General features: G+C 40.6%; 9 protein-coding genes across 20 annotated transcripts; 6 read left to right on the plus strand and 3 right to left on the minus strand.

The window, feature by feature from the left end:
- The first annotated feature begins 41,051 nt into the window (after positions 1 to 41,051).
- CELF2 (CUGBP Elav-like family member 2) lies at positions 41,052 to 591,707 on the plus strand. 8 transcript variants are annotated; one of them, XM_054287543.1, is made up of 15 exons: positions 41,052 to 41,357; positions 137,838 to 137,873; positions 282,654 to 282,689; positions 457,880 to 458,076; positions 488,895 to 488,977; positions 512,281 to 512,329; positions 520,929 to 521,063; positions 531,493 to 531,572; positions 536,412 to 536,570; positions 538,718 to 538,781; positions 548,567 to 548,701; positions 566,840 to 566,959; positions 573,849 to 574,046; positions 577,393 to 577,536; positions 582,341 to 591,707. In XM_054287543.1, exons 4-15 carry the CDS (start codon positions 457,899 to 457,901, stop codon positions 582,466 to 582,468), a joined length of 1,473 nt encoding a protein of 490 aa, XP_054143518.1. In that variant the 5' UTR covers positions 41,052 to 41,357; positions 137,838 to 137,873; positions 282,654 to 282,689; positions 457,880 to 457,898; the 3' UTR covers positions 582,469 to 591,707. The 8 variants fall into 8 exon arrangements, with proteins under 8 accessions (XP_054143518.1, XP_054143514.1, XP_054143512.1 ...); XM_054287539.1 differs by lacking the exons at positions 41,052 to 41,357; positions 137,838 to 137,873 and adding an exon at positions 213,627 to 214,235; XM_054287537.1 differs by lacking the exons at positions 41,052 to 41,357; positions 137,838 to 137,873; positions 282,654 to 282,689 and adding an exon at positions 332,365 to 332,586 and having other exon boundaries at positions 566,840 to 566,971; positions 573,867 to 574,046.
- Positions 591,708 to 646,432: 54,725 nt separating this feature from the next.
- USP6NL (USP6 N-terminal like) lies at positions 646,433 to 736,579 on the minus strand. Its single transcript, XM_054287549.1, has 14 exons — positions 735,992 to 736,579; positions 705,860 to 705,933; positions 703,339 to 703,421; positions 686,543 to 686,582; positions 681,693 to 681,773; positions 673,127 to 673,234; positions 671,120 to 671,229; positions 668,406 to 668,454; positions 666,661 to 666,781; positions 663,483 to 663,577; positions 661,815 to 661,880; positions 661,628 to 661,727; positions 659,344 to 659,496; positions 646,433 to 648,578 (listed from the first exon to the last, which is right to left on the minus strand). The coding sequence occupies exons 1-14, from the start codon at positions 736,062 to 736,064 to the stop codon at positions 647,110 to 647,112; spliced, it is 2,622 nt and encodes an 873-aa protein (XP_054143524.1). The 5' UTR covers positions 736,065 to 736,579; the 3' UTR covers positions 646,433 to 647,109.
- Positions 736,580 to 779,763: 43,184 nt separating this feature from the next.
- On the plus strand, positions 779,764 to 785,285 carry ECHDC3 (enoyl-CoA hydratase domain containing 3). The gene is made up of 5 exons (XM_054287553.1): positions 779,764 to 779,891; positions 779,972 to 780,093; positions 782,220 to 782,317; positions 783,155 to 783,355; positions 784,828 to 785,285. The coding sequence occupies exons 1-5, from the start codon at positions 779,764 to 779,766 to the stop codon at positions 785,155 to 785,157; spliced, it is 879 nt and encodes a 292-aa protein (XP_054143528.1). The 3' UTR covers positions 785,158 to 785,285.
- A 19,819-nt stretch (positions 785,286 to 805,104) lies between these two features.
- On the plus strand, positions 805,105 to 827,026 carry PROSER2 (proline and serine rich 2). Its single transcript, XM_054287551.1, has 4 exons — positions 805,105 to 805,156; positions 814,282 to 814,496; positions 824,306 to 824,558; positions 825,433 to 827,026. The coding sequence occupies exons 2-4, from the start codon at positions 814,362 to 814,364 to the stop codon at positions 826,428 to 826,430; spliced, it is 1,386 nt and encodes a 461-aa protein (XP_054143526.1). The 5' UTR covers positions 805,105 to 805,156; positions 814,282 to 814,361; the 3' UTR covers positions 826,431 to 827,026.
- A 12,687-nt stretch (positions 827,027 to 839,713) lies between these two features.
- On the minus strand, positions 839,714 to 892,749 carry UPF2 (UPF2 regulator of nonsense mediated mRNA decay). The gene is made up of 22 exons (XM_054287547.1): positions 892,675 to 892,749; positions 887,615 to 887,994; positions 885,231 to 886,010; positions 881,314 to 881,474; positions 880,125 to 880,322; positions 878,729 to 878,878; positions 878,227 to 878,330; positions 877,822 to 877,907; positions 871,225 to 871,333; positions 869,735 to 869,848; positions 868,415 to 868,531; positions 863,305 to 863,490; positions 862,587 to 862,790; positions 861,558 to 861,833; positions 859,981 to 860,164; positions 857,795 to 857,934; positions 856,668 to 856,772; positions 855,560 to 855,658; positions 854,670 to 854,837; positions 850,073 to 850,214; positions 846,421 to 846,541; positions 839,714 to 839,999 (listed from the first exon to the last, which is right to left on the minus strand). The coding sequence occupies exons 2-22, from the start codon at positions 887,974 to 887,976 to the stop codon at positions 839,990 to 839,992; spliced, it is 3,816 nt and encodes a 1,271-aa protein (XP_054143522.1). The 5' UTR covers positions 887,977 to 887,994; positions 892,675 to 892,749; the 3' UTR covers positions 839,714 to 839,989.
- Positions 892,750 to 899,441: 6,692 nt separating this feature from the next.
- On the plus strand, positions 899,442 to 919,285 carry DHTKD1 (dehydrogenase E1 and transketolase domain containing 1). 2 transcript variants are annotated; one of them, XM_054287548.1, is made up of 17 exons: positions 899,442 to 899,601; positions 901,289 to 901,444; positions 901,885 to 902,096; positions 903,740 to 903,934; positions 905,379 to 905,648; positions 908,831 to 909,002; positions 910,547 to 910,745; positions 911,629 to 911,941; positions 912,975 to 913,059; positions 913,660 to 913,799; positions 914,165 to 914,315; positions 915,210 to 915,316; positions 915,587 to 915,751; positions 916,135 to 916,217; positions 917,561 to 917,730; positions 918,244 to 918,329; positions 918,769 to 919,285. In XM_054287548.1, the coding sequence occupies exons 1-17, from the start codon at positions 899,442 to 899,444 to the stop codon at positions 918,868 to 918,870; spliced, it is 2,766 nt and encodes a 921-aa protein (XP_054143523.1). In that variant the 3' UTR covers positions 918,871 to 919,285. The 2 variants fall into 2 exon arrangements, 1 of the variants encoding a protein (XP_054143523.1); XR_008483808.1 differs by lacking the exons at positions 916,135 to 916,217; positions 918,769 to 919,285 and having other exon boundaries at positions 899,448 to 899,601.
- Positions 919,286 to 924,092: 4,807 nt separating this feature from the next.
- Positions 924,093 to 938,146, plus strand: SEC61A2 (SEC61 translocon subunit alpha 2). Its single transcript, XM_054287550.1, has 12 exons — positions 924,093 to 924,244; positions 925,735 to 925,802; positions 929,560 to 929,625; positions 931,061 to 931,139; positions 932,743 to 932,874; positions 933,014 to 933,123; positions 933,763 to 933,916; positions 934,851 to 935,011; positions 936,013 to 936,210; positions 936,414 to 936,605; positions 936,746 to 936,822; positions 937,118 to 938,146. The coding sequence occupies exons 1-12, from the start codon at positions 924,238 to 924,240 to the stop codon at positions 937,302 to 937,304; spliced, it is 1,431 nt and encodes a 476-aa protein (XP_054143525.1). The 5' UTR covers positions 924,093 to 924,237; the 3' UTR covers positions 937,305 to 938,146.
- Positions 938,147 to 940,109: 1,963 nt separating this feature from the next.
- On the minus strand, positions 940,110 to 952,530 carry NUDT5 (nudix hydrolase 5). Of its 4 annotated transcripts, none has more exons than XR_008483809.1 (9): positions 951,564 to 951,581; positions 947,195 to 947,284; positions 945,167 to 945,234; positions 944,316 to 944,368; positions 943,575 to 943,682; positions 942,923 to 943,018; positions 941,861 to 941,971; positions 940,686 to 940,739; positions 940,110 to 940,417 (listed from the first exon to the last, which is right to left on the minus strand). XR_008483809.1 is itself a non-coding variant. In XM_054287557.1 (9 exons), the coding sequence occupies exons 3-9, from the start codon at positions 947,255 to 947,257 to the stop codon at positions 941,454 to 941,456; spliced, it is 507 nt and encodes a 168-aa protein (XP_054143532.1). In that variant the 5' UTR covers positions 947,258 to 947,284; positions 950,486 to 950,604; positions 952,430 to 952,530; the 3' UTR covers positions 941,419 to 941,453. The 4 variants fall into 4 exon arrangements, 3 of the variants coding, with proteins under 3 accessions (XP_054143532.1, XP_054143531.1, XP_054143530.1); XM_054287557.1 differs by lacking the exons at positions 940,110 to 940,417; positions 940,686 to 940,739; positions 951,564 to 951,581 and adding exons at positions 941,419 to 941,470; positions 950,486 to 950,604; positions 952,430 to 952,530 and having other exon boundaries at positions 941,870 to 941,971; XM_054287556.1 differs by lacking the exons at positions 940,110 to 940,417; positions 940,686 to 940,739; positions 951,564 to 951,581 and adding exons at positions 941,419 to 941,470; positions 952,430 to 952,530 and having other exon boundaries at positions 941,870 to 941,971.
- A 17-nt stretch (positions 952,531 to 952,547) lies between these two features.
- On the plus strand, positions 952,548 to 986,835 carry CDC123 (cell division cycle 123). The gene is made up of 13 exons (XM_054287552.1): positions 952,548 to 952,730; positions 954,523 to 954,594; positions 956,410 to 956,464; positions 957,256 to 957,288; positions 959,703 to 959,798; positions 962,913 to 963,019; positions 969,200 to 969,248; positions 970,851 to 970,926; positions 974,591 to 974,713; positions 977,976 to 978,004; positions 983,019 to 983,147; positions 984,921 to 985,058; positions 985,912 to 986,835. The coding sequence occupies exons 1-13, from the start codon at positions 952,657 to 952,659 to the stop codon at positions 985,936 to 985,938; spliced, it is 1,008 nt and encodes a 335-aa protein (XP_054143527.1). The 5' UTR covers positions 952,548 to 952,656; the 3' UTR covers positions 985,939 to 986,835.
- The last annotated feature ends 31,232 nt before the right edge of the window (positions 986,836 to 1,018,067 follow it).

The following is a 1,018,067-nucleotide window of genomic DNA, read 5'->3' on the forward strand; positions in this document are numbered from 1 at the left end:
TTGGGATAGTTTTGGTAGCAGAGGGATTAAATGGGTGGATTTGCAGAAGCTGCTAAAGTTTACCTCGTGTCTGATAGAGCCAACATCAGTTGGACTCAACACTGGCCAAGGCTGAGCCCATCAGTGATGGTGGCAATGACTCTGAGATAAAACAGGGGAAAAACCTGCTCAGCACATCAGCAACCCATCAGCAGAGAGGAGTGACAATATGTGAGAGGAACAATTCTGCAGACACCCAGGGCACTGAGGAAGGAGAGGCAGGAGGTGCCCCTCTGCTTCTCTTTCCAGCAGAAATATTGTAGGACTGAAGTAATTTCTGCCAGGTGAATATTTAAGGAGAGTTAATAATCCACTTACACAGCTCAGCCATTGCAGCCTGACCCATCCCCATCACTTCCTGAGTGCTAATGGCCAATGAACCAATGAACCTCCAATCCAGAACTCAAAACCTGCCCAATTCTGAGAATTAATGGAATTCCTCTCTCAGATAATTCAGTGATGGGTTCTGAGATGAATTTAGAGACCTCCAAGGCTATGTTTTCCTTTGCTTTGATGGGATTTCTGCTAGCACCTCGGTGAAGAAAAGGAAAGCAAACACTGAAATCTCATTCCCTGCCATGAAACAGCATCCAGGATTTTTATTTCTCAGATTGACAGAGAGAAAATGAAGCTGCCTGGACTTCCTTACTAATCTGGGCCAAAATAAAGATTACCACCATATGCTGGCTGGTGAGCTAAAAGTTCTTAAAACAATCCAGAGATCTTGACAGCAGAAGTGCTGCAGATGTGGATATAAGCCAAGTAACCATATGTGGTCAAAAGGAGTATATGGACATAATTTTCTTTCAATAACATCTGCAAGATAAAGAATTAATTGGAGTTCATGGCTGGGAAATAGCCTAGGAAACATAATAGAATCAGAGAATAACCTCAGTTGGAAGGGACCCACAAGGATCATCAAAGTCTGGGCCTGCAAAGGTCAACCCCAAAAATCACACCATGTACCTGAGAGTGTTGGCATCACAATTCCTGAGCTTTGTCAGGCTTGGTGCTGTGACCAGTGCCCTGGGGAGGCTGTTCCAGTGCCCAAACACCCTCTGGGTGAAGAAATTTTCTAACATCCAACTTAAACCTCCCCTGACAGAGCTTCATGCTGCTCCCTCAAGTTGCATTGCTTTCACAGAGAGGAAAAAAACACTTCCAGGGTGTCAGATGGCCTGAGAGTCTGGGCCTTTGAGAACAAGCTTTGGAACAGAAATCTTCTTTATGGAGTCCCTGTATCCTCCTTGGTAGAAGACAGGTGTACAGAAAGCAATAGAAAACAGCAATCTGCCGAACACACCACCCACATTTGAAAACAAGACAAGACAGCTAGGGAAAAAAAAAATGGATAAAAATAAAAGTTAAGTCACTTTAAAAATCCCTTAAAAACTCTCCAGGGTACTGCAAATCCCTGTAGGCATGGAGACTACATGGCTGTGGATTTTTCTGTAGAATTCTGCAGACTTTGCAAACACTTTAGGATGCTGCAGGGAGCAGATGCTTTCTAGCTGTCATCATTAGAGTATTGCTACCCAATTATGGTTTTGTTTCACAGCACCTTTAGTATTTTCCATTCACTTTATAATTTTCCCTTAACTTTTATTAAGCTAATCATAGGCTTGCAGTTGCCAGCCTGATGGACTTGGAGAAGCAGTTGTTAAGCAAAGCTAGTTTGTCCCTCAAGAGATTCTCTCAGTCATACAACAATTCTAATAATAACAACGATATGGGGAGGGGAGGAAAACAATCATTCAGGCAGCAGAATACAGCGTTCATTATGTTAATTTACTCCAAAGTATTTACACAGTGTTACTTGGCACTAAGAAATGAAATTCAGTCAGTCCCGTTCATGCAAGGAGTGTGGTAACATTGTGTGAATGTTCAGTTTCATTTAGGGCAGGTGGGGAAACAGAGTCATGTTTTAATCCTTTGTAACATAAAAAATGCATTCTAAACCTTGCATGCCTGAAAATATGTGGCTTTTTTTTTCTTTTTTTTTTTCCATGAAGCAGACCCATTTGGCTGTTTGCTTGCTATGCACACAGCTGGCAAATATTGTGGCTGTACTCATTCAAGCGAGGCTCAGGGCTAGAAAATGGTACAAGGAGGAAGACAAGTCAAGTTAAAGCTGGGGTGATTTGATAAGGAGGGAGTGGAAATACTTTAGTGGTAGCATTTTGCCTTCTGACCATTAATTAACTTGTGTATCTCTTATCTGATCCTCATTGTGGGAGAATCTTTTCTGCCCAGTGACCACCAGCCTTGGAATTCCCTGGATGATTTCTGGATAACTCAGATTTTTTTTCTAAAACTACCACAGAAGGCATAGGAAGGGAGAGCCCACTGCTGTTTTAAACTCATTTGAAACACCCAGGTTTCTCCCCTGTGTAGTTGCTGACACGTCATGTAAAGGCTCAACAATATAAGGGTATAAGCATCCTTTGGATAAAGGGTCTCTCCTCAAAACTGGGGGTTTGCATAAGGATGTTTGTGCCATATGCTGCAGGTGGAATGTAGAAGTGACATAAGAGTCACCCAGAGTGAGTAAATCCCATTGAAAGTTGGTTCCACCCAGCTGGTAAATGGCAATAGGTTTACTCCAGCCCTGGCATCACTTCCTTCTTCTGCTGCTCCCAGCAGTGGGACCTTCAAGAATTTCAGGCTTCAAAGTGTAGTTCTGTTTGCAGAAGGAGCCAGAGCATGGTGGAGGTGATGAGCAGGTGGCTCTCACCCTGGCACGGTGCTGGATCCCATTCCACACTGCTGCACCAGTATTTTTGGCATCAGAGTAACCTTGGAAGAGCACCTGTGGCTGCTGCTCCACCTGCCCTAGAGTTTCTCAAAGAGATGCATGATACTGGAGGAACGAGGGTTAAATATTTCATCCAAAATCCAGGCAGGCTTTAAAAAAAAAAATATTTGGCAAAAAAGGCTTTTCTCCATCTCTCTTCTCCCCACTTTCTATCTCCAAGTACAAACTGACCAGAATCCTAATTCCATTGAAATCAGCAGGAACCAATTGTACTCTAATTGACTGAACTAGGAATAGGTTCTTGGTGCATAATACATTTTTTTCCTATTGTCCTTAGGATCTGGAGATGAGGAATAAAAATATTGAAATGTGACATAATGCAGGGAAAAAGAGGAATCTTTCCACTTAACCAAACAAAACAAATATTTGACTATCTAAAAAAAACTCTACCAAATAAGACTTTCTGAGCCTGTATCTGATTATTCTCTCTCTGGTTAGAAGAGATGGGAGAAGAGAAATGCATTTAACTACATGGGGCTGCTGAATTTCTTAGAAATGAGGCAACAGTCTCAGCCCAAAGTAGCTGCCAGCCTTTCAAATGTTTAGCCACCCCTGGACAGGAGAATGGCATTGCAGAAACTCAAGGCACAGAAACTACCTAATGTGTGATTTCTCTGCCAAAATATTGATGAAATCTTCAAAATGCTGAAGGAAATGAGATAAACATGATCAGCTCTGTTCATATATTCTTTAAAATTAGATTAATTTCTCATATATTTGATAGTGTGATAACGTGTATGCTTGTGTGTGGGTATTTGTATAATTAACATTCAAAGACTTCAGCAATGAATCCTCACATAATTTCAGTGATATTTCCCAGTGAAATTCCTCCATTTAATAAAACCTTTCATAGAACCGAAAGCAGAGAATGTTGGGATGTCTCATCTCTTTAATGCCATGTCAATTCTTTAACTTAGTATTTCTATGGTGGGTTTTCTGGTGTGTTGTTTGTTGGGGTTTTTTGGTTGGTTGGTTATTTTTATTTTTTTTAGTAGAACATTACCACTGAAGTTATTTTCAGAACATCATATGGATTTTTCATTGAAACATCTGTGTTAACTTTTATCATCCTAGCTCTGCTTTGTAATTTTGGAAACAGATATAAAGAATGAGCAACCCAGAGCACAGTAATATAGTGGGAAGCATCCTTCATAAGTCAATTGAGGAATTTAATAATCTCTTTAGAAATAAGCTCTGCAGCTATGAGAAAAATGTGTGGGTTAAAGGCCTTCCAATTAAGAAAGGTTTCTCTGTGGATTTATAGGCTGGTGGTTAGCTCTTCCTGTTCGTGTTTCCATGGCAACTGTCAGGTAGATTTTCTGCTACTTGCTAGGAAGTTGGAAATGTTGAGTCTGGTTGAGCTTTTCAATTCACTGAAGCTTAAATGAAATTCTTTGCAAGGAACTGGCATTTAGCCTGGGTCATTTATTCATATCTAGAAGAGAAATCAATTATAGTAATCAGATGTGCAAATTTTTTTTTTATTGGAATTATTTTGAGTAGGCACTTTTTTATTATTATTATTATTGTGCCACAATCTATTTTTAATGCTAGGGTAGGAAAGGTTTGAAATGCTGCAGCTGGCCTCTTTGCTGCTGATGGCTTATGGCTTTAATTACAGCCCAAGACACACACAGGCATGTCTCTCTCTCTCTGGTCTACTTTTACAAGCTATAATCACCCCTGGTGATATTCATGATACCAGCTCAAATCCTGTAGACTCATTAGAGTTGAGACACCTGTATTGTGAGAAACACAGCTCGCTGTCTCTCCCCTTTCAATTTTCTTGTCTTGTTGATTTGTTTGAATTAGGCTTGAGGAAAGTAAATAATTTGTGTGGCTTTTATTCAAACTTTCTTGCTACGCTGGGGCTTAATTCCACATCAGAATCCCTGTGTGTTTGCACACTTCTCTGCGCTCCTTCTGTTTTCCACCCTGCACTGACTGTCACTTGTCAGTTCAGTGTTTCTTTCCTGCAATTCTCCAAAGTCAGACACATCAGGGGCCGTGGGGTGTTCCTACAGCTTCAGCCTTTCTGTGGTGCACAGTGCTTGACACCTAACGAGCTCTGTCCCGCAGGCTTTATGTGAATAATTCCACATAGACTTCCTTGACTTTTCTTGCAAGAGTAAAGCCAGCAGGGCTTGGCCCAAAGATCACAGATTATCCAAACAGAGGCAGGATGGTCCTTCTGGGCAGAGAGGTAGTGAAGGGCTTGGAAAACCTCAGGGCTTGCTGCCTCTCCCTTCCCCTGGCTTCCAGGGAGAAAGAAGATTCATTTAGTGGCAGATCCAAAACTCCATGAAGTCCTCTCACACCAGAGTTAATGGAGCTGTGACAATTTATGCCAGCTAAGAATCTGCTCCATTACCCAAGCTCACTCCAGCTGTATAATAGGAATAATAGCAGTGCCCCGCCTCAGAGAGGTGTCGTGAGGATAAATAGTTAGATGGGAAAGTGTTATGATACTATGATAATGAAGACCAGAAAAATACCTGCAATAGACAGAAATCAGCATAACTGATCTGCCATTTACTTTTATTTTTCCAGTCCTTCTGCCACAGAGAGACAGTAATAGCTTGACAAAGAAAAAGTGATGCCTAGCCTCTCTTTCTCCTGCTGCTTTGCTTTCCTTGATTTGCTGTCCTGCCTTTGCTGTTTCTTTCTTAAGATTTCACCTAACTTTCCTTAATTAACAAATATTTAAATTAACAAATATTTCATTTCATTTTCTTCATCCCTCTATCTCAGCCCATTTAATCTTGCTCTTTTTTTTCTGCTATTCTTCTTATCTTCATTTCGATGGGTTGATCCCAAACTCCGTGCACACAGAAGTCCAAAGAGATTTTAGTTAACTTTAAATGAAGCATTTCACATTTATAAAGCAACCAAAACCAAGTATTGATATTGCAGATTTTAGCAGCTGCTTCCAGGCCACCTAACAGAAAGAGAACGGATTTGGGTCCCAAGAGGCAGAATATCCTATCCAAGATATTAAAGTTCTGTTCAAACTGTAGATTTTGGATATATAGCTCAATTGGATGCCAGAGGTTGTGTGAAAGTCATGAATTTTCCAGTTTTCATGACTGACCTTTTGTCTTAGGCAGACTTGGCACCCCAGGCGACTCTCACAGGACTTTGCTATATTTTGCAGTGTAAAATGCCTCGAAGAATAATTCTTCCTAAGTTTTAAATGTGGATATCTTCTTCCCTTTTGAGCCTGCAAAGAGCCACCCTGAACTTTTCTGTGTGTTTTCAGGGAAGATTCCATCCCTCTGAGCACCAGTGTGCGTTTTTGGGTTGGTATCATCACACACACACACCCCCAGGAGCTGGATGGACTCACTGATGTTCAGGTGGGAGGAGAAGCCTCTCTAAAGTCCACTGCAAGAGGAAACAACTCCATTGCTCAATGGTTGTCTGGTTCTTATGGCCAGGAAGATGTTTTGAGAAACCACTCTGACCCTCTGACCTAAGTTAGGGATGTGCACTTCACCAACACATGGAACTGAGCCTGGTTCATTAATCAGATTTTAAAGCATCGTGTTCTTCAAGAGACCAAACTCTTTTGTACCATAGACACAGAAAACCAGTACACTCTGTGACCGTGTTCACAGGGGTCTCAGGATGAGGGAAGAGACGAGGATCTGACTCCATGTTTCAGAAGGTTTGGTTTATTATTTTATTATATATATATTACATTAAAACTATACTAAAAGAATAGAAGAAAGGATTACCTCAGAAGGCTAGCTAAGAATAGAATAGGAAGGAATGATAACAAAGGTTTGTGGCTCGGGCTCTCTGTCCGAGCCAGCTGACTGTGATTGGCCATTAATTAGAAACAACCACATGAGACCAATCCCAGATGCACCTGTTGCATTCCACAGCAGCAGATAATCATTGTTTACATTTTATTCCTGAGGCCTTTCAGCTTCTCAGGAGGAAAAATCCTAAGGAAAGGATTTTCCATAAAAGATGCCTGTGACAATACTCCCAATGCCACCAGCACTGTACTACAACTCTTCTCTGAGCTCTGTTCTTGTTCTCTGATTTATTATGTCAGTTTTAACCAGAAAGGGAAGGGATATCTGTGCCTCTTCAGAGACTGCCTTCATGGCAATACAGCTCTACCAATCTCAGGCCTCCCAAGGCCCACACATTGCTCCTTTCCTCCACAAAGCACACCTGGAATGAGCAGGATTGATTTTTCATCAACGCTGTATAAAACTGTGGTGTCAGCATTATTTTGGAAAGATTTTTAGATGTCCTCTCGTTATGTTAAAGAAGCAGAAGACCAGGATTCTTTACTATGGTTGGGAAATTTCAATATGTGGTGGATTATAATTCCAAGAGGCTTCCTCATGTGAGGAAGAAGAGGGTCAAGCACTGATCTTTTCACTCTAGTGACCAGTGACAGGAACCGATGCAATGGCATGAAACTGTTTCAGGGCAGGTCTAGGTTGGATATTAGAAAAACATTCTTTTCCCTGAGGGTGTTTGGGCACTGGAACAGCCTTCCCAGGGCAGTGGCCACAGCACAAGCCTGACAGAACCCACGGAGTGTTTGGACGATGCTCTCAGGGACACAGTGTGACTCTTGGGATTGTCCTGTGCAGGGACAGGAGCTGGACTCAATGGTCCTTGGGGATCCCTTCCAGATCAGAATATTCTATGTTCTGTGATTCTGTGAAGTTTTGGATTATAACTTGGTTTTCCTCTGTAGGTCTCTGCTGTGGCTACTCAAAAACTGGGTTCAGGCACACGCAATGGAAGAAGCCAAGTGCCTACTTAACCTCAGCTCAGCACAGCACATGGACCAGAAAAGGCTGTGGAGTAATTCTTCTCCACCTCTCACTGCAGACCCAGTAGTGATGAACTGGCAAGCCAAGGGTGCCATTGGTGCTCAGTCTTGGGAAATACCTTGATCCAGTGCAAATAAGCAAGGAAACAGGAAGAACTGATGCTGCAAATGATAACGTGTTTAGTTAGAGTGTTTATGCACCAGCCTTTGCAGACAGCTGTGCATAAAGTAATTTTTTAAATCATTTCTGTGAATACACATTAAATATCCCACTCCAAAGCAGTCCTGTGGGTAAGCTCTACGTGTCAAAATGGCAAAGAGCTGGAAAGCACCAGTGCTTGTTACACAAAACCCAAAGCAGTGCATTCCTTCACAGCTGTATATGGGCACATCTGTTTTAGATGTAAAGGCTGCTGTTTCAGGTGACCTTAAATACTCTCAAGCATTATGAGTATGTTAGCAAGTGTGTTTTGGAAAGGTTAAAAAATATGTCGTCTCTTTTTTCAGGAACTATTAGTTGGATACAAGCTGAGTTTTCCAGCTGCACGGTGTTATTGTAGGAAATACGAGGTTCACTTCAAATTCAGTAATGGCTTGTTCTTCCTGGCACTAAAGAATTGTGGCATCTAATTAATGATTATACTTCTCCATCACAATCCCAACACAGATTCATATTTCCATTTGTGCAGGCACTCACAGGATTATCTGTATACAATTACTTGGTGGTTGTTGATGCAAGGTGAGAAAGAGTTTTACCAAGTCACACTTTCTTTCTAAGCAAAACAGCAGAATGAGGAATTGAAAACATGTTTTTCTTTAGGTGCAGTGCCTGGACTACTTCTTTGACAAATGAGGAGTGCTGGCAAAAGACAGGACCTATTTTCACATTTCCCACAATGTTTTGCCAAACTGCTGGGGAGGGTCTTAAACTTGGGATAGGAGGGATGGCTGTAAACTTTGATTTTGGCTGAAATTAATGAGGTAAACCCTGTCAAAATGGGACACCTTGAGTGCCTGTACACAGCATAAAGCAACCAGAGGAACAGGCAGAAGGAACCAGGCTGCAGATGTGGCTGCAAGCCCTGCTGGGGTAGCTGGGACATGGTAGGACTGGAGCTTTCCCTTACATCCAGAGTCAGAACCATTTAGGTTGGAAAGGACCTCTAAGATTGTCAAGTCCAAACATTGCTGGATCCAGCATTAAACCATGTCCCTAAGCACCACTCTGACTCATTTTTTGAACACTTGAGTTTATGATCTGTGACCTGAGTAGAGTTCCTCATTATTTGCACTCCTGTAGAAGTTTTTCATCCATGCCTGGTTTCTTGATTCAGCTTCAGCTTCTTCCTTTTTCAATTATTCCTTCTCAATTGATCACCATTGTTTCTTTCCAGAACAATAACTTTTACTACAACTACCTTTCAATTCTCCTGCTTGCAGTGGTATAGTAACTTCACAGAGACCAATGCAATGATCCAAATTTGCTTTTGCTGTCACTGGTATGTGGTTCAACCACTTTACAGCGTGAAGACTTCTAAAGATGGCTGTGGGGGAGAGATAAAGTTTGGGATGCATTTAAAGTTCCCTATATTGTTATACTCACCTTTCCAACCCAGAGAGTTTCTGACTCTCATCTAAATTCTCTGAGTAATTACACTGAAGGGCTAATTATTTTTTCTTATTTATGGATATAGGACTAGCTTGCTCCCTTTCCAGCTCTCCTACATCAACAGAAAAGGCCAATGTCATGTAAGCCCCAATCTGAGGGACAACAAAAAAGTACAGATCATCCAAATCACCCAATACTTTCCTTATCTTCTACCCTTTTAAATATTAGCAAGAGCATATCATCAAGAAGATCTTTACATTGCATAATTTAAATCTGAGACGCAAATTTATCTGAAAATGTTTCAGAAGATACTGATTGTTCTTACATTATCAAAAGAGAAGGAAAAAACTATTCTTAATTGTTGCTGTGGTAACTAACACATCTGCCGGGATACGTTGCAGTGGGAAAAGAGTGTGAATACTGTGAACAATTCCTGTTGTCTTTTCATGGGAAGACTTAGAGCAGGGCTCCTTAGTGGCAACTTTACAAACTCATCTAGAAGGCACTGTGAAATTGAAAGGCAAGCAGTGTGAAATGAACAGAAAGGAGCACTCTGGTTTAAATAAACAAGCAGAAAGAGCAGGATTGGCCAGCAGGACTCATTGTCTTGGTAAAAAACAAAGAAATTGTTTTGTCAGAATTTAAACTCTGTTGGGCATATAGATGGTAACATACTCACTTGGTAAGAATTCAAATACCTGTATTTTCAGCAGACTCAACAAAATTACCCTTTAGGGGTCCAAACTCATTACTATGGAAGGAAGAAGGGCAGCAAAGGAAGGAGGTCAGGTTCTGTAGAGTTCCCATCATCTGAACATGGCCTTATAGGGTGGTGAGGAATGCTTTTTTGGAGGTATGCTCACTCCACATTCTATAGCATAAAAAAATAAACAGATTCTTTCCCAGTCTTCATCTCTCAGTGTCAAAAAGCTGACCTGCACCTCCTTTCTCACCCTTCCCACTGCCCATATTTTTGTGTTTCATCCTGAAGGAATTTGATGCACTTCTCCTCTATTTATAACTCAAAAAATCCAGCCACAAGCCGGGTGGGTTCATTTAAAGACAAACAAACTTCTAACAAAACCCAACTGATGTGTAAATGACCAGCTCTGCTGACACTGCAGGCTGCAGGGGACTTCAGCCACCCTGGGAAGCTGGCCATTTCCTGAAGTACAGAGCAAGAGCCCCTGGGGTTTCCTCGGCCAGGAAACAGCTGGTGGGGTATTTTTCTTTCATTTTTTTTCTTTTTCTCTTTTATTTCTTTCCTTACAAAAAAAAAAAAAATCAATTTCTGTATTGTTTTATAAAAGGATCAAAATTTAAGATTTTGTTGCTGTTTTAATGTAATATATAAAACAGCATGGCTTCTATTCCATCCTTTGTCTGACACAATTATTGATTTCAAATTGTTTTGGGGCAGATTGTTAGCGTGTTTTCTCCTTTTAAAATGTACTTCTGAATGTAATGGTTTATTCCCTCATGTTCAGGACTTTCGACCTTTGCACTGGGATTTCTTATCTTGATCTTGTTCTTGTTGATGCCTCTCTCTCCCTTGAATTAAAGCAAGTTTCCAACCCATTGGCACTTTTATTCCATACAAAAGAGGCAGTAAGACATGCTATTTGGTGCTCAGCCTCCTTTCAAACTCAGTGGGCTTCTGGATGACAAATAAAATTGTTTCTCTAATATTTCAAAGCTAAAACACACCTTTGTCAAACACAGCAGCTGCATTTTGTTTAGAGTCTTCTTTTATGGAAATGACTTAATATTGATGAAATGTAGACTCTGCATCCCTTAGAGAAACCAAGGAGAAGAGATAACTGCATGTCTATGCAGCATTTCTAAGCATCAAGAGCACTCTGAAGGCAGATATGTGCATTATCTTGACACTTCCTCACTCCCTGAGTGGGTTCCCTTCCTTTTTTAGACCCACACAAATTAATCACAGTTGTTTGAACTGAAGATACAATTGATTCACCCAGCAAAAACTTCTTGCACCCGCTTCCTCCACTTGAATTTCCTTCATTTGGGGATGGCTCAGGTTGCTGTATTGTCAAAAGTGTCCTTTCTGCATTCTTTGACTGAAGGAAAATAAAACAGAATTAAGGATTATACAGGAAATTTGGTCAAGCGAAGATCAAGCATTTTTAGGGTGGAGAATTACACCTGCCAGTGAGTTCAGTTAGATCATAAACCTTCTGCTTTCTGTATGGACGTGGTTAATTAACCTTGTCCTGGGAGCAACTTCTGGCCCTCACCCCAGAGGTCCCACAGCCATGGGGACCACATGCCAAGCCTCCCCTTGCAAGCCATAATTCTCAGCAAAAGAACAGCTATATTTAAATTCAGCGACTTAACCAAGAATACCAACCTTCCACAACCTTCTTCATCTGGCCGTCGTTCTGGGGAAAGTGGCATATCTGTGCCCTTAAGATTTATTGTTAATTAATTTGTGAAAGGTTTGAGATGTTTGGGGTTTTTGAGTTCTGAACACCTGAAATAAGGAGGCAAACATGTGATAGAGCACCAGAGAGTGCTATGGTGTGAGCTGTAAGCTTTGAACATGCACAGAGCCATGAGGGAGGTAAAAAGTTGCTGGAGCACTATGGAAGGACTGTGCAGGGCAAGGACAAAACAAGGTGTGATTTCATCCATATCTCCCACATGGCATGACCTTTGGAAAGATTTATCACCTGAGTTGTGTCCTGGCGTCACCTAACAAGGAGGCCTCTGGTTCCTTTCCAAGTGGGGGACATGAATGGATCTGATCAGGCAAGAAGGGTGACCAGAGAAGTGGTGGAATCTCCATCCTTGGGGATATTTCATTGGAATCTGGATGTTGTCCCAGGCAACAGTCTTGTGACCTTTCTTGAACCACAGGAGGGAACTACACGTCCTCCGGAAGTCCTTTCCACCTGATCCAATGAATGGATGCAGGATGACTGGGAGAGAGAAATGTGGGCATAAAATCACTCTGCCATATAGAAATAAGAAGGGCACGAATACTTTGCATACTTTTTGTTTTGTCATCCTGTTCAATAGTTTTGCAGGAGAAAAAATATTACAAAACAAAGGCGAAGATGAGACCTAGTCTAAAAATAGTATTTTTAGTGGATGTTTGATGTGCAACTTGATATATACATCTCAGACAAAAAGTATAATTTTTGTACCTCCTTTGACTTTGTGGGAGAACTGCTGAAATCCATCTCTAGACCTAGACATATTACAATTGACTATTTACAGTCTCTATTTAGCAGAATTCCTTAAAAAGAGGAAGGGAACTGGTAAAAATACTTTTTTCAAACTTTTCATTTTCCTTTTTTTTAAAAAAATCTGATGTGCTTGTGTTTTGGTAAAAATTGGTACTGCAAATTAGAATTTTTAAATTAAAAATTTGGTATTTAATTCAAACCAAAACAATTTTAGCACATTTTCCTTCTTACAAAAATAAAATCAAGCAAGAAGAACAACAAAGCAAATTTTAAAAAATACATTAGATAAGAATGTTGTTTCACTTGCCTAATTTTTTGGCCAAGTTATCCATTCTCCTACTGCCCATTGTTTCCTTCCATCGACTCCAAAGTGTGTCAGCTGGTTTGTTTTATATTCCTTTTAAACTATACATTTGTTTTAAAAAGCAAAAATAAGAGGACAGACTGAAAGGGGGGAATTGTCTTTAAATTACTTAGTTTCATATTTAACATCCCACTGTGTGCATGACAGAACCACAGAAACCAGCAATGTCAAAGATATTAGATCATCCAGTCTTTCTTTTTTAAAATGCAGAATTCTATTGGCTTTGATATCAAATCAAAAGAAACCAAAATGGAAGTCTATGTAAAAAATTAAGGCAAATGTTCCTGGCCTAAGAACACAAGTTACTTTGCTACTTTATATTTCATGTCTCTAAGGGAGGATTTTCTTAAAATACAAATGGGAGTTGGGTGCCTGAGTCGATGGAAATCGGACACCTGACTCCCATTTGTGCCTTTGAAAATCTTCCTTTTATAAATCATTGTGGAATTCCTTCACTATGATAGAATGTAGAAAGGGAGAGCAGGCTTAGAAGTGATGCTTGAAGTCCTCCAAGGACTATAAGGATACTCTTTCTACTTTCTTGCCTTTGAAACTGATATTCTTGGTTAAGTCACTGAATTTAAATATAGCTGTTCTTTTGCAGAGAATTATGGCTTGCAAATTATGATAACCAGCTTTCCTGCTGCTGGTCATTCAAAATTATGCTGTATGATCTTTTTTTAAAAAAATAAAGCACTCTTGTTTGCGCCCATCTTTTACTAATAGTCCAAAGTAATGAAGCTCTGAAAGAAGCAGGGAGATGGGCCACTGTCTGCTGCAATTATTACAACACTTTTCAGTTATTTCTGTTGCTTTCTTTTTTTCTTTTTTTCTTTTTTTTTTTTTTTTCTGTTTTGAGTCTTTCTGACCACCTATTACAGTATCCTAACAAGAATGTACAGGAAATCAATGACCTGAAAAGTTCATCGTGCTGTTATATGACTTAATTTGGAAATATTGTGCAATACAGTAATACTCATGGTTTAATCCTACCTCAGTTTTTCCTTTGTTGTAAGAATTTTCTTAGTCCTTTATAGAACTAAGACAGCACAACTCTTCCTTAAAAGTACAACCATTTCTGTAAGATATACAGTAATAATCAGAGATATTCTGATTTCCCAGCACTATTCTTTTCATCCCATGGAAACCCAAGAGAAATGCCATTCCCTCTCAGCTGTGAGAATGTTTTGAAGGTTTTTTATGTTGTCTCCCAGGATAAAGTTTTCAAGGTCTTAAAAACAAGCTGGAATTCATTCAGAAGAATAGACCCTCATTTAGGGAAATTAGTTATATCATAATAGAATAGGAGATTCAGTTTGAGGAAGATGAAATATTTCTTTTTTCATTAATAACTGAAGAGTACATAACACAACACCTAATATATATTACTTTTTCAATCGACTGATAACTCCCACATTACATTCATTCAATGAAATCTTAATTGCATTGCATTTCAGTTAATAACATATTCTTAATGTATTTTAATATCAGAAAAAAACCTGAAGACTGAAAAAAATAGTAATGTGATAATATTCAGAAAGGACACAAGGAATCATCTGGTAAACTTCAGGGTTGCCAGAGTGACATGAAGTTATGAAAAATGTGTAAAAAATAAATAGGAATTAAGTGGATGTAAATCCAAACAATGAAATATCAGCCAGCATTATTTAATGCAAATAAACAACTTTTATAAATTTGAATATCATCTTTGATGAGACTGTGAGTTTGGTATGGATAATTAAGAGATTAAACATATTACTTTTGTCATGCAAGTTAGGTTTTACAATGCCTAAAATGACCTGACAAGGAGATTTACAACTCCTGCTTCATATAATTCTTCAGATGGATTTGGGTAGTGTATAAATCCTTGGGCCAAAAGAGTTGTGGAAGTTGCTGTCAAAGGCTGCAGGCAGACAGGTCCTCTAAGTCAACCCAACATATTTCTGTTGTTTAAAAAGGCATTATTGATCCTCCCTCCCTTACCTTCTCCCCTTTCCCAACTCCTTCCATTTCAAGCCATTTCTTTCTATCTGCAGAGCTCATCCGACCCTTTGGTGAGCTAATTTACCTTGCAAAAACGTAACTTGAATTTATTTACTCTTTGCTGGGTTCATTTTCTTCTGCTTTAATGGGTGAAATGACTCATCAAGAACTCAGACAAATGTCAGAGCTGGTGTGTGAAAAACAGCTGGAGCATGTGGCTGGGAGGTGGAAAAATGAGAAAAGTGAGAATTCCTTCTTTTGGAAAAGTGAGAGCTGCTGAATCAGCCCTGGCCATGCATTTGGAGTAGAAAGTTCATTTGATGCCTAAATTAAAACATCTCCAACAAAGCACCTTAGTTGAAGTAGATTTAAAAGAACATACTGAGTTTGAAGAGCTCTGGAATTTGGAACATCAACAGAAATGTCTCCAAAGAAAGATCTCCATTTGAGCAGTTTGGTTCGCTATTATGATCAAGAAGAAAAGAGGTATTTAAATTCTACATCCTATTTTAGAAAAGAAAAATTTTCCCAGAGCTGAAAAAAGGAAGGTGTTTGTTTGTGATGCCGCAATCCTGAATAAGAGTCTGAGCAGCTCTTTAGCACTCTGGTGCCCAAACTCTGACAAAGTCCATAATATATGGGAATATAAATACCCATAGGCTTTTTCTTTTGCAAAGTACCAAGTAATACTGTGATAAAAGAATAGCTTCACAGAAAATCCTTTAAACATTGAAGATTAAATGGACATCAGAAAAAATGCTTACAGAAATCATTTCACTCTGTGAAAGCATTTGTAGTAGGATTCTGCAGGAATCTATATTAGGGCTAAGAAAATTCAGTGTTTCCATAGTGATGGAGAAGTAAACATGATACAGCTGCCAAAAAATAGGTAATTATTGGCAGAAAGATAGATAACGATGGTGACAAGGATTTCCTGCAGAGCAATCTGACAAGCAGGGTCCATTCAAAGCAAACCAAACATTTTCATCTGTACACTTAGATGAACATGTTAATGTGAGGAACATTACAGAATTGGGGATTGCATCCTGGTAAACCACTAACCTTAAAATTTTATAGTACTGCAGTGTAACAGGAGTTTAGTATAAAGTCACAGTGAGCTATTAGGGAAGGACAATTGTAAATCTTTGAGAAGAAAAATATTGATACTAAATATTTATGCAGCATTTCTAGCCAAATTATCTTGCTTGATCTTGTTGGGCTTATAATTTTTTTAAGAAGGTAAATTTACAAAAATTATTTAAATGCTAGAAAGCAATGGCTTTCATTTCCTTAATTAAAGGGGCTACAGGATTTCTTTTGTTTAAGTCCACACATGTATGCATCCTGTACGGATTTGCTTGACCTGAGAAAAAGGCTGTGGCTGCAGGACACAATTCCTCAAACACAGGGAAATCTGCTTTCACCAGTACAATATTACTTGATTTCCCATTGAAGGTAATTTCTTCTAGAGGTGAGATGTTTTTTTTTTTCCTAGGACAGCTTCCTAGATTTGTTTCAGAATAACTTTCCTCTGTCAATTAACTCCATCCTCTTCCCTTGGAGCAGCTCCACATGCACAGCCCTGGATTGAAGGGAGGTTGAGAGGTGATGTGATAAATGCATCCAGGAGCAGGAAACCAGAGGTTTTAAATGTCTGTTTCATCTAGCAGAGAGAGCTGTAACAGAGCAATGCTGAACCAAGCCAAACTCCAAGTGCAAAGTGGGTACCTGCTGTAAACAGAGAAAGGGATTAAACAGTGGAACAAATTACCAGTGGAAGTGTTGGTTCCTCTGTCCCTGGTGTCTTCATGTCAAGCACAGAGGTCTTTGTGGTAGTCAAACAAATTGCAGTTGGGTTCAATTTAGGCACAATAAAATGTTTCCTGATGTGCAGAGGGCCAGTGTGCATGAGCTGAAGGTTTCACCTGCCTCCATGGCTGTCAGCAAAAGAACATTAAGGAATTATTATACAAGTAATTTTAACATTATTTACTGCATCAATTATTCTGGAGCTGATTAAGTACTAGTATATAAAATTCAGGGGTTTTTACTTGAAGGTCCATTTAACTTGTTTTCTCCAACGAAGCTAATGAAGACATGGGAATTTCAGCAGGACTAAATGAATTTTCCTTCTCTGTATGATTTATCTCTTAGTTCTTTACATTCCTCCTCAGCTTTTTAAAGATATTTAAGGTGGTTTTTTTTTTTTTCCTAGCTCCTCTATTCTATGAGTAAACCCCACTTGCTTAAGACTTAGCTCTTCTCTCCCACCTCACTCTGTGCTGGGGAGGCCCCACCTCAAGTCCTGTGTGCAGGTCTGGTCAATAAAGAATAATAACCACAATAAAAGAAAGCTATTAAACTATTAGAGAGCATCCAAAGGAGGGCACCAAAGATGCTGAATAGCCTTGAGGACAAGCCAAAGGAGGAGAGGCTGAGGGCAGTAGGTGTATTCAGCATGGACAAGAGGAGACTGAGAGGAGACCCTGTTACAAATTCTTTATGTGGGGAAGAGGAGGGACAGACACTGATCTCTGTCCTGTGGTGACCAGCGACAGGGAATGGCCTGAAGTTGTGTCAGGGGAGGTTTAGGTTGGATATTAGAAAAAGGTTTTTTACCCAGAGGGTGTTTGGCACTGGAAAAGGCTCCCCAGGTCACAGCACCAAACGTGGCAGAGTTCAAGAAGTGTTTGGACAATGCTCTCAGGTGCAGGGTGTCACTATTGGGGTGTCCTGTGCAGCCCTCAGTGATCTTTGTGGGTCCCTTCCAACCCAGCTTATTTTGTGATTCTGTGAGTTGCATAAGTAAATCACAACCTCAATCATCTTTTTAATAGCAACAAAATATTAGCATCTGTTCTCACAAAATCAGTAACAAAACTAATATTTGCACCCTCTGAGATTATAATGCAATTTAAGAAAGAGAAGCATTTAAAGAAAATCCAGGTGTGACTAGTCACCTAATTCATATGAGAGTTTCCCAAAATAGTTTTGAAAATTGAGTGAATTAAAAGTGTAGTACTAAATTAGAGAACAGCAAATATATATTTGTCCAAACATTTATGCTCAATACTTTGAGGATTCAAAAGTATTTTGAAAAACACCTGGCTTATTGAATACTCCAATAACATGACCCCTCCAGAAGCAGTAGTTTGATCTACATGTCTCTCAACTTGGTTCTCACAGATTTTTTCTCTAAAAATTACCCAAATCCTGACAAATTTTTTTAGGATTTGAGGGTCTTGACATTATCTGAAAAACTTTAGTGTAAATCATTTAAGAGTGCAGTAAAGCATGTGAGAATATTTGTGTGCTTAAGTATTAAAAGATGATTTTCAGAAAAGATTTAAATTTCATCAGTTAAATGTCCTTTTTTCAGATATCTAGTTTTTGTGAAAAAAAACCCAAACATTTTGCTGCTTCAATTAAACTGTAGATTTGATACTCAAAACTCCATGGAGGCATTGCCTATACAGACTTTTCCAAGGACTCATAGAGAGGTTTTGTGTTGGGTTTTTTGGTGCTTGCCTGAGCCATTTTTTAAAATATGCATAATTTGATCCTGAAACTTTTTAATTATAATGCCTAATTGAAACACTCACATTTCAATTAAAACAAAGCAGGCTAAAACCATAGGGTGTTAGAAGCTTATAAGGAGGGTATAATTTACTGCCATTTTGATGATCTCCAAGTCTTCAACTTATATCAATTATAAATAGCTCATTTGAAAAGGAATACAAGAGAAATTAACTAAATTGACACCAGTTTCTTTTTGTGATCTGAAAATATATGCATAAATGGCAAGAAAATGTTAATTGACCTTAACCTTTTCTGTGATAAGTCTCTTCAGTAAGGTAGTAATACTTGGCACTTACATAGTATAGTACCTCTTATCTGAAGATCTCAAAGATCCTTACAAAAATTAATTAAATCTCACAGCACTTCTTTGACGTAGGCATGTGAAGTATTAAGTAGGTGATTAAGCTGAACACTAGAGGCTAAAACCAACATTTTCAAAACAGGATTTTAGGCATAGGGCCCTAAATCTGGTTATTGTGATACCTTATTCTCTGTAAAACCACACTTGCCATTGATCCCCGGGCTCTAATGACTCATAAGCACAGAGCTTTTGACTCAAAAGGTCTTTGATGCAAGAATTTGATTATTTTGGCCTTTATAATGCCAAGCAAATCACAGGTTGGGTAGTGCAGAGACTCTTGCTTGGAGGAAGCAAAGACATTCTCCCATGTCTAACACCTCTAATTCTGCTCAGAGAACACAGAGAATTTATCTTTGAAATATGTCACCATCCAAGGCACCAGGACGAAGTGGAGAGGTTCCTGGAGGTGCCTCTCTCCACCAACAGTGGAGGTAACCAAGGAACTTCCCAAGAGTGATGATAATTTTGAGAGAGCCAATATCATGCAGGTAGAATTTCACCCTAATTAGGGTGAATCCTACATTAATGAACCTGATTACCACAGCAATGTGACAATTCCAGCATTAAGAAAGCACAGGGAATGGGTACAAGGAGTACTAACAGACATCCTTTAAACACAGCACTTTGAATCGCATATTTCTGTGTCGCTTTAAAACTAAAGACATAAAGGTAGAATAAGTTTTATAATTATTACCTCACATCCTTGTTAACATATGCTGCAGTCTGGACAACCATAAAAAAATCTTCATTCCTGAACAAGGCTTGCCATCATAAAGCTTGGAAATGTAAGTTGGTGTCAAGCAAGGTGTAACCACATATTTGTGCGGATGAATGCGATGGTGCATGCACATATTGCACCTTAATTCCAGGAATTCCTGCCTGAGGAAGCAGTTCAGTGTCAATTCAAATAGAGGTGTCTGTGCAGGATGGGAACTCTGTCTTGCATGTAATTCATCCATGGTGGATTTGAGGAGGAAGACTCAATCTCGCCAACAACCAAGCATTCTCCCTTGGAATTAATTAGGATTACAAGCAGAGGTGACAATTTGTGTTAGCGTGGAGCTCAAAAGTCCATCAGAAATGTCCTAGGAGGGACTGGGCAGTCTCTGGGACTCCCACCATTTAGGAGAGACAGGTTGTAATTTATTCTGAGCACCTCAGTCCCCAGCTCCCAGGTGTCTTCTCAGCTGATGTAAGAAAATTTTTGAATTCTGACTTTTAAGTGCCCTTGGTTGGGTATTTCCCAAACTGAGGATCTCAGGAGGGGAAAAAAAACATGGATAACTTTTTAAAGATTCATAGATTTTGACTAAGTCACTATCTATAGATTTGTGGTGTTATACTCTTTGGAAGATCTCAAGCTTATATACTTTTATGTCCTATTTCTCCACTACCCGTCTCACTTGTTGGTTTGGTTTTGTTCTTCTCTACTTTAACGTTGAACACAACTCACACAGGCAAAAGCAAAATCAGGCAATTCATAATTAAAAACCACCTACCAAAAATACAATCACTTGACATTCAGCCTCACAAGCACTTTGCAGGACTGGGCCACTTTTATCTATGCCACAGTGCACCGTCAAGAAATGGAAATTGATAAGAACATGACCCAACTTCACATGCAAACAATACAGATATGTTCAGTTTAGTTTAGTTTAGTTTAGTTTAGTTTTGTTTTGTTTTGTTTTGTTTTGTTTTGTTTTGTTTTGTGGGGCTCTAGAACAACTGATGATCTTTTTGTATCTAATAAAAAAAAAATTACACTATCTAATTTTGTAGATTTCATTTGTTTCTGGTTGAAGATCAATGAAGTGAAAACCTCTTAGAAGAATCAAACATGTTTCTGAGTATTTTAATAAAATAACAAAAGACAGGTTCCAAAAATACTTTTTATGTTGCTGTCACTGTGAAATCCTTGAATGGGAGTATTCAGGGCAGAATAAGACCAGCTGGAGCTACTGGATGTATTCTGGGGATAACTTACACTTTTATATCTCATGGGGCCAGTAATGTACATTGTGTATTCGGCACCACAAAAGTTTGCTGTCAATCCTTGAGAGTTTTCTTAGAAAATAATGTATTTCTGTTCTGTTCAGCATGTGGTTTTTCTAGGTGTCTCCATGAGCACAAGCATGATGAATTCCACATTAGTCAATAACAGTTTGCATTTTTTAAAATGATGTTTTGAGTATTTCCTTACAAACTTGGGGCACATCCCTGAATTAGCTTAAAAAAATACAGAGCAAAATCAGGTACAGTTTTATTTCCTTAGATTAATTTGCATTTTGTGGTTAATTTGCCTTTTGCAGATCTAGTAACAATAAGTTTTGGTTGGATCAGCAAATTTTGGAATTAACTCGTATTATATGTCAGTCCTCCCTTAAGAGTACTTTTAAAGTTAGCCAGCTCCTTAAATCGATTAAAGCAACCTTATACACCATGAAAGAACACCTTAAGTGCACCCAAAATATCATTTTCCATTGAATTTTGCATTGTCTTTGAAAAAAAAATCTTATGCAAGGCCATCAGCTGTATGGGTGCCAATTAATAACTGGGAAGACAGCTGCTGGTTCAGTTATTTTTGAAGGCTTATTTATCAGTATGACCACTGAGAAAGCAAAAACCCTTGGCCTAGTTTATGTTTTCAGCTGGATTTTGCGTTGTCTATCCTGTTACCTCATAAATAATTCTTATATCATTATTGGTGCTGAAACAGCACCAGACCTGCGTCGGCGGATTTAAAATTCAGAAAGTGCCGCCATCGAATTTGAACTTCGCCCTCGCACAAATGAATGCTGTGATTCCAGGAGAAGCCCTCTCCTCGTGCCTGTTGGCAAAGCACACAAAGTCTCCTTGTTCAGCACCTGTCTGACACAGCAGTCCCTGCTCAGCAGTGGCTCCTTTTTTGGTTGGCTCCAAAGACCCGTCCCACTCAGCTGCTCTAAGTGTGTGGGCCTGATCAGCACTGCAGCACAGCGCTCTGCAAAACACATCTGTCACCTGATCCTGCCTGCTGGCACATCCATGCATCTTCCAGGGAGCCTTTTCAGCCTCTCCTCACAGCTGCTCCCAGTTCCTTTCTGGTCCCGCTCAAGTTTTGCGCGGCTGTGCGAGTCCTGCTGTGGCTTGGATCCCAGTGTCCTTTCAGAGCCTCCCTGTGTGCATTGTGCCTGCTGGAGATTTGCTCAGCCTGATCCAGCTGCCTCTGGGGTTTGGTGGGAAGGGGTTAAATCTGGTGTATTTTTAGGGCAATGCAGACAGCGAACTCCTTTCTTCCTCCTGCCCCGCAAAGCAGTTTGCTACTCATAGGGGACCAGCACTCAGCTGACAAATAACCTCACTGACACCAGCCCAACTCGGCAGATTTACGTTGGCTAAGGAGCCAGCTTTCCAGGGAATGCTGAGGGCCTATCTGCTCACACGGGCTTTTGCTTCTCAGATTGTCAGGAAGACACTGGACTTAACCTTTGCTGTTGGCCTGACCTTTCGAAGCCTGGTCCCAAGCACTGCTCCTCCCAGCAGAAATGAGGGATCTGATCGAGCTTCTGCAGCCTGAGGACCTCCCTGGGTGCCTGAGCTCTGGCTCTCACCCCAGCCTGGGGATAACTGAGGGAGCTGCAAAGCTCATCTGTGTTCAAAGGCATCCAGGGTGGGCGACTTGGCTTGGAACACGCTTTTTAATATTTGTTTTTTCCTCTTCTTGTTGCCATTAATAGTTTGTCACACACATTTATATTTGCAGGACTGGATGTGTCCCTTTAGTAGTTGCAATTTTGCAGAAACAGATAGGACGAGGGGCAATGGTTTTAAAATAAAAGATATTTAGATTGGACATTAAGAGAAAACTTTTTACTCAAAGGGTTGTGAGGCCCTGGCACAGGTTGCCCAGAGAATTTGTGGATGCCCCAACCCTGGAAGTGTTCAAGGCCAGGCTGGATGGGACTCTGAACAACCTGGTCTAGTGTAAAGTGTCCTTGTCCATGGAAGGGGGTTGGAATTAGAGGATTTTTAAAGTCCCTTCCAACCCAAGCCCTTCTAAAATTCTATGGACACGTGGAGTTCCAGGTAAGACGACAAAAATGACCATTCAGCTTTGATTGCTTGTCCCTAATTTTCCAGCCCTGGAGAGATCTGTAATAACAAATATTTGCTCTTAGTAAATCAAGGTAGACACACAAAAGGAAGATACACCTCACAGTAACCTACATCATTAAACATTTTTAAATAGCTTGTCTTGTTCTCTTTTTTAAGTCTACTTTATATATCATAATTGATGACTTTATAACTTGCAACTTGCTTAATGTATCACTTCTGATTGTTCAAGTGCTCAGACATTGAGTGATGCTGAAAGCGAAATGAACAGGAGCTGTATCCTGTGCACTGTCCTTGCAGTAATAGAAAGAGAACAGAAAAGTTCATCATTGAAAACAGTCCCTTATGGATTTAGGTGACCCTGTAAAATGATGCCATTCATAAGTCTATTAAATTCCATTTTCAAACCTGTTGCTATAAACAGCAAAAATCAGGTCTTGCTCTGTGCCTTTAGAGCATGCAAGGAAATACCTCATTGCTTAGGCAGCAAGATGGATGAAGAAATTCTAAATTCAGAACAACTACAGAGATAAATTAGCTAAAGTATATGGCACTGAACACAATTATATAGTGCAAGGAGGTTTTGTGTAATTTCTGTTTCTAAACAATGTGGTCTGACTCTTTCCTTTATTGCCAGCTCAAATATCAGCAGAGTATGAACAGGTTTCTAAATTTCAGCAAAGACTTACAACTAAAGCCCCTGGTTGTGCCTTCTGAAGCATGTCTAAAACTGTAGTCAGGTAAAATTTCCTACTGATCCATGAAATGCTAAAGTTTAAACAGTATCACTTAGCTGCAACCACCTGTTTCAATTAATTCTCTTACATGTTTTATCCCTTTAAAGCTTTAATCTTTCTCTTTAAGTCACTCTGTCAAGGACCACAGATGCTTTGTTTTTGCTGAAGCCCCTCTATGCTTTCAGTAACAAGAGGTGAATTAAATAAAATTACAAAATGTAGCATTCATGGGCATCCATCATTTGCAATGTATATATATATATATATATATATATATATGGTTGTCATTCTGTTGCACACTCAGAGAAAAAAAATACTCATATAAGTGGGGGAACAGAGCTGCTGGTTATAATCCTTGCCCTGCTGCTGGCCTGGCAGGCAGTATTGTACCTTCCAAACCATCGTGTGAATTTATGCTGAGATCTCTCTTTGCTCAGTGTGGGGCATCACCTTTGGCAAAGGCCCTTCAGTGTAACACTGGGGTGGACAATAATCTGACACCAGAAGATCAGAGTTTTTCAGCTCCTTGATGAAACTGGAGGCACTGTGTTGAGTGCTGTGTGACCAGCAACACACAGCATGGAAATAAGATAATACCTGGCTGCAATGCAATGCAAATGCAATGAAGTTTTGTCTCAAATCCTCAGCTAGCCCTCATTTCCCACCTATGGCTCTTATAAAATGTGAAGGCATCCTGCTCTTGACAGTAAACCACCACCCTCCCTGCACTGTCGGGTCTGTCACACATAACCTCTGATTCTTTAAGGGGACCTGCAGCTCCTTGAATTTCCAAACAGAGAGAAGGGCAGTTTTATGTCTTTAGAAGTGGACTAACAGGACCATTTATCTCACTTTGCATTGTTTCTCATGAGAACCATAGTTGTGCACTGAAGAACTGGATCTGCCTCCTTACATTATCCACAGGATGCCTTTGGATTTTTCCTTTGAGTTGTTGTGTACCCCAACCTGATGGACAGCCAACCCAAAAGCCATTTATCCAGGAGAGCTTTTCCATAGCATCATCATTTACAAGGCTGTAAAGAATCATCCCTGCCACTGTCACCTTCTGCAATAACACCCACAACCATTTCACCTCTCCCAGAATTTCAGCCCATTTCAGTTGCACACCCTGCCTTCCCCTTTACACTAATATAACTTCAAAATGCCCATTCCTTTTGCTCCAGCAGGAAAAAAGTCTCCCAGGTCTCCTCTTATAAAAGCTGCATGAATAAAATCCTAATTCAACAAAAATCACCTAAAAGCAACACCCGTGTGAGAAGATCTTTATCTGATTTTGCCTGCTTGGTTTCAGTTTCAAGTAGAAGAGTGATTTTCTTTTGCCTAATCAAACACAATGTAGTTCCATTGGTTGTGAAATATTTTATAATATTGTGTTTAAACTGTTGTAAAAAGAAAAATTTTTCTGCATGACACTACAAGAGAGAAGCATCTTCACAACACCTTTTAAAATTGTTTAAACTGGAATAGATATTTCCCATCCACAATGAAAAGGCTTAGAGGGGAGATCTTAGCTAAGATTTCAGTGTTTGTTTGGATTTTCTTTATGCTGAGACTTTTCATGGGTCATTTGAAACAAATATTTTGCGACTGAATGTCTTATTTAATTCCAATAATAGTTTTAAAGGTTTTTTAATGCCTTCCTCAGAGTAACAAATGATAGCTTTGTTAAATTTTGGGAATGTATATGATAAGTATTGCAAATTAATTTGTCAGTAACTCCACTTTGAAATTTTCCTTTTTGATGTGGGAAAAAAAAAAAAACTCAAAAATTTCAAAACTTCTAAATCTGTTTCCACCATGTCAGCCACTATGTAAACACATGAGTTTTATGTCAGGTTTTGGAGAGAAAGAACTTTTAGGATGGTTCTTGCTCTGTTGGCAGAATTTGAGGCACAAATGTTGCAAAATAATGAGAATTATTTCAAAATATGGACAGGACAATATTTAAAACATGTAAAATAATATTTGAAAAAAATGGCAAGGATTAATCAAGTATGTTAAACCCTGAAACACTGATGCTTTCTTATCAAATTTTTAGACTTAAAACCTTTGAGTGCTGAAAAATTTTCCTGAAACTGCTCAGTAACACCAAGGTTTTCATTATTCTACTTGCCATCCTGTAAGGTGCTGCAACTATAATATATATATTCCTATAGTCTTAATTCAGCCTAAGGTTATTTTTTTAGAATTATTGGTCAAACTCAGGTTCAAACTTTAGGAGCTTCAATGTTGATTTTGCTACAAAAAGAAAGGCCAATGCCTCATAACATTTTGCTCCAAGTGAGCAATCAGAGGATGAATTGCTGAGTCCAAAAATCTCCTGGCTTTGGCATGATACTGGACTAAAGCTGAGCATTAGCTTTAGGTGAGCATTATTAACCTTTCCCTCCCTACTGAAATCTGAGGGCTCTGGGAGAAGGTTTCAGCCTTGTTTCAATCAGTAAAGGTCTAGGAAAGCACTTTTCAGATACTAAAAGGTACTTTGCTTAAAATATGTTCAGAGCCTGATGAAGTGATAATGTTTGTCTAGAAAATATTAATGGTGGACCCAAAAATTTATATCAATAATTAGCTCTTTGTATTGTAAATAGGCTGACGATGTTGCTTTAATGACTCCTAATATGACTGAAGAATTTAGCAAGAAGATCAAGAAAATAAACCTTTTTTTTCCTTTTCTTTTTCCCTGCTCTATTTCAAGGAAACAGATCCTGCAGCTCAAGAAGGAGCTATCACAGTGGTATAGGAGCCACCACTAATATCACAAGATCAATTAGAATCATCGAATTTTTTAGGTTGGATACAACTTTGAAGGTCATTAAGTCCAAGCATTGACCCAGCAGTGCCAAGTCCAGCACTAAGCCATGTAAATCACTCCAGAGGTTCATCCAGTCAATAGAGAGAAATGCACTTTGAGGATTCAGTTCATCTGATCTTAGCACTTCTCTCTTTCCACCAAAATTATACACACCTGTGGAGTTCAAGGAATGCTTAGAGGATTTTAGTTACTCACTTTAAGCACCAGTCTTTATTTATTGCTTTTACACTTATTTTTCCACACATTTCTCCCTGGCTTCAGCCAACCATAACAGCAGCTAGCCTTGAGGAAACAGATATGCGGAACTTAATGCAGGAAGAAACCAACAGGTATCCAAGCAAATAATTCTGCCTTTGGATGCAGGTGTTTCTCTCTCCATTGCAGTCTGGAGGTGGGTGACTGTGCTGTGTGGATGGATCCAAATTAACATCATCCCAGCTGTGCCTCCATAGCAGCCAGGACTTCCTGTGGGGTGACAGTCCTGCCCCACATGGGGTGTGAGAGCTGGGGGAGCTGTGCCTCCTGAGTTCCACATTAAATCTCACTTGGAGATGTCATCCTCATGAGAGTTTTGGGTGTATTTTCTCCTGTTGTTGAGCACTTTTGAAAGACATCACTTTTAAATGACAATTCAAATCTCTACAGGTTGGAGAGGGAATAAAATCTGAGGTGCTTATCCATGTAGACAAAAAAAAAAAACAGGACAGCTTTTATAAGTTCTGATTTTCAAGCAGGATCTCTGTGGAGACACAGACACACTACTGCAGGCCTGATTAAAGTATCTAATTTCTAAAGAGATCATTCTCTTGTTCAGTATTTTCCTGTGGATCAGGCTGATTGTTACATGGCTTATGTATCTAACTCCAGGTTTTGGGGTTTGCTTTGCAAGCAGGTTAAATCAAAATATAGATTCTGCAGCACTTTGAAATGCAGGCACCAGCATTTTATTCTTCCTACATCTCACACCCTCAAAAGTCCCCATGCTGCTCATCCTCAAAAGAGGATAGAGGTATTTCATTGTATTCCATGGAATGTCTCTTCTCTATTTTGAACTCAGACAGCATTAATTCATATCCTGGCCTCCAACAAGCTGCAACCTGACTAGAAAGAGCAAGATTAGCTTTCAGAAAACTTTCCAGGCTAAGGATAATATAGATATTTCATGTGTCACTCTCTTATCCTTATCACAGAGATCTGTATAAATGACTTTCTGGCATTCCTCTACTTATCTGTTACACAGCATTACAGATCTGTAAGATTACACTTTCTGTGGGCTCTGAGATTCTCTCCTGAATCCAGATATTCAGCATTGTTTTCACCATGCTTGGACTTTGTTCCACTTTTAGTAGCAGCATGAAGTCAGTCACATTTAAATCAGATGAAAACCTGAATTTTTCATATTAATTAAAGTTCAATAGATTCCTTATAAAGAATAGATGAAAGGAGCAGCAGTGACACAGGAGTCATGTAGGCCGGATTTTCTGCAGATTAGCTAAAGCTGTTATGAACTTCCTCCCCAGCTTTCTCAAATATTTCCTGATTTTTTAAAGAGATTGACAAATAAGGTTTTGCATAATAGCGCAGAAGCAATTTCCTCATCATTTCTGCAATGTAAAGAAGAGAGAGAATTTAAAAAAAAAAAAGAAAAGACTGACATGAAAAAAAAAAAATCAGGGCTGCCTCTCCAAACTGTAGCTTCCTGAAATGCTGTTAAATGCACAGAACCCTGATCACCCTCCAGTGTAATTCCCCAGTCACACTGGGTTACAGTGGTGATAAATTTAGCTTTGGTATGTTTAGAGATAGAATCCTGGGAAAAGAACTGGTAGAGTCTCTTAAAACTGTGGATTTTTGGAAACTGATCAAATTGATTATTTTCAAAAGAAAACCCACATTACTGTAAGAGCTCCATTTTAGAGGTAATGGGCTATATTGTCATAGAATCACAGGTTAATTGGGGTTGGAAGTGACCATTAAAGGGACACCTTCCACTGGCCCAGGCTGCTCAGAGCCCTGTCCAACCTGGCCTTGGACACTTCAGGGATGGGGCAGCCACAGCTTCTCTGGGTGACCTGTGCCTGTGTTACCCCCTCACTGTAAACAATTTCTTCCTCATGTCTAGCCTGAATCTAACTTCTTTTCATTTAATGCCGTTTTCCCTTCTCTTTTCACTACAGGCCTTGCTAAAAGATTTGTCACCCTCTCTCTTACAAACCCCCTTGAAGTGCTGAAAGGCTGCAACAAAGTCTTCTGGAACTTTCTCTTCTCCAGGCTGAGCAACCCCAGCTTTTTCAGCTTTTCCTCACAGGAGAGATGCTCCAGACAGATGATTGTTGTGTCCCTCCTGTGCTCCTGCACCAACCAAGCTGCTCTCACCACAAATGTTGCAGATTCTTTTTGCTCGTGAAGAACTTGTTGCTAAAACACATCACATTTGTTCTCAGTATCCTTGAGTCTTCAGAAGAGGCTTAGTTATGCATCCAGAAATAAGTCATAGTGAGAGTTTAAAGTGAGAAATTTAAAAGTGGAAATTTTGAAAGTGTTTTATTTTAATTTAGAAAATAGGTAATATAATAAATAGGTTAAATGGTATATTAATGACAGATTATTCAGCCCACCTTATTATAAGTTCTGTTTTAAACAAACCACTCACTGTCGTTATTTAAGGACATTTTACTTGTGGACTTCACCACCTTTTTCTAATTAATATTTGTAAAACTACTGCTAGTATAGGTAACAATTCTATATTTTGCTGAGAGAGATCCATCAATGCTATGATTAGTTAACATTGCAGAGGGATTTTTTTGCATTTGTGTTTTCCTCTTGGTACAAAGTCTCTCAGCTATTAGTGTGAGGCTTGATTTGACTTCATTTTGGATGGCAGTCTCTAAAGGGACAACCCAAGACAGGCACACCCTACAAGCCTTTGACTTGGAGTTCACTTGTAGCCAGGGAAACAAGAGTATGAAATTCATAGTATGAGTAGGGAAATTCCTTCTGACATTTTCCTTTGAAAAGGGAGAGGTGGGATTTAGGATGTGAGTTTGTTCTGAGCAGGAGAAAGCACGTGCCTCATTGTGTATCCCATACAGCATTCTGACGCACATAAGAAAATATTTCCATTTTCTAGGAGGAGCGCCTTTTCTCCCCTCACTCACAGGGGCTGTGAGCAGTGATCTTGCTCTTTCCTCAGCCAGCACTCAGAAGACAGCAGCTCCTCACTTACACTCTTGGGTCACCTAGAAGCCTCCCAAGGCTCCTCCTGCTGCAAAGACACTTTCCTCAGTTATGCAGGGTGGCTCTGAAACACAGACCCACATTTGGGATACCAGGGCACTGAACTTCACCACGTGGCTCAGTGGGCAGCTGCCTCACAGGTCCATCAAGCCAAGCCATGCATCAATGGTGTCCCTGCATGAGACAGGAGAAGAAGCCTCTCCTACTGCAGCATCTACAGCCATGCAGAGACTGCTCTATTTCTTTAGTCTGTACAGCCACCAGGTACACATCCCAAAATTAAAAAGTGACATTAAAAAGCAATCCTGACTATTAGCCCAGCAGCCTGTAACACAGGGAAGTTTCTAAGTAGATTATCTGCTTTCTCCATCTCTGCAAGAGCCACCTGCACTCTGACTTTTTGCACACAGCAAGGCTGAAGTTGATGCTACAGTGATTCTGAGCTTGTGTTCCAGCCCAGGGATCAGTGAGATAACATCCATTAGACAGAGGGTTTAGCATTTATTATCTCTCTTCCACTAAAGCTGCTCTTGAAGGATACAGCAGCATGGCCCAGCTGGTCTGGTGTTATGAGGAGCATGAGGAGGAGCTCTCAGCAGGAGGCTGATGCCATGGTCTATGAGCCCTCCCTGTACCCAACCAGAGCACCAAAACACCTTTCAGATCAAAGCTCTGTTTTGAGAGGGAAACATCTTGTTTCACACTGACTTAAACATCTGAAAACACAAAGCCAGACTAGGCTGTGGTAAAGACTGAGGCTAAGCTTTTGTTTTCTATGTGACAGAAACCCGAACATTCCAGCCCAAGATGGTACAGATGGCATTGTACCATTTCCAAAGTAGTTTTCTATGTGGGACACGTGGACTGAAAGCACCCCTGAGCCATTCCATCTTGCTGCAGTGTCCTGAAAGTGCAACATGAGGATGTGCTGAGAAGCAAGAGATTCCTGGAAAGATGGAAGGTCACCTTCAGCATCAGGAAGCTTCCAGAACATGCTGGTCTGATCCAGAGCTGTAGGTAATCCACCCTGCCTGGGATTTGTCCCTGATGTAAGGGAAATGTGTGCATACCCTTGGTGTGTGAGCATCTATGAACTCCCTAAAATGGGAGAGCTGGGCCTACCAATAATTTTGAAGAATGCACAGATCCACAGGAGCACAGGACCACTGAAAAGACTTGTGGAAATTTTGGGGATTCCTTTGTGGATTTCACATTACAATCTACCATAGCTCAGTTGCTCCCTCTATGCCTTACTCCTTCTCCTGTCAGAGCAATTGAGACTTTTCATGGGCGGCCAAAGGACAATAGAGCATGGACCACTGGCAGTTTCTTACCCTGATTCCTGGAAGAAGGCCCAGCTCCTCAAGAAGCATTCAGCAACCCCCTTCTAACTGAAGTTTTTTCAAAGATGGAACTCCAGGTACTCCCAAACCTCATTCTCCAACAAAAAAAGGCAAACGAGCCTTCAACTGTTGTTATCTACTAAAACAATATTTACAGATACTGTAAATAAGAAGGACTGTATGACATTTCAGAGGAATTTCATAAGAACTGTGTTGAGTTTGGCTGAGGTAGAATTAGTTTTTTCATAGTAGCTGGAATGGGGATGTGATTTGGATTTGTGCTGGAAATAGTGTTGATAATTCAAGGGTGTCTTTGTTATTGCTGGGCAGGCCTTACATGGAGTCAAGGCCTTCACTGTTTGTTTCTCCACCCACTCATCTTTTTCTTGTCACTTACATTGAAATCTGTCTACAGGGTTCTAAATGATTGGTAGTGAAAAACAAAGTTGAAAGTTGCTGGGAGGTATCTATCAGATACTGCAGGAGTCAGGTCAGGCCCTAATGTCTTCATTTTGGTCCAGGGGAAAAGAGCTAACAGAATACTAATGAAAGTTGCAGATGGTGCTAGAATCAGTAAAGGTTATCAAACCCAGTGAAATAATGCAAGGGGACCTGAATAGGTTAGGAATCTGGGCTTAAAGCAAAATTGTGTTTAGCCTAGAAAATTGCAAGCTAATCCTACCAGAGAAAAAATAATTAATGTTGAGTAGCAAAGGGAGGAAGGTAAAAAGAGCCTGAAATGCAGAGTTTTGAAAGAGATCTGAGGTGAGAGAAAACTTTTAAGTTAGAGATAAATTTGCAGTGTGAAGCAGAAAGAAAAAAAATATTGTTGAGTTAGAGACTTAGGCAAAATTCACGAGTGTCATAAAACAAGATGAAACGCCAGAGTTCTGTGCATGGCAATATCTGGCAGAGCATCTCTAAATGAAAGCAGCTCAGAACCAGAGGGCAAAGCACAAGGAGAGAAGACTTTTTTTTTTACCCTGCCCTTCAGGGATAATTGTTTTCTAAGGGCACAGTAAAGAAGTTGTTGAATAAGTCTTGTAAAAGAGGGCTTGAATAAATGATGTGAAAGTGGGCATGTCCCTCCAGAAACAAATATTTCCCTCTTTTACTAATACTTCCATTGTAGTTGGCCAAAGAGAATAAGATGAATTTATAGAGATCAGAACCAATATCTAGTAGTCAGTGCAGCAGCCACATGTAGAGAAAACATTATCTTTAGCATTTGAAGGAAGGAGCAGGCAATTTTAGAGCTGTGAAGTAATAAACTTTGGTAAAATTGCAAAGAAAACTACATAGTACAGCAAATCTTCCTCACTTGCCTCTTGTGCTATTTCCTACTGACTGGAGATTTCCTGTTAAATAAAACATAATTTCTAGAAAGTTTTGTTTCAAACTCATCCAGTCTCCTGAAGGGATTCCCTCCAATGTTTTCATTCATACAGGGATTTTTTGGGTCAAGTCACATTAGTCTAATTAATATTAGTGATCACTGCATATGACTGAAGATCAGCCCTCATTGGTGGCTTTATTTACAGCTCCACCTCTACAAATTTGGAAATAAAACAGTAGTAATGCATTCCAAGGAAATGTACTTTGTGTTCAGAGACCCATTCTTTTCCTGTCCTTGACTTTCTGTGCCTCTACAGAAAAGTTATTTAATATCTTTAAGGCTTTCCTTACACATTGATTATATGTATATAATACTATGCATTTACAAAAACCGCCGTCTATGTGTGACATCTTCTGTATCCAAAAGAGATTTTTTATACGGAAATATTGTATACATACTGATATTGCATTTTACTTTTATATATTATTTTGTTTAGTTAAACAAGTTATATTTGTTTCCAAATTATCTTAATTCTGAATTTATAGTTTTTTATTAAATATTTCATAGTCTAGAAGAATTTCCTAGTAAATAAAAATTTTCAGATTGATCAAAATTTATACCTAATTTACATACTGGTTTTTTTTCCCCTCTGACAAGTCCAGGTTCTAGCATTTCAGTGAGAGATTCCTATTTTATGTACAACACTTAGGCATGATTACTGACGTTTATTTGAAAGGCCAAATCTTAAAAAAAAATCTATCCTCAGTGCTGTAATAGCTAATTGAATTGTCTAAACTCAACAATTGAAACAAATACAGTGATAAAAAAAAAATCACTTGCTGCTTTTAAAACCAAAGCAGGTCTGGTTAAAACCAAAATCCATGTGTTTCATTACTTATGCTAACATAGGAATCCCTAATGTTGCACAGGCAACATAAAAAATGAACTATAGACCAGTGGTGCAGTTGCACCTGGAAATGTCTGAAGGTCTTTGTGCTTTCTGCTCCATGGCAAATGGTCATCAAATGTTGCATAAAAGGGGCAGGGATTTCTGATAGTACAGGCATGAGGCAAATTGATCACTGGTTCTCAGGAAAATCAGGAAAATCCCATTCTGCCTCTGCCTCACCAGACAGCGAAGGGATCCGGGATGGAAGTTAGGCTGGAACCTTGCGAGATTTAAAAACACAGCCTGCTCAGACAGGCGCTTGGGGTCTGGCACATATTTTGCCTCTCCCTGTGTCTCCCCAGCCATAAGCAGGACACTGCAGGAGCATCCCTGGAAGACAATTCCTGCAGGGAGCCGCTGGTGTGAGCTCAGGCCTGGGCAGGAGCCGGTGGCACGGCAGCGCAGCAGAGACACTGCAGCCTGTGCAGTGACAGCTAGGGTGCACTGATACACAAGTGCCTGGCAACTGCTCTCGTTTATTGCAGTGCCTGTGATGGCTCTCTGTGAAGCCTAAAATAATCTATGAGCGTTTCACATTTTAATGGTATTCATGTTGAGGGCCTCTGTGTGACTGCAGCTATACGATAACATATGCCCCAATCGGATCTGCCCTTTGTGTACGAGATGGCACAATTTGTGCACAGCTAGCCATGAGGGAGATGGAGATTATCCATTTCCAGTGCAGGCAATGCTGGGTCTTCCAGCCTCTCACATACACCAGAGAGACAAATATTTTCCTTTTCAGGAGCATTTACACGCTCAGAGCTCAACAGATGGAATGTTCTTGCCCTTCAAGGCAAAGCTCTGCTGTCAGAAGAGGCACAGAGGACCAAGTAAGTAGCGGGTGCAGAAACTAGTTAACAGTTTAATGGGATTTGGCTGATTATTATGTTTTCTTTTATTATAATTAACTCGTATTTTCAATAACACCAAGAACCTCAAACTAGAGAAAACATCAAGAATCTGTAAAGTTCCTAGCAAAGAAAAATGCTATCCAAGAACATAACTGTTTATAGAAACTGAGCGCTTCAAAAAGTTAGGAGGTACTAGAGTTAGGATCACTGTAGTGATTCATTTCTTCTTCTTTGGTGTCCAATGCTTCATAATCACGTGTCCTTCACTGCACAACTTCTCTTTATCCATCCAGCCTATTTCTGACAGTGCAGCTCCATGTCTGAACCAATCCCTCTGCTGAGACTGACTGCTCATGCCTTACTTCCAGGCAAGAAGTCCTACAAAACCAACCCATTCTCATCTGCAGAACCATCTCAGTTTTAGTTCTCTTTTTCCAGGCATTTTTCCCACCTATCTCCTTCTGCCCACCTGAATACACTTCCAGTTTTGCTCTCCTAATATATTGTCTCCATTCCATCCTTGCTTCTCTTGGTTTTAGTTTCAGAGCTTTTCTAAGAACAGTTTAAGTGCTCATGGCACTATCCATGGTGGAAAATGAGGTGGGTGTCAGTCTTGAGAACCAAGGGGCATTGCAAAGATATATAACAGAGAATCATAGAACAGTTTGTATTGGAAATGACCTTAAAAATCATCCAATTCCAACACTGCTGCTACAGGCAGGGACATCTTCCACTAGACTATGTTGCTCAAAGCCTCATCCAACTTAGCCTTGAACACATCCATTGTGGAAGTCTGGAATTAGTGTGGAATTCCAGTGTGGAATTAGGGGACATCCAGTAATTCCAATCATGCTGCACCATCACCTAAATCATGTGGGATATAGCTTGTCCGTCCTGTTACTACCTTCTTCAGAAGAGCCCTCATTTTTATAATTTTATGGATGTATTTTTTTGTTGTCACTGACATATTTGCCACCCCCTGGGCAAATTTCAACTCCCTGCTTAAATCTTGTCAGAAACACAGTCTTTACAGACTTCCTGAAAGAAAATGCAACTGTCATCTCAGGATGCTTTCGCTGGCTTGGTTGTTCACTAAAACTGGGCTGATTTGACTGAAGATTTCCAGCAATCAAAGGCAAAATAAAAGCAGAGAAAAATTTAATCCCAGAATGTAGTGTAATAAAAAGCCACAAGCAGTTGAAAACAGAACTAAATAAAAGGAAACATCATGAAACTTTGACAAGCACTGTTCCTAGCTCTGCAAATAATACCTCTTTGACTGGTCTGATATTCCTTGATCCTCTTGCAAAGATTGCAAAAGATAAGGAAGATTTTACAGTCAGGCTCAACAAATACCAAAATCTTGTCTTTGCCTGCATATTTGCATATTTCTCACCTCTTAGGTTCTAAACTCAAAATCTAAAAGGTGTTCATTCAGGAGCTGACAACCCCCACTTCCAAAATTCCTGTTGGATTGCTCCCAGAGCCTTTCAATAAGGTGCAGACGCAGAGTCAGATGTGAGGGTCAGCTGCACACGCGGCGCCTTTCGGCGGAGCAGCCGCTCCTATGGCACGTGTCAGGATCTGCTGAGCACATTTAGGGCAGCTGCCAAGGCCTTTGGAGTGCTTTGGCAGCGGAAAAAAACAGCTGGTGCCATCAAAGTGATCACATTCTTGGACGTTAATTTAGCGTCTGAGAGCATGGAGTGATGCTTGCCAGGGAATAAGCTTCATAATCCTAAAGGATGAAGAGGGATCCTAGAGACCCCAAGATTACAGCCTAGTAAAGGTGTGGTCAAAGCAGGTGCAACTGCTTTGTTACCAGGTTGCTTGAACCTTGGAGAAAAGTGTATTTAGGTAGCATGCAGTGCCTGAGCTGACAAGTTCTTTCAATTGGAGGAGTTATAGATAGATGGGCATCAGAAGAAATCAGACTCTGAACATTGGGAGCCATTCCATGCAGTCTCAGTAAATAACAGGTCAGTGCTGGTGCAAGAATGAATTATTAATCAGTGTGTATTGTGAAAATACACCTGAATGAGTCTCCCCAGAAACTGTTCTTCTGGGGAGAACTTGCTGGAGGTATATGGAGATACGTATCAGAAAAAAATTTAAAATATGCATTTGTGGTGACCTCCGATAAAATATTTAGGGCCCACTGTTGTCTGATTTATTGTGGCATTTCCTAAACACATGATAAGCAGCTCCTGTAAATTTGTGGTGTTGACCACCTCAGTATGGCCCCAGCATATGGCTTTTCCATTATTTTTTACCCAGTCTATCACAATGAGAAATATCCAAATAAACCCTTTAAAGAGTCCCTTTCTGCTCAGAGTCTGTAGAGAAGAAAATACAGGAGTCAGTTATGAACACCTGAACTTAATGTTGGTAATGAGAGTGTGGTTATCTCTTCTCCTTTTCCTATTTACACCACCGTGGAAAACATCCCCTTTCACCTTGGAGCCAAGGCTGTTATTGCAACATTACAAAATTGCTGAGCAATTTTCTTTCTCTGCTTAGCTATTATTTCCATTGAATCATCAGTTACCACCCATTGATTGAAACCAAACATCAAAGCAAACCCCAAAACACATTCTGAATAAGTTGGCACCCTTATTTTCCACATTATTTCTTCTGTGAAAACAGCAGGAATTTATGCACAGCATCTGTCTGTCTTTCTTGTCTTAGGGCTTTACTTTCACACCACAAACTATTCTAAAGAAATGAACATTTGGAAGGCTGGATTCACACAAGGATGGATTAATTTATCAAAGCATTAAACTCCACAGAGATTTCTTTTTTAAGTCAGCTGCCATTGATTGCAAGACAACAGGATGTACCGAGGGGACAGAAACACAGGTATGAAAAATGGATTCAACCCAAGGCAAGGCAACAGGGAAGGACTAAGATGTGTAACTGTCATTTATTAAATCACATAAACTGCAGAATCTTTTCTTCCTGGAGAAGAAATTTTAGTAAGCAAAACTAAGCGCTATAAAATCATGATCTCTTAATGGAAATTGTAGCAATGTGGTTTTTTCAGCTGGGAAAAAAATAAAATTGAGTGATTGTTATCCACAAGACAATCAGAAGTTTAAATCCATACTTTCCACGTTACCAAACCATTTTTATGGGCTGGATTTGTCTGGGGAAGGGAGAAGTTTCCTGTTTTTTCTTTCCCCAGCATCAGCGATTAACATATATAGGTCACCACATCAGATGTAGAAATCCTCCAGCAACACACTACTTCTGAAATAATGCACTGCATTCAAAGACCCCACAGAACTGTACACAAAGCACTCCATTAACAGCAGGTGCTGTACAGAAAAGCTCTCTTTAAAAGAGCTTTTAATTACAGTATGTCTTTGTTTAGAAGCCACCTTCAACTAGCTTTTCCTTGCAAGCTGCAGAGGAAAGCAATTAAGTGTATGAGAAAACCACTACCAATTTAAAGCTTCAGGAGAAATCAGTTATTGCAAAGGAGGGCTTAGCCTGTACACAAAGAAATACGGTATGTGAAGTCAGTGAAGGCTGGGCATTACTTTGGCATAATTAATACAAGTTGGAAATCTTAAGATGTGCAACTACCCCAAGCTGAAAGTCCTAGCTGGCTGTATGGGCCATGTTTATTCCCAAGTCTCCCTCTAACAAGAGAGTTTGCCCAAAATTACATTTATCTCTCTCGGCTGTACAATTCACACCTTCTCAAAATTCCCTTTACAGAGGTGAAGGGTTTCAGTAGAGCTGAGTGAGCAGGAAGCAACAAGGGTTTATTTATTTAAATGAGGCCACTTCCATAGATCTGTCTACAAAGAAAGACTTTACTAGAGGAGCAAAGGGATCTTTTTGGTCTCGTTTGGTATTTTTAATTTACAAGTCTTGTTTTTAATACTGGAACTAATCTCATACTAAAATTTCTTCCTCAACCCTTTTCCTATCACAGTATAGCAGAGTCCTTTTAGTCATAGTGCAAAAAGAGGTTCAAAGGTTTGGTGGATTTTTTGGCTTTGGATGTTGGTTTTTTTTTTAAATAATTGAAATTTACAAAATGGTTTCTGTGTTTTTAGGAGCTAATCTTTGATGATCAATGACATCAAAAACATGTGGGGAAAAAAATAATAAAACAAACAACAACAAAACAAAAACAAACCATCAAATAACTCCACTGAAGTTAAAGGCAAAATGTTCCTTACTAAAACAACACCAGAAAATGCTTCATTTGATGGCGTTTTGTAGAGGATACAAAGGTTAATTAGATACTTTCCATTGCATTATATAGCAGGAAACCTCTGTTAATTACTGCTTCTCTAACATGACTGATTCGTTAAAAATCGACTATGGAAACACAAATAAAAAACAAAAATTCTCTCCCATTCCAGCACAAACTATTTCAGGTTCTAAGAACTGTGCCCTCTGGGTGCCTATTTTTCTGCATAATACTTAATTTATTTCTGCAGTCCAAAGCCTGTGACCCTTTATCAAAATTAGATATTAACAGAGACAATGAATGGTAAATTTTAACATACAGCATTACTAAAACCCTAAAATGAATGAAACTTCCACCAGCTTCTAAACACGTGAGCATTTGTTCCTGTGTTTTCCCATGTCCCACATTACAGGAGAAAAGGTTGATATTAATGGCTTATTTTACCACTATTTTTATTTCAGCTTCATACTATAAGTGAGGTGTTTCTATAAATGTTTGAATTTATGAGCTTTTGTGAGTTTTCTCAACCAATTAGTCAAATTTCTGCCTTGAAGGCATCTCCTTGCTAAATCCAGCTTTTTTGGTTCTTTGTTATTTAGTGCACTACTGTATTTCTTTAAAGGCGAAGTTCAATTATTTCTCTTTTGAAGGTCTGAGGGCCTTGCTTAAAATGCCAAGTGTATTAAAAACAGTTCCCCCTTGCCTTTTGCAGGGAGATATAGAAGGATAATAAGTTAGTTGGATTTAATGGAATTTTGGAATTGATCATGTCTGTGTGTACACGTGCATGATGATACCAAAATAAGGATTAAATGCTGTCAAATCATCAAAAACACTTGGTTTTTTAACCTTTTGCCATTTTTATTTCTTAGCAAGGAACAAAAGAAGGAAAGATTTCTGGTTGAAACAAAAGACAGGGCTGCAGGAGAATGAAAACTTGAATGAAAACTTATACTAACATTCTTTACAAACACAGAAATGGGTCTTTAAAGCCCCACAACTGTAAAGGAGATCAAAGTATAGTGGAAAAAATCTGCATTTCTGCTCTTACTACTTGGTGAATCTACTGTTGACCCTCTTCTAAATTACATTCACTGTCCTTAAATATTTTTATTTAAATTTTGAAGATAACTCTCTCTGCTGTCTTTTTCCTCTGTGCTGGTACTGAATCCACAGTGGATGGCAAAAGTTTTCTGCAAACAACCCAAATCTGCTACAAGATCCTGGTGAACTTTGCAAATAGCTGGTTCTTGGCCATGGCAATTTATTCCTCATGTCTGGAATGGCAGGAGATTTCTGCCAACAGGAGAAATGGCTTCAGGTCATCCCCTGTGAAAAGGGTCTGGAGGCTTTAAAAGAGAAGAAAAATAACATTAAATTTGGCTGTGGGGGTACCTGTTTGTCATGGCTGGATGTTAATGAGCAGCAGCCTTAGGGCTGTAGGGCAGACCCTACACCCTGAGCCCTGTTGTGCGGCTCCTGGTAATAGGAATCACCTTATGGGATCCACTTTGACTGGTAAAGGCTGTCTCTACAGGGATTTTAAAAATCTACTTAAGAGCCCATTGTCTCTGGTAGGCATGTTCAGCAGGCATGTATCTCTTCCAGTGCAAACTTTGAGTAAAAACTGAGATTAATTCAATTAAGTTTAAACATTTCAGCTTTTTTATTTTATGGTTACGCACATAAGTAGAGCAATAACTGAATACAAATGTTGCATATTTACTGTGGCGTGATCCAAGCAATTGCTACTAAAGTATTAAGGAAAATCATTATTTCACTCTTTTAAATTTATTTTGTAATTAGCTGGGAACCATATTTTGGTCAATACATTTATATTTAGAAGTTATATATTATGCTTATCTTTATTTTGAGAGGACGATTTTAGCCCTGTTATTACAAGCCTGTTAATAACAATTAAAATACCTATTAAAAGCTATTTTAGCTTTTGTACATTTATAGCTTTTGTACTTGTTTTTCTTGTTAGTTTTCATCAAATAGTTCACACTCATATGATGTATGCAGTCTGCTAATAGTCAGGAGCACAGACTGTCAAAAATGGTTTCAAACATCTGGTAAAAGTCAGCTTTTTATGTACTGGGATTATTAGTTCATCCTTTTCACACAAGTGTTGTGCTGATTGCTCATTATGCCTCTGACTTCTCTTACTTTTTGTTCTCAAAAATGATTTGAAAAAGTTTAGAAGGAAAACTTAAAAGCAGAGCAAAAACAATGCTGGCAACTTTTTTGAGTGACAGAGTTTTTACTGCTTTCTGTTGAAATATTTTCCTGATTTTCAGTTCAGATAAGAATTTTTGTGCAAGGTGTTACGGGGAGGGCTGACTGCACCCCTGCAAAGTGCAGCACAGTAAAATTCTGTGTATATTCTCCATATACCACACTATTAAAATCAATCTGTTCAGGTTAGTTTCCATTCTGAGGAGAGCTGAGAAACACAACCACCAGTTTCTGTCACGTGCCGCGCCGCATCAATTAAAAATAAATTACATTTCATGCAAAGAACCTAACTTAAAAATCTCAGCAAACAACAACAGAACCTTTTCACTAATGATTTTCAGTCATCAGAAGTGGAGAGAGACTCAGACAGCAGACAGCATGGTCCCAGCATGCTTTTTGCCTTTTTTTTTGTTTGCACAGTAGCTGTCAGTTGCAGCCCTGCAGGTAGTAGAACCCAGTGGGAAGAGGGGCGGGACAGAGCGATGCTGCCTGAACTGACAGCAAATTTAAATTACTGAGCCTTCTTTTGCTTTTTTTTCTTTCTTTGAGTGCCCTTTCCTTTTTTTTTTTTCTCTCTTTTCTTTTTCTTTTTTTTTTTTTTGGTATTTTTCTACTCTGCGACAAACTGAAAAGATTCGAGCACACACTAATTTAACAGCCCTGCTTCGTCGTCTTCTTTTTTTTCCCCTTCTGCTTCCAGGATAATTAAAAGAGAAACCTGTAAAGGCAGCGTTCCTTCAAGCAAGTTGGTGCTGTAACGTGCTGGTAAGATGAATTTAATTTTTTTTTTTCATTTCCTAATCTTTTCTTTTCCTTTTTTGGAGCTGAAAAGCTTTTGTATATCTAACGCAGTCATAAGTGTGGTTCCCCTGCTGTGGAGGGTTAGGAGGTAATGAAAAGGTGCAACGGCTTGATATGTGACCTTCTCCTATTACTTAAAATGGGGAATAACAGCTTTCATGCCTGTCCTCATGATGCTTTTCTCTCTATGAATTGACTATTTGCTCAACAGAAGAGATGCTGTGATTGTCGCACTATGACAATGAGGACTTGATTGTTTTTTGGTTACTGTTCCATGCTCCTATCAGAGCAGATACTTGAGTTGGGGGGGTTGTGTTTGTGATTTTTTTTTTCCCTCTGAACGTTGCCTGAAGCACTGATACGACAGGGGGGTGGAGATGGGGGTGGAGGAGATGGTCTTGGGTAGCATCCTGCCTGTTCAGCTGTTTACTAGGTAGGGAAGTGCAACAATGAAACTTTTTTAAAAAATAAATAAATAATTTTTTCCGCTTTTATCAAGTGGGGTCTGTGTATCCAGGATTTATTGTTGTCCAGTGCTTGGTAAAGTTCTTGCTGTCCATTGCATTTTCCCTCTGGAGAAGGGGGGAAGGGGTGTTCCACTCCATACCTTGTCACACCATTGTAGTAGCTAATTGCAAGAAGCTGACAAACTTTGAGATGAAATACCAGGCGTTGCTTTTGTAAGGAATGAGTTTGATGCTGTGGATCAGCTCCTGTGAATACCAGCCTGCCAGATACAATCAGATCTGTATTATACACGTTACATTCCTGACTTGCAAGTACACTGATTTCCAAGGTCTCCTTTCTAGTCGTCTTCTGGTACTAGCACATTTTCATTTTATTTTTTTAGCAAATGAAATGTGTTTTACTTTGTGTTTAAGCTTACAAAACTTAAAAGGTGGTGTGTTTTTCTCAGGATTTCTGAATGTAGTTCTGCCAGGTATTGAATGCTACAACATCTACTGAAATCAACAGGAAGGCTGAGCTTGTCCTGTATTTAAGAGAAAATTGCTCAGTACTGGCAGGACTGGATCTTATGATTGCTGAACTATCTCTGTTTTCTTAACTGCAATTAATCTTTGGTGCACTTTAGGCTGGATCCTGTGTCTTTACTGTAGTATTCAGAATAAGCACTATTCTTACCCTTAGTTGCTGTTTTCTGGTTGTGCTGATGAAAAGTTTTTGAACATAGGATGGGGATTTTAGGAGAAATTGAATGGAGTTAGGAAACCAGTGTGATTTAGTCCTTTATCTCCTTGAAAACTCTTTTCCTTAATTTTATTTAAAGAAGTATCCTGAAACTAATTATCTGCACACTGATACATTACACTTTCCAGACTCAAAGGTCTGTTTTGCCAAATGCATAATGTGATATCATGAGAGAAGTTGTGCAAGGAGGGTGGGGAAGAGGAGCAGTGGGACTGAACACAGAGTCCTTTCCATGTCAGTGGAGAGGGGGAGAGGATGTGCCAGTGCCATATGGAAAATCACATCCTCTCACAGAAACTTTGTTAGGGCAGAGGGTTAAGGGTGCTGCACTTGCAGAAGTTCATCACCCCCTGTTTCAGTCTCAGTTTCAAGAACTGCGATGCTTTTCTGAAGGTTTATTTTGCTTGTGCAGAAAATGCTGTTGGCTTGTGAAATGAGGGCGTTGGCGCTCCCACATCTTGCCTTTGCCCTGAAAACTTGCCTTCCCCCACACCAACACCAAGGTCTGCAGGGCCCAGAAAATTAGGCTTTGTCCCTTGTAATCCTAAACTCCCATCCATTTATAACCAGAGAAGAAAAGGGTTGAATTCAGTGTTCTTGTTATGGAAATAAGTTTTTATTCACTCAGTATCAACTGACAGTTAGAAGCGTATCTGATGTAATATGAATAAACTGTAGGCTGTTGTCAGTAAATTATGCATTTATAGTCTCACATTCTCCTAGAAACAGTGCTTTTACAACGCTCAAGTGGCCTAATGGGGTGAAACCACTACCAATACTCTCATCTGAGCCTCCTAATCAGCCAAAGTCATGAGAAGTCCATGGTGGTTGGTTCCCACTGACCATGGTGGGCATCTCAGATGTGAGTGAGGCTGCAGGGAGGAGAGCCTGAGGTTAGCCAGGGGTTTTTGGTCACACAGGTGATGTCAAAATTACTGTTACGAGGCAATATGAAAACATAGTACAGCTGAGTTTAGATGCTGAGTTTTGTGGCAAGAATGGATTACTAAATTCTTAAAATTCCTTACTAAATTCTTAAGCTGATATCTGTACATTTAACTAAAAAAAAACAGCCATCCTAACCCAATCTACCAGTCTACATCCTCTTTGAATGTAGTCTTTAAATATATAATTTTTTTTTAATTAATCTGCACACTTTAAGTTGCTGTTGGCTTCTAGCAATGCTGTCCTCTATTCAGTGCCTGGAAATTTCTAGTTGAATGCAACTGCTTTCATTGTAACAAAAAAAGAAAAGCAAGCCAGAAAACTTGCTGTAATTTCCTGTCAGTAACAGAGAAATAAGAAAACACTAGGCTAATAAAAATGATAATCTGAGTTTACAACTGTTAACAAGATTCCTGAATAGAAATGGTGCTATTATGCACAAAGAATTTCTATCATCACTAGAGGAATGTAGTATAAAATTATGAGGTTTATTATAAGGGTCCTGTCAACCAATCAGAAATCAACCCATAATCTTACTTGTGAAATACCATAAGTTTTAGCATCTTCCCTCCCCTCCTACTAATAAAATATTAAAGAAATTTTGTAATTAGAAACTTTGATAACATAACTCTGAATTTCATTTACAGCAAAAAGCTAGCATAATTCTGTATTTTTTCTACATCTCTAATGTTCCATATAAAATCACTGCAAGTCTGAGTTGCACACAGCAGGTAAAATTAAGGTAAATCACAGACTTGCCATGGGCAATAATGATGGGATTTCATCAGTTGCTTTCTTCTGGGAGAAGCCAAATTCAATGGTTTTTTTTCTCAGGACTCCGAAGAATTACTGAAGAATTTCATAGCACCTCCTTCCCTGAACGAGATTGCATTTCTGCATTGCATTACTGAAGAATTTCATAGCACCTCCTTCCCTGAACGAGATTGCATTTCTGCATTGCATTTCTGGTCAGCTCAATTCAAGTGTGATAGAGTCTTGTCAAAATTCTTAGATTTTTAACCACTGCGGATTATTCCATTTCATTCTAGGAGTAAAAGACTCTTAGATTTCTCTTCTAACTGCAAATGATTTATGTCATTGTAAGGGGCTTGCTCTGTTTCCATTTGATTTAACACATTAGCCATGGTCTTCTTTCAACAAGAGCCACTCTTGCAAGAGCCCTGTACACAGGCTCAGAGTGACCCCAAGTCTGATTGATAACATATTGGGCTACAACTTGCCTAAACACACTTCTCCCACAAGTCTTGCAGCCAGCCACACGTCCTTCATCTCCTTGTGAAGTGCACAAGGCTCACTGCAGAGTCCTTGGGACTCCTAACCCTCTGTAGAGTACAGAGAACCCTAAAAATAATCTGAAACCTCCTAATGACTGTCATCACCCCAAAGGCAACAGAACTCACAGTATTTATCAGATCACTAGATAGGAATTAAGAATATAAATAAGCACTTTAGCTATTAAGGTAAACAGTAAAATCATAGCCAGGAAATGGAGTGAAAAGAGGACTAGAAACCCAGAGAGCTCATTTCTAGACCATGATTATCATCACCCAAAGCCTTCTTGGTGTTGCTTTGCATGTCCCATGACTTGAAACTCAGTTCCTGCCCTGATGTGCTCTGTGTTCTTGAAGCCACACCTTTGCTACTCACATTGTTAAAGACACATATAATCATTTTCCTTGGGGATGGCAACAAAGTGGGAGCAACTCAAAAGCTCTGCACATATATTTTTGGGTTTTTATTTTCCTTCTAAGTGTGGAACTTCCAACTGCCTCTGTGTTACCCCTAGAGGTGATTGCTCTCTGTACCTGGCATTTGGGCACCAGAGACAGGATTCATCTCATCCAAATTTAGGTGCCAACAATGTAGACACGTATATCTGATTGAGCCACATCTGGCTCTCCTTAGAGAAAACAAGCAGGTGCTTTTCTGACATCTGTTTTCTTACAATCCTATGGAAAGACATAATTTTCAAAACTCAAACCATTTAATTTGCTCTCTTCCTCCAATTTTCTCAACTGTTGCTTTACTTTAGACATCTCCTGTAACTACTTAATGAAGACAGAGGACTTAATACTCCATAAATTACATACATGGGAAAACTATTGGCTTATCAAGCCTCATATACCTGGCAGTGGGCTTCAAACAAGGCTGATCCTGGTGCAGTTAGGTCTGGATTGCATAGGCACATCCATACATCACTGACAAAATGTCACTCATATATATCATTAGTCCTCCAGGGCTGCTGGAGGGAAGCTGTCACAAGTGCATCCCAGGCAATGTGTTTAACATCTAATTAATCTTGTTCCTTGTGGTTAATTTTATTAGGCTGAACTGATCCAGTGAAAGGGGGTGCTGTGATTGGTTTATTTGTTCTACTTAGTAGGCCAGTGGCATTTAAAAGTCATGCTGCAATGCTATAAAAAATCCCAAACTCAGGAAACTCCATGAGTGTAATGAAGTCTACCTATTTTAAGCACCAGTATTATAATGAGTTGATGTTCCTGATGTAAATTTTCTTATCCAGAGGACACTTTGTGCATTTGAAAGCTTTCAGACTGATAACTTTGTCTTCCTACATTTTTGCAGCTAAAGCTCTGTTAAGAGTGCAAAAATTGTGTTCTGCAGAGCAACCCCCATTTCCCAAAGGTACCTCACACCTTCAGCCCACCTGGCCATCTGTGGAGGGGCTCTTTGTGTCCTCTTGGCCCTGTGCCTGCCCCATGCAATTGTTTCCATGTCCAAGTCCATGGTATGTTACATGAAGGGCTGTGGGAGATGCTTATGGGTCGCAGCCCACTTGAGCAGAGGGTTAAAAGGGTCTGAGGGAGGCAGCATCAAAACAGCCTTACTTGCAAGGTCTAGAGAAAATGATACCCAAGGATGTCCATAACGAGCATCAGTCAGGTTTATATTCAAGGAAAGTCTGGTTAATTCAAAAGGTTAATTTAAAATTTGTATATCAATATGTATATCAGAGCATGGTGTGGTAATGCCAAGGTTGTGGGTTCAGTCCCTGTATGAGCCATAAACTTATGAGTTTAACTTGATGATACTTGTGGGTCACTTCCAACTCAGAATATTCTGTGATTCTGTGATACAAACTCATAGTATGGCTGTTGGACACATAAAACCCCACCAGACAGGTGAGACATTCAGCAATAGGAACATATTCTGCCATCAGACAAATGAGATCTCCCTTTAGGATTCATTGCTCTCTTCACTTAGGTAACCTTCAGCATCTTAAAGATTAAGTGTAGGCTTGGTTTGAGTCAGAGAAACTGGATTTTGCCACTCATTTGAGCATAAAATATTTGATTATCCACTCAGTTGTTGATCCACTTCTCAATATGGTGGTATTCAGTCAAGGTAGGTTGGGTTTGATGATCACGGAGATATTTTCCAACCTTAATGATCCTATCATCATCACGCATGGTTGAGGTAGCTCTGTTCTGAACCTGAGCTCTGAAATGTTTTGCAGAAATACTCTTTATTCAGACAATAGGAGTGGTCAGGTTTTGAAGCAAGCAGAAAATGTGTTATGGTGCACTTGAACTGCTCACACAATAACAGAGCTCTGAGCACAGGACTGGGTCTCTGACACTTTTGCTGTTCCCAGTGATTAATGTATAAACTCTGTACCAGCTACTAACACAGTGAGCAGTCCAGAGGGCCCGTGGACTGCATTTTGGATAACAAGAGACAGAATTATCAATTAATAGTGGCTCTTAATCAATCTGATGCAGTTGATGTGTTCCATAGGTGCTCCATTAATGAGCAGCTCTACCAACACCTTTCTTTCCCTGCACTCTAAGTCCCTGAATTATGAAGGACATGTGCATACTAAATGAAGCTCTTGCACTCAAGAGCAAAGGCTGCTATCCAGTGTCACAAAGCAAGAGACCACATTCACAGGACATTAAAGGCTGGGTACTCTTGCTGAACAGGTTTACACATTTAAGCCTTGATCCTGCAAGGGCTTATACACATGCTTAACCTTACACACTGAGAATGAAATCCTGGGCCTCTCAAAATCAATGACAAAAGTCCACTGACTTCAAAGGGCCACTCTGTGAATAGCCTTTTTGGTTTCAGTGCAGCCGCACAGCGTGCAGAAGCGTGTGAGCTGATCTCCCCAACCCTGCGTGCTTGTGTGAAGTCTTAAGAGATTGAGTGAGCTGCTAAGTGTATCTTTCAGAGCACTTGTGTCTCACTACAAACTATAGGCATTCAAAGTTGTTTTCTTGTTTGATCTGTGCTCTTTACGAGTTTTGCCCAAACCCTGTGGTAAAATCTGCTGGAGGAGTCTGTGAGCAATCCATAATGCAATTCCCTCCCGGGCTAGTGTTCCATTCTGAGCAGTTTGTTTTCTTTACTTTCCAAGAGATCCAATCCCTGGAGTGAGGTGATTATGCTGGAATCACATCTTTCTTTTTTAAAGAAAAAAAAAAATCTATAGCTCACATGATTTTATAGGAAATCTGGGAAATATCTGCTGAAATTACTTACAGGTCCAAAAAAAAAAAAAAAAGTGTATGAATTTGTACAGGATTCAACTGCTGGGTTTCATCTGCTTTCTGCTGGTAATTGAGATACCTTCTTGCAATATCTAACATCTGTCTCAGGATCTGTTGGAGATCAGAAACTCAGTCCTGGGTCTGGGTGTATAAGACTCTCCTCAGGCACTGGTATCCCTCAGACACACTCTGGAGTCCTGAGGAGTTGGGTGAAATGTTCAGGAGAATGTAAAGTGGTATCAGCCCCATTTTTCAGCACAGATCCCTTTCCAAAGCGGGTTAAGTCAATGATGCTGCACAGACCTTCTGCTTCTGGGAGTGGTATATTAGGAGTGGTATATTATGCTCCCAGCCCTCACAGTACTGAGTTAGTGGACCTGGGGGGTCCTGGGCTGTCCTGAGTAGCACCAAGGTGTCTCAGCTCCAGTAACAGAGCTCATGCTGGAAAATGCAGATCCTGTGAGTGAAACAGCTGCACTGGTGTGCAGGAGCACCAATGCACCCTGCACGTGCTCAGGACTAGGGAGGTTTTGGCTATCATCTCCCTAAGCCTGCAGAAACATTTGTGAGGACAATATGTGTGCTGTAACAAGGAGCAAGGGTTTGGAAAAGATATTTATAAAGTTTTGCATCCCAGTTATGCTTTAGGATAAGCCTGTGTTAGCCTTTGTGTAAGCCAAATTACCTCTTCTCACCTAAATTGGTGACAGTCATTTGAGAAGGAGAGTAGGCTGGGTGAGCTCAGTGAAGCTACTTTTTTCTCTTTCAGCATTTTCCTCTGACACGTTTCATTGCTCTAGCAGAAAAAAAAAATCCCCTGATTTCACTTTTTTTTTTTTTTTGGCTTTTACTGTAAAGGTATTTTAATTTTATCTTCATCGTGCTCCTGTACTAATGGGCTTTACACATTCCCAGCAAAGTCCTGTGTGAAATTCTTAACCACAGAGATTACAGAAATTTACTGCTTCACTGGCATGGTCAAGTTGCCACAAAATTGCATTTGTTAATGTAGCTGTGAAAACACATGGCACCTGCCATCTCTGAGCATAAGGATTTTAAATATGGCTTGGAAGAATTGAAGGATGCCTATAAAATGGGGCTTGGCCGTGTCAGTTTAGCTTTAGGAAGGAGACTGTGCTATAAAATACTCACCCATAATTGGACACAAGTGACAGCTTTACTTAACTAGTGTTCACAAATGAACGAGCAATGAAAATGTTCTGCCTTTCTCACCCCAGAAGAATGACCACGGCAGATGTTAATACCAGGGAGAATGGCTTTATTGTAGCTACAGGTGAGACAAATGGAGGATTTATGAGTCTGGGGATTGAGGGAAGGGGAGGAAGGGTGAAAGCCCAATGTTGTTCCACAGAAATGCAATGTCCATTCCCAAACACATTGCATAGCACACACAGTGCACTAAAGCAGAGGCTATTCTGTGCCCATGAATTCATGAGCATGCCTGATTTTTTTGTTTGTTTTTAAGTACCCAATACCCACACTCACAAACTGAACATGATTCTGCTGTTTATTTCCTTATGTTCTACCCTCTGCCCATTTAAGCTGATGGCAAATCTCTAACTTAATTGATAATACGATGTAATCAATGGCTCAAAGTCTGGGAACTCAGTGACCCGTGGAAGTGTAAACAAGAGACAACGTTGTTTCTCTGATGAAAGTCCTGAGACCAGGCTTGGCCCAGCATCTGCTGGATCCTTTCTGTTCATTTTAATGAGCTTACAAATGGTCCCTAACATAATGTGCATTCAATAGAAATCAGCATTGGTTTTTCAGGCACTGATCCAGTAAAGCCCTTAATTATGTGCTTAAGATTATGGTATGGGAATAGTCCCACAGAAGCCACTGCAACCACAGAAATGTTTTAAGCTCAGCAAGTAAGAAAATGTTTTGTTGTTGGAGTATCATCACATTTTTTTCCAGTCAGTGGCCTCTGCCAAGAAAACTAACAAATCCAGTTTCTAGAAATCCAACAACATGAGAAGCCATATAAGCAGTGATATTCAGATTTTTACCTTTTTTTAGCTGCTTTAGATTCCATTATACCCAGACATAGCAAAGCACTTAACTGCAGTTGTGATATGAATAGGAGTACTTACATCTTGAAACTCAAAGCTCCCTCCCCTTTTAGATTCAGGGTATGCTCACACATGGTGCTGCTGTCTGTTGTCAGTACCAATTCTAGGTAGGATGATGTTTTTAAATTATAAAAGGTAAAGCAGCATATAAGTAGGAAAATACTCTCCCCTGTATTCAAAGTAAGTTCTGGAGGTTTACTCCAAAATCTTTAACCAGGTGCTTTTTTAGAAGAGTTGCTTAAATGTAGTTTGAGCTTTTATGCTATGTGGAGCACATATTGTTTAACTGCTTCACTTCAGCTCATCCCACCTCACTAAAGGGGACTGCTGTTCTGCATCCTCTTGTTTTCGTGAAACCTCTTGATATTCACCAAGATTTTTTCAGGTAATGGTGCTTACAGCAAACACTGCCTGTGGTGTTTCCAAAAGTTTCCTGCTGTCAGAAGCGTGAGGGCCAAATTGAAAATATTGGTTTGGGAGAATGTAATCTTTTCAGCACAGGCTCTGGTCAGCTTGGCTGTGAGCAGTGCCAGTGCCCAATAGTAATGATTTCCAGGCATGGGGCCAAATGCTAAAACTGCCCCCAGAGTGAATATACTCACACTCTGTGAGAGAAGCAGTAAAGTATTCTCGTTTCCTGGCCAGCCACACCACTTCCCAGGAGGATAACTTTTGCCAGGAGTATGAATAAGCTGCAGTGAGGCTGTGCCTTATGGCAACTGCTGCATCAGGCACTGCTAAGTAACTCATAAATAAGCAGTCCCTGCTGCCCCCCCAATTCCAGTATCCAGCTTCAGAAGGTACTTACGTAGGTCCAAGCATAAAGGCTTGCACGGTGGCCTCAGTGGGCTCTGAGAAGTGCCAAAGCAGAGGTGGCTACTTTCCATCTCCTGCTCCTTCCACGGGCCATAAATTTTCTGGCAAGCACAAATATGCAGAGCCTAGAAGGATTTGGCTTCTATTCTTCAGCTCGTATTCATCATGTGGGTTGCTCCAGTGAAGTTGTGAAGCCAGGAGCTGCTGTTATGGTAGGATAAAGACTCTACCACAGCTGAAATCTTTATTAGCAAATTAATTATGAATGAACACTGGAAAAATAGGCACACTTTAATAAAGCCAGCAGCTATCTTGTTTTGGATATACAAGCATATTTATACCCACAACAGAACTATGTTAACGTGTAGGGGTTTTTACATTAGTGCTCATTTTCAGTTTTCTTGAGAACAGCTTCAGTTCCACTCACATAGACATGCCAAAACTTCTGCTGATATAAATCAGGGTGATCCCTTGAAATCTGGTGAGCATCTGCCCCAGAATGGCAAATAATAGCCTCTAGAGCCCCACTAATCATGGAGGATGATAGAAGTTACTGATTCAACATGTACAACATTTTAACGCCGCACAGACAAAATCATTTCAGGCAGGAATTCCTACACTAGGGATAACCATATTCCATAAGGAAGTACTAAAGGCTAACTGCATTCTAAGGTGCAGCAAAGCACCCTGTTTTTGTTTAAAGGGTTTAAAACCTGCTCACAAGGAGGCAGCAGTTCAAAGTTTTGTGCAGAGAGTAGCAACAGATATAATAAAGAATATGAGCATTTAGACATCTCCAGTGTTCTATACTGTGCCCCTGTGTGAGACATTGCCCAGCTCCAGCTGCTGACACACAGACACATCTACTAATAATAATTCTTCTTTGCAGCAGAATTGAGAACTCTGACTCCAAATAAGCCAATGAAGTGATGCTCTGGAAGACAATACTTGTACTCCTTTTCTTCAGCTACATTTTTCTTGCCTTTCAGGAAATTTCCTAATTTTCTGCACAGATACCTTATTTTGGAAAAAGATAGAAATATCATTAGCTAGTGTGTTTATCTAAGAAAAATCTGTATATTTTAGACAAGGATAATCAACCCCTTCTGTGTACGAAGACAATCTGAGCACCATTAAACAGAAAAACATTGTCATAGTTTAAATTTCTTAATGTTTTTCTCTCCCATCAGTATAAGAATATACTTTTGTCATTTAGCTACTTATCTTTGGTTGAATACAAGAGTGAGCACACAGAAGCAGTTCTTTGTTCTGGTATTTCCAGCCAGCTTCATACCTCAAATTATTAAAAACCTCTGGGAAGTCTTTCTCATGAAGTGTGATTCACAAATTGTATGAGTTAGTCTTCAAAGATTTTATTAAAATAAAAAATGGAAGTCTATGACCCTTACTAGTGGTTTGTCTTATATAAATGTATTTCTCTGCTTGACTTTCACAAAATACATTAGGACAGAATAAATGACATTGGAGCAGGACAGGAAACACTTCAAAAAGCACTAATTTTCACATGCTGCAAAACTAGTTTGGGGACCATCTTGAAAGATCCTCCATGCCTCCACTTTTCTTTAAGAAGCTTTATTCTTTGTCTTAAAATTAATTTGCCAGAGCAAGAAAACTTGTTCTTAGGAAGGTGATAAAATTTATTTTGAAAGTCCTGGTGGTACTAGCATGATAATAAGTCCTGGTGGTACTAATGGTTCATGCTGCTGGTGGTGAATATGTTGTGGACAAATCTCTGGGGTTTTGTCAGTCCTAGGAAGAAAATAAGGACCATTCTGTAACCCCACGTGCTGTTGAGCTGGTGCAGCTCAAGTCCATCCCCACACACTCCCCCAGCCCCAGGGAGAACTGACAGCACCCATCCTGTCTGTGGTACCTGCTGACCCCAGCCCAAAACCTGGAATGTTTTAGAGAGTGACATTTGGCCCAACCAAAGCTCTCCAGGGGAGCAGGCAATGGTCAGGAAATGGTCCTTGGGCCACGTTCCTGGTCTGGATCTTCATATCAGTGTAGACATAACAAGCAGAAGCGCAGATCAAAGGGAAAGTCCTCCCCAGAATACTCACAGACTGATTTGAACTTCAGCCAGGTGCAGTTTCAGGTTTACCCACCCTGTTGGAGTGGACCTGAAAAGAAGAGGTGGGAATAATTGCTGGCAGGTGTCTGCACAGATTAAGTAGGATGCTTTCAGGTACAAAAGTGTATCCTGAGCCGTGTAATAAACCTCAGTGTGTTGCCATATCTACAGGGCATCCCTCAGCCAGGAAGTTTGGGAAGATGGGAAAGTACTGTGAGCTTGGCTTGCTCTTACAGCCTGCTCCAGGCATCCACTGAGTTTTACTGATGGACACAGGACTTGGACAAACACCTGATCCAGCCTGGTGCAGAATCCTCCTGCTACCTGAAAGAGTGCAGGCTGAGGAAAGTGTTGAGCCTTCCTTAGAGGAAAGAGGGCTGGCTGCTGGTGCAGAGCTGTTGAGAATGGATAAGGGCTGCTGGAGTGGAGCTGGCTTTCAGAGCAAGCACGTCCATCCAAATAAACACTCCAGGTACTCATCAATATGCCCTTGTCCAGGAGCAAATTGGATTCTGAACAAGCATCCAAAGATATAAAAGTGTAAATATACTGATGCTGTCCTTTTGGAAAAGCTGCATATATTTACCAGAGCAAGAGGGGGTGAAGGACTGGGCATTGTGTTATTCTACTCACTTTAAATGTTAGTTTTGATAATTTTTTCTAAATGAGTCTTTATATTTCACTGCTCCCTGTATTTCCCAAAATTATTATTAACAAATAAACAGATCTTTCTTAGTTCTCTCTGAAGCAATAATGGCAAAGGCTTTGTTGCATGTGCAAGAACTCCAAATTAGGTAAAATTTGCTTCTGGCAATGGAGTAGTGGCACCATGCAGACACATCTACTAATAATGATACTTCTTTTTGTGTGTGTTGTGCAGCTATGGCAGGATATGTTCCAAACCTCATTTTATTAAATGAACAATACAGACCACCAGTAATTGTTATGTCAGGGGAAAATAAAAGCATAAAATATGCATATGATAGGATGATGTGAACATGCACACAGAGGAGAACACCAATGTGCTTTCCTTCTGCAGGGTTTTGGCAGACTTTCCAAACTGCCCAGTTTAGAATTAACAGGGTCACAGGAGATGTCCCAAAATTTAGAATAATTTGAATTTATCAATACCAGACTCCTCTGGGGAGAGGTAAGTTCTCTTTTCACAGAATAGATAAGTCTTCTCAGAATATTTCCCCAGACAGATTCTCTTCTGCACATCTCCTTGCCAACTGGAACCTTTTGATCTCAACATCCTCAGTGCCAAATTCTTTAATGGTGTAAATGAGTGAAACTCCACCTAAGGCAGTGGAGCAGATCCCATTTGCACCTGCAAAGAACTTGGCTTTGATTCTGTAGCCAAGGAGAGATTAAAACCATTGGTTCTAGTAGATTTGTTAGCCTGTAAAAATGCTCCTCATCTCCGGTTGCAGATAGCTCTGTAATCCAGTCCAAATGTGAGAAGGAAAAGCAGCAGAAAATGCTTTTGAGGGCGTGAATCCTGGAAAGGGAGAGTGATACACTGGAGGCTATAACAGGATTTAGTGATCTCTGCCTTATGACCAAGGATGCATTACCATCATTTTGATTCTGGTCTCCTCACTTGCCCCTTGTGCAGCTTTTTTCCAGATCTCCTAATGTGAGCCACTTATGCCAGATTGCTCTTTGAAGAAGGCATCCATTGATACATCAGAGATTAAATGAGTCACTCATGATGGATTGTGGTTCATGGATTTATATACCACAGAAAATTATGCATTTTACACTACCTTGTAAAATAACCATTTATCTAAGTAAACATATTGACTTCTTTTGGTTTCATATGAAAACTATCCTGGCCTGTGAATCTTAATTTAGCAAGCTCTTGACAGGCAGGAGAAAAGACAGCTAACAATGATGGAGAAGAATCAGTTACTTAAATGTCAATAGAGGGAGGTTAAAAAATGAGCTCAGGGTAACAGATCAATTTGTTCTCCAGCATCCAGCCAGAGGTACAGAGTTGGCAACTTCTACCATAGGAAAATGAAAATGAAAATGAAAATGAAAATGAAAATGAAAATGAAAATGGAAAAGGGAAAGGGAAAGGGAAAGAAAAAGGAAAAAAAGGAGAGAGAAGAGAAGAGAAGAGAAGAGAAGAGAAGAGAAGAGAAGAGAAGAGAAGAGAAGAGAAGAGAAAGAAAAAGAAAAGAAAAGAAAAGAAAAGAAAAGAAAAGAAAAGAAAAGAAAAGAAAAGAAAAGAAAAGAAAAGAAAAGAAAAGAAAAGAAAAGAAAAGAAAAGAAAAGAAAAGAAAATCTTTAGAGTTTTGACAGTTGGTGCAGTTGTATCAGTTTTATGCTGCTATGATGTCAATTCCAACATGAAAACAGCACATGCTGGACAAAGAAATGAGTCCAAATGGTTACAACAAAGAGAAATGATTGAGAATAATTTTCCAGAAATTCTACCTCTTATCCTTCCACATATATTATAGGAACCAAAGCAAGGGATCTCTTTTCCAAGCACCACAGTTTTGCACATCTGCAATAAGGAAATTATTCTCCTGATCCAGATTCTCCCCAGGGCCTTCCCATGGGGGTCACAGTAACATTTGAACATCTGACACTGGTAAAATTGGATCAGCAAAAATGTGCGCTGATTCTTCTTCTGAGTTGAAAGCATCAGAAGGCAGAAGAACTGTGAAAGAATGCAGTTTAAGGATGGAGGCAAAATGGCCTCATCCCAGGTCCTTTGGGAAGCTCTGTGTTTGTCTGCCTAGTGGAACAGGAATACAGGTCGGCACTTGCTCAGCTTTCAAAACAACACAACAGGTTAAATTTTCAAACAACAGGTTAAATTTTCTATCGTCTGACCATTTCTGCTTGTTAGCTCAGATTGCATTTAATTGGTGCACCTGCCTGATTTTTGGCCTCTCCAGATCCTTTTCCTGGTAAGTGTTTACACCCCTCTCGCTCACAAAAGGGTCCAAGGTGCTGAGTGCATCATTGACTTCAGCCAGCTTTGGATCAGACCTGTAATCACTGCAAGCTTCTGACTTGCTGCCTCCAAGTATTTCAGATTAATCATCTCAGAGACAAAGCAGGATATCAGAGCCAAGTATTGCCTTATATATTTCTGCTTTCCCAAAGGTTTACTCTCCAAAAAATCCATTGTCCTATATGTAATATAAAATAATTCACCATGGAGCAAAACACTGTATCATGATACAGATCTGGGCAGTGATTGAAATAATAACAGACTGTTTAATTGCTAAATTACAGTAGTGATATTATGAAATAACATATTATATCCGCATTTATAATAAATTAATCCATCATGATTAAAGGTCTCTCAATGAATACCAAATGAATTAATACATGATTGGCCTTTATAAGTATAAGCCTTTAAAATTATGCAGTTTTCTGCAAGCAGCTAGCAGCCCACAGAATAAAGTGGCAATGAGAAAATCTGTCACGGGAAAACTTTTCTACATTTCACACAGAACACCTTTTCTTTCAGAACATTTTTGCATGGTTACCAATTATGACAGATAGCTTTTTAACAGGAGAAAATATGCCCATAATCACACAATGTTTAGGGGAGAGGGGAAAATTACCACAATATGACTAATTTTATGAAAGACATCTGTCATTTTCTACTGTTGTAATACAAGCTGTTTAGTAAGTAAATTTAATTAACCAGATTTCTCATTTTAAAAAAGGGGGGAAAAGGCTTTTACAGCATGCCAGGAGCATATCCCTTGAATATAGTTTGTTTAATGCACCCAATTAGACTGAATCATCAAATTCTCTGAACCTTAAATATCTCAAATTAATTTTTTCCACATTGTTTTTCTGTGTACCATTTTGCAGCCATTTGTGCTGTGTAGCGGATCTTGTTTATTGTTGATATTCCTTTTTTAGAATTCCTGCTTAAAGCCAGGGCTTCTTGATTCTTGGTCTTGCACATAAAGAAAGAAATCTCTACCTAAACAGGTCCCATTGAAAAAGAGTGACATACAAAGAGTGAGAAGTGAGAAAGGCAGGGAGAGCAGGTGTATCTGTCCCAGGTCATAAATAATTCAGTGAAACATCTGAGTCTTGGTCTGGTGTCATCTCAAATACTAGACCACACTCTAAAAGGATATAATTGTAAGTCAATGGCAAGCTCCTGCTCAGGGGTGTGAAATTTCCTCTGTTATTCAAATAATTGCAGACCAGAAAGGTTGGTCCTTTTTTTTTAAAGAGAGTTCATTTTTGCAAAGTATTGATTGCACATCCTTTAGACAATTTATACCATAAAGAAAGAAATTCTATAAAGGTGGGTTGTTTGGGGTTTTTTGTAATATGTGAAAGGGTTGTGTCATAACACTGTTCCCCAGGAAAAGCTCCCAACATTTATGCAGAGTTTTCCAGTGGCCAGAAAAAAATCAAGTAAACGTGAACCTTTATTTTATTGATGTCAGTGAGAATCTGGGGTGGTTTCACTGAGGGCATTTTAAGTCACCTAGGGTCAAAACCTGACTAGAAATCTCAAATCAACCCCAGTAAAAACAAATATTCAAATAATACTAAATGAGCTGATTGCAACTTAATTTAATGTGTTTTCCATTTGCTTAAACTATTCTTAGGAATACTTAGGTTAGTAGAAGATTGCATTCTAAACATAATTCTTGGTGAATTTCTGCTGTTAGTGCACCTTCTCAATTCTGTTCTTAAATACAGCACCATCCAAAAAATTAATATCTTCTCCTTTTGTACACAAGGGAAGACTTCATCCCTATTCAGAAAAAAAAGAAATCAATGAAAAAACTACCCACTGCCTGGAACTGTACAGAATTTCACTGAAGAATGAAAGCATCTTCTTTTTATCTTTTCTATTTTTTTTATTTGATATAATTTAGAAACATTTACATAGGTTGTGTGTGGGGATCACAGCATTAATTCTGGCAAGTTCTTGTTACCCTAACAGATTTAGGAAGTTAATTGTACATAATATATGTCAGGTATTTAGAGAGCATCATTCACTTAGTAGCATGAATAGAGTTACCAAATGTGGGGAATAAGTCAGTCCAGCAGATAACAGATTGCTTACTGGGCTGGAATAATCATGCAGAGAAGTGGATAGGGAAAACTGAAGGACTTCGGTTATCCTCATGTACGTGCACACATTATAAATCTGCCAGAATACCTGCAAGCTTAAACACTGCATTCAGTTCTTCAGACCAGGGTTTTCCTCCAACTTGAAGGATGAGTTGATAACTCCAGTTAATGCCCCCTCTCTCCTGCACAGGGCCTTTGGAAGAGTTCAGTTGGAGAAGGGTCATAAACTGGTAGAAAAGTACCAAGCTGAGAGGTGAACTGTGAATTTAAACATCTCTTTTTCCTTTCCTTTCCTTTCCTTTCCTTTCCTTTCCTTTCCTTTCCTTTCCTTTCCTTTCCTTTCCTTTCCTTTCCTTTCCTTTCCTTGTTTGGTTTTGGGGTTTTTTGTTATCTTTCACTGGCTGTTTTTGTTCATTTTTTTGTTTGTCACAGACTTACTCTGCCCCATTTACCAAGGCTGAATTCAGGCAACATGAAGTGCCCATGTCTGCTCAGGAGAGAAAGTTGGTTTTGGTGATACCCCATGTAGAGCCTGGTTATAACAAACAAGTAAAAATACAAATCCAAGCACTTGTTCATAACCCAGGTCACTTGAATATGGCTTTTAGATTCTCTTTGCTTTAATTGCCTCTCTAAAAGTCTAGGACAGATTAGAGAAACACAGATTAGTATTAGAGGACATATGGACATCTATGTTCATATCTGTGCCATACAGAGAGAAGAAATATATAGTTCAGCATGTGAAGAAGCATGCAGACGTGAAACAAACCCAGCCCTGAGGGGTCAGCAGCAGGAAAGGTGTTAGAAGCTCGAGGGAATTCTATCTGAGCACAGACAACACGATCAATCTCTGAGACAGAACAGCTTTTAAGTGAGCACAGGCAATCCTGCAATTAATGGAGACATATCTACTCAGTATTACAGTACAGCCAACCTGCATCCTTGGCTTATTAATTTCTCCCAGTAGTACAAGTAGGTTGACGTCTTCTAAATTAAAAACAGTTCCGCCTTAGGAGGAATTGCCAAAGAATTTGTACATTAGAAGTCTCAGGAGATGAAACTCTTGCATGCCGCCTTCGCTGGGGAAGAGTACAAGCTTATCCTTCAGGAAGTGTCATCTGCCACTTATGACAGCTACACATTTGTATTCATTTATGAATTCACCATTTACAACTGTGGCTATTTAATACAACAATTCCCTGGAAAATCTTTGGACTCTGTGTTTGCATAATAAGAAAAAACTTTCAAGAACAGCTCATCTCCTTCTGCCTTTTCTACTATTCCTGTTTTGTACCCAATGAATTTTACACAAGAATAATTTAGGACAGCATTTGGCAGGGTTGTTCTGGTCTCTGTGCACGTAGGAGGCTTGTGAATCTCTTGCAATCTTGCTACAGGGGACAACATTTCTAACAGGGTGTATTCAGGAGAGTTGATTTTGTTATTCTGTGGAGTGAAAGCGTAGTCTGTCACCTGGGCAGATACAACTGTTAACTGGAACAGAGCTCCAGGTACTGAAGCTCTGTTTCTGATTCAACTAGAGATGTTCTGAGTGACCCTTAATAAATCACTTCATCTAGCTGGTTCTTTATCTTTGTATAACATCAAAATGCAGCTATGATTTCTTCTTCTCCCAGGCACGCTGTGGGAACGCAGTGATGAGGTGTTTAGAGAGATGTGTCTGCTCTCCTCTGTATTTGGGCTATAATTGCAGTGCTGAAGTTCAAGCACATGACAGTCCACCTGGGCTGTCAGCTCTTCCTCTTGTGGGAGCTTTCCTTTTGACAGCTGGGGTGGTGGTAGCCATCTGTGACAATACCTCATGGACTCCTTTAGAGCAAGAGATCTAGAATGAACGAACAGTGAATCTATCCCTCTCAAGACGAAGAGGAGAAAATTAAGTACAAAATTTACCAGTGAGAGAGAAGCAAAAATTAAACTTATTAATTTTGTACAATTTTGATTGATGTCCACACTGTATTTAAATATCTGTACTCTCAGGAGTTGATCCCGATACTTTCATGAGTCTAATTTTTTTTCTTTTCTTGGTCTCTGTGTTCATTAGTAGTGGTGAGGTGTTGCCAGAGGAGAAGAGGATATCAGCTGGGAGAAGTGTAGGTGTTATTTAAGTAGGATATTGACTTCTGGGAAGTACACGGGAGCAAATGAAAGAGATCTGTTGGTGGACTCGTGTCTCAGAGAAGGTGAAGCAACATGCTGCTTAGTGCATAAGAAATAATGGGAGATTTATGAGGAAGGGAGCAGGTTATAAGAATAGACCACATTAATCTTCTGCTTGAAACTCTTCTCGTTAATCTCCCAATAACAAACGGAAATGGTCAAAAAACTAGACTATTCTTTTAGGCTGGTTTTGCCATGATTTACAAAGTTCTTAAAGAGATTCCCAGCAAAGAGATTCTCCTCTTCTGTTTCTCTCATCTTCCCGTAGTATCCTACAATGGATGCAGAAAATTCCTATCCAAGATGTAGGTTTGCAAGAACATGTCTCATCACCATGATTTCTTTTCACTTCAAGCTCTAAGTCCATTCCTCATGACTCCCACCTTCCTTTCTTCTTTCCCTTCTCCATTGCTAATGAGATAGAAGAGTATCTTGTGACTGCTATCTGCTGATTTGCCTGAGCCTGAGTTCTGTGAGTAGATAAATTTACATTCAGAACATTCAATTACAGCTAGATAACCTGAATAAGCATGAACAGCAAAAATGAAAACAAAACTACAAACAAGAAACAACAAAAACCTGACAAGATAAGATTTTCCTTTAAAAACAATATGAAGCAAAATTCAGCAAAATGCTGAATGTCATCTGAATCCACTGGCAATTGTCTGCTACATGTAAGGGTTGCAGAAGTGCTGCATGGCTGCTGAAACCATCCAGATGACTTGGCAGTATCTCAGTGAAATAGGTTGGGCTAATCACCCGCCATTGAATCCCATTGTGTGTCTGAATTTCTTGGCTTTGGTGCAGCGCAAATGTTCTTTATGATTTTCGGTTGTCTTTAAAAATATCTTCCAGAGGGTGGAGGCTCTGACCAGATAGGGATCACGGACTCCATGGAGTCATTTTTCTTCACAGAGTAGTAGAAGTAGCACTGTCACAACAGCAAAATTATATTCTATCCAGGGAGTAAATATATTGATTGCTTACTTAGCAGAACTGGCGAACAACGCACGTTACTCCAATTCACTGCAGCTTGCACAGACTTCCAATTTGCTTTTGGATGTAGAACTTGATGTATAAAGCCATGGACTTTGTGGCTGTGACTGCTTTTCTGCTTCTTGTCTCCTCCCTGTGTCCTACCACTAGAGATCAGTTGGGATCCATCTGCTCAGAGCCTCCATTAACTCAGAGAGACCAAAGTTTCTGTCATACAAAGAACTTCTGCTGCCCCAGCAATTTTAATCCATTTATTGCCCGGTAGTCTCTTTATTCAGGTGACTGCCTGGGGAGGGAATATAGGCTTAGCTGAGATCATCTTTAGGAGGTCAGTATCGGACATTTTCCAGTTTGTTTTGTTATCATTAATCTTCTTAGTCCTTTCCCTTAGACCAGAGGTTCGTACCCATGGTAGAATCACAGAATCAGAATATCCTGAGCTGGATGAGGATCATCAGTCCAACTCCTGGCTCTGCACAGGACAAGCCCAAGAATCACACCATGTGCCTGAGAGCATTGTCAAAATACTCTGCACTGTGGGAAGCTCTGTGCTGTGACCATTAGAAACTTTTTGGTTTCCCAAGATTAAATTAATATGGCAGGACTTTAAGTCTTCAGATCAACTAGAGGTCAGTTTAGCAGTGATCACATCCTGTCTAGACACATGGCTCCTCAGCTGGTGAGGAGAAAAGATTGAAATTCTCAACCTAAAAGCAGCATCAATGGAGGCTTCTCTATCTGATGCTTGAGCAAGGAGCTTCCAGATTTGAATTAAAGAGAAAACCCTAATTTAAACAGTCTTTACACCAAGGTATTGCCAGCTCCTTTGGTGAATACTTCTGCAATATTGCTTTTGGGGGAAATGTAGAACTTTGGATGCTCTGGATACTAACTACACAGCTCCCCAGCACACACTCATTTTTGAATGCAGCTGAGTGGATCAGCAAGTGAATGTCTGACAAAGCAACAACAAACACTTGATTTTTCATTTGTTTTGTTCTGCCTTTGGGAGTTTTGTTCACTCTAACCATTGTTTCCCACATAAACATAAATGCCTACAATGTAGGATTGTTAATATGTGTCCCTTGGGTTTAGCATATGTGGATAGAATCCTGGAACAGTTTGGTTTGGAAGGGATTTCAGATGTCATCATGTTCCAACCCCCCTGCCATGGGCGGGGACAACTGCCACTACACAAGACAGCTCAAAGACAGAGAAATCCCACTTGACTACAGGGTGTGATTCAGGATTTCTGGTAATCCATTGAGTAGGAGATGTTGGGCAGCACATGCACAGCATCCATCCAGCTCTACCCTTTCACCTGTGACTGACCAGTTCACATCCACACTACACCAAAGCATGTGCAGACTTCAGGCTGTTCACTTCAAAGTCATTTCAAGTGCTGTATTTGCCTAAAGTGTAGGTTGCTCCTGGATGCACCCAGCTTGTGCATCCATGTCTCCTGCTGAAGTCACAGTAACACAGTGTGCTTGTGCCTGCACAGGCTGTACCCATTCAGACCAAATGCTGTGTGAACTTACCATCAGCCCACGACGTTGCTGGAAGTTTCTCAGCAGTGTGAGTTTGCATTTCCAAAGAAGACTTTTTTTATTGATTTCAACAGAAATGATAACTGTAAATATCTCTTTTGGGTAAAAAGCAGATCATCCCAACATAAAAATGTGGCTGGTTGCTATGGTAGTCTACTAGATTGTGGGAAATATGTGGGATTCACTGCTGGAAATGAATTCGTGTTTCCTCAGGCAAGAAAACCTTGGACTGGTCATAGCTTCATCCTGGGGTCACTGATTTTAATCCCCCACATTTTCTGAAATGGGCAAGCTCTTTGCTATCCAGCTACTTGACTGATTGCAAATATTTGTGTCAACTCAGATATGAAAACTTTACTGCTGAGCCAAATCCCGCAAGAAGAAGTTTGTATTTTTGTCTTGTAGACAGAGATAACTTTTATCTTGGTCTTCTCAGAATACAAGGTTTATATTATTACAGTGCTTGTCCTCCAGGCCACCAATAACTCCTGAGTCCATGAGAGACTTGAGCCCAGTGTGACAGCCACTCTCTATTTTACACCAGCAATTGGTTTTGCACGCACAAAAGGCAGGACTAATCACAGTGTCTCTTCCCTGCCAAGATTTCACGGGGAGGACCAGCCCATACATTAGCTGGAACGAGCCCAGGGCGCACCGCGGACGGAAAACCTGCAGGAGGTTTGGCTTCCTAAATTCTGCAGGTCATTGTGAGGCAGGAGGGAGATGTGGAGGGGCGAGGAAGGATTAAACATTCTGCTTTCGGAGAACCCCTCGAAATGGCATGCAGAGCAAATCCTCTGCTCTGCAGAGCTTCCTGGGAAATGACTGTCCCGGCGTTTATCGCGGCTTATCTGCAGCGCAGTGTCCTTTCAGCGCGCGCACTCCGCTGCCCAATCAGCCCACCAAGCTGCGCCTTATCTCAGCCCTAATCCCTCTCCTCCTCACTCTGGAAGAGCAGATAAATGGGAGGCAGGTGTGTTGCATCCAGCATGTTAACCGAGCGAGTGCTCCCCAAATCTGCTTCTTCAGCTCTGCCTTTTATCTTGTCTTTAACGCCAAGCAGCCGCTGCTGATAACAAGCAGATTAAAAACACTATCAGATTAACATTTTTATGTAATAAATGGTCAAGAACCTCACATTAAAAGAGTATCTTTCCTGGCATTAAGCATCCTTCACTCACCCAGGAAGCCTTTATCAGCTTGAACCTGCTCTGCTAGTTGCATAATAAATCTCCGAACCCTGATTTCATCGTGAGGAAATTCTTCATGAGGACAGCAGGGAACTAAATGGATGACTGTGTTTGAAAGGGAAATCAAGCAAAAAGATTAAAGTGCTGGTCTTCTTTAGTTTAAAACTAACTTTGTGCTAAATCTTTTATCTGGGGGATTACTTAGTTTGGATGTCCCACGGTGTGGCACAGATTTTTGCTTTCTCCAGGGCAGGTCAAATTTAGCTCAGGTCGTATATACATCAGATAAAACATTTTTCTTAATGAAAAGTTTCTTAATTTTTCTTCAAAAACACATCTCTGATCCATCCTTCCTTTACAGAATGTTAATAATACTATCAGCACTTTTGCTGCATGTGTTTATCTCACACATTAATCTTTGATAGTTTCTGGTGTCTTTTGTTTATGAACAAAGTATTTCTCAGGCCAAACACTGGACTTTAAAAAAGTAGAAAATCTGAAAAAAACTACTTTGATAAACACGGCTACGGTAAATGTTCCACAGAAAATCCTGTGGAAAATGAGCAAAGGTCATTCCAAACCCTGTCAAATGGAAACACACTTGCAATTTCACTTGGCCAGCAGCAGCCTTACCAAGAAAATGTATTAAGAACACGAATCTATTTTTTTCAGGGTAAACCCTGAAAGATGGTAACAGTATTTGCCACTAACTCATATTATTCTGGCTGTAAGAGAAGCAAGATTGGGAAGGAAAGAGGCATAAGAGAAAAGAACTCCTTTTATCTTAGCACACTCCCAAATAATGAGGGCAAAGAAGGACTGACATTTGCACCACAAGTGATGAACCTCTGATAGATAAATAACCTTCTGAAGATCTGAGATCCCTAGATAAGCACTGAAGCCACTCAATGCATAAAAATAATATATTTTTAAAGATTTTTCAGTCTATAATAACCTGAGAAAACACAATATTTTCTTACAGGGAAACACTGCGGGTTTTCTCATTTAGTATATCCATATTAAAACATGTGATTTTCAGCAATAACTGTCCCAAAAAGAGTTCTGTATTCATTCAGTGCTCCACTGCTCTTCAAGATCTTCCTTGAAGATAATCTTCATCTTTACTCAACTGGCTAGCAAGTTGCTAGAGTAATGCTATCTTCAATCCTAAGATTTTGGGTTTTTTTTAAAACATAGTACCTGAAGGAATCTGAAATACACTTTCTCTTTAGAATAATGGACAGTATCTACCCTTTATTGTACAGCTGTAAAACCCTCAGATTCAATCATTAGCAATTTTCCTACACAGTGTTCTGAAAACTGTAAACTCTAGTAGATTGCCATTAAATATTTTTTTTTCTTAACTCAGATGTTCAGAGACACTTTTTGGAGAAGAATAAACATTCATTACTGAATCACAGAACAGAATCACAGAATGGTTTCGGTTTGGGTCTGGTAGAAAGTGTCCCTGCCCATGGCAGGGGGGTTGGAACTCCATGATTTCTAGGGTCCTTTCCAACTCAAATCATTTTATAAATCTATGAGAAATATACAAATAAGAATACTTTCCATATGCATGTCCATATAAAATATATAGGGAACCAAGCAAAAAGTTGGTTTGGTATTTTTAACAAAGTACACACTGCTTTCAGTTATTGGTGAGTAAATTCTACAACAATGCTCTAAGGGTTGGTTTTGCAGCCCGCATTCACACTGATTAAAACTTCTCAGAGAAACTGCAGTGAAACCTATTTCCGGCTGAATAACATCGTTTTGGGGAAGCAAGAAATTCCCAGGTAATAACTGGTAACACCTGCTAGAAGCTCATTTTTCAGTAAAGCGACGCTATCAGACCCACTTTAAGGTATTTTAACCCCTATCATTTCAGAATGAAATTGAAAGGAGACAGCCTTTTGTGTGCAGAGCACCTTTCATCCACCCAGATCCTGCGGGATCGCGCCAACGTCAGTGATTGCGCGAACAATGCAACGATTCAGAGCAGCCAACAGCAAAGTTCAGCAACAGCCAAGGCTGAACAAAGAGGCCGTGCACAGAAAATCCAAACAAAAGGGCGTGAGGCGCTAATGATTCCACAGAGGAGGCACTTTTATTTTTAGTGTGAAAGGATATTGGGGAAGGAATAGAAAGGTTAGGCATGAGATTCCAGCAAGTAGGAGCACAAGGAGCGGCATGGCCAGGCAGAAAGTTATGATTGGGCAGGAAGGCCAAACAATGGAAGTGCTCTCAGCAGCAGATGCCAATTTCCAATAAATTCAAGCATCACATAGGGTTTTAGCCACATGACTCCTATTGACTTTAATAGGAGTCATGCAGCTAAAAACCCCTTGTTGCTTGGAAAGTTGCTTATTAAAAAGAGAATACAAAAAATTAATTTGAGACAGGCGGGTTGTTCTGAAAGATCTGGCTTGGAAATACTATGAGTTATGCCAGCATAGAATTTGGCCTGGTAGTTGCAGCATTACCCTGGACACCTTTTTTCACTTGATATTGTACATGTGGCTTTTCCAGTATTAGTTACTGGATAAAGAGGAATGTGAGCTCAGTTGACACTTTGGTTGACTGCCAAATAGAACTTAATAGAGTTAATAGACACTAATCCTGATTTAGAATTTTTCAAGGTTTACTCCATAAATTACTCTGGCCACAGTGTGTTTAAATACTGCTTTTAAAGAGGAAAAGTGTGATACAGACAGCTGAGCACACCCAGGCTTACACTACTCCCTGCAAATAACATTTCTGAAATCTGTTTAAGACATTGCTATGTAAAGAGATGTTCTGTATTTTTGAGCTTCTGTAACAGCAGCTGTCATTCACCTACAAGGTCTGCCCCAAAGTAAAGATAGCCTAAAAACAAACTTGCAGGGTTTTCTATCTCTGTTTCCATTCCCACTTTCCTTACCTAGCCAGATAGAAGAAAATGGAAAGATTTGAGCAATCAGTCAAATGTTTTCAAATGGGATATTAGATGAAAATAAGCATAAACAACAATTAGAGGGACAACAACTCATTAGAGATCCAATAAAGAATCTATAATTTTTTATCTTGCTATTCTCAAAGTTCTTGGTTTGAAAGATCCTCAAGAGGAAAATGAGCTCAGTTCATTCTTTAGCATTTTATGTTATATATGCATCTCTCATGTGTAAAGTTTGTTGCTGAAAAGCTGAGAGGAAAAGAATAACCAGGCTCAGATATCTTTTATTTTATGGGCTGGACTCTCTCTGGATGAATGAAAATTCCCAATATTTGTACCTAGGCCCTTTTGACAACAAGCAGCTCTACACAGATACACCAGCCCAATGCAATTTCAACAGTTTAACATGCAGATCTCTCACCTGAACTATGATAAGGAGCCTAATAATTTTATTGGGGAGGATCTTACACATCAGGTGTAAAAAGCAGCTGGAATAATGAGTATCCTCACACTTATATGTCCATGTCATGGCAGCCACAGCAGTTTTTTACAGTATGGGACTTCTGCAAAATGTTGCCCCATAAAAACACAAATCAGGTTCAACATAAGAATACTCAATTCTAACATCTCTGGCTCGTCCATGCCTTGTTCAATTTGCATGCAACCTAAAACATAGCAAGTTTCTCTATTAAAAAAAAAAAAAAGTGCTAAAGTTTTCCTCTGTTTGAATGTTTTCAAACATTCTTACCTCCTCAGCAATAACAGCAATGGTCGAGGCAAATTTAGCACCATAGAAGCTTCAGCACTTAAATCAGCCTACAGTTAGGAGATAGAAAAGTTGTTTCAAAGGGGTAGCTCATAATTTCTTTAACAAGTGTCAGTTTCTTTAATATTTTAAGGAAGATCTAGGATTATAGTGGATAAAGAAATAGCCTGAGTGAAAACAGGAGGACAATTCTTATGATTCCCTTGCTTGATCATAACAATTAATTCAGCTGAATGGTAAAAGAATTAAAGGACATGTATACACCAGAGAGTGTGTAATGCAGTCCCATATTTATAGATGAAACTGATAATAAAAATCTGAGGCAGGCACCTTCAAAAGCAAGCCATGTGAAGAACACAGAAATGAGCCCTGCTGATATTATCATGTCCAAGAAATGGATGATGCATCCTTTTACTGTACTGACATTTATACTGGCATAAACAGCATGGGATGTAGAAAGTCTGTGAGATAACACTGAATCCTGAAAAAGTGTCTTCACTCACCCATGGCACCTATCCCTATCTCTCTGTTTCCATGTTTTTGGTTGGTACATTGGCTCCTGTAAATGTAAACCAGTTTTCCCCCTCTCCCCAGGATTTTGGATGACTAACTTCCCCCTCTGAGTAGGAGCACTAGCTTCTGAACATGCAAATGCTGAGCATGACAACTGCCTCCTTTCAAATACCAGCACAAGGGTTGCCAGTATGCAAAACCAGTTTCTCATCTGGATTTCTGGCTGGCTTGAAAATAGAAAGAATGACCTGTGGTAGCTCTGCCCAGACATCACCTTTTCTCACCACATGACCATAAGAAATTGGAGTCCTCCAAAGAAGATGGTTTTTAAGCTGTTTTCTTTGGTTCTTAACCTTGCAAATCAGGGAGGAAGCCCCACCAAATTAATATTGCTCATTCCTTTGTTGCAACACAGCCAAGGTGGCCAAGAGAGGAGAGGAGGCAACAGAAGGCAGGAGACAAGAGGGAGGAAGTGCAGACAGAGATTTTCTGAAACTTTGTCATACTGGATTCTCTCAGGATGGCTGCAGTAGTTCAGTCTCATGTAATGCAGCTCATTACTTACCATGCAAATGTAAAAACCTGCTGCATTTCATCATTAAATACAGTCTCCAGAAAGTGTCTCAGTTAGGGGAGTGAACATGGTGTGTGCTTATTTTTCAATTCACAGCTGTGATGAGAAGCCTGAATTGTTTTGATTCCTTATTTAAGATGGTCTTCCCATGGGATTTCAGGTCCTCAGCACTAAGACAACTGTGTGATAAAAAAAAAAAGAAAAAAAGGTAGGGAAGAAGCAAATATCCTAATATGCAATCCCATAGCAGGCAGATGCACAAGAATATTTTCTGCCCTCTGATATCTTTCTTTGTGTCAGTAAAAATGTAATACTGAAAAAGCAAGAATAAAAAGGAAGAAAGAAATCAAACCACACAAAGGGAACGATGGTACCCCAGGGACAACAGGCAAAACATGTCTGAAGTCCTGAAATATGTTAATTGCAAATCAAAGAAGAAAGCACAAACCAATGAAGCAGTGATCCTCTGCAGGTTTCAGCTGACACCTGAATTTAGCTTCTGTATTTTTTTCCACCTTAATGAACATATGGAGACTGCTCTATAAAGGGAGCAACATGTCATACACTCTGTAAGGAGTTTTGCACAGTTGCTGAAATGAAACAGAATAAGTGGTGCTATAAACACCTTTCATTAATCACCCAAACACTGCTATGACACTTAAGTTAGCAGTTTGATTATTAAAAGCCCATGTTCGTGGATTTCTTGTTCATGCAAATGTTATCCTATTCCAATAAAGCATTAGGCAAACAATGTGTCAAAAGAAAATTAATCAGTTACCAGTGCCTGGCTTGTTTTTCCATTCCCCTTTTCTTTTTTTTTCCTTTTGTTTTTTCCTCATTAATTGAAGGAGAAATATCCTTAAAAACTGAAGGTAGGCTCTGTATATATTTGCCTAAAATGAAACAATGAACTAGAAATAAGACAGTCCAGGCCTTCTTGCACAACCATATGGAAATTTGGGGGAGCCTGAGATAGCCTAGAGCTGTGGGCCTTGAGGCACATTTTGGTATTTTCAGAACTCCAGAAAAGATGAAAGGCACCACTCAGTGTTGTAACAGACAAAAGAATAGGGAAAATTCAGAGCTTTCCAGCTGAGAATGAGACAAATGTATGAATGCTCTCTTGTCTGTGTCAGATGAAACTGAAACCTCTTACCCTCCTCAATCCTTTACTACCTTCCTTCTCATCTTCTATCCCACAGTCCTTATGCTGTTTGGGGAGTGTTTCTAGGTTGTATCCCATTTCCTGGGAAGTGCATAACCCTGTAAAACCTGGAGTTACTCCTCATTCCCTGTTGCTGGAGCAGCCCACGTGCCCAAACTGCGCTGAAGCAGAGGATGCCAAGAGTCCAATGAGTTGAGGTTTCCCAGGGCCACAGATGATGTGAGCTTCTCTCAGATACTCTGGCAGGAGGCCAGGCTCGTTTCTGATGGAAACCTGCATTATTATAATTTCAAGGAAAAGAAAGAAGAGGAGATTTATTTTTTTTTTTTCAGAATGCCACATTTAAGAAGAATTGGCATTTTTCCTCCAGAACCTGCTTTTCGTGGAAATTCATAGCTGCAAAGAACTACTCAAAAAACTGGATGAAACCAAAATATCAGGACACAAATAGAAGTCTATCTGTCCAATAGAAATCTCCATTTAATGAGGTAGCAAAAAAAAAAAATAGACACAGAAACCATTAAAACCAGAAAAACCATTAAATTATGTATTAAATTGTTAATGTATAATAAATTTACTTTATTCAAAATGGGATATCTAATAAACAGATTACAGAATACACATAAAACATTCTTTTAAAACTTCTTATCACAGCTGTGTCTATTTGTGTTCCTCAGGAAAACCTAAATAAGCTCAGAGTTCTTAACATCACTGCAGTCATTTCTAAATTGTTCTTGGTTTTCCTGCATCTGTTATTTTTTTATTATTTTTAATGTATTTTAAACAACAAAGATATCCTAGTTTTCAGTGTTATCTAGGCAGCTAAGAGAGGTGATGGCAATAGTTCAAAACTAGATTGCTCCTCTTGAGGTTTTCCTAAAGAAAATGGAATCTTCAGTGTGGCAGTAATGGGAAAGAGAAATATCTGATTTCAGCAGATCTGTGTAGTTACCAAGGAATTGTACCTTTTCTTTCTTAACAATTGCCAAAAGGGAAAAGATTGCTCTGGATTAGCACCTTGAAGCATTTTTAATGGACACATCACTGTAAGAGCTGATTGTGCGCAGCAGGATGGGATTTGTCTTGGAAGCCAAGGTGGGTCATGTCCATGAGTCTGACACCAGCATGTAAGAAGATGGAGAATATTCTAGGAAATCTAGAATATCTGACCATCTTATTACACAACAGAAGATCTGCACTCTTATTCTTGGACAAGGTCTCAATGTTATTTGCTCATACAAAATATGAATGCACAGTTTCACAGGCAATCTATGTGCACTCCCTTGTTTTCAAAGCTCAGAACTTGTTTGGATTTGTTGGGTTTTGTTGGTTTTTTGGGGGTTGGTTTTTTGTTTTGTTTTGTTTTGGTTTGGTTTTTTTTGTTTGTATTTTTTTTAATTACATATGTATTTGGATATATATCATATTCAAGGAGACCACCATTACAGAATACATCCCCTGGGGTATCACACTGGGGACTTCCTCACCTCCCTGCACAGTTCAGTGGCAAACCAATCCTTCTGGGGCAGCCTGGAGAGGACATCCTGGAGCTGACTGCCTCATTTAAGTATCACTGCCCCAATAAATTGAGTCTGAGACAAAGATTTTGATGGCAAGGAACAGCAAGGTCTTCCTCAGTGTCAGTGAAAGCCGGGGAAAACAAAGAATTTTTCCTTGCCCCCAGTCTTTTGCCTTTCACATCACACTGTAATTGTATTTCTGTGTTTAGCTCTGCTGGTTTAAGCATCTTGGGGCAGCCAAGTGAGCACACATGAGGGACTTTTGCTACTTTTGTTTTGTGAACCCTACAGCAGTCAAGCAACTTTGACTTTCAGAAATGTTTCTCACTTTCATTCCAGGTCAAATAATGTATAGACTGAAGTGCTCAGTGTGTGTCAGCTTATCAGACCTAAATTATTAATGAATGGGTCTTGTGGACTTTTTTAAGGCTGTTCCCCTAAATGTTCATAAGATCACACACAGAATCTTAGGAAGAGAGAGACAGCACATTCAAATCTGTGACTGATGGTATAAGACCATCTTTCCTTACCTTAGGGGCTAAGAGTTCTTTTGGCTATAATCTATGTAATTTAGGCTGAAAGTTCAGGCTTCTAAAAGAAGGCAAATTATTTACTTTCATGAGAATTTTACCAATATTCCATATTCCCAATAGCAACACCAAAACATATACACTTGAGAAAACATATACCTATACATGCAGTGCTTTAAAAAGCTGCCTTCTATCCACCTATATAATTTGCCTTTAATTTATAGGGAAAAAAATAGAAATGCAAATAGAGCCAGGAATGATTTATGCCACCTAGCCTGCTTGGAACAAAATAGGAAAAAATGGTATGACATTCAGCAGATGCTGCTTGGGTGTCTATTTCTCTGTGTTAATATGATTAACTTGTATTTACAAATTACTTACCTTGTAGATGTGATGCTTAGGGACATGGTTTAGTGGTGACTTTGTAGTGTTGGGTTAATGGCAGGACATGATGATCTTAAAGGTCTTTTTCAACCTAAATGATTCCGTGATTTTCTGATTCCATAACTCCCACACAATTCCTGGTAACAATCTCATTAACCCCATCCAAACAAGGAGAATAATATAACTTTCTCCTGCCCATCCTCTGTCTTTAGGAAAACCCTGAGATATACTGGCACCCATTTAAAATCAACCCTAAAGCCATCCATTCCTAATGATTCAAAACTGACAGATTTATTCGTATAAATAAATATAACTCCACCAGACAGACTTAGCCCCCGAGGGCCTTGGAACATTTTCTTCATAGATCTTCAGGGAATTTATGCAAATGCTGAGTTCTCTACTTAAGAGAGTTTCAGGAGTGCAATAGCAAGGATGGTATAGCTCAGGAACCGTGATGCACAGGGAGATTTCATTACACCTGCCAATATTAAAACTGGATCTTGCCAGTATAATGAGCACCCATTTTGATGGCAGCAAATTTGCGCTGGAGAGATTTTGGGGTCAGGTTATGTCAGTGTTCTCTTCAGAATCACTTCTGAAAGCAGGAGAGCTTGGCCTGCTGTTGACACCAGAGCTGGACACATCATGCTTTGAAAACAGTATATTCAATATAGCATTTTACCCTGAATTTATTCTAAATAGTTCATGTTGATGTCTTGTGTGTTTCTTAATCCAAATTTATCTGATTAAAATCAGTAATTTGGGAACAATTAAAGGGACCCAAGATCAATCTACTGATGGCAGCAAATTTGTACTCCAGTTTACTCCTGTTTCCTTCTTTACTTATGAACTGAATGTTCATCTAACAGCAGTGCTTTGAGATTTCCGTAGAAAAACTTGGTTGAAAAATGAAACTGAACGAGGTCTATTTCTGTTGCTATAGGTACAGGTTGCCAATTAACAGAGGTCTTTTCAGAGAAGAATCTAAAAATTTTACTAAAAACTTGAGGTTACCATGACATCATAAAACTCACTCTTCCCAAATATTCACAAACAAGATTTTTTATAAATATTAATCAGAAAATTTCTGACTGATCCCTTCTATGTAAGTGTCATACAGAACTAAAGAGAAGGAGGTAATTTTTAAAAATACAATTTGAAAGAAGAAGGAGATGCACTACAAGTAAGCAGTTGAAGATTTGAGAAAGGCTGAGGAAAAGATGACCCAGACCATGTATTTTAGTATTTTATATGGATATGTTTTAATTAAGTGCTCTAGAAATGGCTCCTGAATAAAACTGACATTCACTGCTGTCTGAGCAGAGATGTGCTATGCTAGAGAGGTGGTAAAAAATGAGCTCCCCAAAAACTTTTTTATTCATAAAATTCTGGAATAGTTTGCCCATTAAATAGTCTTTGTTCATTTCTAATATTCCAGATAAAAGTTCAAACAAATATACTTGTCTTTTCCTTATTAAGAAGGGAGAGCAAAATTATTGGGGTAAGTGATCCATCCTCAAATATTCCAGCACTGGAGGCTCAGTTGATCACTTCCATGAAAATCCCAAACTTCTAGCAGATGAGGAAATTACAATAAACAAAATCAGGTCCCAGCAAAATCAGGTCCCAGCATCAAAAGGAAATCTGACACCTTTTTTCTCAGTTTCAATTGCCCTGAAATCAAAAATGTATGAAAAACCAATTCAAAATATGTAAAATTATTTTATTAAATGGGCTTTTTATGCAAAAGCACTTGTTTGATTTTGTTTCCAGACACCTCTGATTGAAAAGTTTGAAATGAAAAAGAAAAATACAAATCAAAAAGAGGGACCTTTCCCCAGATACATTCCTGTGTGAAAAACATTCCTGCCTAAAACCCTGTGGCTTTTTAAATAGAAGGTATCTGTGATTTTAAGCCCTAATTCCTCCCAAAATTGGAGCTGATGTTTAACTTCTAATTCAACAAGTTTTACTGCATGAAAACTAAAATGCTTTTCTTCACCACCATCCTGATTCTATGAAGACTTATACTTTTGCTGCCTCTTAACTACAAGAATGGTCCTACTGAATCAATTAAATTGGTCCTATGTTTAAAATAATGTGAATTTGGTGTCTTAAGGAAAAAGGATTATAGCAATATTGTCAGGCATTTATTATCATGTCTTTGTGACAATAAGTTGAAATGGAGATTAAATATTATTAGTTTTTTGGAGTTTTTTTAACAGTGCTATTGTCTTTTTCTTTAATAGTTATTTTCCTTAGGACTTGGCACCGCTTTTTTTTTTTTTTCCTGTTGCACTCACTCAGGGCAGCTATCATATCATAGCCAGGAAAGATAATTGAATGAAGAATTGATTTTTATTGCCTGTAATAAAAAGCGGTTCTTATTACTTTTACAAATTACTCATAATTACAATTGTCTAGAGGATGCCTTATCACCCTGAGTGGAGTCGAAATAAGCTGGATGCACAATAGTACTTCCATGTCTGTGATTTAAAACTTGTGTTCTCATTAATGGCAATGTAAATTAGTACTATGGCAAATTAAGTTCGTATCATTTTACTGGACAGATTCTAATACTGTTGGGGAAGAATCTTAAGCAGACATGCAATTTATTTCTGAGTGGCACCATTCCTGCTGGAGCACGTGCACAGAGTCTGAGACGTTCCTTTAATTATTAACTTGTGCAAGTTACACCTCATGAAACATTTTGATTATGCCTTTTAGAGCCCAAGTGTTGGGAGCTCTGGAGTGCTGTAAGCAGGTATCTGATTTGTCCCATTGCAGACATGCAAAGCTAGTTCCAGCATTCAGATTGCTCTGATTAGCTGCAGCAGATATTTATTGAATGGCCTTTGCTGAAGTCTCGTCTTTAAATTTCACAGAAAAGCAGCAGCAAGTTTGCACCTGGCACATCTGAGTTGTTTTTCTCTTGTTTATCAGGCAGCAAGGGAAATAGACAACATATCTGGCTTTTATCCTGTCCTTTTTTTTTAAATCTTTAAGTAGAACAGGTAATTCTGGGTCAATTTAATATGCTTGTTCTGTCACAGGACAGAGAGTGAAAAGCTGGAATTAAGCAGAACCTTTCTCACTTCACTAAAGAAAAATGAATTGTTAAAAATCCCCTGGACAGCCAGTCCTCATTATCTTCTATTGCAGAGGTTTTTGACTTGCTTAAATGTGTTATTCAGATAAATCAAGGCACTGATCTCTCTTGATTATTAAAAAAGTGTCCTCCAGGAGCAATGAGAACCAGTTTGGGAATAAGAGATGGATATTTCCTCTTAAAACCTTTTGTATGGCTGGGAAATATCTGGCCTTCCCTTGATGTTTTTGAATAGTGTGACCATAAATGTGGATTAATTATCTGAGGAGTGGTTTAATGATAATTTAGATTTGCTAGTTTTTTCATATTATACTTTATATTTTATGTGTTTTAACTTGCTCATGTAAAACTTGCCACCTTTAAGGTAAATCTTTGTTCTTGACAGCACCATGCAAACTTGGATTTATGATTTTTTTACCAATCAACAAGTCATATTAATTCAGTAGAACTTGCCTAAGGATACAATCAACAATTTAAAGAGCAGTTTATACATAAAACTCAGATACCATATATCCAGATATATCCTAACCACAGTGCTCAACACAAACATGTAGCATATATAGGCATGTGTTGGGCATCTGCAGTTATTCAATACTAAAATTAAATTATCAAAGTCCTTATGTATATGGTACTTCCAATGGTCTGTGCCTCAGGCACTGTTATCAATAAGAACATTTTTTGGTTTTGACAGTAAAAACCCTAGTTCAAAGCCTCAGAAATGAGGGGGAAAAAAGATCAACTCAGAATATTCTGTGAATTTGTGAATATGTGATTTGTAAATCTTTTCTCATGATATCTCACTGGAAATTTCAGGGAAGAAATGCATATGTGGACTTAGCCAATAAACTCTTGAAATGTCATTCTACAGTCAACAAGAGAAGTTTTTACTGTTAATATTAAATGGAAAAGGGGAGCTATAACCTTGGAGAGAAGTCCAGTAAGTCCTGGGAACCTCAAAAGAAAAAAAATTGCTCCCTTGGTGGATTCAGCAGAGCACTCTGGACTCTGCAGCTCCTTCCAAGGTTTCCCTCAGTATCCCCCTGCTCTGCATCCCTGATGCATGGAATATCTGAAAAGACAACTCTTTCTTATTCCATGGACACAACTCTCAGTTATTGCCCATGCTCACATGCCACCAAGTGGTTCTCAAGTGACACAGATCATGTCAAAGCCATCACACACACTTTGGTTTCAGTTTGCACTGCAGTCCAGATTCCCAAGTTGCTTATTTTCCATCTTGAGCCCACAGTGTCCCAGGTAGGCAAACTGGGAGGAGAAGTTCCTCATGGTGGGGTGGTTACACTCAGGTTCTGTCTTCACATATCCTGTAGATGGAATAGCATTGTAGAAACGTCTCTTGTTCTGTCAGTCCCAAGAATATTTTCTTTCAGCAGCCCCCTTGTGAAGAAACTCTGCACTCACTGTTGCAGCAGCAGCAGGTCATGGGGAAGGACTGAAGTTGGCCATACTATGGAACCATGGAGTGGATTTCTGTCTGAGACAACCAATGGAAAAACTCTATGGAAAACTAAACATGACTTCGAGAAGCCAGACTGAGGCTGAGGCTTCTATCAACAGAACAGTGCTTAATTAGAAAACAGAAGATGAAGAAAGATTTACCTTTAGAGACTGAGCCAGCTAGGGCTGTGAGATACACTTTTGCTTTTTAAGATGATTTTCACACGATGCTTGGATGGCTGATGACCTCGGAATGCCTCAGTGTTCACAGACTCCTGCCAGCAAGGCAGAGCTCAGTGTCCTACAGAAGTCCTGGGGCCACCTCATCAAGGGATTCTCAACACACCTCTGGCTCATCCCACTTCCAAACAAAGACCTGGTGGCATCACCATAGACATAATCCTCCCAGACCTCTCCAGGCACAGCCAGGCCTCTTCCAAAGCACAAGAGATGGCTTTGGTGAGTACATTCTGGTCAAGGGAACAAGAATGAGGAGCACGTGGAAATTGCCAAAGGACCAGATGGGTGTGGCACTCTGGGCAGGACAAGTGCAGCCACAGGATGTTCCCTTTTGCCCTAAAACTTCCCATGATCACTGCAGGAACTGATGCCCCCACCCAACTTGCTTGGGACCATTGACTACTTAAAATCTCAGTAGTCCCTGTTTGCATATTGATGTGGTGTATTATCTCTGCCCTCCTAATCATGCAAATGAATTGCATGGTGTTTTTTTTTTTTCTTTTTCCACAGATATATAGAAAGGAGAGATGTTGATACAGGACACTTTCATCATGCTAATTCCAAAGAACTGGACTTGCTCAAGTGGACGAAAAGCAGATGATTTAGCAGAGAAACTTCAAGACAACTAGAGGACTGAAATAAGAGACTGCATCCAAAAGGATTTTGGGAATCAACCTAAAAAAGACAGCTGACAACAGCCTGCATTTATCAGAAGTTCTTGGCCTACAGATGCAGGACCAAAAAAAGCCAGAAAATAAATTTATAAGTTCTGGACAGTCCCAGAGATATTCCCAGCAGCCATAGTGGCAGAGGACAAAGTACCATGAGCCTGCAGGAATTTTGTCCACTGAAATATTTTCCAATATTTTGGAACAGTATGTAAGAGGTGCCTCCAACAACTACAAAAGATGGGAATAATCATCTCCTCTTCCAATGGCTGTGATGTGTGGGGAAAACACGTATTTCCCTACAACAAGCCATGTGACTGCTGCTTTCTTCCCTCAATGATTTAATACCTCTACAATTATAATAATTCCTTGTTCTTAATATTCTCATATTAGACCATTCACTAACATTTATTGTTTACTAAAAAAAAAATAAATGCCTTTCGGTGTTAAAAGTGTGTGCAGTTCCTTCATGTTTTCCTGAGCCCTTCTGAATTTTCATACCATTTGAACCTCTTTACTAACTAGAAAACAGATTAGAAGCTGACCTACTCCAGTGAATAAGAGAAATTACTGCTGTTAATGTGTTCTAGAAATACACACATACATCTCTACATTTTTTTCCATCTTACATAATTTTTTTTTTAATTTTATGAGGGTAGCACTGAATCACTGCAAAACTTGAGTAATGAAAGCAGAAAGGAGGTTTTAGACTTTCAGGGGTTTGTCCTCTTTAAATGGTCCTCAGTCTTACACAAATGAGCTTCCATCCTTTTTTTTCTCTTTGCTTCTGCTCCACTCTTTCACTTTTTTTCCCCAAACATTACTGACATCCCCTTGGGCTTCCCCTGGCTCCCATAACTGCCTTCTCAAAGGACAATTCCCTCCACTGTGTCAGCTCTGATTGTGCTGGTTAATTCATCCATGCTCTGCATCACTCATAGTTAATCTGGAATATGGCAAATTTAGCTCTTTCAGACTTGAAGGCTACACTTTTTCAGATTTTATGTAATGTAGGGCATGTAGCACTATACCACTCCACAACTTTTAACTTGCACCAGTGATTGCACACACTGGGACTCCACAGAATACAAGGGAATGAGAAATTCCCACACTGCTTCCTAATTTCTTTATTGTAGTATATAGACTGATATCCTATTGCCTTCTGCCATGAAAATTCAGTCTTGCAAAACAAGTCATCTGCTTTCCCTATTTACAGAATTTCTTCTCCTCCACCCCCCTCTTCCAGCTGCCAAGCTAAGAGTAATATTGTATTTCTTTTTCAATGTAAATTATTTATTCTTGGACAATAGTCAAGCAGGATGCTGCAAGCAGATACCACTTTCTTAAAACAGGCTGAACCTTCCAACAGCAGAAATCAAAATTAAATCATAAGAATCACTGTCAAACTGTTCATATTGTGCATTCTTCCCTTTGTCTTCACTTATCCTTTAGAGGAAAACTTCTTCATAAAAAGGCTTATCTAATACACATCCAATTATTTCTTAAATAGCATTCTGGAGTGTATTTCACAATCGGTTGTGGTTAGTGTTTTAATTAAACTTTTGCAGGGTATCTGCATGAAAATATAGCCAGTGAGACAGACATCCTTGTTCTATGGGAGGTGATTGACAGCAGGGAACAGATTGACTTGGCATGTTAGTGAGAGTCATTAATCTTCTTCAAGTACATACTGGGAAAACACGGAGTTCTCTCAACAAGCTGTTACCAAAACAGAGTTTCTGGTGGAGCAGTAGGGAAAGGAATGGTACGAGGGGAAGTTGTAAGCAAAGAGTGAGGTGCTCTTGCATGATGAACTATTGCAGTCTGGGGGGTTTGTCACTGTGACTGCTTTAATATTGAGAACAGAGTAATTAACGGATGCTTGTTAGAAGTCAATCCATTATTGCTTAGGTTTGAAGTTTTTTGCTCTGAGTAAAAAGCTGGATCTAAGATGTTGAAATCTTGCTATGAGTCTTGAACAAGAGATTATTTTATTAATTTAATACTATATTATAAAGAATTATAATTTTATATTATATTAATTTTAACATGCTGCTACTTAAACAAAAATATATACAATATGCCTTCATATCTATATAACGTGACAAAAGTTGGGAAACATAAGTTACCTAGATGAAGTTCAATGGAATGGCTGCTTCCCTTCTGTTGTACAAGGACATCCTGTTGGAGAATCAAGTTAATTGAAGTGGAAGAAATTACAGTTTCACTTAGTACTGCTCAGCTTCTCAGTAGGGAAACTTTTAACATCACTCATATATGATGTGTATGAGAGAAGTTTTCATTTTTCTTATACTGAATACTTAGCAGGAAGGATAGATTTTTTTTAATATTAATAGCTAATATTTTAACCACAGACTGTATGTGGTAATTCTCTAAAATCTACCTTTATAATTTTTATTCATTTAACTATATGATCTGAAAAAAACTCTTTTTAGCACAGAATTCAGAAAGTGATTCCAGCTGAGGTGTGCTGAGGTGATACATATGATGAGGCATTTTAAGGGAGATATGTACAGGTACACCATTATACTTATGACATGACCCTGAAATCTATTTCTAATATAGATTAAACCAATGCAAAGAACCTAATTTTGCAAAGGGTTATGAATGTGCTTTTCATTCCCTCAGCGCATGACAGAATTCCCTCAAGACAGAAAAGGTGCTCAAACCCCAGACAGCAGTGGCCACAGGGAGGAAACGAGACCTAAGTTCTTTCCAAAAGTCTCCTTCCCACAAATAATAATAAATAAATTAATTAAATTAAATTAAATTTCATAATTAATTAAATTTATCTCACAAGACAAAAAGCTCACATAACCTGAAGAGGTGATGACAAGTAGTCTGTGAACACAACATTTGTTTTTTAAAACTTTTTTTCTCATTGCATCTCCATGAAAGTACCAAAGGGACTGAACGTACAGAATTCATCACTTTCTCAAACATATGAGTTTGTTCTCTGATATTTTTTTCGTTTGTAAATTGAGGAACATTTTTTATTGATGCTGTAGATAGTACAGGCAAATTAGATGCTATCAAAACCCCCATTAAACATTCAAAGCAGCATCAGGATCTGCTTTGCCTACAGTATATTGCAAAAAAGAAGACTGCTTCCTTACAGGAGAGATTTTCATGTACAATCACTGTTTATGCAGAGCTTCATTTTCCAATGTGGTGTCAATGGAATGGTTAAACATTATAAATCTTAGCAGGCCTACAGCCACACAGAGGGAAATAACACAGACTGCAACACACCAAAGCATGGGGGATGTACATTGGAGCAAAATTGGACATCCTTAATAGAGATTTCCTGGTAGCAGAACCACTGTAATATGAATTTTTCCTCAAATTTGGTTTAGTGGGCATGCTTGAGGTGTCATGCTCAGTTCTGAAATGCAAAGCTGACGGCAAGATACAATGCAGAGCAACACTGCACACTTCCAAGGGAGGTGTCTTCCCTGCTCCTCCTTTATTATAGCTGTCTGCAGATCTTTACATTTCCAAATTTAGGCTCATCAATACATGTCCCTTCGAGAGGAACAGCATGGGTATGAATTTTAGAAAGAAGGAGAAAAACAAAGGTCATTTCAGTAATGTTCATCAGTGCCTCTTTTTGGGATGTTCTGTGGGTTATTATATCCTGCACTTTCATAGACCAACAAAGTTCTTCCACCATCTGGAATCAGCAGGACTTGTGTACTCATTGCTTTTGAAAATTTGGTCCATGGTTTCAGCTTAGCATGCAAACAGCAGAACTCAGATATCTGCAAAGTGTTCTTCAGATAGAAGTGTTCTTCTACTGCTTTCTCGGCTGTGGGTAATGGCTGACAGCAAAGAAGCTCATAAATAAGTTTGCTTAGAATTTTTTGGACAGTGTTTGGCAAAATGCACAGTCTAATTGATTCTAAACCTTCATAGGGATGTACACATAAAGTTTTCATTAAGTAAGTTTTAGGAGTTAAAAATAAGCAGTCAGCAAGGACCAAAACTGTTCAGTTTACAGACAATGGAAGAGTAAAGTACAGTTTATGCTGCTCACAAGTGTCTATATGGACACTTTTAGTTTATGGCACCTTATAGAGAACTGATCCTTGTGCTGTTGTCATCACATCTGTGTTAAAAGGCTGGAAAGGTTGTTCAGTCTGGGAAAGAGACTTAACTATGACCTGAAGGCAACCTGCAAGAAAGGTGAAGACTATTTACAAGGGCATGGAGTGACAAGACAAGGGGGAATGGATTCAAACTGAAAGAGAGTAGGTTTAGTTTGGATAATATGAAAAAATCCTTCCCTCTGAGGGTGGTGAGGCCCTGGCACAGGTTGCCCAGAGAAGTTGTGGCTGCCCCATCCCTGGAGATGCTCAAGGTCTGGTTGGAGGGGGCTTGGAGCAACCCGGTCTAGTGGAAGGTGTCCATGGCAGGGGGAACTAGACAATGCTAAACATCCTTTCCAATCCAGGCCATTCTGTGATTCTTAAGTGAAAAGTCAAGTTTTAGTCTCCATTTGGACTGATCCAGAAGGGGTTTTTTCTTCATCTCATACCAATGCCTAATCCTCTATGCTGCGCTACATCAAAATCAGAGAAGCTGTTAAGAACCTGGCCTTCACCATCAGGGCTGCTTTACCACAGCTAGACAGTAAAACCCTGTTGTCTGTATCTTCTCTGTCCTATGCTCATGTCCAGCTATAAATCCAGTGTTCTGCTGGTTGGGGTTTGCCCTGCACCTCTCACTTCTTTATATGCTGCATGGTGCATCATCACCTTCCCGCCTTCCCCTTTCACCCACACACCCCCTTAAATCAGATTTCTCCCTTTGGCAGGTCAATGTTAGGGTCTAGACCACTACACCAAAAAGCAGAGAGCTTTAAATGCCTTGTTGGACATTGTTCTGACATCTCCAAACTACAGAGTACACCAGACAAGGTTCCTTTGAAGTAAAACATTCTGTTAGGCACTGATTTATGTCCACAGATCTGAGATTTAGAGTCCTGGAAACTTCCCCTGAGAACCCCACTATATGCACCCAAATAACAAAGGGTGGCAATGTGTTGAGACAAACAGGTTCAGTCAAGTTTGATAAAGCCTAAACTGGAAATGAAAAAAATCTGGAAATTTCTGTCTTTGTCATCCAGTGACATTTGAGGAACCAAAAATCATCTGTGCTTCTGAAATCAGAGGCTTTATTTGAAAATGCTTAAAGAAGATTTTGCCTTGTACCTTAGTTCAGCTTTTTGCTGTTTCTTGAGAAATTTCTGTCCAAGATTTCAGACCATTCCTTGCCCTTACTCTTCCCTCACCTCCCTGATCTTCTGTACACCCTGTGAATCACAGATGGGAGCACTCAAAACAAGCCAAATGTCTGTGTCAGCCCCTTTACCCACATATGCACTGAATGAAGGTGAATAAAAGAACAAACAATAGCTCTAATGGGGTGCCACAATAAAAGCCTTATAAACCTAAGGGTGATGGCCATCACAGAAAGAACCTTTTAAATGATGACTAAAAGCATTTCAGAACCTGAGATAAATGTGGATGTGCCAGCATAAGAGAAGCATTATTTAGGCATCACTCCAAGAAAGATAAATGTAAAGCTTTAGGCACAAGAATTGTAGCTCAAACCCTTCAGGACAGGGTTTGAACTCAAACCAATCAGTGAAAGAAGCATTAAAACCAATTAAAAATAATATTCTTTTATAGGGCACCAGGTGCTGTTAATCGAGGCAAAATAGCTTCAGCAGCACCAAAAGTGCTTGTGCAAAAGCAGTTATCTGAGAAACTGCTGCTGAGTCCTTATACCACTTTCACAGACAGGCAGCAGAGGCTGTTATGCTCATGCAGAAAGTGCACAGTAATGGTTTAGTTATTACCAAATAATTCCTGTATTGCTAATTACATGGAGCATTTTGAATAAATTATTCATATGCAGTTTAACCTTTTTAAAACAAATGTTTTTAATCTGTTTTTAATCTGCTGTAGGCAGTCCTTGTTTTGTTCAAGAGCATGCTCCCAGAGTAAATAGCACTGATGCTGGTAACTATCATGGGGCTATTTTGGGGGAGAGATACTTCAAATATCCATTTCTTCCCTATGTGTGGGTGCCTGGCTCTGCTAAATTGCAGCACAGACTATGCAGTAAGTAGATTCAGCAATAAAACTGACTGTAAATTAATCGAATGTTGTCTTTGTCACAATGATGGATCATGTACAGTCAAAGATCTGACACCTTACAAGATAGGAGGGACTATTTCTCCTCCTTACTTGCTTTATTTTTCAAAATTCATATGGCAATTCACCTAGAAAATCTCAGAATTGTTGGTTGGTAGACTTGGCAAGTCTGTTTTCACTTGACATTTGAATTGCAGTTGAGGTATTATGAAAAGCTGCCTAACTGCCTAGGTGCTGAGCACCTTTGCAATGCAGTGTAAATTATTTTAGTACCAATGATTTATATATGTTTTCCCCACTCTTCTGAGTTTTGCTAAGATTAGACTTTCAGTTATTATTTATTTTCACATCTCTGCAAATATAAAGGGTGAATTATTCATTTCTGTGTCACAGCCTCGTGTGGTTGGGAGGGATCTCAGAGGCTATCTCATCCATCCCCTGCCCTAAGAGGCACCAACAGCAGATGTATTAGCCCTGACAGATGCTTGTTTAAGGTCTTCTCATAGATTTGCAGAGATGGAGTCATGACAGTGTCCCAGACAGTCTGCTCAGCGTTTCCCTACCCACAGCTCAAAAGAGGGTTTGTTAAGGTTTTTTTATCCCCTAATGTCTTTGCTTTGATTTAAACTCATTTCTAATCCTTTCCAGCACTGGCCTGAGGAATAGAATCCTCAGGCCCTTCACACTGGAGCAGTAATTTTGGTATCTGAAGACCACTACTGCTTCTACAACAGGTTATTCATTTCTTTCATTCATTTGTCATCAGCCATATTTCCTCATTCTTCCAAAGGCTCCCTAGCTTGACTCAGCCCCATGCACAGAATGTGGTATTTCATCCTCAGTGTAATTTCATTCCAGTCTCTGTGAAGTGGCTGTCTACAGCAAAATCACCATGGGCTCCTTTTATACCCCCAGAGAGCTCATCACCTCCCTAAAATCAGCAGCACAAATGGTTTCAGAGCCCCATCCAACCTCACCTTGCACAATTCCAGGGATGGGGCATCCACAGCTATTCTGGAAATCCTGTGCCTCATCACCCACTGTAGCACTGGCCCATTTTGAGAGACAGTAAATCAGTTTATTTTCCATGGAAAAGCTACACAATCATTCATTCTTCATGCTAAACATACAGGTAAAGATGTCAATTATTCCTGAGGTGTTGCATATTCCACATTTTTATGTCAATCTAAATTAAGTCTAAATAAATGTACTTCTGGTCCACCTGCCTTTGAATGCATATAAATGTGACTTTTATCTTCCCCGGGCTCTGAATACATTTATTCTTCAGAACTCCAGGCCTCACTCCAGTGTCTGTGCTTCACAGTTTGGTGCCATAAAACACTTCTACAAAAAAGTGGTGGTTTGCAGAAAATCCATGGGGATCAGGACACCTAAGGACCCAGCCAAGACCATTCACTGATTTCAGTCTTAGACAAATCTCTTTCTTTGTTTCCCTTTTCATCACTATCCTTTCAGATCTCTGGGACAAAGAATATCTCTTTCTTTGTATTTCAGTCTCTGCTGGGATTTCTGAGTGCTATTGGAAACCAATTAATAATAATAATATATTAAGCTTATAATAAACGTGACATTTACAGAAAGAAAAGCTACTAATTTTTATTTCTGAGTATGTTAGATACAAGGCCAAATATATCCTATACCAGGAATACTTTTGTATCAGAGGGAGAATTTCTGGCCCATTGAAGAAAAAGTGAGTTTTGCAGGCACAGTTTTAACTGCAATCTATTATTAAACCCAAAAAGAGCAAGGTGTGACTGCAGGGTGCAATGTACCAGGTTTTTTATCAGATAACTGTAGAATTAGACACGGAGGGGACTCTTCTTAGGTTTAGAGGATTTTCTTATGGATTGTTCCTCTGGCTGGTTTTCCAATACAGTACCCATTTCTGACAAGTTTAGAGTTCACATTGTATCATTTCTTGCGTCTACCTTTGCTGGATCTAGCACCTGAGAAGCATTTTCTGATATTCTGTTTACAGTTTGCTTTATTCATAGAAATGTCCCTTTAGAGCTTCATTTTAAAGGCTTATCTATTTCATAGAGACTAATGCACTTTTCATTTTCTAGTATTTGGTATTAAACGCAGATAGCAATCTTTGACTTTTTTTTGTGGAAAAGGTTATTATTTTTCTTTTTATCACATGGATGTCTGTAAGTAAAATGTAAAATTATCTCTGCTCTTCTCTTGTAGAATTGCAGACACATAGCGCTTGACTGCAAAGCTCTGTAATTTTCATGTTGTTTTTTTTTTTTGTAATACCCTGCATTTAAAGTTTCACATCTGCAGATCTGAAGAGGAGGACGTAAAATAAAAAGCTCACAATGTTCTCAAGAAAACAAAAGAGGAGTGGGTGGCTTCAGATAAAATGATTGCCTTGTACCTCTGACATGGATTATTTTGTTTGGTGGTGCATGAGGCTCTGAAGGATTCAGGAGACACCTGCACTCCAAAATTGCCCAGTACCACGGGATACAGGTTGGACTCTGGCTGAAGGCAGAATTCAGGTAGATTCAGGCAGAAATGAACATTCAGTGCTGAGCAGAGGATGTTAAACCATGTGTCAGGCAGCTCTAAGGCAGACCCTCTAAAATGAAAATATAGCATTGCCTCCACATCCTGCTTGCTTATTTGCACTGAAGCACCAGTGACAAAATATGGATTGTTTCTCTGATTCTATCCAAAGTAAGGCTTTGATTATCCTCAGCTGCCAGGCAGACTAAGCCCCAGGTATTATCACAAGACAGACTTTAACTCAAGACATAGTTTACATAGAATTTGTGGTCAAAACATTTATGGCTGTCCTGGGCATATGCAGAATCATAAATAGAACTCAAGATATTTTTCAAGGAAGAGGGTTTTTTTTCTTATTTCTTGTATTTGTTTTTTCAACACAAACTTTGAAAGGCACCTTTTTATACACAAATTACAAGGATTTCTCAGGGAAGAGGAGGGTATTTGTGTGTAGAAATGAGGAATTATGAGATTTCACTATCGTAAGCCTAACGGGAATAAATTTTTTTCTAACAGGTCAGTGAAAACAAGGTTAGTTGAACTTCACATTGAATGATCAAAAACCAATATACTATACATCCATGTAAAACTTGTCTGATTCAATATTTGCTTTAATTAGGCAAATATTGAATCAGACAAGTTTTACATGTAAGTATAGTATTGCACTGCAATACTATATATAAGCACTTGCACTGCTTGCTGCAGCAGCAAGTGATCCCTTTAGAGAGCCAGCATTTCAGGTTAGGATTCCACTGAAAGACTTGCCATGCCAATTTAAAAAAAATCCCTCCCTAACCTTACTCACATTTTTTTGTTGAAAAAAAAATTTAAGCATTGAAATCATACTTTCATCATTAAATACTAATGAAAAATATTTCAAAGCATGGTATTCCGTACTCTTGCAGAAGGCTAATCTAAGGGACAGAGAGGTTATACAATTTAATCTGGGTAATGTGACATATTAAAGGGAGGGTCAGGACTGGAACATAAGAGGTTTGCTTTTTTTTATCCTGGGAATATACATAATTATCATCTTATACTTAATAATAGCATGAGAACAATCTGCTGCTCCTATTATTTTTTATATAATGATTCCATATGGGTGGTGTTAAGGACAATTTGGACAAAAGTCAATGCTTCCAATTTGTGGGGAAATCCTTGTTCTTTCGGAAATAAAAAAAAAAAAAAAATAGACTGAATCGGTCTGAAAACGTTTTATGCCAGAATTTTCTGCGGAGCAGAATCTCCCAAGAGGCATTGAAACTGGCAGCCTGGCTACATGCATTTCTGCAAGGATATGGGATTTACAGGACTGCAGCAGAGATTTCATAAAGTCCCTGGTTTTAGGGCAAATCCCCCAGGAGCGAGGGCCCCACATCCCCACAGTGCCTGGCTTTGAGTGCTATCCTGCCCACAGCCAAACCTGCGCCAGAGGAGCCTCACAGGGGGCTGCATCTGCACTGACACATCCCATTTCTCTTTTTTTAACTTTGTCCAAAATATTTCCAATCGCTGCTAGCGTGAAGCGCGGTAAAAATCCACTTCTTCCCCTTGGTTTTAAGAGGACAAATGAATAAGCATCAAAAACATCTATTAAACAACATTAAAATGGTTCTTGTTGCCTCAGAGCCTAATAAAATAGCCTTCAGGTGCTAGAGGTTTAAATGAGACACTAAACTCCACCACACTGGGGGTTTTTTAGGCTCTTTTTGGATCATTGATACTCTAAGACTTTTAACATTCCTAGTTTCAGCTCCAAGCAGCAAAGGGTAAAACCAATGCTGGTTCCTAATGCTGCCAAAGCATTCCCCAGAAGTTAAATGTACTGCTAGGTAATTCCTGTTTCTTTTTGGGTAGAGATTCTGCTTTGGAATTAAAATCCTAACTCGTCTAGATATGCAGATGTTTACAGGTCTGACATTGAAAAATATCTTTTGGGTACACTGTTCTTTGCATTCCACTTTCTGAGCCCTCCCTGTCAGAAATGGTGAAGGAATGGACTCTCTGTTGGTGCTCTCTGCCAAAGAAAATGCCGCATTGTTTGCTAATTATTTGCCACTATTGATGCACGTGAGAATCCAGGCAAGGCAATAGAACTAGAAAAAAAATAAATCTGAAAGATAGGAAAAAAGAGAAAGTAAAAGAAAACCTGAATCAAAGCCAAAGGTGTAGAAAACACTGAATTGAAAATACTAAAGAAAAAAGTGAAATAAGTCAATGGAAACAAAGAGAGAGAAGCTCTGAAAACAAGAAAAGAAATAATGATGCTGCTTCTTTCAGTGTATTTAAGAAATTGTAAACCTAAAGTGGAAAGTTCAGGAAAAGAAATTTTGAACACAGAAAAAGACTCCATAAAATGATGAAGAAAAATAAAACCAAGAAATGCTATAATAATTCCAAGTATCTTATTTACAGGGAAGTGCTTGTAAATATGCCTTCCATATGCTTATAAATATTAATGTTACATATTAAACATACAATAAAAAGGCAAGCAAAGGAAAGAATACAGCTTTAATGTGATTGTGATTTTCTAAGCTGTGACACTCTTTAGCATTGACATAATACACCAGGAATTTAACTGAGCATGGAACTTAAGTATATGCTGAAATTTAAGCATTTCAAGGATCCCATTCACTCCTGCAGCTGATTAAAGCAAGTAGATGCTTAAATGTGTTGCTGGATTAGGATTTCTGGGGACAGGTTAACTTGCAATGCCTACAAAAGAAGATAATATTTTAAATAACATTGATTTCTCTTATTCAAAGACTTTTTATGACAGCAGAGGTTTCTATGCAAATATTTGGGATCTCTTTTCAGTTGAATCTCAGCACCATACACTGAAAATTAATGAGGATGGGAGTTTGAATTGAAGGGATGGGGTTTGGAAAATGTAGAGCAAAATTACAGATGCACAGTATTATTATTTCAATACATCCACTAATTCATCATAAAAAACCAAGGTGATAGCAAATACCAGATTTCCTAGTCTGTGTTCTTGTTTGGTAGCAGATATCTTCTTAAATCCTGCTTTTATTACGACTTCTTTGACAGCACTCAGATAGGGGTAGATCAGCAGCATCAGTGCCAAATTGCATAATTAATCTAAGGTGACCTGAGTAATTCAGCTAAATGAGGCATGATCTGAATATGACAAGGTAGAAGGCATGCAGAGAAAGGGAGCAGAGCCTGAAAGGAGAGGGTCTCAGCTCAAAACAAGGCACAAAGGTTCAGGTTCACTATTTCCCTGCACCTTTTTATGTTTATTTGCATCTCTGTACAAAGTGGATGCTTCGTGCCACAAAGGAACGAGTAAATGAAAATGCATCTCCGTGGTGCTGCTCAATGGGAAAGTAGGACAGGGCTGTAATTTAACACATGGGACGAGGCTCTGCTGAAAAGCACCAAAAAAACCCTGCACTTTAGCAGTATTATCTCTGCTCTCTCAGACCTCTTCACTGTAACTTCAAGCCTGACTCTCACAATTTGTATAAAGATGACAGTCAATTGGATTTCCCTTTCAACAGCCCTAATAGCTCATTATTTTTTTTTTTTCTGTCTGATTCATTTGTGTCTTTCCATGGTACATTTTCTCCAGCTGAAAAACCTGTATAAGATTTTCTTATCCTATCATGGGCACCTCCAGCCCATGTCTCACCAGGATAATCCAATACTTCAGCTCTACCAGCGCTGCTTTTGCACCGTATCTCAGATTTCTGAAGCGAGCTGAGTTTTTTAAAAATATATTTTTTTAAATTACAGAAAACAGTTCTGCAGTTGTGTAAAGAGAACTGTGACACATAGGAATGAGCAAGGAGCTTGGAGCACAGCATTTCATGTAAACTGGTGAAAAAAAAGAAAAAGAAAAATATCTTCTAGATCTTGTGAAACCTCAGCTAAGGAGGGTGAAGTATCGACCAAATGGCAAAAGCAAAAGCAGTCTTGAGTGAAAACTGACTTTACCTAGTTATAGGCAGAGTTTAGTCAGCTGTCTAAAATCTGTAAAAAACCAGTGAAAAACTCTGAATGGTCTAATAAATCACAGTGCCCTATTCATCATTTATCCTTCCACTGATGCAATGTTCAGAACAATGAATAATTCCTCAGGTTTTTCTGTAAGAGGAGCAGGCATATGCTCAGGCAGCAACATTATATACCTTTGATGATGCTGGGACATCTTTCAGGCAATTGTCTGCCTTTATACCACTGCTATTAGGATCACAGTTTAGTTCAGAGCAATTTAAATGTATCCTTCTCTCTTTCTTACATCTCCCCAATAAATCTTATCTGCTGGCTTTGTAGAGGAGGGGGTGGCAGAGCAGATTGCTGTAAAAGGTGTTTGCTTTACGAGCCAAGGTAAAATTTACAGGACACATTTCCATCCAGCTGCTGGAAACGTGCCTTTTTTCATATGCAATTCAGTCAGCCCTCTTTACAATTTCTTTCTATTTTATTATTTTATGAAGAGAGCTCTTGCAGTCCATTATAGGCTGCTACCAGAATCAATTAAACATGGCACAGTAAAACTGCAGAACAAAGGAGAGAAGCTTTGCAGGATACAGTATGTTCAGTTAATTAGTCCATTACGAATTAGTGGCAATTAAGATTGAAATCTTTTTCATTGATTTGTGCTAGTTTATCTGCGATTGAGCCAGCAGATGAATGGCATAAAATGACAAAAAGAAGGAGGAGTGAAACAACAAGTTCACAATCCATACTGGGTATTTCTCAAGCCCAAGAATTGAAGCAGAGGCAGGGAATGGCAGGGGCAGAGAATATGATTAACTCTTAATTACAGATATTTGGTGTGTAGGACAGGAGCAGCCCGGGTCAGATACTGTGCGGTTCTGGTGGAACTTAGCTCTTGTGTTCATGATGGGTCATAAGCACCTCCTGCAAATACACAGAGGGAGCATCTGGATTTTAAAGTGCATTTCTCTATGTGGTATTTAAATGCCTCCAAGACAGCTGTGATGGAGCCAGCTCATCCAAAATTTGAATCTAGGAATTTTTGCTTTCAAAGTGAAAATCAGATGCCTCAATTACTGAGGTGGAAAGAAGGAGACAACAAAATCTAAGTTAGAAAAGTTTGTTAGAGTGTGGAAGTGCATTGTTTCCTACCAGAAATACACTGAGCCTAATTTTCTCTGACCATCTCACAGAACTCCCAGTTACACAGTTCCTGAAGAGAATTTTTCCACCATATATTTCCTTTTGGTGGACTACATTTTATTCAACTGTCCCAGTCCACCTCCTGAGCTGTTCAGAAAGCAAGGTCACAATGTTGGACACGACAAAAATAGGTGTACAAAGGCAGTCCTCAAGACAATTTTTGTACACATAATAAAATGTCATTATGGCATAGTAGGCTTTTTATGTACTGTGAAATACTTTGAGTGGAAAGGGAATTGCTGCATTTCCAAATCCTGGAATGTCCCCATGTCCCCATATTTGCTGTCTCTGAAAAGATACAGATGCCATTGGAAGGGGGCAAATATATATATATATTTAAGGTATTTTATAGTCACTTGTAATATACCATCTTTATGAATGCATGAGGAGCAGACCACTCAACAAATTGATACTTGGACCTCATGAGCTATGAATCAGTCAGAAGTTGTTACTGTCTATTGGCCATTTTGGAAAGCAAGTTAAATAGTCCACATCCCTGTGGGCAGCACAACATCCCAGGAACCAAGGTATACACCCTGCTGTTATTCCTGCTACCACTCTCAATGCTCAGTGATGGAAATGACCTTAATTTTCTTCCGCTGAGGCCTCGTCTTCCTATGCAGGCTGAGCTGCTGTGACAAGCCAGCATGGGTAACTTGGTGAGACACACGTGGCTTGAGGAGCACAGCAAGGATTTGACACACAGTGTGCCTGCTTCTACCATCAGCAGTGTCAGACAAAACAACAGAATCCCATTTTCTGGATGCACAGTGCATTTACGTACAGCCGGACGTTCATGAAAGAGATTCCATGAATTATGACAGATAGAATTATGAATTATGGACTCATAGAATCATAGAATGGTTTGAGCTGGACAAAACCTTAAAGACCATTGAATTCCAACCCCCTACCATGGGCAGGGCCACCTTCCACTATCCCAGCCTTCTCAAAGCCCAAACCAGCCTGGCCTTGAACACTTCCAGGGATGGGGCATCCACAACTTCTCTGGGCAATCTGTTCCAGGGCCTCACCACCCTCGCAGTAAAGTTTTTCTTCCTGATATCAAACCTAAACCTGCTCTCTTTCTGTTTAAACCCGTTCCCCCTTGTCCTATGCCCTCCCAAAAACTCTCCCCCAATCCTTCTTGCACAAGTAGGTTAATAAATCTTTTCAACAGGTTTTTTTGCTAACTTGATGTTTCCTCCTCTCTGTTTTCTGACACGTTGGCTCCACCTCTCAGAAAGTAGCGGGTGTGGGCATAACACAGGCAAGAGGGGTAGGAAAGCAGAGATAGATCTGCCAGAGCCTGAATGCACAGACCCTCCTGGAGCTGCTGAGTTATGTAACTGCCTCTCCATCACACGTTTTTGGAGCACAGATGTAGTAAAAGCCTCGCTCCCCCGTTAACATTTTAAGCGCAAAGAGCAGAGCTGCCACCCTGAAAAAGCAACACACAAGCACAGCAAGATGCACTGGGCTGATTTATTACTGCTCCATTATGCCTCTGCAGAGATGCTTCTTTGTAGGTTGGTTTTTCATAACTCATAATAATTCTTGTGTACAGTTAAACCTACTACATATGCACCTCTGTGTTTTTAGGTACATAGTCTCACCCTGTGTATTCATATATAGGTCAGCACAGACATACCTACAAGATCTAAGTGGTATGGCACCCTAGATGACAATAAATTCTTGTACATTCAATAAGGAACACTTGCTTTTATATACTTACTTTATATACTTATATATTTTTTTAGAACATAACTGCAATTGCAGAATATATTTTAGCATTAGTAAAGTGACATTTTGTAGCTACACTATAAAACTCAGAGCAACAGGTAGGATTTTGGACATTTTCAGCACAGACTTTTCCATGCACTGCATGTTGCTGCCTGCTCTCAGGCTTACAATTCTCACCAGGTACATTCCAGGCTCCTACCAGACCTGCCATAGCCAAATGGATGTGACTGAATTATTCCTTCTCCCAAAAAAACCCCAATATTTAAAAGATGCAGATAAGCATCTCATTTCATTTGGAATTACAGAGCTTCACAACCCTGGGGAGGCAAGCAGAATTCAGCACAGATCAAGACTTCTAAATGTTAAAATCTACAAGTAAGACTGTATCTGGGTGCCTCAGTTTCCAGCTTCTTGGAGATGTGGGATCCAACCTCAGTGGCCACAAATAGAGCACTTTTGTGGTGCTGTTTGGGAAGGACTCAGGCATCCAGCATATCCTCCAGATGCTTTTCCAGAAAGCTCCAGGGATCATATATTTTGTGTTATACATGCCAGTCTCCTGGTGCAACTCAGATCCTCAAGGATGCATCAGGTGGCACTAGAAACCTATTTTTAAGGAACTTAGTCTTTGTCTACTTTCAGGCGAGCTGAATTTCTCCCCAGATTCTTTCAGCTCTATTGACTAGGGGATCACAAAATTGTAGGGAAAAAAAAGTCATAAAATGAACTATGGCATTTCTTTTTTCTTTTTTTTTTAATGAGGAATTCCCTTATGTCAAAGTGAGTCAAATACACTCTTCTTGTACCTACCAACCTTGGCAACTCAAGCAGCTGAGAAATTGTCCCATTAATTTACTTGAAATTTAGGCAGCAGATAGCCCACAAATAACTGTGCATGGGATTTCTGGTCTGGTCAAAAAGGAGAAACACAAGGTGTTCAGAAATCACCTCAGCAAAATAATTTTGCACAAGGAATAACATTTGGACAGTCATTGAAGTACACCATCCCAGAATATAAATTTTACCTACAACCCAATTTACTCTTCTACAGTTTGCTTTAAAACTTGCCCTCCTTGCCCATATAATCCCCATGTTTATGGTGTTACAACTGAATACCAGAAGACTTGCATCACCTCCATAGATTTTCTATTTGCTGATTGCATAAGTTAAATCAAACACATACAGTGTGTGAAAGTGCAATACTTACCATTTTATGTCATTTTCATGAAAAATTACTAGGAGCCAATTATTTCCCCAATTATTTCTGCTAGAAATTTGTGACAAAACAGTTGCAGAAAAATAATGACTTTCTTTAGCCTGTCCCAGTGCAATGGCTGCAGATCTCTGGCTCCTCAATGAGAGCCCTGTGCCTGTCTTGTTTCATTTCTCTAGAGGCAGCTGATCATTCTGCAGCAGGAAAAGCAGCTGAACATTTTTAAGTGTTCTCACTATAAACCTCTGAAATCTTATTCTGAAGCATCTGAGGGTCATTTTAATTGCAGTCACTCACTCCCTAGCACAACAGCCCTAGGAGTGCATGCGGCTTATTGGATCATTCCTTCAAACCCTGACTGGAGCTCCCCAAAAGTGCTTGTTGTCTGAAAAGTGACAGTAAAATGACATTGTAGGTTCCTATATATCTTTTCCCAATGGATTCCAGATCCAATTTTCTCCGTTCATGAGTGAAAAGAGTCTTATTTTCTCTTCTCCCTCTCGCCAACACAGACTGCAATCTGAAAACCAAGCAGGGTTCTTCTTACTTCTTGCCTCATTACCAGCAATAAAGATCCTGCAAGCACAGTTTTACCTTTCTAATGATGAAAATACATTCTAATTTGGTCTTCACTTTTGACTTTATTCCTCTAATCATATCAAGATTTTTTCCTGTCAACAGGATAAACATAGCAAGGGCCAATATCTGAATAGGAAGAGGTCACTTTTATGAAGCCATGTGTCAAAGTATAACAGCATTTCACAGAGACTTGTTAATGTGTCAAGAGAAAATTGATATGTGGAGGATATTAAAGTTTGGGGTTGAATTTCTTGGCTGGAAATATCAATTTGAAATAGCATCAGAACTGGACTCTAATGCCAGCAGGGAGTCACACTGCTTTGTGAGAATACAAGGAGAGAAAAATCTAGAAGAAAAAAAAAATTATGAACACAAGAGAGTACAATGTTTGGCTTTAGACCCTTGACAGCCTCATTTTTATTGAACCAGTCATAATTTTTTCCCCTATTTTTCAATGAACTAGTGTGGAGAGAAAATGCTTCCTTTAGGGCAGTGTGAGGTAGTCAGCCAGGATCACTCTAATGGGATTGCAAGTGACATTTCACTGGCCCCCATTCCAGGTAGATGTTTCTGCATCAGCAGGTTCTTTTCAATGCCTCTCTCATATCTCAAAAAGCCAAGAAGCTGTTTCCAGCAATTACCTTGACCAAATCTGACCAGGCCAAACTGTAATCAGTTCATATGGCTCTGTCGTTTTGAAACCAGAGGTGGGAGAAAGTTGGATTTGAGAACAGTAGCAAGGAGAATGTAAAAAATTAATATATCATATTATTATTAGCAATAAAACATCAGCCAAATATAGTGATCATAAAATAGTCACAAACTGAAATCAAGGGGTGTGAAACACATCCTCTAATCTTCTTGCTTCACATCACACCGCTGTATTTTCTGGTAGATTGCACTTTGTGTTCCTGCAGTTGCAGGACTTTTTTCTTTTTTTTTATTTTTAATGCGTATACTGCTGTTAACCTCACCAGCACTACAAAATCTCATAGTTCATTGCAAAATGTAGTGTAATGCACTTCACCATTCAGATTAGATATGGGTGATTATAACAATAATCGAGTACATGTGCTATACATCTGTACAATCAAGCCATTCTTTTTTAAATATTAAATGGCCTCTTGGGGCAAAAAGTAGGTTAATCAAAATAATACTGTCAAGTAGAGAGTACAGACCTTTTTACAAAAGAAAATTAAGTAGAACTGGTAATTATAAGTAGTGTACAACCTTTCAATGTAGTCAATAAGAAAGTCAATTTGCTTAAAATAATGAGGTATTCTGGCATGAACAATCTGTTCATACTTTGTTCCCAAGAGCCTCCAGAGGGAATCAGAGCCCTAGCTGACATTTGATACTTTCTGTCAATTTATCAGCTCGGTGTCAGCCTGAGTTTGTAAGATGGTGGTAGAAGCATGCTTGGGGACTGATACGAAAACTGGGAAAACAGAGTAAGTTCCTAATGCCTGAGCTTATCCTTATTAAAAATAAATAAACCCCTCACATTTCCATCCACACTCCCTACAAAATCAGCTTGGGATGTTTAGACATGGTGTTAAACTAACAAGAATAACTAGGGTAGTAATAATAATAAATGTAAGCAATATTTGGGGGAGCTGAGGAGATCTCAAGCTTTGGGATTTTCTAATGGAGATCTGTTTGCAAATTAATGGGTATGGGAGAAAAGAAATTGCCTCCCACTTTCCATTTCTCTCTGAGGTTGTTCCTGTGCTGCCAGGAGCTGTCAAGGGCTGGTCTTGGTAAGACAAGATACTAGATGATGTCATTTTGGTGGCAGTTCAGAACATCTGTGAAATTATACAGATTTAAGCCCAAAGCATGAAGGCTTTTTGTTCCCTTCTGCTGCCTTGCCTTCAGACACGCTTGTCTTAGGAAGATTTTCTTGGATAATAGGAACAAACAGCCACATAACTGGTAAAGGCTTAGGGTAATATAAATATGTGGTTATGGCAAGTTATCTTTCTGGTTTTTACACACTGTTCATGGCCAACCTGGAGAGATTTGGGCACCCCACAAATAAGTGGTTCTCCATCAAAAAGTAGTGTCAGCAGGGCATAGTGTGATAGGACAAGGGGGAATGAGTTTAAACTAAAAGAGGAGAAAATTAGGTTAGATATCAGGGAGAAATTCTTTACTCAGAGAGGGGTGAGACACTGGAAGTTTAGAGAACAAGTTGTGCAGAGAAGCTGTGGCTGCCCCATCCCTGGAAGTGTTCAAGGCCAGGTTGGATGGGGCTCTGAGCAACCTGAGAGTGGAAGTGTCTCTGCCCATGTCAGGGGGGTTGGAATTGGAAGAATTTTAAGGTCCCTTCTAACCCAAACCATTCTGTGATCCCGTGATTCTGTGACTATTGGGAAAGGGATCTGGAAAAAGAGATATTTGTACATGTGCCACAGAGGTCACAGCTAATTAAGAGTTTGTGACTAATAAGAATTCATGATGATTCATGCCGATATTTACTGGTTCATTGAGATGTTGTGCTGCCTGTTCAACTGGTTTGTGGAATCCCTCGTGTCTGAATGGAGATGATCTTCAGATCACCAAAATCAGTCTTTCAGGTAAAACAGCCATCCAGGGGAACAGCTCAGTGAGCCAGACAACCAAGTCAGGGCAGTGGCTGGTCCAGAACCTCAAATCCTGCTCAGTTATGGCCAGGTGGGAAGGATCCATTATCCTGTGCTGAGTGGACTCATGGTGGAGATGAGACAAGGCATTGCCACCATCACCTCTCAAAATAACCCCTGAGGATGTGCCTGGGAGATTTAAAATGCAACACCACGTTTCTGCAGTAATGGAGATGTTCCTAGAAAAAAGGGGGTTTTGGATCCTTTTGACTGTGACACAGCTTAGGAAAAAGCAGATACATTTCACTGAGGGCAAAAGTGGGCTAAAGGAAGAGAGGAGCAGAAAAGCCTGAAAGCTGAGAGGACTGCAAGGTCATCTGCTCATTCCCAAGTCTGTCTGAGCCAACTGAGGAATTGAAGTGTCCTTCAAAGAAAAGCTTGTGTACATTTGCAAACAGTTCAGGCAAAAGCTACCGAAAGAGCAAAAAGTGGAGGTTTTTGAGCTCCTTTTGAGCAACACATCCCAAGCATTGCCAGCTTCCACAGAGCCCAGTGCAGGACCTGGGACTTGGGGAATTTTCTCACTTCATTACAGGAAATCCTTGCCCTCAGTAGTGCTCTGCCAAAATTGAAGCAAAAAGCTGCCCAATTTCCTTTGACCTCCAATGAGCTCCATGGTTTGTTTATCCTGGCAAAGGAAGAAGTAAAAGTATTTTTTTTCCCAGGCCTCCCCAGAGGCAAAGAGAGACAGGCCAGGCACTCCTGGGAATGTGCAGAGCCATGCAGAGCCCCCATGCTTTTGACCTTCTCTGCATGGATGCAGAAATCCTCTCTGAGACATCCCTTCATGAGATCACAGCCTTCCCCAGAGACATTTCTATGTTTCTCCTGGTCACAAATGTGGATGCAGTGTGTCCATTGAAATGGAAATGCTCTGCAAAGTCACAACACCCAAAAATCTTCCCTCGGGGAAGCTTTAGAAACACCTGATTCCTAGTACTGTCTAGCCTATCTGGAAGATAAATATTTGGTCCTCAGAAAGGTTTTTCATGTTTCCCAGAGTTGAATGTCATCCCTAGCAAGGCCAGTAGCACTGCTTTTGATTTGGCTGAAAAATAGATATATTACAAGTCCTTTCCAAGAACACCCAGCAGGGCATCAAACCAGCCTGGTGAGTCACAACAGGCAGGACAGCAGCAGCCTCCTTTAAAGGATGGAACCAAACAGTTAAAGAAGAGTTAAAGGGTAGAAAGCTTTATTAGTCTCTAATGTAAAACAGAGACAAGAACTTCCATACCATGAGGTTTTCCATAAAGAAACACTTGACTCCTTTTCCAAACTGAACACTTAGGCAGACTGTGCAAATTTCCAAACTAAAGTAAAAGACAAAAGTACTCACTTTATGTGTTACATTTCAGCCTGTCAGCATCCTCACATCTTTTTTTTCTGGAGTGACCAAGCAGAGAAGGCATCAATCAGCAAGTTCTTACATTTCTACAAATAAGAATATTTAGAGGAAAAAAAAACCTTTTTTCACTCTAATGTTCCTTTTAAATCTTTTCACTTAAAGAACTAGCTAACATTAAAGTGTGAAGTGAGTTGCAATGGCAAACACAAAGTCCTGGTGCTGAAAACAATGCTCAGTGCTTCCACTGCCCTACAGACACCCAGGAACCTGCCATGTCGCATTAACCATCATCAACACACACCTGAGCATCTCCTCTGGAAACATGCCATCAAGCAAGGGCTAATTACACAAAATTTCTTAAATAGTTCCAGGGAGAGGCTAAAGTTTGACAGGAACTAAGGCGATAGCAGGAAATATTTTCTACATTCTCTATCATGAGGTGGTTAAGAAAGAAAATGTCAAAACCTCCACTATCCACACATGTCAAACACAGACCTTGAGCCCTTAAAAATGCATTGCAAGGGATGGAATTATTTTCTATGAATGGCCATGGAGTTATTTTTAAGATTAAACCAATCTTTTGCTATGAAAGTTCAAATAGATAGAAGGCTTTTTTTTTTTTTTTTGATTTTGTGAAACAGAAATTACAGGAAAGATTTTCATACAGATAGCTGCACAAAGCTGGGAGTAGTTTCAAACTCCAGCACCTCATTCCAGGGTGTATTTATGCCCTTAACTGGGTTTACGTGCAAGACTACAATGCACTTATAGAATCTGGACTGTCTTCATCTAGCTGCCTAAAATGAACTTGTTTTTTGGCAGACCACCCACTGATGATTGGACCCCACTGAAGTATCTCAGACTGAATACAGTAAATATTAATTTAAAAGTACAAGCTGCTCCTGAAAGTGTTTTCAGGGTTATCTGTAAGAGAAAAGAAATGTAAAACATTGGGCTTTTTTTTTTTACTATATGTGGGTTGCACAAGCTGGAATTCATCCAACGACACAGGGGTTTCTGGATGTACACAGACAAATTGGTTTCAGCATTTCACCACGTAACTCCAAACTCCCTTAGTAGAGAAAGACAGTCAATACATCCAAGTGTCTCATCCTATTTTAGACAGCTACATTTCATTAGACAAGTCCTGCCCCTAATCTCCACTGACTCTCATGGAGCCCTGATTCTCAAAGCTCCAAAGCACAAGCTCAGACAAACACTCACCTTTTGTCAGATCAATCCCACTTTCAGTTTATGATGCTACAATTTAACATATTTCTAATCCTTAAAACTAAAAAAGCATTGGGATTTTTTCCCCCCCTAGAAATTAGAATTTATGCTGTTTCCCCACAATTAGGATTTTCTAGTCCTAAGGAAAAACAGTTCAACGTGCCAACCTTCACAGGGAATGCTTCATGCTGCCAATAGCAGCTGGTTGTGGAAACACCAGTCCTCATGTGCTTTAGGGTCTCATCTATTCAGTGCCTGGGTTTCAGTCGCACACTAAAATTGCCCCATCCCTCAGTATCACATTGGCTGATTTCAGCCTTCTCCTCTCCACTTTTCCTAGCCCAGATATGTAGATTCACATGTAATTCCCTGCATTAAATTATGACACTAATTTACCAAATTCCAATGGCTGTTCACACAGGTGCCTTGTTAATCCTGGGTTTAGTGATTTCACATGTTCACTTAGCGAGTCAGTGGCAGAAATCCCACATCCCTCCATTCTCCATCCTCTGCTTCTGACAGCCAGCGAACTCTGCCTCTTCATGGCATGATGAACACAGGCAGTGAGCACCAAGAATCATTAACTGCATCCACAATCCACTCCACAAATGTCTTTCACTTGGCTAGATCTCATTGCTCAATTATAACCTATATTTTGCAGCTCATCATCAGAGGCTTTTTATCACATGTGGCATTTGCTCATTAAGGCTGAGATGTTATTCCCAGGATTCAGGCAAGGGTTAACAGCAGTAAGAGTTGCATCCTCATTCTGTAAAAAATGTTCTTCAGAGGCATGACTAAACTGATCATCTCCTGTTAGAAATTTGCTTCTTGAAGAAATTAAAGGCTTTGTCAAATAAAAATGAAAACTTCCTAAGTTTTGCAGTTAAACTACATGCATTAAATCAATTAGCTGTAAAGCGAACTAAAGCAAACTGCCTTAAACTCTTTCTTTTATTCATTTTTTTTAAAATAGACCACAAGACTAACCTTTTCATTTCTGTGCTGCCTGAATATTTAGTGCATTCACAATGCTGAAATAACTGGAAACACATTTCTAAAAATGAGCCAAAGTACCAAATAAAAAATTCTGTATTATTTGTATGCTCTACTTAAATATCTATTATACATATTTGACTTCTCTAGTCATCATGGCTTCAAAATCACAGTCAGTTACCACATTTCTTGTGGAACTCAACACCATGTTATAAACTTTGACTTCTGTTGGACTTCTGTAAAAATCAATATCAAAGCCCTGAATAGACTGCAATAGGGAATGCTTATTAATGTACAGTTGAGGGGAGTAGTGAAAATGACCCATCTTAATGCTGTTGACAGCACATTTGTCTTGGTGTCTTATTGGTTTTAATTTGTCATCTTATAAATGTCCATTTATGTAATGGAAAGTTAAGTGCTCATTAGTTTACATTTAACTTTGTGTCTAGAGTCAGGTCAGGCTGCTGAAACTGATGTTATGTGAAAGCTATTAGTAGTCACAAAAGGTTATTTCAATAAAAAAACAAATGAAAGGAAATATTATATTTGTAAGTGTTCAGATAAATTCATCGCTTGGTTCCTTGATTGACTCTAATATCAACAAAATAGTTTTTCTGGGGTCTTTTCAGATGATGTGGAATTTCATACCTCTTAATATCCAAGAAATTCTGTATAAAATGTTTGCAAATCAATTCTTAGAAACATGAAAACAAACCTATAACTTTTATTACTGGTGAGTGAAAAGAGTTCTACAGATCACACGTAAAATCATTAATTTATTGGTGTTATATGGTCTGTAGTGCAAAACCACATATCTTTTTCTCCTCTCAGTTTTTATTTGTGTTTTCTCAGCCCTAAAGTGGAGTTAGCAATGCTACTTATAATAGAGATGTAACAATAGAAAGCATTACTTCCAAGGCTTTCATCTGGGACCTAACATAAAACTCAAGGAAGGCATATAAATTGCATAATCCAAAATCATTCTGCAGAACTGGTCAGGAATTTCACTCTGAAATGCATGTAATAGCAAGTATTTTATCATCTTTCTCAAAATATCGCGATGAAAAACACTCAGCTGATGTTTTGGGGCATGGGGTGAGAATGTGCATAAAGTCAAGGTCACTGTAGTCTAGGCTACAGAGTAGAAACAGAGTTCAAATCCAAGGGCTCCTGAACCAGACTAAACTGCTAAACCAAGTACGTCTGTTCTGCACTCACCTATTAAAGCCACTGAAACAGTAAAGATCCAGTAAAACCTCTTTGACACTATCTACCTGGAAATTCTGCCTCCTTCCAGCCTGCAACAAGTTATTGCTTTGCTGTACATGTGAACTCTGACTCGTGCACCTGGAGTTAAAAGATCTGTTCTGAAATCCCTTTAAACACAGGAAGACAGGGGAGAGCTTAGTGCACGATGCACAGCACTGCTGACACCTTAAAACAATACATGTTATTCTTTAAAAGCAATCTTAGGACAAGCTACCCTCTGACTTCAAATCCATTCTGTGGCTGTGTTAATCATGTTGAAAATGCCAAGATGCTTTTGTACAGCTTCAAAAGGTGAAAAATGAACAAAGAGGACAACAAAATGCGGGGAGAATTACTTTCTATGTGGTTGTTTGGCTTTTTTTTTTTTTAATCTAAGCAAAGTGTTTCATTTAAATGGCCACTTCAGTTAGTAACACATAGCTCAGTCCCAACCTCAGGTTTCCCATTGATTGAATCTGGTTGACCTCCTTAAACTACCTGGGTTTTCCTTGGTGAAAGCCACAGTGTAAGAGATGTCTGGTGGTGTTTCATACCCCACTTGTGCCCTGTGCCACTAAGCTGTGCCTAATGAGTACCTCTATTAGCTCTCAAACCTGGGCCTTTGGATTAATCTCTCTGCTCAGGTTTTTCAGTCCAGTTCCAAGCAAAGACATCGTGTGGACATCACACTTCCTGCATCTCTAGAGTCAAGTTTTCTGAGGTGCCACGAGTATCTTTTCTCAGGTGACTCCTCTGTTTTCCAAGAAAAACTGTACCCATGAAGGAGGAACTGAATGATGGAGAGCTAAGCTGGGACAGTCAGTGTAAGGGTGAGAGAGGATTTTTTCTTCAAAGAGTCCAATTCCTTCCAGGGACCACTGAAGCACAAGAGCACCTGAGTTCAGATATGGGATGGCTTTGAAACAGTTTTGTGCTGTCAACATCACTTCTCCCACACAAATCTGGCACCCACTTGTGCTGGGGTAGTCTGAGGTGCAGCTGATGCCTCAGGTTTTAGCTTTTATATTTTTCAGATTCTGGGCTGCTTTAGTGTGAAGTTCTGAGCTTCATATTATGGGATGGTGAGCTCTGTGCACAGAGCAGGGAGACAAAACAATTCCTGCTCCAGCTGGGCACCAAGGACAAATGACCCAAATCTCAGCCCAGGAGCACAAACACCGTGGGCTGCAGAGAGAAAAACAAGCAGGGTGGGACTGCCTGGGCTAAAGCTGGGATGGGACAATGAACTGCAAGGTGCAAATGGAGCAGAACTGATCCCAGGGACAGACCCCGGGAGCGCTCGTGCATTTTGGGGCCATTTTGGTTCATCTTGGGTGCAGCCTCTCGTCCTGCCCAAGGTGGATTCATTGAGGTCTTTTAATAAATCCCTACTTTACTCTTTAACTCCATCTAGCCTCTGTTCTAGGTCAGCCTTCACAAGGCATCACAGCCATGATGTATTTGGAAGGTAATAGAGTCCATTTTCATGGAAATGAGCCATGCAGTGCTATCTGTGTTCAGGCTGTCTTGAGTTACCAGTAGTGAATTCACCAGAGAGACACTGTGGACAGAAGGAATTATCAGCAATCAATAACCATTCCTAACATTCCTGCATTGTGCTGGAATTACTGTGATCTGGATTCCCAGCTTCAAAAATGGCATGATGGTTTTTCTTCTGCAAGGTATCTCTCATATTTTTCTTTCAGCTGTACATTGCTAAGCACCTGAATGGCCTTACTACATTCACAAGTTTTTGGTGTGCTTTTTTTTTATTGAGCCTGTTGGATCTCAAAATAATTCAATACATTTTTAATCACTACTCCTCTAACTGAAAGGGTGCAATACAAATCAGGTTTAATTTTTGTCACAGCTTTCACAATCAATGTCTAGCCAGTCCTAGCAGAATATCCAAATCTGCTCAAAACACAGGAAATATTCTGCTTTGGAGACAGAATTGGAGGAAATAAAAGTTCACAGACTTTCAGAAGTCCAGAGAGTTGAGATTTGAAGACAAAACTTGTGGCTGTTTTCTCGAGCAATCCTCATCTCACAGACACCCTGAGCTGAATCTCTAAGCACACAATATTCCTCAGACAAACACTCCATGCCCCCAGCCCCACACCTTATCAATTTTCAATCCTTCAATAATGCTCACAATTTCATGGGAAGTCAGGACTTCTTCAGAGAAAGTGGAGGGATAAGCTGAGGTTATTTGGTTTGCTGAAATCAAAATGTGAAGCCAAACCTTTCCATGAACTAAATCCCTTTGCACTTCTTCTTTATAGACAAAGTATTTAGGATCAATTCTTTCCTAGAAATTCCCTTTGATAGGTATATGAGAGCATAAATTCAGCACATAGAAGATGACATTTTTTAATTTTAAGCTTGTATGGTTCACAATACAATACTGATATATATTTTTCTGGCTGTCCTCTCATCGCTCTAAGAGATTAAACATTTTCATCTGGGAAATCTTGACTGACACATAATTAGACAGAAAATTAGTAAACAAAAAGTAAATTCTACTACTTGGAAATTTTAGGGGGAGGTGTTTGTGGGTAGGGGGTTTTTTGTTTTTGTTTTTGTTTGTTTGTTTTGGTGGTTTTTTGGGTTTTGTTGTTGTTGTTTTGGGGTTTTTTGTTTTGTTGGGGTTTTTTTTAAGTTTCAGAGATCTGGTTTTTAACAAACAGCACCCATTTTGTTAATTATATGTTGGGCAAACACATTTGCCTCTGCCATTCAAATTCCTCTGATAAACATCAAAAAACAGCCAAACTTTTACTACATAATCTGTAACATCAAATAATGATTCTCTATAGCAGTTTCTGTATTATATAATACAGGAGCTGGGAAATTAACTGTGGATAAGTTCTTATTATAATTTTCCATGAACTTACAAATGGGTTTGTATTTCTTAAAACAAAACATCAAGTATTTTTAAGGAGCAGTTTGTAACAAAGGAAGTGTCTCTAACAGGGAAATTTTTCTTAGAAAATAACTGCTCTCAGGCTAAGAAATCACTGTGTTAGGGCTAACAGCAATATCCAGATTACATATCAATTTCCCAGAATTGAATTAAGGTAACCAATCAAATCAAGCATTTGAGAGAAATTATTTTCAGTAGTTATGAAGTAGAAAGTGATAGTAAACTGTGAGGACTGTTAAAGTAACAACACATCAACCACTACAACATGGAAAATAGTCTTATGTAAAATGGAGAGCTTGGAGCACAAAGGAAAGATTAGACAAAGAAAGCAATTATGTTCTTATCTACTGACAACTGCAAAAGGAGAAGTCAAGTGTAATATCATGCATTAAGAGGCAAAGTACCAAACATGAGTCCATAGCCATAATTTTTATTTCAGATGTGTAATTACATGAAGCTGTAATACAACACAAAAAAAGAAACCTTTTGTTTTTTCAGCTCTGTGATTAGTTCTTGTTAAATCACCAAGATTTTCTTTGGGTTCAATTCTGAATGGAATAAAAATTTGCTCAACTGCTCCGTTGCTTAGTTTTGAACTGTGACATTTTGGTGGATTGATTCAGATTTCCCTTGTCCATGCAAGAAGTAAAAAAACACAGAAAGAAATTCAAGTAAGGAAGATTCAGTCCTTTCGAGTGGGATATAAGTTGCTAAATTGGAACATTTTTCCAGTGCTCTTTTGAGTATTTTGGCTAAACAGATACATTCCTGTTATTATTAATTAAGCGAAGGCTTTTTTTAGAAATTTTAATGTTCCTTATTCTCTTTGCATTGTTGAATAAGCTTCAATATATAAGTTTTCTGACACCTGTTGACTTTGTACTGGAGTAATACAATGTCAAATCTGTCCTTTATTTACTACTTGCAAAAAATTAATATTTTGGTAATTGCAATTGGCTTATATAACTCTTATTAAAAACATTAAGTTGTGGCTGGAAGTGTTCAAGCACAGGTTGGAGCAACCTGATCTAGTGGAAGGTGTCCTTGCCCATGGCAGGGGCTTGGAAACAGATGAACTTTAAGGTCCCTTCCAACTGTAACCATTCAGTCAGCCTATGAAGTTATTTACCTTTATTTTAGTAAAATAAAGGTAAAAAACTTCAAAAATTGGTGCCAATGTCTGGATAGATATTTAAACCAAAACAGGATAGAAAGAAAAAAGACAAGGTTTTGCAGGGAGCTGGCACAGGCTGGTGACTGCAAATATTTAACATCACAGAGAAATAACAGGACAAATGTACTCTTTCACAAAAAAATGGGATTCACGCTCCCACCTGTGGGTACGAGTAGCAGCAGTAATGACGGTGTTGTAACAGCACAGGATGATATTCTGAGTCACTGCTGAACAACCCAAGAACACACAATGTCACTGCACAGAAGATACCCACAACACCAAGGCCTCCAGTTCTACAAAACAGAAAATAAGTTGTTTTTAGTTGTTTTACTGTGTTACACAAGAGTCCAGTGACAAGGACAGGACCCCATGGTATTGGTCTCAGTACAAACACAGAACAAAGAGGTTGCCTGGGTCAGGAGTTTACAGTCCAAATATAGCTCTTGATTTGTGGAGGGCAGGGTAAAAATTCTCTGCTCAGTCTGGCCAGCACCAGCTTAGCATGTGCATCACATTCTTTTTTCCATTCTGCTTTCCAAGACCAATCAGGAGGGATCAGCTAAGAAGTGTAGTTCAGGCAGAATAGACTTACTATTTTCATTTCCTTCTACATAAATAATGCAATGTTATTATGGAAAGGAATAGAAATAGATTATCCTCTTTTTAGTTCCAGTCTCTGGATGAAGGTTGAAAAATATATTATTGTAGTTAGCAATGTTACACTTGCAGAGAGAATTTGAATATCAATAAGCAGAGAGATATTTAAATGGATATTTACATATAATATCACTGTATGTTTACATTTAATATCATATTGGATTTAATTTTATTATGTTCAAGAAAGCAATTGGGTGAAGAATAAACACTGTGGGATGTTATCTCATTGATATGCAGAATCAATATGATAATCAAGTTGCTGATATAAACTCATAAGAAAAAGCTTCTGACATTTCATCCAGGATCCCTAATTTCACATTTACAGTGTGGTGTGAGACTCTATACTGCAGTCTTAGTGCTTAATTAGGAAAACAGTCTTGTATCCATTTTTATTTTTTTTCTAGATACTTTTATCCAACTTTTAAATGATAAAAGACTAATACTGAATTCTTTCAGAGTCATTAAGACTTTTTTCTTTCAAAAGCAAAAAAGTTTAATTAACAAATACAAGGGGAATTTCTAAAACAAAACATCATCCTAAAAATTTGCAGGGCAGTCTCCCTCCCCAAAATCCTTGTGAGAAGTGTGTTTGTTTTTATGGGTTAGTACCATGTATTTCCAATAACCCAAACGAGTGTAAGATGTTGAAGTAAACTGAACTGAGTATACCTTTTATTTTTAGTAAAACAAAAATCCAGGCATGATGACTGTGAGCTGTATTTTAGGGGAGTCATTTCTTGCCCCTATTTTTACTGCCCCTTGAGTCACTTATTTAATGAGTGAAATTATTCTTTTCCTTGCATTTGGCCAAGTTAGTGTCCACTGCCATTAATGGGTGGCATGTTAATGTGTGCGCTATCAGGTTGGCTGTAATGTGTACTTCAGAAAAAGGAAAGGAAAGGAAAGGAAAGGAAAGGAAAGGAAAGGAAAGGAAAGGAAAGGAAAGGAAAGGAAAGGAAAGGAAAGGAAAGAGGAAAGGAAAAGGAAAAGGAAAAGGAAAAGGAAAAGGAAAAGGAAAAGGAAAAGGAAAAGGAAAAGGAAAAGGAAAGGAAAAAGGAAACAAACAAACAAAAAAAAGTTAAAAAAGGGTCCTGAATGATGTTCACAGCCAGCATCCACAGACTGGGCTTGCTGCATGACCAAAGGGTGTAAATACCATCTCTGACAACCAGAATCAGCTGCAGCAGAGCCCTGGAATGCTGCAAGACTGGAGAATGGTTTACTGAAGATGTTTTATATCCTTAAAGATCTGGGTGCTGGAGTAGATGAGAACCAAATGTTCTCATCTCCTTGGACCCACCTTTAACTGCTGTTAACAAGTGTTTCACTCCCTACCAGACCAGAATCTCACAGAGGGCAGATGTGCCACCCTAGCAATGGACTGAGCAAAGACAGCAGTGACGAGCAGCCTTTCACACATGTCTTCAGTGATGTGAGAACACCTCATGAAATATATTTCTCTGTCTGAATTAAATAAGCTTATCCTTTAGCAAACTGTTCTACAAAAAGTTATGAGAGCCAAGCGTCTCTAAAACTGAGATATCATTAAAGCTTCTACAACATTCCAGGCATTGCCACCAGTAATTTTATGAGTTAGGATTGATTGGGTCTCTATCCAAGAATAAAAAATGAGCAGTGTGCCAAGAATGTTGACAAGGAGTGATATGAATCCAGTCTTATCTCAGTGTTATTGCTCTTGCCAGTCACTATCTTACTATTAAGATAAAGCAAGTTAGCCCAGCCTGTGAGATACTGATTGAAGGCTGGATAATGATTTCTGAATTTCTCACCACTGCTGCAATATTGGAAGGAGTCTGGAGGAAGATGGATTGGCAAATTGCAAATTTACGTTTGAGGATGTGCACATAAAAAGCAATTTAATGAATTTATATACCTGTTCATATATGTACTTCTCCCTGTCTTTCATTGGCATAAATAAATAGCACCTACTTTTCATAAATAGTTGTACATAAACATGTCATCTCTGCTTGTTGGAATGGCAGTTAGGTGTGCAGAGATATTTAAATATAAAAAAACACATTATTTCTATTCTGAACTGTTCTGTTAGACTGATGTATATCTCAATATTCAGGAAAAATTGGTGTGGCTTTCATATTGTATATCTATAAGCGCTGTATGCATATATGTGAAATTTATCTGTGCACAATCCAACCCCATAAAATGTTTCATGCTTTTAAGTGGCTTTTGGATCAGCCCCAGTATATATTTCTTGTCTAGATGCAGCAGAATTTAATACTGTTTTGGGTTCTTTTTTCCTTGTTGGCTGCTTGATAAGTTATGGTTACAGCAAGCAGGAGTTGTGCTCAGGGAAAAAAAAGTTATGAGATTCCAGAAATGTATGTGTTCCAAACAAAAATTAAACTAAGACTGCAAAGATTTTCAAAGACATAAAGGCAGTCCTCATAGGACAGTAATGGGGTATTCCAGTAGGGTGTTAAAAGGAATTTTTCTCTGTACATAATTCAAATCAGGAATCTGAACTTTAATTTTCATAACTCAGATTCATTCCTTAGCCAGCCAGTTATTAACAGTTTTGGAGTGACATTTGCTTTTACTGGTTTTGTGAGAACATATTTCCTGTCAAATCTGTCATGTGTTTCAGGAATTCTTGTTTCCTTGGGAAACCTTTTTTCGGTCGATTCCTGACCAACTCTGCAGCTTTCAGTTTGGAAGTTGGATGTCTCCCAGGTTATTGTGCTCCATCCTCTGACCTCTGGTGAAGCCAAGATGTGCTCAGTGCCCTTTCTGTGCGTCTTTATCAAACACCTAACACAACAGAGAAGTTGGAGGAGGACTGTGAGGCTTTCAGGTGTGCACATAAATTTTAAAACTTACAGAGATGTTACTGTGGATCTCCCTTTGAATTCAATGGACAGCAACAGGCACCTCAACAAAATAACTCATTTAAACTCTTATATGGAGATGGGATTAACCTTCTAGAGATACCTTTTGAAGACAGTACTGCATCTTCCCAAACACTGTCCTAAAATATCTGCAGGATTCTTCACACATCACACACATTTCTTCTGGGTTTTTTTTTCACGTTTTCCTAACCATTCATATTTGGGGGTATTTTTCCATTCAATTATGATGTATTCATTTGGAGAAAAAGCTACACATTACCATCTTGAATGTGAATTTTATATTGACTTAAAGAGCTAACAACAAATGTACACTATTTATATATTCATTAGATATTTGCATCCCACCTTTCTCTCTGTAACTGACAAAATCCCCCAAACCAGATATGGTTTTCCTACCACTAATTCGGGTAGAAAATGCTGCTCTTATTTCATGATACAGGCAAGTTGTTATGACTCCTTTATTTGTTTTATTATTTTCATAAGCTTAAAACACTGAATTCCATAAAAAAATTAGTTTGTTTAATTTTTTTTTCTTTTTTTTTTTATTATTATTGGTTTTCTTGGCTTTGTTTGCTTTTTTTAATATTATCTTGTAACTATGAAATCAACACTGTTCTACTTCTTAGTCTTGTGTTAGGCAGTGGATTGGATTCTCCTTCAGACCCTGCCTGCAACAGGCTTTAATGCAGTGTCCACTTTTTAAACAGAGATAAAAAGCAAATACTGTATGAAAGTATTTCAGACACAGCTAAGGGATTGCTGAAAACCTTGATCACAATAACAGCTTTTGGATTTGTTTTAGTAACTGACTGCATTAGAGGGTTGTCCAGCCTAAGTATTTTCCACGTTTTAATTATTTTTAATGGATTTTGGGAAAACAGTAATTTAATCTGCACTGGTACCAATTGTAAAGTTTGGTGTGAAATTCAAAAAAGGAAATTAAGGCATTGTCTACCTATTGTAGTTTGTAGTTCCAAGTATTTAATGAAATCTAATGTACACTCTGTTTATGGTGCATATATCATTACATATATTATACTTATATAAGCTGCCATCCTCTTCAGGCCTCAATATTCTTTGTAGACTATAAGCAAGAGTATTATCTCACTTTTTTACGCTTGGAAATTTTAGCATAGAGGCTAATCCGAAGTTCTGTTTAGCATAAAAGCTTTTCATCCAAGGTTTTATATTAGCTTCTTCTCTCTAGTGTGTTGGTATTTCTAAAGAATAATACATATATTACACAGACAACACTTGCAAGAATGAAAATTTTCCTATGGTATATACAGAGAAGATGAGAAATAAGTGTCATTTCTAAAGCTGGCCAGATGATGTGTGGCAGAATACACATCCAGCATCCCATAAGTCTCCTTCTCATCTGCAGTAGAATCCTGGATTTTTTCTTACCCTTCTGTTTTAACCAAGACTTTTCTATTTAATTGTTAAATGCTGACAGATGTCTGAAGGTCACTCTTGTGAGGTGCTCACTGTCTAAGCAGACAGTGTGAACTGGAATGCCCAAATCCCAGTTCCACCTAAACTGGAACTAAGGCGTCAAAAACCCAAATCCCACCCAGTGATCCAGTCTTCCTTATTTCCAGGGAGTCTACCAGAAAAGAAGGCCACATTCATCAGCTATCTCCTTACTCAGTACCTGGCTTTCATTGCCCAGATATGCTCAGAAGTGTTTGCTGTGCAGTGTTGGAAGACATCCCTTGCAAAAATATCTGGTTTTGCACTGTGCTGATGTGCCCAAAGCTGGGAATGGATAACCTGGGTGCCTCACAGCTCTGCATGATGTCAGGGCTGAAGCATTTGGATGAGAATGCCTTTCCATTGCTCCATTTACATTACTGCAAGAACCAAAGGCAAGAACAAAAGCTCCCAAGGCAAGATGGAAATCCCTTGGCTAACCACTTTCCACTGGCTTTCCTCATAAACTCTGATTTCTGGCCCATGACTTGCAGTAATAGGCATAAGTTGCTTCATCTTCAAGATATTCTTATTCAGAACACTCCAAACTCTACGAATTTTGCATTTAAAGCTGAACTTGGCTCTGTATTTTAAGAGGCATCAATCTCTCCCCATCAATCATACTTATTGGGCACAAACTAAGGTGGATTTACTTTTCCCTCTTCTCCTGCTTCTTTTTGCCCAGGATTCACATTCCCAAATGTTCCATAAGGCAATGTTAATATTTGACATTGAATTCCTCAAATAAGTATCCCTCAAATCTCATGTCCTGTCATCTGTTGTTTTTTGGGGCTATCTGTTGACACCTCTTGATTTAATGATTTAGGATAGCTGCTTTTAAGGATGAGCCTTGGGTAGAAATTTTGAAGGGGACAATGTGGTTAAACATCCTCAGCCTGAGAGATTTCAAACCTACACCACAGAACTCCCTAATTATTCAGGTTTGGTGTATTTTAAGGAACAAAATATCAAACTGGGTGAGAAAGCAAGGTCTTAAAGTCAGAGCAAGGAAATACTAATAGGAAAGGACAACAGAGATGCAAAGAGCACTGAATTTGAAGCTCAGAGAGGCTCTGAAAGGATGAAGCTCACTGGTATCCAATCCACATCTCATTGATGTTCTCTTAATTTTTTGCTGTCGAAGTCAGAGGGATCATGATATACTGATATTTCAGAGTGCTGCTGATTTTCTGCTCAGGCTGCAGCCTTCCCTTTGCAAATGTGCTGCAACTTCACTTGTAAACTACTGGTTATGAAACTATGCTGTGCTATAACTAACGTGTTAATGCAAAATTTTATCTGTCTGTATTGATTTTTATTAATCCAGCATATATATGGGCCTAAGCCAAATTAGAAAAAAGTGTTTCTAGCTTCATTGATTTACAGTATGAATTACAGACTGTCACAAGTCAAATTACTTCAGGGTGTGCAACAGTGCTTGGACTCACAGTTTCATCATTCAGGATTAGTCATTAAGATACTGAGATAATTCTCAAATTTAAATCCCACATGTGTGCTGAGATACTTCTATAGGGTGATGTGTGGTGTAAATGAGGTAAAACCAGAGCAAAGGCTGTAAATCTCCAGGAATTTTGTATGCAGTTAGCAGCATGTAGATCCCTGAATGTGATTAACAGTCTCATGCAATGAAGCAGCTCCTCTAGCTGTCAAGGTTTTCACAAAGCAAAACCCAATTACACATAAACAGATCTTGAATTTTCCCTCTGGGCTTGTGTTTCTCTCAGCTATAGATTTTCATTCTTGCCTCTTTTTTCCCCCCAGAATGTATATTTAATACATCTAAAGGTTGCCATTTTATTGAGGAATTCAGGCAGCACAATCCCCTGGGTGGCTTTCTTTGGTCATATGTTGTACATGTTAAATTGAATATATTGACAGCCCATTATGGCATGCTTTGTTTTGTAAATTAATATCCAGTTAATTTTTAATGTATGTCAAATATAGATGGTAATCAGTTCTGCTGTTTGTCTTTTAATGTCACGACCACTTCTTTCATGGAAGGACAGAAACCTTGTGTAGATAGCTTAGGGCCAGTCCCAAGCATCATTTTATCTCAAAGAGCACAAGTGAGGGTCACAGAGGACAAAGTTCATGTTCCTTAAATCAGGTACCCAACAATTGCTTCTTTAAATCATGCAGGGTCCCTGCATATTCTACAGAAGGAAAGGACATTACTTAAGAGTCAGTAATTTTCTGCAAAACCATCAAGTTTTTTATGCCAAAAGGATTGTCTTGTGAAGAAGCCCATTTCTCCCTGGTGGCTCCAGAAAGAGCCCATATTGTCTGGCTCTGATCTCTACAATTCACCTCTCAGATAGAGCAGGCAGGATTCTGTTGCTCACAAAGACACTCAGGGTCCTTTGAAATGTCCTTTGGTGTCCTTGGGTTGGCAGAGATGGTGCAGAGCCTGCAGCAGATCCTTTAATTCAGATTAGGGAGAATTATCTGGGGTTTGGAGCAGCCTGGCCTAAGGACAGGTGTCCCTGCCTATGGCTGGAACCACCACCCATCATCAGTGTTAGAAGGGAGAGTAAGGCAATTTAGGGATTCCTCTTTTGGTTGGCTGTGACACTTCTGCTGAAAGCTGACTGACCTGACTGCTCTTAAAAAAAAACAATCAATAAATTAACAATATTGTATCCCATAAAACAGTATTTTCTCTGAAAAAAAAAACAAAAACAACAACAACAAAAAAAAACAACTAGAAACAAAAACAACCTCAGGGAAAAAATACCCACAGCACTAAAGAAACCAGTTAAATACTGGTAGCAAAGGAATTTTCTGTTTAGCTGCTCAAATGACCAGATTTGCAAGTAACTTAAATCACACTATCTATTTGTACAAGTACTTATGCTGAGTTTGAAGGGGCCTTTAATCTAGCAGGCAGAGGCAGGAAAAGGTCTAGTAATTGCACACTGAAATCAAAAAGTTCAAACTAGGAATAAAGGAGAACCCATTTATTCTTTAACTGTATAATGAGATATGTTACTGGGGCAAATTACTAAGTGTTATTGTAGTCCTTAAACCAAGATCAGATGTGCTTATAAAACATATATCTTGGTTTAACAACACAGAGCTGGGCTTCAGACAGAAATCCCTGGATGAAGTATGACCTGTGCTGTGCAGGAACTCAGACTAGGCAGAGCTTGAACTAGTCAATCATAATGGGCTCCTACGGTTTTAAAATCCAGAATCCTACTAATTTCAAGCAATACGTAAGATACGCTCATGTAAAAACTGAATTTCCTAACAGTCTTCAATGGGACAAAAAGAATAACAAAGACTCAACTAACCCAGAAGAATTACACATCAGATGAGGTGTCCTTTACAATGTAAGTGGCTAAGCATCTTCTTGGCAGTTGCTTTTCTGTCCAAGAGAGAGAATTAAACTTTTCATAGGAGCATGCTCGTGCCAGTTGTCTGATGGACAGCTGGAAAATCAGATTAAAAAGAGTTTTTAAAACAATGAGCTTTGCTAGCCCTAAAGTCCACCAGCAACGAACTTCAGCACTCCTGCATGATGGGAGAACTGTGGCTTGTGATATATATGGAGAAAAAATCACATGAAAAGAACAGCAAGCCTGGAGAGTAATCTGTATGTCTATTTTAATGTGACCTGTGCCTTGGAGAAGAGGGAATTATGCAGGAAATACAGAGACACTGCCATTACCAATGTGAAAAGCTCTTACCACTGTATCAGCTGGGATAAGTTGTGCTCAGAAAGACCAAAATCATCAAATGTTGCTGCTATCAGGCACCCTACAGTCTGGTCCATTTCTATATGTGTAGTATTTTCTGTCAGCATCAGTAGACTGCATTTTGGAGTGTGGATGCACTGTGAAATCACTATGCATTATATTCATGGTTTTGGATACAGTACTTTTGGATTTTGTGACTTTTGTGCTGCAGAATCCTCAAGAATGACACTTTTCTGCAATGGAAATGGGAAAGCAAAAAGAGGTCTTTTTCACTGCATGCCTTTGGTCTTAAAATCATGTATGTGCAGGAGGGGGAGGCTGGATTTGTCACTGCAGCCACATCTTTCATCCTGGTGAGAACGGGGATGCAAAGACAGCTCTTCGTTTCCTGTTAATATCAGTGGGTTTTCCAACCATGCAGGAACGTGACACTTTGCTTTTCATGGTAGCCAGGACTGCACTAGGAAAACAGCAATTATATTAACTTCATTTGTAATATTTGATTTCTTGCAAATCACACAAAAATGAGAAATGAAATCCAATGTCGGTACTTTTCTTCCGCAATTTCTGCCAGAGATGTTTATTTTTTTTGTGTCTCACCTGATTTGATCCACAGATTTCCTACTGAGTTCAGGACAATTAGGTACAAGCTTACACAAGGAGAAGCAGGCAGCATACAGGACTTTTGGGGACAGGAAATGCTGAACCTTCCTTTGCACACAATTTCCTTTTAATAAGCAAAAATTCAGTTCAGTTTAAACAGGTGAGAAGTTTTATCAGTTTTGTTCATTGTGAACCCCACACAAGAATCACAACTTTGCTAATTTTGCTAATTTCCAACATCTGGTTCTGGTCCTGCAGGTGTGAGCTGTAGGTCTAAACTGAGATAAGTCAGACATATTCGCTCCAAAATTCCCTAAGCACAGATGAAAATTTCAGTTCTAACCAACACATTTGTAACTTTAGATCCTGGAAGGCATCAAGCCAGGATCCATACATGTCTTTGGAATTATAAGTTCCATGGAAGCTCATGGGAACTAGCTGTCAAAATGCCTCATGTGTTTGGGCTGCATGAAAGTATAGTTTTCAAGTTATTGGGCTCTCATTGACTGTGAGAGATTTTATTTTTCTCTTTGAAGCTGGGCAAATGCTTGCATTCTTTGCTCTAGATGAATATGAATATTTTGTCTGTCCATGGCTTTTAATTGCTTTTGAATAACTCCCTTCCACTTGTCACTATGCTTAATTCAAATATGGGTTGAAAAATATTTATAAAGAACTCAATCCATCACCAGAAAGACAGTTTCTAAAGGTAAGTCCACATGGTTTGCTGTGATACAGACCTAATAACTGGCTTTTCAACCTGCAATAAATATTCTTTTCCCTGTCCTCTTCTCATTGCTCCATAATTAACATTAGAGGGACACCAGATTTAACTATCTGACAGATATTTATTTAAAATACCTTCTGCTGAATATATTAACATTTCTGTATCTACTTTTTTTAAGCAGCTTTGAGTTCTGCAATAAAATCAGATCCAGAGTTTGGTCATGTTAATAGCCTTGCATGGTGGTATAGATCAATTTGGAAAAAGCAATGAATCAGTCATCTGCAATATAATTGTATGTGTTTACACTGTAGAAATGTTTTTAGCATAAAAACACAATAGAAACATATGAGTCACATCAATATCACTTAAGCTGGAAAGGAGGATTTAATGCCCTCCACATTCGTGTATATTTATACATTAACTGAGTCCCTTTCCTGAGACTCTGCAAAAAAGGCAGGACTGAAAATAGCTGCTACCTATGGAACTCACTGGTTGGTGAATGCAGTTGTGCCACTTGAAATAAAATGAAGTCAGTTTTATTGCTGGCTCTTTTGCTAGAAAAGCCTTTGTGTCCATTCTTTGTGCAGGTACAATAGACTCAAAGAATCACAGAACATCCTGAGTTGCAAGAGATCCACATGGATTATATACATGGAGATGAATCTGGAATAGAAGAATCTATTATAGATATGTTCTAATATTATTATCACAATATCTGGGTAGTTTCATATCAAACCTGGTTAAGATCTGCTATTTAATGTCCAACTTTTCCTAGGGAAGAATCCAGGGTGACATGCAAGGCATTGCTTTGAGAGGATTTTATTTTGTTTGGGTTTTGTTTTCAGCATATATGCTGGGGTCTGACAAGATGAACACTGTTTTCAAAAATAGCCAAGTTGCAGATGGAGGAAATTATTTGTTTGTGGTATTCTCTATCAAAGAAGTGTCACAGATAGACGGGTTTTACTCAAATATTAGAGTTTTCACCCAATTCTCTGATTTAGCTGGGTAACAAGTGTATACTCAGGCAGCAAGACAGCTTGCTGTTGGCTATGTGTATCATGCTCAAAAGTACAGACGGATCCCAACAAAGCCACTTGTAATTTACATTCACTAAATTGGATACAGATCCACCTTTTTTTTTCCAACAGTAGCCTAGAATAACAAAGGTTTTGGGAAAAATGCCTGGTTTTGGTTGAAGGTTTCTTCTTGCTGGCTCTCTGCCATCACAAACACAGAGGGGATATAATAACAGTCATTTGGAGTTCTATAAACCTTGTCATCTGAGGACTTAGAACCCCTTCCAAGTGTTAATTAAATCCTCACAGCATCCCTGTGGCCATGCATGGCAGATTCCAGGTCACTGGGCTCTCCCTGTGACCACAGTGGCTCCTCTGCTGCTCTGGGAGGGTTCAGACCCTTCTGCACCACAGGCACAGCTCCATCCCAGGCCCTGTGCTTCCCACCCAGCCCCTCCAACACAAAATGAGAGGAATTTTTCAGACAAGCTGAACCCCGAGACTGTAATTGCAGCGGAGTTTTAAAGCGTGTTAACTTGTTTTCTGAGAGTAATGTTTTATTAGCAGCTTCAGACACAGCAGCTTCAAAAAAACACACTCAGGTCAGTACAGAGAGAAATCACTCCTTAGAAGTGAAAAAGCACACAATGCCTCCCCATGTTGCTGACTCTAAGCAATAAAAAATCATGAGTTCACTCCAGAAAGTTATTTTAATAGTCTTTTTGTCTGCAGGCTTTTTGCTGCCTTCCCAGTTCTTGAGATATTACAGTTTTAAAGTTTCTTGAGGTGAGAAAAGATTTTTCCTACAACCATAAAGAAATGAAAACAGATATTCTTTTCAAGACACCGGAGTCATTAAGCTAGGGGAAAAAAAAAAAAATCAAATCTTGCAAGACCTGATATAAAACCATGAGAGTTAACAGATTTGCTTGTTTACCTCTTTAACACAACATTATTTTCTCTTGTCAGCTCTGAAAAGACACTCAGGCTCAAGCCCTGTGCAGAAAGAGCTCTTTCTCTATTACTGCACTCTAATAAGCATCTTGCAACGTGTCTTTGGATTTACCTGTGATGATCTCAAACAACATTCCATCTGAATTCTGGTTCCATTTCTCCCCCCTTCCTGTGCACATTTCTTTAATTTACTGAGTGTGTGGAAATAATCCCTGCACTGTGCCCACAGCAGGGAAAATGGAAGCAGAGGAACTTTTGGGTCCCTTCCAGCCCCAGCCATGCTGAGATTCTGTGCCTGCAGCACACACAGAGCTGGGCCTTGTCACCTCCTCTGAGGGCAGTTTGTGTTCTCAGCTCTCATCATCCTGCGTTCATGTGAAAAATGCGTATTTTATGATTTGCTTTTTGCAAATATTAAAATGAATATTATATGTGTTGTGTTAGAAAGTTATGCTGTATTAATTCTCTCAATGGTGTGTTAAATATCGTTTTAGGTTATAACATAAGATTGAAATAGAAACTTTGCTATGTAAGATACTTTTTCTAAGAGAGGACTTTCAGTGAGATAGCAGCCACAGGGCACCCAAATCTTTCAGAGAAAGAGAATTTATTACTCCATTATCAGAAGAAATTAACTTCTTCCCACCTCACTCAGCCCTGAAGGCGCTGTTAGGACTAAGAGAAGAAGCTGACACTGACCAGACAGAATCCTGTGTTTGAATGGAATTTATGCATCATGTATGAGGTGTATGAATATGAAACAGGCTGTTGTTTTTAAGGGTTAATCCTCTGTTAACGTGGGTCCCTTTTCGGGCTTATTTTGCCCAGAAATGGGTACCCAGACTGTCCATAACTCTTTGTTTTTATTGTCTCATATTGTCCTAAATCCTAATTGTCCAAATTTTTATTACTCTAATTCTGTTACTATTTTTATAACCATTTTATTACTATTAAACTTTTAAAACTTTAAAAAGAAGTGATTGGCATTTTTCACAGTTCAGATCCTAGCAAGTCACCCATTGAGACAAGTATCACATGCAGATAACACTAAATATTTTCCAGTCAACCTTCTAGTTTCTTTGCCTTGAAATATCAATGTACAATGTTTTATAACACCAATAGTGCACTCTGAAACACCAATAACTCCTATCTACCTTGTGACCACAGAGGAAACTGTACAATGTTCTCCTACTGTAGAGCAGAGAGTTCAAGAAGTAGCTTTGAAATCGATCATTTGGATGCCATAACAGCCCCAAAGCAGTAGCATAGATATCATAGCCTGCAAAGCTTCTTCAGGCTGTATTGCACATGCAAATCATAATGATATTTCCTCTGTGTTCAGCAGAAATCAGTGCAAACTGAAGGGGCTCTGAAATTGTTCTCTATTCCACTTTATAACTCGAGACAAACAAAATAACATACTACATTTCCAGAAATTGCTTTCTCTGACATTGTTGTGATGAATAAGCTTCAGCAGTGTCACATACAGCACCTTTCCAGGTTTATAATTAGTCATAAACCACTAAAATATGTATTGTCTAGAAGCAAATATTATTTTCTTTGTATTGTCTCTTGGTGATTGGCATGAAAGTTATGAAAGTCTCACTGGGTAACAAAATATAACACCTAAACATCTTGATTTTCTTTTAAAGGCAAATATAATTTTCAATTCATGGTGTTGTATTTTTGACTATGGCAAGGTCTTCCAAACTGTCTTAGATAAAAGTTGCAGAAAATTTTAGTTGTGACTTTTTTCCCAGGGAAGCTTTTCGTGGAAAACTCCCATTCCATTCATCTGTTACACCACATCTAACACAGTATCTGAGAGCCTTCAAGCATGCAGTAATACAACTAATTTTTTTTGTTTTCTGAACAATTTGCAGTGTGCACGTACAGGAAAAATTATTTATATGATATATTTATTATTGGGGCAAGTTCAAGGAAACATACACTGCACATGGGATGGTTCTTGCTCCTGGGATTGTGATTCAGATATTAAACATTAATAAATGGCCATCTAACTGAGGCATCCCCCAGCTGTAGCTTTTCAGATTTACTGATGATGGAGCATCATTAGCAATCACAGTCTTTCTTGTAGCACCTTCTGTTGGTCACTACCTTTTAAATAATGATCCTCAAAAAAGCTAAACAGCTCCTAATTGCTTCTCCTAAGGCAGCCCCAGATGTGTTTTCCATCATCTTTTTTCCTTCCCCAGCTCATGACAGGCCAAGCGGCAAATCCTGCTTTTCCCTGTAACTCTGCAGTGCTCTGACCTCATCCTTCCCATTTATTTCTCCTTCTGGACAGTTTTAAGGAGCTCCAAGGCCCAGCTGCTGAAGACAACCCCTACAATATCTCCCACTTTGTTATTCTCTAGGAACTATTTAGTGGAAACACGCTCATCTAGGTACTTACAAATGTTGGCATGAATTCACCAAGCAGAAATTGTGTCAAAACAATCTAGATGCCACCTACCAGGGATGGGAAGGTTTGGGGACAAAGGAGGAGCAGTTGAAAGCAAATATTTTGACGTTTTGTACTGGTTTTGACATTGCTTTATGTGATGTTCCCACAGGGAAAATTAGGAGAGGGAAGGGGCAAAATTATTTGAGGTACTCATCAACAGTGACTTGTTATCAAATTAGAGTGAGATAACAAGCAGAGTTTTCGGGGAGTTCTGCTCTGCTTTAGATTGTATTGGGAGTGTCCACTTAAACCTCAGCAAAGGAGTAAAGGCTGTCCACTGAAACCACAGATGACACAGCTCTCAGAGGGACAGAAACCACCCAGAAGGACAATATAATACCTACAAAAATCTCAGTTGCAGTTCTGTGGATAGTTTCAGTTCTTCTGGGAAGATCCCAAAGAGTAATGATGGCAATGTATAAATTTTTCCAGGTTTATTTAGCCTAAACCCAAGAATTCTAAGGGGATATGGGAGGTTTTAAAGGTATGAAAGGCTATTAGAGACAGAAGATGATGCAGCGGACAGAAAAAGGCACCTCAGGCTTACAATATTATGGCCCAGATCCAAAAGGTAGTCAGGAATCTCACACCACTGACAGAGTGGTGACCCCCTGTAAGTGTAGGTCAGTATTAGGAACTTATTTAAGTCTCTGCTGTTCATTATAGCATCTGAACTGCATCACTGTCCTTTGTTCTATTTCATGTCCCAAGAGTAAAAACAGACAATTCCTCTTCTAACCTATCACTGGAATGTGCAGGCTAGAAACACCATGCATGAAACAATGGATCCAGTAAATACAGTCTAGAAACCAATACATAGGTCTCTTGACAACTTTACACCACTTTTCAGCTTTGATCATAATTTAAAAGGTGGCACTTATGTGTATCGTGACTGCTCCCCTTTCAAAGTCTTGTTTCTCATGAAAAAGGTGTCTTTGAAGCTAACAGCCATCAGGGTATTGCATTAATGCTATATTGACTCAGCCTTCATCCTTCCAAGGTGTATAAATTGAGTTGCATGCAGGCAGATATATGATGAGGCCTTTCAAAGGAGATATCTGTGCGCTCATTATCATCACTATTACTCCATGTGTCCCAGGAAGACATCATTGTGGGACATAGTAAAGCACAGAAATGAGGAACTTGGGAGATCAGACTGATGTTCCTGTCATGACCTCGGACAGGTAATTTTCCCTTCCTGTGCCTCAGTTTCTGCTTTTATAAATTAAGATAATGACGCTTTGCAGACTGCATTAATATCTGCAGATGAAAAGCATTGCCTGAGAGACAGCTATTGCTATTATCTTTATAGGTATTTTATTTGGGCAAAATATTTTCCACCCCTAACTGCCAAGAGCTTGCAGCTTCAAATAGGAAGCAGAAAGCTTTATACTCTTTTCTAGAGAAACAGAGACACACAAATCAAGCACAATTCCTTTGGTCACAATGGAAATTTGTAGCTAAATTGAAGATCCAATTTGCAAGTCAGTGTTTTTAAGCATAGGCTTTTTCAGGTGTTCTCCCTGGACATTAAAGATTTAGTGGGAGTTTTCATGAGAGTGGATTTGTGCCAATATCCATGACTAGAATTTTTCCCTTCCTCTCAACCTGTGCAGAAAACTGTTTGCTAATATTTTGTTGGCCTGCCTGGCACCCCAGAGGTGACCATAGAGGAGTAAAGCTGAACAGGTTGCAAATTATACAGACCCTTTCACGCTTTGAAACAGCAATCAAAATCTTACACAGCTTTTCCAACCATTTATTTGAACGGAAAGTGCACAAGAAAGAAATTCAGCACCTGCTGCAAGGTGCAGGGGTTTAGAAAAGCCCCAGGAACAAAGCATGGCCATTCAGATGTGAGGGAACATCAAATTTTGAAACTGGGTCAATAGACTGGGGTATAAACCATCCCTGTTTTGCACAGAAGCTTCTTTTCATTGTCACTCTGACCAAGGGGCAAATCTGGCACAGTGTAAATTGTTACATTTAGCTGCTGTTATAACCACATTACACACCTTTCCTCTTGGCTGCTCTTTCACCTCACCACCTCTTTCTCCCTAACATCCTTTGTTTCTGAACTTCTTTTCCTCCACATTTCATTCCCCAGTGCTGTTCTCCCTTTGAAATGTAGTGGGCCAAGCCCCATTCAGTTCACCAGAATAGTAATCAATGTCTGAATAATATCATTGATACTGAAGTATCAGTACACTCCTCCCACAGATTAAGCTAAAACTGGGGGGGCTCAGATTTCTGGCTCACTGTTTTAGGCTGTTGATGTTTGTGAATTCCAACAGTCTGAATATCACCATGTGCTTTATTTGCATTCAAGTGAACATTATCTTTGAAGGCTTAGGTCTTGGAGGTCAGATAGATATAGTAAACAAGTGGATCTCAACCAGGAACTCCAGGTGGGCACCAATACAGGCTGGGGGCTGACCTGGGGGTCCTGGTGGCAGCAAGCTGTTCAGGAGCCCTGGTGGCCAAGAAGGCCAAAGGTATCCTGAGGCGCATTAGGAAGAGCATTGCCAGCAGGCTGAGGGAGGTGACCCTGCCCCTCTGCTCAGCCCTGCCGAGGCACATCTGGAGTGCTCTGCCCAGTTCTGGGCTTCTCAGGAGACATGGAGCTCCTGGAACGGGTCCAGTGGACAGTGACAAAGGTGATGAAGGGACTGGAGCATCTCTCTGATAGGGAAAGGCTGATGGAGCCTGGACTGCTCAGGTTCCAGAAGAGGCAGCTGAGAGGGGACCTCATCCATGCACCTCAGCATCTGCAGTGTCAGAGGAGGGATCCAGGCTCTGCTCGGTGGTGTTGAGCAATTGGACAAGATGCAAAGGGCAGAAATCAATGCCCGGGGAGAAAGAGATGCCCAGGAAGATCCACCTGAACCTGAGGAAGGATTTCTGTCCTGTGCAGTGACCGAGCACTGGAGCAGATTGTGCAGAGAGGCTGTGGAGTCTCCCTCACTGTAGCTATTCCAGAAGTGTCTGGGCACATCCCTGTGCCATTTACTCTGGGATAAGCTTGCATGGGCAAGGAGGCTGGACCAGATAAGCCACTGTGACCCCTTCCAGCCTGACCCATTCTGTGGTTCTGTGATTCTGTAAAGAGATCTGGACAGCTGAGAGAGGAGGAAGTCTAGGTGAAATACCCTTCTTTTTGGGGCAGGTCGGAATAGTTTTCAGGCAAGCTGACTGAAACATGTATTCTCATTTTATTGCTAAAATCTGCGTGGACATGCAGTATAAATGTAGGTTATTTAAATAAATAAAACATAATGATAATAAAACAAAACCCACTTGTTTTGGCACAGTTACAATATGAAGGGGAAGGACTGAAGAGTATTTACAGGCTTTTAATAACACAATGTTGTAATTTAGGTTTCCTTTACAAAATAGTGCCCAGTATCTACTATCTCATGATAAATAGAAGCTGTATCCCATGACACTTGTGAACAATGGGTGAAATGGATATTAGAAAAATCTCATTTATCTTCTGCTTTATTCTGTGATAGAGGTCCTTGTCACTGTGGCTATTATGTGGCTAGACCCAGAAAGGCCACGTCATTAGTTTTCTTTATCAAGATAGCAAGGTCTCCTTTAAAGGGACAGCACTTGGACTTTAGATTCAAATAGAAAATAGATTTCATTATGTGAATGTTCCTATCTCTGTTTTTGCTGCTTAAATACATAGGTTATTTTCCACAGCTGCCAACCAGATGAAATTAACATCCTTGTGATGAGGAAGGTGCTCCTGGACTAGAAATTTTTAAAAAATGGAATTTTATGAGCAGTTTGCTTGTATTTGTCTCATACATTTATTTAGAGCATGTGGCATTTCTTAGTTAAAAAAACACACAAAGGGGAAAAAATAAATGAAAGCAACTCTCTGTATATTCTGTAAATCTATTTTCCCTTTTGTCTTTTCCACTCACAAATACATCTTCCTCTTGTCTGACAACCACTTTGAAAACTTTCCTCTATTGCCACCAAAGCAACCGTGTGAGTCAACAAATCTGTAATGATTTAGACTATGTCAAAGAGAATGCAACATTTTTGTCTCTTTTCAAAAATCTTAATGACAGGTAGATAAAGTTGGACAACACCATCTCTATTGGCTTTCTCTGAGCTTTGATGGGCATTTTTCATTGAACAAAACAGCTTTCTCTCCTTCTGCAGCAGGCAAGGCAGGGGAAGGGTAGCTGCAAAATCTGATAGTGCCACACAGTTGTATTAACCATGTCTAGTTCTCTGCCTAATTAAGAATATTTTGGATTTAATGATATAGAAGATCAATGATTACAAAATAATGTTGTTTTTCCTTTGTCCTGAATGATGATATAATAGCAATTAGCTCTCAGGATACTCTCCTAGCTTTAAATAGGTGATTAAAAGCACAGTCTCATTTGCTAACTCAGAAGAGAAGAGCCTTAGAGGTAAAAGGACACTGGATCTATCAACATTATTAGCTTAAATAAATAAATCCCAAAAACTTCTTTAACTGCATTTTAAATTAGGGTAACATTTTAAAATGAAAAAAAAAAAAAAAAGCATTAATACAACATTAAGGTTAGGAATTTTATTGCACAAGATCAGGAAATGAAAAAGATAATAAGGCTCCCTCAATAATAATCTATATCAGGTGTGTGTATTCAATGAGTAACCTGAGACATAAATGTATCTGAATATATTGAAAATACCCTCAAAATAATGTGCCAAATACATTTGCTAGGAATTAATTAGGTATGGGGAGGTTGAAAATCCTATCTATCTTGTATTTACCATTTTGAAAGTTAAAGAAGTGAAATGACGTTGTTTTTCCTTGAAGTTGTTGCATATCCTACTACAAACCTTCTGGGAGTAGTTTATCTATGTGTAACGTCCACTAAAGAACAGGAGCGGTCATGTTCCAGAGGTTTGCTACAGAACTACCAACAAGAAAGTAGAGGGTGGTTCTTCAAGGAATTTTCGAGTTTTAACAGGGGCAGAAGATACCATAAAAGTAAGATTAAATATGCAAAATTTAAATAAATAAAATTAAAATGCACCACAGTGCATGGACAGCCACGGACACTGAGCCCCTGCTGCCTGGAATCCCTTGGATAAGTGACCTGCAGACTCTTTGATCAAACCAACAGCGCAGAACTCCTTGTTAGGCTGTTTATGCCTAAAGTGAGCTTGTGCTCCTTCAATGCCAGTTTTGCTACTCCCCTGCTAGGGGTGATTTTCCTTTTGGAATTTGCTCAGTGCCTAGGAAATCAAGAAATCAGAGATAGGAATGGAAAATGAAGATTCCCTAGCACTTCCTTCCTCAGTCTGTTCCTATCTTTCTAGTCAAGCAGATGTTTTCTCAAGGTGGTTCTCTAATTGTAGGGACCTTAAAAGTCACATTCCTATTCCTTTGGAGCACAGTTCACTCTTGAATAGATTTTGTGCCAGAAAAAGTTCTGTCACATCAGTAACACATTTCACATTTGTTACTACATTGTGTTGGTCAGCATGTCATTAGTAATGGATGCACATGAGCTGAAGAAATCAAGGAATCACCTGAACTTACAATCATTTTTAATTCCTAATGGAAATTTCCATTCAAGGCTCTGAATACTAGTTTTGGCTCAGGCCAAAGCCTCAACGGCAGCAAAGGACAAGAGCCTGTAGGAGCTCTTGTCTAAGCATATAAAGCAAAGTGGGGAATAAAAGCTGTGGAGGCAGAATACAGATGTGGAAAGATGAGGGGAATAGCCTAACAAGCAAAGATGATGGCAAAGCTGGGAATAGAATCAACTCCACAAACTCTCAGGTCGGGGTAAAATCTAGCAGGTTTGGTGTGTAGCCCTACTGGGAACCTATTCAATTTGTTGATCTATTGCAAGAAGGTCAAGAATGGGGGAAAAAAAAAAATCTGTGTTTAGAACCACTTGTTTGAAATAATAATTGGATGGGGGGAGGATGTCTTTAAAAATATATTGCATATATTGATCACCCCCATGGTCCAGACGACCGCCACACAGACCAGATTATATAAACACCATAAGAACTCATTACACAACAAACCTTTATTTACCTTTCAGAATATTTCATTGATCTCCTCTGAACTTTGGACTCTTAACAATCAAAAATATTATTGCTTCCCATTCAAGGCAACTGCAGACATACCAGGGATTCTGCTGATGGAAAGACCATGACCTTATTTATTATACCACCTGTGTACTCCTGAGAACCCTATAATTGAAACATTACACATTGACTCACCTTTTTCTCATGATGTATTGTAACTTCTCAAGGCTAGAGTTTTCAATCATGGGTTTTCAGAGTTATATGAGTGAAACAGATTTTTAATCTATTCTGCTATGAGACAGGCTGGTTCTTCTCAAGAAACTCTCACTCTTTCCCAGTTGTTTTTTATTTCATGAAAATGAGTGTTCTAAAAAATTCCTTTTTATCCTATAGTCCTGTTTATTCTTCAATGAAATTTTGCTACAAGGTTTTCTATTATTTCTGTTGAACCAAGTAGCGTTCAATAGTGTAGAGGAGCCATTAAGGACTCCAGTGCTGCACACACTGTTTCCCCTCCCTCAAAGAACCCTAAACTGACACATAAAGTAATCTTAATGATAATCAGACAATTTTTTTGAGCTTCTGATCACCTTGGTTTGTTTTTTTTTTTCATATTTCATCACTTTATGCTTGTTAGTTGCTAGTTAAAAACCCTGCTGAAAATCAAGTCACCTCCTGTAGGGATACCTGGGGATGTTACAAGAAGTTATAGAGGAAGCTACTCACAGGTGACAAGGTTACTCTTAAGTGTCTCAAACACTTTGAAATCTACTAAGGTAGATCAAGATAAGGAATTATTATTGACAGCCATTTTGACTGGAAATATTTAATTCCCTTAATTCTCTGAAAAAATTTCTTTTTGAGAAGGGGCATGCCATTCCTCACCTAAATTTCCTGGCATCATTTCCAGCTTCTTTCCTCTTAATAAAAAGAAGTTCCAGAACACTGCCTCCATATTTTACATATTTAAATAATGAATGTCTACTGAAAGAATGTGCAAAAATTATTCTTGGCTTTGGTTACTAGAGAAGTTAACATAAGCTACTTAGATTACCATTATAAAAATGTTATTCAAATGTTTTTACTAATGTAAGTCCATATTGAGAGCTTGATCATGAATGGCTTTTGTTCTTCAAGTTCTTCTTGACCTGCATAATCCTTTAGTTTAAATTCTTGAGGGGAAATAAAAGCGCATTAAAGAAATCATGCTCTGTATACAAATAATTTTTCATTATTAGCATAATGAAGGAGCATTCCGTCCCATTATGCACTGATTTCTTCTTACACTGAAATTTCTTCACATCCAAAAAATATAGAAACTTGAGTCACCAAGGTCTGAAATTTGACAATGTGTTAAAGTATTTTTTCTGCAGTAATTTAAAGTAGGCTGTGCCAGTTGCTACTTTTTCTGTCAAACCAGAAGATTTTTCCAAAAGGGAAAAAATACATCCTGTCTCTTTTGCTGGCCTGTGAACAACTTCCCAACTGCTTTCTGCTTAAAAAAAAAAAAAAAGGATTTAAGAAAATAAAAACTGAAGGGAAGTCTAAGACAGTAACAGAGAAATCCACATTCTGCTCAAGAGATGACAAGTTATTTCAAATTTTGAAGAATACTCTACTGACAAAGTAGCAAAACTGGACAGAGGAAAGGCAGGACACCATTAGGATGTCCATAGTGCCATGGAAATCCTTCCTGCCACAGAGTGCCCCTTTTTGCCTTCCAGAGTTTATCCTGCTTAACACTGTTGGTGACTGTTCTGCTGCTAGTGGTGAAGCTAATGGTTCTGGTACCATCAGTTAATCAGGAGAGATTCCCATTTTCAGACATCCATATTCATTCTCATAGGCGATTATTCTCGGGAGATTTATCGTAGTTTGTAGTCATCAGCTGATGGTAATTACGGAAGAAAAATATTTCAGATGAAAGCGAGATGGAGATTGAAAGCGAGATGGAGATTGAGTGGATTGAGCAAGGTCAGTGAAGCGATTTGGGGATTACTTTCCCAGTCCAATTCCCATCTCCCATGTCCCAAAACATATTCATCTGCTGGATGTATTCTTCCCTTGAAGACAGGAGGCATAAATATTACTGCACAACTTTTCCTTTACTCTGGGAGTGTGGTAGTGTACTGCCACCCTCTGCTGGAATATACATGGACCAAGCAATTTCTCCACCTCCCCATATCTATTCAGAAAGAACAGTAGGGATTGTGTTGTACTCTCTTGCTCAATATAGAAATAAACCTAAAGAATGTGAAAGGCCAATTTATTATTAAGCTTAAAAAAATCAGAATTTGTTTGTAATCAGTTTTTTTCGAAGACTACTGTATACTAAGCACATTAAATTCAATTTCTACAACTCCTAAAGAAGAATTTGGTCAGGGAGTTTTGATGTTACTGGTTGCAGAGTTGTGATCCTCCAGGCATTCAACTTTATAATCATGGTGAATGTACTCAGACAAACCTCCAGTTATGACTTCCTGCAAAACTTTCCAACTCTTCTAGAGAAACCTTAAAATCAGAAAGAGACACAAGATCACCTACTGTCCTTTCTTTGTATGAACCAAGGTCTATCAGGTTATAAGCCAGAATTTCCTACTTTGTTACAGTGGAATCAATCTTTTGAGTTATTAAGGCAAACAAAGGGTGGGTTGAGATGGGCAAGAGTAAATTATTTAAACAAGATCAAGAGATCAACAACTTTGCTTATATATGTTTGCTCTAAAGAGGTACAACAAGGCCATTTTCAAGTGCAAAAGTTGGAACTTCCATTTCTGCTTGCCCACTTTGGTGATTTACATGCAGGTGAACAATGCTCAGTCCTGTCTGAGTACCTAACTTTTCCAAAATATTCAACACCAACAAGCTGAAAACAACAATATCATCCTGAAATCTTAGTTTTCCATTATCACTAATGCACAGGATGAGTTCAGCTTCAAAGAAAAAAAAAAAAAAAAAAAAAACAAAAACAAAAACCTGTGCTATTAAGATTAAATTCTGACCATATGGGAGTTACGAGAAGGTCTCAGCACAGGAATATTCCATCATGTTAATTGATTACTGCAATATGCTGCACATGAGGGGAAGGAAGGCAAAAGAATGTTATGAAGATGTTCCAGCAGGTCCCATCTTTGAGTAATGCAGATTACTGAGGATTTATTGCCAAAGAATTTACTGCTTTTATTCACATTTGGCTCTGATTTAAGGATCTGATCCAGACTCCTGAAACAAATGGTAAACAAAACCTTGACTGTACTTGAGCTAGGATCTTTACAAAATGAAGTTAATTGCTGAAAACAACACTTAGCTTATTTTGAACAATCAGATTTTTGCACCTGGCACTCCATAGCTCTTGGACAATGCTGACTAAAACAATTCTGTGGTAGGAGACTCCCATGACCACAGTCTGTGAATGACCATCTAGGGTTTTTATACTTTCTTATTTTACAACTTGGAATTATATTAAGTAAACAAAAATGGAAAACATTGGTTTGGCGTAATCACCTATCCATAAAGTGTTGTTCACATTCGCATCTAATTAATTTCAAATCTAGGTTGCATTCATTATTATTTCCATCCAAAAATGCTTTCCTTCTGTGTTTGAACCTTAGCCACAGCCAGGGGAAAAAAAAATCAAGGAAATTATTGTGTAAGCAAGGGAAAAACCATGACAGTTTGGGAGGGAAAGAGTAGCATAAGGAGAGAGTTGGATTAACATTAAAGCTCTGCATTTCAACGTCTTCACAATAATTCGGAATTTAAAATCAATTCAAATTACTATCATGAAAGAGCTTTCAATGAAATCATGGAGACTGGACTTATGAGGCATCTGTGCCATAAACTGAAGCTTAACTGCATTACTGTGGCCAAAGTGCTGAATTAAAGGGAGCCAGAAGGGGGACAAGGGAGGAGAGACAAGAGGTATCGCCTCTAAAACCTCTATAAATCTCACCTCCCTCCTTCCTGCTGACATCATTAGATTCCTACTTTGCCACTGAATAGTCTCAGGTACGGCTTTAGCATTTGACAAATGATGGCAATTTGAGGGTTTTATACTTGTGGATACATTGTAGGACCTACTGAGGGACTTAAAAGCATTTTTCTTGTAAATCAAATATTACCTTGGAAAATAACAATACTGGCAAATGAAAACAGTGAGGTGCCACTCAAAGCTACAGTCCTGCTTTAGTCATGTTGCTCTTTGAGAATCTAAAGCTTTTAATCATGCCAGGTTGCCACATTTTGGGTCAAAATTCATGGGTATTTACAGATATTATTTTGGCCACTGGAGAGTTCACTTGCTAATACAATAGAGATTCTATTGAAGTCATGGAAATTTTTGCAGTATTATTTTTTGAATGCACTACAATGACTGCAAAGTTCAAACATACCTGAGTTCACATGTGACAAAGTTAATGAAAAATGGACTTAATTTGCAATGATTTCCTGTCTTTGTTCTTCTATATTTGGTCTGTGTGGTGTTTATTAGGAACTTATTCAGTATAAAACCAGAATATTTTGATTGCTTAATATCTTCATAGCAATAGCTTGTGTTGATTTTTCTATTCACGCTCTAACCTTGAATTAATAATTAAATAAATGACTTCATACATCTATGCTATTTTCAGTACCCAACCAAGGCCAATGTGGTCTTATCAGAGGATACAGACCAACAATTACCTGCTTAGAGATTCATTCAATAAGGTAATTCTTCATTTTTCAGGTGAATTATCGAGTAAATATCCATGAGATACCAGTCTAAACTACAAAACCAAGGCTATTAGAACCTAGTCTTGGTTTTTTTCCTCCTAGGTTTCAGGAGAAGCCTAAGGGCTGGCAGCAAACATCAAGGGTAAGTTCTGTTTTCACCCTCTCCTCTGCATGTAGGCAGTTACCTGGCATTGAGAGGGTCTAGAAAGCAAGAGGGGCAGATAATATCTATAGCAGACAATTGTAACCAAACAAAATCTGAAAATGGCACCAACTACTTGCTGTTGGAAATAACCACTGCAAAGATATGCTTTACTTTCATGAGCAAGTGTGATTTTACAGAGTGCACCGCATGAAAGCCTAAGCCTTTTGAATATTCCTTCAGCAGTAATATTCCTCCTGTTGACAAATCTTTTAAATACCTTAGGCAAGCATTACTTCATGCAAATCAGATTTTCAGAGGTGCTGTGTGAGAACACATGCATCAGACCCAAATCCACCGGGATGCCAGGGATAAACCCATGTTACCAAACCATGGGAAGATCAGAACTGGTTTTAAGAAGCAGTCCTCCTGGAATGCAGATTCATTTCTCCATAAGGCCATTTCCCAGACAGATCTATTTCTGAGTATCAAGCTTTTAGTTCATCTTAGTTTGTATTTCTGAACCCATGACTGTCAGCCACATATTTGAAAAGCCATCTATTTCTCAGGCATTTAAACTAACCTGTTCATGGATATGCATGGCTTGTAAACCTCCTTCCATATACCAATCTTAATGAGATTTTGCTCTTCAGCCTTCCTGTTACGGGCAAAACAATCTGGTTTTGTGACTCTGGTGTGTCTGCTTCGAATGTGAAATAGGCTGGCAAGTTTCTGTCTCTCATTTTCGTATCTGGGTGAAAATTTATGTTATGCACAGAGAAGCACAGTTTAAAATCAGTAATAAAAATACTTTCATCTAACTTTTCAGGATTTCATTTATTTTCAGGTGTTTGTATGGATAAAAAATTTTACCAGAGTTTATTTATCAGAGTCTAGAAAATGGAGAAATTTATGAGTCTAGAAAATGGGGCTCAAAAAACCCCCAATATCTCTATCTAATTGTTAACAGCAATCGTGTCCAAAGTAAATCCCATTTAATATGGACTAGAGGACGTATAGGTAATTTCCAATTTAGGCAGAATGCCAAACAGCACAATAGATTTTATATTTCTCTCCAGGTGTGTAAATTGCTAATTAAACAAATTCAATTAGTTAAGCGAAGTATAAAGGACTGTATCCCAATAATGCTCAGCATTTAACCTTTACCTCTAGCTATGGATTATTAGCAGTATGAAATGTCTTTTGTGCAGCCTGAGAACTCATCCCTGGGCTCCCTGGGTGCTGGCTGTGGACATGCTGATGTGGATGACACACTTCTGGCCAGCTGACCCATGTAATCTGACCTTCTGCACGCTGCACTCTTGTAAAAGGAGACAAATACTCTTAAATCACCATCGGGATAGTTTAACACATTTCAATTTGCATTTACAAGAGGTGACAACTGTGCTTAGAGTCAAATTCTGTGGAAGTTTATCAAAGAACCTTCATTTACTGGCAGCAACAGTGAGCATTGGATGAGATTTCAAGAAGTTCCTTCCACCCTATTTTTTCCCTGCAATTCAAAGAATTATGTAATTGAGTGACTAAATTGAATCAAAGCTTCTCAATCAGTGAGCTTGATAGCCAAAATTAACCAGACTATCTCTCTCAGCTGGAGCTATCGTCACTATGCTGATGTTACAGTAGATCATAGAGTTATAGACTAAAGGTTGGGAGAGATCTCTGAGATCATCGAGCCCAACCTTTGAGCAAACACCACTGTGTCAACTAAACCATAGCACTTAGTGCCATGTTGAGTCATTTCTTGGACACTCCCTGGGAGATAGTGAATCCACCACTTTCCTGGGCAACCTTTTCCAGTGCTTGACCACCATTCCAGTGAAGAAATTCTTCCTGATGTCCAACCTGAACCTCCCCTGGTGCAGCTTGAGTCCTCTTGTGTCACTGGTGTTGCATGGGGTTCTTGGGAAAGAACTCTTGAAGGGAAAGGGCTTTCAGGCACCAATAAATAACTATGGTGCCAACTCAAAGAGGTTATCTTGAAATACCTGAACTCTTGAAAGGAAAGGGATTTTGGGCACCAATAAATAACCATGGTGCCAACTCAAAGGGGTTATCTTGAAATACCTGTAGTCCAGACTAGCTAACCTGTTATGTCCCTGAACTGCATGAAGCTTTTAGTGCTGCTGAAGACTTTCTTTGAAGAATTCCTCTTGTTGAGGAAGGAGATATGGGAATGGAGATATTACAGAGCTCACTAGGGAGGTGGTGGTTATAGCCCCAAGCTTCATAGGTTTAAATCTCTGGATTTGTTATAGGACTGTATCTGTTTTATAATAACATGATGATTTTTCTTCACAGACTGGTGGTCTCAGTTCAGAGCAAAAGTCTGACTCTGTTTGTCTGAGCTAAGAATTCCCGATTCAAACCCAGGAATTTTTAGATCAGACAGACTGAGAAGCCCAAAACAGACAAATGAGAAGTCAGATGACTCAGAGGACTTAGTCCTGGACCACTTCCTTATCTCATAATCTTTGAAAATTACAAGTACACATGCCCTACAAAGTTAAGCCAAATTAAAATGGTTTTATTATTGATTTAAAAGATTCTAAAACCTCAGAATCAGATGCAGAACACTCACAGAGTGTGTCACAAATTGAATTCATTCTTTTCAAAGAAACGTTTCCATTCAGGAAAAGAAAATCAATTTTTTGAATGCAGTAGGCAGACAGATCAATTTGTTGTAGAGCTGTTGTTCAAGGAATCCTCAAAGTCTCATATTATCAAGGTTTAAAAAAAATTGATCTAAATTTAGATGTTTTAAATATGTAAATTATACTCTCATCTGATTTCTGATGTGAGTCGGTCAAAGAGTGGGACTGCAGCACAGGAATCAGTTCACAGATGGTTTGTGGGGGGTTTTATTTATCTTGGTTTAGCCTTCATCATGGTGGTATTGAAGAGCCCTTTTGAGAGCCTGGTTCTGTGTGGGCAGGCAAGGAAGGGGATGGACCCTGCAGGAGTTGAAGGGGCGCAGCAGACAGACAGGAGGCAAATGGGAAAGACAAGAAATGGATACACATGAAGTGAACAACCACTGGGGGAGGAAAAAGGATTTTTGGTTCATGTCTCACTTAATTAATCAAGGCAACAACACACAGGCACCGCACCAGAGGATTTAATTTTGGGAGATCTTTGAGTTACAACAACGCATACCCAAACATAAAAATATAAAAAAAAATACCACCAGTCTAAAAAGCATATGTCAGTAATTCTGAGGTTTATATTACTTTTGCAGTAATAAAATCCTTGGTAGTTTCACCCTTGTTTTTGGCATGCTCGACTTGGATCGCTTTAACACAAACAGCAAAATTCCAAACATTTGTGATGCTTGTCACAGTTTGCCTGCATTTTGGGACTTCCTATCACCAATGTTTAGCTGAGGATTTTCATGGACTGCATATTCAAGTAGGATTATGCTTTCCCTGTCCTAAAACAGAAACCTAAAGCTGATGACTGGAGCAGCCTGAGTCTCTACATCACTGTCAAACTTGTTTTCCATATGATCTGAACCTGCAGAGCAGGCACAGGGCTACTTTGTATTTAGATTAATGAATGGAAATTCTCTGCTTTAAATATTTCATATTGACTGAACAACAGTGATTTTTCTGTGTTGCTCATATCCAAATGCTATTCAACCCCTACATCCTCCTAAGTAGCCATTGGCTCAGGTACCAAAACTTCTTTTCTCAAGTGGGATAATGCCATCCCTGGAAACATTCAAGGCCAGGTTGCTCTGGGCTCTGAGCAACCTGATCCAGTTGAAGGTGTCTCTGCATTGCAAAGGAGTTGGAGCAGGTGAATTTTACAAGTCCTTTCCACCCTAAACCATTCTATAATATCACTTTCTTCAATGAAGCTCCACATCAGTCACCAAAGGAATTGTAACAGCACCCACCTCTCAGTACATCAAAAATTTTCTTTCCTTGCATCCGTGATGGGCAAGGCCTGTGTAGGACCTGGGTTATGGCTATCATCCTATGTAGCTACATTTTTCTTTGAAAGAAATAAAATTCCATCCAGTCATTTCATGACACCTTTGGAGTTCCATGGCGTTGGTAGCATGATAAGGTTTTGCTTTCTTAACACAGAACAGACACCTCAAGTGAGTATTAATAACCTGCCTAGTGTTTTTACCTCATTCACATATAAGCCTAACTTTGAGCATGCAAATAACTTTTTGAAGTTGATGGGAATTTGCCTGTGACATCCTACATTAGCTTTAGCCCAATGTGCATTATTGGGACACTTAATGATTTTTGTCCTGACCATTTTAATGCCCATTCTAGCATCTGTCATGCATGAAATTCCTCTTACTGACACACTTATGTGGATAATCTGGCATTTAACTCCTATCTGTACTGAGTCAGGTGCATTTTGCTTTCATCTTTATTCTAAGCCAATATGGTATTTGCTGATTACCTTTATCAATCTCCCTGTGCCAAATTTGAGTATATTCACTGAACAAACTGCACTATAAACAACCTGTTTGGTATGTAGATAAGAACTGGATCCTTGTAATCCAAAATTGTTATTACTTCAGGCCCCAAAAGTGTAATTTAAGATCAAAGCTTGAATTGGTATCATAAATGCAATTCAAATAAAAGGAAAACCTGAATGATTTTCAGATAAATAAAATCAGGCTAAATAAATGTAAATCTACAACAATTTAGCTCACATAATTTAGTGCATTTATTTAATTTTGTATTTTTGTTAGGTCCACAAAAAGAAAGTACTCAAGGTGTTAATCAGTGGAAGAGCTGAGAGCACAAGTTTTTCCTAGTACTTCAGAATTTTATAACAATCACTCAATTTTTCTACAGCATGCAACAGTACAATATAATATAATATAATATAATATCATATCATATCATATCATATCATATCATATCCTACAATATAATATATTCTAACTTCTAAAATCTTATTTGCTACAATTTAACACATTCTTTTCTGTTTCATTTTCCTTTACACAATTTTCCTAGATCATGTCCATTACTTTTCATATCTTTAATACTCATTGTTTTACTTGTTTTAGGTAAAAACAATTTAAAACATACACACAAAGAAAGAGCACCATTAGCAACAAAATATTTTTAGGTAGTAAGGAAAAAAAAGGAAAAAAAAGTTCTACAGTTTGATATTAATTGCAATATTGATAAATAGTAAAATATACATGATCATAAATAATAAAATATACAGCTATTTAAACAGCCCCAGTATATTGGTCAGTGTTTTGAATATAATTTTGTTGTTTTCACTTAAATATAAACTGATGCAAGCAACAAAGTCATGCATGCAACTTTAGTTTAGTCTACCTATGATTATGCAAACTTATCAACAGAATTTAATAAATGACCAAAATGGAATTGTAACTCCCAAACGTCTACAAGAGCTAAAAAGCTAGAATAAAAGTGACAGCTTATATAAATATTTTCTTGATCATCATTTGATAAATACATTTTTTCTTCTTTCCTTAGATATTCAGCTCTTTTCAACAGAATAACAAGGAGTAGGTAAGTTACAATGATGAATTATTCTTTCCAGTTGCACGTTCTATTTATAGCCTTTTCATTCATTAGAGCTTTTAATTTGTCTTGGGTTTGCTAGTTTTCACACTCTCATGTATTTTTTACAAAATAATTTATTGCAATCTATATTTCTTTCTTTCCAAAATTATAATCCAATTACTTTCTCAGTAAACAAGAATTCCTCCTTTTTATGTGAAATGAACTACCAGCCAAAGCAATTTCTGATTAGACAAGCTAATTTTGAAAGAACAGATAGAGTGAAGCAATGAACTGGATAGAAATAATAATGGAACATACCTTGTTACATAACAAATGGAACAGACTTTGGAGACAATTAATGCATGAGATACTTAATGCTGAGGTATGTTAAACAAATTTTGCCTTATTTATTTTCTGCTATAAATCATAGCTAGTTTCCTTAAATAATGTGCTCTAACCACCTAGGTTACATCATATTTCTGTAAATAACTGCTGTGTTCTTTACTGGAAACCCCAGAAACCTTTTTAGGAGGGCATGTATATATTTATATATGCATAGATATAAATATAGACAGATCAATTGATTGATCCAGTAAGGGAAACTGGTCTAACAATGTTTGGAATTACTTTTGCTGGGAAATACTTGGTAATTTCATCCAATGGATAAATAACATTCCTTCTACTTTGGGTTTTTTAATAAGTTACAGATTGACAGGTTGTTACTTGCTGGGGCTGATTCTGTTTCAAGCCTTATGCTAAAGTAGCATTTTTTATTGGGTTTGTTGTGAAGAGAGGTGTGTCAGGCCTTGTTCCTCAATTTCTTGCACTTGAGTCAATCCTACCTCCTTGACTCTGAGTATCAGCTCTTTACAGTCCTGTTGGAATAGCATAAGGATGAGATCACTTATAAATAGGAGAAAACATCTTCCCATACTAGCATTACGTCCAACTCAATTTGAGCGCCATCAAAAAGACTTCATTTTAAAAGTGTGCTATTAAAGATATTAGCAGGAAGGTAGCAAAAACCACCAGTACCATGAACAGTTAATCCTTAGCCTTCAGGAAGTGAAGGCAATCATGAGTCTTTACCTCTTACTGCAATCCCTGAAGGTACCCACATTATGCAGATTACATTGTTTTCCTGTGCTCTTATAACTTCTATGAAACCAGTCCCTCTACTCCTGTTTGTGCTGCAAACTTCAGTTTTACCTAATGCTTTAATAACAAAGACTTCTGGCGTTGATGTTTCTGTAAAACCAATCCTCCTAAATGTGTGAATGGGTTTTATTACAAAAGTATTAACCCATTCCATCTGTGTTTCCTGCTTTCAGTTTTCAGCACTAATCACACGGATGGTAATATTTCTTGGTGAATGGTAACCTATCTCTAAGCACAGCATATAGTGATTTTTTTTGCTTCCAGATACTTCCCCTTATTAACTTTCTTTCAGAGATTTTGCTGCCAAATCCCTCTTGTCTCTCCTGTCTGTATATGAAATCATCTCAAGCTGCCTTCTCTTCCTTACACAAATTGAACCTTAGTACTGATCCAGTAAAATAATTTCATAGTTTCAACATCCTACTTTACTTATGAATCTCTGCCTAATTCTGTATCATTTCTCATCTCCTCTATTCAGTTTTCTAATAAGGACTTTTGATTTCCTCTTGAGAGTTCCTACCTTGCAAGAAAGTCCTTTCCAAGATCATTACCTTTCAGGCCTTGTGATTTATCTTAGAGTACCCACTCCTGTCCTGTGACTATCCAATTTACCTTGAGATTATTTTCATATAGATTAGAGCCCTTCTGCCTTTTAGAAGTCCTTAAAATGTCAGAGAACCACTCTGCCAGAGAACACACAAATGTAGTTACAACTGAATGACAAGTGGTAATAAACATGACCAAATCCAACTTGGCCTGCCTGCTCCCTCTCATTCTATATGTGTTCAGTTAAGAACAGAAGTTAAATCTTTAAGAGGCATCTAGGTTAGTGGAAAGGTGGGTCACAGACAAGACAGTCATTGCATGTGTTATTTGTACATCCTATTTTCATTTCGCATGGGATCTGTTGCCAGAAAAAGACTTTTGCCTTCCCATGTCTCAATCAGAACCTCCAGGTGCTTCATACTCCAGTCAGATGTGACATAATTTAATAATTGCTGTAATGTGGGCTTCTATTTGGATATTATTTTCTTCCTGGCCAGCTGTAGGTGCAGAGCAAAAGATTTAGCACCCAGGCAGGTTGTGCTTTAAGATTCAGCATGTGCAATGAAGGGATAGAGACAAGCCTTGGAGCTCAAATTGAAATCTCTCACATGGAAATATCAAGGCTGATGTGTTGCTATTTTAGCCTGAATAACTTGGAGAGACAAGGGTGGAAAGACACCAGAATGCAGGAACCAGGGTGATAGGAAGGCAAGAACCATTCTGAGGAGGAGAAGAAGTGATGGAGGCAGATTGTAACAGGAACCAGCAGTGATTTCAAACAATTATTGTATCAAAGCTCCTCCAGCACAGCCCTGTGTGGGGCCTGGGGACCAGGGAGCTCGCTGAGGAGTGATGGTGAATGATCTAGCCAAGAGACAAAATGAAGATCTCAAGGCTTGCCTGTATTTCATTAGAAAGTTGAGTAAAATCAGCTCATTTCTGGGAAATCGTTCGGCTTTGATGAACCAGCACTTTCTGTAGGAAGACAAATATTCTGTTGATTATTTTGACCATCCTAATTTTCAGATCTTGTGCTATTTCTCTCTGCTCCTTGACTTGCAGGAATTGTCATTTTTAGATACATTTGCACATTGTCCCAACACTGGCTGGAGGCCACAGATTACAGCACAAATAGCCATAGAAATTAAGAGATTTTGGATGGTTTTTGGTTCCTATCTAATTCATGAACCCCCTAATGCTGCCAGAAATTGAGACTGTCACATGACTGATCAGTCCTGAAAAATGGAACCATAATGCAACATTTCAATGTTGACATGTTCAACTTGTTTCAATATATTTTTTGGTATTGCTGACATAGACATATACCACAGCAAAACATTAAATTGCTAAGTGGGGATAGTTTATACCCAAGCAAAGTACAATCACAAGTGCTGACACTGTTCTCCTCTCTTTTGTGGCAAAGCTGATTTAAATTTAAGTTTAGTTCACACTTTTTAATTTATTTCTCCTTTTAATTTCCTCTTTTCATATAGGGAAAATTATGATCTTATGAAGCTGACATTAAACGATCAAACAATATTGAACAACCTAATGAAAATCTTAAGCAAAAGTCATTGTGAATTAGGTATTTGCTAAACTGACAACACAAGCCTTTGTAAACCTGATATTGTTCTTATGTAAACTCATGAATGGAGACTTTCTCAAATAAATTACTTAATAACATCAGAGTCATTGGCTGAGTAAATATATCCCAGGGGCGCATACTAAGATTCCTGAATTTAAATGTTGAATAGAACTTCATATTTGTCACCTTTACTAACGAGTTTTTCCTTATGAAATCATTATTAGCATGAAAAAGTTAAATTTTGTATCTAATTTCTTGAATTAATGCTGTTTGAAGACCCTAAGGGTTTGAAAGTTCTTTCACTGGAATTCATCATTTACATAATTTTCATAGCCCCAACACTTTGTTCTCTGCTATGAATGCACATTGAGGGGTTTTTATGCATTAAAGCAGCAACTTCTATTTTTCTCCACACAAAACAATTAAGAGAAGAATAACAGGTAATAAACATTTTTAATCTTTAATATTACATTAACAGTGAAGTGCCATATTTCATGCTTTCACAGCCACATTGCATGCTGAATGATGCATTTTTGGTCCCTCACTATGAAGATATTTGATTAGAAAAGAAAAACAATTGAGTTATTTGAGATCAGTGGAGCTTTCCATCATTTCCTGCTTGAGAAACTTGCGAGTGCACAGCAGCACGGCCAGATTTTTAAGCAGACTAGACCATATTTTCTCAACTCTACATTATCATAGTTCAGCCATGATCTATGAGTGTTTACTTGATTTTTTTTTTTTTGTTGCTAATATAGCTTATTATATGGGAGATTTATTCTCTTTTAAGCTGAAACCAGCACTGCACAGTTTCTGACCAAAATCTCCCTTGATGTTAACCTCTCCTCTGCCTACTGTTATTAGTAATAAATTTTATTACTGCAGGTCTTTTGGACTCGGGGTCATGGACATGTGGTAGAAGTAAGAGATACGGGTAGGATGGATCCAAAGTGGAAAACCAAATTAGCAGCAAAGAGAGATATAATATCTGCATCCTTTGGGCTCAGTATTGCTGCAAAGGAAACATGGCAGTCCAGACAGTGTTTTGCACAGAAAAACTGAACTTATCTCTGCGTCAGGGCTAAAATTGTTTGAAAACAGCCTACAAATAATCTTCATGTGGTAAACAAATCTGTTCCCCAATTTAACAATGTGCATAAGAATTTTTATTGTTATTTTTTATTTTTGCTACTACTCCTCCTCCTCCTCCTATTATTATTATTATTATTATTATTATTATTATTATTATTATTATTAATCCTGTCTGTGTACAGTGAAAGCACTAATGTAAATGATGCAGTCTGGTTTGTGGCAAAGTTTTGGTAAGAATTCAATGTGAGATGAAGATTCCACTCTTAGGTATACATTTCTCACCCCACTATAGGTATCTAAAAGGCCGTTGTACCCACATAAAATGAACTGACTTTACCAAATGCTTCTCCCTTGGATGGGATGGGAACACATTTAATGAAATTACTTCTATATTTTCAATATTTAAAGTCTAAATCTGAAGCCAAATGTGATCTTTGAGTTTGATTCATTTGCCCATATATTCACATCTAGTACTATTTAGGAAGCCTAGTGTCATGTACTCATATAATAAAAGAATTTATGCCTCCTTCTTACAGCAGCTCCTGGAATTAGTCTCTACTATCCCAGCTCAAAATGAAGAAGCAAACTCATGTAGTTTAAACTGAACATAACTTACCTTGCACTTCTAAATGCAATGCGATGAGGTGAATACTGACTCTTTTTAAAGCCAGTTTATTGTGTGTCAGATGTCCTCCAATCTTCCTCAAAGTTTATGTAAAAAGCATGCTCTTGTTTTTCTATAGAAGTAAAATCACACATCTGTGTGTTCTCACCAGTCACAAAACATAAAGAAATATCTTCTTGGTGCATTATCTAGATTATTCCTGTTGTTTTCCAACAGCAGTTTCTAGTGCCACGTTATATGTTAATCTTGCTGCTCTTCCCACCTAGGGACAATACCAAAGGGTCTCAGGGATGGAAAATAAAGAACAGTCTTGAATATCCAGTTAACTATTGAATCCAGATGTTACAATTTTTGCTGATCAGTGCTTGATGTAGGAAGGTCTTAAATCAAGTACTGGCAGAGAATGAGCCAATGAAACCCTGTAAGCCTGTCTTTTGAACACCAACAGCTTCCCTTCAAACCTTGTCCAACATCTTCTCTCTGGAAAAATCACTCTACCTGACAGAGTGGAGGAAGTCCAGTCTGTGTGATCAACTGTGCGCAGTTTTAAATTTCCTACAAATCATGTTAGTGCTTTGAAAACATGTGGTACTGCAGGAATGAGCCATATCAAAGTTATTCGTTTTGGACTCCAAACGAACAACCTCAGAACAGCTTGTTGGAAGCCCCTGGCGCTTAGTTACAGTCAGATTTGATGATGGCTTGTAATGTGCATGTCAAAAGGAGGCCAGCCATTTGAGGCTGCTCGCTCCCAACCTTCCTTTTCCGTGAGCCAAATCGCTGCCCAGATGCTCGTCGAGCCTCATTACCATAATGCCAATGTTATCCAGGTTCAAATGTGGGGCTTGCTCTAGCTCCAAACACACACTAAAGCCACTGAAAAACTCCATCAAGGACTGCTGGGCTGCTCATGGGCGCCAAAATTCAGCTGGCTCCGAATTTTGAGGGATTTTTAGCCATTTGCTCTGCCCTAGCTCGCTGTGTTGCAAATTCTGGTTCGTGAGGAATCAGACATTAAATGAATATAGATGTTTGGGCTTGTTTGGCAATTCCCAATAGCTAAACCCCAAACCAGAACTTTTCAAAATTTCTTCTAATTTCTGTGGACTCTGGATGCAGCTATTGGAAAACCAGCAACTGGCATCCATTGACCTACTAGGATTCACCAAAGTTGTCACCCTGTGATGATGTGCTCTTCAGGCATAATTGTTTGTCTCTGATTTGCAGTATCTCCTGGTAACCCAGGCACTCTCCTTCTTTATCCATTCCAGCAATAATGGGCACAAATTGAAAGAAAAGCACTCATGGAACTCAAATTAAAACACGTAACTCAAATATTTATCCCATAGCAAGATTTCACTGATTATAAATCAGAAGTATTTGGACTGATTTTAGGATTTCATGAAAATATATTGCTGCTTTGTAAACCAAAGCTATGAAAAAATATGACTAATGGTACCAAGAAAACAGCAGCTAAATAATCATATCTGTTTATCACTACAATTAGTGCACTGATTTTAGGTTTGTTGATCTAAGTTACATCTATCTATCTATCTATCTATCTATCTATCTATCATTTATCTACCCATCAGAAGATCTTGAAGGCATACCAAACTTGAGTTTCATTGAATCATCCCACTATTTGCAGCTTTTTAAAATGTATTTATTAGATAGAATGAAAAAAATATCTCATTTATTAAAATTTCTCTCAGGGTTGCATTTTTCCTTTTTGCACACTAGTACCTTGTAATGTTACTTTGACAAAACACACACTTCTCAGGAAATTTTACTTATTGGTGTAGAACTGTGTCATAAGTTGGAGGAGAATATTCATGAACAGCAAACACTATTATTTTTTCTATGTTGTTTTTCTGTCATTTTGACCTTCTCTTCCTTAGTTTTTCACTTTCTTTTCCTTAGGTTTAGATTATCCTTTCCTTAGTTTGGGTACACAGTAAACTTCCCCATGTCATTTATTGTCACCATTGTCATTTCTCTTGTGCAACACACATTTTGTCTTTCCTCTATTCAGAAATGAGAAGATGGATGGTCAGGAAAGATTTCTTTTATTCTGATTCTGTTTTATTTTTGTAGTGTGCAAGTTCATATTTTTCCAGTGGTTTTCATTGATTTGAATTGCTGTAACAGGTACTTAGTGCAAAGTCTGAGCTTGTACAGTAATTAAAGTGAGAGAATCTCAAGCTATTTAACTTAATAAGGGGAAGTTAACCGACTTGATCAGAGTCTAATACTTGCAGAGGGAAGAATTTCTGATATTCATTGACTCTTTAATTTAGCAGAAAAGTATATAACAAGATCCAGGCAATGGAGATGAAGCTTGACAAATTCAGAGGTAGAAATAAGATACTCAGAGTATAATTAACCGTCACATCTTCCCTACAGATGTGTTAGACTCTTTGCTGCCTGCAGTTTCGAAGTCTTAAAAGTATTCTGACAAAATCTCAATATTCAAATTCAATTTACTGCCTGGTTGTGATGATGATAGGCTGAGATTCCTGATGTATATTGTGCATAAGTGCAGGAAAGTAGCTTTGCAAGCCTTATTGGGTTTCACACATGTTTATTGCAGAATCCTCCACTGAAGTTCTGGTTTCTAGTGAAAATTATACAGGAGGAATAATAAATAACAGTTGCTATTATTATTTTTTTAAATAATCATTTGAAATTTATAATAACCCCTAATATAAAGGCTGTTGTATTATTATGCACTATGGAGACACAGGTGCCTTCTTCCTAACAGCCTGACTTAGACTAAGCATGGTCCATTCTCCAGGAGATTAAAATAAGACTTTGAATGTGGATTTCCTGGTGGAAAAGCCCTATTAAAATCAGCCTTTAGTCAAGAAAAAACACATGTTCACCCCACACACATTAGGAGTGAGATTCATTTCTACAGATTACACATCTAATTTGAGCCAATTGTCAAGTTATGCCAAAATATCCTTCACAGAGTCAACAGGAAAGGGCTTCCAGAGGCAGGTCCTGCCTATAAAAGTTTAGGTTTTATGCCAAAGTTCTGGACCAAAATCACTTTCTGAAACAGCCTGTTTCTCTTCTTTATCTGTGTAATGGTTCTAAGACATTAAACCTCTAGCTTCAGTAATCGCTTAGGATTTCAAGAAAACAAATAAGTAGACCTCTGACAACCTTCAAAAATTGCAACTTCCCATTTGCATTTTGCTCCCTAAATAATTGTGAGTGCTGTCTAGATGCAACACTTGACAGACCTTCACTTTTTGTCTTTGAACTCACAGTCCTCTTAGGTAAGCTCATTCTTTTAAAAAATTTTGGAGGGATTTGTCAGGCTAATTGTAGGCTTCTTGGGACAATTATCCTCAATTCACTTTACATTCAAAAAAAAAAAATTGTTTTCAGGGCATGATTCACATCCTGTAATGTACTGCTAGATATGAACTGCATTCTAATAATGTCTTTTTCCCCGTAACCACTAAGTCAGGTTATGGAAATTAGTTAAGGTTTAGATATTGACACGGGAGACATCTGAAGTTAGATCACATTATCTTCCAAAGGTTATCATGCCAAACTTCATCTGGTCAAATTAAAAAGGGTTGAACAGATCCACATGTAAATCAATGCATCTTGGAATAACAGTAAATGAGTTTTTTACAGCATTGCATGCATCATTCATTGACTATTTTAATACAGGAGAGAAATCCTGTGTTACACAATGGCAAAAAAAAATGGAAATAAATTTTAAATGCCATGCTGAGAATTTTCTTCTGAATAAATCTTTAATATGAAAATGGCACATCATATGTGAGGTTCCATCAGTATTTCTGGGACTCAGGGTTATTATGCTTTGGAGTGTACACATGCCATTTGGGTACTTATAAGTGATTGAATGTTAAGAAACTACATCACATCCCTCTTTTTAAAAATCTGGTCCCAGAGCTCATATCCTGGAAAAGTCCTGGGTCATGGGTATAAGGACAAAGAGATGAGGAGAAAGGGAAAAGACATTACCCATAAGGTCATAAGGCTTCTTTTCATTTTGAGAGAATAGGTTTTTAGAGTCAGGTGAAGATTTGGAAGAGAATATCAAAGCTTTGAAGGTGGAGATTTCTTTTCCATAGAGATTTGGAGTGGAGGAAAATGGAGGTATTGAAGAGTGCCAGGTGTAAAGGCGTAGACATTGGGACTATCCTGATATGACCAAGAAAAGAAGAGTGGTAGAAGATGAAAAGGAAATATAAACAAGTCCTGGGACAAGGTTGGTCCTTTACATTGAAAGACTTTAGAATGAAAATGAGCTCATCCCTTGGTAATCTCAGACATCAGAGATAAGGGAAGAAGTCTGAAGAAAGGAAGATTTCCCCTTGGTCATGAAGGGTTAGAGGACAGCTAGACAGATTTAACACCCATAAATCCATGGGCCCTGGTGGGCTGCACCCACAGGTGTGGAAGGAGCTGGCAGAGGTTGTTGCTGAGCCCCTTGCAAACATCGTTGAAAGTCATGGCAAACAGGAGAGGTGGCTGATGCCTGGAGGAAGGCCAATGCCACTCCCATCTTCAAAAAGTGCAAGGAGGACCCAGGAAACAACCAGCCAGTCAGCCTCACCTCCATCCCTGGAAAGGTGATAGAACAGGCCATTCTGGAGGTCATCACCAGGCATGCAGAAGAAAAGAAGGTCGTCAGGAGCAGTCAGCATGGATTCACCAAGGGGAAATCATTCTTGACCCATCAGACAGCCTTCTATGATGGCATGGCAGGGTGGGTCAATGGAGCGCAGTGCATGTTGTGTGCTTCAACTTTAGCAAGATTTTGACACTGCCTGCCATAACATCCTCATAGGTAAGCTCAGGAAATGAGGATGGGACGAATGGACAGTGAGGCTGAATGGCAGAGCTCAGAGGGCTGTGATCAGCAGAGCAGAATCCAGCTGGAGGCCTGTAGTCAGTGGCATTCCCCAGGGATCAACATTTATTTAACTTCTCTTTTCCAGTCTTATTTCACTTGTTTACCTATGGCCTGGATGATGGGGTAGAACACACCCTCAGCAAGTTCGCTGGTGACATGAAACTGAGGGGGAATGGCTTGATACACCTGAAGGCTGCCATCCAGCTGGACCTTGACTGAAGGCTGGAGAATTGTTTGTAGAGAAACCTAATGATGTTCTACAAGGGCAAGTGTTGTGTCATGCACCTGGAGAGGAATAACCCCAAGTACCAGGACAGGTTGGGGGCTGACCTGGCAGGGAGCAGCTCTGCAGACAAGGACCTGGGAGTGGGTGGGTGACAAGCTGACCATGATCTGGCAGGTGAGGGTGGAATCATATCTGTGATGACTATTGGGATGCACACCTCAGCAGCATCTGTAGAGAGCTCTTTCCCACTGAGAACCTGTTAATCCAGCAGATATAATTGCATCAAAGTATGACTGGCTCATCTTAATGCAACTTTAATGCCTTTCACTCCTTCTGCCTTGGAAGCAAGTGAATTTAGTTCAACTCTGCGCTTCTGAATGGTTTATCAGGAGTAAGTGGCTTTGAATTTTAGTCTTGATACAGTTTCAGAGCAAAAGCTTCCTAAGGGTTGGCTCTAGTAAGTAAACACAGCAGGCAATCCAGCTGTGAGTTGCTCTGTAGGCTTGGCTGTTTGTTGAGAATATCTTTTGAAGTTCTCAGATTCATACCCTATCACACTAAAAAGCAACACCAGGTAGCATCTCCTGGCAATGTTCATGTACTTGCTAATAAGGACTCCTCAAAACTATCAAGTTGCTACATAGAATTCTCAAGTGGTGGAACTGTCATAAAGTAACTATTTACATTTTCTTTCCACCAACCTGCGATAAAATTTCACACTGCTCTGGAAAAATTGCATTTTTAACCCATACAACAGCACTTTTACCCAAAGCAGAAACAGAAAAAAAACATTTCCTATTGTGAATCTTGTCACAACAATTTGCTGTTGGCCCATTTCTAGGTTTTATTTCCTTAGAATGCATCAGAGCTACCAGTCTGGGACATTTGAAAATGTAATTGAGCTTGATAGCAAGCGATACAGTTAATTCTGTTGGTAAATGTTGTGCAGTGTTAATTGCTAGTTCTAAATTTAACAATTAGTTTAGAAAATCTGAAGCGCAATTTATAATGGGATATAAGCTGCAGGCTTCAGCTTGTACCAGCTTTTTTATTATTATTACTTATACCCGTTTAGGAGGATGTAGCAGAAAAAATTTAACCAAGAATCAAGATGCATGCCTAATTTAACTTCAACCAAATTTGGCTATATATCTAGTAAATTTTCTATGGCTGCAAAACATGTTCTAACAAATTAAGCTTGTATCAAGTATTCTGCTTTCTACAGTTTGTAATTATACATTAACTGATATTGTCATCCTAAACTTCATTAAATTCTTTAAAGTTGTCATTGATGTTGTCTATCAGAGGAGTAGATTTGTACAGGTCTGCGTTTTCCCTTCTTTTAAAGGGAAATGTTGCCATATTTCAGCATTTGGGATTTTGAAACCTGAAATTACTTATGCAGATTCTGCTTTGGACATTCTTCATGCAAATGTCTTTGGGATAATAAAACATTAGGAAGAAAGAATTAAACCTGAGATGATAAAATTAAATCACATTTTCCTCACATTAAAGATTTTGTGTTGCAGGATCACTGGATAGTTAAAATTGAAAGAGATCTGGACACCTTTTAGTTGACTTGGAATTGTTCAAGTCCAGGTTGGATGGGGCTCTGAGCAGCCTGGTCTCGTGGAATTTGTCTCTGTCCATGGCAGAGGGGTTGGAACAAAAATAACCTTCAAGGTCCTTTCCGTCCAAAACCATGCTAGGATTCTATTCTATTAAATCCCCTGCTCAGAACAGAGTCGGTCATTGTAGATGATCCAAGATTATGCCCAGAAATGTTTTTGACTCCACAACCTTTCTGGGCAACCTCTTCCATTTTCATTACACTCACAGTAAAAGAGTTTAAATGGAATCTCCTGTACTTCAGTATGGGTCTGTGGCTTCTTGCTCAGTCACCTGATCCTTCTTTTCTCCAGGCTGGATAACCTCAGCTCTCTCAGCCTTTCTGTGTCTAGGAGATGTTCCAATTCCTTAAGCATCCCAACGGCCTTTTGCTGGACTTCCTTCTGTGTCAATGTCAATGTCTGTCTTGTTCTGGGGAGCACAGAGCTGGGCACAGCACTCCAGAGGTGTCCCCACTGCTGAGCAGAGGGGCAGGATCTCCTCCCTGGACACGTTCTGCCCCCTGCAGCTGGGGAAACCAACAGCCTGGTTTGCCACCAGAGCGCACCATTGGCTCATGGTCAGCGTGGTGGTCCACAGCACCCACAGGAGCTTCTTTAACAAGCTGCTTTCCAACTGTTTGGACCCCAGCATGTGTTGGTGTGTGGAATTGTTCCTCTCTGTGTGCAGGGCTCTCAGTGTCTTTATGAGGTTCAAGTTGTCCCATCTCTCCAGCCTGCTGAGGTTTTTCTGAATGGCACCACAACCCAACTGGTGAATCCATCATCCCTCCCAGTTCTATAACACCTGTAAATTTGTTAAGTGTGCGCTTTGTCTCATTAACCAGGCCATTGGTAAAGCGGCTGCACATCACTGGCCTCAACATTAACCCCTGGGACGCTTCACTTATCTTTTCTACTTATTCTACATTTATCCTGATTTCTGTCCCTTTCAAGTATGCAAATCTGCCCTTAGCCACCCTTTTCTTTTCAGATCTTTAGATAGAGTAGTGTAGAGATACTTTGGTTTTGCCATTGGCAATACACATAACTGGATTTACCAAGTTACATAACTCTAGAAAGATTCACTTTTGAGAAAGATAAGAGCTTTGGCTAGGATAAACCACCCTGTTTCATTAAGTGTGTCCTTCCAGACTTGCATTGGATGAATATTTGGCCCCAAAATCTCCTTTTGAAGTGAGTGAAGTCCTTATTGCCATCCCTGTGGAATGTGACAAATTGAACTCCTGATGTCATTTTTTAGGTAGAACAGAGACAAGAATTTTCCTTACCACAAGGGTATTACAGTTTTTTAAACTATACAGTTTAAACTACTGTCCTCCAGCATGAGGGAAAATAATGATGAAAGAATGATCACACAGTAAATAATTTTCAGCCCACAGAAAGAGCATTTTTGCTCTCCCACACAAGTCCAAGAGTCATAAAAAAACTCGAGACTGGTAATGATAGCTTGATTTTCTCCTGCACTGCCCCAGCCTAAATAGTGTAATTTTCCTGTCATATAAAAATATCTGAATGACAACAAGGCAATACTGTAGTTCTGCACCCTGCTTAGTATCGACCTTAGGTGTGAATTGCCAGTTCATTACTCTGAGGAGACAGTTACCTGTCTTCTCTTCCACTTAACCTTTCTTTACATAGAATAACTCAGTTTCTTTACATAGAATAACTCAGATACCTTGTGCCTCTACCAGCCCTCCATCACACTCCTCCTGCCATGCAGAGCACAACAAAAACTCGAGTGACCCAAATGGCTCTTGCCCCAGGTCCTCAGGGGATGGGCTGTCATGGAGTGAGGTGTGCATCACACAACCACAATGGACACAGTAAAAGGGGGAAAGAGGGAGGATATTTCACCTTTTCTTCAGCTCTAGGATGTGCTTAATGGGTTGAACACTTTTTAAACCAACACACGGTGCCCTGTCCAAGCCTGTGAATTCTTTTCCCTTTCAGTGGCAGGTTCACAATCTGACATTCATCTTTCTGAGTGAGGAGAAAATAGGTTAAATGGAGTAAAAATGTTGCTCTGCTGAAGATCACTTGCATCCACTACACCACCTGTTTTGTGGCAGTCTTGTGCAGGATTCCTGTGGCATTCACATCACCAGTCTGGAAATAAGACACATCTTTTGTGGTTTTGCTGTGACACCTTGCAAGACCTCTTTGCTGAAAGCCAGGTGAATTAAATGAGCTTAAAAGCAATAAACTATATACTTTACCCTATCATCATTGAAATGAACAAGGTTGTGCTTCCAGCCCCTTTCACAGATTAAGGTTAGTTCCAAGCATTATGTGTGACTTTTAGTGTTCTCTTTGTACTCTACCAAAGGAACAATAAATTGTTACTACCGTCCATAAAATCATTGTAAATATAATACATCTCAGTTCATACAAATCAACTTTGTTAGGATTTTATATAACAAAGATGAGCCTTTAAATGATGAGCAGTATTTCACCCTTTTATTGGTTGAACTAAAGGTTTTTATCTTGCATTTGTGAAGGGACAGTTAGGACATAACTTCCAGGGTTCTCGTCATACGGATTTAGAAGATTCCATATCAAAAAAGCAAGAGAGGCAAAGGGTCGCTAGACTTCATCAGATAATTGTAAAAATTACAGAGATAGTTTGGGTATTAGTAAAATTTCACCACTGGGCATTGCAAACATCATCATTTTATCTACTTTAAGTGCCCAGCAAGGATTTTAATAGTCGGCATTTAGATGAAAGAGCACAAAATATTTTGATGATATTAGATACAAACCAGGTAGGAGGCAAGGAGTTAAGGTGAATACAGGCAGCTTCTGAGCAGCTTTTCTGCAAAAGAAAATACAAAAAAATATTTTTCACATTTTACCCTTCAAAACTAATGCAATATTAAAAAGATAACTTCAATAAAACCAGAAAGAACTCACAACTAATAATGCAGAGTTTGTCCAAGGCCTGGTATGAGTTCTGTCACTGCTAGTTGCAAAGCTCTTATGCCTCCATGTATTCTTATTGCTTTTTAAAGCAATCTGGACTTGAAAGCAATCCAAAGCTACATTGTTATGTTGTAAATTGATGTACATCAGCGTTAAACCAGTCATTAGTGTGAAGGGAACCAGAAGAAGACAGGGAGGACATAAATTATTCAGCACACAGGGCAGCAGCATTCAGCATAATATTTTTCCATATGCTTCCCTTTTTAATATAAAAAATAAATGTGCACACATATGCACACACAACCACAGTTACAGACATTTTCTATCAACCCTTCAATTCTGAGCCTCTCTGAGATAATATCACTCAGATTTAATCCAAATGCTTGTCCAATTGTTTTCATAATGACATTATTGTATCTTTTGTATTTGGTGAGTAGAGGGACAAATATGCTAAGTCTGGTGTTGACTGAGAGGTTCCCATGGTAAGGTTTTCAAATCTCTCAGGTTTTGACCTGTTGTTTTTGTTAAGAACATGATTTGTTTAAAATTAAATGTTTTTCACAATTTTAGCCATCATATGTTGTACTAAGATCAATAGACCCCACTTGTGTTCTTACCTTTCATGTTTCTAATTAATTATCCTACGTGTTGAAAAAATACTCAGCAACTTTATAGAGAAATTACTCCTGCAACTAGTCATAAGAGAAAGATGTCTTAAAAGGGATGTTTTATAACCCAAGAGTGTACCAGAGGATAAAAAAAAAGGCTCTTCTCTAATAAAGAAATAGAAATCATCATTTTTTAAAATCCAATTTCTTTCACAATTTTCCCTGTATTTAATGTACAAGCTGCACTGAGTGAAAACTTAATTTGAACCAGGCAATGTCATTTTCAAATTTATAATCAATAATAAAAAAATGTTATCATGTATTTCTGGTGCCACAATGGAACATTTATGAAGCTGTATCTGTCCACTCCCATTTGCATGAAATATTTGTGGTCCTGCCATGAGTCACAAACCTCAGGACTTAAATTTGAAACACATGCTTCCTAATAGCCTATCTTTAATAATGTATCTGTGTTCCTAATCAATGTGAGTGAAATGTTTTCATAATTTAATAATAAAGTGGGTACATTCAGAATCTTGAACAGGTGAGGATAAATCATGTTTGCCTGTGAATAACAGCTTTTATCATTTACTCAGTGGGATCATAATGTATTCTTTCAATCTGCACCAAAGGTAGTAGCAGGAAGCTATTTTATAGATTTCTTGGTAATCTGAGCTGATGTTATACCTGTTACAGGACACTTCCAATAAAATAGAAACACAGCAGGATGAAAAAAGATACAAATGGTGTATTTATACCAGTCAATAAAAGCATGACTCTGTAGTAATAGGAAATTTGTTCATGAATTGTGAAGTACCAGTGGCTCAGTTGGCAAGGCATTAAAGTAATTCGTGTCCTGCCTTTGTAACTTTTTCTTACAATTGTGCCTTTAATTTGCTGCCTCATTTTCATTGACAATGAGAAAAAGTAAGCCAGGTATATTCACAGGCCTTAGAATCAAAGCAGTTTAGTGGAATGAGTTTTTATTTTGTAGATCATTCCCTGTAACAAGAAGGAAGTCTGGCACACATGGACACATGTACTCATTTCTAATGGCTCAAATTCATTTTAGAACTTGTCTTTTAATGATGCATTTTGTTTGAGATGCCAGGTCTACTTACCAACAACTTAGCACAGAATTGCTTCCAAAAATGTTAGTACTGTGAACTGTTCTCTGCATTTAATGCATGTCAGCAAATGTATTTCTCCTTTTTGCTGAAACTCTGCAGATTTTGGGGGTACTGCCATTAGGCACAGAATTTGCTATTTGGGCTCAGTTTGCAGGATAGAGTCAGTAATTTGGAAATTGCAGATATGGAATTTAATAGGGTGTGCCAGGCCCTGACCCTGGTCACACTGCTGAAATTCACTCATTCCAGAATGAGTAAAAATTATTCTGCTTTATGGTTACTCTCAGTAATTGTGATTCTCATCAGAGTGAATCTTGAATTACTTTTAAACCAGGAAACAAAAACTAAATACATTGAGGAGAAATAGGAGTAGCCATACTGCATCAGAAGTGTAATTTCTATGTGTGTCTGGAGGTGATTTTTATAGCTCATTTATTCTCTAAATTTTGGTAAATAGAGTTGGTTTAGCACATTTAAGTGTCTAGTCTCTATTCTTTTAACTGTGTATTTTCTAAAGTATTTTAATTTCTAAAGGGATATTTCTCTATTGCTTTTGTTTTACCATATGTACATTTGTTAATTTTTTCCTGGATAGGGAGGAAATTCTGATTTTTATAAACATGTACTTTTAAAGCCTACAACTCTAACCACATTCAGTCTGTAAGGGAATGCTCTTTCACCTTCTATGGCGAAAAAAGGAATCACAAGTGGTATAAATTTTGCATCTCATTTCCTCTTTAGTATATAAATCTTGTGCAAAGGAAATAGGGCCTCCATTATCTCTTAGAGATGAAACAGCTTCTAATATGGATAGTCTGCATTCCCTCTGTCATGTTCCTGGGGGATAGGTTAATAAATAATGAACTAAATGTCATATTTTGAAGTCTCTTAGTTCATGGTGATGCAGCTTTCTTGCATGTTTATTAAATTTCAATCTTCATTAGACAAGGTTAGTGGAGAAATTAGGTCCCTCTTGTATTGACTTGGTAATGCAGAGCTATAAAATAAATAAAAAGCAGATATATTTTTGCACTTTTTAATCATCTGTAGGTCTTCCCTTCATTCTGACTGGGCCAGATACACCTCCTAAGAGTGAATCAGATGAAATATTTGTCAAATTTTGACACTGTCCATTGTAAAGGTTAAAAAGGGAAAAGGTTTGAAATTACATGCTGGATTTGAATTGATGATTTTGAGCAACTGACAAATAAATCTGACAAAATCCTTATAAAAGCTCCTACTTAGCACAAAATGCCCAAAATCTTGGATCCCAGGCACAGAATACAGAAGCAAAGAAAGACTCCTTAATAAAAATTATGATCTTAAAATTAAAAGTTGCAGCTGGAAAAGATGAGAAACAAATCCCCAGCTGAGAGGACACTTTGTTATAATTACAAACACACAACTCTAATAGTAGCAACATGTACAATCACACATGAGGAACCTGTTAAGTACAATATATGTAGGAAATAGTTATAGTTAATTCCATAATTAAGAAATGGATTTTGGAAAACCATGAATTTGAAACGGCTTCATAGTTGAGGAACTATTTGGCAGAAAATAGCAGAAAAATTTATGAAGGAAAGGGAAAATTAAAAATACTACACAAATATAGTATTGTCAGTGGCAAGATATCTGTCTAGTTAAGAGGAATTTGAAATTTACTAAACTGTTTCCTCTGGTAATAGACGGAAAATCATTATTCTGATAGAAAAAGGTGGAACTGATATAGAAACTGTAAGGAAGGTCAGCTAAAAAGAGACTAAGTGGGTAAAATAGTGAAAGAACTACGAACTTTTTCATAGTTCTCATCTCATAGTAAGATGAGAACTATGAAAAAAGTTAAAGAGGGACCCTGGTGTTATTGGGGTGGTTAAATAAAAGTTTAGAAAAGGTTTTGAGGAGAATTATTTCTGCTGTTATTGCCATTTTCCATGCAGTTTAGGCCTCTCTAGAAAAAGAGAATGCAGCTCTGATCACCTCTGTGTGAGGAAGGTGCTCTCAGCCATGGGCAGGCAGCAGCAGCTGTCAGGATGAGCACAGGAGAGAACATTTCCTTGCAGATGGAAAATCATTATTCTGTTGGAAAAAGGTGGAATTAATATACAAACTGTAAGGAAGATGAGCTAGAAAGAGACAAAGCGGGTAAAATAGTGAAAGAACTATTTTTCACTAAAATAGTGAAAGAACTATTTGGGATTGGAAAAAAATTATAGAGGAATCCCGATGTAATTGGGATGGTTGGATAAAAGTGTAGAAAAGGTTTTGAGGAGAATTATTTCTGCTGTTATTGCCACTTTCCATGCAGTTTAGGCCTCTCTAGAAAAAGAGAATGCAGCTCTGATCACCTCTGTGTGAGGAAGGTGCTCTCAGCCATGGGCAGGCAGCAGCAGCTGTCAGGATGTGCACAAGAGAGAGCATTTCCTTGCAGAAGGACACAAAGAGAGTTTGGCTTGTTTAGCCTTGCAAAACACAGAAAAAGACAGGATGTGATTGCTCTCTATAAACTTATCAGGTGGGTAAACACCAGGGAGAAAAAACTGCTTAAACTAAAGAACAATGTTGGTCCAAGAACAAATAGTTATAAATTGCCCATGAATAAATTGAGGCTGGAAATTAGATAAGTTTTCTAATCCTCTGGTGGGTGAGATTCTGAAACAGTCTTCCAGAAAGAATAATAAAGGAAATGGGGAATCTAGTAGGTTTTAAGAAGGGGTATTAAATAGTTTTTGAAAGGGATTATATGGTGTGGGTGCCTGTGATGAACATATTGGATTCAGTGGCCCAGTGGACTGTTTCCTATTTTATAAACAGGTATTCCAGTTAGACTGATTCCAATGCATTATATCCAACTCTTTACTCACGGGTGTCCTGTTTGGGTGGATAGTGATACAAACAGATGAGTCCTCCCTGACAGCCCTATACCAGAACTAATAATTTTCTTTTCTGATGTATTTTATGTGAACCTGAAGGTAAAAGACACCAGAAAGTGGAAACAAATGGAACATTTAAAGCAGGTTGTTAGCTGGACAAAACAAATCACAAAGAGAACAAAAAGACACTCGGTGCCCCCAAGAAAATGTGCATTTTACAAACACAAATGCTCAGCAGGGAAATATGAAGAAATAATGAGGCTCTTTGGTCAACATGCTGACTAGCTGTGTTAGCATGTGGCAAGCTTTTTGTAAATATGTTAAAGGTGAATTTTAAAGAGGAAAATGGGGTGAATTTGCTTTAAAGTTTGTATGGCAGTGAAAGTGGGAGGGCAGAAGAAGGTGGATGCAGGGTAGCAGAGAAAATGAAGGTGTGAAGAGAGGTGATAGGCAAGGCTGCAGGAGGTATGAAATTGAAGGGAATTGCACTGAATGCATGGGAATGCAGCAAGCAAGAAAAACAAAATAGTACCAAAATGGCAACAAACAGAAAGCAAAGTTTGAGATGCCATTTCAATTGGACACAAGCAAGCTAAAATTTCATGTCTCAGGGGAAAAAAGTGGTGTGCAAAAGGAGCCTAGAAAACCTCAGACAAACTTGAGCCTGAAAATCTGACTCTATCATTACGATATTGCACATATTGGGAATTCAGTAATTCTAATAGGATCCTTAGACTGGACATTTCAAATGGTGTCAGATGCTCAATTACCTTCCACTCACATTGAGCCACCAGCTCTTCAAACACACATATGGGTGTTGTTAAAATGCTCTCTATACAACTCAGGTCTAAAAGTTGTCTTTAGCAGAAGATAGGACATTTCATGTGTTTTTTCATGTGCATTTTCTTCTTTCTGCATTTCTCATGGAGACCAATTCATGTCAGACCTACCATTTAAGTTTTCACTGTCTACAGTTATAACTTCAGAGAATTATTTCCTTTGATAGATATGTTCTGTTTCTTGAGCATGGCCTTTATGTACTCAATCTACCCCTTTCTTCTCCCAAGTGATATTTAGCAATTATTGTTACTTAATTCCTGAATGAAAAATTACAGGGCCCTGCTCTGTAATTATCAATGACCTTTCGGTGCAGAAAAATGCAGCCGATGGGATGCGATGGCACTGCCACAGGCAGGCTGAGCATTTGGACAGATATCAGCAAGAATGCTGCCCCTCCCCTTGAGCTGCCCTTTGTTGGAGCCCAGTGCAGATGTAGGGTAGAGCTTCGAACAAACTTTTCTGATTGCTGCTTGTCATGAGGCATAATGAGGAGGTGACAGTCAGCAAGTGGCAGCTATCTGTGAAAAGGCCTAGAAAAAATAAAAAAGTTTAGGCAAGACCAAAGCATTAAAACGCCCGATGGAAGCTTCCTTCTCTGCTGTTTCTACATGTGATTCCACATGGAGTCATCTCTGCTGATTTGTGTTTGGTGCAATAAATAGAAACGGCAAAGAAGAAATATCTTCTGTGATAGGCACTGAGTGTTGATATATGGGAACCACCCTTCCTGGGGCAAGGCGTGCCCTCTGTTCATAGAGGGAGCAGCACAGTAATTCTCTGAGTTTTGAAACAGAATCAGAGTTGGCCCATGTGTTTCCACAATTATTCCTCAATTAACCCATTCAAATTTGTAAATAGGGCACTTTCCACATACGCCCATTGCTGTTCCTGTATTCTTCTGCTAAGAAGGTCCTAACACTTCAGGTATTCCTTTTATTACTCTTGCTTCTTTTTCTAATCTGATAGGAACTAAACTTAAAAAGTAGTCTACTTTTCTAGTTTTTACAGGATTTTGGTCAGTCCATAGTTATACTAACCCACATATGAATGGAAGAACCCATCATTCCCATAGAAAGTGAAAGCCATTTCTTTAATGGTTTAAAATTGCCATGTGTTCTTTGGTCACTCCGATTTTAACAGCTTTTCTTTCTGAATCATTTGCCCTACTAAGTGCTACATTCATAGAAAAACCTGTCACCTCTATTGTGGATATTGTGCTGCAGAACCACAGCTCTGAGCACCACCTGTTACTATCTGCATGTTGTTTGTGTGTAGGTAGATCCAGGGGCATATGCAGGTGAGATTTTCATACCTATTTGACATTTCAACAAGCAAAAATGCCTTAAAATTGGACAGGATCAAGAAACTGTGAGGCATCTTCACAGAACCCATGCATCAGAAAGGGTTATATATTTAAGGAATTTTTTCCATCCACTGACTCAGAGTAAACTTTGGGAGCTGCTTAAACCACACCATTTAGGATGGGAAGTGAAGGCGACTTCTGTCTCAGTGGTAGGGATCTAATTATCCTTTTGGAAATCAGCCAAGATCCCCTATCTAATATAGATATACCATTCCATATCAAATGATGCAGATTTTTAAGAACAACATGTTGCCAGCTTTCTGCTGCACTTCCTTATTAAAGACACTTTTCAGCAGCCTCTTGTCTTGTGATAACACAGACATTACCTCAGGCTTGACACACAGGATCAGACTGCCTAGTGAAATTCATCCACTCTGGTGCTTTGTCTCACAGAGAGGGATGCTGAGCACACGCTCTCCAAGCTGTATATCCCACATATCCCACTAATCCTGCAAGATCTGAGGAGATAACTCCTGAGGTTGAGTGGCCGCGGGTAGTGGGATGATATTGAGTGTAAATGAGAGGAGAAATCTGAGTGTCAGGATCTTTGCTGAGAATCACCACCACATCCAGCTGGCATGATATATTAATTTATAATTAAATGTTGACTTTTTTCCCCCTAAGGATATTTTGGCTTCTAGACCAGCACAGTTCATTAGTTGGTTGCTGTGTTTGATTCACTTATTGTCATGCCTTTGATCACTTTCCATACAAATGAGCACGTCAGAGTGGATACCAAAAAACCTTTGTGCTTCTTTGTAATTGCAGGCAGAGCATTCCTAAGCAAGGAACAGCATTTTCTCAGCCTGAGTCTTTGCTTCTCATGGCAATTCCCTTATTTCACTGAAACTGATGAAACTTGCTCAAAATCTATGCTTTGTATCACGATGGTTCCTTTACCTGGCATCTACTATATCAGCAAGATAACCAGTCTTATTTTCATCAGACTGTCTAGAGATTAATAAAATGAGTAATTCTTGCTACTTGAGATGAAAAACTGGGATTTTAAAAAAAAATCTAGGTGAGATAACATCAATGCTATTTGTGCACTAAGTCTATATGAACTCTAAATAATTATATTTCTTTGCTTAAATATAGTGCTTGATAGAATTCCTGTTCTGTTTCAGCCCTCAAAGGACAATGGTGTTTCTATCTGTTAGAAAGCAAAGATATAGAAAACATGAAGTTTGTAAGAAGCCTGATTAGAATTTAAGTACCTGATTTCTAGTATAATTTCCTTTACCTTAGTTACCAATTTGTTGAACTTTCTTACTAAAAGCAGCAGGTGTCTAATTCTTTACAAGATATTTTCTAACTTTTTATAGCCGTTAAAAAAAAAATTGTTTAATAAAGAAAAGAAAAAAAAATACAGAGCTGAAAACACTTTTTAGGAACCTTGTCAACACTGATGATCTGCAGATGATATCAGCTTGTTAAAATGCACCATCAACTTTATAAAACATTTCTTACATTTCTCGCAGCTTTTGCTACGAATAACACCTAAGACTCCTGCTACTGAAGGATTAATGTATTTTTTAAACCTGCCTCTTTAATCTTTCAGTATTTCTCTGAGCATTTGTCAGAACTTTGTGCTTACACACCTTCATTAACTCGCCTGTACAGTCACTCAGCTTGGATTCGTTTACTGTAACTTCAACCATCTAGAAGTTACCATGGGGAGTAAATGAGCTTTCTGCAGGGACAGCTGATCCCTCACTAGGACACACGTCTGATACACATGGAATTATTTCCTTCTGAAGTTATCTCTGTCTGCTGACTACAGAGGAAGCTGAGGTAATAACCTCTGAAGAAACACCAAATATTTTAGCAGCTAAAATGATGAGACAAATTTCTTCGCCTTCTGTTTTGTTTATGCAGTTGCGTTACAGGAGAGGGAAGGACAAGTTTCATTTTTTTTTAACAGGGTGATCATGATTATGCATCAAACAGAAGAGACAAAATTGAAAACTATTTTGGCTCATATTTTTAAATCAACGGTAATGGAAATTATGTCCCCTCCTACATTCAAGCATATCTCTGGAAACTGCCTGTGACTGTATTTCTGTATCTTAGCTACAACTGCCCTGCTGCAGAGCTAAGGGGCAATTGAGGTATTTGTACCCTGATAACTTTGGGTGTAACTTGATATAATAATTAAGCTGAGTTTGTCACCAAAAGGCATTGTTCCCCTTTCCCCATGCATCCATAGAGTCACAGAATCGTTGATGAATTTAGGTTGGAAAAAAACCTCCAAGATGATCAAGTCCAACCTTTGGCTGAACACCACCATATCTACTAAACCATAACACTGAATTCCATATGGAGTTGCTTCTGGAATACTTCCAGGGATGGTGGCTCCACCATTTCTCAAGGCAACCCTTTCCAGTGTTTGGCAACCCTTTCAGTGAATACCCTTTTACTGATGTCCAACCTGAACTTCCCCTGGTGCAGCTTGAGAACATTTTCTCTTGTCCCAGCAATAGTAAATTCCATAACTCTTCATTGACTAAAGCTTGTATTGAGTGGGGATTCAATGCCAAATTCTGTTTTCAAGATCAGTTTTGTTTAAAATTCACCCACTGACCTTGCTCACCAGGTCAGTGATGGGAACACACTAGTTGGGTTGGCAATGGGAGGAAGAGATGGATTGTCCCCATTTGCAGCCCTCAGCATTTCTGCATAAATGGCAAAAATCACATCCTAAAAAACACTGCATGGTTTGGAAATCCTATGCAAGATGTAAATAGAAATGTAAGCATAAATAGGATATTCAGATAATAATTCTTTACTTTACATCTTAAGAGAAATGAAATATTTTGTATTTATTTATTCTTATCCTCTATTATTCAAAAGTGGGCACTGATGAGGTTTCAACCCCCTGAAAATAAATGCTTCACTCTGGGCTCACAGCTGAGGCTGCTGTTCCTCTTTGGGGTTTATAACTCCATTGAGTTTGGGATGAAAAGCCCAATCTTTCTTTATCCATGCTGGAGGGGCAGAAGGAGGGAACATAATCAAATTATGGTCAGGAAATTTATCAAAAGCACATCACTCCTGAAAATTGTAGTCAAACATACAAAACATTGCCTTTCAAAATATGTTTCTGCAGTGCTTTGAAGTTACCTTTTGCTACTTAGACAGGATTTTATATCATTAATGATCTATCTTGTTCATACATTACTTTTTATGGCCTCTGTTCATTTCACATTGATTTTTCCCTGAGTTATTAAGGTCTCAGTCTCAGACCTTAGGCACTCTGCAAATGTAAATTGCGGTACAGAAAATAAAAATGCCAAAATCAGGCTGTGCCTGCCAAGTCATAACTCAATAATATCTACCATCTATGAAAATAAAATCCATAAATACTCCTTAATATCTACATTAGCTTCATAGAGCATAATCTGTAAATGCTGTAAACCACTCCCTCCTCTGATGCATGAAGTTGCTTAATCCAGATGCTAGAAGTATTTTTTTTTAATGAGCATTAGTATTAAAGTGCTGATCAAAGTGAATCTTCAAAGCTTCCCCATGTCTGAGCATTTGCAGGATCCTGGGTGATCTGCATATAGGCTTGTCACTGTATTTCAGACTGTTTGGGTGCTAAACTTCATGTTGAATGTATAAACAAGGCTGGATTGCAGCAAGTGTGCTGTGCAAACACTGCAGTGTGGAGAAGTTCATTCTCTCCCTGGCTGTACAATACCAGGGAAATTCTGGGGAGATCTTCATAAAATCAGCAGGAATTATTAGAGGAAGAACTGAAGATGGACGATTGTAAAAATGTATCTGACTGGTTTTGATGAAAGAGTGTCTACAACTTATGAATAAATTGGTCTAAAAAATCACTTTTAAGTCTGTGTCCATTTTCAGCAGGCCTGTAACCAATTTTCATTATGGGTTGTACAGCACTCACAGATAAAATTCACACCATGGTGTCTTTCTATCTTATGGATATGCAGGTAAATATATCATTTATGATGTGTTTCTTCCTATTCATTTGGAAGATGGAGGAATATTTTGCAACACATTCCACAGGGATACGTAGAAAACATTGATATCCTGGTAGGCATGAGCCTCACAGTGGTTTGAGAGTTTAATTTGCACAGCAAATAAGAAGTATAATGTACATGAATTATAATGCAAAACGGCTGTTTAATTCAAGAGACATCCAAGGATTTAAATGGCTGCAGATATATACAATATGTATGAGGAATAGAAGTATATCCATATTTTGTGCAGGAGGACCTGACGTCTACAGGGATTTCAGTGTTACAAAAACGTAGCACTAGGTTTCTTAGCATCTCCTGCAAGTACAAATCCATCTTGATGTTCAAGACATCATTTCACTTTACTTTAAAATTCAAGAATTCAATTCATATAATAAATGGGTACTTTTGTCCAGAGAAAACAAATTCACTGAGTGTTTCAATGGACAGCAAACAGGAGGAAAACAGGATGAAAAAGCATTGGGTAGCATCTAACCAAAAGCTGATGAAAGCAGGACAATCTGTCCTACATCTTCTTCAGCTCTTCCACGTGGATTCAGCCTAGGAGACAGCTGGGAGGGCAAGGGAAAACATGCCTGGCTCAGGAGATGGGTAGGTAAGAGTTTCAAATGGAAATATGGTAGATTTTAATGAGATATTAAAAATAAATTCTTCCCTGTAAGGGTGGTGAGGCCCTGGCACAGGGTGCCCAGAGAAGCTGAGGCTGCCCCATCCCTGGAATTGTCCCAGGCCAGGTTGGACAGGGCTTGGAGCAAGCAAGGGATAGTGGAAGGTGTTCCTGTCCATGGCAGAGGAACATGATGATCTTTAAGGTCAGTTTTAACCCAAACTGTTTCATAATTCTGTGCCTCTATGAGATGCTCTCTGCACAGAAGCATCCTCTCCCAAATTTGACAACAATTTCCATGGAATTGAAGGCTCCATATTATTAACTTCCAGGGGGATATCTTTGCAGCCCTATTGAGGGAAAGCCATTTGCACTGGATGAATTTGGGGAATGCCTACACAACTCATATGCAGCTTCCCCCTTTTGCAGTGCTTGGGTGGGGACCTTCTGCTCACTCTTCCCTGAGGAGTAGAAAGATGGAAATACCAGGATGATTTTCCCTGCAGGTATAGGTGTGGCCTCTGTTCACACTTTCCTGCAGGCATCGTGCTCTGCTCTGCACATCAGCAAAATCCTGACAGTGGTGTGGTGAGTCCAGAGGCTGACACAGCCTACTTCCTTCCCATCTCAGCATTGATTTCTGCAGTTCCTTTCACTGTGGTTCATCTGCTGACAAAGTTTCCCTCCCATATGAGGCAGCAGATTTCTTCATTGCTATTTCTTCCCTAGCTGGGAAAATCAAGTTGCAGAGGTATGCTTCCAAAACTCCAGGATGAAAGAGCCTATCACTGCATGGGGAAGATGTAAAGGTGCTATTTCTGTCATGGCTGGGTAAGGAATTTGGACATCTCTAAGGACTGTTTTCCTAGAAACTGTATTTAAGTGCAGATAATGCACCAAATAATGCAAGACAAACAAACCAATTATGCTAAAGTGGGAGATGGGACAGTTCTTAGAATCACAGAATCACAAAATGGTTTTTGTTGAATGAGACCTTAAACTTTATCTATTTCCAATCCCTCTGCCATGGACAGGGACACTTTCCACTGTCCCAGGTTGCTCCAAGCCCCATCCAAGTTGGCCTTGAACACTTCCAATGGAATAGCTGGACATTAATCTGTTAAGGGCACCCTGCTGTGTCTGAATTTTAAGCCTTTTGTAGTTTCTCGGGGAGAAAAAGGGAAAATTTGATAAATAACCCACATCATCTCAAAACTGACATATTTCACTTGAAAATCATGTAAAATGAAACTTCCATTCAAAAGGACTGAGGCAGGCCTAGGCCAGACTCAAATGTAGACAATTATTAAAATATTAATTATGTTTTTCCTTGCAGCTGATATAATTTATCTGTGTTAATTGACAGCAAAAGAACTAGGAAGTTGAAACTACTCTATATAAAACCATGAAATAGTAACTGCTTAAAGACAAAAATATATGTGTGTAGATAGATGATATAGATATAGATATAGATATAGATATAGATATAGATATAGATATATAATAATGATATGGATAAATATATCTCAGAGCTGCTATTTCTCGGCTTTGACCAATCCTTTTGTGTCAAAGTTTTGAAACTAGACCCATACCTCATAAAGATTTTTTTCTTCTCCTCTTAAGCACACATATTAGATAATCTGCTTGTCATTCAGGGCTTCCCATTTTAGGAAGACAAAGGATTACATGGATTTGGATGTGTAGATAAATTAATGGAACCTTTATGTACCATGATGGTCCTATTGCCGCAAGAGACAAGTTAGAGCAGCTGAGAAACTGTTCCAAATGACACAAGAGGATGAAGAGACCAAAGGATTTGACAAGTGAAAAACCATTTTTAGATCCCTTTTTGCAGTTATGCACTGATGAAAAGCAAACATATGCTTTGCATCAAATTATCCTTATGGATTTTTTAAATAAAAGCTCATTTGTAAGAGCTTGCAACTTAATACATGCCCCTAATTGCAGGCAGGACCAGGCCCTACCTTTAGTTATGATACTGAAACATCAGCTGTGTGTTGAAATTCCATTTGTTACTTTAAGTATTTAAAATTCCACATGAGGATGGTGGACTCAGTCCTGCAGCAGAAGGATTCAGACATCCTCATCTTATATTGTGCTTCTTCCCACCAACCAGGGGTGGGTAAGGGGTGAAATTAATGACAGCAAATGCTCACACATCTACACATTTCTTCAATTACTTCATTTTTGCTTTGCATTCCCTTATCTAAATTGGATCTGTTCTCAAATGAACGCTGAAAAGACTTGGTAAATCAAATTTCAAGTTGATCTGACTTCTAATTTTCCATTAAAAGCATTCAGATTGGATGATTTGAGCTAACCACTGCACAAAAATTTGGCTAAAATCTAAAAGGAAAAGTTCTATTTGTTTAGCAACATTTTTAATAAAAACCTGCTTTGTCTGAAATATTTCAAGGATGTTGAGTCTCTTCAAAAAATCCTGACCAATACACGTTTTGCTGACAGTGTAACCTCCATGTCACAAGACCTTTGGATGTAAGTTATGTGTACAGATATCAGCCTTTAGTATTTTCATTATATAACATATGAAAAATTGGCAAAGTTCCTGGACGAATCTTTGGACTAGAACTACAGTTCTATCACAGAAAACTTTTGGACAGTGCAAGGTGGTGGAGATTTATCCCCAGTGCCCTACCCAGCCTTTTAAAGGTCTTCTACACACTTGAGCACACAGGGAAAGCCTCAGAACTGAGATAGACCCATGATTCAAATACACCTCTGGCCAAACTGATGAAATCCATGCACTTCAACTATTTTGCCTATCAGTTAAACATGTTGCTTAAATAACTTATGCTCTTTGAAACAAGGTAGGAAGCAAAATCCGTCTTTGTGGTGTGGCTATTCCAAAGGCAAAAACAATTTGCTTTTCAGAAGCATTTTTCAAAACCCCAAGGATAAGTCTTCTCTGGTAAAGAGTTTGCTGTAGACAAAGAGGGGGTGGACTCCATCAGAGACAGAAAAATTCACACCTACTCTTGAGGTGGAGGAGGATTTCTTAAGATGGGGCTCCCAAGAGCCCCCTCCAGCACTCCATCATTATGAGCACTTTGAAGATCTGTGATGGAGAGCTGGAGCCATATTCTTCAAAGGGTAATGATTAGATATTTTGTTGTTATTAGGCACCTTCAGCAAATAAAGGGTAAGGCAGTTAAATATTTTTCCTGTATTTCATGGAAGAGTTTTAAACAAGAGGTTCCACTGACTGACAATGGGGATTGTGAGTTTGAAATCTACCACTTGAAGAAGAGGAAGTGCTATTATGTCCTGAGGATTAGAGAAGCAGTGACCATAATATTCTGGAAAAAGCTGAGTATTCAGTAACACACCCCATCAAAAAAAGAAAAACATAAACTGTAAGACAGGAAGCGTTCAGTTGTTTTATTTGAATGTGAACATTTATGTATAAAGCTGCCCTTTTGCTTGATAAAACATAAACCTGAGAAGATTTAGTGTATTTACAATGGCAAGGTTACTCCAGGGAGTTGCTGAAGCAAATGTGAGCAGAAATACACCAATTGACCAAAACAAAGATTGCACTCTCCATATGCCTTGTCTCATTTATGTCTCCAGATCCTCATGGCTGCAAAAAGTTCCTGATAATTCACAAAGTGCCCACACACATTTAGAGCTGGGTGCTGAGCTGTTGTCTCAAACTGTTTTCTTCAACTCTGAACTACCAGATCACACCTCTGTATGGAAAACAACTCAGAATCGAGATCCATTTGCTTTTCTCTTTAGATTGCATTTTAGATTTAGACACTTTTGAAATGGGACAAACTGTCTGCTAAAACTCCTCTTGAGTGCATTCAACTTACTTCACACAGAACCCATTGACAGGTTTCAGGTGGAAATGTATCCTGTTCATTATCAAGCCAAGGTTTTAATCTGCTGGCTCAGGGTGAAAGGCTTTGTTACAGCCACTGTTAATCTGTCTCCCACTGCACTGTTTGGTCTGCTGTACAAACCTGGGATTTTCTAGGAGATTTTTGTGCACCCCAGATGGATTACAGCGCTTGACACAATGCCTTCAAAAAATGACATGCTCTTAAAATAACGTGCTTTCACAGTTTTTTTGATCTTCAAGCTGAAACCAGAGGAGAGGATTTTTCATTTGCCTTAAACAAGCAATATGAGCCAGCATGAGAGATTACGCGGGAGACTTGCAGAACTCTGGTTAGAGAGACTCCTGCAGGAGAATGCCCCCAAATCCCAAAGCATTCTTAAAAGGTACAGTATAGGATTCAAAATTTTAAAAAATCAACCAATTTTTCCACTCTGATTCGTTAAGTTTGGTTTTCTGCATCACTGTAGATTTCTCTCCATTAAACCAATATAAGCGGGATATAGGGATATCAAAAAGTGTCCAAAGGAAGAGCATGAAGGTGGTGAAGGGCCTTGAGGAGAAGTCATAGGAGGAGAGGCTGAGGCCCCTTGGTTTGTTCAGCCCGGAGGAGAGGGGATTGTGGATAGACCTCAGTGCAGGTACAAATTCTTCCTGAGGAGAAGAGGAAGGGCAGGCACTGATCTCTGCTCTGTAGGGACCCCAGAGAATGGCCTGAAGTTGTGTCAGGGGAGGTTTAGGATGGATATCAGGGAAAGGTTCTTCACCCAAAGGGTAGTTGGCCACTGGAACAGCTCCCCAGGGCAATGGTCACAGCACTGAGCCTGGCAGAGTTCAAGAAACATTTGGACAACACTCACAGGCACAGGGTGTGACTCTTGGGGTGTCCTGTGCAGGGACAGGAGCTGGACTGATGATCCTTGTGGGCCATTTCCAACTCAGGTTATTCCACGCTTGTATGAAATCAGTGTCATCACTCTGTAACATCCATCATCACATATGATAACAAATAAATATTTGTCTTGTGTTTAACTTTGACTCTTCAGATACATGTGGTTAATTAGATCATCAGCTTTTAACCAGGTATAAACTTAGCACTTAGTTAATGGGAGAATCTAAATGCTAACATAAGGAAGCCAATGTGACTCGTGTGATAGGGTGTGAGAAAAATGCCAAGAGTAGTGATAAAAAAGAACAATGCATCCCAAAAGTTACAAGCATTTCAGATGTAAACATGCTGCTAATCCTGTGCCTCAGGGCAAGACTTAACCCTGCTTCTTGGGGACTAATATTTAAAACACATTGGAATGCAGAGAGATGGAAACTGTTTTCTCTTTCAAATAAGTGTTTTCACTTTCTGTTTTCTCTTCCTGGATTAAGTAAACTGAGAGGAAGATGTTCTGCTCTCAAAGGCATCACTTTTATGCAGGAAAAAGAGAGATGCTTTACCCAAAGCTGCTAGCATGTGACGACTAATTTGAGATTAATTTATGAAGGGCAAGGCCGTTCATCCATCTCCATGCAAGTTAGCAACCTGACATATTCAGTGTGAAAATCGCTGGCTGCCTTATCTCCTCTGAGATTTTTGCATTGTTCTAAGTACCATAAAGCAAAAACAACTTTCCTCCCCTAATATTAAAATAATGAAACTTCTTTACATCGTGGAGAAAGGTTTTATTACCTTCATTCTGACAAAAATCTTCTGACAAAATCCTTCTTTTCAGAGAAATTGTGAAAAGAAATGTGTGAATTATTCCAGAATTTGTAGATTGTTCTTGATAGAAACAGGTATTGCATATATTTCAGTTGGTACTCCTTCCTCTAGAGGGAAAAAACCCCACATTTCTTTAGAAACCTTCTATTTAATGGGAGGGAGAGAGAGAGAGAGAGAAGCAAAAAGACAGAAAAAACAGAAAGACAGTGAATGAAAAAGGAAAACAAAAAGAAACATCAAGTTGCAATGATCTCATGTATTGGAAAATTCAGTAGCAAGAATAAAGTTTCAAAAACCACATCTAGGGAAATATTCCCCCCAGTACATGTGTTATTAATCCATTCAAATGTGATGTGAAAAGATTTGAAAATCTTAGAAGAGAACTTATAATGTTAGTCCAGATGGTGAATGAAGCATAGTCATGCCTTTTTCACTTAATAACAACCCACTTAGAGTGAAAAATACAGTCACACAGCAAAAGCTTTCATAAATAAGTAAAGAGATTTCCACCTCTAAAGTATATTCTGAAATTGATCCTTACAAAATCCCTTGAAGGGAATTTGTGTGTAGAAAATGAACAGAGACATTTTTTTGTTGTGACTTGTTTTTTGTACCTGAGACAGAGAGAGTGGGACAGCCGAGAGAGGGAAAGGGCTCTCATCATCTGTTCTTGACACTTGAGCCCCGGGTAAAAGTGATCTGCTGAAGTCAAGGGTGCTCACAACGTGGAGATAACATCTCTGTTGACAAATCTCCTGACTCAGACCTCTTCCTGGGCCACCACGCTGGAATAATTGTTTTCTCTGGCTATTTTTAATGTGGATTCCCTTTTCGAAATTGAAACAAGATGTGACTTCCTGTGTATTATTATTATTATTATTCCCTTTCTATTCCTTAGAAGAGATCTATGCCTTTTTTAGCTAATTGCATGATAGGCTTCAGTAGGTTTTGCAGTGATTTGTAAAGTATTTGTAAAATACTTTGCATAAACTAAACTGAGGTTCCAGCGTGAAATTTCAGACTAGTCCTGAAATCACTAAACTCTGTTTTAACAGAACAAAATGTAGTCAGGTTTTAAACACTTTGGGGAAAGACCCTACACCAGTACAGATGGCAAAGAATTCAACTAGCTCTAGTCTATAAAAATAATTCCTTTTTATTACTTAGCTGTTTCACAAGTAATATGAAAATAGGTCTGTTTCTTGATGATTATATTAAGGATAATTGGAAGAAAGTAATAGGGCATCTTCTCTTTATTGTCTAGGAATTGATGTTCCTCAATTATATCCTTTTTATGGGCATGTCCTGCTTGATTTTGGGGTTTCTTTGGTTTTGGTTTTGTTTTTTTCCAAGGGAGCAATTTTGCCTTCCAAGTGTCTTTTCCAGAGGAAATGAACACATATTGTGCTTTTAGACCAAGTACTGTAGCACAATTAATCTCTGCACTGTCCTTTCCTAGCAACCCAAAGTAGGAAATATTTGCAGCCAAAGAGTAAAGCTAAACAGCTAGCAGGTTTCTATATTTACAAGAATCAAAGCAGTTAAATGACTCAGCTGCCTCCTAATGTGGGTTATATTTGAATTTGGGGAGAGTGGGGGGAAGAATGGAACATTATTGCTTTAACAAGGTTTACTGCTAAACTGAACATATGTTGCTCATAATGTCACTTTCTAAATCAATGAAATTATCATTATAGAACATGTCGACAAATTAGACATGTAAAGTGCAAGCTGTATGTGGGTGAGATGTAATTTGGCTCTATAAAAAGAAATTAAACAATAAAATATCAATGACAGATGTAGTTAGCTAAAGGTTTTGAGGTTTAAATACCAATTTGTGAAAAAAAAAATTATGCAGACCCTATCAGGGTACGAGATAAAAATACCAGCCTTCATGCAACAAGATGATTAAGTATTTGGACCAGATGTTCAGAGACCTTAGATGTGCCCTTTATTTAACTGGCAAGCATACTGGCAAGTCCTTAAATTTGTAAAATCCAAGTAATGAAGGTTAGCTCAGATGGAAGTAATAAAACAATCAAATATCAAGAGTCATTTATGTCTGTGCTCTATACATCATGCAACAGTTCTGAACATGTATTAAAGGAATAGGCTTTTCCCATTATTTTTTTAAAGAAACTCACTGGATTATTTCTTTCCCATTTAGAGTTCTCAAAGCAAATGCAGGAATTGAATGCATTCAATATGTTTTAGATCCTTTTCCCACAGGTTTGCAGATTTTATAACTCGAGTCTCAGCTAAAACTCTGTGTCATAATTCCTGGGTTATAGCTTTGTCTCACAGCTGCTCTGTGGTTGTGGGCAAGGTGTTTAAGACTAAAGAATAAAATGTGTGCATGATCAAAGAAGAATGTCTTGCAGGTTAAAAGATGACTTCTGTTTAGACCCTTGTAACAACTTTGTGTGGTGATCAATCTCTCTGTGCCTCATCTCCTCCTATTCATAAGCACCAGGGTGACATAATGCAATCTTTTAGCTCATTTTCCCTCTTGGGCAGAGTCTCATTCCCAGCCACATTAGAGCTGCTGTGTTGTGGCAGACCAAGGTTGTTGTCTGGAATTTCATCCCTTGGGGTGCTGGCCAGGCCATGCTGTGCCACAAACTCTCCTTCCTGCAGAACCCAGGGCAGCAGCTCTGGGGAGGAGATTCCATTCAAATTTAGACCTTGCCAGAGTGTGAAATGGGTGCCTGCCTTTCATGCAGCCACTCTGCTTGGACAGTGACAAGCAGAGATGGCCCTGATCTTGTTTAAGCCTTCAAGACATTGCTATAATATAATCAACAGCAATTCTGAAGGCATAAATAAAAGATAACATTCATGAGGTTTTCAGAGGGATGACATAGTGTGCATAAAACATTTGAATACCACAGACAGAGCAGATGAAAAGGGATTGAGCTCTAAAGAAGAAATCATTCCTTGATGGGCTGATGTAGCTTGGCAGTAGAATATGGGTTTCATCTGATCAGTGTAGGCATCTACAGTGTATAGAAAGCATCTTAGCTGTTCATCCCACTCTTTGCCATCCTTATAGAATACAAAGTAAAATATGCTCCTCAGCCACAGTTTAACTCTTCTGAAAATAAATCTTTAAGATACATTCGTTTTAGCTGCAGCCTAAAAATACCTGTTCTTCACCATTAGGTTTGGAGAGAGACCATGATGATAGCTCAGACGTGGGCATCTGCTAGATAAATATGAAAAGGCCAATGAAATGTGTGCCAACCACAGTGGCCATCAATTGGTAGCTTTTCAGCCTGCCTGGATGCTGTAACACAACCTTAAGAAACATTACAGTCAGTTAAAAGGTTAACCAAAATAAATGCATGAAAAATACTAACATGAAAATTTCCCATTTCTTATGAGAAACTTGATTTTATGTTCCCCAAAATTTAGGAGAATGGATCCATCCATAATGAGTAGGAGAATATGCCCTGGTGTCCTCTGTTTTTCCTGCAAAAACATCCTCTGAAATATGGGATCCAGCACTTCTCTTACCATGGTGCAAAACACTTGTGTAAACCTGCAATAGGCATCAGAATTCAATTAATTAATTTCTACAAAACGCTTTGAGCGTCACTGGGTGGAAGATACCATTAGTTTGTTGGGCCTTCCCTCGTGAGGAGCAGCACCTCCCTGCACCTGCTTTGTATCAAAGTGTGGCCAGCAGGAGCAGGGCTGTGATTCTTCCCTCTGTAGTGGGCATTGGTGTGGCCACAACTTGAATGCTGTGCCCAGTTCTGGCCCCTCAGCTCAGGAAGGGCACTGAGGGGCTGGAGAGTGCCCAGAGAAGGGCAATGGGGCAGGGGCTGGAGCACAAGGCTGAGGAGGAGCAGCCGAGGGGGCTCAGACTGGAGGAAAGGAGGCTCAGGGGGACCTTTTCACTCTCTATAACTCAGTGATTGGGGGTGCAGCCAGGTGGGGACTGAGCTCTGCACTCAAGCAGCAAGCCATAGGACAAGAAGAAATGCCCTCAAGCTGTGCCAGGGAAGGTTTAAATTGAATATTAGGACAAATTTCTTCACCACAAGGGTTGCCAAGCCCTGGCACAGGCTGCCCAGTGAAGTGGTGGCATCATCATCCCATCATCCCTTTTATAAAACATGTAGATGGGGCACTTGGTCATGGTTTAGTGGTGGGCTAGGCAGGGCTTCATCAAGGGTTGGACTCGATCATCTTAGAGGTCTTTTCTAACCTTAACAATCCCAAGATTCCAAAGATGAGTAAACCTGAGTGGAAATCATTGTTTGCCTGGAGGCAGAAAAACCACTGTTAAAAAACCGAATTTTTTAAAATTCATTTTCATCCCTTTTTTTTCCCCATTGTCCCTTAAAGGGCAGATCTCAGCCCTATTCATGTACCAACTTCTCTAGGTGTAAACACTTATTCACCAAGCAGGAAACAGCTTTGAGTGTTCAGAAACATTTAAACAAAGTGAAATACCTTCTTTTAAGTGATTGCCTGAGCACAGAAGAGAGATGGGACTTGAAGGAAGAAGAAATGTCTTTTCTGAAACAAACTAATGGAAGTGAAAAGAAGCAGACAAGCTTTAAGGGGCTTTTGTTTTGGAAAGATTGTTTTTTCTGACACTATCAGTTATTCTAATAAAAGATATTACCTCCTCCCTATAAACCTTGCCTCTCACCTCTTAATGTTACTTACACTGATACTTCTTTTTATTTCTGTTTCCAAAGGTATATGGATTTAGAAAGAGTCCATAACCATCTTCTGCAGCTTCCAAGTGCTTAAAACACTCTGCCTGCAGAATTTCTACTGTATATGGAGTGCTGCCTAAGAGCTGCACTTACATAACAGCACTTGACTGAATGTCTTGTTTTTCTACATGCAAGCCCAACAGGCTGGAAACCAGGACTGCTGAAAAACACCTACTTTCTGAAAATCATTACTCTGCTTTCCCCTCCCTAATTAATTATTTGAACCACTAAAGAGTCGCAGTAGAGGTGACAATTTTTCTGAAACTGAATCACCTTGATTTAACCTTGGCTTTCCTAGGAGTCCCTGCTTACTCCTAGCAGGGCTATTTGTGAGTTTGACATAACTTCATGCCTGGAATTGTGCTGGAGTTATATTTAATTGCTTTTGCTCTTCTCTGGACATAACTAGAGACATTCGCTTTTTCTTTTAGATGTCTCAAAAGAAAAAAAGTGTTGGGCAGTCACCTTGAACTTTCCAATTGTTCCTTTTATCTGCACAAATAGAAAATCGCCTACAGTTCTTTGGACGATGGCAAAATTACCTTGTTTACTGAATTGACCAAAAATAGCATCCCTCCTGTGTTACCCAGATTAGACTAGTTCTTTTACCTGTTAATTGAGGTTGGCTTTGCTGTGCCCTTTCCCAAACTGCCAGCTTCTACAAAACTGAGACAAAAAAACTTCTGCAAGGGCCATGGTTCCCATTCTGACAGCTCTCCTACAGAGATATTCTGCTTAGCAGGGAAATTCCCTCAAAATTGACAGTCTGATAGTCCTAATTTAGAGAAAACGTAAATTGAGGAGTTATCTCCTGGAGGGACAACACAACAGGTATAAGCACTCCAGGAGGTTCCTGGATCACACTGATGATAAAATGCTCCAAGCAAGAAGCTGAGTTCTGATGGACCTCATAAGCACCAACAATGAATCTGAAGGCCAAAGGCAGCCTGGGCTGGAGTTCAGGAACCTGGGAGCAGAAAGGAGGGTGAAAAGCAAGCTCACAATGATGCATTTTGTGAGAACAGACTTTAGCTTCTTCAGAGATCTGCTCAAAAAAAGTCTCAGGAGATGAGGCCTTGGAGGGATAGGGAGAGCCCAAGAAATCTGTTTCATATTGAAGGATCTCCTCATCCAAGTTAAAGAGGGTTCTATGCCATCAAATGCAAGAGCAGACAAAAATGTCAGGAGCCCTTCATGGAGCTGTTCCTGGCCAAACTCAAAGATAAAAAGGAAGCAAACAGAGGGTGGAACCAAACATCTCCTGACATGCAGAGGTCCCTTCCAACTTCAACCATTCTTTGTTTCTATATCTGCTATAGTGGCATCTAATTAGAAGCAAAGTTTCTTTTTCAAGATGTGTAAAATACCAGACACCACATTTGGCTCAGTGAAACACTAAACATGGGAGTCTGGGTGCTGTTCTGGTATTGTCTCCATTTTTATTTCCATGCACTCGCCACTGGGCAATGGAGATCAGTTTGTCCTTTAGTTGGAATCAGAACATTTTTGACATCTGACCAAAGAAGTCCAGCAACTAGCACCAATTTTTAATTGAATTTTGATGGCATGTTTTCCAACATCAGAGAATCAGTTTTGTAGATGTTCATAGGAAAAAACTTTGTCTTATTTCACTGAGGGCATATGAGGGTGTTGAGAAGGACTACAGCACCCAAGAGTTCATTAATGTAATTTTCTACAGCTATAAGACATTTAGAATAACTCCTGGTGGAGTTTAATTAGAGCAGTTTTTTCTGACTCTGTTTTGATGGAAAGCTCCTTCCTCTGAAATGCAATGTCCCTATTAGGTAAAATTTACCCTATTAGGTAAAATTTGCAGGTTTAGGCTGAGGGGAAAATAAACAGACAATAGATTTTAAAGCTTTGCAATCATAACCTGGAAAATATAGAAACCTTTCAAAAATATTTATTAATACTTCATAAATAATAATTGCTATTATACTTTTTTTCCCTCAAGGCAGTATAAATTGTTTTCAGACGAGCTCTCTTTGTGCTGTGAATTTTGCACAACAGGTTATATCAGCCCTTTCTCCCATAAGCAACACAAGCAAATGTAAATTTTTGGCATGACTCCAGACAGCTGGCCTCCGTGGGACATCTTCCTTGGTCATGCCTGAGACTCCAAACACGGCAGACAAAAGGCAGCGGTGAATAAGTCACCCTTTTCACACTGGGCTCCAATTTCATCTGCAGCCTTTTGTGAGAGGGCGTTTGGATTTCACAGGCAGTCCTTGGGCAGCTGCTGGGTTCGCAGCCATGGCTGAGCTGGGATTCTCATGAGTAGGAAGTGCTTGAACTCCGTGGTGGTTCCCACATCCCACAGCCATGGGAAGCGTGAGAAAGCTCACACTGATTGACCAGAGCCTCTGAGTCACCTAACTTCTGTCAGGGACATGAATCTGGAAAGACAAAATAAGCTCCTTCCACAGCAGAGGCGTCTCTGTTTTAACAACCCGACAGTGCCCGAAGAAAACCAAGAAATTGTAACCTTGCTCTCATCTGATATTAATAAAATTAATTTGCCTTAGAGTAATGATGACATGTTTCTCAAAGGAACATATTTTATTTCTTCTTTTGAATAGTGTATCTTCTGCATATTCTGCTGATTGTAATTATAAATGCTACACTTTTTTGAAATCTGAAATTAAAAGGTTTTCAAGCATAAAATATGAAAAATCTGATAATAGCTTCTTGGTCCATTTTTCTCTCCTTCAGCCATAGTCCCATGAAACCAGAATGGCAGGAGCTATTAACTCCCTGTTATTTACTGGTTATCTAAAGGTTTCATCCTTCATGTGATATCTTAACATACATTAAGTGTTTCCTATGGAAACGATTAAGGTATTACAGGCTGGAGATTCTGATACTGCTTGAGCAGTTTCAAAGCATGTGATCTCCAAGGAAACAGAGATCCTATTCCCAGTCCCGTTCCTACAGGAGCTGCCAGTGGCACAGGATGCTGGGAGCTGTGTTGTTGGCTCCAGTAGGACTGTTCCTAACATGTGAAGCTCCATACTTCACACATTGTGGAATATGCCTAATTGGGTTATCTTAAAAGCAAATTAAACTGTACACAGATTTACCTCAATGACATCTTACCCAGGCTTTGGAGATTCTCTTGTTCTATTTTAGAGAAGACAATGTGTTATGTGTTTGGAAAAAAAAAAAAAAAAAACTTTGTGGCAAAAGTTCAGCTTTCAGTGAAAAAAACCCCCAAACCCTGTGGACTCTAAATGTGATTTGCCCAGATATTGCAGCTACTCAGTTTTGTTCACCTCCAAAATTTGGGTCCTTTCTCATCCCAAAGGAATATCAGAGCCTCTCTGGAGGTGTAAGACACAGAACACATTCCAGCACACTTTTACTGCAACAAGGAAGAAGGCATGAAAGAAATTATGATATTTACAACTCTTTGTATTACCCCATGACCAGCCTTTACAGTCAAATATGTGACCAATTCATATTTTTGCCAGAGTACATGGAAGCTTTGCTGCTGCTGTGCCAGGGCCCTTCACTGGTGAGGTCTGGGACAGTACAAAGACTTGCAGTGACATCCCCAAGGGCTAAAGTGCCTTTATATTTTAAATTTATTGGAGGGAAGAGGGGGCATGATTTTCCACTGCTGAAATGGGGCCTGTATAATCTTGTTTCCAGGCGTTTTTTTCTTAGTTTCTCTCACACACTATTTTATATTGGCTTTACAAAATCCTGATGCATTAGATGTATTGCAAATGATGCCTTAAATATCACCGATGGCTCCCTGAAGTATATTCCCTGTTAAAATGTTCTTTCTGATTTAAATGACCAAAGCCACAGAGCTCCCACCATGTCCCTGAGGAAGCTCTTGAGACTCTAACAGATCTCACCTTCCAGTCAGCAAGACTCTCATTTAATTCTGCTTGCCTGTTACTTGCACACACTTCTTGTACCCTAAGAGTGCCATTTGCACTCTCTGTGATGTGTTACAGCTCAGGGTACAAATTACTGAGCTGCCTGTTGGTTATGTCTAGCCTATTGTTCAGGAAGGAAGTGGATAGGAAAACATACAGCAGAGAAAATGTTAGACAATTTATAGCTAAGCCTAAGAGGTTATTCCCTGGATCTTCTACCTTACTCTATTTTCTCTTTTTCCTTTTTTAATTGTCTTAACATGGATTACTGGGGAGAAGTATTAATCCTATCAATTGCACTCTCCAAATCCCAGTATCTCTGTTCAGGTCAAACTGGAAGTCACTTTTAGAGATCGCCTTTAAAGGTCTTTGAGTGAACTGTCAAAGGGTGGAAGCTTTAATTTCTGAAAGTTAATTTGAAAGTGGAACAAAATATAAAAGCTGATTTTGCTGGCAGTGAGATTTTAGAGACAGGCTTGGAGATTTAACAACTCCGTTTTCCATGAGTTTATAAAGGTATTTAATGAAGGCAGCTTCAAATTAAAATATTTCTGTTGGTTCTGGAACAAAAATCGAAGCTATTTATCTGTATTGCAATATGTTAAGTGAAGCTGGTTTGATATGGTAGACTTTGAATAGAATGGCATTAAGATTGAAGAAAAAGTCAATGAAAAAAGAGACTGTGGATTTAAAGAAGCCTAAAACTGGTTGAACATTGGACAGGGAAAAATATGCTTGCAGAAAGAGTTCAATTGTCATTGCAAGAGCAACATATCCTCCTTCTGTGCAGTTTAGTTATCTAGGATAATGTTCAAGATTTTCTCAAGCCACATTAAGATAAGGGACAGAGGGTGGCCTCTCTGGATTGAAGAAGACAATTCCCATCCAAAAATCTACCATCAGCACAAGGTGGAATTCATCCAATATTAAATTTAGCTATTTTTCTCCTATGTCTGATCTGTCTTAGCCACACAAGTTGTAAATTTAAATGAAAGGGCTTTATTTTAGTGTTTGTGCCTGGCACAAAGGATTTTTCATCATGGGCAGCACTTTTGGATGTGAACATAAAGTAGTAATGACCTACCTGCAAATGCAAAATGTTCTGCTCAAGGAATCATAGGTGATTATGACTTGTACTACAGTGATCCAGGATGAGTCTTGGCTCTCACTAAATCTGGCTCTGATAAAGATGGAAAATCCCACTGGTAGAGGAGAAAACAGAGGAGTATTTCAGGGAGAAATTAATGGTATCTGCACCTCCTGTGCAGTGTCAGCAATGTGATAAAGCTAAAAGCATTTTTCCTTTGCTATTATCTCAGCCCTAAAAACTAATCCTGCAGGAAGATAATAACTTCTCTAATGTCACCATCATCATAGAATCATCCTAGAATGGTTTGGGTTGGAAGGGACCTTCAAATCATCCAGTCCCAACTCTCCTGTGATGGGAAGGGACACCTTCCACTAAACCAGGATTCTCAGAGCCCATCCAGCCTGACCCTGAACACTCCCAGGGATGGTGCATCCTCCACTTCTCTGAGCAACCTCTTCCAGTGCTTCACCACCCTCATGATGAATAATTCCTATCTAATCTAATCTAATCTAATCTAATCATTCCCTCTTTCAGTTTGAAGCCATTCTGCCTTGTTCTGTTACTACATACCCTGTAAAAATATCTCTCCAACACCTTCAGTCGCATTGATTTTAGTGGTGCTCAGTGCCTTAAAAGATGAAGCAAAGAATTTGGATAAAACGTAAACAGGGCAAAGGTAGTCATTGAAAGTGACAATCACTCATGATAATTTCAAACTGAAGTGATTTTTTTTCCTGCTATGTTCAGCTTTCATTCCTCCAGTGGACATTTCCACTTGAAGTCTTTGCGCCTTTAATTATTTCAGATCTGAAACAGCTGCTGTTTCTTCAGCAGAACACGAAATCAGAGTAACTTTGATGCAGTGAAACCCATCTGAGTGGTGTGGATCAGAAATGCAAATAGGTAATGGGAGCATTAGTCAGAGGGTTTGCCTGTGCATGACAGCCTCTCTGTAGCCCCTGTGACAGAGTGGAAGAGGACGGCACTGTCGCCTGCCTGTGTCTCCATCCATCACTAGCTGGGTTAGAATTGGTGAAGGTGTCATGTGTGCTGCCTGATATAGCAGCATGCTGTTCAGCAGTGGTTGCTATGGGTCCCAGAGCCACTAAATCCCTTTTTCATTCCTATTTAGACTCAGGGTCTATGAAAGGTGCCATATCCCTTTGTTAAAAACTGCAGGCTGGCACTGAAACCTCAAGAAATGACAGACATCCTTTCTCTGAATACCTGTAGCAATCTCAAGCATATTTTCTGCAGTAGCTAAAAAAAAAAGTCAGAAAAAACTAAATGTTTGTCCTTCATTTTATGGAGCAGAGAGGGATTAAGAATACAGTTTGCCTGTGTGATATAGCTCACAAGATTTCCTAGTGAGCTTTCAGAACATTTCTCATACCTTCCCACTACCCCATAAAAGCTCTTAAAACTCAAAAGGAATCTGACATTTCCAACTCTGGTTAGCCTAAAGGAATGGTTCCTATTTAAGTAAGGAAATGTGCAAGATAAACTATTCCAGGAGTCTCTGCTTCCAATATAATAACCTAATATGTATGTGATTAGTGTTTATAGGAAAATCAAGCTGCTGGGTTTTGAAACAGACACAACAGTGTTTGTTTTCTCCTGCGTGTTTCCACATAGAATCTAAATGTGTTCTGTCTTGTTATTTGATGCAAATTTTTGTTTGGAACTTTCTGTATTTTCTCTCTTTCTGAAATTGGGGGGGTGAAACGCTTATGTAGATTTTTGAGATGGCAAAGAGCAATAAGGTTTATTTATTTAGTTACTGCTGGGTCATTTGTACTGTTTCTGTTGCATGCTCTTGATTAAGATCAGAATTTTCTAGTATTATTGAAATCAATATGTACTTACACAGAACAGTGTGTGTGCATTAAAAAAATCAAAGCAACTATTGTTATGCTGACCTCTGTAAAGGCAATATCAACATGAGGAACAGCAAAGATTTCTCAGCAAGAGCTGCATGCTGTTGCAAGCACCTTATCACCTTATTTTCACACTATAATTTGTCCTGTGTAACAATAATTTTTTAATATTTTTCACAACCACCACACTCCAATTATTACAGATCATAGGGAGAGTGAGATGGGACCAAAGGGACATGTTTAAACCAGCAGATACAGGAAACCCTCTGGTATTCTTTCCATATTGAAACTAGTATTTTCCATATTGTTACTGTTCTTATTGTTTTCATTACTATTTCAATATGCTCTTCAGGGCATTACAACTAAGAATTTCATTATAGCTGTAACACCAGATTTGAAGTATTACAGGTAAGAGGTACACCACTTCAAAAAATTCTGACTCTTACAGGCATAATTTTAAATTTATAGTTCCATTACCTCCAACTGGGTTTGCAGATTGAACACTGGTTTATGAAGTATTAATTCCTGTTTTATTTTTTAAAATACTGACTCTTAGCTAAAAAAAAAATCAATATATACAAAAACATTTTCCAACTGGGCTACAAGCAATTAGAATCCACCAAGAGAAAAGTCATCTGTCAATTGCAAGCACTGTACTTAAAACAAATCCTCAGAGCTGTGTGACTAAGCAAATGTTTAAGCAAATAAATATATTCAAATATTCAAAGATATAGTTGATGTACTAACACTTTTTGCTGAGCTTAATTCAAAAATCAATGCCATGTAGTAAACAGAACAGCCCCTAAAACAGAGATTAAAGCAAGGGATGATAGAACTGCATATAAATGACAAAATAACCACAGGTATATGAATCTTTATTGCTGAGGAAGACCACATTTCACAGTAAACACGAGAGGTGGAGGTGAGGTGATAGAAAAAATAACTGTTTCAATAAAAATAATCAGATGTTATCAGTCTGTGGCAAGGTCTCAGTGTCTGACAAAGCTCAGATCATATACCAGACCAATAATGTCTCACTCTTATGGACGTCTATTATATTATATACAGACATAATATTATTCTTTTTGTTGCATCTTATTGAACTTAAGACTTAAAGAGAAAATATAAGATTCACTTTTTCATTGTTTTTTGAATTTATAGCGCACACTCAAATCACATTTTCCTTCTTTTCTTCAAGGTTTTATGGACTTAAAAATTCATAGTTTTAATAAAAGACAATTTTTTTCTGTTTTTACATGACTCACCTTAAATCACAGGACTTGGCAATAGCATCATGAATCTATAGGCATCAGAAAGATTGGAAGGCAACACTTATGTCTTCGACTTTCCAGGTACACACTCTTATTTGGGGACATTAAACATTAAGTTATAACCCTTTTCCTTGATTTTCTTTAAGATTTTCCCTATCAAATGGTAAAGCCCAGGGATCCTGGTCCCTGAAGTGGAGTTAAGTGCCCAGTTTGTGCTGAATGGTCAGCAGCAAACCTGCCTCACATAATTTGTATGCACTGCTGCAGCACCGGCAGAGAGAGGTTACAGTGCCCACTGCTCGGTTTAATTGGAGTTAAGTACATCTATTATGTCAGGGTGCCCCATCCACAAGCTGTTTATTTTGATTAATGCATGCATCCTGATGAGTGAAATGTCCATGTGAGACAGAAACTTTTAGCAGAAATAAAGGAGCAGTTTTGTAGACTAATTTTCCTGAAAAATCAGTGCATTTTTAATGTTTCCTTCCCCTGGCTGGGGTAGCCAGTTTGAGACTCTTTGATAGGTTTGCTGCTCAGGATAAGAGGTGCTGATCAATTGTAAGATGTCACAAGTTGGGACCTTAAGAACTGAGACACTCTAAGTTACCAGTCTTGCTTAAAAATAATTTACTTCCAATTCATGACAAAAATAATAATGAGTAAACTTAGCTAGGACGTAGACACTTGAAATGGCCAGTTTGAAAGAACAAGGTTTAAAATAAGAGGAAAAACAGCAGCTGGGATGTAAATTCTGAAATTTGCTTCCAAACAAAAGCATACACTGTAAGTATATACAGTAAGGGTATTGTGATGGGGGGGAAAACACAGGTTAAGTCATCAGTTAGAGGAAGGAGGAGAAATCCACGGTTTATATGCATCAGACTAGCAGGTAGTTTCAAGGCTGTTTTCCTCGTCTCTAACAAAAAAAACCCACAAATTTTTTTTAAAAGTGATTCTACTTAGGTAGGCTCACAGGAAAGGAAATGATTCATGGAGAACACCAGGGGCAGATGAACTTAACTGTAAAGAAAGTGTGGGAACAAGGACAAAACCTTTCCAGACAAACTCCATCAAGGTCAGGTAAATTCGAGTCCCTTCCAGCATCAGCTGACTCCTCCTGTGGCTGCAAAGGGAACATAAATGATGTGTTTATGCTGAATGCCTGAAACCAAGGCATCAACCCTGGGCCATCTGTGTGTGTCACCAGCCATGTGTGCTGCAGGAAATGGCTGCGCTGTGGCCTCAGACTGAAGGTTATTGAGAGAAAGTGCTTTTGTGATCTTATTTATTTCACTGAAAAAGCCAAGGAAATGTAGTGCCCTCAGCTGAGCAAACCTGTGCAGGATCTCACAGAGCCACACCAGCCACATCCTCTGGTGGGTAACAGGGACAGAGAAATTACCTGGGGGAGATTTTTAGGGGGTTAGGACCAAGAAAAACAAGCACTTACTAAAAAACAGGAGAAACAATCTGAGCTGGAATAACAGTCTTTAAGTTTTCAAAGTTTTTAGATGTTTATCCTAATGAAAATTGAACCTCTGAAACTTCTGAGGTTAACTTATCCCCACTTATAAAATCATTAGGAGATAATGTCAATGATATGGAACACTGTCACAGGACAGCAATTTCCCACTGCTAAATAAATGCTGAGCCAAAGCCAAGATATTTATTTTCAAAGTGGGAGATATTTATTCTGTAAACACGTTCTGTTCCAGTGACTTTATGTCTGTTATACCACACTGCTAATGAGGGAGATGCTGTCTGATGCGTGTGGTTAAACTAATAAGAGTTTCTTGGTGTCCTCTTATTGAAAATACATATTTTTATTGGATTGGAGGACAGATTAGCTCAGCATTTCAGCTAATTTGGAAAACAGTTGGTTCATACCAATGCTGTTTCTGGTATGCACACTACTTCAGGGGTTCCTCACCATAAACAGCTGGACAGCCCTGTTGTCATTCAGCAGCTCCAGAGCTGGAAATTCATTGTCTTGCCAGTTTCTTAATGAATTGACATATATGATGTGGCACTAGCACTGTAGATGTCACAGGAATCAAAATTACAGAATCCCAATGATTTCAATATGAATGGTGCCAAAAAGAATACGAGGAGTTTCTGGAGATGTGGAGTAGCAGGAGGATGTCTGGGCCAAAAAGATGCCCTTGCATGGATCCAGGAACTGTCAGGTGTCAGCCCAAGCAAATGCAGGAATTTGGACAAGGGTCCAGCTGCTAAATCACCCACAGGCAGCACACGTTCCAGAAGAAGGAGATGGGTATAGGGGCGGGAAGTGTAGACAATTTTAATAGCTACTTATAGTAAAAGAAACGTCTATCAGAGGTACAGATTGATTTCTCTCCTGCTTTGGCAATCACAATACTTGAATGTTGACTGCCTAGAAGTAACAGAAAAACTTTTTGCCTGAAAGACTTCTATTTTTAATTATTGCTTATATTAAAGTAAACCAAAGCTTAAATTAGAAGTTCTAAAATTCAATAAATTCTTTTTTTCTGGCCATACCTATTGAGGAAAAGCTTCAAAGTATTATTTGGGAAAAGATTTCTTAAGCTAAAAAAAAATTCCATTAAAGACATTTCTTTTCCCAAGGGCACTGAGTTCCTAAGTCACATTGATGTCAGTAGGACATTTATTATTTCAGGGGTTTAAGGCTCCCTTACATTTTATGTGGATCTGTAGCCTCACTTCTATTATTTATTAAATCACTGTTTCTTCAGTTGTGAGTTGGATATTGCATAGGCCTGTATTGGAAGTTGATAACAAGCAGTAAAAATTTAGCACTGACTCTTAAGGAAAAACTTATATGTTGCAATGAATTACTTCTTATTATTTATACCTATTGTCATTATTACTTTTACCATGTGGCCTTTTCTGTGACAGGAAATTTAGGTGAAATTACCCAATAAACCCATTAATTCATTGGCTAGGAGTTTGTAATAAGATATTCCCAGTGCCTCCACTTGGTGAGGAGTGTCTCTTGATGTCTCAGAAACAAACCAGCCTTGTGTTTGCCATAAGGGCACAGCTTCATGCTTTACTGTGTCCTGTTTTGTTCCTTGTCTCATGAAGTCTCTGAGTGCTTTATTCTGTTCTGGAAGTTATTTTCACAAAAGGAATTTATTTTCCAGAATTAATCCTAGGCAATCCTGCATGGCTTTGAGTTTGTTTTTTCAGAAACCATGTTTTTCAGCATATATCCATAGCTCCATGGCAATCCTTCCCTGGAGCACATGCATCAGCTGATGATAAGCTCTACACTTCCTGCATCTCCAAGTTGCTTCAGCATGCTTTTTCTTGTGTAGGTTTATGTCAATTCATTTTAATATATCTCAGAACAAATGTCATCATGATCCAATAATCACAGTTTATTGGGTGGACAGAAAGCAGGCAGTGAAGTCTCTATTGGGATTTTCAGCATCAATTTATGAGGTGCATTGCAAAACTAAAATCCATCTGATTTCCATCAGCTTAGCTATAAATGTAGGCATAATGATTCTATCCACTTATTTTCAAATCAATTTAACATAACTATCTCCCAGAATTAGAAGACATGGATCACTGCTCAGTTTAGGCACTAATACAGTGGTTTCTACTCACCAAAGTCCAATACCACTGATTAGTTTAGTGTCCCACTCCTGTATTCACTCCACATCATTAACAGCTATTGGAAAGAGTAGATTTGTGCTGTTTGGGCTCTCCTGCACAATCCACACAGTTTAGAGAGCAGAAAATGCAAAATGTTTTAATATTAACTCTAACAACTGACAAGGTCTAAGTGCACCAGAATGCTAAAAATTATTTAGTCCTTTGGGGATACAAATGTCAATAACTCAAAATTTGCAAATTTGGACTGACATATTCCTGGCAAACTTGGACTGAATGAAAATGTCTATTTTATAAGCTAAATTCAACTCTTGTTTTATGTTCTCTTCCAGTTCTCAGCTGTCTCATCAGCTTTGCTGGAGTGCAAATGGTTTACATCAGTGTAGTAATGCTGATGGCTGAAATGGGGGCACATTCCAAGTCAGGCAATGCATTAGCAGGATTTTTATGTAAATATGCATCATAACATTTCAGCACGTACATTATGTCGTAGAAAAATTCAGTTCACAACATGTAAAGAAAGAATTGAGACGTTTAGTTGGGTGCATTTTAACGAGGAAGTTTAATTTGTATTTTCTATGTTTATTTATAGGGTAGGCTTTATAATGAACAGGATGCTCATCTGATCAAATGCAATGATGCAATTAAATTGCTTCTTGTTGAAACAGGTTTTATGGTGCTTATTAAAAGTAAATATAAATAAATGTTTGAAGATCTGTGTGATCAGAAATGCCTTTTGATATCAGATGGAAATATATCAGCGCCTGAAATGCCTTAACTCTTTATTTAAATGTGGCAGATGAGTGTTTATAACATCGTCGCGCCAGATTACTAAAAACACAACTGACACAACCCATTCGGTTTTTTCAAAAGCTTTTGTCAGAGACCTCATGGGAGGCTATTAAAAAAACAACACAAAGTAATCATGGGCTAAATCAGAAATATCCAGGTCAAAGACAGAATCCAGCATGAGAGTAAACTGTTCGAAATATGGAGAACTCAAGAAGAGTAAAAATAGATTTTTTTTTTCTGCTGCCAATCTGAGTGGGAAATCTATGGACAGAAATACCCAAATAAGCCACAGTGTCTACTGCCACTTTGGCTTCTGCCTTCATTAAAGAGACTGATGTAATGAAATATGCAAGGCAATTAAAAGCATGAACAAATGAGAAAAACAGATACTAAGTAAGATGAGTGCTTATATTAGTTATGTATTTTCATGGCCACTAAGCCTCAGGAAATACACCCCAAGGTGAGCACTATCAGAGAAAAAGAGCTGTTGGGACAATCTCAGAGCTGTCACTGGTTATCTGAGAGAGCTGATGGGAGGGGGTGTCCACAACACTGGAAAAGTGCAATTATTGAGACTACTTTTTAAAAAGGAGGAAAGAGGATGGATTTGTCAGCTTAACTTCAATTCCTGGAAAAATCGAGGAGCAAATAATCAAGCAAACAATTTGTAAGCCCCTAGGAGATAACAAAAAGATGAGTGACAGCCAACATGGATTTGTCGGTGTGGTGTGTTGACCTTGGCTGGATGCAGGTGCCCACCAAACTTCCCTGTCACCCCCTCCTCAGCAGGATGCAAGGGGGGAGGGAGAATAAGGTGGAAAAAAAACCCCTCACAGGTCAAGATAAAGGTAGTTTAATAAAGCAAAATCAAAGGCTGTGCATGGAAGCAAAGGAAACCAAAAGATTTATTCTCCAAATCCCATGAGCCCAGCCATTTTCTGGGAAGCCCATCTGGGAGACAAATATTATAATACTGAATTCCCACCTCCTCCATTGTCGGGATCGTTAGCTTGTCAGAGTGACCCTGAGAAGAGTTAGAAAATCTCTTCCCAGCCTGGCACTTAAAGGAGGAGTCAGTGCTGTTCATTTCTCGGTCTCAAGGTTGTTTATTGTATCTTCTCTATAAAATTCTTTCTCCTGTCCAGCTGAGGTCCACTCAGCAAGACAGTCAGAAGCACTCTGCCTGCCCCCAGGGCAGTGTTATCTCTTTATACTAAAAACTACAATGTTTAGAATAACTTCCAAATACCTATCACCTATGTTAGACAGTGAGCTTCTACTCTAAACCATTCTGTAAGTGCCAACATCACAGCAGAAGACGGAGGCCAAGAAGAAGAAGGAGAAAGGCTGGACATGCCCAGATTCCTCTATTTTGTCCCCCTGAACCTCCATTCTAAAAACTCCAAAATCTTTTTCACCTTGTGATAAATTCATTATCATTCTACTTAATTTTTCATGGCTTGCAGATCTTCATCTAAGGTTGGTAACTTGCTCCATGGGTCACAATCAAAACCACAGGAGCATCTTAGGCTCTGTGCCAGGGTCTCTGAGACCTATGGCAGGGGTCTTGGCTGCTCAGGAGAGCCAGAGGGATGTCCTGAGTCCTCACATTCCCTCTGTCTGAGATTTTACTGCTGAGCAGACACCATATGGAATGTCCCTTTGGACAGTTTGGGTCAGGCTGTGTCCCCTCACAGCACCTTGTCCATCCCCAGGCTGCAGGTGAAGGTGAAGGGGAAATTTTGGAGCTCTGCCCAGCAGTTCCCAAACTCTGGAACATTATCAGCACCTTGCTGGGCACCAGAGCACTGTGAGGGCAGCTGGGGGGAGGTGAACTCCAGCCCCAACACAGTCAGAAAGAAATCCTGGCAAACCAACTCCCTCCTTTGAGAGGGTACCAGGTCTGTAGATAGGGCAGAAGCAGTAGATGCTCTGTGTCTCCACTTCAGTGAGGTGTCTGACAGTGTTTCACCTGACACCATCGTAATAAGAAACAAAACACTGGCTGGCTTAAACTACTCTAAAATGGAGAAGGAAATGGTTGGAAATTTGTACTCAAGACTTATGGAAGAAAATAAAGGATGTTTATTAGGAGAGAATATGCCAAGTCACTGAAAAGAGGCCCCACCACTTGGGAGGGTGAGAATTCCAAATGAGTTCAACAATAAGCACATTCAGTTCGAAGCACCTAAGATGACTTCAGGGAACAACTGGCTAATCAGCAGCTCTGCAGAAAAAGAGCAGTGATGGAGAATAATACAAGAGAGGATCTCTGAAATTAATACTATCAGCAAAGTGACACTTTTGCAGAAAAGCCAAATACTATTAGGGGATGTACAAGCAAAAATAATCTCTGTAAGATACATGACATAATCTTTCTGCTCTATTTGGCATGAATGAGGTCGTAGCTGAAGCGTGGTGTTCCCTCTGCAGTTTGCATTTCAAGAAATATTTGCATCAGGTAAAGGAAGAGCAGAGTGATTAGGGGTGTAGAAGTTGACCTATTATAAATCAAAGAGTTAAGATTGCTCCCTCAAGAGAAAAGACCAAGTAGAGACAAGATTAGTAGTCTTCAAATACATAAAAAGTGGCTGAAAAGGGGGCAAGATTGAATTGTTGCAGGTACCCATTTTCTATGTGACAAGAAATAATGTGCTCTAAATTGCAGAAAGGGAAACATTGGAAGAACTCTTTAGTGGTAAAAACAATTAGGGACTTAAACAGGTGGCCTGAGAAGATTCTGAATCTCCTCCACCAAAGATCTTAAGAGCAGTTTAGATAAACATGTGTTGAGTTCAGAGAAAGCTAATCCTGCCTGGGGTGAAAGAATGACCCCTAGATGTTCCTTCCATGCATTTTTTCCTTATTTCTCCAATACATTAACACAATAGAGCACAAAGGTTCACCATTCAGAGTCATAACTGAATGCATTTGCTAATGATGTGCACAATGGATAAGCAGGACATTGGCAGATGACAGAAATGTTTTCTCCAGTTAAAGATTATTCAGAGGAATTTCTGCCAGCACTATGTGAGAAAAATGATAGCAAGGATATCTTGAAATACTCACTCACAGTGCTGGCTAGGCTAGCTAGCAAACGAGGAGACCTTGACAAATTAGAGAGATGAGCAATCCCCAACCACATGAAGTTTACTAAGGGTGTGATTTTTGGGGCGCTCTGCACAGGGTCAGCAGTTGAAGTTGATCATCCTGATGAGTTCCTTCCAACTCAACATATTCTAAGATTTTCTGATTGTAAGTTTTAGGTCACTGTGCACAGGACACAGGAAGGGCTTCTTCAGCCTTGCCCAGTGGTGAAACTGAGCATGAAAGAAAGGAGTCCACATTAACACTTTAAAATGCTTTTAGGTAAAGTCAAAGCATTTTATTGGGTTTTAACTTGTGTTATTATATGAATTTGGGTCATGCTTTAGCAGAAGTATGGAAGCCTAAATTTGTATTGTTTCCTTATTACAGAGGAACTGAATGACCAGACTGGTTGGAGGTGAGGGGGGAATATTAAAAAGCTTTTAAAAATAATGATATTTCATTATTACATCTGAGTGTATTTCATCTTACAGTTCAAGATCACATAAGCACAGAACACCATTTGTGCCAGTCAAAGCAATAAGGGAAATTAAACCCCAGAATATCTTTAATTGGAATTTTTTTAGGTTATCTGCCATTTAGAGAAGTTTGGCTTGGAGAAGGACTGTGTACATCAGAAGGGCAATACAGCAGCACTCACAAATAGGCAGTAGGTTTTTAAGTCCATGAGACTGCTTCAGATCTCTGTAGAATAGAGATTTGTATTCTGTTAAAGGGTTTTCATCTCCTCAGTACCATTATTAGCCAGCAGAGCCTACACTGGGCCATTCCTCCCTTGCAGACACGTGATCTGCTCCACTTTGCTCTTTTTTAATTAGCAACTCTCTTTTGGAGAAAGAGGTTTTACCTAACAGCAGCACATTCCCCTGCTCAGGGAAATGCATAGATTCACAGAATCACAGAATGGTTTGGGTTGGAAGGAACCTTAAACTTCACCCAGTTCCAAAACCCCTGCAAATTCACGGGCAGGGACACCTTCCACTGGATCAATTTGCTCCAAGCCCTGGCCTTGAACACTCCCAGGGATGGGACAGACACAGCTTCTCTGGCCAACCTGTGCCTCCCCACCCTCACAAGAAAGAATTCCCTCCTAACACCAAAATTACACCTCCCCTCTTTCAGTCTAAACCCTCTTCCTCTCACTCTGTGCCCATGTACAAAAATGCTGCAGTGGGGTCTCCATGGAGACTTTTCTTCCTCCAGGGTGAACAGTCCCAACTCTCTCATCCTGTCTTCATGGGAGAGGTGCTCCATCCTTATCACCATCTGTGTGACCTTCTCTGGTCTCATTCCAGTGGGTCCATGCCCTTCCTATGCTGTAAACACTGCAGGTGGGGTCTCATGAGAGCAGAGCAGAGGGGGAGAATTCCCTTCCCTTCCCTGCTGGTCACGCTTCTTTTGATGCAGCCCAGGAGATGAGTCTACAAATGAGCCCATGCAGCATCAGATGTGAGTTTACTGTGTCTTCTGAAACAGCCAAGGTGGCACCCGCAGGACAAGCCAAAAAGACACTTTCATGCATCAAGACTCCAGATGTTGCCTTCCAAGTCATCAGAGAAGAAAGCCATTCTCCTACAGTCACAAAATATAACACAGCATGGCTGGGTGTTGTTGAATTTGTAAGATGAAGAAGCCTCTTCCCCCCTGCCAAGAGTGTGAAGGAGAGAAACCTCACTGTTTGTGTTTCCTATCTAAATGTATTTGTCTCATATCTCAATAAAATGATTATTGTATTTCTCCCACCTGCAGTCACCCTCACAAAGTGGATAATTGTTCCTCAGAGTCTCAAAACTGTGTTGATGTTCTTTGGGATATAAACTACTGCACAGAAAATTCAAAGATCATCTTCTTTCAAGGTTTAAGTTTTATCATAAAAGAAAGACAATTGCTTGCAGAACTTTTGGATGAGGAAAAGTTATTAGCAGAGTTTAAAGGTGTTACTTGTTGGAATATAGCAGTGCAGACTTGACAATTTGAAATTACTGTAAGTGTCACTAAATAAAGTAATGGGGTCAAATCTCATGTGTCTCTAAACTGGTACAGGTCCATGGAGTTTAACAACACTGTGCTAATTACATCAGCAGAGAATTTGCCCTCTAGTTTCTAAGGGCCTGTCACAGACAAAAATGCTTTGCAAAGGCATTTGTTCTCAATTTTATATCCTTGGATGTGCTGGATTGTGTTTATGCAGTTGCAGAAACTGATGCAGGGATGGATCTGTGCAGCTCCCTGGCTCTGGCATGGCTATCAGCAATCTGTACATTTTCATTTTGAACTCTGGCACCTTGGAATAAGCTGGAGAAGAACTAATAACTCTGCCTGGTGTCTCCAGGTCTAGAGAGATCTGAAATGCTTTTATTGATAGACAATGAACTCTGTTAGTGACTGAGGAGTGTGGAGAGAGTTGAGGGGGGTTCTGCTGCTGGAAAAAAACCCCATAACTATTGAACTACTTTTACTGAGAAGGGAAAAAAGAAAGCAAACAAAACAACTCAACGTACTGTGTATTAGGCTTGAATTCACCTTAGGCCCTTTATCTACTTTTTTCATCCTGTTTTCTCTCTGCTTTATTCCCTGCTCAAGCCTGTAAGGATTTGACAGCACTGCTGCCCTTTAGCAATACTAGCTCTGCATGGGAGGGCAGCAAAATATTAGCTGGTTTAATGACATTCCCTGGCTCCCTAGCAGAGCAGCATTCATCATCATCACTTAAGAAAACACCTCGTCTCAAGTAGACAAGCTCAAGCAGGTTATTGCATCCACATCCATTACAAGGTTGCAACACCTACACCGAGGTTACCAGGAGCCAACATATGTTTTACTACTACTTCAGAGGAAATTAATGTATTGAACCACAGAGCTAGCTAATTATCCATATCATTGACCCCGACACCTTAATGGAAAGTATTGTTCACCCGCTCCACAGCAGCTCACACGGAATTAGCGTCGGATTGAGCACGTTATAATTAAGGTCTGAAAGCACATAAATGGTTGGGAAGAAGAAAAGTGGCCACTTTTGGTCTGCCTTAGCCCCTCTCTCCCGTTCCCCCTTCAGGTGCAACTCTAAGCAGGCCTTTAGTTCACATTTGTGTGTCCCAACCCTGTGTCAAACGGCGATGTCCAAGGCAGTTTTCCCTTGGCATCCCAGGACCATGGATGGGTTCCTGTGTTAATTCAGGCTGGAAGGGACCTCATCCACCCAAGGTGCTGCTCACAGCAGCTTCAGCTCCTCAGGGTTTCCACAGTGTTGGGCAGCAGAAGCAGCACAGAGCTGTGAGCACAAAGCCTCCCAGCTGCCTTGGTCCTGCTGATCAAGATCTCTTCCCTAAGTAGGACTAGCTCTGCCATGTAGAGTCTGTGTCTCCTTCCATTTAACACTCCTTGCTAACACCCCAGCACTTTGTCAACACGCTCATAACACTGATATATTAAGTCCCAAAGTGCAGTTCTAAATGTATAATTATTTGTGGTTTCCCAAACACCATCTATTTTCTAATTTCTTTCCCATCATTAATTTTCTTCCTCTTTGCTGACTTATCAGTTGTCTTATATATTATCCTTTTAAGTCTCCATGGTGTCCAATGAAAAGGAATTAGGCTTCTGAGTGTGCTTTCAGACTTAATCTTGCAATTATCTACTTCATATTGTTCATCACTCTGGCCAGGCACTCTCTTTAGGAGAATTATTTGGCCTGAATAAATATCTTCAAAGTCTGAAGACTCAGATCCAATAAATTTTATGGAGGCTTTCATCTTTATTGATATTGTGAAAGCCTGCAGCGTGATTTTTTTTTTTTTTAACTTTGTGGCCTAGCATCTTCCTTGGTCTCGTAACAATACTTTTGAGCAAGAGTTAGGAGAACTGTAGAAACAACCATTTTCAGAATTTTGATTCATCTTTTCCTTACTGGACTCAGAAACTGGTTTCATTGGATATAAAGGTATGGAAAATATTAAGACCACCACACAGAACTGGAAAGTAGAAATACAAGGTTTATAACGCGAGCTCCAGATCACTCTAGACTTCTCACAAAATATTTTTTGCCTTGACCTGAAGTTTTTAGAGTATTAACTGTGGGAGCATCTTAGTGTTTATGCAGAGTAACTTCAGGCAACTGTCAAACTTTCAGAAGTGCTGACAATTTTGAAATCCTTAAAAATCGAGTTCCTCTGAAATGAGCAAAACAACGCTGTCTCATGACAAAACTTTCATGAAGCAGACAGAAACATAATAATGGCTTCAGAAGCTGAGATCCCTGAGGAAACACACCATCATTTCAAAGCATCAATGCACAGATTTGCTCAGGATACAGCTGACTGCTGAAAGCAAGAGCATCTTTCTAGTCCTCAACCTTTAATCAAGTATCAGTATGAAGGTTTAGGCACCAAAACCAAGCACTGTCCATGGAAAAGTAAACTTGACCTTGACTGAGTAGAAGGTTGAACTAGACAACATCCTCTAGTCCCTTTCCACTCTTTACACTATAAATCATGAAGAAGATAAACATTTTTAGGACATATTCTTACATATTTAATTTCCAGGTTTATTACTGTCAGCTTAAAACTATGAATTTTCTGAAGAAATTAACTAAAAAAGCCTCAATGACAGCAAAGAAGCTGTAAAATTAAATTAAACGTCACTCTTCAAAATCCACAGCAGAAAATACAAAGTTTGTAAGGCAAATACAGTAAATCTATGTACATATTTTAATGGATTAGAAGTATAATGCATGTGGATGACTGTCCTATGCTATGTTTTATTTGCTACACTAAATGCATCATATCTTACAAACCACAGAGAATTGTGCTCCTGTATTAATTACATTTTTAAGTGATTTTCTAATCTTTGAACCATTTTACTGTCTGACTGTTGCAGAGAGTGTATTAGAATTTCACACAGCACTGATATTTGAAAGCATTTAAATAGTAAGCAAAAGCTCTCCATTTTTTGTGTTCTTTCAGCCATTTATTTCTATTAGTATCAAAGTGGCTGTTTTACATTATGCAAACATTCATTGCAAAAGCAAGTTGGATTGTAGGTTAACTCTTAGGGAAGAAATATATGCTGTGATAACATTACCCAGTGTGGATGTGTTACACTTAAGGCATTTACTTCAGTATAAATCATTCTTTATATGAAATAAAAGTGCTTTATTGCTTTATAGCAAGATCCTAAACCACAGTAGATGGATGTCGTAGGATGTAATCTGGGTGCCAGTCAATTGGTGCACTTTGTAAAGTAAAGGATGAAATTGTAGACAATGATATCCAGAAGAACATAAAAATCTGATGTATACCCACAAAATCAATGACTATTTAGAATGAAGCTTGAAAACTTGGTATAAAACACTATCTTTGCCTCATCGAGCTGGGCCCACATCTTGTCCCATTGAGTGGATTTATGGAGGCAGCACTGCAGTATCTTTAAATGAATGAGAATTCCCCTGCTCCTTCAGGTCTAAGACACACAGTGGAACATTATGACCTGTTGAGATTTCTCTGAGCAGCAGCAAAGGTAATAACAGCTCCACTGCCAGGGATATGGTAAATCAACCCGTCTTTCCTTTCAAGAACATCTTTGCTTGTGAATTGTAGAGCCATTGTATAAATACATGTTTAGCAAAACAAGGAATTAATTTGTTTTCAGAACTTGCCAGGAATTTTCCATACATGTTCTTGCAGTTGAAAGAGAAAAAAAAAATAGTGAAGCAAAAATGATTTTTTTTTTTCCTGGAAATGTCATTTTTCTGAAAAAGGCACTTTTTTTTTCAGCCTTAAAAAAAAGCCATATACATTTGGACTGAAAGGCATATTTACTGTTCTTCTTTCCCCTCCCCCTCAAGAATTTCCTCTGTACATTTCTAACTAATCCTAAAGTAGCAGTTTTCATCAGTAGCTTTCAAATCAGCACAAAGGAGAAAAATGTCATTGTTCCTCCCGAACCCAGAGCACAGCAAGCAGGGAGGAAGGAGATGCTCAGTGGCTTGAATTAATCTCCCAGCAAGCCAGTGCAGCAAAACCCACCTCCCAAACCCTGGGACTGTTCCCTACCCACTTCTGCACAACCAGCCAGCACTCCTTGCATGCCTGCTCCTTTGGCAAGAATCCCACTGGAATCCTCAGCCCAAAGTACCTCTAAATATGGCAGAATGTGGATTAAACTTTTATATTTGAGCAGTTCATCTGCTGAAGGAGGAACTCGAGCCTCAGCTAGAAAAAGTTCTTCCCTTCCTTCTCAGTTCATCGGTTTCTGAGAACTGGGAGCCGAACAATGTGAATTTTTGTGCCTTGAATGTTTATTGTTTTACTTTGTAGCTCAGCAAAGAAGGAGAGAGCAGGTGTGGAAGGCAGGGAAGAACAGTGGGACTCCTTCAAGACAGGAAAAAGTACTCTCAGGCATGGGGAGAAAAAGAAAGAATAAGCTGCTCTGTGCTACCAGTGCCTACAGTGGAGGAGATGAGCTACATTACCAACAGCAGTTCTGCCTTTTGCTCCATGCACCTCATTTTTCGCATAATAAGAGAAAATTATACTTTGTCATGCTGCATTAAAGATAATTATCTCCTTCAATCCTTGTGGTTTTCTGTGGTTTTCTATGGTTTTGTAGTCAACCCAGTTACACTCCTTGATATTTGCACAGCAACTGGTTGTTACTGCCTCAGAAGAGAAATTCTTTGCTTCTTCCTGAAGAAATCTTCATCAATCCAGATGTTAATCTTAAGTATTAGTCAGTCAGTCAGTCAGCAGCAGCTTGGCTGCAAGGACAAAAGGAAGCAAATATCCATGGAAGTTGTACTGATTTCCACAATGCAGTGAGTGTGGAAAGAAGTTTAGCTCTAGTGGGGCTGGAATTCGCTATGATAGCTGCTCTTCTAACAGAGGAACCTTTATAGGAAAAGCAGTCCCTGAAGGACACATCCAGGGGATCAAATTTTGGAAGTCCTGTAGGTCTGTACATTCCCAAAGCCTGGAAATCTGATGATGTCCTTGAGAGTATCACACAGAGTTCATGTTCACTGATGCAGCTGAATGAATGGCTGGCAGAAAAATGTGAGTCACAACTGTGGAAATGGTCCAGAGAGAAGAAAACCAGACCAAGGAAAGAGATTCCATGAATGAGAGCAAGAGATAATTGCACATCACTGAATACAGTGGGCCTTCCAGGGAGTGTCTTGGGAAAGCCTACCCTAGGCTGCCAGTACTGGATACCTGAGACATCCCAGTGCTTTAAAGGACTTGCAGACTGTGAAATGTTGGGGATTTCTTATCCCTGGAGATGTTCAAGGCCATCTTGGATGGAGCAACCTGGCCTAGTGGAAGGTTGAAAGCAGCTGGTGTTTAAGATCCCTCTCAACCCTAATAATTCTATGATTTTATGAAATGTAAAACCTTGTGAGAAATAGCTACTCACTTTTCATAGTTTAGGAAGGTTTATTAAACCATATCAAAAATACAAGTGAAGACTGAATAGAGAAAAAAGGTTACGGCGCTGGGAGCAAAAGATTTTCCCCGCCATGTGCTCAGCCCCCTCACAATTGGGGTTTTCCCTTTTTAAACCTTTAACCCTTCCGAAAGTTCTGCACATCAGCCCCTTCTTCGCTGTCCAGTGGTGGAGATCTCTTCCTCAAACCCTGATTGGAGGTCAGGTGTCATCATAGTGACAAGCCTGGTGACCCCTGGTAACCACGTGAGGGGGTAAAACATAACTATAAATCCACAAAACTTTTCTTAACCTGTATACATGACATTTGTCCGTTAATTGTGAGAGTCAATCATTGCATTACTCATCTATCGCAACCTCATGGCCCAGAATTTTTAGCACACAAAGGTTTGGCTTTGCCAGCACTGGAGCCCTCCTTGTCTCAGGGCTTTTTCCTCAGACTTGCAGAGGTGCAGTCACACATGAGGGCAGGATGCTTGGGTCCCTCTTGAGCATTTTTACCTGATGGTAACACCTGAAAACGTTTGGAATAACTGCACCGTGTCAGAGCACTACAAAAGGCAGTAGGATTCTCAAGTCACATATCATTTTAATAGACAAAAGAATGAGAGAATGTAAATATTATCATTCCTGCTGAGCAAACAGAGAGCTGGTATCACTCAGAGAGGTCAGGCAGATTAAGGAAGGAAACCCAGATCTCGTGACTCCCAAGCCAGCGTCTGAACCACACAACCACACTCAACAGAGCTGCTCTCTCTGGGTTTTGATCAGCACATATTGCTTCCAGCAGTTACTCTGCCTGCTTTCCACATCCCTATTAAATTATTCTATAGATGATGTAAAAGGTCAGGGGAAAAAAAAAAAAACACATGCAAAAGTGTTGAGAAAAATGCCACCCCCTTTTCTGAAGGCTTATTGTAAAATAAATAAATAAAGTAGTATTAAAGGAGGAAAAATTACCAAGGGAGTAATAAAAAGTTAGCTTTAGGCCAGAGAAATGCTGCTTTTCATTTCTATATAGTACATGAGAATATTTTGTGGACTAACAGTGCATGAATAATGTTTTATTAAAATGTATATCTTTACAGCTTTATTTTATCAGGTCCTTCAAGGCCTGGCATAAAAAAGGTTTAACAAGTTTGACACATGCTGATTTAGCATTTACACCACAAACTGAATCTGCTTTGTGAGGGAAAATAGGCCAGCTTTCAAAATACAAACACTGTGAAATATTCAAAGTGAAACAAAACAAAAGTGAGAAGTGGGAAGAAGGAAAAAAAAAAGAAAAATGCAAACCATGATCATTCCAAACCTGCTGTGCAAAGGTTTTAGACTAACTTTGAAAATAGATCTCATTAAGTGCTGGAGCACTGGTGATTCCAGCATCCAAGTTTCCTAATGGAGTATGAAAATCTGGTTTGTAGGACTCAACTAAAAGTAGTCAGTGAGGGTTTGTTCTCTTTTATTCTTTCAAATGAGCCCAAGATCTGGCCCTTCCACAGCCACCTTAACCCTTTCAGCTACCAAACTCTAAAAGAAAACCTTTTTAAGAATGTAAAAGAGTTTAAAAATTTCAAATTAATGTCACATATTCAGCTGCAGAAGGAAGTATTTTAGAAATCTCCTTGTTCAGCCTCTGTTTCCAACCCAGAAGAAAGTGCTGCAAGTCCCATACTTAAGAGGAAATATGCTTTTTCTGTGCTAGGGTAAACTGTGACCCAGATTTCTGTGATATTGAAGTTAGTCGACCCTCAGCTAAACTCTTATCTAACCTGTCTTGACTTGTAAAATGTTTTTAAGCACAATTTTTCCTTCTTTTTGCACAAAGCCTGGATAGCTGGCATATTTTACAACTTTGCATTTCCATTATTAAAATTGCCAGATGGAGACCAGTTAAAATGATATTTATTTCTGTTCCTTTGATATTTTTTGCACTTCTGCTTCTCCAGTCACCAGATGGGGGTTAGCTAAATCCTCTGAGCTACTTGTTTATAAATGGACTGTAGAGACAAGAGTATAAATCTATATGCTGAACTTGCTGGAACTGCTACAGCACTGCAACAGGCAAAGGATGGATAACACATCCTTTTTGTTAACAGGACACCATCTTTATAGACCTAATCAATAAACTAATTAGGATTTGAGGTGTATCCTTGTCCAGCTTCACAGTGAGGCTTTTATGCTAAATCTGCATTTCCTATATTTCTGCCAAATTAGAGACAACAGAAATTTGCCTCTGTCATGGCACATACCTGAACTTTTATTTCTTGGCATATTGAACAGCAGAGACCCACTAGTGGTTACATCAGAACTTAACATGTCTGTTAAAAGGAAAGAAAATTTACATGAAGCCATTAATATTTTCTCTGAGAAATACATTCCTATGACATTCATTTAATCTAAAGATTATTTCTAATTTTTTTTGACCCCTTCATTCTCTTTGTTTCAAAACTCCAAAACTTTCTAGTACCTAAAAACCCTTTTAGTACTGATCATTACAGAGGTAACTAAATTTTTTTTATTATTTCTATAGCAATTTTCCCACCATTAATTTTTAACTTAAAAGATTCCATATCTACTTGGAAGGGTATAGGTGGACACAGCCACTTTCTGCAGCAATCCATAAGAGGGAAACAGTGATGGTTGCCACATTTCAGTGCAATTTACAAAATTATACAGATATAATTCATAAAGCCTGAATGTCAAAAGTTAAAATTAACAGACCTGGTTAAGTACACATCAAGTACACATCATGGTTTTGATGAAACCAACAGTCCTTTTCTTACATGTAAAGCTTGAAATAACAGAATACAGGAATTGTATATCAGAAATTCTACAATTTATTAAGCTGAGTGGAAAGGTCCTTTGTCATTTTAGAAAGAGTAATTTATCGTTTTAGCCAACAGTTTTTATCTTAGCTGCTGCCTAGTTTATTCAACTAGAATAAATCTTTCCTTAATAGTCTTCACAGGCAATAAATATTGGGATGTGGGAGAGAATATATTTCATGTGGGAACAGGTATAGCCAAATATTTGGTAACATTTACAGAAATTTTAAACCATTTTTCCTCTTTTTAGCCTGTATTTAGTATGAGAAAGGTTCACACATTCCTCAATAAATAGCATAGCTCTATACAACAATTGCCAGTTTCTTTCCATTTTATGTTTTACTGCAGGGTAATTCAGAACCAAAATCATTTTAGGAAAAAGAATAGTTAGATTGGGTAATGGGGCTAATGGAAGTGATAACTGAGGAAGCTATGAAAGTTGGAAATTTTGTATTCTAATAATAAAAGAACAAATGTTAATTTTGACTGCTTCACAGCAATCTGCACAGAGGAAGATTTGTGTAGCAATAGAAATCTGATCAACGAGGAAGTTGTCTTGAGATTTTCATACAAATTGTCAAGCTCTGCACATCTACTTTTTCTGGTGACATGTTAGCCTGCTTGTTTAGTTGCCTCTTCTATGAATTTCTATTTCAAATTTAACTTCTAAACCCTTTGTGCACATATATAGTGCTGTGACAACAGCATGGCACTAGGAATCCTTACAGCACTTTCCAACCTATGCTGTGTGCTCTGTGGCAAATTTCCCTTGATTTCAACGGCAATGGCTCTGAAACTCTATCACAGCTTTAATTTAACGTCATTCTTCTCATAGTATTTTGCTCTTCTTTGGTTTGGCCTCCTTCTCCATTTGGAGGGCGATAATAAGGGTTAATTGCTGCAAGTGCTGGTTGGTGTAAATCAGCTGATGGCTGTTGGTGAGTGAGCTGGTTGTCACAGACATTTTTCACAGAAATCCTTTCTTTCAGATTTCTGTAGCTTCTGGGAAGCAAGGGCCCCCAGAAAGAGAATGTAAACAATTGTTCTCAGCTGCTGTGAAATGCAATAGGATGCACCTGTGATTGGTTCATGTTCCCATGTTTATAATTAAGGGCCAATCACAGGAGCAAGCTGGGGACAGAGTCCCTGGACACAACTTTGTTATAGATCCTTTCTTTCTATTCTTAGCTTAGGCAGCCTCTGCAACTTCTCTCTTTATTCTATTTAGTATAGTTATAATGTATTATATATCATATATCAATAAATCCAGCCTTCTGATCAAGAAACAAGATTCTCGTCCTTCTGTCACCATCCCCAGCGACCCACTCAGGTCACTGTAATAAGCTGGGCAAGGGCTGCACAGCAAAGTTGCTTTGCTTTGTTTCCAGCTCGGCATCGCGGGCGGCCCCATCCTCTCTGCAGGCTCTGCTCCCACTGAGCTGGCCAGATGGTCTGGCTCCGGCTGCCTTTCCTTTCATGTAAGGTGGGGAAGTGCTGGGGAAAGTTTGTGTCTGCCTGAAGTGACTCATCCCCCAGATCCCCCCGGCCTCAGCTGCTGCACAATCCTCAAAAGATCCCAATGTGTGCCTTACACCGATGTTTTCCCTTTTTTTTTTTCTGCCTATTTTTTAATAATCTCATGGCCACATCTTGCTCCTTGAGGCCCGGAAGGATGCAGGGGAGCAGATGTTGCCCCCCCTGTTATCTCAGTAATGTGGCAAGCTGGAGAGTGACAGGCAGGACATGTCAGGATGGCTCTGGCAGGCTGCAGTCACAGCACAGCAGAGGTTTCAGGGATTGAGGAATGTTGGGAAAAGGCCGGATTTACAGGCCTGTGAAAGATGTAACCTGGCTGAGATGTGTTGGAGCTCAGTCTGCCCCCATTCCCCACTGACAGACTGATCCTCAGCTGGTAAACCATACACACAATGCTCATATTTCAGTCAAATCATAGCTGGAACAGCCAAGAGGATTTTAAAGGATAGGTAAAGGTCCAGGCGATCTAAACTCAAAATTTTACCTGCTCATCAACAAAATATATTATTTCTTACCTGAGGTAATTCCTTTCTGCACCATGAATTAAAATCAAGGAAACTGGAAATTTATATTTTAAAAATCTGAAACAGTTATCTTGTTGAAAGACTGCTGATTAGAATAAACAGATTTGGTATCAGTACTCATAAACAGTCAAAAATGGCTGGAGTGGGAAAAAAATAAAAGGAGTGGAGAGGATTTTTGGATCACTGGGGATAGGATTACTGGGGTTGGAAAGGACTTCAGAAGGTCTCTAGTCAAAGCTGGGATAGCCATGAGGTCACACCAGGTTGCTCAAAAAGAGAAATCTGAAAAATGGGTCTCTGCAAAACATAAAATACACTTGCCATAAAAAGGTACTCGAAATTGAGATAATTTGTGGAATTACTGAGTGAGTGGAATAGGAAGTGCCCAGAGGCTGGTGCTGTGAAGATCTGGGCAGGTCAATAAGGTCCATGGATGGCAGGAGAAGCACTATGCCCACAGCCTGCATCTGCACTGGCAGGACTGAGAGTGCACGGCCCTCAGGGATGTGAGGTGGTGGCACAAAGGTGTCTCCCCCGTGCTGATTTGGGCCAAAACCAGCACACTCCACTCAACTATTTCAAGCAGGAGACACAAATCCAACCCCAGGATGTGTTATTCCAGTCAGTAACGCATGGAGGAGAATCCAGGAGTGATGGGAGGTGACCCCATCCCTGGAAGAGTTCGAGGGAGGTGATATTGGAGACTGAGAAATCTGCTGAAAAATATCCCTGTCCAGGGTGGCAGGGTCGGTATGTGATGATCTTTAAGGTCCCTTCCAACCCAGCTCCTTCTGGGATTCAATTATTCTACTTTCTGGGTCAAGGCTACTGTATCCATGCACTTGGTAGCAAATAATAGATGATGATTTGTTTGGAGTTTTTAAGTTTCAAACATAAATGATATTGTGCTCGATGCAAACAAAGTCTCTCCTGGACTTCATTATGTTGGATAAAGATGGATTTGTCCCTGGACTGTGTTGCCTAAGGATGAATGATCATGACAAGATTACATTCAGTACTGCAAACTGATACATACCTGCTAGTCATTCACATACTGGTGCTTTCAAAGAGATAATTTTCCAAAGGAGAAGAATTCTGAATGAAACTGATTGGAAAATAGGCAGTTCTTCATTCATGGTTTATTAGATTATCATAATTCCACAATGAGGAAAGAGGGATACTCTTGGCTGGAAGCTTATGCTGTCCCAGTAGTGTGGACAGAAATTTTAGATAAATAGAGATAGAGCAAGAAAAAAATGAGGTGGGAAAAGGAGGAATAGGCAAAAATGAAAATTTATGAAATATATCAGGTTGTAGTGGAGAAGCCAGAGGCAGAGCAGGGGGTGGCTGTCAGTGGGAAAAGCTGAAGGTGTGCCAGGAGCAAACAGCAGTGCTACAGCTCAGGGGACTGTGAACATTATTGCCACATACTGGCATTGTTGCTGGTAAGGCAGGAACAGTCTTTGGCTCTGGGATAGCCTATTTACTTCAAAGTGGTTCTTCTATCACTATTTAATTTGGGAATTCCTGCCTTTAGAATCCCTTTTCTTGTATTATTGAAAATGACATGATTTCTAAAAGTCCAATGTATTTTTCATTCACTAGGCTATTTTCTTAATTATATTTGCTGGAGATAGACTCAATTGCAGTTTTGTTCACCTTCAATTTATGTTCCTATTTCTGAAGCCTTTGGCAGACTTTCAGAGAGTGTCCATACACACTGAATTTAGTCCCTCAGCTTTAGATGATAGCTCTCAGTAAATTCACATGCAGTGCTTGAAGAGGGGAGAGCACCTTCCCTTTTCTCTCCTGCGAGCAGACCTACAGAATAAACCCTGATCCAAAACACTTCACTGATCTTGGTAAAGCTCTCCTTTCTGCCAAACTCGGCGGCTGATGAAGTTGCAGCTACTTCTCCTCCAGTCTTGTGCCAGGTTTTACAGCAGAAAGTAAAGATTCTGTCCTACATTAATGTTCAAGTGCTGCTTTTCCATTCCAGGGGTCCAAAAGCTGCCCTGACACCGAGGTCAGGATGGCTTTCCATGAAAATTTTGCTGAGACAAAAGTTTGGAATACCAGTTTAGATGGTTTCACAAAAATTATTTTCACCCCTGATGGTGAGGGAGAGGGGCCAGATGGGAGATGGGGAGTAGGCTTTTGTTTCAGGAAGACCTGAAAAATATTCAGTATATTCAGATAAGGATAAAAAATGGCACTGCTTCTCCATGCTGGGCTGAACACTCTGTTAAAACAGTTTCTTTTAAAGTAGTTCCATGCTTCCTTTTGTACCTGAACTCTTGGTATAGGTCATCCCTATCCAGAGGGAAAGTTTACAACAGCACATCAGGAGAGATAGAGGTGGGCAATGGGTTTCTCTAGATCCTGGGTGACAGATATGTTAGATTTGTATTTGAAACATAGCAGAATATGAGAAAATATTTCCTCATATCACACAAGGATAATGAAAATTGTATCAAGTTCTTAGAAATTTAGATATCTAGAAACATTTATTGGGAATGGATTGTCTTAAATATGTAGATTGGGTTAATCTGCCCTGAGGAGGAATTTTTATTTGCCCTGCCATGGTCATGGTTAAGGTTATGCCAGTTCAAAAAAAGGCAGCTGGGCTGCCCCACATACACACAGGCTGGTCAATCTGTCAGCAAAAGGGGAAATATAGGAAAAGATACAAAATTCTGGCCAAAAAATATTTGACCAATAAGAATGTAAGAAATATAACCCTTTTATTTTTTTATAACCCATATTTTTTTCTTTAAAAATCCCATTCCTTTGTGGCATTTCAATGGGAAAATGGCACTCAAGTATTTGTATTTTACATCCCTTGACAGTCTAGGGGAGATTGTGGCTGTTCTTGACCAACAGAGCACAGGTTAACTGGGTTGAACACAGGCCAATTAATATCCCAAACAGGCCTCAGCTAGGTAATTGTGTTTTGGGAGAAGTGTTAGGCCCAGTCTTGTGCCAGGCTGTGATATCTATAAATGACAATGAGAAGCCTAAATTCATGAAATGAACATGAATTTTAGATTCAGCATCTATTATCTGAAAAGAAGGGTGCTTACTTCTTAAGGAGATGGTAACTAAAAGAAAAAAGAAAAAAAAAGAAGTCTTGGGGGTATTCAAAGCAGCCTGGTTAGTGACTAGGCACCTCTTTCTGCAAGAGGAAAAAGCTAAAAAGCTTTCTCAAACTACTGGGTAAGGAATAATCAGCACCAGCTGGAATTCCTCATTTGCAGACAAGCTACAAATTAAAAGAGAAATATAAATTACCTGAAGAATCTACCATGAAAAGCAGCACTATCTTCCCCTCCTGGTTTCCTCAGGCAGAGACTGAACTCCTTCCCAGCTGTTGAGCAACAGAGACAATTTGCAATTCAGTCCTCTCCATTTCTGTCAGATGGGGGAGCAGTGAAATTTAAGATGGGAAGTGAAAGAGGTAGAATTAGATTGGATATTAGGTATAAATTTTTTACTATAAAGGGTGGTGAGGCCCTGGCACAGGTTGCCCAGAGAAGCTGAGGCTGCCCCATCCCTGGTACAAGGCCAGGTTGGATGGGGCTCTGAGTGGGGTAACCTGTTCTGGTAGAAGGTTCCCTGCCCATGGCACAGGAGTGGGACAAGATGATCTTTAAGGTCTCTTCCAACCCAAGGCATTCTATGATTTTATGATCCACTGATCTCTGCTTGCCCGATATAACAGGAACCTTTGAAATGAAGGAAGCTTCCCAAGGACACCCCATGAATTATTAGCAATAAATCCAGGCCAGGCTTGAGGGACTCAGCCTGTAATAGGTCCTGCAGCTTCCAGAGAAGTGTGGATTTGCTTAGGTTGAACACCCAAATGAGGAAAGGGTATTTTCCTTGTTTTTCTACAAGCCAAACTTTACGATGTGCAATTTTCAAGACTTCCAGTGTCTAGAGGGTAGTGCAATGTTCTAGAAAGCTGCTTCTATTAATCTCACTCTTTTTGCAGTCTTTATTGGTTGTATTTTGTCAGATGAAGCAATGAATGTTTATGCCCCAGGTTTAGAAAGCAATAAAAATGTTTTATTTTCAACATGGGGACCTGTGCTTCTCTTTATTGGAATCACAGCCTAGGCCCTGTCTGGGAGAAAAATCACCAACGTGCTTGGGCTTGTGTAAATGAGGTCAGCAAGAGAGAGAAGCGTGGCATGAGACTTTGAGTATTTTTGAATGGAAAGAAAGTATTTCCTGTAAACAAATTATGTATGTGACTGTGACCTGTTGTATATAAATAATTTAACCTGGGCTACAATAGCTATTAGTGCTTTGAAAGGTACAAGACTTTTATGAACAGATGTAGGAAGCAATGGAATCATCAACATGGGAATGAATGAATGAATGAATGAATGAATGAATGAATGAATGAATATATGTATGTTTAGGTGATGCTCCTTTTTAAAATGAGTGGCCCTCAGAAAAAAAGAAAAAAAATGTGGTAATGCTTTTTCAGAAATTAAAGAAGTTCCTTTAGGTAATAAATGTAAACAGCTGTATTCAATACCTAAGGAAAAAAAGCTTTCTCTCCCTTTCCCTGAATTAGGACCTTTAGAGTGAACTTTTTCTATGGATAAACTGTCCTTTAGAACTGGATTTAATGCCAGCCTTCTATTGATGAAGTAATACTGTTATGAAACTCTCTCCAGTACTGTTTTCACAGGGATAACATGTTGGGTTTTTCCTCAGGAGAGCAACAGCTCATTTCAGTGCACTCTGTGGTGCTTTGTTTGGATACACACACACACCTGTACATGGATTTTTGGATGCTTGTGCCTATGCAAGCAGATAAGCACTTCTAAACAAAGGCTCCAGGGGAGTTACATGCCCAGAATCAGGACACTTAATTGGTTTTTGTGTTTATAAAAATCTCCTGCCAGCTGTTACAGCAAAAAGTTGCCTTCGTGTTTTGTCAGCTCTTCCCAGCCTTTGTAATGGGAAGGGAAAATGAAACAGTTTTATTTCTAGTGAGTACAGCAAATCCTGAATCCTGACCAGCATCAGGGTAAACTCAGGCTCAAAGGGTGCTCCTCCATGCCTTTACATGAAATATGTATGGGGTTGCTCTGGCTTCTCAAGCATTTTCTCCTTCCCTACTCACATGTCACCATCTTTAGGTCAATGGCAAAGCACACAAGGGACCTTGTACCTCTCTCTCTGTTTAACAGATATAAGCTCAGTGCATGAAATAGGTGTTTGTGGTTGACACTTCAAAATCATGTGCCTGAGTGTACTTTAATAAATATGAATATCAGAAATGGACCATTTATTTCACCACTTTCTTAATTGAATAATTATTCTCTTTTGCTGCTTTTTCCCCCCTTATATCCCTCTAGGACTTTGGAGCTTTTAAATCATTTTCTTGCTAAGTGGTATGGTAGAGATCACTTATTTAAAGCTTCAGGGGTTCCTTACTTTGCTACAGCAACTCTTTAATTTTTGAAGTGGTAGAAGCCATCTGTCTCAACAGATCATGTTCTTTTACACTGAATGATGAACCAGTATTTCAGTTGATTTATACTTAAAACAGTCTTGGAAAGGAGGGAATTTCATAAAGCTGCCAATTTCTGTGTCTTCTATTAAGTTCCTAGTGTTCTGCTCTGTAGATTGCTAGGGTGGTGTCTGTCCCTCCCAGATGGGAAAGTAGGGCACAGATTAAAAAAAACAGTTTTCTCAATGTCAAGAAGACAGAGAGAGGAATTAACTGAACATCTCCACCTAGTCCCTTGCCAATAATTATCCTATTCCTTGAATTTCTGTGATGGATAGAAAACCAGAGGTAAATATTCTGAGTCTATTAAAAGACAGATATGGATGTGGAGCCACTAATTTTCTTTTGTCTCTTTGGAAATGGTTTCCTAAACATTTTGCAGTATGCATTCAGCATAAATTAATTACCCTTAGATTTATTCTCCAACGCTGCATGAGATGGCATTGGGGCTGCACAAATGCAGCTGTGGTCCATGTGAAAACACGGCCTTCGCAACAAAGCACTTATTAAGGTCATCACCAAAGTTTTTATTTTCTGGGCTGTGTTATGAAGGCAGCCTGAAAACAATAACCTTTTCATAAGGCTTCATAAGGACCTCTTGGTGTTCACTGTATGACCTGCCACCAAAAGAATGGAAATGAAAGGGCAGACAGTGCCAGCTTAGGCTCCTCAGTGTGCTGTGGCGCCGGAACAGTTAACTGCTGCTTTTCTCCTCTCCACCAAATCTGACCCCTGACTCTGCCAAATGGAATGAAAGCAGCAGATTGGGGTGTGCAAGGAGCTCTTTTTGAACATGTCTGGCAAATACAAGGAGCTTTTCTTCTCTTTCATTCCTTCTGCTGGGTGAGGAAGGGCGAGCCCTGCCTCAGACTACAGAAGTGTTCTCGATCCGCCAGGGCTGCAGAGCGAAGAAACCTTCCCGCTGGCCAGGAAAGAGAAATTCAGCACAAGGACTTAAATATCTGGCTCATATGGTGTTTAAAGTGAACTACAAACACCTTAAAAACAATTAGGCTGATGGGAGTTTGGGCATCACTGTCTCTTCAGAGAGGCTGGAAAGCATTTCTCTCATAATGAAGTATGTCGTAATAGTGATTTTCTGCTAGGTGAATAGACACAAAACACATCTTTGTTCGTGAGGCTTTTTATTGCGGCAGTTGTCATGAGCAAAACCTGAAAGTACTTGAAAATCCATTAAAAACACAATCAGGAATTAAAAAAAAAAAATGCCATCTCTTGAAAGTTTGTCTCTGCAGACTGTAAAAGCGAGAAGTCGATAAGTATGAGACACATTTATGCAATTTAAGATTAATGATTAACTGTTAAAGTGCAGGCTTGGTACAATCAGCAAGGAAACAAAACCCCTCAATCTCTGCAGCTGCTGGATGAAGCCAACTTCTAAGTTACAGTGTGTGATAAGATGTGCTGAATCCCAGCCCAGTTGGCCATTGACCTGCAGTGAAACAGCGATTGCTGTCTCCGGGGTGTTTTGGTTGCAGTTCCCAATTCCCAGAGGGTAATTGTCAGCTGGACTGATGCCTGCTTGTGGTTGCTTTTCCTCTGGTTCTGTACAAGCATCAGTGCATGACTTTGGGAATTTCTTGGACTTGGGACTTAAAATTTCTTGTCTCCCAAATTGTGTATTTCACAAAGAAAGAATGGACTAGCTTTAAAAATTCTTAATAATACTTGGACTTACACACCAGTTCTAGGAGTAAGATCTTTAATTATTTTTTTCCATCAGAATTATTAAATTCAGCCAGATTTTTTTCACACATCCAGGCCGTGAACAAGTGCTCGTGTTCCCAAGTTAAAGCAGCATCTTGCCAACTTTAAAACATTTGGCTGGTCAGCAGGAAAGAAAAAGCTGCTTGTAAAGCACTGGAATGCATTTTCAATTAGTCACTCCATTGCTTAAAAGGCGAGGCATCAGGGACTGGGAGGAGAGGCAGGGGGGTGGCAAGGCTGATGGGGAGGGACAGCATGAGGCAGTCTGGAGAAGAGCCTTTATCAGCCCCCAACAGCAGCCCTGAAGTTGGAGGCCACTCTTTAATAGCTGAGCTTTTGTTTAACAGCAGGCTCCCCAGGGAGAGTGAGGCTTTCCTGGTAAAAGACCAAGATTTCTTTCAAATAGCTTAAAATTGCTTTGTACGAAACAGCAACAGAGAATATGTGTTGGGAAGATGCTAGAAGGTTATTTATTTCTCTATTATTGCCTGATAACCAGGCTGCTGGGCACCCTGACTCTGGCAGACCTTCCCTGGCTCCTAAAATATTTTGAGTGAGATAACAGCCTTGAAAGGAGATTAAATAACGAACCCAAACTGCTTACTATACTTGGTTTATTATCCTGCCCAACACTATGAAGTTCTCAGTCCAATAGGACTCTGGTAAAGAAAGAGCTGGGGGGGGGGGGGGAAAAATCTCATGACATAAAATTATCTTTCTATTGCTCAGTAGCCATAACTGCTTTTGCTTTTTTAAACGCTTTGTCCTGTACTTGACCTTCAAATGTTTGTAGCTAGCTGATCTGGAACTTTTTTGACTCCACAGCTGTCTAAACTAAGGATGATGACATTGCTTAGACATCCTTTTGTGTATGTGTGTATACAGGAATGCTGTTTTCAAAAGTATATATATATATTTATTTTAGCATGACTCAAAATCTTGGAGAGCTTCTACTTCTTTATCATATTAACTGAGAACCAGCAAGTTCTCAGTGGGGGAACGTGTCATGGCATGAAAGACACAAATTCCACAATAGGCTGCATTTCAGCAGGTAGAGAAAATTTTTAGGGTTGTTGCCTTCTGGCTAGCAGTAATAAATTTGCTTAAGTAATATTTCACAGATGTGCTGGTGGTTTCCTGGCAAACAAGCTGGAGATCATAGGAAATTTCTTTATTCAAAGCATAAAAATAAAAGTTTTAAATACAAAGTCCTCAGCCCTAACAGAAGAAACATTTGGCTAAAAGCTGGGCTGGAGTCTGCTATCTAAGCACAAGAGTGAAAATAATTTTACAGTGAGTTTCTGTTTCTGTTTTATTTGTTTTCTCCTACTATAGCTATATGCTGTATGAAACACGTGAGGCTGTTTTGGAAAATCCATTGCCTGTTGCAAGTTCCTCTGTGCTAAACTTGATCTCGTAGTTTTATTTTTAGAAGGCTCATAGTTGCTGTCCTCAGGGTTGTAGGAAAAGCTGGCAAAATGCCATCAAGGTCCTCTAAAATGGAGACATATCTTTCTTTCCAGACACAAGAATTTGAGATTAAAAAAATAGAAATAGCCACAAGAAGTGCAAAAGGGAAACGAATAGGTATATTTACTCCTGCAGTATAGTTTTCATGTGGATGTGTTGGCAGAAATAATGGAGCATTTTCTGTGGGAAGACAGTGAAAAATGTATCTATGGAAAGTATAAGATGTACTTGTTAGAGATAAAAATCCTTGAAATAGACATAGTTTGTGGAATTTTGGGATGAACAAAGTGAGACTGAGCAAATTGGTGCAGTGGGGTATAAAGACAGAACATCTGCCCCTTTCTCACCTTGACCTGCAGCAGGATGTGACAAACTTGGTTTGTAAACATCTCAGGAGAGGTCAGGGTATTTTGATTTTTGTTTTCTTTGTAGCCTTTCTTAATTCGAGCCTGGTCATCAAGATGTTTACACAGTATGAAATATTAAGTGAGAAGTTTGCATGGGAAAATGAGTGTAGCTCTAAAACCATCAAATGTGGCAATAGGGTAGAGAGGAAAGAGAAAAGAGAGTGTGCTGCAACCACTGATGTCCTCCCCAGCCTCAAACGAGGGATTAACACCTGTAACAGTGGTTTCAGTGGTTTACAAACTGTTGGGAGGAATAAAAGAGACGTTGGCCAATCTGTTTTTTATTTGCTTTCCATGGAAAGAAAGAAAGAAAGAAAGAAAGAAAGAAAGAAAGAAAGAAAGAAAGAAAGAAAGAAAGAAAGAAAGAAAGAAAGAAAGAAAGAAAGAAAGAAAAGAACGTTTCCTCCCTTCTACAAAGAAACAACTGAATTTAATTTTCCATTACAAGCATCTTGCCCACCTCCTGTAGTTAAACAAATATAGGGCCCAGAGTTTGCAGAGCTGGATGGAAACCTTATCTCCGCAGAACTGCTCAGAGATATGTGTGCATCAGGTGAGAAACACCCTGTGCCCCGCAGGTTTTCAGGGAGAGGTGGAACATTTGTAACCCCCAGCTGTCCTCCATCTGCACCTGCAACCCCACCATCGGCTGTCCCTGATGTGTTTTTCCTCACTGAGACAAAGCCAAACTGTTGGAAGCATTGCCTAGGGGAGGACGCAAAATTCCAGAGTCCGAACTTGATGAACTGATGAGCAGACAGGGCCCCACGGGCTGAGCTTCACCTGGCCAGGGCAGGAGGAGGCAGGAGATGACTCAGAGCTCCTCCCAAATGAGGGGTCAACGATGCTCTGGCCTTGGAGCAAAGGAGGCATTTTGTATCAGGGTCACTTAAAACTGGTAGTTTCTGTTTGACCGCTATCAGCTGGCTGCTGTCTGGCAGGAAAAATGGTCACATTCTCTTATTTTGGGCGGTGGGAAGCCTCGGTGTCACCTTCTGGCCAGGGCAAGAGTGAGCTGCCTTTGTGCAGCCGGCCAGGGGGGTTCAGGCTGCTCAGACCCAGCCTCAGCAGAACAGGGAGCCTGAAATGGTTTGGGCACAGCTCAAGTTTTTATCTCACCAAAGAAGGAGCTATTGGAAGGCTTAAAAGTTTATAAGTTATTATGTCTTATAATACTTCTTATTATGTTTCCACCAGCGCGTCTCATGCTACCAGATCTCCCAAATCTCTTCCCAAATCTCTTTGTGACCATCATATTACTGCTTCTTTTAACATACAAGGGCTGATCTTCACTTCTTTTTTTTTTCTTTTTTTTCTTTTTCTTTTTTTTTTTTTTTTTTTTGTGTGTGTGTGTATGTGTGAGAGAGAGAGCTGGTGGCAGAGAGAAACTAGCAGCATATGCCTGTGATATAAATATCAAAGTGGAAGTATCTACCAATTGGGGTAGTTTGGTTCTGACTGAACACTAGATGAGGTACTGTTTTGCTTTTTTCCCCCCAAAGAATTTTAATTCCTCACTGGAATTAAATTTCCAGGAATTTCCAGAAATCCTAATGAATTGGTGGAGCTCAAGGAGAGGTTACAGTCATTTGCAGGAGGAATGGAAAACATTTAGAAGGGGAAAAAATGCCAAAGAAATATTTAAATAGAGGGAAATCAATGTCAAAAAGTATTACAGAAACACAAAAGAAGCCAATAAACTCGATTTTCCTAAGTGAATACACACTCTCAGCAGTTACAGAACTTTTCAGATCACCACAGTAATCTGGAGGATGCTTTACCATTTATTTTTTATGTAGTAAAAAAAAAAAAAAAAAAAAAAAAAAAAAAAAAAAAAAAAATATTATTTAATGGAAATATATAAACACCTTCTCTCCTTTTAAACATCCAAAGGGTTACATCTGGCTTTGCATGATTAGACTTTTTATTATTCCTCCATAATAGCAGCCTTGCTTTAGATCAGTGCATTTCAAGCACAGCTTCTGTGTTCAAGTCTATCAATTCTAATAGATTTAAAGAACAGAGGTGGGGGGGGGGGGGGGGGGGGGGAGAAAGATTATTCTGAATTCTAAAGGTTGTGAACTGCTTTTAATGCGTGTGTCTGTCTCTCCATATGGGGGTGAGGGACAAGGGGAGGAGGGAAGGGTGGGAGAGGAGCTGCATTAGAAAGTCCCTCCTTTAAAAGTGTCAAACTCCAACCTGCACAGAACAGGGAAAGGGAGACCACCAACAACCCTCAGAAAATAATACAAAAACAAACCTCAAAGGTAGAAGAAAATACCCAAAAGGAGAAGACTGCAGCTTGCAGTAATCTGTAAATGATTGCTGGCAAAGACTGGAGGCTTCGAGCTTGAGCTGTGTTTGCTCCAAAGAAAGCCAAGAAGGACGGTGTTAATAAAGAGAGATTTAACTGAGGGCTGTGCTTGGAATAAAGTGGACTACAAAAAGGTCAAATTTGATCAGTTGGAGCAGATTACAAGGGCTTTAAAAGGTAGTGGTGAAGAAATGAAACTGGGACTGTGAAGCAATATAGCACAAGATTGATTTTGGGGGTGGAGAGAAGCTGGGACAAGTGCTTATCAGCTTGAGAAGGAGGAAGAGCTGTGCTGGGTTTGTTGTCATTCCCACACTGAGTAGAGTACTTGCTGCCTTTGTGGTTAGCCTTCCCTGCCGTGGTGGTTTTTCTTCTTTTCTATTTTCTTTTTTCGTTTTTAATATACATATTTTATTATTGTTATTCCTACAATGGTGTCTATAATCTCTGACTTGGATCCTCTGAAAAGCTGGAAAGTTTTAAGGTAGGCCTATGTTTTCTTCTGTTTGGTACAGGCATTTTGGGGTTAGCCCTAAATTAACTGGAGCTTGAGTTATAATCGAAATGCGAGCCCTGGGCTTAAGTAAGAAAGGAGTTTCTGGTAATTAGAGCCTTTTTAAGACACAGCAAAACCTTTGAACAGATGTTTAGAGAGACCCGAGAGAGAATTTTTAAATATACTTTTCAGTGTTACAGTACAGTGAGGAATTCTTTTTTTTTTTTTCCTTATTTCTTTTTAAGGAGAGATTGCTCTGTAAATTCAAGCTAATAGTAAAGGCTCACACCAGTTGCAACTGCAGCGTTAACTCTCTGCTTTCCTTGCTGTGCTCTGCATGGAAATGAATGGGAAGCTCCAGAGAAGCAAAAATAAACAGCATGAGAAAGTTGATCAAGAAGTGGAAAATAGTTTTGGGGGAGGAAGGGGGACTGAAGTGTTTGTTCCATGTTGTTGAAACTTCCACACTCTGCTGTCTCTCTTAAGGCATGTGTTTGGCATTTAAAAGTTGCTACTTTTTTACCTACAGCACCTGGGTTTTTTTTTTTTCAATTTGCATAGTGAAAAATTGGGATTTGAACTGCTGAAAACGGTAAGGGAGAAAAAAATTCCCCATTAATATTTGCTGCAGATATTAAAGACTCACAGTGTTAAATGCTTGTGTTTCAATGCTGTAAGTGCCTGGTTTTGCCTTATTGAGAATGCAGACATATAAAAGTTTGCAGATGGTTTGCAGAAACTTCTGTAAGACATTGGAAACATCTGGGAGTGTATATGGCAAAATTATAAAATCACTTAAATGTAAAGTTGCATAGATACCCCTCAGCTTTTTTCGCAAAACTTCAAGCTGCCTGCACTGAATATATCTTGAGTAAATTACAGGGGTTGGGGGCTATGAATTGTGATATTATTATGCTATATATGTAATGATAATATTTAGAAGTATACTTTCGATTCTTGACACAATTTTTTTAAAAGAACTTACTGTGTTCTGAACTGAAAGAGGAAAAACAACACTTCAGAGTCTAAGCATAAAGTCTACTTACATGACTAAGGTTTTTTCCCTCACTGAACTTTCTATTTTAGGAGTTTAAAATTCCCTGACCATTTTCTGAGCCTCTGTGTAGGACTGGGCACTGAGACTCTCTGTCCTTGGTGTGAGACTTGGTACAGGGGGCTTGCTGCAGGTTTATTTTATTTTATTTTATTTTCCAAGGGGTTTGGGACTGTCAGCACAGGATGATGAGTTTGTATTTGACTCCAAAATTTCCTTTAGGACTCAAACACGGGGATGAGGAGTGCGGGGCTGGGGACCAGCACTGGGGCAGGGACCAGAGCCAGGCTGGCTCCTGTGGCTCACCACCAGCCCCTGAATGCCACTGAAGGGCTTCTGCAGAGCCCCCTTTGTGCTGCCTGACAGCTGACAGGAGAGCTATTCTAGGAATTATTTTAACTTTTAATTATTTTAACTTTTATGGAGCTCTATGAGATTATTTCTGATTGCTCCGCGAGACGAGTCAGGTGATGCCAGGTTTGTGCAGAGTTAAAGGATGGCACTGAGGACATTAAGGCCAAGAAGATTTAAGGAATAGACAATATTGCCCTCTCAAAGAACCCCGTTTTCTTTTTTTTAAAAAAAAAAACCTTTTCCATACCTGTAAAAGGAATATCTCCCAGGCACTTTTCCCCTGGAGCAAGCCTGAAGTTTCCCAACTTTGTGTGTGAACGTGGAGGCTGCAGCTGAACGGGCACAGAGCAGGCCAAAGGTGTGACTGAGTCTGGGCATTTCTGGGTGGTTTCTGTGTGTGCGGAGAGCAGCAGCTCTGCACAGATGTGACATTGTGCAGCACCACTGCAGGATGCAGGAGGTTAAGAGGTGGCAAAAGGCAATGGGTAATATGAGTAGTTATGTGAGCAGAATGATCGCTGGAAGAAAGAAGAAAAAGAGCTAGAAGTCATCACATAGCTCACATGGCTTGTGACTTATTGAACTGCAGTACCACTTCTACTTTTCTTATATATTTTAGTTCCTCTTCTGTGGGCCAATTTCCAGCCTGTTTGAGGCCTCTGAAGTTCCTGGTTTTAGTGTGTCCCTAAAGAAGCCTGTAGCTAATGTTTATAAGAAATAGAGGAATGTTTGTGTGTTTATTTTAGGTGCACAAACCAATTCTTTCAGGCTCAAATGAATTGATGTAGCAAATGCCACCACCAGCTCTAAACTGGTGTCCTACGCTGATAAATTCTCAATTTTGTTTACTTTTTGCGCCCCCATAATATATTCTGGGGGTGTCTTATTTATGACTCCATCACAGTTTGGGGCCTGATTAGCTGGGAAAGGACTGGAGGATGCAGATCCTGTGGGGGCAGCAGGTGGGAATATTCACATTGGGACTTCATCATGCCCTGGGCTCAGAGCAGCCTTGGTGCTGGTTACCCCCATGTCAGATGAGCCCAGCTCCTGCTCCCCAAACCCTCTGGAAGCATTTCCCTGGGCCTCTGAATAAAGGTAATAATGAAGGGAAAGGTACAATATAACAAACAAGGCTGTGGCTGGTGGTGAAGCCTAAAAGAAAGAGAGGTCATGCTGGAGCATGACAGGGAATTTTGCTGGACTCCACCCTGCTAAGCTGGGACAGCTAGCAGAGGTATAAAATAAATAGCATTATGATGTGTGTATATACAATATTACATCAGGCCTCCCTCTTTGGTTGTGTCTGTCTGGAGTAGGACATTGAGAGCTGCAATAATTTCTGGTGAGTCTCAGCTTCCTCTGGCTGCAAGAGCCCTAAACACAGTTTAATGTGCATTTTCTTCCACTGGATTTATTCCGAGTGGTCTGAGTACCAAAGTGACTGAAAAGAGATGTGTGGATTTATTTTTTTCCTCCTGTTTTCTCCTTTGGGATAAGGTCCCAGCACTAGATCTATGCTGTGACATGAGCACACCACTGCTTGATCTCCCTGTTCATAGTGGGGCTGCAATAAACACCGTGTCCTGTTGTATTCCTTGGAGCCAGGAGAGACTGGCAAAACTTCAAGCCTTCAAAAAAAAGAGGAAAAAAATCCTTCAGAGCCTTCCCAGCAAACACAGTGTGCTGGCCCAGCCCTCTGCAGACACAGAAATCTCATCTACCATCTCCAAAATGAGATGGGAGCTGGGATGGAGACCCCCTAGTGCATAAGAGAGCCCAAAATCAGCTGTCTTGATTCCAGAAAAGTCTCTTATCCCTGTTTAGAACTTCTGGCATGTGGTTTTGTTCCTCATATATGACTGGACAATGGTTTCTGAAGCAACCTGTGCTCTGGGCCTCTACAGCAGCAAAAGCAAAGCTGTAGCCTGGGAAGGAAAGGCACAAAAAGGAGGAAAAAAAAAATAATTCCTCAAGGCCACATCTCCTCTGTTGCTTTTCTGCCTTAATTTGGCTCCCACAAGGCTAAATTCAGCACCATAAATCATATGAGTTACCTATGCAGGGAAGACCTTGCACCCCTTTGCATTCCTGTCTGAAGAAATATGTGACCTTTCCACGGCACATTGCTAAGGGAAAAAAAACAAATAATTAAAAGTCGGATTTAAGTTGGCTTTGCAACCTCAAGGTGAAATCCGAGGGAAAAGAGCAGGGTTTTTACTGAGAGGAGTGGTCAGCCCCAGCCTGGGCAGCAGGGATCCTGGTGCCTGCTCTGCATGCAGATGATGGGGACTCCAGAGTCCCATTGAACCGGCCGGCCCAGCTTGGCAGGTGGAGCTGGGAACATCTTGTTTCACACATCATGTGTCAGCCGGATGTGCCAGTGCAAATGTTCTCTCCAAAATGGCTTTTTTTTTTTTTTTTTTTTTCCCCACCACACACACCATCCAAACAGCCTGTTAATGGTTTGGCTTTTCAGGAAAAACAAAAAGTGTTTTTCATGCTTGGCAAATCAGCCCAGGAGGAGCAGTTTCAGCCGTGTTGGTGTGTGCATTATGACCTGTTTTGGGCAAATTGTCCTGTCCCTACATCCACCCCTGTCACTGCCTGGAGTTGAGGTGGTTTAAACAGCTTCAAAATGTCCAAACTGGAGAGGGGGGGAGGAAAGCAGACACAACAGCTAAAATTTGGCTGTGGCCACAGAACAATCAATTGAGCAAAGTTTAAGATAAGGCATTCTGTATTGTATTCAGTATCTGAACAAACCAGTTAATGCATGGGCTCCCAACACACAAATGCTTGGAAAAAGGACTGAAAAAAGAAAATATTTCACTTGTGCTTTACTCTGAGGACCTGGACAATGTTCTCTTCATCCAGTACTCAAGAAACAAAAGAAAACAAGCTCTGAAAGTTTGGCCCAGGGACACAATGCTGGACTCCATCGCCACCATGAAATACAGAAAATGGAATTTCAGATGTCAGTGGAGAATGCAAATTCCCTCATAATTGCCACAATATGCTTGGTGAAAAAAAAATAAATAAGTGTGGAAAGAGGGTGTGTGTATCTTGTAATAACTAAAAACACATTTTAGAAATGGCTTTCCAGTTTACCAATCCAAAAATGCAGATGGTGTCAGAGATGGCATGGAAAGGGGTGTTGGTGAGGGTTACACATGTCCCAAGTTGTGACACAGATGAGAATCACCAGGGGGGTGGTGGCTGTTGCCAAGCTCTGATAAGCTAAACATGAACAGCAAAACATGGTGTGGATTCTTCTGCTTTCAGTCTGAATGTCTAACTCTACAGTCACTCAAGTGAATAATACTGGGATGAAAAATTGGAGACAGCTGGATTGAAGTATGAATTTTAAATTTTTAAAAATTTTTTTGTTATTTGTGCTTCCTTTGCACTTTGTTGAGGACAATACGGGCAGCTTTCCTCAGTTTGGTTTTTTTTTTAGTTTTTTGGGGTTTCTTTTCCTCTCAAAAAGGCAGGATCTATGGGATGATGCAAGCAGTAAAGACAACAGAAAACAGCATATTAGGATGTAACACACTCCTGCATTCATTGCTGATGGGTGAGCAAGCCATCCAGTCCTCCTCTAAGCCTGTGCAGATTTATTCTTGCATCTTCATTTTCCCCTGATTAAAATTCACCATCACTCCTTTCAACAAGAGGTTATTCTCCACCGTTTTGCTAAAAACAATCCACTTTTCATATCTAGCCTGTGTACAAGCTCATTACATCTTGTTCATTTGGACATGAGTTGTTAAATCTTCCAGGTGCTTTATGGGGGATTTAAACATCCAATTCAAATGAATGATCTCTCACAAAGAGGTTTACTTACTGCTGCTGCCATGTTCCTTTGCCTAATTATTTGAATGGCCCTAACCCCTAAAACATGATATGAAATGACTGCAGCAGCAGCACCCCTGTCTAGCCAGAGCCTGTGACAGTGATCTGCAGTTCAGGGACTTGTGCCAGCAGCTCTGGCTTTTCCTTGATTGTTCCTTCCTCCATCAATTGATCTGACTGGTTTTGCAGCTTTAACTTTGAGTCCAGAACATCTGTCAGCAAAGAAATTCTGTGGTTTGGCACGCTGATGGCAGCTGCTAACAAAGCAGTGTGCTGGAAGGGCTCCTCTGCATGTAAATTTGTCTTGTATCCGTGTTTTGGGACGTGTGGAAAGTGTTTGGAGTGGATTCCCTGCTAAGGCCTTGAGCCATTGGCTTCAGGTTCCCTCCTCTTGAGGGGAGGTGGAGGTTGTGTTGTTTCTTCATCTATTATGCCCCAGAATTTCAGTCCTGACTGGTGATTTCTCACACAGGTAGGATGTGCAACATCCATGCTGCAGGAAGCAGGAAAAAGCAGGATCATCCTTTCCCTCACACATTACTAAGTGATGCTTTCCTCTACCATTTCCTCATCTTCATCTCTTAAATCAGTGGCAGTCCTAATGTACTCCTGCAGGTCTTTCCTAACCCGCCCACTCAAATTTTAGGCTTTGTCTGGTTCTGCACTCAGTGGAACTGAAAAAGGAGGAAGTTGCCTGAACACAGGAAAGGTACCTGGGCAGTGGCAGCCTGGCATTGTCCTTGAGAAATGAGGTTATAATTTCATGCTTTTCCCAGGCTTTCTGCGTCAGTTTGGAAGTGTTAGTTAAGCTCCGTGTGCCTCAGTTCCCAGAGGTAAAATGGAACTGTTAATATCTGTCTTATTTACTTTGGCTATAAGATTTTCATGGCCATACAGATGTACAGCTCTGTCCTATAAAGCCCCCAGCACTGGGGGCTCAGCCTTGGGCTGGGCTTTTCATCACCTGCCCTCATAACAATGATTTAACTGAAACCAGAATTTAATTCCTTTGAGGGTAAATAATTCTTTGCTTGTTTACTAAAACTCCTTGTTATTTTTCTGCCTTTGCAAGATAGCACCAAGGACCAGGCACACAAATCCCTTGGTCTCACCAGATTTTTTTCCAAGCAGTTGTTAGGCTTTGGGGGTTTTTTTGAAGAGAGCTTCATTAAAGATGTCTTGCATCTCTGCTAGTCCCAAGATGCTGTACCAGGGAGGGAGAAAAGGAAGGTGAAAACTGAGATTTGTATTCTTTGTTGCTGAGATTTTCCATTGCTTGACCTGTGCAAGAGATGAATTTTTATCTCTTAGGAAAATACTCTAACTATTCCCTTTGGATGTTGTCTGATGGGTATCATTGTCTCCCAACAAACCTGTTTAGACTTCAGGAGCTCTAACACTCCTGAATAATGCTCTGTGGTACTAAAAAACCCTTACAATAACCTAAGTTTTACTATCCAACCTTTTTTATATGAGCAGCTGAACGTGCTTCTACTGATCATACTCTAATTTTCCTTAATTAAAAAAAACCCCAAACCTAATCTCATATTAATTGCATTTTTATATAACTTTCTCAGATTTTTTTTTTGATTGCATGTTTCCTCATGTTTCATCACAAGTGATAGAAATTCTTTTTTTTTTTCCTCATCTGGGTAAGTCTATGCATTCCTTGAATATAGAGGGGTGTTGTCATCATAGGACACTTGTTCTTGAGTTGATCCCAAGCTGGTATTAGTGCACCACTTTGTTACTGAACACCTGTTGACCTGCAGACACTGACTTTTCTGTTGCAGTTCATTTGCTTTTTACAACTGAGTTTTAAAAGTGAGGATTTTTCTAAAGGTAGAAATATTGGGAGGCTCAGTGATTACCACAGTTGTACTCTCTCTTTCGTGGAATGGATGGATTTCAGATTATTGGAAAAACTTGTCATGTCAGTTGTGCTGGATTTTTTTTCTTTTTCAGATATCAAGTTAAATTGCCTGTAGCCAGTTATCTTCTAGAAACACAGTGTATAGATAATTTTTATCTGTTAAAGAATTAATGTACTTGTTAGGTAATTTGCAGTACTCTTCAGTAGTAGACTGATATTCAGTTTAACATACCTGAATGGCTGAGTACAGTTATGTTTTAAATTAGTAGATGAATGGAACCAGAGCTTTCTTGGGGTTGAAAACTTGGTATGACTTTTGAGTAATTTGATTAAGGATAGTCCACCCAAGGATTTGTAAGATACTATAAAAAGCTTTAAAAGGGGGAGAGGTTAGGGGTTTTTTTCCTTTAGTTTTAAGATTCCAAGTTTATATTGGATTCTTGGTTTCCAGGTCCCAAAGAAAACAGTAATCTTATAGAAAGGACTTAAATGAGCCTTTGAAGCAGTGGACATTTCAGTTCTGAAAAACATGTAGTCTTAATAACTGTTCTCCACAAAGAATAGGCTATAAATCCACAATTTAATTAATCTCCACGTGTCATCCGAGCACGACTCTGCCTCTTACACTAATCCTGAACCAGGAGGCACTGGCAGATCTCAAGCTGAGGCTACCTAATTCTGCAAATAGCGACTAAAATCACCTTCAAGCATTTTTGCCATGAATTAAATATCTCAATCTCTTAGGATGCAATTAATCTTTGTTCTAAGAAAGCAAGCAAGGGTTTACTGCATATTAATCAGAGGTGGTTTCTAGTTACTGTGAGGTTTGCATAGATTTCTATGCAACTTACTTGAAGTACTGGGTCCATGATCCCTGTTAGGTATTTGAACCTTCATTTCTACGTGCCCTTCCATTAGAGGTGGTGGGAATGTTGGCAAACTTGGCACATCATGACCGGGCATCCTTTGTGCCCTGGTGTGGTCTTGGGGAAGAACTTTGGTGTTTCTGGCACTGCAGAGACTCAAGGGGGTCTCTGTAGCCCTTGAACTTCCCCTTTGCTGGAAAAATTGACCTTGCCAAGAGTTGTGAAATGTTGTTGACTGGGGTCAGGTTTCGGCTGGAGACGCCAGAATAAAGGATTTATGCAGCCTGGGAGGAATTACGAGCTTGGAAGGGGGAGATAGGTATTAAAGGTCTCAAATGGGGTGATGGGGAGAAAAGTGTTTAAATACTGATGTAAACTTTTATTGACTCCAAGAGGAATTAATTGGCAGGGTCTTTTATGTGACTTTTGGGGTTAGATTTCCTGCTGACTCAAACTGACAAAGCTCCGTTGAGCAAGATCTAGACTTAGAGTAACTGGGAGTTGAAGCCCATGTGTTTTGCAGAAGACTTAACATCCTTCTTCTTATACATAAAGTTTCTGGATCTAATAGAAGCAAAAAATATTTCAGTCAAAGTACTTACTGTATTAATTAATTCCAGCCCGTGTTTTTGATGCCCAGTTTTACTCTATCTGAAGTCTGGACTCTAAAAACCTCTTGGGAATAAAGTTACATTAAGTTTTAATTTTCTAGCTATTTTTTCCTGTGTTTAAAAGAAACAGATGACCCAACTCTTTGCTCTTTAGTTAGCCTTCAAGTAGACTAATAAATTTACCATAATCTATGAACAAACTTAAACCAATGACATTGTAGGCTGCAGACAAGCTGAATAAACTAACTACATCAGTTGCATATGAACTTTAAATTATTGGAAAGCAATGATAGGAGAAACCAAAATTGCTTTATTGCAAAGTAATTTTTTTTGCTACCTATTTGAGATGAAACTTTCCTGATTTTTATGAATGTGGTGAGAGCAGAGGGCTGGGTTTGGGGTTACTTTGGGGGTGGGGGGAGTTTGGTTGATGTTTTTGGGGTTCTTTTCTCCTTCCTGCATAAGCTGTTTGTATTTTTAAACCAGAACAACATGATTTTGTACATCTAGCTCTGGGATTGCTCCTAACTGAGTTTAGATCTCCCTGCTGTTCACTGAGAGTCACAGCTACATCTGTGGGCAGCAAGTTGCTCTGTTTAGCATGAGATTAATTAAAATCTGTGGTTAGTGAGAGCTTACATCGTGCACACAGTTATTCTGAGTGAAACTGCAGAGTCCTGGTACATGATGCCCCAAAATTGGCTAGATCACTATTTTATGTGGACTTTGTAGTCTCCTCATCTTTGCTCTCAATTTTTTTTCATAAGAAGAATTTAAAAGCAGTTTCAGCTCTTCACACCCAAGAGAAAAAGCAAGTTGCTCACTAAGATGTCCCCTAGTTTAAAAGCACCCTCTGTAGCAATAGTTTCTATAGTAAACAACAATCTGAATTTTTCTGTCTCAGCCTGGGATGCAGTTATTGTGGTTTACATCCTTTCTTCTGCATCTTATCTGCAGATAATGTACAACCAGGCACAGTAGAGTGTCCAGCAACAGAAATAGGCAATTATTCTTGCCGTGACAAAGTAGCCCAAGAAAAAATCTGATCTTACTGCAAAGAAAATTTTGTTATTTGTGGTTGAATAAAGGTAAAAAGAAGAATGAGCATGGAAGAAGCTGCAGGTCCAATTCCAGGAGGCATGACTCTGTCCTATTCACATGCACATGAGAAATGACCTTGGCCAGAATTATTTTTGTTGCAATTACAGATGTGTGCTGGGCATGCATCACAGCACAAAATTCCTAGGAGAAGACCACAGTTAATTTCCAGAGGGGGGAAAACCCCCAACAAAACAAATCAATCAAACAAACAAAAAGCAAAAAAGTCCCCAAAACATCATAGCCACTCTTCAAGAAAAATAAAGCACCTTAAAACAAAATGCCCTTTAAGGTACAGAAACACAGCTTGAATGTATCGTGTACCTGTATTAATCTGACTGTACTAATTTTTGCCTTGTTTTCCCATTAAAAACTCTGCAAGTTATTACAAGGTTGATTGTTCATCCTGTATGGGCAATTCATGTCATAGATTAAATTTAAGCAGTTATTATGAAAATACAATAACAACAGGAGGAAAATAAGCCGTGTTGATGCAGGTGAGCCATGTACACAGTGAGTTTGGGATTTGGACATGAAACAACATTGGGCTCCGGGTTGCAACACCATAAAATGTGACAATCTGGAGGGAAGAACAAGTTCTGCATTTATTTTTTTCTTCCCCTCTCCCCCTCCATTTTTTCTTACAATACACACCAGCAGTCAGATCACAGAGGAAGTTTGCACAAATCTTGGTGGTGAAAGTGGGATGGGGAAGAAGAACGAGCTCCTCAGCAAAGGGTTGGGCGTGTTTTATTTCTTCAGCAGCTGGAAGCTTCGCGTGGCACTGGAATAAAATCAGCTTTGCAGGGAGGAAGCTGTATAATCAGCATGTATGACGGGCCCTCAAGATGTGATGATCTGTAACAGAGCAGTTACCTATATATGGTATCTTTGTATCGCCTCCGTAGGAGCTGCCAATTCTGAATTCCTTCAGGAAGATGGTAAAAAATGTGCTTGAGCCGAGGGGTTCCAGCAGGAGTTAGCTGAAAGTTTCAGACCCAGGAGGGGTCCCTTCTGAGGGGAGTTTAATTACAGAAGCAAAGAGTTGCACAGAATGGCCAGCGCTTCTCAGAAATGGGGACTTGAGGCTTCTGCTGTTTGAATTTTTTTTCATAGCACAAAGGAGAAAAAAAATGTTTTGAAAGATTTTAAACCAATAACCCACATGGCAATTAGCTCACAGGATACTGTGCCAGTACACACTCTGAAGGCCAAATCCTGAGAATTGAGAAAAAAATACATTTTTATGGATTATGAGAACATCTACAATCAGATAGGATTAAAATGGATGGGGAAAGATATAGTCCTCATGTTTTGACCAATTACTGTCTGAGGTCAAGGAGAATCTTTCCTTATTTGGCAACATATCACTATCCATGGAGGTTTTCTGTACCTCTTAGGGATGGAAGGTCACACAAAACAAACTCCTGTCTGATCCAATGAGACAATTGCTGTTATACAATAGCGTTAAAATCCTACTCATTGAATTTCCCTTCCTACTACTGAATTCTAACAACATTTACTTTATTGATGCAATGCATGAAAAAAAAGAAAGAGCAAACCTTTCAAGCCTTATGTACTAAAGAATACACTTATTTTTTTTTAACAGCATTGTATACAGGATCTTAACCACTTTTTGGACCAATGAGTTTCACTGGGTAACTTTGCATTGAATTAAAATTATCCATCACCGTTTGAACTTTGTGTACTCTCAGATGGGTAAATTGTACACTTTAGCAGGTCAGCATGTATTCTGACATTGTTATGGGAAAGATTTGCATGAGGAAAATGTAGATTTCCCTCCCTCCCCCTTCCCATGATAAAAATCTCCGTACACAATAGCTGCACTGCCACATGTCATGGGGACATTGTGTAAATTACAGAGTTACAAATTTGTCAGCCTAACCAAATGTCTGAAGGAATAATGTCATATTAGTTATATTTCAGCTTTAAGCCTGGTCTGTTTTAACCTTGATTTGTGTGGCAGCTCGCCATACCAACAGCTTGTGCATGGTTGATTATAAACAACTTTATTTTAATGTAACAAGATTCTCATTTAATTCCTGGGAGCTTGATGTGATGGTGATCAAAGCTAAATGCAGACCTCTCTCTGAGGATTAGATCAGGCTGACCAGAAAATACAGGGTCCTGAAGATTTCAAGATCACAATCTTTTGTAGGTTGTAATTCAAATTTTCTGAAGTTGGATAGTGCACTTAAAATATTTGAATTATGTTCACAGAAAGCCTTGATACAATTTGGATATCGTTTTTGTTTTAATTTAGTTCCATTTTTGTGTGGAAGGACCTATATGCTCAACCAAGGTTTATTCATTGCAAGTTATTTTTTTCTCCACATTATTTTTACACATTAAGAGTGAAAAATTTATTCTGCAAGAGCTGGAGCCCTTGAAATCTGCTTTCTTTTTCTGGGGGTAGTGTGTGTATCTCGGTTGGATTGTGTCATGCTGAATCAGATGCAGATTCATGCTTGGTGGGGCCAGGGGGATCCTGCTTTAGGATTTTTTGCTGTTTCTGGTGGTTTCAGTGTTAGGGTTGTTTAGGAGAGCTTTTTTTCTTTTTCTTTTCATTGTTATTATTATTTTCATTATATTTTTGATTATTTCATTTGTTTTGTCATGGGTTTTATTTTGGGATATTTCTGGGGGAGGAGGATCTCCTTTAGGGTTTTTTTTGGAGGACAGTGGGTGGAGGATAGGGTGTTGATGTAATAGAGGATTAAAAGTGTCCTTGTTGAAGCATTGTGCCTGAGAGGTTTTCTGTCTTTACCTGACTGCCCATTTTTGGGAAGCTTAAGACAATTTAGTACTTTTGAGATTACTACCTCCTTGCCAAGCATCTCAGGAGCTGAACAAGAAGTTCAAAAAAGGTGGGAGGGATTAAGCTGGCATTTGTATGTGACTATATTTACACATCTGATTCCTGAACAGGGTGGAAAGGGACTACACTGTTCATTTTATTTTGAAATCAGTAATAGTCAACCTAAGTCCATAAATGTCAAATTTGAGGGGTCAAATCAAAACCTGAGTTGAACCCTTGAGTGGCTCTTAAACTTGTGGTGAACTGAATCAAATTGCAGGAATGATTCTTAACTCAATTGTGCCTTTAAACTCCTGCTGATTTGCAGCTTTGCCTTCCTTCTTTGCAAATAGATGATTTTCAGCACTCTTCCTTTCCCTCCCATGGAAAAAGTACAACTTTTAACTTCAAACAGAATCAAAACATTTTACATAAACATGGTTGGAAAAAATAGGGGTTTACTTTTTTTTTCTTCCCCTCAAGTCTTCATTCATTATTATGATTCTTGTTTGTTTGAGAGAGCAACAATGCAAATTGTGAACTTTAATTTTCTGTGCAGTGTTGTCAGTGGTAGGAGGAGGTGGGAAACAGCAGTAATAGCCTAAGGTCCTACATTATGTGTTTGATATTTGTGTCACAAGGCAATATGGTGCTGCCCATTATCCCGGTGCTGGGAAATCTTTGGGAGTACAGATAATGAATCCAGTGCTGTCAGTTTTCATCGTTAAAAATTTCCTTGGCTCCAAGGAAAATGATTATGTGAATGGGGATTTCTGGTCTGTAAATACTCAGGGAAAAGGCACAGATGATCGTGTGCACACAGACACTTAAGGTCAATAAGCTTTTTTCCAGTCAAAAAGGTAAAACTGCAGAAATTTGCTAATATGCTCTTTTAAAATGTAAATAAAATCATATTGTGGAAGTTTCTTTACCTTAAGATTATTGCACAATCTTAGAACTTGCATTGAGGCCTTCATTTGTGGTTATCAGTCCCTGAGTTTTTGAAAGAGGAACCACACAAAGATTTCTGACTTCCCAGTGATATAGGGACTAATCTTCTAAAATCTGCATCAGCTTCTGACCAAACTTCCACTTCTGCTTCAGCTGTGATGTTTTCCCCTCACTCTGGGCTATGTGTATTATAAATGTTTCCTGGTTCCAAATGGGAAGCATCAGTCCCATTTCTGGGCCAAATTTTCATGATCCTTTCAAATGTGTGCTATAGAAACCAAATAAAACTCCTGCCCAACACCCACAGAAGAAATCATCTTGCAAAGGTTTCTGACAGTGTGCTCCATGGAAAGATTTTATATAATTTAAAATTGTTTAACTCCAGTCCTTATGTATTCTCCTGCTCACGGCTTGCTGTTTTAAAGACCTGTTATTTTTAAGACTCCATACCAGTGTTAATCAATTCTAGCTGCATGTCCCCAGATTATGTATGAGGACAATATATTTATGCTTTTATTTTTCGAAGAAAGCTCTATGCCAAACCAAGGTCTTAATAACCAGGCAGTGCTTGGGTGGGGATTTTTTTTTTGTTTGGCTGTGTTTGTCCTGGAGATTGTTAGGCTGAAGTATTTGTTTAAAAGAAACAAAATGAAAATGAGGGTCTGTAGCCAAGTTTTCAAATTATCCTCTTGCTCACTGGCAGTCGCTGAGACAGGAAAAGTGATGGCTAGTGATTTAAAAATCCTTCATGCTCTCATTTTTTGGCATTTGAGCTCCTAAGAGTGTCTGGCCTTTTTCCTGCATCCTGAGATTAGCTGGAGCACTGGTTTTGAGGAGATTTTTTTACAATCTACGCAGTCCAAAATTACAACATTGTTTGGGAAGTTTTTAAGACTTTTTTTTTCTAAGGCATCTCCCTGGAGATGTTGGCCACCTTTAACCGTTCTTGACTTCAAAGAGTGTTGATGATTGAGTTTCACAAAAGCATATCATACCAGAAACAGCCCTCAGCCTGGGGAGGTACACTTTCATTGGGTTGTGAACCTCTCCTGACATTTCTTCTCCATGAGGCTCAATTGTTCCTAATCCTGTGTTTAACTTTCCTGCGAACTTTGGTTTGGCAGGGGAATGTATTTGCTTGTTTGGGGCAGGCTGTGTTTTACTGCTGTGCTTGAGTTTCGTAGTGTTCTCCAAAATCACAGTGACTTACTTGGGAATCTTGCCAGTGTTTTAGACTTCAAATAGTGATAGTAAGATTTGTGTGCTCATTTGAGGCTTACATAAAGCTAAAGCTAATATTTGTGGGCATGATTAAATGTGTTTGGTATTTTGGAGGGGAGGGATGTATCCAGCTTGTGAGTTATGCTTGCTGCCTTGTGGGGATTCTTATGAAATGTAGCAGCAGCTCAACAGGTTATCTAGAAGAGGGAGAGTTAATGCATAGTGCTGATACTCATAAATCAGGAGATTAATGCCTGCCTTACACCTCTTAATAAAAACAGCAGAGAACAACAATCTTATCAACATACATGTAATCTGTAAACAAGGGTTGTAGTCAAATACAAACAGATTTTTATCATTATCCTGCTCCAAACCATGTGATTTTGCAGTGAAGTACTTGCAGGAGATGAGTTAATACATGTTTGACAACAGTTGCAGCCAAAAAAAAAAAAATAATCATTAATGCTAACATGAGCAAGATAATTGGGATTTGTGGGGGAGTGAAGGTCCAGATTTGAACTTTTGAACTGCCAAGCATTAAAGCCTGTTGCTTCCTCTCAGCAACTGCTACAGGCTGCTTGTAATTTTTTGTGAACACCCAGACTTAAGGAAAAAACGGAATGTGCTAAATCTTCCAATTAATAGAGACAGTACTGATGCATCAATTAGCAAGCTGACCACTTCTTGTCCCTCTGCACAGAAACTGTTTTCACAGTGTCACAGAATGCTTTGGGTTGGAAGGGACCTTAAAACTTACTCAGTTCCATCCCCCTTGCTGTGAGCAGGGACACCTTCCACTGGACCAGGTTACTCAAAGATCCACTGAAAAACCAGACATTTGTGAACTCCAAAGAGGAGGCTGAACAGATGTGTTTCTGGAAAGAAATTGTCTTGGAGAAAAGGAGGAGGAAAAGAAGACTTAAAAGGAAGAAGATGAAAAGATCTGGGAGTTGAAACAAGTTATGGAGGAATTCCTGAGGAAAATAAGCAGAGATAAATGTTGGGAAGTGCCTGGAGACCCCAGCTGGTGATGCCCAAGATGTGAGCAGTGGCACAGGATGGAGCAGCCAAACCTCTGACCCACACCAGAGGCCATGTGAATGTAGCCTGAGTGTAGTGTGTGAGGTGCAAAGGAAGGTAAAACTGAATTTCCTTCCTTTCTAGGTAACACCTTGCCTCTCTGCAAATGGTCTGCTGAAACATGAGCAGATATCCAAGCCCATTTATATTTATAATTATATTATTTAGTATAAGTTCACTCCTTAGGTGGGGGTCTGCAGCACTTGCCAAAGCACAAATGAATTCTGGTTCTTAGATTTAAACATGTCATGGATGGACAAGCATGCACATGATGCACAGGCACAGAAAAGGTGTGGGATGACAGTAGTTCCATAAATGCTGTGAGACTGTAAGCAGCAATGTAATCATGTGTATTTTCCAGTGGAGATTGCTGTCTTTTCTATACCAGTCCACTTCTAAAAAGCACAAACAAGCTGGAAACACTTGGAATTAAATGGTGCTCTGTGAAGAGTAGGTAGGATTCATTACACACGTTCCTAATTAGGTCTTAGAACAGAAATTATTCTATATGGCATTAAATAATATGATTTGAACTCTCAAACCTGACTCTAATCACCTTCCAGCTTTCTTGGGTACTCTTGTGTTCAAAGTAAACCCCCTTTTTTTCCCCTTCAAATAATCCATCAAGGGTTGTTAGCTGGGGGAAGAGAGTCCTCAGAGAAGCAAATCTGTGACATAATTGGTTTCCTCTCAAAAATGTGTATGAATGAAGATAGTTGCAGCTGTTAGTGAGCACAGAGATAAACTTTCCATGCTTTTAAGTCTTTTGATAAGTATTTGTGTATGTGCTTTGCAGCTAACCCATTTTGAGGGGAAAAAAACCCAATAAATTGGATATCTCTACTTCCTAAAAAGTAAACTCTCATAAAAAGTTAAGGAAATGATAAACTTTATTAAATTACTTGATATGAAGGACATGGAAAAGAGGTAAAACACTAGTCTGTATCCTGAAGCTGGAATAAAGGATGATGAGTGCAGGGAAGTCTCTACATAAAGGTAATAAATCATTTTCCATCTGATCTTCTCAGGGCTTTGAAACTCCTCCTGGCATAGGTCCTTGTCCTCCAGCAGGTTCTCCAATAGCCTTCATCACTGATCATTTGAGAAATTAGACTGGAAGTCTCTTTTCTCCTTCCCCATCTTCTCACTATCCTTAGCTCATTTTCTCAGATATTAATTGAAATTAATTTAAAATCACAAGTCTGAGCATAATGCACATGACAGACCCATAGGTATTGTCCTTTAGGGTAGCTTGGACATGTAGTAGCTGTATTAGCCCAGCAAGCAGGGGAAAACAGCCTTGTAAAGACATTTTAGGTTCTGAGCAGAACCATTTGGTCTCCAGTCATTCATGTGGAGCTCTCAAGCTAAAATACAAAAGTCACAAATTGTTACAGCTTCAGGTCATCAAATCTCAGTAGTGCCTGAGACACTGAACTTTCAAAGCAAAACTGCCATTAAAAGCAGACCAGCATCAGCTCTGAGCCCACTAAACTAGGGTAGGCTTTAAAGCACATAAATATGTCTGTCTAACAAAAAATACCTTTTAAATTAGGTCAAGTGAAACTACTCTGTAACCACAATCGTGGCTCCAGTGCAGTATTAGTTCAGGTTGTTTTTACTTTATGAGAGTCTCTGTATTAGAGGTTTGTATTCATGTAATTATTTGCCAAATGCCTGACTGCAATTTCTTTCTGTCAAATGAAGACATGAACACAAGAAGGGCTTAATTTACATGGGGTTTTTTGTGTTTGTGTGATTTACAGTGATTTTTAGAGAGGTGTCTGAGCAGACAGTGGCCCCATTAAGTTCAGTGTGATTTTCAAAATCTGCCATAAACTCTGGCAAATATTTAAGCAGCTGGTGAAGGCTCAGTTTTTCACTTCTTTAAAAAGAAAAGGGAAAAGGTAAATACATATACTGTGATTAATTTTCAGTTAGGTTAGATATCAACATTTAAGTGAGGTTAATTCAGCTCATGAAGGAATGAAGGACTGACTGCATTTTTAGTATTTTAGTGCCTGTGCTGCAGATATTTACTTGTAAAAGGAATTTGACAGGAATAATGTCCAGGAAAATGCATCATTAAACTGGGAGGGGGCACCACCATTCTCACCAAGGTGGTGTGAGAAAATAGGTGTGGCACACAAGGATCTCTCCCAGCAGTGCAAGAAATCGGTGCAGGTGTGAAGTGTTTGAATTTTCTCGCATGAATGTGGCCAGTGAACCACATCTCCTTTCCACTGATTGCTGGCTTTAAAACGTATTAAATATTTGCTGCCTCAACGCTGGGTTCAGAAAATGCTCCACACGGTGAGTCACAGCAAATGCATGGCATAGTTAGCATCTGTTGGGGTTAATTGACAGAGAACTCTTCAAAAACAGAAATAGACTCTTAACTCCTCTGCCTACTGTTTCTTCTTTTCACGGAGATGACACAAAGGGAAGAAAATCTTTATGCACAATCTCATTGAATTGATGAGTTTATGCAGAGCAGTAGCAGGCAGTGTGTGGCTTTATGTGCCTAAAGTGTTTTGTAAAACCCAACAATTTAGGCGAGCATATTTAGTATATCCAAGGTACATTCCGGAGAATGCTTGTAACAAAACCCCTGCCCCTGCACTCCCTAACACCTTTGTCCCCTGGGTTCCACCCTGCTGCAGAGCTGAAGCCTTTTTTCATCACATCTTGATTAATACGAGGTGCTAAAAGCAAATTGGTGATAACTGCTGGTCATGACAGCTCTTATGCAAGCTCTTGCCAATGGCAGCGCTGGCTCTCTCCTGCTCTTACCTGCAGCAGCCTTCGTATTTTAATCATGGGCCCCAAGCAGAAATTGTCAATTAGATTGAGCCTTGTGGTTGTCTTTGAATAAATGTTCTTTAGCAGCTAGATTTAGTGCCTTGCTACTCTATTCCCCTGGTTTCTATGTGCAATATACCTTCCATATACACTAAAATGAAGTATCTTCCTGGGGAAAAAAAAAATCTATCCAATCACACAGCAGATAAAGTGGCTACTCTGCTGAACTCAAGAAAGAAATGAGAGGGCTTGATGAATGCCTCCAGGCCAAAACAATGATTCTCTTGCTGCTTTCTCTTGGAAAAAAAAAAAAATCTTAGATGGAAAATGTGAGTTATTTCAATTTAAACAGTATGGAGGATTGTGGTAAAAGAGACAGTGTCACTTCTTTTATCACATCTACATTTGATCAATGCTTCTTGAACAGTTTTGTCCCAAGTGAGATAATGGAAAAAGGGATCTTCTGTGTATCTGGCTCCAAATTATTGATAAATGGAATCTGATCTGTGAGGATGCAGGGCGAGTTGTTCCACTGACTCATGAGAGCTGTGGGGGATGCGGGATGCAAACGCAGCTCAGTTTTGCTTCCAAGAATGATGGCATAGTCAGAAATTTAGAAATCACAGACGCTTTGCACATAATTATATCTGTTGGACTTGAGTGGGCTGTGAAAAGGAAAGATGATAGAGTCTGGAGTTTGCTTCTGTCTGAGAAAAGTGTAGTCCAAGGCAGGGAGGGACTGCACGTCATCTTACATCAAACCAGTGTCTGATCCGTTTTTTCAAAGTTGTAGTTCTCCTTTATAGTGGAATCAACTACATTCATATGAAGCTCATACTCTGGAGCAAGTGAATGAGGGAAAACATCTCTCACTGGGAGGAAAGCATTCTCCTTGGAAGGTGTGTGATGGGTATTGAGAAAAGCAAGATCCCACAGTGCTCTCTGGTGCTGGGTGAGTGTGTGTCCATATCACCCCCAGGAGACATTGGGGGGATTGCCATTTTCTACCCAATAAATGGGGTCCAGAACTGAGACTGGGGACTGGACATTGAGGCTGAATCACAGAATCATTCAGGCTGGAAAAGGCCTCCAAGCTTGCACAAAAATACCTTTAACAGGGTACCTCCATGTCCACCAAACCATATTGCTAAGTGCCAGGTCCAGTCATGATGTGGAACACTTCCAGGAATGATGGAAGCATTTTTCATTTCCCTGGAAATCCTGTCCCAGGGCTTCAGCACACTTTCAGTGATGAAATTTTTCCTAAAATCCAACCTGAACCTCCCCTGGTGCAGCTTGAGGCCATGTCCTCTGGTCCTGTCACCTCTGTCTGTCCCCCTGGTTGCCTGGGGGCAGAGCCTGACCCCCACCTGGCTGCACCCTCCTGTCAAGAGTTGTGGAGAGTGAGAAGGTCCCCCCTAAACCTCCTTTTCTCCAGGATAAACCACTCTTATACCCTCAGTTTCTCCTTATCAGAAATGTCTGCTCCACACCCTTCTCCTTTGCACTTCTCTGGACATGCTCCAGTGCCTCTCTTGTGGTAAGGGGCCTCTTTCCACCAGAATTTTCATATGAATGATTTGTTCTTTGTAATTTTACCTCTTTGGGGGTTTTTTTGTTTGGTTGGTTGTTTTGGGTTTTGGTGGTGGTGGTGGTGGTTTTGTTGGTTGGTTGGTTGGTTTTTTTTAATCGTTCCTCATTCCACCCAACTAATTTTTAAAAAAATGAAAATTAAAAAAAAAAGAAGACTAAAAATAAACCTGACAAAATCAACAGAAACACAGGAAGAAGTAAAAAGGTTTTTCTCTATCACATATTTCAGCAGTTGTCCTGATGGGCCCTGAGTGCACACACAAGTGAGCTGATGACTGAAGACGTGATGCATAGGGTTGGAAGTGGACAAAGGGATTTGTGGTGCTTGGCAGCAGATGTGCATTATCCAACACGTGCTCTTCTGTGTGAGAGTATGGCTGGGGGAGGCAAAAGAGAAAGGGAATAGTTGTTACCATGTTATGAATGGCTGTAATTAGGTACCTTGCCCAAGGTGACATGGAAATCCTCTGTCAAAAATGAAAATGGAAATCCAGGTCTTGTGGAGAAAAGCCCGCTGCAATGCACACAAAGTTATCCTTCCTCTTGTAGCTGCTGCTTTCCAGCTAAGCCCTTTCCTCCAGGGCTGTGGGCATTGGTCTTACCTCTAGGAACATAATGATTCAAAGAAAAGGTGCTCGGGCAAAAAGGATTAGTAACTCTAAGCTCCCGACCACGGGCACTGTGTAGAACAAATGCCTCTCACCGACAGGTCAAAGGTCCTTCTTAGGTTGTGAGGGGGCTTTTTGGGCTGGTTTCACCATTAATTTTGTAATTATTATTTGAATTTTGTCAGGATGGGGAAAGGCTCCCGCGCAACGCGCACTCCGGTAATTTTGCAGGGAATAAAATGGAGGCAGATTTGCCTGAGCTTCCCCTGCAATTACCGAGCGATTCTCGCGTCTTGTTTGAATTCCCTTTGTCGTTATGAAACACAACAGGCTGACGGCTTGATATTAAAAGCAATTGTGTTTCCATTCATGCAGATGCCAGCCTGTTTAGGTGAATTTACTAAGTCCCTAGACGTACATTTTTATATTATTGCTGTCTCTGGGCCGTGCTGAGCATTTTAATTCTCTGAAAATAACCTCTGTTTTCCTTTCATCTCTTCATTAGCTCTTTCATCATGAGCACATGAATTTAAAAATATATATATCTCTTAAAGTTGTGTGTAATAAAGATGTTTGTATCATTCCAATTTGTTGAGCTGTGCTTTTAACGTTGCATGGCTTTCACAACCATAAAATGGCACAATTATTTCTGTGTTGTATTGCTTTGTACCCTGAGGTTCCATTTAAAACAAAGCAGAGAGATGTGTTTATAGGCAGTATTGAAAGCAATGTATATGGATCTTGATGTCAGACATATTTTATTGAAGTAAGATTAAATGACAAGTTCTGCACTATTGAAGTGAAATCAGAATGAGATTTTGTGCTGAGCTACACATTGTTAAATCAAAATTAAAGTAATACTAAGCTGTGTTGTTATCTTTGTGGCTTTTTGGTGGCATCTTTTAAAAATGAACTTTATAGCCAATTACAAGTATTTTAATGTAAATATTCTGAGCTTTCTGGACACATTATTACATTATATGTTACATATGTCACAATGTTATATCATAGTACATGCATGTATCAGAAGACCGAATTTTCCTGCTACACCTTGTGAATATGTGTTTAGATTAAATCCTTGCAAGTCAAACTAATTTTCTTCCTATATGAAACCACACCGTCAAGTACATCTCAGGTAAAAAGCCCTCTTTATTTGATCTCTTCACCTATTTTGTTGTACTGAAAGTATGTTCAGAAGGTTTAATTTTTTTTCTAGAGGCAGAGGTTTAAATTGTATATGTGTAAAGTTAAATGCCTGGGGTAGTCTCTAATTGATACCTGCACCACAGCAAGGACAGCAGTATGAGAAAATTAGGAAAATTGTGAATTTTATTTCTGTCTGCAGTTTTTATTGAGCTGTGAGGGGATCCCATAGGAAACATAGTTTTCCTTTCAGATTTTCATTTTTGATTCATAGAAGGGATACATTTCTGATTAACAGAGGGGTGTCCCAAATTACAGGCTCAATTAGACTTTTTGTGCTTCAGGATGTGAAGGAATTGCCTCTTAAAGAATGGTCAAATCACATATCTTGCTTCAGATATTTTAAGATGAGCTGCCCTGCAGGAACACCTTGTAGTTTTCACGGGCACTAAAATTTCTGTTGTGGTACTGTGTTAGTGTCTGGAAAATACACTAAGTAAGTTGAGGTTTTGGGAGCTGTGGAGTAGATGGCTCAAACTTCTTAGTGTGCTGTTGCAGGAATTTGAGTATGTAAGGGAACATCAGCTTCCTATTTTAACTGCATGTTCAGCCTGGACTCTGAATGTCAAGTTGGATTTTTTTTTAATCATCACTGGCGTTATTATGTCTCTCACCTCTTTTTCCCATGAGACAGTAATCTTAGCAATATATGATCTAATAAATATAGATGATTTAAAATCCCAGCTGCCTTTATTCCATCTAGTCGTGGTTTAGCCTCTCCCTGGTATGTCACGTTGTGACTTTCTTCACCTTTTTCTTTTTCCTGGCTGTTTCCCTTCCAGGTTTTTTCTTCTTTTCCAATAAAATTGCAAAAGATGGAGTTTCTCCTGCAATGTGTTTTATGCAGCATTCAACACAATCCGACCTGGTTCTCATTTTAGGCCTCTAGACATTGGCATCTCAAATATATTCTTGCATACTACTACTATTAGTTTTTTAATATGTGGATTTTTATAGCTCGGTCCCAGACTCCACCCACAAGGGTGAATAAAATAGAACTACTGTGCAGAATACACTTCTTTGGTCAGGTGGGCATTCCAGTTCAATATTTCTGCTTTAATCATTGAGTGATTATTCTATTTAATGATATATTATATAACTAGAGAGAGAGCATCATATATAACAAAATTGTACATTATAACAAAATCTGTGGCATGGAAGTGTGATTTTTTTGCCTGTGCGCTGAAAGGCTGCGGCTTTGGGTTTTGTTTTGCTTGTGCTTTTTTCCCTAATGTTAACAAAATCTATCTACAGATTAAATCCTATCTGTAGGACTACTATTAGGTGAGGGCTAGCAATGTTTGAAAGCTCAGTTTATGAAAACATGTTTATCCAGGGGGAGAAAGGAAGAAAAGTTGCTTTAATTTAGTTTAATGTTTCCAGTCCTTTGGGTGGCACAGTAAGAAAGTCTTCTGCCAGGCTCAGAGGGAGAAGAGAGTAAATGACATATTGTTGGTTCAAATATTTGTCTGTTCCAGCTTGAGTATGCTAGGCCCACAGATTTTTAGATCATATTTGGAATTTTTTCCTTTTGTTTCCATTTTTTATGGAGAAATTCGATACTTGACGAAATTGAGGAATTTACCACACAGTGAAAAACCAAGATGAATGTATTTGTTAATACCAGCCCCACAGCTGTCTTGTCCGTTTTTAAAGGGGCACATACTTCTAGGGCTTGAAGAATTAATAAAAAAAAAAAAAGAAAAAAAGACCAATATGATGTATTTTGGGGAAAAACTTTGCAGGCAGTCATGTTTCTTCAAGTTTGCCCAAATGGGCAGAATTGCTGAATCCATAGTGATGACCTCTGTCTAAGTGGCACTGCTGCTGTGTTGTTCACTGTTAACAAAGAATAAGAATTGTGGGAAGTTACTGTACTACAAATAATAAATATTACTAAATACTGGGGAAGGTATGCAGGGCACTCTTAGAGATCCAATTGCCAGCAGTAGCAGAGTTGTCTGTCACCCACTGCAGGTATTACAAGGAGAAGGATGTCTGGAGGGAATTGTTATCCATTTTTGGGTGCTTTTCTTTAGACATTGGTATGAAAGCAAATAGGCTTCAAAAGGTCTGGCTGCTTTTGGCTCCTCACTTCTTTTTTGGTGCCAGATGACCTCTACCCTTGACAGCCAGTGAGTGCTGCCCGTGTCAGCAGTTGCACTGCATGTATGCATTTTCCATTTATCCTTGGGACACAGCGGAGGACTGATCAAGCCCCCGCTGCAATGCAGCATGTCAACTTGGCAGCCTTGTTCATACCAGCCCTTGGCCCCTTCCCTTTCCTCACCTGTTCAAATCCTCCGGCTCTGCACGTGTGCCAACAAGTGTGAGCAGGTGTGAAGAGGCATGTGGCACCGAAGTGACGTGGCTGTCACACAGGATGGGCTTCCCGCCATCGCGATGGCACCGTGCCCATGGAGAACCTGCTCTCTGACAGGGAGGGAACATTCCTGACTTTGGGTAAACGTTTGTGTTCTGACCCTGGTGTTGCAGAGACACTGCTCAGTGATTTCTTTGCTCTCCCTCTTCCCCCATGTGGGCACTGCCCCCCATCCTGCTCGTGTTTCGGAGCAGTTTGGAGCGAGCTCAACGGAGGGGACTCGATTCCAGTTGCCAGCTTCAAGACATTGCTGCTTTATTGGTCCCTGCCAGGAATTCATCCTGGTAGAGCAGATCCTGCAAATAATTTAATGAGACTGCTGCATTTCAGGATGCTGGGAAGTTCCACTGGAGGCAAGTGTTAGTTATAGATGAACTTCACAAAATGCTGGGCGACTTAACTGCAACAAGTACTGTAAGTTGTGCTGGCCTTGTCAGCAGGTGAAAAAGCAGTACCAGTGCTAAATTCTGGTGGAAGAAATAATCAGAGATATGAAAATATGGTTTAGTCAGTAGGAACTACGAAACATTCGGTTTCAAACCCCTAACAGTACAGCTAATTTTGAAAAATAGTTACAGTATTGTTATTTTGGTGTTGGAGGAGACCCAACAGAAGAAAGGACAGGATGTGGCACTCAGTGCCATGGTTTAGTTGAGGTTGGACTCGATGATCTTTAAGGTCTCTTCCAACCTAGTCATTCTGTGAATTCTGTGAACAGGAGAAGGTATTTTAAGTCAACCATCTTCCTTTGCACAAGCCAAACCAGCTGGAGAGGTTTAGCCATCAGAGCTTTCACAAGCTGATGGATCTGATGATTTCCCAGAGGCCAGGTGGTAAGAACTCAGGCTGAATGTAATGGCCTTGTGAAAAACATGATGTCTCACAGAATCATAGCTTGTTTGGGTTGGAAGTGACCCTAAAAATCATCTATTTCCAATCCCCCTGCTGGGAGGAATGCCACCCACTAGGCCAGGTTACCCTGTCCAACCTGTCCTTGAATATTTCCAGGGATGAGGCCTTTCTCAGTCCTGTCACATGGGTTGATATTTCACAAAAAATAGTTTCCCTGCCTCAGAAGAGAGACCAGGGATGGATACTCCAAAAGTCAGAGCTTTTATTGCATTTCTCTGCTGCCTGACTCAGTGGTGGACTCCATCAGTAATTTCCAGCTGTAAAGCTGTCAGCCTTCCACTAGTTCAAATTCAACTTTAAAATAAAGCCAGGGCTTCTCCGCGGCTATGCAGGCTATTTTTGATGGCTTTGAGAATGGCTGAGAAGTAGGCAGGTGTCTGTGCTGGTTTTCAGTGGTTGGGACAAAGCTTTGTGAGTTACATGGAAGTAGAAAACAAAGCAGGGTCACAACCAGATCGCATTTTAGTGGACTTGCCTGCCCCCGTTCAGAAATTACCCTCCCTCCACCAAACACAATTCTTTCTGACTTCCATGAAGTTATAAGTGATTAAGAGTAGGGATCCAGAAATCCCAGAGTGTGAGAGCTCAAAGCGTTCAGATCAAACGGGGCATGGTGACAAAAATGTAGGCAAAGGACATGGAGCAAAATTCCAGCTGTAATTGCAGTTCTGCTGTATCAAGCAGTTATTCAGACAATGAACAATTGAAAAGCTATTCACATCACTTCACATTTGCTTAGCCTTGTGGCTAACATGTCATTTTGGTTATTGTTAGATGGCAACCAAAAGCAGTGAATAGTCTGTGCTCCTTGGGAAAGAATTTGAAAAACAGAGTAAATCAATAACTCTTTCCTTGATGCCTCCTATTTGCCTGAGTTAGACATGGAAGTACCAGGTGAACTCAGCTTGTTCTCTGCAAGGGCCTTGGTCTGTTCTGTATCAGATGGGAAAAGCCAGAGAAAAATAATTAGAAAGGGTGTATCTAATTTCTGCACAGTGAAAGCCAACTTGTCTGATGCTTCTTCTTCTGTAGAAGCTATTAGCCTGAGGCTTCCAAAATCTGAGAGGTTTTCTCATTCTTTAGATTGCTGGCAGCAATGCCTCTTAAGTTTAATAAATAAATAAACAAAAAACCTCACAACAACTAAAACATTCCATCTAAAGTCCATCAATGGAGAAATTATATAGCTTTGTGAAACTATACAGAGGAAACCAAGTACACAGGTAAGACCTTCTTTAGCCACTGAGACTGCAAGGCAATCAGAATAAAAATAAAATTAATATTAATCACTGCCAATAGTGTTGTTTGGCTTTAGCATTTTGCTCGATGCAGAACAAGCACAGATAAATAAAAGAAACCTGTTCATGACAGAGAGCTCTCCCTAGTCAAGAAAAAATCAAGCCTGTTTTTCCAAATTTTTGTCATGCAGCATACTTTCTGCCTTTTTTTTTTTTTTTTTTTTTGCTTTGTTTTTTCTTCTTAGTGAAAATCTGGCAATGCCATACAACTGCTTATTGTAAAACTGCCCAGGAGTCCTGGATGTGTTAATGTGTGGCCTGACACAATGTCCAAAGTGAGAGGGAGTGGATGTCTCAAACCTTCCTTTTAGAGTTTCCAGCTTTCATTACTCCTCCAGAACAAATATCAGAAGCGATAATCAAATAGCTTTGGATTATTTGATTGCCTTTAAACAGGATTCAGCTCCTTTCATTGCAAGGACCAGAGTTTAATTGCTCATCTGACTGATAAAGAGACAAAGCTACATGGTTAATCAATAGATCAAACTAGGTCAAGGCAGAGTACTTGGGATCCATGTGAATCAGGGTTCCCATTCCAAGCTGGCAGTAGGCATCTTGTGTGACCCTGAAGAGATTATTTAGTGTCTTGGGGGCCCCTGTTCCTTAGTAGGAAATCAGGATGATAGTAATGAAGAATTATGAAGACATAACTCAATAGCACTTGGATGGGGTTATAAAAGGGCTTTCCTGATGTGCTCTTAACTTCATGAACAGGGTAGATTTAGTCACAATCCATTTTGTCCTCCAAAATGTGAATGAGTCCAGTTCTCCTTGTGCTTTAAGAATAGAACAGGTGTGGGATGTGTTGTGCTTTGGGCTGTTTCCATGGTTGGTTATCCCAGCTCCAAAGGCAAGGTAGGAGCAAAAGGCTTCTGGACATGAGGGATGCTGCGCTTGGATTGGATGGAACAGTGCCTCACACCAGCTCCATTACTCTGTGCAAACAACTAACACGATTATGGTTTTATATTAAAAACAGTAATTCACAGTCCCAAAAAAGAAAAATCACTCTCTGAAGACAGCTTAATACAAAGAGGCTGATTTGGTCGTTGCGTATTCTGCCAAACCCTTTTTTAAAATTAGATCTTTACTTTGTAATTTTCTTCTTTTTTTTGCTCAAGGGTACTTCAGAAAAATTGTGGAGAGATATATAAATGGGGTGTCTCCATCTATAAATTCTCATGTAAACTGCTGGGCTCAGAAAACCCAGACAGACTTGTCTGCCACTGTGCTGGGCTCTGTAAAAAAGCACCTAAATTCAGAGCATATTACAATTTAATTAAAACAAACTGCAATGAGTGTAAGGAAATCATTGAAAAGCAAAAGGCAAAAGTCCTTAGAGATTATTCATATTTGTCACTTAGAAGCAATTTCAGCACAAGTAGGGGGTTTCATGTCTTTAAAATAAGATAATATATGTAGGTGATGTAGCTGCTAACATCTTCCTATTAAGAACTGATAGGTTCTATATCAGAAGATGTTTTTTCAGACGGGATTTTTTGTAGCTGGAATGTGCTTCCTAGGAATATGAGCTGGGTATAGGAAGGAGTCCAGTTAGCCTGCTACAGGTGCTCTTTTCCTTTCCTCGAGGAGTCATTTGAGCCAAATACTCAGTTTTGAAGAAGCAAGACAGGATTCACCATTAATGAAGCACATGAATGAGTGATGAACACAACTTCTGACAGAGTGGAGGACTCTACATGGTGCTTTAATGTGTAGGTTTGGGCTTAAGTCATTAAGCAGCACAAGACTCTTAATATTAAATAATATTTGTTTTCATTTCCTGAGCTGAAGTGTTCACAGTTTAGTTGTAAAAATCCACTAATTCATAATATTGTGTTGTTTGTGTTTTCCAGGATTAGGGTGTTTTTAGTACAAAATCTTGCTCATGGCAGGAGGAGAGGATTTTAAAAAGGAGAGTACGTTCATGCAGTATTCATTAATGGTGAATCCTTTTTTATACTCTTTACCTACAGCTTGTTTTTGCTTTAGAGAGGGATTCAAAGCTATTTATGTCTAAAAGAGAAAATTAAATTCCCTTTAGGATTGGGATTGGGGGAGAGTGGGTTGTTGGGGGCTTTTCTGTTGCTTTGTTTGATTTTGGTTTTCTGGTTTTTGGTTTGTTTTTTATTTTTTTACTTTTTAGATCTGCTTTTATCAACACTAATACTTTGGAAAAGCAAAGTCAGAGCTATTTAAGTGTCTTGCAGAGACAGACACCAGCAGGCTTGCAGCCTGTGTTTATCAGGGCTGTCCTGTGTGGCTGCATTTATAACATCCAGCATCCACCAACAGGCCAAAGGGCAAATAGTTTAAAATGTGTTGCAATTTGAGAGGCTGCTTCTTTTTTGTCCTCTTTCTAAATGGAGTTGTAGCAGTCAGGCCCAAACAATCTGAAGACAAGTGCTGTTTTGTTCTTTTCCATGAATTTCTCTGTCTTGGACCCACTGTAAAGGTTTGGTTTCAGTCCTGTGATGAGTCTTTGAAACTCCAAGCAGCAAGTCTGCCCTAGGAAAGAACATTGCTGCAGTTATCTATGCAAAAGAGAAGCTGAAGTGGAATCTAAGTCATCCAGGCAATCTCAAGCCCTGAAACCTAATTTTAGTCTTTCAGAGAGTGGAGAGGGATGCACAGATCTACTTACTCCAGCATTAGACAAGCCAAAAAAGGCACATGTCATTTGAGACTTGAGCCTGTGGAAACAATTTGGAATGAAAATGTAGGAGCAAACTGCTTGCTTAATCATCATCTTTCCACATCTTCACTGAAGAAGAAAAGTGAAGTCAGATAAATCCAATTTGCCTGAGATTTTTCATGCATGCAGCTCCTGCTGTGAAGTAGAAAAATATTTCCTCTGTGTTTGGAGAAGCCACTAGAGCCTGCCAATGGCCAGTTTAACACCTGTAAGCCCACCCGGCTCTCAGCCTAGTCCTGTGAATCCAGGCAGATAAAACAATCTTATTGCAAAGAGAGTAAGCTCAATTCTCGTGGCTGTGCATAGTCTTTTATCTTCCATGCTCAATCCATTACTCTGTTTTCAGCACTTATTTTCAATATCATACCCAAATAGTTTAAACTGAGAATTGAGATGTGTCTCACTATAGAGGACCCTGCCTGAAAAGTAGAAATGTGTTATTAATTAAACATATTTTTAATCAGTGTAGAGTGTTTCTTAAATACATGTGCTTATATACCAATGAAAAGGTACTATGATACCTGATTTTAATTATTGATTTCACTAACTGTTGCATGATTTTTCTGATTTTTCCAAATAAAACCCTTCAAGCTCTTTAGATACTAAAAGTTTTAGGAAAGGCAAATGGGCAGAAGAGTGTGTTTTACACTGAAGCATTCACCACATCTTTAATTTTGCCTGTCTTTGTGATTAGGGTGCATAGCACATGAGTTAAAATTTCTTCCATTTTCCTTTTCTAGAACTGCAAAATTTGTATTTATAACGTTATGTCTTGCTCTGAAGAGAGCATGGAGTGTTAATTTAGGGAGTGTTGCTTAAAACTGGAACAGCTGCACTTGGGCAAAGTGACAATCCATTGGTCATGGTGGGAGCTTTTGTACTCATGGGAGGGGAAGGTTTATATGATCTAAGGGGATGGTGCATATTTTCTATAGGAAAGGGAAATGTCTGCTATTTATAGCCCTTCAAATCCTGAAAAAAAACCCCAAGCACCTTGTATGTCACCGATATATCTGACAAAACAAAGCACATAAGAATTTAGGTATGCAAACATGTGCTGCAAAAAAGGTGATGCTTCCTCTGTGGTCAGCCAGAGTAGAGAATCAACCCACCATGGAAACTCCTGAAAAACTTCCTCAAACTGTAAACTAATAGTTTCTGGCCAGTAAAAATTTTCTCTGAAAGCAAATAAACTTTCCAAGAAATATAAAATGGAAAAGCACAAGCCTTCTGCATCACTTCAGCTAGCAGTGGGAAAATGTTATTATCTGGAAGTGAAAAAATTGAACTTTGGGAACTTTGTTTAACAATCATTTCTCTTCCTGATTGAAATAAATGAGCCCAAGGATTTAGCCCTATGTTCACTCTTCAGAAAAAGGGCTTTTACATTGATTTCTCTCAATAAGCATAATTTTTTATTTTGATGTGCAATTAGGGCAAATTCAGCTTTTTTTCTCCCAGCTCCCACTTCCACACAATGCCCCTTAATTAAACGCACTGTGCAGAGATGGCAGGTGACTTGACATGCAGGCTTGGGATTCTGCTGTGATCAGAGGGAGAGCCCCAGTTCATGCCTGCCAGTGACACTTTCAGCAATATAAAGCTGCAAAATTGAAGGTAAGGAAGCCAAAGCTGATAATGGCTCACTATAGAAGGAGCTGGTGGGAGCCAAGCATGGGTGAGCTCTGAGCTGCGGTGTGGAGAGGTGTGGCCACACACAGCAAGGGATACATCTGATTAATGGAGTCCAAACGAGAAACCCTGATTTGTTTGTTCATCAGCAGCCCTCAGGCAGTAAAAGGAGCCCCTGCTTGTGAGCCAGGGCTGCGCTGTTTGTGTTTGATGTGATCCCACTCCCTGCCCTGAACCCTGGGCAGAAAGCCAGCGGGGACCTTCAGCTCCTGCTGTGGCTTTGGGCACTCACAGTTTCCATCACCCTGATAATTCCTGCATCCTGTACCAGCGTGTTAATTCTCCAAGAACTCTGTAAAGCCCTGTGTGGCCCGTTCCAGCTGGCTGCTGCGGAGCACATGGATTTGCACGCAGACATGTGGACACCCACCCACCTAAGCAGTGCTACAGCACAGCCTGGCTTGAAATTTCTCGTGCAAAAAGTGTCCCAAAGTATCTTCGGATGGTAAATACCTGTCTGGAGCAAAGCAGGTGTGGTAGAGTGTGGAAGACACAGGGAAATAACTCTGGAGTTTTTTTACTGTTCTCTAAGGAAGATGGCAGCTTCAGAAAGCAAAAGTGTCCAAGGAGATTTGTACAGGTGGCTGAAAGTCTATTTAAAGTGACATTGCTGCCAAATTCTTTTAGACTCTTAAATTCCTGATCTGGTCAGGATTTCAGTTTCTTGCTCCTCGTATTCCAATTCTTCTTGACACTTAAAACTGAGAATGTACTCAGAAGCTTGAGAAGGGGAAACAGAGGTAACCTGAGCCCCTGAAAATGGGCTTTAATGATGAAACAGGGCAACCTTCAAATTCTTAGATCAGATGGTATCCCAGCAATGTCCTGTTTTCAGTTGATACATGTTCTGCTGACTGTATGACAGGTATAGCTATGACACAGGGACTTGAGGAGCCTTGGAGAAAAGCACTGTGAGAAACCCTTCTGAGTTTGCAGGGTAATTTTTTTACTCTTTTCTAATGTATCCTGGCTGCCACAGTTCATATTTTCTTAGCTCAAAACTGTACAGTAGCTGTCTACAAACTGCTGCAAAGTGCAGTTACCTGTTATTGCCCTGTAAATAATTGAATAACCTCTTCCAGGCAACATGGTCAAGATGCAGATTTAATTTACTTACAGGCCAGTAGTAAAGATGGTTGAATCCACTCGGTTCACTGTCTGTGTCTGGAGGTGTTGTGTACAGGTACATAAATAGTTTACTGAACCTGTCAAATTCTCTGGCAGGAATGAGCATGCCCTCTGGTCTGCTACGTGTGCTTATATGAAACACTTCCCCTTCAGTTCTCAAGCAGTAAAGGATAATATATTTTCCAATATTTTTCTGGAAATAGGTAAAAGACATAATGAATCACATAGTAGCAGGAATGGGCACAGAGTCTGACTTTCTGGGGTTATTTAGTGATTTATTGCTTGGGGATTTTTCAGGGGGGTATGATTTCAGGCATTGTATGATTTTTTAAAAAATTTTTGTGCTCCTCAGAAATTAAATAAAGTAATTATAAAAGTTATGTGTAATTGTCTCTGCCTAAATTTGGATAGTGGTAGACAATAGGACTGAAATATTCCCTAATGGGGAATTCAGGTTGTGAAATGAAGCATAGGAAAATCAAAAAGCAAACTAGACACTACAAAAATCTCCCCATCACCAGGGTGTGGGTTTGTCCCATCTCTATTGAGGAGGTCACCTTAAAAATGTTTTCTGTAGAATTAGTGCCATGAACAGGAATGTGCCTCAAAAAATAGACCAATTGTATTTTGCTTAGAGCTGAAATCCAAAGTCAGTGACATCCCTTGACTGGTTACCGGAACCTTTCAAAATCTTTCATGTCTCAAAGTTTTTATATTGCTTAAAGAAAAAGAAAATGCTTTTGACTCTGATCTCTACTTGTTACAAAAAACTTTAGTTGATATAATTTTCACTTCAGGTTAGTGTGGTTTTAATTCTTTGGTCTTTTTTTTTGTTAAAAAAAAAAAAGAAAGATGAAGAGAAAAATAATTGAAGGGTGAGATGTATTGGAGAGCAGAGAGAAGAGAAACCTTCCATTTATGAAAACAGACTGAAATGAGCTATTGTCATCTGCAGATGTCCCATCATCTAAATTGCATTTCCAGACTAATTAATAAAACCTGGATGCCACTATTTCTCCATTAACACTATCCCTTTGGAAAAAGCATGTTAGCAGCACAATTTTTCCAATTGCTGAGATTAATAAAAAGCTAAGATAATAGAAAAAAAGAACTCCATTCAGCTATCATTCTCCAAGATCTGAATGCTTTAGAGCCTGGTCACACTTAATCAGTAGAATTCCTCTTTATTTTGGTAAGATGGTGGGTGTGTGACACGCTCACACGTGCTGGCCATGTCCTGGCAGTGCTCCAGAAAGGATAATGATTTCCCTAGCTCAGTTCCCTCACAGTTTGGATTAGATGCAGTATTTTTGTTGCTGTGGTAAACTGTTTCTGTATGGCATGGCTGTGTGCTGTTCCACTGCTGTCCTCTTCAGGGATGGTCGCTTTAAGCTGGGCTGGTTGCAGGAGTGCTTTCAGGGATTTTTAATGAAAAGCATAGGGGTGGTGAGCCACTGTGAAAAAATTGTATTTTCTTAGTGATTTTGGCTCTTTGAAGATCAGTGAAGATGTCCACAGTCTTTCAGCAGATTGTCTGTGCTGTTTGTGCTTGCCCTCCATCCAAGGACAGTGTGGTGCCTTGGTGCAAAGTGACGGCATGGCCACTGTCCCAGTGTGTCCCCAGTGTGTGCCCAGATCTGCAGCCATCACTTGTTGTGTTTTCCATAACCCTGATCAATAAAGGCATAACTGTTCCAGGGAAGACAAAGTGAAGCCAGGCCTGGTGTTACAGCAATGATGTGCCCAGTATCAGTCTCAGTGCCCAGTGACTTCACCCCTGCACAGCCTGGGACTTTCTAACTTTGCTATCAAGTTCTAAAGCTGCAATTTCAGGTTTGGAGTCTGTTGGTTTTGAAAATGACCTTCTTATCATAGAATCACGGAACAGTTTGGGTTGGAAATGACCTTAAAGGACAACTAATTCCAGCAACCTCTGCCATGAGGTCTTGTTTCCACTAGACCAGGTTGCTGAAAGCTCACCTTCCCTGGTTTCAGACATTTCCAGGGATGGGGCATCCACTCTTCTCTGGGCATCTTGTGCCTCACCACCCTCACAGTGCAAACAGATATAAGTAATATAAAAAGCATCATATCTGTTTATAATAATGGCAGATAATATTTATAGACGTGCCCAGCGCTACTTAATAATTTGTCACTTGCATTGCAAGTTTATGTAAAATCTATGGCTGCTGTAGGGCAAAGGTATAAAACTTTCATGAGTAATATAAAATATACAAAATGTTGTTGTTAATATTTAATACAATTTGCAGCAGTCAATGAGCACAATCAATGTTTATTAATTAAGTTGTTCTGTTGCAATAGCAATTTCTTTTTTTTTTTTTTTTTGTGTATGTGTATCTTCAGGGAGAATTTTGCAAGCTTTTTTGACCCTTTCCCAAAAAAAAAAAAAATTGGCATGTTTAACAATAATGTTGGCAATGTCTTACATTACTCATTTGCTTTTTCTTCAGCAAGTAAACACAACTCTTCTGGTGACACCTTCCATTTAAACCACACCACGTGATAAGAGAGCTGGGTTTTGGCCAGGCTGTTTAATAGGATGTGTTGCAATTTGGGCTGTTTGTAGCAGCCATATTGTCGCACTGCAGATAACCCAGCATTTGAGGGGTTGTTTTCTTTTTTTTAACCCTACAATGTTTATGGGGCTTGCAGACGGCACCATGCAGGGTAAAAGTGGAATTTATTCACCTGAAACCTGTTAGATCAGACCTCACTGCACCTGCTCAATCAGGCCATGCACTGAATAACCCAAAATGTGGCATTTTGGCCCCAGCCACAGATGTTCCTATATTGGTGATGTTCCCCTTGGAGCTTACACCACCTCAGAGTGTTTTCTTTGAAATCAGAGGAGAGAGGGAATACCCCAACCCAATGGGGACTAATTGGTCAGCAGCAGGATTTTAAGTAACCCTTCTCCATCTGGGATTGTTCTGGCTCATCAGGATTGTGTGCAGACCATTTGCCATTGTAGTGCTAAAGGGGGTGGTTATGATGGGGAGCCTACAAGGACAGAGCCTGTCTCAGCAGCAGGTACAGCAGTCACCTGAACCCAGGAGGTTATTTCTGTCACCTGAAGTACATGGTTAACATTCACTGTCGTTTTTACCTGTCTTCTCCGTTTTCCTCCATGTTATTTCTCTCTTAAATAAAACTAAGCAGTTTTAAGATGACTTCTTCACACTATAAAATAGCTTAATATATCTTTCAAAAAAATGCTTTTGTGGTAGTGCTTAATGCCACATCCAAAATTGTGTCTTGCCTGCAAAGTCTACCTGTGCATTTTCATCTGTGTGCTGCACTGACTGAGAAATGTCCAAGCACATTTTCTTTCTATTTTTTCCCCCTAAACAATATTGAACTCTCTAGCTGCATTAGAATTGGAGCACTTCATGGTTTGGGTCTTGGTATTGGGGTTTTTTCCTCTTCTTCAGAAATAAAAACATTTTATAAAATAGAGCAGAGCCATGCAAGAACTGGTTCTGCAGTGCCCACAAAGTGGTTAAGTCATTAATTTATTTGTCTAATGACTAAAATAAACATAAAAGCCATGACACTTTATTTAATATGTCCTCTGGGCTAAAATCATCTTGAGGTTACCAGTGATCTTAGTTGTAGTAAGTTTTCTATGTGTGTATCTCTGTAAAACTGTGCCACATTATTTTGAACTATACTGCTAGGGGTTTATTGAAATATGTTAACCTTATTGCCAATATTTCACAGACGGTTCTTCATTTCAGCAATATAGAATTCAATTTAGCAGAAATGTGATATTCCTCCTGAAATTTTAAATTCCCAGCAGATGTATAATTCAATTAAGTCCAGAAGATTAAAAAAATTGAAGTCATTCTCTATACATACACTCTTTCTGCTCAGTTCCAAAATAATGAAAAACTACAGCTGTTCAGTTTTGGTTCATCCATCGCTTTGTACAATTTTTATGGGTTTTATGTGTAATCACATTTGCAGAGAGAATTTTTATACAGCCTGCTCCATTTTGCACAGTTATTATCTTTCCACATTAAAAACAGATTGTAAAAACTGATACACAAGCCTTGGGCCCACTCCTTAAGGCAAGTAAAGCATGGTCATTAATCATGGGGGGTGCAGGGGAAAAGAGAGCTTGTAAAACTTAATTGTTCTGTTTCCTTGTGCTGCAAGATGGCCTTTGTCTCCTTCCTTCCATCCATGTTTCTTTTCTTTTCTTTTCTTTTCTTTTCTTTTCTTTTCTTTTCTTTTCTTTTCTTTTCTTTTCTTTTCTTTTCTCTTCTCTTCTCTTCTTTTCTCTTCTTTCTTTTTTCTGTTCTCTCCCTTCTCTGTGGAACTAAAGGGGTCATTTATTTGTGTGTAACTGACTTCAGCAGAAATTGGACCCAGGCACTACCTAAAACAGTAATTCTCCTGCAGAGGTGAAGAGGTCCCTGCGTGTGAGTGCCTGCATGCTGAGAGCCTCACCAAACCTTCCTTAAGTTCCTGGCTCCTGTTCCTAGGCTGGCACTGGGGGTCAGGTTTCCATGTCAAATGTCACAAACGGTGTCTGTGATCTGTGCAGAATAATTTAATTTCCTGTGCCTCAGTTTGTCTTTTTTTTTTTTTTTTTTTTTTTAATGCAGCTGCAACAGAGACCTGTTTCAGGGGCTGCTGCTTGCACTAAGCAATAGCTCAGCTTGATGAACTGGGATGCCCAAAATCTTATTGCTTTGTAGGGATGTCAGGGAGGTAAACCAATAATATATTCATAAAGCTTTTGCTTCAGAGTTTGCCCATTTCTTTTTCTAATCACATCAATCTATTATGACCTCTCTCTGAATTCCCGGTCCAGGAAGGAATTAAAATCTGTTTCATCTCGCTATTTCAAAGATAAAATACATAAAATATTTTTCAGTCAAAGCTCTAAGCGTAGGGTGTCAGAAGGAAATTTTATAGAAAATTCACCCTGTGATTCCCTCCAACAAGAGAGCATTAGCAACATCCCCTGAACAGTCACTCAAAGGTAAATAGCTTAAGCATTAGTGATCACCACTGCATCTAATCAACTACCTGATTGCCTATACAAATCCTACACTGCTCAGTATTGACCTCAGCAAGGAAAACATTGATTCTCTGACCTGACACTAGATTGTTTTCCAGAAAGTCTAAGGGACTCACCCATGCTTGTTGAAGGTGCTTCTTATCTGTAAGGTGTCTTGCCTTTAGCAGATAACAGCAAGATACTTTTTTTCTCTTCTCCTTCCCTGCAAAACTGGAATGTACAGCTGTTGAAATTGGAGAAGCAGATGATTTCACTTTGATTTTGTTTTAGCTAAAAGATCTGGCTTTGGGGTGAATAAATCAGCTGAAGGAAAAAAAAAAACCTGGCAAAAATTCAGTGTTGGCAGGAGAGCAGTATTGGACAGAACAGTGAACAATGATGCTAGGTGAAATATGATGTATGTACTTGCCATTGCATGAGCAATAACACAGCTGTCCTGTCCATGGTTACTGCTTCAGCAGCCATGAAAAGATTTTCAGATCAGAATCTATATTAATCTGTGTTAAAAATTGATATCCAAACCACCTTAATAATTGTGAAAGAATAAAATCTTATTTACTGTTGGCCTGTGATGTTTTTGTCTTTTCTGTGTGGCATCATGTAAAGATCTCTTTCATCATTTGGGTACTGTGCATTCCTCTTACTACTTCCCCAAATCTATATTTTATTCTATGAAATTTGCAGAGAGGTTTTTTTGCAGCTTTGTAGAAATTCAGTTCTCATGTATCATAGTTTTCCAATGTAAAAAAAAATGCCTCTGCCATCATGTAACTTTTCACCTCATTCTGAATCTTGTCCTATATATAACATGAAAATCTTGGAGCTGCAGTTGATTAATTACTTCTTCCCTTCCCCTTGCAGTCTGCCTGCATCGTAGATGCTTCCCTGTGTCTGCTAAGCTGCCAAACCCAAACACTTCTGACGCTGCCAGTCCTCTTTGATAGGACAGCAGCCTGTCCTTGGACATGTATGTGAAATAAAGGGGACACAGACCATAAGGATAGTCGGTGTTTTCTGGGATCTAACCTTTATGCTTAGCCATGATCCTGGTATCATGCAAGCTGGACATTTACCACTAAATATGTCTAGTTAGGGGAATTCTGCATTCCTGTCACCTGGACACAGAGAACTTATTTTTCTCCTCTTTTTAGCAGCCTTTCCTATATTTGAAAGATAGAAGAGTATACCTGTAGCTTTTGAAGATGCTGAAGCCTCCAGATCATCACAGCACCCCCAGCTCTTCCATTTTTTGCTACCTGTAGGAGACAGCATTTGAAATTTGGACCATTTCTCTGATTTCTTCTGGGCTCTCTCTAATTGTCTCACAACTTTGTGGTAACTTGGTGCCTGAAACTTCACCAGCTCTGGGTAGACAGTGTTGTGCTAAAAGTTACCTTTGTGGAATGAAAAATCCCATTTCCCACTGGGCTTGGTAAATATGGAGGTGTGACCATGTTCACAGGAGTCTTAGGATGAGGGAAGAGATGAGGATCCATGTTTCAGAAGGCTGATTTATTATTTTATGATATATATTATATTATATTATATTATATTATATTATATTATATTATATTATATTCGTTATGATATTATATTTATTATTTTATTATATATATTATATTAAAACTATACTAAAAGAATAGAAGAAAATATTTCATCAGAAGGCTAGCTAAGAATAGAATAGGAAGGAATGATAACAAAGGTTTGTTGCTCAGACTCTCTGTCCGAGCCAGCTCTTCGTGATTTGCCATTAATTAGAAACAACCAACATGAGACCAATCACAGATGCACCTGTTGCATTCCACAGCAGCAGATAATCAATGTTTACATGTTTTCCTGAGGACTCTCAGCTTCTCAGGAGAAAAAAATCCTGAGGAAAGGATTTTTCATAAAAGATGTCTGTGACATGGGGGATCTGTGTTTATGTTCCTGTGATTCAGGTGCTCTTCCCACCTTGCCCTTCACATCTCTGTATGTGTCTTTCAAGACAAAACAGCTTCTTCCCACCAGGCCCACACTGAAGTGCTGTATTAGGACTCACCTGCAGAGAGAACTCTTTTAGCCTGGCTACTCTGAGCTGCAATGAAAACAAATAAATTTGTCTACATGGATGATAACTTATCTTCCATGTTTTCTCATTGAATTTGTTGTATTGCAAAACTTGGAGTCACGTGCCTGGAGCCTATGTTTGGGAAACTGCCCCTGCTGATGCAGGAAAGGCTCAAGGAAAGCATCCAGAATGGAATATGTTGAGAGAACCCATCCATCTGGCTGACTGATGAGACATTAAAAGAAGAGTGGTTTGGTTTTTTGATGTTACCCAGTCTGTGCTCAGACATTATCTGCATATCCAGACTCACTGACTTCCTCTTAAGAAATTTCCATGTCAGGATTATTTTCAGTTCTCATTGCACGGAAAATGTGTTGTCCAGTAGATGGGATGGCAGTACTGAGATACTGCATCTGCAGACAATGAGATCCTTGACTGAGCAAATAACACTCATAGGTAAATACTTCTTTGTGCAAAATCTGTATTTTTTTCAATAATTTAGTTTCTTTCTCTTAGATTATGATGTGAAGTAGCCACTTGAATTTGCCATTTAGCTTGATTGTACCATAGGATACATGACTGGAGCCATGAGGAAAACAGAGCTGGGTTTCTTACCTTACCACCTATTCAGCCTTGCCCTTTTTATTGCTGTGAGCATGTTTCAGTGTCAGTTTCAGGGCTAATGTTCCACAGCAACTTCTGTATAATTTACAATTCTTCACGGTCCTCATGTAATTTACTTTGTAAAAACTAGTGAAAACTTTTGAAAAGCTTGAGAACTTAAATCAGGTGCAGGCAAAGGTCCCAGTAGCTGAAAGTCCCACGTTGCCTGAGCTGCAAGTGAGCAAGAGTCTGGGTTGAGTTTTGAGGGGTTTTTTTGACACCTACCTATGGTTGAACATGACTCTGTGGCTCTGAGAGCAATGGGCTTCTTCAGACAGCTTCAGGAACATAATGTCAGTTTGGTACACTGAGATCACCCCAATTTGTAAGAAAAAAATCTCCATTGTTTTGAATACTGAATTCTTTATCTGTAGCAACTGAGTAAGATAGGGCAAAGTGCTGCTACAGACCTGCTCCTCCCTAGTTTGTTTTACTGCTGGGTGCACATCAGGCTTTCAATTACTTTCTTGTTTACATCAAGAGACGAAAACAATGCTGATTGTACCCACAGGTGGTCAGCCTTTAGGTAATCAAAGGAAAGTAATTAATTCCTTCCATGCACAGCAATGCACTTCCTCCTAATGGAAAATAAACACTGTCACTTCCCATAATGCAGTGAAGAAGGATCCATGGATGCAGGACTTTTTCAGCTGCCTTGTTGCTTTTAGTTCTCCTTCAAGAGGGGAGAGGAAAGGAGTTGGAGTGAGGCAGGGAGGAGCCCTGAATGGATATTTTAACTTCCCTTTTGTTGGAAACATTTAAAAACACGAAAATCCCTGAGGTAGGAAACACTGGAGCAATCCAAACCCAGTAAACTCTGAGGAATGAGTGTCTTAAGGGACACTCATGGTTTACTGCAATCCCAGACCCTTAAACAAGGAGTAAAGAGATGCTGGAAGTTGTTGAGCTCCCATTCTGCAGAGAGTCAAAGTCCAGGTCCCTCATTACTGAGATCCAGGGTCACAGCCATGGTTGCACCCTGAGATATTCTCACTCTGAAAAACAGCTGCTGTCTGTCCTCCAGTGTCCAAGAAAAATACCTCCTTTCTCCCAAGTGATGGCAAAGCCAAAAATGTGCTGAGCAAAGCAGGCATTATCTGGATGAGGACTGCAATCCACCCATTCCAGTGCAGGTAACAAGGCTGGAGATTCTCATCAAAACATTATGGCATGGCTCCTCAAAAGAAACTAGGAAGATGTTCATAAAAATGCTTGGAGGTATATAAAAAGGTTAAGTTGCCAATTTGGTTTGGGGGTTGGTTTTTTTTCCTCTCAGTTAAAGGGAATCTTAGAAATTTATTTGTAAAGCAAACAAAAAAAAAAAAAAAGCATCCTGCTAAGTGCTACCATGGGACTTGCAATAAAAGTGAAGGAGCTGATAATCCTGTATCCTGTCTTTCCAAAACATACATTTAAAAATTTTATGACTTTGACCTGGGTAAGCATGAAGTCTTATTCAACCCCAGCCTGAAACTCTTGTGGTATCTCGCTTGCAGTGTGGGTGAGCTGACAGTTCAAATTTAGGTATACTTCACGTCTTGTTTTTATCATCTTTAAATTAAAATGCCTTGCATTATAGTGTTTACAAACTGTTTCATTATAAACTGAAAGGGAGAAAAAACCCTCTCTAGTTTATTCCCATTTAGTCTATTTATATGTGTAAGCAGCCAGAGTGAGACTCATAAGAGATTCCAGTCTAAGTATGTCCTAACCAAAAGCAAATTTAGAGAAAACTCAGCAATGTAGAGGGTGGGGTTTTGTTTAGTTTGGGGTGGATTTTTTTTTCTTATTATATTACATTATAAAATTTCCATAATATCTTAATTATAATGCAGGACCAGTGATGAAGACAGTTCATGGGACATGAATTTAATGTTATTCTCAGTTCAGCAGAAAATTACGTAATGCATTTTTTTCTTTTTACTTTATTTAGGAATCACCAGTTTTAAAATAAACCATGTCAAGAACTAATATAAAAAAAGAAAAAAGGCAACAAACACAGTTCCCTGTATTTATCAGATCCGCCTTTCCTATGCTGTGACAAGTTCAGCCTTAAAGGTCTTCTTATGCAAACAAATAAACTTGAATAAAATGAGCTTGAGAATTCACAGAATATTGGAAGCCTGTATAGCTGTCCCACTTATCTTTTTTTACATACATCAGAATGAAGTTTACCACTTTTTTTTTTTTTTGATCTCTCAACATTTTAATCTCTATTGGTGGACAACTCAAGCTCTTCTCCCACTACCACCTACAATGTTTTGTGATAAGCACCAGGCACTCAACAGCCTGCTCATCCTGTGGCTACTCAAAACAACCTGAAGAAAATAAGATTTTTTTCCCATGCAGCTGTTAGAGATGCCTTCAGACATCACCTTTTCTGCCTTTGGTTTTGTATAAACAGTGTAATCATTCTTGTGCTTCAAGTGCCCATAGAAGTGACCAAAACCTTGAGGTCGTATTTTTCCTTGTGGGTAAGGACTGCTGTGTTTTGTGCACATCAGCTTGGCTGCTGCTATCTAACATGTACCTTGTAAATGTGAAGTGTCATGCCTCCTTCAAGTGGCTCGAGTGCTGGGAAACTGCCTTGAAAGCTGTCAAACCAGCCAAAGTGTGGCTCCTCAGACATGATCTGTCACTAAAAAATCCTTTCAGCCACAAGTTGCCTCAAATAGCAAACTCACTACTGGGGCTATCTGACCAATTTCTATTCATGGAGTGAGGGAAAGAGGAATGTACAACACTGGGAAAATTACTTGCTGGTAATTTTTTGTTGTTATCCTGTTCTTTTTCCAGACAGCTTTCCTTCTCTCTCGCCTGTCCAGGATGTTGCTTGACAGATGTTTCCTCTTATCTCACTCTTTCTTTATTGCTCTGCCAGTAGTATCTGATTGATAGAAAGTGGGCAGGCTGGTACTTAAAATGGCTGATAACTCTTTTGCCAACTTTTTTACAAGAGGTGGAGTCATTGCTCTGTTTTGACTGAAATCAGCTAACAGAACAGGAATAAGAAAGGGTGAACTGCCCTGTGGTAATTATTATTCTTATTTTGCATGGAATTTTAATAAAGCCTGAATAAATTTGAGCAAGTCCTTGAGTTTTAAGGATCTTTGTGATCCATTTTACTTTAAACATTCAGCTGAGCTTGGACTTGGATTGAGCTCAATGATGTAAAATGATTTAGGGCAAAAGTTTAAGATCTTCCATCATCTCTGTATAAATAAGTCAGACTGACTTAATTTCAGGTGGTGTTGGGAGTCTTACCCTTTAGCCTGGCTCCTTGAGTCCATTCATGAGAGAGCCTCTCCTGCTGCTGAATATTTCTTGGTCCTGATCTTGGTTCAGTAAAACTTCATGCAAGCCAAGGACACGGTTTGTGAAGCAGGACCATTAGTGGGGATGTGGAGGGGATCTGGGCACAGGAGAAGAAAGTTAACTGCTTTCATTGGAATTTAGTAGACTTTTTTTTGTCTTGATGGTTCTTTAAACTCTCTGGAACCTATAAAACCACTAATGTGAGGAGATTTTGGTTAGTAGGAAATGGAGACCAGTCCAAATCATTACAGTGCCCAACACATGAAGAGTGATCTCTGTGAGAATTTTTGTCACTATATTTCTCTTTTATCACTTTATTTACTATATGCCATTGCCAATGCACCCCATTCATCTGTGATTAATAGGATAATTTCATTCTTGACTTAACTGGGACTCTGCATAGTCAGAAAAACGTGGTGGTTGTATTACTTTATGTGATAAGAGTTGTGTCATGTAAGCAATCGGGGAAACATTCTGTGTGTTTATTACAGTGCAGTACTTTGTAAAGTCCATTTGAATTGAACAAGGCTTTTGAACTATTGATTTAGCTGGCACTTGGTGCATTGAGAATAATAAACATTTGTAGTATGTAGTCAGCAGTCTATAAGAGGTAGGAGTCTGTCTGCTGGCATAGTTAATGCAATAACCCATGGCAGCTGCACTGATGGGAAGCAATAATGAATATGGCAAAGCATAAATTTAAAAAAAACAAAGAAACAAAAAGAGGGAAGAAAAAAGAAAAAAGAGAGTTTAACTTCAAACTGTCTAATCAAGATCATTTAGGGCATTTTGTCTGGCTTCAGGTGCACAGGAAATCCCATAATATGTTTTGCAATGATGTCTACTTCACCAAAATAATTTACACTGTTCAAATTGACTTAGAAATCGATCTAATAGGAGAACAGAATATGCATTTGTATCAGCACAACATATGTTTTTAGGGGCTAACCTTCTCTTTCTGAGAGATTTATTTGGAAATAATGAATTACAAAAAACATTGTCTGGAAATTTTCCAGACAGGTGAAGTATTTGTAGACTATTTATTAAGTTTGCAGTAGGATGATATAGCTGCACATCTTAAATCTCTGTCTCTACTAATGTACCTGAATGGACCTTTCTCCTCTCTCAGTGAATGGGGGAGAGCACAGTATCCACTAAGATGAAGCAGAAATAAGAGACAGTAATGCAAGGCTCATGTGGGGGTAGGTCAAAATTCCTGCAGATTAATCAGGATCATCTTTTATCCCTGGGAATGCTGATGACTAATGAATGCAGATCAAACCCTCAGCTACCAAATTCACTTACCTGTATTTTTAATTTTTTTTTTCCTTCTCTCTTTTACCCAAAATGCCTGCCTGAAATGACATCCATTAAGAGTGTAGGCGCTCTCTTTGTGGAGGACAATGGGCCACATCACGTTGTCACTTTTGGAGGCAGAACTCCCACGGCCTTTCAGCAAGTGCTGCTGGGAGGCAGATGGTGTCTCTTGGCCCAGCCAAGGCTCGAGCCTCCTGTTCAGCAAATCCTTCTGAAATTGGGGTGAATTCTGGCAGCTTTGTGTGATCAGGCCTGGATTTCAAACACTGGGATTTTTTTTTTCTCTTTTTTTTTCTTTTATTCTATAGCATCAGCAAAGATTTTTAGCCATCCTGCTGATCCACTGTGATCAAAAACTGGTGCTGGAGCCTTGCTGCTGGTGGGAGGTTTCACGCAGAAGCTCTGTGCACAGGCTGGATGCTCTGCTCACATCCACAGCAAGGGGAGGGAATAAAGAGGCCTGATCGCCTCGTGTACAATTTTATACACTTAAATGTAACAGTTTATGACAGAATTCAAAGCGACCAACTTTATATTCATAGAGAAGCTCAGAATTAAAATTGGTGGGCTTCTTTTCCTTTCAGATTTTTTTTCTCTCCACAAAGGCCCAGAGGCAGCAGCAAGATTAACAAATCACGAGCTCTTAAGTGCAAAAGCATTTTTATTTTTTTCCCCTTCACTTGCAGTTGCTGAGCACCTAAAGTTAACCGCATGCTTAAGAGCTTTGCTGGATCAGAGATGAAATCTTGCAGCACAAGCAAAGAGAAATCAAGCACATGCATGGAGTTTTGGTAGCCACTATTGTTCAGGGCTCCCCCGGTAAAATTGTTGGGCCATATTTGGTGTGCAGAGTTCACCCTTAACCTGTAGTAACTGCTTTAAATTTTTCTTATTTGATGATATATTCACCACAGTCCGCCCAAAGCATTGATAGCATGATGATTGGTTGTCAGCTTGATCCAAGGCTTGTCAGCTGTCAGTCAGAGAAGATTTTGGGGTTTTCCTGTGGTATTTGAGGCCTGGATTTGCTTTGTTTTGGCCCTTCTTCTCATATTTGGGGTGGTTTTATTGCCCTCATTTAGTGCAAGATACTCTGCATCATTTGATGTTGCAGTGAAAGGTTTGCACGTAAATGACTGACCATAGGAAAAATCTGATGTGTGGTTATTCCTGACAAGTTGTGGGAGCCAGGTTTTAGTTTACTGCTCCTCTTATCTTTTCTTTTTTTTTTTCCTTTACCTTCCTTTTCTTATTTTCTCCACCTTGTATCCCTGCAGATGCAGGGATTATATAGTTGAATTGTCTGTCAGCCCCTATTTTTCCATCTCTTGTCTCAGTGGGTTTTTACACTTGTTAATACAGTTTAACCAAATTTGACAGGCACAGAGGTCTCAGATATATTTAATTTCTGCCATTTCCTGAAGATAACAGGCACTGCAGAGGAGAAAAAGTGGCCTCTACAAGGTAAAGTCAGGATATCAACCTTTATTAGGTATTCAAAAATTTGCATGGGAGGGCAACTTTGACACATAAATCAAAGGGTAACAAGGTTCTGTCACTCTGTTTGGTTCTGTCACTCACCAAATTCCTTGTCTTTCTCCCACTTTTGTGTTTAGCTGGATCATAGGAGCAGATATGCCACAATTCTCTGTCTGAGCACCCTACAGGGTCCAAGCACAGGGGGGTGAACAATTCCCTATTCTGGCTGGGGTCTGGTACAAGCCAGGATGTGATTAAAATTCACTACTGATTTTTCATGTAGGCAACAAAAAATAAAAATGGAGAAGTTTGAGGGTGGTTGAAAGAGACTTCAGGGCCTTGGAATAAATGGGTAAGAAAGTAGAAGCACAAGAAGTGCTCTCCCATATCCTTGCACTCACAGGGAATGATGAGGGAAGAAAGAGGAAGAGCCAGCATATCAATACCTGGCTCTGAGCCTCGTGTTTCTGGCAGAATTTGGAGGTTTTGATCATGGACCTGTTTATGTTACACAAGCCTGATGGAAACAGTGTGGTTACACCTGTCTCCCAACAGGGAGAGGAACTTTGCACAGGAGTCAGCAAGGCTCACTAAATAAAGCTTAAACCAGATTTGACAAGGGAAGGGGATAAAACCAAGCCCACAAAAAGCTGGGGGTAACACAATAATGCTTGAGAGAAAGTGTGTTAGTGAGGTTCTCTGTTCTGCCTTCTAAGGGGATGGAAATCCAGGTGGTAGCAAAAACACCGCTGATGTATTAACCATGGAAGAAACCATGTAGAAACCATGGAAGTGCCTGAGAATGGTCACAGAGCAGCTGTGGTTTCTGTCCAAAAGGTGGTGGGATCAGATTTCCTTTGGGATCAGCCCAAAGCAACAGCATCTACACCAATGCCTGCAGCATGGGCAGCACACAGGAGGAGCTGGAAGCCAGGGAGTAGCAGGAATGACATAATTGCCATCACAGAAATGTGCTGGGATGACACAACTGGAGTGCTGCAATGCATGGCAATAAAGTGTCCAGAAAGAACAGGCAAGGAGAGGTGGTGGGGTAGGTTAGGGGGTGTTTTGATTGTCTGGATCTTGGTGATGACAGGGTTGAGTGTTTATGGGTAAGAATCAGGAGCAAGGTCCATTAGGCAGACATCCATGTGAGTTTCTGTTCTAAGCCACCCAACCAGGATGAAGAGAGAGACAAAGCATTTAATAAGAAGTTGGGAAAAGTCTCACAGTTGCTGGCCCATGTTCTCATGAGGGACTGCAGCTTACCCAGGTGTACACCAGAAATAAAGTATAGCAGAGAGGAAGCAATCCAGGAGGTCCCTGGAGTGTGTGGAAGAACTTCCTGGCGCAGCTGGAAGTGAGGAAAGGTGCCCCTCTCAAACACCTCTCTGTTGTTTGAGAACAGAGAATGACTGGTGGGTGATGTGATGGTCTGAGGCTGTCTTGGGCCCAGTGATCACAAAATGATAGTTTCGGATTCTTGGAGTAAGGAAAGGGGTCAGCAGAACTGCTCTGGAGGGCAGGCTTTGGCCTGTTTAGGCTAATGGCTGAGAGAGCCCCTTGGAAGGCAGCCCTGAAGAGCAAAGTTGACCAGGAAGGCTGGACATTCCTCAAGGAGAAAACCCTAAATGCACAGGAACAGGGTGCCCCTATATGTAGGGAGATAGAATATAAGTAAATGAAGGTGGTATAGAAAGTAATCTTTCCCCTAAAGAGTGGCAGCTGGGTTAATTATTAAAGATTAGCAGCAGGCCTGATGTTAGCATGCCACACCTGTAGCAAATAAGAAGAGTGTTATAAAAGAGTGGATTTTATAAAAGTGGTGGCAACTGCAGTCAGTTGGCTGCTGTGAGGACAAGGAAGAGTCAGTGACTAGAGGAGATGTCTATGAGAAACATCAAGGAGGTACAAAGCTCTAGCAATATGGAACCCTTGCAGTGTAAAGACAATAGAACTCTTGCGCTATAGTGGCAACACCATTAGATCAACAGACAAGCTTGGGGGAAGACCAGCCTGGCTGAACAGAGAGCTTTACTTGGAACTCAGAGATAAAAAAAGGAGAGTTTGTGACCTTTGGAAGAAGAGACAAGCAATGCAGGAGGAGAAAAAGGTTGTTGAGAGGTTACACAGGGAGAAAAATCAGAAGGGCCAAAACTCAGTTAGAAATTAATCTGGCCACTGCCATAATAGGCAATAAAAATGTTTCTATAAATACATCGGCAACAATAAAAGGGCTGAGGAGAATCTCCATCAGCAACCTCCATTGGATGCAGAGGAAAGTATAGTGATGAAGGATGAGGAAAAGACAGAGGTATTCAATGCCTTCTTTTCCTCAGTCTTTAATAGTAACGTTGTCCCCCTGTGTTAGTGAGGCCGCACCTCAAATCCTGGGTTCAGTTTTGGGCCCCTCTCTGCAAGAAAGACATTGAAGGGCTGGGGCATGTCCAGAGCAGTGAATGGAGTGAGGAAGGGTCTGGAACATGACTTCTATGGGGAGCAGCTGAGGGAGCTCAGCCTGGAGAGGACGAGGCTCAAGGGGTGACTGAATCCCTCTCTAGCAGTGCCTGACAGGAGGTGCAGGCAGGTGAGGGTTGGTCTGTTCTCCCAAGTGATAGAACAAGGGAAAATGGCCTTAACTTGCACCAGGGGAGGTTTAGCTTCAATTTCTTCACTGAAAGGGTTGTCAAGCACTGGCACAGGCTGCCCAGGGCAGTGGTGGAGTCACCATCCCTGGAGGGATTTAAAAGACATGTGGCACTTGGGGACATGGATTAGTGGTGGGCTTGGCAGTGCTGTGCTAATGGCTGGACTTAATAATCTTAATGTTCTTTTCCAACATCAGCAGTTCTACAATATAAAATGAGTGTGAGCTGGAGCAGTGCTACCTTGAACACAAAATGCAGCTGGAAAACGAAATTCAGAGTCACTTATTATTTCTGGATGGACCTGGAAGATGGGGAGGGCAAGGAAATGCCCCCACTTAAATGGTCTGTGTGCCTAAAGTGGTTGAGCACAGGAGCAGGTCAGGCAGGCTGGTGCTGCCTGTGTGTGTCTGTGTGTGTTTGCAGTGCCAATTAATTACATCTCTTTGTAGTGTGGTAGCGATTTCATCCAGGGGAAATGAAAGAACGTGCAGTTAAATAACCCTCTGTGTGTATATGTAATTTCTGGAGCTTCCTGTGAATGCTAATATTGTGATTGGACAAGTTATTTCTCAGCTCTTGCAAGTGCCTGGCAGAGTAGAAGTTTTGTGAAGTTCTCAGTGATTTTTCTCAGTGTTTTTTTTTTTCCTAGTGAAAACACAGGAGGCTGGTGAAGGCATGATCTGCTTTTGTTTATTTCTTCAGTTTCTAATCACTGGATAAAAATCTTTGTTTTGTTTTCAGGAAAATAACAGGAAAAAGAAAGATGCAACTTGTTAAAAAACTAAGAAGTGTAAAGGTATTAATTCTTCATGTATGTAAACTCAACTCGAAAAACAAACCTAAGCCAAAGAAATATTTTAGTCTGAAGTCTATGGCTTTGCTTTTTTTGTTGTTGTTCTCCACTTGTGGCTGCCATTGTGTGGGATGGTGCCTGTTTGGAGGTGTTAATCTATACATAATGAAATTTCAGAGAACACACGCACTGTATCTGCAGTGCTCCAACTGTTCTTTGAGATCCCTGTGAATGCATCTCACATAATAACCAAAGAAAACAGTGGAAAGCCTGTGATTAGAAACCTAACAAGTAGAGCTTATTTAGTGATAGCTAAAAAAGCTACAATTCACATGTGCTGGCTTGCTTTATACAGCTCAACAAGACAGATCTGGGCTTTTGTTGGTGTAAAAAACACTTTAAAACAGAGTATGGGAATTTATGATTTCCATGTCTCACTTTGAAAACTGATCTTTTTCCAATGCTTTTCTTTTTTCTGGTGCAAGTTATTTTTTGAAGGATCAAGCTCTGTTATATTTGCTAGTTTAATCTTTTTTCCTCCACCCAAGTCAGTGATTGGTGAACCCTTCTGATAAACAGCACTGGAAGATTAAAACCATTAACAGCATAGCTAATACCTGTGCTGAGTCCTTATAAAGGAGTCAAACATAAAATTATTGCCTGTTCCTTATATAACAACTTCATATTTGGCCTTATCTTTGGGATATTGTGTGTTTGTCACTTGCTGAATAGAAAGGAGGGTGCAGTCTATGTCAAAAGATCTGTCTCAGCAATCTGTGGCACACAGACATGAAGTAAAAAGTAATTGAAGCACCAATTTGTTACAGCTGAATATGGTGCATAATATATATTATATATGCATTGGATAATATTGTGCATATGTATTAAAATATACTTTGTGCACTAGCTTGTTATGTATATTCCAGGTTCACTGCAGACATGGTCTGGGGGAAAACTGGGATTTATGAAGCAGCCCTGATGTACTGAAAAAGTTTTGTGAAGTAGATGAAATACTTGTATTTGAATTTTATTGATTGATGGTAGGGGAGGTGAAATAGGAAACTGTATTTCTGGAGGCAAGTGTATGAAGACAGATCAGAATTGCCAGAATAAAGCAAGCTGAGGAAGAGGAATATGATGTAAAAGGCAAGAGAAAAAGAAAGAGGAGGTGACTCTGAACTGAGTACTGGGAGTAAACCAGGCTAACAAAGCTCCAAAAATAGAAGAAAATTTAAAAGGCGCATTATTGGGAGTAAAACAAGGAAGGGCCATTGAGACTTCTGTCAGGAAAAGATGTGGAAGTATGGAGGTAAACCTCAGCAGTGCAAGGGAAAAAGCAAGAACAATCCACTTGCTGGGCTCTGGGGAATTTGTAGGTTTGATTTTTTTTTTTTTCTTTTTTATTAAAAAAGATGAGCAAAATCTCGTGGATGTTGATAACATCAGATTATAAGGGGAGAACTTCAATAGCTGACAGATGGTAATGTAACTGTCACCGTTGTGCATATGGAGATAGGTCTCTGAAGTTTATAAAAGTGATTCAAATTTCTAGTCCTCCCTATTTAAAATACACGGTTTAGAAGCCTTGTGGCCTCCATGCCGCTGTGGGGCGTGGATTTGGTGTTAATTCAAGGCATGTTACGTGTGAGAGTCACCACCAAGAGCTTCCTGGGCTTCCCTCAGAGGTGTCTCCTGCAGTCCTGGAAGGACCTGGCCCTGTTTCACTGATGAGATGTGACGAGATCGTAGCCTGGGGTGGCAATGGCTTCTGCAAAGAGCTCCACAGAACCAGGGGAGAGGACAGATTGGGGTCGGGCTGACAAGATTTAAGCTGACACACATTTTGTGAAATGAAAAGGTCATGTTTCAATGGAAAAGGAGTGGGGGTTTTGTTTGTGGGATTTGTCTTCCGGCTCAAATTTCACTGATGGCAATCTGGCCCCACAAACAGAAGTGAAAGCAGCCAGCCCTTGGATACCAGGGCTTTATTAGGGATTTCAGGTGGCTGCAACTCATTCATCTGACATGTCCCCTTGCTCAAATAGGCCAGTGCACTCCACACCTCCCACACCCTTTTTATATGAGGAGCTTTGCCTATGGCTTCATAAACTAATAATATCTAAGAAAGCTTTGCACCTCTCAGCAGGATGGCAGAACTGCTCTGATTCCTCTCCTTCTTGAAAAATTGAGCTGCGGAAAAATGTCCCTGTCCTTTTATGCCTACTATAAAATTTTAAACCTAAACAAGTAAAGATTTCAAATTGGGTAATACTTCAATAAGGAAATTTTTGCTTCTATTGAAAATTCCTTGTTTGGTTCTGGGGTCGTTTTTTATCCCTATTGAAACACTTACAGCCTCACCTCAAAGCCGTAGCTGTGCTCTGTGCTGTCTGTAAATGCAACAAAAAGAGTTGCTTCTGGAACAAAGAGGCTATAATTTATATATAATACAAAGCAACTGTAGGGAGTTCTCACTAATACAGACTCCCCATCTGGAAATAAGCTGTTGTTCAGCTGTCTGCTGTGGACAGGAGGGTTGGGCTGGAGGTTTCTGTTCTCTGCATTCGAGATTGCTTTTAAAGGACTTCTGCTGATTGTTATTTTTCCTGCTTCTCACTACTTTTCTCTTTGGCATTGATTTGTTTAAAGCTCTGAGAGTTGCACCCAATTTCCATCCGCCACGGAGGTGCAATGACTTAAGTTGGATCTCACACATAAGGAGCCCCTAATTTCAGTTGTAAGTACAATATCCCTAAGGTGTTTCTATTAAGACCCTTAACTCACTTGTCCTATTTTTCCCTCGTGCAGCTGATGTGGCCATGCAACGACTTGGTACCAGAAAGAGAAATCTTTAATTTTCCCAGACACACATGCGTTGTGATGCTGGTTTTGGAACAGGTGGAAGCTGTTCCCTCAAATAGCATTAGTGACTAAGGTGACAATAAATTCTTCCACTTACACTGCAGTGCTCCTTCCTGCAGGGGCAAATAAGCACTTCAATTTTTGCCTTCTTTGATCAGAACAATCGGCATGTCCACAGCATCTAAAGATGAGCATTTCCCTACTCAAGTGAATATCATAGCAGCAAATCTCCACTCCACGGGCAAATGAGTTGTGCCAGGAATTTTAATGATGAAGTAGGTTAGCCAGGTTATAATTGTCTTTAATTTGCACTTGCAGAAGCTGTAACATTTACCTGAACATGATTGGCACTGGGAGAAGGGGGAAATAATGTCGCACTTTTGAAAAAGAATCAAAGAAACAACTTCAGATCTCATATTTGAAACAGAATATCCTGCTGATTGACCACGCACATTGGTAGCAGTAGGACTTTTTTGATCCATAGAGCTGAATGATCGCTGCAAGTAGTGAACACAAAAAATTAGTTCCATGGTGGAAAGCATACATTTTGCTTTTATTTTATCTTTTATATTTTTCTTTTTCAAAAGCATTTCATAAGGCTGAGCCCTTGTCCCTGCTGAATGCCACATTGAATCCCTGCTCTTTGCTTCATTGTCCTCGGAGACCTGGAAAATTTTTTAACTAAGGTTATCTGAGGTTTTGTCTAGTTTAGCTATTTTTAATAACAAAAAGAAGAGGCTGTCCTTCCCTTCCCGCCCACTATTGCACCACTTTACAGTACATAATTTTATATAAATTACAGGAATATAATTTCCTTCTTGAGTAAGAAATGGGTGATGAGTGCCATAACTAGTGCAGGTCTGCACACCAGTCCTGGCACATCTTGTGAACTTGCAAACCAAGACTGTGCTTTCTCTTCTGTTGTGTCTTGCAAACTTCCTCTCTTTCTTTGCAGAAGTTCTTGCAGAAAATACCTACAGGCTTCAATTTCATCCTCACTGCTGCATTTTTTTTTGTTATTTTTCAGCTTCTGCAGTGAATGGCTTTTGCTGTCAGTGTTTCTGTTCTGTAGGAGGGAACTGTGGGTGGTTACAGCTGTAATGTGTGCTCCATAATCTCCGAGCATTTGTCAGAAAATTTCCCGTTTGCTCTGTTTCAATTTTTAACCAGTTGAGCGGCGCATGCTGGTGCCCTGGGGTAGCCTTGCTGCTCTGGCATCACAGGCTGAGCTGCATCCCACCAACATTTGGAGCACTTGCCAACTGCAGCAGGACCCCACGAGGCCCAGAGCCTTCAAAGAGAGGATGGGATGAGGCATGGGGGCTGTGTTTTAGCCCAGCATTCACTGTGGGTTGGAATTGAGGAGAGAGGCTCCTGAAGATTTGATTTTGTGTTTGGTTTAATTTTTTTCTCCCTAATCTCCTGGCCAGCCAGTCCACAACCCACGTTTCTGCCGAAGCTCCTGAGGGCATATTAGAGCAGAGTGGGAGTTGTCTTTTTGGTAGCCAGCAGCAGAAGGGCCTAAGTATTGATTGGGAAATGTGTGAGGAAAGCAGAAGGCATGAACAGCAGGTGGTTTGGATGGGAAGAGGCATTTCAGATTAGGGGAGAGGAGGAAATAGACCTCTGCTTGCCTTGGTTTGCATCCATCCCGAACATTTGAGAGCATGTGGATGTTATGTCCTCATGTTAACACTCTCCACAAGCCCTTTTTTAAAATTTTCTTGTTGTGGTGTGATATTTGCCACACGTTTCCTTAACACTGTTGTTATGTTACAGACATTTCTCCTCTCCCCGTGCCAGCTATTAAGAGCCATCATGTGCAATGGCATTTGAGTTTATTCTTCTCCTGGCATTAGCAGAGAACTTTCTTCTCTTTGTAAATGTTGAAATGTTTTGCAGCTTAGATATAAATATAGCAAAATCATATTGCTTTAGTTCCAGCATCTGGTAGGATCACTTTAATATATAAATGAGTAAAAATTAGAAATTAAACAGCAATTTTGTCACTATTTTGTTACATTAAAACCAAAAGAATCCAACTTTTTTTTTTAGTCATGATATGGATAAACAAATATCTTCTTTCTTTCAAACTAAAAATAGTTATAAATTCAGTCTCTTTTTCTCAAATTGCTTGCAATTTATATTAGCAGTGGCTTCAAGATTTGAAGTGTGGCTCTGCCTATTGAACAGTCTGTGGATTAATGGATAGAGGATCATGGGTTTTGTCAGGGAGACAGGCATGAAACCATAGTTGCCTCTTGTTTACTATGATGGGAGTTCACTTTTGATAATCTGGTAAAGAAAGGAATGCCAGATTCATTTCTTCATTCTTTTCATTCAGCCCCTCTCTTGAGAAAGTACACGGCAGATTTGTGGTGGGTTTTAAAACTGAAACAGAGAATCTATTAATTTATTCTATCTTCTTTTACTTCCCCTACTTTTTCTTTCTCATTTCTTTCCACTCCCTTGATTTTTGGGGGAGCCTTTGCACCCCAAGACCTTTGAAAATCTGTCTCAGGTTTTGTCTTTCCAAGTCTGGTCGCATTTTCAGCACAGAAGTTTTGTTCAAGCCCAGTAATAGGCACTAATCTATGTTCAGGAGAGGAGGCTGCATGGAAGAAGTTTGGGAGTTTTGTGAACTAATTATAAATTTAGCTTCTTGGTCTAACCTTCTGAACAAAGACTGTCAGGCATCTATATTCCCTTTCGCACAGTAATTCAAGCCTTTAAATTCTCTGCTTATATTAAATAAGTTGATGAAGCTTCTGTGATTCTCTGCAAGGAAGCATTTGTTTATACATATACAAGGAACCTGCAGTGCTGGGGAAGGGAAATGACTCTCTTTTAGTCTCAGAGCTCCTCATTCAGTAAATTCCTCTTTGCAAGGGTGAAATATTTTCACTAGTCCTGGTTTGCATTTTGAATTTTTATGTGAAAGTAGTATGACAATTTTTGGGAAAATAACTGAGCCTTATCTAATTTGATTTTCTTTTCTTCTGGTGACTTCAGACTGAAGTCTTACACGGGAGATCTGTGGCTGTGTCTGGAAATTAATGCCATTAGCTCCTGCTTCTACTGCAGCTAGTTTGGTGGAGGATCTTGTTAAACAATATCTGTGCTGTAGTTGAAAACCTGTTACATCTGTTAAAAACATGTAAAAGGTGGGCCCTGCTGCAAGTTTCATCTAAAGTTAATCAAAGCAGATAATGTGGGCAAAGGATGGGTAAACCACTGCAGGCTTCCCAATTCCTGCAATTTAGGTTACATTGTTCTTAATCTACACAAATAATAATTAGCTGTTCCTCTCCCTTTGGAAGAGATGGCCAGTAGAAAAAGAAAGCTCAACATCACTTGGTGGTTGTAGTTTGCTATCTTTGCATCACAACACTTATTTTGCAGTGTTCGGAAAAGACGCGTTACAGAGTGAGAGAATTTTACATGCCATATCTTCATTTAAAAGCTGTGGCACGCATTAAATTTAATTACTCTCCTTCTATGGCTTAAATTGAGGGCAGCTTCAAAAATGAGGGTGGCTTCTATTAAACTTAATTACTTTTCCCTACAGTCTGCATGGTTAGTAATCACGGGAAGATTCTAAACAAAGATACAGTAGAGAGATTCTTTTATGAGAATAGGGCTGGAAAGTAGCCTATAAAATATAGAGAGGTGCCAAATACCTTTTATATCCAGCTTTAATTTATTATTATTATAGTTAGCTAGCACAATAATAATAATAATAATGCTTCTGCATGATTAAGAAGGTATTGCTGGGGAAGGGGAGTTAGTTGCATTTGGTCTTTCAATGTTTAAGCAATGAATTCCTCAATTTCTTCAAATTCTTTTGCAGATTTATGGGGTGAAAAAAGGTTAATAATAGAATTTTTTTACAATGTGTTCTATTGACTATAGATGGCAGATCTGACAGTTAGAATGAAAATTGTTCCAGAAGAAACTAATTATTTGAGATGTTATAGGGATGCATAATTATATTCACCTTTAAAAAAAAAGGGGGGGGAAGTTTTATTACAACTGTGCTTTTTAAAGAACAAGTGGAGAAATAAAAGTAGTAATTGTTCTTAATTATAGCTAACTGTAATTGCACACGACTGCAATATGCAGCACATCAGCAGCAGATTAAGAGATCCTGGCATATGTGTAGTGTGCAGAGCAACTTTGAGCAGAGGTGCAGTTTTATGAATATAGTTAAGTATAATTTAGGTCTTCTACTTCAAATTCCATCCATGTTGATTTTATTTTATTTTTTACAGCTATTGTGGCAAGATAATTGTCAGCTGGAAAGTGCTGCAGCAATGATTTGTCTGTTACAAAGGAATCAAAAACCTTCAAAAGGAAAACTTGTTTCCTTTTACACCAGTGATGTGTAGGACCAGGGGAGACTTTCCCAAATGCCTTTGTGTATCTCCTGATGCAGAGAGATGGTTAGAGGGATTTTTTTTTTTTCTTAAGCATTTCAATATAAGCAATACCGAGCTCCCAAGGATTCTGCAGCATGGTTGGAAATCTTTGTTAACAGTCTATCCACAAGTTTTTAGGTTCAAACCCCTTGAAAATGTAACCCATGAGCCTTTAGAAAATGTGAAAACGCTGCTTTGAACAAAACCCAGAAATGGGAATGCCTAAAGGTAGACTCTGATTTCTTCTCTTGCACCTGATTTACAGCCTCACCTCTCTCTTTCAGCTGAGTGTTCGCAGCTCCGGTCTTTGAGTGCAGCCTCCCAGTAAAACATCAAGCTGTCATTATACAGCCAACTAAAGAGGGAGTACAGATGCTTAAAGGAAGCTGCTGAGCTTCAAAACTACTGGCTGCATTTCCTGCTCCAAAACAGATCCTTGCTGAAGGAGCAGGGGTCAGTGTGCACCACGTTATCAATGAACGTGTGCATGATCCTGTGATGATCGTTTCTGCATCTCCTTAGTACGTCAGATGCTTTCAGCCTTTGTCTTGATGTGCCAGGATGCTCTCCCATGTTCCCAACCTGTGTTAAGCTGTTCCTTTTACCCAAAAATAAATAAAGCCCATCTGTCACTGAATGCCTTCTTTCCAAAATGGAGTTATGCAAAATATTTCAGTCTTGGGCCAGTAGCAGAGTTAATTTAGCCTAAAACTTGGTGGGCCAGAAAGGAGCTTTTGAACTGCTGAGATAGGGTTGGGTTTTTTGCCCTGCTTGCTGGCACAAACCACAGTCCCAGCTGTAAGAAGCTGCGCTTTTAAGTTTGTTTTTCTTTGTCATTTGGGAAAAGTGTGGATACCTATCCCAAATCAGCTTTCTGAAAGAACTGTATGGTTTTAATAAAAGGGGCTTCACCAAGATGGACAATAATGCACAAGAAGTGAGTGGCAGATATATTCAAGAATGAAAAGAAATTGGGTGGAATCACTTCACAGCAAAAAGAAAAGGTAAAATTGATGGCTGGGTACACAAAAAAACATGCTGAGGTGTTAGTGTAATAGAAATTAAACTCATTCCTGCAGGTAGCAATAAGAAATCAAAATTTGTTGTTTTACTGCGTGGAGAATCTCGTGATAACTGGCATGTTCTAAATAAATCATTCACTTCAAATGGCAGCACTGTAGCAAAAATGTATCTATTACGGGGCTGCTAATAAGCAAATGCAAGCAGCATTTCCTGACAGCAGGCTGTGATTGTTTTTTAATAAATCTGTGTTAAGTAGGAAAGGAATAAAAGCTGACACCCAAATAGAAATCCACTTTGGCTCCCGTTTCCTCACTCCAGAGATAGACGGATTCATTGACCCAGATCAGAAATTCTTGAAGGATAATTCTGGTTAGTAGAAGCCAACATGGAATCAAATGTGTATACATTTGTGTATGTGTTCCCAGAAAAGCTAATGATACCATTGCAAATGCTGAACATGTTCCCCACTCCTCTTTGTTAATACAGTGTTGCTTATGCTCTGCAATAAACTATTATTTCTGTGCTATTTCTGTAATTACATTTAATAATCATCTCTCACAGTCCAATAGTATCAAACGTAGGAGTCTTTTCAACAAACCATGATAAATAGCTCCTTGCCTAACTGTTGTACTTGAGGAATCTTTATGGCTCTCTTTGTAAGATTTGCCATTTTCTTAATGCAGCTTCAAAAAGCTTCTGAGCTTTGTTACGGACCGTCACTGTATTTTTCCCTTCCCCCTCTGCCTTGGAGTGTAGCTGGGTAAATGAAGCTTAATGTGCCATTTCCAAGCACTGTGACACTCCTCCAGGGCTGGTTACATTTACCATTGCTAAAGTCTAAATAAGTGAGTTTTAATGAGCAGGAATGGTTGCTAATAGCCGATTCAGGTACTTAGTAGTCCATGTTATTTAACTGTGGTAGAATTACAGAACATAAATGGTCTGATGATTAATAGATGAACCTGCTACATATTGCAGTCTAATAGTTTTTGCCATTAAAGAACTATCTTAACATCTTTGCGTTTGGATGTGGCTGGGGAGAAAAGGGCTTGCTTGTAGATTTATATCATGGGTAACTCACACTTTAAAACACTTTATATTGTAATTTCACAACACTATTGCTATATTGTTCAGTAATATTATTTAGAACTTGTTAGAGAACAATAGCACTTGTGTGCTTCCATTTTCTGAGGTGGACAACTTAGCAGATTTATTCTCTCTGGTTAGACTTGTCAAAAATAAACTCTACCCATCCTTTTACGGTCAGAAATTAAACAGGGAGTTAGATCTTAATCTCTTTTCTTTCCCTCTCCCGTTAATTTTGGGCAGTGGTAGATGCACCAATAAGAACAAAAGTTGACTGTGTTGTTTTTAACATTTCTGATTTGTGGGAGGACAGGTGGCAAGAGGGAAAAAAAAGTGGCAAAAAATAACAGATGAACAACAAATGAGCAGGAATGAAGAAATAATAGCATCCAACATCTGTTGCAGTTTGTGCTGAGATACTCCAGGAGATACCACAGTATTTATGGAAATAGTATGAGGACTGTTTTGAACTGCAGCTAATGGGACACAGACTCCTGGCTGGCAGGCCTGTTCAGAGTCCTTTCTGCATTTTTCCTATTGCATCCCATGTTTCAACCTGGCACCATTGTATTTTATATTACAAGGAGGAGTTCTCAGGACAAAAAGGAGCTAAGAAGTAAATTTACCCTTGATTAACAACTACAAAAAGGAACTAACCATTTCAGCAGGTGCATGAAAAGAGATTTGTGGGATTTTCAGTGGGGTTGTTGTTTTGGGGAGGTTTTTATTGATTGTGGTGTTTTTTTTAAATCTGTTTGGCTTTGTTTGTGTTTTTTGCCCCTGGTAGTTGCCAATGCCATTCCTATATCTTTGCATACTGAAATGGGCAAACAAGACCATCCCTTTCCTAACTTATGCTGGTTCTTCCAAGGTACCTATACTTAGCATCTCACTTTGTTCTAGAAGTCACAAAACTTCAGAGATCCCCAAATGCCCATCTCAGCCCAGCCTGCACTGGCCAAGAAAATGAGTAACTATCTGAATACATAATAGCTGAAGTATCCAAGTTGTTTAGCTCCAGTAAAGTATTTTGAGACCAGGATGAGATGTCATTTCCAAGCCTGGCATTTCTTGGCAGAGAATCAAGTTACTTCTCTGAAATAAGTTTAAATAAAGCCTCCAAACTTTTTGAGTGGCTTGAAGTTTGTGTATATTAGTGAAAACATCTGACATCAGGGAACACCAAAGTTTTGAACTGTTGACATTGTGACATTTGTGAGGGAAATACGGGCAGGAAGAGTGAGGTGTGGGCATTTAACAGAAAACAGTTGTTAGGGTGGCTTTTTCTTTTTGGCATTCATCACTGAAGACATCAACATTTGACCCAACCAATGTCTCATCATAAAGCGATTTGTGTGAATTGTACACATAACTGGGCCTCTCACCCTACAGAGGTATGACAAAGTCTTAAATATCTGAAGAAACTTACTGAAGCCCTGTACCACATGTCAGAAATGAAGAAATGAATCTAGGCTATAGAACTTGAACAATTTCTATGTCTTTTTGCATACATCTCATGCAACCTTGTGCGTGTATGACTTCTGGGGTTGCTCAGCCTGGAGAAGAGAAGGTTCCCTGCTGCCCCAAGCGCCTTCCAGCGCCAGAAAGGATCTACAAGAAAGAGATGGAGGGACTCTTCACTGGGGAGTGTTCTGACAGAAGGGTTAGCAGATTTAAACTGAAGAGGGTAGATTTATATCAGATATTAGGAAGAAATTCTTCCCCATGAGGGTGGTGAGGCCCTGGCACAGGCTGCCCAGAGAAACTGTGGCTGCCCCATCCCTGGAAAAGTCCAAAGCCAGGTTAAATGGGGCTTTGAGCAGCCTGGTCTAATAAAAGGTTCCCTGCCCAAGGGATGATCTTCCAGCCCAAACCATTTTATGGCTCCATAATTCTTCTGTACAATTAGCACATGGCCCAGAATTCTCCTGCAGTTCTATATTTGTACAACTAAGTTTGACCCAAAGTTCCTGCTGAGACTTTGGGTGTGATTCCTCTCCTTTCCTTGGCACAGTGAGAAGGGATGGTGGCAAAGTAACACTGCACCAGTGGCAGGGTAGCACGAGCTACAGGTCAGGCAAGTACCAAACGTGTAAGATTTCCTACCCTGGGAGATTACAGCAGGTTCAATGAGCATATGGGGAGGAACATCTGCTCTGTTTTGGATGATCTTTCTTCGCATTTTGGAGAGAGACAGAGGGTATGTTCCTCCTGCTGAGCTCCCTGAGGCAGTTGCCTGTGCATCACTTCTTTCCCTTCCTGTACTAACAGGGCGAGGGTGTTGGAGTTGGTACCATGGTGGATTCTCCCCATGTTCTTCCTGCTGCTTGCTGTGTCCTGGAGACACAAATCCTCTACCCACAGTGCTTTCTTTCTTCATTTCCAAGCTTTCTTAACTTTCAAAATTCTCCACTTGCCTGAGAAAACACATAGCAACAGCCACATCCGCAAAGGCAGGGTCTGACCTTGGAGCAAAGCGCCAGAAAGGGATCTCCATTTCCTCTCCATGCCCTGGCATTTCTCCCTCATGACCCTGGCTGAATTGCATCCAATCCGTGCCCCCATTACCAGTCTCTCAAATGGACACTGCTGTGTCTCTCCCACTTAATTAATTTCTATCTTGCTCATTAATAGCAGAGCAAAATTGTACGAGAGAGGTTTCATGTGATGTCCTTGGTGGGTAGTTAGACAAGGGGCCAAAATATTAGCTGAGAGTGGTAGTGAAATTGAAAGGAGTGAGAATTTGGCCTGAATTATGCTTTGACTTGTAAGTTATAATATTGCTGTCTTTAAAGATGTTGGGGTGAAGGGTAAATCAAAACTTAAGGTTTTGTTAAAATGTATAAAGTATGAAGGCAGATTTAATTTGGGGTATTATTTGTACACAGGATGTACACTGGACTTGGACTGTTTTCATGGCAGGTGTTTATCACTGACTACGTAGAGATTTCTTTCCTCATACCTAAGGAGGAATAAAAAAAAAATCAGAAGTAGCAAATTTAGAGTACTGAAAAATGCGGCTTTTAAAAATAATCATGGGAGAAAACAACAAGCATGTTTGTTCATGTCCTTTATCTCAGTAAGCTAATCTTGCAGAATGTCACATTGCATAGAAATAGAATTTTACATATGAACTTGTTACATCACTTCCTAAAAAAAGAGTATTTAGCTTGTACTTAAATAGCACATTCAGAGACTGTTTATGCAGAATTTCTGCTGCAAATGTGTGATCCTTGTTAGGTAGTTAAGCTCAGTGTGAAGATATAACATGGCATTGTATTTATTTGCTGATTACTGTGTGAAAGATAAAATACTTACAGAAGTATCTGTTTGAAATCTTGATAATTTTTAATAGTTTAAGGGTTTTAGAAGATTAAATTGCTTTTGACCATTTTGATGTATCATGGACATAGGGAACAATTCTACCAAAAAAGATATGTAAAGGGCATGTGACACAGAAAAAACAGGCTTCCCTGAAACCTATTAAATTAATCATAGCAAAACTGAATCGAGAATTTAAACACTATATTTTATCCAAATGTTGCCAGTTAATGTTACTGCACACTAACAAATCTGAGAAACTATCCAGTTTAAGACCAGTGAAATATCTTGTGTCTCACAATGGTATTTCAATACACACTATTAATTCTTCCAAGTCAAGGCAGATGCAGTCCCCAATGTGATTTTTAGGAAGAGCAGAGACAACAATGTGTCTTTGGAGGTGCCATTTTTCACCTGGAATGTAAAATCAATGTCCTGACCATTTGTGGTCATTAAAAATCCCACTGCACCATTCTGCAAGAGTAGAGGCATTGACTCCCAAGTCTTGGTGAAACTCCAAGAAAGTAATTATGTTCCTCCTGATACAACCTTCTTTTAAGTTAATTTAAAGTTCCTCTTCAGCTGTTCTCCCCTGCTTTGAGTGGAAAATCCTTCTTATCCCTTTGTAAACTTTTCTTTAGTTCTGCTTTATACTGGCAATTAGTGGCTGTCTTTTTTCCCATTGCTGATGCATGTCTAGGAGCAGAGAATGTGTCTGCAATTGTGGACCCTACAATTAAAAAAGCTTTATTGGTGGTCTGGTTGAGGGGTGTTGTTCGACAACAAACTTTGGAGCCTTCTCCACCTCAATTTTCTTGTGTTGCTCAGTGGATGGTGCAGTGTCAGTGAACAAGCAGAGCCAGGAAAAGGTGGTCAGAAGCATCAGGTGAGTTGTTTGTTCTGGCAAGTCCGATTTTCCCCTGGGCCAAAGCAAAGAGCAACTTATGGTTATGAAATATTTGGAAATATTTCAAGGTAGAACTTCCTAGTTATCTACAGTATTGCAATGTGTTATGTACATCAGCACTCCGGCATTATCCAGTTATGCCCAATGGATATTCCTGGGAAAAAAACCTCGAACTTTTCAAGGGATCATCCAAAATACATAATTTTTCTTCGATGTGTGCTTTTTTCTGTTTACAAATATATCCCATCCAGTAAGATCAATGCTTGTGTCAGTGGTAGGACTCTGTTTAGTGAAGGGTTGAATGTTTCACCCAAATCAGAAATACCAGTTTAACCTGAGGTTTTTTGTGCTTTAAGGAAAATGAGCACAAGCAATGGGAGTTACTGCTCCTGTACATCCCAGGGAATCCAAGGGGCCATGTTCACCTGTCCTGGAGAGGACAGGACCTTTTAGCCCTCCTTGAAATGCTGACTGCTGGTTCTGAAGCCTAAAACCAACACCTCAGGGCTAGGGCACCTCTCTTTCCAAACTATTCTGCATCCTGGGCCTTTTCTGCTTGCATCTGAGCTGCATTTGTGTTAGCACACCATGCAGATCCCTTCTCCAGCTTCGCCCTTGTCCTCATGTGCCTTGTGTGCCGTAGGCGGGCTTTATCCTCTCCCCAAAGTGTGAGATGGAAGAACGGTAACACCATTGCAGGAAAGTGTTGCTGCCTTTTTTTGCATCTTCCCCAGCACCCTGACAGATTGCTTAGCTAGAATCCATATGCTTTCCTTTGCAGAGCAAAAATTGTTCTCAGTGGAGACCTAAAGCTTCCGAATCACTAAGGGTCATGATCCTGCAGAACTAAAAGAAGATTTCAAAGTATAGTCTTGACTTGTATGGTTTGAACTCAGTACTCGCTCAGGTTACTGGAGTGCGTTTAGCCCAGATGACCTCAGCTGCCCTTTAAAACCTGCCCTGTCTCTTGTGCCTCAGTTTACATTGCTGCACAAACACAGCAAAAATCAACAAATGGGTTGGGTTGGAAGGGACCTAAAAGATCATCTCATTCCAAGCCTCCTGCCATGGGTAAGGACACCTTCCATTAGACCAGGTTGCTCCAAGGCCCATCCAGTCTGGCCTTGTCATCACTTCCAGGGATGGGGCAGCCACATCTTCTCTGGGCAAACTGCAAAATGTTGCAGTTTCAAACTTCAGAGCTGTTTTGTGCCAAATCCTGCATGTAGGTGGGTAACAACAGCTGCCAGTCAGCCTCAGAGAGCAGAGCACCATATGATTTCTCAGTGAACAAAACATTTAATATAAACACAACACTTTCCAGATATTATGAAGAGTTTTTCTGAACAACTCTTTTTAAACAGAACTATTAGGCAGTAAAGTCTGTTTGCTGATCTTTATGCAGATCTTCCCACTTCCACTTCACTGTAAGGTTTTGACTAAAATATTTATACTTTTCTGCTTTGGTATACATCCTACTCCAATCCTACGGGCAGGATTTCTCAGCCTGCAGAGAGAAATGACAAAATGCGTGTGCGGTGCTTGGTTCACCCACACTGGCTCTCTGGGCTTTGAGAAGAGCTGCATGGTCCTCCCGAGAGTGCAGAGCTCCTGCAGTGGGACAAAGCTCCTCAAGGGTCTCAGAAGCAATTTGTAACTTTGCTTCTTTGCAAGACCCCATGGGAGGGTGCAGAATTTTGGGGTGCAGACCTCCCATCCAACCGTCCTGGTTTCAACATCTTCCATGCGTACAGATCGTGTTGTCCCAAATCTCTCCTTTGCAGCTGAACACAAATTGCTTAGAAATTGTAAGTGACCTTCCAGGAAATGCTGCCCTGCTCTTCCATAATGCCACCTTCCTCATCACAGCTTTTCCAGACTCTTCAGCCAGGTCCTCTCCTTGCCTTATCACTGTTGAGCATCAGCTCATCCCATTTGCATTGGAGCCGAATTCAGTGGAATTCAGGGCAGCTCTGACAAACCCTTCAAATTTCCATCCTCACTCTTTTTCAAGGTCATCCTTTCATATCTCTAGCAGGCTGTAAAAATACATGATCTTATATTCATTCTCCCTTTGAGTATTATCTTCTTGTTTTCATCCAAGATTTTTTTGCTTCCTGTAGATACAGTAAATTGTGAGTTATATTTATTGTGTGTGTCATTGGGGAGTACTAGGGGTCTGAAAATTGGCTGTGCAAGTCTAGTTTCAGTTTCTTGAATGACTACAGAATGAGTATCTATTATCTTTAAACAAACTTTAAGGGTTTTCTTGATGAGTAATTTGCTCCAAAAGATTTTCTTTTTTAAACTCCCATGAAATATATTTATAGAGTGGTGTTTCAATTCCTGATATTTATAGGAGCACTTACCATGGACATTAACCATCTTCAGCAGTCCATGTATCATTTATTTTCAATGGCATGGTGGGGATAATTGTGTTTGTTTTCTGGGAAATAATATTTTTAGTTTCATAGTCTAACGTGGGGTTACTTTGTTTTTATGGTAGAAGTGTTTACTGAGTTGATGAGAAGCAGTGAAATCTTTGGATAGTTAGGACCTAATCAGACTTTTACTTGTGACTTTGAGTTTTATTTGAGTTGGATCTGTATTTCAAAAACCATCACCTTACATATTTTTGCCCAAAAACGGAATTTGATCTGACCAAATGTGAAATTCGCAACAAAATTAATTACATTAAAAATGCATGTTAAAGACCTGCAGTGTCTTTGTTTAACATTCTGATCGCATTCAGATTTTTTACCGCTGCATCGACTATTTAATAATTGTTTCCACAATGCTAACGTCCCTTGTAGAGAGAGTTATTTAACAAGAATGAAAATCTTTAGAAATTTAGATGCACCAATCACTCACTGCTCTGCTCAGAAACTGAGAGCGTGGTTGCAGTTTTAACATCCTCTTTTAAACCTACATGATTCTGCTTCTTGGTGCTTCCTGCAGCACCCACCTGTGATGTGCCTGGTTTTCTCTTTAAGCTGGATGAGCAACTGCTATTTTATAAAATGTGCTGCCATACCCTACAGCAATAAGGTTTGTGACATTCTGTTATTGGAACAGTAATGGATAACGTAACGGCTTCGGAGCCCCTTTAGAAGAAGAAACAAAGAGATATCCAGATCCAGGTTCTTTCCTTCAAAAAAAAAAAAAGTATTTCAGTGAAAAGAGAGGATGCCTGGGATTAACAGTGAAAGGGGGAAATGTCCTGACTGTTGGAACCAAATTTAGTGATTTGGTTCTTTGATAGGTTACAAAAAAATATCATACTAATTCTTTGAAGTGTATAAGTCATGAGTAGGGCTTGGAAAATAAGATGGCGTGATACCAGGAGTTTAATAAAAATAAAATATCTAAAATGTACAGCTGTATCAAATAACTCCATAGAAATGGAGTCTGTATTGCTCTACTCTAATTTTTCTTTCTTATCTCTTTGCATTCACTTGCTCTTTCTCCTGGCTCTCACCTTTGATGTCATTTATATTCATGGGCTTTGTTCATCATAGACACCTGCTAAATATGTACCTGTCTGCCTTAGGTGGGGTGGGAACTGTTTTTTTCTGAGGGGGATTAAATATCTGCTGGACTGTTGCTGAATGGTGCATGCAAGAAAAGGGTGTGAGCCATTTTTTATTTCTTCCTTAATCTTCTTTGCAACCACTGAGCACAGTTCTGATCTGTGCCTTTTGAAGCAAAGCACTGGGAGGTTTAAGGCAACCTTCTGTGCCCAGTAAACTGCACAGCTTGGAGACAGAGGCTCTGAAAATGCAAAGCTGTGCATGTTTAGAGGGACCATTTCACTTCCTCTGACATTGTAATGGAGGCTGCAACTGTCAGTGCAACCATGAAGGAAAAACCCTGGTGTCCCTGTGGGATGTCCAATAAATTTAAAAAAATTGTAATTAAAAAATTGTAATTAAAAAAAATTAGACCCTTATAGCTACTCACAGTTCATGTAGTGCCAAAAAGCACTAGAAAAATCTAGAAAGATCTCCTGAAGAGGAGCTCTGAATTATTATGGTTTTAATATACTAACTCTGTAGTTGCCCTATCAAGAAAAGTGACTTCAGAACATGGGGAAACTGTAGAAGAGCCTTCAAAATTTTATTTCTTTATTGTTTTTCCTTTGGATTAATAAATAAATTAGCCTTTGGGGTTCAATCTGTATATATAAGGTTCATACTCTTGTAACAAAAATACATAGGGCTGTTTCACTACAAAGAGATCATTAGGTCTGTAGTTTTGAAAATTGTTTAGGCAAGGAAGATTTTGGGACCTGTCTTAATTACTACCACCTCCCCTTACAAAAAAAGATTCCCCTCCAACTGTAAAAGTGGATGGAAGGATTTTCTCTGCTGTAAATAATAAAATATTGTGTTGAGAATTGTTCCGTACCCTAAGTTCCATCTACAGCTGTGAAATTTTGCAGTTTCTATCTCAGCTGAAGCAAGCAGGGTATGAACTAACCAGTTACCCTTCATGCAGAAAATTTGTATATTGGATATAAATTTTGTAACTGGACAAGAACACTGTGGAATGAGATGGGCATCTGGTCAAGTCTAAGACAATGAAGCCTCTTAAGCCTTCTTGCTGTTTTTTTAAGGTCCTATGTATGGGAGAGAAATGAGAAATGGAGCTTTCCAGCTGTTTTCCTGATTCTTGGATAAGGTCTAGGCAAATTTGCTGGGGGGGGAAACAAGGACATGCAGTGGTGACAAATCTGGGATGTATTTTAAGGCCTGTGTACATAGGTAATGGTAATGCATTTAATTGTACTTAATTGTGACACACCACTACATTAGCCCACTTTCACTCTCTCACACTCAGCTTCCCTCAAACAAATTGCACACCCACAAAAGGGTTTCAGACAAGTAAATTGGACAAAAAGTCACATATGTGGAAAATAGCTGTTGTTTAGGACCAGCATAAGAAGATTTAACATTAACGTGGTATTTTCTCAGTGCATAACCTGCTTGTAGAACTGTCTAATGCCTTGCTTTTGCTGCGGCACTGAAATAAAAGGGAACATTTTCCACTGGAAAATTGGCCCAGTGCTACGTTTTGTCTATGTACGATCATGCAGTGCTGGCATTTGAAATAGTGATAATTTTATGCCTAAAAAAAATGAGTAATTGTACCACGGAGAACTCGATTCTGATAGATCCTTAGCTCACACTCCATCGTCTGCTTTTTCACATTCTTTTGTGTGCGATCAGGGGGGCACCGCACCCGCCAGTGACGCGCTCGCGCACGGAGCTGTGGATGTGTGTCTGCACTCCTATAAAACACAAGCACTACAAAGGCATCTTAAAAATTTTATAGCTGTTTAAAACACAAACTAAGTTTTCCTCCCTTTTTGTCTTTCAGAGAGACCACCACAGAGTTGTCTGGAACGTTACCAAGGTAAGCGAGTTGCTCTGAACCGCATCTGTGTGTCAATGTCTGGAAGGTGCTGAAAGAAGCGCGACCTTTGGAGGCAGAACATGATCCTTTTCCCAGGGAAAACTGCTGGGATACTGAGAACTGGGTGTGCAGGGAGGAGAACGCTCCCTGCATGCCACAGACAGGCAAATGACACTGAAATACTGGCACAGCCAAGCCCACACAGCTTAAAGCGACGGGTTGAAGTTGCTTTGAGGCTCAGCACAGTTGTGCACCTGATGAGAAAAATCCCAGCTGTGGCTTCCTTCCAGCTGTGCAATTATACCCATGGCAGGTGGTTTGGCTTTTGCTTTACATCTCACCTGAGGGATGAGAGGAGGGGAACTTGGAGGTAGGAGGGGAAAAAAAAAAAACTGTTATCTTAAGGCATTTTCATTTGGAAAGCAGGAAAGCAGCTTAGACCAAATTCTTCTATGCTGAGAAACCTTTTCATAAAATAATAGAAGTAGACAAGACTCCCAGGCTGCTGTAGAGATTTTTGAAGAGAGGCCTGTCTACATATTGTTAGAGAATGCAATAAAATGCTGTAATCATGCAGATAGAGAAAAGGGTGGAGAGAAGGGAAACAAGAAAATCTGATATGGTAATCTGTCAGCGATGCCTGGTGAGTTAAAAAAAGATGCTCTCAGTCCTCTTGTACCTTCTGCCACTGGTTTTGCCCTCTGAGGTGCAAGGGGTTTTAGTGGGGTTATGCTTTTGGGGGGTTTTGCTATCCTCTGATTAAAGCAGTGTTGTAGTTCAAACAACATATAATGTAAAAGGAATATTTCAACAGGAAGGCAGTTTTCTTTAGGCATGATAATATGTGCAAGATGCTTCTGATTCTAAGGCAGAAAAAAAATATCTGCCTTTCTTTAGAGGGTGTGTGGTGTATATTTGTTGACTTTTTTATATTGAAAAGCTATAAAAAAGTATATTTTCACTACATATGGTGAGTTTTCCCTGTGTAATGTACCCCTTTGTTCTGTGTGTACCAATTTATGCAGTTTATATGATTTGTTCATTTAATAGATGCATATCTTTTTATGGCTTACTGTCACTTGGCCTCCGTGCTTGTGTAAGAAAATATTCTCATGAAATTTTGCCATGTGTTTGAAGAGCTGACCAGTGATCAGGCCTACCAGATATCAAAGATTTTGTTCATCTTCCTTGCAAAATAATAGCATTTCTTCATACACACACACATACCAAAACAAGAAAAAAAAATCCAGTTTCACTGCACTTGGTGAGGTATTATGGGACTAATATACTGGAAACATGGAGTCCTTACACTGCAGAAATGAATTCCACTTCAAATTAAGGTTAAAATGAGACACATAAGTGCTTGAATAAACATCCCGTTTCGTACTTGCCATTAATGATTGTCTAAATGTGCTTTTTGAATTATTACCACAAGGCTTTAATTTCAACTGCAGTAAGATGTCACAAGAAAAATCAGATTATGCCAGCAATGTGCACAAGGCATTGTAATTGTGTTATAAATATTAAACCAAATGATCTTGTCATGATTTAAAACGTTTCCAGCTAGGCACAGGTTGGCTTGTCCTCCAGTCTTCTCCAGGATTCACCTGTTCCTGAATTTCTCTAAGCTCCTTGGGGTTTTTAATCTTATGTTGTGATGTAGTAATCTAATATTTTTTGTTCTTTTTTCAAACATCAAGTGACTCATTTTGCTATTATTAATTCATAAGAGTGAAATAGTCTAATTTCCCCACATCTTCTTCCACCTTCACCCTGAAACCACTTTGCAACATATAAAATTTCAGGTGTTGCACCTTGAAATGACAAAATTAATTAATTAATAACCACTTTTCCATCATTGCTGGGATTCCCATCCCTGTATTTTGGCCAGCGGGGCACAGCAAGTCCCCTGTAGCACCAGAAACCCAACTCTCCTTTGTCCAGGCAAACACAATGCCTTTTCCCAGAGCAGTGATTGCTCTTGGATATATTTGTGGCCAGGATTGTTCAAATCATTTCCATGCACTCGCAAACCTGGTGAAAGGGTTTTCACTGCAAGTGGTGTAAGTGTGAACAGATGTTTCTGTACTTGGAATATTTTGTCTGGCTGTCAAGAAAGTTTAGGCACTGGTGGCATTAATTATTTATTGTTGTTGTTGTTGTCATTTAAAAAAAGCCTCAAAAGCCTCTTCTGATTTTTTCATAGTTCACTTAAAGGAATTAGGGATTCATTCCCATAATGCTCTGTAATTAGTCAGAAGTACAGAGGAGTATATTTTGAATATTTTCTTATCTCAGTAGTAACCAAGAGAGGTTGCATATGTGCATTTAAAAAAAAATATAACAGAGTGTCTTGGTAAATGTGGCTTTTTAATATATTCATTTTCCATTAAATACTGATGATGGTTCTCTAATGATTATATTTAAAGGAAGAAGAAATCACCCTTCCTCTTGCCACTGAAGTATGTGTATCACTGATAGGGAAAAATAGAAAAATGTGAGTTGCTGGACATCATTTAGTAGGAAAGATAATAGATTAACTTTGCCTGTAGAAAGATATAAAAATATTCAGTACAATTATATTGTGTCAGTCCCAATTTACCAGTTATTTCTGATTATTTCAGGAAGCTCAGGCTAGAGAATGAATTGAAAATTCAGACTTTAAATGTGATAAAGAAGCTTTACAATTTTTATATTAAATGACATTATTATAGCTATGAATGTATATTGTTTTTTCGAAGAAAGGCTTTCTGTGTGCAACAGCACATCAAAGAAGAGATCTTCACAAGGAAAACTTTACAATAATATTAAGTTGTTCATTGCATGACCTATTTAAAGTACTCAGATACTTCTTGTTGTAGACTACATAATTAAATTTTAAATGGAACATGATAAAGAAATTATACTGGTGATCTCTAGAGATTTGAATACCCTATTTGGATCTTTACAAGAGTGTAGCGAAGGCATACTTTTAAAATTTAATAAAGGTCTGGCCTATTTTTTTTTCCTTTTAGATGCTCTATAGCTGCTATGGCAGCTGTGTTTCAAATGTGTTTGCTCTCTACATTACGTAGTCAGTACCTGCAATAACAGAACAAACTAAAAGTATTAGGAAAAATACAGTTTAACTTGAGAAATTCACCATAAAAAATAATAAAAAAATTCAATTAATGAATGGAGATAAACTTCTGAAATCTTGGGGAATCTAAGCTTGCAACCAGCCTTTCCTGGGCTCAGCAGTGGAGGGGAGCAGGGAGTGAATGGAGTCCTGGAGCACAGTGTGAAGCCCTCTGGGCATGAGGGAGATGATGTTTGGAGCTTAAAGGAGAAAATACCCAGCTTCGGTTTCAAAGGAATGATTTCAGTCTCCAGCCACTTCTGTTTGTTTCTGTGAAAGTTACTTTATATTTAAAGAAGATCAAATATTTTAAATATAGGCTAACCGCATGGATTATTTATTTGCTTAATACTAGGTTAGTATTAACAGAAGGAAAATCTGGGCTACTTTTCTGCTTTTATGTAGTGGTTCAATTTTTCATTTCACTCAAGGGGGGAGTAAAGTTTAAACGGCCACTTCCTCCACTAAGCTGTTAAAATAAGGGGGAAAAGTCAAGCTAATAATTTGCATATATATTTTTAATGGAAAACTTTGTAGAAATATCACTGAATCACCTGCTTAAATCTTGAGCAAAACTCAGGGAATCTTGTATTTTGAGGTGAAGGCCATCTTAAAATTATCATTTAGAAATTTTTTTAGAACTGTGGGAGGAAATCTGCAGTGGAAACATTGGTGTTAAAACAAGCAAGGATGTTCAAAATGGAAATGTAAATCTTTGGCTTATCCTTGAATTTTAGTCATCAACAAACTTAATATATTTTAAACCTGTGGTCTGGAGTAGGGTACAAACTTTGGCCCTCTTGAGTTGGGGTTTTATTCCCCACCATTCCATAAATTTCTTTGATAATGTCTCAGTTCCATTTACTGCAGAGACTTCTGTTCTCAGGTATCTACAGCATTTTGCAAATAGAATTTAAGTACTGAAGTCACTTTGGTGCTTTTGAAAAATGTTAACCTGCAACTTCACCATTATTGAAATCTAATGCAACTAAGCTTTTATCTAAAGCAAAAAGAAGAATTGACAACCCACCATATGACAAGGAAAATGAAATCTCTTGATCACTATCTGTCAGCAGTCTTTCTAATACCATTGTGTTAGGGAATGATATGTCTTCCAAGAAGCTCAGTACACAAGGTTTTGAATCATTTCTGTCTTGACAGCCTAACACAAGTAACTACTTGTAAGTGCTTGGATGAATTATAAAATCTATGTGGCTCTGTAGAGTGAGTTAATAAAACATCTATGAGCATTTTAATTACTATGAAATGAAAAGGATTTTTTCCTGACAGTAACAGGGGCATGGTCTAAAGACCAGCCTGACATCTCAGCCGCTGTCTTCGCTGGCTTTGCAGGGACGGTGGGAGCTGGGTTTGCCTTCTGTGTTTGCACTCTTGGTTCCCTCCCAGCCGAGATATTCTGGCAAGCAGCTTCTCTCCCTCTGAGAACACCAGGTCGTACCCTTCACCCCTCATGTTTTCATGTCCTCTCATGTCACCACTGCTGCTTTGCCGGTAATGTCAGGCTTGAATGCCCGCCCGCCTACGCCAGGCACGTCTCTGCCAAACTACGACAGAATTTTCCATACCCTCACATAACATTTACTGAAGCTCTATTCTCCCTGAAATAATGCAGATATTTGGCATAGTCCATTTGTGATCCTCTCTTCTAATGGAGAAGTTCTGCTTTCCACCTTCAAATAAATCCTTTCTCAAAACTCACTCTTGTTTTAGAGGCATATAAATAATTGGTCAAGAAAACATTGCTCATCCCGGATGGCAGGCAGTGCTAGCTGATAACATTAAAATATCTTGAATGTCAAACTATATGCAGCAATCCAGAGCTGGTTTTTGGAAATGATATCATCTTCTATCTTTTCCTAAACCTTATCATTAAAAAGAAAAGAAGAAGATTCCAGCCCTTGATATTTAAATGTTCTCAAGTCAACTGTCTTAAAGAGCAGATTTTCCATAATTTGGATGCCTGCTATTTTCTAAAGACACTACTCATTTCAAAATGAGACTTGAATTTAACTAATCACTGCTTTATTAAAAAAAAAAAAAAAAAAAAAAAAGTAAAAGAATCTGATGTTTGACCTTTCTCTTTGCCTCAGATGCTCATTTTGAAGAGTTACTCCTTTCATCTAACCTCTGAGCTGCTTTTCTGTCCTGGCAGCAGGACTGCCTGTACCCCATTGTATCTGCTGTAGAGGAATGCCCTGATGGTGCTTGGTTTTGAGGCACTGGAGCATAAATTACTTTGAGATGGTAACAAGTTTGGTGCTATTATAAGCAAATCTGGAGGTTTTGAGGAAATAATACACGAGGTCTCTTCACTACTCTGATTTTTATTTTTCCTAAGTAAATCTTCAGGATCCTTAAAATGCAACATGGAGCTATTCCTTGTAGTAGCTGTTGGCATGTCTCTTTCTGTTGGTGTTTTACAGCCATTTTGAAATATGTTTTTCACAGCTAATGATAATCTTAAAACACACTTATGTGCAATCTGATCCCTTTCTAAAGAGATATTTTTAAAATCTTAAGAGGAGCCTAAGGAGCATAGAGGTGATTATCCATATGTGTTTACTGATGACTCTCATTCAAAAATTAGGAAGATACCAGTGGCAGGATTCAAATTGCCTAAATTTAGCAATCACAAAAGTCCTCTGTCAAAAGAACGAGGGTATAAATGGAGAAAAATAGGTGCCTCATCTCAGGCCAAGGTGAATAACCTTGGGAATTGTTTTTCTTTCTCCATTGCCTGAAAATGGAGCCTGGGGGAATAAGCACAGACTAAATGTTTCACCTGATGATAGCTTTAATTTAAGTTGAGCAGCCAGACTTTTATAAGTGTTAAAGTGCCAAGTGACGTAAGCTGATGCCTGCTGGAGTTTTGAGGACATTGGCATGCTTAACCTCAAAAAAACTTTCAATATTTCATACTTAAGTCCTAAATATAGATCCTGGGAAGGAGGGGGGAAAGTCAGACAGAAATCATTGTTGGACTTGATACAGCTCTGACCCAGAATGCAGGAACTCTTCTCACAGTGCAGAGCCCTCAGAAATCACAGCAGCCCTGAAAGGGTTCATAATTACACATAGCCTTTGAATCTTAAAACTGAGTGTAAGTGATTTTACTCAGAGTCCTGGTTTGGAACCCACATCCATTTTTCCCCAGCAACTGTAGGCATCTCTCAGAAACATTAATGAATTTGACAGGAGATTTTTATCTTAAAAGTCTGGTAGAGCTTTTGTTTTTATTCCCTATTGTGAAGATCTAAAACTAGAGACATATTCCCTTCTCTTTTTTTTTTTTCTTCTGCTATTCACCTTAACCAGACTTCCAAGAATCTTTTCAACTTGCTTTATAAAGCATTGCTAAACGTGCCCAATGAGGATAACGTTCAGTAGAAATGAAAGGCCTTAGATCTCTTAATTTCCATTCCTGAAGGTGAATTCCAAGATCGCTATTATTTTTATTTATACAGTGCCTAAAGAGTACTAAATACTTTATGGAACAAATAGAAGACCTCTTGTAAAAAGCACGCCTTCCTATAATCTAATTTTAGTCTCAAATCAGGCAGCATGAATGCTAAGCAGCAGGGCTTGAAGAAACACAGAAGGTGTATGAGGGCCACACTAACAGGACTGAGCAGTTATTTAGGTTCATTATCTGTCCCACTTAATAGAACTGCTGGCTTAAGTTACATTTACATCAGCCTGTGGAGAACATTTGACACAAGAATGGTATTTCTTGGGTTTGATCAAAAAATAAGCCTTTCAAAAGGATTTTGAATGAAGAGAGAGAAAGACACCATTGCAGGTGGATTTGAGATGCCAGTCCAGTGCAAGAAGCAGCAAATGAAACCAACTTAAAACACTAAACCTGATTTTCCCTCCTCACTTCATTTCCCAGCTCAATCAAAATACTTGTGTTCCAAGCTAGATCTTCATACATATCCTTTGCTTAAGTGTGTCTTTAGCCCTCAAAACCATCAAAATAATGTTATTTAGAAATTCAGTGCAAAGGATGAAACTTGTGGGAATAACTCCAGACATAAATATGCATTTCTGGGGAAAGGAGAAGTGTTCACACATCAGGTTCTGCAGAAGCAAACCAGCAACGGAAGTGGGGATTTGTTAAAGTGACAGAGGAGCTCTATCTTAGTACCTTTGCTGTAGCATGAACAAGGCATGTGTCATACATTATATAATATAGAGTATTACATCATGTGTTTTATAAATAGTTAGGAGTGAGCTCATATGCAGAATTCTTAGCACCATCCTTGCCATTGGTCCCAGAAGAGCAGCAGCAAGAGACATGGATGGAGCAACGTCAGGAAACCCACACTGCTCTCCCTGAGACAGCAGAGACTCTGGTTTAAAGCTCTCTTCAACATTCTCTGCCTTCTGAGCATTGCTTTTATTTATGAAATCACTGCTATTGTAGCATTTACAAAAATTGCGACTATTTGAATGTTTCCAAAAGATTTGCTATAAACTAAAAGCAAATCTTAGACAATTCTCAGTAAATTATTGAAAGAGTTTAAAAAAAAATCCTAACATATTCCCTGGTGTTCAAGGTTAACACTTTATACTTCATCTACATTATATTAAAAACATTTTTACTGGAGTCCATAAATGTTACACATTTTTAAAAGGCAACGAGCGCAGCGGGAATAGAAATGTTGCATAAAGCCAGACACAAGACCTGCAAGCAGTAAGTGCTGCCTGTTGGTTTTTTTTTTTTTTTATTTTTTGAGGGTGCTGACTTGAGATTGCTTCTGTGAGGTGATACCCATTTTTCTGGTTATATCTTGCCATTGGAAGCAGGCAGCCCCTAAAATTTTCCTGTGGTCAGCAGCAGACCCTGAGCCCCAAAATCCCGTGTTGGGAGCGGTAATTCTCTTACTGCCGTGGAGGTTTTGCCAGTTTGGAGCCTCAGAGGACCTACCCCACTTTCCTGTGTGCATCCTCCCAGAGCATTTTGCAAGTTGTGCCCTACACAGCACTTCTACAGCAGCAAAGTGCCGGTGTGGTGCTTCTCATCTCCAGGCTGTAATGGAAAATATTTTTCATCCAGACCCTTTGGAACCTTTAGAGCTCCTGCACCATTTTGTGTAGAGAATGTTTAAGGCTCTACAAAGAGTTCTACTTAGTCTGCCCAGTAAACTGGGTGCAAATCATGGCTTTTTGCTGTGACCTAACCTTAATGAATGCCCATGGAAATAGAAAGAGGGAAAACAAGACTAAGCTTTACCTGACACAAAAAAAAAACCCCAACCCTAAAAGCAGAGATCTTTCAGCCCTTTCTGTATATTTTGCTTCTGAACTTTTAGACACAAATGCCACAATGGCTCACATGCTTAATTTTGGAGAACAATCCTGCTGATATCAAAGTGATTGCACAAGTCAGTGCAATTTCAGCATGAGTGTTGCTGCTTACTCATTGCTGTGAGATGAATATCCTCTGATTTGATCCCAGCACTGCCACTAAGACTGCAGACAGCTCTACTTGATCAAGAAAGAAGAATAAACACATAGCAACTCAGTTTTGGTAGCATCCTCTTGAAACATGAACTGAGAATCATAATCTGGAAGCTTAAAAGAAGGCCCTGAATGGCTCCAATACTATTTAGACATATAGTTTTGACTAATTGAAAATACTGGACAATTGCAGGTGCCACTGACTTTGGTTCAAAGGATAAATGTACTTTTCTGAACGAGGCTATTAACTCAAGATCTTAAATGGTGTCTGTGACATTTAGAAAACTTTCTGTGCTTGAAGCTCAGGAGCTCATCTTTTAACTAGCTGCTCAAAATTTGGTTTATTTTTTAAGCTTTTGTGTCAGGGGATACAGATGCACCTGTGCTGATGTGCTCATGGAAGCCAAAGGAACTGTGGCTTGTTGCTGGCAGATTTCATTCCAGGATTGCATGGAGCAGTAAGCAGAAGTTCCTGCAACTATAAAGTTTCATTTAACAAAAATGAAATATTATTATTCATGTCATGAGTAATTGAATCCCCAGATGTTCTCATTTTCTATCAATGGCTGGAGACAATATGACTCTAGATAGGCTGTGACAACATGAATTGATTTCTTTCTCTTTTTTCTTTTATTTTTTCCTTTTTTTTTTTCAAACCTGCAAAGTGACTGTGGGTTTGTTTTTTTTTAGCTGATTGCTTGGATCTGACATTACAGGCTGTGCAGCTGTAAAAAAGACCTTCTCATTTTCATTGAGAATAAGTAAAATAAAATATAACAGAAATAGCATTGCTCTTCCCTGGTCCTGCCCCTATTTATTTCTGCAGAGATAACAGGGACAGAGCAATTGAATTTGGAAAGAAGTCTGCAAGAAGAGATGGTTGCTGCTAACACTGAATATTCAGAATGTAATAATAAAAGTAATCAGGTTACTAAAAAGCCACCTGTTACTTTTTTATTGTTTTTCTCTAGAGCATAGAGTTTACTTTTTTGTCTCTGAATTTATAGCAGAGATGGGAAGTCCAACTCCTTAGAAACCTTATTATATGCAAGGTAGTAATTCCCTGTTAAAGCAGGAAAAGAAGCCACACTCACTAACATTTCTAATGCTGCTAAAGATGAATGTTTGCACAAAGGAACAAAGGTAGAAAAACTTTAAGCGCTTGTTAAGGCATGCACACACAGTGCATGCAAGCAATAAGTCTGTTTTGCTGAAGTGTGAAATTGCCCTGAGTAATTTCTCTAATAACAGAACAGATATTGCCCCTGTGACCCCAGAGGAGCCCTGGGCTCAGTGCTGCAGCCAGTCCTGCTATCAGCAGAAACTTGTGCAACCAAAGCAAGGGCTGCAAGCTGAGCACTAGAAAATAAAAGAAACTTGGTGGATAACTTGTAAATGTTCTGGCTGATTTAAAAATTCAGAACATGATTAATGATGAAGGTACTTTATTTATTGATTTCCCCCCATGACCTATTCTTCAGAGGAGCTGAACTATTGTGTTCAGAGCTGTGTTTGACAGCTGCCTCCTATTTCCAAAGACAGTATTCATTCCACTATGAATGGAATGTACAGTAGCAGAAACTTTTAATTGGCATTTCTTGTTAGCTTTCTCCTATAGAAATGATGTAGTGCTGTTGCTTTCCCTCTGTGTTATGGAGAATGCCTCTGGAAATAACAGTTCTGTAGCTGGAGCAGGGAAAAAAAAACCCCACAGAATCCCTTGGGATAATGCAGCACATGCAGAAATAGGAAAAGAAATCATATGAGAAAAACATTCAGTTAAAGCAGCAACTTATGTCTTCTCTTTCAAAACTTGCAAGGTGAAAAAGAGCAATGTGGTTTAAAGGGGATATTGATTTGGTGGAGCTATGCATGAACTCGTGCCACAACCCCAGTACTTCTCCAGTCTCTGAACCTCTCAGAATTAATGCAGGGGTTTTAGAGTGATTGCTTGAAGTCTTTCTGTAAAAAAAACCCATGTCTGATGAATGGCAAGGACTTGAGGAGATTAAAAAAAAAAAAAAGAAATTAAAAGTTTCTTTAAAGAACTGAGAAAACCTTTGTCAGCTGTACTTCCTTGTAGTGCTGAATAGTTAGAGCAAGGCAGCCAGAGACTCAAGCTCATTTCTTCTGCCTTCCATTTTGTCTTGTGAGTGATTGACTTCCTTCAGCAGCTCCATCAGGTAATGTGACATAAATGGGAAAAAAATTCCCACCCTGAATTCATCTTTCTGTGCCAGGGACATAGCAGACATTTTTAGTTATTCACCCATTTGTAAAAGAATTCTAAGCTCAGGCAGATGTTGAAAGTCTGGCATGTGAATTTGGTTGCTGTTCTCTAGGAGGTTTTCAATTTTTTATCTGAAGTGGGTGATAATTTATTAGCTTGTGCTGTGAGGCTTTGTTAATGGCTCTGGATAACAGAAAACATGGGGCAGGAGCTGTTTATCTTTACAGCAGTGTAAGAGGTGTTATTCAGGAGAAAGGCAGTGGTTTGTCTCTTCATCTGGAATTATCTGGCATCTGCAGTGTAAAACAGGCTGGCAAAGTTGAGAAAAGCAGTCTTGGAAAGAAATATCTGAAGAAAATGTTCTCAACCCCATCCCAAACCTCTTTTCAGAGAATAAGGCAATGCTTTCCATCCTTGTTTTCTGTGCTTTTATGGTCTTTATAACTCCTCCTATTCTACCTTTTCAAGAGACAGGAATGTCCAGTTTTCTTCTGACTTTCAGCTGTGATGCTTTCTTTGGATTAACTGAAAAATCAAAAAAAAACATATTTCCTTTCATAAATTTAGTTTTGTATTCATTTAATTCTGTAAGACAAAGCACAGGTTTAGAATTGTGCCTAGAGTCCACAAAAGCAATAAATAAGGAAATAAGGACTACCAATAAATAAGGAAAGGCCACAAATTCTCCCCCCTGCCCCATATTCTGCATCCATCAAAGCTGGTCTCTTCTGACCTTCTAGAGGCTTATAGGATTTATGGCCTCTATAAATCTTGTGGTGAAGCATCAAGTCTAAGATGAGAAAAATCACTCTAATATGAGAAAAAGACACACAAGACAAAACAAAAAGCCCCAGACCTCCATCAAAGCCATCTTTGATAATATTCTGCTATGTGAGAACATCTCAGAGTAACTAGAGACAGTTGCACAGGATTTTCCTCTGTCCAGTACTGCCTATGCAACACTCACCAGTGGGCTGCTGCTCTCAGGTATCAATGCATCAGTCATCACTTGCTTCTCACACCAGGATTTCTAGACTTCATTGCGTGTAGAAATTCTCAAAATGTGCTTTCCTAAAAAAATCTGCTTCACCACCCGTCCCTTTTACCACTGTTTCCTGATTGGAAAAAAAAATTAACAGAAAAGAAAAGAAAAAAGGGCTTTTATCACACATCCCATATGTGCTTTATGGTGCTGAGACTTGATAACTAAGATATGATTTTATAATGAAAAATCCCCCAAGGAAGTATGCAGATGTACTGTGGAAAGATACTGACACTGTGTGCTTTGTTTGTAGGAAAGGTATGAACACTTTCTCCTCTCCTTTTTAATGGCAAAGCATATTAAAATAAAAAATAGGCTTGTGTCTCTTGTGAAACTCCTGAGGATATGTCCAAGTGGTAGAAGAACTACGTACATGTTAAAATGGTACTCTACAATCCATTCCCCTAATATTTGGAAAAGATTACTATCATTGATGATATCATTATCTCTTTTTTCCCCCCCCCCAGTTAAATCTGTAACCTTTTGAATTTGAAATGAAGGCTGCAGCTAGCGAAATTCAGCAAGATGCTAGCAAAGGGGGCTATTGATGGCGTGCTCCATACTGGAAAGCTGTCTTGTTATTGAATGCAAATGTGACTTAGATATGTAAATTGCATTCAAGATTTCATCAGTAAGCCTTTAATATATCTAGAAAGTATCTTAAAGCATTTAAATAAAATGTTAATTGAAAGTATGGAATAGTGTTAGCAAGCTCTTTCAAAGAAAGCTTCAATTCAAGGCACGTAACGAGGAAGCAAGTGCTCTGATCTAGTCAAACAGAACCTCCCATGGTAAAAACCTATAATTGTTTTAAAGTTCTCCAAAAACCTACATCCCTGTTCTCATCTCATCCCACACACTGTGATATTCCTTATGTTCCTCACTCTCCTCTCTCAAAGCTGACTTTCTTTGTAGCCTTCTCCCACTCCCAGCGTGCTGCCTTCTCTCACCTCCCACGCCTGGAGCTGCCTCCTGCTGCCCATACAACAAGCACTTTTCTACACATCCCAGCCCTTTTCCTTCCCTTGAGCTTGTCTGTGTCTCATTCCTTGCAGAACCATCAGGATGTCTTGCCCTGCATCAGAATCCGGAGGGTGAACTCAGGAGAGCTCGGTAGTAAGCCAAGCAGTGAATTTAGATCTTCTGAGAGGGATCATCAGATGGAGCAAATGACTGATCTTCATATTTAAAAATAAAACCACTTATTTTAAACGCTGAAGAGAGAGGGATTGAATTAGACTGCATCCCTCTGGTGCTCGTGGAAATGCTTGCACAAGCAGCAGGGCAGTTGAGCTGTGTTGGCTTTAACCAGCCCAGGTCAAATTCATCAACAAAAGCTTTAAATTAAAGCCCTAAGAGCTGAAAGTGTGGGAGCACAAAAGCACAAGCATCTCTTGCTGCAGCTCTGCTTTTGATTGTCATTTCTTACCTGCTCATTAAGCAGAAGGATTTTGGAAGTATTTGCTAAGTTACCTTCCTGTCTGCAGATGGTCTGCAACAGTGACAGCAGCTGTTCCAAAAACAAGCAGTGAAGGGAGGTATTATTGCTCTTTAGCTATGTTTACAAATTTGTAACTAGACTATTATTTAAAGTGTGGGTTTTTGTGTCTGCACACAATATGTTATTACTGAAATGTTGCTGGATTGGTGGAGGGCATCAAAGGGATGCGGCACAGAGAGATTTCCCTGCTTTGGCTTGGTTTCTTTCTTCCAGGGCTTGTGTGAATCCTCTAGGTTTGGGCAGAGGCTGCACAGATTAATGTTACAACCTGTGACTTGTGCTCCCATGACCAGGGAGATGGGGAGAAGGGCAGCCACATGACACTGCTCAGCTGATGGGAGTTTGCTGGGGAAGAGCTCAAGTTCAGGAAACACAGAATTCTACGCTGAAAGACAAAAAAGAAATAGAAGTAAAGCGCACCTAATCCTTGCATGTTGGATGCACTTCTGATGCTAGAGAAAAATTACCAGCTGGGAATGATTTTGCAGTCCATTTTTACAAATCCCCACATGCACAGACCGAAGGAACCCAGGCTGCTGTGTCCTAGGGAGGCTGCTGGAGGACACTGGAGCAGCAGCAGCCTGGACAGGGTGTGCTGCTTTTACCCCATGATGCCTCATGGCTATGGCCCAAATGCACAATCTATGCAGACAGGACCTTGTTCTTGAAGGTCAGGAACCAAACCATACATGAGGAGTTAAAACTAAGGTCCTCATCATGCCTTTCTGGTAGAAGCTTCTCATTTTCAGTATATCCTTTCTGTTGTGCTTTACATAAAATGGTTTCTTTGAAGATGTTTTTTGCTTTGCAGTTTAACTACAAATGGAGGTTTCTGACTGGGTTTTTCTATGGGAGGTATACACAGAAAAAGAAAACACCTAAAAAGGATGGGAAATGCATGTACTAAAAAATTTAAATATAAATTCTAAACTTTCTGGTATGGAAGTGAAAATGCAAACAGCCTCATTTCCGTTGGAAGCGTTGAGTTTTTGTGTGGTTCCCCACTTGCATGATTCATAACTGGTGTTTGTGTTATGCCTACTTGGCTTTGAAGCAAGCCAAGCTTGAGCTCTCCACCTTCTCAGGTGAAGGGATTCATCCCACAGTTCCATATTGGAGAGATATGAATCATTCCTGTCTGTCTTCACTGCTGACTCAAAGGGAACTTATGCATCAGGGTCCATGTTGGAGCCAAGTGGAGTTAAGGAGAAAAGTTTCACTTTTGTCTTTGCCATTGTTTCAGTGAGACTGAGATTACCGCTTTCATTTTCTTGAAACAATACAATACATCACTGAAGTGATGAACATCACCCATTGTGTGGTGGTAACACTTGGCAAACCATTTGGCAAAAGTAAGGCATATGAATTGAAGGCTGTGGTAAAGTGAGAGTGTGTTGTGTCGTTTTGAGCATTGGTTATTAATAAAATACATAATTACCTTTCTTGGAGAATTTATCATACTGCTTGTATGTTAGGAAGCAGAACTAGAAAAATGAGTTTAAGAATTGCACCTTGCTGAGCTGGTCTAATTAAAGGTCAGTAAAATGCAAATAGGAGAAAAAGATGATGCAGACAGTTTGAATTTGTTTGGATTGCATATGAATACAGAAAGTTCTGCAATGTAAGACTGAAGGTTGTACTGGGGTTAACTGGAAGAGGAAGGTGAATATACTGTAGCTATTTCCTTTTAGGGAAGATAGAAGAAAAGATCATCTTTCTCTTTAAAGCCAAAATTCTGGTATTTGCAAGTCTGTTCCCTCAAATAATGTAGCCAACAACTGCTCTGAGTAAGATTTCCTCTCTTCCACTCTGCTGTCATTCCTCTAACCTTTGAATACACCTGTGTAATCAAATCAGAAAGTAAAGGTCTATCATTTACTTCTCTTAATACCCTTGGACAGATTGCTGTCTCATTAGAAAGACTCGACAAAGTAATTCAAGAACTGTAAGGCGCTAATAAGACGCTGTCTTTAAAAATGGATTGGCTGAGTAGAAATTCTGGCAGGTCCCCAGGATGAATATCTGGCCACAGGCTGGAATAATTTCTCTGCTAATCTCCTTGGTGTGTTCAGAGGATCTATTTGCATCTTGTGAAGTGGGAGGTTTGGAGGCTGCTGACCCATGAAGAGCTCCCATCTGCGGACCCAGTCTGCAGTGACGCCAGGCTGAAGATTGAGTGTTTTCTGCAGCTCCAGCCCATGGGCCAGGGCAGCACCTCTGATCAGAGCCTTATTCAGAGTATGTCCAGCCCTGAACTGTATTTACTTTTCATTAGGGTGATGTATATGATTAATGTAGCCTTGTTTGCTGTGCTGAAGCGAGCTGTCAGAGCTTAGCACTGTAATTTTTATTTTTATTTTTTTCTATGCAGCCTTGGGAGAGGAGTCATTGGATTTTGGAAAGAGAATGGCAAAGAGAGAGCTGAGAAAATCAGAAACTCTGCACCTCACTGAGAAGTGACTGGGCACAGCTCTTTAAAACACAGGGTTTGCAGTTGTACAAAATTGATTTGGAAGAGATGCAAATTCCATATGGACTAAATTCAGATTTAGATTTAAAATGCTACTCACATGGGCACCAGCTAATACACCAGCCAAATTCACTCCATTATTAAGTTAAGAGGCTACGAGGTGACCCTCATGAAATGTATTAACATAATGTCAATAATGAGTCTTTTTATAGGAAGGTGTTGAGGAAACGCAAGCAGAGTTTGTAACATGGTACCACGCTTCCAGCCTGGCTCGATTCTCGGTTCACAAAGCTTTATGTCACAGATCCATCTGTTCCCGGGAGATGGGTGCGAGTTGATGCCATTTTCATGGGCTACTTTGTTTCTAGCTTGAAAATTTCTGAATTCTCTGGAAGTTGCCTGAGACTTGGTATTTGTTGCCTGGGGCTCACTGTTGCCAAGGCGTTCAGCGTGGAGCAGAGATTGCCTTCACAGGCTGGGTGGGACCTTTACTTAACTCTATCAAGGCTCATTAAAGCTTCAAATCTCTGAATGCACTTTAAAAATTGAGTGACAGGAACTTCTGGGAAAGTTTTGTTGAGAAGCCTGGCATAACCGAGTAATTATAATATAGCAGTACTTCATGTGCAACTTGATTGTCACAGCCTGTGTCAAGAGAACACATAATTTCTGAAGGATAAGACCATATGTTCCAAAAAGAGCTTTCAGAATGTGAGATACTTGTTTTGGAAGTTTTGTTTTTTTTTTTTTTGCTCTTCATAAAAAAAAACAAAACCAAGAAAACCCAAAAAACCCCAGTGTTATGAAATGTGATTTAAAAAAAGTTCCCCACACTTCATTAAACTGATCCTTTGAGAAGTCCCAAACCTGTAGGATAAGCACGATCTGAGGTTACTGATTTGCCTTTGAGTTCATCTGAAAAAAACTGTTGCAAAAATACTTGAATGACAGAGTTATCCTAAATATGAGGATGCTTTCCCACTTATCCAGCCTAATGCACCAGTTGAGGACCTCTTGGCACATAATGACAATCACCTTGCTGGGGATAATTGGCCCCTGAAACAAGGCATGGACAGGAGAGTCCACCAAATGTCCAGACAGATTTGTGTGTAGCAACTGGAAATGTTACATGCTGTGGTTTACATCAGCATCGAATATAAATGGAGATGACTTCAGTGTCTTCCATTTTAAGCTGTATCTAAATCACCTGTGCTGTCCTGAAAACTTTTCTCCTTCGTGAATGCAATGCAGAAAGGTGATTGGGCATCTCTGGTGTTTAAAAGCCAGAGCTGAACCTGAGCTGACATTTCTGAGGATGTAAGACTTACACAGAATTCTGCCCCAGCAGGAAGGAATAATATTGACTAACAAGATTTCAGCCTGCTTTTGGAGACCCTGAATGCACACTGTGCTTATATTTTTAGCATGAAGAATTTATTTTCATTGCAATATTCTAATAGTGGGATGGTGAAAACTTGCAAGAGTCAGGTTGGTGGATTGGGATATTTTTTCCCAGTAAGGGACAAGCACACAGGGAAATGTGATTTTTGTCCCAAGAGACTGTAATATGTAATTACAAGTACAACTTGATTGGCTAATTAAGGATCTCCATGTAAGGTTTCCAAATAGATTTTTTTCTGCATGTTATATTGAAGAAATGGCCAAACATTGCTTACCTTGCCTGGGAGAAGTTTTACTTTTACAGATGCTAAAAAATGGGATAAAACCATTCTTGTAGATATTTGCTTGTCCTAGCTGTGAGACAGTCAGGTCATTGTAGCTTGGCATACTCAACCTCTTCATTTTAAAGTTAACTTTCTTTAAATTAGGGCACCATATTGCAAAGACTACCTCTTAATTTACCCACTTTTAACACTTGGAATTTTCTAAATGATTAATGTATGTTAAATGTTACTTTTTCCCCTTAACATTGCATATTTCAAATACCATCTCATCTCCAGATTGCTAGTGAATATTTATTAAATAGACCTGCTGAAATAGGTCTGTGTAGGTTTGGCATTGTTTTGGAGTTGAAATATTTGCTGACCCATGGTTCCCATGGAGTATTGATTGAGATACTCCACAAATCTGAACATCATGGTGTATCTACATATTTGATACCAGTTTTGCAGATGTCCTCATCTGGAATAGCTGTTCAGTGCTTCTTTTATGGTTATTAGAGAAAAGAAGGCACTTTCCCAAAACTTTTTCCAAGGAATATGTTTAAAATAGGTTGTATGGATTGTTTCTTGTGCAATGGAGAAAAGTTCTAAAGTCATGTGAAGCCAACTTGCATCTTGACTCTTTATAAGAAGGTAAAAAACAAATAATTCCTTAAACCCTTTCCATTATGCTGTCTCACAGAATTATATCTAATAGACTGACACATGCTAAAGAAATCAGCCATTTTCCATGATTTGTCAAGTTAATTAGACAGATTCTGCCTATGTTCTTTATATGTTCCAAATCCCAGTGATTTGGTTGGCTGGGTTTTGGCAGGGCAACTTGCAGAGCCTGCAGGAAACCACCTGGTCTGTAAAGGCTGCACTGCCTGGCATTGAGAACAAACCAATTCTGCAGGGCAGAGCCTCCATCAGGCAGATCCCTGGTAAATTCTGATGGGTAAGCAGCAAGAGATATTCCAGAAGTGATGTGAGCTGCCTCTGCTTAACAAAATACCCACCCTTTCCCCAGTTTTAGCTTGTCCCAGTTCTCATTTCCTAATCTACTCAAACCACAAGAGAACTGTTTAGCTAATGAATGATTGAAAAGTATGAACACCGAATTCAATAAGTCAAAAAGAAAACAAACATAAAACCCCACAGAGATAACAAAATGCATGCTTAAATGCATCATTCAATTACTCTACTCACTCTTTGCTTCCCATTACACTCTCCTTTGTCAGTACACTGTGTATCTAAATGGCAATCTCTTTGTGACAAGGAATTTCTCTTCATGCCTTTACCTGCTGGTGCAGAACACTGTTGGTACTTTGCAAAATCAAACAATAAAAAGAATTGATTGCAAGCAACTCAGGACTTGCATGATGGCTAGTGGAGCTTCTCAGGATTTTCCCTAAGAAGTACTGATGCAGCCACCAAAGTTTGCAGATTTGATTTTCTCTGGTCTTCACAAATAAGGCAGTTTCAGGTAACTGCTGTTAAAAAACTTCAGTTCCTTAAGTCTCCAAGGGGGATACAAGCCACAGAAGGATTGTGATTGAGACAGCATTATTCTTTTGTTTTTCTTAGAGGATAAGTCAGCCAGGAATCGTGTTGCTATTATTGGCTGAAAATTGTTTGTCCCCCAGGATGTGTGTTGTATCAGATTTTTCATCCAAGATTTTCTTTCTCAAAAGTTCCTTGAAAGCTGGTTCATCAACATGGCACAAATGGAGCAAACCCTCCTCAAAAAGGAGGCTGGAACTAGATTATTTTAGGTTTTAGGTCCCTTCCAACCTAAGGCATTCTGTGTTTCTTTTCAGCTCAAAGGCCACCCTCATTGTTAAGTGTAGAAGTTCCCTTGCCTCAGAGAATGAAACCATTTCCTTTGTCTTGCACCATTCTTAGGAGGTCTTTCTTAACTGCCTCTAATGCAAATAATTCAAAGGCAGAGCTAACATTTGTATTATTAGACTGCATGGCATCAATGCTTCTTGGGATCTCAAAATCCTCATTTTCAGTGTACTAGCATCTGAAAATGATTGTATGAGCCTCTAGAGACTTTGCTTGGATATTGCAAGCAGATGTTAGGAAAAAAAATGAAAATGGGTAGTGGTATTGATGAGTCCCATCATAAAAAAATAAAATAAAAATGTCATTACCTTTGCATTGCTGTGTAGCTTAAGATGATGAAATGCTGCAGTTATTATGGAAGAAATGGTCTTTTTGCATCCTCCAGCTATAGTCTATTGCACAAGATTAACACCGAGAGTCTTTGCTAATTAGTTTTTATGGTCAAACAGTTTTCATGAAGTTGGTTTCAAAGAAATCAAAATTAAACTCTTCATAGCTCTGAAAGGTAGAATTATAGAATATGAATGCATAGATAATCTTTACAAGCTAGAGGAAAATGATCATTGAGAAACTAAAGCTATAAAAAAGACCCAGCAATATCTGTTTGGGTAAATGATGACACTAAGAATTTTGAAAATGCAGTTAAAGCATTTTCATGGGATACACAGGGTTATAATTTGTCAGTATGCCCTGATAGAAAGCTTCACTCTTTACTCAACTTTGTAAAATTAAAATGCATAAGAATAAGATGTGGTGGACGGAATTTATCCCATCAGAACTGCCACAAATCAAAATGCATAATCTCCCCCTCCACCATTTTTCCCTAGTTCCTTTTCACATTGTTTTGTTAGTTTGCTTTACCTTCAAAATAAGCCACGTACTGGCTTCATCCCACAGCATTAGTCCACCTTCTATTTGAAAGTGTAATGACAAAACCAAAATGTGGTGTTGCTTTTCTAAGTCAAACCACCTTGATTCACCTGTGTGTTTGTGCAGATAAGCTTTACTAAACTGTGGCCCAGTAAATATCCTCCCTCCAGTGAGCCTGTAGCAATTACATTTCACAGAAGGAAAGGGAAGCACTGGATTTAGTACAGTTTTCAAAACAACTTGTGTTTATAGCAGAAAAAACATTTAAGCATTTAGGGGCTCGTATCCTAGTCACTACCAATAAATTTCTGGCTCCCAGAAGATTTAGCAACTTAAGTACTCCTGAAAAATCTATCTTTTGTTCACAGGCACTCATAGCTGAATCAAAAGCATTTAATTCTTTTACAGAAGAGAGGGGAGCTCTTAACTTTATTGGGGGCTACATTTGGAATGAAGACCATCCTTTGTAGTGGATAATGAAGACAAAAGCATACAAATCCAAAAGAACTAGATGTCTTAACTGCTTCATGAATTAGCTTTGCCCCATTTCGGTATCACTGATCCCTTGGACAGATGAGAACTTTACCTCATATAAATAACTATGAAACATCAGAGACATGCACAAAGGAAGTTCTCCTAGGGTGGCTTTGTTCAGGATGTTTTCATGGGGACATGTTGTTTTTCTGATTGCAGGGTTCTGTGGAACCCTGCAAAAGAGATGTTTGCAGTTCTGATAAGGTTTGCATATCTGAGGTTCCTCATACACTGCTTTCTTTGGTCCCATTGTTAATGTTTGCATAATTAAATACTGGGATGAAGTTGAGAATTATTCTGTTTTAGTCCAGTTTATTCCAGCTCCAAGAACCTGCAAAAACTTATTGTTGTCGTAAAGTAGTACAGGGTAACCATGAGATCCTTCCAATGGAATCTTGTCCTCTTGTGCCAGGATTTGGGGTTTTTTTGTTGCTTTGAGGCTTTTACCTAGTCTTACAAATTCCCAGCATCATTGTTAAGAAATTACACATCTAATAGTAGAATCTTACCCCTTCAGAGACACATCTGACCAAAGGCATTTGAGGTAACCAGGTCTATAGGCTATTCATGGTTTCAAAGTCTTATCAGCTCCATTTCAAAACAGATGTATTCTCTCCCAGGAAATCTCAACAGCCTGCTGAGATCTTCACTTTTATTAATTAATTTATTTTTAAGATTGATAACGTAGGCCAAATAAATGCAAAACTTGATTTTGAGATACATCACTTCAACCACTGTGCTCAAAGCCAGGTTGGATGGGGTGTTGTACAGGAGTCCCTGCCCATGGGAGGGGATTGGAACAAGATGATCTTTAAGTTCCCTTCTAACCCAAAATTTTCTGTGATTCTATGATACCAAAAATGCTCCAATGATTGTCATTTTCTATTCAAGACAGCACTATCTAGTAATAAATTCATCTATTAGCACACCAGATTAAAGGATGTGAAACCTTGAAATGCAACGAGAGGTTAAATTATGGAGTGACCCAGACACACTCCATTAATTAAAGAAAAAAAACCCAAACATATTTCAAGTGTTTGGAAAAGTTTCTTTAGTTGTTGTAAAATTGTTCAACAGACTCAATACAAGAAAAGGAGTTGACACCATTAAATCATTAAGAGAATACACTTCTTATTTGCAAGTTACAATTAATTTTTTCTGAAGCTTAAATGCAATAAACCCCTGTTGTGTGGCAGAGACTGTGACATTCTGTTACAGGTTAATTTCTTTCCTTGCAAATTAGAAAATAGTGTGACTTGCAAAACAGGAGAGAGAAGGGGGAAATATGCCAGCAGCTGTGCTTAGACTTTTTTGCCTTTTGGCTTCTTCTTTCATTTTCTAGTCTGCTGCATTTCTTCTTTCAGTGATTTGGATGCTAGATGCCAATTTGAATTTCCAGTGCATTTAGCATCCTACACCACCAGGGAATTTAAAAGACAATTAAGAATATACAGGGCATTAAAAAAAAGAAGATCTATTTTTCAACAGTCCTTTCTATCTTTTTTGCCTCTCTGTGATCACAGTGATAGCAGAACCCAGTAAACCATTACCACAAAGAGCCAGTCACACATTTATTTTGCAAAGGTGTGTTTGTAGCGGGAACTAGATGGGGCTGGCTCATCGCTTGCAATCTGTGGAGGGCTCTTTCACAGATCAACAGACTATAAGATTGTTTTCCTGGATATGAGCCACTGATGGACCCATACAGGCTAGTAAGAGTCATGTAAGAGTCTTTTATCCTGTCTCAGCAGGGACATCTTCCCCATGGGCTTCACGAGAGAGTGTTTTCCTAGCAGCAGATTTAACGGGGGGGAGAGAGGGGATGGAAAGAAGATTAATGTTTCTGCCAGTTCCCCGCAAGTTCACAGAAAATATTGGCTAGAGCAGGAGTGGCCCAACTCCGTCATGCTCCAGCCTTTTCTGTGTACTTAGAGTGGCATGTTTTTAATCAAATGTGAAATACAGCTTTAGCAGGTCGAATGGATTAGCCTTCCTTGTAAGTAACTCTGCCTGCTTTAGTCAAGAGTGCAACTTTTTTTTTTTAATGTTTCACACTTAAGGTTGTTGTCTTTAACTTCATCAGTTTAATGGGTCTTTGGAGTTTTGATTGTTGAAGGTGAGAACTATTTAATAACCATATCCAATCCGACTGAGCTTCTTCCAAGTACATGCAGTGAAGACAAGCAAGGTAAGAAATTCCTCAGCTGGTCTGTCATAAAAGCTTGGAAAGGCTTGAGACAACCAGGGGGTTCTGCTCCTTTTTTAATACCATATTGGGATTACAGTGATCCTAAATATTTAAGTTTTCCTTGCTTTGGGATTTCAGATCTGCCTATGTTTAGGAAGTTAATATCCTTGGACTCAAAAACTGGGGAATCTGTTCATGACAATGTACATAACTGATTTCCCTCCTCTAATGCTGGTTGTTATTTATCAGAATCTCATCAGCCTCCTGTTCTTAGACAGCACTGAAGTTATCAAAGATAACAGGGAGGATTTTCAGCTTCCTTATTTCTGGGCCTCAGAATCAGCTGAGCTTCTAATAAAGTTAGGCTGCTCGTATCAAACCATCCCTTATCAGTAATGCACTTTGAAAGCTGTTCTATCTGGTTAAATCCAAGTGTAATAATAGACCTCGTACCTGTCACATCCTCAGGCTGCTCTAAAGTGTTGTTGCTCCACTAAAATAAATAGTTCAGGTGATTTCTCTGTGCCAAGAAATTCAAGTAAATGTTAGAAAGTATTTTAAAAATAATTTGATTTTCAGAGTTACTGAAAGTTTGGTTTGTTTTTTTTTTAATATTAATCACTACCATATTTCAGGGTTAGATATGGTATGAAATGGCTGTCAATTTTTCTTGCAACTCAGACTTTGAAAAATTTGTGTGCTATTTGTATTTATTTTTTACATTTCTGACCTATGGTTCAATGTGTCACTCAGATAAGTTTCTAGGAGCTTGTTCATTTTACTAAGTGTGTTTATAAAAAAATTAAATTAAAAAATTTCTCAAATCTTTTAAAGCTGTCTTTATAGGAATCCATGGCATTATAAGACTAAAGAAAGACAACAAAGTACAAATATAGACAAAGATTCATGGGCTGAAAGAGGTCTCCTGTTTTAAGATGAGGTTCTGTTTGCATAGAGGTAGAGAGGAAATTTTAACATTCTTTTTATTAGAAAGCAACAATGAGGTCTCTGAAGACCCTATCTGAGATGGCTCCCTGTAATGTCAAAATATGCTGCAACAGTCAGCAATGTGATAGCAGACTGTAAAGACACCAGCAGTCCTGACATTTTGCAAAATTTTCATGCCATGGAGAACAGGGTAACATGGTAGCTTGGCCTTTTACCATTGGATTGAAAATACAAGACATAGTTCTTTGATTTCCATGAGGATCATCTGCTAGTCATTGCAATGTGACAAAATTTATTTCTTGCCATAATAGATTTATAAATCATCTTAAAGGGGGGGGAAAGGAGCACCCCAGTAGTATTGCAAAAGATGTTGGAACCAGATTCTCTGTTTCGTATTCCCAGCTCCTTGCACATTCCAGTCACGTATCTTATCTATTCCTCTGCCTGTCTGTCCATTAAGTAGGAATAAAATTCAAAGGATGCCTGATGTCTTCTGCACTTTTTTAATTTGACTGTTGGTTCAAGGCCATGTTTCAGCAAAGCATGTCAGCATTTGTTTAAATCTCGCTGCCTTTAGAGATGAGCGCAGCGTTTTGAGAAACTGAGGCCTCTGAAGCTGTGTGAAAACAGTACATCCTCAGTATAAATAATATCTCTTGCTTTATCTGATTAGTGATGGGGCCATGCTTTCTTTTTTTCCCCTGCTTTTTAAAGCAACTGCCTTCATTTATCACCATCCAGGGACCTATTTGGGTAGTCAGTGGACAGAAAACACGGCATGAATCTGTTGGAAAAATAATTTGGCTCGTGTAGTTCTTCTAAATATAACTCACTGATCAAAGCACAGAGTGTCTTTTATAAGTCCTATCCAAAACAGATATTAGATGAAGAATATACTGAAGCCTTCAGACTTTTGACTGTGCCTTTTCAAAGGCATGCCATCCTGAATGTACCATCATGTGATGCTGTTTGAACTGAGCAAACATTTTTCCTTCAACTTCTTTCTCTTGCATTGTACAGCTCTTAAAAAAAAAAAAAAAAAAACAAAAAAACAAAAAAAAAGGCCTCTTCAATTAAAATGCTGGGGATTTTTGAAGGCTGTTGGAGAAGAGCAATTGTACTGCTACATCTTAGAAGCATTTTTTTTTTATTTGTAGCAACTTATGGACATAAATAAACATAAACTGTTTCAGGGTTTTGTGGTACGTTCATAAACATGAGAGTCCTTGCAGCTGAAATGGAATCCTTCTGAAATGACAGTTAATAAAAGCTATTTTTGATTTAGCTACTAACCAGTTTGTACTGTAACAAGTGTCTCTTTCAGGTGACTCTTACTGTCTTGGGCAGACATACAGGTGTAGGCATAAGAATGTGACTAAGCCCTGGTGAATCTTTACCAATTACTGAGCACTGAACCATCATTGAAATGCTTTTCCAATGCTGTGGTTTTTTAAAACAAAATTATTAGCTGCTCTTGGGGTGCAATCACAGGAGAGAAGGACGTGCAGAGGCACAAGGCTTTCCTACAAGCGCACCAGGGAGAGAAATCTGTTGTTCCTGTAAAACTGCCACAAACAGCACTAATTAATATACTGACTTTACAAGTGATGTAGGGAACTTATGTAGACAGAATTAATTATTAAGATCTCTTTCTTCAAAACACAGTTTCCAAGCTGCTTTGCATGATTATAATGTGAACCTGCCCTACAAAGAAGTTGCAGATCTAAGATCACATCCAGACAACAGTCATGTACTTTATCAATGGTTTGAAGATGAATGTATGCACACACCTGGTAAAATTAGGGAGCCTGGTTTGGAGAGATGCTGTCAGGATCAAAGCCTGGGGAGTGTGACACAGTGAGTGAAGTCAACACGCTCCAGGGGAAAGGAAGACTTTACCAAGTCAGTGACAATCCCTGTGACTGCTCCCTCGCTTTCTAGTTTTTAAAGTATAAAGTTTTTTGATACTTCTACGAACTTTATCATGTCATTTTTATCAGAATGAAGAGGGAGATGTAGTAAACAAATCCCACTGTGATTATGCTGGAATTGCACTCTCTTGGTGTTGGATTTACTCCTGAAGTACCTGCAATAATCTGCAGTAGCTATTCTATACTGACCTGCGCTTATTTGTGGTTTGGTTTGGGTTGTTGTTTAAGTTTTTTGGGGTTTTGTTTTTTGTTTGGTTGGTTTTGGGTCTGGGTTTTGGTTTTTTTTTTTTTTTAGCTATCTAATTGGGGTTCATGCTTCAGGGACCTATTTTTAGAATTACAGCAAAAATCAGATCTTGCAACAGAGAAGAGTTTGCAACAGACCAAAGGCCAGATTGTTACTTCCAATGCTGATTTTATTCTTAGTCTTACATAATGATGCTCCTCATGTCTGGAGCACATAAAAATGAGATATTGATGGCTTTCAGACTCCAAAATCCTCCTGCTTGTCTAGAATGCAATTATATAACTGGCAGTAAGTGATGCCTGAATGAGATTAATATAGGCTGCTTTGCCCCTCACTGCTACAGGTAGGAATGAGAAGATCTAGGGAATGACTATCGTAAGTATTAAGCAATTAAGGTGGGTAGTAAAAAGTGGAGACTGACTGGGGTTTTTTCTTTAACTTCATGATAATTTGAAGAAATTAGTAGCTGCATTATATAAACCATCAGATGTGATAATGCATTGCATATATAATTCTTATTTCGCTCAAGAGCAGCTTCAAAAGATCTAATGCTCCTTCTCAATCTGATTATAAGCAAATGGAGAATATTTAATGGTTCAAGTCTCACTTTACAGCCTAAATGTTTACATCCCTCTAACTTAACAAAATTAAAAATAGAGCTTTTGCAATTTAAAAGCAATTTAGTATACAAAATTACAATAGTGTACATGTAGAGGTTCAGCCTCCACTGATAGGTCATGTCTCTGTACTGGTTTGGTCTGGGGCAGAATCTGTTCGCAGCTTTACATCTCTATAAATTGACAGTGACTTCATTAGTGCCACTATACCTAATCTGTGTAATTCAGGTAAGAACTGAGACCCTGGAGGTTGAAAAGCACAATGTCAAATTGCAATAACTCTGAAGCCAATCACTGTATAATTTCCCTTAGGTTCCATAGGTAGTGAAGTATCTGGATACCTGGATAAACTCTGAATAGTTGGGGGAATATGAATTCTGAGGGTTGAGTTGAGGAGCTGAGTTTTCAAGAAAGGAGTGTTTGTTTGGGTTGTTTGTTTTGATTGTTTGTTTGTTTTGCCACAGAAAGTGAAAGGGTTGCATTTATTACATTGCTGTAATTCACAGGATCACAGAATAGTTTGGGCTGGAAGGAACCTTAAAGATCATCCAGTTCCCACCCCCCTGCCATGGCCAGGGACACCTTCCACTACCCCAGGTTGCTCCAAGCCCTGCCCAACCTGGCCTTCAACACCTCCAAGGATGGTGCATTTACAAATACCCTGGGAAACCTGTTCCAGTGTCTCAGCATCTTCCCAGTAAAGAATTTCTTCCTAATGTCTAATCTAAACTGGCCCTCTGTCAGATTGAAGCCATTGTCACTTGTGCTGTCACTTCATGCCCTTACAAAAAGCCCTTCTCCACCTCTCTTACAAACCCCTTTTCAGTACTGGAAGGTGCTGTAAGGTCTCCCCAGAGCTTTCTCCTCTCTAGACCCAAGAATTCTAACTCTCTCAGCCTTTCTTCATAGGAGAGGTGCTCCAGCATTGTGATCATCCTCATGGCCTCCTCTGGACTTGTCCTTTTTGAGAACATGAGATGTGTCCTCCTTCCAGGGCCCAGACCCTACCAGAGTAGAGGGGCAGGATCACCTCCCTTGACCTGCTGGCCAAGTTTCTCTTGATTCAGCCCAGGACAAATTTGGCTTTCTGGAATGTGAGCACATCTTGCTGGGTCATGTTGAGGTTCATGTCCCCCAGCACCTCCAAGTTCTTCTCCCCAGGGCTGCTCTCAATCCATTCTCTGCCCAGCCTGTCCTTGTGCTCGGGATTGCCCCAATCCAGGTGCACTTGGCCTTGTTGAACCTCATGAGGTTTGCACAGTTCCACCCCTCAAACCTGTCCACGTCCCTCTGGATGACATCCCTCCCCTCCAGGATGTCAACTGCAACATGCAACTCAGTGTTGGTGGCAAACTTGCTGAGGTTGCACTCAATCCACTGTCTGTGCTGCCAAAAATGTTAAAGTGTGCCCATTGATGTGTGATAGCCCATTCACTACAAAGTAAGCCATACCAGGGAAAAAGTCTTGCTCCTTTCTTGAAAGTATAATATTGGAACATATTGAACTTAAATAAGTCCATTGAATTTTATTGTGGAAGAATCACTTGAAAAGTTACCTGAACTGACACTAACAGTGCTCTGGGAAATGAAGCAACAGAACAAAATTCTGATCTTATTTGTACTGATATAATTAAGGAAGATTGTAGGCTCTTTGGTCTTTAAGGTGCATGAGGAGGGACAATGGGGGCTGCAATAATAAAACTAATATACCAAAGAAAATCACTGACACTGCTGTAAAGCTGCTTTATGGGTAACAGTAAAGCTGCTCGACACATAAAGCATCCATAACACATTTTTCTCAGGAGTTTGTTCACATAACACACACAAGAGTGTGGGAATGAGAAGGTTGATTATCTTCTACATTAAAGTGTTTTTTTCATGTTTCTCTGGAATATAAAGCAGCTGTAGGAAAGAATTTACACCTATATTCAGCTCTCTGCTGAATATAGGTGATATGTGTGTGAGTGAGTGGGAATAATGCTCATATATATATATATATATATATATTTCAATGCGAAATGGGTTTTTCTGCTTTGCAGTGCTCATAGGGAAGCTTGAGCACAGGACTTTGCTTGAGCACAGGATGTTGACAGGCTCCCAAATTGTGCTGGTGCCCTTTCTAGGAGCGGGTTTATTCAAGGCAACATGAAATAAAATCTTCTCACCTTGTTCTTACTGCAGACAAAGAGGGGATGTGGCCTCCCTTCCTCTGCAGAGAGGAATCTGGGGTGTTGAGCTGCCAGCTGCTCCTGCCATAGGTACATCTGAGCATGGTGTGGGGGAAGGATTCAGATTTTAGGCCAGACAATGTGGATGAGGCAAAATGTCTGCTGTGAGCACTGTGTAGGGCAGCTGGTGTCACTGCTCCTGGTTTGCTCTCGTGCCTCTGGGGGCTCTATGGAAAATCCCACCTATTATGTTGCAAGAAAATAGATCAGTCTGTCTGCAGTGCTGATAGCCATGTCATCCTTAGCTTCTCTAGCACTGGTAAAGCTGCTATTTCTTGTCTAGTAGAACATAAACAGTAAAAAAAAAAAATTAAAAAGAAATTAAAAAAAAAATCGTGTGGCAACTGTGCGCATAGCTCCTTTTGAAACTTTTGAAATGCCCAATATTTCAGAAGTATCCACTAATGAGGGCTGCCAATTGCAGCCCTAATGTTTCAGATTTTTCAGATCTTCTGAGGGATTGATGCTTTCATTGATCTTTAAGAGGAGTGGACAGTCTGAGCATCTGAAAATCTGTGAGACAGGCAGATGAATGTTGATGCACCCAAGGGAGAGCGTGGAAAGACCATGCTTTGTTTGATATTGCTAATTGTTTTATTTTGGCAATTAAGTATTTTTTGAAGCAAGTGCCTGGTTTGGCGAGAGATGAAAGGGGGGATTAAGTGTGACCCACTGAAACTTTTTTCTAGCCCTGGCTGCTTATTATAAAATTAGTTTTTGTTTCAGAGTAAAACGCATAGACAGACTTTGTGGTATCAATTATCTGTATATCCAGAGAAATCCCTTTCTGTAAGATGTCATCTTCTTATGTGACTGTCTTTTAAATATATTCTTTTGAATGTTATAATTATTTGGTGATGTTTTAAAAAATACCAGTGAAAAGGAAAATAAATAGATAGTGATGGAAAACAATTGGAAATATTGTTTGTACTTTTATTTCCCCAAAATACATTCAAAACCAATTATTTTGGCCATTTAAAAATACTGCTGCTGGTTTGGTCAAGAGAATTATAACCCTCTGTCAAGAAATGCTTGAAACCATTATGAAATATTGATTTTACTGCCTTTTTGTTAAAATAATAAGAATAATACTGTGTTGTTTGCTTCATTTATAATTTTCTCCCCCAGCTGAGGAGCAATTACTCTGAAGTTAGGTGGTAGACACAGACTCCAGCAGGAAAGTGTTTGTGTTACTGTGATTATCAGACACACAGACACCTTATGGAATGACCTGAAGAACACTCTGTAGAATTTTGGACACCTTTAATCCAAATCTTTTCTGCACCAAATGGCTACCTGAAATACAACCTGACACACCTCCAAAGAGTTGGGACTTAATTTTCCACGTAAAACAAAAAACAATGAAAAAATTTTACTTTAAAAACTGTTTACTTTAAAGGAAGGATGGGGCTTCCAAAACAATTCAATCCGTTTATAAAATGCACAAGAAGAAAAACAAAGACCTAGGATGCCAAAAAGTTTGGATGTGTTTTTAGGAACATGAATGGATTTTATAAAGGGTTCATCCAGGCTGCTGTAACTCCTTCCACAAGGCTGATCCTTGGCCACAGCCAGTCACCAGCTCCATCTCTGTGGCTTTGTAGATGATCTTTATTCTGTAGCTGCAGGTCTCAATGTAAAAAAGGAGCAGCAGAAAAGGACACACAAAAGGAAGCAAAAAAAGAAAAAAAAAAGAGAGGAAGAGAACAGGGCTCTTAACAGTACAGCTTGATTTGATGTTTTGCCTGAATCTTCACAAGTGTAAATATTTGACTGCATTTTTGGCGCTTTTTTTTATTCCCCTTCAGGTAGAGTATTTGTTTACACAGCATAACATTTCCGCCTTCCTCTCTTCTGTTCTTTCACTTCACGAGTGAAAATCTGCAGCTTTTTTGGCAAGGGTTTAAAGATAATAACAATAGTGAGTGTGAATGCTGCTTTGTCTTGAAATCTTATAAATCACTGTCCTTTTAGTAAAGTCTTCCATCGGAAGGAACATTTGAACTTTGACTCATTCTTTTGCAGCCTAATGCCAGCAAGACCCCAAATGGACCTGGAAATCTTGGTTCACAAAACCATCAGATTTTTTAATGTGAACATCCAAGTTTCAAATCCCTGCCCAGGTGAGACCTTCCTTACAAAGAGGAGGGCGATTTGGCAGCTACTGCTGGAAGTCTTGCTTGACTACTGTCTATTTCATTAATCTTAATGAATGCTGGAAGAATATACACCAAGAATATTGCCCTCTTTTACATGAGAAAAATAGCACAGAGTTCTATTCCCAAGGGGAAAAAAATTTTAAAATGTATGCCCCTATTTCTAGGAATCACATTCATCATTTAATCTTTCATCCAGCCACCATTGCTTCCAGCATGTGTTGCCTCCTACTACATGCACCTGGTAGGATTGTTCAGGTCCAGGGGAGTTTACCTTCTCTTTGGAGGTTTGTATCATCTGTTTAACAGGCAGCAACAAACAACTACACATGTGTTCTTTCAGATGTGTAGATGTAGAGATATTTGCTTATAAATCTTGTCTGGTTCTATATGATGGTTGATTTTAAATGCCATTAAAAAAAAACCAAAGAAAAACAAAACCCAACCTTAATTTAGCCTTAAAAATCCATTAACAAAAGCACGTGTTATCATTTGGGAGGTTCATACCCCATTTCTGGGATCTTGCACAAGAGAATAGTCACAAGGAAGATTTAACACTGCAACATCTCTGACATTAAAAATCTCCCTCTTTCGAGTGGTTTTACTGAAGTGAAGTATATAGCTGTAAGATTTAGGAGTAGCTTAATTTAAGAATATTGAAACCTGATGATTGAGTGAAACAGCTTTTCCTAACGAGTACCTTGCTCCCAAGGTACAGAAGATGACTTGCAATTTTTTTTCTTAATGAAAATGGAATAGGAGGAATTAGGTTTCACAGTCCTGTTTCAGAAGTGCTAATGCAAGAAGCAAATCAGTAATGAAAGTACAATTTTTTTTTTTTTTTGTCATGTAAAGGAAAGTTGCTGAACCTGTAATGACTGACAAGGGCCGATTTTCACATTGCTAACAATTTTCTCTGTGTGTTTTATTATGAAATTATTGGCCACTTAAATATCTTAATAAAATAACCAGGTTTGAATGACCAGCATGGGATAGTGTGGAAGATGTCATGCTGTCATCTGTGCCATTTCCCAATGAAAAGGTTCAATCTTATTTATTTAGACTTATGAGTTAGGAAAGAACATCTTTTCTAGAAAAACATGCAAGCACCTTGCAATCAGTTGTTCACACCCATGGCTTCTCCAGGACAGAAGGTCAGCTAGGTGGATGATTTTTCTGTCTTAAATTGGTCATATAGCTTGACTTATGGGACAAAAAATTATTCAAGACTGCAATATTCTTTTAAATCACACAAGACAGGAAAAACCCACTCGTTTGTCTGGAAGCAGGTAGAAGGCTGTAGCAGAGCAATTGAAATAATTGGAAATTATTTGGAAATGTAATTTGTGGCACCCAAAAATATTTCCTTGATGAATTCCTAGACTCTAGACATTCTGAATGCTATTAGGAACTTCTAAGCTATATTTAGCTTTGTGCCCATGAGGTCATCTATGAAATGCTGTTCTCTGTCTGTGGAGAAAGAAATCCTTAAAAACAAGATTCAATGTCTCCTTGGGTTTTCATACTGAACTAATCCTCTGGGAATTTCATTCTCTCTTCAGTTCAGCTGTTTTGGTCCTTGGGAATGATTTCATACCATTTGAAGAAATGAATCCAACTTCTGTGATACTGACATACTCAATACTGATTTTATGTAAGTGCTTCCTGGAAAGTAGTATGTAGCTAGACTGAAATATGGACAATGTGGATTCCCATTAGCTGAAATACCTAAAGAAATTGTTATATTTAGAATTTTGTTCACTTATGCTTAATAGAGCTCCACTTTGAGTTAGGGAAAATTGGTTTCATTTTCTCTTGCTACCATTAATAGCTATTAGAGTTGAAAATAAGGCTTTAAACATATCATTAAGGTACACTTAAGTAACTTGCAACTGACAATTAACTCAGCATGGTAATACATTATCATAACATTTTTCTTTGATAGGTTTGTCTCTTGAAAAGATAGGAGGAAAGACAAAGGATGGTTTTGTAAGAATCCTGATGAATTTTTTTTTCTATTTTAATATAATCTACATTTTGTTATTTTATCAGTGAAATGTGTTCCATCATACATGTTCAGAAAACATTTATTTGGTGCTTCACAGAAAGGAATCATAGAATGGTTTGTTGTTGTAGGGGATCAAAGATCACCTTAGAGATGATCTTAAAGACCATCTGGGTTAGTTCCCAATCCCCTGCCATGGGCAAGGACATCTTCCACCTAAGCAAACCAGGCTGCTGAAAGCTGGTTTGATGTTAAGCATTTGGAACAGACTCTGTTCAGGGGGTGTCTGGGTTTTGTTGCTTGGTTTCTGTGGGTACAGTATTCAAGTGGGATGGATGCAGAAGAGAATTTGCTACGCACTTCACAGATCTTAAAGTTTGGGAGATTACTCCAATAACCAAAGAATACAAATACAGGCAGAATTCAGGCCTACATTCAAGCATGGTTTCCTTTCAGGTTTTATTAAAATCCTCTTCAGCAGAAAGCATGATGAGTTCTAGGAAAAACAATCTGATTACCAACATCTCAGCATAACACGCCGTGTGTTTTCCCTTTCAAGACAATAGTAAAAATCCAGCACTGCACTTAAACTGTGGTGATTTGAAAGAATGGAGTTCATGGTGAGTGAGTGAGTGAGCGAGCATGGGGCTCCTCAGCACAGGCACCAAGGACGGCCACCTCCCAAAGCTGAGCTTTGTGAATGTTACGGTGACAGCAGCGACTTTGGTGACATCCTCCACTCCTTGCAGAGCCAATGGGCATTGACCTTATCCTGTCAAAGGATGTAAAGAGCAATGTGGGCAGCACTGGCTTTGTGAAAACTGGGCACATTTATCCAGGACGTTTCACTGCATTACCACAGAGTCACTTGTAGAAGTGCAGCTCAGATAGCTGCTACGTGGTAAGTTTTTTGCACTGAAGCTAGAAATGCAACAAAGGCAACAGTAAAGTGAGTGAATGTTTTTGCAAATGCACTAGAAGCAAACCCACCAATGCCAGGAACACAAAATCCCATCAGTTCTGTGTCCCAAATCTCCTCTCCTGCTTTCTTACAAAGCCACTCTTGAACACATTGGTTTGGAAATTGTGCATCTTAGGGCTATGGCAGTCTGAGCAATTTGTTTTGTTTTGAACACTTTTGCCACGCTTAATTCTGCAGAACTTAAAGAAATGAGACTAGTTGCATGCATTCTCCTGCAGCTGATAGTAGCACAGCATCCAAGCATTTCCTAGTATTTCCTAGCTCACTCTCCTCCCTTTGCTCCTCATTCATTTCTTGAAAATTCCTTCATAATAACCTTATCCAAACCATAAATATGAAAGTCAAATAAGCCCAAAGGAGATTTATCATCCTCTGACTCTGCACTCCTTTTATGATTAATAATGACATTGATTCCTTTGGAAATGAAACAAAAATTAATTTAAAGGTTCTGATTGGTTTTAGTATTAGGTAAACTTAACATATTGAATGAGCGTAAAACAATTATCAGTCTTATTAACAAAATTAGCTACAGCAAATTTACCAGAAGGAAACTGTTGCTATTTAGCTCCCTAATTATGTCACTATTCTTTGTGACCAAATGATATAATGAAAATAATTTGATCTACTGGTGCTGCATAGAGAATTTTCTAGGAGCTGCTGAATATCATAATCTGTTTTGAATGTATGTTTTCCTGCCCTTCTACTGTTTCAGAAACTAGAGGTCAAGGGCTTTAAAGAACTTTTCAATAAAGTCAAGTTGAACTGCACTAGGCCGAATATGGAATAGATTCTTTTCCTATTATGAAATGTTAGATAACCCTTTCCTTGAGGCCAGAACCCTTTGACTTCTTGAAGTGATCTATGGTGTATGAATTTCAGACTCTGGAAAAGCATAGGATGTCTTTTATCCTGCCTGGCACTAAGGCCAAGGATTGGATTTTCCATGCTGTGCTGTTGTCTGCCTATTTCCTTGCGCTGTGCCTCAATCCAAGCACACAAACTTGGCGAGTTTTTCTTTCCAGCCCTGAGAGCTGATAAAACAGAGAGAGTCGGATGCCTTCTAGCCACAGGCATTCAGCCCAGGGGGACAGTCACCTGGCCAACCTTGGAGGCCACCCAAGCATTGGTGACACACGGAACTTGGGGTGCCAGCTCTCATCTATTCTGTGTGAGTTTCCTGTGCTCATGGGTGGAAGTGCACTGGGGTAGAAGCAATGAGAGCTGACGAAGCTGATGAGAGAAGTCAGACGTGATCTCGTAAAACTTCTTGCAAAATGCCTCTGCTGGCACTCCTGTGCTTCCACCTCAGCAAGCATTTGGATGGTGGGGTCTCTGAGCATTTCTGTCCTACCAGATCTGTCTGCCCTCCCTGCCTTCATCCTGACTGGTCAGGATACCACCCTCACTGTGTGTGTGTTCTCCTTTCTTCCCCTTGCCATCTGCCTTTCCTGAATTGCCATCAGTGGGCAACTTGGGTCCAGGCTCATTTGCTACCCCATACCTATAACAGCTGCCCCCATTTCTAAGTAGAATCATTCCCTCTCTCCATCCCAGTGTAGCGTTATAAACTGGATAAAGGAGATTAAGACACTCTGGTACAGGAAGAAACCTGCAGCATGAGAGTGATCTGCATATTGTAAAACTGCCTTAGATTGTAACAATGAACTTCAATATGATCAACTCCAATATTAAACTTCACAGAAGTGAATTGGAAAGCTGCTGTGGAATAGAAACCCCTCAAGTACATCCCCTGGCTGCTTGTTTAATGCTTGTGAAGATGCTCTGAACTACACAGCTTGTTTTCTTGCCTACACTCCAACTTTACATCTTTATGGTTTGTGTCCTCTGGGAAACATTTTTATTTTTGTTTCATTATTTAAAGCAAGCCTAATATTGATGACAAGGCTGCTGTGCATTAAGGCACTGTGCTACCAATACACACCAGCTCATAACTTTTGGTGAGGCTTTCTGCATAATTTATATCCAAAAGAGAGTATGCTGACACAAAATCGAGGATTTAACCATGTTTACTGCTGCTTGTGATAATTAGATCATTTCATACTGGAACTACTAAGCAACTGAAGTAAGCTGGGCCTCTGATCAATTGTTAAATTTACAGTCTTCTCTTAAAGAATCAAACATGAAGAACTTGAAATATGTTTTGTAGCCTGTTCCTTATATAACATTATCAGAAAACCCAGATGCTGTACATAGGATACTTGGGTGCCGTCAGATGGACCAGTGCAAGAACTGGCAAGCAAAATTCATGCCCTCATAGGATTTGCCCAATCATCTCCTAATTGCTCAGCTTTATAAAGTTTCCTGTGGTATTTCTTGAAAGAATTGTGTTAGGGCCCCAGAAGAAGTTCCAAATATCACAATTTTTTGATAGTTTCAACACTTCTAAACATGACTGGAAGAGAAAGGGCTTTAAATGAGAAATCAAATCCATACGTGCTCCTATTAACCTCTGGTATGGCATATTTTAAATCACTGCACACATTTCTATATTTTTTTCTGATCAGCCATGTTCTGGCATTGTTAAACCATTGTTACATGGTTAAAAGCATGTAACAACTCATATGGCTCAACTTTTCTAAGAAATAAATGTACAGGGAGTGTGGTGTCAATGTGAGAAAGATCTAGAAGACTGAACAGGCGCCTAGTTCAAAGGCAGTAGGGAAAAATGATTTAAGGGGTAAAAAAAACAACAAATCATGTTCTATAAAATCTGTTGTTTTAGGTGGGAAGTGGAGGCATTTTTTTCCTTACTGATGGATTATGGTAAAATTACAGGAAACATAAAATCATACTTGTGCAGCCCTTAAAGAGGCTTTAGATCCAGGAGAGCTAAAATGCACACCTTCTTGCCCAGATCACCTTTCTTTGAAAGGCATTTTCCATAATTTCCATCATTTCCACTAGCTCCTGTCACTCCTCCTCACAATTATTAAGCATTATAGATCAGAGGTGAGAAAAAAGTTCCTGTGCAATCAAAGCATTAGTTTTGGTTGCTCATTGTGGCATTCCAAAGGGCTCTTTTGATTTCCTGATGTGATTTTTTTCTTTCCCAAACAGGATAATACCTACTCTTCTTTCTGCACCTTTTGTAGCAGCTCTCCTTGTTTCCCTTTAGGCATCCTGAAGTGACACGTGAGGGTGGTGGACTCTTGCTGAAGCTCCCCTGTTAGATGAGAATGTTTGTTGGGTTGTCCCTGAGATGACAAGAGGTGTAACCTTTCCCCTGACATCTTCCTGCTTAGTGTAGGGTGCTTTTTCTGGAAGATGGGTGTTCAGTGACAGGTACATACTGCGCAGTTCAGAAATGGCATCCAAAATCAAGCCACCTGTAGAATATATTAGTGAACATCCATCTCTGGCTCTCATCAGACCATGGAGGCTTTAAGAGAAGCCATGACTTGGGTTTTGTGGGGGCTCAATATGTTTTCCTATTTTCATCCTTTGCTAGAAAACAGAAACAGTTATTCCCCAAATCCAGATTCAGAAGGGATGGATCTTTTTTCAGTGGGTCAGAGCCTACCATGCTTCAATCTTAACACACAAATTCCTTTATACAAATCCAGTTTTCCAGTTTCCCTGATGTGACGTGATTAAGAATAACAGAGTTCCTGCATATGTTACTCCTGCACTTCATTTTCTCAGTTGTATCTATGAGTGAAATGCATTCAAATGCCAAAAATACGTAGCATTTCTGAAGCTGATTGTTATTAATATTGTTCTGTTTGGGTTTTTATGGCTGTAAACCTTTTTGAAGTGCCTAGCAAAAAAGTGAGAGGAGCAGCTTTGGAGGGGGGAGACAACTTTGAAATCCACAGAGCAGAAGCTTTAATCTCCAGTTGTGACTGACATCAAACAAAAGTGCAAAAACTCCCTTTGTTCTTGAGCACAAAGGGTGTGTTTGTTGTTTGTTCAGGGTAAGTGAAAGGCCCCCATGAAGTCCCACTGAAGATGTTTAATGAATCTGGCAGCCTCCACGCTGTCTCTTCTACAGAGTAATCCTAGAGACAGACCCATCACACATAATTTAACAGAGTGTGACACGACAGTCTCTGCTCTGGAGACACTTTGGAGAGGGAATACTTTTATTACTCAACAGCACAGCCCCCTCAGGGTTGGTGCTGTGGGGCAGAGCTCTTGGTGGTGGTGGCCACACTTTCATCTCTAAATTGAGGAGTATTGCTCAGGTATTGCTTATTAAGCTTCTTTGAACTCACAGTTAAAATCAAGTGAATTGGACTCTCCTTAGTGTAGGGGGCAGGGATTTTGGCAGCCTCAGCTTCTAACAGAAGTCAAAGTCAAGAATATCTAAGAAAGGAGGAGGCTTGCAACCAAAATCAGGTCAAACAGGGATGTGGATATTAGGGAAGGAAGAGACAAATTGTATTAAAATTGGAACAGTAATGGAAAAGACTACAAAAAAAAAAAAGTCAAGTGAATGAACATTCTTAGATGTCAGATCCATTAAGGTTTACCACATATATGTCATCTTTTATCAGTTTGTCCTACTTGATCATTCCTTGGGTGAGTAGAACAGGAATAACCATGGTGTGTATCTTTAACCTCCCCTGTCTTTGCTATGATCTACTAGCAAAGAGCCTGGGTATTGTGGAATCTGGGCTGTTTACTGCCAGGTCCCATGTCTGCTGCCTGGCTAGGGATGCTCTGTGTGGCTGGGAGCACCTGGAGTAGCTGCTGTGTGCTTTTATGGTCTGGGCATGTATTGCCCATGGATAGGACAGAGGGGGCTTAAATCCTGCTTAGATGGGAGTGCTGAGGTGGATGTTTTCATCTTCTCCCAGTTAAATCAGTTTTCAGCCCTGCCTCGTTCTAAACGGGGGCAATGCGTTTTACCATTTCCTCCATAAAATGGGCATAACCTTATATACCTACTTTGGGATAAACTATGGAGTGGAGCGTGACAACTCATGGCAGCACCGGTGGAGAAGACACCGTTCTCTTGGAGAACACCATGGTTAGGGTTCTTTTTTTCCCTAGCTTCCTCGTGGCATCAATGAAATTTTATTTTTTATCCCCTCTGCTGGATGTAAATGCAAAATGCATTTGTAATGCAGATGTCAGCCACTCCTGGGACTGCTGAGGGTCGAAGCACTATCTGCTGTTGCATTTGATCCCCCTGCCAAATGCCAACCAGAGCCCCAGAAAACCATCAAACATCAGGTCTGATGACTGGGATTTAGACTTGGTACCAAAACAACCTTGACACCCTGGAACACAAAACACAGCCCCTTTCTACGAGCTTCTCTGCCCAGCATTACTGTTTGAAATATTCTTTGTTCTCTCTTAAATTGCCAGAATATTGTAGGATCTCTCTAAAATAGCAGTCCCTGTTTCCCTCCCTTCTTCCCCCAACCGTTATCAAATCAGACGTCCAAAATCAAGTGCCTGTGTGCTCTGCTGACAAGCACAAGGGGATTAGGGAGTGACGGGTTTAACAAAACTGGCTCAAGGTTTTGTAAAATGCATCTTGGAGCCTGAGCTCTGAACGAGCCATAAAATTCCTCCCATGAGGTACAAGTGAGGTTTCTACAAGACTGGATCAGAACTTAATAATGTTTTTTCCTAGGTTGTTTTTTTTCCTTGCTTTCTAAAAGGTGCCAGAAAACCATCTGACTTTTTAAGATGCTGTAAGACTAACAATGGCTTAATGTAACCATTTTGTAAAAAATCGCAAATATCTTTTACCACCATCAAAAAGAACTGATTTGTGGGCTGCATGCAAACCATTTGGGGCAATTAGCATGTAATTTAATTTGCATTAATCAGCAGAAGGTCAGCAAGAAATTAACTTCGGGTGTAGATTTTACATATAACAGCATTTGAGAAAAAGGGAGGAACTGTTTTTACAGGGTGTTAATTTGGAGCTAAGTGCATTCAGCAAGTTTGGCGGGGCTTGGCCTTGCAGGAGAAAGATGAATGATGTGGATTTGAGAGCATTGAAGGCACAAAATGATGTGGCAATTTACCAAGCATTTAATGTTGCAATATATAAACACTTTAACAGACTTCCTGGCACTTGTAATGATCAGAGCACAGGTTTTGCTGAAGCACCGAGCACTCTGCTAGCACTGAAGGGCTGAATGTGGACAGGGTCCCACTGGGCTGCGTGCACCAACCATGGGTTCTGCCAAATGATTCAAGAACACAGCCAGATATCCCAAAAGAGGAGATCTCTCTGCAGCTCTGCAGCATTTCCTTACTGGAAGGAATTTAGGCAAATTATTTATTTTCTTGTGTGTCCCTTCAGGCCTCCAGCCATTCCCCCTGCAGCCATTTCATTTCACAAAGTCTCCTGGGGCTCCATGAGCCTGTCATGTGAGCAAAGTGAGACACCCACTGCTGATGACACAGAAATTGAGTTTTTTGACAAATTTTATCTGATTATGGAAAATGAGATGCTAAGAAGTCTGGTGGAGTTTGGCTATGGTGAGGTGGTACATAAAATGTATGTGGCTGATCTTGCACCTTTTTCTTTGAATGAAAAGCATTCATTGCTTTTGTGTGGTGTGGAAGGTGTCAGAGAGTGAGTCTCTTGTATTTCCTGTTTTTTCCCAGAGCGTAATCTCAAGGGTATTTGGAGCTGCCACTTGTCCCATCTGTACTTCACACATATCTTTGTTGCAGCAGGGTTGGAAAGATCCACAGGCTTATTTTAAGACAGGATGCCATGGCCATGCCTACAATCATTGCCTAGATATTACTCCAGAAACAGAGCTTTTAGAAAAAGTAGACCTTGAGGCCTCACATCCAGTCATTTAATGCTCAGCTGAGATGTTGAGGTTGACCCCAGTTCACCTATGCTTCTTTCCTCTTCAGAGGGAGATCCATGGTGGGTTGAACTGGAATTGGATTGGAAGTCCAAGGGGATTGATTATGGTTTTTAGGCTTCTTTGTTAAATTCCCCAACTTAAATAGCATTAATGAGAGCAAAACATGTCTGAAGGAACTGGCTACACAAAGACTTTTGGCATGCAAAGGACACCACTTTGGGACTCAGAATTAGGATCCAGTTTGATCAAAAACTAGATTCATATCTTTATGAGAGAGCTTAGTTTTTCATGAATTTTCTCACTTTCTGGGTCAAGATACATTTACATCATCCACTGAAAGATTCAAGCTACTGTGCACAGCCTACCTGCCATGGCAAAAAGCCATTTGTGAGTGGACTTACCCAACTTCTTGCGTTGCTTCCATTGCTTCAGCAAGGTTTTGGTACCTTGACATTCCATCTCAGCAAGATATCCTTAAACAACATTTCCCAGTTGGCTCACTATTAAAAAAAAAAAAAAGTATGTTAAATTTTTTAGTTGCATGATAGACTAATAAAAGCAAATTTGACTTTAGAATCACAGGTTATATAGGTTGGAAAAGATCATCAAATCAAAGCATTAACCCAGCACTGCCAAGCCCACCACTAAACTATGTCCCCAAATCCCACATCTCTATGCCTTTTAAATCCCTCCAGGGATGGTGACTACCACTTCCCCGGAGAGCCTCATCCAATGCTTGATAGCCCTTTCTGTGAAGAAGTTTTTCCTAATATCCAATCTAAACCTCCTCTGGTACAACCTGAGGCTGTTTTCTCTCCTGTTCCTTGGTACCTGGGAGAAGAGCCTGACCCCAGCTGCCTACACCCTCCTGTCACGGGGTTGTGGAGTGAGGGAGTCACCCCTGAACCTCTGGAGTTCCCTGCAGTAAACACCAGCAGCTCCCTCAGCTGCTCCTCACCAGATTTGTGCTCAGACCCTTCCCCAGCTCTGTTCCCTTCTCTGGCCATGCTCCAGCCCCTGCATGCCTTTATTGTGGTGAGGGGCCCAAAACTGATCACAGCATTCAGGGTGTGGCCTCACCAGTGCTGAGCACAAGGGGACAATCATTTCCCTGGTCCTGCTGGCCACACTATTGCTGACACAGGCCAGGATGCCCCTGGATTTTGTGACCTCCTGAGCACATTCCAGTTCATGTTCAGCTGATGTTGACCAGCAAACCCAAGTCCTTTTCCACTGGGCAGCTTTCCAGTCACTCTTCCCCAAGTCTATGGAGCTGTGTGGGGTCGTTGTGACACAAGGACAGGACCCTGCACTTTGCCTGGTCAAATTTCATAAAATTGGCCTTAAGTCACCAATCCAGCCTGTCCAGGCTCTGCCTTTCTACCCTCCAGCAGATCAACATTCCCATCCAACTCAGCATCATGTGTGAACTTACTGAGGGTGCATTCAATCCCCTCATAAAGATCTTTGATAAACACACTTTTTTTTTTTTCAATAAAGATATCTTCTTCTTCCAAAATTTGTGCTCTGACATTTTAAGGAATTCCTTAGAATCTCAGTTTGTGCAGAATTTTCATCAGAGGTTTTGAAATGCATCCATCTTCTGAGTGTTTTCACAGGGTCTGATTTATTTCTTCCTTCCCACAAACCAGGATCTCAACTCTGAATTACAGGCCCTACAAAACTCTCTGAGTTTGGGCACTTAGAATCACGAAAAATCGCTAGTCATTTTTTAACATCTTGCACAAAACTGTCAAGTGTCAGATGACATGAGAAAGGTCAAAGAAAAATGTGTTGTAAATCTAACTGAAGATTTATATCCTAGCTCTTTCATTTTAATCAATGTTAATAGATTTTTAAAGACAAAAAAGGAAGGAAGGAACAGTATCTTTTGAACAAAAAATGTTAGGTAGAGAGTTTAAGGTATTAAAAAAGTGTGGTGATTTTATTTTTCAATAATGAAATAAAACTGATTAGTGAGGATAAGAGCTGAGGAAACAGGTCTCTGTGCTAATTCATTTTTAAAATAGTAAAAATTATGTTGTAGCTATTAATTTTATTTTTATGGCAACTCTGTAGAAGTGATACATTTCCATCCCTTCACAGCATTTTTAAATAGAAAATCTGACTTTTACCAGGTAATGAATCAAGCATTCTCAAGTAGTATTTACCACCAAAGATCAATTCATGTGATTTGAATTATTCAACTTGCAGTTTGTTTCCCTTCCACATAGGACAATACCAAATTACCCGCCTTTTCAGGAAACTTGGTAGATTTCCCCATAAGTCCTTATTTCATGTTGGACATGTGTCATAGGACAGTGTAAGGTCCAATTCCCACTTCCCATTCATTGCCAAATATTCTCTTGGTAGATGCATCCACTTGTCTAGATGCCAGATCCCAGAAATTAGACTCCTTTCTCTTTTTTACTTGCATGTGAGTTTCTGTTCAGCATTACTCTCTCTGGTGAGAGCTTGTTTTTAAATATCCACTTTCATCCCTACTTGTTGGATGCCTTTCATGGATGTGTGAAATGAACCTTCTGTGTAGAGCACCATAAGATCATTTTAAAATAGGTTCAATAAAAATGCTAAATGTGGTTCTATTTCTAATTTTAGCTTAAGAGGACGAGTAACCATTAAATTCTCATCTGTAATTATTAACGTTTTTCATGTTCATTGATATGTGTTAATACAAACAACTCATACATTTGTATATATTGTGCAAGTTCACTTTCTTTAGATTGTGCTCCCAAGAACTCAAGGTCCTTGATATCCCACATCATCAGAGTCATGATCTTGGCATTACTAAAGTGCAAAATGAAGATATTCCTGTTTAGACAGAGCAGGTTCTGCTTATGCTTTAAATAGATTTTAAATTAAAGCAGAAAATGAATGGTTCTGTAACCAGCTGTGTTTGTTCTCTCTCTGCCTTTTCTCTCTGTTTCTCTCAGATCTGGTGCTCTGTTGCCTCTTCTGTTACTCCTCACTCTTTTGATCAGCTTTCTCCTCCTTCCCTTTAGTTGCAGGCCAGATGTTCTTACGACATGTAGATCTTTCCAAATACTTTATTTCCTTTGTAGAGTAGCCACGTCTGAAACCACAGCCTGGCCAGTTGTAAGTTGTTTCAAGTGATGTATTGTCTTTAAAAAAACACACTGAAGTGCATTTCTCTGTCAGAATTTGTGAACTGCACAAAATGAGAGTTTTTCCTCCTTCCCTGTCAAGGGTGGGGGAAGCAATGGAGCACTTTTTTTTAGGTAGACAGGAGAGGTTTGTTCCTTCTGTCTCCCAGATGCTGAGATGCAGAGTCAGCTGAATGCTCGAGGGAGGCAGCACACACCTCTTCTATTGTGGGTACCAGTCCTGCTACATGCTTTAAATGCAAAACTTTTTATTCCTCTGCTGCCCAAGTATTAATCTTCAGCCTTTGCACAACATTTTGTATTCCTGTGTTTTCTGTCTGTGCTATTTAATTTTCATGATGCTATTTGGATACTCCCAAGTGAAAAAAGTTAGAAAAGACATTTTGCAGCATGCAGACCAACAGTAATTCCCACCCCTATGACTCAGACAGAAAATCAAGGTATATACTCTAAAATATCTACCAAAGCAGACTAAAGGAGATGGGGCAAATTTTAGACCTGTTGCCAAAAAAAAAAAAAAAAAAAAAAAAAAAAAAAAAAAAGTGATTTCTTGTATCTGAGACTAATCTTCCTTTTCCTGAGCACAAAGATTCTGTGAGTATGTTTAAAACACACAAGGTGTACAGAGGTATTACCTGTCCTGAAGACCTGTCCACATCTGCATTAATGGCTCTAAAGCTGGTCAATATGGTTTCACCATGAAATTGTATTTAGATACTTAGAGGTAAAGATCTGAGTCTTTTCTGTGACTTGTGTTTTCCTAGCCTGGAAGAGCAAAGAAACATCTCCACCTGTATGTATGTGCATAATACAAATAGCAAAAGTCACAGTGTTTCTGCTCTCTTGGTAGAAATGGCAACTGGATGAAATAGAAACTGATAGAAATTGTAGCCTAGATGTCTGATGGCTGGAGCTGAGGACAACAACTGATCTCCCATCTGCAATTATGTTAAAGGCTGTATAATCAAAACCCAAAATCAACAGAGGAAGCAGAGACAAAAGTGTGATGATTTGTTCTAGGTAAAAATGAACAAAAATTTCAATTACAGCAGAGGTAAAGTGTGATGAGATACAGCCTTTTGAGTTACAGAAAATTCTTTGCTATTCACATTCACCAATTAAGTGATCCAGAGTAAAATGATTCTAACAATAATACCTGGGCTTGTGTTCCAGTATTTCCAATAACACAAAAGCCGCAGGCAATGAGTTGCTCATTATTCTAGATTTTAGGAGAAGATACCTAAATGAACTGTCTGCTTTCTGAAAGCATGCTGGAAAGATTCCACTTCTGAAGCTGAGGCCAATTTCCTTTCTACTTCAAACTTTGCATAGGTGCAACATATGAATAGAATCACAGAATGGTTTGGGTTGGAAAGGACCTTAAAGATCATCGTGTTCCACTGCTCTGCCATGTACAAGGACACCTTCCACTTGGCCAGGTTCTTCAGAGCCACATCCAACTGGCCTTGAACAATCCAAGGGATGGGGCAGCCACAACTTCTCTGGGGAAGCTGTTCCAGTGCCTCACCACCCTCACAGTAAAAAACATCATCCTAATAGCTAATCTAAACCTGCCCTCTTTCAGTGTAAAACCATTCCCTCTTGTCTCATCACAACATGCCCTGCTCAAAGTCCCTCTCTGGATTTCTTGTGGGCCCCCTCAGGCACTGGAAGGTGCTGTAAGATCTTCCTGGAGCCTTCTCCACGAGGAAATAACTCCAGATCTCTCAGCCTGACTTCACAGGAGAGGTGCTCCAGCCCTGTGAGCATCTCCATTCCCCTCCTGAGGACCAGTCTGTTTCAGACCTGGGGTGCTCAGGGCTGGGCAGTGCTGTGGAGCACAGGGATGGACACGTGCTGGTGATGCTAAAACAGGAACATGGGAATTCTCACCTTTGCTTTAGGTGCTTCGGTGGGATTCGTCTTGCGTGATATATGCACTTAAAATTTAGGGATCTAATCCCTTTGTAGTCAATGGAAAGATGTAGTAATGCTCTTTAGAATAACTAATCTCCCCTCGGTGACAATAGAGGAACCCTAGATGACTAGCTTAGACTAATTGCTCAGCTTCAAAGGTGGGATTTAACGACCTGAAACAGTAAAATGCTATCAGATTAAAGTGTAGCTTTCCACACCTATACAAAGCAAATGTGATTTGAGCCTAAATAACTGCGCAGAACAGCAGATAACTGACTTAGACTGCAAGTGCCTCTTGTGAGGAGAAGAGGTATTTTAAATGTTTGTGCAAGCCACAATAAAGCACTGATTTATACATCTTGCAGTGTTCTGTATTATGGTCACACTACTCTGGAGTTTATTGGCTTTTTTCATTTTAAAGATGGAGATGTGAGCAAGAGGTTAATTGGTTTGCATGAGATCTGACACGGGGACACTTGGTAAAATGGGGACATGAATCAAAGCTTTCTATTCCTCTCATGATTGCAGTCATGATTTTTGGTCCATTGTCCTGGACATTTGTCCACCATTTTTTTGTCATGAAATCTAGTCCATCTCTTGGCTGGTAGAAAGACTTTTATAGTGTATGAAAACATCACTATATCTTGGGCTTCTGAATACTTTTAAAATACTGTAAACAAATTGAATGGTCAGTAAATAATTTCAACCAGAATTAGAGAGCAGAAAGAACATTTTAATTGGCATAAATTAGTCATTGTTACTGGTTTGCCTCTGAAGTTTTTTGCTTGTGTCAATGATTTGTTATTCCTGTTGCCTTTCAAGGATTTGCAGCATCACATAATTAGTTTAGCAAACTCATGGCCATACGTGGAAGGCTTGGGTTTCCATTAAATACAGGGTGATGAAATTATTAAATTTCCACTGTATGTAATTTGTGTAGAGCATTCTGCAATATATGTACATCATTTATGAATCTACAATCAATTTTCATATTAAATGTTGAATTTAAACCCACAGCTGGACTTTCATCCTGAAAGAAGCCAGATAGCCCTGTGCATCTGGTTCAATCTTCCCTTCAGCCATATTATTCTAAAGGCATTCCTGCTTAGTACATCTTACGATTGAAAAATAATACTCATATTGCCTCTCATCCTCAGCAGCTGTGATCCCTCTGCAGATGTTGTTCTGTCAGACGTTTCATTACGTGTGATAGAAAGCGTAGGTTCTTTCCGTCTGTGTTACTGCTTTGTAGATTTTATTTTCTTTTTTTTTTATTTTCTTTTTTATTTATTCCTTTGGCTGTAGATGAGTCCTTCCATAATACTTCACTTTATCTCCTGTTGCTGCTGCTTCTCCTTCTTTCCAAGTGCAGAAATGATCAAGAACTTGCAACTGCGTGGAGCCGCCAAACAGAAGCCCATTGATTCCCCACCAAAGGGCTCTGTGTGAGCCATTCTGCTCCAGCCTGAAAAGAAAGCTTTGTTCCCTCAGCTGGTAGTGTCTTAAGATGCTGATCCTTGCCATATTTTCTGAAAACTGTAGCAGTTCATCAGGCTGTTTGACACTTCCCGTTCAGCTGTGTACTCTGTAGCACACCCTGGCATTTGCTGCTGCTCCTACATCAGCCCGGGACTGCTCTGGGCACCACGGTGAGCTGTGCTGGGCACAAGTCATGTGGAGGTGAACAGTAAAGGAGCTGAAATCTGGAGTGCTGGTGGCCATGCCTGAAATGGTAGCAATGGATTTAGTATTTGGGGCAGGAGGTATGGGATTTGTCATGTTGGTTGAGTATTTTCCTGGCCGCCTTCCATGACTGTTCAGATATTTTTAGCATGAAGTACAAGCTATGTTGTCTCAGTTGACCTTGGAGCATGACATTTTAACATGGAATTGGTTTGACTTGCTAATCATTAAAATGATTTATTATTTTTTATTGCAAGAGCAACTAGAATCCCAGTCATGTTTTGCAGATGAAAAGGGAAGCAAATTGAAACCTGTCTTCCCTTAACTTGCAGTCCTTCATGATACCCATGATTCCTAAGGTGCTGTCTTTCTCTCTACACCATTAAAAGTAGATTATGTCCAGGTTTGTTTTTTAATTTGTCTTTTAGTCATTTGACAAATATTACATCAGAGTGACTGAAACTAATCCCAAGGTTTCACAGTGCTCAATGAGAAGTGTAGAACAAAAGGATTGTTTCTGTTGCAAACAATTTATGACCTTAATAGAAGTTTACAGCTGCCATCAGAAAGGCAAGATCTTGCTACCACTGTATTTATCCTGGTGATTGCTCTCTCTCTGCCTTCATTCCCTGACTCAAGTTTAAAGATCAAGCCCCTTAATACCAACTTCTGTTAAGGAATTAGCAGCAGTAGCACTGCATCAGGATTTCGTAGCAGTATATTTTAAGGCCGTAGTATATAATGTAGGAAAAGAGCTTAGGACCAGCCACAGACCCAGCCAAAAGCTCATGAAAGTTGAATTCAGATTTTGAAGTGCAGATCAATTTTTAGCCTGACTGGACTTTTTGACAAGTTGTCAATTGTGGACAATTCGTGTTTATTGAGTTTTGCACCTCCTTAAGTTAACATGACCTGAGAGGGAAATTACAGTCATTTTTAAGATGCATTTTACTGCCACAGTGGTGTAGAAAAGCTTTTGACTGAAAAGAGCATCAAGGACTTGTTGACTTTTTCAGTCTACTAAATAAGCACCTGCTCAAGTATCTGATGTACATTAAAAAAAAAATAAAATAAAATAAAAAAAATTTTTAAAAAAGAAAATAAAAAAGCCAACCATCCTCCTGCATAGTTTAAAGATTCACCCAGCAGAAGCTGAAACCAAGACGTGAAAATAAACCTCTCTTTGACTACCTTGGCATCTGGGAAGACCACAACCTGCTCCTACAAATCACATGGCGGATCTCCCAAATAGGGCCAAAGAGGCTGTTTCCCTGAAATCTGTGTCACACTATAGTTCCTTTCATGCATAGGAAGTGAGTAAATCATTGAATAATGCAACATCCTTCCCCGTCTGCGAGAACTGTGCCAAAGCCATGCGTGAGGGTCTGGGTTAAAGCAAACTCAGTTACTTGGTAACCGAGTTGTGTTTCGGAGGGGTCAAAATTGGAGGGATTTTGGACTTGTGTTTTTCGGGGGTTAAAATTGCCAAGAAAAACTGAAAACTTGAGGAAGATCCCCAGGTGCCTGCATTAATACTCCCCAATCCCTCTGATGTGAGCTGGCAGGTCCCATAAAGCCACTCAGCCTTGAACAGGGAAGGGAAGGAGGGAGAGAGCAGAAGCTCCAGCTGCGACTCCAGAGCCCCAGAAAGAGCCTCTAACCCAATTCCCTTAAAGTGCACAAGCCTCACGAGCCGCAGCATCTCTTTGCCACTGTATTCACTGAGTTCGCAGGGCAAACAAAAGACCCATACCAAGCATGCATCCTTCCAGAGGGGGAAAGCTTTTCCTCATTTGCCCATAGATTTCCCCCCCTTTTCTTTCAGTTTTATACATAAAGATTTGTATGTGTACATATATATATACATACATTATTATTTTTGTTTTAACGGCGGAGGGGTGGAGGGGGGGGAATGTTGCTAATTTTTTTTTTTTTTTTTGGCTGGTAATTAGGAGAGCTAACACCAGCTAGGCTAGAGTGAACGCAAACAAGACCCCTATAGGCAGCACAGTGCATTAATGTAAAATATGCCCAGACAACATAACTTGTCAGAGAGGATTATTTCTGCTTAGTGAATCTGCAGGGGCCCCTTTGCTCCACCACTCAGCGTCTGACTAGAGAGAGAAAGAGAGAAAGAGTAGCCATTAGTGAGTAGCTACTGTGGCATTGATGTTTGAGCGCACTTCTGAACTGGCTTTTGTTGAGAATATCGGTGCAGAAAGCATGCGCTGTCCCAAATCCGCTGTTACTATGAGAAATGAGGAGCTGCTTTTAAGGTATGTTGTCTCCTTTGTTTTAACGCGTGCTTTCGAGTTGCCTGGGCCCGCTGCAACTATAACCGTGCTGTGTATTAAGTAGTTTCCCTATTTAAAGGAAAAGACAGGCATTGCTGGGTGCAAGTGGCATTTTCCACTAGTTCGGGTCGCACATTTCATGTATAATGACAAATGTACGGAGAGGGCAGGGAGGGGAAAAAATAAATACATTTATCTTTTCTTTTTTTTTTTTTTCCCCTTCCTAAAAGAGAGCCGGTATTTCTTTTATCACCTCCTTTGCAATATTTCTGCCTGCTTCATTATTATGCACTGGGCATGGAATAAGCATGGAAAAAGCTCAGGGAGACTCCATATTAGAGCTAGTGCCCTAAATACCACTTTAATTTTCACTTAGCCTATGTAAATAGTTTCTAATGCTTTACCTAGTCTCTACCGCTCGAAGATGTTTTAAAAATACCTAAATACTCCTGTAATGTGGGGTTTCACGTCTATTCTCTAATAATGCTCCCGGGTTTAGCGGGAGGCCAGCATCGACTACTCTTTTCAGAGACACACAACACGCAGACACGCACACACGCACACTCACACACAGAATTATGCTGGAATTGGCACCCCGCTTTGAAAAATGTAGTCTTTTGTTTATTTCCTAGCAGACATTGTAGCATTGAATACATCTTTTGGTCTGACAATGGGACAGCTGAACAATGGTGTTGTCAAACTAGCTTAATGTATGTCTGGTGATGGGGTGGTTTGGGTTGTTTTGGGGGTATTTTCCTTTCCTTTTCTCAGCCCCTTTTTCATTTCCCTTAATCTTTTTGTGTGTACAGTAGAATTTAAAGTGCGTTGCCTGTTTTGTGGTGGTTGTTTCAGTTGATATCTGCTGCTAATAGTGCAGGGAGGGGGAGGTTAGTATCTTACAATTATGGCTATTGCATTAAGTTGCAGATTTATTACTAACCTCTCCTTTAACTGTGGTGAGAAAACTTATTGATTCTGAAAGCTTACAATACTGCTGTCAATCTGGGAAATACATACCTGCCAAATCTGCCCTTGCTTGATTTTATGCCCGATCGTATCAACTTTAACTGCTGTTTTGAAGATACTGTTTCTAATTTTGTTTAGGTAATGAAAATGCAATAAAAATGATAAATCAGGTCTCAGAGTGGGAGCTCATGCAACTTTCCATTTTTATTACGTTTTATACATTAGAATTTTTAAGGTCAGACAGAATAATTTACCTGAATGATTCCTATCCCCAAATCAAACAAATTATTCATATGACATTTCCTAAATTATCCTTCTGTTTCAAGAACCATCATTTAGCATTAAAACAGTTAACAATTTTGGATTTGAATTTGGAAAAATGAACCTTATGAATTGTGAGAAAAAATTGTTACAAAGCTTTTGAAAAATTTTGAGTTACTACTTGGACAGCAGCTTATGTCTTAAATAAAATGAATTGCCATTATTCTGTGGAGTTTCTTAAACTGTTTAAAGTCTTTAAATACTTTACATGTTAAGTAAATGTATTGCTTTTAGCAATAAGTTTAATGATTTTGTGAGAGAAAAGATTTATTTATCAGTGGCTTCTGGTTTTTGCTTTGATCAATTAATAGTAGAGATTCTGTGCTTTTTTAAAAAACTGGACTCTAGTGCATGATTTATATGGGTTGAGGGGTCTCTTGGACCCCTTAATTAAAACAAAAAGACATTGAGGATTTATCGGTAGCAGTCAGAGCCCTCTAAAGCATGCATCTCAACACAAAAATATTTGGTGGGGAGACTGAATACTTGCTATGCTGTTTTGCATTTATTTTGTCATTGTATCTTCTTCCTTTGAGTCTTGAGATGGTGTAAACCAATAGCAAAGAGTTTATGTGAACAAAAAGGTAATATCACATAAAATACTTCTTGAGAAGCCAAGAGGTTATGGATTATCATGCTGTGTGTTGGGCATAAACACGAAGAAAGCAAGGATAGTGTTTATTATTATGGGACCATGACATAATTCACTTCCTTGGGAGAACTTCTTTCAAGGCAAACATTAACTCATTCCCAACCACTCTGCTCTGCCTGAACTGGAGGGTGGAAACAGCGGCATGCTTTTATAAAGTTATTTTTCTATCATGTCATGTTGCAGCAGTCTGAGCTTCCTAGCAGCTACTGCCCTTTGTGAGTGGCAATAAAGTGAGTCCCCCACTCTCAGTTATGTGGAAATGCCCCTTCAGGGATAGCCCAGAGCTGTGTGAATGCCACTTCTGTAGCAGCCACCGACAGACACCTGGGCAGCAAAACCCACTACCACTTTTAAGGACTATTCAGTACTATAACTGTTCCCTAAGCTCTCTGCTTACAGGTGAGTTCCTACCAAACTTACTGTAGTTTCTACATTTTTGGATAAAATGCTGCATAAAATACATATACAGTGATTGGGGTTTTTTTGTCTCAGATTGAAAATTACTTTGTGTTTTTCCGAGGGTATTTTCTCACATTGCATTCACATCAAAGACTGATTTTTGAATTAGTTTGTGTGAATCCTACTAAAAAAAAGTAAAAAAATCTTTCTATGCATATTTACTGAAATATTGCTTTCTGAGCCATAATGATTATTATTAACATCAAAGAAGGTGAAGCAAAGCTGTAGCACAAGTAATTTCTTAGCATGTTTAATGAAAGTAATGGCTTTGGAAAGACTGCATAGGTTTAGAGATCTTATGCCTGAGCATCGGAGGTGTCCTCAGTGCTGCCTATTTTGAACCTCACCCATTCACAAAGCAATGTGGTGCCTTGCAGTCGTCAAACTTGGCAACATCTGTTTCCACAAGAGAGCTAAGAGAGGTAATTCAGACTCTACATGAGTTGTTATTTGTTCTTGCAAATGACCAGGTGTAATATCAAAACATGAACACCCTCAGTCTTACCTGTTAGAGAAAGAGCAAGACAGGTCTTAGCCTGGGACGTGGCTTACCATGCTTCCATAGGGATATGGAATTGAATTATATTCATTTATTAGCCTGGAGTCTTTGTGTGTATTTATTTATTTAATTACTTTCACATTCATGAGCCACAATCATCAACATGCTAATATTTTCTTTGTTAAGAGCGGATGACACTGACACAGTTCTGTCAGCAAATTTAAGTATGAAGGGACTGAGATCTGCCCTGCAGATAAATACCTGGGGGTTAAAAGCTGGATGTGAGCTGGAAATGTGAACTCACAGCTCAGGAAGCCAATTGTGTTCTGGGCTGCAGCAGGAGAAGGGTGGCCAGCAGGTTGAGGGAGGTGATTGCCTCCATCTATCACGCCCTCATGAGATTCCACCTGCAGTACCTCTTCCAAGTCTGTAGTCCTCAACAAGTCCTCAACATGGAACTGTTGGATTGGATCCAGAGGAGGGCCACAAAAAGTCAGTCTGGAACACCTCCCTTAAGGAGACAGGCTGAAAGACTTGTGGTTGTCCAGCCTGGAGAAGGGAAGGATGTTAGACCATTCTTTCAGTACCTAAAGGGGGCTTATAGGAAAATTTTTTTAGCAGGGCCTGTTCCAATGGGACATGGGGATTGTGGCTTTTAATGAAAACAGTGTTGATTCAGGCTAGACATAAGGGGGAAATTTTTCACAGTGAGGGTGGTGAAGCACTGGAACAGGTTGCACAGAGAGGTGATGGCTGCCCCATCCCTGGAAACATTCACAGTCAAGCTGGACATGGAGCAACCTAATCTACTTGAAGCTGTCCCTTTTCATGGCAGGGGAGCTGGAAGTAGACGACCTTTAAAGGTCCCTTTCAACCCAAACCATGCTATGATTCTATTCTATATAAGATTGCAAACTATACCTGTGGGGCTGAAAAACAAAGCAAGTGTTCAATTAATATTCATATCTAGAAGTTTTACTGCAAGTGTAGATTGTGCTTGAATACTTAAGAAGTCATTCAGGAGTGAATCAATACTAATTATTGTAATCAGGAGGGTTAATTAGCTGAAGATGCTGCTGATGGAAAGTTCACTGCTTACAGCCCTGAAAACACCTAAGTTGATGAAATCTGAAAGCAAGATGTCTAGGAGGACTTTGTGTGGAGAGAAACGTTTGGCTTTCCTTTGGCATTTCAAGAGCCAGTCATTCCAAAGGGGAAACATAGCTTGTACCTTGTATTTTGCATGAAATTAATTCAGGGGGTATTAGAAGATGCAACTAAATCTGTCGTGAAGATATTTTGTGGTCGTCTCTCAATAAATGCAAGTACCATTTTAGATAACCTGTACTGTCTCTGCTGCATTCATTTGTAGATTATCATAAATTAATATGGATAATCTTATGCATTTGAAATCTGGTTCCAGCACTGTTATTTGGAACAGGTTTTTTTTTTCTCCATTTGTGTTCAGGCACAGGGACTTCACATGGTACATGTACATAAATTACACATGCTGTGTTACTAATACACATATATATGTGTGCAAGCATACATGTGTGCATTTGAGTTTAAACATTTTTCATTGAAGTTGTGTATTTCTGTAATCCTGTGCCCTTAAAACTCCCACTCAGTTTCCATCTGCAAAACAGTATTCAACTACATATGATTCAGAGGACAGTTATTGAAGAAGGAGTTCATGAAATTTAAGTTAGATGACAAGGAATAAAGACTGAAAAGAAATGACTGAAGAAAATCCTTTTCTTTTCCCTCAATTAGAGCAGTTGTATTTCTTAAAGTGAGCATTATTAAATTCAAACAAAATCTAGCTGTACAAAACCTTTTCCACAAGTGACTTGCAAGAAGATTTTTTATTTAATCCTGGGTGTTTGGGTTTTGCATTGGTTTTTGTTGTTGTCGGGTTTTGGGTTTTTTTTTTCCTTTTCCTCTAGTTGCATCTCTTAACCAAGACAAATGTCTGGATATTAATTCAAGAAAAAAAAACAACTTACAGAGACCCCCCCGTCTCATTCACACACACACATAAACCCCCCAAGTCAAGTGATGCTTTCAGAGGAGAGAAATCCTATTTCAAAACACATCCTTCTTTCCTTTCTAATGACATTAGAGATTATCACGTGCAGGTGCTATTTATCTTTGGAACTGTTTTCCTATGACTGTTTTACTGCTTCCAACACATTTACTTGTATGTCAGCCCTAGAAAAGGTAACTGAAAATGGCAGTTGTTGAGAAAGCATGTCGCCATGCCTGGAATGACATGCATTATCAGGGCAGCAGGAGTTGCTGGCTCTACAGCCCATTTCTACTTGACCTGCAGAATGATTGGCTGCCTGGGATGGTGATGAATCACTGGAGTTTATGAAACAAGACTGCTGGCATCCTCACAGAGGAAATAAAAACAGGATTCTTTTTTTTTGTTTTCCCGCTCTAACATTCTTGCTGTGACAAAAAGCTTTTTTTATTTTATTTTTTTTTACGTTTTGTATTGCTTCTGTGTTATTTCACCCTGCAGCAGAAGCAAATGTGTCAATTAAAGTCGCTTTAGTACTGTTCTCAGCAAGTTAATGATGCACTGAAGGTTAACTATCTTTATTGGATGGAAATGGTCAGGAATTCTCACAAATTTTGTGTAAATCTTGATCTGGACTCTAATTTTCTCATCTCTCACTTCAGTCTTGAGACTGAGATAGCATAACTAGTAATCAGCTCGAGCGGGATGTAAAAAGGATTTCAGCTGTTCTCACGCACAACTTTATTTTCTCTGATAGTATAAGGATCAGTGACCATTCCTTGGGCTAATATCAGTCAGATCCATCTTCAGCATTTCCAAACTAATGACTAAAATGACATTTCTGGAAAGCACCGACTCCCAGATTTGCAGTCACTTTCTAGGTGGTTCGTGAAATTATATTGTGCATTAAGCCCACGTTGCTGGATTAGGCTGCTATGAGCCTGTGCTTGCAGGAAAGCACCGTGGGGCTGTAAATCTGCCAGGGCACTGACAAGGCTGACACAGCATGGATCACAAGCTGCCCTGTAAAATGCAGCCAAGTAAAAATGATCCTTCCATTTCAATAAAAACACCCAAAAATTGTGTTTGGGGGTGGGGGAATGGAGACAACTACTTGCTTATCTCTCCATGGAGCATACTCAGTGTGCTGACGTTACCCTGCATCCTTATTCAGGTAAAACAAGCTATTTTTAAGTTAACTCTCTCTGATTGAAAGAAATAAGATTACCGATAAAATTGCTCAAGAAGTTTTAAATACAGCACTTATATGAACATAATACAGCACTTATATGAACATAATGCTTTTTGCCATTACATGAGGGAGGGTTTTTACCTCAACTCTAATGCTTTGCTGCCCAAGCTTTTTCTCCACTAGTTTAGAAAGCAGTTTGCATACTCACAACGGTTATTAGACTTTTCCACCTTCCTCCAAATAATTCAGCTGCTGCTGGACACTGCAGAGGCTGCAACACTCTGGTTACTTAAGGCACAGCTTTCCAATGCTCCTTGCGAAATAAAGGAGGGCAAACTTTAGGCAGTGAGAAAGGCAGCACAGGGAACTGTTGCTTGTGCCCTTCAGTGTGTGAGGGGTAAATGCTGTCCTTGCTCGGGAGTTCCCATGGCAGCAAATCAGCAGGTCATCCTCAAGAGCAGCCTTTGAGGATGCCAGACAAGAGTCTGTCACCAGGAGGAAGGGAGAGCAGAGAGTTTGAGGAAGGGAAAAAAAAATCTAGAAAATCAGAGAGAGGACAAGGGAAATTACAAATAGAGGAGGGAAAAGTAATGGTATTCAAACACAGATCATCTGGAAACTGAGCCTCGCACGTGCAGATACCTGTAGATGATAGGATGGCTGTACAACAGAGTGAAATTAAGATTCAAATCCAGCACCTGCCCTCCCTGGAAGCTGCAGATCAGCATCAGAGGGATTGAGGGCTTGTAGAAAAGAAACAGAGAATTATCAGAAAACTTAAAATTTTAGAGACTCTAAATTCAACGGTACAACCTCTTGATTTCATTTTCCTTCTCTTCTGCCTAAAAAAGATTTATCTTCTGCTAAACTGTGAGGAAGAAGCTCACTCTGAAGCTTGAGAATTTGCCTGCATCATTTCAGCCCACATTTAATTTTAATGAGAGAGTTATATAACCCCCTTTAAAAATAACAAAACACTAACAGAACTGCATTGGCAACACCAGGTGTTCTGCAGTGCTGCTCCAATGAATCATATGGAGATTTGTCTGTGCAGGGCTTATGAACATACATTAAACTCAGTTAACCTCCACCCCTTAATAAAGCAATCCAAAGTGACCAAAATTTTTCCTAAAGTGCCTTTCTCACAAAACAATGCCTAACTAGATGCCTGCTCCAGGAACCTCGTGGTTCCAGCACTTGTCCCTTCCAAAGTTCCTGCATCAAGGGGTTGAGTTTTTCTTTAAAAGTTTTCTTTAAAAGATGAATTATTGTGACCTTTCAAAGTGAAACATTGTATGTTAAACAGTAATTTTGGTTAAATTATTTGGTTCAGAAAAGAAAATCAACGTTCTTCTTTGTTGTGCTGAGCCCCAGATCCCTGAAATTGTTAAGAACAGCACAATTAACAGGTATCTCTGGGAAAAATAAGCATGTGACTTCATCAATGTTCCTTTCAGACAGAGAATTTGTGGGAAAACTCAATCAGTGACTTGAGCTTGTTAAACATCTTGGTTCAGATGCCATTCTTGACTCTAGGAAGTCCCTCAGCCACCAGCTGCTGGAAAGTATGAAGGATCACTTGCCATATTCATGCTTTTTCTCTTTCCATCCCTTATCAGAGGCAGGGTCATGGGCTAGGTGAACCTTTTGATCCGCCTTATGTGGCAATTTTTACACTGTTAATTTAAGGGGGAAAACACCCAAACTACTAAAACCAGGCATGGTGCAGTTTTCTGCCCATACAAATGCCTTATAGTCACTGCAGGAGCCTTTTCTTTCTGTCCTTCATGTCTGATATTTCATGGTTTCTGTCTGTAAAACAAGGATAGCTACTTTCCATATTTTCAGGGTGATTGTTTTTTTGAGGATTGACATGTATGCTAGGCACCTCATGAGCAAATGAAAAAAGCAGACCTGTGAAATTTCCTACCTTAAAGATGCCACAATTTGTGTTTAAGGTGAAATCCAATCATTTGCAGTGCAAAAGAAAGAGAAACGTGGTAGAAGTGAGGATGAAGGTTAAGCTCATAAGGATCTTGCTGCTAGAAGTGGAGTGCAGTAGGTTAATGCAGATATTGTAATAAACCCCTCAGACGTCTTTACATTTTGTTTATAAAAATAAGTCTCCTTTTGGCTTCTTGTCTCTTTTTATGTCCCTCATCCACATTCTTTCTTTGCTGATGCCACATTAGAACTTCACACTTATCTTTGCCTACGGTGTTTGGAGTTGGAGATGCCCTCCAGCATCACCTCCTGATCCAGGCCATCCTCATCATCTATTTTCCTCATCCTGCTTCTTTCCCAATAACCGGAATGGCAAAATCTCCAGAAAACTCAAATTTATATAAAATCAGAGAAATTTTTGTGTCTTCTGTGGGTGTAGATGGCAGGGAGGAAGGGTTTCTTTACAGTGAGATTTTTCCTCTGCTCCTTGAAGGAATAGGTGCATATTGAGAGGATGGAGCAACAGAGACAAGAAAATGAGATGTGTGGTTTCTCCTATCCTAAGTCATAGGTTTTCACATGAAGATAATATAACAGTCAAATCCAAGAATATTCAGTTTCCTCTTCCAGGGTTGTTTGGAAAGGCATCTTTTTTTACCATAAATAACATGTCTGCCCTCTAGCAGGAAATCAGGTCTGCCCAGTGCTTGCAGTATCCCAGTTTCTCTCCTTTTTGGGGAGTGGTTGTTGATAGTTAGCAGGTGAGAGGACAAGGTAGTCCATTAGAAAAATAAAGAAAGAAAAATGAAAAAAATAATGTCTGTTACCAAGTCAAGATCAGACTGGGTTGACAAAAGCTTGGGTCTTGTGTCTATATGCACAAGGCACTAAACACAAAGGTATCACCTGTGGATCAATAGTAATGCTCTTCAATAGGACTGCAAACAAACAACAGGACAGGAAGACTTGGTCTTGCAAAAATTTGCTTTTTTCTACTTTCCTTCAGTATTCTCCAAATGCAGTGTTGAGCTCAGGAGCAGCCCAGCTGGAGCAGAGGTTGGATTGGACCTGAGGGTGATCATTGACTGTCCCATGTAGCTGCTTCTGTTCACAAAGGAGGGTGTTTCTCTAAATTAAAGGCCTTTCCAAAAAACCCTCCATTCCTTGTATCATCTGCCCCGTGCCATGATTTGTTGCCTAATTGTTTTAGGAAAGATTGAGTTATTACCCACAAAAGGGAACAAAGGCCCTTTACCCACAGTGGGATGAAATCACCTCATCACTGGTATAAAATAGGAAGGGAAAAAAAAAAGAGAAGTGAGTGGGAAGTTTTACTATAGCAACCAAGTTTACATAATATCAATGCGCTTCAAGTGAAAGCTCTAGAAATGCTTAATTTGAGGGACCTTTTCACAGGACTAATTTTAAATGACGTTTATTTCTGAAGATTACTGATGAGCTACAGTAGCCTACGGAAGCGGAGGGAGACTCACAAGCACTATTTTAAATACTTAAAATTCATTGATCAGCTTTAACCAATATTTTCTTTTTAAAAGGATTGCAGTTTTATGTAAGTTATTTTATTCCTCAAAATGAGTGGAAGACTGTTGTGTGTTTGGTTTTGTAAATACAAAATCCCTACTGAAAGGTTAAGGTTCCATAATTCAAATTTTTGTTCCAATATTAGACATAACTGACAGAGACAGTTTTGTTCCAGGTTATCACAAATGGTAAAATGGTGTAGAATTGCACCCATTACCTTTTACCATTCAAGAAATGCACTACTTTTTGCTCTAGTTCTTAATGATTTTTACACCATTCTGTAGTCCTGCCCAAGTGCTCGTGTGCTTTGCTTTGCTGTTTCTTCAGGCCCCCTCCCCTTCTTGCGCCTCCAGAAGTCTGCTCCTAAGATTTAGACTGATGGGCTCCCTCCCTTATAGGCAGGTAGGCTCACATCCCATTACACAAACCAAAACGCTGCACTGCCAGCTCTTAGTCACACCACTACTTCCAGGCTTCCATGGCTTGCCTGGAAGGTTATTTCTTTGTGGAAGACAGCAACCACCTCGTTTGCATTCACCAGCTCCAGCTGGACCAGATTCCTGCTCCCCCTCGCATTAGTGGAAGATCCTGAGTGATTCCACTGGAGTCATTCGAGCCCGCTCCAAATTTACACCGCCCGCCGCTGAGCTCTGCTTCTGCTGCCTCTGTTAGAAACTTGCTTTGATGCCAGAGATAAGCTGAATCCCAAGCATGTTCATTGGCTTAGGGGGGAATAAAGCAGAGGATTTGAACTCTCTTCATACTGCCTTGCAGGCTTGGGAGAGAGTGAAGTCACTCAGAAACTTTCCCTTGAAGTGCTTCCAACGGTAGCATTTCCTTGGCCCAAAACTTGGGGGCAAGTTGATTAGAAGAATGGCAATTAATTATAGGGTGAGGAGGGGGTCTGGAGGGGGGATGTGATGTGAGTTCCACACTGGATTTAGCTCTGAGGTCTGGAAAGGAAGGGGTGTCTGCTCTCTTTGTCACTCACTGAAGAAGCCACAGGCAGTGATGTCAGAGTGAGCTCATACACACAAGTCACTCGCTCAATCCTGGCCTTCTGCAGCTGAACTTTTTGCTGTTTTGTTTTGTTTTGTTTTGTTTTTTCTCTGAAGAGATGTGCGATTTTCAAAGGCTGAGTTGTTTGGAGAAATTGTATGTAGCACTGTGTTTAAAAAAGCTTCTTGAATGGTGACTAATCTGCAAAGGTGAGGTGGAACTGCTTCATCTGCCCCGCTCAGACGGATAGAGAAACTGAGGGACGCAGAGTAAATGAGCCAAACAGGGTCTGGGCCTCTGAAATGAGGGGAGGAGGGATAGGAGGCAGCATTTGTAGCTGGAATAGGATTAAAGCCCCAGAACTGATCATTCCAAATTCTAGGTTCCTCCCTCAAAACTGCCACATGCTCGACCAGTTGAAAAAGCTTAATATTGGCAGGCAGCAATAATGCAGCTTCTCTAAGCCAGTGTTTAGAGCCATTGTGTGATTTATGCTGTGAAAATAAATGCAGTTTCACTTGCCACTCTCACTTCCCATTTCCCTCTGCACTGTAGCGACACATCAGAGCTTCCACTTCTCCCTAAATTTTTAATAAAAGTTGCTATTTTGCACACATGTGCTAGTCAAGAATCTGGCATTAATGTTACAAATAACAGAGCTGAGCCTGTAACAGTGTGTGAAACAATCAGGATTTTTTGTTTCTTGCCACTTACCCTCTGCCATCGAGAGTTAATTCATACACAGACACTACATAATTTATGTTTGAGAACCAAATTATTCGAATGCAGTTTTTCCCTCTAAGCTCTCCTTGAGTCGTATCTCGGTATCTTTTATGGAAAGGGTTCCTTTTTGCATTTGACCCTGTTCCTGCTTCTAACTTTTAAATGGCAAAAGCAAATGTGTTTTGAAAAGTGTGTTACACTGTAGTTGTTAAATAAAGCAATAACCTATGCACTTGTAATGCTTTCTCTATGACCTACTTACATACTACTTCACCCTCCTTATAGTATGATTAAAAGCTGCTTTGAATCCACTATTCCCTCAAGGGATTTGAGGCTAGAATTTAACAAACTGCTGAGAAGGCTTAAGTCAGTAAGAGGGCTTCCCTACAGCTTCTTCCAGCTAATTCACATGTAATTAAAAGGAAAATAAATATTTCAAAAGAACATACGTTTTAATGAAGCATTTTTAAGCACTTACACCTTGCATAATGGGGCAAATTTATAAGGATCTCTCTATTCCATATGCAGATTTTAAGCAAAATTATTTGTGATTCTCTCCTCCTCCCTCCTTGCATCCTGTGCGAAGCGTGGATTTACTTTTCAGTCAGCAGCAGTGGGACTGTGGTCCTTAGAAGTGACAGGCTGGTGAGACTGAAGTCCCTTAGATTTAGCAGGTACCAAAAAAACTCGTGATGAAGAGGTGCAGATCCAGCCGCACAGGGCGAAGTGGGGGTGGAGACTTCTTAGTTAAAAGAATATCCTCATCCTCACTGAGCTGCCCGCATCTCTTCTGAGCTAAAACCTGTCCCTTCTGCAGTGGCAAGATTTTGAAATTGAAAGTTAATCCAACTCTGCTCTGGGTCGGATTAACCACCATGGAGGCCTCAGATCAAAGACCAGGTGGCTGCATCCAGCTGGAGAAAGTTGTGCTGGTTTCTCCTTTCATTTGGACTTTGCACTTAATTTTTTTATCCACTGTGTAGTCAGTCCTGCGCTGTGATGGATGGGTGGTGTAAGGGAATCACCGTGAATTCAGTAAAGAGGAGCCATAGCTTTGCTTTGTGCCTTTCTAGGGGGATGTTTAGGTGCCATGGTGACGAGGACAGTATGTGAACATATAGAGCAGAGCAGATTAATAACACTATAGATATCTGTTCAGGATTGCAGCTGTCCTACGGGGATTATGCTGAGGGCCAAGTGAACCTTTTCTTTCTTTAGTCTTGCAAAGTAGGCAAAAATTTTAGCAGCCTGAGGGGGTTTTCTTCCTTTTTAACTGTTTAAAATTGGAAAGTTGTTTAGTGCAATAAACTGGACTCTAAAAACCTGCCCATTCTGTATTTTTTTTCCCTATCAAGTCAACAATGGTCAAAATTTAAATAAAACTTGGCCTGACAGATAACACATTTTTTATGGGTCATTTTAGTTTTTATATTAGAACGCTCTTTGAAAAGTTTAAGCATAGTAGGTTTTAATTTGCATTTGCTGCTTTTTGCAAGTGTTGATTATCCATAACAAATCAAATTATAAAACCTAGAGAGAGATTCAGATGGAGAAGCGCACACAATGGAGAGGAACGTTCTGTCTGTCTAGACTGCTCAGATCACCTAGTAATCTTCGTAAATATGTTAATATTCTTTCGCCTAGAGCGGCTTTGTATTGAAGCAAGTAGGTCTTGGAGATGGAAAGGAAAATTTATACAGATTTTCAGGGGGCGGTGGCGTGGAGGGGGGGGCCCTCCAGCTATTTGTATGTGCGGAATTTTGTGCGCGTCTTGGTGGTGACACTTCCGAGTGCGGCCAACTCTGAGAGCAGCGAGGTTGGGAGCGGGTTTTTGGGGAGGTTACAGCCACGAGAAAGGATTTGCCGTCATTAGTTATTCAAATCCCTCTTTCTGATCAGCGAGGACAGAGTTACTACCACTCTCTCGCCAGCCAGTAACATCACTCTGAGCATTTAAAACACTGCCAAGGTCTGAATGGCAGGAGTTTGAGTGGAGAGCGAGCCTGCACCCAGACCCTGACTAAACACCCCCAGTGTCCCCAGGCTGGCTCCGGCCGCGCTGAGGGGAGCCATGCCCGGTGTGTGACGGAGCCGTGCCCAGTGTGTGAGGGGGCCGTGCCCGGCGTGTGAGGGGGCAGTGCCCGCCCCGGGGCCGCTGCCCCGCCGGGCTCGGCTCACCCCGCTCGGCCGCGGGGCCGGGCAGCGCTGAGGAGGCGCCTGGCGGGTCGGGCCGCCCCCGGAGCCGGGCCGGGCGGAGCGACGGAGCCCCGGGCGGGCAGCCCCCGGGCCGGCGGCGGCGATAGGCCTCTCCCGGGGCGGCGGGGGCGCAGGGGTTAACGGGGAGCCGCAGCGGGGAGATGGCTCCGCCTCCCCGCTCAGCACCTGGCGCTCCACCGACAGTTGCCTCAGCAGTCGATTTCGGAGGGGATTGGCGGAAAAAACCGAGAGGGGGAGAGAAATGTGACAACTGCCGGGGCTGGCGGCTGCCGCGGGGAGGCCTCCGCACCTGTGCCTGCCGCTCCGCCGCCCGGCGCAGTTGTGGGATCCGCCGCGCCCCGCCGCATCCTCCCGCCGACCGCCGCGGCGCCCCCGGAGCCCAGCATGACTTCTTCGTTCAAGCTGGATTTCCTTCCGGAGATGATGGTCGACGGCCGCTTGCTGGTCTCTGACAGAATGTAAGTGGCGGCGGGGCTGCCGCCGGCTCCCCCCCACCCCGCCCCGGCTCCGGGTACCGCCCGGCACCGAGCCCCGGCTCCGGCCGGCTCCCACCCGCACCGCCCGCCCGCCCTTCCGCGGGAGGGGACGGGGGCTCGTACCCCCAGCCACCCCCTCTTTTCCCAAGTCACTTGGTGGTCTCCGTGCCGTGCCCCCTCCCGGGGTGCTCAGCGTCCCGCAGGTCGGTGCCGGCGGGCGCGGGGGGTTTTCGGCTGCCGCTGATGATGATGATGATGATGATGATGCAACGTGGAGAAACGCGCGTCGGTCGCGCCTAGCTGAGCGCTGTCCCCTCCGTGCCCAGCGGAGCCCTCCACAGGCACCTGTCCCCTGCAGCCAGCCCGGACCCACCCGTGTCTCATCACCCCTGCCCGGCAGAATAAAAATTCCCACCCCCATCCCCCCGGAGATTTTCATCAGTTTTCAAATTCAGATGAAATACTAAGCGTCCACTGGGAGTACCAGGCTGAACGCAGGGATTTGGCTGTTTGTTGGGTCCCCCCCCCCCCCCCCCCCCCCCCCCATACCGTCCCCGACAGCTGCCTGGTACAGAGAGTGTTAATTAGGGTGAGGATGGTTGTTTTACATGCAGTTGAAGTGGGGATGGGATGTATTGGAAGGAGCTGAATGCTGGAATTTCAGAAGGAGAAGTATTCCCCTAGCCCGGCTCTGCTCTGTTAATCTCGGTCTGAAAGTTTCTATTATCATCCTCTTGGGCATTGCCAATTGGCAGGTATTTTCAGGTAACCTAAGCCTCGTACGAAAAAGTAAAAGCTAGAAATGATGAAATAGACATCTGCTGAAAGATACGAAGTGGGAGGACTGTGCTGCATTGTTTTACAGTATCCAAAATATCTTTTATTTTGTTGTTTTTTCTTCTTTCATCGGGATGACAAACGTGGTTTGAGTTACATTAGAATGAAGCGAGAGGCTTTGGCGTTGACTCTGCACTGAAGCTGTTCTGGTTGAGGCAGCACTTAAGTTACAACTGTAAATAAACCCGTATGTGCAGCAGAGAGTGTCACCTGCAATTTGCACAAATCAGGTTGCATACTGTGCCCCCATCTAAGGCTATCCGGACTTTTATTGCCTTTTTTACTGGTAACCAAACTTTCTCTGAGGTGGAATGCTTTTCCCTTGCACCAGCAGTGTTCTGCACGGAGTCATTCAGGAGTGGCCAGTTGTTCAGACAGCTGAGGTTTAGTGAGTGTGTGGGAGAGGGGCAGGAGTCAGGGGGAAGCTACTTGGTGACTTACACTATTTTTACAGTCTTTGAAGGACAGCGAAGTGTGTAAATGCTGCCTCTTGTCTTAAATTTCTGATCTTAGATTCAAAAGTGTTCTGTGCTGTGTTTTGCTCTTCCCATTGTGAAATCCCAGATTTTATTGACATTAGTCAATTTTGGTACAAGCGCTGTCAATTTCTCCCGTTTTGCAGAGAAGTCGCAGAGGTTTGCCCATTAGGGTACAAAGTAGCAGCTGAACACTGGTATCTCTTGCTCTGCAGCCCTCTGTAGGGACCTGCCACAGCCAAACTTCCCCTTGTTTTCATCATCTCAGCTTTGATTAGACTTTCTACCTGCTGTCCTTCCAGGCAGTCAGAAAAGATCCTGCTAACAAACATCTCCAAGCTCAAAGGCACTATTAGCTGTGGCTGATCATGCCCTGTTGTCACTTAAGCTTATATAACTTTATCTCCAATTTGCCCCTCGAGGTGGGGGAGTACCACGTCAAACTCTTTCTTCTGCATTGCTCTCTTCGTACTCCTTTTCTCTGTGAAGCAGCCATAATATATCTTAACACAGCTTGAAACACAGTCAGTGTTCATTAGACGCAGAGCTTAATGTGTGTCCAAAGATACAAAAATTAGTCTAGAGAAATGTCAGCTCCTAAGTGGATCTTGAAATGCAGAAGTTTGATAATGGAGTTGTTAAATGCACATACTTGTAGGGTTGGCATTTTTGGGGGGGAGGGGTGGCTAAGTAATCTCTTGAAGGGAAAAAAAATCTTTACCTCCTGTATCATCAGTGGTCGTGATGTGATGTGCTTCCTTGTACGAACCAAACCTTGCTTTGCTGCTGATCTAATTGTGGAGATGGTGTGATTTCAAGGGATCCCGTGTCATGCATGCAAATTAATATTGAGGCTAAATTGCCGTGAACTCAGGGAGCTTCTATTCCTAACAAAAAATAGTCCTGAAACCAAATGCTGTGTGTGAGAGCTTTGCTGCACTGCCTTTCTAACACTCTGCCATTCCGCTGCTTAAAACCATCCTTATCTCGTCCTTCTTGGCCAAGTGGTGACATATATTTATGTGCAAGTCCCCAGCTCTCTGGGCTAATCAGCGCTGCCGAGGATGCAGTTTGATTACGCATCAGGGGTCAGGGGCACTCGAGCCCCTTCCCCTTGAGCTGCCCCCCAGGCGAGCGGGAGCCGCCAGCAGCGTTAGCGGAGCATCCGAGAGCGCGCTCCGAGTTACCACGCTGCACAAAACTTTTAACCTCGCCATCTGCTCCAGCCACTCCGTGCAGCTCAGTTCACTCCTTAGCAGAGAGGAATTGCTTATTTTAGAGCAAGGCAATTAGCAAAATATACATGTAACATTTTTCTTTCGCAGCACAAATTGGCAAAACCAGATTTTTTTTTTTAATACGCCGGTGGCTTTTCAGATGTTTTGGGGAATTGGTAGCATACAATATCACTTGCACTTCTTCTTTGCACGTTAAAAAAATATTTGTGAAGGGATTTATTTTCAGAATCATCCGTTATTTCAATGAGAGAGAAAAAGGGGATTTTTCAAGGAATAACTTTCAGTGCATACCTAGTGTGAAAGTCAACTGGCAGCCTGATAATTGCTAAGTTAAAATGCTTTTACCTCTGTGAGAATGTTAATGACTCCTAAATGCTGCTTGCTTTCAAATTTTGCTGCTGTTACTCTATAGCTAAACAGGAATAAAATAGAACATCAGATACATTGAGCATGACTGTGTATAATTAAACTGTATGCATGGCATCAGTGTACCTGGTTAGTGACTGAATGGCAATTTACTAGTAAAAATTAATTAATGACATGTCATTGGAAAATAGATACTCTAGGATATGAAGCATAAAAATGCATGAACTTCTGTTTTTGAGGACAGATGGCAAGCTGGATGCTCTAACCATGGTAAATGCCTGCAAAGAGCCCTGCTTGGTGAGTGCTCTGGGAAGGATCAGGAATTGTTTGACCGCTGTTGTGCACTGTGGGGAAGAGGCAGTTCTGAGGAAAATACTCAGAAACACGTAGGTGAAACATACAGATGAAATGTGTGTGTGTGTCTGGACAGGGTAGGAGAGGGTTAATGGTTACTAAGTGAGGTTATAAAATCTGAGTTCAATGTAATTTGCTGAATTCACTGGCTCACATGTACATGCCAACTGGATGATTGTGAAGTGGTTGCTTTGAGGATTAAATGCTCATCGTTGTAACCCCCCCATGTTGATTTCCGCATTACCACAGAAGATTTTTCCATTCCATGTTCCACATTTCAGTGCCTGGGATTACCTTTCATGTAAATGAGTATCAGTGTTTGTTACTACTGAAACAAACTCAAATTTTACTTTAATTTTTGGTAGCTGGATGTAATGCCAATAAAATACATTATGCTTCAACAGTGCGCATGCAACTGCAGGGGTTACTGGGCAATAATGTGAAAAAATATGAAGCTTTTGAATTTCTTTCTCTTCTAATAAAAAATGAGTCAAAATCTGATATACATGCAATATGCTGATTAAAAAGCCAGTGAAGATCAATTTTTGATACTTTTTGTTTGTACTTGCTCTTTAGTAAATAAGAAATGTCATCATTCACAGGACATGCTTGCATTTTAAAATCCAGAACTTCATTTTCTGCAGTAAACCTGCAATATAGGACTTTTTTTAAAGCAAAACGTGAGGAAAACAAATTTATGTTTTTAAACTTAACTGCAGGGAAACTCAACATCCTGTCAAAAAAAATTTTTTTCACTCTGATCTTTTTTATATCTAGAATATCAAATCATGATTTCCTAACTGAAAATAGACAGGCATTTTTAAGACCACAGTCTCATCCTTATACTGGCACTTTATTCTATCTTTGATTCTGTAATAGCTTTATTTTAAGTAATATGACTTTTACTTAAATTACTTGTGTGACAGATTCCTTGGGCCACTACTGAGGAAAAGCAAAGCAAAAAAAAGAAGAAAATTTTTGACTGGTGCCAAGGAGCTTCAGAAAGGAAAATAAATCTTTGGATGTCTATTAAGTAATTACAATTTCATGGTGTCCTTCTCCCCATCATCTTTTCTAGAATCTCATTCACAAGTTAACCTACGATAACTCTCAGCACATCAATATTTAAATATATCTTTCACTTCCTATGATACGATCTCACAAGTTTTAAGCCTCCCCCACACATATTCATCATCCAAATTAATCATCAGTTATGATTGCTCTAACAACTTTGATAACTCTAAATATTTCATTGGCATTTTAGGATGTTTGATATCTTATGAGCATTTGGACTGTTCAAATTTCATGATTAATTCATGGTTTAATATAAAAATGTTTGACCAAATTGATACAGGGGAAAGGTGTACAAAGTCTTTTCATTTTTAAAAGCACCTGGAATACAAAGAGTACACTTGGGCAAGACAATATTCTACAGAGAAATAATTGTTTTATAGTTTAAGCAAATAAAAACTTATTTCCTTCTAAAGTGGAGAGGCAACATTTTGGTTTTCTTCCTTTTTTCTTCATTTCCACACATTGTTTCCTATAGGGGGTTATTTTTTGTGTGTTCATATAGTTGCAAAGTATGTTGCATCTCCTGTCATGACTTCCTTTGATTAAAACAAACTGGTGGCAGGGCAAGGTTAACCAGAGGCTAAAGTCACAAAAAAGGGAATATATGTAGAAAGCAAGGCTGAGTTTTCCTTAGCAAAGAAGTGGGGGAACAAGAAAAACCTTCATAGGTACAAGAAAAATGCAGCAACAAGAATGCCTATTTGGAAAATAAAAACTAATTGGAGCAATAAATGTAATGTTCTCAAGTAATTGTGAAATAATTATTCCCCTTTAGAATCATCATACTTTAATTGCTTTCCAACGCATTCCTGCGTTCTCTGTGGCTGTGGAAAGGAGGAGCAGGGCTTGTGTTCCCTTCAGGATTTCATTTTTCATTTGCAGTAAGCTGCTGGCTTTCTCATAAAGGTTTTTAAAGGTTTTCAGAAATATGTTGCATTAAATGCTGTTGTGTTCTTCCATATGGTGTTAAATAGAAAAGGTGAATGGCAGATGCTGAAGGTATAAATTTCCTCCTAACGTCCAGATGAACCACCCTGAGATTTCGTGGTGCAGTTCTCCATCCTCTGTACCACAGATTTATAACCAATCTCTCATTTTCATTGAGACTGGGTTACGTAAATAGGACACACTTCAGCAGTGTATTCTCTTTGCTCACAGCTTGATTCTTGAAAATTCAGCTGACAATAGTTTAAAATTATAATATTAATAAAGAGGAGATCATCTGGCCTTCAAAATGACATCTGAAAGCAGCTTCTGTTTTGTGTTAAATCTTAATTACTGTGTTTAAATGAGTGCCTAAATGAGCCAATTCACAAAGGAGTTGCCTACTGTACCAATAGTGCCTGTTTGGTGATTTTTTTTTTCCTTTCCATTTACACAAATATAAAAAAATAGTTTCTATGGATGAGAACAGCTGCGTTCTCTTGCCTCTTACGACTCAGCTGAAGAAGGCTGAGTATCCTGAGTGTGTTCTCTGCCCTGGGATGGTTTCTCCCTTGCCTGCCAAATGGTGGCAATACTTAAAGTCAAGTTCAAAAGCGATGCTCTGAAACAAACATTGTGTAAGAGCTGTGAGGAAGATCCTGCACCAGCCTCCTGGGCCTTATTTGGTGACTTTACCCATCACTTACTGTCAGGGGCAGCACGTTGTCACAGCTGAGGGCAGCACTTAGGGCTTAGGACTGTGGAGAGACTTAGTCCATGCCTGTGGTTAGGCTGGAAGGGATGTGCTCCTGCCCACCTCTGCTCAGCTTATTCTGGAAGCAGAGAGCTGTGCCCAGGTTGCCCTGGAAGGAGACACCATGCCCAGCTGTGCCCAGCTGTGCCCTGCTCCCCTCTGCATCAGGGATGGACTCATCCCCTGCAGAGGAGCATGCAGGGAATTGATGTCCTTGATTTCCCCTCAGCCTATGCAAAGTGAGCCACTTCAGGTTTGCCAGGGAAATAGCAGCAACAGCAACCTGAGAATTTTGCTTTGTGATTTTTACATCCCTGTTCATTCCTTAAATTGTTGTGTGGATCTTACCCTGGGATTTTAATGTTTACAGCCGTGGTTATTCCAGAGATGTAGCTATTGCTCTTTCAGGAAAATGGAGTTAGTGATCTACTGAATTTTTTTCTCATCATTATTATTATTGTTTTTACCATGTGGGTTAATGTGACAAGAAAAATGTAGTCCTGTCAGAAATGCCTAACACTGTCCCAGCAGTCATAGGTAGCAATTCATTGCCATATTAATTTACAACTTTTTCAGTGTCTTTCTGTTTAGATTTACTCACTCCTAGACAGCAATGGAGATTTTTAGAGGAATATCCAGACACAGGCACCCTGTAGCTGGTGTGTGGAGCTGGGTTTCTCAGTTCTCCTGTCACAATGACCCTTTCAGTCCCAGGTTGTACTGTGCTTTCCCTTCCACTCCCTTCCTTCCTCCTGTGTGCTTTGAAGCAGCTCCAGTGTGATTGCAAGTCACACCTGACAAGAGACATCTTTTGTTTCATAACCCTGAGAAATAATGAAAATCCATCATCCTCTTATTCCAAAGGCATGACAATGTCTTCTTGCTTAATATGTAAGTGCTCTTCCCATTTCTTGCTCCTCAAAAGCTTTGCACCACTGAATTGCTCAGAAATGTAAAAAAAAAACCCCAAACATCCACAGCTTGCTTGACCCACCACTTGTGTTGTTGACTCCAGGGGCACTTGGTCCAGTGATGGTTTCTGGCCTAGTGTGGGCTAAGTGCACTTCATTTGCCTGAAACAGGCCCAGTAGTTGAAAATTATTAGCTTCTGGAACAGGATAACTGCATTTGAAAATCTACAAAATCAAGTGATCTATTCCCTTCTTCTCTTTTTTTTTTTTTTTTCTGGCTCATTCAATTGCTTGGCTCTGTCGGCCTGTGCCTGCAATTCATTGCTAGTGAGAGAGACATCTGGTTCTGCCCTTTATCAATAAATGCTTTTCTATTTTTTTTTATATTTCAACACAGATGGAATGTAGAGCAAGCATTAGGAGTTTGAAATGTTGTCAAACATACTCCATGCCCGGTGGCTATTGCTTAGAGAAAACCCTGTTCTGCACCTTGTTCTCATACAAGATGCTCTAGAAATTGCAATTTACATGGTTGGAGTTTGTCTTGATTTCACCATGAGTTTTAGTGAACTTGATCCCCTTGTTGTATCTTCCAGGGAAATAAAATACTCTTTCATTTTATCTGAAATGTCTCTCTATTAACATATAGAAAAGCTGATAATTTCATTAGTCAGTAAATGAACTTTCAATTTTTTTCTTAATTTAGTTTCATTTTTTCTTCCAAGATCTTATTGCTTAGAAACCAGTTTCTCATATTCTAATGGCCCTATCCAAATGACATTAAACCCCTGCTGTCCAAAACAAAAACCAAGCAAACAAACAAGAAAAAAACCCAACAGAGATACAAAAAAAGAATTCATGAAATCCCAGTGACTATTCCTTTAGGTATGCATTTAGTCTTTAAAATTGATTCCAGAAAATATCTTGATTGGGAAGATAGTCAAAGATTTGACCAGAAAGCCAGAAATGCTGAATTAAGGAATAACCACAGATAATCTAGATGCTGTCTCCAGGCAAAAAAAAATGCAGAATTGCCCTTGTCCTAATCTGACCCACGTCATTCAGCTTCTTCCTCGAAGCACTGAAGTTTTAGGATTGCCAGGTGAGCACGGGCTTTTTCTGGCAGGTTCAGTGTTGCCAGCTCCTCCTGGAGATCACTATTGAGTGGGAGGGGACCAGGGGGAAGAGGAAGGAATAAAATTAGCATTTAATTTTGCAGGATGTGGAAAAATCAATGGCAAGTGAAGCAATTCTTAGAAAAAAGAGCACCTCTCTGGACACGTAGAGCACTATTATCTGATGTTTTATTACCAGCTATAGCCTGTAGTCCCTGTTCAAGCCAAACTTCCGCTGGGCTTCCAGGAGCTTGGCTTGAATGAGGAATGCATAATGCTGGGCTTTGCATCCCGTGCCAGGCTGCTCAGCTCTGAGCCATGAATTGCAGTCATGTTCATGGGTTTTGCAGCTTTTTTCTCATTGCTCGCCTCAGAGCGAACTTCAGCATGGAAACATGAGGTAAATAACTTTTCAGGCACTGTTCTACCTTGCTAGCAGAGTGCCTGTCTTGATGATGAAGTGGAAGATAAGTCAGTTTGAGTTGGGCAGGTATTCTTTTGAGGCATGTTCACACATCTCAGGTAGGGGCAGGGGGGGTTCTACTCCTGTTGTCAAATCTTTTTCCCTTTGCCAGAGAGCAGGATTCATCTCAGTGCCTGAGGGCTCTCAGCTTTCACAGATATCTTTATTGTTTGGCTGCAGAAGATAGAGTACAACTTCCCCTTTTAAGTTGGTTTGTTGTCTGTGGAGAAGAGAGTAAATGCAGCAGCCTCATAACTGTGCTCAGATATAGCTGAAGAAGGCTCAGCACTATATTACAGATTTTTAAAACAATTGGGTTTGCCTGATTTCATTGTCCCCTAAGTGCAGCCTAGTATCTCACTTGGTGGACCAAATTTATTTATCTTAAAGACAAGGCTGTGTAGAATAGGAGAAGCTCTGGGTTCCAGTATCTTCTTACCATTCCCATGTCTTTGCTGTTCCTAGGGTGTTTCACTGGAATAGCATGAAGCTTTGTATATGCTTTAGTATGTATTGCACAACATAATGATTTAGGGTCTGATTCTGGGTATTTTTGAGCCTTTTTTCTTCCTGCAGTGACTGTTTCAGTGTGGCCACATAGATGTTGACAAAGAGTTCTTTCTCATTGTCATTGGAAAGTAAGGCAGCAGCAGCTCTTCAGTGCAAACCCTTCCTTTGAAAGCAGCATTCACAGAGGAATGAGACCTGTTTTCCATCAAGCTTACATGGCTTAATGTGCCCCAAAGAGTCTTCAAGAGCCCTGGCTGATTTCTGTGTTTTCCAAGTATTGTTACAGGCTCCTTCAGGTCACTGCTTCTTCCCCCACATGCACAGATTATCGGATTTGGGAAGAGGTCCTGCAGCAGCCTCAGTTTGTCTGTGCTGATGAACAGTAGGCCAATTGTAGCAAGAGATACACTCTGGAATTCAGAAAGGAGCAATTTTCAGCTTGCTCAGATGCCCATATTGCTGCCTGGAATCTCTGCAGGAGCTGGAGACTATTTGGCTGATTCTGTGCCTCTTTGCTCTCTCTGTCCTCACCCCTGCATCAGGGGATGCTTAGACTTTACTTTGCTGGCCTTCAGAGGATTTGAAGGTCTCTGAGCACCCCTTGGCTCTCCATTTCTTCTCAAGTGGGGAAAGGCAGCAGAGAGGACTGCTGCTGACTTCAGCCACTCAGGCCTCTGATTTTCCTGTTTGGTTTGGAGGCACATATCCAGAGTGAATTTGGAGTTTAGAGATGCCAGGCCTCTGGGTAAAATGAATATTGTGGAGCAGAAAAAGGTATGTATTTAGGCAAGGCTTTCATATAAGATGCAAATTCAGGATTACTTAGCAGAGAAAATAATCATTTAAAATTAATGTTATATTTAAAAAGTGGAGCATCATTTGTGTTAACAGGAATGAAGGTTTTATTTTTAAGCTCAGCAAAGCCCCAGATCCCAGAAAATGCAAAAATGCTGCTGATAATTTCTGGATGTGAACCTGAAAGGCTTTATGGAAACTTAAAAATAAATAAATCAACTTCCCTCTTCTTTCCCAAAACTCTTGGGGGGGGAAAAGGTGTAAATATTTAACAGCAAATAATCACATTGCCAAGAACAGCAAACAGCCTTTTTATTCAATTCTATAATGTGCTGTAAATAATGAAAACCCTTATAGATCTAGCTGGATTTTTTTTATCAGTGAAGAAGCATAGCATGTAGCACTTTAAAAATCCATCAACATTGCTAAAACTCTTTTTCCAGTCTCTTACCACTTCATGCCATATTTTTCTCTGTCCCTGAAATATGCAATTTGCCCAGCTTATGTTTGTTTAAAATGCTGGAAGCCTTCAGCCTGCTCTGATCCATCCATGTTTCAAGCACGAAGCCTTCCCTGCTCTTTTCTACTTTGTGAATTAAGAGCCATCCTGATTTTCTCTCCCTTTTCACCATCCTTTCAATATCCACAAAAACACCACTGTGATTCTTTCCCTGCTTCTCTGGTAGATGAGGTTCCTACAAATACCTGCAAAACATTTACTTTGTTTTCTTCCTTCTTTGATAAGTAAGAGAAATCTGTTGAACTTCAGAGAGAACCACCTAGAATTTAGATCTGAAATGCTTAATGACTTTATATTCTTACCATCCAGATAGTGATTCAAATTTCAGAAGTACCTGAAGGCATGACCAGCCTTTCTGGTCTCTGTTCCTTGACCCAGCAGACTGGAGTTATCAGCCCTCACTGTGATTTTCTAGGTCTTATGGGGATCTGTTGCTTGACATAGTATAGTAGTTTTTCTTGCATTTTTTTGGTAGTGGATGTTTTAGTAGGTTCTCTCAGCTCTGTTTTTGAAACAGTTTTGTCTACAAGTTGTGAAGCAAATACAATACTATCATATTGTTTTCTTTTTTCCCACAACCACAAGTTGCCCTACTTACCCAATGCAAATCACTGTGGATCTACACAACATGCCTTTCTCAAGGGCATCTGTTAATTCCATGTGACAGGCTGGGGAGTTTGAGCCAGGAATGTCAAGCACTGAAAGACCTGGTTAGACTCAGTAGGATTTACATTTTGAGCAATCCTCCCAAGTTATAGCTTTGACAGACCTTGTGTGTGAGCAGTTTCTTCTTTAGGTGAGGCTTTCATCATTCTCCTTTATAGTAAATATGTACAGCAGCAAGGTGGGTGATGCTGCAGGAAGACACAGGGACCTCAGTAGATTGCAACCTTTTCTCAAAGCACTTGACTTTTTATACGATGAAACTGGTGGCAAAACTCAATGAAAATGAGTGGTTTAGAATCAGCTCCAATATTCAGGTCCCAGAAAGACTGGCTGTTATAAATAAATTAAGGACTGAATCCAAAGCTCGTTGAGTCGATGGGCAGGCTCCCTTTGATTTCAGAGCACTCTGTATCTGTGATCCAAACGCACCGCGAACAAATAAAGACAAAGAATTTATGTTGATTGGACATATTCAGTGTGACAAGAGCTTAAGTCTGATTCTCCTCTTTGCTTATGAAACACAACTGTGAGCTTCTCCCCGGGGTTGCTGGAAGACAAGTATTTTGGTAGCTGCATGCTAGGACTCCCAATTAGTGCAAGTGCTGGCTCCCAGCTTCACAGTGCTCTGTGAAATGGAGAGAAAGTTATGGAAAGGGAGGGAAGGTTATGGCTGATAACAATGCCTTGTGGGGTTATCCTGATTTGCCTTCAGGGCCTTAAAGGTATTAATTAATCCTCCTATTTTTATTTTTGTTAATTCTTTTTAAAAAGTCATCTTGATCTGTTTAATGGCATCAAAGCACTTGCAGTTAAATTGTGGGCTTTAGGTAGAGGGGGTTCTCTGCTGGCTGAATGCCCTCTGCTCTCACCCCTTGTGCTGGTTGGAATATTCTGTGACATCAAGCTTTGGGGCTGCCTTGGGACTGCTCTGAGACTTGTGGACTTGTGTAGGTTCTTCTTTCTGTGTGTAAAACCTTGTTTAGAAAGTGGGTTTGTTTTCTTGGTCAAGGAGTTCAAGGCACTCCAAGGGATGGATGTGTTGAAAGTAGCACAACAGTAGAATCAAGATCACTCATGTCTCAGACTGATTCTGGTTTACTACTGAGGTAGATGCTGAATAGAGAAGCACAAATAATTTTTCTTTACAATATAATTAACTTACATGAAGCAGAACTCTGATACAGATTTTTTTTTTTTTAATATCACATAGATATATTTCATTTTACCCTAAAATAGTTTACTCTTCTGGGTCTTCTGAACAAATCAAATGCTTGATTTCTCTTTCTGAAATTCTTGATCATGTTAGCTTTGAAGCAGCCTTCAGTCCCATTTCCAAACTGAAGCTGGTTGGTTTGTCTCCAAGTGACTTCCCCTCATGCAACCTTGAGACCTTTTCACTTCCTGTCTTTTTGTTCTGATCCAGATTTACTTTTGCAACTGCAAAAGCCATGATCATTTGAACAAGGTGTACTGAGGTGCACACCTCTACACTTTTAGCTACTGTGTTTCAAAATTTTTTTAAAGATCTCAAATTTTCGAAGTAGCTCCAATTAATCTTTATTCTGGTTTATTTAGGTTCTCCGTGCAATGAGTAGAATAATGGGAAAAGTGAAAGCAGAATGTATGTAGGGGTTAGTATAAACCACAATTCTTTTCATACTGAACATGAGCTTGTTGAAATGCCTCCACTCTTGGCAAAAGACAAGCTTCGTAACCTAAGAGGATGTGATTTGAGTGGAGTTTTCATGCCCCATGTGCTCATTGTGTTCTTGCCACTGATGCAAACATTATCTATAATTACATTTTCAAGAGACTGAAAATTGCAGTCTTTGTGGAACAAAAATGCAGCTGAAGAATGGAATGTATATCCTCTCCACCCTCATTATAAGGCTTCTAAAAATCAAACTATAAGGCCCAGCACCGTAGCTTTCAGATACAGGAAACCAGCACTGTTAGCCTGCAGTAGAGCATTTTCACTGAAAATTAAGGCCTTTTGATAATCAAGCTAGTGCTGTTTTATCTACTAGCTTGCCATTGAAACTAGTCAAACTAAAATTTGTAATTCAGATCAGTATAAATAAAGTTGGAGTAATTACTCTGTTTGCTTATTTACAATATTTTAATGGGTTTGAGATTTAATTCACAACTAGCAACATTAGAAGATTTATTAGACAGATCATAACATGGGTGTAGAAACGTCCTACCACACCATGCTGTGGAGCAGCCATGTTTTTCAGGAGGAAAACAGCAATACTGAAAATGATGTTTTCATGATGTTCTCCTGGACACTGAGGAGTTTTAGTGCTGCTGCTCAAACTGCCCATCTCAATAACACATCTCTTCCCTACATCAGTGTTACCATCTTTATTCCAGTAGCTGAAGAACCAAAAGTAGAAAGGAGAATACATATCCTTGATTTTCTGCGTAAAACAAGCACTGGAAACTTAAATAAAAGTTTCCAGGTGGAGACAGCTAATCCTGATCTCCTGTAGTATGCTTTTTAGAGTACAAATTAATGAAATCACAGTGTATCAATCACCTGTGTTCACAACACTTCATTTTTCTCTTATGAGCTTCAGTTCTGAGTAGGATTTTCCCTCCAATAAGGGGGGCATTTAAATGTTCTCTGAAAGTTGAGTCTTCTCCAATATCAGAGAGATAAATGCTTTTGAATAGAAAAGCACATGCTGCTATTGGTTCTATTATTTACTGCACTGAGGATTGTACATAAAGGTGTTGAATGATCACATCAATGCTAATAAATAGATAAATAAAGGATGGTCCTGAATCCATGAGAATAAATGCAGGAATTTTTTGTAAGAAACACAAATAGTCTAGACTAAAATTATTGTGTATTCACTTCTTTCAAACTGGTTGTTTTTTATTATTCTAAAGGAAGTAATAATTTGGTTGCCCTTCATAGGTTCACAGTTATTGTTAAAAATCAATTTTAAAAATAATTTAGATGAAACAGTGTGAGTCTTATTAGGTATCTGTTTATGACCATCTAACATTATGTGGAAAGTGCTCTGGGAATCATCATATTGCAGTCAGGTGACAATAAGGACAGCTAGAGACACATACTTTACACAGTTGCTGCCCAAGTTGGTAATTCTGCCTCCAAGTTCTGCTCCCTGATTGCTGCAAGTTATGCCCAGGAACACTGTAGTGATTGAGTGCTGGAGTTCCCAGGACAGCATCTATTCTTAGTGGTCCAGCAAAACTTATTAAGAAAAGTAATTAGAACAAAGCTCAAGTACATTAGCCTCTTTAATGCTCCTGAATTCTCAGAGCTGTCTTCAACATTGGCAGAGGCTGCTTCCAGTAAAGAAGCAGAAGCAACTTTCTTTGCTGAAGTTAAATCCACTTTGGCACCGTGGTGGGAATTTCTTCTTACATAATAATATCAAGACCTGGACAGATCAAAGGGTGCTGTATTCCAATTAGTGAAAATAACCCACTTGGTTTCTTATTGATTTTTTATTGGTTTTATTTTTATTTCTTATGATTTCTTATTATTTTTATGGATTTATGTCAAGATGCAAATTTCTATGTTTCTGCCTGCTTCATATGTGTGGTGTTCTTCCACACCATGTCACCTCACACCTCACATCTCCTGAGGGCCAAGAACTATGATGTATTTCTATAATTTTCAATTTCCCTTTCAAGAATAATTTTTTCTCTCTTTCTTCTTTATCATAAGTCTGCCATCTTAACTCTGGCAGGATGGAAATGTATTTTCTTTTTCTGCTTGCAACACCACCCAGCATTACATTTGCTCAACAAATAATTTCCATCATCTCTGCCATCCTCCTGAATATTTGTTTCTCCATTGGAATCCAAAATGCAGTTGCAAGCCTGTTCAGTCTTGTCTGAGGAATCAAAACTATGTCTTCTTGGGCTTTCAAAAAGTCTTTGGAGGGATCTCTTTGATATTTAAACTATTTCAGAAATGTGAGTACTGGTATTCTTGAGATGGGAACATTCACTAAAGACCTTCAGTACAGGGAGACGCGTTCTATGAGAGGAGCTACAAGGAGAGGTGCTCTTCATTTTTTCTTATTATACACCTATATTCACTCATCTTTGAGTGAATATAGGTGTATAATCTCCTTCCCCAGGCATTGCCCTCCCTGCTAATTCTGGTAGAGTTGGACAAGAGTTAACAAAGTGCCCTTTGAGCTGTGGGATGTCCCATTAGGCAGGAAAGCAGGTTTCTAGGTTTTACAAGTCCAGACTACTCACATTCACTTACCGAACAAGCAGTCTATTTATAAAAGGGCCTACAAGCTATTTTTTTCTTCCCTTATGCCAATTAGTGACAATTTTTAGGTCTACTCTTCTGCTATACTCTGGATTCTTTTGTCTTTGTTCTTCAGTTGCCTCCAAGAGGTCTTTTGATGCTTTCTGTGCTGTTGCTTTGTAGGCCAGACAGTCGCGTCAAGTGTCACTCCTGACAACGTGCAGTCTGTATAGTAAATTTAATAGAATAATGCTCATTTGTTCTTTATCTCAAAAATAAAATCCTCTTCCAGTGGAAGCTGCTGAGTTGCAAGGATTGCACAGCAGCTTGTGCTTCTGGGAACACCTGGAGGACAGTTTGGAAGACCCATCACTGTGGCCACACCAAAACTCTGCTACTTGGTTTTCCTTCTTAGAAATTCTTAGACCTATGGGGGAGTGGAACATAATTTTTAGTAAATTGGCTTGTGCCTGCATTGAATCAAGCTTGTCCCATTTCAGATATTTGTATTGTACATTTCCAATGGCAATGAAAATATGCTTCCTAATTTTAAAAGATTCTCAGGACTTTCCCAAGGATGGAGAGGAATTATGTCCCATAACTCCTGAGGAAGGCTGACTTTTGCCTGGCACTGCAGGCAGGATTGATGTTAGTTTCACAACCAACTTTTTAATAAAATACACTGTTTGAATATAAATATTACAGCAGTCAGAAAGGAGTCTGCTTCTACCTGCCTTAAAGTTTCTGTTTCCCCACACTGAGGACCTGAATGCTGATCCTCAGGCCATTCCATTCTGTGATGCTAATAGCACTAATACAGTATCATTGTGTCTGAGGCTTCAAAGATACCATACAAGCATTTTCTTATGATTCCCTGATCTTTGCATTTATACCCAGCTGTTTGTTATTCAGTTCAGCCATCAGCATCTAAGTCTCAATGGACCATGTAATATGCAGCTGTAGCCAGATGTAATGCTTCCTATTCCTAAATGTTTCTGTTAGAAGCTAAGAGTAGCAGGCTAAAGACAACTGATAACAGTGTTGCTTGCATTAATTTAAACTCTAGAGCTACAGTGATTCTGTTTGGCAAATTTATTCCATGGCCAACAAGCAGAGCAGTGTTTCCAATCTCCATCATTGCTAGTAGTGTTGACATTAAATACATCGAGTATGTCTGCACTGATACACAATGTACTTATGGTGCTAATTCAAATAGGAGAGGGATGTCCAATTTGCATAAACAAATATATTTTCAGATACAGTTCTATTTAAGAGAGATAAAGACAGGAAAAAGCTTGTTCTAAACGATGGCTCGCAATAATTTGGAACAGTTCAGCAAATCTTTACCCTCTTTAGTTTTTTGTTCTCTGTGCATAGCCAGGGAACTTTTACAATACCTTGTTCATGCCATGGCAGATCTTGCTCTGCTCATCTTTCCTGGCATGGGTGGTGGCAGAGAAGGGAATTGCAGTGTTTTGAATTTTTTGCCACAGATCACACTGAAGCATTTGGCAAATCCCTTCAGCAAGAGTCTGGGTTTGCATACATACTCAGGGATTAAGCTCTTCACTAAAAGAAAAGTTGAGAAGGTTGTCCAGCCTAGAGAAAGGAAGGCTCTTGGGAGGCCTTCTAGCACCTTCCACTACCAGGGAAGGGGCTACAAAAGAGCTTGGAGCAGGACTTTGAACAAGGGGCTACAAAGGGTAATGGCTTTACTCTGAGAGAGTGCAGGTTTCTATTAGATGTTGGAAAGAAATTCTTTACTGGGAGCGTGTTGAGGCACTGGAACAAGCTACCCAGAGAAGCTGTGGATGTCCCATCCCTAGAAATTTTTAAGGCCAGAGTGGAGAGGGCTCTGAGAAGCTGGTCTAGTAGAAAGTGTCCCTGCCCCTGGCAGTGAGGTTGGACTTGATGCTCTTTAAGGTCCTTTCACACCAAAACCATCCTGTGATTGTTTCTAAATTGATGCCACTGGGAGGTTAGAGACCTCTAAGAAACTTTGGACAGAAGCATTCTTCACAACTGCAACATTCCTTGTCAGTGGGGACTCAGCATACTTCAAAATTTTTATAGAAATTAACTTTTCTCTAGGGATTTTCATTGGCAGTGTATCTTCATAGCACACGCTTTAGATTCTGCGTGGTCATTTCATGATGTTTAACTCAACGTAAGAATGAAATCAAAATTAGATGTGTAGTGTTTCTTCCCTGCCCCTAAACCCAGCTTCTTATATATAGGTGTATATATATATATATATGTATAAAATATATAGTAATTATATATATAATTATTATTAGTTTGCACACTAAGTAATCTTAAGCCAGCAGGGTTGCTGAGGTGATGGGCAGTGCTCTCACTGCTCCTGTGCTCTGTGCATCCCTGGGGTGGTTGGTGCTGCACAGTCAGATGCAGCCCCAGTGCTGGGTACTCCAGGCTCAGGTTGCATTCCAGCATTACACAGAGGATTTGATGTGATTGTAATGAATTGCAGAGGGGAAGTGCTTGTTTGAAATCAACTCCATAACTGAGAGCACAAACCATTGCAAAGTCAACAGTTTTTCTGAGTGGCCACCGCCAGCCATCTCTTTTGAAAACACTAATGGGCTGTTTAATTAGGTGATGAAAATTGTTTACAGTTGGTGATCCCAAGTTTTGTCATTTTAATAATGGTTAAATTCAATCTCTTCTTTGATTCTTGGCAACTCTCTCATTATTTCATAACCTGCTTATGTCTAGTTTAATTTATTTGCCTGTATTAAAACCGACCCTCTTGTGCAGTAGTGGTGTTTGCTTAACTGCACTGTGTCATTGCAATACGTGGGGAGCAGCTAATATTCAGCAGTGGATGTTAAACAAGTACAACCCTGGAAGAGAATGTTTACATTTGTGGGAGATGTATTCCTTTTGAGTTTACTGTATATGAGACCTGAAGGTAATCTATCCAATAGCATGTGCATTGCAACTGTTCCTGTGTATCTCTTACTGTGGGGTGTGCTAGCTTCTCTTCTCTTCTCTCCTCTTCTCTTCTCTTCTCTTCTCTTCTCTTCTCTTCTCTTCTCTTCTCTTCTCTTCTCTTCTCTTCTCTTCTCTCCAAGCTTAATAATACCTATCAGTTTGCAAATCTAAGAAGGAACAACTTAGAGCATGTGGTTTAACCCACTTGCTCATTCCCCCTCTGCCGCCAGTGGGATGGGGATAGAATGGGGGAGCTGGAAGTAAAATTAATTGGTTGAAATAGTTTAACAGGGCAAAAAGAATTACAATAATAAAAGAATATAGAAAACAAATGATGCACAATGCAATTTCTCACCACCACCTGACCAAAGTTCCCGAACAGCAGCCCCCAACCAGCTTTGCCCCCAGTTTATTCCACACAGTATGGAATATCCCTTTGGCCACTTGGGGTGGCTGTCCCTGCTGTGTCCCCTCCCAGCTCCCTGTGCCCCCCAGCCACACTGCAGGAGGGGAGGTGTGAGAAACTGAAAAGTCTTTGTGAGCTGGTGTAAACCCTGCTTAGGCACAACCAGAACAGCATTGAGTTATCAACATTATTCTCATCCTAAATCCAAAACACAGCACTGTACCAGCTACTGGGAGGAAAATTAACCCCGTCTGAGCAAAACCAGGACCTTATGTGCTTGTTTTGGTCTTCAGTGGTTGCTTTATAGCAGGCAAGAGCAGGAGTTTTCTTTTTCTCCTAATTTTCTGATGTTTCTCTTTACTTGCTGAAGGTAGACTGGATTATTGGAAACTATTAATATTTTGCATTTTGATGCCTTTGGGCTCCTTTTCCTCTTCACCATATTTAAGCATACTACAAAGACCCACAAGCCCCTGTCATAGCAAACATAGAGTTCTAAACAACAAGCAAAAAAAAATTGTTGGAATGTGAACAATTATATGTAAAGCACACCTGAATGACAGGAATGGCATCCAGACTCATTGGATGGCACTGGCAGAGGCCAGGGGATGCCTGGTTCCCAGCCTCTTGGTCCTTTGCCATCTCAATGGACTTGGGTTTCGGTTTGGTTTTTGACAGCATTATATGCTTTGTATTTTGCCAAGAAGCTCAAGCAGAGGCAGATAAACAAACTGGCAGATGCTGGGAGAGGAAACATCTTTTCAATTTGGATTTTCTTCCCTGTCTATTTCAAAATTAAATTATGTCCTGTACAGGTCTTTGGATGTAGAAGGAATAGGAGCCTTTCAGTTGGGTTTTGGATAGCACCAAGATGGAGCCCCACGGAGTGGGTTTTTTTGAGGAGCTGGAGACTGGTCTGTTCAGAGACCACATTGTGGCTGATGCTGTGATATGAAATCCTACAGCATTTCTAAACCTCTTTGTGCCTCCTATTTTTGCATTACAGATGTAAAGGCATCATTAATATAAGCATGCAATATGCTGCATGGGTAATTAAAGCAGACTTTATGGGTGTACAGACACTTACAACCATATGTGACTGCAGTTAGATAAAGGTTGTGCTTTCTGGAGCTCAGAAACCATGTGGGAGACCCAATCCCATCTTCAGAAGGCATTTCATGGCTTCTGAGTCCCAGGACATCTGCAAGGGCATCACTGAGATGTTTTCAATGTCCTTCTGCAGTTCAGCTGCTCAAGGGTTCTTTAGCCCTAAAAGTTCACAGAGGAAGAGAAAACCCTGGGTTTTGCTTTAGAGCAGCTGTACATGAGTGACCAGGCAAGTGTGTGAAAACCAGAGTGGTAAGGAGGATGTACACAACAGGGGAGGCAATTTCCAGCATGACAATATTCACTTCAGGTGTTTTCCACCACCATCATGTGTACTCAGCTTTCTGAAATCAAGGTAAATAGGCAAGCTGAGGATTGTTGTATTCCTGTGTTTCTGACATTACTGGACTTCTAGAAACTACTGTGATGCTGTTGCAGTATGACAGGTGGTCTATTATATAAAGAAGAACAGCTAAAGAAGAAATTGTTTACATTCAAGGCGTAGAACTACATGAATGATTCAAAGGAAATGCAATTTCTCCCATTTTCCGACTGTTGTATTCTTGGAAGGGTCTTTAAATATGCATAGAAAATGCAAGCAAAATAGGTTTTTTTAAATTTCTAATTGTGTGTGCCGTTTTCTCTCTAGGGAGCAAACAGATGAACCAAAATAAATAAGGTTTATTCTACAGCTTTAGTGATAAAGATACTTGACCTGAATAATAGTGGGAAATAATGAATGCAAATGTTTGCAAGAAGCTTTCACATATCTTTATTATGTAATCAATACCAAAGAGTTGGGATTATGGTCACATAGTAGTGGCACACCCTTAAAATATTGTGGTTCGCCATAAATGCAATTTAAGAGTAGCATTCAGACCCCCCAGACAAAAAAGGATGTTTTTAATAGTTTCTCCTCCTGACCTTTGTGTCTTAGTTACACACTCAGGAAAGTCTGTCCCTCCTTTCAAACTTCATCTAGCAAACTGCATGAGAGAACTGGTTCTAGGGTTTTAAGGGTCAAAATTCTACAAGCATGGCTATTTTCAAAGCCAGAAAGCAAATGGTTAAAAGGAATCTTTGTATTTCTCTATTCCCAAATGGCCATTTAAATTGAAACATAATTTTATGAACATTACATCTGAATGCCATTTCTTTTTACAGGATCCCTTACCTCTGGGACACTGGCTTGGATCAGGATTTTTTTTTTTTTCTTGCAACAGCTGTTCAGTGCATGAAATAAGCCAGTGGATGTGGTCCAGTTTATAGTGGGAAAGTGTCCATGTCCAAACCACCATCTCAATTGGCACTGAGTATCATCCTTGTCTCAGCAAAACGGCCAGAAATTGAATGAGCATGAATAATGAACCCTTTGCAATTGTCCAGGTCAGGTTGACAGCAATTTTGTCTCTGTCTATTGATAAACTTGGCAAAGGTGCTGCATTTCCAGGCACACAGAGGCCTTTCTTAATGGTTAATTCTCCAAAATAAAATGCACCAAGTTTGAAGCTGCTGTCGTTCCTAGTGCTGGTGAATACATGGATGGAGTTTTCAGAACATTTTAATACAGGGAAAAACTTCTTGCCCTGAACAGTTTTCATTTTAAAATCACAACCACAGGAACAGTAAAAGGTGGTTTCATGTTGCAGTAATCCAGAGGATGAGATTTAAATAGTATAGACTGTCACATGACCTAAATTTTCAAATTTGGGTGTCTAAAGTTAGACACTGAAAATCAGGACAATTATTTTAGTCTTCCTACCCATTTTTGCAAGCACAGAAATACATTGTTAAATCTCATATTAATTTTCTATGGAAGTAGTGATAGTTTAGTTTTAACTTAGTGCTTTTTCTCTGAGGAGCCCTGAGCAGTTTTATGAAGTGCGTCAATGTCTCGGTAAAGAAAATTTGATATTGAAGCCCAGAAAAGTTGAATCTGTGCTCTCATCTTAATATAAAACTGTCCTTTCAATGCAGCCTGGAGCCTTTGGAGGTATTTGCAAGGAGGATTTTATTTCTTGGCATCCTCCATAATCACTGGAGAATGAGACTCTCCAGTTCTGAAATGTCTTATTGGAGCCAAATATTGTTACTCTGCATTCTGGTTTTTGTCTGGTGTCTGTAGAGGGAACCCAGATCTGGATTGCTATCCCTAAAAGTGTCTTTGTGAGTACCTTCTTTTGTGGGATTAATGCAGTATAAAAAGATGACAATTCTTCCATGGTTGCCACATGGAGGGCATTTGTCCCTTCAGGTCCCACTTTTTCTTATCCTAGAGACATCCATTGATCAAAATGCTGGAGTGGGGCTGATAAATCTTGGATTTGTCAAATATTTACTCAGGCCTTTCTCTGTGAAGGGCCTGGTGGGACACCTGTGTGTTGCACAGAAATGAGACCAGATTTTTGTGTCAGGTTTGTCTTTATGTAATCCATCTTGATTGGAGTCAAGTTAGGTGAAGAATGTGGTGTTAATTGGCTGCTCCCATTTGACCCGTTTGTCTGGGCTGAGCCCTAGAGCCAACCTGAAAGCAGAAGGCTCAAAAAAGCAAAAGAAGCATACCGAATTCAGGCTTGTCTCAGAAGCTCTTTGTCAAATGCTGAAAGTGAGGATGGACACTTTGGGTTTATTTGGTTTGGGAACTTGTGGTGAAAATATTCTCATTGTAAAATGTCTGCGTTACCCAGCTGGTTTTTTAGAAGTCCAGCAGCTTTCTGTCAAGGAGCAGTGCTTTGCTCAGGGGTGGAAGCAGATGATAGATGGATCTAGGTGAGCCAGCAAGCCACCAAGTGGGTCACTGTCTGGACTGGCCTGATTTGAGAGAGAAACCTGAACCTTGGTGTCTCCATGTCAACCAAGACACCTGCTTGCCAAATTGTTTGGCGATTTCCTGTGCAGTGCTGGGAAGGGCAGAGCCTTTCCATCCCTCTGTCTCAAAGCCAGTGAGCTCAGGACTCACTAGGACAGCGCAAGACAAATCTTCAGAATTAAACCTTCCCTGGCCTGTAGAGATCATATGTCTTGTCTCATCTCATCACTGCCCCCCCAACCCAAAACTTTCTGTCTTAGAACATCAAATTCATCTTACCTTTTCTAAATATAAAGTAAAATTGTTCCTTTAAAGGAAGGCTATACATTCTGTTCTGCATTTCTTCCTTTTGTTCCGTAGATTTGTTTCTCATTTCAGACTCATTTGAGACCTGAGACTGTGCAAGATCTTTAGAGAAAAGACCATTTCTTTGTACTGTGTTTATTCAAAACCTTATTCTGGGGACCCTGACCCATGAAAGGTCTGAATAGCTCCTACAACTCAAACAATAATTTGGGAGACATAGGCTTAACCTCTGCAAAACCAAATGCATTTGCTGGTTGTTGTAGGGTGAAAAGGGGAAAAAAGGATTGTGCATAAAGAAAATGGCATCTGGTAGGCTGCAGGAAAATGGACCAGTCTATTAGGAATTAGTGCTAACAGGCCTCTAAGTTTCTTTCCTCAAAATTACTGCAGTCAAAAAAAAAATACCACTTCACATTTGTGCTTAATTTCACCTCTGTTTATTCTCCTCTCCTGTTCCCTGAAGAATGTAGATGAGGTTTAAGTTAGTCTTAATAGTAATAGGTTTGGAATCTAGCACACTTTCACAAAATTAACTTTGCTTCTGTTGATCTGGGAATTAAAATGCTTCATTAATTTAGCAAGTTCTGGTTTGACAGCCAAATAATGCGTTTTGTGAGTTGTACTTTTAAGTCTAAAATTCTTATCTGCAGCCCTCTCTGGATGTCTCTGACATTCAGGGCAGCTTGCAGATCTGCGTGGCCTGGAAAGGAGGAAAATGTGCCTGCATATTACATATATATATATATATATATAAAATATATATATATAATGTACAAGTGCTCTAATACAGTTTATATGAATATGTTGTGTCCAAGCCTGTATTTAAGCACTACTAGGTAACTATTAAGAAACCTGTTTCTTCCCTCCTTTACAATATACACTTGTGGGTTTTTTTTCTTTTTCCTTTATTGTTTTTTTCTTTCCTTATTTACCAATGCAGCTCCACACAAGCATCAATGTTTTTGGTAAAGGGGAAGGGGCTGGGAAGCATGATGGATTTCTGTGCTGTACACTGGGGCTAGGGGAAGGGAGCAAAAAACCCCAAATACGTCTGTATTGGAGGAAAAGATTTGTTATCTCCCTTCTTCACACCACACACCATGTGGTACTGACTCCTGGGAAACTGAGGAGATGCTGATATTACCAAGTTCTCAACTGTACAAGTCTATAATAGTGTTCTCATGTTTCCTGTTCCAGTCATTCTGCAAATGCTCTTTATCTTGTAGGTGTTTTCCTTGAAAACATCCATGAATTACATGAACCATGCCATGATCATGTATCAGGCTTGCAGACTGTGCTATTGCATAATACACACCTGCAGAGGACTTGTATGGTGTCTTCAGAGTTTTGCCCGACAGAGAAAATTAATCTCTTTTTCACATCTCTTATAAACATTCCCCCAAATCTGTTTTATTTGATTGTGGCTTGTCTCAGGGCTCACTCTGGTGTGGGCTGTGAGACTGTGCATGGGCATAACCCAAGCAAATGTCTACAGAACACAACCATGAAAAGACTTCAGGATTCTCAAGGCTCATAAAACTAACTGCAAACCACTACAATATAAAACAAATTGAAACAGTTTCATTTTATTGGTGTCTAAAAATGCTTACTCCCTTTTAGTGTCACCTCAGAGTGGTGCAGACCAACAGTTTCACAAGGACATAATATAAAAGCAGGTACAGGTTCCCCAGCACGAGGCATCATTGGATTCCAGGTTATAAAGGCAGAGAAGTTTAGCCAGACCAGTAATCCTGCTGGATGACCACCCATCACAGAGTTATCAGCATGGCAGACTCAGCTTAATTGGGACTTTGTTTCTTTGCAGCTCTGTGATTTACACCTCAGAATCACAGAATATGCTGAGTTGGAAGGGGCCCTTAAGGATCATTGACTCCAGCTCCTGTCCCTGCACAGGACACCCCAAGAGTCACACCCTGTGCCTGAGAGCATTGTCCAAACACTTATTGAATTCTGTTAGGCTCAGTGCTGTGACCACTGCCCTGGGGAGCTGTTCCAGCCCAAACACCCTCTGGGTGAAGAAACTTTTCCTCATATCCAGCCTAAACCTCCCCCAACACAACTTCAGGCCATTCCCTTGGGGAGTGTCACTGGTAACCTCAGAGAAGAGATCGCTGCTGGCATGCACAGAAATGTCATGCAAAGACAATCAACTGTAATTTTCTATTTGTGTGCCCTGCTGCAAAAGCAGGAATTTTCACCCATGCTAGATGAATAAAATTTTTGGAATTTCTTTTTTCTGCTCTAATTACCATAAGTAAGATGAGTCTGTAGATTCTGTAGCCCAGGTTAATTGTGTTTTGCTTGTGAAGGTCTGTGGAGTAAAAGGCAAGGTGATGTAGCAGTGTGGTACTCTCTTTTCCCTCCAAGCACTGCATTATAACCTCAGTTATTTCAGAGGTAATTCCTCTTTACTGTGGTTCATAGCAAAACTTAATATTTCTGTCTGTGTTTTGGGAGGGGTGAGGGAAGAGTTAATTTTGCTCTTCTGTTGTCTAGGAAACAGTGGTTGTACTTACTTCCCTTTTGAAAATAGATAGTGAATTCCACATTCAGGGAGCAATGAATAAGATAAAAAGGCACAAGATTAGAAGCTTGAATTAGACACCGTTTGAGAGAGCAAAGATAAGTTCGTGTGTGCTCTGGAAACTTTTTGGTTGCACTGGAGTGGAGTGGGGAGAAGATCTGCTTTTAAAGAAGGTGCTCAGGGCTTTTAGGCTCTGGGCTGTTGGCACTGATTCAGCAAAGCATTTAACTAAGTGCCTAATTTTAATGATGTAGGGCCCCACTGAGCCCAGGGCTGAGGATGTGGTCCGGTTTGTACATTAAGCACTTTGCCTCCCACCACTTGGAGAATTCAACCCTGTGCACATCGTGCTGAAAATTAAGAGAAAGAGAGACACCAGCAATTGCAATCTGGGCTCCTGTGCTGAAAACAAGCCATCCATCCAATTTAGGGCTGTAAATACTAAAATTGGAGATGGGGTTAATGATTCAGAACAACAGAACAGGGAACAGGATTTTAAAAAAAAAAAGCCTTGACGGTTGTCACAATGGGCAGCAAATGACAAGTGCATTTCAGTGCAAGTTTAAGACGATTATACTTGGAAGATGGAGCTAAAATATAAAGCGAGGGCTGTATGCAATGCTGCACGTTCAACTGGAAATGTAGGTTATGTACTTGGTATTAATTCATGTCCCAGTGAACAGGGGAAAAAAAAAAACCTTTCTTCGATTCAGATGGGACTTGAGCTGTAGATTTTTCTGACTAAGAAGCTCTGGATAATTCTTTTCTTATGTATTATTAATAGTTCTATTACATTAAATCTTAGGTGTTCAGAATGATCCACCAGAGGTGTTTCTCGCCCCACTCTTAATCCGTTGTTCCCAGTTGAAGTCTAGGGTGCACCTGGGTAGGTGAATCTGGGCTTGGAAAACTGGCACACAGGTGCATATAAAGAGAGACACAATTTTCAGGGCTAATTTCTTACAAGCAGTTCAGCAGATGTGTTTTCAGGAGGGATTTCAGTGTAGTCAAGGAGGTGCTGCCCTCCAAAAGGAGCTGTTTGAAGAATTGCAGAGTCCTGGGGAAGAGCTACTAAAACAAATGAGCAGGAAGGGGGAGGGAGTGATGAAAAAGGAACATGTTGGGAGAGGTGAAGCAGAAAGATCCTGGCGGGGAGTGAAGAACAGGTTTTCTGGATGTGTTTAAAGGTGTAAAAAAGGGCAGCCTCAGAGACAGTAATGCAGATAGTAAATCTCCTCCCAGGATTTGTGATTACTACATTGTGATTAAAAAAATCCCAACAAAATATAAAACCACTCCAAACCAATACAGGACCAAAAAAAAAAAAAAAAAAACCCAAAAAAAACCAACAAAAAAAAAAAAGAAGTCACATGGAAAATCCTCCTGTCCTCCTGTCTCATGTGTTAGTGATCACAAGCAGTCCCTTGTGAATGTGGTCAGCATTGCTACACAAATATGCATGCCATGCTTCTGAGCAGCAAATTCCAGCCCCCTTTGAGGGCAGCTTTGTGAGAGGTTATGGAAATAAATATAAATGCAAAACCTAAAAACCGAGAAGGGATAAGGAAAGTGGAAAACGCTCGGGAGGATTTGTGATGACTTTGCAGCCTGGAAGTAGGATGCAAACTCCCAGGTTGGAAGATGTTTCTGAAATGGCAGTCAATTAAAATAATATGTGATAGAGGGTTGACAGTTTGGGTGTTTTCAAATGATCCAGCTGTAGCTGGGAGTGCAGTGGGTAAGGTGCTTAGCTGGATGTTCTCCTATGGCAGTCGTTAGTCACCTTTTCCTTTCCCATAGAGCAGAGAGAGCCCTAATGACAGTGGATATAATGATGCCTTCAGGGACGCTTAAGGAGTAACAGGGCTCCCATGGCAAGGTGCAGCCTGGTTCCCTCAGTCTCAGTCTCAGTGGTGTGTGGAGGAGCCAGGACATGCCTCCAAGGGGTTGTCAGCCCCCCCTCATCACTCCAGGGCTGTTCGACAATTAGTGGCTGCTTCCTGCACACGGCCAGGAGAGGAGAGGGAGCTCCAGCTCCACCACCTCACACAGGGCTGGAAGCCATTGGGGCTTTGCTGTAAAGAGATGAGAAATGTGAGTTACTGCCCAGCGTGCCCTGTGCACTTCACCATAAAGGGTTACCTGGTGAAGGCAACCTGAGGCAACAGAGGCACCTGATGAGCTTTGCCAGGGCTGCTCTTGCCTCATCTCTCTGACATCAACTGTCCTGAGCTGCTGCAGCCTTATGTAACTGCCCCAGCTCCCCTAGCAGCCTTTTTTGGGGGGGAAAGGTGCTGATTCACCCTGCACACAGGTGCTGCAGCACAGTTTTGGTTGCAGCTCTCGAGTCAGGCAGCACCTCTGTGGAGCAGAGCGAGGGAGAGGTAAAGAGAGAGGAAAAAGTTGGAGCTGGAGGAAGGTCACACTGCAGCACTCGTGTTCCTACCTCTCCCCCAGAGATGCTTGCAAGGAAAAGACAAACCTGATGGATGGTTGTACTTTCAAGAGAATGCAATGCAAAGCAGGTGGTTCCTGGCACTTAATAGACCCAGGGTTGTGTCTGTGCTGCTTTCAGAGGTTCACCTTCAGCAGGCTTTCATCCTGGCTGCCACGGGTCGTGCTGACAAAGGGCACAATGGCAGAGGCTGTGGAGTGAACCACCCAAGTGCCTGGCCCCAGCAGAGCTGTGCCTACTGCAGAATGCCAGCACTGATGTCTCTTTGCTGCCCCAGGTGATATTGGGGTGATAATTAGCAGAACTCCATCTAGCCCAGCTGCAACACCACCTCCCCACAGTGCTGTAGGTATTCACCCCATGCTGTGTTTGGTTGTGCTACAGAGGTGGTTTCCTACATACATTCCTGTATCACAGTGGCTCATGGACACACGGGGCTTAAAACAGGAATTGCTGGCCCTGGCTCAAGCAGCCAGCTCAGAAATCTGTCTGTAATCTTGGGTTCTTCTGTGCCCCTTGGTGGAGGAAGAAAGGGCATCCCAGGGCTGGATGTTCATCCCTTCCTGAGCCACTGGTGTGCAGCAGATGGAAAAATGGCCTTGGAGGGCCAGTTTCTGTCCCTGATTAGAGAAGGAGCCAACTGGGTGACTTACATAGCCTCAGGCATCTGAGATGGGGCAAGATGACATGTGGAAAGACCTAGGGATGTGGGTAGAAACCAAAAAAGGGAGGCATTTTAAAAATGTGCTGTTTTAATGAATATTTTCAAAGCAAAACAAAATTGAAGTCCCAGAGTAAGGCAGTCTACAAAAATGCCAGACTTCAAAAACCAAAAGGGGGGAGATACATGGCTTTCAGTGTGCAGAATGCACAAAATAGAAAAATATATTTTTGAAGACTTTTAAAATTCAGAAATCAGAGTCAGGAAGAAAAGAAGAGGTGAGATGAGAAGGAATGAAGAAGGGTTTCAGGGTTTTCTTTGTTGTTGCAGTTTTGTTTTTTTCACTGCTCATCAAAGCCTCCTTCAGGACCTCTTCATCAGCCAGCTCTGAGGACCTGTCCCAAGAAGTGCCTCCTCTAGCAAGGATTAGCTGTTTGTTGTGAACATGCTAATTTCTGATCACAGTTCTGAGAGTGTATTTTCTTCCCTTGCTGATAGAAACTATATTAGCTTATAAAAATAATTAAATTTATAATCTCTAGATGTAATTGGTGATTATGCCCTCTAGGTGGAAAAAAATGCTTTCAGATGAGCAGAAGCCTAGATTCTCTATTCAGATGACTTAAATTTCTTAATTTCCACAGAAGTGGACTGCAGAGAGAGCAGTATCCCCCAAGCCTGCACAGAAAGGGCATTAGCAGCCATTTCCTAAAGTAATTTATAGTCCTGGTCACTGTATTATGCCAACTCTCACAAACTCTCCCCTCCTTTACTGCTAGCATGGCTGTAATTCCAGTTACTCTGTTGGGAATTTGGCTCTTGGAAAGCTAAGTGATTTATAAATTTTTAAGAGGTGATGCATACAGCTAATCTAAAGGAAAATGGGCTCTTGCAGCCTGTGCACCTGCTGTCTGGGAGGGGAGAGGATTTCTTGCAGAATTCCTCTGCTAAAACGAGAAAACTCTGATCATCTTTAGAGTAGCTTGTTTTAACAGACTGATGAAAGGGCATTGCTCTTGGAGCCTAAAGCCTTTATTTTACCCAGAAATGGTTAAAGCACCGATACCTATTTTTGAGGCAGTGAATCATCATACAAACTTTCCAACTGCTGGCTATTTTGTGAAACTGTGGCGGCCTTTATTTAGGTCACACTTGGGTCCCTTCTCCTTGTATCCCTCCCCAATATGCTTTCAGTGTCAGAAACAAACTCTTTCTAGGAAACAATTTGTTAACAGCCTCCTTCCTTCCAGCTGGGACTTCTGAGCCCTGGAGAAGTGTGGTTGCAAGGCAGGGAGCATGGGAAGAGCCCCTCCATGGTGAATTCATACCACAGTAACTTGGTATTTGATTTCTGGATGAATGCAGTTACTTGTGCTGGTCTGGAATTGCCTCTGAAGAATTTCCTGTGTGGATACCCATTGCAAGCATACACTACAAAACATGTCTTAAAAGAGTTTAATACTAATCCATTTACCCTTGGTCCTTGACAATGTCCAGGTCAAAAGTTACCTGGTGTTCCCACTCCTCTGACACAGATGGCACCTGAAGCTGTAGAGAGATGGGGGAGAAGCTGCTCTCTGCCCTGCTTCAGTTGTTAGTGTGTCATCGTTGCTAGAGAAACACAAAACCTTGGACTGGGATTCTGGCAGAATAAAAGCCTTTCAATTCATATATGATCACATTTAAAGGAGGGGGAAGGAGGGACCTTGTAAAAACCCTGTTCATCCACTAGAGAGCATATAGGCAGTGCTTCTCCTTGGAGAAAATAAAAATGTCAAGCTCTTATTATGCACAATAATGCAATGCAGTTTAAATGTTTACTGCTGTTCTACCCACTGCAGTTACATATGGAGAAAAGACTGTGTGAAAACTGGAAGAAGGCTTTGCAAATATATAACTTTTCATGTTCAAAAGCCTCTTATCTCCTTGTTAGCGTTTAATATCTTCTCGTCCTTAAAGAGCGTTCCTATTCTCCCCATGGAAATATTAAATTATTTACAAAGTTCCTGAGAAATACTGGGGTGGGCTTGAGAAGGTGCAGAGCCGATCTCTGCAAGGGCATTTTATGGCTTTTAGAGGATTCCAGTGTTTCTTTTCTGGCTGATGTGGTTTGGAAGAAGCTTCTGCAAACAAACTGATGTGAAGCTGCTCGTTCTGCAGATGATCAATGCAAGAAGCTGGCGCTGAGAAGGTGATATCCTTTGAAGTCTAATGATATTAATGTTGACTCTTAAATATTTCATAGCTGTTACTCTTTTGTAGTGATTTTAGTGCTTGAGTTATTGAGGAGCACAATTTTTTTTTTCCTCATCTAATTTCCATTTTTCCCCTCTAAACTGCCTCACTCTGTGTGTATACAATACACATATGTAACTTCAGATTTAAACCATAGGGATCTGCGTGCATTAAATGGATGGTGGTACACCCCACTAATTAATTAAACTTTTTTTTTCCCCCATGGGTGTCAAATTTACTTTTCCAAAGGCTGTTTGTTAATGCAGTGCATGTTAGAGGCAGTTTTTTCTGTGGAATACGTTGCTGACTTTCTCTGTTGCCCTAGTTAACCTTATTCCGTCCATCTGTAGATTACAGATGATTTCACTTGCACTTGTAACCTGCTGTGAGAGCTAGGCATGAAAAATAGTATAGAAACCTCAGGTTTCCTCAGATACTAATCTTTTCCTTTGGATATTTTTATGCTTGTTTTATTTTGTGGGAGGTAAAATCCTTTGTAATGAATTTGCTGCATTCATATAAAGCAATATGGGTTTACTATACATTCATTATGTGGCCTTTCCTGGTGTTTTTTTACTTTTTGCATGCCATGATTCTGACTTAGCCAGTGGCAAAATATTTGTGCAATACTTGGATACTGGATGGATTTCCAGTGACACTAATGGACAATCTGGTCAGGATTTTGCTTGCCATCAGCATCAAGCAAAACTTTCTTTTTGTTGCCTTTTGCAAGTGATCAATGGATCCACTTAGATTATAACCTGGAGTTAGGAATAGAATTACATGTTAATATCCCTAATTGCAATAAAACAACTGTTAGAATCATTTACTTTTCTGGGGAAAAGAATGGGATTTGTTTAATTTTAACTGCCTCAGTAGTGTACTGGTGCATATATAAATGCTGATGAATGAAATCAAGCAATTAGAATTAGAAATTAATAACACAAGGCATCTAGTCATTTCAGCGAGTTTGCATGTTGATTCTGATTGATTTTTCTAATATTTGCTAAGTGCATATGTATCCACAAAGGCTTTATATCCATATGCTGTATTTTTTAAAAGCTGGCATGTTGACTTGTGGGAGCTAGATCTGTTATTTGACAGCATATTATGATTTAATTTCTGTTATCTGAAAAACAGCACCATTAAAATAGCAGAATTTAAGTATGTGTGTTCATTGTTCTCTTTTCCAAGGTTTTTGGAAATTACACTTGCTGCCTAACAGTGTAAAGTTGGTTTACATTTCAGTCAGGGTTATTTTTCCTCTTTGAATGACAGCAAGTATTTGTGTGCATGTATGCAAGTGTGACATGAAAATATGAAGATAGCTGCTTTACAGTTCTGCTTTTGCTTTTTAATTGATATTTGGATGATATAAAGCAAGCAACTGCCATATGACAATAAAGTGGACCAACTTTCCCAGCTGGATGTCATATTTGACGAAGTATGTAACCAGAGAAACTGTGAATTATGTAAAGTGCTAAATAGGATTGTGGGTGTAACTTATTACCCTGAGGGCTGGAAGATACTGCTTGTTATTTACTTGCACTTTCTGAAGCAACATTATCCTGGGTGTTTCTCAGAAGTGCTAAACTTCGTTGTTGGGAAAAAAAAATTAGAGAAGTGAGTGTCATACTTCTGGTTTCCTATGGAGAAGGGGTGGGAGGTTTTGGAAGGCTGGCTGTGAGTAGTACAGAGTATGATTTCTTGAGTTCTTGTCTGCCATGCCTTGCATGTGTCTGCTCTGCTGCCACCAGGTAGGGACCAGGGTGAACCAGATTTCCTGATAGCTCCTGATGGAGACAGATGTTGCTGTCTGGGTCCGCTTAGATAAGAGTTCCTTGGGCCTCTTTGGGGTGGTGGCTTTGTTGTATATTCTGTGTTTACCTTACCAAGGAATATTTTATTTACTTGTTGACTGCGTCCCTTTGTGGTTCTGTGATTGGATTTTTGATTTTTTTTCCAGTTAAACTGAATCACATAATTTATTTTTACATATAGCTCTTGAAATGCCAGTGTACTAACATCAGGCACTTGCTTTGCTGCATAAACCTAATGCAGTCTCTCTGAAGTAGACATTTAGAATTTTAACTTCAATATAAAACTTGCTAATTTTTTTTTTTTTTTTTTTGCTTTCCACACTGCAATTGCTCAGAATCTCTGAATTTGTTGTTGGACCACGTGCAGCCCATTCTTATTTACCAATTACCACAAGTGTCATAGGTGATCTGTGGAGTCAGCCGAGCTTTCTGCAGTAGCATTCAAGTTGTAGCCACATGAGGGTGTAAAAGTTGGTTTGTTTGTAGGAGGAAATAGTCTTAAGAAAGACTGGATTTGGTGAAGAGCTTTGCTCTTGTGCTAAAATTGTTGCTTTGCGAGACATTAGACTGGACTTGTACAAAACCTCTCTGCTCAGAGCAGATAACTGGAGTCATGGTAGGCGTCTGGTTGGTTTGTGGGAGGGATGCATGTCAGAAAAAGTTCATGTCCATCAGTTGTTGGGTGTTTTTGTTAAGATGAGGCAATATTAGAGGATCAGGCCCTGAGCTCAGGGTTCTCTCTTCTGTCTCTGGCCCTGCAAGTGAAAGGACAGTCCAGGGTGCTGCCAGGTTTCCATCTTCTGGCAGAGGCATCTCACCCTACCTGTCCCTTCCTCAACTGGAGAGGAGAAAAGTTAATGATGCTTTAAATACTCAAGTTTTGAAATAAATACCTTCAGCTGCTTTCCATTTTTTATCTCTGCACTTTCAGGTTCTTTTTTTTTCCCTTCATATTTTTTGGGAAAGCAGATGATGCTGTGCAATGGGAGAGATGGAAATTTTCTACTCTTCTGTGTGTGAGCATTATGCAGGGTGGAGAGAGTCCAGGGAGAGGCAGCAGTGTGGCTGGAGAGGCAGCCTTGCCCTTGATGACTCTTTGGTGAATGGCAAACCTTCTCTTTCCTAAAGAATTGTCCAGGGACTTTCTTGCTCTTGCAGGTAGCAAAAGGCACTGTCTTTTTCAAAATCCTGCTGAAGGAACAGGAAAATACCAAGAACTAGAAAACACCTGCATTATCCCCTCTTACAAAATCTTCCTGACTTCTTGGCAGATGAAGGAAAGACCTGGTTCATGCTTCCAGGAAAATTTAGGTTTCAGCTCATGGGCATTTTCCTGCATAAAACCTTGTTCAAAGCATGTTTGATCAGCTTTCAGAGCAGGTCTGTGGGGTGCAATACACTGGGAACTGCTTTTTTTCCCATAATCCAAATGTTTTGGGGGCGAAGAAAGGAAAGTGCTGTTGTGGTGGTGACTCACCAGAGTCTCGTGCTGCTGTGTTCTTCACTTTCTCATGTGAAGCTCTGTTCCAGCATGAAGACAGAATGCACCACACCACAAGTGCTTGCAACCATGAGCATGTGCCTTCCTTGGTACCTGTGCTCATTTTGAGCTTTAAGGTCTGCAGAGCTGGGTGAAAAGGACAAGAGAATGTTTCTGTGCTGGTGTGGTGGGAAGGCCTCACAGAACCCCTGCAAAATGACAAAGGTTGTGTCAAAACCTCAGGAATCTAATAGCTTGTAAACAGCTTATCCTTCTCTGACTTTCCAGAAGTATTTTATTTTCACATAAATTCTGTGTGATATCTATGAATGCAGCTATCTCCAATTACAATTCTATGATTTTTTCACTCACACATGAGCCTAATTCTCAGTTCTCTATGTTAGCTTTGAGACAATGTAGTAATATATAAAGTATTTGAAAATTCAGAAATTTAAATACTGCTGTTAGAACTTCGTTCCATCTGTCAGAATTCAGGCAGTGGTGTAGCAGTTGCTGCCCAGAAATTCCTATTGTGCAATGCAAAACTATTAAGCCTAGCAAGAAGATGTTAAAAGCATGAGCAAACTGAATTTTCAGTTGGTTTCCTGTTTTTAACATTTCGATTCAAACTACAGTATGAACATAATGCTTCCCATCTGGGTCTCATCAGTTAAAACTTACCTTTTGGTAAATCTAATGATGAGTTTCTGCTTACTAATTTCACTGCAAGATCATAGGCTTAAAAAAAATAACCATTGAGGCACTCAAGGGAAAAGGAAGTTCGATATGTGCTGTGTGTTTATTTCAACTGCATAAGCACCTTAATGAAAAAAAAAATAGAAATGTGATATATTCCCTTTCTTTATTAACTTGTCAAAAGTCTTGGGCTAAAAACTGGAAAATTTTATAGCCTTCAGTGCACTGTGTTCAAATTCTGCTTTCAAAAGCTTCAAGTAGTTTTTAAAATCAATTTACCAATTTCCAAAAGGTTTCCAATCCCAAGTATCCAAGTAGTTCTGTAAAGTCGTGTGAATCTTTTCCTTTTATGTTAGTTAATCATTGGGTCCTCTATCTAAGTTGTTAGTTAAGGGGAAGAATTACCAATATAATTCTCTACAATCACCATTATTATCTCTACCCTTCCCAAAATAACTCAGAACTTAAAAATACCATCTTTAAAAGATACTGGGGTTTTTTTTCAGCTTTCATACAGTGAGTAACCAGTGCTCAGACTCAGGCCCTTTTAAAATACCTAGTTCTGCTAGCCATGATTGGACATTCAATAATCTCATTTTTCACTAGAAATTCTGGTTTTTTCCTAGAAGTTTTCATGTGACCTCCTGCTTTCAGTTTGAATTTTAAGTCCAAGTGATTTATTTTTTTTACGAACTTGTTCCCAGCATTTGCTCTGTACCAAAATTCAGCCTTTTCAGCTTTTCCAGATTTCTTTCGCTGACTGCATTCTGCAGCGAGCTCAGCCCCACTTTTCTGTATTAGTTAACCTTTTGCCCTCTAAATATTCTGTAATGGAAATTTTTCCTGGTTGGCTCAGGTTTGTGATAGTCAGAGAGCCTGGGCTGATAAGGAAACCCCGCTGCCAGCGTGCCGAGGAAAGCATTAAACCACATCTGTACTCCTTAGTGCTCCTGTCTTTACCTGCCCCAATCACATACCATTACACTTGATTTATCCAGTGTAACGTGATCCTTATACAAAGCCAAGCTTGGTTGTCATAAGACCTTCCATTTTCATGCCTTTCTTATCTCTTTTCCAGCTGCATTTTCCCCAGTGCAACAAATAGCTCTGGCATAAAACTTCCACAGTAAGAGGAGCCAGGAGAGAATTTGTGCAGGTTGGGTTTTGATGGAACTTAGATAAATGTGGCTGGGGTCTTTTTTTATTTATTTTATTCTATTCCCTTTTAGTCTCCTGCTTTCTGATTTCTTTCCATGATATTAATCACCTTGCTTACCTCACTGCTGGAGTGCTGGAGATATGAGTTGTGAGATGCACCATTCTGTTGTCTGCATGTTTTCCTGATCTGCCTGCAAGTGCCTTGGGAGCCCAGCTGCAGCCACTTCAGGCTGCCTTCTGGGGGGATGCAGAGGGCATTGAATTTTGCATTTGCATGAAGCTGTGTGTTGAAAAGCTAAATAAACTAAAATAGGCACAATTCTTCCATAGGCAGCCCCACCAGGACACCTTTCTTTGACATAAAGCAGCTCTTAGCACTGATCTTTGTGTTGGATGGAGCTTACAATGTGTTTAGCAAAGGAGGCTTCCATTCATGTATCCCTGCAAATTAAAACTATCAAAGAGCTTAGAGAAACCTAAAACAATTTGCAAAATGGGAAGATGCTGATAAGTTCAGGTGATTAGAAATAATATCATGCCTTTAGGAGTCTTTAAATTGATGGAGAAATACCAGATTTCTGTGGCAAAAAAGAACTTAAAAATCTAACCATATATATTTCTTTGTCTTAGGAACTTTCCTTCATGTTTTAATTTTTTTTCTCTGAAGCCACATAGACTGAAAACTTTCTTTGCCCATTTTTAGAAGGGAAACCCGAGGCTCCTGTGCAATATAATTGGTTGTGTCCTTCCAGTTTAGATTTTGATTTGTACTGAGTATTTTTGGATGCATCAAAAACATGACTTGCAGTCAGAATATGTGTCCTTGTCAACGTTTCAGTAAGCAGAGGTCAAACCAGAACATGAAAATACAACTTACATATTCATAATTGCATAAATTGTCCCAAAAGAAGGTCTTTTATTATATGCTGTCCATTTGCATGCTTAGTTAATAGTTTAGTGGGCACCATAAAGATGTCAGCTGCTTCTTTACTGATAATTTTACTTTATTTTGCATAAGCCTACATACATTTTCAGACAAGAGAATTAGTGTAATCTCTTTCAGAGTGATAGTGGCATGAGTTCAATGCCTACAAGAAGGGAAGATAGCACTGGATATCTGTTAAAAAGAAAGAAATCTTTGAAATATTCCTTCACCTATGCATTTAAAGTGACTAGAGATTCAAACAGTCCTCAAAACATTGATGCAACTTCACTGTGTCTGTAAGTCTATAAGCACCTGCCTCCAAAACAAACAAACAAAAAATAAAGTGGGAGCAAAGAGAAAGTATTTGAAAGGTAAAGCAACTATAAACAGTTACTGTACTGAAGGCATGGCAGTTTTTTTACAGTGTGGATAGAAGAAATGGGGCAGGAAAATCATGGGAAAGATAATGTAAACTAATGAAAACTTATGTGGTTTCCAATTAATAGCTTTTAGGGGGAGTCGGGGAAAAAGCCATTTTTCATAATAGAATAAAATAACAAAGACAGGCATCAGTGGTAGTCAGGGCCACAGATGCAGCCATCTGAAAATAATGAAGAAACTCAGATGTGATCCAACATTGCTTTGCTCCAATTATTGGTGGCATCTTTGTCACCAATGACTCAGGAACGTTTGAGGATTTCTGCTCTAATCAGCTCCATGCTGCCCTGAGCACAGTGGTCAAAATTCTCTGATATTCTTAATCTGACTACAGCAAAGCTAAACCTGCCTTCAGGTGGGATAGTTTGCAATGGTGAATCAGGCCAACCCCTGGGAAAAGGTGGCAGAGTTGCAGGAAAGACAAAATGTCAGGAAAAGAACAAAACCCACACCTGCTTACTAGTGGAAGCAAAGACTGTGACCTAGTTTCCCTTTTCCATTAGGATGTGGTTTAGCAGAATTGCCACCATGTGCCTGCAGAGGTGATGAGCCCCAACCACACCCCAACAGCTGAAATGTGCAGAGCCCACAGCAGATCATCTGCCAGAGCTCTGGGGCAAAAAAAAACAATCCAAGAGGCAGCAGATAACTCCTGAGAAACACAGGGCTCCTGCCAAAACCCCAAGTGGGGCAAAAGCACTTTTAGGAAGCAAGAGGCAAGTCAACAGCAGAGCAAGGGCCGTGGCAGAGCCTGCACAGGTTCCCCTGCCCTGCGTTTGTGCCTCCAGCCCTCCCACGCACAGCCGCTTGCCAAAGGAAACTGCAATTTTTATGAATGCCTTGAATTGCAGCCAGGTAATTACCTTCAGGAAATTTTCATGTTGCTAAATGATAATCTATAGAAAGTGAATGTGGAAGACAGGCTGGAGGAAGGTAGCTAAAAATTTTGTAGTATAATACAGAACCATCTTGATTTAGAAGCTACATATGGGAAGATCTGGGTGTGATCTCCGGGGAATAGTCTGTGCTGTAAGTGCTGATCCTGGGAAGATACTTTGCCTTTGGTGGAAATACACAGTGTCTGCATACTGGGCTCAACACATTGAATCTTGATCCTGAACTACCCAAAATTAGCATTGAGCAGTATCAGCCTATTGTAACAGTGCTGAGTGTCAGAACTTTGCATGTGGCTTTTCAAGAATCCAAAAAACATCTCTGCTGAAGAGGCTGTTTCCTCAAGCTGACTTTCACATTCACTTTTGGTTTTTTCACTGCTATTATTTCCTGCATGCCATTAAAAATGGCATTGACAGGTCAAGGAGCATTAGAATGATTTCATTTGCAAAAAACAAGACCAAAACAACAACAACCACAACTGAAAAACAGCAGCAAAACCCTCTCTGCCTTTGTTGATTGTGCAATTTACCAAAGATTTACATTTTTAGCATCTGTTGCCCTTCCATTATAGTTTTCATCTTGCATGTAAAATTGATACAGCAGCATAAACAATCTCTCAATGACTGGAGAAGGAAAGCTTAATAATAGCTGTGATTATTTTTTTGTCCAAAAGAATATAAAACATCCTGTATTTTTTATGATGTCACAACAAGTGGAGAGTTTGACATTATCACATTAACTGCTAATGTATAAATGCAGCACTAATGTACTAGAATTAAAACTTTGTGTAATGACCTTCCCTTGGTTCAGCTATTAAAAACACATTAATACTCTGTCTTGCAAATTGGACCTGATGCAATTTTATTCATCAATAACTAGTTTCTGGGGGTTTTTGTTTGCATGGATATCTGTGTTTATCTTCTGGAAAATTATTCTGACTTTGTCTTTTGCAAAGTAGAAGTCAACAACATCTCAGGTGCACTTATATGGCCTTTATTTTATTTTTATTTTATTTGCAAGAATAGTAGCCAGAACAAGGAAACTTGGTCTCCCTCCTTCTATCTCATACTCAAGTTGGCCAGCTTTATTCACTGCTGTGTGCTCCAACATATCCATTTGTAAAATTAGTGTATTACTCATCTCATGTGCAAATTGAGACTTAATTAACAGATGTTTGTACCTTCTTTCACATCCTCCTAGGAGTCACACCATGTGAGTGCAAAGCAGTTGTTGCTGGGACATAAGAACATTGGAGCAAAGGCTTTTTTGGAGATGGGGAGCGGGTTAAAAAAGGCTACATGGGGGGTTACTTTACTTATTTATTTTTTTTACATACTTTGGAGTCTTTTCAAAGATCCCTGTTATGAAGCAGGTGGAGACAAGACAGCAAAAGATACCTCCCTTATAAATAAGTGTTATTTCTTCCATCCCCCTTCTACAAACTGCATGCATCAAGGTTTTATAGCTCTTAAAAGCAAGCTCTGAGGTAAACAAAAAGACTGCTGGAACAGCAGTGGGCATGTCGAAGCACACTTGAAGATAACAGCTGTCAGGACACAGGAGATGAAAATGCAACCAAGTACACAGGCTGCAGGAAAACTTGGCCATGGGCATTTTGCTTTCAGTTCAGTAGTTTTAACCCTTTGTACTCCAGAAATTTATTTTTAAAGTTGGGGGAGCACAAAGGAGGAGAAAATCCTTTGTGAGCTGTTTCTGAAAAATGAAAATACACAAATAAATAGTAAATCTGCAGGGTCACTGCTATAAAGTACAGGCAGGGCTGCATTTAGGCAGCTTGGCTTTTATCTGATTGTGAGCTGTGTGTTTCCTCATACGGGAACTACCGCCAACCCAATTTTAATCAGTTGCAATTTTGTTTTTGCGTCTAAATTAGAATAGCTGGGATTGAAGGGGAAGTGAAAAGAAATGTCTGTCAAAGCATTTCTGTAAAGCAAGAAGTCTTTCACTTTAGTTTCATCATGCATCTCCAGTCTGATATTCTTCATTTTACCCAAATATTACCAGGATTACTACTCCAGTGTATTTTATATCAGCTTTCTGCTTGCAAAGCTAAACAAACAGTTCATGAGCCATGCTGGGAAGTCTCCCCAAAGACCTTGCTCTTTAAAACATTTAAGCACAAGCATGACTCAGATTGGTGATGGAGAATGGAAACTTTCAGTTCTGTTGTTGTCTAGAATCCACCTTGATTTGGGAACAACCAAAAATATTCCTTCCTGGTGACCGCTCGGCCTCTGCGAGGAGACTCGGCGGTATCAGTTACTGCAAGTAAGCAGACACAGATTTGGCACATGCCTCAGCAGAGACCAATGTGCCTCCCAGCCAAGCTGAGGGACCTTAGCAGGACAGAGCTTGATTTGTGACTAAATTCCAACCTGTGACCCAGCAAAGCTCCTGTTGCTCCTGCACTTTCCACCTGCATTATATCCAGTTAGAACGAAAGTGGCTAAATGCGAGTTTCTGCTAGCATCTGTTCCCATGCCTGTTGTCTGAAACAAAACCTAATTATCACAGCCCCTTCCTTCATGTTTTCTTTCGACTTACCCAGTTGTCTACAGCTTTGATATCTAGAGCATAAATGCCAAGGCTGAAACGTGCATCCAATTAGATGACTCTTGACTGACCTACATAACAGTTCATTCATGAGATAATGTGACCTGGAGTCATGGAGATAGAAGCCAGTTGATTGAGCTGGCTTGGCTGTGTACACTGCAAACTGTCCAGTGATTGAGGAATCGTCTAAAATTAGCCCTGCACTGTACGTTGTCAAGAGCCTTTCAGACCCGGCTCTGTTTCGGTAATATTTTTTTTATGAGATGGGCGTATAATTTGTCACATTGTAATTCTTTAATGCTTAACTTTATTAGCATGAGGTACTTGGGTATCAAATAAAATGAGCAATTAAGTGATTTATGCTTGAGGTCTGCTCTCAGTTCAGGGCATAGGTAGCCAGCCTCCCATGAAGGGGCGAGAGAGAGTGCACAGTATTTACCACTTCCTTCAGAGAGCTACAAAATGGTGCTTTTTGAAGATGAACCTCGTTGTGCATGTAAATCCCAACTGCCTATTACTGCGCCGCAAGTTAAAATGCATTTTTGTACTAAAGGTTATTGTGTGTTTGTAGAGAACCACAGGGTGTTTTCCTTAGCTTTTGCCTTCTACATTTGTGAACTTGCAGCTTTCAGCTGCGAGGGGAAAAAAAAGTTAACCAGGGAGCGAGTGGTTTCAGCGTAACGACTGAGCGACAGTTCTTGTATTGCTAAGCCACAAAGGAAGCTCAGATAAAGGTTGTAGGTCGGAAAGAAACCTTGAGGAGCATGCTCATGAAGTGAGGCACTTGAAGAAAGGCTGCAGCTGTCACTTCCACATCCGAGGGGGCTGTGAGGTATTTCAACCATTTTGTTATTCTATCTTGTCAAAGATTCGTTAACAGAATAACGTGAAATTATCTGGTTTCCTCTGGGGCGAAAGTCCTTCTATTTTTATTTTTTCCCTCAGTAAGTGTGGTGGGAGCAGTCTGTGCTCTGTCAAGTCCAGTTTCTCTCAGATGGGGCTGCTCTGGTGCTGGCTGATGCGTGTTGCGAGGAGGATGGGGGGACATTTTGTACAGGGAGGCTGTGGGCTCTTCAAAACACATTTGGGACACAGCACCAGGGTTCCTGAGGCTTTCTCTTTTAGCAGATGCATCTCGTGGGGGTTTTACGTGCTCTTAAAGAGCAGGTTGCTTGCTGCCTCCTTCCCTGTCTCTACCATGGTTCTGTGGTTAACTCTGTGCTGGCACAGTGGTGATCCTCTCTTGAGGAGGGTGAAGATTAATCAAAATGCCCAGGAGCTGGCTGTCAGATGTCCAGCAGGAGGTTTTCTGAGAGTCTTTTTTTCAATTCCTTAGGGGTTCAGGGGTTTTTTTTACTACTTGACGTTCTATAAGAAATAATAAGGAAGTGGCAACCTGCGCAGCCACAGCAGTAAAAAGGCGTTTAATTTATTCTTTCACGTTGTACATTTTGCAGTGCTTTTGTATGATCCATTTTATTATTATTTTTTTTATGATGCATACATATTGTTTGGCTTTGAGTGAATAAATTGTTGGGAATGCTGGAGAGAGGAGCAGCAGAGAAACTTTTCTAATATGCAGGAGTTTTTTGGTTCAGACAGACCACTTGGGCTCCAAGCTGAGGCTGAAATTGCACAGGGCCCAATTAGTGCCTGTTACCTTTGCTGTTTGCTCTTGATCGGTTGCAGAGACAGAGGTTTAATTAAGCAGAAATGGGGATGTGGAGTTAATGTTCATTATAACTAAAATCGAAACAGCTGTTTACCTTGCTGAAGCCTTGTGTGTTAACGTCCATAAATCTCACCTCGAGGAGAGCTCCGAGGAGCCAGCCCTATACATGCCTTTCCAGATACCATGTGATATCATTTTACATACTCATTTTCACAACATTTCCTAATCATATTAATTAACACATTAGGGTATAATTCTTATTGTCTGCAGAAATTACTTCAATTAAAACTATTAACATATTATCGTGATTGTTATGGTATTTGCAATTTGCTTTGTTACTACTCAACAACTACTGCAGAAAACCCAAATGTTTGAAATCAGCATAAAATTGTCATGGCTGCTCTTTTCCTCTTAAATGTCACATCAGGTCTCACTGTAAACTTCCTGAATAAGCTCTGTTTCTGTGCTGGGGTTTCCTCTGTGAAAAGGATGTGAGAGGCCATGACTCCTACAAGTTGAGGCTAGAAATATTTTGTCTTGATTAGGCTCTGCAGTGCCTAACAGGAGTGTGATCACTGTGCAAGTAATATGGAAAGAGTAAATATCTACAGTGGAGAACAAGACAGTAATGGATAGAAAATTGTGACATTCATGCTAAAAAAATTAGTAGGTTGCTTGCTTTTTTTCTTTTCTTGGTCAGAGCTATGAGTTTCTGGTCTGGCTGTTTTGGAAGAGGAATGAAGGCATCAGGCTAGCTTTAATAATGAACATTTTCAGATTCAAAATCTTCTTACAGGCAAGTGAAATGTGCTCCCTGTGTAAGAGGCAAAATTTTTTTGTTAGTGTAATTGAAATCTTAATGGTCTCATCAAAGATTATTATTACTATTATTATTCTTGTTATTATTATTATTATTATTATTATTATTAATAATAATCATCATCATCATCATCATCCAGATCTAGTTATTAAGAGAAAAGAAGGAACAGTGTTATAAGGGAGGAAAGCTTCAATAACACATTTGAGATGGATATAGACATTTCTGAGTGTCTACTTCTGTCCAAGGTGTTTTTCTCATCCTTACTGAAAGATTATTATCTTTGGAGCTGAGAAATGGTGAGGGCAAGTAGTCAGATACCAAGGGCATCATTGGGAGGGGTACCTTGATAATGGAGGTTTCTTCTTCCTTTTTGCCTTTATAAGCATGATGTTGATGGTTTCCTAATCCTCATTCTGGCCTCTTCTTCTGGCTGTTTTAATGGCTTGGTGGATGGGTTTTTTGGGGTTTTTTGGTTTTTTGGGTGTTTTTATTTTTGTTTGTTTTTTTAATGTTTTCTAACTTTCTTTTGCGCCTTGCTCATTCTCCCTTGGATTGCAACACCACCCCTATTCAATATGGATGTGATGTCTTATATATCTTGCTACTTTTTCTGTCTTACCCTAAAACCACAGATTTGCATTTTGTTAGGCAGCTGTAGGTGAATTTTTGTAGCCCTGGGGTCTTGAGTGTCAGGCTGTGCCCTGTCTAATGTCTGCCCGTGCCTCCACTCCTCTGCACTGTACCTTGTGTAGCCTCTTCAGAGCTCTCCATTATGATACCAGGTCTGTGTTCCTCTGCACTCTGTTCTTGCCTTGGGATCATAAATATTTCATCCTGTGCAGAGTAACTGCAAGTTACTGCTGTCTGTATAAAAAGTGCACATAAACCACATCATTATGCAAAGACAAGCAAAAGCAAAATATATTAGGCAATAGCCACCTGGCCATTAAGAAAATTGCTGCTGCAGCTAAAGCAGCTAAAATGAAGCTCCAGGTTGGGCAATACCAGTGTAGGCAAGACTGACATGCCTGGGGCTGAGGATGTGCAGGCTCAGCACAAAGTCTGTGCCCTATTATTGGTATCACTGGGCTGCAGGACATGAATGAGATCACTTTTGGGCGTACCCTTACTGGCTGGGTGACACAGGATGTCCTTTCTGGTCTTGGGCTTGTAGCAACACCTTAAACTGTTGAAACAGAAAGGGAGTGCTTTGTCTTTACAGACCGGGTGTATATTGGTGTAGTATTAGCAGGCAAGTTGAAGAGAAAACAAGAAATTTTATCTAACTGAGGTAGATAATTGCTATCATTATTCTAAGCCATATGTATTCTATTCATCTTCGTGATATTGCTGTGACAAAGCTGTTTTCCTCCTTTACAGATAGGGTATTTATCTTACAGTTGGCCTAGGATGCCTCTATAGTCAATGGAAAAACATTTCTACCTCCATTTTAGTCCACCTGAAGTCTGAATTGCCCTCTAAAATGATTATTTCTCTTCACGGACTAAACAGGAAATCCCACACACATAAATTTAATAAATCTGAGCCAAAGAGATTAGAGATTTGTCTGCAGCAGATGAGTTTCAGAGCCTGTGCTTTCACAGCTGTTACTAGTAACTAGCTTAGCTTAAATTTATTTCATATATGGAATATATAGGTGACTGCTATAGTTTAGACTGTACTGTTGTTATACATCAAATGAGACATGTCCAAATGGCCGAGTGTGGAATTCAATTTTCATATTTCGAATGAGAAGATAATGCCTTAATCAGGTCTTGTCTGTCTAATGTGCTCAGTGGCACTACTCAATTCTTTTCAGTTTGGCTACCACTCCAAACTGTTCAACCATCTGCTGATAGCAGCCGAAAAGATGACAATATAATAAATTACCAGAAAAAGTTAAGATGCCTAACATCTGCTCTCCACCAAGCTCAAGCATCTTCCCTGAATTGATGTTCTGTCATCTCCTGACACAGTCAGGGAAGATTCCTGCTCTGAAGCTGCTGCAAATTCCAATCATTTACAGCTGGACCTACATTCCAGGCATCCATCCTGGGCCTAAATAGGGAATAACAATAGAGAAGGGAAGAGACAAAGGCAGGAGAGCACATACATAGTTTCTCACAATACCTTAAAAAGTCCCTGGCCCAGGTAAAGGCCTTCATCTACTCATTATTCATTATGATTAATGAAGAAATACCTACTGATGGCAAGCAGAAATTTGCAAGACAGAAATAGAAACTGCTGCCTCTTCAGAACCACATGATTGTCTGTACTGGAACTACGCTGTGCATAATGTTTTAATCAAATAACAGTTTGCTCAGTAGCAATGGACCACATTGCTTAGTGCAAACAGAATGCAAACGTACTCCAGATAAGATTATGTAGCTCCAAAGGTGCTGGTAGGCAGACACTGTTGAGAAAATATACACATAATATTTATTTAAAACGTTCCTGCAGCCTCCTTTGGTGTTATTAGTCTGTCATGAAAATCTGCAAACACATACTTATCAGAAACTCACTGCAAAACATTAGGCAGTTAGTGAAGTCAAATATAGAGGGTGGATGCCACAGCAGAGCACAGTTAATGGTTGAGCTGTGACTTAGCTTACATCCAAGTGCAAACATAATTAAATTAGAAAAAGTCCTGAACCAAATGTAGGAGGTGTAGCCTGCCTGGAATGCAAAGATGAACTTGGATCCCATCCTACTGCTTCTGTAGAACTGGAGGAAACTGGAGTCCAGAGCTGAATCCAAGTTAAAAGGTGTAAAACAAACTAGTAGGTGCTACAATGTTCTGCTCATTTTTGTGGTGCTAACTTATACAAAAGTAGCTGATCTACGAGAAAACACTTACGGACTGGAAAGTTTGTATGCATTAATTTGGGAGATTTGCTTTATATTAACTAAACCCAAGTTGTTTTCTAGCTTCCTTTTCTAAGTTTTTTTAAGTCTAAAATCATCCTCTTAAGCTATTATTTCTCTAAACATAATAATTGATTTCTTCTCTGGTCCTAATTTCTCTGACATACACGGCCCTATCAGCTGCTTACAGAGTGAAGAGGTGAAGGAGGGGCACTCCTTCAGCATAGATACCTTCATAGTAATCTGTGGTTTTAAGCTCAGTGAAATTCAGTGAAATTTTAAGCTCACTGGATCTAAATTCACCTTAAGCAGTAGGATGATCCTTGTAAATAAATATGAAATCATATAATGTTGTTATAAATCATAAAAGAATACAAACATGATAACAAAGAGTGTAAATACCTAAATACTCCAGTAGCCTTTAGTATATAGCAAAGCAACTGGATTTGATCCTGGAGAGTGTATTCCACACTGCATTCCCATGAGTCCTGCTCTGCCACAGATCTGTCATCCATCCATCCATGAAAATCTATTCCTTCAGGTCTAGATTAGAAAATGCTCCCCCCTGTCTTTTCCTTGTAACTGTGGTGTTCATCATTCCCTCTGCTGCTTCTCCTTACCTCCTTCTGTCTCCTGGTTAGACCTTGGGGCTGCTGTTCCATAGAGCCAGCAAGATTTTCCTCAGCTAGGCCCAGCAGAATCAGTAATGAAGTTCTATTTTAGCTTGTGTGATTTGGCAAGCAGTGGCTGTGATGTGACAATACCTGAAATAAGGAGCCAGCAGGCTGGGCTGGCAGCAGGAGCAGGGAGCACCACGGTGCTGGTTAACGTGAGATTCTTGCCATCAGTGCACCTGGATGTGTCTAGGCACAGACACTCAGGTTTGTGTCACACTGCACCAGCCTGGAGGAGTCCTGAGGGGCTGCTCAGATGAGCTGGTCTGGTTTGTGTGCACCAGTCCTGCTTGGAGAAGGTGGGAGTGTATAAATCTGTGTGCATGTGTGTGTCCCTGAGTGACAGATTTAACCCAGTGCAGAATTAAACCTGTGGCTGTCACTGTCTCATCCCAGCGTGGTGACCAGCTGTGCCTGCCTGATACAACAGGCTGTTTTCCCTTTTAGAGGTATTATTTATAGTGTTACCTTTTGGAGTAAGGTGTGAGACTGGTGGCTTTGGCTGGGTAGCAATGCCAGTGTGTTCGTCTGCTGCAGGGTAGAGGTGATGTTTCTAATCAAGCTGAGGCTGAATGGACTTTCCAAGAGGAACAAGGTGAGATTTCGAAACAATTTAAAGGATTTGGTTCAGAACAGGCATTAATCAGTCATTAAAAAGCAATTGCAAACAACCATTACTTTCTGTCCATCTCTAGTGTTTCTCAAGCATGTCCCTGGAAGCTCGACACCATTCTGCAGCTTTAGCAGTAATTTGAATGCAACAAATCGTACCTGCAAAGCACAGATGTTGAAAGCTGAAAAATCTGAAGGTGCCGTATGTTTCCTGTAATTGAAAGCAGGTGCCCTGAAGGAAGCTGAGATTCTGTTTCACTTTATGAAGTATCTAGTTGGCAGAGCAGGCAGAAAAATACCTGCTAAAACTTCATTTACTAGGACTGGATAAAACAGATTAAAACTGTTGTTTTACGACAGCTCTTGGGCTCAAACAAGGGATCAAGGGTTGGGTTGGGCAGCACTGGCAAAAAGGAATCAAGTCACAGGGTTTGGAGTAGGAAATAAATGGAACTTACATGTATTTAAGGGATAGGATGAGGGGAAGGACCACGATACAGAGACCTCTTGGAGTGATTCCAGAGGAGAACGAAGATGATTGGAGGGATGGAACACCTCTATGAGGAAAGGCAGAGAGTTGGGGCGTTTTCATCCTGAGAACAGAAGGCTTTGGGTAGACCTAATTGCACCTTCCAGTACCTGAAGGGGGCCTGGAGAGAGCTGGGGAGGGACTTTGACAGGGACATGTAGTGATATGAAAAAGGGAAATGGCTTTAAGCTCAAAGAGGACAGGGTTAGATTAGATATTAGGAAGAAATCCTTTCCTGTGAGGGCAATGAGACCCAGGAACAGGTTGTCCAGTGAAGTTGTGGATTCCCCATCCTTGGAAGTGTTTGAGGCCAGGTTAGACCAGGCTTGGAGCAATCTGGTCTCATGGAAGGTGTCCCTGCCCATGGCAGGGGGTTTGGAACAAGATGATTTTTAAGGTTCCTTCCAGCCCAGCCTGTTCTGTGATTGTGTTGTGTGATAACCATTCCTTGTGCAGCGCTGAAACCAGGCCCAGCATCTCCATCAGTTTGGGCACTGGGAATGGGGATGCTGCATCCCAGGTGTGCATCTCCCAGTGTTCCCACACCCAGACACTCCTGTCATTGCTTCAGTGAATGCTCAGTATGGGGGGCTGACAACCTGTCTTTTGCCTCAGTTGTTGTTTATAAAGGAATCCAGGCCTAAAAATTATTAAAAGCTATGAAAATTTGTTCTTGGGAGGATTGGTTTTTGGGAAACAGCCCACAAGGTGAAGCCTGCAGGGTAAGGAAAGGAGAGAAGTCCCTGGTGAGTTGTAGCTGCAGCTCCACCTGCAGAGCTCACAAGCCTTTAGGGAGGACTTGTTTGTGTGTCTGTGCCTCAATTTACTGATGGGCAGTGGTAAAAGCCCCAAGGATCCTCTGAGAATTATTTAATTGTTGTTTGTGGGCGGATTTTGCATGGTTTGTGGTACTTTTAAGACATGTAAGATCCAAATGTTGTACACCCCATGAGATTTAGCAGAATTGTAACCAGCTGAATATAGTCTGTAGGTGTAGGTAGTATTTGATACTTAAAGGCAGAAAAACAAAATAACAGAAAAGCACCCCAAATCATCCAAATTTACTGATGCCTTCAGCCAGTTTTGTAGCGCTGCAAGCTGGGACTACATCCACTTCTGTTCTGTGTTTTGGTGGTTCTAGCAAGCATAGAAAGACTAAACAACTTTGATGAAAACATTTTTCATCTCTTTTTCTAATGAAACAGATAGTGCCTGGCACAGAATCATTGTACAGTTATTTCATCTCTCTCAAAATACTTTTTTTAAGTTCTGAAAGTGCTGACTGACCTGTGTGCACCAGGCTTAAAGCTCTTGCTCCCATTTAAAGACTCTCCAGCACTTTCACTATATTCTTTCTCTTTGGATTGCCACAAATTTTTTTCCTCCATCAGAGGAAGAGGCAGAGGCAGAGGCAGACATTTTCTAAGACTTTTTCTTCTTTAGTCCATCAAACCACTGAAAGAAAGAAAAAAAAATGTCCTTTGTTCACATTGTGACAGAGAACATAGATTTTGCTGAGAAAATAGTGAATTATGTTTACCACCTTTTTCTAATGGCCAAGAATAGATGGGAAAACTTGGGGAGAAAAAAGTGGAAGAAAAGGCCAGATATTTAATATATATTAGTCAGTTTTTCATTCTTTTTGACAATCTTATTTAACTGACTTAATATTGGATCTTAATTCCGGCCAAAATTTTAGAAACTAGGAATTTAATGACCACATCATTTCTCTCTGTGTAGCTTCCTATACATGAAAGGTCAATGTCAGTCTGACTGTACCATTTGGCATGAAGATGAATATAGAAGCTAAAGAGGATTTAAAAAATACATGATCTGGCATTTGAAAGTGGAGTCTGGGAGTTGAGTCCTGCTTTTACTCCTTCATCTTCTGGTGACCTAGCGCTTCTTCTCTAATGGGGTGTGTTTACAGATTTAAAACTTTTTTTTTTTCTGTCCTACTGCATGGCAGTGAGGAAAGTCCTGCAAGGGCTAAGTCAGATTTTTAGGTAGGTTGAAAAAGTGTCTGGTTGATGCTACCACTGTCCCTAGAGACATTTCTGTGCAGAAAGTATGTAAAACAGGGTTAATACTCTCCACACCTCACAGAACCTGAAAGAGAAGTCCATTTACCTAAAAATCTTTGGCAGGGATGTCTGGTCCCCTTGTTTCTTGTTATTGACTGTAGAAAGAAGGGGAAGTGTCTGGGTTACTAATGTGGTATTTACTGAGGCTTCTGCAGCTCAGTGAAACCCATCTGAGCATTAGTGCCTTAATTTTCCCATGTGAAACATGGGTTGTGTCTTGCAGTGGAATCGTGATCCTTGCTGCTCCTGTGCTCAGAATGCCTGGAGAAAGAAGGCAGAGTTAAAAGGCAAGGTGGTATATTCTGATCAGGGTGGTGCTTGCTCTAAGAACTGCAATACACAGTCTGGAAGTACAGCACAGGTGTGGATATACACAGAATGAAAAACACAGCACTGAAAAATAAATTTGCATTAGATGGCTTATAAGCCTTATTTCTTTGTGCAGTGGTGCTTTTAGGTGGTGTTGTTAGGTATCTCAGGAAAGGAGTTGAATATTTCCAGTCAGTCTTGGAAATATCCATTTTAATGTGCACAACAAAGGTGCAGGGACCTCGTGTTTATGATTTGAATACTTGCAAGCAGCCAGGGCTCTGTGCAGAGTCCCTCTGCATCTGCTGGGTTGCTATTCTTTATTTTTAGTTGCTCACTTTTGATAGTTGCATCAACTTCTCAATTGAGAAAAAACATATATATTAAATATGTCTCTATTATGCATTGTTAAAGAGTAAGAGAGAACAGGCAGCCTGCAGAAATGTTCTTACGAACATTATAACAAATGTTATAAAATTTCTGAATTTCCAGGATTTTTTATGAAATTAAACCTTGCTGAATAAGCCACATCTTCTTGTCATCCATTTGCCTTTCTCTGTAATCACGCAAAGCTCCCTTCTGCCATGTGTGAGCCTTTTGCACTTCAGTGCCACACGGTTCATGTTTTCCTTGGTCTGTCTTGCCAGCTGTGTGACCCCATCAGAGGGTTTGAATTGTAGTGAAAGCATTGATATAGCTAAAATGATTGAGAGCAGCACAGTGATAAGATTTTGGGAAAACCTCATTGAGGATGTAAAAAAATATTTCTTTTTTACTCTGATTTATGTAGCTTGGAGATTATAATAAGTTTGAGATATTCACTGATGCTCCCTGGACTTTGAAGCATATCAGAGTTAAGATACTCTGGTGGTGTCTGACCAGCTTATCTGGTTTTTAAGGGGTTTAAAATGTGGAGTTGAACCTGGCAATCAAACTGGCCAACAGCTACAAGTTAGAATCCCTTGTCTCAGGCTGTTTATAATTTAGTCTCTGTCTTGCAAGTCATTTAAACGGGAGGTGGTTCCACAGCACACATTTAGCATTCACTCATGGGGTTTTCCTTTCTCTGTCTGCAATAGCTTCTCCTCTGGAAGCAGAACTAAAGGGTCTGCAAAAATGTGACCTCATTGGTGTTAGCAGATGCTACACTGAATATGAAATTACTCTAACTGCACTTCCTTGGGGGCTGCTAAAAGATTTCTGTAGTTTCACCCACTGTGATGTGATGTTCAGGATGACTCCTACTTTTATAACTGCATATTTAATTGTATATCTTAAAGAGTGGAGGGTGCTACTGTAGAAGAACTTTTCCCTTCAAATGTATGTTACCTTGTTTTAGTTTTCTCTTTTATGGTTTTATCATGCATATGTAATATCAGCTCTTCCAGAATAACTTTATCATATTTAAAGTATGAGCTGAGTTTGCAATTTGATGTAACCTACCTTGAGGCTTCTCCTCTGTTTCTAAGTGCAGAGAAATCTTGTATCTTCTTAGGATGCCTAGGTTATCAGGCACTATAAAATATCCATCACTCATTCCTACATCTACCATGGCATTTTCAGATAGCAAAAAGTCACAATCCCTAATTGCTGCAAATATCCATTTGTAGCAAAGTGGGATAGATTTTTTGGATGAAATCTGAGATGGTCTGGTGATCTTTAGCCTCTGCAAGACAATTGTTCTTTGCTAGTAAATAGCGTGTCATTTATTAACACTAAAATACTTTGGTGCTTCCTATCCTGTCACATAAGACCGAACTGCTGCTGGGGTGCATGAGATATCGTTATGCTGCCCCTGGAATAAGATGCACTTGTTTCATACTTTCTGATATTTCAGTTTCATCCCTCCATCACCTGATGGCTTTCTCTTGTTGCTTCTCATTTTCAGAAGGTGTTGCTCCTGCTGTTGGTAGTAGTGGTAGGATCACGTGGTGGCTGAGATTTGAAGGTCCCTCAGGAGATCTCCAGCCCAACCTCCTGCTCAGAGCTGTGAAATCAGCTCGTGTTTCTCAGTGTGTGACGCACCTGTGTCTTAAACACCTCCCCAGATGGAGACTGCTCAGTGTCTCTGGGCAGCCTGTTCCAAAGGCTGACTGTCCTCATGGGGAAAATGTTTTTAGGTCTGTTCAGTGGGATACTCTCCTTTTAACTTAAATATGGTGGTTCTTGTCTTCCTGTCGTGCCATGCAAGGGACCTGGTCTTGTTCAGTCTGGAGAGGAGAAGGGTTCAGAGGAACCTCCAGGTATTTATGGGAGGATATGGAGAAGACAGGGACAAGATCTCAAATTGGTAGATATTCCCATAATAACTATCACTGAAGGTTGCTCTGGAGCTGTTCACACTTGAGAAGTCTTTGTAAGAAGATGCTTTAAAGAGAAGCAATCTCATTTCTGCTAGTTGGTAATGTGTGTGAATTTAAGGAATGATTCTGTCCCTTCTTCTCATCTTTGACTCAGGGAATGCAATCTGCACTGCATGACATCTTGCCTGGCGGATGACAGAATCTGCCTGCCACTGTCTTTGTCCTTTGGGCATCCCCAGTGCACTGGCAGCCTGCTAATACATGCACTGAGGCTTCTTCCGCTCCTGGTTTTCCAAACAGATAGAAGGATTCCCCCTGGATTTACTAACACTGTGTGCACCAAAGCAGGAGTGGCTGTCTCCATTTTTGCATATTTCCGAATTTTCCCTGCAAGAGCTGCCTCATGTTAACTTACTGCCTGAAGTTATACAAATTACTGCTGCAAATGGTTAACACTTAAGGAGATGGGGAAATTGCTGTTCAGACAGTACCTCTCAGTCTGGGGAGCAAGTACACAAAAACTTGTTTCACTAAGACAGAGTAGCATCCAAAGGCAAAGAACTACATTGGTGTTCTTGAGCTATTTAATAACATGAGGATTGTTTGTTGTTTGGTTCTTTTGTTTTTTGTTTTGTTTTTTTTTTTTTTAATCTGCACATTAATAAATGCACATCTATTTCAGCTAATTTTTGGGAAAAAAATGGGATTATGCTATTATTTCCTTATTGTATATCACTAGGCTTTTGCATCTTTTTTCATAATCTTAAAAGAGAAATGAAAGCAGATTACAAATCAGGGCTGACTCTCTGATTTCCTTTTCTAAATCTTACAGACCCTGTTCCCCCAGCCTGGCAAATTTCTTAGGTACCAAATTCAGACCTAAATTAAACAAACTTCTGCTGTATTTTGCTTCTGATCTGTATTAAAACTTGTGCTTTAATGAAAAGAATATCCTTTCCAGTCCTTTTAAAGGATTTTCTACATTTCTCATTTTTAGGTATATGTTTCTACTGCTAATGCATCCAAAGCACTCCTGCAGGTTTCACAAAAGCATAACAACCTCTTCACCAACAACATTTGCCCTCTGAATCTGGAGGGTCATGAAAGTAAGGGGTAGAAAGTACAGAAAGAGGAGGATTTGAGATTTTATGGCAAATTATTCTCCAAGGGATAGACAGAGGGCTTCTCTTCCTGGAGCAATGCTTAGCAGCTAGATTATGATGCATTTTAACTTCCGATATGACTAAAAAAGAGGACTAAATCTTTTTTTAACAGCTATTTAAATTACAGCACAAGGTGTGTAAAAGCATGTGAACAGCTTTACTACACCAAAATGAATGTTGACCTAGCCTAGTAGCTTGATTCCACAAAACCCAGAGAAAATATATGTGACAATAAGTAAAATAATAGTGAGTGTTCAAAGATCTTATTCTTTTCTTCCTGTAGCCTCTCCCAGATGTTTTCAAACTGAAACATGGTGACTTCAAAACCTGAAGTAGCACCTACATGTTTGTTTTAAATAGATTTTATTGCATTTCTTTTCCACTAGGGAAGAATTTGGCAGGTTTTTTTAGATCCTCATATACTGGGCTATTTTGAGATAGAACAAGATATATTTTCATGATATCACTGTTTGCTGCTACGTTATTTTACCCTCCTGTACATTAATAGTGCTGAGTTATTAGCATCATCCCACACATTCTGTGTTGATGCCAGCGGGGTGAGTAAGAAAAACATCTGCCTGGGAGGTAGAAATGTGGTTTTATATATGAATGCATAAACAAGAAAATTCTACACCTTCTGCTTTGAACTCACAGCAGAGAGCACAGGAGAGACCTGTGAATTTCTGCAGTTGGGAACTGGCCCTTGTGTAAATGCAGTGGGAGGAGGTGGAGGGGATAAGGTGTCTGTCCACATCCGTGTTAATGAAGAAGAAATGTGGCAGGGCCACTGCTTCCTCTGGGAGTACAGCTAGGGATGTTGTGACACTGGGATACACTTGCTGTCACTTCCTCAGCATTCATGAACTGCTTTGTCACTCATTTAAGTCTGTGTTGTGTTGCTTGAACTTAAATGCAGTGCTGGGAATATTTAAGGTAATGTTGATCCTTCCCTTTTACTGTTTTTTTTTACAGTGGCCTTTTATTATTTTTTTTTAAATGTTCTAATTTTGTCCATTCAGCATGGATAGGGTCTGTTAAGCGTGGAAACTCCTGATGGCTGTGCAGCTCCATGGCATTGATGAGGAGATACAGTACGGGAAAAAGATTGTCTAAAATAAACAAGGAGGAATTCTTGAGCATTTTTATATTCAGAGAAGTGCATCTACTTAAATTTCCCGGGACACATTGGACTTTTACTAAATATCTTAGTAGGCTCGGGATCACAGTGGTCCTCCTGTTGATACTAGGGAGTTTTCCATGGAAAAACAGGAATGTCAGGAGAAGAAAGCAGCATTAACATCTTGATACATGCCTGTTGTAACAGCATCTTTAGACAGAGCTCACATGCTTCTCAAGGAAGTTGTGTTCTGCCACAATAACTTGAGTTTGAAGAGTTTTTTATTGAAAGGTACCTACGATAAGATCAGGTCTTCCAGAGTTGTCTGCAGAGCTTTTCAAGAAAAGTCCAGACCTCTACCACTCAGTTCTGCCCAAAGTTTGCATTATTAAGGGCAAGATAGAAACAGAATTCCCTCTCCTCTTTAATCCCCTCCCCCTTTATCTTTTTAGGCATTTAAAAATGTTGCATTTTATACCATAATTTAAAGTTAATCAGAAACCTGGCAGATAAGGAATCCTACAGCCAGTGGAGATGCTGTACAAACAGCAGAGCTGTGAGTATTTAGCAGCATCACAGTAGCCTTGTTTCACATTTGCAATTAATACACGTCTGTGTTTGCATTTGTTATAGGACTCTTGACAGCACCAACATAACAAGAAAAACGAACAACCTGAGTAATAAATCTCTGGAGGCATTCAGCAAGTGCCATAGGGCTCATTAATCTTGATTATTCCCTATAATAGATAACTTCACAAATCATCTATTCTCCCCAATCGTGCACATAAGGATAATGTATATGTAATAGCCTCCCATACTGTAAAGCCCCAAATAGAATTTCATTTTTTAAATATAAGTCTTGACAAATGCAAGACAAATATTTATAGAAAAAGGGTGGGTATGAATAACAATGAACTGGACTGAAATAAGTAGAGCAGTGACTGTTGTGAAAAGATGGGGTTTGGGTTTGTAGGGGGGGAGGGGGTTCCCTTTACTTTATGATGTCTCTATTTGAATCAAAAAATTCATTTATTTATTTATAGCCTGAAGTAGATGGGATTTCCTTGCTGAGAATTTTGGCCTGGGAGATAGAGCAGTCTGCAGCTGCAACCTTTATGCATGCTCCTTAAGGAATGTAGACAGGGGGAAATAGAAGCAGCTAAGAAATACCCTGAATTCCAAACAATTTAATATTTATAATTTATACTGCTGATTCCTTCTGTTTCTTGTATCTTCCCGAAGCCTTCCTTTGAAACCAGAGTTATCAAAGAAAACCCTAGTTCTGATTTGACATGATCTTCACCTGTTTACCAACTTTTCTCAAATACAACTGAAATTTGCCAGCATAAGAGATCTGTGAAAAACATCACATTTAGAGTAAGACTGTATATGGTGCTCTCAGTAAGGATAGCAGAGGTGCTCTAATATGCAGAGTTGCAGGCTATGCTTCAGCTCACAAATGCCTTGATTACCTTAAAACTGATTGTTCAAACAACAGAAAATACAGGAGACATATTAAATTTTGAAAAAAAATGCAAAATATTATTATTTAAATGCAATCAGTTTTAAAGGATAAAGAATAAGCAAGTGAGGAGGAAATTTTTTTTCCCAGAAGAGGACCAGTATTTTTTATATCTTTGTAATTGTAGTGACCTTAACCTGATGCTTAAGAGTAGGTTCCGCTGATTGAAGTTTCAGAAGTGTAAAGCTCTATTCACAGCTGAGCCTTGCTCTGACACAGGACAAAGCATGAGATTTGATTGCCCTCATCTTTGCCCACATACCCATTTGGCCACCTTTCTTCTCCCTCCCTCCCTCCATGTGTCCAAATGCTCTCAAAACCCCAGGATTTTGTTCTGTGACCTGCAGCACCAAAATAGCAGTTTTGTGTGAGTGGAAAGGATTTTACAGAGTAACAGCTGAACAGCTTTAGGGCATATTTCTTATTCTTGCTCACTGTTCCTCCTCCACCCTTTGTATCAAATACTCAGGATTCATTTCCTTAAATTTTATTGGAAAAGAGAACATATGCATCATCTTTCAGAGCTGAAAGAAGAACAACCTGAAATTTGGATCTGTTTCTTTTTTCTGCTGTACACATTGTTTGAGCAATTCTATTTCTGTAATTGTTTTGCATGTGAATGCATAATACCCATCTACAAAGTATCACAGTCTTTTAATAGCCTACACTGCATGTTGTGTCTGTTCCTAAATACATACATGTTAATCATACCCACAGGCAAAATAACTTCTGGCAAAGAGGTGAAGAATGGGTCTTGCCTCTAAGAAGTTTTAAAAAGTGGAGGAAAAAAATGTGAAAAGGTTCACAATCATCTAAGTTTAAGTGGACAAAGGATCTTGTATATTTGACTTTTGAGTTTAGACATTTCTTTCTTCAGACTTCTGCAAAGAACTTTCCAAGACAGCGTCAAAGAGAAGTGCACTTTGGCTTGAGTTTTTCCTTTTATATCAGCACAGTCTCATTTGAAATACAGTTTTGAATCAGGCTAAATGGGTTATATTCTTAACTGTCTGAGAAAAATTCAAATAACTCCCTTAATGTCTCTTGGCCTCAGTTTCTTGCTGTATAAAACTATACTTTTAATGCTCCACCATCTTTGTAAAAGCTTCCACAGTCTTCTGATGAAAGGAATTATTTTAAGTTCAAAGTGTTGCTCTTGGTGAAAGAATGATCTTGTTTATTCTTGAAAAAATACTTTATATAAACATCAAAGAGTTGTTTGTACCAAGTGTTTAATGTGCCATAAGGTGCTCCTGTGTCTCAATTAGCAATATTTTCTCATCCATTCTTCCATGAAAAGGAATGTGTTTGGTGATGTGGATGCCATGTGATACAATTCCATCAATGTCAATATGCGCAGCAAACTAAATGCAGTGTTTTACATTGGCCATAATTTCCTGTTCTGTACACAAATTAGCATAGCAATGGATGCAAAGTGAAGCGATGGATGCAAAGTGATGTGGAGTCACTTATAATCATTCTCCTTCCACTGCCCTGCCTGGCTGATTTCCCCACAGAGCCAGGAGTCAGTGCAGGAGGGCAGCTGGAGCTTTGCAGTTCAGCTTGTGCCACTTGCAATCACCTCCAAAAGTGGGAGTGTCTTTGTCTTTTGTGGAGGGAGACCATCAAAATATAGGGGTTGTTTCTTTGGAAGTTAATGCAAGAGGCCACTTTTTCAGGTGAGAATTGACACTTGTTGCCCACTTGCTTCTTCTGGAAGTATGGAAGAGAGCACCAAGAGGCAAGAAGGTCAACACAGGAGAACAGAAGGTGGACTTGATGTAACCTGCCCCTTGTCTGGGTTGAAAAGGAATGAACACCACAAGTAGCCAGTAACCATGTTTAACATGATTCCTCATGGACAATGTTTGTGTTGTTTAAGCAGTCTTAGTCTGATAGTATTGTCTTCTTTTTTTTCTTTCTTATCTTGAAAAAGCGTTAGAAAACCTTTTCTTTACTTTCTTTGTTATGAAGATATAGTGGTACAAAAGGGGGTGCTGACCCTTCTGGTTTAAACTAGGATTAATGGGCTTAAACTGGCAAAGACTAGAGTTAAGCAAGGCCAGAATATGAATATTGGGACATCTTGGCATCTCTGATTGATGATGGGGAGGACAGCACTATATTAAAGCATTTTGAGTTGAAGTACCCAAAGGGTTACAAGGAGAAACTAGTCCCCCTCCAGAGCTTGCTGAAATGGAGTTATAAATACAAGTAAATAAGTGGCAATGATTCTGGAGGGATCATTTCCATGTTTCAAGATAACATCTACTATTGTAGGGAGGCAGCACTTAACAGTCCTTCCAGTGGTATTTCCTTTTACCTGAAAAATCATCTCCATAAGCACTTTTTCAGTGTTCCCCTGCTTTCTTTAGTGGGATTAAGTGACCAAAACCCTGTTCCCAATGTAAACCAAAAAATACATTAGCTGGTTATTTTTAAGTTGTTTGGAAACTTGACAAGTGAAAGCAGCTCTAAATGCATCCAGATTCAAAACATGTTACCCTGAGTAACTGAAATAGAAGTTGTAGTTGTGACAGACTCCCAGTGCTCACATCTCAGGACCTTAAAAGATGAGAAACACATGTTTAAACTCAGATGCCCAATTTAGAAATAAATTTATACAGGCTCTCAGTCTCTAGACTAGGACCTGTGTTATGGAAAAAAAGCTTTTATAATGCTGCTTCCATTATAAATGGAGGCTAATTTTCTCAAAAATACTCTTAATACTGAGTAAACAAGTAAGTTTAGCATCAAAAAATGTTCTCAGTGCTTCATTGCCTTGGTTTTACAATATCATTTGCACGTCAAATTATATTTCATCTTATGATTTAGTAATGTCAGAAGAATAGATCTAATTCTCTGTCTCATGATACCCTTAAAGATGGAAGATTGCTTTCCATGGAGTGTAAAACTCAATTTGTAGTCATGTGTATAAAACATGACTTTATGGCAGATTAGCTTGCTGTAGATTTAGTTCTCTCTGACAGTAAACTGAAAAATATTAGCATTTCACCAAACACAATATTAATGGCAAGAAGAGAGTATTGTTGTAATGTAGAAAGTAGAATGGGATTTTTGAAAGCAGAGCAGAGGAAAATGTATTTAGAGATTTGCAAGGAGTTTGGGTAGGGTTGGTTTAACTTTTTTTCTCTTCCTCAACCTTTCCCCCCACCCTCCCTGCCTCTCTGTGAGTCATTTTGAAAAACAAAAGTATATTTGCAGTTGTCAGATTGACCTTTCAATGATTTTAAATAAAACAGCAATTATTGTACTGGAAGATGTCTTTGTGTTTCAAGTGACTGTAGTAAAACTGAATTTTTAGATATTTTAAATGCTGGTTTTGGTTTGTAACTGTCTTGCTTAGCAGTCAGATGTGATGTTTGCTTCTTCCAGTGGAAGGAGAGAGTACGAGCAGAAGATTAGAGGGATCATTTCTGTGCAGTTCATTATTTATAGTGCTGTGAAGGTGGTGTGATGCTGTGGTGATGGTGCCAGTTTGTTGAAGCAGGTGAAAATCAACTCCTGGGTGTGACAAGGCTGTCCCTTGGAGTGCTGAGTACTTAGAAAAGGTCCCAGACAAGTAAATGCCACTAAAACCATCACAGCCGTGTGTGGCACTGAGGGTTTTAGTGGAAGAGATGCAAGAAGGAGAGAAATTGAGAAGGACACCAAGTAGACGCTATAATTAAATGGCAATTGAGAGGGGAATGTTTTATGGAGAGTGCTCTGTTGCTGTTCCTGCTCCTGAATTTTTGCAGCCTGTCTCAGATGTATCTGCCAGAGCAATCCTACATGTTTGTACAGAGCCTGCTTTTATAATGTGACTGATAATAATGAAATTCTTTATGTCTAACTCAAAGCTAATATATTCAAGATACAAATGATATAGGAGGGTGGAAAAAGCACTGCAACAATTTAGCTGCAGTTGTAGAGAGGTTCCCCATGCTTCTGTTTTAACTGAATATTTTGTATTTATTAATTGTGTTCATTTTAATTCCACAGTAAGTCAAATAACGATGTGTGAAAACAGCATAATTAAGCTTTGGTATTTCTGCAAAAGTAATAACTGAATTCAATCTGCTTTTAATCTTTCAGGCTATTCATTGTATCTATCCCTTATTTCTACAGTTATCTTTTCTCATTTAGTTCTCTTTGATTAAAAGGCAGTGGAGGTCTACTTACTTTCTTGGGTCAGACACAAGCTCTGCTGTCTTTTAAAATACCTTCCAGTGTGATTACAGGTCCTTTGTTTCTATTGAAGAAAGCATTTAAGATTGTAAATGATGTGCTAAATTGTCCCATTCTTAACAGAAAATTTTCTACATATTCCAAAGGTTGAAAATTAAGAGTCTGCTTTTTTTGAATTATACACGCTTATATAAATTCATATTTTTCACTAGTTTTTCTTTCATTTTTAACAGCTTGTAGACTGAGTCCTACAAATATGCATGTGATTAATTTTTCTCACCAGCATTTTTTTTGTTGCCATTGCTTTTTGCAATCCCCAGAAGACCTGCTTTGCAGAATGTACCACACACAGCATGGTGTGCAGTCAGGATAGGTGTGAGGGATGGCAGGAGAAACTCCTTGCAGCCCCCTGATGTTGACTGGTGTGTAACTGGTTTGTGCTGGCTGAGTTCCCCCATAGAAACCAGCTGTGGTGGTGGGGCCTCAGCTGAGTACAGTGGGTTGCACTAAGTTGGAGGGGAAGAAAAGAGGAGGACACGACTCCTGTTTCCACAGCTGTCCTGCTGTGATGCTGATTTTACAAGTTATCACAAAAGGTATTTCAAAACTCCAGGAGATGGGATGTGATGGTGTTTAATCTCATGGTGGTACTGCTGTGGATTTACTGACAGATTTACAGAGAACTTGGTCCTAAAGTTTTATCTTTAAAACAGCCTCTTCTTTCCCAAACAGTAACAGGTTTTGTTTACCTTTGCAAGGTAGCTGAAGGTAGAGAGGGCAGAGGGACCTGTCTACAGTGACTTTCCTCCCTCCGTGTATATCCCCTGTCCTGGGCAGAGGTCAGGACTGCACACAGTTTTTCCTCCAGAAAGCCTAAAAAACCAGAAGAAATTTGTTGTACAGCCTGGTATTTGACTTGTGCAGGGTTGAGCACATGCCCCACACGAGCCTCACACAGGTCTGCAACGCTCATGTGTGCATCAGCACCTGTGGCCATTGTCTGGCTCCAGGACCCAAAGGCATCACCACAGCCTTCAGAACCAGCCTGCTTGACACCATCTAGCCTGGATGGGGTTTGTCATCTCCTTCCTCTCCATTTGCAGCACTGTCTTTGTCACAATGGTAAAAATGCTTTTGGAAAAAAAAAAAAAAACCAAAAAAAAAACAGGGTCAAAAAGATACATTTGCTATAAAAATCCCAAGGATGCCTTAGCCTTGAGGGGACCATAGTGATGCTGGTTGTTAACCCTCTCAAGAAAAGCATTTACTGAAATGTCAACATTTATTTTAAGCTGAACAGGCCAGGACAAGCGCTGAGGGTTTCCTGTGGTTCAGCTGGCTTGCTGACAAGTGCTCAAACTGTAACAGCCAAGCCCACACCAGGGCTGTAAATAGGCAGGTAGTCTTCAAAAAACACATCTTACTCCACTGCAGCGGCAATATCTGCATGTCTCAGCTTTCAGAAAATCCTCTGTCACCAAATAAGCTGCTCCACATTTCACAATTTACACAAAGATCCACAGAAAAGGTGCCTTCACCCTGTGGGCTGTGCTCCAGGAAAGGAATACCAGAGATGGTTTGTCTGCCCACCCCGAGCAAGAAGCCACCCTCATCCACACACTTTTATTAATAACAGCTTAGATGTTGTTACTGTGGGGTGACTCTTAGATATTGTCACAGAAGTCTTATTTTACATGCTTGGATCAAATCTTCCTCATGTAAGTATTTAGAAATAAATGCATGGGTACATTTTTGAAGGGCTCTCAACATGCCTGACAGAAAGACCTTTTGTCTGAACAATTAATGAAATTTTGGCATTTATTTAAAGCCCTTACAGATCCCTTGAGGCTTTAAAGGTTATTTGTAGAAATTTCAAGAGGCATTCCAAATACTTTTTAAGAAAATAGACACAGGCTTTAAATAGTTAATGAATGCACATAATTTACCTAAACAGTGTTTTTATAGATCTTTGCAAATATGACATTAATTAGGGAAAGTAACTAAAGCTGAAGTGCCACAGAATGTTAATCCTCAGCATCAGTAATTAGCTGTGGAGGAGAATTTTTAAAAATGTTTCCAGTTTATATCATTTTGTTTTGGAAGAAACACAAATATGTGGGTTGAATTATTAAGAAAACAAACAAGCCTGAAAAAAACCAACAAAAAAACCAAACCTCTTAAGGAGTGGATGGGTGTATCTGTGCTGCTGCAATGAACCTTTGCAGGCCCATGGCTTTACTGGCTCTGGGATGGAAAATAAACTTGAGCTGTCCCCTTCCTGCTCCCTCTCCTCCCATGCCCACACAGGTGTGTGTGTGTCCTCTGCACCAGGTATCCTTTTATTGCCAAACTGCCCTGAGACCAGACAGTGCAGACAGCTGCTTGGCAATTAATTAGATTGTGTTTTTAACCAACCAGTATAAAGGCAGCTCTTTGACTCTCTCCCTCCTGCATGCCCTGGTAATCATTTTGTTTATCTGCACAATTTGACTCGCCGCAGTGGGCAGTGGAAGGGCCGCCTGCATTGTTTGTCTGCTTAAATTGTTAAATGAAATGACTCAGAAGATTCAGGAAATTAATTTTTGCAGTCTAGATATATGGGGAAAAAAGAAAGCTTTGAAGTGGAGATGTCAGTGTAGCCACTCTGAAATTCATGAATCAGATGTCGCAAGATTTTCAGAGGCTTAAAAAACTGAGAAATTTTTTAAATAGTTGCATCCTTTTTAGTTGCCTATTGATATCTGAACCTTAACAATTCATGTCACTGTGAGCTTTATTCAATGGCTGTTTTATATGAAAATGAAAGCCAAGATACCCATATAAATAAGACTCCAAGAATCAGGGCTTTAAAAATAAAATGTAGCATTGTTATTAAACTCATATAAAAATTGTACTAATAGCCAGTGTTACCTATTCTTTTCTTTCTCCTTTTAACTTTTTTTTAGGATGATTAATTTAACAGCTACTATCAAAATAACCATAAACAATTTAATAAACCTAGTAAAACTTCAGATGCTTCTTTATTATGCATTCAAATAGGATTCTCAGCCTCTTGAGTCCTACTCTATACCCTTGAATGCTGCTAAGTAGTGCCATTAAAATAGCAATACTATAAGACCATTCTCGTTTATGGTGATTGTAAAATAGGGGCAAGACACTGGTTTGGATTCAGTTTGAGAGGTATGTTTCCACAATAAATGCTAAAGAAAATGTAGAATTAAACTATACTCTCTGTGGATATCAAATGATTCACTCTGCCTTGTGGATGTGTGTTAATACTCTCTGACTTTCTTATGTTTAGCTTGAATGTTTGTTAGCAAATGGTAAAAATTGATCTTCCTATGTAGAAACCAGTCAGAACTGTAGCAGAAGAATAGGTATGTCTTACTGAAATACCATTAATTTTCTGTGGGTTGATTTCTTTAAAGATTTAGTGTGTTTCAATAGTTGAGGATGTTCAAGAGGGAAAAGTTAGTACAATATTTTTATTGCATGCTTATTAAGAAAGGCTTTGAAATTATTTGAAAATGGTTTTTTTTCAAGGTATTTGATAAAAAATTATACTTTGTCTAGGTTTTGGAAATTCAAGTCTTAAAGCCATTCCAGTAGTTGAAACATGGTATGCAGATTCTTACTTATTTTGCCCTCATTTTTGTGGTACATATTTGCAGGTAATAACTCAAGCTGGGTGACAGCCCAGTGAAATGTGAACCTGTGGTTTTCTCCTTAAAAAAAAAAAAAAAGTGAAGCTGTGAGGTTTGGTTTCTTGTCTGTTTGAATGTACAGGTGCATCATTCAGAGCTCCATCTTTGTGACTGTAGAGATATGTGAGATTTGCACAGTGTTTTCTGAGCTAAATTTGTAAGGAGTGTTTTTTGGGGGCACTATGGGCAGAGATGACTGGTGAAGGGCAAGTGGGCAGTGCAGCAAACTGCTCCTGCCTGCTAGAAGTCACTGTGGTTCCTTTCTGTCACCTGTAGTGCTGCCCTTGCATTTTTCAGGGGAGTTCTGCTTCAGAAGTGCAGCTGGAAAGCAGAGTTTGTGACCAGAGAGTACAGCACAGCCATTGACTTTGTGCTCCTGAATAAAAAGTCAGGAGTCTGTGAGTTCTTTGTCCATTTGATTGGGAAAGCAGATTTTCAGAGATGGCTGCAGAACAGCATTTCTGCCTCTGGTAGGCTCCTCCTTCTCATATGAAATGTGCTGTTCTGCACAGTGACAAGCTGATTAAGAGCAATTTTTTAGAGAGAAAATTGACCTACATTAGATGGAGAAGAGAAAAATATTAGGCTCTTGCATGAACACCCTTATTCCAGTGGTTGTGCTCCAGTAATTAAATTCTGACAAACAGATGAACAAACAATCTCCAGGGGTAATGAGGCTCAGTCAATGAACCACAAGTGTTCACAAGTACTAACAATAAGAGAAAATACAATTGAAACCCCTGCATATGTGTTACTCAAAAAGCAAGTAAAGAACTAATTAAAACGATTTCTGTTTTCCTCTCCATGCTTTGCATTTAGAAATAGATTTATAGAGTGTATTCTCCACATTCCAGCATTCCAGTATTCTTAGATATAAGCATGAGGGTAGCAAAAGTTATCACCAACATTATGTGCCTCTCTAAAACAGATTTGAAAATGTGTAACCAGAGAAGTGAAATCCTTCAAATTCAGTGTGCTCACCCTTTGCTTAGGGTGCATGAAATGCCAGCTCACGAAAATGTGGTTGTAGAAATTGAATACAGTTCCTTCCAACCTGCCTGGTGATAGCATATTTCACATGCTGAAAAATAAGTATCTCTTTCTGCTCTTGGGGAAAAACGATAACATATGCCATCACCTTAACTGTGCAATAAAGTAACTCAAATTGGACATGTCTGTAGAAAAGTACTTTGTGTCATGTGATATAAATATCTACATTTTTTTAATGTCCTTTTTCTTATCACCCGTGACAGAGGCCTGTCTCGCCACTGTCAGAATTGATTTTTTCCCTTTGAAGTATTGTTTCTTAGTTCTTGAAAATATTTTTTCCAGCAAAAAAAGATTGGCAAAAGGACCATTTGATGTGACAAGTACAGATGGGGAATTGACAAGAAATACAATATCAACTTTGCCTTTTGCTTCAGCTTCTGGTCTGAGAGAGTTAATCCCATCAATGACAGTCACATTAGTTTTATTGATATTTTGTAATCTGTCTTTCCTTTCTCTCCCTGGTTCACTGCAATCTGCTCTTGGTTAGTGACCTGTCACACCCTGCTGGTATCTAATTGCTGCATGTAATTCTTGTTTCATTAAAATTGTGCTTTTAGGGGTCACATGATGTCTTGATGGACAGTGCCAATTGGTTCGATATAAATTATTTTCTTCTCTTTCTCCCTCAGTAGATCCCATATTTAAACTGTACTCATCAGAGTGCTCTTTGGCTGCTGTAAATGGTGAAAAATCACCAATAGGTTGATGCTTTCAGCTGCTCCAGAGCAGTGGACATTTTGGAGAGATTTGGAAATGCATCCATAGACATATAGAAGTCATGGTGGATTGGAGTGGCCCAAATGAGAGGATGGTGCCATGTCCATGATGAACCCTTAATATCCAAAAGGGAATCTGCTCCTTGATTATGGGACCCATAGCTACAATCTGTATGTGCTTGTATATATGTATTTTTTTTAAACATGTTTTTCTTTACGGCAGTCAATGATAACAAGCTCCAAGACCTTGAGCACAGTAAGGGGAAAATCCTAATGACTCAAAAAAACAGGAGCTGATCTGAAATTGATTTGCAAAATGTTGAGTGTGGTTCTAACACCCTACTCTGGGGTTTGGTTTCAGACTTGTTCTCTCTCTGTAAACAGGAAGAGTAACTTGAAAGCAAAGGGAGGTTGGTTTGTGTGCACAGTGGCACGTAGGACTTGTGCTTAACTGGGGAAAAGAAAGGGTTTGGTCTTTTTGTTTCCTTTTTCTTTCTTTCTTTTTTTTAAAGTTTGGTTTTTTTTTTTTTTTTTTTAATTTGTATCTGTGCGCCAAAATGAAATGTCTGTAAGGTAGAAGGCAGAAAAGTTTATTTCAGTCCTCATGAAGGTTCAGCCACACTGTACTCAACACCTCAGGAGCTTTTGTGTCATTCTCAGAGTTGGGGTGGCACTGCCTCTGGCAGAGACAACAGGCTCAGGGACAGCATGACCAAGACATTGATGTTTCCTTTGCTGGCATCCAAAGATGGACAACAGGATAGAAAAGCAAATGTAAGAGTTTTCTTCTCAGATATGGCATGTTTTTATTTTTCTCCATATTAGATATTTTTTATCTAGAAAGATAAGAAAGACAAGCAGACTAATTTTTGTCACTACTCCATTTACATATTTAATTTTTACTATTTGTTTGAATATTTGCTGGTGAGATGGCCTGATATACTGATGTGGCCACTGGTGATGTATTTTATATCCAGAATACAGTGCTATCTATTCCTAATATGAGGTTTCAATCCTGTCTCCATCATGGGATATGAGTACAGCAAAAGGACAGAGAGGCAGAATTGGTAAGGCACAGAAATTTCAGAATTGCAGAAAGCATTTAGGAATCTAGTATTCATTGATCCAGTCACTTAAAATTTTATGTTACCCTGAGGCTTTCTGGAGCATGGAACCTTGACATAAAAGGAATTTTCATTTATAACTGGTAATAAAGGCCTAAAAATCTGGCAAGTTTAATTAGTGCGTTTTAGTAAAAGTATATTTTAAAGGAGTGAACCTGAGTGACTTGCAAGCTTGGCAGGAGGTATCTTTGGAATAAACTATAGTAAGTATAGTTGAATGAAGGTCATATTTCAATAATATAAAAATTGGTCTTTAATTAATATTAGTTGCTGTTGTGGTGGTGTTCACACAAGAACCTCAAACCTTTAATTAAATGTTAAGTAAGCCTCAAAAATTCCCTTGTGCAGTTCTGTAGTAATTTTTCATATTCTTCTGTTGTGGCACAGAGAAGTGATTTTCCTTCTTTAAAAGCCAGAAATAAAATGAAAATTCCCCCAACCAGCAACCGCTTTATTGCCTCTCTTTGTGTTCATCAGTTAAAACAGGATCATTTTCTTTGTATATTCATGTTTCCTTTGTATATTCACGGTTTTTTTGTATATTCATGTTTCTTCTGAACAGTTTGCAATCTAGGGATGGGTTATTTTATGTGGTGCATGAGTGGGTATAGTCTGTAGAGTTCCCCTTACCCTTTTATTTATTTACATTTCATTTTGACTTTGCTCCTTTTCTGTCACTCCTTTGCCTAAAAGATGTTTCTAACCATAAAAAAGGTTAATGTGTTTTGTCCTCCTGACCTATATACAAGGATGCCGTGCAATTAATGTTTTAATTTCACAGAATTGATTTTAAAAATAAGTATTTCCATGACTTCTCCTTCCATGCTCTGAAGGAGATCCTCACTTCATACCTTTTAATCTTCCATTAGATAAAGCTGCCCAAACATCTTGCTTTCTGAAGTCTGTGTGCTAATGCTAAATACACAACTTTGGACAGATAAAGGAGGATTTTGGCTGTAACTGGGAGGTATTTTATGTACAAACAGACGTCTCCATCCCACCCGTCTGTGCACGCTGCCCGTGGGCACACGCTCTTTCCCCTCCCATCCTCCCACCACATTCTTCCCTTGGAGAGCTCTCTGCAGCTGAGAAATTAAGCCTCTTTACATATCCAGCTCCAATCAGTCCCGTTGTTCATTAAACCTTTGCTGTGGGATCCCTAAATGAGCCAACTTGTGTACAGTGTGCAGTTTTCCCTGCTTCTTGCTAGAGCAGTCCCCATTTGTGGGGATTTTTTGTCATGGAGGCGTAGCCAAGAAAGAAAAACTTCCCTCCCACAGCACAAGAACAAAGCACTGTTTCCTCTCTGCCTGAAATTATTTTTCTTGAGATGGTTCTACAGGGACCAAAGCCATTTTGCCATTACCCCTTAGTGCTACTTTATGTGGGATTTATAATGAAATTGCTTTGACAATTTGGATAATGATGGAACAACGCAATAATTGATGCAACATTTTGGGGTAGAATGATTTCCTTTGGGAGACATCAACTTCTGCATTAAAATTGTAGTCCTAACATGATACACTGCAACTTTAAATAATAATAATTTAAAAAAAATAAAATAGTCTTTGCATTGCTTAGGGTGTCTCACTGATTTTAGTTTCTGGTAGTTCTTAAAGTAAGATTGAAAAGGTTTCTGGAGCAGTAAAACCCACATAGCTGGAGGATTCTCTCTCTGATAATCAAATAATCAAGGAATTACCCTGTCTGTATTAGTTCCAAGATAGACAGGAGTAATACTTTGCTGTAATTTTCACTAAGTTGAGTGAATGAGCTGGTGAGAAGTGTTATGTTACTGTAACAGAGAAGGAGAGAGTTTTATTGTGGTTTTTAATAATTTCACTCAAATTTTTCGTTTAAAACTTATTCCCTAAGACAGTAATATATTTTACACTGTCTGTATATTTTTTATCATCCATCTAATGCTTTTTTATTTAAAGATCTCAGAGCATTTAACTTCAATTACGTTATTAATGAGTAATCTCACAGAGCATTTAATGTAGATCAGACAATTACATTTACTAGTTCTGGAATATGGTTTCATTGATTTTTAAATCCAAAGTAATTAACCAAAGTACGCTGTACTTCATATTTGCAGTTTGTAAACAGGAAAAGTGAAATCCAGAGACCATAAAGCAAGCCAGAGACTTGATCCATGTACACTACACACATTAAACCCTCTCCTGGTATTGGGATTGTTTAGCAGAACACTCAATCTCCTTCAGGACTGTTTGCATGGCTGGATTTTTGTCATGCTAATTTCCAACACTTAAACGCTTTAAGGTAAAGCAGTCAGATCAATTGCTAAGAAAAACTCTTCAGAGAAAAAATTCTTACAGCTGAGCTGTGAATTCCTGGAAAGGGAAGCTGAATCCTTGAAAGCACACCTGCACAGGCACAGAGGGCTCCTCGGGCACTGCACAGGGGAGATTTATCTACTAATCAGAGTAGTTCTGCCACAACTGCTTAAAGAAACCTGAACTTCATCTGTATCTCTGGCAATTGGAAAAGAGATGTTGAGTTAAAACATGTGACACTACACCAAACAGATATGTTAAAAATTGTACTTAAAGGTTAATATAATAAAAGTGTAGCTCATGTGAGAGTGATAGAAATATTGATCATAAAAATAAGTAGTGGCCTAGAAATTCAGCTGAGAAGGGGGGATGGGAGGGAAACTAGTTGATATATGAAGAATTTGAGTTGTGACACTAAGATCAATGGCTGTATTTTCACCCAGTGAAGCATGAGAGCTTCAGATAAGGGCAGTTAGTCAGTGAAATACTGACTGACATACCCTTTTACTGTTGGCATTTGGTCTCCAATATTGATCTTGGCTGTCACTGCCAACAAAGTATACTGAGGCTGTATTTATGTTCAGATAATGTTGTGTTCAGTTTTATGAATGATTTCTAAAATCAAGGTGTATAAGTAAGTATAAGGTGTATAAGGAGTTAATTCAAGCAGCCTCCCTCTTTTATTTGGTTTGATGTTTCACAATGCTACAAGACATTATAAACTTTTGCCAATCAGTCAGAAGTCAGATAAAATGCAGTAATCCACGCATATTCTATAAATCCAGAGATTTCCCATTCCTCTGCTGAGAAACAGTATTCTGTAAACAACAATTACATTGTTCTTGGACTGTCAATGCTGGGAACTCCATTCCTGAGTGTGCAGAAAATAGCATCAAAGGTGATTAAAGAACAAATCTTTAGGAGGAAAACCATTATTTCTTGTGTTAGTTTAGGGGAGCTGGAAGAGTTAAATTCAGAGGTTTTGTAAATAATAGTGATATTACCACAAAACACATTTACTGTGGGACATGAATCAAAAGTTTTGACATTTTATTTTCCTTTACCTTTTTCTTCTGGCTCCAGCTGAAAATCATCTGTGAACAAGTTCTTTGCTTCTGCTCTTTTAAAATTAACAGTTTGAGCTTGAGTCAGAAAGGCTGAGAGGATTCTGTTCTTGCTTCCAAGGTGGCTCAAGCAAAGCTGAGCTCAAGCAAAGCTTAGCCACCTTGGCTGGACCAAGAGTTGAGCTCTTCCTCCACTGCCATCAGAAGCTTTTGCATGTGATGGGTTATTTGCTGGCTGCTTCAAAGAGACAGAAGGGTTCCTCTAGCAAAGAGAAGCACAAACCAAACCATTTTTCTGCTTTTCTCAGAGCACCATCCACAGATTTGTAGCTTCTGGTTCATTTTTCTTGTGTTTGGTCATACCTGCAGGATTCCCTACGCTTATCATAGGGAGCAGACCCAGGCTGGTTTTTATTGTAGTCTGGCAAACCTTGAACTTCAAGAGAAGGAAAGTTAAGGAAAGGAAGCAGAGCCCAAGCAAGGAATCCCCTGACTGCTGAGAGGGTCTGGTGTGCCTGTTCTGAGCTAGACTGGAGGGGAAGAGGTGGCTCTGTCTATGCTGTGATTGCATTTTTGTGGAGAAACAGTTGGCTAGGTAAAGTTATGTCATTTACCCAAGACAGCTTATGCCAGTCTTAGCCTTTGACCTCTTATTCAAGTTCATTTGCGTCCTTATACCCAAATAACTCTCTGGGATAATCCTAGCCAGCAGAAGAAACATCACAAGAATGAGTAATGAACTTTGAGGCTCAAGACATGGCAGCAGTGTCAGGAGCAAACAGGGAAATTTCATGAAGTTTTAAGAATGAGAGTTCATCACAACAGTAGTTTAAGAACATAACAGCTAAGACAGTGTATTTGCATGCAAAATTCTGTAGCAGAGCTAAGTAACACTGGAAATAGCTTAATCCAACAATTCTGTCTTCCAGTTCTAGTAATGAAGCTGTGGTTACACCACCGGGAACTGCCAGCCAGCCAATGTCAAATTATAAGGAGCATTTACTTTGAAAATAAAAATTCAATATTGTTTTACCTCTCTTTGCTTCAGACTTTGTTTTAGACACCCTGTGAAGTTGTGTGCTGAATACCAGATAGTGCCATCACTGGTGGTACATTTGATGCTGAAGTTGTCTCTCTGCACTGGATGCAAAGACTCCTTGTGGCTTGGGTTACGACTGGAGGTTTCTCTGATGGGGTATTTGAAGTTATGACAGTCCTTCATCTTCTCTAAAACCCCAGGTTATACTGTACAGAGCCATTCTAGAGATGCTGGAAGTTCTAAAAGCATAGGTAATGAGCATTTTAATTAAGCACTTAAGGAACCATTGAGATACAGATGTATGATATTACTGGACAGATCCTTCTCACATTGGATTCTAGTGGAGGTTTATCTTACTGTGGATTTTCCTAAGGTTCCTGAGGGTGCTGTGACACCCTTTTAGCTCAAATATGGTGAATTATTATTGTTGTGAATGTAATACAGCATTCTGTAGAGAAGCAGTAATTCTAGGCATTGGGTGAAGCCAGCTGATGTTATTTTTGCATTCTTACCTCAGGGAAGAGAATAAGAAGGTTAAAATTGGAAATTATGATGCTTTACTCATTAAGGCTTTTACAGTTACAAATGATTATGGGGTGAGAAGGGATGCCTTCTGGACCATCAGAAGCAATTCTTAGCACTATGAGATTTCACGTTTTTCCTGAAATGGGAAAATCATTTATGCATACCATTAGTAGCCTCCTAGAAGACAAGGTATTTTTCTGCAATAAGCTTGAAAAATGGGACTTTTTCAAACTTTTTGTTTCAGCTTTGATTTTCAAATCATGAAATTGCTTGGATGTGAGTAAGTAAAACTAAACACCTGTAAAATACATCTGCTGATGGCAGCCCATGACACATAGTAAGTTCAGTACTGAGCTAATTGTTGTGGGCCCAAGTCAATCAGGATCTGATGATTGTCTGTTTAAAGCAAGCTTTCCCTAAAATTTGAATTTTACATTCAAAAAACCTGTTTTCCATTTCTCATTTCCCATTTTCCATTATGAGTTTTGAGGGCTGAGTTCTTTCCGGCACCAGCTTTCTGGGTTCCTGGAACATTGACAAGAAACCCTTTGGGATCTGAGAGTGTCCTTCCATTCATGTCTGCAGCCTGCTCTTAGCAGTGCTCCTCTGCTGTCCCTCTGGTCCCTTGCTGTGGCTGTCAGGCTCTTGCCACCATGGCTAGAAGCATCTCTCTTGGGTGTGCCCTCACACCCAGGGCATGTCTCCCTGTTTACAGGAGCAGCCTCAGAGCACACATGTTGCCTATTTTAGCCATTTCCCCTCTCATTTTCCGGGAATTGGCCTCCTTGGTTCCCTGAACATATCAGGGCCTTCTGTTCCAGCCCCAGTGCAGCCCCCAGGTTCTCTGTAGCCAGTGATCACCTTTGGACTTGACTCCTTTCTGTTTCTTCCTTTCTGTTTCTTCTTGGGTGAGATTTGCAGTCTGCAAAGTTCATGAATTTTTTGGAACCCCACTACCACAGATTATAAAGTTTTTTTCAGGAAGCAAATTCTGTTTTCAGAGACAGAAAAGAGGAACAAGCGGGAATGGAATATATGGGGTATATATTGGTGTATTTGTTTGTTTTTGCAGTTAAGGGCCCTCTGCAAACATTCTCTTCAATACTTTTCAAGGATCTGATGCAGCAGGTGTGTCTTGGACTTTGTTTCATTTTCCCTCAATCCATCTCTGTCATGATTTAGAATAGAACAAAGGTGGTCAAGGGTGAATGAAACCAGACATTAAAAAAGAAAAAAGGTACAGCACACTTCAGAAGCATTTTACAATGATATGATCAAACAGTCTCATACACTACTACTGACCTTAGCATGATGAGAGTTTAAGAGCATTAATGATCTGTGTCAGCATCTTCATCTGCCTACAGAAAAAAGGCAGAAGCAAATATTAGCATAGCTTGTTATAGGCTGACTTATTTCACTTTATTTTGATATTCTGTGTATCCTGTCCATTGTTACTGTTGACTGTAGCACCATTATCTTACCAGCTCCATTTAAACTCCATTATATATTACACTAAAAAGAGCACTGCTATTTAGGGTTGGGAGTGCTTTGAGGGTTGTTTGCAGTATTTTAGATCATGCTTGTACTGTAACCATGTCTAATGACCTTTTATTTCATCATTTAGAACCCAGCTTCTTATGTAAATCTATATGGGCATACATACATATGTAACATACATGTGTTTGTGTGTATATATACACATATTTATGCACATCCCTAAGCACAGGAAAGCACAGAGTGCTCCATGTCTGCCCTTCCAAGTGCCATCTGAGGATATATCATGGGTTGAGTTCATAACCCATCATTTCTATTCTCCTAGGCACTGTAAAATTCATTAAGCTAAGTAAAATGGCAAATTACTGGAGTATATACAAGTGTGCTTGTTTGACTTTTGGGCTCTTGTCCATGTTGCTTACTGAGCAACTCTGCCTCCTGCTAGAAGGGTCTGATTTCTAAAGACTAATAAAGCGAGTCATATTATGTGTGTGTATTAGAGTGTAGCAAAAAGCCTTTGTTCATTCTGACTGCAGTGGAGCTGACTTAATGCCCCGTTCTGCAGCTGTTCCCTAACTACTACTCACTCCAGTATTTCTTCTGCAAGAATCAGGTTTGTCCATCCTACAGGTTTTTTCAGGAATGTTTACAGTGATGTCCTTTGAGGTTTTTCTAGCCTGTGACCAGCCTAATGAAACAACCGGAAAGTTCCTAGTGTAGAAAGCTGAGGAATATCTTCTGGCATCAGTTTTACATTGGAGTTTGATAGGCTGGAGTATCTGTACAAATCAGCCCTCAAGGTGTTCAGAGCAGAGAAGCATTCATGAGTTTACTCCTTGCATCTTGAGCTCCCTTGTTGCAACTAAAGAGATGTCAAATCATTTCTTTAAGGTTTGGGGAATGACGCTCAAAGGACTTGACTTCAAAAGAGCCTGTCATTTGTTGGTTTGCATTTCGACACCTAAATGATCAATCTAGTGTTGCAGGTCATTTGATATACAGCAGACACAATTGATTTTGTTGGGATTGTTTATGTTCAACACTTCTGATACTTGACTGCATCTTCAGGATGGCTGATAGGGAGCTGAGCACGTTGGATCTAGCTTGGGCTCTGTGTGCTTAACACCACTGAAAATCCATTCCAGGATCTCTTGTTTTCCAAGTGCACCTTGTTGGTACCCATGTCAGTGCTCCTGGCAGGCTCTGAGGCTTTGCATGTCATCCTGCTCACCATCAGTTCACTCAGCAGGTAGTCCTTGCTCAGTAGATGATAGCAGAGACTAAAGGTGAAAAAATCTGCTTAGACCTTCTCTTCATCACTCCCCATACACTTAGCAAGGGTAAGGATAAGGGGCTGCCAAGGAATCCATCATTTGTCCTGGTTTGAAACCTATAAATAGCCAGATCATTAAAGGTGTCACTTACAAAGCGCCTTTGTCACAGGAGCTATTTATGGTGTGGACTTTGGCTCTGCACACTTCTCTAGGACTGCCAGAAGCAATGTTAACCTACCTGGGCAGTGAGGCTGGCAGAGCTGGTAGCGATTTCCTCTTCTCCTTTGCATTATTATAAATTCATTTTGGTGTAAAGGAGAGCAAAATCCAGCCTCATATTCTATAACTAAATAAGAAACAAAACTATCCAATGGCTAGCAAAATTTTCATAAAAGTGTTTTTGATAGGGAAGTAAAAATACTCCCGTAATCTTTAGTGCTCTTTAAGGGAAAGGAGCAAAATGCACTTTTTATTTTTAAGATTTCACTAGGTTGCTGCTTACTGTCTGGGGAACCAAGAATGCCACAGCCCAATGTTGAAAACTTGTGCTTTAAATGAGTTGTAATGAAAAGATACAGGGACAGAGTGTTTGGTGGTTACAGGGCTATTAAGAGACTCGACAGACCCAGATTAATTTCACTTCTTTGCCTCAGACCTAGGTTATTACCTTGGTCAGGTTACTCTGTAAAAGGTGAATTATGCATGGCTGTCTGTAAGAGTGTCATAGAATGGTTTGGGTTAAAAAAATATGCTTATCTTAAATATGCTCTAATTTCAACCATAAAGGGACACCTTCCACTAGACCAGGCTGATTCAAGCCCCATCCAACCTGGCCTTGAACATCCCCAGGGACAAGGCACCCAGAGGTTGTCTGAGCAATATATTCCAGTGTCTCACCACCCTCACAGTAAAGAATTTCCTTCAGATGTCCAATCCATCCTTCTTCATTCAATTTAAAGCCATTATCCCTTGTTCTATCGCTAGAAGCCTTTATCAGAAGTCTCTCTCTAGCGTTACTGTGGGCTGCCTTTAAGTACTGGAAGGTGCTTGAAGGTCTCCCCAGAGCCTTCTCTTCTCCAGTCTGAAGACCCCAAACCCTCTCAGCCTTTCTCATAGCAGAAGTGCTCCAGCCTTCTGAGCATCTTTGTGGCCTCCTCTTGACTTGCTCCAGCAGGTCCTTGTCCTTACAGTGCAGCCCAGGACACATTTGGCTTTGAGTGCACATTGACAGGTCATGTTGAGCTTTTCATACACCAACACCCCCACGTCTTCTCCCCAGGGCATTCTCTTCCCAGCCTGTGCTTGGGATTGGGACTGACCTGACTCACGTGCAGGACCTTGCACTTGGCCTTGTTGAACTTCATGAGGTTTGCATGGGTCAATGTGTCCAGGTCCCTGTGGATGATCTGCCTTCCCTCCAGCATGTCCCACCACAGAGCTCTGTGTTGCTGAAGCTGCATCAATCCAGTGTCTGTGTCACCAAACAAGAATGTTTGTCACAATTCTGACACCTGAGAAACTCCACTCGTCACTGGTCCCTGTTCAGATGTCGAGGTATTGACTGCAGCTCTGAGTGCAACCATCCAGCCCATTCCTTATCCACTGAGTGGCCCATCCATCTAATCCAGTTTGGAGACAAGGATGTTGTGTGGGACAGTGTCAAATGCTTTGCACAGCTCCAGGTAGATTACATAGGTTGCTCTGCCCTTATTCAGAATGCAGTTTTTTAAGGATGGCATTTAAGTTCATGAAGCTTCCACATATGCTGGAATCCTTCATTTTGCACTAGAAAGATTATGGATTAGGTGCTATTATTATTTCCTTATCTTTTTCTGTAGTTCTAGTGTTGACAGCAGACAACATGATTTGATCTGAGATCAGTGAGGGTCTCTTCCATTAACCAAAGCCATTTAAATCATTACTATTTTCTCTTCATTATAAACGCAGAAACCCATGTTAATCAAATCAATTATTACCAAAAAATGCTTTGCTAATCAAGTTAGGAGAGACTCTGCCTATTCCATTGTTTCAGTGATGCATTGAATATGACAGGCCAGCCAGTGTGTACATATATACAAAAATATATATATGAGTGTGTGTAGCACAGCTGATGCTTGCTGAAAGCTTTTGTGTGGTGAACCATGACATTAATAGTGAAATCAAGGTTTGCTAGCTGACAGACACCAATTTGCCAGAGGCCATCCCTCCTCTCCATCCCTCTCCCTCCCTGGCACATTTGAGCGCTCACACACACACATACTCATGTGGACATATCTTGTCTGCTGATTTCTCGAAAATCCTATGGATACTTGCAATCTCTGCTCTCAAGACAGTTGCCAGCCAGCCTCTCATAATGTCTTGTGTGCATTCCTGCAGGCTGAAAAAAAAAATAAGTAAGAAGAATTACAGATGATTCAATTAAACTGATATTGTTCACAACAAAAATGAGAGCAAATGCAATTTGGGTCCTGTTCATGTGACTTAATTATCTCTTACCTCCCCACTCCACCCCCTTTTTTAGAATTTAAAAACAATTATGATATAATTGCCAATCTGGAGATCCCTAGATATGCAGTAAATATGCTTTGTCTCACTGAATGCTCTTTTTCCTGATTCAGAAATGGGACCTTATTAAAAATGCACACACACAAACACAAAAAAAAATCACATAAAGTCATCAAATGACCTTCAGGAAATAAAATTCTGTAATGCTGTATACCCAGGAAAGACATACCCCTGTATTAAGTGAGTGAATCTGCTCAAGTCATTGAAGATAATTAGCTGTGTGCATTTATAAGATGTGCTCACTTGCAACACTCGAGGCAAATCCCTAGAAGTCAATTGAGACCTTCTCTGATAGAGGCGTGGAGGTGCATTTGAAGACCAAACATGCCCTATTTTTTTTTTTTTGCCCAAATTAGTAACGTTTCAAAATTTACTAACAGCTTTTTAATGTGTAATCAGCTTGACTTAATGGGGAAGGAAAAAATCACGATCATTAGGAAGCCCATACCGCGTGTATGTATTCTCACAGTGAGAAAGTGCCTTGCAGTATGCAGTAGTCTGGAGTAAGTAGGATCCATTACCCATATCTGATGAAGGGCTGTCAGATATGAAGCAAATTTAGAGACCTGCTTGTCCCTTCAGCTATTCATCACCACTGAGTAGCTCTAGCGGCAGCCGGCGGTATTTTTAGAGAGGAGAATGATTTGGAATTTCTCCGTGTGCCGAACATTAGCTGATCCCATTACTCAGAGAAAGTCACAGCTGACACATCAGCTTGGTGGCAAAGAGGAGCGATTGGCTCACAAGGGAAAACACAGAGGAGACGTCTGAGGAGGGGACATTTGTGGGGACATTGCCTCGTTGAGGATTTCGTCAGCTGCAGTCCTCTGCTACTTGGAGTCAGCAGCAAAATGCAAAGATAATTTTTGAAATGTGCAGTTTCTCAGGGTTCTGTGCAATTTTATCCAGGTATGCTGTCACATAATAGATGTTTGAGTAATAAGAATAATAACTCATTGTTAGCTCCTTAAAGCATACAGCAACTGCAAAAAGGTTTGTCCTGAGCTTTGGGATATTTTCAAAATATGTGGGCAGCTGACTATGAACAAGCTATTTTGCAAACAACCAAAGTCATCTGTATTATTATTTATCATTATTTCATCAAAGAAAATCCATTTAGTTTAATGCTCATTTGAATTGCTTCTCTTTAAGACCTCCAAATCCTAATAATGTGTCGAACACACTCCAGAATGTCAAAATAGTAAATTGTATGTAATTTTCTTTGACAGTAAGTGGATGAGTCCTTGCCAGAATTGTTCCTCTTTACACCCAGTGTGAAGTCATTGCTTTTCTTCTGTCAAGTGATATTTGACTTTCTAAAACGTACTAACAAGAACACTGCTGACCTTCTCATATCAAATTCAGCTCAGTGGGACTGTGGGGAGCAGGGCGACGTGGTCAGCAGGCAGTGGCCTTCTGCCTGCTCTGCTGCCGCCCCAGCTCCACGCCACCAAGAAACGAGGGTGGGCACATGTGCCAAACATTTAAAAGCTGGACTGTTCTTTAAAGAATGTCCTTTTTTTTTTGAATAGCTCTAGTACTCAGCCCTGAGCGCTGCGATACTGAACTTCCAAAGCTTTGGGCTTACAATGAATTGCATTCATCTTCGCTTCTGGTTCTGATCTTGTAAAAGCTAACTCATGCATGCACAACATGATAGACCATGTTACGCCTCAGAGCCTTTTTCAGAGCTATCATCTAATACATTTTTTATAAGCCAGAGTGCATTCATAGAATTCTGCCTCAAAAGGCATTCGGATTTAATGGCTGCACTGAAATGTCCTGGCTGGCTTCTTGTGCTTTTGAAACAAAAGGGTAGTGAAAATGTTAACATTTTTTATAGTAGCCTTTAAATTTCAGGACTTTTTTTTTATTAAAGGTGTGTTGTTTACAAGTAGAAGAATGTCTAGAGAAAAGCTTCTTGCTCCTAGTCCTAAATGAAAAGAGTCAGAATTTTGTCAGCCAAGAAGGTGTATGCTCTTTGTGGAAGTGGTTGCTTGAGTGTATTTTATACCACATATAGGCACATGTGTACATGCATCTGCAGAGAGGCTGATCTTGGAACAGGTTAGATTAGGAAAATATTAGGAGGCAGATTTCAGTGTCAGTCCTGCAACTTAAGTCAAGTTAGCTGCTAAAAGATGGGAAAAGCAAAAATGGTTCGTGGGTATAATTTTGTAACACGCATCAAAGTACAAAAAAAAACCCTCAAAAACCACCAAAATTTTAATTGATCAAGGGATGTTTGAAAATATATATTTGCCATTATTGAATCTACCTCATTAGATGGACAAGTTTGCACCCTCACTGAGAAATTGGTTTTCTAAAGAAAATTGGTAATCTGAAGTAAACAACAGTGCTCTTGAATTTTTCTAGTCCTCTGCAGACAGGACTGCATTCATTTGGCTTTCTCTGATATATTTTGAAGATTATTTTCTTATATATCAGGAATTTGATTTAGCAGCTAGAGTTATTCTTGGGTTTGTATGTAACTGGAAATCCTATTTGTCTTTAAAATGGGGAGGACATTTGTAGTGGTAGAAAAATAGAGATTTTTACCTCCTAATGCTTTCTTGGAGCCCCAAGATAAAAATTCTGTTGAAGTATTTTATAAAATGCTTTTTCTTTTTTTTAAAGATACTTCTGAGAGGCTTCAAGATGAAAATTCTGTGAACTGCTGGTTCTGAGTGACTCATTTTAAAATCCAAGTTTGGCTCTGTGTGTGTACTTTGAAAATGTGCAGAGATGGAGAGTATGTCAGAATCTGAGCCTTTGATTCACTTCTGAATAAGGGATAGAGAGTGTCTTCTGCTTTGTCTTGAGAATAATAATTTGTCTTGATGTTATTGTCCTAAAGTGACTTTGCAGTAGTAGTCTGTGTGTTTCTGGGTCAAATTAGAGGCTAATTGAATTGTATCTTTTGTGTGTATTTGGTGGAAAAATGTATCCAAATTTTCTAATATTTAATTATCTAGAGCTGTGTACAAGTTGCCACACTTTATTTTGGTTTGGCATCTTGTTGCCCAAACAAATTGTTGATAACCCATTCTCTGGAAGTGTCCAGGGGCAGGTTGGATGGAGCTCTGAGCAGCCTGGTCTAGTGGAAGCTGTCCATGGCCGGGGTGTTGAAACAAGGTTGATTTTTAAAGGTCCCTTCCAACCTAAATGATTCTGTGATCTTCTGCCCTTGATCTCATTATACAGGCATTAGGTATTGTGCTTATGGGTTTATTTTGATTCTAACAATGACTGGATAAATGTCCTTCCATGGGACTTAAATATCATCTTCCTTGCAATAAAAGCCCTGGGGGAGGTCTGGCTGGACAGAAAGTGGCACAGGAGTTTTGCATTCTTGCAGCACAGAAGGACATTATTAAGGTGTCCTAAAAGGGTAGGCAATGTCTCAGGAAAAGAGATTGTTTCTCCATTTGATTCCTGAGTCCACATCTATACACTGTGCCCAGTTTTGAGCTCCCCAGGACAAGACAGGGCACAAGGTCCGCTGGTGGGGAGTTTGGTGGAGGGACACCAAGATAATTAGGGATCTGGAATACATGATGGAGCAGGAGTGGCTCAAAGAGCTGCCTTATCCTGGCAGAGAAGGGGAAAGGGAAGTCCTAAAGGTGTTCTGGACTACTTACTGACAGGTTACAAATACAAGAGAGCAAGACACTTTCTTTTCACAGAGGTGCACAGAGAACCTAGGTCAGGAGGCCACAAGCACAAGGTGTTAGCATGGAAAGGCAAATGTTGATAAAAGAAAAAAATTTCACCATGGTGTGGTCAAACACCTTAACAGGAACCCAGAGCGACTGTCCTTGTTGATTCTGAAATATCTGCTCAGCCCTGAGCAACCTGATCTAGTTGGCCTTGCTCTGAGGGTGGCTTGACCAGGTGACCTCAAGATGTCCTTTCCAACGAAAATTACCTGCTGACACAGGCTCTCTCTGTTTAACAGTGCAGTCAGGAAATTTGAATGCTGACAAAAGAGAAGAGGTCAATTCCTCCTGCTTTAAGAACCATTTGTGTGAAGTTAAACCAAAAAAACCCAAATGAAATGCCCTTGTTTTGAGATTTGCACAACTATGGACCCAAAGTGAGCAAGTTAGAATTTTTTTTGCCACATCCTGAAGAAGCAAAAACCACATAGCTGTATTTTGCAATGATTGCAGTAGTAATGTGTGGTTCTTGCAGCATATAAGTTATTTGTAGCCACCCCTATTGCACTTTATGTTTGGACATGCAACAGGAAGAACTTCTTGGTTTCTATGGGACGAGCCAGTGGTGATGTAAATCTTCAGAACCAACTAAATGCCCACCTTTCTTTTTGCTTTTCAGACTGTCAGGACACGTAGAAGCAGATTTTACATATCTAACCTTTTAAAGCTCTAATTAGTATTAATTTCTAGTGCAGTACTATTCAGTGAGCTCAATCAATTTCAGTCTCTTGATGAACAAACATATAAGAGATCCAGACTTTGTTTCACCCTCTCCAACAAAAACAATTAATTTGAATGTTAAGCTGCCTGTGCAACTCCTGACAAGACCAACCCCGGCTGGACTTTGTAGGCAATTGTAGCTGCCTTAAATGTTCATCCATGGAGGGTCTTTCACAGGTGATGGAAGAACTATGGGCACTACAGAAGGGTTCCTCAAGTGTTTTAGGTGCTACTAGGATAATACATCTGAGATTTTTTGCCAGGAAAAGGATTTGTCAAAGACCAAATTTCTCATTGTGTACAAGGGCCTGGAGTAACACCCAGGTACTGAGTCATGGTCCAGAACTTGTGCTGGTTTTATACTCTATATATTGTGATCCTGAAGATACCCTCTATCTGAAACATGATGGGCTGCTTAATAGAGTTTTATTTTGTTTGTTTCCTCCAGAAAAGTGTGGCTTTGTACACCTGTATCACTTCTGAAAGAGGCAGTCTGTCATTCTAGATGTTTTTAAAAGCAGCAGACAGCAGCCTCACTCAACATTTCTGCAATAATGATAACAACCACTGGAATAATATAAACCACTTACTAATCAGTTTGCAAAGGCAGGACATCTGCTTTACACAATATAGAAGCAAATTAAGGAGGCTTTCACAGTATTCTGAAATTGTGTGTTAGACTTTAAAGAGAGAAAGAGAGAAGGAAACTAATGGTAAATAAATTGAACCATAGTGCTAGTTTTCATCCAGCTGTATGCAGCTCTAAAACAGCTATCTCAGAAAGGTACCTATTATTTATTAATTCAAGATGACTCCAAAAAGCAAATCCTCCATAAATTTCTTTCCAACAACTTTGTAATCTCAGTAAGTTCTTGGCAGAAGTGATGCTGGGAGAATATGTCCTCAGTCTTCACTATTTTATGTCCAAGTGGCTCTTGCCTGCAGACACTTGCCTTTTTAAAGGTTTAAAGGGTTTTGTGTGCAGGTGTACCATGTGTTAGGTGCTGACTTTATACTACCCTGTCCTACCTTGAATTGCAGAAGGAAGAGAGGGAGACTGGGATTCATGGCATCCCACATTTAATGGGTTTGGGTTTGGTTTGTATGGTTTTGTCAAGGTTCCATCATCTTCCTGGCTGCAGCCCCAGAGCCAGTTCTCACTGCCTCTGAGAAGCTCCATACATCATCTCCTGAGCTAAAAAGTTTAACATTTGTCATGCATGGAAGACTGTCAGCTTGTGTTCTGAGCTGCAGTATTTGGGCAGGGAGGAGACCAACTCAGCTGCTTTCCAGGATTTAGTGTGAGAGTCAGGAGTAAGGCAGGTGGGCAAAATTGAGATAGAGGTGTGATTTAGGATAGGCATTGCACAGCAGCTTGGAAGCAGGTCACTCTATTTAATTTACTTTCTTGGATATGTATTTCAACAGACAGCTATGTCTGGCAGAGTTTAGAATGAGCAGAAATCCTGAGACTAATTTTTATCACTGTCAGGTCCATGGCAAGGATGCTAGTTTAACCTGTTTCTTACTTGGTCTAGTGGGATTGGGATCTGAGCTTATGTTTCCAGCAGTTAGACACATCAGTACTGTTTGGTTAAGCAAACTCATTTAAAACTGGGAGAATATAAGCCAGAACTGCACCTGATTGCCTGGAAAACCCACTTATGGAATATACACAGTGCTGTGCTCTGCATGTTTTAGATGGCACAACATAGAACCAAAATCTGGCAGTCCAGAGAAAATGAGTCCTTTTGGGAAATGCAGATATTAAAGATCTGAACATGTGCAAGCTTTAACTAGGAGGGAAAAGCGCTTTAAATTCATCAATATTTCCTTTTTTATTCCTTGGAGTAGGGAATGTACTGATTGGCTGAATTTCTGTAGAAGTTGCTGGCTTTTCTAATGTTGAGAGTAACACTTGCCCACTTAAAAGAAAAGGGAAGGACTGAATCCATTTGTGGAATGTGTGTAGATTATCCCTTTTACTTTTTCCTGGACATGCAATTCCCACCTTCATCTCAGAAAGTTTAAATCTCTTAAGGAATTGGTTTTCATTTAAGTCCAAAATTATGCTATGCAGGTCTTCTTTTGTCTCTTTTTTTAAAGGTGGTGAAATATTTAGTACACTGTGTTACTTGTAAATTAAGTGTGCTGTATACCCATCATCTTTAAACTAAAATGGAACATGAGAGTAATAATGGAGCAAGTCCACTATAAGCTTTTTCTAGACCAAAAATTTGTGTATGTTTGGTTTTTGAGGAGGAAACTTGGTTTCTCCCAGCTGATCATCAAGAATGACAGCAGACTGGCTGTCTTCTGTAAAACTGTGGTCTCCTCTGATGTCCATGAGTTTCACCTGTCTAGAATTAAAAGATATTAGAACTCTTAGCAGTGCTGCACTGCAGCAGAAATGGGGGTTTCCTCCCTCACTGGTGTAGCAGCTCACCAGAGCACTCTGTCTCCCCATTCCTTCTACATTTGCTGACAATGTGGAGTCATTGACTCTGTCCACACTTCTTACTAACATAAAACTCCACTGGGCTGCACAATAGGCTACAACAGGCTTAGAATTCGCTGCATAATTTAGCCTAATGATTAATCTTACTTTATTTTGTGCAGCCCTCTCTTTCTACCTGGAAACAGAGATATTGCAACACTCCAGAGCATCTCTAAGAATCACCACTGCTCCAGACACCTCTAGCACCTGTTTTTGTGATCTCTTAGGCGCACATTACATCAATACTTATTTTTGGACTAGAGGCCCACAGGGAGTCCCTGGCATAATATTTTTGCAGTAATTCAGGATTGCACTCCCTGTGGTTAGGATATACAAAGATATTCTAAGGATGGCAGCGATTTGTGCCTTCTGCACAGTTTCTCAATGCTCAAAATGTCTTTCCCTCAGCAATTTAAAGGTTGCTGTTGCCTGTGACTGCAGGGGAAAAGACATTGCTGTTTCTGTGAAGAAGTTAGTTGTGAACATGATAAAAGCTTCAGTAATTTCTCTAAGGGAAGGCACCAAACCTCATAAAAATATTGACAGAGCTTATGCATAGCTTTTCTGCACTTTGTTGGTTATAAATAAAATAAAGGTTCCCAGATTGCATTTCATAGTAGAAGACAGATGAGCTGAAAAATTTATAAAGGTGTGAGAGAATTAAGAATGATAATTTTCAGTTAACATTTGAATGATGTGGCTCTGTTATAAACCATTTAATGTACAATGCAAATGAATGCATCTGAAAAGGAAACTTCATGTTTGTGGGTCTGCTGTAAATGAGCACAGTATATATTTGAAGGAATTGTTAGGGAAATGAAGGTTTAAGGCTAAATATGACTATTCTGCTCAAAAGCTCAAAAATGTTCTAATCAAGTAGAGAAAACAGGTCCTTAAAAAAATAGGGACCTCAGAGTAGTCCTTGGGGATATGTGAGACCACAAGATCTTGAGTAATCAGGGGGTCCTAAGGCAATGACAAGAGACCCCCAAAATTGGGTTTGTGCTGTTGATGTTCATTGTAGAAAGTCCCATTTTGCTCCAAATCTGACGTGCTCAACACTCTCAGAGCAGCAAATTTTGTTATCAGGAAGTTTGGGTAAGAAGGTGTCTCAAAAGCCATGGGCACTCATGGGAGAGGGCAAGAGACAACACTGCCTTTCATGTGGCTGAGTAAAGGCCAGTGCCAGCCCCTCTGGTCAGCCTTTCCAGGGGAGGGTGTGCCCAATTCTTGTCTGCTGAAATAAATTAGCTCTGTTTGAGGGACAAAAATGGCAGAGATGCAGAGATGGAAAAGCCCAACCCCAAAGCCCCACAACTGCCAGAATCAGGAGGAGCAGCGGGGTCAGGGGCATCTGGCAGAGCAGAAGGCAGGGGCAATGGGTGAAAGGAAATTCATTAATTGCCATGACAAGTGGTGTCCAAAGGCAGAAACAGTAGAGTATCTCCTCCTGTTTAAGCTGGAAGATTAAATATTGCCTCATGATGAGTAAGTGAAGTCGTAGGAAGGCTCCTCTGCAAATCTAAGGACAGTGCTTCAAACATAAACATTTGTGGGGATACCTTTAAATGCTGATGCTTTCCTCCTCTCTGGGAAAACACTGAAAACAGCATTTTCTAGCCCAGAGCCACTAAGCAGGAGTAAGCAGTTGCAATCTGTTGACATTGAATGTTAAAAGCCACAATCTGTATCTGGCAAGCAAGCAGAGGTTTTAAAGTTGGAGTTGAACTAGCTGAGGTAAATAGGCAGGAATGGGTGCTTTGGTCTTTAATTTGTATTCAGCTTTAATAACATTTAATTGATTTTTGAAGTATTTTTGGAGCTTTCAAATAATTTGTAATGGTCTTTCAGAGCTTTAGATATAGAGCATCATATTTCCAGTTAAAGATTCATTATTTTATTAATGCAGCTCAGTCAAGTCCTGATAAATACGAGCACCATCAGAGCTATTTTTGTTTCCTGATTCATTTCTCCAACAGGACTGAGGAAACATGGCCTTGAACCATGTTTCTAATGGTGAACTAATTTCCTGCTGAATAGAAACAAGGAAGAGAATTATCTGCATATATTCTACTAAGGATTCTAGCACATAATATAGAGATTAATAATATCATTACATTTCTCCCCCTTCCAAACACCTTACTTGACTTTACTAAGCCACACATTCTGTAGCAGAAAGCCAAACACTGAACAGAAATAGGATCTAACATATAAAAAGAAGATTAAGGAAGAAAAATAACGCTCTTAGCTCTTTTTCAGGTGTACTGCTTTTATAACCAAAAATCAACCTCTGTTTCTAAACAATTTTTATGCTGTTTGGCTATTAGCATTGCTGCCATTTAAAGCTCTCTCCTTTTTCTTTCCTCTCCTCTCACCCCCAGTATTTCATTTTTATACCTGTCATGAAATGGTTGGGGTCGGAAGTCAGCACAGAGTGCATCATTTGTACATTGTGTCTCTTTTCTCATGTGCCTCTGCTGCCAGAGAAATTGAACTTTCATCCATTAAAAATCCATTTATTGTGTCTTGACTTCACTGAACTAAAGAACAGGACATTTCATCAAACAGTACAGTTTAAAATCAAATTAAATTGTACTAGTACCCAGAAAATGTGACATGATAAAGACCCCAGCCATTTAAAAAATCTTTTTAAAGACCTTCCTGATTTCACTTGCTGGTACTTCCACATGTCCTTTAAAGTTCAAACCAGTCAGGGATGCAAGGACTTGCTATGGGACACCTAGAAAGGACCCCTTTTGTCTTTTTCTTTCCCCTTCCTTCTTTCCATAAAGCAGGTGGTGAGCACTTCTTGCAGATTTGTGCTCCCTCAGGTTTGATGGCTGCTAGCTGAGTCTGGGTGTAAGTGGTCCCCTGTTGTGCTGTCCCTGTCCTTTGAGGTGATCCTGTGTGTTGGACATCACTGGCGCTACAGAGCAGCCATCTAAGGTGATGACTTGTGTTGGAGCTCCCTGAGTGTGAGTAGCAAACCCATGAAAATCAGAGGAGGCAATTTTTGTCCAGCAAACTTTCCCCAAGGGCCTTTCAGTTTGGTCAAACACATTCCCCCAAAAGTGGGGGATGCGTGATATGATCCTCTCTAACAACCCGGTCCCTTTATTGCCATATGTACCCACAGCTTGTAGGGGAGAGCCTCCCCAAACATGGTTCTCATCCCAGTTACAGCTTCCACAATGCTGATATGCCACTGGAGTCTGAGTTTCACAGATGGAGGACAGAATTAAATTGTGCAACTTGCAGGGCTACATATGCGCAGAGTTTCTGGGAGTCCAGGAGTGAAACCAGGGGCTGAGAAAACACCCGTCTTCCAGACCCCAGTGCACGGGCAACAGCTGGAATTTGCACGGCTCCTTATTCAATTAATATTCAGAAGCCACTATTGCATTTTCCCAAGGGCAATGAGACAGTAAAAGCAAGCTGCTACGTCTGGCTCCACTGTTTGCCCTCCCCCTTATGCAGTGTTGGGTAATTTGGTTGGTTGTCGGTAGTGTTTTGTTTCTATTTTAACCTCTTATAAATATGTGTTACATTTGGCAAAGAGGCAACTGGGGACCAGGAAGAGAGCAGCAAAGTGGTGTTTCAGAAGCCAAGAGAGAAGCATGTTTGAAGTGAATTGCACCAGATTTTTGTTCAGATGGGAGACACTTGATTTAGTTTTTGCTTGACTTGCTTCCATGCATAGTGAGCTGCTGAGGTGCTCGTTTGTAGTTAAGATCTTTCTAAGGTGTGGTTTGGGTTTACAATCTCACCAACAACAAGAAGAAGGGCTACTACAGTGATAAATATTTATTTGGATATAATGTTCCCAATGTTTTTTAAAATGTAAGCAACAGATTATATACAAATAAGTTATCTCTGCCTTTCATTTTTGAAAAATGAGGTATATCTTTTCACTTATGTATTCTGAGTGGAAATAGACTATAAAATTATATTTAGAAAACACGATTTATAGACCCTTCTTTTGTTTACACATACATAAGAGGTGTCCTTTCTATTTGTATGCAGAAGGAATACAGACAGTATGATGATTTTTCTGGCTCCCAAGCTGCTCAAATAGAAGATAAGGCCAGGGAATGAATTCCTTTACTGAGATTCCTGGACTGAGGCATGGTCTGGCCCTTGAATTGCATGTAGTACACAGGCTTCAGAAGAGCTGATTCTCTAGTAACATGCTTTTTTTTCCTGCTCAAGGCCAGCCCTGGAGAAAGAAAGGTGAAAGAGAGTTACTAAATTTCATAGCTTATTGCTTGCTGTCTTCAATGGATGATTTCAGCCTAGAAATCATTTACCATTTCTGGCAAAGTATTGACAAGTGGCTGAAAGCTAAAAGAAGGTTGTGAAAGTTGTTTTTAGTTTGCAATCAAAATAAGGAGCTTGGGGGAATCTTGCTTGCTTCTTTTTTGACGCACCAATATGAGGGCAGTGACAGTGGGAAGCACTACAGTATTTTTTCATATAATTTGTTTGTAATGAGTCACATCAAATAGAAGCTTTTAATCATTCACTCCAACATAGGCTGAGGAGGTGCAGATCAAGGGTCTTGGCTTTAGTGTTTGGCTTTTTGATTTCAGGGTATCCATGCACACCAGTTGCATAATTTTAATGGAAAACCAGTTCTTTTTTCTGGTACCTCATCATGGCTTAAATAATTTATTTTGGTTTCTATTTGTACCCTTTTATCTATTTTGACAAAATACGATTATAGTGTTCAGCTTTATCATTGTCTTATAAATGATATAACAACTGCTTGTGAATACCCATAAGTTTTTATTGTTGTGTGTGAATGTTAATAACAACATTGCAGAATGGCACAGAGAAGGTTTAGCAGAATGATGTTTGCATTTCCTCTAGTAAAATATCGTTCCACAGTACAATTCCTGGATAATAAAGCCATAGATTCTCTTATCTATCTGTGTCATGGTAATGAATCATGTACAGAGCTTCTAAATAGAAGGTGTATGTTACATCTGTGATATGGATAGATAGAATCATAACTCTTCTAGATATTGAAGGGTTATGATTCATCCAGTGCCTGAGAAAATTAGTGCTATCCCCAGAAATTCCAGCTCTTGCTTCCCATGATTGAATGAATGGGTATCACAGGCTTGCTGATCACATTTTGCAATATATGTGTGTACAGAGCGAGCAGCAGGCACAGAGCTGAAGTGCAAAGAGTTGGAAGATTGAAGCATTTTGGAGGTTGGAGGGATCAGTGTCTGCACCACCTTTTCTGTGTGGGAGAGTCAGGCTTCACTTATGCATAATGGCACTGCCAGGGAATAAATAATATTACAAACAAAAATTTGTGTCAAGTCTGATTTTTAAAAAAAATCTGTTTCCTCCAAGAAAGCGCAGTTTATTTCCTAAATTATCTCCTCCTTCTGCAGCAATTTTTCTGCAGGGTGCTGATGTCAAGACCATTGAGTAATGTAAGTTAGGAACTCTGGGGTCATCTGCTCCAAACCCTAAATCAAAGCAGATCCAGTGAGATCAGGATGCTCAGGGACTTGTCATGCTATCACGCACAAAAATTCCAGGAGCAAAACACCAGATTAACTCTTTTAATTCCCTCTTGTTAATAATATGTTGTTGTCATATTTTGCTTCTTTGTTTTAGTTTGAGAGGGTATTAATGTATGTCTGAATGGGATTAAACAAGTATAAATCTTGCAGTGACTGATGATTTAGGAAATAGTTGTTTTCTTCAGCCAGAAAGTTTTACACCTGAAAAATGCTCCTAGTATTTTTTGAAAGCTTAAAGTCAAAATCTTAGAGTTAGAATTAGGTAATGAAATATATTTTGCTAAAAAAATTTGTCAAGCATTAATTTCAATCACTCTTTAGAAGAACACAAAAACCTCAATGAGACACCTACCAGGAATAAAAGAATGAGTTCAGGCACTTTATGTGTTTAAAATTCCTGCTTATTTTGTTTTGGGGTGGCAGGAAAGTGGGACAAATGAAAATCCTTGAGTCTGAACCAAACCTGATGCAGGAGAGGGACGAGATGGCAAGGCAGGAATAAAATGAGGCATGGGAAAACGTGGCACAGTTCCTGCCCTTTTCCTTTTCCATTCCCTAGAAAGTCAGAACTGTGACAAAACAACCCAAAACAGCAAAGCCATGGGAGGTGGCACCCTGCCTTTCACCTTTTATCTTCCCTGGCCCACAGAGTTCAGTATTTGTGTGGTTCTTCTCTCCTAGGAAATCTCAGCAGTCAGGAAAACAATCTTAGCTCTTTTAACACTAATGAAAGTTGAAGGCAGTAAACAAAATCATGGAGTAAATCATCCAGTGCTGACATGTCTTTTGGAAGCAGAGAGTCTTTCATTGGAAGATGTGAAATAACATTTCCGTCGTGTTTTTGCTCGTCTGATAATTAGAAATGATTTAGGACAGCATTGATGGTGCCTCTAATGGGCACCTTGTGGGTGTTAATAAAAGGAAGAATACATTAAATGTAGTGATTTGTGATTGGGCTGATGGGGTTAATATTTTCTTAGAATATAGCCAGCCATTTTTCTTCCAAGTAGCAATGTAATGTAATTATAAGTACCTTAGTAGATGGACTCAATTGCTCCTATCATGAAAATTAATTTCAGGAACATGCTGAGGCTTTCTTTCATTTCTTCTTTATTTCCTACACTGTGCAGGGGGTAGCAGACACATACAAATGAAATTATGTTTGAGCAGACCTCACAGAGACCTGGCCAATTCTTGTGAACAACTGAAATTGAAATCTGTGGGAAAGGAGAGCATTTCTTTTTACATTCCTTGACATATTTTGCACCTGTAAAACTCCCAGTTTTCTCAGATGCTCTTTCAAAGCACTTGATAAAGCTAGACAGATATTATGAGGGGAATTATGAGGGGAGAATGAAATATGCTGAGTTTTCCTAAAATGTTTTCTCGGAAGTAACTGCGCTATGATTGCAGCTTTTCCAATAAGTTTAGCCAGGCTTTATAATCAAGCTTCTTCAGCACATGTAAATGTTCTTACTGTAGTATTTCTAAGCATGGAATGCATAAATAATATTAATTATAATCTCAATAATAATCTTTTCTGTTTTTCACTATATTGCATGGCAAAATACAAAATATATAACTGGAATTTATAGTCTTGGGACATAAATCTCTGAATTTTTATGCAAGTGGAAGTGCAATATATAGAACAGTTGCAAAGGTTTGTAAAGAATAAAAGGACAAAACTCTACACTTAGTTATATTTTGAGATTTCACAAGTAACTTTAGCCTTGAAGAATTTAATGAAATTAAATCAAATAGGACTTTCAGACATTGCTCTGAAAATATACACAAATATAGAGAGATATCAGCAACATGAAAGTGTTGGATTGCTGCTGTGTGGTTTGAAACCTTAATTACCAATACTCATTAGCAGATATACATCTGACCCATTCGGATTTAAAGCAGCTAAAAATAAGTCTTAAACCCATGGTGGGAGAGGAATGTACAGCAGAACAAAGTAGTGAGTCTTGGTGTGTTTGAAGGCAGTTTGTTACATGCTTTTAAACCCAGAGCAGACACCCAGGCTTGGGATGTTGAGATGTGAAAGTGGGTCTCAATAATTTGAGTTGCTGGTGTAAATCCATATTTGGGCAGAATTTCAATGGCAGGTTTTGTAACAGGTTTACAGACCTTGTATTCTTCAGAGAATTTCCTGTCTGTGCTTCCTAAATATTCATATTTCCTGTTACTCTTATTGTGGGCTATAAAGTGTTAATGAAATTAAAAGAAAGTCTGAAGATTCCTTTCCAGAGAGTCATTTGCATGGTGAGGGAGGGAGAAACACAAATATACTTGCAAGTCGAGGCAGAACTATGCTGGAGCTCATCATTCCCTTTCCTTTGGTTTTCTGGAGAGGTACTTAATGGTGTTTGAACATGACTGTATAGTGCCATTAATGTAACAATTTTCATTTGTACAGTGCAACACCAGAAAGATAATCTCTGTGTTAAGTACTTTTCCTTTATAATCCCCGGAGAGTCAGAACTCTAAAAGCAAATATTGTATTTACCATACAATAAAAGGGTAAGAAATGAGGCTAAAATGCAAAGCACCAGGGATAAAATAGAGTTCCTTTTGGATGTCTGCAGTGGTGCTATGAATATACATATACTCACTGTTATGCTTTTTATATTATCTCTAATTTGAAATAAACAACATGATTACAGATTAGATCACTCATGGCTTCAGTATTTCTGGCCAAAGCAAGAAAAGCCTGGATGTGCTAGCTAAGAGTGTAATCGAGGCAGAGATTGTTTCACTGTTGGTGATTTGTTTAAGGATTTTAATTTACACTAATGAGTGTCCTTCTCTGCACTGTAACCTGGCTCCCCATGTCTCCCTTTGGAAAGCAGTCACTGCTGGTATATACCAGTGGAATGATGATGCAAGGCACTAAACAACAAAACAGAGCAGCTCAATGCTGCTTCCTGGCATCTCTTCCAGAATAGATATGAGTGGCAAAAATTGATGCCTCACTGTCCTTACTTTGATTTGCACAGGAGCTCTGGTGGGAGCTCAGCCGCAGCTGGGGGACATGGAAGCTGAGTGTCTTTCAGAATTAATCAAGTAAACAGATAACCAGCTCACTCCAGAGGACAGTTCTGCCCTGGCTACTGGAAGGATTCAAGGATAAGATGACTTTTTCCTGCATATGACTTGTGTGTTTCTTCTTATGAATTTAAGTAAAGGAGCAACATGCAATGGCAGCTGGAGACTATCACAGGTGCTTAAAAGCAATTTGACAAAATAGTCAAGAGAAAAGAGATCAACAGTTTACAGCATATTTATTTTTGGGTAATAGTTATTCAGACTGGAAGGGAGCTCTTGGGAATTCAAGCCGTGTTCAAGCAGAAATGATAAAACATGGTGCTAGGAACCTGATGTTCAAATGCTTTGAAGTTGCTGTCACTTAATCTGATTTCGGAATCCTGCCCAGAAATGATGCAGTAATAAGGGCCAGCTGCCATGATTGCTTTACTTATTGGTGTATTTTTTGTGGAATCATCAGTTTAATGATGAACTAATGCATTAAATGCAAATAAAAGGTGTGTTAAGGACAATTCAGAAGAGAAGTGATATGAAAAACCCCTGTGAATACAAAGTAGAGGAATAGGGGGTAGCGTAAAGAAGAAAATCCGGTCAAACTTACAGAAAGTCCTTTGAATGTCCAGGAAAATAGGTTTGGTTGCTTGCTTCAGATGGAAAAATGATGGCTTTTCCCTTCAATTCCCTCCAGGGAATGGAAGCTTTCCATGCTTTCTGTGCACATCTAAGGAGCTTGATGGGCTTCCTCTTTGAGGTGCCTGGAAGCCTCGGCCATGTGTCAGGGTCATCTTTCTTGTGGGCAACTCACTTGGTATTGAGAGTAAAAGCCTGTTGCTCAATTATTCCTGCAATCCAAAACTGGAGATTTTTGTCTGAATTCAGGGACTCCTGCGATCAACAGGATTTTATTCTTCTTTTCAGGAGGCTGTTAGACTGCCACTGCTTGAAATCCATGCTTAGTTTGCTCATTGATAGTTCAACAGTAATTGTATTTACGGTTCATTTTGCTTGGATGCTCGTGACTCTAATCTTTCCACAGTGTCAGTGGCACAATTCAGCTCTGATGTACGTGTTCATCGTCCTGCTAAATGGAAAATCCCATTGCAGTTATGATTTCTGTCATCTCTATGAGAGTTAGGGGAAAGGATGCTGTGGATGTTCTGTGGGTGGTGTGAAGTAGAAATACAGGTTCTAACCAAATCCTCAATCTTCTCCACTGTGTAACTGTAATTTAGATGTGAATCTATATATGTGAAACATTTAAGCATATAGTGTATCTTTCTTTTAAAGGAATGAGGTATTGGTTATAGAAACACCAAGGTGTTGCACGGTCCTTCTGGGAAGTGTAATAAATGACATGGGAAGCTGAAACACACAAATTCAAATACCTGCAGTGTTATATACTTCTGTTTAATTTTTCAATGAGACCCTTAGAATGGCATCTTTTCTTTTGTAAATGCCAAGGAGAAGAATTTCCATGGAAAGCACTGTAGAACAACACAAGTCTTCCATTTCACAGGACTTTATACCAAGTAGGAATATTAGTTGGCTACTCAGAGGGAAGTAGAGGAGATGAATTAAATTTTCATTTTGTTTCTGTTGAGCTTCAGCAACAGAACTTTAATGCTTTTTAATTACATTCCTTACCTGGCTGGTGAGAGGGGCTATATTAAGCCACAAATACCTTAACATCTGGGGCTCATTTGTTGCAAAATGAACACCATCTCCTTTAATTCCCTATTTCTCTCTCTCTCTCTCCTCTTACAATATTTGCCTTGTAGTGATTCCCCTTGCTAATTGCAATCCATCCAGTGGTGTATTGGAAAGAAACATTTCAGTTGCATGATTTCATGCTTTTAAGTTTGTTTTGGCTTTGCTGACTCATTGGTCAACCTTGAAAAATCATAGCAGTGCAAGCATTGCAATGCCAGCAGAGGACTAGCAGGTTGCGCAGGGGACTCTGTTACTGATTAGTGTCATTTTTTCTCAGAGTTGAAAGCGCTATTGTGTTTAAGGCCATGAGATTTAGAATTAGGAGTAATTAAAAACCAAGGCTGCTGCCTTTATATTTTTTTAAATATGAAGGGCCCCAGGAGTCTCTGTAGTCATTAGAAAATCCTATTCTTGCACTAAGCCTGTCCTTATAAGCAGTTCTGTTGTTGGCTTTCCTGAATTTAAAGCGGGATCTTGTTGAGAGTGGATGATGAGAGGGGGGAAATATCATAAAGGCAGGGGAGAAAAAAAGAGTGTGTGTATGTGTGTGTGTGTGTGTGTATGTGTGTGTTTGGGGGGCAGATATTTAGTGGTTGCATGGCTGCTTTGTAATGTGTCCTTAGCAACTGGCTTTCTACTCTAATGGGAAAAATAGATGGTGGGAAAGCATTCAAGGAAAGTGGGTCACATTTGATCCATGACCTAAAAGGAAGAGTGAGGGAAGGGAATAATCAGCTCAGATCATTAATGAGGTGAAAATTTATCCTTATAAAGCTTGTTCATTGCACTGGGAAAAAATTGCTCTTCTTGTGTCTTGGCTATGTGATAAAAAACGCAGCTCCCACCCTCTGAAAACACAACAGTTGCTCCACGGCTTTGTATTAAAAGAGAGAGAAAAAAAGAAAAAAGTTGTTTGTTTTAAACACTCTCCAGCAACACAATGATTAGACATGACAGTTTGGCTGTGGGGCCTTTCTTTCAGTTCAGGAAAATGTAGAACAGAGCTGAGCTGTCCTTTCCTAGTAAAAATGAGGTCATTTGTAAAGCTTTGTGTACATTTCTGCTGCACTCGTGGAACAGAGCTCGCAAAAACAGCTCTCCTGAAGCCTCCCTCCTACCTCCACCAGTGCTGCCATTTTTAAGAAATGCAGCCCATTGACCACATAAGATGAGGAATCAGAAGCTGTGATTTAGAGGAAATGGCTCCTCAAGGATGTATAGTTTTGATTTAACTGTCAGTGCGCTGCCGTTGCTGACTCTGAGCTTTTACAGCTGCGTGTGGCTTTGGGGAAGCTCCTTGTAATCTGTTCCTTCTCTATGTGAGCTGTGCATGTGCTCTGAAACAAGCAAAAGTACTCTGTCAGCCTTGATTATTCTGTCTGTTACATATACAATGTATTGTATACATTATATTCGCTAATCCCTGTTGTTCATAAAAATGCCCCAGGCAATTAAAATTTATTGAATAATAATTTATTTTATGTAAAAGCTAATACTAATTTTCATACCCAACTATTTTTCTCCTACCAATCAAATGCTATGTAGCTGCTAATATTTCAAGGTAGTTTTAATTAATGTGTCAGCCTAATGCAACTCTGTGGAAGAATGCATCATTGAATTAAATAAGAAAGGATAGCAAGGCGTCTACTGGATAAATGCCTAGAAAATATAGAGTAATGAGACATGAGCTGGCACATTAGAGTTGCATTCCCTTCTACCTTGAAACTTCAGGGAATACATTCCCATTCTGCCCAGGAAACCCCCCAGATTCTCTGACCTTCTTAGTAGAGCAGCAACTGTTTCAGCCAACTGTATTGATATTCAGTCCAACCATGGAAAGATGGAAGCATAGACGATTAAAGAAACATTAAAGATCTTGGGCTTTACTTAATGAAGGTGCTTGGTAGAAAACAGTAAATTAAAAATTCTTGACTTTGTAGGCTAGTGAACTGAGACCTGCTGTGTCCCCTTCTCCCCTTTATTTCTTAACTGTCTATTAAAATAGTCTGTGTGTCATGTTTCCTAACCTATGAAAATAGTAGGAAAACATCTAGGCTTACTAATAAAATTTTGTCTACTTAGAAAGCAGGCAGCATTGTTTGGGGCCTCAAAGATGCTCTTGCAATCCAAATAATAATAGTGGCTTTGGAAAGTACTTCTGCTGTATTTCATAATATTCAATCACTGCCTTTAAAAGAAAAATTAGAATTGCATCAAGTTAAAAGAAAAAATATATCATGAAAGAGTAGTTGTTTTTTTTTTCTTTAATAACATAATGGTTCAGCATTTATGTAGTAGTTTCCTCTGAGTGTTTCAGAATTCTTTGTTGGGATGGGATCATAATTCAGAAGTGAGGGAGATAAGCACAGCAAGGTCAAAAGACTTATGAAAGAGTGTGGCTGAGAAACAGCTTTTTTTGTTGCATAGTTCTCTGCTCTTTACCATTAGACACACTTCCCAGCTTTGTTCTTCTCTTAGTCTTCTCTGAAGGATGGTTATAGCAAGAAAACTGATGTGCCTTAAAATAATCTGTGAGTAATACCCGTCTCAATGAATTTGAAATTGCTGGAGTGAAGCTCGGTGTTCAGAGCTGACCTGCTGCCCAGCTGGTGGCTGCCTATCCTGAGTGATTGTGTGGGCACAGGGCACAGATATACTTCCATGCCTTAGACCAGAATGAGCACAAATCCACAGCTCTCCAGTGGTGGCAGTCGGAATGAAAATTCAGGCTTCATCATTTCTTTCTCCATATCTCTTACTTACAGTGACAAGCCCAGCAGGTTCAGCCTTCTAATCATTAATATAAATGCTCATATTATTAAAATCCCATATTTGATGCTTGGATTCCCCTCGGTTTTTTGTATCAGGCAGCCGAGACGTGTGAGCTCCAAGTCTGTACCCTTCCACTGCCAGCATCCTGGTCCCTCCACCTGCCCTGGGGCAGGTTCTTCCCTTTTTCCATCTGTTGAGCGAAGGTGTCGATGACCATATAGAGAGGAGTTATATGGAAAAACAGTTGGAAAAGGGCTAGAGATCTTGGGGAACCACATGGTGTTACTAATCCTCCAGCCTTCCAAAGACTTGTCATCACAAATAAGAGTTTTCCACTTTCAGGGGCAGGAGGGAAAGAGAAAAAAGAAGGAAAGACATTAACCCTGTGTTGTGATGACAGAGATTTCTATAAATCACACTGCGTTTCACACCGCTGCTGACAGCCAGCCAAACCTGAGCTGGCCAAGTTTCCACAGGTTGAGTATGTCACAGGGAGCTTAAAAATACATCCACAACTGTTTAACTACCTTTTCTTGTGCACAAGGGTATTGGAGTTAAAAGTCTTTGTAAATAACGGAGCGGTCAAAATTATGTGGATGGTAATCATGGTTTTTTCCCCGTCTCCTCTTTTCCCATTTCTTCTGTAAAAATGTCAGCAAGTCCCTAAGACCTGAGTTCATTTTTGCTTGTGAATTAAATCTCCAGAGCAAATAAATATCCACTAGGATAAGATTATGTCCAAAAAGTACAGTTTAGAAGTTGTCTCATAAATTTAAATTTTTCCTACTGCAATTATTTATGATGACCTTAAAAACATGGGGTTTTGGCAACTTTTCAAGCTGTATTTTCCTTTCCATTTGGCAAAACAGTTCTGAATGGCACTCCTCTTTTGTTTTCCCAATGCTTCATTTGCTCAGTGTCCTTCAAGCTCACAATTAAAAGATCTTTGGAGTCAGAAGCATCCTCATAAATGACTGCCATATGACTTGGGAAGTGTGTGTGCATGTGTGTATGCTAGGGCGTATTTTTGTTAGGAATTTTCAGGGTATGTTTATTAGGAAAATTTAAACCAGTTTTTCGCATTTTGTTTGTTTGAATGATGCTTTAAAGGGCAAGTTGCTCCTTCCCTAATTATGTGTAGTTGTTTATTTTCTTGTGAGCTTCAAAAGAACAGCACAGCCGACAGAGCAAAATATCTTATTTGCAATAACAGAGAAAAAATAAAGGACTAAGTAAAATCTTAAGCTATAATGAGGGTTTACTTTAAAAACTCAGAGTTGCTGTTGACTACTTGTCTGCCAGTGCTACTTCTGACCTTTTGTATAGCAGGTCTCTCTTTGGACATAAAAGTAAAATTGTTGGTGATCCAAGATATAAAGGAAAATTAATCCTTTGTAGATGCTAGAAAACACATTGCAATGGAATTTAGAGATTTCAATAAGTGAGAAATTAAGACAACTTGGCCTGTTTTGCAGTGCAGACAATGCGTTCCACACGGCATGCGTGGGGGTTTTTTTCATTAAAAAAATTGCTCAGTATTCTGCCTTCACATCCAGTTTCTTTTCTTTAATCTACAAATCATGGTTGCATGCCTGGTGAGACCTGGTTCTCCCACCATTTGACCCTGGCAGAAACATGTATGTCTTGCCCATCTGAAGTTGAAGCAAGACTCAAATTTTACTCATTATTCTGTCTTCCACAAAGCTGGCAGGAGTACTTGTCCTGCTACATAGATTCAACTACCACTAATATTACTAATATTAGGTTTTAGAGGTTTTCCCAGTCCTCTAAAAAGCACTAGAGTGAGTTATAAGTGTGTGGAAAAGTCACTGGGGAAAATCACTTTCTAACTATTGACATTTTAGTAGAAATCTAATGAGCTACTTAGATTTTTCTCATTTGTTATATTGAGGAGCAGTTAGAAAATAATCAGAAAAAGAGAAACTTTTGGGATTTTTTTAAGCTTCCTTGTAATACAGCTTAAGGAAAAATACCTCTATTGATTTTTTTGTTGTTGTCCAGCAATCTGATCAGAGCTGAGTTCTGCAGAAAGACTTGGGCACTTCTTGACTCCCTTTTCTACTCCCTAAAACCTGTCTGGACAAAGATGATTTCTCCCTGGAGAACTGGGAAGTGTTTTCCAAACAACATTCATGTTTGCCTTTACTAAACAAACATAATTTAGACAAGGTAGGAGGAACAGAGGTGTTTTGAGGAGAGGAGGGGAAAAGAGCAAAAAAACTCTGCCCTCAACCCCACTCCCCAGTTATATTTTTCATTGAAATAGCAAAGTCCTCTTGTTTCCTGTCCTGCATGGAGACTTTTTGTTGAGCTACATAAGATTATACTTCCCAGTAACATTTGAGTTTTTCCCCACAATTCCTGAAATTTTCCCTTTCCCATGCTTTAATATCAAGCCTTTGGAGGGATAAAAATATTCTTCTTTGTTTGCTTGTATGTTTAAGAATTCACCTTCCTCTGCTGCTGAACCAAGCCTGATCCTGGTTTTCCATCTCATAATTTAATCTGTAGCCCCTCTAACACTCATCTAATACCAGAACCTTGTTTTCAAAGACAGAGGAGGAGATTCAAGGATTGACACTACCTGAAAGAGTTACACAGGCAGGCAAGGGACCAAAATTCCCACAGCCAAATAGTGGGATGAGAAGAGATAGAACCAACCTCTAGCACCTCTTGGTTGTCCAGACAGAGGCAATACTGCCTCATGAACAGGCAGTGAAAATCTTAGCTTATTTTACCCACCTACAAAAATTTCCATGTGGTTCTCTGGGGTAGGATTGCCCCACTCCTGCCCTACTCCTGGCTTCTGGAAAATTATAAGATAAATGTCAGGCAGTGATAACGGTGTTAATGAAGTTTCATTGACAAGCAGAACTGTGCTTCAAATAACAGGCATATTTCTGATGAACTGATTTCTGGTATTTCTGGTAAACTGCCAAAATGAACCCTCAAGTACAGGTGTAGGCAAACTCTTTCCCCTTCCTCTGGCAGGGTGGAAGTCCACCCTGGCCAGATGAAGAGTTTGACTCATTGAAACAAAGCAGGATGAGCTTCATTTCCCTCTGTTCTGCAGAAATCCTCTTTGTCACCTCTTTGACCTCCAGTTCACCAAAACCATTCCATCTGTGGGAAGGAAAAAGTTGGCTACAGCCCCTCACAGATGAGTGGCAGCTTCTCCAGCTTTCACAGGCTTGGTTAACACAGAAGCAGGTCAAGACCACGCCGTGCTGTCATCTGAAGCGCTCAGGGCTGTTGCCCCGGCAGTATCACGTTAAACTCATCATGTATCAAGATGTGGTGGAGCAGCCACCCCGATGTGAGCACGAACGACACCCGAGAGCTCGGGGGGCCGTGCTGGTGTGTGCGCTATTCGTGTTTCCACTGAGGTCGGCATCTTTCTAACAGCCCGCTGCAGCTGTATTTGCGCATTATGAAACCGCCGCCTCAAAGTGCCTGGTGAAGCAGATCCTTCCAGCCCCGTGCTGCAAGGAAACAAGAGTCACACCATGCAGGAATGTGGCTGCGTGTGTCAGCAAAGTGCCTTTTCAGCCTGGGAGCTGAGTGCAAAAATTTCGAGAGGAATCGGGAAATTAAATTTTGAATCCGCATCTCTTCTGTTTGTTAGGGATTCGTCCTTTCACATGGATGCAATGTTCCATTGTGTGTCTTGTATCATCTATATACAGAATTTCATTTTAATTTTTTTAATATTGTCTTTCCCTGTTGTTGGGATTTTTTTTCTCTCTTTTTCTGGACAGGTTATACATATGCTAATAGAAATATGCCTATTATTTGAAGCATAGTTCTGCTTGTCAATGAAGCTTCATTAACACCGTTATCACTGCCTGACATTTATCTTATAATTTTCCAGAGTTGACTGTTACATCTCCATGGAAACCCAAATTGCAATTGAAACAAGTGAGATAATAAAGGCATCCACAGAGGATTGACAGTATGCAAGCCCACAGTGTTTGCAGGCTACATTTGTTTATAGTTCCTTAGATAAATCCCTTGCAGTGGAGATTTTTATTACCTGTCTCCTATCTTTCCATGACTACTGCTTATTGCAAGGTTTAGAGCAACGCTTTTTTTTATTTTGCTTTTTAATTAGAGCAATAAATTTTATTGGACTCGGCAAGGGAGGCATTGAAGATGTAAATTCTAAAGTGGTTTTTCTGGAATGAAATATGAAGATTTTTATATATGAATTTGGCACTATGTAGGCTAAGGCATTCTCATGTTGATTTGGTGGAGGTTATTTTAGAAGCCTAAACTTAGGATCATGGTCTCTTTTGATATGCTGACTCTTTCAGCATGCAAGAAGGATCTCTTTTTTTCTGTACCTAAGGACTTGAGCTCTCTTAAGTTCGTGACTCTAAATCAATTTAGATGGTGCCTCAAAGCAAAGAGTCATGAAACTGGAGTGGGTCCAGAGTGAATTAATCTGAAATTAATTTGATTTTGAAAGGCTCCATCTGGCTGTGTTTGGAAAAGGCATTTAGACAGATATATAAACAAATGATCATCTGTATTCTATATGCCAGATGTGGTGTCAAAAAAATGAAGAAATGGTTTTAAAAAAGAAATCAGCTGAGGGGGATTTTGCTATAATGATGCTTAACTTGTTGAAATCACAATTGCATCACACTTTGAACAATGATCTTCCCATATATTCAGGTTTGTAGAAGGGGAGAGCCTGGCTGAGCTTGATAGGAGTTTTTGTTTTAAGTAAGAAAATTGAATGTCACAGCTTCCTCAAATGGTCTATTTGAGATCTAACCAAAACTGGCTGAACAAAATTGGCTGCACCCTTAAAACGAGCAGGGCTGTGATCTTCCATTCCCTTTTTAAGGATGCTATTTAGGTAAAGCAGCCATGTCGGGCAGGTGCTCCTTCTCTTTGGCCTTTTGGGCCCATGAAAATGATTCCCTGCACTTTGTGGAGCTCGGCTGGGACCAGGCCTGAGCATATGTGTGTGTACACTTGTGGGTGCCAGTCTTGAAAAACTCTGGACTGTAAATTACTTCTTCAATAATCAGTTGATTTTAGCACACAGAAATGGCTGCATTTCAAAACAAATGTTTGGAGAACACCTTTCCCATGCCCTCCATCTCAACTCCAGGACAGAGTTTGCCATGAAGTAGATAAGACCTTGCAAACCTCATAAGAACTTGCAGATATTTTCCAGCTTGGCTACAAAATTTGCTGAAATAGTCATGTCAGTAATTATGAAGTAAAAGAAAAAAAATTTGAAGCCTTCATTGCTGTCTTTGAAGTTTTTTGGAGGGCAAAGGAAGAAGGGAATTGGGTAACAACTTTGTAAATTTGGAGCCGTAAGTGTTTGAAATGGGGAGAGAGAGACTGAGGTTGTTGACAAGAAAACAGATGGTCCTTCGTGTCCTGAATTTTAAAAGCCTGGTACTATTCTAATTCAGTTGTTGACATGTCACAAATACATAAGCATTTGGGTGTAATCAAATACCGTAGTGCTTTTAAAAAAAATAATATCGATAAATGTTTCCTGCCACACAGAAAGAAGTGTGCTTCATTGCAAATGTGTGTAATCAGCAAGGCAAGGCATTAATAATCCACACCATTAATACTGAGCAGTCAGCTACTCCAGGTTCAACTTCATGTGAAAAAGTGCATCAATCCATGCTCCAAAACTATATTGTAATTGCTCAAGCTTGCTCTCATGTTACTGTCCAGCTTACAGTGATACAGAGAGAAAAAAGCCCTCTTCAACTAGAGTCCCTTCAAGACAGAGCACAGACCTTCATGCCCCATAAAAGTTGCTGAGGAGCACAAGAGTGTAGCAGTTAGTTGCAATAGTTGCCATAACAGAGGTTAGTTTAGACACAGAAAAATTATAAATTAGAAACCTTTGTTATTACTCAACATCCTAGGTCAAAATGAGATGTGCAGATGCTGGTCAGAAAACAGACATTTAAAAGTCATGATGTAATATCTGTTGAACTTTTCATGGAGCATATAGTGATAGAACAAGGGCAAATGGTCTTAAGCTGGAAGAGGGCAGGTTTAGTTAGGTGTAAGGAATTAATCCTTTATTGTGAGGGTGTTGAGGCACTGGCACAGGTTGCCCAGAGAGGCTGTGTCAGCCCCATCCCTGAAGGTGTTCAAGACAAGGATGGAGCTTGGAACAACCTGGTCCATTTAAAGGCTAGACCCTTGTCGAGGGAGCTGGAATGGATGGCCTTTAAGGTCCCTTCCAACCCAAACCATTCTGTGATTCTCTGTCTTAACTTTCATGGGACTTTTCTTAGAAATGCACCTACCTTACACCTGATTAAGACTTTCCCAATCTTGTTCAAGTGTTTAATGTAGAGAACAAATTCTGCCCAGAAAGCAAAAATGAACTATTGGGTGGTTGCCTAAGCTGAGCTTTATGTTGCAGAACATTATTGTTTAGCAGACCTCATCAAACCTTGAACTAATTATATCCCAAAGCCTAGAGCAGCCTGGAAGAACAAGGGTTTGGGCTTGCATAGGCTCTTAATTTATATCTTCAAGGACTTATTTTCATTCTTCACAAGTATCCCAGAACTTTGTGATTCTCATCTGTACTTGTATAAGAGGAGAAATTAATTCAAAGCACTCAGGGTGGAGTGGCTTTGACTTTCTTCAGCCATTGAAGGGCAGGTATCTCTCACTGGCTATTGAGCTTCTACTAGTTTCAGTTGAGTAAAATCTGTAGGCTACTGTAGGCAAATCCTTAAAAATACTGAAAATAGGCCACTGTAAATTTTATCAGCATAAACAAAAAGATGCTGCCCAGTTCAGACTTGTATAGAGGGGGTGTTTAATTGTTTGTTTCTGCTATTAGATGAACTAGCAGTGATATTTAGTTGGTTTCCAAAATAGAAGACTCTAAAAAAGACAAGCCTCTTCCCATCCCTACTTGCTTTCTCTTCTCCACTCATTCACTGTTGTTTACATGTATTTTCACTTGTATGAGTTGCTCCACTCACAGAACATGTACATCATTAAGCACTACTGCATGTTCTAAAAAATAATTTGCTTAATAAAAAAATTTAAAAATGGTCCATATAGCAGCAGTAAGAGTTGAGATTGTCTGAAACATGAAGAACTTTTCTTTTTTTTTTCAGATGTTTGCATGTAAGGTTTTTTTGAAGCAGATGCAGCAGATGTACATAGCTTTTGCAAATCTTGAGTCTATGGTTCCAGGAAGCATTACCCACAGCACAACACTAGAATGACATCTTTTGGTAGGTTTAAACACGTACACAAGGAGTATCCAGGGTTTAAGTTGAAACCCCTACCTTAAATCAAACTGGTTTGTAATAGAAGTGGTGCAGGAATGCAGAGGCTGAACACCTGAAGAGCCACCCCCCTCTGGAGGTGAATATTTAACTTTGGTGAGCAGAACTCTGAGGGCTAATTTTAGGAAGGTGAGAAAGCACAAAGAAGTGTATGTGCTCCAATGTGCACCTCCAGCTGCAAAGGGAACTGCATTTTAATGTAGCTCTCACTATGATTTCCTTTTGTATCCTTGATTTCCTTCTGTGATACTGGTGAGGAATCTGCATCTATACCTCTGAGAAATAACAAGTTTTATCTCAGGTGAGATCAGCTCTCTTCTGATGTTTCTCTAGTCTGTATTTTGTTCGGTACATTTTCCGATTCATATTGCCCTTAGTATCATGCAGTCTGACCTATCTGCTTGAAAGGCAACTTCCCTCAGCTGCTCCTTCTCCCATCCCAAATTTATTACCCATCAAAACATTTTCAAGGTAGGAATGTTTCCCCCCCCCATATTTTCAAGTATTTTTTCCTCTGGGATAAAATACCTTTATACCTTACCTAAAATTTGCAACTGAGGCATTAAACTGATTACATGTACTAAATTTGGAATTTATCAGAAAAAAAGTATTCCCTATACCAGACAGTGGTTTGCTATGGTTTGTATGATCTACTATGTGGAGAGAGCTAATAAAGCTGAGCTACAAGAAATCTCTGATTTCACCAGAAGAATTACTGTGGATTTTAAATTATCAGGGCAGTAAAAAGTAACTCGTTGTCTTAAGAAAAATTACACTTCTAGAGATAATTTCTGCCACTGTGGAGGCAACACAACTTAAAACATCTTTGCATTTACCACTGAGTGCTTACACAAGCACTTGAGTATTATTAGCTACCGAGAAGAATGAAATCTGAGCATTGTGTGTCAGATATTAAAAGCCATCAGGATTTTCATGTAATTCATGTGTGTGTGAGAGTGCAAGTGCGGTTGCTCTCTGCTGGGTGCATGAAGAATTGCTCATCTCTTTGTGAAAGTCTTTGTGGGGCTGTAAGATGGATTGCAAGTCTTACAGCTGCTCCGTTGTTAGCCCCGCTGATGGGTGCAGGGAAGCCTGGAGATAATTATTTTGTAGACTTTACTGCCTATGTAGGACTGCCTATGTAGAACAATCTGCCATAGAAGGTTTTTTTCCATTGGGCATGATGTCAGGGTCATTTAGCAATTGCTGTTTAGGATATGTGTTACTTAATAATAATTATAAGTGTTATTAGACTCTAATAGTTCTGCCAAAAACTACAACACACTACAGCAGTTAATGATTTTTGAAACATCATCTTTCCTTTGAGCTGCTTTTGAGCAAGAGTGCTGCAGAAATGCTGATGGGCTAGAAGGCATCTGGAGATGACTTCCCCCCCCCACCCCCAAAATGCAGAGACCTGGTCATTTACAACTTAAAAATGTTGCACAGCTTCTTTTTCCATTTGTCAGAGGTTCTGGCCCTTATTTTGCTGGCCGAAATCCAATGTAGGTAATTACCTTCTGTGTCTATAAATTGCAGCCCCCTGCAGTTTTCAATTGGGTACGGTATTGTTCTACCCTTCCTGGCTAGAACTGTTGTGTGATAATGCTCCATGTCATTAAACAGCTGCCGTCTGTCACCTTACGATGAAGTCATTCCTCTCTAAACAATGAGTTTATAAAGCCCTTTTGGGTCCTTCCAGACAAAATTTGCTCGTAAACCAGCAATTATGATCTTTGGAATACATTAAGGTGATGCTTGGCTGTCTCTCTTGACAGCAGTCAGAAGCCTTCAAACGGGTGTTGTCCCTTTTGTCAGTTTGTGTGATATCCTGGCAGTGATGCCACAGCTCAGATGTAAATGCTTTGTTACTGTAAAACCTTGGTGCCTGTAAATACCTCTGCACTGGGTTGGATTTAGTTGTCGTTACACCTGGAACTCGTTTGTTATCATGTTCTTGTTCTGTGGGCTCCTACAGGGAATTCAAATATCTTATACCATGGGACATGAAAAAGGCAAATCCCCAGCAAAATGGTGAAACCACAATAATAGGGTGAGGGTTGCAATATGAATTAACCAAAAAAGAACAGTAGGAAGGTACTGGGTAGGGTTAAAAACAGATTTGGCAAACAGGTGTCGTGTAAATCCGTTTGGTCCCCGTTAACAGCTGTTTTTCAGCACCTGACTTGACACTGGGATCATTAATGGAAATGAACGTGGATTAATGCCAAAGCTCTTAACAGTGATGAATTTAAGAGAGTCTGTTTTGATTCAGTCATTGCTTCTGAAGGCTACCTCTCTGTCCTGAGTGGGCAGTTCACTTTTAGCAGTCCTGCAGTAATTAAAGATATGACTGGGAGAGACCAAGAGGGCATCTACTGGGTTTTTCTGGTGCTCCTGCTGAAGCAGCAGGGATATTAAAACAATCTCCAGCTCCTCAAGAGTGGCCCTGTCAGCTTGCTGAAATGATGGAATGGTAGTTAGGTTATTAGAAGAAAAATTGGCACAAATTGAGAGAGAGGATGCTCTGGCAGCAACCACAAGCAGCCAGCAACTCAGTGTCTTAATCTCTGCCCTCAGGCTGCTCTCTATGATACAGATGACACCTTGTCAGGGGAGATGATGTGCTGGGTCACCCCTGAGTCCAATGGGCTAAATTGGCCATGGAGGGAAGGACTGCTACAGCATAGAGCCACATAATCTATTTTTTCTTTCTTTCCTTCTTTTTTTATTTTTTTAATGTATGTCATCGTTTGAGTACTGACAGTAAGTGCCAAGGGATCCCATTCTCATTAGAGTCCCCTAGACACAGCTATCTCTGTACACTTGTGCTTTCAAGAAATAGTCCTAAGCTTTCACAAGGCTTGCTTTACTTCCTTCTGGAAAGTTTTACATGCAGTTTCTCTTTTGTCTTATTATTTCTTGGGTACAGGAGAAGGGGAGATGGGGGAAGGAAGAAGCCACTTCCTCTGAGAGCCACTGTGTTGGCAAAGAGAAAGAAGTAAAAGCCCTGCAGCTGTTAGCAGCCAAGAGGTCTTAGTGCAGAGCTGTAATGTCCATTGGGTGAAGATGAAAGCTGGGAGAAGATAAGGGAATTCATCTTAGAAGGGATCATTTGCAAAGGATCAGGCATATTTGGCTGGATTTTGCATGGACTCAACAAGTTCTGTGACAAAATGAACCATCAGGCAGGTGTGGTCTATAATTTTCTTCCTCAGTGGAGCCGTCCAGTGCACTGCAGGGATCCAATCTATAGAATCTGTAAAATAGGTGTTTTTTTCCCCAATGTTATCTCTCTGCTGATTTATTCACTTGTTCATTTTGTCTGCATTGGCTCTAGTCCTACACCAGCTGCCAAAGCTGGGTGAGGATTCCACTGCAGTGTCATTGCTGCAACAGTGTTCATGAGCTCCTCAACATCCCAACAGTGAGACTTGGATTCCCACTCTGAGGTGTCTGAGAGCCTTGGTTTGCACTGACATCAAAGGCAGTGCAGTTTAGGAAGGAGCCCAGCTGTGTTTGTAAAAATGAGTGCCCTCTCTGTGGCCTGAACTTGTCTGTCAAACCGCCAAAATGTTGGCAGCTCAGTCAAGTCCCTACCTTGTGGAAGAAAAGTATTTTAAAGAAAAGCCTAAATTATGCTTGGTTTTTTCTCTAACTCTGCAGGAGTTAGTGGATTGACAGAGCTGTCAATGGATGGTGGAATTAAGTTTGGAGAAGTTTTAATGACTTACTCAAGTTAATGCAGGCAGTGAGTGACAAAACCTGTCCCCTGGAGCTTGGCATCATAGTGTATGGTACTGATGCCTTGAGTCAGAGCTTTTAACCACCTTCAGCCAATAAAGCATTTAAAGAACATGACCAATGTAATTCAACTTTGGTCCCAACAAAATAAAGAAAGGGCTTAAGCGTTTTTTGCAATTAGAAGAGAGCTTGGCCTGTGCCTAAACCTTTAGCTCAAAGCAAGAACTTGATGCTAATAGGGCCATTAACCTGAGAAAACAGGTGTTAGTGTTTGGCTTTGTGCTTTCCTAAAAAATTGGCTGATTAGCAATGGAAATTGTGGGGCTCTTGTTGGTAAAGGTGGTTTTGGTATAGGAAAAAGCAAAGGAATAAACTTGTTGTTCTTTATTAAACATGACCCTAGCTGTAATTCTGGGCTAAGTAGCAATTGTCTATGGATTTCTTAAAGAAGGGATCCAACAGAGAGAACAGATGAAGGGCATAATTTAAAACTGAACTCAATACAAACAACACAGAGAATAAATGAAGTGAAAAGTCAAGCCAATTTATGAAAGAAAATAGTTGACCAAGCCCAGGGCAGAGCTGGGAGCTTAACTAAACTTCTACCTTTTCTTTCAAAACAACATATAAGCGTTTTCCACAGTTATTTTAAGCTATGGGTCAGGGATTTTTCAACCTCCCTAGTAGGGAGGTTGTTTGACAGATTGGGTTTTACGTAGAGGAATAGGAATTGAAAATAAATAATTGAGTGATTTTTTTTTTAGAGGTTTAAGTGTCACATAGGAGCCTACTGCTCCATGAAAGTCTTGAAAGTTGTTCCCATGAAGTATCACTCAAGTGAGTCAGTCATGGTTTTTCTGTTTCTTGGCAATTTTAAGGGGGTGGTTGTTTGGATGGTTGGCTTGGCTTGGCTTAAGTTGTCTTTGTGTGGAAATGCAGTTCCTAGGGCCTGGAGAAGTCACAATTCCTGCAGGTGAACTTGTGACCTGCAGAACTTACTCAAAATGAAGAGCATTTGCAAGACAAGATATTTGTACATGCAATGTTATGCGAAAGTTTGGACCAAATCATGGAGTCTCTTACTCAGGCAAGATTGCTGCTAGAGAAGATAGGAATTTTAGCCATTTATGAGAGTGATAAATGCTGTTGTCTGCTGATCCGTGTTGAAAGCACTTCACAAGGGATGATCAAACTTCTTGTTGGTGGTGTAAAATGTGCCTTTAATATAACTTTCTCCTTCCTGCCTGTAAGCAGGGGAAGTGCTAAAGTTAATACGGGCATATTAATGCGAATTATGCTTTTAAGGAGATGAAACACATGAAACGAAATAATTTGTCTTCACACAGGTTATAGCTGTGAGACAAGGGAATTGTACAGGGCTGTTTTCTTCTTCCACTCTTAGATTTTTTTTTCACATGTAAAATATGATTTTCATCTGGTTGTGCAGATTCTGAGCTTTTCCAAGTCCTCCGGTGGGCATTCACTCCTGAACAATCATCAAACAGAGAAATTCTAATTAAAGCCAAGTTTTTTGAAAGTGGCAGGTGGCTCTGAAATGCCTGAATTCTGCCATGATCAGCTTCTGACATTGCTGCATACAGGCCGTTTGCCCCCTCTCCCTGGTGGAAAGATGGGGAGATGCTTGAAAATTCATGCATCATTAGTGTTCTTTCTTGAAACTGAAACATCCAAAAAATCATCAGCACTTTTGGAATTTCTAGCCAAGTAATTAGTTGAAACTACTGTCCTTAATTATCAATAATGCGAGGGGGGAGGGAGTCATGTATTTTTACTTTTGTTCAGTATTTAAAATTATTTCTTTTCTGTGTAAGAGTATGAATTCTCCTAAACCATGATCTATCATTTGTTTCCCAGATCAGATTATTTTTTGTTCCAAAGTTCTTTTTCCCTGCAAAAGTGTGGTTGCTTTGAACTTGGATTTAGGACGTACATCTGGAGATCAGATAGGCTGAGAATTTACAGGGGGTGAAAGTGTTCAAAAATTTGATCTCCTTTTGCAGGGCAAAAAAACTTTCTGAAGCAGCATTTTCATTTCCACAGCAATGTAGGCAGTTTTGCCACTGCCGTCTCTTTTTGATTTGTGGTTTTATTTTTTTTATGGCAGCAATAAACAGAATGCTTTAAACTGGGTCTCTCCAGGCTGCTTTTCCTTTTTAAAGAGCGTAAGCAACTAATCGGCAGCAACCAGGCACATAGCTGGAGTGTTTTCCATTCTAGGCAATATCAGACTAATTTGATGCACACATGGATGCTTCACACAATCTGCAGATTCATCGCTGGCATCTTGCATTAGTCATCTGACAGATTGCCAAGTGTTTCATACTCCTTTCATGTGACTTTATTACAAAACACACACACATAGACACACGCACTGCCTGCTTTCTGCCAGTAGCCAGTTTAGTGAGAATTCACTGCAGTTCTGTTTACAACAGCCATGGAGAGAAATCTGCACTTATTTGCCACTATCCTCTACTTTAAAATGCAGAAGTCCTGGGTTGTGTTGTGCTGCTCTCATCTTATATAATGACATTAAGCAGCAGCCTGCAGAGAGAACCAGACTCAAATGAAAAATGTAATAGCATTGTTTTTTGTTCGTAATACTTATGCTATTAATTAAACACTGATTTTTTTTTCCTGCTTTGTGCCGATTGACATCATCTTCTGCATCTAGTGCACATGAAAACTGTGTAGTCTCCTAACTTGTCTTCTCTTTTTAATCTCCTTTTCCACTTTCTAGTAACGGCACAGCTAACAAGATGAATGGAGCTTTGGATCATTCAGACCAACCAGACCCAGATGCCATTAAGATGTTTGTTGGACAGATTCCCCGTTCGTGGTCAGAAAAAGAATTAAAAGAACTTTTTGAGCCTTATGGAGCTGTCTACCAGATTAATGTTCTCCGAGACAGAAGTCAGAACCCTCCCCAAAGTAAAGGTACAGTAGTTATGCTCTTTTTGCTTTCAGTTTGCTTGTTTTCCCGATGATCTTGCTTGCCTTCAGCATTTCCAAGGAGGTTTGCAGCTGAGCTCTCAGTTTTGTAGTATGCTGTGTTGAGCTATGCAGCAGTCCTAAGAGGAGAGGACTCATGAATCCTATCGAATACTGCCTTCTCCTCTTCTTAAACTGAAGTTTAATTGTCTTTTATCTGGAAGCATGCGTTCTAACTGTGCAAAAAAAAAAAGAAAATATCCATCTCCTTGTTTAAATTATCATTGCCAAAAATGTGGAAACTGAGAGATTGCTTCCCAGGATTAGCTCATGAAAAATATAATTTTCTATTTCCTTTCATTTCCTTTCTTTGCACCCCAGGTGGGAAATATTTTAAGGATGCAGAAGGGAAAAATGATGGTTGTGGGCTCTTGCCACATCATTGCTCCAGCAGCAATAAAAATTACAAATAGTCACCCTTTTTCAATAATCTGGGTTTTTTTTTCTGCAGTCATGTTAAAGAATTGGTTTTTGGCACTGATATTATTCTAAATGAAAGGGTTAGTTTTTCCTTCCTGCATTTTTTCTATACGCATGTAAAGTTTTTGTCCCTAACTATATTCCTTCCTTTCATTACGTATATCTGTGCTTATTTAGGCACTTGAGAGTTTTGTGCATTATAGCTGTTTAAGTGTGACACGTGCTTAGATGTAAACTGAAAGTGAGAATTTTGGTTCACAGAATGCATTTTCCTCTACCTAGCTGTATATTTTCATTCAGCCTTGGTACGTGAGCATTTTTACCGTTAGAAATAATTAGCGTAGCTCAGAGGCAGAACTGGATGTGCATGTGTGTGCCTGGCTGTAAGGCTGCTAGACACTTATTCCTTCTTACTGCACTCCTGGCACTGACTCTAAAACCCTTCAGAGCACACATCCTATGGAGAATATCACAGAATGATTTTGTGGGCTCCCAGCAAAGTTAACAGTGCAAAACAGCCCTCGCTGGAGATGAGAGGTGCTGTTGTGGGAGGCACACAGCACAGCCTCGGGTGCTCCTGTGCTTTTGGGCAAAGCACTGCCAAGGCTCAGCATATCTCCATTTTTCCTGGTACTGGGCAGAGGATCCTCTCAGTGCCTTCTTTTTTGCTGCCCAGTTTAAGCAGTCAGGTGCTTTGAGTGACCATGGTTTATTTTGGGTTGCTTGCCTCTCTCATTTCTGGTTAAAAGACTTGGTGCATTGGTCTCACACCAGTGTCAAGGAGGGGGTCCAGCTCCCTGTACCTCCCTGCTAATCAAATGTCTCTACTAGATCACTCTTCCCCCTTCCCCAGCCCTGGAAGTGTTCAAGGCTACGTTGTGTGAACAACCTGCTCTAATGAAAAGTGAACTACCTGCCTTCTGTCCGTGATAAGAGGGCTGGAGTTAGGTGCTCTTTAAGGTCCATTCCAACCCAAAGCATTCTATCATTCTGTGGTTCAGAAGCAGAAGGTATTTCTGGTTGGAGTGTTTCAGTGTAGTTCTGCTTCCAGCCCACCCCCCCACCTCATTTCCCAGGATCGACGTATTGTAGCATGTACTCCCCTACTGTGTTAGCAAAGAGCCCTCACCAAATGTCTTTTTCTTGTAATGCTGGATAGGAGAGCATTAAGAGGTCAAACAACTGGATTTTCTGCAGTCCAGGCTGCTATGGATGAGCAAACTCCTCCTTAGTTTAAAGCACTAAAATGCTGAACTTTGAGACTCGTCCATCTGGAAGGAGCTGATTCCTGGGTCACAGCAATGCCTTCCCACTAAGCAGTAAATGAAGTGAGAATGATATTGTGGTTAGACAGAAGAAACCCATTGATACCCATTTCTGGGAATCACTGTACCTGTCCATCAGGCAGCTGGAAGGCATAAGGATGAAGCATAGGTCATGCAAATCATTGTAGACTAATTACCAATGTTTGTAGTCCCCGTATGCAATATTCTTTTTGAAAGGTGTCTGGGTTTTGGGGATGCTTTTTGCTTGGACTCTTTTCAGCCATGCAGAGATTATGCTTGTCACTTCAGGCATTATGTGTTAATTAATGAGTAAATGAAATTAATCCTGAAGATAGGCTGAATAACCTTCAGACTTACTTTTCTCTGGCACCAGCAGCAAGCTCCTCTGGTGGTCAGCTTTTCCCTTGGAAGCTTTGGAGGAGTGTATCTCCATGCTGGCTCTATCCTTCCTCCTGGCTGAATCTGCCAGCAAGGTTGCTAGAAACCTCTTGAGTTTCTTGTGGATGTCTCTTGACTAGGAATGATCTTTATTTTCTTAATCCAGTTGCACAAAGGATTCCGTGTGAGAGATTGTTAAGAATGTTAGAAACAAACAAACAGAAAAATTGCCCTGAGAAACATCTTACAGTCTTCTTTTCATCACAATGCATGACAATTCTTCACCTATACTATCTAGTAGGCATTTAAAAAATAAACTGAATTTTCATTTTTTGTTTGGAGGTTATAGAATCATAGAATATCCTGAGCTGGAAGGGACCCACAAGGATAGAGTCCAACTCCTGGCTCTGTACAGGACAACACTAAAAATCACATGTGTGATGTGGAGTGAAATTCCATGCTCCTCTTGTGTTTAAATACCCACACAAAACAACCATTTTTATTTAATTTGAGCTGGGTAGATTTGGGTTGTGCCAGGCCTTCTTCTGCTTGCTGACCCTTTGTATCACCTCCAATTTTATAGAACAGTCCATCAAAGGGACCTCGTGGTTGGGTGAGGTAGGAAAAAAGTCAATTTTTCATTTCATTGCATGGTTGTGACTGTGTGTAAGGCAGAACATTCACAGCCTGGTGTCACACAGAAATTTTTTTCTGAATATGCTGCAAGCCATGAGTAGTAATGACAGGAATGCAAGTTGGTGTTACTACACCACACGGGGGGAGCAGTTAGGTTTTGCTCTTTAAAGAAAAGCATTTTGATTTTTGAAAGATTTCTCTTTCTCAGACAAGGGTTGTGTATTTCTATGAGCTTGGCCAAAGGGGCTCCTCTAATTTGGACTGAGTTTTTCTCTGATGAGCTGTTTATGAAGCTGCAATCTCAGTCTCTCCCAATTCTGTCAAAAATAACCATAGGCTGCTTCTCTCTCTCCTGCTGTTATTCAGACTGTCTTTCATACCCTCCAACGACAGACGGCCTAGTTCATGTCTTTCCTCCTCTTTTGTGTTGCTTGCCAGCCCTGCAAAGCTGAGGCTGGAGGAAGACAGGTAGAAAGCCAAGTTTACCTCACTCTGGAAAACCAGAGGAAAGCCATCTTAATTCCACAGATATATTGATACTACCGCAGACGTTGAAGCTTGGCTTTATGAATTGTGAACTTCAGGAATGGCTGCATTCTAGGAAATTCCTTATCCTTTTCAGAGCTTGCATTTCTCTGCTTCTTTTGGATGTGTGAAAGAGCTCAGCAAAGTAATTTGACTAAGTTTTTATCTCCTGTTGTTTTGTAAGGCTTTTTCCTCTTTCTGCAACAAAAGAAATCCAGGAGATTAGGTAAACTAAATGCAAAAAAAAACCAAATAAAACAAAACAACAGGGCAGGAAATTCTGTGCCACTGAAATAAAATAGCACTTTGGATTCTGGGGGCTAAGGGGATTCAAAGTCTGGGCAGATCAGCCCTCTCTGTTCCAAATCAAGCTTGCTTCCTTTATATAATTTATTCTGGGTGAATAGATGACTTTTTTTCCAGGGTGGTTGTCAAAAAGAGCTTCTCTAATGCCTCAAATGCAGCAAGCTCTGTGTGAAGGCAGCACACACTGCCACCAAGATCTCTCTTCCTCCCCACTGTTTTTCTAAGCCGGAAAGATTTCCTTGGCTACTTTGGTTTTGAAGTCCAAGTGCTGAAGCAAGCAGATGGCACAGGGCTACTTTTGTCTTTTGAAATGCAGCAGGAGAGTCTTGGGCCAGATCCACTATGTCCTTTTGGCACCTTGCCTCTGCTTCAATACCTGATAATTCTTGGAGGGATCAAGGTCCTCTAGAGCAGCTTTGTGAGCCTGAATCTCTTTGTGCTGCCGTAGGAATCACACTGCAGAAAACAGGGAGAGGCACCTGGGTAACAACTGGCTTGGTGTTTGCTTGCAGCCTTTTACAGACCCTTTATCAGATTAGAGGGAGGCTGCTGAGTGAACAAGGATGTGCTGTAGTTAAAGGCCAGTGTTTATTATTATCCTATTTAACACAGTAATTTAAGTCTACTGGGAGGTGAGCAGAGGAATCTGATAATGAGGCATTCATCTGCTGCATACAGGAGAGACCAGGGGGGCCAAGAGGTGTACAGGTATATATAGTTACACACATATATATAGAGAGAGAGAGAGAGAGAAAGAGATGCATTTGATAATGAGGCATTCATCTGCTGCATACAGGAGACCAAGTGGGTATATAGGTATATATAGTTACATACATATATATAGAGAGAAAGAGTTGCATATAGGAGGCAGAAGTTACCTGGCTTGCTTGAGAATCATTTCAGCCTCAGTTTAGCCCTTCCAGAATAGTCTGGTGCAGGCAGGGGGATGATCCCTCTCCTCCAGCAGGTCCTGTCACAGTGCCTGGTACAGTAGGAGCAAAGGGAGCTCGGGCAGTCCTGCCCAGCAGCAGAGCTGTGGCACACTCACTTTGTCACAGATTCCCATCCTGAGTGTCCTAACCTGCAGCTAAGAGCAGCTGCTGCTTGTTCCTTGACTGCCCCTGTGACACCACACAGCCAATTGCACCCTCTGCTCCTTCAGTTTCAGTACATTGTGTTTGGCAAACCTGTTTTAGATGCTCTTTAAAGGCTCCCTTCAGCCAGCACTCCAGCAGACAGGGTTTCTCTACACTTCATGTCTTATTCTGTGTTTTGAATGCTCTCAGTGGCCCATGTGAACACTGTTTAGTTTTTGAGATCAGTTGAGTTGCACCATGAGCACATTTGCTGTTGAAATGGCAGGATATGTGCCCACAGCCATTGTGCATGTGTGTGTTATGCTAAATTTTGGCGATGGTGCCTGACAGATATTTTGTTACTGCAGATTTAAAATCTTTTCCTGCACTGTATTAAATATTGCCTTGCATGTTATTTTTTAGCAGGTGCCTTGTACACTATAAGAAGTTTCAGACAACAAAGACTGGCAAAAGCCAGATGTCATTAAATACAAGTACAATGGGGAAGAAGAGTGAATGATAAAGTTGAGTTTTTAACTTGAAGTTTCTGACTGTAGGGCATTTAAATTGAAACCTTAAGGAATCTTAAATCTATAATTTTAAATGGGTTGTAAATAGCATTTTCGAATATATTCCAGATGTGAGCAGATTTTTAGAAAAGGTAATTCTTACTCGACAAATCTGATGGATGGAGTTTTTCAAGAAGTTTCTGTGAAGGCAGACAGGTGTGAAATATAATCAAGCTGATTTCCCAGGGGCATTGCACACTGTGTCACACAGGAGACTAATCCATGCAGTTGCTGGTGAAGCAGAGAAGGACCCATTTCCAGGTGGGGAAAGGAGCTGGGTAGATGATCGAGGGCAGATTAGAATGGGGAAAGGTTACGGGCCAGGGGAGGAGAGGGGATGATGATTGGAGAGCAACAGGGACTGTTATTGGAGATCAATACTTTTTCACTCTCTATGTAAATGGCTTTGACAGAATGAACCACCAACTTGTTATCCAACTTTTTGGATCATGCAGAAGGGACTAGATGGGGGAGAAGCCACCTCATAACCTGGAGAAAACAATCAAACACAAAGAAATTCTGCTGGGTAAAATGAACCGTGAGCAAGAAGAGTAAATTTTATTTTGAGTGAACACATGTGTTGAATGAGTGCATTTTTCAAAGATTTGAGAGCAGGAGAGGATTTGAAGAGTGCACATATCATAAAATGACTGAGATGATGTTTTGTATCTGTGTGGTCAAAAAGGCACAGAAAATGTGAGCTGTATAAATGGAAGCATTGAATAGAGCCTTCAAGGAAATACTGCACCTCTTAAAGAAGGATTTTTTTTAATAATGTTTAAACTACAGTTACCAATATTTAGTACCATTCTATAGAAAAGGGCAGAGGTCCAGGGAAGAGCAGCATGATTTTGTATGAAGTCAGGAAGGGTTGAGCCATGGTGAAAGGTCTACAAAGGTTAACTTGTAAAGGGCTTCAAAGATTGACTTACAAGAAAGCTAAAAAGGGGAAAGCTGAGGAAGAATACAGGACTGTACCTTGGTTTGGAAAGAAAAAGTTGTAAGGGGATACAATTGAAGTTTCTGCAGTATGTTGAAGTGCATACCAAAGGCAGGAATAGATAAGCTCTTTCAATTAATATTAAACCCAGGGACTGCACAGCATAGACTTAAGACTGAGGAACAGGAGGCCAACAGAAAAAAATTCGACTTCTCAAGTCAAACTTTCGTCCTCCACTTGCAGAGTAGAGAATGGCTTCCAGAAGAAGCAGAGAGAAGAGTTCCAAAAGAAATTTTCCTTTTGCTTGCTTCCATTTAGTGTTTTGAAAGGATGCATCTGAAACAGGATGTGACACAACTGCTCCCCATGTCCAAGAACAGTTTCAGCCCATAAACATGGGCTTGGCCATGTCCAGCACCAAGAGAGGCTGAGATTGGTGTCCTCTGATATTTTTGCATTGCTTTGGAGACAGGGAGCAGATCAGGATTATGTCCCATTGCATACTAGACTGCAAACTTGTTGCCCACTTAAATCAGTCTCACTTTATACTCCCTTCATTGACAATTGCAAGAAAATCAAAGCAAAAATTATCACAGCAAACCCAACCCAGTCAGACAGAGCAGAAGTAATGGAAGATATTTGTGAAGCCCCTGTAACAACAGCAGGGGGCTGTGGTTGCAGAATGGGAAGACTAGAGGTTGGTGGGGGGAGTTGGGTAGAGGATTTTTCAGTTGTGTTATTTAAATATAGAGATAGCACAGAAACCTTTCTTTAGCCTTGTTTCTAAAGTTCCTCTATACAGTGTGTGAATGACTGGAGCAGAACGAAGCTATTTTTACTTTAAGGCATCTTTTCCCTCCCTATTTTTATGGTATTCATCACAGTGGGAGCTTGGTCCAGAAATGAGGACTCTAGGTATTGCTGTAAGAAGTTAATAAAAATAACACATCTCTGAGGGATTAAAGTAGATCACTTTGGGGCTCATTGGCTGCAGTTTTGTAGCAGCTTAACTATGATTTACAACTGCATATGAATTTTAAAAAGTAAGCTAAGACTGTATAAGCACATTATTAATTACATCTATGATGAAAAAAAAAAGCATAAAATTTAACTACATTAATCTTTTTAGTTAAATTGATACAAAACCATGAGAGGAGCAACACTTCATATTCCAATTGTGGTTCTTTCTAATGTTCATGTCTGATAAACACTTGGGGGGAAGGCAAGGTCAGTAAAGGTGTGTTTGAAAAGGAATTTTTGAACTTCAGTTCAGGAGTGCTATACTGTTGACAACTTCAGCACATCCTCCAGCATTTACTTATAGAATATTTTAGAACAACTTTAAAAAAGAGTCCCAAATGTTCATAAAATATTAATGTGTAATCTGTTGTTTGTAATGACATCACTTCATTGGGAAAAAAACCACGTAGGCAGACAGTTAAAACAGCCTGAACTTTCAGTAAAATTGAAAAAAATCACATTGCTTTGTTGAATGTGAATAGTATGCCAAACCTCAGTTTCTTAAATATATAATCTCAAAGGGAAAAAAACTGTAATGCATGGAAAAATCTAAGTCAAGTCATGCACACACTTGCACGCAGGAATTAATCAATAGATATAATACTCAGACATAAAACACAGGCATGTGTTAAGTATTTTCAAGATTGTTGCCTACATTTAAAATATATACATCTATAACAGTGCCAGATACTGTCAGTTTGATATTTATGGTATCCAGTGCTTTTAGTTGCATATTAAAGCTCACATCAATGAGATTCGACCATTTTATGTCAAATGTGCCATTTATGTTTCAGTGCCATTGTGGCACTGAAATTCTTTCCTCCTCCAGTTTTCTACTACGTGAATAAGCACACTATTTATCTACTCATCACATAAAAAATTATGTGACTTTTGTTAAAAGACAAAGGCTTCAAAACAAACCACGCAACCCTTCTCTTTTATGTAGTGTTTCTTATTTTGTTCAGTTCTAATATCAAGATCATTTGCTCCTAACACATAACGAGATTTTGCAAAGGATGTGGGGACTGGTCTGAAATCTTCACACACTTTGGCAAGGATCTCAAAGGAAGAAAACATTTGACAGCTGAGCGGTGTCAAAAATGAAGTGTAATTGGGAAGCAGCCTTATGAGCATGGATTTTGAGTGTACTGCAGCTTCCAAATCTCTCGTTTCCACTGCAAAACCAGTGGTTTATTGCTTTTATCTTCTGTTCCTTTCACCCCACTAAAATCAGTCACAGGTGCCTGTGCACATATATGCACAAATAAATAATAGCCTAAAATTAAAACCCACACTGCAGGAAGATTTCCTCATTAAAAGATAGAAGGAGAGACTCCAAGGCACTAAGAATTTCTGTCACTGCTGAAATGATGTGAGAGACATAAATATTACAATGAAGGGTCAAAATAAAAAGCTAAAGACCACATAAAACATTTTAGCATAAATATGTCATCAATTTTGCTAGTTCTTAACATGATATTTAAACCCCAGGAGGGCCTTGAAAGGATGTCTGCTATTCTTTATAATTTTGAAATGCATTAAAAGTAGATATGTATAGCATGTATAGCAGTGTAAATTAATTACAATTTCATTACTTCCATCTTCCCTGCACCAGACCTTGCCAGCCTGTATTTTTTTGTGGGATCAGGGTAGCAAGAGGGCAGATTTGGGCTTGTTTTGGGTCTGGCAGGACCCACAACATCCTCAGTGACAGATTTCAGTGATACAGATGCTATAAAACGATGTGCTCTGCCAGTTACAGTATTGCTCTTTTTTTAAGACATTGGTTTCATAGTGCACTGTAACCATCAGCATATTTCAAAAGAATAGCAAATAACTCCCCAAGGATAAAGTCTGGTAGTGGCTTCTAAGCCTGGTTTGAGCTTAACTCAAGCCAGTGAGCTGTGGGTGGAAGGCTGTGTATGCCATATAAATCTCCTGGTCCATCTGTCTTGGGAAAGAAAGCATTTTCAGGAATCTCTGTCTTTCTAATTGCTTATAAAAACACTCTGAGACAAGCCAGTGAATAAATTAAATTTGAATGTTTGCAGTGGATCTTTTCAGTTTCTCACTGAACCTAATTACTGTCTAATCTATGCCCATGAGTATGCAGTTTTAAGTGGGACGTTAGACTTTCACTCTGCAGATTAAACTCTGTGGTGCATAAATTCATTATTATTTGTGTAAGAGAAAACTTCAGTCTCTACTACCTTGTGGTTTTAATTTAAAATAACTACTGCATCCAATTCAGGCATTCTTTTAGAGGACTAAGAAGAGCCGTAAAGAGGTGGAAGATGTTTTCTAATAAACCGTGTCTCTTATTCACCCAGCTGAATTGGGAAAATTTATGTTTCAAACAGTAATTAAACTCTCCTTGTAGCTCAAGATGTCATGCCTTCAACTGCAATTTTAGGGAGCTGCACCACAATAGGGAGTAGATTAATATAATGTTCTGCAGGAAACTTTTTGCTGCAAGGATGAGTGTGGCACCGTAAGGAGCAGGGCTGCTGCTTCAGCCAGACATCTCCAAGTGTTTTGCAAAGGGAGAAAAATAGCATCACTCCATTTTTACCAGCTGGAGGAATTGAGATACAGAGACCTGGGGGGACTTTTCCCAAATTTTTTTAGTCACTTTGAGAAGGCAGAGAATGATGTCCTCTCTGTGCTGGTGTCGTTTTGCCTGAATCAAATCTGCTCCCTTCATTTTCAGTGCATGAATCCCTGAGCTGGTTAACACAAAAATTTTGTTATGTTAACACTGCCCAGGTGAGATCTGCATTAGTTTATTCACATATTAATCGGATCTGGTGAGAACTGCAGTTACAAAACAAGTGTGGAGCAGACCCAAAGGCACCAGCTCTCTCTCTTCCTATGCTCCCCCTAATTAATACAATGAGTCTTAAACAACAATCTTCCTTTTTTATTTGCAGATCATGGGATATAAAAATCATTGTAGATTTAAAATGGACTATATTAACCCAAGTAATTCCACCAGGACTTGAGTTTCTATAGTGAAAAGTGTTGTGTTGTCTCTGGCTCAATTAGATTTTTCTCAGTGTCAATTTTAATTCACTTCACCAGAGTGTGGGGGAACTCTCAGTGGAAGGGAAAGTGTTTCTTCTGAATGAGAGCCTCCTGTAGCCCACGTTTTATTTAAGAGTTTTAAAATGCTTCGCAATCCCACGTTCTCCCTTGAACGTCTGCTATTGTGTGTGCCATAAGAGCTGAACAAAATCACTTGGTGTTTCTTAATGTGACAGGCATCTGAGTCTGAGAAGGAGGAAGGAAATGGGGAAAACAGGGTCCTTGGTCCCTCTTTTTATTCAATACTAAAAAGAAAAAAATAAGTCTTGATGAGTCTTGGTGGCCAAATAAACTTTATTTCAATTCTTTCCCACCCTTGCAAACACCTGCCCATGCATAAAGAGAAGTCAAAAGTAGGCAGCAGGGTTTCCTTTTGCAGTGCTGAGCTCAGGACAGAGGTTGAGTGGCCTCAGAAGTTGGTTTTTTCCCCTTTAGATTTGGTATTTCCCTCCTCCCATGGCTGTCAACACCTCAGTGTACATTGCTTGCTTATTCTCTGCTTGGTGCAGAGTGACCCAAAATTACTATCTCTTCTCTATTTCAAAAGTAAAATTTGGTAGATCTTTAACTTGAGGGTCCTTCTCATTGTGAGAAAGAGAAGACAAGAACAAGAGATTATGATAGAACTGTCAAAGAAAGTTTACCCAAGACAAGGGCCTGAAATGTCCACTGTGGATAGGTAGGGTGTTTCAAAATGCTCTTTGCCATCATGTTCAGCAGTTTTCTCTTCCTATCTCTACACTTGTCCTTCCCATATTTCACTAAAATCTCAAGACTTTTGATTTATGAGTAGTTGTGCACACACACTGAAGTTTTGCTTTGTGTTTGGGTGGCTTTTGATTTGTTTGCTAGAATTTTTTGGCTGACACCTCTCCTTTTCCAGTTTTGCAAGTGATTTAGACTGTTTTCCAGTATATCACTGGGCTACCCTTAGGAAAACAGCTGGGACTGTCACCAAAACCAGTCTACTGGATCAATGGATGTGAACCTCTTTTCTGATTCAGGCAGAAAATTATGCCAAAGTGTGGTGCTCAAGTGCCCCATAGTTATTATTAATGCCAGCATGTGTATGAAACGTAAATATGAAATTGTCTCCATGGAGAACACCTTCATGTTTTTCAGAAGAACAGTGCAAAACACTCTATGAAAATTCAGGTTTTCATATGTGTCATCTCCCAGCATTTCCATTTCCAACAGTTTTAGCTTTCCTTCCCAGTTAGCATGTGATGCCTTTCTGTGCTGTGTTACTTGCTAGTTCTCACTTGGGCATACATTGAGTTAAAAGGTGCTGTGTGGAAGTGGGGAATTATTACTATTACTATGACTATTATTATTATTATTATTATCATCATTTAGATGCTGCAGTTTAAGTAGTTAAAAAAAATCTCAAAACTAAAGGTCAGTGTAGCTTGTAGATTTACACATGCACAGTACAAGTAACCTTCAGAAATTTCCTCATGACAAGATAAGTGCAGCAATTATATTTAAATGAGTGCCAGAGAAAATTTCACTGTAAACTGCATTAGCTGGAGAGTGTGTGCTGTAAGACGATTTAATTGAATTAATGTTACTTACTATCAAAAGCTCCATCTAGTGTATTGCCAGGCCTCCTTATTGCTAAGAATAATATTTGGCTCATAAAGACCCCTGCTCAACTAAGCACACAGTCCTGATGACTTCAGCAAGTGATTAAAATGAAAGCATTTCCTTCACTGCCTTGCTGAGCAGGAGCAGGCTGGAAGCTGGGAACAGGCACTGGGGTGTGCAAAGAGCATGGAGCCAGTGAGCCCTTTAACAAGGCTTTTTATGGAGATTCCTCTTAGCAGTGCCTTTCTGAGTGTCCGAAGGAGACGTGATTTTGGCATGAGTGCCCTTCCCAGCTTGGGTGTGCTTGGTTTGGTCACGGCTGCACCAGTGATGGAACCAAGCGTTGTCTGGGTGTTCAAGACATCACTGGGGGTGATCCACGCTGTGGGCTGGAAGCCCTGCACAAATAACAGCAGTGATGGCAGAGGGATTTCATTGAATAATCCTGGTGGTATTTTTAATGCTGTTATTAATGCCGGGCTCTCACTCTCGCATTATACGGATGTGGCACAATGAGATCCAGAGAGGTATTTTGTGTGACTTCCTACATAAAAGCAGAAATGCAAACGAGCTGCATTTACATATTCACATGATATAAACAGAAAACTCAGAGGCGTGGAGACGCAGGGACATAGCCAGAGACATGTTTCAAACCAGGGATAAAGAGAGCCGTAGTTTTCCAACACTTATGTTTTAACCATTAAGGAGAAAATGTGATATATTGGATGTTTTTGTAGAATATTTTTGAATGTCAAAATTCCCATTAAAGTCTGCATCTCCTTTATGTTTGATATCGTTTTATTTTCCTTTCACGTGCATTCTCTAAAAAGCAATAAAACCCCATGAAATCTAGAAAAGAAAAAAACCAACCTTTTATTCTCCATTCATTCAGCAACAAAAGCAACAAAGAAAGAAGGTTTGAACCAATCTTTTATGAAAATTGGGAAACAGCAGAATAGTTTCTACAACAACTTTCTTTATTGTTGGCTGAATCAAATGACAAAAGTTTTTATTCACCTACGCATCTTATATTTTAACAAGCCACATGTCACTCCTGAACTTCACCCACCAGTATTTCTGCATGAGGGTGGCATTCTGGTACAGTCAGTGAGGCACATGCCATTCAAAGGAGTTACAATCTCCTCTTTGTTTTTCTGGTGTTGTTTTGGGGGAGAAAAAGAAAGAGTAATTGCCCGTGTTAACTGATGTTCATTACACGGAATTGTTCAGCTCTCTTAAAAAATCATTGATCTGCTTTTCCCCCGTGAAAGTATTCAAGGTCTCAGTTCACAAAAGAGAAATCAGCATGTAAAGCAGCAGTCTGGCAATCTGTGCTGCAAGGAGCAGAGTGTCACGTTCTGTGCAGAAATGTCAGCAGAGTTGGCTGTCTTATAAATAAAAAGACAAATATTTAGTAAGGATAAGAATTATTACTGTTGCAATCAGATGTGATTTTGGGGAACAATCTGTTAAAGAGTAGGCATTTTTTTCTCATACATTTGTATGTTCATGATTGAACATTTGTTAGGTAACATCTGGCACGAGCTGTTCCTCTTTCTCCCCAAGTTTCATGGCTTTGTTTTGTATTTGAGAAGGATATTACAAAAGGTAATTTGGTGTCTCATTCCCATTGGTATGGTCATGGTTTTAACTTTTGAATTACTCCCTTGAAATAGGAGGAAGGGGGGGAAACCACCATTTGGGTATTTTTAATAGGGAATAGGCAGTATTTAGATTTCATGGCGAGTGCCCCTGGTACGTTGTGTGCATGCAGCAAGTCAAAAGTGCAGCTGCAGACCAGGGTCCATGAGCCACAGATAACAAAGGCACCCAAAACCTGGGGCTCCAGCCTTGTCCACATGCTTTTATTATCATTTACTGTTTGTATTGCAGATGCACGTAACAGATTGTACAATATGCTGTACAAACAGATTGGTAGAATGATCTTTGTCCCGAAACACTGCAGAGCTGAGCAAGAAGGATTGACAGTGTGCCTGCACTGAGAGTGCACAGCCCAGATGCCACAGTTTGGGACCCATGTCCTCAACAAAAGGGCTTTGTGCATCTTTGGTGAAGCAAAGGTCTGTTCTGGCCGATCTTACTGTAAAGGACTGAAATTTTAAATAAGAATTAAAAGAAGAAAGCACAAAGATCATTAGAGAGCGAGTAGGAGAAGGGAATGTGCCTACTTCTTGCTTTTTTCCTTCTTCTTCTCATCTTACAGCATTTCTTCTACACTTGCCAGATCGAGTGTGTCAAAGGAGCAGACTTTCAAACTTTGGGTGATTGCTCCCAGTATTGGAACAAAGCCCTGCAAAAAGAAACAAGGCTGGGGCATGCAGGGCTGGGGCTTTGGTGACCTGGCTGGGAGGGGCACTGCTCATGGAAACTCTGACGCTTTGGAAATTATAGGGAGAGCGAGCCTGCAAACTTGGCTGGCTTTTACAGGGCTACCCAAACAGGAAAAATCCTAATACTTAATATCTTTTTCATCATCCAGGGCATGCAAAGAGATCATCCACTTATGCCCTGCATGGTTAAGAAAACCAAGAATTGCTCACTTATTTATTGAAGTAGCTAATGTGCATTTCAAAGTGCCTCAGTGTTGGCTTGTGGGGGAAGGAGGAGTGAACATGAAGATTAATTTCAATGAAAATATTTTGTGGGAATAGTTTGTTCAGTGAATCTAGATCATCTGCAGCTGGTAGAATAACGATATAAGCCCGTTTATATCCTTTATTAAATCAATAAACCACAAGAAAAGGGAGGTGGTTTGTGTTGTGCACACAGCTTTCAGAGGATCTTTGCTTAGGGACGAGAAATAATTTTGGCATTTAGAAACACTCTTGTTTCTCTTTCATGAGAAAGTGTTCTCTCACTAAAATTATTAAAGAAAACATTTTTCAACTCTGAAGTATTGCTAATACTTTGGCAGTGGCTGTGGCCAGTAGTCCAAGGGATGGGAACTGCTGAGCGCTTGGTATTTAAACAACTGGTGTTGACTTTGTGGTTAAAGAAGTTTTACGACTGGATCAGACATAACACTTGACTCACATGATTTCTGTTCTGAGGTAAGACTGTTCAGGAACATGCCAAGATCCAGGGCTCAGCATCCTGGCTGCTCATGGTTGAGCCACTCTGGCCTTTGTCAAAAGGGATTGGTCTCTAGATCAGGTGAGAGACTTCGAGTTCCAGGATGCAAAGGTCTCGGGTTTGGACACCTAACGTGAACGAAGAAAAATCCTGCTGGTTCATCCAGCCTGTTTTCTGCCAAATCTATGCTTGTTCTGTTTAGTGCATTCCTAAATGTTTTGTCCAATTTTATTTGGAACTGGACCATGGGACACTCTTTCCAACTCCCCCCTACAACCCAAAGATTAAATGTTTTATTATTGTAATGTAAACACACCCAGTCCTAACATTTTTGTGCGTTTCTCTCCCCCCATTTTATTTATTTTTTGTTGTATAATCTCTCTTCTGTGCTAATATTGATGAATTGGAGGGATGCATTTTCTGTCATGTAAAATAGTACTGGGGATAAACTCTGCCTAGGATTTTGGCTGACCCCTTCATCAGGCTTAGCTCAAAAATTAATTTGTCATTACCCAGGTGCTATGCACTAAGCTGTATTGGCATAGAGGAGCACCACATCCTGTATGTTCTTTGGAAGGAAAAAAAGTGATCATATAATCACTGAGACAGTAAACAGTCATTTCCAATCTAGTAATATTTTATATGAACTGGCACTGTATGTTGTATATCATCCATCTTGCTAATCCTTGTTCCACATTGCCTCCCACTTGAGGCCAAGAACATTACAGCTGTGCCAGAGAGTGGGTGGAAAAATAGTCTTATTATTAACCTAAGTTGAAAACATAATGGCTTTTTGAATGTCTTCATTCACAGATGCAGTCATACTAAAATATTAATACCCTTAAGTGTAGAGAAACAGAACTTTCATTTCAAATCCATTGTCCATGTGTGTTACAAAAGGGAAAGCCTTGAAAGTGTTGTGGATTCCCTGTATCTTTTGTTTTTTTGTTTTACCCTTTAAATGTCAGTATTCTGTGAGAAAGGAGCCAAAATATTCTTCAGAGTCAGTTTGAGCAATGTTGCTGCCATTGCTAACATTGTCTTGTGGTAAAGGAAAGGGTTTCTCCAGTTTTCTCTTTGTCCTAAAAGACTGGTAATAACTGAGTGGATATTGAAACACACTTAATGACTTTTTAGTACCATAATCAAGCAGGGCTGCATTGCCAATGTCAATGTTTGCTTAAATCTCATCCCCAGAGGGATCAGAAATATTCAGGATGCATGTGTTTTCTGGGATGGACCATCACAAAGAGCAGAGGAGAAAACTGCAACCCTCATAGATTAATCTTCAGAGCACCCCAGGATCCCTGATTTACAAGCAGAAATGAGGGACCTAGCAGTGAAAACTGAGTAAATTTGCAGCACAGCATCGCTGAAAAGGCACAGAAAATGGAGATGATACTCTTCTCCAGTTATAGTTGTGTTTTGCCTTTCCTAACTCCGTAATTTACTTCTGTGTATCTCTTCCCAGGTAAAATATGAATCTTCCACAAACCTATTTAGGAGGTGTAAGAATTGCTCTTGAGGACTATTCAGGGAAAAAAAGAAATAAGTCTTGATTGTACTAATTTATGACTAGCATGAAAAAATATCCCTTCTTTTAAAAAGGAAAATAAAAGGATTAAAACTTCCAGTGTATCAGGCCATGTGTTGTAAATTAGCCTAATTGTTTTAGAATTCAGAAGTGTTTCATCATTTTAAATTGGGCTTGTCTGATATTTAGTTCCACATTTTATATAACTCTGCAGGACTAATATGTAGCCTGTTGTTGCACATGAAAAGCTTTTTTTATCCTAATTTTTAAGACTGATGGAATGAGAGGAGGTTGACAAGTGATCACTTAGTTATCTCTGTGTCAAAGCTTATGATACGCTTTATAGTGACAATGTGCAATATGCAGTTCCAGAAATAATTTTGCTCTGTATTATGGTTTATCTTGCTGGCATACAGAATGCAAGAGTGAGTAATGCTGAAGTCTGAGAGATGATTTCAAATTGCTTGGAATTATCTTTAAGTTTTGCCTAGTAAGTCTTAGCAAGAGACAAAGTATTGTACAAGATAGGGACCCCAATATTGTCAGGTCTGCCCTCCAAGCACATCCTTATTTCTCCACATCCCATTTCATGTGGGAAAAGAAACTCCACATTTTTAGGGCATTATTTTGCAGTTTCTCTGTTGATCCACTGTACTCTGTGAATAAATACAAGTCATCTATGGTAGGGCTTTTTGTGAAAAGTGATTCTTGTCCCTAGTAAGAACTGGTGGTTGCAAGGCTTGTTTGGCAATCTAACCTGTAACTCACCATTTCTCAGCTCCCATCCAGGAAAACTTTACATTGCTTGTGCTCAACAGAAATATTTCACACAATAACATGTTGAATAAATGACGAGGTTGCATTGTAAAGTTAACTAAAGGACCTCTGGTATCAAAATATGATTGCTCAGAGGTTTTATTTTACATATATATATATAATTTCTTTTAGCTTGCAGTTAAGACTGGGGACTTTGTTCTAAAGCTCTGAGAGTTTTTCAGTAGCGAAGCTGCGCTTCCGAGATATTTTGTTGGATGTGTTCCTGTGGCTGCCATGGTGACCTGCAGAGAGCACCATGCAGGATCCTGCTTCTCCAAATGTGATTAGATACATTCAACAGCCGCATGCTATTGATGCCAAGGAACACTGAATAGTTTCATCTACTTTGCAGACAAGCTTCAGCGTGAGCCCTCCTGCCACTGCCTGCTCAAGGCCACCTTTGACAGCTGCAGGAGCCAACACATCACTGTTTAGGCACTCGTTTTGTTCCTTTTCTCTATTTTCCTTCTCCCTCTGATTAAGTTGCCAATCATCCAGCTGCTTTCTCTTCTTGTCCTGATAAGTTGCCAATCATGTCATACAGCCTGTACCTCTAGAGCCAAGTATTTCTCTTGTCATAACTTGAAAACAGGCTGCTGGAGATTTATTTTAAACCTTGGTCTGATTAAATGCCACATCTTGATCTTTGGAGAGCCATAGAACCTATAGATCATGGTAGTCTTGTTTGAACTTCTTTGAACTGGTATTAACTAACAGACTTACATGTCCCATGGGTCGTCCAACACAGTCTCAATATTCCCTTCCCTTAATAGATATTAAATATTTGTGACTAGGTCTTTTTCATCAGTTTTTCATGGTGATAGTTGCAAGAAATAGTCAGTTGTATGAAGGCTTCTGGGGAGAATAACATATTTATTTTTATGGCAAGTGGGGTTTTATGTTTTGGTCTGTGTGTCAAATCATTTATACAAAGATAAGTAGTAGCACTATTTTGTAAGGTCTCCAGGACATAAATAGCAGTGGGATATTAAGAAAAGTTGAAAGTGTTTACAGTGAAAAGCTTATTTTAAATGCTTCTTGTGAAATTTTGAAATAGCTTTTTTGGGGGGGAAATTGTGGAAAGTCTGATTCTGGGAAATCTACAGACAGAACAAGATAAAACTTTGGAAGAATTATGTGTGGAAGTGTAATGCTGTCCTCTCTGGGAGAGGAGCTTAGCTGAATTTTCCTGCCTCTAACAGTTGTATAATTCTATTAAAACTGCTTTCCTAGATATACAAGATAACACTTTCCCCCAGTATTAATACTCTGTTAGCTCATTTTCCAGACAGAAGGAAAAGACTGTATGAATCATCTTGGCTTTTCTTTCTCATTTTGGAAGTACATGTGTTACACATCTCTTCCGTACCTCCCTTCAATGATTTTACATTAGTTAATCATCAGACAAAAATAAAGAGGAATAATAATTAACTAGGATAGCAATCTCTCCCCAGAAGTGTTTTCCTTGCCCTGGTAAGGCCACTCAGGTAAGGTGAAACATGAGCTGTGATTCTTTATCAAGACACTTTGCATTTTTACCCTTTAGTCTGTGCAAAATGAGATTCTGTGCAAGAAGCAAATGAGGGGCAGGTTGGGAAGTGGTTATGAGATACCTCTCAAATACCTTTGAGCTTGAGCTTCCTGAGCATAGATCCCCCACATATGAAGTGTGTTCTTCCTTCTCACTGCTTGTGCTCATTAAGTGCTGCCATTTATTTTTGTGTGCCTGCACAAATATATGGCTTTATTACTAAAGTGGTTTGTTTATCTTTGCTGCTGCTGCATTTATTTTAGCACTCATCTAAACAATTAATTAGGGAAACACTTGAGTGCTGAATACACTTCTTCAGATACCACTCAGTTGGGTTTTTTATTTATTTCCAGGAGCATCAAGCATTAAAAAGCCCCCATCTTTTGCATTTTTCTTTCTAACCATGCCATTTTCCCTCTTTTTTGAAGTTTCCACAGCAGAGTACATTGCTTTGAAAGATCATGGGCCCTGTTGAGAGTTCAAAGCCAAGTAAAGATGATGCTTAAAGTTCAAAGGCTCTGTGGAGCTGCATCTTCATCTGCATAAAATTGTTTCAATTGACTAGAAAGATAGAAAAGTTGCTAGGAATTGCTTCTATTTCGGTTTTATTATTCTTATAAAGAAAGCCTAATTGGGGAACAAATGTGTCACTGCTAACAAGTTCAGGCAAAGCGAAGCTCCTTAGATGAAACACTGCTTGAAGGTGCAATGCAGGAAAGATTTGACATGTGCTGTGACCCTGTGAGAGTGAAGCTGTGGATGCCTGGAAATCAATACGAGATGTGCAAGGGTTCATGATGTTGAAGTCGAGAAAGAGTTGAAAGTGTTTGACTGCGTCTTGGGCAGAGGGAGCGGGGAGCGTAACAGATTCAGACAATGGATTTAGACATGGCTTTTAAAGATGGGGAAATGTATTTTTCAGGGGGAAAAAAATTAAAATAGTTGAAAATTAGCTCCATTAAAATAGTGTGTGTATTGTAGCAAGCCATGATTCAAAGTGGAGGCTTTGCCAGTTCTTCCACCAGCAGAGAATGGAGCCCACAACTTGGTGACTTGGCCAAAAGCAGCAAATTATGGGGCAGGGGAGGTGTTGGAGGAAACAGTTATTTGTTGATTCAAGTTCAGGGCACTTAGAGGCAATATTTATCCTAGAATTTCTTCCCATGCTACTCAAGCATCCCTTAAGCCATCTCAAATGTCTTGTATTGATTTCTTCCCCTTCCTATAAGGTATCTTTCAGGGGAAGTGTGACAGACTGCAGTGACTCAGATGGGCACAGTGCTGGCACGTAGTGCTCTGCTGCTGCTCATTGTCACTACAATGGCTGTGTCTTTTTACCTCAATTTTTATTTTTTTCATGGTTTCTTCACAGTGCTCCTTTGAGTTCAGAACATTTTATTCTTTCTATTTAACAAGGAAAAGATAGAGCACAGGGAGATGAAAGGCCAGGTTGTTCAAAAGCATTTAGGTATCGAAAGATTCAGATGGGCATTGAATGTTATTTTCAGAAGAACTTAAACACCCTATTCCTAGAAATGAGTTATCCAAGGTCAGATTTTAGATTCTCTTGCAAAAATGGTATCCAACTCTCCCAAATCCAGCTAAATGTTGAAAACGCCCCATGCATAACATTCTTGCCAGGTTTCTGGGTAGGGTTGAGGTTTTGTTGTTGGTTTTGTTGATTTGTAAATGTGTGAAGTGTCAGCAATAGCAATCTTTCCACTGTGTACCTTCTTTTATACCTCCTACTGCCTGGGCCTTTTTCTTTTTTCCTCTTGGTACTGCTAGTTCTGGCTTTTCCTATGGTGTCCTTAGAAGACACAAGCTGGCTGGTTTAGAGCTGTCAGTGGGGTTTAAAAAAAACCTCATGTCAGATACAACAGGACTGGATAAACTGCAACTTTAAAAAAATGCATTGTGTTATCATTAATTCATAATTGTATTGATATATTTCTAAAAACAGACATTTTTATTGGCAATACAGCCATGTTGGAGTGTTGATAGAATCACCACAGAAAAGTAAAGTGGTTTGGGTTGGAAAGGGCCTTAAAAATCATCTCGTTCCAACCACCCTGTCATGGGGAGGGACACCTTTCACTAGACCAGGTTGCTCAAAACTCCATCCAGCCTGGCCTTGAACACTTCCAGGGTTCCACAATTTCTGTGAGCAAGCTGTTCCCCTGTCTCACTGCCCACACAGTAAAGAATTTCTTCCTTATACCCTAGTGAAACCTGCCCTCGTTCAGTTTGAAGCCATTCTCCCTTGTCCTATCACTACACGCCCTTGTCAAAGCCCCTCTCCAGCCATGTCTTGGTCCTCTTTGGGTACTAGAAGGTGCTGTAAGATCTCTGATTCTGTTTCTGTAAAAAAAAAAGAGGAGAAAACCTAATTCCTGTGTTCTTGCTATGAAAAACCTCATCTAGTGTGTGAAATTTGCCAGTGAGTGAGAGCTGGTTCCCAACTGATGGGTACAACAATAAAACAGTAATTTAACTGATGTTGTCTGCTAGAGTTAAATAAGCTTGCAACATATTTCTGGGGAAGTTAAGCTGTGTTAGGAGGCTTGTTGTCAGAAGGCTGCTAAATTCCTTCATTGCCATTTCACAGAATCACAAGCTGGCAGAGGTCAGAAAGAACCTCTGGGATTCATCTTATCCAAGCCCAGCTCAAAGCAGGGTCATCCACAAGTTTCTCAGAGGTTTCTCAGATCCAGGCAGGATTTTAATATCTCCAGGGATGGAGAGAGTCCACAACCTGTTTGGGCAAACCATGCCAGTGTTTGATCACCTTTAGAATAAAAGTGTCGTTCCTTATCTTTAAATGTAATTTCCTGTATTTTAATTGGTGGCCATGGCCTCCTGTCCTGTCATTGGACCACTTAGAAGGCTTCTATCTTCCTCCAATGTTTTCTTCTCCAGGCTGAGCAGTCCCAGCTCTCTCAGTTGCTTTTCATATGAGAAATGCTCCAGACCCTTCCTCATCTGCATGGTCCTTCACAAGACAGCCTCCAGTACGTCCACATCTTTTTACTGGGGAAAAAGAAGAAGATCCAGAACCCCGAATATGCCTCAGCAGGGCTGAACAGAGGGCAAGGATCACCTCCACTGACCTGCTCTGCCATGATGCCTTTGGCATTTAACCAGTAAAGATAATTTCCAGCACAGAACATAGTTTTTTTCATAGGGAAAGTTTATAAATTGCAAATAACTCTCAAAGATTTGATTCTTTTGAAGGGATAGTTTTATGGTAAAGCTCTTCTATTCTGAATATTTTTCCCTACAGAGTTGCCTCCTAGTTGAACTTGGACTCAAGTGGCTTCTCAGGAGTCACAGTGCAATTAGAGGTTTCATCAGAGCAGTGATCTTGAAGTCTTATCAGGAAAAGCCAGTTTTCAGTGATCTTTCTCAAGCATTCAAGTGAAAGAAAAAATAGAAGGAAATCCAGGACTATAAGACATGTGTGCTGGGAAGTTTGATTTGCTTCTACTGAGTGCCAGGGTGGGAGACAATGGAGCTTTTGAAATGACATCAGGGAAAGAAATGTCTCTGCCTATGTTAATTTATGTAAACATGATCTTTGTAGAGTCTTTTTGAACTGAGATACAGTGTCACAGCAGTTTGCTGCTGCAATAAGGGATTAAATCTTAATTTTGTGTTTCCATTTTTTTATGCATCTGTTCTCTGAGCCCTCTCCCTCTACTGCATCCAAAGATGTATTTAGCAGATGGTCAGACTTAGGGGTTCACTTGTACAAAGGACATGTTAGTTCATTTTAAAGCCAGTAAACTCAAGTCAGTAATTGTTACCTGGCCAAAGAAAAGGGAAACAATAACCATCTGCTATGAAGAAAAGAATAAGAATTTATTTGAGGGAAGAAGAAAGTGGATTAAGGAGCATTAGTGCAAGAATAAGAAGGAAAAGAAGAAAGAAAGGTGAAGGGGAAATTACAAGAAGGCAGAAAAAGAAATACATAATTATTTGTACTTTCATTTTTTTGTTTTTTCATTTTGATGCCTCCCCAATTTCAAGATTTCTTTCTTTCTACAATGTATGTACATAGTGGCTATTTAACTATTCAACTATTCAAGTGACTATTCAGCTATTTCATTCAAGTTTTTTTAAAAATTTTGTATTTTTTGTATATTCTTTCCTATATTTTACAAGTGGGAAGTGCATTAACTTCCCATGAGACACCCCTCACAGAGCTAGAGGCTGGAATGCCATTTCCCCACCCTCTCCCACTGCTTTCCTCCTTACTTGAGAATTTCTTGTCCAAAAGCAGTTTTTATTGTAACCCATATGGACTGATGTGTAAGATCCCAATTACTCTCCACCCCTGAGATCTAGAAAAGTGAACAGACCAACCATGGGCTCGACAGGAGGCACTGAGCCACAGCTTTGATTTTCCCACTGGTGTTGGTTGCCTGACTGCCATCCATCTCCATGGCTCTCCGTAGGGATTTGCACTGGGTGGGTGCTTGGATGGGCTGGCAAAGGAGGAACGTTCCAGGCCAGGCCACCTGCAGATCAGGATGTTGATGCAGTGCTGATGTGCAGGTTCAGGGCCACTGACTGCTCAGCTCTGTCTTCACAGCCCTTCCAGATTTTGTGTTGCAATGTCTCTCATCCACTGCTCAGCCCAGACCAGTGAAACTCAGCTTCCATCCCAGCACGCAGGGATGGTTTCTTTAGAGACAGATTAGTTTGTAATGACATAAAATTGCCTTGATGCTATAAACCTGACTTGCGTGTATTTATTTACCCTGCCACCTTGTACAGAATCTAATTCTGCATCTGCTTTTTTTTTTTACTCCTTTATCACCATCTAGTGAGATATCATATGAGTGTTGCCAAGCTGCAGGTGTGGAAGTTGGCCCCTTCCTTCAGAAGTAAAACAGAGAGTTCCAGCAGGCTGGCCATTTACTTCCCAGTCATTAGACTGGCAGCAGGAGAGTTCAGGAATTTGCAAAAGCTGTCATTGTCCTGTATGAAAAATTGTACCTTGAAATTCTTCAGATACTTGTACAGCTATTAGCCATTTAAGACTGTTTAATGTAAGTGGCTTATTTCAGAGAGCAAGAAAAGTAGATTCTGGCAATTTTGCCCTTGATATCTTTTCTATCTGTGTCACACTTTAGTCAAAATTTACATAATAATGGGTAGGGAAGTGTTGTGGGACATGAACCACTGCATATTAGTTCTTAGTTGCTTTCCCAAAAGGCTTGAAAATGCAGCAAATTTAATCTAGGTCGAAAAAAGGAAAAAAAAAAAGAAAAAGAAAGAAAAAAAAAGAAAAAAAGCCAAGAAAAAAGAAGCCAAAAAACAAAACACTTCCATTTTGTAGGCAGAGGACATCTATAGAGAGCATTTGTATTCACAAGGGTACGGGAATGACAGAGTGCGACTCCTCCAAAAGAGCTCCCCGGTGCAGCTGAAGGCTGACAGCAAACCAGGACTTGTGGCCAATTAACAGAAAGGCCGTCATAACTTGCAAGGCTTGGAGAGAAAAAATTGAGCTCCGTGGGATCATTTTTCAGTGGCCATTTACAGGGCTGTTCCCAGCCTGCAGCATTTGTGCTTTAATGCGAGCGGTGCGACGCGGGGCACTCCGGGGCTGGGGCACTGCCACCCTGGGTGCTGCAACCAGGAGGGAAAATAGAGCACAGGGTGGAATTTGGCACGTCCCAGCTGTGAATCCTTCTCACATGTGAGCCCTTGCCTAGATTCAGCTAATGTATTAATATTAGAAGTGGCATTGCTATAATATGTGCTGTCATTAGAGTGGCAGTGCGATTTCCTGGCTGGTGACAGGACTGGTAATACGGTTTCCATCAGGGTGCCAATTATATCAAACTATTAGCAAACCTGAGCTAATTGGGAGGCGGCATCATTAGAGGTTGGTTTCTGCTGTATTCGGCAATTCTAGCAGGGATGGCTTCGGGAGTGAATCCTTTCCATCTTGCTCTCCCATGACTCCATAGGCTATAGAGCTTGAGGCTGGTGCAGGTAGGAATCAAATCACATCCCTGCCTTAGCCACCTTCTTCTGATAAGCAGAGTTTCAAAAATAGTAGGATTTTTATCTCTGGTTGTCTTTGTCAGGAATGTCTGTATTTGCTATTCAGACAGTTCATGGTTTTCTATGGTTTTGCAGGGAACCACCCAATCAAAATCTCTAAGACTGAAACACCTCTCCTAATACTAGACCAGTGTCTTCAATGCAGGTTAGCTAATTGCACTAACATCTGTAGCATAGAAGAAATGCCAGGCAAGGCTCCCACTGCACTGCATAAAATGTAAGCAAACTGAGAAGTCTCGTTGCCCAACCACACACCTGAACGCTTTGTAGCAAAAGGTCTTCTCAGTGGCTTTAGTGGAAAAGAGATTTTAATGTCTTCATTGGCTTTTGGAAAATGAAATTACAGGTCACGGTGTGTTTGGTTGGAAATCGTGCTGTTCAGGCAGCTTTTTGTGATGTACAGAGCAGGTATTCCAGAGCTCAGGTGGATGGCTGGAATGCAGGAGACCTTGTTAAAGGCTGCCCTCTATTAGTGCAGTGTTTAAATTTTTGTGGTGGATGAGTGAATATGGAAATCAGGAGAGAAACATTTGGAGTGGGGAAAGAAACAAGAAAAAGAAATCCTCCTGAACTTAAAGTAGCTTGAACTGTGCTGGATTGACAAGAAGCTACTGTCCCCATTGAGATTCCAGGCTTGTATGAAGCCAGCACCTGTTCTGCTTGCAAATGCACACACAAAAGTGAGCTTCATTCACAGAAAGAAAGAAACATAGCAGGACTTCACTCATTTAGCCTTCCAGGGCCTTCAGTCCCTTGATCTGTCAGCCCCTTAGAATTCAAACGCAGCCTTTAAAGGAATTTTCAATTCACAACATGATGACTTTGTTGATGTCCTGAATGTGAATGTATTTTGAATTGAATTTGTCTGCCAGTATTCCATTACTCACTAAAAGAATACAGAGTTCAATCATCAGATAATCATTATAGCTGTTTTGAAGTGTTTATTTTATTAGTCTAGAAGGTAAAGCAAATTTCATACTTTTAAGTTGTTGCAAGCTTTGCAGGCACCCTGATAAGCTCTTGTATTTCTATACCCCATGGTTAGGGTTCAGGTACTGGCAGCAGGTGATAATATGCACAACACAGGAGAGATCCAAACTGACAAATTTTGACAGTTGAAAACTAAAGAAACTAATATATCAGACCAATAAATATGGGTTGTTTGGGTTTTTTTTTCCCTCCTGTATCTTTTCTCTTTTAATTCCCAAAAGTTAAATTTTCAGGCCTGAGAGATTGCAAAATATTTTTCTTCAAGCAAATCAAAACCTCAGAGCATCTTGTGAAGCACGTTTTAATTCCTGTCCACATCCAAATGGTTATTTTCTCATATAGATGCGCATGTGTAATTCCTGGTAACTTTAACACAGGAATTGTTTATTCAGTTTAGGGAGCTGTAAAAGACTTTTTCTCACCCGAAGCAAGATGGAGGTGTCCATATTCAGTCAGGCATGAAATCCTGGCTGAGAGATTAAGCCTCTTACACAGATCCCAGTGCTGTTAAATGCCAACAAGGACTGTGTAAGCCACATCTTCGAGTGGGGGAGAGCTTCCCTTTGTTAGTTATTCAAAATTAGGAATGTAAACAGCTCTCGCGGCATAATTAGTCTGTGTTTGAATTGGGAGAAAGTGACAAAAATAATGGCATGGCAGAGCTCCTGGAGATGCACAGAGCTGGATCTTGCAGCCTAACAAAGCCATGACTGCTCTGCTGGGAGGGAAATTTGGGTCATAGAGCAGAAGTCACACAGGAGGAGAAGCCCTATTGCATGGGGTCACTAACAGCTCTTTGAAAAAATTATCTTGCTTACAGGAGGAATGGCATGTCTTGAAATTTCATGGCGAAAACTGCAATTTGTCATAGCTCCACAAAGTCCTCCAGAAACCCAGGTTCATTGCCAGCAGAAAACCATGGCTACTGTGGGGTGAAAGTCCTCACCACTTGATCTTTTTCCCATTCCTCGCTTCTAAATGATGGCTTCAGTGAACCCATGGCTTGATTCCCCTGTAATCCATTGCTGCCATCTTTGACAGTGACTCACGTAGAGCTGTTTCTAGCCATATATGAGGCTGTTTGTCCCTGACACTGTCTTGCTAAACAGGTTTCTGTGGAAATTAAATAAATAAAATCTCTACCAGTGGTGCTAATTGGTGCCTTTGGCAGCCTGAGCAAGGGCTTGTGAATTGAATGTGTCATGGAGAATTGAATGTGTCAACTCTCTCCCAATGGCTGGGACCTTGAGGTCTTTCTCTGGCACTAAATTTCCTTTGAAAAAAGAAAAAAAGAGGAAGGGGGGGGAGGGGGAAAAAAAGAGAGAGAGAGTGAAAACAAGCTGAAGTAAGGGATCTTTTCCCTTTTTTTAATGAGGTGTTGAAGTTGAACATTGTCGCGTCCACACTGCAGCGTTTGCTCATCAGATGCCTTAAGAAGTAGGGCTGTTTTCTGCTGTTGTTTCTCAGGCATCCCATTTGCTGCCATTAAACTCTGAGCAGCATGGAGTGGCAGGTTTTATTCAGTCTGTTCAAGCATCTGGCAGGATAGCCATGAAGTTGTTGCCGATGTCCTTAAGGGACTGTAGGGATCTGCATGATTCATTCAGTATTTTTTTCAAGGTACAAAGAAGAAATGCCGTACGCTGTAGTAAATACTGTTCCAAGTAGAGCACAACCAGCTTAGCAGAGCGTGGGAGATTTGCTGCTCTGGAGGCACTGACTGGCAGGATGAGCTCCTCTGCTTGTGGGCAAGAATACACTAACCCATGTGGAGCTAAAATGGGCTCTATTTCAGGCTGTTGAGGACTGGCAGAACCATGTCCACAAACCAATTCACCTTTTAAGTTGTCCTGATTAGGACAGGGGAAGGTTATCACTGCCAGACCCTGAGTTATTTGGATGTCAGAAAAGTTGTCGTCAGCGGTTCAAGCTGCTGTCGAGTTTGTTGGTGATGAAACAAAGATTATATGTGCATGGGGCCTGAAGGGAAGGGTTGTATTTTTTCATTTTCTTTCAGTAGGAAACATACTTTTTCTGTTCCAGCTGGGCCACTTGTTTGTCTTTGGCAATATCACATTTTCTTTAGTAAAATGGAGGAAGGAGCATCGTTGTCTCTTTGCCTTTCAGCAGGGGACAGCTACCAGTCCTAAAGCACAGGTTAGCCTTGTCCTATTACACAGGCATCTTCCCCTCCAATATTCCTGCAGAAAAAAAAAACTGAATTAGGTACTTTTTCTCTGTTCTGACCCAAAAGGATTTTACACTGGAGGCATCTTCAGTGCAGTTTGTGCAACATGGCTGCAGCACCTCTGGAAAATCCATAGGCTCAGCTACAGTATTTCCTTGGAGAAACATGGACTATTGCCTTTTCTGGTTCTTCTCTGTTGTCTTGTTTTCTTTTTTGGGTCCAGCCCTGACCTCTGTAGCAGATACCCTCAAATTCAGGTATCCACAAGTGGGGGTCCATGCCCCCTCAAACCACAGCAAACCAGCTCTTGTTGTGGGGTTTGTTTTATTTAAGAAGATATGAGCCAAATGCGTCCTGAGGAAAATTTTATCCATTTGCATTTTCAGATGTGTCAGTCTGTCAGAGCTCAACAGCTGCCTGAAACATCTGCACATTTGCCATTAAGCTACTGTTTCTTCCAGCCCTCATTCACAGAAACATTTTTCTCTCCTGAGCTATTACTTCCCAAAACTGACCAGTTAAAGGGTATTTCACAGCATATTCATCTTTCAAGTGCAGTTCTTTCAAGTAGTGCTAAGAATGATAAACCAATAGATTTCAAATTTCTCCTTATCGGAATGAACCCCCTGAGCTGAAATCTAAAATGAAACTCTTTGGGCCCATGGAAAAGGACATGGCAATTGCAAAGTTGTGATTACAGCTTGATATTTTCCCCTCTGAATCCTCTCTACTGATTAAAAAGCCTTATATTAAAAAGCTAACAAACCAAACAAAGAAACAATAGGAGATAGACTTGGAGCTGGCTGACAGGATAGAAAAATATTGCAATATTGTCTCAAAATCACACTCTTAAATGTCACAAACTTGGATTTTTTTTCTCATTTTTATCTGGGGTAAAATAATTCAGATTTTCAGAATTTTCCAGTGAAACAGAAGGTTTATAAACACTTATAGGAAACATAAACCATAACAGGCTGTGCCTGTCTCTAGCACACATCCCTGGAACAATGTCCCACTTACTGAAATAATTATTAAAACATCTCCATCATAAAGTGTGAAATTTTAAAGAACCTGTTGGCAGTATGAAAAATGTTTCTCTCAGCTGTGTTAAGTCTAGGCATTACCTGCCTGCTCATGTTTAGCTGTGGCTGCAGGTGATTTTATGTATTAGGAATAAACTTGCTGTGCTCCAGCTGGCAATCCATGGTCACCTTTGCTTGTTACCCAGGTAATGGTTGTCACTGGCCTGGCTGCAGAGCCAGAGGGAGCATTCCCAATGCCATGCACAGCTTGAGCCAAGCAAGGGGCAGTGCAGGGCCATTCTGGATTCAGCCCTTCCTTCCAAAGTGGGCCACCTCCACATGGCTGATTCCAGTGTCTGCTGTGGGCTGCTGTGCACACCTTCTCCTTGTGTCCTATGCCACTACGGGGATGCTGCAGGGTTGAACACAAGCAGGAATGTCAGGTGGCCTGGGATGTTTCTCCTTGGCCAGTATTAGGGAGCTGATACAAGCTTTGCTCACTGCCTGAAGCACAGATTATTTTATCTGTGTCACGCTCCAAGGGAGCACCAAGACTCATGAGCCAGGGTTTCTTTTGTTTACTGATTGGTTTTGACATTTCTCTAGAGTTGTAACAAATCTCTGACTGTGATTAAGAGAACAGGATTGTTTTCTGATTCATCAGTAAGACCTGCATCATCCTTGGGTTCATGTGAAGTAGATTTTTACGTTTTACCCAACCAGCATTGCCCAGAATGTTTCCCCCTCTCCCTATAGCACCAAACACCCCATCTGCAGCAAACATCTCATCTGTCAAGGAGCAGACTTCATTGCTGTGGGGCATTACAGGCAAACCTTGGTCCTTGCTTTTTGTCCCCTGCCTGTGACATTATAGCTCTTCCCTGAGGCTGTGCCTGTGAGCCCTGGCCTCACCCTGGGGCTGGTTGAGCTGCCTGGGTTGTGTGCGCTGAGCAAAAGCTGCTTTACATGTTTGCAGTGGACAAAGGGACAGCAGCCCGTGTTTGGTCCCACACACCACCTGGCTGGACCATGCTGTCAAAGGGGAAACCACAGGATTAAGGCAACTAAAACCACCTGCTTTACTGAAAATTGAGCAGATGCAGGGAGGGCAGAGCCTCCCTTAATGCTGTCAGCCATCAGCAGCCTCCACTATCCCAGCAGTGGTGAGTTCACCTGTAGCTTGTTTTTCATTCTTGAAACTGAGATGAGTGTTCCACCTCCAGTCCTGCCTGGTTTCACAGAAATGGGGGAACCAACGTCAGCTCTTTTGTGTAAGGCCCTTTAAATAAGGTCCTGCTTTAGCCTGATTTTCTGCTTGGGATGTAACAATGAATTCCTGCTGCTTGAGCCTGCCATGTTGCTTATATTCAAAGTATAATGGGGAGCCTTCAGAAAAATATAACCTTATTTACAATGTACAAAGCCAATTGGATTTTGGTTAACAATTTCTAAGTGATTACAGCTCACTAACAATGCAGGTGTGCTATAGATGCAATGCACAGGGGGGGACTTTTTATTTTAAATCATACAAGCTTTCTTTTATTCATGTCATTCAGGTGCCTCAGGATAATTCACATTTCCAGCTTTCATAATGTGTTGTTCAACCACTGTTTTTTCTCCCTCCCTATTGTACTCTCACAAATCATACTCACTAATTTCTGAAAGCTTTTCATTTCTCTCTATAGGTTGTTGTTTCGTAACATTTTATACAAGAAAAGCTGCTCTTGAGGCACAGAATGCACTGCACAATATTAAAACTTTACCTGGGGTGAGTACATTTACTTTTTGATCCTAATTATTTTATTGCCAGAAGAATAGCCCTTTTGCTCTTGATGCTGCTTGGTGCCCCAAATGATCTTGATCTCTGCAAGGAGGGTGGCTAAGCTGATGCTCTGCCCTGTGTTGGTGCCAGTCCTGCAGCAATGGCATCATGTCCAAAGGCAGCTGCTGTTCTCTACCAAGTCCTTTGGCTGGAAGAGGTACTGATTCCTGCTGAGTAGAGACAGTGGCCAAAGTGCAATGTGGATCTTTTTTAAAATTTATTTAAGAGAGAGGGAGGGAGGGAGGAGAGAAAACATATGGCAGAAAAACAATGCACCACTGGGGCTTCGTGTTTGAAAAGGGAGAGAAGAGGAAAAGACAAAACACAGCCCGAGTTTGTTAAATGCAGCCTTTATCCACATGGTATCTAAACAACCTGAATGCCCTGGCTGCACATCTCAGGGTGTTGGGGAGTGTGGTACCCCATAGCTGCTTGTACAGGGCCATCCTGTCTCCTGACATCACCTCTCCTCACCACCTGCTCCCTCTGGCACCAGCATTCAGAACAGTTGTGGTTGTGTTGTACAAACTGTATCTTGTATTTTCCTATGGTATTTTATATTTAAATTACAGGGCTAGAGAGAAGTATATCCCTGGTAATTGCATGTCTAAACTCTGAAATCTTCTTGTACCACCATTTTCATTTTTTCTGCTGTATTCTTTGAGGATAGAAGTGAAAAAAATATAAAGGATGGAGTATATTCCCTCTTGATGTAGGAGAAGTGTTCAAGTATATGTTTGTAATGTCTGGTTACAGACATGAAAATAAATAAATACACTGTGTAAATAAATAGAGCATTGCCTGGACTGACAGTTATATGGCCAATATCTCCTTTAGTTCCTATGTGTTGTGTGTGAAATTGGACACTCTGTGTTTGAAAAATTATATCTGGCTGGTTCACTTTATGCAAGTGATTTCCTGGTAGGGAAGCCACCTCATGTGTCATGGAAATGGCCAGCACAGAGGTGCTGTCATGGGACAGTTACCTGTGAGCCCTGCTAAAGGTAAAATGGGAGTCCTCTGTCATTTGCAGTGAAAATGCTGGGAATGGTGGTAGGAAATCTGAAAAGGTAGGAAAACAGGAGTGTTGGGGAAGATGAAACAAGAAAGCCTTATAAATATGATTGTCTGGCAAAAGATTTTGAGAATATAGAAACTATAAGTGAGATTGAGATGAAAGCAAGCTTTGAGATACTTTTATTACTGAACAACTGGAAAACAATGGTGTGGCCAGCTGAAGGTAATCCCCTTTTGACCAAACAATATCCTCAGTTTGCAGACAGGTCCAAGAGTCAGAGCAGACCCCACTAGCTTGGCATAAGAGACCCAAAGAGGAGTTTTTAGGGTTTAAAATGTAACACAGTATGGTAATGTAATGATTCTTATAGGCTGTATGTAAATGCTATAGGATTTGTATATTGTACTAGATTGGTTAGTGAGCATTAGAATATTCAACACAGAAGAAGATTTATTGTATTGTAATGGAAACCTCACTCTCTTACGCTTTTGCTCTCTTACCCTTTTACTCTATTGCCCTTTTACTCTCTTACCTCTCTTCTCTCAGCCTGCTCTGAGCTGTGTTTGGCAGCTCCCAGCAGGGCCCTGCACCCAGGCCCTTTGCAATAAACCCCAAGTTCCACGACCTGGCTGCAGAGATCTCTCGTCTCCATCCGTCCCTACCATCTACCCCCCGATGCTCCTACACAGGAGAAAAGTTGTGGCACTTCAAGTGATGTTTTCCAGCAATTGGCCCTTGCAAGGGACAGTACCAAGGCCTTACAAGCCTCCCAGTGGGAGTCTCAGCACTTTAGGTTGTAGAGGATGGGTGTGCCATCCTCAAGAGAGAAAGGAAGGCTCTGAGGGACAGTTCCCTTTGAGACCCCTTTGGAGCTCAGCTGAACCTCAGCACCCTCTGTCTCTGCAGCCCCAGTTGTTGCTTCCCATCCCCACTGCCAGAAAATGCCGAGCCCTTGGATGAGAGCTCTCCGACCCCATTCAATGTTGCACCTAAACCAACACACTGAGTGATTGCTCTCCATCGTGCTTTGAGTCAAATGGCTGTGTGCACTGGCTGGGTGGGATGGAGGTGATCCCAAGCAGCTGGAGCAGCACCCTGCCCAGATATAGCATCCTTCAAGCTCTACCACAAGATCTACTCATCACCCCCCTAGGAAGTAGACAGGGTCTGTTTAGACTCATACAATCACAGAGTCATAAGGGGTGGAAAAGACTCCAAGATTTGGAAAAGGCCTACAACATATGACTAAAAACCACAATGTCAGTTAAATCACAGCACTAAGTGCCACACCCAGTTGTTTTGGTTTTTTTGAACACTTCTAAGCATGATGACTCCACCACTTCCCTGGGCAGCCAAGGCTTGACCACCTTTTTAGTGAAGAAGTTCATCCTGATGTCCAACCTGAACCTCCCCTGGTGCAGCTTGAGGACATGTCTTCTCATCCTGTTGCCTGGGGGCAGAGCCTTGCCCCCACCTGGCTACACCCTCCTGTCAGGGAGTTGTGGAGACTGAAAAGGTTCCCCCTGAGCCTCCTTTTCTTCAGGCTAAACAAACCAAGTTCCTTCAGATGCCTTTACTTTTCTTTGTTCTTCCTTGAGTCCCCCAAGCTGCTTGCTGTGTTTCGAGAGATATTATTTATCCCAGTGGGTGACTCAGAGGGGCAGTTTCATTCTCTGGCTTCCTCACATACAGGTGGCAAAGCTGGCTCTGCTCTGCATTGCATCTTACTTGAGCAGAGCATCATTTTCTCCCCAACTTTTGCACAGCTAATGAGCAGGCAGTAGTTAAAGATGCTAGTGTACCTTTTGATATTATTTTAAAATAAGGTTGAAATATTTTTTTTTCCCTAAAGCCCTCTCTAGCTCTTTGTCATTTAAAAATTATCTAAGCTGTTTTTTCCTGTCCTGACTGTGAGGTTACAAAGTTTTCTTTTAAGGAAATACAGATTCTGTATTCCCATGACTCTGGGGCCTTGCCTTTAAAAATACTCCTGATACAGCCAAAGATGTTTAGATTTTACTATGAGATAAGTTGTTATACCTAGTTTTTTAAAGGGAAGCCTCTAATAAAGAGAAGCAACTTGAATACATTTCTACTACTTGTCTTTCAGAATGATTCAGCATATATTATATAACAGATTCTATATTTTGCACGTGCAGTATGCTGCCATTCAGCATATATGGGGATACTGTTATGCTGCATCTGTGTATTCCCAAAATAACTTCATTTAAGCACTCTTTAAAGTTGTGGCACACATGCTGGAAACACTTCATGTTAGCAGGGTTCTCCTTATATGAATTGTAGCAATTTCTTGCCTGCTAAGCAGCTTTTACCAAACAAGCAGGAATCAGTAGTGGATAGTTCTGTGTGAGAAATGGTCTCAGAGCAAATGGAAGCAATCTCCTGTCAGGGCTACAACAAGGGATGAATTTGGATCAGGTTCATTTGGGCATCAAGTGTCAGCTTGCTTCCAGTAAGCAAGGTATGGTCAGTAGGAGGTTCAGTAATAAGGTGTCTCCTGGAAACAAAAGGATCCATGCCTTCCCCTTTTGCTGTAATATCACCATGCATCAGATAAGGCGTCCCTGAATAGCCCAGGAGGAAAATCCCAGGCAAAGGCTGGTGATTTATTGGTGCAAGGTAAGGAAAGCTGGCAGAGGCAGCTGTGGCTGTTGGAACCCATCTGTGTTTTACCTGCACTCAGGTGTAGCCTGCACTGCTGCAGAGCTGTGGAGGAGAATAGCTCTGGGTTCATTATTGTTGCAGCCTGGATTATTTCTGAGTTTGGTCTCTTAGTCTCTGCATTTCTTAAATGCAGCCTTGCTCCAGGTAACTTGGTAAGCAGGTTTTGGATCAACACCAGGGAAGCCAAAAAAGTGGGGGCTTAGTGTGAAATTTATCCCCCTTCCAAGGCTGCATGTTCAGTTTAATTTAAGTAGGTTTTTGAGCAAAGCCTGCAGTGCTATGTCTCTATCTCTGCTTTTTGCCTGGACCTCATCCTTAACAGAGACATGAAAACACCAGCGCTTGATCTGCTCCTTTGAGCTGCACCCTTTTAGTGGACATGAAGAAAATAAGACCAGACATAAATGATTAATGCAGAATCTTGGAAGAAAATATTGCAGGGTGCCTTGCTGTTTGATTACAAGCCTTGGAATTAGTCAACATTTCCATAATTCTAAACCAATATACACCTGTTTTCCCACTGTGATGTGAAGGCACAACTTAATTTAACAGAAACCCCGCTGTGCTAAATCTCTCATTAAATACCAAGCTAGTTCTGTAATTTAAAGTTGCAGCACTACTATTTTAACTGAATTGCCTTTGTATTATAAAATTAATAAGAAGTTAATGATGCACTTTGCTGTATTCGCTCAGATTTATTTTTTTTTTCACAGCAACAACAACAAAAAAGAAAGATAAAGAAGAAAAACATGTCACCAGCTGACATCTCAAGGCTTTTCTGGTTTTAATCATTTTCCTGAGGATAGAAATTCATTTAAAAGATTTTTTAAAAAAAATTTAAAACTTTCTGCACAAGTAGGATCAAACATCATCTTTCTATTCATGATTAATATAATCTCTCTGTTAGTCATAATATTTCTTGTCATATATTGGAGCTTTTATCTTTCCCAAAATATGTATTTAGATATCACTTGTTATGTAGGATTGCTACTAGGCAGAGAAGCAGATATGCAGTGTTTGAGAGATACAGGCACATTGTTATGATATATGATACAGATCAACAAAACAGGGACAGTTCTCTTCTGTTTACTTGGTGCTGGCATCACAAGTAGCTTTTATGTCTTGCAAATGAACAATGTGAATTTTCAGATGGGTCTTTTCAAACATAGCAAGAGAGCAGGTTGCTGATACCCTCGTAGCTCATAGGGATGTGGTTTATATTATTCAGCTTAGAGTCAGGTTTTCTTGGAGTGTTCATTTGGATTTTGTTTTAAAAGGCAGAAGGGAGAGAAGGGAAAATCTCAATTTGAATGTAATAATGATCCTGGAAATGGGCTTCTTTGGGATGAGATGTAGAACTGAGGCCTTAACTAGTCTCATCTTCATTAAGAATCTCATGGCTTCGTTAGAGGTGTTTAACTTCTATTCCCTAAACAGAGTAATCCAATAAATTCCACCCATCTAAATTTATTCTTCCTTCAGTTAGATGTAATAATCTTGCTTCCCCCATGCTCTAATTTGCTGCTTAGTGAAAATTGGCTTCTGTATAGAGGGCAAACCTCAAAGAGCTGCATTCAGGGACTGCTCTAACTGCCTTTATGGCACTGACATTCGTTCATTGTTTTAGTTTTAATATGCTTTATTTTAAAAACAGAATGTGCTCTGTTTTGCTGAAAAGTGAACCTGGTAGGATTTCCTGGCAAGGGTTAAGTGCAGAGAGGTAGCACAAGAGCACTATATGTTGGTTGGATTCTTGGAGCCAAATAGCTGAATAAATGCACTTTTAATGTCATGCAGAGGCTATTTGAAGTCAGAAATCAATGGGCATCCATTTGTAAAATCTACGCCTAAAACTCTTTGGAGTCTTTGTTCTTTATTTGAAGTTAGATTTATTGGACATGGTAAGGGTCATTTGTTGTCTTTATGTACATTTTTTTATATATCCTCCTACCTAAGGTTATCACAAAAATAGTTAACAGCCCACAATCTGCACTCCCATGCTTTTAACAGAATCATGGTTTATGTGGTTCTTATTTCAAGTGGGATATACATATATAAATATATATTCCAAGCAGCAGCAAACCTTTTTTGTTGAAGTTCTGGCATGAAATTAGGACATTAGCTGTATGAATTGATTTGATTAAGGGTTTAACAAGGAAAAATACCATTTTGAGAAAGCTCTTAATATTTTAACAGCAAGGTGGAGTTTGTAGGAACTGTATTTGTAAAATATTCATGGCTTTCTTTTTTGCCAGATGTTGTCAAGGAAAACATTTTTAATCTTTGCATTGTAAGAATCACATCTGGTTTTATTAAATATTTTTTGCATCATAGGGAAGCAGGACTGGCTTAGAGGGAACTTTGCCCACAGGTTGTGTACTGGCTGTAAGGAAACCTCAAAGTCCATTTAGGGGTGTAGAACATGAAAAATAATAATCAGAATAATCTGGTCCAAAATGCAGGCACCTATGACAACTTAGTATGAAACCTCATTCATTTTCTGATAAAATACCATTTGTCCAACAAAAAGCAAAAAACCACAAATATATTTCTGGTTCTTGTTTTACATCATGAGTTCCTTTCTAATGATTATCCTGCCACTCTCGTTTCTGGAGCAGTGTTTCAATATCCAGTTCCCTTCTCTGTTTTAAGCCTTATAGTTTCTCAGTACTATATGAACATTATGTTAAAATTACCTGTAATAAAGAGGTAATCATCCAATATGATTTGAATAATAGCCTGAATATGATATAGCAGTGACTCTGAGAGATTTTGACAAACAGAAAGGGAATTCAAAGAGCAATTAACTTAGTTAAAGCTTTGCAGTGATTGATTTATGATGACAAATGAAACTAATTCAGTACCCATATAGTATGGCCAAATGCTGTTTAATGAAGGATCCAAAGAGTATAGAACTGCTTAAATGATAAAAATACCAAATGGGAAAGAAGAGAATTCCCAGGGAGCAGCTGTTCCTAGGAGGTGAGCTGTAAGACACTCAATGATGTTGAGAAAGTGAATCTGGCCAATTCCTTCCTTTAAAATGCTATACAAAGGAACCTACTTAATGATACACTTTGCCCAGCTCAGAAAACAAGTGGGTATATTTTTTTATTCAAAAATGTCACTTCTACCCATGCCCCTCAAAAAGAAAAAATGTTGCGCTGACTCTACCACTTCAGTGAAAATGAATATTTGCGCTAATTTCAGATACCTTAGTAGAAAATATGGGTTTGCACCTACTATTGCGGTGAACCACAGAACGGATCACCAGCCTCAGATTTATAAAATAGAAGAAAGTGACTTAGGACCCAGTGAATCTCTGTAAGTAGCTGAACTTGCAGCTTAAAGGAAGAATAGTGAGTGTTGTGCAGACGTAGGGAGAGGGGAATATTTACCAAGTGAAAATAACTTCTCTAAATTGAGCAAAACATTTAGTTCATACTTATACTGTCCCTTTTTCTCACTGAGGGATGGAGGGTCAAATTTGCATTCACCAAATTCACAGCCTCATCATTAGGACAACTTTCTGGCATGCAAGGAGAATGTAGTTCAAATCCTCTCTTCCTTGTTAACTGAAAGGATTTAGCTTGGATTGGCCTAACAGAGCCTTCACCACTGGACTTAGCTAAGATTAGGGTCACTGTTTCTCCTCTTGAAGCTGCTCCAGCTGTATGAAGGTATCAAATTCTGGTGGTAGTGAGAGAAAGCAAGGATAGCACTTGGTTTCCTGGTACTGAGGGCAGTGACTCAAGTGCTGTGATATCTGGATATGAGTCCATGCTCTAGTAAGTATTTTGTTCTTCGGAAAAGCTTCCAACGTTTGGCAGAGACTCCAAGAGCAGGGAAGTGCAGGAAGATCCATTGCTGAGGAACTGAGAGAAGGTGGCTAAACCTTGACCTGCCTTACACTGGGGATGTGATGACCTGTGGTGTGTCAGGAGGGTGCAGAGCTGCACAGGGCATGGGCATTTAGGTTTAGATCCCAAACATCCATATCAGGCTGTTTAGGAAGCAAGAACACATTGGCCCAGCTGCAAAAGCAGTTAGATGCACACTAGCTTTTTTAGAGAAGTCTTGGAGTAGTTCAGGAATTTTTTTTTCCTTTTTCCTTTTTTTGCACAGCTTTGCAGTATAATAATGTTGGGATGGAAAGTAAGTGATGCATAATAATGGCTTGACCTCAGAAAAATTCACTAATGTGAAGCTCATCCCCATTCTGGCGCATGACACTGGGATTTACCTCTGGTTTCCATAACTCTGACCAGTTGAGGTCATCACTTTGCAAAATCCCTCCAGACCTTTTTGTCCAACTTTGAAATCTTACTCAGTGAGGGTGGAGGATCAGTTCACAGGATATCACTTTTAAGCTGGGTGCCCAAAAATCGCTGACTTGGAGAACGTTTTGCTGTGCACTTCAGAATGGAAATCTCTGAAGAAAATCAAGAAGCCATCACTGGAGTACTCCAGGGTATTGCAAAGCTCACCAAGATTTAGGTGGGGTGCTTAGCTAAGGACAATAGCCCAGGCACTCTCTTAAACAGCTATTTGTCCTCCTGCTGGTGTTAGCTGTTTTCTGTTATCTGGAACAGAAAGTACAGGTGCTTCAGTCAGCCTCATTAGCACCACGACACGAGCTATTAAAATTGTCATCTTAATGAAAAACTAGTTCAGGGAGCCTTCCTAGCTGTCTGACTACTCCTACAATAGTGAAATTAGAAAGGCAAATCATAAACAGAGTTGCAGGCATCAGGAAGCAACATCATTAGAGGTGCCCTTGGATGCCATTTGCCTGCCTTGATAGCAATGTTTGGCACCCGTGGATCTGAGTTATGTTATGACTGAGGAGCCTGGGCCTCATGGCTTGTTTTTATCAGAGAGAATGTTTGTTCAGCATCCTCCTGCCATTGTGTCCAGCCCTGTGAGCTGTGCTGCTTCCTTAAACACCTCTGCTCCGTGGTCCATTGCTGTTGAAGGGATGCAGTGTTGCCTCATGGTGTGTTTGCAGTCCTGTGGTGGTGCAGGAAGCTGAGGTAGCCCCAGCCAGATTTCCCCTGTGATCACACTGGGCAGGTGCACTGTGCTGCAATGGGACAGTGAGAAAACAGAAGTTCTGTCTTCTCTGTTGTACTCAAAAACCCCATAATACTACAAAAACCAGGTGAAACTGGGTGGCCTGATTGATTGAGTCTCCTGCTGTAACAACACTCTGTGGTCAATCATATTCTGTCTAATCAAAAAAAATCTTTGCAGACCCAGAGAGATAATTTCTTTTTTGTTTATTCTCTGGAAGAAATTATCATCTTCATCAGCTTAGTTGGAAGAGACACTTTTTTGTCTGCTCTTCCCCTGTGCTGTGCAGAGAAATCCTTCCTCCTCTGGCCAGTGGGGCCACTGGGGCTGCCAGAAGTACATGGAGATTCATTTGGGTGCAAGCACCAGTCTGGGGTACAGGCATGTTCATCTGATTGTCTTGGTAGACATCCAAACCTCTAGAGAAGCTCAAATGGGCTGTGAATTCCCACCCTGGAAAGACATGGAGGACATGCAGTTGCAGAGCTTATATTTTAGGCTGTCAGTGTGTGAAGCAAGTGGTCAGCACCCTCTAAAGCAGAGAGCAAGTATTATTGACAAGACACAGGGGAATGGGTTTAAACTGGAAGAGAGTAGGTTTAGATTAGACATCAGGAACAAATTCTTTCAAGGCCGGGTTGAACAAGTCTTGGACAGACCTGGTCTATTGGAAAGTGTCCCTGCCCTTCGCAGGAGGTTGAAATTAAATGGTCTTTAATGTCTCCTCCAACCCAAACCTTTCTATTATTCAATGATTCAATGATTTTATGATTCTATGATTCTACATTTAGAGTGTCAAGTACCTTTTAACAGGAAAAGCACTAACAGAGGGGGAAAGCTAATGGTTTTCTCACTTTTGGAATGGTCCACCTTTTCTCCATCAGCTTAGCTGAAATCAGTAATGGCTTTGCTGCCAGACAGTAGCCTGATTATCTGCAGGAGCAGAGAGAAACAGCATTGAAAAAGATGCCACCATAACTCCATTGTTAACAAAAGCCTGTACCTGTATCTATTGCCTTGTGCCAGGGAAGTTAAAAATGCAAAAACTGCAAAAGAAAAAAAATCACATTGAGCTAAACAGAGTCTTAAGCAGTGGTAAACAAAATGTAGCTTCCTTTGTGGAAGGATTTTTATCCAGCTGCAGCCAAATATCAAAGTGATATCAAAGGAAAGCTACCCATTAATTAATTCAGACTGACTTCACAAAGCAAGCTGGAGCTTTTGCTGATATCTGATTCTGACAACTTCCTAATCTTCACAAGATTGTCATTAAGAGTGGCATTAAAGCAGTCTGCAGTCAATCCCAGCTCTCGCCCCATTGTAACTCAGGGATGGTCTATCTGCCATCAGGGGTGGGGGATATGCAAGCAGGGCTTAAAGTAAGGAACTTTGCTGTGCAAATGGAATTTACAATGTATCGGGGAATCACATTAATACGCTGCCTCAGTCCTTCATCCTAGGAATGCTCACCCATTCCCACTTGCAACCGTTACAAGTTGCAGTGAGTGGAAATTTTCTCTTCTGAAGGAGAGACACAGGGAAAAAGCAGAGAAAGAAACTAAAAAAAGAAGCTTGTGTCTGAAAGGAATAATTAAAAGTCTGTAGTGATCTCTAAGAAAGTATGAATAGAGGCTTATCACTGATTTCAAGATAGAGAACACAGGATTGTGAGTTGAAGAAAGTAAGATTGTGGAAAATAAGACACTTATCAGAGGATAAGATTAGTTTTAAACTAAAAACTTTGAGCGACCTGGTGTAGTGGAAGGTGCCCCTGCCCGTGGCAGGGAATGACATGAACCTTAAGGTCCCTTCCAACCCAAACCATTCTATGATCCTGTGAACTGAAAACCTGGTACCTCCACAACTGAAGCTCCTGATTCCACCATGAGAACACAACACTCCCTGTTCCTTACTGCTGCCAGGATCACTCAGAGGGATTGCAGCCTCATGCAGAGATGTGAGGGATATGACACCTTTATCTTTCCATTCAGCTGTGAATGGCTCAAATGATTGAAGGGAGTTTTCTTCCTAGACCATCACTTGAGCAAGTATCCACCAGACAGTAACTAATACTATTTTGTGGGAAATTCTGACAGTACCTTAGAGGAAAATGTGCTGTGTTATTATACAGTATATTCATTTCAAATATTGCAGAGAATACAGAGGAGGATAAGTGCTGTGGTGGGAGCACCTCACCCAGCATCCACAGCAGCATCCATGAAGATGGTGCATTTATTTCCTCCACTGCCCAAATGCCAGTGACAAATAGGAATTATTTTGGTTGTACACAGAACCAGGGATTTACCATCTTAAGAGGTGAAATAAAGCTTAGATCGAGTATCACAAAAAAATACCCAGCTCAATTAGAATAATCTTCTAAAGGATACAAAGTTAAATCCCAGTCCTTACGGGTGTTTGGGGTAGGAAAGTATTAGAAAATATGGGATAGGCAGTAATCCTGTATTGGCATTAAGTCATTGGAGATGAGCTGCTGGATTTTTTCATCTCTCATTTCTCTGACCGCTAAGAAGTGAAAGAAATTGCTATGCTGGGTAAATATAGAATCCTCCTGTTTGTACAAAGATATATGATTAACCAAAAAGAAAGGTCTTGCTAAGTAAGAGCTACAGTCAGTCCAGGTGCTGTACTTATGCACTTGTGTCTGGAGGGCTCTGGGGGTTGCTCAGGCAGACGTGTCCCTTGCCTCTTGTGACCCTGGTCATTTTGCAAAGAATTACATGGATTTATCCCAGTTTAGAAGTGGCCTGATAGCTGACAGCCCTCATTGTCTGCCACTTGTCTTCCTCCCTGTTGACATGAGAGCCAAAAATAGGGGTTGTGACATGGAGAAAATTCTTTTCTGCACCCGTTCCTCCTTCCCTGTGTTTTCCTTGCCTTCTGCTATAGCTTCCCTGACACTGCAACAGCCCTCAGGCTGCATTGGCCTCTCTCAGAAAAGTAGCATATGCCAAGAAACCAGGAGTTCAAGACTTCCCAGTAGCTCTAAATGCTAGCTTTGGAGCGGGTAGGATGAAAGATGTGAGAGTTTTTAGCTCAGTTGGGTTTATCAGAGGACCTTCCTGGTAGCTCTCTGTGGCCTCCAGCTGTTCCACCTGAAGCCATCCCTGCAAAGAGATTTCCTTGACCTTTAGGTGAGTTGCACATAAAGATGTTACTCACGGGGCATAGACAGAGAAATTTTCTAATTGAGTACAGCAGCAGTAAAGAATTAAGTAAAAGAAGACAAGTTTTCTCATTCTGATGCTTACAGACACTAAATGAAGCATTGTTACTTTTTCTCAAAAGAATCAAGGGGCCCAGTCTCTGGACACAGGCATTGTGGTTCATGCTTGGGATCAGATGCTGGTTTGGAGCTCTGCAGATGGGTGGAGGCAGGTTGATTTTGGCTTTACTCTTCCTAGCACTGTCCCTTTTACTAATGAAATCCTTATCACAGCTTGGTCCAAACACCACAGCCAGCTGGAACTGGACTCATTCTTCAAAAATATGTGTTTCTGCTAATGTTGTCCATTCATTTTTTGTTTTGCTTTCCAAAACACCTATTGACAGAAATATTCAAATGCACTAGAATTCCAGAAGATTAGCATTATACATATATAGTGCTTGTTTAGTATGAACACAAACCACTTTCCTTACCCCAAAGAAAGCACTGGCAGAGTACATTATCTACAGAGATGCTAAAAAATTAAAGAGAATGAGTTCATACGAAGGGTGGTTAAAAATAACATGGTTGCTCAACGTGGCTCTTACTAGTGTTTGTAACTGTATGTATACACAGCCAGACTCATATTTTCATGTGGACAGTGTGTGTTTGTGTGTGCTTGTGGCTGGAGACTTGTGGCAGTATTGTTCTGTTTTCATAGATGGATGGAATATCGAGCTATCTTTTTCATTCTCTCTCCACAGCCAGATTATTTTGCCAGGGCAGACTATTGGCATAACACTGAGTGTCTGGATGCTGATACTGGATAGTCGTGGAAAATTCCTGTAACTTCAGCTCATGGAGAGCTTAAATAGAATTTATGAGCCATATCCTCATTTGGCGTAAAATATTATGGCTCCGCTGGTTCAACAATAAAACTGTACTACTTACCCCAGCTGATCTCAGTCAGGAGAGCAGGATTTTTGACATCTTAATTCAAAACCTCTTTTCTACCTGAATGCTTTGGCTATTCCCTGCAATATTTAGAGGCATGCATGTTGACAAGTAGTTTGGGGCTCACATCTGACCTTTGGAGAAATCTGGATTGGTCTCTGTTTGGTAACAGAGAGGAGTTTGACTGCCTGTCTGCCTTCTGGGGAGGAGGGAATTGTGAATCAAGACATGAATTCTGGACTCAGAACTTCTCTGTGCCTTTGCTAAGTGAAAAGTGAAAATGGCAGCGGCCCCACATCATCAGGGCCAACTTTTTCTATATATTGTACCCTTTGCTCTAATTTAAAAGGTAGAATTTCAATAGATTTTATAATTTTGATGCTTTTGGGGCTTATTTTAGACTTACCTCAATCACACTTTTTAGCTATAAGATGTTCGTGCTGGTACATTGTAATGCAAATAGGAGAGCTTTCCAACAGAACTTTAAAAAAGCTTTACATTAAAAAAAATCCCATAGCCTAGAATTTGAGTTTTGTACAAAATAATAGACTCTAGTTTCTGTCAGAAGAGGAGCCCAAGAGCGTTGTTGAATCAAGGTGACCTTCCATGCTGCAGAAAGAGCCAGGCAGAAGATCCACTTTGCAAATGAACAGAAAAATCTGTGATGTGAAACTGGGGGAGTGGCTGAGGCTGGTTTCACTCTTATTGAGTGAAAGAAAAAAATTAAGAAGATAAGTGTAGATGAGATAACACTGTGAAAGAAACAGAGGATCCCCTGACTATGCTTTCTTGTCTTTCTGAAATGTTGCTGTCGCTAGTCATTCCTTTTAAAGGGTTATCTCCTGAATTCCAGCTTGGCAAAGGTAGATATTGATGACCATAATCACATGGTGTTTTCCCAGGCCTTAGTTCACAGAGGACAACAAGCAAGCACAGAAGAGAGTAAGTCTTTAAATAAAACTCCTGCAAAACAAGCATTTTATATCCTGGTCACTTTGGCCTCTCTCAGAAGTGAGGTTGTGTTTTGCATTACAAAAGCCATTGCATGTTTTTAAAAACCTATGATTTAAACTAAATTTCTTTGCAGTCATTGGTAGCCTGAAAGAAAAGTTTTTTTGGGGCTGGGTTTTTAGTGAAGAAGGACAGAGTAGAGAATTGCTTTGTTTTCTTAACAAATTTCTAAAAATTATTCTAGAAGTTGATGTGGAATCAGAGGGATTTATGTAGAAAGGGAGGGGTTTCCTGTGGACCAGGCTTGAGCATTAGCACCCTAAAATGGTGACCGCAGACTGAGCTACTTGAATATTTTCATTTGGCAGCAGGAAAGGTCTTTTTTAAAATGGGGACTTCTTCTCTAGCTTTCACAGATTCTGAGAAGGGTAAAATTCCCTGAATATGCTCTCAGGAGTCCATGCTCCCTAAGTGGGGAATCTGGGAGAAAGGTGAAATCTGACTTTGCAGACCACTGAAGAAAGAACGTCTCTGCTTTGATTCTCCTTTTAAGATGGTTGAGGGACTTCTGTCATTCCCATGGGAAGACTTTACGCAGAAGATGACTTAATAGGTAGCATGTTTTGGCTTTGCTCTGGCTCTGTTTTCCAAATACTAATATGGGAGGAGGAGGTGTTCTTAGATTTGAAGGGAAAGTTCTCCCTTTAAAGTCTCAACCTCCTGTTGACTTCTGGAAACAAACGCCCAACTGGGGAGATGGAAGAAAGTACATCTTCAGAACACTTGAGTCATGTCCAGTGGGACACTGACTGGAAGGCTTGTGTCATGCTGGGAATTGAGTCCTGCCATCTTAGGTCATGCTGGCCAAATCCACCCAATGCACAGCGAGGCTGCATTAGTTATTAGCTGACATCCCAAAGCCACAACAGCTTGGATGGCATTTGGTTCCTCCAGCAGCCCTGGATCACTGCTTCAGGTTCTTATGTCACCTCTCAAATCAGGTAGCCAGGGAGTAATATTGTAAAAATAACCCTGCTTGTGTGGAGTACCTGCTAAATAATATCTTACCTACATTTGATGATAAAATGACAAAATTTTGGCTTGGCTTCAATCGTGGAGTAAATCCAGGTGCATCACATGGAGCCTCTCTGCCTTTTTCCCACCTTCTTCCTTTCTGCTGCAGGGAGCCAGCAGCAGTGAGTACCTGGCAGGGGTGTTGGGAGAGGAATCAATTGGAGCGTGAGGAGCTCGGGCTCTGGTGCAGTGCGGACAGCTCGGCTCCCTCCCCATGGATCCTCATTCCAGGCTGTGCCGAGCTTCCCTGTGTGGCGCTGGGCAAGGCGCCGCCGAGCCACGCTCCGTTTCCGCCCACAAACCTGGGCAGAGGTTTTTGCCCCCTGCAATCACCTTGGATTTCAGGGCAATACTTGGGAGGTAAAACCCAGCCAATTAATGTCACAGGGAGACTTCAGTTACCTCCCCACCCCGTTGACACGCAAACTTCAATTGGCAAAATGTCAACAGAAGTTATTGCTGCTGCCGATGAGATGGATAGCTCTTGCTGTTAAAATAATATCTGATGTTTTGCTCAGATGTCTAATGGGTTTGCTTTTTAAGCATGGATGATGCAAAATATCCCCAAGGCATTATTCCCAACAAGTTATAGAATCCCACTTAATGTCTATTTTTAGGATTGAATAGGTTCTGTAAAGGCTCATTTGTTTGAAGAAAAGATAGTTAATAACTTTGCTTTCCATGTGATTTTGAAGAGACAATTTTTGGCTGTACCTCCCCTTCTTTATCTCCACTTCATTTGGCTTGCCTGTGCCCTGGAGTTGTTGCCATTAGTGTGGGAGGTAAGAAATTAAGGAATTAAATAAATGGAGGAGAACTGCTAAAAGAGCAACAGTAGCTGTTTGTACACTAAGAAGTGGTCACTTCTAAGATAGCCAACTTTTTAATCTCTATCTGAGGGTACAACATTTAAAAGAGACTGAGTGCTACAGCCTAATTAGTAAATGTATGGGAGGAACAGCAGGATGTGGGGGGTGACTGTGGAAGGGATCAGTAGATGAAGAATTATTGATTATGATAATAATAATAATGATATTTTGTTATTATTTTAAAGCACAACATTGTTTTTAGTCTCCCTAACTAATGTTTAATTTAACTTGAATTTAAACCACAGAGTGTAGTGGATTGCAAATAACTGAGTTGGAAAGCTTCCAAAAGCCATTGAATTTCAGTGGTTTTATTGTTCTCCGGTAAAACATCTTGTTTTAAGCAAGCTATATGCTTGTTTCTGTGCTCTAAATAGAAAATAATGATGTTATGCATTACCGCATGAACTATATTTGGCACCCAGCAGCAATATTCATTTTCTCTTGCTTCTCCCTTTTCCTCCTCCCTTCCCCCCTCTCCCTCTCTCTCTCTCCAAAAAAAGCATGTATATATGTCTGACAGTAATCTAGGAGGCCAAGTAACAGCTCACATTCTTATACTACTAAAATTGTATGAATGCCTAACACAGCTTAAATCCCTTAAATTGGGATTTATGAAAGGATGACAGCAAACAATCTTCTAGCTATGCCATCTCTCAGGCAGTTACAGCAACTGCTTTACATTTATTTGTGAGAATCTAAGTGGTAAATGCACATTTTTCCTCCTTTCATCCGTGAATAAGCAAAGGTGAATTACTTCAACCAATACTGGGAATCCAAAGCTCTGCCTGTGCTGGCGAAGCCAGCAGGAGCATGGTGCTGGTTAGCACTTCCCTGCCTGGTGTTTGGGCATATTTTGGGGGAATAAAATGAGCTACACACTGTTCCCACTGGACTGTATGGACAAGGATATCCTGTTTGGAGTGGAAGGAGGAGTATAGCTGTGCAAATGCAAGCTGTGCCACACCACTTATTTTAAGATCCAGAGAGCAGTCCTTTGCCTCTTTTATTCACTAGTATTTATTTGGCCCTGGAGATTATCCCCAGTTCCCAGAGAAGTTCCCAAAGCACTAGCCAGATATTGACTGCGTAATTCAAGTTAGTTTGACCCTAGAGGAGTCATTCTAAACAGTTCCTTTCGATAGGAAAATACACCTCCTTCACTTCTGGGAAACTCATATTACTTGTGAGTCACAAGGGTTTAAAAAAGCAAAACCAGCTGGCAATGAAATGATGTGAGAAATGAGCGTTCAAGAGCTCCTCTGAAAGATCCTATGGAAAAACTGGGGAGCTAAAAGGTGAAATGAGGGGTGGGGTGGGGGGTATAAAGGTATCTGCACATAATAGTCCATTGCAGAAAAGCAATGGTCTCTAAAGACATTGAAAATCATTTAATTCTCTGGTGCTTATGGAGTATTTTCTCTTCTTCCCCCGATCTTCTGGTAGGTCAATACATTCCCTCCTGACTTCCAGACTCAGCAGAGGTTCTCAGAAACCTGGCTGGTCTTGTTTTTTCCTTGGACTACTGGTCTAATTAAACTGCACTCACTAATTGGATCAGAAGTTTGGAGAAAGATTTGAATTAATTTCCAGACCAGAGTTAGGCAAAGAATATAATTTTTTCCCACTGGTTTCCATGCTGGTACCCGTTTAGCTGCTTTTCTTCTGAGCCTTTAGCCTGTCTCTGCTGCTCCCTTTAATATTTCCTTCCCCTTCAATTTTCCTATTGATTCCCAAAGTCTCAGTATTTATAATCCTTCACCCAAAAAGAAAATTAGGGTTTAATTAAGGTCTAATGTCTCTTCTTCTCTATCCCACATTCTCTCTTGACATTTTACAGTTCTGAGATGTAGAAAATACTAAAGTCCCATTTGGCTTCAACGGTGATTAGTGCTAGCAAGAAGCAAGTCCCAAAGTGCTAGAAATGACAAGATACATGCAAGCTGCCATCATTTAATCCTATTGCTTTTTGTTTGGTTTGGTAGTTACCAAAGTAACCTGAGTTCTTCAAATTTACCCTTTGCCTGGGGGGAGGTTTAGCTCCATTTTGTGTGGTGTTTCTCTGTGATGTGGTCTATGAGGGTGACAGGTAAGGGACAAACTGAGTTGGGTCATGGCTAGAAACTTCTAGCCAGGGCAGATGACAGGGAAGGGAGGACGGGGACAGGTCTGAAAAGGGCTAAAAGCTCTAGAAGTCTGCTGGTGGCTTTAAAGCAGTGGTAAGGAGTGAGGAGTCATAGATAGTGTTCTCCTCACACAATCCCTCAGCTCTGATGGTGAAAAGTCACATTCTGCTTAACTTCAGAGGACTTCCAGGAGGTGGTCTTTGCCATGCTGATCAGGGTGAAGGTGCAGACATGTGTGGTGTGCATTCAGAGTTCTTTCTTGCTAAGAGGTTTTCCTTCCTAAGGGCATGAGAAGTAACAGGAGCAAGGCATGTGCATCCACAGTGGCAGGAATGGACAATAAAAGCTGCCAACAGATGTAGTAATCATGTATGAAGGTGCTTTCGCAATGGACCATAAAAATAAAAAAAAAAAAGATTTTTCAGTCTAGATGGCCAGAATTTCAGAGATGCTGAGGATATCCAAATTTCACAGACTCAAGACAGCTGCAGCAAAATGAGCCATCAGCTCCTTCATCTTCACTGAAAGGCATCTCCTGCTTTTAATCACCAAAGTCCTGTGTCAGACTGACATACTGATGTGTAACATCTTAAAGCAGCCAATACAGACCACTTCCAGTGCCAACTGCCTCCTCCTACAAACCTTGCTTCACGCACAGAAATTGCTGCTCGCAGGAAGTCTTTAGCCTACCCAGAATATCTGAATGCCCATTTCTCTTCAGAAAATTGATAGAAAGCAGGTGTCCAAAAGCCTTTCCAGCAATTATATTGACAGCTCTGAAATGTGATTTAAGCAGTTGCTGTTGATGCAGTGGTGACTTGGAATGTGCCAACCCCATGCTCATCCATGCCTGGAGATAGTTCTTACCCATTCACTCCTGACACCTCAGGCTTAAGATTACACCTGATTTGAAGCATCCCCTGACTAAACAAAACAAACCATGAGCTGATCGCCTTGTGCAATGTGCAACCACACAATAGTAATCACAGCTAATGACTCTGCTAAATGCTAGACTGCACACACCTCCTTGTTTGGTGTTTGTTTTGTATACAGAAGGTAACATCAACTGAATAACGAGGATGCCAAGTTACAGATGGGGTTGTGGAATCATATTTGACAGCCGATTAGAGTAATCTGACAGAAATGATGACTTAATCACCACGACAGACTCCAAATTCCCAGATAGAATTCCACCCAGGTTAATCTAATTTCCTTGCAATATTTTTGCCAGAAATAGACTCTTAGCCGGCTTGTTTTCTCCCATGCAGATGTCACATAGCTTTGACAAGAATGTAAATAGGTACTGCTATTTTTGTTGAAAAGATGACTTTGAGGCTCTAAAGCTGGAGAGGTGGCATGCCTTTGAGATGCATTGAGTTGCTTTGCTGTGTTTTTTTTCTCTAATGACGTTATGTTTACGTACAGCAAGATGTACTCAGGAAAAAGAGGGGGGTAAAAGATGTAACTATTCCATTGTAATTCTAGACCTTGGCTTGGTCCTGCTGCTGCCCTGGACACAGCCAGCAGTCAGATTCTCATTAATTTCAGGGAGATTTTTAGGGTTGCATGTTTGACAACTGTTTCTTTGCCTTTTTTATTCCCGTGGACTCCCTCAGCATCCCTGCTTGGGATGCGCCCAAGGAGAGGCAGTGACGTTCCTGGCCCCGGGCTTTGGGTGGCCTCTGTGACAGCAGAAGCAGCAGTGGAGCCCCCACTTTACTGCCAGCACTGCCGTGAGGCCCTGGCAACCTTGGGCAAGAGGCATTTGCCTGCTCTCAGCTGTCAAACAGTGGCATGGTGTGTTTTGGGATGGACACAGAGCACCTGTAGAAGGGCAGGTCATGCCCTGCTTGCTGCACAAGTGTGCTCAGTAGAACTCTCTGTAATACTGATAAGAAGAGGTTGTCCCTCACAGGCCATACTCCAGCCTGGGTTTGATAGTCCCATGCACAGTGCTTGCCAGGGGAAGCTGCCCATGCTCAGAAAGAACTTGCCTGAGTGCTGTGTTGTTCTCTTTTACTGTGTGTGCCAAGCAAGGGATGATGTTCAAGGTAATAAATTACTTGCTGAGGTTATTTTTCTTGTTCTTGCCTCTTTATTAATTGTAAATGTGCATTCATAAATACTGTATTTTCATAAGCAAAGCTTTCTCCAAGAAAAGAAGGAAATGTTTCCTGTTGTTCTGTGTGACAACATGACATACTGAGAAATCACTTACCTTGAGATCCATAAGTGATGTATAGTTACAATAACAGCTTCCTGATAAGATGGGAAATCCTTCATTTCAGTAGATGACATGATTCTAGTGAGTGGCATCTAATTTGAAACAGTTTTATATCATCTGTAATCTTTTGGAGGGCCTGGGAAAGCACAGCTATTTTATTATTTTATAGCCTGCAGTTATACAAGAGAGATAAAAACAAATGGATTATTTTGTCTTTTGCTCATTGTAGAGTGAAAGGATAGTACCTATTTAACTTTTGTCTCTGCCCCTTTAATTTTCTTATTCACTACACACTTCTTTGAGAGTCATTCTTTTCTTTTCTTTTTTACACCTACCTTTAAATATTTTATGGGTAGAGAGCTTATAATATGTATTGTCACGGCAGTTGTCTCTAGAGGTCAGCAATGAGTTTAATAATGAGATGCGAACCAGTGACTCTGTAAAACCCATTTCAGGTTATAAATGGCATGTTTTATTGAATCTAGTGTTAAAGGTTGTTAACGTATCAATTGGTGATGGTCAGGGTTAAACAAGCTTCAACATGAGCCCTCTCATGTTAGGAAACTGTCAGTAAGGTATTTTTCCACTTCCCTCTTTGCTGGAGCCAGGTTTGTGTATCACATCCATTTTTTCTGGGGGTATTCTGCAGTTTAAACTCTCCAGGCTTGAGCTGGATCTTTTATTGGTTTTGCACAGATATAATTTTGAGCACAATGGCATCACTCCCAAATTCAGCCTGATGGTGTGAAGAAGACCATGAGTTTTTAGCAGGAACTTCTGAAATCAAGTCAAAACCTATTTGAAGCATCATGTTAAGTCTTGCCTCTTGGTTTGTGAATGTACCAGATTACTGAGTTAATGAATTTGGGGTAATGATGTGTGACTGAAGAGGATGACTTTGGATATGCAGTAAATGTGCTTGTCAGGTAACACTGATCTTTATGTTGTGACCATGGGCTGCAAAAATAACTTCTTCACGTGAATTTGGTCTCAAGTTGGTTTCTCTGTTTTGGGCAGTTTGAAAAGTGGGTGGGTTTTTATGTTGTTAGAATAGCCTTTATTCAAAATATCTCCTCTTAGGGGCACATAAACACATCTGTAAAGAGCAATTGATTCCCTGTCTACAAAAGGCCTGAAATTGGGCTGGGTTTTTCTCTTATATCCTGCATATTCCTGAATTTTCAATACTTATCTTTCTTCCCTCTGTTTTCTCACCACTGCATTGCTCCTCAGAGACCTCAGTAACCTGTAACAACTTTGTGGAGCAAGTTAGACCCTTTTTCTTCTTTCTGTTTTTGCTTGCTGAGCGGACATGCTGCCTCACATTCCCTCAAATTTTAAGTCTCTTGCAGTGCCCAATGTATTGTTGATGTCAGGAAAAACCTTAAGCACTAAAGAAGACAGAGAACGATAGAACTTCCCTTTTTTCTATAAAACTGATTTAATAAGAGTGGTAGCAGGCAAGTGCTGGGCTATTAAAGTCCATTTAGGAAACAAATTATTTAAAGAGAGCAGAATTGTTAAAACTGAAGAAAATTTATGCATCCTGACAACTACATTTACATTGTGGCTTTGCCTTTCCCTAGGACACATTGGGGAGTTGTGCAAGCAGCACAGGGAATACATTGATTTGCAAGGCCAGGGAGCATTCTGGACTTTTAATAAATCTAACAGAAACATTCACAGCAATATTTTATATTTTCTGAAGAATCCAGCAACTTTTTCCCTGGTGGTTAAGCTACTTCACCAAAAGCAAGGCAGAAGTGGGTTTCTGTGCAGCTTTGAAAGCATATTTGATATGGGGGCATGGATGTTCTCTCCTGCTCAGCTGTTTTTGTTTCCCAGAGTTTGTCATAACAATCTTTTATTAGGAAAATGGAATTGCCTCTGACATTTTCAGGCAATACACAGCTGTGCTGCACTGAAAAATGATAGAAAAGTAGAAAAGGCATACATTTTTTCACCTGTTCACCTGAATTGGTAAGGAATTGCTGAGGAGAGAAAAGGCAGTGGCCCTGCTGCTGCTGGAAGGTTTGTGCAGTCAAATCCCAGTAACTGTGCAGAGTCCAAGAAAGAAAATAAAAATGGGGGGGTTTTTTGCAAGCCTTAACATCTCTCACATTGAATCTCAATGTGAAGTCAGTTCTGGAGGCCTTTGAGAAGCTGTAATAAAATTTCCCTGAACACACCACAGTGGCCACAAGGGCTGGCTATCACCAATGTCCTGCGGAAAACTCTGATCGTGAGGGAGCTGAACTGCCGTGGTGTTATTATCCCTGAAAGAACAAAAACAGCATTTGTGGAAATTTTATTGGAGCTATCAACAATTCAGTGTGGGAGCAGTGTCATTTAGTAGGGAAAGCTGAGGACACAGCAGCCCAAGTGTGCCAAAGTGGAATGTTCAGCACAGAATCCTGCATACAGGATTTGGTTTCCTTTGCAGTAAGAGGGACATGAATGGAGAAAGAGGTTGAAAAGAAAAAAGGATTTGGAATTTTTATGGAAGCCAGAATTGTTATGTGTTGTGGAAGCTTTATGAATGAATGTGTAATGGACTCTAAAACAAAAATATGAGATACCAAACAATTATAGGAAACTATTTTAGGAATCAAGATCTCTTCTTCTTCAGTCCTAAAAGAATGAGCACAGTTTTTTTAATTACAAGCAAAGTTCATTTGTCAAACTCAACTCCTCTGAGTACATTTGAAATGCTTGCTAGTTCCTAAATTACTTGAAAATTACATCTTGGTTTTGGCAGTGGTTGAGCTCAAGGAAAAAAAAAAGTTGGTAAAACAGAAACCAAGCATGCCATAAACTAATGAGGGCTGTAACTTTAGAGGTCTTCTGAAACTAGATACAGCAAATTAAAGATTTATATGAGTCCTATGGGCCCAATGATCTTTTTTTTTTTAAACTTCCTCATTATAAAGCATTCCTTTACCATTTTATTTTTTCTTATAAGTCTATAATACAGTGTTTTTCTGAATTGATATCATTTCAACATGTTTAATATTAAATTGTGTCTCTTTTTAACCCTTCATTAATTTTAAAAACATCACTCTTGGTTTTTTATGACTATCCAACCTGCCTTACTCTCTTTCATTTTTGTTTTTAGATGCATCATCCTATTCAGATGAAACCTGCAGATAGTGAAAAGTCAAATGGTATGTGTTCAATTTATTTTTACTTAATTGTGTCTTTCTCTAAACTAAAGCACAACATTGTACAGTTTTTGCTTTACTCCTTTTGTGGTGAAAATAATAGGCAGTTTCCCTACACCTGACATGCTGGGAAGGTGTTGAGCTGCTCTGAGCTCCCTTTTATCTTCTGCTTTAAAGAAGGAAGGAAATGTCCTCAGAAAAGGGTCTTCCTTGTACCTGCTGTATGTCATGACCTACCTCACTGCATACATCCTTCCCTTGGGTTCTCCTAACAGTGAGGTATTGTGGGAGCACCTGATATTGATAAGATGGAGATAAAATATTGATGCTGAAAATTTAAAATAAAAGAAACAAAAAGGCATACCTGTTTTAACAAATTATGTAAGTATATGATCAGCCTTAAACATTTGCCAAAAGTACCTTTTTACACAATGATGCCATTCTGAATCTGAGCCAAATTTAGGTTTTAATCATATGCTTCATTATGAGCTGGGAAGCCCACTTTGGAGCTCTCTGTATGCTTATTCCTCAAAACGATTGAAAAATGAATGCTATAAAGACAGTAATATCCATTTGGAATACTAGGGTACTGCCTAAGTGGATGTATATGACATGCAAAATAGATGGCAAGGTAAATCTATTAAACATGCCAGGTTTATATATTCAGGGAAATAAGATAATCGAATGGTAGTGCAACTTAGCAGCGTGTGATTCTTTAAAAATATATACGTGTATATTTTGCCCCTTGATTTGTTCCTGTAATTTTCTAAAATATATGTTAAAGATATCATCTGCCTTCTTAGATTGCAAGAGCTTCATTTTCCCTTAAGGCCCACATAATCAGAGCTGGTTCCTCCAACAGGCATCTTTGCACCTCATTAATTAGTAATCAGGGCAGAAGCCGTGCACTTAGAGATCTACATACCTGCAAATGTAAATTATGATTGGGCTCTAAATCTCTCCGCAAGGCTTTTTTAAGGCTTCTTTTTTTGCTAATTGTAGTGCATCCCTTTTTCAGGCTTCTCCAAGGATTATGAAGTTTGGAAGGAAATTAAAACTTCACATTATGCTAGGTTTCCCATTATGACAACTTTCCAAACAAAAGTGGCCGAGAGCACAGGAAATATGAACCATCACCCATTTGGATGGGAGGGGTGTTCTCTCTCTCAGGTTGGAATCATAGAATCATTGAATATTCTGAGTTGGAAAGGATAGATATCCATCCATGAGAATTCTCAAAGTAATTCCTGGCCCTCCATAGGACAATCCCAAAAATCCCACCAGGTGCTTAAGAGCATTGTTGAAATGCTCCTTGACCTCTGTCAGTCTGGTGCTGTGACCTCTGCTCTGGGGAGCCTGTTCCAGTGCCCAGCCACCCTCTGAGTGAAAAACATTTCCCCAAAGATTTTTAACAGTGATTTCTTGCTGTCTTTGAATGCTCAGAATAGAGGCCAAGACGTCTCGAAGGGCAGAAGGACTGAAGTTTTCAGGCCCCACTGTAGTCAAGGAGAACGTTGCTGTTGGAATCCAGACGCCAGTCCCTAGTATTTACTGCTAGCAGTGGGCACAATTATCCCTTAGGCACAGGAACGCTGGCCTGAACTAACTATGGCCTCCATGGGTTCTTCTTTCAAAGACAAATTTCACCTCAATTTCCTTGGCAAATTAGAAAAATAAGAGGCAATGGGCCAAAATTGACTCCCAGCAAGTTACTTGTTCGTTGCCTGAAGTGTTGCTTTCTAAAGGAGATTGAACATATTGGAAAAACACTGTGGGGAATTGTGCAAATTCTATCCTTCTCTGCAAGTAGTGCCTGCTTGGAAAGCAGGGTAGGTTGGCTCCTGGCTGCTGCTGTTAGTCTAGGGTTATCTGCATGAAACTCCTGTTTGCACTGTGGGAATACTCTCTTATTTTCTGGCATCTATTCCAAGCATAAAAAGTACTAGGGTTTGAGTTTTTCACCTTTTTTTTTCCCTTGCCTTTCTTTGTATTTCTGGGGAAAAAACAAATTGTCAGTTCAGGGGTTCCAACTGTCAAATTAAACACCTTTTTAAATTTAGATTCCTGAAGGGTGTGGGAACTTTTGATAGGCATGTTCAAGGGGTGGTGAACTACTTCTTTTTTTAATCAACTGGAGAAACAGAAGGCAAACTAATACCACAATGATGGTAATAATGGTACAGCTCCTCAGAAAGGCAGGGTGTAGGCATGGGATTCATGGAGTGGGTAACAGTTTGCCAGCAGCTTGGAGATCAAGAAAGAGGAAAAACAACAGCGTGGGGGATGTGGAGGTTTGTTTGGCACATGTTTCCCATATGCTCCAGGCTATCCATCTGAGGAGGTACATTATCCATGCCAACAGCAAACTGTAAACTGTACCTCTTCAACCACATGGGTAAGTTCAAAGGGGAAAAGAAAAAAGACAAGCCAAGGCATCTTGGTTTTCATGATCCGTGCTGGTTGAGCTTTTGAGGAATACTCAAGTCTCTGATTTCTGAGTCATGGGAGGATCCCAGTGGATTTTATGGGTAAAGTGGTGTTTCTCAGTTTAAGAAATTTTCTTGGTCAAAAATTTCTTGTGGAAAGGACAAGTTGAACACACTACAATTCTTCTGAGCTTGTACATGTTTGTGAAGCATTGATAGACCTGTTCAAGTTCCATAGGGAGGAAGGACAGGTCCTCTCATTCAATTTACAGAGGTATTCAAAGAACAGAATTTGCTGTGTGATTAAATGCCCCCTCCCCATATTGAGGCTCTTGTGAAAAAGCTTTGAATGAGCATCCAAGCCAGCGCCTCCCAGGATGAAATGCTCCTCCTTTTCCATCACTGTTCCTGCCCTTAGATGTCTGGGTCACCTGAGGAATCTGTCCCTTGACACCAGAGGCCAAGCTCACCTCATGGAAGCTGGGAGATGGGCATGGAAGGGACACCTCCAGCGCACCTGGACCAGGCTGCCCAGAGCCCCATCCAACATGGCCACGAACACTTCCAGGGCTGGGGCATCCACAGCTCCTCTGGGCAGCCCATTCCAGTGGCTCATTCCCTGCCTACAATGTGTCTGAGTCATTTCTCTGCTCATGCAGATGAAGTAAACCTTGATCTCTTCCACCAAGCTTTTAGCACCTAGAGTTGATGGGGCAAGACTTGCCCTCAGATTTAATTAATTTGTGTACCCAGAGGGATTCTGAAAAGCTTCTTACTGTTGGAAAACATAACATCTCTTGAAGATTTGCAGATGATGAAGCTTGTAGTGTGTCCCGGTCTGATCACCTTTGTGCAGGTTGTTTTAATCTGTCTAGAAAATTTTGGTTAAGGATTTTCTGCCAAAGAAGGATGTTTTCAACTTTGAAGGCTCCACCATTACTAGATTCATCACTCACAGTATTTATCCTTTTAAGGACATTTTCTCTTTTTCAAACAAAGGGGGTTCCTCCAGTCTAATGGTGAAAAATTTACAAACACCTGCTTGGCTCTAAGTTGTCTGTGGCCATTAACATCCTACAATTTGCAAATGCTTAAATGTCTTGGATCTGGATTTGAGCACAGTCAATACTTTCAGGCACATATCCTGCAGACAGTATGCTCTTAAATGGATCAAAGCATCACTGCTTCAGGGAAAATGACAAAATTCTCCATTTAAAAAAATAAAGTAGGGAGGAGGGTAGCTGACTAATCTTACAATTTATTTTTATTGATTTCATTAGTGGAAAATATAAAAAATAATTTTGAAATTCTAAGTGGCACAACTTTGCCGAATTGGAGGTAGTAATTAGATGCCATATGTTAGCACTAACACATAGAAAAGTTGATAATTAATGCAGGCAGCTCCGGATTCAGGTGTGACTTTGACAGATTGTATGCAAGGGGTTTTCACAGGCTTACAGCTAGGGATAAAAAGTCTGATTTCACCTTTTCCCTTCTATATGGGAGTAAAAAACCAAAACCAAACCAAAAAAACCCCAAAACCTCCACACCATTTATACATAATTAACTATTTATCTAGTTGCTCAAAAGAGAAGGCATCTTCTGGGGAGAAAATGCACTCTTTATCTGACTGGACTCCAGAGAAATGTACAATAAAGGGTTATCATTTTGATCTGTCAGAATTTTGGGGGTTTAGAGGAGTGAAAATAAAAGTTGTGTTGAATCTTCAGGGAGATTTCCCACAATTATTGCAGGGTTTAATTCTTTTGTAGCATTCAGAAAATAATCTCTACTCCTTTATCCTCCTGGGTTAGCACAAGCAATCTAATACAGCCTGCAAGAAATGCTCATTACTGAAGCAAATTGAGTAAAGCTAAAAAATTAGACCCTTCAGGATGTTATTCTGCAAGATGGATGTAGTGCTGTCAGAAGACAGGAAGCTCAGTTTGAAAAGTTCCCCTCCCAGCAGAGACAGATTCCATCTCAGATAACCTTTGATGGCTGAGGCAGAGTTGTGGGTTCAAACACAATGCCCAGGCACGTGTGCTAGTGATGGCAGTGCTAGCCTTGATGGGGTTAAAAGAGCAACTCTGCTCATTTGAAAACAGGTGTCTGTTCCTCTTCATGCGATGCTCCTGCATTCTGGCAAACCCCAGCCCAAATCCAGCAGGCTTAGCACTGGATGTGTCACTTGAACTGCCCTGGCAGCACAGCCAGCCTGCATTTGTAATGTGATGGGATGGATTAAAGGTGAACCCCATAATGTGTTAATCAAGAAACTGTGTGGTTTCACACGTTTCTTCCTATAAATAGAACTTCAGGCCTTGTTTACAGTGACCTTCTGGCTGCTTCTGTCCATCAAGGAGAGGCATTCAGCCACCCCATCCTATCTGCTGCTTCCAAACAGTTGCATCTCCTTCATTCTCCCAGAGTGGTGTAAAATAGTCAGAAAGTTCAACTAGGCCCATAAGCAAGGTTCAGAAATAATGATGTCAAACGTAGGCTAAAAAAGTTTTGATTGTTCTGGATTTTGAATTGTTGAAACCTACCCCAGGGGTGGGAGAGAGAGTTATCAAGCAGCAGTGAAATGCTTTTGAGATATGTGTACATGTGCTGGCCCTTGCACACTGTTATCCTTCCCCAGCCTTTTGCTTTGCCTGCTCTCATTGCCCAAAGCACTGGCAGCTCTCAAGCTTTGTCCAGCCCCTCAGAGCTCATTCATTCCTGATGTCCCTGCAGCTGGAGCTCAGGACATCTACATGTTGTCATGATGCCCAGGATCTGGGAGTTGGCTGGAAGGTAACAGCATCTGTCAGTCTACTGTCAGTGTGAAAAAACAATCTGTAATCTACTCTCAGTAGCAGGGGAGAGACTCCCATGACACAGGGAGAAATGCCTTGTCATGCACCTTGCCACCTTGCTGGGAGAGGTGAGACCTGTCACTCTTTGAAGGAGCTGATCTCTTGGCATTGCCAACAACCAGTTGAGCTGAGACCAAACCTGTAGGTTTCTGAAGTTAGGCTAGGTGGGTTTAGGCTGCCATCCTTTCCCTAAGCAGGAGCACCTGTCCCAGCCTCAGTGCTCTGCTGGGTGAGGTGTGTTAAATCCTCATTTTACAGTCTGTGGGAGAAATCCAGAACATACAGGAAAATCCACAGGCTGGGCAGATCCAGAGGGAAGTTTGCTCACCTCTAAAAGCATTTGACCCACACTGCTTGCACTCTGTTGTCTGATTCTCACACCTTGCCTGTGTGGCTGGTAAGAATTCATTTTAGAAAGAAAGAAGTGGCTGACCAAAAATGCAGAAATAACTCCTGAAAATCAGTCTTATTGAGGTGGAAAAGTATTCCTTTCTCTGCGTGGGAAAAACTCTTTCAGCCTAATAATATCAGATGTTCTATCAGATGGAGTGAAAACATGTCATTTTGTTCTTGACAATTGTCACTTTAAATGTTTTTTATGCTGGGCCTCTAGCCAGAAAAAGAATAGCAATTTTCTTAAGCTTCAACACTGATCAGCACTGGCTAATGGCACCGAATGCAGAGCACGTCATCATATCAATATGTTTTCTGTACTCTGAGCATTGTTCATGAAATCTGCATTTTTAAGATGTACAGTACACAGGAGCTGGATGTTTAATTTACTATAAAATCACCCTCAAGCTGCAAATCTGCAAATCATGTTAGTTAAATGGCATATTTATAGGTTTACTACCAAAACCGAAGGAGGCCGATGGGGAGTTTGTCGCCTGCTACTCTTTGGAAAATTAAAACAAAGCCTTCTGTTCACATCTCATTTTTTTTGAGTCTCCACGTGAATCTCTTTGGTTTGAGGCTTTGTCCTGGCACTGAAGCAGGACCCAAGGGACCTCCTTTGGGATGCTGTGGCAGGCATTTGTCCAACTTAGCCAGCAGCTATTTTTAAAACAGAGTTGGAGCCTAGCCGCCCTTAAGGTAGACCTGCACACTATTTCAAGCCTAAGATCAAATTTAAACTGGTTGCTACTAGCTGACACAGAGACACAAAGTAAGAGGTTCATAACACTGAGCAGAAGGGAATGCTTGGAAATGTGCTTGGCACCAAGGCTTCACCCAGCCTGACCTCAGTCTGTGGTGTGGAGAATCCAGGCCTGGCAGCCCAGCTGGGCCCCTTGTCTCAAAATCTTTCCTGCACTATGGCCATAATCTGTGGCTGTTGTCGAGGGGACAGGCTGCCAGGGAACTTCCTCAAAGAAATTGCTCAGGGTAATATAAGAATTGTCTGCAGCCAGGTTATAGGCATCTTTCCACCAGCAGAAGTGTCTGCCTGCACTCCTTTTGTAGCTGTGAGCAAGGCAATTCAGCTTTCCCACCCTTAAAATAATATTTAGCAGCATCAAGGTCAGCTATATATTATGAATCAGATGTAAAGCTTCATAATAAGACATATACATATATATATATATATATAAAAATTCCAACTTGCAGGTCTTATTTGCAATCACACATATTCAGCTCCTGATCTGTATATAACTGGCTCATGCCATGCATTCATCATTTCTTAACCCTTTCTGGAGGGTTCAGCTGCGTGTGGAACCTCAATATAAAGTGTGAATGAAAATGTTCAGTCTTGAGGAATCTCTGCTGAAGAAAACATCTTCCCCTGGGTGTTAAATTCACACCAATTTTCTTGCAAGCTTGTAGAGTGAGAAGCTGGGATTGCAGGGGCTGGTCTCTGTTTTGGGCTCTGAAAAATGCATGGGTTTGGTGCTTGCTTATATAAAAGCTACAAATACTTTTTTAAGTCAGCGATTTAAGGAGAAAATTACTTCAAACGCTTCTCGTGATCAATAAACATGAACCTCTTCCTGTTATTCTTGAAATTATTAAATGCACTGAAAATGTTGAAGTATAACAGACATAAAGTCCTAGAAAAAAATGGACGCAGTTCCTTCTTCCTCAGCTGCAATTTTTTCCATATGACAAACTCATACTAATACAGGAGACAGAGTTAGAGAGCAAGGGAGGATTCTTTTATTTTTTTCTTTATTGTAAGCCCAGAAATGAAAATACTTCATTACAAAAATAATTTGCACAATAATAGAAATAAGTAAGTGCACTGCAGACTCTCTGGAGTAAAGCTTTCCTTCCCTCTTTGCTTCCCCACAAACCCTGACAGTCTGCTCATTAACAGGGAATTGGATTTACATGCCATTTCCAGAGAAGAAGAAAGCACTGGTGTATGTACTGTATAATAAGCACTTAGATTTTTGGTTTAATATAGATGAGTGGGTGCCTGAACATTTTTAAGTTTTTCCAGAGTGAATTAAGTTTTGATGACCTCTTTCATTTTTGACAAGAGTCCCCAGCTTTAGACCTGTAAATTTGGGGTTGATTAATAGGGCTATGTGCAACCTGCTGCAGCAGTCCAGCTTGTGCTGGTGCTGGTGACAGTGCAGGCAGAAAATATTCTACCAATAATTCAGGTAAAGCACGTTTTTCATGGTGGTTTTTTGCAAACTCAGCATCATTACGCATCAGAGGGTGTTCAGGTGATGTCCTGAATTATGTCTTGTGTCCTCCTGAAGGGCAGAGGGCTGTGGCACTGAAAAAGGAAAAAAAAGCAGAAAAATTTAATGCATTCTTTTTTCAGAGCAGTCATTGCACATCTGCCTTTCCAGTGCCGTGCATTAAGTTGGCTGAAATTGAAAGCTCAGATAGGAGCTGCTCTCAAAACATTTCTCAGGAATATTTTTCATTAGCTTGTATCATTACATGCACAATCCCTTCTTCACCCTCACCCCACCATGATTTCTTTCACACATGAGGGGGATGAGGGAATTTATCTGAATTAGAATCTATGCAAAGATATCTTTAAAAGTGTCTCTAACGGAGGATACTTTCCTTTTAGAAGCCGTGAAGGGGAGGTGTATGCAGAGTGACTAAGACAGCCAATTAATGTTATATAAACAGCAGGCACCACTAAAAAGAAGGAGAGAGAGAGAGAAAAATGAGCTATTTGGTGTGGGGAAGGAAGGGAGAAGGGAGGTTGTAAGTATAAAGTGTTTGCCTTAGGACTTGTCTTCAGTTACAGAGCCAGACTCACATGACTGGAGCTTGGTTTGATGTGGTAATGAAGCATTGATCACAGCAAAAAGATGAAATGGCCTTTGCTCATTCATTATTTTTATCTTCTAGCTGTGGAAGACAGAAAATTGTTCATAGGAATGGTTTCGAAGAAGTGTAATGAGAATGATATCAGGGTGATGTTTTCTCCATTCGGCCAGATAGAAGAATGCCGAATCCTTCGGGGACCAGATGGGCTGAGCCGAGGTGAGTGTGCAGCCTGTAAAGTCTCTTTCCTTAAGTGCTAATTGGGAGCTTTATGTCACAGCCAAGGTAGGCAGAGCTGCTGTCTGCAGCGAGAGGTTACTCTGTAATACGTCCCACGTGATGAAGGTATCCACATGAACTTTTCACAGTGACTGAAATTATCACCTTTTATTTCCAGTGTCAGAAAGGTCTCGGTGCCAACATATTAACTTATGTTATCACCCTGTTTGTCAGCTGGAAAGGTTCCTTTGCACCCTGAGAAAACACCCTCAGTTTTCTGCTCTCACAAAATCAAAGTTGCTCCCCTGACCCCATTTCTGCTTTGTAGCACAAGGCCAAAACAAACCACCTAAAAGGACAGGACTGTAAATGACTGCTTGAGGGCATGAAGGGTGATGGGAACTGGCCCTCGTTGTAGCACTATCTCCTCCATTCCTGTGTTTTCTGTAACTCTATGCAAAACATAGGTCTGCTGTAAGTGAGAAACAAAGAGCTTACCCTGGACCTGAGAGCTTTGCCTGGACAAAAGTTTGTAAAGAGAGTTTTTAAATCTTGCGCCTCTACCACAACCCAAACACCAGGGCAGAGGTGTTAAGCATCACCATCAAGAGTGGTCAAGTGGCCAACCTGAACTTGGAAATTAAATGCTGCACAGATTTCAATAACCAGTGATCCCTTTTGAGTGCAAAAGTACCTTTTAGGGAAAGGCCTTCTGAAAACCTATTGAAAAGAAAGAAAAATGTATATTGATGATACAGACTGCATCTTAACTCCATGGTATGTGGACTTGAATTTATTCTCAGAGCATGAACCTTCTCAGAACATCAGTGCCAGGGGTTGCTGAGTAGAAAAGGAAATAAGGATAGTCCCATCCCTCAGTGCAGGATTATGCTGTTGTAACCTGCCACAGCCATTTAATGGCACAGAGAGTAAAGTAATTTTAATTGTGGAGCTGTGAAAAACATCACATCTATAGGAAAAACAAATACATAGAAAGTACACAGTTTATGCATTTTATTACATTTTCAAAAGGCACAGAAAAAGGTAATAGATATGCATATCTATTACCACTTTGCATATAGATATGAGTATCGATTTAGATTTTTTTTTCTTTAACTTTGGATCTATTTGTTTCTAATAGACAATAAGATACACAAAATTTTGTGCAACAATTTGTGCATGGGGGTTTCCAGTTTCTATAAAACATCTATAAATTTTAGCAAAGGAAGTGCAGGTATTCCTATATATCATGGCACTGCTTGGAAGCACGTACTGTACTACTTCTGAACAATAAGGAATTGTTGCAAAGCCACTCTTACAATAAATAGGGAGCCCCAAGAAAATTATGCACTTGCATTTATGCTTTGTGGTCCCCAAATTTTTGGGGCTGGGATACAGCAGTCCCTTCAGGCAAGTAGAGCCTCACAATCATGGTTTTTGCCTTGAGGAAGATTAGGGCACATGTCTAAAATTGGTTAAATCAATAGCTCAATAAGGAATGTTTACTGATGGAATAGAGTGTTGCCATTATCTTCCTAGACCCAACACTGAGGCAAAATAGGTATTTCTGATTTTCACTGATTTCATTGTGTGAGCAGCACAAGGAAGGGATGATGGAAGGCACAAGTGGGAAAGGAGCTAATTAACTGCTGAAATAACAAGATCTGTGCATCAGATGTTTTGAGCCCCAAAAAAAGATTTAATTGACTTGTCAGCGTCACCCAACAAAGAAATGGATCTTTCCTGGGATCCATAAAAATCCCACTGCATACTTGCTTTAATTCAACAGACTCAGTATAGTAGGAGCATAGAAAAGCTAATTATGAAATCCAGCAGAGTAAGAGAGGTTGGTGGAGTGGTTTTGTTCTGCTGTGAACAGCAATCTCACAACAATCAGGAGCTGAAATTCCTAAGCCACGTCTCCAATGTATCAGGCAGGGCAGTGCTGTGTGCTGGCCAGCACAGCTGTACAGTTACAGTGCTGCTCTCTCCTGCTGGAGGCTGAAGATCTCAGTCCAGGTAGGTCACATGCCAGCGAGCACAGCAGAGCTGCATCCTCTGCGCCGCTCGGGTTCATTTCGGTCACAATCACGACTGATATTCTATCATGCCCTCATGCCTCATGCCTTGTTAAACTCGAATTGCTTTCTACACACCCATGTTCACACTTCAAAATGGGTTCAGCTGCGCCAACCAAGTTTTTCAGGCAGATTTTTAGCAGCTTCACAAAACCACCACTCCATGAGAGAAGGCAAAGTGTTGTGAAAATGGTTGGTATTGCAGTTGAAATGAAAAGTGCTGAGGGACATCTGCAGAGGAGGGAGCTTGACTGAAAAAGCACAAGGTGAAAAACTGCTTCAGGAGGGAGAATTTACACTGTTGAATCTTTGTAAAGAGCTCCAATCAATGAGTTTTAATTCATGTTACCATTTCCAAGATGTTAATTCCCTTTTCCACAAACATTATTTATTTACTCATCACCCATCCAGATGTGCTTCCTTCCTAGACACAGAGGAGTGAATGAAAAATAGTCACTGTCTGAGGAAAACCCTGACCTACCATGCCAGAGCCTTCAGGAGCTCAGTTCAGTGCTCACAGCAGTGAGATGGAAATATGGTCCAGTAAACTCTGTTTAGTATCTCTTTTTAATTGCCTGGCAGGTACATCTCGTGGTATCTCAGATGAAAAAAGCTTGAACGGTATCTTCCTTGGTATTTATGCCAGTTTTCAAGCTTTCTTAAAGGGTTCAGGCAAATAATCTGCATTACTAGCAGATAGTTGCAAGAAATAGCTCCAGGTTACATGACTCAGTAAAACAGTTTTGGTTTGGACTGGGTTTGGGGTTTTTTTTTTTTCCTCAGTAAAGACTAAAAAGATTTTGGTAGACTTTTATTTTAGCCCATCTACACTACATCTGCAGCTTTACCACTGGGAGGGTAACAGTCTGCTTTTCACTCACAGGCAGGATTTGGGGTTGCATTGTACCACATGGGCTCCAGTAGAAAGGAGAAATCCCATCCTGTGGCATCAAGGGAAAATGTAACACTTTGTGATGAGTGTGATATAAGTGCTGAGATAAAGGGAGAAGGGGAGAGAGATGGAGCTCATTGTTTCTATTGTAGCTCCTAACCAAGGGTTGACAGAACTTTAATATTAAAGTCACACCCATTGCTGTCACTACTCATAATGGACTGTCACTTTTTCCACTCCAAATTCCTATTGTCAGCTGTTTGAAACTCAGCTCTAAAATGAGGCTAAAGTAATGACACGGAGCTCCAGTGGTGCAGCAGTGTACTTTAAAGAAACTGAGGTTTTACTTTTTTTGGCTGAGTCATGTTTTCCCCCATTGTTACTCACTCCTGCACCTAAGAAATAAATAACCATTGTTTATACCTGTAACTTGCTATATTTCAATCAGCCACAAGAATAGTCAGCAACCATAGGGCATTGCCTTGCAAAGGCTCTGGGATAGTCCCTGTGAAATTAGCTGGCTGGCAGTGAGTAATTCCTAGCTGTGAAAGGTATTAAAAACTAAAAATACCCTGTTGGCTGTAAAGATAAAGAACCCAGGGACCCAACAGCCACAGAGGCTGGCTGCCTCTTGAGCAGGGTTCATGGGATATCTAAAGAAGCTTGCCACTTCCTGCACAATATTCATTATTCAGAGAGAAGGATTCAGCCTGCAGTGTTTAATCCAGCACTTTTTCTGAAGAGCTAAATATGCTTCACAAAAATTCATGATTGTGATATCATGTGCTAAGCTTCATTATCATGAAAAAGTAGAAGTGAAACTGCCTCAGATGATTAAGATTTTAAATCACTCATTGTAAACGGCTTAAGGAAACTTTCAGACCTACTGACTCCCAGCACTGTGTAATGTCTACATGACCACAGATGCCAACACAGACAGCCAGGCAATGAGAGCTGGAGTGTGCAAAAATAGCCAGAAATCCCCAAGTTTGATTTGTAGCTGTGCCACTGATGTGCTGTATTGACCATAGGTGAGTTGGTCACTCATCATCTCTGTTATCCTGTTGTTTAAAATAAGGGTAGTGATGCTCCTCTGCCTTTGTAAAATCCTTTTTTTTAGATCAGTGGATCAATATCTCTGTATCACTCTAGGAATTATTACCATCCGTAATGATGATAAAAAAAATCCTCTTATCCTTATCACAGGAGCACCACATAACAAATTATTCTGCTGTATTGCTAAGTGCAGATTTATATATCAGATATCAGAAAGAAGTCAACTGGGTTAATAGCATGCACTGAAAAAACCTGCTAATAACATGTAGAGAGAGTTGGATATACCATGAAAATTGTGAGAAAGCTCCAAATGCATTTTTCTACATCTTCTAGGCTCTTAATTGCATGATTTTTTAACAAAACATCGCCAGGCACATGGGACAAGCGAACATTTCTGCAGACATTGATTACAAGGATTGTTTTTTTCATTCTTTCTTTGCTTTAAGAGCAGGTTAGAAATGGAATAGCAAGATACACCATGGTGAGGCAATTCAATTTCTTAAAAATCCATTCAGAACTTTCAGATTCAAGGGTTTTCTGGATGAATTAGTCAAAGAAAATTAGTATTTGCATCACAATTAATTGCAGGGAGGGATAGGTGAGGGACTTTTATGCTGGGGTTTTCTTTCCTCTGGATATTTACTGCTCCTTTCTGAGCTGAAGTAACATGAAGTGCCAGCTGTGGGAACACCCTAGATTAGGGGTTACTTTCTGAGTAGTGTATCAGTAAGTGATGGGAAGCAAGGACATGGAAGTGCTGTGTTTTCAATAGCTCTTCAGAAGCACCTCTGTGCCTTATGCCTTTTGCTGCAATGTGGTAACATTTTCATTTTTTCCAATCATTATGGCACATTTAATTTTGTTTTCCCTTGCTGAAACTCTTTTGCAGCTGGGAGGGAAGCAACACATCCAAGTGACCAATGTCTCTGCTGGCCTTTGGCCAGTGGCTACATCTCGGATTTCCATTACTGCAGTTTTGCAGCAATCCCTCCCAAGAGGCAATCCTGAAATGAAATAATTTACAAGAGGCTTTATTCCAACAAGAAGATCATCGAGGCACAGTTAGAGAGCATGGTCTTTGGTACCCGTTTAATTCTGGCTTTGTGTAAATTCCACTCCTGAAGTCTGTGCTTTGCAGGGTGGGTAATTGAATGTCCAATTAGAAATGCTTCGAGGGAACCATGAACTTCAGGAAATTTAAAATCTACAACCTGTCATCCAGTCAATAGTCAAATCAGTAGAGCTGAAGAGCTGAGACACAGTTACAGGATGTGCCTCTTGTTACCTTTATGTGCCTGATATGCATAAACTGAAGAGCTTCACTGTGGCTTTTTCAAGTTATTTTCTTTAGACCGAATTGTTGCACTTGGTCTCAGACCTGTCATTGTGTGTCTTAGGTAATACTTAGCAACCAGATATCACTACAGTAAACAATTTGATGTACAATTTAGTTTGTAGATTAAATGGGTTTTAGCCACCAAGACAGATTTTTGTGTGATGTCTTCATTAGAAGGCTGTTTTCCAGGATGCTCCTGCCTTCAGACTGGGCTGTCTTAGCACAGGAAAGGAAAAGGAAAAGTCTACTTTGCAATCTCAGCTAGAAACATTTTAACCCAACTAGAGCTTATTTTTATCACACTTCAATTTCCATAGCTTTTTATTCAAGCCTTATCTTTTCTTTAAATAGAAGCTTTCATCTCAGAGGATCCCAACTACTCCTTGCAGGAGTATTTGGCAGATTTTCACTTTTGTTTCTTTTCAGAAATTGAAGAAAAACTTGTTTACAGGGTACTGGGAAGCTGTGGTGCAACCATTACAGCACCAGCTGCGCAACCAGCACTCTCAGCACTGCGCTTGCTTGGGTGGCTTTGGAAATCTCTTGGGTCTTCTTCTGTGTCAAAACCCTGGTTTTAGACTTCCAAACAATGTCTCTGCATTTTGCATCTCCCTTTGGCTTCACTTTAAAACCTCTGGTAGACCATTTGGTTTCACAAGGGAGGTTTCTTTTGTAGGTGTGAACCTTACCTGAAGCTTCCATAGATAAAAATGTTCTCCTTCACTTCTCAGTCAGGAGTTGATGTTGTGTTAGGCTGTGCAAGAACTCCTGACTGAATGTTTCTCAAGACTTCTAGAAAAACCTGAGATGAGAAGAATCACATGCAGCAGGAGCTGAAATGAGGCAGAGCTGAGCTTTTTTAAATATTTCAAATATTCAGTCACTCCAGCAGCAAGCCCTAGGTTTGGGATGACCAGGATCAAGGAGGAGGCCTATCACATTAGACTGCTTTTTCAGAATTCTCTTTCAGCTTGTGGTGGCAGAGGGGTAAGGAGTAAGTTTAGATGTTCTCCCTGTGAGTTTAGATGTTCTCTCAGCCAACGTGGCAGATGTGATAAAATTTCTCCCATGCCAGGGCTGGGTGCCTTACTCCAATTCTGCCTGCAGAAGGAAATTACTTCCAGCAGCCTTTCCCCAGTCACTCATGTATCTGCTCTAGGGGGTGAGAAGGCAGCCTTGAAGAAGCAGCCAAAATTCTTAGACCTTCTCTCTCCCTCCCCTTTTCCTTCTGTCAGTGATTCCTGACATTTTGAAACCAGAGCTGATAAATAAGTGCGAGGTGTCTTGTAGGCTGGCTGTTTTTACAAAACTATCTATTTTTTGGTGTAGCTAGGTAGCTGGGTGTACAAACTGAAGTTATCTCAAGCCATTAGCTATAGAAACATCCCCCTCTCCACATTTTCCCTCCCAGAGATTCCACAGCTCCAGTAAGAAGGGAATGATTGAATATCAGGACTCGGTGGGGTAGAACAGAAATAGTTTGCTCGTAGCTGTGGGTTGGGAAGACCTCGTTCCTTGGCATGCCAATCAATGCCATGTTTCATAGGGTGAGGTAAGAGGCCATGGAAATCTTTCTTGTTTCCTTGCACCACAAGGCATGAAATCTGATTAGTCCTGTCCTCTTCTAATTGTGATTTACGGTCCTGAAGCTGGCAGTGTGCTCCCAAAAGACCACCTGCACCCGTGTGACACAGTGAGTGAGAGAGTGCTGGAAAGGCTTTTCCCAACCCTTCAGAAACATAAAGAAATTAAATCCAGTGTCCTTGAATTACTTCTGATTAAATTCTAGGTGCCCAACTAAACCCATCTTCCTCCAGTGCATATGTACCCCACAGAGGATAATAAAGGTCCTGCCATTGAGCATGGCAGCAAATACAAGCATTTCAGAACAGCTTTTTCTGAACACCTAAAATATAAATGCAAAGTGATTGAGTTAAATAGACCAAATCCTATGACATAGGCTAAGCTCCCATCCAGTGTGGCAGTCTGGTCATGAAGGAAAGGAGTCCATAGTTCACACATAATAAAATAGATATGATCTCATATTCCACGCACAATAAAATATACATGCACACACAATAAATATACAAATGTTGTGTGGGTGAGTGTCCAGACTTGGTAGCTGAAAAATAACCCTTCAATGTGAATACGGGTAGCAATGTCTGGATGGTTAAATTAACAAATGTTTAATTGGGGCACTTGATGGCAACCTCTTAAAGTTCGGGTTTTCAAAAAATTCAGAAATAACATTGTGTACTGAATTTTTGCCATGTTATTGAGGTAAATTGGAAATTTAGTGTGGAAATGGCCACTGTCTATTGGTGGGAAATGGCCTGCTGAATGGAGATAACAAGAGGACTTAACCTTGTAGCCTCTGGCTGGCAAACCCTAATTAAAATGCAGCCCCATCCTCTCTGTGGAATGCTGCTTCCAAATGCTCGTATTCAAGCTGCATAACCTCATTCATCAGGCATTCCCCTTGCCCAAAGAACAAGTTTCTTTCAAATTGGTACAGAGATCTGCTACAAAGGTCTTTTTGCTCCATGACAAAGGCAACGAGACCCATGCAAATGGTTTTGGGCTGAGGAGTGAGGAAGAAGGCTTTGCAGTGGTGTTGGGCACTGAAAGTACCCAACAGCTGAGGCCTGTGGTTAAAGAGAGAAAGCTCAGGGGAGGGAAGGGGCAGTCTGCTTTATCTTGAGAGTAATGCAGCTTTATTTCTCTGCTGATTCACATTTCTTTTGAGACCTGCTAATTGTAACAACTCTCAGTAAGTTACTTACAGCAGAACTGCTGGGGAGAAATTGTGATAAATGCATAAACTGTGTCTTACTGATTTTTGTTGACATTTTACATGCTTCTCATGCATTTGAAACCTCCATTCAGTAATTGTCACTATAGTACACACTCCTGGATAGTGAGAACCAAAGCGACTGAAGCAGTTTCTTGACCATTATCAACAATATTATTCAAGGCTCTGCATGGGGCTCCTTGCCTGCCCTCCAGTATATCTCTATTTGTGCTCATCCCCCACTGAATTTACAAGACAAGAAATGAATAATGCTAATAACAGAAATGGTATTAAGTGAGATTACTTTGAGACTGATGGTAAATTTGGGCCTCTTTAATTTTAGTGCACAGCAGCAATATGGAATCTAGGAGAAGTACTGTATATTATTTACCCTTCTACTGCACATTTTGTCTAGATTGCTGTACAGAAAGCTGGTTTGTTACATCATATTCTTTGACAGAAATATGTTGCTGAACAAGACTAGTATAGCATTATGTAGTGTGGCTAAAGAGTAGTGAGACATCATCAGCTGTTTTGTTACCTAAGAAATACAGAAGGTCACAATGCTGTGGTGAAGGTTGGGTAAAAGAATTTTGATCTCTGATTTTATGATGCTCATCTGTCAGTCAGAGCTACATAAGCCAGTTTAGGTTCTTTTGAAACAAGGGCCTTTACATTAAAGAGAAAACAAATACCGCATGATGCAAAAATGCATTGACTTTATTTTCATGACTAGATGTAGTGCTTTTGGGTAATGATCAGGCATTGCTTTCTCTTACTGTTGTTTGATTAAAATGTGAATACAGTCTTGACTTGATAATCTTACCAGGTACACACAGAGCTAAAAAGAAAAGGTATTCTATGCCTCAAATTGATTTGCATAACCTAAACAATCTGTTGCTTGCTGGATTGCAAAATAGTTTATTTTGCCCATTGGCCACAGGGGCAACAATATTGTATTTTTGATGCCAGAATGTAGCTTTCATGCATTAGCTCTAAAATGACAATATACTTTAGCCTCTCAGTGCTTAGATCTGCTTCATTTGGAAATCTTTTAAGTAGTAATAATAATAATGTTTTGAGGAAATTGAGTGGAACACTAAATTATTCTCTGAAACCTAAGTTCAAACTGTGCAAGGCTAAGGGAGCTGAAAATCAATGCACTTTTAAAGTCATTAGAGATCACAAGTGAAATAAGTCTGTGTTGCTTTAGCTAAGCTTTTAGTGTGCCATGGTATTATTACAAAATCAGCCTGAATCTGCATTAATTTCACAGTCTTTTTCTTTAAGATGCCCAAGGGTGCATGAAGAATAAAATTTAAATCTCAGGAGGCAATGTTTTTATTAGCCAAAAGGGCAGTGAGTCATGCACTGAAAACGTTGACCTGCACCATGCCCAGTGTAGGTATGGCTGACAATAGTAAAAGGATGGAAAAATAGCCCAGGCATTAGCCTACTGGCTTTTCATTGTGATTTTAAAGGCTGAAGAGGGAAAAAAAAGAGTGATTTTTTCCGTTATTCATCCACATAGCTTCAGAATTGTTCAAGCTGGCAGTAGCTTTCATGGATCAAAGAATTATACTTGTACCTAGAACCCAGAGAAACAAATACCATAAGGATTTTTATTTTTAAAATGTTATTTTCTTAAATGTTGAGATTCCACCTACATGACTGAATTTGTCTGAGTGTTTGCACAAATAGTCACAGGATGCACAGTGGTGTTTTTCTCATTCTTATTTGTATGATACTTCTGGGTGCATCACAGTAATTTGTGATGTTATAGACCCCTTTATTAAATTCTCAGTTCAGCTGTCAGTGATGCCGACATTTATTCACTATCCACAGTTTACCTACACAAAAGCCAGAGCAAGCAATTGTTAATGCATGGTCTGGATAGATTTGACTATGCAATCCAAAGGCTACATAAAAGCCTTATTTATTTCAAACCCTGTGGCTAAAGAACAAAAACAGTAACAAAACAGAACAAACAAACAAATTTTAAAAAAAAAGAAAAGACAAAACAAAGCAAACAAAAAATTAAATAAAAACCCTTCTTGTCACCCATCTCCACCTAATTTTTTTTCTTTCATCTATGGTCAGATTAGCAAGTCAGCACTGTCAATAAATAAACTAGAGAAGTTGTTTATTTTTATGTACTACTGAGAACAGTGTCGTCTTGTGGCCGTTCTCGTAGACTGTGTTGGTTTAACAAGCGTCCAACCCTTTTGTCTTGTTGTTTTTTGTCTTTCCTGCTCCCTGTCCCCTTGTTCCCACAGGCTGTGCGTTTGTCACATTTTCTACAAGGGCAATGGCACAGAATGCAATCAAAGCCATGCACCAGTCTCAGACCATGGAGGTACAGTACTGTATCATTTGCCCTTTCTTTGTTTTCTTTGTGCAAATGATTGCGAATGGTAAAGCCATGCTCTCCTGGATCAGATCAGACACATGACAATCACAGATTCAAATTTTTTACCAGCTCACTCTACCTGTTTTTGTGAAGCTTTATTTTTCTCAGTCACGTAAAAGAGCACAATAAGGCTGCTGTGTGGTATCCAAACACGGCTCTCAATCCTATTTTCAATGGCATTCAGCAGAAAATAAAAAAGCTGTGAATACCACTCCTCAGTTATACTCAGAGTATCTCTGATGAGTAAATTACCTCTATTTTTAACACACGTTCCCCCTAAGAAAAATCTTAGCTTCTTTTAAATAGATTTCTAAGTGTTGTGGTTTGCACTGCTCTGAGAAAAAGCTCAAGAGATTTAACATGGCCACATTGAGTTACTAGTGCATGTGTTTTTCTGCAAATAGAATCTCTTTTTAAGTTAATATTATTTCGCCTCCTTCATGTAGCAATAAAAATGCTAATGATGACAGAGCATATCGGAGTGTGGCACTTCCTGCAGAGCACCATCGTGGCTGGCCCCTCACAAGCAACACTCTTCATTCCCTCCAAACTGCCTCTATGGCCTCGTATTTTATCATGATGAGCAGCTCAAAACTTTAAACCAGTTCACTCAATGTGACTCCAGCTGCGGCTAACGATCTGGTCACTGGAGTGGTTATTGAATGCCACAGCTTGTCTGGCAATCTCAAAACTTTTTTCAGTCTGTGATTTTTGTCATGGTCTTTCAGAATTTTGCACAAAAAACCGCACAAGTATGAAATCTTTACTTACTCTGGATCTTCTAGCTTATCATTGGAGAGTGCATGTTATACTGTATTATGTATACTGTATCTTCGTGTAGTGATGATTTTTCTCAGAGGTGGCATTGATGTTATGTGCACTTGTTTCTTTTTTTTTTATTTTATTTCTTTTTCCACCAGGACCTTTCAATTTTTTTTTTTTTTTCTCTCTCAGTGATTTTCCTTTGCAATGCTCTAGTCTCCCAAAGCATGCTGGGTGCTAAACAATCATTATTGCGTCATGTCGTTGAGCTGCTTTGTGTAACGAGCCAAGGGGGGACACCAGGGGTGGGAGGGTGGACAGAGGACAAGGAGGAGGAGAAGATAAAACCCAAGCCAGTGCATGAAAATGTCACTAACTGTTTCCTGTATAGTACAAGTAATGATATCAGCATTGCAAAGCTGTTGTCTTTCCAAACATCACGTTTGAATTTGGTTGAGCTTCTTTTATAATCAATGTGTTTTCTTTTCAGTGCAATGCATTTTTAGACCCTGGGTATACAGTTTTAGTTGAGAATCTGCCAATGAGATGAGAACAAATGAAATTATCTTTACTAGAAAGCTGCTGTTACACAGTCTATGCAGTCTGATAGTATATTGTGAAAAAACTGCCACTTTGAGTCTCTGCAATAATACCTGTAGTAATTTGTCTGCCGTGCACTGCTCCATTAATTCAGATCTATATGTTTTGCTGGGTTTGATTCCAAGTAAAAAGGAAATGTTTACTGGTAATACTGTGTTTTACCTATATTTTCCATGTGTTTTAATGCATTTTTCCGTCTAGCAAAATGAATTTTACACAGCTCTACTTTCGAAGATGATAAAATAAAGACATAACACCTCCCAGACAAATTCTCCCAGTCCTCTGTAGTATGCAGCACTCCAAAAGGGGCTGCATTTTGGCAGGATACCCTTAATGAGATTAGTTCTGTAGAATAGTTACTCTTGGATCAAAATTCCTCTCAACACCTTTAGAGACATCATCAATGAGATCCCCAAATTGGCGAGGCAATTGCAGATAGTTTGCCCTTTGAACATCTGGGTCTTTGCATCAGTTGAGCTTAGGCTGAGTCCCTTCTTGGAAAGAAGCTGTGCATCCTCCCTCTCCATGGAGGAGGGACTCAACCTGACAACAGAAAAATGCGAAGGCAGCACCAGCTGTTGGGAAGAAAATGGCACTGAATGGCATGGAAATGTGAAGCCATTGAATGAGGAAGGGAGATGCACCTTGTGTTTGTGCTGGAAGCTTCCCCTCAAGCTAGGAAATAGAAGTGCATAAAACAAGAATCACCCCGTAGGCAAGAAAAAAAGAAATTCTCACTTTTGCCAACACTCTTCTAGTGAAAAGTTAAATTGGGTTGACTAGTGTTACATGTCAAACCTCAGCCTGAAACAGTCATCTTGGACACTTTGGTTTCATGTTATTTTGCAAATAAAAGTGGGCTTAGGGGAAGATATGTAGTACACAATTGCATTTCAACCCAATTACTACAGATTTTTCCCCTTTTTTTATTATTTTCAGTTCTTTAGCCTGCATCATTGACCAAAATGAATTTTCAAATAGGGCTAAGAAAGAACAATGGGGTTGTTAAGTCCAGATAAACACGTCTCATAGAATAATGCGTTCTCTTACTGCTCTTTCCACCTGACTTACTGACCTGGTTAAATCAACTGATTTTTTAAATATAATTGCTGCTTTAAAGTGCTCTTCTATTTCTTTTCTGTGGAATTTTTTTGTTTGTTTGTTTAAGTCATTCAAATGCAGCACCAGTAGAAGACACTAATTTGTTATCATGGAGTAAATTTGATACAACAATAACAATCCTTTTCTCATATAGAGCCACTTGCTAGATATAATCTCAGTCTTCAGAACGTTTGCTTTCTTGAAAATGATGAAGTGATGAAATATAGAGCAGACAGTGAAAAAATGAATTATAGATTCATAAATTGCAGAGATATTGTTTTTATACAATTTACTGACATTTAAGCATTCATAAATATGTCAGCTGTAGTGCTGAATGCTGAACTACCAAACAGAAAACTGAAATAACCATATAATATTTCTTCCTTTGATACTCATTTCTATTTCTTTGGAAATATACTTGATTCTCCTGTACATCCAGGCAGAAGGCAGTACATTCCAGTTGTTCTTAGCCCAGTGTTACCAATAATGTTATTTGTAGCTCGTATAAGATAGAAACAGCTTGCTTTTTTTTTTTTATTAGCAAAACCAGAAAAATCTCTCTCACATCCTCTACCCCCTGGCTCCTTTTTCTTTCTTCTTTTTTCCTAAATGATCTTATTTTTAATATTAGTATAAAAATCACTAGAGAGAGGTAATTGTGTAACAAGCCGACTCCTTCATAATCTTTATTTGATTGCTGGAGTGTTATGGATCTCCTTTCGTCCTCACTGAAACACTAAAAGACATTTTTACAATGAAACACACAGGAAAGGAATTGGAGGTGGAATAATAAACCACAAGCAATGATTTTCTAAGATAATTCTAAAGGAACAGTGTTGATAGAAGACTATTATTATTATTATTATTATTATTATTATTGCAGTTTATTTCATTATTTTATCTGATGATTGGGAATATTTTTATCACTTGTCCTGGTGTGAGGTTTTTCAGAGAAAAGGTACATGGCTGCTTTTTGTAATTAATTGAGCACAGGAACTTTTCTGAGGATGTTCACAGTGTTGTGAGAGCAGCCATGGGAAGAGTAGGTGAAGTAGAACCCTGCTCTGCATCCCTCACTATACACTTTGGCTCAAGCACTGCTGTGTTTCTTGGACTTGAGTCACTTATCACTCCTGCCATTGTGTTCGCATTGAAGTTAGACAAGAAATTAGTATAACAAAGCATGAAGGGAAGTTATTCATTGGATGCTGTGAAGTTGAAAAGCAGTATGAAATGGATTGACAGTTCAGATGAGTCATAAAATGCTTGAATTAATTTGAAGAACTGAATCATTGCAGTATATAGCTTGCTTTCTTGATCTGAGAAAAATTAAGACTTGAAAGGTTAAAATATGAAACATTTCTTAGCAGGGAAAAAAAACAGAGAGAAATCAACAGAGACATCTTTCATAATCACATCTCATTGTCTCAGTGTCTTTGCCCAGGAATGCCCAATTCGAAGTCACAGGGAAATTCCAGTTTACCCCAAAAGTCCATTTGGTCTGTGACCTCCAACTTCTTCCCAAGGGTCTCTCAGCCATGGGTGAGGAACAGGCTGCAGACCAGACCTCTAGCTCTTTCTTACAGCTTCCCTATTTCCTAAGGCATCTTACAGCCTTGCCATACCATGTAACAAGAGGCTGATAGAAGCAATAGAAGAAGTGGTGTCAATCAGGAATGGGCTGCTATCACCAGAACTAGTCCCTTTTGGTCTGCATCCTGCCCTTTGTTCACATCTCAAGGGTGCTTGGTACAAAGCGTGCCCGGGCGCGGACCGCAGGTGGGTGAATTGACCAGGGCTCCTTACTGTGAACAGTGCCTCGCTGATGTAAATGGGTGCTGAGGTAAATCTGCTGCTCCCAGTCTCTTTAGGGTGCACACACCAGCTGCACTGAGCCTGATGGCACAGCCAGACCGTGGTTGGCTGTGTGGTCCCTGGCAGCACGGAGGTTGGACACCTCTCCCTTTGGCGCTGCCTCGGAAACAGACTGCAGACAAAGCATCGCGTCCATCTCATCAGCTGTGAAGCTTAATTAAAGAGGACTGGTACACTTTGCTGTCTCTGGCAGCAATTTTGATAGCTGGAAGGAAAAGAGAGCCTGAGGAAAGGTGCTTTATAAAAAGAGCTGGGGAATCAATAATTTCTCCATAGCCTCTTTTCATAACAACCTGAAAAATCTTAGTCCTTGCCAGTCACAAAGAGAGGGTGAACAATCTGGCTGTGCCAGTGCCAGAGGCCCTACAGGACATGGCTGAGCTCACGAGGTGAGGGTGGCCTGGTGTGATTTAACCCTTCTGTCTTTCCCAATCTGTCCAACCACAGGGCTGCTCTTCGCCAATCGTGGTGAAGTTTGCTGACACCCAAAAGGACAAGGAGCAGCGGCGTTTGCAGCAGCAGTTGGCTCAGCAGATGCAACAGCTCAATACTGCCACTTGGGGAAACCTCACAGGTCTTGGAGGACTCACACCACAATATCTAGCTGTAAGTTCACTTCAGAGGTGGTGGCTGTATTATGCTCTATTTATTTTAGGACCATGGTAAATCAGTTCTACTAAACTCCCTGCAGTAAATTGCTAAATTGTCCAGGATACACAGTGTGTTTTCTTCTGGGTGTGTTTATCTGCAAAACAATTCACAGATTCATAGAAAGGTTTGAGTTGGAAAGGGCCTTAAAGATCACCTAGTTCCAACCCCTCCACTGTAAATAAAAATTTTTTCCATTAGTTTTATTGGGGGTTTTGAATGCCAGAGTCTGGTTTTTGTGGCTGGAATAAAATTAAAGTTCTTCCTTAGGGGAGGACAGATAGGCAGCTGAACTCTGTAGAGGCCATATCCATATGGTACAGTCTCTAAACTAGAATGTTGTGGTTCAATCATCAAATTTCCATATTTTCATTTGGAAATGGCTTTTGCTATAATGCACGGTCCTGCCAATGCTAAACATGCATGGTTCATATCCCCTCACACAGAAAGTGAATGTGGCCAGGAAAAGCCATAAATTTAAAATGGCCTTTTCCTTAGTTCATTTGTAAGATGAGAAACAGGTGGTAGCTGCTGTCCCTGCTGGAAATTCTGGAATCCACAGCCATGTATCTTTGGTGCTGGATGGCCAAGAGAGGCTCCCCTTCATCACAGCTGAGGGGGAGCCTCTGCCTTTTGTGCCTTTGGAGTTGGGAGGTCTGATTGAGGAGCTTTTGGATAACTTGGGGGTTCCTCATGGGTTCCAAGTAAGACAAATATTACCTCACCAAGTACAAGGCCAAGTACAAGGTCCTGTCCCTGGATCAGGGCAATCCCAAGCACAAAAGCATGGATCCAGAGCAGCCCTGAGGAGAACTTGGAAGTGTTGGTGGATGAGAATCTTAACACAACTTGTCAATGTGCATTTCCAGCCCAGAAAGCCAAACATGTCCTGGGCTGCATCCCCAGCACTGTGGGCAGCAGGTCAGGGAAGGGCAGCAGGTCGGTTCTGTCCCTCTGTTCCACTCTGGTGAGGCCCCACCTGCAGTGCTGCATCCAGCTCTGGAGCCCCCATGCAGGAAAGACACAGGCCTGCTGGAGCAGGTCCAGAGGAGGCCACAAAGGTGGTCAGAAGGTTGAAGCACTTCTGCTGTGGAGAGAGGGCTGGAAGAGTTGGGGCTGTTCAGCCTGGAGAAGAGAAGCCTCTGGGACCTTTGAGTTTTCCGTACCTGAAGGGGGCCTCCAACAGAGCTAGAGAGGGCCATTTCACAGGGGCATTTAGTGATGGGACAAGGGGTAATGATTTTAAACTGAGAGAGGGCAGGTTTAGAAAGAAGAAGTTGTTTCCTGTGAGGGTGGTGAGAGAGTGGCACAGGTTATCCTGAGAAGCTGAGGCTGCCCCAACCCTGGAAGTGTTCAAGGCCAAGCTGGATGGGGCTCTGAGTGACCTGATCTAGTGGAAGGTGTCCCTGCCTGTGACAGGGCAGTTGGAAGGGAGGAACTTTGAGGTGCCTTCCAAACCAAACCATTCTATGATTCTATGAAATTGATGTGCCCGTATATATGTATTGTGTATGTATAAATACATCATTTGTGTGCATACAATGTTTTGATACAGTGATACAAACAGCAATTTACCCGGCAATTAAAAATATATATTAGTACTGAGGTTGGCTAATTAATGCTGAGATAGGCTAAATTGCTATATATACAAATCCCAGTCTAATGAATATCTGTGTGCTTGATTCATACAGATAATAAAGAAAAAACTGAATTCACAGGGGTGGGGAAGAATGGACCATGATTGACAGAGATGAGTTATGGTAACTACTAGACTACAGAGGGTTGTAATTAGTCACACTATGTTGGTTTAAATAGATTTAACACCTGGTTGTTAAAAAGAATAAATTGATTAATTGTTTTAAAGCAGCCATGTTATTGAGTTTCCCTTGTGTCTCTGTGTTTCTTAATAGAGATTAGACATTAATATGGATTTACAGCATTGACTCTAGGGATGTTCATTCCAACAGCAGACAGAAGCAAGAGACTATATAAATGTAAAGGAAAGCAGAAATATTCCAAATGCGAAATGATAGCTCATTTTCGTTTTATCTTCATTTGTTACATTACTGTCAGATAGATTGCTGTGTTGTGTTGTTCATTTGCAGCTCCTGCAGCAAGCAACTTCCTCCAGTAACTTGGGTGCCTTCAGCGGCATTCAGCAAATGGCCGGTGAGTTAAAAACCCTTTCATTTTGCTCCTGCTATGTTTTGTGTTCTCAAGCTATTGAATTCTGTACCTCTAATAATCACATTGTCAGGGGGTGGGGGGCGTGTTGTGTATTAAATGTGGCAGATGTATTGGCAGGGGACAGCTCACGGTTCAGCGTCAATAGAAACACTTTCACCCCTCTTTCAGAACTGAAATTAAACCCAGTGCTCCCAGGTTGTGCAAACAGTTTGTCTTGCATTAGTCACCTGCCATTTGGCCAAAGTAACCAATTGTAAATTGCAGGAGAGCTCTTAGTCCCTGCAGCCGTATCTTGCCCTATGAAAAGTGTCAGGAAAGCAACAGCAGGATTACATTCTAATTTCCAGTGAGATTTCTGTGTCCTGAAAAATCAAATTAATGGCAGCCCTCAAACATTTTAATAATATGTGGTGAGGAAAAATGTTCTGACCTTTTTAATGAAACCCAAGATTACAGGCCTACCTTCAGTATGAATTTTCAGGCTCCTTTTATAATCACAGAAAATTAACTGGGTGCCTTTTTGACTTTGGAACCCTAGTTGGCAAAATTACACAACAGAGATTTTATGTAAAAGTCTAATCTTCAGTCTGGAGGAAAAAAAAGAAAGAAAGAAAGAAAAGGGGAAAAAAAGAATCAAAGTGTGAGCAGATTTGAAAGCCAGCTAGTTGGAGGGTTTCTTAGTAATGAGCTGTGTGCCAGTAGTAACTGATGTGTAGTGATTAGCAAAAGGTCATTCCCACTGTGTGACCTACCATGCTGATATCCTAACTTAACATGATGCTAGAGAAGGCAGCATGTGCAGTAAATCAGAGCACAGATGCACATTATGCCTGCCGTGAGGAACTGTTAAAAAGCTTTTTTTTTTCCTTGTTACAGGGAAAAAAAAAAGAAAGAATCACAAAACCCCTAAATTGCTACATTAGTTTATTTTAATCATGAGCCCGCTGAATCAATGAAATACAGCATTACGCTTGCTTCATCATCACAAAACAAGGGCTAAAATATTCAGAAGCCTTTATGAGCCCCATTTCTCATTCTTTTTTTAATCCTGATCTTTTGCTGCTTCTGGTTCTGCTTTGAAGGAAGCCTGAAATACTTTAACAAGTATAGATATACCACACTGTATAGCTATACCCCACAGGTATTCTTTGCTCAATCGTTATATTATGCCATTATTGCAGTGACATCAGAGAATAATGTGAACCTGCTGTCTGACAATATAAATTGGCCTACAGATGACAATATTTCTGAATTATTCTCTCTTCCTCAGACCTGCTGGCAATGCTTGCTGGTTCTATTATGTTACTCTTGCAATTTAGCGTTTTTTTCCATCAAAATAATGTGTCTTAATATGATAAACAGAACAGAGCAGTTCAGCAACAGTTTTATACTTGGGAATTTTGGAAGTGGTTTTGAGCTCAAAGATTATGTTGTATATTTGGTTAGGTCTACAAAAATGAAAGAATTGGGACACTGAGGAAAAATAATGTGATATCCATTGCTTTATGTGCACCTTAGAAGTTTTTGTTGCCTGTTTCTCACTGTTAGTGTAGATTCAGCTTTGTTTTCAAGAACTGTTGAAACTAAGGATTTTAGTCAAGTATTTCCAGGATGAGCTTTCAATCCAGGATGTGATTTATTCTCTGAAAATCATATGGTCTTGAGACTGAAAGAAAGTCATCTTAAGAAATCATAATGGCACATCATTGTTACTCGAGGGATATGCTTTTTTCAACTGCAAATTAGATTGCTAAGGCACTCATCTATGGGATAATTTGATGACTGACTGCCTCTCTTGGAAAAAAATGTATTTTATATATTATATTCATGTTATCAAAACAGCTTGAAGTTTACTCCTTTCCCCAAAACATGCGACTCGTAAATCTTTATGTTCAAGGTAAAATTAGTGATACAAAATTATTCTCCAAGCTGCATCTCTACATAAAAATGCCAAAGACTAAGCACTATTTCATTGTTAGAACTGAGAGTTCATGTCCTCTCCTTGGAAATCAGGCAGTACCATGTCATGCAGTGCATCTGGTATTAACAATTTGTATATTATGTTTCATGAAAGGAATAGAAAGTACTCCTGTGCCTGAAGCAAGAGCTTGCATTACCAGCTGAAGCTATCTTTGAACATTTGTGAAGGCCTAGAGATTTTTAACTTAAGCTGTACGGGTTCATTTCACAAAAAAAGAATCTAATATGTAATTCCATATTGCATGTAGTTTGCCTATTAATATAACATTTCAAAGTGAGGAATAAAATCCAGACACAATTGAGTGAGGTGCTAAAGAAGATCCATCACTGCAGCTTTCAAGTTCTTTGAACTTTGTGTTTGAGAGGTGCAACTTTTATCCTTGAAGTCGATGGGTGTGCTTACCGCGTAATTCAGACACTAAAACTTTGATCAAAAGCCACATGAGCCATTGAAATTCCACCCTTACTTCCATGTCAGGGCTCTAACATCTCTTTTGTGCTTAAATCTTGATGAAGTCACGGTTTGCTATATTAGGACTTCTGAAACAGCTACCCCCTTGTACAAAATTAGGGCCCTTTGGATCTGCAAGTGTTTATTTGTGCTGCTAAAGCTTATGCTGTCTCTGTACAGAACAGAAGTGGCACAGCACACACCCCACTGCACATGTGAAGAGTTATTTGCTATGCTCAGTATATTATTTCTTAAATCAAAGCAATTTTCTTTGCTAGCAGAGCAAAGACACTGCTCTTCAGTGTGCAGTTTTAAATTCCCTTCCCCTAATACCATGCCTCAGACTGGTTAAAGTGGTTCTTACATTTCAAAAGCAGTGGTTCTTTGATTTTGGTGAAGGGGGTGGGATTTTTAGGTGTTTGTGATTGAAGAGTATTGGAGTTTGCGTGGTTTTTTGCAAGCTGGGAATATAGTCCAAAGAAAAATGGGGATTTTTCTCAACAATTCTCTAACATACAAATATTAATCACTCAGCACCAAGTGTAAAAGTGAGCACTGTTCTTGCTGTAGCAGCCAACTGACCCTGCTGTACATACAGCATTGTGTGAAGTCCAAGCAAATCACAAAACTGGTTTAACAAAAATTTGAGACCCTGAAATTTGAGGGACAAAAAGCTGTAACTTGCAATTTAGCTTTCCAAGCTTTAAGGTGCCATGCCTAATTCTGCACTTTAGTTTTATCTCGTTTCTATAGAAAAACAAGATTTTCATGAAATCATTCTTGTTCATTAATCAAGCCAAAGAAAACAATGTAATACTTTGAGACTGGCAATAAAGTTGGGAGAGCTGGCGGTGGTGCCTTTGGTATTACAGTAATCCCCTGCTCTTGATTACAGGCACTAATTCTACCTTGCCAAAGTCTGCTCCATTGTCCTGTATAAAACAACCAAGGACATGGATCCTTATGAGCGTATTTCATAGTGAGCACTTCCTCATTTTTCCTCCCCTTCTCTGATAACTTCTAATCCTAATGCTAATTTAAAGGCAGTGTTTCCTCCCATGTTTTTCCTCTCGTGTGTTTCCTCTCCAGCCTCAGTGCCTAGCCTGCATTTTGTCTTTGGGGAGGGCTAATAATATAGATGAATTACATTATGTGGTTTGATTGTCTTACTTTAAAAGACAATATAAGCTACATTAAACACTAGCAACCTTTCAAACAAGCAAAAATTCCTCCTTCAAATACATACAAATTGCATGGGAAGCTTAGTTCAAAGGAGATTGATGTTGCTTGAATGTTTGAATTGAATTTGGCTGGCACTGGAGCAGGTCCTAAAAGCTGCAGTTATTTAAACCAACCTGCCTGTTTAAGAGCTTGGGAATTACAATATAGATAGTGTAAGGAGAAGTTTACTATTGCTAGGATGATTGTAGAAAATATTTCAATGTTTTCAATATTTAAACAATGTACAGACTAGGAAAATTTTCTACAATCCAATAATGTCAAATGTTTTGGCAGGAACAAATATTGGTTCATACAGCAATATTTTTGTATGTGTGACCATTCAAGACATAAAAAAATGTACAGTACTCATAAAAAAAACAAAGGGCTTCTCTTAATTTCATTGAATAGACAGTGTATTTTGCTTTCTGGAGTTATACAGGAGGAGAAACCATGGATTTTTCTTTTACTTTCAGGTCCCTAAGCCCTTTGCAGCTGGGACTTTCTGTATTTTTCCAATGTATATATTTTTTCCAGTGCTGTCCAAGTTCTCTCATAGTTTGGTTGCATTTTGGGTTGAACTTCTGGCCCTTTCTGAGCCCTGCTTTATCCATTCCACCCTTCTTCCACTACCCAAGCCAGATTTCCTCCTGTTGCAGAGTCTGTACGAGCAGATGGGTGAGAGAAAGTCTGCGAGGTTCTGCTTTCTGAATATTTTCCTCTAATTGTTGGATTGGCTCAGTGGATCTGGAGGGACCAGTTGGAAGCCAGGACCATCTGCACAGAAGCTCTACACTTTTGCATTGGCCAAAGGATCCTTTATATCCTCTGACTCTTCCATGGCTTCATTCCAGCAAAGCCATACAGAAGGAGGATTTCTCCTGCTATGACCTCTGTAGGGATATCATATTAAAAGTAAAGGTCACTGAGAAACTGTTTCCAGCTCAAGGGAGATAGCTGTTTCTTAAAGATAACTAGCAGTTTTCAAAATGTTGACCTCAGGGACCAAAAACATTCAGCTTTTGTAACTAATTCCACTGAAAGTCCTAGTTATTTTGACACATAAAATTAGCTTTTTTTCTTCTTCTTTTAACTAATAAATTAAACAACTCTGTTTAGCATTTTTGGATAGACAGAGTTTGCAGCAAGTGAGCCTGTTCACAATCCACACAGTGCTCCTTCTCAGAGGAGGAGGAGAGGCACCTTGAGAGGAAAAAGCAGTGCTCAGCAGTCAGGAGATGTGCTTATTCAGGTGGTAAAAGTGCACAGTGTGCAAGTTTGGCCAAGTCTGGGCACAATATCTGTAGCTCTGTGTGGGTTTTCCATAACCAGCAAATGGAGGGTGAGGGGGATTTTTATTGCCTTAGCCCCTCTGTGGATGGAATTCATCCAACTGAGCCTCAGTAGTTAGGAAAGTAGGCATCCCATCTCCCTGCAATGTCAGTGAAGAGGAAGTCACTCCCAGGCAATGATTCATCCTACCAAGGCTGGGGTTAATCTATTTTATGGATATTAGAAAAATACTCCATATATTAGGAAGGAATTCTTCACTGTGAGGGAGGTGAGGCACAGGTTGCCCAGAGAGCTGTGAATGTCCCATCCCTGGAAGCGTTCAAGGCCAGGTGGGACAGGGCTTGGAGCACCCAGGTCTAGTCAAAGATCTCCCTTGGAAGGTGGCTTTGGCTTGGAGCAACCTGGACTAATGGAAAGTGGCCCTGCCCATAGCAGGGAGGGTGGAACTAGATGGTCTTCCTGGTCCCTTCCAACCCAAATGTTCTATGATTCCTTTTTTAGGATCAGATTATTTCATTACCCCCCCTCTCTTCTTTGACTATAGCAAGAGCCTGAGTGAGTAACTTTTTTTTGGACAAAGTTAGATCAGATGAATCCTTTCCACTAGCACTGAAGAACTTTTAATCAACAAAACCACCCTTCTTGCCAGAATATGTTTGGAGCATGTATAACCTGAAAATGGGCTGCAATCCTACATAAGTCAACAAATGGCTCTAGGAGTGTTTGAATTAGATGATCTTTAAGGTCCCTTCCAATTCAAACCATTCTATGATTCTGTGAACCTGCAGTAAGATTTAAGCACGTACTGTTAAAATACAGGGCAGAATCAATTGTGGACTTAAAAGTTGTTTTAAGGGCTTTGCTCAATCAAACAGTAACTGGTCAGGCTACCTCAAGCACTTTTCAGATAAGCAGCTTTTCTAAAAGCAGCCACAGAATATATATGGTTTGATGGAGGTGGCACTTGGATCTCCTGTCTATTTTAATTCTTACAATATTGCTGGAATAGCCTCTCCCTCCACACCTTTATACACATTTTACCATCAGCATCCAAAATGGCTGATGTCAGTGTTAGCAAATACTTGCTTTTTAGCCTGAAGATGATAAATTTTCCCTAATCCACATCTTTTTAAGCTGCAGCCAGGATTTAATTCGGGTGGAATAAATCCTAATAATTGAGAAGGATAAAATTTCCAAAGCAAAGGAAGTCAAGTCAGTGGGAACTGCTTGTGAGCGATCAGATTTGGTTCTGATAATCACCACTGACTTTGAAACTCTCCATGCATACTGTGCCACTCAATGTAGCTGGTGCCTTCCTTTTTTTGGAATTTGTGCAGTAAGCAAATCTCAGCTATTTTCTAGTGTGATTTTATTATGGTTTTAGAAACCCAAGAGCTGATGAGGCCTAAGAAGTCTTGAGGAACGGCTTGTGACTCCGTTCCCTCCCCTACAAATACCCAATAATTCCAAATTTACAGTTATCACAGGAGAAAAGCTGCAGTGACTGAAACGAGGCAAATTACTTCATTGTATGAAAGTTTGTGTCAGAGGCAGCACAAGAAGTTGTAAAATGTAAATCTCATGCTCTCAAATTTCCCCGTGTTTTCACAGAACTGCATCTGTGACTGTGCAGCACTACAAAAATTTCCTGTGAATGTGCTAATAGGCCTTATGAGAATGTTCTATCACCATCCATCTGTCACTTTTTAACAGGCCTGATTGGCAAGCACTTGTAACAACTGACATCTGTTCTCGCTTATTGATATGTAGATTTATGGTAATTGCTGTGAACAATAAGACACAAAATTACCTAAGGTGAACATTAAATTAAATTTTCATGCCCCTATCCTTATAAATAATTTTTTTAAAAATCTTAAGTTTCAAGCAAGGCATACTGTGCATCTGTTTTGTACATAATTTAATTGTTTTTTTAATCTGCCAAATAACAAAATGAAAGTTGAATTTCTTTGCGATCTTGAATATTTGCCAAGCTGATAGCACATTGGTAAATACATGTTATTAAAAATGGAATCAAACTGTATTGTGAATCTGGGTTTTTTAATCATTTCCCTTTAATTCCCAACATTGTCTCCCTCATGAAGATCAAGAGTTATTCCTTACCCAGAAGGGGGTTTTTTTTCCTCTACAGGAAGATATTCATTTTTCATGTGCAGCTCTGCTTATGAGGCTGTTCCTCAGCGTTAAGCAATTTGCATTTCTTCAGAGAGAAGTGCATTTGCTGAGTGAGCAGCACTTTCAAATAAAATCCATCTACTCATTTGCTGTCCAGCTCTGTTGCGGGATTTGGGACTGTTTTGGAAAAAAAAACTGTAGGATGTGAAATGTGTGAGGAGTGTGTGTGAAAGGGGAGAGATTGAGAGAGCAGATTCATCCCAGAACTGCAGAACTGTACCTTAGCTGAAGTTCAATTGAACCAAAACTCCCCATTTAAAAGCAAAATACTTTTGGGATTCGGGACTTCAGAGCATTTGGTTTCCCTCCTCCAAATTTGTCCAAGCAAATGCGATGTTGACACTCCTGACAAGTTGATGGGAGAAACCAATAAAGAGGGAGCAGGGATGGTAAAATGCCTGGGGAATGTGAAACAGTGATGACAGGACTTATTTTTCAGATGTTTGAGCAGACAGAGGATCCTAAAGAAGATGCATATTAAGTGATAAAACTGTTGACAAAGTGGGCTCTAGAGCTCGCTGGATGACAGTGTGTGCCATGAGCCCTTGCTGACACTCACATTTGGGTGCTCAGCTCAATAGGAGTCTTTGCTGTCCTTCTCTCACTCAGGTGTGACAACAGCCAGCAGGTTTTTCTCCTGCAGACACCCAAGCTGACACCCTGTAACACCTGCAGGTTGTTTTGTGGCCAGTGTCTTACAGTCACTGCTACAGTAAAACAAATTGGGTGAGGAGACAACTTCATCACCACCAAGATCTTGTTCATTTATCTTCTTTGAGCTTTGAAACTCATTTTCCAAATTGATAGGTTCCTCCTGTGCTTGTTTAAAAAAAAGTTTTTGTGGAATGAGGCAGTGATGGTATTTGTTTGGCATCCACAGAGGTGCAAGGGTGATTCATGAGTGCAGAGACAGCAGCTGTTTGCTCTGTTGCCTGTTGACCTTGTCTGGCCTAGGCTGTCCACTGGAATCATTCTGTGTTCATCACAATTATTTAATCCTACCATGTATACCATTTAGAAGTCCAAAGGAACCTTCACGCAGAAGAAATATAAGCTGGTTATGACTGATCCTTTTGATGAATAACTAAACAGTGGGTGAAAGAAAGCCATTCCTCTGGAGGAGAGCAACCCACTGCTTTCCCAAATCCTTGTTGCAGGATGGCACAAAAACACAGCCTCAGTGATTAGAAATGTTTGCTGAATATTCTTTGCTGAATTACTTATTCTTCTTAGGAAATAGGAAGGTAAATTATAATTAAGGACCAATATCAATCCAGGATGAAAATGAATTCCATATCTCATTTTGATGGTTACTGACTGCTTTGTTTGCAAAGATTTGGGTCCCAGTCTTTTCCATCCCCAAAATCTTGTTTGAAATAGTCTGCAGTCTTATCTTATTATCAATGCAAGATAATTCTTTGGTTGGAAAAAATACTTAAACCCAAGGCAAGCCAGTAAGTCAGATGAATAATTTTAAAAAATAAAAAAACATATTGTTTGCATACATGTGAACTGTGTCTTGCAAAATAGTTTGAATTAGTAATGTTTGAGAAAAGCCTTATCTTTTAAGATGGTCTTTAGCCTCCAAAAGAAACCTTAAAGAGGTTTGGTCATGTAATTTCTCCGAGTGTCTTGTTCCAGTTCCAGACTATGAATTGGTGTATATTGGATCAACTAAAATCTTAATTCCCACCATTGCAACTGTGTCAGAAACACCAACATCTGAACTGAATTTGAGACACCCACATTAGAACCTCAGTCAAATTAGGTGCTCACCTGAGGCCTGACCTGCCTGTTGGAACATGCTGTATTTAAATTTGGGACTTTATTCAGAAATAGATGTTTATATCAAGGTTCATTTCACAATCCCTAATGCTGTGACAGTGAGAATCCATCTTTATGGAGATTATTGATTGTACTAACCTGAGTCTGCAATACTTGTGTTTGAAAGTAGTATCACTCTCCATTATTGCAGGAGTTCTGAATTCCTAGAAAGTACCTCTCCTTCATTGCATTTTTTTCCTTCTTAAACATACTTCCCAAGTATTGTATTTAAATTCTCCTTTTTTGTTTTCATTATTTCCAGGTTGTTGTTAAGCTCCTCCATTTGAAATACAAAGTGTGCAGGGAGAAATAATATCTCTTGTAGGCAAACTAACATTCAGAAAAAAATCAGACAAGTTTCTGGGCATTCAAACTGGGAAACATGGGAAACAAACTTTATTAATCCCAATTATATGACCCTGTCCTGAATGTGTTTTAAATGCTAGTTATCTTCTTTATATCCCCTGTTGTGTCAGGAAATAATATTGTGCCTGGGCTTCATGCAGAGTTTAAATGACTTTTAATTCTACACTTCCCTTAGAAGAGGCACAAACCAGGTTTAATTTTCCTCAAGTACAGGCTGGTGTCTTTGGTGCATTCTCTCAACTCCAAGGTAGAGAGATGAGAAATACTCCTCAGGAACTCTGAGATGTGGTTTGAGATTATAGATGTTTTGGGAATGAAAAGAATCGAGTTTATTGGCAAGGTACACCCCAAGCTCCATGACCATTGAAAACAGCACTTTTTGATGATTATGATGATGATGATGATTACCTGTTTTAATTAACCCTCTTGCTTCCCCACACAGGCATGAACGCTTTACAATTACAGAATTTGGCAACTTTAGCAGCCGCAGCAGCCGCCGCCCAGACCTCAGCTACCACCACCAATGCAAACCCTCTCTCCACAACGACTGGTGCTCTGGGAGCCCTCACAAGTCCTGGTAAGAGCAGAGTGCCTGCTTCCAACACACAAACTTGGCAGTTGAGGGCAAGGTGGGAGTAAAAACGCTGGTTCCATATTGTGCCATGAGTTCCGTGCTCATGTAAATCGTGAAGAGCCTTTAACAGCTGAATACGTCTTTGTTGCTGTTATTTCCAAGCAAGTAACTGCTTTTTCAAGTGGTCCAATGTGGGCATGTTTGCCTTTCCAGGTTCATTTCAGGGGCCATTAAAGCCTAACAGACCCATCTTAAAAATCTCTGCGTGAAAATTACAATTGCATGGGAAACCCAAGATAAAATTAACTTTTCACAAAGAATTCAGAACATGACCAAATCCTTTCCATCCAAAGGAAAATCAGCTGAGGTGGTTCTTTTTAATCCCCAAGATACTGATCTTTGTTTCCCATCACACACAAGTATTGCCTTTACCCCTCATGAATTTTTGTGAAGTCTTTTTTTTTTTCCTTTCTCTTGCTGGATCTCAGTTGAGCTTTCTTCTTTACTTTCTGAGTACACAGTTACAGAAGTGATATCAGATGCACAAGGAATACACAGCCAGATTCTGACTTCATTATGGGAGCAAACGGGAAAAAAGAGGTGGAAATGCCTCCATGACCACCATGTGGATTTCCAGACATGCATGTCTGATGTCTCCAAAACCCTAGAGAGAAACTGGGGCAAATTCAGGCTTAGGTAACACTCCAGAATATCCAGAATCCACAGAGAAAAATGTTGATTCAGTGTAGTTACTCTGGGTTTACAGTGATGTAGCTGAGTAGAGAATTCGGCCACTTATTGTTACATAAAGGCTGCAGGGTGTAATTATTTGCATCATGAAGTGTGTTTATTGCTGTTCTAAAAAACATTCATATTATTTTAGACACCACTAAAGAACATTTGTGTTTAATCTTGTTTAAGTGTGTATTTATCCCCCATGAAAATGTAATTCATGGCAGACTGAGCTCATCAGTAAGGAAAACAGTCTTCACTGCACAATAGAACTGGGACTGAGTGTGGTGTTGGGTCTTAGTGCTGGCCAGGGCTCCCATTATATTACAGTTTTATTGTTTGGGAGAGAGGTTAAATTTAAAGAAGCTTGGCTAAGTCTGTGTAGATTTTTCTGTTTCTGGCATGAGCCTCATCTTGACCTAAAAATAATATTCATTAGCAAGATCTCTGAGAAGCAGGTTGGGTGAAAATAATTTTGGCTTGCTGATGTGTTTTTTTTTAAACCTGAGCAATATCTCCCGTCTGTCCTGGAGCTGGGATTTAGCACTTCAGTGTTTCCATGTTACACCTGTCTAAATGCCACCCATTTATAGAAGCAGAAATGTTGCATTTCATGCACGCTCTGTGATATCTCTGCAGTTTAGCTGATAAATGTCTGAGCAGCCTTGTCCTCCCAAGACACACACACAACAGATCTTGACCCACACTGACAAGAGCTCCCAGGGCAACTCAAGGACTGCACTGTGGTGCAGAGGGGCTGGATATTAACTCCCTTTTTCTTTGCTGCTCTGCAGCACAGTGGCAGAATGTTCCCATTGTGCACTTTGTTGTGCCATGTACACAGAGAACTTGGATGCAGCCTTAAGGGACACATTTCTCTCCTTCCCTATCCAACACAGCCTTCTTATCCAGCCTGTCTGACTTGCTGTTCCCTTTTAACCTGATCCTGAGGCTCCCTGAGTGCCTGGGAGGTTGTTTTATCTGATGTCCAGGTCTGCACAGGCCCATGGTAGACAGGTGCTTCCACTGGGCTGGGCAGATCTATCTTTGGGGAAACTGGAGCTTCCCATTGCTCTGGGTGGTACTGGAGAGCAGATGCCAAAGGTTTTTCCAAAGAGGTTAATGATTTTGGCTAGCACATTGAACTTGTGTTATTTTCAAAAGATTTGGGGTATTTAGCCTTTCAAATCGTGTCTTCAGAATGCCATTTGCCTTTGAAAGTCTTATAGATGGCACTTGTTTCTAATATTAGCTTGAAAAATCTCTAATAGGTCCACTGACCTATTTATATTGCACAACCAGCCTAAAATCAAGCCTTGTTAAAGTGTTCTTCAGTTTAACCTTTCTTATCTGGTTCCACACTTTCCACCCTATTACATGTAACCTGAATAATATCTTCAATGATTCTTCTCTGCTCCATGGAAAATGAATTTAGTTTGATAAAGTTTTTCATAGTAGCTCAAAGTGTTTCCACTAAAACTCAAAATATGTTGACAGAAAACATTTAAATCTGCCTTTCAATGTGTGGATGTTTGGAGGCCTTAAGGGTATTTTTTTGGTCTAGTTTTCCTTTAATAGAACACTTCAGCTTGTTGTGTTTCATAAGTGTAAATTATTTTGTCTGATTTCAAAGTCTGCACTAAGCCCAGAAAGAAATGTTTGCATCTCTCCAGATAATGCATTAAATTAATATTTTTTAGTTGAGAAAAAAGCCCACATTTGTGGCAGTGCAATGGTAGATGCTTAAATTTAATCCTTTTCTGAATGTTGTTAAAGGCAAAATACTTCACAGAATGGAGATGGGCATAACAGTCTTCTTCCAGTATGTCTTGAACCATGGCAGCCACATAAATTATATCCATGTTTCTATCCAGATATATCTCCCCTGAAAATCCCCCCCGAATCAATCTTTGTTCTGTCCTTTCTAAACATGTGTTTTAAGAGCCCCAAAAGATGGTTGTTTCAGCTAAAATTCACCTTGAAGCTTAATTTTACATCGATAAGATTTAGCAACCATCAGTGCCCCACACTAGTACAGAGGAGACAGTGGTCAGGCCAACTTCAGTGCACTGGCAACACAGAAAAACAGGCCAGGAAGTGAGGAGCCAGTGGGACATCTGATATTTGAGGATTTCCAAACAAATTAAACTCCAATGATCTTTCTCCCATCCATTCTCACTAAACAGCTTTGACCGCAACAGAGTCTGAGGACACTCGTTCTCCTCCATGTGCTAAATACTTTCTCTTAAGCTTGAAAGAGTATTCATTCAGAAAGAACAGAGACAATACAATCCCCCAAACTATTAATTTTTTTATAATTGTAAATTTATAATTTCAATTTTGCATACCCATGGAAGTGTCTCCCTATAGCATTGCTAGAAATGATTTTTTAAAAGCCTTTGCTTAAAAAAACATGAAAGATTAAGCTTTCATTTTAGTGAAAATCCCCTCAGGCAATAAATAGGTTCTTTTGTCTCTTGGCCCTGGAAAAAAAAATTAAAATGGTTTAAATTGCCTATGGTTAAAGTAACTGTTTCTTGCAATTATCAGATGGTAGTGAATAAAAATTAAAATGAAATCATGAAAGACTAAAAACCAGGTAAAGGCATATTATGTCTTTCATGAGTTTCTCATGGGTCTTTTGAAGACTCATTTAATCATCTTTCTTGTCTTTTATTTTGATATGATAATTGTTTCCTTTATTTACTTTAATCACCTCTATTTAGTTAATTAATTCTTCACTTTATTTTCATTTCACTTGCTTGGGATACTTTTTCTGTTTTAAAGACAGGAACCAGTACTATTTCATAGTGTTTTAAAGGCAGGTACCTGTAGTATTTCATAACACAAGGATTTGGCCTGGGGTAGCTTTTACCTGACTCCAGGTTTGCCTCATCCAGTTTGTCTCAGTTCCCTTTGGGTGGGAACCTGGAAGTTTCCATTTCTTGTTAACTGGGAAGGGATTTTGGAGGCACTGCCTCAACTGTAGGTATCCACACTGTAAATATCCCAATTTGGACAGGATGAATCCCAGCTGAGTGTCAGGAACCTCATTCTCTCCTCCAGAGACTGTCCTTGACACATCCTGTAAATGGATCGTGGAGCAGAACTCCCAGGGAGGATGCAGGGATCATTCAGGGGGTGATGGGAATGCCTGGAGGTGCATGTGAAGCAGGGACATATGGACTCCGAATCAAAGTATCTGCCTCTAACACTGCCTGACATTTTATTTCCCTAATTTTCCCAAGGGTAATAATGTGTGTTCTGAGTGTCCTGGGTGGTACAGGGCTCATACAGCACTATGAAACCTGGACCACTCAGAGCAGGTTGGTGAAAGCCATGTCCAGTCAAGGTTTGAGTATATCCAAGGATAGAGATTCCACAGCCTCTGTGAGATCATTTCAGTTTTGTTTCTTCAAATTCACACATAAATGTTTGTTTCAGTAACCAGTAGAAAAGCTCTACTATGTGTAAATGAAGAGACAAAACATCTAATTATATATCCAAATTTATCTGCATGAACATACACAATATAATTTCTGAGCTGTGGGGGGACAGAATTGCTAAACCAGAAGCTAATTCAGTTTCAGACCTAGAAGCCTTCCTTTTCCATGACATTTTCATGATTATTTGATTCTCTAAACTATTATTTATTCACACAGCTGAACTAGCTATTCATGCTTCAGTAAAATACTCTTTAGGTTTATCTGCTGTGTAAACTTAAGAGGAAATATTTGGAGGTGAAAATACTGATAGGGTAGAAAGTGAGAAAGTGATACTTTTTTCCTTTAATGATCTCTTAAAATCCAGCACAGCTTTTGTCATATTATGTCAGTATTCAGCCATTAACTCTTACACTGAAAAAAAAAAATTCTCCTCAGCACAAAGGTCTAAAAATACTCATTTTCAGACAGATGCTGACATTGAAGAATAATAGTCCCCAAAAAAGGAAGACTCTGAAGTATAGAATAAACTGAGAAAGAAAAAAAATTATACTGCCTTTCCTGTAAGAATTAATTCATTCTCTCCCTCTGGTCAAAGCAGAGAATTATAACTTGTAGCTATCATCCATGGCTCATTATTTTCTCTACCCCCTAATCTAGTATGAAGATTGTCTTTGTTAGTTGAAGGTGTTCATGTTGTGAGCACAATTGTTGAAATGGTAGAGATTTTATAGAATATACAAGATGCTTCAGCTCAGAAGCAGTGAAGAATGTTCAAATAACCATTCTTAGAAGATTTGCTTTTTGTTCACTTCAGTACAAAACATTTTTCTCCGATCAGTGGTGCAAGGCTGCCACCATGACATTTTGTTAGAGGCCAGTGCACCCACTGAGATAGTTGTGATTTGCTTCCAGGATGATTCAAAAATAACCCTACCAGTAGGTGTGTAGGAAGGTCTGACAGTTTGCTAAAGACTGAATTGAAGTAGATGTTTCATGTTGGAAAAGATCGGTTTAAAATGCAGAATGGCACTCATCGTGCTGTAGTACAAATTGATTATTTTTCTGCCATTTCATGTGGAATTAATGCATGTTACATTATTGTAAAATCATTTAAAATAAGCTTTATTAGTTTTGAAGGACATAGAAAACATCCCTAGTATAATTTTCATCATTTTCAGGATAAAGATACCGTTGATAAATGTAAGACATAGCTTAAATAAAGGTTTTAAAATACAGTATATGTACAGTGCACACACTTCACCCAAGCATATGGTTTTAAATTTTGTATTTAAGTCTACCTTAGTGCTTGGAAGACAGAGCATTTCAATGCCTTAAAATATTTTAAAAGAATGTGTTTTCAAGGAAGCTATGGAATAAAACCTTGCCTTAGCATGCCCACCTCCCAGTGCCTGTTACTGGACTGCATAGCTCAAGGAGATTTGTGGCAGGACAAGTGTATTTCTGAGCTGTTGTGTGTCAGCTGGTCTTACACACTTGGTGTTAGATTTCTGAGTCTGTGGTTAGGCTCCTCAATCAGTGAATTGATTTTGACTGCTCTTAGTGCCCACAGATTATGCTGCTTCTTGGAGATATATTGGTACTAAGCCCATCTGATTATTAGGCCGCCCTTAAGGAGGCATGCAAGCACAAGCTGGAGCCAAAAATAGGAAACTGGGCGTGTATTTTTGACCTATATTTCTATTTTTAATAATGCTTCAATATGTCTTAAATGACTAAATAAGAAAAGAGTGGGAATTGTGGCTAAGAACCTCCCAGAGTCCCAGTACAGTAAAAGGGGAGGTGATGGATTCATTTAAAGCCTCCCTGGAGCAGCACTGTCTCTCCCTGGTGTCCTCATTGGGAAAATGAGCCAGTGATGACCTGAGGGATGCTGATGGCAGCAGACAGGACATCAGCTCACTGGGATGACCTGTTGCATATTTGTCCCTTAAAATGTAACCGGTCTCTGGACATTCTCCTCTCAGAAGGGTTTCTGAGCAGGTGCGTCAGTGCAGTCTGAAGGGTCCCAGGGATGTTCAGGCACTGAATGGGCTCAGGGTGGGCAGAGCTGCTTTGTGAGGCTGCCTGACAACTGTAGGGGTCATTTTGGCAAAGCTCCCTACCAGTTTTAGAATCAACATTATCAATTTATGAATTTTTGGCACAGAAATCTCCAGCCGTTTCCTCAGAATTCCATTAATACCAAAGGACAGAAACACGTGCATATTTTCAGTCAAGCAATGTGTTAGTTAAATTTTTTAGGTTTGTTTTTTTCTTTCAGGAAGCAGCATACAGTACTAAACCATGGATTAGTAGGATCTAATTCAACAGGAGACATGTTTGTTTTTTAAACATTATTACATTATCATCTTCCTAAGGTATTAAATCCATTGCCTTAGCACATTTCAGGATTTACTTTGCTTGCAGTATACAAATAACACGTATAATACATTCTATTTTGTAAGTGTCTCTCTACCCCACTCTTAATCTCTATTTCAAGCTACAAGAATCCCAGTTTGTAAAGAAAAGCTTTTTTTTCTTTCTGTTGGAAGCACTATTTGAAGTTCATTCAGGGTGGCTTTCTACTAAAGAAAGGTGATAATATCAGCTTGCCTACACAGGTAGATATGTGAGCTTATATGTAATATATCTTACAAGAAGTTGTAAGCCCAGAAAATGCTGCAGTTCATAATACCCAGGAAATAATGTAAATCTTAGAAAAACTCATGCATTTGAAGGAGCTTTCATCTACTGCCAACACTGATTCTTCAATCCTACTGGATTGTGCTTTTGTCCATGGGTACTTCTGGTCTGTTTACCCAAGACAGAAAAATTATAATTAATAGTAAAAAATAATACTTTTTAAATCTCAATTTTATTCCATTTTTTTATTATTACTAATGTTTTAATTGTTTTAACATTCTCTCAGAAGAACTAGTTGCTTGGATATGGGACTACTGAATTATTTTATGCAATGGCCAAACAAAAATATCTCCAACAGCTGCATGAGTTTAAAACCAAGTAAAGTAAACCCTCAACTGTCTTTGCTGTTTGCAGCACAAAAATGTGTAATATGGATGAAAAGAACCAGTGTCATAGGGAACTCAGTATGACTTTATAAATGGTCTGCAAAGGACCTGGCTGAGTAATTTTACATGAGGCAAGATAATCCTCAAGTTCTGCAGCTCCCAGGGGTGAGCAAGTGCATTTTGTGGATGTGCTATTGCAATAAAGCTGTGCTTGCACACCCCACTTAGAAACCCATCTGCCATGGAAATAATTGCAGGCACCTTCTGGATTCATAACTCCATTTAACAACAAAAATTTTCAATATATGGTTTAGCTCATCTCTATTCTAAAATGCCATGGATAGGACTCCTAAGTGTCTGAAGGAAAAAGTCTTCTAGAAACATCTTGTTGCAATGGAAAGACAAACACCTCCCAAGGGCTGTTTACATTATCTTAAGACATGTATGAGAGAGGTGAAAAAGAAGATGAATCAGGCCACCCTCTCCCATGTACTAGAATTTGAATTGGCATATATGTATGTGGTAAGCACTTGTAGAACAAAAACATTGCTTACCTTGAATGACAACCTTGGACTTTGCTGACACTCTTCTTTCTTTTTTCCTTTTTTTCTTTTTTTTTTTCATGGAGAGATGCCACTGCATGTTATTTGTCACTGCTTAGTGCTGAAAGTGTGTCAAAGATGTTGCAGGCACACCGGGGGCCGTGTGAAGGAACCTGTGCTCCAGGCAGGAGATCCTGGCCTCCAGTAGAGCCTTCTTGATTTTAGATCAGGAGTTCTTTGGAAAGTGATTTATAAGTGGCTGTATTCTGATGCAGCTCCACATGGAGGTCATTTCAGCATCAGGGCATGCATCTCAGAACAATAGCCTGCTCCAAATTGTGTGAGATAGCTGTAATAAACATGAGAGCACAGCTGGAAGTTCCCTGTAGAAATGGCTTTGATGTGAACTCAGTGGTGCTTCAACAAGCACAGCCACAGCCCTTGGACCCACTGAGTCCTAAGTGCTCAGCAATTCTTCTTTGTTTTCCTCATATTGTGGTGATTCAATTTGGTTTGATTTCATTTAGAGTTACAGCTGGAAATATATGATGGTCAGCTATGAAGCTGAACTCAAGCCAGTTCACTGTGCATTGTAATTCTGTTCCCAAGCCACTCTAAAGCACTTCCCACCCAAAACCAAAGGTAATTTACCATTGTGGTGTGCTGGGGAGAATGCACAACATGTTGCAGGCACAGGATTGAGGTACAGCTTGTAGTTTATGCTAGAGGTGGATTTTTTAGTTTATGCTAGAAGTCTTCACTGGGAAATGCATTTCAACAAAACAGAAGCATCAGCGTGGAATTGGCCAAGAATATTGACTTGCTTTTTAGTCTCTCTTTCTTTGTCTTCAAAATCTCATAGGAAAATGTGCCCTTAAACACCAAGATTCACAATACCAGCCTAGATTCACAAAGACATGCCCAATCAATAAACCCTTTCTTGTTAATATACCTTCTACTAGATGGATAGGTTTGGAGGAAAATTATGGAACAGCGGACACACTACAAAAATAACCAACTAATAAGTTTGTCTGCTGTGCCTGTGGTACCTCTGCATGCTCTTTTCTCCTCCTTCTTTGCTGTGGAAGGTGCATGGTGTAGATACTGTAATTTCATGACAATCATAAATGTCAAGTTAGGTGTTAACATCAACAAGTGATTAAAATGAGTGTCCCTGATTTTCACTTCTCTCAAGCTTTCTTAGCTCTCAAAAACCCCATGCAGTGCTGAATAGTATGGATTTGTGAGCCTAAAGTTATTCTCCCATTGTTGAAGGCCTTGGCTTCTGAATTTGCAAAGAATTTGAATTAATTGATTTACCTCTTATGTTTTCTGCTTTTTTTTTTTTTTATTCTTGTAAAAGTCAGTGTTTACAAATGACTTTAAAAAATATAAACCTGTTTTCAGAAAGCCAGAACCAGAAGGATCACCACGGGGAAAGGCTCCTTCCTCTCCTCTTCTTCTCTGTAATGCTTTCTCTTATTTGCACATGCATGCACACAGATACTAAAAAAGAGACCAGATGTTGAGTGCATGGTGTTCTCCCTTCTTCCTTTGCTCACTGCTGCTTCTCTTTCCCTGTTCCTGGGGAAGAAATGGACAATATTTCATGGGCACAGTTCACCTGTGAGTAATGAAGAAGCAGAGGGGCACTGACTTACTGAAGAAAGGATGTGATATTGGTATATGTCTTTCTATATTGTCATTCTTGTTTCCCCTGACTCTTTCTTGCTCTCTTGCTTTTCTGGTGCTCTTTCCCTGGAGTGCGTCTGTCACTTTAATTTTATCCTATCCAAGCACAAGCAGAGCACTTAAACTTCCTGGAATCTTCCTTTTTGACATGTCAGACGGCACTTCCAAGACACCAGAAAATGTGCAAGTTTTTACTTCTTCCTCCATACCAATGGCAATGTGTTTGTCAGAGGACCTTATGGAAAATACACCTCTCCAGACCAGGAAAATCTACCTCACCTTTGCCAAAATCTGCCCTGAGAAACAGAACCAGGTCCTGCTGGTACTGTTAGCAGCAGGGAGGCCACCAGTCTGTGCAGGGGTGGATACTCAGATTGGCTGGAGATCACAGTAAAGGGCAGACAATTTAATGCCACTCACACATGCTGGTTAGATCAGAATACTGATGAGCCCTAGTGAAAGGCCAACTGCATCTTCTTTTAGCAAAAATATTAAAATGCTCCCATTTCTCCCCCCTCCCCCTCCAGATTCTCCACAAGAATAAATTAGAACTTGGAGGTGTGGTTATTATCACAGAATAATTAGACCCCATGGGATTAGAGACACTCAGCGTTTGCTAATGCCCCTGGGTTGTGATTATCTAATAATGATGATGCCTCTGTCATTGCTTAATTATTCTTCCCCTTTAAAATGTACCTTCTGCAGTCAGAGCCCGTAGGATGAGCTCATTTCAGCCAGAAACTCCACTGCAAATTCCTGAGAGCAATGTCACACGGGCATCATGATTGACTTGCCCACTTCTCCCCCACTCTGTGTTTATAATCCTCATTTCATAAACTCCAGCATTACTATATTTGAATCCTTCCCCTTTTCCATAAGACATTTCATTTGGGTGTTCAGGAGAAAACTCTGTGGCCTCCATCTCTTCAAAACAAACAGTTGGGTTAGTGCTACATAAAGATAACACATCTTAATTGATTGACCTTAAATATATAAGATCAGATCTTTGCAGAATCCCTCCTAACTCCAGGTCAGTGGTTCAGACTCCCATCTACATAAGAGCCTCCTACAGCTGGGTGCTATTCTCTGTTTAAGAGAGTGCCACCACAACACTAAGATAATATAAACCAAAGTCAGAAGCTTTGCACAGACTTTGTCCAACACAACAAAACTTTGCCCAATATCTTCCATTTTTCAGTCAGGCCAGCAGGTGTTCCTAATGGTTAGATACAGTTTTCAAGACAGAGTTCCAAACATCATTGGTTATTGCAACTAAAGATTAGAAAGAAAACAGAGAACACAGCCTTAATCTGATTATCCTTAAATCCAGTGTTGTCTCTTACCTTTATTATCCCTCTTGGACTAAGCAAGGGACAAAGGCATATTTTGTTTACCCAAGAGATTTTGTGTAGTAAACAGAGATTTTAAATTCATCTGGCTAAAACTAGAGATTTCTACTTTGCGTTTAATATTTCTTTTTCTTTTGTCTTTATAATTCTCTTATAAACTCTAACATTTTTTTTATGTTACTGACTGAGGAGCTGTTAGAAATATTATTTTTTATTTTTTTTAATGGCCTTTACTCTCTTTGTTTGATTTCTTTATATCCTTTCTTTACATTTTTCTACTGTGATTTTATTTTCTGTTGCACATTGCTGAATCTAAGAGGAATCCAAAACCTCAAGGAAAGATCCAAGGTCAGAACTTCTTTTGTTGGATTGTTGTAGGTTGGGCCCTGGAAACCTCACCCACACAGTGTAGTTGTGGCAGCCTAGAACCAAAACCACAGATGAGAGTTAAGTGGCATTTTCAATGTCAACCTCTGCTTCTGTAAACAGACCCAAGAACAGAAACTGGTTCTACTGTTCAGTTTTCAACACATCTTCATTCTTCAGCCTTCTTTCATTCTGCCTTAGTGTGAGCTGACTTTCTCTGCTTTTCTCCTATGCTGCTCTAATTCCTACAGAATAATTGAGGTTGGAAGATCAGCTGGGTCTGTGACCCAACTCCCTGCTCCTCTGAGATCAGGTTGATCCAAATAAATCTTAAAAACCTCCAAGGACATGAATGGAGCAATCTGGGTAATCTGTTCCAGTGCTAGTACAAATGTTTATAATTGGAACCTCCCTTGTTTCAATGTACTTCTCATCTTCCCTGCATGTGCTGTTGCTCTATCTAGTGGATTACCTCCTTTTAGGCACTGGGAGGCTGCTTTAGGTTCACCTGGAGCTGTATCTTCTCCAGCCTGAGCAAGCCCAGCTCATTACAGGATGATCCTGGAGCCCCTGACCAACTTGCTGACCTTCCACTGAGCTCCCTCCACCTGATCAATGTTCTCCTGGCAATGAGGAGCCCAAATCTGCATGTAGTATTCAGATATGATCCAACAAGCACTGAGTAAAGAGGAAACCTGGATTTCCTGGCTCCTCTTCCACAGTCCAGGGTGCTGTTTGGTTTCTTTGCTGCCAGGGCATGCTGCTGGTTTGTGGTCACCTCCCACCAAGACCCCCACAGGTCCTTTTCAGCAAAGCTTCTCACCGGCCCCATCCATCCCCTGCTGTGTTATTGAAGGGGATTATTCCTCCCCAGGTGCAGGACTTTGCATCTATCCTTGTTAAATTTCATAAGGTTCATGCTGGCCAGTTCTGCCCATCTAAATTCCTCTACGTGTCAGCCATTTAGTCAGCACCAGTGTCAGATCCATTTTATCTGGCCCTTGGAGTCAGTGAGCTTAGGAAGGCGGCAGAAAATCAGAAATACACCCAAATTCAGTACAAGAAAGAGGATTCTGGACTTAGACAACTGCCAATACAGATCTGCCAGGAGTGTCTCACAAAAGAGAACATTTTCTCTGCAACGTCTCATGCTTAGCCACAGAGATGCTGAACCTAAAATTTGTGGGCAATATTGATCCCTGGCGCACTACTACATCATCTTAACTGGAGCCAAAGAAGTGCTTTGAACACTGAGCTATTTAAACTCTCCATTAAGTAAAACAGTAAGAACAAAGTTGTGGTTCATGAGTGAGTGGTGATAGGCAAGTGGCTGATATCAGACTAAACACTGAGCTTCCTGTTGTGCCATGCACTTGTAGTGACAGACAATTGTGCAGTGTAACCAAGGGCTGCCTAAAGGAAAGCTGTCAGCAGGGCTGACACAGTTACTTACCATGCTGGATCTCTGTGTGGAAAGTCCCAGCATAGTTAAGCCAGTCTTGGAGCTGCCCTGGAGCCCTGCAGCACCAGAATCTGGTTCTGCTCCAGAAGCGTTATAGCTGCTCTTCACATGGATGGGGTTGGCAGGGTGTAGAGCAGCTCTCCATGCCCAGAAAGAGCTGAAGCTGCTCCTGCTTTTCTTTGCCCATTCTCTCCACCAGTCCTGCCCTAAAACCAAAATAATGTTTCCAATAAGAATCTTCACTTAAATTGTTTATAATGCCTCATGTGCTTAGTATCTTACTCCAAGACTCCCAGTTTTTGTATCATTTCCAGACAGGATGCTCATGTTGGAAAAGGAGGAATGGAACAGGACAAGGTAGAGAGGAATGGAGAAGTGCACAGTTTACACTGTCCATAAATAGTGCCAATTTAGCACATATACCAGGGTGTTTCCACTGCAGGATTTTTTGTGGTATAGGACTTTGCTGAAAAGTCATTGGATTTTTTTTTCCACTTAGACATTTACCCAAAAAAAATTAAGGAAAGAATGAGCCTGACCACACACTGCAAACCATTTCTCTGCTAAAACATAGTGGCACATGTGTGGTTGGAATAGGTCCTTTCCTTCAGTGCCACAGTCAGAGGTGGGTTATTGAGTTCTTTGTCTTCAGCAGCCTTCCTGCATCCTGACCTCCACTGTGGGAAAAGGATTCCTGAAGATGCTCAGAGAGATGGAGCACCTCTCCTATGGGGAAAGCCTGAGGGAGTTGGGGTTGTTCAGCCTGGATAAAGCTCCAGAGAGACTTTATTGCAGCCTTTCAGTACTTAAAGTGAGCCTGCAAGAAAGATCAGGACAAATCTTTTAGCAGAGTCTGTAGAAATAGTACAAGGGGCAATGCTTTTAAACTAAAAAATGGTAGATTTAGACTAGAAACAAGGAAAATTTTTTATTATGACAGTGGTGAGACACTGGCACTGGTTGCCCACAGAGGTGGTGGATGCCCCATCCCTGGAAACATTCACAGTCACGTTGGATGGGGCTTTGAGCAACCTGTTCTAGTTGGAGATCACTCATTGCTGATCTTTAAAAATGCCTTCCAACTTAAACCATTCTCTGATTCACTTTATAAATTGGCCTGAGACATGAGAAGGGTGGGATTTGCCCAAGGCTGTACGGTAGAAACCCCACAGGTCTGGGGTTTCAGTATAGCAAGAAGCTCTGCCAAGGGCACTCCTTGGTCTGAGGTGTAGGAAGGAAACAGGCATGACAAAAAATGTGCCTGTGCCTCCAAGATATGGCATTCTGAGAGACAGGCAGCAACTGTGAAGGAGCAGAAGGTCTTGCAACAAAAATCATAGCAATTGCTTTCACCAGAAGTTTGAGGGAAAAATGGGAAAGGCATCAGTAGCATCTGGTATTTGAGCTCATCCACATGGTCTTTAGGGCAATTCAGCCCAACCTGAAACAGAAATCTAAAGGTAGGGTGTCTGAATTGAAGGTCATTAAATCTCAGAAACAGTCTAGTTTTGACTAGACTAGCTTAAACCAACAACGAGGCTGCCAAAGGTAGGGAAATTAATTCCATCCACTGTGTGTGTAGCAAAGCCAAAGAAATATTTACACATCATTGCCTTTCCTAGATGCTGTTATCCTGAATCTAGTTTTCCAGCTGAGGCAAATCCAGATGATGTAAATCATTATGACTCTATTGACATAAGCTAGCCAAAAGAATGGCCAAAAGTTTCTGTGCTAATTCCTGTTGTTTTTCTAGGTTGGCATAGTTTTTAGGAATTGTGTTGAAGTGTTATTTAAATTAAAATTTAAAAGAGAAATGGCTCATTGCAGTTAAAAAAAAATATTACTGACCTAAAAGGTGTTATAACCATTTATAGGCAGAAGTGAATGTTTTGAGAACATTTGAAAATGCCAGCTCCTTCCAGCCTTAAAGATCTCCATGAGTGCAGCATTACCAGTTAAACACAAATATCTGTATTTTGTAGAGTAACCACTCCAAATAAAAGCATGTTTTCTGTGTCAAAGAGAACTCTGTCAATGAATATATTAACCAAAGGCCAAGTTTCTTGGCTTGAAGCTTGAAGCAAAAATTTCCTCAGTTAAATGGAGGAAGCACAATAAGAGGAGGGGCAGGCACTGAACTCTTCTCTGTGGTGCACAGTGACAGGACCTGAGGGAATGGCCTCAAGTTGTGTCAGGGGAGGTTCAGGTTGGGTATCAGGAAAAGGTTCTGCACCCAGAGGGTGGCTGGGCACTGGAAGAGGCTCCCCAGGGCAGTGGTCACAGCACTGAGCCTGACAGAGTTCAAGTAATGTTTGGACAATGCTCTCAGGCACAGGGTGTGACTCTTGGGGTGTCCTGTGCAGGACCAGGAGCTGGACTTGATAATCTTTGTGGGTTCCTTCCAACTCAGCATATTCTGTGATTCTGTGAATGTTCTGGTGTGGAGGCTGAAGGGAGTTGTGATTTTTTTTTTTTTTTTTTTTCATTTATTTGGTTTCAGAGGAGCCTGGTAAAGCCCAATTTATAAATTATGTAGGTAGCCAATCTATTTTTGTTTTCTGGACAACTAAAAGACATAAATATAGAAAGTACTCTGACAGTGAATTATTCTTCCTTTGCCATTACTCTGAGCATTTGTGGAGCCTGAGAGTTTTGCTGACACAAGAGAGTTGTACAGGTTCCCCCAAAGTAGTGCAGTCATTTGCTGTTACCACAAGGCATGTGATTTTTCTTCTTTCCCTCCAGTTTAATATATGTTACAATTTTTTAGTTGAAAGGAACTAGAAAATGGCAAAGGACAGGAGAAGCATAGTCCTTGTCTCTAGATGGATTTCATCTGGGAGCACACAAAGTAAAAACTTTCAGCTGATATAGGCCTTCACACTTGTCTTGTAGGACCCTTTAACTTTTGTTTCATCTTCCTTTAGATTTCTGGGGGACAAGGCATGCCATTGCTTCATCTGTTGGTTTTTTACAGCATTTTGTTAGAAATTTTCACCTCTGTTAATATTTTGGACATTTTATAGCCCCTTTATGGTAATATTTTACTCACCACTGTCTTCACCTTTATTTCATACACGTAGGTCTCAATCAGTTAGTGTGGGGTCTCTCAGGAATTCTCATACAGAGGTTGCTTGATGTCTCCAAGCACCCTAAAAAAAGGAGTTCCCCTCATTTGTATTCACCTCCTGTTCAGTAAGATGGTGGGAACCACACAATGTGTTCAGTTGCTTTCTTCTCAAAGAAGTATTAAGCCAAAGAGGGTTCATATGCATTGTCCCATTATTGCACCTGTGAGGCAGACAGAAGAAACACCACAACATAACACTCACTCCTGAGGTGCTGAATGTGCCAAGTGTTTATTCAGGCAAACTAAATAATCTGCATTGCAGCTTCAACTGGGAGAAGCACTGAGGCACCTGCTCTTTATTTGCCTGATGGAATAAAGAAACTTGACACAAAAAAAAAGAAAAGAGATGTTGGCCCCAGATGCTGACCATCCCTGGAGCATGTATCTGAGCAGCCAGGAATAAAACCCCAATATTTCACTGTGGGCTGCACAAGAGGGAAGGTTTTAAGCAGATTTTTTTTTTGCCTTCTCCAACAGATGTGTTGACAATCCATAAGCATATGGCTCTTGCTCACAGGAGCTATTTGCCCCCAGCTTTAATGTAATTTACAGGCAGTTTCCCAGTCCCCATTTCTCTCATTTCTTAACTATATGTGTTTACTCAAGAGAAAATGGTAATAATCCTCTAAAGCAGAAAATGGATGGAATTTAGTCCAGTCAAAACTAATCAGATCCTTCAGATTTGAGTTTTATATACTTCATTTAAATCTTTTGCTAATGAGCATTGACAGAAACACAGACCAGTGTTGGTCACAGGGAATTTACTTTGGTTTTTTCCTCTATTCTCTGTTGGTGCCTACATTATCTGAAAAAAGTGGGATTTTTAACTTGTTTTTCTTTAATTACTTTTTAAAATCAAAGACATTATTGGATTCTTATTGCTTTGTGGGGACAGAATGAATAATCAAAGCTGCTTCTGTTTGCAACATACAAAATTATTCGAGTTAACATTGCAGATGCTAAGAGACAAGGGCTGCATAACAGAGTCTGGAAACCTCTCTTCCCCCACAGCAAGAATGTTCTTTGTACTTTGAGGCCCCAAGAGTGTGAAAACTTGTCTTTGGTGGGTCTTAATGTTGCAAGCACAGGTTATTTGTAGGTTAGGGCTTCAAGGTTTACCCACAGAGTGAAAAAGTTACTTCCTACTTTCCTTACTGTATCCTGTCAGCTCTAGAGACTTCACTTTCTTGAGGGTTCACTGAGTAATCTGATGTGTTTGACAGCCCAAAAAAGCATCACATAAAAGTGGTCTTAACTATTTCATAGCTAGGTAATGAATAGGAGCAAAAAAAGCCTGGCTGTAGACATGATGTGCCTCCAGTACATCATCAATAAAACTCTGACTTTTTAAACATTTGCTTTTCCTAAGATAATGCAATGTTATAACAGGGGAAAAAAAAGAAAAAAAAAAAAGGAATTCTTTATGACTGATACATGAAAGTAGGGCTCAGGAGATGCACTAAAAACTTAATTGCTTCTGCAGCTTTTATGAGTGTGATTCATCTGGTAAACTTTTACCTAGCTGTGAGTTAAGTGTTTAATCTGCACTGGTTTTTCAAGGCACTCCTGTGAGACAGACAGGTACTTCTAGTTCACCCAACCTATCCCAAATTATGACTTTTTACTACTTTCTATGACAAATGAGTCTATTTCTCTCCCTAAACACCCAATTTAGATGGATTCATCTCACCACCTTCATCATTCCCTGACATTGTAGCATCAAGGACATTTCCCACCTTTTCCCCTCTGGCAGAGCTTTTGGGGATACATACAGTATCATAGGGGTGCATATACATGAATATCTATGTACAAAGGCAGAATAAATGCCCACAATAAAATACATTTTGTACTTACCTGGTCATTCTTCTAATTCTAATCTTCAGGACTTTAAATGAAGTTTATACAGTGTCCTAGAGCATAGTGTTTTCACTTAGAATAATTTAACTTACTCTTAGAACATTTGGGGCCCAGAATAGTAATCTGTTGTATGACAAAATTACTGAGTAATTCTTGTTTGTGTAATGATGGACTTTGAGGCATGTGGCAAAATCTCAAAAGCCTGGTTAGCTAATCAACCTGGTTTGTTAGATTGATTGACAAACTTTTGAGGAAGTGTCTGATCCCAGCCATACTGGTTTGGCATTATATTTGCAAAAAATAGCACTGAATTTGTGATCTAGTATTTGCAGTTCTAGGCTCATCAACACTTCCCATGAACAATCACACTCTTAATGTCTTGAACAATATTGGTCTCGATGATCTCATTTTCTTTTTTCCTTCTCCTTGCAAGTAGCCCTGTTGTGCTCCTGTGTGAGATTGTAAGCTGCTCTGTGATCAAATAAAATAAACAAAGTTAATTGCCTTAATTTTACTTTGGTTTTTTTTCCTTTCAGTGGCTGCATCAACTGCTAATTCCACAGCTGGTGCGGCCATGAATTCTTTGACTTCTCTGGGTACTCTCCAAGGACTGGCTGGAGCCACTGTTGGACTGAATAATATTAATGCACTAGCAGGTACCGTAACCAGTGAGTATTTATTGCTGTGGTGGACAGCCTTCCCCAATAATCATGCCACAAAAACTATCAATTGCAAAGTGATAATATGATTTTTAATCTGTACACCAAATAAGGGGGTCAAGTTGATTCAGTTCCATACTACTACTACTACTACCTATGTAGTTCTCTGGAGTCTTTTAGTTTCACACAGTTTGTTCTGCAGAGTGAATTTCCTTGTGTCCCTGCATAAAGACTCCTATTCTTGCAGTACATGTGGAAGGTAAAAGAATTGTCACTGGTGATTTGGGTTGTCAGGTTTGTAGGTGAGGCTCCTTTTCCACTGAGGGAGTCTGACAACAGGTGTATAACCCCAATGTACAAAACCTCACTCAGAAATGTAGTGCCACAGAGGCAGTCCTTTAAAACATCTGTAAGAATTATCTAATTGACTTGAGAGCAACATGCTTGAAAAATGAGGGAAATGAGGGCTTCTTTGGCTTTTAATTGGCAAGTATGGGAGAACATGCAGTCAGTCACCTGAAATGCCAGAGCACACACACCTATCCCATGACATCTTAACAAACCCTGGCATCTCCAGCTAGGAAGATGCCAGTAGTTGTTAGAACATTCTTCTTTGTTCTTAGCCCTGGTCAAGATTTTCTCGAAGAAGGAGGATTTTTTTTTAATTATTGTTTCTGCTATGATGACTTCACCTTTGCCTGTAACAGAAGAGATTTGCCCAACTGCATTTTTCCCCCTCCCTCTTTTTTTTCTTTAGCTGCTGTTGCTCCTTGCATTTCCTTTTGCAATGCAAGGAATCTATTTGGTCATTGCCAGTCCATGACCCATCATAATGTCCCCTCAGGAATGGATGTCCTCCTCAGTATCTCTTGCTCACTCTGATGCTCTGCATGATGTCCTTTCTGTCACTGTTACTTGGCTGCTCACCCAATCTCTTTGTTGTGTGATCTCTGGTTGGCATTGTTGGGAGCTGGGAAGGAAGGGGGCTGATGGATGTCCATGTAGCAATGTTGAATGGTTGCATGGGGTCTCGTGTAAAACAGGACTTGCTTCTGGCAAGGACATGTGCATTTCACACAAAACAATCTCATTGTAAATATAACTCAAGGACAACTTAAGAAAAATTAGTATTGGGTCCCAAAATGGCAGATGCTAGTTTCCTTTCTTACTCCATTAGTGTCAAAGCAAGCCACTGGAAATGGCATGCACAGAAGGTTGACTTATGTCCTCTCCTCTTGTCAGCTCTTGTAGTGAAAGAGCTACCCTGTCATGAGTAAGACACCATTCAATGTCCTTTCTGATTACCAGTCATTGTGCTTTACTTGGTGTATAAAAACAAATCACAATATCAAGTGCAAAATATGACATCCCACTCCTTCCCCTCAGCAAGTCATGAGAACCCAGGCCCACTGGAGTGCTCCAACATAATGTACCCCTTCATCAAAGCCAAGCAGGAGTGAATCCTGTGGGCTCATTGTGTGGGAACCCTTCTGTTGCACTCCTTGTAGCACTCCTTGCTAGGCAGCAGGCAGAGTTTACGTTTTCTCAGCAAGTATTTTCAGGTGATGTGTGTGCAAACTTATCTGCATGTGTCATTTGAAGTATTAATGATGTATTCACAACCTGGTACCAAATTTCAGTTTGTTTTAAGCCACCATTACTTCCATGGACTTGTACTGACAGTGACTGCAGTCCCAAATCTTCTTCGTGGATCTTTTTATGGATATGTGTATGGTGCTTACCAAATGTATGTGGGTATGTCTGTCTGTGTATATACATTATTGAGAGAGAGCTAAAAAGGGGAAACTGCTTCCCCACGACACAGCTCACATTAGGGCACTGTTTCCTTCAAAAGGGAATTATTTGATTATCACTTTCTGATACTCATGATGATAGTGAAGCTTTGCTCAAATTACAGTAACATCCCCTGTCTATTTTAATGACAATTTGGGGCTTTTCCTGATGACCATGTTTGACTCAGTCATTTACACTCAAACTCACCTGGGAGATTGCCTTTAACCTCATGTTCAGTAAGTCTCATGCTCCACACTGACATGGCTCAAGCAAGCCCATAAGAAATATTCACTGGCCATGGACATTCCTGTGCAGCAAACTGGGAATTGAGTGACACAATTCTAGCTGGGGAATTGGAAAATGCAAAGCAGAAATCAAGCAGAGCTTAACCCAGAAATTAATCAGGAGATGGCACTGGGCTTGGGCATTGATTTATAGAGAGGTTTGAAGAGTTGCTCTGCCTAAGCCAAGTCCTGCCCTGCGCATGAGAATCACATGGAGAATGTTTTCCACACTGAGCTCACTAGAAGATTTTTATCTGTTTTCTTGGTCCTGTCTGGGTCTGTGAAAAGAAGCTGTGCTATGGAGGCTGATAGTGCTGTCATTGTAGAGAGAAGCATTTTTTAAAGATGTCTGGAGCCTTAAATAAAGTGGAGTATAGTAAGTTTAGGTGTCTCCAAGGTTTTGGCAGCAGTTGTACCTAAGTGCAGGGATTTAGTCTTTCCTCAGTTATTCTTGGAGCACCTAAAACTTTAAATGGCAAAACATTAGACTGCCTGCTTTGAGCATGTAAATTTAAGAATTCTTAGTACCAAAAAGAATTATGAATTATGAGGAAAAATTACTAAAGAGGGAGGAAGCGATTCTTTGCAATTAAGAAAGAAGACCATACCTTCAGAATACTGGACAGCTATGGCACAGTATTTGTGTGTGACCCCAGGGCAGTCACTTAGCCTTTTTGCCCCCTTATTTACATCTGTAAAACAGAGATAAAACTATTCAGGACAGACTTGAAGGTGCTTGAAAAGCACTTTGAGAGACCTTTAGACTTGCCAAGCTTTGTTGCTTTTGTATTATGTAGAGAAACTCAGAAAAGTAGAAGGCCATAGATGAGGGGCTCCAAAAGGTTATTTCACAGAAGGGAGGAAGGGACCAGAGTTCAGTGTGTGACTGAGGTGCACTGGTAGAGATAATAAAGAGATGACAGAGATGCGTAACAGCAGCTGGGCCTTGCAGATTTCATAAAAATGCAGGAACAGAAAGTGTTGGGTGCTTTCTGCAGCTGTGCTTTGCTGTGTGTGCCACACGTGGGCTGTGGCACAGTAGCTGTGCCCTTCCCAGGAGCTGTGGGCTGGGCTGTCTGGCTGATGGCTGATCTGGAGCCGCTGGGTGGGAAGTGCTATTGATTCCAGGGGAGAGGAGGGGGAGGATGCTGCCCACTGCAACACAGAGCATGTTTATCTAATAGGCCAATGACTCACGAAAGATAACATGGTATCCTAATGCTACCTCTGTTATCAAGTTATTTCAACGCTCTAATAAAAGGAGAGATACAAGCTGCTTTATCAGGAACCTTCAGTTTAACCAGTCCTGCATGTACAAGCAGAGGCACAAATCTAAGTACAGAACAGCAGAGCAGGCAATAGTCAGCCTCAGGATCAAATTATTAGCAGTAGTAATATTTAATATATAATATAGTGTATATTGTACATTTATTATAAAAATATTATTGGTATTGCTTTTGTTATTATTATTGTTATTATAATGTTTTCAATGCCACTCTATCACTCACCCTCCTGAACTGGGTAGAGGAGAGAAAATAGAACAAAAGGTTTGTGAATTGAGATAAGAGCAGGGAGAGATCACTTACCAGCTACCATCACAGGCAGAATACTCCTGGAAATTAGTTTAATTATTAATAAGTTTAATTTATTACCAATCAATTCAGAATAGAATAATGAGAAATGAAGCCAAATCTTAAAAACACCTTCTCCCCACTCCTATATTCCTCCCAGGATTAACTTTATTCCTGAATTCTCCACCCACTGTCCCCAGTGGTGCAGGAGGACAGGGAGTGGGGGTTGCAGTCAGTTCATCACACATCGTTCCTGCAGCTCCTTCCTCCTCAGGGTTGGACTCCTCAGTTGCTCATCTGCTCCAGCATGGGGTCCCTCCCACAGGAGGGAATTCTTCATCTGCTCCTTCAGTGTGGGTCCCTTTCTTGAGGCGGCAGCACTCCACAAATTTCCCCAGTGTGGGTCTGTTCCATGGCATTTCCCTTCAGGAACAGGCTGCTCCAGACTGGGTCCCCCACAGGGTCACAGGTGTTGACAGTAAACCCACTCCAGTGCAATCCTCTCTCCACAGGTGCTGCCAGGAGCTCTGCCTTCCTGTGGGGCCACAGCCTTCTTTGGGCATCCACCAGCTCTGGTGTGGGCTCCCCCATGGGCTGCAGGTGGATCTCTGCTCCCCCATGGAGCCCCATGTGCTGCAGGGCACAGCTGCCTCACCCTGGGCTGCACCAGGGGCTGCAGGGCAATCTCAGCTCCTGCCCCTCCTTCTCCATGGACCTTGAAGAGCTGTTTCTCTCACACATTCTCACTCCTCTCTGCTCTAGCTGCAGTTACCACTGCACAGGGCTTTTCTCCTCCTTTACCAAGTTACCTCAGAGGTGTCACTGATGGGCCTTGACCAGCAGCAGGTCCATCTTGGAGCCATGTGGCATTGGCTCTCTAGGACACAGAGGAAGCTTCCAGCAGCTTCTCAGAGAAACCAGCCCTTTATCCCCCCCACCACCACCCAAACCCAATGCAGTTTTATAACTGGAGCCATTATACAAGAAATACCCAGGTCTGTTGAGCTCTGACAGGGGTTTTTGTTCGAAGCAGTGGCAGCCAGTACCTCCCATCAGGGTACAGTGATGCTCTGAAGTGGGGTGGAGGGGAAAGAGGAGTCTTCAAAGTGAGACATTTTATTAAGGAAAGGCTAAGAATATCACATCTCTGTCAAGTGTTTAGTCACACAAATTATAGTAAGATCAAAAGGTATAATTTATGCAATACAATTCTCTTAATTGGCACAGAGTCTGGTGGAGCCAAAAAGGTGCCACTTGAGCAATTGTCCTGATTATTGGAAACTCATAGGAATATGCTTTTCAAATCTACATAAGAGGCAGAAGGATACTGGGGTCAGCATCTTTATCCTCCTCTGTCAATGCTGGATAATTCCCTGCAGTATTCTTCCTGTATCTAAATTACACATGTGATAAGGTTTCTGCCATCTTCCTTGAAGACTGCTTCCCAGTCTAATAGATTTAATTATTAATTTACTATAAAGTGTCCTCTGCTTAATTTCCCCACTTTTGCCCAATTTACATACCAACTCTTGTTATTGCTCTGAAATTAAGCCCTTTCCTTCTCTTTATTGTTCCTCTCTTTGGGGTCTTAATATGACACCACCACATCTTCACCCACCATTTTACCAGTCAAAACATTAGACAGTGTCTAAGAAATGATTGCTGGTGTTTCTAGGTGCCACCCCCATTTTTCTAGGGACTGATCCTCTGTACCTCTATGGCCTGTTAAGCCCTTTAAGTTGTTTGTGAGTTGTTCACCTAGAAACTGGGGAGCTGGGATGGCTGATTGTGCAGAAAACGTGCTCTGACACTCAGTCCTGATGTTCTGTCAGTGCTCAGGCTGACACAGGCTGGGTGTGTGGAAGATGAGCAGAGCTCTGAACCATGCTTTCAACTTCCAACAGCAAATTCACTTTTTCTGGGGATTTCTGAAAGACATGCTAGCACTGTTAACTTCAACATAACTCATTTTGGAGTCATGCTGAGCAATAGAAGCAGAGGAGGGAAGCTGTAGCTCAGGAGTTTGTCCACCATCAAATCAGAGTAGTACAACTCCTTATGCAGCCCACACTGTTTGCACGGATGAGGGATGTCATTTTCTGCACAGCTAGCAATCCCATCTGAAATTTCCTCTTTAGCAGCCATCCCAGGTAAATTACTCTGTTACCTATCAGGATGGAGAATTGCTGTAAGTTAAAAAAAAACGTGACTCGGCTTCCCTTGTGAAGAAAAACATTGCTAGAAATAAATGCTTTTGTTTCTTCATGAAAGGTGCCTAGTCTGGAGGAAGTATTTTTAGTCACTCTGGGTGTGCTGCTGTTCATCTCTTGTGGAGTGGCTGGAGTAACTGGAGGAGGAAGGTGGAAGCAAAGAGCATCACAGTCCATCTTTCTACCATAAGCCCAAGAGACAAAGCCTGTAATTGTGTAGAGGGTTATATAGAGGGTTATTTTAGTTTAAAAAGGCCTGTTTAAAATGCAGTTAATTAGGTGTCACTATAGGAGACAAAATAACACGATGCACACACACTGCTGTTCTCAAGGCAAAAAAGGGAAGTTTATTTTCTGACTCCAACATTTATAGATTTCCAAAAGTGACAGTGGATTGGAGGGTGAAAGTGCCCCTCTCCAATGACACTGGACAAACCAACAGTCCATCAAATTTCTCCTCCTCCATAAAAGAATGCAAAACAATAAGTTATTTACAGAAAGTGTGTGAGAAAGTTCTTTACAAGAATGTAAACATCAGAAGGCTTAGAAGATCTCAAAAAATCAGGTGACAATTAGGGTTCTCTGCTTGCTCTGTATAAGCACAGCACTTCTGATCTGGTGCTGTCATGTCTGTTGCTGACCCTGGTCAGAGAGAGGGGGTTTCCTCACAGACTGCTTTATCTACAAGGACAAGGACACAGGTCAAACAGGTCCCACACTGCCAGCCTCAGACACTCACAGCAGAAGCACAGGTGTCGAGGTGGATGAGCAGAGAGGCTCTCAGTAGCACGGAGCTGTAGTACTTGCCAGTAGCAGGCTGCATGCGAGTCCATTTGACTGTGCAACCCTTGTGCTGAAGTGACCCTGATGCCAAAGTCGTGTTTCTTTGTCCTCAGTCCCATTTTTGGTGACGTGCCGAGCTGCATGCACTGCTGTCGTCCTCAGTGTCGTATAATACCAACGACTTTCGGAAAGCACTAATGAACAAGTGCAATTTCTTTTCTCTATTGTTGGGTTTTTTGTAAAGTTGCTCAAATGCTCTCAGGTATGGCGGCCCTGAACGGAGGACTCGGCGCCACCGGCCTGACGAACGGCACGGCCGGCACCATGGACGCGCTCACCCAGGCCTACTCAGGAATCCAGCAGTACGCGGCCGCCGCGCTGCCCACCCTCTACAGCCAGAGCCTGCTGCAGCAGCAGAGCGCCGCGGGCAGCCAGAAGGAAGGTAAGTTCTCGGCAGGTTGCAGTTTGTTGCAGCCCCGAGACACGTGAAAAGTCTCTGTTTTGGCTGGCATGTTCAAAGAATGAGTCAGAGTTCTTCAGTTCTCGGTCTCAGAGTTGTTTATTGTATCTTATCTATAAAAATTTTTCAGCAGGACAGTCCAGGCACTCTGCCTGCCCCCGGGGCGGTGTTATCTCTTTATACTACAAACTACGTATAACATGTTTACAATTATTTTCCAATACCTATCACCCATGTTAGACAGTGAACTTCTACTCTAAACCAATCCCAAAGTGCCAACATCACAGCAGAAGATGGAGGTAGAGAAGAAGAAGAAAGGCTGGACACGCCCAAGTCCCTCCATCTTGTCCCCAAAACCCCTATTCTAAAAACCCCAAAATGTACTTTTTCACTTAGTGATAATTTTATTATTACACTACTTAAGCTTCTGTGGCTTTCAGGTCTTCATACAAAGCTGGTAATTTGCTTCATGGGTCATAATCAAACCCACAGGTGTTCTGGGCTGTGTGCCAGGGTCTCTGAGCCCCCTGGCAGGGGTCCAGCAACTCTGGACACCCAGAGGGATGTGCTGAGTTCTGACAGTAAGTGCCCGCGCCAGCAGACCCAGCCCCAGCCATGCCACGCGGCTGTTTCCTCATGGAGGCTTCGTGGAAGGCCTCAGGCAATCTAATCTGTGATTTCTTCTTCCTCCAGTTTCTTCCTGCTTGCCACTGTCACCTTCTTTGATGTCTAATGTGTTTCACTTTTCAGCCATCAAGTTATGCTTTGCCACCCATCCTTATATAAAAGCATTTACCACCTACCATATGAAAACCGCTAACAAAAATCATCCCTCTGTGGATGCAATTTTTCCTTCTGGTTTCCATTTTCTGTCATAGTGGAGTTAATCTGATTGAGGTTTTGAGCTAATGACAAGATCCGTTTTCACTTTGAGTGGTTCTTTGCTTAATTGTGGGTCTTGTGAGGAAGCAGCTAAGTGAATGATTGCGCCCCTCTCCCCACACCAACAGCAAATAAACCTCAGGAAGTTATTGCTAAGAATAAATGAATACTAATTACAAGGTGTTTAGGAAAATGAGGCTACCCTTTTCCCCTCTTCCGTTCCCCTTCATGCTTCCCAGGCATTTTCAGGGGGGTTGTTTCTGTTTTCATTGCTTTCTCCTGTCCTAATTTCCAGCTAATTCTACAAAGACAGGAAAATACTGCATGCTTTCTAAGACTGTATCTATGTTGTCACTACTGCTCTTGCCAAGGATAAGCTTTGGAAATAAACCTAGTATAATATCCTCAAGAGAAATCTTTTTTATCCTCTTTTGAAATAGTATTTTGTACTGTTATGGGATGTGTTTCCTAGGAAGACAAATTTGGCATTCCCCCAGCTAGTTATTGTATAGGGACACTGGAGTTAAAATGTATATTTTCTCTCAAGTCTTTTCTTTCATTTGCTGCTAAAAGCTTAAATTATTTAAAATGAAAGGGGATTCTTTTTAATTTTTTTTTCCATATTTTTTGTTTTCTGCATTTATCTTTCCCCTCAGGCCTTTGGTCAGTGACAATAGACTATTTGACACCAGAAAAAAATTGTTTATTTGGTGTCATTGCAAGATACGTAGTGAAGGACAGCTTGATTTTTTTTTCTAGCTATTTTTTCTCTGTTTAGAAACATTCAAATCAACTTAGGTTTATTTTTTATTTTTATGAATTGCCAGCATCCTCTTTAAAACACAGTGGTTTTGTTATATATCTTGTATCTGTTAGTAGGTGGTTAAGTAATTCAAGTGAGTGAATTCCAGTACTGAATACTGACAACAATGTTTTGTCTCTTACCGTGATTTCTGATGGAAGAGTCTGGAGTGGTTGAGGATTAAAAAGTACCAGAGAAAAATGCTATATAAATATTAAATGCTGAAGCACAGTGAACTGCCTCGTGCATATGCTCTTAAATATTATTTAGCAATTTTTCCCCTACTATTTTAAAGAACATTATTTGCTGGGAATGATCGTTTACTTGTGACAAGAAGAAAAAAGTTCCAAGTGACAAGTTTTTTCATCTTTTTTTTTCCCTGCCTCCCCAGAAATTTAATTTTTTTTCATCTAATTCATTTATCTCCTCCTTTTGGGCAAATTTGCTACCTTTTCCTTCAGGCTGAGAGCGAGCAGCCAGCCTGATTCTGTGTGGGAGAGGGGAGGCTCCGTGGCTCTGTTGCAGAAGGAACTCTGTAAATCTCATGAGCACTTTCCTCTTCCTCTCCAGAAAACCAAGAACATCACATCTGAGACACATTTAGGTTCCATTAAGCAAGGGAATATGTAATCAGGCTATTCTAGGTGTGGTTTTAGCAAAAATGTTTGTTCCCTTTGTGTACCACTTACACTGCTGGTGCCTGCATGGAGGCTCCATCATGTATCCCACTCTTGCTGCCATCCATTGCTCATTTCCAGTGTGCTGCCATTGAGCTAGGGGGAAAAAATAACCTATCAGTACTAGGATGAATGTTTTAACCTACACCTGAAATAATACATATCTCAGATATTGTCTGCAAGGAAAATATTCAAAGCAGCTTTGAGTTTACACCTTTGTTTGCAAACTAAACTAAGTCTAAAGCCACTTAACTGCAACACAACTACTTAATTTTGAACTTCTTTTAAAGACTTGCTTTACAAAGCTTTTTCCAGGAGACAGATCTTTGTATGTGGGATTTATATTAAAAAAAAAAAAAAGCCCATTTTGAAATGAGTCAGTACAAATTTAATTCTGAATGTCTTTTTGTCACTGACTTCACTGACTTTTAAGTCACAAGGTGTGCTTCTTCTTACTATTTTTATTCCTATCTGCAGCATTTTCTTGCCCTTTGAGCTTAAATCTGTGGTATCAAATCTGAGCTCACCTGCTTCCATTTCCATAAGTTCCTGCAACTGGAATTAAACTGACAACTCCATGCAGTTGTTGGAAGCAGCAGAGGAGTCCTTGTGCAGTTCTTGGGGCATTCTGAGAGCCAATACATTCTGTACCTGTTTTCCTAACCTTAATTACACTGAAAGACACTCATGTAAATTGAAGAAAGAGGATAGATTTAACTACTTCTGTAGTAGAGTTATGAAATAAACACTTTTCAAAGTAAACACTTTTCAAGATGGGATGCTCAAGAGCTGCATTTCAGCTGTGCTCTTTTGATGATCCACTTGCTTTTGTTCCTTCAGAGTTAGAAAGTGAAATGCTTTCTGACCACCAGCTTCAGTAAGTATTATGGAAAAACAGATTAAATGTAGCCCTTGTAATAGCTGTTTTCATACTTCTTTTTTTTTTATTTATTTTATTTTCCTAAAGGTCCAGAAGGGGCAAACCTCTTTATTTACCACCTCCCCCAGGAGTTTGGAGACCAGGACATTCTGCAGATGTTCATGCCTTTTGGAAATGTTATCTCTGCTAAAGTCTTCATTGACAAACAGACCAATTTGAGCAAGTGCTTTGGTATGTCAAATTTAATAAATCCAACCATAAAAGCTGCATGCACTATACTGAAAAGGGGCCAGGAAAGAAAATTAACAGCAGTGTGAAAAATGTCATACTGGAAAATCATTCCAAAAATAATAGACTGTTAATCCTCAAATGAGCAGGAAGATGCAAAGACAAACTACTTCTAACTAAAAATTGGATATGAAAAAAACCAATAATAATCTTCCAGTCTGACATCTCGCATGAATGTGTCAAGTACATGAAACTAATTACACCCTATGTGGGGGAATGTCATTTAGTATACTATTAAATTGCCTTATTATGGATACCTAATTATTCTCTATTGTATAGCTGAGCCACTTAAAAAAAACTCTATGTTTAACCCATTGCTTCTACATTAGAGGAATTTCTTTCTTCTCAATTAAGTACAAGATTTTGCAATTAGTGACTGAATGGTGTGTACATGTAGTTCAGAATATTCTGCAGACAGCTGATGTCTGGCTGTGCAGCTCTGGCTGTTGTGGGTGGGTTCCAGTGTGTTATGGAAGGTGGCATCTCCTTCACCTTAGGGCAGGGATCAAGAGAGCCTCACAAGATCAGTGTCAAGTTTCCCAGAGAATACTTTGAGCTGTCAGAAAATTAGATCACAGCAGAGGAAGAGATGATGTGTTGGTATAAAAATAGTTTTAGGGTTGATTAGGAGGGATGATGATGGATTTGGAATAGCAGAGATGCACCAGTTCAGTGCTTTGATGGAGTGGAGCAGAGAATGTCCGTGTGTGGTAAACTTTTGGAGCATTGATCTCATAATTATGGTCTTATACAAGACACAGTGAGGATTTAGGAGGAGGAAGGAATCTCTTAAACATGAGTTTTGTAAGGGTTGATGTAAAATACTGGAATTTTCTTTAAAGTGGCAATTCTTTCCCAGAGTAAAGGAATGCACCTGTATATGTGACAAAAGAGGAATGGACAGTACACTTGGAAAGTTGATTCAGTTCACAGAAAGAGCGTGACATTCTTTCTGCATTTTCCCACAGTCTTTCAATTAATTTTTGAAGCATTCATCTGTTCAGACTTTACAAAAAATTATTCATATCTAGACCAGCATAGTCCAACCTGTGTCTACAATGGGTTAAAGCAGTCCCTGAGGCTCTTGCAAATTTGAAAAGTGGAATTGAAATGGACTCCCCATTGATCCGGAGCCAGTTCTGTTAGAATGTTGGGGGTTACAAAATCGTTGTTGAGGTCTCCAGGAATCTTGATGAAAAGACAAATCAAGCTATGTTAATCAAAATGCAGCAATTGTGGTGACTGCTGAAAGAATGTAAATCAGTTTGGGCAGGTGGCTCAATTCATCAGATCGTTTCCCACACTTGCTTTTTGTGCATTTTCTTTTACTCTTTGATTACCTTCTTACACATTTGCCTGGGTTTGTAGGACACAATTGCCTATCTTAGTGATGCACCAAAATTATCTTCTTTAAGGGAAAATGGAGGTGTCAAATCCCAATGGATGGAGGAAACCTCCTTTTGGTATTAGGCAGCTCTCACTGATATTTATATTTCTCAGTCTTACTTCCCAGATACTCTGCTACCAGGAAGGGAGCTCTGCTTTAAAAACAAAAAGTAGAAGTGGCAGATGAAGCTGAGTTTTCTGATTAGTGGGTGACTATTTGGTGATGCTGCAAATCACAGGCAAAGCCAGAATTAGTCCTGCTGGTTTAATGCACTGGCAAGGTCTGCGTGCACCTCCTCAGCTTTATTAGCAAGAATTGTCTAATTTTTTTTTTGGTCCTATATTTGTGTTTCAAAAAGCTTTTTTTTTTTTCTTTTTCTGTCCTCCCACCCAAAAACTATGACAATAATGCTGCTGAAGAACCCATTTCTCTGCTGAATCATTTATGGTCATTGCACTTGGTACAGTTTGGGTTTGGGTTTTTTATGTGTTGGTTTGGTTTGGTCTTTTTCCCCCTAGTAATAGTAATTGTAATTGTAATAATTTGCACATGCTTAGGGCTTCCTACTCTGGAGTTTCCAATCTCCTGCCCAAAGGAGGAGAAAGTCAAATTACAGATGGGAACAGGTTGAACATCCAAAAGGTGTAAAGATTGTCCAAGTCTGTCTGGCAGAAATGGGAAGGTTTATTCTGAGTGAGTGATAGACAGTGATGAATCTTTATGTAAAACTGCTTCACAAAATGAAAAATTTCATTTCTGTGCAGAAAAATGACTTAGGCATATTTTCTTTTCTTGTCCAACCTAAAATGAATGCTCAAAGGATTAAATGGTGATGAGGATGACAGAACAGTGTGTTTACACCTGGAAGTGCTCTTCCATGAGTTCTCACATGCTCCACGGGCTTTAATTGATTCAGCAGACAAAGGGTGTCACTATTCCAGCTTATCTCTTGCCTTTCATAAATGTTACAATAAGAAAAATGAGATATGTAAGTAAGGCAGAGGAGGGGGAACTCAGTTACATCAATGCAGAAATACAGTCAGCCTTATAGCAAAATTGTTACTTGAATGATGAAAATTATTTATCCTGATTATAGAGCTACTCAAAGATCTAAAACAAAAATCAGAATTGTCATTACAGGATCTTTGAGAATTAATAAGAAACATCATTCTGACTGTATGTAACCTGTGGTTTAAAATTCAGACAAAAAATGATGAATGGGTGCAATCAGAAAAATACAAATAAAGGGAAGGAATTCTAGATTCCTCAGTAAGATTTATAAATGAAGGTTCTAAATAAGGAAGAAGAGGAGAGCGTAACAAGCTAATGCAGGTATTGCATTCTGTGTAGAGAGACAGATTGTGAATCCAAATAAGAACTGAATGACAGGGGCTGATGCCAGCAGTGTGCTTCCTTCTCTTCATTCACCATCCACAGATGTCAAGTGACAAGTTTAGATCACTTGCTTACTTTCCAGGTGGATAAAACTAGGTACAAAGGAAAGGAATTGATGATAAGTTCATAGCAGTAATGAGAATAAAGTGAAGGTCAGGAAAGCTGTAGAGGGAAATGCTGAATTGTGAAGGTGGGTAGCAGTAGCTACACCTCAGCTGTGGAGCATCTGCCTGGACAGTGCTACAGCTGCCCCCCAACTCCTGCCAGTTCCCTTTGCTGTCCCTGAGGCAATCCTAGAGCTCATGGAGGGAGACACGGGATGTAGAGCTAAGGTAATGATTGGAGTCATATGAACAGACATGGTCTCCTAGAACCAAATAGGGGAAAGGAAGAAAGGAAGAGAGTGATGAAGCTCTTCAGGATCTGGCAATAAATTTAAGAGGGAATAACCTCAGGGAGAAAGTGAGGAAGTGGTAAGAGTTACTAAAACCAAGAAAGGTATGGAGGAACATTTATTATCCCTTAAGGAGGTAACAAATACTCAACCACAGGACAATATGGATAGAGCATATTGGCTTTGGCCAGGAGAAGGTTGGCAGAGGTTTAAATGAGAGGTGGTTTTGAGTGGAAGGAACAGAAGACAGCCTGAGTTGTCAGACAAGAGTCTTAACTTAAATAGTTTGGTGAAGCTGATTTAAGGTGAAGCCATAGGGATGATCTATGAAGGAGAACAGCTGGACAAGGATACCTTGAGAAGGGAGGAAGATTTTATGCAGTGGGGAAAGCAAAATAACACTTTGACTCTGCAATTGGAAGAAGGCAGCAGTGCAAGAGCCATAAAAGGATAGGTTAAAGTAGAGGTAAAAAGAAGTAATGAATCCAAGAAGTACACAGACACTAAGCACAAATGAATTAAGCTGGTTGAGCAAAGAGGGGCACTGAGAAGCCCCTGTGTTAGGACTGAAGACAAAGTGTGTGGCATCCCTGCTTTAGGAGAATGAGGGGATATATGTTAAGGCAAATGCAAGTGGAAAGAAGAGGGAGTATTTCAAAGCAGATGCACTGCAGCAGGCTGAGTGCGGTAATAATTAGCCCAAGCTGAGGCAGAGCAGCAGTTAGGTGAGCTTTGCAATTACAAGTGGGAGGCCTAGATATGAAAATGAACTTTGAGCTTCCAGAATCAGGGAGATTTGAATATATTATGAACAGAACATTTTCAGTCTCCCAGGGAAAAGAAATCTGAGCCAGGCCAGCCATTCTGAATTACCCAAGCAAGCATTATCCTCCTAGTTAGTGCTCACATGCGAGGAGCAGATCTTGGAGTTCTCATCAAACCCTACCATTGTCTTTATGATGCTGCTTAATTTTGATGTTTGTGTACCCCTTTGGGGACCAAGAGACTGAATTAACTAACATTAAGGTACCCTGAGATCTTGAAATGGAAGGAGCTGTAAAATTACAAAATATTAATATTGCAACTGTCCTAGGCTGAGCCCAAGGAGATGAAGGTTCCATAGCACACATGAACTCACACCCAGGTGCGCCAGTGGGTTTAGGAATTTTGGGGGTTGATTCTGTAACCAGGCTTGCTGTTTCAGCTTCCCTTTTGCAGACTGGCCTAAATAGCACTTCCTAATAGACTGGGAGGTATGTAGATACTACACTGAAAAGTGTTACAGTAATAAATATCTTCAGTCTCTAAGGTAGGTGTATAAATAACAAAATGGAAACTGCATTGCACCAAAATTGGCCAACTGCATCCCAGCTAGTAAAGAAACGTTATGTAGGTAAAGAGGAAGGCAAAAGGAAACAGGAGAGGAAATGGGATATGAAATGTGATCAAAGAACTAATTGAAAGCCAGGTGAATGTGTCAAATAAATAGCAATCATAAAATTCTAACAAAGTGCCTCCTGACATTTGTTGTAACCCAGAGCTGACTTTCTCTCCCGTTCTGTGTCCCGCAGGTTTTGTTAGCTATGACAATCCGGTCTCTGCACAAGCTGCTATCCAGGCTATGAACGGCTTTCAGATTGGCATGAAACGCTTGAAGGTTCAGCTGAAACGCTCCAAAAATGACAGCAAACCTTACTGATCTTAACCCCAGATGCTTACTGCTCTTATTTTAGCTTTCTTAGGGTAAGTCCCATGAGCAAACCTGTCCTCTGCAGGGGGGTTAAGAAAGAACATAGAGCCAACCTTCACCAAGGGACAGTTATTTTTACAGTTACCACTTCCATCTCCCCACTTGTCCTTACTGCACTTGGCTCCCATTTCCTTGCCAAGTAATTACTGAGTTGTGTTACTGTATTTTGTTTTGCAGCATAATTTATCTCCTTTTCGAAATGAAAATAAACGTCTTGAAATTCCAAACAGCACACATACACAGACACAAAAAAAATGTGCAATTTAACTCTGTGAACCCTGGTGCCATTAGCACACAATAAAAGTTGTTTTCTATGGATGGATCGTATTTTACCAGGGTGGCACCAGCAGTTTATAGGTTAAACAAAATGGCCTCATGCCAGTTGAAGCACTTATTTTGCAACAAAAATTGATATAAGTCTTTCCACTACATCAACTTGTTTTTTGAGAAGATCTGATATTTTTTTTCGGTTCAAATCAACGTATTGTTATATATTAGTCTGATTTTACACTGGTCGTCTTTATATTTCATTTTTTTTAAGTTCTTGTTTTTTTGGAAAGGATTAATGTAAAAAAGATTTAGAGATCTGTTTCTAAAGCTACAGGGTTTAAAATAAAAAAAATAAAATAAAATGAGTGACAATACTTGATGTTTCTTGAGAGATAAATTTAATAATAATAAAAAAAAGAAAGCCACAGGCCTGTAAATTTTATTTGTAAAAAGCATTTCTATTTTTATACAAAATTTTTACTGCCTCAGAAATAATGGAATTTATTTATTGCCTATTGTTAACTTATTGGATACCTAAAGAGCAGCTCTCTATGCTAGCTAGATCCTTTGAAGTAGTCTCTAGAGTAATTGTGCCAAGAATGGGCGCTTTTTCACTGTTGAACCCTCCACCCTTTGCAGTTCATGCTTTTATCCTCTTGTTTGTATTTGTCTGGTTATTTTGTTCGTAGTTTCCATTACCTAGTTTAAAGTTCGGTTGTCTGACCCTTTCCCTCCCCCTGCCCCCCTGTACCTTTCTGTTACATTTGTAGAAACTGGTTCTTTCCTCTCTTTTTCTCCCCAAAGAGGAATCCATTCTCTCTGACTCCTTTCAGATGGATTCTTTTGGGGCTCCATTGTGTTCTTGTTGACAAGTATTGTAAGTTAATGCAAATTATGTGAACAGCTCGTAGGCTCTACTGATAAAAGATTTGCATTAGTTTTCTCCTGCACCCATAAAAGTGATTTTGTTTGTGCTGCATAGATTCTGTGTAACTTTTTTTCCTCTTCCTTGTTTTTTCCCTAGACATCTCCATGCCCGTTAGCCCATCGTTTGCCTAGCATGTCCCTGTGGCGTCTCAAAAAAAAAAAAGTTTCATCGTCCCGTCATTGTTTCTGATGTCTTTCTGACCTCACATCATATTTGGTTCTCCTACTGACCTAGTTTGACCTTTGAAATTTGCATGTGACCTCATCTAGCTATGAATTCTGGGAAGTCAATGTGAAAAAACATTGCTGCATTCATGCAAGACTGAAATTTATTATTAGATAAATTAATGATAGGATTTAAAAACAACCTGTGGCAAAATGTTTTTTCTTTCTTTCCTTTTTGTTTTTTCAGTTTTGGTTTCTGGTTTTCTTCTTTCCTTGTAGTTTTTGTTTCATTTTGTTTGGGTTTTTTTGTTTGGGTATTTTTCTTAGTTGATTTTTGGTTTTGGTTTTTTTTTCATTTCGTAAAAAAAAAAATAAAAAAAAAACAGACTTGAAAGTATTATACAGGGATTGGCATTCTGCCTGGTCACTGGTGACAATAGCAATATGTGTCCAGAGGCACAGAATGTTGGTTTCTAACAGACTACTTCCAAAACAGTTTGAGAAATAAAACTGTCTGATTTTAAGTCTCTAGAGGTCTGTAATAGTTTTTACATTTTTCAGGCAGTGTAAAGTTTTTTGATAAGGCCATTTTAGGTGGCTCACTTTCTCATTAAAGTATATATATAGAACCACTTTTTGTAGATTAGTATAAGAAAATATTTACCCTGTTTTAGGGCAAATGCTACCTACTTGTGTCACCTTTTGCTGAACTGACTCACAGTTAGACAATCCATGGTTTAATGCACATGAAATTACCTATATTTTATACTGTTTCAATGTACAGAAGAAAGGTTACTGTAAAATGTGTTACGTTGGTGCTTCTGTGAATTAAGTTGTGGTTTCATCATGAGTCTTATGGTCTTAAGTGTTCTATGTTTATAAAAAGACAAGTTTAAAATTGGTTTACTTGAACAACAAGAACAAAAAGAAGATTCAAAAAAAAAACACAAAAAAAAGTTGTTTGCTTAAAAAAAAAATAATTTCATGTGAAAATGAAAAAATATTCCAGAATAAGTTTGTGTTGGCTTGTGACGCATTGATGTCATTTTTTTATTGTGAACAATTTAGGTGTGTTTGTGTTCAGCAAAATGTGATCAGTTTTTCTTTTAAAGAAAAAAAAATCAGTGAAACTATAGTGCCAAATTCCAAAGGTACTTTCTTCCTAGAGCTTCAGTGTGTTTCTTGTGTGAAGTAATTTGATAACATGGGTATTTTATTATGTGTTTTGTATAAATCCCTAATATTTAAAGAAAAAAGAGGTTAAAAAGTTTGTTAACTTGCTATCCTGTGGTCTTGTTGCCTGAAATTGTTATTGTTTGTTATTTCTCTTTGATGTTTTTTGTAAAACATTGTATAAGTGCCCATGTTTCACTTTTTTAACCACTCTGCACACATCAATGCTGTGAAAGCAAACCTCACTATGTATTTTCTTCATATTGTATGGAAACCTCTAAGGTGAGAAAGTTTTGAACTTTTAACCCTTTCCACCCAGAGCTGTCTTGAGTGTTAATACCTTTTATACATTCACCATTTTGCTGTTTATTTTTATATATATATCTATATCTATAAATATATATATACTTAGTTTTTTGTGGTTTATTTAATACATGGTTGAAATCAGAACAATGCACAGGGCAGATCTGAAGGACAAAAATATTTTACTGCTGTCTAAATTTCTTCTGTATCTATAACTAAAATTATTTAAAACCGTAATTAACTTGTGGTTTTCCTTTTTAGATTTTGGGGATTTTGTCTTTTCTTAAAGAGCTTTTAATATGCTGCTGGAATATGCTATTCAGTATTAATAAAGTAAAAGAAAAAGAAAACAATTCTTTAATTATCTATTGTATGAGCCACTCCCAACCAGGAGCGGTCAATCCACCATTTGAAAACCTTGAGGAGAAAAAAAAAAAAAAGAATAATAATATTTTTGTAATTTAAATAAATGAATTTTTGCTTAAATCAGATGCACTAGATCTTCCTGGGTGAAAATTCAGTGTGCACTGCAGTTAAACTACTTTTTATGGATAAAGTTTACATACACTGTAATGTTTGGTGTTATTTGCCATTATTTGTCACGGCAATATCCTGGCTTACTCCCGCAGACACTCGTTCAGAGAGGAGTAACTTTACTCGTGCCCGTGGTCCATGGGAATGTCTGTGTGACTGATGGGGGTGTTTGCTGGAGGAAGCTCTTTGTCAGGAACCAGAAAAGAGATGCTGGTAGCCCTTTTCACTGCCTTGTAAGTCCGATTGGGTTGCGTTCCTACCGCACAAACAGTGACCAACAACCAAATTCGGTTCTTTGCCACCGGTTCAGCAAATTCATTGCCAATCCAATGTGTGTGAGCAGCAGTACCTGCTACAGGTCATAAAGTGCCATAACTTCTTCCACCTCCTAGTTCTATCTGGTTATATCTGAAGCCGCCTAAAATTAAAAACAAAGCCCTATATGAGCAACATCAGCTGGTGCACTCTTGTCTCTCATCCCCAACTTAAATGCTTCTTTATGTAGAGCCCTGGGATGGAAAGGACTAGCCTCTAGTGATGCAAAAAAAGTTTCCTTCTTATAGCACATGCACTTATAAATAAATGATCTATACTTTTCTCACGTTTTTACTACTGCTGGGGCCTTCCTACACCCTTTGAGGGCTATTTTGTACTACTTGCAGCAATTGTGCGTATTCAAAGTATCATCTCACGTATGTTATATTATATATATGTACATATATATATATATATATAATATGAGATCATCATTTGGATTGTTTAGAGACTGTTTCACTAATTTTTCTCATTGTACCCACCGTCTAAATTTCCAAAGCTTTTGTAGATGCCCTGGTGTGTCCTGTGGGTTTTCCAGTCCAGTTAGAGCGGTGATGCCTCTGGTCCTTGGGCAGTGTAACTCAACACCAGGCTGCCCTGAATTACTCCACAGGACATTGGCTTAGCAGTGGGAGACAAGGAATGTTTCTGTACTTCCAGGCAACTGAGATGAGTCATTGCTTAGAAAAGTGTCCATCTCTGGAAAAAAAAAAAAAATTAAAATTCAAAATAAAAAATACAAAACCAAAAACCCAAACGTACCCCTCCTGGGAGGCAAATTATCTACCAGTTCTCTTTCAAAATAATGAAAGGAAAAAGCTGCAAGGGTGCAAGGGCCTAATAAGAGAGGAAGTAAAACAAGGGAAATTGCTTTACAAAATTCTAATCAAAAGACTAGACTAGTTGTTTTATCAAACAAATTAGCTAATTGCAATGAAATGGCAGTCCTCAAAGGAGTAACAAGTTCATCTTTCTTTCACCATAGGGGTTACAGTTCCTTGGCTTGTGCTACTCTGGAATCATTTTACTGTTTCTGTTTTTATTATCTTAAGTGCTAATTAACAAAAGGAAAAAAATATCCTGTAGTTTCATTACCTTTTTGGATAATGTCATACAAAAAGAAAAAAAAAAAACAAACCTATGTATTTGTGTTTTTTTCGTGCTGTGGGAATTGTTGTTTGTAGATTAATAATACTATCATTTTGTTTAGAATTACAAACTAGTTTTTAAGTATTGTCTGAGAAAAGCCAAAGTTAATGCAATCTAGTGGAAACTGTAAGACCATTTGAGTATTGTTTCTGTTTTATTGATGCATTTGGATTTTGTTGTTTGATGGAATTTGAGCCAAAAAAAAAAAAAGAACAAAAAAAAGGCAAAAAAAAAGCAGGCTTTCCTATTTCTACAACTTGATTGTACTTATGCATTTTGTACCAGTGGAACTTTTTATACTGGAGATTAAAAAACAAATGGAAATTTTTGTGGCTTACTCTCGTGGGCCCCCTCGATCATGACTGATTTTCAAGTTTGATTTCTGGACGGTAGAAAGAGAGTTGGTTTTGTTTCGAGAATTCAAAACTTTGGCTTGATTTCTTTTTTTCCCTTTGCTTATATCTAGTGTTTAGAATTTTGTCTTAACAAAAGCGGTAAGTTTCACTTTTTATTCTGTATCGTGCAGTTACACAATAAGGTAATTAGAATTAGGAGTACTCGGTCACTTTGCGTGGATAAATGTATTAGTTAAAACGTTAGGGGTTTGCTTTTTTGCTGTTTAGATCAGAGTTTTTTCTGATTCTTCTGTCCTCATTGTGAACATAACCGTGTAGTTGAAACAGTCAGACTTATTTTTGTAACGTATGTTATTGTGTGATGCAGTTTTTTGCTTCTGTCTCCAATATTAAACCATTTTCCTAATACTTGTCTCTCTACTTTGTGTGTTGTATTGTTGGTGGTCATTCTGTGTTGGTAATACATCTGCACACCTCACTGTTTCACGTGCCTGTTTTTTTTTTTTTTTTCTCTATTTGTTGGTTGTGTACAAAAGATACAGTCGATTCCACCTAAGTGAATAGCTGATTGGGGGGCAAAAGAGGATTTGTACATTTTAGACATATTCTGGTTTCTTTGAATTTTTTTTATTTTTTTTTCTCTCTTCCTCCCCCTAGTCATGCCTTATCACTTGGATAATCTCTTGGTGCAGGAAGCATTTTAAATGAGTTTCCTGCAAAGTCCTATTGAAGGTAGCTTTTATTAGCCTTCAAACTGCAAAATCTTCTGCACACAAACACACAGAAGACACCTGAAAAGTTTTTGTTTTTTTTTTTTTGCTGTGGCATTTCAGTCAGTCTGGAAAATGTGGATTATGGAGACCATTTCTTCCTAGTTGTTAAAAAAAAAAATAATAATACTCTGCCACTACGTTGCAGAAGCATATGAAACATTCAAGAAAAGGAAGATATAGCCTTGGGATTTTTTCCAAACTGCACAGTAATCTGATGGCATATGGTGTTAGTCAAACTCTCCCTAGAAACTAATCATGGCTTAACTAGGGCTGGGAGAGCCTGCAAAATCTTACCAGGTGATCAAGCTTGTTATGTGCAGTTGTATACATACAATACTTTAAAATACATAGCAAAATCCAAGTGAGCACAGGAAGACTTTCTTGCTAAAGCCAATGGAAGTAAAAAAAAAAAAAAAAAAGAAAAAAAAAAAATTTAAAAAAGGAGAAATAAATTATGGAAAAAAGATCCCCTGTTGTTCCAATGGGTGATATTTTTGCTGTGGGCTTACAAAGCAGATCATTCTCAGCATTGGCTGATAGTATTACACAAATCTCAAAAGGGACTAAAGAAATACCATAGCACTTTTTTTCTCATTATTTTTTACACTTGGCTCTTAGCTTTTTTTATTCTTTCCTTTTCTATAATTTTTTCCTCCTCACAAGAATCTCTCTGCTCTCCCCCAACCGGTGTCTACCACGATGAAATAAAAGCTGCAAAAGAAAAATCTATGTTGTTCTGGTTTACAGAAAGTCTCTTCTCTCCTCTGATCGCAGATACAAACCTTACAATTTGGAGAGGGGGGGAAAAAACAAAACAAAACAAAACCAACCAAACCAAACCCAAGGAGGAGAGAGAAGCACTGCTGAGTGCTCTCTGGAATTCAAGCCATACACCCCCATCCCTTTCCTTTGTCCCACTTTCTGTGATGCTCAGGAATCGAAGACCACTTAAAAGTGCTCTTATGAGACCCAAATGACACTTGTCCCTCTTGTCTCCTCTCCCCTGGTCTCTCTGGCGCTCTGGCTTTGGCTCACACACACACACAGCCCCATCAATACCGTCCAACAAGGTCCTGGCGCACTGGGTGTATCCGTGTGGTGTCAGCAGCGACGTTGGTTCCTGCCTTTGGAAGACTTTTGAAATTTTCTGGTGGCTTGTGAGTTGGCCTGGTTGTTACTGCTCGATCTATTTTTCTGAATTCTTTTTTTTCCTTTTTTTCACTTTTCTGTTTCCATGAGAAGCAAGCAAGTGAAGAGCCTGGAGCCCCCAGTGAGCTCCAGTGCCATCCCGCAGGGTCTGTTATCAGAGGTCAGGGGTCCAAGCAGCTCTAGGTTTAACCTAAAACCACAGGAGCCTGTAGCAGACAGTTCAGGCAGGAAAGCAGAACCTGATGGTCAGAATATGTCCTGGGTCTTTGACACCTGTAGAGTTTATGATCTCGATTTGGATAATTTTGACACCAGTGGATTCAGTTAAGTAAGTCTTGGCTTGCATGATGGATAAATCAGAATTGCTCTCTGGGTTTTTTTAGCTTGCTGTGGATGTTTTCTTTTTTTGTTGTTTTTCTCTTTTTTTTTCCTCCAAACTTGGTCTTAGGAAAGAAACTAGAGCTTTGTGAAGGGTCTTTTCTTCCAAAAATACAACTGAAAAAAAAAAGACTTGTACTGCAGTTAAGTTTCTTTTAAATACTCAGGGCTGAAAGATACAGGGTTTTCTTTCTTTCTTTCTTTTTTTTTTTTTTTATTTCAACAATGGGGGAAAAATGAGTTCCTTAAAGCAATGCAGCTGAACAGTTTGTCCTGCTTAAACACATGCTTTTAATTTCAATTATGTAAGGCACCTTGCAGTGTTAGCAAAATGTCTCTTTGTTAGCTATATGTGTATCGCCATGGGAAATTACCAAACTGTCACAAGACTCGCTGATTAAAGAATAGCCTGCCAGAGTGTGTGTGCCTTTGCCCAGTGTGACTCTTAGGTATTAGGCTAAGGAAAACAGTTTAACAAAATGTAGTGTGAATCATTCCTGATAAGTGAATAAAGCATTGTGACCAAGCAATCAGATTATTCACTTATCAGGAATCGACTGTACTGATAGTTTGCCTGATCGTTTTTGTTCCTCATCTCTGTTGTAGTTTCACTACTTTGCTGTGTTCTGTTTTTTCTCTCATGCTCTTAGTAAAATCACTGGGAATATCCCTTCGTGTGATCATGAAACGTGCTACTGAGTAACAAATAAAAAAAAATTTAAATATAAAAATGATATCTTAACAAAATCTATGCACTTGCTATCAGGAACACAATACTGGATGTGTCTTATATATATTGAACTATAATAGTATTCGATTTCTTAAATAAAGCTTAAGAAAGGATTCTGTTGTCTGTAAAATTTTATGAGCATTAAATGGAACAAAAAAATGTTTCTAGGATTGGGCGCTTTTTGTTATATGAAATCTTTCTGGGTATAAGGTCTTTAACCATGCCCAGGCAAATGTTAACTAAAAAATTCGCTTGATATTTCATTAGTAATGGAGACTTTGAAAATTAGGCTTACTGAAATCTGTGGGGAGAAAAAGTCTTGTCATTCAGTGACTTGCAGCAAAAGATTCTAAGATGCAGAAATTTTGATTTGTTTCTGTATTCAAAACCAAAACATGTTTGATTTTGCACTAAAATCAAAAAATGGCTAAAATATGTGAATGAGAAAATGCTATAAAACAATACAATACTGGACTTTTTGGTATATGACTTTTTTTCCTCCTGATTCTAGATAGGTTTAGAGTTAAAAAATGAAAACCCATATGCTCAAAATTCCACAGATTCCACCCTGGAGGTCAAGGCATCTTTTTGGGGAAGATCCATGGCTTACTGTATGGTTCCTGTATTGAGCCTTCTCTTAAAAAACATTTTCAAATCAAAACCCATGAATTAAATGGCAATTGAATAGGTAAAACTGTTGAGTACACTGAAAAAAAATATTCTTTCAATGGCTGTATATTTGCCACAAAATTGTAGATTTTAAACAATTTGATTTTTATGGAAATGGCCATAATTCTTGTATTTATCAAGCTTTCAATAATGTCAGCCTTCGGCAGAAAGATCCAGGAGAATGAGGGGAGGGGAGGGAGAGGGGTTGCTTTCTTTTTTTCTTTTTAACTGCATTACTGCCTCACTTTTCATATGCCATTATATTATCTGAAAAAAAAATTAAATTGTGGAAATCTATCTGCTGCTTGTATCCTTCTATTCATGCATATTTAGTAAACGTTACTGAGCTCAACATCCAGTGGCCAGGTGCATCAGCCTTGTAAGGCAAAAACACTGCTCCACCAGAGAGGTCACAGGGAAGATTTGCCTTGGTGGGCAGCAGGATGGTCCCATCCATCCCACATCAGCACAGAGCTCAGGTGGGAACCCTGCCCTGCTCTTCAAGGGCTGCTGATGTAACACAAATATTAAATAATCTCAATGATTAGCTCATATTTGTATTCCCTCTGATTTTCCTCATTAGCAGACTTTCTTTTTTTTTTTTCCATTAAAGGGAACTGGAAAGTTGCAGTCATTTTCTGAATCATTTGCCCCTGTTGATAACCTAATTGTTTTACATGAATGCTAATATTTCCCTCTCACACATTTATATCTATCAGCTAAATCAGCAGTAAAGTAAACTCTTCTGGGATACATTCCTACATCAATTAGCAAGGATTTATGCTCCAAAGCACCATTAGCATTAATGGGAGTGTGCTCTTTAGCATAAACAATTGGCAATAGGTCTGGTGGACTTTATTTCATAAACAAAGGAGCATTTGAATCTTTGAGACTTGTTTCCTCAAGACGGCACTTGAGGGAGTGATGTCCCAGCCTCCCCGGCTGCTCTGGGGACATCTCACTCACAGGACATGCATAAATTCCTGAGTTGCCAGCAAAAGGAGACAGTTCAGTTTGGAAAGTTGGCTGACTTCTGGCACAAAGTTTTGCTGGCGTTTTCCCTTCTGAAAACCTGCCTGTGAACACACCAAGAAAAATTTTCATCATTATCTATCTCCTGTCCCTCCGACCAACAGGTTGAGAAATTTCACTCAGAGCGTTTTGTTGTGCCTCAGGATGGAGACCACAGAGGGGAGGGAGGGAATTTGGAAAGGGGCAGGAGGAAGAGCAGACATGAAGCCCTGTGGGAAAGAAACTGGTGGGTCCATCAGCTCCTTCAGCTGTCAGCCTCAGAGCACCATGGAAGCACCATTTCAGTAGAGAGTAGAGGGGACCAGTAAACCACCACGTCTCAGCTTCCACATGCAGATCAACAGCTTCTCCCTCACCCATGTCTGATCAACAAACACACAGCCAAAATATTTCAGTCTTAATCTGAAGGCACTGGGAGCTGGGGCAAAAGTCCATCACTCCCCAGAGGTGCATGATCTACTGAATCCCTGCCCATGCCTCTGCAGATGTTTTCTCTGTAGGTTTTGGCTTTGCTCAGTTCTGCTACATTAAAGAGCCCTTCTGCATCTGCCATTTCCCCCCAAAGGCACTCATAAGCAGGTCTCAAGTTGCTTTTCATCCCTTGTTCATAAAACAAATACATCATGCTCTGGAAGCATCCACACTCAGTAGTGGTTTTTGAGTCCCTGAATAATTTCTGTGCTTTATTTCTGCGACTTTTTCTTTTTTCCCCGACATTCTTTCTAAATTTGGGTTATCAGAGCCAGATATGTCATTTCAACATCAAGTATGGCAACAGGCAGAAATTAAAAATTTCATCCCTACACTACTCCTCTGAATGACACAGCCAGGGATAGCATCAGTCCCTCCAAAAATAACATGCAAAAGCCACAAAACACCAAATTAGCAGAATTATTTGGGGCTGCTCCTTCAGGATGCTGAAATCCCTCTGGGATGCATTGAGCTCCAGGTTCCTGTGTGTGTGGTCTGCTGGCCTGTTCTTCCACTTGAAGGCTTCCTTCCAACCACACTGAGAGCATTTCTGTGTAACTCCTAGTCCCCTCCAACATTTTCCAGTGTTATCAGCAGTTTTGATATTTACTTCCAAGTCATTATTGAAAATATTCAATAGCACTCAGACCCCCTCTAAAAAAAAAACCACTCTCCTACAGTGAGTCTCCTTTGACAGCTTCTTTGTTGACATGTCAGCCCATTCTTAATCCATTTTATGTGCCTTGTATTGATAGGGTAGAATGCTAATTTTTAAATCAGAATCTGTTGTGCTGTCAAACATACAAAAGTCAGAATATATTCCATCTTTGCAATTACTTTTATCGGCCAAAACCTACAATCACATCAAAGAATGCAATCCAGTTTGACAACCCTTCCTCCCTTAAAAAACATGTTGATTGGCATTAATTGTTTACCTCATCTTTAATGTGTTTATACCCATATCAATGTGTCCATTCTTTTGCCAAATTAATGTCAAACTAGCCAACCATGGGCTGGGCCATCCTTCCTGTCTTTTAGCAATACATGGGAATGTCACATTTCCCATCCCATCTGGGATTCTGCTGGTGTGCTCAAAAATGCCTAAGGGTCCATGTCAAAGGATCAGAGCTCTCTGTCCTACTCTCAGCCCCAGCCACCTGGGGCTACCACATCTTTAACAAAATGCACACTCTTACAGAGTTACACCAGAAACCCTTTTAATCTTCTCCTGGCATGTAGGTATGTGAAAGAGGAGAATTTTAGACATTACCTCTCTTTCTGCAGCATAGCTTGAAGTTTTCCCATCTCCAAAAGCCTAAGTTCAACAATAAAATAAACACTCCTAAAGAAATTTTGGTAGCTGAGTCCTGCCTCCTCACCCAGGTAGAGCTGTCCATTTAGTGTGAAAACACAGGGCAGTGAATGTTTGTTTATATGTGATATATTATTTAAAGATCAATAGGAAGCATGTGTGAAAGTAAAATACCCTTTCATTCACCACCCTCCTCTGAATGGACACAGCTGCTTTCAATGTGCACACGTGCGTTCCAGCCCTGTGGCTTTGAAGGAGGCAGCAGAAAGGAGTCAGTGCCACCTGAGGATACCTGGAGGCTATTAGAGAAGAGAGGGGATTTGGAAATCAGAAGAAACTTTAACCAAACAGACCTGATACTGCAGCAGCAGTAACAGAGGAAGGAGCTGTACTGTTCAGTGCAACAGCACAGGGGCTGTTCCAGGCCATGGGGATCCCACAGAGGTGTCTGACAGAGACCACAGAGCTGTTGAGATACCAGTTATTGAGATTACTGAGATACCAATGCATCTGCTCAGGAACCTCAACCTCAGCCCAGCAGACACAAGCTGTTGATTTACCCTGTGGCCATCTCCCCTAGTCAGGGTAACAAAATGCATCCTGCATTTTTCCCACGTGAAGCAGTGTGCTAAAGACCAGGCAGTGAGGGACCTGTCTGGAGGTGTTGCTGACTTCCCAGTGACTAAAAGAGATTACAGGAACAAAAGGGAGTTTTCTCAAGTAGTGCCCCCATGGCCAAGGACACCCTGCTGACTGTTTAACTGCACCCCCTGCAAAGAAGGGCAGTGGTGGGCTCATGGCTGTACTCAATGGTCTTAAAGGTCTTTTCCAACCAAAACAATTCTGTGATTCCTGCAGACACAATGCAGGATGAACAGGGCATTTATGACCTCCAGCTCTCCCAGGCCATTTCAAGGGCCCTAAACACTACAAGCATAGGATTCTGGTGCATCCTATACTCAGATAAGGATCCCCAAGCTTAGAAGAATGAATCTGTGAGCTGAATCCCTCTTTAAGGCCTATATTCGCTTTCCTAAACCTGGGCCATGTTGGATACTCCAGGGCAACTCAAATGGCATTGATTCCTGCATTTATTAAAGAAAAATTGAGCTCTAGGGGTCTAATTTGTAGACGGCTGAAGGTGAAATTCAGTGAATCCTATTGTTAACAAATGAGCCCCAGGTGATGTCCCATAGGCCCTAAGTGGGAATTGTACCATACCAATAAAAACAGCAGCTGCACTGGAACTGCTTTTTAGGGGATAGATGTATGCAGAATATCCCTCTGACAGGAAAGCCAGACCCCTGAGGACTTGTACTTATGTGATCTATAGAGCACCTCTGGCATTAGTTTCATCCTATTCAGCTTTAGGCCTTGAGGATCCCCAGGAAATGATTACTTACATTTCTTGTGGATGTGGCAAAAGTATCACATAATTAGTGAAACTTGAGTCTCTGATCCTGGTGTAATCATGCCACACACTTTAGCATCCCATATCCCCAGGCCATGTATCCTCCTGTTCAAAAGAATAACAAAATGAAAAGCAGAAAACTTCACAGACTCATTGGGCATTTGTTGCTCTGCTTGACCATCCTCATGGCAAAGATGCCTTTCCTGATACCTCTAGTTTTGCAACTCATGCCCTTTCCTCTCACACCTGCCAGATGCCATTGCAAAAAGCTCTGCTAAAACTTCCTGAGAAGTTCCCCAAAGTCTCCAGGGCAGTTTGCCACTCTTAGGTGCCCCAAGCTGTCCCTGCTCCAGGCTGAACCAGCCCAGCTCCCTCAGCCTCTGCTGGCAGGTGACAATTGGCAGCCCTCCCCTGAACTCCCTCCAGTTTGTCCATTACTTGTATGTACTGGAGGCACCAGAAAGTGGGTGCAGTACCTAGGTGTGGTATAGCACATATCTTAGTAGTTTTGAGTTAAAAAATGAAAACCCATATGCTCAAAATTCCACAGATTCCACCCTGGAGGTCAAGGCATCTTTTTGGGGAAGATCCATGGCTTACTGTACGTTTCCTTTTGGGGGATGGGAGGGTGATAATAACTTCCCGCACTGTCCTGGCTCTGCAGCATCGCTCAGGATGTTGGCTTGTTTTGCTGCCAGGGCTCACTTCTGGCTCGTGGTGAACTTCCATCAGGACACACACACCCATCCCACGTCCCTTCCAGCAGGGTTCCTCCCCAGCCTGCCCATTCACAGCCTCTGCAAGCCCCTCTTCCCTCCTGGGTGTGGGTCTCTGCATTTGTCCTTGAATTTCACACATTTCCTGCTGGCCCTCTCCTCCAGCCTGCTGAGCTTGCTCTGAATGACAGCCCTGTCCTTGGTCATCCCTCATAAATTTTGTGCCATCTGCAAATTGCACAGATGGGACATGTAGGGGTGTGAAATATGAAGGCTGAATTTGCCTTTGGTTGCATTTCTCCCACATGTGGGTGAATCCAAGGCAAGTTGAGGCTGAGGAGACAGGCAGCACATTATGATACCATTCCCCTCTCCCTTCACTTTAAAATGAAAATAAAATAAAAACAAGGAAATTTCAGGAGGTGCCAATAAAGGAAACAGGTAGTTCTCTAGCAGGCACATGTAACTAGTCACACAGCCCATTCTGAGCACTCCTGGGCATCAGAACTGGGATATCTGCTCACCACCCTGCTGTGAAGCACACTCAGGCAATATTCACTGGTCCAAACACCAACCAGTGCTTGTGGATGTCCTCAACAGTGACAGAGCTGTGGCTGCAGCACTGCCAGGATGGCCAAGATCCTTGTCAAGGATCCTGTCACTTGCAAGTGACAGGAATCCACCCACCCACCCCACTCCCTTGCCAGCCAGTGTCAGTCTGCTGCAGTCAGCTAAAAACATTTTTTCCTTCTGCAGGCATGAACACAACTCATGGCACAAGGTTTTGGGCCTCCTGCTCTCCTGTCCTGACCCCAGATTTTTTTGCAATTCACCACATAACCTCAGCAAACCTCAGGCTTCTAGCAAACATGTGGGTGGGGAAAGGGGAAATAGTAACAGCACCACTCAGCCAGGGACTGAGAACATGCTGGCTAGAAAGGTGCAAAGTCCTTGGCCAGCATTTGCACAGGGAGACAGAGAGGTCACGGAGGACTCTTTCTCCTCCCCTTCCCACATCCCAGGTTCCTGTCCCAAACAATGGTCATACAAGCCTAGAAAATTGGATGGTGTAAGCAGATGTACTGTCATCTAATTTTCTTTTTCTGCAAACACCATTTGCCAAGCCAGTGGATCCCACTGGGTCTTCATCATAGGCCTTACACAGTTAATACCACCACAAATTCCCATGTAAGATATCCCTTTTACCTGTCCCCTTCCAAGCACCTTCTGCATGACTGGGAATGCTTGCTTCCCAGCCCATGTCCCTCCCTTTTAGTGTTCCTGCTTCCTGCAAAAGCGTTACAGCTGCAGCCAACTTCTGAACACCAGCATGGGGCTGGGGGTGGGCTGAGCAGGGTAAGTGCTACCACAACTACTGAAATTGTATCCACGATTGTGCCACAGCCTGGCTGTTTATATCTTCAACATCTCAGCAAAATGGCTTGTCACTGGGTCAGAATGTAATTTCTTTGCCATAAATCACCTCCTGCGCCTCTTGCAGGAACATATGGCGGCCATAAATTCACTCCTGGTGGAACAGAGCTCCTGGATGAGAGGTCGTGTTCCCAGGTGTGAATAAATAAAAAGTTCACAACTCAGAGAAACAACACAGAAACAACACCAACCTGGCTTTGCATGGAGGGCAAACAGGATTAATAGGAGGGTTCAGAGTGCCCCCTTCTCCTCCAGACTCATTTTCTTCAGCTCCTTTAGCCTTACTGTGTTCTGTTAACAGTTGGCCACCTCCCTGCTTGCTCTTCACTTCTTTGTCAAAGAGCAGAAATATTCTCACCTAATATTTACCTACAGAAATATTCCTACAGTGTGGAGTTCAGCCCCAGGGGATTGGTGCCAAAATTCCTGCTGGGACATTAAAGCTTTAGTGGGGCCAGCTCTTGGGTTCAGTTTACTGAGGTTCTTGGTTGTTGGAGCATTCCTGTACACTGGGAATGGTGGAGAGGCATCACCACATGCAGGGCAGACCTCAGCCTGACCAATTACAGCATTCACCAAATTCACAGAATTTACAGAATGACTGGGTTGGAAGAGACCTTCAAGATCATCAAGTCCAACCCATGCCCCAACACCTCAACTAAACCATGGCACCAAGTGCCACATCCAATCTTTTTTTAAACACACCCAGGGATGGTGACTCCACCATCTCTCTGGGCACTGGAAGAAAATGCTCATTCTCTGCTGAAGGAGGGTGAGGAGGGGATCCTGGTGCAGAGACCCAGCTTTAGCATCCTGGCTGGGATGGACACAGTGCTCTGGGACATTTCTTCTGCAGATAAGGAGCCTGTGGGCCCTAGGAATGCACTGCAGGCCTTGCCTAGAAATTTGTGATCTTCAGCTTTCAAGGTATAAGGAAATGATAATAATAAAACAAACTACAAAAAACCAACAACAACAACAAATGAAACAACAACACAAAAAAAAGTACCACCAAAACACAACCCTTCAAACTGGATTTTGTACAGCAAAATCCACTCATATCCTTGGGAAAGCAAGTTTGTGAGGAACATTGCCATCAGTGTGCTGGAAGTTCTCCTGAGTTCATATGCAGGACTGCCTTCACCTGGGCAGCTCTCACCTGCTGAAGGCTTTTTGGCACCCAGGTGGCTGCAGGGTTTTTGTTCATGGTGCACTCAAGACTGCCCACATTTCAGGTTCTCTCACCCAGCCATGCCTGGGGAGCTGCCTGTGCACTGCTGCTCTTTCAGACTGACAGGCATCAGAAGCACCTTCTTCTGAGCAGAGCCCAGGAGGAATTGTGTTATTCCTTCCCAAATTAATATGCAAAAGTAAGCAGCATGAATCAGCCACGGGGCACTGCAGCTCTCCTGTATCCCTTTTACTCTTACCAGCAGCTTGGATTTTATGCTTGGAGCACTGTTCTTTCTCCATTCCTTGCCTCTCAACTAGTCCTCTCTCATCTAGCTCCCATTCCTTTTCTTTCTATGAGGAATACTTGGTCTCTGCTCTGTATTCAACAAGTGTTTGAAATGAGTGAAGGAGGTGATTAATTATTTAGAATTGTACAATGGAATCTAACTAGGTGCACTGGGAAGGAATTAAGCGAGTGAGACATAAAGGCTGAAGATCAGGAAAATATTTCCTTAAAGTGAAATGTAACAGAGGGCAAGCCTGCCTCTGAGGCAGCACGGGAAGTTTCTCCTCCCATGGGATTTAAGATTGCAAAGAGCAGAAAATGGTCTTTAAGAGGAATCCTTCTGGGACAAGGCTAGCCTGCCCAAAAGACTACACTTGTCTATCCCTTCTAGGCACAATGGTGGGACACAGTGTGTGAGAAAGCACTGAAACGAGAACACAAAGAGATTTATTCATGCTGCAAACTTAAAATGCAGTGGGCAACTTCCCTTCAGCACAAACAACGCCTTTTATAACCTGTTTGAAGAGTTTTGTTGTATCTCCTTATTACTCAAGTAATTAATTTTCAACAACGAATGTGAGAGGACACTACATTAACACAGCAGGTAAATTTGGGAAAGAAAAGAAAGAGCACTAGCCCTTAAAATGAGATTTATTTGTGAAGACTACATCTAAGTTTCTAATGGCCCTCTGAGAAAAATCAAGGTTTTCTGCTTTCATTTGCTGAGCTGTCTTCTTTCATTACAGAGTGTCCTAGCACAAACTGATCTGCCACACTCCTGAATCCTTTTATCTCTCATTAACTCTCCTTTTTTTTTCTCATTGATCACTTCCTTCTCATGCAAAGGCTTGATATGTTTAACCTTCATAATCTTCCTACTTTGCAGTTGTGGGTCTGTAATTACAGGCTGTTTGAGGGTTCAGCCAGCAATAAATCAAGTTGTGCTAATTGAACAAAAATTTGTACAAAAACCTTCTCACTGAAGTGGTCATTTTGCCCTTTTTTGAAAAATTTTACAGCTCAGGAATAGCATGCAAACTTATTATTTTGTGTGCCAAGATTATTTTAATACAATCATAGAATCATTAAAGTGGGAAAAGACCTCCAAGATCATCAAGTCCAACCTCCAACTGAATACCATCACATCCACCAAAACATATTGTGAAGGGACACAACTACTCAGTTTTTTAACACATCCAGGGATGGTGATTTCACCACTTCTCCAGAAAACCTGTTCCAGTGTTTAACCACTCTTTCAGTGAAGACATTTTCCCCAATATCCAACCCTGGCCCACTGTGGCTGCAGAAGTTGTCCCTACAGCAGGTTGGGCTCCATGCTGTGTGCAACCCAAGGGAACTGTGAGTGACCAAATGTTGGTTTGGGTGAAACCCATCCTTAGAGGACAATTGCCTCACATACAACATTTTACCACTACAAACATCCATTCCTGCCTGTCTGAGGGACTAACTAGAAAGGCAGAGCACAAGATTATCTCATGCGACAAAGCCAACATCACAATCCACCTGTGGAGCACACGTGGGCTGTGGATCTGGTTTCTACACACGTGGGTCTCATGAGGTCTCAGTGACTGAGGCTGTACCAACACTGCAGCAACCCTCAGACTTTTGGCCACGTGTAAGGCAATACCTGGTGACAGAGACTCACAGATTCTGAAGCTGTTTGGGTGCCTGATGCCTGTGTCAGTGTATGGGAGATACCTGCTGGCACTGAATCTCCACTCTGCACTGGCATGCAGAGCAGTGCTGGCTAATAATTAATGCTTTGCTACTTTCTGGTAACACCAAAATTACTTCTCTTGCTGTCCCTCTATCACATTGCATGTTCTTCTTTTTTCTCTAATTTACTGCTGTTGAGGTGAGGACTGGCTGGTATTCCCAGGCACAGAATGTGTCTTCAAAACTCCAATACTCCAAAGAGCTGACAGCAACTTCACATTCCCACAACCACAGGCTGAGGAAACAAGGAAAACAATTTTACTTCAATTTTACAGTACAGAATCCTGATGCTTCAGAGCTGGAAAAGCCCCAAAGAAAATGAGGGGATGCAGAAGTGACACAAGGAGAAGGTTTCTCACCACTTTGTCTCAGAGGGTAATGTCTGCATATTGATGCCAAATAAGATTGTGCACATTCTTTAGCTTGGCACAATAACTCCTGCCTTGCTCTTTGTCTGATCTCCTGGATATATCAGTTGACTCATCTTCCAGATCCTCAGCTGGAATTTCTCAGTGTACCAGAAGCCAAACAAACCTTCTGTGTGTCTCAGTGGTTTCAGAATCCTTTCCTCTCATTTAATTAGTTCTTGTAGTGGTTTCATAATCCTTCCCTCTCATTTAATTAATTATTGTAGTAGCTAATGGCCACCAAGTCCACTCTCTATTTTTCCCTGTGGGTAATGAAAGTCTGATTTGGAGATGATTTCAGAAGACATCCTGTAGAAGCAGAGGGCTTTGCCACACTGACCCTCAAAATTTTATTTATACTTTTGGTGATCCTTCACTTCCAGGCTAAATGTTGCAGCAAAGTGACAGGAACCAGTGGAGGATAACCAAGCCAAAGCTCCTCCTGCACTGCCATTTTTAGAGAAGCACTTTGAGACTGCCAGGACACATCACCCAGGTAAACTGCACGAGCTGCCATCACCAACAAGCTCCTCTTTGGCCACTGCACTGTGCAGCACAAGCTGTTCAGTACAGAGGGGCTTTGTGGCCAAGCTTGAACAAACAGCTGTAATCTTCAGCATCCCTCAGTGTCCCATGGATGTCTGAATGCCATTTTCCTGCACAGAATATCAAGAGATACTAGTGGGAGAAATTCTGTATCCCTGAAAAAATTTCTCATTGGTGGCTTGTGAGTAAATTTTTGGAGAAATTATTGTATGCCTAGAATTAAAGAGAAGTTTTGGCAGGATCTTGGAAAGCAGAGATTTTGTCCATGTAACATTTCAGTGAGCAAATTGTGCCAAGAGAGAGAAAATAGGGAAGGTTAATAGTAAAAATCAGCAGCTTTCAATTGAATTTTTAAAAAATAGAAAAAGAAGATTCTGTGAAAATATTTGATGTCTTCTTACAGTGAAAAACCTGAATTGAGTCTTTCTCAATTTTTTTTTTTTTTTTTGCATTTCTCAATAAGCATATTATATTTTTTAATGTTTTTCTCCATAGGGTGTTAGTGTTACTAAGTGATGCTGGCTCCTGAATCTCCATTTTCAAGATCCTGCCATGAATGCTTTGCAGCAAAGATGTGCCAAGGCTTGCATTTGACTCTGTAATGCTCAAAGACTTCAAGTTCTCATTATCACTATGGCAACTATTAATCATTCATTTGTTGTACCATAATAAATACATGCCCTCACTAGAAAGCATGTTACAAATCACTGGAATACCCTCTGAGCTGCTCTGTGTAGCTCTAGGTCACCCAAAGGAAGGCACAAATACAGCTCTGAGTATGCCAAAATGTTGCATCAAACCTTGTGGTTTGAGTCATCAGAAGAACAAAGTAATGAAGTAGTCAGTGTGGGTTTTGTGTGATTTCTCAAAAGAGTAAATGCTCATGATATAAAGCATTTGCTCTAAAATGTGGAAGCTCAAAGGTTTGGTAGTCACACACATCTTGCCTAGGAGATGGCAAGGTGACCCAGCACAGCACTTCCAAGGAGCAGCATCTTCATGCAAGAACAAAATTTGAGGTCTTGGGGACAATATAGGCATATCTGCAAGGATCTCCATTCTCCAAAGGAGGCCAATGAGATTTTCCTTGGGCACAGAGTGACACTGGCAGGGCTACACCATGTCACACTTGGATGTACCGTGGTGGTGCCTCTGTTGTGTGACACAGCATGAGCACTTTCTCTGCGTGGTCACAAACCAAGAGCCAGCACAGGGCACCTTCTGCTCTCCTCTCTCCTTCCCCAGCCCCAGCTGGCTCTTCCTGGTCACTGGTACCAAAATCAAGAAAGGCTTGAGGACAACATCTGTAAAGACATTTGAGCAGCAACTTTAATTGAAATTCAGAGTAGCTCTCTTGGCCACACTACTACACCAGTGCCCACAGCAAAGCCCACCCACTTCCCCTTGCCAAGAGCAGCTGAGGCAGACTGGTCTATCCTGCCTGAGCACAGCAGCCAGGGTGAACACTGAGCAGCAACTTGACTCAGGTTTCCTATGGGATGCCTCATGTCTCTCAAACATTAGTGGGGCAAGGACCCTCATTCCTATTTCAGACTGTCCCTGTTCTCTCTTTACAACATGATGCTGAGGGTGAGGGCAGAGCCCCAGGCCAAGGCATGAGAAGATGCCTGAGGGTGCAAAGCCTGGTTAGGAACGTGTGGGAGAACTGGTCCAATACTATTTCCAGAACCTACAGTGAGTCACCAGGGCAGCCAAGTGACTCTGCTGAGTTACTCTGGCAGCAACCCCTGCAGCCAATGAGTATGGTCATAGGGACCATCATAAAACAGACCAAGAAATGTTACTGGCAGCTAGAGACTCTCAATCACCTGGGGAAACCTTAGCCCTCATCCTGCCAGGCCACAGTGAAGAGTAAAAGCCCTCACACAGGATCACTTAGTCTTTGGATTCTTCTGAAACAATTAATGATTTTTTTTCCCAGATCAGTGTGAGCTTTATGCAGTGAGAACAGGCCTAAGGCCATCACTTATACAGGTCACTGGCACTGACAGCTGGCACCAGTTTCAAAAGGCTCTGCAGTATCAGAAGCCATGGTATCCCACAGCATCTCCTTTGCTGCAGAAGTGGGTCAGGGGAATTGGTTACTCACTTTTATTTGGTACTTGTGAGATCACATCTGGAGCCCTGGGGCCACATTTGGGCCACCAAGAAAGCGGTCAGCTGGCTGGAGTGAGTCCAGTTTGGTCGTTGTCCAAGATGCTGAGGGAGCTGGAGCACATGATGTGCATGGTGATACTGAGACAGAGAGTTTGTTCATCCTGGAGGAGGCACAGCTTCAGGGGAAGTGGGGGAGGATGGGATCTTACAGCTGTGTTCAACAACCCAAAGCGAGAGACAGATGAGACAGATGTTCCTCAGAAGCCTACAACAAAAGGACAAAAAGCCACGTGGACAGGGAAGGCATGAGAATTTGCAGGAAGGGCACTTCCAATTAGATGCAGGGAAGGAAAAGTTCACCATGAAAGGAGTTAAACTCTGGAATGGGAGTCATGAGAGGAGGTGAGATCCCTGACCTTGGAGACATTCAAAATTCAACTCGGCATGGCCCTGCAGCAGCCTGAGCTAACAGGGAAGTCGGCCCAGCCTTGAGCAGCACATTGAACTAGGACCTCACAAGGTCCTTTCCAGTCAGAATTGCTCTGTGGAGCTGTGATCTTTTATTTAGGTGATTCCTACCTCGCTAATCCCCAGCAGCACATCACTGCAAACAGCAGCACATCACTGCAGAATACATGTTACTTAATCCACCACTCTTTGATCTTTAGGGCTGGAGACAGTGAGGGGATCACTAGATGAATCCGGCTCTGGAGGGATCTTGTCTCCAGAGATTTATGACAGCTAACTACATTCATCTCTCAGCCTTCATGGCATTTTATTTTCTTTTATCTGCCCCCTTCCCCCCTCAAATCCCTGTGCCCAGCATAGGAATTCTCCTCAGTGCTGTACAGAATCTGAAATAAAGAATTCAAAGGTGTGTTAGTGCCACCAGGAAAGGCTTTAGAATTAGCTGGCTGCTGAACATCTTATATTCAGATTAATCAGGGAAATAATCACATACAATGCTCATAAATAGATGGATTCTGTGTTCCTAACTTGCAAAAAAAAAAAAAAAATCAAAGGGTGTTTTGCATCTGAGAACAGCAGGCTTAGACAGTGGAGAAGGAAAATCTTGTCGTGGTGTTTCTGTTCAAGTCCAGCCTCAGCACAAGGTGATCACGTTATGTATTTAAAAATTAAAAACTTCCATTTTTCTTAAGGGAGCTTTATCACAAGGATTATCTACAAAGGCTACACAGAAAGAAGTCACAGCAAGGAATGATGTGCCAGACTGGGTAGGAGCAGCAGTAAAGGGGCTCCGTGATGCCCAGCACAGCCGAGATCCTGCGATAACGGCCTCTTTATTCCATAAATGTTTTTCCATAACGCTCGTAGCTGAACTACCAGAGCACTTTAAAGTCATGCAGCAGGCAATATGACTAACATCTGTCATGTTTTTCCTTTCATCCTCTCCCCAGGGGCAGAAGCTTGAGCAGTTGTGAGGAGGGGAAGTTAATTCATACACACTGGTGTGCACGCATGTGAGCCACGCACACGCACATGCTGACAAAATCTTCCTTTAATTTGCTTTTGTCAGTGAGGCAAAGAGCTAGAAGACGTATTTTCCACTAGAAGATGAACTTTCCACAAGCATCAGGGTGGAGATTTGCCACACATTTAAAAGCAGAGATGCAATTCTTTGAAGTTCTGAAATCCCAAGGTAGCACACCCAGAATTGCATCCTACAAGTAAAAGACAAACATTATCTTAAAAAACATAATCATCCCTCCTCCAGAAGTTCCAGCCCAGAATAACCATCTCTGTTCTCAAAACAAAAAAAACAAACAAGTTTTGGCTGCAAAAAGCAATGTGAGATGTGGCAAGGCAAGAGATGTAACGGTGTTCTATTCCAAAGCAAACACTCCATGCTTTTATTACAGTGAAAAACAATAATGGGATACAGAGTGTACATGATGTAAACACCTTTAATGCAATTCTAATTTTATTGTTGCTTCAAGATCACAGATTGTTATGGCAACTAAAGAGGGAAGGGGGGGGAACCTGATCGCAGCATTAATTTGATATCAGATTCATTTGTTCCACATTTCTGCTTCAGTGCATGCATAATAAACAATGCTGGTTAAAGAAAAATAATATTGTAGTTATAATAATGGAATAATGTAGTATCCACTTAACCCCCAAGTCTGGTTAAAAAATAAAAAATAAAAAAAAAATTAAATCCATTATGAGTATATTACTGTTCCAGCTGCAATCCAACACACATTATAATCAATAACACTTGTAGAGCAGGAAGGCAAATTTTCAGAAATACAGTCTATTAAAGCCCTGAAAACTGCTAAACTGACAATTACAACAGCGGCCCAATGTCACAGCTGTAAAGTCCAGGAAGGAGACAGCAGCAGGAGAAGCTCCAACCCCACTCCCTCAAATGGGATGTGGGCACTGCTGCCCCAATCGCTGGGAGGGATCCTGCAATGCTGGCAGCTCCTGGGCACAGCCCTGCCTGGATGGGGAGGGGAATCCCTCATTCTTTGTGAACCTGAGCCATGGTGGTTGAGCTGGGATTTGGTTTCTAGGCTCAAACTGAGTGTGAGAGAACTCACTGCAGATAAGCAGCTCCCCAGTGCTGTTGGAGCATTTTCCAGGATGCCACAGACCAGCCCAAAACCCTGCATTGGCCATTAAAGCCAGGAACCTGAGCACACAGACCTCCATCAGGGCTTGAAGCAACTTGGTTTAATGAAATGTGTCCCTGACTGTGGCAGGAGGGTTAGAACTCAGTGATATTTAAAGTCCCTTCCAACCTAAACCATTCTGTGATTCTACAATTCTTCCTGAGAGTAAAAACTCTCTGCAAAACCCTAACATTTTCCACTAACCAGAGTGCCCATTCTGCCCAGAAGATCAATAAGTGTAAAGTGGAAAAAAGATTGAAGCTACTTAAATGAGGATTCTTAAGGGAACCATATCCATCTCTGATAAAGTGAAAAAAAAATAGGTTGCATCAGAGAAATGGATGATACAAGCTATTGCCCTCCAAGGAATGTGATGTCTGCAGTTTACCCAAACATAATTCTGGAGGCTTTGGGGCATGAAGTGTGGCTTCACTTTGAAAGGGACCCATTATTAATAGTGTCATGGGTTTCTGGGATTACTGTGTCTCAGAGGTTTATTGTATGTTCATTTGCTCTGTTTACTAGCAAAATGTTTCTCCTCCAGATTCTCATCTTCCAGGGCTGTAAATGCAGCTTAGGATCTGAAAGTCAAGATGAGCTCTTCCAGGGTCATCCATCAAGAGTAATAAAGTGTCTCCTGGAGGTTACACATGGGTAAGCAAGAGCACAGCCTGACAGCAGTGGGATTACACCGTGTGTACTACAATTAGAAATTAATGATCACTCCTTTCAGATAATGCAGAAGAGAGAAAAGGCTCCAGTTCCTGAGTTCTGTTAGTACACTGGGGCAGGAAAAGTGGCATGTTCTTCCCAGAAACACAACTCCCAACACACACAAAGCATCCAGGCTCACCAAGGTGGGAACTTCCCTTTTCTGTGTCCCTCATTCTCAGAGGAGGGGTAGATTTTCCTTGCAACACTTTCTTTGAAGAGGTGAAAGTAGTAAGGCACGATGTGGCCTGAGGGTTAGAAAGATGAACACCCTGCTAATGCAGAGTGAATTAAAACATGAAAAATGGTTTCACACAATTGGCTAATAAATGGCAAAATGAGAAATTAGTTTGTTCTGTTCCTAAAATAGAGTCTCATTCAAACGTGAGCCTGCAGTGCAGCTTTCAGTAGCATTGTCCTGTGCCTGGGAGCCAGGTAAAACTGTTTTAGTCCAGCTGTTCAAAATCTATCTGTATTATTCTTTTAGTGGCAAATAAAAGCAACAGTTCTCTTTACAAAGGACTACCAGAGTCAGCAATATTTGCATTTACAAATTATAAATGACCAAACCCAGTTCAACAGAAGCAGTATCACATAGCTACCAGCCTCTAGTTCAGTGTGATTTAATTATTTCTAGCATTTCTGCTTCCTCATTTTTTAAGCTATTTTCTGGGTATTCATATATGACAAAGAAAATGTCATATATGTCATAAACTAACCACATGTTGTGTTTGCCCTTGTTGAACTTAACGTATAAGATGCAGCAGTAACTTCTTAATCAGGCCAGAGCCCCAGACAGATCTTTTTATCTCCCCTACCAACCTGTCATCAGTCTCTCCAAAGCAAGGAGACAAAGACTTTCAAAGTTTTGGGTGATCAGGGCTGACTGACTGGCAGCCTTTGAAAAGCTTCAGTCTTTGCAGAACAGGCCACCTCCAAGCTGATGGCATAAAACCTGTGCTCAGGCTTACACCCTGCCACAAACATGAACCTCTAAGTTCTTCTGACCTGCCAGTGTAATCTTTAATAACTGACATGTCATGCAGAGTTGTAGGAATTCATTTGCATGGTTGAACCAGCCATGATGGGAAGTGGAAACCTGACAAAACTTCAAGCAGGAAACAGGGTGGAAACAATAGGCTTCCTACAGAGGAGAGCAAATTAGATAAGACAATGATCCTTTTGAGGATTGAAGGCCAGGAGTTGCCTTTATTTTTCATAAATAAACATGAAATTGGTGTGCTTATCCAGGTACTTGGATAATGTTTTTATTTTTTTGCTCACAGACCATCATCCAGGACTTGCAAGGACAGGTTATTGGTGCAGGAATTGAAATATTTGTCCTTCATAGTTCATTTCTCATTTGACATTCTTTATTCCTGATTGTTCTGCTTTAAAAGATAGAAGCATCCAGCCATGGAAAAGCAATAATCCCCAGCAAGAGAGGAAGCTGATGACACAGCACAAATGGTGCACTTTGTGCTTGGTGCCTGGCACTCAGCAGCACCACAGGAGCTGAATCCAAGGGAGGGTTTCTGCACAAGCCCATTTAGCAGATTCTTTTGAATAGCAAACATGTTTAAATGAGGCTCAGCCCATAAGCAAGAGGCAATAAAATTAAAAAAAAAAAAAAAGAAAAAAACAAAAAAACAAGCAACAGAAAAATATTTCCCATTTTCTCCCAGTGGGATTTTGCAAATATTGACAACTGGGTCATGAATATTGGCCACAAGGTCTTGAATGGAGAGCCTCCAAATATTATCCTTAGTTTTCTTCTGGAACAAGACCCCTCAGATCAGTAGTTCTGGTGTTGTCCACAATCTCCAGATTTCTAAGAAACAATCTGAAAATTACTCCTGTAGTAAAAAAGTCAATGTCCTGGTCAAGTAGATAAATAACAAGCATGACATGTCCCTCTGCCAAGGGCTTGCAGCATAAAGGGTCTCTTTATGGGTTTTATAAAAGGTAAAGTTTCTGTAGTGCTGTTTCCCATTCTCCTATTGCTGACCTTTTTTCCTTACCATGTTGCTGTTCTGGAGCTAGAAACCACATCTTGAAGGAGAGGAAAGACCAAGGGGTTTTTAGGCAATTTAGGCAAACTCAGATTTCTACTCCCATCTCTTCTTTTCAATATAGAAGTGAAACTTCTAGAAGGTCTTTTCCAGACAAGACCTGAGCATCACAAGGGATCTTTTAAGTCCTATCACCATGGTGTTTTGGAGTATTGCTGCCTAGAGCTGAAGTGTGAATTCAGGTGTGAATTTTGCATTTGGATTTGGTCACTTTTGACCAGAATGCTATTTTTGATGTCTTTTTGATGGTACATTTTGGATGACATTGGCTTCAGCTAAGAGAGCAATCAAGCAAATGCAGTGAGCCCTCAGAGGCTGAATCTGCTCTTCCATCCATAATGTCCCAGTTATCAATAGTTTAAAATAATTACAAGTTTCAATTCTGAAGTTGATTTTTACAGTGATTTTGAGTTTTTCTTGTTGGAGTTTGTAATGTTTAGATAATTTTGCTTTTTCATGCACTTTCCTGCTTATGATCCCTCAGCAACTTACTTGATTAATGGAAGCTCCAGCACACTCTCACATGACAGAGGAGACACAGGATTACAGCAGTTTCTTCTTCAAGAAATGAAAATTGCACTCTCTAAGCCACTAGAATAAAGTAACTGGTGATGAACATTGACTTTAATGGCTACTGGGAATGGCTCATTCCACTACTAAAATCCAGCCACTTGTCAGATGAGAACATCTGCCACCCAGCCATCTGCAGCCACAGAGAAAAGCAGCTTGGAGATGGCAGTGTCAGAGTCACAGTGCAACAGAAATGGAAACTGACCTGCAGCAGAAGCAGCTTCCCTAGCCTGAAAATTATTTTTACATGAAATTTTAAAATAAAATAAAAAAATAAACATTTTAAAAGGACTGACCTCTTTCAGTTAGGAATAGTTCAAAGCAAAATGCTTTCACCAAGTTCAGATTAAATTTTGGGAAATGTAATTTGGTTTTAGAGTCTATCCATTTCTGAAAACACTCTTGGACTTGCAGTATTTTCAGTGCAGTGGAAATACTACTTATAACAAAACAGCCCTGAGATGAGCCCCAAGACACTGCAGATGGATGGGAAGAGATATCCCATGTACCAAAAAAACCTGGAGCCCAAAGAGATGAGTCAGGCAAAGACTGGAAAGGGATGGCAAAGACCAACCAGCTAGTCCAGGTCTCACAAATCCCACTCAAGTGTGTCTTTTATGGAATCCCACCTTCTGATGTTTTTTCTTTGCTTTCAAGTTGCAAAGGACTCTCAGCTGGTATTTTAATTGGCCAGGCCTGAAGGTTGGGCTTTAATTCCTGATGTTTAATTCTTTTGTATGATTATAATTGGCTCAGGCTTAGAATGAAAATAAAATCACAGAATGGTTTGGGTTGGAAGGGACCTTACAGATCACCCAGTTCCAATCCCCTGCCATGGGCAGAGACACCTTCCACTAGACCAGGTTGCTTCAAGCCTCATCCAACCTGGCTTTGAGCACTTCCAGGGATGAGCAAATTATTTCTATTTAATGTGTTTGGCATTCATTCTTTCGCCTAGAGGGTAGCTCAGGTGAGTTTCCTGGCAAATGCAGCCTATTTTCTTTAGAGAAGTAAGAGCCATTATGCAAATCTGGGAGCCTCAGGACTTGTTTCTCCCTCAGCCTTGCAGATAGAGCCAGCTCCACTGAGTGCATGGCTCTGTGGGCTGCCCTGATAGCATCCCATTCATGCCCTGACAAAGCAAAGCCTCACAGCCATGGTTAATGTGGCACAGATTAAAGACATCCTTTGCTAGGCAGCTTTCAGCCAGCACAGCAGAGCTCCTGCTGCCTGAAAGCAGTTGGGAAGAAACACCTTTAGTGACCCAGGCAATACCCAGCCATCCCATGCACTCATTGCCCAGGAAAGAGACCTCTTATCTGTGAAACAGAGCATGGCAGGATCAGTTTAAATATGTTAACTTCCCTCTGAACACAACCAAACATCACAGCTTGAGCCCTTCAGCCAGGATTTCCTGGATCTTTGAACATCCTGCTCTGGGCTCACAAGGAGCTGAGCCAACCCTGAGCCTCTGTGTGTTGCACAAGGGAACCCTCTGGAGAAACAGCACATCACTCCTCAGTGATAAAAGCATCTCCTGCCCTTCCTCTAGCTGTTAATAGATATGCAAAAATTACCTGCTCTGCATAACCAACAAGCAGCAGTTGTCTGGAGGGCATGTCCTCCTCTGTGAACACAGGACCTCGAGCTGCTGGTGGTGGCTGTGGCTGCCCAGGGTGGCCCCCATCACTGGGAAGGGATGCTCTGCCCTTTTCAGGCTCTCTGCCATGTCATCCAGCAATGAAGCTCTCAGCTGTAGGGTACATGAGTGGGAGACATGCTGGGAGGCATCAATTTTTATCCTCTGATGAAGCCTCACGTACAAAATCTCCTGGAAAAGGGAACTAGTCAGAGGTGGAAGAGTCTCCTCGACACAAGGCAAAAATAGCATTCCCATCTCCCTCCCCAGCTGAGCCCAAGAAGTTGTGCAGGCACACTGGGGCACCCAGCCTGGCACAGGAATCAGCCCCACAGTGCTGCAAGGGCCATGGTGAGCAAGACAGAAGGCACAGGGTGTGGGGCTCCCTGTAAGCCCAAGGTGGTGGGCTCATGCCTGGAAAAAATTCAAATGATTGTTAGAAGATGTTTGTAGCATTCACATTCTCTGAAAAAAATCTCATCGCCCAGAATTTTTCTCCTAGGAAGCTGAGAAGCCTCAGAGAAAAAGAAAACAATTCTTATGCCATTTGCTTCTCCTGTGTTTGGCTCACATGTGGAATGTGTTTGGAGATTGTTTACCCACAGGTGATTGTTTCATTGGATTCTGCTGTGAGTTGTTTTCACTCTTTGGGCAATCAGGGCCAAGCTGTGTCAAGACTCTTTTCAGAGTCAAGAGTTTTCATTATTATCTTTTTAGCATTTAGTAAATATCTTTTCTGTATTCTTTAGTATAGTACAGTATTCTTTAATATAATATAGTATCATAAAGCAATAAATTAGCTTTCTGAGAAAATGGAGTCACATTCATCATTCCTGCCTTCATTGGGACATTTCTCAGCAAATACAACAAAGGTTTTTCATTATTTGCAGCAGACTTCCCCTCATTGTGACGTTGCCCATTTCCTTTGTCCTGGAAGAGAGGTGGGCACAGCTCCCATTTCAGCAAGGCTGGGAGAGCAGGGAAGAGTGCAGCTAAGTTAAAGTCTGACTATGGATTTAGTTGTCTAAAAGCTTTTCTATCAAGTCCACCTTGAGGTACAAAATCTGGCTGTTAAGGATCTCAGAGGGGACACCATCCCAACTGGTGGAGGCCAGGAGATGTTGGTTTGTCCTTGGAGCTGTATCAGAGTAAAAATGAAAGGCCAATATGAACAGCTGGGATGGGTTTCAGCAGAAACCAGCCTCCCACGCCTGTTGGGAACCAGGGTGACCTTCAGTGCCTGCCCACCCATCCTCAGCCATAGTGGATGTAAGGATGGGACATGATTAGCCCATAAAGACATAAAATGTGGCTGTCTGGTGAAAGCTGAGTCAGGATTTGGCAATTCAGGGCTAACCAGGGCCAGGGAAACATCTCAGGAGAAAAACAGCAGGGGCGGTGGTGGCTGAAAATAACAAATGTGATGACAGGCTGGAGGGTGGGAACTGATGGAGAAGGTGATCTGAAGAACAGACAGCCAAACAGACAATCTAAAGACAAGAATCCACTGGGTGAAATAAAGGCAGGAGCAATGGAGCAGTGGAGGCAGCAGGGCAGGCAGTGTGAGACAGCAGCTGACAGGTAGGGCAGGCGGTCAGGGTCCAACCAGTCAGAGGGAGGCAACACCAGAGCATCAATCTGTCATTCCTCTGGTATTTATTCCCCTCCACTTCCCCTTTGATTAAATAATTGCCTTTTCATCCAAAAACCCCTTTTGTCTCTGCTACTGGCAGCCTCACTGTTTATCACCTAACCCAGCCCTCCCTAAAGCCATCCTTCCCATCACTATCCACTCCAGCCTCTCCAGCTCACCCTGCATTCAAATGTTCATGCCCCATCTCATCCAAAGGCAGCCCAAAACTCAACATGCCCCATGTTTTTCACTGCTGTGACACCACTCATCACATCACCAACCAGCTGTGCAGGTGTGCCCCTGAATGAGGCACATTCCTGCAGCTCCCACATGTTCAGGGAGTCTCAGGCTCTGGGAAAAAGCAACATGCATGACCCTCACAGCTCATCTTGGGTCCAGGGCAATGTGGGTACAGCACCAGAACTTCCTTATCCCCACCTGTTACAACAGAAAACTGCTGGGGAAAAAAAAGAAACAACAAAACCTGAAAGCAATTACCTGTGGTATTTGGGATAACGTATGCCCTGACAGCTGAGAAATGTCACAAGCAGCTCTCAGTACATCTGTGACAGAGCAGCTGGCAACTGCTCCAGGTCACAGCCAACCTTTGCTGAACTCAGGCTGGCCCCACAGAAATTAGCCCCTCTGGCCCCACACTCCTGCCCACACATTCCCACACCTTTCCCACCACATGACCATGAGCTTGGAGAAGGGAACAGTCTGCACCCTGAAAAGGACAAAGAAATCACAATTTTGAGTGGAATCCAATAAAGAGCTTGGAATCAGAAGGACAGAATTAAAAAAGAAGAAGAAAAAGAGCTCCCCTAAATTTCCCAACCGTTTAATTTTTCCTTCTCCGAGATTTACTAATTTTCAGCTGTCATACAAAATTTGAAGACTCCAAATAGAAGAAATACCATCAGAATGGTAAAAAAGCTCCCACATAATCTCAAACTACTTTTGAGCAGGGACTAAACTAGTTAGGAAATGTTGTTTGTTCTTGGTCAGGACAGTCCTAGAAAGAACATCATTTAGGATTGTTGTTTGCTTTGGCCCCATCAGTGAAAACAGAATAGTTTTCAGAGTGATTCACAACCAGTTTGTAAGTTTCTTGGAAAACAAGAAGGAAAAGATATGCAAAACTTTTCCTTCTGCCACAACTGGCTCCTCAGCAGAGTAACCAAGGCAAAGGCAGAACATGGGAAGAAAAATTGAAACAAACTGAATTTTAAAAAAAAATTTCAACATCCCTGTTGGAGTTGTTCTTAATGAAACATGGCTCCTTTTCTAAAGTGTATTCTTGAAAATTCTCTAAACCCAGATTTTCAATCACTGGAAACTACTTATTTTCCATGTACTATTTTCAAAATTCAAAATCATGGAGAAGAAAACCACCCATTCAAGTTCAGCCATTTCAAGAGGATTTTTTTGGCAGAACAGAACTCCATGTTTGGGACAGTTGCCACAAGACTCTGTGTTTGGAACATTTAGCATGTAGCTCCTGGCAGCTCTGGGAGACACAAGGTGCTGCTCAGAACAAGACATTCCCATTTCTCAGCTGTGTGAAGATGCAACACCATGAGCCCCTTCTGTTACTTTGCTCCAGCATCTGGAGGAGAGGGAAAAACCTGATTTTGTATAATGATGCACAGGCTCAGCACAAAGAAGGAGCCAGGATATAAATCAGGACCAAGGAAGAAATATTCTTTCAACTGACACTTTTCATTGGATAAGGAATAATTTGAATCCTCAGCAACTGAAAAGTACAATTTTTTTAATCCAAAGAAGTAAAAAAACCTCAGCCTTTCTCATTTTTCTCAGTGAAATTTTGCTGGAAAGGAATATAGAAATTCCAGCAAATGTGTTGAAAATGTTCTATGTGACTTTTTGTTTTTTTAATTGTTGGGGGAGGTGTTGAAAGGGAAGTTTAAAAAAATAAACTTACCACCTGTCTTTTCAGCTTGTGGGTGTCAAGCTTACAAAAAAAAAAAACTAACAGCAATGTCAAAATCACAGCCAAATTTAGAGCAAACATCACTTTTCATATGAAAAAACCACATTATTATGCAACTTTTAAAAATGACAGATGATAGTTATTGAAAGTAAATGATAATGAGTGTTCAGATGGAAGTGTTAGAAAATGCATAGGCAAGCACACAACTTAAGCTTGCAATTTGTATGTGTTGAATGGAGGCTGTAAACTATATATTTTAAGTGAAATGAGAGTGAAATGTTCCCTAGAAGAGCTGAGCCCTACAAGATAAATTAGCCATTCACATGCTGAGTTCCTAAATAGATGTCAAATTTCATGTGCATGCACATATTATAGATAATTATTTTTTTAAATAACATTTAATTTTATTAAATATTTTATTTCATTAAATAATATAAATATATCAGTGTGTGTACATAAATATATGCATACACACATATCTATGGATTAATTTTTTTAAGGTATTTATGGGTGAATGTGCACACACACATCTCTGTGTGTGTTGGTGGAGGCCTGCATCCTGTGCACATATGACTGATCCTCTTTTGACATCATGGATTTGTAAAACAGAGTGGCAAAGACCTATAAAAATGAACTCTGCTGCAAGGACAAATTAGCATGTAGTGAGAGCCCTGCAGAGGATATCAAGCATCCAGATATTTCAGCCCACAATGTCCTGCAACAAAGAGATTGCTCCAATTGCCTGCAGTCATAATTTTTAAAGATGAGAAACTAATTAGCAGCATTATCAGCATAACTTTATCAAAAATTCTGTATTTTTCCCAAGCTGGAGAATGAAGTGCACAGGGAAAACGTTGACTTTAACAACATAATAAGAGGGCCTCAGTGGGTTCTCAGTATAATAATAATGTCAATAACAAAAGCAACAATAGTAGATAAGATAGGTTTTATCTTTTTCCACAGTGGTTGGTGGCACATCCCAGGTACCTGTATCAGTCTTTCTTCCTCTGGCCAGGAATAGAAAGAATTTAATTCAATCCCATCCCAGTTTAGTGAAAATATTTGAAATCTACCTCAGGGTCCATTATAGAGGGATGCAAGGACAGAGAGGACCAGTCTTGGTGGAGTCAAAAGAAGAAGTGAGAAGAGGTTCCTGGAGCAAGCTACTCTCAGAGCTGCATGTTGGGGAGAACAAGCTGGGGAATGAACCTACACAAATTAACCTGCACTGTGGGCACAGCACAGGGCCCAGGGCAACCTGAAAATCAAACCATTGGAGTCGATGCACTTTCAGGCTGAAAAAAAATCCTGAAAACAAACCAACAAAAAAAAAAAGGTGGCTTCTCCTGGTTTCAGCTGGGATAGAGTTAATTGGTACAGTGCTGTGTTTGGGATTCAAGATGAGAATAATGTTGGTAACACACTGACATTTCAGTGGTTGCTAAGCAGAGTTTATCTAAGTCAAAGACTTTTCAGTTTCCCAGGCTCTGCCAGGGAGGAGGTGCTTGGCCAGGACAGCTGACCCAGGCTGGCCAAAGGGATATTCCACACCTCAGGACATCATGCTCAGTACAAAAACTTGGGGAGAGCTGGCCAGGGGCTCTGATTGCTGTGTGGGAACAGGCTGGACATCAGCCAGGGAGTGGTGAGCAATTGTGTTCTGCATCACTTTTTACTATTTTATTCCTCTCTCTCTCTCTCTCCTTTCCATTACCATTATTATAATTATTATTATATTTTGCTTTGTTTCAATTATTAACCTCTTCTTATCACAATCAGTGATTTTTACTTTTGTTCCAATTTCATTGGGGCAGGGGATGGGAGTGAATGAGTAACTGTGAGGTACTTAGCTGCCAGCTGGGGTTAAACCATGACATTGTCTCCTTTCACTGTGATAAAGATGGAACAACTCCATGGTCTATCCATCAACAACCCTTCACTCTCAACCAGGGTCATCAGAGATGTCTGAAGTCCAGGGACAAATAAACTTTCACAGCCAACCACAGATTTTTTTAAATCAATATTAATTCATTAATCAAATCAATAAATTATTTAAAAATCAGTATTAATTAATTTATCTAATGTCAATATTCAGGCTAGAGAAGTGCAAGCAGTGATAACACACTCATAAAAACAGTTTGTTTTATGCAGTTTTTGTTTGCTGCCTGGTGTTGTCAACTGTCAGGATTTTACCAAGAAACTCACAGTAACTGGTACTTTTCCCACTGGCCAGCATTCCTGAAATTGTATTTGTACTTCATGTGCCACTGAAAGCTTGAAAATTTCAGTCTTGTATGTACCTCTACCTAAAAAGAAAGCAAAAGCAGTTTTAGTTTTCTTTTTAATCTTCATTTTCAAGCCATTGTTGGAATTCATGGGAGTGAAAAATTATTCTGGACCTTGTATCACTGAGCACCCAGTGACAGAGGTTTCCACTGTGGGTTTTGAGGTTTTACAGCAGAAACCCTCTCCCAAACTGTGCATACCATGAGCTGCAGAAGCCAACATAGGGCCAAATTACCCCTGCTGGCACCTTGAGCAGATGATTGAACCTGAGGCTCCAACAACTGGACTTGGGAAATGTCACAGGAGCCTGAAGAATAATAAAAACATGGAAATACCTCCCGAGGGAATGGATGTCACTCAATGCTTCCATCAAGGAAATTGCAGACAAATTTCAACTGACAAACACACACACACCCCAGGAGCAGCACCAGCCTGGGTGCCAAACCCATCACACTGGGGAGCAGTGATTGCTGCACCCCTCCAAACTGCAGCTTCATTGCTTGGGGGCAGAGCATCCACAGGAGACAAACAAGCCCCAGGCCATGCAAACTGCCACACTTCCTGCAAAAATACCCTTCCTCAAATCCCCAAATCAGAAACAGCCCTCACAGGAAAGGAAAACTCTGTTCTTGCCCTTCTCCTCCCACCCAGATGCCACCAGGAGAAAAGAACTGGAGAGAGGAACCAAAGCTTTGCAAGGAACTTTTCCATCCAGAGAGCAGAAGGCAACAACATTTCTTGAACAGTGCTCTGGACTTCAGGGTGTTGTGTCACCTCTGAATGGAGTGAAATCAGTCCAGGGGGAGTTTTGCCAAAAGTAATCCCTGAGGTGAGGTCACTGCTCACATAGAACCCCATTCTCACTTTGGGAATGGTCAGTTAGGCTGAGCCCTCAGCACTGCCCACATGGGTGGCCATGAATGGGGCAGGGACTTGAGCAAAGCACATGGATTTCTTCAGCAACTTCCACGGCTTTTGACTTGTTCTTCTGTCCAAAATCTGAGTCTGGAAACCCACCAGGCTACACATCAAGGTAGAGGGAGAACAGAGTTATAAGAATCACTGGAAATCTATGTAGCATCTAAAATATTTTCTCTGCAGATTTAATCAAGGCATCCTCCAAACCCCATCCATTTGGAGTGTTTTATTTGAAAAACAGATGAGGTGGTGTGTCAATGCCAGACCTCAGCTCTGAGGCACCAGATTTAAATAACACTGTGGGGTTTTGGTGCCTGGCTTCCCAACAGAGCCCACAAGGCAAGTCAGCTCCACTGGAAGTTAAGCTTAGGGCATGGGGCTGGCAGGCATGACATGAAACCTAAACAAGATTTCTCTTCTGGACTGACACCTGCACTGGGTCAAACAAATGAAGCCCTGACTGTCTGCTCTGCCCTGACTGTGCTGCTCCCTAGATCAGCTTCATCTCCACTGAAAATAATGGGAGCTAAAGGCTTCAGCATATACAGAGAAACCTAATGTAGGTGTCACTTCAGGCTGAAAGACTCCCTGAGTTATAGAACTAAAAGGACAACCCACCCTTTGCTACCCATCTGCTTAAATGGAGAATTTCCATTTTGTCTACCTCCAAAGATGGGAGAGCAGCCACAGGGTGAAGATGGACATCAGCTGGGATGGCCACTGGCCAACAAACTGACAGGCACCACAGACAGAGGGAAGCAGCTCATGGTGGTTACCAAACCAGCTCAGAGACTCCTGGAGCTGCCCAGGGACTGTGGCCAAAGCTGGGCCAAACCTGCAGACTTGCTGATCTGGATGTGATGTTTGGTGAGAGCAGAGGGTGCCTGTGCTGTGCAGAACAATATCTATCAAGTGTGCAAGTGGTTCACATGGCCAGCAGGGTTTTTGCTAGAGCAGTGTAGAGCCTGGGGAATTTACGCTTCACTCTTACCCCTCTATCACCACAGAGCTCTGGTCTTGTGAGCAGCAAAGGACTCACCAGCCACCAGCTCCAGAGTTCCAGCCAGCTGCAGACCCGTCCCACTGTTTATATGAAGCAGTTTTACAAAATCGGAGATCCTGCCATTCCTCCTGACAGGTCCAACTGCACACTCCATGTATCATGGTCATCTGTGGATGATGCTTGAGAAAACATCCCTGAAAGAGCAGAGGGGCTGAGAGGTGCAATATTGCTGAGCTCAAAGGGACAGCAGCAAGGATTCTGCTGAAACTTCACCCAAAATCTTCATCACTCATCACTGGGAAGGCTGGACCAGCTAGAAAGAGGTGAGATACCTTTTGTTTTTAAAGGATATACATATTTTCAGAGGCTGTGTTGGGAAAGCTGAATAGCCCAAAGAAGCAAGAATTGCCAAAAGGCAATGGCCTTTTGGTACGTGAAAAGTGTGCTGGAAAAGGCAAGGGGCAGTCTGTTCTCCAGGTCCAGGGCATATAGGACAATTCATAAGATTAAGTTAAGAAGAGGGAGATTCAGTTTTAACATGAGTGAGAAACTTTCCAGTGGCTGGGGTAATAGAGAACCAGAATAAGTCTTTCTGATGTTGAGAGGTTTATGGCCCCATGACTTTTGGAATTTAGAACAATATAGTCTATTTACACTACTTACAGTACCATTGCATTTACATGGTTTTATGTATTCTAATAGTGACTTGCCAGCAGCTGCCTGCTTCTTTTTGAAGCCGTGCAATACTAATATCTATTTATCAAAGTATAGCACATAAAAATGATGCCTAAGTTTGGGGAAAGCTTTTTGCAAGTCCCAAGTGGACAACATTCTGCAAAATTCAGCAAAAAAAATTTGCAACTGTTTCTGCATTCCCTGTTCCAGCCCAGAGCTGCCATGAGTTATGGTAGCTGGGGAATGTGGGATCTTTCAGCAACCTGCTCACCTACTCTGATGTGGTTCTTCACCTTGATAAAAGTCTTTTACACATAAATATAAGCACACACATATGCATAGAGATCTTTAAAGGTCTTTAAAATCGATCCCGGCAAGTGGAAACAAAGAATATTATTTGAGATGGGCCTAACAGATTGGATTAAAAAAAACTAAATTCAACCGGCAACAAACAGCCCTTCAGTGCCCATGTGCCAACTTTAATCCCCTCGTTAATTAAAAACGGCCCAATTATAACCCCTTTCAAAAATTAGGTTGATAGCAGAAATGCCAACTTGAACAGACCCTCCAGTGCTGCTGCCTCCAGAACACAACGGCGAAACGGCGAAACATATTGGCACCTCCTGGATGTGCCATTGGAATATTCGCTCGCTGCCGTCTCTCCCTGTTAATTGCTGTGTGCAAAGCGGTCCCGGCACAGCCTCTTTATCTGCGAGCCTCAGCAGCGCTGCCGGCGGCCGCTCCCTCCGGGCTCCGGCTTGGCCGGGGCTGCCGAGCTCCGCTGCCAAGCGCGGCCGGGCCGGGCCGGGCCGGGCTCTCACGGCAGCAGCAGCGCCGCCCTTGGCTCCCGGGCCGTCCTTGGCTCCCGGGCCGCTGCTTGGCTCCCGGGCCGCCCTTGGCTCGCTGCTCTCCCGGCTGGCCAGGGCTGGGCAGCAGCTTGCGGCCTCGCTGGGCGGGGTGCGATGCTCCCTAAGCCCGGCTGCAGCAGCTCCTCTCCCCGCTCGTCAGGTGAGGAGCGATCCCGAGCTCCTCACTTCGCATTCCCCTCAGGTAGCACAGCGCTGGAAGCCTCACCTGCCTGGAAAAGCAGGCTGCTTTCCCTCTGATGTCCGTTTGTTCTTTGGTTAAGTTAAGAGCTTTGTGCAGTGAGGTTCCTTTAATTATGAGTTTTACAGTACCTTTTTTTGGTGCAACAGCACCCTGATATCAGCTGTTAAAACCTGTCAGGCTGAAGGGAAATGCAGTCCGTGAAATGGCTCCTGCCTTTGCAGATGGATTCCCTGTATGAATCCTGGACCAGGGGCCAGATCTCCACTGGAGCCGTGCCAGTGCACACCAGCTGTCAGCACAGCCACAGAGGATCAGATAATTCTGTGCCACCCCGTCTCTTCATCACAACTGTCAGCCCAGGCCCCACCACAGAATATTTATTAGTGGTGACAACGGGAAAGAATAGAAATATCAACTCTAAGGCTGACTTTTGCAAAGTCAGTAAGTAAAAAAATATACTGTTTTGTCCTCATAAAGGGATCAAACTTGTTGGAAAAGGTATAGGGGGGAAAACCAAATCCTTAGGGCTTAGGGGTAGGTTTGCTTTTTGTTTAATGAAGGATTGGCAAAGGCCTTACACTGCACGAAACCAGACATTGCTCTCAAATTCAGATGCTGAGAAATGAAGCAGTCAGTGAAGGCACTGAAGCACTGGTGTATCCATGGGTCTGACCATGCAAAAGTTACAAACAACTAAGTGCTAAGGGTTGCTCCGTACTGAGAGACACTCCGAAGTCTTTGCATTTACATACCAACTGTCATCAATGCTTAACCAAAGTGTTTCCAATTTCTTTTTATTGTATTTTGTGTTGTGTTTATGTGTTGGAAATCAAGGCACAGAGCCTGCAAGCCAGGGTGAAAAAAAGGACAAAGGCAAATTAAGTGAGGTGCCAGTGGAATTCAGGTGCTTAAATGCACAGAAAGCAATACTTAAACACTTTGTTCTGCTGCTGTCTAAACTTAGAGATATCTAAATGCCCACCATGCAATTCTTCACTACTCAAAAATTCCTTTATTTTCTCCTCTATAGTAAGTTCAGTAATTTGCAATCCACACTGATGGCCCTCAGTCCAAGCCCCTCCATCCCACAACCAAGCCTTGCCATGATCCAGTATCAAAACAGGGAAGGATGAAGGAAGGAATGACGAGGAGGAGAGAAATGATGCATATGACTCCATCTTATCAAAAGGCTAATTAATTTCTTTATTATACTATATTATATTACACTATATTACATTACATCTAAACTGAATCTGCCAAGCACTCAACTGCACACACCTGCACAGAATCTCACGACTGTCACCCAACAATCCTCACACACACACCTGGCCCTGATACTGATAGGCCAGGGAAACAAAACACCATCACTTTGGGTCAACAATCTCTGTATTGCATCCTACTTTTGCACAAACACAGGCACAGCAAACAATAAGAATTGTTTTTCCTTTCTCTGAGGTTCAGAGAAGGTGAAACCCAGGAATATTCTTGGGAAGAATTGTGCCTTGCTTTTCTCTGTGAAGAGAAATGTGGTGACAATCCAGCACTCCCGTTCCCACCAAACTGGGGCCGATTCCAGGGCAAAGGAGCAAAACTCCCTGTGCCCCTGGCTGTGGACTGTGGCTGGTTGGAGGAGCTTCCCAGAGACCCCCTGTTGGGGACTAAACAGGAATTAAGATTAATCTGCACAGTCTCTTTTTGGCAACTGATTTATGGCATCACCGGAAAGGTGGCTGAGTCTGACGGCAACTTTCATTTGGAGCCCCTAAACCCCAACTAGAAATGGAGGAGTGAAGATCTTTGGGATTCCTGCTGGGGACACACATTTGCAGGTGCCCCAAGGGACTCCAGCCCTGCTCACTCTGCCTGCAGCTGCAGTGGCACTCGGTGTGGGGGGCTCCTGTCACTTGACTTCACATCCAGGCTGCTAATAAGAGCTCCCTGGACTAGGAAGACATCACTGCAGAGAACAAAACCATCTCCTGCTGAACTGATTATATTTACTGTAAAACACGGAAGCAAATGAAATCTCTGATTGAGAGAGAAGGAGAAAGCTTTTAATCCCTCTCTGTGGCACTTGCCAGATTGACAAGTCTGGAAATACAAATGGAAGAGTAATTATACAAGACTCACGTCGCTGCTCAGATTTATTTTTCCAAATGTAAGAAAGAGAAAGAGACAGAAAAGGCCTGGCTTGTTATACTGGTTTCCATAGCTGTAAGTGCAAATTGATTAGAAATCAAAGCTCAAGATGTTCCAAACTACTCAAAAAAACCCTTCTCCTCTGAGCTGTGGTACAATCAAAATGTTATGGATGACACAAGACAAAGGGAGGAAAAAAAATAGGAAAGCAGCCATTTGGGCAAAGTCATGTTTTCATTGTTACAAATCCTAGAGCTCTTTGTGGAAGAAAGGGGAAATGTCTATGCTACCTGGACCAAACATTTTTAATGTGAGTAAATAAACTCTAAAAATATCCATTAAATCTTTGAATTCAGTTGCTAAATGAAAGTGATAGAGAGGACTAAACAGTGAAGTGTCTGTCGAGTTATAGTCACTAAATTCTGGGAAAAGATGCATCAGGGCTTTGGGTCAGGGTTGAACTCAGAGCAAACACATTTCTTCGAGGGCCCTTGAGGACACTGTACTTTATAATTGAACTTGTACTTCCAATTTCAGACCTGAGCATTCATCACAAAAGGCATTTTTAAAAAATACAGCACAGACAGGATTCATCTTGCCTAATTCAAAACATCCACGCTGGAGACATCTGTGCCTCACTGAGCCTCCCATCCTTTGTAGCCATGAAGGGAAACAGGCACTTTTACAGCGTGCTCAGCTGACTTATTTTGGATATCAGCTTTAGGGCAAGATGAATCATGCCTTGAATGTGCCAATTTCCCCGTGGTGCCAAAGCAAGACTAGACAACCAGTTTGTTTGCTCAGATGGATCCCACGTGGCTGAGGCTGATAGATTTGTGCTATGGTCTGGCTGAATGTGGGCTGCCTGTGCTTCCAAGCCTTACATCATCCCATGGAGAGTCTTGTGCCTCAGTGGATCCTCAGAGGTGAGCTGGAAAACAGCAGCTGCCTCGAGATATCATCAGTTCTGACAATTGCCACGGTCTGCTAATGAGGCTGGATGGCTTCCCTGGAGAAACAAATCACCTTAAACATTTAAGCTGTCCCCAGAGATTTTATGAAGTTTGAATCAAGCAATGGTACATTCAGACTAATTTCATCAGTGTTGGTATGGACCTGTAATGGGAATAATTTGCATGCTCAGTTTTGGGGTTTTAGTGAATGTATATTAATGCTCCAGACAGCAGCATCAAGACAACAATTTACATTCTAGTCTTTCCTCCTTTGGTGAGGAGCTTTATAGGTAAAGATTCACACTGCACAAGGACATTGAATATTGAACAGGAGCTTTCCTTCCAAATTTTGTTTCCAGAAGGGCTTAAGAAAGATAACCAGAGTTTTATGCATCTGATTAAAAAGCCAACACTCCAAACTCTGGGCATGTAGGTTTCTGGCATTATTTCTGTTATGGTCATAATCAGCTGCTTGCCCATTCCAGCTGCTAAAGCACACTAGACAAGACTTGAATTCCAAATATTATTCTCATCACCATGGTATCCTGTGCACAGATCCCCAAAGGTAATTAAAGAAGTTTGAGACTCTGACTCCAAAGGCCAGGTCCATAAATAATTTCAGCTCTCGCAATTAGGTGACATAGTGTTTTGTTTTGAGACTTTTGTACTGCAGGGAGTGAATCCAGAAGCTGCCTTGCCTCCAGCTGACAAGGAGAGATCAGGGCACCCCACAAGGAAACACTCCCAGAGCAGAAAGCCAGGTCAGTGCAAGCTCACAGAGGGTGCTGCACACAGGGGCACATCTGCCTGCTCGCCTCTCCTGGGGGCTCCTCACCCAGCCTGCAGGGAAGCAGCTCCATCTCCTCAGGGTCTCTGGCAAAATCCTCCTTTCCTCCTGGCTATCAGTGTTAAAACCTATGTTAAACACAAACACAACTGGCACCCAAACAGCAGAGGAAGAGTTTTTGGTCACTCCCCCCTTCACCTGCCAAGTTCACAGCAAGATCTTCAACTGTGAGGTGACAAAGCAGAGACCTTTGCTCTGCTGACTGTTTGGCCCAGGATTCTCATGAACATCCCAAATCCCACATTATTTTCTAGACAGCACCACAAGCAAAACCACATTACTTTTCTGGGAGAGGACGGTTCTGAAACTTTATCTTTAATCCTCCCTCCCACAATAAACAAAAATAACCAGGATTTAGAGTGTATCTTTTCCTGCTTTTACCTAACATAGGAAGTAAAACTGTTCAGGCTGAGCAGCAGCAAACATGTAAATATGCACTTATAAAGTGTTAAGAGAGTCAGAATCAAAGTCAGACCCTCCAGAACTTGGGTGGTGGTTGGAGACAGGTATTATGTGTTGTTATATATGTGTTATTATATTTTACTTGCATCATGTGTATATTTTGCTTTAATTTCCAGGTCCCTTCTGGACACCACCCTTTCTAACCTGCATGCAAATATTTTCTTTTGGGAGTAGGGAGAGGAGAGAAATTCATAGAGGTATTAAAAGTGATTAAAAGAAGAAAGAGCGGAGGTTGTTTTAAGATAGAAATGGAAAGTCCTGGGAGGACCAGTCCCTAGGACAGGTTCCACCTCCTGCATAAGGGGTAAAGGACTGGCTTTGCCTGAAGAGCAGCAGTGTTTGTGCTGGATCTTCATCCTGCAAAAAATAGCAATTAATGGATTTTAATATGCAATTTTATACACTTCTAAAGAGTGTTCAGGAAGGACAGGATCAGTATTATTCAGCTGCATGTTTATTCCATTTTAGATCCTGCAGCTCCAGGTTTTTTCTTTGTCTGTTTTGTGCTTCTCTTCCTTTCCTTCTGCTTCAAGGATGAATTGCTGGTAATCCATCTCAGGTGTGTTGTCAGTCCTAAACACTGTCAATTAAGTGTCTTCTGAGGAAGATTTGGTCAGGCTGCCTTCTCAGTAATGAACATCTTTTTTGAAATTACAACTCTAAATTATACTATTTGCCATAATGTAAAAGCTATGAAGGAAAAGAGAATAAAACCCTTGGGAAGAGACATGTACTTTTCCCTCAAGTTCTCTTCCATCCTTGCCATCTTCCATCAGTCTGACAAAAAGCTGTTTGTGAGAGCCTCTTGAAATGAGGAATCTAATATTCAATCACAAAAAGATTAGCCTTTGACTGTACTTCACTCCATGCTACACTAATACAATCAGCACAGGAAATGTTCTCCAGGAAGAGGTTAGGGGAGAGGATGGAAGACCAGGTGGTGCTGGATACCTAAATTATAAAGATTTATTTTTCACGAGGCATGACTTTTATTTGCTTCTAACTTTAGGAAGTAGCAGTGCTGGAGATGAAACACACAGCAGGAGATGTTCAGTCTCGTGTGCAAGGGCAGGTGTGCTGCTGAGTCACTGCTGAGCTTGGGCTGACCTGTGGAAAGGAGACAGGAAAACCGGGATTGCTTTGGAGAAGTTAATTCAGAGCTAGAGCAGCCTGCACACACTGTCCAAAGTGACACTGATGGCAGGAGGAGCCACAGAGTGTGGGTTCTCAAAAGTGGGAGTGCAATCCACAGAACATTTATCACCTGAGGCTCCTGAAGGGCCATAAACACATAATTTTTGCCACTGCAATTACCCAGTTATCTGGAGCTTTGCTGCTGCAACTCAGAAATGGTGTCATCTCAGCAGGACTGTGCAGGTTTGCATCTATGTCATGTACATGCCTGTTGGGATCTGCAAATTAGGTCTTTCTGTGCTGAAGGTCCCTGAGCAGTCTCAGCTTTTCCTTGGGTATGAAGCACAGGGGAGGATGCTTTGCACAGATTTTTCTCTCTCATGACCAGGAGCTCAGACACCTCTTTCAGAGCAGGAGATGGGACACATCAGCTCCCTTCGCAAAACTGCTGCAGCACAGGAGGAAATCTGAAGCTGAAGAGAGAGATTGAATGATTGTGCAGCCCTGATAAAAGCTCTGACCCTGCACAAAGGCTTGGAATTTCCAATCTCTGTACAGGCACCACATCTGCATTTTGCATTGTTTTCAGGGAGTCATGTACCAATTCTGCACATTTGCTGCCTCAGCAGCAGAAGAGATGTCTGATCTCCCACAACACAAGCCACCCTCACAGGATAAGTACACTGCATTTCTGTGGCACACACTGTCAGATGCTCTCGCAGTGCTAGGATGAAGCAGAGTTCATGGAAAACAGAACTGATGACAAGTATCATTACATCTCCAAGCAACATTTCTTTCCCCCTGAAATGTCCTTCCTGAAGCCACAGAGAAGGACATTCGATAAATATACGTGTCACCATGACTTACATCAGTAATCTAGCAGACAAGACTGTGGGATTGACATGATGGCCACAGGGGCTGAATTTAGGTCACCTAGGAAATGAATTAAAAGATTCTCCTCATCTCAGTGCCTCATCTCCTCCTCACTCTCACCCTTGTAGGGCACAAAGATGATGAAAACTAACCCACTGATTGCCAAGTGACTTCTAAACACCACAGCTCCTTAATCAGGCTGCCAGACCACATTAAACTGGTGCAGCCACAACAGCAAAGCTCCAGGTTGTGTTTGTCCACGTGTAGTTCCAGCTACAGATCTCAGTGATCAAGATTTGTGTGCCAGCTTCTCTTAAAAAATCAAAACAAAACCAACCCAAACAAACAACAAAAAAATGCCCAAAACAAAACACCAAAATAAAACCTCACAAAAACACACCGAAAACAACAAACAAATAAACAAAAATCAACAAACATTAAAACCAAACAAAAACTCTAACAACAAAAAAAAGAAGAATCCACACATTTGGACATAAGTTTGCATCAGATCAAATGTCTGGTGATGCCTCTGCTCCTTATTTCACCTCCACTTTTACAGAGTGAGCTGTGCAGCAGAGCTGGCTTTGGGCTGAACCACAGACTGCAAGCACAGACTAACACCTAGAAGGGCCAGTCGAGCCCTCTGCTAGTAAAACAGCTCCTTTGTTCCCATTTTTGAGTGATTTATGGTTTTATAAAGCACACTGAATGCCCTCAGTGCCCAGATTTGCATGCACTCATCACTGATGTCCAAACAAACCTGCAGCCAACACAAAGGCACATCCTCACCTGAAATGAAGGCATGTTTGAGTCTTCTTGACTTGTGTTCTTTAACAGCAGATGAAGGTGTTTTCTGGGTGTCTGGGAAGTATTTTTGCTGGACAAGGTGGATAAAACCTGAGCCTGGCAGCTAAAGGAGCCCAAATCCTTCATCACTCAGCTCTCAGGTGTGGAAGGGACCCTAATGTGATGGGGTTGGGGTTGCAGTGCTGACAAGAGAGGTCTGGAGTTTTAATCAGGAACATTTCTCGTGTTTAGTTCTGCTTGGGTTCCTAGGAATTGACCCTGTACACTCAATATGTAAATTCATTCTGTGCCAACAATCTCCTGGGCTTTCTCTCCTCTGTCAGCTTTGAAAAATTCCCAAGTTTTGGCTAATGATTCTGATGAAAAGCAGGAGCAAAGTGTGATCCCTGTGTGAAACCTCCTGCTCTTCACAGGGCTTGTGGGGTCCCAGCAGCCCATCTCTGGGGACTGGCCAGCTCAAAGCAGGGAGGCTTGGCAGAGATTAAACAGGGGTTAAAATTACTGTATAATAGTTTGTATTCACTCTGATGTATTAGGGTGAGATTAAATGAGGAAAGGACACTTTCCTTTTTAGGATTATCTTTTGTATTTTGGGTGTTTTGTCCTTGAAGAGCTCTTTGAAAGGTTGCCAGAAGAGGCAGCAGCATGTAGGTGTGCAGCCAGAGTATAAAGCAACATCCTGTGGGGAGACAGGAGGGTGGCATGTCCTGCCCAAAGCCATCTGCCTGCAAAGGGAGAGGCTGCACCAGAGAAGCCAGTGGGCAGGGAAGAGTTTGTGTTTGTGTTTGTGTTTGTGTTTGTGTTTGTGTTTGTGTTTGTGTTTGTGTTTGGGGGGAGGCAGGAGCAGGTGCTGGGCAGCCACAGAGGCCAGGAAGGGCAGTGGGCTGAAGTCAAGCTGAGGAAGAAGAGGCTCCTGGGGATAGAGGCGAGGTCAGGGTGGTCAGGACATGCATGCAGATGACACCCAAACAGATGATCTCTCCCCATTCAGAGAGACATTTTAGAGTCTATTAGACCATGGATTAAGACAACCAATTTAGCCATGCCTCATGTTGTACTTCAGCCTGTTCCATAATCACTGCAAGACAGAATTTGGCTTTAGTAATTTCTCATCCCAGGGACAAAGCCTGTTTTCACCCAGTGTGCCAAGACATTCTATGAGATTAAAATTATGTCTCTTGCAAGATTGTCCAGATCCTGCCTTCAAGGGTCTCTTTCTAATTGTTTTCAGAGGCTGCCAGCCTTGCAGGGTGTAGCACTAACTTCAGAAGATGTGGGGTGGAAAAGCCTTTTTAAAATGATTTTTTAAATCAGAGGAAGAGAGGAGGCTCTTTAATTCCATGCAGAAGATTTCTCCTTCCTGCCAAGCAGCAGTGGGAGCACAGGCCCTGGAGTTCACGGTTGGAGAGTGCAATCATTTGACATGCAAGCACTGCCAGGAGGCAAAAGGAGGGGAGGCCAACCAGGCTGAGACTCTGTGACTGACCTTCCAGGAGAAAATCCCAATTTGCAGAGCTCTTCTTCGAGGACCTGGCTCCACAGACATTCATTACATCCACCTGGGCAGTCAGAAAACAATAACAGAGGTATCAAGGTTGAAAAGTTTGGACTTAAGATTATAAGGTTGGGAAAGAAAAAAGAGGCTATAGCCACACAACAATAACCCAAAAAGCCCTCATTGGGAATGGCACTTGGATTTTGGAAGAATGTGTAAAACTTTGATTTATTTTTTTTTCAGTCTCCCTGTTTAATTAGAACACTTAAAAATGCAGAGGAGGAAAATGACAACAACAGCAACAAGCCCAAACAAACACCCCCTGCCCTGGGACAAGTCTGTTGCCTGGCATTGGAAAAAGCCCCCAAGTGACAGAATGTACTGTGGTAATTCATGTCGGTGACAGTACACTGATTGGCTTTAATTCACTCACCATAAATACTGAGAGTCAAACAAAGCACTCTGAGGAGACAGACAGACAGAAAGGAATATTCAAGGTTCTTGATTATTTATCAGTTGGCTGAAACATTCAGAGACCAAGGAGACCATTACATATCCTACCCAATGAATCACCTCACAGCAAAGGATTTTATATTCGTATGAAATTTTCCTCTAACGGCTGGAGGGAAAGGATGTGCAAACAGCTTGACTTCTCCAAGGCAGCATTAAGATGGCAAAAATGGCCAAAAGTTGTTGAAGCCACGAATAAACTGCTGATTTCAGATAAGGTCTATGTGACAGAGAGGTTTCAGCAATGTGGACAGTGAACTTGGATCCCTGGAAGCCACACCAAGGATGCTTCATTAGAGAGAAGTTATCAGGCTAAATACATTTCCAATTTCACTGCTACCATATTTAATTGAAATTAAGGACAGTTAAACCACATAATTTATTCCTCCCTCCTTGCCCTGTGCTTTTTTCAGGATATTTCATGCAGCCACCTAAGCAGCTTAAAGTCTTTGCCTTCCATGAGTTCACATTTTGGCTCTCCCACGCCTCAGAAATTCTGCACCATGAAAATACCACACTGGAGAACAGCTGAACAGAACTTTGTCTCAGATGACATTTTAAACCATTCAGGAAACGCTGATCACAAGTAGATATTTTCCGGTAGTTTTTTATATAAATAACATTTAGGTTTCTGCCACAAGTCACTTGTGCTCCTCCATTAGTGGATAACAACTGCAAAGTGCAGAGATTAACTTGTGAGTGCAGTGTGATGGGAAGGACCAGGCTGGGAGCAACAGAGAGCAAATGGGAGACAAAATACTCACCTCATGTTTCTAAGAAACCAACATGAAAGGTTTGTAAACTGCTCTAATACTTCCTTTTCTCTATCATACTTACATTTCCTTTGCATTACAAATTCTTCACTGAAGAGCACTGTAGAGTTGGTGCTGGCTTTTTACAAAGACATTTTTAAAAACATTTCATCAAGGTGGAGAAAAACTTTTAAAACCCCCTAAGGCCCTGCATGTGATGGCACCCTTCTCACTGATGCAGCCTCTCCCACTGGATTCAGTCTGTTCTTGATAACAGCATATGCAATAATTTCTGCATGAGCCATGGGAGATAAGGACTCCCATGGTTCTCAATTGCCATTGTGCTGGACTGCTTGTAAGTGATAACTTAGCATTTTGGGATAGAAAACACTGAGTATTTTACTCTCTTGTAACCTTCTCTTCATCTTAAACTGTCTTTCATATGATAATAATTTGAAAGATTTTCCCCAGACCTTGTATCGTTAATAGAAGTTAGACAAAGCCTGAATCATCCTTTGTTTGGCAAATGTTTTGCTGTGGATGCATTTTTAAATAAACATCTGATGCAAAGACCTGGGCACACAGTGTAAGAGTGGGATGTGCTGCTGCAATTCCTCTACCCAAATATCTCAGTACATCTGTGATGCTGCTGCATCACCTAATGTTAACATGTGCAATTTATGGGGAAGAAATGGAGAGAGAAAATGTGCTGAAATAACTTGCCTGTAGCAATATGCTGAGAGATCCTGTGCCAGGGCTGGGAATTAGAGCTCAATTGATTTCTGGTATCCAGCCCCTTGCATAATTCACTAGGTCACAGTGACAAGATTTAAATATGGGACTAATTGAATGTTCATATAGGAATTGCTGCTCTTTGGTCTGGCTTGATGCAAAGGTGGACAGGGAGAAGGATACAGAGGAGAAACTGAAGTCTCTGGAGGAAAGTCTGGGGAGGGGGGAATAGCTGGAAGAGAAAGCTGCTCTATCCTCCTCCTGTTATCTCAGTGGCAGGTTAATTCTGCATGACAATTTAAATGTCAAACGTAGTTGATCCATTTCACCAGGGAAAAATCCCATCTCCTGAAATCCCTGCTGGCAGAGCAGGAGCAGAGAGCACCTGGGCCCCTGTGGGCTGCTCTGGAGGAGAGAGCTGAGCTCCCCAAGAACCATAAAACTGCCTCCAGGAGCAGGAACAGCTCCTGAGGGAAGTGACCACGGACCCAGGGGTCTTGCTGAAGTCACCCTTGAGCTGCTGTGAATAATCATAAGCAGAAACATGAGATGACAGAAAATATAAACATTTGGGTGAATGTCTTTGAAGGAAAATCCTCCCAAAGCTCTGAAAAAAACCCAAATGGGTCAGGGCAATCACAGCTTCTCCCTTCCCTGGGCTGTCCATCACATCTGCTGCAAGATTCCTCCTTCTGCTTGTTGGGCAGGTGGTTGGGATGCTGCATGTCCTCCAGCTTTCCTCTAGCTCCTGATGGAGCACTGAGTGGTTGTGCTTGCTGGGAAGATGTTTTCCCAAAGCAGCCTTGGGAACAGCTCGTGGCTCCCAGCACAGCTCCACTGAGCCATTCCAGGTTTGCCTCAGCACATGCACTGCAAACACTCCTGCTCCTCCCCATGGAAAGCCAGAAGAGTCTTTTTCCTCCTCCTCCATCATTCTGCTGGCTCTCATTGCTGCCCTGACTGTGTGGCTTGTCCCCAGGGATGGATCCTGAAGAAACTGCCCAGGTGGCTTCCCCTACCTTGGCAGTATTCAAGCATATTCTTCCCAGGAGTTTCTCCTGCAGGACAGCATATTCCTGTAGTAGGAACTGACCCTGTACACAAGCTCCTGTAGGAGCTTGGGGTAGTAGGATGAAGCTTTAAATTTTTTGTAACCTCCAAAGCAGCCAATTCTTCCTCACTCACACGGTATTCCTTCAACCTCCCATTAATTCATACAGGACATCCCTGGGACACTGGGAGTACTCCAGGTGTGTTTCCCACTGTTAGACCTACAGCAACACCTGCTTTTCTTCTTGTGCCACAAATGCCACAGATTTTCCATCTGCTCCAATCTTCAGGAGCTCTGGGAATGGTGCTGTCAGCTGCTCCCAGAGGAGTGCCACGGTGAGCAGGTGATGTGTGTGCAGAGGTCAATCAGCCCACACAGTCTGCTCCCCAGGGATGGGTGCTATCAGTTCCTAAAGGTTTTGTATCCCAGAAGCTAAATCATCACCCAGCCTTCCGTAAAGTGCACCCAAACAAGTTCTGTTCCCCCCAAAAACCCCTTTGTTTGGGCTGCCCCATGGAAATATTTACTTTTCAGAGTTCATTTAGGAGCAGGAGCAAACCACAGCTGTTCCCATGGGCAAAGGTGAAGCCTGCTCAGCTACAGGTCTAAAAACTCTATTTCAATTCTGCAATCCCCATTGAGAAGGTTTGATTTAGCTTGGTAATATTTAAGGTTAGTGTTAAAAATTAAAATCCTCCATTCATATGTCTGTGCCCATGTCCTCTGCCCCCTCCCTTGCCCAAAAAAAAGCAAATCCAGAGCCTTCAGTAACTCTGAACAAAAGAAATTTTTAAAGTTCATATAAAAAAAGAGAAAATTATCTGGTTTGCTTTTTCTGGTTGTTTTTTTGGCTTTTGTTTTAATTCATCCAGTGAAATATATTCAACAGAATTATTTCAGAAAAACTTCTGACCAAAATCGCCCAACCTCTTTAAAATGCATCACCCAGTGGCAGCAGGAGAGAGAGATGTTCTGAAAGAAAGGGAATGCTCTGTGTCCTTTTTATATGTCACCACCTGGGGTGTCTTCCCAGTCCACAGACAAGCTGTACTGATTCCTGTGCTGGAAACTCTGGACACTCTGGTGGAACAGCCAGTTCTTGCAGATCCCTCAAGCTCAGAGAGTTTCTGCGGGTGGGATCTGTTTATGGAAACCTAAATCCCTTGGCTGGGCTCTGAAATTACTTAGAGCAGCTAAGAAGCCACTGACCAAAATCATTACAAATGTTGCTCATCTTCACAGGATCATTTGGAGATGAGCAGATACAACTCACCTTTGGACTGTCACCAAAGCAATATTAATAATTATGAAAAATAGCTTGGGCTTTGCACAGCATCACAAATCTAGAGCACCACGTCTGGAATTGGCCTTTCCTCAGTGACAAATTCTAAACAACAAACATTCATAACATAAGTCCATGAAGTATTGGCTGTAAAGGATAATAAATCCTATGGCAATATGAGGAGGGTAACAAAATCTTCCTGGCACAAGCATTGTTAACACTGTCTGTGCATTCCAATGGCAAGTTCAGCTGGACTCCCAGCTCTGGAGGAGAGTGTAAATAAATATTATGCAAAGTTTTGTGCAAAACATTCCTTCCAGATAAATGCTAGCTGAGCCATACACATGACTACTGTCTTTAAAATATTTACACCTGGAATAGGTAAAGAAATAGATATTTTTTTCCTTATATTTCATCTGTAGTATCTCTATATATCTCTACCAGTCAGAAAAAAACACCAGGTGCACAGGAAATATATTTAATGCTGTTTCCCTCTCAAGTCATTACCAGGTTTTAATTCAGCTCGTCATGGGCAAGTGCCCACCCTATGGCTCAGTCCTCCAAGATATTCTGACCCAGACTCTGAGGTCTTTGAGTACTCAGGGTTATGATCAGTAAAACACTGACATCTGAGCACAGAACCACATGTGGTGAGACAACAGAGTGAACTATTCTACAAAAATCACTGTATAATGTAGGGAAAGGAAAGCTAATCTGTCAGGAACAAGCAGTGCTGGACATGGCCTGTGGCTACCTAACAAAATAGAGTTTCTGGGGAAAAAATAAAGCTCTTTCACCTGACAGCAAAAAAACCCCAAACCAAGCAGACACATAAAAAGTTGTGATCTGCAAAAAATACATATAGTTAAAGTACAACTACTTCAAAAAAAAAGAAAAAAAAAAAGATTGAAAAGCAGAGCAGGAAATGGCAAAGAGTCTCATTCAGGTTGAAAATACAGACAAGTAATAATGGAGAGTACAAAATTCAATGAAAACTTTATAAACTTCAAGAATTCAGCATAATAAAGAAGGCAACTTGAAACAAAGAAATCCCAAGTGTCAGGTACAGCTTTATTGTTGGACATTAATGTTAAAATTGTAAACACTGATATCAAAAGGCGACTTCATGTAATTGCATTAGTGGGAGACAGGAATTGGTGGGGCTTTTCCCAGCACATTTCCCCAGGGAATAACTCTTGGCTCAATATTATTTAATATTTTATCAATGTTCTAGATGCTCATGTAAAAATTTCTGTAGATGACAAACAGATAAGAAATTAGTTTTACAAAAGAAGCTGGGTTTGGGGGTGGGGGTTTTTTTGTTGTTGTTTTGACTTTGGGGTTTGGGTTTTTTTGAAGGATCACAATAAAGGCAAATTGATTCAAACATAACTAAACACAAAGAAATCCTTCTGGGAACCAGGAAGATTTCAACAAAGAATTGGAAACCAAAGCATTATGAATTCTTGTGTGCCACAGTGGTCTCAATTCAATTGATCTTTGCTTGGGAACAAAAGCTTCATTTCATGGGTGCTTCATATTAACATACTTACTGAGCCAAAGTATTTGCATATGGCATTAAAAAAATAATAAAAAAACTGTAAAGACCTGTGATATGTAACACAGTCACCAGTCGAATAGCAGCAGTTAAATTCTCAATAGTTTGCAGAGGCAAGACAGTAAATGCTCTTTGTAAGTCAGTGCCTTTGTAAATCCACTTTCTACTCTGGAAATTTATTTTTCTAGACAATATTTAGGCTCCTCAGCTCTAAGTTTTAAGATGAGTCAGCTAGAAGCAGAGAACAGGAAGATGTCTAAGTTCCCTTGATTAGTTCCCATTTTTACGGCCAAATAATAGATGTATTCTTGAAAGTTTCTGCAACTCATAAAACCCACATCAAATATTGCTAAAACAGCCCAAACTCACAGGCAAGGCAGGTCAATGATTTCTCTCTAAATACAATGGGCACTCACAGCCTGATCCTGCCTGTCTAGGGACAAGTGATGACCTGAGCCGACAACCAAAGTCACAAACACAGATTGTACCTCATATGACAACTGTCCTTGACTAGGCTTAATTACCTATTAAATAATCATTGCAGTCTCACAGGACAGACACTTGTTCAGCCTTTGTGCTCAGAGATGTTGCTGAGTGGCTTTTTATTATTGTTATTATTGTTATTTCTCTGAAAGAAGCCCAAGAGAAGTTGTCTCACTCTCATAAAGAGGTCTGGGTCCTCCATCTCTCACAAGCCTTTGTGGCATCTTTGTCCTTGATTTCAACATTCTTTGTATCTGACACCTCTGAACAAAAGATGTGAAGAACTTTCATAGATATTATAAGTTTCTTGAGGTTTGTTAGAATTAATACAATACATTTCCCTCCTGCTACATCTTTGCATTGTGCTGCCACTTCAAACACAGAGCCCACTTAGCTTCTCCTGGAAGACTTCAGATGTCAAGGCTGTGAGGGTCCTCTTGGAGCAGTTACAATAAAAATCTCATTTCAAACACAAGCTTTTAAACAACATCTTTACAGAAAAGACTTCCATTAAAATAACAAAAAAAAAGTTTTTCAACATGGATTAATAAATGTATTCCAGAGCAACAGGTTCATCTATACAGAAGAGAGGAAAATATTTGGTATCCTACAGAGAAACTCAGAGAGAACCAACTTCAGTACTTCTGAGAAGAGATAAAAGCACCACCCCACATCTGTGTATGCAAAAGAACCACAAACAAACAAACAAACAAATAGTGAAATTAAAGATTAAAGAAATGTAATTTAAAAGAAAAATGGAAATCAGACACAGGAAGAGCTGTTTGTACAGTGCCAACCCTGCACTGCACTGTATGAAATGTATCAATAACAGTTATGAAGACTTGCCCAAAGTTTTTAATCTCAGGCACCAAACATGCAAAGACTGATGGGGTTTTCACTTTGCTTATGGAAAATTCTCTCACACATAAATATCCCAGCTCTGCTGAGCTCAGTGGGCTCGTGCCTTTTTATTTATTTCCAGTCTTTGAGGACTGATCTGCCATGGAATTTTTCCCCTTGAGGACAGGAGGAACTCTCCAGCTGCAAACAAGAAGCAGGAAAGGCTGGGCAGGGCCAGGCAAGACCCATCCATATCTGCCGCAGCCTCTGCTGTGGTTCTGTGCCAGGTGGTTTCTCAGGAGAGGGGCAGGGAGTGAACATCCCATGGGGACAACTCTCTGTGGATGAGAGGGGCAGCTCAGAGCCTGCAATAATCCCCAAAACCATGTTTGGGTTGACTTAAGAATTGGAAGAAAAGATCTGCACAGGACAAAGGCAGAAAAGATCTGCACTTAATGGACAAGGGCAGAGAGCACTTAAATATTTAAGAATGTTCTTCATAGCTTTGAATTCTAATAAAGATAATTAAGTATTCTAGCTGACATTCTAAGAAAGTTTTTTGAATTCAAAGAGCCAATTTCATTTTCTTTTGTTAGCTCTCTGCAGTGAGAGGTTCAGGTATACCCACCTCAAAGCACCACCAGCATCCTCTAGGTCTGTTCAGCTCCTACCTGGGAGAGAAAGGAAGCAGGCAGGGACTGAAAAACAATGCCCTGAACCACAAAATTAGTCCAAAAGGTCAGACTAGGCTTATCACAAGTTGATGTGATAGGAAGTATTTGAGAAATTCTGTTCAGCAAAACAAAGTGCAGTTACAAAGACACCTCAGGAATTAAATGTTGCAGAGCAGGGGAGGCACTTTACATCTTGTTAGGCTGACAAGCATTTATTATTTTTTCACAGCAAAGGCAAAAAAGCAAAGAGGGAATTTCTCCCTAAGCATCCCCATCATTAACACAGGAGTTAAAAATAAAAGGGCTGCAGGTTTTTCGTATAAACAACACTATGAACGAAGTGTCAGACAGAAATGCAGGCTGGGGAGGTTTTATAAAGTAGCTCAGATATGCTAATGGTAAAACTGATCATCTGTTAGATGCCAAGGATATAAAGACTGTTCTTACTTGCCTTCCTAAGTGACATGGACATTGGCTCCTCAAATTTCATGTCACTTGAGAGGTTGGACACAAGACTTTGGCCTGCTTCAATAATTTATAATAATTAAAAGCAATTCCCTTATAGGAACAACATCATGGAAAGGGCTCCTTCAGCACTGTCTGAGCACTGTTTGCTCTTACAGCTGGAAACAATTCCAACCCCACAGCAATTCACTCCTACTGCATTGCTTAAAGAGAAAAGAATTGCAAGAGAGGAGTTCAGACAGCTCACCTTCCTTTTCTGAAGATAAACCCCTTAAAAATTACTTATAAACCCCCAATGGCCTCCACAGATCATGGTCAGGTTCACAGATGGAAACACAGTCCTTGGTTTAGCTCCCAGGGCATCTACTGAGGTGGCCAACGTGCCAGCTGAGATTGTGCTGAGCCCTTCCAGCAAACAAGGGTGTGCACACAAGGATGAATCCTCCTGCCTCCAGTGCTCAGGGGATACACCCAAGGTATCTTTGAAAAAGGCAAATCCAGCGCAACTACCTTGTTAGCAGCTGGCAGGTCTTTTCAAAGGTAAGCTAACTCTCCATCTTTGGATGGGTGGTTCAGTAATTTTCCTTTATTAATCCAAACCAAGGATAATTAGCAGTCATGGAAGTTTTCCTTCCCTCCTACAAGCCCCATTAGTCCAGCTGGAAAGGAAACTTGAGATCTCAGCTTAGGGTCATTTTAATATCAGAACATGATTCACTTCTAAAAGGGGTGGTAGACAGGGGAGTCTGGCCTTCCAGTTAATAAGAAAGTAATTATCAGGGTTGCACAGAACATTATTCTGGAGCTCAAAGGCCTCTGTAAGAAACCACTTAAATGAACAGGGAAAAACATCACCTGACCAACCCTATTGAGTGCAACATGAAGGTTATAATAAAAGTGATTTGCTTATGTGCCCAAAATCACACGTTCTGAAAGCATTTCAAAGCCTTTCAGACATAACATTTACAATGATAGATGTGTGCCCAGCGTGACACCCCACCCAGCCCCTGAAATCATGGGGTTTTATAATGGCATTTAAAGAGCAAAACTATTTTGTTCCTTTCTGAAGTTCGGCTACCAGAACTTTTCTCTGTGGGGAGCAGACAGAGCTGCACAATTTCCAGCAGGTCAAGTCCACAGATGCTTAATTCCAGAATTCATTATTTTCTCCCTCTCCTTCAGTATTTGGCAAAATTTGGACAGAGCAGGGAAGACCAGGAGATGTGGAAACTGAATATATGCTAAAGCTTTGTCTCAAAAGAAATAAACCCCACAACCAGCACCCAGGAGGAGCCAGGAATACTTAGAGCACACAAGGGGATAATTTCTTTCCCTGTCACACTTGGTGTGCCCAACAGAGTTTCACCAGGAAAGCAGTGGGAGCAGGCAGGATGGACACTGCCCACCTGGATGCACAACTGCATGGCGAAAGGCACACAGAGGTAAGTGCTGCACTTTTACACATTCCACAGCAAAATCACAATGTACAGCACCAAAAAAGTTGGGGTACAGCTCTGTATGACTTCAGCAGCTGCAAATTGCTTTCTGTAGCTGTGGGAATACTCATTCCATGGCAAGGAGAGACCATTCCTTCTTTATTCACTGTATGTGATGAAATATTTACAGAGAATTCTGTGCTCAGCCATCCAGCAAAGGCTGGCTTGCTCCTTTGAGCTGACCAGCATCAAATTGTCAAATCATGGACACAACCTCCCACACAAGCCAGATATCACTGGGGAAAAGAGCTCAGCAAAGCCACTGATCATCCCAGCCCTTCCAATTAACAGGGTAACAGATAAGCACCTCTATCACTTACGATGATACAGGTGCTGCTCACAGCACAACCACCAGACAGACCTTTCTAAAGTGGCTTTTACACTCAAAATTTCTGATTTATCATCTCCAAATAATGCACTTTGTCCTATTTTCAGTGTTTTCTCCAAGACAAAGTGACAGCACTGCAAATTGAAGACAGACTTTGAGAAGGATTGGAGAATGCAATGAATTGACACCAAGCATGAGGCTCATGACAGGCTGACACAAGAATTGAAGGAAAACTCATTCACTGGAGAAGCAAGCAGGTGGACATTTCTACTGGAATTGAATGGAAAAAACCTGACACAATAAAACCTGGGGAACAAAAAGGGAGAGCACTCTGAAGGGTTTCAGGAGCTCCAGACACAGTCTGAACAAATGACATCAAAGAAAGATCTAACAGAGTCACTTTCTTTGGAGACTGAAAGGGTGATTGGGTGAGCTGTCTCTAAGGAACACTGAGGCCAAGAGGACTGTTCTAAAACCACTTTATAAATATAAACATGATACCCAGTTTGTTCTAGGTTACCTTCATGGGGCTTGTGTCCAGGAATTTGATACTGCTGAGTCCCAGAATGGACCAACTCCTCCTCCTCCTCTGAGAGCACAGGTTCTCCATGATGTGTTTCAGCCAGGACACTGCTGACCTTGAGGGCTGTGTGCAGTTTTGGGCACCACAATGTGAGATATTAAACTATTACAGAGTGCCCAAAGGAGAGTAATAAGGATGGTGAAGGGTCTGGAGGCCACATGAGGAGCAGCTGAGGGCACTTGGTCTGTTCAGCCTGGAGGAAACTGAGCAGAGACCTCATTGCACTTACAGCTTCCTTGCGAGGGGAAGAGGAGGGGGAGGCACTGATCTCTGCCCTGTGGAGACAGTGAAAGGGAATGAATGTCCTGAAGTTGTGCCAGGGGAGGTTTAGGTTGGTTACCAGAACAGGTTTTTCACCCATAGGGTGGTTTGACACTGCACCAGGCTCCCCAGGGCAGTGGTCACAGCACCGAGCCTGGCAGAGTTCAAGTGCTTGGACAATGCTCTCAGGCACATGGTGTGACTCTTGGGGTGTCCTGTGCAGGGACAGGAGCTGAACTTGATAATCCTTGTGGTTTCCTTCCCTGTGAAATTTCAGAGGAACAAAACCCCAGTGTTTCTAGGAACAAGCTTTACAAGCTCTACCACCACAGCACTGACCTCCACTCCCAAAAGCTTAGGGCAGTTAAGCATCACCATGTTTGAGAACCAGCCCTTCTGCTTCAAAGCTGTTTTACTATAAACCACACATTGCTGCTGGGTTCAAGGGGAGCCTTGCACCAGCAAAGCTTTTCCACTTACCTGTGCTGCAAAACTCCAGTTTTCATGCTGAGTGCTAAGGTGCCTGAAAATACCATCCAACCCACCTGATGGGAGCACTGGAGATCTACCATCAACCACTAAGATCAATTTACTGCCTATGGAGTCATTCCCAGATCTGAGCTCTCTTTGGGCAAATATGGGAACAGGGAAGTTTAAAAAGAGGCACAGATTAGACAAAGTGATCTAACAGACCTTCTGTCATTGAAGAAACCCTGAACCCTGTTATTCAGAAACTCATGAACTTACAAATACAATTGTTGAAGTGGATGGTTTGAACCAAAAGCCAACTTCAGTTCTTCTAATTAAAGAGAGGAGCTCAGGCACCCCAGTTCCCAGCCCAGGCCTCAATTCTTTACCTCATTTCCAGCAGAAAAATCTGACAAAGGAAAAGTATTACCAGGAAACAGGTTATTTACTTAACCAAATCAAACATATTGGACTGGCAGGGCAGCTGTAGCTCCAAGCTGGCATGTGTCTGTGGCAGAACACAGCATTTTGCAAAAAGTTCTTCACTGGCCTGTGTGTAATTTGGTTTTTGGTGCTTGACCCCAAGCAGAAGCAACCTTAGACTTTGGATTCCACAGACTTGTACAAAAACCTCCACCCTACAGTGTCCTTCACCAACTGCCAAATTAAATTGCTTTCTGTCAGGAATTACCCTTCTTGGAGGATTTCTGACCAACTGCAATACTGAGAATATAATTTTTGTTCCCTTAATTTGCACATAATCTAGAAAGGAAAAGCTGAAGAGGCAAACAGTAATCTCTGATATACAGCAGAAATAGCAGCAAAAGGCATCATAAAGCCTCTGAAAAACATGCTGGCACATTACTAGAGAAAGAAGACAGAAGAATCACATCACACCCAGCTCACCTTGACAAGGCTGACAATAAAATCAGTAAAACAAACAAACAAAAAAAAAGGAAGGAAGAAAAGTCAGAACAAGATAGCTTTGTTTTCTCATCACTCATTCTAAAAGTTCCATTGATTTTCTACTAACATATTAACTCCATAAGGACAAAGAAAAGCAGTTGGTATGAGCAGAGGGAATCAAATAAATCAATAACAGAGGGACCTACGTGTTCCCTGCTGCAGGAAGGAGCTCTCTTGGCACAAAGCACCCAAAAAATGGTGTCTTTCCCAGGATTTGGCAACCATTTAAAGGCTATTCCAAAATGACTGCAATTATATTTCCAATTTCAGTTGTTGGCCTAGTCATCTCCTCATTGCAACTCTGCCACTAAAAGCATTTGGATTGTCTTAATACTGCCCAAAAGAAAAGAGAAACTGCAGCAAATTATGCAGCAGCTTCATGCCATCTAAAGCTCCTCTAAAGAGGATCTCTAAGCAAGCATCTGAATGATACTTGGTTAAGTAGCTGTTAAACTGTAACTATGCTACATTTACAGAACTTTACAAAAATGCAGTATTTAAAGGAATACAAAAAAAGATTATATTTTCCTCTCACTGAAGTATGGAAAGTGGAATGTTCTCTGCTGGAAGTGAAACGGTGGGCGTTTGATGGCATATTTTAAATAGTATTCTTCTTTGCGCATGCAGTGTAATGCCACCCAAGGGGGAGATTAAAAAAAAAGTCTGCAATTTGCAAGTCCATTTCAAAGTCATATTGAGGATGATGTGAAATTCAGGATAGGATTCTTGAGAAGAATCTCCCTGGAAAATGTCTGTGTACCTCAGGGAAGCTTCGGATTTGCTTCCCCACACTGGAAGGCTGTTCTGTCTTTTGACATTTCAATGTTGTTTACAGTTTGCATCTAATTTTGGAATTATTCTGTGGTTTATGACAATGCTGTATCTTTGACTAGCAATAAGGTACTTCTGTTCTGCATCCTTCATGATTTCTAAAACTCTCAGGCTTTTTGCCTTGGAAGTTTACCTTGATAAGGTAAAAGGAAGTTTACCTTTTTGCCTTGATAGTGGGGGTAGAACAGTTACTTTTACAACAAGGGATTCCTGCTGCTGACAGATACTACAGGGGAAACTGGCATTTACACACCTTGGCCATGAGAAAAACAGGATTGTCCACTCCAGTCTGGTAATTTTGAAACAACTGCAAACAATATCATGCTTTAAGGCTTTAGGCAGTGATCAGCAGGTGTAGGAGGGAATACTCTCCTTTAACAGACTTCTGGCTGAACAGGTTTACTCTTTCCTCTGTGTTGCATTCCCTAAAGCATTACAGACTGGGCACAGCTGGATCTGGAGAAAGGGAAAGAACTTTCCTGAGGTCAGATTCTCTTCCTTAGCTGCCCAAGCAAGTGGATGTTTAGATTCAGATTCATCACCACATCTGATGCCAGAATCCTCCCTGGAAGGAGGAGCACGGATGGCTTCTGTCTTCACTTGCAGTGCACAACATAACTTGGTTATCCAGGTAAGCAAGCACCTGGATCTTGCCATCACATCCCACCCACCAAAAGGGTTAAGAGTACCAGTGATACCATCCTTCCTTTCTTCCATGGCCACAACAATTTGTACTGCACAAGACCAAATGCTTCAGTACCACACTGAAGTCATTAGATCTAATCTAGCACAGCACTCAAATGAAAGGAAAAGCAACCACAGCATATACTCAAGGCTCTTTCTCTTCCCTTTAAATCCTAATTAGTTTAATTTCACTAAATGTTTGCCATACAGAAGTTAGACATGTCTCCTTACTTAGTCCTCTGTGCTCCTCTGTGTTAATTCTCCAAATCCCTACGCTCAATTTGTCTCACACAAGGAAAGCCATGACAACTAACTTGGACAAGAAACTTACAGTTTTTATCCAGCTCAAAGCAGAGATCTTGGAAAATTATTAAACCATACAAGAAAAAAAAGGTCTCAAGTATTTTATGCTGGTACTTACCTCTCCACTGTTTTCAGGTCAAAGAAAACAGTGACAAAGCTCTTGTGAGGTATCTAATCCAAGACACTGAGCTGAGCCCCTCCACCAGCAAGGCACTGGCACAGCTGTGTTCCCTTCCCTCTGCAGCATCAAGTGGGTTTTGTTACTGGTATGAATGACAGACTCAAATCTGCCTGTACCCTGAGTCTGGTTTGTCCAGTTAAATGAAAATAAAAATGTGTGTTGCACTACAATCAGATGACAAAAGGCTGGGTTGCTTTTCTTTTAAAAAACCAACTCAATAGCATCCTCCAAACATGTGAGAGACAGAAGCCACAGTCAGACTATTATTCTGCACTTTGATCAATGCAACTTTGCAAATTCCTTATGCCAACACTTCTCTTTTAAACTGCTATTGGGTGAGATTATTAGAACAAAACCAGAAAACAATGATCACAGTTTATGCTCCTAGTTTTTGCAAATGACAGGCTACGGTTTAGCCTGTGTAATAAACTATAATCAATAATCTTGCCACTTCTGCAATAATGCAAAAGCATTATATAGATTTTATCCACATTGCTTAGTCTAAAAATAAACATGTACAAATTAAATAGGATACATCATATATATAAACATGATTCATTTATGAAAAGCAATTATTTGTGCTGAGAATAGCTAAAGTCCAGTTTGGAGCTAACCAAATAATTAAGAAGAAAGACAAAACAACATAAGCTTAATTATTATTATTTTAACATGTTAAAAATACAGTCACATCAAAATAGGGTACACAGTTATAAAACTGTTGCAGATGAAATAAGAAAATAGTGTGTATATATTTTATATATAAAAATCTACAGTATTTACTAATGCTGATACATATTTTTGAGCCTCAAGTTGTTTGCACAAATAAATTGTACAGCTTTGTTATGAATTACAGAACCATCATTAAACACTGAGATTATTACACTTAGCCACAATATTATATACATACATTTCCAAGCTGCTGTAAGCAATCAAAACTAAAGTAAGCCCAAGTCATATTTATCTTCACAATTTTAGTTTAGGATTTCAGTGTAGTGCTTGGCTACAGTTACTTCGCTGCAGTTTGCAATTTTTAAAATATAAAATTGCCCAGTTATTAAAAATTACATCAGACACGTTATATACACAAAAAAAATGTTTTGAAACATACTAAGTAAATGTTACTTCCATTTGTAAAAATTGTTTTACTTCTGTACCTTAAAACTTACAGAGCCAACCTGCAGCAATAATAGGCACTAAAGCTCATTCTTTAAAGGAAAAAAAAAATATCCATTTCTATGTTTTCAGTTAACAAACCTTACAAAACAAGAGGGAACAGGACAACCTTCCCAACTGGTGTTGATACCAATGTTCAGTACTTCAGTATTAGAGAAATCTCTCTGTTCAGCACTCCAAGGAGCTCTCCTGGTGAGCCCCTCCTCTGCCTCAGCTCCTGGGCAGAGGTCAGAGCGTCCTGCAGCTCCATCCTCCATGTGCCACTCCATCCACCTGCTTCTAATCCCACCCCAATTCACAGTCAAAACAGAAAGGAAAACACAAAGGGGGAAAGGCTGCAAAGACTAATCAGGATTACTTACATCAGCAGGAGTTTAAGGTTCCTGTTAGCAACAGTCAGGGTCATTTTAGTGTAGAACACCGTGCAGTGTGAGCCTGACAGCACACGCCCCACCTCAGACAGGACACCACCAGCAATTTGGGGGGGAAAAGGGCAAAACACAACAAAATCCACTCAACAAGGGACACTGCATACTCACACAGCCCAGGGAATGTCAAGCTTGGAGCAAAGCTCAAACTCCTGCGTGCACTTCACAGAGGTGTCAACGAGCTGTGCAATCCTCTGATACCTGTGAGATTTGGCCCTGCAACCAGTTTGAGTCTGACAGCACAGCGTGGCAAAAAGTGAAGGGTGCAGCACCATTTCTGTATCTGGTGTTAGGCTCACTGTGCTCCAGTCTTTTGCATATAGAACAACATTCTGAAGGTAGGTTTGGGTGAGAAGGTACAAATTCTCCATTTTTGATGCACTTAAAAAACTCCTATACACTGCCCTGAATTTAAGCACCATTTCTTAGCCAGATTAGAGAGACATTTTTGGCTATCTGCTTTTTCCTGCCTGCTCCTTCCTGCTAAGGAAAATGACAAACAGTAGTCAAAGGAGACGAAATTAACTCTCACATATGATTAAATTAATAATCCCAAAGCATCTCTCCTGCCCAGAACAGATACTGGGATGCTGAGGCAGCTGTATAAAAATGACAGAAATTCCCATTCAAAATGAATGGCTTCTCAAATAAATTACAAAGAAAACTTAATATGAAATAAAAGTACTTCACAAGCTTTGCCCAAAGTTAAATGCATTTAAATTTAAACTCTTTAGCTCTTTTCCACATGAGTTTGTGTACTGTAAGTGCACACTCACACAGGCACACACGCACACATCTGTACAGTGCATTAACAATGTCAGTCAAAACTTTTCAGTGTGTTACAGGTTTTAGGCAGAAGGATTGTAACACGAGTTATTTAAAATGTAAGGAGCGATGACAGCATGAACCACGTGATGGATATGAGCTTATTGCTATGTCTATGTGCATTAGATCACTTCCAGTAGCTTCCATGCAAGTCCAAGAACTCCACCAGCTTTCAAGCAAAGTCTGAAACATCTCTGAAAAAGTGTCGTTATTTTTGAACTCACACGAACCATCCACATTTCAGAGAACTGAGGAGGACTACTACTAACACAGTACTGTTCAACTGGTTTTGGTTCTTGCCACTTTACTAAGCACAGCCAGATTCTCAGAGAAGCACAGACTCATGCACAGACTCATGCACAGTCAGATGCACGGACAATCCATCAGTTCTGCTCCGATAGTGCTGGCCTTGAGCTGACGCGCTGCCATACTGGTACTGTGGGGAGCCATTCTCTTCCAAGGCTGGGGAAGTCCTGTACCTCACTGGACTATCCACAGGAACAGCAGGAAGACTGTGCTCATGTAGAGGTGTTTGCTGGAAATGCTGGTATTTCTGGAAATGATCCAAGTGGCCTCTGTTCAGCTCTTGGCCCCAGGGCTGCCTGTAGGGCTCGTGTCTGTAGGCGTAGGCGGCGTCCGGCCACTTCCTCTCCTCTGGTAAATAATCTGCTGGGGGGATGATGAACCTGACACCTGGGGAGGACCTCGAGTTGCTGGTGTAGGCATCAACAGGAGCCACTTCTGTCTGGGCAGGGGCTGCTGGAAGAGCATTTTGGCGACTGGCAGGATAGGAATTCATCTGCAGTTTATTTGGGGAATAATCTACTGGCATAAAAGGAGGGTATGGCCGTCCAGAGGGGCTGGGCCGATTCCCGTGGTGATGCAGAGGGGCAGAGCTTGCATTGCCTATACTGGAAACATGCTTTGGAGAATTCCCATAGTAAGTAGGGGGATTACTATAACCTGGCAGTGGCTGCTTTACATTCAGTCCATGAGATGGACCATCACACTGAGATGCATATTTTGGAGATCTGGGTTGTGAAGTGAAGGTGTAATTGTTGGGTATTTTTAATGGAGCTGGTGCTTTTTCCATTTGCTTTCTTGGACTATTAGAAAATGCTACATGCCTAGGACTTTGTGGATGAGCTCTCTCAAGCATCTCTTCAACAACATTCTCATTCTCAGTTTCATCCTCTGAAACATTGTCATACTGAGATGCATTAGACCCTCGCTTACCTTCATCAGCATCCAAAACCCTCACCTTTTGCTTTACATTCAAAGGCTGCATTTCTCCAGGACTTGGTGGTGGGCCCAAACCAGAATGGTTTACTGGCCTCCCTTTCACCTCTGCAGTGAGTTTCATTGTCTTTTCCATTATTTTGACATCAGATGGTTTATTCCACTTAGGTACAAATTCCCTTCTTGTGTTGGAAGTAGCATTAGAATTCTGATTAGCAGCTGCATTATTGTATAGACTTGAGTTGTCTTGCTCTGCTGGCTGAGGCTTTTTTCTGGTATCCACCTCATTCTTAGGCAAACTGTTTTGTGTCTCTGCTGGTCGAATCTTTTGCAGTTTTAAGGAAGGTTTCTTTTCCACAGAATTAATTCTTTTTCGGTTATTTGGTGAACTTTCTGATTCTTCTTCTGTGGATGGTCTTCTCTCTGTCCTTTGTCTTGCTGCTTGTGTCCCAGTACTGTTCTGTCCATTAAGCATTGGAGTGGAGTTAAGCACAGAAGGCAGAGGTCCTGATGGAATCTGCCCCAGTGGCTTCTTTGGAAATTCATCTTCTTTACCTAAAACAAGAACAGGAATAACATAAATTCACATTTGTGCAGAAGCCTGCTTTGATCTGTTTGTCATGCAAGCACAAATAGCTGGAAATTAACTGGGCTTCTCTCTGGGTCACCATTCTGCTGAACACCTCAAAGGTTTTTCTGTACACTGACATCAAACACAGATTTTCTTCAGCCTCTAATCCCAACCAGTTATTCCTTCCTACAGCTGATGCAATCTCTCCAAGCTTTTGCTCTATCATGACACTGCTGAGAATGCCTAGATGGCATTTTCCATACTCTGTATGGAACCCTCACATTGTTACATTAAGCAAACTACTTTATCCACTTTAAAAATCCTTCCCAATATCACTCTCCAATTTGATTGTTTTCCATTCATTCATCCTCTAATGTTCACCTCTAGCAAACCACACCACCAGCTCTTCCCTCACATGCACAAGGCTCCCAGATGACATCTTTGAACTGTCTCTCATTTCAATTTTTGGGTGAAGCTCCTCATTAACACAATTAAGACTTTGTTCCCCTTAAACCCTTTCCTGCCTGGAAATTTCATCCTCAGTATGAAAAGCCTCCATAAAAGGCTCTATTCACAGAATCTTTTTTCCAGTTCAGCTTTTTATCAATACAGAACAACTGAAGCAGCTGACACCAATCCTGGCTACGTCATGGTGTCAATTGAGTGTTCCATGGGTGGATTTTGCAGGACACAAGGACATCATTTACAGAACAAGGACACGAATGGAAAGTTCTCCCAGACTGGAGCTCAACACATTGCCAGTGGTAAACATCAACAGTGTGGGGACCCAGAGCAACCCACAGTGACATACAGAAACAATGAAGAAGTGTTTAATGGCTCAATGCTGCTCACAGAACAATTCACATCAAATTTTCTACTGCAATCCTTCTCCTTAGCAGTCAATGCCCTCCATAATCACAGCTAAAGTATTTTATCATATCTACTTGCATATAACTTATTTAATTGTGTAATCCATTACTTTCCCATTATAAGAAGAAAAGGTCATGCACTTCTCATTAAATGTATTGATCTAGATTTAATTCATTTGATGTTCAGCATTAAAAAAAAAACACAATAGTTTTAAAGTCAGCATTACCAAACAAGTCCTATTCACTGTGTATCTATTTTTAAACAGAAGCTTTGTTGTAAGGAGGAAAACAGAAATGGCTATCCTTGCTTAAATGCTATGCAAAACAAATTATATAAAATGGCTGTTGGCAAAATAATTTTGTCCAATCCCTGCTTCTTCTTAAGGCAAGGACTGTAGAATCTCTTCCCATCAGAGATCAGAGTTAGCACCTCACTTTCTAGCTATTTGTAATTTCTTTTTGTTTGTCTATAAGGCTTCACAGGAGTGAATACACACAACTTCTCTCCCTGACAAGGGCTGTAGTCACAAGTGAGCTATGTTCATTTACACAGGCATGAGCAGGAGCTCAATCTTTGGTGAGTGGCTCCTGATACAGACACACTGAGGAAAGCCAGCAGCCAAGGTGACTGCTATTTGTTATAACAGTGAACAAACTACCAGCACGGATCAGTGGCTGTATAAACAAAAGGAAAACTGAGTTTGAGCCAGACAGGAGGACAGCAAAGAAGAACACAATGGTGCCATCACAACAAAATAACTAAATAAATCACTTAATAGAAACAGCTTAGCTTTGCCAAACAATTAAGTAGTGTTTTCTTGATTTTTCTTTGTGAGGGCCAAAGGTCATATGGAAACCTAAAACCTACCCTTTCCTTCAGAAATAACTTCAGAAACCTCACTTCACATACAGCAAACAGTGGGGGCAGGCCTCAGCACTAGGCTCCAGTGAGTGGCTCTTGGAATTCCAAGTCTGATGTTTGGTCTCTTTCCATATGGGCCCCCACTATTCCCAAATAAAATCTGGAACAGGGCTCTCAGACCCGCACCCCCCAGCAAGGGAGTGTTCCACCACTGGAAGAACAGATGAGGGACAAAGGAAGGAGTTGCATGGATGCTGTAAAAAAGGTGATTTAACAGCTCTGAAATACACTGGCTGCTGCAACAGCCTCTCCAAAATTGTCCTTCAGTCTTTATGAATAGGAGTCCACTTTCTGAACTTGCTTCTGGTTTGGCAAGAGGCATTTGTATCATTTAATTCCATCTGCATCTTCAAATACACCATTAGGCAAAGCTGAAGATCTTGTCTCCTAAATAAAAGTGAATTTTGCACATAATAAATATTCCTGCTACTTAAACCATAGATTGCAGTGCTTTCAGTCTTACTAATCTTGAATGTGAAAATAGCATGAAATCTTCATTAAGAAACAATACTTTGGTACATACAAAATACACACTAAAAATCTGCTATATAAATCATACAGAACTAATCTTTATGGGCTGCTAATCCATTTACAGCCACCAGGAGATCCAAAGTAGTTATGGAATAGCACAAGAAAATGGTTCTGCAGCATTGCTAAATTATTTAATTTCTGTCCTTGTACAGAAAACATGTTTTAGAAAAAGTGTTTACTTTCTTCCACACTTTAAGTTAAAATATTCTAGTCACATATATAAAAACCTGAAGACCAGTTCCTCTGGTAGCTGCAATGCTTCCTTCATTTGCCCACGGTCATCAAAAACATGAACTGATTTATTTTCTCACAGCTTTTGCTCTAAGAAATGTCTACAGAGCAATAGGAGATCCTTAAATATCCCAGGTTGCACTATAAAGGTGGGGTTTGTGTGAGGTTTTGGTTTTTAATTTCACACACTTAAGGTTTCCTAATTACCATTAAGCTCTAATAAACCCAAGTGAGAATACTGCAGACATTTTTATTGAATTCTATCAAGGCTGCTTTGTGTCACCTTTCATTTCAGGGTAAAGGAACACTCTACAGCTGCATGGTCTGGATGATGTGTCCTGTAACATGGATCACAGCTGTAACATGACTATCAGAGAAATCTTGCCATGTCTGTAGTGAAATTGTTGGAATTCAACATTAATTCACATCCTGAGTAACAAGGAAAATGTTGCAAGAGAATAATTCACCTAGAAGAAAACCTCTGCATTTTAACAGCACAATCCTGTGTTTATAGGCTGGTAACACCAGAGCTCAGTGCTGTCAGGGAAAACAAAATACAGAACAATGGAAAAAGGCTCAGTGGGGAAAAGAAGAAATACAGGTTAAACCTCAGCCACAGGACTTGCAAAAAACTTGGTTTGACTTGACCTTGGATGCCAACAAGGGGCACTGGTTGCTCAGTCACCCACATCTGCCTGTGGAAACGAGCAAGGCCACAATGCTGGAGGCACCAAACCAAGGCTACCAGGACAGCCTTGCTCTGGTTCAGAGGTGCTCCAGCACTGATCACCTCCAGCCATGAAAAGCACTGAGAGGAAAGGAATTGTGTAAGGATCTATGATGCTGCAGCAAAAAGGCATCTTGCAAGCCAATCACCTTCTAAAGGAAATTTTTTGAAACTGCAGAATGGCTGCTTAATCCTAATTGAAGTGTACAGATCATACATAAATACCTATATACACAGAGTTGCCACTTCCAGTGAAATAAGAAATTTTTTTTAAAAAAACAACAATCAAACAAATAAAAACTCCCAAAGTTCCAAAAAAAGTTCACAAAATGAACAAGTAGAGGATAACCAAATCACCACCATGCACATGACTGCAATGGGACACCTCAAATGCACAAAGAGCATGCCAACTGTGTCTGGGAATGCTTTAAGCAGTCCACTATCAGCAATAACAGCAAGAAACCCATGATGCTGCATGCTAGCAAGAAAGAAAGAAAAAAGGTAATAAAAGCAAAAAGCTGAGGATAAGAAAACATAATGCAAAAGCAAACAAAAGAAACCAAGGCACAACAAACATCTCTACCTGAAGAGGAACACAAACAGCTCACCAGACAAACATGCAGAAGCACCAATTCCTTCAAGCCCCATTTCTTTTATCTAACACTTTCCCACTCCAAATCTGCCTAAAGCCTCACACACAGCTCTCAACCATCTCCTGTAGTACTTCAGCTACACTCACTGTTCAAACTCCTCAGATTTGAGCAGGAAGAAATTTTAGTTGGATGTTTTAAAGGAAATTCAATTGAGTATCTGTTTGTGTTGCGGTTCCAAGATCTGAGTTAATTCACTGTCTGGACATATCTGTCTGACTGAGAAATGGAGAAACTGCCCAATTCTGTAAGAAGTACTTTTGGGACAAGTGCTTTTCTGTACAATCTGTGATGTTTACATACAAGAATTGAAAACATTTTAAAACCAGAAGTTAAGACAAAGCTGTCTAGGTTCAGCTGTGACTGTTTTGACCTGTACAATAATCAAAATGTCCCTTTGTCCTCTGAAGCAATCTGGGCAATGAGATTTTTCCCAAGCTGCCAGTATTCCTGTGAGATATGGATATCTCTACTTTCATCCTTCTTCCTTCCTTCAACAGAGTAGATTTCTAGACAGTTTAGTCACTGGCTTTTCCCAAAAACAAGCACTGTAATAGCTTGTATCAGTTTACAGACCAGCAACTGTAGATTTTCTATTTTTCCTTTAAATGAAAGGTAGTGATTTAGTTGGCTTCTGTGCAATATAGCATAAAATAAACAAACAACAAAGGAAACATGGTGAAAAATGGGTGAGGAAGGAGAGCAATGGAAGTAGAGGGAGACAACTTAAGCAAAACAAGAATAATCAGGTCCTTGCTTGCTGTTGGCAAACATATTCCCTGACATGAAAAGGAGCAAAGCAAATACAAGCAGATCTGACTGTTCCCCAAAAGATAAGAAAGATATTAAAGAAAGTTTGCCTCTCTTTACTTCCTCTGCTCAAACAAGCCTTGGCCACCACCCAGTGGAAGTGGATCTGCACTACAAGACTTTCAGAGATAATTGCTCCAGGAGGCACTAACAGCCTCGTGCAGCAGACATATAATTGGAGTAAAGTGCTTTAAGTGCTCTCTCTGGTGAATAACAGTCTAGGCCTTCATTTCAGCACCAGAATACATGCACTTTGACTGCTCTAACACAATTTTCAAGGATAGTAATGGTCATAAAAAAACACCTCTTAAAATGACAACTTGAAATTTTGTGTTTATTTTCGACCAGTGACATCCCATCGTCTTCAGTTTACAAGACCAAGAGAATTTTAAAGAAACTTGAGTGCCTGCACTAGAAGCTGTAGCTGCTGTCTGAAAGTCAACCTCTGCTCCTCCTTCCTTTATATGCCATCATTGGCAAAGGAACTGCTAAATGAAATAATGCTGGACAACTTGAAGGGAGAACTAAAAGCACTGTGTGCCTCTCTTGCAGCTGTGTCACTTTTATGGTACTGACAGGAAGGAAAAGTTATTTTATAAACAACTGCATTCAGATAAACAACAGAAATCTTAACAGGTTTGGTTATTAGCCACAAGATACAGGTGATCCGCTGCACATCTGTAAGGTGCCCTTGCAAAAAAGAAATTTCTAAAATTAACCACTGCTTCACATTCCTAATTCCACATTTCTTCCAGAAAATTTACTTCCTTGAAAAGTCAGTTTTAAACAGCAATGTGAGCAATGGCCAACACAACTATTTGGATCATGTATTTAAAGATCATGCAAGTTTTAAACAGTAAAGATTTTTAAATGATGCAAAGCCAAAGTCTAAAACTGCTAAGGATATATACTAACTGTATTAGTATAACTCCACATATTATTTTAGTTCATAGTATTGTAAAGCAGTTGCATCACACAAAAAACAAAGCAGAAAAAAATAGTTTAGTTTATTAAAGCATGAAATGCATAGTCTGAAATAGCTACTTGTGTATTCCTGAAGTACAAGAGAAAAATCCAAAATTCCTCTGAAACAAAACACAACCAGAAGAAAGACACCATCAGAAACAGGAAAGTCAAGCTGATTTACATATTTCTATTGCTTTGCCTGCCAGAAGGCTCATTAACAGGAGAGAACACACATTATTTAATAGATTACTGAGGTAGTATACATTTCTACACTATCACTGATGACTGTGTAAAATAGATCATTGAATAAAAGATGCTGATAATAAATTTAATAACTTCAAAGATAAATATCAGATAAACATTTTGAAATTTACGGCAAATGCAAGATTCAAACTTTGCTAGTTTTCCCTAAATACAGAAAAGATTGGGAAAACTAAAAGAACAGCAGTTTAAAGCTGGTGTTAATCACAAGGACACAGTAAGAATCCAACTTTGCCAATATTGCTTTAAAATTAAGCTACAAGACCTTTCTCTTTGATTTCATGCCTTCAGCTGCTGCAAAGTCTGGTAAACTTTCAGTGATAAAAAATCAACCCAGGAGCCCCCTGCCCACCCTTTTCAGGACCCTTATATTAAAACACAGGTGAGAAACTGTCTCAAGAAGAGACCCGAGGGGCTTCACACCTTGAAAATGGGCCTGGCTGTCTTGTTTACAAAACACTGGATTAATAAACTATTTTCAGCAACATATCTTTAATATGGAACTTTCACTGGTAAGCACTTCTGTTTATTAAAGTCAGACACTATAAAAATCTATCCATATATAAATATTGTTTATTGAGCATTGCATTATTCATGTAGTCCTACAGGAAAAAATTACAGCAAAGCTAGAAATTCTATCCATATCTTGTGAGCATTTATAGAATTTAGCTGCTGTTTTAAATAGCAGACAAGGAAAGAATTTGCATCAAGGAATTCTGGGAATCGGTGGTGTATACCAAGAAAACTTTTCACATTATGGTCTTAATATCACCCTTGAATTAAGGAAGAGATGGTTGAATTTACATTGGATCTGACTCCAGGAGAATATGTAAAGTCACACAGATTTAGGTGAGAGTGTTCTTCAGGAACCAGCCATTGTGTGGGCATCTTTCACCATGTTCCAGGCAATCCACAAAATACCAAATGCCTTTTCTTCTTTTTGAGGCTGTGTCAGAGACCCTCAAGGACAGTTTTTATGTACAGCTGTGACAGCCTCCCTTCTCCAAGGTTTCAAACCCACAGCTCCCCAGCCAGAGCTGTGCTTAGCACACAGCCCCCTGTCTCCAGAGCCATGGGAATAGAGGGATGCTCACCTTGGGGTGCAGGAACAGCATCAGAGTTCCAAACCACCCTCTGCAGGTTGGAGTTGTTATGGGCTACCCTGCACTGGTCAGCACAAAACTAGAAATCAGCACAGAAAGGAAGAAAAATCCTTGGCCTTCTTTATGCAAAACAGCCATGGTAAAAAAAGTGCAAATCACTGACACCCAAAATCAGCAAGATCTCCTGAACACCCATCTCTTCTGGCTGAGCATTTTAAGGGCTTTGTCAGAAAGAAAATATTAAACAAGTCCCTTCCTTCTGTGCTCTGAAGGGAACAAGGAGCTCCTTAATTCAGGGAGAGAAGCCATGGAGGAAGTGAGCCAGAGAAAGCTACATCAGACATAAATAGACATCCACTTTAAAGTAACACAAAAGTTATTACCTCTTTTAATATCCTACTGCAGCTTACCCTACTAGGGCAGGAAAATCTATACAGCCTAACAAAGGATGCCAGATGGAAAATTCCACTGAGCTTAATTAGCTCACTGCTATTCCTGGATGACTGATACTGATGCAACTGCAAGATGAAGATTTTTTTTTTCTTGATCCTAACATGCATTTTTACTTTAGCTCTTAAAGGTGTAATTTTTGCTCAGTGAAAAAAAAGAGTACAAGACAGGAAGGAGTACTTTGATTTCAGATGAGAAAACTAAAATAAACATTATTTTCTCAGGCTACAGTGAATACTTAAATGAGCAGGCGGTGTATTTTTTGTGGCTGTATCACCTCTAATAGTTTCATATGTTTTAGATGAAATCAGAAGAAAAACAATGAACTTCAAGGTAGTAAAGAGAGTACAGCAGACAGACACGTGAATGGGGGTTCCATGGGCAGGTTTTGGCAGCCTGTGGGAGGGACCCCACCCTGGAGAAAGGAAGAGTGTGAGGAGTCCTCACCTTGGGAGGAAGAAGCAGCAGAAGCAATTTATGATGAGCTGAGCACAGCCCTCATTCCCTGCCCCCTGTGCTGCTGGGAAGGAGAGGTGGGAAAAAAAATGGGATTGAAGTTGAACCCATGAAGAAGGGAAGAGTGAGAGAAGGTTTTTATTAAGGTTTTATTTCTCACTATCTACTCTGACTTAACTAAATTCATTATCAATTAATTTCCTGAAGTCAAGTCTGTTCTCCCCATGATGGCAATTGCTGAGTGATCTCTCCCTGTCCTTATATTGATCCAGAAATCTTGTTTTGTTTTCTCTCCTCTGCCCAGCTGAGGAGGGCACCTGATATCCTGTCACAAAGCTGAATGTCCAGAGAATGTTCAAAACCTGAAAAAGAATACTGCTTGCAGACAGTGATCAATATAACCAAAATTAGGAGAGTGCAGAAAACTTTAAAAAATAAAACCAGAGACTTATGAAATTCATACCAAAAACAAATGAGGCAGCCTCACTCAAGTAATAAGAGCAGACAAATCAGCTAGATTCCCAAGGGTTAGGCTGAAGGCATCTTATTTTTAGTTTGTGAAAGGCTAAATAATGTTCCCTTCTACCCCTAGCAAAAGCACACCACACAGAAAGGCTTGCCCAGGTGAACCTGAAATAAAAAAGGAAAAAGCTCAATTCCAGCACCAAAGTACATTTCACTTTGGCTTTGCTCTTCCTGTTTTAAAATTAAACCTTCTCTTTCATGTTCAGGGGGAAAAAACCAACACACAAAAGACATTTTGTTACTGATTTTTCTTTAGCTACCAAAATTAAGAACCAATGTGGCCCAAAACACTGAGCATGCTGTCAGCTCATGGTATCAGAGGTTACACCTAAGTGTGCATAGTGTGAAACCAAACAACTGCATCCCACTGCCAAAGTGTGTCAGCAAGAAGAGACAGTCACCATTCCTTGCTGTTGGTATCCACAAGAACACTCTTGTGAGTCTCACATTTTCTGTCACAAGGTGGGTGACTCTTATGTCACCTAAATCCTCCTTGAATTTTCTATGAAAATCCAGAGTATTCTCAAACTTTCATTTGAAGACACTTTATGTTCTACCAAAACAAAGGCCTTAAAACAAGCAAGTTAGGAACAGACTTTCTACCTTCTGCATCAAGAAAATTTCCAGTAAATTCTGTATTTTCCACAGAAAATGTCAATATAACTTATTTGCATGTAATTTTCTAGGCTGGAAGATATACAACCTTCATCAAGTAGCAAAATACAAAAATCTTTCCCAACTCTTCCCCCTACCACAGTTTCAAGTGGAACTTTTCACTGATGAAATTTACTTTACCACATCCATAAAAAACATCTGTGTGTCTACAGCCAAGTGAAGCTGTTGGGGTAACCCCCTCAATGGTCAAACATAACCATGGAGAATTCTGTATTTAGGGTTGAACAGACAGGACTCCTGTGAGCTATCTCCTTGTACCATGGTGGTGTGGCACTGATGCTGAGGGACACAGCTGCTCAGATCTGTCACCCACTGCACCAGACACCTGAGACAGCACCTGGCTGAGGTGTAGGGACAAAGAACAACTTGTGCTGAAGAGAAAGTCAAAACTGAAACTCAGCTTGGGGAAAAGGATGGAGAGACGGTGGAATAGGAATGCTGTGGTGAGAAAGGGGAAGCAACAGATGAAAACAGAGCTGTTGTGGGTGGAAGAAATTCTGCTGGAGAGATTGTACAGAAATTCAGGAACAGGGAAAAACAAAGGAATAGGGAGCAATAGAAATGGGAACTCTGAGAAGAAGCAAAATAAGAAACAAATACACAGAAAGTGTTTGTACCCCATAGGAACAGATCTGAAGAACCAGGTAAAACAGGTATTTACCTGTGATGAGGAGCTCTGACACAGCCCAACACTACGTGCAATGAATAATGTCAACAGAAACAGAAAAATTAAGTTCATTAATGAAAGAACAAATTATCACAATAATGCTACACAGGCAACCTTTATTCTGACACTTCTTAACTTCTGAAAGCTAACCACAGCAACTTAATAAAGTTACTTCAAGGTAAATTCTGCCATGTTTGGAATTTTTTAAAAAACGTTTTCTCACATACTTTTCTACAATTAGCAAAGATAAAGTAAAAGGACTCTGAGTAATCACAAGAAAAATTCTAATTAAAGACTATGGAGATAGGGATAGAAAAAAAGAATAGAATCTTGAAGAGATCCTGTACATTTCATAAGTAAGGGTACATGAAACAACCATCTCTCATCTGCAACCAAAAAGCACAAAGGCTAAAAAGAAATAATGAAAACTATTCCACTAAACACCCAGCAAGTCTATCACTTGCAAAAAACTAAAAATCTGGATTTGACAAACAGAAGAAGCTATTTGACTTGAAGTTTGGCCCACATCTATTCAATCTACAAAACAGTCTGGATTCCCAGACAATGTAGTGTTTCAGACACTTTAAAACCTTGATATTTGATCCTCTATCTGAAAGGTTTTATAAACTCAAGTTAATAAAATTAGCAGAACATGGTACTTTTCACAGTGCTTTGCCATTACCTTAAAAACAGCAAACAAAACACCAAAAGAAGAGGAATATTCATGAAAGGAAAAGTGGTGATTTTACACTGTAAAATATTTTGGGGTAAAAACTCCTCAAATCTATGCAGTGATGAAGAGGAAAATATTTGCACAGTTTTCAACAGCATTAATTAACATTTAAAAAATTACCAATGTGTGAATAACTCCAAATATCTAACTCTGCACATTTGCAAGTTTCTTACCAGCTACTGGTAAATCCAGTTTTGCTCGTTTCAATTCTGATATAGAATTTTGGAGCTGCTCTATTACAAAGTCATCTTCATAGAAGAAATCCTTGGCTAAAGAATCCTGCAGAAATTCTACAAGCTCTTCCATTTGTAATTTCATCAGATGCTCTATATAAGGAGAAAACATTACATTACAGATTAAGACATCTTGATAATGAACACTCAAAAATGTACTTTAGTCATGAGGTGCTTTTGTTTTCAAAGTAGAATGAAAAACACTTGTTAATTAGGCAGATAACAGATTTCTACAACTGGAGATCTAAAAATACATTAAAAATTCACTTGCAAGTCACCATGGAAATCCTTTCTACACATTATTCTTTACTTAGGGTGGTGTTTTTCAAAAAGGGGCACCTTCAGAAAACCAACTACAAGTCACCCTCCTTCAGCCCTCTCATGTCCAACAGCTTCAGGCCTTTATTTGTCAGCCTGTATCCTCTACTTAGAACCAGTGCTGTGGATCTGTACATCATCTCTCTTATCAGGAGCTCTGAAAAGCAGATAAACATTTTAAAAATCCCTATTTACAGCACCCTCAGTCACAACTGAATTAACTCCCAATGAAATGATGATGGCAGCTCACACTTCAGAACCATTGCTTCAGGCTCTCTAAAAATTCAGGTCATATTTTGAAAGTCATTTTATAATTATCAGATTAGTTTTGTTTCCCTTTTTACACAGCAGTAAGGTCATGTGGATTTCAAGGCTATATCTGCATATCTGTCTCTTTTTTCATCATTTGTACATCATCAAAAGTTTCAGATGTATCATTTCAATATGGAAACCATAAAAAAAACCTGTTTTGGTGCTGTAATAAAAATGCTCTTGGCATGTATTCCACAATGACACTGACTGAATAGCTATACCATCCATGTTTTTGAGGAGAGACAAGAAATTGGAAAACAAATCAGGATCTGTCTTCTGCCAGCTTCTCTGCCAGCCCTCTCATCTCCTCTGCTGCCGTGAGGTTCTCTCAGTGTTTGATCATGGAGGAAGTTGCTGGGTACTTGCTAAGTAAGCAAATCCACACTGAGACTTTTTCCTCAGGTCTTCCCATTAAAAGAGCGGTGAATAAAAAAAAAAAAATCAAGTAGATATCTATTTGCAAATAAAGAAGAGAAACCAAAATGTTGAGCCTAATGATTTGCCTCCAAACATTTAGCTTTCTCAAGTGCAAAAATGTAGAAGGTAACCTGTTCCATTTTTCAAAGTTGTTTATGAACAAACTGTTCATGAGTGAGACACTGAGGTAGCATCAGCACAGTTCAAGAAGGATAAACTAGCAAGGAAATTAAAACATTAATTCTATGGGCCCCACACAGACCTCTGCATTTACACAGAGTCAAATGACTACACTAAAAAAGCCCAAGTCCCACAGGATGAGGTGTCTCACAATTGAGCTACAAAGTACCAGCTTTAGAAAGGCTCAAATCTATTGAAAAGCCACCATCCACCCTCAAAAGCCTTTTGGGTCCCTGGAACTTAGGATGCCAAGTCACTTTGGGGAACCAGGCATAGATGCTTTAGACAGTTCTGTTCAAAATTTCCAATTTTACTTCACCCAAAGTCAAGAGATGAAGGAGAAGGTCACATAAGCCAGACTAGAGAATTTCTGGATTTTAATTACATTCTTGGACAAACAATGGTATAAAGTGGCACAGACTGGTGATTCCTCATTGCTGAGGTATTTGCTGGTAGATTTTCAGCCTTTAGTGGCACAGTCTCAATTCTTTGTGTGTTTTTTCATTAATTTAAATCCTGTGACTAAAGGAGCCATTTCCAGACCATGAAACTACCACACTTTTCCCCACTGTTTAGTCAGTAATGCAACTGACTTCAGGTCCAAATAACTTTCTTACTCTAATAAATCCTTCTGTTTGACAATCACACTGCACTGGGCCCAGCTGAGATGGAGTTAATTTTCCCCACAGCTGTCCTGGTGTTTAGAAAAGTCCATCTTGTTTTCTCCTTCCCCCAGTTCTGCTGGAGAGGAGAGGGATAGAGCAGCTTGGTGGGCACCAGGATCCAGCCAAGATCAACCCACAACACACACACAAAATTATAAAGCAGAGATTTTTAACTTTTTGTGCATAAGGAATGAAAAATATCTGTCAGAAGCAGCATAAGGCATGTGGGAAACTTAAGATTTTTACACATTAAGGTCAAGCTACACAAAATGAGAACAAAACTAGCTGAACCTCTGTTTAGGTATCAAAGGTTTGACAGATTTCTTTCTTACTTCTGTGCAGTTTCAGAATTGTGTAAGACATAGCAGTGAGAATCCTCTCTCCTTCAAGTATGTAGATATCCCATATCCTGAGGCTTAATGTAAAGGGAGTCTGCAATGACAGAATCAGGCAATGCTGTGAAAACAGTCTGCCCCAAGTCACAATTAAAAACAGCAACAGAAAGAAAAATATACTCACTCGATCAAGAAAACACTGGAAAAACCACTTGGTTGTATAAAAGCTGGTGGGCATATCCTGGGAGTCCTGCAAACAACACACAAGTTGAAAAATACTTTCAAAAATCCAAGTAATGCCTTGCACTCTGCATGAAAAAACATTTTCCCCTTAAGGCTAATGTACTCAATAGTCACCATAAATAATTAATTTTACTATATGAGACACTGTTACTTCAATCCAACAGAGGCAAATTCTGGTTTTTACAGCTTTTCTTCATTAATTTCACCACCTGAAGAACATGCACTTGGAGGTGCTGAAGTATTAATACATCCCAGACTTTTATCATGTTCTTGGGACAGAGGTAGCAGAGGATAAAATCCTCTCTCAAGAAAATAAATCAATATTCTGGAGCAATCCAAGTTCAGGCTTTGGGTCCATTAAGTCTTTCATGTCTCTGTAGCAAGGCTGAAAGAACTTCCTTATAATACATATCCACCAGAAATTATTGGAAAACAACCAAATTCTTTGACCAGTGGGTGTCAAACAGGATGCAGGCTATTAAAGAAATTTTATTTCTTGATTAAGGGCTCTGATTTCCCCTAGAGCACAGAAAATCCATCAGGTGTGACACCAATTCAAAGGCTGCTAAAGCTTCTCTGCAGCTTCCTGAAGCTCTTCAAAGTCCTTTGCACAGTAAGGAGAAAAGCCAAACTAAAAGGAGAAAAGCTAAGAAATCTTGAATTTTAACTGATGTGGGCTTTGCCAAAAATTCAGCACCAAATTTGAGAACTCAGTCATACAAACACTGAATAAACATTGGGCCAAATCCCTTTGGTTTGTGTGCAGGCTTTACTTTTGTCTTTCAGGAGGCAACATTGGCTCATTTTAGTGACACACTCACAGGAAGAGATGAGGAAAATGATAGAAGCTGCAAGTGAGCATCTCTTACACTACTTTTTAAGAACTGGAGATGGATTCTGGCAGTACCAATGTACTGTAAAATGAAATCCTTGATGCCTACTGGAAGGGCATTTTTCTCCCATTAGAAAAATAGTTTCCATCTTAAATTAAATATTAAATATTTAACCAATATTTAAGAAAAGGCATATTATTTTCAATTTAAAAGCATTAAAATAAATAAAACTCAACAGGTAGCTTCATGAAAATGGAAGTATTTTAAATGGACCATAAACATCTCTTACAAAGGTTTTTTAAAATATCTATTCGATATCTATTCTATATATCTATTTATAATATTATAAATATTCTATTTTAAATATTCTATTTTTTCAATAGAATTTTAAACTGGTTGGTCCTAAAGTCATCTCTGTCCATAGATGAACCAACCACAAGCTAAACACACAAAAAGCCTCTGATAAAATGTTCTGGCATCAGTTTGTTTACAGAAGCTCACACAAGGCCAAATAGAAGAACCACACATTGTCCTTAACTCAGAGGTCCAAAGCGAGACAGACACCCAAATTAATAATTCTTATGACCTAATTTTATCATAACTTTGTCAAGATGCACCATAACTTTGTCTATAATAAAAAAACAACATTTCTGCCTTTTAAAACTTCACATTTTTTCCTGAAGTTTGCTTATTCTTGATCTAGTGGGTTCACCTGAACGGAAATGAGGTAGAAAGCTGTAAATTTGCATGGCTTGCATAGTGAAATAAATACTTACCAAATGTTCCTTAAGTTTGGACAAAAATTTCTTCAGAATTTTGTCATGATGTTCCTGAAACCTCATCAGTTTTGGAAAACCAGGAATAAAAAAACCTAAGAGAAGAAGCTGACACTTAACAGGTGTTTGTACTATAAAATGATATAAAAAAGCCATTAAGGCTCCAAGAACATTATCATTCTATAAGACCACTGCATCTGAACAGATATTCATAGCAATATTTTGATGTCTCTATACAGATATGCACATACTCCTGCCTAAATAGCTACAGTCAATACATTCCCTTAGTGACAAATACTACATCAGAATGACAAATGACAGCAGATCCATCAGTCCTACATTAGTCAAACCAATATAAGATCATGTGGAAACCACATTTATAATTATTCTTTAAAAGAAAACCAAAACAAAGAATCACAACCCTCACCCACTAAAATTGAAATTATAGCCCAGAAAATTAATGATAGAAGAGCAAGCAACATAGGCATCTACTGAACTGTCTGCATTGAAGAAAAGACCATAAAAAAGACAAGAGGGATATTCTAGCAAGACAAATATCATGATTATATCCTATAAGCAAAGACCGTGAGCTCACACAACTGAAACAAAGGGGATTAAAAAACCCATCTAATTGTTTTAGTAATTACACATGGAAAACTCTAAGTCCTGAGGTATCAGCAGAGTTGAAGTTAAAAAAAACTCCAATATATTTTAAGCAGTATGAAAACTGGAAAAACAAGTACAGACCCACAGCAGCCATGCAACTTAAAAAAAAAGTGACTAAAGTCCTAAACCAAAAAGCAAAGTGTTTCTATTTCCAATTGTGCAATTCAGTGCACAGTCACTAAGACACAAGATTTAAAACCTCAGATTCACACAAGTTTAATATTGCATAGATACAAATGCAAATTCTACAATATTTAAATGTCAGGTTGCATATTAGGAAATTTCAATAACACAGGCAAGGCATTTGGTTTTTTCTTACTGTAAACAGTGACTACATCAAAGCTAATTAGCCATCAACAATAACAATAAAGGTTCTTTTTCCATGAAAGGTTGCTCTTTTACATTTACATACACCAACTCATTATCCTGAATTTTTAAGACTATAGAAAGATCAATGGAAAGAGCTTCCAAAAAAGCAGATAACTTTCAGGGTCAGATGTCTGCATTTTATCATCTAGAGACTTTACATCTTCCATACAATATGAAATACCAAAAAGGACCAATTCATCTCTTGATTTCAAGTAGTTTTATACTAGAAATTAGTCTGGCTAATGGGCTGCATCCAGAAAGTATTCCAGGTTGCTGTATCACAGGTAAAATTGAAAAAAAAAAAGAAAAACCTTGTCTGTGGGGAGGAGCTTTTAACCATCCTAATGCTGTCAATAGGATTCTAATTGAGTTTCTTAGCCCACCCCCATGATTTCCATAGGCAGCTGCCCATTTTAGAGAACTATCTGATGGTCAGTGGCATCAAGTGCAACTATACAAGTTTTTCTTCATGGATATTGGCAATTTGGAATTGAAATCCCTTAAGCTTTAAAGACAGTGCTTTAAGCTACTTTCCCCAAAGAAGAACACAGAAAGTGCAAACTGTAATATGACATCAGTTAAGTCAGCTTCCTGAGTTGAAAGTTTCCTTTCTCAGTAGAAAGTTTCCTTTCCAGAATCTACAGTGATATTTACAGATGCACAGTGACATTTAAAACAGATAAACTCCAGGAATCACAGGAAATCCAGGTTGGACAGGACTTCTGGAGATTATCTGGTCCAACCTGCTGAAAGCAGAACCAAAGACTAGTTGGCAACATTTAATAAATGATAAATTGGGAACATATGAGTTATAATTAAAGTTTTATCAACCCCTATAAATGCACAATTGTCTAACAGGCACTCCAAAACAGTTTCATTGTGTAAAATAAAGCTGTGACACAAAGGTTCATATGCTCTGTGGAGAAGCACATCAAGCCTTGGGCTACTCAAAGCTCACTCCTTTCTCTCCCATCACCTGACAGGTGTGTGACAGGAATAAAGGAGGGAAGGAGAGAGATCTGCAAGCAATTCATCTGCTTGTGTTTATCCTCTAGTTTATCATGCACATGATTTGGTAAATAAGGACCAGATTTTTACTTACTTCCCCGAAAGTAAGAATTTTTTGTGGGCTTTGAGGTCAATATTCTACATGGCTGCAGTTACACAGATTTGGTTTGGATTATTATGAAATCTATAGATTTTTTTTGTAAGATGCTTTTAGTCTGTGTTATCACTGTGTAAAGCTCCAAGAAAATCTTTTGAGATTTGATGGACTCAAAATTTCATTTATGACACTGACATCAGATCACACTTTTTCCCTCCCCCTGAGTCTATAGCTCTGCAGAACTGTAAACAGCAAAATAAAAAACTATCCCTTTGTTTTGGGGGTGGAGAACATCCAGGAACAAAGAAAAGCATGGGAAGGAAGATATCACAGAATGAGAAATTCTTCAGCAGGTAAAAGCAGCTAGAGCTTGTTGGAAATTTGCTAAAAAGCCCGAGTTCTGGATGACATTTACTTTTGCAGGCTTCCAAGAAGCACAGCTTTTGTAAATCACCAGAACTGCAACATCACAAATATTTTGGAATTTCTGGATATGTTCCATACCAATAGCCATGGAATATGCATAGATCATACTAAATCTGGCATGGAAAGAGAGAACCACCAATAACACAAGAGCAACAACACCATGAGGGCAGGAAATTCTGTATGAGGTGCAGGTGAAACTGAGAAGTTCATGCCTAGACACAAGTCCAATTTTTACTGTAGATTCCTGTCCTGCCAAACAATAGCCCAGCTGCAATATTACTTTACACATTCTGTATTAGGCTTCCACTACTATTTTATTACTATATAGATGTCTACATAACCAGTTTTCAAGTGGTTACATTCCCTGAGAGAATAAGAGAAGAGGAAACCATCTGATTTTCATTAAGAACTATTTGAAAGATATCACATACAAAAACCATTTCTCTCTCTTATGGATGAGAGCTCCAGTAACATCCAATACCTCCCCCAAGTATAAAGCTCTCATTATATTTTATTTTTGACCAATCAGAACAGAACAGTTTCATTTTCAAATCATTTACAGCTTAAATAAGACAGGTTGAAACCTAAATACACTGACAGGGAACTCCATACCATGCATAGCGTGCTTTGGACCAGAGAGAAGTTTCACCAAGGCCCAGAAGGCATCTTCTTCATTCATGAACATCAGGAGCAAAGCTGTGATCTGGCTCATTCCCTGACAGTATCCAACTTCCTGGAAATCATACAGTGGAAATATTAAAATGCTGAAAACAGAAGCCTCACAGCCATGAGCTTTTAGCTTTCCCTTGAGTTAGTGGAGGAAAGATGATGCCTGTCCTGATGGCAAAGCTTCCCACCAAAAACACTTCATATTTAAACATTAAAAATATTGATAGATAGAAGGGATGATGCACAGCCCTCCAACTGAAAAGTAACCTGGAAGTATTGATTGCTCATTAGAACTCACTACTGATGAACAAAATCCTTGGTCAGTACTAATATTTTCAAGTTACTGTATCATCTTTTTGTCCAATGGATGCATTTATAATTTAGTTGCAATTTGGAGAGTTTTATGGAGGGTGAGAGTATCTGGCTTTATTGTTTACAGTCACAGCATCATCTGATAAACACAAGATTTTTCAACTTGCTCAAGTTTAGCAGCCCAATAGCAAGCAACTGTAACGAACCCAAAGAAAAAAATTTATTGTTCCAAAACTGAACTTGGGTACTTCCTCTGCTATTAATTTTGGATTTTATGGCAGGAACCAGCTGTCACTATCATTCAGCTGCAAAGATAACCCCATCAATAAAGTATTTGTAAGGAAAATTACTTAATTGTAGAGTAAGATTTTTCAGGTTTACAAGTTCTTAACACAACTTTGTTCTTGAGATAAAAACAAAGCAGAAGAACTACTACACATTAAGAGGAAAAATACAACAAGAAGTGCAAAATAGCACCTTAAAAAATACAACAAGAAGTGCAAAATAAAAACTTCACTGCAATAATCTCATCATTACACTTTGATGATTGATTTTAAACATAATTATTCATGCAACTTGAAAATACCAGTCCAATATTTTATATAAGGCAGAAAAGGTCAGACAGAAAGGTTACATTTCCTAGAACTTTTGAAAAAATCCAAACCAACCAGTATTTAATTCAAGTATATGCTTTAATTTCTCTTTCCCCTTCTAAAGTTAACATATTTTATATTGACTTCTGGGGAGCTGCAGATGGATATAAAATGGAAGATGTACAGAAATTTTTAAAATGGGCTCAAGGAATGAGGGAACAGTTAAACCACAGTTAAATGTGGACATGAAGGCATTTCTTGCTCTTCTATTTTTAGCACAGTCAAAAGACATTACCAAATACATAAGCTTCTAACCCTTACAGTCTGGGAACCCCACTCTAATAAATCCCATTCAGGACTGCAGCCAAGAGCAAGCACTAATGTAAAGATGCAACCTTTTAAACTAATTCCCATTTATTTTTAACCTTTCAGGTTATGAAATACACCTGTGGACTCCACCATGCATCTTTCTGCAGTATTTTCCTCCTCATCATTCCAATGAAAGGGAGGCAGATAATAAAATGGGGGAAATATCAGTCACATAACACTCCAGCACAGCACAAATTCATTATTATTACAAGTTGTAAGCATAGTTCAGTCTGTCCAATCAAACTCATAATTCAGATGCTTTATTTACTCAAAATATGTCAACAAATAATTTTTTTCTATGTACTTCGAAAGGTCTCTGAAATGTTTGTTGTTTTTAGGGAGAAAGAGATGCAAGTTATTATCTTGGAGCACATTTAGAGAAACCAGATTTAAGTGTGAAGGAACACAGCTTACCGTATTATATATGGAATATGCAGCTAAAATATGGAACAAAGATTGTTGCCTGGAGAAATAAGAGCAGAAAATGAAAAAACTATAGTATTATCTTTTGTAAAAACAGAAAAACATAGAAGTAGTGAACTGCATTTTGGAAACGTTTTCCCAATTTAACCTGTCTAGCACTAAAGAACAGGATAAACCACATTTGACAACAATAAGTGCTTCTGATTTGAAGCCTATTTTGTAATTAGCACCTTTATGATGTTTACATGTTGAAATGTTTCAAAAAGTGTCAATATACTTTAGAAGAGAGTAGTGACACATCTACAGACAGGTAAAGTGAAACATTGCACGGGTGACATTTCAAACACTGATTTATTCTGAATGCCAAAATTGAAACTCCCCAAACTTGTTGTCTGTGCTTGCAGAACACTAACAGCTGTTGCTGATTCCAAACAGAGATGTAGAAGTGAAGATGTGAAATACACAAAGCAGCCACAAAGGTGTCTTAATCTTGGCACTGAAATTAAAGTCTGCTCTAGTGACTGCTACTGTCAAACTGAAGAAAAACAATATTAACTCTGGCTCAGCAGCCTGTGCTCAGCCCTCTGCTGATCTCTGGGTACTTCAGAGCTAGAATTACAAAAAAGCTTTGTAGAGGTCCCTAGCTTTCTGCAAAACAGTCTAACTTGTGAAGGTAGCCAGGCAAAAAGCCCCAAACAACACCAAACCAGCCAGCACCACTCTGCTCTTTCCAAGTTGTGTATAAAAGTAACAGTGGAGAGCTCTCATTATCAACTTTTAAACTCACAGCTACTTTTTGTCATCTGTTCAGGAGAGAGTCTGGATACCTGAATGCCTATTTTCATCTAAAAGTAAAACTGCTAAAATTTAACAAGAGTTTTGCATATTGTCCCTTTTCTGTCCAGTGAAATTTTCGCCCTGTTACTAATCAATGAATGGAAAGAGATATCAGCAGGCTAAATCAAAGAAAGCATAAGCCAGAAAGTGCTTATTTTCTTTTGGGAAGAGGATTTATACTTGCAGAATTTTATCAAACACCTGCATTGTGGCATTTTGGTTCACCCTCTTGCAGAACTGAAGTTGAGCCATTCTCCAGTAACCAAAGAAGAGCGTAACAAGGTACTAGACTTTAAGCTGGAGCCTCATTTTACACCAAACCAGCCAGCACCACTCTGCTCTTTCCAAGTTGTGTATAAAAGTAACAGTGGAGAGCTCTCATTATCAACTTTTAAACTCACAGCTACTTTTTGTCACCTGTTCAGAAGAGAATCTGGATACCTGAATGCCTGTTTTCATCTACAATAAAACTGCTAAAATTTAACAGTAGAGTTTTGCATATTGTCCTTTTTCTTTCCAGTGAAATTTTCTCCCTGTTACTAATCAATGAATGGAAAGAGATATTAGCAGGCTAAATAAAAGAAAGCATAAGCCAGAAGGTGCTTATTTTCATTCATAAGAGGAAGGGAAGAGGATTTATACTTGGAGAATTTTATCAAAACACCTGCATTGTGGCATTTTGGTTCACCCTCTGGCAGAACTGAAGTTTAGCCATTCTTCAGAGACCAAAGAAAAGTGTAACAAGGTACTAGCCATTAATCTGGAGCCTCATTTTACAGTGACAAACTAACAGGTCCCCATGAACACAGGAACCTCCTGTAGCCTCAGCTGACCACATGAACTGAGCATAGGAGCTCAATCTCATTCACAGTTCCCTACACAGAGTAACAGTGATTTCAGCATTATTTACACTAGATGGTAGCACTGAAGACCTGTAAAAGAATGAACCTTCAAAGACATACAGTCTTCTTAAAAGTCAAACAAGCAATTGACTCACCCAGGGGCCTTTATTTCATTGCTATGTGAAATGATTTCTGAATTTTTCATCGAGGCATTGCTGGAAATGCATAATATATGTACAGTAATTGTGAGATCTGCTCCAAGTGTGAAATTGCTTTAGGCAGGCAAAGGCTAAAGGGACTCTGAGGGCATGGTTACACCAGCCACAGGGACTGGAGCTGGCTCTGCTTGTGTTAACCCCAAAGTAAAGAGGCAACGAGCTCCTGTTGACATCTAAAATGTGTGCACAGAACACAGAGAGGCCTGAGCAGCACAGGCACTGCCAGCCCTGGATCAGAACTGCCCTGTCTGCATGGAACCATCTCAGCCTGGGAGTCCCTGCTCTGTGCTCCTTCCTCACTGCCTTCAAAGAAATTCCCCTGATTCAGGATTTTTTCCACAAAATATCTAGAATAATAATGGAAGAAAATGTTGCTTTTATTATCACATTAAAGCCCACAGCTCTGAGCACCACTTTGTGAGAACAGCAGACTACCATAAAATCTGCCTTGGCAAGAAAAGGAGATTAAAAACTGAACTAATACAGAGACAGAAGGGGAAAAATACCCTCTTCTTCTCAGCAGGGTGCTGATGCTGCAAGCAAGCAACAATACTCATATTTGCATCCCCACTTTTTCACTATTAAGCATTTTCAAAGATGACAGCTGCCTAATATTCCTCCTCTAGTGGCAGCAAAAAAATACAACGAAACAAAACATTTTGAAGAAATCCAAAAGCATTATGGCCTATAGTTGTAAATAAATGCTCACTTACAGAAATACTGCTTTATTTGGTTCTGAATTAGATAATGGGAGAATACAAAACCCAAAGGAAGGCTGAAGTCTCTGGGGAGATGGAGGTCGACTTACTTGACACCGTATCTGTCCCGGAACATGATGTTGTCCCTGTACGTGCGGTTCACATCCAGGTCAATTTGCCGAATATCTGGTGAACACCCTCGTGCTTGGTACTTCAATTTCTGGGAGTACAGTAAAGAACAGAGGTTTAAAACTGTGAACTCTAAAAGAGCAGAAACCTGCTTGACTGTACAGCTGTGTTGAATTAATTGTCATCACGGGATTTGAAACAATACAGAATAGCAACTCACAAGATTTACAGTTTCAACTTCCAAAATAAGCATGGACATGTACAAATTCTGAGAGTCAGAAACGGCCACAGACTAAAGATGCACAAAGACCCATCCCATAATACACATTTTTTGGACACATCATTCACAACTCATATTTAAGACTGCTTCAGCATTTTAAGTTTCTTATTGTCTGAGGCAGGCACAGCACTAGGGAAAGAAAATTAATTTTGCTACTCAGGAACAAGGACCTGAGATGCAAATGCTCTAGACTAAGCTTTAAGGAAATGATTTAGTTTGGTTTTCATACTTCTCCTGTCTTTTTCTCTAGCAGAAGTAATAGCTACATAGCTGCCAGTTATTATCTAAATATAGATAATGGACATTTCTCCAGTAATTTCCTCTGTCTTTCTGTTCTAATCTAATTTAGCTGTAGAATATGTCTACTTTAGCACTTGCTTTGGTGTTTTATAATTAAATCCATTTTTGTAATTGAGTACTTATGAAACCTGCACAGGTTTAGACTGACACCTTATTTTTTGCACTTACAATAATTTTCTCTTGACTCTCATTCATTTACTCTCACTTCTGTCAGTAAATTTGAGTTTGCAAGACCTTGGATTCAATAGGGGTATTTTTAAAACATTACTTCTGACTATTAGAGAATACCACAGACAAGCAAAAGGCAAAACTCTACAGACTCTGGCTGCAAGAATACAAGAGTAAAGTAAAAAATGATAATAACAAAGGGATCAAACAGGGAACAATAACATGCATCAAGTCTGCAGAACACAACCAGAAACTTTAGGCACATGAGGGATTACTTGTAAGTCACTGAACCAACACAACACTAACCACAATCTCAGCTATGTGCACTTTCAGTACTATTTAAACTGAACACCCAGAATGATTTGTCCCCCAGACAGACAGAAAAGCAGCAAAGGGAAAAATTCTAGTTTTAAACACCTATGATATGATGGAATATAGGAAAAGAAGCACCCTAAGCCCTTGCAATCTCTCACATGAGAAAGAACAGAAAGGTAGCAAAAGTTTGAGAAACAGGAAGGACAGAAGGTTAAGAAATGAAATTTCCCCTGCCAAGAGAACTGAAAGAAGCTATTTGACCTACAATAAACATTTATTATCCTTCTGACTTTAAGGTGTGCAGTTTGTAAGTGACACTTGCAGTGAGCAGTGTTAGTATCACTTCAGGAAATAGAAAAATAGAGAGCAGCAAGATGAGTATAACAAATAAATCAGATAATGATGGAAGAAACTTTCTACTTCTGTGTCTGAACTACAAACATTTCTTTGTTTTGCATTGAGCAATAGATGACATCAATAATTCCTGAAGATTATTTCACCTATTTTTAAATGGTTCTAATTTTACTTGGCATTCTTTCTCACAACTACATTATTCAGCATAACCTGTTTCACCTCCTTTGGATCTCCCACCAGTCTTATTGAGGAACTTCAAATATAACAGTCAGAAAAAGCAGCCTGTTAGACTAAAGAGCAAGAAATATGAGGAAGGCAATAGACACCAAAATTTAGATAACATCAATACTAACACCGATCTTCTTTCTCAAGAATCCTCATCTACTGAGACTCAACCTCAGCTCAGCTCTTGAATACACAGCCTTTTTCCTAGCTAAAACAAGCAATAGAGTGCAGTGTAATATCTAATTAATTTTTTTAACATTGCATAACAGCAAAGGCTTAATAAAGCCTCTAGCTTTAGTATCTGATATTTTTAAATTAATATTAAGTAGAAATTCTACAAACTCACATTATAAAAGTCTTTCATTTCTTCTTTCATCTTTGGAACATCAAGCAACAAAGACCAGACTTGCCCTCTCAACTGCAGTGGGATCCCTTTATAAATTCTCCTATGAAACTGCAAAAAAAGAAAAGAAGGTAAAAATTCAGCCCAATTTACAATGCTCTGAGTAAAAGGAATAGTGATGCACAATATACTGAAGAGAAAGATGGAATTACACCAAGCACCCTAGGAAAGGGATGACCTGCTGGAGACAAAGTGTTCCAGTGTATTTTGAACAACATGTCCAGCAATGCCATTTGGGACCTCTTGCCAGAATCCAGAGGCACAAGGACAAAACAGACACATGGGCCAAACCATCCCAGGTGATGTTTTCAAGCCAGGACTTTTGCATGTAGGAAGGTCCATCCAAATTGCAACACCTTTGCTCAGCAAATGTTGTAATTTAGATCCCAAAAATCAGATTCTTAGCAACACTATTTCAGGATAAGCCACAAATAGCTCACTGTAATTACAGTATATAAATAGAAATAGCAAAAAAGCAAGCAGCAGAATCACAAAGCTTTAAAAATTATCAGTAAAAACCCAAAAGCAGAACTGATTTTTGAATTTCTCTAAAACTGCGACAGTATGCTCAAATGTACGTGTGCAAGGAAACAAATCTTTTGTGAGACCACAAAAACCAGAATGTGCCATTTCTAAAGCTAACAGATCTCACATTCTATTTCTAAACTAATAATCAATCTCCTACATGCATATTAAAACATTTGCAAAAAAAAAAACAACAAAAGAACCCAAAAAGGTGTTATCCTCTTTTGAAGACATATCTAAGACAAGGAAAATTAAAAAGGCAACTTTGACACGGCAAATGAGCCTTTCTGAAATTATGTTTTTACCATTATTTTAATGATTACACAGAGAGACAATTAGGTTTAAAAGAGAACAAACCACACACAACAACTCTCCAGTTTTTTCTTCATGTTTATCCCACAATGGAAGTTAGACCTTAAAAATTTCAGTTGACAAAGCTACCACTTCTTTAAACATTTTTATAAAAGTTATGTTTGCAGTAAGAAATATTTTAAAAGCAATGTCCTCCTCAAAGACAGGACTGTTTTTCTTTTCACATATTTCCCATCTCCAGTTTTGGGAAATTAATGAACCCCTCGTTGCAGTGTATTTCCAACCCTGCTGCCATTTGGAATGTATCAGCTTTAAAGGTGTCTTTAATGCCAGCAAGGATTTGTGTCTGGATTGCAGAATCTCTAACTCTTGCACAAGTAAGGTTATGAGTTTCTTCCCTTGTTCCTTTTTCAGATGAAAAACATAAACTTGTATAAGATACAACAGCCATCCTAGAGGCTGTCCACAAAAAAATAAAATGTGCTTCATGAAGAAAACTCTGCTGCATTAATACAAAGGATGCTAAAGCAGCAACACTTGCAGTGAGAGCACAGCTGTGCCAGTGGAGTTTTTCCTGTAAAGATGAAGAACAACACACAGAGCTCCAAAGCAGCCTCCTCTGCAGACGAGCTCAGGTCACACAGAATTTCAGTGTGGGCCAACCCAGACACAAGGTACCTGCTTATGGGAGAGAAGAAAATTCAGTCTTTTGAAAGCCAAACACCCCCAACTGCAGAGTCATCCTAGGAAGAGATTAGCCTGTCTACTGGAGAGCAGAATGAGCCAAATTTGCAATATCTTTTCTGGAAATTTGGAAGAAAATTATGGAAAAAACATGCAGTGATCTATGTCCTCAGTGACAGGTAGTTTTATTCCTCAGACCCATGTGCAGCAACAGAATATCTTCACAACAAATATTTTTGTCAGCTAATTATCATTTTGTAACTCATTTTCAAATGTCTCCAAGAACAAAAGGTTATTAATGAAGACAACTGGTTGAAAAATAAATTCTCAAGACTACTGTCGTTGTATAAATTAGTATTTTGCAAGAAGGTCAGGTAGATATAAAAGGCCAGAAATAAGCTTTTATAATAATACCTTCTTACCCAAACAGAATTAAAACAATTCAAACAATCTATCCAAACTGAGGAGTTGTTCAGGGTTTTTTTGGAAAATAAAACTGAAGGAGAAGAATCTCTAGTTTCAGAGGAGTCTATGGCATTTACAATTTTCCCATCTTCTGCACAGCCCATATTGAAACAGCCAAATGCTAGAAGAGCCCTTAAAGCAGTAAGTAAAAACTGAGAGAGAACTGTGGAAGCACTTTTCACAGAAAAGTTTGAAAAGTGAGTTGCAAACATAACTTTATAAAGAGCAGAAAGGACAGAGAGGTGAACAGTTTCATCAGCCAACTACAGCTATGCCAAAAAAAAACCACAGGAGGAAAGCAAACATTTTTAGTAGCTAAGTTCTGAATTGTTGCACTACCTGGCAAAATAAACCCAAATAACATTCACAGCTTCTTGCAAACCATTTTAGATCTGTGTTCAACTGACTCTGCTGTTCCACCTATTCTTTTATTGAGGCAGAGGAAAAGCTCTCAGTCATCCCAAGTCATTACCACATCCTGCCTACAGACTCAGCAGAACACAAAACCAAAGACTTTCACTGTCTGATACAGAAGAGAGAAATGTCACTCAGTCTGGCATGGGCTCCAGTGCACAAACAAGAACATGGAAACGAGTGTGAAAAATTTCATATCCAATGGAAAACTGAGAGGAGTGGCTGATACACCAAGAGGGCTGTGCTGCCACCCAGAGTGATGTTAACAAGCTGGAGAAATGGGCTGCCAGGAACCTCACAGAGTTCAACAAGGAGAGCTGCAAAGTCCTGCACCTGGGAAGGAACAACCCCAGGCACCAGAACATTCCAGGAGTCACCAGGCAGGAAACAGCTCAGAAGAAAAGGACCTGGGGGTCCTGGTGGACACCAAGCTGAGCAGGAGCTGGGGCAGTGCCCTTGAAGCAAAGATGACCAGTGGTATCCTGGGCTGCACCAGACAAAAGCATTCCCAGCAGGCTGAGGGAGGGGATCCTTTCCCTCTGCTCAGCACAGTGAGTCCAGTTTGTCACTGCCACATTTTCTGAAAAATCCCTTCACCCAGGACTTTCTCCTGGGAAGCTGAGAAGCCTCAGAGAAAAAGGAAAACTATTCTTATCTAATTTGCTTCTCCTGTGTTTTGCTCACATGTGGAATGTGTTTGGAGATTGTTTACTACAGGTGATTGTTTCCTTGGTTTCATGTGAATTGTTTTGATTCATTGGCCAATCAGAGCCAAGCTGTGTTGGGACTCTGGAAAGAGTCAGGAGTTTTCATTATTATCTTTTTAGCCTTCTATAAGTATTCTTGCTGTATTCTTTAGTATAGTATAACATTCTTCAATATAATATAGTATCATAACATAATAAATTAACCTTCTGAGAACATGGAGGTAGATTCATCATTCCTTCCTGCCACAAGGGACCCCACAAATACAACAGCAGTTCTCAACACAAGGCAGACATGGACACATTGCAAAGGGCTACAGAGATGATGAAACTTCACCACCTCTGCCATGAGGAGAGGCTGAGAGGGCTGGGACTGTTTAGCCAGGGGCAAAGAAGGCTCAGGGGGATCTGATCAATTTGTCTGTAGCAGCACCCTGAAGGGAGAGTGCAAAAACGAGAGCCAGGCCCTGTTCAGTGGTGCCCACTCACACAACCAGAGGCAATGGGCACAAACTGAAACACTGGAGATTCCCTCTGAACATCAGGAAACATTTTTCACTGTGAGGGTGACAGAGCAGTGGCAGAGGTCACCCAGTCAGGTTGTGGTGTCTCCAACATTGGAAATCTCAAAATCCATCAGGACATTGTTCTGGACAGCTCAAGCAGGTGCAGGACCAGGTGACCTCCAGAGGCCCCTTCCAAGCCCAACCTTTCTGTGACCCTGTGCAATGCTGCAGTTTTGTGAAAATGACACAGCTGTGCTGCATCTTGGGGAGTGAGGGGGGAACTCACACACACTCTACTGCAAAATTCATTTCTGATAATCATTCAGTCACCAAACAGTTAAAGAAAATTCAAATGAGCACACTGGTTATTAGCTAGCTGAATGTCTTTACCATAAGCACCATGCTAGTGCCCTCTGCTGTCTTTTATGTCCTTATGTAACACCAGGTAAAACATCTGCTGAGAAATGCTGCTTGTATCTGTATACTTGCAGAACTCTCATCTACTTTCCTCCTCACTCTGAATTAATAATTAAAACAGAAAGTAGAAATCACAGGAAGCTAATTTTTTTTTCTGCTTCTGGGAAGATGAAATACTGAGTAATTTTATTTGTGCAGATTAAGGTTTTCTTAAGATAATCACTCAAAACAAAGCACAAATGCATAAACTCAGAGTTCAGATAAAACAAATCTATAAAAACATTTATCATTCAAAGAATGAGGTTATGGGATCTGGAATGTTCCCATCAGCACAGGACATAAAGAAAAGAAAGTGATCCTCAATACATATAATTACATAAACACAGGATACATAAAATACAGGTTTAAATTCTGTAGCACATCTAAGCAGATATTCAGACAAGGACAGCAGTCAAACTCCTGCAATTATTAATAAGATTGTTGATCCTGAAGTAGGTAGGAGAAACTGACACTAAATGAGGCCCCATCACATGGGAATTCAAAGGAGCTTCTCATGCAAAAACAAACTGGACTATAAATACATTCAAGATACAGAATGAACTAAAATCCTCATAAAGCAAGAAAACAAAAGAAAAAATTTAGCTATCATCTCAATGAAGGCCATAATGTCCAACCTGCAAAAACACCTGGAAAACAACCAACCTCCAAACCACCAACCTCCCCTGTCTTGCCTGGCCCCCATCCCTCCAGCTCACAAACCCAATTGGTTTTTGGAAAGAGAAATGAGGCCACTGTCACACAGCACTGGCCTCACTGCTCCTGCAGGATATAAACTTGGTTTTCTTGAAAATAAAACTCTCTCAGCTGTCAGGCAGAGCTGCACAAGTAGCAAAGGGACTCTGCCACCTCAAAAAGAATCCGTGATGAGAAGCATAAGAATTAAAATCTGAAGTCTCACAAGAAAGTATATTTATAATGAAAAGAAAATATATTTATAAAGGCTGCTGCCTTTAGAGGTTCTTCAGCTTCTGTGGGTTGCAAAAAAGGAAGAAAAAGTGCAAACAGAAGAGCTGCTCCATCTCATTCAAAAATCTCGGGAATGCAAAGAGGGTTCTTCATTAAGCTTCTGTGTTCAGACTCCAAACGAACTGGAGACTTGATTATTGCACTGTGTGTGAACGCCAGAGCAGCTGGAAATGGCAGCTACCCTGATTGTTTCTCTTCTTCCTTTCCCCTTCAATTTAGGCAACTTCAATCACAGATAGATGAAGGCAGACAGGGAAAGACAGAAATACTTTGGTGGAAATACTCAAATGGGAATACAACATATAACAGTTTTATTTAATCTTTCCTGAAAGTTATGATCATACTAAGCCAGGAAGGATTTACTATCTGTGGGTGGTTGATTGTACCCTGAACTACTAAGCAGTAGAATACAAATAGGAAATAAAAGCACAAACAGAGAAGGACCATGCTGAAACACAAACTTTGCTGCTCTGTGACACTTCCTGCATAAGAAATGACTGATGGGGAGATGAAAGCTTTATTTTGACAAATATCAATCAAGCAGAGACACAAGGGCAGTCACACACTTCAGAGTGGTATCTGTTAGAACCATGACAACTCCACTGAAAGAGATGCCTAAATAACCACACAGGAATCAAGGAGTTTTATACACAGAGAGCAAGTCAGACAAAAGCACCAGGAGGCCTTTATGAATGAACAGGAGTGCCTGGACAATCTCAAACAGAAAAAGGAAGCTTATGGGGAAGAAGCAAGGACAGGCAGCTTGGAGGAACACAGAGAGATTGTCCAAGCAGTCAAGGATCAGTTAGAGAACTGAAGCCCTGGTGAGATCAAATTTGGCCAAAGACATACAGGCGACAAGAAAACCTGCCTCATAAGGAAGTTCTTCCCTGTGAGGGTGGGGAGACCATGGCACAGGTTCCCAGAGAAGCTGTGGCTGCCCCATCCCAGCAAGGTTCCAAGGCCAGGTTGGATGGGGCTCTGAGGAAGGTGGTCCTGCCCATGGCAGGGGGCTGGAACTCAATGATCAATAAGGTTCCTTCCACCCCAGGCCATTCCATGATTCTGTGACTCTACACTGTTATGGAGCTGTACATGGGCTCACTTTATTACATCACACTTCACTACCTCTCAACTATTACCCAAATATGGTACAGCCTGGCACATTTCTGCTCTCAATATGACAATTCTTCCACCCTTTTCCAGTTCCTCATGGGCATTCATTCCTAATCTCTATTCCCCATACCATCTTTTTTACTAAGTTTAGCACAAGAGTTCTAATGGGAAAACAGTGTGAAGTTTCCAGATGCCTCATCTATTTCATCCATCCATCCATCTATCTATACTTGTATATATATATATCCTTCAGCAGTCAAGATCAGGAGAAGATGTAAAGTGAAGCATCTCAAATGCACACACACACTCACCACTGTGTTAATGTTTTCTCATTCATTTTCTTTGTGAAGTTATGACAAAAGAAAAAAAATAAAGCAGCCTATAGGCAGCTCTGCAAGAGTATTGAATGAAAACTGTAGTTTGCAATTAAGCATATGACAGTTTGGGATAATGGAATCAGATATATGGATTTATTTACAGTATGTGTACAGTATGAACAGATTCCTTCAAGGCAAAGCTCTCTTAGCTGCATATTATGAAGGCTCATCACAAACAGACTACCCAAAGTCCTGTATTTTGTACAATATGTGCTGTATACCTGGGAGCATCACTTGCTCTGAGTCTCCCTTCCTACCTACTTAAGAGCCCAATCATGTCTCAAATGTGCCATTTTCCAAAACCAAGCCAATTATAATCTATAATCCTGTAACATTGCTACTGTTGTTGTTCCTGCAATGTTCCCTTCAGTGCTGGTTCTAAAGAACACTCATTTCAGGAGCAGCCTGACTGCACAGAAACCATAGCAGTGTCAGGTGATGTGAGTCTTCTAACACACAGGCTGTTCATTTTCTTTAGCAATTTGTTCCTCCCTCTAACATTAACCACTTTATCCAGTCAAGTAAAGACAGAAAACAAGACTCAGGAACTGTTCCTCCAACTACTTCTTCCATGCTTCAAGAATGTGAGCTTGGAAAGCTGGTGCATTCTTCCAACACACTTCCAGATAAAAACTGCCTTTAATTGTGAGTTTTGCACAGCTCTGAGAACATGGCCAGGCTTTCCACAAAGAACAGTGACAAATAATGCCTGACTTTCCACTGGATGCTCAGGAGGAGTCAGCTGATTCTTTATTGTGTATCTTCTGGTTCACTTACCACATAAGAGGTGAGATAGCATAAGGAAAACACCCTTGTTTTTTAAACCTCATGTGCTTCACTAGAGTTCCACAATGAGTGAAATTTTTTCCTAGCCTCAAGGGAAGTTCATCCCTTTATGAACATATTGAATTATTCCAGCCCCTATTTATAGTTCAGCCTATAATTTGTTACATGAACTGAAACTCTTTCTGCTCAGCTGATCTGCCAGACCTTCTGCATGCCTGGTGAAGAGAGGATTATTTATTTAAGTCATTGATGTCACCAATGGCTGAAGAGCACAACCACTGCTGCTTAGATGACACGTGGTTATTGGGTTACCTGAAAGGTCATATTTAACATTCTCTTTGCAAATAAAGCAGCTGTTATGGAGGGTTTTATTGTCCCTTTGACTTGGGAACATATTGGATCTTAAAATCTTCTCACTGCTACATTAACAAAAAAAAGAAAGTCACAACAGTTAAAACCCCTAATTTCTCCTCCCAGAGAAAATGGCAGGACAAAAAGGATTATAAGTAAAACTTTGGGAACAAGCAAATATTTTTCATGCCTTCACATCATATTTTAAGGAAATGGACTTTCTAGATTCTGAGCTACACCAACAGAAAGTTGGTATAAGCCCCAACAGAAAATGCAAAGTCTGCTTGTGTTGTTTTGTGTTAAAACAGCTTAACACAAGTCTTAAGCTGTGTTGAAGAGTAGAAGGAACCTGAATCTGGGATTCTGTGCTTTATCCACCAAACAGCCACAAGACCCACTATGAAAACCCTCCCAGAGCCCAGTGCTGGGAGTACAGCCCCTCCAGCAAATTTTTTTCCAGCTGAAATTCTTCCATAATTTTAAGATGGCCAAGACCACAATTGCAGCAAATAAACTGCCCACATGGAAGTCCCCACCTAGCTTTTAAATCAAGTAAAAGTATTTAGCACCTAATGGCACACCTGACATGACCCACTCTGTCCACAGATTATTCTGCACACACGAACACAATTCCTTCCATTTGATCACCAGTTCTGTTGGGTAATTACTATTGGGTTATTATTATTACTGCATTTTGGAAAAACAAAAAAGTTTATGCTTTCAGTGTGGTTTGTTGTTTTCCAGATATCAAACACAGGCAATCTAATTTCAGGGTATGCATTCTTTCCAAAATGACAGCCAATGACAAAAGCATGCAGAATTTTACCTTTTCAGTATTCTTGTATTTTTCCCAGCTTTTCAGCATCTTAAGCCATTTTGTAGTTCTTTCAATTTCAAGGTTCTTTTGCTGAAAAGGAATTAGAAATTTTTAGTATCTCCAAAACAAATGCATTTAAAGTTGTCTATGTTTTTTTTAAAAAAAACCAAGAAAAAGTTTAACAGAGCATTATGAATATTTTATTCAGTCATCTGAGAACAACAGATAGTTAATTTCATCAGTTCATTTAAAACATCCAAAAAATCAGCCAACAAAAAACCAAGCAGAAACTGAAACTGGTATTTTCAGCACTATGAATGAATTGCATTTTATAAGAGGAGGTTAAGTACAAGATTTCTAGAAGTTTCTTTTTTATATATTTGGCAAGTTACAAAAAAAACCCACAAAAACAAAAAAACAAAACAAAACAAAAAAAAACAAACCCAAACCAACAAAACTTCAATTTGTCATTACACTTAGTTTTCAGGGAAATAATTTTTCCTGCAAGCCACTTAAAAGTCAGTTGTCTCTGAAAGGATCTTCTTTCCCAGACTTGCCCTAAACATCATTAGCTTCTGTTTGCTAGTGATCACACAAACCATCCCTTCTTAAAAGGCACACAGTTAAAAATGAACAAAAACAAATGCATGCAAGAGTGACAGTGCGGGAGCAGAACTGGGAATAAAGCTTTAATTTTTAGATACTAAAAGCTAGAAATCCTTGCCATAATTCTCCTCCTGAAGAATTCAGGCACATTTTCAGCTGAATTACCCTGTAACCTAACATCAAGGATTTCTTCTGAAGATCTATTAGCTTAAATTTTATTACTGACAAGAAAATTTCAGTAACAAGGTGACAGAATGAGAATCCAAATCAAAACAAAACCCCATTTTCTCAAAACAAATAGTTACGTTAAGTAGTCTGGCAAGAACAGCCCTACTACCTTAGAGAGTGCCCTTCTGTCTATAAAAATATTGCTAGAGTTGCATCAGCTTCTGAAATTTGGGAACCAAACAAGCACTTGGAATCAGCCATCTTAGCCCATGAATTTCAAGGCAGTTTGGCATCACACAAGCAAAAATCTGTATTTTGTTACCTCCACTGATAAGACTTTAAGCACTTGTTTTTACAGCCCAGTTTTATATTTTGCAAAGTATCTCTGATTATAATACAAAGTTAATAGTTAGCTGTGTGTTGTTACATGTTTTTAATGAGACTGTTTCAACTCTCTCATAAAGCTTTGGAACAGAAGATCCAGACTGGAAAGTTTAAAGCAAAAAAATGAATGTGTGTGTCTACTGCTTTCTCTTCGAAGTTGAATATAAAAAAAAAATAATATTTAGTTTTATTGTAAAGGACAGTCCCTCTACCTCCAACTTCAAATTCAGGGATTAATAAAGACAGGAAGGATATTCATATGGTTAGCGATTCAATCTGGTAAAAATGTAAAAGTTTAATTTTAAAGCTCTGCAGGATACTGAAATGTTATAAATATTTTCATTAAGTATTTATAAAGTCAATTGCATCCAAAATGTTGGAGGGAATATAAAAGAAAATCACTACTTATTGTCCCAACAGAATCCTAATTTTACTTCTAGCTTTTACCCATCAGAATTTGTGCATTCTTTCTTGGCTCCCAATGCAATACAATGGGCTTCTTTAACTTCCTGAACTTCTTTAACCCAGGAGCCCAAAGCCTTGCATTAGCAGAAGTATAACTTGATGAAATTTAGGTCCACCCCAACTATGTATGATAGGTCCACAAAATATCGTGGAAATAAGTTGGTTTGGATTTTCAAGTTATTTTTTATTTGAATTCAAATTCTGTAAGCCTGACACAAGTATAAAAATGCAATGGGGAAAAGCAGTGCCTCTACTCTTTCAACATTATCTAAATACTCATGTTGCAATCAACTGCCCACACTCCTGTTCAGGTTCTGGCTGTATTGGGCAATATCTCAAATTAAATATCTCAAATAAAAGCCTTTTATATTTTTTTAAAAGACGTTTTTTAAGACTTTTTAGAGAGGAAGGCTAGAAAACCTATTGTTTCCAAGATGTCACAACACTATTCTTGATTCTCTTTCACACCTGCAATCCCTTTAAGGAATCAGCATTTTCAACATCTCCTAAAGCAGCTGTTCTTTAGGCATAGTTTTTATTCCTGCAGGAATAACAGGAAGTCAGGAAAGGTCTCTGCCCTCAACAAGTTGTTCATGTAATTGGTAAGAAAAATAAAACCCTATCTGCTTCCACAGTCTTTTTGTTTGTATGTTTGATCTGCTTTCAAGATTTTTTGGTCTTTTGAGCCATAAGCTCAATTCAATTGTATGTTTGTTCAAGCTTTTATGTCTTTGTGTCAATTTACCCATTCTCAAGTGATGCTGCTGTAGTCAAAATAGCAATTACTTTGGTGTTCAGTTCTTGAAAACTTTTAGCTATTTCTTTCCCTGTCTGAATTATGTTCACTTTTATGTCTAACAGGTACAACACTGAAAACACAGACAGATCTGAGGCAGCTCATGGCAGAGCAGAGGGATGCTGCTACTGCTCTTTCAGACAGGTTCCATGTAGTTGTCACCAAAAAAAAAGAAAAACAATCCATTTATCTGTTCTGAATACAGTTTACACTTTGAAGCATTTTTGCCATTGGGAGTAAGAGAATCCCTAATTGAAGCAGAGCTGGTTTCTACTCTCATGTCAGTAAACAATGCACGAGTGAAAGCACAAAAATCATGAAATTGCCAAGCACCCCTCTAGTGTGCAGCGCTCCACCTTCCTGGAGAGCACATGAGCCAGGGGCTGAGCTTAAAGCAAAACTTCAGCAGAAACTTCCCACAAAACCAGAACTTGCTGAACTGCTCCCCAGAGAATTCATAATCAAGTAAACAATGACAAAACCTAACTGAAAATTACTTACAAAACATTTCTTAGAACTTCAAAATCAGAGTCAGACCCAGACTCCAGATTTCCTGAGGTCAGTTCTCTGTCTCCTCTCCTCCTCCAGAAATCTTTCCTCCCCTTGTCTTATCTGAGATGTGCTGGATTATTCATGCCAAGGTTAAGTAGTTCATGATGTAGGACAATGATTTGATGCATTTAAGGCATCAAATGTGCAGCAAAATAATGAAGCACCAAAATGAGTAATTATCATTGTTAATGCAGAGTAAAGGTATTATGACCAAAAAGACACACACAGAGAAATCCCAGCCTAAGAGGTTTTTTTGTGCCTGTAGAACAGATTCCAAATTCACAAGGATACCAACCTTTTACATAAGTTGCCAATTACATCAAAACTTGAGTTAGGAATATTTTTTTAAAATTCACAAGGCAAGAGGAAAGCATAAATAGTTCTGCTGAGTGACTTCAAAAGGCATTGTGCAGAAAGCTTTTAATCTTAGCTGCATTAACATAACACAGTAATCCTTATGGATGGTATCTTGAAAACTGCAGATTGTGACAGGAGCCAGATAAAGCTCAGACCAGCAGAGGTCAGGATACCATCAGGAGTGTAACCAGTCTAGTGCGGGAGCATCACTGGATGATTATTAAAACACACTAGACTTGTAATTTAACACTGACTCCATAAATCCAGTTTCTGTGCTGACACTTAGAGACAGTACAAACAGAATTTGGGACAGAAAACCAAGACACTATTTCCCTCAAATAATTTAAGGCTAACTACAAAGCCACAGTGAATCAGAATTCAAAACACATCTAGCACAGTAGCTGCAAGCTGCCTAATATTTCTGCTCAGAGACTCACCCCCCTGCTGTGTCCTTCTGATGGAAATGAAATTATACATACACTCACTGTGTTATTAAATGTAATGAAACATGGCAGGAGAAAAGGCAACTATTTCAGGCTGTGTATGCAAAACCACACATGAACCAAGGCGAAACAAAGGAGACCTGCAAGTTCTACTCTTTCACAGTAAGCATCTCTTACTAGCTTCAGTATATAATTGAAGCACAAAATAATTAATTTTCAGAAGCACTGCTGTTCTTAACACTTAAAGAGCTGAGTTGCCTTGAAATAAATAAATTCATCCTTTCTTCAGGTATTCTACTGATTTGTGCAGTCAAGAGGGATAACCTAAACTTACAATTTTAAATACTTTGATAGAGTTTTCTGATTTGATTTATCTGGGAGGTAACAACAGACCCGACTGGCCAAGGGGAAATACCAACAGTAACTAGGCCCAGACAAGCAGAAATTCAGTTCCCCATTATTTTTCCACATTTCCAACACATCAGCTGTCAAACTACTTCTCCAGAACCCTCCAGCAGCAGAAAGATTTTTGGAGCAGGACCTGCAGCAGCTGCCAACAGGAGCTGCACATCTGAAATACAGATGTGCAATAGAGCTCAGCAACTCAGCATTGCAAGGGAGGTCACCACACCATGGTGGCAGCAGGATATCTGTCACCATTTCCCAAAGCAGCCCAGGCTCCTCAGGACAGCAGCACACCCCTGGGTGGCAGTGCCACCATCTCACTCACATCATCCATCCCCCTGCACAGCTGGAGGCAGCTCCTGGCACAGGAGCACAGCTTTCACTCTTTCAGGGCAGAGCTGGCTGTGAGCTCCTGAGTAGCTCCATTTCCTTCACATAATGGGAGAGGAATATTCACACTCTCTGACAGGAGCAAATGTAAAAACAAGGGGGCCCCCAGGGATCTGCGGGTGAGTTAATGTGGCCTCAAGGACTCAGCTCTTAGGGGACTTAGAATGAGCTTCTCTGGAAATGCAAATCACGATAATGCTTCGTCAACTCATTTCACAATGATTTATATTTTTAAAAGCTGTAAATCTGTAAATGTTTACTTACTAGTAAAACCTGGAGGACAGTGGACTTACCTTTTCTATCACTGCATCATGGACAGGAAGCTCCTCTGGACTGAAAACAAAGATAAAGTTTACATTAGTCTTGGTTGTTCTTGGCACAAAATCATTTCTGTATAGGTTCTTACAAGTCAGCACTTACACCAGCAGTTTGTAGTAACAAGTGAACAAGAACTCTGAACTGTAAAGAACCAATATTTTAAGTACAGAACTAGGATTTTAAATCAAAATAGTTGCATAACTTAAGAAAAACATTGCATAGATTAAGAAAACTTTTTTCTTCTATAAAAGCACTCTGTTTTGTACTACTGACCTGAAACCCAAATGATTCTTGTTTTTTTTTGATCATACTATTGTTAGCTGATTTACCAACAAAAAAAGTTTCCTCCTTTACTACTGTGCTCAAGGAAAGGCACTGAGACTTTGCTTGGCTTAGGAGAGTTAACTCACATTTTCTCAAAACTACAAATCTCACTCTAAGTAACAAACAGGAAGTAGAAGAACAAGAAATTAGTTCTGTTACTAGGTACCTAATAAATATTAAAAATTAAAGTCTTTTTACTTCTTATCCTAAGCCTAAAAAGGCAGTTTAGGAATTGAAAGCTTTGACCTGATAAATCTTCAGACTTTCCATTCCTTTCATTTCATTCTGAGGCCACTGACTTCTGTTTTTCTTAGCAAAGAAATTTGTGTTTTTCCTCTCAAAAGCAACTTGGTCACCTAGATGCCAAGAGAGCCTGCCTTCCCCTGCAGCTTCTGAAAACACAGCAGCTCAGTTGTAACAAGCAACTCCCTTCTGCTCCTGAGGGCAGATAAATAACACACCCAACACAACCATGGTTAAAAGGGACTAAAACACAGGAAACACGTGAAATACTTTTAAAAGTTCCTACTGAGTCTTGATATTATGAAAAAAAACCTCATACCCACATCATTATAGCTTTCTACAGAGAAGATATTCACCACCAGTGTTTGAGACCTGTATGCACTCTGTGCAAGGGTGACCTTGGTGAAGGCTGCTGTCAGTGTAAGAACACTCTGATGCAAAACACTTGACTTCAATCTCATTGCATTTATAAGAAGCTGTTTCAGATTCAGAAGTTATATTTGAATAAAGAAATACAGAATGAAGAAATGCATTTGAACCACTTCATCTAATGGAAAAACCTGCTCCCATCAACACCTTCACAGACAAGTCTAACAACACACACAAGCCAACACACACACCACACACAAGTCAAATTTTCCAGTCCACAGCTCAGAAACTGATTTTAAAACCAACACTATTGCTTTTGAGCAGCATTGCAAAAAGCAGAATTTGTTCATTTAGAAGCACTTAACAAATATCTGAAAGTTTTCTTGCTGAATAACAACATAATAAAAAAAAACTCTTGATCAACATCTAACACACTAGAAACAACCTCTAGTCAGTGTTATTTGTAAATATTAACAAAATTATAGTATTGTGCATGTCCTCATATAACTAAATCAGCTGAAAGCAAGCCCTTTGTATGCCAAGTACCACCTAGAAATTCTAGAAAGCTTATTTGAAGTGGAAAGAAAAAAGCAAAGGGAAGAAAAAATTCAATTTAATACAATCCACTTGTTTGGTTTGATGCACAGAGACTGCTAGGCCTTCTCACATCACTTAAAATTTCCAATTCTTCAGTGACATTTGCAGGCCCTGCCCACCCTCCATGAGCCTCCCACAGCAGCCTCATTCTTCCAGCCCTAGGAGGTCACACCAGCAGCTGGCTGGGCACACAACAAACTCTTTTTCTTTTTCCTGCAAGGCCAGGATCTGCCAGCTCTGCATCCCTGTGGACTCACAGCAGCTCCTCTGCTGAACTGGCACCACTTGACAGCTCCTCCTCACACCGGCAGGAAAGCTGACCACATGAAAGATTAATCAAATCTTACCTTTCACAAAGGAAGAATGAGTTCTAGTGATTTATTAAGGAATGGCTCTCTGCTAATTTTGTGAGTTATCATCAGTGTACAGAGAGAAGGCACGGCTGAACCTCCTGAGCAGGAAAAGGCTGCCCTCATGTCCTGCTCATTATTTTTTTGAGCTGCTACACTGCCATTCCACAGCAGCACATTAAGGCAGCCCCTGTTTTTATTCCCCCAGACACTGCTGAGCACCTGGCAAACAGCACAGAAGGCAAATGAATGGCCTGGGGCTGCTCTGTAACTCACTGGACAGGCAGGAGCTCCTGGAGATCTCCCTCTCCATTAACAAAATGGCATCAGCTATGCCCCTATACTCACACATGTAAATATTAAAATCTACCCTGCAAGGACTGAAGCAAAGGCAGTGCAGGCACACAAACTCTCTCAAAGCCCCTTAAGGTACTTTAAATAAATATATTTCCATTTAGTGTTTTCTAGGCAGAGGCCTTAGAGATTTTCTTTTATTAGGTAGAATCAGACATAAAATCAATTAATGTCTATGAATCTGTTATTTTATTGTACCTTCTCTTTTTCCTTTATAATGATGCATCTTTTCCTTCCTTCCCCAGCCAAGCCAATCTAATATTGTTACACCTTAATTATTTCTTTAAAAAATGAATCTTTTCCAACCATTCCCAGTCTGTTTAAACTTGCATTTCTCCATGGTTTTTATCTGCATACTTCACCAAATAATAAAGGGAAATACTGAACAATATTAACATAATATAGCTAAATTCTGCCCTAAGATGACTTTTTAATAGCTGAAGTAATATTCATTTAGGGGATCCAGAGAGAACAGAACTGATTAACATAATTAGCTTGGAACCATACGATCCTGGATATCCAAGAGAGGAGTCACAGGGATACTTTTAACTGAACTCATGAAAATTAGGACTCAGCAGAAATGAGATCTTAACACTCTGCTGTCCCCACCAAATAAAATCTGAATAGGTAAAGTCAGCTGTTGAATGAGCCAGGAATTAACAATCATTACACCTGGTCTGTGAAGACAAGAGCTCCCAACAGCAGCGCAGGGCTCTGCCTGTCACTGCCAAGCAGCTCTGCAGCCACAGCACTAAAAAAAGGGGCTGAAGGTCTCCTCTCCAGGTCTGGGAGCTGCAAACCACTGCAAGAACAAGGCCCAACCACACTGAGGTGCCTGATGGTCACCCTACTATGAGGTTCCTCAAAGATGTCTCACTGGAAGAAAGTAAATACTGGATTCCAAGTAAAAGCTGGATTCCAAGTAAATACTGGATTCCAAGTAAAAGCTGGATTCCAAGTAAATACTGGATTCCAAGGTCTGACTGGAACTCAGGATCTCCACCCATGGCCCTCACTGGTGGTGACCTGCAGCACCAGCCCAAAGCCATCCTCCCATCTTTCAGTCTGGACTATTTCCACCTTCTGCTGAGTCTCTAAGGTCAAAGACAAGACTTCATTTATTAAACCTGATTGAAAGTGCCTTTTTTTATTATGTTGTAATAGATGAATGGATTTTACATCTTTAAATCCACCACACTGGCTAACACAGGTTTTCATGAATGTTTCAAGAAAACTTTTTTTAAAATTATGTCAAATGCATAATCATTTCTCACTTCAGAACATTAAATATGCAGATCTATGGTTCTGACCATTACAGCATGTGTTGTAATTAACCTCCTTGAGCAACAGTGGTAGTTGAAATAAATTAAAAAGTCTAAGACTTACCAAGCTTACAGTCCCCTACCTACCACTGCTGTTTAAATCAGTAATCTTTAAAGAGCACTTTGATGTATTTGTTCAATACAAACACAAGGAAAGACTTTCTTGTATTACACACTCAACAGATTTATTGTTTTCCTATATTTGTATTTGAATCCCAAGTATGTTCCCTGCTGACTCAAATCACAGCATTTTCCTGTTTCTGGTTTGGCTTAAGTTTAAGAAATGTAAAGCCTCCTCTGTCCTTTGCAGCTTCAGTTGAGGATGGAAGATATTTTAGTGCAATAATCAACCTTGGTACACCTATCACCCCAGAACTCCAAATTCCAGAGGATCAATTCATTACTTCACAGTTACAAGCTGGACAAGGTCTAACAACAAAATTTTCACTGAGGAAAAAAAAAAGTGGCAAAAATTGACCACAATAAGACCAAAAATACTACAAAGCCTGAAGAACTGTAATGTTCAAAATCTTTTGGTATATTTTTATTTATCAATTTCTATTTTAGAACTGACCAGGGCACTGTGAAGAACTTTGGGGCTTGTTATCATGAAATATTTGTGGGAATAACTGTGATACACACAAGTCATCTAATTAAAAAGTCAATTACATTCAATATTTCTATATTACTGAACCCAGTGTAACACAGACATTAAAAAGATTTAATCTTCACAAACTCTGCCAAGCAGTACCCATGCATAAAGTTTTCTCAAACTATTACTAAATTATTCTCTCATGCTCTCCTCTAAGTGCAAGACTATCACCTTGTATCCCTGCAGAGAGTTTCATTTTAAATGAAAAGTATTTCAAAATCATATTTGGTGTCACATTTTCAATATAATCTGGGAGAAGTTTCTTGCAGAACACTGATCTTCATGGTCTCACTGAGTTCATCATAAAGAAACAAGTGGTGTGCATTCAGTTTGTTATTTGTGACACTTCTAAATGTTTAAATCCACGAGGAAAACATACTTGCTATTACTTATTTTGAAGGAAGTATTTTAAAAACTTTTTCAAAACAGTCATTTGTATCATTTTGAAACCTTCGTGATCAATAAATTTGTGAGGAAACATCCACAAAAACATCAGTAAGGTATAAAACTCAAAACCAAAAGTGATGTGAAATGAATTTGTAAGAGTGATCACACACAGGTAAGGTATGAGAAGGGAAGAATTCCCTTGACAGGTGTCTGAACACAAAGAGCTTTAGTACCAATGGAGTTGTCTTGCTGTACAATATGAAACTCAGATTGCTGAAGTAGCAACTTGCACCATTACAGTATCCAGATATATCAGGAAAAAGTAAATCTTCCCAAATAGGTACAGTTTTAAATTGTGTGATTTGTCAGGAGTGAGGTGTAGGAGTCTATGGCTTTAGTAGACACAAAAAAAATGAGAATACTCACACTGGGAAAACAATTCTACAGCAATAAACACACTAACAAGGTGCTCCATTAGGTCTGCCTCCCCTCAGTGTCTGATGCATGGCACACAAAGCTGTCAGGGCAATATGGGGCATTATGGATATGTACAACAGGGCTTGGCAACAGAATCACCTTCAAGGTAATTTGCAGAGGAATCCTGACTATGAATAGTGCTTCAATCTTCCAGCTTTTTAAAGGAAATTAAAGCAAAAGTGTTGTTTTCAAAATCAATAATATATGGAAAATATTTCTAAAAATATTAAGGAGAAGATAAGAAAGCTGTTGTTTTTCACAGATAAAATTCTATGGCTCACTTCCCTCTTTCTATCTCACAATGTACTTACAAACTCACAATTTTGATTGAGTCTGTCTCAGAATAATTGGAGCTCTGCTACTGTAATCATTCACTTGGAATTTTCACTGAACAACCTCTGCACAGTATGGGGGTAGTGACTACAGCAGATTAAAAAACAGCTTTCAGAAGTTTTGTTAAAATTCATAAGCAAGCCAAAGCAATTAATTAACATATGGGATAAGCCAGTGTGACATTCCACAATATAATTATCAGGAAACATGCTGCAAGAAAGGATTTAATGCTGGCAAAAGGTTGGACCACATGTGATTTTGTGCCTAGGTTTTATTTGCAATTATTATTTGTGGATTCTGTGGATGTTGCTGCCAATTTGCACAGCCCAGTGCCGTGAACATGTAGCTCCTGTCCAGAAAGCTTCAAGCAATGTGAACTGTAAGAGATGAGACAAAATAAAATTCAAGTTTTATCAAATTCAACTAAATCTCAAAATGGTGACTTTTTGGTAAAGTACTTGGCTGCTTGAAAGATGACTTTGTTAAGTTTTTATTGCCAAAATGAAAAATTATCACGAAATTCATAGCAAAAAACATAGGACTGTATTTTCACTGCCAAATACTAAAAATATGTGCTGTCCTCTCTTTTTAGTGGAAAGCTGTGTTCTATATGAAAACTTGAAAGTTTCCCCAGCATGGAATCAGAACACCTTTGAGAAAATTTATAATCTGCTGAACTGAGCACATCAGCATTTCTAGTGATTTTTGATGTCACTTTAATTGCACATAAATGAACACTGAGGTTAAAAATGTCTTCTCAGAATCAAGTTTTTATAGAAAGATAAAAATTAGCCTAAGCTACTTTAAAATTCCCAAGAGTCTAAAAGGCAAATGAAAGAGAATGCCTTGCTTCTAATTTACATTTGATAAATGTCTAAAACACCTAGGATTTTCTCCTTAAACACATAGCTCCTGTTTTGAAGTACTGCTCAAAGGTTCCTTCCTGTGCACATCATTTACACCATAAATTAACAGAGATCCATGGTTTGCATGTTGGCAGCTCCATCTGCATTAAAATTCATGTGCTATGCAAAGCATATTTGAACATGAATTACCTGAGATGGGATTGTTCCAGCAATATCTACTTGCTCACTGCTGAAGTTCAAAGCATTCTGTACCTACACTTGCTTCTTTGAGAAATAAAACTTCAGTGGTCTCAAATCCCATTCTGGTGGGTCCTTCATTGGGTCAAGAGAAGCAGCATCTTTGCACTTCTAAAAACTGTCCCCCTTCAGCATCCTTTACAACCTGTGCCACTGTGGCCATTCTCCACATTCAGCTGCCTTCATCTTCTGGAAATGCTAAATTTAGTAGGAAATGAATGAGGTAATAATGATCATGCTGCCTACTTATGTTTTAGAGCTTAAGCAGTAACTCAAAGCCATTGCATATCACTTTATGAATGTTGTATAAATTAAACCATATTAACATAGTCAATCATTTTTTTCAGCTCTGATACCTAATAGCTCTTTTCATACAAGGAAGTACTTTATGAATTCCTAGTACACACTGGATGATCTTTTACTGAAATCAAGCAGCACCAGCTGTTAACAAAAAACCACATTATTTGTCCTTAGTTGGCAGAATTATCCTGCAGCTTATTTTTGTGTTTGCCATCAAATCTGCAGGATTGCATTCACCTCATTTCCTTCTGTATCTGCAGGGGATTGCTGAAGTGACAGCCTGGACTAACTCAGCTGAAAGAATGGATTTAAAATTCAAATTTCAACTCTAGTCCTAAGAATAAGCTTAGAATCAAGCTAAGCCAAAGAAAGGGGTAACCCTGTGACACAGATTTAGGAAAGAAAAGAAGATCATTCTGAATTACAGCAAATAACAACAAAACATTTCCTCCTTCCACATGATGACCATGCATGAAATGAAAGTGAGAGAAGAACCACACACTAGATCACCACAGTAACACAAGGGGATAGGAAAGACAAAAAACTAAAGAGAAGAACATATTAAATAATGTTGCAAAAGAAATGAAATGCACAGTCCAAGTCAGAAAAATTCATTGGTAATTTCTAGACATGTTAACTTCAAGGTACTTCCTTCTTCTGGTGAAGTCCTACCACTAAATACACAAGTGATGTGCAAATATATGCAATTGCAAAGCTCACAGGTGACCAGCAGAGAGTAGTTCTGGCTCCTCTCCCTTTGCTACATCTGGTTTATACAATTTTTTATACCATTTTCATGAAATAGGTTTGAAAAAACAATCACTATTCCCCATCAGTCCGACAAAGAATACCTGTTAAAACGGCAAGTGTGAGAAAAAGTGAACAACAGAGGCACTGAAGACTTCCTTGTAGTAACCAAAACACCTTCTAAAGCAACACTTCTGACCACATGCCCTTGCAAAAATGAGACTTCACTTTAAGGAAGCAAATACTGCAAACTGCCATGCACAGCTCATGCTTTTGGACACAAGCTCAAATGCATGCATGCAAAAATACTCACAACACAACCTCCACCAAAATCCACCACCAGACAAATTCACAGAGCAGAGCTTCCACCATGGAAGCAGAGCTGTAAACTCAGTCAGAATGGACAGAACTAAGCAAATTTTACAGCAGCTCCAATGCACTCTTCCACTGTCAAGGATGTTTAGATAAAATTACCTAATTATCCTGGTCTCTGAACCAGCCTCACCACTGCACAACTGCATAGTAAGCAAGGATTCATTTCAATGTAGCAGGAATTCCTAACTGATAAATCATGTGTTTGCTGTGTTTTCAAAACAGGTTTTGTCACACAGAAATGCAATTAAAATATTGTAAAAGCAGTTCCCCTTGAAAGCATACAAAGAGAGGGGAAAAAAAAGAAAGGATTTGTCTGATGCTAGGAAGATGGACCTAAAAAAAGCATTTTGAATCTCAATAACCAGCCCAAGAAAACTGCCACTTCTCTCCAAAAAATAAAGATAATATCCTCAGGGTATATCAGGGCAAAAGGAAAGAATGTTAAACAGAGCTGAAATTTGTGGGGTTTTTTTAACAGCAGTTCCTCAATATGATTAGCAATGAATATTCAGCAGCAAAATCAGTCAAGGCAAGTGTGTCACACATTAGAAGGCAGAATCCATGGCACATAATACAAGATTCCAATGGAGAGAAGAGAATTCAGCAGAGTTCCCATGGTAAATCTTTATAATGCCTCATGAAAAACTCTAGACAGTCAAAATGAGGCATATTTGTATACTTAGGAAAAAGAGAAGAGAAACACAACTTTTCTCTACTAAGAGAGATCTGAACTTTTTTTTAAATAAAGATTTGACTTTGGCAGCTGAGAGAGGCTGAGCTTGGCACACTTCTTCCCAAGGGAGGGAAGAGTTTAGCCCCTCTCCTGACAAGAGGGTCTGACCCTGTCTCACAAAGCTGAGGAGAAGAAAATGACAGCAAGCCCCTGCTGAATGACCAGCAGAAATAAAATGCAATAAGACTGACATTTATAATTGCAGTGTTAGGAATAAACATTTCATTGCTATTTCAGTACATCACCACATCACTTAACATGTTTGGCAATATTTACTGTGCCTAGAAAATTAAGAATTGTGGCTCCATGTCACTGTGAACAGTAACTTTGCAACTCTTCTCATTGCCTTGGAGCTCTTTCCCTGAACTCTGATGTGCAGGTTCATGGCCTTAAAAGGAAATGGCTTTAAATTGAGGCAAAGGAGATTAGATTAGATTAGATATTAGAAAAAAAATTCACTTTTAGGGTGGTCAGGCATTGTAACAGGTTGCCCAAGGAGGTGGTGGAGTCACCATCCCTGGAGGTGTTTAAGAGGCTCCTGGATCTGGCACTGGGTGATGTGGTTTGGTGGTTATGGGGTTCCAGTGATGGTGCTGGGCTTACTGCTTGTCTCTTCCAACCCTGATTCCATGACTCTCCTACTAAAACTTTGAAATTATAATTATATAAAATCTTTTTTTTCTTTTTGAATGTCACTTGATTATTACCAAATTACATCAATCATGCTTTTCTTTCTTTCTTGTTCATTCTTTCTTGTTCTTTCTTTCTCTTACCCAAAATCTCAGCATAACTTCTTTTGCTGCCAAGAACCCTCAGAGACCTGTCCTCACAGCTCTTATCAGCAGAGAATTCACTCATGTACCCACCCAAATCAGCAGGGAGAGCTGTGCAAGAGTTATTGCTCTTGGCCATGAGGTTCAACAGGCACACAGGAGAAAACACCAAGGAATGCACACGGAATACTTCAGAGACAAGGACTATTTTCCAGCAAGGCTACATACAAATTACCAAGAAATAGAATCTGAGAGGAGATACCTGGTTGCTCACTCTGTTAAAAAGTTCAGGGCAAAATAATAATACTGGAGGAAAAAAAAATCAATAGCTTCATTTGGAGATATTTAATGGAGTATCTCATTCCTTGACTGAGCTCTCAGTTTCTCTGCTCCCCTAACTCATTTTTGGAGCATGCTTTAGGAATGCATTGGTGCCAATAAAAATGCACTATGCTTTTTAAAGAGTGAAGTTTGATGGAAAAGAGCAGGTAGGTCTCATGTCAGCAAAAGGAAGAATGAATTCTGCTATTTGAAAAGTGCCTCTGGCAATGTGACAATCTCCATCATTAGCACACTATTCTCAAAGCATGTTCTCTGCTTTAACAGGCTCATGGGATAAAGACTAAGGGTATGAGTCACATTCTCAGCTGCTGTGAATTAGTACAGTTCCATCAGAATCAGCACAGAGCTACTGTAAGAGTAACACAAGAATCTAACCCAAATTTTGGAGAGAGCCTCATGAATGGGGTGAGGGGCAGACCACATCTGTATTTTCTACCACTGGTATTTCTACTGTACCACTAAAGTCTTCGGGGGATAAAAACCCACTTGAACAACCTTGCAAAATAAACCTCCAATCTGCCCAGTCTCACCATGCTGATCCTGGAATATTTAGCACCATAACAGCATCTGCCACACTAAATATATATCCTAGTTTCCATTTACTGAGCAGGTAGTAAAAGGAAAAACATGTGTAAAGTGAATCACCCAAGTCAGACCACAAATTGTGACAATGTAAGTTATTGCTATAAGATAACAAGTATTAACATAAGTTAACACAAACCTTAACAGTAACAAGGTCTGCAAAGAACTGATATGGTGCAGGCTGAAGAAATAAAAGTACTCTTTAATTTTCTGAATGATGCCATGTCTGCTATGATTTTCACAGCTCATCACCAAAAGGTACCAGAACAATTCTGTTGCTGGCATTCATCGGGGAACAACAGAAATAAAAAAAGGTTTTGGGAAGTTGCAGTAAGTAAATTGCAGTTTTTTCTGTTATTTGTATTTCATAACTATTCATGTCTGAACACTTAAAACACTTTCTACACTAAAACACTTTCCACTTTCTGAAAATCTTCTTAGCTTTACTATTTCCCACAAGTATTTCGGTCAGAATCTGTATTTCCCAATGAGGAGTAGTAAAATTTGGACTTGCCCCAAATTCCAAAAACCATTATTTTTTTTTTATTTTTCTTAGAAAAGCAAAATTGTGGTCTTGAACTGTTTTCTTGTAAAAGAAAACAGAACATCTCCTTCTCAGCTGGGTGATATACAGAGAGAGAAATAGAAAAGAATCAGCAAGAATACACACACACAAAGAAGCTTTAAAAGACCAAATAATATAAATTCTAATTTACAGCTAAAAATGAAAAGTGTGGGACATTTTCTTTTTTAAAATTATTTTTGATCAGTCTCCAAATGATTGAAAGACTGAAATCTGTGTTCCAACAGGTACCAAAACAAATGAACCTGGCTGATGTTTCTTCATCACAGGGATGCTGTTCTATGCTCTACAAATTTCAGTAGAAAGCCCCTCAGGACCTGGAGTACAGTGCCCAGGGGTATGTTGGTGATGCTGCTCAGATTTGCCCAAATTTTCGCTTTCTGTGCCATTCTAGGAAGGCACTGAGGCCATTTGGCTCATCCTGCTCTGACTTTTGGCCTGGTGCTGAAAGGGCCAAAGAGGATCAGCTCTTTAAACTGGTGCTGACCTTTACAGTTGCAAAATGCTGCTCTCAGCTTCTCCCCTCCTTCAGGATCAGGACAAAGTTTGGGCTGTTTTGTAAATTCAATCAGCCAATGCTCTTGAGACCATTCAACCTAAACATTATGTGGGGCAGGGAATCAAGTTATTTTGTCCTTGTACTTAACTGGAGAGTTTAATAAATACAAAATAAAATACAAATACAAAATACAAATAATAAATACAAAAATAAATACAAGGATATATTCATGAATATATGTGATGTATCCATGGCTATATTCAAGGATATATTAACAAATGTATGTGTTTCAACTATAGTCAGTTAAAGCTTAAATTCTTATTTACTTAAACACTGGCATTTGAATTTCTTGCTTTCTTTTACTGTCTTAAGACCTCCAATAATTTTTAGCTATAAAAATAACTCATAAAATTGTGACTTCTAAATAGACAAATCAATATAGACATTACATAAACTGTCAGTTTAAAGAAATAAAATGACTTTTAAAACATTCCTAGCTGTAGTAGGGAACTTGTTATCACCCAACAAATAAGGTATTTATTTTAGTAGCTTTTTTATCAATTCCAAAGCAGCACCAAAACAACTAAATAATTCCAGGAGGGGGAAGGGGGAATTCCCAGAGCCTGAGGCATTACTGGAATGCCTGCTATGAGCTTCAAGACACTCAGAAACTCCTCCAGGTTTTTCTTTTTCCCTGAATGTACTCCCGTATCAATGACTGCTGATAGAAAAAATGCAAACACAAGTTATCTACAAGGTAAAGAAAAGGGCTGGTGAAAGAACAGCCCACACTGAAAATACAGAGGACATTTCATTTAAAACTTAGCCAGGTTCCAAGATGGGATAGAGAGGAACTGCTTTTTTGGGGGGTGCAGGGTCAACATTCATACAATGCTGACCAAAAAGACACAACATATCCAACAAGAGGGGGGGAAAAAAACGAAAAATGAAAAACTGAGCAAACAAACCCCTGATTTTTTATGAATACCAAACATATTCTGCCTTTCTCATTTCCAAAATCAGCTTAAACAGTTTTTGTTATGACTATCTGTGAAGAGGTCTTAGGCATTTCTCCCATTCCTAAAATAGTTGATTGCAGAATCATCTGTTACAGGCTAAGCCTTCTCTGAGCCCTGTGGGAGCCCCCAGAGAGGCTGCTGGGCCTCCATCAGCTGCAGCACAGCTCAAAGCCTCCATCTCCAGTGCTTCCTAGAAAAAAACATCCCATCTTATCAAAGTACTGGCACACTGGATATTCAGACACTGGTGCTGGATTTCAGAGGGAAAAATGCTCATTTTCAAATTGAATGGCACTTCTCACATCAGCCTGACTGCTCAGCAGTCCTGCACTGTCATGTGGAATCAGCAGCAGGATTTTCACTGGAAAACAAATTGCACTGAATGAGGACCATGCCTGAGGCTTTTCTGGGAAGGGATATTGCTGCCTTTTTTTTTAATATATATTTTTAGGTTTATTGGTAACCACACTGGGCTTGTATAAAATACACTGGTCTGCTCTGTCAATTCTCATGGTCATGACTAAGACAACACTGATGTGGGATTCTCTGAAAGAAACATTACAAAAGTTAATAGTTTTGGGTTTTTTTAATAGGCTATTCCATGTTATATGAATATTTATTTAATTGATGCATTAATTCAATATATTATTCCATGTATACCATGTATATCAGGTGACATGTATACCATGTATATCTGTATTAATTAAGAGGAACAATATCAATTGGAAAGAGAGAAGAGACTCATGGAAGGGGATGTTGAGAACATGGCTGGAGTGGGTGAAACACCATGTCAGGGTGGGGGAAGCCATGTAAGGCACAAGGAGCAGAAGGAGAAAATAAGCAAGAAACCAGGAGCAGCAGAAAGAAGTCATCATGTGCAGGAGCTCCTGCACTGCCTCACCAAAGGAATTGGGGTGATCCCAGGCTAACCCAGGACAAAAATCAAGAGAAGTTTGTCCTGGAGGCAGAGGGGAGAGAGGTGTTTCCTCCAGGTGTCTGATGCAGGGCTATGGTTTGGAGTGTTCCTAGCCAGCACCCAAGTCAGCAGTCAGAATGTCATTTTACCTGGCAGTAAATGATGCGAAATCCTCCAAGTTGAGTCTGGTTTGCCTGCAACACCCCATGGCTCAAATAAACCACAAGCCACCACTTCCCTATAGCCCTGCAACAACAGTAGCTGGTAAAGGCCAAGTTTTCTCCAAATTAGCTAATAATGAGAGCTTTACTATTCTGGTTCCTGCATGCCCCTACTGTACAATTTATGTTTGCAGCAGAGTAGCTCATAGCTGCTACAGTTTAGCCAGTGCCACTGAACAAACTCCTCCTAGCTGCATTTTGTTTTGCACACTCTGCTGTTGAACATCTCAAGAGACAGTCCCCTTGGGCTCCCCACAGGTTATTTCAGAGCTTAGCTTTGCTGGAAACCTTCTTCCTACATCCAACTTCCCTCTAAAACTTCCCTTTATTCATTTCAAATAAGTCTCATTATTATAATGCTCTGCTACTTCTCACTGAATACACTTTCTTGTTCCCTAAATTCATTAAATATTAACTCAGCTATATTTTTTTTGTTTTAAATAGCAATATTAATAACCTATCCATACCACTTTCCTTTTAATATCCAAAGTTAACTAGAGCATTCACATTGATTTGCAGAACTGCAAAATAAAGTACTGCAGCAAACAAATTAAATTGTGTTCTGAAGGCAGCAGCTACTAAAAATTTAAGACAATACTGGGTAAAGATAGACCTAACTCCTGTAAACAGTAAATACTACATCACTTAGAATTGTGATGCCAGATACCTCAACTGAGGGTCTTAAACACAGGTTAAAATGACTTATTTTACTTGAAGGGAAATGTTTTATCTGTTTCAAATCATAATCCAATTCCTCCACTGGTAAATAAAAAGGCACTTTCCCTCTACCTCTCAGTCCTCTGAGTTAAACCTGAACCCACTTCTACTGGTATGGCAAGAAGGTTAAGTCTTCAGGTCCCTCAAGTTTACAAATTCCCAGTTTGATACACAAAGAAGGACACTGGGACACCACAAGAATTGCAGATTAAGACCAAAACCGCTCTTGAAATGTCTCCAGCCTTTACATTCTCCCATATTCTACCCAGTGGCAAGTCACACATGCAGCCTGAGTGCTTCATTCCCTCAAAATTATCTTTTCTGGCCTATCAGCAATCAGCTGAACTTTGAATGGCCCCTTCACAGAGCCAAGGAAAGCTGCAAACAGGACACAGACAAGGAAAAATAGAAAACCACTGATAGTAATCAAAGCCTATTGTACTTGAGAAAACAAGCCCTAATTTTGTATCAGGTCCCTCACACCCAGCACCCTCCTGACACAAAAGACACCTCTCTTAGTATTTCAAATGTCAATATAAACAAGATTACAAATCCCTGTAGACCTTAACAATGACACTAAGTTTGGTACTGCCTCAGATTTTGTTTTCAGTGTGCATCAGCCTGTCTGCTAACTTACACTGTAAACACCTGAGAGATTGTAGGGAATTGTGGCTCTCAGGGATAACAAACTTTTGAGGGTTTTGGTACATCCTGCTGCATTTCAAATCTCACAGAACAGGAGTTTCTTTCTGTCACAGCAGGCCCGGTATGACAGCACACATGACCCAGACCATAGTTAAAATCTACAGTGCAATATAAATTGTCATTTCAAGGAAGGACAGTTGATTTGTTTATCCTAATTATATCCCTTCTATTAGGAAAGATTTTGCTTCTCAGGAAAATAAAAACATCATTTGCAACACACTGAATTTCTCTTAAGCAATCATAAAGCAGCCCTGAGAGCACTCTCTGGTGAAATCTGCCCTGTAACAAGACATGGATAAGCCACAAATAGGCACAATTAGTGAAGGGATAATCTGCATACACTGTTAACCTGTACAGTCTTTATGTAATTTAAATCTTTCAGCTTTCAGCCCTTGAAGCTGACTATACAGAGAATTAATTCTGTGTTGGGGAGTAGGGATGTTCCTGGGCAAGGGGAACATGTGGGTAATGACTGAACAGCAGCAGCAAGTGGAGAGGACCTGAGGAACAACTTTCTACAGCTCACACATAAATATGGAAATATCACAATCCAGGTGACAGGAAAAGCTCAGGAGTCAGAGGTGAACCCTGCAGTGTCTTCCATTACCTCTGCCCCAGAAATAAAATAACTCTGACATCCTTTCTCCATTAGGAATGCTACAACTGCAGGCACGTGGTGCTGCAGCTGGGCTTTCCCCACACAAGGACCCCTTTGTGTGAAAAACATCTCCTGGAATGTCACACAGCAAATCAACTCACCCCAGTGAAGCACAGTCTGCAGGTAAAGATGACTTTTAACTGACAGCTTGTAAAAACAATAATATTGCAAAAAGGAAAAAGAGAAGGAAAAAAACTCCTCCAAAAAACAGAACATAAACATCCCCCTTCCCAATACCATGAATTACATAGGTGTTACTGAGTTTTCCACTTATCACTGATTTTTCTGGATTTGAACTGCATTTCATGTATTCAAACAAAAAAGCCAAACACCAAGAACCTCAGAGAGGCCTAACAGCACCAGAAGTAGCAGGTCAGCTGTGTTCAGTTTCTGCAAGCTGCATATTTACATCTGCCAACCACAAAAACCCTAAAACAATGTAATACTCTAATCTTCTATTTGCCAAAAAGGAACAGATTATGTTACAAAGGAGGCACCTGTAGGGGAACTGCATGTGGCCTCTGGCATTTTCTGATTTAAAGCTGATTCAATATTAGGTCCCAAATCAGCAGAGACTTCAGTAAGGTTAAAAAAATATATGAAGCCAAAATTTACTAAACTTTTATGGACTGAGATACACTTTTGCTCATATACAACCATTGAGTAAGCTTAATGTATTTAGATCTTTTTAAAATTAAACATTTTAACAAAATTTTTATAAATCCTTCCAAGAACTTCAAGTTTGTTTACACCCAACTAAGTTATTCACAACCAAAATTTATCTGCAATTCAGCTTGGAATATGTGTTTTGTAGACTACCAATTCTCATTCCCTAAAAAAATATTTTAAAACATTTCACTAAACATTTCACTCCCTCTGCAAGATCAAATTACAGAAATAAAAACCCAGATAGAAACTAAATTGAAAAGCACAGTGAAAGATTATCCAGCAGTAACACTTACACAGCAGTTTCCAAAATATCTATTAAAGGCATAAAAATACTTTAACCAAATAGACAATGCAATAAAGAGCCTGAATATTCATAGTAGCAAACTTTTAATCTTATTTTCTTTACAAGCTTGCTACTTACTGTAGAAAGCCAAATCTATCTGTGACTTTGTAAAGATGGTAGTCAGCATCTTCCCACGGTTCAATCTGAGCACCCTCACGTCCCTAAGGGGAAAGGAAAAAACAAAAAGCCAAATTATGTTTTATGACACAATAAATAAAGACACACAAGGGAGCATTCAACCACTGAAAGCATAAGCTTTGGGACACTTTGGGACATGGTGGCAGGAGGCTAGAGAAGGAGGAGGAGGAGGAGGACACCAGTCCTAACCACCCAAGAAGAAAGAGCAGAACACCTATCCCAGCCCTTACAAACAGTATTTTCATCACAGGAATTCTCTCTTGGTCACTGCTATACACAAAATACATTTCAAACAGAGTCACAGTAATCCCACACCTGCTGTTAAACTCCACAATAATGCATCAAGGTCCCCAGAGTGCCCTCTACTAGTTTCATTTCTCAAGCTCATCTTTCCTGAACAATCACCTGCAAGAGCACATCCTGCAGACAGTGCAAGCTGACTTGCAGCAGCTGTCAAACAATGCAGCACTGAGTTTCCCCTCAATTATGCATTCACCCATGTCCCATTCCTGCTCTCCAACTGCCAGTCTTGCAGAGGCTTGCAGAAGTTTAACCACATTTCAGCTCTGCCTGCTTCTGCTGTGGGCTATGCCCAGGTTACTGCTGTGAAATCAGGCCACCACCCAGAACACAAAGGGAATTGGGTTTGTGTGGCCTGGATTTAGTAGCAGGGGGATCCAGGGGTAGCTACTCCGAGAAGCTGCTCAAAGCCTCCTCCACATCCAACAGAGAAAGCCAGCTCCAATGGGGACTGCCACTGGCCATGGGCCAGGCCACACTGGAGCAGGTTTGGTGGCAGGACCTGTGACCCCACAGGGGACCCATGCTGGAGCTCCTGTGCCTGAAGGACTGACCCTGATGGAGGAACCAATGCTGGAGCAGCTCATGAAGAGCTGCAGCCCATGGGAAGGACCCACTCTGAAGAGTTCATGGAGAACTTCAGCCTATGGGAGGGACTCCCCACCGGGAAAAGGGAAGAGTTGAAGGAGTCAAACCCTCAAGCAGGAAGGATGTCACAGACATGCTTTATGAAAAATCCTTTCCTTAGGATTTTTTCTCCTGAGAAGCTGAGAGGCCTCAGGAACAAAATGTAAACATTGATTATCTGCTGCTGTGGAATGCAACAGGTGCATCTGTGATTGGTCTCTTGTGCTTGTTTCTAATTAATGGCCAATCACAGCCCAGCTGTCCGGACTGTCTCAGTCAGTCACAAACCTTTGTTATCATTCCTATTCTATTCTTAGCCAGCCTTCTGATGGAATCCTTTCTTCTATTCTTTTAGTATAGTTTTTATGTAATATATATCATAAAATCATAAATGAAGCCTTCTGAAACATGGAGTCAGATCCTCGTCCCTTCCCTCATCCTAAGACCCCTGTGAACACAGTCACAGAAAGAGTCACAGAAACCATGTGGGATGAACTGACCACAGCCCCCATTCCCCATCCTCCTGCACTGCTCAGGTGGAGGAGGTAGAGAAAACTGGGAGCAAAGCTAAGCCCAGGAAGAAGGGAGGGTTCGGGAGAAAACGTTTTTGATCCAGTGTTTATTTTCTTATTGTCCTACTCTGATTTGATTGGTAATAAATTAAACTGATTTCCTCAACTCAGGTCTGCTTTGCCCATGACAGTCACTGGTGAAGGATCTCTCCCTGCCTTTATCCCAACTCAGGAGCCTTTTGTTACATTTTCTGTCCCCTGCCCAGCTGAGGTGGCAGTGCCTGAGCAGCTTTGAGCAGCAGCTGGTGTCAGCCTGCCCCACACAAGCAGGTTTATCCTCAGTCCAGGGTGAGCCACTCATTTACTGGTGGTTTGCACAGTGTGCAGTAATTCTGGGACATGAAACATTCCATGAACTCCACAAACAAGGCTATTGCTCTGTACTCCAGTGACACTTAAAAAGTCCATAAGTGGTACAAAAATACCTGACCACTGTGTAAGCATCCTAGGCACAGTCTGTGCCAGGCTTTTCCTGACAAGGGGTCCAAGAACAAACATGGTATGACCAGGGATTTCTTTAGATCCCCACAAGATGAGAAACAATCCAGCTCACTCATCTTTTACTTTTTCTGCTATGATTTCAGTGTTTGTACTACCTTAATAAAAGATTAAATAAATTAAAAGTAAAATGAGAGTCCTTCTGATGTCACATATCTGTGAGATATGTGAGCATCCTCAAACACCCCACCTTCAGTACTTCTAATACAATATACTCCCTGAAATAGTCCCAAAGTAACTTGCTATGCACCTGAAAAATGACTTGATTGAGTCATTATCCAGAATATCCCCCATGGAGAGAGAGTTTAATTCACCCAGAGGCCAGTGTACCATTAAACACCAGATTAGTACCCAACAGAGTATTTTAAACAACAGCTAGCTGGAATCATGATTCACTTTTTAAACAGACATATTATGAAGATTCATTATAAAATGTCTTTTAAATGACTAAAAAGTTCACTTACTCTGTCATACTTGGCAACTATCTCCGCTCGTTCCTGGGCAAGTTTGACAGCAGCATCCTGCTCAGCATCTGCACCTGCAGAGGAATTAAAACCAGGTTATTCAGATTTTCTCCCTTGTGAAAAAACAACTGCAGCCAAATACTTGGAAAATCAACTTCAGGGAGACTACTTCAACAGAGGAATGCCAAAACTGTTGTGTCAAAGGAAAATATGACCTTGGTACATGTCCTGAATATTGCTCAAAGCAAAGTACAGTTACTGCACAGTATGTTAATTGCTAAGTTTAGAATATTTCTGATTTTCCACCAATGTAGATATTAAATACAGTAATGAAATAATTCTGCACAACCCACTAACTGAAAGGCTGAAGAAAGTACTAAAGGCCACTAATTGGCAATTCCACAAACATTCTAATAGCAAAGAAAGCTGAAACATTCACTACTGGCTTAAAACAAAATTGTGAAGTAATTACAGGATTTGTAGAGATTTTGGAATACTGAAGAAGTACTGCATGGTTTCTTGGAAATAGCCTACTTATTTCTCAGAAAACAGGGAAGGATGTCATTACAGTGTCAGAACTGCAACTTGGGCAACCCAGAGCTGGAATAAGTGTAAGGATATGACAACAGGAATGTTGACAGGCAAAAACAAAAAAAACAGTGTGTGAGTAAGCACTGGACATGAGGACACTGCAGATGCAGCATTTACTACATGAGAGGAGCTCAAGTTTTGCTCAATCCTGTTCCTTGAGGAGAAATCATCTCCAGGACATGGACAGGAACAGAGAGAACCAAGAAAGGAAAAGTTGTTATTCTGAATATCCAACAATAGAACGTACTTCAATACCCCAAATATATCAAACCCATGAGGTAAATCCGCTTTAATTAAGTATGTGAAATATTTAAGCATTGAATTCTTTTGATTATTAAAAAGCAATGAACTTCAGATAAAGCAAGGTTTGAAAAAGGTTTAAAATATATTTCAATCTAACACTGTTACAAAAATAACTCCAAGCATGTGGGGTTTTGTCCCTATCTAGTTCATGGCAACATAATGAACTTCAGGAATTGTACATACCAACCATCTGGGCCATGAAATAGAAAAACAGATCAGATATTACAGTTTTCTATCTTATGACATTAACACAATTATTTGTTCAAACCTGTGTTCCTTTAGTAAAGGTTACCTACATATTTCTCAACATGAAGTTGTGCCAAGGAGGCCTTTTAAGCCATCTGTTAGAGATTTAACACGGCCTCTGCTTGTTTTCACTCCCCCTTTCTCCAGGGGAACACTCAGAGAACCTCAGTATGACCCACACAGACACAAGCACCAGCATTTGGACAACAGCACTGCCTGTCCAAGCTCCCCTAAGGGAAGGTCTGGCTGCTTCTTCAAAGCTTTCATTTATGACCCCCAGAAGTCACACTTGGTTACCCTCACCTGGCCCCATCATTCTTTTTGTCACCATCATTGGCCAATCACATTACTCCTGTTTATTAAGAATACATAGAGGTCTGTCATTTTCTCCAGTGCAGCAGAACCAGCACACATGTATTTACAGTTATTTGAGGGAGGAAAAAAAAAAAATATTGAATCTGCTATATTTGGAAGCTTCACATCTCTAAGCTACAACACTGACCAATCATTTCCTCCCTGTAGGATAAGGGGTGAGTAGAACCATTTCATATTGCTCAGACCTCACTGCTCCTCCTGTGCTTTGGTGCTGGATCCTTTATTCCCAAGCTGAAAAGGGACTCAAGACACAAAGCAGTTGGGTCTCAGGTTTGCTTTTCTCTGACACAGCTTTACAGCCACTGCAGGGCCCTGTTACCCTGGCTGTCCATGTGAGCTCTGAGCAGGACACAGCTCCCAGAGCCCTCCCCAGCCCTGTCACACCCAGGGGCACAGACACAACCCCACAGCACTGCCAGGGCATTCCAGCACTCCCCCAGCACAGTTACAACAATCTGGTTCCTAATCTTTACTAGTGGACACAGTGTGTCTGCTGAACTGCTGATGTCCACTAAAGCTACCAAATCAACGCTGACACAAAGCAGTGGGTGAAGCCTGGTTTTACTTTCAGAGTGAGAAGATAAAGGAATTGTAACCAAAATTAAATTGTGTTTCCTTCTGTAAAACAGATCTGTGCTTACAGCAAATCTTCACAGAAGACTAATTGTGAGTTTTTAAAAAATAAACTTTTAACTTCCTCAGAAACCTGACATTCCTTCAGCAACTTCAAGTACTGACTGACCCAAATCTCCATTTCTCCAATGGACAGCTGTGGGGAAAAGTTCCCTTGTTTAAACTTTAAAGCTCACCTGCTGCTGAGCTTCAAGATATAGATTAAAAGTCCTATCATTAATTTCCAAGCAGAAGAGATTAGATTTAATTTGAGAAAGAGTGAAAGAGTGTGGCTGAATATAAGCAGACAATACTGTAACACACAGGAGTCAATACATTGACATAGAATGTAGCTGATACATTTTTAAACAGAACTAAAAATGGTTTCTATTTTTATTTTAAAATGTGCTTAAAAGGACACACATAGATCTTCAAAAACATAGACAGAATAACAGTGTAAGCTGAAAAAAGTCTAAACCTTGGCTTAAAAGAATGCCAAACTGTATTTGCACCAGAAAGCAAGTTCCTGATTTATGCTGAAAACGTGGCCATGGCTTACCATGCCTTCCTCTGCATAAGCAATGTGTGAATCAAAGTTTGGCATGTTCTGTGTCTCATGACAATTCAATTACATTTAGTGTGTAAATTATCATATTCATTCCCTTTAAAGTAATCCTCTTTGCTTTCTGCCAGAATCATCTTAACCTTCCAGCTGCACTGAGATAGTTCAGTGTTTCATTAATCCATCCATACTGAAAACCCAGAAAACAGCTTGAGATGGGGGCAAGAGCTTTTATTTTGGGAGATAAGCATTAAAGATAATTTTTCTTAAAGGAGGAAATATTTAAATACCTCCAACTTAGAAATTTTAAATTGATTCCTGATAAAAGTAAAAGCTAAATATGGGAACAAGAAAAATTCTTTGGCGCAAAAATGCATCTCTATGAAACTGAAGACAAATAATTTGTATTTTAAAGTCTTATGAGTTTTGTTCAGTGCTATCTCATTCAAAGCAGTTAAAGATATGATACAAGTATGATTAAATTTACTAATTAAAAGTTAGCATTACAGATTATACAGAAAATAATGCCATCACAAATGAGGTCAACATTAATATATAGTCAATTAATTAGTACAGAGAACTGATTTGAACTAAAAAATGGGAAATATATTAGCAATGACCTGATGATAAATTCTGTCAACAGTGGCATGCTAAACAGCACTTTTAAGTCCCCCCAAAATCAGACAGGCTTACAAGGTACAAGCAGCTAAAATCCTGCCCAGCACCAATCACAGAATGACAGGTACAAGGGACCTCAAGGCCCATCTGGTCCAAGCTCTCTTGGCCAAAGCACAGCCTAGACAAGACTGTCCAGCACCCAGTTCAGCTGAATCTTAGAGGTGTCCAGTCTTGGGGAACCTACCACTGCCCTGGAGAGATTATTCCAATGGCTGTTCTCATTGTGAAAATTTCCAAGTGTTCTGAATCTCCTCAGGAGCAACAGACATAATGCAAACTAAAAATATATAACATTATGCTCTATTAATGAATGCTAAACTACCTGGAAGACACTAACTGCCATAAGTGGCATTTAACAGCAAAACAACAAATCCAAGTAAAAATAAACATTAGTAAAGAAAAAATAAGGTTGTAGCCTACAAATAGGTGTAAAAATTAAATGCTGAATTTTACTGAAACTTCTCAAGGATAGAGATTTTTGCAAGAAACAGAGATATGGTTTCATGATCTGATGAAACTAAAAAAATCCTGCTTTACTCTTGCTTTCATGGCATCTTCTCTCTTCTGTTCCACAAGGATGAAGAGTAGCTGTGGATGGAGTCCCTACAGACACCAAAGAATCTTGACCAAGGAGCCCCCATAAACCACTTAAACATGTATTTTAAGGTGGGGGTACAACAATTACATTGTTGTAATTTTGCATTCATGTAAATCACTGAGCTAAAAACACTGAGGATCCCTCTTGGACTCCCTGCAGTAAGTCATTTTTCCAGAATAAAGGAGGGGGAACTGTCAGGACTAGCTCTTATGTTTCCAGCAGTCAAGAAGGAGCTGAACAGCCTGTGACAGCCTGGCAGCAGCTCCTGGTTGGGGTGGCCAACACAGAGCCCATAGTTACACCTGGCTTTCACCACAGCCTGGGAGAACTCAGCTGCTGTGAGGGAGGAATGGCCAGAAGACAGTAAAACACTGGTCTTTCCCACAAAAAGAGAAGTTCCTGGTCTACAAGGTTTACTAAGCACCTGTATTTTGAATTGTCTAATCCTGCATGGCTTCTAATCCTGTTCAGAAGTGCAAACTAGTAAGGCACAGCCTTTTTTAAAGTGATCTCCATGTGCAATCCTCACATCTCTAGTCCCTACAAAGGTAGGCACATAATTCATAGGAATGGTCTTTGGGGTAACTCTAACTCACTAGAGCTGTTCTCTCTGAAACAGCCTAAAAAATGACTGGGCAGTACCTCTGTACCTCACCTGCCAAAGGTAACAACCATGGAGGAGCTCCCTCATGAAGGCAGTATGAAATGAGTACCACCAAGGGCCTCAGTGAGCTCCTTACACTGAAGGAGCAGTAGGTACAAGGTACATTGCAATGCTCATGCATCAGCAGCAGTATAATAAACTGCCTCTTACAGATGGGACATAAATTTAAGAAGAATCACAATTTGTTTAGGTTGGAAAAGACTTTTAAGATCATTGAGTCCAACTATTAACCCATCACTGCCAAGCCCACCATTAAACCATGCCCCCAAGCACCAAGTGCTTTTAAATATCTCAAGGGATGGTGACTCCACCACTTCCCCTAGGCAGCCTTTTTCCAGAGCTTGAGAACCCTTTTGGGAACAAAATTGTTCCTAATATCCAGTCTAAACCACCTCAATGCATCTTGAACTTGTTTCATCTCATTCTGTCATTTGTTACTGCAAGAAAAGCCAGTCCCCACCTGTTCACATTCTCTGAACCTGAGAGAAGCAGTGAGAGAAGCAGAGAAGAGAATGATCACAACAATTCTTATCTCATTTGCTGTGTGTTTGTGCCAAAGTAGAATGCAATATGGAGACTGTTTACCCACAGTGATGGTGTTTTGTTTCCTTGGCCTGTCAGGGCCGTGTGTGTGTGTGTGTGTGTGTGTTGGGACTGTTGACTGGCAGTCACAGATTCTGTGCAGTTCAGTGCTTGGCAAATTCAGTTTAGATGTAATGTAATACAGATGTAATCTAGTATAGAATAATATAGTATAATAAAGTAATTAATTGGCCTTCTGATATTATGGAGTCCTCCTCATCTTTCTCCCCCTCATTGGGGCTGCCTTGCTTTCCAGTACCCACCTGGCTACACCCTCCTGGCAGGGAGTTGTAGAGAGCAGTAGGTTTCCCCCTGGAGCCTCCTTTTCTCCAGGACAAACACTCCCAGCTCCTTCAGTCACTGTGCACAGGACCTGTGCTCCAACCCTATCACAGCTCCATTCCCTTCTCTGGACACACTGCAGCACCTCAATGTCCTTCTTGTCACAAGGGGCCAAAGCTGACCCCAGGATTCGAGGTGTGGCCTCATCAGTGCTGAGTACAATCACAATTGTTGGGGACAATCCCAGCCCTGGTCCTGTGGCCACAGCATTGCTGGTACAAGTCAGGATGCCACTGCCCTTCCTGGCCCCTGGGTACACACTGGCTCAGGCTCACCCACTGTGGACCAGCACCCTCAGAAGTGATGCCTCCTTCCATGGGGCTCAATATACCAAGGACATCCTGTGCAACCTTATCCCAAATTCTGAAAAGTTATTTCTTCCTTTTTTGTTCTTTAACCCACCATCAGTCTCACCAACTGCAGAGCACTCTGAAAACCCCAAAAGAATTGGAAATGTTACTTTGTTTCCCATTACTTTACTAAAATTCTTGCTTGTTTGCACATTACACATCCCACTGCTCAAAGAGCTGCACTGGCACAAATTCCTGTGTGCAGGCACCACCACCAGCTGCTATGCATCTACACATTCAAAGCACATATCAGAGCAATAAACAAACTCTCTGGTCATACAGAGAGTCCCTTAAATACTCAGGCTGTTTATTTTCCTTCCAGCTCATTCCCATAAACAACGAAATAAAAGCCATGACGTACACTTAATAGTATTTTGCTGTGGGTACACCACGCTCAAAAGGAAGAACCTTGGTAAATACCTGCACATCAATACTCAAGCTGCTCTGAACAAAAGGGATTGAGTGTCATTTATTATGCTTTCTCCTCATGAAAAGAGAATTTCTAAAACAGAGAAGAGCTTTTAACATAAAATGAACTGGTTAGTTAGACCAGTTAGTTAACTGTTAGTTAAAAACAATCCCTTTTGCATAGCAACACTTTCTCTGAAATGTTATTTCCAGAAGTTAACTGAGCTACATTTCTTCCACCATTAAACATAATTATGTTCCTTACATATTATTAGTTTAAAATCAGTTATCAATAATTTAAAATGAGAGATAATAACAGCACAATGTAAACAATTAAAGACCAGTATATAAAATTTTACACAACACTTTACCAGTCTTTAGACTCTCATTTTCTTCCCAGTCCTTGCAGAGTTCTGTTTTAGTCTTCATGAAGTAAATCTGTTTGCTTCTACACCATATTCTAAATCAGTTTATCAAAAATGACTGGGGGAAAGTTCTCCTCCTCCACTTGCTGCATTTGCTGCACACAACTGAGGCACTTGACACGTGCTCCTTTTTCCAGACACAGCCCCTCTAGAGCTGCAGGAGCTGCAGGGGCTGGAACAAAGATGCCATTTGTTAATGTGAGTGTCACGAAGGCACCACGCTGGTGTTCTCCAGCCCAGCCCACAGCCCTGCATTCCAGCTCACAATAAACAAAAGGATTTGAACAAACAGCCTCAGAGGCCAGGGCTCCTGCAACACATCACTGTTCTGCTCTTGGGCAAGAATTCTTACTGGTGTTTTCCAAGTGCTGCAGGAAAAGGGTTTTACTGAAAGGACTTACTTGAAATGGGGCTTGAAGTACCCTTTTCCTGGCTTATTACCTAAGAAACCACAAAATTAGGTAACTCTAAAAAACACAGTTTAGATTTCTGTAACTGGCATTCCCTACGTAAAGGATGGAGATTTTGCATATTTTCCGATCATAATTCCTTTACTCTTCAAGATATCTTAGGAACTTGAAACACCTAGGATGTCAGAAGCTGACAATAACATTTTTGTTGATAAAAGTACAAAAATTCAGGAGTAAAACCTGAAAAACACATTTCTGTACCAAATATCCCAGGCCAAACACACAAAGCCATTCTCCTGCACAGACTTTAGCCCTGCCATGCTCTCTCACCCTGCCATTCTGCTGCTCTGTGATGCCTGCAGCCAGGAACCAGCCAATTCCATATCCCAACCTCAGCAAGTCAGGGCACACACACTACCAGACACTTTGTGAAGCCAGCTGAAAGATGATCAGTGGCACTGGCACAGGTTACCCAGGGAGGCTGTGGAATCCCTCTCCATCCTTGGAGATGTCCATAGGGTGTCCTGGGCAAGCAGCTCTGCACAGCCCTGCTTGAGCACAGATGACTTTCAGAGGTCTCTTCCAGCCTCAACCCTTTTGTGGTTTTCTGCACTCAGAGAAGTGTTAAAATGCCAGGAGCAGGAGATCTGATCAAGTGTGTTGGACTATTCTTTTTTCCCCAGAGACTGAAAAAAGAACAGTTCCTGCAATTGTTGTAACCTTCCTCCCCATATGGTGTAGCAGAGCCTGGAAATGAGCAGCAGCTCCTTTGTCTTTACCATGATTGCTGCTCATGGATCCCACCCAAGCCCAGGTGTCAATAGTTTAGTCTCTGGAATCACTATGAGTTTAGACTAAACCAGTGCCATGTCCACTACCAGGCACATTTCCCTCAAAAGCAGCATTTTCTTACTGCTGACACACACAACAGCAATCCAGCTGCTACACAGAAATATTCATCTTCCCTTTGCTCATAACAGAGCTACTGAACTGAAACCAGCCGCTTTCTGTTTCCTTATGTGTGAGCATATTTGTGGTGAGGATGGCAAGAACTCACACACAATGAACACAAGCATTCGTCCCAGGTTATCTCTCTGACCCCCTCACCACTTGAAAACAATTTGCTTTTTAACATCACTGCTGCATCACAGACAGCAATAAGCCATATTACTCTCTCTCTCTCACACACACACACACACATATATATATATACACACACACTATAACTGTACTAGAGATCTATACTGATACCTCTCTTATGTCTCCCAAGTTTATCATGTCTGATTTTGTGGGTGTTTTCCAATAGACTTGGACAGAAAAGGTGAGATTTTGGCTTAACTGAAATTTCTCTCCATTCCAAAGAAAATAAAAAAGCTGAAAGATAGAGTAGAACTCTTTGGAAAATCAATATATTGCATTATGCTCTGCACTAAAAAAAGCCCATTGCAACAGCAAAACACATGCACCTCCCCCTCTTAATAACCAGCATTCAGAATAGACACTAATCTAGTTTTACAGCATGAGGAGTAATGAGTGAAAAACATGAAAGTAAAGATTTAACTTCCCTGAAGAAATGTGACAGAACTCTCATCTTAATGAAAAATCAAGTTTCACTATGGTAGAGCTCTTGCAGTTTTGCAACATCCCCTATGAGACACTGCACGTTCACCAATGGAAAATGGTCACTTTGGAAATTAGTAGAATTAACTGCTACTAAAAACCCTCTCAAATCAATTTTAAAGTGATCTCCAAAGGACTCAAAGCAAGAGCAGGGAAATCAAGGCAGCCTTGCTAAGCAATATTCCACAGAGTGTCAAAACATGAAATGAGAATTTAGGAGTCTATGTATCCCATAGAATTTAAATCAAATACTCTATCTTCCTTTTAAGCAAAAATGGACTAAAGGGCTTACAGAAATACCACATTATTAATCAATTACTGCAATATGCCTATCTTTTTATTTTTAATAACATAGCCTATTAACATTTCTAGTTAATGGAACAATGAAAGCACAAAACTCAGAATAAAATAGAAAAAAGTATATACTCTAATAAAATACAACTTGGCCATTTAATTAATCCTAATTTGCAATTTGTTTTTCTGTGAGTTTCATGTAAATAATTAAACCTTAAAATTAGATCACTCCATCAGCAATACCTACACCTAACCAGCTGGGAGCTGCAGTTGGAGTTCTCGTGTCATCACCTCACTGCTGAGCCTTATGAAAGTTCCCACAAGGGTTACAAAGTGGAGTGACAAGATCTGGCAGGGCTCTGCTGTAATTCCATTTCACAAAGTGTTGTGTGCAGTCATGAGCCAGAAGATAATTAATTTGCTGAAGGTTAACATAATCAGTTGCAAAGCCAGAAGAAACCATAATTGCCAATTTTCAACAAGCTGTACTGAAAAGAGTAAGCCCAATTTTGAACAATGCTCCTTTCTTGCAAGAAAAAGAGGACAAAAGCAATGCACGACCCACCCTTGTGCCCAAACCTGTGTCAACACAACCTGAAACATTTATGTCAGCTCTCAATAGACTTCAATGTAAAAACTCAGGCTGGGTATAATTTGGGGCTTGCCAGTACGCAAAGACTGGTCTGACTTGTGCCACAACTAGCTAATGTCTTATGTCTGAGCTTAAGTCACCCTTTGTTCTTCTCTTCCCAAGGGTGTAGTTGGTATCTGGCCCTTTCATCAGGATTTTTCTGCTCCCTCAGTGCCATGACAGAGCAGCACTGCGGCCACACAGCAGTGGTCACTCACCCACACGTTTGTTTGTGTGTCAGGAGACGCAAACCCTGCAGAGCTCAGCCCTCCCAGCAGCTGCTGCAGCTCCAGGGGACACAGCGAGCCCTGGGTGTGACACATGTGCCACCCCAGCAGCCATGGGACACAGAGACACAGCCTTCATGGAAAAACACAGCAGCTTTTCTACTACTGCAAATCATTTTATGCTCTTCCACGAAAAGATTGCATTTCTTAGAACTCCTGCTGTGGCTAGAACTGATCCCACAGTAACATAAAATCTGTTTCATCTACAGCTCATGAGTATTACTCCCACACTCCTCCTGAAATCCATGACCTTTCCCAGCACTAGCCTTTACAATTATGTCTTAATAAAATATGCTGCAAATCATCTGCTGCATTTATGGGAAGATCAGACACTTGACCTCAGAAGTAGTATTGACAGATGAAAAGCAGAAATATTTCAGGAATTTTACCCTCAACCTAATATAAGTTAAGGCATACTTTTACACCAGTGGCTTTTCAGATACTGGTTATGATTAAATAAGCAAATTTAGTTGAAAATGCCCTTTTTTTTTTTTAATTCCTTGCACTTTTAAAGTACATTATACCTGCAGTTCCCAGAGGCTTTTGAGAACTAAAATATCCCTTCTGTACACTGACACTGCTCATACTTCTTTTACAAAGACAGGCTACTAAACACACAAGCAAAACCATCCTTCAGCAAGACTGAATGTAGCAGTTCTCTGCAATAAATTTCTTCTTTGCTTTCCCAATGCCATATATCAGGATGACATATAAAATATTTTTTTTCCCAGCAACATAAATCAAAATAACATTAAAAAAATCTCCAAAATGCTGACATTATTTCCAACATAATTTCAGATTTCCTGTTTTGTACATCATAATTAGTGGTAGAATATGAATGTTTTCACAGCACTAAGATTTGCCACATCAATTTAAAGAGTAAAATGGTTCTAATATTTTCAATTCTGACACAAAGTAGAACATTTCAAAACAAGAGCTGTGCTTCCCACGTTAACAGACTTCTATTTAAGTAGTCAGTTGCCACACTGCACTAATTATGTTAAGTCTCCTGATTAATCATTTTTCTCTCTGCATTAGTCAAAATTAATGAAGCAAACAATAATCACATTTTAAAATTCAGTGTTAATGATGTGAAGTCTATTCCCAGTTCAAAACATCACCAAGACAACACTCATACAGACTCTGGATGAAGTCTTTTAAAAGAGGGAGGTTCTTAATTTGTGAGGAAGCTGGTTTATTTCTTCTGAAGGGCTAGAGAAGCTACAGGTTTCTAGTTACAAAATTTCATTTATATTGGTATCACTTTATACTGGCTCAAATAAAGAGAATTGTTCTACACAGATGAGCTGTGAACACACTGACACAGCCACAGTCCAGCTCATCATTTAATTACACAGCTGATTTAACTGATTACAACAGGAAGAAAAGGAGGGTTTGTTTTTGTAATACATGCTATTCTGCCACTTAGCAAGACTAAAGAGCTCCAAGCCAGCTCAGAAAAGCAGCAGCTCTGACTGAAGGTGGCAGGAGCAGAACCTGGACAGCCCCACGGGGATGCAGCAGCTGCCCAGACCTGCCCAGCACCCTCAGCCCCAGGGCTGGCACCGAGCTCAGCTCAGCTCAGGCACTGCCCAAACCTTGCTGGCCCCACATGAAACTCTGGAAAAGGAAGTGTTCACAAACAAGCAACTCATGAGCAGCTCCTGAAATCACCACATTTTACTCCCCAGCTGCACATGTCCTACCAGCCTTTGACTTTTCTGTCTTCTCCTGGAAGAGACAACGTGAAGCACACGGGGAGGAGTCCTTGCCCAAAGTGTGAGAGAACCTGCCTGCAGCCTCTGCTCACAGCTGAACCTGAGCCTCCCAGGGGCTGAGCTGCTGCTCTGCCTGTGTGGACACAGCCTCTGCATGGGGAGACCTCACCATTCATTTTCAAGCTTTAAATTCAGTTTCAGCCCAATATACAACAGGAAAATAAAATCTTAAATATTGTGAAAGTTGTGGCAGGATGAAAAATCATTTCTTCCTTTATTCTAGTGTCTTGGGTTGTAAGATGTGTATATTCTATTTGCAATCTGTTAGAGGTGGGGCAGTTAACTTGTGTTCATTGGGCAGTTTTCTTTATCTCTTCCACAAGCAATATTCCCTCAGGGAAATATCTTCTGTTTATGGGCTATTGAGTGTCCCTGCATGGCTGATAAAATTCCATCATCCCACTGGGAGATGCTCTGCCCAGGGGGAGGAGCCAAGCATTCCTACCGGGATATAATCTGACAGAGAAGCAGCCTTTTCCCACTGCATTTCCAGAGGAGCAGCTTTCTTCTCCACTGCATTCCCAGAGGAAGACAAGGCCCATCTACACCAGCACTGAACCTTCAGAGGAAAACTCCACCCTTGTACAGGATCCCTGCTCCAACAGAGCTACAGCTGGCACTGCAGGAGGGCTGAGCCACCATGGGATGGGGCTGGGACACCACCCTGACACACAGGGTGACAGGTCCTATTCTAATTCTGTCATTTTCCATTTCAAGGGAGGCTCCTACCTTCCTTAACAAACACCTGCCTTTTCAAACCAAGACATCCAGCAAGAGCATGTTACACAAGCTCCACCAGTTAGTACAGGCTGCTAGACAGACTGCTGTGATCCACACCACAGAGTGTGCATCTCAGGCATCCCTCCATCTACCACTGGGATACACTGAAGGAACCACCAAAAAGCACAGAAACAGTGAGAGGAGCTGCAAGGCCCTTCTGTTCAACTTTAAATATAATCCTAACATACTTAAAGCATTTCACAAAAAAATAAAAATACTGAGTTACACACTAGAGCTCAGTTCACCGTAGCTGAACAGCTTTCTTCAATTACTGTGTCTCTGAGCTATTCATCTTAGAGCAGATAAACATTTTAACTGCAGTAATAATACCTTAAGTACAAATAGGATCCTCTAAGGGAATCCTCTGAAAAGTCTGAATGGCACCAAGAAGCTCATATGACACTAAACCTTCTCTTGGTGGCTCTGTGATAAGCTTGAGTAAGTCCACAGGAAGACATCAAGGCAAATTTAGATACCTGCCCTCTTGTATCAGTCTTGTCTACACAGCATGGAGCTGAATAACTGCCAATATCTGTCATTAACTTAAAAATTAAAATGACATTTAAGAGGGGGAAAGAAGTGCTGAAATCCCCTCTCAACATCTGAAATCATTTTAAGTGTCAGGCAGCAGTAGATCCATGTTTTTATGTTTATAAAGTGGTTATAGGAAAGGCTGGAGGAGTAAGAGACAACCAAATGAAAGGTTAAAAGTTTGTCAAATGGCAGCAGAAGTGGGGGAAGTTTCTTCATCTCTGCCATGAAAAAAGGAAGTTAGTGGTAGACAAGAAGGTTCTGTTGTTTTCAGTTTCACTGACTGAGGACTGGTAAACAAAACAAAGTAAACAGCCCTGGCATTTCCCATGCAAAACAGGAATTAGGGCTCCAAGGCTGTGCTGTGTGCCTGGTCCCAGCCTCAGCAGAGCAGCTGCAATAATCCCAGTGCCATACCCACCAAATCACAATCAGGTTCCATTCATGCTGCTAATCAGCAATACCAGTAGGAATTTGTTTGCCTCCACCTAGTTTGCATCAGTTAAAACCTCTGTCAATACAGAACAACTTCAGAGTTTGGATAAAACAACACAAAGGTGGGGAGAAAGGGGGAAGAAAAAAGATCACAAACTTTCTGGCTGTGTATCTACAGAACACTCACTGTACCAGTAAGAAAAACCTTCTGCCTACTTTAGATCCATCACCTTTATTTTTGTTTTTTTTTTGCTAGAGGAAACACCAAATTAGATTTTAGATGTAATGCATCCCTAAAACTTAGGAGAGTGTGCCAAAAAAATGTCTTGGTCTTTTTCCCCAACCTTTGACTCCAGTTAATTACAGACAACACTGAAATGTCAGCACCAATGAGAGGCAGGCATAAAGCTGTAGTAGAAAAAGACCACAAAATGAAAATGAAAAGGCATTTGTTTGAATCTTTGATTTTAAAGGACAATACAGAGTCAGAACAGAATTTTCCAAAGAGGTTATAAATCTCCTTCAAGTAAGACATCACAGCAAGAGGCAGCATTTGGATCATTCTTCGGATATTCTGAAAACATTTTACAAATATCCAGTGTTGATGTAAGATGATAATTGTTAATTTATATTGCTGTTGCACAGAAACAATAACTTTAATAGTCAGTGCATTAACAGACAGGCATATCAGTAACACTTTCTTTTTATTGGCTTAGAACAAGATAAGGACTGAGGTACTTCAGTAATACAAACCCACCATGAAGCTTTCAATGGTACTTCTCCTAAAATCAGTGCTTTTATTTCGGTACTGATGCAAAATGAACTACAAACACATGCTGTGAACACCTTAACAAGTTCCTACTGCAAAACAAACATGATGTTAATTCTAATTTAAGCCTTATACACAGCCATCAAGAAAAAAATCCATTTGTTTATGCTGAAGTCAATAATGCACTGAACCTACTAATGATGATCTGCTTTAAAACCACTACACTGTGTTAAAGAAAAAAGCCAAACCAAAGAAAACCACCCATAACCCAGAAAAATCTATTTGTCACAGATTCTCATATCTCAGCAGAAAAGTACCTGAAATTTTAAGAAGGCAGTTTGAAACTCACTGAACTGAGAAAGTCTACATCATCTAATACAAACACTGATGCAGTACTTTGGAAATCCCTGTTCCAGTTTATCAGCATTAGCTCCAGGACAATAAACAAATAAAGCCTTTCATGGATTCCAGTCCAGCCCATATAACCCATTTCATTCCCAACAGATCCCTCTCAGCCTCTGTGAAGTTCACATCCCCCACAGAATCAAACCCCCAGCAAGAGTCACAGCTTGGCTGAGCCTGTGGAGCTGCACCTGGCAAACAGGATCCTGTCCCCTGGGAAAAGCAGAGCCACTGCACAACCTCCCCTAGGGCAGGCATGAGCTGCTCTCTGCACCAGAGAGAAGGAGGAACAGCACCAGCTGGGATTTAAACACACACCCACCCACTGTCTGCTGTGCCTCTCGACGTGCAATGAAGATATTCAGCACTGTGGGGAGGGTTCAAGTTCTCATTTGTGCAGCTCAGATGGACCAGGAGCAACAGGGCTGACTGGTTACCCAGGCATGAACCAAACAACCCCCACAGGACAACAGCTTTGAGCTCTAAAACCTGAGCTGCAGAGAGAAAACTTAGAGGTCAAAGCTCTATGTGAGCCTATATGGCCTCTAAATCCTTTTTTTTGACTTGGAAAGGTAGATAGAGTAGTCAGGCAAGAAACCTTCCCATGAGGGAGGGGCAACACTCATTTTGAAATCTACTGACCTCACATGGAAATTCTGCAAATTCATCAGTGAAGTTTTCATCAGTGAAGTTAAACCCAAAATTACTTGCAAGGGAAAAACTTCTTTTGGTTACGAATTGTGGTCCCCTCTTACCACTGAAAACATTTCTTCAATACATGTTAAAATGACTGCTTTGCATTTCTGATGTTACAGCCAAAGCCTGTTGTTGAAGCAAGGAACTGTAATGCAGCAAACCAAAACCATCTCTGTACACATATTCCTGAAAGGTCTAGCAAAGGATGGGAAACAAAGAGGATGAACTTAATGAATGTTCCTTCAGTTACAACATTTTAGAAGGATTAGGAACTATCACTCCAAGGGCTTCAAACTGGCTGGAAATCCAACAGCCTTTCATCAACTCTTCCCTCTTCAGCAGATGTACAGTTGTCATCTATCACACAAGTCTGAAAGCAAATGAAAACAACCAAATATTTCTCCTGTTTTAGAGCTTTCTGAGACCGTTCAATTTAACAACAAACTTCTTGTTGTGACAGCAAGCTCTTGAAAGAATTTACAAACAACTCAATCTCTCAAGGCTGGGGAAAAAGAAGAAATATAATTTTCAACTCTAATTTGTTATACTATAATCCACACTAAAGACAACAACTTTCAGGGTGCATTAGTCACCAGCATGAACCTTACTCTACTTAAATAGTGAGCAAAATTTCTATACTTTCTCCTTCTCTAGCTCACTTGAGTCCTTGGCAGAGAAAAATCCAGGGGTGGAACGATTAAACACTATAAAATTACTCACACATACTCTGTTTGCCACCACCCACTGTTTTGGAAGAGCACACAAAGCCTAAGCACTGACAACAGGAACCAGTGGTTCACGTTGTTGTGATATCATGTGCTGTAAATGTAGAAAAACAAAAGCATCAGAGAGCACTTTGTACTGAGGTACAAGAGGCTGCTTAATCCCAGGGTAGCAGTCAGGCCACCTCAGACACACTGATGACAGGTTTCTCTGAAAAATGAGTCAGCTGCACACCCTGGGGAAGTTCTCTCTCAATTAAAACAGTATCACAAACAGCCATCATCCTTCAGGTGCTGCTGAGCCCAGGTGGTGTTTCACTGAATCACCAGCTCCACAAAGACTCAGGCACTTTTTCTCAGATAAACAGACAGGATTTTAAGCAAATGCACAGAACAAATACATGGATTTGAAATTCAGCTAATCAGGTTTTACTAAATAAAAATCCTTTGGTGGGGATGCAATGAGAGGCTCTGCCCCTGTTTGAGAGGCACAGATGGATTCTGATGCTGTGGATGCAGGTGAAGGCTGCAGCACCCAGAGCTCCAGGGCTGATGAAGGGCAGCCCAAGCACTGCTCAGCTCAGACACTGCAGCCTTCACCCTGGCACACAGAGAGGCAGTGCCCTGTGTCACTGCTCCTGCTGATCTAACACCTCCCAGACTTGAGAAGCAGGGCTGAGAATTCACAGCTCACACCTAATGACAGAACAAATGCACACAATAAGAGGATACAGAAAGCAGGGGGGAGGAAGTGTGATGTTTTAGCTAAGCAATGACATTGTAAGAGGATGATGTACCAAACTGCTAGAATAGAATTAGCTGTCAAGTTAAAGCATGCAGAAATCCCCATCAGTAAGGGGTATGGGATTACAACATTCCATCAAATCTGAGCACCTATCTTCCCACCACCCTGCACCTGTTTTCCTCCCTCACACCTGTGTATTACATCAGCACTATTTGGGAGCTCTCTGCTTTACACAAGCAATGCTGAAATGACAGAAAAAAAATGTAAAAAAATCAAAAGCCTAAAGGAAAACTCATAGAGGCAAAATATGGATGCAAAACAACTGCACATGTAATAAGATGAAGAAAAAATAGGAAAAAAATGGAGAATAGGCTATACCCTAAGTGTGAAGGATGTATGAACAGTAAATAACAGCAAAACACACAACTGAGACTCACCAGCACAAAAATAATACAAATAAGGTATAAATCAGCTTATTTTAAAAAACTTTACAGCCTCCTTTTAGGTAACACCAAGTTTTAAGGATATAAGGATATGACAGAGGAACTGCCATATTTCTAAGCCACTGGAATGATGTGACCATCAGATGCATCTGCTTGGTGAACACTTCAAGGCAAGCAAGGCAAATTTCTTATTCGCACACCTCAGAGGTAACTATTCCTCAGTGGAACTGGGATGTCATTACTGGTCCAGTATCAGACACTTCCCTGATACATCATGCAGCCAGCAGCATTTTAAGTTCAAGCTTCTTAGCTCATATAAATAGAATACCAAATATTTACAGCTTTTCACATGGGACTGCAGGATTTAGCCAAATTTTAATTGACGGACTTTTCACATTTGGCTCAGAATGAAAAAGAATGCTTGGGAAACAAGCTCATCTGCAGGTTTTTTTAAGTGTGGAGGAAAAAATAATTTAAAATTATAAAAGAGCTGCAATAGTTTTCATGTTAGAGCCGTTTTTAATGTCTTTGTATTAAAATAAATTATTCCCAAATAAGACGTTGGTTTTTTTTAGTTTTTAATTGGAAACAAAAGTTTTTCCACTAATCAGAAATCTATGAACTCAACTGATAGATAAAAGGCAGGTAAAAATAGGTTTGAGAGAAAAATGAAAAATAAAAACTACCACAGAAAAGTTGTTTTAAATGAAAAAGGAATCAGAAATTGCAAAGGCAGCTCAGTCAAATAAACAAAGCCCAGACCAAACTATTAAGCAGCAATTCAGCAGCAGCAGAAATGATCCAGATATGTCAAACAAATTTTGTGTCCCTTGTCCACCTGCAACCACCTCACATTCAAGTGCATTCTCATTAGCCTTAATTTGATTATCTCTTCTCCAAGCTCCTCATATCATGAAATTATATCACAGCTAGGATGCAAGGGATAATTTGTTGACATTTCCTAATGGTAGCAATGACTTTAGAATTTCTAACACTTACCAGCCAAAATTGCTCCAAAACCGGCATACCACTTAATACTGTTTCAAAACAAATTACTACACATCAGCAGCTGGAAATATCACAAAGATTATTAACTAATTTTATTTTTTTTTTTAAACACAGACAGATTTTACCTAGGAGTACATTAAGAGAGCAGAAAGGAAAAGACAGGAGGATGTAATTCAGATATCCAGTCCTGGATTTACAGTGCTTGTTGACCACATCACTGCTCTTTGTCTCCTGCTCTGCTGGAAGTCACTGCTCTGGGCAGAGCTGGTAAACAGGATCATGTGAGGGCAGTGACAGAAAAGCCCAGCTGCTGAATTTGCTCCTGCTGCCATCACTGGCAGCTCCAGGGAACGTGGACTGGGGAGAACTCACAGGAACAGAGCTGCAAAGTTTAAGTTTGTACACATCCTCAGCATTGCTGGAGAGGGTTAACCCTTGGCTGGCTGCCAGGTGCCCACTGACCAGCTCTCACTCCTCCTACTGAACTGGGAGAAAAGAAAAAGCTCATGGATCAAGAGAAACAGGGAGGCCACTCACCAATTACACTCATGAGAAAAACCTACTTGGCTTGGGAAAACTAATTTACTGGCAATTAAAAACAGTACAGGTCAGCCCACAACACTTGGGTTTTGCTGCTCCTTAATCCTGACACTCTTCCCATGCTCCAGCACGGGGTCCCTCCAAAGGGGTGCAATCCTTCACAAGCTGTTCCAGAGGGGCCTTTCCCACAAGCTGCTGTTCCTGCCAGAAAACCTGTTCCTGGTGTGGGCTCCTCTTCCAGGGCCATGGTTTCTGCCAGGATCCTGCTGCAGCAAGGGCTCTCCAGGGGCTGCAGGTGGATCTCTGCTCCCTCCATGGACCTCCACGGGCTGCAGGGGCACCATGAGCTGCCTCACCATGGTCTTCTCCAGAGCTGCCAGTGACTCTGCTCTGGTGCTTAAACACATCATCCTGCTCCTCCACTGGCCTTGGGGCCTGCAGAGTTAATTCCCACTATATTTTTATCTCTCTCTTCTTCACAACTGCTGCACATTTCTGAACTATCTTATCTCAGAGGTGTCACCAGCTTCAGTGGTGAGCTCAGCTTTGGCCCAGGATGGGCCTGTTTTGGAGCAAGCTGTGTCTGGCTGGGTCCAGCCCAGGGCAGACCCTGGACTCTTCTCACCCTGGCCACCTCTGCAGCCCCAGCTACCAAAACCTTGCCATGGAAGCCCAGGACAGTGGGCAAACAGAAACTCTGCCACTAAGTTAACACTTAATCTCAAAATGCAGAGCCCAAGTTATAAATGTCAGTCTTCAATGCCTTAGTGCATAATCCCTCGATCCCCCTCTGCCCCTGAAATATCAAGCCTACCAGAAATTCCATTTATTTCCAAGAAAAACCTCATTAGGCTATTCTATCCAATGCCAAGATCATAAATCTGAGATAAAAGACTACTGATGTTCCACACAATTCTATAAATAACATTTTAGTCTAAATTGGAAGAGCGCTTTGGAGCAAAGCTCCAGCTCATCTCTATTTACTGCTCTCCACTTTGTGCTGGGAAGAGACTTGAAGTATGCACAGCTGGATTCCTTCCAGGTTCAACTGTCTGGGAGATGCACTCCTACCTCCAAGTTATGTTCTACCCAAGGTTTGATCTAGCCTGGAAAGAACTGCTGAAATACAGAGGAATGTTGAACTCCCAGCATGGACACAGCTCATGAGCCACTGCTATGTTAAATGCCCAGCCCAGGCCCAGCACAGCTGTCTTTTGATTTGCCTAAGTATATTTGCCCATTCCTCCTTTTAGAGCTTATCTGCACTATTTATAGAATGGCTTTACATTCTTATTAGTTGCCAGACAATGATTTTTAATGCATGTTCCATCACTACAAATACTCCTCTGCAAAGCTTTGCACATTATGTAAAACAGGCAATTATCACTGCACAGATTAGAAGGTCATTCCAATGCCTATAAACTAAATAGTAGTGGGAATTGGAGTCTGTGGAGCTTATTTTCTTTTTCATCTATAGATTTGGCAAGCTCCAGACTAGCATTCATCCCACGTTTTTTCAAAACCTAGCCAGAGTACTAATTCACAGCAAGAATTGACAAAAACATATCTTTGATTTGTGCCATGTGTGATCCACACTGCACTCTGTGAACACAACATTTTCTTTCACCCAGTGATGTGACATGGTGGCTTCAAGACTTGATGCAGCTGCAGCATAGATGGGGAAATTTTTCCAAACATTTTAAAAGTCTTTTCAACGTACAGCTGGCATCAGAAAAAGGAAAGGATTAGTCAGGTTTTTTCTTTATAGAAGGAGAAAAATTAGGACACAGAGCAATGGTGCAGCCATTTGTACATCACACAGCAAAGTGCAGTGCCTGAAATCAGCAGCAGATTGCACACTGGGGAGCCCTGGAAACATCCCAGGAACACCCAACACTTGAAAGTGATGAGGAATTGTTCCACCAATCCAAACAATGGGACTTTACATGAAACAGAAAATATTTCTCTAGGAGAGATCACAGCATATTCAAGTTACCAAAGTCCCTTCATTAGCACAAACACTATTTCCTTTTCTATCAGCAAGAGGAAGTCTCAGATCAAGGCAACTTCTCACATTCCAGTTGAGACCTGTGAACTGCATTATAACCATGTCCTTCAAGACTCCTGCTATTTCCCACTCAGAAAGGAGGTTTAGCAACAAAAGCTTCACTTCCATTCTAACTGTGACAGGAATCAGTAAACCAAAATTATTAATTAAAACTTTGAAGGATTTATTTCTCAAAAGGAAGCCTGAAACTCAGCCTTAACCTCTGTAAGATACTTCTGACTAAGTGGAGACAAAAAAGGGCTTGAAGAGTGCCCTGTAGTCAAAATATTTTGGGGGTAAAATCAGCACATAGCAATATGGTGAAATTTGCCTGTTCACACTCATGTTCCTCTCCAAATGTTAGATATTAACCTTGCTCGGTATATTAGGTACATCTCACAAGAAAAATATCTCATCTAAAAACAAGGAAAAGAAAAAAACAACCAATTTCCCCGTCAGTTTCCAGGGAATAAAAATATTTCCCAGTCAATAAATGCAGAAAGTTTTGTGTGATCTGATTTGCCCACAAAATTTACAGGACTTTGCTATTTTCTTTTGAAAAAATAATAGGCAGAAAGAAATTTGTCCACTCCATGTTCAGATGTAATTAATGCCTGCAAGGCAGGGAGGTGCAGCCATCACTTGTACCACTATAACATGAATGCTAAGAAAAAGACATTTGATTTTCAGCTCCTTTAATACAAACCTGTTTTTCAATGATGAATTAAACACAGGGAAATAAGGAGACTGTTTTTCCTACACTTACACTTCATTGATATCTGCATTAGACTATAACAGTCCTGTGGCTCATGTGCCATAGGAGTGGAGCATCCAGATTGTGATACTGTTCAGAAAGCACAACAGTGCCAGACAAAAAAATTTCTGTTAAACAAAGAAAAACCAACACACCAAACAAACAACAAAACCAACTAGCACACACACAGTGGGAAGGGAGGGAAAAATACCAACTGCAGCACACAACTTTCACTGCCCAAGGATGTACAGTTTCAACTGTGTGAATGATACCTGGCTTAAAAGCTACAAAAGCCCCGAGGTCTTCAGAGCACCCTGAGTCTAAATGAACAGGGCAATCCTATCTTTGCAGATTATTGCTCTAGCACCAATTCCATGTGCAGTGTGCACTTGAGCTGGCAGAGAGAACAGCTTCAAGCCAGCAGTGGTACTGGGCAAACAAGAACATCCCAAGTGCACAAGCTGAGTATCCATGAGCTTCTCCATGCGGGCACAATCTGCTCAGGGGAGCTGTGGCCAGCCAGCCTGTCCCATTCTCGGCTGTTTTTGATGGCCTGGAAAGGCTCTGGATGGCCTTGGGACAGCCTGCGCTCCAAAGGACGAAAGGAGTCTTCATGTTTTTTCTCGGTCTTCAGTGTTTATTAATTCTTATCTACAATATTTTCTCTCGGCCCGACAGAGGTCCACACAGCACGCTGGCCATGAGCACACTGAGAGCCCTCGGGGCGGTCACTTATCTTTATACCCAAAACTACGTGTAAGATATTTACCTATTTTCCCCAATACCTTTCACCCTTATTGAAAAGTGCACTTTTAGTAAGAACCAATCCCAAAGTGCCACCACCACCACAGAAGATGGATGACAAGAAGAAGAAGAAGAAGGACAGGACACGCCCTAATTCCTCCATCTTGTCTCTCTAGAACCCCTCTGTACCGAGATTCTAAAACCTATGTTTCACACTATAATTAATCTATCTCTTCACCACTTATCCCCGTGTGATCCTCCCATCCTCATACAGGTGTCATCTCATGTGCAGGATCAAAGTCCAGCCACCAGACACTTCTGGCAAAGTTCCAGGACCTCCAAGCCCCCCAAGGGTTGTCTCGGTGACTCTGCACATCAGGACTGCTGTGCTGAGATCCCACACCAGCCCAGACTCATCCTACACCAAAGCCCACCTGTACACATGGAGCCCCTGTGGCAGGTGCCAGGATTTATACCCTGCCTTGGGGTGCAGAGTAAGGGATGGTGACACCTGACACAGGGTTGTGCTCTTCTCCTGGAGAGAAGAGTGTGTAATCAAGGGCCTGCACATTTATTTCCTTTCATTTGTTTGTGTTGATATGTAATAATGCTACAGAAAATAACAATAGGGGAAAAACCTGCATCACCTGGGATATGAAGCAGAAGGGAGCAGAATCTGTTCCTTGAGGAAATTATTTTCACCAAGGACCTGCCCCTTCCAGGTACTGCTAAAAATGCTTCATTAGCTGCTTTATTAGCAAGGAGACAACAGCAGTCCTGGGCATCTGTGTACTTATTTTCTCATTTCCACCAAGAATTTAATTAACTGACATTAATTACATTTTCTGTTTGATCTGGAAATTCAGTTCAAATTAACATTTTTATGGATAGTTTAATACTAATGCTGACTGATAATTTCCTTTAAAAGAAACTGCTTGGATTTGCCACCAGTAGGATGAAATAGTGGAAGTTAATCCACTGAAAAACAGTATTTTTATTTGCTGTTAGACAGGATTAACTAAAAAAAAATTAAAAATTGCTTTGATAGCTGATTAGAGAGGTCTGGATGTTTTCCTTACAAGCTGTACCAAAAGATCTAGAAGTTCAACAGGACAAAAATACTTTGAAGAAGCCAGATAAGATGTCCAGGGAAGTTGTGAATGTCAATATACACCAAAGCACTGTCTAAGCCACCCTATAATTACCTGTTGTAGAAAATGTCCAGCTGGGACCCTGTCACTTTGAAATATTCACCACATTTTAAATTACTGAAAACAAACAAGCAATCGTATTAGCATTTATCTCTGCACCACTGCTTAATCATATCCACTGCAATTCAACAAAAAAACTGTCAACTTTTCAAACTTTTTAAATAAATTCTGTACCAGCTTCCCAATTGACAAAGATAGACATCAACATTCATATTTAACACTGAATTCCAAATTCCATAAGTATGAGGATAAAATACTGAAAACTTAAGAACATATTAAAACAAATTAGATGATCGTTCATTGCTTGAAGTGTGCACATCACCGCAGCACAAGTTTTTCTTCAAGGAAAGAAATATACTAGCTTATATAAAATAAATTCTGCATTACCCTTTGACAGTCAGCAAGAACAAAGTTCTGCATGCTTGAAAACAGCATCTGCACAACTGCCATCCCACCAAAATCAAGATGAGAAAAATATGTTCACCTGAGCTATGAAAATGCAAGGCTGAGGATAAGGCTTGTTTTTCTAGATCCTTCAGGCAGAGCTTCCCAGGCTTTTCTCAAAGTCTCCAAACCAAAACTAAAATGTCTCAGTTGTAGAATTCCCACACTGAGAGAAGCACAAGAGCCAGTAGAGGAGGAAGGCACAGGACACAAACAGCTTTTGGCCATGTTCAGAGATGCAGGCTTGAGATCTTGGCTCTACTGCAAAAACAGTGGACAAATGCCTCAGGAAACACAGAATCTTTGTCTCAGGTGGAGCATCACTGAAACCAGAAAGCCAAATATACTCATCCTACCAGCTCCAGCTCAAAATCATGTAACTCATTAATCTTCCCAAATGTTAATCAAAAACTTGAATGGATCATTAATTGTCCTCTTCTTTCAAGGAACCCAACAAATCCACCTTGTTCTCAGTTGGTCTTTTCACCCAGCTGCAGGTGCCTCCTGCTGCAGTGAAACCAGGGCAGGGTTTGCAGATCCCCACACACAGCAAGTCAGATCAGCTTCAGTGATGCCAGAACAGCTGTGCTGATGCACACAGAACTGAATTTCTGTCCCATCTAGCAAAACATCACTGCAAGCCTGTTGTGCTCTTCCCTATTACACTACAGCAGCATTCCCTACTCTTCCTCCTTGTTCAAGCCTCCTTGTGTAGGAATATTTTATGTCAAGCTCCCACATTTCCCACGTGCTACAAATAAGAACCCTAAAATTGTATTTCGGGATTATTGAGAATATTACAGTTGACAGTTCATGGGTTTAGGGTCACACCTTCCCAAAAATAACCCCAAGACATACTAGAATAACAAATCACAGTAGGAAGCTGGGGATGAGCTGCCTTTGCTGGGCTTACCTGCTTGTAAATTAGCTCACTTCAGGTAACCAACATTGCTGCAGAAGGACAGAACAAGTAGTGAGTGCTGCTTTTCTCTGTAGTTCCTCCACAGCTAAATGAACTCTAGCTGTCTGTACTAATTTTGTTATGCCACAGACCAATTCCCAAGATACAGCATCTACAGACTTTGTTTAATGATGCTACTTACCTAATAACCAAACACACAGACACTAAAATAAGCCATTAACAACCACATATGGTGAAGCAGCACCAGGACCTTTCTTAATCACTGCAGCTGGCATCACACAAAGGAGAAGAATAAAATCTCAAATGAAGTAGAAAGGCAATAAAATGTCAGGATAATAAATGCAGTGTAACCCATGAAAGTTATTATTATTTAAGGTGAGACATACCAAATGGCAGCCACAGAAGGAGAATCTATTAGGTAAAAACACTCTGGATACACACTGTGTGTCCAGCTGTGCAGTGACCCAACTGTGCTATTGCTTGTGTCTGGATCATCCTGAGGTGAATTCCTCACACTCCAGCAGAAGGAAATCCCACCAGCATTTCCATTAGCCTCAGCCAGTGGCACCACTGAAGGAAAGTTGTCCCCATGGATTCTGTCACATCCCACTGCTGCCTCCTCCTTGGAACTGCAGCAGCAGTGGATTATTTGTATTAGCAGGTGGATTAGTTACACTGCTCAAGGTTACAGCAGCCCAACAAGAGTGAGAAGTTCAGGGTCCCTCTCCAAGTCACTGCTTGGGCACACACACAAAGGTGAGGCACTGTGGGGATCTGAACTGGGATGGAAAAGCCAAGTGAGCAGCAGAGGCAAGGCAGGAGGAGTCAGTTCTGCCAGCATTCATTATTTGTGAAACCACAGCTGAAACTTCAGCACAAATAATGGCAGAACTGTTGAAATGCAGTTAAATGCTGTCACACTGCTGGAAACTTTGTCACAGTAAATTGTGAATTGAAGCTGTGTATCTGTACTGATGGGCTGCAGACTACAATAAATTATCTTGGCTCCTGTGGGCAGAATTTCATATTTAATGACAAAAAAAAAAAAAAAATTAACTCCCTGCTTGCAGCTCACTGAAGAGCTCATTAATTTTTATTAACTTGGCTCTTCTGGCCAGTCTCCTTTAAAAAATAAAGTAATACAAGTATAGGTATGTGAATCTAGAGAAACCTTTACTTCTAATCCAGCATTTATCAGTTCAAATTTTTCAGCATGGATTATAACAGTATTATATGAAAAAATAAAATAAGAAATTCAGGTAACCCTGGAACTTCCCATAAGAGGCAAAACTCTCAGCCTTCCTTGCAAAGATGCTACAACAAACAGAAAAATCAAGGGTTTGAAGAAAGTTTCTCATATTTTAGTAGATGCCTCAATGGAATGCATTTGAATTGAGGACACTTTTCCTCCATTATCACCAAAGGTAAACAGAAAACACCACGACTGCTTGATGTGGGACCTTGATTTTATTTTCTCCATCTTGCAACTAATCAGCTTAGTCCATGCCCAGAGAAACAAACCAAACAAACACTGCTAATTTCTTGTCAGGCCTAAGTGTGAAATACAAGATACCACCACAGCTCTGTCTGCACTGAATCCAGGCAGTAACTTCCCAATTTATTGCTGGAGAATTTAAACCCAGTTATCCTTGGCTGGCCCAACATTTACACCCCTCATAGGCCCAAAACAGTGCAGTGACAAACATATTCTTCCTCTTGCATTCTTAAAAAAAATAGTATTAAACTGAAGTTTTCTCTCAGGTTTCTCTCTCTCACACTGAAACACTGCATCCCTTTTTAATTCTGTGATTTCAGTTTAGTTGTCCCATCTGCTAGAAGTGTTTTAATACAACGTCTCTTTTTATATCCTAACATCAAGGTGATGTTGCCAATTAAGTTCTGCTGTAGCCATCTGTAAGGGGAGGAAGGGAGGAAGAAGTAAACATGAGTATTTCTTCAGTAATTTTATACAACTTGGATTTCAACCAAGATTTTAGTGATGGAAAAGAAGAAAATAATTAGTAGATTTATACTCTACATGGATTTCTCTAGGACAAATAACATTTGAACTATTTTTAAAATTCAGAAAGGTTTCAGATCTCATAAAATGTTTGGCTTCAAATCAGAACACTTGTCAAGAGAATTTTATATTGCCATGATTTATCATTTTGTTCAAAGCAGAGTATTGATTTCATAAATAAAATAATGGCAACCTCTTAAATTTCTTTACAACTTCATGTTCACCTTCAGACTTACAGGGCATATAAAGTGTTATTCCTCTGACAATAAATGACCAGTGGCAATTTTTTCCTCTAACAAATCTGATATTATCTAAACATGGTAAGGGTCTGGAGCTTCCCAAAGACTAAACCCACAAAAACCAAACAATTCTACACACTCAGCATCACTGCAATTGCAAGACTATGGAAAACAATTACAGGACTTTTTTTTCCATAAAAATATTGAATAATTCAATTTTTAAATAGCATAAGATTTTAAAAAGTATGGAAATGTGAGACATCATAAATCAAAATTGACTGTTTAGGTCACTTCATGTATTCACTAAGCCAGACTCAGAGGCCCACTGGAGGATTTTCTGATGTCAGTCTCAGCAGCCAAAGCCTGAAGACAAAACCAGAACCACAGGTCCTGCACTGGGAGAGGAGGTGGACACTCATGCTCACACTGCCTGACTCTTTGTGGGATTTAGTCTTGCAAACCACCTATTTATCAACCTCTTATGATACAGAAAATTAGATTTAATTTAACCTGTGGCATAGGTCACGGCCACAATGAAAACAGACTGGTCCATAAAAAACCAAATTAGACTCCACAACTCTGTCAGGCTCTTCAGCTACCCCATTAAATCTACATTTCATGAAGCATTAGTAATGGGGTTTTTTTAAATGGCATTCTGCAGGAATTTCTTCTGCAGGGATTGAATTTTCATCTCCACAGTAGCTGTGCTTACTGCAGACCTTATAACAAGCTTGAGATGTTGAATGATGGATGCAAAAAGACACTCTTGGCTATTAACTGTGCTTCTAAGCCTCAGTCTGAAAATAAATCTTGAGAAAATTGGAAGGCAGAAGAATCCTTTCCCCCTTCAACTTTAGGTACTATTTATAAAAACAGTTACTTGGTTAGGACCTCCAGTCTTAAAGAAGTTTTTAACTTGATAGTACATACGAAACACACAATTAACACACTGTGCTCCTTTATAACATTTACCTCCCAAGAAATTATATTCTAATAAAAACGCTTTTTAAAGGGAAGGAGAAGGATGGAGCTGAGGAGTGAGATTTACAACTTTACAGTTTAGTAACACCAATTTGAAAGCATTTTGGTAAACACTTCACACATCATCCCCCATGTCTCAATTGATTCACCTCACATTCACAGTAGGCTTCCTAGCAACTCTTTCTTTACAAGTCCATTTTTCTATTTACTGAGAACAATACTGAGAATGAGTCATTTCTGCAGAATACAGCCCTTCATGTACACCAGATGCTTAATGTTGCACACTGTGAAGAAAAAAACCTAATGTCTACTCAAATTACTGTATTGATCACCAAAACCTGTCAGCATTTTGCATCTTGTGTAAATGTCTGCTTCAGAATATTTGAATGTTTTTTAATGTTAAGATCTTAATATTGCTCATCAAAATGCATCATCAGGTTCTGTAGGAGCTAACCCCTAATTAGCTCAGTAAGTAGTAGCTTGAGAATACCACCCAAACAATGACCAAAATTAATGTCATTCACTAAGGGAGTAAAACAAACTGAAAAAAACCCTGAAAGCCTTAGAACTGAGAAAGAGCATTTCCTTGTGTTTTGCAAAGCTTTCCCTTCAATTCCATTGAGTGTGTTCTTATAAATCAGTATTTTATGGCTTTTGGTGTTACATCTTTTCAAGCAGTTCTTACAGTAGTTCTATAAAAATCCTGACTAGTGAGGTACGTGCAGAGCAGAGCTTCCGTCCCTTCGTCCTCCTCTGGAAGCAGCACAAATCAAAAATGAACAGTGAGCAGCGCTGAACTCAAGTAATTCACTGGGATCAAACTGTACAGCTCTGGGGAGGGATGTTCAACCAATCACTGCAAAATCTGAGGAATTAATTAGGAAGCTTACCTTTTTTTCTTTCAGAATAAGGGGGTAACAGCTGAGCCCGGCTCTACCTTCACTGCTTTTGTTTACTTACAGAGGTGTTTCATTAGCTGACTTGTTACAATTAGAGCAGCCTGATGTTATTTGGTTTGAAATAGAGGTACTTGCCTACAGCCACACATTACACATAAGGGCAGAACAGAAAAATGATACAGTAACATGCAGATGCTGTAAATCCTAAATTATTCACAACCTATTCAATATCAAATAAATCAGTCCTAGCAAATTAATTCTAGTAAGAATGAATTTTTAAGTTATCCCTACAAATTATTTAGCTCCTCTACAAACCAAATATTTAGCAGTTGTAAATAATTAAGATGTAAAAGACAAAAGAAGTGTTTAATCAGTTTATTAGATGGCTGACAGATACCACAAAAGATGGCACTACTTCAGCAAAGAAAAAACAAATGCTCAACACACTGAAGTAAACAGGAAGAGCATTTAACATCAATTGAATTCAAACAATCATTGATTATTTCAAGTAGTTTTTCATACACTTGCAAGAGGCATTTTGGATTTTGAAGTTAGTTGTAATCTAGAAATAATCTAATTGTAAAACCTAGCTAGAAGTGCAGCTGTGTACTTCCAGTCTCTCATTTCCATAAGCACTAAAGCCTGGTTTTGCTCTTATTCTCATTTAGAGCATTAAGACTCTAAAAACTATTTTGATGGGATTACACAGAATACGACTGCTATTTTCACATCCTGAGCTCTCCTGACCACAAAAACAAAAGAAAAGAAAAAAAGGAAAATTTTTAGTACAACAGTAACAGTTACAGATGCTGACAAACTCAATTTTCAGCATCATAAACGTCACTGGGATTCTCTTTGGGAAAGCAGCAGTTGCAAAAACGATAATAATTAGGCTTAATATAGTTCCAAGGCAGATTGTGGCAGCTGTACATGCCACAACAAAGAGCATTTTTAAGTATCAAGTATGCAATTTAACTACAACCAAACTCCCGAAATATTTCTGCTTTCCTGAGAACACTGAGTATATCCCAGAGCTGCTCTTACCTTTCCTGGCAGCATCTGCTCTCCGTCTTGCTGGCGACACCAGATCCTTCACAATCTGTAGCACTTGAATCATTGCTCCTTAGCAAGATCAAAGGAATGAGGTGCTCCTCTAAAATTCCAACAGGTTTCATTACTACACCTTATTACATGGCTGTCTTCAGTATGCTCAAGCAAATCTGCTGCAGGAAGAACTCATCTACCTTCCCAGCAAGATTTCTGCCTGACGACTCTACAGGCTGGGGTGATGGATTTAAAGTGACTTCAGCACAAGGAGACAAAAAACTGCAGGCAGTCCTGAATGTATTTCTCCAGAACATTTTAGAATTGTTCACTGCAGAGTACACATACTGATTTCTCTAAATAAAGTTTAAAAGAAATAATCACAAAGTAGCTAAAGAAAAGAAGAACCCTTGAAAGGAGTGCTGACAGATGCAGCGTGCTCCCCTAGCTCAGTAAGGAACAAGAGTGGCTGCATCCTCTTTTCAAGTCAGTCTCAGTTCGTGAAATTTCACGTAATGCTCAAAGAAAGACTCCGGTGCAGCACGGAGCCAGCGCCAGCCCCACCAACAGAACTAAAATTAAGCCCAGCCTGCAAAAACTCCATCAGGCACAACACAAGCCCCTGCTGAAGGCATTCACTGGGCTCCTCTCTCCCCCTCAAACAGAAACCTCTGACACCCTCGTACGTGACAGGAATTCTCACACACCGGGAGGGAGGCACGCTGCAAATCCTGGGAGGATTTCAGGCTTTCTCTCACCCACCACCAGAGGCCCAGAGAACTATTGCAGTGTAGCAATGTTGGGGGGCACAAGACAGATGATGGACTTTGGACCTGGTAACATAAGAGATTTGATAACAGGATGCCTTGGCAAAAGCAAACAGAACTTTGAAAATTAGACCTGCATTGCAAGATTAAATCAAACTGGCTTACCAGAAAAAGAAATATCTCATTAAACTCTGCAAGCAAGAGATGCTGCTATATGCATAACTTTGTGCATGTGATTTTAGCCTAATCATTGCAGTACACATTACTAGTCTCCCTGAAATATTATATAAGTGTTTGTACCCCACAATAAAATCAGATTCTGATCACTGAGTCAGTCTCCCTGTCTCTCTCCCCATCACTGACATTTCAGCAAAGGTACTGTCATTACTTCTGTCAGGTAATTTCATGCAGACAGATTGCTGTATGTGCCCCACAACATTTTTAATGACATTTGGAAAATGTAGAAAGGCCCTTCAGAAGTGCCTTTTGTCAAAGCTTCTGCAGAGCAAACCCAAAAAAAAATCCTGAGGAATCATGTTTTATGTGATCACTTTAAATAACTGTCAGGCCTGAAGAAGCTCTGTGAACACTTCAGAAACTGAATTCCTACGCAGCACTGCGAGGCCTCGCACACACACAGATCAATTTAGGAAACCAACTACATGTTCTGAAAATCATAACATGAAAACAAACCACAGGCCACATTCTCTGGCCTTTAGACCTTCTGTTCCCATTGCTTAAGTGTTGGATGGGGAGGAGAAGAGGTCATCTCTTTCCATTCTTCCATTTCCAGCTGCTCATCACGAGCATTTCAGATTTTAAGATTTACTGGCATATTTATCCATGTCCATGTCAGTCTCTTGAATCACAGAGAGCACAGGAACAATAAACAATGTCTGTTATGTCAGTCCCATTCACAGCCTGCCCATTAATCTCTGCCAGAAGGAAGAGCAGCCCAAAGTTCTATCCTATTTGGTCAGTTAAAACAAAGACAAGTAAAATCCTTCTCCCTGCCAGGCTGTCCGGTTTCTTCTCCCACTCTGCAAACATTCACGTGTCCACCCAAGAGGAAGCTTGAAGAAACATTCATTCAAAAATGAAACATTCTTACAGACAGAATCCTCAGCGTTTTTATATTAAGAATAATTTCTAACTCCTGGACCTGAAGTTCAATTCCAGGTTTAAGACCAATGACTTTATACCTAGAGAGGTTTGGAGAAGATCACTACAAGCAGACCCTTCCAGAACAAGTATAATTTCAAAACATTTAAGTAAGATGTAAAATGCAGGGTTGGGCAGTAAGGTTTACCTGGAGGTCTGTTATTTAATAATCCAGTGCTCAAAAATTGCTGTTGGAAGAATTTTTTTCCCCGGTTTACCTCACCATGAGGTGTTTGTTCTTTATTTTGTTGGGTAATCAAACAACTTATCTTCAAGTCAAAGATATAAAACCAAAGGAATATCATTTTGTGCAACTATATTACATTGCAAATTTTCTCTAAAAAACTGACTTCTAAGTTCATGGTGCACAAAACACAACTAGTACAGAGCTACTAAACTTTTGATGGTCCTTGTATTAACATATTATGGATAGGAGGATAAAGGACGAAAAAAGAGATTAAGGCTGAATAAAATATTCAGTAATAACATCACTTGGCCTTCCAAAGCAAGAATACACCTTGCAGATCCTACAGTTGATTTTTAAATGAATTTGATTATTTCATTGCTACAGCAATGCTCTCAAGTGCTGGAACAAGGAGAGGATGGTGGACTGACAAAGATTAACAGTCAGGAAGGGGGAGCAGAGGAAGAAAGAGCTAAGAAGACATGACTTGTACCTACTTTTGTGAAAAATTATTTTAAAAGGAAGAAATTAAAAACTTCAGTACCTATTCCCAACTGCAAAAAGGAAGTAATTCCTTTTTCTTCCAAATTGCTCCTTACCTTGCTGGTACAGGTCCCTGTCCTCCCTTTTAAAGAGAGACACACAGGACTTCAGGACTGGAAGTCATTTTCACATCACACCTGCCTTCCTCAATGTGAAACAGTTTCCAAAGTTGGTATGCACAACAGAGAGTTTCCCTCTCTTCTTTATTTTGACAATTGGCATGTAGAAAAAAAAATTAAAAAAAAAAATCACAAAGCCTTAAAATAATTTAGGAAAATGTAAACAACATTCCATATGCAATGTAAAGAAAATGGTGCAAGTCTGAAGCAGGCATGATAAATAAGAAATTTCAACAAATCGGTGAAACTTTGAAGAATTACACAGTAAGCTATTTGTGTTTCCTCAAATCAATTTATACAGCAAGACAGCAGCACTAAACCTGCTTTAGTATAGAGGCAACACCAAAAAGACTTGTAGAAATAAAACACACTAAATTGTATGATTTCATCTGTTACTTATGAGTCAGAACTTGGTTATAGTTCACTCTTATCTTTGACTGATACTGAACTAACTGATACTTCCATACAATCTGTCACTACAACTGCCACCTCTCAGACCACACATCCTGATAAAACACCCACTGTGGGCAAGGATGCACCAGATGGAAGTTCACAGATACACAAGGTGAACCACAAGAAACCATGTCATAAATTCAGTGTAAAAATTCAGTAGATTCTGTTTGAGAAAAATGTAGTGCTACATATTCAATGCACAGACCACTGATCTCTGCCAAGCATCTTTCCTCTTCAACAGAGAGCTTGCTAAGCAATATGTGCTTGATGGTGATCTTGGATTTTGCTTCTCTTCCTTGACTTCAAAATTGCAGGGAATACAGAAATCATGCACATGCTAACAACATGATTAAATACACTGGTATTGGAAGGGACAGTTAACCAGGATGGGATTTTATGGATCACTGTGTACAGTCCTTGATCTCTCCCAAGCATAATAAAAAAATGACCTGCATCCGGATTAGTCAGCTATCATAACTCCAAATAAAATGCTTCCGTTAACATAATTATAATTAAGTGATCTTTGGAAGCAGCTCTTTTTCATGAAGCATATTGCCAGCAGCTAACACATTTACAGCACAAATGATGCTGCAGAAGGATGGCTCAGTGGGTATTTGTCAAAGGTACTTGACAGGGGGTGGGGAAGATCAGAATTGAAGTCTGAGGAAGACTTAATATTTTCTCTTTCACTCTCTTCTTCTAAACTGTAATGTTTATATATTCACAGCATTGTGTCTAGGCTATTAAAAAACCATCAAGAACCCTCAGGGTTTTCCCAGGCAGCATTGCAGCCTCCCAAAAAGTGCCTGCTTGTTGTGTCCTCGTTTACAGAAAGATGTACAAGCTACTACCAGAGAACAACTCAACCCACTGCAGTGGCTCGAGGGCTTTCATTCATAGGAACAACAGCCCTGCACACATTAAAGTTGAGATGCAAAGTTACTGTCACTGTTCTTTTTCCATCTCTTATCAACCTGAACTGTCCAGAATTCAGCTATTCTGCATATTGATTACTCCCAACATCTCTGCAGAAACCTGAGCAGGTCTCACTTCATCATCCTCCCCTGTGTTTCCCACAGCCAGAACTGTGTCCTTTTCCCTACCTGCTGGACTGCACACATGGTTAAAATGCCAAGCTTTCAGGCCTGACACCCCAGGGAATGGAGAGCCCACAACAAAATGGCCAGGGAGGTCCCAGCCCAGGGCAGGTCTGGCACTGATGTTTCAATGGCAGCAGGATCAAGCATTAAGTCTTGTAGAAAGCAAATAAATACACAAAGCGCTTCTGGTGACATCAGCTCTGCAATAGAGCAAAGTCTGACGTTGGAGGCAGCAGAAGAGGATCTGCAGGGAGCATTTGCTCTTTGGACCCTCCTCTCTGGGCTGGGACACCCAGGAGGTTTCAGCAGCCTGCAGTCAGCAGGGCTGTGGGCAGGGCTGGCTGGAACAGGGGCTGTAAAAACTCCAGAGCCATCAAAAGTGAGAGCACCTGCCCTTAATGACCCATTGGAATGTTTGCTTTAAAGCTGCAGTTTCAGGAACCACACATGGCACAACTGCTTCAACTGCTTCACTCCCATCTAGCAAAGAAGCTCAGAAATTATTTCCCCATCAGGAACCACTCTCTCATATGCAGGATAAAAGTTTTCAAGAATAGATTAAAGGTTTAAGGAAATACAAGTCAAGCAACAGGGAAAAGATTCTTTAAATATCAAATAAATGGAAGAGTATATTATAAGAACATTTGCAAAATATTCTTCACAAAAAAAAACCTGTTTATTTCTTTCAAAAACAATGAATTCAGATAAAGTCTATCCAGCAGCTAAGGCATGCACCTTAACTATCCCTACTACCCCCAGAAACATTTTGTTTTATACTCCTGTTGCTTCCTGTCTTCAAATTATTATCTCAAAACAATAGGCATTGAGCTCTAAGACAGGCTATATATCATAATAAAAATTATTACTACAGCTGCTATGAGGTAGGTTAGCTATTGTTTTTCACTAAAATTTTGAATTAATTTTCCAATCTCTGAACTGAAGCCTACAGCTTTTACTAAGTTTTCAATAATCTATCATAGTTGGACAAGAATTCTAGAGTTCCAAATCAATAACCAACTGTCCCCATAAATCTCTGAAACTTTAAATTCTTAATCTTCATTATTTTCTACAGATCATTCTTTGAAGCATGAGAGAGGCAAAAAGAAGAAAACCTAATGCTCTCAAGAATTCCTATGTGAAATTCTGATAGCCTTTCTTGTAAAAATGTTTGCACCAGTGACAACAACTCCATTTATTATTCAGGAGATCATTTTTCAAAAGTGACTGCTTTTGGCTATGCATTTTGCAAAGCATCCAGAAAAATAAATAAACATCCTCACAGTCTTCTCAATGGTCCTTCAGAGTCAGTAACTGCTTAATCCAACAGAATTTGCATCCACTTAGGAATATTTTTTTCTTCATTTCTAGCAGGTTTGCTACCAATTTTAAAGCATGAAACTATGGCTGCAGATCTAGGAGCCTTATTTAGAAGGCATCTTCTAAAGAAGAGAAAGTAGCTTGATCTAAAGGCTGGAAAATAATTTCAAGAGAAAGCTATTTTTTTAAGGTCTGTTTTTCTTTAGACTTTAAGCATACAAGAAAGCTGTTCATTAAATTCAGATGATGGAAAACTTCAATCAATGGTCAATGGAAGTAATTCTACCTGTTCCAGGAAAAAACTCTATAAACCCAAAACAGAAAAACAAATGCTGTAACTGGGAAAAAAAGGGAAGACAGAAAAACACAGAGCCACATTCTGCAGAGCTTAGGGCACTCAGAGAAGGAAAATTACACATTGCACAACCCCATCCCTGCTCAGGGCTCTCACTGTCACCCCTCTTGCACAGTTTGCACCCCCTCAGCTCTGGCTACAACACATTCCGCACGTGGCTCTAGACAGTTACAAGAAAGACAGACAGTGAGTGTCCCAAAGAGCCACGAGAGGCAAGGGAGCTGCCTGTGTAAATCACTTTTATCCCCCTGATAACAGACACCAGACACTAATGGAGATCAGTAGCAGAAGTTTGTGCCCATGTAAGTCTTGATGCACTCTTCCAAAAACAAAAAATTACAAAAAGGATAAAAGCATTTATAGATGTACTATTTATTTTTTCTTCCCAAAAACGTGTTTTACATCTGTCACCTCCATGGCCAAAGGGAACTGCTTCTTCCTTGCTCCTATATTTTCTGTAGAACTGTAGGTTTAGACACACAAGTGCACCTAAGCTGCACCATTTAGCAACAGTTCAGAGGGTTCCAAAAGCTCTTAGATATTTAATCCATCCTTAGATATTTAATCCATAAAGATCTGGCAAAAGGAATAGCTCAGGCTGCAGTGCAGAATCCCTTAGATACAGAAGTACTCATGGGTTTTGGGTCTAGGTGATCAGGATTGTGTTAAGCATTGAGTAAGAACAGAATCACAGATTGTTATTGTGAATCATCAAATTAATTCAATTTCTTTCTCTTCACACTCACACCACGCCCTTCAAAGGGCAAATGGTCAATAAATGGTCAAGAAAGCAACAACAAAGCAAATGGAATTCCACCACCACTCCCACCCCTCAAAAAAGGTTGTCTCTAAGCAGTCCATGTTAAATGATCAATAAAATAATGTTTGGGGGGGGTTTTTTTAAACAGGAGGAAGAAAGAGGATGGTAGTACAAGATCTTATCTCAGTGAATGCACACACCCCACAGGATTTCTCAGTTCTCCCCATATCAGATGGCAAGTTTCCATATAGCTTTAGCTGCAAATGAAGATCTTTCTGAGAAGAAAAAAGTTGCATACTAGAAGTCTCAAAAAGAAATCAGACATTAATGAAGTTGTAATTACAATAACAAAAACTATTTAAAATATAGTCACCAATAACATGCAGCATTTCAAACAGAATATGCAGCAATTTTCCAGTGCCTGGATTTGGGTCATGGCTGTAGTGCTAATCAACAAATTTATCTTAAGCTAAAGGATATCATTAAATGTTCTGTCAAACCTAAGCACACAGAAAGAAGCCACACCAGTCATTAAAGACTTTTTTCAGTTTTGCTATATTAAACAAAAATCAAAACTATTACTATCTTGCATGTGCTAATACTGAAGTCAAAGTACATTCATTAGTTTAATCAGGCATAGACTGATAAAAGTGAATGTGTGTTCAAATCAAAGAAAGAAGAAAAATAAAAACTTTTAATTTAAACCCTTACTTGGTTTTCTTTTGAAGAGGATATAAATGAGACTAATAATCTTGTACCTCCCTGAGGCAAAGCAAAACTAGGAAATTCTATGCACTGCTATTTGTTAGCATGATTAAATCCTTCACTGCATGTACATTTCTAGGCTGATATTTAATCCAAGTAATAAAATGCAGCTGTAGAGAGGCACCAGAAAGAACATCAAGCCTTATTAGCCCACTGCAAAATACACACTGCTTTTATTAAGCCCATGTATTTGCAGCCATAGTTTGTACAGCAAATAGTACACAGTGTGGCTTCCTGTCTCTGCAAGAAAAATCAAAACTTCCAAAACAAGTTTTTGAATGCTTTGTAATAGGGTAATCTAATGTTTGAAATGGCATCTAATCCCACAAATGCAACCTACCTTAGTAATGAAACAACTGTTACAGAGACACTTTCAAAGGAAGAACAAATTCAACATTTCAAAAGTAGCCAATGGAAATTAACCCCAAGGTCACAGAGAGCAGGAGGGAACCACCCTCCTTGAAAAGGAAGTACCTGGGTCCGTTTGCTTCCTGCACTTGTGCTCTAATGGCACACACCATCACCTGGCACTTTCAGATTTCTGCCTCCTCTTCCCCTTCTATGGTCACTCAGAATTAAGTCTTTCAAAGCAGATTGTAACTCGTGTGTTTTAAAAATCCAATCGGGCTTACTGTGACTACTTACCTGCTCCCACTGTCAGTTCTCCTATTCCCTCATCAATGAAAAAATGGTAGAAACACTTGGGCATCTGAGATTTCTTTAGTCAGCCTCCCCTTAAGACAATCAATTTATTCAAATGAAAACTGTCTTACCTACTTTTTCCATGCAAAAGAACACAGGAACCTACTAACACTGTCCCAGTTTTGGCAGATGGAAAACTGCAGTGTATTTACTGTTCTCTAAGTTCTCTGCAGCTGCAGAGAATTTATAATCATGCAGAGTTTCAGCCAACAACTGCCATGTCCAGACAAGAAGGGTCATCACTGTACCCAGTATTACACTCAGGCACTGCAACCTGGCATTTCAACTCCCACTGGCACTACACCAGTGCTGCAGGAACAGAGGTGCCATCACCCCCTTTGCAGGGGATTGATCCTTGTTAAATTTCACTGAGTAACATCCAGGTAACCTGGCCTTGCTGCATCATCCACTGAACAAACAGTGTTAAACAAAAACACAAATTGTGTTAGTTCTTCTAAATGGATGTTCCACTTAATGAGTGATTGCATTAAGAAGAGGGGGAAGAACATTCAAGAGCCTTACAGTGAGTTTCACATAAATATTATCCCTTTTAGTTTGTTTTAATGCACAGGGAATAACTAAATACTGAAATGTCACTAAAAGTGACTCATTAGCCTTTGCTCTAAAAAGAAAACTTTCCTACCACATACTTAGAGCAAAATGTACAAATATTTCTGTCACTGCTTCTGACATAGAAAAGGGAGGGGAGGAGCAGGGAAGGAAGTGAGGAGGAAATAAAAAGCAAAACTGACACTTTTCAATTTGTACCTCATCTTCTTACAGCAACAGACCAAATTTCTTCTCCCCTGTCCTTCAAGACCATGACATCCCTCAAACATTCTTACAGTAATTTGATGCAACTGGGGAAGAGAGGAAGCTAAAAGCTTGTCTAGTTTTTGCAGCCAGATATCAAATACCATGAGCTGTAACTGCACTGAAGCTCCCAAGGCAAGCAGGGTCTGCAGAGCAGCCTGGCCACAAGCATGGCTGTGGCACAGCATCACTCCAGAAACTCAGAGCTGCAGCCCACAAGTGTCACCTCCAAAGCCAAATGTGGGGGACAGCAGGAAATGAAGGTTATGCCATGGTACTGTTTGTGCAACTCAGATACAGTAACACCACAAAATAAAACTCCTCATATAATGCTGTATAAAATTCTACTACAAAGAAAAAAAGAGAAGGAAAACGCTTTCTATTGAATGCAACAGAACATTCTGGTGGGAGACTTACTTCCCTATGTCCCTGGAAATCCTGGCAGGTCTGACTGGTGCTCAAAAGAGCTCTGAGTAAGGCTTTCAGCACTCCACCACAGAATTGGGCAGGTTTTCAAAGAGCTTTTCAAGGCTAAAACAGAGAGACTGCATTCAAGAATCCTGTCCTATGGCAAACCAAAGTGCTTTATTCAAACAAAGTGCCCTCATACATTAGTGATCTGTTAGATTAATGACTGCCCTGGCCAAGGCACTGAGGTTCTACAGCGTGTTGGTATGCCTTCCTTTCTGGAGACCATTATGTAACACAAAACTGAGGGGGAAAAAGGAAGAGAAGAAAGAAAACAACACATCACACCAGCTTCCCAAACCAGAAGAACTTGGGAGCTCTACACAGATTTGTGCTTGCTTCAGAAATTGTGAGCAGGATAGGAACAGGTTTACCAACAGCCTTGAAAAAATTCCCCTGTTATCTTGCCAGTCTCCCATATAACTTTAGGAATTAAAATACCTTAATTATAGGGGAGAGGGTCCTTTGCAATGAGAGCTTAACCAAGCCTTTTAATCAGCTGATTGATAGGACATCAGTGCTATCACTTAAGTGCAGCTACTTTGTTACCACAAACATCTGCAATCCTTGTAAATACTGCAAGGATAACGGGCTGGATAGTTTAAGTAAGGAAAAATCTTAAACAAATATGGAGCCAATAATCTCACTGACATTACTTACATAACCCCACTTCTGGCAACAACCCCAAATATTTTCCAACTATGTTACAAATCAAAGAAGTTATTTCCTATCAGTAGCTGGGTAAAGTATGTCAAAATAGTTTTTCTTGAAACACAGTCAATTTAGCTTAAAATAACCACTCATCTTTTAAATCAGGTGCTTTGTTTCTTGAATATGAACATGAATTACAACATAAAATGAGACTGCAGCTCAATTATTTTTCATAGCTGTGATAAAGCTACACCACTGAGTAGCAGTACTTCACTTTTCCTACACAGTGCTGCATATTAGTCAGTCATTTGTATGGAAAGTGAGAATCAACATGACCCACAACAGGCAAGGAAAGTCCTGTGAGCACCTCATTTAGCACTGCTGTTGGGAAAGTTCTTCTTTAGTCCATTCCTAATCCTTCCTCCCATTCAGCTGCTTTGTGAACTCTTTGATTCAACAGGAAATAACAGCACCATTAGGGAGCTTAAACCTGCAGCCTCTGCAAGTGCTCCTGCAGTAACTGCAACATTGTGTTGTGACTACACAGGGCTGGGGCACAGAAGGGAGTGCCCACCCAAACATCCACATTTGTAACTGTTGCTTTTCAGCTGTATTTTAGTCGGGAATTCCTGCATCCTTCCCCCTTTGGAATGACTCGAACACCAGGCTCAAGTTATCAGAGGATGAATAGGAGCCCAGAAATATGAATTGCTTACACAGTGGCAGACACTTGATCCTCACTCCAGAGAACAAGGTCACAGTGTTCTTGTGCTGCTCACTCCTTCTGCTGCAGGAGCACCAAAGGCCCCCCATAAAGGCATCACTGTGCCATGTTCTGTATGAAGGGGCACACAGAGAGGCCCAAAGACTAAGATTTAAATTTAAAACTATGTAATGGGAGAATATTATCATGCCAAAGGCATGTACTCCTGTGTATGCCAATTAGTCATAGTAATTCAGCACTCCTAACTGGCCATCAGTCAAAACAGAGGCAGACAAATGTTAAAAGATTATTCTCCTTTATTTATAAACACATCAATAGAAGAATTCTACTATCTCTACTGTAGGTATATAATTTTACATTGTAAAGAAAAAATAATTACATAAAATATATATCACAACTAAAACATGTAATGAATGTTTAAATATACATAAATTACCATCTTTTTATCATCCTTGTTGTTCCAGAGACACACAGCTAGAGGATCATAAAGTAAATAATTTGTAAACAATCCAACCTTAATTTCCAGTACAAACATGGCAGAATAAATGAAGTGCAAGTGCCTAAAAAGGACATATTTGGGGAACTCTGTGTGTATGTGAAAACACTGGAACTCCAACATCATTAATGATGGTAATTCTCCTGCCACAGCTCTCCTGTCAGCTCAAAACCAACAATAGTTTCCTGCCAGTGCCAACATTTTGGTTTACAAACAGAAATTACATCTCTTTAATAGTAGGTGTCATGTTGCACTAATTTATTTAGAAAAGCCCCATCAACCTGCCAGGAAAAAGTCCACATGAAAGAAGATAGATTTGAAGTTCCCTTTATGAAAAAATAAATTAAAAAATAAATGTAACACCTTTTAAAAAATGTTCAGTCAATGCATCTGAAATGTATGCAAAGGGCTTTATAAATTTAGCTTTACTATACATTGATTAATTCAAATTAAACAGTAAATATTTTACAATACTTCTTTGTTAGCAAAGCCCTATAAATGTGACATTACTGAACTTGAACCTACACCTGCAAACAGCTTCTGGGTGTGATTAATACATTTTTGGTAACTGCAACCTCCTGCAAAGATGCAGCTTCATTTCACACTATGGAGATTGAAGTCTTACTTTGTCCAAGTAAATACATGACAGAATAAAAGTCAAAAACTGTTTATCTGCCTCTTTGACCTAAAAATAAATTTTAACTGCAAGGGAAGAAACTACTTACCAGCCATAAATATCCTAAAATGTGACCAAAAATAAAGGAAGGATTATGAAGGGACCAAAAATAAAGAAAGGATTATAAAAACAAATTCTAAAAATAATTTTAAGTCTGTTTAAATACAGACAAATTTCAAAAAGCTTGCCTTTATGTTCTGATTTATTAATAGCTGTACTATGAGAAAAATCCACAAGGTCTGAGAAGCTGCATCATTAGGTCAAATGAATAAATAAAAATCCAATAAAATAAAATGCTAATATTAAAACAACAAGTAAGTTTCTATTAACATCTCTGGATTTCCCCCATGTGATACATCAGTTTTGTGCAAAGTATTTGGGTTTACATTTTCTTGCTACTCATGCACCCTGTGTATGCAGAGGAGCAGTTTAATTACAGTGCTGGTGAGAAACTGGGTCATCCAAGATCTGATTAGCCCTCTGGAGATGCCTCTCCTTGCTCAGCACAGAGGGAGCCCAAGATTACCACATTCCTCAACAACTTAAGCTACAGCTCCAGCACGGGAAAAGCAGCATTTAGCAGAATCTCACCCACAGACCATTGATCCCCATCCCTGCAGGGCTGCAGTGCACCCATGGCTGCAGCTACCTAGGCTAGAGCTGAGGGAGCCCCCCAAAATTCCAGTCAGCCCCAAGAATGCTCCTGTAACAAGGAATAATGCAGGAATTCAGGCAGGAAAAGGCCACTGATCCATTGCTGCCATGGGCAACATTTTAAAGAGGTCATGAAATTTTAAGACCGGAGATCAGCCTTGGCTCCTGCAGCCCAAACCTTTCTAATGAAGCTTCAATCAAAACTTTCTTGGTGAGACCACAGAGATTTCTGGAACTCATTAGTTCTGATCTCTGAATCTGTATTTTGAGTCAGAAAATTCTCTCCAGCCCAGTTGCTCACAGCCTCACCAGGTACCAGCTGCACTATAAGGAGGAGATGGAGCAGCAAGTAGCAGTACCAAAAAAAAAAAAAAAATTTGAAAAGACAACACAGAATAGCAACAGTGAAGCAAAACCAAGTAACAATTCTCCTACTGCAAGATTGCAGAGCCAAACAACAACATGTCTTTTTTGTGCTTCAACACCCCACTACAAAATGTTCATAGTGTATGTACTACTACTGAAGCAAATTCTCATGTGCCACTGCAGTTACAGTGGTGAATTCCCTTGACAGCTTCAATAAAAGAAAAAGGAAAAATTAAATAAACACTGATATTATCAATGAAGCAATTTTTAGAGGGTCACTAATATACAGCAGTTTACTATTTAAGAGTCTTGTGGGTTTTCTTCAGAAAATTCTCTCCAGCCCAGTTCTCACAGTCTCACCAGGTACCAGCTGCACTATGAGGAGGAGATAGAGGAACAAGTAGCAGTACCCAAAAAAAAGAGATCTGAAAAGCCGAGGCAACACAGAAGAGCAACAGTGAAGCAAAACCAAGTAACAATTCTCCTACTGCAAGATTGCAGAGCCAAACAACAACCTGTCTTTTTTGTGCTTCTACACCCCACTACAAAAAAGTTCATAGTGTACTACTACTGGTGCAAATTCTCATGTGTCACTGCAGTTACAGTGGTGAATTCCCTTGACAGCCTCAATAAAAGAAGAGGAAAGATTAAATAAACACTGATATTATCAATGAAGTAATTTTTAAGGGGCTACTAATACACAGCACTTTACTATTTAAGAGTCTTGTGGGTTTTCTTCAGAAAATTCTCTCCAGCCCAGTTGCTCACAGTCTCACCAGGTACCAGCTGCACTATAAAGAGGAGATAGAGGAACAAGTAGCAGTACCCCCCCCAAAAAAAAAAGAGATCTGGAAAGTTAAGACAACACAGAAGAGCAACAGTGAAGCAAGACAGAGTAACAATTCTCCTACTATAAGATTGCAGAGCCAAACAACAGCATGTCCTTTTCATGCTTCTACACCCCACTACAAAAAAGTTCATAGTGTATGTACTACTACTGGTGCAAATTCTCATGTGTCACTGCAGTTACAGTGGTGAATTCCCTTGACAGCTTCAATAAAAGAAGAGGAAAAATTAAATAAACACTGATATTTATCAATGAAGCAGTTTTTAGGGGGTCACTAACATACAGTAGTTTGCTATTTAAGAGTCTTGTGGGTTCCCTTCTTTTTCAGGAATTGGATTTTTCAGGAATAGGATTACTATTATTTAACTCTTAAACATTTTTACAAACATTTCACAAGTCTTCAAAGTCACCTTTTGCAAATCTGCATTATGGCTCTTTGTCCCCTGTATCCAACAATTCTTTATTATTCACAGCTTCAGTTTTTCATAGAGAATTACTATTTCAAGTTTTAGGAAACATAACCCAGGACACACAATAGCTTCTTTTCTATTTCTCAAGTCACAGTTTTTACGAAGATTAGAAGATAACTGTGCTGTGAAACCATAACAACTGTGAAAACACTTCACTAACTGTAGCTTCAAATTTGCATTTTATGACTAAGCTTTCAGGGCTCATAGTTCAAAACTAAAACAAAAACCCGTCAGACAATAAATCTGACATCCTTTAACTATTCTTTATTATTATTATATTGTTAAAGTATTTTATTTGTAAGCTTTCCCTCCCCAGCATGCAGCTGTCTCAGTGAATCAGAACTTAGACTTTTTCCTTTCTTTTATTCAATCTCAGCTCATTGCAAAGAAGTGATGACTACAAAGCCTCTTCCACCAAATCATTCAGTTATAAAATTATTTGCAAGACTTTACCCACACTTCATGAAATGCACAGCCACCTACACTTCAGGTAAAACAAACAAAGTTTATTTCGCAGTATTTTGTTAATGAACAGTTTGGCTTGGTCCTCAGTTCACCACAGATTCTTTCTGACACAGCAGGAGGGGAGATTGGGGGTGAGGGGGGAAAATGAGCCAGCCTTAATTCCCAGGCTTTCCTTAGGACAGGGATGCCCAGGACACTTTTCTCAGCTGCAAGCACAGAAATAATCATGTTTAGAGTGGTTTGGGCTGGAAGTGACCCTAAGATGATCCAGCTCCTCTGCCCTGCCATGGACAGGGACGCTCCCCACCTGACCAGGCTGCTCCAAGCCCCATCCAGCCTGGCCTAGAGGGACTCACCACAGCACTGCACCTTGATCTGGCTGACCTGAAATGTTAAGGCTAACCTCAACATTTGTTTTAATTCCCTAGTTCATTGCTCATGAACAGGGAAATGCCAGCCAAAACTATTTCTTTACATACACTAAGAGAACACAGAAGAAAAGCAACAAAATCCATGTTTTCAGAAATCCCAAAACCACAAGGTTCCTCTGTGAACACAGCCTAGAAAGCCAGAGCTGTAATGAGAGGCCAGGGTATGTAACCAACCATCACACAGCAGCAGCCTTTAATCACACCTCTGTGGGCTGGATTTGAACTGGAGAGACAAAATCTGCCCCATCATTACAGGCCACACCAAGCATCTGCACAATGTGAGATAACACTGCACAGCAGCTCTCAAAATGTGTTCCCTCACACAAAATGTGTTCCTACCCCCAGTCAAACTGAAAGAAACCTGAATTGATGGGAGTGAAGCACAAAGAAGCGGGTGATCTTCCCAAATGAATGCAGCATTGAGCTTTTAGTGTGTCAGAAATAAAACTAAAAGGAGAAAGACAGTCAGGACAGAAATATTCTGTATTGTAAGTTGGTACTGCATCTTATACATTCAAGGGGAAAAAATGAAGATGTCAGCAGCTTGTTGCAATAGTGTGCACTAACCTTAATTTTCACTGCAGCAGCTCAAGTAATTGCATTGTACTGACCCTTCCTCAAAGGAGAAAAGCACAAGAAAATCCCCAGAAATAAACAGCACAGTTTATAACATTAAGAATTTATCATGATGCTACACATTTTCTGGCCACTAAATATCTGGAGAAAATGCAAATTAAATCAATTCTTTCTGTGGTGGGACACTCCAGGTTGGTTGCACCCACCAGGATTTCTCTGACAAGTTATCTTTAAATAGAAAAAAAATCAATAATCAACTTCACCTAGCTCCACCTGATACTATTACAAACCCTTTAAGGATCTGACCTCAGTGTCCTTTAAGGCACACAATGGAAAAGCACAATTTCAAATACAAACCTGTCTTACCCTTATTTATGAAAATAGACATTTACAAAGCTGTTCCACAGAAATAAAAGCCTCAACAGTGACAGCTTCAGTTTAAACAGATTTTTTGTATTGTCCAACAACAAATTATCACTATCAATGGTGAACTCTGCAAGTCTGTCAATGCTCTTCCCAACACAGGGAAAGATCCAGTACAACAGGATCCAAAGCAGGCTATTGTAACTATTAAAAAAGTTCTAAAAAGTAATTCTTTCATTCACTTTCAAAAAGAAATTAACTTATCATTAGCTTAGAAATAAGCATATGTGTGTTTCGTAAGTACCAGGATATTAACAGATTTACTTCTACAATGCATTTAAATAAAATAACAAGCTTTGTGTAACAAATTTTATATGGTAAACAACAAATATTATATGGTAAAAATTACTTCATCTAGTGAATAAAGTTGGCAAAAACCCAAACAGATATGATCTGCCTGTGAAGAAATTTAGGACAAATATTAGAAAAAGGATTTAATCATTTTAGGACTTAGCATCTAGCACAGCCCTTCAGAAAGAGCAATGGAAATAATATATTGAATCAAGTACATCACTAGAAAATAAGGATTCAATCATGTAGCCTGCACATAACAGCATTCTGGAATTTTTAGTGCTCTTCTGAAGATTGAGATTTCCTCATTTTAGAAAGATTTTTTGTTTGAATGACACTAGGTGATGCACAATTTAGGAACAGTAGAGACTCAGCATTTTTAATACACCTGGCTATTCTAGGTGCCCACAGATTGATGAATAAGCCCACATAGAGAACTGTACAAATAAATGCAATCCCTAAGCTATGGTACTTACCTTACTGACTGAGATATTTAACAAAGAGGAGCACAAAACCAAGGCCTGTGCTTAGAGTTCAAGTTTCTCTCAAGTAAACCATAAACTAAGAAATTCAACATCAGCCAAACAGAAACCATCTAACCTTCTCTAAACCATATTTTCCAAGAATGGCACTTTGTGCTGTGCCCTTGAAGCCATGACAGCATCCCACCACAAGAATGTGGCACCCTGCACTGAAGGACACCATTCCTGACCACCACAAAAAGTACAAAATGTTGTCTTGCATTTGAATAAGGATCTTCATTCTTCCTAATGAATAGCTGAACCCTCCAGCCTGGAATCAGCTCAAAATCTGACCAAACCAAGGGTGTTTTGCTCTAGCACTGTCTGTGTGTGCTGTACCCAAACAAAAATCACCACAGCAGCACCCTGGGAGTCACAATTGACACAGCAACTGAGAGTCAGTTATTGGTTATGGGTAAGACTGCACATAAGGCAAGGAAAAGCATGAAATAAATATTCACATCCAGTGTTTGACAAATCAGGATGTTGGAAAAACTGTCTGGAAAATTGTCATCTATGCAATACAGCAAATATTTTAAATATCAGAAAGTAAATAAGTGTGAATAGCAATATGAAAGCAAATAGAAATAAATCAGTATAAAAACTAAAATAGTTCTACCTACACCAGCATGAAAAATTACACCAAAAAAAAAGCTCAGAAGAGTTTCTGAACAATAGGTAGTTCACCAACTCTTCTGAGCTTTTTTTTTGGTGTAATTTTTTCTCTGCTGCATTTAGCAAGCATTTCCTTCATCATTCCTTTTTATTTCCAGATGTCAAGAGCAATCATTTTTCATTTAGTTTGACAAGAAATTTAACCAACAATTTTCTTTACTCATTTCCTCCCAGAAACTCAAAAGGTCTTATTTTGCTGAGAAAGGACATAATTATCCCATGAACAAGATGCTTTGCCTTCAGCACGTTCAGTGCAGTTGTGCTGAAGCTGAGCTGCTTCACAAACACAGTTCCTGTGCAAATGAAGTTTTATCCTCATTCCTACATGAGACAAGGCCAAGCAATATTGCTGACAGAGGCTGCATGAGGAATTCTCACATCTGTAAAACTTATGAGACATTCAAATACTCCAAAGAGTTCACTAAAAAGAGGTTATCTTACCCATCAGATGTGACCTAAAGCAAAACTTCCTGTGCCTTTCATCTGGTTTCTTCCACCAGAACAGACATTAAGTCACAGTTTTCAATGGCTCAGATCATTCCAATACATGCCAGAATTCCTATACTGGAATTTGAATAACATATTTATTTTTTTTCCTATAAAATGAAGTCCACTGATTTTATGTTGGATTTTTACCAGTTATTTTAATTTACTAGGCAGTCACAAACTTTGGAATTCCCAGGAAACCCAAGGCATTTTCCCCTCAGAGTTACATGTTTTATTTATACTGAATAAAACAAACATCATCTTGTTACAGAACTCAACTTCTTGAAAATGAGACCAGACTACAGAGAAGTCTTACAGAGCACACATTGATCAAAAATGTGCAGATTAAAAATGGCATCTGCCAACTCTCAGGTTTATTTGGTTATTTTTACAGGACTGAAGACACAAAACTCAGTGTGAATATTTTCCAGGAATAAGCACCTCCCAAAAGCTACTACAGAAGTACAGTTCTTCTAAACTACAAATTAAGGGTTTGCTTTTTTTCTGAAAGAAAGAAATCTACTCACTCATGACTGGAAACCTCTTTGTATATAATCCAAGACGGGTCTTGAAGTAAGGTATTTTGTTGGAGAAGGTTTCTCAGAGGTATACATGTCCTGAAGTGGGAGGAAAACAAAAACATAATTTTTTCAACTTCAAATCATTAGAATATATGTTTATATATAAACTGTCTTTCCTACTCTCTTTTCATCCTCTTTGTTAAATAAAAAAGGAGAACAGAGATGTGTTTGTTATGACTGGGGAGTTTTACTGCTTATGGATGTATTTGGGTGTTTATCAACTCAAAATGTGCACCCTCCTCTAAGAATCACATTATCAACTTGTGTGTGTACTCTGAAAAAAAAGTGCTATAAAATACAATGTTTGTTATCTCTTGGGAGAGTTAAAAAGTTAAAAGTACAAAACTACAACATAGATATAGCAACTGAAAATTCCTAAGTGGTATTTTCCTTCAGCAACCTCAGCTGGCAACACAATGCAAAAAAATTCCACTTTTTAAAACAGAAGAAATGCAATTAAGATTACTAAATAAGCACATTTGGCACTCACATCAAACATTTCCTTCTCAGAAACAAAACCTGAATGAGCTACCATTCCTAGCAACCATAAACCTACAGTTCCAGCAATTCCTCACTGATTTCAAAAAAAGATACCCAAGTAGGGCAGATATGGATTCACTAACAATAAGCCTGGCCCTCCCTGAAGCCAAATATAGAGGACTTAATCTCCAACAATGACAGCACAGCAAGTACATTTTGGAAAATTTATTATATAATCTCCCTCCTGCTGCTAAAAGCAAGTTTATCCAAGTCTGATTGAACAGTTAAATGAAAGAAACTTCACTTGCAGCTGAGGTGAAAAGAAGAAATCCAACATATCTACTAAGCTGTACAGAGCTTTCTTCTAATAGCTGCACAAATGCAGACTATCTGTAAATTAAGGAATATTATGGGATATATTTCCTCTTTTCAAAACAAATCAGAACCTGCTGAACGTCACCACCTGTGCTAATCCAGCCAGGTATCTTGTGCTGACTCAGACTTCAAGTCTCAACTCTCCTGATCTCTTCATGCTCAAAGAAAAAGCAAAGTAAAATACAAGAAGACATAAGAAGAGATTGAACTTTTCCTAAATTATGACTTCACATAACATTTACAGATCTACAGCACATAACAAAGCAGTACAGGAACTACCACAGGACATCACAAGAAGGTTCCTTTATCAACTGCTAAAACAATTTTAAAAATAAAATAACATCAAAGCCACACACACCACGAAAGAAAGAAACCCAGCTGCCAAAAGGAAGCCTTTGGTGAAGCTGCAGATTGAAAATTACAACAAAGTTTTTTGCACTGAAAAAGTAACACAGGGAAGAGACTCAGAAGGGAAAAAAGCAGCTGAAAAAATCCACACACAAACATTCTAAACAAGCAGAGATGAGCACAAAGCCATGAGCTGCTGCATCAGCGAGGAACAGTTTGGACTGCAGGCCCTGTCAGCTTTCCATGAATGTCTCCTAAATTAAATATTTAAGCACACACAGCCCAATCAAAAGTGAAGTGTCTGTTCAAACATATCATCAGAACTTGTCAGCTTCCTCTTGATTACTGGTGTCAAAATTAGCAAATATAACTCCCAGGACATTTAATTATTTACTGGGCCAATAACACCTGTTAAGTTAAGAACATCAAATGGATCAGACATCCCTCAAACCAGGTCCAAAGCACTTTTGGCCAGTTTCACACCAGCTTGGGGCCCAAATTCATGAATTTTATCCATAACCAACTGGACGACCAGAGTCTCCCATTCAACTTGATTTTCCAAAGGCATTATCTCACCCTAGTTTTGCACACACAAACAATGCTCTGCCTCTGAGCCATGGTGTTACATGACATTTTATTGTGTGTACGTACAGGAAAAGGCTGTTCATTAGGAAAAAACAAAACAGCAGCTCTGAAAACCACTCAAGGCTAATAATAGCTTAATTAATGCACCCTCACTGCTTATAAAAACCTTGTCACGTAAGGCTGAGGAAATGAGGTGGGGATGGTACAGAGGCTCTGCTCCACCTGAATGTGTGAAAAGTGAAGGCTCCAGTGCACCAGAGCAACCTGACCTCCAACTCCAGCCACAACTGCTGCTCCTCTGCTGCCTCCAGTGCCTAAATATTCTGTTTAGCATTGCTAGCATCTGTTTAGCACACAATGCAGACTTCTGGGAAACTCAGCTGTTGTTCTCTGAAATAATGCTATGTGTGTGTTTTATATAATTTCCCTCGTAAATAACTTTTTTTAAAAAGGAAAGTTTTGTCTTTCATCTGTAATTCTGAGTACAGCAATAGCAAGCAGTGTTGAAAGTCAACACTACCAAATAGACAGACAGTCCCTGTTTTCCATTTCCTTGCAATAGTAACACCTTTACCAAGGGATGTGTGTTAGAAACTAAACTGTTTTCACTTTGCCTTGTTCTCTATTGCATTCCAATAGCAACACCTTTACCTAGGGATGTGTGTTAGAAATTCAGAAACTAAACTTTGCTTTGCTCTCTATTTGCTTTGCTCTCTCTTTGCTTTCACTTTGCTTTGTTCTCTATCACACTGCAACAGCAACACCTTTACCTAGGGATGTGTGTCAGAAACTGAACTGTTTTCACTTTGCTTTGTTCTCTATTGCATTGCAACAGCAACACCTTTACCTAGGGATGGGTGTTAGAAATTTAGAAACTGAACTGTTTTCACTTTGCTTTCTCATCAAACCTGATTTATTTCAATGCCCTTAGAGTTCTCTCCTGTACAGAAATACTACCAACTAGTACAAAACAGAAATAAAGACTATTACTTGCTCAGTGTCTTTCTGGAAGACACCATCTTAGGAAAACGTTTAACTCAGAACAGTGCCTGACACTCTCTCTGCTTTCCCTTGCAATCAACAAGGCTATGATAAAAATAAAAAATAAAAAACCAAACCACCAACCCACCCACACATACCCTTGATCTTGGTCTTTTCCTCAAGAGCTAACCCCTGTATTCCACCTCACATTTCCTCAGTGACATACATCTGCCCTCTCACTCCTGGGAGCATCACCTCCAGGGGCTGTGACACTGCTGGCACTGAGACTTGACAGGAATTTTACCTGCAGTGAGCAAAGCTCTTTGCAACTTCAAATTCACTCACACTCACAGTACATTCATTCACGTGTTTCCATGGCTGGTGCCAGGTCTCTTTTTTACCCAATACTCTGTTTCAGGATAATTAGCAGGAGCCAGATTGCCAGCAAATTACAGCATATTGTACTTCTATGCAGTATGACTCTACCCAGAGATTTTCCTTTCAGTTGGCCATTAAAGATTCAGGTCTAGCCTGTGTGTGTGTTGCTGTAGGATCTGTTTAAGTTAGATACTAAGGAGTTAACATTAAGAATTTATTCCCCCAGTTCCCAAGAACCAACAATCACAGGAGCAGCATGCAACTGCCCTGCTTAAACACACCAAGACAAAACAGCCCAAAGAGAGCCTGCCTTGCACAAATCAGTGTTTTAGTGTCATTTACTGTCTTCTTTAAACCAAACATTATGGCCCCTCACAGAAAACAGACAGATTTCAGAAGTACTATGTTTTAGAGTTGCACAGATAGCTGGCTGGCAAAACATTAAGTCTGAAATTGGTGGTTTCTGTGCTGTATAATCAGAGGGCAGAGGAACAGCTGGTTAAAAGGCAGTTCTACTAAATACTTATTTTACACTGCATCTCAGCTGAGCTAACTTTAAAGTTATAATCAGAAACAACAAAAGTTAAAAAGGAGTAAAACTAAGTCACTTCAGAGCATAGTTATTAAAAAGAACAGAACAAAAATGCCAAGCCTCTGAGCACCGCAGCTCAGTAAAATGCCCGAGACAGCACAAATGCACAATTCACAACAAAGTGCAATCGCTACTGTTTCAGAACCTACACAGAATCACTGAGTGGCCACAGATGAGGAAGCACATGGAAGCACAAATGAAACAATCCCAACGACACACCCTCCTTTGTTCATAGCAGGAATATTTACACTACAAAGCGTTGAGGCAAATCGCCTTTAGTTTCAGGCACTGCTGATTGGCCGCTGTGTTTGATACACACACGCCTGGCAGAGCTGGAGTTTCGACTGTCACACAGCAGCTCTAGATTGCAGGGCGCGCAGCAAGCTAAAAAACCATAGAAAACATTTAATCAATATAATTATCCTAACTGAAATGATGCTCCACAGGATGCATTCGTTGTGAGCAGGGCAGATGCGGATTTGTTTTCACTCCAGTGTAATTCAGTGAGAGCTGAAAAGCAGCTTCCCTCACAGGCAGTTTTCAGTGCAGCTGCCTCCTCCAAGCAGCAAACGGCACAAAGAAAGTTATTCTCGAGCATATGCGGGTGAACAACTGGTACAGGAGTTTGGAGACAGTGACTTTTCAGTCACCACTTGACTCTGGTTCAGCTGGCAGCTCAGTGCCTTCGGTGGTTTTCTACAGGCAGCCATGCACGCCACAGAAAGAACCTGAAACACCTGATAATAATTGGCTCTTTGCAGGCAGTCCCAGCGGAGACCGAGGGCTGGGAGAGAGCAATGGAGACTGAGCACAGCGTGGGGGACGCCCTCTGTCCCAGCCCATCGCTGCCAGCCTGGCACTTCCCACACATACCTGAAGTATTACAACAAGCGGAGGAGGGAGCAGGTACGGAGAGAGCAGCGGTGCCAGAATGTCACATTAAAGGGTTCAGCCTTAGAAATCCTCCCTACTCCAGACTAGGGCGGCACTGTCGCCTCCCACATGGCCAGAAGAGGGGGGGCTCAAGGAGGCCCCAAGTGTCGGACGGACCTACAGCCGTGCCTCCCTCAAGCACACACCCACAGGCACAGCCCCCAGCCCCGCTCTGACTGCGGCCCCTCACGCCGCTACACCTCACTCCAACCTCACAGCGGGACCAGGGGCATCTCCACAGGGCTTCCCCCGGGCTCCCCCAGCACTCCTGGCTCCGCCGCGTCCCGCAGCCCCCCACGCGCCGCCCCCTCCGCAGCCGAAAGAGCCTCCAAAAACACACACACACCCCTCCGCTGGGAATGGAACAGTCCCAGCACCCCAGTACCCTGCAGGAGCCGGCTCCCGCCACTTCCACCTCTCCGGCCTCGCGAGGGGTGCGCCCCCCCCCGGGGGAGGATGGTAGCGCCCGCCTCCCCTCAGCCGGGAGGAACCCGCCCGCCTCAATGGAGGGTCCGGCGCGGCACCTCCACACACACACACGCGGCTTCCCCCCCACCCAGCACCCCCTCAGTGGACGGGTCCAGCCGGCCATCCCGGGGCCGCACGATGGCCGGAGCAAAGTCGCGGCTTGTCCCTACCTTTGCTCGGCTTCCTCCTCTTCCCGGGGCCTCCCTCCGCCGCCTTCCCCAGCGGCGCGTCCCTGCTCGCTGCCCCGGGACCGGCAGCCTCCGACCAGGAAGTGCCCCGATGTGACACCGCCGCTATGGAAACCCTCCCCGCCCCCGCCCCTCCCACAGGGCTGACCCGCCGCCGCCGCCATCTTGGGCTGGGGACGAGGCGCCTGCCCGGGGTCGGGAGCTGCTGTGGGGAAAGGTGGGAAAAGGACAAAACAGGCAGGGTGCCCTCAGAAACTCCTTGGCTGTGCTGCATTAGCTGCCAAGGCTCCCAGTATGGACACCCATTGTCCTCTGTCCAGTTCTGCGCTCCTTAGTGTGACACCAAAACCATCGGGATAAATCAAACTCCCGAACTCTATATTTTATAGTATTGGGGGTAGGTGTTACTTTAATCTCAACAGATAACTCCAGCCGTATGCACTCCATTTCTAAAACTTTTCCCTCACACATTTTCAGCAAATGAATTATTCATTGGTTCTAAATTACATAACTCTCTTCATTAATTACTATTCTATTAGTTATTGGTTTCTTGCTTCTAGTGCTAATTAGTCCATATTCTTCAGCCTTTTTATCAATTTTCCCTGATAGAATCTACAGTGTTAAGCGGTAATATCTTGGTTAGTCACTTCTGGTACTCCATTATGTCCTTGGAGAGCCATAAATTTTGGATCTTTGGTGTCCAGCTTTCATTGAAGTTTATCAGGGTTAGTCTAGCAAACCTGAAAGTTTCAGTGATTAACAATAAGTCTGTCAAAAGAAACTTAGCAACGTGCTGGCTGAAGTGGAAAATTACACTGCTTGAGACTAATACGCTGCTTTTTATTAATTAAAACAATTACTTAAAAAATTAATTAGGAAAGTGATATAATTTCCAACAATTCCTCCCTTTGGAAGTGATTTTAATTACTTCTTTTAAGATTATTTCCACTTAAATCGCTGAATATTTGGCAAGACTTACTGTGACCGACAGTGCAGCACTGGATGGCAATGAAACCAAGGAACTGGGATCCCTGTCCTGGCCAGAGGATCAGGAAAAACCAGGAATTCCCAACTCTTATTAAGTGTGACGGAGAAATACCTTTGCAAGGAAGATTTTCAGAGTGCCAAGACAAGTGGAACACTCGGAAAGTACCTGGTGCCTGAGAGAATTAGCTGTGCTGGAGATAATCTTTCCAGATAACAAGCAATTCCCTAATAATCCAGACAGCATCCAGTGTACACAAAACATGTTGTCATGTGCCAAGTCATTGGGAGTGTTGGCATGGAAGGAGGGAGGAGAAGAAGAAGTGGGCATTCTGGTTTGGCAGACTGCAGACACATGAAGAAACTACCTCCCATTATGGCCCTACATGGAAAGACTGACGGAGGATTTCTGGAATTTAAGAGAGGCAATTAAAGAGGGCCACCAAAAACTTTTAGAGGAGCTTAAAGAGGAGATTTTCCATGTCCTAGCAGACCAGAGTCTCTGCTATTAGGAGCAGAGAGAGAGGGGACACCCCACCAGATAACCTGTGGTTTTACCTGCATGGAGAAGACAGGAGGAGCTGGGAGGGAATACCCAGCTCTGCCCTAGCAGCAGGGGTATGTGAGTTGAGGAATGACTCCCACAGGAAGCTTTTAAAGCATAAATGCTGCTCCAGTTTCCCATGGCAAGCCCCTAGGCACAGCAGCAGGGATGATGTTATGTCCAAACCTCTCCAGGCCAGGAGGGACAGGGATCACTCATGCAGCCAGCAAATCAGGTACAGCTCCCGCTGCTCAATGTGTAAGGAGATCAGGAACCTGGAAAACAAGCAGGATTTGGAAATGGAGATGGATAGAGCACAGCTTCACATCATAGAATGGAAGTGGAGAAGTATAAGATGTGTAAGGTGCTCAGGAACCTGGAAAACAAGCAGGATTTGGAAATGGAGATGGCTAGAGCACAGCTTCACATCATAGAATGGAAGTGGAGAAGTGTAAGGTGTGTAAGGAGATCAGGAACCTGGAAAACAAGCAGGATTTGGAAATGGAGATGGATAGAGCACAGCTTCACATCATAGAATGGAAGTGGAGACCTCTCCTGTTCCTCCTGCAGTAGGGGACATCCCAGTCCTGGATGGGGGCAGATGATGACCCCAAACTCTCTCTGTGCTCCCCAAGGCTCGAGAGAGGCTTCCCAAAGCATCCCAGCAGCACAGTTCCCAGCCAGGCCCTTCCCTCCATGCCCTAGCCAAGGGAAGCAAAGGAAGAGAAAACATTTAATTGTTCCTTCTTTCTGCAAGAGAAGTTATTTTTGGAGTCTTTGGGACAACACAGCAGGAGAACATCATGACTTTAACATGAAGGAGCTGGGCACAACTCCAGGGCTACACCTGCAGCCAAGTGAGGGGAGGAGAGTCCCTGGTGCCTGTGGGGAACAGAGAGTTCTGAGGGGGCATCCCACATGCTGGGTAAAGCACCCACTTAGTGCCATGTGCCTCTGAGTAACAACTCCAGGCCGTGGAGATGTACAAAAGGTGCAGAATGAGAGATCAATATTACAACCAACAGTAAATTGCAATATGAGTCATAAATTCATCTCATTTTCTGTAATAAACACAGATCAGATGGAACTCAGCACAATTTACAGCAGATCCAGAGTGACTAAATGCTTTATCAATCTCTTCAGGAAGACCACAAGCCATTTTTTTTTTAATAGATGAGAGTGGCCCTGCCCCTTCTTTATTCCCATTAAGGCTGTTCCAGAACTTCAGTATTTTATAAGCTGAAATGCACTCAGCTGCTGTACCACCTGCTGGGTTTGCTGTTGTTTATTTCCCCAAAATGAAAGTGGTGGGTTTCAGGTGTTATTTCCAGCCCATCCCTTGCCTGATCATTGCCATTTCCAGGAGCTCTGCAGAGCTGATGATTTGGGCAGAGGTTTGCCTGTACACCCAGGAGCAGCAGCCCACATGGAGATGGGGCTGTGTTAAAAGCAGGAGTCAGGAGGGACTTGGAGTAGGAGGGTTTGCCCTTTGCTTCACTGTTTCTGGCTGCCTCAAGGACTGTTTTCCTTTTGGTTGGGATTGTTCACTTTGCCCTCAGCCAGTCCCATTGGCCACAGGCTCTGCTGGTTTGTTGAGGTTCAGGTTTCTCCCATTCAGGCCTCTCTTCCTGCTTTTGGTAGCTCCTGCCATGGGAATCAGACTTGAATGTGTGCAGTGCTTGCTGCCTGATGAAAGGGGCTATTTCTGTCCCCTCTGTCTGTCAAGACAGATTTTCTTAATTCTCTTTTCTTTTCTCCCAAATTTTCTGTTTCCTCTAGCATTTCCTTGCCTTTTCCCATTCACCTCCTTCTGTCTTATTCTGTTACTTCAATATTCTCTCATGTCTTTTTCTCCTTTTATATGTTGATTTACCTTTCAAGATTCTTTATCTATGAAAACTACACAAAGAACAACATTTAATACACTTACACAACACAAAACCCCTTTTTAAAGGTCTCCCTAATACCAAGGAGTTTTTCAGTGCATTGAGAAATATCACAACACCAAAAACATGTCACTTACCTGTATCTCCTCTGTTATAGAACTTCCCAGAGATCCTTTTCTATATTGAGTACATAGACAGTGCACAATTGGCTGTGCCCAACAAATGCAAAACTCAGAAAGCCTGGCTGAAGAAAATGTGTGGCTGTATCTAAACTGAAGCACAGGATGGCCTTTAAAACATGAATTGGGATATTTGCCTGAACCTGAGTTTTAGATTCTTCCTAACAGGATTTCATCCTGCTCCCACAGCAGAAGGCAAAGGGATTTGGGGGAAAAGAGGGAAAAGCTATAATCAAATCATACAGCTTTCAAATCAAGGAAAAGTAGAACATAAAACAGAAGAAGAAAAAGAAGAGATAAGACAGAAGATTAGGTTTTATTGGCAATGATGCACAACAAAACAAAATGTCAGCTTCATCTTTTGTGTGCCTTATTGTGATTTTCCAGGAAAGTAGCTGGAAGATATATTCTTGTAAAGTGCAGATGTGATGTAGAGTTCCAGTAAGACAAGGAAGCAGGAATCTCATGACAGTATTTATAGAGGCAGCGTTCAGAGCACAGTCACTATTAAAGTTTATTATCACTCACTCATAACTACCAGAATGTCAAAAGCAACTCAAAGTTAACAGAAATAGAATCGTTTCTTAGACAGCAACAAATCTAAAAGCCTCAAAGGGAATCATTTCCATCAAGTTACAAGTGAATGAAAACAAGAGCCTGTAATAAAATGTGTCAATACTCTGTGCTGTGCTAGTGGATCCTGAAAAAGGTGTAATTACTTGTCTGATGTAGCACAAAAGTTACATCTTTATGACCTTTTCCATTTGCTGCTGAAACCAGCAGAAAGACAAATGTGAATGACAAATATTCAGTTCATTCAGGTAAAGCTCCTTGTGAAAGATCAAAATAATTTTTTCCAGCAATGTGCTATTTAGAGTCTTTTCCCAGCTCCGCTGAATGTAGAATTTATGTAGCACAACGTGAAGTGGGGGAGGTGAGTTGGGCTTTGCATTTGAGCACATTCTGCCCCCTCTGCCTTGAGCCATCTGTGTTGGGTCAGCCTCCTGTTCGGGGGGAAGCAGCCTGAAGGTTTCCTACGGAGCTGGAACTGCAGAAGGAGCTTGCCAGGGAAGTGGAAGTCCTGTCTCACTTATCCTTTCCCTAACTGAGCCCATATGGCAACCGTAGAGTGAAACAAGGCAACGAGAGGGTGGGCACGCTCTGCCAAGCTGTTTCACACCCATAAGGAACAGAGTTTGTTCCCCAGGCTGCTCAGACACAGGGACACGAGGTTCCTCAGGTCCTGGCTGCTGAAGAAGGAGTGCTGACAGATCTGGCTGAGGCTGATGTTTACAGCAGGTACCCCGTTTCATCCTGCAGGGAAGCCAAGGTCCCTGCACACAGCCACCATCGCTGACAAAGGCACCCCTCACCTTTGGCAAATAAAGCCAGCTTGAGACTGTAAAGCAGGATGAAGCTTCCCAAACTTGCAGCAAATACCTCTGAAGTGTAAACATGCTTTATCCTTTTTATGCAAGGAAGAGCTTTCTGAAAGGTGAGGCATCAACTACCAAATAACAGGCTGTTTTCCTGAAAGTTTCCTTACAATCCAGTAATTCACTATCACATCCAGAGACATTTCTCCTTTGGTAACCTCAAGATAATAAGCAGGATTCAATCTGACCACACTTCAGATCGATCAACATCATGAAAGGTGGATTTTCTTAAATACTGGGTTGAGGGGAAAGTGAATTTGTGCAAGGACACACATACCTTGAGATATATGAGCCAATCGGCTTAAAATGTTGTTTTGCCCTGACCTGACAAGACTTGCTGTCTGGCAATGCATAATCCCTTTTAATGTACTCCTGGGAAGGTGATGGCTCTCTGAAAACCCTTCTGAACTGCAGTTTATCTCAATGGCTGCCACCTGAATAGAAACCACTCAGCTCTGTGGAAGCCTGGGACAAGCAGGAATGAATAGGAGCCCATGTTGATTCAGGAGACAAATGGATAAGGAAAGACTCTGAATCTACTTGCTATAGGTTTTGTGCAGGAGTTTATAAAATTGTGTGTGGAGGATTTTGAAGCGGACACTGCCCATGGAGACACCTTTTTCACTGAATAAAGCCACGAGGCTTTGTCCTGCACATCAGCATGTTTTCCTAAGAGCCTGCTGCTCTTATTCATCTCCGTCAGAGTGATTTCAAGTTGTGCATTTAAGACTCAAGTAAGCTCCTTTGCAAACACTCTTGAGAATAGGATCAAAATGGGAAGAGATTACATGTAATCTAATTATGTTAGGTTCCATTTGAAATCCTTCAGTGTAAAAATTAAAAGAATACGACACAGCTCTGCATTATGCTGTAGATCACATGAATGAGCATGTGGAACTGAGGCAACATGGGAGAAAATACCATGTGTTGGGTATACTGCAATGTTTGCTTTAAATAATCTAAACCTCAGGACTAGAATGGTTTGGTGAACTAAAAATAAATTCTAAGAACTTTATGCCCTCTGTCATTAATGTGGCATTGACCTTTGCCTTTCATTGTCTGGCCACAGCTTATATGAAAAAGCTGGTGATCAAAAGTTCTATATCAAACAATCAACACCAAGCATTGTCAGCAAGGTTGTGTGGAGCAGCACTGACCCTGAGGATTGGCACCTGCTATGGGACAGACAGTGAATTCCTGCTGCTGAGTGCTCTGTACCTTTATACCATACCATTCACCTCAGGTAAGAGCTGTAAGAACATTCATGGTCACTAGAGATTGTTTTGAGAAATTCTTCATTTTCAAAATCAAACAAGTGAATTAAATTAACAGCTGTAGGATAAGAAGCAGTAGTTTCACTGAAATTGCACCACCTTGTGATCCACAGTGAACCAGGCCTCAAGTGATGTATTGAAAGTCTGATATTCATGAGTGCTCCAAATGTGCTTGGAGGGAAGACCTAGAGACCCTGAGGTCTCACTCCCCTCATGCACTGAGTGCTGCAGGTGATCTGGGGGGAGGCTCAGGTGTGATCCTTCCCCTCTGTATCACCTCTAATGCTCCCAATCCACATGGGATCCAATTTAGACCTGGAATATGTTTCGTTTGTTGCTTGGTTTTTGGGATGGAGGCAGTCCTTCCTAGACTTGAGCTTAAGCACTACTCAACTTCATGAACTGTTCTGTGAGATTCCTCAAAACTTGGAGTGTAGAAAGTTCTTCAGAATGTCTTGTCCAGTTCTATTTCCATTATTCAGAGTTATGTCAAAGCTGGATTCAAAAAAACAGGTTCATTTCTCCTTTTCAATCTGGTCTGTGAGCTTAAGAAGTTTCTATAAAATCCCCCTAAAAAAAAAGATTTTTATTCAGATGTTACTCTGATTTTAGAAAATGCATCAAGCTGGAAAAATCAGACGTGCATTTTGCCCTCCACCACAGCACTCACATTCTAATTCCATCTAAGTACAGATCCTTTGCCAGGGCTATTTCTAGCCCAATCCCATACATTTGGGCACATCTTGATCTCATGTTGTACTCTGGGTCTGATCACAGAACAGCAGCAGGGGAATCCTCATGTTATGGGCTCTATAACCAAAAGAAACAAATACAGTTAAAACAATGAAATAAGTTCTGTACCACTTGCTGGCCAGATGGTATTGTGAATTGTTATAATTCATCAGCAAAACAGAGGAAGGAAGTGTTTTAAAGCAAGATTATATTATTTTCCTTGAGTTCTTATTATGAAATCTTCCTGAGGTGAACTTTGAAAACTTGAAAACCCTTCCAGAGGGAATGAATGGAACAGGGCAAACTGGAGATTTGCTGGGGAGTACTTAAATACAAGGGAAAAGAACATTATGCCAGTGAAATAAAAGAAGAATTCATTATCAAGCTTTCAGTTTGGGAAGACAAGTGAAGAAAAATACAAGTGATAAAAAAAGAAAAAAAAAGTACATAAAAATATATGGTGTTTCTGTCCTCTTAATAGTTCTAGATTGGAAAGCACCCAGGTCTTCCCTCCCACTGGAGGGAAATAAGCCTGAAAGCTGAGAAAGCAGATAAGGCCAGGAGTGACATATTCACTATATAGGGAGGCTGCAATATTTAGCAAATTACTGCCAGCAAAGTGCCTTGAGATCTTTAAGGAAAAATGCTTAAAAAATTACATTTTCTTCTTGCTGTCATTTAAAAAACAAAATACATTTGAAAACCATGAGGAAAAAAAAGTGTCTTAAATGAAAACGACCCATGACCATTAAGTTCACTCTAGTCAAATAAAACACATCCTGTTTTTGTAACTTTTTTATACAAAGGAGATCCTGGACTGTATAGACTCTTTCCAGCCAAGGATTTGACCCATAGTTGAATTTTTATTAGAAGCACAGGAGGAGGTAATGGAAAATACACAGGGCTGCTGCTGCTTCAGTTAAGATAAAGGGTGAAATCAGAATTTGGGAAAATGCAGAAAATGGAGTAAGTTCATTGTACTGTCTCTCAACTAAAATTAGTTGGTACAAAGAGTTTAGAAATCCCCTGGCAGGGCAAACATAGCTACAGTATCAGTTAATTAAATGGCACAAAATGCGTCACCTAAAATGCATCCTGGACTTTCCACACAGTCAGGAAAATCTGTCACACAAGCTGCATCAGCCTTTTCTTGATAATTTTGTTCTGAAACAGCTGCATTGAGATAGAAAAGGACAATCAGGTTGTGTCCTGCATCAGTCACCCCCAGGCCTTTTCCAAGGGAAGAAGGAATTGTTGGCCACACCCCTGCACCCTTATTGTCCGTAAATATTTTTTTCTTCTTGTCTAGACTTTGTGGGAGAGCTGGGAAAAGCCTGGTATGTGCAGAGGCTGCAGGCAAGGCATAGACAAACAGGTGTAATCTAAGCACTGCTTTTGTGAGGCTACTTCTCCTGAGTTGTGCACTCTGTTCTACAGCCTGGATGAAGTCAGCTGAGAGGATCCCTTCCTCTGGTACCCCCTTTGGGTGGGATGGATCTCACTTAACCTTAGGTTAAGGTCCTTATGTCACAGAGTATGTGCCTGTGTGCAAACCAGGTGTCATGGCTCCCATTCTGGGGGCTGGAGGGCACTCAAAGGGCTGGAGGGCACTCATGAGGCAGCTCCTGATCCAAGCCTTACAGGTGGCTGCATTGATGGCACCCTAAGCCCCACTCCCCAGACGTTCATTGCTTACCCTGGGGAATGGCTCCATAAGTCCTTGCTGAGGTCTGATCCCCACTGAGTGAGTCTGGAGCCCTCTCAAGCCCCAGCCCTGGTGCCTCCTGGCCCTGCCAGAGCTTCCACTGCCACCTCCCAGGTCAGCACCTACGTGCAGACACCTAAATTTAGGAGTCTTAATCTGTGTGCTGAGGCTCACCTTTACATTAGGTAAATGAATCTGCTTCCAGACAACTCAGTAGAAACACAGGTTTAAAATCCAGATTTGAATGACTTTGATGAAGTAAATGGAGAGAAGTAAAGTGTTTGGAAAACATAATCTGAAGTGCTGAGAGCTGAGTATAAACCAGTACAAGAACCAAACAGGAATCTGCTCTGTGTGGTATCTAGTCTTTAAATATACTCTTACCTCCTACTCAGCTGTTCAGGTGCCAGAACAGGATCTGCATTTGTAGAAAAAGATCAGTCTCATTAGTCCTTTTCATGATTATAAGGTTGTTATCTATTTCTGAATAGAAAAAACCACCCTTTGTCATTGCTTATCCATACTGAAAAGAAAGTGTTTACATTAAAGATTCTTAAAGAATCTTAAAACTGAAAGATTCTTGGTATTTCTGTTGCAAATAAGAATCAAGGGTTTACAGGTTTTAGTGTTTTCAGCTGGTAGCATTGCATGTCCATGTGTTAAACACTTGGCATTTATACAGAGCACAAACACCAGACAGTGTATTTTTGCCAGAGATGGTTCATGCAATGGAATATTTCCAATGCTTATTAAAGCATTCTCATGCAATGACAATGAGTGTCACACAAATACCTTGCAATCAGGCAGCACTCCAAATCTGCTCCTGTGTTCACATTGGACACTGCTGATAATTATCCTCTTCCCAATCATGTTATCACAGAATACAGAACTGGAAGGGGCACTGAGATGGGCTCATCCACTGCATTCTCCTGCCCCCAGCTGCATCAACCACAACTAAAGTTTTTAAGTAAGTACATTTTTTAAAAATGCATTGAAATAATCCTTTGTTCCTTATGGTTTTTATTGCAGGATTGGACATTGTGTGATTTCCTTTTTGGGGGATGGGAATTGGATCAAAGAAATAGGTAAAAAAACACCTCCACATTTTTTGGCATATTTGTAATCTTGGACAGAATGCAGCTACAAATTACCTGCACATACAAAGAAAGGAGATTGGCTTTTTTGTTCCAGCTGTCATGTTTGGACATAACTGGAAAGGGAACAGTAAAACCTGAGGACATAGAGAATTATTCTTCATCCAAAGCCCACCTCTTCCTACAAAGAGAAGTAAAGACTTCTAATGATAATAACAGGCATCCAAAAGCCAGAAATTATTTCTGAGTAATATCAAGTCATGCAGGTCTAATAACAGGAACAGAACCAAATTACTCTCTTGCATGCCTGTTAGTCTTTTTTTACAAATGAGTGGAAGCTGTAGGTGTACAGCTGAGCAGGATGTAGTTCAGAGCCTGCAACATTCCTCATAACTGAACCCCTTCCCATGGTGAATCAGTGTGAAGCTATAAAAAGAAAAGGGGGATTCCTCAAGACAAATTCTAATCCCTGCTTGAGCAGATGGAAGAACTGACAGAGAGCTCAGTGTGTTACAGAACTCCCTCAGCACAGGTCACATCCTGAGGAGGCCTAGAGCTGATAAAGTGAAGAAACGAGGGGGTATCAAAACATCTCATCAATGAAGCTGTGAGCTGTCAGATCTCATTTCAAACCAGCACTAGAGTTTCTCCAGTTTAGCATGTGGATCCCCACCTTTGGTTCCTAAACTTGAGATCTGGAGCAGAATTTTCAACATAATATTGCAAATGTCCCTCTGTGTACACTCTGTGTTTCACTCCTTAAATCTGCTTTAAAAGGGAGTTCAGGGAAAAAAGAAAAGAAATTAAATATAAATACTCTGGCACACATCTATACTGAGAACAATCCCCATTTCTGGGGCAACCAGCTCTCAGATAAGGAAGAAGAAGCCCTGAGAGCAGCTGTCAAGGCAGGAGTGACAGCCACCCCCAGAGCCACTTTGCAGTGCTGGCTCAACATTCACCCACGTTCACTGCTTGTTTGTTCCAGCCCCTGTGCTCAAAATCTCTTACATCAGCTGCATTCCACTCCTGGGACTGTTACTCCAACAATCCTCTCTTCAGTGTCTCCTTTCTCTCCTCTTTCTGTTTATATTCTCAAACCAGCTCTAACATCACCAAGGTACTACGTGCTTGCTCTCAAATTACAACCTTCACTTTATAAACATATTCAGCTGCTTTTCTCCAGCTCTGAGCTTTTTTGGAGCAGGGAGTACAGTAATCTCTCTTCTGGGGAGAGCTTTGTACTTTCTCAGCCTTAGGCACTGGTGTAGTAAGCATGATTTACTGCCTCCCTAATGTCCCTGTAATTTCACTTTATGGATTGGTCCAGATCTAGACAGCTGATTAGTGCTAATGTCAACTGAAGAAAGGAGTTGGTCTTTCAGTATCAAAAAGCTGTGCGATTATGTACCTCTGTAATTTTGGGAGCACTGGGGATTCAAGGTGCTGTGTAAATTCCTTTTTGTACTGTTGTGGCTCTGAGACTGCACTGATGATATTATCACAGAATCACAGAATGTGTTGGTTGAAAGGATCTTAAAAATCATCTAGATCCAGTCCAGTTTGATGGCACTGCACATCCCAAAGCTCAAAGTAGGTCTTACATGAACTGTCATGAGTTGCTGTGAGCATCAACGCTTGAAAATTGCTGTGCCAGGTCCAGCAAACCTGAGGACAGTGAAATCTGTAAGAATCCAGCCACCAGCTTCAAACTGAACTGGGATCCAGCTGCCTTGCAAAGTCAGAAACTCTTCCATCCTCAACAATGCAAATGAAATCTTGTGCCACTGTCAACAGCCAAATCTCTATGTTCATGAAAAACATGAAGAACTTGAAAAACTTTGCAGCTGCAATTAATTCATATAATCCTACTTCATTTGTCTCAGATGTCTAAATATGTGCTGTTCATCTCCCTGAAGGTTTCCTGCTAGGAATAGTAGTGTCAGCTAAGACATCCAAGTTGCCAGAGCTGAACATGCCAAGTACAAAAGGTACTCCTGAAACAAGAAGAAATTTTTTTTTTAGATCATAGAATATCCTGAGTTCAAAGGGAAGCACAAGGATCACTGAAGTCCAAATTTAAATAAATTTAGTACTTAGGAATGCTCCTCCAGAACTATGCATATAAAAACTAATGAAGGAGAAAAGCAGGTGGCCATGTTTCAAAGTAAGTGATAAATTAAGCTACATTATTTCAAAGAGACCTAGCCAAACCCTCATATTTTGCATACTGTACAGGTCTAATTTAACAAATCATGTACCCAGATTTAGGTAAATTAATGTCAGTGGGATTAAGCAGGATGTAAATCAAGGAAGCATTTGATTTCCTTGCCTCTGATGAGAAGAGAGGGAGAAATCAGCATGTTTGTCTCTCCTGCTGTCTTGTGAAGCCCAAGCCCAAATTTCTCATACAAGTGGAATAAAAAAGTAAAAATAAAAACAAAGATAAAATAGTCAGTCAGCTGTGAAAAATAAATGAAACTCTAAAAAATCACTAATGGGATTAGTTCATTAAAATGTTCATTGATAATTGATAAATCCATTGCCATATTAAGAATCTTTCCAGGACTAATTGGTTCAGCTCTCAATAAAACAGATGGATAATGATGAAAGTCTCTAGTTCACTGAAGTGTTGCTGTTGTGCAGGAGGCTGTTCATGAAAACAACGGCATCATTTTAAATGTAGGAGTTGAACAAGATTGTGAAGGTTATTTTAGCCTGGTTTCCTGTGGAAATAGGATCAGACTGTCTGTCTGCTGCTACATTTAACTGCAGGGTTCTCAGTGATCTTAGGCATCCACCTCTCCTAAGAACACCAAAGGCCAGACAGAGACTGGAGACCCCAATTACCACCTCAGATTAGAGAAGAGCCACAGGCTTCATTGGCTTCACTGCTGTGTTTGACCTGCCAAAAGCCTGCTCCCTTCCCACCACAGCAGATTTGCTCAGGGAATGGTCAGGAGGACTGAAGGAATCGAGGGGAAGCAGGAGGGCAAGCAACACAGAGTGTCAGGGATTTTTATCCAATCAACTCGGGTTCCTTCTTCAACTACACTGTTACAACAACCTGAATTTCCCCACATATTTAAATCCTCTCTCCAGTGTGTCTGTGTGGCACAAACACAAACATCCCATGTCCCAGCTCCCTTCCACAGCCCATACATAGCTCCATTTGTCTCCTCTCACCTCTGGCTGGGTGAGAGCAGGGCTGGCTCTGAGAGCTGTGTATCAACTGGCACTCCCATGGACTGGTCAGGAGGTCACACCAGAGAGAGCACCACTGAGCCTGGGCTGCAGCCTTTTCCTCAGGGCAAGCATTCATTTCTGTCTGTTCAGCAATAATTTTCCAACAAATTTTAGCATCTCTTCCAATCTCCTTGACAGATCCAGGGGACTGGCAGACATAATTTCCTGAAGCTTTTTCTCTTTCCTTCAAAACTAAAATAATTCTTGATTATAAAAATGCCCCTTTTAATTTGTGGGTTAGTATTTCCTAAACACAGAATCATTTTCTTTGCTCATTATGCATTACTGCTTCCTCTGCTTGGAAACAGGAACCACGAGCACTTTGACACAGAGAGTTACAGGATGTTTCTCCACAATATCAGACAGCTGTGTTGGATCAGGCCATCGCCTCTTGCTTTGTGCCAACACGCTGTGAATTTACCATGTGTGGCCTTGATAAGATGGAAGTGTGTGGTGAGAGTGTCAGGGCCAGCTGGATGGTCTGAGCCCAACCTGCAGCAAGCATTTCCTTCCATGAGGAAAATGCACACGAGCAGTTGGCAGCTTCCCTGGTGGCTGCCTGTCCTGCCAGGTCTGACACAGCACCAGGAGATAAGATGTAAGATAAGGTAGAATTCACACCATTGGGATAAGTCACCACCCACCCAGTAATGAGCAGCGTTCTGTGTCAAACCCCTTGCAAGAAATGTTGCAAGGACACATAAAAACCTCCCCCTTCTCCTCCTGCCCCAGTGTGGTGTGGGCATGACTGGCTTCAGCTCCTGACTGAACTTTTTCTGTGACTTCATAACTTTTCTACCCAAGGTGGATGTTGTCTCTGTTATCCCTGTTCAGCTTCTGATGTTGGTGGTGCCAAGGAATCATTAATTATTAGGATTCTTTCATTCTTGTGCTCATTTGTAAGAGTCTGGTATTCTTATTGGACAAAAATCCAATTTAATTGAAAAAATAATATTTTATCTGGTTCTTATATGATGGTTGTAATGAGATGAAAAGGATTGAAAGAAAATGAAACTAGCTGAAAGTTGGCCAAGGAGCAGGAAACAGGTGAACCAGAAGAGAGCAGAAAATTCAATGTATGTTGCTACAGTAAAGTAGTTACTGGCAGGGGCAGGGACAAGCTCAGTAAAGGGTAAAATTTTGTGGTGAGAACTGTCATTTGCAGAAGGGGCTTAAAGAAAAACCAGGCCACAATAGAGGATGTTCCTAAGTATTGACAACTTTGGGCAAACTTTTACTCTTGGCCCCAAACAGTAGCTACAATTTATCTCTTCATTCACAGCAATGTTTCTGTCTGTAACCAGCAGACAGACACTGACATCTGGGAGTGAATCCTGAGATACAGTTAGAGAATCATCAGGCTGAGAGGATTCTGGTACTTCCTTCTTCCATGGAGGTCCCTGGGCTTAGGTCAGTATTTGTACCTTCATGTGGGTGACAGAAAGTCACATGCCCTGCAAGAGGCATCAGAGCAGTCTGCCTCAGTTCCCTGCTGATGATTTGGGCTGGGACAGAGCTGGTTTTGTTCAGAGTGCCCTGTATGGGGCTGGTTTGGATTTGTGTAGGAATCAGTTGATAGATCATGGATGGTTTTGGTATTGTTGGGCAAGGCTTACACAAGGTCAAGGCCTCCTGTGCTCCCTGTGCCACCACACCAGTGAGGAGGCCAGGGGTGCAAGGGGACACAGCCAGGACAGCTGACCCCAACTGACCCAAGGGATGCCCCAGACCATATGGGGTCATGACTGGCATGTAAAACTGGGGGAAGGAAAGGGGGGGACATTTTGAGTGATGGTGTTTGCCTTCCCAAGTCACTGTCACATTTGGCAGAGCCCTGCTGTCCTGGGCATGGCTGAACACCCAACTGCCCATGGGAAGTGGGGAATGAATTCCTTGGGTTTTGTGCACCATTTCTGCTTTACCAATTTAACTGTCTTTATGCCAACCCATGACTTTCCTCAGTTTTACTCTTGTGACTCTCCCTGATCCTGTCAGGGGAGGTGAGGGAGTGGCTGTGTGGGGCTGAGTCCCCAGCTGGGGTTAAACCCCGACACTGGGGCAATGAATGGAGAGCAGGAGGAGCCTGGGGAGGCTCTGGGAGCAGGGAGCTCCTTTAGACACTGCTCAGCCCTGCAGGGGAGAATGTCTCTACTGGCTGTGTAGGGAGCCTTGCAGGTGTAAGTAACTAAATTGGGAACCGAAGGTTAGATCCTCTGAGGGAAGGAATGAATATCACCTTTGTCCAAGCCTGTTATAGCCTCACATATTTTATAATTCTGGTCATTGTTCACATCTTAAGAATCTCACTTACAAAAAAAAAATAATCTAATGTTAACGCCAGGGAAATATAAATCACTTTAACAGTGAGGACAATATAGGATAAAATATGAGTGTGGGGAGGATAAGAGAAAGAGCAAATGAAAAGGAGCAGGAATGGGTTAGTGACAAAAGGGCTTTGGTCGGTCACCTGGTTCACAAGCAGAAGGGAAAATAAGCAGCAGCCATGACACGGAGCAGTGCTGCCACACCGTGTCTGGGAAGCAGCTGTGAGCAGGAACTGCAAGCATTGCAGCAGAAGTGACTCTGGGAGCTTTAGGTTTCATGCCAAGAGCAAACAGGACACTGGACTGCTTGCTGAAGGAATGCCAAGTGTAAAGGCAGGAGGCAGCAGCAGTGCCAGGGAAGGACCTGATCTGGGCCTGACTGGCAGCCTGACTGATTAGCCTGGTTCACAGGCTGCTGCAAATTCTCAATGGCAGCCATGAAGTTAACACTGGATTTAAATCCTTTCTTTTAGCAGAATGATAATTTCTTTTTAAATACAACTTTCTCTTAAAGTACATGCTAAAATTTCTGATAGTCTCCTATACATTAATCCTGTAACTAATTTTTAATTATTACTTCATAATTAGTAATTAGAGCCTCTATAAAGAGAGGGCTGATATACAAATCACCTTTCCCAGACTTTTCAAAGAAAAAACCCAGGGCTAGGACTCAAAGGAGGTTTGCTAGCAGGGTCAAGGGAATTTGAGGTGAGGACAGAATAAAAGGGTTTCATGCCCTTAGAAAATCCCAGCACAAGTAAGTATTTTCCTGAAGTTTCTGTGATATTTCTATCCTAACAGCAATACAGAAAACATAAATTGTCTAAGGACACCAAAAAATGTTACAGAGACAGCACCCATCCTGTGGTGCTGGGACTCAGCTCAGAGTCCTTGCTAAATGGAAACAAAAATGCAAAATCTTTTTTCATCTTTTCTTTAGTCAGTCCTGGAGGGTTCCACATCAGAGAAACCATGATGCACTAGTCTGTCTCTTTACTAGCAGGATTTACAAAGCAGGGAAATAAATGATTTTCCTTGGCCTGGGTGCAAGAACAGGACCCTGCTCTCCCTGTTATCCTGGAACTACTACACACCTGAGCAGAATTAAGCAGTCTTTGAGTTCTTAGGGTGCCAAACCCCTCTGGATCCCAGTGGGGTTTGAATGCCTTCAGCAGTGTTGAAAATCAGGTCACAAGATCCTCTGGGAATGCCAACATTTGACAAGAAATCATTTGCATGAAAATCTGCTAAGGATATGTCTGCCTCATGTTCCATAAAATAGTCCCAAGTTTTCATCATAGCATTCCAATTAATAGAAATGTCTTTTTGGATAAATGTGCTAATTTACATCTGTGGATGTATTTTACATTTCAGCTGCATCCCAACAAGGTCTGCCTTTGCCTGGGTGGGCCTGCTGTTTATAGCAGCAGGTGCTCCTGCAAGATTCGCATCCCATCTGGGCTCGCTGAAAGAGCCAAATAAATACCTGAGCTTCGTGAAGGAAGGGATCCTGTGTCTTTATTGTCCATGCAAGCTAGCCAGAAACATCACAATGGAGAGCACAGAGGGCTTTGCAGCAGCTAAGCACACTTGAATCTCAAAACATCTTTTCCTGCACAGTGTGATACCCTGATAGTTTCTGGAATGATCTAAGGATGAAGTCATGTCATGTCCTTTGTAATCTCCCTTTTTATTTTTTTTATGAGGATCTATACAGCTAAAGGTTAGAAAAGCCCTGTCTGGTACTTTCAGTCCTGGCTTCTGTCTGTCTCCAGTTGAAACTGTGAGCTCAGCCATAACCACAATGCTGCTGGCAAATGCTGTGAAAAGGAAATCTGCCTGAAATCAGAAAGTTTTTTCAGTACTTTCTCAGAGAAAGTACTTTCCCCCCTAAATGCACTGGGGAAACTGCAGCCAAAAAACAATCTGTAATGGGGGTGGGTGTGAAAGGAAACATGAGCTTGTCAATCAAAGTTAAAAAGAACTGAATTTCCAGAGAGCTGGAAACACTATATAAAAAATAAGCTTTTTGGAGAAGACCACAAAAATATTCTTTCCTCAGAAATGGACAGAAAATGGAAAAGCAGATGGAGAAAGAGAAGGAACTGGAAGAAAAAAAAATCAGGTGATATTCACAAATTTGAAAGAGGTCAGTGGTCACAGTTTCAGAGGATTGGGAACTCCTCCCAGAGCAGCACACACGTTGTGTTCTCAGTGTACTCCCTTGGCAAACCAAGCAGGGACTTTGAAACTGCTGAGATCTATATAAGATGATCTCATTTGCTTCTAAATGGGAATTTTCAATTATTTTTTTCTGCAAATTCCTACTGCATATTAAAAGTAAATTTTGGAAGAACACTTCAGTGAATGACCATGAGGTACAAACAACCGTGAGAAAAAGAAAATGGTCATGTGGGGAAAGCCCAGAGCAGAATTAGCTCTCAGGTCTGACAGTGACCTTCAAAATGTAAAATGTAAATAAATATACTGAAAAATGTAAATAAATATACATAAACCTACTGTGCCTCTTGCTATAGAGCCACAAAGCCCAGGAATCTGAGGGGTCATTGTGTTAGGCAACATAAATACAGTAAGCAGAAAGTGCATCTGCACACTGAGCTGTTAGTATCTGTGTAAGTAAATATATTGCTAAACACAAAATTCAAATGGTTCTTTTATGAGGCTGATGCTCACAACTGAGAAGCCTCAATTGCCACTACAGTCCAAAAAGCTGCAGGGGTTCAACACACACTGACAAAAACTGGAGACACATCTGGGAACCCACAAGTACTTTGCAACAACTCACAAAAACAGGGAGATCAGGAAGCAGGAGCACAGATTTACATTTACAAGGAGCACATGCTGCCCATAAATCTGTTCCATTTTAGGGTACCTGTATCATGTGGAAAAAGGCTGCTTGGTCTTTTGGCTTGTAACATCTCCTGCCAGATGAGATTGTTCCCCAGCTGCCTCAGCCACACGGCTGCCTCTCTTTTAGCTTGACTTTTGGAACACAGGTGAGGAGAAGCATAAGCAATATTCAAGAAGAGCTTGTGAATATACCTGTAAGTCTCTAAAATACTCTGAATTTTAAAATTACATTTGAAGTTTAAAATCACCAAACCACTTCTTAAAATCTCATTTGCCTTTTTTTCTTCTTGAATGCATCATATGGACTACAGACTGACTCTGTAGAATCAATTAGAACACACAAGGCATTTCCCATTACAATTTCTAGATGATGAATTCCCAGTGAATAAATTATGATCTTCTTAGCTCCCAAGTAGCCCTGCAGAACTGAATGTCACCTCATGCCAGTTACTCTGGGCCTCAAAGCCATGTCATTTTCTCTGCATGACACCACTGTTCTCTCTGTCATGACAGATCCCACCCCAGTGCCACTGACGTTTGCTCAGCACAGTCCTAATCTCCATCCCACAAATGCAGGTGCTCAGTGGAATCTGAAGAAATTATCCCATTTCTGAGTGCTCTCCAACACCCCAGCTACTCATTAATGATACCACTGCCCACCCCTGCCTTCCTGCAGGAAGGACCGAGGGAGGCTCTGTGTGGATGTTCTGTTCCAGGAATGATGTGTCCAGCAGCACAGGGACACTGGTGAGCCACACCTCGAGTGCTGTGCCCAGGTCTGGCCCCTCAGCTCAGGAAGGGCACTGAGGGGCTGGAGAGTGCCCAGAGAAGGGCAATGGGGCAGGGGCAGGGGCTGGAGCACAAGGCTGAGGAGGAGCAGCTGAGGGGGCTCAGCCTGGGGAAAAGGAGGCTCAGGGGGACCTTTTCACTCTCTGCACCTCCCTGACAGGAGCCAGGTGGGGGTCAGGCTCATCTTCCGGGCAACCAGCGACAGGACGAAGGGATATGATCTGAACTGTGACAGGAGAGGCTTGGGTTGCACATTGGGAAGAATTTCTTCGTAGAAAGAGTGACTGGACATTGGGGCTGCCCGGGGAGGTGGTGGAGTCACTGTCCCTGGGGCTGTATAAGGAAACCTGGCCTTAGTGCCATGGTCTGGTTGTCAATGTCTGTTAGGTCATAGGTCGAACTCGATGGCCTCGGCGGTCTTTTCCAACCCAGCAGATTCCGTGACCCGGTGCCCCGGCAGCAGCACCACGCCGGGCTCGGGTGTCGCGGAGCTCCGCCCGCCCGGCCCGCTCCGCCCCTGTCCGGCCCGACCCCGCAGCGATGGCGGCCCGGCTGTGCCGGCTGCGGAGGCCCCTCACGGCCGCCTTCAGCAGCGCCGCGGCCGCGGGGGCCGGGCAGGCCCCGCCGGCGGAGCCGCTGACGGAGCTGCGGCAGGCGGGGGGCGTGCGGTGAGCGGGGGCTCCGGGGGCTCCGGGACGCGTTCGGAGCTCGGTGAGCGTAACCCCGCCGTGTTTCACGGCTTTTGCAGCACCATCGTCCTGAACAACCCGCAGCGGCGGAACGCGCTGTCGCTGCCCATGCTGCAGAGCCTGCGGCGGGACCTCCTGCACGACGTCAAGAGCCGGGAGCTGCGCGTCATCGTCATCGCGGGTACCGCGGCACCGGCCGGGCACAGGGACACACACATAGCGGAGCCGAAACCCAAACCTCGCTGGGAAGAACGGGAAACGGGGCGGGAAGGGACCTGTGTGCTTCCCTAAGGCTCCCGCGGCTGTCAGTGCCCGGCAGGCCTCCCCATCACGCTCTTCCTCTGTACTCACCCCAGCTTCCCCTTTCCTGTACTTAATTCCTCATTCCTAACTCAGCACTAACGACCGAATAGGGTTTTGTTACGCTTTTGGTTTTAGCCGACATGTCTAAGCATTAACGCGTTTCAAAATGTTAGCACTGAATTCAGTCGGGGTATGGCATCCTAGGGTCAGGGTTAATTGGTTTTAAGATTGTATGGAAGGAATACTTTAAACAGAACAAAAGCCAAACCAAAAAGTTCTAGGAGTTAGCAAAGTAAAGCATTAACATCCCCACACAGGGGTTTTGTGCAGGAACAGGCAAAGGTAGGGTGGCGCTTGTTGCCCTGTTGACAGGTAGAGACTGTGGTGAAAAACAAGGTTTCTGTAAATCAAGTGCTCTGCTTCCCTGCTCTGAGCCAGGATCAGCCCCATCATTTGGTTTGTCAGAACTATTTTTAAAAACACTCCAGTGAAGAGAGACTGCGATATCAATACCACAGACACCAGTGATCCACAGATGTAAAACAGCCTCTCCCAGAGCCTGTTACAGTTTCCTTCCATTTGCATATTAAGCTGTAGAGTTCTTAAAGATAATGAAACTTGAGATATACTTAAGTCATCTTTTTTTTCCTCTTGCTATTTTAAGATAACCTTCCCTTTCCCCCCTTCCAGACATCTCAGGTAAATTGGTTTATTAATTTAGGATCATGCTGTTTCCTATACATAGGGGAAAACTCTGTGTATTAGGGCACACACACAAGAGTAGAAGAGAGCTGATTTCACAGGGGTGAGTTTAAATATACATATTCCTCATTTCAAACAGCAATTAGAAATTTTGCAAAACACTGAAGGCTCTTCTTTGGGAGTACAGTGCTCTGGGAGTTTGTGAGCACAATTGATTTTAGTTTTTTAGAAATTGCACATTCCTGTTTATTTCTAATTTCCCTGCAGAATAAAACACAACAGAAGAAATTGCAAGAAAATAAAAGATTGCTCAGAGAATTCTTTGGGCCTTTAACACAGACTTTGCAGTGGATTCTTCAATGAGGCTCAAATTAATGTAATTCATCTCCAGATATATTTTGCCAACCCCCTGAGCTGACTGACAATTGTCTGGTTATTTCTGGATAGATTTTGTCCCAATAACCTGGTTCATAAGAAACAAATCCATTGGTAAGGTTTGATCTGCACAGGTGTAGCTGGAAATATCACATCCATACAAATATCTGAGAAGTTCTGAAGGACTGGAAAACATCACATTGGTTCATTCTATGGCAGGTACTGACATGGCAAAGGAAAACTGTTGTAAAGATTGTGGACCTGTATCGAGTGTTCTGATCTTAGCAAATCCAAAGTTTAGTTCCACAGAAATCTCCTCTTTTGCTGCCCAAACCCTAAATATGCTTTTGGGGGTTTTCTGTAGATGACAGTTTAGTAGTGGAGAAAACACTCCAACAACCCTTCTGGTTCTCCTGTAGCAGAATAACCTTTTTTCTTTCTTTTTCCATTGTGACCTTCAGCACTGTGACAGAAAAAATACTGATGCTTACTTAGCAAAAGTTAATAATTAATTCTGGGTACAATAAATAGAGACTAAGTATATTTATCAGTCTGAGAGCAGAGCACTCCAGCCTTGCTCCAGCTGATAAGCTTGTGTTGTACTGAGGAGCTGTTTTGAACATCCTTACACAAAACTGGGCTCAGAGGTGAAGTGCATTCTTTCTAACTGAGTTAAGTGTAATGGAAGTAAAATGAGACCTTGAAAAGTGGTAATGGGTGTTACTGTGCTCAAATGTTGCACTGCAGCAATTTAAAGTTACCCTAAAACCCAGAAGGAAATATTTTAGAATTCTGTTCAAAACTCCCTTCCCAAACTCCTTTTTGAACATTGACATGTCATTGACATCCCTTTAGCTGGGATACTGATATGCTCAACCCCTGATTTCTTTATTGCTTCAGACTGACTTTTCCTGAAATTCTTTGCAGCTAAAGGACCTGTATTTTGTTCTGGCCATGATTTAAAGGAACTGTCAAGTGAAGATGATGTGAAGCATCATTCCCAAGTATTTGAACTATGTGCAGAGGTAAGCAGTTCTTGAGTGTCTCTGCCATTGCCTGCTGTTAAGAGCAAGCATTGGTTTAAGGAGGGACAGCATTGGTCATCTGCTTGCTGAAGTACAGATTATTCCTTCAGATTCCTTGATTTTTGCTGCTCTGCTGTTTTAATGCCTGATCCTGGTGAAATGATGTTTGTTCTGGATTTCTCTACATGTACATAGAAGGGCTAGAATGGCAATGTGCATGTCTCCAACAATGGGCACAGTCAGGGTGTGTTCCTGCGTTTAGCCAGTGTTCCTTGCAGCTGACTATTTGGGCAAATTTGTCTTTTCTAGAAGTCTAGGGATAACCACTTTCACATCACTTGTGATCAAATGTTCTTTCCCAGCATTTATTTAGTTAAAAGTTCAGGATCAGCTTAAACAACTAGTACACAATCTGAAAGTAAGATGTGACTCACTGATTGTCCAAGTTCTTGTTAAAGAGCAGGTCAGGGAGGTGGGAAAGTTAAAGTGAATCCTAGAGCCTTTGGAGAGAATGGCAAAATCCCCTTTGATAGTGGTGGAGCTAGAATTTGACCCCTAGTCCTCCTCAGTGTGACAACAGTGAGTACTTGGAAACCTTTTGATCTAGTTGCTCCAGAAGTAATGATCTCTAAGACATTGCTGAGCCCATATTTAAGGAAAGCTGTAAAAGCCATGTGTGAAATCCACAGGCCCTTCATCATCCTTTCTTCAGAAAGGAACCAAGGTCCAACAGTTTGGGCTTTCTTGGTAAATAGAGAGGAAGGGACTTTTGATGGCTTCCAAAACAGGATTGTGTCACCCTGAATTTCCTTACTGACCCCTCTTTTGTGCATGCAGGTTATGACTTTAATCCAGAAGCTTCCAGTGCCAGTGATTGCCAAAGTGAACGGCCTGGCTACAGCAGCTGGCTGCCAGCTGGTGGCAAGCTGTGACATCGCAGTGGCCAGTGAGAAATCTCAGTTTGCTACTCCTGGAGTCAACATTGGGCTCTTCTGCTCCACACCAGCTGTGGCCTTGGGCAGATCTCTTCCAAGAAAGGTAAGCTTCCTTTCCAGATATTCTTCATAACTTTGCTTCATAAAGTTGGTTCCTGTGTTAGGAGTTTTAGTTCCATTGCCTGAACTTTATTTTCCTGCAGTGCAACATTCAAAATATTTTATTTCAAAAGGCATCTCCATAACTCTTTGGAGTGGGAAAAATACTAAAGGGTGAACTCTTGTTTAGGAAAGGCAGCTTTCTACTGATGTGACTCCAACCAGCACGAGCTCGTCCCAGCAGCCCCCAGCTCAGCAATCCCTTTCCTTTCCAACAGACAGCTCAGGGCTTCAGCCAATGATGTTCTCCCCTGAGGAGGAAACCCCTGCAAGTTCAGGATAACAGTCCCACCGAGGCATCAATTCTTGCCAGGCAATGACATTTCACTGCCAGCAGGATCTGCCTGGCTGTAGATCAAGATGCTTTAAATAGCATCTAAAACCCTCCTGTAGTGTCTTCCTGTTTTATGTCCTACTGATTGTGGCTGCACATCTCTCACTGCATAAAAAACTGTACAACCTGTAAAGCCAATTGGATTCATGCAGGCAGATGGTCCAAGCCCAGCAGGGCTCTGCTGGGATGCAGTGACTGAACTGCACACATCCCATTGCTGGATAAAAGCTTCAGCTTGAAATTTCCCATCTGCAAGGACATCCTGTTGAAACAGAGTCCATGGGGGATTTTTCCAAGGCTGCTCTCATGTGCAGTTGCAGCTGTTTCTGAGTTAGTATTTCTGGGCTGTAGGATTACCTTTTTAAAATGTGTGGGAAATGCTTTTCTCTGTGCCACTTTTCAAAGCAATGAGAATATTCCCTACAGTTCCCAGAATTGGTAATTTTTACTTTTTAACAAAAGAAGTTGCTATTGTTTGTAGCTGCCAGTACAAAGATGCTAATGAGGATAATCAGCTCTTATGATTTGGGCATTGGTCAATTGCTCCAGGAGTCTTGGAAAACTTTATTGATACATAGCATTGAATAGTCACTGAGTATTTAGGGGAATTTTTAGTCTCAAACCTCAAGCACCAGATGCTGGAAGCAGCAGGAGACTGAAATAATGTGGCTATATAAAGTCCATATTTAAAAACCACTCATACTAAACTTAAAACTAGGACAGGTGTTTTCAAAAACTGCACATATGCCCAGCTTAAAATACCAAGTTTAGTCATTTGACTTTGTAGATGATCCACTTCTCTTTTAATTCCTACAGCAATCACTAGAGATTGTGGGCTTTTGAGGAGAAACCCAGGGGTGTCAGCCTGGGACAGCTGGAAGCAGTGGGCAGGTTTGAAGAGACCAGCTTTAGACCCTTCTCTTTGCTGAGACCTCTTAACAGGTCCTTGGCAGTGTAAAAGACCAAAAAACTTAAATCATTTGTGAAAAGAATAACTTGTACTTGAAGGAGGAGGCTGAAATTCCCCAGACAAAGCAAAGCACTGAGTTGGGTTGACTTACTACAATATTTGTCCTTTTCAGGTGGCTCTGGAGATGCTTTTCACGGGTGAACCCCTCTCTGCCCACGAAGCGCTAATGCACGGGCTGGTCAGCAAGGTGGTACCAGAAGACAAGCTGGAAGAAGAGACCATGAAAATCTCTCAGAAGATATGTGAAAGCAGCAAATCTGTCCTGGCCTTGGGGAAGGCCACCTTTTACAGACAGATAACCCAGGACCTTGACACTGCTTACAAAATAACTACTAAGGTCATGGTAGATAATTTGACTTTGAGAGATGGGCAGGAAGGCATTGAAGCCTTTGTTCAGAAGCGAAAGCCTGTCTGGTCACACTCTCAGGAGGAGAAGAAATGAGTCCTGTCTCTAAACAAACCTTAGCTCTGCTTTATGATTCTTCACACAGTTGCCTTTGGGAACTATATTTTTATTCTTACTGAAAGTTAAATTTCTCTTCTTACAAATGCCAGACACAATAAATTTACTCTAAGTATGTAATAAATGTTAAGAAAAATCAAAGAAAATGGGTTTTCCTTGATAGCAGTGAATTTAATCTGTGGTTTTAAAAGCAACTCTGTGCTGCAAAAAGTTTAATGTGTCTCTGGTTACATATGGAGTCACAGGGGCTGAGGGAGAGCTCAGATCACCTTGTACAGAACCTCCCCTCCATAGTTCTGGATGAGAATTGATATTTATTGTTATTAACAGAGAATTGAAGGGCTTGGACACATTCCAGAGATGATGGTAGTGGGTATGATAATGGATTCCAGGACTGTTAGAGTGTTGCAGACAGAAGCCTGTAACACAGTTGTGCATTGCTCCTCATATCTTTCTGTGAACTGTATGTATCAGCAGTTTGTCCCCCACAAATCCTGATTTCCCACCATCAGTTCAGCTCCCAGCTCTAGGGTTTTGCTGACTGCAGGGAGGATGAGCATGGGTTGGGTGAAAGGCAGTGTCTTGCCCCAGCTGTACTTTTCAGGCTGGTGTTTGTTGGCAGGTCCATCCTTGTGCTCAAAGCTGGGCTTTTACAGCACTGGAGCAGTTCAGCCATGGATTTAAAGACTTGACAACTTCCAAAAGAAGGGGTTCAGCTGCACCACTGGGTAATCAGTTGCAACCCTCCAGGTGAATTTTTTATTAATATTCAGTCTAAGCCTTGAAGCAACATTTTCTGGCCACTCCCCCTTGTTCCATTATTTGGCATGATTGAGAAAGTTTAGCTCCATTATCTGTGTAACTCTTCAAGCAGTCTCAGGCTGCATGTAGACCACACTTAGATTCATTCCTCTGTGCTAGGCTGACAAGCCCTGCTTCCTCCACCCTCCCTGTAGGTCATGTTCTCTGGGAAACCAGTTTGGCAACCCTCCAGTAGACCAGTTCCAGTTTCTCCAGATCCCTTTTGTACTGGTTGTGCCACAGCTGGGCTGTATCCTAAATATGGCCTCAGCAGATTTGGGCAGAGGAGAGCAGAATAGGCCCCCTATTACAGCGACCTGAGTGGGTCACTGGGGTGGTGAGAGAAAGACGAGAATCTTGTTTCTTGATCAGAAGGCTGGATTTATTGATATATGATATATAATACATTATAATTATACTAAATAGAAATAAAGAGAGAAGTTGCAGAGCTGCTAAGCTAAGAATAGAAAGAAAAAGAATCTATAACAAAGTTGTGTCCAGGGACTCTGTCCCCAGCTTGCTCCTGTGATTGGCCCTTAATCATAAACATGGGAACATGAACCAATCACGGGTGCATCCTATTGCATTTCACAGCAGCTGAGAACAATTGTTTACATTCTCTTTCTGGGACCCTCAGCTTCCCAGAAAATGGACAAATCTGAAAGAAAGTATTTCTGTGGAAAAATGTCTGCGACAGCCCCCCTTGTGCTGGCCTGTGAGCAGTGCTCAGTGTGTGCTTTGTCTGCTCTGTGAGGAGAGTGCTCTGCTGCCTTGGATTCAGCCAGGCATCCCCTGGGAGCCCATTTCCAGCAGGACTGTGCTCTGCCACTCCACTCCTCACCTGTGCTGGTGTCCTGCACTGGTTGTTCTTCCCAGGTGAAGAAACTTGCATTTCTCCTTGGGTTGTGGTTTGGGTTGAAGCCAGGCCATCTGGGGTGGCAGCCAATGCCCCAATTGTGCAGAATCTGCAGATTTGCTGAGGATGTGTTACTGCTGGCTGTAGTGGATGAAAGGAGCCTTGGTATCAATCCATGGTGATCAGCATGGGATGATCTCCCAGCAAACACATCTTTTCTGAAGTTCCACACAGCCAAATCATGAGGGCTCATCCATCTCATCTTTAAACTGACATCTAAGCAAGACCACGTGAATCACAGTATGGATGGGCCTTTTTTCTTTGTTGACAGTAGAAGCAGCCTAAAGGGCTTGGTGCAGACCTGGATGTCATAAGTTAGATCAAATTAATCCTACCTATGGCTACTGAAAGTCCAGATGTGGAAATATCAATTATACAGTTCCACAAAGCAAGTCCCTTTTTCATCTACATGTTCAAAAGAACAAAATTTTCTGCTACAAGTTTTAATTTTAAGAAGGGAAACTTGAACTTTAATTGACCATTACACTGTTTCACATTGAATGTGAAAAATGTGCATCATTGGCACTAGCTGTTTTAAAAATAACAATTTTTATTGTTACCACCAGGAAAGATGGGTAAGTTTTTACAAACTCACCCAGTTTATATAGGTTAGAAACTGTTATGAGCAATTGTGAGATGGAAGAGTTAAATCTGGAGCCCAATAACCTTCATCATGTCCTTTCCAATGCAGTAAGATGCTGCACTTAGCCTCTGTTCCCACACGCTGCTCTAAAAGCATTAGGAAAGAGTAAATTGTTTTTAAAAATATTTATATTTAATGGCTATCTTGCAGCTACTCAGCAAATCTCAACTGGCTCTTTTGTTCCAGGCTTTTAGAAATAAGTACATTATCTGATTTTTGCAGAACAGTGCCCTTTCCAGCTAACTGCAGTAATAAAATGGTTTCACTGGCCATCTTAAAGCATGAGTGACAGTTTAGATGAGCACATTGTTTCAGAAATTCAGAAATTCTTCTACAGCTGATTGCCATCTACAGGGTTTGGCATTATTATTAACTCCATTCAGACCTTGAAGAGAAAATATACTTTGTTTTAACTCAGTTTTCATAATATTTGTACTATTTCATGTAGTAAAGTAATTATGTAATAATAGAATTATAGGATCACCCTAGAATGGTTTGGGTTGGAAGGGACTTAAAGACCTTCTAATTCCAACCCCATGGCAGAGACAACTTCCACTAGAGCAGGTTGCTCCTGAAAACTTCCAGGGATGGGCCATCCACAGCTTCTCTGGAAAACATGTTCCAGTGCCTCACCACCCTCAAATTAAAGAATTTCTTCCTAATACCCAACCTAAACCTACCCTCTTTCAGTTTCAAACCACTCTGCCTTGTCCTGTCAGTAGTGCTTTTGTAATTAGCAATCATCAGTTCTAAAAACGTTGGTTTCCACAGAGCATTTCCCTCTTGCTTGAACACTAGACAGAAAAGCTTCAGAAGGTTTTATAACATTCCTACACTGGCCCCAGAAGACTGACAAAACAACTTAATTTTTCATTTCTGACTTGCATGGGCTTTTTATTTTTGCCCACATCTGCCCTTATTGTTTAATTTAATGGATTTACAGGCTATTCCTGGGAAACAGAGCAGCTCCAGGATTGTTAATTAAGTACTACAGTCAAGAAACAGCAAATCAAATGATAGATTGGGAGCCTTATCACCCTGTTTATCTGCTGCCTGAGGGAAGAGTTTGTCCCAAAATAGCAGAGATGCTATCCCTTGTCACCCCCTCCATTTTTATTAAAGAATCTCTCTGCAGAGAAGTCTGCCAGGTAATTAGCCTAGTTTCAAGTCACCCTAACAGCATGTGGCTCTGGAAACCAAGTGCAAGTCCATCTGCACACAGCCTCTAGGATGCAGCTTATCCTTGGAAATGACAACAGGGACACATTTTCTATCCACATATACAGGAACAGCTGGAATGGAAACCAGTCATGATATACAAGCAAGGAATTGCCAGCATGAATGGAATGAACTGCCTCAGAGTCCATGGAGGCCTTAGAATGGCTTTGAGCACTTACCTGGATATTTGAGAAAAGATACAAAGGCAAAATCTAGAGGATATGATTGTTTTACTTGGGATGTAGCTTCAGGCTCCCCTCATGAACAAGACAAGTGAAAATCCAGGGAGCAGTGACAAATAACACAAGGCACAAAATTATTCCTTATTCGTGGACCAGGCAATGACCTGCCTCACCACATCACCTGGGGAATATGTCCTGAAAGTAGAGTTAAACAGAAGACATGGGTAATGGGCAAGGTATTTATACCCTCTGTGCTCCACAGAGCCCAAAGACAGCTTTTATAAGCTTTTATATAAACTTCATGGAGTTTCCTTAAGGCCACCCAACCAGAATTCAGCAGACTGGGTAAGAATTAGTTTGGGGTTGGTTTGAAGTAATTTCCTGTAGCTATGGAGGAGAGAGTTGGAAAATACGTCCTACAAAGGTCCAAAAAGCTGGATGCAGTTCACATTAAAAATACATGGCTACCTCAGTGGCAGGAGTCAGCAGAAGAGTTTTTACCACCTAACTCATGATTTGTGAGCATTTGGAAGGCAGCAGTGTGTCCTTCACAGAACAGCCTCTGGGTAATTCCTGTGCTGTCATTCCTGTATTGCAGGTGGGGAATTGAGGCCAAGTGTGCTGAGCCTGAGGTCTCCTGGTGAGCCCGTGGCACTGTGGCAGTGGCACTGGGAATGCTGACACCTGCTTCTTGCATTTCTTCAGCAACAAAGTTTCTGGGGAAATCAGCAGAAATGCAGGATGACGGTGTGCCCTGAAGTGACTGCAGAGGCTTCTGAGCAGGAATTATGAGCTACTGCATCAAAGGCCTCTTGCTTGACATTTATTGGCTTTTTGATGAATGTTGGGGTAATTCTACTGTCAACAGTTTCTCATTAGAAGCCTGGCAATGTACTTTCTGACCATTATCTCTCTCAATATCACACTGTGTTGCTACAAAGAGCAGGGGTTTTATGTAAAACCCATCTATCTCTGTAGCTGCAAACTTTTCTCATAATTCTACATTTAAATAATCTTGTGGAAATGCTGGCTGCTGTATCTGAGCAATAAGGAGACTAGACAAATGGTTAAATTTCCATGAAGACCTAAAGCTATAGGACAAATCTCATACTGCAATGAGTAGGATTCATTTGTCTTGATTCCACTGGCACTGCACCTCAATTATACTAATTCTGAATTTCACTGCTGAATAATGCATTCCCATCCTGCTTTACACTTGCAGAGGAAGGAGAAAACCATCAGAGCTGTACATTTCTCACTCTCCACAGTGTGATGTACCACCTCCTGGGTGTTTATAGTCAGTATTAGGAATTATTTTTGTCAAAACTATAGATTTTCTAAAAATAAAATAGTAGAAATATACCCCTAATACCATTGTGTATTTGGAAAGGGGAAAAAAGTTCATTCACCTTTGATGTGTCCAATGTAGTAATTTTCATGCTATGAGTTTTAAAGCACTAACATTTCTTTTAAATATTTGTATCCTGGAGTCATGATAGTGGGAACATCATAGGGCTATTGTATATTTTATTGATTATGGTTGTTATAGACAAAGAAACTAAAACAGAACCAGATGATAATTAATGGAATTTCTACTACTAAAATGTGTTTGATTAATGATTAATTTTCATAAGCTTCTTAATATGAGAGTTTTCAATTTTCCCTCCTAGAGGCAGGATGGTGTTTTCAGCCTGCCAAAACCAAGACTTGTAATGCTGTGGACTCTAACTAAAAGCAAACTTTCCCACCAACTCTTTAGCCTCACTTTGATGGCAGTGCAGATGAACCTGTTGGATTTAACACAGATTTAGGTCTCCATCATCCTAGGGAATGGGAACATCCCCTCCCAGAAATGCAGCACAGGTATGGAGGGCAGTGTCTGAGGCTGTCCCTTGCCAGGAGCTCTGATGCAATGGGCCATGTCTGAGGGAGCAGAAGCAGCTCTGCTTCCTGAAGGAGTTTTTAAGGACACATTCCCTGCACTAAGGGAATGTTGACATTCAGGCTGCCTCAGCTGCTGATGACAGAGAAGGCGTGAGGTCTTCCAAAGTGGCACTCAGGTTTTATTCCAGACCTGTCCTCCTATAAACAATTACAGTGGATGAAATCATGTTTGGAAAGATGAGTGATGTTTTCCCTGTCCACTCTGCCCTGTCAGCATCAAGGATAAAGTGAAATATGTACCTGCTTTGGTCGTCTCCACTTCCTGGCCCAAAACCATTCTCGGTGTAGACAGTGAGTGATGCTTCTGGAAAGAAACAATAAAGAATTAGTAAATCATATATAGAACACAGGGGAAAGGAAAAAGGAAATGAACACATGAAGTCATTCTTCTAATGTGGTCTTCAGTCTAGATAGGAATATTTTGTTTCTTGTACCTGCTTAATGAAATACACCCTTCATGCCAATAAAACTTTTATCATCAGTTGTTTAAGGGAGTTAATCCTATTTTTAAAAAATCCCCATTCTGAAGGTTAGGATATTGTAGAAATATAGACATGGTGAATAATTCTGAGTTAATATCTCTTCTTTTTTAGGACCTCACTAGTGTGCTTTTTCTTTTTTTGTCTTTTGGTTTGGTTCTGAGACCTCAGTGTGAAGTCAGAACTTTTATTGAATTTTTTTCTCTCCTTCCTTGAGGGTTAATTTTGTTTTAATGAATGCTAAGATTCTCACATGACTCAACTACTCATTCTTACATGGCTCCACAAATCTGAGACATAACAGATGGAAGAGCAGGGTAATGAGAGAATTTGGCTCTCTGAAAGAAGGCTCAACAAAAGAAACACTGAGGTTTCCAGAGCACCCACACAGAGGACTGAAAAACTGACATAATTAACCCCTTTTTCTTTGGGACCATGCAAAGATGACCAGCCCCTTATTCATTAGCCTGAGACTATTATTAATTAGCAATACCACTACTTATTTTTACAGTTGCTATAATTAATGCTTTAACATATTTAATAAAATGACACCCCTAAAGTTTAGGAATTTAGGTTTTGATAACTCCTCCCCACTAATAGGCTTGGAAACTGGTCTGAATCACTGAAATCAGAAACCTTTGTTGCTTGAAATGGGGAATAACATTTATCTAGCAGCAAGAGAAGACTTCATCCTTTTATAGAGCCTATGAAAAAACACTTAGTCCCTACTATGTACTCATCACAGTAAAATGGAAGTTGTCAAAGATAGAAGTCCTTTTTCTTTGCTCTCTGTGGATGTTCCTGTAAGCTTTTAGTTTTTTTCCACATGAGCATTTATTCAGAGCAAGCAGCCTAAGAATATTTCCATTGACAGCCTGAAATCTTTATGAGGTACTGGATGGTTGAAATGCAGCACCAGTTTATTCAGTGCTCCTAACAAACACAAACACTGAATTTACCACAGGAAAAGTCAGTAAAGAGCCCAGTGACAGTTCATAGGCTAAAAACCCACCTAATTAAATGTCCTAGACCTTTCTGACCCATTCACTATAATATTTAAATATATTTCTGGATGTAATTTACTAGATAATTCTGAAACATAAATAAAAGGAAAAAATTTAAAGCCCTGGACAAAACAAACAACAATAACAACAGACAAAACCAAAAGAAATAAAGAATATTGATTTGCTTCCTGGCTTTCTCACAAAACTCCACTATGACCTTGGGCAAACTGACAGAGACAGAAAAGAAATGTGACTGTCCAGTCCAGCCTTCTGCTTATCACAGGTCATTGCTTCTGCCTACTTTACCCTCAAAAAACATTTGAATTGTAGCTTTGGGTGAGCTGAGTTATCTAACCTCATGATGAAAAAATATTGAAAAGCAAAAAAAAAGAAGATGCCAACAATGTGATCCATTCTCCTTGCAGTCAGGACTTGTGGTTTAGTTCTGCTTAGAATTAACCTGACTTCCAGCAGGGAACCAGAGCTGCCTTTTTGTGGGCTCAGGTAGAGCTTTCATATGTCAGTGGCTTACAGGTAAAATGGGCCTGATCACTGGGTGTTTTCATTGTTTTATTTCAGTTGTCCCTGTACAGCACAACCTCTACAGGGGAAATTTAGCTCTCATTCCCCATTCACTCCATGCCTTGCACAACCACTCACCAGGACTTGGCTTTGATGGGGGATGATTGATATCTGATTGATTGATTGATTGATTGATGTGTAGCATTTAAGTTACGACAGTGAGAAAGCACTTTCAAAAATCAAGCATTAACCCCAAAAATCTCTGTCTGAGGCAGGATCCTTCAGTGTTCTGCATATCCCTTGTTTGCCGTGGATCAGAGAACATCCCTTTGCAGCGAGGGCAGCGCACCCCGAGCTGCCGGCAGAGGGCAATGGCGGCTCACGGCTGGAAGCGGCTCCCGGAGCTGCCAGCCCGGTTTTCCTGCTGGATTGCTCCCAGGGAAGGAGCCCTGCTTTATTCCGAAAGGTACCCCGGGAGCCCCGCAAGTTAGGGCTCTAAGCTTTCTTATCCCGCTCTTCCTGCCTTTGCATCCTCACTGATTACAATGGAGGACCAGTGTCAATCTCATTCAAGACAGACAACTCGGTAAAAAATTCCAGGGAGATCTTTGGAAGCAAGAGAAGACCCTGTTTGCTTTCAGGAATACACCAGTGAGCAATGCAGCTGTGTCTGGGCAGCTGGACCTGTTAGGGAGAGTCTGTCTGTCCTGGCTTCCCTGGGGAGTCTGAATTTTAGATCCAAATGGGTCTGTGTGTTTTGGTTAGAGGTTCTGGGTGGAACAAATGATTCAGAAGGACCTTCCAAGGAGGCTGTGTCAGCAAGCCAGGTGGAAGAGGTGAGTGAAGAGTGACAGTCATGCCTCCGTGGCTCAGGATTTCAGGAGCAGGATCCAGAGGATGGGCATCCCAGCCAGAATGTCAGTGCTGCCTCTTCCAGCCACCTTAACAGGTGAACTAAGTGGCACCATCTCTGCTCTCCATGACTCAGTTTCCCCAGCTGTAAAGGAAGTTCTAAAGTTCTGTGTGACACACTAAAAGCAGTGAATGATGAGAATTAATCAGCTGTGCTACTCACAGCTTAGTGATGAACTAATGGTCTTGTCATTGCTGGCCCAGAGTCTGCTGGGCAGAGAAAAAACTGCTGAAGGTGTTAGTCCAGATGGAGTGTAAATGCCAAGGCACAGCAGGAGCTGTTGAAAAATAGCAATATTCTCTCAGGTCCTCTCCCAGCAGGAACAATATTCCAATTTCAATGCAGATATCCCACAGAGTCATTCCATCCCTCAGGCCAGGTGAGCACTCTGCAAGAGTCTGTGAAGGTAATCATGACACTGTTGTAAATATGAACAGATACAAATGCCAGGTGTCTCTGTCTGAGCCTCAGTTTTACTCCTGGCTTCAGGAACAGTAAGAGAGCACGATCACCTATCATGGGACTTTTAGTAATTGGAATTTCAGCCAATTCTCCCCAGATTCCCATACTGTAGAAGAAGGATTGGGGGCACATTCACTATTGAAAGCCACCACAGTGAGAGAAATCTGTAACTTTAAACACCAGTAGAGTGGGCTGTGCTGGAGCAGCAGAGGAATTCAAACAAACAACACTGAACGAGCAGCTCAGGAATGCAGTGAACCCAGCCAGGTCAGCAAGAGCACAGATAAGGTGGCAAGTGGGGTCCAGCCCAGCCAAACCTGCAGGAGCCCATGGCAGTGGGGTACAGGTTATGCCAGCTTCTGCACAACTCTCACCAGTGCACCGAGTGGAAGATGTAATTTAACTGCTTTGCCACATTTCACTACAAAGGCCCCACTCAGCCCAGCCAGTTGTGACTCAACACCTTTTCCAGCAGCCAGGTGTGCTCCCACAGAGCCAGGACAGGGGTCACCTGTGCTCTTGGCTTTGTTTTCCTCCTTCTGAGCTTTCCCTGACTGGGAGCAGCTGGTTCAGGCAGGAGCCATTCCAGACTATGTCCATCTGGAGCCACAGATATTGAGCCACCACCAGTGCCATCCCTAAAAGCAAACAACTGAAATTGCAAATGTTACCTCAGAGCGATAAGTAGCAATAACACAGACCTGGCAAGACAATATTTTAAGCCAAAAATGTGCTAAATAAATACTTTTGCAGCCTGTTTTGAATCTTTTCTTCAACAAAGTTAAAGTGTTGGTTTTCAGAAAAAACTTACATAATATCAGTTTTAAGTGAAGATATTTTTTTCCTTCTTAATTACAAACAAATTTTAAAGGTTTAAATGGAAGTTTATGCAATCATTTCCATATAAATTAAAAATTAAGAAGAAAAAAAAAAAACCAAACCTCCACCAAAACACTCTTTCATGTGGACAGAGGGTTCCTGTTAAGGCGGTGGTTGGTTGCATGGGTTGCATGCAGGATACAAAAATAGCTGCTAATTTAAGTTTATACTTATGCCATTAAGAAATCAGGTGCTAATGAGGCTGCTCGGGACTGAATCACAAGTGCCTGTGGCTATTCCATGACAGCTCTTCCAGGAGGTGTCTCCAGCAGCCATGAGTCAGATCCCTGCCTCTGCAGGAAACTCCCTACAGAGAAGCTGCCAGGTATGTCCTTAAAGGCAAAGGAGCCAGGGTTTTCTCAGGCTTTAGCACTTCCAACTGCAAGAACAGGTGACAGAGGCAGCTGGGAGTGAGTGTGGATAACAGCGGCCTGAGAGGTCTCTGTGCACTGGCACGAGCAGGAACCAGCAGCACGGCAAAGGTACAGCAGATGGCTGTGAGCCAGGTGTGTCCTGTTGGTCCTTGAATTGATGTTGGCTCTGCCACTCTTGTGATCTTGAGCACAGGCCTAGAGGACAGACTCTTCCCTGCCTGAATTAAAATCTTGCCCTCAGTTACCCTAGGCAAGGTTAATGACCATAATTTATTAAAAGGTCTATAATGACTTGTTAAATGATGTTGAAAATGGTAGTTGCATGAAAACAAGTTACAAAGTGTCCTGACAAACAAAAAGTTTGCCCTGTACTTTCTTTTCAATGGAACACAGCAGTTAAAAGAAATCCATTTGACACTTTTGGGGGCCAAGAACAATGTATGAACTATATATATTTGCATCTATCATATACATCCAGGTGTCCTATGCTGTTCTGTTTGTTTGTACCTCAAATGCAACTGTGTGATGGCTTCCTTCCCATCGTCTGCATTCCCTTGACAAGAACAGCACCCACAGCAGAGTCTGCATGGAAAGTGTTATGAACAAAAATTCGGTTAATATTTTTTTTGTGAGAAGAAGTTACAAAAAGGCAGCCAGATCACTGTCCCTGCCAAAGTTCTGCGTGTTTTGTTATTGTAATCACGGGTCGTTGTTGCTAATTGCTCCTTTTGTATCAGCAGAGCCTTGCCCGAGGCTAAATTGCACTTTTCCCAGAATAGTGAAGACACCTGAGAGGGTGAGGGGGGTTATGCAAAGTGACTCCAGGACCAGCATGCTGTGTGGGTCCCCCGCTCCGAATGTACTGAGAAAACCCCAAAACCAAGGAGCCAAATAAGAGTTGAGAGACTGGAGTGATGCCTGGATGTGAGGAGCGGAGTGCTGGGCCTGCAGAGATGCGGAAACCTTCATTGTTCCTCACCCTGTCTTCGAGAGCCCCCGGGCCAGGTCTGGGAGGAAGCGAGACTCAGACCAAACCAACATCTGACGGGGACACCACGCCCTAAAGGCTCCCACGAGGACTGGATTTCCCCAGCTCTGCCCCTGGTAGACAGAGCGGTGCTTATCCTCCTCTTCTGAGTCGTCCTGGGAGACACGACGGGAGCCTGCAGCCCCGCCGAGCTGCTCAGTCCTGAGCTGATCACTTTTAATAAAGGCATTAAAAAGGAGAAGAAGTCTCCTGGCCCTGTTTATTTCAGGAAGCACCAGGTGAACCCACTGTGAGCCTCCTCTCTCACTGCTGTGCCCCTCTAGGGATGTGCTCCCAGTGAAGCAGCGCCTTCCCTGTGAGAACCGGGACAGGATCCATAGGCAGAGCCCCCCAAGAGGCAGGGCTGGCAGCAGAGGAAGGTACACAGGGGACCTCACCTCTTCTGTCTGCACTGGTGTTATTCATAAAACACTTTCACAGCTATTGAAGGAAACCTTGGTATGACAGACTGGCAATGTTTCTTTGGCATTCACCATTTGCAAAGGCCCCTGCATGGCTAGGACTCAAAAAAGCCTCCAATGTTCAAATTATTTTCTCCTGTCCCCAGGGTCATTCTCTCTCCCTACCCTGTTGCAAATCTCCTGATATCCTGTGTCTGAAGCTCATGTTGCCGGCCAAAAATGATATCCAAGCCCAGAGCTAATTGTCTAAGCTCCTTCTAATGTTATAAAGAGGAAGAAAAGCTTCAAAAGATCAAAATCCCCAAAATGCTGGGAGGTACAGCCCTACCTACCTGCAGCTGGTAGGGAATGGATGTCTCAGAGCACTTGACCTTCATCAGGGAACTACTCAGGAGCTGGAGCCTGACATATTGTCCTAAGAATAGGAATATTTTCAAGAGTAGAACAGGGAGACTGTTGAAATCCATAGAAATTTTTAAAAATTTTTTTCATGTTATTTGCACTTATATGTAGTGACTTTGCACTTACTTAAGGGCCTGAATATTGCTCTTATCTTGATATAAGGCTTATTTGAATACTTCTTTTTTATTCTTAATTTGGGAAGGCCTTTCGCATTCCAGTTTGAGAGGTGCACATGGTAGCAGTGTCCTGACCTTAGACCAGACCTGTTAGTGAAAGATCTGGTACTGGCTGTCCCACTGCCTCTTCCATCTGTCTTTGCACAGCATCAAGGAAGAAAAGGGACAAAAACCCAGCAATCAAAAAATGTGCTTTCATCCCTCACTTTTAAGGGTGAGATTTCCTTTTTATGGAGAGATCTCTCAAATTATTTCCTATTGCAGCCTGATATTTTTAATGGTACCTTCTTCCACCAAAAGAACAAGTTATTCTGTAAAAAAGCCAGTTCTTTGCCTCTGCCAGCTGCATGCAAGTACAAAATCACAAAGCACTCACTTAGATGAAGTGAATACTTCATTAAACAATTAAGCAATAAGGCAGAACAAAGGCTGTGGTTTCCAGGCCCTGTTCTGTAATTGTATCCTGGAGCATTAGGAGAACCAGCACTCAAACACAGGGTTGCAATTTAGGTTAGGATTATCCTCTAATAGCCTTGTCCTGTGGGATTAGGGGCTTGCCACGATGGGGAGTTATTTTATCCATCAATGGCAATGCAAAATACATGACTTGTCCCTGAAGATCTGAAGGTGAGGATTTCCATCCCTATTTCCTCCTTTCACCTCCTTGTTGTAGTGCCTTGAGTAGAAGTTTTTATCTCTTTTACTTTCTGAACCATGCTGGGTATCCTCCAATCCAGTTTTTATGGAGGTACAGTCACAGAACCCAAGTTCACAAATAAATACCCCTGAGTATCCCCAAACACACTGTGGACACTCTTGAGGGACAATGAGGATGGAAAAACCTGTGAGTCACTCCTGGATAAGGTTGAGTTTGTGCTGAAGTCTTCTGTTCAATCATACAGCACGTGCACACCCTGCACTGCCATGGAAAACTGAGAGGCTCACAAAGAGATAAGGCACAAGTGGGTTTCTATGGCTGATAAGCAGAGACTGTTTGGACTGCAGATGAAATTCAGATGTCTAAAGTCCATCCACATTCTGCTACAGAAGTCTAAACCCCTTTCCCGATCCAGTAAAGGCCTGATTCAGCTCCTAATGAAATTACTGGGATTTGTTCCCCTGACTTGAAGTTGACCCTGGGCAGAGCCCACAAGCCCACCAGAATTCTTTTCCAGAATATCCTGAATGATAGTGGCAAGTCCTTCCCTCAAACATGATCTACAGGGAATCCCTCCATCCTGCTCTCCTCCTCCATAAACCACTCAGTCCTGCTGAAACAGAAAATACAGCTCCAATGCAAAATACAGCTTGCTGTATCACAGGACACCCTGTCCTTGGGAGCTGCAATTAAGATCATCCAGGCACATATCATGGGCCAATGGAATACCATTAGAAGAATTAACTTTCAGTTCTAAAAGAAATCAAATCAGAAATTAAAAAAAAAAGAGGAAAAACAATGAATAAATAAAAGAAAAAGAAAAAAGCACAAACCTCAAAACCCCACAGCAATTTAAAAATACAGGTTTGTTCCAAGAGAGCACAAAATACATATACTTGGAAATAAAGAGTTTTCTATATTTCTTTGATTCCAGTTGCACTTCTCTCCTTTGGAAATAATACAATTAATATTTAATTCAATTCAGTGACATATGTCCCTGCTCCCCACAGGAAAATAAGTAACATTAATTTCCAATTCACTGACACTGGAAAATAACCAGTTGTTTATAGTCATTGGGATGTATGGGAGAACAAACATCATTAAATGTCAGAAAACATATGTTTTAAATAGCAGAAGCCAAGGAACAGCTATTAAAATCAGGCCACCTTTAACCAGATACTGCAACACCAGGAGAAAGCTGTTCCATCCCCCTCTAAACAAAACACAGGAAAAGGGAAATATTTGCTCTCAGAGTAGGATCTGCTGAAGGGAAAGATGATAGATTAGATCTAACAGAAGATTTAGGAGCCAAAACTAGAATTTAGATGAAAGTGAGATACTAAGAGCCAAAAATACACCCCAGCTCTCCTTTCTCTCCCCCAGGTGAACTGCAGACAAAGCCTGAAGCAGCACAACTCATTAGGGAACTTCCTCTGCAGCCGTCTCCTCGTACCTGCAAATCCTGTCCCACCACTGAGGTGCACTGACACCAGAAGCAAGGAGAGGAGAGAAATTGGGTCTGAGTTTCTAGACAGCTCCCTGGTATGGCTGTGAAAGGAAAGGAAGAGGGACGTGGCTCCATGGAGACAGAAGCAGTAAGAAACCACCGTGGCAATGGAGAGAGTTCTGGGGAACGGGTATGTCCTGAGGCATGGGGGGGGTGGGGGTGCCGGCAGAGGGGACTGGGGACACTGAGCTGGTCCCTGCAGTGCAGGGAGGAGATGAGGTACTGAAAAGGGAAGGGACAGCAGGGAATCTGCATATCCAGAGGGCAGAAGGAAGACTGGGAAGGTTGGCTGGAGAGATGTTAATAAATACAGCTCACAGTGCCTCCAGCTCTGCTTCTGTACAGGCAAAGAACCACAGCTGCCTCAGGACCATTTCTCAATTAACTTATAACATAACCTGGAAATTAGATATTCTCCTAGTTTAATCACAAACTTAAAGGTGTTCCTAAAGAGTACCAAATAAATCCTGACTGTATCTGATCTCCATAGATCCTATCTTGACTGTTTTTCACAGCAAGTGATGCTATCTCAAGTGCTTGTCTAGGAAGTGCCCATCTAGAAGACTCCTTTGCCTCTGAACCACCAGACTGCTCAAACTCATCTCTCACTCTCCACACGCATACCCTGATCATCCAGGGGAGGGATGGAAGTTGCTCTGTGCAGCTCAAAGATACTCCTGTCCCTACAGCAATGGATCTGTTTTCAGATCTGTCTCCCTCATCCTAAAGTTTTTGTCCCACACCAGTCCAAACCAAATGCAAAAACATCTGGGTAAAAAAAAAAGATATGAACACTTCCCAAAAGCAATCACTGAATCATAGAACAGCCCAGGCTGGAAGGGACCTCAAAACATCATCAAGCCCAGTCTTTCATGGAGAAGGGAGCCTTGATGAGATTATGCAGCACCCTGTCCACTCACATCTTGAAAACCTCCAGCCCTATCTGGCTCCTTGGGGAGTTTGTTCCAGTCACTGTCCTCACCATAAAAAATATTTTTCATATAAAGATGAAACCTCTCCTTGAGCAATTTGTATTTATTGCCACTTGTCTTCTCCATGTGGCTCCTTGAGAAGAGAGAGCCTCCACTCTCTTTGCAGTCACCCTTTAAGTGCTGGAATACTCTGACAAGGTCTCCCCAAAGTCTTCTCCAGGCAGAGGAGACCTAACCGGTTCAGTCTTTCTTCACAGGGCAGGCTCTCCAGCCTTTTGATCATCTTGGTGGCCCTTCTTTGGACCCTCTCCAATGTGACTGTGTCCTGAATTGCACAGACCGGGGCCCAACACAGTACTCCAGGTGTGGCCTGGCCTCTAAAGGGTCCTTGGGTTATGCTGTCCCAGATGCACAACCTTGGTTCAATAAACCTCATACAGTTCTTGCTAGACCACCCTTGCAGCCCTTCCAGGTGTCTCTGCTAGACTGCTGTCACTTCCCACATCTCCACCTCACCACCCAGTTTGGTGTCATCAGCAAACTTGGGGAGGGAGCTTTCAATCTTGGCTTGTTTGGTTTAAGCTGTTTCACTACACCAACCTGCCTGACCACAAAACTAAAGCCACAGAGCTGGCAAGAGGGAGGCAGCAGTGACATCTGGGCTGGGATATTTGACTGCTACTGAGTCACAGGCAAAGCCCCAAGTTTTGGTGGCTGTAAGTTTATCTCATTGCTTGGAAATGCATTCTGGCAGCTGGGCACTGAAAAGCAAGCTGTGACTGTCACTGCTGGGACACTGAGGCTTTCCTTTGGCTCTGGCTGTAAGTGCCAAGCCAAAAAAAGGAAGTGGTCAATCAAGGGGAAAAGTTGTATGAATCAGTCCTGGAGCACATTTCATGAGGGATTACTGATTGTAAACAATAATAGTGACCTGCTGTTGGTACAGTACTTTGTACAACAAGCCATGCTCTTGTCTGGAGGTTTCCTATGGCCACTCTTATGCAAATAACAAGTCATGATAATACCATGTTTATCACAACACTAAGTCAACCATAATGACTGTAAATGTAACCTGACCTTCACTTTGGCTAAACCCTATTTCTTTCATGGTTATCTCATATCTCAGTACATATTTATTTCCCTATTTTGTCTATCTGTTGCCTGTTCTTTTACTTTTCATACAGTGCCTCACACAAGAGGCTCTGAACTTTAACCATGGGGCTTTCTAAGCCTATTGAAATTCAAGTAAAAACCAGATAGCTTCCCATCAGTCTGTTTTCTTTCTACCAATTCTTATCAAATCCAGGACACATACAGAGAAAAATAAAAGACAGACCCAAAATGAAAACTGTGAAAAAAGTCCAAAGCAGGTGAATAAGATCCTCTTTGATCACAGTTGCTCAGTTCAGTGTGTCTGCTCTCAGCTATTTCCAGTAGCAAATACAATAAGCACATTCTGTGAGAAGAACCCCAAATTTTGGCCTGTAACACGAGGCAAAGGAGTCAGATTGGCAAGAGGAGTTTTATGAGCACGGGCTTGTTCTTGTGGCTCTGTTTTGGGCAGCATTAGCAGCGTGGTGACACTGCCAGCTGCATGTGTCACCCTCCACTGAGGCTGCAGCATGATAGAAGAAATTAGAAACGCACATAAAATTCTGTTTTGCTACATTAAGTAGCAACCAGAAATGTCAGTATCGCATGTTAATTAATGATTAATGCTGGAGGAAGGAGATGCATACCTGACATGTTTTTGAACTGGTATAACGAGTTTTTACCGGGCAGAGGAGGGAAGTTCTCTATAATACACAGTAATGGGCTGTGTACTTGGAACTGTGCTCCATAAATTTCCCCACCTTCAGGACAGAATGTGTCAACACACAGCTGGTCTCCTAGAATAAACTCAGTGCCAGGACTAGTAATCAGTAATGCTGAAGAACGAGGAAAGAGGGGAAAAAAACATACAAATGATGATCAAAAGGACAAAAACTCTTTTGGACTCACCTGGGGTAGAAAAATGTTGACAGGGTACATTTTTAATCTGAGACTACACCTGATATTACAAGGTGATGACAGTAAATCAAAAAATAAAGAAAATAACACTGTGGAGCTGATAAAGCCCTGTAACTGTAAAATCTTCCTCAGAATGATGTCCTACTTAGTAAGGAGAACTTCAGCTCAGGAAGGTTGAATTAGCATATAATACATGGCAAAAATAATACATTGAAGTTATCTAACATTATCAAAGCACTCTCCCTCTGTGTATTGATGTTCCCACACTGGAAGTCTGTAAAGTACATGCTTGCCTTTAAGTCTATTCTTGAATTAAATGTTCCCTGAACAGAGATGCTCTCCTTAGCTGGAGAGTCCATGCTGTATGCAATAGACACCACTCCCACTTTGCTCCTTGCTGAAACAAGGAGCTTTCCTCTCCTGTGCTCTTGTGTAACAGTTGTTACACAGGACAGGCATATGATCCTGCACCAAGCTGTTGCCAGAGCCAAGAATAAAAGAGAAAGATGGGATTCATTTAGCCTAACATCAGCAAGCTCTAAACTGGGCCCCCAGTCAAGAGAGACACTCAGGACTCTGGTCAGGCTTCGCCACTACAACCACTAGAGACAGGTTTCCTCACAATGGGATTTGTCCAGCCTCTCTTCAACTGATGGAAAGTGTCTCTCTCTCTTGGCTGTAGAATGACCAAACAGCTTAGATTAGATATCAGCTTTAACATAACCAGAAATTACATAACTAAAGTCTTAATCATTTGATTTCCTCCTGGACGCTGCTCCTGTAGCTTTGGAGAACACTTGGAAAAAGAAGTTACAGAGTGGGAATGGTCTTACCTGTCAGCCCTCACTGACCCACATTGTACAGCTCCCCCTTCCCTGTTCTGTAACTCCATTTGTTTGGGTAGGGCCACATCTTTTTGAAACCTTTCCATCTTCCACACTTTGAGGTACTTCTTGCGTTAGGAATATTGCAGCCACCACAGCATGGGTGAAAAATAATGATTTCTGAAAGCAGCTTGAAATTTTTACAGTGTAATATAAGTCAAACTGGTAATTTGCTGGCTGCCGTAGCCTTGCACAATGAAGAAGGGAGAGGACACAATCACCTGATAAACACCTGTGACTGTGACAATATATTAGTAATAAATAAGAATACAAATAGGCAATATTTGTTATTGAGCTCTTAAGTATATGGGTGGCACAGATTAACAAGGCATGTAAACCTTTTCCCCACTGAGGAGGCAGACTCAGGCAGTTGTGACAGTATTTTCTCTTTTACCATTTCCCAGTAGTTTAGTGGAGGGACAAGCCCCTCATACGCCAGATCCAACACAATTTATGCCTCACAGAATCATAGAACAGGTTGGAAGGAAACCTTGAAGATCATCCAGTTCCGACTCCCTGCAACAGGCAGGGACACCTTCAACTAGACCAGGTTGCTCAGAGCCCCATTCAGCCTGTCCTTGAACACTTCCAGGGATGGGACATCCACAACAGCCTGTCCTTGAACGCTTCCAGGGATGGGACATCCACAACAGCCTGTCCTTGAACACTTCCAGGGATGGGACATCCACAACAGCCTGTCCTTGAACGCTTCCAGGGATGGGACATCCACAACAGCCTGTCCTTGAACGCTTCCAGGGATGGGACATCCACGACTTCCCTGGGCATGATCGGGGCAGGTTTCACCTCAGGGTTTTCTGAGGCAGCCAAAGGTGTCACTGTCCCCTCTCTCACTGTGCCCGCCATGGCTCTCTGCCCTCAAAGGGGGGCTGTGGGGACTCATGTCCCCCACACAGTGGAAGGACACAGAATCAGTCAGGTCACAAGGGAGGAAGCACAGGACTTTGTCCAGACAGTTCTGGAACATCTCCGGTGAGGGAGACTCCACACCCTCTCTGGGCAACCTGTTCCAGTGCTTGGTCACTGCATAGGACAGAAATTCTTCCTCATGTTCAGGTGGAAGTTCTGGCCATCAGTTTGTGCCCTTTGTCCTCTTGTCCTACTGGGTGGCACTCCCGAGCAGAGCCCGATCCATCCTCTGACACGCTCCCTTTAGATACTGATAGACATTGATGAGGTCCCATCTCAGTCACCTCTTCCCGAGGCGGACCAGGCCCATCTCTCTCTTTCCTCACAAATGAGATTCTCCAGACCCTTGACAAACTTCGTAGCTCCAACACACTGGGCTCCGCTCCAGGGACAGCGCAGCCCCTCAGCCCCGGCCGCACCGCAGTCGCCTTTCGGCAGGGCAGACTCCCTTCCCTCCCTCACGCCCTGCCCCGAGCGCCGGGACAAAGGCGGCGGTCCCGCCCGGGCGAGGCGGAGCCGGGCCGGGCTGAGCCACCGCCCGGCCGCTTTATCCGCCCGCCGTGGGTGGCGGCCGGCGCAGTGCGCATGAGTTCGGGGCGGCAGCTCGGCGGAGCCCGCGGCGCTGTTCGACCACCTGCCTGTCCTCCACCGGGGCTCGTTCCGCCCTCGGCAGGGAGAGGTGCGGACCCAAAGCCGGTGAGTACCGCCCTTTCTCGGGGGTCTCCCCTGGCCCTGCGCGGGCCCCCGGCTGAGGGGTCTTCGCTCTCCCGGGCTCGTTCCCGCGGTCGCTGGCGTGAGGGGGCGAGCTCGCCCCGCTCCGTTCCGCCTGTCCCCCGTTCGGTCTCGCTGCGGGGAGAGGCCGCGGAGCTGTGCGCCCCTGCCTGCCCGCCACGGCAAGGGTTCGGCGTTGCTCTTATTACTCACTAATGGATTTTTAATTATTCTTCTCTCCTGTTCCAAGAGCAGCGGCGGCCGGTGCTCCGTGCGCTGCGCGGGCTCTGGGCGGGACCGGGGACAGGGACCGGCACAGCCCCGCAGAGAGCTTTGGGCTTGGGTTGGTTTTGGTACATTGGTGGGGAAGAGAAAAACTATCAGCGAACTGCTGTCCTGCCGTGTATGAGGCTTGGCTTCCCACTACCGAGCTGTTAAGAATTTTTTACCCCTGTGGATTTCTTGTTCTTCCCCAGCATGACGTAAAATTTGCTTCTGCATATTGGCAACTTTAAGAAAATATGTTTTAGTAAAGGTTTCATACCGGTAGAACTTTGATGTGTACTGTTCCTGCCTGACTGAGGGTGATGAGGAACAGCTGCCTTGTGCCTCCTGTTTGCTTTCCGAGTGTCTGCAATTTAGGGTTTCCATTGGAAAAGCTGTTTGTGCAAACAGTGGCAGATTCTAGTTCAGGATACTTTTTCCCCCTTCCTCCTGTCAGGTGCCTTTTCCATCCGGAGCTGGTAAGCATGAGAAGGCTGGTGCTTCTTGAGATCTTAATCTGAGGTGGTTCGGGTGAAGTTTAGTGCGTGTAAAAAGAAAGCACAGCCTTAAAAACACTCCTGGGATTTTCAGTAATCCAGGATCTCAAGGGCATGTTTCCTGAATAGTTTTTGTTTTAGTGTGGCAGCGGGAGGAGGTTGCTGGAAGTGTGGAGCTCTCTTGTGCTTGGTCCTGTGCATGGGTGTAGCAAGAGATGATTCCTGTGGTAACAAGCATGCAGATGAAATAGGAAGGAAATAAGACAGCCTCTTCTGAAATTTTCCAAACATCTTCCAAGGATTTTAAGCTGTAGCAAGTACCAGAAATGTAACAGCTACTTCCTTTCCCCTCCCTTTTTATGAAAGACTTCTTTCTAAACCCTAAAGCATAAGTCTTAGCTTTAAAAGCTTTTGCAATTTCTGGCTTATGCTAATAAAAAGGTATTATTTTAAGACTTTGATACAGATCCTTGACTAATGCAGCATTGTAGATAGCCTTCGTTGTACAGGCACTACTTTAACACATTATGATTTGGCTTTTCTCCTTCCTTTACAGGAATTACTGTTGTATAAGGGGGGGAACTGATGTTTAAACAATAAAAGGGTAAAAAAAGTTGTTGCTTGCTTGAGTCTCTAAGAAATGAAGATATTATTTATTTCTCAGAAGTGGAATAGATTTTCCCAGCAGTGTCCTTCTTATCAAGGATTTGTTTGGGGGTTTTACTATAGGGGGTGAATGAGTAGAATGAAGTTTTATGACGAGAAGTGCAAGTAATGCCTGGCATTAGGAAGGAGCAGGGAGATTTCTATATTGCATCTCTGTTTTGTCAGTAGTAAAACTCCTCTCATCCTGTTAGTTATAACTGCTTTTTCTCTGCATGCCTCTGAGAGAAATATTAACCAAGAGTGCTGGCAGACGGATTGCTGGTTGGATATAGTGACTGGAACAACTCAACTCCTGAGCAGTTGACAAGTCTCAGGCTGACTGACCTTCTGAAATACTGGAGCATGAAAATAAATGAGCATATGAATGTGGCTTTCAAAGCCAGCCAGACAGGCTGTTACTGTTACCAAATCCTCCCTCCTCCTTTTTTTTTTTTTTTTAATTAAAAAATAAAAGCAAGTGATTTTAATTTCCAGTATAAGTAACTGCTTAAATATATTCTTTTCAATTGGGTGTGTATGGATGATACCAAGTAAAGTCCAGGGCCAAGACTCTACTGCCCTTTTTTTTACCAGTGCTGTTTTCAGCTTTGTTTACCTTGGGCAGGCAGACCTTTATGTACTTACATAGGAATGAAATGTCCAAAATTAGTTAATTTTTAAAGTAAACACCCATGCTTTGTGCTTCAGACGTTCTCTGCTTTCTTCCCCACACCAGCACAGCAGTCACAAAAACAAACACAGGAGAGCAGCATAAAATCTACTTGTGAGACTGTGACAGAGCAGAACTGGGGCTGAAAATTGTCTTGCTATCCTTAAATACTGTGTAAAACAGGATTTGGCTCACCATTGCCATGAGTGTAGCAGCAGTTACATAATGAAACTCTAAACCCCAGCAATGCTGCACCTGTAACAAGACAGAAGTTGACTAATTACAGAGGCGTCTGTGCCTGAAATTGTTTATGTACACTTCATGGTTCTAAAGTGTTGGCTGTCACAGATAGCACCACCCTGATGTTAACAGGGGAGCTTTAAAAAGAGTAACTTGAAAAGAATGGGACTCTTTCCTTGTTGAAATTTGCATGAGGCAAATTGAAGTCAGAGCAGAGCTCAGCCATCTCCTGGATGTGTTTAAAGCCCCATGCAGGACTGGAGAGGCAGCTCTGGGTATCACATGAAGTCCTCCCACTGAGCAGCTGCTGGTCATCAAATCTCGCCTGGAGAGTCCCAGTGAGAGCCTTAGCACTGCCCTTAGGTAAGACCTTCATCTACAGAAAGGTGACTGCTTGTCACTGGCTGGAGTTTTATTTTTAGTTGGGGCAGGAAGTGATGCTGTCACTGAAAATGAGTGGGAAATGGGAGCACTTCAGGGATCTTTGGTGCTTTAATCCACAATGTTGTGTAGGAGCCTTTGCCACTGGCCTTCATTTCGGGCAACAAGGTTCTGCTGATGCTGGTGCTGATGTAGTGAACTGGGAACAGAGTTTATTTGCAAGGGAAAAGGCAAAGATGTGTGGGCACATCTTTTCCCATCCTGAGGGAAAAGTGTATCATCAAATCCTGCCCTGGTATCCCACTGCCTTGGAAGAAGGAGCATTTCCCAAACACTGCAGAGAGCAGTATGAGGTAGTGCTGAGCTGTGCTCTTGTGCTGCCTTGGTTGGATGTAACCAAGTCTCTGAACCATAGGGTCTCAGAACAGTGAAAAGGATGGTCTGGAAAATCAAGAAATACCAGTTAAGAATGAAGCACAGTATGGATTCCTCATTTTCTGGTATCATCAGGCTTAGATTAATGTGGTCAAAGGTGTGACCTTAGGCATTGTTTCTGAGCAAAGCATGATTTGGAGAATTCAGTGTAGTAAATGAATTATTACTTGGGTGATGAAAATGTTGGTTTGTGATTGTTTCCTTTGTTTTTAAGTGGTTGCTACACTTAATTTGAGATCCAATTCACGGAACCATTTAAGCATGTGATGGAATGTCCTAGTGAAGTCAGACAGATTTCAGTTTTACTGAATTGATGCCTTGCCCATCTAGTTCTTTCAAAAATGTATGTACACAGGATTAGTTATTTCACTGTTGGCAGCTCTCACAAATTCTGCTGCGAGTTGTATGAATGACATTCAGTGTGTTTCTTGAGGCTCCAACTTCCACATTTAGAGGACTGAGAGAATCTTTGTTCTTAGCTCCAAAACTAACAGATTTTGTAGCTCCCCAGCCTGTAAAGGAAAGTTTGAATTGTCACAAGTGTGCCACAGAAACCAGAAAGTTTAAAACAAAATATTGGGGTTACAAACATTGAATTCTGGGAGACTTGCATGGTTTTTGTCACTCTGATTACTTTGATGTAGTTGCATATCTGTCATGGGCTGCCATGAGAGCCCCCTGAGGTCACACTTGGCTAAACATTGTTCAGTCCCACTTGTCACCTGTTCTGCAAATCAATATTGATGCCCAAGGAAGTGTCTATGAAAATGCTGTTGGCCTGGGTGTCATTTAGTAGACCTTACTGGCATGGATTCTTCATGTGTGTATTTTTTTTTTTTGTTCCTTTTCCATTAATGGTCAGCATTTCTATTTGGGCATACTGTAGTGACAGTCCCCCTCTAAACAAGGACAGGAATGTTTCTGGGTTACTGGATGTTATATAGCCATGACTGTTTTCAACACATGGGATTTTTCATGAGCAGATCAAAACTGTGAATCATACTCCGTGTTATCACAAGCTTCTACACTTATGGAGAAGAAAAGTCAGAATTTACCCATGTTGGCCAGTTTTGGTTTACTTCTGTTTTGTTTTGTTTCTTTCTGTAAGAACAGCTTATTAATTTACTGTCTGATTCTGTGGGATTTTTACGTGTTCAGCAAAACCTCATCAGTTTATCCTGTGTGCTCCTGGAATCAGTCAACTTGCCTGTGAGCTTTGGCCTCTGTAGGCAGTGCTGTTACTTAGTCTATTCTTATCTATTCTTTTACCAGAAAGCTTCACTCTTACTGTATATCACAAGAGTGGGGTTACCCCTAAAGCTCAAGGATTTACTCAGTATTTCACATCCTGAAGGAGGTCAGGAGAATTCACTTGCTGGTAGCCCTGTTCAGAAGGAGATGTGTCCACCAGAACTAACCATCAGTTAGTTTGGAGGAGTTTGGAGCAGCAGTGGCTCAGTGAAGACATGTCAGTGCCAGCTGCTTTTGTTCAGCTCTGGTGTTGTACAGCTGGTTCACAGGTATGTTGCAGGAGCACTTCACACAAGGCAAAATCCAGGAGGTTATTAGACACAAATACCTGACCTGTTTTGGGCAGCCCTGTGGTCTCCTGACCACAGCATGCAGGAATCTGAATGAATCCCTGCTCTCCTTTGCCTTGTTTTACTGCTCTGCTGCCAGCTGAGGCTGAGAAAGGTCTCCAGTCTGCTCCTGTGCCATCATTTTTATAAAACCCATCCCATGGTAACACTTCTAATGACCACAGAGTGTTTCTAGATGTTTTTTTTCCAAGTGCTTAACTCTCCAAACTCAGCCAGCACCATGGAGTGCAAGGTGACTGACAGTGTGTGCATTGCTGTGTCTGTGCACAGCTGACAGATTAAACCAGCCCTGAGGTTCACTGGCCACTTCTTCTGTTTCAGTTGAGTCACCGAGAAAGAGTTGGTTAAGAACAAAGCAGAAGTCTGTGTGATGCTCAGAGTGCAATGAGGCTTAGAAATCTATCTTCAGAAATGTTTCATGCAGAGAGTGTTCTAGAAATTGTATGTAGGGTGAAAGGGACAGGCTGATCTTGTGCCCTTTTAAAAAATGCATGATAATTTTCTAAAAATTGTCAACTCACCTTAAGTATATTGTGCAGTTAATGGCCTGGTGCTGTCTGCTGACTCTTGGCTCCTGGCTTATTAGCAGTTGATTTTTAGCATTTAAATGTCTTGCACTTTTGTGGGATTGATCTTTTTGCCTATTAAGCTAGTCTTCAAACAGGATTGTTAATAAAAAATTCTTTCAATCTCCTGCTACTATAGAAACAGTCCCTTGTAAATGCTAACATTGAGCTTTAGTGAAGAAGTAACCTTAGTCAGCAAAACTGTAAAAATATCCTTTTTGAAAGGACAGACCACACCTTATCTTTGATGGGAACTTAATACATTCTCTCTGAATTATTTGCCTCTGTCAAAGCAAAATTAAATCTTTGGAGGTGAAATTCAGTGCTGACTTCAGAATCTTTCAATTTCCTCCTTCTACTCTCTGAAAAACACGTATGGTATGTGACTTGTATTGTTTCAAATATCTCATGAAAGCTATCTCTAGTGTAACCAAGAAGTAATCACTTCAGATGATAGAATCACATCTGCCCTAAGATGCATTTCTGGTTTAATATCTGGGATCCTCTCTCCAAATAGTACAGTTCCTGTCACACTTCTGTGCTCCTGTGTCAAGATCTGATATTTTTTTATTATTAATCCCTAATGGTACAGGCACACATCACTTAAGCCAAGCTAAAAAATACCCAGCTACACTGACTGAACAACAAATCCCATTGTGAGCAACTTTCATATTTAATGCATCTCTGAAGGTCAGGAGGAACAGCTGCCTGTTGTCCTGCTGTTCCTTCTCTCTGAGCAAGCTTACCTTAATTTTGAACCCTGCTTGTTCCCTTGGCAATCCTACTGAAACTGGGGGGTCTGGAAATTCACTAGATCCTTGACTATTTCTATCTGAAACTTATAAAGTCTTTCCTTTAATAGAGATGACATACAGAGGGTGAAGGGACTTTAGTGTTAAGCATGGTTAGGAGAGGAATTGGTCTGTAAAACATTGCAGCAGTGCTGGGCAGCCTCACATCAGCTCTGGCTGCTCTAGGCACTGTACAAAGGTGCAGGAGTTTCTCAAAGCATAAAGAACACAGCAAAGGGGAGAAGAAATAATGTATATGAGTAGATTATGATTTTATTGACATGTACCTTTGTGGTAAAGGTGATGTAAAAGGTAGAAGGGGAAAAATCTTCCCCCACACCTTTTCTGCAGGCTCACAGAGCATTGCACAGCTCTCCAGCTTTTCTGAAATGAGTAAAAGTCCCAAAGAAGCCAGAGCTTCTAACACAAAAGCAGGGCCAGTGCTGTAGTGTTTGATACTGGCTCTTGTGTGGGTGGCTCTCTGAACCAGTTGCACTCAGAGCCTTTAGCCATTGTTCAGGAGCTTTGTGAAACCTCTGAACTGCAGCTCCAGAATGAGTAATGGGAGCTTGCTGGGAGCAGAAGTATTTGTTGTTATTTATAATCTGTGGCTTTAATGTTTGTTGTTGCTGAATCTGGGTGTTCCTGCTGTCCTGAATGCAGATAGCCTACCATGAACTTAGTCCTGCTTAAACTGAGGTATTGCTGTTAAAGAAAGCAGAAAAATACTATTAAATACTTCTCCCTCAAAATCTGGGCCTCTTGATTTGTTTCATGGTAACATCAATTAATATCTTCTCCTGGTTAGTCTTTAAATGTGGGTTTTACTTGTGATATCTATTGTAATCTGCAGCAGTGACCTCTCATAATACAGTCCATAAAATGTTCATAGTTTTGAGTGTAGTTCTAGAAATCTCACAGTTGTCTATAGCATTTCTGAGGGACTGAACAAACATGGCGTGTTCAGTTTATGTTGGGGACACCTGGATAAAAAACTTGATGCTGCAACTTAAAATTGCTGAAGAGGAATAACATTTGCCATATGTTGAATGTCAGTGGAAGTACTCACCTCTTGCTGGTCTCTTATCCATCTGAAATAAACATCACCTTGACAATCACAGGATGGAATCTGAAGTCAGTGGGAATTTCCTGTCAATTTCAGCGGTGTCAAGATCCTCTGATAGACCTGCCTTCTAAAAATTAATGTATATTTGTTGAAGTGTAGGATTTCAGAGGAGTCAAGATTTTCACTGATAATGTTGGCTTCCAAAAATTCCATATATTTTCTTGTGTGGATGTGCTTGTGTGTGGCTTTTCAGCACCACGGGGTTTGCGGTAGATGGAGCTGCTGCTGTTTTCCTGTTTAGCTTTCTGCAGCAGCCAAAGGTGCAGCAGCTGCCCCAGTGCTCCTGTGCCTGCCTATCCTGAGGGTTTCAAAACCAGAACCATGAGCATCTCTGGGCATCACTTAAAGCCCATTATCCTGAGCATGCATAATTGATAACTAAAGTTCTTAATAGAAAAAAAAGAATGTTCTTTTTGTGTAAAAGTAAGGCTAAATTTGATCGTTTGACCCAATGCTCATAAGAAGGGCTATGAGATGTTTTTGCTGTGGTTGTGGCTGTGCTTCCAAGGCTGGCTGGACTGCAGCCTGGCTGCATTGTGTGGGAGCTCTCCCACAGGACACGCCGGTGCTGCGGCACAGGGGAGGCACCTCTGGTAATGTCATCGCCTCTCCTGGGAGGAGGGATCAGCGGGATGGAATTGTTGCTCGCTATTGGCAGATGTTATCTCACTGCTATGAAACACTAATCAGCTTACCAGAAGGCTCTGGTTTCTCAGCCCTCAGCCCACAGCTGTGGGGAGCAAGGAGAAGTAATCCGATTGAATTGGAAATGCGGGCTTGACTTTGCTTCTCGTGTCGCCTTCTGTGCCATAATAAAGGGAGAAGCACTTGGGAAGCAGGAGCATCTCATTTAATTTGTGCAGTGTCAGGGGAGTGGTGTCCATTTCCCAGCTGGCTGCATTTGGCACCTCGGAGCCAGCTGTTTTGAGGGATGTGTCACTGCTGGCCACGGGTCACAGGCAGGCTGGGTGCAAGGATGGACTGTTAGCAAGCGAGGCAATTTCTCATTGCAAAGGGTGCTTTAATGTATTGCAGCCAGAAATGAGCTAGGTTCTATGTTTTGCCTACCCCTGCTCATGCTGTTAGTGCACTAAGATGACTTTTGTGTTTGTGTCCTTGAGAATCAAAGTAAAACTTCTGCCAGAGTGTTTTGGGAGATGATGACAATTCAGAGGTTTTGCAGAACTGGGCACTGGGAAAGCTGAAAAAACTGGGGACTTTTCCTCTAGTGAGTGCTGGTGCATATGTCTGTTTCAGTAAGTGTCTTCCAAATGTACAAGTACTGTTTCTTCATGGCTGAGTGAAATAAAAGCTCTTGATGCTTTAAAACACAATTTGTAATGCGTTGATGCAAAAATGGCACCAAGTTCTGCTCGTGGGTCTCTCACCAGAAGCAGGTGGCATAGAGCTGCTTCAGTAGCACGAGTTAACTCAGCAGTGTTAGGAAATGAATGGGGTTCTGTTTCCCTCATGTGATCCCATAAATAGAATTCTTGTTTAAAACCAAATAAAGATAAAAGTACTTGAGCTGTGCCAGTTGGTATCTCAGTCAGTGGGATTTTATTACTGTTAATGATGTGCCATAATGGAAAACACAAACTGAATTTGTAGGACAAGGATATATGCAGGATCCTTGCTTCCAACTGTCCACAGACATCTGGTTTGGAAGCACAAGAGATGGGGTACAGAACCTTTCTATGTTGAATTTTAGTCATCTTTTTGAACAAAACCAGTGTTTTAAAAGAGGCCCATAAAGCAGTAGACGTGTTTCAGGACATAAAGATATGCCCTTCATTAACTTGTGTGGGATTTTTTTTACCATTTATTTTCCATTCCTTTTCAGGTGCTTTAAGCAGCAGATTTAACCCCATGCCACATTGTTCTCTGTTTCCAGACATGAATAATGCGAGCAGCCCCACGTAACACACCCATGGCATCTGTGCTGCGTCGGCATCCAGTGGTCAAGAAGGTGTGATGCCTAGGAATCTCCTGGTGGATCCTCCTGAAATGGCATCTGAAACCTCTCCAGAGCACACTCATGGGAGCATGGAAAGGGCTGGCAATGGGGAGAACCATGGCAGCCAAGCTAGGTGCAGGAATCTTGCCTTGGTAAGTGTTTAATGAGCCTTGTGCTTAGTGATACAGATTACATTAATAGCTCTGTCCCACATCACACCATTTTTGTGTTATTAAGATTGATTTCTGCCATTTCTAATCCTGAGTGGTTGCTGGTGTTGTCTCGGTTGTTAAACTCAAAGGGCAGAAATAACTTCTCAGCTTTGGAGTAACAGCTTGTTGTTCTGTTGTTGTTGTTGTTATTCTGGTCTGATTGTCTCTGAGTGCTTCTCTCCAGCCCTTCCTCCCAGAGAACCAGGAATGGCAGTAAGGGCTGCTCTGCCCTCGCTTTCTTGAACACCTCATAAAGAAACTTAAGGATAGTGATGGTTCTACACACTGCCTTTGCTTAATCTCTTTGTTGACACTCCTGAATAAAGGTCTCAGCTTATTCCACCTTAATTAGATGAGTAACAAATATGTCACCATAAACAAAGCTGTGCTTGCATTAGTGACTATGAGTGTGTGGCCATTTCAGTCGTGAGTGAGTAACTGAGGGAGTAGGATGCACTTCTGCATTCTTCCCAATTAGCAGGGTGAATCAGGAGTGAACTCAACAGTACACTGTGTACTGACAGGCTAAGCCTAGAAAGTGCAGGTATGGTTCCTTCCATACTTTTTTTATCATCCCAACCATTTGAAAAACATCAATTTTTAATTGAGGAAAGAGCACACTGGTAAACACACTTGCTTGGGAATCTAAATCTCTGTCTTGCCTTATATATGGAATTAGGCTTTTTGTCTCCTTCCTTCTGCCCTCCCTGATAGTTTCCTTTTAATGTGGTAGTTTTCTGTGAAAAAGTGGCAAAACCTGTATTTATCTGTATACCTCAGACACACTCATGGTTTTGTGCTACTTTGTGAGCTTTCTGGCACCTGGAGGCAATTCAAATGCAGGCTCTTTTTTGTTGTTTCTACTGAAAATACTTACTGTTAGTATGACACTGTATCCTTCAGCTTGTGTTGCTAGTTAAAACACAAAACAAGTGTGATGAAATTTAGTTCCTTAACTGTTTCTGATCTGTTCTAGAAAAAAGTTGTGAAGGCTCAGGGTGGGAGAGGTTAAGTACATCATTTAGGCTCAGGAAGTTAGTGTATGTTGTTTGTTTCCTAAAAGCTGGTTGAATTTTAGAGAATTACAGTGGAAGTAGTACTTTGCTAGAGAATTACAACTTAATTTTACACAGAATTGTAAGTTAATTTTGCTTATTACTCTACCACTAGTTTCCAGGTTAACAGGTAATAGTCAATCAGATTTCCTTGGGTTTTATTCTTAGCAAGCATGAAACTAGACATTTGAAAAAATCAGTATTAAATAACAAAACCATGTATAAATCAGTCTGTACAGTCTCATTGTAGGTCTGCTGTGTCAGAAAATGACATCAATTCCCTTAGTCCAAGATCCTAGATCCTGCCATGTGATAACCCATGTGATGATGCATCAGCTAGAACTGGAATCCCTTCCTACTCTGTAATGCAGTAATTTATAGATGGAGTAAAAGTTAGCTGCAGGCTTAGGCAATTCCCATCAGACCTGGGAATTAGCAGTTCACGGAGCCTTTGTGAGCTGCTTCATTTGTCTTCAGTTTGTGCATGAAGACAGTGAATTGTGTACTGACAAATTTGATTGGGATGCCGCAGATCCCTTTATGATTTTATTTCCAGCAGTGTAGTAGGTGGCATGTCCAATAAGGCTGGCAGCTGGCATGTGTGGAGTAACAGGCTGGACAACATGACCTCTTAAATACAGGCATGATTTCAGTTTCTGAGTTTGAGAAGGGGTCTGTGTTAAACTGAACATGAAGGAGATTCTGCTTAATTGCTGGAACATGCTCCTGGAGAAATTATCTTCTTGCTTCAGTAGTTTTGTTATGAAAGTTTAGATGATGCAGAAGCTTTGATGGCCTAATGAGAAGAAAGGGTAGACAACTTTGTGTAGACAAAGAATTTCTCTTATGCCAGTTCTGAGAAAGGTGGAGATGTTTTTTGAGGCACACTGGACCTTCACTAAACCCTGAAACAGAAGCAACTAAAGACCCAACTGCCTCTTCATTTATCACTTTCCTGGGCCTGTTCTCCTAGAGACATGGCAAGAAAGGTCAGGGTTGGCTTTGATATTTTGGGTTTTTGTAATGGCATTGCAAAGGAAAGAAGTGTGACAGTGCTTCTTGTGACAGGCCCATAGTGCTGCAGGTTTCTTCCTACTTGATTGTTAAAAACACCAGGCTCTTAAGCTTCTCAGTGTCAGACTGCAGTAGTTACTAAATATAACCTTTGTATTGCATCTGTGGAATTCAAACAAACCCAGGGATGTGATAATGGGGACAAACACTTGGACTGGCTTTAGCCTTTGCTGACTGCTCACAGCTGGTTTGGCTGACTCCTGGCTGCTCCTGCATCCTGTGTGTCTGTGCTGGCACTGCTTGCTGGGAGCTGCTTGTCAGTTTAGGAATGACCAGGAGATGGACATCAATTGCCATGTGCTGAAAAGGTCTTAAAATTCTGTATGTGGGATCCCTCCCAGTCAGCTGTTGTCACTTCAGTTTAATTTTGCCAGATTTCTCAGCTTCTCTTACCTATATAGTGATGCTTCCAGTTATCTTTGACAACTGCCTCTAAGGCCTCTAAGCCAATTTTTTTTTTTAATGGAAAGCAAGATGCTGCCTTGATTTCATGAGTATTTCCATAGAAATTACAGATGTTCAGGTCTGGACTTACTCTGCCAAACATCTCACAGCAATTTGAGTTGAGATGGGAGAAATGTATGCCTTGATATCTTCATCTCACATGAACGTTAGTAGCCATAAAAGCTGTTATATATGGGGAATAATTTGCACATATATTTTGGTTTCTTTGTTAAAAGATGTATCCATACATCTGCTTGAGAGAAGTGTATTCTCTCAATGCTGGAATCAGTTGCACTTACCCAAGGGTGAGGGCAAACAAAAACACTCCTAAAACACTCTGTTCTTGGCAATTCAACTTCCAAAACCCAGTCAGTAATGCACTGCCAGACATGTGTATAAGAATTAACTTGCCATGAAATACAGTTGCAGCAATTTAGGGACACCTAATTCAAAGCTAAGACTAGGTCTTGGGTTTTTTTGGAAGCAATTTGCCTTGTTGCATTGACTGAATAGGCACAGACCAGCTTCTTAAAGCCAGTCCTTCTCTCAGTGCTTGTCTCTGGTAATTGGACTGGGTATCTGTTCTCAGCCATGAGTAACTGCTTTAGTTTCTGAGTGTGAATGATGTGCTAGGACAGTTGTGCTACCTGTGAGAGCCATGGCAGAGGTGCTGCTTGTACCTGAAGTGAGCTGTGCTAATTGGAACTGCACTAATAATGTGCACTAAGCTGTGGCAGTGCCTCAGATCTGTTGCTACAACTTCAGTACTTCACCTTCTGTATCTGAGCATGTTTTACTGAGTGGTGGCTTTGAGGGATAGTGAGTTCTTGTTATTCTTGGTGGATCACACTGTGTTTTATATATTTTTTTTTTTTTTGCCTTTGGATCAGACAGATCCTTGCTTAATGCCACAGTTCACCTCCACTCTTTTTGGGGCAGTGGTGGCCTCCAGAATTTGTTCAAGTGGCTATTTCATTTGATCACTAATCAAATGGCTTAAACTGGGAGAGGCCATGACTCTGAAGAGATTTTGCTTGTTCTGATTGTTATTTCTTCAAACAAGCTTCCTCTCTGGCTCTAGCAAGACTTCATAGCCAGTCACTGGAGATGGTTTGTCACCCCTGGGTCCCTTGTGTAGTACAGGTGACATTCTGAGCATAGACATGAGGAGCAGCTGTGCTGTGAGTAGTCTGAGCTGGCTCAGTGCTTTGTTTCACACCCTCAGCCATTTAACTCAGGGGTGACCTGGTTGTTTTGTAGTTATGGTGTCTCTTGTAGCCTAAACATTTGTTGTTATGATCTTTATCCTTTTTGGATCAGTACAGGTAATTCAGATGCAACAGACCTGGCATTCTGGTGCACCATGTTGGTATCTCTTTGCCTCAGCCTCCCTGAAGAGAATCCATTGGGAATCCAGTGTGGATTTAGGGGTTCTGGAAAAGGACAGATCATGTGTCTTTAGCCCACTACCAGCTTTTTTCCTCACAATTTCAGTGAGTCTTGTGATGCTGAGCTGCACTTGAGGTACATTGAAGGCAATGTCCTGAGAAAGACTCCTGTTGTATAGTTGGTTTTTTCCCCCTTGACACTGGTACTCCACAGGATTTACTGTACTGCAAGACCGTTCACCGTGTCCAAGGGCTTTGCCAAATAACAATGCACAAAAAATGAGAAGAATTCTTGACTGTTTGCTTTGTATGGCTGCAGCTGCCTTGGGGCAGGTGGAAGCCATTCCTGACAGGGTGTGGAGGGAGCTATGCTGTGCTTCAGCCACTTTAGGCTGGTGTTAGTATGAGCTGGAAGCAGTGTGCCTTGGGAAAATGGGAGCCTGACTCCTAGCAAGGAATGATCTTGCTGGAAAATGTGCCAGTGAGAATGCAGATCCTGAAGGCAGTTTGGGCTCTGTACACAAACTGTATCATTGTGCTTCAAAGCAGGATCTGGTAGCTAGAGATTTTTGTAGGAGGTGGGCAAATCTGCTTTTTAAACCTTGCTGATAGACATTCCTAGACTTCCAGAGTGTTTTCTGTGTATATTCTGCTACTTTTTACAGAATACTTGCATTAAAGTTTGTTATGTGAAAGTTAACTTGTCTCACCTTCAGTGAATGTAGAGATTTGTTGTAATTATATGGGTGGTCAACTTTTTATATATTAAAATACCCTCACTGACATAAGGCTGCATCTGCCCACCCCCCATTCATTCTCCCCTGTTTTCATGTAACATGCTCCATTATTTGAGCCTTCCTGTGCAGCCAGGCTCACAGCACTCCGTGCTTTGTTCTGGACTCTGTCCAGCTTGGCTGCATCCTTTCCAAAGTTCAGCAACTGAGTCTGAACTCTGTGTTCCGAATGAGGATGTGCTGTCATGTCATCACCCTGGTTAATATATCCCAGAATGGGATCTGCATCCCTCAACAGCAGATTTTTTTCCCTCTTTATGGCACTTAAACTGACAAACTCACAGATTGCACAGGTACCTTGCAGTAACTTCATCTCAGCATCATTTTTTTTGAGGACTGTGTCATAAAGGTTTCAAATCAAGGTATGTGACATCTTGTGCTTGTACCTATTGGTCAGGTCAAGAACCCTCTCTTGAGAAATGAGCTTGGTGTGAAATTACTTGATGTTTTTATAAAAATTTAGTGGCTTTTGCCTGAAGTGGCTCCCCATTTTTCTCAATGTTGTTCTAACAATTTCTTTTTCCCTTTAATTTCTATAGGCTGATCAGGCTAATTTTGTTTATCAAAGAGACGTCTTCAGAGTTTAAGTAGATATTCAGCTTGCTTTCTTTAAAAGTAGGTTAGGAGTAATTTAGTCAGTTTATGACTTTAGCTCATCTAATTTATCTTTTAAGTACTTGTGGATAATTTGTTTCCTCACTTAGGACCTATTGATTATATGCTTTGCTGCCTCTCATGAAGCACACAGTACAATTATCCTCATAAACTGAAGAAAACAACACTCAATATTATAGTCTTCTTCACCAAATGGAATGGTATTATCCAAACCATCAGATAGTGGGTTGTAGAGGAAGCACTTTTTGACACAGCACACAATTACACTCTGGAACTCCCTGCCACAGAATGCTGTGCATGCCAGTCATTTCCATGGCTCAAACAATAAGACAAATTCATGCTAGAAAAGCTCATTAAGGGCTATTAAATACACAGATGCCAATGCATCTGGGAAATCTTTAAGCCATGTGTTGCTGGAAACTGGAAGGATTTGGGAGAAGAAAAATATACCCATAAAATATACAGCAACACCTCGCACACCCTCCTGTGTGTTCATGGCTGCTGGAGGCTGCTGAGCTAAATGGGATTTTGGTGTGATCCTGTGTAGTAGCTCATGTTCTCAGCTGTAACTCACATGCTTCCAGCTGCAGTAACAGCACTACAATCCATTCCATTTCCCGTTCCTGGAAATCCGGTCAGAGGTGCTTGACTTCTTCTGTGCTAAAGCTTTTGTGTGTGTTCTGGTCCAGTCCCTGCACGCAGGGCTTTCCTTTTCCCCCCTTCTGACAAGCAGAACTGCCTTGTTACTCACAGACTGTGGCCCAAGTGGTGCTGCAAGGCCTTTGTACTGCACCTTAGAATGGTTTGCTCCCTTCATGGTTCTTTTCAGAAGCACCCAGTCACTTCTTTCTCATGGAATTGTCTGTTAATTCTTCAGTGCTGTCAAGTGATTGATAAATCAGTTGAATCTGCCATTCTCCTGGTATTTTGCTAACTGAAGTGTGGTTCCTTAGCAGGTTTTAAAGATTTTTTTTAAGCACTGCAAATGCCTTGGGATTTCCTGTGGTTTTCTGTTTCTGTCAAAGCTGTGCTGGTCTTAGGATTTTAGATCTGGATGTGATGTTCAGGATTTCTTCAAACGTGTATGAAAAATTGTGGGCCTCTGGATATTAAGTCATTGTATTGAACATGTAGGAAAGGAATCAATTAATCTTTTCTATGAAATAAATCCTAATCCTATTCTTCTTTTCTTTCTCTTATTTCTTTATTTTTCCTCTTTTATACCAAACAGTGTTTTAACAGACTCTTTCCTGTTTGGCGTAAGCAGGAAATGTTTGGCTGCAGAGAGATCTAAAATATTAATGCCAGCTGAGCATACTCAGCTATTTCAGCTGTTTTCATCCCAAATTTCTTCTGTCTGAGCAGTCCTTTTAATCCTCCTAATTTAATGTAATTTAAAGCTGAAGCACAATATTCAAGTTTCAAATTCAGGCTGTCTTTTGACAGTGAGTTTAAAGTTTGTAGTGCTAGGTGTATGTGAAATTTAGTTTAGGGGGATGTGTTTGTGTATCAAGAGTAGGGAGCAGATGGAAACTGTGAGGTGAACTCAAGTAGCTGAAAAGACTTTTCGTCTCTTAAAAAGCACAGCTTCATTAAGAAAAAAGGAGGCCTGGAAAACCAGCCTGGAAAGAATATTAACTGTTCCAGTAGTTGGAATATATGGAAAATTGCAAATAGACTGGGTAGCCTTAGTTAAAACTGGCACCTTTAAGTTACAAAAATTCCTCCCATCTTTCTGAAGGCTTTGCTATAGTACAAGTAGTACAGGTGGGAATAAAGCAAGTCACTGCTTGCTTTACATCTCTGAGCTCCTTTGGTTTGACCAGCCTGAGTAGGTTTTTTTTTCCACTGTGATTTTGTGTCTAAAATGGGATTGTTTCCTTGGCTGGCAAACTGAAACATATCTGGCCTGAGGGAGTTTCTATCCAGACTGGATGCCAGTGCAGTGCCCTCACCTAACACTGCCTGTTCTCCAGAGCTGTTGGCTTTGGTTTTGTTGTTTGTTTTGTTTTGTTTTTTCTGATGAAATGTGACATTGATCATCGTGAAGGGAGACTGCATGGGGAAACAGATTGAAGTGCTAACAGAGATGAAATTGGCCTTTCACCTCTTGGTGTGCTATTTATTACAAATGTGTTTGCAAAGGGATGGTTACTCAATTTAGGTCCTTTACCTAAAGGGACACAGCAAGATCCATAAGAGATGGTTAAATCAGGCAAAACTCTCCTGCAAGTCTTACCTGTCATGGAGAAATGTTCAGCCTTGCAGCACAGAAAAGGATGCGAGGAAGTGCATTGGGAAGTCTTTGCTTCCTTGCTTTATTCCTTGCTCAGCTCTTGATGAAACAAGTTAAACTGATGTGGGAGCAGATTTTTTAAGTGCACACACTAATTCCTGTACCACACTCTGGATCTGTTGTCTCTGTGAACTTCTCAAACACAACCCTTCTTCTTTTCCTTTGCCTTGGAAGTGTGGCTCTTGCAATGAGCTCACCCTCAGCAAAGGCTCCTGGAGTCCTGCTCAGCTCCAGCTCAGGGCTGCCCAGCCAGGGCTCCTTTCCTGTCATTCTCTCCCTGCTAGACATAGCAGCCCTGTGAGTATTTGGGTGGGGAAGGAAGGAGATTGCAACATCCATTAAGGAAAAAAAAAACCACACACACAAAAAAACAAAAAAGGAAGGCTTGTCTGTCTCTTGCTTTTCAAGTGCAGCTGTAAAACTTTCCTTGGCCTTTGAAACCTGCCCTGTGGTGGGTGCGAGCTGAGGACTACGTCAGCCTTTGAAGTTCATCTTTTAAACCAGCACTGGCAAATGGCATCCAAATTTTAGCTTTTGTAGCAGTTTTGCTGCAAGTTGGAATAAGTTACTTATTCTGACAGTGCACTGTGGATATTAAGACTAAATTAGAAATAACCACACCTCTGTGCATCTTTCCCTCCCACCAAATGTACCATTGGCCACACAGGCGAAGAGCCTCAAACCATTTATTTTCTCATCTGTAACATTCTGAGTGCTTGGAGATCAGCTGCCACGGGGTACAATGCAGCACATTGTATTTCTTAATCTATAGGCATTGTTTTGGTACAGAGCTATGTCATTCTTATTCTTAGTGCTGAGAATGGGGATAAAAGCTTTGTTTGTGCAAGGAGTTAACAGGTAGAGCTGCACACAGGTTTTTTTAGTCTAATCTAATGTAAGATGATCTGAACAGGCATGGTGAGTTTGAAGCAAGTTGTGCTGCCCTAGCAAGAACGTGCTACCTCTTGAATATTTGTACTGCATACCTTTATGTATTTACCTCCATTCTCCCAGCCCTGCACTGAGAAGGAGCCTTTTTACCCTGTCTGCACGTGCAGTGAGGTGTCCTTGGCACTTCTTGTTGAGTTACTCACAGCAAAGTTTCCAGTATATGCTTGGCAGGGGAGAAATTCAATCCAGAAAAGGGAAAACCTCACTTGATTTTCAACAATATATACTTGCATTCCAGAACTTACACAGGGCTCTTGGGAAATGTCTTTCCTGTATCCATTGTCTTAATGCAGTGCCTTTCTTAATCATTCTTTGTCATCTCCAAGCTTCTGGAAAAGTGAGTGTTTCCCAGGGTGGAGGGAAAAGAGAGCATTGCTGCCCAGCTTCACAGAGTGATAATGTGGTAATCAAGTTAATTAATAGCAGTGACTCAGAAAATGAAGACTGGATAATCCAAGTGATTATTTATCACTTCTGTGGTCTACAGGATTATTTCCTGCTGAAGAAAATAGCCCAAGGCACAGTACTGCTAGGGACAGGTCTTCATATTTGTTCTTGGGTTTTCCTTTCTGTAACTCAAAGGGAAATCTTTAGAAGCCCTCTCCCTCCTTACTGCTACCTGTTTGTAATCTCTTATGTACCTCTGGATAATTTATAGTTTGTAGTGCCAGAGACACTTCTCAGCTCCAGCATTGCTTCTAGAAGTTAAGTCACCCTTTGGGATTGAGCAAAAAGGGAATCAGCCCATTTCTGGGGCTGTCCTGAGTGCACCTTTCCCTCTCATGTTGTTCCCCAAGCCTTGTCCCTGAATCTGACACAGAACACAGTTTGCCCCAGTTTGGAAATCAGAAGAAGGCATCCTAACCCCTGCAAAGGCACAGGTGTGTGTAGGGATTTTTATTTTGGCTTGCCTTTTTTTTTTTTTTTTTTTTTAGTAGCTCTTATGACTTTTACGATCTTTTAGTAATTTGCTCTGTACAACTCAAATGAAGATTTCTTTGCTAAACTAAAGGATGTAATACCAATTGCTGCTGGTTTGGTTTTTAAAATTTTTTTGTCCTCTAGCATTGTAATGTCAAAATGTCTCTTTGGGAAGGTGTCAATCTTGGTTTGTTTTCTTTGTTCCCCATAGGATGATGAAAGTTTGAAATACTTAACTCATGAAGAGCAGGATGTTCTCATGTTCTTTGAGGAAACCATAGATGCCTTAGAAGATGACTTGGAGGAGATGGCCCTGCGTGACAGTGGCATCCACTGTCAGTCCCCAAGGTCAACAGAGGAAAATGTGTCCAGTCATTCAGAGACTGAAGATATCATTGACTTGGTGCAGTCGACACCTGAGGGCAGTGACCATGAGGGCCCTTCCAGCAGAGACACAGAACCAGGTAATTGGGGTTTCTTGTGGGTGTGGGTTTTCCCTTTGATCCAGCCCTGACCTATTCCAGTTCTCTGTAAAAACTGCTTAACAAATTCTGTACCCCCCTTACTACCTCAAGATAAATTTGTTACTCATAAGGAGCTCTAAAGACTGTGATTTTAATTTGCCTTGGGGTTTTTGAAATTCTTGCTGCTACTGCAACTTTTTTTGTAATTTTTCCTTTTCCCTGATGGGGGTCACGCATCTGGTGAAGTTGTTGGGTTGCTGTCTCAATCCTCTGCCTGGGACTGAGTTGTCACTGTTGTGCACGGTCATTGCAACAAGGCAGACTGTATTCACCAACCTGCTCATGCTCTGCTCTTCCCCAAGACTTTTTAAGATTTTTCCCAGGAGTTTTAAGATAGCAGATTGTTTTCAGTGTTACTCTGTGTGGCGCTGAATGGAGTACGATCCTATCAGTGAGTTTGTGACAAGGTAGCATATGGCACGTTGTTTCTGTCACCCCTAGAGTGTGTGCTCTCTGTGTTTGGACAATGAATCTATCAGTGGGACATAATTTGTCCTCTCCTGGCTGTTTTATCAAAAAATAAGAACTGCAAAACTCTTATGGAAGAGCAGCCATTGAAGCAGAGTGAAGCAACACAGACTGTGAGTGAAAGGCAGAGAGGGCTGGGATAGTGACACATTGCAAACGTGGTGATTTGAGCTATGGCATTGCCTAAGAGATGCCATTGCTGGGACTTCTCTTAGAGTTTCTTCTGGCTCTGTGGGCTGAGGCTGAGTTAGAAAGGCAGGGAGGGGGAGAAATGCTGAAAGAAGCATTTTAGCTTGCATTCTGCTGTGTGAAGAGTTAATGACATCTCTGCTGCTTTGCCTTTTAGTGTTGGATGCGCCTGGGAGAGCCGAGAGCCCTCAGCCGGCTGTACCTGCTGACCTTCCTCCACACCCCCCTGCACCACCCCCAGCGGTGTCCGAGAGCCTTCCTCTTCCTCCTCCCCCCCCTGCTCCAGTGCAGCACCCGAAGCTGCTCCGTTCCGTGCCCACTCCTCTCATCGTGGCCCAGCAGATGTCGGAGCAGCAGCAGGGGGAGAGCCGGGCGCGCTTCCCCGGCGCCCTCGGTGCAGGGAACCCCGACAGGAGGAAAGCCCCGGTGGCCAACGGTGAGCATTGCCCAGCGGCCAAGCACCCTCCTGCCCCCGCCCCCAAGCTGCCCCGCTTCCCGAGCAACATCAACATAACAAACGTCGGCGGCAGGGAGTTCAGCGAGACCATTTCCAAAGCGGCGGTGAACGTGCAGGAGCGGCGGGCTCAGGTGCTGGCCAACATCAATGGGGGGGGAGCTCTTCTGGCAGCTGAGCTGGAGGAGAGGCTGCACAAAAACGATTTCTTGTCACGGAACAGAAGTTCTTCCCTTCGGGATCTCTCCTCTGAGCAAACTCGCTACGAAGCCCTGACAAAACTCGGCCTAGTTAAGGGGAAGCCAGCTCAGGACCAAGTGGACCATGCCCCCAGCACTCAGCAGCCTGATGTGCAGCCCAAGCAGCCAGAGGCTGTTACCAATGGATACCAAAACATCAATGAGATTTTAAAAAGTGAGCCCAGCCCTTTCCTTCCCATGGGCAAAACTGTAACAATCAGACCAGAGGTGGCTCTTGCCACTAACAAAGTCAGCAGCCCACAGCAGAGCACAGAAAAAAGTTGCAATGATTATAAACAAGCTGGTGTAAGCCTGGACATGAGGAGGAGGTCGGGGTCTCTGCCCAGGCCTCCAGGGTTTCGATCCCAAGGGATAACGGTGAAGTTTTCCGGCCGTGGCTCCACTGAAGAAGCCAGGAGAGAGGCACTCAGGAAGCTGGGACTGCTGAAAGAGACTGCCTAACGTGGATGGCAATGTTGTGGCAGCAGGGGGAAAGTCATAGCATGGCTTTGTGCTGGAACACTCCCAGCAGGATTGGGATCAAGTGGATGGGAAGAAAAAAGGGAAAGTTCTCTGCTTCAGGCAAGCCAGGAAGGTATTGGACACTGTGGAATGGCCACTTGTGTTTATCCCAGGACTGGCACCACGTAGGGCCATGAACAGCAGTGGGGTTTGGCTCTCCTTCCTGCAGAGAAACTCATCTGTTGCTCTTTGTGACTGAGAGGAATTTTATTTAATTAATGCTGGACTGTAGCAGGCAGCATCTCGTTAATGAAGTGTACAGTGCAGTATTGTTGTACATAGCAAACTGAACAGCAAATCATGCTTTTGCTCTTTCTGAAGCCAAAACAAAGAGCTCCATCTGTCCTGCCTACATGTCTGTCTGTCTGTCCATGGGAGCTCGAGATAATGTCACAGCTGAAATTTCTGACAGTGTGTGACACCCTCCTGTGACTTTTTGTTGTCTGTGTTATCTGGCTTGGCTTCTTTCCCTGCCAGAAGTGGAGTCTTCTGCTCCCTCCCTCTCCCCTTGACTCAGAACCGTGCCCAGGATGGTTTCAGCCCCGACCTTCCCCAGGGCAGAGCAGCCCAAGCTGTGCAGGGTGACTGCCTCACTCTGGAGCTGCCCTCCCCTCCCACACCTGCTCCTGTCACACCTGAGTGTCCCACGTGCCCAGGGAAAGGCGCCTGGAGAGCCTCAAGGACATGCACTGACAGCCAAAGAGTCTCCTGACAATCTGTGACCCCAACTCTGTCCCAGGGAGGATCCAACAGCAGAGAAGCCATGGGAACAAGTTAACTCTGTACCAAAAGCAGCACCTGTACGTTAAAAGTCTTCTCTTTCATGTTGGGGTTCCTGGGAAGGAGCTGCTACTTATGGAACAGTAGCTGTACCACACAAATTCTGTTACTTCTAAAACTGTCATTTGGTCTTCCTGTAGTTTGACAGCCCTGACAATCCTCTGCTCACAGCCTTATTTGATTCTGCCCTGCCAATGCATAACAGAAATTACAGCCAAAATTCTTGCAGGCTATGTGGAGTTTCAGGAGAGCTGCACACCTTTCCTGAATGGTCCAAGTTGGTGGTATTTTGCCTTAGTTCAATAGACAAGCTGGTAAAGATGGTCTCAAAATATATTGTGTGTTATTATGTTTTTGGGTTTTTTTAATATGGCAAAGCTGCCCTTCCACATTGAAACTCCTTCCCTTTTTGTATTACCTGAAAACATCAAGAATAGCCACTTTAAAATCAAATGCCAAACTCTCCATTTTTTTTTTGTTGTTATTCCTTCACATTTGATTTCTCAGTGTTTTGGATTTTTTTTCTAAAGGGAAAAACTGACTTAACTCTCTGCACTTTCTGAAGCCTCGACCAAGGCACTCCTTCTCCAGAGCAGCTGAGCAATAAACCTTGGAGAAGGAGGGGTGGCTGCAGCAGAAACTGACACACCCTTTGGCGAGGAGCATAACTGTGATAAACAAGTTTGTAGTTCTTGTGATAAAGTATTTCAAACTTGCTGAGCTGTACCTGTAAACGAAGCTGTCGTGAAGGAAAAGCCTTTGTGTCATTCTCAACCTGCCTCATAAGTTAAGGGGGGTTTTTGGGGGGTTTTTTGTTGTTTTTTTTTTTTAATTATCTGCTTGCTGCTTAAATTTTTAATTGTGTTGCTACGGTATCTGGCTGGTTCTGTTATGTAGTTCCTCTTTTCAGTGTTTTCACTGGGTAAGTGATCATGTTGCTCATTGTGACAGGCTTGCTATACATAAGCAATCAGTAATTAAAATATGTGGCCGTTCCTGGGCTGGCAGAGCACTTGGGCATGCATAATCCAACGTGAGAGGTGCTGCTGAAGCCAAAAAAGGCTGCTTGTGTGCTGCAAGTAAAGCACAGGCTTGTTCTGCCTGGCCCTGAGTCTGCAGTCCCAAATCAGAAACACTGGAGCACAGAAAATACACCCAAGCACGTGTTGCACTGCAGGCTGGAATGCAGGCTGACATGTGGATGATGCATCATCATTTATTAACATAACCTGATAAGTAAATTTAAATGTTTCATGGCCTTTGTGCTTTTAAATCCTGGTGAAGCAAATTCTTCATTAGGAATGTGAGGTGCGTACGAAGCAATCTCCACATCTCATCATTGCTGCCCGCTCCTCTGGAGCTGTTTACAGCTGAGAGTCCTTGCTAAGCAAACGAGGGGGAAAAAACTCTGACACTGTTTCATTGAAATTCAGCCTAGTTCAAGAACTCTGTAATGTCACCCTACTTCAAAAAACCCCAGATATTTAATATCTAAAGTTGCTGTATGCTGAATTAGCTGGATCATGTTCTCTCATCCTTTGTGCAGGGCTGTGTCCTCAGCTGGTGGGAAGTGAGAGTCAGATCTGCATTAGGGAAAGCAGTTTCTGCCCAGGGAGGACTTGGAACGAGGTATTCATTGTGGCCCTTCATCATAGCAGATAAATTCTTCTCTGTGCCTAAAACTGTAGTGAGTAAAGCCATGTACTAAATGAAGTTAAGTCTAGCTGCTAATAACCTGTACATAAATTCAGCTCTATTTTGTGTATCTTGTTTTGTGTGTATATGTTGCTGTGATTTTACTTTCTTTCCCTTTGTGCTAGAGGTAACTGTCTTGCACAAATCTGATAAATCATCTGTTAAACTAGAATAAACCCAATGAAATGATGGCTGATGGGAGGTGCCATTGTGTTCTTTGCCACCCAGCAGCATGACTCCTTCTTGGAGGAGGGAGGTGACTTTTTCTTAATGGCTAATACTGATTTAATAACCTTTCATTTTGCAACTGTGGATGTGTGTGAGCCCGAGCCCAGCCCTGTCATGGCAGGTGCTGCAGGAGGGACAGAAAAAAGGCTGTGTCTGACAGGAGCAGTGTATTCTCACTGCTGTGATGGTGTCCTTGCCAGAATGAAGTTCATCCTGAACACTGTTTGAATTAGACAAAAGCCTCTCTCTCACAATGTTTTGCATTATTAAAATGACCTTTCCAAGAGGAAAATTTTATATGTGAAAGAAGAATCACATCTTTGTTTCCAAGGCTGTTACCATAAGTGAGTGTGGTCCTGCTGAGTGTGGAAATCTTCCTCGTTGCACAGGTCAAAGTTCCCTGTCAGAGAACATCCCTACCCATCCCTTCCACATCTGTTTGCTGCTTTTCTGTCTTTTGAAGGAGGATTTCTGTGTAAGTATTCAGGTGTTGTGAGCATTTGTCCAAACATTGCGTGTCACAAAAAAGACTAGAAATCATTCTAGAAAAAAGAAATACTTCCATTTGCTTGAGCTACTTTTCCATCCCTGAGGCTGGTTGTGGTGGCAGCCAGAAAGCAGCAGCAGGTGCAGCAGCCTTGTCTCCAAGCTCTGCAGGGCTGCCTCAGGGCTCAGTCCATGGCTCAGCCATGGCAGGGCAGGTGGCCTTTTGTGATTGTGTCCTGCTCCAGCCTGGAGCCAGAGGCAGAGAATTTAACTTGGCTGGATCTGTCATGACACTTGAAGGAGGTTCCAGTGCCTCACCCGTGCTGGAGGTGCACCCTCACAGCTGCCCCAGCACCTGCAGCCTGGGGAAGAAGCTTTTGATGTTTTGACTCCTGTTTTATACACACACAGATGGAATTTAGTTTCTCCCTTTAGAACAGACGGCTTCAGAAGTGTTATCCACAGAGGGAGCAGGGGAGGCAGGAGGCTGAGGGGAGGTGATGGTTTAACCCAGCAGCTTGGGCAGGTTTGCAGCCTTGTTTGAACTTAGAGCTCTGCTGCACAAGCCCAGAGTGTTGTGTAGCTGAACCCACCACAGTAAAAATCACAGCCCTTCCTCAGCTGGCTGCTCATGTCCTTCCTGGCACAGGGGAGCCAGGGCAGCACAGCTGAGGCACAGCAGCACCTGCTGCAGTGGGATTGCTCTGGAGGCAGCCACAAAGGGAGGGCCTTGGAGCAGAGGCAGCACTGGGACAGCTCAGGGCCATCCCAGGCACCCCCAGCTGCCTTTCCATGGCCACTTCTCCAGCCACTCATCCCCAGCCTGGAGGGATCCCTGGGCTTGTGTGACCCAAGGGCAGGGCCTGGCACTTGGTGCTGTTGAACCTCATTCCCCTGTGGCTCCAGGCTGTCCCTGTCCCTGTGCAGAGCCTTCCTGCCCTCCTGCTGATCAGCACTCCAACTCCATGGCCCCAGCAGACTCCCTGCTCCCCCTGTGCAGTCCATCAGTAATGATGTCCAGCAGGGCTGGCCCCAGCACTGAGCCCTGGGGACACCACAGTGACCTGATGCCACCTGGGTGCAGCAGCATCCCCACCCCTGCCTGGGCCCTGCCCAGCAGGATTAACCCAGCCACAAGAGCCACTGCCCAGACCTGGGCTGGCAGCTTTTCCAGCAGAGGGATGTGGGAGAGGGTGGCAAAGGCTTTGCTGGAGTGCAGGGAGCCACAGCCTTGCCCTGAGCCCCAGGTGGGCACAGGAGATCAGGGGGGTCAGGCAGCCCCTGCCCTTCACAAGGCCCTGCAGGCTGGGCCTGAGCCCGTGGCTGTCCTGCACGTGCTGTGTGTGGCATCTGCCCTGTGACCTTCCCTGGCACTGGGGTACAGGCACTGACCAGCCTCTACTTCCATGGATTTTGCTTCCAGCTCTCCTTGTAGAGGGGTGTCACATTTGCCAATTTACAACCCAGACCTTGCCAGGACTGGGGTGTAGAGGGTGAGGGAAGGGGGCTTGGGGAGCATTCACTGGCTCCCACAACAACAGTGGGTGCTGGATCCCCCCTGCCCCATGGACTGCTGTGTGTCCAAGTCCTGTAGCAGCTCACTGACCATTTCCACTTGATTGAGCTTTTCCTTCTGCTCCCCATCGCTGTCTCAGGAGCTGTGTACCCAGAGAGCTGGCCTTGCCATTATTCACTGAGGCAGAGAGGGCAGGAAGTGCCTCAGCCTTCTCCTCATCCTTTGTCACTGTGCTTCCTCCTGCATCCTTCTCAGCCATCCTGTTGTTGCTGATGTATTTATAGAAACTTTTTTTCTGTTTTTACAGCAGTAGCCAGATTAAATTCCAGTTAAGCTTTTGCCCTACATAACCCTGATACCCTTGGATTCCTTCTGGGCTACCTGCCCCTTCTTCCAAAGATCACATGCTCCCTTTTCCCCCTGAGCTCCAGCCAAAGCTCCTGCTCAGCCAGGCTGTCTCCTTCCTTGCTGGCACTTTTTTCACCATCTGGGATCATCTCCTGTGCCTTTAAAATTTCCTTAGCAGCACATCCAGCCTTCCTGAACTCCTTTGCCTTCCATGTTGCCTCTCAACCTTTTCAATGAGAGGAGGCTTTAATTCATCAGCCCTCGTCCACCTGCTCTTGCTTTCAGATAATTCCTGCATCCCATAGAGGCAAAGCAGACAAGTCTTCATCCCAGTGCTGATTTCCAAACTATAAATATTTTTTCCTCTGCAGTAAGGAGGGTCCTTAGACTGGATGGAGCCAAACCTTCCAAGGGAACACACCCTTGTCTTGTGTGTTTTGTTTTTATTTGGTTTTTCTTCTTCCCCAGAACGGAGCTTCTCTTCCCATGTTGGGTGACTCCTCCCAGATGAGGAAATGCCTTCTCTGAAAAGTCCTCAGTGCATCCCTGACTACATCACCAAATGTTCAGATGTGTTCTTACCTCAAGGGAGCTGCCAGGAAAGATTATTTTCCACTGGGCCATAATTACCTGCTGCTGCTTCCAACTGGCCATAAAAAGAACACCAGGAGAGGCTTCAGTAACTTTGGGATTAAACTGAGCAGGCACAAGGAGTGGTAGATAAAGCAGCTGGCAGGCTTGAGGGAGCGACTCAGCTTCATTTTCTCCTTTGTTCATGGGTCTTTGCACCTGCCCCTGAGCTTTAATGAATGTTTCACAGAGCCCCAGGAACCACAAACTAATTCTGAGTGGTTCCCAAAGCTGCTGAGGCACTCACCCAGGACCATTATTTTCTTCTCAGAGGGGTGTCTCTGAATCATAAAGAAATGCAGCTGCTCCAGTATCCTCACCTGAAGGGCAAAGTTTCAAAGTTTTTTGGGGTTTGGGGGAATTTTTCCCCATCATTAAAAAAAAAACCCAACTCCCCCCAAAAAAACAAAACAAACAAAACAAAGCAAACACAAACAAACAAAAAACCTATATTGAAGGTTTGAATTTAAAAGAAAATACATAAAATCCTTTGCTTGACCAGTGAGTCAGGGATCAGCTCCAGTTGCCAGAGCCTGAGCATGGACCCTGTACTGTGCACAAGGGAAGGTTTCTCTCACCTCATCCATTGCAGAGTCCTCCTGCTCTGTTTGCTGTCAGCCCCTGTGGAGCTCAGAGGTACCTGGAGCAGGTGGGGCTGGGAAGTGCAGCTCAGCAGGGCCTTTCATCCCACTGAACAGTGACTCCTTCCTCTCCCTTTCCTGCTTTGCAAATGGAAGATCACAGCAGTTACTGGAAAAGGATGTGGGCACAGGGCTGGGGCAGCCAGGGGAAGATTCACCCAGACACAGCCAGAGCTGGGCATGGCTGCTTCAGTGGTGGCTGCTGAACATCACACTTCTCCTTCTGAGGTGATGCTCAGAACCTCATCCCTGCTCTCCCAGTAGTGCACAGCCCCCTCCCCACACAGACCCTTGGGAGGTCCCATGTCCTTGTTCAGCCCAGGACGGGTTCAGGAGCTCAGTGCAGCTGTGACAGCGTCCCTGAGCATCCTCCCAGAGCCTGGAGCCCCAGCACACACAGAGCCCTGGAGCCCCAGCACACACAGAGCCCTGGAGCCCCAGCACACACAGAGCCTGGAGCCCCAGCACAGAGCCTGGAGCCCCAGCACACACAGAGCCCTGGAGCCCCAGCACACACAGAGCCCTGGAGCCCCAGCACACACAGAGCCCTGGAGCCCCAGCACACACAGAGCCCTGGAGGCCCAGCACACACAGAGCCCTGGAGCCCCAGCACAGACAGAGCCCTGGAGCCCCAGCACAGACAGAGCCCTGGAGCCCCAGCACAGACAGAGCCCTGGAGCCCCAGCACAGACAGAGCCCTGGAGCCCCAGCACACACAGAGCCCTGGAGCCCCAGCACAGACAGAGCCCTGGAGCCCCAGCACAGACAGAGCCCTGGAGCCCCAGCACACACAGAGCCCTGGAGCCCCAGCACAGACAGAGCCCTGGAGCCCCAGCACAGACAGAGCCTGGAGCCCCAGCACAGACAGAGCCCTGGAGCCCCAGCACACACAGAGCCCTGGAGCCCCAGCACAGACAGAGCCCTGGAGCCCCAGCACGGAGCCTGGAGCCCCAGCACAGAGCCTGGAGCCCCAGCACAGACAGAGCCCTGGAGCCCCAGCACAGACAGAGCCCTGGAGCCCCAGCACAGAGCCTGGAGCCCCAGCACAGACAGAGTTCTGGAGCCCCAGCACAGAGCCTGGAGCCCCAGCACAGACAGAGCCCTGGAGCCCCAGCACAGAGCCTGGAGCCCCAGCACACACAGAGCCCTGGAGCCCCAGCACAGACAGAGCCCTGGAGCCCCAGCACAGACAGAGCCCTGGAGCCCCAGCACAGAGCCTGGAGCCCCAGCACACACAGAGCCCTGGAGGCCCAGCACACACAGAGCCCTGGAGCCCCAGCACACACAGAGCCCTGGAGGCCCAGCACACACAGAGCCCTGGAGCCCCAGCCCCTCTGGGCACAGCCCAGCTGGTGCCGCTGTCACAGTGTCCCCTCTCACTGCTGGCTGGGGCTGCCATGCGAGTCCCTTCCCTGCCTGATTCAGAGCTCTCTGTCAGGACAGGATTGCTCATTTCCTCACAGGGCTGGGGAGGTCAACTTCACCCTCTAATGTTTCTGATGGCTTTTTTCCCATAATTTCAAAGGAAATTCGTAACTCCCTGAGATTCTTATGTTGTCAGCATCAGAAGATGGTGTAACTTTTTAATCTGTTATCTGCGTGCTTATCCATTCCCACAAGGAAGGGCAAGGGCTGCATTTTCCAGCTGGGAAACAAGGGCAGTGACATTAAACCAAGGAAAAAGAGCAGAGATGAGCCTGCCCTTTGGGTTTCCAGGCTTATGGAGTAATCCTGAATCACCCTTCCTCTCCCACCACCACACCTGCCCCTTTGGTAGCACTCCCTTGGCAGCCCAGGAGAAAATGCAGCAGCCTGGAAGCTCAGACTCACATGTGCCAGGAGCTGTTCATACTCTGATTAATGAAGATAAGTCACCCATTGTGCTGATGCTCAGAGGGTGGAATGACACCAGAATGAAAACAGTGTCCCTAAAGCTGGTGTGGCAGGAGGGGGGACTCCTTCTTCATTCTTCTATTAGGAAACAGTTGTCAGCACATTTCTATTTCCAATATCCAGCCCTGCACAAGAGCAGAGGATCCACAGGGTCTTCAGGCTTCACAACACAAACTTCATTACTGTGGAACATTTCCTGCCTCCTAAATGGATTTTAGTTTGCCTGATCAGGTTTAATTTTTATTTATGGCATGAGTTTTCCAGTGAGCTCAAGGCCAGGAAATGGGCACTGTGTGCAATTCCTGGTGCATCCTGTAACAAACCTGTGCTGAGAGCAGAGACTTGTCTCTGCAGTTTGTCACCCTGCAGCAAGAGTGAGGACCAAAATCTGCTCTGATTTTACATTAGCTAAGACTCACAGCCAGTAATAAACCCCTGGTTTTCATGGGTGGGGGATTTGGGACCAACCTTAATAATTAACTTGGTTTATTTACCCCTCTTGTGCATTTCAGTAGGAAAGGGAGGGTTAGGCTGTGTAAGTCCTGCTGCTGTGTCCATCTTCCTACTGGAAAAGGAAGCCTGCCCAGGAGGGGTGAGGAATGGGTGAGGAATGCTGGGAACAGCTCAGCTGCATTCCCAGAGAGGAGGGGACTGAAGCTGTGTTTTCCTCCAGGAAAGGCTCTTCCTGCCCTGAGCCCAAGGAGGAAGCCAAGCTCCCATCACCACTGGAAAAGCTGCTCAGAGCAGAGACAACAACAGCCAAAGCTGCCTCTGAGCTCCCTCTCATGCCTTGGTGATCTCCACTTCCATCACCCCAGGAGAAAACTCCCAGCAACTTGTGGCAATTCAATTTGGGGTTCTCCAAGCCTCACACATTCAAGTCTTGCTTCCCAGCAGAGCTTCTGATTTTTAGTTCACCATGAGCAGACAGATGTGTGTGCATATGCATATAATATATACGGTGTAAATAATCTAAAAATTGAAAAAACCACCCCCAAAACAGTTAAGGGGTAAATACAGCAAAGTTTTCAAGCTCTTGGGCTGTTGACTGACTCGTTCTGAGCAGCAAACATCACTCCCCTTTATCCCCTGCACAACAGAAACTTTCTTCCTGCAGGTAAATGTCAAAGAACAAATAAACATTAGCAATAGCTAAATGTCTTCCTCCTTTTTAAGTATCCCAAGCATTTTTTTATTTGCCTGGATCCAGGTAACAGAGGGAAGGAAGGAGGGAGGGAGAGAAGCTTTTTGCAGAACACTGTTTGCTCTTCTAAGATGGATCATAAACACAAAGTGTTTTAAGGGCACAATCACACCCCAACAATGATAACTTAAAAGCAAAGTTTATAGCTCAAACAATGCAAGTAAATATTTTGACATTTGCTCATTTGTTTGATTCCTGCTCAAATAGTTTCCTGTTCCCAGTAGACTGGGATTTCCTTAGGAGTAGCTGGAAAAAACCCTATTTATAGTGGACCTCTGAGAAGAGACAGCAAAGTGTCAGCTCAGAGGAGCACTTTCCACAGGGCACAAGAGTGCATGGCTGAGGAAAAGCTCAAAGAAAGGAAAAAATGGGGGATAAATGGATGTATTTATCAGGGGGTGACAGCTGGCTCGTGGCATCATTATGGATGGACTGATTTTGAAAACCTCCACTCAGCCTGGTGAGGATACACAGCCTGAGCTCCTCACAGCCCATCCTGCTGCCCTGCCAAGCACAGTGACTGCCCTGCTGCAACAGCCAAAGGAAAAATGCTCAGAGCTTGAGGAAAGCAGGCAGACTCCACAACAGAGGTGGTTTTCTAAGCCTGAATTTACATAAAATTGTGTGTGCTGTGGCACACGTGCACAGATGTGCTTTACATTTGTATCTACAAAACACAAACAGCCCAAGAGCTTTCTTATGCTGAAGGCCTGGGGAGTTGAGATTACAGCAAGTCTGCAAACTCAGCAATGCATGAAAAAATATTTATAGCTTTTTTTATCACATTATATCATTGTGGGTAGAGAAAGATGCCCCATACCATCAGCTGGAGTTCAAGGTGCTGCCTCTGGGTCAAATTCCAATTTCAGAGCTTCCCAGACACCCTGGCTCCATCCTAGAGCAAGGGCCAACACAGCACCTCAGCTCCAAGAGGCTTCCAGGTGATGCTCCATAAATCATGGAATGGTTTGGGCTGGAAGGGACCTCAAAGCTCATCCAGTTCCACCCCCTTCCAGCAGGCCAGGCTGCTCAGAGCCCCGCACAGGAGCCTGGGCTGGCTCAGACCCTGCCAGCTCATGTGAACACATTCAGGTTCCTCAGGTGGTCACAAACCTGTCCCCTATGACAGGGAGGATTTCATTCCCCCAAGTCCCTGCCTGGAGCTTTGGAGGCTTGAGAGATGTGGGAAGAGAAGCTACCATCAAAAACTGAGGCACAATTGTTGAGTACAAACCTACACAAACAAAAGCACACTTTGTACAAACCTTTGCACAGCACACTTTGTCTGCCAGCTCAAGGAGCCTCACATCAGTGAAGACAACTCCAATGCCAGGGCCTGACTTTCACCCAAATTCCTTCCGCAGAATGATAAGATAACAGAAATCTTTACGTAATCAAAGCCATGAGATGGTTTCTCCTTCATCTGCACATGTTCTCCCAGACTTAACTCCTTGCTTGCAGGGTTGGGAGCACTGCTCAGAAATGCTCTTTGCAAGGGCATCCTGTGGGAAAGGCTCCCAGGGAACATCCAACAGTGCCACTGGCTGGATTTGGGGGGATTTCCCCAGTGCCCAGACACACCTGTGGGTCACTGCACTGCAGGGAAAGAGAAGCAATGACATTCAACATCATTTCAGTAATTCAAATAAACATCTCGTAATCTGGGTAAAGCAGGAATATTGCTAGGTGACAGACACTGACAACAACAGAGGAAAAACAAAATTCCCCATTCTGCATCAATCCCAGGCTGCTCACCCAACAATTTTAATCAAACATCCTCTAAAGAAAGGCAAAGTTTTCTGAAGACGTGAGAGGGAGCCATGCAATCCCTGCAGCAAGAACTGCACGTGGATCAATCAGGTGGTGAAGCTGCTGTGCAAGAGCAGGACCGGCATCTGCTCATCTCCAGCCACAGCACGAGATGTGGGGTCAGCACAAGGGAAGGTGAGAATAAAGGGGATGCACACTGGGGATTTTCTGTGTATCATGGAATGCTTTGGGTTGGAAGGGAAGGGACTTCTAAAAGTCACCCAGTTCATGAGCAGGGACAGCTTCAAACACATCAGGCTGAAATCTTGCCTGTTTCCAGGGATGGATCCACCACCTCTCTGGGAAATCTGTGCCAGTGTCTCATCATCTTCACTGTAAGAATTTTCTTCCTTGTATCTAATTTAGGTCAACTCTCTTTTAGTTTACAACCATCACTCCTTGTCCTACTGCAACAGGCCCTGCTAAAAGGTTTGTCTCTGTACATTCAACCCTGATTATTTCACTCACAATAATCTCTGAGGTTCTTACTTGGCACAACATTAGAATAATTAATTTTAAAATTAAACTTCAGAAGGTGTCACTGAACTGGTTTTCTATTTCAGTCTGAAGTCAGGAAAATCCCCAGCTAACCCTGAACTATCTTTAGTAAATAATTTTATAAAAACATTTCCATTGATCCCAATGCCATCCAAGGCATTGGACTGATACATATAAAACAGAGCTAAGATTTTATTTTTATGCAGTTACCTAATCTGAATAAATTAAATGCTTTTGAAACTAAGCAAGATGCTGAGAAAAGGAAGCTGACCCTAGTCTGAACCTCAATTAGATGCTTAATTTGCTATTAGAATTTGTAAGGCATTGTTTGAGGAAATGGAGACTGACCAGGGGATATGGTCATGCTGGTGTAGGAGATGTTCCTGGAGGAGCTCAGAGTTACAAACCTGATCAATGAACATTTCCATGAATTTCATGTGGAAAGAAAACTATATGAAAAAAATCACATAAGACTTGAATCAAAGACCTGGAATTCCTGTCCAAACCACAGCCCAGAATACATCACAAACCCTTCAAAACATCATTTCCAAAGAACAAAGTGGATGTCAAGAGGCAGACACTGACTCTAAATTACAACACTTTATTGCAGCATTGGCAAAGGTCAGATTTCTGAAGCTGGTGAAGATCGGGCGGCATTTCTGTATGAAATGTTACAATTTTACAAGTCTCTCTTCCTACATGCAGAAACCAAAACCAGTGGTAAAAAGGATTTTAAAAGAGCTAGAAAAAAGAATTAGTAACATACAGATGGGCTCTTGAACTCAATGAACTACCTCTACCTGAAAGCAAACAAAACCCTACGCTAATAAATAACAGATTGTCAGAAACAGACCAAGAAACCTCATTTCTACTTAGAAAAAAATAAAAATTCTACTTGTTTCCAGACTTAAATCTTTTTTTTTAAACTTTTTGTTTGTTTCAATAGACACAGAGGCTTATCAACCCATGAAGATCAACAAAATATTTGGATCCACTCCTTGACATCCTCCTGTTATGCTGACTGGCACGTTTTGGTTTTCAATGATACATACAATGGGCTCAACTATATCCCTGTCCTTAGGCTGGTGTCAGGCTGTTCCAAGCAGTACGAGTCAACACCCCGTGTTCATCAACTTCACTTTCTATTTTAAACCTTAACAGACATTTTACCTCCTTGGCTCTTCAGTTTTGCACCCCTCCCCACCCCCTTTCTGGCACATCTGGCAGCAAAAGGCTCTTCCTTAACCAAGAACATTCTGGCTGAGGAGCGTTTGAGAAGTTATCCTGCTCGGCAGGGTTTTCTTCTGCATTTCGCTGTTTGCTCTATGTGTTTGTACCGCAGATTTGCAGCCCCCACAGAACATCCTTCCAACACACCAAGTGCTCGAGTGGGAGACAAGGGAACTGTGGCGAGTTCAGAGCTTTATTTCCCTGCAGGCTGAGCTGCCAGAGGCCCTTCCCCCTGCAGTGCCAGCGGCCCAACTCCTGGAGCTGCTCGCAGGTCAAGTTCCCCATCGCGCTCATTCGCTTCTGCTCCTGTGAGAAGAATTAACCCTCAAGGCGGTTCCCATAACAAAAAGCTTTTTTTGGGGGGGTGGAGGGGGAGAGGGGAGGCTGCTCTTCGTGCCCCACGGCCCCAGCCTGTCCCAGGTTTCGGTTCTGAACGCTCTAGGCTGACATGCTGAGATGTGTCCACTGCTCTCGTTTCATCGCTGGAGGACTCCACAACACCAGAGATACAGGACCTAATGAAATGACACTGGCGGCTGGATCAACGTCTCCTGAGGGAAGAGCACAGACAGGAATCACATCAGCCTCATCTGAGGGGCCCCAACAGCAGCTGCCACTCATGCTGATTCTTTTTTACCCTCAAAGTTACAGATTTCCCTCTTCTGCACAACCATTTCACCAGACAAAAGCAGGGGGATAATCTGCGTGTGATAGATGAGTAATGCAATGATTGACTCTCACAATTAACAGACAAATATCATGGATGCAGGTTGAGAAAAGTTTTATAGATTTATAGTTATGTTGTACCCCTCACATGGGGGTCACCTGGCTTGTCACTATGGAACACCCGACTCCAGTCAGGGTTTGAGGAAGAAATCACCCCTGGACAGCAACAAAGGAGCTGATGTGCAGAACTCTGGGAGGGGTTAAAGGGTTAAAAAGGGAGAACTTCCATTGTGAGGGGGCTGAGCACATGGCAGAGAAAATCTTTTGCTCCCTTTTTTCTCTATTCAGTCCTCTGTTGTGTTTTTGATAAGGTTTAATAAACCTTCCTAAACTATGAAAAGTGAGGAGCTGTCCCTCACATGCATCTTATCAGCACAGATGAGATGCTGAACTACTGAAGCACAGTTGTGAATTTGCTGGAAAACAAAGTTATTGTGAATAGTTTTCATCTTTCTGTGCAGTTTCTTAATGCTTAGAAGTTCTGCAGAAATGTTACAAAGGGCTTTCTAGAGGCAAATAATTGGTTAGAACCTTTCTTAGAGTCAATTGGTGCATTTAAATCTTCCACCATCTCTTGCTCATGAAACACATCCCAAAATGTGACCAAAAGTCACATTTAATTCTCTTAAGAACATGCAAATAGCAGAATGACATTGAAGAATGACACCAGTTTCTAGGCAGGGGATTCAACAAGGCCAGGGCAATGCAGCAGTAAGGCCACCCCAGTGTCACTGACTTCAGCACAATGCAGTTACTGCATCTGGGCTCCTTTTAGCTGATTTTAGGCTGCAAATTAAAATTAGTAACAGACATCAAAATATTTCAACATTTACAATTCCAAGAAAGCTCCATGGAGATTTTTTTACCATGCAACCACAACAGTTCATATTTCTTTACATCAGTGCATAATCTTCCAGTATTTGTTCAACAGTCATTTGATCTAAACCTGGTTCTCACTGAAGATCTTGCAAGAAAAGTGTTACAGATATGTTATCTGGACATACCAACTTCTGCACCTCTTGTACCAGATGAAGCTTTCACACTAATTCTGTATTTGTGTGCATTGCTTTGTTCTATTATCCAGTATTTGTTTATATAAAAATGCTGTGTAATTTTGCCAGTAAGTCCTGAGCTGGTGCATCATTAGACCTCACTGCAGCACTGCTTCCATTATTTGGTTTTAACCACCTGTGAGTGTTACATAATGTAATATCCCAATTCTTTGTGGCATACTCAGCATCAGAACAGTGGCTGTGTGCTTTCAGTAGAAAAGTTTGATTTTTATTTATTTAGTAGACTGACATCTCCCTTGCAGAAGGTCACAACTGAGGGCAGACATCACTGAATTGCAGGATCATGCTTTTAACTCTCCATCTCCTCTTAGAAAAATAATTCTACTGCAGCTACCAGTGCACATCTGCTGGTGGCAGATCCTGTGTCAGGGGATCACAGCAATGTGCTGTGCCAAAAATAGCAGCAGGAGTTTTTCCCAAACCAGGTATTTCACATTTGTGTCCAACGCAGTAAACTTGATCCAAACCTGTATATGGCAAGGCCAAACTCAGCACACAGATGTAATTAAAACCATCTTGAGCTGTATGTGTAAAAGGAATCAATTCTTGGCAGTCTCCTCCCAGTCCCTTCCTGCCACTGCCACATTGTGAATGTGTATGAAATTCACAGTCAGCTTCTCACTGCCTGCAGTGGCAGGAAACACACAGAACCTCTGCCACAAACCAGGGCTGGGGCACGAAGCTGGCAGCCAGGAAAACACAGAAAATGACACCACAGGCTATGGAATAACCACAGAGCCATGGCACAGGTGAAGCTGGGAGAGCTCACTCAGCAGGACAAATTCACAGCTTAAACTGAGCAGTGCCCAGCAGAATATCAATAACCAGCTCCTTTCTGAATGTGCTGACATCACTAGATCACCAAAATCTCTTGATTTCTTGACATGTGAGACCTCTGAAGTTGGATTTCACACTTATCCCTAATCCCCTCATGTCCTCCAATCCACAACACTGCATTTCTGCAGTGCTGCATTTCTTCACAAATTTCCAGCTCCAAACACCTCCTCTCCCAGTTCACTCTGCTTTGCTTTTCTCAACTAATCTCAGCTTCCACGCTTTGTTCTCTCTCCCCTAATCACCCAAAACCACGAGCAAGAAACAGAAAACACCAAGGTGCCCATTAAAAGCCTATCACATCTGACTTATCACATTCCATACTGTGAACATCAAAAGTCAAATAAACCACACAAGCTGGACCCCCCTAAGTAAGAGAATCTTAACTTCTGTGAGTTATTTTATATTCTTATCTATCCATCAAAAATAAAATGCTCTGACAAAGTGAAATCAAAGTCAGTGTGTACAGTGGAAAGTTTTTGGAGCTGCAGGGATTTTTGGTAGGTAGTTGTTGTTATTATTTATATTGAAAGAACCGTTTCAAACACAGGAGTCTTTCTAACTGAGATGGTTTATAAATACAATTTTGCCTTCCATTCCCTCTGAACTGAACTGTGATCAGGGCTCTGGGTTAGACTCTCACCCTGCTTGCAGAGCTCAACATTCACCATCCTGCCAAGGCAGGCACCTGAGGCTTTGCTGTTCTTTGCTGCTCAGCTCCAGTGCAGTCCAGAAGGAGCTGCAGGATTTGGAGCCCCTCTCCCATATTCCTCCCTTTGCTTCCCTCCCATGAAACAGCTGAAAATTTGGGGTTTGGAATTTCCTAGCTGTGTTTGAAAGGCTCATCTCAGTAAGAAGAGAATTCAAAGCTTCATAAAGCAGAACTGTCAATGTATTAACTCATGACAGGTGATGTATGAATTGTGTTGCTCCAGCAGCTGAAACAGGAAATCATGTTAAATTCACATTTCTCCTTATTATCCAAACTCTGATTTTTCAGCATTAATGCAATATTCTTTATGATGAGAATATTTAGCTAATAAAATCCCAGCATCCTGTTATTACTGTAATGCTTCATTTTTCTTTATTAAATGGGTTAAAGAGAAATAAGAGTCAGATGAAAACAGGAGACCTGAGATCACAATTTAACTTGAATATGATTTGGTTTGCCAGCCTGTACCTGCATCCCTAAGGGAACTTTGGACACAGGCAGGCCCTATACTGCATTTTGAAAACAGCAACAAATTTTGAAGCTAGTTCTTTTAATAAGGAGAGGTTTAACAGGATAAAATCCTTGGTAAAGCCCTGCTTCTCAACAGAAGAATTACAGGGAGAAATTTGACTTTCTTGGTAATCAATGTTTTTAAAATTATTTTATATAATGTGGTTATTTTCATTTCACTTCTAAAACCAAGCCATTTAATGGATCTCAATCCTCTTAAACAAAAAAAAAAAACAACTTTATATTTTAAGAAGCTGTTCCTAATGGTACCAGTCAATTTTTATGATAATCCCATCACAAAAAAAATTACTTTAGTAAATTTTGTGTTTCTTGAAGGTAGCAGTTTAATAGCCTGAGAGCCAAAGGCCTCTCTTACCACAAAATGCTACAGAACCAGAGGCAAGAGAGAAAATTGTTTTCTTCCCAGTGCTGCTGAAGCAAATCAAGGAACTCTACTTTTCATGGAGTCACAGTAAATTATCTTTAAGACCAGCCAGCCTTAAATGTACAAGTTCCAGAAAGAATCTCCTCCTTACAGGACCAGCAGGTCTTAAAACCTGAGGCAATACGAGCAGGCAATTCCAAACAAACAGAAACAAACTCCAATTTTTGATCCAGCATTTTGCACATGCTAAATAATAATAAATCTGACAAAGCTTGCAAATCTCACTGCATTTACTTTAGTGCAGGACAAGGACATTAACAGAGGAGAAATACAGTAAAAACTGCAGAAGATTTCTCTTTTTTTAAAAAACATATAGAGGGCAAATTGCTTAGTGAGATCCAGGTGTTTGAGGCCAAAAACACGGAAGAAGCCAATGCTCCCTTCATTAATTTCTGAAATGAACTGCTACAATAGGTACATTTGGATTTAACTTCCTAAAAGTGTTTGAAACACAGTGCTTAAGGCATGTTCAACAACACAAAAGCAAAGGTAAAAACAACAAATCAATTTTTCTACTCTCAGCACTGCCTGAAATGCAAGAAAGGCCTCATTCCTACCTCAGCTATCAGAACCGGTCACATTGTACATTACAGTGCAATCAACCAGGAGATTTATTTGCTTAGATTATCCCTAACCTCAAGAATTTTAAAATAATAAGTTGTATACCTTAAGGAAAGCAGCAAATTATTATTGCCAGTAAGTTTGAGTTATTTTGCAAGAAAATAACATTTCAGTTGTGTTCATGTGCAAACACAACACAACACAGTGTCCTCATGGAAGTGACAACATCTGTGTTACACCATTGGTTGCACCAGGCAGGAATGTGAAACCTTCTCTACACAGATATTAAAATTTACAGCTCAGTTCCTATCTGCTCAGGGAGACCCTCCAGAATCCAGAATTTACAGGGTAACTTTTTAACAAAGCATAAGGGCAAAGACTGCAGTGCAACTGTAAAGTCAGAAGACAATTTTCAATATATCCTACAAAGCAGAGGCTCTAAGGATGTAGGCAACAGACAACCTGTGCCAGTGGGAAGCCATTGGTGGACCCACAGTCTCCAAGAAATAAATGGAGTCAGGAAAAGTACCAGTTCCTTATGCAGGCTGAGGTGGCTCAACTGATGCATGACTGCCAGGCAGAGCACTGCAGTACAAACAAATAAAATATACCTGCTCAACAAATAAAATATACCTGCTCAAAACAAACTTCCTGCTCTCTGTTCCAAGCAGCTTATGGATTAAAAGGAACCAAGAGGAAACTCCATAATAGAAAACTACATCAGAACTGCAAGTGCATGAGTCTTGAATAAGCAAACACAACTCAAACTGTTTGCTGGATAACATCTGACCTACTTGAGTCAAGTCCTAAATTATATTGTCCCTACAAGGTCAGAATATACAAAGTTTTCTAAAGAAAATAATTTAAAAGAAATCTACTGAAATCTACTAAAAGAAATGTAAGAAATCTACTGAAATCTACTAAAAGAAATTAAAAGGTATCACATCTACTGCTCTGGCTGCTGTATTTAAAGAATAACTGCAGCATGCAGCTCATGCCTGAAAGAGCAGAATGCTGCAGCTGTTAATGAAACACCTGCAAATACTGTGGCAATTCAGTGTACCTGAACACTCTGTATTCCTACAACAGCATTAGGTCACAGTGATATGAAAAAGCTAAATGGAAAGCACTGCTCATTTTAGTGAGTTTCATCTGGTTCATTTTCAAAAAAACATTTCTTTTAAACTGCAATCTTTTAAAATTTTTTTTGTACAAGCAGTGTCTGTATGAGGTCTCAATGGAGTGAATGATCATGAGGACATTATCAAATGATCATAAATATGTACCATGAAGGAGCTGGAAATGCTACTGGAACACAAATAGTACATTACATTAACTTATTTGCAGTTTACAAAGAGACCCATTAGAAGGTAAAATGTCCCTTCCCAGCTGCTGCTCCTATCAATCCACCTTCCAAATGAACTTGCAAAGAAAACAGAAACTTGAAAGCAAGTCTGCATTTCACCAAAACTCTGCCTGTTCAAATGTGTGCTGCAGGGCTAATTTAATGTTCATTTGCCAGCTTCCCCTGAGTGAGAAAAGACACACAGTAAAGCCTCAGAACAGCTATTAAGCAATCAGGAATGACTCTTTTCATGTTAATGCTGGTTTTGGCAAGCTCTTGAAGATAACAGATTAATAGCCATAAATTGAAAATTCTGCTCCCTCTTCCCCACCTTTACTATATTTACTTTCCATTCAGGGCATCAAATACAGAAGAATAGGTGTCAAAATCACCCCACAGAAAGAACATGAGAATTTCTACAAATACTAAAAAAAACCAATCCTCTCCCCCTCTCATGGAGAAAACAGACATGCATCTTTTGCCCCACAAATAGAGGCTCAGATTTCAGCATCTTTTGCCCCACAAATAGAGGCTCAGATTCCAGCAGCCGTTTCACAACTGAAAAATAATCTTTTGGCTTCCAAATGTCACAGAGGTACAGACACTGTGTCAGAAACACAAAACATTGCTTGGCATTTTAAGAGAATGCTTTAGAATGGAAACGACTGCCCAAGCACTCACTACAGAGATCATTATCTCTTTCAATTATGAAGATAATGACTTGCCTAGAACCAGAATTACCACATTTAAAGGAAGATTGTCCTACCTCCCACCGGTTTTAAAGATTAGATCTGCATTAGGTGCTCCCTTCGGATGCTGGTAACGAGGCCGCCGCTCACGATTGGTGTTTGCTGGAGCTGGACGCTGAGCCAGAGACTGCAACATTTCTGGGATTGCAGGCACAAGGAAAGGAAATAGAAGAAAGTTCAATACATTTTCTGTGATTCATTTTTACATAGGAATTTACACATGCACATCTCACTGCTATTTACACTTACACTTTGCTGTAGAGTTAACACTCAATAAGTTAATTACAAAAAGTTACAAATTGCACCCACAGCTTTGATAAACCCAAGCTACCCCACGATATGAACTTGCATTTCCAGATGTTCCTGCAGAAGGAACTGCCAGCAAGGGTTTTCATCACAGATGCTCAAGGTTGCACACCTGCAACCTTTTCTTTCTGAACACATCAGGCACCACTTTCTTCATCAATGATCAGGAACAAAGACTCACAGCAGCACGAGTGGCCTCCAGATTAAACCTGCCTGGAATAGCAACAACTGGACAATGCTGCTGCCAATTAAAGACTCAGCAAGAAACCTGTCCTAAAATTAGGCATTGCCAGTCAGGTATTGAAGTCTAAGCCTGGCATAATTGGATCATTTTCCAGGGAAGACAGGCACCTGAAGAAGGTGACTCAGCTGACCTACATTGCACCAGCTGTCCCACGGGTGGAGTTTTTCACTTTATCATCAGTGGGAATAAAAAAGAAAAGTGCAGAAGTGAAGCTCACACTGCCCAGTTTAGCCCTGGACAGCCAATTTATGGGCATTTTAAACTAGGACAGTATTGTATTTTGCCATTTGGTAAAACTTAATATCTAAAACTTTATTTCATTTTTTAATGATAAAAAATTGTTTCTTTACCAGGCTAAGTTAATGCTTATTAATTAGCCAGTATAATTACAGATACATCATAGGAAATAACCTCTGCCAATCTGTTAATACATCTAATGGAAAGTATTCCACCTACAGTCCACCTGAGCAGGGATCTACATTACTCAGCAAACAGACAGATGGGATAAATGAAGGGGAAAAGTGGAATAAGCTGTTAAACAGATTATGTTTGAAAGTCTGCTCTGTCTGGTTCTCCAATCTCTGGTAATCTCATTGGGGGACACACCCATCACCTGCTGCACACACACTGCTCTCAGTGGGGCTGAACTAGAGACTCTGATGAGGCTCCCTCAGCATTTACAGAATGCAGGTGGAACATTCAGCGAAGTTATCCAGGCAGTCTTGAAGAAACTGGGAAACTGTGACTGGTTCAACATCTGTGCCAACAGTCAGTGAGCTCTGTATGCATGTTGTGTACACTGAATTCAGCACCCTGACAGCCCATGTTTGTAAACATGGAACATCACCTTCCCCCCAGCCCCGTGTGCCAGCAGAGAGCCCTGGGGGCAAGGAGGGACTCGGGAGGAAAAACAAGGAGGGAACCCTGCCAGGCAGGGGGGAGCAGCAAGCACTGAATGAACAGGCACATGCACATCTGCCTCTTCTGCCTGCCACAGCAGGGGAAAGGAAATGTGGGGCTGGGAAGTTCAGAACTGGAGAATGTAACAGAAGGCAGAGATGGCAGGGGAGCACAGTGTGTTTTCCACCAAACCTCTTTGGTTTTCTAGTGAAGAAAAAAAATAATCTGCACAGAAAAATACCAGTCTAAATTGGAGAACCACCCAAGTTCCTAATAATTCTTTAAATTAAAAAATCTTTGTAATATACTAAGCCTTGCTGAAACATTAAATCTTTATCTGATACTACTTTGAAGTACATTGGTGAATTTCCATCTGTGAGCTACCCTGTGCAGATGAAAAGAACAACAAGTACATGTGCAAAGGTTGGGACAACCCTGAGGCATCCTTCCAGAAACTGAGAATTCTTTCTCCCTCAGTAACTTCAAAGCTGCAAACAGAAATTTAAACCCAACACTTTCATTCAATGAGTAGGTACCAACTTGTCACAGACAGGATGACTCTTCAGAAGTAACAATCAACTGCAAAAATCTAAATAAAATATTGTTCCAAAGGTGAATGTAATTTGGCCTGTTTAATTTAGCCTGATTGAAAGGTCCTTTTTAGTTTGGTCTTATTCTGTATATTACCCAGGTTAAGATGCATCAACAGCTGTTTTAAAAAGGGATGCCAATTATGGAAAAATCTTTTGCTTTTGTGTTGACTTCCCTCCTGTATTGTTTTATACACAGCAACTAAATAAAAACCCATGAGAAAATTTTAAAAAAGCCTATTTCCAGTTATCAGTTTGTATCAGTTTTCTGATTTTGTCAACAGAAATAAATCAATGTGATCCTTTTTTGGATATAAAGTACCATTGTTCACAGTAAAGTCCCAATGAGATTAAACAGGTTCATTTTAGATATCAACAAAGTTATACAACAGTATAAAACCCAAATGCCTTGACCAGTACAAGTATTAGAAGTCTCTAATGAGGAAAAACCCAGAACAAGTCTGAGAGAAGCACTAAAATGTCTAATTCTAGAGTCTCCCTCCACCTTTTTAACAAGTGGGCTTCCTAAGGGCAGTGTCTCAGGAAAGTTTCTGCTAATTATCATATTTTACACTAAGAATATATTGTGTTACCACTTCAGAGCTCTGCAGACACTCACTTTGGAAGATACTCCTTTTACAATTACAAGTTTAGTTCTGGTACTACAGAAGTTCTGCAAGAAGTACTGGATTCCATAGTGTTTTAAAATTAAAACTGCTTTAATTTCCCACTTCTTGATGAACAATGACCTTTCACTAAATGCATTAAATGAGATTTCCTGCTAATTAACTACTTACACTGTGATTACCACCAGACTACAACACCTTTACAAAAAGAAGCAGAGCAAAAACTTCTAAGATATTAAATGGAAACAGTAACATAAGACATCAGCTTTATTGGTCTGGCTTTATTTACTATCTGAGTAAGCAGAGGGAAGTGGAATCTGAAGAAAAGCACAACCCAAAACAAACCACCCAACAACTAAACACATGAGGTGCACCTGTCTGGGGACTGCAGGATCTGCTGTATTAACTGTTTGCCTGATTTGCCTGTCTTCAATACATAAATTAATCATGTAATCTGTACAAAACCCTCACTTTGTTAATATATGCTTATGCTCCAGATTTGAGGACTCCTAGAACCTTTACACTGAAGCTGAGGTAATATTTTTTATTTCTCTGGTGAAGGCTACCTCGGGACTTGCAAGACTAAGGAGTCCAAATATTACTGATATCTAAAACAACTATTAATAGTTTATAAGCAGAGCTTAAATTGCACAGAATTCATCTTGTATCCAACTCAATTGCCTTGCAGTAAACATCACATTGATTTTGCATTACCTTAATTTTAAAGAACAAGCTCAGTTCTTCCCCTTTCCCAGAATAAATGAAAATGCTGAAATTTGAGACCCATTTGAAAACTCCTTTTCAGGGAACAGCTACAAAAACTTCTTCAAGTATAAAGACCAGGGAGGAAACAATAAATGACTAAAACTAAAATACAGGTTTCCCATAAGTACTGCAAATCAATATTTAGAACTTCAGCTGCTAATCATCACAAATAATGCTTTCTGCAGATCCACAGAGGCTCTCCTGAGAACAAAAACTAAATCCTTGGTGATATTCTTACCCTGATAGTCCTCTTGTTCCTGCCGTTCATTGATATCCAAAGTGAGCTTTTTCATCCTCATTCTCTCCTCCTGTTCTGCTTGCTGCTGGTTCCAATGGTTTGCAGCAAGTTGGGAAGACATTGGTACATTTAGGATCTTAAACTGCAAATGAAAGGAAGTTTTTAAGTGCTCATCAGAGAAAAAAAACTCAACCAGTACAAAACAATCCAAAATACAGAAATGCTATGGTTATTTCTAGGTTATTTCAATAAGGTACTCTCTACAGAAGTTTCTAGTGTGAAGTGTGGTGTTGGTTTGTTTTGAACTTCTGTTTCACATAAAGGAGTAAGAGAAAATGCAAGAGCTGCTAAAGATACAGAACACACAAAAAAGGCTGAGTTCAAAACCTATAACACACAAAACTGACTGTCTTTCCCTAGGAAGGCACAGCCATATGCTTTATTTCTTGTTTTCATAACAGCTGATTTGCTCACAGGGAACTGCCCTGGTCTTGAGGTAACAGCAGCGCAGCTGGGTGAGAAAGCTGCATCTCCCTCCTCAGGTCTCTTCCTTCAAAGAGATGAAGCCCCCTGAGCAGAATATCTACTACTACCCCTTGTGATAACAGAGGAAAAACACTTCAAGCATTTCACACATTTCCTGGAATTCTCTGGCCAGTACATTTCTTTTTAAGAATAATTCTCCCCAGTGCTTCTTCTTAGTCTAGAGACAACCATGGTGTCAGATTGATCTTTTCCTCCTCCCCCATACTCACATGTGCCCACCACACATTCTGATTTAAACCCATTATCTGATTTGCCATAAGGTACACCAGGTGAGCTTGGCACTCCCACAGAAGTACCCTCTCTCTGGAAATCCAGCTGATATTCTCAGGAAGGTGTAGGGAAGGTGATCTCTTTTTCCCCAGAAAATCCAATTTGTTACTTCTGGATATCTATTTTTTTGCAATTGTTCCAGAACGGAGAAATAATTCTTAATCTTATCCACAACTGAAACAACAGTTCTAAGAAAATCCTTAATGCTAAAGTTTGCAAACATTTAGAACAATCTCTCTTCCTCCTTCAACCACACATCCATTAGAAATAAGTATTTCTATGCCATAAGAAGGGTAATGCATTGAAGGATAATCACTCTCAATATTCCATGAACTACTCTGAATCCTGCTCCTTGTTACTCCTCATGGGAGATCTATTCCCAAAGAAACAGGAGTAAATTCCTAACTGTTCTTTTCTGTTACACTGTCAAAAGCTGCAGAGAGAGATAAATTATCAAAACCTCTGCTGAGAAGATTTAGAGTAAAGACAAAATCATCACCACCTGGGGTTGGTATTTAATGCAATAATCACTAAAGAGTCTCAAGGTATCTCAGAGAGCAAAGCCCCACTGGCAGCAGTGATGAGTGTGAGAAGACTCAGATGAAGCACTGGAAAATAAACTGCCTTTGAAACAGTACAGACAGACTCTTGTAAAGATCTGAGAAAAACTTGGGTACAGTAAATCCCTAAACCCTACCAACTACAAGATGTATTTAGATGAGATTTTCTGGGGGTTGGGATGAGGGTAATAGCATATTATATTGAATATAAATATGAGCTTGTTATTAAGGTGTGCAGAGGAACAAAAATGGAAGCTGAAATTCCAAGAGCAGAGTAAGCTCTGGTTACTTATTGCTGAGCAGGCTGTGCAGGTTCCCAGATATCATCAACTGAACTTCAGGTAAACTACACAAATAACTAATCCATTAGCAGCATTTCATGATAAAAATCATTCCTCAGCTTCACCATTAAGCTCCTCATCCATTTTAATGCGGCCTTTATATGTTCTCTGTTCCATAGATTTATCAGCTAAATGGGATTGGTGTTTTCAGACAGGATGCTTAAAGTAGAAAAAGAAAACTGAACTATAGAAGGGTGAAAATGAGAGAAACAGATCCAGAAAAACAACAGCCTGGCAATGAACAAAACACCACTGAGTCACTATCTCAAGGCAATCAGCTGCCACCTGAAATCAAGTCACTGATGACAATTACTACAGGATATGATGATTACTGAACAACTGAAACATTTCCCATTTGTAAATAGTGAAAAGGTGTATCAAAAACTTCTTCTAAAATCTGTGAGATGGGGGCAGGATGGAGGATTTCACTTTAAGGATGTCAAACTGAAGAAAGATCAAAAATCATTACTCAGAAGACCAGACCACAGATTTTACAAAAATGCCATGAGATAAAGACATGAAGATATAAATGATATAAAAAAAATCACATTCAGGGAGAGATTTGACCATTCCATGCATATTATCATTCTTTTATGAAGCCTTGCTAAAAATCTTTCAAAGGGAAGGTAATCTTTTGTCTTAGGCAGTAACCAAATTTCTTGACTTTCTTTTTACTGTCTGTATCTCATTTCAGTTCATACCTACTTGGCATAAAACTTCTGATTCAGAAACACCAAATGATATTAGATACAGCTCAGCTCTGATCCCTTATGATCCCAACTTTATTTCCCCTTGCTCTGTCATGGACCATGGATAAATCACAATGCCACCATCTTAATTTCAAATAACCATGTTAGGTTCTACGGCTACTAAGTAGAGGATAAGGTTTGAGTTTCTAAGTTTTGAGGATAAAATATGGTGTCTTGTCACTATCAGCCTGCAATGATCATTAATTTGGATTTATGCAGCTGGTAAATACCAATCAGTTGCTCTTGTATTACTTTAAAAAATCTACTTGTCAATGCTGCACTAAAATCTGGGTGGACACTGACATGTCAACTGAGTATTTGGCAATGGGACCTCCACTACCAAATGTTACCCTTGGGAAGTAATATTCCATTTAAAAAAAAAAAAATCCATTTTTTTAACATTTCTTGTTTCAGGAGCACCACTGACAAAGAACACAGAGACTGAAATCATTACCAGCAGAGTAGACTGATGTCATTTATCACTCTGGTGCCTGTGCAGATGAAGTTACTTACAGCTTCCTAGGTTGCTGTAAACTTTTCTAACTGTTTTAAAAATCTGAAAGTTTACAGCTATAACTTAACAGTGAATCACTTTAAAACTCATTGCACATTCTGCTCATGCAGATTTTAAATAAAGCACCATAAGAAGAAATAATTATTTTCTTTTCAACTCCACCTCTTCTTTCCTGCTTATTTTTCTATTAAGACTCTGTACTAAAACACATTTTTTTCCTGAATACAGAACTATGGACAAAGAAGCCTTTCATTAATTCAAGAGCTGAAGTAGTCTATAAAGCAACTGTTTTCTACATTTCTAGAAACACTGAGGAGTTTTGGCAGGAAGAGCCTACTCCAAAAACCAAATATTGGGGGAGGAGCAGGGAAAACTCCTAAACAAGTTCTGCTTTCTTTTCTAAGTCACATTTCTGCAATACTTTCCCCTTTACATGGAACATGAAGATTCAAAAATCCCTTGTAACTACAGATACTCCTAGTAAATTATCCTGAAAAAGCTAAACAACATTTTTTTAAAAATGGAATTCTCTTAAACCTCTTCTCAGACCAATGACCACAATTAAAAATCTCCCACTAAGAGCTTTTGTAGAACTTTGTATACCACACTGAAGTTCCAGCAAAACAGAACAGCCACTTCCTACATGGATTTTTGAAATGTGTTTCATATGAATGGAGAGAAGGAGCCTACTCCAGGTTTATACACCCCAACAGCCACACTACTGTCACAATTTAGGTAACAAATGTAAAAAACAAGCAATGACATGGATCTAAACACTTGAAAGGCTCAGATAGATGGTATGAAACAATTCCCTAGGTGTGCTTTCCATATAAATTCAGAGCAATTTATTTTCATCAAATTATACAGCCAAAATGAAAAGATTTCTTTAAAAGCCCTAAACCATGACAAGAAATACATGTGGAATGTGTTAGGTACAGATTTGTGTACTGTGCATTTGCTGAGCTAGGAAAATTCAAACATACACTGGAGAGAAGAGCCAAGACTAACATACAGCTTAGCTGCATGAAGCAAGGAGTGAGTTTATTTGATCAACCTGATTTTCCTTTAAGTTTCTCCAAGAGATTCACTCCTTGCATACTGGAATAGTCTCCTAACAGTGTCTTCAGGGATAATGACTTTCTTTCTTTTTGCAAGTTGAATAAATTCAGCCAAGTGGCAGTTACTTAGGAAATGGAATTTAGCAATGATCATGTATCTTGATTTAAAGCTGAAAATGTTTTCAGGAAAAGCTGTAGAATCTTAAAGATTCTGGAATATTTATTTTTCTTTCTAGTCCTTTCAATGTTCAGTGGCAGTTCACCAACCACTTCTCTTCATCTTCCACAACTATATCTAAAATACATGCAAGACATACCACTGACCTACTGGTGGAATCACCAAATGTAAATAGTAATGGTATAATCTGACCACAGAATTTTTCTACATCATTTCTATTAATAACCTAGAATTCCAAGAAATTATATGTGGTATTTTCCATGTGTCAAAATGAAACTGTCTGTATCTGATTTTGAGAAATGAAAGAAGAAATAAAAAATTCTGTGTTACTTTTTTTGAAGTGAAAGGTTTTTATTTATTTCAACAGTATCTGTACCTTACCTGCTGTTTGTTGCCTTTTCTTGTTAACATGACAAATGGCATTGTGTCCCCAGACTCTGACTCTCCTTCCCCACCTCCAAGTGGGGGGCCCTTCTTCAGCTGACTTTTGAGATGCAGAGGAATGGCAACATCCAACTGGTGCACTTTAACAGATTCACCACTCCTTTGCTATGAAAGAAAAGCGAATTCTGTAAATGATCAGATGCTGACACAGTCACTCAGGCTGGCAACATTCACATTTTCACAGCTGAGAAAAGGTTTAACCTTCCAAGAAAATGAAGATATATATCACTACATTTATTAGGCTTACTTTATTTTCCTTTTGTTTTCCTTGCTTGTGAAGAAGAAAATTACAGGGCAATCTCTTAGGGAAAGAAATCTAGAGACCTGCTGAGACACACTGTAGAATGTACATTCTTCAGTCAAGATTATTTTTTTTGTACATCTTATTAATACATTTATTACACAGGGATTGCTACACTCAGCACTGAAATATTTACCAGATGTGACTAAGAAAACAAAGTACTAAAAAGCTTATGCAAATTTAAATGTATCTGCATTTTAAACCTATTAAAACCTAAGATTAAGTCAGAAGTTTGGCACAGTATCTGATGCATTCATTACTCATTCTGTAAAATATATATCAGTGTATCATGTATTCACTGGGCAAACAATACAAGTAACAGCTATTTTACTAAAAGCCAAACAAGTCATCTTCAGAGAAGAGGCCAAAACAAAGGAAAAAAAGTCTTCATTCCTTTAGTATGGTAATCTAAGCATTAATCACTTATTTACTTTAAGTGTAAAGTAAATAAGTGATTAAATAAAGTGAAATAAAGTAATCAACTACACTTAGCTGTACATCAAATTAAGAAAATCACTATTTATACCTGAAGATTTTCCAGCATCATTTTATCCAAGGCCTGAATGAAGTCCTCATCCTCTGCACAAGGGACATGCTTCAGTCCTCCTCCTTTAATCATTACTTCCTATTGCAATGGGAAAAAATCAGCCATTACATTGGTTTCAGCAATATGAATATTCAGTGTAGAAGTAAGTGGAAAATATCCTTATTGCTTCTATATCATACACAATCAAAAGGTTTATAGAATCAAATTCTTCTAAGAAAGAAGTTTTCAGCCTTGATTATTTTTTTGAAAGGCATACTTGCTGATTTATGGTCACTCATAACATTCTGACAGACTCTGTGTGTGTGTGCAGGTGCATGGACACATACAAGATGTGGCAACAAAAAAAAAAACTCTCTATCCTTGACACACCTACTGTAATTCAATTTTCCATTAAGTCCATAAAGTTAGATGATATTTTCAGGGCAAAGGCTACCCTTCAATTTTTTTGGAAAGCACAACATGACAACAAAAATATTAGAAGCCAGCACCATAACACATTGTTCTATAATGTTCATTATTTCCTTTCTATGTAACTGCAATTCAGGCTCAGCCAGGTGGGTTCTTTAGCTGCAAACATTATAATCTGTCAATCCCAAATTTGCATTGTAGGAATCTCACACTTCTTGGCTTTTCTCCTTTTCTGTTTTGAGATCTAGTGGATCTGTTTTAGTGGACCTGTCAATCCCAAATTTGTATTGTAGGAATTTCACACTTCTTGGCTTGTCTCCTTCTCTGTTTTGGGATGTAGTGGAGTGTAATTATTGACCTTGTTGTATCCTACCAGTTTGCTACTATTGCTGGCATTGCAAAACCATCATTTACACAATATTTTCCAGTTTAGCTACCTGTGAAAGCTCACAGTCTTAAAAAAACAAGTTGTAGCAAATTTGACAGCATAAAAATTTTCAAAAGGTAATAACCAAAGTATGCATACACAAAAATAAGCTATAAAATGTATTTGAAAGAATAGCAGGAAGTGTCTTTGCTGTGTTTTTCCAGATATGTTATGAGCAGCACTGGCAAAAACATTGAGTAAAGAAAACCAAAGATGCAAATTCAATTCACTTATCTCCAGCTCAATACATACTGTATTCTCCTCATCAGTTTCATTTTCCTTATTGGAGTCTGTAAGATAATCTGTGTTCTCTTCCTCCTCTTCTTCACCCTCTTCTTCCTCATTGTCAGAACCCTCCTGAAACATTCAATGTTAACTGCTGATTATTTTAAACAAGAAAGACAGCTGGTTCCTCAAACATTTTCCTAAACTCTTCATGTTGCTTAGTTAAGTCTTTGTAAATTTGTTTGGTTTTTATTTAATGTTTCAGTCTGAACTCAGCTTTATTACTAATTTCACAAATGTACAGCAGAAAACTGGCACTGGTGGCTGATCCCTGCTGCCACTCAGAGGGAACTGCACAAGCTGGAGGAAAGGACTGCAAGAACTCATCAAGTTCAAAGAAGGGAAGTACAAAGAACTTCAGAGGTGCCTTCCCCATGCTGCAACTGTTTCTGATTCTATTGATACTAATTTATGGGTGAAGGCACAAACTTCAGGACCTTCAAGGCTGAGAGACATCTACTGAAAGAAAGCTTATTATTAATAAATCAACCAGCCCAAGCACATGGAGAAAAGCTGTTCTGTATTTCCTTGATGAACTCATTTTCTTGTAACAATACCATTATCACGTCAGCTTTGCTGTGTCATAGTGACAAATCAGAATTTCTATGTACTTGTGGGTTTTTTTATTGGCTCCACCACTTTTGATTGAAAATATTATTAGCACAGTAAACAAGGAAGGCTTTATGCTCCATAAATCTTTTATTTATTCATATTGCATACACATACTCTGAACACATGTTATTTTTTCCTAATGACTGCTTTGACATTTAGTCAATACATTTGCTTCTAAAACAGATAAAGAAAGTCATCTGAAAGTGAGTTTTTATCAGGCCAAAAGCTGAAGGTATCTTCTTGCTGAGAAGCAGCACATGCCCTGAGCAAAGGTGTCAGGTTCAAGTTTCTGCCAAAATAAAGAATAAGCCTCAGACCCTGAGTTTTCCACACACATGGAACTGGGATGGGAATATCCTCACAGTACTGACTGGGCTGTGCACACCCAGATCTCACCTGCTAGCTCTGACTTAGAAGGGATTCAGAAAGCAACAAGAAAAGAAAATCACTTTTACACGAGGCAAGGTAATGATTAAGCTCACCTCTTCTTCAGGCTCATTTACTTCACTTTCATTTCCAGATTGTTCCTCTGTCTCTGCTCCACCTTCCTCCTCTTCTTCATCCTCTTCCAGATTCTCTCCTTCTGTAATGGAATCCTTGGAATCTTTGTCATTCACAATTCCTGAAATTTGCAAAAGAGAAAGATTTAGAACATTAGAACACATATAACCACTCAAGTTATATGTGGAAGATCACATCAAAAGTCCATTGTCACTGAGCACTAAAACTTAAAATATTTGATTTCTGAATGAACCATTTCCTATATACTTAGATTAGACATAAAGGGTAGTATCTTGTCAAAAAAAGGAAGAAAACCTTAGAGAGAATGTTTAAAATCTCCCAGAGAACAGAAGAAGCTGTGCAAGCTGCCTCAAAACATCCTCACACTAAATGTGGGCCCTACTGACACACACAACAAAATCTGAGTTCCAAACTACAGAGGCTGCACAAAACCAGCAGAACCAGAGACATGAAGCCCCTGCAGTCTTTGCTGTACTTCCCTCTACTGTCAATTAACAGTTTTGAAACAACAATTTTCTCAGCCTGTAATAAACCTTTATGACTCCCTCCTAATGCTCTGAGGCTGTACTTGAAGCCCTGAGGATGCAGGTGCCTGTATGAAATCTCTGGGACAGCACAGTCTCTTCCACAAGTACAATCTGGTGTGCTCATGCTCCTTGCAGACAGGTCTGACATTCTTACACTGAGTGTTTAGCTCATCTGGCAGTTTCTCTTGCTGACCTGCTTGCCTTCTGCCCCTCAAGATGTTTTAATTTACTTTGTGTGTAAAATATCAAACATAAATATCTCCTTTCTTTCAATAAGGCATCCTTTAATCTAATACCGTTATCTGTACCATTTCCACAGAAGTGAAAAATTAGTCCTAGCTTTTTCCAGTGTTTCAGTGTCCAGTTTAGTCTTAGATATAAATTTCAATCAGAATGTATTTAAGAATTGAGCATGGTTCTGATTCAGGAAAAAAAATAAGATCTGTTTTTAGAGAATGACTACTGCTATGCTTATGTCATCCAGTGAAAAATCCCCAAACTTCCAGCATACACTACTGTTCTTATACATTCTTTTTTTTTCTTTTCTTAATTGACAAAGCCACTTAATCCTGATGTCAGACTTCTACACCACTAGTTTCTCTAGGAATTTACTGAGGAGTCAACACAGTCACTATTCAGGCTGTCATTCCTTTTTAACATTAGACCAACTGCACATAGGGTCAGCCATCAGAGCAAAGTTTTGTGAAGTTCCTGTTATTTGTAGGAAGGAAGTGCTGAGTATCTTTCAAAAGAATATTACCATTTATATAACTCATATATTTCTTCTTGATTATCATTTTGAGAGCATGAAAACCATGAGTTTAGATCACACCACAGGGGAATTCTAATCTGCTTTCCAGTTACTACATAGGGAATTTCAAGGCATGTCAATTAAATAAACAGCGTTATTTTAAAACAAGTTCCTCCTAAAATAGAAGTTGCAACCTTTTATGTGGCTTTTAGACATACTCATCCCACTGAATGAAAGGATTATTCTTAAAAACTGAATGTGTCCAAGTAGGTGAAGTGCTCTAATTAACACTTTATAAGTGTAAAATTTACATATAAACTCTTTTAATGAACAAGCTTATTTTCAAATAAAAATGGAATATTAGATAATAACTGCATTTAACAATGAGTACAGTAGTATCCAACACTTTCTAAGAATGGATACATACAGAGGTTTAAAGGTTAATATGATGATAACAGTTTAAATACTCACTAATCAGAATATTTTCAACTGAGCTGTGCTGCCAGCCCAACTGTTTTCTCCTGAAATTAGTGTGATTACTACATTTTTCTGATTAATGATTTTCTTCCTCATAACTTGCAACATATGACTTCATAAATTAATACATACACACACACACACTTCTCTCCAAATACTATTATATTAAGAGTATTCATAATGACTACTTTTTCCAACATCTATTGTTGTTATGGAGATTCTGGATGGTATCTATGATGATTAGAAGGAAACATGCAAAAAAGGTACAAAAATGTTTCTGTCATGAAAATAGATGATCATCAACAAGTTACCTATCACCAACATAAAGAGACAATTTTAAGAACTACAGGAATTGTAAAAAACACCCAACTTCCCTTGTACATTTTCTTACCCAATTTTATTAAGAATTCTCGTTCCAAGTCTTGCACCTGTCTGACAGCTTCCTCCAGAGAATTGCAGAGCTTTATCTTTGGTCTCAGCAGTTCCAGGGTGTCACTGATCATATAGTCTATGTCTATAGGAAAAGGGTGCTCTTTTGTCCAAACATCCAGACTTTTTTTCCACCACACATAGCGCTAGAACACCAAATATTGAAATCAATTATAGGCACACTGATGTTTATAAGCCACTTAAGTTATGAAGTTTAAAATGCTATGTTTGTAGAGTAAAAAATGCAAAAGCTTTCATGTCACAACTCTCCTGTTTCATACAACTATTAGATATTTTGACAGCACTAAAACTTGTTTGATAACACTGGATATCACACACATTAAGAATTGTAATTACTGTTATAAGTATGAAGACTCAACAAAAAAGCCCTGACAAGAAAGTGCCTTCCCATGGTAGTAAACTCTTCCTACAAGAGATGACCCTTTAACAACCAGCCAGTTTTTGATTCCTTCTCCCAAATATTTTCAAGAAAATTCATTTCCTCAAAGGCGTATTATAGGGAAAGGGAGAAAACATCATAAAAATATCCTAAGACTGCAGCCAGCATCAACTGCCTTATCCAGTTTGCTTTACAATAAATTCACATAAACCTCCTACAGTGACACTGTAAAAAAATAATGTTGATTTTAAGTGAACCTAACAGTAAAACTTCAAAACAAGGTACTGCAAAAACTGCATCTGAAAATGAAGTATTAGTAACAGAATCTTACTTAAAAGATGACATGCTCAAGAGGAAGGTTTACTGAAATTATTAGGTGTGACAGGAATATAATGATGTTTTCCCCAAAACATTTATTTTTGCATTTAACAATTAGACCATGTCATACTGTGAGCAGCCTGGTCCAGTGGGAGGTGTCCCTGCCCATGGCAGGGGGTTTGAACAAGGTGATCCTTGAGGTCCCTTCCAACCAAACCATTCTGAGGTTCTGTACTTCAAAACACCATTTTACACCTTGCATGCAGATGAGAGATTTGTATCCTTAAGGTTTGAAATAAGTTATCATCTTAATTTTAATTTTTTAATATCCTTGTTTTAGTATAAATTATAGAGAAAAGCAGAAATAAAAAGAAATTAAATCCAATAAGTTTTAGCATGAATTCCATGGTCTGGAATTCCTCATTTCAGTGCTTAAACATTCATTACGGAATCTTTTCCTCACTTCATTATATTTACTGAGTCAGAACTTTCTTTGCTGCAACTTGTGCCCATTATCTCTCATCCTTTCACTGGGCATGCCTGAGAAGTATCTGGCTCCTCTTTCTCTACAAAACCATTAGCTGAGGACAACAGCCTAAATAATCTCTTCTTCAAGTTCAGCAAACCCTAATGTGAGCACTGAGTGCCTCCTGATCATTTTGGCATAACTCAACATAACATATTACTTGAAACTAAAACTGCTACCAGACAGACAATTTCTACAAATTACAGTGCTACAGAACAATGAAATAAATACCTACCAGACTGATTTATTTTAGCTTGTTAAAGAACTTTACAGATCTGCATAAAATTTAGAATACCTGAAAATATACAAGGAAGCAATCAAGTTTTCGCTTGCTGGATCCTCTGTCAAAATATTGCCCACAGGTATCAAGGATAGTGCAGACAAGTCTGATCCTGAAAAGATGTTCTGGAGGGTCCAGTGGACTAGGACTGCCATCAGGGTTCACACCAAAGGAGGTGAAGGAATACAGAGTTCTAAATATTACAGCTGACTCCACCATTCGGTAATTGTAAAGCTCCCCCAGAAACTTGGCACTGCTGATCCGCCGTTGGTTGAACTTTGGTTGATTAACCTTTATCAAAAAAGAACAAGAAAATTCACTCTATCATGCAGGCACAACAGAAAATTTAAAAACCCAAACCAAATCAACATTTTACAAAGGAAAAAAGCATAGAAAAACTTTGACAGAAATTCTTAGAAAAAACCCAACCAACCAAATTAAAAAAATCCAAACCCAACCAAACCACATTAAAAAACCCCAAACCCAACCAACCTTTTACAAAGGAAAAAAGTGTATTAAAAAGTTGACAGAATTTCTTATAATAAAAGATGGTTATTTGTGGCTACATACATTACATGAAAGTAAACATTAAAAAGTAGCTATGAAAGCTGGTCAGCTAGTAAGTTTCAATATATTTAGCATACACTCCATCTTAAATCTATGATGACTTTTCAGTCAGAGAAATCTTGAAATTATAACAGCTTTTGAAATATGGACTGGCCTTCAAAGTTACTGGAAGTTGTGTAAATCTGTCTACACTGTCAAAGAATAAATTTTATGGCCTTACTATGATAAGGGAGGCAAAACAATTGTCTTAAGTAACGTTAGTTTGGTTTTGTTGGGATTTTTTTTGGTACAGTAGTTTTATTAATTTAAATAAACCTATACAAAGTAAGTAACTGAGGTAGAAAAGTCACCAGACCAAAAAAAAAAAAAAAAGAGAATCCAAGGATTCCTTTCCTTAAGCACAATTATTTTATTATTTTAGTTTTTCTTTCAACATAAGTAGATGAGTGTAGCTTAGCAAGGATTCTGATTGTTTACCTCCATTCCTAGTCGAATATCCTCTAGCACTCCATCCACAACATGAATTCCCACATCTTCCTGGTAAAGGACCAACCCTGCTAAGAGGTTGGCTACACAGTGAATACTATTATATTTCACATTCCAGATGTTGATCATACAGCATATAACATAGTCCTTAACTTCTGCATCCTGCCAAGGCAGCTTGCGCATCTGTCTCAGGACCTAAACCAAATTTTAAGACAAGCTTCACATTTTAGCAGGTAAAATATCAAGATGTCATGCCCCCCTCTCTCCTGGCTGGGATGAAATCCCTGTTAGCACCTGTAAACAACCCTGTTCTTCCTTCAGAACCTTCCAGGCCTGCAGTGGCTATGGAAGATTTATGTACCTAACCCAGCTACTGATCAAGCTGTCCAAGGCTGTTCCATAATTTCCCTGCTCTTACACTCTGTATTTAACTGAAGCCCTTTGTCCCTTACTCTCCCAACACAATGTACAGAACACAATGATTCCCATCTCCCTCTCCCTTTGTTCAGCATTTGATGCTGTTGAGAACACAGGTCCACAAGTGGAGCTTCCAATAAAAGAAATTAAACCCTTTTATTAATTTATTAAAATTTAACCATTTTATTCCTCTTCCTTACAACTGAAAAACCATAGCCCTCCCCAAGTATTTTCCAAAGTCACTACTACACCACTTTCAGTAAAAACTATTAAAGATTTTGAAAGGATTTACCTTCTCTGTGGTGACCTTGGAGAGATCCTTGTAGAGAAGCTTACGGATATATTCCTGCAGAGGAGGACGTTTTTTCTTCACAGTTTTTTCAGCTGGAGGGGGATTACAGTAGTAATAGGCATTTTCTACCATGGTAACATAGCGTGCATCAAGATGCATTGCTTGTTTCTTCCTCATCATTTGTTCCTGCAAAAAAATGCAAATAACCTGTTAGAGATGCTGACACGCCACATTTTCAAGCCAAAGGCTTTTAGAGTTACATTTGGGATAGTTTTCTGCAACCGTTCATATTTACTCTAAGTTAAAAGCTTGGGTAGAGAGAAAAAAACCCAAAGTACATATATATGGTTCTGTGTTGCTCTTTCCATGGTCATTTTTCTTTATGATCCCTACTTTTATAATGGCTCACCTGTGGTAAAAAAGGTTTCAGAAAAGAATTTAAGATTTAACTCAAAATCCTAATGCTACTGTTCACATAAATGGTTCATAAGACTACTAGGAACTGTGTTTAAAACATTATTTAACTAGATTTTATTTAACTAAAGTAGCTGAAATATTGATGTCTTGACACAAAAACATTGAATTATCATAAGACTGGCAATCTACTTTTTACATCAGCATGTAACTCCAGAGAATTTTTGATGGTTTCATATTAATTACCAAAGGTTTAGACAATAAAATTTTCCTTATTCCATGCTCCATTAGTGCTGTTTACCCAAGCAGAATCAACTGCAAGAAAAACAATATGTACCATAAAGTAATGTTTCAGGAAAAATTAGACAAGTAAGACTTAGTACTAATTACTGTGCTTAATTGTCATGATTGTCCTGTTTTCCTCACAGAATAAAATCTTTTCTCCATACTTCACATGACATACGTAAGTTAAGGTTCATTTTGTGAGGTTTAAAAATTTCTTTTATCTAAAAAATTCTGTAAAAGCATGAAAAAAGCAGTTCTGATTTTTACAGTTGAGGATGAGCTTAATTCCATTATTAAATACTTTTTAGTATGCACCTGTGTAATTATATATATATATAGGTGTAATTCAGTAAGTGATCCTATATATTCTAAATCACTCTATGGTGGCTCATCAGGAAACTGGACCTGTGTAAACTTCATTGGCTGGTTACACAGTAACTTATAACTCCCAATAAACAAAATTAACATGTAAGAACTCTTTCACACACACAAATATTAGTACATCAATTCATGCAGTCCAATAAACCAACCAAGAGTTTAAACCTCCTTTGATTACTGGTGAGAAAGCACTATTTTTCATGCTCACTATTTTTCATGCTCACTATTTTTCATGCTCACTATTTTTCATGCTGGTGGCCTTTCCACTAAACCTGAACAATTGAAAATTTCTTTTATAAGGCAGACATTTCAGCTCAAATGAAATGTCAATGCACTCAAACAGCTCCATAACCCTGAGCTTCAGCTGCTAATTCAATGAGGAACAGCAGCTTTGTGTAACACAGTAACCCAACAAATAATCCAAGTTTCCTCCTGGATTTAGTCATCTATCACCAGGAAGGTCTCCATCTGACACCAAGCCTAAGGCATTTCATTCTTAACCTTTTCCACCACACAAATGGTCTTTCCTTTGATTCCCTGTGAGACTGTTCCTTTCCAAATGGGAAATTTCTGTCAGTAGCACATTTTCCTACAAGCACCCAACAGATGCACAAGCACATAACAACTGAGTACATAAATTGTTTTATGTGGGAAAAAACACTTAGAGTAGAAAATTCCCAAACTTTACCATGTCATCTATGTTAATGTTACCTTTGAAAATGTTTCACCTTTTCTAGATAGATCAAGGGAAAATAGACCTTTGCTGCCTTAAAAGCATTTATCATGCTATGCTATAAACTGAAAAATGAAATGGGTCAAGTGAAGCAGAACAGAGAAAATGGCAAAAGGGTTTGCAAGTAACATTTTAAACCCCCTAAACCTACAGAATTTGTGTATTTTCCTGTTACAAAAAGTTGTACATTATACTGTAAATAATAGTTTATAATTAAAATGTTTCTTCCCAGAAGAGACAATAGGCACTACCTGAAGTGTCAACACCACTGTAATTTATCGGGTTTTGAGCAGTCCTGAGTGTGTGTTCTAACTGTAAGTGGGTTGTATTAGTCTTAACCTCTACTTATTAAAATCTTCAGCATTTCAATAAACTGTTTCAGTCCTTTTTCAGCTAAGGCATCAGATGGACAGGCAGGAAAGAGAAATCCTAACACTACACTGTTTGTAGTGATAAAAACCTTGATGCAATTCAGAAGAAAAAAGCAAGACCTGTGGTCCAAAGTGCTTTAAGCCCATCAGCTACTTTGGGTCCTCATTTCTCTAGGCTAAAATGAAGAACTACACAGGTAAAGCACTAGATCTGAAGATTGGGTTTCTGTTTTTCCTTTGATAAAAACAGACCACAAACAACATTAAAGTATCCATGTTAAAATATTAAAACTGTTTGGGTTTTTCTTCTTGGTGAGTGGCACAATCTTTCCGTATGCAGCATATATTGCAGAAGCATTTCAAAAGAAAATGTGGTGACCATTAGGGAAAAAAAAAAAAGAAAAAATAACTGATTAAAACCTAAGCATCATGAGAATTCCAATTTTGGAAAGCATTTCAGCATAACTGACATTTCAACAGCAGATCATAGCAAGATACTGAAACTGTTCAGCTCCTGCTTCCCGTTAATACCTGCACTGCTCTGCCCTGCTACTTGTTCTGACAGTTCCAAATGGAAATTTTTCATTTCCTGGAAGCACATTATTGTTACAGTGAATTAACCCAGCTCTACATGAACTGCATTTACTTTGCCACAGCCTCTGCCTGTACAAACAACATCTCCCAGTTTTAACAGCACCAGTAAAAGCAGCCACACCAACGAGGAAGCCACTGTGTACCTTAAGTTCTGGATACTTACTAACACAAGTGGTCTGCCCCCGAAGCTTAAGACAATTGTCTAAGTTAAATGATTAAAAATGCATCAGGAACCTTTTCATATTCCTTCAGCCAGACCACAACAGTATAATACAAGAATTTGACATTTAAACTCAATTATGTTACAGAAACATAGATCAAGATGAAGCTGATCTTCCTTTCAAAGCTCCAATTCAAATGATCCAATTCAAGTAATTCATTTATCAATTGATCAATCCTAAAGCCAATCTAGTTTTACATTAGTATTTTAATTTCATAAAGGACACTGAATTTGAAAGATTTGCCAAGAAGACCATTACTAGAAATAAACATTGTCCTGATAAAAGAAGAATCTCTAAATAATCTGCAAAACATGAAGTAGTTCCACAAAACCAGGATATGATCACTAGAATAAGTTACTGAGAGCCACTAAATTTGCAATGCCCTTACAGAACACTTGACTTCTCAATAAGTAATTTTTCCTTAATTACTTTTAAAATCCATTCTTAACTATGACTTTCTTCTACACCAGGACAAAGCCACATTGTCTTTAATAGGAGATATGCAGCCTGTTTGGAATCTTATTACAAAATACATCATCAGCAGTAAAGATTAGAACCAATAATTATTTAGAGGATCAACAGGCCTTAATTCCACCCATAAGAGTAGATCAGCCTTACAATTGCTGAGATTTTTACCACAAGATTGTTATCAGCTTGCTTTGAGAGAAATCTTTTCCACAGTTCCTAACTTGTATCATAAGGTGATCCAATTTGTTTAAGACTATTTAAGTTAAAATTAATCTCTGCAGGCTTTTTAGGGGAATGTTAGAAAATGCAGTTATTAAGATGGATGCAGAATATAATTCTATTTAGCCTATTTTACATCTTAATAAATAGATAGTCCAAACTTATTTGCCATCTTTCACCTTCTCCTGGCTCCTCAATGAATAAGAAAAGACCACTTATCCAAAACCTTGTGAGGCTTTAAGCCTCAGTAATTCAAACAGTGTTTGTGGTTTGTCTTGCACTTCCCAGTTAAGCCATGTTTAGCATTCATCCAGCAGATTCCAGCAATCCAATCTAACAGTCAGCATTTTTATAATGCACAACACTAAAAGCAGTCAGTTACAAAAACCAGCTCTGCTATAAGTATTTAATTTTTCCTGACTTCTAAAACTTTTATTAACTGCCATAAAGTGACAGCAATGAGTAAAATGCCTTTTAAAGATAATGGAACTGAATTTTCAAGGGAAAAATCCTTGATTATGGAAAGGAATATATTTCACAATACAACACATCAGCTGGAAAACCTTTACAAAATTGAGATTCAAACCTTTCAAGATACAAAGCACACTGCTACAAAAAGCAAGACCCAAGGAACTGGCAGTTAATTTCCCCATCTCTTTCCTGTCATGACTGCACCACCTCAACAGATGTTCTGACATTCAAAGAGGTTCAGAAAAAAACAGGATTTTGTGGAAAAGAAATTGTACAACTATATATCCAAGTATGCAACTGCTTCTCCATTAACTAGAGCACAAGAAGAGAGACTACTGGTTTAAGGGAAAGTGAATCTGTCTTTGAAGATCCTCTTCAACCATGTCTGAGTCGGTGTCTTGCCTTGGACAGAGTTTTAGGAGTTTCTCTCCCAAGTCATTAAATACATTTTTTCAATTCTTGTTATTTTTAAGTCTTTGCCAGTACTTCTCCAGACTTACAGATCCCAATTCTATTCTTAATTCCCAATCTCTATTTCTAGGACTGCTTCTCTTAGTGCCTTCATAAACTTTTTTTTTTTTCACATTTAGAACCCCCCCCAGATCATTTTACAGGGCATAGAAACCATCTCTTGCACAAATGTCTTCACTTCCAGTTGAAATCATGTTTGCTTCTGTTTACTCCTATTTTTCCCCTCAAACACTATTTCAGGCATGTTCAAGTATAGCTACAATATTCTTTCAACCTCATCCTCTGGGTTTGCAGAGGATGAGGTTGCAGACTAGTTCAACAGCAACAGCTTTTTACTTCAGAAATTGAATTCCTTTTCTTACATTTTCTTTCAAGTCATGAAGAGGGTTTTAGGTCAACTGGAGCTCTAGAGAATAGTTTCAGAAAGATGTAATTTAAGTCAGAACATGACACCCTCCCCCTTAAGACAACAAGTTTTCTCTTACCAAAAGAACACTGGTTCTTAGGTGAGATTCTGGTGATCTGAAGAGGAATCTTCCACAGGTTTCCAGCAAGGTACATGCCATTTCAATATGGTGATGAGAGAAGTCTGACAGAAGCATCTGGAATGTATTTATATAAAAGCACAGCTAGTTAAACATCTTTTTCAGCTGCAGAAAACATGAAGTTGTATCTACCAGACTGGACACTATGCTGGGATACTAAATTCTTTATGGAAAAAATGTCAATGTATTTCACTGATCAGATGTGAGGATTGGCAAGGCCCTGGCACAGGTGCCCAAAGAAGTTGTAGATGCCCCATCCCTGAAATGTTCAAGGCCACTTGGATGGAATTCTGAGAAACCAAGTCATGGAGGCTGGAAATAGATGATCTTTAGGGTCCCATCCAACCCAAACCATTCTATGAATATTCAAAAGATTAATCTCATTTTAAAATTCTTATAAGAACAGGTTATGGACCCCAAATTCAGGCTTCAGAAGAACAGGATCTTTTGAAAGACCAGCATAAAAACTCTCCCCAAACTACCCAATAACACTGCACAAGGGCACAGCAACCTCAGAGCACACCTAACTGCACTGTTTGCAGTTAAGCAGTAACTATAATTAACACAGCTTTGCATTTTACAGCATTTTATACACAAGAGAGGTGAAATCATGAATGATTATGATTTCTTTAGGAACTCAACTTTGGTATCTAACAAGTCAATGAATAGAAACTATTCATATAGAAAGTGATGTTAAGCTGAGTCTCAAGCATCTTTTATTAAAGGCACTTTTATTTTTTAAAATCTATTTTTAATTTGGGACTTGACATCAAGGTTTGAATGTTTATCAGCATGCAAAGTGAGATGATGTGCCTACAGATTAATGCTTTACAGAAATGTTTTGCTCCTCAACAAATGGCATAAAAGCCTCTCCTTGCATCACTGAAATGCTTTTTGCCTCCTGTCCCTCTCCCTTACTGTTATTTTCTCCACAAAAACATTAATTAAAATCAACATTATGGAAGTTTTACAATGTACAGCAGATTAGTAAGTAGCAATGTCTGCCATACTTCCAAAGAAAATGATGAGCAGTTTGGTTATGTCCAAATGTAGAATTTTATTTTAATATATTCCTCCCATTAGAAGAGGTAAAACTGTCTAACTTCTACAGTGGCTATAAAAGTCTCCTCATACACAGCAGCCACAGGTTTAAAACATCCCATGCAATGAATTCAGGTATCAGCAGCAGGTAAGTAAGGGGAATAGGATGGGGACACACTGTCAGCACACACAGGAGTACAGGACTACCACAGCACCAACCTTTAAACAGTGCAGAGTATCATTTTTGGAGAACATCTTAAACTTGGTGAGCTCACCAATAAACCTCACAGTTTTATTCTTTGTTTCAATGTTGATCTGGTCCTTTTTTCTTACCTAAAAAACAACCAAAAATTGATGGTAGGCCCTCAAAAATACCCATTTCTTCTAAATTACTTTGATCTGAACATGCACAAAACACACCTGGGAATTCAGCAATGTTTGGTACCACTTTGGTTCCTCAAGCTCCACCTTTACTTCTCACTGGGTTTCTTAAAACCCTCCCTACAACCTTGTTTCTTCACAAGATTTTCAATTCTTTTCCCCATCTCCTTACCCCCCAAAACAATTAATTCCTCTAACATATCTATTCCTAATTACCCTAACATCCTCCTCCTTTGCCACAATGAAGCAGTGATAAAGAATTCTAGATTCTACATTTTCAGAATCAGTAAGAAGTCTCCATGTGAATAAGGCCACTTGTACTGTCCTCAAGGAAACATTAAAGATTGATAGGTTTTTAAGTCAGATTTAGTAATGTGCAGAGTTTTGAAATTACTGACATTCAGCATAAATTCAAGAACCAAACACAGATATATATCTATACCTAAATATAACCCACAAAATAGAAAATTTTATTTCCCCAACAGAAAGAGGTTTTTCTGAGAAAGTTAACATTGTTAAGATTCAAGCAAGTTTGAGCAAATTAGACACATTTTTAATGTCAATATTAGAAAAAAAATTGAAATCTGTGCCACAGAGCTCAGAAAATGGTGAAAGAATCACCAATGTGCACCATAACAAGTTTGGTTATAACACTTTAAAAGAAAGTGAAGGGAACAACACTGAAAAATACATTTGTGTGGAAAATTTTGATAGATGAAAATTTTAAAATCTAATTTTAATGAAATACTATATGATAACATTATGGATGATTATTATTATTATATGATATATTATTATATTATTATATAATAGAACAAGTATATACATAAATTATTATATTAATTAAATATATCATATAATAATTATTATATATTATTATTATATTATTATATGATGATAATATGGATGCCTCCAATAGTAGCCTTGTAGTGGGAAATTTTAGAATTGGCCAAGTCTCATTTTAAAAGCAAGTTATTAATTTACAGAAAACTCAACACAGATAAAGTAGAATATCTAATTTTTGTAACTTCTGTTGTAACTGTTGTACAGATCATTTACATAAATATGTAAATTTTATGCATTTTTGTACAAAATGCATTTTGTACATTTCCTAAGCATATAAGGAAAGTTGCAAAAACTTCTATTTTACAAAGACTTACAAAGTTACAAAACTTTCTCTTCTTTTTTCTAGAACTGCTGAGATAACAGAAGAATATTCACTGAATTTTAGAAGCGGTATCTACACAACAAAAAGTGTTTTTTCCCCGAAGGTCGACTTATGAGATTAATTGATGGTTTTAATAAAAATATAAATCACCAAAACATACATGGAACCTGAAATCCCCTTTCAGCATAGAACAGAGATCCTCTGCCACATCAGACATACAGGGATGCAGTGTGGCAACCAGTCTTGCATAAAATGGTAGCAAATCCAATCTGCAAACAAAGGAGAGGATAAAATAAAAAATTTACAGACAAAAAAGTATTTATGTGTACAAATATGGGTACCATTTCACTTGTGAAAAGAACCAATGCACTGACAGAACTACATACATGCAATTTTTTTGGCCCACTTCAGAATTCAGTATCATTTAAAAATAAAACAAGAAAGCAAACTCCCATATCCTGTTGGAATAATTCATAGTTCATTTCCTTTTTAACTCCTGCCCTAGGTAAAATGCTGAATACCATCAACTACAGAATTTCACCTTCAATAAATTACCAAACAGAAAGAAAATTCAGATCCATCTCAACATACAAAAAAGGTTCTTACAGAAAAGGCCATGGGTTATGGTAAGGTATTCATATTTTTTCTGAAAAGCAGCAGACATAACCAGGAAGACAGAGAATATCTTTACTTTTAAGGTGGAAAACTCCTAAATGAATAGTAGTTATTACATAAAACAAAGCTGAGCAGATGTGATGTGGCCACCCTTTCCCAAAAACTCTGCTAGCACTCCCACAAATGGTAATATTTCCAAGGTTTCAGTAGAATTTCCTTATTTCCTTCTCTCTTGCCTTAATTACATGCCTACACACACATTTCCTTTGCACATTTATGCAACCCAGCTGTGTATATATCAGTTTTAAATGCAGAGAAACCAACTGCACTCTGAGGCCTCATAATATCACTTAACAAGCTGAAGGAAGTATTTTCAGTTTATTTTCAGAATGTTAAGTTAATGCAGTAAACAGATGAACTCCAGAACAAGCCAAAGTAAGTGGAGAGGAACATCCTAAATTTGCATGCTTCTACTGAGAAATTGCCCGTAAGGGAAAAATGCATCTTGAATTTGCAGTTTATGAAGGATTAAGGTTTTCCCTAGTGCTCAGGAAAGGAAAACAAAAAGGAAAAATATGCTAACAAAAAAACAAAAACAAAAAAACAAATAAACAAAAAACCCAAACAACAAAACCAAACCAAACCAAACCAAAAAAATAAATCCAAAAGCAAAGCTGATACACAGAGCTTGTCCTGGCACAAAGCATCAAGACAAAAGCTCCAAAACAAAGCCATCACAACTGCCTCCTTTCTCCTTTTATGTCACTGGAGCCCATTTCCAAGACATTTAATACCCACTTACAGAAAAAGACATTTATGTATTTAAATTGTGGGTCAGAAGCATCAGAATTACTCCCCTCAAAAACATAACCAGGCAGGCTCCTGGTAACACACAAGCCTCTGGTGAAACATTGTGGGTATCTCAGTTACCTATTTAACAGCTTTTATCTCTTCTGTTAATCAATAACTGAAGCAGTATTTACATTTTTCAAGCTTGTTGGAACACACAGTCAAGGCTGACTACCCACAGCAAATTACTAGCATGTTATTAAGCATTCAGCCATTAACTTTGAGAGAAGTGAAAGTCTCACTATTTCACACACACCCACAAAAGCTAAACTAAGAGAGGACTGTGCTGAGCTAAGAGGGTAAATTTAACTGAGGGGATTTCTGTATGGCAACTCTTTTAAAACAAATATCAAAGTTTTATTCTGGTCTCAACAAGTACCAGCCTGCTGAGAGGTAATAATTTCATCTCTGTAAACTGAGTATACCTGGGGGAAAATAAAAGTCTTAGAGCACATTGTTGTTATTCCCTTGCAGGACACAAAAGGTTTCTTCATGAGGAAGCACACTAAGACTGGGTATTTCTAAATAGGTGAAATATAATAAGGAAAAGGCTTGGCTTAATTATGCTGAAATTGGCAACCAGAGATAGAGTTTGTTCCCTCTCAGGAGAGACAAAATTTCATGTTCAGCAGCGGAGACATTCCAGTACCAGTGGCACCATCTACTGGCACATGCAGAGCTTTGTTCCCTCCAAAAGCATTTCCTTCTCTTGAGCAGGGGGAAGAACTCAACTAAACCCCCTCAAACCCCACATTGCTTTCTCTTCCTGCTCTTCTGGCTATGAAGCAAGATCTGGCACCAGGGCTGGGTCAGTGACTCTCTGAAGTACCCTGAACATTCAGCATCACAGGAAAAAGCACCACTTGTGACCATTGTCATTTAGACCCCAAACCATGGACTGAAATCCAGTCAGCTCTGGGTCTCAGGCTCACATGAGCTACACTTCAGTAAAATATCTAAGAGCACATCTTTTTTCCACTATTTCAAATGTCAGTTTATTTTAAAAAGCCCAAACAAACAAAACCAATAATAAACAAACTTATCTCAAAGTCCTAACTGCAATCTCTTTAAAATGGATACATCCAAAATTTTATTCCCAGGAAGAGTGAAGGGGGCATTTTGTACATTTCCTAATTTCTGTGAATCTACAAGAAAGCCTAAAGAATGAAGCAATGGAGCCAGAACTGCTGCCTCACAAGCACAAGGATAATGGAAAAAAGCAGTGCCCTCACAGGGCCTGAACAGGTACCAGGTGCCACCCACACTGCTCAGGGGCAAGACAAGGATGATGTGGAATTGGAATGTTACCAGGGAAGCACTTTTGGCTTTTATTTCTGTGCCAGCACATAAAACTCCTTGATCTCAAGCATATCCCTCAATTTTATCCTCAACTGAAACAGGCCATGCAAACACTGATAAGTCAAGTTCAACTGAACAAAAAGAACCTTGCTACAGAGAAGCCTCAGGATGAAAAGCTGACAGGAAATACACAGGAAGCTTGCAGCTTTGGAATTAAAATGTGAACAACTATTTAACACTTAAGAAACAGCTAACTTCTGAATGAAGAACAACCAATAATAACATTAAAAACTTCCATGTCGAAAACAGATCTCTTGCTGCAGGTAAACTTGCAACAAAGACCACCATGGATGGGAACATCAAAAAATACCATAAACCACAACAGCCCCTATATACTGTATTAAAAGTAATAATAATTACTTAATATACATAGTAATTAGTAATAATAATTATAATGTATAATAATTATAATGTATATTTAGTAATAGTAATTACTAAATATACATTTATCTAGAATTGTTTAGAATTTAAAGCATAAGAAAAGATTTCAGACTTCTCACATTGAAGTAAAAGAAAATAATTTACAGAATTGTAGTATTCTGGTAAACCTAAATAATTCTGTGTACAGGAAGATAATTCAGCAAAGAACCACACAAAAAGGTCCCAAAGCTGTGAGCAGTATGGGTTAAATCACTGCCTGCAACCCTGGATTAACAGGCTAATATTTAGATTTAAATCAATCCTCCAATGCAAATGTGAAAGCCACTCTGGCATTGAAAAATCTTTTTAAAAGGCCTTCTGTTCTGTTGGGCTGGAGGTTCAAATCACAGCTGAAAATGTAAATGTGATCCATTCATCAGCATTCAACAGAGCAGGGCAAGGATGCATTCTAACACTGATTTACAGTGAGTTGAGGAAGAAACGGCCTTTTTTGTCAAATTAGGTTTTCTGTCCTGAAGAATCCTGATTTGTCCCAATCTATCCAACCCTAGTGGCAGCAAGAAAGCTCCCTGGCAACACTACATAATGACTTTGATTTCACAGTGTCTGTTTTACACATCAAACAAAAAACCAGTTTTACATTTTCCTGATGAAACTGTGGTGCCTGCACATTTCCCAAAAGTGATCTCAGGAGAAGAAAGAGAACTTATTCTGTCATTGAAATACCTCATTGTGGCTGCAAATAAAGCAGCTAAACTTAAACAGCATTAACTGATATGCTTGGGAACTAAATGCTTTTTGAAAACATGCTGCTCTATCTGCATCCTCAAGGACACTGCTCCTCTGAAGCTTTCACAAAAAACCCTCCTCAAAAACATCAGCACAACAAGCACTCCTCTCCCACAGTATCCCTAAGAGATGTTGCAAAAATTCTTGGAGTAGTAAAAACAAGTATGGAACAACAATAATGGAAGGTAAAGCCATATCACTATGGCTCAGTGAAGTGATACCCTGAGCAAAATCATCATTAATGCGCAGAACACAAAGCCTCAAAGCAGTGTGACACAGAATATACAGAATTTTCTACAGCAGAAAGGATTATGAATGTTGGTTTGAAGGCAGAGCAGAACTGCTCTTTTACCAACTGCAGCAATACAGTTTACTTAAATATTGGGGTAGGCTGCCCTTTCAAATTGTCTGCATTTATGGGCAGCTCAGCTGGTATTCACAATCCAGCTCTTGTGCTCAGAACAAGCAGCTCAGTCAACATCCTGCTCCTTCAGCTGAGTAGCCCAGAGATGGGCTCACCAATGCAGGCCCACACTGAACTTAAGATCTTGAAAGAATGAGGGTACCTTGAGTATTTATTAGTCAAGTAGGTCCCGGAGCAGACAGCAGGAAAAGGAATTAAAAAATAATTAAATGGTAGTACTTGTTAATATTAGGAATAATATGTAAATAAAATAGTCATATTTATTTATTCATTATTATTATTTATTTATTCATATTTATACCTAAATCTATACCTAATACCTAAATAAATAATTCATATTTATAATAAAAAGACCAGCAGAGAGAAGATTACTGAGCCATTCACTTCAGTGTTAGTTCCAGCTACTGGAGACCAGAACCATCACAACAGCAGCAGCTCCTCAAGGCTATCTCACTATCCTTCTCTATTGAGGTCTATGAGAAAAGTTAATATTTTAAAATTATTTTTACTTTTAATACAAATCTGCAGGGCAATGGAATTACCACTGGGAAGATGACAAATCAATGGCAATGAGGAAACTGTGTATGCTTCTAGGAGTTTATTAACTCTGTTCACAGCACAGCCTGATCACAGACACATTTTTTAACAGTGCAATATATCAGGAATTTAACTTTTGCTTTCATGCCATCTATGAAATCACACTGCTGAATTTACAAGCCTTATCATGCTGCTCCTGTTTGAAAGTACCTCCTCTCACTGTGCACATCTCCCAGTTCCTTCAGATCACTGTCACACAGCACAATTTAGCAGATTATGCAAAGAGAAAAAAGGATTTTCAAAGAGTTTCCAAGAGTTAATAATCAATTTCAGCAATCTGGAAGCTACAGCACCAGGAAACAATACAGGACAGTGGTACAAACATTAATGTAATGTTTGTCACAGACCAGCCAAAAAGCCACTTCCATTTTACAAGTATGGGAAGGTCTCTATTATGGCAGAGCTGAAGGCACAAGTCTAAGTGCTCCTGCTGATTTTCTTTACTGTAAATGTCCTAAGCTGTGAAAAAGAAATTCTGCTCACATTGTGTTTTGATGCATTTCATGATTACCAGCAGGCTGATAAACAGAAATGTTCCTTCCCCTGCTACCTACATTTGGGCTGAAGAGCACCTTGTTGCATCTAACACAGAAGATAATCAGTTGACTGCCCCTCTGTCATTAATTAATTAATGTGTTAGGCACAATCAGGCCTCTATCAAAATCTCCAAACACTGAGGTCAAACCTGTAAATTTTAGAGGCAAAAACACACAAGAGAATGAAAGATCATGTGCACTGCTTCACCATGGAGCCAGGTTAATGCCTCAGTCAGCAAACAAACCATTGCTTTGCACACAGCTACAGAACTGAGTTATTAGCACAGCAGATGCTTATTTCAGATGGGATGCAGAAATGGGCTGAATTAGGGTTGAAAACAGCACAAGCAGTGATTAAACAAAGCACCAACTCTGGTTGTTCAAAGCCAGTCTACACAAGTGTTGAGACAAAACAGATACTCAAGCTATTCTTTAGCAAGAATTCCAAGATGATCATGTTCACTTCATGTTAAATTCAGCATCAAAACAGCTCATCATGAGAAACAGGGCAAGGTGAAGCAAGAAAAGCAACTTCTTCATGATTTCACCTATTTAAGGCTCAAGTTCACAGAGAACAGAGAAATATATTATTCCTCCAATAAATTCCATGTTTTTATTTGAATATTTGCAAACATTTTTGGAAGGAGGGCTCTTCCTGTAAGTGCAGGAAATCTGCTTACACAGAGACAAGGAAAACAGCAACAGCTTTACACAGGCAGATGTGCACAGACAAAAGAGGCTCAACGTGCCTGGCCTAGAACTGGCAGAAGGCACAAGGCTGTTACAATGGCCATGTACTGCATTAGAATTAACACATCACAGGAAATCCTCCTTCAAACTATACTGTGCTCTAAGTGTCCACAGGCTCTAAAATAAAGTGCAAGTTGTCCTGAATAAAATAAAACCTCCCTTTTTGGTATCAGGTAGGTTTTGCTGTTACTTTCACAGTTTTCACAATAATGAAAAGAGATCTGCTGTAAACACCAAGTATTAGAAAAAAAATTCCTTATTAAAAACTTTAATTTTTTACAATTGATCATGGTGTGGATCATTGAGTCTAAATACTTTGGTGCTTCAGTATAAGCCACTCCAAAAGTGCAGATCAGGAATAAACAAATGGAATATACACTGGTTTTAAAAAATACATGCAACATGCTAAATTAAATAATTAATGGGCGGATCCAGCTTGGTCCCCTTCTGTTCTTACCTTTGTCTAGGAACTATGAAAAGTGCTCGTACCAGTTTTCTTCTGTTGGCTTTTGTATTCATATTCATGCAAAAATCCATTGCTGCCTATAAAGAGCAGAGTTATTGCAATGCTTCACTATAATGCAGTGGGTTTTCAAGAAAGCAACAGAAAATGGTGTTTAAACACAGCTTTTACAGAGTTATTCCTACTACATACAGCTGCTGTAAAAATAACCATAAAGAAAAATCTTCAGTTTTGGCTAGAACTGGCATAGTCAGAAAACATGTCCACTGAGAGGAATACAGACTGATTAAAAACTAATTCAGCTTCTGTCAGACTCTAAAGCTTGAAATCTTTATTTTCTATCTGATTTTTTTTTATTATGGCTTTTAAGAGTGCAAAAAACTGAAACTATGACTGTACCTTGTCTATGAGGTCTCTGTTGACACAATTTGGAAGCTGCTGAAGAAAAGCATCTACTATGAGTTTTAAATGAGATCCAGTACTGGCTTCTTCATCTTCTTGCTCTAACAGAGGGAAATAAACAAGCAGCAGACATCTTTAAGCTCTGAAATATAATAATTTACCAACACATTCCCCAAAAGATGCATTTATAATGTTTAGTTGTTAAGTATTAATTCCTCTTTGTAGCCACTCTTCAGACAACTGCCTTTACATTTGCTTACTTTTAAAAGCTGTGTGAAGGAATTGGTAACTTTCACTACATAAACATCTTTAAAATAATTTTCACTTTTATCTGAATGACTTGCTAGAAGAACATTTATCACAATCCTAGCAGTTTCTAGCTGCTAGTTTCATAAATAAATAAATTGCCCCGAATGCACTCAACAAATCCACAAGCCAAAACAACCAAGTTAAAAAACAAAACACAAAGAAAAAAATTCTTAAAACCAATTCTTTTTACCTTGCTCATCAAGAAGCTTCTTTGTAAGATCTTCTGCCTCATCTCCACAGTCCAACTCCAGTGCATCATCATTAATATCCAGGTTCTCCAGCTCCAATTCCAGATCCTCATTCCCAGCTGCTTCCTTATTATCTTTGGCATCTTTTGAATCTATTTACAAGTTAAGTAAAAATACCAAATAAATGCTAACAAACTGTTAAATACACACAGTCATTGTTACAACATAGGAAGATTAATGCTGCTAAACCTACATCTCTACTGTCTTAATGCAAAATCTTTTACATAGATGAAGAAAAAAAAGGAAAAAACAGAACTGGAGGAAGGTGTTGATCAAATAACATGCTGTATAAAAGGCCAAATAAAGATTATCAGTTTCCTTGAACACAATATCTGAATCTGAAAGATTCAGAAAAGAGTAGTTAATATTTTTCTTGGACCACAATACTGGTCCAACACTGAGCATTTTTCCAAGAGATTACAATCTACAGAATTTTACTGTTTTTCCAGGCCTCCTTCCAATTGCATTTGCAGACTCTGCTTCATTTAAAAAAAATAAATTTCAAGGTAGAGAACCTTATTAAAATTCTAAAATTTTTCAAAGCCATGTGTGACAACTTCTAAACAGTGCGCACACCATATGGAAATACAGACTCACAAACAAGTAACATGTTCAGAATCACAGACAAAACTAGTCTGAAATGGACTTAGGTGATGTCTCCAGTTCAACCTTTTGGCCAAAGTGGATGAACAATATTCACACCAGATTTCTCAGGTATTTTTCCACTTGTTTTAAAACAGACAGAGACTCAAGTCTCCCTGGGCAAGCTGCTGCAATATCTAAAGATCCTTACAGGGAAATGTCAGAATTCTCCAATCGCGCATCCTGTGTTACACACAGAGCCAGGGATGGTGACTTTTTATCCCACTGCACCTGAAGTCTGCACATGCCTGGTTGTGAACTGAGAGCTGTGCCAGAAGTGAGGAACCACCCAGGTCTTCTAATCCAGTGAAATTTTATGCTGACAATGTCACCTAGCATTAATAATTGAATAAGAAAATAACAGTGAAAAAAACCCCAAACACTAACAAAAGGGAAAACTGCAAAAAAGGGAAAACTCTTCCCATTTCTCACAGAGAAGTTGGTATTTACTCACACTGGTTATCCTTCAATTACCTGAAATTTACAATTCTAACAAAATTAAAATCAATTTACTTTCTTCTTCCTTAATAACCAGATGTAATCCCTATCCTACCTTGTTTATTCCCTAAAAATTCATCCAAACTGGTGTACTGTCCTGATAACACAAATTATTTTATTAGACTCATTCCTTCCATCAAGTTTGTTTATCTGTTGGACAAGATATGTTGAATAAAATAACTCATCTAAACATCCTACCTCTTGATTCATCTTTGCTGGAATCCTTGTTCTGGGAATATTTTTCATTATCTTTAAACAAAATTGCTGGTACAAAAGCCTTCAAGTCAATGAGATTCTCATAGAAGTTTCTAGCATCTTCATCTTCCCAGATACCCCCCTCCAGGTCATACTCTCCAGGCTTTCCTGGTGTGAAAATATCAATACCAGGTCCATGTTCTGCAAAAGTAGTGAAAACATCACAAAGTTATTTACACAAATTTACAATCTTTCATGGGGAAGCACCTTTAAGAGTCCTTTTAGGAAAGTGTTAAACAACTTATTATTACTTCTGTTTTCACCTGAATATTTCAATGCATAATTTAAAGTGGTTTTAACAATTCAAGCTTAGTATTAGACATAGCAAGAAATTATCTTAAAATCATAAATTTCATTTTGATTAAAAATACAGACAGAATCAGAGGAGGTCAAATTAAGAAAAACTAACAGCACATTATGTGGTATTAGAAAGTTGTACCAGACTTTAATACATTAGCATTAAAAGTAATCACTTGGAGTATGATGAACTGTATGTGCCCCACTGAGTTTTAGGCATGAAGTTTTAAAAGAACAATTTAATACTTAAAGGCATTAAAAAATACAGCTTTTTAAACTTCAACATAATTTAAAGCAAAAGATAGTCATGATTTCAACAACATCTCAATGAATCTTACAGTGTACATTTTTTTTAAGGCATTGAAAGCTGCACTCCTGCTCAGGGGGCCAGACAGCCACACCTGGTGACTTATCTGGCTTATCAATATGTTCCTGCCCACAACAGACTTCAAATGTATTTTTTAACAGTGTCAGCTTTTAAAACTCTGACACAGTTTTTAAATACTAAAACCTGCATAATAGTAAAGGAAAGGATCAGGTTAAAAACCTTTCTAATTTTCCATTTATTACTCTATCCCCAGAAACAAACCTAAAGCGTTATTATTTAGGTTTCCATAACTACACAATACACAATAGTTATGGTTACATACTAGGCATAATTACTTTAATTTTAAAAAATAAATGTATTATTCATTAGCTGATAACCTTTAGGAGGAAAGGCTGAATGAAATGAAACCAAGAGAAGGAACACATTGCTAAGAGGGTTTGGTTCATTTTTCCACCACATCCAAGCTGAGTCCAGGGTTCTGCTGACCTGCTTTAGAATCTGCCTTACCCTCAGGTGTTGGCTTCTCCTGGGGGAGGTCAGGCATGTTCTCATCCAGAAGATCAGCCAGAGATTGAGAACTTGCCAGCAGCTTCTGATAGGACATTGCAAATTCCTCATACTGCTTGTGTCGATCCTCACTCAGCTCTCCCTTGGAGTGGAGAATGCGCCTGCAAAACCCAAACTGACAGTCAGAACACCTTCCCTTCAAACACACCTGAGCTATGCTGAACCATCAAAATTCCTCTCAGCAAAGCTGCCCTGCCCTCTCTGAGGGACTGTAACAATCCCAGTTTAGACTGAAATGGCAAACATTTAAGTGACACTATTATCTTTCCAAACCACACTGAATTTCCAACTTCAGTGCTGGAAATTGAAAGAGAAAGGCTCACTTACTCTTTGCCACAATTAGGCTGTAAAAGTCCTAAAAATACTTACATAGTAAATTAAAATATTCAACTTTATCAATAAGCTAGAAAAAAGTTGCTTTGCACCTGTAACAATTCATTTCTACACTGTTTAAATGATTACATGAACTATTGTCACCAGGAGGGGCAAAACATTTGCAAGCAGCCCACTGACTTTCCAACAAAAGAAGTTATTTCAAAGCTATCAGTCCAAATTATGAGCAGCTATATTTGTTTCTTCAGGTGCTCTTTGTTTTCTTTTACAAAACTATTCATACTTGTTTCAAATAATAATTTTTAACATTGAAGTCTGTTGGCAAAAGTAACTTGCACCTGAAGGAACTTGATCACTGCTCACAAGTGCTGGAACCACTGACCAAGCACCCTGCACTGAGATGGAAACATCAGAAACCTGAAAAAAGGTGCAAATGGCACAATTCCCAAAGCAGGTTGTATCATTACATTATCATCTGTAGGATTCCAATCTGTAGGATTTTATTATGCAATAGGCAAACAGTCACAGTCTTGCCAAACATTTTGTGGCAGAAGAATTCTGAAATAGTTAAGGCAATGTAAGTTGAGGGATATCAGTCTTTTTGTTCCAGATTAATTGTAAAACAAAAGTCTTTGTGTACACATTTACAGGGTGAGCAACAAAATCCCTTATCCCTGCTCAGAACTAAAAGTGGACACAGGTGTCTGACAAGAGAGCAAGAAGCATTAGTGCTGGCAAAAGTTCTATTTCTCTGACAAAACACACTTATTTAACATGTATTGCCTGCTCCTGCAAAGTACAGCAAAGAAAAATTACCAAATTAAATAACCACTGAGTATTTGTGAAGTGCAGCAGTTCAGTCTGGATTCAGGAAACACATTGAGTGTCAATTCACAGCTTTTCCATGGAGACTGTTGTCTATTGCACACATATTTTAAACCAGCAGCTTTATAAACACGAGCATTGAAGCTCTCTGCTATTATTAAAAAGAAAAAAAGCAAAGTGCTGTAACAATAGTACAAGACTTTCAGTTCTCAATTTCAGTTTCCAGAAGACAAGTGTTAACAAATTCAAAGCAGTTAAAGCAAAAGAAGCAAATTAAAAGCATGGTTCACCTGTGAATACAATTACAAGTACAGCACATAGTACTTGTCTCACTTTATGTCTCCTCAAAGCACAAGGCAAGTCCAGCACATCTTAAAAACATCCTTAATTTAGACAAGAGAAGTTTCTTCCATAGCTAACACTTATTTTTGAAAATTCCCTTCAGAATATGGGAATCAAGGAGTTTCCTTCCAATGACACAGCCTGACAAGTTTTGTTGTGCCCTCAGCTGTGTAACCAAACAACCACCAGGTTCTGTTATATAAAAGTCAAAGCATAACTCAAGGTACTTTTCCTGACCATCCACTTAACCAGCAACACTTGAGTCCGCTTTAATTTTACCTAAATGATTTCACAGGTAACACAGCACTAAAGCACTGTTAATTTAGCACAGTAATTTTCAATTAATTCAACCAAACTGTACAAGCTAAATCATTTCACAGTCATTCTCCTGATAGAGATAAGTGGATGAGTTATTTACCTGACAAAATATCATAACCTTAACATGTGACACAGCTAATGCACAAAGGGAACACTTCACTCCCTGCTCACTTCATTGATTGTGGAATAACACTGTGAATAAAAACTACAGCAAAATGGATCAGATTTTCAATGCACAGAGAATTGCTTTATCCAATAGGATTATTGGGGTTTTTAAAAATAAAACTAAACCAACCTAACCAAGCAAAAACACCACAAAAACTACACCCATAAAAAAATCCAAAAGCAAGTAAGGAATCAAGTGCACAATCACTTTCCCCAAATCCACAGTTCAGGAAGATTTCTGTAATACTTATACACTTCTTCCTTGCCAAATCTCTGTCTTGCCCTCCTCACACCCTGCACTTCCCTAGCAAGCAAATGCCACAAATCTGTTACAGATGTTGTAAACAAATAAAATCTGCTAGGAAAGATTTTGATGCCTTATTTAACAAAACTTATTCCTCCTTATTAAGGAATTAAAATAGACACCTCAAGCTTCAGAGAGAGAAATAAAGGAGTTCTCTTAATCCAGTGATAAATGACAGCTCTTCACACTCCTTCCCCAAAACAGAGCCTTGCACCCAAGCTGACAGGGAGGGATAATTCAATGACAAGGTGCTCAAAGAGGTCCCTCCTCTGCCCTTGTCTGATCCACTCAGAGCAGGCTCAGTAATGAGGGCAGACCAGGCTCTGTCCACCCATTTTTATGCAGTTGTACAAGTAAATATTAAAGTATATTTCCTTCTCCCAGATAATTTATATTCTTTCTGCTTCTTGCTTTCTTAACATATTTTATACCTCTCAGAAATTTTTTTCACTCTATTTTCTATCATGCAGACTTTGTAACACTCACTCATTGAAACACCAGCCAGAACCAATGTGCACAGAACTAATGATAATTGTGAAAATACAAAGGTTCATATTCATTCACTTTGCAAAAATTACATCTTAGCCAGTAATGTACTTTGAATTAGTAAGGTACTTGTAGAAATAACAGTACCTCAAAAGTCAGTTTATGATCCTGTGAAATTCAACACTTGGCTGAGACCAGACAGGACTGCAGCACAAAACCCATCAGCACAAAGGATTCTTGCTTTGGAAACATAAAAATTTAATGCATTCCAAGCATACATTTGGTTCTGGATGGATGTCCAACCTTTTAGCTGAAATATGTGTCTATAAACAGTAACGTGTTCATTTCTATCTGACTGGAATGCTTCCAGAAGAAATTGACAATGACTGTTTTAAGAATAGCATTTGGGTTTAGGCTGGCTCCAATAATGAGAATTCATTTATATGCTTTAAAGCAAAGAGTTATTAAAAAATGTGAACACAGCAGAAATAAAATTATTCAGATCTCAAAGTCTACATATTCATACCCTGCAATATTAGTACTACATATAAATATTTAGGAGGACTTTTATTAAATTGTCTATGCCCTCCAACACTTTAATACATTTATTTAATATATATTTGTCCACCTTAGACTGTAACAGATACCTTCTTAACTTAACCTATTTTTTCCTTCATCCTAGTATACTAAAATAAGTAAACAAGCCAAAGCAATTGTGGCATATGTTTCGTTTGATACACGTGGGTGGAAAGGGAGAAATCAGATTGTGCCAACTGGAAAAGGACAGTACCAGCTGGGAAAGCAGCATTGCTCTCATGCTGATAAGGAAACAGCACCAAACAGAGGAAAGAGAATTACAGCTAAAGGTCAACCTCCCTTTCCTTTAAAAGATATTCAAAGAGTTTGTTTTGTCTCTGCTTTTTAAGTATTCAGAACAAATTTAGAACTTTTTTTTAGAAACACTGCAGAACACACTTATCTTGTACACACTGCTAACTTTGTTCATAAATACTGCAACAAATCTAGGCATTTCATAAATAAACTCATTTTTATTCATAAGTAAAAAGCAACATTCAATTGTCACCTGTTTTGTCTTTCAATATTTTGTAGCTCCCTGTGGTCCCTTTTCAGGTGTTTGGTCAAAGATGTAAAGTATTCCTTCAACAAATTCTGGAAGGGCTGTTGTTTCTCTGGGCTAATTATCTCACTAGGAGGAAAGCTCAAGTTAAACTTCTCTGCAACAGTTTTTACCTTCCTTGGTACCAAACCAGCAATGTCATCTCCACAGTGCCGACAGAAGCTGATAACCACAGAAACATGAGTGTGGGACTCTCGGTCAGCGTTAATAATATTTTTAAGCTGCTCATAGATTAAAGACAAACCTTCCTTGTCAGTGAAAATCCCAACTATTGTCAATTCTGCAATGAAACGCAAATCAGTTCTTAACTTGGTAATGTTGGGAGTCTTCTCTTCTTTCCTTGCTTCAAAATGTTTTTTCCAAGCCTGAAGTAAGGAAGGAGCAAAATCAGCGTATCGCTGGTGAAAGAGGGAGCACAAGTGCACAGCGCAGTTCACGTCTGATATTTTCAGTTTGGCCTCCACAATGGAAGCTACAGCTTCTGCAATGTATTTGCTTAAATTCAGGCTATTAAAGTCATGGGACAAGGAGTCCCTTTGTTGCTCTGTAATGGTTTTTAGCTTCTTAACAAAAGCTGTGTTCTTCTTCAGACTGGAGTCCAGCCTGCTGAAGAAGTTTTCCTCGGGACGACTCTCCGGCGCGTTCTGGTTTTTGCTGCGGAGCTCTTTTCTCGCCTGATGGCGCTCCCAGGCCTCCTGATGGAGCTGATGGGCTTCCTCCTTCTCCCTGTGCAACATAAAAATTAGTTTTGTTATGGAACCCTCATCTCAGAGTATCAGTACAAAGGAAAAAAGGTCACAGCTGGAAAACTTCAGGAGTTCTAACACAATTTCACCTTACTCTCTTCTGTAATATCTACTAAGTTAATCCTAGAAAGCTAAAGCATCTGCTGCAGAAACTCTGCTTAATTCTTGTGTTGCAAAGGGCAAGTACTACTGGTTACAAAACCAAATTTCTCAAATATTTCTATGCAGAACATATTAATCCCAACAGACTTGGAAAATATAAACATGAAACTTCATTTACTACTGATGAAGTTCCCACAGAAGAGGAAACAGCCTTTCAAAAGGTTACTGTATTACACATTTAAGGAAAATGGCTGTATTACACATTTAAGGAAAATCTTTTATTGCCAGACTACTGAAATTACACAGAAAATTTGGAATAGGTGAAATATATCTGTCCCAGCTAGAATTTGGCCATGACATTGCCTCAATCTTAAAAGGGAAATATTTCAGACCTATAAAGATGCCACCTTCAACACTGTACTACATCTGGATAACATAATAAGAAACATGGTCTTGGCAATATCACATATTAAACTGCCAGGCTACAGTCTGAGTTTGCCATCCAGGTATCAGTTGTCTATGACTGATTAAAAGTCATTTCTCACATCAGATTTGCTCCTGTTATGTATGATCTGTAGATCTGCAAAGTCTGTATTCCCAACTTTTGGACAGTAACACTTAATGTGAAATGCATCTGTGCTTCTTTATTGTCCTGGTTTGGGCTGGGACAGAATTAATCTTCTTCAGAGTATCCTGTATGGAGCTGTGCTTTGGATTTGTGCTGGAATCAATGCTGATAACACAGGGGTGTGTTCACTGTTACTGGGATGGGCTTACACGTGGCCAAGGCCTTTTCTGCTCCACACCCCACCCTACCAAGGGGGAGTCTGGGGATGCAGAAGGAGCTGGGAGGGGACACAGCCAGAACAGCTGACCCCAACTGACCCAAGGATATCCCAGTCCATACTGACACCATGGCCAATACGTAAATCTGGGGCAAGAAGGAAGGAGAGGGATGAGAGGAGTGATGCGTTTGTCTTCCCAAGTCACTGTTAACATTTGACAGAGCCCTGCTCTCCTGGGGATTGCTGGGGAAGTGGGGAATGAATTCATTCTTTTGGTCTGCTTGCCTGCACAGGTCCTGCTTTACCCACTGAACTGTCTTTATGTCAACCCACAAGATTTCTCACTTTTCTGATTCTCTTCCCCACCCTGTTGAGGGGAGGGAGTGGCTGTGTGGGGCTGATGCCAGCTGGGGTTAAATCACAACATTTACTCAAGCACAATTGTGCTCCCCATGGTCATCACATGCAGAACACTATCAAACCCCCACAACAGAGACCAAAGTAACAGAGGTTACAAGTGAACACTCAAAACCTCTTAGAAGTCCTAAAGCACAATCAGACAAGCATGTAAAATTTATAACACTACATGCAACTTATTAAAAGTAACTCCAACACTTCATCTTTTGTAACTCAGACCACAATCCTGATAACAGAACTCCAGCATTTGGCCCAATTAAACCTTTAAAAGATGACTTACTTCAGTTGAGCAGCTTCCTCTTCTTGTTTCTTTTTTTCTTCCTCCTCTTGTTTCTTTTTCTCCTCTTCTTCAAGTTTCTTTTTTTCTTCTTCTTCTTTCTTCTTTTGCTCCTCTTCTGCCTTTACTTTATCCTCTTCCTTTTTCTTCCTCTCCTTGTCTTCCTTCTTTCTTTTATCCTCTTCCATTTTTTTCTTTTTATCTTCAGGAACCTTTAAAGTCTCTCTCTTCATACCAACCTTCACATCTTCTTTTGGCTTCTCCCTGGTGCTCACTGGTCGCCTTTCACTGAATTCTTTTTCTTTATTATTTAACTGAGATTCTTTTTCTTCCATATTTGCTGGCTTTTTGCGCTCAGCTGGCATTGTGTTACCCAGGCAAACCTGCAGAAGCACAGGAAAACAAGAACTTTTAAATTGCTGTTGATATTTTAGTCATTTTTCACAGCCCACCCATATTCACTTAACTCGCAAATGTGTGACTCATCAAAATAAAGGTTGTCTTGAACTAAGGAATGGACCTGACAAGTAAAAACAAATCATTTTGTAAGCATGTTTTTCTGCAAAGTTGTCTTCAGCACGAATTGTGAAATAAAAGCATCTTGAAGTTTCTACAACCCAAAGAATTTAAGATCTTGAACATAAACAAGTCCATCTGAAAGAAAAATAATTCAAGACTGATGAAAAAAAGTACCCCAAACTTAAAAATGAGTACACGCTTGAAACATCAGCATGCATCTGCACCTCATTGACCTTCCTACACATCTCCCAAGAATCCTCCTTCCACTAGCACTACTTAGGATCATAGGATAATGCAGGTTATAGATGGGACCTTAAGTAATTCATCCTGCTGCTCAAAGCAGGGTCAGTAATGAGATCAGACAAGACTGTGCCAGTCCTGAAAAGTGTCAAGGGAAGAAACTGCACAAACCCCCCGGCCAACCTGCCCCAGTGCTGGATTATCCCCACTGTGAAAAGGCACCAACTTGCTGCCTTGTTCCCTCACCCCTCCCAGATGTGCCCAGCCTCTCCAGCACTCAGCACAAGCAGCAGCTGAAGAGCACAGTGCTGACTCAGCTGGATGCACAAACCTCCCTGCCAGCACAGCAAACGGAAATAACACCACAAAGGCTGTGATTATCAAGACTTAGCAAAGGCTACAATTTCTCTCTCCTTCTACTCAACCAACATTTCTGTAGGAGCTTTAGCCTCTTTGGGGTTTCCAGCCCTCCAAGCTTTGGTTTCATTTGGATAAGGACACAAAAGGTGACATGTATTGAACACAAAAGGGTAAAATCACAGGGCAATTTTGATTAGGAGGAAACTGTGATGAGCACCTAGGTTAGGCCCCAGCTCCAAGCAGATCCAAGCAGATCAGAGGCTTGGCAAAGGCTTTAGCATCCCCAGGAAGAGAGAAGCAATGGTCCCCTCTGGGCTCACAGAGAAAAAGCTTTTCCTGACACCAGCCTGGAAATTGCCATGCCCCATATTGTGTTTGTTACTTTTCATCCTATCCCTGCACAGCTTGGGGGAGAAGCCAGCTTCATCTTCACCAGGCTCTCCCACTAGGTTAAGACAGTAACAAGATTTCCCCCACTTTTCTTACAGATCAAGAACCCAGTTCTCTGTTTCTCTTCAGATATGTTCTCCAGCCTCCCTGTGCTCTTGGTGATCTTCCAACAGACTTATTTCAGTGTGGCAATGTTGGGAACAGCGAACCCACACCTGGATGTGCTAACTCCTGAGCAGAGAGGGGAGACTCACACTCAGCCTTAGGGTTCACTGCTGGTACCACAGCCTGGAATGCAAGGGCATTCTGCTGGCTCCTGTCAGGGGCACGTGGGCCAGGCAGGAGCACAAGAGGCAATTACAACCACCTAGGCTTTATTTCAGGATAAATTAATTTCTTAACACCAAAAATAATGTTCACACACTTACTTGCTTCAAGTTAAATGCATGCATAGGTGGGACTGACAGGACACCACTGCATGTGATGCCTTTTGAAGAGCCATCACTTTGTTTTTATCAGTAACACCAGTTTGATTCCCAAGGGCCACCCCTACTTCTGCCTTTCTAACATTTTACTCTGGATTATGAAAACATTTAGATTCACCAATTCCCTGCATCTACTCAGAGTGGATAATGAGACACCTGCATTCCAATCTAATGTAGAGTGCTTCTGGTATTCATTGCAACTATTTTGAAATAAGTTTATAAATAAATAAATTTATAAATAAATCTTCACAATAAAGATGCTTCTTAATAAGCACTGCACATTCTCTCTGCCATCTCCCAAACAATAAAATGACATATTTATATACTGTCTATCCCACCCAGATGAAAGTGTATTACAATATTTAAGGTGCTCATCCAGGGCTTCTGAAGAAAAATGGTGTGCGAAAATTGACAGTATCAGTGTTTACATCTAGGCAGTGACAACTTAGCAATGGGGAGCCTGTTCATGACTTGGCCTCAGGCAGCAACTGGCAATGGCACCAACAGGGAAATGTCTCTGACAGGGACTTATGGAAGTCAAATCTGCATTGCTTAAACAAGCACACTTGGCTCCCTAGTGTATGGCTACAACTCTAACATTTCAGAACTATTTGAATTCCAAAACCACTGATCTTGAAACAGTATTATTATGAAATCAGTACTTAACCAAAGAGGGAAGGGGTTGCCTGTGTTTAAAGAAATGCTGGAACAGCATGTCACAATTCCAGTACTCTGAACAAAATATCCAGCTACACGAGAAACTTTTAACAGCAGGGTCATTTACCAACAGGGTCGTTCATCCTCTTACTGAATTTAGGAACTCAGAATTCTGTTTTAAAGATGTATCTGATGCTTCCTTGTATAAAAGCAAACCTAAGAAGATGAGATAAAAGAAAAGGGAGGGAGCATAATTGGGCACATTATGGTTTTGACCACAAGGCAGTATTGTCCACTTTTTCCCAGTGAGCAACGGACTCCAAAAAAAACCCCAAAATCTCGTTTTACAGTAAGATTCTGTTCTGTTCCCAAACAGGCACGCTGCAACACTTCTCACTGCCTGCTACGTGTGCTGCTCCTTATCTCGCAAACCTTTCCGACGGCTGTGCCAGCTCGTTGGTGCCGACACCACCCGGCCGGGGGCAGCAGGAGGCGGCGCTGCCGCTGCTCCAGCAACACCCGGCGGCTCCAGCGCAGCTCCGGCCAGGCGGAGCTCCCGGCCCGCACACAGCTCCGGGACAGGCAGAGCTGTCCCACAGGAAACCTTCCCGAAAGCTGCGGGGAGCAGGGAAAAACGGGAACAGCTGGCTCACCTGGGCCTCATCTCCATAGCTAAGGAGGCTGAAGATGGCATGGAAACATTGATTCTGTTTAATATCTCACATTGACATTAATGCACTGATGGAAAGGCATAATAATGGCATGAACTCCATAAGCCAACAGACAGGACAAAGCAGCACTCACACCAGAAACTGGGAAGGTCAGAGAAAACAGAGACAGGACAAACATCCCTGTGTCTTTGGACTCTTGGCAGCCCATTTCTGTAGTGACACTTACAAGCTTTAACACTCCTTCTCAGTTTCAGCACCTACAAACAACAAGTTTCTAGAGGGAACCATTTTTCGTACTTTTTCAATATTTGACATACAGTGACTCATTTGCAGCTAAGTCAATCTCTATTGTACTTAAGTTTCTACTTTTTTCAACAATAATCTTGGAATTTGAAAGAATGGGACTGGGTTCATGATACCCTGAGCTCAGAGACTTAAGAAACAGTTTTGAAATACAGAAGTAACATTTAGGAAAAACTATCTATGTTATTTACTCTTGAGGCAAGCAGAGAGTAATAAAAGGTATTCAGGATCACAAATCTACTCACAATTCAGAATAAAAGAATAAACAGCAACACCTTGGCCCTCAAAGCAATATTCTCAAGTCAATAAAAACAGTCTACTCCCAAAGCCTGTGGTAATATGATCCAGAATCTCCTATCCTTGCAACCACAAGTTTGAGGGAAGGAAATACAGTTCTATTAAACTAAACACAATTAAATTTTTCACTAGAAATTAAATGGATTACATAAATAGTCTTTTCTGCAGCTACTCTATTACAAAAGACATATGGGAGATAATTAATGCAGGCAAGATGTCCCACCTCTGGCTGAAAAATCTCAAAGGGCAACAAACTCCTCCATCACTAGTTACCACACCACTAGAAGGTTGTAAGTTTCAAAAACTGAAATTCAATTAAGGTTCTCTTAATGCAAGGGAAGGTGCATAAGAAAAATACCCAGGTCAGTGAGGAGAAAATAAACTTACAGGTTTTGGAAAATGAGACACAGCACACAGGGAAAAAACCAAAAAGGCAGTGCAGAGCGAGAGGAGTCCCTCACACAGTTGGCAGGGAAGGCTCACAGAACCACAGAATATCCTGACTTGGAAAGGACCCACAAGGATCATCCAAGTCCAACGACTGTCACTGCACAGGACATCCCCAAGAGTCACACCATGTACTGAGCACATTGTCCAAACACTTCTGGAGTTCTGTCAGGCTCGGTGCTGTGATCACTGCCCTGGGGAGCCTGTTCCAGAGCCCAGCCACCCTCTGGGTGAAGAATCTTTCCCTGATATCCCACCTAAACCTCCTCTGACAAAACTTCAGGCCACTGACACATCTGGCCGGCCTGCTGAACAGTCAGACACTTTTACTTTCGCTTCTGTCCCTCTCGGGGACAATGTTTTGCTGCCAAACTTGCAGGAAGGCGCTTCCCACCGAGAGACAGAGGCCTAGAGACAAGGCACTAAGTACAAAAAGACTCCTTGGCTACCACCCCAGTCCCCGCCCGCAGCTCTCCCGCAGCCCTGGCCCGTTCCCGGATGGCACCAGCGGCTTCCGCTTCCCTCCCGGCCTCCCTCTCCAGGCACCGCCACCCGAGCCCCACGGCCCCTCCGCCTCCGGAACCCCCTCCCCGTGCCCCCGCCAGGCCCCTGTGCCCTCCTGCCCCCGTCCCCGAGACCCCTTCCCCACACACGCCCCGGCACCGCCCTCCCGTCCCGTCGGTGCCCGCGGTACCTGTGCCCGGTGCCGACATGGGCCCGCCCGGCGCCGCCGCCGCCTCCTCCTTCTCCTCCGCCCCTCCGAGGCCCCCGAGCGCTTCTCCCCTCACGGCGACCAGGCCGCCCGGCGCTGCCTGACCCACGGCGCTGCCCCGACCGAGCCCTCCGCGCCCGCCCCGCCACGCCCGGGCGCCAGGGGAGGAGCGGCGCCGCTTCAGGGCGGCGGAGCCGCGGCTGCGGGCGGCGCGGAGCGGCGCTCCCCGAGGGGCGTGGGTTAGGCAGCGCGGAGGGCAGCCCCGCGCGGGGTCCTGCCGGCGGACGGGTTACCGGGAGTGCGGAGGCGGAAGGGGAAGAGGAACGGGAAGGGAAGGGAAGAGGAAAAGGGTTCGGCGCCGCGTCCCTCACGGCGGCGGGAAGGGGGAAATGGCTTCTGAATGTCGCTTCCTTGGTGGCCTCAGCGCGCGGCTCGGCTTGTGAGGCCGCGTGACGTCACGGCGGTGACGTGTCTGTGCCGTCATGTGGCGGGTGGGGCCCTCCGGTGTCACCGTGATAAAACATTGGGGTGACAGTGTCCGAACAGCAAATTGCTGCCTCAGGGTGGCTTCACGGGCGTCCATTAGTGTGCCCGGTTTTGGGCTCCTCAGCCCTAGGGGCACAAGGAGCCGCTGCAGAGGGTCCAGCGGAGCCACAGGAATGAGGCGGCTCTGGAGCATCTCCTGTGAGGAGACTGCGGGAGCTGGGCCTGGCCAGCCTGGAGGAGAGAACACTGGGAGGGCATTTCGTGAATGCAATAAATGGCTCCAAGGCAGGCGCCAAGAGCCTGGGCCTGACTCATCTCAGTGGTGCTAAGTGACAGAACAACACTTGTAGCCATGGTATTTTCTGAAAAATCCTTTCCTTAGGATTTTTCCTCCTGAGACGCCGAGAGGCCTCAGGAACAAAATGAAAATAATGATTGTCTGCTGCTGTGGAATGCAACAGGTGCATCTGTGATTGGGCTCATGGGGTTGTTTCTAATTAATGGCCAATCACAGCCCAGCTGTCCAGACAGTCTTGGTCAGTCACAAGCCTTTGTTATCATTCCTGTTCTACTCTTAGCGAGCCTTCTGATTAAATCCATTCTTCTTTTAGTATAGTTTTAATATAATATATATCATAAAATAATAAATCAAGCCTTCTGAAACATGGAGTCAACATTCTCGTTTCTTCCCTCATCCTGGGACCCCTGAGAATACCACTACAAACACTCATAAAATACAACATAAGAGATTTCACCTCCAATGAGGAAGAACTTTACCTTGAGGGTGGCAATGGGACAGGCTGCTCTCAGAGGTTCCATCTGGAGACATTCTCAATCAACCTGGATGTGACCCTGCCTTGGCAGGAGGATTGGACTGGATGATCTCCAGAGGTCCCTTCCAAACCCACCCATGTCACAGACAAATTTTATGAAAAATCCTTTCCTTAGGATTTTTTCTCTTGAGAATCTGAGAGGCCTCAGGAACAAAATGTAAACATTGATATCTGCTGCTGTGGAATGCAACAGGTGCAGCTGTGATTGGTCTCATGTGGTTGTTTCTAATTAATGGCCAATCATAGTCAGCTGTTTCAGACTATCTGGAGAGTCACGAGCTTTTGTTATTATCCCATTCCTGCCTTTCCTTTCAAGCCTTCTGATGAATCGTTTCTCTTTTCTTCTAGTATAGTTTTAGTATAATACATATATATAATAAAATAATAAACCAGCTTTGTGAAACCTGGAGTCAGCATTCTCATTTCTTCCCCAGTCCTGGGACCCCTGTGAACACCAGCACACACCCATTCTGTGTTTCTGTCTTTGGGTGTCTTTTCTAGTTTAAATTTGGTCTCTCTGCCCTCTAGTCCAGTCACTGTCCCCACCTGGGCATCTGAGGATATTTTACCGTGGTGAATTTAGTGCAATCCCAGATTTGCTGGAAAGGCTCTCTGCCTGCAGTTCTGGGCACAGCATCACCTCTTGGGCAACTCTAAAGCTGCCTAAGCTGGAAAAAGCTGGCACAGCCCAGAGCTGCAGAGTGGGAATCTGGTGTTTATTTTACATTTTGAATCCAGGTTCCGACAGAAGCTTTTAGGTTGGGAAAGCCTTTACACCCCTCTGGGCTTAGATCAAGCCTTCAGCAATACTGGACTTTGACAGCAGGCACAGGCCTGGGTGTACATAGTGAGATTATTCAACTGTTAAAGTTGCTTTTTACTCAGAGGCAAGAGTCAGCCTCAACAGAAGACACTGTTTACTGGTGCAGAGCTTGAGGTGTGTTCTGCCAGCTGGTACAGGACTAGACAGGTTGTTTTGGTTTTTCCAGGGAAGAGCTCTCCTCCCTGCTGTTTAACTTCACTGCTCATTTCGCAGACATATCTAAAAATCTCTTTCTGGACAAGCTTGAAAGGATGGAGTCGTGCTTGTTACTGGCACAGATCATGCACGTGTCCCTGCTCACAAAGATCTCAGCTGCTTGCCAAAATATCTTAAACTACCAAGTTGATTCAACAGAATCAATGGAGTGGAGAAGATCCATGGCAGAACAGTAAAAATGGGAAGAGAAAATCCATGTTAGTGTTGGCACTTTATTTTCCAAAGGCACCAATCCTTTGGCCTGTCAGTGGGTGCCTTTGGATTTCTCTTTTTAGGGGGAATTGGGTTTACTTGGTTTATCAGTGACACTGGCATCACATCAAGAGATGTTGGCTTATTTTCTTCTGAAGCACAATGCTGCTGCCCTTTCCAACATGCATAAAAAGCACAATCACTACAGTTCTGAAAGGAAAGCAAAATCTCCTTTTGTGTTTATACCACACTCCCACATGTACAGTTATGTTGGAGCTCTCTCTTGTAAAGGCCATGCAAGCAAACTTCAGAAAACTTTTCCTTCTGAAGTACCTGTTTCATTTGTGCACATACTGATCCAGCTTTTGTACTGATTTACCAAAACCAAAACCAGGTAGATGTTTCCTCAATCTTAAAAAACATAATGCTTTTTTTTTTTTTTAATTCCTGAAGGTCATCTTCTCAATTTTTTTTATGTTTCCTCAATTACTGGCACCAAACATGCACACAGTATTTAAATTGTGCCAAATACTGGCCTAATGTAGAATCTGTAGGTGTCCTCTATATTTCCTTGCAGCCAAATCCAGCAATTATCTTCTTTTCTGAGTGAGTGGATATTCACAGAATTTTTTTAGACCTACCTGCTTTTTTCTCATGATTTTTGGAGATTATTTATAGCCACTGTTTTCTGGAAAGGAGCTATATTTTAGTGAACATACTCTTTGAATATATGCAAGCTTTCACCTCATCCTGTTAAAATAAATCATGTTTGTTTATCTCCATCTTCATCCTGTTAAAATAAATCATGTTTGCTTATCTCCAGCTTGACTCTGAGATTCAAGGTAGCTTCTCCTCACCACTTAGCTCCAGCTGACAAACTTCATCAGCACTCAAGGTGTGGGCAGCTTTTTTGGGTTGATCTAACTACTGAAGTGGCAAGGAAGATAATTCCTTTAGAAATTTTCTCAGTGCTGCTGATTTTCTATGCTGCCAGGTAGTCAGACACTATTTAGTTTGTACAGGCTTGGTTTTGGGCGTTTCTAGTATTTTTAGTGAGAACATCATGCAGTAGTGAATGAACCTCACAGAGCCTTCTCTAGGACAGGCTTTGTGCCAGGAGAACCAGGCTGGGAGAGTCACTTTGCCCACACCCTCAGCAGTGATGTTTCTGCTGGCACAGGTATCGCCTTCTCACATTTAAACATGAATCAAAGTCAACAAAACCTTTCCCTGACCTAGATAAAGCTACAGCAGTGTTTTTGTCACGTGTGATCATGTCCTGCACAAGATGATTATGTTGGCAAATCTGTCAAGTACTTTCAATCTTTATGAACTGGATTTTGATTCACATAAAAACCCTAACCAGTCGACTTGATGAGATATATATTTCATAAACACCTGCTTAGACTTTATTAAACTTCTATTAAGTGAACTTATATATACAAATATTGTTAGTTCTCTGAGATCCACATTGTGTGTCTGAAACATCTCATTGGAGAAACTGGAAAATTTTTAATGTTCAAACCTATTCCTATCAGTGCTAATTGGGAAATATTCAACTAACTGCCTATATGATTCAAAGTAAAACCACAGTGGTATCTGCTGTTTGACTGCTATTTGTTTAAGAACTGTGGAAAAGTATTTCATCATCCTGCAATCTGCCTGCAACATTTGTCTTTTTCCCCAAGCACAGAATGGAAATATTTAACTACATCAATGTTTTCTCCCTCTCCACTGTCAGCTTCAAAAAAATCACATCATCTTGCAGCATTATTTTTAAGGTTCCTTCATTCTAATTGAAAAAAATATGAATATTCACAGCCACATTTCTACTACACCTCACTGCATGGACCACATGTCCACTGTCCTTCTGTCACTGTATCCTTTTGCCCTCCTTGCAGCATTAAAGGTCATTTATTTTTATATTTTTCTCCCACATTGGGTTTTATAAATATGCATAAACCCAACCATGCAGGCCTCAAGGAACACAAGTGGCTCTTCTGCAAGAACTGTGAATATCATAAAATCCCAGACCAACTGGAACTGATTCAGTTCTGAAATCCAGTTCCACCTGTTCCAAGGGCAAATACCATAGTTTGATTTGGACAAAAAATGCTCTTTGATTTCCTCATTGTGAAAGCTACAACCAAGCCTATGGACAGGGAATTGCCAGTACCCCATACCTGCATTCACACAAAGTTTACAGAATCACAGACAAAGTTGAGATTGGAAGGGACATTTAAACATCATCTGGTGCAACCCCCTGCCACAGGTAGGGACACCTTCCACTATTCCAGGTTGATCAGAGCTCCATCCAACCTGTCCTTGGACACATCCACAGGTGGGACATCCCCAACTTCCCTGCACAACCTGCTCTGGTACCTTACCCTGCTCACAGCAAAGAGAATCCTCCTAAAACCTAATCCAAACCTACACTCTCTTGGTTTGGAGCCATTCCTCCTTGTCCTGTCACTACATGCTCTTGTAAAAAATCCATCTCCATCTTTTCTTGCAGACTCGCTTCAGGTACTAAAGCCTGCAGTCAAGTCACCTGGAAGCCTTCTCTTCTGCAGGCTGAACAATCCAAATTCCCCATGTCTTTTCCTCATAGGAATGGTGCTCCACCTCTCTAATCATCTTGGTGGCCTCCTCTGGATTTGCTCCATCAGGTCCCTGTCCCTCCCGTGCTGAGGACCCCAGAGCTGGGTGCAGCACTGCAGATGGGCTCTCACCAGTGCAGAGCTGGAAGGAACCTCTGGAGATCATCCAGCCCAACCCCAGGTTCAACTCCTGGGTCACCTGGAGCAGGTGATGCAGGAACACATCCAGGTGGGTTGTGAATGTCTCCACAGAGGGAGACTCCACAACATCCCTGAGCAGCCTGTTCCAGTGTTCTGCCACCCTCAATGAAAAGTTCTTCCTCATGTTGCAGTTGTGAAATACAAAGCTGTGTTTTGTGTCAGGTACATACAGGCAATGTGTGTATTTGTGATTGTGATGTGTGTGGAGACCGACCATGGGACAGTCATAAAGACAAATTCCAATAATAACTGAGGAAAGTACAGCATGGAAGAAGGCCTTTGAAACTATCCTTTGTTCACAATTAACCTTAGTTGATTTAGGAGCATTAAAGTGTTAAGGATGTTGCTCTTTGCTTGTAGTTAAGCCTTAAAGAGTTTTGCAATAATAACTTTTTGAAGTATAATTTTAGGATACTGCTTGTATCCTTGAAACTATAGCTTTGGAATATATATATAAAGGAAACATGCTTATCTCAGGCCTTAACAAAACAGAGAAAAGCAGCTTGAGAAAGGAAGATCAACATCAACTCAAGATTTATAGTTTTGACCAAGGGAAGCTGGACATCACTGTGATGAGATTTATAGTCCTTGCAATTAAAAGGTGGACCCACATCTGGAAGCTGACCAGATGGGATTTGTCTTTCTTCTTTTGGAAACCAGACCACCACCATCTGGGGATACTCCTTTTGGGATACATCCTGAGAAACTAAAATCACAATAGTGTATAGAATTGTGACGTAAAAATTTGGAATAGAAACTGCTGATGAGTAAAAATTGGAATAGAAACTGCTGAGAAAGCTTATGAGTACCCCTATAAATACCTGTAAGCCTCAACTATAGGTGTGCAGTTGGAGGGAAAACTTCCCCCACTGCACCCAGCGCTGTATTGCTCATACTTTACCATATTAATTAATAAATTGATTGCTGCTTGAATGTTGGCCTAGTCAAGCTTCTTATTTATAACACGGCGGAACTTTTTGGGTTTTATTTTATGGCCATTGATCCTAATCCTGTTGCTGGGCACTACTGCAAAGAGCCTGGCACCAACTTCTTGGCACCCACCTTTGAGACATTTATTGCATTCACGAAATCTCCTCCCAGTTTTCTCCAGGCTGGCCAGGCCCAGCTCCCGCAGTCTCTCCTCACACGAGATGCTCCAGAGGCCTCCGCCGGACCCTCTGAGCGGCTCCTTGTCTCCCTTGTGCTGAGGCGCCCAGAACCGGGCACATCACTCCAGATGGCCTCGCCGGAGCCCAGAACACCGTGTGCTCGTGTGCTCGCTCGCTCCCTCGCTCCGTTCGGCACCGCGGGAGCCCCTGAGGGCCCCGCTGCGGGCGCCGCCCCCGGGGCTCGGGGCGGGTCCGGGGGCGGTGGTGGCGGTGCGGGGGCAGCGCGGCCATGGCCATGGCGGCCGCGGCGGGGGCTCGGGCCGTGCGCTGCGCGCTCTGCCGGGCCGGCCCCAGGCGCTGGTACCGCACCGAGCGCGGCGTCTATGGCTACAAACCGCGGAAAGCGGCGGGAGGGCGGGCGGAGGAGCAGCGCGGCGCCGGCAGAGCAGGTCGGACACGGCCGGGGCCGGGCGGGCAGAGGGAGCGCGGCGGGGGCTGCTCCGAGCGGGGCCCGGGCGCTCTGAGGGGCGGCGTGTGCTGTTCCCGGCGGGGCAGACCCGCTCCGAGAGCTCTCGGCTGTGCGTTCTGCGGGCCTGGGGTGCCTGGCCCCGCTCCAGGGGCTGAAGCGGCTGTGGGAGCTCCGACTGCTGAAGTTCGCTCAGCGATGGGCTCTCGGGGAGTTCTGCTGCTCGTAGAAGTAATTCTGCTACGCGCCTGTCATTTTCCTTTTGTATCGTGGGACTTGAACTAGCCGAACTGAGGATGGTGAGACACTGAACAGGTTGTCCGGGGAGATTGTGGATGCCCCAACCCTGAAAGTGTTCAAAGCCAGATGGGATTTGAGAAGCCTGGTGTAGTGAGAGATGTCCCACTACAGGGGGGTTGGGACACGATGGTCTATAAAGTCCCTTCCAACCCGTTAACTTTCTAGGATTCCATTATTAACTACAGGTAACTCTCTCCTCTAGCAATCCTGAGTTGCTTTTAGCTCCGTTCTACAGTGCAGAAAAGTGATTTCAAGCAGAAAACTGTTCTAGGTAGGAGTGTGGTCCTTGCATTAACTTGACTCTGGCGACTGGCAGGAATGAAACCCTTTGCCCAGGAGCAGCAGTGAAACCAGTTTGTAGCTCCTGGACAGCGAGGCCCGTCACAAAGTAGCCTCCTTGTTAATGATTAACATGTTTTTATGTAACATTTTAAAAATCGTGTTTAAACGGCCTCCTTGCTGAGAGCATTGTGGGCACTGTTAGCCTTATGTCTGGGTTCTGTCCCTCTGTTGCAGAACGCAGTAGAGAAAAGGGGCTGTTTTAAATGGGCTGACAAGTGTCAGAGAAATAACCTTGTGCTACGGTCTGAGAATTCCATTGTTTGGAAAACAAAACCCTTCAGACCTGACTACTGTCAGTGCTGAGTTTTTACCAGGATGAAAAACCCCTCCACACTTTATAAGCAGGTTCATGTCATTAATTTGTAGCAGGTTGTGCTTGCAGTGTGTTTTATTGTTTGCAGTTCATCAGCCTGGTCTCTGGCTGTGCTCAGTGACAGTAACATGTGTGTGTGACCTCTCAGCTGGTCAAATTCTGCCCATGTCGATAATTTTTACCACACTTGGCTCAGCACATGCTCTTGGCTACTGCAGACAGACTTTGTTTTTTTTTTTGAAGTCACGGGACCTGAATTATTGTTAAGACCCAATCCTCCTGTCATTCCAGCAAGGAACAAGGAAGCATAAGTGATAGGATAGAGCTGGCTTTGGAAATAAGACTATACACTGGTAATGTGCTGATCTTGACTTGGACATACCTGTTTGTAGTAGTTTTGGTTCACTACTGTTGTAGAGAGATTCAAAGCAAAATGAAGTAACTTTACATATGTTTACATGAGCCTAACCTATGAGGGGAACTGTGGAGGAAATCTAGAGTATACTTGCTTGAAAATAGCTTTGGGGAGCAGATTTAGCAGTTTGCTGTGGGAGCTGTTGTGGGGTAATAAGGTAGAAATAACTGCATAGAAAAGCTCTCTTTCCAGCCAGAACCTTGATGGTTGCCAGCACACAAAACATCCCTGTGTTGATGCTGTAAGTGGATTTAATCTGAGCATGTGTGTGATGCTGTTCTGCTTTCTTTTTGGTTTTAGTTGACCACGCTCTTGCTCGTTTGATAACTGCCTATGCTGAACATGGCCACAAAGCAGCCAAAATTAACCCACTGTTTGCTGGCCAAGCTGTTATGAACATGGTGCCTGAAATCCAAGAGCTGGCTGAAGTTCTTCAGGGTCCTCTCGTTACTACAGGTGAGTCCACAGCCTCATCACAGCAAATTCTGTTCATGGGTGATTTATTGAGGGGCCGTGGCCTCTGTGGAAGAGTCAGAAAATCGTCAACTTCAGCATCCATATGTCTTTTGCAGAAATCATAATGCAGTGAGAGGCTGCCGTCTGGCATCTTTGGAAATCATGAAAATTTGTGCTTGTTCTTACAATTGCTGAGGTTAAACATTAATTTCTTGTGTCACTGTAGCATTCTATGATTTACCACAATACTTAACGCTGTAGTGAAGGTCTGAAAATACAGGGGCAGAAGTCAAGAATTGTCTTTCCTTGTCTCTCTGAGAGCCTTGCTGCAGCCTTAAACAAAGGAGGAGGGTCTCTCTTATTGCTTTATTTTCTCCAAAACAGGCCTTAGTGCTTCCCCTCCTCCCCCAAAGTGACTAATAACACTTATTTCCCACCAGGACTTCTCAACATGGGAAAAGAGGAGGCTTCTGTAGAGGATGTGATGGCTTACCTTGACCATATATACTGTGGGCACATTTCCATAGAAACAAGCCAGCTTCCAACTCTGGAGGAGAGGGAATGGTTTGCTAAAAGGTTTGAAGAGCTAAAGCAAGAAGCATTTACACCTGAAGAGAAAAAGCACTTGTGCAAACTGATGCTGGAGTCCCAGGTACTTTGTTCTCTGTTACTGGATTGCAATAGTCATGGAGTCTGTCATGGATCCTTTCAGTTCTGGACATTGTTCATGCAGAAAAGAACAATCACTGTCCTGACAGGCTTTGACAGTGTGCAGGAAGAAGTACAAGGCTTTGCCTGGAGCAGTGCAGTGCAGGAATCTCATTGGTTAATTCAGTTTGTTGCTGAATTAACTTACCAGCTATTACTGAAATAATGATGCTGTGAGCCCATGAATAACCAGTCTTCAAAAGTGACATACTCTTAGATTAATGATCTGACAGATCATATTAAATGTTACTGATGGGATCACAAGGTTGAGCAGAGCTCTGTGAAATCTTGTGCTCTGGCTTAGCTGTTCTGTGTTTTCCTCTCACCCTCATGCTGATCTGTTTTACTATCCCTAAAGTATGCTGAACCTCAGGGTTTTGGAAGAACAAAGTAGAGTAGGACTGAGGTGCTATCATATAGCTCTGGCAGACATGATGCTTTTCAGCAAGGAACCTTTGTTCAATGCCTTCTATAAGGAAGTGAAATATTTATGCACTTTTGAAATGTATAGAGAAAATTTATTCCAATACTTCTGTACTGTGAAAAGTTTTAATTTTTTCCCCTTTTCTTCCCATGTTATCCAGAATGATTGAAAGGTAGAAGAGCAGGATCTGTGAAGGTTGGAAAGGTAGAAGAGCAGGATCTGTGAAAGTGTCCCTGTTTCCAGTTTTCCAAGTGGAAGGAGTGTTAAATGTAATATTTACCAATGACTGAATGGAAGTATATGGCCCACTTTGTATTTTTTGTAGCCTCTTTGGCAGTTAGAGGAATTTGATGGTGACAGAGGAGGGTGATATTGGGACCCTGATGTACTCTACTTTAATTTCAGTATGACCAGAACTGTACTAAGAGTATATAATTTAACCCTGGCAGAAAAAAACTGCTTTTATATGTGACCAGTTTTGTATACATTATTCCTTAGAACTGAATATTGCACAACTAGCAGTTGGCTCAGATCTTTGGGTGTGGCTTAGTCTTCCCTTCTCAGTTACAGACTTCATTTAGTTTCTGTCTTCAGTTGCAAAAACTAAAGAAATTTCCAGTGCTTCCAAAACTTGGAAATAAGCTCACTTATTTGAGCTTTCTAGGAGGTGAATGGAGTGAAGTGAGATGAAAATGAAGTAAATACAGATTCATTTCTTTTTCTTCTCCCAAGCATTCTACCTCTGTAATAAGGACTGTGCCTAATGTAAATGAAAATGAAACACTGCTTTGCTAGCACTTTGTATGTAAAGATCATTATGGTTTATACTGTAAAAGAACACCATTCCTAAATTTCCACCTAAAACAGGTAAACTACCAAGGAATTTGTAAATTAATCTGGTGTTAGAATTCTTGAAGCACCTTCCATGTGAGACAGAGAAAGTTTGATCCTCAATGCAACATTTTTCTGCTTAGAGCTGATTTTTTATAGTCATCATCTCTTCTGGTCTCAGACTGTGTGGGTGGAGAGTGAGCTGAGACTTTCCAGGGGTATCTTTAGATTTATATACCTCAAGGGTATAAACATAAATTATGTTTCAATATTATAAACACAAAGTTGCTGCTTCAAATAGCCTAATCCTGAAGCTGTCCTGTTTTTACCAGGAGTTTGATCACTTCTTGGCCACCAAGTTTGCCACAGTGAAGCGCTATGGTGGCGAAGGAGCAGAGAGCATGATGGGCTTCTTCCATGAGCTGTTCAAGGCGTGCGCGTACAGCGGGGTCACCGACATCGTCATCGGAATGCCTCACAGGGGCAGGCTCAACCTGCTAGCAGGCCTGCTGCAGCTTCCTCCTGAGGTGGGTGCCTTGGTTGAAAACACAGTGTCTGCTAAGGAAAGCAGGAGCCTCTCTTGGAATGGAAAATGTAAACCCTCTCCATGTGAATTATTATAATTTTGAAGTTAAGGGACTCTCAGGCAGAGTTATGGGAGTAGGAATAATAGTTCTTTTATTAGAAAAATTAAAAATAACTTTTCTAACAACACTGACAGTCAGTGACACTGTTAGAGTCACTGACAGACCTGACACCCTGTGTGTCAGGGTGTTGGTAGCTGTCCCATTCAATGGTGGCTCAGCCCTCCTGCAGTGCCAGCTGTAGCTCTGTTGGAGCAGGGATCCTGTACAAGGGTGGAGTTTTCCTCTGAAGGTTCAGTGCTGGTGTAGATGGGCCTGGTCTTCCTCTGGGAATCCAGTGGAAAAGAAAGCTGCTCCTCTGGAAATGCAGTGGGAAAAGGCTGCTGTGGTGTTCCAAATCCCAGATTATATCCAGGTAGGAATGCTTGGCTCCTCCCCCTGGGCAGAGCATCTCCCAATGGGATGATGGAATTTTATCAGTCATTCAGTGACACTCAATGGCCCATGAACAGAAGATATCTCCCTGGAGGATTGGTTGTGGAAGAGATAAAGAAAACTGCCCATTTAACAGAAGATAACTGCCCTAACTGTAACAGATGGCAATAGTATAGACACCTCCATGTTGGAGAATTTTGCTCAGACATGGCTTGAAGGAAAAAAGGCCATGAAAATATACAGCTGGTTGAAAAGTAAAAGGCAGCTGTAAACAGCAAAGTTCTCAGGCACATTCCTGTAAACAGCAAAGTTCTCAGGCTTGTTTTTTAATAACAAGTAAATGCCTTGTCCTTGGATAGTGATGGGAAAGCAGAGTGACAAACATGGAGGCCTTGAGAACAGTCAATAACAGGATGAGAAAAACAAGTTTTGGTCTCAATAAGAAACCACAGGTATTGAAAACAAAAGGAAGGGTTGGTGTGTAATCTGTAGCCAATAATGAGCTCGGGTTTTGCAATATGTATGAACTTAATTAACACGATTATAAAAGTGTGCATACTGGATCAATAAATCGGAGTTCGATGCTGATCAACAAGGATGTGGTCGTCTCCCTTCGCTTCCTCACCTCCAGCTACATCTTGCAACCTAAGACTGTAAGAGATTTATAATCTCACAGGCAGCTGCCTGGTTTATTTGCAGTAAAATAAACTCCCAAAAGTTTGCCAAAGTTGTAAATGCTGGAGCAATAAAATGTTGCCTGTGTGAGAGTGGTCTCCCTTCCTATCAACACTGCAGTGAACTATCTGCAGGAGACTGTTGAAAGAACTCTAATGAAGGGGTTTATGTGCTGCTGCTTAGAAGCATCCTTGCAATTTCAGGAGTAGGAGACAGTTTTTCTTTCAACCTATCAGTGAATCAAAGAAGGATTTTAACCAGATCTGTTTCCCTGCAGCTGATGTTCCGCAAGATGCGTGGTTTGAGCGAGTTCCCCGAGAATTCAGCAGCCATTGGGGACGTTCTCTCCCACCTGACATCCTCTGTAGATCTGGACTTTGGCTCCCACAGACCTGTGCATGTCACCTTGCTCCCCAACCCCTCACACTTGGAAGCCATCAACCCAGTGGCTGTGGGCAAGACACGAGCCAGGCAGCAGGCTCTGCTCGATGGTGATTACTCCCCAGAGAGCTCTGCACAGCCTGGGGACAAAGTTATTTGCCTGCAGGTATTTTGCTCACATATTGTAATTTATATTTGTAAGGCTTGCTGGACTAGAATGTGAACAGGAGTGTACATAGAAATATCAAACAAAACTGAGTTAATGTGTGATGTCAAGATCTGGGATCTTCTTTATGGAGAAAGAGGAGTGCTAGCAAGATCTCCAGGTGGTGTTTGTGATGATGCTGGCATTTAAATAATTCCACTTCTAAGATTTCTGAATACTGATTCTGATACCTCCCTTTATTTTAATAATATTCTGTATTGAGAGCCATGTGTGCCTTTCCTCACTTTTGCATTTAAACTGCCACTGGAGGCTTTCTTTCAAATTAATGGGTTTGGAGAAGAGCTGTCAACAAGGCTGCAAAATGTTCAGGAGGATTTAGAATTTTGTAATTTTGTCATGGTACTGTTGAAGACTCTGCTGGAATCAGTTTTTACTCCTTGAACTGTATAGCTGTAGAAGCAATCCCAAATAGTTCCTTGATAAATTTTTTTCTCTTGCATTGACTTCAACTTGGAAAAACAAATGAATTAAACTCTTAACATTTTAAAGCCAGGGTTAAAAACAAGTTGGGCAGAAATGTTTTGTAAAGTATAACAAAGATGAGGAAGTTACATGTAGGAGTGAAAACATATTTCAGTTTAAAAAAATGTTTTGCTTTCTTCTGGAAGGATGGGATATGGGGAAAAAGCAGAAATGAGAATACAAAATATTCTGGGCAAGTTGGGGTTCTTGTTTTTTTATTAAAAGAAAGTCTTTAGAGCTTGCAAGTGCAGCCAACTTTTGCTTCCCAATGTGTCTCCATCTTTCAGTGCAGTTATTTCTTAGTTTGAGAAGATACTGTTGTTTCTTTCTCATAATAGTAGATCTTCACCATGTAGTAATTGAAGTATTTGACTCTTTAACCAATGATTCTTCAGGATAAAAGGACCCTCCCTATCCAAGAAAAATTTCACTTAGGATTTGTAGGGATAAGTGGTAGGGAGGATTGCATGGCAGAGAAGAGATACATTTATTCTGTGCTAAACACCTCCATGTTAGTCAGCTGATTCAAAGTATTCCTAAAAGGAAGAAAATGTATCATGATTACTTGTGATAGTGTCTTTAAGAGGTACCCAAGTGAGAGTGAAAACAGGCAAATTTTTAGTTCCAACTCTTAACTGCTTTCATTCAGCTAATTGAGAAGAAAGAGATGAAAGCAGGCACCTTGTGTTTCAGAATCTTGGTTTGGGAGTTTGACTTTGAACTTTCTGGTTTTACAGTGCTTTCTCTTGAGAAATGTAAGTCTAGACACTCTGAACTCTGAATTGAGGTTTATACTGGTATTTTTTCTCTTCTTCCACAAGCCTCAGTACCGGAGCTTGAGGGGAGAATGACTAAAGATCAGTTAAGGTGCCATTGTCAGTGGTGAGCTTCATTGTCCAGGGTCTGAAGGTCTTCTTTTAGCTTTTTCCTAATGCAGCCCAGAGAAAAATTTGCCCTAGCAAAAGCTGTTTCCATTTTTTTGGTAGAATGAGTAAATTCCTACCTGCATCACAAGAATTGAATCCTCTGGGGTTTGAGATGCATATGAACAGTCTTGTGTAGTTGGATACTGTCTTTAGGCTTTAATGCTTTGGGATGTGCTAAAAGCCATGAAGTTTTCTCAGATGTTTTAGGGTCTTCACTCAAATGCTATCACTGAGATGTGTAGCCTTCTTAGGCAGCAGAAGAAACCAGGAGGGAAAGGTGAAAACCCAACACTTCAGGAGCAAGTGCAAGGGATAGAGTGGGGATACTGGCTTGTCTCTCTTACAGTAGTTGCCTTTGTTTTGCTCTGATACCTCTTAAAAATCTGTATTGGAATGGTATAAAAAACCCAGTGCTGCCAGATAACTGGTTGATTGCACCTCTGTTACCTTGGTGTACTTGCAGAAGTCTCTTAAGACTTGAAAGCACTATTCCATAGCTAGAAAGCAGAACTGTCATCTGGTTTCAATAAGGAAGTACATCAGTCTGCATTGTGACTTTAATCTGCACATGACTGAGTCTGCATTCTGAGGAAACTGTCATCATATTCATCAAAGGAAAACTGTCCCCAATTTCAAAACATGAAAATGTTAAATGATACTCACTCCAGTACCTCTAGCCTTTGTTGGAAACCTGGCTTGGCTATCACAGTATTCTCCCTTCCCCTTCCAAACTATTTTTTTATTTGCATCACTTATTTGCTATTGCTATTTAGAAATGTAACTAAGAACTTAGGTTTTATTTCCTTTTGAAAGTTTTTGTTTTTGAGTGCTTCCATTTGTGGTGTGCTTCCATTTGAGTGCTTCCATTTTCTGAGTCCCTCATCGCTGGCAGGAAATAATGAATCTGACTCCATGTTCTTAGAAGGCTAATTTATTATTTTATAATCTCTATTATATTAAAGAATGCTATACTAAAGAATACAGAAAGGATTCAGACAGAAGGCTTGAAAGATAATAATGAAAAACTTGTGACTTCTTCTAGAGTCCTGACACAGCCTGACAGTGATTGGTCATTAAGTCAAAACAATTCACATGTTGGATAAACAATCTCCAGCCACATTCCAAAGCAGCAAAACACAGGAGAAGCAAATGAGATAATATTGTTTTCCTTTTTCTCTGAGGCTTCTCAGCTTCCCAGGAGAGAAATCCCGGTGAAGAAATTTTTCCAGCAAATATGATGGTGACATCCATTCAGTTCATTTTCCACTTGTTTTTCTGTTCTTGTCTGTTTGGTAAGGTGGAAAGGGGCCTAAGTCCCAGTTCACCAACATTCAGCTTCAGCCAAGGTGTAGTGAATGCTGTGGTGAGTGGCTCCCTTTGTTCAGGGGTCAGTGGTGCCTCTGGCTGCTGCACCTTTGCCATAGCCAGGGAGTTTGCAGTCACCTGGACTTGGTGGGTCAGTTTTAAGAGATTCTAGGTCAGTTCCAGGTAGGGATTACAGCAGGCATTCATGTACTTGTGGTGGCTGCTATGACTTGTGTTAGTGATAAGGCTGCATAAACTCCCAAGTCATGGAAACAGTATTCTGAGAGGGATTGAGAAGTGGGTCCAGCTGGAACTGTGTCTATTCCATGTACCCAATTTAGGAGGTATCAGTTAATGAGTTATGGTTTTGATTTTGCTGTTCCTCCAGTGTTTCCTAATGAAACTTTTCCATTTTCTTCCCTGATGTAGGTTCATGGCGATGCTGCTTTCTCTGGGCAAGGGATTGTTCCTGAAACACTGACCCTCTCTAATCTGCCACATTTCAGAGTTGGTGGGAGCATCCATTTGATTGTTAACAACCAGCTGGGCTACACCACTCCTCCAGAGCGAGGAAGGTCATCTCTGTACTGCAGTGACATTGGTAGGTAGGGCTGAATCCCAAGGAAGATTGCTTGTTGTGTCAGAAAGGATTGTTAACTGCAGTGTAAGCTGTGCAATGGACTTTTTATAGCAACTGCCTGTCAGCTCTAGGGAGAGATTATTGTAACTCCAGTTTCACAGCAGAGTAGGAATTAAAATTATTATTATTATTATTATTATTATTATTATTCTCTCCTACTAGCAACAATTCAGATGCTAAAAATATGCCCTCCCCTCTCTGCTTTATGGAAAGACTAAATATCAAGGGAAAGTCTTGTCACATTTTTGCAGGATGTGATAAAATAATTGCAAGGTTTCTGTGAAGTCTTTATAACTCAGTTTCTGTCATATTATTGACAGCTTTTGAAAAGGTATTACAATGGAGTAAATAACAGATCTACTTTAAGTATATGTTGTTAAATTTCATAAAAATCATCTGTGGGTTTTCTGAGCAAGATTTTTACGTCAGATACTCCTCCATTTTTTCTGTTTTGTTTGTTGTCATGTGAACCTGTTGAGCTTTCAATTTAAAGATGAATCTCAAGACCTTTCTATGCCTGAACTAGAAGCTTTGTTTAGGACAGATCTTTCTTAGTGATAAACACATGTATTACCAGTAAGATCAGAGACATAGTAGTTAGTTATCTTGTATATGTCTCCTATAAGTAAAAATATACTTTTGTATGCTTCTGACCTAACATCAAGTGTTTGTCTTATGGTTGCATCAAGCCAGACAAGTAGATTCATTAGATCTGATAAGATAGAGAGCATATATTATTACTGTTTTCTCTGGGCTGGTTTTTTGTTATGGATTGGTTTTGTTTGGGTTTGTTTTTTTTGCCTCCATCCTTAGTTTTACTTTCTTCTTACCTCTCAGTGAGATGGGGCTGTTGTGTAGCTGAGCTTTAGTATTTTACTGTGGAGGAAAACTTGACATGAGCCAGGAATGGCTGAAGTATCTTAGTTTCCAGAATTTGGGCAGATAAAGTACAAAAGGAGCACTGTTGCTTGAAGCCAAATTGTCAGACAGGAGAGTTGTTAAGATATTGAAATTTTACAGTGTTTTCTTTAATGAAGAGATTTTTCTGCCCGGAGGAGCAGTAGACAGGATGATGCTCCCTACTAATAAGGGAGAAAGTTGCTTTTGGCTTGTATGCATTCATAGTAGAGATAGCTTAGGATAAGAAGGGAATAAAACTCAATTTCTGCTTGAAAGAGAAGCAATCAAGTAGTTCTCTCCCAGTTTTTTACACTACCAGATTAATATGATGCAGGAACTGTGCATAGAAACTCCTCTGGGAACAAAGTGCTCATAAAGAAGTTGTGCTCAAACTGACAAATACAACAGGTTGGGCTAATTGCATGTTCTCTCAGGCAAGACTCCTTTCCTTACCCAGCTCTCATCACAAAGAACATCTTCTTTTGATTTGTTTTTAATATACTTACTTCCCATGGGTTGTGTGTAGTTTCAGAAGAGCAGGTGTGTGTGTGCTTTCTTTGGAAGGGCTGGGTGTGATTGCTGCTGTGTTTTGAATCCCTGGGCAGGTAAAATCGTGGGATGTGCAGTTATCCATGTGAACGGGGATGACCCTGAGGAAGTTGTCCGTGCCACACGTCTGGCTGTGGAGTACCAGCGCCACTTCCGCAGGGACGTCATCGTGGACTTGCTGTGCTACAGGCAGTGGGGCCACAATGAGCTCGATGAGCCCTTCTTCACCAACCCCAGCATGTACAAAATCATCAGGTAAGGGCTGCACCACCAAAATATGTCTGTGCCACCTCAAGTCTTGCTGCTGCAACAGAAGCGTGTGTGAGATCCTTTGATGTATCCACAGGTCTTTATGTAAGGTGCAGCTGGACTGTCAGCAGCTCTTGACTACAGTGGGAGTCTGATAATATGATATTAATGAGCAATTATTACTGATGGCTCTTGAATGTGTGGCTTGGTGCTTTTTGGAGAACAATCTTGGACATAGCTCTTGGATTTCAAATTTGTGACCACTGGTAGTCAGAGGGCAAAGTTGCCTTCATTGTTTGAAAGGGAAGTGTGCATGCTGTGGGAGAATGGGCAGGAAGCCAGTGTGATGCTTGTCTTGTCTTTGCCTGGTCATCTTTATCAGCATTTAAATGTATTCAGATTCCATCCTTATCCCCAAAGAAAAACACAAAAAAACTCGCTTGCCAGTGAAATTCTGGTATTGTAGGTGAAGAGTTTGTGGAATGGTTGCCTTGATTCTCTCCACTGTGGAAATTCTACTTTGAATTTCTCTGAAGAAAATATGCATGGCAGCACAGAGGGGGTTTTTGACATGTTTTTACCCATAACTGCCAACTATAGCACTTTTACTTTTGTAATAAAGAACTATAAAACATATCTCTAAGAGAACTGTTACCTTTTTGAAAATGAAAGTGAACTTCAGGAAATAAGGAAAGTGAACTTCATGCAAATAAGCATAATGCACCAGGACACCATTTATATGAGTTTTCCATGGTACCTGACTGTAGTAAGGTGGTATTTCCTTGTTCTCCTGTGACACTGCTTTTAGGCTTAATATGTGATTTGAAAAAATAAATAAAATCAAATAAAAATCAAATAAAACTTTGTGGTTTGATTCCCTCCCTGGCAGGTCCCGTAAGAGCATCCCGGACACGTACGCAGAGCAGCTCACGGCTGCTGGGCTCATGACTGAGGCTGAGGTGGCTGAGATAAAAACCTCGTGCTACTCCAAGCTGAATGATCACCTTGCCAACATGACTTCCTACAGCCCACCCCCCACCAACCTGCAGGCTCACTGGAAGGGCTTTGTGGAGCCTTCTGCCTCAATCACCACCTGGGACACGGGCATGCCTGTGCCTCTGCTGCAGTTCATTGGGGCCAAGTCTGTGCAGGTGCCTGAAGAGCTCCAGATGCACAGCCATCTCCTGAAGACCTATGCTCAGGTGGGTAGAGCATCATGATACCTCTGATGCCATGGCTCAAACCTGTTACAGGGCTGCCAGTTACAGAATACAGCATGGTATTCTCCAGGAAAAACAACTCACTCTGTTTCAAGGCTGAGATGATGCCATTTTTCCTCCAGTTTTGAAGAAAGATTTTTCCCCCCCATGTACTTTAGTTTGTTATTTCAACAATATTTTATTGCAATGAATAAAAAAGCTTATAGAAAACACAATTTATTATTCTTACAAATAGAAACTATTATGATAAGTTACTAACATTTATATAGTTGGTAATTAGAATAAGTGCTTTGTAAAGGAATGACTCAGGAACCTGGCAATAGTGTACAGAGTTTCTAAAGCCAGTAGTGAGTGTTTTATTACTTATATATATAAACACTACACAACCTGTGGCCTAGTCTGGGTTTGATAGCTCCTAAGTTGGTGTTTGGTTTGGATCAGTTTGGGGTTTCTGAATGTTTCCCTTTGATGCATGATGAGTGTGTGCAGGTGTCTGCTTGGCAGCCAGGGAGAGGCTGTGAGTTGAGTATTTCAAAAGACTGATGGTTTTGTCTTCCCAGCCCAAGGCAAGAACTCCACAGCTCAGTTTGATCATTTGTCTGCAGTTCTGCAGGCCAGAATAGGGAAGAGTTCTGGAGACTGAAATACTTACACCTGGTATCTTTCATCACTGCTAGCCAAACAGACCAGAAGTCTGTCAAGACTACACTCTGTGCTGTGCGCTAAGATTTTAAATATTTTCTGACTAGAATTACTTAATCAGTGCACAGTTTGTTGACTGGGACGTGAACACATGGATCACCTATGGTTCTGTGGTCCTCAGGCAACCTTCCTTAGGATGTGCTGAAATAAGACTCTGTATTCTAATGCAGCCTAAGCTGGCTGCAGGAATATAGCATTTCTCTCCATAGTGTGTTGCTTCTTTCCTAGCTTCTAATATTAGTCTGTGCCACCAAAAAAGCTACAGATGCAAAAGGACAAAACAGTAATTTTTTCTTTTTCTTTATTTGCTTAGTCAAGAATTCAAAAAATGGAGGAAGGAAAAAAGCTGGACTGGGCAACAGCTGAAACTTTAGCATTTGGTTCTCTGCTGAGCCAAGGTAAGAGGCAACTGGACAGGAGATAGTAAAATATTTTTGCTTTAATGTCAATAAAGGATAACATTAGATTTCTTATGTGTTTCTAAGTAAAAAGATTGCTATGGTTTATAAATTTAACAATTTGCATGGTCTAAGAGAAGGTAAATATGAATCCTACGTGTCACTAATATTTGTAGACTGAGTCTTAAATATCTTCAAAGAACTGTGGCTCCCTCTCACTCCCCAATAACATCTGTGCATAGAGCTGAGCACAAGCAGTGCAGCTGACATCAGTGTGGCTCCCAAGTACTTTCTGTGCTTTATGCTACTATTTCTTCTCCCTCCTCTCTAGCCTGAATTCAAATCTCCATTTACATATGATACAGAATGCACTTTTTTTGCAGTTTGCTTCAGTAAATGGAACCAATTTACCCAAAATAATGTCAGAGCATCTGTATGCCTGACAGTTGGAACTGTTGCTGGTTAAGAACTGCATCTCAGATTTGATGTTGCTGATGAGGGGAAATCCAAAAGGAGATATAACAAGAGATAGAATTATGTCCTGCGTGTTTTCATTTTACATAACTTGCTGTTCTGGTGTTGTGTTTATTGCTTGGCAAGGGTTTAATATCAGACTGAGTGGACAAGATGTTGGCAGGGGAACCTTCAGCCAACGACACGCGATGTTGGTTTGCCAAGAGACAGATGATACCTACATCCCTCTGAATCACATGTCCCCAGACCAGAAGGGTTTCCTAGAGGTAGGTTCTGTAGCCCACAAGACCACCTTCCTCAAATTATGCTGAAACAATGCATTTTTTAAAGCTGCTGAGACATATGTAGGCCTAGTGTATGTTCTGGCAAAACCCAGATACAGGGACATAAAAACTGTCAGGGCATCCCTCTTCTTTGTCGCTATAAATTACAACAAGGGGGTTTGCTTTTCCTTGAGAGATCAAATGTTATTCTTTTCCCCTCAGTGCCTTCATTCACAAGCAAAAAATCAGTGCCTGTCAATTGCCTTTAGAAGTGTGTGTTGTCAGCACTGTTTGTCTGGTTCCAATGCTTCTTAACCCTTGATTGTGTTCTTCCTCATCCACCCCTCCCAACAATTTCCTTTTGTTAGGTGAGTAACAGTCCCTTGTCTGAAGAAGCTGTGCTTGGTTTTGAATATGGAATGAGTATTGAGAGCCCTAAGTTACTGCCAATTTGGGAAGCTCAATTTGGAGACTTCTTTAATGGAGCCCAGATAATATTTGACACTTTCATCTCTGGAGGTGAGTGTACAGGGAACGAATATATTTAAGAATTAATCATTTTTAGAAAATCCTCTTCCTCTTTCAAGTAAAAGGGCAAAGAATGTTGTGCAAAGAATTCTGTTTTCTCAAGAAGTCCTATGAGCTTGCCTCTGAGGTCTTAACTTCTGTGCAGCTTTTCTCTAAAGACAGTGCATCTAAAATGAAGGACTCCTTGGCAGAGTACAGTCATGACAAAAGGACAATTAATTATACTAATAGCCTTTTTTCCCAACCACATGTATTTTAGTGTGTGTATATATGGTTGGTAGCTTTATAGGCTGTACTTTGTGAAGCATCTGAAAAATTCTTGAAGCAATAGAGAAGGAAAATAGTGATTATTTAAAAGAAACAAACAAAAAACCCCACAACACCTTACTAAGTTTGACTCTAACATGTTTTATGTTAGAGTGCTCCGATATAAAACCTCTGTAGTCATACATGGAAATTTAGAAATGGAAATTCAGATGGAAATCCCACCCAAATTCTGGATTTGATTGTAATCTCTTGTATAGTGCAGGGGGTTTGGCAGAGCTCAGGGGGATGAGCACTGCTGTATTAACCAGGACTTGCTCACAGGATGCTGCTGGGATCACACCTGCAGAGATGAAATTTTAGAATTTCACTGTGTCAATTGCTCCATGTGGAGACTTAAGTCTTCTGGGAGCCCAGAGCTACCTGATGATTTCAGAAACTTCAGCTCACCTTACATGTGTTATTTCACTGTAAGGAACCTCAGGGCAAAATGCCAGCAGCATGTTTCAGGCTTGTATTTAATGACATGGAAATTGGTTATTCTTTTTCCTGAGCAGTTTGTGCAAAGTAATGTGTTCTGTGGAAGTCATCCTTTCCCTCCTCCTCACTGTGTGTTTCTAGGTGAGGCTAAATGGCTTCTGCAGAGTGGGATTGTGATTCTCCTTCCCCATGGCTATGATGGTGCAGGCCCTGAGCACTCGTCCTGCCGGATGGAGCGGTTCCTGCAGGTACCACCACAGCTCCCAGGTCACCCATCCCAGCACAGCACTGGCAGTCAGAGCTCTGGGAGCTGGGCTGCAGTGTGCTCCAAGGAGGCACAATGTTACCTGTTCAATGTTATAACCCATTTCTTCTCTTGAGTTGTTCCTCTCTTGAATTTGGATATTTGCTAATCTGTTCCCATACAGATCAGGGTGCCTCGTGTGCCTGGATTCTTTCTTGCATTTCAGTCTCACTGCTTGCATTTGACAAGGTATTGCTGTGTTCCCCCTGCACAGATGTGTGACAGCTCAGAAGAGGGTGTTGATGGTGACCAGGTCAACATGTCAGTTGTGCACCCCACCACCCCTGCACAATATTTCCATTTACTCCGGAGGCAAATGGTCCGAAACTTCAGGAAACCTCTCATTGTTGCTTCTCCCAAAGTGTTACTCAGGCTTCCAGTAAGCTGAAAACTGTCCTTCCTCTTTATTTTTTTTTTCTCTTTATCCTCTTTTGTGTTCTCTTCCCCTTTCTTTTTTTTTTTTTTCCTTTCCTTCTGTATTCTCTGATTGCTGTTTTGGGCTCAAATCAGTGAAATCTTGCCTGTTTGGGGCCAAACAGATTGAGGATTAAAGCTGGGTGGAGGTGAGCTAGAAGCAGAGTTCATTCCTGGCCTGATGGTGTTCTTGGGAAGCTTATCATTCCACTTTTCACTGGGAACAGGAATATGAGGGAGAGGGAAGGCTGTGTATTTTGTACCAAACCCTGTCTCAGTATTCTTTCTGACTCTGGCCTGAGGGAAAAGCAGCAAGATTTGGTGACTTCCAACTCTTCCCCCATGTAGGCTGCTGTATCAAGTTTTGAAGAAATGGCCCCAGGGACAACATTCAAGCCTGTCATTGGTGACTCCTCAGTAGATCCTAAAAGGTAGCTCTGTTTTCTTAGAGGAGAAGCTCAAAAGAGATATCCTGTCCCTTTCTCCTACCCAACAGCTCAAATTTGAGGTGGTATGAAAGAGGTGACTGAGGGGGAAATGTTTCATGGTAGGTGACTGTGGTTAGTTTTACTTCCTCTCCTTTTCCTCTGGTAGCTGTTGGTAGTTACCACATTTATCTGCAAAGCAGGGAAGTGTTTAGGCTCTCACTCCTTGGTTCACAGGGAGTTTGGGACTGTAGTTACCAACCTGATGGGGCCTATTCTGCACCCTGTCCATTAGCTGGCAGTCACTGGAGCAGCTGTGACATGAATCATAGATTTGTTAAGTTGGAAAAGAAAGACCCTTAAGATTATCAAGTCCAATCTTAGCCCAGTACTGCCAAGTCCACCACTAAACCACGTCCCAAGTGTCACATCTAGACATTTAAATGCCTCCAAGATGGTGATTCCACCACTGCCCTGGGAGGCCTGTTTGAGTGCTTGACCCTTTCAGTGAAGAAATTTTTCCTAACATCCAATCCAAACCTCCTCTGATGCAGCATGAAGCTGTTTCCTCTTGTTCTATTGTGTGTTACCTGAGAGAAGAGACAAACTCCTACCTGGCTATGACCTGTCAGGGAGTTGTAGAGAATGAAAAGGCACCTCCTGAGCCTCCTTTTCCCCAGGCTGAGGCCCCTCAGCTGCTTCTCACAGGACTTGTGCTCCAAACTCTTCACCAGCTCCATTCACTTCTCTGGATGGGCTCCAGCTCCTCAATGTCTTTCTTGTCATGATTGGCCCAAAACTAAATCCAGAATTTTTGTTCAGGGGCTGGGACACCTGAGCTGTGGTGGAGCAATAACAAAGTGTGTGTACATCTCTCCACTTTCAGATGTTACAGTGAATCCTGTTCACAACAACCAATTCAGCCTTAGTATTTTTTCCCCTGATCTGCTGCTTGCCCCAGCAGTACCCAACTCTGAGCCTCCCTTCTCTTCTCTTCCTGACCTCCAATCAGAAGGCATCTGATTGGATTAGGTACATGCTAAGTACCTTAGCATCTTGGGTTTTTTCAGTGGGATGGTGAGGCACTACACAAAAGGGTGTAGTTTATCTCATTGCTTTTTCCATTAAGACACTGTGCTCAAAGGTTAGTTTGCCAACTGTTGGAGGCAGTGGGAGGGAAAGGAAGGCAAGGAAGAGAAAAGATGGTCTAGGGAAGCAATTTAGCTCTATGAAGTTGTCTTTGAAGTTTGACTGTTTTTTTTTTTTGTTGGAAGTGTTCTTCCAAGCTGTTCTGCATCAAGTTTCTGTAAAACACTAAACTTGGAAACATTCTTTTTTATTTTTTTTAGAGTCACCCAAGTGGTGCTGTGTTCTGGAAAGCATTACTATGCTCTGGTGAAGCAGAGAGAAACACTGGGAGAGAAGCAGCACAGCACAGCTATTCTGAGACTTGAAGAGCTCTGTCCTTTCCCTCTGGAAGCTCTACAGCAAGAGCTGAGCAAGTACAGCCATGCAAAAGGTCAGCCAAGCTTCTACCTTTGTGTTTCTAGTCTCTTTGAAGTGCTGAACTAAATCTGTTGCCTTTTAAGATGAAGAGCTGTAGTGGCTTTTCCCTCTTTGTTCTCCCCCTCATACATCCAAGTGTTTCTGGAGTGGGATGTTTCAGAAATGTTTATCACTTGTGTTAAAAGATCTCTCTGCTATTGTTAGCTTCCAAGAAACAGCACTGAAAATCAGAGCAAACCATTTGAGATATTTTTTGCATTGGTCTTTGCAGTCCAGTCCTTTTAGTAGCTTTTGAAAACAGCAGCAGAAAAGCAGAATATACACACAGTATACCCTAATGGTGGACATTCTTTGGGTTTGGATTCAGTTCTGAGCTGCAAGGGAATTAAGTCTGGCATGCCTTCATTTCAAAGGTAGTGCCAAGACAAAACAACTAGAGGTGCTACAAAAACAAAAAAACTGTTTTTCTTTCTCTGCTGAAAAGATCAATATGTATGTTTGTTATGTACCCTTATCCTTCCTTTAGTCTTCATCTGGAGTCAGGAAGAGCCACAGAACATGGGTCCATGGTCCTTTGTGTCTCCACGGTTTGAAAAGCAGCTGGGGCTTAAGGTAAGGTGACCCCAGGGTGTTTTAGTCTTTAAAATGAGGTTTCAAGTTCTCCTTGAATGCACAATTTTATGGTGCTTAACAAAAAACCTAATCTTGATGCCTAAACCAAATGTGTGTTCTAATTTCAGCTGCTTCTGCTCTTTATAGCACCATTGGTGAAGAGCAGGACTGGAGCTTTATTTTACATGGTGTTCAGTCCAAGTAGACAGGATAGTGAAAGATCCCAAGTAGGGGAGTAGGAGGAGAATGCAGAGGTGCCATTTGCTCTGGTAGATCATGCACTATAAAGTCCTTGGAGCCATGGAGATGGGGGATAATTTCCTGCATTCCTTCCAGCTGGGACTGCCCAGTTATCTGACAGCAGATCTCACTGTGGCATCAGGACCTGGAGATGTGATTGTGTCCTCCATTAATCATTTCCCCACAACTCAAATTTCAGCTCCGTCTTGTGAGCAGACCTCCTCTACCAGCCCCAGCAGTTGGCATTGGAACCCTGCACAACAAGCAGCAGGAGGATGTTCTGACCCACACATTTATCTAAGTGTTCAATGGATGCACTGCTCCTGATGTCAGTCATGTTCAGTGCCTCCTCCTGTGAAGAACAAAAGGCAGATCCTGAAGACTCTTAGTTCTCCAAAATGGAAAAAACAAAAAGGTGGAATAAGTTTGGTAATGATGAAGCAATTTTTTCATGTTGGGGAATACCTAACAATGAGAAGTGCCTGTTACTCCTGATACTTTTCTCTTATACAATTTTCTACAAACTGTCTTTATAAAGTTAAAAATCCAGTCCAGAGGACAGTGGTGAGGTGACTGTGGAATACCTTAAATCATGCTGCTTATTTGCACTTGACAGTTTCCTGGGATGGTGTGTGTGTGGAAACAGGTTCTGTTTCTTCTCTTTCTACAGAAATGTTAATACTGCTTGATCAAATAAATGCTTCCCCATGCCTGGGAATGAGCCATTTCTATAGCAGAATGTTGTGGATTATCTCTTTTTTCTTTCCTTGAGGATCAGGAATGCAATCTGTTGTGGCTGTTGGTGCTCTTCTCAGTGTATGAGTTGTTAAAGCAGGATTTCCATTGAAGGGACCATGCAGGATGGCTCCTGAAGGCTTCAGGCACCACTGTTTTTCTCACCCAGAGGGTGAAAAATCACAAGGAATGGTTTCAGCACAGCTGTCATCTGGAGAAAGAAAAGAAATCAGTCTTTATTGAGAAACAAAGGATAAAGGACCAAAACATTGGGGTTAAGTGGGAGACTAATGAAACCAAATGGAAGACAGGCATCCCAGGCTGACCCACAGAAACATTCCCACCACCACAGGATTTCTGCCAGCATTTTTCCTTTCCTGATTTCAAGGTGAAGGTGGTACCTCCTTGCTCTTCTCAGTTACCTGTGCAAGCCATGCTTAAGTAATCCAAGCTCACTGTGAGCCAGAGACATTTCTGAAAAGAAACAAGTGGGGTTTAACCAGACCCAGCACTTGCAGATGGAAAGTCATGGTAGGTGAGAAAAAGCAGATCACAGGCAGGGTGTGCATTCACTTGGGGAGACAGCTCCCAAAATCATCTCTGAAGCCTGCTTTAGTATTTCATCCTAGTTAATTGACATTTTCATTCATTAACTCCATATGACCCAGAAGTTACCTCTGCTCTGTGATGTTTCACATCACTGCTTCAGCACATCCATCACATCACATCCTGCTTTGCTCTAGCAAACTGCACAACCTCCTGCACATCCTGAACAGCTTTATTTAATCAAGGCATATTCTCCTTTAATTTTCTGCTGATAACAAGAAAAAGGAGGCTGAAGAGTACCCTTGCTTTGGCTGCAGCTGTAGCCAAGGAAGTTGTAGAGCACAATCACCAGCCTTGACTGCACACTGACGATTACATAAACCCTCAGTTTTAGTGCACACAAGGGCAGAACAGAGTTGTTTTTTATCAGTTGTGAGTTTCACGTGGCCCACACCTGACCTTGTTACACACCATTCCCTCACAGGCCGTGCAGGTCTGGTTATCCAACCAAATAAAGGATGCTCAAGTGTTGTGACCCTGTTTGATCCTCCTGGTGGGAGACAAAGCTATTTCTGTAGTGCTGCTTGGCTCCATGCCCCCAGCCCCATAGTGTGCCATGGAGCTCCCCAGGGATCCTGGGGCAGGAAGGGAGAGCTTGAGCATTTCCTCAGTCAGCTGGCACACACTGCCTGCAGAACACTGCTCTTGTGTGGTGGATAGCATCTCCCAGGAGCAAGGCAGAGCATGTGCTGACTGAGGGGCTGACACTGTTTCTCCCAGTAATTGTGGATGCACACAAGACTGTTTTCCATCTGTGTGCCTTGCTCTTCTCTGGGACATCCTGCACACTGCTGGATTGCTTCTGCTTTGGCGAAAAGAGAAGCAGAAATTAGATTAGAAGGGACCCACAAGGATTGAGTCCAGCTCCTGGCCCTGCGCAGGACACCCCAAGAGTCACACCCTGTGCCTGAGCTGCTACACAGGCTGAGTGGGTAACAGCAGGAAATTCAGTGGATCATTAACACAAGGAGAAGTGAGCCTTTATCTGCTGTTAGATAGCAAGGACCTAACTAGAGAGAGAGAGAGTTACAGCCTTTGTTTACTGTGGTGTGTCAGGATTTTCAGAGAGAAGTGCAAGACTAGAAGGAAAAAATAAAGACATGGAAGGAATGAGCTGTTGAGCAGTTCATTAAAGGCAGCAAAAGCTCTCAGAAAGAAAACACACCAGGAAAATGCATTAAAACAAGTATTTTAGTAGCAGTGATGTGAATTTAGATTTAAAAAATACAGTCTGAACTTTGAAGGTGAAAAGTTCTGAACACAGTGGTATTTTGAATAAGCCAAGAAAACAATACTGCATGTTTATTTTTTTGCTTCTGTCAGTGAAGAAGGTGACATAGAAACATTTGTTCAGCACACCTGAAGTGGTGTATCTGTGTCAGGATGGACTGAAGAAACCTCCTGGACCTTTTATCAATCACCAAAGTGTCCAGTGGCTTAGAGACAGGAGGGTTTGCTAACAAAACCTGTAATTTAATGAACTTCTCAAATAACTATGGTTGAAAATCTGAATGAAGGGTGATCACAAGAAACTTCCTGAAGCTTTGCTACTAACCCAGCTATTATTTGGACATTATGATCTACAAGTACACTGCCAGGCACGTTAATCATGGACATTTGTCAGACTGTACAAGAACTCTAGGTGAAAGTAATTGCTACGGAGCTGCTCATTAGTATTTGTTAAGTTATGAGTATATAAAACTGGGAGAAAAAACTTTTCTAAGTGATTTCAGATAAGGGAAGCTATTGAACAAAGTTGTTTAGGTATTGTAGCAAGGTCTTAGTTAAGAGGATTTCTTAGGGAATGCAGGGTGCAATCCAAAATATAGATTCAAAGTTTTGTAGGAGTTCTAATGCTTCACACACTTTGTGTTCTCTTTTGGTAACTTAGCCTAATACAGGAAGAATTCAAGCTTGTGCATCAGATCAGGCATTCAGAAGGAATAAATACTATTTTTAATGGTCATGTCTAAATCTTGCAGTAAATTCTGATGATCCTAACTTTATATGCCACTGGCTGTTGTAACTGAGAGCTCTGTAGGTGTTCTACCTGCTTTGGTGATTGTGGGATGGTATTGGAATAGGTTTTCTTCAGAGAATCACAGAATCACAAAATCAATTAGATTGGAAAAGACCTTCAAAACCATTGAGTCCAACCTATCACTGATCACCACCTTATCAACCAGACCGTGGCACTGAGTGCCACATCCAGGCTTTCCTTAGACACCCACAAGAACAGTGACTCCACCTGCTCCCTGGGCAGCCCATTCTAATCTAATCTAGGGTCTAATCACCCCTTCTGTGGAGAAATTCCTACCAATGCCCAACCTAGACCTACCCTGGTGCACCCTGAGGCCTTGTCCTCTCACCCTGTGGCAGGTCAGCCAGGAGCAGAGCCCGACCTGCACATGGCTGCACCCTCCTGTCAGGGAGCTGTAGGGAGTGATAAAGGCAGCCTGAGCCTCCTTTTCTCCAGGATGAACAATCCCAACTCCCTCAGCTGATCCTCATGGGCCTTGTGCTTCAGACCCTTCCCCAGCTCTGTTTCCCTTTGGACTTTCTCCAACATCCCAATGTCCTTTTACCCCGTGAAATTATCACATCCCTCTCTCAATACGGGTGGATTGGGCTGTTAACCAAACACTTTGGTACCAAACTGCTCAGCCTGTGCTTTCCACCTGTATGAAAAATGCCAATCACTTTTTTTTTTTTTAATTTTAAAAGTTTAATAGTAATAAAATGGTTATAAAAATAGGAATACAATTAGAGGAATAATAATTTGGACAATTTGAATTAGGACAATATGAGAAAATAAGAACAAAGAGTTATGGATGGTCCAGGTACCTTTTTCTGGGCAGCATGAGCCCAAAAAAGGACCCACGTTAACAGAGGATTAACCCTTAAAAACAACAGCCTGTTGCATATTCATACACCTCATACATGATGCATAAATTCCATTCAAACACAGGATTCTGTCTGGTCAGTGCCAGCTTCTTCCTCTGAATCCTAACAGTGCCTTTGAGGCAGGAAGAAGTTCGTTTCTTCTGATAAGAGAGCAATAAATTCTTTTTCTCTGAAAGATTCAGGTGTCCTGTGGCTGCTATCTCGCTGCAAGTCCTTCCTTTAAAAAAAGTATCCTACATAGCATCGTTTCTATTTTAACATTTTGTTATAACCTAAAACTGTATTTAACACACTACTTAAGAGAATTAATGCAGCATTACTTTCTAACACAACACATATAATATTCATTTTAGTATTTGCTGTCAGGACACTAGCTTGTCAGAGTGACCCCAAGAAAAGTCAGAAAGTCTCTTTTCCCAGCCCGGTGCTTGAAGAAGGAGTCAGAGCTCTTAATTTCTCGGTCTCAAGGTTGTTTATTGTATCTTATCTATAAAAAATTTTCTCCTGCCCTGCCGACGTCCGTCCAGCAGGACAGTTCCAGGCACTCTGCCTGCCCCCGGGGCGGTGTTATGTCTTTATACTAAAAACTACGTGTACAATGGTTACAATTACTTTTCAACACCTATCACCCATGTTAGACAGTGAGTGTCTACTCTAAACCAATCTGTAAGTGCCAACATCACAGCAGAAGATGGAGGCCAAGAAGAAGAAGAAGAAAGACTGGACATGCCCAGTTCCTTCCATCTTGCCCTCCTGAATCCCCATTCTAAAACCCCATAATCTACTTTTTCACCTTGTGATAAATTCACTATCATTCTACTTAATTTATCATGGCTTGCAGATCTTCATCTAAGGTTGGTAACTTGCTCCACGGGTCATAATCAAAACCACAGGAGCATCTTGGGCTCTGTGCCAGGGTCTCTGAGACCTATGGCAGGGGTCTTGGCTGCTCAGGACAGTCAGAGGGATGTCCTGGGTCTTGACATTTGCGAAAAGCCAATCATAAAATACTCATTTTTCACAACCTGGTACCGCTGTACCAACGCCACAGACACACCACAGCCCCTCACGCTGAGCGAGTGAGGGGCGGGCGGCTCCCCGCGCCCGGCGGGGCCGAGCCGTGCCTGAGGGGCCGTGCCCGCCTCCCGCGCCGCGCGGAGCACTCCGGGAGCGCGGTCGGTCCTTCGCCGCCGCGGCTGCCCGCCCTCAGCCTGATCCCGCCGCGGCGGCCCCCGCTCCGCGCCCGTCCCGCCGCTCCGGCCGCCCTCGCCTGGGGAAGGGCGCGGGGGGCGCTCCGTGAGGGCGGTACCGCCGTGTCCCCCCCGGGCGGGGAGGGAGGGACGGCCCGTCCGCAGCGCGCGTCACGTGACGGCGGCGACAGCGACGGTGACAGCGCTGGGACCGCGGCCGGGCCGCCACCGCCATGGGCAGTGAGTGCGGACGGAGCCGGGAGGGAGCGGGCCGGGACACGGGGCGGGGAACAGCGGCCCCGGGCAGCGCGGGGAGGACATTGGCCGGTGATGCGGCCCCGTGCTCCGGGTGCCGCCGCAGGCAGGGCCGGCGGTGCCGAGCAGCCGCTCCCCGCACAGGGTCGGTGCTGCCGGGCACGGCGTGAGGCCGGGCGCTGCTTCGTGCTGGGGTGACGTGATCCACTCTAGCCCTACTATATATATATCTATATATGCACTATATACACGTATGGAGCATATATATCCTATGTACATATAAATATGTGTGTATAAGTGTCTAAAGGGCGGGTGTCAAAGGATGGATCAGGCTCTGCTCAGTGATGCCACCCAATAAGACCAGAGGCAAAGGGCACAAACTGATGCCCAGGAAGCTCCACCTGAACATGAGGGAGAATTTCTGTCCTGAGCGGTGACCGAGCACTGGAGCAGAATGCCCAGAGAGGCTGTGGAGTCTCCCTCACTGGAGATGTTCCAGAAGGGTCTGGGCACATCCCTGTGCCCTGTGCTCTGGGATGGCCCTGCCTGAGCAGGGAGGTGGGAGCAGCTGAGCCCTGTGCTCCCTTCCAGCCTGACCCATTCCGTGATGCTCTGATGGAGCTGTGCCACCCTCTGTGGGCTGAGTGCACCTTCAACCAGCTGTGTGAGGGCTTGGGATGCATAGAGGAGACGTGTCACATCAGAGTGTACATGTAAACATGGCCCTACAGCCAAAATGTTACTTACAGTGTAATAAATGCATTCTGCAGTGTAATAAATGCATTCTCTTTGAAAAGGAACCAATGGTGGTTTTTTATGTCTGTCCCAGTGTGTTGGGGCTGGAAATAATGTTCAAGTTTTGAAGGCAAATTCCCTACCAAGCACATACGCTTTGATTTTTTCTGCCCCTAAATTGATTTAAATTTTTGCCCAGAAAAAGAGCTCAAACTGTTGAGCTTTTCTGTGTTTCTAAAGGGGAGACTGTGAAGAGAGATGGATTAAAACTAAATAAAATCCCCTAAAGTTCCAATCAGAATAAGTGTTGCACTCATTTAAATTACAATTTCTGAACGTTTTTTAATGATTGCAATATTTTTTCAGCTAAATACTTGAATAAACCCAAGATTCTAATCTCTGCATGGGTACCTTTTGATGTCAGTCTCTTTCTGTGTTTAACTAGCACAGACTGATACTAGGTCATTTATTTTTAGATGGAATACAATTCAGTTCACTTCTGGTGATACATACAGCACCAATTCTATAAAATTATTCCATCTGTGGAAAAAAGAATGGGCCCAATCTGGTTAGAACAAGAATTCTATTTCACATTTTTGCCCTGTTTTCAGCTGTTTTAAGAAGAGGGTGTTAGTTTTCAGACAGTTTTGGAAGCTAAATAAAGTTCTGTGAAGTTAATAAGTGTTCATTAATATATTTTTCTCTCTTCTTTTGTGTGTGTGTTTGTTTTTCTGGAACAGTAAAATTTTTAGAAGTCATTAAGCCATTCTGTGCAGTGTTACCTGAAATCCAGAAACCGGAAAGAAAAGTGAGTGCCACATTTTGTTCTTACTTTTATAGTTCACAGGGGAGGGAATATTGTGATATTCTAGTCCTGGCTCCAATATAAATACAGACAGAGAGCCCTAAAGTAGAACATATTCTTTGGAGCAGGAGGGGACACATATTAAGGAAAAACATTACTGTGATGATGAAATCTGACCACTTTTCTGGTAAGTTGTTCCCTATGGTACTGATACTAACTCATTAAAAAAAAAAATCTCAATTCTAGACTGAGTTTATTTAGTTTCACCTCCATGTGATCTATTTTAACATATTAGGACACAGTCTTCAAGCTTTGTTTTCCTGTTGGCTTTGAGCTGGCTTGTATATTACTTGGAAAAGGATTGTTCTGTAGATCAGGAAGCACAAATTTAATTCTCCCCTTCCCAAAAGTATTTCCTACAGCCATAGCTGTGATTGACCTTGCTGAGGTGGGAGAGTGATCTGTGGTACAGTTCAGGTAATTGCCCTGTTCACATTCTGGATGTGACATTTCTCTTTGATCTGAAGTCAGTGAACTCTGTTCATTTACAGCTGATCTCTCTCATCCTCTAGCCCTTGAAACTCCTCCCATTTGAAACTGCTCCTCCTCCATTCTTGGCACATTTTCTAGATTTAAAATAGGTAATTTCTACAGATCAGAAAGAGACCTGCCTTGTCAAAAAAAAAAAAAACCCAACCAAACACCATTTTTGCTTTCAAAACTCAAGCAATCACATACTGCCCACGTGACAATCTAATTAAAATAACAAATTGACTTGTCATGGCTATTGTCATGACTTCCATGAAAATTCCTTAAGAGCTAAATGTTGGGTTTTATATTTTTAAAAGGGAAAGCTTAACTGGGAACATGGCACCAGCTCAGAGAATTCTCTTTGGTTAATGAGAGGTTCCCAAAGGTTAGACCTGGATGTAGAGATGTTTGTGCCAGTGACCATAGCTGAGCCTGCTGAGTTGAATGGAGAAGATACAGTAAAAAATTATGATTATGGCCCTCTGGAATTGATTTTTTCAAAAGACTGGGATTTACCCCCTGGCTCTTGCTCCATCTAGTTGCTTTCCAGCACTCTTCAGCTTTGGGACAGGTTTCTAAACAAATTATTTAGGCCAGACAAAGGTGTTTTCAGAGCAGGAGTCTCCAGAACCAGGCTTGGATGCACCAGGTCTGGTTGGCAGGTGCCCATCTTTGTTTCTGCCGTGTGGTGCAATCTTCTGGTGCTGATTTATGGCACATCTGTGATTAGTTGGTTGCAGCCATCCCATTTTTGTCTTGTGAGATGAGTGAGAAGAGACAGCTGGCACAAACGTCCAGGTACTGATGTTTCTGTAAAGCTCAGTGTCAGATGTTGTTTGCCAGGGAGGAAGAGGGGTTTGATCTCTCCTTGTTGTCCATCATCAGATGGAGGATGCCCAGAGAGGTGCCAAGATTCCTGTCCTGTCTATTTGGGTCACTTTGTCTTTACTGCTATTTTGGTCACTGTCTACACAATGGCTGCCAGTTGCCAGCTTTGTACAAATTTAAAGTGAAAATGTAATTGGGAACATCTTTCCTAGGCTGAAGCACCCTTTGACCATTTTCAGTCATGTTCCTTGATTCTGTGTAGTTTATCAACAGATTTAGGTCATTCCATGTAACTTTGGTTCTCTGTAATTTGTTGTTTTCTTGCAAGCTGTCACAGGCAGACATGACCAGTAGTGATTTCAGTGGATTGGTTTAAGGCCAGGACAAGAAATTCAGATAAATAGAAAAAGAAATTAATTTTCATTAATCATGTATTGATTGTTAAATGAAGATGATGTTTTGATTCAGTTGGGCTCTCACTGAATCATTTTGCTGTTCTTGTTGATGAGGAAAGTGGTTTCTTCTGTCTCTAGGGAGTGTTGCCTTTGTGTTTTGGCCAACTTGATTAGCAAAAGTGATTGCTACTTTTGTAGTTAGTAGAATGGGCTTGTATTTCCCTCATGCACAGATTTGTTAAGTAGAACACACTGTTCAGAGCACCAAGATGATAATGCTCAAGCCCCTTCATTTTCACATGATTTAAGAAAAATGTCAGAGGAAGAAAATGTCCAATTGAATCAGATCAGATGGTGAAATTTACTGTCCCTGTGCTTGTTAGCATTTGTGGCTGGAATATTTTGGTATCACACTGTATTTTGCCATTCCTGACATATGGGTTTGGATGACTCCTTTTGCTTTTTTGTCATCTTGACTCATAGAAACTGTTTTCTTTGTGAATAACTGTGATTTGGGTGATGCAGAATTCCTTTAATGCTCATATTCACCACAGTTAGAGAGAACCAGAGCAGTTCTAGACCTTCACTGATGCCTCTGGAGCCAAGTTTAACTGTGAGGCTGTAGAGATAATTTGGCTGAGCATTTTTGGTTCTAGAAGTCTGTGCTTAAAGTCTGAATTGTGGAGTTCAGACCCGGTAAAATGGGTCAGCACTGCATAGTCTAACACAAGGTATTGTTTAGATTTATTTGCTGCTGTCACTATTTTTCTTTTTATAACTCTGTGCTGTAAGTATTTTTAGCATCTGTCCTCTTTTAAGAGTGAGGCAGAAATAAATTGAATTACCTGGATTATTTTGCTTCTAAGTGCATGGTTTCACTCATAAAGATGTAGACTACATTCTGGGTTTTCTTTGCTTGAGGACCTGTTCTTCTGCTGCTGCACTGGTTTGTACTTTCCCAATTGTGGATGTTCTGTACCTATTAAACCAGGCACTAATCCTTTCTCTTGTGACTTCACAGGCAGATTCAGTGGTTGGAGGCAGAGAGCCCCAACCATTTCTGCTGGATCTCTCTGAGGTGTTGTTCATGTCGTGTTTTGTAGCTGCTCACACTTGTCTGCAGGGAGCACACTTAACCCTCAGGTTTGCAGTCCTGGAGGAGAGGTGGGAACTTGAGCATAACCCTGCACCCCAGCCCTCTCTGCTCTCAAGAGCATTTCCTTCTGTCTCATGCTTTGAGTAATCCTCTGACTCAAACCTAAATCTTGTGATTCTTCTCTCCTTGCACCTGGCACTAATTACAGGCACCTCAAGTGTTGAGACTCTGAGATTCTTCTCAATGAATTAATCACTAGTGATCATTGGCCTGGCATTCTTTTTAAAGTAATATATAGCCTACATCAATAAAAATATTTTGGGGGAAAACAAGGAATATTTAAAAATAATTTTTGTGTTGTGTGTCCATGAACATAATGATGAATTTAAAGCTTCTTCTAACACCCTTTGAAGAACTTAATTCTAAATATTTTGAATTACTGTCAAAAACTCATGGTTCTTCTGGTTTTAATCACATGTCTTCACAACAGTTCAATCCCTCTAAAAACTTGATAGTGCTTTAGTTTAAGAATTTCCAGCCTTACAAAACTTCTGTTGAAGCCTAGAGCACTCAGTACTGAAAATAAGTTTTTTGCATTAATCTTTCATGTTTGCTCTGGTAAGTCCATGATTTCAGCTATGCTGTTGCTCTTCTGTAAATACCCACTGTATTAGAGAAATATAAAATATATTCTAGTGACTGAATGTCGGCCAGTCCCACGTAAGTTACCTTTGTCCCTCTCTCTAAAATCTGAAATGATATTAAAAATACATTCCAATGAGGAGTGATGCTTTCTGGTTTGATATCTTTCCATTGAATTCTGAGTGATGACAGCATTTAGTGCTGTTGTGAGAGTGCAGTGGAAGTTCTGCCTACATGAACATGTTTGTGTCTCCACTCTGTCCTGTAGATCCAGTTCAGAGAGAAGGTGCTATGGACAGCCATCACACTCTTCATTTTCTTAGTGTGCTGCCAGGTGGGTATTGATATAATCTTCTGTGGTCAGAAAATGTGTGTTCTGTACATAAAAATACCCTGAAAGCATGAGATGTTCTTGTTTCATGTTGACCTACCAGTTTCAGCTTTTGTTTTTGTGTTAAAGTATTTGAAATTCAGTTCAAAAAACCTGGTTCTCTGAAATAGTCTGTAGTGTTGATCATAGATGTTTTTAGAAACTAAAGCTTTACATTTAGTCAGAAATACATGATGTTTTTTTCTTGTTACAAAGGTCCTATCAAATGATGATAGTGGCTGCAGGGTAAACAGCCAAGGTAATTATTTATTGAGCAGCATAAACAAGCCAAGCAATTCAATGCATTGTTTACCCTCTGTTCATAGCTACATTTAAATTCTAGCACTCATAAAGATGAAAATTAAATCAAAGTGACTTTTTACCAAATTCCTCTTCAACAAGCTGATGGATTGTAAAGAGTGCAGGAAAATGTTTTTGTGAAGGGTTTGAAGTTGACATGTAGAACTTGATTTTGTGAATATCCTGGTAAAGTTGTGAGCTAAAGCCCTTTCAAAATGCCTGTCTTTGTAAACATTTATGTGATCTTTATTAGCTGTAGGCATTCCTAAAATCTGTGCTTGGCTTGTAAAGAGTGGAGGCTTTTTTTGTTGTTCTCCAAAAAAGTTTTTTTTAAAACCTGAATACTGAAGAAAATGAGAATCCATGCATTCATTACTTGATATACATTTTTAGGGACTTACAGATCCATGTCTTGGAAGAATCAAAACAAACTGTACATTTCAGAATCAGGGTTTTTAGCATATGTTTATTAATGCAGCCACTCCAGACTGCAGAGCAGTAGTTTAATAGTTTTTGTTTTCAGCTCTGAAGGACTGTTTAAAGGCTAAAACCCAGCTCTTGTACCAATCTGTTTTTTGGAAGGAGGAAGTGGGAATGATACTAGAGCTGGAAGAACATGTAGGTTTTTGGGTTTACTAGCAGCTGGATGTATGCATAATTAGAATTTTCATCTATTTGAGTGATCATAGTAGTTGAATAAGGACAACAGATGGTTCAGACTAGAGTTTTCAGAAATTGATCCCTAAGATTGTTACTGTACTGTTTGGTGATTAGGAAGAGTTTCAAAGAGCTCAAAATCCCTCAGTGTTGACATACAGAATATTGGAAGTTTTGTATAAACATGTTTAGTATTGATAGTTCCATGTGGGATATTTCAAAACATATTTAAACTTCTTCTTTTTAAGGGTTTCTGCTGTTTCCTGTGGAAGGGTCTTCGTTTAGTGCTCTGAGTTATGCCCCAGTTGGAGGATTAAAAGAGATTGTGTCAATACTTCTGGTTTAATTTAAAAAAAAATAAACAAGTAACAGTTGAATCATTACATGTTAAGATTTTGTATGAATGCCTGCTAATTGTGTGTATCTTTGTGCACTTTGGCAGATCCCTTTGTTTGGAATCATGTCATCAGATTCTGCAGACCCCTTCTATTGGATGAGAGTCATTCTTGCATCAAACAGAGGTTGGTACTCACTCCTTTCTCTGTTTTCTCTTGGGATAAACTGCCCAGGCTGGTAAATTCCACAGCACCCAGATGTCAGGCTGGAACACTTTGTAAAGTTCTTAACACAGATGGAATCAGAATTGGTACTTGAGCAGTGCTTCATGTTGGGAATGGGATTTCTTTGAGATGCAGATGAGATTAATATTGATTCACAAGTTTTGGGATGATTCCATTTAGGATTTCAGAGCTGTCTCTCTCTAGCTAATATGTGGGACAGGGAATCTTCTGACTTTCCAGTTAGGAGCTGCACTAATGTGAGGGTGTTGATTAGGAAATGCCTCACCTGTGCGAGTCAGTTACACTTCATAATAGTTTGGCAATGTTGTGGGTGAGTAGTTTTCAGTGTGGGAAAGCTGAAGGCAGAGATGATTGGGCATAAACTTGAGCAAAACTAAACTAACACATTTAGGAAGAGTAAAGTGGAACACAACCAAATGTATAAGATTCAAACTAATGCTAGAAGTCTGAAACTTAAGATGGGTGACCAGTCATGCCTGACTCTAAATGAGGACACTGATCTCATCTGTAGCTTGGAAAATTGGCTGGAAGAAAGAAAATCACTGGAACCCTCTAATGTGAAGGTACTGCTTACTTAGGAATAGCAAATTTTGTTGCCAGTGAGGATAGTAAGGTAAAGAAGTTCTCTACTGCAGATTCTCCTGCAGAATTTCCAGAATTTGGTGTGTCCCTAGCAGTGTATGATACTAAATATGCTGTCCACTACCCAAACAGAATGGTAACAGTGGCCAAGAAAAGGCTAGAGAGATTGAAAGCAATAAAAAACAGGAGTGGGAAATTGAGTTTTCACTTCAGTCAACTGACTAGAGGTCATTGGAGGATGTGAGGTGAATCCTAAAGTTTTTGACATCTAATTTTCTGGCTGTTGGAGGAATAGGGATTTCCATGACAGGTGATGTAATGTTCTACATGGAAACTCCAGGATACAAGTATGAAAGAACCAAATGATAATAATTAATTTAATGCTTTCCCTCTTTGAATTGGATACATTTGGGAGTTGGTACCTCAGTGGCACAGTGCCAGTGAGTTGGCAGAGTTAAGAACAGTTTAATGATGGTCCTTGTTTTGTTAGGAATTAATCCTAAACTCTCAACTGGAGCCAGTGATTCAAAGGACAGTGTTCTCAGAAAATGTGGATCTGCAGCATATTTTTGAGGTCTGCAAAATTAAACTGTTGGAAAATGTGACATAGAAGCACTGACAGAGCAAACAACCAGGGACAAGATGCTGTCCAGGGAAAGGTTCCTTGAGGATATGCCAGCAAATCTGAGCTTCAGTGTGCATTGGCCTTCAGTGTTAGCATAGTTCCACAAACATATTTGTAATTAAAAGCTACATGGGTTTTCCATGCTGCCTTCAAAATTCCAGGTTCTAACAGAGCAGCCTTTGTGAGGCCATAACTGTCTTTTTTTATCATACCTGTACAGGAATATACATATTGGAAACATTATTAGAAATATTTGTTATAGGAACCTTTGAAGAGACTGAATGCTTTAGGAGAGGTGCTGGAATGGCAGCTGTTTTCATTTTTCTTCTTTTCTAGGTACTTTGATGGAACTGGGTATCTCACCCATTGTGACATCAGGTTTGATCATGCAGCTGCTGGCAGGAGCAAAGATCATTGAAGTTGGTGATACTCCAAAAGACAGAGCCCTGTTCAATGGAGCTCAGAAATGTAAGCACTGTTCCAGTTGAAATTACTGAGTGTATTTTTAGTCTTGGGAGAGCAGCCTGCCTAAGTGATAATAGATATGAGATTTCTTTGGTAGGTGACTTCAGATTGTTTTAAAGGATTTGCTTTCTCTCTGTTTTAGTATTTGGGATGATTATTACCATTGGGCAAGCCATTGTGTATGTTATGACTGGAATGTATGGAGATCCTGCTGAAATGGGTGCTGGAATTTGTCTTCTTATTATAATTCAGGTTTGTAAAGAGCTATTTTGTGTAACTGAGACTGGTTAGAGACAGTATAGCTAGAAGGAAAAATCTTTCATTGTCTGGGTGACTTCAGTTTATTTTTAATGCTGCAAAGCATCATTATTTGTGTCTGTTAGAGATATGAGAAAATAATATATGAGAAATTCCAAATATTCCATAAAGGAGGAGAATGCTGGGATAGTTAACATCAAGAGTATTTTAGGTAGGAGTGGTGCTTAATTGAAAATAAAGGAATTGGTGGCTATAAAAAATGCAAGAATTCCAGTGGCTGCTCATCAGTGCTGTGGAGGAATTCTCACTAAATGACACAGCTGCAGCTTTGAGACATTCTCCTGTAGAACAGAACAGTAAATGCACAAACTTTAACTTTTTCTTTAGAAAAAAAGTTATTACTGAGTAATCTGTTTGCTGTTTCTGCCTTGAAAAAAGGCACAGAGGTCATTGCCAGGTGAGATGTGCAGGTGTTGGTACCTGAGGGGTCAGAAACAGTGCATGAATGACATTTAGATGAAAGACTTAATAATCAGTCTCCAAGATGATGAAAATACTGAAGCAGGGAATTAATACACAACTCTTGACTTGATTTATTCTTGTTTCTGCTCAGTTTTGTTTCTTTTCTCACAGCTGTTTGTGGCTGGTTTGATTGTGCTGCTGCTAGATGAGTTGCTACAGAAAGGTTATGGATTGGGGTCTGGTATTTCCCTGTTTATTGCTACCAACATCTGTGAAACCATTGTCTGGAAAGCTTTCAGTCCCACTACCATCAACACTGGCAGAGGTATGTGTGCTGTCACAGTCAGTCACAATATGTTCCATAAACTATCAGATTTTTATTGGATGACATTTAAAAAAAGTTCTCATGTGTGGTGATTGGCTTCTGATGTCAGTTGTCCAATTAACATTGAAGATGAAAATGTCTAATTTACATGGAGATTAATACAAGTTTGCCTTTGCTGATTTGAAGTGCAGTAGTTGAGATGGGACTTCAGGCCCCTTGAAGGAAAATTTTTGGGTTTCCAAACTGAAGTCATCTTGTTTTAGCATCCATGGAAATAGAGAAGAGAGGAAGTGCTGTACACTCAGAGGAGTTGTTTGTGATCCAGCTGTTGTTTGTAGCTATAGGATGCTTTTGTAGTTGGTGCCTCTGGGTTACTTTAAGCTGGTTTGATTCTTCAGAGGCTGCAGTCTCTTCATTCCACAGCCAGTCTTTGACAACATCTGATTGTTCTGAGACCCCTGAAATAGCACCTTGAGATACAGCATCAGGAAATTAATTCATTTACTGCATTCATTTGAAATCCTGAGCCATGTTTTTAATAGTTCTGTTACATTTTTATTACTGTTTTCTAAAAGCTATTTTCACCTTGTTTATTATTTCTTCCTTCTGAACATCCTCCTACTCCCAGAAAAGAAGGGAGGAGAGTATTCTTTCAAGTGTGTGACTTTGATGATTTTGTTTCATTTTGTTTTGTTTCTCTAACCAAGAATAATGGTTTTTTAGATCATTCTGCATTCCATAACTTAGAAGAAAGTCCTGTGTTGTGACATATTTGTTATAACAGGATCCGTGTCCTGTTGTATCACATTTTTTGTGTGTCATACTTAAAATTTCAAAAAGAAAGGTACTTAATTGTTTCAATTAAGTACATAAAGGTACTTCAATGTTTTTAATTTGGAGATTACCCTTTCTTTCCCTTTCTTGCCTGATGCAGGAACAGAGTTTGAGGGTGCTGTGATTGCGTTGTTCCATCTCCTGGCCACACGAACTGACAAGGTCCGGGCTCTGCGGGAGGCGTTTTACCGACAGAACCTGCCCAACCTCATGAACCTGATTGCTACAGTGTTTGTGTTTGCTGTAGTCATCTATTTCCAGGTAAAGCTCCCCATAGCTGCTCTGCACAGGGGGAGGTGCACCCTGGACACTGCAGTCATTGGGAAAAGATGGGAGGGTTTAAGCCAGAGTAATGGAAGTATCTTAGTTTTGAGTGATGAACTCTTTCTATTCCAATGTTGTTATTTCAGTAACAATTACCTCTGTGACAGTAAAGCTGTAAAATTCTACAGCCAGCCCTAGTTGCACTCAGTGTGTAATCTCACATTCCATTGAATGCCATACATGCTATGGTAATATTTTTAATAAAATGGATTCTGGTACTGCAGTGGTGGCATCACATCAATAATATTCTTAATATTCATAATTGACCGAAAAGAATACTTTTAAACTGAGCTGGAGAATTTTGCTTCTTTGGGGTGTGTAGTTTATTGGTTTTTGCTTAATTTTCTGGTAACATTTAATTAGTGTTTCTTTTTAAATCTAAGTATCTACTAAAATGGACACTAAAGGAGGATCCATGTGGAGATAATGGGGATGAGGGCAGCTAAAATGTAATTTTTAAGACTTTTTTTTTGAGTTGTTGAGTTTGAGTTTTGGGAGGGGAACAACCAAAAAAAACCCCAAAAACAGGTTTTCAAGTTCATGTGGTCTACTCAGAAAAGGTCCTGCCCCACAAAACTACACAAGAGTCTGGGCTTACACACAAGAGCCTGGGCTTACACACAGGAGCTTGCTGGTAGCTGGCTAGTTCACTTGGAAGCCATGACAGGCTTTTATCAACCCCTAAGCTATAGAATGTATTTTAGCAGATGAGAAACCATGTTTATGTGACAAGAATGTAATACAACCAAGCAGTAAAACTTTTAAATCCTTAAAATCTGTAATCCAGTCTGTAGCAGAAAGCCTTTGGGTTTTTCTATCTCAGACCTTGCAGTCCTTGTTTATCTAGCAAGAGCTGCCTGGTCAGGAATAGCTTTGGGGCATTTGGGAGTTCCTTGTGTCTCAGAGGTGAACCCTGGTGTGTTTGTGTTCTTTCCCAGGGGTTCAGAGTGGATTTGCCCATCAAGTCTGCGCGGTACCGTGGGCAGTACAGCAGCTACCCCATCAAGCTGTTCTACACCTCCAACATTCCCATCATCCTGCAGTCTGCCCTGGTGTCAAACCTCTATGTCATTTCCCAGATGTTGTCTGTTCGTTTCAGTGGCAACTTCTTGGTGAACTTACTGGGACAGTGGGCAGTGAGTATTTGATCACATTTTAGAATTATTGCATTTTTACTTTGATGTGACTCCTTGGTATTTAACCAGCTGGAATACTTACTCTGTAACATTTGTGTATAAAAGCTGTTTCAAACATCAAAGGGGAAGTCCTCTATTAATGCAGCATACAAATGTGGAAAGTCTGTGAAAAATAATTTATTGCCTTTTTCTTCCCCTCTCAGGATGTCAGTGGAGGTGGCCCTGCTCGCTCTTACCCTGTTGGTGGCCTGTGCTACTACTTGTCTCCTCCAGAATCCATGGGTGCAATATTTGAGGATCCTGTCCATGTAATAGTTTATATAATATTTATGTTGGGATCCTGTGCATTCTTCTCCAAGACTTGGATCGAGGTGTCTGGCTCATCAGCAAAAGATGTAGGTGTTCTACCTTAATGGTTTTCAAACAGTGCTTTTGATTTAGAACTGACCCCAGCTACTGACTGATCAGTTTATCCCAGTAAACATCAAGTGACTGTGAAACACTGCAGCAGTTTCATAAATAATGTTTTCTGCAGGTTGCCAAGCAACTCAAAGAACAGCAAATGGTGATGAGAGGCCACAGGGATACATCCATGGTTCATGAGCTTAACAGGTAAGGAAGTGCTGAATTCCAGCTGGGTGGTGAGGAGTGCTGGGGAAATGTCAGCTGGAGCAAGGATTGTTTTAAAAATGTGATACCTGTTTCCACTGCAGAAAGGAAGATTCTTCCCATTCAGCTGTTGCCTTTCTTAGTTATGCAAAAGAATTTACAGCAGCAGATTAGAGATTAACCTCTACTTTTTTTTTTTTAAGTGACATAATAAGGTATTTTGAATCTCTTCCATGTTTGTAAAAGAAAGATACCTTGGTTATTACCTTCTTCTTCCCTGTATTTTCCTTTCTTACAGATACATCCCTACAGCAGCTGCATTTGGTGGTTTGTGCATCGGTGCCCTCTCAGTACTGGCTGACTTTCTAGGAGCCATTGGCTCTGGCACTGGCATTCTGCTTGCAGTCACTATTATTTATCAGTATTTTGAAATATTTGTAAAAGAACAGGCTGAAGTTGGAGGAGTAGGTGCATTATTTTTCTAGATGTCCAAATATTTCATGGTTTGTGTGAAAGGGAAGGTATTTTGACAACATGCATCATTTAGTCCAATAATGCTCTTTTCTTTTTACTTGTTTTCAAGTGCTACGTGTCCCATTACTGTAATGGGCATTGAGCAATGCCTGTGTGCAGCATTAGTACCAGCTGCCTTAAGAATAAAGTTTACATTATCTTGTTTAAGTATTATCTAGTGTTGCCTGTAATGCTGGAAACAATTCATCTACCTTGCTGTTCAGACACTACAGTGAGATTGTAAAGTGTATCAGTTTGAGAGCCGGTAAAAGTCTTTGCACAGAGCAGTAAAGTGTTAAATTAATTTCCCTAATAGAAAAAAAAACAACCTCTGAGTTCAGATTGCCACGTGCCAGTATTCCTGACAAAATTTATTTGTATCTGTATTTTACATTAATTTTTTATACTTTTTTAAACTGCATTTCCCCACTACTGAACTCAGCACTCCTTATTCCTTTGCTGTGCCTCCACCCAGGCACCTTGCTCTGAGCTCTGAGGGTGGCAAGCAAACATTTCCTGGCTGATACTGATCTCACCTGTGAGCTGGCTCTGCCTGGGGGGATCTGCTGTGCCCAGGGCTCTGCCCAGCCCTGCCAGCAGTTCTGTTCAACCATGTACTTGTGAAAACTGTGCCACTGAACCTTCATGTCCACTACTTCGCTTTTGTGAGTCTAAAGAACGAGGCCTGGTTCCTGCAGCAGTTCATAGGAGGGGAAAGGGGGGAACGGGGAGTTCCTGCTGAAAATTTGTCGCACTTTACAGCGGCGATGTAACAAATGTAAGCGTTAGACAATAAACTTATTTAATTAAACTCTCTCCTGTGCCTTGGGTGTGCCAGATGTAATTCATGTGCAGTCTTTGGGGATTTCTACAGTGCCTTGAGAGGGAGGTGTGGGGGTCCCAGTTATGGGTTTCTCTGGGTCTGGATTGAAGGCACTTGAGATGGCAGCTCATGTTGGGACTCAGCTGTTTATTATTTCTTACCAGTAAAACAGTGTCACTGCTGTGAGTTGGGCACCTTTTCATTAGAAGGCACAAAATGGCCAACAATCTCTTGTTACAAGGTCTTTTAAGACTAAACTATCCAATTAAGAACTGACATCTGGATTATTTTCCCTTTTAACCCCATAACTAATCCCAATGAGCTCACAATGGGGACTTTCCTGCCCAATTACAAAATGCCACCCAAACCCATGGAGAAGGAAGAAGCAGCATGAAGAAGAAATCCAGGATGACACCCTGTGCCCTCCATCTTGCTGCCATCCACTACACACTAAAAATCCCAAAACCTAAATTTCTCACCAAGTGATGCATCTACACTACTCTATATCATCTATTTCACACTTTTGTGGATTCCAGTCTATCTTGAAGTCTAGGAAACTTTCTCCATGAATCAGGGTCAAAGTCAGTGCTCCCCTGGGGGTCAGGGCACCCCAGAGCAGACAGAGGAATATTCCTGGTTTCCACAGGGAGATAGGTGTAGAAGGCTCCCTTTCTTCCTCTTTATTTTTTTTCTTTCTAGAATATATTTCTGATTAATTTTTAGCAGCCACAATTAAAAAAAACATCCCACGATTCCTCCCCTTAAAGTCATTGAGCTTTCTGCTCTGCTGTAATCACTTTTTCCCTTTGATGTTACATTCTTGTATCTTCTCTCATTCTTAATTTGAAAGTAATTTCGTGTTGTTTGTGAACGTAAGAAACTCTTGAGCAATTTTCTGTTTCAGAAAGTGTGCCTAATTATACACACTCATCTATTTCAGAGGCAGGACTAATTCTGATGTGTGTTTATTAAACTCTGAGATCCTGACCTTTCAGCTGTGGTGGCTGTTTACATAATTAGCAGCAGCCCTCTGTGTGCAGATGCACTGAAGGTTTATTTGGGATAAGATGTACCTAGAAGTGATCTGACTGATGAAGGTGCAGCCTGGGTACACACATGTCCTCAGGAGAGGGAAAACTGCAAGGCTGTGCCCTCAGGGCACATATGTGACCTCAGACCTTCAGCAGGATCCCCTGGCTGGGCCTGCACAGTTTGGTTTGCACTGGTAGATGGAGTCATGATCATTATTTTAGATCAGACAAACATGCTTTCTCTTTCTGCATAGTCTCTTCATGTCTAAATCACAATAGGAAGTTACTGAAATTGCCATTTCTATTACTTCAGCCAGAGCATGCACACAGTGTCCTGTGCTGCTCTCCCTGCTCCTGCCAGAGAGAATTCCTACTTAATTGGATATTCTACAATTCTATGACTTTTGAGTTTGAAGGGACCTGCAAGACTCACTGAGTCCAACTCCTGGCCTTGTGCAGGACATCCCAAGAATCTCACCATGTGCCTGAGAGCATTGTCCAAACACATCTTGAACTGCCAGGCTCAGTGCTGTGCCCTGGGGAGGCTGTTCCAGTGCCCAGCCACCCTCTGGGTGAAGAGCCCTTTCCTGATATCCAACTTAAACTGCCCCTGACACAACTTCAGGCCATTCCCTTGGGTCCTGTCTCTCATCCCCAGAGAGAAGAAATCAGTGCCAGCCCCTCTGCTGCCCATAATGAAGAAGTTGCAGCCCACCATGAGCTCTTCCCTCTCCAGATGTTAGCAGTGAGTGCTGTGAGAAGAGACCTGCACTCACTGTCCTGCCTCTGCCTCCTTTGGAACCATGGTGTAACACCAACCACGGTTACCTAAGCATCTTTGCTATACTGAACTGTAAGTGCAGGGAGTAATCTAGAGAGAAATAAGCCATTCTGAAAATTAAACAGTATTTTTATTATGGATATTCTGTCAAGGCTTGACAGAGCAATTAGAAGAAATGCTTTTTGTCAGTTACATAATTAGAAATAAAAATACCAGAATCATTACTACAAACACTTTTTTTGCTCAACAAGTAAAGTAAATGACCTTGATTACAAGAAGAGTTATACTTCTAAGCCATCCAGCTTGGGCAGTTTTGAATTCAATTTCTCATTGTCCAGTTCTAGAACTTCATGAAAGGAACTTGGAGCGGTTTTTCTGCTGCGCGCTTCAGAGCCAGCGCGTACGTGTAAACCCTGGCATCTACTGCCAGCTGCTCCTCTGCTACCAGCTCTGAAAATAAAACAAATTATGAGATGCTGTTAAAACCTCACCTTTACAGACATGTAAGTCCTTGCTAAAATGAAGATGTGTAGCATTCCAGATGCTGTAAACTCCTCCTGCTGTCATTAATTCGCATACCTGGCCAGATCTCTCACAGCTTTTTGCTTAACATATTTTATAACATGATGTATTCTAGGGTGAGAGATGACATGAGGAGCCCTGAGAAGGGATTCTTTAAGCTCATGTTAGTGCATTTAATGTGTCAGAAAGCTCTTACCATCAATCCTCTGCAGTAGGTCATTCTTTGGAAGTGTAACAACTTCCACAAATTCTAGGAGAGAAGAAAAAGGTTTACACATCCTTCAATTAGTGAACAGTATAGAAATTTAACTCTGCCTTCTGTTTCTTGCAATTTAGAAGGGGAAAGAGACTGATGTAATGATTGTCAGTATCCAAAAGTTGTGAGCTTTCATATATCAAAAAAGGGTCAATTAAATGGGGGAAGGCAGTGACTGGGCTCCCTAAAAAACATGCTTGGCAGAAAAAAGCTGGAAAAACAGTTGGGAAAAAAGTGTAGCTGGTAGCTATGAAGAATAAGAATCCCCAAAAGAGAAACCTCCCTTTGAGAATGAAAAATGCACTGTTGAAGAAAACTTGTTTGGCTTCTCCTGGTACAGGAATGGGTTGGAGATGCATTTCAAGACCAAACCATATCATAGGGTTTGTTAATGATGAATTGATGCTGGCTTACCCCTCCCTGTCTCTCTGAATTACTTGTCTTCAGGGCTTGACCTACAGCTGTTGGGGAAGGAGTAATTTGTATTTCCTGAAATCCTGGTGCTATAGGTGCAGTACTGGGAAAGATAATTGACGTAATAATGCCCCACAGGAATTTGCATCTAGGCCAAAGTCAACCTCAGGCACATTTGATTAGGCTCAGGAGATTACCCAAGCACAAATAAAAACCAGTTTTAACTGACTTTTTCTAAGTAAAACTTGCCACATGAAGAATCATGACCCTCTTGTCAATGAGATGCCAGTCACATTACGTACCTCCATCATCTGCAAGTGAAAAGAGTAGTGGGTTAAGGGGTGGAAATACACCAGAGTTTATAATTAAAAAGCATTTGATGGCTAACTGACTGGGAGTGACACTGCAATTACTTCCAGAGTGAAGCTACAACTGACAGCAGTCTCTAGGTTCACAAGTGCTTATGGCTCTCACTGAAATTTGGCACTGAAATGTTTTATTCTGAGTGTGCCAACAGCTGACACTTCACACCTGGGCTTCCCCAGTGGATTCAGCAGAGAAACACTCATCTAGACTGCAGGATGTGATTGGAAGGATGTGCAGTATCCAAACCAGTTAGGACAGAAGAGATGAAGTGGTGGAGTTAATTGTTTTAAACCCATAGTTTTGTTATAATCTCAAAATTTTCAAATAAATGACACAAAACTCACCAAGGTTTTGCTTAGGTCTCGTGTTCTCAGCCTCATCTCCATTAATGATGACACTCACAATGTGTGTTGTGCTGTTTGACATTCCTGGGTCCAAGCACAGAGCTGCCAACAAGCACATGGACAGGTTCAGTTTTCAGAGCAGGAGTCAGGCACCTTGACATTTTAACAAAAGCTTTCACAGAAATGTATCTGATACAACAGGAGAATATATATTTGGCAGACATTTGTGCTGTAAAAGTAGCAAAAACTTTGTCTTCACAAATTCTTAGAAGTAATGTTTCTGTAACGCTCAGCTCTTTTACAGATCCCTTGTTTTCACAGCCAAATTTACTTTCCATTCCACAGACTAAAGATTTACTGTGAACTATCCCTTACAGACTTCCTCAGTCTGTGGGAATTTAATTTTGCCATCACCTGTGTCCAACCTCTCCCAATCCCCAGCATGCAACTGTACCCAACAACTGAGAAACAAGACTCAACTGCAATGACATTTCCTCAAAATCCTAAGGTGCCTCACCTACCTTCTCAAGTTTGATTTATGATTCTCACTTTGCCTTCATTTTACCTTATGTAGGAAGCATAGGATTGGAACAATCATGTTCCAAAGGAACTCTGAATTAACTCCAATTACTCTCCTTTCTTCTTCTTCTGGAGAACCCGAGTCTGACAAGTATTGTCACCTCCCCACAGCTGACACAAGGGTGACCTCTGCATTATACAGCTGGTTTTTTTTTCTAAGTTCACAGATGCTGTACACAGAAGTCCAGCAATTTAGACCTTTACACTAAAATGCCAAATCACAGCTTGAATAATTGGGTTTAGTGTAAAGGATCTTAATTAATAGCAATTTTCTCCCTACAGACATCAAACTTACTTCAGACTGAAGTTCAGCAACTGATTCACATCAAGGAGAAAATTTCACTTTTACAGCCATGAGATGCTACCCTGCTAATCTGCTTGGGTTTTCTCTTTGGTTTAGAGCATTTCAGACATTTAGAGTAGCCAGCAAGACAGAATTAGCTTTACTGGGAAAAAATAAGAAGAAGCAAAGACCTGGAGTACATTCAATGACCTCCCCCTTGTAGCCAGTCTCTTCCTTCAGCTCTCGAAGCGCAGCACTTTCTGCTGACTCGTTTTCCTCAATGAGGCCTGGGAGATACATAACACACAAAAACAATTAAAAGCTTCCCACTTAACTGCAATATCCATCCTGAGACCTAATCAAGCTTTCTGGAAGAGGGGAAACATCCTCACTACTCTGTCTTTATAGAGGGATAAGTGTTAGGAAGGACTCCAATCCCTGGATTCATTATGCTGCTGCCCACATCCTTAACCAATTATCTACAGAATCATGATGCCTTCCCAAAAATGGCATTGATATTCTCATGAGGGAAAGAAGCCAAATGCTTTGACTCTTAGAGAGAGGAGAAGTGGAGGGAATTTTCTCCAATCTGCTAAAACATCTATTAACATCATAACAGCTTATTTTGTTTTTTCATTATCAAATATTCCTATTTTGGAATAGCACATGGAGCTCAGCATGGTTTTCCAGCCACAGCTTCATTAAGATCACAGAATCAACTAAGTTGGAAAACACCTTGGAGATCCTCAAGTCTAACCTATAAGATACATAAAGATGGACACTCCAAGCACATCTAAACACACTGAACCATATGTGACTCATCCCAATGCTTCAGCCACTTACCTGCAGGAAATTCCAAGCAGTAGCCATTGACTGGGGGCCTGAACTGTTTCACCAGGACAATGCAGTCGTAGTGCAGGGTTCTCTGCAGCACTGCTATCACTGCTACACCTACCACAGCCATGGGAGACACCAGGACATGCAATGTGAGCACAGCAGAAAGTCAGATTTTAGTGCCAGATCTGGAAAGGAACCCACACACTACTACTCTGAGCATTAAATGTTTGGATGCCTGCTCCAGAACCCTGAATGATGAATTCAAGCTCTTTATAACATGCATGGTGAGAGATCTTCAAAGCTCCCCAGCAAGGCAGAGGCACACAAGCCAAGCAAGACTGAGCCTCAGGGAAGGGCTCTCCTGCCTACAAAAACTGAAAGCCTCTGCAGGGAACTCTACTCTCCACTTCTAAATCATGTCCCAAAGAGCCCCTTGGCCCCTAACAGCAAACCCAATCACCAGTCTGAGAGCTACTCTGTGTCAGGGCACCCCTGATGTCTTAGGAAGCACTCCATGATTTAAAAGTGAACACAGTGACCTTGGGAAAGGTCTCCCACCAGTGAGGTTCTGATTCTTCAGCACCCCAGTTAGCCTTTCATTAGCTCAGGGTACAGCCAGCTCTGCCAAGCCACTGTTCCACATCCTCACTCATTCAGGAACAGATCAGCCCCAAATCTGCACTGTCAGCTTATCAGAAGGACTTTGACAGGAAAAAAATGCAAAAAGAAGAAGCCACCAATTCTTACCATCAGCTGTAACTCCCTTTTTGTTGCCAGTACGCTTTACAGTTTCCCAAGTTCTGTTTAAACAGAGAAAAGAAGAAATGAACACATAAATCATCTTCTACCTTTGCTGCTTTCACTTAAAGCAAGATGCACCACCCCACAGTGAGGTCCTGTAAGAAGCAGCAGGCCATAGGCAGGCCCTGTCATACACTGCCACTATAAAATGTCTAAAGTATCATTTTCTTTTGCCTACTTAAGGGGGAGAGAGAAAATAGTTAATTTTAGTTACACAAAAGATCCAATCTTGCTAATTTTAAGAGGATACTCTGCTGATGGGGTGGGAGGCACTAGAGAGAGCAATCAGTACAGAATCTGACACACTAAGGGGAGGGAACTAAAGCCATGTTGTAACACCTACATAAACACAGCAAAACTAAAGAGTACAAAAGAATTGGACAGAAATGATAACATACAAGAGGACAATAATTTGTCAGTAATATGGAGGATGCAGCTCCAACAGCAGGGAAAAAGCAGCCTGTAATAAAGAACCAGAAAAGCCACAGGATGGACTCTGATTGTCACAGAGCAGTTGCACAGCTGGAATTTGCTTCTGTGTAACATCTTTCCAAAGAACTGGAAATGCAGCACAATCCAATGTGCCCAAGAGGATTTAGGAGCCAAATTCCATCCCAATGCTTGCACATCTGCCAGAGTAAGATTCTCTTAAGATTCTCTCCTCTGAACAGCAGGAACTCTGAAGGAACCTCACAAACCTCTCACCTTGTGTGGAGGGATGTGTTTGTAATGCTCATGCTCTCTACCTGGACCCAGTCTGTGCAATTGGGAATCTGGAACACCAGAGAGGGAATTACCTGGTTTTCCCAAAGGGATCAGTGTAAGTTGTTTCTGAAAGCTTCAACCATTGTCTTTCTACGATTACCTAAAATAAAGAATTCTTTGTTAAATACATTGTAAAACTAATCCCAAAGAATTGGGAGAAAAAACACAATTTTTTTAGGTTCTTATGAAGACAAATTTCAGCATCACACCACATGCAGGAATGTGCAACAGCATTCCTGTTGCTAATACAGAAAAAAAAATTACTCTAAATTCTTGAATATGAACAAAAATATAACCCCAAGACAGTAGCTTTTCTTAACATGAATTTTATAACCAAGTTTTGATGGATTCAGTGGCATTTTATGCACTGCAAAGTCCTCATTTTTTAGTAGGATTTTGCAAGGGTAATATAATATATCAGCTGCAGAAGGGTCTCTGTGCAGCCCAGAGACTTCAGCCACACTGCTGCTCACGAGTGCCCCCTTGGCAGAGAGCACAGCCCAAAAGCTGAGCATGCAAGACTGAAAACCAAACTAACCTGAAATTTTCTTGCCCTTGTGTACCTGCTGCATTCTGCAGCTGTGAGAGTGACACACATCTGTCCCTTTAGGGTTCTGAGAGCTGCTGAGTGAGTGCTTGGCATTAACACTATGACCAAATTGCTCTTCTGGGCTGAGTTTATTCTCCCTATGATGTTTCCTCATCTTTTATATAATTCATTTAAAACTGAAAAATCCCTAGATATCAACCCAGCAGTTTGCTTCTCTCACTGTAACTTGTTTTAAAAGGAGTTATTTTTATTTCTTTGTGTATTACTTTGATGGGCAAAAAACATCTGCTTATACCAGCCTGGATGTGCCTTCCCAGAAAAAGGAAGAATGAAGTAAATTCAGCTCCCACTTTAATGGAGGATTGTCCAGCATCAGTCCAAATTCTTTATGCAAGTTACAGAACCACTTCTGATATAACAGCAACTGGCAGAAAGAGGGTAAATGCTTCTCTGTATTAAGCCCACAAAATTATTGAAAAAAGTAAATAGCTTAAAATATGTAAGATCTCATTCTAAATTTCCAATGATATCAAAGAGCACATTGTTTAAAAAAGAGAATAACAAAGAAAAATTAAAAAAAAAACTAAACAACAAGCCAAACCAAAAATCATAAAAAACCTATACAAAACCAAACCAAAAGAGGATAAAATGAAAATGCTCCCTGCAAAATACCCAGCTCTTAATAGAAACCCCCAAAAGATTAAAAAAATTAAATCCTTTATGCTTGTGAAATATTCATATTAAAAATGCCTAAGAGAAAAGACATAATACAAACAAATCTCTTCTTTCCTTGTGCTGTGAAACGGGAAGAAATTCCAAGTGTGTTCACTCCATGAAGCACAAATAAAAGAAAGCACATTTGTGTTATAGCAAGAGCAGGACACTGCCAAACCTGCCTTAACACCAAAGATTAACTTTTAAGAGTTCATTTAAAGGGAACAGAAACAAATAAAGGCAGTTTAGGGTGAAAGTGCTTCTAATAAAAATGAAATACCTCCAGAATCCTTTTTGAGGACTGGTATTATTCTTACTACTTCCTTACTGATGTCTTTGAAACAGCAATTATCCAAATTAAAATCTTTTCAGCAAACATAAAACATGGTACAATCCTAAATGTTAAAGCACTTTAAAGGAACAGAAAACTGAAAGAGAAAATTGCTGCTGAGTTTCATAACCCACCAATTTGTAAAGTCTCTCAGAGATATCAGCATTATTTCTGAACACTGAAAAACCTCCTGAAGAGACAATACAAGAAACAGATGCAAAATCTGAAAAGAAAGAGAAGCAGCTTAAAAGAATGCAACACTGTAGATTTCTCCTTATTGATAATTTATATGATTATTTCAATAAAGAGGAATGTCACACCCTTCAAACTCTCTGACAATCAGGAAGAATTTTTTTTTGTCTTTTTATGAACATCCAGGCTCTCTAGCATTTTGTACTCTGCACTCACAAACCCACAAATAATTGTTATTCAACAACAAAATTGCCCAACCCAAGCATGCTGTACCTCTTCCTTAAGGACAGATTGTTTGGCTGTTTTTGCAACTTCTGTGGATGTCTCAGCTGCCATTTTCAGCAATGTCAGGTTTTTCCCCTCCTGTGCAAAGTCCAGATATATATGAAACAAAATCAATATTTGCTTTCAGTGTAAAGTTAAAAGGTTCATTTCTGCACCGTAAATTAACAAATGTAGCTTGTGGGAGGAAGTCAGGGACGTGTGATGGCAAGTTCAATTCATGCTTTCAGCTCCACCCAGTGATTTCAGAGCCAAATAACTCAAAGGAGAAATGTAAATTTGGGTCAAATCCCTGATTTGTATCATTTTAACAGTCCTATCAGCTGTCAGGTAGCTATGGCAGCTGAAGACACTTAGTTAAGTGTCTTCAAATGTCAGACACACATACAGACAATAATCCATTTCAAAAAGTTTCATTCTGATCTGGGTGAAATGCTTTGTCAGCAGTGTCTGGACAACAGGACTGTGCACTGCACTGTGAAAATGCAAAAAAAAACCCTTATACCAAGAGAACCTCAGTGATAAAAACTGTCTGCTATTAAAAATAACAGCTAGAACCTACACCCATCTTACACCACAAATAAACACGTAAATGACTCAATCCTTCCACTAAATACAAGTTCAAAAAACATGGGGCGGCACATGGGGCTGGTGTGAGGGTGTGACCATGGCATGTCAGTCTCTTATTGGGCATTATGGACCCAATAAGAGTATTTGCATTTAAAAAGTGCCCAAAGCAAGGCTCTGCACCTGCAGCTCGTGCCTCAGCCTGCATCCCCAGGAAAGTGAAATTATTCACTCCCCCCAACAAGTTCCAGCCTAAAGACACAGCAGGCAGCAGGAAAAAAATGTATTAGAGACTGAGCCTGTGTCACTGTGGAACTGCAGGGCACTTTCAGCACAGAAACATACCAGGGAAAGCATCTCTGATATTAACTTAATACTGAAGTCCTGAAAATAATCATGAATCATAAGGAAAAGCCAGTGAAAAGAAACAAATCAGTTTAAACACCAGGAGAGATGAGATGAGATGAGATGAGTTGAGATGAGATGAGATGAGATGAGATAATCTTAAAGATCTCAATCATCCATAGCACTGATGGTCACAATCTTTCCAAAAAGTCAAAAAGAATCTTTCCATGACTTCAGCTATGGTTTAATAAAGTTGTGTGTGGTCTCTAGCAAAAACCAGTAGCAAAGTGTGTGAAAAGCTTCACACCCAGCTTCAGCACTTTCATTTTTTACTTCATATTTATCCTTTTGTGGTAACATCTGTTGCACACCAGTGAAACATGAAAGGGCAACAATCAGCTTTCTTACACACTGCATTGACATGGGCTTGCAGTAAGTAGTTAAATGGAACAGGTAGGACTAACTCTTTCTGTTTATCAGCAGGAGTAAAACTAAAGTACATGAAACCATTGCCTTGGGCTGTACACAGGGCAGGCTCTTTCTTAAGTCTCAAGAAAGTGGTTTTGGGTGAAGTTGGTGATATAAGTCAAATGTGAAGACTGGTTTTATGTAACATAAGTCTTGAAATGAAACCCTAACCTGTTAAACCAAATTCTGTTCCTTAAAAAAAAAAAATAAAAAAAAATCTATAATATTCTTTTAAGGCAATGAAGCTCCTTTTCAAATCTACAGTTTTATTATCTGTCTTACCACTATTTGCAACACAAACAGCTCATTTGCTTGTGTTCCAGTTTCTATCCCACTTCAGTTCAGCCAGCTGTTCCAATGTTTGTAACTCCCTTCTCTTAGGACTGAGGAGTTTTACCTGGACAAGGGCCATGTCTCATGGTGTGACTCTCAAATACAAGACCAAGCTTTCCACCAAACACAGCCCAGGAGAAACAGGCAAAGCAGGCTCCGTGTGATAGCTTTAAAACCACAAAAACCTTACATCCCCAGCTACAACAAATTCACCTCCTGCATTTGGAATGAATTATAGCCTTTTGCATTGTCAATATAAGTATATCAAAGGAGTAGAGAGTGAACCATAGCCTTGTTAAAGTTGTCTTTGGATTGGGCTAAGTCTTCCCCTTTCACTTTCCCCTCACAGGAAAGTCTTCCTCTTTTACTTTCTCTTTTACTCTCCCCTCACAGAAAATCCTGTTCCATTGATCACCCCAATCCTTCTGCACAAATATCAGTGTATCTTTCCCAAATGTGGGTTACCACAGCTCTATCATGAAAAAAAAATAAATACTAGAGCCTCATCTCATGGCAGAACCTGTTTTCAAAACAGCTCCTTCTCTCCTGAGAGATTCAGCAGTGACTTGCTAGTTATAACAACAACAAAAATATACAGTTTCAGTGGTTTGAATTATCACTAAAATCTAAATTGGGTGAACACCTCAAAGAGAGGGGAATGCTGATCTAGCCCAGCTTCTGTAGTTTGGGTCTCCTCCACAAGTGGGTGCAGTAACTCTATGTATAGTGACATTTTCAGAAGTTCCATAAAACAATATTTTTGCCCAGATTCAGCTGGCAGTAGAGAAGTGAGAATTTCTGCTGTTAGAAAGCTGAAATACTGTTTGGTTAAATGAAGGCTGCAATTCTGGCATCTCACTTTAGTCATGCTGTCAAGGATGGCAATGTCTCCTGTTCATAAACAAAATTAGCTGCAAGTGAAAATGAAATTTAACACTAAAATGTGAGGTTTCTAAAGGCCTGTTTAGCTTTCAGAACATGCCTTGTCTTGCAGTTCTTCTACCTCATAAAATTCACTCTGCATATAAATATGAGTTCATCTGAGTTAAAAATTCAATGCAGCTGATACAGCAGCCTTGAACCTGACTTAGGATGACATGAGCTCTAAGAATAGACATTTTTAATTGTTATAAATGCAATCTTGAGAATATGTCAAAGTGCCCACATTTATCAGCTGCCTTAACATGAATCAACAGCACTCATACTATCAATTATGGGGAAAAATAAATGTTTTCTACTTTGTCTGGTAGTTTTTATGCCCAATGTTAGAGTGTACTGCTGGCAAATCATGCTACTTCTTCCATTTATTTCTAACTGGAGTCAATTCTGTCCTGAAAAAGCCATGCCATTCATAAAACATGTAACTTTGTTCCCATTGCTTATTTCTTTGTTGAGTGGCTTCCTTTCAAGGCAGCATCCAGCCATGCTACAGTTTCCAAATTATCCTTCCCAGCAGTTAAAATCTTAAGCCAGCCAAGATCTGTGAATCAGTTGGAGAGAGAAGTCAAGATACCAGAATTAAACTTCAATATTTATACTTAGATAGATGGATTAGCTTTCCTAAATCACTTTTCAGAAGACATTCTCTGATCCAAACACACATTCCAGCTGACAGCAACCAGATTTAATGGAAGCTCAGCAATGGGGGTCCCACGGCAAATTCAAGGTCAAACAAAATACAGATTTTCCTATGAAGAATGTGCAAAAGAGACACTGGCAACATTTTATGCATGATTTAACCAACAGCACTCTGAGAGATCTAAGCTTCAGATAAACATCATTAAAAACTCCTAAGGAACTTAAAACTTGTTACTTGCACTTTAATGCTATGATTCTAGAAAAAAATCAATTAAGTAGCAATTAAGTTGAATGGAGGGAGAAAAGTAGGGGGAGAATGTTTTGTTTTTATCACGGTATCTAGAAGCATGGATGACCCACTGAGTGCCAAATAAAACATGGGCAAGTAACTGCAAAGCAAACAAGGATTATCTCCCAGAAGCAGAAGAGGGTGAGAGGCAGCCCCAGGGTGTTATCAACCTTCCCAAGAGCTGAGGTGTCACACAGCTGGGGAGTCTGACAGTGCTCACAGGGGTCTGAGGATGAGGGAAGAGATGAGGATCTGACTCCATGTTTCAGAAGGCTTGATTTATTATTTTATGATATATATTATATTAAAACTATACTAAAAGAATAGAAGAAAGGATTTCATCAGAAGGCTAGGTAAGAGTAGAAAAAGAAGAATGAATAAGAAAGGCTTGTGGCTCAGACAGAGTGTCCAAGCCAGCTGTGATTGGCCATTAATTAGAAACAACCCCATGAGACCAATCACAGCTGCACCTGTTGCATTCCACAGCAGCAGATAATCAATGTTTACATTTTGTTCCTGAGGCCTCTCAGCTTCTCAGGAGGAAAAATCCCAAGGAAAGGATTTTTCAGAAAATATCATGGCTACAGGGGAGACATCCCCAGACTGCAGATGGGACAGCACAGGAGGAAACATGGCATGGAAACAACACCATGCAGGGGACACAACAGCTGAACCACGGGGCTTAAATATCCCCCATACTACTCCGGTAATGCCTGACTTGGGACTCAGCAAAATGAAATAGTGGTTGATAAAAAACATGAGCTGACAGTGTGAGCTCACAGCCCAGGGCTGCATCCAAAGGTTCTGCCCCTGTCCCCTGCCCTTGTGAGAGCCCTGGGGGCTCTGTACACAGTTCTGTGTCCCAGACACTACTAAAGGACATGGAGTTGTCAGAGAAAGCCCAGAGGAGGCCACAAAGTTGATAAAAGGACTGGAACACCTCCTCTACACAGACAGGCTGAAAAAACTGGAGAAGGTTGTGTGGAGAGTTCAGAGCACCATCCAGCACCTGAAGAACTACAGCAAAATGAAATAGTGGTTGATAAAATTCTTAACATGAGCTGACAGTGTGAGGTCACCACCCAGGGCTGCACCCAAAGGCTCTGCCCCTCTCCCCTGCCCTTGTGAGAGCCCACAGGAGCTCTGTGCACAGTTCTGTGTCCCCAGCACTACCAAAGGACATGGAGCTGTCAGAGCAAGCCCAGAGGAGGCCACAAAGTTGATAAAAGGACTGGAACACCTCCCCTACAAAGACAGGCTGAGAAAATTGGAGAAAGTTATCTGGAGACTTCAGAGCACTTTCCAGCACCTGAAGGAGCTACAGTGAAGCTGAACAGGGCCTGTTCATCACAACTGCAGTGATAGAACAAGGGGTAATGGGTACAAATTGAAAGAGGGGAGATTTAGGTGAGATATTAGGCAGAAATCCTTTATGGTGAGGGTGGTGAGACAGCAGAACAGATTGCCCAGGGAGCTGTGGATGCCAGGTCGGATAAAGCCTGGAGCAACCCGGTCTCACATGGGAGGCGTCCCCGCCCGTGGCAGGGGGTGACTGGAACTGGATGATCTTTAAGATCCCTTCCCATCTATGGAAGAGCTCCATGCAGGGCACACGCGGGCACAGGGAGGACGGCAGAACCACCTACAAGGATCGGGCGTTACTCAGCCATTCCTGGGCTCGGGCAGGGCAGAGCGAAGGCAGCGCCGCGGGACGCTCCGGGCGCCGCCGGCTCCGGGCAGCGCTGAGGCGGCGGGGCGGGGCCGGGCCCGGTGCGCCGGCGATGGCGCCGGGCGGCGCCCGGAGCTGCGCGGGAGGTTCCGGGCGGAGCGGGAGCTTCCGGGAGCGGCCGCGCTGAGGAGGAGGAAGAGGAGGATGAAGAAGGAGCAGGTGGCGCACTGCCAGTTCTCCGTGTGGTACCCGCTCTTCAAGGCAGTCACCATCCGCAGGTGCGGGCGGTGAGGGGCCGCGGGGGCTGCGGGAGGCGGTGCGGGTATTAAGGGAGCGTGTGGGGCGAGGGAGGGTGTCCTGCTCCTCCCCTCAGCCCTGCTGAGCTCACCTGGCGTGTTGTGTTCGCTTCTGGGCTCCTCAGAGCAGGAGGGACATGGAGATCCTGGAGCGGGTCCAGTGCAGGGCTCCGAGCGTGTTAAGGGACTGGAAAAGCTGAGGGTGCTGGGCCTGTTCAGGGATCACAGAATGGTTTGGGTTAGGAGGGACCTTAAAGATCTTCTGGTTCCAATCCCCTGCCATGGGCAGGGACACCCTCCTCTAGACCAGGGTGCTCCAAGCTCCTTCCAACCTCCAGGGATGGGGCAGCCACAGCTTCTCTGGGCAGCCTGTGCCAGGGCCTCACCACCCTCACAAGAAAGAATTTATAACACTAATATCTATCTAAACTGACTCTCTCTCAGTTTGAACCCGTTCTCCCATATGCTGTCATTACAGTCTCTTGTAAATAGTCTTGCTTCATCTTTCATGCAAGTTCTCTTCAGGTTCTGGAAGGAAAAAGAGATGACTGAGAGGGGACTACATTAATGACTACATTAATGAGGGGGTGCCAAAGCATGGAGCAGGCTCTGCTTGGTGGTGCCCAGCAATAGAAGGCAAAGGGAAGAAATTGATGCCCAGGGAGTTCCACCTGAACGTGAGGAAGAATTTCTGTCCTGAGTGGTGACCGAGCACTGGAGCAGATTGCCCAGGGAGGGTGTGGAGTCTCCCTCACTGGAGATATTCCAGAAGGGTCTGGGCACATCCCTGTGCCCTGTGCTCTGGGATGGCCCTGCCTGAGCAGGGAGGTTGGAGCAGATGAACCCTGTGCTCCCTTCCAGCCTGACCCATTCTGGATTCTGTGGGGTTGGGTCAGATAGAGGGGCCTGTGTGGGGCAGAGCTGGGCTGGAGGTGGTGGAGGATTGATTGAGCCATCAGCTACACCCCAGGGAACTGGGGTCTTGTCTCCACATCCCAAGGGATGTTTTGGGAAGCCCTGGGGCAGGCCAGGCACCCCTGTGCTCCCTGCTCTCCTGGTGGGACTCCATGCTGAGCATCAGGAGATATCCACTCTGTTCTTATTATCCACATCCTGCTATCCACATTGCTATTCCTACTTAAACTGTGACTGAATCGATCCAACCCAAGTGGCCACCTTGGTGTTTCTGTGTATTTCTGGAAGCCACAGGAAAATCTGCAGTTTCTAAGGTGCTGCTGCAGGTCATGAGATGGTTACAAGAGCTACCAGTACTCAGGAAAGTCGAGACAGCTGCCCCGCTGGGTCAAAAAGTGCTGACATCATGCTTTTAGTAATCAAAGCATTTGATCTTTTATCTTTCTTAGTGTTTATTTTTGGTAAGTTTAGTGATAGTCCTGTGTTTTTGGAATGTTAGGATGGCACAGGCAAGTTTTGATTTGGATTTCAGAAGGAAAACTTTAGTTTGAGCAACATGTTGTCTCCTCACAAGCTGCACACAATTTTACTTGGAATTTCTTAGACCTTTGAAGGAGTGGGGCATTTTTGTGTATTTCATCTAAAATTTTTGTCCTGTGCTTCCATGGAGGGAAAATGGGCCTTGCTTTTTTGGGTGAGGGATAAGATGGGTGAAAGAATTTTCTTCCATAATGTTAGAGGATAAAACTTAGTGTTGTTGGGGTATGTGCTATGAAAAAACCAAATTCTTTTATTCCACTAGAATTTTATTATAACAAGTAATAATAAAGTATTAAAGAGATTTTCACATTTCTTCCAGTGTTATTCTTCCCCTGCCAGAGAATGTGAAAGAGTATTTGCTGGATGATGGAACACTGGTGGTTTCTGGAAGGTAAAGTGTGTTTTCTCCCCAGCCTCCAAGTATTAATGTCATTTTTTATTCACAGCACCATTTTGTATATTCATATTGTATTGAGCATAATGAGTTTTTCAATTTGAGCAGTGTGACTGCAGTAAACCTCACACTGTGAGCATGTGAATGGGCTGACTGTTGTTAGTACAGCTGGATTTGCTGGTGCCTGAAGCAGATCCTAAAATCCATGAACTACAGTTCCTTCTAGACCAAGTGGACAAAGTCCTTTCATTTTTTTCTCCACCCTTCTTTGGGGATGCTCAGCTGATGGTTTGTGTTTGCTTCTTTGGATCTGGTTGGGTCCAATTCACAGGCTTGACCTGTCCCATGCCAGTCCAGGGGTGAAGTGACATTTCCTGAGCTTAATTCTCAATAAAATAAGCTATAGACAGACTCAATAATTAGTAACATTTTATATAATTATTTGCATATGGGTGATTCATGCATATGACAAAGCTGAATGTCCTGTGTGAACACCCATGCCAGGATTTTGGATGCAGAGCAATGAGTGGAGAGGTAGCAGGAGCAGTTGGTGAGGACACAGGCCTTGCTCTTTGTTTCTGTGTGGGATCTCAGTGTGTGGTTCCCTTGTGGAATGGTTGCTGCCTGCATCTTGTTAATGATCAAACTCAGAAATCAGTCCTCACTCCATGGTTCCCTAGCTGGGAGTTTGCCCCTTGCAGAGCAGCCAGTGAGGCTGTGTGTGAAAGGGAGCTTGGTTTGATTTATCAGCTATCAATTTATATAAAAACTGAAGCTGTTTAAACGCCTAGTAAACATTAGAGGGTTTAATTTTAATTTATAAATTATTTTTCTTATTAAAGGTTATCCAGAAAATTAGAATTGTTTTTTAAACTATTCTGGATCAGAAGTAGCATTGTCACCTGCTTCTGCAGAATTGTGGAATTTATTTAGCAGCAGCTGTAGATTTTAATAAGCCTTCAGAAAAGCTGAAATTGAAGGTTTGGCTTAGCTGTGTTCTACAATTTTGCTGTCTTCAATGGGGAATGGACAGCTCTATGATTGACTTAAATTACATTTTTAAGATGTTTGCAGTTAAAATTCCATTTTAGAAACCATTTTTTTCTCTGAGTTGAATTTCCTTAGCTATAAGTGAATGTGATCTTGTTGCAGTCAAGGCCAAGATTGCCTCTAACCTTCAGTGCACCCCTATCTGACCTCTAGATCTCAAAAAGTGGATTGATGGTTTAGTCCTTGTGGAACTGCAGAGACTCAGCTTGTCTAAGAATTGACTTTTGCCAGGGATGTACATTTGACCTTGCCCTGTTTGCTGCACTCTCCACTTTCCATGGGATCATCTTTGGTCTGTGTGCTGAGTGTGTGGACATTTTCTTTTCAGGGCCAGAAATTCACAGGTCAACATTTGAAACTCAAGATTTATGAATTTTTACTTGGAAAGGGAGTATGGAGGCAAAAATTTAAATTGAACTTATTAAAAAAATTAATTTGTGTTTGTGTCAGTGTACAGTAAAGTTGGAAAAGAATCATTAACAAGGTGCCAAAAACTTCAATTATGGTGTTTTAGAGCAAAAACTGATCTGCTAATTGGAAAGAAGCAAAGTGTTCAGGGTGGGACCTAGGCCTAGTGCCAGCTATTTGGTCTTTAGTTTTCAGTACTGGCATCTCTGATTTTTCTCTGCCAGGGTTCTGAGGTTTAATCTTCTTAGGAAAACATTTTGACATCAAGAGCTGGAAATGCTGTGGAAATGTAATGGACATGGTCAAGTCAAACTCCAGTGCTTAATTTTTTTTCCTGTTAATTTTTTGTTTCAGAGAAGATCCACCAAGTCATGCTCAGGAGGGGAGTGATGATGCAGAGGAGATACAGGTCAGCATAAAATGCAAATTAATGTCAAGTCTCTTGAGAAAAATATGAGTGTATAACTTTTTCTGCATAATTTATAGGTGTGGAGAGCCCTTCACAGAAATAATTATCATGTGGTAGTTGCCATGGAAAACATAAAAATGGGATCACTAATGCTGGGAAGTCAGGGAAAGTTTAAGATATCTCTATGCTCTTTCACAGAAGACTTTTTATTTTTCATTTCTTGATAATTGCATTTGTAATAATGATTGGGGAATGTAGAAATTGAACTTAATGCTGTTTCATGCCCTGAAAAATTAGGAGTACATTTGGAGTAGTTACTTCAAGAAACAGTGAAAGTTTCTGAGGCCATAATAACTCAGAAGGCCATTCTAGAGGGAAAACACTGAAAAATGTTGTAATTACAAGTGACAGAAGGTACAACAAGGAGATGAAAAATAAATAAAAGTGAAGCTAATGGATCATGAGTCTAAGGATGGAAGTGCTGGAGCTGGAGACAAGTTGTAGATTGGGAAAACTGAGTTCTGAAATGTTCATCTTTCTGAAATAAATCAAATTTGAAACATAGAGGTATCTTTTTATCAATACTTTAGAGTAGTACTTCTGCTGAATATACAGTGTTTTTCCTGTCTTACTTAACAGCCAAAATAATTGCAGGATGGTGATGTTATGCTGTCTGGGGCAATGATTTGAACTCCATGTTGTAAGAGGCTGCATGAATTCTGATATTCTCATAAATTATAAAGGATGGCTCAGGAAGCTGGTAACATTTGCTTTGTTCTTATTTTGAACAGTGGTCAGATGATGAGAACACTACAACACTTAAGGTAAGGTCCTGTGAAAGCCCAGTGTGGGTTTGGCAGCAGTTTCCTTTCTGCAGCCTTGTGATACAAACTTGTTGCTGGTTAGAGATGTCTCTTGCTGTATTTAACATTTTTCAGACCATTTTAGATGGGTGGCAGTACAGATGTCTGTAACTTCCAACAGGTTTTGCTGGCTTAATTTTATTTAACTAAAATAAAACACTTTTCTTCATCCCTGACAATCATACACTTGTTAGACCCTAGGAAATGAGCTGCAGTACAGCTCTAAATATAGCTCTTTCATTTTCACCACTTTGAGTATCTCCAAATTATTTAATCAGACTGGATGCAGAAGGAACCAAGCCCCTGCAGCTTAATATTCACAACTTTTCTCTTGATGTGCCATTATTTCTTCTTAGTACATCTCTCTCTATCATGTTATTTTTTCTTTTCCTGTCTTTATGGTTTCCTTGCACAAGGGGTCAGGATCATGATGGATGCAAACCAGGCTTTCTTGATGTTTTTCTTACATCTTTTTTTGAAATTTGCTGTTGCCCCGTCACTGTCAGAGTTGAAGTACTCAAGGCACTTGTCTGCCATCAATGCTACGACTTTAGTTCCCTAATGTTCATCAGGGTGTGGAATTGCTCATGTTTGATTAGGTGCCATATAATCACAGCCCTGCTTTGAGTGGTGCTTCTGCTAGCGCAGAATTTATAGCCTAGAGTTTAAAACTATTGCATTTCAAATTTGTGCACTCTGATTAATCTGCAGTTCAAATATTTAGCCTTTGATAACCTGGATTCCCTTAGTTGTCAATTATTTAAAACAAAGGGTTTAGGATCCGTCATGGTTTGCAAAGCTCATGGTGATGATGCTAAATAAGTAAAACCAGAGTTTTTAATCAGGTTCTGTTATAATGTAGAACACAATAAGGAAATTCATAATTAAGAGGTATTTACCTGTCAGAAGAGCACAGGGCAAATCACTCTTGTATATCTAGGTAAGTCTGCAGCTTCCTCATGAGACCAGTGGAGGGGCAGAAAATTCTGATTTTAGAATAACTTGCATTAATATTAATGGTTACAAAGCCAGGCATTCAGAATTCAGGAAATGATGGAGTCCAGCTTGTTTATGCAGTTGTAGAACTTTCCTCTTGTGTGTATATTTATCCTCTTGTATTAATCAAATAACACATTGGTAACATTTTCCCAAGGAGGCTCAGCATGTGCTGGTATTACATATATAGCAGGACTCCTGATTCCTGTCAAAACAAGAGAAGCTTGGATCAGAATGCAGTGGATGAAGAGTTTTACTTCTTGCAGGAGCAGTTTCCAGAATCAACTGAAAGTCTAAAAATAAAATTAGAGAAGTGTTTTTTTCAGTTTTCTGACTGTAGTTTCCCATGGAGACAAGGTAACATGAAGGAAAGGTTCAGAATGCTGGAAGTTCATTCCAGGTCACTGCACTAAAATGTGAGAAGGTTTTTTAAAGTGTTTGCATTTGGGGAAGCTGCAGTGAGGGGATGGCAGCATGTATGAGTTTTTTTATTCACTTGTATGGCTGTGAGGGTTTTGTTGTTTTAGAAGCATCAATTGGCTTTAGCCTAGGAGTTACTTTTGAATTGAGTTTCAAAATAGGTAAAAATCATGTTCCTATATACTTCTTGTTATAAATCCTATTATATGAAAAATCTTTCACATATGCTTCAAATCCTTCCATATTATTTTAAAGGTCAGCAACCTGTTTATTTTCTGTAGCACCACATTCAGGGTAGAGTTTGGAGCAACCTGAAGAGTTGGGGTTTTTTTTACCTCAATCTTAGATTTTCAATGTTCTTTAGAAGGCAAGGTTTTCTAGTCCAGCCTTTGCAGTCTGTCCTCTATTTTGAATCAACATATTGTTAAGCAGCTACTTTAAGAGCTAATTGAAGAGCAGATTAGTTAAAGTATTACTAACATTTTATAAAACTAGAGCCTAAATGAGCAGCTGTCACTCAAATTGCCTATGAATTGATAAAGATATCTTTAATTCTAAAATCACTCTTTAGAAGTTTAAATATTACTGGATCTTATTTGTATACAATAATTTACCACAGGATATAAACCAACAGGTAAGGATTGAAGGTTTGGTTATTTGACAGCTATTGCAGTTTTCATGGTGACTGTTATGATGTTTTGGGTTTTCTCCTGAAGTTCATGATACCTGCTAGTAATGAGATGAGAACTGGGAGCATTTTCAGTTTTCTCTGATTGAAAAAATGACAGATTTGATAAAGTGTTTTATTTAAATAAGTTTATTGTACAGTATGTTTCTGAGATTCATACTGATTTTGGACTTAATTCTAATGCAATATATATTTCTAATAGTATTTAGAAGATGGCTACACTTCTATTAAATGTATTGAAATTTTTCTTTTGCTGTTGTTCTTTATTCAGGCACCAGAATTTCCCGAGTTCACAGCTAAAGTTCAGGAAGCAATAAGTTCCTTGGGTGGCAGTGTTTTTCCTAAACTCAACTGGAGTGCTCCAAGGGTAAGAATGCTGGCTCCCAAAACTTGTAACAGATGTTGTCATACAAAATGTTTTGTTTTTGTTTTCTCTCAATGCTTTGGAAAGAAGAAGAGACGAGTGGTTCTGATGGAGGAAGAAGTGAAACACAAGATATCAGTGAGGTGGTGAATTCTCTACTCTTAAATGGAATCCACCACTTCACTGATACCTTGTCTGTCACTGGGTGGTGATGGTGCATTTTCAGGGAGGCTGATGCATGGCAGCATTGACTTTCCTATCTAAAACTAGTTCAGGATAGTAGTTGAAACCTTTACCTGGTATAAGGATGAAAAGCACCACAGTTTCAAAAAAGTTTCAAAAAAACAAATTTTTTTTAAAATTTATTTCAAAAAAATAAACTCTCCTTTAGGTAATTTTAGGTACTCCTATCTCGTCCATCACTATATATGACCAAAAAAGGCAATAAACTTTCCCCTAGTTAATTTTAGGTACTCATATCTTCTCTATCATTAGATGGTGATTTTTAGGGAGGCTGATGCATGAAAAGCACTGACTTTACTATCTAAAACCTATATCCTGGTCACATATGTTGTGTGATGGGCAGGCTCTAGTTCAGGATACTAGTTGAAACCTTTACCTGATATAAAGATGAAAACACCACAGCTTCAAAAAAAAAAAAGGCAATAAACTTTCCTCTAGTTAATTTTAGGTACTCATATCGTGTCTATCACTATATATGACAAAAAAAGGCAATAAACTTTCCTCTAGGTAATTTTAGGTACTCGTATCTTGTCCATCACTAGGTGGTGATGGTGCATTTTTAGGGAGGCTGATGTATGGCAGCACTGACTTTACTCTCTAAAACTAGTTCAGGATAGTAGTTGAAACCTTTACCTGATATAAAGATGAAAAGCACCAGAGTTAAAAAAAAAAAAAGGCAATAAACTTTCCTCTAGTTAGTTTTAGGTACTCATATCTTGTCTGTCATTAGATGGTGATTTTTAGGGAGGCTGATGCATGGCAGCACTGATTTTACTATCTGAAACCTATATCCTCACAGATGTTGTGTGATGGGCAGGCTCTTCTTGGTCAGGATACTAATTGAAACCTTTACCTGGCAGAAAGATGAAAACACCACAGTTTCAAAAAAAAAAAGGCAATAAACTTTCCTCTAGTTAGTTTTAGCTACTCATATCTTGTCTATCACTATATATGACAAAAAAAGGCAATAAACTCTCCTTTAGTTAATTTTAGGTACTCATATCTTGTCTATCACTAGGTGGTGATGGTGCATTTTCAGGGAGGCTGATGCATGGCAGCACTGACTTTACTATCTAAAACTAGTTCAGGATAGTAGTTGAAACCTTTACCTGGAATAAACATGAAAAGCACCACAGTTTCAAAAAAAAGGCAATAAACTCACCTTTAGTTTATTTAAGTACTCATATCTTGTCCATCACTAGGTGGTGATGGTGCATTTTTAGGGAGGCTGATGCATGGCAGCACTTTCCAATATAAAACCTATGTCCTGGTCACAGATGGTTGTGTGAGGGGCAGGCTCTTGTTCAGGATACTAGTTGAAAAATTTACCTGGTATAAAGATGAAAAGCATCACAGCTTCAAAAAAAAAAAAAGGCAATAAACTTTCCTCTAGTTAATTTTAGGTACTCATATCGTGTCTATCACTATATATGACAAAAAAAGGCAATAAACTTTCCTCTAGGTAATTTTAGGTACTCGTATCTTGTCCATCACTAGGTGGTGATGGTGCATTTTTAGGGAGGCTGATGTATGGCAGCACTGACTTTACTCTCTAAAACTAGTTCAGGATAGTAGTTGAAACCTTTACCTGATATAAAGATGAAAAGCACCAGAGTTCAAAAAAAAAAAGGCAATAAACTTTCCTCTAGTTAGTTTTAGGTACTCATATCTTGTCTGTCATTAGATGGTGATTTTTAGGGAGGCTGATGCATGGCAGCACTGATTTTACTATCTGAAACCTATATCCTCACAGATGTTGTGTGATGGGCAGGCTCTTCTTGGTCAGGATACTAGTTGAAACCTTTACCTGGCAGAAAGATGAAAACACCACAGTTTCAAAAAAAAAAAGGCAATAAACTTTCCTCTAGTTAGTTTTAGCTACTCATATCTTGTCTATCACTATATATGACAAAAAAAGGCAATAAACTCTCCTTTAGTTAATTTTAGGTACTCATATCTTGTCTATCACTAGGTGGTGATGGTGCATTTTCAGGGAGGCTGATGCATGGCAGCACTGACTTTACTATCTAAAACTAGTTCAGGATAGTAGTTGAAACCTTTACCTGGAATAAACATGAAAAGCACCACAGTTTCAAAAAAAAGGCAATAAACTCACCTTTAGTTTATTTAAGTACTCATATCTTGTCCATCACTAGGTGGTGATGGTGCATTTTTAGGGAGGCTGATGCATGGCAGCACTTTCCAATATAAAACCTATGTCCTGGTCACAGATGGTTGTGTGAGGGGCAGGCTCTTGTTCAGGATACTAGTTGAAAAATTTACCTGGTATAAAGATGAAAAGCACCACAGTTTCAAATAAAAGGCAATAAACTTTCCCCTAGTTAATTTTAGGTACTCGTATCTTGTCTATCACTAGGTGGTGATGGTGCATTTTTAGGGAGGCTGATGTATGGCAGCACTGACTTTACTATGTAAAACTAGTTCAGGATACTAGTTGAAACCTTTACCTGATATAAAGATGAAAAGCACCACAGTTTCAAAAAAAAGGCAATAAACTTTCCCCTAGTTAATTTTAAGTACTCTTAACTATACCATAAGGATGAGTGCACCCAAATATTGTTGTTTTGTGTTCTCAAGAGACATTGTGTTCAGTCAAGGATTCCAAGAAAGCTCCTGGAAGCAGTAAGGCAAAAACCTAATTTTGCAAATGAATTTGCACTGCTTTCATCAGAGTATTCATAAGAAAAGCAATAATTATCTTGTCTCTTTTAACCACTAATGAAGTTTTCCTCAAAATAAAAAGAAATACTTTTCTGCATGTATTTCAAGCGTTGCATAATATTTAGATAGACTTGAAGTTTGCAGTCTCTCTTGCTCATAAAGGTGTGTTTCAGGTAATCTGTGTTTTTTTAGGATGCCTACTGGATAGCAATGAACAGCTCTCTGAAATGTAAAGCTCTCAGTGACATCTTCCTGCTCTTCAAGAGTTCAGACTTCATCACCCGTGACCTCACCCAGCCGTAAGTTCATTTCCAGCAGACAAATCAGTTACACACAGCCAGGAACAGCCAGAAGCAAACCAGAAACACATTAAAGTAACACATGCAACCAGTGTGCCCTGACAGTATGGACTAAGATTATATTTTTTACCACCTTTCCAGAGCAAGTCATGTTGTATTTTTGAGATTTTTTGCCTTCCCACCCCTCTTGGTGTTTACTTGTTGCTACCCTCCTTATTGGTGCCACTTACAGTGTGACTTTACTATGTCCTTTTATTTTAAAGCTGTTGAGGTTTTTGTGGCTGTGTGGAAGATGCTTGAGACTTCTGCTTATATATATCACATATTTCTAGAGCTTGTTCTGAACCCAAGTTCTTGTAGCTCTTGAAACAAATACATTGCAGGTGACTAAGGATAGCAATTACAGATGAAATTAAAAATATGATGTGCTTGGTGTTGATTTTTATCTGCTCACCTGAAGGGAGTATTTAATTGTATAAGAACAGTTTCCTCCTGTAGTACCTGCATCTCTTTGATTTATGTCACTCATTTCTAAAGTACAGCATTTTTCTCAAAGAAAATGAGATTACTGGAGTTGATATTTCTGTTACTATGGTTACTTCTTGTATTTCCTAGACAAGCAGAATTTCAAAGAAAAGTGGCAGTCCATGGCTGAGAGATTCTTTTCCAGTAATTATTCAGTGCTTATTTACTGTACAGGATCTTTCTGGAGACTCAGTCAAATACAGAGCCATTGTTCTAGGTGCCTTATAAGGGGTTAACAGGTGTAAGTTTCATGTCAAGTGGCTTATGTCTTGACAAAAATTTTCTTTTTAAAGTGTAAAAGTAAAGCCTTTTAACATTAATACTGTGAAACTGCCGTCTTTTTTAATCCTCCAACTCTAATGAGACTCTCTTCCCCCACTTCTTCGTACATGGAAAAAAAAAAAAGAGGGTTTTTGACAGCAAGGCTGTAAGTCCAATTCTCATGTTGGGTTTTACATCATGCCTAACCTGCAATGAGAGGAGGTGCTGGGGAAGAGACTGAGGAGGAGGAGGGGAGAAGATATTGGAGAGATAAAACAGTTTGAAGAGTATGTTGGGCTTGGGATACAATTGTGAAGAATGAGAATTCATGATTCTGGGGTCACAGAAAATGAAAGGAATGGGGGAGATGAGAAATCTGTAGTTTACATGGCAGAGGTGAGTGAATTCTCACAAGGAAGCCTTTGGTGCCTGCCCAAGGAGGGTTTCCCCTAATAGGTGGGGTGTCTGGAGGATGGCTTGTTCATAGAATTGAGCAGTAAGATTTTTGTTGCAGTGGCTTTCAGGACTGATTCTTGTAGGTCTGAAAAGGGCTGCACACTTTGCATCATCCCTTTGAGAATGTTAAATAGTATGGAGTTTGTATTTACTGTCTTCATGCATAAAGAGGTCCAGCAAAAAGTACCCAGAGCTCTTTGCAGAATTCCTGTTGGTTAACTGTTTCCTAGTGATTCTTGGAAGGAAGCAAGTGTCCAGCAAGTGCCACTTGATTTAGATGTGGCAACTCTTTGTGTGGTAGAATGAATTGGCTCAACCACCTTCTCTGATACTGAAATCAGTGCATTTTCTGCCCAGATTCATCTTGTTTCAGTTCCAGTCAGTGCCTCAGCTCTTCCCCCCTGCAGTCAGTGAGGACATTCTGGGGCTCTGGTGTGAGGTTTCTCAGCATGGCTGATGCCTTTGGAGCATCAGTGATTTCACCTGAAGCTCACACAAGAGCCATGGTGGCATAGCAGGCACATTCCCTCCTCCTGATCCTGCTGTAGGAGAATAAACTCTTGTAGAAAGGCAACACCTCAAACTCCACTGCTCCAGTCCATTTAGGCTCCTTTTCCAATGTGATAAGACCACAGACAGCACAGCTAAGGCGGTAAAAAAATAAAGCTTATGGCATGGTTGTGGGAAATCACCTTGGTCTCTGTGTGTATCTTGTAATTTATGACTATGTCATACTTGATTAAAGCATATATTATTGTCCAGTCTCTGCTTGGTGTTTCTAAATGACAAAGTTATTTGTACAGAATGTCCCCAAACAGTGCAATGATTATTGCTAAATCAGAACAGTGGTCGTCCTTAATTATCCTATTGATTAGCTGCCAGTTCACTAGGCCTTAGCCAGCAGAAATTAAAAATGTAGCTGGCATAAGAACCTGAAGTGCTGAACAAATGAAAATTACATACATAATGCATCCAAATCCCTTGGAAGGACTACTTGGAGAGAGGAGAAATGCACTATATTTTTACTTTGTCAGTAATGCTCAGTGTGGTCTAAAGGTTTCTTGCCTTACATAAGTAACAGCTGAAATGCTGAATACTCTTTTTTTGGTGTTGTTGTTTTGTTTCCTGTGCAATTGTATAAACTTAAATATCCACTTCATGGGCCATAATATGGTAAATGTGCTGCAATGGCAATTTGTAGACCTGGATTTTAACCTAGAAATTTAAGCCAGTGATGTGGGACTTAAGGCAAATCACTTTCTTTGCCTTTTCTTCTTCTCCCATTTCCTGTCTGCCTCTAAACATTGTTCAGCTCAGGGAATGCCCTTATTGTAACTCTCAACTGTCTCAAGTTCTGAGAAAACTTCAATCATGTAATGCTCCAATACAAACTATTAAAAAATATGGACTCAGTGCAAATATACTGAGCATGATTAGATTGCTTTGACTGTTTTAAAAGTTTGGATTCTCTCATGATGCTGACACCTTGGTTGAAGAGTTCAGACTAATAAATCACCTTTTCCAGCATGTTAATTTTAAATAAATTAACAAAAGACTTCAGAGGAATGTACTCATTAATGCAGTTGATGTTGTTTCTGCTTCAAAGTCAGCATTGTGATTTACTTAGCTGAGTTCACAAAATTCTTGTGGGTGGTGTGATCCTAATTTTTCAGGAATTAATGTAGGCTTTCAGAAATTTAGTGTTGAGTATATGTGATAAAAAAAAAATCCTTTTCTAACTGGGATTTCTGTTAAGTGATTAAAACTCCTCTTTTGAACAAAAAGCTCTGTATAGCCCTGGTGAATGTGTTGGTGTAAAATACAGTTTTCTTCCTTATGGTTAGAGTAGGTGGACTGTGTTTTGTTAAAATAGGATTGATTGCTCACCTTGAGGCTGGTAGAAATATTAGCAGTACTTCTAATGATGTGATAGTGCCTCTGCATTCTGACAACATTTCTGATGCCAAACTTAGTGCTTTTAATATTGAATTCCAAATTGCAGGGAAATTTCAATGTTTTTTGAGATGTGGAAGAATAACAACCTGTGTTCTCATAACAGAACATAGGAGGCAGTGTTGGACCATGAACTATGTGCCTCAGCACTCCAGTATCTTTTTGCAGGAGCTGATAGTTTAGGTTTAATATAAATTGTTTCAAGGTAGGCAGTTGCACATGAGAGAATGTGGAAAATGAGCCCTTTGATGGTGATTTTTTTTTTTTATTTTATTTTGAGGTTTTACTCTTGCCCATTTTTCCTAGCAATTTACAGTGTGGTACAAGATTCTCTTTGCAGTGGTGTATGAATTTCCAATTTCTTTTAGGCCTCAGAGTTCCAGCAAGAGGAATAAAGATACAGTTCAAAGGCTCTTAAAAACTTCTCCTTATTCTTTTTTAAATAAGATTTTAAAATTTACCATGAGATAATAACAGGGAAGTATCAGGTACAGAATAAATTTCACAATTCTCATCATATTCATAATAATTCCTAATTCTCTCAGTGATTTGCAGATGAGTTCATGACTTTCTTAGCAGGGTGGGTACTGGAGAAACTTGCCAACCCTTTGCTTTTCTTAGTGTTGAAAACTGACCTGCATAATCACTTTCTGTAGCATGTCCTGTGGTCAAGTATTTGCATTTGGAGTTTGACACAGAGCTGCCACATATAATGAGATCTTGATCCTTCTGGTCATGACTTCTAAGTGTAATTCTGTAAAAAAACTGTTGACCAGAACACAACAGAAGAGCTTGATCCTTTCACCAATTCAAAATGACAATTTTCAGAGGCTTCAGAAAATACAGCCCAGGTATGTGTCAGTTTGGGGTTCCTGACATCTTTGTGATTGTTCTTTCAAGGATGCCCAAACCTGAATAGGATGTGGGTTGAAGACACCCCACTTAGCACTGTGCCTCTAGAGATCAAAAGCTCATCTGTAGTACACAAGTTGAGATAGGTTTCATCAATAAATACTACAATGAGCTGGTAAAAAATATAAAATTGTAACCTCAAATCACCCAAATTTTACTCCCAGAACAAAAGTGGCCTTTTGTCAATGAAAATTCATTATAATATTAAGAAGGAAAATTAGATTACAGAAATATGAGTTTATTTTGCCTTGTGCTGTGTTCACCCATTTTTTTCCATATTTGTACTTAGTCCTGTGTCATTAAGGCTCAAAACCAAAAATACCCTTACTGTGTCTTGCAGTATTTTTGCCTGTGTGGTTGATTTGGCAGAGATACCTGCACAGTCTGTGGGGCTTGGGATGGCACCCAAGGATTTAATTTTGTGATTTACAAGGGAAGAGGAACCATCCTTCCCCACATAGCTCATACCCAAAATATTTTAGGTTGAGTTAGGGAATAATTTTGATTATAAGGCTGGGGTTTTTTGGCTGCTGGAAAAGACTGTAATTGGAATGAAGTGGATTTCAGGAACCCCAGCCTCAGATATGGAGGCTGTGAGAGGTAATACCAATCCTTGTGTGCAGGCACTGTAAAACTCCACATGCTGGACTTCAGCTGCCTTTGTAGATAAGTTTATTATTGGCTCTGTGTGTGAGGGGGATATTTTCTTCAGCATGATAGGCATATACTCTAGTAAAAGAGGAATTCTGACTCTAGCAAAACTGTGAGCTCTCATGGGTTTGTTTCTGTTGCTTTGACAGATCTTAAATTGAGGGGAATCTGAAGTGTAGCTGAAGGATGTTATCTGTTTACACAGGCTTACAGAAATATATATGATGTGTTTGATCACTGTGCTTTTGGAAAGCCTGCCTGTATTGCCCTACTTTTCTGTGTGTTGTGGATATTAAAGTCTAAAGTAAAATGTGTGAAATTTATTTCTGCTGGCAGCATACAGAATGAACTCTTACAATAGCTCTTCACTTCAAACCAAAGGCTGGGAAGCCATGTCTTACAAATGCAATGTTTATATGAGACTTTTGGGTTGCTGAATGAAGCTCACTGCCAAAAGGAGATCCTATAAATATTGTATTTAGGACTATTGCTCAGCAGTGACCCTTCACACAGTTCTGTGCTTCCAAGTAGTTTGTTGCCAATAAGGTCAGGGAGTAGAAATGGAAGAAAAACACATGTTCTTCTGTGAATACCTTTTGAAAGTTACAGAATCTATTGCAAGGTTTACTGAAAAATGACAAAAAGGTACATGGAAGCTGATTTGCCTTATAACTGCTCCATTCTTTCCAGTTCCTGAAAGGAGACCAAGAGTCAGCTCCTCACAAGGGACAAAACCTTGACATCTGCTTGCAGTTGTGGAAATAGTTTTGTTTATCCCACTCTCAAGGGATTTGTAAGAGTATTTCTTAAGGCTCTTAATTTAGAAAATACCATGCTATGGAATCAGGAGTGCAAAGCTGCAGTGCTGTTTTGCATCCTTTATTCATGGAAATGAACTGCTGTAAGGCACGATGATGTGTCTCTGTTGTGTGGTTTGGGAAGTTAAACATTAAAAGTACTTGGCAAAACATGCTGCAGTGAAACTGGATTAGATTGCTCAAGTTTATTGGGTTTTTGAGAATTCAGTTATGCCAACATAACAATACAAGGGGAAAAGAGCAGCACTGTTGATTCAAACAGAAATAAATCAACAGTGAATAAACACTGACGTTTGGGACACATCCCTCTCTGGATTTAAGTGCTTCCAAATTGCACTAGAATAAAAAAGGTGATTATTCTGTTTTTTTTCCCATGATAATTGTTAAAAAGGAGAGTTATGTATTGCATTTATTTCCTTTGTACATGTTGGAAATAATTTAACAGTAGTTCTTATGTTTCACACGAGAACTGTTTCAGTTTGGGGTTATTTGGGGTTATTTTTATTGGGGTTTCAATTATGTTTCAGTTTGGGGTTATTTGTCTCACTATGGCTAAAATCTTACATGTAAAACAGATTTTGAAGCCTGTGCCTTACTTTTCCAGATTTATTCACTGTACAGATGATTCCCCTGATCCTTCCTTGAACTATGAGGTAGGACTCCTTGCATGATTTCTGAGTAATTTAAAAGAATTGCTCACAGGCTGGGTGACGTTTGTGGCTGGGTTTCTGTCCACTAAATGTGTTATGTTTGTTTTATTCATGTTCCTTTCCATATGAAGGGAAGTTTGGTTCAGCCCTGCAGGTCATAAGAAGTTCATTTAATTGCAGATGAGGTGGGCTGAAGTGCAGACTTGAGAAGCTTCCTTGCAATGTCCTCTCATGTCTGTCAGGTTGTGACAGGAAGGACAAGTTCAGTGGCTCAAATAAATGTATTCTTGATGGTGAGCTGCTTGTGAACTTCACACTGAGGTTACCAAGGGGGAGGCTTGCTGCAGTGGCTGGGGACATCCTGAACTGCTCTGTCACATCTTGTTTCCTATGTTTGTTACCAGATAAAAATGTTCAGCTAGAGATGCTTCAAACTGTTAATGTGGAGCTACTGCTCTTGTGGTAACATCTAGTCATCTCTCTAATAATAGTTTTTATGTAAATATAACATTTGTCATCATGCAGTGGGCTTAAAGGGCTTTTCAAAAGTGAATGAACCTTGTTTTATTTTAAAGCACTATCAAGTGTGCTTTAAAGATACGGGACATGTAAAAGTTGGAACAAAGAGTTTAATGTTAACACCATAGTTAGCAATGTCATCTCTGGTTACTGAAGCTTTCTGCTGCAGTTTAAAGGGTTTGGGAGTTTCCAGCATCCACTAGCAGTAACTGGGGCCTTAAAAACATCAATCCTTCAGAATATTTCAGCTTAGGAATAGAGAAACTTGAGAAAGTGTCAGAAAGATGCTTTAATTCCCAGGCAGTCTGTCCTATTGACTATAATAGTTTGCTTCCTATTTCTGTCCTGTGTCCTTATTTTAACTGGTTTAAAGGCGTCACAGAATTCTGCTTGGGTGTGTACCAGAATAGAGGTTGATTTGGATAAATTTAATTCTGCTCATCAGCTCCTTTGACTAGGGAGCAACTTTCTGCCAATTCCATGACAGATTTGTTGTGGTGTGCAGCAGGGCTTTTATTTTCCATGCTTTATCATTAATGTAACTTGGAAGTTGCTTCATAAATGAGTTCACAGTTAGAAATACTGTCCAAAGTGGAAGAGCATAAGATAATTAGGGTGGGTAGGGACCTTAGGAGGTGCCTAGTCCATCCTCATGCTCAAAGCTGGCTAAGGAATGAGATCACATTGTCTCATTTGGCATTTTATAAAATCTGTCTTGAAAATCTCAGTGAGTGGAGGCTGCCCAAAGTCTGTGAGGGATCTCTTCTAATGCTTGACAGTCCTCATGGTTTCTGATGTCCAATCTGAACCTTTCTGCTTTAAGCTAGTTTAGACTATGTGGTCTTTAGAGATGCCATCCAACTGAAATCATTCTGTGATTCTCTGAAATGAATATCAAATCTAATTGTTTTGAAATATTTTCAAAGATGATTATGTGAACTGCAGATTAAAGATTGTTTTGTTCTCTAGTATCACTGGTCATCTTATCTTTACAGCCAAACTGTAGCTCTAAAAGGCAGACCTGTTGACAAAAGGATGCTGTTACTTTGCTGAAACAAGGCTTTGTCATTTGTTTTTCCTGCACAGCTCGTTCTTCGCAAATGGTGTGAACTAATCCCTGGTGCAGAATTCAGATGCTTTGTCAAGGAAAATGAGCTTTTAGGTAAGGAATTTCTTGAAAACAAAATTATTGGATGAAGTTTTGAGGAGTTTCTCTGATTCCTTGAATGAGAGCTAAGGCTGAAGAAAGCTCTTTCTTTCCACACCTCATTTCTGGAATTAATGGTTTATTCTTTCTGTAATTTAAAATGTGGTTTACCACATCTCACTTTCCACTGTATTTGAAAGCTTGACAGCTCAGCATGCTTGCCATTACAGTGGGAATATTCTTAATTCAATTGTTAATTCAGAAACTTCACCCAAAGGCTGAGTCTTTTACATTCAGGAGCAAATTGCATCGACTCCAACTTGCAGAATGAATACAGAGGCAGTTGTGTGTTGTGCTGTAAATACATGACCCCATGAGGATGTTATATGCAGAAAGCTGGGGAGGTCAGAACACCTCCACAGGTGTAGGAGGTGTCTTGAGTTCATATTAAATTCGGTGTACTTAGAGCCTGTTGTTCTGTTACTCCAGTGCAGAATCCTGAATGTAAAACATTTCAAGTGGCACTGGAGAGCCAGGATACCCATCCACAGCATGCACAGAGCTGGTGGGTGCATTGGGAGACCTCTGGCAGCTGGAGAACAGGCAGATTGTGCTAGAGCATGTGTTGAAGGCAGCTGAGTAGGGTAATTTTAGGGTAATTTAGGGTAAATTTAGCTCAGTTTTACTCCTCTGGTTGTGGTGACTGTTCTCTGCTGACTATAGCAGGAAATGAGATACCCAGTGCACATACAGGTGCTTGAATTGAGGGGTTTAATTTCAGGCTGATTACTACTCTGAAGTTTGATTTTGGTGTGGTCTACCATGAAATCTTTAGAGATGAACAGAAACTCAAATAGGACAGGATTAGTGCACATTTGTTCTGAACAAGGTTGAATCATTCTGCCTAAACTCTTCTAACAAGGAAGTGTTATAGCAGTGATGGAGCAAATACAGACTCGACAGGAAGAAAGGTGATTTTTTTTTTTTTTTTCTTTTTTTTTTGCTTTAAGATCAAACTAGGTTTGCTCACTTTGCCTGTCTCATGCCTACATATTCACAAGCACCAAGCTCCATATCCACAAGTGGTTCCTTGTGATGATGTGGAAGGCCAGTATGGGGACAAAGGGTAGATATAGGTCTAATTGTGTTAGGAACTCACGTCTTAAGAAAGGAACTTATTTGCTGCAGCAAAACATCCAGATATAGACAACACTAGACAAACTAGACTAGTGAAGAGCTTTTTTTATTATTTGCACATCAGTCTCAAGACAATGGAGACAAGATATTAACAGCTCGCTGATCTACACGGGTGGGCACCAATTATGGGGACAAAGGGTAGATATAAGTCTAATTGTGTTAAGAACTCACATCTTAAGAAAAGAACTTATTTGCTGCAGCAAAACGTCCAGATATAGACAACACTAGACAAACTAGACTAGTGAAGAGCTTTTTTATTATTTGCACATCAGTCTCAAGACAATGGAGACAAGATGTTAACAGCTCGCTGATCTACAGAGAATGTCAGAGAAAGCAGAGTGATACAAAATAACATAAAACTATCTCAGTCTAAATTTTAGCTAATCATACATAAAACAACACATATTGACAAACATTCTATCTAATCTTATAAAACACACATAATAGTAATTAAAACAAAAACTAATTCATAAGAAACAAAAAACAACACTCTATTCATACTAACTTTCTAAAAATATACATTAAATAACTTTGTTGCCATCTTAAAACTAATTCTACAGAAGCCTATTGTTATTTGTCACATATACTCTACTACTTAAAAAACTTTTCTACTTACTTAAGAAACTTTTCTACTATATCTACAATACTAACAAAACTTCAGTCTAAAGCCTATACTTTTTTAACCATTTCCTAAAAACCCTCTAACTTTATAAATTCCAACATTGCCAGGGACATTGGCTTTGTAGTTCTCATTGTTTTTCCTGTCTTAGCATGGTGAGTGTGGGTTGTTTTGGCTGTGCCTTTTTGTACCTGTTGGGAGCTGTCAGCAGTTTGTTGCTCCATCCAGTCGCACCTCTGTGAACCTTTAGGAGCTCACTCCCTGTTCTTCATTTCCTGAGTTGGGTTTCCTATGGAGCTGCACACAAGTATTTGAGCTGTGCTAATCCACACACACCATTCTCCTAAGCCCTTTTATTTGGCTCTTCTGTCTGGTGTTCCTGTGCTCATCTTCCCATTTTCTCTCCATTTATGCCAGTTGCAAGTGTATTACAGCTCTCTGTAACAGAGTTTATCTTCCTAATAGCAGAGATTTCCCATTAAGTCTGCATTGCTTAATGGCTCCTGACAGAGCTTTCTGAAGGGAGGAGAGCTGAATCCTGTCCTGCCTTGTGATGCTGGAACACCATAACTGCCAGAGTTGCAAAGCATTTGGGCACTGGCTAATTAAGCACTCTGTACATTTCATGGCCAGCTTTTGAAACCTAGTGTATCTGCCAGTAAGGGATTTTTTTTAGCTAGCACTCCAGCTGCATGTCTGAAGATAGTTCCAAGATTTTTCACAATATGTTCCCATATCCTTAAAATTAATAAGCCTGTCAGTCAGACTAAGGAATGATACTTGCAGTAGTGAATGATTTTCCAGTTACACATCTGCATCCCCTTAGATGCCATAATCTTTTGGGCTTTTTTTTAGACTCAAGTTAAGCTTTGAAGTGGTATTAAAAATTCGAAGTTCCACTGACATCACAAAATTTTTATATGAACTTCTTAAAAAAGAGCAGATCTTTGGCAGTAGTCAGCATTGTCTTACAGTAAAACTCTGTGTTTTGTATATGGTTAAACAGCAAACTGGGGTCACTGATACATCTTCCTTGGGGAATTCTGTCTCTTTTTGTCTGTAAATAGCCTGAATTACTCATTCTGCAGTGATGGGGCAGGTCTTGGATTTGACATTTGTCAAGCAGGGTATTGCAATGTTTTATGTTGACACATATCCTGTATGAGAACTCTTGTCACTCAAGATGCATGCAAGTGTATAATCCTGTTGATGTCATTTTAAACCAGTGTCTTGTAGACAAATGTATGAAATGAAGAACTTGTAGGAGGAATGGTTTGTCCACATAGGCAAGAAAACCCTTGAGGGAGCGAAAGGGAGCACTGAGGTCTGGCCTGCATGCCATCCCACTGATTTGGGGATTTCGGGATGCCTTATCAAGCAGGCACATGTTAATTCCACACTTGAAAAATCAGTTAAATGAGAATCTGTGGCATCCAAGGATCATCTTTGCTGATGTGCATGCTCAGCCTCCACCCCTGGCATTTCATGTTCCTTATTGTGATGTGCAGAACAAAGTTTTGGACCAGAGTAACCAAAAGGAATAAAACTGAAAGGAAAAGATGGGAGCTGGAAACTTAAACACAGGCAAAGTTTCGTCCTGAAATTCACTTTAAAATATTCCAAGTGTGTACATATAAAATGAGGTTCACAAAATTCTGGACAGAGCTGTTCAAGGAAGAGATTCCTGATGGAAATACTTTAAGTACAGCAGACTAAAGCCAAACAGTAAGTCACTAATAAAGATAGAAACTTGGGAAAATCCCATTTTCTTTGTCTGCTAACTGCTTTTTTTTTTTTTCTGGTTGGGTTTTTTTTGCATGCCTAGAGCTCTTTATAATTATAATTACCTGAAATTATTGACAGGTATATCACAGAGGGACTACACCCAGTACTATGATCACATCTCTAAGCAGCACGAGGAGATCTGTAGGTCCATACAGGAGTTTTTCAAGAAACACATACAATACAAATTCTTGGATGAAGACTGTGAGTATCTTGAGGATGTCTGTGGGTATCCATTTCTCTCTTCATTGCTCTTGCTTTCACAGGGCTTGGTTCTCTTTAGCTTGGGAGGGTCTGAAAGCTCCTGTGGCTACAGCATGTTGAGCAGCAAAAGTTTGGAATTACATTGGCAACAAAAAAACCCTGAAGGAATAGGCTGGAGCTCTCCAAGAAAACACAAGAAATGAGTGAAAGATCCCTTCAAAAGACACAATAACTTTTTTAGAAAGCTTTCCCCCCTTATACTTGAAAATAATTTTTATGCCAGAAAAGCGAGGTAGGAGATCCTTGACAAAAGGCATTCAGTAGTGAGAAGAATGCTTGTTTATAAAGATGTTGTCAGATGTTTGCTGCTAAATTATTGATGCATTCCTTGAATAAAGGATTTTAAAGTTTCTTTTCAAGAAGTTTTAATTATTTCTTCTAGAATATCAATGCACACCAGGTTAGGTGCCAAAACCTTTGAATAAAGGCCACAATATTTAATACACCTAATCAGTCCAAGTAAATTGTTCTCTAAATTGAAGTCCTTTGCAAATTTGATTTGAAATAATTTTCTAACATGGTTTAGTGATAATAGAATGGTGTTGCATCATGATGGGTGATCAATAGTGGTGAAAAACATGATGAAGAAATTTAAGTTAGGTCTGGCATGGACGAAACCTCAGCTTAGCAGAAAATCATAAACATAAAAATTTTCTGGCAGTTTTACTGTCATGTCTAATGCTTTGATAAGTCAACCTTAAGGTGGATTTTTAACAGTATTAATGTTTTACTGGGACACCAGAGCTGTCATATAGATCTGTCCTCTCTAACTGTCTGAAAAAGGTACCTTCAAGTGCCAGGCTCTGTTATATGGAAATTCTTAATAATTTGACTCTGCAAAGCTGCTCTGTTTCAGTCCAGAGAAATTCTCATGGTCTGCTGCTTGGAGAAGACCAGTAGAATAGTACATTAATTTAATAAGTCCATTACATTTTAAAGTAAGATCAGTAATATAGATCTGGCATTCTGATTACTGCCTTTTCATTTTCCTCTGTGTTTCAGTGTAATTTTAGCTGGTATATAATCAACTGATAGATAAGAATTCAGGGCACTATTTTTGGAAATTGATGCCTAGATTTAGGCTCTGAAATGGCTGGCTGGTGAACTGAAAGGTCTGAAATGTCATCTTATGTAAAGGGTGCCATCTGAGTTGCCTTGAGGGAAAAGGAGGTTTCAGGGCAACCTTCTGGCATGAAGGTTTGTTAACCTCTTATTCTTAGGCACTAAATGCTGGTCCATCTGCAGAGAAATGCCATGCAGAAAATGTTTTCTGTGTTTTTGTGGGTGTTTCTTTTTTAACCACATTGCATTTATCCCCCATCATCTCCCTTGATCCACTGCCTGGTAGCATATGTGTTGTTAACAATAAAAATCTGGGTTTGCTTGTTTGTTTGCTTTTAAAAGGAAAGGTATTGCAGCTTTTTTCCTGACTTCTTGTTTCATTGGGAATTTTGATGCTGTTTGCTCTGCTTTTTCCAGTTGGTCTGGTAGCATCTCCAGATGGAAGAGTTGAGTCAGAGCAGCTGAAGGATTGCAGAGTCAGAGCAGTAGGATAACAGATGGGTGAATGCTTTATAAATACTTCTAAATTATGTTAGAACTATCTAAATACCTTTGGTAAGAGCCCAGTAAGAGCAGTGCTCTGGAGGTGTTGATGGTGCAGAGCTGGGCTTTGGCTTTCCCTCTGTTTAGAGCAGGTTCTGGTGGAGTTTCACTACAGTCTCACTGGCACAGGACACTCCTGCTCTGAGAGTGGGAGTAATTCAGCTTTTCTTCTTGTTCAGTGTTTGTGCCTGTCCTGAACCAGTCACCAGAGTGCAGCCAGCCTGAATTCCAGCTGTGTGAATCCCAATAAATACCACTGACCTCAGTGATTGCCATGGGCTTGCTTTAGGCTGACAGGCCCCACTATAGAAAGCCTCAGATGCAGGGGATCTCTTTTGGCTGTGACTGAGGAGAGGATGTGGTGCAGGCACTGAGTTCAGCTGAACAGCTGGAGAAGAAATCCTGGGGTTCCTGCACCCCCCTTTGCATTGATGACTGGCTTAGCCACTGAGGGCTTCTCTTCCTGGGACAGCAGAGCACTTAATCCTGGAGTGCCTTTGGCACTGACACAGCCCAGCTTGTGCAAAAGCTGGGAGGATTTTGGGGCTGCATGGTAAGAACCAGCTACGTGACTGGCTTTGGCTCTGTGCAGTTGTGGTTTGCCCTTAGCCCAGCCAGCTTCACATGAAACGTCAGATGAAGCTTTACATGCAGGGATGTGATCAGTCAACATCCCTGTTCCTGACAGGCAGCTTCCTGACACTCAAGTGTTCTGCAGTCACATCCTGGGTTTAGTTTACCCACATGTATTGGGAAATCTCTTAGCTGAAATATTCCCTTATTAGTGAAGGAAGCAACAATATAGCTCTTGTCTGAGGCTTTTCTAAATCTTTTCTTTTTCCTTTCTTCCTGCTGAACTGGTGCAGCTTTTTCATGTAGCCATGTCTGAGTGCTTCCCTGTTGATTTCCCTAGCTCAGTAGAAAGACAGCTCAAAGGTTTGTTTAACCATACAGAGCAGGAGCTGATGGAAAGCTGCATATCCAGAGTCATGTTTAATTAAGCCAGGGGGAGGAACAACAGTGAAGCCAGGCAAGGCAGCTTTGAGTGGCAAGGAGGCTGTTTGAAGGATTTGTTGGTATTAATTAGGTGTGCTGTGTCTGCTCTGGGTGACATCAAACAGGGCCATTTCACTGCCACCGACCCCTTTGTTCCTACAACCTGTTTGTCTTGTTAGCTGCTGAAATTCTAGTGTCTGGAGCAGGGACCTTCTCTTATTAAATGTTTGTGCAGTGTCCAACACAATGAAGTCTTGATCCTTCCCTGAAATGTCTCTGTTCTGCTGAAAACAAAACAGCAGTAATGTCAAGGATAAGCTCTCTGGGCTAAGAGTTTATCAAATATTCTTCATGGGAGAAAAATCAACAGAAGGAACCAGCATTAAGTGGAAAAACCCAACAGCTGATTTCCCAGTGCATTAACAATAGTTCTTGAAATGTTTCAGCTCCCTCTTAGAAGTATAGCAAATTCTGGCTTGCAGTTCATTAAACATATTGACTTTGCAGATTGTGCTGTGTACACAAGTATCTATTCAGATTTAGACATCTTCTGTGAAATTATATATCTTTTGCAATTAACATTTTTTTTTCTCCTTTTCAGTTGTTTTTGATGTGTACAGAGACAGCAGGGTAAGTGAACAATTGGTTGTCTATAATTGTTTCTTCTGTGAAAACTTGAAATGCTACAAAGATCAAGCAAGTAATAGCTTTGTCTTCCTAAAAATGTCCTGGAAAGAAACAACCAAACAAACAAAAAAATACCACTAAAGTAAAAACCATGACCAAACAAAAACACCAAGCAAAACCTACTTGATGTTAATCTGTTCCACAGGTCTTTTTCTGTGATAAATGCTGTCTACGGTAGGAGAATAATAGGATTAGGGGTGTAAATATGTCTGTGCCAGTGATGTAATTTATTTACTTAGTATCTTCCAGAGAGGTTGTCTGTTCTAAAGCACAGAACTTAGTCTTCGACTGCAGTTTTCTCAGTTCTGTGAATCTACAAGAGGCAACTTAGTTTTTGTTATGACATGAGAGTCCTTGCTGCAGTAATTTAGAGTGGAATAGACTATTTCAGTTGGAAGGGACCTGCAATGCTCATCAAGTTCTACTGCTTGACCAGTTCAGGGCTGACTGAAAAGTAAAAGCATGTGGTTATGGGTGGTGTTCCCAGGCACATGGTGGGATTTGTGGGGCTGTCCTGTGCAGGGCCAGGAGCTTCCAACTCAGTCCCTTCCAACTCAGGATATTCTGTGACTCTTGCATGGAGGGCATGGCCCAAATAGCTTTCAAACACACAAACAGGTCTGCATTTTCTTTTAAGGCAGATATTTCTTGGGCTTTATTTCTTTTTTCCCTGTGTTTGTTTTTTCGTTACAGCATTTGAACTCATCAGAATTATCCTTAATATTTTTTCAGATTATCCTTGTGAGATTGGAAAATGGTTCATATCTGGAAGTCTAGGATAGGAAGGGATGATTCTCAAAAGAGGGTATGAATGTTTGTGACAGATGGAAGCCAGTTTTTTCTTTTCAAGCTGCTCCAGCTGTGGTTCTGAGAGTTGGGCAGATCAGAACCCTCAACATCCAGACAGTGATGGAGTTGGGGAGAAACATCCCACCTCAACTGTTTGAAAAACATAGATAGGTGTAGTGTTTAGGGGTGTGGTTTAGGGGTGAACACAGAGGTGCTGGGTAAGGATTGGATTATCTTAAAGGACTTTTCCAACCTAAATAGTTCTATGAAGGTGCCAGTATCAGAGTTAGTAATCTTGACTTCTCGTAGTGTGAATGGGGGGAAATATTTGGTCAGGTGAGTTGTGCTTGAAAGGCTTGATTGGAGAAAGTCTTTATTAGAGTTGAGTGTATTGGGAGTAAGTCCTGATTCTCATTTTGAATGTTGCTGAACTGTTTTGTAATTGTGTAACAGTAAATCATGCCATAGTTTACAAAACAGGAACGTGTCTCACGTGGAAAACAACAACTATACCATTTCTCAATTTCTCAGCCCAGCTTTTAATGTAGGTACCTCAAACAAGGCTGTGGGCTAGAGCAGCTCTGCTGTAATTGAAATTACCTGCCCAGGCTCAGATTGACAGACATGAGGATGCTGTCAGGAAAAATGAGGAGCAGCACTTGGGCATTGAACCAGTTTCTGCCGTTGTGTGCTCTGCCTCATAGCTGAGGCATGAAGAGAAATTACTTCAGTAAAAGGTTTCAGCCTGTGGTATCTCAAATGAGCAGTGTTTCTTCATCTGTCAAGATAAAATATATCTGTTTGTAGATTTCTCTCGGTGGATTCTACCCTCAGGTCTTGTAAACTGCCAGCTAGCCCTTTGTGTGTCAGATGCTTCTCCTTTCACACGTACCATTGTGGTTTGCAACTGCGTTATTCATCGCTCCCTCGGCGTGAGAGCTACAGGCAGCTAAAGAATATTGTGAGCATGATTAATTTCCAGAGCCCGTGCTCCTCATCAGGCTGGTTGCACAGCAACCTCACATACAGAAGGAGAGAAATGTTCACTGACTGCTTGTTTCAAATCCTTTCAACTCTAAATGTTCAGCTTGGAGAAGCAAGTTGTTGTTGCTGTTGTAAATGACAGCAGTCTCCTCCCCGTGCTCACTTCAGTTGCTTTAGAGCTGTCTGGAGTTGGCTCCACAGGTCCTGCTCACTGAATTGGAGAGGGAATTCACAAAAAGCTCTGCTGTTGCTCTTTGCTGTCCCCCAGGTGTGAACAACAAACCAAGTTCAAGACAAGTCACTGTGCTAAGACAGAGCAATGCAAGGAGTGGCCCAGACCACTGCTGGCTCCCAGCTCTTGTTAAGGAGCACACCAGTGCTTGTGTCTGTGCCTTGTGAGCATTGTCACTGTGCAGGAAGGTGCAGCTGGAGTTAGGGAGGTGTAGCAGTTAAGTTTGCATTTTATCTGTCTGTAACTTCCTTTAACCAACAGGCTTTGTCATGGGCACTTCCTTTCAGTGCCCTGCTGCTTAATGCCTTGGCAAAAAAAAACCCATGAAGCTGACAGGGTATGATAAATCTATTGATTCTTTCTTTTAGGATGAGAAGAAAACACCATGTAATACAAGTAGGGGAATTTTTTTCCCCCTCCACTTATGCACAACTTTTTTTTCCTGGCTTGTGCATTTCTCTACTCTTGTATGACAAAGATTACTAATAGCAGGCAAAAGACAGCAGATAAATAGCCTTACTACTGCTTTTTAGATACACAGTGCAAATTATCTGAAACTGTATTTAAATCATGCCATTGCATGTAAGACTTGAGAAAGAATTTCATGTTAAGAAGAAGCAGTTTGGTTATGACCCAGGGTTATATACACTCCTTTTAATGAGCCTGAAAAGAGATATTGAGTTTGTTTTGCCACTTGTCATCAATTTGCAGCTAGCAAAGCTCAGTGCAGATTTAAAACCATCTCAAGGAAACAAGTGTTGCACTGCTGTCTGCAGGGGTGGAGGAACACTGCTGGGTGCTCACAAAAAACCATTTTGCTTTCAGTAGTCTCAAAATCAATTTTCAGTTTTTTCCAGGGTACATTTATTCTCTAGAAAAACGATCTTAATGTTCCTGAGAAAAAGCTGAGCTGGATGTATTTGGGGTGAAGAGGAATTTCTGTGAAAGCCTTTCATAGGGAAGTATTAGGTAGAAATGTTTCTGATGCAAGGAAAGATTCTCTGAACTGCTGAATGAACTTTGCTAGCCATTGCTTCTGTGTGTGATTAAATTGGTTCATTAGCTTGTTTTTCTCGAGTGATAGAATGAATATAAACCCACAGATAGAACCTAAACCCACAGATTCCTCCTCGTGCTGCCTTGGAGCTGACAAGACACCCCCATTAGCAAAAGTAAAAGACTGTTTATCATGAGAATTTGTGACAGCCTTTTGAGGGGGCCCAGGGATGGGAAATGACAGCAGAGTTTGCCCCATTGCTCCCTGCTCTGGTGGTGCCAGTGTTAGTGCAGAGGTGTTGCAGCTCAGCCATGCAGATCTGGGCTTGCTCACCCTTCCAGAACAAACTAGAAACCACTCAGGTCTGTGCCCCCCAGTTTGTAGTTTCTTTTGTAGCTGTCTGGTTTCAGCACTGTTGTTTCTGTGCTTTGGCTTCTTAAAATGTGCTCAGTGAGAGCTGAGACCTGCCCTGAGACAGACACCTGTGAAAGGCTGTGTGCAACCACAGCTGGCCCAGCTCCAGCCTGCAAGCCATAAGCACTGCTCTCCTCTCTGCTGGGACTGCCCACACCTGCAGCAGGAGCTGCCTGGGGATGCTCACAGAGGCTCCAGCACGTTTCTCCTCCCAGGTTGGCCTCACTTGCAGTCCCACAGAGTGTCAGTGCCCGTGGGACAGCTCACGGGCGTGGGTGGGGCGGGCAGGCTCCGTGTTACTCTCTGCCGATGCCTCAAAAGCATCTCGGTGTGTTACAGACCAGATGGCTGTAGTGTAAATAATTGAATGTATTTGCTGCTTGAATCAAGATAGGCAAGATCTTTCAAAGCCTGAAGATCCTTCAGAAAAGAGGAGAGAGCAAAATTAATGTTTAGTAGCTAAACTGTCTGCAGGTTTGTTTTCCCATTCCAGTTGATCTTTAGAATAAACACAATAAAACTCTTCAGCCCTGCTTATGTTACTGCAACTTTTCCCTTCCCTGTTTGATAGAACTGATTTCATCCAGATATAATACTGGTTTTGCACATTTTTACTAGCAGCTGTAGTCATATTTCCTTCTAATTCATTAGTGTTTTATTTTATTAGAGTAGTTGATAGTTCCTTGGGCAAGAGAAGATGGCCCAGTGCTGGGGGTTGTCTCTTGAAGTGCCTCAAGGAACACACACTATTTCTTCCTCCCCCACATGTCTGTTACTTCTAATATATCTTGTTAGTCTCTGCTTTCATTTTTCAGTTGTGAAGCTGTTGTGTTGTTGTGCACCCCACCACAACTGTTTGGAACACAGATGTGTTAAAGTTGAGGTAGAAATTAGTGTGGACTGATAGTAATGGCTGTATTAAAAATGCCCTTAAGTTATTCTTTATTTATCTATGTCTGTACAGCATCTTTGACGTTTCATGAGCTCCACCAGCATTTTGCAGACCCTGCTCTTTGTTTTTAGGGTCCCTTGTAAGACCAAGAACAGCAATTTTTGTAGACTGCTGGATGGAAAGTTTTTCATGGAAAGCAAAATTCCTGTGTGGGCAGTTTGGGTTTTTTTGTTTGTTTGGTCGTATTTTGGGTTTGGAGTTTTTTTGTGGTTTTTGATTAGTGCTCTCCCCTATTCCTTGTTCATTCTCTCTGGGGATCTTGGTGGATCATGGGGATTAGCCAGAACTTTGGTGGGCTCATCTGAAAACATTCTGGCATAGCACTAAATTCACTTTATTTGAGCTCTGTCTGATCTTCTGTTTAAAAAAAAAAACCAAAGTAAATTAAGACATGATAACTTGCTGTGATATAAAACTCTATGGGTTAAGAATGTTAGAATATTTTAAACGTTTAAACCCAGGTAGTTTCAATTTTGACATATTTTTATCTAAAGACTAAGCATGCTACAATAATCTGAGTGTATGTGTATTTTGATTTTTTTTTCTCTTTTTTTTGATTTGTTTTAATTCATCTGTGGTTCCTTTGCAGGGTAAGATTTGGTTAATAGATTTTAACCCATTTGGTGAAGTAACAGACTCCCTGCTCTTTACATGGGAGGAACTCACCTCTGGAAAAAACTTGAAAGGAGATCAAAGTGAAGGGGAAGCAACAGAACAGGTGAGGGAGGCTGAATAACATCCAGCAGGACTTATGGCCTTATTTTTGCTTTCTTTTGCTGTAACAATCAAATTGTGATGCAAATTCCATTGAAGTAATGGAAGCTCCTGTGAAATGTAAACACTTCATAAGTAAAATCTACCTTATAGTTCATCTCAACAAGTATCACCTGCTAGTTTTAGATGCCTGCAAAGGAATTTTTAGTTCAAACAGTACAAGTCCATGTTGCAGCTTTGACCCCATTGCAAAGAAGACGCCCTGAAACTTGCTTTTACACAGTTTTGATGCATTCCTTTCAGTTTTTCTTAAAATCTATTACTTTTCTATATAGTCACTTAAATTTCTACTTGGTTCTTGATATCTGTCATGCAGTTTCTCACATCTCCAGTTTTATGCTTGGGGGAAGACAAGCAGAAGCTTAACTTCTGTCACCTCCTCCTCTGGAATACCCTTAGCAAAGCCTTGTCCTCTGGTTGAACTCCCAGGACTTGCAGAACAAGGCTTTCTATCCCTCTTCCAAGCCACATTTCCTCTGTAAAAACAACTTCCCATTAGTACAGAAAGGGAGGAATAGTGTTTATTTTTTGTATTCCAGCTTTTTTTTTCTCACTGCATCTTGAGACAGAGTCCTCACATCCTAACAAGCCCTTGTGCAGCTGGGTAGGAGATAGGAAGTGGTGTGTTAATGGATCTTGGGAAACATTTGGTTCTTTCCTGAGGAGAGGTGGCTGGCCAGTGTGGGCTTTTCTTAATTTCCTGCCTGTTGAACTGCATTAGAGGTCACTGAAATGACAAACTTCATTGAGCTGACTTTAACATCTGGGAGTTTCTTTAGTCCTGTGGCCCTTTCCATAACACATTGACAGGGACACCCCTCCCCAGGCTGTCCTTCAGGCCATTGCCTCTGCCTCACCCTGGGGCTGTTGGTATATGAAACCCATTCCATGAACCCTCCTGTTAAAATCTGTGTCTCCTTTGTTAGAACACACTCCCAGTTCAGAGCTGTCTGTGGGACATGGGAATTTTCATTTTGGGATTTCTTTTTCTCGTTGCCAGATGCTTTGCACAGTTTTCTGTAGTTCAGTCCTGGATGAAAACTAGAATAACTTGTCTTCATGTTTCAACTGACATCCAGTCACATAATCTGGTGTAAAGCTGCTGATCTTTCATAAAATGAAACTGTTTATTGCAGTACAGCTGGCAATTGCATGGCATGTCAATGTGTTGAACTGAAAATGATATCATTCTCCAAAACCTGTTGCTACAATTCAGCATTTAGAGATCTTTTTGGCCCTTTATAGAGGTATTTTTTTCCTTCAGTGAATAAATTGGTTGGAAAGTTTAAATTATCATTTCAGTGAGATTATAGTTGCAAATGTGTTTAAACTGTGAAGACAAATCTAGGGATTCTATCAAAAAGATTTTTCTCTATCCAGATATGTATCTAGATACCACTGCCCAAAGTTCCTTATAGCTCCATTAGTACAGCACTGTCACAAGCATGAATTTATTAAATACATTAATAACTGATACACTGTAGAAACTTTAAAGTGAGGTAATGCAAGCCATTATTTGACTGTTTAACATGTTTGACATTTCAAATTGCTCCTAAGTGGGCAGAGGCTTTATAAGAAAGCTACAATTTTTAGAAAGCGCAAGTTTGGTTGAGTGAGTGCCAAATAAACTCATTGGCAGCGTGACTCAGTCTCAGGAGGAGTCCCAGGAACATTTCATATTCATGTCCACTGTTTGTTCTTGTCTCCTTCTCCAAAGGATTGCCCAGTGTTCCGTTGTACCAACAGCAAAGTCACCGTCCAGCCCAGCCCCTACCTGAGCTACCGACTGCCCAAGGACTTTGTGGACCTTTCCACAGGAGAGGATGTTCACAAATTGATTGACTTTCTAAAACTGGTAAGAAGTAGCGGGAAAAAAATCTCTGACCTTCCACCTTTGTGAAATAGAAGCACCAAAGTCCCTGGGTCTCTGCTTTTGTTACTAACAAAGTGTACAAAATTACAGAAAAAGCAGTGTATGAAACCATCACACAATGTTGGGTTGATTGTTCCTGAAGTGGTGAAGTGCAAGCTCTTTACTGCTCTCACTTTGCTTAATTTTATTTTTATGGGAAGCAGCAAATGTAGTTTGACAAATCTTACTGAAGGACTGACCTGTTTCCTTTCTTACTGAAATGTAAATATGAATGTAGTATGAATGGAAATGTGCTTTTTGAATGCCTGGAGCTAATGCTTTCAAGGTTTTTAACTGTTTTGTAATGCTTTTAATGTTTTTAATGTTTTTAACATTAAACTTTTAATGTTTTTAACTTTTTTCTTTAAAAGTTACATGACAAATGTATTAGGAAAAACCATGATAGAGTTGTTCCTTTTTCAGTCTGCTTTCTTTATTCTTTTAAAGCACAGTGGCATGAAGACATGAGTAAGTTAGGGAAGGGAGGGCAGGTTACCTGCACCTGCATCACTGACTCTTGCACCACCAGGATGTTTTCTGCTTCTTCTGTATTCCAATGGCTAGGCAAATCTTGTTCTTTACTGGAAATAAAATCCTATAGTTCGGGATGAGAGAGAGGGTTGATATTGCTCTCTTCAATTTGCTGAAAAATTATCTCTTGCTGTTCCAAAAAAATGGCTTAGAAATGCAGTCACTGTCTAATCCATTGTATCTGGAACACTTGACATGATTTATTAGTGCTCTTACTTCAGATAACTGTGTCCTAACATTCTGAACTCTCCTGTTCTGTTGACAGAAAAGAAATCAGCAAGAGGATGACTGAGGTACCCAGAAGCATTACATTGAATTACAAGCAAGAAATGTGGCAAAATCTGTATTTAGCATAACTATTAAACTATTGATTTAAAGGAAACCTGCTTTTTATAGTCAATGAAAGATCTGAAGAGCTGTTCATCCCCAGTGTCTGTTGGTTTATAGGAAAGTGTAGGGAAGCTTTTTCAGGGAAACATGAAAGGTCAGGGTGAGTTCTCACTGGATTCCAGGTGCAAAGAAGCAACAGCCTGAGTGCAGCTGAACAAGTTCTTTCCATTTTTCATAATGTGAGGATTGATGCACAGAGCTACGCCTTTGGACTCCCCAGTGTAAATGTGGCCACACAAAATGCTTGTGCAGTAACAACATGGAGCATTCTCTGCATTTAGGCACTGTCTTGCTTAATATGTAGTCACAAAGAAAAAGGAATGTACATTTTTATCTGTAGTAACCTTTTAAAATTGTGAATTTATTTTGTTTGGGGAGCACTTCTCATCCTTTATGTAGAAAAAAAAATAAAAAATGGAGAAGGGATTTTTTTCTTTGTTCCAAGGGCTAATATTTCATTTCAGAGAACAGCTATAGCTGTAGTAAACTACTTAAAGTTTGAAAATTTTACATATTGGGAATTTGAAATTCTGAATGCATTTAAAGTAAAGTAATATTTTCATAGTTGCTAAAGTGAAATGAAATTCATTTAAACTCACCAAATTTTATTTCATTTTCATAGTAAAGCTTTCTTGAAACGTGTTTTTTTAACATGATTACATACTAGACATTGTCTGTGACTTTAATCTACATAATTAACATCAAATTATAATTTTATATACAGACTCAGTCTTGTTTCTTTTGTGTCACATTTCTGAGTTTCTTAGGAAAGCAGTTATTCTTTCAGCTCTTAAAATTCTGCTTTCAGCTCTTAAAATTCTGTATTTGTTTGGTACTTCATGTTTTTTTGTATAAAGGGAAGCTTGGCTAAATCTGGGGAAACAGAAGCTCTTGTTTCCAATTGCTGTTGTTTGGGAGGTGGGGGAGGACAGTTTTAGGTGAATCACCAGCTGACTTTTGGATATAGGTGTTTGTACGGCATCAGTAATTTATTAAGACTGTGCAGAGTTCCCATTGAAACAAAAGGACATTTGAAGAAGCTCATAACCCCTGGAAACTGGTTCCTATTTCAGACCAGTTATGTGATACTCTGTGTGTGTATAAAGCTGTTTGTGTTTCTTTGCCTTGCTTTTGCTGTCAGATTGGAATGGTGCTTGGTTACAATCTGTTCTTGGATGTTAAATCTGAGCTGAGATGTTAAATTATTACCTAATGTCTTTATTTAGCTTCTGGTTTGAATCAAAACTTAAACTGGAGTTAAAGATTTTGCAGATTAAGAATCCACACATTGATGGAACATCACAGATGAAAGCTCCTGGAGTCAGAACAGTCTGCCCTGAGTTGAAGGATTGTTTGAAGCATTGGAACCTGCTTCTCAATAGCTTCTTGTATTCAAATTAGATGATATTAACTCAGGGCTGGGCTAGACCTAATCCTCCCATACTGCAGGAGTTTGGATTGGTATTTCTCACGCTCACCAGAGGGATAATTTGAGTATAAATGTCTCTAAATGGGGTAGGAACATCAAAGTGTAAAAAAATAACAAAGCTTTCCTCTTTGTTTTAAAGTTTCTAGCCATAACTTAAACTGTTGTGATGATCTAACCACACTTCTTCCTCTACACAGATGATGCCCTGGAACTTCCAATAGATCCATAAATGCTTCTAAACCACAGATTATTGTCTTTAAAAGCAAAGTCTTAGTTTAAAGCTGGAAGACAGTTTCCCACCTCTTCCACATGGGCTCCACAAATTAATTTACCACTTTCTCAGTTGTCTTTGCTGAATGTTCACCAGAACATATTTGGTGATGGGACCAGTTTGCTGGGTGTCTGTGCACTCTGGAGTGTCCCTTTAGGTGGGTATGCTGGAGTTTTTCTCCTCTGTGAAGTGCTGACAGATGCCCAGCCTGAATTCATGGGCTGCTCAGCCAAGCTGAACTGCAGTGTAGAGTTGCAGGAACTTGTTCTGCTTCCTTTTGGTAACTACTAGTGAAGAACCTTAAAAGGCAGCAGAGCAAAAATACTGGCCCCATGTTCAGAACTGGTACAGAAACAATCCCCAATATAAAAATATGATCTACAAGATGAGGTCTCCTTACAGTTTAAATACATGCTTTAGATGTACTTTGCTTTTTTCCCCCAACTTCAGGTAATCAAACAGTGAATTTTATTTGGCTGTTAAATTAAAGATTCCTCTTCTAAAAGAATTTTCACTCTCTATGTCCTTCTGATCTCCTAGGATAATTAACAAACATTTTCCCTTTGGGGAGCTGAGGGAGCTAATGTTGGTAGATTAAAAATGCTTCAGATCAATTTTACACTGAATAGTACATGACACTTTTCTATTCCATCATAAAAGCAGTTTCTGCCTCTAGCCATCATATACAGAAATTAGAAAATACAAATTTCCAGTTGTTCAGGTCCTTGTTCATGGGATTTAATTATATCATCACCATTTGCTGAGTAAGGGCCAACTGTATACTATATATTCTTAATTATATGCTTAAAACACAGTGTGAAGATGCTTGCAGTCTCATCTAGATGACAAACAGAAGTTTTAGGGGGAGGTAACATGCAGTCATTTTATACAGAGCCTGTGCCTGCCAAGCCCTGCAGAAGTCTGGCTGTGTCTGATGGCTCCAGCAGTGAGATTCAGTTCTTGGGCTGCAGCTCTGCCAGGAGTGCCAAGGAAAAGTCCTCAGTGTTTCACAGCCAGTGCTTGTGATGTTGAATCTCCCTGAGGGATAGAGGGGATCAGGATTGCTGTAACCCCATAAGCAGCAGTTGTGAACATGTCCTGGTTTAGTTGAGGATTTGGAGTAATGCTCCTGTCCGTCTGCGCTTCAGACTGTCCATGCTGTCTGTTCTCTTTTGACTCTTCTTTCTCCAGTGTTGTCCATGTCTTTCCTCATCCCTCAGCCTCTCATTTGGATAAATATTAAGATCAGAATTGGTAGCAGCAGCAGCAGCATGGATAATACTGAGCTGAATTTTAAAACCTCTCTCTATCCACTTTTCCCTCCCTCATACAAAGGCACTTTTTTGAGTGGTGCTCTAAAAAAATCCTTAAACTCTAAAAGTAGGGGAGAAATATCCAGGCCCAAGTCTCAATAAAATCAGTAGCACTTGTTGGAAGCTGATCACAGATTATAAAAATCCACTGCATCTGACACCCTTGGCTAGCAATCTCACCTGTCTCATTGTTCCATACTCACCTGCTGCTCATGTCCAGAGTGCAGAGGAGAGGTGCCCCGTGAGATGCAGTGCAGGTGCTCATTTGAGCAACAGAGACCCTTAGACACTCCTGGTTTCAGGCTTTCAGGTGAGCATTGCCAGGTGAAAGAACCCCAAAACCCACCAGGGACACTGTGGAGATGGGTAATGCATGGCACAAACCTTGGTAAAATTCCTTCTGTACCTTTGTGCGTGGCTGAGTTCAGCTTTCACAAACTGCTCCAAATGTGAAGTGTGAAACAGCCAGAGAGGAGCACAGGGTGTTTGTCAGTGAGCATAAATGGCAAATCAGCTGGTAACTGGTCATTGATTTCACCTTAGAGGCCAGAAGTATCAGTTCTGGTTGTATTTGGACACATGTTACATTTTGTACATTAGTTCAAGAAATAATACTGAACTAAAATACATATTTTTGGCCAAGAGAAGATGGACCTGAAGTGTAACACAGACCATGGTGCTTTTGATTCATGAAGGACACTTGCTAACACTGATACTTAATAAATCCACCTTAGCAAAAGCTTGTCTGGATGTTGACTTAACAATGTCTTCTATTTGAATTTGATGCCTTCTGTAAAGAGACAATCTCCAACTTGTGGTCATCCTGACATTATACAGAGCTAAAAAAAGACTTGTGGCCATAACTGCTATAGTTGGTGAAATCTTGAAGCTCTTTCAAAGATACAAAGCCCTTAAGCAGTTTTGTGTGATTACAGGATTTTGTAATAATAATGACATAGGTACTGCAGTAAGTCTGGTTTGGGGTTTTTAGTTCTTTCTTTTGGGGAGGGCAAATATCCTGTTATATTTCATCCTGTTACATTTCTTCATGTGAGCTCTTGGAGCACTGGGTATCCTACCTGGCTATGAACAGTGTTCTGATTTCTCTAAGGCCCTCTGAGCACCTGGCCAGGCTTCTGCCAAGGATGTTTGGCAGCTCGTAGGGGAAAGTTGCTTTTTGCTTTGGCTGGTTGGTCATAAACACTGACTGCTCAGGGCCTTTCTTCAGGGAATGTTGCAAATTGCAGCTGAACTTCCAGAAGAGATTTGTGGCTCCTAAACAGCATTACTGTCCAAAAGAGTAAAAATAATCAATTCTTATTTCTAGTCTTTAGGGCTCAAATCCAGCTGGTGGAGGGGCTTGAAATTTTGGGTTCTGTCTTGGCTTCTGCTGTGAAACTGTGTCCTGACAGACTGTAGCACTTCATTGATGTAGATGAATTATTCATGGGAGCTGGGACTGTAATATCCAGGAGAGAGAAGGAACATGAGAAGCTGAAACGTCTGTAAGCAGTGTGAGGAAGGCACAGGAGGAGCTCAGCGTCACAGGATGTGTCAGGAGTGATTGATGTGCATTTCAGTGCTTTGGAGATGAATGCAGCACTGCATCACAGCCCTGTCTGTTGCTCAGGAAAGGCTGGGGGCACTGTGCTGAGCACCAGCTGTATTTCCAAAGCTTGGGAATCACAGAATGGTTTGGGTTGGAAAGGAATGTTCAATGCCCTCTAGTCCTCAAATGCTTCCAGGAATGGAGTACCAACAACTTCTCTGGGCACCTGTTCCTGTGTCTCATCTAATTCATCATGAAAAATTTCTTCCTTAATGTCAGTCTGAACTGATCCTCTTTCAGTTTAAAGCATGTGCACTTTGTCCTGTCACTCCAGCCCCTGGTAAAAGAGGAGCAGGGAGTGTTTACTATGGGCCCCTTTAAGCACTGAAAGGCTGCAATATGGTCTACCCAGAGCTCTCCCCACCTCCCTCAGCCTCTTCTCAAAGGACAGGTGTTCCAGCCATGGCATCATTTTTGTGGCCTTCCTCTGGATTTGCTCCAGCAGGTCCCAGATCTGGATGCAGCCCTGCAGGAAGGGTGTGAACAGAGGGGCAGAACCCCTGCCTTGACCTGCTGCCCACGGTGCTGGGGATGCAGCCCAGGACAGGTTTGGCTCTCTGGGCTGGAAGTGCATATGGCTGGCACTTGTGCTCAGTTTTTCACCCACCAGTATTTCCAAACCATACCTGAGAATCTTTTGGGAAAAATGCCTAACATGGGATGACTTGAAAAGCCAGAGAGTTAATAGAATTTTTTCCAGAGCACTGTTTGTATTTCAGGAGGTACAAGGTGTTGTTATTCTGGAGTTAACTGTTCTGGGTTGCAGTCAGGCTTATGTGAAGTTTAAAACTTTAAAAGTCAGAAGTAATTCAGGTGGAAGTGGCCGTGGAGTTGGCATTTGGTGCTCTGGAGACAGCAGGGAGATGAGAGAAGCAGAATGAGGAGCTCAAAAGGCAGTTTTGCTAAGTGTGGGTGTGGATGCCTGGATCCATTTGGGAGAGGTGGGTGGGATAACTGGAGAGAGGTGCTTTTATAATGGCCCATCAGCAGTGTCCTAATGTGAAGGGAAAATGGCACAGCAAGGGCTTTTAAGGATCAATCAAAATGAAAACTGTGGAAATCTGAAGTAAAGACACATGATTAAGTGAGAAAAGATGAGAGGATGGGGAAAAAATGACAGATGATTCAGAGAAAACTGATGCTGTTAAATGTTTTCTTTGCCTCACTATACTCTTTTTCCTTTTTTCAAGGAAAAGAAGAAATGAAGCAAATTAACACAATTTAGCAGAAAAACTGCTATTGGTATAAAGCCAGAGAGGGCATTGTGAGACCCCTATACATTTTATTTCAGAGTCTGTATTTTTCATCATATCTTTGTTAATGGCTGGAGCAGTGAAATAAATAGCTTGTATAAAAATCCATGGCTGGCAGTGACTTGAGAATACACTCAGGCACTTTGGAGGTTTGTATCAGAATTTGAAATGGCCATAATACACAGGGAAAATGGCCTGAAATAACGAGGAGAAATTTGATAAAGGCGAGTGCAAAGAGCTGTAGTTAGGAGGAGAAATCAGACATTCGAGTATAAATGGGTGAGAGCTGGCAGAGCAGCAGTGCAGTGGGAGTGGATAAGTTACAGTAGAGACCATTAAATACAAGGTGATAATAAGCTGTTGGGGGAGGATAAAGGCAGGTGTCATTCTGGGCTAGCAGGAGAGAGGGATGGAAAAAATGAGAGATTATTTTGTTTGATGAGAGGATGGTGCAGTGAGATGTGTCGCTTTAGAAAGAATGTTGCAAGAAATACCCTGGGTCACTGGAGAGTGGCCAAGAGTGGATAAAGAATCACAGAATAATTCAAGTCAGAAGGGATTCATAAGGATCTTTGAGTCTGGCTCCCTGCTCCTCACAGGACTACCTAAAGTTAACTGTGAGACTGAGAGCATCATGCAGACCCTCCTTGAATGCTGTCAGGCTTGGTGCTGTGAGCATTTCCCCAGGGAGCCTCTTCCAGTGCCCAGCCACCTGCTCAGTGGAGAAACTTCTCCCAGAGTTCAGGCTGGGAGAGAAGGGAGATGTGGCTGGGAAATTGGGATTAAAAGGAGGCTGCATCCTCCAAAAATTGGAGAGATCCCAGGGGAATGTCCTATGGCCTCTCTCTTTATTCTAATAAAGTAAAAGGACTCTTCTGTCTCCTTTTTGGACATAAACCTCTGGTGTTTGTGGATTAATTTTCCTAACACCCTTGAGACCTTTCCCCATCCTGGTCACCTTCCTCTGGACACATTGAATAGTTTGGTGTCCTTCTCACATTGTGGTGCCCAACACTGCCCCCAGGACTTGCAGTGAGGCTGCCCCAGTCCAGAGCAGAGCAGGACCATCCCCTCCCTTACCTGCCTGGTGCCTGGTGTATCCCAGGACATGGCTGGCCCTCCTGGCTGCCAGAACTCATTGTTGACTCAGATTTCACTTTCCACGGTTGTGTAGGTTCAGAAGATCCCCCTGAGCCTTCTCTTCTGCACATGTCCAATGACACTGGACTCCCAGCTCTCTCTGCCTTTCCTCACAGGAGATGCTGCAGTGTCAGACATTTCTCCAAGGAGCACCTTAGAAATGATGGACAACTTTGAACTCAAATTGCTTAGAAAAAACTCTGTAATCATGAAACATGTTTTTCTAACTGCTCTGGATGTCAGGCTCTAATCCCAGAAGGAACAACTTGATCCCATCTTTGGAGGCCTATGCAGGGTAGAAAGGGGCAAACTTGCTTTCTCTGCTGTGTTCTCCAAGTTATTGCCTGCTGCTGCTGTGACAGCAAGATGTCCCTTGTGTCCTGGTTTTGGGGTCAGGAATGTACTAAGAGCTGCCTCCAGTCCCCGCTGTTCCACAAATTCATGTTTCTTCCCATCCAGGACTGCTTAGGCACTCGAATGGTTATTTTGACTAATTATTGCCTGCTGCTCTTTCAGCGCACTCCTGCCACTGGTGCCCTGGGCCCAGGGTCAGGAAGGACTCTCTTCTCCAAGAGTTTTAGCTCATGGGATAGTTCATTGTTATCACAAGAAAATGGGATTTATTAGAAAAGGCAAAATCAGCCTTCTTAAACGTGGGAAAAGGGGCTGAGCTCTATGCTGTTCCTAAAAGAAATCAGCTAATAAATAGAAAAGATGGGCAGGGAGAGCCCTCAGAGGAGAAAATAATCCCAGCCCTAAGGCAAGCTACAAAGAGAGTCTGGGGAATTTGCAGGAATAATGCTGATTGTGCTCAGTCTGACTTGAGACCCTTCCTCATCCTCTTCCCTCCCTTTCCATGTGGTGTGAAAATTTTGGCTTTATCCAGTGAGATAACCCTCCCCAAACTTCAGATCTCACCTGGGGATGCCACATGCCCTTTCAAAGTGAAATCCATGCTGGATTTCACTGATTCAGGTGAAACCCTCAGTGCTTTCCTATCTCCTTTGGGGATGTGAATGTTCAGCCTTCTCAGCCCACAGGGCTGAAGAGGAAAGAAATTCAGCTCCAGCCCTGGGCTTGGATCTGGGTTTTCTCCCTTTTCCAGGAGGCAGTGATCCACAGCAAGAAGTCAGAGTCCAGGAATAGTAGTTTGTCTCATAGAAACCATTTGATTGGCATCACTGAGCTGCAAAAAGCCCCGGTGGGCTTGGTGACAGATTCTGCTCGCCTGGAGACAGGTTTTTATCTCTCTGCTCACAGCAAGGGGAAGAAAGCTCATCTGGTACCCTTTGTACTCCCATACACCTGGGAAAGGGGTAGCAGATCTTTTGGAAAGGAGATGCAGAATGGGATCATGCACGTAGAGGGAGGGAAGTGTCTGAAAGGGCTCTGTCTCAAAGGGTTTTTGCCCTTTGGGGTTTGGTGCTCTTTGGAGTGTGATTGTGTTCACAGGGGTCTGAGGATGAGGGAAGAGATGAGGATCTGACTCCATGTTTCAGAAGGCTTGATTTATTATTTTATTATATATATTACATTAAAACTATACTAAAAGAATAGAAGAAAGGATTTTATCAGAAGGCCAGCTAAGGATAGAATAGAATAAGAAAGAATGATAACAAAGACAGCTGTCTTGGACTCTCTGTCTGAGCCAGCTGGGCTGTGATTGTCCATTAATGAGAAACAACCAACATGGACCAATCACAGATGCACCTGTTGCATTCCACAGCAGCAGATAATCAATGTTTACATTTTGTTCCTGAGGCCTCTCAGCTTCTCAGGAAGAAAAATCCTAAGGAAAGGATTTTTCATAAGAGATGTCTACAACACTTTGGAGTCTGAATACCCCCAGAAAGGAACAGCAACAACAAAAATGTATGATGGAATCACACATCATGGATCTTCGTTTTCAACCTAATTCGATCAAGAGCTTTCTTAAACATTTTCAATATTTTCAAACAGGCAGCTCGATGGGGAGAGATGCCCTCAAAGCCCCTTCCTGAAGGAAAAGCTGCAGCAGTGGTAATGAATCCATGAGGAATGAGTATTGCAAATGCCCTGAGGGCAGGAACACCCTCAGCACAAATTTCTTTTATGAGTCACTACAGAAATAAACCCCCAAATTCGAGTCTGCACAAGCCCTGCCTACATTCTGCTACCTTGCAGGTTAACAAAATGAGTTTGAGACAGAAGCATTAAACTGACAAAGAACTTCGACACTGGACACTTTTAATTTGCTTTGGATGACCCTTTTTTTCATGGAGAAGACTTGGAAATAAGTGCTAATGAGTGCTAATTGCTGCTTTTCCACCAGTCAGGCCCGTATAGCCCTAAGCAGTGATTGATGGCGGCTCCTTCCAGTGCCTGTGATTTATTTACAGGCTAAGCCATTAGAGAAGCACCATGGATTTCTAAATAAAATTTTCGACATCTTAAATACCTTGGCAATCAGTAACAGAACCAGTTTTTTACACCTGGCTCCTCAGATCATGCTCAGCATTTCTCCTGGTATTTTAGGAAAAAGGGTTTTTCATAGAGTTTTTTCCTAAAATAGAATTTTTTCATAAATCCATGAGCATCTGAGACCCTCACTGCACACAGCCTCTGCCATGTGCATTCGAGGAGGAAATTGGAGCACTGACCAAGGATGGAGTTTGCTCCACACTGGGGTCTCAAGGTGGAGAACAGAAACTGGTATGTAATATTTGGGCACCTGGTTCCCATTTTTCTTATTCTGCCTGAGATTATTCCAGGTATGGAATCAGTTACTGCAGTTGCTGTTAATTTCTTAAGCAAAAGATTATCTGCTTCTCTTTAATGTGGACCCACAATCTTTAATTATGCTGTTTTAATACACACAGCAAAGATAATTCTCCTTAATTATTACCTTGAGCACATGGCTGCAAATTGTGCTCACATTTTATTTTTTTCAGTAGGAAATCTGCATTAGTCCTAAATATTGAAGTGTTTTTCATTATTGAGGGTGCTAATAAGTTATTCAGCCTACAGCTTTCCTGTGCCAGGAGATCAGGGCTGTATTGACTTCATGGTTGCAAAGCCTTCTTTAAATTTAATATGGGGAAAAAACAGAACTCAGGACTCAACCATGAAATTAATTAACCTGAGTTGTTGCAGACACCTGCAACTGCCACGTGTGAGCACCAGTCTGGTGTCTGACATTTGTGGCTGGAGAAGAGGTTTCTGTTGGGAATGGCATTTGCCAGCTGCTGGGAACCCCTTTGGAATGGCATTTGCCAGCTGCTGGGAACATCTGGAGCTGGGAGCAGCATCCTGGGCTGCTGCTGGAGCATCTTCAGCCAGGACTTCTGACTTTCCACGTGTCAGGAGCTCCTCCCTGGGCTCTGTGCCCACTGCAGGGCTCTCCTGTCACTATAGGACATGAAATAACACAATGTGCACACCGTTGTTCTTAAGGTGGAAAAGGGAAGTTTATTTTTTGACTCTAACATTTATAGATATTTAAAAATGCCACTGGATTGGAGGGTGAAAGTGTCACCTCTCCAATAACACTGGACAAACAGTTTATTAAATTTCTCCTTTTCTATTGAAAAATGCGAAACAGTAAGTTATTTGTTTGAAATATATAAGTTGTGTATTTCTCACACACAGAAAGCGTGTGAGAAAGTTCGTTACAAGAATGTAAACATCAGAAAGTTTAAAAAATCTTAAAAAATTAGGGTGACAGTCTTCCTCAGCAGCAGGAGCCTCCTCACCACACTTCTCCAGGCTGGAAGGAGCGTGAAGAAAAGGAGGAGGCTCAGTGGCAGGATGAGTGTGTTACACAGAGATTCAGGCTGGAAAAGGATGCTATAAAACATGGGGAAATAGTGGCTTTCAGCCTTTCTCAATCACAGAAGCCTTTCCAGCAGAAGTGCAGTAGTTCAGATGAGAAATTGGTGCTGCTTGCCTTGGTCAGCCCTTACAGGCACCTGAGATTGCATCCATGACCTCCAGGGACTCTGGGGTGATGGGCTGAAAACCACAGTTAAAACCAGGGAAAAGGAGGTCTTCCCTAATGGGATATCCCTTTGTAGCTTGCTTTTATCTGCTGGGGTATCCCTTTATGGAAGTCAGGACTTGCAGCACACACCTTGCACCCAGAGAACCCCAAACTGGGCAGGGAGAGCATCTTCATGGGCAAGAACTGCAGGACTGAGTGTCCCTGTAGCAAAGGGACCAGAAGGAACCAAAGCAGAGGATAAAACAAATAAGCCCAATAAATTGTTCTGCAAATAGTAGGAAAACAAATTCTGGTTTCCAAACCTCCTCAGTAGCTGCACAGAGTGCCTTGCATTGAGCTCATCCTCAGACTTCTCTGTGTCCCTCAGCCATGGGCAAGGCTCAACCTCCTGTGGATAATCTGGAGCTGTGCCTGGGCTCTCCAGGGCTCTCTGGTCAGCTGGAAGGACAAGCAGAACCTGCTGCCCTTACACTGCTGCTCATTATGGGAGGCACTGGTTCCACACTCTCCTTTTCCTCTCCCCAACCACTGTTTGTCACAAAACCTGCAGCTGTTTGATGTATTTGATTTTTAGCTGTCAAAATTGATAGGAATGGGCCACTTGTGACACAGATGGAGACAGAGCAGTCACAAAAGCCCTTGAGGTTGAAATGTGGGGTGTGTTTTGCATCTCAACACCTGGACACACCTTTCTCCCATCCCTGTCTCCCACTGGAGTTGCATCCATCATTCTGCCCCAGTCCTGTGTGCACAGAGCTGATGCTCAGCCCATAACATTTTACAGCATTTCCATGAGCCTCCGTGTTGAAGATTGCAATGCAAGATGTTTTCCATTACCATCTGTATGGCAGGTTACCTTTGTCAAGTGGGCAGTTTGCCTTTGAGTGACCACATTCACTCCTCCCTTGGGAGGGGACATTGCTGATAACAGCTATTGAATGTCACTGCATGGCTGATAAGAACTATAACATCCCACTGGTAGATGCTCTGCCCAGAGGGAGGAGCCAAGCATTGCTACCCAGATATAATCCAGAGGTTTTGAGACACCAGCACGGCTTTCTCCATGGGATTCCCCAGAGGAACAGCAGCTGCCTCTTCTTCCCCTGGATCTTCAGAGGGAGAATACATCCTTCTCTACAGATTTCCCTTGCTCCAACAGAGCCACCCCTGACACTGCAGGAGGGCTGCAGCCACATTTCCAATGGGACTGCCGCCAACACCCTGACCCACAGGGTGTCAGGTTGGGTTCTGACTCTGTCAGTGTTGTTCTAGTGTACTGCATTGTTTATTTTATCCTTTTAGTTTTTTCCTTTCCCTATTAAAGAGCTGTTATTTCCTGCTCCCATATTTTTGCCTGAGAGCCCCTTAATTTAAAATTTATAACAATTCGGAGGGGTGGGGAGGGTTTACATTCTCCATTTCAGGGGAGGCTCCTGCCTTCCTTAGCAAACCAAGACACTCCAACAGCTTGTTAAATAGGATAATCCTGGCTGCATGCTTCCTACAAATGCTTCCGTTCATAGATCCAGCACTTGCTTCTCCTAATTAAAGGCAATTCTCCCAGTTTGGATACATTTTGCCATCAATGAAGTGAAAGACATCTTTAAGTAAGAAACCCAAAATACTATAAGAGGAGATAAGGAGATAATATCATACCTGCTATCTTCAGGATGTTGGGTCTCCACACTAATTAAAGTACAATTTATGACATTTAGATCCTAGCCTATACAATTTTCTTCTGATTTGATGTTTTTTCTTAAAACAGCATTCAGGTCTATTATGTTTTTTTTTTTTTTTGGTACTGTAAGACCATCTTTTGGCAAAAATAAACATAATGAATTTGGGGAAAATTAGGACAATTATTTAGTACTTCAGTAACTACAGGGTGAATTTTGTGAAATGTCACATTCCTGTAATTTGATATTCTAATGATGTTCATTAGGTTTAAGAGGGATTGTAGAGGAGAAATGAAAGTAAGGGACAGAGAGTAACTAGAATGGAATATAAGGGTAAAAATGAAGACTGAAACTAGAGATGGTTAATTCAATCCAAGCAATGTTTGTGTGTAGTTTGACCTTGCTGAGGATTTTTATTGAACTGGATCTTGTTGTAGACAATGACACAGTACATTTTTCAGTGATGAATTTCTAATTACTGAGCTGAGCTTTTCCAACAGCCACATTTCCTGCAAGTTGCATATAAACCTAATTATTCCAGGTTCGGTACTCTGACATGAAAAAATTAAAAAGCAAGCATAAAATATGTGTTATTGCCAATATCCTTGCAGTTATGCACCCCTAGGGTAGTGTGAGGTGGCTCTTTGTTGCAGCCTGTGTGTTTTAGCTGTGCCTGGGCTGTGTGGGAGGAGATGGTTTATGAATGTGTGCAGGGCTTCGTGCACAGTTATGCAAGAGCCTGGTTCTGAAATAGAGGAATCCCAGGAAACACAGAGGGAACACAGCGCACCCACCCTGGAGAGCCAAACCCCCCTGCAGGAACCTCACACCTTCTCCAGGAATCATTCCCAAGGGGGGATGAGGAGTGTTCTCTTTGTGGGGTGTTCTGTGGTAGGAAGGGAGGAATGATGAATCTGTCTCCAAGTTCTCAGAAGGCTAATTTACTATTTTATGATACTATATCATATTAAAGAATACTATACTATACTATAAAGAATACAGAAAAGATGCTTACAGAAAGCTAAAAAGATAATGAAAACTCCTGACTCTCTCCTGAGTCCTGACACAGCTTGGCCCTGATTGGCCAATAAATAAAAATAATTTACAGCAGAAACCAATAAAACAATCACAGATGGATAAACAATCTCTAAACACATTTTAGATGTGAGCTCAACACAGGAGAAGCACATGAGATAAGAATTTGTTTTCCTGCTGAGGCTTCTCAGCTTCCCAAGAGAAAATCCTAAGCAAAAGAATTTCTCAGGAAATATGAATGGAACAGAGGAGAAGGGGGCAGATTTACATGGTACTGTGCTATGTGATGTAAATGAATGCTGCAATAATCCAATTTATTTCCACAGCTGGATGTCCAAAAACTCTGGGAACTGACCTGTCCTCAAGGCTGAGGGTAAACATGCTACAAAGGTGATTCCTGATGCAGTGGTATATAAGCGAAAAAAAAAAAAAAAGAAGCGGGAGAAGCAAGCAAGCAAAGCATATTTTCAGTCTAAAGTGATTGATTTGGTCCTCTGTGCTTGATCAGGCAAGTTAGGTGTGGCTGGAGCCAACTTCTGCTCTGGAAAGGGATGAGAGAGCAGAGGGAGCCAGAAGTGCCCATGCCCAGAAATCCCCATCCCCAGGTAATGAAGGCCAGCTAAGCAATGGCCACATCCCAGAAGTTGGTGCTGTGCTGGAAGAGGCTGCCAAAGCAAATTTGCCAAGGGAATGTGTTTTGTGTTCTCTTTTTGCAGCCCTCAACAGGAGTGTCAGGGCTTAGACTGGCCAGGGGCTGGCCACAGCTACGGGGTTTTTGGAGCACATCAGTGTGAGCTTGCTCCATGTTGTGGCATCTGGGACATCTCACAGAGGTTTGTCACTCCCACAGGGGCAGGGGTGGGCTGAGCTCTCACTTCAGTGTAGGGGGATACAGTATGGGTAAATGAAGGTGGTGTAGAATGTAATCTTATCCCCCAAAGAGTTGCAGCTGGAGCAATTACTAAAGATTAGGAGCAGGCCTGATGTCAACAGGCCAAAGCTGTAGCCAGGAAGAAGAGTGTTATAAGGGTGGATTGGTTGGTTGAGGGGAGCTGGAGGGGATGCTGCTGTGGGGATAAGGAGGAGTCAGGGCCTAGAGGAGATGCCTGTAGGAAAATATCAAGGAGGTACAAAACTCTGGCAATATGGAACCCTTGCAATGTACTGACAATAGGACTCTTGCACTATAATGACACCAAATGGACCCTCATTTACCCATACCGTGTCCCCCTACACTTTGGGGTGTTGCAGTGGCTGCTCCTCAGAGCCAGGCCAGCCACGCCATTCTGGAGCAAAGGCTCACCCTTGGCACCGTTGCTTCTCTGTGGCTTCTCCTGCAGCACTAAGCCTGTGTGCAAAGGTCTCAGGTGTGTCAGAGCAGCTTTTCACCTCTACCATCCCTGTCACAGCTCCTGGAGCCTGTTTGGGAACTAATAACAGCAGTTTAATATCAGCCAGTAACCTAACAATTGCCAAAGCTAAGTGGGAGAAGCAGAAATTCTCTTCTGGCTAAGTCTGAAACCTTTGCAAATTCTTAAAATTTTATCTTTGGCTTTTTCCTGCTCAGAGGCTGTGGCTGTGCACCTCTGTGCCTTCCTTCCCCTTTCCCACACTTCCCTCATTGCCTTCCACAGAACCATTTCTGCCCTGCAAACTGAGCTTCACAGCTCATTAGGGGCTGCCAATCCATCCAAGGGAGCACAAAAGCCAATATTTCTTGTGAAAAACCATTAAAGCCAGAATGGTGGAGAAGAAGGACACCCACAGACCTGCTCACAAGGCTTGTGCTGGGCTGAATCTAAAAGACCCCTTAATTTAGCACAGCTTTGAGCAGCCAATGTGTGGGGCTGGGTCCTGTAGGGCTGGCAGCACATCCCCACCCTGGGGAAGAATCTCAGCACAGCTCTCACAGCAGAAAGGCCCCATGAACAGGCTGTGAAAAATGGAGATTTTGGGTTTACTTCACAAACTTGTTCTCAAATTTTATGGGTTTCAGATGAGTGTGTTTTTTTCTGTATTTCTGATATAAACTAACATAAATATAATGATGTTGCACCATTGCACCAGCTGTACTGTTTTTCTCTCTGAAGAAGTACTAAATCATTAAAGCAGCCACAGGTTTTAGATATCCAGAATCCAATGATTTTTTAATAAATGCTCTAGGTTGTGTAATTTCTAATAGAACAGCTATTCTGCATCAGCCCTGTTGGAGCCTGCATCAGGTACAGCCCTTGAGGTACTAAAGCATCACCATTCCTTAGAAATGTTCTAAAACATTGGGAAAACTGGATGAGGTCTATAAAGAAATACTGATCCTTGCTGAGCCAAACCCCAGCACAGTTTCCTGGGGCTGTAGGCACAATAATTCCAGAGCTCTGGAATTATATATGGCAGCAGCAGCAGGATTTTCCTGTAGTGTGAGTTAATGAGTGCATGGGCAGCACTTGCAGCCCTGCCTCCCTTGGGGAGCAGATCAGGGGGATGCCATTTCATTGTCCCTGCTGTGAGAGCTGGGCACTCAGGATAAAGCCAAAAAATCCCCCAACTTTTGGACTTTTCAGTCAAGAGTGTCAGAAATGAGTCATTAATTCACATTTTCAGTTGTGCGGAGAAAGAGGAAATAAAAAAAAACATTTTCTCATGGTTAGAAAAAGAAATTGTAATTTTATGCATTAGGAGAGAGCTGCCAACAGGGCTTTAGACTTTCTCCCCAAACAAGAACAGTTGACTTTCAGATACAGCAGTGGAAACAAATGTGCTCCTTAGCACGTATCTTCTCTCATTGATAACCCCCTAAAGAACCATGTTCTCTGCTGGTAGAAATCAGCACAGCTCCAGAGCTAAACCCTCTGAGATGCTGACCAGAGCCTTGCAGGCAGAAGAGATTCAAAGAGCAGCACTGTGGCTCTGTGAGCACCAGCTGAAGGTGGTGGGGAGGAGGGAAGGTGCAGGAAATGGTTTTGGGAAGCAGCTCATGTTTATCTCGGTGCCACCTGGGGCAGCTCTCCATGCAAACCAGGATGTTTGCATAAAAAACAAACCTCAGGCCCTCTTGCTGATCTACCAAGCACCCAAACTGTGCTGCACTGAAACAATCTGCTCAGGATGCATCCCTCCCCTGCCCATGACAGAGCTCTGCCCAAAGACCTGGCTGGCTCTGGCATCATCCTCTCCAATGCTGGTGCCAGGGCATGGTCAGGAGGATGCTGGGGCCACAGCTGGTGGCTCATGCTTTCAATTTATCCATGCAAAGTTTGAAACAACAACAAAAAAAATCCCTTTTTTACTTTTTCTGTGCAATGCCACATACTGTGTATAAAAAAGCCTTTGCTCCCTGACTTTGGTCCTCCTATTATGTGATGATCAAAAAGGTGATGTTTTTACCCCAAGGCGTTTCCAGGGGACAAGAGGAGCATGCAGACAGTTCATACAAAGCAATCCCGGTTGTAGAGGCCTGCTTCTTCTCAGCTGCAGAATTAGGATGATGTTTGTTGTAGCTCTTGCAGCAAAGGAGGCCTGGGGGCAGAATTTTGAGGGAACTGCTGAATGAGGAATGTTTTTGGGAGTGTCACTCCCTCAGGGTGAAGCAAAGCAAGTCCTTGATTTCTCAGTTCAGCACAGGGCACATCAAGGCACAAACAGGCTGTGTGAGAGCCTTTTGCTGTGGTTAATGTTGGTATAACATCAATAAATAACAGGGTGGCAGAGCATCCCTAGCAAGGCCCCACTGCCAGGACATTAAGCAGAAGAGATGCTTCCTTGGATGCAAATTCATTTTACCAAGGCTGAAAATAGCCCAGCCAAAGAAACTTACAATGGTGAGTAAGTGCATTGCTAGAAAATGGGGAGAATGGGTAGAAAAGTATTTATCTTAAAGATTACAGAGCAAGAAAGCAGAGTCCTTTCTGCCATGCTGAAGAGCAGGACTGGGAAGGTGTGAGAGCCCTTTGGGTGCCCACAGCCAGACTTCACCAGGACTGAGCAGCCAAGGATGGAAGTAACGCTGAATTCTAAGAAGTCCTAAGAATTGTGTTTTCTTACTAAATTTTAATTAAATTTCCCAAAATGTCTCTTGTTCCTGTACAGTATGTAAAAGGCAGTGCCAGTTACAAATGTCTCTATCATTTCTCTTCATTTAGGTCCTTGCACTTCTGCAGTTTCCACCACTCCAAACTGGGAACAGCTGAATTTTGAATTCTCCACTGGAATTTTAGCATGATCTTGCTGCATTGGCTGCAAACTGACATTGGAGAGGGGTTGATGATGGTGATGGGCCACCTTCAGACCTGCTGGTCACTGCTTGGCACTTGGAATGATGAAGTTGGGAACCATCTGGATAAAATCAGGATGTGAATTTGCCTGGTATTAAACTGCCTCAGCCACAGTTTCTACCATATATCCCATATAGCCCATATATAGCATAAGGAGAAGCAGTCCCAAACTGACACCCACAAGATCTGCACCCACTGCCCCAAAACCACAGCCACCCTTTAGGGTTTTTTTAATAAAAATTGCTCCCTAACAGGAAAATATTCCCAGTGCTCATACCCATGCATGCCCACATGGCTATCAGCTTGGTTTTTCCAAATTAATTCAGACTTCTCTTAAGGGAGAAGGCAAGGAGAACTTGTTGTTTTTCTTATGACAGCATAGAGGCAGATGAGGGAGGAATATTAAGAGGAGTAAGGAAAAGAAGTGAAAACAGCCATTTTCCCCCTCACATAGTATATAATCTGGAGACAACCATTCTGTACCAAAAAGGAACTTTTTTTTCTGTCTTGGAGGTGATTTTTAAGGAGAGCAAGGCACTGTGAGTGTGAGTGCAGAGGGTCCTCCTGGAAGAAGAAGTGGCACAGGCTGGGGGATGTGAAGCAGTGGCAGGGCAGATGGGGCTGTTGTGCTGGGAGACAACAGAAACAATAAATGAGCCTGTGTTGGCTCAAAAACATCACAGATGTGGCTGTTCCAGGCTTGCTGGTGCAGTGGGTTCCTGGAACTGTTTGAACATCCACCCTGTGTGCTCAGCCCCTGACAAACACAGAGCAGCCCAGGGTACAAGGAGACCCATGTCACAGTGCTATAATGAGACATCAAGCTGCATCCCTCTCCAGGAGAATGGCAGGCATTTCTGGAACAGCCCTTTTCATTAACTAAAGGAGCTCTTGCTGAAAAATAACCTCACCTGCTCTAAACTTAATTTTCCCATTTGGTGCATAAATTAAGAGTCAAATAAACTGGATCAAACAGACTCTGATATTCAAGGGTTTTAAGGAAGAAGCAGCAGCAGATCTAGCACAGGGTCTAGCTTAGATGCATTTTATTTTTTCCAGGCCTTCATCCATAGCATGATTTCCCAGTTGTTCCACTCTGACAGGGAACAATGGTTTCATCTGCACAGCAGATACACCCAAAACCAAGGCTGAACATGAACAGTGCGTGCACAATCTCCCAGAAGTCTGAAATCTGAATCTTTCCAGACAGACCCTGCAATGCTTGGTGGTGTTTGTTTTCCCAAGTTAGCAGAAAGCTGGAAGCAAGTGTACAAGGGTAGGATGAGCTCACCCTAATTCCAAGGCTCTTCTCACACTGGTGAAGTCATCTGCCCATGGATCTGTGATTATCTGGGTTCAGGTGTCTCTGTCAGGTACAGACCCTCCTGTCAGCTCCTCATCATTTCACCCTGGCCCAGCATTCCTAGTTAAGGCTGATTGAACTGTGAAAACCAGTTGTATGACATTCCTGTGGTGCACACAATCCAGCTGGATGAGACAGGATAATGTTTCCAAGGATCTGCAGTCTGGGCCATCATCAGTCTTGAACAGGCTTTGAGCATGACGGCTTACATGGGAGATCAGCTGGTGGACATAATCACTTCTCTCTGTGATTTTTTAAAACATAGAAGTAGTTGACAACATTAGCTGACAACTGGATTGCTGACATCCAAAACTCAACCTGCTCATTGGCTTCTGAGGGTGGAAATTATTCAAATCAAACCACGACTGCAAATGACACCGAAGTGTCCTGGATTGCCAAGCAAGTTGTATTCTATTTGCCCTCTGTATAGCAGCTGTCTTCTCTTAAGAGGGCAGTTTTCCTTATCTCTTCCACACCCACTCCTCCCTCCAGGGAGACATCTGCTGATAACAGCTATTGAATGTCACTGCATGACTGATAAGAACTACAGCATCCCATTGGGAGATGTGAGCCCAGAGGGAGGAGCCAAGAATTCCTACCTGGATATAATCTGGAGATTCTGGAACACTGGCATGGCTTCTCCACTGGATTTCCCAGAGGAACAGCTGCCTGTTCTCCAGATTCCACTGGATCTTCAGAGGAAGACTACACCTTTCTACAGGATCCCTGCTCTAACAGAACCACACCTGGCACTTCAGGAGGACTGCAGCCACAATTCCAAATGGACAGCTGCCAACATCCTGACCATCAGGGTGTCAGGCTGTGTTCTGACTCTGTCAGTGTTGTTTGGTTTTACTGCATTGTTCATTTTATCTTTTTATTTTCTTCCCTAGTAAAGAACTGGGGTTTTTTTGTTGTTGGTTTTTTTTTTTTTTTTTTTTTTTTTTTTGCCTGAGAGCCCCTTAATTAAAAATTTATAGCAATTCAGAGGTAAGGGGTTTACATTTTCCATTTTGGGGGAGGGTCCTGCCTTCCTTAGCAGACACCTGCCTCTCTAAACCAAGACATGAAGCTAACAGGCCCTGATACTTTAGGAAGTTGGGCAGCTGAGGTTCATGCTTCAGTTCTCCTACAGAATGTCCACCAAGGTCCATGTTGTAAGGGAAACTTTTGCTCAAGTATTTGAAGTCTTAACATGAAGATGGAACCAGGACAGAACTTGCTCTCCAGCAGGCCAGCTCTAAAGTGTGGTTAAACAGGGACAAAACAAAGGCCACACAGAACAGAAAGCTTTTGGTTAAGGGGATCGAATTTACATGGAAAAGCTCAGTGAGGAAGATGGTGGCGCACAGTGTAAACCCAAATTAGATCTTATCTGACTACACAGGCACTGGAAACACACAGACAAGGCAAAACACAGCTCAGTCCCACTCAAAATGCAACCCATGGGAGCAAAGAGCGGTTGGATTCCTGTCTGGTGGGATGGTGATCAGCTGGGAGATGCAGTGTGTGGAGAAAGACAAAAAGCACAACTCCATTTAGGATTTGGGAGAGGAAGGAATGAGGATGCAGTCAGGTGGTGTCCTCAGGAGCACAGAGAGGTGGTGGGAATGCAGATTTACATAGGGCACCACAGTTTAATTAATGTCAAACAGTGAGATGGAAGAACAGCTGGTGAAGAGATGTAACATTCACCCCAGGCTTTTGGTTTAGTTTGAAACATGGACAAAATGACACAGAGACTGAAGCTCAGGTGTCCATGGAAGGGTGTGTCAAGGTCCATGAGCCTCAGTGAAACTAAACCAGATTAAAACAAGCCAGTGACTGGGATGAAGGGTCCACCAGCTTCTCTGCACCTCACTTTCCCCCTCAGTAATGAGGATGATGCTGGTGCTTATCAAAGAGCATGCAGTGAGGATAAATCAAGGCAAGAACCTTGATGGCAAATAGGACAGAGACCATCATATTTCAGCAGAAATTACCAGAAAATTGAGGTGAATAACCTCTTTGTGACAGCTGCTGGAGCTTGATGTGCCCATAGAGCAGAGTGCTCACAGCAGCCACTGCTCATAGCCCCACGCACTTGTGGGAGATGGGGGAAGGCAGGCAAAAAATAACCTGTGAGGGCTTCGTTCAGCCCATAGTTGACTTGAGGGACAGTTTGGCAGCTTGATGATGTGGGGAAAAGTAGGTTTTGCTAAATGAAAGGAGCAAAGTTGGATAAAGCATTCTGGCTTTCCTCATTTTTTATGCCCATGCAAAGTTAATTAAGGGAGAGTGCCTAAAATATGCCACTCAACTAAATGAGATTTCAAAGAGCACAAAGTGAACTCCAGTTCCATCAGAGAGAGACATCTGCATTGTGGCACAAGGCTTGGAGATACAGGTTTGATTAAACACCTTGTAACAACCTTTGTGGGGCTGTAGCTTTTACAACAATTAGGTGAAAGCACATTTTCCCAGCTTAATTACAGAGCTCTGAAAAATGAGGTTCACCTTTCTACTGAGAACCTTTTCCTCACCATCAAACTCTGCCTAACTCACCCTCTGGAGATGCTTTCACAGTCTGCTCACATCCCAACAGGCATGGATTGGCACAGTTGGAAGAATCTCACCAGCTGACACTGAAAGTCAGGAATTCCAGAAAAACTTTCCAAAAACTGTTTGATTTTGCTAAACACAGGCAACTTCTCTTTTCAGATCTGGCAGTGAACGAGGCTTTTGGCTACAATTGCAAAACTGGATCTCTTCTTTGCTTGGCAGCTCATCTGGTCAATTATGCTGTGTAAATGGAGAATGGCTTGCAAAAAGTGGAGGGCACAGCTTTAGCCCCTGAGCAGCTTCAGCTGAGCTCCATCACTTGTTTGCTGATGGGGATGTTTGCTCTGTGCAGGGCAAGGCAGTGATTAAGCCTGGATCCAAAAGTTCATCCCAGGTTTGCAGCTGCTCCATGGGTCATGCCTGGTCCTGTGAACAGGATTAGTCCCTGTGTTAGCTGTGCCCTGTCAATGCAGGTCTGAGCTCAGATATTGACCCTCCATGCAGGAAGAGCTGAGCTCCAGGCGCAGCCCAGGGCAGTCCTGGTGTCCCTGCTCTGGAGAAAAGAAGCTCCCATGCTTTCCATGCTTTTTCTGAAGCACTCACTGAATTTGGGGTCTGTCTGCCAGGGAGCACTCTGACATGGCCCAAACCCATTGCAAAATCATGTTTTGTGTAAAGAACAGAAATTCAGATTTGAATAAGCTCATGCTTGTGGTGTTTGTGAGGATCCCCAGGATGAGGTGAGAGATGAGAATCTGACTTCACGTTCTCAGAAGGCTGATTTAATATTTTATGATATTATATTATATTAAAGAATGTTATTCTAAAACCATACTAAAGAAAGAGAAAGGATACATCAGAAGGCTTAGCAAGAATGATCATGAAATCTCGTGACTGACTCCTCAGTGTGACACAGCTGATGGTGATTGGTCATTAATTAAAAACAACTCCCATGAAACCAATCAAACATTCGCCTGTTGGTAAACAATGTCCAAGCCACATTCCAAAGCAGCAAAACACAGGAGCAGCAATCAGATGATTGTTGTTTTCATTCCTCTCTGAGGCTTCTCAGCTTCCCAGGAGAAAATCCCTGGCAATGAGGATTTTTCAGAAGACATCATGGTGACACATGCTTATGTAAAACTCTACTTTTCCCTTCCAAGCCAGTGGTTCCCCTTTCTCACATAGCTCCTCTTTACCCATTAGTGGTTTTTTTTTCCCCCAACCTCTTCATGAGCTTTTAATTGGTCCCACCCTGGATTTGAGGGTCTCCAGCTCCCATGGCCTTCCAAGGCCTACCCAGCTTTTTCAGGCTGGAAGAGGACAGGATACACCCAGGAACATTTCTGTCCCATTTCCATTGTCACCCCTGCAATGTAACCCCGTTGCAGCCCTAAATAAAATATTGGGATGGGGAATCTGCCCATTAATGAAAACTAAACCACCTCTTTTGGGTTGATTTGGGCAACAGGGCTCTGTTTTGGCTCTTGTCCCATGTGCCCTTCACTGGCTGTTGGCACTGTGCTGCTCCTTGCATGGGAGTGTCAGCCTGGACTTAATGTGGTGACTGAAGTTAATTAGCAAAGCTCCTTCTCCCGTCGTTATTCAGCAACATTAATGTCTGTGGCAGGAAAGAACAAAATGAGCCAAGTTCATTTCTCTCCTGTGAAAACTCCGGAAAAATAGCCATGTTCACCAAATGGGAAAAAGAGAAAATGAGGAGATAAAAAAAATTTAATTTCCAGCTTCTAAGAGGACCTTACCAATAACAATATAAAAGATAGCTGAGTGTTCTGCTTAAATGAAAAAAATGATTACTTCACGGGCAAGTGAGTGGTTTTCCATATCTTCTTCCCCTGCTTCTGACATTTAATTTTTTTTCCTCCACTTTTATTATTTGAGTCCAATGGTGTGGTGAGATGGTGCTGGAGGCTATTGACATTTCTCCTCTGTGCAAGTGGAGGTGACATCCAGAATAAGTCACCTCCTTTGGAGGGGATGAGTCTGGCCTGTGACCCCTGGGAGTGAGTTGTGTTGATGCAACATTCACATGGCTCAGATAAACACATCAAGCTCAGGAAGACGAGAATTCATAGTGAAATTTCAGCCTCAGCAGTGAAATCATACAAAGCTGAGGAGGTGTGGTGCATCCTCAGGGCAAATGTGGGACAGGCTGGAGACGGAAGAGAGGCTCTTCCATGGTTCCAGTCAGTGTAACTGTGACTCCTGAGTGCTTCACAGGCAGGAGTGTCTGGCCCCTAAGTACTATTTGGAGGATCCCAAGCCACATTCCTTGATGGATAATCCATTGGACAGAAGAACAGTGCAGTGGGCAGCTGAACCAGCCCCACATCCTACACTGTTGAGCCCTCTTGTGCACTTGCAGCCTCTCCAGGCTCCCTGATGTCCAAACAAGGCAACATGTCTTTCCAGGGAGGAATAACTGGATCTCTTCTTTCTATTCTGACTTCTCATTTTCAGCGGACTCCTTTTTGGGCTGGTCTGTGATGGAAATGGGTACAAAAGTCAAAGTTTGTTGGGGGTGGAGAGGACCAACAGGCACAGAGCTGGTGCAGAGGGAGGTGTGATCAGACAATCCTCCCTTGCTGAGGGTACGGGCTGTTAACCCCACTTGTAGAAGACAGCCAGGTTGTAAAGCCAAACTCCCAGGAGCCAGGAAACACCAGAATTAACAGCCTGCACAGCCACAACGTGGGCCTTTCTGCACATCAGAGGTGAGGCATCCTTTAACTATCTGATCACCTCTCATCTGGGGTTGTTTTAATCCGGCGAGTTGCTCCGGGCCACGTTAACGCGCTCAGCGTTCATTTCCTCGGCAGCGCCGGCGCCTGATCAATATTAATGCCTTTATCTAGCACTCCTGCCCTATCTCCAGCTGGGGAGCTGAGCCACACAGAGATTAAGGCCAAAATGATCAAACACACTTGCTAATTTTGGGTGCTCGATAGGCAGCAGCGGGGATCTGATCATGCCAAGCATTTCGCGGTGTGCCTGAAGCTCCCGCTGCTGTTCCTGTCCCCCAGGGCAGATCCATCCTGACTGCCCTGCCTGGGGCAGCAGGAATAGGAAGAAGGAGAAATTTTTGTGCAGCAGTGTCTTGGTTTGGAAAGACAGGAATCTGCTAAGGTGGGCAGGAGCCTCCCCTGAAATGGAGAATATAAATCCTCCCCACCCCTCCGAATTGCTATAAATTTTAAATTAAGGGACTCTCAGGCAAAAATATGGGAGCAGGAAATAACAGTTCTTTAATAGGGAAGGGAAAAAAATAAAAGGATAAAAGAAACATTGCAGTGCACTAGAACAACACTGACAGAGTCAGAACTCAACCTGACACCCTGTGGGTCAGGGTGTTGGTGGCAGTCCCATTGGAAATGTGGCTGCAGCCCTCCTGCAGTGTCAGGGGTGGTTCTGCTGGAGCAAGGGGGATCTGTAGAGAAGGATGTATTCTTCCTCCAAAGATCCAGTGGAAGAAGAGGCAGCTGCTGTTCCTCTGGGGAATCCCATGGAGAAAGCCGTGCTGGTGTCTCAAAAACCTCTGGATTATATCTGGGTAGCAATGCTTGGCTCCTCCCTCTGGGCTCACATCTCCCAGTGGGATGTTATAGTTCTTATCAGCCATGCAGTGACATTCAATAGCTGTTATCAGCAATGTCCCCTCCCAAGGGAGGTGTGAATGTGGTGACTCAAAGAGAGAGATAAAGCAAACTGCCCACCTGACAAAGGTAATCTGCCATACAGATGGTAATGGAAAACATCTTGCATTGCAATCTGGAACAAGCAGGAATAGGAAGAAGAATTTTTTGGACAGCTCCTTTGCTGCGCAGATTAATTTCCTGTGCTGAACTGTTCAGAGCAAAGGAGAAATCCTGTGGAAAAAACCAACCAAACAAAAACCAAGCAAACCTGTATAGGGCATGAGTGTGGGCCAAGAAAGCCAAGGGTATCCTGGCCTGTATCAGCAACAATGTGGTCAGCAGGACCAGGGCAGGGATTGTCTCCCTGTACTCAGCACTGGTGAGGCCACACCTCAGATCCTGGGGTCAGTTCTGAGCTCTTCATGACAAGAGAGGCATTGAGGGGCTGGAGCATGTCCAGAGAAAGGCACTGGAGCTGGGAAAGGGTCTGGAGCACAAATCTGATGAGGAGCAGCTGAGGGGGGTGTTTATCCTGGAGAAAAGGAGGCTCAGGGATGATCTTATCACTCGCTACAACTCCCTGACAGGAGATTGTAGCCAAGTGGGGAACTTTGTGTCTTCCTCCAAGGAACAAGGGACAGGATAAGAGGAAATGGCCTCAGCCTGTGCCAGAGGAGGTTTAGATTGGATATTAGAAAAAAAAAATTTACTAGAAGGGTTGTCAAGCACTGGCACAGGCTGCCCAGGGAAGTGGCTGAGTCACCATCCCCAGAGGTATTTAAAAGACATGTAGATGTGGCATTTGGGGACATTAGCAGTGGCCTTGGCAGTGCTGATCTTAAAGATCTTTTCCAATTTAAATGATTTTACAGTGTCAGATTGGAAGTCTTTGGAAACCTTGTTTTTTTTCATATTTTTGTAGCTTTTCAGTCCTTGCTTCATCACCCAAAATTCTTTCAATATAAATTTCAGAGATGCAAAGTCCCCCAAGTATTCCCCTCAACACCCAAGTGTGCAAAGCCAATTCTGCCAAATTAACTAGAGAAGGATCCAGTTCTCATTTTTACCAGTACTTATCTCATTACATACCATTGATGTCAGCAGGTGCAGCACATTGGATCCTGAGCCAAACCTCCAAGTTCACAGCCCAGGGACAGAGAAAGGAGGTGTGGAGCAGGGTTTGTGTTGGCCATGCAGCTCTCTAAGGTTCTGAAATATCCAGTGACTTCACACTGGGTGCTGGCACCAGGGAAACACTAAGATTTGGGACCCCAGAGCTCAACATCAGGAACTGAGTGGGGTGTGTGGTTTTGCCCTTTGTCCCTGGGAACATCTCCTGTCCCTCCTCCCCCATCCCCCTGTGTCACTGTAATATTATTTGAAAAATCCCTTTGCCAGGATTTCTTCTCCTGGGAAGTTGAGAAGCCTCAGAGAAAAATGTAAATAATAATTATCTGATTGCTTCTCCTTGTGTTTTGCTGCTTTGGAATGTGGTAGGTGATCCTTTCATTGGTTCCATGTGAATTGTGTTTTCTTAATGACTGATCACAGTAAGCTGTGTTGGACTCTCTGAGGAGTTGTGAGTTTTTATTATTCATTCTTTTCTAGCTTTCTGATGTATCCTCTCTCTTTCTATAATACAGTTTTAGTATATAATTTTTTTAATATAATATCATAAAATAATAAATCAGTCTTCTGAGAACTTGGAGTCAAATTCTCATCTCTCACCTCATCCTGGTGACCCTCACACCACCACCACACTCCTGTCCTGCCCATCTCTCATCCATTCCCTGCTCCCTTTCTGTGTCCTGCCAGCTCTCCCATTGCCCACATCCATCTACACCCCCTTGTTTCTCCTTTCTTTTCTGCTTTGGCAGTGATAGGGTTTTATATTTCCTCCCATTACACTTTTATATGACCATGATTTACGACCCTGGGTTTAAAGATTTATTGCAATGCACACATGGCACAGCAGCCTCTAAGTGATGCATTTAGCCTGGTTATTATTCTCTTATATAGCAATTTTTCCAAAGTGAAACAAGCAGCCTTGTGTTGTCAAAACTATCATCCTCTAACTTCTGAGGTTTATTCTGAAGAGAATAAAGCCAGGGAAGAGAAGCAACTTAAGGAGGTTGGCTGGCACCCGTAAACCTCACGAGTAATAAAAGCACATGGGAGCTTAACCAGGCACCAGATGGTCTTCAGGCAGTTAATTGCAGGTTGGGGATCCACATCTACATCTTGTTCGTTCCTCTTTACAGAAATGGTTAAAAACCTGTCAGAAATTTAAACTACCTCTGAGAAAAGCAGCAATGGCAACACCCATCTATCACCTCCTCTCCCTTGCTTGTGCATGTTTTAGGGCAGTGTTTTACCTAGGATGAGCAAGGGCCTTAGGTCATCTTAGACAGCTTAAACTGATCTGAGGCTTTAATGTGCTTAAAGGTGGGGGAAGGACATTGATTGTATTTAACCCTTAAGCCCCACAGACAACTGTGAACCTAAGGCAGGCAGAAGTCTCTTGTTTGGCATGGATTTGTGTTCCTTTCTTCGCATGCATCCTCTTGGTGGAGAGACCAAGTCAAAGTCCCCTAAAATCGCTGAGAAGTCTTAAATTAGCTCAAAGGAGCACTGCTGGTGGCATCAGCAGCAGCAGGTTCAGCTTTCTCTTGTGGACATTCTTAGAGCGAAGTTTATAATTTTCTGTGCTCAACTTGTGGTGTCAAAACTGATCTGGAAAACATTAAAACCCAACCACATCCAATAGTTTCACCTGTGGTGAAAATCCAAAACCTGTGGTTCCCCATCAAAACGCATCTTTCCAACTGCAGTTTCTAAAATTACCATCCAATTAAAGAAATAGTAGTGATTTTTTTTAAAATAAGAAATTTTTTCATTTAAATAAACATTTGAAATTGACATTTAAGAGAATTTTGTCTCTCTTTTTCATGCAAGCAAAGCTTGTCATAATTTTATTTTTTCATGACTAAGCATACTACCCAAGAGGATTTCCTCCAAATTTCCAAACGGGGCACAGGCTGGAGCTGCAGCATCCCCACCACTGGAAATGCCAAGGAATGCTGTGGGTTTGGATGGAATTATTACTGTGCTAGGCAGACCTGGCATCTCAAAAAATTAAGACCTGTGCTGCCAAATTTGAAGATGCCTTGCCCGAGGATTTTACCTCATCTCAGGCTTGTCTCAGAAGCATCCAAGATGTAATTTTGCTTTGAGTTTCTCACCAAGGTCTACACTCGTGGAGCAGACCAGCACTAAAATCCTGGCTTCTCCTATGTATGTGTGACACCAATAACCCACCTTCTCACTGGGATTGGCCCAGTTTTTTTCTGTCATGGGCAGAAAACCCACTCTCTGAGGTTGCTACGTGGTAGGGAAGGCAGCAGAGAACACCTGTGGGCTTGAGTGCTGTTTGCTTTACACTGATGCGGCTCCAGAGCTTGAACATGAGATTTTAACCCTAAAAATGGCCATGGATCTGTGGGTGCTCATCTCCTGAGCTGGACCCCAGCAGCTGAGCCACTGCCACGTTTCTGATGCTCTTGCAGAAAAGCATCAATGGTGCTGATTTGTAACTGGAAAGGAAGATTATATTGCATGACTCAGACATGACGCTGGGGAAGAGGTCTGATATTATGATATTTAAGCACAGGAAAACCAGGTTGTCAGTGGAAAAGCTTGAAAAACAGACATGGCTCCTTTATTTATGCTCATGATGAACTGATTTGCACAGTGCCCATATGAAGGGTCAGCAGTGAATGTGGCCAAGCACAGCCACACCACACATGGCCAGCCCCAGCATCAGCAGTAAAATACAGTTTTAAATACTACTCCAAAAATCCTATCACTTTATCCTGAAATAAAATGTCTCATATAGAAGTCAATTTTGAATTTCTCCCCTAAATTCACAGTATTTCCAGAGAAGGCCTTAAAAACCAGCTGGAACTTGTCCATCTGCAGAGTCAGGGTTTGGTGTTTGGCTGTGTGAGTGGCTGGGGGCATGTGCAGCCCGTGCAGCTGTGTCAAACCCAGTCACGCCTGCTCATTAGCTCATTTCTGATACAGCCCTTGGCAGGGCTGCAGAGCAGGCCCAGGTAATGAGAGATGGCCTCTGTGCAGCCTCTAAAAGGGCTTGAGTTATGTTTTATTGTCAGTCTCAATGCTGGCATTTCTGTGCATTTCATTTTACCTCTCTATTGCTGCTCTTGTAATCGGGCTGTGGTAATTAAACATTGAATGCAGCCCTGCAGATCCCCACAGCTGCAGCACGCCCCGCTACTCACAGCCACTCCAGAGAGGACTTTACACATAAGATCTTAATTTTTTTAGAAATACCTGCTCTTCAGATAGCTACAATAGCTCTGCAGGAGCCTGTCAGTCAAGCAAGATTACAGACTCCCTAAATTCAGGCTGACATGACAGACTGTAATGACTTTGAAGGGGCTTTTATGGTCTATTGTGCCAGTGGTCCCTGCCTAACAGAAGCATCTCCTACATTTCTCATGAAAACTGTAATGGCTCCAGAGACTTCTAAACTATCAGTTATTTCAAATGTGAGTTATTTCACAAAGAAAAAGCACATCAATGTGATACTAAAGGTGTAGGATAAATAAGGAAAATAGAATTTAGATTTAAATTCTAGAATTAAAGCAATTGATGCTGAGAAATTGCAGCATTGGCAAGGACTTGAGCAATTTTAAGTAAAATTTTTGCTCGCTGAAAGCCAAAATGGAGAAGTGGATGGCACTGTCTGTGCAGTGAGATTTTAATGTCATGCCATAGGGACAAATGTGGTGTCATAAATAAAAGTGGTGGATGAATTTGGGATGCCACAGCCTCGAGATAAGTTACAGTGCTCATGTTGTGGATGGGTTTGGCCTCTTTGGCCTCCACCACGCTGGAGGTCAGGGCAGACCATCACACTTGCCCTTCCTGGCCTCACACTCTCTCAATCTTCTCCTGAAGGCAGGAGCATGGCATTTCTAACACCACATGATTTACGTGTGAAAGAGAAGGAAAATAGGGAAAATGTCACAGTGGTGCTGTTTGAAGGGCAGCCTGGGTTTGGTAGCCAGCTGCAAGCTTTTAGGTCAGTCACATCTCTCATTTCCCAGGTGTGCAGTGGGTTTGTGAGACTCCTGGTGACATTCCCATGGAGTGACTGCAGATCCTGAGGGTGGTGAGAAGATGGAAGGAAGTCAGGAGCAGAAGGAAACCCGTTCCAAAGTTCGTGCTGTGGCAGCACACAAACATCCATCGTTGGGAAATCCCAAGATGTTTGGGCTGTCCATGAGGCTGGACAGAGCACCAGAGGGCTGCAGAAATGAACCATATGAGTGGCACACACAGGAGAGGCTCTGCCCAGCAGAGGGAAGCATTGCCCAAACACCCCAACCTGTGCTCCAGGTTTTCACCTTCACCTCCCTAGGAATGCCCACCTCTGCACAGCCCCTCTGAGATGAGAGGCACAGCTTAGCCCGCACCCACGGAAAACCTCATAGGCTGACACTGTACAAATTGTGCTCAGAAATTATGAGAAATCTGGAAAATCAGCTTCTAGAATAGAATTTTAAGAAATTTGTAAAAAGACACAATACATGATAAACAGTCACGTTTGTTTTAAAGTAAATGTTATTTAGCTCCTTGTATTTGGATTTATTTTCAGGTCATGATTTGATGGTTTGGAGCTGGTCAGGTTTGGAGCTGCTCCTGAAGCACCAGAGCGCCTGTATTGCCACCAGCAAAGCCTCTGATTTGGTCACCTAACTTGGGTGTCCCAGAAGAATTACACTTTTTTAGTGCCTCACATATTCCAAAACTGAAATCCAAAGACCTCAACTATACACATCTCTCAGTGCAGACTATCATTTCCTCTGACGCCTGACGAATCCTGCCCGTCAGCCCGCATCAGAGCTCAGCTCGTGCCCGATGCGAGGACGCTAGAGGTCTCAGTGTGGCTGGGAAAAAGCCGCTTTTAGCGATAATCCCATCCCGGTGTGAGACAGCGAGGGGCCGGAGCCGTGCGGGGCTGGGGCGGCGGTGCCGGCGGGGCGGGAGCGGGGCCAGGGCCGGAGCCCGGCCGGGCCCATCCCGGTCCCCATCCCCATCCGGGCTGCCGACCCCTCTCGGGGTGCCCCTGGCTTCGGGCAGGGCTGGGTGAGGGTGGTCCCTGCTGAGGGACGGGTTTCACATCCCAGGGCTGTGTGTGCGTGTGCGGGGCAGGTGGGCACGGCCGCCCCCGCGCATCCGAGCGCGTCCAGGCAGCGCGCCCGCTTGTGCTGTGCCTTTTTAATTTCCCTTTTTTTTTTTTTCCTTCCTGGCTTTCCTTTTTTATTTTTTTTCCCCCTCTCGCTGCTTTCCCTCCCCTCCCGTTTGACGTGCGTGGTTTTGGTGCAATGCGAATTATCTTCATTCAGTCAGGAGGGGCAGAGCCAGGCAGCAGAGCAGCAGCGGGGCTGCCTCCTCCTTCTTCCTCCT

Source organism: Melozone crissalis, unplaced genomic scaffold (assembly GCF_028551555.1).
Source record: "Melozone crissalis strain CALT ecotype California unplaced genomic scaffold, PUWL_Pcris_2 ptg000059l_1, whole genome shotgun sequence".
Classification (NCBI taxonomy): Eukaryota; Metazoa; Chordata; class Aves; order Passeriformes; family Passerellidae; genus Melozone; species Melozone crissalis.

Coding starts and splice junctions, on each gene's coding strand:
- CELF2 (XM_054287536.1), top strand. CDS start 332,480: ATGTTTGAGCGCACTTCTGAACTGGCTTTTGTTGAGAATATCGGTGCA. Junction 566,960..573,848: donor TAATATTAATGCACTAGCAG/GTACCGTAACCA, acceptor TTTTTTGTAAAG/TTGCTCAAATGCTCTCAGGT. Junction 577,537..582,340: donor CAATTTGAGCAAGTGCTTTG/GTATGTCAAATT, acceptor TGTGTCCCGCAG/GTTTTGTTAGCTATGACAAT.
- USP6NL (XM_054287549.1), bottom strand. CDS start 736,064: ATGATTCAAGTGCTACAGATTGTGAAGGATCTGGTGTCGCCAGCAAGA. Junction 703,422..705,859: donor TAGTTGCCAAGTATGACAGA/GTAAGTGAACTT, acceptor CTTTCCCCTTAG/GGACGTGAGGGTGCTCAGAT. Junction 666,782..668,405: donor CATATTCCATATATAATACG/GTAAGCTGTGTT, acceptor TATGATTTCCAG/GAAGTTGGATACTGTCAGGG.
- ECHDC3 (XM_054287553.1), top strand. CDS start 779,764: ATGGCGGCCCGGCTGTGCCGGCTGCGGAGGCCCCTCACGGCCGCCTTC. Junction 779,892..779,971: donor CGGCAGGCGGGGGGCGTGCG/GTGAGCGGGGGC, acceptor CGGCTTTTGCAG/CACCATCGTCCTGAACAACC. Junction 783,356..784,827: donor GCAGATCTCTTCCAAGAAAG/GTAAGCTTCCTT, acceptor TGTCCTTTTCAG/GTGGCTCTGGAGATGCTTTT.
- PROSER2 (XM_054287551.1), top strand. CDS start 814,362: ATGCCTAGGAATCTCCTGGTGGATCCTCCTGAAATGGCATCTGAAACC. Junction 814,497..824,305: donor GGTGCAGGAATCTTGCCTTG/GTAAGTGTTTAA, acceptor TGTTCCCCATAG/GATGATGAAAGTTTGAAATA. Junction 824,559..825,432: donor CAGCAGAGACACAGAACCAG/GTAATTGGGGTT, acceptor TTTGCCTTTTAG/TGTTGGATGCGCCTGGGAGA.
- UPF2 (XM_054287547.1), bottom strand. CDS start 887,976: ATGCCAGCTGAGCGCAAAAAGCCAGCAAATATGGAAGAAAAAGAATCT. Junction 886,011..887,614: donor GAGGAAGCTGCTCAACTGAA/GTAAGTCATCTT, acceptor TATGTTGCACAG/GGAGAAGGAGGAAGCCCATC. Junction 850,215..854,669: donor GAAAAGGCAACAAACAGCAG/GTAAGGTACAGA, acceptor TTTCATTTGCAG/TTTAAGATCCTAAATGTACC.
- DHTKD1 (XM_054287548.1), top strand. CDS start 899,442: ATGGCCATGGCGGCCGCGGCGGGGGCTCGGGCCGTGCGCTGCGCGCTC. Junction 902,097..903,739: donor AACTGATGCTGGAGTCCCAG/GTACTTTGTTCT, acceptor TGTTTTTACCAG/GAGTTTGATCACTTCTTGGC. Junction 918,330..918,768: donor AAAAGCAGCTGGGGCTTAAG/GTAAGGTGACCC, acceptor CTCAAATTTCAG/CTCCGTCTTGTGAGCAGACC.
- SEC61A2 (XM_054287550.1), top strand. Junction 933,917..934,850: donor TACCATCAACACTGGCAGAG/GTATGTGTGCTG, acceptor TGCCTGATGCAG/GAACAGAGTTTGAGGGTGCT. Junction 936,823..937,117: donor ATGGTTCATGAGCTTAACAG/GTAAGGAAGTGC, acceptor CCTTTCTTACAG/ATACATCCCTACAGCAGCTG.
- NUDT5 (XM_054287555.1), bottom strand. Junction 943,683..944,315: donor AAAGGGAGTTACAGCTGATG/GTAAGAATTGGT, acceptor TGGCTGTGGTAG/GTGTAGCAGTGATAGCAGTG. Junction 941,972..942,922: donor GGTCATTGAATGTACTCCAG/GTCTTTGCTTCT, acceptor GCTTGTTGGCAG/CTCTGTGCTTGGACCCAGGA.
- CDC123 (XM_054287552.1), top strand. CDS start 952,657: ATGAAGAAGGAGCAGGTGGCGCACTGCCAGTTCTCCGTGTGGTACCCG. Junction 959,799..962,912: donor TCAACTGGAGTGCTCCAAGG/GTAAGAATGCTG, acceptor GTGTTTTTTTAG/GATGCCTACTGGATAGCAAT. Junction 983,148..984,920: donor AAGGGGAAGCAACAGAACAG/GTGAGGGAGGCT, acceptor CCTTCTCCAAAG/GATTGCCCAGTGTTCCGTTG.